The sequence below is a fragment of the Bombina bombina genome, chromosome 1 (genome assembly GCF_027579735.1).
Source record: "Bombina bombina isolate aBomBom1 chromosome 1, aBomBom1.pri, whole genome shotgun sequence".
NCBI classification, from domain to species: domain Eukaryota; kingdom Metazoa; phylum Chordata; class Amphibia; order Anura; family Bombinatoridae; genus Bombina; species Bombina bombina.
Window position 1 is genome coordinate 188,088,020 of NC_069499.1, and position 1,153,433 is coordinate 189,241,452.

Below are 1,153,433 nucleotides of genomic sequence, written 5' to 3' on the forward strand. Positions count from 1 at the left end.
TTAGAAAAAAGAGGTTTTCTCCTGGCAACCCTTCCATGCAAAACTAACATACTTGTTCAGTCTTTTTCTAATTGTACTGTTATAAACATTTAACTGAGGCCTGTAGAGTCTGAGATGTAACTCTTGTTTTTTTTCCAATTTCCATCACTGTAGAGTCTGAGATGTAACTTGGTTTGTTTTGCAATTTTGCTGAGCATTGTATGGTCTGGTGAATTTGCTGGGACGTCCACTCCTGGGAAGATTGGCAACTGCCTTGAATGTTTTCCACTTGTGAATAATCTTTCTCACTGTAGAATGATGGACTTTTAATTGTTTGGTAATGGCCATATAACCCTTACCAGATTGATGGGCACCAACAATTGCTTCTCTAAGATCATTGCTGATGTCTTTCCTCCTTGGCATTGTGTTAACACACATCTGAATGCTCCAGACCAGCAAACTGGTAAAACTTTGACTTTTATAGAGGTGGTCACATTTGCTTATGATCAATTAATCAAGGGCATTTTATTAGCAGCACCTGGCTGCTACTAAGCCTCTTAATTCCTATAGAAGCAATAAGGGTGAACTACAATTTTCACACATGGCTTCTCCATTTTGGTTTTATTTTTTTAAAATAAATCATGACACAGTGTAATATGTCATGTGTTGTTGTTCATCTGAGGTTGTATTTACCTAATTTTAAGACCTGCTAAGGACCAGATGTTTGTTATTATGTCCTGATACATTAAACCATAGAATTCAAAGACAGTGTACTTTCTTTTTCACATGACTATATAAAATGTTGTTAAATATTATTTACAAGTTTGTATCTTATTTTATGTGTTAATTCATCTTTGGCTAGATTACGAATTTTGCGGTATGGCTATACCATTGAAAAATTGGCCATTGCGCGTGGAATGGACAGTAACGCAACGTCCATTCCGCACTCAAAAAAATGACGTTTGAGTGCGGGATTTTCCATAGCGCCATATTACATGTTGTGCAGTCCGGCTAAAATGCTTGCGTTACAGCCTATACCGACACGATCCATTCCGCCATCTGAGAGCAATAGTTATGGATTTTGTGTAACAAAAATGTTTCACAAAACTCATAACTAAAATGTTACAAAGTACACTAACACCCATAAACTACCTATTAATCCCTAAACCGCCACCCTCCTGCTTCGCAAACACTATATTAAACTTATTAACCCCTTATATGCCGCCCACCCACATCACGACTATTAAATAAACAAAAAAAAAACTAATCCGCAGCCCCCCCAACATCACCAACACTAAATAAACCTATTAACCCCTAAACCGCCGGCCCCCCACATCGGCAACACTATAATAAAGTATTAACCCCTAAACCTCCAGCACCCCACATCGTAACTAATAAACTAAACCTATTAACCTCTAAACCGCCAACCCCTCACATCGTAACTACTAAACTAAACCTATTAACCCCTAAATCACTGGCCCCTACATCACAAAACATTAAATTAAACTATTAACCCGTAAATCTAACACCCTCCTAACTTTAAATTAAAATTACAATATAACTATCTTTAAATAAATAAAAACTTAGCTGTGAAATAAAAAAAACAAGATTAAACTATAAATTAACCTAACATAACTATTCTAACAAAATAAAATAAATTACCAATTAAAAAAACCTAAATTACAAATTGTAAAAAACTAATACTACGAAAAAATTAAAAAAATCTAAGATTACAAAAATAAAAAACACTAAAATTACGAAAAATAAAAAACTCTTACAAAAGATTACAAAAAATAATGAACGAAATTATCAAAAATAATAAATATTACACCTAATCTAATTGCCCTATAAAAATAAAAAAGCCCCCCAAAATAAAAACACTCCCTAACCTACAATAAACTACCAATAGCCCTTAAAAGGGCCTTTTGTAGAGCATTGCCCTAAGTTAAACAGCTCTTTTACCTAGAAAAAAATACAAAGTCCCCCCCAAGAGTAAAACCCACCACCCAACCAACCCCCAAAAATAAAAAACCTAAGTCTAAAGAAAACCTAAGCTACCCATTGCCCCTAAAGGGGCATTTGTATGGACATTGCCCTTAAAAGGGCATTCAGCTCTTTTACACTACCCAAAAGAACCCTAATCTAAAAAAAAAAAAAAACACCCCAAAAAATAAAAAATAAACCTAACATTAACCCCAGAAAATCTACTCACAGTTCCTTCAGTGTACGGCGGTGATCGTATGAAGAGGACGCTCCGCACAAGATATCAATGCTGTCCAGGATAGCTCCGCACCGCGCCACCGGGATGAAGATAGAAGACGTCCCCGAGATGGATGAAGGTGTCGCCGCCTGGATGAAGACTTCCTGGATGAAGACTTCTCGCCGCAATGTGTGATTAGGGGTGTTTAGACTTGCGGTTTATGTTAGGGTGTTAGGTTTAAACGTAACTATATTTTCCCCATAGACATCAATGGGGTTGCGTTACGGCGCTCTCCATTCCGCGATAGCAGGTGTTAGTTTTTTTTCTAACACTTTCTTTAGTTTTTTTCCTAACACTTTCTCCCCATTAATGTCTATGGGGGAAAGCGTGCACGAACATGTAAACTTTTGTGCGGTATGGAGCTTAACGCACCATACCGCACAGCACAAGGAGGCTTTTCAGTAACTCATAATGGGAGCGCTATGAAAAGTGCAATAGTGCAAATTTTTTGGCGTTATTTTCGCACCCTGTTTTTAGCGCAAAAACTTTATATATTCCCATAAATCAGACAGACCAGTCTGATAGAATGTTCTCTACAGATATAATTATGGGAGACAAATAAATGGGAATAAAAGTCATATCTTAAATGCACAACAGAAAACTGGAGTACCTGTTTGATCTTATAATGCTGCATTTTTATTTTACTTGCTTTAAAAAAATAAATAATTTGGCTTTAAAGGGCTAGATTATGAGTGGAGCGGTATTTTGTGCTCCTGCTCATGTACTGACTGGGCTAGAAGTAACCTTTTTGCGCGCATCGGGTATCTCATGAGTTCGCATTAACTTTCAACTTGTAATACGAGCGTTCCTTTCCGATGCGTAAACAACCGTGATAAACACGATATCGCTTGCGCAAAACAGTTAGAGAACCACTTGTAATCTAGCCCAAAATTAGCACAAAAGATCAGGGCATATTTGTTTGTATTCTCTTTGAGGATTCTTACTTGAGGTTCCTTCAAGCTCTAACTAAACTAATGGCTGCAGTGGTGTACTTAGGACAGATATTTGACTGTACTGGCAGAATTAATTCAAAAATAGGGCCTCCAGTAATCTGTGCTAACGTCATTTTTGGATATTCCCTGTCAGATTAGAAATAGAAACCTATGTTTCCACTTTGAGCAGTGGCTCATGTACTGGGTTGGGTGGGCCCATGCATCTCCATACAGAACATGGGTTGTTAGTACATGCCTGATGCACCCTATTGTTCCTAGTACCCAGAGTAGACCGCTCCCAAAGACCTGCCATTAGGATGCGACTGAGTGTATAAAACTCCTTAATACGTTGTCAATTACTTCAGAAAGACAAGACTTGAAGTGTTTTGTCTGTGCAGCAAAGAGTCTGTAAGTCCTAGATCCAGAACATATATTATCATATTTAGTTGAAATGATTTTTATTGTAAAATAAAATAAAATAAACAGAGAATATAAGATACATCACATATTGCATAATTTTTCCTATTTGCATTTCTCCATCTCTTCCCTCTATTTCTCTGGTGATAGTCCATTAGGTAAAGGTCCATAGTAAATGCCACAGATTGGCTTGCTGAACCAGAAAAACTGTGGAATGTCCAATCGCTTTTGTCTGAGCATGGAGAGATTTATCAAACAATGTGATTAATTATACAGTAGGTAAGAACTACAAAGACTAAAGGGTGAAGCACATCAGCAGTTTCTGTGGACATTGAAAATATACATGGCAACCCTTCAGTCTCCGTTCCATTCAATTGCATTCTTATATAACATTTCCCAATATCTATTACCCACTTATTATATAACAATAAACCATAAACTAACATCCCCCCCACTCGATAAAGTGTTAAACATCAACTTGCCTGCCTCAGCCTTGCTTCAGACGCCTATCCGGGAAGAGAGAGCCCCGTCTACAGTCAGCCTGCATAAATCCCCACCCTCCAGTATCATCTCTTGATTCTCTAAACGTATCCAGTCCTGTCTTGAACTCAAGGTTATGCCTCAGTCAAATTCCCTAGTTGTGTCTAGTCAGTACCCCCCCAATATCCAGTAATTCCACACTTTTAAGAATTGGTCATGATTAGCTTGTATCAGTGATGCTGATTCAGAGAGCGAATATGTTATCTTAATTTTCTCCAATACCTCCCCCCAGGGGGGCACCCCTACTTTCCAGTATCGGGCCACACAAATCCTAGTGGCTGTGCATAAAGTGTGTATGAATGTGTTTGTGGCTGAGTTAAAAGGTGTGATATGTTCATTCAGCAAAGCTTGAGTTATTGTTAGGGTGATGCTCTCAGAGAGCACCTCGCTCAGATATTATCATATTTAAAGGGACACTCAAGTCAAAATAAACTTTTATGATTCAGATACAGCATGCCATTTTTAAGACACTTTCCAATTTATGTCCATTATCAAATTTTGCACAGTCTTTTTATATACATTTCGGGACTGGACTGCACTGTTAAGTCAGGACTGATATACTATAGGAAAGTTCTTCTCTGAAAAAGGCACATGTTGAGCAAAAAGAGGCTGCTTCTTGAGTGGTAACTAGCCATAGATCAAGCTATTATGCTATTGTTTGTTCCCAGGTTGAGTGCTTCTCTGTTTTAATTTATGCAAATTATGACCCTGAGGGAAGTCTCCTTAAGGGTGATGAGGGATTGCCTGGTATTTCGGGACTGGACTGCACTGTTAAGTCAGGATCAGACTAATATACTACAGGAAAAGTCTTCTCTGTGAAAGGCACATGTTGAGCAAAAAGAGACTGCTTCTTGGGTGGTAACTAGCTATTGTTTGTTCCCAGGTTGAGCACTTTTCTGTTTTTTTTTTAAATGCAAATTATGACCCTGAGGGAAGTCGCCCTAAAGGTGATGCGGGAGGCAAGACTTGACTCGTTGCTCAGTGTACCTAGAGGGATATGGCTGCACCTCACTGACAAGCCCCACAATAGGCCGAAACTTACGTCTGGGGTTTTACCGTTTCTCTCGTTCAGAGAGGGATTGCCTGGTATTTAGGGACTGGACTGCACTGTTAAGTCAGGATCAGACTGATATACTACAAGAAAGTTCTTCTCTGTAAAAGGCACATGTTGAGCAAAAAGAGGCTGTTTCTTGGGTGGTAACTAGCCATAGAACAAGCTATTATACTATTGTTTGTCCCCAGGTTGAGCGCTTCTCTGTTTTTATTTATGCAAATTATAGCCCTGAGGGAAGTCTCTCTAAGGGTGATGCGAGAAGTCAGACGTGGATTCATTGCTCAGTGTGCCTAGAGGGATATGGCTGCGCCTCACTGACGAGGCCCATAGTAGGCCAAAACTTACGTCTGGGGTTTTGCCATTTCTCTCGGTCAGAGAGGGATTGCCTGGTATTTCGGGACTGGACTGCACTGTTAAGTCAGGATCAGACTGATATACTACAGGAAAGGTCTTCTCTGTGAAAGGCACATGTTGAGTAAAAAGAGGCTGCTTCTTGGGTGGTAATGAGCCATAGAACAAGCTATTATGCTATTGTTCATTCCCAGGTCTGTTTTTATTTATGCTTTTTATATACATACTTTTTGGAAACAAGATCCTACCGAGAATGTGCACAAACTCACAGGGTATATGAATATTAGTCTGTGATTGGCTGATGTCTGTCACATGATACAGGGGCAGGAAAATGGGAGAAAAAAATAAATGTGTCAGAAAAAATCTACTGCTTATTTGAAATTCAGAGTAAGTGCTATTGCATTGCATTTTTATTCTGTACTTGTTAATTATGTAATTTTACTGCGTTGAGTGGTCCTTTAAAATTAAATATTCTCAGCCACATAAAAAACTATTATTCCTTAGACAATATATTTCCACCATTCCCTATAATATTCAAAGATAAAACTAGACAAAGCAAAATAAATTGCTATTTTGCTTTAATTGGTTCCAACCAGGGATGGAAAAATATCACTATTGTTTACCAGTCAAGGGAATAAAGTTGCTACTCCACTCTCCACTCCACTATATTAAACATAGGAAAATCCAAATTCATAAAAAGGTACTTTATTAAGGCCTACAAAAATCTCTGTCAAGGTCCAGTGGTTAATCTTCAGCCAGGCAATCTTTGTTAACGTCCTAGAAAAAGAACATTGCCTATTAAAGCAATTATATACTGTATGAGGCTGCAAACAGCAAAGTTTATCAAATATACTGCAATGTAAACTGATACACCATTCTCTTTTTACTTCTATCTCATTCATAGATCAAGAGAAAATAATTTCTTTGACTTCCTTCACTAAAATAATTTCTTTTCTAGACCCCAAATTTTACTCACTTTGAGAAACATGGACAAGCATATCATATAATATTCATTACTTATAATCAGATTTATTTTATTGTATCTGTCATGAGGCACAGGTTTCAGTCATTGTCTATGTAACATATATATGTATAAAAAAAATTGTCCTTTGACATCAATTTCACAGCCCAAAAAGCACACCCTGTGTGTAGGACAATGTTTCCAACTAGAGAACCTGTCCACCCGTGATTGTAGCCCTGCCCACTGCTCTCATGCAAGCATATCACTTGACAGAGGGTCTGTCAATAACTCTGGTCAGAGGTGTCAGAGAAGTAAATGATTGGTAAGTGAGCCATGGAAGGGCACCAAAGCAGCCTCCAGTGTTTGATAAATATATACTTTCTACATAAACAACTTAATAATCTTGAAAATAAATGAATGCATGTTTTATAGATTGCCTGTCAGCTAGAGGAGGATGACTCCTGCATAGGCATATTTTTATAAGAGCACATATAATTTTAGGTCACTTCTAGACCTTAGGATAAATCTGTATGATGTTTTAACTAGTATATATCACTTTCTTTGAGTTATCTAGAGTTCCTGTAGGGGGACATAACCTTTCCCATGGCAATCCTCATCCCAGTATTCTGAGGGTCACCAGCTAGAAAAGAAGTAACCAATTTAGCTCATTCGATTCAGAAACTATTAGTATAAGAAAATCTGTGTTATTTGAAATTAGCTGGTGCCTTTGTTTAAGGATATGCAGTGGATCTATCAGCTTATGTTCTTAGCATCTAAGTAAGTCGGCCACATTGGCCACCTACCCCTGTGAGACCTTTTGAAATGATTAGGTGTAAAAAGTTTGTGAAAAGATTGACTATATCTGATAGGAAGATAGAATACGTATGAATCACAACTGCGACTACACCTACGTCAGCGCTAACCTACACTCCCCCTGCACCGCCCAGCTAACTCCCCCTGACTGCCTACACCTACGTCACACCTAATCTACACACACCTGATATGCCCAGCTAAATCTATAATACCGCCTACACTTATGCAATGTCTAACCTACACTCTCCTGGAACACCCCAGCTAACTCACCCATACTGGCCACCTACCCAAGTGAGAGCGTTTGAAATGATTAGGCCTTAATGTCAGCCTTCCATAAGACAGAGGCCCCGAGATTCAAAAAAAGAAAATGTTGAGATTTTTTTTTAAAAAGGGTTGTGGCCAATGTCTCCATACCATACCATACCATAGAACTAAACTGAATCCTGGCAAACTGTCTGCCAGTCCATAAGATGGGTGTGACTAGTGGGGGGAGCTGTTTGGGAGAGATCAGATAGGGATCAGGGGGTGGGAAGTATCAGGTGGAAGGGTAATACCTACACCAGAGCAAATATTAACCTTAAAAGCTACCTGATTAACCTCTTCATTGCCAGAATCTTCAGAATTGTAGTACACAGCTCCAATTAACTGCCTTCTAATTTCCAAAAAACTATGGAAAATCCATGCATGTCTGCTATTTCTGATAAAAGGGGATCCAAGAGAAGTCTTTATAACCATTTGTCTTATGATTGCAGTAGTTGTGTGTAAATAATTTCAGTGAGGAACCCAAAGTTTACAAAACGTTTATGATTTTTTTAATATGATCACATTTGGCAAAATAATGGCATCAGATATACCATAATGGGCCTAGGTCAATATCTTAGGTTGTCTATCTAAAAAAATTATATATATATATATATTTTTTTTTTATAGGTACATAAATAAATAATAGGTACATAAATAAATACTATCTGTTTAAATGGAGTAAAAGCAAAAATGCTAACAATTCCCGGTAGTGAATGGGTTAAATGCACAGTACCAGGAGTCAATGGGATACCTTAGTAGTGAGTAGGAAACTCACAGTCTACCTCTAAACTAACTGAGCCTGCATCTGTGCTACCTCTCCTGTTCCTCTGACCTGTACCTGTTTTTGCAGCCTCGCCAGCACCTGATGATCGTCTGTGTGGCTGGAGCTTAGCGGCTATTTTCAGCTCCTAACAAACCATGAATATTTAAATGTTTAATCAGGGCCGGCCCTAGCCATTGCGGGGCCCAAGGCAGGATGACAAAAGGGGGCCCCCTTTGTCTCCGCCTCCAATCTGCCAAGTCTCCGCCTCCAAACCAACCCCGCCTCCAATCCCGCCCAGTCACCGCCTCCAACCCCGCCCCCAGTTTTTAAAATTAATTTTTTTTTAAATGGGGGAAAAATAATTTAAAGGTAATGCACAACATTTTAAAAAAACAAAACAAATCCACTAATGTGGAGCACTATAGCATTGTATATACTGCAATAAACCATTTGTACTATTGGAACAACTGTTTATGTATATAATGAAGAATTATGCTGACAATTAGGGACAGTTGAGTTGAACTGGGCCTTATTTTGTGTTTTCTTATGATAACAGGAACATTACAAAGACGCCAGGGCCGGCCCGAGCAAGTGCAGGTCCATAGGCAGAATGACAACGCAGTGGCCTCTACCCAGAACAATAAATACTTAAAGAAATGGGGCAAACACACACAAACACACCAACCAACCACACACACATACAAACCACACACACACTAAATGGTAATAGAAATACTTGTAAACATTTTTTATTTTATTTTTTTTAAGATGTTAATGCTTTAGAATACCAAGGTATGGCAGCTACCTGTTGTAATAAGGTTTGATTCATAGCCCCAACCATTATAGAAAGCAGTTAGGTAGTGTACATTGTGCATTTTATGTGCAATTGAAAACAAATCTGGCATTACATTTAAACAAAAAGTACCTTAGTTACACCAAGTTACAATGAAAATAAAGTTTAACTTTGCAGTTACATTCTTTGATGTAGACATTAGACATTGATGTCCAATATCCACATAATCTTACAGATGTTAATACCATGAAAACCCAAAGCAAAAATGTATAGAAATGGGAAGCAACTGAAATGGTGTAAATTGCTTAAGCTTAGTTGCAGACAGGTACTTACTGTAACTAAGTCAAGCTGGTTAGCTGCAAATTACAGTTGTGTATTTACTTTATACAATTTTAAATCCATATATTGAGGTATCGTGACACATGATGGTATGCCAAGCTTTGTTATTGAGCTTTTATTAGTGACACCTCACGTAACATGCACCACACCAATAGGAATCAGCGGTCAAATCATAAAGGATATCCCAGCCCCACTGCAATAAAATGATGCCCCCAGCACCCCTGCAATAAAATGATGCTCCCAGCAATAAAATGATGCCCCCAGCACCCTGCAATAAAATGATGCTACCAGCAATAAAATGATGCCCCCAGCACCCTGCAATATAATGATGCTCCCAGCAATAAACTGATGCCCCCAACACACCTGCAATAAAATTATGCTCCCAGCCTCCCTCTGTAATAAATTATGCCCCAGCAATAAAATGATGCTCCCAGCCCCCCTGCATTAAAATGATGCCCCTAGTACCCTGCAATAAAATGATGCTCCCAGCAATAAAATGATGCCCCCCTCTGTAATAAATTATGCCCCAGCAATAAAATGATGCTCCCAGCCCCCCAGCAATAAAATTATGCTCCCAGCCCCCCAGCAATAAAATGATGCTCCAAGCAATAAACTGATGCCCCCAGCACCATGCAATAAAATGATGCTCCCAGCAATAAACTGATGCCCCCAGCACCCTGCAATATAATGATGCTCCCAGCAATAAACTGATGCCCCCAGCAATAAAATGATGCTCCCAGCAATAAAATTATGCTCCCAGCAATAAACTCATGTCCCCAGCACCCTGCAATAAAATGATGCCCCCAGCACCCTGCAATAAAATGATGCCCCAGCCCCACTGCAATAAAATGATGCGCCCTGCAATAAAATGATGCCCAGCCCCCCTGCAATAAATGATTACCCCAGCCCCACTGCAATGATGCCCCCAGCAATAAAATGATGCCCCATTCCCACTGCAATAAAATGATGCCCCCTTCAATAAAATGATGCCCCCAGCCCCCTGAAAAAAATGATGCCACAGCAATAAAATGATGCCCCAGCTCCCCTGCAATAAAAGGATGCTCCCAGCCCCTGCAATAAAATGATGCCCCAGCACCCCTGCAATAAATGGTGCGCCCATCAATAAAATGAAGCCCCCAGCCCCACTGCAATAAAATGATGCCCCAGCCCCACTGCAATAAAATGATGCCCCCAGCCCCACTGCAATAAAATTATGCCCCCAGCCCCACTGCAATAAAATGATGCAACCAGCCCTGCCCCCTGCAATAAAATTATGCCCCCAACAAAAATATGATGCCCCAGCACCCCTGCAATAAATGATGCACCCAGCAATAAAATTAAGCCCCCAGCAATAAAATAATGCCCCCAGCCCCCTGCAAAAAATGATGCCCCAGCAATAAAATAATGCCCCAGCTCCCCTGCAATAAAATGATGCCCACAGCCCCTGCAATAAAATGATGCCCCCAGCACCCAGCAATAAATGAAGTCCCCAGCCCCTCTGCAATAAATGATGCCCCAGCCCTCCTGCAATAAAATGATGCCCCAGCCCCACTGCAATAAAATGATGCCCCAACCCTGCCCCCTGCAATAAAATGATGCCCCCATCAAAAATAAGATGCCCCCAGCACCCTGCATTAAATGATGCACCCAGCAATAAAATTAAACCCCCAGCCCCCCTGCAATAAAATGATGCCCCCAGCCCCACTGCAATAAAATGAAGCCCACCTGCAATAAAAATATGCCCCCCAGGCCCCCCTGCAAAAAATGATGCCCCCAGCACATAAATGATGCCCCATCTCCCCTACAATAAAATTATGCCCCCAACAAAAATATGATGCCCCCATCAATAAAATGATTTCCCCAGCCCCTAACAATAAAATTAATCCCCCCTGCAATAAAATTATGCCCCAGCCCCCCTTCAATTGCCCCCAGCAATAAAATGAAGCCCAGTCCACCTGCAATAAAATTATACCCCAGCCCCATGCAATTTTATAAAATTATGCCCAGGGCACTTTCACTTCCAATGTTGCAGCAGCACCAAACTGTGTGTATAATAAAACCAACACTCAGAAACAAGCAACAGATGCAGTTTTCATTAAACACACAATTAAAACGAAGATTGCATTTAATAGAAGACTGCTGTCCTGGGTCTCTTCAAAAATGTTATGTAAACAGCTTCTGCGTGAACTACTTCAACTCTCAGCCACTGTTGACACACAGACACAGTGAGTGACTCACCACTCTCATGCACGTACACAGAACATATAATAGTATAGGTATACAGCACCTATACATGCATGTACTCAGGGTATATATTAGTATAAGCATACAGCACCTATACATGCATGTGCACATGGTGTATACTAGTATAGGTATACAGTACCTATACATGCATGTGCACATGGTATATACTAGTATAGGTATACAGCACCTATAGGCTATACATGTACATGCACAGAGCATAAACTAGTATAGGTATACAGCACCTATACATGCATGTACTCAGGGTATATATTAGTATAAGCATACAGCACCTATACATGCATGTGCACATGGTGTATACTAGTATAGGTATACAGCACCTATACATGCATGTGCACATGGTATGTACTAGTATAGGTATACAACACCTATAGGCTATACATGCATGTGCACAGAGCATATACTAGTATAGGTATACAGCACCTATACATGCATGTACTCAGGGTATATATATTAGTATAAGCATACAGCACCCATCGTATCTACATGATAATCAGAAACAGTTTATTGTAAGATTTGTGCTCACAACAATATCATACAATTGTAATACCAGGTTCAGATTCAGTATTTAATTGGTAAAATAATTGCATTTGCATCTTTGTGAATATTATTATATTGCTTGTATACTGCATGAAGGTTGGATGTGAAATATTCCATGAGATTTAGCATAAAACAGAATGTGTTTTTTTATAAACTTCTCATATCTAATACTAAAATCTCATACTAACATAGTGCTGCTGAATTAGTGATCTGCATACAGCGCTAACAATTCTTACTAACGCATCGTATCTGCATGGCCTACGCTATATCATTTGTTACCCAGGTTTATATTTGCTATCTTACTTATGGAACATTTCTCCCAACATTTACCACTTTGTACCCAGGACTGGGAGGTTAGGGTCTCCTTCTCTAAGTCAAAGTTTTTATTTTATTACATAATATTTTAATTTTCCTTTTTTCAAACTTTGACATAAAACAGTCTCAGGGCATGAATCTAGATAATGTTATGGACTGATCATACAAGTTTTTTATTTAATTTTTGTTACATGAAAATATAATATTATCCGTACGGAGACTATACATGCAGATGACATGAGTATACTGTATATAGGTGTACAAGTCACAGGTGTGTAGAGCACATAACAAGTATAGGTGCAGGCTATAGGAACACGTGTGCCCGGCATAGATGTGCAAGACTTGGCAACCAGTGTCACCCCTCTCCGTGCCCCCTACCTACCGGCACAGGACCAGGTTTTCTATATGTTGACAGGTCCCCAGTTAACCTAAAGATGTTCATGTTGGTGAATGAGTAAGCACGTCTTCACGGGCAACCGGCACTGACTCCTCCTCTCATCGTCGACTCCGTCCCTCTGCTGCTGGCTGCCTGTGACTGTCTGCTGCCCTTACCCGCACAGTCTGATCTCCGCCCCTCCTCCCCTCTACTGGGCTAAAATTTGCGCCGCCGCGGGGTGCACAAAATGTAAATAAAAATGGCGGCAAAAAAAAAAAATACATTTTAAAAAAAATGTCATAAAAAAAAAAATAATAAAACAAAAATATATATTTTTAAGCCAGTGCGGGGCCCCCCTGAGCGCGGAGACCGAGGCGGTCGCCTGTTCCTCCTTGCCCAAAGGCCGGCCCTGTGTTTGATGTATTTAATACAAGCCTATAGATGTGGCACCAGTTGCAGGATGCTTTTCTGGTATGCAACAATAAGTAACTCAAATTATGTATTGGGTCTAGACTGTCCCCTTTGTTCATTCTGCAAGGCAGATACTCATTTATATGTGTGATATTAACCTATTGTAATCTGAATCCATACTCAACAATAATTAACCATATGAATGCAATATGTATCTTGGTATCTTGGGAATACTTCAATAGTCATATCAGGACCCCATTATCTACAAATGACATGTTTTTAATTTTAATATTTGATCTAAAGCCACATTGGCACTGACACGTGTCAGTAACAGTACAGGCTTCTTCAAAATCGGTTATAAAAAAAGATTGCAACAAAATCTTAGTTGCAATTCCCACAGGAACCCCTATTGCAATTTGTTTTCACCAACACCATCTGAATGTATCTTTTATGTTGACATATGGTCACTTTTAAACTTTGACAAGTATTGTTTTTTACAATATTTATTTGTTAAAGCACTGTTTCTATTTTGGCATGTTCTTAAAACAAGATGGCGACTGCGGGTTTCTATTGAAAGGACTTATAATATCTTTGTATACTGGATTTGACATTACTGAAACTGTAAAGCGTGAACCATCTGCCTTATTATTATAATTACTATTATTCTTTATTTATAAAGCGCCAACAGCGCTGTCCATGGGTACAAAGATAAAAGTACAGTACAATGCAATAGAAAAGACACCAAAGTTTAACAAACAAACACAGGTGGAATTGAGGGCCCTGTTCCCGTGGGAACTTACAATCTAGATGGGTAGGAGGGTGAGAAACAGGAGGTGGGGACTGCAACGGTGAGAATGATGTTAGTGTGGAGTTAGATAAGTGCAGCTATTAGGCAAGTTTAATTTGTTTGTTACTGATTTGGAGATAGGCTTCCCTGAACAAAAAGGTCTTTAGGGAGCGTTTAAAGGAGGAAAGGTTAGGGGAAAGTCTGACAGCTCAAGGAAGTGCGTTCCAGATGATTGGTGCCACACGAGAGAAGTCCTGTAGTCTAGCATGTGAGGAGGTGATGGTAGAAGATGTAAGGAGCAGGTCATTGTTGGATCTTAAGGGGCAGGCTGGAGTATATTTGTTGATGAGTGAGGATAGGTAGGGGGGACTGCGTTGGTAAGGGCTTTGTAGGTCAGGGTGAGAAATTTAAATTTAATTCTGCTGTGAATGGGGAGCCAGTGAAGGGACTCGCAGAAAGGTGCAGCAGATACAGAGCGTTGGGAGAGGTGGATTAGCCTAGCAGAAGCATTTAGGATGGATTGAAGATGGGAGAGGCGGGAGAGAGGGAGGCCAGTTAGTATGTTATTACAGTAGTCAAGTCCAGAGATTACCGGGAAGTGGATTAGCTGTTTAGTAGTTTCAGCACTCAGAAATGGATACATTTTAGAGATATTGCGTAGGTGGTTGCATCAGGATGAAGAGAGCAATTGGATGTGGGGTATGAAGGACAGATTGGAGTCAAGTGTTACTCCTAGGCAGCGGACTTTGGGTGATGGGAAGATAGTGGTGTCACCAACAGTGATTGAAAAGTTAGAAACCGGTGTAGAATTAGATGGGGGGGGGGGTTAGAAGGAGCTCAGTCTTGGATATGTTGATTTGATTTTTAGGTGGTGGGAGGCCATCCAAGAAGAAATGCCACATAAGCAGACACCGATGCAAGCAAGGACAGAAGGAGAGAGTGCAGGGGTGGATAGGTAGACCTGAGTATTATCAGCATAGAGGTGATAGTTGAAGCCATAGCTACTGATAAGTTTACCCAGTGAGGAAGTATAAATAGAGAAGAGTAGAGGACCCAGAACAAAGCCTTGAGGTACTCCAACAGACAGAGGCAATGGAGAGGATTCGCCAGCAAATGAGACAGAAAAGGACCTATTAGAGAGATAAGAGTGGATCCAGGAGAGGGCAGTGTCAGAGAGCCCAATGGAGCTGAGAGTCCATAGGAGAAGGGGATGGTGAAAGGTATCAAAGGCAGCAGACAGGTAAAGTAATATAAGTATAGAGTAGTGGCTGTTGATTTTAGCAGAAAACATTGTATCTGTCTAAGAGACATCCAAACAAGATGACACCTGGATCTTAAAGTGGATGAGTCTCTAAGCACACAATCACAACAGTGTGCTTCAAAGACAATTTCTAAATCTTAAACAAAGGCAATGAAAAAAGAAAAGAAAAATCTTACACATATTTATTATTTAAAGAGTGAATAAAATAGGACTTTCATAGAGCTAATGTCTAATTATTTATCTAATGTATCCTGGAAAATATCCAGAAATGGTAGAATTATGACAGGAGATTCTCAGTGAGGACGTATAGGTTCACATGAGTATGAAGAGCCCATAATCTATAAAAGACCTTAGCCATCACATAGTTTTAATATTGTTTAGGGGATTTATAACAAGAAAACAAAAAAACAAAAACCTCTTTAATGGGACAGTAAACATAAAAAGAAAACTTTCATACACTAGGGTGGCAAGAGCTTGAAACGGCAAAGCAAGGGGGGGAGGCAGAGTTTTTGATTGCTAGGTTTAATATTTCATTACACATTAATAATGAAGCGTTTAAGTTCTTTAAAAAAAAATCTTTTTATATGTATGTTACATTTTAAAAAAACTTTAGATGACATCAAATAGGTTAAAGGTGGTTTGAACTTATTGGGCAGATCCTACTGCTCCCACCAAATGCTCACAAGTTGTGGAAACCAGAGGTAGCTGGAGGAAAGAGGCAAACAGTTCTGCTACAGTCCTTAACCCTTTGAGTGCTAATGACGGCTCTGAGCCGTCACAGAGTTTCCCACTCTGGTGCTAACGACGGCTCAGAGCCGTCTCTAGCACTCTCCCACCTTGAGGGAGATCTGGGTGCTCCCACCCGCTCCTACCCCGGCGATCATGCCTGTAGAGTGACAGGCATCGCCTGGGGTTCCCGTTTTGCGTGGTGACGTCACGTGCAATAACGTGATGACGTCACCGCTCAACTTTATTTATACTTAACAATGTTAAGTATAGGAGCAGGGGGCATGCTGCTTAGAAGCCTGTATCTCAGGCATCTAAGCAGCTACAGACCCCCAAGACCCACCATTGGAAAGGTAATCGCCAAACCTTTCCAACAGTGTAAGGGGGTATGAAAAAGAAGAAAAAAAGTTAAAACATTTTTGTTCAAAAAATAAAAAAATAAAAAACCTTTAAAAATCTTAGCACCAAGGTGGGAAAGTGCTTAGCACTGAAAGGGTTAAAAAAAATCGGCTAGATTATGAGTTTTGCGGTATGAGTGAAAAAGCAGCGTTATGGCTCTTTTTCACTACCGCTGCTATTACGAGTCTTGCAGGTTTAGCTGCACCGCACACTTTTTTGGCCGTAACGCAACGTAACTACCGTAGCTTTCCAAAAGTCCTTTTTCAATGGGACTTCCTTTGCGCCGGTATTACAAGTTTGCCTGGGAGGCCAAAAAGTGAGCGGTACAGCCCATACCGTCAAGATCCATACCGTAAACTGAAAGTCAGTAGTTATGGCTTTTATGTTACAAAGCCGTAACATAAAACTCATAACTAAAGTGCTAAAAAGTACACTAACACCCATAAACTACCTATTAACCCCTAAACCGAGGCCCTCCCACATCGCAAACACTAAAATAAATTTATTAACCCCTAATCTTCCGCTCTGGACATCGCTGCCACTATAATAAACATATTAACCCCTAAACCGCAGCACTCCCGCATCGTAAACACTAGTTAAATATTATTAACCCCTAATCTGCTGTCCCTAACATCGCCGCAACCTACATTGCTGTTGTTAACCCCTAATCTGCTGTCCCTAACATCGCCGCCACTATACTAAAGTTATTAACCCCTAAACCTAACCCTAAGTCTAACCCTAACACCCCTAACTTTAATATAATTAAAATAAATCTAAATAAAAATTACTATCATTAACTAACTAATTCCTATTTAAAACTAAATACTTACCTATAAAATAAACCCTAAGCTAGCTACAATATAACTAATAGTTACATTGTATCTATCTTAGGTTTTATTTTTATTTCACAGGTAAGTTTGTATTTATTTTAACTAGGTAGACTAGTTAGTAAATAGTTATTAACTATTTACTAGCTACCTAGCTAAATAAATACAAAAGTACCTGTAAAATAAAACCTAACCTGAGTTACACTAAGACCTAACCTTATACTGCAATTAAATAAATAAATAAATAAATAAATTAATTAATTAATTAAATAAATAAATAAATTAATTAATAAAACATTAATTTAATACAGTTAACTAAATGACAAAAAAATAAACACTAAATTACACAAAATAAAAAACATAATTTATGTAAGAACTTACCTGATAAATTCATTTCTTTCATATTGGCAAGAGTCCATGAGCTAGTGACATATGGGATATGCAATCCTACCAGGAGGGGCAAAGTTTCCCAAACCTCAAAATGCCTATAAATACACCCCTCACCACACCCACAATTCAGTTTAATGAATAGCCAAGCAGTGGGGTGATAAAAAAGGAGTAGAAAGCATCAACAAAGGAAATTTGGAAATAATTGTGCTTTATACAAAAAATCATAACCACCATAAAAAGGGTGGGCCTCATGGACACTTGCCAATATGAAAGAAATGAATTTATCAGGTAAGTTCTTACATAAATTATGTTTTCTTTCATGTAATTGGCAAGAGTCCATGAGCTAGTGACATATGGGATATCAATACCCAAGATGTGGAGTCTTCCACTCAAGAGTCACTAGAGAGGGAGGGAATAAAAATAAAAACAGCCATATTTCACTGAAAAAATTAATCCACAACCCAAAAAAAAAGTTTATTTTCATTTTTGAAAGAAAAAAACTTAAATAAAAAAGCAGAAGAATCAAACTGAAACAGCTGCCTGAAGAACTTTTCTACCAAAAACTGCTTCCGAAGAAGCAAATACATCAAAATGGTAGAATTTAGTAAATGTATGCAAAGAGGACCAAGTCGCCGCTTTGCAAATCTGATCAACTGAAGCTTCATTCTTAAAAGCCCACAAAGTGGAGACTGATCTAGTAGAATGAGCTGTAATTCTCTGAGGCAGGGCCTGACCCAACTCCAAATAAGCTTGATGAGGCAAAAGTTTCAACCAAGAAGCCTTCTGACCTTTCCTAGGACCAGAAAATAAAACAAATAGACTGGAAGTCTTCCTGAAATCTTTAGTAGCTTCCACATAATATTTCAAAGCTCTTACCACATCCAAAGAATGTAAGGATCTCTCCAAAGAATTCTTAGGATTAGGACACAAGGAAGGGACAACAATTTCTCTACTAATGTTGTTAGAATTCACAACCTTAGGTAAAAATTGAAAAGAAGTCCGCAAAACTGCCTTATCCTGATGAAAAATCAGAAAAGGAGACTCACAAGAAAGAGCAGATAGCTCAGAAACTCTTCTAGCAGAAGAGATAGCCAAAAGGAACAACACTTTCCAAGAAAGTAGTTTAATGTCCAAAGAATGCATAGGCTCAAATGGAGGAGCCTGTAAAGCCCTCAGAACCAAATTAAGACTCCAAGGAGGAGAAATTGATTTAATGACAGGCTTAATACGAACTAAAGCCTGTACAAAACAGTGAATATCAGGAAGTATAGCAATCTTTCTGTGAAATAAAACAGAAAGAGCGGAGATTTGTCCTTTCAAGGAACTTGCAGACAAACCCTTATCCAAACCATCCTGAAGAAACTGTAAAATTCTAGGAATTCTAAAAGAATGCCAGGAGAATTTATGAGAAGAACACCATGAAATGTAAGTCTTCCAAACTCTATAATAAATCTTCCTAGAGACAGATTTACGAGCTTGTAACATAGTATTAATCACTGAGTGTCAGGGTTGGGAGCTATACCTTTAACTTCAGGTTACTTAAGTCTGCTCCTCCCCCTTCCACCTGCCGATTAATGTTTAGTTATACTGAATTCTCGTCGAGAGAGGACACATATCTAAACGTCCTGGCTACTTTCTACTTCGATTATTTCCTAATCCTATTTGAATCTCTTAACAGTACTGCTGCAGCTGTCTAAAGACTAATTACAGATTCTACCGAAGCTTATATCTTCTAAGCCAAACTTGGCTGGCAGTCTAAGAACCTCCAGTGTTTAACCGGCATCTATTCCAACCTCTGCTTGTCATCCCAGCTGAACGGAAGCAGGACTTACCTTCCACTAAGTGGATTCACCCGGTTACCGCAGCCTCCGCGGGTAACCCCCGCTAATAGCAAACACAGCGACGGACTCCCGCAGTGTACTCGTCCTGCCTGTCAGCAAATCCGCCTCTGTGATTGGCGCAACCGCCCACACCCACTCAGTGTTCACACGGACACTGCAGCTGTAACATCTCTCCCCTCTCTGAGCTGTTACTATCCGCTCACAGGATTACAGTTTCTCTTGCTCTTACAAAAGGGGTTGTCCCAATCCCATAAAGAACTGCCACATAAAACTTTACTGTGCTACTACAAAGCTGGTTATTGCTGAATACATATATAACCATTAGCCACTATATGAACTGCTGCTCAAATCATTCATTCTAAACAGGCTCTCTTGCCTCCCTCCTGTAACAAGGAAAACAAGGGCACCTTACAGGATTGTTAAATTACCAGATAGTAGATAATTACCTTCAACTGCAGTTGTGATCCACCAAACATTATATAGGGGTTCCTGGTACACCCTGACACTGAGTCAGAGAAACCTCTATGACTTAGAACTAAGCGTTCAATTTCCATACCTTCAAATTTAATGATTTGAGATCCTGATGGAAAAACGGACCTTGAGTTAGTAGGTCCGGCCGTAACGGAAGTGGCCAAGGCGGGCAACTGGACATCCGAACCAGATTCGCATACCAAAACCTGTGTGGCCACCAGCAACACAAAAGACTGTTCCATGATGATTTTGAAGATCACTCTTGGAAGGAGAACTAGAGGCGGGAAGATGTAAGCAGGTTGATAACACCAAGGAAGTGTCAGCGCATCCACTGCTTCCGCCTGAACATCCCTGGACCTGGACAGGTATCTGGGAAGTTTCTTGTTTAGATGAGAGGCCATGAGATCTATCTCTGGAAGCCCCCACATCTGAACAATCTGAGAAAACACATCTGGATGGAGAGACCACTCCCCTGGATGTAAAGTCTGGCGGCTGAGATAATCCGCCTCCCAATTGTCTACGCCTGGGATATGCACTGCAGAGATTAGACAGGAGCTGGATTCCGCCCAGGCAAGTATCCGAGATACTTCTTTCATAGCTTGGGGACTGTGAGTCCCACCCTGATGATTGACATAAGCCACAGTTGTGATATTGTCTGTCTGAAAACAAATGAACTGTTCTCTCTTCAGCAGAGGCCAGAACTGAAGAGCCCTGAGAATTGCACGGAGTTCTAAAATATTTATTGGTAATCTCACCTCTTGAGATTTCCAAACCCCTTGTGCTGTCAGAGATCCCCAAACAGCTCCCCAACCTGAAAGACTTGCATCTGTTGTGATCACAGTCCAGGTTGGGCGAACAAAAGAAGCCCCTTGAACCAAATGATGGTGATCTATCCACCATGTCAGAGAGTGTCGTACATTGGGATTCAAGGATATTAATTGTGATATCTTTGTATAATCCATGCACCATTGATTCAGCATACAAAGCTGTAGAGGTCTCATGTGAAAACGAGCAAAGTGGATCACGTCCGATGCTGCAGTCATGAGACCTAAAACTTCCATGCACATAGCCACTGAAGGGAATGACTGAGACTGAAGGAGCTGGCATGCTGCAACCAATTTTAAACGTCTCTTGTCTGTTAGAGACAGAGTCATGGACACTGAATCTATCTGGAAGCCTAAAAAGGTGACCCTCGTCTGAGGAATCAAGAAACTTTTTGGTAAATTGATCCTCCAACCATGTTTCCGAAGAAACAACACTAGTTGATTTGTGTGAGATTCTGCAGTATGTAAAGACTGAGCTAGTACCAAGATATCGTCCAAATAAGGAAACACTGCAATACCCTGTTCTCTGATTACAGATAGTAGGGCACCCAGAACCTTTGAAAAGATTCTTGGAGCTGTTGCTAGGTCAAATGGAAGAGCAACAAATTGGTAATGCTTGTCTAGAAAAGAGGATCTCAGAAACTGAAAGTGTTCTGGATGAATCGGAATATGAAGGTATGCATCCTGCAAGTCTATTGTGGACATATAATGTCCTCTCTGAACAAAAGGCAGAATAGTCCTTATTGTCACCATCTTGAAAGTTGGAACTCTTACATAACGATTCAAAATTTTTAGATCCAGAACTGGTCTGAATACATTTTCTTTCTTTGGTACAATGAATAGGTTTGAATAAAACCCCAAACCTTGTTCCTGAGGAGGAACTGGCATGATTACCCCTGAAGACTCCAGGTCTGAAACACACTTCAGAAAAGCCTGAGCTTTTACTGGATTTACAGGGATGCGTGAGAGAAAAAATCTTCTCACAGGAGGTCTTACTTTGAATCCCATTCGATACCCTTGAGAGAAAATGCTCTGAATCCAATGATTTTGGACAGATTTTATCCAAAAATCCTTGAAAAACCTTAATCTGCCCCTACCAGCTGAGCTGGCATGAGGGCCGTACCTTCATGCGGATTTAGAGGCTGACTTTGGTTTCCTAAATGGCTTGGATTTATTCCAATTTGAGGAAGGCTTCCAATTGGAAGCAGATTCCTTGGTGGAGGATTGAGTTTTTGTTCTTTATTCTGACGAAAGGAACGAAAACGGTTAGAAGCCTTAGATTTACCCTTAGGTTTTTTATCCTGGGGCAAAAAACTCCTTTTCCCCCAGTGATAGTTGAAATAATAGAATCCAACTGAGAACCAAATAAATTATTACCTTGGAAAGAAAGAGATAGTAATCTAGATTTAGATGTCATATCAGCATTCCAAGATTTAAGCCACAAAGCTCTTCTAGCTAAAACAGCTAAAGACATGGATCTAACATCAATTTTGATAATATCAAAAATGGCATCACAAATAAAATGATTAGCATGTTGCAGTAAGCAAACAACGCTAGATATGTCAGAATCCAATTCGTGTTGCGCTAAATTTTCCAACCAGAAATTTGATGCAGCCGCAAAATCAGCCAAAGAGATAGCAGGTCTGAGAAGATGACCTGAATATAAATAGGCCTTCCTTAGATAAGATTCAAGCTTCCTATCTAAAGGATCCTTAAAGGAAGTGCTATCTTCCATAGGAATAGTGGTACGTTTAGCAAGAGTAGAAATAGCCCCATCAACTTTGGGGATTTTTTCCCAAAACTCTATAGATTTTGCTGGTAAAGGATACAATTTTTTAAACCTTGAAGAGGGAATAAAAGAAGTACCTGGCTTATTCCATTCCCTAGAAATCATATCAGAAATAGCATCAGGAATGGGAAAAACCGCCGGAGAAACCACAGGAGGTTTAAAAACAGCATTTAAACGTTTATTAGACTGAACGTCAATAGGACTGGTTACCTCAATATCCAATGTAATTAACACTTCTTTTAATAAAGAACGCATATACTCTATTTTAAGTAAATAAGTAGATTTGTCAGTGTCAATGTCTGAGGAAGGATCTTCTGTTTCAGATAGATCCTCATCAGAAGAGGATGAATTATTATGTTGTTGGTCATTTGAAATTTCATCAGCTAAATGAGAAGTTTTAAAAGACCTTTTACGTTTATTAGAAGGTGGAAATGCAGACAAAGCCTTCATAATAGAATCAGAAACAAATTCTTTAAAATTTACAGGTTTATCATGCACATTAGAAGTTGAAGGAACTGCAACTGGCAATGTACTATTACTGATGGAAACATTATCTGCATGTAAAAGTTTATCATGACAACTATTACAAATGACATTCGGTGGAATAATTTCGACAACTTTACAACAAATGCACTTAGCTTTGGTAGAACCGATGTCAGGCAGCAATGTTCCAGCAGAAACTTCTGAGGCAGGATCAGATTGCGACATCTTGCACAATGTAAGAGAAAAAACAACATATAAAGCAAAATTATCTATTTCCTTATATGACAGTTTCAGGAATGGGAAAAAATGCAATAGCATAGGCCTCTGAAAGCAAAAAGCAAGAGACAAACAAACAAGGGGTATTGAAATAATGAAAAAAATTTGGCGCCAAGTATGACGCACAACGTAACGTAGTCTATTTTGGCGCCAAAAAAGACCGGAAATGACACACTTGCGTCACTAATGACGCCGCCGTGAGAAAGGTCTCAGCGTCACGTATGACGCCGGAAATGACAAAGTTGCGTCATAAACGTATCTTTTGGCGCCAAAAAAAAAAATTTGCGCCAAGAATGACGCAATAAAGTATAGCATTTGACGCACCCGCGGGCCTAATACCCGCAATTACAAGAAGTAGTCAATTAAACAAAGACTAAACCCCAGGTAAGAAATACATTTCTTAAAAATGTTTATATTCCCAAATATGAAACTGACAGTCTGCAGAAGGAAATACATGAACCTGACTCATGGCAAATATAAGTACAATACATATATTTAGAACTTTATATAAATGTATAAAGTGCCAAACCATAGCTGAGAGTGTCTTAAGTAATGAAAACATACTTACCAAAAGACACCCATCCACATATAGCAGATAGCCAAACCAGTACTAAAACAGTTATTAGTAGAGGTAATGGTAAATTGACAGTATATCGTCGATCTGAAAAGGGAGGTAGGAGATTAATCTCTACGACCGATAACAGAGAACCCATGAAAAAGACCCCCGTTAGAGAAATCATCGTATTCAATAGGTGATACTCCCTTCACGTCCCTCTGACATTCGCTGTACTCTGAGAGGAATCGGGCTTCAACAATGCTGAGAAGCGCATATCAACGTAGAAATATTAGCACAAACTTACTTCACCACCTCCATAGGAGGCAAAGTTTGTAAAACTGAATTGTGGGTGTGGTGAGGGGTGTATTTATAGGCATTTTGAGGTTTGGGAAACTTTGCCCCTCCTGGTAGGATTGTATATCCCATATGTCACTAGCTCATGGACTCTTGCCAATTACATGAAAGAAAAGAAATGATCAAATGTTTAAACTAATTACACAGTCTAATAACCCTATCAAAATAAAAAAGCCCCCCCCCCCCCCAAATAAAAAACTCCTAGCCTACAATAAACTACCAATGGCCCTTAAAAGGGCCTTTTGCAGGGCATTGCCCCAAAGAAATCAGCACTTTTACCTGTAAAAAAATAATACAAACAACCCCCCAACAGTAAAACTCACCACCCACACAACCAAACCCTCCGAATAAAATCCTATAGTTACTGTGGCATGATGAGTCCTGACAAAAGAAACGTCTTTAGCAATCTCTAGCAGCCCTTAAAGGGACATAATACTCATATGCTAAATCACTTGAAACTGATGCAGTATAACTGTAAAGAGCTGACAGGAAAATATCACCTGATCATCTATATGTAAAAAAAGGATGATATATCACCTCACAACTTCTTCAGCTCAGCAGAGTAAGTTCTGTGTAAAAAGTTATACTCAGCTGCTGCCCAGCTGCAGGTAAAAAAAAATATATATATGAAGAAATGAACAGCAGCCAATCAGCATCAACGTGCTGAGGTCATGAACTCTTTTACTGTGATCTCATGAGATTTGACAACGCTCATGAGATGTCATAGTAAACTTCTTTAAACTGAATAGGGAAATAAGATGAAGGCAAGCTCGCTCCTTTGCCTGTCCTGGGACAGGCATACTGATTTGCTGCTTAGAAGTCCTTTACAATGGGATGTGGCTACTGAGGAACTTTTGAGGTAAAATATCTTTCTTTTTTACATAAAGATGTTCAGGTGATATTTTCTAGTCAGCTTTTTACAGCTATGCTGCATCACTTTCAAGTGTTTCAACATTTGGGTATCATGGACCTTTAAGTAGACAGGATCTGAAGAGCAGATTTGTGTGTCACAGCCTAAACAGTGTACAAGGAACATTCAGTGCAGATAGATAATGAACATAACTCTTTAAATCAGCCAAAACTTGTATCCTGAGGAAGTTTCAGAGACACGGCTGAGATTGTATCTATAGGAAGTGTGTTATGTTGATTGAACTGGAAGAATATGAAAAACACTCCATATTTTAAAACAATTAAGATAAAAACATCCCTTTCTTAACATCTAGCCCTGAGCCAATCAAAATAATTCTTCCTTGCTAATCAGATAAATGTTTAAATAGTGTTGTTAAGGGATATGATATGATGACAAAGTGTTTGACTGGGAAGGACTTAAAGTTGTAAATACATGTGTGTGCATGTTTGTATGTGTATTTGTACATATGTGTTTATGTGTATGTATGTATGTACATGTTCACATACATATGTACACATACATACACATATTTGCACATACAGTTCTATGCAAAAGATTAGGCACCCCTGAAAATTTCCATGATTTTCATTTATAAATAATTGGGTGTTTAGATCAGCAATTTCATTTTGATCTATCAAATAACTGAAGGACACAGTAATATTTCATTAGTGAAATGAGGTTTATTGGATTAACAAAATATGTGCAATATGCATCCAAATGAAATTAGACTGGTGCATAAATTTGGGCACCCTTGTCATTTTGTTGATTTCAATACCTGTAACTACCTAGCACTGATTAATTGGAACACAAAATTAGTTTGGTGAGCCCATTAAGCTTAGAACTTCATAGACAGGTGCATCCAATCATGAGAAAGGGAATTTAAAGTGGTCAATTGCAAGTTGTTGTTCTCGTTGACTCTTCTCTGAAGAGTGGCAACATGGGGGCCTCAAAACAACTCTCAAATGACCTGAAAACAAAGATTGTTCAATATTATGGTTTAGGGGAATGCTACAAAAAGCTATCGCAGAGATTTAAGCTGTCAGTGTCCACTGTGAGGAACATAGTGAGGAAATGGAAGACCACAGGCACAGTTCTTGTTTACGCCAGAAGTGGCAGGCCAATTAAAATATCGGAGAGGTAAAGGCAAAAGATGGTGAGAACGGTCAAAAACAGCCCACAGGCCACCTCCAAAGACCTATAACATCATCTTGCTGCAGATGGTGTCACTGTGCAACGTTCAACAATTCAGCGCACTTTGCACAAGGAGAAGCTGTATGGGAGAGTGATGTGGAAGAAGCCTTTTCTGCACACACGCCACAAACAGAGTCGCTTGAGGTATGCAAACGCACAGTTGGACAAGCCAGCTTCATTTTGGAAGAAGGTGCTGTGGACTGTTGAAACAAAGATTGAGTTATTTGGTCATAACAAGGGGCGTTATGCATGGTGGCAAAAGAACACAGCATTCCAAGACAAACACTTGTTACCCACAGTAAAATTTGGTGGATGTTCCATCATGCTGTGGGGCTGTGTGGCCAGTGCTGGTACTGGGAATCTTGTTAAAGTTAAGGGTTGCATGGATTCCACTTATTATAAGCAGATACTTAAGAATAATGTTGAGGAATCAGTCACAAAGTTGAAGTTATGCCGAGGCTGGATATTTCATTAAGACAATGACCCAAAACACTGCTCAAAATCTACTCTGGCATTTATGCAGAAGAACAAGTACAATGTTCTGGAATGGCCATCCCAGTCCCCAGACCTGAATATCATTGAAAATCTTTGGGGTGATTTGAAGCGGGCTGTCCATGTTCGGCAACCATCAAACCTAACTGAACTGGAGATGTTTTGCAAGGAGGAATGGTCCAAAATACATTCATCCAGAATCCAGACACTCATTACAGGCTATAGGAAGCTTCTACAGGCTGTTACTTTTGCTAAAGGAGGCTCTACTAAATATTGATGCAATATTTCTGTTGGGGTGCCCAAATTTATGCACCTGTCTAATTTCGTTTGGATGCATATTGCACATTTTCTGTTAATCCAATAAACCTCATTTCACTACTGAAATATTACTGAGTCAAAATGAAATTGCTGATCTAAACACCCAATTATTTATAAATGAAAATCATGGAAATTGTCAGGGGTGCCTAAACTTTTGCATACAACTGTATATACATATATACAGTGCATACACTTATTTTAAACATGTATTTAATAATACATGTATTGCAAACAAAACACTGTGCATATTTCAATAAACCCTACATCCCTACAGTGATGCTGTTCATTAGCGTGGCCCAAAAATCTTGCAAGAATCAAATAAAAAATTGATGGAGCAATATACTGGGCAATACTGCAGGGGTTCCTCTTTTGCTTAAATGCAGAAGCTTTTGATAGAAAGTTCACCTTTCAGTAGGACAATGATACCAAGCACAAGGCAAAATCAAGTTTGGATTGGCTCAAGAAAAAAAAAAGACTTGAAGTTCTGACCAAATTAGAAAATTGCAGTCCAACCAACCAACCTGAATCAACTGGAGAAAGTGTTGCACAAAGAATGGGCAAATATTACTCCTAGTCAGTAGTTGGTAGATACTTACCCCAAAATTCTTAAAGCTGACTCAATTAAATATTAATATGAAGAGATTGATTACTGGAAAATTGCCAATGTAGCGCCTCTTCATAAAAAGGGTAGTAGGCACGATTCTGCTAACTATCAGTTTGACCTCAATTGCAGGGAAATTAATGGAAACTCTTTTAAAGGAAAGACTTGTATTTTTCCTTCAGACAAACAACTTAGAAGACAAAGTACAGCATGGTTTCACTGCTGGAAGATCATGTCAGACTAATCTAATTGATTTATTTGACCATGTAACTAAAATAATAGTCCAGAGAGGAGCCGTAGATGTTGCATATCTAGACTTTAGCAAAGCATTTGACAACGTCCCACACAACAAACTTATTCACAAAATGTATTGCCTTGGAATAGATGCTAAGATTGTTAAGTGGGTAGAATGCTGGCTTAAAGATAGACAACAGAGGGTTTTAAATTAATGGAGTACATTCAAATGAGGCATCAGTTACTAGTGTTGTTCCCCAAGGGTCAGTTCTTGGGCCTGTTTTGTTTAGCATGTTCATAAGTGATATTGGAAGTGGGCTTAAGGGGAAGGTTTGCTTGTTTGCTGATGATACAAAAATTGTAACAGGGTAGATGTTCCAGGAGGGGTTGATCAAATGAACTGTGATATTAAAAAACTAGAGGACTGGTCAAATAAATGGGATCTGAAATGTAATAATACCAAGAGCAAATTATGCATATAGGATCCAAAGGACAATTATAGTCTCAATGGTACATTACTGACTGTAACTAAAGAAGAAAGGGACTTGGGAATTATTATTTCAGATGATTTAAAATTTGGTACGCAATGCAGCAGTGCAGCCAGTAAGGCCATTCAAATACTTGGTTGCATTGGAAGAGGTATTAGTAGCAGAAATAGCAAGGTTCTTATGCCACTTTACAGATCATTGTCAGGGTGCCAGGAATCAGACTGAGACGAGAAGTGCAAAAATAATCACACCTTTATTAATAGCAAAAAAAATAATAAAAAGTCCACAAGTCAAATAACAAGCCAGGAGTCAAAACCAGAGCTGGTAGTTAGACGAGCCAAGTCAGGAGCCAAAGCGAATAGTCAGATGAGCCGGAATCAGGAACAAGGAAAACAGCAGAGTCCGGAACAAGCCAGGGATCAGGAACCAGGAAGGACGTCAGGCAGCCAGGTAATACACAGGAACTCTCACAAACTGTTCTGAGACAACGCAAAGGCAAAGCATACTGAACAGATGCTCTTTAAATAAGAAATGATGGCATCACAATTCTGAGACTGCATCCTGTCTCACATGGATGATGCACACCAGTTTGGCCATAAAAGGAAGTGCAGGAATTGAGCAGAATCCCCCACAATGCACCATAGTCAGGAAGAGAGGTGAGTAAAATGGCTGCCAGCAGCACATGGCAAACACAACAGGGAAAAAACCCTGACACATTAGTTAGACCAAATCTGGAATACTGTGTACAGTTCTGTAGAACATATCTTCAGAAAGATATAAATAAACTAGAAGCTGTCTAAAGGAGGGCTACTAAAATGGTACATGGTCTAAAATATAAAACATACAAAGAAAGACTCTATGATCTAAATATTGTCAGTATATACCAGGGTTATAATACAATTTATTTGTTATAATTCTTTAAAACAACCTCCAATTAAAATGTATATACGAATTAATATTTATTACTAAATTCTTGAAATTAGTTAAATTTATAAACACATTGAAATATATTAAGTAGAGACTAGGAGGCTTATTTATCAAATGTCTGTTGGACCTGATCCAACAGTGCGGATCAGGTCTGACAGACATTGCTGAATGCGGAGAGCAATATGCTCTCCATATTCAGGATTGCACCAGCACGGGTTGATTGACACCCCCCTGCTGGCGGCCGATTGTGGCTATCTTGTGGCTATCTCTGTCCGCCTGCTCAGAGCAGGCGGACAGGGTTATGGAGCAGACTCGCCAGAGTCACGGGCCCTCAAGCTCCATTCGGAGCTTGATAAATGGGCCTCAATATGATGAATAAATTATGCATGCTTATTTTGTTACAATATTCTATACAACAGATCATGAACGATATACAGTACCTTTAAAATTAACTTTACTCACAATGAATCGCATTAAAATACGAATACCAGAATATGGACCGCTAACTTAACAGTGTTTAGTTAAACAATATAGGGGGGTGTCAATCAACCCGATCGTACTCGATCGGGTTGAATTGTGGCGATCTCTGTCCGCCTGCTCAGAGCAGGCGGACAGGGTTATGGAGCAGCGGTCTTTAGACCACTGCTTCATAACTGCTGTTTCTGGCTGAAGACTCGCCAGAAACACGGGCCCTCAAGCTCCATTATATATGATGAATCAATTATGCATGCTTATTTCGTTACAATATTCTATACAATAGATCATGAACGATATACAGTACCTTTAAAATTAACTTTACTCACAATGAATCGCATTACAATACGAATACCAGAATATGAACTGCTAAATTAACAGTGTTTAGTTAAACAATATAACAAGAATCTTCACACAAATCTTACTGGATCTCAATAGATTTAAGATAACTTAATAAGTATAATTAAGCTACTTAGGCCACAAATGGTTCTAGATAACTCCAATTAAAAACACCAGAAGTTGTATATATTATTAATGCAAACAGCCAATTTATATGCCAATATGCCTGACCTGGTATACCTCTTATTTAGCTACAATAAGGCAAGTTCTAAAATATATATATAGCAATAACTGTAATTGATTTATGATATTAAAATACAAAATTCTTCCTAAACATTAATATTTAATACCAGTATACTTATTACCCTTGGTCTAATTAATATTAAATATAAGAATAAATCCTCCTTTTAAATCACAACTACAATATAACTATAGTTATAAAATACCGTTGTTTAAAATATTAAATATACAATTGCTTATACATTACCAGATCATCAGTTTGAGAATTTGGTTAATATCCAAATGTGTCTATCGTCATATGTCTTAGGGGAATTATGCACATTTGTAAGAGAATTAAAGGGACAGACTACACCAGACTTTTTTGCTTAAAAAGATAGATAATCCCTTTATTACCCATTCCCTAGTTTTGCACAACCAGCACAGTTATATTAATATACTTTTTACCTTTGTGATTACCTTGTATCTAAGCCTCTTCAAACTGCCCCCGTATTTCAGTTCTTTTGACTGACATCCATTTTAGCCAATCAGAGATAACTCACTGGAACTCCACGTGCGTGAGCACAGTATTATCTATATGAAACACGTGAACTAACACCCTTTAGTGGTGAAAAACTGTCAAAATGCTCAGAGAAGAGGTGGCTTTCAAGGGCTTAGAAATTGACATATGAACCTCCTAGGTTTAGCATTCAACTAAGAATACCAAGAGAACAAAGCAAAATGGGTGGTAAAAGTAAACTGGAAAATTGTTTAAAATGATGCCCTATCTGAATCATGAAAGTTTATTTTGGACTACACTGTCCCTTTAATCTTGATAGTCTCTTATCCCAACGTATTTGTCTTACAGAAAACTATGTTCGCACACTGGTCTCTCTATAATAAAAATGGCAGCAAGCAGGATTGCAACAGTTCCCAAGGAAATTTTCAGCCAAGTTTTTTTTTCTCTGTGTGCAGGGAGTTTTTGTCTGAGACCAAACTCCTGCCCATTTCTTAATCATTCGATAGATTTGGATACGCCCTTTTCTCTGGTTACTGGGAAATGTAATTTTCAACAGCCAAATGTCTTTTGGCTGTAATACTGGATTTAAGCCATCGGGGGCAGCAGACAAAGACAAACAGTTTCATTTTTAACACCGCTAACAGTAAATATAGATTCTTATATATTTTTAATATGTATATTTAGTATATTCACTATTTCTTGATATTAATAAAGCTGTCTGGTCAATACATGTGTCCCATCTAATACAATTTAGCATGTATTTATAGAGACTAAACATGAGTATATTACGTATCATATTTTAGAAGATGCCTTTAAAGTTGCATTTTTATGAGGGACTAGTAGTATCAATCAATAAAATATATATGTCTATCTGACGAATTCTGTATATCAGCTCATTTGATATACTGGTACATATTTCATTTCCTAGTCACATCTTATATCATAGATATACATGAGTAATATAGTAATTTATTAATACATGTCTCAACAGTGCCCAAGACATGGGCTCAAAATCTATGATGCATCTATATGTCAACTCATAGCATCTTATTTAGAACCCTCATCTTCACATTAGTTCTTCCTTGTAATGTTTTTTTTTTTTTTTTTTTTTTTTCATTTTTATTGAGGGAAAGTTTTGGCATACAAGTAAGACAATGGAGCATTATACAATTACTTAAGAACAAGGAGCAATAACAAGGTATATCTATACAACAAAACCTGAGGTTGGTAATATCTATTATGCTATTAGAAAACACAGATTATAAATGCCTATAATAATTAGAGACCTCTTGTATCCAAAGAGGAGGCCACTCTTGGACCCCCAATACATAGGAAAATAATGATTTTTATAGAGGCCCATCTGAAATAGTAGAGACCACTCATGGATCCCATTGGTTTCACCTCATATTTTGCATTTTTATAACGCGATATGTGCTAATTATAAGACAGGCACAGCAATCAAGGCATAAACCTTTGACATATATATAGAAATAAAAAGAAAGGAAAGTGAAAGGAGTGCTGTTAAAGGTAAGAGAATGCTCACTGTAATCATAAAACTGAAGCATGGCTCTAAAGGTCCTTGTTAATGTGTGAGTAGGGGAGGGGGGAGTAACTTGGAAACTAACAGGCTGCAAGGATTATGTGCTATTTTAGGGTTTCTTACTAGTCAACTAGAAAACCCTGCTCCAGATCCATGCGTCTTTTCTTGTGCCATAAAGCTATTAAAACTGAATATCTAAGTAGCAGTGCCATAGGGATAAGCTATCTAACACTGCCTTCTTACCATATTATGCTGCACTAAGGCGCTGTGGGGACAATCATAATAAAAATAAAAATAAAAATAAAAATAAAAATGGTGCATATTCTCGTGAAACAGTTAAGCATATAGAAGATGGCGCAGATTATTGTAAAGCAATTGGCAAGTGATATTAACCTAGGTCTAGATATCAGATGATGCAACTACTAGTCTGAGGGATCCCCCAAATACATATATAAGAAAAGGGGCTATGTTGAAACTATAGAGATCAGTGTGACTGAGTGATATGCAACGGTGTTGAAATTATGCTGGGATTCTAAATGGAAATGCTGATACTAAAACATAAACAGTATAATATAGTACTCCCTCCTACGGGTATTCAACTTTCAAACCTGGCCAGGGTATTAAACGTGTGAACACCTATATGACTCAAAATAAAAGTAATTAGGGGATATATCTACAGGACCAGCCTGTATTGAAAGAATTCTGTTTTACATCGTAATATGAAGGGGGTTATAGCCTCAGAATAAGATTCGAAAACATGCACAATGCTTGAACCCAAAGAGTGTTATGCAACAATAGATTCATAAGTTATGTTCGTCTAGAGTCTGCACCAAAGTTTAGCACCAGTCTATGCTTAGTTGTATAAAAAGTAATATAATTACGAACAAACAATATAAGCAGTAACATTAACAGTAACATAACGTTCGTGTGAAACTGTCCAACAGCCGTCATGTGGGGAGCAAGGAGACAATGCATATGGTAGTAATGGGCTACAAAGTTATCTCGTTCCTGACCTCAAAATCAGAGCAGTACACCTTAATGTTCCCTTATCGGGTAACTGTCATGTCCATCGGCTCTCAAGTCCCCCCTCGAGCATGAAAGGGCAAGGTTCCTGGGTCCCAGACAACGTGGTAATGCATGTGTGGCCATATCCCGGTTAGCAAAATGTGATCTCCATTAAAAGGGAGCATATGCAGTTTTATCAAAGGGGGGCGCGCAGCCCGCAAGAGAGGAATCACATCGGAGCAGACTTGCTTTTGTGTTGTAGGCAGTCGCCTGTTGCTTTCTGAGTTTCTTTGCACCTGTAATCTTTTTATTTGTAATAAAACTTGAAGCTTGTTAGCAGGGTTTTGTAAAACGGCAGCTGTTGTTAGTCCCAGCTTTGAAGTGATCTGCGGTGCTGCTCTTGTAGATCCAGACTGTCCGCTCTCAGGTGGTATGTTAGGGGAAGAGGCTGAACGCCGGGGCCCCAAAGAGTCAGCCTCCCCCCTTTCTTTCTTGCAAGCTGCCGGTAAATTAGCACTGCCGGGACCCAGAGCCATAGCAAGCTCATTTTCTAGGGCGGCGTGATGATTTTGTAGCAAGCTGCGCAGCTCCACCAAGAAGCTAGAGGAGATCCACATTGCGGGTATTTAAGGGAATACAGTGAGCAAGGGTATAATAAGCAAAAGATTTCCTGTAAATATGTTGTGCCTTGTAGAAGGAAAAATTTGCAGTGTTTTGCGGAGTTCACTGCTTCTTAACGACGGAGACAAACTTATGTCCCGCCGGGGGGTTAATGAGATGGTAGGCCGCAATCCTTAAAACCTTCCGGTACGCTGGGTATTGTTTCTTCGCCAAAAATAATGATATGGTGTGAACAAACTCACATTCCTATATATCCTAAGTCCAAAGGATGCATGCAGAGGAGTAGTAAAAAAGGAATTTTACTCGTTTTTGTGCAGAGAGTTATAGGAGCTGATGAATTTGCAGCCTGTCATGGCCTCTACCCGGAAGTTCCCCCCTTCCTTGTAATGTTCATTAGAGTTCTGGAAAACAAAGAAAAATTTATTTATTTTGAAATAACTTAAACATTTATATATACCAATGCAGTTATTTATTTTTAAATTCATTGTATCCAACACAGTATGTAACATGTGATGTATATCTTAGATCATTATCTATATTATTCAGGCAGTCTGTAGTATACATTAATTTATCTAAGAACTATGTAGATAATTTGTTATCAAAAGTACATAGGTTAAGATATTTTAAAATCTTAATTCTTAGGCTTTCAACTTCCCATATGTTAGCTGTAACATGAGCCCAGACGCCTATGTGTATTCAGCTCAGTGTGGGACAATTTAACACTGAGATAATAGACGTTGGTCATCCTGGAAAGGTATCGCAAATTCACAGGGGTTCCTGTGATCTAAGTAATGAATTTCTTAGGCTAAATTAATTTAGAGATTTCAATCTGGGAAGGCTATACTACAATAATTCATTAGAAATTACCTCTCTTCTGAGACCGTGATCAAAGGCTCTTGAGATGTTACATTATCTCTTATAGTTTGGGACCAATGTTTGTTCTTTTAGAAGTCCTGTCTATTTCTTTTGTTCTAAAAGTCTGTATTTGAGAACAAAAGGGAGGGGTTGATATCACCCATTCCAAGTCTGTAGTTGAGAACAAAAGGGAGTGGTTGATATCACCCATTCCAGTGTTTGTTCACAATGCAGCTAAAATAAATTCATAGTAGATATTAGCTAAATGATATATTAAATTATGTGATATCCAATGCCACTCAGCCATACCCTGACAATATGTATAGTTTAGAGGATAGAAGGGAAAGAGGTTACATGATAGAAACCTTCAAATATATGATATAGAATCTGAAAGCAGTTTTCACAAAAAAATAAATGCCAAAACAAGGGGTCACAATCTAAAGTTAGAGGGTAGTAGATTCAGGAGAAATTTGAGGAAGCATTTTTTTACAGAAAGGGTTGTGGATTAATGGAATAAACTTCCATTTGAGGTGGTAAACACAAAGACTGTAAAGGAATGAAAAAATGCCTGGGACATGCATAAGGCTATCCTAAGGAAATAGTAACATGTAATATGGGTAGACTTGATGGGCCTTTTTGGCTCTTATCTACCGTCAAATTCTATGTTTCTATGTTACTTATTTTTTTCAATATTTGTTCAGAAATACTTAATTTTGGCCAATCTTTCCGAAAATCTTTTTTCTATGTAAAATGATCATTAGCTTACCAAATCCCATTATATTCAATCTCCATTCCCCACAACAGGACTGTTTATGACCATTTATGTTTGTTGATCACCGAATATTGAATTGATGCTTAAAAAAATACAACTACTCTGCAGACTGCCCAGCTGAACTGACGACGCCGCTCATCCTCATTCTGCTTGTCCAGCATTCTCTCCTCTTCCGACAGTCTCCTCTCTTCTTGTCGCAACTGTCAATATCATGTAGATAGATTTGGTATGGGCTTTCTATCTTATTTTTATCAGGTCCGGGCATGCACAGATCAGTGTCCTACATCATTATCATTTATGGAATGTGCTATCGGTCATGTAGAGGTGTTAAGCAAATATCAAGGGCATTTGTCTGTTGATGAATTTGATGTGCCAATATTCTTGTCAATATCCAGTCTTCCAACATCCAGTCTGATATTTTTCAATTATGGAAATGGTGTTATCTTTGCATTGTGACCATTCAAATGTAGAAAAAGGCATTTCAGGAGTTGAAAAAACAAAAAATACAAGCTACTAGATTAGAATCAACCCCTTTGTCTTTGAAAGGTACTCTTTAAGAGACATTAAACACTAAGGGCTAGATTACAAGTGGCATGGTAAAATGCGTTTTTGCAATCGCGAAAACTTCGCTAGAGTTAAGCTTTTCACGCTAGTTGGGTTGTGCTCGTATTACAAGTTTAAAAAAAAACAACGTATTTTACGCAAGCGGTAACACGACTAGCACAAAATCCTAACTGAGATTATCGCGTGTGCATGCATGTATTCCCACATGAAATCAGTGATTGTGAAATTGATTGCTTATTGGTTATGTAGTATGTTTGGAATGCCATTTTTCTGTTTTGGGATTTGTAGTACCATTATCTGTTAGTATGCCAGAGACTAATTCTAAATAATCATTTTCACCTATATCAAATTTTTGCAGTTTGCTATTTTACAAAGTATTCAGTGCATCCTTCAAATTCTCTTTACAATCTTGATTTTTCCCCCCATTGTTTTATTTATTTATTGACATTCAGAAACATAAAAGTTTCATGGAACATTCAGTACATTCATATTTTTCCAATTAAGACTGATCTAGTTCTTGCATCTTTATTTATCCACTTTTGTTATATATTTCGAAACATTTTCTTTTAATTTTCCAATACTACTCTCATTTGAACTCTACACCAAATGTTTTATATGCATCTCCATAAAAGGGTATAACATAAAAAAAACTATCGGCTAGATTATGAGTTTTGTCGGTAATGGTGTGCGGTGCTAACGAGCAGTTTATGCTCACCGCTCACTTACAGACAGCGCTGGTATTACGGGTTTTTACAAACCCGGCGTTAGCCGCAGAAAAGTGAGCAGAGAGCAAAATTTTGCTCCACATGTCACCTCAATACCAGCGCTGCTTACGTTAGCGGTGAGCTGGCTGAACATGCTCGTGCATGATTTCCCCATAGGAATCAATGGGGGAGAGCCGGCTGAAAAAAACCCCTAAAACCTGCAAAAAAGCAGCATTCAGCTCCTAACGCAGCCCCATTGATTCCTATGAGGAAATAACATTTATGTCTACACCTAACACCCTAACAAGAACCCTGAGTCTAAACACCCCTAATCTTACATTTATTAACCCCTAATCTGACGCCCCCGACATCGCCAACACCTACATTATATTATTAACCCCTAATCTGCTGCTCCGGACACCGCCGCCACCTACATTATACTTATGAACCCCTAATCTGCCGCCCCCAACATCGCCGACACCTACATTATATTTATTAACCACTAATCTGCCGTCCCTAACATCGCCGCAACCTACCAACATTAATTAACCCCTAATATGCTGCCCCCAACGTCGCCGCCACTATATTAAAGTTATTAACCCCTAAACCTAAGTCTAACCCTAACCCCCCTAACTTAAATATAATTTAAATAAATCTAAATAAAATTACTACAATTAACTAAATTATTCCTATTTAAAACTAAATACTTACCTATAAAATAAACCCTAAGCTAGCTACAATATAACTAATAGTTACATTGTAGCTATCTTAGGGTTTATTTTTATTTTACAGGCAACTTTGTATTTATTTTAACTAGGTACAATAGTTATTAAATAGTTATTAACTATTTAATAACTACCTAGCTAAAATAAATACAAAAGTACCTGTAAAATAAAACCTAACCTAAGTTACAATTAAACCTAACACTACACTATAATTAAATTAATTACCTAAATTAAATACAATTAAATACAATTATCTAAAGTACGAAAATACAACAACACTAAATTACAGAAAATAATAAAATAATTACAAGATTTTTAAACTAATTACACCTAATCTAATGCCCCATATAAAATAAAAAAGCCCCCCCAAATAATAAAAAGCCCTACCCTATACTAAATTACAAATAGCCCTTAAAAGGGCTTTTTGCGGGGCATTGCCCCAAAGTAATCAGCTCTTTTACCTGGAAAAAAAAGTACAATACCCCCCAACATTAAAACCCACCACCAACACACCCAACTCTACTCTAAAACCCACCCAATACCCCCTTAATAAAACCTAACACTAACCCCTTGAAGATCACCCTACCGTGAGACGTCCTCAGCGAAGCCGGGAGAAGTCTTCATCCAACCGGGCAGAAGTGGTCCTCCAAGTGGTCCTCCAGACGGGCAGAAGTCTTCATCCAGACGGCATCTTCTATCTTCATCCATCCGGCGCGGAGCGGAGCATCCTCTTCATCCGACGGCCGACAACTGAATGAATGTTCCTTTAAATGACGTCATCCAAGATGGCGTCCCTTCAATTCCGATTGGCTGATAGCATTCTATCAGCCAATCGGAATTAAGGTAGAAAAAATCCTATTGGCTGATGTAATCAGCCAATAGGATTGAATTTCAATCCTATTTGCTGATTGGAACAGCTAATAGGATTGAGCTCGCATTCTATTGGCTGTTCCAATCAGCCAATAGAATGCAAGCTCAATCCTATTGGCTGATTGCATCAGCCAATAGGATTTTTTCTACCTTAATTCCGATTGGCTGATAGAATTCTATCAGCCAATCGGAATTGAAGGGACACCATCTTGGATGACCTCATTTAAAGGAATCTTCATTCAGTCGTCGTTCGTCGGATGAAGAGGATGCTCTGCGTCGGATGTCTTGAAGATGGACCCGCTCCGCGCCAGACGGATGAAGATAGAAGATGCCGTCTGGATGAAGACTTCTGCCCATCTGGAGGACCACTTCTGCCCGGTTGGATGAAGACTTCTCCCGGCTTCATTGAGGACTTCGGCCCGGTTGGGTGAAGACATCTCACGGTAGGGTGATCTTCAAGGGGTTAGTGTTAGGTTTTATTAAGGGGGTATTGGGTGGGTTTTAGAGTAGGGTTGGGTGTGTGGGTGGTGGGTTTTAATGTTGGAGGGGTATTGTACTTTTTTTTCCAGGTAAAAGAGCTGATTACTTTGGGGCAATGCCCCGCAAAAAGCCCTTTTAAGGGCTATTTGTAATTTAGTATAGGGTAGGGCTTTTTATTATTTTGGGGGGCTTTTTTTATTTTGTTAGGGGGATTAGATTAGGTGTAATTAGTTTAAAAATCTTGTAATTATTTTATTATTTTCTGTAATTTAGTGTTTTTTTCATACTTTAGATAATTGTATTTAATTGTATTTAATTTAGGGAATTAATTTAATTATAGTGTAGTGTTAGGTGTAATTGTAACTTAGGTTAGGTTTTATTTTACAGGTACTTTTGTATTTATTTTAGCTAGGTAGTTATTAAATAGTTAATAACTATTTAATAACTATTGTACTTAGTTAAAATAAATACAAAGTTGCCTGTAAAATAAAAATAAACCCTAAGATAGATACAATGTAACTATTATTTATATTGTAGCTAGCTTAGGGTTTATTTTATAGGTAAGTATTTAGTTTTAAAAAGGAATTATTTAGTTAATGATAGTTATTTTATTTAGATTTATTTAAATTATATTTAAGTTAGGGGGTGTTAGGGTAAGGGTTAGACTTAGATTTAGGGGTTAATAACTTTAGTATAGTGGCAGCGACGTTGGGGGCGGAAGATTAGGGGTTAATAAATGTAGGTAGGTGTCGGCGATGTTAGGGACGGCAGATTAGGGGTTAATAAAATTTAACTAGTGTTTGTGATGCGGGATTGCGGCGGTTTAGGGGTTAATATATTTATTATAGTGGTGGCGATGTCCGGTTCAGCAGATTAGGGGTTAAAAAATTTATTTTAGTGTTTGTTTTGAGTGGGGCCTCGGTTTAGGGGTTAATAGGTAGTTTATGGGTGTTAGTGTACTTTTTAGCACTTTAGTTAAGAGTTTTATACTACGGCGTTGTAGTGTAAAACTCTTAACTAATTACTTTTAAATGCGGTAATCTCGTAATCTAGGCGCATGTTTTTGAATTAATGAAGTAACTATTTACATCTTATTAAACAATTTTATTAAAACTTCAGCACATCCATTTCTCTGCATGCGAGAAACAGATTTATCTCATGAACAATTTGTACTTGCTGGTTTGTATATCTTTAGACAGTTTATTTTGTACAACAATATTTCTCTTATTTAAAGTATACAAGCAAACCTTTCTTTCATTTGCCAACACCTGAAAACTGCATAGCAGGCTATTAGCATAAAACGATTTTTGCTTCTTTGAGAGTCAGGTAATTATTTACACCATAATTTTTTTCCCTTTTTTCAGATTTCCCCTGGCAAAGGTTTGAATAAATTGTCTGCATGTCTCTTCCTACACCCTTTCTTCTTGCTGACCTGGTAACTCAAGTCTACTATTGTCAATGCTATCTAATCCAAAACATTTTAAACCCAGTCCTCTAGTACCCTAACAGGCCAGATTTTCATGATATCTTAACTGGAGCATAGGTGAAATAATCATCTGATCACTAACCATGGTTACTAACCTGGTCTCACCTGATTATTTCCCCTGGGCTAAAGTTAAGATATCATGAAACGCTGGCCTGCTAGGGTACTTGAAGATTGAGGTTAAGAAACACTTTTTTAATCTATGGTTATACATGTAAAAGACCACTCTCCACTAAATTAATTGAAGGAATATTAAACATTTTTTGCTTTTGGGGAAAAAAAAGTGCTTTGTTGCAAGCTCCCCAGAGAAACCAGAAGGCAATATCTGTAATCTAGGATTTCAGAATGCTCCAATTTGCTTGAAACAAATATTTGACAGAATTTACAGGTTACATAAAAAAATCATTGTGTACAAAGATTTTCAGAATTTTTATGAGGTTTTAGTTTTTCACAAGTAGTTTGCACAATTTATTTTATTGTATAATGTATTTTTTTCAATCTGCCAATATCAATTCAATTAGAACCACATAGGCTTTTTCAAGGATATTAATTAACCTAATTTTTGTTATATCAATCATAATCCTTTAAGACAGAGCTTTCCAAACGTTTAATGTTGGCGACACATTTTTTAAACCTACATCATTTCACAACACAATAATTCAGTTGTACTAGCAACCAAGAGGTTAAACTAACTTGTTTTAAAAGATACAGACACATACCGGTACATGAATGATATAACGAAATGTATTTACAAGTAACAGTATGTAAGTATGTGCAAGAATTAAAAAAAAATAATAACACCAATAACTACTTACAATTTTAATGATATGTTTGAGGTTGATGGAATGAACACAGTTTCTGAATATTTTGTGGAATATTAGACAAAGACACTCACATTTCATCATCAAGCATTTTTAAGCTTCCACTTCCTATCCATATATCAAGAGCAGGAGCAGCAATGCATTACTGGGAGCTAGCTGCTGACTAGTAGCTGCACATGCATGCCTTTGTCATTGGCTCACCCAGTATGTTCAGCTAGTTCCCAGTAGTGCATTACTGCCTTCAACAAAGATACCAAAGAGATTGAAGCAAAATTAAAACCAGAAGTAAATTGGAAAGTTGCTTTAAAATTATATATTCTATCTGAATCATGAAAGAAAAATATTGGGGTTTATGTCACTTTAAAATAAACCATCATCTTCAAATAAGCTTGAACTGCCTTAAAGGGACAGTAAAGTCAAAACTAAACTTTTATCATAAAATTTGCTTTGTTCCCTTGGTGGTATTTTTGAAAAGCTAAACCTAGCTAGGCTCAAACTGATTTCTAAACAGTTGAAAACCGCCTCCTAGTTCAGAGCATTTTGAAAGTTTTTCACAGTTAGACTGTGCTAGTTCACATGTGTCATATAGATAACATTGTGCTCACTCCCGTGAAGTTATTTAGGAGTCTTCACTGATTGACTACACTGCATGTCTGTCAAAGGTACTTAGATAATGAGGCTGTCTGCAAAGGCTTAGATACAAGGTAATCACAGAGGTAAAAAGCATATTAATATAACTGTGTTGGTTATGCAAAAACGGGGAATGGGTAATAAAGGGATTATCTATCTTTTTAAATAAGAAAAATGTTGGTGTAGACTGTCCCTTTAAACTGTTAAATGTAGCATTCCCTGTTAGACCCAAGATATGTTTCCTGTATAACTATTGCTATTGACAGTGTATATGAAAGTTAAGTATTATGCCATCTTAGCAGCAGTTCTTGTGATTTATAGAGGTCAGTTTCTTACTTATGTCAGTTGTATGTGTTAAAGAAGAAGCAATGTCTCCTTCCACTCCAGTCAGTGCCAGATCAGGATAAATGCACCACATTATTCAAAGGGACAATGAAATCAATTTGTCTTATGTTCTGTCCTGAGGCTGCCCATATCTCCCTCTCCCCAAGGAGTGCAAGCAAACACATCTCCCAAAAACTCCAAAAGCCAGAAGAGCAATTGAATGAATCACTTCATTAGATTACAAATAATTTGTGATAGGAAGAATATTGAAGGGCGACAGTTACTTAAAAAAGTCAATGTGATTATCCAATAATACCATACCAATAGATTTAAACATTGTGTACTGTTCTCTAAAGTAAAGGATAATCATAAGACAAAGGAATGGAAATGGAATTGACAACAGAATTCTTTAAGATTGTTCCATCTGACTCTGAGAAGCTTCCTTAGCATTTTAAATTCAATTTCAAGCCTTTTTTAGGAATCAAACAGCTCCCAGTGCTCCCACATAATTATTCACATATGTTACAGACCCCATTCAGGAGGCCAGTAAGCAGATTAAATGTTACCTGTTAAAACAGGAAATAATAAGGAGAATGGGTGTGTACTTCACAGAATCCTCAATGGTTATGAGGTAAAACAGGAAAAGTCTCATTGCTCCACCCATGATCTCCCACAATCCTTCAGGATCATAAGTCCATGTCAAAATAAGAGTCTTATTGCTTTTCTGCATACCATTTCTTTTCCAAGTTGGCAGGTATTCAACAAAACTGTCACGCACATAATTTGAGTCAGTTATGATCACAAATTCATGAATACCATGTTCAATAGCCATTTCAATGGTTTTTAGAATAGCAGTGAGTTCTGCAACTTGTCTGGATCTTGGTCCAATGTTGAAACCTATAGATATATTTGGGAATCCATTTGCCCAAGTTATACCAATGCCAGCGACTAGTCTGCGCTCATTATCAATAGTGGCATGGTAAGAACAACCATAAACATATACCCAAGGTAATGTTTGACACTGGTCCTCATTGTATATTTTATATGGGGAAAGCAATTGTTCCTCCAGGAAATCATCTTCTGATAATTCTTCCCCAGGATCCTTAGCAGTACAGTCGTGGAGCTCAGCAAGCCCCTGTGCGGCTGGATTATTTTTATTCTGCTTGTAGCGGATTTTTAAAGGCCAGCCTTGTAAGGAGTGTCCACGCTGTTATGTGGCTATTTGACAAATTCCCATCTCTTATTCTCTCACTTTGCAAATATAGCAAAGGCTGGTGGGCCGTTTCTACAATAATTTTCTTTCCCTGTATATAGCTGCGGAAATTTTGTAGAGCCCATACAGTAGATAAGAGGGCTTTTTCGCAATCACTAAATTTGATTTCTACTGGGGATAGAGTTTTGCTCGCAAGAGCAATGGCTTTGCTTAAATTATCATGCTTTTGGTATAAAACAGCACTCATGCTTACATCCGTGTAACCTGTCTCTAAGAAGAAAGGTTTACCACCTTCAGGGTATGCTAAGCAAGGTGCTTGTGTGAGTTTTCTCTTCAGCTCTTTGATGGCTGTCTCTTGAGACTCACTCCAGTGCCATTTCACATCCTTCTTTAGAAGAAGTAGTAGTGGTTTAGTTAATTCTGCATAATTGTCAATGAATTTGCGAGAATAATTCGTCATACCCAGGAATGAACTCAATTCCTTTAAGTTAGTTGGGTTTTTGGAATTTACTATAGCTTCCACCTTTTTCTTCTGAGGATTTAGTCCTTCAGAAGTAACTTCATGTCCCAAGAAGTTTACATGAGTGTGGCACCATTGAGCTTTTTGTAGGAATAATTTGACACCTGCCCTTTTAAGTTGGCTGAGGACTTGTTTAAGCTCTGCAATGTGTTTTTCAAAGTCTGTGCTTTTGATCAAAACATCATCAACATAAGATAAGGTCCCCCTTTCCAGTGCATCAGGCATAGCCTTATGCATGAATACAGCAAATTCAGGTCCAGAATTTATGTATCCAAAAGGGAGTCTCTGAAATGCATATTGGACCTTTTGGAAAGAGAATGCCAGCTTATACTGGTCCTCCTCATGTGCCTTTATGGTCCAATATCCCTGCGCGCAATCAATGGCAGTGAATATTTTGGATCCATGCATCTGTGCTAGGCATTGGTCAATTTATGGTATAGGCCAGCCAGACATGTACACTCATTTGTTTAGCTGTCTTAAATCAGCACACAAACGCCATTGTCCATTGGGCTTGAGAACACCTAGAATAGGATTGTTGTAAGAACTGTGCACCTGTCTGATAATACCTCTTTCTTCCAAGTTCCTTATGATTTCTGCAAGAGAATCATATGAGGTTAAAGGAAGTCTGTATTGTTTAACAAATACAGGTGGTGCATTGGGATCTGTTTGGATTCTTGCAATGTGCAAGTCTGTAGTACCACAGTCATAAGAATCCCTAGCAAAAATATCCTTGTACTCCATCAGGAGTTCTCGTAGCTGTTGGCATTCATCATCGCAGGAACAACCAACCTAGAGGTGAGATCCCCTTGACTATAATTTACATTGCCTCCATGACTCTGGGTATTGGGGTAATCTTGCTGTTTGATCGGCTGATCAAATATTAGAGAGGCTTCTTCAATTTTACAGATGCCTTCCTCTGAGCTGAAGGGATAAATAGACTGAATTGGAAACAGACCCTCTGGCATGGATGCAAAGGATTGTTCTATTAATTGTTCTTCAGTTAAGTATCCTTCAGGTATTAGCCCAAATACATTATTCTGGAATCCAAAAGTGTAATAACTTGATTCCAGCGCGCATCCTATGGTAGTCCCCTTGGATAAGTTTATATCCTGTGGGGTCATGTTATGCACAATAACATGTATTGGAATAGTTCCAATATTTACCAAAGGAGTGTAGGTCATTGTGACACCCAGATTTTGCATTCTATGGGAGAGGCAAATTAGTGTTTCAGAAGTTTTTAATTTCTGACCTCTCTTTACCTGTAAGGGTAAAAGAAATGTATCAGCCCCAGCAGGAATTACAACATCGTTAGACACCTGCATATTTACAGCATATGGTAATTGCTGGTTTGATTTCAGGGCTGCACTTTCATCCTGAAATACTTCAGGGTCCCCCCTTAACCAGCTCCAGAGGCAAAAGTTAATCAAATTTATTTGTATGGCAAATCTATGTAAGATATCATTGCCAATGTATATTTGATTATGGGGAGTATTTAAAACTAAAAACAGGTGCTTCACTGATTTATTACCCATAGATACAGATAATAAGCATTTAGCTGTGATGTTATAGCTTTCAAACCTGTTATCCAGGTTGTGGACACAGTGGTCTTGGGGAGAAAGATATTTAATCACTTTAGGTTCCGCTATCTGCGCTAATAAGCCTTCGCTTATATAGCTAGCTTCCTGTTTTAAATTCAATTTGGCATATTTTGTTGTACCAAGGTCATGCACTTGTATAGGGATAAATAGATCCTCTTTAACTCTCTCAATCCCTGCGAGGTATTGAGCGTGCCCCCCACTTAGGGATTTTATGATCCCCCTTGTGGAGAGATATGGTTAATACATCGCCAGCTAAGGAAATATTCGCTATCTTTCCAGGCAAAATTTTAAAAGTATTACCATCAGAGCCACTTAAAGGAGTCTGATCATCTATTTGTAAAATAGTGATTTCAAGTACAGAGTTATTCCTGAAATGAATCTCCATAGCATTTGGTTTCTCTTCCACCACGTGACAGTTATGTCGGGGGCGAGATATACCAGATTTCTCATAATTGATAGGCCTTTTAACTTGTGACCAAATTACATTATTTATGCAATCAATTATGGTGCTTAATCGCTTCAGGAGATCACTACAAATAATTAAACGATCAGTTGGCAGATCCACTATAATGACAGGGTGTCTTATGACCCTGTTCCCCAATTTAAATTTTAACCAGGCAGTACCGTAAACTTTTAGGGAGTCACCCCCAACTCCTATTAGAGAACCATAAAATTATTTTATTTTAGGTTTGTGAGGTGTTAGCTCATTTAGCTGTGTGTAGTACCTGTGGGATAAAATAGTTGCCTGAGACCCAGTATCAATTAATCCCATGATAGGGTTGGAGACTGAATCTTGCAGCTCAGCTAATACATAATATCTCCCTGCAGTTTCTACCATTTCACACATACAATTTGCATTATCATACATCTGTGGGCATCGCCACGTGTTACCTGAATCCGCCATGTTTTCTGATGCAGAAGGAATTTCATACCTACCGGTCTCCTTTATGACAGGGTCGGCTGGATTCTTGTGTACTGTATCTGTGGAAATAAGGTTAAGAGAACACTGCAAAGGAAGAGATTTGTTAATTTTTCCCGGATGAGGTTGCTTGTCATCACAGCTAAATCGTCAGTTTCCGGTCTGTGGGGACAGAACCTGATTAGTATCATTGACATTTATCATTACATTTTGTATATCTCTCCCCTCCCTTTCAGGTGATACTGCAGTATTTATGACTGTGCCTGTGGTCCACTGTTGACCACTGGCTGTACCCCTAAAAAAGTATTGTTCGGTTGCTGAGCCGTAGAAGGTTGACTCATATTAGCGAATTGTTCGCTTAACCGATTTAACTGGGTAAAAAGCATATCTACCTACAAGTTACCTCTACCCCTGGGCCTATCTCTTGGTGCCCCATAATAATGATTCCTGGACTATTGGGTTCCCTCAGAATCAGGGCCGCTATTTCTATTCTGGCGTGGTTGCCCCTGGGGTTCAGCTTGTTCAGCATTAGTACTTTGGGGAGCATTATATACTTGGGGTGTCTGGTTACCCTGAGAATATCTTTGCCATCTATTGTATCTACCCTTGCGCGGATACCAATTATTTGGTGAGTATTCTCTTTGTGAGTAATTATTCACCTGATTATGTTCCCCGCTTTGGTTATAGTCTCTCTGCGCCTCAGCCCGTGTTGGGGAAGGGGTAGAGTTAAACCTCTGTGGAGATGGCCTGTTTTGACTGGCCACCTCTGCTTAGGTTTTCTTTTTATACTCCAAATTGAGGGGGCTAGGTGACACCCTAGTTTCTGCCACAATTTTGGGTTTTGATTCCTTTTTAACCCCCTGTTCACTGGACTGCTGAATAGAGTATAACTTTGTACTCTCTTTGATAAGCCATTCCAATGAGCAGTCCTCATCAAAATCTCTAGCTAAATTAATTTTGATGGGTGTAGGTAGTGCTTCAAAAAATAAATTTACAAATTCTGAGCATTCAAATATGGGATTATCTTCAGCCATACTGTACGCATTTTTCAATACGGAAAGGAACTCGATGGGACTTTGATTCACACTACATTTTAAACCATATACAGCTATTTTCGCGGCAGTTTTAGTGCGATGTTGCCCGAATTCTTTTCTGCATAGTCACTTTACTTCACTCCAGGAATGAATATTCATATCCTTTAGTGAAGTAAAGCATTTGTGATGTTTACCGTCAAATACCCAGGGCAGAAGTTTAATTTTTAATTTCTCACTAGTAACATTCATTATAGCTAATGCATTTTCAAAAGCCTCTAAGTGATCAATTATAGAGTTTGTTTCCTTGTTGGAGAATATAGGTACGGCACCCTTTAGGAAAGTAATTATTTTATGGGAGTTATACACCTTATTAGACGTGCTTTGGGACTCCTTATTAGGGTTTCCCTCACCCGCACCAGCTGAGTTACAGCAGTTCCCTGGATTTACATTGTAAGGTGATTGTCTATTTGGGAAATCTATTTCTGACCCAATAGGGGTCATTTGTCTACACTCTTCCATATATTTCTGCACTTCGTCCCTGACGTGTTCTCTAAGGTAGTTAGCATTATCTGCATTATTCTCACTGTTAATATAGGGGTTTTCATTATGGTGATACGACCTTTTTAAATCACTTAACTCTCTCTGGCTTTGTGCAAGCTGTTTATTTAACTCTTGTATCTGTGCTAGTAAGTCTATGTTATGCTTATCTAAGGTGGTTAGGTTTTGGGCAAATTCATCCATTTTATTTTTGGCTATTTTTAAATCCTCTTTGCATCTGCGTGGGGAACGAATACTACTTTCTAGCTCCTGTATTTGCAATTCTTTGTCTATGTCACAAAGCGACATTTTGTCAATAACGCATATCACAAGGGGCCAAGATTTTAGTATTAGTTCGTCTCGCTTTTTGAGAGCCTTGCATTTATTAATCATTAATAATTCTTGGAATAATTCATTGTTTTCATTCCACATATTATTATCAACGGTAATATTTTTAGCCCTAATTTCAAGCATATCCATAAAATCATTTAATTCACCCGCAATATTAAGCCTCTCTTTAATGTGGACTATAATGTCCTTCTTCAGGACCTGGCCTCGAGTAAGGGGTATTGTCAGGGGACCATTTTCAATGCTATGTACAGAATTAAATGATTCACTCCTGGCTACAGACATTATTATATTGGTTTAGTATTTAGTTAAATTAAAACGCTAATACAATTTTTACCAATAAAAAGAGAGAGAAAAAAAATAATATTTTCAAAAAAAAATTAATATTAATTTTGAAATATGAAAAATCTATATTTTTATGGATTTTGAAATATGAAAAAATAATATTTTTATGAATTTTGAAATATGGAAAATTAATATTTTTTATTAATTTTGAAATATGAAAAATCAATTTTTTTTAATTAATTTTTCAAAAATTAATCTTTAACAATATTTCAAAATATCAATCTCGAAATATGAACATCAATATTTCAATCTTCAAAAAACATTTATATTTTCAAAATATTAATTTCGAAATATGAAAAAAAATCTCTCTTTTATAATAATTTCTATTTACTACAAATATATTATATCAATATGATAAATATTAATAATATCTCATGCAAGTGCCTCCATATAATATGTCAGTATATTTATAAGAATCTCAGTAGTGCTCTCCAAATAATATGTCAGTCTATGGCAGGGTTATAATACAATATATTTAATAATTATCCTTTAAAAATAATCCCTCAATCAATATGCATCTACTAGAAACCACAAAATTAATATAAATACCTGAATTCTTTTTATTAGTTAATATCTATGAACACATTGGAATATATTTGTACGGATCAGAATGTGAGTCAATAATATACACGTTTAAAACTATTAAAATATGCTATGCAGAGTTCATACACGTTTACCTTTAGAACTGGCCTTATTTACAATAGCCTTTCATTCAGAGTTGCATTTAAAATATCACAGTGAGATTTAAGATTACAGCTACTAATCTTCAGCAATACAATTAACAGTGCTAATAAACAATAGGACAATATATATACTCAGCTATTTAGCTGCAATTGATTCTAATACAATTCTAATTAGGATACTAAAAGTACATATATTCTTACTGTAAACCGTTACTTTAAAATGTCTATTTATTTAAATTAGAACAAATTTTTAGTTACTTATAATTAAAATCAATTCTAAGATATATATATATATATATATATATATATAAATATATATATATATATTCTATATTTTGCACAGATGAATTATTTAGTATCAAGGATATATGTTTAACAATACACAGGCTATGAAATACTAGCTTGAAATACAAACTGCTCTCTTTAATCTACCAACAATCTTTTAATACTTTACCAAGATGAACACCAATCGATATCCAATATCTCTCAACAGGTTTAATCTCACCTCAGAATTCCAGTAAGTATATTTTTGCAATCAATGAGAAAAGGTAGACCAGCTTTGCTAGAGTAATGGTATTTCATGCCCAACAAACCAGTTACAAGTCAGCTCAGCAGCATCTGTCTTCTCCTATCTTGCATTAAGCTTATATGTGTTTCCATAATGGGTGAGAATATGGGAGGCCCTTTTCGAATATGGGAGGCCCTTTTCGGAAAACCTGCTTTGCTATTGGCCCTTACGGAGCTGATCATCCCATTGGTTACCTGGAAATTTCATTTTTAAACAGCCAAAAAGCCTTCTGGCTGTAATTCTCGCATCATAACACCGAGGGGTAGCGTGACAAACACAGCAATACATTTACTATCCAACATTTTTAACAATTAATTATTTCTATGAAATGGTTATTCATTAGACCATAACTTCCTGCAACAATCACTCACAATATTAATGATAGATGGGGCAGCATCATATCATCTCTCTGATTATTTCAATATGAAACATCATGTGTCCCCAACATCATACTATATTAAAGCAAATTAATACTGCTAATTATTCTGAAATTAATGGCATTTATACATCTGTTATATATGTATTCACACAAATACAGCATGTTCTACATCTCCAACAAATTCTGCATGCATTAATCTTGTCTATGGTCCATCTGAAATAAAAATAAGTGTTATTAATCATTTCTTTTTAGGTCCACAAATATTCTTAAAAAAATACAGATGCTAAGACATTTTATGCTTTAAAAAAAAAAATATATATATATATATATATATATATATATATATGTATACATTCATTTCTCTGCAGTATCTTGTATTTATCATCTTTTAGCTCCATCTGGAAAAACAGAAAAACATGTTATATACATATATATTTCAAACATGGGATTATTACAATTTTCATTCAATCTATTACAGATTTGAATTTATTTTTCATATATATATATATATATATATATATATATATATATATATATATATATATATATATTCAATACACCAATTACCCCTTTAATATTATATGTCCCGGCTCAATATATATATACATATATGGGTTATTTGAATTATTTCAAACACACACATGAAAAATTTGCATCATTCCTTTTTCAAGAATAATATATTTTTATTTATGCTATACAGGGATAGTAAATGTTAATTTGTCTGTTCCCTGCACATGGAGACTTCACAGGAGATAATTTACACATGGCTGTTAACAGTCATTTCTTCAACCAACATAAACACATTCCCCTGTCCTATTTACATATATATATATATATATATATATATATATATATATATATATATATATATATATATATATATATATATATGTCATTTACCTGTATCCTGACAGGGGGGCTTTTTTATTTTGAAAGGGCTATTAAATTAGGTGTAATTAGTGTAAATATTTAAGAATTTATTTTTTATTTTGTGTAACCTAGTGTTTTTTATTTTCTGTAACTTAGTGTTTTTTATTTTCTGTAAGTTATTTGTTTGTAATTTAGTAATTCTTTATAGTAGATTTAAATAGCTTAAGTAGGGTTAGGTTTTTAAATATGTAATATAGTTAATTTAATTGTTACTTTAATGTAATTTTAGTATAATAGTTAGGGTAGGTTAATTAGTAGTTTAATATAGTTTATTTTAATTCTAAAGGTAAGTTTAAATTTATTATAAGATAGGGATGAGTTAATATTTAATGTAAAGTTAGCGGGTTGTTAGGTTTAGGAGTTAATAGCTTAATTTAGTTTATGGCGATGTGAGGGGCTGGTGGTTTAGGGGTTAATAGGTTTAGTAAGTGGTAGTGATGTGGGAGGCCAGGGGATTGGGGATTAATACATTTATTTAGTTGCGGAGGGGTCCGGGAGCGGGGGGATACTGGTTAATAACTTTATTAGAGTTGCGGTGGGCTCCGGGAGTGGAGGGATAGGGGTTAATAACTTTATTAGAGTTGGGGAGGGGTCCGGGAGTGGGGGGATAGGGGTTAATAACTTTATTAGAGTTGAGGAGGGGTCCGGGAGCGGGAGGATGGTGGTTAATAACTTTATTTAGTTGCGGCGGGGTCTGGGAGCGGTGGGATAGGGGTTAAACATTTTAGTATAGTGGCGGTGTTTAGTGACAGGGTATAAATAAAGTTGGGAAAAAGCCGAATAGCAGCGAGATCGATGACTGCTAGTTAACAACAGTCTGCTGCTCATCGCCCCATACTTGGTGCACAGCTTTTTGACAGCTTTTTTAATAAATAAGGAGAGCGTATTCAGGTCCACGGCCACGATGTTAGGCGATGTTAGGCAAGCGTATTGGTGCCGTCAAATGCAGCATAGTTGACGGCTTGATAGATAGGTCTCTCAGTGTCTTCTGGTTGCTCTACCTCCAGTACTTTTTCAATTGGCTGAATATAACCAAGAATAGTATTACCAGACAATGTTACATCACATGTGGAGTTGCTTCAGATTGGGACAGAAACATAAGGGCTTTGCTGGTTCTGGACTTCTGGGAGCCCCTCCCCTATATCCAGCGTTTCCAAATATACATTGTTTTGTTTTGGTTCAAACAGTGCGACTGGGGCGGGTTGATCCATGGTGGGTGGTATTTTACACTTTACCCATGTTACTTGGCCTGTCGGAATTACAATGCCACTCTTTACTTTCAAACGTCCCCACTATTCGGGGGTTTGGACAAAGTTTACAAGCGTTCAGCTTTCTCATTTGACACAGAGATGGCTCCAGATAGCAAGGAGACTAGAGTCTGTACAAGGCACTCGGGTTGCCACTGAATTAATTCTTCTTGGCAGATGACTTACTAAGAAGGGAACATTCTTGAGAGATTAGGGTCATCGTTTCCTTGTAAATTAACAGTGATAACAGCCCATCCATCGAATGGAATGAGATCCCTATTTAAAGCATACACTTCCAACTTCTCTGTAGTTCCCATGAGTTCAGAAAGAGGTCTCATGTCCACAGCCGGTAAATATTTATCTTTCCAAGTACAATCAATGATACTGACTTGAGCGCCAGTATCAAGCAGAGCACTTACTGCAAGACCGTTGAGGTTACACTTAGTCAAAGCCTTCCTTCCTATTAGGTTGATAATAGCCTCATTCTTTGTCCTAGGGGCAGAGAGAATGGAAGTCTGATAATGTTTTTTCTTGTCATTGGAAGTTTTGAATGTTGTACAATGAAATGTTTTTCTGTTTTTGTTTTTCACAGGACCAGATTCAACCTCTGGACTGTCATCATTTGAACTTTGGGACAAGGAGGGCTTGGTCACTGGTCGTCCCATTGCAGTGACCGTTTACCTGCAGGTTGCGTTTCCGGAGGCATTCCCTAGCCAGGTGCCCCTCTTCACCACACTGAAAGCAGTGAGTACAGTTTTGCAGACCAGTTTCAACACACTTTAAGCAACCACAGGGTTTTGTTCCTTTCTGTAGAGGTGGACGGCTCACACCACGCTGACAGGTATGCTCAAGCTGTGCTTGTTGTGATGAATTTCTCATGAAATCTACCATACTGGTAAGTGCATCGATTCAAGCTGCTAGTTGTTTGATTCGATCATTCTTGTTTTCTTGCTCATGGGTTTCTTTGACATCTCCCACAAGTTCACTTTCAAGCTGGGTACCACATACAATATTTGGCTTAATACGAGTTACAGGACCCAGCCTTCGGACCCTCTAATTCTCATTGCTGGTGATTTTTGTTACATTTCTCAGTATTTACTCATCTGTGATGTTGTGGTTGGAGAGCAGGGGTTTTAACTCAATATGAGTGTCTTTATATTTGTGTCCTGGCCCCTGGTAAACAGTGTGAAGAAAAACATCCTGAATAGTTGCTGAGCTGTATCTTACTTCAGTGTCAGCCTGTTTTGCAGAAAAGATGATTTTCTGTTTGAGACCTATTACTCAATAAAGGAACTGCTGAGGCATTTCTGTCAGGGTTTTTTCCTGTTTTGTTTGCCATGTGCTACTGGCAGCCATTTTACTCACCTCTATTGCTGACTCTGGTGCATACTGTGTGATGCTGCTCAATTCCTGTGGTTCCTTTTATGGCCAGACTGGTGTACACCATCAGTGTGAGACAGGATGCAGTCTCAGAAATGTGATGTCATCACTTACTATTTAAAGGGCCTCTGTTCAGTATGCTTTGCCCTTGCATTGTCTCAGACCTGTTTGTGAGAGCTCCTGTGTATTTCCTGACTGTCTGACATTCCTCCTGGTTCCTGATCCTTGGCTTGTTCCTGACTCTGCTGTTCTCCTTGTTCCTGATTCTGTCTCATCTGACTACTCGCTTTGGCTCCTGACTCGGCTCGTCTGACTACCAGTTTTGATTCCTGGCTTGTTATTTGACTTGTGGACTTTTTATTATTTTTTGCTATTAATAAAGGTGTGATTATTTTTGCACTTCTCGTCTCAGTCTGATTCCTGGCACTCTGACAGTTTCATTCTCATTTTGTTTTGCACACATTAATTCCTGGAATAACTCTGTGCTATTTTTGTCTCTTAGATGTGACCTAAGAAACCCTTAAGGTTCCTGAATCATCATGTCTTCCTTATTCATCAACATGTCCTTGAAACTGCCTGTTTTTATTATCCGTAGAGTACCCCTGAAAAATTCAGTATCACTAAAATTTTCTTTGATTCCATCTTCAATTTGCCTGCATACACTAATGTATGTGATGTCAGATGTGTAGTCGCCAATTTGTCCTCCTTGTATTTTAAACTTGCAGCGCTGGAGATAGAAGAGGTCCCTTAGGAAGACTACCTTCTCTGACGGCCACTGCATGGACCATTCAGGGTTGGTTGTTATTATGGTTAGGCATTTGTTGTGATACTGTTGTCAAGGTTTGTGTCAATGTGGGGTTTTGTGAGGATGCTGCAAGATAATGATGGGTTACATTCTGGTTAGTATCTCGGTTTACATTTACTACACTAACCCCCTTGTCAGCTATAGCTGCAGATGATGTTGCATGAACAGTGTCTGTAGTAAAGATATGATCAGTAGTAATGGATGGATGTGCTGTGCTTGAAGTGTGTGCACTAACACCAACATTACTCTCATTACCATCATTCTGTTGATGAACAGGTGCAGCCATAGTACGAACATGTTCAACAGAGTCAACAATGTCTCCCAAATTCAACAGTTTAGCCAAACCTCTGTCCTCTGATTCTAATAAGTCTGTACTATACATGAAGGCATTAATGTATTCAAAACAGCCCTCTTTGTCTCCAACATCTAGTTCTAAATGTCCCTGTCTGGTACTGGACCTATGCTCTGGGTGATCTGAAACAGTTCATCAGCGGACAAGGCGAGAAGCTTTTTTCTGATGTCCCACACCAGACTCTTCCGTACTTTATCCGACATGATGACCCTTCTCACGATCCCTCACGTCACTGTCACCAGCCACTCCTTTCACAAATGATTTTTCTTGAATACAGCCACTACATTCATACTTTGTTGGTCCCGAAGATCATAATTTTGCAAACCGGCTTTCTGTAATCAAGCAAGCACCGATCCCAGATCGAGCCCCCAAGAATCTGTTACAGACCCCATTCAGAAGGCCAGTAAGCAGATTAAATGTTACCTGTTAAAACAGGAAATAATAAGGAGAATGGGTGTGTACTTCACAGAATCCTCAATGGTTATGAGGTAAAACAGGAAAAGTCTCATTGCTCCACCCATGATCTCCCACAATCCTTCAGGAACATAAGTCCATGCCAAAATAAGAGTCCCATGCTCTCACAACAGAGAGTTGCAGTTTCATAGTAAATTATTACACAATAAGAGTCCCATGCTCTCACAACAGAGAGTTGCATTTTCATGGAAAATTATTACACGCACCATATAAAACAAATACAATTAAACAAACATCTTTCAATGTCAATATGAAACATGAAAATTGCATAAAACATTATACAATTGTGCACATTCATTTTATGTGTCACACATACATAGAGTAAAAATGCCACTCACAATCTTTATATATATATATATATATATATATATATATATATATATATATATATATATATATATATATATATATATATACATATTCTTTTTATTAGAGAAAAAATGCAAACAAATACAAAACATTAAAGACATGGTACAAGCTTTAGGAATTTGTACATATATTGACATTGTGGGCAAGGTCTTTTCATATTTCCTGAGCAACCTTTAGCAGTAAATATCTTCACATCAGAGCTTTGTCCTTGGTATGTCCATGAGAATAAGTTGGACTGTATAAGTAGCTGAGGGACAATACCAACTTAGCTTGGAAGTGGCTTGCCAGAATGTAACATTTTTATGGGTCAATTACCCAAGTCATAAATACATTTTCTCGATGCTTGCTACCATTATTTATATGAAGCAATTTTAACATTAAATAACTGAAACATAAAACGTGGAAAGAAAGAAAAAGAAACAGAAAAACACCTTTATGAAATGCACTCTTCTATTAACTGATTTGTCAGTAATGTTGATAAATTTTTAAAGATATAAATACTTAGCAATATGTGTGTCTATATTATCTATATTTTTATGATTGAGTGTCACCATGTATAAAGGATTCCCAAAGAAATTGTATGTCATGGTAAAAGGACAATTAGCCTATTGTGAGGTAATAAAATCTTTCTAAGATTAGATTCTTATTAACTAGGTCTCTCCAATCGGATATGGAAGGGGCTTGCACTGATTTCCAAAATCTTGGAATTAGTTGGTTGGCAGCATTAAGCATAATTTGAAAAAGGTGTTTTCTAATTTTGCATGTAATATTAGGGGGATGGCTGAGCATTATCATTTCTGGATTAGGAGAGAGATGGGTATCCAAAGCTTTATTAATGCTATAAAATATGCTAGACCAGAATGCTTTTATGTGGTCACACTCCCACCAGATGTGTGAAATATGACCTTCTTGATGGCAGCCTCTCCAGCATAAGCCTGAAGATTGTTTGTAAATATATTTTATTTTGGCTGGTGTCAAGTACCACCTTTTTGTTTCTTTTGCTTTGGATGAATGCCATGGGTGTGATAAGTTTTTAAATCTAAGTGACCATATTTGGGTGGAAGTAGTGGTATGAAGTCCCCTGTCCCAACCTTCTGTTGGGACAGGGAAGATGTGGAAAATTATTTGATAAAATAAGTTTATATAGATTGGAGCTCACTTTGGTAATCTTTTCCTTAGTAATACACATGTGCTCGAAAATCGTAAGGGGTCTCGTAAGGTCTTTTTTAAACCTGTGAGTGAGTATGTAGTGTCTAAGCTGCTGGAGTCTAAACCAGGAGGATCAGAAAGGATGTTCTAAAGTGTCAAGCTATTGTTTGGGTTTAACATTACTGTCTTCTGTTAATAGATATATAGGAAGAGAATGCAAGAGCTCTGGTGAGGGTATGGTGTCAAAATTTAGGTCAGGTGTGATTTCTGGGTTAAATAAAATTGTGGTGAGAGGTATTTGGTAGTGATTTTATTAATTGAAATAATTTTTATTGGTTTTCATTATCAACATTTCAAATCATTAAAAGATATACAAAAAAGGCAAACATAAAAAAAAATTGGCAAGATGGAACCACAAAGTATATGAACATGTCGATGAGACAAATATTAATAAATCTCTGTATCTCTATCAACCATGTAACCTCTTTCTAAAATAGGCATATTAAATCGCCCACTTCCTGTTCACCTATAACATATCCAGGATGAGAATCTCCCTCCCTCGTTAATACTACAACTCAGGAGATTGAACTATGTTAAGTAGTAGAGATTGAAGTTTTCTCCATGACTCTCTTAACCTAGATACAGATTTCAGTTCCCTCCTTCATCTTATATATATAAACTATTGAACATCAGTAATTATGAACCATAACCCTCCCTCCCTCCTCCCCCACCAGGTGTTTCCATAAGTGTTATCTAACAACAGGTGTATTTAACGGCTTCTTATTCTGCAAGTTACTATTTAGGATATCTGTACCTAGGTTCATAAATATCGAGTGTTTAATGGACCCCGCCCCTCCTCCTCAGCTATCCTGTCTAAAACACCTACTCAACTTCCTCTCCAGCAAATCCTATTCATCTATCCTCTCTCAATATCCAGTGGAACCACACCTTTTGAAATTGCTCAGTAGATCCTTGTGACCATGCTGCTAGTTCTGACATTGTGTATGTATCTTTAATTTTGTCCATGACCTCGGTCCATGTAGGCACCCCCTCCTTCCAATGTCTGGCTATACATATTCTTAGGCATGTACAAAGGGTTTTAATAAATGTATGCACAGCAGAGCCAAAAGGTCTCACTCTATCATTCAATATTGCCTGGGAGATCGTCAAAGTGATGTGTTCATTTAGTGTGTTGCTAAGGAGCTCAGAGAGGGCTGTCCATAATGGTCTTACCTTTGGGCAATCCCACCACATATGTCTGTACGTCCCCCTCTCCTTACATCCCCTGTAACAGGTCCCCAGCATTTGTGAGGTGAAGTGAGCTGTCCTCTCAGGTGTAAGATACCACCGAAAAGAGACCTTAATGCAATTCTCCCTCATATCTGCACTTCGTATTCCTTTACTAGACTCTAAGATAAATTCTTCCCATTTCTTCTTCTCAAGTGTCTCCCCTATGTCTCTTTCCCATCTCTCCATCAGAGGAGATTTGGAAGTATATTTTGCTCCTTGGATAAATAAATATAGCTGAGAGATCACATGTTTCCCTCTAATTGGTGTCCTGCAGATCCTTTCTAGGTTAGTAAGAGGTTGTTCTGGCCTATTTGCTATGTATTTTGTGATTACTGACATTATTTGCAAATAAAGTAACCATTGTAGTTTATATGGCTGGATTTTGTCGTTTATCTTATTAAAGGTAAGTATTTTATTTTTGTCTAAGAAATCCGCTACTCTATATAATACTTTGTTCTCCCATTTTCCAACTGTCTGTCTAAGTTCTGGAGGTAGCAAGAATGTCAAAGGTGATAGTAAAGAGTGGGATGGGCATAACTTAATTTTCTGGGAAAACCTATGCCACATGTGAATTGTCTCCAACGTGACTGGAGATCTATATTTGAGTGGGTTTGTTTTCAGTGTGGGATCCCACAGAATATCTGTGGGGCTTTCACATCCCGCTATATCTGCTTCTATCCTAGTCCAAATGATCTCCTTTAAGTTCTTCCCCATAATAAGAGATTGTGCCAATCTAGAGGCTTGGTAGTGATTTTATTAAATGGTTTGCCGATCAATCTCCAGTCAGACCATGTTTAATTGGTTATGGAGGAGGAGATGGACAGGGTTCCAGCTTATTCTGCTTAGATTATAGGATGTTGACATGGCAGATTCAATTTGAATCCATCTCTTTGAGTTTAGTCCTTCATATTTGCACCATACCAATATTATTTGTAGGGAAATTTGCTAACTTATAAGAACACAGATGTGGTACTTCTAAACCTCCCTCTTTGGGAAGCCTGAAAAGTGTATGTTTATTAATCTGTGGGGGTCTATGTCACCATATGTAGTAATTTATGATTTTTTTGTAGTGTGTCTAGATCTTTTAAGATACCAGGGATTGGGACCGTCTGAAGAATATATAGGGCTTTAGGTAGTAGAATCATTTTTGCCGCATGTATCCTGCCTAACCAAGAAATATTTTTTTGGGAGCCAAGAGGAGGTTAGAGTCTGGAATTCTGAGATTAAGTTCCCATATTTATATTTGCGTAGATCTGATTTTTCTGGACTTATAAAGATACCAAGTTATTTTAGGTATTTCGTTTGTAGCTTGAAGGTACATTTCGATTTTATCTAGGGTTTGTGGTGATAGGTTAATAGGGAGATATTCTGATTTAGTCATGTTTACCGACAAGTTGGAAATACATCCAAAATGTAAAAATTCTGAGAGCGGATTGTAGGAATTCGCTAGGGTTAGTGAGCGTTAGGAGTAAGTCATCCGCAAAGATAGCGAGTTTGTGAATTTGATTGCCGATTTCAATCCCATGTATTTGTTTGTTTAGTCTAATTCTAGTGGCCAGGGGTTCAAGTGACAGTATAAAAAGGAGAGGGGAAAGAGGACATCCCTGTCTAGAGCCATTTCGAATTTCAAATCAATCCGAAAGAGTGCTATTAATTTTAATCTATGCAGTGGGATTAGTATAGAGAGCGAGAGTTTTTTGAATGAATGAGTTAGGGAAGTGGAAGCATTGCATAGTTGTATAAAGGTAAGTCCAGTCAAGTTGGTCAAAAGTCCTTTCGGCGTCAGTGGAGAGGAATATGGTCGGTGTCTTATTTGAGGTGATGTGTTCAAGGAGATTAAGGATTTTGACTGTCAGTTGTGGGACTGGAATATTATCTAGATACTTTTTGCAATTTTTTTTTGTTGAAATCTTTTTTATTCAATTTTTCAAAAACAATACAAATACATTTCATTTCAAATATTACAGTGTTACAATCTTCAATGACAAAGAGAAACTCGGTCTGTACAATCAGTATCCATTGCTAACTTTTCTATAATGCTTAAGCGAGTCAGATGAGCCCCCAACCCATCTAACCCATCCACGATTTATTTTAATTTGCATTGTAGTGACTATTTAATCTTTTAAACTCTTAACCCAATTCCCATCAGGGGCAAATTCCGTTGCTTCTGATTCCTATCTCTCTAGTCTACTTTTTCTATGTTCTGCCTCAAGAAACATAATATATGCCTCCCATTGTTCTAGGAATCGATCTTTATTGTTAAGAAGGGCCGCCGAGGCATTTGTCATATTACAGTGACATTCGATCTTCTGTTTAATATAACTGAATTTAGGGGGCTCTAGCTTCCAGTGTTGGGCTATACCCAATTGCGTTACCGAACAAATCATTGCTATTAGTTTAGAATACATTTTCGGTGTGCCCTCTACCGGAAAATGAAGTAATGCCTGTTCTGGGGTTAACACTATTTCTCTCTCGAATATCAGGTTTAGGAATTCTGAGGTTAGGTCCCATAGTCTCTTAACTTTCTCTCATAACCACCATGTACAGTATGTATATAGGAGACCACTTCTCCGCAACCCCTATAACAGAGCTGAGTATTCACCTCCTCTGGTTTAATAAATCTTGTCGGATACATATACCATTTATATATCACCTTTATGTAGTTCTCTTTCAATGTAGCATTAGGAGTGAAGGACAAACCCTTGTTAATATTTGCTATCCATGTTTCTGTTGGCCATGACTTGTCTAATTCTTTTTCCCACTTCAGCATCATGGGTATCTTTTTATCCTTGTCTACAACATTGAATAAGGAATACAGTATAGATGTTAGTCCTCTCCTATTATTTTTTTTTAAGGATTCAAATAAGGTATTATTATGAGCCCTATCCTGTCCTATTATTTCCTGTATTCTGGACTTCAGCTGCAGATAGTGAAACCATACATTATGGTCTGGGTTACCTAGTTCCGCATATTGTTTCTGTCAGGGTTTTGTTTCCTGTTGTGTTTGCCATGTGCTGCTGACAGCCATTTTACTCACCTCTCTTCCTGACTATAGTGCATTGTGGGGGATGCTGCTCATTTCCTGCACTTCCTTTTATGGCCAGACTGGTGTGCATCATCCATGTGAGACAGGATGCAGTCTCAGAATTGTGATGTCATCACTTATTATTTAAAGGGCCTCTGTTCAGTATGCTTTGCCTTTGCGTTTTCTCAGACCTGTTTGTGAGAGTTTCTGTGTATTACCTGGCTGCCTGACGTCCTTCCTGGTCCCTGATCCCTGGCTTGTTCCTGACTCTGCTGTTTTCCTTGTTCCTGATTCCGGCTCGTCTGACTATTCGCTTTGGCTCCTGACTCGCCTCGTCTAACTACCAGCTCTGGTTTTGACTCCTGGCTTGTTATTTGACTTGTGGACTTTTTTTTTTTCTTTCTATTAATAAAGGTGTGATTATTTTTGCACTTCTCGTCCCAGTCTGATTCCTGGCACCCTGACATTTTCATGGTGATAATTTTACCATTTACAAGCCCATCCGCAATTCTATATAGTCCCTTATTTTCCCATTTCTTTTGGATCTGTATATCTATGATAGATGTAATTGTTATCAGAGGTGTCAACTGTGATCTTTCACTAATTAAGGGGAATGTTCTGTTCAATTTATCCCATAGAAATGTGGTATGATTGATAGAGATGTATTGTTTTATTTGTGGTGGCCTATCTGATCTACTTGCCCACAATAATCTATCCAAACAACTCATCCTCATGATGTCCTTTTCTATTTGGACCCATTGTGCAATATTATTTGTTTTGTACCATTGTATCGTCTGGGCCATTCTAGCAGAATAGAAATATGAAAGTAGGGTTGGGAGCCCCATTCCTCCTCCACTCTTGTGTCTCATCATCAGATTTTTGTTAATTCTTGCTCTTTTACCTTTCCAGATAAAATATAGGATTTCCCTATGCATTTTATGTAAATCTGAGATCGGCACCGAAACTGGCAAGGACCTAAACAGGTAAAGAAGTTTAGGCAAAATCGAAATCTTCACTGTTATAAATCTTCCATATAGAGAGATATTATATTTGTTCCACTTTTATAGTAATTTCCTAATTTGGGCATACATAGGAATATAATTAGCTTTATATAGTGTATGAACGTCTACAGTAAGGTTTATCCCTAAATATTTAAGATATTTCTTTGTCCAGGAGAACTCGAAATTTAGCTCTAATTTTTTTGTGTGCTGAGGTAGTTTTAAACTTAGTGCTTCACATTTATCTTTGTTTATTTTGTATCCTGATAATTGTCCAAATTTGTCTATCAAGGAATATAATGGTGGGAGGGATAGTAGAGGTTTAGTCAGGGAGAGGATAATATCATCTGCGAATAGCGAGATTTTATATTCATTATCACCATGTAAAATTCCTGCTATATCTGGATCATCCCTGATTTTAACTGCTAGCGGTTCAATACAGATTGCGAATAAGAGAGGGGAAAGTGGGCATCCCTGTCTTGTTCCATTTCTAATTTCTATCTGTTTTGACTGGTATTCTGAGAGTCTAACAAAAGCTTCAGGTTTGGAGTACAACCCTGTCAGGGCATCATGAAATGGTCCTCTAATTCCCATCTTATTCAGCACTGCGTGCATATAATCCCAATTAATTCTGTCAAATGCCTTCTCTGCATCCAGCGTTAGGAGCAGAGAAGGCACTTCTTTAGTGTTTGCTGTATTTATTAAATTTGCCATCTTACGAATGTTGTCTGGAGCTTCTCTCTGTTTAATTAAGCCTACTTGATCTGTATCTATCAATTTCATAATTGCGATGGCTAGACGGGAGGCTACAATTTTAGTAAACAGCTTAAGATCTTGGTTTATCAGGGAAATTGGCCGATAGTTTTGACAAAATTGTCTGCTCTTACCTGGCTTCGGTACCACCGTTATTCGCGCTGTTAATAGGTCAGGGGGAATATCTGTTCCCTGTAGTATATAGTTATACATCGTCATCAGTTGCGGTGCTAGGGATAATTGCAAATCTTTATAAAATGAGCCCGGGAATCCATCTGGTCCTGGGGCCTTGTTTCGTTTTAGTTCTTTAATTGCCAGAGAAACCTCTTGCAGTGTTATAGGAGCATTTAGTGCCTCAAACTCCTCTTTCGATATTGTCTTAATGAGGCAATCACCTAGGAACTCATCTAATTCCTCCGGTACTTGCCCTTCCTTTTTGGGGTATTTTAAGTTATATAGAGTATTATAGTAGTGTGCAAAACTATTGGCTATGTGTATGGGATCATTGGTAACAATCCCATTTGATTTCTGGATTTGCAGAACTGTGGTTGCCCTGGTTATATCCTTCAATTTATTTGCAAGCATTCTATCTGGCTTGTTTCCATAAACATAGTATTTTGTGTCTAATGCCTTTATTGCATATAAGGCCTCTTTATCTAATATCTGACTTAGTTCCTCATTTTTCCTTTTAAGTGTGTTTAGTAGTGTTTTTTGGCCATACTGTTTTACTTGTGTTCTTAGTGAATCTATTTATCTTCTAAGTTCTTTTATTTTAGCCCCTTGTGATTTCTTTAGTCTGCTTGACTCAGCTATTAACAGTCCTCTAAGTGACGCTTTTAGAGCTCCCCACTCATATAGCGGATTTGATGCCGTGCCTTTATTAGTTACTATGAACTCTGTCGCATGTTTCTGTATTTTCTGCTTTATAATCTCATCTTGCAATAGGCTCGGGTGCAAGGTCCATGATCTATTTCTGTTTGGATTTAATAGTCCCTCAAGCTCAAGTGTGATCCATGTACAGGGGAATAGAAAGTGTAATCTCATGTCCCTCTATTTAATGCTCTCCAGCAGTCAATCAGATTATAATCCAAAAGAAAGTATTTCAATATCTGTTTTGCGCTCGTGGGCCTTATTCTAGAGTTTGTACCAATGTGGGATCTATCTATAGTATCGTCTAGTGTCAGATTGAAATCTCCTCCAATGATAGTTTTGTGTTTCTTCCACTGGGAGAGCTGTTTGTTCAATTTTGTTAGGAATGGTGCTTGTTGATCATTTGGTGCATATACATTAATTAATAAAATGGGAACGTTATGTATGTACCCCCTTAGTATAAGGAATCCTCCCTCCTTATCTCTAATTACTTCCTCTTCTTTAAAATTTAATGTGATACTTTTTGCAATTTTGTAAGTGGGAGTGATAGTTCCTGCTTGGGAAAAATATTGTATAGTTTATGATAAAACTTTTTAAACTCCTCTGCTATAGCTTTGGTGTCTTCAATTTGATTACCATGGGGTGAGTTAATTGAATGAATATAGGGTTTCTGTTGTTGTTTTTTAAGGCTTTTGCCAGGAGTTTCACTGATTTATTTCCTTCTCCATAAAAGTTTTGTTGATAAAGTAATTGCTTCTGGGATCTAATTTGTAATAAAGTGTTCATCTTGTCCCTTTTTACTTTATGGTGCTCTAAAATTGTAGTGTCAGCAGGAGGAATCTTGTGGGCATAGTCTAATTCTGCAATTTCTTTGGTTATTAATTCTATATCTTCTCTATTTTTTTGTTTTTTTTATGCTTTTATGAATTCACCTCTTAAAGTGCTTTTATGTGCCTCCCAAAGGGTGGCTATGTCAACATCTGCAGTGTTGCTTATTGAGAAATACAATTTTATATGTTTAGTGAACAGTTTGATCTGTGTTTTATCAAGTAACAGAGATTTTTCCAGTCTCCATTGAAAGGTTTTAAAAGGGGCCGAAGGACGTATGCTTTATGTTTGATTGTTTAATATAAGATAGAACTAAGTGGTCTACCAAAATATAGTCTAGTCTAGAGTAATTTGTGATTGGGGTGTGCGAAGAATGTAAAATCTGATTGATGGGGGTTCAGATATCTCCAAACGTCATGTAACTCAAGAAGCTTGAGTTTCTGACAAATATTTTGGAGGTTTGGTGTTTTTGCTCTAGTATTAGGATTGGTGCAGTCAGTTAGTGGATTTAGTGGGATATTTAAATCTCCAGCCATTATCAAAGAGCCCTTGGCTGATAGTTAGATATCGATGTGACAAATTTATCCTGCTGTTTATTAGGAGCATATACGTTAACCAAGGTCACTGGTTTACCATAGAGGAGACCCCTAAACATAAGTATCTCCCCTCTTTATCTGTGTCAATATGAGTTTTGGTGAAGGGGATGGATTTGTAAATCAGGATACTGATTTTGTTGATTTTGTTTATGTGGGTTGATGCAATGAAAATGCTGGGGTTAATAAGGTGAAAAGTATTTGGGGACATTCTTTGATTTGAAATGGGTTTCTTGGAGCATTAATATATGGCCCCCTCTTTTTTGTAGATCTAATATGGCCATTATACATTTGTTGTGGCAATTCAATCTTTTGGTGTTTTGTGTAAGGTTAGTAATGTCTTGCGGCGAACGATTATACATTAAGTGATAATGAGGAGAGATGTACTGCTGACTGACAGTACTTAATATTTTCTAGGAATACGGTAAGAGTACACTTGACAAAAATTGAAAATAAAGAAAAAACTGAGAAAAGGAGGGAAAGAACAAATATGACATATCTTAAACAATATATATTGAACATATTGCCTACCTTACAGGAGGAAATCTCCCAACTGTGTGAGAACAAAAATTAACATATAACATTTGAGATCTCAAATAAGTGATTCTAACAATGTTGTGATCTATTGAAGAGATACGATCAGAAAAATAACCTGTTGAGGGAAAAAAGGTTAGTTAAGGGCCTAAATACAGTGTTAACAGTACACTGAACTATTCATTAAGGCATGATAATTCCATCATATGATGGCAAGTAGGTAACAAGAACATTTTTAGGAGTTGGGCAGCTTTCAACCCTTTTCTTCTAATAAGGAATGGAAAGTAGAGGATTGGCTTCACGTTTTCTTTTGGTGTACTTGCTTCCATTCCTTCCTCTGTGGTAGAGAAGCATGTCCTTCTGATCCACTGATTGTGTAAAGGACTCTTCCATAGGTGGTTGAGAAATGTCAAGCTCTTTGCAGATATTTTGGATATCTTTAGTTGAAGAGCAGATGATCCGTCTGCCTTTCCAAAGGATAATCAGATTAAAAGGAAATCCCCACCTGTAGGGAATATTCATTTTTCTTAGAAGCATTGTGAATAGTTTTAATTCTTTTTATTTTGAGAGTGTTCTTTGGGATAAATCAGCGAACATCTGGATATCTGAGTTTTCATATTTGATGGGCTGTTGCTCTCTTGCAAATTTCATCAGCTCTTCTTTCACCTGGAAATTAGTGATGCAGACTATAACGTCCCTAGGAGGTTGGCCATCTTGTGGTTTGGCACGTAAGGCCCTGTGCGCTCTATCTATCTATCTATCTATCAGTGCACTGAAGAATTCTTGTATATATTGTTCCAAGTCCAAAGATGGGATAGCTTCCAGGATTCCCCTGAGTCTAATATTGTGACGCCTGCTCCTGTTTTCAGCATCATCCACCTTGTCCTCTAATTCAGAAATTGTCGAATCTTGTTTTTGGATGAGACTGTGCAAATCAGATATTGCTGTCACATGCGTATCTTGGGTGTTTTCAAGACATTCAACTTTGTGACCTATTTCCGAGATATCTTTTTTGAGATCAGAAATGTCATCTCTTATGCACTATTTAACTTGAGATATTAATGAGGAAAAGTTCTTTTTAGAAGGAATTGAATCGATAGGAGCTGTAGGGATGGTGATGGTTCCAGAAGCTTGTGCATATTCAGAGTCTGATGAGCTTTGAAGAGTTGCAGTGTCTGGAAGTTCTGATTCTGCTGAGTTGGAGGTTTTAGACTAAGGTTTTGAAAAAGTTATTAACTGACTGAGTTGGAGTTTTCAGTTGTCTGGGGTTTCTAACGGTTTTATTGGCCCTTTTAGAAGACAATATGAGACTTGAGATATTATATCTATCCTCCTTTTAGCGTGGCAAGTTTTAGATAGGAGTATAAGATGCAGAGGAATGCAAAGTGTTTAGGGACACCTTAGTGTCATGATATTGTCCTTATACGTGAGGATTGTATCTATAAGGTGTTAGCCTATTCCTCAGAAATGCCCTTAGTAAAAGGGGGGAAGGCATGTATCCTGAATGCTTTTGCTGGTTTGCTGTGGAGGATATTAGTTGAGTTAATGTCTCCTTTTAAGTGGTATGTTATATATTTCCCATGTTAAGTAAGGCCCAATATTGATACGGTTGCCACGTGGGCAGTTGAAATTGTTATATTATGTATACAAGCCAGAATTGCATTATAGCTCTCACCTCCGACTTTGGTGGTTTTCAAGGGTCTATAATATTTTATATTACAGCTTACCAGCCTGTACGGCCTTTACTAGGCGAGGAGTCCTGCTGCGCTATGTCGGAAGTGTTGCGCAGTTATTTGATAAGAGAGGCTGCGGCCTACTCCGGGGCAGCAGTGTCGCACTCCTCTTGGAGCGGTCTGGTTAAAGATCCGTTAGGGCTCTTGGAGGAATTGCCTTTGCTTACCCGATCACTTTGTTGGAGCTATTGGGTGACACCCGTGCTTGGGATCTGGCTTCTTTGTGGTCTTGGGTGAGATCAGGCCAGAATGTCCGTAAGCTTGGTGCGTGCTGATAGTAAATGCACTAAAGAATATAAAACAAATATAAGATGGCAAAAAGAATATACACTAGTCACCTGTGACGTTAATTCATTATATACCAACATAAGACACAAATTAGGAATTGAGGCATCAGAATACTTTTTAAGTCAGGATTATGAAATGAAAACACCCCAAATCAAATTTATTACAGAATGCATACAATTTATTTTGGAGAATAATTATTTTAATTTTAACAATACATTTTATTTACAACTGCAAGGTACAGCTATGGGCACGAGGTTTGCACCCAGTTATGCCAACTTATTCATGGGGAGATTTGAGCAAGAAAACATTCTACACTCCCCATGGGGTGCAAACCTTGTGCTCTATAGGAGATTCATAGATGACATATTCCTAAATTGGAATGGAGACCAAGAACTTTTAGATTTATTTCTTGAGGATTTAAATTGTAATAATTGGGGTATCAACTTTACATATGAACACAGCAAAGAAAGCATACATTTTCTAGATGTTAAAATAAATATAATCGACAACCAGATCACCACTGAGACATATTTTAAACCTACAGACACGAACAACTACATACACCCAGACAGTTGCCATTTGGAACAATGGATTAACAACATACCCAAAGGTCAATTTTACAGAATTAGAAAAAACTGCTCAGAGGACATTTCATTCCATAGACAAGCAAATGAATTAGAAAAGAAGTTCCAAGAAAAAGGATATAAAGAAACAATAATAAAGGAAGCCAAAACTCAAGCAATAAAAAAGATAGGAAAGAATTACTTAAATACACTAAAAATAAAGACAAAACAACAGATTCATCAAAACAGGTTTCATTTATTACAGAATATAATGAAGACCATAAGACCATAACAAAAATCCTTTGTAAACACTGGCACATAATCAGGAAAGATCCATTACTAACAGACATAATAGAGGAACATCCAACAGTACTATTTAGAAAAACAAAAAAATTAAAAAGTATATTAGCACCAAGCCAGTTTAATAAAACCATTGAATTAAAGGAACAGGATTTACTAGGAAATAAATTACAAGGCTTTTATCCGTGTAACAGCTGTAAAGCCTGCAGATATGGGAAGAAAGATAAAGAAGTGAGATCTTCAAATAATAATTTCAGATACCCCATAAGGGAAATAATAAGATGTTCCGATATAAACATCATATACCTAATACAATGCCAATGTAATCTGCAGTATTTGGGCCAAACGAGTCGCCCACTACATGACCGAATTAGAGAACATCTCTCAAATATAAAAATAGGTAATTGCAAACACTTTCGAAACATTTTACAGAAGTACACCAGAAAAAACCAACAGGCTTCAGATATTGGGGTATAAAAAAAGTGTCAGACAAAAGAGGAGGAAATATAGAAAAACTTATGCTATTAAAAGAAGCAGAATTAATTTTCAAGTTTAATACACTAACCCCTAATGGCCTAAATGCTGAATTAGACCTCAACCCATTTATTTAAATGAGAATAACATGTACAGAAGTACAAATAGCAAACATTTAGTTATATAAACTTAAATCTAGATACATAAATCATTCTAGGATAAAATACATGAACACTTGAATGATTACACCCCATCTTTATGTATAATCAATCCATAAATATTCTAATCATGCAGCTACAGTTGCAGGAGTGTACACCTAAACCGTTCAACATATTATTTTTATAAAATAGAAGTATATTTACATTACATTCACAAAATACACCCGATTTTTATAATTTTAATTTTTTCTCCTAATTATATTTTCAGAATATAATCTTCTGTCAACATTCCAATTATTTCATTACACTTTCTCAATTTAAATTCTAATTTTAGATTATTTTGTAGAATATGAGACTATAAGACGTTTTACACAGAAGTGATAGAGATACACAATCACACATCAATAAGTGAAACAATCATAAATATTGATATAGCACGAAACCCATGTATCCATAAACACAGTATAACATTTGATCCTATTAACATTAGATAAATGTACCCTATATAAACAGACAACTGAGTAAAATTGAAATAGAAAATGTTTTTAAAAATGTTTTTATAAATGTTTTTATAATATGTTTAGAAATAACGGTAATTTTAGAATAACGAGAATTGCCAAAATACATCCTTTAACAAAAAGATTAAGCTCTGAACGAAATGGGAGGAGTTTTACTGCTGGACCGGAACCATAAATAGTGCCGAAATACACACTAACAACATAAGTCTTGATAAAGGCGCAAGAGAGCGCTGAAACGCGTAGACAGACAATCCTGTGTGGATTAAAAAGGCTCCAGTGAACTAAAGATACTGAAGAGGCACACTCCCCCCACGATCCGGTCACCCGATTGGCCTCACACCAGTCACGTGGAACGTACGACGTCAAACACAGGGATAGGAAGTAAGCCACCGGGAAATATCAAACGGAGAGACGCTGATCTGAAACAGATTCTCTCACAAAGGTAATAACAGTCACAAGCTGCATCCCAGGACCCCTGAACTACAACGAGGTAAGAACAATCGGAGGTCCGGTTAGGGGGAGTGCAACACTAATGTCATTCAATACTATCATCATCCAGGGATACCAAACTTTTGGGATAAATGAGTGAACTATAAATAACCCAAATCTACTCAAGAATTATAGTTCTGGCCACAACTTTGTAACAGATCAAGTGAACTTTATACATAACTTCAAAGGACTAAAAATATAAAAATATACTTCACAAAATATATAAACATATCTACATATGAGACAGTGTGTTCCGGAAAAATAGCAGTGTTCCGATACAATAATAAGATACATTGTTCAATACCTGAAGAAGTTCCCTACAGGAGGCAAATATTTACATAAGAACTTTTATATATGAAGTTTTATATATGAGATTATAAAAGATTGTATACATGCATATTTTTATACAAATGTTTTGAACTATAGGATACAAATGTTTTGAACTAGAAGATACAAATATTTTGAAATTGTAAGACACAGACCAAAACACAGGGTTCAATAGAACAACCCGTGTATTTAAAAAGGAATCTGTGCCTATTTCATTTATACTACAAACAATGTTTTATTTGTGTAAGATTTTTTCCATTTCATATATCTCATAGTAATATATGCAATCAACAGATTTTATCATTTTATTTTTGTCATCTCTGTTATATATATGTAAGTAAACTATTTTTGAATATATATATATATATATATATATATACATACGTCTAGCGTTATTTCTAACAGAAGCAGGGATAACATATCCCATTTTTAAATATAGAAGAGTATTAATTTATAAGAGTGTTAATTTATAGAAGAGAGTTAATTTTTGGATAAAAGAAAAATATATCTCAGATGTGTATACTTATACCATAAGCATCACGAGTGTTGATTGTAGACGTATAGAAGATTTCACAATCACAATTGTATATCAGTCACTAACATAAGCTTTAGTTATCACATCAAAATACTATCATCACTGAATAGATAATTCTATTGCATATACACTTGTACTGCACAGAAAGGTGTTAATTTATATATATTTTTGCATACACTATCACGAATGTACAGAAGGTTTTCAAAGCACATTTATTGAAAGGTTTCTTATTAGTTACCAAATACAAGTTCTTAGTTATCACATTTAAAACAAGACCATATACATAAAAAAGGATTAATAATTATTTTCAAATAGACACTAAAAAGAAGGATTTAAGTACAGAACGAATTTTAAACGCACAATATTGTGACACAAATAGATAGTACAATTAAGTATTATTAAATAAAAGTCCTACTCACAGCTATTTTTAGCGCTCCCCACCCCCACTTGGAATTCGAGTAAATGCACTAAATCCCTGCTCCGCTCACCCTTAGGGGCTTCTAGTTAGGATCAGCGATGATTACTATAGCATCCTATGTAGTTGAGGGTCTCAAAAAAAGATATCTCAGAAATAGGTCCTAGCCCCTTGAGACCCTCACGGATGATTAGTTTGCGCTCTATAAGTACCCAATAGATAGATAGATATGCTCGTCGGATACTGCCTATAACATTCTCAGACAGAAAGGGCTTTGGAGCTCGAATAGGAAGCAGCCATCTCCTTGGCTGGCTAGCTCCACCCCCCCACCACTCACAATCTTAGACCTGCTGTGCTTAAACCTTGGAAAGGTGGACTGCTGGGGAGTCTGCATAAAAAACCAACACTTTGACTTCTGACTTCAGCTCAGCATTTAAGCTGCCACCCTCAGACCTCTGCGAGTCCGACTGACTACTGCCCGCGCTGCAATCACACTGCTGTCCCACTCACTGACTACACGTGCAGTCACAAGTCGATTGAGGAGACTACACAAGCAGTCAGGAGCCAATGTGCCACCAGGGCCGGACTGGGAATGAAAAGCAGCCCTGGAAAATTTTTAGACCAGCCCTAAATTTTGCCGCGGCGCACCCATAGAATGCACATGTCCGATTTTTCACAGTGGGTAATTAAAAAAAAAAATCTTAAATCCCTTTCAGGATTATTAGTGTCCTCCAGTACTGTCCGGTGATCTCATGATCTGATCTGTCTGTATTGCATTGTTAGAAACACAAACCTCCTTACTTTATTAACTGTTTTTTGTTTGTTTTTCATTAGAAAAAAAACACACACACTTCAACTTCATGCAGAATTGCAGATATTCATTATGGTGGAGATATATTTATTCATAGTGGTTTTACAACTTTTACTTGGAGCATTTTTGCAAAATCAGGTGTCGGGCTTCTCTAGATAGATGCTATATAAAACAGTCTGTCATATTTTATTTTCTTTGCCATAGCAACTTCTCAGATTATGGCTGACTGACTGTATAAAGCTAGCTAGCAATTCTACACACCTCCACAGGACAGGAGAAATAGTGGATATATTTTTGATGATAATGCAACATGCAAGAGAAAATTAAAACAAATTTTGCTGTAATTTAGAACACATCCATATAGAAAAAAAACCCATTACTTTTTAATTCATTGAGTGACATGAAAAATTATCCTAATCTGTAAATATAAGGAATTAGTTTAGGAAACATGTTCTCATGTCTCATCAATGTAAATTGCAAAAGAAAGCAATTTTTTTAAACTGGAAGTAGCTAGGTCAATGTCAATTAGATGATAACATTACATTTACTGTTACAGATCTGAAAAGCCATGTTTTCTTTTAGTTTTTTTAATCAAAAATCAAAATCACACATGACTCAGCTCTGCCTCTGACTGACTGTGTCAGAAAAAAAACATAATAATATTAATTGTTTGAGGTTGACTCTGAGTGGCGACTTTGGCTGGTAGTAGGTGAGGTCACTCACGTCAGGTCAGCACACACTAGTTCAGTACAGTACTAGTAACTAAGTAAACTGGTCTGGACATGTTATTCATCATTTTCTGTTGTACTTGTTCACACAGACAGTCACAGACACTGTCACATCACACATCATCCATTCATTCAAATCACATAAATAAATAATTATTTAAACTGCTGATTGACTGTTCATAAAATATCATGATGTTCACAGCATATCATTCACTCCCTTTCACAATCACATTTAATTATTAAAAAAATATACTAGTAGTAGTACTACTAGTATACATACTGTTGAGGTTGATTCCAGACTCGAGACTCGTTGAACTGTCTGTGTCTGTCCAGTGTCCACTCAGAGTCAGACTAACTCTTACTAGACTCCACGCACTTTGTGTCTGGCACTGTCCCCGCCGTCAGACTCAGTCTAGTGAAGTCCCTGCTTCAGCACGTGACCCCACGTGGCCTGCTGCAACTGCAAGTAGTTTACTTACTCCTCATCAAGTCGGCTCGCTGTCGCTGACGCATGCACAGGCGCTCCTGGACCCGTGTATAGAGAAGTTAAACTGTAGACACCACACTCTACACAGTGACGTCACTCACGTAAGCCACAGCGCTAGCCTGCCCCACCTGACCTGACCCGGGCCGGCCGCCTCTGCCCTGCGCCGCCCGCACATCACAATTCACACATCATAACTAAGATGATCATCTGGACTGGATCCGATCCTGACTCAGACTCACAGACTGGAGACTGAGTGAGCCACTGACCTGCTGTCTGCTGACCTCCTTCCCTGGCCCAGCCGGCCCCCGCGGCCCGCCCGCCGCCTCATTGACAGTGAGAGATGAGAGTGACAGACATAGACAGACTGAGCCTGTGACTGTGAGTGACAATTTAACAGTTACAGACACACTCAGTCAGTCAGTCACTGTCATCAATAGAAATAGAATGTGGCCAATGCCCCCATGGCTACTTGCGGTAATTAGTGCCAGCGGTTGCGGTTGGGTTAATTTTATAATTTATTTAGTAAGTAACAGTGTAAGAATTCAGAAAAATAATTATGACATGTCAGACGAGACACTATTCTTATTACTGGCAACCATTCGCAACGCAATAGGCAAGCAAAATATAATCACAATGCAGATTAATATAGCAGCAGCCAGCAGCCAGCCTGAGCAGCCAAGCTGAGCTGCAGGCAGGCGGCCCACCGGGATTTTTCCCGGTATCCCGGCTGCCCAATCCGGCCCTGTGTGCCACCAAAGCCGCCAATGGGAATAGTTTCGTCTGAGCTGCACCAATAGGTTAAGATGATCTGTGACCCACTAGGTATCAATCACGTGTCAACCACTTGATATGCATAGCAGGCAGGCAGAAAGTCAGAAACCAAAATAAAATGTAAAAAAATAAAATAAAATTAAAAAAAGTTTGTGCTGAATCTGGAACACACCTACACACTGCCGCCGACACACTAATGTGTCATAGCACACAGTTTGGAAAGCATTGCTTTAAGATCTGTAAAGTTCTGTATACATTAGAGTTATGGATATTGGTGAGGTCAGCAACAGAGTGGAAAAATTGAGTGAGATTTTTTAAAGGGACACTGAACCCAAATTTTTTTCTTTCATGATTCAGATAGAGCATGACATTTTAAGCAAATTTATATTTTACTCCTATTATCAATTTTTCTTCGTCCTCCTGCTATATTTATTTATAAAGCAGGAATGTGATGCATAGCAGCCAGCCCATTTTAGTTTCAGCACCATGGATAGCGCTTGCTTATTGGAGGATTACATTTAGCCACCAATAAGCAAGCATAACCCAGCTTCTCAACCAAAAATGGGCCGGCTCCTATGCATCACATTCCTGCTTTTTAAATAAAGATAGCAAGAGAAAAAAGAAAAATTGATAATAAGAGTAAATTAGAAAGTTGTTTAAAATTGCATGCTCTATCTGAATCATGCAAGAAAATATTTGGGTTTAGTGTCCCTTTAAGTATGGGCAAGGTACTGTACTCAGATGCTGGAAAAGCTACAGTATTGCATGTATATTTTGGTATGCTGTAAATTTCTCCAATCACGATCGACTTTAAATAAGATTTCATACTCTTACATGCTGATTTGTGCATGTGCAATTTGAAATAACTAACTGAAAAATATGAAATGTGCATTGCTAAACTGTCATACCAGAAAACAGCTAACTGGACAAGAAGAAAGCTGTTGGTGGAACTTGGTGGCCATTTTCAGGCTGCTAACAATGATTATTTAAAAGTTTCATGTACTTCTTACAAGCTTATAGATGTGGAACTCGTTGCAAGATACGTGTCTAGTGTATAATAACTAGTAATAAAGAATAAGTATTGGGTCTACACTGTCCCTTTAAATAGACCTTTACTATAATTGTAAGAGGTGTGAATGGGCTATTTTATTAGTTAGTTTTAGGTGACTGGCCAATTTCCATTTTAAACTCACGTACTTAAAGGGATACTCAAGTCAAAATAAACTTTTTATGATTCAGAAACAGCATCCAGTTTTAAGACACTTTTGAATTTAGTTCCATTATCAAATTTTGAAGTCTTTTTATATCCACACTTTTTGGGGAACAAGATCCTACTGAGCATGTGCACAAGTTCACAGGGTATATATATATATATATACTAGTCTGTGATTGTCTGTTGTCTGTCACATGATAGAGGGGGTTGGAAAATGGGAGAGAAAATAAATTTGCCAGAAAAAAAAATCTACTGCTTATTTCAAATTCAGTGTAGGTGTTATTGCCTTGTCTTTTTATTATGCACTTGTTAATTATGCAATTCTACTGCATTAAGTGGTCCTTTAACACATGTAAAGGTCTTTTTGAGGCCTTTTCTGTTGAAAAGGCGTTCACAACTGCGGGCTTTTAACAAACATATTCATTTTGCATTGGGACCACCCAAGAAACTCAACAACCAATTCAGGTGGAAAGCCATTTTGAGATAGCGTGTGATCGACCAAATAGTTTAGTATCTAGAACCTACTAAGAGAATTAGGAAAACTGACTACCTTGGTCTACCATTCACCTATTGGGAAAGGCCAAAACACCTCAAAATCTCCCCATATCAACTGGAATTGATGGGATAGATGTATGGCTCAGGGGTTCAGGAATAAACCCTAACTTTCAAAGTTATTGTATTCTTTGTTGATGAGATACCTAGATAGATATCTGGAACACTACATGTCAGGAAATAGTGCTGTCATCTTGTGCTCTTGCAAATGGATAACATTCTTGCAAAAATGCTGCTATATAGTGCTCCAGACATCTGCATATTCACCCTGCTTTGTAAAAAAAAGATACATAGAGAATGAATAAGTTGTTTAAAATTGCTTAGAATGAAAGTTGTTTTAAATTGCATGATCTATCTGAATCATGAAAGAAAAAAAAATTGGGTTCCATGTTTCTTAGATAATATACAGTTGGACTTTATATTAATAATTTGATGACCTGGAAAGAAATTGGGACATAAAACTGCAAAAAAGAAAATACTCTAATATGTTAGAGCATCGTATTATTGCACTATTGCTTGGATTTAACTAAATGTTAAACCCCAGCAAATGGTTTAAACACATGGTTAAAGTTAGCTCCAGAGCATCATTGCACTACTGGGAGCTAGCTGAACACATCTGGTAAACCAATGAGAAGCGACAAATGTATGTAGCCACCAATCACCAGCTAGCTTGCTGAAGTGCATTGCAGATGCTGAGGATATGTAACTATGCTTTTCAAAAAAGGATACCAAGAGAACAAAGTAAATTTGATAATTAAAGTGAATTTAAAAGTATCTTAAATTTATATGTTCTATCTGAATCACAAAAGTTTAATTGTGTCTTACATGTCCCTATACACTGGAGTTTTCCTGGGTTTGGAACTAAGCACTAACGTATAATTTATATGCTGCTGGTTCAGCTGTAAAGAAATAGATTTAGCAAAAGTGTAAATCTTATTTTTCCCTTTTATTCATGCATGTTCAAATTTTTGCTCTTGGGATGACAGATTTGAAGACTTCCTATGAGCCATGATGTTTTCTTGCAAAGCCTCTCCCTTTTGTAACAGATTGTGTTTTTCTTTTGGGAGTTTTTTGGCATACAGTCCAAGTTGTTGATAATGACTCTAAGGGCTCGATTTATCAAGATAGGGCGGACAGGGGCGTACATGTGCGCCCCTGTCCACCCCAGGCGGGCAGCAATCCATTGCCGGAATTCAGCATTGCACAAGAGCGCTATTTTGCGCAACACTGCCCCCTGCCCATGCACAGTCAATCACGCGCGGGCAGGAGCTGTCATAAATTCTCTAGCTAAGAGGTGGAGAAGAGGTTAGGGAAGAAGTGGTCTGATGACCTCTACTTGATAAATACTGACTGCAGGTTTGAGAACTTTCGGTTGTAGCTGGGTGAATGGCTTCATAAATCGAGCCCTAAGCGTTAACAACTGCTGTTGTGCTGGGTACATGAGAAGGCTTACACACTGATAAAAAGGAATATAGATAAATATAACAGACTAAACAGAGGTTATACAGAAAGCAGAGCTTACAGTCTACAATAAAGTTTATTAGGAATGCACCGACCTGGCACATCTGGTCCTGCCCCTCCAGTCGTGGCTCTGACGACAAGACACTGGTGTCCTTTCTGGAGACACCACTGTTATTATTTTATAGTAGCTCCCATAGTTGGCAGCTGCCACAATGGTTATAGGGACACGTTTGCCACATGCTAAAATCAATTGAAAGTGACTCAGCTTATTTGTAAAAAGCTGAGGAGAAAATATTACATGAACATGAAAAATATATATAGATATTTTACCTCAAAATGTTCACAGTTGAGTTAAATCAGCACTGATTATGCTGATTGGCTGTTTATTTATTCTCCATGCAGATGACAGTAAAGTAAGTATCTGAATGATGACTGCTCACAGAACTGGTGAGCTGAAGAAATTTTAGTTAAAGTGAATGTAAACTTTCATGAATTAGTGCCATTTTTTAAAAATACTATTAAAAACAGGGGCACTTTCATTCATGAAAGTTTATATTGCAGCATATTTTTACAAAAACCTACCTTTCTCTTCAGCAAAGCCGGATCGGCGAACACCTGCCCGCAGCTCCTCTGTACTTTCGTCACCAATGACGAAACGGGCTTCCTCCAATCATGGCTTCTCCCCCAGAGTGTCCATCTTGTGAGGCCACGCCATGATTGGAGGAAGCCGGTTTCATCATTGCTGTGTAAGTACAGCATGAAAAGCGGGCGTGGGATCGCCGATCTGGCTCTGCTAAAAAGAACGGTAAGTATTTGTAAAAATACGCTGCAATGTCAACTTTCATGAATGAAAGTGCCCCTGTTTTTAATAGCATTTTTAAAAACTGGGCAGTAATTCATGAACATTCACTTTAAATATCTTCTTTTTTACATATATAAGTTAATGTGATATTCTCCAGTCAACTTTTAATAAATGTGCTGCATCTTTTTCAAGTGATTTAGTATATGGGTAACAACTCTCTTTAGCCTTTCAATTAGCTATAAATTACTACAATTGTGTCACTACCAATGTCAAGTTGTATGTAGTACCTACACTGTAGTATAATGCAGCAACAAAAGATATATGGACACTAGAGCATCTAACCCTCTAAGGGTTGGAGAATTTGATTTGGGTCACAGTGCAGATTTGTATACATAGACCTGTAACAATGTGTAGCAACTTGCAAGTGTAAAAAAAAGTAATTTCCATCTAGAAATGCTTTTGTTTTTACCTTTATAATAAACAAGTCCATATAATTTGCATTTAATAAAAAAGGAACATCATTTTAGACGAGAAAAACAAACATGGACTTTTCCAGTTTACATTCATTATTCATTTAAATAGCTGTGATTAAGTTTTGGTGCATATTTTAAAAGAAATTCACAAACCTCCACCCGGCATATTTCAATGACACACAATACGAGTCTAAGACTACATTGGAATGATGTTCTAAATGGTAACTTTTTTTCTCTAGTTGTTTGCTTTTTCTACTTTACTATTTGAGGGGGAAAAAGGTTTATATCAAATGAAATAGTTTTAAAGCAACTGGCCAATCAAGTTAGTGACCATTTTCACCTCTTTTAAAATTGTGCTGCTGTATATTTAGATCTAAAGTAAGATGTCCTCTCCCTCTGAAACAAATGCACAGACACTTCCTCATTCTCGTTATTTTCTACGTACAGTATTAGAAGCTGCCTCAAGCCTCATCTGTCTAGAGTTTCACTCTGATTTCTATTTAACCTCGGGCTACAATAAAACAGGCTAGTGGGCTCCACCCCCCCAAAAAAAAAGATCATATCGAACTGCGAAAAATGCAAAATTAAGAGAAGAAACACCTTTTTCTGTTAAGTGGAATTCACTGTCCAGCAGGTCCTGTCAGTACTTGCAGTTTTTTTTCTTCTTCTTCAAGTCTAATTTAGAATTGTCTGCTAAAGTGTGAGGAGAAACCTCTCAGATTGATCAAGTGGAATGTAAGCAAGTACTGCTTTCTATTTGTGTGATTTGGGATTTGAGTAAAACCGAGATTGGATAACCGTGATATAGGATCATCTCACTCTGCAGAAACAGCTGCACCACAGTACATATCCCTCTGGGCAGGCCTAAGGTAAGACGCTTAGATAGATACTCTAAACTAGAGGTGCCAACTGGTGTTGAGGAGCAGCCACGTATGTTTTGGGATTTTATAAAGAGAACTATTTGTTATATAGAAGTGCAAAGTAAGGATACACATTGCCCACTAAGTGCATTTTTTTTATTACTGCGTATTATTGTTTTAAAATAATCTGAGGCAATTACTACATTGTTTTATCGTGTAAACGATAAAAATCAGAATAGTTTTGCAGAATGCTTCTGGTAAACGACGAGGATGTATCGTAAAAATAGTTGAAATATAGGATATTTGGAAACATTTACTTTTATAAATGTATTTATTTATTTTTACACGGAGGATAATTGATCAATTTATACAAATAACTTTAAAATGTGCTGATGTTTTTTTGTATAATCAACAAGATTCAAAGAAACAATAGTTTCTTTCTATAGCTTTACCATTTGGCTTGCAGAAGCACCATTATGTGCATTACAATCAATGTGTATATTATATATGTAAATGTACTGGTCCACAATGACATCCACGATTTCCCCCTCAGATTTCCTGCCTTTTTATCTATCAGTGCAGGTTGGTCGAAACGGAAATTGCTAATATATAAAGATACATATTAAGATTAATCCCTCCCCCTGTCAGTTCCATACAGTAATAAAGTAATATTTGGAGAAGTGGAGACTTGGATAAAATACATGGTTGGCGATTGTTTGACAGGTAAATGGCGTCGGCAATTTGCTGGTTCTGTTGTTAGTGCCTAGAATATATCAATATCTGATCTGACTACTTAAAAACATGCATCAGATTAGTTGTAAAGACTCTATGCCAAATGCCAATTAGTTTTCCTCTTAAAAAAAAATAAAAAAAAATAACACAAACTATACATTTAGTGTTCTGAATGTTTGATCTAAAAGTACAAGTTAATACAAATGTCCCTAAAATTTAAATAAAGAAAATCAGTTTTGATAAAATCTAAAGAACAATATAATTCAAACTGCCTTACATATACAACCTCCCACCAGTATTTATGAATACAAAGCATCTGGAGCTTGCACATACCAGATTTTTATTCAACTGCAAAGATACCAGCATTGCATTGTACCACAACCACATCATATATGTCTTGCTTTTATTGTGGTTTGTTTCCTATGCCAAATAGACTACATCTTTGTTGGAATATTTAATGTGGAACATATCAAAATGAAGAAAACTGGGTGCCCTTTTTGTGTTTAGAAGTATATGTTTTGAGCAACAAAATTCCTATAGAAATTGTTCGCATCACCTGTTCTTTTTTTTCAGTTAGTTACAGAAAATGGGACTTAAAGGGATATGAAACCCACACTTTTCCTTTCATGATTTAGAAAGATTGTGCAATTTTAAACAACTTTCTAATTGACTTCCATTATCTAATTTGCTTTATTCTCTTGGTATCCTTTGCTGAAAAAAACATATCTAGATAGGCTTAAAGTGATGGTAAACTCTCCCCTTTTTAAAATCAGATCTGGAATGTAAGCGCTATTTTAGATGGGGTTTTATTCATCATGTGTAATGAAGATGCGCTATAACTTAGTTATTAATATAGATATGAAATTCAAATACCCCACGTTACACCACCCACTTCAAAAGTCACTTTTCCTGTCAGCTAAATGATTGAATTACTCTCCAATCAATGCTCTAGCTACAACAAAAGTGCCATATGGGGAGAGCGCTGATTGGACAACAATTCAATCTGTTAGCTCACAGAAAAGTTTTCTTTTGAAGTGGGCGGAGGAGCATGCAGTATTTGAATTTCATATCTATATTAATAACTAAGTTATACTGTATCTTCATTACAGCTAATGAATTAAACTTCATCTAAAATAGCGCTTACATTCCAGATCTGATTTTATAAAGGGGAGAGTTTACATCACTTTAATAGCTGCTGATTGGTGGCTGCACATAGATTCCTCGTGTGATTGGCTCACCCATGTGCATTGCTATTTTATTAACAACGGATATCTAAAGAATTAAGAAAATTAGATAATAGAAATAAATTGGAATGTTGTTTAAAATTGCATTCTCTATCTGAATTATAAAAGAAAAAAAAATAGGTTTAGTGTCCCTTTAACCTGTAGTAGAAACATGAACATGGAAGTGCTAGAAATATAAAGGGATGTGAAAGTCAAAATTAAATGTTTGCGGTTCAGGGAGAATATGGCATTTTAAGAGACTTTTCAATTTACTTTTATCAATTTTATTTTGTTTGCTTGGGATCCTTTGTTGAAAAGCATACTCAGAAGCAGTTTACTCCAAATAAAAAATGATTAATTATTGTGTATTACGTTTTCCCCACTGTGCAAAATTAAACTTTTAGGGCTATATTACAAGTGGAGCGGGTTGTTTTTTTCTCGCAATCGCAAAAACTCCGCTAGAGTTAAGCTTTTTGCGCTAGTCGAGTTGCTTTCGTATTACAAGTTAAAAAAAAAAAAGTATTTTGCACTAGCGTTAACCTGAATAGCGCCAAAAAAATAACAAGTTTTCGCATGTGCGTGCATGTATCCCCCCATAGAAATCAATGGAGAAAAAAAGTTGAAAAAAAACTAACACCTGAGATCGTGCATAGACCATCGCATGTTTGCATTCCCCATAGAAGTCAATGGAGAAAAAAAACAAAAAAACATTGTTCAAATAACATGGCATATACGCATTAGCAAATGTGAAATATTTACAGTAAATACATAGTTAAAATCTTTATTAAATGTGAATATTGCATATATATGTTTTATCACGTTTTTATCTACTTAATGGAAAAGGGCTTTAATGCACTTTTATATGTGTATATGTGTGTACATATATATATAATAATGTTTTTATATGTCTGTATGTGTGTACATATATAATGTTTTTATATGTCTATATGTGTGTACATATATATATAATAATGTTTTTATATGTCTATATGTGTGTACATATATATAATAATGTTTTTATATGTGTATATGTGTGTATATATATATAATAATGTTTTTATATGTCTATATGTGTGTACATATATATATAATAATGTTTTTATATGTCTATATGTGTGTACATATATATAATAATGTTTTTATATGTCTATATGTGTGTACATATATATAATAATGTTTTTATATGTGTATATGTGTGTATATATATATATAATAATGTTTTTATATGTCTATATGTGTGTACATATATATATAATAATGTTTTTATATGTCTATATGTGTGTACATATATATAATAATGTTTTTATATGTCTATATGTGTGTACATATATATATATAATAATGTTTTTATATGTCTATATGTGTGTACATATATATAATAATGTTTTTATATGTCTATATGTGTGTACATATATATAATAATGTTTTTATATGTCTATATGTGTGTACATATATATAATAATGTTTTTATATGTCTATATGTGTGTACATATATATAATAATGTTTTTATATGTCTATATGTGTGTACATATATATAATAATGTTTTTATATGTCTATATGTGTGTACATATATATAATAATGTTTTTATATGTCTATATGTGTGTACATATATATATAATAATGTTTTTATATGTCTATATGTGTGTACATATATATAATAATGTTTTTATATGTCTATATGTGTGTACATATATATATAATAATGTTTTTATATGTCTATATGTGTGTACATATATATAATAATGTTTTTATATGTCTATATGTGTGTACATATATATATAATAATGTTTTTATATGTGTATATGTGTGTACATATATATATAATAATGTTTTTATATGTCTGTATGTGTGTACATATATATAATAATGTTTTTATATGTCTATATGTGTGTACATATATATATAATAATGTTTTTATATGTGTATATGTGTGTACATATATATATAATAATGTTTTTATATGTCTGTATGTGTGTACATATATATATAAGAATGTTTTTATATGTCTGTATGTGTGTACATATTTATAATAATGTTTTTATATGTCTATATGTGTGTACATATATATATATAATAATGTTTTTATATGTCTATATGTGTGTACATATATATATAATAATGTTTTTATATGTCTATATGTGTGTACATATATAAAATAATGTTTTTATATGTCTATATGTGTGTACATATATATAATAATGTTTTTATATGTCTGTATGTGTGTACATATATATATAATAATGTTTTTATATGTCTGTATGTGTGTACATATATATATAATAATGTTTTTATATGTCTATATGTGTGTACATATATATAATAATGTTTTTATATGTCTATATGTGTGTACATATATATATAATAATGTTTTTATATGTCTGTATGTGTGTACATACATATATATAATAATGTTTTTATATGTCTATATGTGTGTACATATATATATAATAATGTTTTTATATGTCTATATGTGTGTACATATATATATATAATGTTTTTATATGTCTGTATGTGTGTACATATATATATAATAATGTTTTTATATGTCTGTATGTGTGTACATATATATAATAATGTTTTTATATGTGTATATGTGTGTACATATATATATAATAATGTTTTTATATGTCTATATGTGTGTACATACATATATATAATAATGTTTTTATATGTCTATATGTGTGTACATATATATATAATAATGTTTTTCTATGTCTATATGTGTGTACATATATATATAATAATGTTTTTATATGTCTGTATGTGTGTACATACATATATATAATAATGTTTTTATATGTCTATATGTGTGTACATATATATATAATAATGTTTTTATATGTGTATATATGACTGTATATACATTAATATATATGTACACATATATAGACATATACATATTTAGCAGTGTATATCTATGTGTCTCAATGTTAAAGCCATTTGCCTGCTTTTTTTTCTAACATATCTTTGAGCCGTTATAACTTTTTTGTGCAATATTTTTTTAAAATAATTTTTATTAGTGTTAATATGAGTGTTAACTGTACTTTGTAATGTACTTTTGAAGTGTTTTGTGCAACTTTTTGTTTCGGAAAACAGTTACCACAGCTCTGAGATTGCAGTAAGGATTGAAGCGTTAATGGCGATTGCGGTAGCGCAATCGTGATTTCACTCAACTTGTAATATCAGTGCGATGAAAACGGCTCACGAAAAAAGACGATATTGCTTGCGTAAAACCGTTTGCATCCCACTTGTAATCTAGCCCAAGTTGGGTAATATATTTTTGGGTTAAATGTACATTTAATTTCTAAGTGAATTTATACATTTTTTAACTAAATTATATATTTTTTTTAAAATAAATGAATAAATATGCAAAGTTCCTTGTGTTGTTGAATAGAAATGTTTGTAGACACGTACAAGTTTTTTTTATATGCATTGTTTCTCAATCTAAAGTTTTAAACAAATTATTAGTCATCTTCCTAATGCAAATTTATCACTGAGAAAGTAGTAACTGCAGTTTGTTTAAGCAGTATTGGTGACAATTTTGTTTCATATATTTCCAAAATGTTAAGTAATAAGAATTATTTGCAGATAGCAGAAATTAATGCTTAATTCATTTGGACTAAGAATGTAACCTCTTTGTACAGAGTACATCGGCCGTCCATAGTGCTTCCAAGGATGTAGGAGAGTGGATCTCGCCAATAATCTTGTCATTGTCAATGAGACCTTTGTTCCTACAGCCCTGGACACACTACGGAAGACTGTGTATAATGGCGTTTGCAAAAAGGTTATAAAGTACTCTGTAGTAGGAAACAGGAAGAATGTTGTCATGTTGTCTATAGTAGGAAAAAAAATCCCATGTTGTCATATAAAGTTGATTCAATTAAAAGGACAATGTACACTAAATTTATCTTTGCATAAATGGATCCACTTATATAGCCCATCTGGGTGTGTTTTTGTAAAAAATGTATAGTTTTGCTTATATTTAAATAACATTGTGCTGATTTTCAGACTCCTAACCAAGCCCCAAAGTTTTATATGTATACTTATGTATACATACTTCAGACTACTTCTGTTTGTATAATGGGTCTTTTCATATGCAGGAGGGGGGAGGGTCTGCTCTCAGCCCCTTTCAATGGGTGTTCTAGGCTAATCTCATCAACAGTGCTAAAATGGGAGCTTCTAAGTAAGTTTTTAAAATGTTTTATAGTGGATTTTTATATCAGTATCTGTGCATATTATGCTTTATAGTAGTGTCTATTACATGCAGTTAAATTAAAATTGGTGTATACTGCCCTTTAAAGGGACATTTGCAAAATTATTTCGTTATATTTCTTGTCTTGTTTTCCTTTATAACGCAATTCCACTAAGTTTCTATAAATTAATAGATGCTGCCATGTTGGATCCCAGGCAAAAAAAAGAGAGAACACAAACTAGGATGCGTGGAAACCCAGTTAAATAGTTACTTTAAAGGGACAGTAAACCTTAAAAATAATGTTATATAATTCTGCACATAGTGTCTTATGGCGCGGTCGGGCCGGGCTGTGACTATACAGCTGGCCCGATGCGCTGAGTAAATATAACAGACCCGCTCAGCAGAGTACAGAGAGCGGGTCTGTAAAACAGCGTTTTTTTAAAAAAATTAATAGGGGAAATTATGTTTTATAATGTTTGGCTAATATAATGTTATATAATTCTGCACTATGTGCAGAATTATATAACATTATTTTTAAAGTTTACTGACACTTTAACAATCCTTTATTCTACACACATACAAACCTGTTTTATATCTGCCTGCTAATTGTCCTCAGCAGAAGCTACAGAAAAGGGGATAACCTAGGTTTCAACATGGCAACTCTCATTATGTTACAGAAATTTTTATAGAAAAGGAATATAATGTAACATTTAAACAATTTAAAAAATACGTCTTCAGATTTTCAGACTAATCTTTGCTTTTAATACAACATTATTACTAGCATGTATTTACTGTTTAATATATCTTAAAGCATTGGCAGCCAATATTTTTGCTAATCGGCTTCAAAGGGTAAAAATGCAGTTTGAATTCTTACTGTGTTTAGGTCACTTTTTTTTTTTTTTTAACTGTTGGAGATATTCAAGTTTTTCAGGTCATGGTTCTTATGATTTCACATAAATTTAGAAACATTTTTTAAACTGTACTTGCACTTGGAAAATGTTTCTGCTGGAATGACACGCATGCAACAAACTACAGATACAGCCATAGGCTGAGTTTACACACATTTACCTAATACTCATGCTCCAGGTGTTTTGTGACACATTACTGGGAGTGCTCTTTTTCAACTGAGGGACTTTAAATTGTGTCAAACAATGGCATATTATGACTTTAGAGGACTGTTAATACCCCTATTATTTTGTAGGGTATTAACAGTAGACAGCGTATATGGAGATTGGTTTTGTAATCCTTCAGTCCCAATTTTTCCATTGTTGTCTTGTGCTTCTTTATTGTACCCCTGTATGTAGGTGGTGTCTTTCTTTAGCAAGGATCTTTCAATGTGGGAAAAGTGATGTGTTTGTAAACAGTGTAAAAGTAATTTCCTGCTTTTACTATTTCTGGCAAGTCCACCTAAGGGTTAAAATGTAGTCCATACTGGTGCCATAATATATTTACTAGTATTTTTTAAACTGGATGCTCTATCTGAATTACAAAAGAATATGTCCCTTTAAGCCACATGGTCTTTGAGAATAATAATTTCTTGCTGTGAAAATATATATCATTATAACCATCATCATTATAATCATCATCAATATCAATTTATGTCAGGTATAACCATTAGAATCATAAAATAGGACAAGGATAAAAATATGTTTACATTTTGTTCTTGCAAAATTCTGTAGAGGAAATGAGGCAACAATATATGTGGTTTAGGAGCTATTCTTATATGGAAGTACTATTGTTATTATTGTTTCATATTTGTAGGTTACATTTTTTCTTTTCTTTCTAAATTAATTGGTGTTTAACATTCTATTGTAAAGAACTATTAGATAATAATAAAGAAGATGAATATACAAAGTTCTATGATGTGTTGTTTTTTAAATTACGTTTTTCATAAAATATCTGACCTGGTTTTGATTATGCATTTGTTCTGAACGCACTTTTTTTTAAGCTTGTTGGCTGTAAATGTTTGTTAAATCTATTTCTGTCACTTTCCCAGGAATGATAAGTAGTGATATCCTGTTTCCTACAAGCCTGGGAAATGGAATCTTTAGTATTAAAACTAATAAAGGACAGCGTTTATCTTCCGAAGGATTATTATTTCAGCTGTTGCCCTCCTTAATAGATATTTACGGCCAAATTATGAGTGGAGCGCTAATTAACACTCCTGCTCGATCGTAAACTGCGCTAGAAGCTTTTTGCGCATCTGGTTGTGCTAGAATTAGAGTGAAAGTAAATTTTTAAGCTGTGCAACACATCTATTTAATCTTTATCACTAATATTTAAGGATCGCTATGTTTTTTTGTTTTTTTTCCTAAAATTTGACTTTATATTTTAAGACTTTATTTCCCTACCGTTATCATCGTTGCTCCGCCCACCCCCCTCTTCCTCTATTTCTTAGCCTTTACGTATAGAGTGGTCCCACCCGCTCTATATGTATTATAAATGCGTGTTCACGATAACTGAAACCATTGTGCATGCGCGAATCGCCGATCAGGACTACAATGTGATTTTATTCTCAACCAATCTTCAACGCGCATGCGTCAACCTATTTCGGAAACATAGTACTGAATGAATAGCAATAATGTATTCATTCAGTACTATGCGATTTGACAATACGAGGATCGCTACTTTTAGGCTGTTCAGTATTATGGCGATGCAGCAGTGTAAAAAGATGACTTTCTCTGTTGAAAAAGTGAAGAAGCTGTGAGCATGCGCTAATTGTGCACGTGCGTCAGAAATAACTGTGTAGAATAGATTTTGCGCATGCGCACTTGATCTCATGTTAGAATGACGTAGCTTCATGGCCGCCGATCGGCTAGAAAGTCAATTGGATGAACATAAAAATGTGACATGGAAGTGTAATATGTTTTTCGAAAAACTGGATGATTTGAAAATAGTGAAATTATTACTTTATTTGCAGTGAAAATGGTATTTATAAATTGATTTGAGAAAAACGATGAATGAAACTCATATTATTTTTATATTACCTATGTAAATGTGCATAGCTGACCACCGAACTTTACTTTTACTTTAAGTAAAAAGTTATCGCTCGCGTGCTTACCTGACAAATGGAAAAAGTTAAACTTAGAATATTGTGCGTGTGATAACCTATTCCCCCATAGAAGTCAATGATGCAACCCTCCCCCCGTGCAAACCTGATTGCATATTCTCAAGTGTGCTAACCCAGCATGAAAATGTAAATATTTTACAATCCAATGTTCTTCACATACCAGAATATGTTCTATTTATGCATAAATACATATTTTCTATATATGTCTATATAGATGATTATAAAAAGGTATAGATCTATATATATATATATATATATATATATATAAAGGAATATCTATTTCAAAATACTTAAAACATATTCTGCTATGTACAGAACATAGGAATTTGAAATATTTACAGTAATTAAACAGTACACTTTATTAAATATGAATATTGCATAAATATTACTTTACATGTTTTTATCTACTTGCCAGCAAAGGGATCCAATGCACTTCTATATGTCTATATATGTATACATATGTATTTATGTGTTTATGTGTGTATATATAAGTCTTTAAATACTTATGTACACACACACACATACATATTCTGGGGAGAACACAGGTTTTGGTAGGTAAATAAAAAAAACAAGGCTCTATTTTGGTTTAAATGGAGTGATATACAAAATGGTAAAAAGTCTCTGGTATTGTTGGCAAATTGTTCTCTAAAATTTCCGGTCCTGAAGGGGTAAACTATCTCTTTGTCAATTTTTTTTGATAATGCTCCAATTTCTGTCTGTTACCATTTAGGCTAAACTGGAGACAAACAACTTCATTTCAAATTTGATAAGAAGTTACAAAGCAATGGTAGAAATGGTTCTATATTCATTCATATAAAAACAAATTGTATCTCTAACCCAGATTGATATTGAGTTAAAGAGAAAGTCAAGTCAAAATTAAACTTTCATGATTCTGATAGGGCATGTCATTTTAAACAAATTTCCAATTTGCTTTTATCATCAAATTTGCTTTGTTCTCTTGGTATTCTTAGCTGAATAGGTAGACTCATATGCTAATGCCTAAGCCCTTGAAGACCGCCTCATATCTGAATGCATTTGATAATTTTTCACAGCTAGAGGGCGTAAGTTCATGTGTGCCATATAGATAAACAATGTGTGTGATCTCTGCAGGTTACGTTTCTGTGTTTTATCTCCTCTCCAAATGTTCTCAATAAACTCTCCCTTATAATGCTACCCGAGTCTGTAAATGTAATCAGTCTTGTGGTGACAGTTGTCATGATCAACTTCCTTGGGGAAGGGATATTATTTAATCAATTTGTAAAAATGCTCTCTTTTTTCCTGTAAGTTTATAAACCCCCTTTTGTTTTAACATCTGTATAAATAAATCAACTCACATAGCATCCTTCCTCAGATTTTATTTTCACTGACACAACACTCAGACACACATAATAAAAAGATAAATAGAATACATACTAACAAAAAGAAGTAGTATAGTTGAGCAAGAGGACCAATAAGAGAGCTGATCTTTCAAATACTCCACAAACTTTGGCATCTTGCTAATATTGATTTTCTTTGTACATTAGATATTTGTGCAATAACTTGCATCAATCCGTCCTCTTATGTGCGTAACCTAAGTTTGAAATCTCATATCTTATTTATTTTGTAGTTTAAGTTACAGCGCATCTTCATTTGAAGTGGTCAATAAAAACATTGTTTAGATTCCGGACCTGGTTTTAAAACATGTAAAGTTTGCCATCACTTTAAACTTGGGGTTGTGGAAGTTAAAGGGATATGAAACCGAAACATTTTCTTTTGTGATTCAGACAGAGCATACAATCTATGATCAAATTTGCTTAATTCCTGTGATATTCTTTGTTGAAGAGATACATAGGTAGGTGTCTGGAGCACTACCTGGAAATAGTGCTGGCATCTAGTGCTCTTACATATGGATAACATTTTTGCATAAGTTCTACCATATAGTGCTCCAGACTCGTGCACATTCTTGAGCTTTTTTCAAGAAAAGATAGCAAGAGAAGAAAGGAAATTTGACAATACAGGTACACATTCCCAAACTTATTCTGAAATCCAAACTTTGTATTGTAATATATATATTTTTAAAAAATAAAATTATTAAAAATTACTATTTTTCCCTGCCTTTTTTGTGTTCTAAAATGCAAATAATAGTCTATATTTATTTAAAAAAAAAAAAAATATTACCTTTCTGATTACAGTACTATATTATTTTACTGATTGTAATATGTATACAAAGGTATTAAAAATTATCTAATGCTACCTTTATGTGTATATATGTCTGTAAATACATAAATACACATATAATTACATAAATACTACACACATATATACATGAGCCGAAATTCCCTTTATGATCATCCAAAATTTAAAACTCACTGTAAATTCTGGAAGAGATATATTGACAATGTCTTCATGCTCTGGACAGGGGATTCTCAGTCAGAATTTCTTGTAGAATTAAATACATTTGATAAAAATATGGTGTTTAACACGGAACAAGATTTTCTCTCCCAGAATTTCTTAGATACTAAAGTTATGATTAGGGGTAACCGACTGACAAAAGATGTTTACAGAAAACCAACAGACAGAAACAATCTATTAGAATTTTCCAGTTTCCATCCCCCACAGACCCTTAGGAGCCTTCCCTTCAGTCAATTGTTAAGAGCAAAAAGAATGATCAATGAGGAGTCCCGGTTAAAAGAAAAATTAAATGATTTTTTTAATAGGTTTAAAAGGCCAGTCAACCTAAAAAATGTTCCTAAATATATGTAAAAGGTTATTGAAGCTAAATACATCAAACAGTATCCCAAAGTGGAAAGTTAAGAAATGTGTAAGTAAATCAACTATTTCATCCTCGGCCGTTTAGAGATTGCCGCCTGAGCCCTCCTACGTCATCCTGATGTATTCAGTTTCCTAAAGTTCAATCTAGTTGAATTTGCGCGGTCCCGCAATTTGCGCATATGCAGATTATGCTCTAGGGGGACTTTTTGTTGCAGGAACTACTAACAACCGTCTGGTATATTATTATTATTTTTATACTTTATTTATAAAGCGCCAACATATTCTGAAGCGCTGGCATTCCTGCTTTTTAAATAAAGATAGCAAGAGAACAAAGAAAATTTGATAATAGGAGTAAATTAGAAAGTTGCTTAAAATTGCATGCTCTATCTGAATTATGAAAGAAAAAAATTTGGGGTTAGCGTCCCTTTAAACTCTTAAATATTTTGAAAAAACACTAGTCAATACTGTCTGAATACTAACTGAAACATTCAAAGACTTCCCATTACTCTCATTTAAAATAAATTAAAACCTTAGAGACAAATTATTTTGGGCAGATATTGGTCCACAAAAAATATTAACTGTTGGCGATCATATGCAGTATGGAACTTTTCCATGCAATAATTGCGCACAATGCAATTTTATTCAATTCGTTAATACTGTGACTCACCCAAGGTCAGGTAAAAGATTACCAATAAGGGGGCACTATATTTGTGATTCTCAATTTGTAGTTTATGTGCTAAAATGCCCATGTGGTTTGGCATATGTAGGTGAAACAACCAAATGCATAAAGGATATGATTAAACAACACAAGACTGCAATAGGTAATTTAGATCCAAATGCAGGGGTAGCCCATCATTTCACCATGTGTGGACACAATAAAATCCAACTAAAATTTCAGGTGGTAGACAGTGTAGGACCACTCAGGAGGGGAGGTAACAGACAAAAGAGACTGTTTGAGAAAGAGGCCCAATGGATTTTAAAATTAGATACCATGATCCCACACGGTTTGAATAGGGAAATCACATGGGGTACCTTTCTTTAGAAATCTTTCAGTGGTATAGTCATTTACAAACATTACAGTGATAGGATTTTGTCAGTTAAAATCTGAGGTAGGATTGTATTAGGTAGGAGTCTATTAGGTACGGTTGTAATGTACATCCACATTGTTGGTATTACTTTGGGTACAAACATACAGTGCTCTATGTGAATCTCTAGAAGATAAAGACTTCTTGTAACAAAATGTTTTTTTCATAAGAAACTATATATTGTTTGTATAAATGTAATATTCTTTGTAAAATATTCTGTTGAGCCTATAGTTTATATATACGTTCCCTTATATGTATATCTCTTTAAATGTGTATGGCAATGCTCTATAAGATAACTGATAACATATGTTTGATGCGTTATAATTACACAAGTTAAATCAGTTACAATGAGTAGAATTGAAACACAAATATGCAGCTCCTCTGAAACTTATGTAAACATATGACCGTCTATAAGGACTGCCTATTGGACACTCCATTCATTTAGAGAAAGATTTCCCATTATGACCAATAGATGGCATTTATGAGTGATTGAAATCTGCTTAAATATCAGCCGGGTATTCTTAATGAATCAGGCAGAGTGGAAGGGCGGAGCCCGAAACACGCGTCGCATGTGTGTTGTCGGACACCAGACCTTGTGTGTGTATAGCATGGATGCGGATGCAACTCTCCTTTGAAAAGTTTTGTGACTGATTACCTTTTATCACAGCGAACTTTTACACCTTCATACTGGATGCCGATGCGGAACAAGGAAGATCCATTCCCTTGAAGTTTGAGGGAGACCACTCACTGAGCGGAGTTTCAGTGGAGATATACGGCTGTTGCTTATTTAACCGGCGGATTAAATCCTTGAGCGCCGGTGTCTAATTGCTTGTTTCCTTGCTTGGCTCAGGAGTATCTTAAAGCGGTGAAATCTGCTAGTCTCTTTGGCTATATTAACCTGCAAAGCTTTGTACTAATCCTGCATTAACCCTGCATTTGACACGCTATCTGCTGACACACACAGCTTAATTGCTGTCTCTTCAGTCTGCATTTGCCTTTTTTGGCTATACATTAAATTGTATGATATATACAAGCTGCTATGGTCATGAACTGACGTCTGTATTTTTAATTTTGACTGTGGACGCCCAGTCTGGACATTTTATTCCTAGCATCTATCTCTGATGTCTTAGGATGATTGTACATTTATTGTTGCATTATGATGTAACTTCAACTTTTTTCACTTTTGCACTTATATGCATGAGATATACATTATTTACTTATGTGATTGAGGGGACTTATATAAAAAATATATATATTTATGTTTCAGGGGTGCTAATATCTGGAGTGCACCCTAGTCCCGAGCACCATTGATACTTTTATCATATTTTAGATAATTAACAGAAGTGCTATCCTCCTAAATTGTTTGTGTATATACACACACATCTTTAGACATGTACAGTATATACAGTATATATGTATCTCTATGTTAAAGCCCTTTGCAGACCTTTTTTATCTAAATCCTGAGACCTCATATATTTGAGCCCTTTTAACTTTTTTATGCAATATTTTTTTATTAATTCTTTTATCATTATTATTATGATTGAACATTTTTAAATTTATTTTTGATGTGTTTTTTTTTCCACTTTATATTCGAGTATAAAAGTTAACCAGAGCTCTGAAGTCGCTCTAAACCGACGAGCTAAAATTGTGATTTTGCTCACACGTTAGCATTTATTTTCAACCCGTAATACACACGCTCCTTCCGATAAACCCGATATCGCTTGCGCACAATAGTTAGTGTGCCACTCATATCCTAGCCCTAGATGTGCTCAGCTAGCTAGCAGTAGTGAATTGCTGCACTGGAGATTACTTTAATTATGTGTGTATGCAAGCAATAGTGCTAAAATAAAAAAATTATAATATATGAGGATTTTTATTTTGTACTGTTGTTATATCCTGCAGGTTAAATCATCAAGCTCCTCATCCTCCTTTACTCTCAAGCACATTATTGGCATAGGAAGAATACCTTTACAGCAAGTACCAAAATAAGCAAGCAAGGGTTAAATTATCAACCATTTATAATATGTATAGCAGGACAACACAAAGCACCCTAGTTTATATAGATGTTACACAGCCAGAAATTAGACAGTGTTTTTACCTCAATGGCCTCGATTTATCAAGCCTTCTCCTGCTCTTTGACTGCAGGTAGAGAATTTCAATCTCCCCGGTCTTATCCGACCGGGGAGATTGACAGCTGCTGCCTGCGCGTGATTGGCTGTGCGTGGGCAGCGTTACACAAGAGTGCAAAATAGCACTCGTGGGCAATGCTGAATTCCGCCAACAGAATTCTGTCCGCCTGAGGCGAGCTTCGGAGGACAGCGGTGCATATGTACAGCCCTGTCCGCCGTAGCTTGATTAATCAAGCCCAATATGTTTAACCTGCTGACTACTGTGTTGGGGCTGCTGAAATGTATGTAATGTATGCAAATACAGTGAGGATTTTATTTTTATTTTTTTATGATAGTTTTTATTGAGGTTTAAATGTGTGTACAAAGCAAATAGAAGTAAAGTACTGTACATCCGGTATACAGTATTCACAGTACAGGTAAATCTAAACAATGCAAAAATTGTAAAAATAAAAAAGAATAAAATATGTCTGTATATATAAAAAATAAAACATTTCTCTGAGTCACAATACAAATTTTGCCAGCTATACATTGAAAATGGAACCTCTAATTTTTCTTTTATAAGATGTCAACTTCTCAAAAACATTCAAGGTCTGTATATATACAGTATATACTATGGTGATAGGTAAAGCGCCAGAACTGAGCACCAATAGCTTCAAACAAAGGTCGCCTAGCCGGCCGTAATAATGAAATTGAATAATGGAATGTAAGAAGCACCAAAGGCAGGTGCAGTGTGTTGAATAAACTCTAATTTATGTTCTTGTGTGGTTATCATGCATTCAAGTAGTTTATTAACAAAGATAAAAAGTAATATATATAATTAGTAATATATAATTTGGAAATAGGAATAAAAATAGGAGTAAAATTATACAATAAATGATCCGGTGGATCCACCTAGCTGACAATAAAACTAATAATAATAATAAAAAATCTGCCTCTATCAGTAAGAGCTAAAATCAAAGAACTGGTGATGTGCTCTGGCTGTATAGGCTAATATACCAAGGTATTGTGGTGTAGGGTATTAGCCTTGTTAGGAAGCTATGATACACGTATTACAGTGTGAGAAAAGAAAAATCCAATTGGAAAAAATATATGTGAAAAAATATGTAAAAAAATATACAAAAATAAGAAAAAATTGAATGAACTTAAAAAATTGAATGAACTTGAAAAAATTGAATGATCTTAAAAAATGGTCTTAAAAAATGAAGGTGAAATATGCAGTGAAGGTGAAGAATACAACAAGAGATGCAAAAAAATGCAACAAATGCAACAGAAAATATAAAAAGTGCAACAAAAATATACACAGTTCTAGTGTCCAGAGTGAGTGAGTGTCACAATCCAGTTAAATATAATCCAAAAAACAAAAGTCACAATGAAAAGTTAAACACAAACTTGTTTCCTAGTGGTGAGAAGTATCGAAGTGTAGTATATTTATTTCCTGGTGGTGAGAAGTGTTGTGGTGATCCTGGTGATGAGAATCCTGTGATGGTAATCCTATTGGTCCTAGTCCTCCATTACTGATACTGTCCTGTAAATGTAAAATAACATAAACAAATTGTCCAAACTAGTATTAGAGGATTGGAAAAAAAGCTTACCAGCTGCTTGTCAAGCTAGAGGTTGATATCTCAATACGCCCATTGTGGATCTCTATTTGCAGATCTAAAAAGTTGATCTTATTTCTGCTGAGTTCATGAGTGAAGATTAAGTTCATAGTGTTCAAGTTCATTACATTGATCGTATGAAGGAGATCATCATCGGTTCCTCTCCAAAAGATAAAAATGTCATCGATATATCTGACATATAGGACCAGGTCCGCGCCGGCTGGGCAAGAGTCCCAAAATATTTGTTCCCACTTGCCCATGTAGAGATTTGCATAGCTCGGCGCGAACCTGGTCCCCATGGCCGTACCACATAATTGTTTATAAAATTGACTTCCGTAATTAAAATAATTATGTAATAAAATATAACTTATACCATCAAGGATAAAAGTGCGTTTTGCTTCTATTAGGTTTATGTCTTTTCTGAGGAAAAAATCCATTGCCTCAATCCCTCCTTCATGGGGGATACTCGTATATAACGATGATACATCGCATGTCGCCATAATAAAATGGTCTTCCCACTGTATCTCATCCAGTTTGTTCAAGAGTTGGGTGGAGTCTCTTAGATACAATGGGAGGCTGGTGACATATTTCTGGAGGTTAATTTTTTGTCAACATTTAACTTGTCTTAACTGTTTATACAGCTGTATCAGAATCGATCATTTATTGTGACACCACATTATCTTGTTCTTAATCTATTCAGTTTTTAAACGTGTACTACTATGTTTATTGTTATGTTTAATGTATTCATGGATCCATGATATTTTGTATAAATAGACTTTGTATCAAATAAAAATATTTTTAGCAAAATATTTTTAGCTAAATACTATTTTTATAGATCATTTTTATAGATCATTTTATAAACTATTTTTATATACATTTTTATATACTTTTTTACATACATTTTTAGTGTTTAGATTTACCTCTGCCATTGGCGCTCACTCCATTACCCACACTGTGACACTACCCAAAGGTTGACTAGGCACCCTTTCTGGAGAGAGCTGTAGGTACATATACTAGCACCAGACCCACGCACTCCTTTTTTTCCTACTTTGTATACCCATAATGCCCCATCTCAAATGTATGAATAATTAATTTGCAAGTTTTGCTACTCTTTTGAAACTGAAAAGGCTAGCTTCACATATGTAAATTGCTATTGGCATTTCACACTGTACAACAGTATTGATGCAAACACCTCTATTGCAAGAGATAGACCTGCTGATTCTCCATTGTGTTAGTGATTTGCATTTGTATAACGTGAAACTGATAGGCTTCCACTCAAGCAAGAAAACTTTACTTTCAACTAAAGCAAACTCAGAGAATTTCACACAAAATACTGCTCCACTTGTAATCTAGGCCTTAATGGGGAATTTCAGTTTAATGTCTCTTAAAGTTGGGTTGTTTTTTTTTTACACTTTTGAAAGAGAGCTAAATCTCGGAAGGAATGTATATTTTTGCCTTTAGGCTACATGTGTTGTCAATGTATTAATAGATTTAAGAAATTTCAATATGAACTGTTATACTGGACAACTGCAAAAAAGAAAGCTAAATGTCATTTATACCTGGGGCATCACAGTAGGAGTCAGTTTTCTCTAAGTTATATTAAAGGAACATTCCAGCCAAAATTGAAACATACATCAATGCATTTTGCTTTTGCATATAAGCGTATTTGCACTATACTTGCATTAACAAAAATACTTCTAGTAAAAAAATTACTGTTTTAAGTGAGAGCTTTTACTGTGCATCTACGAATTAAGTGTATTTAAATATGCTTCATGCAACAGTCTTTTGAATAGTTTATCTGCTCAGAGGGCTATTCATGCCTTGGGGTCTATTTATGTAGGTGTGGACAGACACGATCCGCTATAGTGAATCATGTCCGCCACACATCGATAAATGCCGACAGCATACGCTGTCTGCATTTATCACTGCACTAGCAGTTCTGGTGAACTGCTGGTGCAATACCGCCCCCTGCAGATTCGCGGCCAATCGACCGCTAGCAGAAGGTGTCAATCAACCCGATCGTATTTGATCGGGCTGATTGCTGTCCGCCACCTCGTAGGTGGCGGATGAGTTAAAGAGCAGCGGTATTAGAACTGCTGCTTCTTAACTTCTGCTTCAGTTGGAACTGAAGCGGAGAAGGTCGGAAGCAGCATCCACTGCTTCATAAATAGACCCCCTTTTATTGTCTTGGTGATGACTCGATTCACATAATACAAGGCACCTCCATCTCTAAATGCAGGTAAATGAAGAATATTTAAATTTGTTTCACATGCACATGCATTGTTAAAATCTCACTCTAAAAGCTTTACCTAAAAGTATGTTTGCTAATGCAAGAAAATTTATTTATATTCAAAAGTGCAATGCATTGATGCACATTTCAGTTTTGGCTGGTATGTCCCTGTAATGCTTTGTATATTCTTTAGAAAATTTCCATATCTTTAAAATATCACATAAATAATTAACCATTCTTGTCCATACTAGACCCAGTTGCCATTTGTTTTTTATGCAGTTGATCTTCCCTATGTATTTGTTTGTACACAAAAAAACACCTTTAGCGCTTTTCTCTTCTAACATTATTATAATGTCTATAGACAGTATTTTATCATTAGAAATTTTTAGGTTTCAATGTATATGATATCCTAACTATGAATTGGTCAACAAATTTGTCAAGCCTTCTTGGTGTATTTGATAATAAATTGATTAATCATATCTTGTTGTTCACATTCAGTATACATCAATATGTCAAGGCAGTAAAACAATATATCAGTCTGACAGCACCTTGGGACTTCAGGATGGCTTACGTGTTTCCACCCTTCCCGTTGCTTCCTCGATTGATTGCCAGAATCAAACAAGAGAGAGCATCAGTGATTCTAATAGCACCTGCGTGGCCACGCAGGACTTGGTATGCAGACCTGGTGGACATGTCATCCTGTCCACCTTGGTCTCTACCTCTGAAACAGGACCTTCTGATACAGGGTCCCTTCAAACATCAAAATCTAACTTCTCTGAAGCTGACTGCTTGGAAATTGAACGCTTGATTTTATCAAGATGTGGGTTTTCTGAGTCAGTTATTAATACCTTAATACAGGCTAGGAAACCTGTTACCAGAAAGATTTACCATAAGATATGGCGTAAATACCTATATTGGTGTGAATCCAAAGGTTACTCTTGGAGTAAGGTTAGGATTCCTAGGATATTGTCTTTTCTACAAGAAGGTTTAGAAAAGGGTTTATCTGCTAGTTCATTAAAGGGACAGATCTCAGCTCTGTCCATTCTGTTACACAAACGTCTGTCAGAAGTTCCTGACGTCCAGGCTTTTTGTCAGGCTTTGGCCAGGATTAAGCCTGTGTTTAAAACTGTTGCTCCACCATGGAGTTTAAACCTTGTTCTTAATGTTTTACAGGGCGTTCCGTTTGAACCCCTTCATTCCATTGATATAAAGTTGTTATCTTGGAAAGTTCTATTTTTAATGGCTATTTCCTCGGCTCGAAGAGTCTCTGAATTATCAGCCTTACATTGTGATTCTCCTTATTTGATTTTTCATTCGGATAAGGTAGTCCTGCGTACTAAACCTGGGTTCTTACCTAAGGTAGTTACTAACAGGAATATCAATCAAGAGATTGTTGTTCCTTCTTTATGCCCAAATCCTTCTTCAAAGAAGGAACGTCTACTGCACAACCTGGATGTAGTCCGTGCTCTAAAATTTTACTTACAGGCAACTAAGGAATTTCGACAAACGTCTTCTCTGTTTGTCATTTACTCTGGGCAGAGGAGAGGTCAAAAAGCTTCCGCTACCTCTCTTTCTTTTTGGCTTCGTAGCATAATTCGTTTAGCTTATGAGACTGCTGGACAGCAGCCTCCTGAAAGAATTACAGCTCATTCTACTAGAGCTGTGGCTTCCACTTGGGCCTTCAAGAATGAGGCCTCTGTTGAACAGATTTGCAAGGCTGCAACTTGGTCTTCGCTTCATACTTTTTCCAAATTTTACAAATTTGACACTTTTGTTTCATCGGAGGCTATTTTTGGGAGAAAGGTTCTTCAGGCAGTGGTTCCTTCTGTATAAAGAGCCTGCCTATCCCTCCCGTCATCCGTGTACTTTTGCTTTGGTATTGGTATCCCAGAAGTAATGATGACCCGTGGACTGATCACACTTAACAGAAGAAAACATAATTTATGCTTACCTGATAAATTCCTTTCTTCTGTAGTGTGATCAGTCCACGGCCCGCCCTGTTTTTAAGGCAGGTAAATATTTTTTAATTTATACTCCAGTCACCACTTCACCCTTGGCTTTTCCTTTCTCGTTGGTCCTTGGTCGAATGACTGGGAGTGACGTAGAGGGGAGGAGCTATATGCAGCTCTGCTGGGTGAATCCTCTTGCACTTCCTGTTGGGGAGGAGTAATATCCCAGAAGTAATGATGACCCGTGGACTGATCACACTACAGAAGAAAGGAATTTATCAGGTAAGCATAAATTATGTTTTTTACCTCTAAGCCTTTTCTGACAGCCCCCTGATCACATATTTTTTTTATCCAATTGTATTGTATCCAATTAGTGCAGTGTCTGCCACAACTCATGGGCGTTAGCACAATGTTATCTATATGGCTCACATGAACTAGCACTACCCTGTTGTGAAAAGCTCATAAAAAAGCATGTTATAAGAGGCTGTCTTTAGTGGCTTAGAAACAGGCAGAAATTTAGAGATTTACATGTTATAAAGTATATTAATAGAATAATGTTGGTTGTGCAAAGCTGGGGAATGGGTAGTAAAGGCGTTATCTATCTTTTTAAACAATAACAATTTTGGTGTTGACTATCCCTTTAAGAGATGCCATTGGTGCTTGCATATACAGGATTACCCCTAAGTAGATGGACTGGCGTTGACTTTCTTTTGACTCGTGCATAAAAGAAGGAAAAATAAGGGGAGAAGAAGCTAACAACCTTTGGCTGGAAAGCTGAAAACATATACCCTTTCTAAGTTTCTGATATAGAGCCTGCCTAACAAAAGTTACATCTAGAGGGTATTTAATTGTTTTGTATGTACCCCCTAGTTGCTGAAATTTTCAAGATGATCTGGGACTATTGAGGCCACTGGGTCTTCCTTGTTAACATTTTATACTAAACAAAAAGTAGTTGTCTGGATCCAGAAGAACGACTTTTATCCTTCTGTTTCTAGCTCTACACAGGATATAATAAGCCTTACTTATTCTCAGTATAGAAAAATAAGTGGAATCCAGAAAACCGCCCCGGTGTGGGGAAATTGTTATTAGGCTATCTTCAGATTTACAGAGGGCACAGTGTGGTTACTGGACTGATCTTAACTGGAAGGAGGAAGTAGCATTTGATTTAAAATAAGTCCTTTGACTACAAGCCATTTAGCTAAAAATCAGTTATGGTCTAGTTGCATTTTCAAGTGATGCTTGTCCTATAATTGTTTTGGTAAATTTAAAGGTGAAAGTTACATTGTTACTAGTTAAAAAGGAAAAAAAAAACTGCTTTTATTTAGTGGAGCCTTTCTTTAAATTAGAATTCAAGTGTATGATTGTATGCTCTTTCTACATTTATGTCTCCTTTTCTTAGTTATATTAGGCTTTAATTAGGTAATATCTACACTACACCTTTAAGGGGAGCCATTTAACAGCAAAATATATCAAGCCCCATTGTGATTTAATAAGAAAGGAGTTATCTTGTTACACATTTAGAGAGATAACACAACTCTTTCCTGGCTAGTAGCCGGGCTTAATACTACACTTGACACTTCATTGTGTGTAAGAAATAGTCACTGTTTGTTAGGGCACAGGGAGAGAGCCGGGGGAACACTTAAAAAAAAAATAAAAAAATTCACACAATACTTTTTTGTATTTTAAAGACTTTTATCACAATATATTTGTATCACATTTAGATATAACATTTCTGTGTTTGGAAGAGTACACTGCACTTAATGAAAAAATACGTCACTAATACCAAAGCAAGATCCCCCGCTATGCCAGTTAAAAAACACAAGAAAACAAAAATGGGCCCGGAGACTAATATTGATGGCTCCTTGGATAAACAACCCACCACTCTGCATATTCCAGAGTCACAAGTGACATTTAACCAGAAAGCGGAGCTGATACTTCCACAGTTCGATTCAATAAAAAAAGAAATATTAAGTCTGACATCTGAGATACTTACAAGATATTCGACACTTGAGAAGTGTCACAAATGCCTCCTGGACTATATTGATTCATCCAGACAACTCTCCCCGATACACTTTATCCAAGAGGAATACGATATTCTGTATATCTTCGCCAAACCTCTCCTCAACCAAACCTGAGTTCGAAACAGGCAGTATGCTCACTTCGGTATCAGAGATCCCAAAACAATATGTAAAGAAGGGGTTTAATGTATAAAGCAGTCGTGATACAAAGTCAATTAAAATAATAAAGGACTTTATTTATGTACACAACGTTTCTCGGTCCAACATGACAGTTTCATCAGGTGTATAATCATACAATACATAAATCACGACTTATGTACCATAAAAATCCCTAAACAAGCCTAAAATGGCGTCCTCTAAATGCCCAAGCGCATGCACGAAGGTTTCATCACATTCTGTATGATGGTTACCCGCCACTGTAATCTTAGTTCTAATTGGTTCTTATACATCCAATCATAACGGTCGATTTCTGACCAACCTCTCATTCACTTGTTCACAGTCGAAGCAAGCCTATAAGAGTCTATAGAACAGAGGGGCGTGAATACAATGATGCTAATAACGTCATAAAAACAGCTGATTGTCAAACTTTAGCGACATAGATACACCTAATATTACATTAATGTGTGTCAAATAGAATAATTTATTAATTTGATTTTGTGTGTGAAATTAATAGATTATTCTATTTGACACATATTAATGTAATATTAGATGTATCTATGTCGCTAAAGTTTGACAATCAGCTGTTTTTATGACGTTATTAGCGTCATTGTATTCACCCTACTCTGTTCTATAGACTCTTATAGGCTTGCTTTGACTGTGAACATCACAAAACAAGTGAATGGGAGGTTGGTCAGAAATTGACCGTTATGATTGGATGTATAAGAACCAATTAGAACTAAGATTACAGTGGCGGGTAACCATCATACAGAATGCGATGAAACCTACGCGCATGCGCTTGGGCATTTAGAAGACGCCGTTTTAGGCTTGTTTAGGGATTTTTAGGGTATATAAGTCGTGATTTATGTATTGTATGATTATACACCTGATGAAACGGTCATGTTGGACTGAGAAACGTTGTGTACATAAATAAAGTCCTTTATTATTTTAATTGACTTTGTATCAGGACTGCTTTATACATTAAACCCCTTCTTTACATATTGTTTGGGAATCTCTGATACCGGAGTGAGCATACTTCCTGTTTCGAACTCAGGTTTGGTTTAGGAGAGGTTTGGCGAAGATATACAGAATATCGTATCCCTCTTGGATAAAGTGTATCGGGGAGAGTTGTCTGGACGACTCAATAAAGTCCAGGAGGCATTTGTGACACTTCTCAAGTGTTGAATATCTTGTAAGTACCGCAGTTACATTCGCCATTGGCGTGACAAGACCTATTGATAGGACACTATGGTGGCGCCTTCTTCTTTCTTCTTTTCATCACAATGTTAAATTAACTGGCTGAGTAAAGCAGAGTTAATAAGCGAAGTACAGGGTCGGTATTTGTAGGCTAAATCTGAATAGAAATGGTCAGTTACACAATGGTTTATGGATTTAAATTTATGGTTGTCAATAATATTTTGGTGATTTGTGTGTGTGTTATGTTTGCAGTGAAAGACAATATGATAAGAATTAAACTGAAGATTTTAACTCCTATTTTGGTTTTCTTTCTTTTTTTTGTGTGTGCTTTGTGCGCACATTCTCTCGCTCTCTCCCTTCTTAGGGTCGTAGCCTATTTTATTTTTGGGTGCTTTTAGTATTTTAAATTAGTGGTCCAATATAATGAAAACAGATTTAAATTTAACCTCCTGCAATGTAGGGGAAATAACTTCTCCGATTAAACGGAAAAACATTTTAAGATTATTAAAAGCTCAGGACCCAGATGTGATCTTTCTCCAGTAGTTACATCTGAAAGAATCTGAAATTCAGAAACTTAAAACCGGTTGGATTACTGAGGTAATTGCTACCGCCCGTAATAAACGTAAATGTGGAGTTGCAATGCTCTTTAACAACATTTCTCTTGTTAAGTGTAGTCAGTCCACGGGTCATCCATTACTTATTGAATATATCTCTTCCTAACAGGAAGCTGCAAGAGGATCACCCAGCAGAGCTGCTATATAGCTCCTCCCCTCACATGTCATATTCAGTCATTCTCTTGCAGCCTAACTAGATAGGTCGCTGTGAGAGGTCTGTGGTGTTTTTTAACTTAGTTTATTTCTACAATCAAAAGTTTGTTATTTTAAATGGCACCGGAGTGTGCTGTTTATTCTCAGGCAGCATTAGAAGAAGAATCTGCCTCCGTTTTCTATGATCTTAGCAGACGTAACTAAGATCCACTGGCTGTTCTCATCTGAGGAGTGAGGTAACTTCAGAGAAGGGGAATAGCATGCAGGGCCCCCCTGCAAATGAGGTATGTGCAGTAATTATTTTTCTGAGGAATGGAATTGACTGAGAAAATACTGCTGATACCAATGTAAAGTAAGTTCAGCCTTAAATGCAGTGATAGCGACTGGTATTAGGCTGATGAGTGTGTGTACACTGAATGTATTTTTCTAAGGAATGGAATTGACTCTGAAAATACTGTTAATACTGAAATAATGTATGAGCCTTAACTGCAGTAAAAGCGACTGGTAGCAGGCTTATTAATAACAATTCATAACTTTTCAAATGTATGTTTAAAACGTTTACTGGCATGTTAATCGTTTTTTGTGAGGTACTTGGTGATAAAACTTATTGGGGCATGATTTTTACCACATGGCCATCTTTGTTTTCTGCATAGAAACAGTTTTCTGAGCTTCCCCACTGTAGTAATATGAGTGGGAGGGGCCTATTTTAGCGCTTTTTTGCGCAGTAAAAATTCAGTCACAATCTGTCTACTTCATCCTCCATGATCCAGATCGTCTCTAGAGAGCTCAGGGGTCTTCAAAATTCATTTTGAGGGAGGTAATCAGTCACAGCAGACCTGTGACAGTGTGTTTTGACTGTGAGAAAAACGTTAATTATTAAATTGTTAATCCGTTTTTGGGTATTAAGGGGTTAATCATCCATTTGCTGGTGGGTGCAATCCTTTGCTAACTTAATACATTTACTGTGAAAAATTGGTTGCTATAACTATTTTGGTTCATTTTTATTTCAACTGTGACAGCTTTTTGTGCTTTTTAAAGGCACAGTAGCGTTTTTTATATTGCTTGTAAATTTATTTAGAAAAGTATTTCCAAGCTTGCTAGTCTCATTGCTAGTCTGTTTAAACATGTCTGACACAGATGAATCTCTTCACTATGTTTAAAGGCCAATGTGGAGCCCAATAGAAATTTATGTACTAATTGCATTGATGCTACTTTAAATAAAAGTCAATCTTTACATGTAAAGAAATTATCACCAGACAACGAGGGGGAAGTTATGCCGACTAACTCTCCTCACGTGTCAGTACCTTCGCCTCCCGCTCAGGAGGTGCGTGATTTTGTGGCGCCAAGTACATCAGGGAGGCCCTTACAAATCACTTTGCAAGACATGGCTACTGTTATGACAGAAGTATTATCTAAATTGCCAGAATTAAGAGGCAAGCGCGATAGCTCTGGGTTAAGGACAGAGCGCGCGGATGAGGTGAGAGCCATGTCAGATACTGCGTCACAGTTTGCAGAACGTGAAGACGGAGAGCTTCATTCTGTGGGTGACGGATCTGATCCAGGGAGACTGGAATCAGAGATTTCTAATTTTAAATTTAAGCTTGAGACCTCCGTATATTGCTAGGGGAGGTATTAGCGGCTCTGAATGATTGTAACACGGTTGCAATTCCAGAAAAATTATGTAGGTTGGATAGATACTATGCGGTACCGGTGTGTACTGATGTGTTTCCTATACCTAAAAGGCTTACAGAGATTATTAGCAAGGAGTGGGATAGACCTGGTGTGCCCTTTTCCCCTCCTCCCATATTTAGGAAAATGTTTCCTATAGACGCCACCACACGAGACTTATGGCAGACGGTCCCTAAGGTGGAGGGTGCAGTTTCTACTTTAGCTAAGCGTACCACTATCCCGGTGGAGGATAGTTGTGCCTTTTCAGATCCAATGGATAAGAAATTAGAGGGCTACCTTAAGAAAATGTTTGTTCAACAAGGTTTTATCTTACAGCCCCTTGCATGCATTGCGCCTGTCACTGCTGCGGCGGCATTCTGGTTTGAGTCTCTGGAAGAGGCCATTCGCACAGCTCCATTGGATGAAATTATGAACAAGCTTAAAGCACTTAAGCTAGCTAACGCATTTGTTTCTGATGCCGTCGTACATTTAACCAAACTTACGGCTAAGAACTCCGGATTCGCCATCCAAGCGCGCAGAGCGCTATGGCTTAAATCCTGGTCAGCTGACGTGACTTCTAAATCTAAATTGCTTAATATTCCTTTCAAAGGGCAGACCTTATTCGGGCCCGGCTTGAAAGAAATTATAGCTGACATTACTGGAGGTAAGGGCCATGCTCTACCTCAGGACAGGGCCAAATCAAAGGCCAAACAGTCTAATTTTTGTGCCTTTCGTAACTTCAAGGCTGGAGCAGCATCAACTTCCTCCGCTCCAAAACAGGAAGGAGCTGTTGCTCGTTACAGGCAGGGCTGGAAAGTTAACCAGTCCTGGAACAAGGGCAAGCAGGCCAAGAAACCTGCTGCTGCCCCCAAGACAGCATGAAGAGAGGGCCCCCTATCCGGAAACGGATCTAGTGGGGGGCAGACTTTCTCTCTTCGCCCAGGCTTGGGCAAGAGATGTCCAGGATCCTGGGCGTTGGAGATCATATCTCAGGGATATCTCCTGGACTTCAAAACTTCTCCTCCACGAGGGAGATTTCATCTTTCAAGGTTATCAGCAAACCAAATAAAGAAAGAGGCGTTTCTACGCTGTGTACAAGACCTTTTACTAATGGGGGTGATCCACCCAGTTCCGCGGACGGAACACGGGCAGGGATTCTATTCAAATCTATTTGTGGTTCCTAAGAAAGAGGGAACCTTCAGACAAATCTTGGTCTTAAAAATCCTAAACAAATTTCTAAGAGTTCCATCATTCAAAATGGAAACTATTCGAACCATCCTTCCCATGATCCAAGAGGTTCAGTACATGACCACAGTGGATTTAAAGGATGCCTACCTTCACATACCGATTCACAAGGATCATTATCGGTACCTAAGATTTGCTTTCCTAGACAGGCATTACCAGTTTGTAGCTCTTCCCTTCGGATTAGCTACGGCTCCAAGAATCTTTACAAAAGTTCTGGGCTCACTTCTGGCGGTACTAAGACCGCGAGGCATAGCGGTGACTCCGTACCTAGACGACATTCTGATACAAGCGTCAAGTTTTCAAACTGCCAAGTCTCATACAGAGATAGTTCTGGCATTTCTGAGGTCGCATGGGTGGAAGGTGAACGTGGAAAAGAGTTCTCTATTACCACTTACAAGAGTTCCCTTTCTAGGGACTCTTATAGATTCTGTAGAGATGAAAATTTACCTGACAGAGGCCAGGTTATCAAAACTTCTAAATGCTTGCCGTGTCCTTCATTCCATTCCACACCCGTCAGTAGCTCAGTGCATGGAAGTAATCGGCTTAATGGTAGCGGCAATGGACATAGTACCATTTGCGCGCCTGCATCTCAGACCGCTGCAATTGTGCATGCTAAGTCAGTGGAACGGGGATTACTCAGATTTGTCCCCCCTACTAAGTCTGGATCAAGAGACCAGAGATTCTCTTCTATGGTGGCTCTCTCGGCCACATCTGTCCAAGGGGATGACCTTTCGCAGGCCAGATTGGACGATTGTAACAACAGACGCCAGCCTTCTAGGCTGGGGCACAGTCTGGAACTCCCTGAAAGCTCAGGGATTATGGACTCAGGAGGAGAAACTCCTCCCAATAAATATTCTGGAATTAAGAGCAATATTCAATGCTCTCCTAGCTTGGCCTCAGTTAGCAACTCTGAGGTTCATCAGATTTCAGTCGGACAACATCAAGACTGTGGCTTACATCAACCATCAAGGGGGAACCAGAAGTTCCCTAGCGATGTTGGAAGTCTCAAAGATAATTCGCTGGGCAGAGTCTCACTCTTGCCACCTGTCAGCGATTTACATCCCAGGCGTAGAGAACTGGGAGGCGGATTTTCTAAGTCGCCAGACTTTTCATCCGGGGGAGTGGGAACTTCATCCGGAGGTCTTTGCTCAACTGATTCTTCGTTGGGGCAAACCAGATCTGGATCTCATGGCGTCTCGCCAGAACGCCAAGCTTCCTTGTTACGGATCCAGGTCCAGGGACCCGGGAGCGGTGCTGATAGATGCTCTGACAGCCCCTTGGGTATTCAACATGGCTTATGTGTTTCCACCATTCCCGATGCTTCCTCGTTTGATTGCCAAGATCAAACAGGAGAGAGCTTCAGTGATTCTGATAGCGCCTGCGTGGCCACGCAGGACCTGGTATGCAGACCTAGTGGACATGTCGTCCTGTCCACCGTGGTCTCTACCTCTGAGACAGGACCTTCTAATTCAGGGTCCTTTCAAACATCCAAATCTAATTTCTCTGAGGCTGACTGCATGGAGATTGAACGCTTGATTCTATCAAAGCGTGGCTTCTCGGAGTCGGTTATTGATACCTTAATACAGGCTAGGAAGCCTGTTACCAGAAAAATTTACCATAAGATATGGCGAAAATATTTATATTGGTGCGAATCCAAGAGTTACTCATGGAGTAAGGTTAGGATTCCTAGGATATTGTCCTTTCTACAAGAGGGTTTAGAAAAGGGCTTATCTGCTAGTTCGTTAAAGGGACAGATTTCTGCTCTGTCTATTCTTCTACACAAACGTCTGGCTGAAGTTCCAGACGTTCAGGCTTTTTGTCAGGCTTTAACTAGGATTAAGCCTGTGTTTAAGACTGTTGCTCCGCCGTGGAGCTTAAACTTAGTTCTTAATGTTCTTCAAGGCGTTCCATTTGAACCCCTTCATTCCATTGATATCAAGCTGTTATCCTGGAAGGTTTTGTTTTTGATGGCTATTTCCTCGGCTCGAAGAGTCTCTGAGTTATCTGCCTTACATTGTGATTCTCCTTATCTGATTTTTCATTCAGACAAGGTAGTTCTGCGTACTAAACCTGGGTTCTTACCTAAAGTAGTTACTAACAGGAATATCAATCAAGAGATTGTTGTTCCATCACTGTGTCCTAACCCTTCTTCAAAGAAGGAACGACTTTTGCATAATTTGGACGTAGTCCGTGCCCTGAAGTTCTATTTGCAGGCAACTAAAGATTTTCGTCAAACTTCTTCCCTGTTTGTCGTTTACTCTGGACAGAGAAGAGGTCAAAAGGCTTCGGCTACCTCTCTCTCTTTTTGGCTTCGTAGCATAATACGTTTAGCCTATGAGACTGCTGGACAGCAGCCTCCTGAAAGGATTACAGCTCATTCTACTAGAGCTGTGGCTTCCATCTGGGCCTTTAAAAATGAGGCCTCTGTTGAACAGATTTGCAAGGCTGCGACTTGGTCTTCGCTTCACACCTTTTCAAAATTTTACAAATTTGACACTTTTGCTTCTTCGGAGGCTATTTTTGGGAGAAAGGTACTTCAGGCAGTGGTTCCTTCTGTTTAATGTTCCTGCCTTGTCCCTCCCTTCATCCGTGTACTTTAGCTTTGGTATAGGTATTCCATAAGTAATGGATGACCCGTGGACTGACTACACTTAACAAGAGAAAACATAATTTATGCTTACCTGATAAATTTATTTCTCTTGTAGTGTAGTCAGTCCACGGCCCGCCCTGTCTTTAAGGCAGACCTAAATTTTAATTAAACTCCAGTCACCACTGCACCCTATGGTTTCTCCTTTCTCGTCTGCTTTGGTCGAATGACTGAATATGACATGTGAGGGGAGGAGCTATATAGCAGCTCTGCTGGGTGATCCTCTTGCAGCTTCCTGTTAGGAAGAGATATATTCAATAAGTAATGGATGACCCGTGGACTGACTACACTACAAGAGAAATAAATTTATCAGGTAAGCATAAATTATGTTATAACGTAAGAAAGCAGGAGTTAGACCCACTAAGTTGGTATATGATTGTACAAGTAGAGATAAATGGAAGGTTATGGTCTTTTTGTAATGTCTATGGGCCAAATAGCTTTGATGTGGCTTTCTGCAATAAACTAAAAAGAAAGTTAGCCCCTTATCTAGATCAAAATCTGATTGTGATTTGTGATTCATTACACCATGTATTACACCATGTATTAACCGGTTTAGACTAAAACGCACTTCTACATACTTCAGAGAAGCTACATTTTTTAGGGAATGGTGTAAAACCTTGAGGTTAAAAGACATCTGGCGTCTACATCACCCAGATCAGTGTAAATTTTCATGTGAATCTAAAACGCATAAAAACTTTTCTAGAATTAATTAATTCTTAATAGAAGACAAGCTCCTTGCTCTAGATTCGAATCAAATATTTTGGATTTTATATTGTCGGATCACGCTATAATAAATATGAAATTTAAATTTTTAATCTCAACAGCCAAGAACACAAACTCTTTTTATTTCACTAAATATATGGTAAACAAAACGCATTTTGCAAATTGGCTAACTACAAAATGGCATGAGTATTATAAGAATAATAATAGTTATGTGAATAAAATAGAAATATTCTGGGAAGCCGGGAAGGTTGTTCTCAGGGGCGAAATTAAGGCATATATGGTGAAAATTAAAATGAAATCTAGAACAAGGGAAATTCAGCTAACAAATCAAGTAAAAAATAAATACAGAACATACTTAAATAGCCCTAATTTCAGTAATTGGAATGAGTACTTTCAAGCTAAATTAGAAAGGGAAACCTTCATGAAAGAAAAGTGGTTTGTAGATGATTTGAAAACTAGAGCCTTTTTTCAGGGCTATCGGGGATAACGGCCAAACACTTAGCTAGACTTATCAAGATTAGAAAAGGAAATAATATAATAGCCACAATTAAAGATGACCATAAAAGACACACGTCATCTTCTGAGATCAGGAAAGCCTTTTTCAATTATTATAAAGAAATCTGCTCAGAACCGAGTATTAATAAAGGTGAAAGGGACAGAAAGTTAATCTTCCTAAAGTCTCTAGTGATGCTTTACAGCAAGTTAACTTTACAATTACTATAGAAGAGATAGAAGCAGTCATAAAAAGATTAAGCATAATAAAGCACCCAGCCCTGATGGGCTTCCAGCTGAGTTTTATAAAATCATGAAAAAAGAAGTCTCCGAAACATTGAACTATTCAACCATTACTTTTGCCAAAATAGTATGGAGTCTCATTTTTTTGCTGACTCAATAATAACACTCATTTATAAAAAAGAAAAGGATATAGAAGAGTTGCGGTCATATAGACCAATATCGCTCCTAAATTGTGATTATAAGATTTTGACATTTCTCGTAGCAGAAAGACTTAAAAAAGTGGTAGGCACGTTAGTACATGCAGATAAGGGCTGTGATCCGATATACGGCGCAGATTTCGGCGCAAGCATGGAAACCTGCGCCGCCCGTGGTTTCAGCTCGCAACTCGAGCTATCACATATACGGCGCCGTCAGATGCTAAAGTGCCGTAAGTCTGACAAACCAGCGATGTCCAGAAATCTGCGTAAGTACAAATTTCTGGAGTCGCCAGTGACTTACGGCACTTTAGAAACTGCTGCCGCATAAAAAAAATTGACTAAATTATTAAATCTCTCGTTACTGTCTAACACGCCTCCCAAATATAGCCCGACACTTATACCCCTCTATCCTCAATCCCCCCTCTGACTCCTAACAATAAATATATTAACCCCTAAAACGCCGCTCCCGGACCCCGCCGCCAGCTACATTATCTATATTACCCCCTAATCTGAGCCCCCTACCCCGCCGCCACCTACATTAACTATGTTACCCCCTAATATGATCCCCCTACCCCGCCGCCACCTACATTAACTATGTTACCCCCTAATATGATCCCCCTACCCCGCCGCCACCTACATTAACTATGTTACCCCCTAATATGATCCCCCTACACCGCCGCCACCTATTTAAACTATATTACCCCTAATATGATCCCCCTACACCGCCGCCACCTATTTAAACTATATTAACCCCTAATGTGAGCCCCCTACACCGCCGCCACCTATATTAAAATTATTAACCCCTAATCTAATCCCCCTATACCGCTGCCACCTATATTAAAATAATCCCTAAAATACTAAAATTTCCCTACCACTAAACCTAAGTCTAACCCTACAAATAGCCCTGAAAAGGGCTTTTTGCGTGGCATTGCCCCAAAGTAACCAGCTCTATTGCCAGCCCTTAAAAGGGCTTTTTGCGGGGCATTGCCCCAAAGTAACCAGCTCTTTTACCAGCCCTTAAAAGGGCTTTTTGCGGGGCATTGTCACAAAGTAATCAGCTCTTTTGCCTGTAATCTAAATCCCCCTACACTGCCGCCACCTATAATAAATGTATTACCCCCTAATCTAATCCCCCTACACCGCCGCCACCTATAATAAATATATTACCCCCTAATCTAATTCCCCTACACCGCCACAACCTATATTAAAATTATTAACCCCTAATCTAATCCCCCTATACCACCGCAACCTACATTAACTATGTTACCCCCTAATATGATCCCCCTACCCCGCCGCCACCTACATTAACTATGTTACCCTCTAATATGATCCCCCTACACCGCCGCCACCTATTTAAACTATATTACCCCTAATATGATCCCCCTACACCGCCGCCACCTATTTAAACTATATTAACCCCTAATGTGAGCCCCCTACACCGCCGCCACCTATATTAAAATTATTAACCCCTAATCTAATCCCCCTATACCGCTGCCACCTATATTAAAATAATTAACCCCTAAAATACTAAAATTTCCCTACCACTAAACCTAAGTCTAACCCTACAAATAGCCCTGAAAAGGGCTTTTTGCGTGGCATTGCCCCAAAGTAACCAGCTCTATTGCCAGCCCTTAAAAGGGCTTTTTGCGGGGCATTGCCCCAAAGTAACCAGCTCTTTTACCAGCCCTTAAAAGGGCTTTTTGCGGGGCATTGTCACAAAGTAATCAGCTCTTTTGCCTGTAATCTAAATCCCCCTACACTGCCGCCACCTATAATAAATGTATTACACCCTAATCTAATCCCCCTACACCGCCGCCACCTATAATAAATATATTACCCCCTAATCTAATTCCCCTACACCGCCGCAACCTATATTAAAATTATTAACCCCTAATCTAATCCCCCTATACCACCGCAACCTATATTAACTATATTAACCCTAATTATATTAGGGTTAATATAGTTAATATAGTTATTATATATATTAACTATATTAACCCTATCTAACTCTAACACCCCTAACTTAATTATTATTAAAATAAATCAAAATAATATTAATAATATTAACTAAATTACAGGTGGCCCTCGTTTTACAACGGTTCACTTTACACCGTTTCAGAATAACAACCTTTTTTCTCCAACATTGGTGTGTCCGGTCCACGGCTTCATCCTTACTTGTGGGATATTCTCTTCCCCTACAGGAAATGGCAAAGAGAGCACCCAGCAAGAGCTGTCCATATAGCTCCCCCTCTGGCTCCGCCCCCCAGTCATTCTCTTTGCCGCTCTGAACAAGTAGCATCTCCACGGGGATGGTAAAGAGTATGTGGTGTTAGTTGTAGTTTTTTATTCTTCTATCAAGAGTTTGTTATTTTAAAATAATGCCGGTTTGTACTATTTACTCTAAAACAGAAAAGGATGAAGAGTTCTGTTTAAAGAGGAGTATGATTTTAGCAGCAGTAACTAAAATCAATTGCTGTTCCCACGCAGGACTGTTGAGCCCAGAGAACTTCAGTTGGGGGGAACAGTTTGCAGACTTTTCTGCTCAAGGTATGATCAGTCATATTTCTAACAAGACATGCTAATGGTAGAAGACTGTCATTTTTCCCTTAAGGGGTAAGTAAGCCATTTTCTCAGACTCATAACAGATTAAGGCTTACAAATGGGCTATACACTGGTTGACACTTTTGTGGGCTAAATCGATTGTTTTATTTCATATTTTAATGGCATTTAGAGTGTTTTGTGCACTTAAAAGCACTTTGGGAACGTTTTTTATCGCCTGGCATTGAGTTAGACGGCTATTTCAGTCAGGAAGGCCCCTTCACTCTGGTATGCAGAGGAAGGAGGCCCCGTTTTCGCGCCTCAATTGCGCAGTTTACTTTCATGGCAGTGCATGCAGCTTCATGTGAGGGGTCCTGTGGCATCCTAAAACGGACTCTGGAAGGTTTATTTCATTGCTGAATAACTCTCAGGGAAGGTAAAAAGCCGCAGCAAGGCTGTGGCTGTGATTGTAGTGTACTAAAATTGTTTAATTGAACAAATAGCTCCGGTTTGCTCATTTTAAGGGTTAAAGTCTTGAAACTTGGTGTGCAATACTTTCAGGGCATTAGGACTCTGGGGTAAAAATTTTGAAAAATCGGACATTGCCTTCATTGTTTTTCAATATATCAGAAATAAAGTGTGCCTGTTTATTATTTAAAGGGACAGTAACGCTTTTCTTTAAAAACGCTTTTATTGCATTATTAGCCTGCCAAATTCTGTCTAACATGTCTATACCTTCAGATGAATGAGTTTCCGCAGACCAGAATGGGTCATTGTCACGACCGACGCCAGTCTCTTAGGCTGGGGTGCGGTCTGAGACTCTCTGAAAGGTCAAGGTCTATGGTCTCGAGAAGAGTCTCTTCTCCCGATAAACATTTTAGAACTGAGAGCGATATTCAATGCGCTCCTGGCGTGGCCTCACCTAGCAAAGGCCAAATTCATAAGGTTCCAGTCGGACAACATGACGACTGTAGCGTACATCAATCATCAGGGGGGAACAAAGAGTTCCTTAGCGATGAGAGAGGTATCCAAGATCATCAAATGGGCGGAGCATCACTCCTGCCACCTATCTGCAATTCACATCCCAGGAGTGGACAACTGGGAGGCGGATTATTTGAGTCGTCAGACTTTTCATCTGGGGGAGTGGGAACTCCACCCGGAGGTTTTTGCCCAGTTAACTCAACTATGGGGTATTCCAGATATGGATCTGATGGCGTCTCGCCAGAACGCAAAGGTTCTTCGATACGGGTCCAGATCCAGGGATCCCAAGGCGACACTGGTGGATGCATTAGTGGCGCCTTGGTCGTTCAACCTAGCTTATGTATTTCCACCATTTCCTCTTCTTCCCAGGCTTGAAGCCAGGATCAAACAGGAGCAGGCCTCGGTGATTCTAATAGCCCCTGCGTGGCCACGCAGGACTTGGTATGCAGACCTGGTGAATATGTCATCGGCTCCACCATGGAAGCTACCTTTGAGGCAGGATCTTCTAGTACAAGGTCCGTTCGAACATCCAAATCTAGTCTCTCTCCAACTGACTGCTTGGAAATTGAATGCTTGATTCTATCTAAGCGTGGGTTTTCAGATACAGTCATAGATACTCTGGTTCAAGCCAGAAAACAAGTAACTAGGAAGATTTACCATAAGATATGGCAAAAATATATCCGTTGGTGTGAATCCAAGGGATTCCCTTGGAGTAAAATTAAAATTCCTAGGATACTTTCCTTTCTCCAAGAAGGTCTGGATAATGGTTTGTCAGCTAGTTCCTTAAAAGGACAGATATCTGCTCTGTCTGTTTTGTTACACAAACGTCTGGCAGCAGTGCCAGATGTACAGGCGTTTGTACAGGCGTTAGTTAGAATCAAGCCTGTTTACAGACCCATGACTCCTCCTTGGAGTCTAAATTTAGTTCTTTCAGTTCTTCAGGGGGTTCCGTTTGAACCCATGCATTCCATAGATATTAAGTTACTATCTTGGAAAGTTCTGTTTTTGGTTGCTATTTCTTCTGCTAGAAGAGTTTCTGAATTATCTGCTTTGCAGTGTACTTCTCCCAATCTGGTATTCCATACAGATAAGGTAGTTTTACGTACCAAGCCTGGTTTTCTTCCAAAGGTCGTTTCCAACAGGAATATTAACCAGGAAATTGTTGTTCCTTCTCTGTGTTCGAATCCAGTTTCAAAGAAGGAACGCTTGTTACACAATCTAGATGTGGTCCGTGCTTTAAAGTTCTATTTAGAAGCAACAAAGGATTTCAGACAGACATCATCTTTGTTTGTTGTGTATTCTGGTAAGAGGAGAGGGCAGAAAGCTACTGCTACCTCTCTTTCTTTTTGGCTGAAAAGCACCGGACGGCAGCCTCCTGAACGAATTACAGCTCATTCTACTAGAGCTGTGGCTTCCACATGGGCTTTCAAGAACGAGGCTTCTGTTGATCAGATCTGTAAGGCAGCGACTTGGTCTTCTCTGCATACTTTTGCCAAATTTTACAAATTCGATACTTATGCTTCTTCGGAGGCTATTTTTGGGAGAAAGGTTTTGCAAGCCGTGGTGCCTTCCGTTTAGGTAACCTGGTTTGCTCCCTCCCTTCATCCGTGTCCTAAAGATTTGGTATTGGTTCCCACAAGTAAGGATGAAGCCGTGGACCGGACACACCAATGTTGGAGAAAACAGAATTTATGTTTACCTGATAAATTTCTTTCTCCAACGGTGTGTAGTTTTTAACCAGGTTTGAAAAATTTCTTTCTTTGTACACTACAGTCACCACGGCACCCTATAGTTTCTCCTTTTTCTCCTAACCGTCGGTCGAATGACTGGGGGGCGGAGCCAGAGGGGGAGCTATATGGACAGCTCTTGCTGGGTGCTCTCTTTGCCATTTCCTGTAGGGGAAGAGAATATCCTACAAGTAAGGATGAAGCCGTGGACCGGACACACCGTTGGAGAAAGAAATTTATCAGGTAAACATAAATTCTGTTTTTTCCAGTCATGTGACTGCTATTGAAAAGCATTGAGAAGCAGTGCATTTATTAAAATAGCCAGTAGGTGGAGCTGTCCGCTTGTGTTGCAGCAAAGCCAAGCAAGCTGAAATTAATCAGTTTAACCAGACCTGAGCTATCTAGCAGATTTCAAAGGAACAAGATCTTCCTGTCTATAAATCAGTCCAGATTGGAATGCATAGAAAGAACTGTTTGCAGAAAAATGCAAGTGAAGTCTGTGTTGTGTGATTATTTTATTAGGTTTATAATGCGGTTTAGCATTTAAAGTCTTCATTTCAAAGCTTTAAAAATAATGTATTAGGTGTTACTTATGACAATTTTGAGAGGGGTTTGGAACCTAACTCCCTCACTTCTCATTGACTTACATTATAAACTGGGTTTCAATTTACAACGGTTTCGATTTACAACCATTCCTTCTGGAACCTAACCCCGACGTAAACTGAGGGCTACCTGTATTCCTATTGAAAACTAAATACTTACCTATAAAATAAACCCTAAGATAGCTACAATATAATTAATGATTACATTGTAGCTATTTTAGGGTTTAAATTTATTTTACAGGTAACTTGGTATTTATTTTAACTAGGTACAATAGCTATTAAATAGTTAATAACTATTTAATAGCTACCTAGTTAAAATAATTACCAATTTACCTGTAAAATAAATCCTAACCTAAGTTACAAATACACCTACACTATCAATAAATTAATTAAATAAACTACAAATATCTAAACTAAAATACAATTAAATACACTAAACTAAATTACAAAAAAACCAAACACTAAATTACAAAAAATAAAAAAAGATTACAAGATTTTTAAGCTAATTACACCTATTCTAAGCCCCCTAATAAAATAACAAAGCCCCCAAAATAAAAAAAATTCCCTACCTTAATCTAAATTACAAAAGTAAACAGCTTTATTACCAGCCCTTAAAAGGGCCTTTTGTGGGGCATTTTTTTGGAACCCCTGGCAGTATGGCTGAGACAGGAAATAAGAGGAGTTAAAGAAGGGAAACAGCATCTACTCCTCTCTCTCTATATGCAGATGACCTTATTTTATTTTTAAGCAATACAAGTGCATCGATCCCTAAATCCCTTGGAATGATCGAATGTTATAATTAATTTTCGGGATATAAAATTAATGCTACAAAATATGAGATCTTGTGGATCCGTAAAACCTCAGATAGTTACACCCAACATAAGTTTAAGGAAGTTGATCAAATTAGATATCTGGGCATCAGTCGGAATCCTAACGACTGGTATGCTCTAAATTATATTTTTGAGTTTTTTCCAACAACCTGAATAACTTTACACTTCCTATCTCTCTCCGCCAAAATCATGCTATTGAAGACAATTCATTTTCCTCGGTTGTTTTTCTTGTTATAGAATCTTCCACTATTTATTCATCAGAGACATTAGTAATTTTTTTTTTTTTTATATCTTTTTTTATTGAGGTTCTGAATAAGGCATACATAAAGTATAGTAGTAAAACATCACAATGAAAAATAACAGATATATAATAAATATATAGGTTTGAACAAAAGCACAGTGCATACCTGAAAAGAAGATACAAAATGCTGTTATGGAAGTGCAATGCCTCACATTCTGTAAGCTCCCTAGATGTTAAAAGAGGTCACTCTCGGACCTCAGCTAATGATAAATATTCATAGTACGGGGGCTATTTCAAAGGTAAAAGACCACTTTTGGATCCTTAAATGAGAACCTCTCTTTTTTCCTTTTTTAAATTTTGGAGTTAAAGGTGTGAAACATGCTTAAGTAAGCTATGAAAACTTTAGCTAATAACTGTAGAACAAGCAAACACAGATGCAGACGCTTAGGATATATATATATATAAAAAAAAGGGTTATTTGATAAAGCTGTGTTTGTTCATGATGCAGAATGTATTCTCATTACTGGAGATCCCTACTGCTAAGTGGGCAGAGAGGGGAGGTTAAGACATAAATAGCAGATATACGCTCGGGCTTATGGGAGACTATGCTGTCTCAATAGGGAAAGGTCCCACAAAATGGGATCCTCTCTTTTGCAGGATGAAATGTGTGGGCAAGGCCGCCTAACACACGGGAGATATTGTTAAGCACAATCAGGATTCCGCTATATGTATACTTCAGGGAGGAGATTAACAGCTTTTACCTATATAGGATGAGGAGTGTTCTGACCACTAAGAGGGAAGAAAGGTATATTCGGCCTCTGGATGGGGTCCTTTAGGAGTAGCGATGCAGACTAATATCAATAAGATACACAGATATTACGGGTTAGAGCTAGATCGCTAATTGGGACAGATAAATACTAATGTGTGCCTTTATATATGGTTGTGACTAGATGTAGTTTCCAATCTTGGTAATTGTAAACCCTAGTACATAGTTTAAGTCTAACAAATATACACATTTAAATTGAAGGGAGATGTCCCGCCATCACGGCCGCTGACAGCAGGGCACCATCCCCAATTGGTAAGCAAAATTGCTAGGGAGATGAACAAAATGTATAACTCGATTGCTTCAAGGTATTTTGGGTTACATGACTACATCAGCCTATATGTAAATTAGATAAGTGCGTGGATAAAAGGCTGAAAAGGTAAACATTTTTGCTAAACATTAATGAGGTCCCATAAAACAAGAACACAAACTATGCATAATACAACAAATGGTGTGTCAACAAGAAATTAGCTCCCAATAAGTAGGTAAGTTCAAAGTCTTAAGGTGGTAATGCATGGAATGTTGTTGAATCGTTATCCTAATTTGGGGCAATAAGATAAATGCTTTAACCCTGAAGAGCATGGAACATCAAAAAGCAGGGGCATCTACCTCATGAGTTAGACTAAGTTAAAAAAAACATAACCCTCATTGTGACCAATTTTACACTGGCCGACGTGAGCAAAGAGAGTCTCCCTATGTTGTCACCTTCCTTAACAATGAACGGTGCAGTTAGTTTAGAAGGGACTGCTGATGATCAGTTTAATTCACGGTGAGCTGACAAGAACAAGTGGTGCCTGTGAGCAGTGAAGTCCGACCAGACCGTGAAGAGCAGTCCACAGCACGCCACCCGGGTCCCAGTTTAGGTAAGTTAGGGGTGAATGTGAGCAGCTTACCAGGGACAGAGGTTCCCGCAAGTGCCGTGCTGTCCGCGGTTGCGTGCGTCTGGTACTCCTAGTGTAGGCTTCAGTCAGGAACTCCTCTATGGCAAATCCCACAAGCAGCCGCTGTCGGGTTGAAATAGTTGTGGGTCCGCTAATGTCTGCATCTTTTTCTTCTTCTTCTGCTCCCAGACTTAGAGTGCGGCTCTCTGTGGTACACATAACTTGGTTGAGTCCGGTGCCCGGGACCACATGTTTAGCAGGAGCAGAGTGTGAATCCCTCTGGGGGCTGGCTTGCTGGTTAATGCTTAGGGGGTCAGCGGTCAGAGGGGCACAGGACTGGGATGTATATGCTGAATCATCGACAGCAGTCTCCGGTCTATTTTTCAGCAAAGTGCCCTGTCGCGCTGTCCTTACTTCACTCTGGTAGATAGTGATTGCTGCAGGCCCGTCAGAAGGAGGGCGAAGGCGCCGGGGCCCCAAGGCGCCGCCACCCCCGCAGCTAGGCGAGTCAATTTCAGGGCACACAGGTTGCGGGAATAGGCGAATGTCACCATTCTTAGATGAGTGATAGAGTTTGCTCTCTAAGGCGGCATGATGGCTCTCTAGTAGGCTGCGCAGTTCTGCAAAGAAGGTCGCGGGGATCTCCATATCAAAACACCTATGACCAAGCATTGGATACACAGGCAATAAGCAGTGTTCGTGGGATAGCTTGTAGTGTCTTATTGCATTGACACCTTGCAGGGTTTCATGGTATTTCCCTGCTTCTTAACGACAGAAGCAGATGTTCGCTCCGCCGGGGGGTTAAGTTAATAGGCCGCAGCCTTTGTGCCTTGCCGGGGTGATGCGAATAGCTTCAAATCACAAGGTAAAAGTCCAATACCCTGGGGATTGATCATCTGTGCGAGGTTGGCTCAAAATAATCCTTGTAATAGGGTAAATAAAAGAGTTTTAGGTGGATTTGTGCTAATGATGAGGAGAGCTGATGAATATGCGACCAGTCATGGCCGCCTCCCGGAAGTTCCCCCGACATTAGTAAATTTTATGCTGCATGTTTAATTTTTTTGTGGGGTAAAAAGAAGCCTCGTATTGCCATAGATAAATTAAAATTATTAAAAAAAACTTGGAGGCTTATCGTTGCCCAGCATTAAATATTGTAACTGGGTTTCCTTGATAAAATGCTGCATTGATTGGATTACAGAAGCAAACTATGTCACATATTTAGACCTAGAGTCAGAACTGGTGGCCCCATTTAATTTAAAAGCAATACTTCATATCCTGCCAGCCAGACTACCTAGTAAAATCAGCAATCTGCATACTTTCTTCAATATCATTTCTCTTGTTAAGTGTGTTCAGTCCACGGGTCATCCATTACTTATGGGATATATTCTCCTTCCCAACAGGAAGTTGCAAGAGGATCACCCAAGCAGAGCTGCTATATAGCTCCTCCCCTCACATTTCATATCCAGTCATTCTCTTGCAACCCTCAACAACGAAGGAGGTCGCGAGAGGAGCTGGAGTTTTTACTTAACTATTCTTCAATCAAAAGTTTGTTATTTTAAATGGCACCGGAGTGTGCTGTTTTTTTCTATCTCAGGCAGTATTTGGAAGAAGAAACTGCCTGCGTTTTTTTCTATGATCTTAGCAGGCGTAACTAAGATCCACTGGCTGTTCTCGACATTCTGAGGAGTGGGGTAACTTCAGAAACTGGGAATAGCATGCGGGGTCCTCCGCAAATGAGGTATGTGCAGTACATTATTTTCTGGGAATGGAAAATACTGCTGTTACCGTATGATGTAAGTACAGCCTTAAATGCAGTAGTGGCGACTGGTATCAGGCTGATATTGTATGCGCAGTCGAGTTATTTTCTAGGGACTAGAATTTGACTGAGAAAATACTGTTAAAACTGAAATAATACTTAAGCCTTATCTGCAGTGGTAGCGACTGGTAGCAGGCTTAGTGATAACTTTGCATGACATTAACATATGAGTAATTAAATGAATTGGAAAGTAATGGGTTAATTCCCAGGTTCTTTGGTTTTAACCAATAGGCAAAAGCCTACAGATTTAAAAAGAGCCGATAGAGGCTATACAGACCACACTACGATTACGGCCAGCGAGCCGAAACGCGTCAGTGGGTCACTGGGAACAACCCAAACTTTCCATCCTGAGCTGAACTTAAGAATTTGTTTTGCTGTTCAAGAAAATAAACTAAAGACTTTTTAACCGCATAACCGTGAAGGTGCCTTTTTTCTTGTTCTTTGAGAATTACCTGAGTAATCACTAAAGTGCACACACGGCAGCGATTTCCACCACGCCCCACTGCAGGTATTGTGACGGAAGCACGCCCAAGACGTCAACGAGCACACACACGAAGGGGTAACAGAGAAGCACAGAACGCCGAGTAAGGACGAGCCGGGCTACCGCGATAGTGGAGTCTCCTAAGCAGACCACAGGTGAACACCGGGTTTTGTGTAAAAGAGGGAGATGAGTTCCGGACAACGGGCGAATGTGAGTGTTTAACCCAGAAGTGAAGTTTGAAAAGTGTGTACTGAAATTCTGTGAAGGGTGCAAGTTATTAAGGTCACATAGCAGTGGGGTTAAAATTGGACTTGGCTACATAAGGATATATGACAGGTGCTAAGCCTTTGGTGTATATTTAGAGGAGCGGCGGATTGCCCGCAATATAGCTGGAGCACTGCTAATATCCATAAGAATGCTAACCCACTAGATTGGTGGACTCTTTGGGAAAATATATCCTTTGGTATTTGAATATACGGAACAGCATCTAAGTATGGAGCTAGAAGTTAACAGTGAAGGAACTTTGCAATACTATTCACTAAAACCTACTGTGGACAGAGTGAGTGATCGGAGCGATTTGGAATGTGTGTTTACTACGGACTGCTCTATGTTCTCATTAAGCAAGTTGTTTGAGACAATTGAAGATTTGATGATAAAAGAAACCAGGCTGAAATGGGATGTATGGACTCTAGAAAAATATTTAGATGCAGGATTAATACCTAGGGGCCTAAGAGTAAATAAATTCCCCACATTTACTGTGGATGATGCTGAATTTGTAAGAAATTGGAACGGTATTTTGTCAGAATGCTCTATAAGATTAATGAGAATGTTATTAGAGTTTAAACGTAAGGCTTTAAATGAAGTTTCCAATGAAATTGATGTTTTACAAATTGAATGCAACCGCAGACAAGGGGAATTACAATATTCCAAATTTGATAAAATATTACATGAGATCATAGCCGATACCAAACGTATGATTATGGAAATTAAACATGATAAATTTGTTAGAGTTTCTATTGATTTCGAAACAAATAAAGTATATATTTGGAATAAGAAACAAAGATTCAGTTATAGAAGGGAAAACGAATTTTTTACAAACAAAGGTAAAAAACAAGGAAAAGGAAGAAATAAAAGTAGGAAAAATAAAAGGGTCACCTTTACAGATAGCGAGGGGGACTCTCAGGAGGAGGGACATACTTCAGGGGAAGGGTCCAATTCAGGAGATGAGGATAGACAGAACCTAGTGAACACCGAAGATATGGGAGCTAGGTCTAAAACAGGCTCTATTCTAAAATGTAACTTAACACAAGAAGCCTCTAATTATCAGCAGGTAGGGCCCTCCACGTCAGGGACATCACTGACTGTATCTGAGAGAGATAAAGCACAAGAAGTAGCGCAGGTTTTTCAGGTAAAAACAAAAGAATCAGAAGGGGGGGGAAGAGATGGAAAAATAAGGGAGAACCAGCTCCCACCACGGAGAGGGAGGTCACAAACGAAATACAAGTGAACTCAGTAATCAACCTTTCCTCCTCTAAATTAAATGAAACTGAAATTAGAGTATTGAGTTTAGGTTTGAATTTTGTCCCGAGTGAGGATTTTAATCTCTTTCAGACTCTAATTGATACCAATAAGTTGATTAGAAATTTAACTTTAAAAAAACATTTTAAAAATGATGAGAGTGGAGAGATTTTTGGTCACCTACAGTCTGAAAGAGATAGATATCCTATGAGTAGAAACCTTAGCTATCAGGAAGAATGTGATCTGGCAACTTTGGAATCACTATATAATGAAAGTAATAGTGAATTTGAAAACAGGCAGATAGTAAAAGGACCATCTTTAAAACGAGTTTCCTCTTTTTATCCCATTCAATCAAGGGGAGAAATTTTGGAGAAATTCCAAAAACGAGTTGAAAGGGATTTAAATAAATTAGCCTATCGTGTAAATAGATATAAAAGGAAAAATTTGACCAAAGAGGAGTTTTTAGCGTTAAAGAAATTGGGAAATAGAATTGATTTAGTAATTAGGGCAGCGGACAAGGGGGGTTCGGTCGTGGTCATGGACCGAACCTTCTTTGTCAAAGAAGCCCTTAGACAGTTGAGTGATCCGCAACAATACACTAAGTTGACTTTTAACCCTACTTTAAGATTTCAAAAGGAACTTGGGCATTTAGTTGATGATGGAATTGAAGGTGGTTTTGTGGATGATAAAACTAAAGAATTTTTGTTGGTAGACCACCCTGTTATTCCGATCTTCAATTTCTTGCCCAAAGTCCACAAATCTTTAGTAAATGTAGTTGGAAGGCCTATAATAAGTGGCATTAATTCTATTTTTGAACATCTTTCAGAATGGTTGGACGAAATCCTCCAACCTTTGGTGAAACAGTTACCAAGTTTTTTAAGAGACACTAAACAGTTATTACTAGAAATAGAATCTATAGATTGGAAAGAAAACTACATCTGGTTGACTATAGATGTAGTCTCGCTATATTCCTCTATTAGACATGAGAAAGGTTTGGAGGCATTAAACTATTTTCTCCATAGAAATAAATCTTTTGATGAAGATTTAATAAAGTATATATTACGAGTAACAGAATTTTTACTGAGCCACAACTTCTTCGCCTTCGAGGGGGAATTTTACCTCCAGAGATGTGGGACGGCCATGGGAGCCAAATTTGCACCATCCTATGCGAATTTATTCATGGGATGGTGGGAGCTGTCCCACATCTTTGGGGGTGAAAACACTGATAGGGACCACATTGTTTATTACAAACGATATATAGATGATTTGATATTCGTATGGTGTGGTAGACCTGAGGAGGCGAAGAGGTTTGTGGAAAGACTGAACACAAATGATGTGGGGATTAAATTCACCTTTGAAGTAGATAAGAGCAGTATTAACTACTTAGATGTTACCCTTAAAGGAGAGAATCAAAGCAAAATTGAGGTGGAATTATATAGAAAGCCCATATCGGGCAATACTATATTGCATGCCCGCAGTAATCACCCTCAAAGGGTCTTTAAATCAGTTATAAGGGGTCAATATATACGGCTCAAGAGAAACTGTACAAATATGGACACGTACAATATACAAGCTGACGATCTTAGTAAAAGATTGAGAGAAAGAGGATATCAACAAAAAGATATTGACTCAGTAAGAAAAGATATTGATGGCCAAGATAGGTCAATTTACCTTAATTATAGGGAGTTGTCCAAAAAGCGTGACATTAAAGAGGAGAAAAGGGTGACTTTTGTCACCCAATATAGCAATCAGTATGAGGAAATTTGTCAAATCATCAGAAAAAATCTGTCTATGATAAAAGCTGATGATGGACTGGAGGAGATAAGTCCAAGAATGTGCAGGTTTGCATTCAGGAAAGGACTGTCTATTGGAAATAGAATTGCTCCTACACAGTTGAAATCGGAGCTTCCAAGAAGAAGCTCATGGTTAGAACATAGAGGGGTATTTAGATGCGGCAATTTACATTGTAAAGCCTGCGAGAAGTTAGACCCTAGACAAGAATTTAAAAGCAGTGTAACAGGAGAGGTTTTTGAATTTAAAGGATGTTCAAATTGTAGAGCCACTTATTCCATTTATCTGCTTACCTGTATAGAATGCGAAGTTCAGTACACTGGGCTCACTACTAGAGAAGTAAGGTACAGAATTAGGGAGCACCTGTCAAACATAAAACTAGGCAAACTAACTACACCTCTTGTGCTTCATTTCAAAAATTGTCATAATAAAAGTAGCAATACACTTAGATGGACAATAATAGATGATGCAAAAATGGGCTCCAGAGGAGGCGATAGGGAGTCGGTTTTGGCTAAAAAAGAAATATTCTGGATACACAGACTAAAAACGAGGTTACCACAAGGATTAAATTCAGAGTATGATCTGATCAACTTCTGGAAATAGTCTGTGTGTCCAGAAATAAGGATTTATTACCTCTGACTGTTTAAGAGATTATGCTAATCGATCCCAGAATATAAATACAAAAATTGGTAGCTAAGTTATGGAAAGGAGAAAACTCATACCAGAGAATGAATTTACCCAAAACAAGGGGACATATAAATTGATATTTAAGTTTTAGACTGTCTGGAAAAGGTTGCATTATATTAAGAGGGTATCATTATAGTAAATAGTTAAAGAGGAGTTAACAACTCATTTAAAATTATTATTGATAGCCCTTTTTCTCCTTCTATAACGATGTTGATACAAAAGTATAAATTGAGATATGAATTTATTATTTTCAGAAATGTGCCAATGTAACTTTATGAAGTCATGTCATATATGAGGATGTTTATTATAATACATTAATTGATTGTCCTAAGAAAAGTTTTGCAATAGTATTAACATATGAGTAATTAAATGAATTGGAAAGTAATGGGTTAATTCCCAGGTTCTTTGGTTTTAACCAATAGGCAAAAGCCTACAGATTTAAAAAGAGCCGATAGAGGCTATACAGACCACACTACGATTACGGCCAGCGAGCCGAAACGCGTCAGTGGGTCACTGGGAACAACCCAAACTTTCCATCCTGAGCTGAACTTAAGAATTTGTTTTGCTGTTCAAGAAAATAAACTAAAGACTTTTTAACCGCATAACCGTGAAGGTGCCTTTTTTCTTGTTCTTTGAGAATTACCTGAGTAATCACTAAAGTGCACACACGGCAGCGATTTCCACCACGCCCCACTGCAGGTATTGTGACGGAAGCACGCCCAAGACGTCAACGAGCACACACACGAAGGGGTAACAGAGAAGCACAGAACGCCGAGTAAGGACGAGCCGGGCTACCGCGATAGTGGAGTCTCCTAAGCAGACCACAGGTGAACACCGGGTTTTGTGTAAAAGAGGGAGATGAGTTCCGGACAACGGGCGAATGTGAGTGTTTAACCCAGAAGTGAAGTTTGAAAAGTGTGTACTGAAATTCTGTGAAGGGTGCAAGTTATTAAGGTCACATAGCAGTGGGGTTAAAATTGGACTTGGCTACATAAGGATATATGACAGGTGCTAAGCCTTTGGTGTATATTTAGAGGAGCGGCGGATTGCCCGCAATATAGCTGGAGCACTGCTAATATCCATAAGAATGCTAACCCACTAGATTGGTGGACTCTTTGGGAAAATATATCCTTTGGTATTTGAATATACGGAACAGCATCTAAGTATGGAGCTAGAAGTTAACAGTGAAGGAACTTTGCAATACTATTCACTAAAACCTACTGTGGACAGAGTGAGTGATCGGAGCGATTTGGAATGTGTGTTTACTACGGACTGCTCTATGTTCTCATTAAGCAAGTTGTTTGAGACAATTGAAGATTTGATGATAAAAGAAACCAGGCTGAAATGGGATGTATGGACTCTAGAAAAATATTTAGATGCAGGATTAATACCTAGGGGCCTAAGAGTAAATAAATTCCCCACATTTACTGTGGATGATGCTGAATTTGTAAGAAATTGGAACGGTATTTTGTCAGAATGCTCTATAAGATTAATGAGAATGTTATTAGAGTTTAAACGTAAGGCTTTAAATGAAGTTTCCAATGAAATTGATGTTTTACAAATTGAATGCAACCGCAGACAAGGGGAATTACAATATTCCAAATTTGATAAAATATTACATGAGATCATAGCCGATACCAAACGTATGATTATGGAAATTAAACATGATAAATTTGTTAGAGATTCTATTGATTTCGAAACAAATAAAGTATATATTTGGAATAAGAAACAAAGATTCAGTTATAGAAGGGAAAACGAATTTTTTACAAACAAAGGTAAAAAACAAGGAAAAGGAAGAAATAAAAGTAGGAAAAATAAAAGGGTCACCTTTACAGATAGCGAGGGGGACTCTCAGGAGGAGGGACATACTTCAGGGGAAGGGTCCAATTCAGGAGATGAGGATAGACAGAACCTAGTGAACACCGAAGATATGGGAGCTAGGTCTAAAACAGGCTCTATTCTAAAATGTAACTTAACACAAGAAGCCTCTAATTATCAGCAGGTAGGGCCCTCCACGTCAGGGACATCACTGACTGTATCTGAGAGAGATAAAGCACAAGAAGTAGCGCAGGTTTTTCAGGTAAAAACAAAAGAATCAGAAGGGGGGGGAAGAGATGGAAAAATAAGGGAGAACCAGCTCCCACCACGGAGAGGGAGGTCACAAACGAAATACAAGTGAACTCAGTAATCAACCTTTCCTCCTCTAAATTAAATGAAACTGAAATTAGAGTATTGAGTTTAGGTTTGAATTTTGTCCCGAGTGAGGATTTTAATCTCTTTCAGACTCTAATTGATACCAATAAGTTGATTAGAAATTTAACTTTAAAAAAACATTTTAAAAATGATGAGAGTGGAGAGATTTTTGGTCACCTACAGTCTGAAAGAGATAGATATCCTATGAGTAGAAACCTTAGCTATCAGGAAGAATGTGATCTGGCAACTTTGGAATCACTATATAATGAAAGTAATAGTGAATTTGAAAACAGGCAGATAGTAAAAGGACCATCTTTAAAACGAGTTTCCTCTTTTTATCCCATTCAATCAAGGGGAGAAATTTTGGAGAAATTCCAAAAACGAGTTGAAAGGGATTTAAATAAATTAGCCTATCGTGTAAATAGATATAAAAGGAAAAATTTGACCAAAGAGGAGTTTTTAGCGTTAAAGAAATTGGGAAATAGAATTGATTTAGTAATTAGGGCAGCGGACAAGGGGGGTTCGGTCGTGGTCATGGACCGAACCTTCTTTGTCAAAGAAGCCCTTAGACAGTTGAGTGATCCGCAACAATACACTAAGTTGACTTTTAACCCTACTTTAAGATTTCAAAAGGAACTTGGGCATTTAGTTGATGATGGAATTGAAGGTGGTTTTGTGGATGATAAAACTAAAGAATTTTTGTTGGTAGACCACCCTGTTATTCCGATCTTCAATTTCTTGCCCAAAGTCCACAAATCTTTAGTAAATGTAGTTGGAAGGCCTATAATAAGTGGCATTAATTCTATTTTTGAACATCTTTCAGAATGGTTGGACGAAATCCTCCAACCTTTGGTGAAACAGTTACCAAGTTTTTTAAGAGACACTAAACAGTTATTACTAGAAATAGAATCTATAGATTGGAAAGAAAACTACATCTGGTTGACTATAGATGTAGTCTCGCTATATTCCTCTATTAGACATGAGAAAGGTTTGGAGGCATTAAACTATTTTCTCCATAGAAATAAATCTTTTGATGAAGATTTAATAAAGTATATATTACGAGTAACAGAATTTTTACTGAGCCACAACTTCTTCGCCTTCGAGGGGGAATTTTACCTCCAGAGATGTGGGACGGCCATGGGAGCCAAATTTGCACCATCCTATGCGAATTTATTCATGGGATGGTGGGAGCTGTCCCACATCTTTGGGGGTGAAAACACTGATAGGGACCACATTGTTTATTACAAACGATATATAGATGATTTGATATTCGTATGGTGTGGTAGACCTGAGGAGGCGAAGAGGTTTGTGGAAAGACTGAACACAAATGATGTGGGGATTAAATTCACCTTTGAAGTAGATAAGAGCAGTATTAACTACTTAGATGTTACCCTTAAAGGAGAGAATCAAAGCAAAATTGAGGTGGAATTATATAGAAAGCCCATATCGGGCAATACTATATTGCATGCCCGCAGTAATCACCCTCAAAGGGTCTTTAAATCAGTTATAAGGGGTCAATATATACGGCTCAAGAGAAACTGTACAAATATGGACACGTACAATATACAAGCTGACGATCTTAGTAAAAGATTGAGAGAAAGAGGATATCAACAAAAAGATATTGACTCAGTAAGAAAAGATATTGATGGCCAAGATAGGTCAATTTACCTTAATTATAGGGAGTTGTCCAAAAAGCGTGACATTAAAGAGGAGAAAAGGGTGACTTTTGTCACCCAATATAGCAATCAGTATGAGGAAATTTGTCAAATCATCAGAAAAAATCTGTCTATGATAAAAGCTGATGATGGACTGGAGGAGATAAGTCCAAGAATGTGCAGGTTTGCATTCAGGAAAGGACTGTCTATTGGAAATAGAATTGCTCCTACACAGTTGAAATCGGAGCTTCCAAGAAGAAGCTCATGGTTAGAACATAGAGGGGTATTTAGATGCGGCAATTTACATTGTAAAGCCTGCGAGAAGTTAGACCCTAGACAAGAATTTAAAAGCAGTGTAACAGGAGAGGTTTTTGAATTTAAAGGATGTTCAAATTGTAGAGCCACTTATTCCATTTATCTGCTTACCTGTATAGAATGCGAAGTTCAGTACACTGGGCTCACTACTAGAGAAGTAAGGTACAGAATTAGGGAGCACCTGTCAAACATAAAACTAGGCAAACTAACTACACCTCTTGTGCTTCATTTCAAAAATTGTCATAATAAAAGTAGCAATACACTTAGATGGACAATAATAGATGATGCAAAAATGGGCTCCAGAGGAGGCGATAGGGAGTCGGTTTTGGCTAAAAAAGAAATATTCTGGATACACAGACTAAAAACGAGGTTACCACAAGGATTAAATTCAGAGTATGATCTGATCAACTTCTGGAAATAGTCTGTGTGTCCAGAAATAAGGATTTATTACCTCTGACTGTTTAAGAGATTATGCTAATCGATCCCAGAATATAAATACAAAAATTGGTAGCTAAGTTATGGAAAGGAGAAAACTCATACCAGAGAATGAATTTACCCAAAACAAGGGGACATATAAATTGATATTTAAGTTTTAGACTGTCTGGAAAAGGTTGCATTATATTAAGAGGGTATCATTATAGTAAATAGTTAAAGAGGAGTTAACAACTCATTTAAAATTATTATTGATAGCCCTTTTTCTCCTTCTATAACGATGTTGATACAAAAGTATAAATTGAGATATGAATTTATTATTTTCAGAAATGTGCCAATGTAACTTTATGAAGTCATGTCATATATGAGGATGTTTATTATAATACATTAATTGATTGTCCTAAGAAAAGTTTTGCAATAGTATTAACATATGAGTAATTAAATGAATTGGAAAGTAATGGGTTAATTCCCAGGTTCTTTGGTTTTAACCAATAGGCAAAAGCCTACAGATTTAAAAAGAGCCGATAGAGGCTATACAGACCACACTACGATTACGGCCAGCGAGCCGAAACGCGTCAGTGGGTCACTGGGAACAACCCAAACTTTCCATCCTGAGCTGAACTTAAGAATTTGTTTTGCTGTTCAAGAAAATAAACTAAAGACTTTTTAACCGCATAACCGTGAAGGTGCCTTTTTTCTTGTTCTTTGAGAATTACCTGAGTAATCACTAAAGTGCACACACGGCAGCGATTTCCACCACGCCCCACTGCAGGTATTGTGACGGAAGCACGCCCAAGACGTCAACGAGCACACACACGAAGGGGTAACAGAGAAGCACAGAACGCCGAGTAAGGACGAGCCGGGCTACCGCGATAGTGGAGTCTCCTAAGCAGACCACAGGTGAACACCGGGTTTTGTGTAAAAGAGGGAGATGAGTTCCGGACAACGGGCGAATGTGAGTGTTTAACCCAGAAGTGAAGTTTGAAAAGTGTGTACTGAAATTCTGTGAAGGGTGCAAGTTATTAAGGTCACATAGCAGTGGGGTTAAAATTGGACTTGGCTACATAAGGATATATGACAGGTGCTAAGCCTTTGGTGTATATTGGAAAATGTTGTTTTTTAATAAAACATTTACTGGCATGTTATTCGTTTTTGTGAGGTACTTTGGTGATAAATCTCTTTGGGCATGATTTTTTCCACATGGCTAACATATATTTTCTGCATGGAAACCGTTACATCAGGGCTCCCACTGTTTTAATAGGAGTGGGAGGGACCTTGTTTAAGCGCCTTGTTGCGCAGTTAAAATTCTAGCACAGTCTTCCTGCTTCTTCCTCCTTGATCCAGGACGTCTCTAGAGAGCTCAGGGGTCTGCAAAATTCATTTTTGAGGGAGGTAATCAGTCACAGCGTTAAATCTTAATTGATATCCGTTTTATCCGTTTTGGGTATTGAGGGGTTAATCATCCTTTTGCTAATGGGTGCAATCCTCTGCTAATAATACACTTCTTGTTAAGAATTGTTTTAATTATATTGCTTGTAAACTTATTGAAAGTGATTTCCAAGCTTGCTAGTTTCATTGCTAAATCTGTTTAAACATGTCTGATTCAGAGGAAACTGTTTGTTCATCATGTTCAAAAGCCAATGTGGAGCCCAATAGAACAATGTGTACCAATTGTATTGATATTGCTTTGAATAAAAGTCAATCTGTACCGATGGAGAAACTATCACCAGACAACAAGGGGGAAGTTATGCCGCCTAACTCTCCTCACGTGTCAGTACCTGCGTCTCCCGCTCGGGAGATGCGTAAGATTGAGGCGCCAAGTACATCAAGGCCCTTACAAATCACTTTACATGATATGGCTAATGTTATGAAAGAAGTATTATACAATATGCCCGAATTAAGAGGCAAGCGCGATAGCTCTGGGTTAAGGACAGAGCGCGCTGATGACACGAGAGCCATGTCTGATACTGCGTCACAATTTGCAGAACATGAGGACGGTGAGCTTCATTCTGTCGGTGACGGTTCTGATCTGGGGAGACCGGATTCAGAAATTTCTAATTTTAAATTTAAGCTTGAGAACCTCCGCGTGTTACTAGGGGAGGTGTTAGCGGCTCTGAATGATTGCGACACGGTGGCAATCCCAGAGAAATTATGTAGGTTGGATAGATACTATGCGGTACCGGTGTGTACTGACGTTTTTCCTATACCAAAAAGGCTTACAGAAATTATTAGTAAGGAGTGGGATAGACCCGGTGTGCCTTTTTCCCCTCCTCCGATATTTAGAAAAATGTTCCCTATAGACGCCACCACACGAGACTTATGGCAGACGGTCCCTAAGGTGGAGGGAGCAGTTTCTACTTTAGCCAAGCGTACCACTATCCCGGTGGAGGATAGCTGTGCTTTCTCAGATCCAATGGATAAAAAATTAGAGAGTTACCTTAAGAAAATGTTTGTTCAACAAGGTTTTATATTACAGCCTCTTGCATGCATTGCGCCTGTCACGGCTGCAGCGGCATTCTGGTTTGAGTCTCTGGAAGAGGCGATTCGCTCAGAGCCATTGGATGAGGCTTTGAGAAAAGTTAGAACCCTTAAGCAAGCTAATGCGTTTGTTTCAGATGCCGTAGTACATTTAACCAAACTTACGGCTAAAAATTCCGGATTCGCCATACAGGCGCGCAGAGCGCTCTGGCTTAAATCCTGGTCAGCGGATGTAACTTCCAAATCTAAGCTACTTAACATTCCTTTCAAAGGGCAGACCTTATTCGGGCCCGGCTTGAAGGAAATTATTGCTGACATTACGGGAGGTAAGGGCCACGCCCTTCCTCAGGACAGGGCCAAACCAAAGGCCAAACAGTCTAATTTTCGTGCCTTTCGTAACTTCAAGGCAGGAGCAGCATCAACTTCCTCCGCTCCAAAACAGGAAGGAACTACTGCTCGTTACAGACAGGGTTGGAAAAGCAACCAGTCATGGAACAAGGGCAAGCAGGCCAGAAAGCCTAGTCCCGCCCCTAAGACAGCATGAAGACAGGGCCCCCTATCCGGAGATGGATTTAGTGGGGGGCAGACTTTCTCTCTTCGCCCAGGCTTGGGCAAGAGATGTGCAGGATCCCTGGACGTTGAAGATTATATCTCAGGGATACCTTCTGGATTTCAAAACCTCTCCTCCACAAGGGAGGTTCCATCTGTCGAGGTTATCAACAAACCTAGTAAAGAGAGAGGCATTTCTACAATGTGTACAAGACCTCTTAATTATGGGAGTGATCCACTCAGTTCCGCGATCGGAACAGGGACAAGGATTTTACTAAAATCTATTTGTGGTTCCCAAAAAAGAGGGAACTTTCAGACCAATCTTGGACTTAAAGATCTTAAACAAATTCCTAAGGGTACCATCGTTCAAGATGGAAACCATTCGAACCATCCTACCCATGATCCAAGAGGGTCAATATATGACCACAGTGGGCTTAAAGGATGCTTACCTTCACATACCGATTCACAAAGATCATTATTGGTACCTAAGATTTGCCTTTCTAGACAGACATTACCAGTTTGTAGCTCTTCCCTTTGGGTTAGCCACGGCCCCGAGAATTTTTACGAAGGTTCTGGGCTCACTTCTGGCGGTACTAAGACCACGAGGCATAGCAGTGGCTCCGTACCTAGACGACATTCTGATACAAGCGTCAAGTTTTCAGAATGCAAAGTCTCATACAGAGATAGTTCTAGCATTTCTGAGGTCGCATGGGTGGAAAGTGAACGTGGAAAAGAGTTCTCTGTTACCACTCACAAGGGTTCCTTTTCTAGGGACTCTTATAGATTCTGTAGAGATGAAGATTTACCTGACGGAATCCAGGTTATCAAAGATTCTCAATGCTTGCCGTGTCCTTCATTCCATTCCAAGCCCATCAGTAGCTCAGTGCATGGAGGTAATCGGCTTAATGGTCGCGGCAATGGACATAGTGCCATTTGCGCGCCTGCATCTCAGACCGCTGCAACTATGCATGCTCAGTCAATGGAACGGGGATTACTCAGATCTGTCCCCTTTGCTAAATCTGGACCAGGAGACCAGAGATTCTCTTCTCTGGTGGTTGTCACCGGTTCATCTGTCCAAAGGAATGACCTTTCGCAGACCAGATTGGACGATTGTAACAACGGATGCCAGCCTTCTAGGCTGGGGAGCAGTCTGGAATTCCCTGAAGGCTCAGGGATCGTGGACTCAGGAGGAGAAACTCCTTCCAATAAACATTCTAGAATTAAGAGCAATATTCAATGCTCTTCTAGCTTGGCCTCAGTTAGGAAAACTGAGGTTCATCAGATTTCAGTCGAACAATATCACGACTGTGGCTTACATCAATCATCAAGGGGGAACCAGGAGTTCCCTAGCGATGTTGGAGGTCTCGAAGATAATTCGCTGGGCAGAGTCTCACTCTTGTCACCTGTCAGCGATTTACATCCCAGGCGTGGAGAACTGGGAGGCGGATTTCCTAAGTCGCCAGACTTTTCATCCGGGAGAGTGGGAACTTCACCCGGAGATATTTGCTCAACTGATTCGTTACAGACAGGATCTGGATCTCATGGCATCTCGCCAGAACGCGAAGCTTCCTTGTTACAGATCCAGGTCCAGGGACCCGGGAGCGGTGCTGGTAGATGCATTAGCAGCCCCTTGGGTTTTCAACATAGCTTATGTGTTTCCACCATTTCCGTTGCTACCTCGACTGATTGCCAGGATCAAACAGGAGAGGGCATCGGTAATTCTGATAGCGCCTGCGTGGCCACGCAGGACCTGGTATGCAGACCTAGTGGACATGTCGTCCTGCCCACCATGGTCTCTACCTCTGAGGCAGGACCTTGTAATTCAGGGTCCTTTCAACCATCCAAACCTAATTTCTCTGAGGCTGACTGCCTGGAAATTGAATGCTTGATTCTATCAAAGCGTGGGTTTTCGGATTCGGTTATTGATACATTAATACAGGCTAGGAAACCTGTGACCAGAAAAATTTACCATAAGATATTGCGTAAATATTTATATTGGTGCGAATCCAAGAGTTACTCATGGAGTAAGGTTAGGATTCCTAGGATATTGGCTTTTCTACAAGAGGGTTTAGAAAAGGGTTTATCCGCTAGTTCGCTAAAGGGACAGATTTCCGTTCTGTCTATTCTTTTACACAAACGTCTGGCAGAGAATCCAGACGTCCAGGCTTTTTGTCAGGCTTTGGCTAGAATTAAGCCTGTGTTTAAAGCTGTTGCTCCTCCGTGGAGCTTAAACTTGGTTCTTAAAGTTCTTCAGGGTGTTCCGTTTGAACCCCTTCATTCCATTGATATTAAGCTTTTATCTTGGAAAGTTTTGTTTTTGATGGCTATTTCCTCGGCTCGAAGAGTCTCTGAGTTATCTGCCTTACATTGTGATTCTCCTTATCTGATCTTTCATTCAGACAAGGTAGTACTGCGTACTAAACCTGGGTTTTTACCTAAGGTTGTTTCTAACAGGAATATCAATCAAGTGATTGTTGTTCCATCATTATGTCCTAATCCTTCTTCAAAGAAGGAACGTCTTTTGCATAATCTAGACGTGGTCCGTGCTCTGAAGTTCTACTTACAGGCAACTAAAGATTTTAGACAAACTTCTTCTCTGTTTGTCGTTTACTCTGGACAGAGGAGAGGTCAAAAGGCTTCGGCTACCTCTCTCTCTTTTTGGCTTCGTAGCATAATACGTTTAGCCTATGAGACTGCTGGACAGCAGCCTCCTGAAAGAATTACAGCTCATTCCACTAGAGCTGTGGCTTCCACCTGGACCTTTAAGAATGAGGCCTCTGTTGAACAGATTTGCAAGGCTGCAACTTGGTCTTCACTTCATACTTTTTCCAAATTTTACAAATTTGACACTTTCGCTTCTTCGGAGGCTGGTTTTGGGAGAAAGGTTCTACAGGCAGTGGTTCCTTCTGTTTAATGTTCCTGCCTTGTCCCTCCCATCATCCGTTTACTTAGCTTTGGTATTGGTATCCCATAAGTAATGGATGACCCGTGGACTGGACACACTTAACAAGAGAAAACATAATTTATGCTTACCTGATAAATTTGTTTCTCTTGTAGTGTGTTCAGTCCACGGCCCGCCCTGTCTTTTTAAGGAAGGTTCTAAATTTTAAAATTATAACTCCAGTCACCACTGCACCCTATAGTTTCTCCTTTCTCGTCTTGTTTCGGTCGAATGACTGGATATGACATGTGAGGGGAGGAGCTATATAGCAGCTCTGCTTGGGTGATCCTCTTGCAACTTCCTGTTGGGAAGGAGAATATATCCCATAAGTAATGGATGACCCGTGGACTGAACACACTACAAGAGAAACAAATTTATCAGGTAAGCATAAATTATGTTTTTAGCATGGCAGAAGTTTTGTTCTATAATGGGGCACAATTATAGGGCATCACAATTACTACCGATCTTAGGAAATAAAGATTTTACACCAGTCCTCTACAATGCTGTATTTCAAGAATGGCGTTCAAAGGGAATTTTATATATTGCCTAACTTAAACAAGAAAACAGTGCAACAATTCAATCTTATGAAATGTTGTCAGTGCAGTATGCACTCCCTGCAAGGAATTTTTTTGCATGCCTTCAGGTGAGGAATTATTTCACACAGATATAGCTGGACCCGGATCAGCCCCTCCTGGCTTTGTGTTTCTTTCCATGTTTATTGAGCCACCTACGATTGGAATATTGAGGGTGTTATCATTGGAGAGCGTTTGGAGGTGTTTGGAAGTTTCAAAATTAATAGACAGCAATACCTGAAGATTGTGTGTAATACACAAATTACTGGATCCATACTCTGGGAGGCGATCGATTTTACACCATCTACTTACCTCATATGGATTGAGGTCCTTGGAAGTAAGTGCACATCTGATTGGGTGCAGGAAGACCATTTACTGGAAGTTTTTTTTATCATTGGGACTTAGAACTCTTTTAAGAAGGGTCCAAAAAGAACTTTTTTATATTATATTATATTTTATTATATTTTTAATTTGCATATAATAATTGCAATATACATACATATATACGTTTTATATGCTCTTTAATCTTGTTATTGTTTGTACCTATACTGTATGGTTGTGTTTATATGTTTTATACAAAATAGCATATATGTATTATATGTGTCCATTCTGACATAGCACATTATATACGCTGTTGATTCCTTGCTAGCGATAAGTAGCTCTTATAAGGACATCATAAGACTTATATTTTCCTAAACCTTTTTAATTATTTACAGCTCATGGATATGAGCTGTTTATAGTGCCATCTTATATCTTTTGCACTACAGATATCACAGTTGTATAGCTTTTAGTGGGGAGCTCAAGAAATTGCCAATTGTATTAAATTGTACAGTGTTGGGGCTAGATCAATTTCTTTCTTGTATAAATCCCTTCTTACAAGACTTGGACAAATATTAAAATGATGGAAAGCACTGGCAGCCCCTAGCATCCCTGAAGTAATTAACAAAATATATCTGCAAATGACAATAGAGATGCACGACATACAAAAACCTTCTTCCATAAATGTAAGAAGATTATGTAAGCCTGGCCAGTATCAGTTCAGTTACAATTCCTGGAACCAATTATAAATGCAGAAAAATTTCAATTGTTAGTCATGGAAGGCACTCTTCCCTGGTACTGGCTGGATATGAGAAGGTCTGCTCCACTACCACCATAAAAATTGAGTGGATTTTTGACGATCGGTGTGAGAGTGAGAGCGTGTGATCCAAATTTTACACATACATTTTTTTTTTGTATCTGGGACAGTTATGAAAAAAGTATGGAGTTAAATACTGGATCCCTTAAGGGGTCTTATTAAAGATAGAGAAGCTCAATACACTAACGAACTGGTAGTTCGTAAAATCGATAAGAGTGTATTAATTCACCACCACTTTATGTGGAGCTTCTTTTTTATGTTGTATATACTTCTGGACGTATAATTATCGTATGATCTATTTTCTGTATTCTCATTTTTTGTTATATTTGAGTTTTTCTTTAATACAATATATATATATATATATATATATATATATATATATATATATATATATATACAGGGAGTGCAGAATTATTAGGCAAGTTGTATTTTTGAGGATTAATTTTATTATTGAACAACAACCATGTTCTCAATGAACCCAAAAAACTCATTAATATTAAAGCTGAATAGTTTTGGAAGTAGTTTTTAGTTTGTTTTTAGTTATGGCTATTTTAGGGGGATATCTGTGTGTGCAGGTGACTATTACTGTGCATAATTATTAGGCAACTTAACAAAAAACAAATATATACCCATTTCAATTATTTATTTTTACCAGTGAAACCAATATAACATCTCAACATTCACAAATATACATTTATGACATTCAAAAACAAAACAAAAACAAATCAGTGACCAATATAGCCACCTTTGTTTGCAAGGACACTCAAAAGCCTGCCATCCATGGATTCTGTCAGTGTTTTGATCTGTTCACCATCAACATTGCGTGCAGCAGCAACCACAGCCTCCCAGACACTGTTCAGAGAGGTGTACTGTTTTCCCTCCTTGTAAATCTCACATTTGATGATGGACCACAGGTTCTCAATGGGGTTCAGATCAGGTGAACAAGGAGGCCATGTCATTAGATTTTCTTCTTTTATACCCTTTCTTGCCAGCCACGCTGTGGAGTACTTGGACGCGTGTGATGGAGCATTGTTCTGCATGAAAATCATGTTTTTCTTGAAGGATGCAGACTTCTTCCTGTACCACTGCTTGAAGAAGGTGTCTTCCAGAAACTGGCAATAGGACTGGGAGTTGAGCTTGACTCCATCCTCAACCCGAAAAGGCCCCACAAGCTCATCTTTGATTATACCAGCCCAAACCAGTACTCCACCTCCACCTTGCTGGCGTCTGAGTCGGACTGGAGCTCTCTGCCCTTTACCAATCCAGCCACGGGCCCATCCATCTGGCCCATCAAGACTCACTCTCATTTCATCAGTCCATAAAACCTTAGAAAAATCAGTCTTGAGATATTTCTTGGCCCAGTCTTGACGTTTCAGCTTGTGTGTCTTGTTCAGTGGTGGTCGTCTTTCAGCCTTTCTTACCTTGGCCATGTCTCTGAGTATTGCACACCTTGTGCTTTTGGGCACTCCAGTGATGTTGCAGCTCTGAAATATGGCCAAACTGGTGGCAAGTGGCATCTTGGCAGCTGCACGCTTGACTTTTCTCAGTTCATGGGCAGTTATTTTGCGCCTTGGTTTTTCCACACGCTTCTTGCGACCCTGTTGACTATTTTGAATGAAACGCTTGATTGTTCGATGATCACGCTTCAGAAGCTTTGCAATTTTAAGAGTGCTGCATCCCTCTGCAAGATATCTCACTATTTTTTACTTTTCTGAGCCTGTCAAGTCCTTCTTTTGACCCATTTTGCCAAAGAAAAGGAAGTTGCCTAATAATTATGCACACCTGATATAGGGTGTTGATGTCATTAGACCACACCCCTTCTCATTACAGAGATGCACACCACCTAATATGCTTAATTGGTAGTAGGCTTTTGAGCCTATACAGCTTGGAGTAAGACAACATGCATAAAGAGGATGATGTGGTCAAAATACTCATTTGCCTAATAATTCTGCACTCCCTGTATATATATAAAACTAACCAACATGAATGTACATTATGGCTGGAGTTGCAACTCCTCAACATTGTAAAATATTTGTCATTTGGTTTTATTTAAACTATGTATTAACAAAGTTGGTGCAAATAAAAAGAGGAAAAATAAAATAAAAAATGCTACATTGTGTAGTGATGATAATTATGTATACACTAATAAAAAGAACACACTGCCCTCCACAATGATGATTAGTTTGTATACACTTACGATGAGCTACATAATGATGCTTGATATCCATAAACTAATAATGAGCAAAACTACAATGCATAATTAATAATAATGAAAATCTGTAAACTAATAGCAGACGTGGTAATGGGGTACTGTATAATTATAAGTATATAACACAAACACAGACTTTATTTTATTACCTTGGCTGGGGTTAAACAATAGATGGATCTGGAGGGGAATGTAGGGTTCGACCTATGGAGCTAATTCACCATCTGTACAAAATACAAATCTTGTAAACTTCTTAATGTCCACAGGTTCAAATCACACCCAAGCCAGTAAATATTTTTTTTTACTTCACACATGGGATTACACTCCAGTCCACTAGGAAGAGGCTAAAACACCTAAATATTGGAGCTTTTAACCCTCCCACTCTTTCATAATGCCACAGTCAAATTTTTGCCTTCAAGATTGAGCGAGGATTCTGAAGTGCTGATCGGCACGTTGTCAGGGTTGCCACCCAAGCAGTATTTTATCGTTATGGCCAATATTTTTAAGGGTCAGGTCAAAGATGAAAATAAAGATTTAATATATAAAAATATTCTATCATGGTCAAACTTCTTTTAAATTTATTGTTATGTAATTATAAACAAATGATCTGTTATGGTGTATAATTGTTAATACAAATTTATGCTTATAAGCATGGTCTGTATTTCTTTCCAACGTCGTTAATAGGATTTCTCTAAACTATCTGAGACATTTTTGCTCTTCAAAGAGCCTAGGAAGGACAGAGGGCAAGACAGTAGTTTCAACCAGGCCGTGAAAATCTTTTTTCACTCTGGAAATGTCACAGGCCTCCCAGGTGAGGTGCAGATATATCTGGCAATTCCCTGAATTGTAGATGCTGTTTCTTGTGAGATACTTGGCACCATGGAGGGGGGAGACACTCAAACTTATCAGAACTTATTAAAATCTATATTTTAACCCTTAACTAGTTGTGGTTAATTAATTTTATGTAAAAGAAACAGTTTTATTGAGCTTAATGTGACACATTTTTTGTAACCCTTATTGGGATTTTTATTTTTTATTTTAAATAATCTTTTATTGAGGTTTTAAGGAAATAGTTATACAGTATATACCATGACACAATAAAACCAGTCAGAGAAATATTTTAATGCAAAAAAATTTAAAACATTAACACTGAATAGCTGATTAATCAACAAAAGGTTAGACGTATATAGTAGAAACCTCAATTTTATATAAAAGGTCCTCATACTGAAAATAAAGGGCCACACTTGGACCCTGCTTTGCTTGTCTAGTCCATATAAGGGAGTCTAGCAAATCTGAAAGACCTCTTTTGGGTCCTATTACAATACATCATAAAAACTATATGATTAGATATCAATTATTGTTATGGACCAGAAATTAGATTATAAATTAACTGAGTATTTGTCTATAAATATAGGCATGTATAATATGAGGAGCACTGCCAAAGAACTTGGGGAATTAAATGCAGTTTGAAAAAAGTAGGCAACAAAACACCAGAATGCTGCAGAGACAATTTAAGATAAAAACATACACTATTAGCTGATTATAGTTGCCAATAATCGTTCAAGATTCTTAAAGTGATGGTAACTTCTAGCTTTTAAAAAGCACTGACCTTTGGTTAATTGTGCTTAGCGCAAAGTGAAACCGCAAGCTCGTATGCAATTATCCAGTTATGCTTAAAAATCATAGCAATATGTGTTTGTTTTTTAAATTATTTTTCCTTTTATTGAGGTAAATTGAACTGAGTACAGGCATATCAAACATTATGTCTCTTTTGAGTCACAGCACTACTCAGATACATTATAATACATGAAAGGTATCATCTATACAAAAGAAGACTATAACAAGCTGGTTGTAACAACAATAAAGTAAACTACTAACTACTATCTTGTCCCTTTCCGGTACACACCTCAATAAAATTTTACGTATTTCTAGGGTCATTTAACTTGACTTGTCTACAGACTCCAGCTCCAGTGGAGTCTCAATGGAACTATATCAGGAGTTACTAAGTTGAACTTGTCTTCTCCACAGCTCCCTCTATTCCATCCAAGTCACGTTTTCTACCTTGGGGATCATATCTGTCTTATTATAGGGTAAACTCGGGATGTGGGGTTTAGGGTATTGACTACAGTATTCTCCAAATAAATATTAACTGAGTTGTGTTATATATTAATGAGAGGGACCAGGTTTTATTGAGGAAAAAAGGACTTTGGCATAGTTTACTGTACCTCTCTCTACCGATATTTTCACACTTAGACCAGGCAGGTGGAGCAGAGGGTGAGGGGGGAGGGGGAAGGAGAGGTCAGGAGGGGGAGAGCAGGATATAGGAGAAAAGGAGGAAGAAGATACAAGAGAACTCCTCACGTGGGAGTACTCACCGCTATACACTTATGAACTAGGTGGACCTACATGTTCAGAAGACATTTTATTGGTTACCTGTTAGATCTTGTCTATGGGCCCAAAGGTCCCAAATTTTCCAGTATGACTCAATTTTGTTAAGGTGAAGATAGAATCCCTTTCCCATCGAAGCATAGGTTTCTATGGTCTGCTTAACTCCCGACAGGAGAGGTGGGCTTGCCTGTTTCCAAATCCTGGCAATCGAAATTTTGGTGGCAGGAAATATAAAGATTGCCAGTTGTTTCTGTATTTTGGGTATTTTTGGTGGAAAAATATTCAGAAGGGCCACTTTAGGGACTTTCGGGATAGATATCCCGGTTGATTTGCATACCTGAAAAACTCCTCTCCAAAGCTGTTTCAAAACTGGGCACGACCACCAAATATGGAGATCCGAGCCTACCTGACCACAACCTCTCCAACACAGGGGCGAATGGGATGGGGCCATCTGAGCCAATCTCTGCGGGGTATAATGCTATCAAAGGCAGACTTTAATATATAGCTCCAATGAGTTAGCACAATGCAGTGTCTTTTTAGTAAGTAAAATCGCATGTGTCCAAATCCCTTCGGAGGGTTGAATTCTCAGCTCTCGTTCCCATGCCTTTAATTGCCACACGTCCCCTGCGCATACATCTTTCAATATAAGCGAGTAATGAATGGATAGGGGCCTCATCAGGGATTGCCCAGACTTGAATTTCTGTTCCCATAATGTTAAATCTCTCAGGCCTGATGACGGAAATCCCCAACTTGATAGAAATTTGTGTAATCGGAATCTTTCAAATTGGAACCATGGTGGGATAGAAATGTCATCTCCATGGCTCTTCGGTTCAGCTGGTTGTAGGATATTTTGATGATATAGATCAGTAACTCTCACTGCCTCCACTGGGAACCATGGGAATCTGAAAGGCCTCTTAGCAGACCAGGAATCAAATGAATTGGGGAAGGGTGTGGAGCTATATCTGTATAGTGTCTGATAGTTTTCCAACAGTCAAGAGCTTGTTTAACTATTGGATTCAGTATAACAGAACTATCAGTTTTATAGTCTGGGATCCAGGGTAGATCACTGAGAGTAATGCCTGATGGAAGGGAAAACTGTTCAACCCTCTTCCAGCCTTGTGTCATGTCATTCGTCTCCCAGTAAGAAATGTGAGTCAGTCTAGTTGCCTCATAATAAATAGTGATATTGGGGAGAGAGACTCCTCCCATGTGGTAAGGCCTCTGCAGCGTCTTTCTAGCAATTCTTGGCTTTTTCCCCTGCCAGATATATCTGGCCATCAAAGCATTGAACTTTTCTAGAAGTGAACGTGGGAGGTTAAGTGGAAGACAACGGAAATAATACAGTATCTTGGGTAGTATGGTCATTTTGACTGAGGCCATACGTCCCATACAAGAAATTTCTCGGAAGGACCATGAGTTGAGGAGTTCTCTAATTTCTGAGAGAAGCTTATCGTAGTTTTTTTGTCCTGACCAGCTCAATGTTTGGGCCTAATTGGACTCCTAAATGAGTGATCGTGTCTGATGCCCACTGGAATTGGTAGGAATCCCGAAGGATTTCTTGTTCAAATTGTGGGATATGGATCGCAAGGGCCTCAGTTTTGACCAGATTAAGTTTATAAAAACTTAGGGAACTGAAATGGGAGAGAGTCTCAAAAAGTGCCGAGATCCCAAGGGGTTGGTCAAGAATAGGGTAACGTCGTCCGCAAACAACGCTATCTCCCCCCCCCCACCTGTCTCCTCAACTTGATGACTTAAGGGAACCCCTCTAATCAAAGGCGAGTTCCTAATAGCCTGGGCCAGTGGTTCAATCGCCAGAGCAAACACAATGGGCGAGAGATGACAGCCCTGCCTCGTTCCGTTGGTTATGGGAAAACTCGATGAACAAAAGCCCAAACCCCTAACTTTGGCACTCGGTGAGCTATATAGCCTGAATTGCCAATACTATGTCTTTGGGGAACCCAAAGCTAGAGAGAACCTCCCACAGGTACTCCCATCTAACCCTGTCAAATGCCTTTTCAGCATCAAGCGACAGGGCCAGCATGGGGACCCTCAGTCTGTGTGCCTCTGAAAAAATATTTAGAACGCGACTGGTGTTATCGGGTCCCTCTCTACCCAATGTGAACCCCACCTAGTCCGGATGTAGGAGGTTGGGAGTGACAAGGCGTAGTCTGTTTGCCCACAGCTTAGAATACAGCATTACGTCTATATTAATGAGGGAGATAGCACGGTAGCTTCCCCACTGGAAAGGGTCTTTGGTTTCAGAACAGTAAGAACCGTTGCTTCTAATAATTCACTTCTGAAAGAGCCTTTCTCCCTAGCCTCCCCAAAGATTTTGAGTAGCAGGGATGAGAGCTCCAGGCAGAAGGTCTTGTAAAACATAGCCGGGAAGCCATCAGGGCCTGGGTCTTTTCTATTTTGAAGTTGAGTAATCGCTACTTTCAGTTCAGTGTTTGAGAAGGGAGCTTGCACATAGCGGGCAGATTCAGATTCTTTAGAAAGGCTCTAATTTGGTCTCGAGAAGGGGTATCAGCCCCTTCCGTTTGATGTAGGTTGTATAGATTGGAATAGAACGTCGCAAAGGCCTCTCCAATGTCTCTGGGGGAAGTCACTTGAGTGTTATCTTTGTTTATGGACAAAATGCGGGACGTGGCCACTCTACCTCTCAATTTATTTGCTAGAATAGTAGAGGCTTTATTACCTTGATAATATAAAAGAGTTTTAAATCTGCCTGCTGCCTCCTTGACTCTGTTCAACTCCAACTCTTTGAGTTGGTTACAGAGGGCGTCTATTTCTGCCGTCAACTCAGGGGAGGGATTAATTTTATTAAGGCTTTCTTTGGTCAGAAGTTTGGCTACTACAAGGCCGAAAGGCACTCCTTGGAGTCTTCTAATAGAGGCTTGTTTGTGTATACAGACTCCTCTAATATAAGCTTTGAGAGCTGCCCATAGTGTTTGGTAGGAGGGAACAGAATTTGTGTTGTGGCTCAAATATTCCTGTATGGAATTACGAATCAGGGGTTGAAACTCGGGTACCGACCACAGCGAATCAGGGAGTTTCCAACTCGGGCCGGGAGAGAGCCCCAAGCCCGAGTCCAGTGACACCAGAAGGGCATCATGGTCTGACCAGGCGCAAGGCTTGATCCTAGAGTCCGTAATGACATTAAGCGTCCACGAATCGGTGAAAAAGTAGTCAAGCATTGAATATGAGTGATGAGGCCTTGAAAAAAACGTAAAATCTTTGGAGGTTGGATGGCAAGATCTCCAAACATCGAATAGATTGTATTGAGAAATTAGGTCTCTGAATTTTTTTATCTGTGGAGAGTGAATATGAGTCTACAGCTTTGCCCAGACTAACCTTTTTATCTAGGGAGGGATCCCAAATCATGTTAAAATCGCCTCCCAGCAAGAGCCTCCCCGTCTTTATTTTACAAATATTTTGTAATATAATCTTGAGAAACTTAGGTTGACTCTGATTAGGAGCATAGATGTTGACCAGCGTATAGATTTGGCCGTCAAGTTTACAGATTAGGATAAGGTATCTGCCTTCAGGATCTGTTTCAAGAAAACTAAGTAGGCGATGGATAAGGATTGCTACTCCCCTAGTCTTGTCAGAATGGGAGGCCACCTCATAATTGGTGAAATGTTGAAATTTAAATTTGGATGATGGGTTATTTACCCAGTGAGTCTCCTGCATAAATTTCCTTCTTTGCTCTATTTAATGCCATGTAGTTGCCCAGGAGGCTACATTTGGTAGGGGAATTTGGTCCCTTACAATTGAGGGATGCGAAAGTTAGATTGGCCGGAGCACTCCTCATCTTGAGGGGAGAGGAGGAGAGGGGTGTAACAAAGCAAGGTAAGAGGGGTAGACAAGAGAGGAAGACAAGAAGGAGAAAGAGGGTATGTTCTACTCCACCTACCTGTACTGTGGATCTTAAGCTTGGTGGTTGAAAAGTGTGAAATTTCATGCCGTATCTTCTACTTGTTGTGGAGTGAGCTGTAGGATAAGGAATGATTTAACAACCTGAGGAATAATGTCAGACAGGAAATGATCAATTAGACTATCACTTGTTCCAGGAAAAATAGATTATAAATGTTAGAGGGATATAAAGTGGTCCCGACAATACGGACCAGTAAGCTAGTTTAAAATCGTAAGCTAGTTTAAAATCTAGGTATAAGAAGTATTAAGGGAAATTGGCGTCACTATTCACCGCCTAACAAGGAAAATATCAATAAACCCAATGGGTATGTTAATTCCTTGATCTCATCAAAATGAGCAGTTACTGTGTGGGGAGGAAAAGAGGATCTGATCTATATTTTACGTCCAAATAACAGATTCTCTACTGCCTGGAGGAATAGGGGGGGCTGCGGGGGGTGTTTGGTGAGAATAACTATAGAGTCAAAAGACTCTTTACTAGAAAGCTAATACAAGTATATTCCCTTCACTCTTTAAGACATTAATTATATAAACTTACCACATCTGCTAGTGAAGAGAGGTACTAACTAGGAATTGGCTAATGATTAAGATACATATTAGTAAGACTAGGACAAAAGAAAAACAATGTACATATTAACACATTAGCATTTCGACTAAAAGTGAACATTTATGTTAACATAGAGGGAGAATCACCTTAATCTTGCTCTTTCCTATAAGGCAGACTAATCTGAGTTATAAGTATTGTAGAGGTATCAGGGGCTTAGATAGGTTTTTCTAATGCTTGATGGGATTGGGTATAGCTTATCTTGGGCAAGATCTAGTTCACATATACTTTACCTGCTGTTGGCGGAAGGACTATGGGCCAGTATCTGAGGAATGTGAAGGCTCCTAATTAAAGTAGTGAGATGGGTTAAGGCCTAATGTAGAGCTAAGTCCAGTACACCCATCGCTGTATAAAGTGTGAATTATTATAATATACTTGAGAAGGCACTTACTCTATAACTCTGTTGATTACCCTACCTACAATAAGATAGATGAAGACTGTATTGGGATCAGTGGGATACCTCTACATAGAATAAGAAAAAAGAAAGCAATCTTACCAATTGAACATATTCTTAGGCAAAATCAACTGAGCCGGTAGCCTGGAGGGACAGACCAGAACAGTTAAACCGCCCAAGGTATAAGATACACAAAGAGAAGAAAAACAAATACATAACAGTTATCAAATCTCTCATCTCGGGTCAAGAACCCGATATGATAACTCCTCATTAACACCCTCTCTCATTGTTGATGTGATGACTATTTAGTCCGGTCTGAGCCCATGGAAATTCTAATCAGGTAGTTTAATCTAATGTACAGTCCCGAGGTGAGATTAAAGTATCCCCAGAGTTTTTCCTCAAAGGGGGCCTCTGAGGTAGAGGCGCCCATTCTTGCGCTGTGGCTTGGAGTGATGATGGTGGTGGGTGTGACTCTTTAGGCTTAGAAGACAGTCTCTATAGGTCCCACTGTATGAGGAGATCCATCCCCTCATTAACAGTAGAGACCGTGTGGAGAGCACCGTTTCTGTTGACAATCAGCTTGGTTGGGTAGCCCCACCTATACTTGACATTGTGTTGTCTTAGAACTTGTGTGAAAGGAGAAAATGATCTATGTCTCTGAAGTGTGAATTCTGAGAAAACCTGGATGGATTGAAACTTTTCCGGAAAAATGGATTCTGGCTATCACATCTCTAGGTTTGTCCACCGAGATGTTGCAGGGTCTTGGGGTGCGATGGACCCTATCTATGTGGAAGCTTGGGGTATCTAGATCAGCTAGAAATAAGACACAAAATTCTTTAATGAAGGTTTCCAGATCATTAGTTAGGATATCTTCTGGTACACCTCTGAACCTCAGATTATTTCTTCTGGATCTATCCTCTAAATCTGAGAGTTGGAGCTCCAGGTCAAAAATTTGAATGGCAAGATTCTGAGAGTATGACATTAGGTTTTCATGATTGACAGCTAAGTCCTCATGTTTTCGTTCTAAGGCGTCCGTCCTTTCTCCTATCACCGCCATGTCCCTACGCAATTCCGCCGCAGACCCCTTAATGGCCTTAGTGAGGGTATCTTGTAGAGTGTTCATATGTTTTGAGAGAGTGTCCACTATAGTGGTCGCCATACTATCCAGGGGTGGGGTCTGGGTTAGATGCGTTTTAGGCATGGTTTCAGTGTCCATATCTTCGAATGAGTGGGTATCTTCAGGAGGAGAGCTCCTTTCTTCTCTAGAGGTAGTTTTAAAGTGGTCAACAACGGTTCTTCTTGGCTGATTTACCTGCTTAGGTTTTTTCTTATGAGATTGTGACATAGTGGGGACAGCACTGTACTATTTTAGGATGTCCTAAATTCTTAGCTCTTTGCATGCAGAGTAACAATGTAGATATGTATCTTTTAGATTCTCACCTCCCACTGGCCCCCTTCCTTATCTCTAGGCCATTGTGTAGCACTTCATACTCAACAAGGAAACATCTGGCAACTTTTGCTGGAGGCCTCTCTCCCAGGGGAGCTTGTCATCTAATGACGATGTGGGGACGGAAAGAGAGGATATGACCCTCTGGGATTGCTGCTGTACCCAGACTTTGCTTTCTGTTAACCCCTGTGGCTGTGAGTGGTGAGGGCCCAGGGCACTCCTGTGAGTTTATAGAGAGTTCTGGAGATAACAGCTCAATTTATATGCCCTGTGGGCAATTATCCAGAAATGGGCTCCTCCACAGATGTACAGGCTATGAAGCGGATCCTACGTTGTTGCTATCTGGGGCTAATCAGTGGGCACAGGCCTTCTATAGGTGAAGCCCCAGGGCAACGTACTCCAGGTACTAAGGAGTAGATAGTTAAGGTGGCCGTGTGTCAGCTGTACTTCCCCTGGTAGTTCAGTTAATAACGCTTGCCTATATAGTGGTACAACTGTCCTTATATAGTATCAGGGTCAGTATTAGAATTAATATTATCGGTTCTCTGGGCCCCTCAGGAGTGGAGATGTTATTGCTATGACGCAGTAAACTACACGTGGGGGGCAGCCCTGATGTAGATGCCTGTAGCGTTGGGGTATAGGTCTCACAGGGATCCAAAGTGCCAAAAAAGGTAAGGCTAGAGATTGGAACGGTCTTACCGGCCTCTCGTAGTCCCCTGCCGTGTAGCACAAAGGCGGCTCTCTGATCCATAATGTCCGATTTTCCCAGCCACAGGTGCAGGCCCAAGACAAGATGGCGGCCGTTAATGCCACTAAGCTACTGCAAAGTTCAGGACCTGGGCTCCACTAGAAAGGGTGCAGGAATATGTGAGGTGCTGCAGTCGCCATCCAAGGCGGCCTCTGTTAATCAGGTTGAGCTGGGGTGGTGAGTGGTGGGTGGAATGTCGCTGTCAGTAGAAAACTTGGCGCCACTATCAAGGAGCGGTCCCCCGTTGTCCTGATTTAAGTGATGCGAAGGGCTACTCACCTCGAGTCCTGGGTCCCGAGCTCCGGAGCGGATCCCAGACCCTCCGGAGCTCAGCTGATTCAGCGATGTGCCCTAAACCAGATGTTTACAGGTTGTTGGCTTGTATAATACTGGCTGCGGCTCTCTGTACAGCCCAAAGTTGTCCGATGGGTTTAAGAACCCTATATAAGGAGTGTTCTCTTCTTGGCAGCTACAACTTAGCTAGTAAGGGTCAAAATGAACCTTTTAATTTGAAAAAATTAAATTTAATTCCCTTCGTAGCAGAGAGCTAGAGTCTGACACGTCTGCTCCGTTAGGCAGTTAGCCCCGCCCCCCAGCAATATGTGTTTTGTTTCTTTAAGTAATTTGAACAGTGTTATTATCATTATATTCGGTATGTATGTTTGTTAGTTTATTAATTTTGCTAATTTTTTTTATTATATTAAGTGATTATTAAATACTTTTAAACTTTAATTTATTAAGCTGGAAGCATTTGTATTTGTTTGGTGACATTGCTTCCTATAGCAATCCGATATGTCAGTATGTTTTACGCATGTACAAAACCAACGTTCCATTCTCAATCTTTTTGTCGTACTTGTTAAAAATTTGAATGGTTGTTCTGGGTTTGTTAAAGCTTTCTAGCTTTGGAATTTGTTAAGTGAATATTAGCCCTGTATATGTGTTGTTAATTTAAAAAAAAAAAAAATTGTTATTAGCCAGACAAGACTGGCCCATGTTAAGCTTAGGGCCATTTTTCACTAAACTGATAATGCAAAAAATGGTTCCAGTGTTCTCCTAAGGGCATTTTTATTGGGTGAACCACTCGGCTAAAATTTAAAGGGACAGTTAAGTCAAAATTAAACTTTCAAGATTCAGATAGGGGATTTAATTTTACAACTTTTCAATTTACTTTTATCTTCAAATTTGCTTTGCTCTCTTGGTATTCTTTGTTGAAGGCTAAACCTAGGTAAGCTGATCTCTAAGCCCTTAAAGGCCGCCTATTATCTCTGCATTTTATTAGCTTTTCACAGCTAGACAGTGCTAGTTCATCATGTGCTTACTTGCATGGAGTTATGCATCAGTCAGCACTTATTGGCTAAAATACAAGCTTGTAAAAAAACACTGAGATATGAGGCAATCTGCAAAGGCTTAGATACAAGGTAATTACAGAGGTAAAAAGTATATTAATATAAGTGTTGTTTATGCAAAACTGGGGAATTAGTAATAAAGGGATTATCTATCTTTTTAAACAATAGAAAAATCAAGTAGACTGTCCCTTTAAGCCAATATTAAGTTAAGATTAGTTAATTTAATCAATTTGTTAAATTATTCAATTAATTTGTGCATTGGATAGTTTAGGTAACATTTATAAATGACAGAAAATGTTATATTATGTATTACACTGACTCCACAATTTATAATGCCACCCGACTGGCAAAATTTTCTGTGAAGAACACTGGGTTACAATAAACAATGACATGGCTTATTGTAATTGTGTCTACATTGGAAAGCTCTCATGGCGATGGTTATCAAATAATAGATTGTGATCAACCCCTGTATCAGTCACAGTAGTGTGTTTTAAGATTTTAAGACTCTGGTCTTCTAGTAGTTCCCACTTGCTTTTTCCTCTCTTTGATCCATAAAAGCATTCTTTAGTCATTGATAACTTGTCTTTTGGTTGGAAGTGGGTTTGTGGTTTCCCCTTGAATGTTTTTGGGCCAGATTATGAGTGTAGCGCTATTGTTTGCACAAGAGAGAAATCAGATTTTCATGTTAAATTGTGCGCAAGTTAAATTGAGCTCCAATTACAAGTTGAAAATAAATGTGAATGCGTGAGCGCAATCGCAATTTACGCTGATGATTGCAACCTCTGAAACAATAAAGTGCCAGAAAGCAACATATAAATACATTTGTAAATATATATAAGTGCATTGGAGCCCTTTCTTGTCAAGTAAATTAAAACATGTAAAAACATTTATTTATTTATTTAATCATTTTTTATTTAGGTTGTTGGAAGTTGTAACAGTAAGCAGTTTACATGAGTTTTAATAGGACATCATCTGTTATTATAATATGACAATAACGTGTTTGAATATGACATTTCTACTCAAGACAAAGGGGTAGATTAAACAAGGGCCGTATGGCCCTTTTTTCCCTTGTTTCCGCGTGAGCCTTCAGGCTCACAGGGAACAGCAGTTATGAAGCAGCGGTTTAAAGACCGCTGCTCCATAACTTGTCCACTGCCCCTGAGGCCTGCTAGCAGCTGATTAAATTGCTAGTGTGAATTATCTCGTTGTGGCCGTTTCTCCCACTCGGTTGAGAGAGTGCTATGTGCATGGAAGACTCCTTCCTCTTCTGCTGTAGGTTCTTAGCAAGTTTCCTCAATATACGGAGCTCTCAGCGCCATTAGATGGCTGCTATATCTATTGAGCATTTTCTTCTCAAGCTCATCGAGCAATACTCGCAACTGTAGATGAGATTCTTCCATATTTTGTAAGAATGATAGAGAACTATATATGAAGATAGATGAATAGAGCAGTATAATTAGGTCTGCTTTACCCGGTAAGCAGGGGGGGTGATGGAGAGTAGGCCGCCACTTAGACTTCCGTCTGTCCGATTTAGGGCTCCAGTGTAAGCATTTTTATTACATAAGCATTGCCATCTAGTTAGATGCAGTCTGCAAAACGTTCCATAGAGTTTATTTTAATTATTAGTCTTGAGCCAGAAGCTTCTAATATGTGCGACCTGCAATGGCTGCTGCTTGGACATGCCCTCATCGTAAAAATATTTATGCAGTATTCATATTTAATAAAGTGTTATACTGTGTATTTACTGTAAATATTTGACATTCCAATGTTCTGCACAAAGCAGAATGTGTTCTAGCTATATAGTATATATAGTTTGTAACACGTCCGTCGCCGTCAGCAGATTCGATTCCGAAAATGGCAGGGTGGTGAAAGAAAAGAAAATAACTGGCGCAATAAATATTAAAAAAAAAAAAAGTATTAAAAAACAAAAAACGAACCGTCCGCAATAAGTAATAATAAAAAAAATATAACCGCCCGCACGAAGTATTAAGAAAAAAAATAAAAATAATTATTAACCCCTAAATTTGCCAACCACAACATCGCAAACTACCTAATACATCTATTAACCCCTATTCCGCCAACCCCCCACAACGCATTAAACCTAATTTACCTATTAACTCCTAAACGGCCAACCCCCACAACGCAAAAAACTAATTTAATGATTAAGCCCCCTAACCTAACACCCCCTAAATTAACCCCTTAATAACATACCAAAAATACTACATTACAATTAAAATAAAAAAATGACATTAATCTAACATTACAGAAAATAAAAAAGGCTAACATTACAAAAAATAATAAACAACACTATCCAAAATAAAAAAAATAAACCTAATCCCTATAAAAGTAAAAAAAGCCCCCCCAAAATAAAAACACCCCATAATCTAAGAATAAACTACCAATAGCCCTTAAAAGGGCTTTTTGTAGAGCATTGCCCTAAATAAATCAACTTTTTTACATTACAAATAAACAAAGTCCCCCCTAACAGTAAAACCTAAAAACCCACCCACCAAACCCCCCCCCCCAAAAAAACGAACACTAGAAAACATAAACTACCCATTGCCCCGAAAGGGGCATTTGTATGGACATTGCCCCTCTATGGTCATTCAGCTCTTTTGCAAATTGCCCAATAAACCCTAATCTAAAAAAACAAACCCCCCCAAAAAAACAACTAACTAACACTAAAGCCCCAAATAGGTACCCACGGTTTCAGAAGTCCAGCAGAGAAGGTCTTCTTCCTGGCGGATCCATCATCCTCATCAACAGCGAAGGCGGCGGAGCGGAGGTCCGGAGTGGTTTTCCCAGATGTGGCAATCCTCGGTGGCCGTCCTCGGCAAAGGCAGGGAGGCTCCTCTTCATGCGATCGTCCGCCGCACACTGAAGATTGAATTCAAGGTATCTTATATTTATTGGGGTACCTTGCATTCCTGTTGGCTAAAATTTTAAAAAATCAGCCAATAGGATGAGAGCTACTGAAATCTTATTGGCAGATTTGAACAGCCGATAGGATTTCAGTAGCTCTAATCCTATTGACTATTTTGAAAAATTCAGCCAATAGGAATGCAAGGTACCCCAAATTGATTGCGGTACCTTACATTCAGTATACGACGGACATCAGATGAAGAGGAGCCTCCATGCCGCTGAGGTAATTTATTTATTATTATTATTATTATTTAAAATAACCTCCAATTAAATTGTATATACAAAACAATTGATATTAATATTTATTCCTAAATTCTTGAGATTAGTTAAACTTATAAACACATTGAAATATATTAAGTAGAGACTAGCTTATGAATCAATTATGCACGTTATAATATTCTATACCACAGATTATAAAAATATATTTCTAAAATGAACCTTACTTACAATAAACCCCACGCATGAGAATCCCAGCACAGCCTATAATTATCCAGCTTAGTTCACCCCAAATATCAGAATATGGACTATTAGTTTAAAGGGACAGTCAAGTCCAAAACAAACTTTCATGATTTAAATAGGGCATGCAATTTTAAACAACTCCCCAATTTACTTTTATCACCATTTTTGCTTTGTTCTCTTGGTATTCTTAGTTGAAAGCTAAACCTTGGAGGTTCATATGCTAATTTCTTAGACCTTGAAGAAGGCCTCTAATCTGAATGCATTTTGACCACTAGAGGGCATTAGTTCATGTATTTCATATAGATAACATTGAGCTCATGCACGTGAAGTGACCTAGGAGTGAGCACTGATTGGCTAAAATGCAAGTCTGTCAAAAGAACTGAAATAAGGGGGCAGTCAGCAGAAGCTTAGATACAAGGTAATTACAGAGGTAAAACGTGTATTATTATAACTGTGTTGGTGATGCAAAACTGGGGAATGGGTAATAAAGGGATTATCTTTCTTTTTAAACAACAAAAATTCTGGTGTTGACTGTCCCTTTAACAATGCTTAGTTAAACAATATAACAAAATACTTTAACAGCCAATTGATATGCCAATTTATCTGAGCTGAAATAACCTCTTATTTAGCCACTATAAAACAAGTTTTAAAATATATCACAATAGCTACAAATAACTTAATACACCAGAGAAATTTAACTACAATAACCAGTTATATGAGATTTCACAATAGTAAGCCTGACTTAGAGATATGAAATACAAAAGACCTTTATCTAGCAAGTAAAATTATTTAGCATTAATATGACTAGTTAAAACTACAGAGGACTATGGATATAAATTTAAAATACCAATTATGCTTTTTAAATTACCAGCTGCAATCTAACTGTAGCAACAAAATACCTTTGATTTAAATATAAAAGTATGAAACAACCTTTTATACGTTACAAGATATCAAATTGAAGTTTCAGCTTTTTCATATAAGTCCAGTTCACCTCATAAATTAAGAGGGGTATTTTGCAATATGGATAAGAAAAGTAGGCCAATTTTGCTTATAATGACTGTGTCCCAAAAAGGCAGCAAGGTTATCTGTCAAAATTTTAGCAAGCAAAGACCACTTCTATCCCCTTGCATGCGGTTATATCACCCCTTTTTATTCAAATCATTAGTGAACCTTTTTGGATACGCTCCACGGTGCTGTCTTTTAAAAGGCCCTTAACGAAACTTGTCTGTGATAGGCTCTTCGAGCTGAACGTTTGATTGGCTTACTGAGAACATATGGTTATTTGATACTATAATTCCCTTTGGTTGTAATGCAGTCTCACCATCAATACTGCTACAGTTTAATATCTAAAAGAAAATGTTTATCAAATACACTATACAATTTCCAGCATTAACAAATCACATAATCAATACACATGGGACTATATAGTGTCACTTTGTCTGACCATCTCAATACCAAACATGATATATTTCTCATAATATTTTAGAAGATGCCTCTAAAGTTACATTTTTATAAGGGATTAGTAGTATCGATCAATAAAATATATATGTCTATCTGACTTATTCTGTATATCAGTCCATTTGGTATACTGGTACATATTTAATTTCCTAGTCACATCTTATATCATAGATATACATGAGCATTATAGTTATTTATTAATACATTTCTCAATAGTGCCCAAGACATGGGCTCAAAATCTATGATGCGTTTATATATTAACTTATAGTATCTCATTTGGAAACCTCATCTTAACACTAGGTTCTTCCCTGGTTCTTCCCTGTGAGGCTCATTCGATTTTTTGGAAAGCAAAGAAAAATGTATTTATTTTGAAATAATTTGGTTAGATATTTTTAATTTACTATACAGCTACTTTTTCAATACAGCAAATACTTATCTAATATGCTACTGTTAGGCATTTCTTCTTAGATCCACAAATACACATTTATACAATATACTTGGACAGTCTGAGTATCAAGGAAACATTTGAAAATTACACAATTAATTTTATATGAAGCTCTATTTTCCCCTTTTAAAATCAAGATTTGCATTCTTATATGTTTTCTGCACTCACGGGGTTAAAAATGTTTTAAAAGACTTTCTTCACTATTTCATGGTGACGTTACATCTGGAATTCGTGGATTCAACTCAGCAGGGGTACTTAACACTTAGATGATAAGGGCTATCTCCTCTGAGTATGTTTGTATATTCCATTATCAGTTCAGACTGAGTGACTGTTCCTTACAGGGGGCCTGTAAGTTTATTACCCATCTTGGGCAGGAAACACATATATGGGCATACACATCTGAGGGATCGATAATGCTAATATTTACTTTGAAGTGGCCCATCGGTCTTATCTATACAAAGGTCTAAATCCTTTGTTCTCTCCTGTGTAACCAAGAAGAAGGGGGGGGGGGGGGGGTTGGTCTGTTGTGGCTACAGCCCACACAACTCATGTCAAGGGAGACATTAGCTGACCTGAAATATTAAAATTGATTTGATACATATGTAGTTTATTTAATGCTATTCACAAGCACCCTGACATGGTGTGTGACACCCCTCAAGTGTTCCAGGTACCTTCCTTGGTGGCGGACATTATAACCAAGAAGTGGGTAAAACCTGGTGTCCCATTTTCTCCTCTAAATTTTAAGAGAATGTTTCTAATTCCTTCATTTGTGACGCCATTATTCAAATCATTAGTCTCAGTGTCAAGAACTCTGGCTTCACAGTTCTAGCTAAATGGGCTCTCTGGCTAAAGTCTTAGTCAGCGGACATGGTCTCTAAGTCTAGGTTATTATCTTTGGCCTTTAAGAGAATATCCTTATTCGGCCCTGTCTGGATTGCCTCATTTCCATGGTCACTGGTGATAAGGGTGCTTTTCTACTCCATGATAAGAAATCTAGAACCAAGGGACATCCTATGGGATGTTTTCATTCCTTTCGCCCAAACAAGATGCAAAAGAGTGCTTCAACAGCCAAGTCTAAAGTGCCCAGGAGTACCTGGAAGACAAATCCGGTGTGGAACAAGAACAAACAGTCCAAGAAATCAACCCCAGATACCAGCAAGTCAGCAACGAGGGTCAGCCCTCGACCTGGGCTCAGGTCAATTAAGGGGCAGGTTGGTTCTATTTCCGGAGGTTTGGTCTCTGTCCATTCAGAACCCTTGGGTTCTGGACATCATGTCTCAGTGATACAAAATAGGATTACAATCTAGTGCCCCAAGGGGCAGGTTCCTTCTATCAGGGATTTCGGAGAAGCCAGAAAAAAGAACAGGCTTCCTATACTGTGTAGACGATCTGGTATCTATGGGTGTTCTTGTTCCCTTGCCGCAGACAGAGAGGGGAAAATTGTTTTATTCAAGCCTTTTCATTGTTACTGAAAAGAAGGGAACCTTTTGCCCCATCTAAGACCTGAAGTGTCTCAAGAAATGTGTACGGGTTCCTTCTTTTAAAATTTAAACTATCAGGTCCATTCTTCATCTTGTGCAGGAAGGTCAGTTCATGACTTCCATAGATCTGAAGGATGTATACCATGATATTCTAATTCACTGAGATCATTACCAGTATCATTTTGCTTTCCTGGAAAAGCATTACTAATTTATAGCTCTTCCATTTGGCCTAGCTATAGCTCCCAGAATTTTACAAAGGTATTGGGGTCCTTCTTGCTGTAGTCAGGTTACAGGGCATTTTGGTAGCACCATACTTGGACGACATCTTGGTTCAGGCACCATATTTACATTTAGCTACATCTCGCACAGAGAAGTTACTTTGGTATCTTTGGACGCATGGCTGGATATTAAATCTTGAAGATAGTTCTCTCAGTCCCAACACAAGAGGGAACTTCAGCATGCATATTTATCTTGCAGATCAACATAGGTAGAAGCTTCAGGCTGCCTGCCGTCTACTTCAGTCCACTCTTTGCCCTTCAGTGGCTCAATGCATGGAGGTGGTAGGTCTTATGATTGTGGCTTCAGATGCTTTTCCTTTTGCTCACTTTCATCTGAGACCTCTACAGTTATGTATGCTCAAACAATTAAATGGGAATCACTTAGACCTGTCTCAGGTAATATCTCTGGATCCAGATACAAGAAATTCTCTCTCCTGGTGGCTGTCTTAGGAACCCATTCTCTAGGGCATGTGCTTCCTGCACCCATTCTGGGTAATAATAACTACATATGCGAGCCTGACAGGATGGGGCGCTGTAAGGGGCTCCCTGGGAGCTCAGGGAAATTGGCAACCGGAGGAAGCGATTCTTCAGATCAACGTCCTAGAGCTGAGGGCCATCTTTAATGCCCTAATGTCATGGCCCAATTGTGTTCCATCTGTTATATTCAGTTTGAAACGGACAACCTCACTACCGTGGCCTAGGTCAATCACCAGGGTGGAACTCGCAGCTCTCTGGCAATGCTGGAGGTGTCAAATATAAGCCATTCACATTCTAGGTGTGGAAAACTGGGAGACGGATTTTCAGAGCAGACAGCCTCTTCACTCTGGGGAATGGTCTCTAAACCAGAAGGTTTTTCGTGAGATCTCACACAGGTGGGGGTGCCCAGAGATAGATCTAATAGCTTCCTGTCTCAATGCTAAACTATCAAGATACAGGTCAAGATTGAGAGATCCTCCGGGGGAGCTGGTGGATGCCTTAGCAGCTCCTTGGCATTACAATGTAGTGTATCTTTTTCCTCCAATTGTTCTGCTCCCTCAAGTAATAGCTTGAATCAAACAGGAGTAAATTTTAGCAATCCTGTGAGCTCCTGCATTGTCGCACAGGACTTGGTATGCAGAACCTGTCAGTTACATTTATTAATATATATTATTTTGTAAATCTATTACATTTGCTTTTGGCAGAAGACACTGTCAAATATGTATATTGCTTCTACATTTTGGCAGTTGCATTATATAGTATAGGTGCTGTCTCTTAGTGTCACCATGACATTTGCTACGTGCATAATAACTCTGCCTGTAGCAACATTTTACCAAATCATTGCTTTTTATGTTTTAGAAAAAAATAAGAATCTTGTGACGCATTATGGGCTCGGAAATGAATTTAGTATATTGTTTTGCATATTTGTGAGGTCAGTAGAAGTCAGAAAGCATGAACACTATGATGCAATACAAATGGATTTATTCTGTATTTTCAATAGGAAGCAAACAAATGTTCTGAGCTACACTGCTTTTATGCCTATATCGTTTCACCTTATGGCTAAATGGTATTGAAGCATATTTTTAATGCTGTGTCTTCCTCAGCATTCTAACGGCGAGATTACGAGTTTTGCGTTAGAGGCTATGCATCAGCCAATAGGATTTTTTCTACCTTAATTCCGATTGGCTGATAGAATTCTATCAGCCAATCGAATTCTAAGGGACGCCATCTTGGATGACGTCACTTAAAGGAACCGTCACTCAGTAAAAAGACTCCTTTTAAGGGCTATTGGTAGTTTAGTTTAGTCTAGGGTTTTTTTTTTATTTGGGGGGGGGGGGGTATTTTGATAGGGCTATTAGATTAGGTGTAATTAGTTTAAATATCTTGTAATTTGTTTATTATTTTCTGTAATTTAGTGTTTTTTTTTTGTACTTTAGCTAATTGTATTTAATTTATTTAATTGTTTTTAATTTAGTTAATTTATTTAATTGTAGTGTAGTGTTAGGTGTTAGTGTAACTTAGGTTAGGTTTTATTTTACAGGTCGATTTGTATTTATTTTAGAAAGGTAGTTATTAATTAGTTAATAACTATTTAATATCTATTCTACCTAGTTAAAATAAATACAAACTTGCCTGTAAAATAAAAATAAACCCTAAGATAGCTACAATGTAATTATTAGTTATATTGTAGCTATCTTCGGGTTTATTTTATAGGTAAATATTTAGTTTTAAATAGGAATAATGTAGTTAATGATAGTAATTTGTATTTAGATTTATTTAAATTATATTTCTCTTGTAAGGTGTATCCAGTCCACGGATCATCCATTACTTGTGGGATATTCTCCTTCCCAACAGGGAGCTGCAAGAGGATCACCCACAGCAGAGCTGTCTATATAGCTCCTCCTCTAACTGCCACTCCCAGTCATTCTCTTGCAACTCTTCAAAAGTTTGTTATTTTCAAATGGTACCGGAGTTGTACTTTCTCTTGTAAATTGTATCCAGTCCACGGATCATCCATTACTTGTGGGATATTCTCATTTCCAACAGGAAGTTGCAAGAGGATCACCCACAGCAGAGCTGTTATATAGCTCCACCCCTAACTGCCATATCCAGTCATTCTCTTGCAACTCTCAACAAGCATGGAGGTAGTAAGAGAGAAGTGATGAAATATAGTTAGTTTTTTCTTCAATCAAAAGTTTGTTATTTTTAAATGGTACCGGAGTTGTACTATTTTATCCCAGGCAGTAAATAGAAGAAGAATCTGCCTGCGTTTTCTATGATCTTAGCAGGTTGTAACTAAGATCCATTGCTGTTCTCACATATGACTGAGGAGTGAAGTAACTTCAGCGGGAGAATGGCATGCAGGTTATCCTGCTATGAGGTATGTGCAGTTAAAAATTTTTTCTAGAGATGTAAATGCTAGAAAATGCTGCTGATACCGGATTTATGTAAGGTAAGCCTGGATACAGTGATTTAATAGCGACTGGTATCATGCTTACTTTCAGAGGTAATACTCTTATAAATTTACAATATAAAACGTTTGCTGGTATGTTTAAGCGTTTTTATATATGTTTTGGTGATAAAACTTTATTGGGGCCTAGTTTTTTCCACATGGCTGTCTTAAATTTGCCTAGAAACTTTCCACTGTTGTAGCATGAGTGGGAGGGGCCTAATATAGCGCTTTTTTGCGCAGTTAAAATTACAGACTGAGACATCCAGCTTCCTCCAGGAGTCCCCTGAATTCTATAGGACATCTCTAAAGGGCTCAGAGGCTTTCCAAAGTCGTTTATTTGGGAAGGTAGGGCCACAGCAGAGCTGTGGCAGTTTGTTGTGACTGTTAAAAAACGTTTTTTGATCCGTTTTTTTAATTAAGGGGTTAATCATCTATTTGCAAGTGGGTGCAATGCTCTGCTAGCTTATTATACACACTGTAAAAATTTCGTTTGATTTACTGCCTTTTTTCACTGTTTTTCAAATGCTGACAAAATTTGTTTCTCTTAAATGTTTATTCAACAAAGTTTTATCCTACAGCCCCTTGCATGCATTGCTCCTGTCACTGCTGCTGCGGCGTTCTGGTTTGAGTCTCTGGAAGAGGCTTTACAGGTAGCGACTCCATTGGATGATATACTTGACAAGCTTAGAGCACTTAAGCTAGCCAATTCTTTTGTTTCTGATGCAATTGTTCATTTGACTAAACTAACGGCTAAGAATTCTGGTTTTGCTATTCAGGCGCGCAGAGCGCTATGGCTTAAATCATGGTCAGCTGACGTTACTTCAAAGTCTAAGCTGCTTAACATTCCCTTCAAGGGGCAGACCCTATTCGTGCCTGGTTTGAAGGAGATTTTTGCTGATATCACTGGAGGATAGGTCCAAATCAAGGGCCAAACAGTCTAATTTTCGTGCCTTTCGAAACTTCAAGGCAAATGCGGCATCAACTTCTTCTAATGCAAAACAAGAGGGAACTTATGCTCAGTCCAAGATGGTCTGGAGACCTAACTAGACCTTGAACAAAGGTAAGCAGGCCAAAAAGCCTGCTGCTGCCTCTAAGACAGCATGAAGGAACGGCCCCCTATCCGGTAACGGATCTAGTAGGGGGCAGACTTTTGCTCTTCGCCCAGGCGTGGGCAAGAGATGTCCAGGATCCCTGGGTGTTGGAAATTATATCCCAGGGATATCTTCTGGACTTCAAAGCTTCCCCCCCAAAAGGAAGATTTCACCTTTCACAATTATCTGCAAACCAGATAAAGAGAGAGGCATTCTTACACTGCGTACAAGACCTCCTAGTTATGAGAGTGATCCATCCAGTTCCAAAGGAGGAACAGGGACAGGGATTTTACTCAAATCTGTTTGTGGTTCCCAAAAAAGAGGGAACCTTCAGACCAATTTTGGATCTAAAGATCTTAAACAAATTCCTCAGAGTTCCATCATTCAAGATGGAGACTATTCGTACCATCCTACCTATGATCCAGGAGGGTCAATACATGACTACAGTGGATTTAAAGGATGCTTATCTTCACATTCCGATACACAAAGATCATCATCGGTTTCTAACGTTTGCCTTCCTAGACAGGCATTACCAGTTTGTAGCTCTTCCCTTTGGGTTAGCTACAGCCCCAAGAATTTTTACGAAGGTTCTGGGGTCGCTTCTGGCGGTCCTAAGGCCGCGGGGCATAGCAGTGGCCCCTTATGTAGACGACATCCTGATTCAGGCGTCAAACTTCCAAATTGCCAAGTCTCATACGGACATAGTGTTGGCATTTCTGAGGTCGCATGGGTGGAAGGTGAACGAGGAAAAGAGTTCTCTATCCCTCCTCACAAGAGTTTCCTTCCTAGGGACTCTGATAGATTCTGTCAAAATGAAAATTTACCTGACGGAGTCCAGGTTATCAAAACTTCTAAATTCCTGCCGTGTTCTTTATTCCAATGGACATAGTGCCGTTTGCACGCCTATATCTCAGACCGCTGCAACTCTGCATGCTCAGTCAGTGGAATGGGGATTACACAGATTTGTCCCCTCTACTAAATCTGGATCAAGAGACCAGGGATTCTCTTCTCTGGTGGCTATCTCGGGTCCATCTGTCCAAAGGTATGACCTTTTGCAGGCCAGATTGGACAATTGTAACAACAGATGCCAGCCTTCTAGGTTGGGGTGCAGTCTGGAACTCCCTGAAGGCTCAGGGATCGTGGACTCAGGAGGAGACACTCCTTCCAATAAATATTCTGGAACTGAGAGCGATATTCAATGCTCTTCAGGCTTGGCCTCAGTTAGCAACTCTGAGGTACATCAGATTTCAGTCGGACAACATCACGACTGTGGCTTACATCAACCATCAAGGGGGAACAAGGAGTTCCCTAGCGATGTTAGAAGTCTCAAAGATAATTCGCTGGGCAGAGATTCACTCTTGCCACCTATCAGCTATCCATATCCCAGGTGTAGAGAACTGGGAGGCGGATTTTCTAAGTTGTCAGACTTTTCATCCGGGGAAGTGGGAACTCCATCCGGAGGTGTTTGCACAATTGATTCATCGTTGGGGCAAACCAGAACTGGATCTCATGGCATCTCGTCAGAACGCCAAGCTTCCTTGTTACGGATCCAGGTCCAGGGATCTCAAGGCGACGCTGATAGATGCCCTAGCAGCGCCCTGGTCTTTCAACCTGGCTTATGTGTTTCCACCGTTTCCTCTGCTCCCTCGTCTGATTGCCAAGATCAAGCAGGAGAGAGCATCAGTGATCTTGATAGCGCCTGCGTGGCCACGCAGGACCTGGTATGCAGATCTAGTGGACATGTCATCCTTTCCACCTTGGACTCTGCCGTTAAGACAAGACCTTCTACTACAAGGTCCTTTCAATCATCCAAATCTAATTTCTCTGAGACTGACTGCCTGGAGATTGAACGCTTGATTTTATCAAAGCGCGGCTTCTCCGAGTCAGTCATTGATACCTTAATACAGGCACGAAAGCCTGTCACCAGGAAAATTTACCATAAGATATGGCGTAGATATCTTTATTGGTGTGAATCCAAGGGTTACTCATGGAGTAAGGTCAGGATTCCTAGGATATTATCTTTTCTCCAAGATGGATTGGAGAAGGGTTTGCCAGCGAGTTCCTTAAAGGGACAGATTTCTGCTCTGTCTATTCTTTTGCACAAACGTCTGGCTGAGGTTCCAGATGTGCAGGCGTTTTGTCAGGCTTTAGTCAGAATCAAGCCTGTGTTTAAACCTGTTGCTCCGCCTTGGAGTTTAAATTTATTTCTTAAGGTTCTTCAAGGGGTTCCGTTTGAACCTTTGCATTCCATAGATATTAAGCTCTTATCTTGGAAAGTTTTGTTTTTAGTAGCTATCTCCTCAGCTCGAAGAGTTTCGGAGTTATCTGCTTTACAATGTGATTCCCCTTATCTAATTTTTCATTCAGATAAGGTAGTGTTGCGTACCAAACCTGGTTTTTACCTAAGGTAGTATCTAATAAAAATATCAATCAGGAGATTGTTGTACCGTCACTGTGTCCTAATCCTTCTTCAAAGAAGGAACGTCTTTTACACAATCTTGACGTGGTTCGTGCTTTAAAGTTTTATTTACAAGCTACTAAAGATTTTCGTCAAACATCTGCATTGTTTGTTGTATACTCTGGACAGAGGAGAGGCCAAAAGGCTTCGGCAACTTCTCTTTCTTTTTGGCTAAGGAGTATAATACGCTTAGCTTATGAGACTGCTGGCCAGCAGCCTCCTGAAAGGATTACAGCTCATTCTACTAGAGCGGTAGCTTCCACATGGGCTTTTAAAAATGAGGCATCTGTTGAACAGATTTGTAAGGCGGCGACTTGGTCTTCGCTTCATACTTTTTCAAAAGTCTATAAATTTGATACTTTTGCTTCTTCGGAGGCTATTTTTGGGAGAAAGGTCTTGCAGGCAGTGGAGCCTTCCGTTTAAGCACCTGCCTTGTCCCTCCCTTCATCCGTGTCCTATAGCTTTGGTATTGGTATCCCACAAGTAATGGATGATCCATGGACTGGATACACCTTACAAGAGAAAACAAAATTTATGCTTACCTGATAAATTTATTTCCCTTGTGGTGTATCCAGTCCACGGCCCGCCCGTCATTTTAAGGCAGGTGTGTTTTATTTTTAAACTACAGTCACCACTGCACCCTATGGTTTCTCCTTTCTCTTGCTTGTCTTCGGTCGAATGACTGGGAGTGGCAGTTAGAGGAAGAGCTATATAGACAGCTCTGCTGTGGGTGATCCTCTTGCAGCTTCCTGTTGGGAAGGAGAATATCCCACAAGTAATGGATGATCCGTGGACTGGATATACCACAAGAGAAATACATTTATCAGGTAAGCATAAATTTTGTTTTAAGTTAGGGGGTGTTAGGGTTAGACTTAGGTTTAGGGGTTAATTAATTTAATATAGTGGCGGCGACGTTGGGGGCGGCAGATTGGGTTAATAAGTGTAGGTAGGTTGCGGCGACATTGGGGGCGGCAGATTAGGGGTTAATAAAAATAATCTAGGTGTCTGCGATGTTGGGGGCATCAGATTAGGGGTTAATAAGTATAATGTAGGTGGCGGCGATGTCCGGAGTGGCAGATTAGGTGTTAATAAATGTAGGTAGGTGGCGTCGATGTTGGGGGTGGCAGATTAGGGGTTAATAATATTTAACTAGTGTTTGCGAGGCGGGAGGGTGGCAGTTTAGGGGTTAATATGTTTATTCTAGTGGCGACAATGTCCGGAGCAGCAGATTAATGGTTAAAATTTTTATTTTAGTGTTTGCGATGCGGGTGGGGCCGGGTTTAGGGGTTAATGAGTAGTTTATGGGTGTTAGTGTACTTTTTAGCACTTTAGTTATGAGTTTTATGCTACAGTGTTGTACCATAAAACTCTTAACTACGGACTTTTAAATACGTTAGTTATTGTTCCTAAAATACGGCAAGTTTAAACATTTGACATGTACTTTGTTTCTTAGCCCTTATGACGTAATTTTTCCAAATGCTTTATTGAAAATTATATAATCAATACAAACATGAAAAGGTATAAAATAGTTACATGTGTATTAACTCTTTGTTATCGTATGAACACAAAAGAAAAAAGAAAAACAGTTTTCTTCAAAAATGAGTTACACGTTGCAGGTCATCAACAAGATATATGGTTATAGGTTAAATGAGCAGGTATTAGCATAAGTTTAGACTGTGTAAGGTATAATCAGGTTAAATGGTTCCTTCAGGGAAAACTCCCCCACTTATTTTTTATTTGTTAGGCCATGAAAATGAATAGTTGACTGTCTAGGGACAAGGAAGTCTTTTATCAATTCACATGATGAAATATAGTGGATATCTTTAAATTTGTACTGATGGGCACTTCATGTCGTGCGTGGGGAAGGTTTCTGGTTAATATATTCTTCCCAAAGGAAGCAGATTGAATGGTAGTCGTCTGTTTGTTTATTGTGGGTGTAGTGGTATTTTTCTAGTTTAAGAGACTGGGAGGTCATTTCTTTCCAAACAGGAATAGAGGGAAGATTATGACTTTTCCAGTGTTTTGATATCGGCCTTTTTGCTGAATTTGTCATGATAGTTAATAGTGCTAGTCGTAATTTACATTTAACTTTAATGAACTTGTTAAAAAGGAAAAACCAGATGTTTAGTTCGAGAGTTATGGATAAAAAAAATTCAAATTCAGTTTTGATTGCCTCCCAGTATGTCTGAGCAATGGGGCATATCTACCATATGTGCATGGGGGTGCCTATTGCGTTACTGCCTCTACAGCAATCTGGAGAGGAGGATGGCATGCAGTCGGTATGGGGTATAATACCATCTATGCAAGAGTTTGACATTCATTTCAATTACATAAATGGAGGATGAGGATTTTGTCATGTAGGAAAATACTTTTTAGCCATTCCTTGTGGGTTTGTGTGGAGCCAATTTCTCTTTCCCATTTATGCATGTAGGAAGGGAGGAACGTATAATTTGTTTGCATGAGTAATTGGTGTGTGAAAGAAAGGAAGCCTTTATTTAGGGTATCGTAAATGCAGCTGCTTTCAAAGCTGGTTAGGGTGAGTGAGAGTTGAACCCTTTGGGGATGTTTTGTAAGGAAACCCGAGAGTTGTTGGTAGCGAAACCAATTTACATGTGTGGTCTCTGGGATGAGTGCTATTTCAGGTAAAGGTTTGGGTGAGTATTCTGAGGCAGGGAGAAGATCTAGATATATGGGGAGTTTGAGTTGCTTGCGTGAGTAATTTGAAGGCGAAGTCAGGGTTATCGCAAAGGGGGGTTAACTGAGAGGGAATTGTAGAGACGTGGCTATAATGTTTAATATGTGTGTCCCATAGCTTGAAAGTTTCTTTGGTTATAGTTGGGAGATGTGTCAGTAGGTTACTCTTGTTAGGTGGTAGCCAGCATTTGCTGCCGAGATGGTTAGTGTGGGATAATGATTGTTCTAGGAGACCCATTCCTTGTGGGTCGATCCCGAGTCCACCCAACTCCTTAGGACAGTAATGTGTGGCGGTAGCTATCCAGGGTCTCTTGTGTTGCCGTATGAAATGATGGACTTTTGGAAATTGTGAATTAGTGATTGTGGTATAGGGACTGGTAAGGTTTGGAAGAGGTATAGTAGCTTAGGGAGGAGGATCATTTTAACCAAATTAATCCTACCCAACCACGAGATTGGCTTACTGCTCCAGGATCTCAGAAGGGTGCATGTCATGTCGGAAATGGTTTTGAAATTTGAATAAAGTGTTACCTGAGCGTGTGGGGATATGTGAACTCCTAGATATTTTATGGAGTGGCGTTGGAGACGGAAGTGGGCTAATGATTGTATTAAATCTAGGTCATCCATGTGTAGCCCGACTGGCAGCAGTTCTGATTTGGTGATGTTGATCTGAAAGTTAGAGAAGGAGCCGTAGGTATGGAGTGTTTGTATTAGGGAGGAGATTGATGATTGAGGCTGTGTGATTTTAAGGAAAAGGTCGTTGGCATATAGGGTAGCTTTATATTCTTGATGAGCAATTCTGAATCCATGAATGGCCGAGTTGTGTCTGATGTGAGAGGCTAAAACTTCCATGGCGAGGACAAATAGTATAGGGGAGGGGGCAATCCCTGCCGTGTTCCATTTGTGATATCAAATAGGTGAGAAAGAATTTAATTTAATTTAATGTTTGCTTGGGGATTGTATTATTATTATTATTGTAAAGGGAGAACATTTTCCCTATAAAAGGCAGGTCAAAGCCGAATTGTTTTAGTGTCATCTGTAAAAATTGCCAGTCTAGCCTGTGAAAAGGCTTTCTCCGCATCCATTGAAATGAATGCAGAGGGTATATTATTGGTGGCAGCGTGTTCCATTGTCTTTGGTTTCTCTAAAGGGGGTAAACCCAGCTTGGTTGATGTGTACGATTGATGGTAGAATGGTGTTGATACGGGTGGCTAATATTTTGGCATATAGTTTGATGTCTGTATTTAGGAGGGATATTGGGCGAAAATTTTGCGGGTGTAGTGGGAGGTTTGCCTGGTTTTGGGATTACTACTACTTGCGCTTCTAGCATTGATTGAGGGAAAGGATTATTATCTGTTACTTCATTAAAGAGTTGGGTAAGATGGGGTAAGAGTAGGGGGGAGAAAGTGTGTTAGTATTTTCCAGTAAAACTGTCCGGGCCTGCACTTTTCCTGTTGTCAAGTGATTTAATTGCCGCAAGCAGTTCAGGTTGGAAAATAGGGTTATTAAGGTATTGAAGTTGCTCAGGTGTTATCTTAGGCAGCTGTGCTTGTGCTGCGTGCAATATAAGAAACTAGGTTCAGGAGAGATCTGCACATTGTGGAATAATTTTTAATGTTGTAAAGTGTTGAGTAATAGTCATGAAAGGATTGTAAAATGTCTGTTGTGGTGCTGAGGGTGGTAGGCGGGTTATGTTGTTTAATTTCATTTATGTAGGATTTTAGTCTCTTTTTTTTCAGGGCTCTGGCTAGGAGTTTGCCTGACCTATTGCTCTCATAGAAGAACATGCTTGTCTAGCGTCTTGTAGGTTAGTTGCTATTAAGGGGTCCTTTGGGGACCGTTTATGGGCTAAATCAAGGCGGGCAAATGTGTCTGAAAGATCTTTGTACCCTTATGACGTAATTTTATTGCTGTATATCTGAGTGGATATACTTGAGACAGGTATGTGCTTTAGAATAAGGTTTGAATTTATATATTTAAGTTTGTAAATGTCATTTGCAAAGCACAATCTGAATCAAATGTTTATAATGTCTTATTTTTGTACATGAAAGTTAATATCTTTTAGATGAATACATACCTTTGGAAATTGATTGAAGTAACTCATAGAACTTTGTGAATGTTATGTGTTGAGGTAAAATTACTTAAACCATGATTATGTTTTTATTTGTTGTTATGAGTCTACTCGTAAAGATCCCTCATTTAGGGAATTTCACCTTGTAACTTTGTCTCTTGCATGAGACCTTGTTTTTTTTTCCCAAGTCTTCTTATTTTTTTCTATTTTCTGTCAAAGTGTATTCTATCTTATTATTCTCCAATAAAAAAAAAAAAAAAAGAAGTAGATTGCAATAATCAATGCATGACAAAATGAGGGAATCAATTAGTAAGGAAGGGACGAATTCTGAAAATGTTGTGTAATTGTGCATGACAGGATTTGGTAAGCGTTTGTATATGTGGGATGAATATGAGTTCTGAGTCAAGTGTGACCCACAGACAGCAGACCTGGGGTGAGGTGTTGAGAATAGAGTCTGCGATTTCCAGAGAAATGTCCGGTGTCGGATGTCTCAAAGAGGGGGGGAATAAGAAGCAGCTCAGCTTTGGACAGATTGAGATGGAGGTAGTATGAGGACATCCAAGAGGAAATTGCAGAGACAGTTGGTAATCTGGTTGAGTAAAGAGGGAGAGATAATAGCAGAGGAAAAATAGATTTGGGTATCATCAGCATAAAATTGGTACTAGAACCCAAAAGGAGGATATAAGTGTTCCAAGAAAGGATGTATAGAGAGAGAAAAGCAAGGGACCCAAGACCGAGCCTTGTGATACTTCAACTGAGAGAGGCAAAGGATCAGAAGATATGCTGTTAAAGGAAATTCCAAAATGAGTGGTTTAAAAAGTATGACGCAAACCAGGAGAGGGCTGTGTGTCGGATGCCAAATGAATGTATGATTTTTAGGAGGAGAGGATGGTCAACTGTGTCAAAAGCATCAGGTAGGTCAAGAAGACTTAATAAGGATATATATATATATATATATATATATATATTCAAAAGAAAACTCAGTGTTCCATAAATTGCTTGAAATATATCATTGTATTTATATACCATACATAGGCCTAGATTTGGAGTTTGGCGGTAGATGGGCTGTTAACGCTCCGCGGGCTTTTTTCTGGCCGCACCATAAAATTAACTCTGGTATCGAGAGTTCAAAAAAAGGCTGCGTTAGGCTCCAAAAAAGGAGCGTAGAGCATTTTTACCGCAAATGCAACTCTCGATACCAGAGTTGCTTACGGACGCGGCCAGCCTCAAAAACGTGCTCGTGCACGATTCTCCCATAGGAAACAATGGGGCTGTTTGAGCTGAAAAAAAACCTAACACCTGCAAAAAAGCAGCGTTCAGCTCCTAACGCAGCCCCATTGTTTCCTACGGGGAAACACTTCCTACGTCTGCACCTAACACTCTAACATGTACCCCGAGTCTAAACACCCCTAACCTTACACTTATTAACCCCTAATCTGCCGCCCCCGCTATCGCTGACCCCTGCATTATATTATTAACCCCTAATCTTCCGCTCCGTAAACCGCCGCTACCTACGTTATCCCTATGTACCCCTAATCTGCTGCCCTAACATCGCCGACCCCTATATTATATTTATTAACCCCTAACCTGCCCCCCACAACGTCGCCGCCAGCTACCTACAATAATTAACCCCTAATCTTCCAACCGCAAAGCGCCGCCACCTACGTTATCCTTATGTACCCCTAATCTGCTGCCCCTAACACCGCCGACCCCTATATTATATTTATTAACCCCTAACCTGCCCCCCACAACGTCGCCGACACCTGCCTACACTTATTAACCCCTAATCTGCCGAGCGGACCTGAGCGCTACTATAATAAAGTTATTAACCCCTAATCCGCCTCACTAACCCTATCATAAATAGTATTAACCCCAAATCTGCCCTCCCTAACATCGCCGACACCTTAACTTCAATTATTAACCCCTAATCTGACGACCGGAGCTCACCGCTATTCTAATAAATGTATTAACCCCTAAAGCTAAGTCTAACCCTAACACTAACACCCCCCTAAGTTAAATATAATTTTAATCTAACGAAATTAATTAACTCTTATTAAATAACTTATTCCTATTTAAAGCTAAATACTTACCTGTTAAAAGTTAAGAACTATTTAATAGTTACCTAGTTAAAATAATAACAAAATTACCTGTAAAATAAGTCCTAACCTAAGTTATAATTAAACCTAACACTACCCTATCAATAAATTAATTAAATAAACTACCTACAATTACCTACAATTAACCTAACACTACACTATCAATAAATAAATTAAATACAAATGCTACAAATAACTACAATTACATAAACTAACTAAAGTACAAAAAATAAAAAAGAACTAAGTTACAAAAAATAAAAAAATATTTACAAACATAAGAAAAATATTACAACAATTTTAAACTAATTACACCTACTCTAAGCCCCCTAATAAAATAACAAAGACCCCCAAAATAAAAAAATGCCCTACCCTATTCTAAATTAATACATTTAAAAGCTCTTTTACCTTACCAGCCCTGAACAGGGCCCTTTGCGGGGCATGCCCCAAGAAAATCAGCTCTTTTGCCTGTAAAAAAAAACATACAATAACCCCCCCCAACATTACAACCCTCCACCCACATACCCCTAATCTAACCCAAATCCCCCTTAAATAAACCTAACACTAAGCCCCTGAAGATCTTCCTACCTTGTCTTCACCATCCAGGTATCACCGATCCGTCCTGGCATCCGGTGCTGAAGAGGTCCAGAAGAGGCTCCAAAGTCTTCCTCCTATCCGGCAAGAAGAGGACATCCGGACCAGCAAACATCTTCTCCAAGCGGCATCTTCGATCTTCTTCCATCCGGTGCGGAGCGGGTCCATCTTGAAGCAGCCGACGCGTATCCATCCTCTTCTTCCGGCGTCTCCCGACGAATGACGGTTCCTTTAAGGGACGTCATCCAAGATGGCGTCCCTCGAATTCCGATTGGCTGATAGGATTCTATCAGCCAATCGGAATTAAGGTAGGAATATTCTGATTGGCTGATGGAATCAGCCAATCAGAATCAAGTTCAATCCGATTGGCTGATCCAATCAGCCATTCAGATTGAGCTTGCATTCTATTGGCTGATCGGAACAGCCAATAGAATGCGAGCTCAATCTGATTGGCTGATTGGATCAGCCAATAGGATTGAACTTGATTCTGATTGGCTGATTCCATCAGCCAATCAGAATATTCCTACCTTAATTCCGATTGGCTGATAGAATCCTATCAGCCAATCGGAATTCGAGGGACGCCATCTTGGATGACGTCCCTTAAAGGAACCGTCATTCGTCGGGAGACGCCGGAAGAAGAGGATGGATCCGCGTCGGCTGCTTCAAGATGGACCCGCTCCGCACCGGATGGAAGAAGATCGAAGATGCCGCTTGGAGAAGATGTTTGCCGGTCCGGATGTCCTCTTCTTGCCGGATAGGAGGAAGACTTTGGAGCCTCTTCTGGACCTCTTCAGCACCGGATGCCAGGACGGATCGGTGATACCTGGATGGTGAAGACAAGGTAGGAAGATCTTCAGGGGCTTAGTGTTAGGTTTATTTAAGGGGGGTTTGGGTTAGATTAGGGGTATGTGGGTGGTGGGTTGTAATGTTGGGGGTGGGTATTGTATGTTTTTTTTTACAGGCAAAAGAGCTGATTTTCTTGGGGCATGCCCCGCAAAGGGCCCTGTTCAGGGCTGGTAAGGTAAAAGAGCTTTTAAATGTATTAATTTAGAATAGGGTAGGGCATTTTTTTATTTTGGGGGTCTTTGTTATTTTATTAGGGGGCTTAGAGTAGGTGTAATTAGTTTAAAATTGTTGTAATATTTTTCTTATGTTTGTAAATATTTTTTTATTTTTTGTAACTTAGTTCTTTTTTATTTTTTGTACTTTAGTTAGTTTATGTAATTGTAGTTATTTGTAGCATTTGTATTTAATTTATTTATTGATAGTGTAGTGTTAGGTTAATTGTAGGTAATTGTAGGTAGTTTATTTAATTAATTTATTGATAGGGTAGTGTTAGGTTTAATTATAACTTAAGTTAATTATAACTTATCAGATATAGTCTCTCTATGAATAAAGGGTATTGAGGAGTGTATAAGGATAGAGACCCCTCTCTTTTTGGAATCTAAAGCAGAGTGGTACTGCTTTGAGTAGTCTCTTGCCCAGTACTTGGGGATAGTATCTTTCAGAAAATGAGTCTCCTGAAGAAAAATGACATTAGCTTTAAGTCGTCTATAATGTGACATGGCCGTCCTCCTTTTAACATCAGTGTTTAGTCCTCTCGCATTATGCGAGATCAAAACTATCTTAGGAATAAGCATCACAATTTGTGCACCCACATTTCCTCTCAATCCCTCCCTTGGTATCAGGGACCCCAGACAGCAGATCTCCCTCCGAGCTCCGGTATCTAAATTTGTAGCCTGAAAATAGAAGCTTGTTAATTTCTCTCTTCCTACTCTGTCTTTCTAATTGTCTCTTCCTTTTCCTATAACCTTGTAGAGCATTTCCGTAAGATGAGCTTAGTAAAGTTATACAACATGGTATGCATTGAGATATTAATAGTATAAACAAACAAATATAATAACACAACATTAAAAAAAATTAAACAATTGAATGGAAATATATCGAAACCAGCACATAGAACCTGTACTGTGCAAGTCCGACATGGAATTTCAACTTTGCATCACCTGCACCCGATGAAGAGTCCCAGACCCATCTTGTGAGTCTGAGTTGTAGTCGGCCACTCGGCCGTTTTCTGCAACCCCTTAGTCTGAGGGGAGGCCCCAGAATGCAAGAAAAAAAAGAATACACATTCTCGTCTCTGGCACTCACGTATTGCTTGGACGTCTCATGTTTTGGGTTTCTTTTTGTTAGTCATCTTTTTCCATTTTGGTCTTTGGGGTTTCGCCTTTAGTGACAATACAGCAGAAGAGGTAGATGTCGAATCCTCCCCCAAAATGGCCGGTGGTTCCAAGTCCAGGGACTTGCAGATTTCTGGGATCTCCTCAGTGGCTTTAATAGTAAGCATTTTGCCATTTCGCATCACTTGCAACGCAAAGGGGAAGCCCCATCTGTAGGGGATATTATTTTTCCTCAGGAGAAGAGTGAGAGGTTTCAGTGCATATCTTTTCTGTAGTGTTTTAATGCAAAGGTCCTGGAAAAACTGGATAATGTTGCCCTGGAACTTGAATGTGGGGTTGTTTCTGGAAGCCAGTAGAATCTTTTCTCTATCAGGGAACCGTAAGAGCTTAACAATAACGTCTCTTGGTGGTTGCTCTGGTTTGGGCTTTGCTTTAAGGGCTCTGTGTGCTCTTTCTATTGGGCACTCAGAATCCGTCGGCCCTCCCAGTATAGCATGGAATAATTGCTGGAGATAGCTGTGTAGATCTTCTGCTCCGATTGACTCAGGGATACCTTTGAGCCTGATGTTGGAGCGTCTGCTCCGGTTTTCCAGATCTTCAATTTTTTCTTCTAGATCTTGTATGTGTTGGCTGTGTGAGTCAAGAGTTTGGGAGATTGTTGTAATTTCCTCCCCCATTTACTCTGTAGCTGTTTCTAAGGAGTCTACTCGGGTGCCCAGCTCTAGTATCTCTGTTTTAATGTCCGTAAGACTGTTAGTGACTGTAGTTTGGAAGCTATCCATCTTCTCCCACAGTTTCTCAAAATTAGAAGCTATATCCTGTTTGGATACCAGGCCCTGCAAGTCTGCTTTAGTTGCGGGGGTTAGATCTGCAATTTCCTCTTCAGTTTCTGAATCCGTGTCTTCCCCGATTTCCGCCTGGGCAGGTTCTTGAGTCTTGGAGATTTTAGAGGCTTTGAAAAAGGTGTCTACTGATAAGGATTTTAGACTTTTGTCTCCTTTGGTTCCTTTTCTTGTAGCCATAATGTGAGCATTGATAGATCAGCTATTCTTTGCTGCTTTTGATTTTGTGGCTGTTAAGTACCCAGCAGGTGTTGCTAAATGAGATTTCAATTCACCTAGACCTCCGCTGGGTATTATGGTATGCTTTATCACTGCTGCACCCTCTCTATTGCTCTTCATTCCCTGCAGATATGGTTAGTAGGTTATGGACGCCTCGCCTTTCATGGCTTGTGTGAGCATTTCTGCAAACTTATTTTCTTTTTAGTAGAAATGGGTGAAAGGCGATGACATCACAAGTGATGCAATAATTGGTATAGGGTTAGTTGTAGTCATCCATGTCAGACTGTCCCAGCACATTGTATCTCAGGCAGTTACATCCTCTTTATTACCTATTTCTGGGTTTTTGCCAAGCACTCAGGGGGAAGCTAAGATGGTTGCTATACGTTCTCTCTACCCCAGGGAAAGTGTCCTCACTGGACGGAGCCGGGAAAGGGAGTTGGGATATGGCCTGCTGATATCTCAGTCAGCAGGAAATGGAGGGGAGAGAGAACTGTCCAGTTGCCCAAACATACAGAAGATATATAAGAGAGAGAACAGAGAGGGACACGCTGCAGGGGCCTTCTTTCCTTGTTATTGCTTCCTCTCTCTTTCACTCACCTCAGGAGTTTGTTACGGCAAGCTATATATGATTAACATGGGTGATGTGTTGCCTTTCAGATTGCAGTTTATGTGCCAAGTATCAAACAAAAAAAACTTTCTTTTGGTGTACTGTGTTAGCGAGTTCTGAACCAGCTGTATTCTGCAAAGTTTATGTCTGCTGGGGATCGTTAAGAGCTTTATGCCCTAGGGTTGTTTCAAACAGAGTCAGTGTAGAGCAAACCTGTAATTGCTCACTCTAAAAAGTTTTCTTTCTAACTAGGAGCGGGAGCTAATCTACAAAAGGCCAGTGGATATCAACAGTTAGAGCTAGTCACTTTTGAAAAAAAAGTATTGCAGAACGGAGCTTTAGCTTTGTGTAATTGCTCCCAAAATAGCGTCTTTTCGCGCCACTGACCTTTACCTTAGGCGGCTTGGCTTACAGCGTGGGTCTCCGGTTCTAGCGGCTCTAATTTGGTAAGCGGGGGGGGGGGGTAACAGTGGGAGAAGATCTGCCCAGAGTAGACTCCGGTATATGCTTACCCCTCCGGAGTAGTTGATGTGGAGATTCGCCCCAAGCCAGATGAGCTGGCTGCCGTCTGTGTCCTCCAAGATGCCTTATGTTGCTCAGTCGGCTCCGTAACGGGGCTCCGGTCCTCCGGAATCCCGGTCCGACTGTTGTGTCTAGGTTGCGGTCTCTCCCTTTGCTCCACAGTCCCAGAACAGGCGCACAACAAAGCGGGCAACCGCCAGGGGTATTCCCCTCCTAGTCAACCGCACTGAATCCTGTTACTTCGCAAAGTGCAGGTATCAATCTCCAATCTGCGTGCTGAATTGTGTCACAGCAGTGCCCCGCTGTATATAGTAGTCTTTTAGGGCAGATTTGCTAGATAAAATAGTCTCTTTTCATAAATTATCTGAGGAGCCTCTGCATGTTGCATCCACTGTGAATTCAATATTTAAAGGGACAGTATACACCAATTTTCATATAACTGCATGTAATGGATACTACTATAAAAAAGAGTATGCACAGATACTGATCTAAAAATCCAGTATAAAAACCCTTTAAAAACTTACTTAGAAGCTCCAAGTTTAGCACTGTTGATTAGGTTATCAGGAACACCCAGGGAATAGGTTTGATAGGAGACACTCTCCCCTCCCCTGCATATCTATCTATCTACCTATTGGGTACTTATAGAGCGCAAACTAATCACCCGTGAGGGTCTCAAGGCGCTAATATGAAAAGACAGGTTATACAAACAGAAGCCAGCAGTAGAGTGGAAAAGCGCGTCTACGTCTGACACTGAGGGGCTTGGTTGTGAGTCTTAAAATCTACACAATGTCTTTAAAAAATAAGCAAAACTAAACATTGTTACAAAAACACTGCCAGATAGGCTATATAAATGGATTATCTACAAAACATTTATGCAAAGAAAAATGGGGTATATATTGGCCCTTTAAATATCCTTCTGATTACAAACAGCTGTTAACCCTGATACATCACTGCACTGATCTCTAGCAAGTAAATTACACCACTGACGCCTACTGGTCATCTTCATTAATACATAATTTGCTTTACTAATAGGTTACGTTGCTATTAACCTACACTTAGAAAGACGATGTTACAAATTACAAAAACAAAATTCAAAATAATAATCTGTTACCCACACATCTCAAAAATTTAACTGAATATGATAACATTAATATCTTATATGTCATATTATAGAAAACGTATGAATGAAAGATAGGTATTTATCCCCTTAGGGTATTGTGTATCCAATTCCACCATCCAAAATGTTTCTTTCTGCAAGAGCAACTTTTTGAGATCACCACCTCATTTTAAAGGGGGAATGTGATCTATTGGGCCGCATCTTAATGTAGATAATGGGTGTTTAAATTGTAAAAAATGTAGGGCTACTGGTTGATCTGATTTGCTTGAATCTATGGCTTGTCTGATTAATGACCTATGAATATCCACCCTTTCCTTAAAGTGACAGTTAACTAAACATTTTTTTATTGTTTAAAAAGATAGATAATCCTTTTATTACCTATCTCCCAATTTGTCACAGAAAACATGGGTATATAAATATACTTTTTATCTCTGTCATAACCTTGCATCTAATCCTCTTCTGACAGCCCCCTGATCACGTGACTTTTTTTCCCCTCCAAATCAAGGATTTTTATTGAGGTTTATATAAAACAATGTAACATAATAGGCAATTATATATGTCTCTTTTACATCAACAACACTCATATCAAATCAGCTATAATGCATATTTACGATGGTACACAAAATGATTGTCTACCATTAAAAAAAAAATAAAAAAAAATACTGTAAGATATCCTCATAAACAAGAGATAAGCAGACATAATAATCAATCAGATCACATATATAAAAAATAAAACCTAATTTTATAGTTTTTTTAAACCTCCTGAATTAGCAATAGGCCGCTCTTGGACCTATACGTAATGTTTATTGCACTGGAGGTAAACTAGAGTGATAGAAAGCCACCCTTGGGCATGACACATTAGCATAACAAATTAAATTAACCTGTGAATATAAACATAATGATAACTTATAAGAAATGAAATTCGTTGTAGACTTGAAATTATAGACTTGCGATATATTAAGAAGAGTGTATCAGCAGATTGACACCACTTATAATATAATTTAGGGGAACATAGCGATATGGAGTATAAATTACAAGTCTGCATATATAATTTTAGATGTTGCTTAGTCTTGTGCTCATAGTAAGTGGGAGGAGGATCCACAGTGAAATATGAGTGGCATAGAGAGCGCCCCTTTTGGATTTTGCTATAATAGTGGAGCAATTATTAGGTGAGTTTAAAAGAAGTGACCAAGGTACACTATGTATCAGCAACTAGAAAGAGATAGCTACCAATGAGAACGGAATGCAAATAGTGAAAGTATCAGTAGTAGCTATTTAAAAACCTGTATATATTATCTTAATTCTAAGGGAGGATACACCATGACATGTAGGTGAAGTGTAATAGGAATTTGCCAGGAGCCGTTAAAAATAGTGAACTATTTGTGAGGTGTGGCAGTATGGGAGGATCTGTTATTTTTATAACATAACTCTAATCAGCTTTCTGATGGGTTAATTAGTGTCCTCTGACAACTTAGTAAAAAAGAAAAGGAAGAACTTGGGGATATATGGCCTCTAGATAGTATTGTAATACAGGTTATTATGGGGTGTTTAAAAATTGCACCGCTGAGATGGGATGGTAATATATGGAGATATTCAATGCAATCTAAAGTTAAAATGAATAAAACCTCTAGCTGTTTCATCAATGACCCACAACTGTTTCTGAGATCAGCAAACTTACAATCCATCTGTTGCCCAAGGGCTTCTAGGGCTCTTAGTATAGCGTGGGATTCCTCCATAATGATGTCTTTATACCAGATTATTGTTTATGCAGTACAGGAGAGGCTCCTCTACCCAGCTTACTGGGGGGTGTCAGGATCTTGTGGTTAGGCCGCCGCCAGAAATATTAACGATCCGGATTAAAGTTCTCAATTCACTTATATACCAATCTTAGTATCTTTGGGCTCTCTAGGCTATATTATGTATGTATATCTCATTTAACATACAGAGCTCCTAACATTGCGGCCATGTTGGTTTGCTGCTCAGACACGCCCCCCACATGACTTTCTATCATGTATTGACTTGCATTTAAGCCAATTGGTGCTGTGTTGTGCACAACCCACCGGCGTGAGCACAATGTTATCTCTATAGCTCACATGAACTAGCACTCCCCTGTTGTGAAAACCTAACATAAAATCATGTGATAAGAGACTGTCTTTAGTGGCTTAGAAACAGACAGACCTTTAGAGGTGTAAAAGTTATAAAGTATATTAATATAATAATGTTGGTTGTGCAAAGCTGGGGAATGGGTAGTAAAGGCATTATCTATCTTTTTAAACAATAGCAATTTTTGTGTTGACTGCCCCTTTAAAAACACATTCCGTCTTGCCAACATAGGACCACCCACAAGGGCATTTAATCAAATAAACCACATACTATGTTTCACAATTAAGGGCATGTTTGATTTATATTTTTTACCACTACCACTATGGGTGATTGTGTCCCCCCAAATTAGACTATTGCAGGTGACACACCCATGATATTTGTAAACCCCTGGTTTCTAAGTCAAATCCTCATATCCTTTTATTTATCATATGGGTCTGCCTGTACTAAATAATCTTTTAGACTCCTCCCTTTTCTATAAGAAAAATGGAGGGTTCTCAGTTGAAAGACTGTAACCTTTCTTCTACCTATAGTACTTTCCAATTATCTAGGATTGCCTTCCTCAACTTCCATGTATCTGTGGTGTAAATCTGTAATGAAAAAAATCCTATTATTCCCAATTGTTAAGGTTCTAGTTTGCAATTCTTGTATTTCTTTCTGTCCTTTGTTTAAGACACTTTTAGGATAAACCCTTTTTTTAAATCTGAGTCCCATTTCTCTTACTGCCCTTTTTCCGTTGTCAACGAAGCTAATCTTTGTGCTCTTAACATTTGTGTTTTTGGCATTTAATTTAGTTTTGGGTGGAAATGTTCATACTGCACTAAAGTATTTCTATCTATAGGCTTTCAATATAACCTGGATTCTACCCATCCACTACTTTTATAGAGTTCCACATCTAGGAATTATATTTCTTTTTTACTCCATTTAGCCACTAATTCTATTGGTCCCTGTAAATTGTTTGAATCCCTCACTCCCTGTCCATAGAAAAAACATATAGTCAATGAAGCGTCAATGAAAATTGATATACAATTTGAAGAGGGGATGTGACTGAACATAGGTTTGACTTTGTTCATATTCATGCATATATGCATTGACATAGCTAGGGGCCACATTTGACCCTATAGCTGTGCCAAGGAGTTGCAAAAAATCTTCTTTTCAAATTTAAAGAAATTATTGTGGCGTACAAAATGCAGCAATAGTATTACATATTGTATTAGTGGTCCTACATATACTTTATCACTCACCAACAGGTTCGTAACCACATTCAGACCCACTTCATGAGGAATGCAAGTGAACAAATTTGAAGCATCACTGGTAAAAAAAAAAGTGTTTTCATCTCAATTTCCTACTTCTTGTAATTGTCTAACAAATTCAAATGAATCTTTAATACAGGGGTCAACAAATCTGTAAGCCAGTAAGAATATTTAAGAGACAGGTTTACTTTTAGGGGCTAGACAGTCATATTTCTATATAGCTATATGGAGAATAACCCAAAAAGTTAGGAGCCAGGGGTAAAATTCTAGGAGCTAGTGGCTTCCTTGCTCCTGGGTTTGTCAAGACCTGCTTTAATAAACAATGGTATCTTCTGAACACTACTCTGAATTAAAGGGACACTCAGGTTAAATTACATTTTCATGATTCAGATACAGCATGTAATTTTAAACAACTTTCCAATTTACTTCCATTAAAAAAAATGTGCACAGTCTTTTATATTTACAAATTTTGAGTCACCAGATCCTACTGAGCATGTGCAAGAATTCACAGGCTATACTTATATGCATTTGTGATTTGCTGATTGCTATCACATGGTACAAGGGGAGTGGAAATATACATAACTTTGAAATTTGTTATAAAAAAATCTACTACTCATTTGAAGTTCAGACTAAGTGCTATTGCATTGTCTTGTTATCTTGCATTTGTTGATTATGCAAATCTAATGTGTTGACTGGTCCTTTAAGCTATCTATATATCTAGCCACTGGTTGGTTTATCGACTCCATTGATGAAATAATAGGAGGGGGAGGTGACTTATGCACTCTAGGTAAGATATAGAAAACTGGGGTAGATTGTAGTAGATTGTATCTGATAAATTGTCTTTCAACCTCCTTTGTATATTGCTTGTACCCCATAAAAACAATACTACCACCCTTGTCAGCAGATCTAAGGATAATGTCCTTATTAGTGAGTCCTTTAAGTGCTTGCCATTCTGAAGGATTAAAGTTCATAATTTCTTTTTTGGGAAATTTAAAAACAATGTTCGCAAGTCCCTTTCCACTTACTTCAGAAAGGTATTAATGCCTGTACTCCTTGCTAGAGGGTCAAATTTACTTTTGTCTTTAAGGCCTAATTTCTCCACTTTTCCGTTTTTTCCCCCCAAAATAATCTTTTGACCTTAGATTTCTCCCAACTTTTACAAATCAATTTTCATGTGAAACATATTCCCTCTAATTCTAGGGACAAAGTTCAGTTCTTTCCTCAAAATCAGCTTCTCCTCCCTTGTCAATGTATGTGCAGACAGATTAAATATTACCTGTTGGCCTGTGTCTTCTGACGACCCGTTTTGTTGCTGCGGGTGATAACCCACCTTGTACCTGCGTCACCTTTGATCTTTGATCCACCTGGTCTTTCTCTAAAGTAGCGGCTCCGGTCGTGCCTTCTGTGTTGCTCCCGGATGATCCAGAATCTAGTGTAACCCCTTCTGGTTATGATGTCCTCTAACGATCTCTGTGTCTGCTCCTCCAAAAAGGTTGTATGCCATATTCCCATTAGTAAAGGTAAGGATGCATTAATGAAGATGGCCAGTAAATGGCAGTGGTGTAATATACGGTACTTGCTAGGGATTAGAGCAGTGATGTATCAGGGTTAACAGCTGTTTGTAATCAGGAGGATATTTAAAGTGCCATAAAACATGTTGAGATCTGTACATATCCTAAAAGGGCTATTTAAGTAAAAAAAATACGGCTAGATTACCAGTTGTGCGTTAGAGTAAAAAAACAGCGTTAAGAGGTCCTAATGCTGCTTTCTCTTGTAAAGGTGTATCCAGTCCACGGGTTCATCCATTACTTGTGGGATATTCTCCTTCCCAACAGGAAGTTGCAAGAGGACACCCACAGCAGAGCTGTCTATATAGCTCCTCCCCTAACTGCCACCCCCAGTCATTCTCTTGCAACTCTCAACAAGAAAGGAAGTATCAAGAGATATGTGGTGACTTAGTGTAGTTTTTACCTTCAATCAAGAATTTGTTATTTTTAAACGGTACCGGCGTTGTACTGTTTTACTCTCAGGCAGAAATTGGAAGAAGAATCTGCCTGGAGGTTGATAATCTTAGCGGTTTGTAACTAAGGTCCATTGCTGTTCTCACACATAACTGAAGAGTATGGAAAGAAAACTTCAGTTGGGGGGACGGTTTGCAGATCACCTGCTTTGAGGTATATTCAGTATATTTTTTTCTAGAGAGATGATAAGGTCTAGAAAATGCTGACAGTGCCTGGTATATTTGAGGTAAGCCTGATACAGTGATTTAACAACAACTGGGATCATGCTTACAAGATAAGGGTAATATTCATGTTAATTCTCATATTACTTAGTGTAAAAACGTTTGCATAACTTACAGAAAAAACGTTTTTTCTCTGAGGGTGATAAATCTTTATTTGGGGCTTAGTTTTCCACATGGCTTGTTAGATTACTCCTAGGAGTACTTTTTTAAGGCCCTCTGACATTGAGTGCATGGTGGGAGGGGCCTATTTGCGCGCACTTTATGCGCAGTTGATATTCAGACTGAGACATCCAGCTTCCCTAAAGGAGTCCTCTGGCATCCAGGACCACTATAGATGGTTTTTTCCTGCAAAAATCGTGTTTAAGGGCAGGTAGGAGCCGTGACAGTGTGTTTGACTGTTTTTTAAAGGGACAGTATACTGTAAAATAGGTTTTCCCTTAATGTGTTTACAATTGCTTTTTTTACCAACTGCAGAGTAAAAAATGTATGAAAATTAGCTTTTAAGGCTTATTTGTGTATATTAAAGCTCTGATTTTGTGTTTTGAAGCCACAACCTAATAAAATGGGTTGAGCTTGTAGGTATAATGAGATCTCATTACTGTATCACATTGTGCACATATACCTGCTTCTTTATCTTATATCTGCCCATAAAACAATCACCAGTACTTTGAGAGAGCAATGGAAAATCAACATTTTATTACCTTATCTCTGCTATATCCCACTGGAAGTGTAATTTCTTCTGCTGGCTGTGTTTACAAAGCTTATCTATAGCTGGTACGCGCGGCCACAAACTTTCAGAATAGGTGGGGATACCACATGCTAAATCAACAATTTCAAATGCCAATAGAAGGGTAAAGGAGCTACTTGTAAACAATTTAATACACTCCAGCAGGTAAAGTGGATAATTGGGAACAAATTAAAGGGGAGTACATTTTTGAGTAAACTGTCCCTTTAACGGTTTTACCGTTTTTCTAATCCGGTTTGGGGCCTAAGGGGCTAATCATCCATTTGCAAGTGAGTGCAATGCTGCTTTAGTCTCTTATACACACTGTAAAAATTTCGTAGAGTTTACTACTTTTTAACACTGTTTTGCAGTTTATGTGGTAGTTTTTTTCTCTTAAAGGCACAGTACCATTTTTGTTTAATTGCTTTTTCACATTTATTAAAGTACAAACACCCAAATTACTCAACAAGAGTAATAAAGTACTTAAAATCGAGTCAGTAATATCCTCCACAACCAGGTAGCAAGAATATTGGATCCTGAATGTTCCGCAGCTCCTCTTAGAAAGATATTTCCACAAATCTCAAATGCACATAGTCTAAAAAGGGAGAGGAGGAGAGAAGCGCAGGACACGATTCAAGTGTAGATATAACTTTAATAACACAAAGCACACACAGTATTGTACTCACCAGAGTTCAAGCAATAAAAAGCACGTCTGTTGTATAGCAGTCCCACCCTGCAGCTTGGATGGTATTTGCGTAGGACTCCACACTATTAGTGCTTGGATCTTAGGATATCCCCACACTACTCGTTATATCCAAGAAGGTAACGATTGCTGCGCGTGTGTACCGGTCTCAATAGCCGCCTCAATGTGAAACAGCTACGTCAGGGACACACCTGCACACACCCTCTGCTCTGTACCAATAGGATTACCCCTAGTGCTGAGCTCACTGCACACGAGGACCTACGGTGGCTTCACTGGGTGAAAAATAAGAGCTACTAGAGCTGTGTTCTACGCGTTTCGTCCCGGACGTCGGGACTTTCTCAAGAACTATAGACATAGACAGAGTCAGGACCTATTTATACCCAGGACAACCGGAAATCCTCCCATTGTTAATAGGAGCACTGGGCGAGTAGAAAAATAAATTAAAGTGGCTTAAATTAACATCGGTCCTGGCTCTAAATCTGTCCATACTATCTAATGCATACAAATAACATAGTTATTGATACAGAGAGGTACACTGATAAATATACATACAATAAACAATAAGCACATGTATTGAAAATGAATGTTATAAAAAACGCAACAAATTCTGATATTAAAATTAATAAAATAGATTATAAAAATAATAAATAAGAGAATATCTAAAAATCTATATTCAGGTTACCACCCATAAAGCATAGTAGTAAATATATAACTATGCATTAAATACACCACAAATATAATGTTTCATCAATTAATTAAAAATAGACCCATAGAGATAAAATCCAATTCATATTTTGAGTAAACAAATCTAAAACGAATCTAAAAACATTTTATGATACAAACAGATGTACGATGGATCAAGCCCTATGTATAAATATATATTTAGAAATCAACTTTTGACCCCTCGTATGCGAACTTGTATGTATCCCATTTTGAAAACAATTTGATATGGAAGAACAATCCTTATGAAAATATAGACGATATAATACTTATATGGAAAGGCCCGGTGGAGACTATAACAGAATTCATGACTCATATAAATAATAATACGTATAATTTGTCATTTACATATGAACAATCAGTTACATAAATAGCTTTTCTTGATCTGACCCACTTTTATGATGACACCACCAAGTTAGTGGCAGTTAAGAATTATCACAAACCTACTGACAGAAATGGCCTATTAAATGCCAATAGTGGTCATCTCAAACAGTGGAAAAGTAATATTCCACTGGGCCAATATCAACGGATTAAACGTAATTGTACATATAGTGATGACTACCATAGAGAGGCAGGTGTTTTAACTAAGAAATTTTTAGAAAAGGGATATAATCCTGTCCTTTTAAATAAAACTAAAAATAAAGTGGATAATATGAATAGATCAGATCTAGTCAAAACCAAACATAAGCCGCTATCTAAAATTAATGATCCAATTGGAAAACCACCTAAATTCGTAACTAAATACAATAACCAGCATTACAAAATTAAAAACATATTAACTAAACACTGGAAGGTCTTAAAATTGGATCCTATCCTGGGTAACATTTTAGGGTCCAAACCCGATGTAATTTATAGGAAAAACAGGGATATCAAAAATTATATTGCTCCTACCAAACTACGCCAACCAACCAGTTGTGGCCAATTAACTAGCTGGTGTGGAGGGTCTGTGGGTCTTTACCCTTGTAAACAAAAAGATTGTATCATGTGTCCTAGGGTTGCAGATAATAATGCTGCCTTTGTTAATTACAATGGTAGTAGAACGTATAATTGTAAGCACAGATACACTTGTCACACCACATTTGTAGTATATCAATTATCTTGCAAATGTGGGAAAATTTACATAGGGCGTACTAAACGCAAAATAAAATATAGGCTCAGGCTTTGAAAATCACAGGGTGTCCTATCACTTTAAATATCATCACAATCAGAATCCTGAAGATCTTTCAGTTAATATAGTCGAATGGGTGGCCATTAATAAATGGGACACCAACCGCCTTTTAAGATTGAGACAGAGGGAAACCTTTTGGATCAAGACCCTTGATTGTCTTGATCCAAAGGGTTTGAATATTAAATTAGATATTGCTGCTTTCTTATGAAGGGGCAAAGACTACCTCTGATCTCTGGTTAGGTATAATAGATGTAGGGAACTTAGGTGTATATTTCTTCACTATATTAATACATATCATCTGATTTCTAAATATTTATACATAGGGCTTGATCCATCGTACATCTGTTCGTATCATAAAATATTTTTAGATTCGTTTTAGATTTGTTTATTCAAAATATGAATTGGATTTTATCTCTATGGGTCTATTTTTAATTAATTGATGAAACATTATATTTGTGGTATATTTAATGCATAGTTATATATTTACTACTATGCTTTATGGGTGGTAACCTGAATATAGATTTTTAGATATTCTCTTATTTATTATTTTTATAATCTATTTTATTAATTTTAATATCAGAATTTGTTGCGTTTTTTATAACATTCATTTTCAATACATGTGCTTATTGTTTATTGTATGTATATTTATCAGTGTACCTCTCTGTATCAATAACTATGCTATTTGTATGCATTAGATAGTATGGACAGATTTAGAGCCAGGACCGATGTTAATTTAAGCCACTTTAATTTATTTTTCTACTCTCCCAGTGCTCCTATTAACAATGGGAGGATTTCCGGTTGTCCTGGGTATAAATAGGTCCTGACTCTGTCTATGTCTATAGTTCTTGAGAAAGTCCCGACGTCCGGGACGAAACGCGTAGAACACAGCTCTAGTAGCTCTTATTTTTCACCCAGTGAAGCCACCGTAGGTCCTCGTGTGCAGTGAGCTCAGCACTAGGGGTAATCCTATTGGTACAGAGCAGAGGGTGTGTGCAGGTGTGTCCCTGACGTACCTGTTTCACATTGAGGCGGCTATTGAGACCGGTACACCCGTGGCAATCGTTACCTTCTTGGATATAACGAGCAGTGTGGGGATATCCTAAGATCCAAGCACTAATAGTGTGGAGTCCTACGCAAATACCATCCAAGCTGCAGGGTTACGAGGGACTGCTATACAACAGACGTGCTTTTTATTGCTTGAACTCTTGTGAGTACAATACTGTGTGTGCTTTGTGTTATTAAAGTTATATCTACACTTGAATCGTGTCCTGCGCTTCTCTCCTCCTCTCCCTTTTTAGACATTTATTAAAGTGTTTTCCAAGCTTGCTGGTCTCATTACTAGTCTGTTAAACATGTCTGACATAGAGGAAACTCCTTGTTCATTATGTTTAGAAGCCATTGTGGAACCCCCTCTTAGAATGTGTACCAAATGTACTGACCTTTCTATAAGTTATAAAGACCATATTATGGCTTTTAAAGATTTATCACCAGAGGTTTCTCAGACTGACAAAGGGGAGGTTAAACCACCTAGCTCTCCCAATGTGTCAGAACCTATATCTCCCGCGCAAGTGATGCCAAGTACATCTGGCACGTCCAATGCGTTTACCTTACAAGACATGGCGGCAGTTATGAATCATACCTTCACAGAGGTATTGTCCAAACTGCCAGGGTTACAAGGAAAGTGAGACAGCTCTGGGGCTAGAACAAATACAGAGCTTTCTGACGCTTTAGTAGCTATGTCTGATATACCCTCACAATGTACAGAAGCCGAAGCAGGAGAGCTTCTATCTGTGGGTGACATTTCTGATTCAGGGAAGGCGTTACTTCAGTCTGACTCTGAAATGACAGCATTTAAATTTAAACTTGAACACCTCCGCTTGTTGCTCAGGGAGGTTTTAGCGACTCTGGATAACTGTGACACCATTGTAGTGCCAGAGAAATTGTGTAAAATGGACAAATACTTTGCAGTGCCTGTTTACACTGATGTTTTTCCAATCCCTAAGAGGTTTTCAGAAATTATTACGAAGGAATGGGATAGACCAGGTGTACCGTTCTCTCCCCCTCCTGCTTTTAAAAAGATGTTTCCCATAGATGCCGTTACACGGGACTCGTGGCAGACAGTCCCTAAGGTGGAGAGAGCAGTCTCTACCCTAGCTAAGCTTACAACTATCCCCGTCGAGGACAGTTGTGCTTTCCTAGATCCAATGGATAAAAAATTAGAAGGTTTCATTAAGAAAATCTTTATACAACAAGGTTTTATTCTCCAGCCTCTTGCATGCATTGCCCCAGTCACTGCTGCAGCGGCTTTCTGGTTCGAGTCTCTTGAGGAGGCTCTACAGGTGGAGACCCCGTTGGATGATATCCTAGACAGGCTTAAAGCTCTTAAGTTAGCCAATTCATTTATTTCGGATGCCGTTTTTCATTTAACAAAGCTAACGGCTAAGAATTCAGGTTTTGCCATTCAGGCGCGTAGAGCGCTATGGCTTAAATCCTGGTCAGCTGACGTTACTTCAAAGTCTAAGCTTCTCAACATCCCCTTCAAACGGCAGACTCTATTTGGGCCTGGACTGAAGGAGATCATTTCTGATATTACTGGAGGAAAAGGCCACGCCCTTCCCCAGGATAGGTCCAACAAATTAAGGACCAAACAGACTAATTTTCGTTCCTTTTGAAACTTCAAGAGTGGCGCAGCTTCAACTTCCTCTACTGCAAAACAAGAAGGAAATTCTGCCCAGTCCAAGCCAGTCTGGAGACCTAACCAGGCTTGGAACAAGGGAAAGCAGGCCAAAAAACCTGCTGCTGCCTCTAAGACAGCATGAAGGAGTAGCCCCCGATCCGGGACCGGGTCTAGTTGGGGGCAGACTTTCTCTCTTCGCCCAGGTTTGGGCAAGAGACGTCGAGGATCCCTGGGCTCTGGAGATTGTTTCTCAGGGATATCTTCTGGATTTCAAAGCCTCATCTCCAAAGGGGAGATTTCATCTCTCACAATTATCTGCAAACCAGATAAAGAGAGAGGCATTCTTACGTTGCATTCAAGACCTTCTGGTTATGGGAGTGATCCACCCAGTTCCAAGGGAGGAACAGGGGCAGGGATTCTATTCAAATCTGTTTAAAGTTCCCAAAAAAGAGCGAACTTTCAGACCAATCTTGGATCTCAAGATCTAAACAAATTTCTCAGGGTCCCATCTTTCAAGATGGAGACTATTCAAACCATCCTACCTATGATCCAGGAGGGTGAATATATGACTACCGTGGACTTTAAGGATGCTTATCTCCACATTCCGATACACAGAGATCATCATCAGTTTCTCGGGTTTGCCTTCCTAGACAGGCATTACCAGTTTGTGGCTCTTCCCTTCGGGTTAGCCACGGCACCAATAATCTTTACGAAGGTTCTAGGGTCCCTACTGGCGGTTCTAAGGCCACGGGGCATAGCGGTGGCTCCTTACCTAGACAACATTCTGATACAGGCGTCGACTTTTCAAATCGCCAAGTCCCATACGGACATTGTTCTGGCATTCCTGAGGTCTCACGGGTGGAAGGTGAACGAAGAAAAGAGTTCTCTCTCCCCTCTCACAAGAGTTTCCTTCATAGGAACTCTGATAGATTCAGTAGAAATTAAGATTTTTCTGACAGAGGTCAGGTTGTCAAAACTTCTAACTTACTGTCGTGCTCTTTATTCCACTTCTCAGCCGTCAGTGGCTCAGTGTATGGAAGTAATCGGCTTAATGGTAGCCGCAATGGACATAGTTCCGTTTGCCCGCCTACATCTCAGACCACTGCAACTTTGCATGCTCAATCAGTGGAATAGGGATTACACAGATTTGTCCCCTCTGCTAAATCTGGATCAAGAGACTAGGGATTCTCTTCTCTGGTGGCTATCTCGGGTCCATCTGTCCAGGGGAATGAGTTTCTGTATGCCAGAATGGACTATAGTGACGACAGATGACAGCCTTCTGGGCTGGGGCGCAGTCTGGAACTCCCTGAAGGCTCAGGGTTCGTGGACTCAGGAGAAAGCCCTCAATGCTCTTCAGGCTTGGCCTCAGCTAGCTGCGGTCAGGATCATCAGATTTCAGTCGGACAACATCACGACTGTAGCCTATATCAACCATCAGGGGGGAACAAGGAGCCCCTTGGCAATGTTGGAGGTTTCAAAGATAATTCTATGGGCAGAGGTTCACTCTTGCCATCTTTCAGCTATCCATATCCCAGGAGTAGAGAACTGGGAGGCGGATTTCCTAAGTCGGCAGACTTTTCATCCGGGGGAGTGGGAGCTCCATCCGGAGGAATTTGCCCAGTTGATTCAACTATGGGGCAAACCAGAACTGGATCTCATGGCGTCTCGTCAGAACGCCAAGCTTCCTCGTTACGGGTCCAGGTCCAGGGATCCCAAGGCAGCGCTGATAGATGCTCTAGCAGTGCCCTGGTCCTTCAGCCTGGCTTATGTGTTTCCACCGTTTCCTCTGCTCCCTCGTCTGATTGCCAAGATCAAGCAGGAGAGAGCTTCAGTGATTTTGATAGCTCCTGCGTGGCCACGCAGGACTTGGTATGCAGATCTGGTGGACATGTCTTCCTTTCCACCATGGACTCTGCCGCTAAGGCAGGACCTTCTACTTCAAGGTCCTTTCAAACATCCAAATCTAATTTCTCTGTGTCTGACTGCTTGGAGATTGAACGCTTCTTCTATCTATCGAAGCTTGGTTTTTCCGAGTCGGTCATTGATACCTTAATTCAGGCTCGAAAGCCTGTCACCAGGAAAATCTATCATAAGATATGGTGTAAATATCTTCATTGGTGTGAATCCAAGGGTTACTCATGGAGTAAAGTCAGGATTCCTAGAATCTTATCCTTTCTCCAAGAAGGATTGGAGAAGGGATTGTCAGCTAGTTCCTTAAAGGGACAGATTTCTGCTCTGTCTATTCTTTTGCACAAACGTCTGGCTGAGGTTCCAGACGTTCAGGCGTTTTGTCAGGCTTTAGTTAGAATCAAGCCTGTGTTTAAACCTGTTGCTCCGCCATGGAGTTTAAATTTAGTTCTTAAAGTTCTTCAAGGGGTTCCGTTTGAACCTTTGCATTCCATAGATATTAAACTTTTATCTTGGAAAGTTCTGTTTTTAGTAGCTATCTCCTCGGCTCGAAGAGTTTCGGAGTTATCTGCTTTACAGTGTGATTCCCCTTATCTGATTTTCCATGCAGATAAGGTAGTTTTGCGTACCAAACCTGGGTTTCTTCCTAAGGTAGTATCTAATAAGAATATCAATCAGGAGATTGTTGTTCCTTCATTATGTCCTAATCCTTCCTCAAAGAAGGAACGTCTTTTACACAATCTTGATGTGGTTCGTGCTTTAAAGTTTTATTTACAAGCTACGAAGGATTTTCGTCAAACATCTGCTTTGTTTGTTGTCTACTCTGGACAGAGGAGAGGCCAAAAGGCTTCGGCAACTTCTCTTTCTTTTTGGCTGAGAAGCATAATCCGCTTAGCTTTTGAGACTGCTGGCCAGCAGCCTCCTGAAAGAATTACAGCTCATTCCACTAGAGCGGTGGCTTCCACATGGGCTTTTAAAAATGAGGACTCTGTTGAACAGATTTGTAAGGCGGCGACTTGGTCTTCGCTTCATACTTTTTCTAAATTCTACAAATTCGATACTTTTGCTTCTTTGGAGGCTATTTTTGTTAGAAAAGTATTACAGGCAGTGGTGCCTTCCGTTTAAGTTCCTGCCTTGTCCCTTCCTTCATCCGTGTCCTAAAGCTTTGGTATTGGTATCCCACAAGTAATGGATGAGCCCGTGGACTGGATACACCTTTACAAGAGAAAACAAAATTTATGCTTACCTGATAAATTTATTTCTCTTGTGGTGTATCCAGTCCACGGCCCACCCTGTCATTTTAAGGCAGGTATTTTTTATTTTTAAACTAGTCACCACTGCACCCTATAGTTTCTCCTTTTTTCTTGCTTGTCTTCGGTCGAATGACTGGGGGTGGCAGTTAGGGGAGGAGCTATATAGACAGTTGTCCTGGGTATAAATAGGTCCTGACTCTGTCTATGTCTATAGTTCTTGAGAAAGTCCCGACGTCCGGGACGAAACACGTAGAACACAGCTCTAGTAGCTCTTATTTTTCACCCAGTGAAGCCACCGTAGGTCCTCGTGTGCAGTGAAATCAGCACTAGGGGTAATCCTATTGGTACAGAGCAGAGGGTGTGTGCAGCTGTGTCCCTGACATAGCTGTTTCACATTGAGGCGGCTATTGAGACCGGTACACCCGTGGCAATCGTTACCTTCTTGGATATAACGAGCAGTGTGGGGATATCCTAAGATCCAAGCACTAATAGTGTGGAGTCCTACGCAAATACCATCCAAGCTGCAGGGTTACGAGGGACTGCTATACAACAGACGTGCTTTTTATTGCTTGAACTCTTGTGAGTACAATACTGTGTGTGCTTTGTGTTATTAAAGTTATATCTACACTTGAATCGTGTCCTGCGCTTCTCTCCTCCTCTCCCTTTTTAGACATTTATTAAAGTGTTTTCCAAGCTTGCTGGTCTCATTACTAGTCTGTTAAACATGTCTGACATAGAGGAAACTCCTTGTTCATTATGTTTAGAAGCCATTGTGGAACCCCCTCTTAGAATGTGTACCAAATGTACTGACCTTTCTATAAGTTATAAAGACCATATTATGGCTTTTAAAGATTTATCACCAGAGGTTTCTCAGACTGACAAAGGGGAGGTTAAACCACCTAGCTCTCCCAATGTGTCAGAACCTATATCTCCCGCGCAAGTGATGCCAAGTACATCTGGCACGTCCAATGCGTTTACCTTACAAGACATGGCGGCAGTTATGAATCATACCTTCACAGAGGTATTGTCCAAACTGCCAGGGTTAAAAGGAAAGCGAGACAGCTCTGGGGCTAGAACAAATACAGAGCTTTCTGACGCTTTAGTAGCTATGTCTGATATACCCTCACAATGTACAGAAGCCGAAGCAGGAGAGCTTCTATCTGTGGGTGACATTTCTGATTCAGGGAAGGCGTTACTTCAGTCTGACTCTGAAATGACAGCATTTAAATTTAAACTTGAACACCTCCGCTTGTTGCTCAGGGAGGTTTTAGCGACTCTGGATAACTGTGACACCATTGTAGTGCCAGAGAAATTGTGTAAAATGGACAAATACTTTGCAGTGCCTGTTTACACTGATGTTTTTCCAATCCCTAAGAGGTTTTCAGAAATTATTACGAAGGAATGGGATAGACCAGGTGTACCGTTCTCTCCCCCTCCTGCTTTTAAAAAGATGTTTCCCATAGATGCCGTTACACGGGACTCGTGGCAGACGGTCCCTAAGGTGGAGAGAGCAGTCTCTACCCTAGCTAAGCTTACAACTATCCCCGTCGAGGACAGTTGTGCTTTCCTAGATCCAATGGATAAAAAATTAGAAGGTTTCATTAAGAAAATCTTTATACAACAAGGTTTTATTCTCCAGCCTCTTGCATGCATTGCCCCAGTCACTGCTGCAGCGGCTTTCTGGTTCGAGCCTCTTGAGGAGGCTCTACAGGTGGAGACCCCGTTGGATGATATCCTAGACAGGCTTAAAGCTCTTAAGTTAGCCAATTCATTTATTTCGGATGCCGTTTTTCATTTAACAAAGCTAACGGCTAAGAATTCAGGTTTTGCCATTCAGGCGCGTAGAGCGCTATGGCTTAAATCCTGGTCAGCTGACGTTACTTCAAAGTCTAAGCTTCTCAACATCCCCTTCAAAGGGCAGACCCTATTTGGGCCTGGACTGAAGGAGATCATTTCTGATATTACTGGAGGAAAAGGCCACGCCCTTCCCCAGGATAGGTCCAACAAATTAAGGACCAAACAGACTAATTTTCGTTCCTTTTGAAACTTCAAGAGTGGCGCAGCTTCAACTTCCTCTACTGCAAAACAAGAAGGAAATTCTGCCCAGTCCAAGCCAGTCTGGAGACCTAACCAGGCTTGGAACAAGGGAAAGCAGGCCAAAAAACCTGCTGCTGCCTCTAAGACAGCATGAAGGAGTAGCCCCCGATCCGGGACCGGATCTAGTTGGGGGCAGACTTTCTCTCTTCGCCCAGGTTTGGGCAAGAGACGTCGAGGATCCCTGGGCTCTGGAGATTGTTTCTCAGGGATATCTTCTGGATTTCAAAGCCTCATCTCCAAAGGGGAAATTTCATCTCTCACAATTATCTGCAAACCAGATAAAGAGAGAGGCATTCTTTTGTTGCATTCAAGACCTTCTGGTTATGGGAGTGATCCACCCAGTTCCAAGGGAGGAACAGGGGCAGGGATTCTATTCAAATCTGTTTAAAGTTCCCAAAAAAGAGGGAACTTTCAGACCAATCTTGGATCTCAAGATCTAAACAAATTTCTCAGGGTCCCATCTTTCAAGATGGAGACTATTCAAACCATCCTACCTATGATCCAGGAGGGTGAATATATGACTACCGTGGACTTTAAGGATGCTTATCTCCACATTCCGATACACAGAGATCATCATCAGTTTCTCAGGTTTGCCTTCCTAGAGGCATTACCAGTTTGTTGCTCTTCCCTTCGGGTTAGCCACGGCACCAATAATCTTTACGAAGGTTCTAGGGTCCCTACTGGCGGTTCTAAGGCCACGGGGCATAGCGGTGGCTCCTTACCTAGACGACATTCTGATACAGACGTCGACTTTTCAAATCGCCAAGTCCCATACGGACATTGTTCTGGCATTCCTGAAGTCTCACGGGTGGAAGGTGAACGAAGAAAAGAGTTCTCTCTCCCCTCTCACAAGAGTTTCCTTCATTTTTCTGACAGAGGTCAGGTTGTCAAAACTTCTAACTTACTGTCGTGCTCTTTATTCCACTTCTCAGCCGTCAGTGGCTCAGTGTATGGAAGTAATCGTCTTAATGGTAGCGGCAATGGACATAGTTCCGTTTGCCCGCCTACATCTCAGACCACTGCAACTTTGCATGCTCAATCAGTGGAATGGGGATTACACAGATTTGTCCCCTCTGCTAAATCTGGATCAAGAGACTAGGGATTCTCTTCTCTGGTGGCTATCTCGGGTCCATCTGTCCAGGGGAATGAGTTTCCGCAGGCCAGAATGGACTATAGTGACGACAGATGACAGCCTTCTGGGCTGGGGCGCAGTCTGGAACTCCCTGAAGGCTCAGGGTTCGTGGACTCAGGAGAAAGCCCTGCTTCCGGTAAACATTCTGGAACTAAGAGCGATATTCAATGCTCTTCAGGCTTGGCCTCAGCTAGCTGCGGTCAGGATCATCAGATTTCAGTCTGACAACATCACGACTGTAGCCTATATCAACCATCAGGGGGGAACAAGGAGCCCCTTGGCAATGTTGGAGGTTTCAAAGATAATTCTATGGGCAGAGGTTCACTCTTGCCATCTTTCAGCTATCCATATCCCAGGAGTAGAGAACTGGGGTTCCGTTTGAACCTTTGCATTCCATAGATATTAAACTTTTATCTTGGAAAGTTCTGTTTTTAGTAGCTATCTCCTCGGCTCGAAGAGTTTCAGAGTTATCTGCTTTACAGTGTGATTCCCCTTATCTGATTTTCCATGCAGATAAGGTAGTTTTGCGTACCAAACCTGGGTTTCTTCCTAAGGTAGTATCTAATAAGAATATCAATCAGGAGATTGTTGTTCCTTCATTATGTCCTAATCCTTCCTCAAAGAAGGAACGTCTTTTACACAATCTTGATGTGGTTCGTGCTTTAAAGTTTTATTTACAAGCTACGAAGGATTTTCGTCAAACATCTGCTTTGTTTGTTGTCTACTCTGGACAGAGGAGAGGCCAAAAGGCTTCGGCAACTTCTCTTTCTTTTTGGCTGAGAAGCATAATCCGCTTAGCTTTTGAGACTGCTGGCCAGCAGCCTCCTGAAAGAATTACAGCTCATTCCACTAGAGCGGTGGCTTCCACATGGGCTTTTAAAAATGAGGCCTCTGTTGAACAGATTTGTAAGGCGGCGACTTGGTCTTCGCTTCATACTTTTTCTAAATTCTACAAATTCGATACTTTTGCTTCTTTGGAGGCTATTTTTGTTAGAAAAGTATTACAGGCAGTGGTGCCTTCCGTTTAAGTTCCTGCCTTGTCCCTTCCTTCATCCGTGTCCTAAAGCTTTGGTATTGGTATCCCACAAGTAATGGATGAGCCCGTGGACTGGATACACCTTTACAAGAGAAAACAAAATTTATGCTTACCTGATAAATTTATTTCTCTTGTGGTGTATCCAGTCCACGGCCCACCCTGTCATTTTAAGGCAGGTATTTTTTATTTTTAAACTAGTCACCACTGCACCCTATAGTTTCTCCTTTTTTCTTGCTTGTCTTCGGTCGAATGACTGGGGGTGGCAGTTAGGGGAGGAGCTATATAGACAGTTGTCCTGGGTATAAATAGGTCCTGACTCTGTCTATGTCTATAGTTCTTGAGAAAGTCCCGACGTCCGGGACGAAACACGTAGAACACAGCTCTAGTAGCTCTTATTTTTCACCCAGTGAAGCCACCGTAGGTCCTCGTGTGCAGTGAAATCAGCACTAGGGGTAATCCTATTGGTACAGAGCAGAGGGTGTGTGCAGCTGTGTCCCTGACATAGCTGTTTCACATTGAGGCGGCTATTGAGACCGGTACACCCGTGGCAATCGTTACCTTCTTGGATATAACGAGCAGTGTGGGGATATCCTAAGATCCAAGCACTAATAGTGTGGAGTCCTACGCAAATACCATCCAAGCTGCAGGGTTACGAGGGACTGCTATACAACAGACGTGCTTTTTATTGCTTGAACTCTTGTGAGTACAATACTGTGTGTGCTTTGTGTTATTAAAGTTATATCTACACTTGAATCGTGTCCTGCGCTTCTCTCCTCCTCTCCCTTTTTAGACATTTATTAAAGTGTTTTCCAAGCTTGCTGGTCTCATTACTAGTCTGTTAAACATGTCTGACATAGAGGAAACTCCTTGTTCATTATGTTTAGAAGCCATTGTGGAACCCCCTCTTAGAATGTGTACCAAATGTACTGACCTTTCTATAAGTTATAAAGACCATATTATGGCTTTTAAAGATTTATCACCAGAGGTTTCTCAGACTGACAAAGGGGAGGTTAAACCACCTAGCTCTCCCAATGTGTCAGAACCTATATCTCCCGCGCAAGTGATGCCAAGTACATCTGGCACGTCCAATGCGTTTACCTTACAAGACATGGCGGCAGTTATGAATCATACCTTCACAGAGGTATTGTCCAAACTGCCAGGGTTAAAAGGAAAGCGAGACAGCTCTGGGGCTAGAACAAATACAGAGCTTTCTGACGCTTTAGTAGCTATGTCTGATATACCCTCACAATGTACAGAAGCCGAAGCAGGAGAGCTTCTATCTGTGGGTGACATTTCTGATTCAGGGAAGGCGTTACTTCAGTCTGACTCTGAAATGACAGCATTTAAATTTAAACTTGAACACCTCCGCTTGTTGCTCAGGGAGGTTTTAGCGACTCTGGATAACTGTGACACCATTGTAGTGCCAGAGAAATTGTGTAAAATGGACAAATACTTTGCAGTGCCTGTTTACACTGATGTTTTTCCAATCCCTAAGAGGTTTTCAGAAATTATTACGAAGGAATGGGATAGACCAGGTGTACCGTTCTCTCCCCCTCCTGCTTTTAAAAAGATGTTTCCCATAGATGCCGTTACACGGGACTCGTGGCAGACGGTCCCTAACGTGGAGAGAGCAGTCTCTACCCTAGCTAAGCTTACAACTATCCCCGTCGAGGACAGTTGTGCTTTCCTAGATCCAATGGATAAAAAATTAGAAGGTTTCATTAAGAAAATCTTTATACAACAAGGTTTTATTCTCCAGCCTCTTGCATGCATTGCCCCAGTCACTGCTGCAGCGGCTTTCTGGTTCGAGTCTCTTGAGGAGGCTCTACAGGTGGAGACCCCGTTGGATGATATCCTAGACAGGCTTAAAGCTCTTAAGTTAGCCAATTCATTTATTTCGGATGCCGTTTTTCATTTAACAAAGCTAACGGCTAAGAATTCAGGTTTTGCCATTCAGGCGCGTAGAGCGCTATGGCTTAAATCCTGGTCAGCTGACGTTACTTCAAAGTCTAAGCTTCTCAACATCCCCTTCAAAGGGCAGACCCTATTTGGGCCTGGACTGAAGGAGATCATTTCTGATATTACTGGAGGAAAAGGCCACGCCCTTCCCCAGGATAGGTCCAACAAATGAAGGACCAAACAGACTAATTTTCGTTCCTTTTGAAACTTCAAGAGTGGCGCAGCTTCAACTTCCTCTACTGCAAAACAAGAAGGAAATTCTGCCCAGTCCAAGCCAGTCTGGAGACCTAACCAGGCTTGGAACAAGGGAAAGCAGGCCAAAAAACCTGCTGCTGCCTCTAAGACAGCATGAAGGAGTAGCCCCCGATCCGGGACCGGATCTAGTTGGGGGCAGACTTTCTCTCTTCGCCCAGGTTTGGGCAAGAGACGTCGAGGATCCCTGGGCTCTGGAGATTGTTTCTCAGGGATATCTTCTGGATTTCAAAGCCTCATCTCCAAAGGGGAAATTTCATCTCTCACAATTATCTGCAAACCAGATAAAGAGAGAGGCATTCTTTCGTTGCATTCAAGACCTTCTGGTTATGGGAGTGATCCACCCAGTTCCAAGGGAGGAACAGGGGCAGGGATTCTATTCAAATCTGTTTAAAGTTCCCAAAAAAGAGGGAACTTTCAGACCAATCTTGGATCTCAAGATCTAAACAAATTTCTCAGGGTCCCATCTTTCAAGATGGAGACTATTCAAACCATCCTACCTATGATCCAGGAGGGTGAATATATGACTACCGTGGACTTTAAGGATGCTTATCTCCACATTCCGATACACAGAGATCATCATCAGTTTCTCAGGTTTGCCTTCCTAGAGGCATTACCAGTTTGTTGCTCTTCCCTTCGGGTTAGCCACGGCACCAATAATCTTTACGAAGGTTCTAGGGTCCCTACTGGCGGTTCTAAGGCCACGGGGCATAGCGGTGGCTCCTTACCTAGACGACATTCTGATACAGACGTCGACTTTTCAAATCGCCAAGTCCCATACGGACATTGTTCTGGCATTCCTGAGGTCTCACGGGTGGAAGGTGAACGAAGAAAAGAGTTCTCTCTCCCCTCTCACAAGAGTTTCCTTCATTTTTCTGACAGAGGTCAGGTTGTCAAAACTTCTAACTTACTGTCGTGCTCTTTATTCCACTTCTCAGCCGTCAGTGGCTCAGTGTATGGAAGTAATCGTCTTAATGGTAGCGGCAATGGACATAGTTCCGTTTGCCCGCCTACATCTCAGACCACTGCAACTTTGCATGCTCAATCAGTGGAATGGGGATTACACAGATTTGTCCCCTCTGCTAAATCTGGATCAAGAGACTAGGGATTCTCTTCTCTGGTGGCTATCTCGGGTCCATCTGTCCAGGGGAATGAGTTTCCGCAGGCCAGAATGGACTATAGTGACGACAGATGACAGCCTTCTGGGCTGGGGCGCAGTCTGGAACTCCCTGAAGGCTCAGGGTTCGTGGACTCAGGAGAAAGCCCTGCTTCCGGTAAACATTCTGGAACTAAGAGCGATATTCAATGCTCTTCAGGCTTGGCCTCAGCTAGCTGCGGTCAGGATCATCAGATTTCAGTCTGACAACATCACGACTGTAGCCTATATCAACCATCAGGGGGGAACAAGGAGCCCCCTGGCAATGTTGGAGGTTTCAAAGATAATTCTATGGGCAGAGGTTCACTCTTGCCATCTTTCAGCTATCCATATCCCAGGAGTAGAGAACTGGGAGGCGGATTTCCTAAGTCGGCAGACTTTTCATCCGGGGGAGTGGGAGCTCCATCCGGAGGAATTTGCCCAGTTGATTCAACTATGGGGCAAACCAGAACTGGATCTCATGGCGTCTCGTCAGAACGCCAAGCTTCCTCGTTACGGGTCCAGGTCCAGGGATCCCAAGGCAGCGCTGATAGATGCTCTAGCAGTGCCCTGGTCCTTCAGCCTGGCTTATGTGTTTCCAACGTTTCCTCTGCTCCCTCGTCTGATTGCCAAGATCAAGCAGGAGAGAGCTTCAGTGATTTTGATAGCTCCTGTGTGGCCACGCAGGACTTGGTATGCAGATCTGGTGGACATGTCTTCCTTTCCACCATGGACTCTGCCGCTAAGGCAGGACCTTCTACTTCAAGGTCCTTTCAAACATCCAAATCTAATTTCTCTGTGTCTGACTGCTTGGAGATTGAACGCTTGATTCTATCAAAGCTTGGTTTTTCCGAGTCGGTCATTGATACCTTAATTCAGGCTCGAAAGCCTGTCACCAGGAAAATCTATCATAAGATATGGTGTAAATATCTTCATTGGTGTGAATCCAAGGGTTACTCATGGAGTAAAGTCAGGATTCCTAGAATCTTATCCTTTCTCCAAGAAGGATTGGAGAAGGGATTGTCAGCTAGTTCCTTAAAGGGACAGATTTCTGCTCTGTCTATTCTTTTGCACAAACGTCTGGCTGAGGTTCCAGACGTTCAGGCGTTTTGTCAGGCTTTAGTTAGAATCAAGTAAAAGAAGGCAGTCTCCAGCAGTGAGCAAAGTGACTTTTATTTTTAAACACAGGTCAAATACAGCAACGTTTCGGGCTAACAATAAGCCCTTTCTCAAGCCTGACATAAGTTAAACAAAACACCATTTAAATAGCCATATTGGCGCCAAACAATTGTGAAAAAAATTGCACATATGTCGCCCTCTAGTGGTGGACTTGAATATGGCATGTCAAAATACATTTTCTTGCAATTACAAAGATACAAATGTGTTACAAAATATTTTACATTGTATATATTGCACAAATTCAATAACCAACTTCATAAGTAAAGTGCCAAGTGGTCCTATAAAAATGAAAAAAAAAAATTAAAAAATTAGAATAATAAAAATAATATTTGTGACAACTAAATTCAATGTGAATTTGTTAGTGAAAATAAATATATTAAATATTCGAATTTATTAGAATTTAAAGTTTAAAATTAATCACAATACTCATATCAAAATTCCTTAATTACCATATATATATATATAGGAACACAATCAATTGAATGGACTATATATAGATTAAAAAATTGATATATATGGGAATCCTTCAACAAAGGATACCCATATTACAATAAGTCAGAAATTTAAAAACTAATGGGTACTCAGTGAATATATAGGTAATGCCAAATGTCTATATCCAATAATGTTACACAAATGACCTTTTTTGACTTACTAGTTAAGGCATAATCCAATATAGTGCTAAATTTAAATATATAGCAAAAGTAAATGCAAACCCCTACGCTTACTAAAGGAAGTAACCTATTTATCTTACTCAATATTGAATTACAATTTTTAGATTTTAAATGTTGTCCAGTTACACTCCCTATTGAGGCCTTTAGGCCATAAGGTGTTGAGCTCATTGATCCAAAAGGCTTCCCTTTTATTCAATAAGGCCTCTCTATCACCACATCTCCTAGGCATGTGTATATGTTCCAAAATTTGGAAGCGTAATTGGCTGATACTATGTCCTGCTTGTAGCCTCTCTTGTCGATTGTCCAATGTATACCAATGAACATGGACACTTAATGGCATATATGATAAACTCTGTTCTACAAGTCAGATATTCTTTAAGGCAGCTGACAAGGGTGGTGCCCTTGTAGTGATGAACCAGGTGGCATATATATCTGAAATTGAGCAACAACTTAGTGATACCACTGTATACGCCAGGGTTGGTTATGACCCCACGCATAAGATTCAGAAAGAGATGGATTGATCTCTAAAGATTTGTATGATTTCTTACATGTTAAACATCCAGTGAGACCTGTCATCTATTGTCTGCCAAAGATCCATAAGAATGAGTTAGAACCACCTGGCAGACCAATAGTGGCAGGATCTGGATCTATTTTCACTAATATTTCTATCTTCTTGGATAAGATTTTACAACCATATGTGGTCAAATCTACATCTTATATCCAAGATACATATGATTTTTTTTAAAAAATTGAACAACTAGATTTGGAAAATACTAAGGTAATTCTGTTTACACTTGACGTGTCCAGCTTATACACATCAATTAAACATACAAGTGGGATAGAATCAGTTGCCAAGGTTTTGAAAACTGACAATAGATTCAGTTTATCTCAGATACAATTCTTTTTAGAATTATTAGAGGTTATCCTCTATATGAATTATTTTCTTTTTAAGGATGAATTTTTCTTTCAAAAGAAGGGTACTGCTATGGGATCCAATGTCACCCCAACATATGCCAATATTTTTATGAATAATTTTGAAGAGATTTTTGTCTATGAACATACATTATTTAAGAAATTTGGTGCCACATGGTGGAGGTTCATTGACGATGTGTTTGGCATATGGTATGGCGACATTGGATCCCTACTCCTATTTATTGATGATCTCAATAAGTCTGTTAATGGCATTAAATTTTGTTTGACATGGAATGAGCAGTCTATTCAATTCTTAGACACATGCATTTACAAAGTGGAACATGGATTGAGAGCGGATATTTACTCAAAGCCCACAGACAAAAACAACACTTTGCTGTATGGCAGCTTTCATCCACCTTCCACCTTTAAAGCAATACCAAAAAGTCAATTATTAAGAGTGGATCGTATTGTGTCTGATACTGAATTAAAAACGAAAAGACTGGAACAGATGTCAAACAAATTTTTACAAAGAGGTTACCCGTTTGAACTTGTGAATAAAGAAAAGCAAAATATCATTTCAAAAATTGGAAAGTCTGAACCCATTGGAAACAAGAGGAATAGGAATAAAGATAAGATCAACAGGCTATTGTTTGTCACATAATATAGCACTAGGAGTAGTCAGGTGAACAAAATTATACGAAAGTATTGGCACATTCTACATAAATGCCATCCTGACATTAATGCATTCCATGAACCACCAATGCCGGCTTACAAAAGGAGTCCAAATATTAAAGATCAACTAGTTAGAGCAGATGTTGGTAGTCATAAATATCAACAGAAAACTATTACTGGTAAGCGGCGCACAGGTTGCTATCCTTGCCTCTCTTGCATAAATTGTAATTCTAGGGAGGAGAATTTTTTCATCCCTATACAGGTAGAAAATCCCGAATTAAAGAATATTTGACTTGTAGAACAGAGTTTATCATATATGCCATTAAGTGTCCATGTTCATTGGTATACATTGGACAATCGACAAGAGAGGCACGTGAGAGGATATCTGAGCACAAGTCAAATATCAGATGTGGCAAGGATGCTCCAGTGTCTGCGCATTTTCTACAAGCAGGACATAGTATCAGCCAATTACGCTTCCAAATTTTGGAACATATACACATGCCTAGGAGAGGTGGTGATAGATAGGCCTTATTGAATAAAAGGGAAGCCTTTTGGATCAATGAGCTCAACACCTTATGGCCTAAAGGCCTCAATAGGGAGTGTAACTGGACAACATTTAAAATCTAAAAATTGTAATTCAATATTGAGTAAGATAAATAGGTTACTTCCTTTAGTAAGCGTAGGGGTTTGCATTTACTTTTGCTATATATTTAAATTTAGCACTATATTGGATTATGCCTTAACTAGTAAGTCAAAAAAGGTCATTTGTGTGACATTATTGGATATAGACATTTGGCATTACCTATATATTCACTGAGTACCCATTAGTTTTTAAATTTCTGACTTATTGTAATATGGGTATCCTTTGTTGAAGGATTCCCATATATATCAATTTTTTAATCTATATATAGTCCATTCAATTGATTGTGTTAAGGTAGTTTTGCGTACCAAACCTGGGTTTCTTCCTAAGGTAGTATCTAATAAGAATATCAATCAGGAGATTGTTGTTCCTTCATTATGTCCTAATCCTTCCTCAAAGAAGGAACGTCTTTTACACAATCTTGATGTGGTTCGTGCTTTAAAGTTTTATTTACAAGCTACGAAGGATTTTCGTCAAACATCTGCTTTGTTTGTTGTCTACTCTGGACAGAGGAGAAGCCAAAAGGCTTCAGCAACTTCTCTTTCTTTTTGGCTGAGAAGCATAATCCGCTTAGCTTATGAGACTGCTGGCCAGCAGTCTCCTGAAAGAATTACAGCTCATTCCACTAGAGCGGTGGCTTCCACATGGGCTTTTAAAAATGAGGCCTCTGTTGAACAGATTTGTAAGGCGGCGACTTGGTCTTCGCTTCATACTTTTTCTAAATTCTACAAATTCGATACTTTTGCTTCTTCGGAGGCTATTTTTGTTAGAAAAGTCTTACAGGCAGTGGTGCCTTCCGTTTAAGTTCCTGCCTTGTCCCTCCCTTCATCCGTGTCCTAAAGCTTTGGTATTGGTATCCCACAAGTAATGGATGAGCCCGTGGACTGGATACACCTTTACAAGAGAAAACAAAATTTATGCTTACCTGATAAATTTATTTCTCTTGTGGTGTATCCAGTCCACGGCCCGCTCTGTCATTTTAAGGCAGGTATTTTTTATTTTTAAACTAGTCACCACTGCACCCTATAGTTTCTCCTTTTTTCTTGCTTGTCTTCGGTCGAATGACTGGGGGTGGCAGTTAGGGGAGGAGCTATATAGACAGCTCTGCTGTGGGTGTCCTCTTGCAACTTCCTGTTGGGAAGGAGAATATCCCACAAGTAATGGATGAACCCGTGCATTGGATACACCACAAGAGAAATAAATTTATCAGGTAAGCATAAATTTTGTTTTTTTACGCCCGCTGGTATTACGAGTCTTGCAGGTTTAGGGGCACCACACACTTATTTGGCCTTACCGCAAAACGACTTACGTAAACTTTGTAAAGTCTTTTTTCTATGGGACTTCCATAGCGCCGGTATTACGAGCCTGTCCTGGGAGGCCAAAAAGTGAGCGGTACACCCTACCTTGTCAAGATCCCTAACGTATTTAAAAGTCAGTAGTTATGAGTTTTATGGTACAACGCCGTAACATAAAACTCATAACTTAAGTGCTAAAAAGTACACTAACACCCATAAACTACCTATTAACCCCTAAACTGAGGCCCTCCCGCATCGCAAACACTATAATAACAATTTTAACCCCTAATCTTCCGCTCCGGACACCGCCGCCACCTACATTATATTTATGAACCCCTAATCTGCTGCCCCCAACATCGCCGACACCTACATTATATTTATTAACCCCTAATCTGCTGCAACCTACCTATACTTTTTAACCCCTATTCTGCCGCCCCCATCTTCGCCGCCACTATAATAAACAAATTAAACCCTAAACCGCTGCACTCCCGCCTCGCATATAATTAGTTAAATATTATTAACCCCTAATCTGCCGGCCCTAAGATCGCCGCCACCTACCTACATTTATTAACCCCTAATCTGCCACCCCAAACATCGCCGCCACTATATTAAAGTTATTAACCCCTAAACCTAAGTCTAACCCTAAACCTAACACCCACTAACTTAAATATAATTTAAATAAATCTAAATAAAAATTCCTATTATTAACTGAATTATTCCTATTTAAAACTAAATACTTACCTATAAAATAAACCCTAAACTAGCTACAATATAACTAATAGTTACATTGTAGCTAGCTTGGGGTTTATTTTTATTTTACAGGCAAGTTTGTATTTATTTTAACTAGGTAGAATAGTTATTAAATTGTTATTAACTATTTAATAACTACCTAGTTAAAATAAAGACAAATTTACCTGTAAAATAAAACCTAACCTAAGTTACACTAACACCTAACACTACAAAATAATTAAATAAATTAACTAAATTAAATACAATTACCTAAATTAAATTAAATTAGCTAAAGTACAAAAAACAAACAAACAAACACTAAATTACAGAAAATAATAAACAAATTACAGATATTTAAACTAATTACACCCAATCTAATAGCCCTATTAAAATAAAAAAGCCCCCCAAATAAAAAAAAACCCTAGCCTAAACTAAACTACCAATAGCCCTTAAAAGGGCCTTTTGCGGGGCATTGCCCCAAAGTAATCAGCTCTTTTACCTGTAAAAAAAAATACAAACAACCCCCCCAACAGTATAACCCACCACCCACACAACCAACCCCCCAAATAAAATACTATCTAAAAAAACCTAAGCTCCCAATTGCCCTGAAAAGGGCATTTGGATGGGCATTGCCCTTAAAAGGGCAGTTGGCTCTTTTGCCGCCCAAACCCTAACCTAAAAATAAAACCCACCTAATACACCCTTAAAAAAACCTAACACTAACCCCCTGAAGATCGACTTACCGGGAGAAGTCTTCATCCAAGCCGGGCGAAGTGGTCCTCCAGATGGGCAGAAGTCTTCATCCATACGTCATCTTCTATCTTCATCCATCCGGCGCGGAGCGGGTCCATCTTCAAGACATCCGACGTGGAGCATCCTCTTCATCCGGAGTCTTCTTCCTGAATGACGGTTCCTTTAAGTGACGTCATTCAAGATGGCGTCCGTTAGATTCCGATTGGCTGATAGAATTCTATCAGCCAATCGGAATTAAGGTAGAAAAAATCCTATTGGCTGATGCAAGCAGCCAATAGGATTGAAGTTCAATCCTATTGGCTGATTCAATCAGCCAATAGGATTGAGCTCGCATTCTATTGGATGTTCCAATCAGCCAATAGAATGCCAGCTCAATCCTTTTGGCTGATTGGATCAGCTAATAGGATTGAACTTCAATCCTATTGGCTGATTACATCAGCCAATATGATTTTTTCTACCTTAATTCCGATCGGCTGATAGAATTCTATCAGCCAATCGGAATCTAAGGGACGCCATCTTGGATGACGTCACTTAAAGGTACAGGCATTCAGTAAGAAGACTCCGGATGAAGAGGATGCTCCGCATCGGATGTCTTGAAGATGGACCCGCTTCGTGCCGGATGGATTAAGATAGAAGATGCCGTCTGGATGAAGACTTCTGCCCGTCTGGAGGACCACTTCACCCAGCTTGGATGAAGACGTCTCCCGGTAAGTCAATCTTCAGGGGGTTAGTGTTAGGTTTTTTTTAAGGGTGTATTGGGTGTATTTTTTAAGGGTGTATTGGTTTATTTTTAGGTTAGGGTTTGGGCGGCAAAAGAGCCAACTGCCCTTTTAAGGGCAATGCCCATCCAAATGCCCTTTTCAGGTTTTTTAAGATAGTATTTTATTTGGGGATTTGGTTGTGTGGGTGATGGGTTTTACTGTTGGGGGGGTTGTTTGTATTTTTTTGACAGGTAAAAGAGCTGGGGGCAATTTGGGGGCAATGCCCCGCAAAAGGCCCTTTTAAGGGCTATTGGTAGTTTAGGCTAGGGTTTTTTTTATTTTGGGGGGGCTTTTTTATTTTAATAGGGCTAATTAGTTTAAATATCTGTAATTTGTTAATTATTTTCTGTAATTTAGTGTTTTGTTTTTTTAGCTAATTTAATTTAATTTAGGTAATTGTATTTAATTTAGTTAATTTATTTAATTATATTGTAGTGTTAGTTGTTAGTGTAACTTAGGTTAGGTTTTATTTCTTCTACTAGATACGACGAGTCCACGGATTCATGCTTACTTGTGGGATATTATCCTCCTGCTAACAGGAATTGGCAAAGAGCACCACAGCAGAGCTGTCTATATAGCTCCTCCCTTGACTCCACCCCCCAGTTATTCTCTTTGCCTATACTAAGTAATAGGAAGAGGTAAAGTGAAAGAGGTGATAAAATGATAGTTTTTATTTTCTTCAAGCAAGACTTTTTTATTTTAAATGGTACCGGTGAGTGCTATTTTTTCCCAGGCAGCAGATGGATGAAGATTTCGGCCTGGAGACTGAAGATCTTAGCAGTTGTCACTAAGATCCAGAGTAGTTCCCACAGAATGGCTGAGGAGTACTTAAGAAACTTCAGTGTGAGGAATGTTTTTCATGCTACAAGCACTGAGGTATGTTCAGTCATTTTTTTCTGGAGAGACTGTGTTATTTCAGAACTGGCTGACAGTATTCCCATAAGGGAAGGGGTAAGCAGTAATCCTACATGTGAATAGAAGGGTATTACTGGGACCTGTATGTTATGGGCTGAAAAAAATGGTTAACACTGATAACATAATGTTTGTTGGGAACATAACGTTTTTTTGTGTAAAGCAAACGTTTTTTAGTTTTGATGGCACTGTTTCAACATGTCTGACATTGAGGAACATCAATGTTCTATATGTTTAGAAGCCATTGTGGAACCCCCACTTAAAATGTGTCCCTCATGTAGTGAAAGGGCCTTACATTGCAAAGAACATGTTTTAGGTGATAAAAGTATGTCTCAGGATGATTCTCAGTCAGAAGAGAATCAGGTTATGCCATCTAATTCTCCCCAAGTGTCACAACCTTTAACGCCCGCTCAAACGACGCCTAGTACTTCTAGCGCGTCTAATTCTTTCACCCTGCAAGATATTGCTGCAGTTATGTCTACTACCCTTACAGAGGTATTATCTAAACTGCTGGGTTTACAGGGTAAGCGCAGCAGGTCAGGTATTAGAGTAAATGCTGAGCCCTCTGATGCTTTATTGACCATCTCCGATGTACCCTCACAGTGTTCTGATTTGGGGGTGGAAGAATTGCTGTCTGAGGGAGAGCTTTCAGATTCAGGAAAGATGTTCCCTCAAACAGACTCAGATGTGATGGCCTTTAAGTTTAAGCTTGAACACCTCCGCTTGTTACTCAGGGAGGTTTTAGCGACTCTGGATGATTGTGACCCTATTGTCATCCCACCAGAGAAATTGTGTAAAATGGATAAATATCTAGAGGTCCCTACTTACACTAATGTTTTTCCAGTCCCTAGAAGAATTTCGGACATCGTTACTAAGGATTGGGATAGACCAGGCATTCCGTTCTCTCCCCCTCCTACTTTTAAGAAAATGTTTCCCATATCTGACACCATTCGGGATTCGTGGCAGACAGTCCCTAAGGTGGAGGGAGCTATTTCTACCCTGGCTAAGCGTACAACTATACCTATTGAGGACAGTTGTGCTTTCAAAGATCCTATGGATAAAAAATTAGAGGGTCTTCTAAAGAAATTGTTTATTCATCAGGGTTTTCTTCTACAACCTATAGCGTGCATTGTTCCAGTAACTACTGCAGCAGCTTTTTGGTTTGAGGCTCTAGAGGAGTCTCTTAAGGTTGAGACCCCATTAGATGATATTTTGGATAGAATTTAGGCTCTCAAGCTAGCTAATTCTTTTATTACAGATGCCGCTTTCCAAATGGCTAAATTAGCGGCAAAGAATGCAGGCTTTGCCATTTTAGCGTGTAGAGCATTATGGCTTAAGTCTTGGTCTGCTGATGTGTCATCAAAATCCAAGCTTTTAGCTATTCCTTTTAAGGGTAAGACCCTATTCGGGCCTGAACTAAAGGAGATCATTTCCGACATTACTGGAGGTAAAAGTCATGCCCTTCCTCAGGACAAGACAGTTAAAATGAGGGCCAAAATGAATAATTTTCGTTCCTTTCGAAACTTTAAAAGTGGATCCTCTACTTCCTCCTCCACCACTAAGCAGGAGGGGAATTTTGCACAATCCAAGTCAGTCTGGAGACCTAACCAGACTTGGAATAAAGGTAAACAGGCCATGAAGCCCACTGCTGCTACCAAGACAGCATGAAGGGGCAGCCCCCGATCCGGGACCGGATCTAGTAGGGGGCAGACTTTCTCTCTTCACTCAGGCTTGGGCAAGGGACGTTCAGGATCCCTGGGCATTAGAAATCGTGACCCAGGGGTATCGACTAGAATTCAAGGATTTTCTCCCAAGAAGGAAATTTCATATTTCACGTTTGTCTGTAGACCAGACAAAAAGAGAGGCGTTCTTATGCTGTGTAGAAGACCTATATATCATGGGTGTAATCTGCCCAGTTCCAAAACTAGAACAGGGGCAGGGGTTTTACTCAAATCTGTTCGTGGTTCCCTAAAAAGAGGGAACCTTCAGACCGATTTTAGATCTCAAAAGTCTAAACAAATTTCTCAGAGTCCCATCGTTCAAGATGGAGACCATACGAACAATTTTACCAATGATCCAGGAGGGTCAATATATGACCACCGTGGATTTGAAGGATGCGTATCTTCACATTCCTATCCACAAAGATCATCACTAGTTCCTCAGGTTTGCCTTTCTTGACAAACATTACCAGTTTGTGGCCCTCCCTTTCGGGTTGGCCACAGCTCCCAGAATCTTCACAAAGGTGCTAGGGTCCCTTCTGGCGGTTCTAAGGCCGCAGGGCATAGCAGTGGCGCCCTATCTGGACGATATTTTGATTCAGACATCAACTTACCATCTAGCCAAATCTCACACGGACATCGTGTTGGCTTTTCTAAGAACTCACGGGTGGAAGGTGAACATACAAAAGAGTTCACTAGCTCCACTGACAAGAGTTCCATTCCTAGGAACTCTGATAGACTCGGTAGACATGAAAAATGTTCTGACGGTTGTCAGAAAGTCAAAGATCCTAACTACTTGCCGAGCACTTCATTCCATTCCTTGGCCATCAGTGGCGCAGTGTATGGAGGTCATTGGGTTAATGGTATCGGCAATGGACATAGTTCCGTTTGCTCGCTTGCATCTCAGACCACTGCAGCTGTGGAATGGGGATTATGTGGATTATCTCCTCGGATAAATCTGGATCTAGAGACCAGAGACTCTCTTCTTTGGTGGTTGTCACAGGATCATCTGTCCCAGGGAATGTGCTTCCGCAGGCCAGCATGGGTCATAGTGACGACGGATGCCAGCCTCTTGGGCTGGGGTGCAGTCTGGAATTCCCTGAAGGCTCAGGGTGTTTGTACTCAGGAGGAGTCCCTACTACCAATAAATATTCTGGAACTGAGAGCAATATTCAACGCGCTTCAAGCGTGGCCTCAGCTGGCCTCGGCCAAATTCATAAGATTCCAGTCGGACAATATCACGACTGTAGCATATATCAATCATCAAGGGGGAACAAAGAGTTCTCTAGCGATGATAGAGGTTTCCAAGATAATTCGATGGGCAGAGACTCACTCTTGCCATCTATCAGCAATCTATATCCCAGGAGTGGGGAACTGGGAAGCGGATTTTCTAAGTCGTCAGACTTTTCATCTGGGGGAGTGGGAGCTCCATCCGGAGGTGTTTGCGGCATTGATTCATCAATGGGGCACACCGGAATTGGATCTGATGGCATCTCGTCAGAATGCCAAACTTCCTTGTTACGGGTCCAGATCAAGGGATCCTCAAGCAGTACTGATAGATGCTCTAGCAGTACCTTGGTCGTTCAACGTGGCTTATGTGTTTCCTCCTTTTCCTCTCCTACCTCGTCTGATTGCGAGAATCAAACAGGAGAGGGCTTCGGTAATCTTGATAGCATCTGCGTGGCCATGCAGGACTTGGTATGCAGATCTGGTGGAAATGTCATCTCTGCCACCGTGGAAACTGCCACTGAGACAGGACCTTCTCATTCAAGGTCCGTTCCAACATCCAAATCTAATTTCTCTACAACTGACTACCTGGAGATTGAACGCTTGATTTTATCTAAGCGGGGATTCTCTGAGTCGGTCATTGATACCTTGATTCAGGCTCGAAAGCCTGTCACTAGGAAAATTTACCATAAGATATGGCGTAAATATCTTTATTGGTGCGAATCCAAGGGCTACTCATGGAGTAAGATCAGGATTCCTAGGATTTTGTCATTTCTCCAAGAAGGATTGGAGAAAGGATTATCAGCTAGTTCCTTAAAGGGACAGATTTCTGCTTTGTCAATCTTACTACACAAGCGTCTGGCAAATGTCCCAGACATTCAGTCGTTTTGTCAGGCTTTAGTTAGAATCAAGCCTGTGTTTAAACCTATTGCTCCGCCATGGAGTTTGAATTTAGTTCTAAATGTTCTTCAAGGGGTTCCGTTTAAACCTATGCATTCCATAGATATTAAGCTTCTATCTTGGAAAGTTCTGTTTTTAGTTGCTATCTCTTCTGCTCGAAGAGTTTCTGAGCTTTCTGCGTTACAATGGGACTCGCCTTATCTTATATTCCATTCTGATAAGGTGGTTTTGCGCACTAAACCTGGATTCATTCCTAAGGTTGTTTCAAATAAGAATATTAATTAGGAAATTGTTGTTCCTTCTCTATGTCCTAATCCTTCTTCTAAGAAGGAGCGTCTGTTACATAACTTGGACGTGGTTCGTGCCTTGAAGTTTTACTTACAAGCAACTAAGGATTTCCGTAAAACATCTTCTTTATTTCTTGTATATTCTGGAAAGCATAGGTGTCAAAAAGCTACGCACAAAAAGAAAAAATAGGCAGGCACTACTCCAAACCGGTTTGTATTAAAAACAAATACAATGCTTTATTAACGTACCATTAAAAAAGAGTACATGCAGACAGAATGGCTGGATTCCATTTTACAACCAATTGCAATGTCACAGTTGAGCTACCTGTAGGACACCTCGCACCTTTTTTAACATTGGAGGACATACAATGGCATTCAAATTTTTCATGGGGAGTTATCGATATAGCTTCAATTTACACCTCCATTCCTCAGAGTCAGGGCATCAGGGCTGTAAAGTATTTTATGCAGAGAGATTCACTCTATACTCCTGCAGAGATAGATTACATTTGTGAGGTGCTAAAATTTCTATTATCACACAATTATTTTTTGTTTAATAATGAATATTTTATTCAGACTTGTGGCACGGCGATGGGGGCAAAATTTGCCCCCTCGTTTGCCAACATCTACGTAGCGTGGTGGGAACAACTATATCTTTACTCACCAAACAATGTTTGGAGTGATAAAATAGCACTTTATGTACGCTACATAGATGATTTGCTTTTCATATTTAATATTCCTTTTAATGATAACATCTTTAGTGAATTCCTATCTTATTGTGATAATAATGAAATGAACCTGAAATTCACAGGGGAATATAGTTTGAAACAAGTTAACTATTTAGATTTGACACTTCTAACAAGCAATAACACTATCATTACCAGAACATACAGAAAGCCAACTGCAGGCAACACCATCCTGCACGCAAAGTCACAACATCCACAACACTTAATTGACTCAATCCCTAAATCCCAATTTTTAAGGATTAGACGAAATACACGGTCTGATGATGTTTATGAGGAACAATCTATTGAATTAAGGAATAGGCTGGTTAAAAGGGGTTATCAACCTAAAAAACTGGAGGATGTGAGAAACACAGTTAAGCATCTAGATACAAATATAAAAATTAAAAAACAAGATTCAGATATCAACTTTGATGATGCTATAGTGTTTTCCCCACCCTTCAGTCAACAATACAATCAAATAGTTAAAATAATAAAAAAGCATCTTAACTTATTAAAATCAGATGAAACATTGCAGCCATATATTAAAAATAGCAAATTTGTGCCAAAAAAATCCAAAACCTGTAGTGTCAGATTTTACCAAGTTTGGTAAAATCTGACACTACACATAAATAAACTACATGGATAAATAAAAAAGGTAGTTTCAAATGTGGAACAAGAAGCTGTCTAGCATGTCCCAATATCCTCCAGGAGGATCATTTTTTGTGTTACGTAAATAAGAAGATTTACCCCATTGATTTCTATGCCAACTGCGGCGCTAAATTTGTCATTTATTTACTTACTTGTAACCTTTGTTTTTTACAGTATGTAGGTAAAACTACCCGCACTGTAAGGACACGTTACAATGAACATGTTAGAGATGTAAAAAATTACAGTAAAGATTCTACAGTGGCAGACCATTTTAATAACATACATATAACAAATAAAGCAAGTCTTTCATTACAAATTATAGACATTGCCAAAGTACCACCTAGGGGTGGAAATAGGGATAAAATCTTGGAGAAAAAAGAACTCTTGGATTTTGAAATTGTGCAAATGCCTACCATATGGAATGAACCGAGAATGTGACATAATTTATTTTATAGATACTTAGTATATATCACTGTCATATTTCAGTAACTATTGTAACAGATATTACATATATTCTAATGTATCAAATATTACTTGAAGTAATCACACTATTCAGTCTTAGTCTCCTCATGTTATAGAAAATGTATTTATTTGGTGGCTTTCTGAAATTATTTTGAAATGTTGTCATGTTGCCAATATAATAATGTCCAGTCTCTTCTCACATAACTGAGAGTATATATTACATTTGTTTTTGAGGTAAGAGAGTAAGTTGTAATGTTATGTATTATATTTTTTGTACTAATTGATTACCTACATTCTTATTCTTATATCATGACTCATTCAAATCTCTTACGGCTAGATTTAGAGTTTTGTCGGTAACGACCCGCGTAGCTAACGCTGGCTTTTTTCTGGCCGCACCTTTTAAATAACTCTGGTATTGAGAGTCCACAGAATGGCTGCGTTAGGCTCCAAAAAAGGAGCCTAGAGCATATTTAACGCAACTTCAACTCTCGATACCAGAGTTGCTTACGGACGCGGCCAGCCTCAAAAACGTGCTCGTGCACGATTCCCCCATAGAAAACAATGGGGCTGTTTGAGCTGAAAAAAAACCTAACACCTGCAAAAAAGCCGCGTTCAGCTCCTAACGCAGCCCCATTGTTTGCTATGGGGAAACACTTCCTACGTCTGCACCTAACACTCTAACATGTACCCCGAGTCTAAACACCCCTAACCTTACACTTATTAACCCCTATTCTGCCGCCCCCGCTATCGCTGACCCCTGCATATTATTATTAACCCCTAATCTGCCGCTCCGTAAACCCCCGCTACTTACATTATCCCTATGTACCCCTAATCTGCTGTCCCTAACACCGCCGACCCCTATATTATATTTATTAACCCCTAATCTGCCGCCCACAACGTCGCCTCCACCTGCCTACACTTATTAACCCCTAATCTGCCGACCGGACCGCACCGCTATTATAATAAAGTTATTAACCCCTAATCCGCCTCACTAACCCTATAATAAATAGTATTAACCCCTAATCTGCCCTCCCTAACATCGCCGACACCTAACTTCAAACATTAACCCCTAATCTGCCGACTGGAGCTCACCGCTATTCTAATAAATGTATTAACCCCTAAAGCTAAGTCTAACCCTAACACTAACACCCCCCTAACTTAAATATAATTTAAATCTAACGAAATTAATTAACTCTTATTAAATAAATTTTCTCCAACATTGGTGTGTCCGGTCCACGGCGTCATCCTTACTTGTGGGATATCTCTTCCCCAACAGGAAATGGCAAAGAGTCCCAGCAAAGCTGGCCATATAGTCCCTCCTAGGCTCCGCCCACCCCAGTCATTCTATTTGCCGTTGCGCAGGCAACATCTCCACGGAGATGGTTAAGAGTTTTTTGGTGTTTAAATGTAGTTTTTATTCTTCTATCAAGTGTTTGTTATTTTAAAATAGTGCTGGTATGTACTATTTACTCTGAAACAGAAAAGGATGAAGATTTCTGTTTGTGAGAGGAAGATGATTTTAGCAGACAGTAACTAAAATCGATTGCTGTTTCCACATAGGACTGTTGAGATGAAGTAACTTCAGTTGGGGGAAACAGTTAGCAGACTTTTCTGCTTAAGGTATGACTAGCCATATTTCTAACAAGACCATGTAATGCTGGAAGGCTGTCATTTTCCCTCATGGGGACCGGTAAGCCATTTTCTTAGTCAAACAAACAGAATAAAGGGCTTAATATGGGCTAAAAAACTGGTAGACATTTTTATGGGCTAAATCGATTGCTTTATTTGGGCATTTTATTCATATTTAGGCTGACAATTCGCATTTATAAACTTGGGGAACGTTTATTCAACGGCAGGCACTATGTTAGACACCTTTTCCAGTCAGGGGGCCTTCCTAGTTGTAGACTGAGCCTCATTTTCGCGCCATTACTGCGCAGTTGTTTTTTGAGAGCAGGGCATGCAGATGCATGTGTGAGGATCTGAAATTTGCTGGAAAAGCTTCTAGAAGGCGTCAATTGGTATCGTATTCCCCTCTGGGCTTGGTTGGGTCTCAGCAAAGGCTATAGCTGGGACTGTATAGGGGTTAAATTTGTAAACGGCTCCGGTTCCGTTATTTTAAGGGTTAAAGCTCTGAAATTTGGTGTGCAATACTCTTAATGCTTTAAGACACTGTGGTGAAATTTTGAACAATTCCTTCATACTTTTTCACATATTCAGTAATAAAGTGTTTTCTGTTTAAAATTTAAAGAGACAGTAACGGTTTTGTTTTAAAACGATTTTTGTGCTTTGTTGACAAGTTTAAGCCTGTTTAACATGTCTGTGCCTTCGGATAAGCTATGTTCTATATGTATGAAAGCCAATGTGTCTCCCCATTTAAATTTATGTGATAATTGTGCCATAGCGTCCAAACAAAGTAAGGACAGTACTGCCACAGATAATGAAATTGCCCAAGATGATTCCTCAGATGAGGGGAGTAAACATGATACTACATCATCTCCTACTGTGTCTACACCAGTTTTGCCCACACAGGAGGCCCCTAGTACATCTAGTGCGCCAATGCTTATTACCATGCAACAATTAACGGCTGTAATGGATAACTCCATAGCAAATATTTTATCCAAAATGCCTACTTATCAGAGATAGCGCAATTGCTCTGTTTTAAACACTGAAGAGCAGGAGGGCGCTGATGATAATTGTTCTGTCATACCCTCACACCAATCTGAAGGGGCCATGAGGGAGGTTTTGTCAGATGGAGAAATTTCAGATTCAGGAAAAATTTCTCAACAAGCTGAACCTGATGTTGTGACATTTAAATTTAAATTAGAACATCTCCGCGCACTGCTTAAGGAGGTGTTATCTACTCTGGATGATTGTGACAACTTGGTCATTCCAGAGAAATTATGCAAGATGGACAAGTTCCTAGAGGTTCCGGTGCACCCCGACGCTTTTCCTATACCCAAGCGGGTGGCGGACATAGTAAATAAGGAGTGGGAAAAGCCCGGCATACCTTTTGTTCCCCCCCCTATATTTAAAAAATTATTTCCTATGGTCGACCCCAGAAAGGACTTATGGCAGACAGTCCCTAAGGTCGAGGGGGCAGTTTCTACTCTAAACAAACGCACTACTATTCCTATCAAAGATAGTTGTGCTTTCAAAGATCCTATGGATAAAAAATTGGAGGGTTTGCTTAAAAAGATTTTTGTACAGCAAGGTTACCTTCTACAACCCATTTCATGCATTGTTCCTGTCACTACAGCAGCGTGGTTCTGGTTCGAGGAACTAGAAAACTCGCTTAGTAGAGCTCAGGCTTGGGCAAGAGATGTTCAGGATCCCTGGGCGCTAGAAATAGTTTCTCAGGGTTATCTCCTGGAATTCAGGGAACTACCCCCAAGGGGAAGGTTCCACATGTCTCACTTATCCTCAAACCAAATAAAGAGACAGGCGTTCTTACATTGTGTAGAAGACCTGTTAAAGATGGGAGTGATACACCCAGTTCCAATAAAGGAACAAGGAATGGGATTTTATTCCAATCTGTTCGTAGTTCCCAAAAAAGAGGGAACTTTCAGACCAATTTTGGATTTGAAGATCCTAAACAAATTTCTCAGGGTACCATCGTTCAAGATGGAAACCATTCGAACGATTCTACCCACTATCCAGGAAAGTCAATTTATGACTACCGTGGATTTAAAGGATGCGTACCTACATATTCCTATCCACAAAGAACATCATCAGTTCCTAAGGTTCGCTTTTCTGGACAAGCATTACCAGTTTGTGGCCCTCCCATTCGGGTTAGCCACTGCTCCAAGGATTTTCACAAAGGTACTAGGGTCCCTTCTAGCGGTTCTAAGACCGAGGGGCATTGCAGTAGTACCTTACTTGGACGACATTCTAATACAAGCGTCGTCCCTGTCAAAAGCAAAGGCTCATACAAACATCGTTCTGGCCTTTCTCAGATCACACCGATGGAAGGTGAACATGGAAAAAAGTTCTCTGTCTCCGTCGACAAGAGTTCCCTTCTTGGGAACAATAATAGATTCCTAAGAAATGAGGATTTTTCTGACAGAGGTCAGAAAGTCAAAACTTCTAAGCTCTTGTCAAGTTCTTCATTCTGTTCCTCGTCCTTCCATAGCGCAGTGCATGGAAGTAGTAGGGTTGATGGTTGCAGCAATGGACATAGTTCCTTTTGCACGAATTCATCTAAGACCATTACAACTGTGCATGCTCAAACAGTGGAATGGGGACTATACAGACTTGTCTCCAATGATTCAAGTAGATCAGAAGACCAGAGATTCACTCCGTTGGTGGCTGACCCTGGACCATCTGTCCCAGGGAATGAGCTTCCGCAGACCAGAGTGGGTCATTGTCACGACCGACGCCAGTCTAGTGGGCTGGGGCGCGGTCTGGGAATCCCTGAAAGCTCAGGGTCTATGGTCTCGGGAAGAGTCTCTTCTCCCGATAAACATTCTGGAACTGAGAGCGATATTCAATGCTCTCAGGGCTTGGCCTCAACTAGCAAAGGCCAGATTCATAAGGTTCCAATCAGACAACATGACGACCGTTGCGTATATCAATCATCGGGGGGAACAAGGAGTTCCCTGGCAATGAAAGAAGTGACCAAAATAATTCAATGGGCGGAGGATCACTCCTGCCACCTGTCTGCGATCCACATCCCAGGTGTGGAAAACTGGGAGGCGGATTTTCTGAGTCGTCAGACATTCCATCCGGGGGAGTGGGAACTCCATCCGGAGATCTTTGCCCAAATAACTCAACTATGGGGCATTCCAGACATGGATCTGATGGCGTCTCGTCAGAACTTCAAGGTTCCTTGCTACGGGTCCAGATCCAGGGATCCCAAGGCGACTCTAGTAGATGCACTAGTAGCACCTTGGACCTTCAACCTAGCTTATGTATTTCCACCGTTTCCTCTCATTCCCAGGCTGGTAGCCAGGATCAATCAGGAGAGGGCCTCGGTGATCTTGATAGCTCCTGCGTGGCCACGCAGGACTTGGTATGCAGACCTGGTGAATATGTCATCGGTTCCACCATGGAAGCTACCTTTGAGACAGGACCTTCTTGTTCAGGGTCCATTCGAACATCCAAATCTGGTCTCCATCCAGCTGACGGCTTGGAGATTGAACGCTTGATTCTATCGAAGCGTGGGTTTTCAGATTCTGTGATAGATACTCTGGTTCAGGCCAGAAAACCGGTAACTAGAAAGATTTACCATAAAATATGGAAAAGATATATCTGTTGGTGTGAATCCAAAGGATTCCCATGGAATAAGATAAAAATTCCTAAGATTCTCTCCTTTCTACAAGAAGGTTTGGAGAAAGGATTATCTGCAAGTTCTCTAAAGGGACAGATCTCTGCTTTATCTGTCTTACTACACAAAAGACTGGCAGCTGTGCCAGATGTTCAAGCATTTGTTCAGGCTCTGGTTAGGATCAAGCCTGTTTACAGACCTTTGACTCCTCCCTGGAGTCTAAATCTAGTTCTTTCAGTTCTTCAAGGGGTTCCGTTTGAACCTTTACATTCCATAGATATTAAGTTACTATCTTGGAAAGTTTTGTTTTTGGTTGCTATTTCTTCTGCTAGAAGAGTTTCAGAGTTATCTGCTCTGCAGTGTTCTCCGCCCTATCTGGTGTTCCATGCAGATAAGGTGGTTTTGCTTACTAAGCCTGGTTTTCTTCCAAAGGTTGTTTCTAACAAAAATATTAACCAGGAGATAGTTGTACCTTCTTTATGTCCGAATCCAGTTTCAAAGAAGGAACGTTTGTTACACAATTTGGACGTAGTCCGTGCTCTAAAATTCTATTTAGAGGCTACAAAAGATTTCAGACAAACATCTTCTTTGTTTGTTGTATATTCTGGTAAAAGGAGAGGTCAAAAAGCGACTTCTACCTCTCTTTCCTTTTGGCTTAAAAGCATCATCCGATTGGCTTATGAGACTGCTGGACGGCAGCCTCCTGAAAGAATCACAGCTCACTCCACTAGGGCTGTGGCTTCCACATGGGCCTTCAAGAACGAGGCTTATGTTGACCAGATATGTAAGGCAGCGACTTGGTCTTCACTGCACACTTTTGCCAAATTTTACAAATTTGATACTTTTGCTTCTTCGGAGGCTATTTTTGGGAGAAAGGTTTTGCAAGCTGTGGTGCCTTCCGTTTAGGTAACCTGATTTGCTCCCTCCCTTCATCTGTGTCCTAAAGCTTTGGTATTGGTTCCCACAAGTAAGGATGACGCCGTGGACCGGACACACCAATGTTGGAGAAAACTTTTATGCTTACCTGATAAATTACTTTCTCCAACGGTGTGTCCGGTCCACGGCCCGCCCTGGTTTTTTAATCAGGTCTGATGAATTATTTTCTCTAACTACAGTCACCACGGTAGCATATGGTTTCTCCTATATATATTTCCTCTTGTCCGTCGGTCGAATGACTGGGGTGGGCGGAGCCTAGGAGGGACTATATGGCCTGCTTTGCTGGGACTCTTTGCCATTTCCTGTTGGGGAAGAGATATCCCACAAGTAAGGATGACGCCGTGGACCGGACACACCGTTGGAGAAAGTAATTTATCAGGTAAGCATAAATTCTGTTATTCCTATTTAAAGCTAAATACTTACCTGTAAAATAAATCCTAATATAGCTACAATATAAATTATAATTATATTATAGCTATTTTAGGATTAATATTTATTTTACAGGTAACTTTGTATTTATTTTAACCAGGTACAATAGCTATTAAATAGTTAAGAACTATTTAATAGCTAAAATAGTTAAAATAATTACAAAATTACCTGTAAAATAAATCCTAACCTAAGTTACAATTAAACCTAACACTACACTATCAATAAATTAATTAAATACAATAACTACAATTACCTACAATTAAACCTAACACTACACTATCAATAAATTAATTAAATACAATACCTACAAATAACTACAATGAAATAAACTAACTAAAGTACAAAAAATAAAAAAGAACTAAGTTATAAAAAATAAAAAATACTTACAAACATAATAAAAATATTACAACAATTTTAAACTAATTACACCTACTCTAAGCCCCCTAATAAAATAACAAAGACCCCCAAAATAAAAAATGCCCTATTCTAAATTACAAAAGTTCAAAGCTCTTTTACCTTACCAGCCCTGAACAGGGCCCTTTGCGGGGCATGCCCCAAGAAATTCAGCTCTTTTTCCTGTAAAAAAACACATACAATACCCCCCCCAACATTGCAACCCACCACCCACATACCCCTAATCTAACCCAAACCCCCCTTAAATAAACCTAACACTAAGCCCCTGAAGATCTTCCTACCTTGTCTTCACCTCACCGGGTATCACACCGATCCGTCCTGGCTCCGATATCTTCATCTAAGCCCAAGCGGGGGCTAGACATCCATCATCCGACGGCTGAAGAAGTCCAGAAGAGGCTCCAAAGTCTTCATCCTATCCTGGGAAGAAGAGTAGATCCGGACCGGCAACCATCTTCTTCCAAGCGGCATCTTCTATCTTCATCCGATGAGGACCTGCTCCATCTTGAAGACCTGCACCGCGGACCCATCTTCTTCCGACGACGACTTCCCGACGAATGACTGTTCCTTTAAGGGACGTCATCCAAGATGGCGTCCCTCGAATTCCGATTGGCTGATAGGATTCTATCAGCCAATCGGAATTAAGGTAGGAAAATTCTGATTGGCTGATGGAATCAGCCAATCAGAATCAAGTTCAATCCGATTGGCTGATTCAATCAGCCAATCAGATTGAGCTCGCATTCTATTGGCTGTTCCGATCAGCCAATAGAATGCGAGCTCAATCTGATTGGCTGATCGGATCAGCCAATCGGATTGAACTTGATTCTGATTGGCTGATTCCATCAGCCAATCAGAATTTTCCTACCTTAATTCCGATTGGCTGATAGAATCCTATCAGCCAATCGGAATTCGAGGGACGCCATCTTGGATGACGTCCCTTAAAGGAACCGTCATTCGTCGGGAAGTCTTCGTCGGAAGAAGATGGGTCCGCGGTGGAGGTCTTCAAGATGGAGCCGGTCCTCATCGGATGAAGATAGAAGATGCCGCTTGGAAGAAGATGGTTGCCGGTCCGGATCTACTCTTCTTCCCGGATAGGATGAAGACTTTGGAGCCTCTTCTGGACTTCTTCAGCCGTCGGATGATGGATGTCTAGCCCCCGCTTGGGCTTAGATGAAGATTTCGGAGCCTGGAACGATTGGTCATACCTGGCATGGTGAAGACAAGGTAGGAAGATCTTCAGGGGCTTAGTGTTAGGTTTATTTAAGGGGGGTTTGGGTTAGATTAGGGGTATGTGGGTGGTGGGTTGTAATGTTGGGGGGGGTATTGTATGTTTTTTTTTACAGGCAAAAGAGCTGAATTCTTTGGGCATACCCCGCAAAGGGCCCTGTTCAGGGCTGGTAAGGTAAAAGAGCTTTGAACTTTAGTAATTTAGAATAGGGTAGGGCATTTTGTTTATTTTGGGGGTCTTTGTTATTTTATTAGGGGGCTTAGAGTAGGTGTAATTAGTTTAAAATTGTTGTAATATTTTTCTGATGTTTGTAAATATTTTTTTATTTTTTGTAACTTAGTTCTTTTTTATTTTTTGTACTTTAGTTAGTTTATTTCATTGTATTTATTTGTAGATATTGTATTTAATTAATTTATTGATAGTGTAGTGTTAGGTTTAATTGTAGGTAATTGTAGGTATTTTATTTAATTAATTTATTGATAGTGTAGTGTTAGGTTTAATTGTAACTTAGGTTAGGATTTATTTTACAGGTAATTTTGTAATTATTTTAACTATTTTAGCTATTAAATAGATTTTAACTATTTAATAGCTATTGTACCTGGTTAAAATAATTACAAAGTTACCTGTAAAATAAATATTAATCCTAAAATAGCTATAATATAATTATAATTTATATTGTAGCTATATTAGGATTTATTTTACAGGTAAGTATTTAGCTTTAAATAGGAATAATTTATTTAATAAGAGTTAATTAATTTCGTTAGATTTAAATTATATTTAACTAAGGGGGGTGTTAGTGTTAGGGTTAGACTTAGCTTTAGGGGTTAATCCATTTATTAGAATAGCGGCGAGATTCGGTCGGCAGATTAGGGGTTAATAATTGAAGTTAGGTGTCGGCGATGTTAGGGAGGGCAGATTAGGGGTTAATACTATTTATTATAGGGTTATTGAGGCGGGAGTGAGGCGGATTAGGGGTTAATAACTTTATTATAGTAGCGGTGAGATCCGCTCGGCAGATTAGGGGTTAATAAGAGTAGGCAGGTGGAGGCGACGTTGAGGGGGGCAGGTTAGGGGTTAATAAATATAATATAGGGGTCGGCGGTGTTAGGGGCAGCAGATTAGGGGTACATAGCTATAATGTAGCTGGCGGCGGCGTGCGGACGGCAGATTAGGGGTTAATAAGTGTAGGTAGCTTGCGGCGACGTTGAGGGGGGCAGGTTAGGGGTTAATAAATATAATATAGGGGTCGGCGGTGTTAGGGGCAGCAGATTAGGGGTACATAAGGATAATGTAGGTGGCGGTCGGCAGATTAGGGGTTAAAAAAAATGTAATCGAGTGGCGGCGATGTGGGGGGACCTCGGTTTAGGGGTACATAGGTAGTTTATGGGTGTTAGTGTACTTTAGAGCACAGTAGTTAAGAGCTTTATGAACCGGCGTTAGCCCAGAAAGCTCTTAACTACTGACTTTTTTCTGCGGCTGGAGTTTTGTCGTTAGATTTCTAACGCTCACTTCAGACACGACTCTAAATACAGGAGTTAGGAAGATCCCATTGAAAAGATAGGATACGCAATTGACGTAAGGGGATCTATGGTATGGAAAAGTCGCGGCTGAAAAGTGAGCGTTAGACCCTTTCCTGACTGACTCCAAATACCGGCGGTAGCCTAAAACCAGCGTTAGGAGCCTCTAACGCTGGTTTTCACGGCTACCGCCAAACTCCAAATCTAGGCCTTAGTTTTATTTCACTGTTTTGCTTGTATATATATATACGTAATATTTTTCTCATTAGGAAGTCAATGTCTATGTGTATACTTAAACTTATCTAAATTAATAGCAATGATTATTCAGTGTCACACTAGGAAATTGTTTTTACTCTTTTTTTACCCTGTTTAGACATGAAAGGGTTAATCTTAATTACCTTTCTGGTCTATAAAGGGTTAGAGTATAGACATAGACGTCAGTTTATGAGTAAGCGCACCTGGAGGTGCGAAACATGTTAGACTTTTAGTCTCCTACACTGACTGTCTGCATGTGCTGTTTTTTAATGGTACGTTAATAAAGCATTGTATTTGTTTTTTTTTTTTTTTTTTTTTTTTCTTTTTCAAAAGAGCTTTATTGAAATATAATCGGGTAGATTACAACATAGCATGACATACAATGAATATCAATGTTGAACAATGACAGTTATAAAATCTACTATGTCCATGAACGTAGTCCATTTCTTAAATCATCGTAAGCGCTCTTGTCGGTTTTTTCTTTTTTTAAATCAACAATATTATCTAAAACACTGGTAAGATAAGTGTTTAAGAGTGATCTAAACAGTAATAATAAACAAATAACATTTAACAATTAACTCAGTGGGTGTCGTCTTTGGGTATATCCCACAAGAAAAAGAAAAATCACACACCTACACCACTCGATAATATGCGGACGGGGGAAGGGAGGAAAAAAAAAAAAAAAAAAAAAAAAAAAAAGCATTGTATTTGTTTTTAATACAAACCGGTTTGGAGTAGTGCATGCCTATTTTTTCTTTTTGTGCATACATTTGCGGTCTGATCCGCTGCTCCAGGCTACGGCACTCCGGGAGGTCAGGTGAACTAGCCCATTCTTGGGCTTCCGGTTCAAGTTCAGCTTGTCATGGTTGCGGCTCCTTTCACACTGTCAAAAAACTACGGCTACCTCTCTTTCTTTTTGGCTGAAAAGCATCATCGGTTTGGCTTACGAGACTGCTGGACAGCAGCCTCCTGAAAAAATTACAGCTCATTCTACTAGAGCGGTGGCTTCCACATGGGCTTTTAAAAATGATGCTTCTGTTGAACAGATTTGTAAGGCTGCGACTTGGTCCTCCCTTCATACTTTTTCAAAATTTTACAAAGTTGATACTTTTGCTTCTTCTGAGGCTATTTTTGGGAGAAAAGTTCTTAAAGCAGTGGTGCCTTCTGTTTAGGTATCTGTCTTGTCCCTCCCGTTCATCCGTGTCCTGTAGCTTTGGTATTGTATCCCACAAGTAAGGATGACTCGTCGTATCTAGTAGAAGAAAAGGAAATTTATGTTTACCTGATAAATTGATTTCTTCTACGATACGACAAGTCCACAGCCCTCCCTGTCAATTTAAGACAGATTATATTTTTGTGTTCAAAACTTCAGTCACCTCTGCACCTTTTTTAGTTTCTCCTTTTTCTTCCTGTACCTTCGAATGACTGGGGGGTGGAGTCAAGGGAGGAGCTATATAGACAGCTCTGCTGTGGTGCTCTTTGCCACTTCCTGTTAGCAGCAGGATAATATCCCACAAGTAAGGATGAATCCGTGAACCCGTCGTATCGTAGAAGAAATCAATTTATCAGGTAAGCATAAATTTCCTTTTTACAGGAAAATTTGTCTTTATTTTAACTAGTTAGTTATTAAATATAACTATTTAATAACTATTTTGCCTTGTTAAAATAAATACAAACTTGCCTGTAAAATAAAAATAAACCCTAAACTAGCTGCAATGTAACTATTAGTTATATTGTAGCTAGCTTAGGGTTTATTTTATAGGTAAGTATTTAGTTTTAAATAGGAATAATTTAGTTAATGATAGGAATATTTATTTAGATTTATTTAAATTATATTTAAGTTAGTGGGTGTTAGGTTTAGGGTTAGACTTAGATTTAGGGGTTAATAAGTTTAACATAGTGGCGGCAACATTGGGGGCGTTAATAAACATTGGGGGGGTTAATAAATATAGGTTGGTGGCGGCGATGTTAGGGCCGGCAGATTAGGGGTTAATAATATTTAACTAATGTTTGTGAGGTGGAAGTGCAGCGGTTTAGGGGTTAATATGTTTATTATGGTGGCGGCGACGTTGTGGGCGGCAGATTAGGGGTTAAAAAGTGTAGGTAGGTTGCGGCGACATTGGGGGCAGCAGATTAGGGCTTAATAAATACAATGTAGGTGTCGGCGATTTTGGGGGCTGCAGATTAGGGGTTCATAACTATAATGTAGGTGTCGGCGATGTTGGGGGCGGCAGATTAGGGGTTAATAAGTGTAAGATTAGGGGTGTTTAGACTCGGGGTTCATGTTAGGGTGTTAGGTGTAGACATAACTTTTATTTCCCCATAGGAATCAATGGGGCTGCGTTTACTGAGTTTTACGCTGCTTTTTTGCAGGTGTTAGACTTTTTTTCAGCTGGCTCTCCCCGTTGATTCCTATGGTGCAAAATTTTGCTCAACGCTCGTATTGCTCGTAATACCAGCGCTGCATGTAAGTGAGCGGTAAGGGAAAACTGCTCGTTAGCACCGCATAGCCTCTAACGCAAAACTCGTAATCTAGGTGATAGTTTGGAAAAAAAATTGTTTAAAAATTTTAAATTTTGAAATAATTTTCAAAAATAAGCAACATTAATTACATAGCTATGCTGTCTGGAGTCTCTGATCCACCCCCCCCCCTATCAGTGTTTAGCACCAGAAAAACAGGCATTTTATTTCACAGCAGCTTATTTGCTTCTAGGCATGCTCCAGCAGAAAATCACTGTGTACTTCTGCATTCTACCAAAGCAATGGTAGATAAAGATACAGGGGCCTAGTTATCAAGCCGTCAACCTCAAATACGCTGGAATTCCGCAGCGTATTTGTGGCGAGGCTGATTCGCCTTAGTTATCAAAGGCTAGAGACCGTCAAAAGTAGAATTTTGTGACGTAAGCTTCGATCCGCCGGACTCAGCCCGACACAGATCGATTCTTACGTCACCCCAGATGTTCCGCACACAAGTGCGGCACAATCTGACTACTTTTGCTAGTTATCAAAAAACTAGCAGGTACACTCAGCACTTTTACGGCCCAGCGTACCTGGTTTTCAATCCGCCGCCCTGGAGGCGGCGGATCCCATAGGAATCAATGGGAGTCTGACCATAGCGAAAGTACAAGTTCGCTGCTGACAGACATCCCATTGATTCCTATGGGAGATGTCTACACCTAACACCCTAACATGTACCCCGAGTCTAAACACCCCTAATCTGCCCCCCCTACACTGCCACAACTAAATAAAGTTATTACCCCCTAAAACCGCCGCTCCCGGAGCCCACCGCAAGCTACTCTATAGTACATATTAACCCCTAAACTGCCGCTCCCGGAGCCCACCGCAAGCTACTCTATACATATTAACCCCTAAACCGCCGCTCCCTGACCCCGCCGCAACTATAATAAATGTATTAACCCCTAAACCGCCGCTCCCGGACCCTGCTGCAACCTATATTAAATTTATTAACCCCTAATCTGCCCCCCCTACACCGTCGCCACCTATAATACATTTATTAACCCCTATCCTGCCCCCACTACACCGCCGCCACTGTAATTAAAATTATTAACCCCTAAACCTAAGTCTAACACTAACCCTAACACCCCCCTAACTTATATATTAATTAAATAAATCTAAATAATATTTCTATTATGAACTAAATTAATCCTATTTAAAACTAAATACTTACCTTTAAAATAAACCCTAATATAGCTACAATATAAATAATAATTATATTGTAGCTATGTTAGGATTTATTTTTATTTTACAGGAAAGTTTCAATTTATTTTAACTAGGTACAATAGCTATTAAATAGTTATTAACTATTTAATAGCTTACCTAGCTAAAATAAAGAGAAATTAACCTGTAAAATAAAAACTAACCTAAGTTACAATTACACCTAACACTACACTATACTTTAATAAATTATTCCTATTTAAAACTAAATACTTGCCTATAAAATAAACCCTAATATAGCTACAATATAAATAATAATTATATTGTAGCTATGTTAGGATTTATTTTTATTTTACAGGCAAATTTCCATTTATTTTAACTAGGTACAATAGCTATTAAATAGTTATTAACTATTTAATAGCTTACCTAGCTAAAATAAAGAGAAATTTACCTGTAAAATAAATCCTAACCTAAGTTACAATTACACCTAACACTACACTATACTTTAATAAATTATTCCTATTTAAAACTAAATACTTATCTGTAAATAAACCCTAAGATAGCTACAATATAAATAATAATTACATTGTAGCTATCTTAGGATTTATATTTATTTTACAGGCAACTTTGTATTTATTTTAGCTAGTTAGAATAGTTATTAAATAGTTATTAACTATTTAATAACTACCTAGCTAAAAGAAATACAAAATTACCTGTAAAATAAATCCTAACCTAAGTTACAATTAAACCTAACACTACACTATCATTACATTAATTAAATAAATTAAATACAAATAACTACAATTAAATACAATTACATAAACTAACTAAAGTACAAAAAATAATAAAAGCTAAGTTACAAAAAATAAAAAAATAGGTTACAAACATTTAAAAAATATTACAACAATTTTAAGCTAATTACACCTAATCTAAGCCCCCTAATAAAATAATAAAGCCCCCCAAAATAAAAAAATTCCCTACCCTATTCTAAATTAAAAAAAGTTCAAAGCTCTTTTACCTTACCAGCCCTTAAAAGGGCCTTTTGTGGGGCATGCCCCAAAGAATTCAGCTCTTTTGCCTGTAAATGAAAAATACAACCCCCCCAACATTAAAACCCACCACCCACATACCCCTAATCTAACCCAACCCCCCTTAAAATAACCTAACACTAATCCCCTGAAGATCATCCTACCTTTAGTCGTCTTCACTCAGCCGAGCCACCGATGGAACTGAAGAGGAGATCCGGAGCGGCAGAAGTGATCCTCCAAGGGGCGCTGAAGAAATCTTCCATCCGATGAAGTCATCATCCAGTCGGCGCTGAAGAAATCTTCCATCCGATGAAGTGATCCTCCAGGCGGCGCTGAAGAAGTCTTCTATCCGGGCGATGTCATCTTCCAAGCGGGGTCTTCAATCTTCAATCTTCATCCCGCTGACGCGGAATACCCTTCTTTCCCAACGGACTACCGACGAATGAAGGCTCCTTTAAGGGACGTCATCCAAGATGGCATCCCTTCAATTCTGATTGGCTGATAGGATTCTATCAGCCAATCGGAATTAAGGTAGGAAAAATCTGATTGGCTGATTGAATCAGCCAATCAGATTGAGCTCGCATTCTATTGGCTGATCGGATCAGCCAATAGAATGCAAGCTCAATCTGATTGGCTGATTGGATCAGCCAATCGGATTGAACTTCAATCTGATTGGCTGATACAATCAGCCAATCAGATTTTTCCTACCTTAATTCTGATTGATTGATAGAATCCTATCAGCCAATCGGAATTGAAGGGACGCCATCTTGGATGACGTCCCTTAAAGGAGCCTTCATTCGTCGGTAGTCCATCGGGAAAGGATGTTCCGCGTTGGCGGGATGAAGATTGAAGATTGAAGACCCCGCTTGGAAGATGACATCGCCCGGATAGAAGACTTCTTCAGCGCCGCCTGGAGGATCACTTCATCGGATGGAAGATTTCTTCAGCGCCCCTTGGAGGATCACTTCTGCCGCTCTGGATCTCCTCATCAGTTCCATCGGTGGCTTGGCTGAGTGAAGACGACTAAAGGTAGGATGATCTTCAGGGGATTAGTGTTAGGTTATTTTAAGGGGGGTTTGGGTTAGATTAGGGGTATGTGGGTGGTGGGTTTTAATGTTGGGGGGGGTTGTATTTTTCTTTTACAGGCAAAAGAGCTGAATTCTTTGGGCCATGCCCCACAAAAGGCCCTTTTAAGGGCTGGTAAGGTAAAAGAGCTTTAAACTTTTATTTTAGAATAGGGTAGGGAATTTTTTTATTTTGGGGGGCTTTGTTATTTTATTAGGGGGCTTAGATTAGGTGTAATTATCTTAAAATTGTTGTAATATTTTTTAAATGTTTGTAACGTATTTTTTTATTTTTTGTAACTTAGCATTTTTTATTTTTTGTACTTTAGTTATTTTTTTTAATTGTATTTAATTGTAGTTATTTGTAGTTAATTTATTTAATTAATGTAATGATAGTGTAGTGTTAGGTTTAATTGTAACTTAGGTTAGGATTTATTTTACAGGTAATTTTGTATTTCTTTTAGCTAGGTAGTTATTAAATAGTTAATAACTATTTAATAACTAGTCTAACTAGCTAAAATAAATACAAAGTTGCCTGTAAAATAAGTATAAATCCTAAGATAGCTACAATGTAATTATTAATTATATTGTAGCTATCTTAGGGTTTATTTTACAGGTAAGTATTTAGTTTTAAATAGGAATAATTTATTTAATGGCTATATTAGGGTTTATTTTATAGGTAAGTATTTAGTTTTAAATAGGATTAATTTAGTTCATAATAGAAATATTATTTAGATTTATTTAATTAATATTTAGGTTAGGGGGGTGTTAGGGTTAGTGTTAGACTTAGGTTTAGGGGTTAATAATTTTATTACAGTGGCGGCGGTGTAGTGGGGGGCAGGATAGGGGTTAATAAATGTATTATAGGTGGCGACGGTGTAGGGGGGCAGGATAGGGGTTAATACATTTAATATAGGTTGTGGCAGGGTCCGGGAGCGGCGGTTTAGGGGTTAATACATATATTATACTTGCGGCGGGGTCAGGGAGCGGCGGTTTAGGGGTTAAACTATTTATTTAGTTGTGGCGCTTTGCGGGATCAGCAGGGTAGGGGTTAATAACTTTATTATAGAGGGCGGCGGTATAGGGGGACAGGATAGGGGTTACTAGGTATAATGTAGGTGGCGGTGGGCTCCGGGAGCGGCGGTTTAGGGGTTAATACATTTATAAGAGTTGCGGTGGGGTCTAGAAGCGTCGATTTAGGGGCTAGTAACTTTATTGAGTTGCGGGGGGCTCCGGGGGCGCCGGTATAGAGGGTAGAACAGTGTAGCTTAGTGTGGGTGCTTAGTGACAGGCTAGCAAGAAAGCTGTAAAAAAGCCGAAGAGCAGCGAGATCGGATGAGTGATAACTCTGACAGTCCACTGCTCATCGCCCCGTACTTGGTGCGTGGCTTGTTGACAGCTTTTTTGATAACTTAGGCGAATTTTTGCAGGTCCGCGGCGGCGATGTGAGGCGAGCTTAGGCGGGCGTATTGGGCCGGCGAAGACAGGTAAAATAGACACGTTGATAACTACCCCCCACAGTCATAGAAGGAAACGTGTGGGGGGATTTAGAGCTGTACAACCTAAAAGAAAGGGTTAATGGCGAGGCACTGGTGTATAAATTTGCAGGTAAAGTAATTAAAGTACATATTATTATATTTAGTCTCAATCTCAACTTATTTTATGTCCCTTTAAATGCTGAATTCACATACTTGTATCACCTTTTCAAAGGCCCCTGTGAGTGCCGAAACTTTGGATTATACTATGTATGGTATATAAATACAATGATATATTACAAGCAATTTATGGAACAATAAGTTTTCTTTTGAATATTATTATTATTACCTAACTTGGTGTTATATAATTTGAAGAGTGCACTCAAGATTTTTGAAAATAATAATAATTATATATATATATATATATATATATATATATATATATATATGTATATATACATACATACCTGGTCAAGTAATACACAGTTCTCAGGGAACTGAGATGGCAAAATACTGTAATAAGGGCTGAAAGATATTTGCTGAAAGACTTCAGTATCAAAGGGTGCAAAAAGTAGTTTAATAAGTACACAATGTGCAAATCTCATAGAAAAGGAGGCATTAATAGGTGGTGAACACAGCAACAATATGAGGATAATAATGACGGTGATTGTAGAGAAACCACCAATATCACAAATAACACAGTATGGAAGTAAAGAGTACATAACAGTCCAGGTCAAACCAGAAGAGACAATACAGTATAAATTGAATAGCAGATATGTAATAACAAATAAGCCAGTGTCAAACTGTATAAGCAGATTCTTTAAAATGTTGGAACAGCAATTACACACAAACAAGCCAAGGTCAGTAACACAAGTCAGGGGTATAACATAAATCAAAGCCTTGGAAGCAATGGTCAATACCGGGAGTCATATAGCAATCTAAAATTCCAGATGTTTTGGTAAACTTAAAGCTGGCACTTTTCCTTGCCTTAGATGTGCACACTGTCATAGTGTGATCAAAGGTGGGTAAATTAACCACCCTTATACAGAGAAAAAGTTTAAAATTAAGGGGTTCTTAATTTTTAACTCCACATATGTGGAGTATGCGTTATAGTGCCCATGTGGGTTACTCTATATTGTAGAGGCAACCCAAAAAGTAAAGGATCAGATAAGTCAACATAAATCTAACACCAAGAATCTGGAATATAATATAAACATATGTTTCCCTCAAAGGCCAGTTTTGTGAGGAGCTCAGCATTGAAACAGTTAATAAGGGAACCATACCTTGCAGTATTAACCCCATTCCGCCAATAGCCCACCACAAATAAACTTCCTAACCTGTTAACCCCTATAGTGCCAATAGCCCAAAGCAAACACCCCCTAGACTACTTAACCCTATACTGCCAATACCCCCTAACCCATTAAACCCTTTACCGCAACAACACACCAATGCAAACTACCCCTACACTACTTAACTACCTAACCTCTCCACCTCTAGCTAAAAAACCCTAAGTTACAAAAAATAACAAAAACTAAATTTACAGAAAATAAAAAAGCTATCATTGCAGAAAATAAAAAACAACACTAAACATGCACAGTTATGCCTATTCTTAAAGTAGTGGAGAAAGACCTAAAGTAAGTCTCAGGAGAAACCTTTCTTGTTAACACAGCTGGTAATAAATTAAGTTGGCAAAAAACACAGGAGCAGAAACTACGATTAGCAAAGACAGGTGTAGCTGGAATTGGCAAGAACTCCAGGAACTGGTACAGACAGATTCAACTGTAACTGGTACTAGTGGATACTGCGGACCTAGTTGCAGACAGGTATGGCCAGAACGGATGCAGACAGTTTATACTGGAGCTGGTACTGGCAGTTTCTGTTAGAGCTGCAGAGAAGTATAGCCGGAGCTATTGCAGACAGGTATGGTTGGAGCTGTTGCAGACAGGTACTGCTCTGACTTAAGCAGTTCAAACAGGCCAGGGCCAAATATCATCAGAGAAAGCTGGGACAAAATTGGCATTAACAAAAGCATGGTCAGGGACAGGAAAAAGTCATAAACATCTGAGCAGCAGAGGTTCAAACTGTAATCCAAGAGACTTAGTCCAAAAATAAATCAGAACCTCGCAAAAACAAGGAAGCAAGCAGGCAGGCAGGTTCTGGAAACAAGATCTGTAGCAAGGTCAGCTAAATTACAGTTCCAGAGCACTAAGCCAGGGACGAGGTAGACTTTTAAAGGAGAATGATTGCTAAAGGACACACACCTGTTGGAACAGGTGTGCACAGGACAGCAGTCAGGTGCGGCCAGAGCTGGTGCAGGCAGGTACTGCTCTGAAAGGCAACAGCCTTAAAGGGACATTCCAGCCAAAATTGGAATCCACATGGATGCATTTCAGTTTTGAATGGAAGCATTTTTGTAATATACATGTATTAGCAAAAAATGCTTCTAATAAAAGCTGTAGCTGTTTCAAAAATGTATTTAAGTATGCACAGTGTACCAGAATGTTAAACAGAGCAATTGCTCGCAGAACCCAAGGTGCCTAAGATCCTTGTACCATCTGGTAATGACTCAATTTGTTTATTGCTGACATGATACAAGCCTCATGGGTGCTCTGATCAGCTACAGTATTTAAAATGCAGGTGCTTCACATGCACGTGCAGAGAAAAATGTTGTAGTAAAAGTTATCACTGTTTTAGTGTTAAGTACATTTTGTGCATTGCAAATATGTTACATACATAGTAACATAGTAGATGAGGTTGACAATAGAAGTCCATCGATCAAATCTTAATATACTTACAATAAAAGCTCCAGTTGAGCTTAAATTAATCACATTATAAAAGGCGACCCATTTAACACAAGCAATCATATCCCTGAATTCTGTTTCTAGCCAGAAATGTACCTAAACCATTTTTAAATGTATCTAAGGTATTGGCATTTACTACCTCCATAGGTAATGAGTTCAAAATTTCTCTTACAGTGAAAAAACGTTTACGTTGCTGGAGATTAAATTTCCTTTCCTACAGCCTTATACTGTGACCTCTTGTCACAAACCAATTTCTTGGAATAAATAGATCTTACGCCATCTCTGTATATGGGCCTTGAATATATTGATATAAAGTAATCATGTCACTTCTCAAGCAACTTTTTTCTAGAGAAAACAGACCCAGTTTGTTCCCCAGAATTACACTCCATACTCAAGGTGAAGTCTTACCCCTTACCCAGGATTTATAGTGACTGAATTATGCTTTCTTTCCTAAGATATGGTGAGTCCACAATGTCATCATTTGCTAGTGGGAATATCACTCCTGGCCATCAGGAGGAGGCAAAGAGCACCACAGCAAAGCTGTTAAGTACCACTCCCCTTCCCATAAACCCCAGTAATTCTCTTTGCCTTTGTCAATGGAGGAGGTGAAGTTTTGGTGTCTGAAGAAAATTGGATTTCTTTCTCTACAACAAGATTTTTGGGTCTAGCCGTACTCCACGTTATTCTCTTCAGTAGAGTAGTGGTGGCTTTAAAGCAGTTAGGAACTTGTGAGGTGGGCCTCGCTGCATTTTCCTATTATGTTGCTGCCCTAGTATAGAAAGCCAGAGTTGGTTTACTCTGTTCTTTCTTTTTTTCCACATGTCTCTGTAAGGAGTGGCATCCTTTCACACCGTGGGAGCTGTCCTCCTGCCGGACAGCTAGATGTGCAGGTAAGTGCCTTTTGTCTTCTGGGACTAGGAGGCTGGCATTGAAGGGGTTAAGGACTCTCTGCACTTAATGTGGGACAAAAAATCCTTAATGGAGGATGTTTACTGGCAGTGGGCGGACACTAAATTTGTATGTGGCTATTGAGACTTAGGGTTTAACCTCCTTCACGGCAAGGAAGGAGTTAATCCTCTATTGGGGACTCGGATTTCATTTTTGTTTGAGCCTCACGTCTATAAGGACAATTTTAGACAAGCTAATTTGTCTATGCAATCTGTGCTGCAAGTTTAGCCAAAGCTATTAAATGTGCAGATAGGTTGTTGCTCTCTGAGCCTCATGACTTTCAGAATGATGCTGTTCAGGCAATGCCACAGCTTTCTCCTTAAATGTCCCAAGCCTCTATGGCATCACATACATTGCCCTGCAGTTCCTCTCAGTCTCCTGGAGGAGTTTATTTGCCAGCAGAAATTGCTACTCATGTATCCTCTGCATTATCTACGGCATTATCTGCTTTTCCTATATTAACGGGAATACGCAAGAGGAATATAAGTGATTCAGATAGTAAAGTTTCTGTTCTACCTATTGCTACACAGGTTGCCCTTCCTCATAAGTCTGATGAGGAGGATACGTTGGTAGCCTCTGAGGGTAAAATCTCAGATTCAGACAGTATAATTCCTTTATCTGATGCTGAAGTAGTATCCTTCAGATTTAAGCTTGAAGACCTTTGTGTATTGATAGGAGGTTTTGACTACTTTGGACAACTCCGACATGCCTGTCGTTGTCAACCCTAAGAAATCTATTAATCTGAATAATTACTACGATATTCCTTCCTTGGTGGAAGTGTTTTCTGTTCCTGTCTGTGCAGTGGAGATTATTGCACAGGAATGGGAGACCCAGGGATACCTTTTACCCCGTCTCCTATCTTTAAAAAAGATGTATCCTGTTGCTGACTCCATTAATGATTCACCATATCCGTAAATAAATAAATTTATCATGTAAGCATACATTTTTTTCCCCTTTGCATCAGTGCCTCTTTTAATAAATGCTAGTATCTTATTAGCCTTAGAAGCCGCTGCCCTGCATTGTGCACCCATCTTTAGCTTGTTATCTATAAGTAATCCCAAATCCCTTTCCTCCTCTGTTTTGCCAAGTCTGGTCCCATTTAAATAATAGGTTGGGGAAGAGAGATAGGGGGAACCAGACTATGTTTAATAGAGCAAATATAGCAGTAGGTAAGATACCTTTAGATAATGTACTGATATCTCCTAGGAATTGTCTCAATCTCAAATAGTATATAACACAATGAGTGAATATGTGTCACAATTTTATAGATAATAACCTATAGTAGTGTGTCATCAGAGGACTATTAATCACAGATGAATGGGTGACATATAGACCAATGCTACAGTAGTGTGAATAATATCCTATAATAATGTATCAGTGGAGATATTAATCACATTTAAATAGGTGATATATAAACCAGTTTAATACAATGGTTCTAATAGAAGTTAACAGAAAACAGATTATAATCAATATACAAACAGAAAATTGCTAAATATTTGCAATAAATGTTTACAATATACTGTATGTGGTGATAATATATTGATTAGGTAAAAATTATAAATAAATAGTAAAAAAGTACAAAAAAATGATATCACAGATGTAATAGATAATTCGGGTCAAGGCAGCTGTCTGTGTGAGGATCAAGGCCCAGATCCTGAATCAAATATCTGTAGACAACACAAAAGAACCAATATTGTTTGACAAATGAAAACAAGTATCAGTGTAATGACACACTCACGTTTGGTGAGCCACCCACCCACTAGGGGTGGCTCATAAAATGTGAGTGTGTCATTACACTGATACTTGTTTTCATTTGTCAAACAATATTGGGCCATGTGGCGCTTTAGTTCTTTTGTGTTATCTATAAATAATAGGTTGCCTGCTTATTTTTACTTCCAAAATGTAGAACCGTGTATTTTCCAGTATTAAATCTCATTTTTTTCCAATGGCATGGAGAGTCCACAACTCCATTCCAATAACTAGAGGGAATTCAACTTCTGGCCACCAGGAGGAGGCAAAGAACACCCCAGCAGAGCTGTTAAGCATCACTCCTACTTCCCCAGTATTTGTTTGCCTTGTACATCGGGAGGATGAGCGAAGATGGTGTCTGAAGATATTTAATCCTTTAATGGGTACTTTTCCCTGCAAGCAAGGATTGGGGTCAAGCTGTGTCCATGTAATCCTCTTTAGTAAGAGTAATGGTGGCTTTTAGCAGTTAGAAGACGGCGAGGTAGTCCTTCCTTACCTTCTAATATTTATGCTACCCCTTGATAGAAAACCAGGGTTGGTTACTCTGTTTTTCTTTTTCTACAGGTCCCTGTCAGAGGTTGGCTGAATCTGTCATACCTGAGGAGCTGTTCCTACCCTGCAGCTGGATCCACAAGTAAGTGCTCTTGCCTTCTAGGTTTGAAGGACAGCACTTTAGGGGTTAATTCCTCAGTGGACTTGAATTTGGGACATAATTATCCCTTTATGTAGAGATTTAATTTAAGGGCCACACTGCAGGCACTATAACTGTGTTGGAGCATAAGGGGTTAATGGTTTTCCCCCTTAGGTTAAGGCTGGTTAATGAGAGTAAGAATGTATATATAGTGAGTGTCAGTCACATAAATTTTAATATTCCCTGAACAACAAGAGCCAAACAGAGACCCTCCAGATAGGGGGTGCTAGATGCAAGTAGTTACAATAATATACAAAAAGAGAGAGAACGTAGCATCCCTTAAAAAGAAGAATAAACTAATATGTCCAAAAAGGAGGACACTCAGAAAATAGGGGGGTATCAATCCTCAAAAGAGATCCTATGAGGAATAATGAACAGAATGAAAAATAAAACAACTTTAAATATATCAATTAAATGAAAAGTGAGAATTAAAAATCATTAAAATCATAAAAAAAAAAAAGAATCAAAATACAGGGGCATGCAAGGTCCAGGACCTAATCATGCCACAAAATGCCTGACACACGTTTCGCTCCTGCATTATCAAAAGGCCTTTGATAAAGCAGGAGCGAAACGTGCGTCAGGCGTTTTGTGGCATGATTAGGTCCTTGCTAGGGGCCTTTGGTATTGTATCACACTTTTATATAGAATGTTCTTTGTAAACTGTTGATTATTAGATGCTTTTGAAGTACCTGACTAGTACGGGAACACCCAGTTTTCTTAAATAATTGTATAGGAGCCACACGTGAGAATAGCAAATCGCCAATCCTTTCTGTGGTACTCCTTGGGGAGACCTAATAGTCACTGGTAGACTTTATTCTAGGGTTCTTTTTGTTTTCGTGTTGCACTATACATATGAGATAGTTACCTACTTTGTGCTTTTCTGATACTAGGTCCTATATTTGATTTTGAATTTATAGACGTCCGTTGTGAATATACAATCACTATTGATTAGTGGACCTTGCATGCCCCTATTTCCTTTCAGTGGGGACATTTAACTGTACTTAAGATTAGATACATATAATATTTTTAACAGGGATAGGGTTCAAGTCCTTTTGAAGTACCTGACTAGTACGGGAACACCCAGTTTTCTTAAATAATTGTATAGGAGCCACACGTGAGAATAGCAAATCGCCAATCCTTTCTGTGGTACTCCTTGGGGAGACCTAATAGTCACTGGTAGACTTTATTCTAGGGTTCTTTTTGTTTTCGTGTTGCACTATACATATGAGATAGTTACCTACTTTGTGCTTTTCTGATACTAGGTCCTATATTTGATTTTGAATTTATAGACGTCCGTTGTGAATATACAATCACTATTGATTAGTGGACCTTGCATGCCCCTATTTCCTTTCAGTGGGGACATTTAACTGTACTTAAGATTAGATACATATAATATTTTTAACAGGGATAGGGTTCAAGTCCTGTCCCCCCTGGGAAAGATTTATCCTATCAAAGTTATCTGCAAACCCGGTGAAGAGAGATGCTTTCTTAAACTGCGTAAAGGACCTATCTTCTCTGGGAGTGATTGTCCCAGTCCCTTGAACAAGTTCAAGGATTCTATTCAAAACTTTTTTGTGGTTCCCAAAAGGAGGGAACTTTCCGACCCATATTGGACCTCAAGTGTCTCAACAAATTTCTCAAGGTTCCATCATTCAAAATGGAGACTATACGCTCCATTCTTCCATTGATTCAGGAGGGTCAATTTATGTCTACCAAAGACCTGAAGGACGCGTACTTTCATGTCCCTATTCACAGGGAACATCACCAATTCTTACGGTTTGCCTTTTTAGACAAACACTTCCAATTTGTTGCTCTTCCCTTCGGCCTTGCCATGGCTCCTCTGATCTTTACAAAGGTTCTAGGGACCCTTTTGCCGTTGGTCAGATCTCAGGGGATAGTGGTGGCACCATACCTGGAAAATATCTTGGTTCATGCACCATCTTTTCATTTAGCAAAATCTCATACAGACACTCTGTTGTCTGTTCTTCGTCCCCACGGATGGAAAGACACCAGGGTATGCTTTTTGGGAACGATCATAGACTCTCTGTCCATAAAGATTTTTCCAATGTCAAAAAATCCAAAATTCTTGCTTCTTGTTGTTCACTTCAGTCCTCTATCTGTCCATCAGTGGCACAGTGTATGGAGGTAATTGGTCTCTAATGGTTGCTTCCATGGACATTATTCCTTTTGCTCGTTTCCATCTGAGACCTCTACAGTTATGCATGCTCAGACAATGGAATGGAGGCTACTTGGATCTCTCGCAGAGGATAGTTCTAGATCCCCTAACAAGAGACTCTCTATCTTGGTGGATTTCGCAGGACCATCTGTCTCAGGGTACATGCTTCCTGAGACCAGCCTGGGTGATTGTGACCACAGATGCCAGCCAGTCGGGCTGGGGAGCAGTTTGGGGTTCTTTAAAGGCTCAGGGTCTTTGGACTCAAGAGGAGCCTTCTCTCCCCGTAAACATTCTAGAGTTGAGAGCAATGCTAAGTTTGGTCCGGTTTATCAGATTTCAATCGGACAACATCACCTCGGTGGCATACATCAACCACCAGGGAGGAACTCTGAGTTCCTTGGCTATGAAGGAGGTGACTCGCATTCTCCAGTGTGCGGACTCTCATGATAGACAACTGGGAAGCAGATTTTCTGAGCAGGCAGACCTTTCATCCCGGGAAGTGGGCTCTCCATCCGGAAGTTTGCACAATGATAACCCTCAGGTGGGGGGGTCGAAGTTGGATCTGATGGTATCTCATCTAAATGCCAAGCTTCCAAGGTATGGGTCAATATCAAGAGATCCACAAGCAGCTCTGATTGATGCTCTGGCAGTTCCTTTAACCTTCGGTCTTGCGTACTGTTCCCTCCAATTGCTCTTCTTCCTCGAGTCATTGCTTGTATCAAGCAGGATAGGGCTTCTGTGATTCTAATAGCTCCTGCCTGGCCTTGCAGGATCTGGTTAGAAGATCTGGTAAAGATATCATCTCTTTCCCCTTGGAGGTTGCCTTTGAGGAAGGACCTTCTACTTCAGGGTCCCTTTCTCTACCCAAATCTATATTCTCTGAAGCTGACTGCTTAGAGATTGAATCCCTAGTCTTGGCTAGGCGTGGTTTTTCTGAGAAGGTCATTGATACCATGCTTCAGGCTCGTAAACCTATTACTCACAAGATTTACCATAAGGTATGGCGTAAATCCCTTTATTGGTGCGAATTGAAGGGTTTCTCTTGGAGTCGGGTGAGGGTTCCTCGCATTCTGTCTTTTCTTCAGGATGGCCTGGATAAAGGTTTGTCAGTCAGTACTCTGAAGGGTCAGATTTCTGCACTGTATATTGTTTTACACAAATGTCTGGCAGATCTGCCAGATGTTCAATCTTTTGTTCAGGCCTTGGTCAGAATCAGGCCTGTGTTTAAACCTGTTGCTCCTCCATGGAGTCTTAACCTTGTTCCTAGAGTTTTGCAGCAGGCTCAGTTTGAGCCTATGCATTTGATTGATATTAAGTTGTTATCTTAGAAAGTTTTATTTCTCCTCACTATTTCTTCTGCTCGCAGAGTTTCAGAGCTTTCGGCTCTGCAGTGTGATTCCCCTTACCTTATTTTTCATTCGGATAAGGTGGTCCTTCGTACTAAGTTGGGATTTCCTCCTAAGGTAGTGTCAGATCGCAACATCAATAATGAAATTGTTGTTCCTTCTTTTTATCCTAATCCTTCTTCTCAAAAGGAACACCTGGTGCATAACCTGGATGTTGTGCCTGCTCTAAAATTTTATCTACAAGCACCTAAAGATTTTCGGCAATCTACTGCCCTGTTCATGTTTTCTCTGGTAAGCGTAAGGGTCAGAAGGCCACTTCTACTCTTTCTCTCTGGAATTACGGCTCATTCCACTAGGCCTGTCTCTTCTTCCTGGGCCTTCAAAAACTAAGCTTCTGTGGAACAAATCTGCAAGGCGGCCACTTGGTCCTCATTGCATACCTTTTCCAAATTCTATAAATTTGATACTTTTGCCTCGGCTGAGGCTTCTTTTGGGAGAAAAGTTCTTCAAGCGGCTGTGCCTTCTGTTTAGGTCTGCCTGTCTTGTTCTCCCTCCCTTCCATTCTGTGTCCTCTAGCTTGGGTATTGGTTTCCACTAGTAATTGGGATGGATTTGTGGACTCTCCATGGAATTGGAAAGAAAACAAAATGTATGCTTACCTGATAAATGTATTGGGGATAAATGTATCAAGGTTGAGGGATCCCCAAGCGGATCTAATAGATGCACTAGCAGTGCCCTAGAGGTTTAAACTCATATCTTTTTCCTCCATTACCCCTTCTTCCTCCAGTGGTGGCCAGCATCAAGCGGGAGCGGGTATCAGTAATCCTGATTGCTCCATCGTGGCCGTGAAAGACATGGTTAGTGGATCTAGTGGGGATGTCCTCATCTCCTCCGTGGAAGTTACCTTGTCGCAGAGACCTGCTTATACAAGGTCCATTTGTTCATCAAAATCTAGATTCTCTGAGGCTGACTGCGTGGAGATTGAATGCTTAGTCTTAGCCAAGAGAGGTTTCTCTGAGAGTGTCATTGATACTCTTATTCAAGCTCATAAACCAGTTACTCGGCGTAGCTAACACAAGGTGTGGAGGACCTACTAATTCTGGTGTGAAGAGTGTGATTTTTCCTGGCACAAAGTTAAGGTTGCCAGGATCTTATCTTTTCTCCAGGATGGGCTAGAGAAGGGCCTTTCTGCTAGTTCCCTGAGGGGACAGATTTTGGCCTTATTGGTTTTATTGCACAAGAGACTGGCTGAGCTTCCAGACGTGCAGTCCTTTGTTAAGGCTCTGATTAGGATCTGGGGCTCCTCCTTGGAGCCTAAATCTTGTTCTTCGGCATTCCGTTGACATTAAATTGTTATCTTGGAAGGTTCTCTTTTTATTGGCTATTGCCTCAGTTTCTGAGATCTCTGCTTTGCAATATGAGCCCCTTTATCTGATTTTTCATGCAGATAAGGCAGTTTTACATACTAAATTAGGTTTTCTTCCTAAGGTTGTGTCAGATCGCAACATCAATTAGGAGATTGTGGTTCATTCCTTGTGTGCTAATCCTTCTTCAACGGAAGGAAAGCTTACTTCACAATTTGGATGTGGTTCGCACGTTGAAGTTCTATCTTCAGGCTACTAAGGAGTTTAGACAATCTTCCTCTTTGTTTGTTGTTTATTCAGGGAAGCGTAAGGGGCAGAAGGCTACTTCGACTTTCCTATCTTTTTGGTTAAGGAATGTCATCCGCTTAGCTTATGAGACAGTGGGACATCATCCTCCTGAGAGGATAACAGCTCATTCCACTGGAGCAGTGGCTTCCTCTTGGGCCTTTAAGAACAAGGCCTCTATGGATCAGATTTGTAAGGCGGCTACCTGGTCCTCCTTAGATACTTTTTCAAAATTTTACAAGTTTGTTGTTTTTGCTTCGGCTGAAGCAGCTTCCGGGAGAAAAGTTTTGCAGGCTGTGGTGCCCTCAGAATAGGGTCCGCCTCTTCCTTTTTGTTTCCTCCCGTTATTAATTCAGTGTCCTCTGGAGTTTGGGTATAGTTTCCCCAACAGTAAGGAATGAAGCTGTGGACTCTCCCTATCTTAGGAAGGAAAACTTGATTTATGCTTACCAGATAAATTCCTTTTCTTCCGGATAGAGAGAGTCCACGGCAACTGCTCTTTTTTCTTGTCTATGGGCAGTCCCCTATTATTTATTTTATTCTTCTGGCACCGTTTATACCCTAATGTTTCTCCTACTTTTCCTTGTTCCCTCGGCAGGATGACTGGGGTAATGAGGAAGTGGGAGGGATATTTAAGCCTTTGGCTGGGGTGTCTTTGCCTCCTCTTGGTGGCCAGGTGTTGTATTTCCCAACAGTAAGGAATGAAGCCGTGGACTCTCCCTATTCAGAAGGAAAGGAATTTATCTGGTAAGCATAAATTATGTTTTTAAGGAAATTTTTAGAGTATTTTTTTTCTAAAGTTTTTTTTTTTCAAGTTAGAAGTTTGTATTGTTTTCTTTTCACAAAAAGAGCTAAGAAACTTTAGGGCAATACCCTACGAAAGGGTACTTTTAAGGGCTATATTTGTAGTTTAGTGTTTAAAATTTTAAAAATATATATATATTTTTTATTTTGGGATGTTTTTTTAGTGGGGTTTTAGAATAGGCATAACTCTTTTTTTGTTTTAATCATTTTTTTGTAATGTTATTTTGTTTAATTTTTTTGTAATGTTAGTTTTTTTGTAATATTAGTTTGTTTTTTTTAAAGTAATGGTAGGTTGTTTTTTTTTGTTTGTTTTTTTAAAAGTAATGGTATTTTTTTTTAAAGTTGTTATGGTAAGGCTATTTTATTATTATTTTATTCAGGTAAGTTTTTATTTTTTTAAAGGTAATTAGTTTTTTGTATAGTTAAGGTTTATCTGTTTTTGGGTATCTTAGGGGGTGTTAGGTTAGGAAGTTTAGATGTTAGTGGGGTACTTTGCGGTTGGTTGTGTGGTGGTTTAGTGGTTAAAATTGTAGTTTACTCCGGATAAACTCTTTATGCGACCTTTCAGGTTGTTTATAAAGTTTGAGCTGTAAATGTGATTGGGTTTGAACAATTACTATATTTACTATGAGTAAACATGAGCACACATTTCTGCTCAATGCTACCCATAGAAAATATGTGGAGTGTAAATTACTGCGAGTTTGCGCAAATGAATTTGTGGTAATTTTAATATATGTGATATACACTCACCGGCCACTTTATTAGGTACACCTGTTCAATTGCTTGATAACACAAATTGCTAATCAGCCAATTACATGGCCGCAACTTAATGCATTTAGGTTAGGGATGGGTGAATGTTTCTAAAAATTTGAAATTTAAAAATAATTTTGATACATTCGTCTGTTCGAATCAAATTTCGAATGTTTATATAACATTCTAACATTCTATTTTTTTATTTTTGTTTTCGAATTTTTCAATAAAATTCGAAAATATTTGTTTGAATAATAGAATGTTTAGCTATGTATTCATTCAATTTCGAAATGTAATATTCAAATTTTGAATGTCACATTCGAATTCGAATGTAACATTCAAATTCGAAATAGTATTTCTAGTCTACAACTGTGTTTAATAAATGTTATATTCGAATTCGAATACTATATTCAAATTTGAATGTCACATTCAAATTCGAAATAGTATTTCTAGTCTAATACTGTGTTTTTTAAATGTAATATTCAAATTTGAATGCTACATTCAAATTTGAATGCTACATTCAAATTCGAATGTCACATTCAAATTCAAAATAGTATTTCTAGTCTACAACTGTGTTTAATAAATGTAATATTCTAATTTGAATGCTACATTTGAATTCAAATGTAACATTCAAATTCTAAATAGTATTTCTAGTCTACAACTGTGTTTAATAAATGTAATATTCGAATTTGAATGCTACATTTGAATTCAAATGTAACATTCGAATTCTAAATAGTATTTCTAGTCTAATGCAGTACGGTGTTTTTTAAATGTAATATTCTAATTTGAATGTGACATTCGAATTCAAATGTAACATTCAAATTCAAAATAGTATTTCTAGTCTACAACTGTGTTTAATAAATGTAATATTCAAATTTGAATGCTACATTCAAATTCAAAATAGTATTTCTAGTCTACAACTGTGTTTATAGAGTATGGTCCAAAAAATAAAAAATATCCAGTGAGCGGCAGTTGTGTGGACAGTTGTGTGGACGAAAATGCCTTGTTAATGTCAGTGGTCAGATGAGAATGGGCAGACTGGTTCGAGATGATAGAAAGGCAAAAGTGACTCAAATAACCACTTGTTACAACCAAGGTATGCAGAATACCATCTCTGAACGCACAACACGTCGTACCTTAAAGCAGATGGGCTACAGCAGCAGAAGACCACATCGAGTTCTACCCCTGTCAGCTAAGAACAGGAAACTGAGGCTACAATTCGCACAGGCTCACCAAAATTGGACAATAGAAGATTGGAAACATGTTGCCTGGTCTGATGAGTCTCAATTTCTGCTGAAACATTCAGATGGTAGGGTCAGCATTTGGCGTAAACAACATGAAAGCATGGATACATCCTGTCTTGTATCAACGGTTCTTGTGGTGGTGGTGTAATGGTGTGGGGGATACTTTCTTGGCACACTTTGGGCCCTTAGTACCAATTAAGCATCGTTTAAATGCCACGGCCTACCTGAGTATTGTTGCTGACCATGTCTATCCCTTTATGACTACAGTGTACCCATCTTTTGATGGCTACTTCAGCAGGATAATGCACCATATCACAAAGCTCAAATAATCTCAAACTGGTTTCTTGAACATGACAATGAGTTCACTGTTCTCCAATGCCTCCACAGTCATCAGATCTCAATCCAATAGAGAACCTTTGGGATATGGTGGAACGGGAGATTTGCATAGACAAATCTGCAGCCACTGCGTAATGCTATCATGTCAATATGGACCAAAATGTCTGAGGAATGTTGTTGTATCTATGCCACAAAGAATTAAGACAGTTCTAAAGGCAAAAGGGGGTCCAACCCGGTCCCAGTAAGGTATACTTAATAAAGTGGCCGGTGAGTTTATATAATATGCAATATGGATTTAAGAGTAAAAATCACAGCAATCTAGCAATCACATTTACAACAGAATAGAATTAAAAACTCCTTTATACTAAAATACCAGCACACATCAAACACGAATTGCACTCTGGAAGCAATTCATAGGGGGACACAAATATAATACAAAAAAGATGCGGCGCTAGAAAGCTAGGTATTTAAATAAATCACACAATGTTAGGATATATATCTTAAAAGCACTGCAATAAAAGTCATAAAGTACAAATAAAATTAATATATACACTAATATTTAATGAGACACAGTTATAATATATATATATAAAACATACAATAAATAACACTTACTATACTAAACAATAAATAACAATTTATATACCACCGGTGGTTTGTATAATCACACTAAAAGTACTTAATTAATATGCCCTAATAAAATTGATCTAATGAAATAGATAAGATGCTAGTATACTGTGAATACAGTTCAGTCCAAAAATCAATCGTTATTTAACGATACTTTGGAAATAAGCGATCAATGAGTGGTTAAGGCAGTCTGAAGTTCAGCACTTTGTATGGTTACAGGCAGCCAGTTCAAAGATGGTAATTTCCACTGAAGCAAAAGCGTTCCAAAATGCAGTTATAAATACCTTTTGCTACTGGACTGTGTATCCAGGGCAGACTCTCTTAGGTTCAGAGTCTCGATAGGAGTATAGAGATCACCTTAATTCTTGGGTGTCCACGACCTCCTCGTAGCTAGGAATTTCCTCCGTCGGGAACTCTTGGCGTGTGACGTAGTAGCACTTGTCACATGGGGTAATCCTCCAATCACTGAGGGAGTTTCTCCGCTTCCAAATCCAAATGCGGGAAGTTTGAAATCAGTTCACACAGAGCGCTCTGTAATGGTGATAGTTCTCCCCAAGTCTTACGAATCGAGATCAGTGTTGCATCTACGCGTTTCAGCCGTATGAAGGCCATTTACGTTCCTTGCGGTAACGATAGCGCTCCACTCATAATCTAGCACTAAATGTTTACTTACAGCTGTGTTTGCCCATAAGTAAAAGTGCTAAATAGTGCAACACTTGTAATCTAACCCTTTAGGTTTAGCGCAGTTGATGTCGGGAAGAAAAAGTTAGTGCGGTCGGGGTATCCATAGTTTTGAAGTTTGTGCACGAGTGAAAGACAGGTGTGCAAATTTTTCCTTTCAATTTTCTAAACCAGCCACAATAATATTTATATATATAGGCAAATTGGAATAAAACATATGGTGATACTGCCCTCAGTTTTCTTCTTTGTAGACACCTTGAAAAACGTAAAACAGGCCACTCTTGGACCTTAATGGGACAGTATACACCAATTTTCAAATAACTACATGTTATAGACACTACTATAAAGAAGAAGAATATGGACAGATACTGATCTAAAAATCCAGTATAACATGTTTTTAAAACTTACTTAGAAGCTCCCAGTTTAGCACTGTTGATGAGGATAGGCTAGGACACCCAGTGAAACAAGAACAGCAGACTCGATTACACAAACACAATTGCATATTTTCATTTGCGGTAACTCAACATGAAAATATGAATATTTCACATTCTAATGTTCTGCACATAGCAGAATATGTTCAATTTATTCATAAATAAATAAAATAAATATATAAATACATATAAGAATATATATAGGAATATCTATACATTAATACATAGAATATATTCTGCTATGTGCTGAACATTGGAATGTGAAATATTTACAGTAATTACATAGGAGCCGATTTATTATAGTGCGAGCGGACATGATCCACTGTAGCGGATCATGTCCACCGCACATCCATAAATGCCGACAGCATACGCTGTCTGCATTTATCATTGCACAAGCACTTTACTAGAAATGCTTGTGCAATGCCTCCCCTGCAAATTCGCAGCCAATCGGCCACTAGCAGGGGGTCAAGTTAAGGAGCAGCAGTCTTAAGACTGCTGCTTCTTATCTCCTGTTTCCTGCGAGCATAAATATGCTTTTACATGTTTTCATCTACTTAATGGCAGTGTATAATAAAAATGGTGAAGGCTATAGTGAGTGAGCTATGTGCCATTAGATCACAAAATGGCAAATATAGTGGATAAAATGGCCATAGTGCGTCAGCCAAGCTATACTGTGAATAATGAAAACACTTTATAACCTGTATTATTCTAGTAAATCTTATATTCACTGTAATTAAGCTTTGTTATTGAAGTAATTAGTGAGGTTTTAGACGCAACATTACAATATTGAGACTGCGCTAACTTGCGTGCGTAATACAAGTTCAAAGTAGATTTGTACAGCCGAGTGCTTGTCAGGTTAGCGCGACTGAAAACCTTTATATAAAGGGTTGGGGATAAAATAAAAGTTGCACTATACACAACATAAATACATTTAAATAAAGTCTTACACTTATATATACACTAATAAAAATGATACATATAAATACTAATTAAAATATTTCCTAAGGGTTAAAAGGTACACTATATGGTATATCACAAGGTGTTTGATTGGAAAAACCTATCGGCTAGATTACGAGTTGTGCGTTAAGCTAAAAAAGCAGCGTTAACAGGTCCTAACGCTGCTTTTTTACGCCCGCTGGTATTACAAGTCTTGCAGGTTTAGGGGCACTGCACACTTTTTTGGCCTTACCGCAAACCGACTTACATAAACTTCCTAAAGTCTTTTTTCTATGGGACTTCCATAGCGTCGGTATTACGAGTCTGTCCTGGGAGGCCAAACAGTGAGCGGTACACCCTACCCCGTCAAGATTCCTAACGCATTTAAAAGTCAGTAGTTATGAGTTTTATGGTACAACGCTGTAGCATAAAACTCATAACTAAAGTGCTAAAAAGTACACTAACATCCATAAACTACCTATTAACCCCTAAACTGAGGCCCTCCCGCATCGCAAACACTATAATAAAAATTTTAACCCATAATCTGCCGCTCCGGACATCGCCGCCACTATAATAAACATATTAACCCCTAAATTGCCGCACTCCCGCCTCGCAAACATTAGTTAATTATTAACCCCTAATCTGCCGTCCCTAACATCCCCACCACCTACTTACATTTATTAACCCCTAATATGCCGCCCCCAACATCGCCGCCACTATATTAAATGTATTAACCCCTAAACCTAACCCTAACCCTAACACCCCCTAACTTAAATATAATTACAATAAATCTAAATAAAAATTAATATTATTACCTAAATAATTCCTATTTAAAACGAAATACTTACCTATAAAATAAACCCTAAGCTAGCTACAATATAACTAATAGTTACATTGTAGCTAGCTTAGGGTTTATTTTTATTTTACAGACAAGTTTGTATTTATTTTAACTAGGTAGAATAGTTACTAAATAGTTATTAACTATTTAATAACTACCTAGCTAAAATAAATACAAATTGACCTGTAAAATAAAACCTAACCTAAGTTACACTAATACCTAACACTACACTACAATTAAATAAATTGCCTAAATTAAATACAATTAAATAAATGAAATACAATTAGCTAAAGTACAAAAACCCCCCCACTAAATTACAGAAAATAATAAACAAATTACAAGATATTTAAACTGATTACTAATTACTAATAGTCCTATCAAAATAAAACAGCCCCCGAAAAAAAACAAAAAAACCCTAGCCTAAACTAAACTACCAATAGCCCTTAAAAGGGCCTTTTGCAGGGCATTGCCCCAAAGAAATCGGCTCTTTTACCTGTCAAAAAAAATACAACCAATCCTCCCAACAGTAAAACCCACCACCCACACCACCAACCCCCCAAATAAAAGCCTAACTAAAAAAAAACTAAGCTCCCCATTGCCCTGAAAAGGGCATTTGGATGGGCATTGCCCTTAAAAGGGCAGTTAACTCTTTTGCGGCCCAAAGCCCTAACCTTAAAATAAAACCCACCCAATACACCCTTAAAAAAACCTAACACTATCCCCCTGAAGATCGACTTACTGTTCTGAAGACGGGACATCCATCCTCAAGGAAGCGGTAGAAGTCTTCATCCAACCGGGCCGAAGTCCTCAACAAAGCCAGGAGAAGTCTTCATCCAAGCCGGGCGAAGTGGTCCTCAAGACGGGCAGAAGTCTTCATCCAGACGGCATCTTTTATCTTCATCCATCCGACGCGGAGCGGCTCCATCTTCAAGACATCTTCCAGGCGGTGACATCTTTTTCCAGCGTGGGACCTCTTCTATCTTCATCCAGGACCAAGGCGATGAGGAACGGAGTTGACCGCTGAACAGGACCGGCGACCGTGGAGCCGTCCAGCATGGAGGATCCTATTCGTACTATCACTGCCGCACAATGAAGATTGAATGCAAGGTACTCGTTTTATATTTGGGGTACCTTGCATTCCTATTGGCTGACATTTTTAAATCAGCCAATAGGATGTGAGCTACTGAAACCCTATTGGCTGTTCAAATCAGCCAATAGGATTTCATTATTTTGGGGGTTTTTTTACTGTTAGGGAGGACTTAGTATTTTTTTTAATATAAAAGAGCTGTTTAACTTAGAGCAATGCCCTACAAAATGCCCTTTTAAGGGCTATTGGTAGTTTAGTTTAGGGGGTGTTTTTATTTTTTATTTTCATAGGGGTATTAGATTAAGTTTAATTTTTTTATTTTTGATCATTTGGTTTATTTTTTTCTGTAATTTTAGACTTTTGTAATTTTAGATTTATTTAATTTAATCTTAGGTTGTTTTTTTAAAGTAATGTTAGTGTTTTAATTTTAATTGTAACTTAGTATTTTTTTTATTTTATGTCATTGGGGTTAATTTAAGGGATGTTAGGTTAGGGAGCTCAGTAATTAAATTAGTTATTTGCGTTGTAGCGGGTTGGCAGTTAAGGAGTTTATAGGTTAATTAGGTTTAATGCGATGTCAGGGGTTGGCGGTTTAATAGTTAATAGGTTAATTAGGTTTATTGCGTTGTGGGGGGTTTACGGTTTAGGGGTTAATAGTGTAATTATGTTTATTGTGATGTGGGTGGTTGGCGGTTTAGGGGTTAATAAGTTAATTAGGTACACTAAGTAAATGCAAGACACTAAATCTTGCTACTAAAAAGCGTCACTTACAGGAAATAATATATATATGAAAAAAACTAAATCAAACAAAAAAAAAATGTGTATGCAAAGGACAGGAATTCAAGATGTATACTCTCTCTATATAATCCACAGATAGAGCACAGTAAATTGTTATAGTACAATCAGTTAATAAACAGCTCTAGCTATTGATAAACTTGTCTAGATATATAACAGGAAAATGTGTACAGTACTTTTACATCAGTATGAACAAAACAGTATATAATACTACATAAAAAGATATGTTAACATATGGCTTACAGATTCCCAGAGTGTCCAGTCCACACTGCTGCTTCTTCATACTCACCAGTATGGAAAGGTGGTACTAAGAAACAAATACAAAACAGAGAAAAGAGACACCGGAGCGCAAGAGACTGATCTAAGAGTATTATATTAAAACACCTTTTAATGGCACACTATAGAAAATCACTCACACTCTGTAAGCTCAAACCTATGAAGTATGTAACAGCACATCAAAGGGTGGACAACACGGTCTGGTTTCACTTTGTTGTCCACCCTTTGATGACTGATGTGCTGTTACATACCTTATACGTTTGAGGTTACAGAGTGTGAGTGATTTTCTATTGTGTGACATTAAAAGGTGTTTTTATATACTACTCTTAGATCAGTCTCTTGCGCTTATTATTGTAACCAGGAAGCTGTCACGGTCTTTAGAACAGTTCATTTTAAGCTTGATTGATACATGAAATAAATTACATTATTTATGAAAATGTTCTAGGTTTTTTTCTCCTTTTGTCCATATAATGAAAATATCATCTATGTAGCCAAAGTATTTGAAGGGTTTGTGAGGGTGAGTGGCTAGGAATCTCTGTTCTATGTAAGCCATGAAGAGGTTTGCGTACTGTGGTGCCATTTTGGTGCCCATGGCAGGGTTTATAGATAGATGGAGTTAATGAAGATGAAATAATTGTGGGTGAGAATGAATTCTGTAAGTTTACTGTCTGTAGAAGCACTATATGTCTGGCTAGGGTTGTTAGAGGAAAGAAAGCTTAAGCAGGCATCAATGCCATCTTTATGTGGAATATTGCTGTACAGGGATTCCACATCCATTGTCACAAGTATAATATCCTCTGGCAATTCTGTTATCTGACTGATTTTGTTAAGACAATCAGTGGTATCTTTTATAAAGCTAGTGGTGTTAAAGGAACATGCAACCTACATAGAAACATAGAAACATAGATATTGACGGCAGATAAGAGCCATAGGCCCAGCAAGTCTGCCCGACCTTACCTAACAGTATAAACTTATCTAGTTCGTAGGATAGCCCTATGCTTGTCCCATGCATTTTTAAAGTCCCCCACAGTGTTTGTTGCTACTACCTCTTGAGGAAGTTTATTCCATAAATCAATCACTCTTTCTGTAAAGAAATGCTTCCTCAAATTACTCCTGAATCTACTACCCTTTAGCTTGAGCTCATGACCCCTTGTTCTTGAATTTTCCATTTTATGTAAAATACCCACAGCCTCAGTTTTACTAAACCCTTTAATGTACTTGAAAGTTGCTATCATATCACCTCTTTCCCTTCTCTCCTCTAAGCTATACATATTTAGGTCATTGAGCCTATCCTGGTACAATTTTTACTTTCATTATTTAGATAAAGAATACAATTTAAAAAAAGTTCCCAATGTACTTCTATTATCAAACTATCGGCTAGATTACGAGTTTTGCATTATGGTGAAAAAGCAACGTTATCAGGTTATAACGCTGCTTTTTCACTACCTCTGCTATTACGAGTCTTGCAAGTTTAGGGGCACCACACACTTTTTTGGCCAAATCAACTTACGCAAATTGTATAAAGTCTTTTTTCAATGGGATTTTCATAGCGCCGATATTACACGCTTTTCCTGGGAGGCCAAAAAGTGAGCGGTACACCCTATATGATCAAGATTCGTAACGCAATCTAAAGTCAGTAGTTATGAGTTTTACGCTACAAAGCTGTAACATAAAACTCATAACTAAAGTACTAAAAAGTACACTAACACCCATAAACTACCTATTAACCCCTAAACCGAGGCCCTCCCGCATCGCAAACACTATAATAAAATTATTAACCTCTAATCTGCCGCTCTGGACATCGCTGCCACTATAATAAACATGTTAACCCCTAAACCGCCGTATTCCCGCATTGCAAACACTAGTTAAAATATTATTAACCCCTAATCTGCCTTCCCTAACATCGCCGCCACCTACCTACATTTATTAATCCCTAATCTGCCGCTCCCATCGTCGCCGCTACTATACTAAAGTTATTAACCCCTAAGCCTAACACCCCTAACTTAAATATAATTAAAATAAATCTAAAGAAACCCTACTATTAATAACTAAATAATTCCTATTTAAAACTAAATACTAAAAACTATAAGATATTTAAACTAATTACACCTAATCTAATAGCCCTATCAAAATACAAAAGCCCCCCCAAAATAAAAAAAACCCTAGCTCTTTTACCTGTAAAAAAAATACAAACAACCCCCCAACAGTAGAACCCACCACCCACACAACCAACCCCCCAAATAAAACCCTAACTAAAAAAGCCTAAGCTCCCCATTGCCCTGAAAAGGGCATTTGGATGGGCATTGCCCTTATAAGGGCATTTAGCTCTATTGCTGCCCAAACCCTAATCTAAATCTAAAACCCACCTAATAAACCCTTAAAAAAAACCTAACACTAACCCCTGAAGATCCACTTACAGTTTTGAAGACCGGACATCCATCGTCAACGAAGCCAGGAGAAGTCCTCAACGAAGCGGCAAGACGTCCTCAACGAAGCCGGGAGAAGTCTTCATCCAAGCCGGGAGAAGTGGTCCTCCAGACGAGGAGAAGTCTTCATCCAGACAGGTAAAAGAGCTGATTTCTTTGGGGCAATGCCCCGCAAAATGCCCTTTTTAAGGGCTATTGGTAGTTTAGCTTAGGCTAGGGTTTTTTATTTTTATTTTGGGGGGGCTTTTTTATTTCGATAGGTCTATTAGATTAGGTGTAATTAGTTTAAATATCTTGTAATTTATTTTTTATTTTGTGTAATTTAGTGTTTGTTTTTTTTGTAATTTAGGTATTTGTATTTAATTTAGTTAATTGTATTTCATTTAGGTAATTTATTTAATTGTAGTGTAAGGTTAGGTGTTAGTGTAAGACAGGTTAGGGTTTATTTTACAGGTAAATTTGTATTTATTTTAGCTAGGTAGTTAGTAAATAGTTAATAACTATTTAGTAACTATTCTACCTAGTTAAAATAAATACAAACTTGCCTGTAAAATAAAAATTAACCCTAAGCTAGATACAATGTAACTATCAGGTATATTGTAGCTAGCTTAGGGTTTATTTTACAGGTAAGTATTTAGTTTTAAATAGGAATTATTTAGTTATTAATAGTAGGTTTTTTTAGATTTATTTTAATTATATTTAAGTTAGTGGGTGTTAGGGTTAATAACTTTAGTATAGTCGCAGCGATGTTGGGGCGGCAGATTAGGGGTTAATAAATGTAGGTAGGTGGCGGCGATGTTAGGGGTGGCAAATTAGGGGTTAATATTTAGCTAATGTTTGTGATGCGGGAGAGCGGTGGTTTAGGGGTTAATATGTTTATTATAGTGGCGGCAATGTCCAGAGGGGCAGATTAGGGGTTAATAAGTATAATGTAGGTGTCGGCGATGTTGTGGGCGGCAGAATAGGGCTTAATAAGTGTAAGCTTAGGGGTGTTTAGACTCGGGATTCATGTTAGGGTGTTAGGTGTAAACATAAATTTAGTTTCCCTATAGGAATCAATGGGGCTGCGTTACGGAGCTTTATGCTGCTTTATTGCAGGTGTTAGGCTTTTTTTCAGCCGGCTCTCCCCATTGATGTCTATGGGGAAATCGTGCACGAGCACGTACAACCAGCTCACCGCTGACTTAAGCAGCGCTGGTATTGGAGTGCGGTATGGAGCACAAGTTTGCTCTACGCTCACTTCTTGTCTTTTAACACCGGGTTTATAAAAACCTGTAATACCAGCGCTGTAGGTAAGTGAACGGTGACAATAACGTGCAAGTTAGCAATGCACCCCTCAAAATGCAAAACTCGTAATCTAGCTGTTTGTTCTCTCATGTTATTCTTTGTTAAAAAGACACCTGGATAGGTAACGTGCACATTTCTGGAGCTCTACATGACAGGAAATACTGCTGCCCTTTAGTGCTTTTACTAATGTTTAACAATGTTGCAAGACTGCTGCCATATAGTGCTGAAGACACGTGCATCCTCCTGAATTTACGTTCCTGCTTTTCAACAAAGGGTAACAACAAAACAAAGAAAATTTGATAATAGAAAAAAATTGGAAAGTTGTTTGAAATTATATGCTCTACCTGAATCATAAAAGATTATTTTTGGATACTAAGTCCCTTTGAAAACTGAGGGCTTAAGCATATTCTCCACTAGGCCCGATATTTGCCCCATCAGGGTGCCCATGTCTGTTATTATTGGAGTCCCTGTGATCCCAAGTTTGTGGATTTTTGGGAGCATGTAAAATGTGCTAGGGTTAGAAGGCACAAGTTTTTCCAGTTTGTGTTGTGTGTGTTTAGGGAATGTTTTTATTAGTTTTCTAAGTTGCAAAGTGTAATCCCGGGTGGGGTCCTTTTCCATTTTTTTTGTAATAAGTTTGATCTGATAATTGTCTATTTTCCTCTGTGATGTAGTCCTGTGTATTTATGATCACCCTTGTCTGCAGGCTTAATGGTAATATTTTCATTATTTCTTAAATTTTTTAGGCTTTTTTTTTTTTTTAAATGTGAGAGGTTATACATTATTTTTTTCTGCTGTGTGCTAAACAGAGATGCAGTTCTCAACCGGGAGCTTTCAATATGTCTATCCAATTTTTTGTTGCATCCTGGTGCAGGTGTAAAGTTTCTGTTCTTTTTGCTTCTATTGTAGTTCTCCATAGTGCTGGTATTTTCTTTGTTATAGAAAAATGAATTTTACCCCAATATCCTGAAGAATTCTTCTATGTGTGAGTCCCAAGGCAGAACACTGTGCGATCTGCGTTCTTATCGCAGAAACTGAAGGGTCTCTGTAGAAAGAACGACAGTGGCAGTTAAAATGTATTTTTTTGCCTGCACTTTTAATTTCCACCTGCGGGTGTCATTGTTCTGTTCTATCTCAATGTAAATATTTGCTATGTTCCTCTCTTTTGAATTTTCTTCCACTTCCTGAACTTTACTGTGGTACAGGGTAACAGCACATAGCAGAAAAGGTAAGTCAGGGCTTATCAAATGTATTCTAGGAAGTTAGGAGCCAACTAAAATACTTAGCAGACAGATTTCTTTTTTGTTCTTTAATAAATGTGTGTATATGTTGTGTGTGTGTGTATATGGTGTGTGTATTGTGTGTGTGTGTGTATATGTTGTATGTGTGTGTATATATGTTGTGTGTTTGTATATGTTGTGTGTGTGTATATATGTTGTGTGTATATTTGTTGTGTGTGTGTATGGTGATATGGTGTGTGTGTGTATAAGGTGTGTGTGTATATATATATATATATATATATATATGTTGTGTTTGTGTGTGTGTGTATATATGTTGTGTGTGTTTGTGTATATGTTGTGTGTGTGTGTATATGTGTATATATATATATATATATATGGTGTGTGTGTGTGTATATGCTGCGTGTGTGTATATATGTTGTGTGTGTGTGTGTTTATATATATATATATATATATATAAAAATATAAAATACTTAAATAGTGACCGCACCACCTACAATAGTATATTGTGTTCCGGCACGGGATGGAGTCTGGCCCTAGACTCAATACAAATATAATCACAATAATCCCAGCCAAGGAGTCTTAGAATGATAAGCAAAACATTTTTAATCAATGAATATCTTATATATATTACAAGACAAAAAAGGAAAGACAAATGAGATGAGAGCTTACTCACATCCACACCTACCCCATCCACCAAACATATCCGTACCCCAAACTAAACCTCCTAAATGAAATAGATATTATATATTCTCTAGAAACACAAGAATAAATTCTAACAATCCTGGAAAGAAAAAGGTTATAAATCTAAACAGGAGGACACACCCCCGGCCCCCGGGCGTCCCCAGGGAGTGAAGACACACTCCACCTGTCACTTCAACGTAGATGATTAGGCACAAAACTTCATGATCTTACAATGTCCTAATATGACATCAATTATAACCAGAAAATCAAAATCCATATTGTATTGTTTGTATCCAGAATGAAGAGAGTAAAAGCAAATTTCTTATGCAAAGTTCAAAGGATAATGAAATACAAATGAGATGTCCTTAATTGTATCCAGCTTCAAAAGAGAAATAAAGTTCTTTATGCAATGTTTGAAGTATTGCGGGATACAAAAGTAATTGTATGTGCTGGTCCTATTATCCCAGATCCTATGGGTATAAACATTTTGGGCTGAACAAGTAAAACTGATGCATATAAAAAAAGTGTCCTTTTAAATGTCGTGAAGTGAGCACTCTTGCAGAGTAACAGTCATACCCATATAGAATACGGCTTCAAAACGAGGGACCAATTTTGTGGTGGTCGGTATCCCTCTATATGTGCTGTCAAAAGTGTAGCCACAAATTTGAAAGGATTCCAGGAGATTTCCCGGTGGGCTGCAGCAGCTAGGGCTGGAAAGCTACAATTTAAAGGGGTGATTAATGGTTGCAATTGGGTTGTAGCTTTGCTATATAACATCAATCTGACATTTTTATTTAATACAAAGTAATATAATTTAATTCTGAAAAAATATTGGGGAAGGAGTGTCCCAGTAATCCCCTTTGAGAAAAATGGGGCATATGCATTCTACGGACTCAACGGAATATAGGGCTGGTCTTCATATTTTTACAGGGCTGTTTTTTATTCCCAGTCCGGCACTGTCTAGGTTGCCGTGCTATAGCGAGGTACACTTCTACAGTGAATCCAACCTCACACCCTTTAATTAGTGTTCACTCACGGTATGGTTATAATGTAGCATATAAGGCCTGAATGTTCCCAGACTGTATCAAGACAAACAGTAGGTTAAAGCACCAGCGTCTTTGTGCAGGTAACAATTATTTCAGTACAGCTGCAAAGTGAATCGTATCACATGATATTACCTATGTCGTCTGAGTATTGCCAGATGTACCAATACCGTGAGACTTTTTCCCCGGCGTAATCTTCAGTGTGGAAATGGACTTACTGATATGTTGATCCCATCTCGCTTCTTAACACAGGTCAACCGTTAGCAGAAATTAACGTGCAATGTGGCTGCCGCATTCAAGGTAAGTTCGGGTGGTAGTGTCTCTGCTAGTTCCGACGCACGTTTCGGGGACTCCTCCCCTTTGTCAAGGAATATCCAGCCACAGTCGGAAGGTGATATTTGAACCCATTATAAAATCACCTATTGGTTGTTAGCTATACACACCTCCAAGGCATAAGAATTAGGTAAATATTTAAGATGGCATACGGATATGTTTAACCCTCACCAATATACCACACATGCACACATTATTCGACCCAGGCATACTAGAAAAAAGAAAAAAAGAGAAAAAGTAACATAAAGTAATACAATTCCTAGTACGCACCAAGAATAAACTGAGACTTATACGCTAAAGCTGCTTAAAAATAAAGACATGGAAAATGAGAGAATATATTCAAATTCTCAAAAAGTATAAATACTATCCGTTACATAATAGAATAATAAAACGAAACACAATGATTATTTCTGATCAGTATACAATATAGTATATACTAGACTCAAGACCTAGAATCTAACTCAAACGATGGCTAGTATAATCTAAATTACCAGGGAATATATATGCTAGTCCATAATGTATTGTAATCTGACATTACCATTAATATAATGGGGCATATTATCCCAATGGGCAGCTCAACGGAGTGCATACTAAGGTACCGTCAAAAACTAAAATGCTCTGTATAAGAATAATTTAATATTAAATCCAAACAATATGAAATATATTATGTATGCTGGTCATAGCTTAAAACTCAATAATGAATTGTCCTAAGGGTCTATCCTCAGTGTCGAATTATGTTATCTCACAACCTGACCACCACAAAATTGGTCCCTCGTTTTGATGCTTTTTTTCTATATGGATATGACTGTTACTCTGCAAGAGTGCTCACTTCACGACATTTAAAAGGACACTTTTTTATATGCATCAGTTTTACTTGTTCAGCCCAAAACGTTTATACCCATAGGATCTGGGATAATAGGGCCAGCACATACAATTACTTTTGTATCCCGCAATACTTCAAACATTGCATAAAGAACTTTATTTCTCTTTTGAAGCTGGATACAATTAAGGACATCTCATTTGTATTTCATTATCCTTTGAACTTTGCATTAGAAATTTGCTTTTACTCTCTTCATTCTGGATACAAACAATACAATATTTTGATTTTCTGGTTATAATTGATGTCATATTAGGACATTGTAAGATCATGAAGTTTTGTGCCTAATCATCTTTGGCTACATTTAAAGCTATACTAATATCTACTTTGAAGTGACAGGTGGAGTGTGTCTTCACTCACTGGGGACGCCCGGGGGGTGTGTCCTCCTGTTTAGATTTATAACCTTTTTCTTTCCAGGATTGTTAGAATTTATTCTTGTGTTTCTAGAGAATATATAATATCTATTTCATTTAGGAGGTTTAGTTTGGGGTACGGATATGTTTGGTGGATGGGGTAGGTGTGGATGTGAGTAAGCTCTCATCTCATTTGTCTTTCCTTTTTTTGTCTTGTAATATATATAAGATATTCATTGATTAAAAACTATTTGCTTATCATTCTAAGATTCATTGATTAAAATATATGGTGTGTTTGTATATGGTGTGTGTGTATATGTTGTGTGTGTGTGTATATATGGTGTGTGTGTATATATATGTTGTGTGTGTATTTATATGTTGTGTGTGTATATATATGGTGTGTGTGTATATGCTGTGTGTGTATATATATATATATATATATATATGTTGTGTGTGTGTATATATGTATGGTGTGTGTGTGTGTGTAGTGTATGTGTATGGTGTGTGTGTGTGTGTATATGTTGTGTGTTGAATGTATGTATTAACTTGAATGTATGGATATATATATATATATATATATTAGGGCTGCACGATTAACCACACATGCGGTTTTAAATCGCGATTAATCGCCGCGGTTTAAAAACCGCGAGAGTATGCAATTTTCTTGAAAAAAACTAAATTCTTTAATCTTCATGAAAACGGAGGCGGAGAGGGAGGATGAGAGGCAGACCAGGGTGCGGCCGTGGGCGGACCTGAGAATGCCCGCGAAACAGTCATTTTTGCAGAGAATTATGAGTGTGTGGCAGCAACTGGCTTTCATCCTGACCTGCAGTAATCATGCAGATGGAGCTGGATAGTCCTCAGTCAGCACTTTTCAGGTTTCTTTCTACATGCTGCACACACTGCTTCATATGTTACTCTTACCACAGGTAGACTGACTGCCCAAGAAAACATGGGCAATGTGGTAAGAACTGGCCGGCTAATTTCATTTGAATTAGCTTTGTTTGTATGTTTTGAGTTAACTTGTTATGTACTACTACCTCCTGTATATAACTGTGTTGATGTGTTCTACTTCTTAGTGGTCTTTTATATAAATCTACTACTACAGAATAGCTGTGACTAGTGCGTGATTGTATATGACAGGCTGCAGGATGTCAGGATTGACCTTGTCAATGCAATATCCCTCATGTTTCCCTGGACAATAACTCCTAAAATGAATAACACATGCAGCAGTGTGTGCATTCATTGTACTTAATTTACTGCTAGCTGCACTTATATTTATTTATATATACAGAACTTTATAAGCCATACTGCTGTAAAGAGCAATTTTCAGGTTTCTCCATGCTTACACTGCTTCATATGTTAATCATACCACTGTGTCCACACTGTTAGAATGACTGTCCAATAAAACATGAATGTTGTGTGAACTTGTGTGTCATAAGACCTAATAACTGGCTAGTGGCTACTATTTTATCAGATTCTGTAGTGTTAAATAAATTGTTTAATGCTAAATGAAGGTGTAATAGTCATTTTTAATAAAATCGCGATTAAATCGCAATCGTGGTTTTTTTTTTTGGTCATATCGCCCAGCCCTTTTTATATATATATATATGTGTGTGTGTGTGTGTGTGTGTAGAGATCACAGAAGCTGAAACTTTAGCAAATAAGTTAATTGAATATGCACAGTATTGGAAAAATGGGGTTGTGGACCCTTACCAAACCTTTTTCAGAATACTGTGAATATCCCTTTAACTCATTTGGGAAAAGCATCAGCCTTTGTGATGTATAACAGAATTAATTTTTAAATGGGTGTGTATTATATTTGTTCTTCCAGTTTTTGTTTTTGTTTTTTTAAGATCTCTTTACTGGAATCAACTCTGAGGTTGTAATAAATAAATAATATACCGTATGTGTGTGTATATATATATATATATATATATATATATATATATATATATGCACACACACTAATTTCTAAGTGCCATCCTTTAGGAATTATATATTATACATGAGCAGTATAAGCATGGAGCAGCAGCCCCTCTAAAATAAGCATATAGACCCCAGCAGTACAGTAGAGCAGGTTCCCAGGCAGACTGACACTGTGGGAACGTACAGCAGACATCAGCGAGGCTGTACATGAAGCTGTCCTCATGCACACCGAGTAAGGGCAACAAACACAGCAACACCAGCTCCTTAGAGACACTGCAGAAAAATTTTCACTAAAAAATTCTTGTTACAGAAATTTAAAAAAAGTTCTGCCTCTGGGTGTCTGAGTACAGTTGGATGTTGTCCAGATTTGTACTTGGACAGAATAATAGACAGTAATTAAATATATACATGTATATATATATACACACACACACAACCTGGGCGATATGGGCAAAAAAAAAATATCGCAATTTTTTTGGAAAAAAAAACTGCGAATCGCGATTTTCTTATAAATTATTATAACACCTTCATTTTGCATTCTAAAGTTTATTTAACTCTACAGAATCTTAATGTACATGTTTCTCAATGTCCAATATACTCTTGGAGCATAAAAATACAAACCACAAAATAGTTAAAATAAAATTTGCTGTGTGTGATGTGATTAAATAGTAGCCACTAGCCAATTATTAGGTCTTATGACACACAACATTGTCATGTTTTCTTGGACAGTCATTCTAACAGTGGACAGTGGTATGATTAACAAATGAAGCAGTATAAGCCACATACGCGCACACAATTTTTATATATACAGTATATATATATATATATATATATATATATATACACATACATACACACACACACATATATAATATACAATCACATACACAGTTGCACACAGATATAGATATATATATATATATATATATATATATATAAAACATTGTAGATGCAGTTAAGTTAACCCAGTAGCAGAGGGGACTGCAGTTTTAGCCTTTTTGGGAGCCGTGGGTTTAACTGCATCTGCTATGTATTTGAGCCGTTTCTCAGAGGAGCAGGAGATTATGCGAGAGTTTCCATAATGTTTACATACGCTAAGTTTCAGACTACAGACGTCCCTAGAGGGAAATATAAGTAAGTGGCTTTTTTTACATTCCAATGTTCCTCACACATGGGAAAACGTTCTTTGTATTTTTAAATAGATATTTCTATATATATATCTATATCTATATATATTCATATAGATATAGAGGTTTAGATATATATTTTACAAAAAAAAAAGATATATATATATATATATATATATATATATATATATATGTAGGTGTAGAGTCCTCCAGAGTCTTGCAACTGTGCATAAACCTTCCATTTGGCCACCACTAACCAATGCTCCCAAGCAGAAACGGCTGCATTGGGCAGAAAAATACATGAAGACTAATTTTCAAACAGTCCTGTTCACTGATGAGTGCCGTGCAACCCTGGATGGTCCAGATGGATGGAGTAGTAGATGGTTGGTGGACGGTCACCCTGTTCCAACAAGGCTGCGACGTCAGCAAGGCGTTGGTGGAGTCATGTTTTGGGCCGGAATCATGGGAAGAGAGCTGGTCGGCCCCTTTAGGGTCCCCAAAGGTGTAAAGATAACCTCTGCAAGTATGTGGAGTTCCTGACTGACCACTTCCCTCCCTGGTACAGAAGGAAGAACTATGCTTTCCGTAATAAAATCATCTGCTTTCCGTAATAAAATCATCTTCATGCATGACAATGCACCATCTCATGCTGCAAAAAATACCTCTGCATCAATGGCTGCTATGGGGATAAAAGGAGAGAAAGTCATGGTGTGGTCTCCATCCTCCCCTGACCTCAATCCTATTGAGAACCTTTGGAGCATCCTCAAGCAAAAGATCTATGAGGGTGGGAGACAGTTTACATCCAAACATCAGTTCTGGGAGGCTATTCTGACATCTTGCAAACAAATTCAAGAAGAAACTGTCCAAAAACTCACAAGTTCAATGGATGCAAGACTTGTGAAGCTGCTATCAAATAAGGGGTCCTATGTTAAAATGTTTAAAAAGTTAAAATGTTGTTCAAAGTTTGATTGAAATAGCTTTTGATTTCAGTAAATATGCTGCAAACACAACAAATGACAATTTTTAGTTCTTTACAACCTATAAAGTGTTTTAAAACTTACTGTGCGTAATAATTTGGAACAGTGCATTATAAGTTTTTATTTTGAAAAAAAATACTGTTATCATTAGGAGGTTTGTTCAATAAAATTTGAAATGTACTCTTAATAGTTGATAACATGAGAATTATGCTGACTGTTGTTTACATCAATTATTTTGGTAAATAAGAAAGATATCATTGGCATAATAATTTGGAACAGGGTGTATATATATTAAAAAGAAAATATTCTTCTATTTGAAGAACATTGAAATCTAAAATAACTCATGTCGTGTTGATCGCATTTGTTCAAATGCCATTTGGTTAGCGTGTAAGCGATAAGTGTCTCTTCTACAAGATATGACGAGTCCACGGATTTCATCCTTACATGTGGGATTTATCCTCCTGATAACAGGAAGTGGCAAAGAGCACCACAGCAGAGCTGTATATATAGCTCCTCCCTTCCCTCCACCCCCAGTCATTCTCATTGCCTGTATAGTAATAGGAAGAGGTAAAGTGAGGTGTTAGGTTAGAGTCTTCAATCAAGAAGCTTTTTTTATTTTAAAATGGTGCCAGTGAGTACTATTTTCCTCAGGGAGAAATCGTCAGTCTGGATTCCCAAGAGGAATGGAGACAATTTTTTCTGCCCTGATGTTGATGATCTTAGCAAACGTTATCTAAGATCCATTTTGGTTCCCACAGAGCTTCTGAAGGTAGTGTAAGAAAATCTTCAGTGTTGAGAACGGTGTCATACTACAAGCAGCATTGAGGTATGTTCAGTCCTTTACTTCTGGGGAGACTTGTTATATCAGAACAGGCTGCAATTATTCCCTGCCGGGGAAGGGGTAATCAGTAGGCACTATATGTTTTATGGTGGAACTGGAATTACCTTATTTTATATTGATACTATGATGCGGTTGTGAGACTATTATTTGTTTATTATTGGCCTAAGAAAGATGGCTGTTTATTGCATTCATTTTATTATACTCATGATTAGGGGACCACATGCGGTTGTTGGGACGGCTAGTGCAACGCCCATGGTGGGCGGGGCCTAATTCGCACGCTCAGACGCACAGTTTTTCTTCAGTATAAGGCAGCAAAGCCCTAGTTCCGGAGGGGCCCAGGTTTAATTTGCAATCAACAGATCGTAATTTTCACAGAATTGAGTACCCGGGGGGCAGGTAGGCGCCACAGCAGAGCTGTGGTGAGATGCAGGGCTGATATTGTTTAAAATCTTATTATAGACAATAAAGGTGCTATAAAGTGTTACTTGCATTTTCTAACAAATCGTGCAATAATATTTAGCTAATTTGAGCTTAATACGATATTTTTTATTGCTGCAAAAATCGTTTTTTGTGAGATCAGAAAAATTATTGCGCTTTTATTATTTAACCCTTTGAGTGCTAAGCTGAATTCTATATTTTGCTTTTTTTTTTACTATTTTAAAGGTTAGGCGATTACCTTTCCAATGGTAGGTCTTGGGGGTCTGTAGCCGGAGATACAGGTTTCTAAGCAGCATGCCCCCTTTCCCTATACTTTGTATGGACAATTTTAAATAAAGTTGTGCGGTGACGTCATCGCACGTAACGGGAAGCCCCGGGGATGCCTGTCACTATGCAGGCCCGATCGCCTATCGGGGTAGGAGCTGGTGGGGGCCCCCAGATTGGAAAAAAAGTAATTGAGTGCTAATGACGGCTCTGAGGAGTTAAAGGCGCAGTACACTTATTTTTAAAAATTGGGAGTTTGTTTTTTTTTACTTCAGAGGTCAACAAATAAGGTTAAGAATGACTATTGTTGCTATTGCTAGTCTGTTTAACATGTCTGATTCTGAGGAAACTCCTTGTTCTATGTGTTTAGATGCCATTGTTGAACCCCCTCTTACTTTGTGTCCCTCTTGTACTGAAAGGGCCTTACAATGTAAAAAGCATATTTTATGTAAAGAAAGTGTGCCTAAGGATGATTCTCAGTCTGAGGAGAATCAGGATATGCCGCCAAATTCTCCCCAAGTGTCATAACCTTTAACGCCCACCCAAGCGACGCCGGGTTCCTCAACCGTGTCTACTTCATTTACTCTGCAGGATATGGCTGCAGTTATGTCAACTACCTTTACAGAGGTATTATCTAAGTTGCCAGTGTTACAGGGCAAACACAGTAGGACAGGAACCAATGTAAATACTGAGTCCTCTGATGCTTTGTTGGCTATTTCCGATGTACCCTCACAGGGATCTGATTTGGGGGTCAGGGAACTTCTGTCTGAGGGAGAACTTTCCAAATCAGGAAGTGTGTTACCTCAGAGGGACTCGGAAGTCATGTCCTTTAGATTTAAGCTGGAACACCTCCGCCTGTTACTTTGTGAGGTTTTAGCGACTCTGGATGACTGTGATTCTATTGTGGTACCACCAGAGAAATTGTGTAAAATGGACAAATATTTAGAGGTACCTGCTTACACTGATGTTTTTCCGGTTCCTAAGAGAATTTCGGAGATTATCAAGAGAGAATGGGACAGACCGGGTATACCGTTCTCACCTTCTCCTAATTTTAAGAAAATGTATCCCATATCTGACACTGTTTGGGACTCTTGGCAGACAGTCCCTAAGGTGGAGGGAGCAATATCTACCCTGGCTAAGCGTACAACTATTCCTATTGAGGACAGCTGTGCTTTCAAAGACCCTATGGATAAGAAATTGGAGGGTCTTCTAAAAAAGTTATTTATTCATCAGGGTTTCATTTTACAACTGACAGCCTGCATTGTACGAGTTACCACTGTGGCGGCTTTCTGGTTTGATGCCTTAGATGAGTCTCTTAAGTCTGAGACTCCTTTAGAGGATATTTTAGATAGAATTAAGACTCTCAAGCTGGCTAATTCTTTTATCACAGATGCCGCCTTTCAAATTGCTAAGTTGGCGGCTAAGAATGCTGGATTTGCCATTTTAGCGCATAGAGCATTATGGTTAAAATCTTGGTCTGCTGATGTGTTATCTAAGTCAAAGCTTTTGGCTATTCCTTTCAAGGGTAAAACCCTATTCGGGCCTGACTTGAAGGAAATAATTTCTGACATTACTGGAGGTAAGGGTCATCTCCTACCTCAGGATAAGACTGTTAAATTGAGGGGTAAACAAAATAATTTTCGTTCCTTTCAGAACTTTAAAGGAGTCCCCTCTTCTTCCTCTTCTTCCGCGAAACAGGAAGGGAATTTTGCTCAGGCCAAGTCCGTCTGGAGACCCAACCAGACTTGGAACAAGGGTAAACAACCCAAGAAGCCTGCTGCTACTACCAAGTCAGCATGAAGGGGCGGCCCCCATATCCAGGACCGAATCTAGTAGGTGGCAGACTTTCTCTCTTTGCCCAGGCTTGGGTAAGAGATGTTCAGGACCCCTGGACACTGGAAATCGTGACCCACGGGTAGCAACTGGAATTCCAAAGTTTTCTCCCAAGGGGGAGATTTCTTCTTTCACGGTTGTCTGTAGACCAGATAAAAAGAGAGGCGTTCTTACGTTGTGTAAAAGACCTCTATACTATGGGAGTAATTCGTCCCGTGCGAAGACTGGAACAGGGGCAGGGGTTTTACTCAAATCTTTTCGTGGTTCCCAAAAAAGAGGAAACGTTCAGACCCATTTTAGATCTCAAGAGTCTAAACAAGTTTCTCAGAGTCCCATCTTTCAAGATGGAGACTAGTCGAACAATTTTACTAATGATCCAGGAGGGTCAATATATGACTACCGTGGACTTGAAGGATGCATACCTTCATATTCCTATCCACAAGGATCATCATCAGTACCTAAGGTTTGCCTTCCTGGACAAACATTTTCAGTTTGTGACTCTTCCCTTCGGGTTGGCCACAGCACCCAGGATCTTCACGAAGGTTCTAGGGTCCCTTCTGGCGGTTCTCAGGCCACGGGGCATTGCAGTAGTGCCTTATCTGGATGATATTCTGATCCAGGCATCGACTTATCTGTCAAAATCTCATACAGACACGGTGTTGTCCTTTCTGAGTACTCACGGATGGAAGGTGAATCTAGAAAAGAGTTCACTAATTCCACAGACAAAGGTTCCCTTCTTGGGAACTCTGATAGATTCTATCCATGAAGATTTTTCTGACGGAGGTCAGAAAGTCAAAGATTCTAAATACTTGCCGAGCCCTTCAGTCCAATCCTCGGCCATCAGTGGCTCAGTGCATGGAGGTAATTGGATTGATGGTGGCGGCAATGGACATCATTCCGTTTGCTCGATTTCATCTCAGACAATTGCAACTGTGCATGCTCGAACAGTGGAATGGGGATTATGCAAATTTATCTCCTCAGATAAATCTGGACCAGGAGACCAGAGACTCTCTTCTTTGGTGGTTGTCGCAGTATCATCTGTCCCAAGGGACGTGTTTCCGCAGACCCTCGTGGGTGATAGTGAGAACGGACGCCAGTCTACTAGGCTGGGGGTGCAGTCTGGAATTCCCTGAAGGCTCAGGGTGTGTGGACTCAGGTGGGGTTTCTGCTTCCAATCAATATTCTGGAATTGAGAGCAATATTCAATGCGCTTCAGGCGTGGCCTCAGTTGGCTTCGGCCAAATTCATCTGTTTTCAGTCGGACAACATCACGACTGTGGCTTACATCATTCATCAGGGAGGAACGAGGAGTTCCTTAGCGAAGTAGAAGTATCCAAGATAATTCGATGGGCAGAGGCTCACTCTTGTTATCTGTCAGCAATCTACATCCCAGGAGTGGACAACCTGGGAAGCAGACTTTTTAAGCCGACAGGCATTTCATCCGGGGGAGTGGGAACTCCATCCGGAGGTCTTTGCCTCCCTGATTCTCCGATGGGGCGGACCGGAATTGGATCTGATGGTGTCTCGGCCGAATGCCAAGCTTCCAAGATACGGATCCAGGTCGAGGGATCCTCAGGCTGAACTGATAGATGCCTTGGCAGTGCCTTGGTCGTTCAACCTAGCTTATGTGTTTCCACCGTTTCCTCTCCTTCCCCGGGTGATTGTTCAGATCAAACAGGAGAGAGCTTCAGTAATTCTAATCGCGCCTGCGTGGCCACGCAGGACTTGGTATGCTGATCTAGTGGACATGTCCTCTCTGCCGCCGTGGAAACTTCCATTGAGACAGGACCTTCTCATTCAAGGTCCTTTCCAACATCCAAATCTAATTTCTCTGCAGCTGACTGCTTGAAGATTGAATGCTTGATTTTATCTAAGCGGGGGTTCTCTGATTCGGTCATCGATACTCTGATTCAGGCACGAAAACCTGTTACTAGAAAGATTTACCATAAGATATGGCGTAAATATCTTTATTGGTGCGAATCCAAGAGCTACTCATGGAGTAGAGTTAGGATTCCCAGGATTCTGTCTTTCCTCCAAGAAGGATTGGAGAAAGGGTGGTCAGCAAGTTCCATAAAGGGACAAATCTCTGCTTTGTCGATTTTACTTCACAAACGTTTGGCAGATGTTCCAGATGTTCAGTCTTTTTGTCAGACTTTGACCAGGATCAAGCCTGTGTTTAGACCAATTGCTCCACCCTGGAGTTTGAATTTAGTTCTTAATGTTCTTCAAGGGGTTCTGTTTGAACCCATGCATTCCATAGATATTAAGTTATTATCTTGGAAAGTTTTGTTTTTGGTTGCTATTTCTTCTGCTCGTAGAGTGTCTGAGCTTTCAGCGTTACAATGTGATTCGCCTTATCTCATTTTCCATTCTGATAAGGTGGTTTTACGTACCAAACTTGGTTTCCTTCCTAAGGTTTTTCTAATAAGAATATTAATCAGGAAATTGTGGTTCCTTCATTATGTCCTAACCCTTCTTCTAAGAAGGAGCGTATGTTGCATAACTTGGACGTAGTCCGTGCCTTGAAGTTTTACTTGTTGGCAACTAAGGATTTTCGTCAATCATCTTCATTATTCATTGTGTTTTCTGGAAAGGGTAGGGGTCAGAAAGCTAAGACTACCTCTCTTTCTTTTTGGCTGAAGAGTATCATCCGTCTGGCGTATGAGACTGCTGGACAGCAGCCTCCTGAAAGAATTACGGCTCATTCTACTAGGGCTGTGACTTCCTCATGGGCATTTAAAAATGATGCTACTGTTGAACAGATTTGCAAGGCTGCAACTTGGTCGTCTCTTCACATTTTTTCCAAATTTGATACTTTTGCTTCTTCTGAGGCTGGTTTTGGAGAAAGGTTCTTCAAGCAGTGGTGCCTTCCGTTTAGGTTCCTGTCTTGTCCCTCCCTTTCATCCGTGTCCTGTAGCTTTGGTATTGTATCCCACAAGTAAGGATGAAATCCGTGGACTCGTCATATCTTGTAGAAGAAAAGGAAAGTTATGCTTACCTGATAAATTTATTTCTTCTACGATATGACGAGTCCACGGCCCACCCTGTCATTTCTAAAACAGGTATGTAAGGATTTTTATAAACTTCAGTCACCTCTGCACCTTTGGCTTTTCCTTTCTCTTCCTAACTTCGGTCGAATGACTAGGGGTGGAGGGAAGGGAGGAGCTATATATACAGCTCTGCTGTGATGCTCTTTGCCACTTCCTGTTAGCAGGAGGATAAATCCCACAAGTAAGGATGAAATCTGTGGACTCGTCATATCGTAGAAGAAATAAATTTATCAGGTAAGCATAAATTTCCTTTTTTCACCGCTCTCCATTAAAGTCTATAAAGAGAAGAAATTAACGTGGTCGCAGTATCCTAAGTCATGAAGTTAGTGCACACCGTGTTTTGCTTGCGCGTGTACCATTTACATTCAGCTTGTAATATGTGCGCGTAAATAGTTTACTTCTGGTGGTGTTTGTGTGCGAGGGAAAGCACAAAAAGCACGCCACTTGTAATCTTGCCCTTAGTGTTTTAACTGCAATATGAGGTGCGTTTAAAAACCTTCAGACAATGGCACCTGAACATCACCAGTATACTAATGCTCCTTTAAATTGATATTTCCCACCATTTCATTTCAGCTTCTAAAGGATTTACATTTTTAGGCCCTTGTGTTATTGTTATAGAGGTTGTAGAGGAACACAATAAACAAAATGTGGATAGCAGGAAGCTGTACACAATTTCACTGCATCATTATAAATGTACAGATTGTAAAAGTAATAAACTGAGTTTTTTGCCACAATGTTTAGAAAATTGTTTGTAGTTGTGGACCATGCATAAACCTAAAGGGACCGTCAAGTAAAAAAAAAAAAAACTTTAATGATTTAAACAGGGCATGTGATTTTAAACAACTTTCCAATTTACTTTAATTACCAATTTTGCTTTGTTCTCTTGGTATTCTTAGTTGAAAGCTAAACCTAGGAGGTTCATATGCTAATTTCTTAGACCTTGAAGGCCATCTCTAATCTGAAAGCATTTTGACAGTTTTTCACCACTAGAGGGCGTTAGTTCATGTGTTTCACATAGATAACATTGAGCTCAGGAACATGAAGCTCTTAGGAATCAGCACTGATTGGCTAAAAATGCAAGTGTCTCAAAAGAACTGAAATAAGGGGGCAGTTTGCAGAGGCATAGATACAAGGTAGTTACATAGGTCAAAAGTATATTATTATAACTGTGTTGGTTATGCAAAACTGGGGAATGGGTAATAAAAGGATTATCTACATTTTTAAAAAACAAAAATTCTGGTGTTTACTGTCCCTTTAAAAGGATATGAATTTTTAAAAGGACAGTAATGTCAAAAATAAGCCTGATTACCACCTTATTTTAGCCCAATCGTTCTTTTCACAGAAGAGAACTTTCCTGAAGTATATTAGTCTAATCTTACCTAACAAGACCAGTCCAGCCCCAAAATACCAGGCAATTCTCCACTAAACAAGGGAAATGGCAACCCCAGACGATTGTTTCTGCCTCCTTAGGGGCTGGATTGATCTTGTTAGGCCGAATCAGACTGAAATACTTCTGTAACGTTTTCCTCTATGAAAAGCACAATTGGGCTAAAAGAAGCTACTCCCAGGTGGTAACCAGGCCATAGAACAAGCCACTGGGCTATTGTTCATTCCTGGCAGCTTGCTTCTCTTTCTGTGTGTATTTGTATTATGACCCTGGGGAAAGTCTCTCTAAGGATGACGGGGGAAACCAGACGTGGACCCAATGTGCTTTGAGAGTTATACCTGCACCTCACCCACCAAAGAAGGCTGAATTGATCGTCTAGGGTTGCCATTTTCCTCGTTCATTAAAGAATTGCCTGTTATTTTGGGGCTGGACTAACCTTGTTAGGCAGGATCAGACAGATATACTTCAGAAAAGTTTTCCTCTGTGAAAAGCACAATTGCGCCAAAAGAAGCAACTCCCTTATGGTAACCGGGACATAGAACAAGCCAATGGGCTGTTGTTGATTCTTTGCAGCTTGCTTCTATTTTTGTATATATTTCCTTCAGTTGCATCAGGGATAAATGATAATTTATGTTAAATAACATGTCCCTTTAATCTTAATATATGTATAAAGTTAATAATATAAGCTATGTTAATGGTAAACATATACTTTGTTTATCTTTAATTATGCTTTTTCTTTTTTTTTTCCTTAGATTCAAGACTTCTGACTTAAACAAAGTCTTAGCCCTGGAGCATGTGCCAGTTGGGTGAAGCTCTTTATTTTGTATGAGGAATTAAAACTGAAGGTGTCCTAATGGTATTGTTTTTATGCTAACAGACCTTAAATCCAGGATCAGGGCAGAAAACTTGGCATGAAAGGGCTTGAAAGTCTGCATGTTGCCACACACTTGGAGACGAACGCAAGAGTTGCAGATGAGCTGAGGACTTGTACCTAAATGTAGGCTATCTGTTTTTTTGAAACAGTACTTCTTTTTGTTACATATTACATCATTTCTCCCCCCCCCCACACTATTTAGGAAGAGTTGAATATTTGTTCAGTTATTCAATACATTGAAAAATTGTATATATTAAAAGGGACACCACAATTAATATAGGCTATTACAATAAAGCGCTAATAAAAAGGTTCCAAAGTCCCCTAAATGTTAAAAACACTATTTTATTGGGGCCAATAGCCCATGGTAAAAGCGATACAGCACAAAAAAAAAGAACTGACGCATTTCAGAGTATACTCCCGTATTAATAGATCATAATGCCATAGATATGCGATGCAATATTTAAAAGGCCATCAAGGAGTTGGTTGGCTGTATAGTTAAAGGGATAGTAAACACCAAAAATGTTATTGTTTTGAAAACATACATAATCACTTTATTTACCATACCCACTTTTGCATAACCAACACTGTCATAGAAATATACTTTTTATCTCTGTAATTACCTTGTATCTAAGCTTTTGCTGACTGCCTCCTTATCTTAGATCTTTTGACAGACTTGTTTCATTTCAGGCAATTAGTGCTGAAAATAAATTCACATGCATAAGCACAATATTATCTATATGAAATACATGAACTAACGCCCTCTAGCTATGAAAAACTGTCAAATGTAGAGGGTGGCCTTCAAGGTCTTAGAAATTAGCATATGAGCCTACCTAGGTTTAGCTTTCAACTAACATTAACAAGAGAACAAAGCAAATTTGATGATAAAAGTAAATTAGAAAGTTGTTTAAAATCGCATGCCCTATCTGAATCAAGAAAGTTTAATTTGGACTTTACTATCCCATTAAAAACAAAATAACTGTTTGTTTACTAATCTAAGAAGTGTGGTACATAGATAAGGTAAAATATGAAGTGTCAATTAAAAAAAGATAATGCATAAATGTATTTGTGAGAGAAACATATAAGAGTTTAACATACTTTGGGATACTTTTCCAATGTATGCATCTCACTTCTACAAAGTGTTTACTGTAGGTGGTTAACGTACATCAATAGATCTATAGAAGATGTAATTACAATTTCTACTAAACTATATGCAATACTAGGACCCTACAAAAAACACCAACAGGGTATATTAACTGATATACAAATAAATCTGAAATGGAATAGAGTACAAGAATGTAAATAGATGTATCAAGATAGTATACATATGCTTAAAAGAGGCAAAATGTACACATTGCTACATTGGCAATTATAATTATGTATATATGAATGTATACTATAAAGGTGTAGCACAATAAAGTACAAGGTATATAATTAATCGTGTGTCTTCAAGCAAACAAATATGGACATACTATATATATATTTATATATACATACTTCTCAATATGATGAAGACAGGATACATATATTTACTTATGACCAATGATTAATAATGTCAAATTCAGAATTAAATAAAGCATTAAGTGTAGATAAAATGTGTAGATAAAATTTGCAATTGACATTCATTGCCTATTTTGCAGCTAAGACTCCTAAAAATCAGAAAAAATTTGCAGGGTGTTTCTCCTGTTAAGTGTAGTCAGTCCACGGGTCATCATTACTTCTGGGATATTAACTCCTCCCCAACAGGAAGTGCAAGAGGATCACCCAAGCAGAGCTGCTATATAGCTCCTCCCCTCTACGTCACACCCAGTCATTCTCTTGCACCCAACTAATAGATAGGATGTGTGAGAGGACTGTGGTGATTATACTTAGTTTTTATATCTTCAATCAAAAGTTTGTTATTTTAAAACAGCACCGGAGTGTGTTGTTGCTTCTCAGGTAGAATTTGAAGAAGAATCTACCTGAGTTTTTGGATGATTTTAGCCGGCGTAGCTAAGATTCATTTTGCTGTTCTCGGCCATTCTGAGGAGTGAGGTAAACTTCAGATCAGGGGACAGCGGGCAGGTTCACCTGCAAAGAGGTATGTTGCAGTATATTATTTTCTGAGGAATGGAATTGACTGAGAAAATACTGCCAATACCGATATAATGTAAGTTCAGTCTTAAATGCAGTAGTAGCAACTGGTATCAGGCTGTTATGTATATATGTTTACACTTCAGTATTCTGGGGAATGGCACTTCACTGGGATAATACTATATGCATATAACTTTTAGCCTAACTTGCAGTGGGAACGTCTAGCAGCAGGCTGTGTAATGACATTTCATATTATTTGATTTTAAACGTTTTGCTGGCATGTTAAATCGTTTAATTATCTGAGGTACTGGGTGAAAAATTGTTTTGGGCACTGTTTTTCCACTTGGCTGTCGTTTATTTTAATTTAAGACAGTTTACTGAACTTCCCTCACTGCTGTGTGTGAGGGGGAGGGGCCTATTTTGGCGCTTTTGCTACGCATCAGAAATTCAGTCACAAGTCTGTTTCTCTCCCTGCATGATCCGGATCGTCTCTACAGAGCTCAAGGGTCTTCAAAAATTATTTTGAGGGAGGTAATCACTCACAGCAGACCTGTGAGATTGTGCTTTGACTGTGATAAAAAACGTTTATATTTTGTACATTTTTTTCTGCTATTAAGGGTTAGTTATCCATTGCTAATGGGGGCAATCCTTTGCTAAATTTATGCCTTTACCGGGAAAAATTTGGTTTTTATAATTTCTCCGGTTCATTGTTATTCAACTGTCATAGTTTTTTTCTGTGCTTCTTAAAGGCACAGTGCGTTTTTCATATTACTTGTAAATTGAGTTGAAAAGTATTTCCAAGCTTGCTAGTTTAATTGCTAGTTTGTTAAACATGTCTGACTCAGAGGAATATCTCTGTGCTATATGTGCAAAAGCCAAGGTGGAGCCCAATAGAAATTTATGTACTAATTGCATTGATGCTACTTTAAACAAAAGTCAATCTGTACAAATTGAACATCATTCACCAAACAACGAGGGGGAAGTTATGCCGACTAACTTGCCTCACGTGTCAGTACCTGCATCTCCCGCTCGGGAGGTGTGTGATATTGTAACGCCGGGTACTTCAGGGCGGCCATTACAAATCACACTACAGGACATGGCTAATGTTATGACTGAAGTTTTGTCTAAATTACCAGAACTTAGAGGTAAGCGAGATCACTCTGGGGTGAGAACAGAGTGCGCTGATAATAATAGGGCCATGTCAGATACTGCGTCACAATTTGCAGAACATGAGGACGGAGAGCTTCAATCTGCAGGTGACGGATCTGATCCAAATAGAGTGGATTCAGACATTTCAAATTTTAAGTTTAAACTAGAAAACCTCTGTGTACTGCTAGGGGAGGTATTAGCGGCTCTGAATGATTGTAACACCGTTGCAATCCCAGAGAAATTATGTAGGCTGGATAGATACTATGCAGTACCAGCGAGTACTGACGTATTTCCTATACCTAAGAGGCTTACAGAGATAATTACTAAGGAGTGGGATAGGCCCGGTGTACCCTTTTCCCCCCCTCCTGTATTTAGAAAAATGTTTCCAATAGACGCCACCACACGGGACTTATGGCAGATGGTCCCTAAGGTGGAGGGAGCGGTTTCTACTATAGCTAAGCGTACCACTATCCCGGTGGAGGATAGCTGTGCCTTTTCAGATCCAATGGATAAAAAATTAGAGGGTTACCTTAAGAAAATGTTTGTTCAACAAGGTTTTATATTGCAACCCCTTGCATGTATTGCGTCTGTCACGGCTGCGGCCGCATTTTGGTCCGAGTCTCTGGAAGAGACTCTTGACTCAATAACTATAGATTAGATTTCAAATAAGCTTAAAACCCTTAAGCTAGCTAATTCATTTATTTCAGATGCCGTAGTACATTTAACTAAACTTACGGCTAAGAATTCCGGATTCGCCATTCAGGCACGTAGAGCACTGTGGCTAAAATCCTGGTCAGCCGATGTTACTTCTAAATCTAAATTACTTAACATACCTTTCAAAGGGCAGACCTTATTCGGGCCCGGTTTGAAAGAAATTATCGCTGACATTACAGGAGGTAAAGGCCATGCCCTGCCTCAAGACAGAGCCAAACCTAGGGCTAGACAGTCTAATTTTCGTGCCTTTCGTAACTTCAAGGCAGGAGCAGCATCAACTTCCTCTGCACCAAAACAGGAAGGAGCTGTTGCTCGCTACAGACAAGGCTGGAAACCTAACCAGTCCTGGAACAAGGGCAAGCAGGCCAGAAAACCTGCTGCTGCCCCTAAGACAGCATGAATTGAGGGCCCCCGATCCGGGAACGGATCTAGTGGGGGGCAGACTTTCTCTCTTCGCCCAGGCTTGGGCAAGAGATGTCCAGGATCCCTGGGCGTTAGAGATCATATCTCAGGGATATCTTCTGGACTTCAAAATCTCTCCCCCAAAAGGGAGATTTCATCTTTCAAAGTTGTCAACAAACCAAATAAAGAAAGAGGCGTTTCTACGCTGTGTACAAGATCTTTTGCTAATGGGAGTGATCCACCCGGTTCCGCGGTCGGAGCACGGACAGGGGTTTTACTCAAATCTGTTTGTGGTTCCCAAGAAAGAAGGAACCTTCAGACCAATCTTGGATTTAAAGATCTTAAACAAATTCCTAAGAGTTCCATCGTTCAAAATGGAAACTATTCGGACAATCTTACCCATGATCCAAAAGGGTCAGTACATGACCACAGTGGATTTAAAGGACGCTTACCTTCACATACCGATTCACAAATATCATTACCGGTATCTAAGGTTTGCCTTCCTAGACAGGCATTACCAGTTTGTAGCTCTTCCATTCGGATTGGCTACGGCTCCAAGAATCTTCACAAAGGTTCTGGGCGCTCTTCTGGCGGTACTAAGACCGCGAGGAATTTCGGTGGCTCCGTACCTAGACGACATTCTGATACAAGCGTCAAGCTTTCAAACTGCCAAGTCTCATACAGTGTTAGTACTGGCATTTCTAAGGTCGCATGGGTGGAAGGTGAACGAAGAGAAAAGTTCTCTCTTTCCACTCACAAGAGTTCCCTTCTTGGGGTCTCTTATAGATTCTGTAGAAATGAAGATCTACCTGACAGAAGACAGGTTAACAAAGCTTCAAAATGCTTGCCGTGTCCTTCATTCCATTCAACACCCGTCAGTGGCTCAATGCATGGAGGTAATCGGCTTAATGGTAGCGGCAATGGACATAGTACCCTTTGCACGCCTACATCTCAGACCGCTGCAATTGTGCATGCTAAGTCAGTGGAATGGGGATTACTCAGATTTGTCCCCTACTCTGAATCTGGATCAAGAGACCAGAAATTCTCTTCTATGGTGGCTTTCTCGGCCACATCTGTCCAGGGGGATGCCATTCAGCAGACCAGATTGGACAATTGTAACAACAGACGCCAGCCTACTAGGTTGGGGCGCTGTCTGGAATTCCCTGAAGGCTCAGGGATCATGGACTCAGGAGGAGAGTCTCCTTCCAATAAACATTCTGGAATTGAGAGCAGTTCTCAATGCCCTTCTGGCTTGGCCTCAGTTAACAACTCGGGGGTTCATCAGGTTTCAGTCGGACAACATCACGACTGTAGCTTACATCAACCATCAAGGAGGGACAAGAAGCTCCCTAGCGATGATGGAAATATCAAAGATAATTCGCTGGGCAGAGTCTCACTCTTGCCACCTGTCAGCGATCCACATTCCTGGAGTGGAGAACTGGGAGGCGGATTTCCTAAGTCGTCAGACTTTTCATCCGGGGGAGTGGGAACTTCATCCGGAGGTCTTTGCCCGGATACTTCAACTTTGGGGCAAACCAGAGATAGATCTCATGGCGTCTCGCTAGAACGCCAAGCTTCCTCGTTACGGGTCCAGGTCCAGGGACCCGGGAGCGGTCCTGGTAGATGCTTTGACAGCACCTTGGACCTTCGGGATGGCCTATGTGTTTCCACCCTTCCCAATGCTTCCTCGATTGATTGCCAGGATCAAACAGGAGAGAGCATCGGTGATTCTAATAGCGCCTGCGTGGCCACGCAGGACCTGGTATGCAGATCTAGTGGACATGTCATCCTGTCCACCTTGGTCTCTGCCTCTGAGACAGAACCTTCTACTTCAGGGTCCTTTCAAACATCAAAATCTAATTTCTCTGAAGCTGACTGCTTGGAAATTGAACGCTTGATTTTATCAAAGCGTGGATTTTCGGAGTCAGTAATTGATACCTTAATACAGGCTAGGAAACCTGTTACCAGAAAGATTTACCATAAAATATGGCGTAAATACTTACATTGGTGCGAATCCAAGAGTTACTCATGGAGTAAGGTTAGGATTCCTAGGATATTGTCTTTTCTACAAGAGGGTTTAGAAAAGGGTTTATCTGCTAGTTCCTTAAAGGGACAGATCTCAGCTCTGTCCATTCTTTTACACAAACGTCTGTCAGAAGTTCCAGACGTTCAGGCTTTTTGCCAGGCTTTGGCCAGGATTAAGCCTGTGTTTAAAACTGTTGCTCCACCATGGAGCTTAAATTTAGTTCTTAACGTTTTACAGGGTGTTCCGTTTGAACCCCTTCATTCCATTGATATTAAATTGTTATCTTGGAAAGTTCTGTTTTTAATGGCTATTTCCTCGGCTTGAAGAGTCTCGGAGTTATCGGCCTTACATTGTGATTCTCCTTATCTGATTTTTCATTCAGACAAGGTAGTTCTGCGTACTAAACCTGGGTTCTTACCTAAGGTAGTCACTAATAGGAATATCAATCAGGAGATTGTTGTTCCGTCATTGTGTCCTAACCCTTCTTCAAAGAAGGAACGACTTCTACACAATCTGGATGTAGTTCGTGCCCTGAAATTTTATTTACAGGCAACTAAAGATTTTCGCCAAACTTCTTCCCTGTTTGTCGTTTATTCTGGACAGAGGAGAGGTCAAAAAGCTTCTGCTACCTCTCTCTCTTTTTGGCTTCGTAGTATAATACGTTTAGCCTATGAGTCTGCTGGACAGCAGCCTCCTGAAAGAATTACAGCTCATTCTACTAGAGCTGTGGCTTCCACTTGGGCCTTTAAGAATGAGGCATCTGTTGAACAGATTTGCAAGGCTGCAACTTGGTCTTCTCTTCATACTTTTTCCAAATTTTACAAATTTGACACTTTTGCTTCTTCGGAGGCTGTTTTTGGGAGAAAGGTTCTTCAGGCAGTGGTCCCTTCCGTATAAAGATCCTGCCTGTCCCTCCCGTCATCCGTGTACTTTAGCTTTGGTATTGGTATCCCAGAAGTAATGATGACCCGTGGACTGACTACACTTAACAGGAGAAAACATAATTTATGCTTACCTGATAAATTCCTTTCTCCTGTAGTGTAGTCAGTCCACGGCCCGCCCTGTTTTTTATGGCAGGTCTAAATTTTTAAATTATACTCCAGTCACCACTGCACCCTATAGTTTCTCCTTTCTCGTTTGGTTCTCGGTCGAATGACTGGGTGTGACGTAGAGGGGAGGAGCTATATAGCAGCTCTGCTTGGGTGATCCTCTTGCACTTCCTGTTGGGGAGGAGTTAATATCCCAGAAGTAATGATGACCCGTGGACTGACTACACTACAGGAGAAAGGAATTTATCAGGTAAGCATAAATTATGTTTTCATTGAATATGCATACTTACGTACTATACTCTAATCACTATTGTTTTCCCCTAACTCCCTAACTAACTGCCTACAGCCAGGGAGTCACTAGCCATGTAGTGCTCCAGATGCCTACCTAGGTATGTTTTCAACACAGAATATCATGGGAACAAAGCAAATTTGATAAAATAATTAAATTGGAAACTTTTTTTTTAAATGGTGCGCTCTGTCTGAATCACAATTTTTATTTGGTTTCATATCCCTTTAAATATAAAATATTCTAATATATTAATAATAATCATTCACAATTATAGATACTGTAATATATATATATATATATATATATATACATACACACACATACATATTCTATAAATTATTTAGAATTTTTAATCTTTAATCTTTTTTAAAAATTATTATTAATAGTTTTAATATTTGATATTTATTATTTTAATAATGCGCATTAAGAAAACTAATTCTTCATGTGCGCTAACCCGACATTGTGTTAGACCTAAAGCAGGCAACATTATGCTGTATGTGAAGAACATTGAAATGTGAAATATTAATAACTCCTGTCAAGTTAGCATGTTAATGATTGGCGTTTTTGTCTTCTTCTGCACTCTCCATTTAAGTCTTTGGGGAGAAAAAGTTAACGTAGTCACGATATCCAAAGTCCTTTAGTTAACATGCATCGAGTTTTTGCTTGTGCACAAAAGTTTTACTTTCAACTTGTAATATGCATGCTAACCATGCACAAAAAAGATTAATGAAGCAGGAGCACTAAATTGCGTGCCAATTGTAATCTAGCCCTAAGTGTTTGCTCTCTCTCTCAGCCAAGTGAGCGTGCTTAAAATTTTATTGATTGCTCTCCAACTGCAATTTAACCTATTACGTTTTCACATCTTAATATATTTAAAATTACAATACAGATTTCAAGTTTTCAGGTATATTTATGACTGGCTGTTACAGATAATTTGTTAAATGTATATTCTTTGCTTAAACATTTTTTCCACAGACATACTATTATTATTATTGTTTTTTTTAGAAAGTGCCAACATTTTACGTAGTGCTATACAAAATTCATCACCTGGCCACCAAGAGGTGGCAAAGACGCCCTAATGCAAAACTTTAAATATTCCTCCTACTTCCCTTACCCTCCCAGTATTTTCTTGGCCTAGTGAAGGAGAGAGACGAAGACAGAGGTGCTCTGTACTCTCAACTGGATTGTAACCCCAATTTTCCCATAATGGATAGTCCTGGAAGAGAGGGACATTGGAGAGTACTCAGATGTTGTGGTCACAAGCTGTCCACGGGTGTCACTGGGAAGTTCCTTTGGTTTCCTCTGTTTGGCTATGGAGATGTACTCACTCAGTATATCCTCTACTGTTAGTTACATAACAGGAGCGCTAAGGAGAGGCTGGGGTTTTCAGTCTTTGATGATGCAGTAGCGCATAGGTAAGGGGGTGAATGGCAGCAGTTTCAGTCTCTTCCCACTTCTCTGTTGTTTGCCTTGCTTTTTCGCGTCCTTTTCCTTCTATGGCCACAGTTACAGCGCACAGCAGAAATACTATTCAATATATCAGCTGTGGTCAAGTGGGAGTAAGAACTTATCCTGGGAGAGAAAGGGGGTAACTTTATTGTTTTATTGGGTATGGTAGTCAGACTGTCACTTTCTGGGAACGTCTGTTTCTTTCCTTCGTTCAATCTAGGGGAAAGTTTCCCAGGCATTGTACAGGAGATTTTATGCACTATCCTAGCCTGTTGCCCATGCAGTGTCTACTTAGAAGATCTAGGAGACAAATGGTTTGGGTTAGGGCCGGGACACAATCATTTTTTTTGTTCTGCAATTCTTGCAGTTTGGTACTAGCTGTGTTAAACAGAGCGCAGCTCACTCTTAGCAGGGTAATTAGTTGGTTTTTTTTGCTTGGGGTGGACTATATGTATGTTTGGTCAAATTATATTTTGCTTTCAATATAGGTTAATGCAATTACATAATCCTATGTCTAAATGTTACTGCAATGGTTATTACCATTTTTTTCTACTGTCTATGTTACTGCACTGCTCTCTTTTCTGTATATCAGTAACTGTTTCAAGGTTGTATAGAAGGTACAGTCATGTGAAATAGTACACCCTCTTTGAATCCTGTTGTTTTACGTATCAGGACATAATAAAAATCCTCTTGTCCTTAGCAGGTTTTAAAATTAGGTAAATACAACCTCAGATGAACAACAACACATAACATATTACACGTTGTCATAATTTATTTAAAAACAAATTAAGTCAAAATGGAGAAACCATGTGTGAAAAACTAAGTACACCCTTACTGCTTCCTTAGGAATTAAGAGGCTAAGTAGCAGCCAGGTGCTGATAATCAAAAAACACTTGATTAATTGATCGTCAGCAAGTATGACCACCTCTATAAAATCCAAAGTTTTAGCAGTTTGCTGGTTGGGAGCATTCAGCTGTATGGTAATGCAATGCGAAGGAGGAAAAACATCAGCAATAATCCTAGAGAAGCAATTGTTGCTGGCCATCAATCTGGGAAGGGTTATAAGGTAATTTCCAAACAATTTAAAGTCCATTATTCTACAGTGAGAAAGATTATTCACAAGTGGAATACATTCAAGACAGTTGCCAATCTTCCCAGGAGTGGACGTCTCAGAAAATTCACTCCAATCTCAGACTGCAATGCTCAGAGAAATTGCAAAAAAAAACCAAGTTTACATTACAGATGCTACAGGCCTTAGTTAGTATGTTAAATGTTAAAGTCCATGACAGTACTATTAGAAAAAGACTGAACAAGTATGGTTTGATGGAAGGGTTGCCAGGAGAAGGCCTCTTCTCTCTAAAAAGAACATGGCAACAGGGCTTAGGTTTGTAAAGTTGCATCTGAACAAACCACAAGACTTCTGGAACAATGTCCTTTGGACAGACAAGACCAAAATGGAGATGTTTGGCCATAATGCACAGCACTACAGTTGGCGAAAACCAAACACAGCATATCAGCACAAACACCTCATACTAATTGTCAAGCAGTGGTGAGGGGTGATGATTTGGGCTTGTTTTGTAGCCACAGGGCCTGTGCACCTTGCAGTCATTGAGTTGATCGTGAATTCCTCTGTATACCAAAGTATTCTATAGTCAATCCTGATATGTAAAACCACTGAATTCAAAGAGGGTTTACTTTCTTTATCACATGAATGTATACTTCTCCTCTTTAGTGGTTTTGGAGTATAAAGCGGTAACTGTTTACATTCTGTATGCAGTTTAAAGTATCTAATAGTAGCTGAATAATACCTGTATTGTAGTTCTGGTTTATACTACAGTAACTGTTTAAAACTTGTACTGCAGTTTTTAGTGTATATCACAGTAACTGTGTCATTCAGTTTTGCACTTTTTCTATTGTCTATCTTACTGTACTGCTCTCATTTTAGTATATCAGCAACTGTTTCAAGGATGTATAGAAGGTATACTACTCCTCTATTGCAGTGCTAGGATATACAACAGTAATTGTTTACATTGTGTATGCAGTTTACAGGTATCTGATAGTAGCTGGTACCTGTATTATGGTTCTGATTTATATCACAGTAACTGTTTAAAACATGTATTGCAATTTTAGTGTATATCACAGTAACTGTTTCATTCAGATAGGATTTTTAGTGTATGCTACTGTAACTGCTTAATTCCTGTATTTCAGTTCTAGCGTATATAACAGTAAATGTTTTAATTCCGTATTACAGTGTTCATGTATACCATAGCACCTGTTTTAGTCTTAGTTTTGTGTTGCAGTTATCAGGTATATCTCAGTAACTATTTAAAACCTGTGGCTCAGTTATAATGTATACCGCAATACCTATTTAAATCTTGTTTTGCCGTTTTCCCAGCTATGCCTTCGTAACTGTTCAAATCAGTTAAATTAAGACTTGCTGTTGGTATAGCTTGTGTAGCAGTTGCAGCATCTCTTTGGTGTGATTCATAATCTGACTTGGTTTCAGAAGAATCATCTTTAGAAGATATTGTGGAGCGTCTTTGCTATTTTTGGTTGGCTCACTTTTGTTTTTTATTTGTAATTAAATTTTTCACATCATCCGTATTAATATGGCCTTGATTTGAGGAATTGTTGAATTGAAGTTGCGGTACTACGACATGGACTCTAAGGCCCCTATTTATTAAAGGTCTTGCGGAACTGATCCGACAGTGCAGATCAGGTCCGCAAGACCTCGCTAAATGCGGAGAGCAATACGCTCTCTGCATTTAACATTGCACCAGCAGCTCACAAGAGCTGCTAGTGCAATGCTGCCCCCTGCTGAGTCACGGCCAATGGACCGCCAGCAGGGAGCTGTCAATCAACCCGATCGTACTCGATCGGGATGAATTGCGGCGATGTCTGGTCCGCCTGCTCAGAGCAGGCGGACAGGGTTATGGAGCAGCGTTCTTTAGACCGTTGCTTCATAACTGCTGTTTCTGGCGAGTCTGAAGACTCGCCAGAGACACAGGCCCTCAAGCTCCCTACGGAGCTTGATAAATGGGCCCCTAAGTCAGCACTTTTACAGTTAGTTTTCAAGGTAAATATTTTATTATCTTTTCGGTTTCTAGTTGTAATTCTCATGGGATATTCCACTATCAGACCAAACTTGGCCAGTAGTCTTCTTATCCTGGCGTCAAGTGGAATGATAGGAAATATACCAGAGCAGAGAGAGAGTTTGTAAAATGAGGTAAGCAGTACTCACAGCAGGCAGGGCAACAGGAAGGTAATCCAGCAGTATGGCAGTTCAGGGGTAAACCAATAGAAGGACTGGGAACAGGCAGGAGTCAGCAACAAAAGGATATCCAGCAGTGTAACAGTTAATTGGTAAACCAATATAATGGTCAGACAGGCAGAGTTCATCAACAGTTAAGCAATCCAGCAATGCAGAGGTTAAGGTAAGCAGAGTAGTCAAAGTAGGCAGAGTTAATCAACAGTAAAGCAGTCCAGCAATTTAGGGGTTAAGACAAGCAGAGTAGTCAAAACAGGCAGAGTTCATCAACGGTAAAGCAATCTTGCAATTCAGTGGTTAAGGCAAGCAGAGTAGTGAAACAGGCAGAGTTAATCAACTGTTAAGTAATCCAGCAATTCAGGGGTTAAGTCAAGCAGAGTAGTCAAAACAGGCAGAGTTCAGCAATAGTGAATCAATATAGCAATTCAGCATACAGATATACAGCACCCAGGAGCACAAGAAGTAACACCTGTACTTGGGCACAGGTGAGAGAGACTGAGGCCTTTACATAGGGAAGACAGGGTGGGCGGTGATGATGTCATCACCGTACTGCAGTTACACTGCAATATCCCTAGCAACAGGAGGAGTGCCTGTGTCCATGGCAATGGCCACAGCAGAGCAGAGGAGCAGCATGACACTAGTGGCTAGGGAGCATTTTTGCCACAGGGCATATCTAGAGCCAAGAGCTAATTTAACAATAGTTTTTGTCTTCTTTTACAGTTCCAGGAATCAGCATTCCTCAATCCACCTGGAAAGATAGTCCAGTCTGGAACGATTTTCAGCAGAACACTCCTAATTCAAGAGCTGCATGTACATTGGGCTCCAATTTAGCCCATCCAGAACCCCTGAGTTGTGGTAGTCATTAATAATGGATTGTTTTTAGGCAGTACTCATGCCTCAGAGAGCCAGAATAGTGTGTGGCATTCTTCAGGGTATATAGTATTGGAGGACATGGGAGTAAACATTTCCCTGTTCCTGCTTCAGATCGATAGAGAGGATTCAATTCCAATCTATACATTGTTCCTAAGAAGGAAGATGCATCCTGATTATTGTAGTCTGAAGACCTTACTCAGGTTTCTAAGGGTTCTACTTTCAAACTGGAGACTATCAGTACTATTCTCACTTTAGAGCTCCAGGGTAAGTGAGTGGCCATTGTAGATTTAAAGGATGTCTGTTTACACATTCCTCTTCTCAAGGATCACTATTGTTTTTGTTGTGCCTTTCTAAACAGGCATTATTAGCTTGCAGTTTTTCCTTTGACCTAACTACAGCTCCCAGGATCTTTATGAAGGTTGTATGCACTTTGGTTTAGTCTTCTCTGCGCAGGGAATAGCGGTGGCGCCATACTAGAAGGGTCCTTTGGTCCAAGTTCCATCTTTAGCTTTGGCCTATTGTGGTCTCAGAGACTACTTGGTTGTTTGCTGTCTTGGATGGAAGGCAAGGGTGGTCAAGAGTTCCTTAACCACTAATACAAGAGTTTCTTTTGGGGAGGTACTCTTAGATTCAGTCTCTTCAGAGACTGTGTTTTGTCAATCCAGGCAAGTTCAGGCTACAATCCGGCCTGTCAGAACTTTGGATCCTATCTTGTGTTTCTTTAGCCCAGTGTATGGTGTTCATGGATCAGATAGTGTCTACTTTAGATGCCTTTTTTCCCATTTTACACTAGTCTTCCTTTCAACAGTAGCTTAGTTCAATCATCAGGGTGATTCCCAGAACTCTCTAGGCGGAAGAGTTTTCACATTTTCTGATTTGGGCAGAAACTAATCATTTCGCATCCCTGGGATTTCCAACTGGGAAGCAGATTATCTGAGTCGCCAGACGTTACACTTAGGGGAATGGTTCCTTTCTTAGTAGATTTGTGACCAGTTGGTACTTCTCTGGGATCTTACAAGGATAGACCTCCTGGTGTCTCAAATGAAACACGTTCTCCCCAGATTTGGGTTGAGTTTGAGAGATCTTTGGACAAAATTAATATACGTTTAGTTTTTACTAGGACTTATCAATTAGTGTATCTTATTATTTCATTTGTAAGTCTGCCAGGGGTGATAGCGGGATTCCCGCGGGTATGAGGTTTTTCAATATTTATAGCTCATGCTTGGCCTCGCAGAAAGTGGTATTCTGATCTATTTCAGATATCTAGGATTCCTTCTTGGCATCTTCCTCGTCTGCCAAATTTCCTTTCTCAGGGGTTTTCAGACTCAGTATAAGAGTCCTTGATTAAGGTTAGTTAGCCTGTCCTTTACTAGAATTTCCATAGGATATGGATCTATCTTGTTGTTTGAATCGTGGACATGCATGACATGCCGTGGAAGTTACTTAAATTTTACTTTTTCTTCAAGTTGCCGTTGACAGGCCTGGATTTAATTTAGGTCTGTTTTCAGGCTTATCGCTTCTCCATGGAGTCCGATTTGTGTTTTCACAGCTATACTATGTCCGTCCTATGCATAATCTATGCAATCACTGGATATTCAGTGGTTATTATGGAATATTTTGTTAGCTATTTTTCAGATAGGAGGATGTCTGATTTGTCAGCTTCTTTTGTGTTCCACCAAATATACTCTTCCTTCAGGACAGGGTTTTCCATGGACAGGGTTGTTCAGTATTAATTTGGAATTTGTGGTGCCTTCTTCATGTTCCACTCCAAAATTATGTAAGTAGAGATTACTTCATACTCTAGATGTGGTTAGGATGTTGATATCTATTTGTAGACTTCTACGGATTCAGTCTGTCCTACATTTGTTTTGTTTCTGTTTTCAGGTAGCCATACGAGTCAGAAGGCTGCTTCAGTCTTTCAAGCTGGAGGCATTCTGGGTTTCTCAGAGATTGCAAGAAGTTTGGTATCACCTTGATGCATGGTTACCAATCAACATTCTGGAACTTTGAGCGGCTTGCAGGACATAGTTCTAATGGCATCTCTTAATTTTCACACTTTCAAGCTATTGTGCAAGATCACAAGATACTATGTTCACATATTAGTCACCTTGGTAAGTCTATGGGACTTTCATCCAGCCTACCTGTTTCTTTCTTTTTTGTTTTTATTCCAAGAGTCTTTCTTAGATCAATCAGGAGTCAACTTTAGTAATATTAGTTTCTCCAGCTTGGCCCTGCAGGACTTGGTATGTGGACCTAGTGCTTATGTCCTTTTGCTTTTCATAGCTCTTTTCCTCTGAGACAGACTCTGTTGTCTCAAGGTTCTCTGTTCTTTCAAGATCTCAAATCTCTAATTTAATGGCGTGGAGTTTGAACGCCTAGTTTTGGAACATAAAACTGTTTTATTTGGAATTTGTTGTGCCTTCTTCATGTTCCACTGTAAAATTATGTACGTAGAGATTACTTCATACTCTAGATATGGTTAGGATGTTGAAATTCTATTTGTAGACTAATACAGATTCAGTCTGTCCTACATTTGTTTGTTTCTGTTTGTCAGGTAGCTGTACGAGTCAGAGTGTTGCTTTGGTCTCTTTAGATTCGAGATTTGAGAGTTTAATTTCGGTGCTCTCTTGGAAGCGGGTCAATCGCTGTCTTGATGAAATGCAGCCCTTTAAACTCGCTCTTTTTCTACATCTTGGTCATCTTTGCGTACCAAATTTTTTAATTTTGGTGGGCAGCTTTTGGAAGGAAAGTCCTTTGGGCTGTGGTGCTGGTAAATAGGTGACTTTCTTTCTTTATTTCTCCACAGCTTGGGTATTGGTTCTCACCAATTTAGAAAGATAAATTCCTTTCTGTCATGTTGGTGAGAGTCCACGAACCCACCCGTTTTTGCTTTGTGGTGGCAGTTTTAGTTTGCACCTCTTTACCCTGTTGTCTCTCTTGCTTCTTCACCCTATTCTTGGCTATACAAAATACTGGGACTGTAAGGGAAGTAGGAGGGATATTTAAAGCTCTGCTTTAGGGTGTCTTTGCCTCCTCCTGGTGGCCAGGTGATGAATTCCCAACAGTAAGTAATCGTGGATTCTAACCATCAAGAAAGAAAGGAATTTATCAGGTAAGAATAAATTATATATTTGTGCTGTATATGCCAGCTTGACTGTTTGTAAAAAACATAAAACTGCAGATAAATAAATTGGAAATTTGTTTTAATTATAGCTTATCTGACTTATAATTTAATTTTGTCTTCAATGCCCCTTTAAAACACACAATTTCTTTCATTAGGTGGTGAGAGTCCACAAGCCTTAACGTGTGGGATTGAATTCCTGCCAGTATGAGGAGGCAAAAAAACCCAAACTACATAACTTTTTAAAACCCTTTCACCTCCCTGTACCACTCAGTTTTCTCTTGTAAGGTGTATCCAGTCCACGGGTTCATCCATTACTTGTGGGATATTCTCCTTCCCAACAGGAAGTTGCAAGAGGACACCCACAGCAGAGCTGTCTATATAGCTCCTCCCCTAACTCCCACCCCCAGTCATTCTCTTGCAACTCTCGACAAGGGAAGTATCAAAAGATATGTGGTGACTTAGTGTAGTTTTATCTTCAATCAAGAGTTTGTTATTTTTAAACGGTACTGGCGTTGTTCTGTTTTACTCTCAGGCAGAAATTAGAAGAAGAATTCTGCCTGGAGGTTGATGATCTTAGCGGTTTGTAACTAAGGTCCATTGCTGTTCTCACACATAACTGAAGAGTATGGGAAAACTTCAGTTGGGGGAACGGTCTGCAGATTACCTGCTTTGAGGTATGTTCAGTATTTTTATTTCTAGAGAGATGAATAAGTTCTAGAAAATGCTGACAGAGCCTTGTGTATTTGAGGTAAGCTTGATGCAGTGATTTAACAGCGACTGGGATCATGCTTACAAAACAGGGTAATACTCATGTTAATATTATTTAGTGTCAAAACGTTTACATGTTTTCATAAATAGAACGTTTTTTCTATGAGGGAGATAAATCTTTATTTGGGGCCTAGTTTCTCAACATGGCTAGTCAGATACTCCTAGGAGTATTTTCTTAAGGCCCCTCTGACATCCAGTACATGATAGGAGGGGCCTATTTTAGCGCTTTAGCTGCACAGTTTTAATTCAGACTGAGACATCCAGCTTCCCTAGAGGAGTCCTTTGGCAATCTGAGGACCATTTTAAAGGGTTTATTCCTTCACCAAATCGTATTTGAGGGCAGGTAGGAGCCTCAGCAGAGCTGTGGCAAGGTGCTCAACCGTTTTTTAATGGTGGTTGACGTTTTTAAATCCGGTAATGGGGGCTAAGGGGTTAACCATCCATTTGCAAGTGGGTGCAATGTTGCTTTAGTCCCTTACACACACTGTAAAAATTTCGAAGACTTTACTATATTTTTACACTGTTTTGCAGTTTAAGTGCTAGTTTTTTTCTCTTAAAGGCACAGTAACGTTTTTGTTTAATTGCTGTTTCTCCTTTATTAAAGTGTTTTCCAAGCTTGCTTGTCTCATACTAGTCTGTTAAACATGTCTGACATAGAGGAAACTCCTTGTTCAATATGTTTGGAAGCCATTGTGGAATCCCCTCTTAGATTGTTTACCAAATGTACCGAAATTTCTATAAATTATAAAGACCATATTATGGCGCTTAAAGATTTATCTCCAGAGGATTCTCTGACTGAAAAAAGGGAGATTATGCCATCTAGCTCTCCCCATGTGTCAGAACCTATAACTCCCGCTCAAGTGACGCCAAGTACATCTAGCGCGTCTAATTCTTTTACCTTACAGGACATGGCAGCATTATGATGCTACCCCTCTCAGAGGTATTGTCCAAACTGCCAGGGTTACAAGGAAAGCGAGACAACTCTGGGGCCAGAATTAATACAGAGCTTTCTGACGCTTTAATACCTGTGTCCGATATATACCCTCACAATGCTCAGAAGCTGAGGCAGGAGAGCTTCTATCTGTGGGTGACATTTCAGATTCAGGGAAGGCGTTGCTTCAGTCTGATTCTGAAATGACAGTGTTTAAATTTAAGCTTGAACACCTCCGCTTAATGCTTAGGGAGGTTTTAGCGACTCTGGATGACTGTGAACCCGTTGTAGTTCCAGAGAAATTGTGTAAGATGGACAAATACTTTGCAGTGCCTGTTTACACTGATGTTTTTCCAGTCCCTAAGAGGTTTTCGGAAATTATTACTAAGGAATGGGATAGACCAGGTGTGCCGTTCTCTCCCCCTAGTTCCTTAAAAGGAAAGATTTCTGCTTTGTCTATTCTTTTGCACAAGCGCCTGGCTGATGTTCCAGACGTTCAGGCGTTTTGTCAGGCTTTGGTTAGAATCAGGCCTGTGTTTAAACCTGTTGCTCCGCCATGGAGTTTAAATTTAGTTCTTAAAGTTCTTCAAGGGGTTCCGTTTGAACCCTTGCATTCCATAGATATCAAGCTTTTATCTTGGAAAGTTCTGTTTTTAGTAGTTATCTCTTCGGCTCGAAGAGTTTCAGAGTTATCTGCCTTGCAGTGTGATTCCCCTTATCTGATCTTCCATGCAGATAAGGTAGTTTTGCGTACCAAACCTGGGTTTCTTCCTAAGGTAGTATCTAATAGGAATATCAATCAGGAAATTGTTGTTCCGTCACTGTGTCCTAATCCTTCTTCAAAGAAGGAACGTCTGTTACACAATCTTGACGTGGTTCGTGCTTTAAAGTTGTATTTGCAAGCTACTAAGGATTTTCGTCAAACATCTGCATTGTTTGTTGTCTACTCTGGAAAGAGGAGAGGCCAAAAGGCTTCGGCAACTTCTCTTTCTTTTTGGCTAAGAAGCATAATCCGTTTAGTTTATGAGACTGCTGGCCAGCAGCCTCCTGAAAGAATTACAGCTCATTCTACTAGAGCGGTAGCTTCCACATGGGCTTTTAAAAATGAGGCCTCTGTTGAACAGATTTGTAAGGCGGCGACTTGGTCTTCACTTCATACTTTTTCCAAATTTTCCAAATTTGATACTTTTGCTTCTTCTGAGGCTATTTTTGGGAGAAAGGTCTTACAGGCAGTGGTGCCTTCCGTTTAAGTACCTGCCTTGTCCCTCCCTTCATCCGTGTCCTAAAGCTTTGGTATTGGTATCCCACAAGTAATGGATGAACCCGTGGACTGGATACACCTTACAAGAGAAAACAAAATGTATGCTTACCTGATAAATTTCTTTCTCTTGTGGTGTATCCAGTCCACGGCCCGCCCTGTCACTTTAAGGCAGGTGTTTTTATTTCTAAAACTACAGTCACCACTGCACCCTATAGTTTTTCCTTTTTCTTACTTGTCTTCGGTCGAATGACTGGAGGTGGGGGTTAGGGGAGGAGCTATATAGTCAGCTCTGCTGTGGGTGTCCTCTTGCAACTTCCTGTTGGGAAGGAGAATATCCCACAAGTAATGGATGAACCCGTGGACTGGATACACCACAAGAGAAAGAAATTTATCAGGTAAGCATACATTTTGTTTTTTTTTGTTGCCTTGCAAGGAATAGGTAAAGATTTGAGGTGTTTCCAGTTTTTATTGTTGAAGGGGGTTCTCCCGTTACCCTTCTGGCTTACTGATCTTTGGATTAAGGGGGTATAGAGTACTGGGTGGTGACACAGTATTTTCTTATGGGATTTCAGTCATACCCCTCAACAGGTGTTGCGAGGGACCTGTCCTTAGCCTTTTACTGCTGATCGTCGTAGTACGCCTCTCTTATATCCTCTGCTGTTACCTTCATAGCACTGGAAGGGCTCTCTACTGGATACATCTCATTTCATTGTGCTGGAAAGCTCAGTGGAGTGGGTGCTTCCATCAGGTTAGAGCACTGCACTCACATAGCCCTCAGGCTATTTTTTAGATACACCTTCATGTATAGCATAGCCAGGGAACTAATGGTAACTCACACAGACATTTCAGTACTAATAGTGTTAATTTAACATTATGCTTTATGCTGCACACAGTTGTGAGGTTGTGGACTCTCAGCTATGCCTTGTAATACCTCAAGTGCCCTTAAAAAAAAATTGTTAGAGAGGACACGGTCACTTTAATACAGGTTGGGTCACACACAGTAGCGCTATATTGCAGATGTGCTCTTGGACAGTAATTTATTACTGGGAGAGCTTTTAAATTTTTTCACATTTCTGCAACGGTTTTGTTAATGCGCATCAGCACTACTGGGGAGCTCACTGTTTAACTAGTTATAAGCGATGGGAGCATGCTGCTGCAGTTAGAGTTAATTTATTCCCGCCATGGTTTTCACGTGCTTCTCTCCTGCCTGACGCCATTGCAACAGTCCAAAGTGTGTGCTCTCCCGTTTTTAGTCCTACAACCGATTACGGAGAGCGTGAGTGCCCTAACTGGCAAGAGCTTCTAAAGGGTTAATTTCTCAGGGGTATATAGGTAAAAGCTGAGAGGATATAACCTCTAGCTATTATTTTATTGTTATTTTCATAACTGTTTTCAATACTGTGTCTGCCTTTCTAGATTTCTCAGCGTTTCTGTGTAATTTTCATTTGTACTGTTACTACTCAATATCAAGGGGTCTGCTATGAAGTCTAATAGACCTTTCCCCACAGTATCCCTGTCAAATCCCCTAGGAGGGGAGGACCACTGACCATAGCTTTTCTCAAATTGTGTGTATAGCTTGCAAAACTGTCCCATTTTGCCCTCCACCACAATTATGCAATGTATGCATGTTACATTTCATGCATTTTGGTCAGCCTACTACCATTTTTACTGCAAGGAATGTTTGTCCTGCTCTTGTATATATTTCACATGAAGGTTCTCTGGAGTTTTCACATAATTTTAAGAATATCTGCATTTTACTGTAATTGAAGTCTTGGTGACTATTCCTCTATCAAGTAAGCACAAATGCAAATCCTGTGTTGTTATGCGATCAGATGATGTTACAATTTCTCAAGTGTCTAAACAACACAAAGTGGTTCCTCACATTCTGCAGGACTCTACGTCTGACAATTATGATTGTGTCTCAGATTGCGAGATATTGTCAGATGACCAGGGGTCTACACCTGATTTCAGATAACTCCTTTATGTTCAAGGTTGAGCATTTGCTTTTCTTACTTCATGAGGTCCTTAAAACCTTGGGCCTTATGGATAAGAAACCTGCTGAGGAAAATCCAATTAAATCGACTGGATTTAATTTTTAACCCTCTCTGGAATTCTTTATGTTCCTGAGTTAGTCACGGAAATAATTTCTAGGGATAGGAAAAAAAAATGGTATTCCATTTGCTCCGTTCTCTTATCCTTTGTATCCTTTGCCAAAAATGAATTTGGAACTTTGGGAGTCTATTTCAATTGTTGATGGAGCAATAGCTACACTCGCTAAGCTCACTAAAATTCCTTTAGAGGACAGTACTTCTTACAGGTATACTATGGATCGCAAAAAAGAGTCCTTTATCAGGATAATTTTTTTCCTAACAGGTTACCTTTTTAAGACAGTGGTCGGCATAGCGTGTGTAGCAGGTGCTGTGACCTTGTGGTGTGATTGTTTATCTGATCTTATTACTGCACAAACCCGTGCGGAAGATCTTCAGGGCCATATTAAATTGCTGCGCACAGCTAACTCCTTTACCTGTGATGCAGTTTTGGACACTGCTAATTTTAATGTGAAAAACATGTACTTTTCCGTCCTAGCAAGAAGAACCTTATGGTTTAAATCTTGATAGGCAGACATGGTTTCTAAAAACATGTTGTTTCCTTTCAAGGGAAGATAGTTTTTGGTTCTGATTTGGATTCAATCATCTCCACTGTTAATGGTAGTAAAGGTGCCTTCCTCTCTCAGGATAGGAAATCAAAGGGAAAAAACAGCTGGCAATCTTTTTTGTTCCTTTTGCTCTTCCAAGGATCATAAGTCCTCGTCTTCTCAGAAGTCGGGTTCTATTAAGTCATCTTAAAAACCAGGTCCCTCCTGGTCCAAATCCAAGCAAAGCAAAAAGTCCCCTCCCTTCCTACTCAAAATATGCATAAATGTGTGGCCCCAGAACCAGATTCAGTTCTGGTAGGGGGCAGATTGAATTTGTTTCAGGAAGCCTGGTTTTGATCAGTTTGAGATCTCTGCGTTTTGAACATCATATCCCAGGGCTACAGGATAGGTGTTCTATCCAGACCTCCTCAAGGACAGTTCCTACTGTCTAATGCCCCCACAAATCCTTCGAAGGCAGCAGCTTTTTTCCATGTGTTCAGGATCAATAACTAATGGGGGTGTTATTAATCCTGTCCCTGTCCCCGTCTCACAAAAGGTTTAGGGGTTTTATTCCAACATCTTTATTGTTCCAAAGAAGGAGGGAACTTTCAGATCCATATTGGATTTAAAGACCTTGAACAATTTTTTGAGAGCTCCAAACTGCAAATTACGTCACAAGGAGAGGCAGACTTTAAGAACATTATACATAGACTTCCAACACAATTACCTTTAGCAAACGAACGCCAAGTAGGGAGCTACAGTGCTAATTAGCAATTAAGAGTGTTACAAAGTTCTCTGTTTCTTGTATAATCCTGAACCTCTAATGATTGTTTTTAATGTATCAAATGTTTTAATAAAGTGGAACCCCCTGCAATCTTTAGGTCTATCTGTTCCAGTGCATATCATAGAGCTATTTGTAGCTTCACTGAGTGTGAGTACAATTTGCTTGGATCCCTGCAATAATTGTGTTGTACTTACAATATTACGCTTTGGATTGTCAACCTGAGAAGACCATTCTTTGTTAAATTTAGACCAATATTTCTCAATTTTCTAAGAGACTAAGGCCTAGATTTAGAGTTTGGCGGTAGCCGTCAAACCAGCGTTAGAGGGCTCCTAACGCTGGTTTTTACCGCCCGCTGGTATTTGGAGTCAGTCAGGAAAGGGTCTAACGCTCACTTTGCAGCCGCGACTTTTCCATACCGCAGATCCCCCTACGCCATTTGCGTATCCTATCTTTTCAATGGGATCTTTCTAATGCTCGCATTTAGAGTCTTGGCTGAAGTGAGCGTTAGAAATCTAACGACATAACTCCAGCCGCAGAAAAAAGTCAGTAGTTAAGAGCTTTATGGGCTAACGCCGGTTTATAAAGCTCTTACCTACTGTGCTCTAAAGTACACTAACACCCACTAAACTACCTATGTACCCCTAAACCGAGGCCCCCCACATTGCCACCACTCTATTAAAAATTTTTAACCCCTAATCTGCCGCTCCGTACACTGCCGCCACCTACGTTATCCCTATGTACCCCTAATCTGCTGCCCCTAATCCCGCCGACACCTACATAATATTTATTAACCCCTAATCTGCCGCCCCCAATGTCGCCGCCACCTACCTACACTTATTAACCCCTAATCTGCCGACCGGACCGCACCGCTACTATAATAAATGTATTAACCCCTAATCCGCCTCACTCCCGCCTCAATAACCCTATAATAAATAGTATTAACCCCTAATCTGCCCTCCCTAACATCGCCGACACCTAACTTCAAGCATTAACCCCTAATCTGCCGACCGGAGCTCACCGCTACTCTAATAAATTTTTTAACCCCTAAAGCTAATTCTAACCCTAACCCTAACACCCCCCTAAGTTAAATATAATTTTTATCTAACGAAATAAATTAACTCTTATTAAATAAATTATTCCTATTTAAAGCTAAATACTTACCTGTAAAATAAACCCTAATATAGCTACAATATAAATAATAATTATATTGTAGCTATTTTAGGATTAATATTTATTTTACAGGCAACTTTGTATTTATTTTAACCAGGTACAATAGCTATTAAATAGTTAATAACTATTTAATAGCTACCTAGTTAAAATAATTACAAAATTACCTGTAAATCCTAACCTAAGTTACAATTAAACCTAACACTACAACTATCAATAAATTAATTAAATACAATACCTACAAATAAATACAATGAAATAAACTAACTAAAGTACAAAAAATAAAAAAGAACTAAGTTACAAAAAATAAAAAAATATTTACAAACATTAGAAAAATATTACAACAATTTTAAACTAATTACACCTACTCTAAGCCCCCTAATAAAATAACAAAGACCCCCAAAAATAAAAAAATGTCCTACCCTATTCTAAAATTAAAATAGAAAAGCTCTTTTACCTTACCAGCCCTTAAAAGGGCCCTTTGCGGGGCATGCCCCAAAGAATTCAGCTCTAAAAACATACAATACCCCCCCCCCCAACATTACAACCCACCACCCACATACCCCTAATCTAACCCAAAACCCCCCTTAAATAAACCTAACACTAAGCCCCTGAAGATCTCCTTGTCTTCCACCACGCCGGGTTAACCGATCCGTCCACCGAAGTCTTGATCCAAGCCTCCGAAGTCTTGATCCAAGCCCAAGTGGGGGCTGAAGAGTGAACGTCCATCCCTCCGGCTGAAGTCTTGATCCAAGCGGGCAGAAGAGGACATCCGGACCGGCAAACATCTTCATCCAAGCCGCATCTTCTATGTTCTTCAATCCGATGACGACCGGCTGATCTTCAAGACCTCCAGCGCGGATCCATCTATCTTCACCGACGACTTCCCGACGAATGACGGTTCCTTTAAGGGACGTCATCCAAGATGGCGTCCCTCGAATTCCGATTGGCTGATATGATTCTATCAGCCAATCGGAATTATGGTAGGAAAAATTCTGATTGGGCTGATGGAATCAGCCAATCAGATTCAAGTTCAGTCCGATTGGCTGATCCAATCAGCCAATCAGATTGAGATCGCATTCTATTGGCTGTTCCGATCAGCCAATAGAATGCGAGCTTAATCTGATTGGCTGATCAGATCAGCCAATTGGATTGAACTTGAATCTGATTGGCTGATTCAATTACCCCGTTTTGTCTTTACTACCAAACACATTGTCTTCTTACCCCGTTTTGTCTTTACTACCAAACACATTGAGATGGTGATATAAAATGATAAACTGTATATATAAAAACAACTCTACAATATACTTTCATTATTTATTTTGTCCCCTTTTCCTGTAATTCCAAATTGTGAGCTTTTCAGTTCGTGTTTGAAATGGAAGTACGGAACACTTATATTACACACAGTCATTGGCTGTACACTCTAGTAACCTATTTATAACTATCCTCCCTAATTATAACAGAGACTGTAACCTAAGTTACAACATGGCAGCTTCCATTGTTTTATAGACACTAAAACTTTGGATTTTATTTTGTTAATATTTAAATAGCTAACAAAACTTTAAAATATGCATCTTCATGTTATTCTCAGACTTATCACTTATTTGAATGCACCGTTCTATCTAGCATTTATTTAGTGTTTAATGTCCCTTTAAAGGGTCAAATATCATCTGTTTTATTTCACAAGAATCTAGCCAAGTTGCCCAATGTTCAGACGGTTAGTCAGGATTTGATCTGTTATAAAGCCCATTTTGTCATTTTTTCAAGCACCTCCTCTTCAGCCTATGAACAGCATTGACATTAAGCTTTTTGGAGAAGAGAGGGTAATTTGTTTTAAATACTATTTTCAAGTAATATGGATTTCAGGACAATGTCCAAGTTTGTTTATCTATGTTCTGTTCTTTCTAGGGACATACAGCTAGGGCTGTAACGTATTCTTCCTAATTTAATCAGTTGATTAATTTTTTTTTCGGTGGAAGGGGGATACCCTAAGCATGTTACAGCCCTTTTCACCAGATCAGTATTTACTTCTTGGGCCTTTGCAAAAGGAGATTACCTTTGATCAAATTTGGAAACATGCAACTTGGTCCTTTTTTTACATGCTTTCACTAATTTTATGATTTGTTGTTTTTATTTCCCTCTTTGGAAGAAGCGTTTGACAGCAAAGTCCTTCAGGCTGCAGTGCAAGACAAATAGGAGCTATTTCGTTTGTCCCTCACAATTTCTCGTAGACTTCACAGCTTGGGTATTAGATCCCACATGTCAAGGCTCGTGGACTCTCACTACTGTATGAAAGAAAACATAAATTTATGTTTCTCCAACATAGGTGTGTCCGGTCCACGGCGTTATCCTTACTTGTGGGATATTCTCTTCCCAACAGGAAATGGCAAAGAGCCCAGCAAAGCTGGTCACATGATCCCTCCTAGGCTCCGCCTTCCCCAGTCATTCTCTTTGCCGTTGTACAGGCAACATCTCCACGGAGATGGCTTAGAGTTTTTTGGTGTTTAACTGTAGTTTTTATTATTCAATCAAGAGTTTGTTATTTTAAAATAGTTGCTGGTATGTACTATTTACTCTGAAACAGAAAGGTGATGAAGATTTCTGTTTGTAAGAGGAAAATGATTTTAGCAACCGTTACTAAAATCGATGGCTGTTTCCACACAGGACTGTTGAGAGGAATTAACTTCAGTTGGGGGAAACAGTGAGCAGACTTTTTGCTGCTTGAGGTATGACACATTTCTAACAAGACGATGTAATGCTGGAAGCTGTCATTTTCCCTATGGGATCCGGTAAGCCATTTTTATTACATAAGAAAAAAAGGGCTTCACAAGGGCTTTTAAGACTGTAGACATTTTCTGGGCTAAAACGATTGATATATAAACATATTTTAATACTTCATAGCTTTGAGGAATTATTTTATTCTTGGGAATTATGTAAAATAACCGGCAGGCACTGTATTGGACACCTTATCCTCTAGGGGCTTTCCCTAATCATAGGCAGAGCCTCATTTTCGCGCCTCTATTGCGCACTTGTTTTTGGGAAGCATGACATGCAGATGCATGTTGTGAGGAGCTCTGATACACAGAAAAGACTTTTGAAGGCGTCATTTGGTATCGTATTCCCCTTTGGCTTGGTTGGGTCTCAGCAAAGCAGATACCAGGGACTGTAAAGGGGTTAAATATAAAAACGGCTCCAAATTTGGTGTGCAATACTTTTAAGGCTTTAAGACACTGTGGTGAAATTTTGGTGAATTTTGAACAATCCTTCATACTTTTTCACATTTGCAGTAATAAAGTGTGTTCAGTTTAAAATTTAAAGTGACAGTAACGGTTTTTATTTTAAAACGTTTTTTGTACTTTGTTATCAAGTTTATGCCTGTTTAACATGTCTGAACTACCAGATAGACTGTGTTTCTGTATGTGGGGAAGCCAAGGTTCCTTCTCATTTAAATAGATGTGATTTATGAGACACAAAATTTAGAGAAAATGATGCCCCAAGATGATTCCTCAAGTGAGGGAGATAAGCATGGTACTGCATCCATCCCCTCCTTCGTCTACACCAGTCTTGCCCACACAGGAGGCCCCTAGTACATCTAGTGCGCCAATACTCCTTACTATGCAACAATTAACGGCTGTAATGGATAATTCTATCAAAAACATTTAGCCAAAATGCCCACTTAATCAGCGAAAGCGCGACTGCTCTGTTTTAGAAAATACTGTAGAGCATGAGGACGCTGATGATATTGGTTCTGAAGTGCCCCTACACCAGTCTGAGGGGGCCAGGGAGGTTTTGTCTGAGGGAGAAATTTCAGATTCGGGGAAAATTTCTCAACAAGCTGAACCTGATGTGATTACATTTAAATTTAAATTGGAACATCTCCGCGCCCTGCTTAAGGAGGTGTTACTACTCTGGGATGATTGTGAAATTTGGTCATTCCAGAGAAATTATGTAAAATGGACAAGTTCCTAGAGGTCCCGGGGGCCCCCCGAAGCTTTTCCTATACCCAAGCGGTTGGCGGACATTGTAAATAAAGAATGGGAAAGGCCCGGCATACCTTTCGTCCCTCCCCCTATATTTAAGAAATTGTTTCCTAATGGTCGACCCCAGAAAGGACTTATGGCAGACAGTCCCCAAGGTCGAGGGGGCGGTTTTCTACTCTAAACAAAACCACCCTATACCCATAGAAGATAGTTGTGCTTTCAAAGATCCTATGGATAAAAAATTAGAGGGTTTGCTTAAAAAGATGTTTGTTCAGCAAGGTTACCTTCTACAACCAATTTCATGCATTGTTCCTGTCACTACAGCAGCGTGTTTCTGGTTTCGATGAACTAGAAAAGGCGCTCAATAAAGATTCTTCTTATGAGGAGATTTTGGACAGAATTCATGCTCTCAATTGGCTAACTCTTTTCACCCTAGACGCCACTTTGCAATTGGCTAGATTAGCGGCAAAAAATTCTGGGTTTGCTATTGTGGCGCGCAGAGCGCTTTGGGCTAAATCTTGGTCAGCGGATGCGTCTTCCAAGAACAAATTGCTTAACATTCCTTTCAAGTGGAAAACGCTGTTTGGCCCTGACTTGAAAGAGATTATTTCTGATATCACTGGGGGCAAGGGCCACGCCCTTCCTCAGGATAGGTCTTTCAAGGCCAAAAATAAACCTAATTTTCGTCCCTTTCGCAGAAACGGACCAGCCCCAAGTGCTACGTCCTCTAAGCAAGAGGGTAATAACTTCTCAAGCCAAGCCAGCCTGGAGGCCCAATGCAAGGCTGGAACAAAGGAAAGCAGGCCAAGAAACCTGCCACTGCTACCAAGACAGCATGAGATGTTGGCCCCCGATCCGGGACCACGGATCTGGTGGGGGGCAGACTCTCTCTCTTCGCTCAGGCTTGGGCAAGAGATGTTCTGGATCCTTGGGGCGCTAGAAATAGTCCTCCCAAGGTTATCTTCTGGAATTCAAGGGGCTTCCCCCAAGGGGGAGGTTCCACAGTCTCAATTGTCTTCAGACCACATAAAAAAACAGGCATTCTTACATTGTGTAGAAGACCTGTTAAAAATGGGAGTGATTCATCCTGTTCCATAGGGAGAACAAGGATGGGGTTCTACTCCAATCTGTTCGTAGTTCCCAAAAAAGAGGGAACATTCAGACCAATCTTAGATCTCAAGATCCTAAACAAGTTTCTCAAGGTTCCAATCGTTCAAAATGGAAACCATTCGAACAATTCTTCCTTCCATCCAGGAAGGTCAATTCATGACCACGGTGGATTTAAAGGATGCGTATCTACATATTCCTATCCACAAGGAACATCATCGGTTTCCTAAGGTTCGCATTTATGGACAAGCATTACCAGTTTGTGGCACTTATCCGTTCGGATTAGCCACTGCTCCAAGAATTTTCACAAAGGTACTAGGGTCCCTTCTAGCGGTGCTAAGACCAAGGGGCATTGCAGTAGTACCTTACTTGGACGACATTCTGATTCAAGCGTCGTCCCTTCCACAAGCAAAGGCTCACACGGACATTTGTCCTGGCCTTTCTCAGATCTCACGGGTGGGAAAGTGAACGTAGAAAAAAGTTCTCTATCTCCGTCAACCAAGGGTTCCCCTTCTTGGGAACAATAATAGACTCCTTAGAAATGAGGATTTTTCTGACAGAGGCCAGAAAATCAAAACTTCTAAACTCTTGTCAAGTACTTCATTCTGTTCCTCTTCCTTCCATAGCGCAGTGCATGGAATAATAGGTTTGATGGTAGCGGCAATGGACATAGTTCCTTTTTGCGCGAATTCATCTAAGACCATTACAACTGTGCATGCTCAGTCAGTGGAATGGGGATTATTACAGACTTGTCTCCGACGATACAAGTAGATCAGAGGACCAGAGATTCACTCCGTTGGTGGCTGTCCCTGGACAACCTGTCCACAGGGGATGAGCTTCCGCAGACCAGAGTGGGTCATTGTCACGACCGACGCCAGTCTGGTGGCTGGGGTGCGGTCTGGGGACCCCTGAAAGCTCAGGGTCTTTGGTCTCGGGAAGAATCTCTTCTCCCGATAAATATTCTGGAACTGAGAGCGATATTCAATGCTCTCAAAGGCTTGGCCTCAGCTAGCAAAGGCCAAATTCATACGGTTTCAATCAGACAACATGACGACTGTTGCGTACATCAACCATCAGGGGGGAACAAGGAGTTTCCCTGGCGATGAAGAAGGTGACCAAAAATCTTTCAATTGGCGGAGACTCACTCCTGCCACTTGCCCGCAATCCACATCCCAGGAGTGTAAAATTGGGAAGCGGATTTTCTGAGTCGTCAGACATTTCATCCGGGGGGAGTGGGAACTCCATCCGGAAATCTTTGCCCAAATTACTCAGTTAGTTGGGGGCATTCCAGACATTGATCTGATGCCTCTCGTCAGAACTTCAAGGTTCCTTGCTACGGGTCCCAGATCCAGGGATTCCAAGGCGACTCTAGTAGATGCACTAGTAGCACCTTGGACTTTCAAACTAGCTTATGTATTCCCCGCCGATTCCTCTCATCCCCAGGCTGGTAGCCAGGATCAATCAGGAGAGGGCATCGGTGATCTTGATAGCTCCTGCGGTGGCCACGCAGGACTTGGTATGCGAGACCTGGTGAATATGTCATCGGCTCACCATGGAAGCTACCTTTGAGACGGGACCTTCTTGTTTCAAGGTCCGTTCGAACATCCGAATCTGTCTCACTCCAAACTGACTGCCTGGAGATTGAACGCTGATCTTATCAAAGCGAGGGGTTCTCAGATTCTGTCATTGATACTCTTGTTCAGGCCAGAAAGCCTGTAACTAGAAAAATCTAACCACAAAATATGGAAAAACTATATCTGTTGGTGTGAATCTAAAGGATTCCTTGGGGACAAGATAAAAATTCCTAAGATTCTATCCTTCTTCAAGAAGGTTTGGAGAAAGATTATCTGCAAGTTCTTTGAAGGGACAGATTTCTGTTTTTATCTGTGTTACTTCACAAAAAGCTGGCAGCTGTGCCAGATGTTCAAGCCTTTGTTCAGGCTCTGGTTAGAATGAAGCCTGTTTACAAACCTTTGACTCCTCCTTGGAGTCTCTATTTAGTTCTTTCAGTTCTTCAGGGTTTCCGTTTGAACCCTTACATTCCGTTGATATTAAGTTATTATCTTGGAAAGTTTTGTTTTTGGTTTCAAAATTCTTCTGCTAGAAGAGTTTTCAGAATTATCTGCTCTGCAGTGTTCTCCTCCTTATCTGGTGTTCCTTGCAGATAATGGTGGTTTTTGCGTACTAAACCTGGTTTTCTTCCGAAAGTTATTTCTAACAAAAACATTAACCATGAGATAGTCCGTGCCTTCTTTGTGTCCGAATCCAGTTTCAAAGAAGGAACGTTTGTTGCACAATTGGATGTAGTTCGTGCTTTAAAATTCTATTTATATGCTACAAAGGATTTTAGACAAACATCTTCCTTGTTTGTTGTTTATTCTGGTAAAAGGAGGAGGTCCAAAAAGGCAACTTCTACCTCTCTCTCCTTTTGGCTTAAAAGCATCATCAGATTGGCTTACGAGACTGCCCGGACGGCAGCCCTCCTGAAAGAATCACAGCTCATTCCACTAGGGCTGTGGCTTCCACATGGGCCTTCAAGAACGAGGCTTCTGTTGATCAGATATGTAAGGCCAGCGACTTGGTCTTCACTGGCACACTTTTACTAAATTTTACAAATTTGATACTTTTGCTTCTTCTGAGGCTATTTTTGGGAGAAAGGTTTTGCAAGCCGTGGTGCCTTCCATCTAGGCGACCTGATTTGCTCCCTCCCTTCATCCGTGTCCTAAAGCTTTGGTATTGGTTCCCACAAGTAAGGATGACGCCGTGGACCGGGACACACCTATGTTGGAGAAAACAGAATGTATGTTACCTGATAAATTACTTTCGTCCAACGGTGTGTCCGGTCACGGGCCCGCCCTGGTTTTTTAATCAGGTCTGATAATTTATTTTTCGTTAACTACAGTCACCACGGTATCATATGATTTCTCCTATGCAAATATTCCTCCTTTACGTCGGTCGAATGACTGGGGAAGGCGGAGCCTAGGAGGGATCATGTGACCAGCTTTGCTGGGCTCTTTGCCATTTCCTGTTGGGGAAGAGAATATCCCACAAGTAAGGATGGAGCGCCGTGGAGCCGACACACCGTTGGAGAAAGTAATTTATCAGGTAAACATAAATTCTGTTTTACCTTGAAAAGTCCTTTCTTCGCAGGGGTGAGCGTCCACGAAGCCCACCCAGTTTAATTTTTTCATGGCAGTATTTATGTTGCATCTCTTCTTACCCCGTTTTGTCTTTACTACCTTTCTGTTCTCCTTTTTACTTGGCTCAGCTATATGATACACTGAGCTATACATGTAGATGGGAGGGTTTAAAAGCTTGTGTGGTTTGGGTTTCTTTGTCTCCTCCTAGTGACTGGAATTCAATCCCACACGTCAAGACTCGGTGGACTCTCACCACCACAAAAGAAAGGAATTTGTCAGGTAAGCATAAATTATGGTGTTTTTTTTTTATGGAAGCAAGGAAAATATGTTGATTCATTAGAACATTTGTACTACACATGGAGACACCAAAAAAATAATTTATGTTTACAAATAGTGGATTGCCTTGAAAAATATAATCATCTGCTTCTAAAAAAGGTTTTTTTTTTGGAACAAAATATGGATGAACTTGCTCTGACATAAAGCTTTAGCCTGAGTAAAGCTTCTATTGCATGCTAGATTTCATTACAATCCTGTCATCAGTTTAGCTAAGAAGAGATTGATGAAAGCAGTTGAAAAGGAGATAATAATAGAGATAAAAAAGATAGTCCTCTAATATAAATGGAGCAAAAGAGGACTTACAAGACAATTATCTATTCTTTCTAAGCATGGTTTATTCTTAATTAGTGATGTCCCCAAATATATATCTATGCATGCCAATTTCTAATTTTATATGTTAGAATTTTAAAGCAATAGGAATTAATTATCGTGATTGGGAGGATTTATAAATTATGTTAGGCCTTTTGGGATAAGATGTACAGAAAAAAATGTTCTATAGGCTTGTATATATGTTCTGTGTAATTTAAATCTGTGTTGTAAAAATTAAAGTTGCTTTCAACCAGTGCAACTTACTAAGTGTGTCTTTCCATAGGCAAAATGAAAATTAATATTGCTGCTTTTTACTGTTACTTTGATGCTGAAATCCACATATACGAGTAAATACAAGCTGTATCTTATTAGATTATTTAAAGCATACTAAAATAAGAACCCCATCTTTGTGACAATCTTTTCTTTTATTTTACAAATTGTGTGTTTTTCTCTGCATGGCAAAATTTATTTGTTACAAACCCAGAATGTAAAGTATTAAATAAAAAAAAAGTAAAGGAAACAATTGCTGAGTCAATCATTACATTAAAGTCATAACAGTTAAGTTAAAATAGAATTAATGTCTGCAACATTATTTGATAAGTGTAAATGTTTTATATACAGGGAGTGCAGAATTATTAGGCAAATGAGTATTTTGACCACATCATGTTGTCTTACTCCAAGCTGTATAGGCTCGAAAGCCTACTACCAATTAAGCATATTAGGTGATGTGCATCTCTGTAATGAGAAGGGGTGGGTGTGGTCTAATGACATCAACACCCTATATCAGGTGTGCATAATTATTAGGCAACTTCCTTTCCTTTGGCAAAATAGGTCAAAAGAAGGACTTGACAGGCTCAGAAAAGTAAAAAATAGTGAGATATCTTGCAGAGGGATGCAGCACTCTTAAAATTGCAAAGCTTCTGAAGCGTGATCATCGAACAGTCAAGCGTTTCATTCAAAATATTCAACAGGGTCGCAAAAAGCGTGTGGAAAAACCAAGGCGCAAAATAACTGCCCATGAACTGAGAAAAGTCAAGCGTGCAGCTGCCAAGATGCCACTTGCCACCAGTTTGGCCATATTTCAGAGCTGCAACATCACTGGAGTGCCCAAAAGCACAAGGTGTGCAATACTAAGAGACATGGCCAAGGTAAGAAAGGCTGAAAGACGACCACCACTGAACAAGACACACAAGCTGAAACGTCAAGACTGGGCCAAGAAATATCTCAAGACTGATTTTTCTAAGGTTTTATGGACTGATGAAATGAGAGTGAGTCTTGATGGGCCAGATGGATGGGCCCGTGGCTGGATTGGTAAAGGGCAGAGAGCTCCAGTCCGACTCAGACGCCAGCAAGGTGGAGGTGGAGTACTGGTTTGGGCTGGTATCATCAAAGATGAGCTTGTGGGGCCTTTTCGGGTTGAGGATGGAGTCAAGCTCCACTCCCAGTCCTACTGCCAGTTTCTGGAAGACACCTTCTTCAAGCAGTGGTACAGGAAGAAGTCTGCATCCTTCAAGAAAAACATGATTTTCATGCAGGACAATGCTCCATCACACGCGTCCAAGTACTCCACAGCGTGGCTGGCAAGAAAGGGTATAAAAGAAGAAAATCTAATGACATGGCCTCCTTGTTCACCTGATCTGAACCCCATTGAGAACCTGTGGTCCATCATCAAATGTGAGATTTACAAGAAGGGAAAACAGTACACCTCTCTGAACAGTGTCTGGGAGGTTGTGGTTGCTGCTGCACGCAATGTTGATGGTGAACAGATCAAAACACTGACAGAATCCATGGATGGCAGGCTTTTGAGTGTCCTTGCAAAGAAAGGTGGCTATATTGGTCACTGATTTGTTTTTGTTTTGTTTTTGAATGTCAGAAATGTATATTTGTGAATGTTGAGATGTTATATTGGTTTCACTGGTAAAAATAAATAATTGAAATGGGTATATATTTGTTTTTTGTTAAGTTGCCTAATAATTGTGCACAGTAATAGTCACCTGCACACACAAATATCCCCCTAAAATAGTTTTAACTAAAAACAAACTAAAAACTACTTCCAAAACTATTCAGCTTTGATATTAATGAGTTTTTTGGGTTCATTGAGAACATGGTTGTTGTTCAATAATAAAATGAATCCTCAAAAATACAACTTGCCTAATAATTCTGCACTCCCTGTATAATTTGTTGTAACCCATGCACATGTGCTTCCTTTTAATTGTCTTGAAAGACATAAACCATCTTCATAAACTATTTGGGTCAACTGACAGAAGGAAATAGAAAGATTATTTGTTATATGGAGCTGGTAAAAATTTGCACAAAGGTTTTAGCTGAATTCCTTAAAATATCCTCCTAACATTACTTAACCATGTTCTGTTCTCTGTTATTTGAATCTGATTTCTTTCATAAGGTGGTACGATTCCACAAGCAATTACTCCTAGGATTTAACTCTTTGCAACTAGGAGGAAGCAAAGATTCCAAAAGATCTAAGAACCGTTAATCCCTCCCACTTCTCTGATAATCTAGTCTTTTCTTTGCCTCCACAGGTGGAAGGTGATTCTTTGTCGCAAGGGTCCTCAGACCGTTAGAGGTTCATTTTCCCCAGAGATCTGGTGTCTGGTAATTAGTTGACTGCCTTAATACATTTTTGTCCTGACAAATTACTTGTGGACTTCACATCTTGAGTATTAGTTTCCAGTAGTAATGGCTTGTGACTTCTCACCACCTTATGAAAAAAAAGAAAATGTCTGCTTACCTGACAAATACAGTTCTTTCATGGTGGTGAGAGTCCAAGAGACCCGCCCATTTAAATTTTTTACTTAATAATTTTTTCTGGCAGCAGTTATAGTTTGCACCTCATTTTCCCTACTTTTACTTCTTTCTTGGCTATACGTCAGACTAGATTACCAGAGAGGTGGGAGGGATTAAGTGCTCTGAGAGCTTTGTGAATCTCCCTCCTCCTAGTGGCCAGGAGTTGAATTCCATGAGTAATGGCTCATGGACACTCATCACAATGAAATAAATGAATTTATCAGGTAAGCATACATTTCCTGGCATACTGATAGATAGGAAATTGATGCAGTTATTCATAAATGCCGGTAACATGCTGTTATTTGTAAATAATCTCCATAAATATTTACTCCATATAATGGAGATGACATTAAACTTCAATTTAAAGGGACATGAAACACAAATATTTTCTGTCATGATTTAGAAAATTTAAACAATTTTCGAAATTATTTATTATATCTAATTTGTTTCGTCTCTTGGTATCCTTTGTTAAAAAAGCATACCTAGGAAGGTTCAGCAGCTGCTTTATTCTGGCTTCTGATTAATGCCTCATCTTTTTGGCTCACCGATGTGCATTGGTGTTTCTTCAACAAAGGATACCAAGAGAATAAAGCAATTTATATAATATAAGTAAATTGAAAAATTGTTTAAAATTGTATTCTCCATCTGAATCTTGAAAGAAAATGTTTAATTTTTATGTCACTTTAAAGGGACACTAAATTAAAAATTAAACTTTTATGATTCGTATAGAGCATGCAATTTTAAATAACTTTCCAATTTACTTCTGTTATTAAATTTGCTTTGTTCTCTTGGTATGACTATGTTTTATTAAAGAGTAAAACTAGATAGGCTCATAATAGCTCAGGAGTGTGCATGTGTCGTTAGTAGTCTATGGCAGCAGTGTCTTGCAACATTATTTGTAGCTTTGTTATACAATGCTGCAAAAAACTGCTGCCATAGAGTACTAGAGACATGTGCACACTCCTGAGCTCTCATGAGCTCATATGAGCCTTCCTAATTTTACTCTTTAATAAAAGAACCAAAAATGGGCTGGCTTCTAAGCTTACATTTCTGCTTTTCAAATAAAGATACCAAGAGAACGAAGAAAATTTGATAACATAAATTATGCTTACCTGATAATTTTATTTCTATCGTGGGGAGGAGAGTCCACGGCTTCAATCATTACTTGTGGGAAATAAGAACCTGGCCACCAGGAGGAGGCAAAGACACCCCAGCCAAAGGCTTAAATACCTCTCCCACTTCCCTCATCCCCCAGTCATTCTGCCGAGGGAACAAGGAACAGTAGAAGAAATATCAGGGTATAAATGGTGCCAGAAGAAAAAAAAACTAAATTTAGGTCCGCCCACCAGAGCCACGGGCGGGAGCCGTGGACTCTCCTCCCCACGATGGAAATAAAATTATCAGGTAAACATAATTTATGTTTTCCATCTAAAGGGGAGGAGAGTCCACGGCTTAATTTATTACTTGTGGAAACAAATACCCAAGCTCTAGAGGACACTGAATGAAAAATGGGAGGGCAAAAAGAAGATGGACCCTAATCTGAGGGCACCACAGCCTGTAAAACCTTTCTCCCAAAAACTGCTTCCGCCGAAGCAAAAACGTCAAATTTGTAAAATTTTGTAAAAGGTATGTAAGGAGGACCAGGTAGCCGCCTTACAAATCTGCTCCATAGAGGCCTCATTCTTGAAGACCCAAGATGAAGCCACAGCTCTAGTCGAATAAGCTGTGATCCTCTGAGGAGGCTTATGTCCCGCTGTCTCATAAGCTAAGTGAATCATGCTCCTCAACCAAAAGGACAAAGAAATTGAAGAGGCTTTCTGCCCCTTGCGCTTCCCTGCGTACACCACAAAAAGAGATGTAGATTGTCTGAAATCCTTTGTAGTCTGAAGATAAAACTTCAAGGCTCGAACCACGTCCAAATTATGAAGTAACCTCTCCTTAGGAGAAGAGGGGTTAGGACACAAAGAAGGAACTACTATTTCCTGATTGATGTTATGGTTAGACACAACTTTGGGAAGAAATCCCAAACCAGTGCGAAGAACAGCCTTATCAGTGTGAAAGACCAAATAAGGAGGCTTACATTGCGAGGCTGCCAGCTCAGAGACTCTGCGAGCCGTTGCAATAGCCAACAGAAAGAGAACTTTCCAGGAAAGAATCTTAATCTCAATAGAGTGCATAGGTTCAAAAGGAACCCTCTGCAACACCCTCAGAACCAAGTTCAAGCTCCAAGGAGGAGCGGACTGTCTAAAAACAGGCCTGATTCTAGACAGGGCCTGAACAAAAGACTGAATATCCGGAAGCTCAGCAAGCCTCTTGTGCAACAAAATGAAATCTGTCCCTTCAAGGAACTGGCGGCAAGCCCCTTCTCCAGTCCACCCTGGAGAAAGGACAGAATCCTGGATACCTTAACCTTGTGCCAAGGATATCCATGCTTCTCACACCAGGACATGTAAGTCCTCCACACCTTATGATAGATGCGACAAGTGACCTGCTTCCTGGCCTGAACAAGTGTATCAATCACTCTCCCAGAAAACACTCTCCTGGCCAAGACTAAGTGTTCAATCTCCACTCAGTCAGTCTCAGAGAATCTAGATTTTGATGGTAAAAGGGACCCTGTATCAACAGATCCCTGCGACAGGGTAACCTCCATGGAAGAGAAGATGACATACCCACCAGATCCCCAAACCATGTCCTCCACGGCCACGACGGAGCAATCAGAATAGCCGAAGCTGGCTCCTGCTTGATGCGGGCCACTACACAAGGTAGAAGTGGAAAAATGTAAACTAGGTTGAACCCCCAAGGCACCGCTAAGGCATCTATCAGCTCTGCCTGGGGATCCCTGGACTGCGACTCGTATCTGGGTAGGTTGTAATTGAGTCTGGACCCCATGAGATCCATCTCCGGCGTCCCCCATCTGTGACAAATCTCTGCAAACACCTCGGGATGGAGAGACCATTCCCCCGGATGGAAGGATTTCCTGCTGAGAAAATCCGCTTCCCAGTTGTCCACACCCGGAATGTGGATTGCTAAGAGCTGTGGGACTCTGCCCATTCCAATATCTGAGAAACCTCCCTCATTGCTAGGGAGCTTCTCGCCCCCCCCCTGATGCTTGATGTAAGCCACCGAGGTAATGTCTGTCTGGAACCTGATGAAGCTGAACTACCCCAGAGAAGGCCACGCCTTCAGAGCATTGTAGATTGCTCAAAGTTCCAGAATATTGATTGGGAGGAGAGACTTCTCTCGAGACCACTTTCCCTGAGTCATCCTGGCACCCCAAACAGCTCCCCTTCCTCCTAGGAAGGTCTCAGGAAGGATGTCCCTTGGGACAGTTGTTCCAGACGGATCCACCAAGAGAGGGAGTCCCTCGTCCGATTGTCCAGAGAAATCTGTTGGGATAGGTCTGTATGATCGCCATTCCACTGTCTCAGCATCCACAACTGAAGAGGTCTGAGATGGAACCTGGCAAATGAAATGACATCGATGCTGGACACCAGGAGCCCAATCACCTCCATACTCTGAGCCACAGAGGGACTGGAGGAGGACTGAAGGGCAGGACAGGTGGACACAATCTTCCTGTGTCGCTGATCTGTGAGAAATATCCTCCTGGATATAGAATCTATTATCGTTCCCAGGAACTCCACCCTGTTGCTGGGAATCAGGGAGCTCTTTCCTGAGTTTATCTTCCAACCGTGAGATTGGAGCAAAAGAACGGCCCTCGAGTGCTCCTCTGCGAGACTGAACGACGGCGCCTGGACTAGGATGTCGTCCAGATAGGGCACCACAGCACTGCTTCTGGATCTGGCTACTGCAAGTTGCGCCCACAGTACCTTTGTGAAGACTCTCTGGGCCATCGCCAGACCAAAAGGAAGGTCCACAAACTGGAAATGTTGGTCCAGAAACGCAAATCTCAGGAACCTGAAATGATCCCTGTGGATTGGCACATGGTAATCATTCTTCAAGTCTATTGTCATCATAAACTGCCCCTCTTGCAATAGGTGCAGAATAATTCTGATTGTTTCCATTTTGAATGATGGAACAGCTAGAAACTTGTTTAAACATTTTAGGTCTAGAATCGGGCGGAACATGCCCTCCTTCTTTGGGACCACAAATAGGTTTGAATAGTACCCTAAACCCCTTTATGCTGGGGGTACTGGTAAAATAACTCAGAGAGAAGAGAGATCCTTATCACATTATAGAAAGGCATCTCTCTTTTCTGGTCTTGAAGACAGGAGGAATCTGCCCATGGGGGTATGAGATCTGAACCCTATCCTGTATCCCTGGGCGATAACCTCCAGAACCCAAGGGCCCTGAACATCCTGCAACCAGACCTCTGAGAAAAGAGATAATCTGCCCCCTTCTTGGTCCGGTGACCGGTTCGGGGGTCGCCCCTTCATGCCGAATTTGTGTCGGCGGGCTTCTTGTACTGCTTGGACTTATTCCAAAACTGAGCTGGTTTCCAAGTGCCCTTGGACTGATACGCTTTTGCGGCGGGCTGCTGGTGTTGGGCCTTGTCCGCACGAAAGGGACAAAGAGTAGATCCCTTAGCCTTAACCTTCTAATCCTGCGGTAGGAAAGCGCCCTTGCCTCCCATAACCGTGGATATGATCGAGTCCAATCCCGGACCGAACAGGATCTTTCCATGAAAGGGAAGGGATAGCAGTCTAGACTTAGAGGTCATGTCCGCAGACCACAACTTTAGCCACAGAGCCCTGTGAGCTAGTACGGAAAAACCTGATACCTTAGCATTCAGGCGAATGATCTGCATATTGGCATCACAAATAAAAGAATTAGCGATCCTCAACGCCTTAATTCTATCCTGTATCTCGCCGAGGGGAGTCTCCCTCTCGACTATGCCCGACAGACATTTGCCCCAATATGTTGCAACTCCGGCTACCGCAGCAGCCGCCGCTGCCGGCTGAAAAACAAACCCCGTGTGTTGAAACATTTTTCTTAACATGTTTTCTAACTTTTTATCCATGGGCTCTTTAAGCAACGAACTATCCTGAAGAGGAATCGTCGTCCGCTTCGCAAGCATAGAGATAGCACCATCCATCTTAGGGACAGTCCCCCATAGCTCGAGCTGAGAGTCCGGGATGGGGGACATCTTCCTAAAGGAAGAAGGGGAAAAGGAAGAACCTAATCTCTCCCATTCATTCTTAATAATGTTAGCCATCTTAACAGGAACCGGGAAGGTCTGAGGTACTGCCGTGTCCTCATATACTTTATCAAGCTTAGGAATTGAAGGTTCCTCTGGTAGTTTCGGTTCCGGAACCTCGAGAGTAGCAAGCACTTGCTTCAGCAGAAAGCACAAATTTTCCACCCTAAACCTAGTCAGGCTCCTCCGCAGTCAGAGCTTTAGATGACATAGACTCAGAAGGAACGTCCTCCGAAGAGTCGGAGTCATCCTTGTCAGCGGCTAATCTTTCCGAAATATCCATTGGAGTATATGACCCTTGGGTCGGATTGCCATATTTTACTTTACGCTTGCATTTAGCAGATGGTGGTAAGGCACTCCCTTACGGATTCTCCCGTAGGAGAAATGGTCATGCCCTGGGGCGCTGCATGTGTAATCGGAGATGAATGTAGGGAACGCACCTCACGGGACGGGGAACCCTCAGAGGTGGACGGCTCAGTAGTACTAGACATCCTATTCTTTCTAGATGTCGTAACTTTATCAAGGCATGTGGAACATAGTTGAGCAGGCGGATCTACCAGAACCTCCTCGCAATAAACACAGGTATTAGACTTTGTTAAAGAGGGAGTATCCTCCAACGCGTCAGAGTCCTCCATAGCTTGCGCCTTTATTACGGACTAGATATATTATATATGAAAAAAGGCACCTTTATAACCTCCAATGGCTGGGGCACTCATCACCTCCTATAACCTGGACCAGAGAAACCATTTTGTCTCCTGCAACCGCCGGTCAAGCAGAGGAAGTCGAATTGGCCACACCCGGTCAGAAGGAATGCCTCGTAGGACCGCCCCTGCATTAGGGAGAAAAACGTGCCAAATTGGCTGTGCAAATACTCCCGGAAATTAAACTAAAAGTCCACCCGTTGCCAGAGCCTCATCTCACACATATCGCAGCAATGACACAATAAACAATATTATGTGCAGACCCCCCCCTGTTCAATAATCCCCCTACCAGGGATATTAACCCTTGATTCTACACTGTGACCCTGTCTTCTGCGTTATCATTATGTGTATAAAAAATTAAACAATCTTACCAGAATCTATGGCTTCGCAGAAAGACTCTTCCTGCATCTCCGGACTCTAACATTCACCCATGCCCTCACTGAGAGGCTGACAGGACTACTTAAAACTCCAGTCCCACTCCGAAGAGTACTACCCTCCATAAGAGACTACTCCTAATCTTCTGACACTTCTCTGCCAACCTTCTGTGACGAAAGGCAAAAAATGACTGGGGGATGAGGGAAGTGGGGGAGGTATTTAAGCCTTTGGCTGGGGTGTCTTTGCCTCCTCCTGGTGGCCAGGTTCTAAATTTCCACAAGTAATGAATGAAGCCGTGGACTCTCCTCCCCTTTAGATGGAAAATAGGAGTAAATTAGAACGTTGTTTAAAATGGCATGCTCTATCTGAAAGAAAATTGTCGGTTTCATAGCCCTTTAAAAACTGTTACATTTTCATTGTGAAAAAGTGATGTCTTTGTCCCTCCTGCTGTATCAATTTATATTGTCATATCTAATATGTTGACTGTAACAATATAAATACGTGTAATGCATTGTATACTTAATTGATCATATAGCTAACACTACTGAACAAATAATTCTGATAATAATAATAATAATAATAATAATAATAATAAAGACTTTTTATTTCTCCTCTTTAATATTGCTAACTGTGGCATAAAAAAACATTCTGCAACTGTATAATTTCTCGGTTCTTTCCTAAAATAAGCTAAATCCATGGCATCATCAATTACTGTTGGGAATATTACTCGTGGCCAGCAGGAGGAGGCAAAGAGCACCACAGCAAAGCTGTTAAGTATCACTTCCCTTCCCACAAACCCCTGTCATTCTCTTTGCCTTCGGTGCAAGGAGGAGGTGAAGTTTTGGTGTCTGAAGAAAATGAATTTATTTCACTTCAATCAAGATTTTATTATTTTGAAAGCCAGAGTAGGTTTGCTCTGACCTTTCCTCTAAAGATTGGGTATAGCCGTACCCCACATAGTCTCTTCAGTAGGGCAGTGGTGGCTTTTAAGCAGTTAGGAACTTGTGCAGTGGGCTTCGCTGCGTTTTCCTAACATGTTGCTGCCCTGTTATAGAAAGCCAGAGTAGGCTTACTCTGTTATTTCTTTTTTCACAGGTCTCTGTAGGGAGTTGCATCCCTCCATACCATGTGAGCTGTCTTCCTGACGGACAGCTAGATGTGCTGATAAGTGCCTTTTGTCTTCTGGGGCTAGGAGGCTGGCACTGAAGGGGTTAAGAAAAATATACAATCTGCATTTATTATGGGTTTATTTGAATGTTACTCATAAGGCTTCACAACGCGGATGGTTGATATATGACTTGCAAAGGATTACCCTCCCTCGTAGGTCTAACAGAATTCATTTTAAGAGCACCCTTTTACTTCTGGCGCCATTTCTTTGGGGCGCCTATGTGTGTTGTTTGCTTCCCTGAAATTGAGCAATACCGTTATTTGGTCCCAATGTTATTATGACTTCTTGTTATCGGCAGGATGAAGTGCGATAAATAGCGCGCTTCATCCTCATGCCGATTTTATGGCTTGCCTCCTTTCTTCATCACATGAGCGGAGTGTCGCCATTTTTGAGGGCAGGGCTTAGATCAGTCTGACGTTAGTACGCTTCGCTCTCAGTGTGACCACAGACGTTGTTATGCCTGTCTCTGAGACATGGCTTGAAAGTGACAGGATTCATTTTAAGTGGACAGCATTAATGGCCAAAGTTGCTAAGTCAGCAAGGGTCAGTCAATGTTACTGAGACTATATGTTTATTTTTACAAATAAAGAGCTCATATTTTTACATCCTCAAGTTGAGGGTTTATATATGCAGGTTTATTTCACTGTAGTTCAGTGGTAAGCTAATCCAGTTAAATTGATTAGTGGCTCTGGAGGACTAATTGGGGTTTTTTTTTCAAACTTTTTTGTCTCTTATTTTTAAGATACATCTTTTATTAATAAGATTTTATCATATTTCATCCGCATGATTCATGTTTCTCAGGGGAAATGCCTCATTGCTGCTTAAATAGCAAGGTTGCTAAGTCAGCCGTTTAGTACCTGAGAGTTCCAGTTATGGTTTCCTTTACCGGTAGGGCAAAGGTATAGAATCTATTGAATAGGTTGTTGCCCTGTGAGCCTCATGTCTCCCAGGATGAAGCTGTTCAGGCAAAGCCAGCTTTCTCCTTAAACGTTCCAAGCCTCTATGATGTCACATTCAGTGCCCTGCGGTTCATTTTAATCTCTCCTCTGGGAGTTATTTGGCAGAATTTGTTGCCCAGGTATTTTCTGCGATATCTGTGACATTAATCTGCTTTTCCTATCCTAAAGGGAAATCGCAAGAGGAAAATTAGAGATTCAGATAGTAAGGTTTCTGTTCCGTCTGCTGCTGATGAGGAACAGACGTTTTGAGGGCAAAATCTTAGATTTGGACAGTAATTTTTTCATTGGATGCTGAAGTGATATCCTTCGCTGTCAACCCTAAGATATCTAGTAAATTTAATATTTACTAGGATTCCACTGTTGTCCTGTTCCAGACAGTGCAAGGGAATCTTTCCTGAAAATGCAAGAGGAGAAGCTCCAGATAGTAAGGTTGCTGCTCTTTATTTTTCTACACAGGTTGCTCTCCCTCCTAAGTCTGGTGAGGAGAATTTGCCCAGTAGCTTCTGGGGGTAAATTCTCAGAACTGACAGTATAAATTCCTTCATCTGATGCTGAAGTGGTCATCTTCAGATGTATGCTTGCACACCTCGTGTACTGTTAAAGGAGGTTTTTGGTTAATGGGGCGACATCAATACCCCTGTCGTTGTCAACCTTTGAAAGTTTTGTGAACTTTTACCTTTTCTATGATGTTCCTTCCTCTGATGAAGTGTTTCTAACGTGCCTTGGATATTTTCACAGGAATAGGAGAAGCTAAGGATACTATTCTCCTTGTTTCCCGTTGCTGACTCCACTAAATTGCACGGTGCCCTAAGTAGAAGGGAGTGTTTTCCACTATGGCTCTGAGAACTTCGATCCTTATGGACGGTGGCTGCTCCTTTACGGATCCATAGATAAGAAACTGGAGGTTTAAGTGTTCATTTAGAGCAATGCCTTTGCTCTTTTAGTCTTGCTGTACTAGCCGCTTTGCATTGTGGCAGAAGTCTTGGTCAGCTGAGAAGCCTACCTGTGACTTTGTGGTACAGTCTAGACTTTAGAGTGCTGCTGTTGCGGGTTCAATATTTTAAGTTTCCTCCAAATCCATGCTTCTGGCATCTCCTTTTAAGGATTAGACCTTTCTGACTTTCGGGTAAAAAAGAAAAAGTTTTTTTCTACCACTCGTCAAGAGAGTAGGACTTAAGGAAAACTTTATTTTTCCTCTTTCTGCAGGTTCAGTCATGCCTTTTTGAGTCCAATCTAAGATTTACTCAAGGGTGATTTACTTGGGTCTACCGGCACAATATCCTGATTGCTCCTGATTCTGTCTGATCTTGGAAGTTAAGTATGGTTAGGCATGGTCAGTACCTGGATGGAAAACAGGCCAATGTAGCCTGGTGGTTATCTCTGTGGCTTTGCTCAGAGGGTTGATGGTTCGAATCCAGCTAGGCGCTGGATGTCCATTTAAACATCGACTGGAATTCCCAGGTGCGGTAAGCTTGGACCTTAATAGATTCTCTATCTAGGAGAAGATGTTTAACAGAGGTCAGATAATAAAGGATTTATTTATTTTCCTCTTTCGGCAGTCTTCTGTCTGGCCAACAGCAAGCTATAGTGGCCCAGTAAATAACTTAGCTATCTTGCAACCAGGAGGTTGGGAGTTTGGAACTAGCTACATTTGATTTTACCGTCACTATTCAGTGATTCAATGTATGGAGGGAATTGGTCTGATGGCTTCCATGGACATCTTTCCCCTTACTATTTTCCATAATATGGAAAACTTCGGATCTGTCTCAAGGATAGATCTAGATCAGTCAATAGAGACTCTCTCTCGTAGTGGCTCTTTCAGGGGCCAGGCACGTGTTTCAGGGGCCAGGCACGTGCTTCTGGAGACATTCCTGGGTGATGTGACCATGGTCGCCTACCTGCTGGGCTGGGAAGCAGTCTGGGTCTGGTTTAAGGCGCAGGGTCTATGGACGCTGAAGTGTCTGCTCTCCTCTTTAACATCTTGGAGTTGAGAGCGATTTATAATCCTCTGATGGCTTGGTATCAGTCGTCCTTAGCTTCAGTCTTGTATACCTGTTTTCCTCTGTTTGCTCTCCTTCCACGAGTCATTGCTCGTCTCAAACAGGAGAGAACGTCAGTGATTGTATTTGCAGGTTCTGGTATGCAAACCTAGTTGAGATGTCGTCTCTCCCACCTTGGAGGCTGCCTATGAGGGAGGACCTTCTGATTCAGGGTCTCTTCCTTCATCCAAGTCTCGTTTTCTCTGAAGCTGACTGCTTGGAGATTGTACGCTTAGTTCTCTCTGAGCTGTGTTTTTCTGTGTCGGTCTTTGAGACCATGATTCAGGCTCACAAGTCTGTTACTAGAAATTTTTACCACGAGATATGGCGTAAATATCTTTATTGGTGTGAATCCAAGGGCTACTCTTGCAGTAGGGTCAGAATTCCTAGGATTTTGTCCTCTTTCCAGGAAGGTCTGGAGAAGGGCTTGTCAGTCAGTACCCTGAAGGGTAAGATTTCTTCATTATATTCTTTGCTGCATAAGCTTCTGGCATTGGTCAGAATCAGGGCTGTGTTTCAGACTGTTGCTAGCCTAAACCTTGTTCTTAAGGTTTTTGAAGCAGGCTCGTTTGAGCTGATGCATTCCATAGATATTGAGTTTGTTATCTTGGAAGGTTTTGTTCTTTTTGCTAAAGATCTCTTCTGCTTGGAGAGTCTCGAAACTCTCAGCCTTGGAGTGTGATTCGCCTTATCTTATCTTTTATGCCGATAGGGCTGTTCTTCGTACTAAGTTTGGTTTCCTTCCTAAAGTGGTTTTGAATAGAAATTCAGGAATTTGTTGTTCCTTCACTATGTCCTAATCCTTCTTTTCACGAGGAACGTTTGGTACACAACTTGGATGTTGTGCGTGCTCTTAAATTCTATTTGCAGGTGACTAAGGATTTTCGCCAGTCTTCTTCCCTGTTTGTTTGTTTGTTTCTCTGGGAAACGTAAAGGTCAGAAAGTTTCTGCTACTTCTTTTTCTCTCTGGTTGAGAAGTATAATTTGTTTGACTTATGAGACTGCTTGACAAGCAGCCTCCTGAGAGAATTACAGCTCATTCCACGAGGGCTGTCTCCTTTCCTTGGGTTTTCAAAATTGAATTTTCTGTGGAACAGGTTTGTAAGGCTACAACTTGGTCTTCCTTTCTTCCTTTTCCAAATTTTATAAATGTAATACTTTTGAGGCTTCTTTTGGGAGAAAAGGTTTTTCAAGTGGTGATGCCTTCTGTTTAGGTTACCTGTCTTGCCCCTCCCTAATCATCTGTGTCATCTAGCTTGGGTATTGATTCCCAACAGTAATTTATGGTGCTGTGGACTCACCATATCTTAGGAAAGAAAACAAAATTTATGCTTACCTGATAAATTTCTTTCTTTCCGGATATGATGAGTCCACGGCCGCGCCCTTTATCTTAAGACAGTTATTTTTTACTAAGACCTCAGGCACCTCTACACTTTGTGTTACTCCTTTTTCTCCATTTACCTTCGGTCGAATGACTGGGGTTTGTGGGAAGGGAAGTGATACTTAACAGCTTTGCTGTGGTGCTCTTTGCCTCCTCCTGCTGGCCAGGAGTGATATTCCCAACAGTAATTGATAATACAGTGGACTCACCATATCCGGAAAGAAATTTATCAGGTAAGCATACATTTTGGTTTTTATATAGTTAAAGGGACAGTAAAATGTGTTTATAACTGCAGATCATTTAAAGACTAGTGCCTCATTCATATATGCTATGCATGCACTGAAATTATACACTGTATTATTATTTTTTAAATGTGCAGGGTTTTGCAACAAACAGAACAATTTAGGCATATACCCCAATTTGATTGTTGAGCTCATCTTCTTTGCTGATTAATTAAATGTTCTATAAGGAATGTAGTGTTGAGTTTAATGCTGCTTTGAATTTGTTTGTTGTGCATGTAACCACATATTGTTAAATAAAATAAGAATAATGAAGATGTTGTTCTTAACAGGCTCGAAAGTCTAAAAGACAAAGTGATTTTTGGGATAATTGGGGAGAATGGGGGGAGTGCAGCCGCTCTTGTGGAGGTGGAGTGAGTGTCAGAGAGAGACAGTGCTACTCTCGTAGGTAAGTGGCAGTTAAATTCTTCCTTTTCTTTTGTACAGACAGAGTAACAATTTAATAGAATGGCAGTTTTTAATATATGTTTGTCAGTGTATATTTGTCCATATATGAAGAATATGTTCCATTTGAATTGTTTTTTCTTTTTTATAAGCTTTTTCAATTAAAATCTATGAGGAAACTATGTGGATAGATACTGTCAAGCATTTACCTAGAATATAACCTACCGCATAAACTTCAGAAGTAGAATATTATCCACATAAGGCTATAGAAAAAAAAATACATGTAGTATTTGCTATTTTTTTTCCTTTTTCTAAAATTGAATAGTACATTCAGAATAAAACATACATTCATTGAAAATATTTGTTCTAACAAAGTCCAATATTTTATTCAGTATCTACTGTATGTATGGAAAAATACAAATTGTTCTTTACTTTAGGCATTGTTCTTCAAATTTTGAAGGGGCAGTATTATTCTTTGCAATATTATAACATTTTCAATTATTCAAAAATGCTATTTAAGCTACCCAAAGCGTGCACATGCCTGAAGCACTACATGAAATCTAATGCTCTTGCTAGTGAATAACATTGTTGCAAAACTGCTGCCATATAGTGCTGCAGACTCCTGCCTTAACATCCCTGTTTTCCAACAAAGGATAACAAGAAAACAAAGAAAATTTGATAATAGAAGTGCATTTGGAAAGTTGTTTAAAACTGTATGCTCTATCTGATTCATGAAAAAAAAAATTGGGGGATTTATGTCCCTTTGAATAATATCTTCTTGGTGATTAAGCAAGCATTTCATGCAATATACTTACTTGGTTATATATCTAAATAAAGCACACTCATTTTTCCATATTAAAAAAACTTCTCTTGGATTGCCTTTAAGGAAAATTATTTATATAATATTTATTGAAATCATATGCTTAACTGTAATTATAATACTCGAGGATTTGCAAACATTAATTTGGAGAAATTGTTTTCTTTTTTATAACATTTATTTTTAAGTCTACAATGGATTTAATTAAAGACTTTTTTATAAAGAATAGAAGTCAAAACTTTCCATAACATTAACTTTATGTGTTTGGAAATATTGTGCATCACCCTGTGCATATAATCACTTCAAGTTCTAGTAGCTAAGCAAAAATGTATTTTATAAAACAAATGTAAATGAATAAGTGCAATTTACTGATTATTTTAACAAAATATTTATTTATTTTCTAAGATATGGAGAGTCCACAACGTCATCAATTACTAGTGGGAATATCACTTCTGGCCAGCAGGGGAGGCAAAGAGCACCACAGGAAAGCTGTTAAGTGTCACTTTCCTAACCATAATCACCAGTCATTCTCTTTGTCTCTGTCAATGGAGGAGGTGAAGTTTGGTGTCTGAAGAAAATTTGATTTCCTTTCGCTTCAAGCAAGATTTTTGGGTAGAGCTGTAGTCCACGCCAATCTCTGCAGTAGAGTAGTGGTGGCTTTAAAGCAGTTAGGAACTAGTGAGGTGGTCCTTGCTCTGTATCCTAACATATTGCTGCCCTAGTATAGAAAGCCAGAGTATGTTTACTCTGTTCTTTATTTCCATCTAAAGGGGAGGAGAGTCCACGGCTTCATTCATTACTTTTGGAAAATAAGAACCTGGCCACCAGGAGGAGGCAAAGACACCCCAGCCAAAAGGCTTAAATACCTCCCCCGCTCCACTCATCCCCCAGTCATTCTTTGCCTTTCGTCACAGGACGATGGCAGAGAAGTGTCGAAGATTCGGAGTAGTCTCTTATGGAGGGTAGTACTCTTCGGAATGGGACTGAAGTTTTAAGTAGTCCTGTCAGCCTCTCACTGAGAGCCTGGATGAAAGTTAGAGTCCGGAGATGCAGGGAGAGTCTTTCTGTGAAACCATCCCGACTCATATTAACAGCTCCACAAGCAATCAGCATTGACGAGTTTTGCTGCCTGCTTTCTGCACTCAAGTCCATGTCAGGAGCGATGCTTCTTCCTGTCACACTTGAAGGGCCGTGTTCCTGTTCCACGGCATTGATTCTGGAAAGATTGTTTCATTTTTTATACATAATGATAAGACAGGGTCACAGTGTGGCGTCTTTTATCTTATGGAATCAAGGGTTAATATTCCTAGTGAGGGGATTATTGAACACGGGGTTTTTTATATATATAATACTGTTTATTGTGTTATTGCTGCGTTATGTGCGAGATGTGGCTGTGGCAATGGTGGAACGTCAGGTTGACTTCCGTGAGTATTTGCTAGGCCAATTTTGGCGTGTTTTCTCCTTAGTGCAGGAAAACTTACATCTGGTCATCCCAGGTGACTGGGTGTGAGTTTTCACTTCCTCTGTTGATCAGCAGCATAGGAGACTAAGCGGTTTCTGTAGACCAAGTCATAGGAGGTGGTGAGTGCCCCGGCCATTGGAGGTATAAAGGTGCCTGTTTTTTTAAGCTAGTCTAGTCCATAATAAAAGCGCAAGCTATGGAGGACTCTTACGCGTTAGAGGGTACTCCCTCTTTAACAAAGTCTCATTCCTGTGTTTATTGTGAGGAGGTTCTTGTAGATTAGCCTGCTCAACTATGTTCCACATGCCTTGATAAAGTTGTGACATCTTAAACTAAAGGGATGTCTAGTACTACTGAGCCGACCACCTCTGAGGGCTCCCCGTCCCTTGAGGTGCGTTCCCTGCTTTCATCTCCGAGTGCACATGCAGCGCCCCAGGGTCCAACCATTACTCCTATTAGAGAGATTCGTTAGCCATCAGATTTTGCGGATCAACTGCAAACGGCGGTATCGAAAGTGAACCATGCCGTACCAAGTTCTGCTAAGTGCAAGCGTAGGGCATACCATGGCGGCCTGGCCCAGGGGTTGTCTACGCCTATGGAAATATTAGAGGCGTTATACAATGACGAGGCCCACTCCGACTCTTCAGAGGAGGCTCCTTCTGGATCATAATCCGTGTTATCTCATCCTCCGGCAGCAGAGGAGCCTGACTTTAGGTTTAGGATGGAGAATTTGCGCTTTTTGCTGACGCAAGTGCTTGCTACTCTGGAGGTCCCAGAACTGAAGCTTCCGGAGCAACCTTCGATTCCTAAGATTGATAAGGTATATGAGGACATTGTGGTGCCTCAGACCTTCCGGTTCCTAAGATGCCTAATATTATTAAGAATGAGTGGGAGCGATTAGGTTCTTCCTTTTCCCTTTCCTCTTCCTTTAACAAACTGTTCCCCGTTCTGAACTCTCAGCTCGAGCTGTGGGGGACTGTCCCTAAGGTGGATGGTGCCATCTCTACGCTCGCGATAAAAAATTGGAAAACATGTTAAGGAAAATGTTTCAACACACGGGTTTGTTTTTCAACTGGTAGCGGCTGTAGCTGCGGTTGCCAGAGCTGCGACATATGAATATGTGAATCCCTGTGTGATATGGTCGAGAGGGAAACTTCCATCGTTGAGATACAGGGCTCTATTTAACAAGCTCCGTATGGAGTTTGATGGCCCCTGTTTCTGGCGAGTCTTCAGACTCGCCAGAAACAGCAGTTATGAAGCAGCAGTCACAAAGACTGCTGCTCCATAACCTGTCCACCTGCAATGCTGAATACGGCGAGCGTATTGCTCGCCGTTTTCAGCGAGGTCTGGCGGACCTGATCCACAGTGTCGGATCAGGTCCGCCAGCCCTTGATAACTATGCCCCACAGAATAAGATTAAGGCATTGAAGGTCATCAATTCTTTCATTTGTGACGCCAATATGCAAATTATTCACCTGAATGCAAAGGTTTCTGGATTCTCCATTTTAGCTCGCAGGGCTGTGTGTCTTGGTCTGCAGACATGACCTCTAAGTCGTGGCTGTTGTCCCTGCCTTTTCAAGGAAAGAATCTGTTCAGTCCAAGATTGAATTCGATCATATTCATGGTTACGGGAGGCAAGGGAGCTTTCCTACCGCAGGATAAGAAGGCGAAGCCTAAAGGATCTACTTTTCATCCCTTTCGTGCGGGCAAGGCCCAGCGCCAGCAGCCCGCCATGAAAGCAGATTAGTCCAACGGAACTTGGAAGTCTGCTCAGTCTTGGAGCAAGTCCAAGCAGAAGAAGAAGCCCGCCGAGACAAAATCTGCATGAAGGGCGGCCCCTCGGCGGCCCCTCGGACCAAGTAGGGAGCAGATTGTCTCTCTTCTCCGAAACCTGGTTGCAGGACGTTCTGGAACCTTGGGTTTTGGAGGTTGTCACCCAGGGTTACAGGATAGGATTCAGGTCCCATCTGCCCAGGGGCAGATTCCTCCTGTCAAACCTTTCCTTCAAGACCGGAAAAGAGAGCGGCCTTTCTAGAATGTGTGAGCGATCTATCCTCTCATGGTGTTATCGTACCAGTACCCCAAGCAGAAAGGGGTCTAGGGTAGTATTCAAATCTTTTTGTGGTTCCAAATAAGGAGGGCACGTTCCGCCCGATTCTGGACCTAAATTGTTTAAACAAGTTTCTGGCTGTTCCATTGTTCAAAATTGAAATGATCAGATCTATTCTGCCCCTAGTTCAAGAGGGTCAGTTCATAACGACTACAGACTTGAAGGATGCTTACCTTCATGTTCCAATTCACAGGGACCACTTCAAGTTCCTAAGATTTGCCTTTCTGGACTAACACTTCCAGTTTGTGGCCCTTCCCTTTGGCCTGTCGACAGCCCTGAGAGTCTTCACGAAGGTTCTGGGGGCACTTCTTGCAGTGGTCAAATCCAGGGGCATTGCTGTGGTGCCCTATATGGACAACATCCTAGTCCAGGCGCCGTCGTTCAGCCTCGCAGAGGATCATTTGAGGGCTCTTCTTTTATTTCTCCAATCTCACGGTTGGAAGATCAACTCAAGAAAGAGTTCCCTGGTTCCCAGCAACAGGGTGGAGTTCCTGGGCACGATAATAGACTCTATGTCCATGAAAATATTTCTCACAGATCAATGACGCAGGGAGATTGCATCCACCTGTCTTGCCCTTCAGTCTTACTCAAGCCCTTCGGTGGCTCAGTGTATGGAGATGATCGGGCTCATGGTTTCCAGCATAGACGTCATTCCGTTTGCCAGGTTCCATCTCAGACCTCTTCAATTGTGCATGTTGAGACAATGGAACGACGATCATTCAGATCTATCACAGCGGATATCCATGGATGTTCGGACCAGGGACTCCCTATCTTGGTGGATACGTCCGGAGCATCTGTCCCTGGGGACATCCTTCCTGAGACCGTCCTGGGAGATTGTGACCAGGGACATGAGTCTGGCAGGATGGGGAGCTGTTTGGGGTGCCAGATTGGCACAAGGAAAATGGACCCGGAAGGAGTCTCTCCTTCTGATAAATATTCTGGAACTTTGAGCAATCTACAATGCTCTGAGGGCGTGGCCTCCTCTTTATCAGATTCCAGACTGACAACATTATCTCAGTGGCTTACATCAACCACCAGGGGGGAATGAGGAGCTCCCTAGCAATGAGGGAGGTGTCTTGGATTTTGGAGTGCGCGGAGTCCCACAGCTGCTCGCTCTCAGCGATCCACATTCCAGGTGTGGACAACTGGGAAGGGGACTCTCTCAGCAGGCAATCCTTCCATCCGGGGGAATCGTCTCTTCACCCCGAAGTGTTTGCGGACATTTGTCTCAGATGGGGAACGCCGGTGATAGATCTCATGGCGTCCAGACTCAATTGCAAGCTAACCCGATATGGGTCGAGGTTGATAGAACCCCAGGCAGAGCTAATAGATGCCTTTAGTGGTGCCTTGGGGATTCGACCTAGCTTACATTTTCCCACCGTTACCACTTCTACCTCGTGTAGTTGCACGCATCAAGCAGGAGCGAGCTTCGGCCATCCCGATTGCTTCTTCGTGGCTGCGGAGGACGTGGTTTGCGAATCAGGTGGTTATGTCATCCTCTCCGACCTGGGGGTTACCCTGTCACAGGGATCTGCTGGAATAGGGTCCCTTTCAACATCAAAATCTCGCTCCTCTGAGGCTGACTGCGTGGAGATTGAACTCTTAGCCAAGAGAGGTTTTTCTGAAAGTGGGATTGACACTCTAGTTCAGGCAAGAAAAACAGTCACTCGTTGCCTCTACCATAAGGTGTGGAGGACTTACTTGTCCTGGTGTGAGAAACATGGATATCCTTGGCACAAGGTGAAAGTATCCAGGATTCTGTCTTTTCTCCAAGAAGGTTTGGAGAAAGGTTTTGCCACCAGTTTCTTAAAGGGACAGTTTTCGGCTTTATCAGTCTTGTTGCACAGGAGACTCGCTGAGCTTCCTGACATTCAATCTTTTGTTCAGGGTCTGTCTAGAATCAGACCTGTCTTTAGGCAGTCTGCTCCCCCATGGAGCTTAAACTTGGTCCTTAAGGTATTGCAGAGGGTTCTGGTTGAGCCTATGCATTCTATTGACATTAAGATTCTGTCCTGGAAGGTTCTCTTTTTATTGGCCATTGCATCGGCACGCAGAGTATCTGAGCTGGCTGCCTTGCAATTCGAGCCTCCTTATTTCGTCTTTCATGCGGATAAGGCTGCTCTTCGCACCGGTTTGGTGTTTCTTCCCAAGGTGGTGTCTAACCGTAACATAAATCAGGAAATAATTGTTCCTTCTTTGTGTTCTAACCCTTCTTCTTCTAAGGAGAGGTTACTTCATAATCTGGATGTGGTTTGGGCCTTAAAGTTCTATCTACAGGCTACGAAGGACAGTTTACATCTCTTTTTGTGGTATATTCTGGGAAGCGCAAGGGGCAGAGGGCCTACTTCTTTGTCCTTTTAGTTGAGGTGCTTGATTTGCTTGGCCTATGAGACAGCGGGACATAAGCCTCTTCAGAGGATCACGACTCATTGAACTAGAGCTGTGGCTTCATCTTGAACCTTCAAGAATGAGGCATCTATGGAGCAGATTTGTAAGGCGGCTACCTGGTCCTCCTTACACACTTTTACAAATTTAAAGTTTTTGCTTCTGCTGAAGCTGTTTTTGGGAGAAAGGTTTTACAGGCTGTGGTGCCCTCAGATTAGGGTCTGCCTTTTTACCCTCCCGGTTTCATTCAGTGTCCTCTAAAGCTTGGATATATGTTTCCCAAAAGTAATGAATGAAGCCGTGGAATCTCCTCCCCTTTAGATGGAAAACATAAATTATGCTTACCTGATAATTTTATTTCCATCGTGGGGAGGAGAGTCCACGGCTCCTGCCCGTAACTCCGGTGGGCGGACCTAAATTTAATTTATCTTCTGGCACCATTTATACCCTGATATTTCTCCTACTGTTCCTTGTTCCCTCGTCAGAATGACTGGGGGATGAGGGGAGTGGGGGAGGTATTTAAGCCTTTGCCTGGGGTGTCTTTGCCTCCTCCTGGTGGCCAGGTTCTTATTTACCAAAAGTAATGAATGAAGCCATGGACTCTCCTCCCCACGATGGAAATAAAATTATCAGGTAAGCATAATTTATGGGTTTTTTCTACAAGCCTCTGTAAGGAGTAGGTGTCCTTTCACGCCTCGTGAGCTGTCTAACTGCCGGACAGCTGGAATTGCAGGTAAGTGCTTTGTCTTCTAGGTTTGGGAGACTGGTACTGAAGGAGTTAATAAAGATAGCCCTCTGCAGTATATCTTGGGGACTTGATCCTTAGTAGAGAATTGCTTTAAGGCAGGGTGAAGGCACTCTTATGTATGTGAATCCAGAGACTCAGGGGTTAATCACTTTTATGGTATGAAGGGGTTAACCTGTGATTGGTAGCTCAAGTATTTTTTGTCAGTAACTCATTTTTATTTGCATAATATGAGTTTGAACGTTGTGGTTTACAGAACTTTTAGTGCTACATGTCGTTTTGCTTTTTACTCTACTGCGATTGAAAGAGGGAGATCGGCTCCCTTACTCTGAGTTTGTCATTTTCATTTGGCGGTCAGCTTGAGCACGCTGTTTACTTGTGGTGCAGTTTGGCTCAACCGGTCATGTGACCGCCCCTTCCACTTCCACTTCACAGTTAAACAGCTGAGGTGTAGAGCTGCTCATAATTTTCTGTTAAAGTCGTTTCTGTATGGATTACGTTACTCAAGCAGATTTAAGGATTTAAAGTTATAGTTCAGGGCAGTCAATTTAAACAATTAGTTTTATTTTTCTCTTATTGTTGATAAATAATTCTGGATCATGGAACAGGAGGTTGATCCTTTGGACAAATGTCTGCTCTGTCTGGAGAACCAAATTGTGGTGCCTATGCAAGTCTGTACCTCATGTCTAAATAAAACTTTGCAATGTACAGATTTTTTTTTTTTATTTCAAATGAGCCTTAGGTCTCTCAGGATGATGCTTTTCAGGCAATGCCACAGCTTTCTCCTCAAACGTCCCAAGCCCTTATGGCGTCACATACAGTGCTCTGCAGTTCCTCTCAACCTCCTGGAGGAGTTCATTTGCCTGCAGATATTGCTGCTCACGTATCCTCTGCTGTATCTGCGGCATTATCTGCTTTTCCTATGCTAAAGGGAAAAACGCAGGAGGAAAATTAGAGATTCAGATAATAAGGTTTCTGTTCTAACATCTGCTACTCAGGTTGCCCTCCCTCATAAGTCTGATGAGGAGGATACATCGGTAGCCTCTGAGGGTGAAATCTCAGATTCGGACACTATAATTCCTTCATCTGATGCTGAAGTAATAACCTTCAGATTTAAGCTTGAACACCTTTGTGTATTGTTAAAGGAAGTTTTGGCTACTTTGGACGACTCCGTTACTCCTGTCTAGTAAACGTAATAAATACTACAATGTTCCTTCTTCTGTGGAAGTGTTTCCTGTTCCAGACCGTGCATCGGAGATTATTGCACAGGAATGGGAGAAGCCAGGGATACCTTTTCCCCCGTCTCCTGTCTTTAAAAATATGTTTCCGGTTGCTGACTCCATTAAAGATTCATCGCGCACGGTTCCTAAAGTAGAAGGGGCCATTTCTACTCCGGCTAAGAGAACTACTATTCCTATAGAGGATAGCTGCTCTTTTAAGGATCCATAGGGAAAAAAAGTTGGAGGCTTATTTGAAGAAGATGTATGTTCATCAGGGTCTTCAATGGCAACCTGCAGTTTGTATTGCCACTGTGTCAAGTGTGGCATGTTTTTGGTACGACGCCTTGTCTGATTCTCTTCAGACAAGAGACTCCTTTGGAGGAGATCCAAGACAGGATTAAGGCTCTCAAGCTAGCCAATTCCTTTATTTCTGATGCTACCATGCAAGTTATTAAACTGGGAGCCAATATATCTGGCTTTGCTGTGCTAGCCTGCAGGGCGTTGTGGCTAAAATCTTTGTCAGCTGTTGTTACTTCAAAGTCCAAGCTTCTAGTGCTTCCTTACAAGGGTAAAACCTTGTTTGGACCTGGTCTGGCAGAAATCATTTCTGATATTACTGATGGAAAAGGGTCTTTTCTACCACAAGACAAGAAGAATAGACATAAAGGATGTCAAAGTAATTTTCGTTCCTTTCGAAACTTCAAAGGAAAGTCTTCCTCTCCCTCTTCCAAGCAGGGACAGTCCAAGTCTTCTTGGAAACCCAATCAGTGTTGGAACAAGGGGAAGCAATCTAAGAAACCCGCAGCTGAGTCTAAATCAGCATGAAGGGTTTGCCCCGATCCGGGATCGGACCAAGTGGGGGCAGACTTTCTCTGTTTTATCAAGCATGGATACAAGATGCCCCAGATCCCTGGGCTGTGGACATCGTATCTCAGGGTTACAAAATAGAATTCAAAACTTTTCCTCCCAGGGACAGATCTAGATCAGTCGACAAGATACTCTCTTCCATGGTGGCTTTCTCAGGAGCATCTTGGAGTTGAGAGTGATTTACAATGCTCTGATGGCTTGGCCTCAGTTGTCCTTAGCCTGGTTTATCAGGTTCCAGTCGGACAATATTTCCTCAGTGGCTTACATCAACCACCAGGGAGGAACTCAGAGTTCCTTAGCCATGAAGGAGGTGGCTCGGATTGTTCAGGGGGCGGAAGCTCACAATTGCTGTCTTTCTGCCATCCACATTCCAGGTGTGGACAACTGGGAAGCGGACATTTTATCCCAGGGAGTGGGCACTTCATCCGGAGGTGTTCTCCAGGTTAAAGGGACACTGAACCCAATTTTTTTCTTTCGTGATTCAGATAGAGCATGCAATTTTAAGCAACTTTCTAATTTACTCCTATTATCAAATGTTCTTCATTCTCTTGGTATCTTTATTTGAAATGCAAGAATTAAGTTTAGATGCCGGCCCATTTTTGGTAAACAACCTGGGTTGTTCTTGCTGATTGGTGGATAAATTCACTCACCAATAAACAAGTGCTGTCCAGTGGCTGAACCAAAAAAATAGCTTAGATGCCTTCTTTTTCAAATAAAGATAGCAAGAGAACAAAGAAAAATTGATAATAAGAGTAAATTAGAAAGTTGCTTAAAATCGCATGCTTTATCTGAATCACAAAATAAAACATTTGGGTTCAGTGTCCCTTTAACCCTGAAATGTGGGTTGCCAGAGTTGGATCTGATGGCGTTGCGGCAGAACGCCAAGCTTCCAAAGTACGGTTCAAGGTCGAGAGATCCACAGGCTGCCCTGATAGATGCTATGGCGGTTCCTTGAAGTTTTAGTCTGGCATTTCTGTTTCCTCCATTTACTATCCTTCCACGAGTTATTGCTCGTATCAAACAGGAGAGAGCGTCGGTCATTCTAATAGCTCCTGCGTGGCCTCGCAGGATCTGGTGCAGACCTAGTGAAGATGTCACCTTGTCCACCTTAGAGGCTGCCTCTGTGGAAGGACCTTCTAACTCAGGATCCATTCCTTCATCCAAATCTCGTTTCTCTGAAGCTGAGTGCTTGGAGATTGAACGCTTAGTTCTGTCTAAGTGTGTTTTTTCTGAGTTGGTCATTGCAACCATGATTCAGGCTCGCAAGCCTGTTACTAGAAAGATTTACCATTAGGTATGGCAGAAATACCTTTTTTGGTGTGAATCCAAGGGCTACTCTTGGAGTAGGGTTAGGATTCCTAGGATTTTGACTTTTCTCCAGGAAGGTCTGGAGAAGGGATTGTCAGTCAGTTCTCTAAAGGGTCAGATTTCTGCATTATCTATTTTGTTACAAAAGCGTCTGAGGGATGTGCCAGATGTTCAATCTTTTTGTCAGACCCTGGTCAGAATCAGGCCTGTATTTAAGTCAAAAAGGTGTCAAAAAGAAGATGGCGCCACAATAGTGCACAATCAATAAGATAGGTAACGCACACACGCAGATACCATAATATGTACAGAGTATCAAGCACTTGTGAAGTGCTACAACAGCCTCCTGGAGCCTTAAAGGGACAGTCAACACCCGAAACAACTTTATCCCATACCTTTGATCCGCCAAAGACGATGCGCCTTCACCGCATCCCATTTTCAACACCTCTAGCGTTATACGAGTAATCGTCCAAAGCACATGCATTTTTCTAATAGAGATATGGCAGCCAAACTCCCCCCACTGTGACGTAGTAGGTTTCAGTTTAATTGAATTAGCCAATCAGAATCGAATCCTCGGCTGGATTCTTAACACGCGTTCACGCTTGCACTTGACATGTGTCAACGGTTCATACATGAACAAGCATGGCACTTAGTAAAGAAGGGGACGAAGGAGGAGGGGGAGGAGCTTGGCTGCCATATCTGTATTAGAAAAACGCATATGATTCGGACGATTACTAGTATAACGTTAGAGGTGTTGAAATGGGATGCGGTGCAGACGCATTGTCTTTGCCGGATCGAAGGTATGGGATAAAGTTATTTCGAGTGTTGACTGCCCCTTTAAGGAGTTGTCCAGAAAACTCTCACTCCAGCAATGAACTTGTCCACTCCCTGGAACTGCAGGTCTCTGCTTCCTAATTAACAGGCTCTAAGGACGATGTGGGATGTAGGCAATTGGCAAGCGCAGCTCAAATCAAAAGAGCCTAAGAACCATTGAAAATCCATCCTGTAGAAACGGTCATTGACGACCGAGAAACGCGTTGTGTGTTTTAAATAAAGTCTGTTTTAATTTTATCAATAGACTTTTATCCACAACTTTTTTATTCCATAATATTTGTGGATTTTCAACGGTTCTTAGGCTCTTTCGAGTTGAGCCGCTTGACTCTAGGGAGTCAATGTACATAGGGAGTCAATGTACAGAGGGCTCTACAGTCAATGTTTTTCCTCAGGGGAACCTTTATTAAGGCGCCATCTTGTCTTTATCTTATGTGCCTGGAGAGAGTGTGGCTGCTATAGTTGTGGAGTCTCCGCCGACTGTTATTCAGATATTGGCAGCTTCAGCATTGTGTTAGTTTATGTTTGCTGACATTTATTCCGGAATGTTTCTCCAGTAAGGGGAAGTATTCATTTTACTTGGGGCTTATTTGTGAAGGAGCGTCTATGGTAGCTCCTCTTATGCAAGTATGTTTATGCACTGCAGCTGTTCCGGCGTCTCTAGCTGAGAGGTGGCTACCGCAAACTTGGTCTCTACTGAGCATTTGTTTTGGGAGTTTTGAAATACGGCGATCACATTGCGCTTTCATTGCGTTCTACATAATAGCCACGGCAGTGTTTTTGACGCATTTTTCTAGCACTACCCCATGAAATACATTCCCTTTACTGTGTAAAGAGATTTTACCACTTCCCATATAGTGGTGTTTTACTGTAGGTTTTAAAGCCATTATTACAGTACAGGCTCAAAATTAGATTTTTAAACAGAATATTTCTGTTTCTTACAGGGTTGCACTGGTCTTTACTGCCATCTTGTGGCAACTGAGCGTAATTTTCCCTCTTTCTAATGAGTTGTAGAGGGACCTGTTTTAATCTTTGTATCTCTTCATCATGGTTTAGGATAAGAGATTTGATCCTGTGAGGTGTAATATATATATATATATATATATATATATATATATATATATATATATATATATATATATATATATATATATATATATATATACACACACTTTTCATATATACCTTAAGTATTGGAGTGCACTTTTACAATCTATGCATTCTTAAATGCACTTTTAAGATCTTCTGTTTTCAGAATTTATTTTTTTCCAGGATTCATTGGTATTTGTAGCCACTTGGTGGCTCCTTATTATTACTTCTATTTAAGTTTTCATTTTTGTTTAAGGATTTTTTAATATGACTTTGTTCTTTTTATTGCATATTCTCTGAGAATAGTTTGCTCAGGCATATCAGGTTAACATTTATGTCCTTTCTTGTTGAGGAGGCTATTTCTCTCCTTGTTTAATTTAATTATCCCTCACAGAGACAATTTGCTCGAAGGTCTATAACTTCATGCATTGTCCTATGTAACAGTATCACATATATATTATCGTGTATGGATTCTATACCTTAAATCCCCTCATATTGAGGTGGTTCTTGCAAGGGTTTGTGTCATATGTTAACTTGTATAAGGTTTCCCTATTTAGGTAGGACACAATATTTTCATCTCCCTCACGTTGAGGCGATTTCTGCTATGTCTGTGACATTTTGTATTCTTTTTTTATTAGTGATCTTAGGACATTATTATGTTACATATGTTAGGTATATGATCTCAAAATGTGATTTCTCTCAGGTTGAGATGATTCCAACTGAGTAGCATTCTCTTTTCTTAGAGGTCTATGGACTCTAAGATGATTCAGGTTAGATGTGGCCTAGTTCCACTGCTCCTGAAACAGTAGGTTGTGGATGTTAACCCAGATTAAGCTCCTGCTTCCTCATTTGGCAAGTATTTTCAGGCTGGAGTTTATAAGAAGATAGTTTTTTTTTCTACTAATACTGGGTAGACCCTCTCCTGCCTGACTCGTAATACCAGCGGGCGTTAAAAAGCAGCGTTAGGACCCCTCAGCGCTGCTTTTTAAGGCTAACGCAAGACTTGTAATCTAGGTGTATGTTTCTTAATTTTCAAGATAGGATAAAAATTCTACAAGCATACAGAGCACAAAGAGAGGTCACATATGAGGGGGGAAAGTTATCAATTTTCCAAGATTTATCGACTGACATTGCCAACAAAAGACGGGGGTGTGCACCCTTTTGTTCCCATTTGATTCAGGAAGGCAGAAGTGTAACAATATTATACCCAGCTAAAATTAGTTTAAAAAACCAAAAAAGGCTTTAAAATTATTTGAAAATATTCAAGAGACAGAGAAATTTTTGAAGGAAGATAAGGTCTTAGATGTCAGGACATAGCTAAACGAATTGACCAAAGTCATGTACAGTTAAAATAAGGGTAATAAAGGAAGCTATCTTGGGGTAGAGGTATTTTTCTTGTATATTACATGGGTGGGCTTTTTTTTTTCTGACTGGACTCTAACTGGTTATGAGATATGATTTGTAAATGTGGCTGTAGGAATGGGGGTGGGTTAGATGTTCAGCTGAGAGAGAATAACTACTACAGTTTTAATTTCTCCTTCCCTTCCTATTTGTATAGTAATGTTAAATTTAGTAAATATTTGAAAGCTAAATGTGGATGAATGGGAAAAAATATGGGAAGCTTATAAAGCAGTGAGTAGAGGGGAAATTCTGGTTTATAATATAAAAGAGAATAAAAAATATAATGTGTAATATTCAGCTCCCAGATCAATTAACCAATAAATATAAATGTTATATTCAAAATCCAACGCCCACTAAATGGAAAGAATATTTATCTGCTAAAACTCAGAGATACATATTTCCTTCAGAAAGAGAGTAAAGGTGAAATTAGAAGACATATAAATATGTGCATTATGGGAATAAAACTGGAAAATTTCTTGCTAAATTAGTGAATGTACCTAAACATAGGAAACATGTCATAGAACTAAAAAATCAAAATAGTAATATAGTTAGTACTGAAGAGATTGTAGAGGAATTCTTTCAATATTATCAAAAGTTATACTCTCCCATACAGGTTGAAAGGTGAGTTAAAGAGAGGTTTTGGCAGGGAATAGAAGTACCTCAAATAACTCTAGAACAAGAGATTATTATTAATAGTCCGATTCAGTTAGAGGAAATTAGATCCGCAATTAAGAGACTTGCTTTGGGCAAGGTTCCAGGTCCTGATGGGATGCCCTCTGAACTCTATAAAATTTTACAAATCGAATAAATTAGTCCAATATTATTGAAAGTATATAATAGATATTTTGTGAAAGGGAAGAATCCATCCGTTTATTTTAAAGCATCCAGAACAATACTGATTAATAAACAAGGCTAAAATCATGAAGAGGTAGAGGCTTACTGCCCTATCTCATTATTAAACATAGATTATAAAATATTGACACAAATACTAGCAACTTGACTTCAACAAGTTATTTCCCCCCTTATTCATTCGGACCAACCAGGTTTTATGAAAGATAGAACTATGGTTTCTAACAGTAGGTAACTTGAGCTAGCCATCGACTATTTCTTCTCACAGAGGAAAAGGGGAGAATTATTCAATGAAGATGTGGCAATAATATTGCTGGATACCCACAAAGCATTTGAAACACTGTCTTGGGACCACCTATTTACGGCCCTTTCTAAGTATGAATTTAAAGGAAATTTTTTGAATTGTATACAAAGACTATACAATTCACTGACATCCATAGTTTGTGTTAATGGCCTACAATCTCCCCGTTTTCAGTTAGGCAGGGGTACACGGCAGGGCTGTCCAATCTCCCTGTTGTTGTTTAATCTGGTTTTGGAGCATTTGGGTATATATTTTAGAGAAAACATTACTGGTATTAAGTGGGGAAACTCTTTCCTGAAACTTGCAATTTACACATATGATTTATTAATCTTCTCAGTAGATCTCTCTTTAAATTTACCAATTATTTTAAGGACTCTGGAGGATTTAGATTTTTTTTCAGGTTTCTCTGTAAATAAGACTAAAACAGAAATACTGTGGCTAGTAAGGATTCCCTGGGGACACCCTTTAAAGAAGTCCATGAGGCCCTGGGCTATTTAAGTTTAAGGTTCTCTCCTTATTCTCAGAAATGGTTCAGCCTAAATATTTCCCCTTTAATTCGTTCATTACAGTAGTACCTGGCAAATTGGATGTACTTTCCCGTATCCTTGATGAGGAGAATTAACCTATTTAAAATTATATGCTTCCCCCAAATTCCTTTATGTATTTCAAGCCTTGCCTTTATTATTATTACTATAACTCAGATTAATTCTTATTTATCCTGATTTATATGGCATAAACATAGAGCAAGAATTGAAATTAATAGATTTACTGCTAATAAAGGCTATTTTGGAATATAACCTGGCAGCGGTAGCTAAATTCACATTCAATTGGTTTTTGGATATTGGTAATTTCTTAGTACTTGAGCTCGAAAAAGAGCTGGCATACCCATATTCATTGAAAGCACTGCCACATATTACTATTAGAAGCCTTCCAAAATAAATTTTAAAAAATCTGGTTTTTAGGGACTCAAAGCTTGGCACAAATTCTCCATAGCATAGCATAGTAGTTTTAGGTCATCACCATATCTAACTATGAAAGGAAACCCCGAATTTATAGAAGGTTATGACTCTAAAAGGTTTGATAAATGGGAACAATCTGCAGTTTATTGCCCAGATTATAGATATGGAGACAAAAAGGGTTAAATCATTTGTGACTTGCAAGGATGAATTTGGGATACCTAATAAACTAATGTTTTCATATTTTCAACTTAAGCATTACACTAATAATTTACTTAAAGAAGAGAATATTGACTGGATGGGTAGTACTTTTGAAAGGATAGTGACGGCATTTAAAGCAAGTACATGTTCAATTTCCAGTATTTATCAGGTATTACTTGGTTCTCAAGATGATAGTAATTTGAAGTATGTTTTATGTATATGGAAGAGGGTTAGACATATTGACATATCAGAAAATCACATATTGGAGTCAATTAAAAAAACTATAAAGCATCTAATGTGGAAAATTACAGGGAGCAACATTTGAAAATATTGTATCAAAGTTATATTACTCCATTATACATATCACATTTTTGCTCAGACAGGGATAAAAGCTGCTGTGTAAAATGCAAGTTTAAACTTGCCAACAGCTTACATTACTTTTGTGGCTGTCCGGTGATTTAAAGATTTTGGGGTAAAATTAGCTTTTAGGCGTCCAAAAAAAAGAAAAGCCAGGTTAAATTCACCTGCCTCCATGTGTTTTTTCTTACTAAATATAATGATTTTGATACAGATTCTAGTTTATTTAATACAAGTATATTTCTTGCTAGGAAGATGGTGTTAAAACACTGGATCTCTCCTAAAGAACCTAGATTTTCAGAGTTTAAAAATTCTGTATGGCATCAGCTCTTAGTTGAACAGGGAATGGTGCAAACACAAATTAATTCAGAGATTAGAGCTTTTTTTGGAACTGGGATACATTTATAAAATCATTGGATGATGATGTCCAAAAGGAAATAATTTTTCCATTCAGATCTTCCAGCTTTATCCTAGAGGCTAACCTAAGGAGAGAATGGATATATGAGGGGTCTGGTCGGGGGAATTAGATTATGATACATTACTTAGGGATTTTTGATACATTACTTAGGGATTTTTTTTTCTTTATTTAGGGGAGTTATAGAAATTGGCAATGAGGAAAGACGCAATGGCTGACCAATTCTGCAAAGTAGCAACTTGGTCTCCTTTTTTTTTGTTATTTTGAAGTGATAGCAAAAATACTAAAAATTATCTTAGTCTTAAATTTCCGATACTTAAGGGACATGAAATCCAAAATATTTCTTTCATCATTCATTCAAGGGGGCCGATTTATCACAGCCAGAATGGGGCTTTGAGGCTCACCGGAAACAGGAGTTCAGAAGCAGCGGTCTTAGACCGCTGCTCCTTAACTCGTCCGCCTAATCTGAGGCAGCAGACAGCAATCTGCCAGATCACATACAATCAGGTTGATTGACAACCCCCTGCTAGCGGCCGATTGGCCGTGAATGTGCAAGGGGCGGCTGTGCACAAGCATTTCTAGTGTAATGCTTGTGCAATGATAAATTCCGACAGCACATGCTGAAAAGCATAGCTAGACTTGATTATTTACCTTGGGACATTAACAGTGAATAAAAAAGTGCTATATTAGGGGGACGGGAGCGCGCTCTATCATCACTTTCTATGGGAAGGAGGGAGAAAAAGGAGTTATTAGTGTGTGAAAGGGATCTGGGAAGGTGAGGGGGGTAGGATATTGAGGGGGGGCAGCTACACTACATAAAATGGGGTCTTTGTATTTTTTTTTATTTTTTTAAATAAAGCAAATTTCTAGCAAACTGGGTACTGGCAGTACCCAAGATTGCAGCAAATAGGTAGAGGGGGGAGGGTTTGAGAGCTGTTTGGGGGGGGGATCAGGAAGGTTGTGGGGCTAAGGCAGGATCCAACACTGCAGAATAAATATAAAAAAAAAAAGTGTTTTATTTTAGTACTGGCAGACTTTCAGCCAGTACTTAAGATGGCGGTGACAATTGTGAGGTGGGGGAGGGAAGAGAGCTGTTTGAGGGGGTCATGGAGGGATCAGGGGGTGGGATGTGTCAGGTGGGAGGCTGATCTCTACACTAAAGCTAAAATTAACCCCTTTACTGCTGAGCATAATACAAGTGTGGTTCGCAGCGGCATTTAGGCAATGCCAAAGCCATATATGTCTGCTATTTCTGAACAAAGGGGATCTGAGAGAAGCATTTACAACCATTTGTGCCATAATTGCACAAGCTGTTTGTAAATAATTTCAGTGAGAAACCTAAAGTTTGTGAAAAAGTTGTTTTTTTTTTTATTTGATCGCATTTAGCGAAGAAATGGTGGCATGAAATATACCAAAATGGGCCTAGATCTATACTTTGGGTTGTCTACTAAAAAATATATATACATGTAAAGGGTTATTCATGGATATCAGTGTTACAATGTAACTATTGCTAATTTTGAAAATAAATGGAATAGCAAAGTGTTACTTGTACTTTTTTGCCCTATAACTTGCAAAAAAAAGCAAAGAACATGTAAACATTGGGTATTTCTAAACTCAGGACAAAATTTAGAAACTATTTAGCGTGGTTGTAGATGTGTAACAGATTTTGGGGGTCAAAGTTAGAAAAAGTGTATTTTTTATGATGAAAATAATTATATCTTTTGAAAGTCCATTTAATGGTGAGAAAAACGGTATATAATATGTGTGGGTACATTAAATGAGTAAGAGGAAAATTACAGCTAAACACAAACACAGCAGAAATGTAAAAATAGCCCTGGTCCTTCATGGTAAGAAAATTAGAAAGACTGGTCCGGTCACTAAGGGGTTAAAAAGATAGATAATGTCTTTACTACCCATTCCCCAGCTTTGCACAACCAACATTGATATATTAATATACTTTATAACATTTAAACCTCTAAATGTCTGCCTGTTTCTAAGCCACTATAGGCAGCCTCTTAATCACATACTTTTGTCTTTGCTTTTCACAACAGGAGACTGCTAGTTCATGTGGGCCATATAGATAACATTGTGTTAACGCACAAGAAGTTATTTAAGATTTAGCACAACACAGTACTAAATGCAAGTCAATAGATAATAAATAAAAAGTCATGTGATCAGGGGACTGACAGAAGATGCTTAGATACACTTACTGTAAATATTTCACATTCCAATGTTCTGCACATAGCAGAATATGTCCTATGTATTTCTAAATAGAGATATTCCTAGATATATCTGTATAAATCTATACTTATATATAATCATCTATAAATATATAGGTATACATATTTTACCAAAATACCATCAAATATATGTAGAAAATGTGTATTTATGAATAAATAGAAAATTTTCTGCTATGTGAAGAATATATAATCATGTTTGTGCGCAAGTAGGGTGTCAGGGTTTTCCCACTGTTTTTGCCCCATTGACTTCTATAGGGGAATAGGTAATCACGCGCAATATTCTAAGTTTGGCGTTTTGCTTGCGTTGGGTTATGCGCAAGAGCGATAACTTTTTACTTTCAACTCATAATATGACCGCAACCCGACATGCACAGAAAGTTTACTTCTAGCGCAATAAGTGCTCTAGCGAAAGCACTAAATAGCGCTCCATTCGTAATCTTGCCCTTTATATTTTTGCAAACACTGCTGCCATTTTGCTCAAAATATGTGCATGCTTCCAAACCTAGCTAGGTATGCTTTTTTAATAATGGGTTCCAAGAGAATGAGGTAAATATAATGTAAATACATCAAGATTTCTTTTAATTGTATGCTCTATTCTATGTGAATACAAGTTTCATTATGATTTCCTTCTTAATATGGGAAGAGTCCACAGCTGCATTCCGTACTTGTGGGAAATACTGAACCTGGCCACCAGAAGGAGGCAAAGACACCCCAGCCAAAGGCTTAAATACCTCCCCCACTTCTTTAAAACCCCAGTCATTCTTTGCCTTTCGTCACAGGAGGTTGGCAGAGAAGTGTCAGAAGATTTCGGAGTAGTCTCTTATGGAGAGTAGAATTCTTTGAGATGGGACTGGAGTTTTAAGTAGTCCTGTCAGCCTCTCAGCATGGATGAAAGTTAGAGTTCGGAGATGCAGGGAGAGTCTTTCTGCAAAACCATCTTGACTCATATTAACAGCTCCATAAGCAATCAGCGTTGACGAGTTTCGCTGTCTGCTTTCTTGTCTCAAGTCCATGTCAGAAGTGACGCTACTATCTGTCACACTTGAAGGGCCGTGTTACTGTTCCACGGCATAGATTCCGGTAAGATCGTTTCATTTTTTATACATGTATGATAACACAAGAAGACAGGGTCACAGTGTAACTCCTTTTATTTGTATAGAATCAAGGGTTAATATCTCCTGAGGGGGATTATTGAACAGTGGGGAATAATCTTATATGTTTATTTGATTTTATGCTGATTTTTATGTGTGAGATGTTATGGGCTCATAGGCTATTATGGAATATACAGGTTTCACTTTCACTTTGAGAGCTGTGCAGCTCACAAGTTTGGCGCTTTTTCTCATAGCAGAGAGGTCTTGCATTGCGCAGTTTTCATTCCCTCTTTCCTGACCGAGTGTTTATCAGAGAGGAGTCATAAATCTCTGTACTGTCTGAGTCATAGGAGGTGGGGAATGCCCCAGCCTATGGGGTATAAGGGTTCTCCACTTATTGCACTAGCGACAGAGGATTTTGTTAATTTAGAGGGTACTCCCTCTATTCCTAAAGAGTAATTCCTGTTTTTATTGTGAGGAGGCCTTAGATCCGCCTTCATAATGATGTTGTTTATGCCTTGATAATGTGATAATATCAAACATGTTTGATACCACTGAGCCGTCCACCTCTGAGGAGTTGTCTTCCAGTGAGGTGTGTACCCTACATTCTTCTCTCTCTGCATATGCAGTTTCCTGTAGCATTGCTGATCCTCCATCTGGAGGGGGCATTTTTTTTACCAGACGTTACTGCGCAATTCCTCGCCCTGCCAAGCACAAGCGAAAGGTTACATATTGCACTCCTTCCCAGAGTACATCAGATAATTTATTGATTTTAACTGATACGGTTATCCGAAGATGAAGTTCTTTCTAAAACTTCAGAGTGTGAACATTCTGGGTCAGAGTCTGCTGCCTCTAAACCTCCGGCTGCGGAGGAACCAGACTTTAGTTTTAGGAATTTGCGCTTTCTTCTAAAGGAAATGTTTTAGCAAATTCAGAGGTTCCAGAGGCCAAATTGCCTGATGAACCTTTGATTCCTAAATTGGATAGAGTACAGAGTGGTACCTTATCCTTCCCTGCTGCTGTTAGATGGCGAACATTATTAAGAATGAATGGGACAGGATTGTATTCCTTTTTCCCATCTTCTCCCTTTAACAAATTTTTCCCGGTCCTGGACTCTCTATGGAGTTGTGAGGTTCCGTCCCTAGAAGGGGTGGCGCTATCTTCGCCCTTGCTGAACGTACTACTATCCCACTTGAGGATAGCTCTTCGTTTTATGAGCCCATGGATAAAAGATGGAAACTCTGTTAAGCAAGATGTTTCAACATACGGGATATTTGTTTTTCAACCGGTGGCGGCTGTTTCCGCGGTTGCTGGAGCAGTTACCTATTGGTGCGACTCCTTACGGGATTTAATCGAGGGGGAGGGTCCTCTCAGCGTTCTTCTGGAAAGAATTAAGGCCTTGATGTTGCTAATTCTTTTATCTGTGATGCTAATATGCAGATTATTTGTCTGAATGCTACGGCTTCAGCTTTTTCTGTTCAGGCCCATCGGTCTCTGGCTGAAGTCATGGTCTGCGGATACGACTTCTAAGTCTAGACTTCTTTTCCCTCTCTTTTCAGGGAATGGTTTTGTTTGGTCCAGGCCTGGTCTCAATTATCTCCACGGTTACAGGGGGCAAGGGTGTCCTCCTACTGCAAGAGAATATGAACTAGTCTAAGGGACAATTTTCGTTCTGATAAAGCCCATGTCAGCAGTCCTCTGCTAGGCCAGAGCAAAACAAGAGCTCTTGAGCGCCGGCTCAGTCCTGGAATAAATCCAAGCAGAGCAAGAAGCCTGCCGAGTCTAAGTCGGCATAAATTGGCGGTCCCCGGTCCTCTTCTGAATCGTGTGAGGGCAGTCTGTCACTCTTTTTAGTTGCTTGGTTCAGAGATGTGCAGGATTCCATGGGTCTTGGAGGTCATAGCTCAGGGTTACAAGATAGGTTTCAAGTCTCAGACATCCAAGGGCAGACTCCTCCTCTCTCTCCTGTCTTCCTGACCAGAATAGAATAGAAAGTGTCCCCTCGTTTAAGATGGAGACAATAGGTCCATTCTTCCCCTCGTTCAAGAAGGGCAGTTCATGACCACGATAGATCTGAAGGATGCTCCCTTCACGTACCAATCCTCAAGGACCACTTCCAGTTCCTAAGGTTTGCATTCCTGGACCAGCACCAGTTTATTGCACTTCCGTTTGGTCTAGCCACGGCTCCAAGATATTTTTCAAAGAGTGGACCATTCGGAATCTCTCCTCTGTCTTCTTCGATCCCATTTATGGAAGATAATTAGAGAGAGTTCTCTTGTATCAAGTACCAGGATAGAATTCATGGGTACTATATTAGATGGCCTTAAGGCCATCTGTGGCTCGGTGTATGGAGGTGATTGGTCTCATGGTGTCCAGCATGGACATCATTCTTTTGCCAGGTTTCACCTCATACTGTTGCAACTGTACATGCTGAAGCAGTGGAACGGCGATCTTCGGTTCTGTCTCAACAGATTTCTCTGGACATCCGATCGAGAGAACCGCTCTCTTGGTGTTTTTGTCCGGATCACTTGTCCTGAGGGCCGTCCGTCTTAAGACCATCCTGGGTGATTGTGACTACATTTCCTAGTCTTTAAGGATGGGGAGCTGTGTGGGGTGCCAGGGAGGCACATGGCCTTTGGACCTAGGAGGAAAGCTCCCTCCTGATCTCTTTTTAGATCTTCAGGCAATATACCATGCTCTGAAGGCTTGGCCTCTGCTGGGTTTGTCCCAGTTTATCAGATTCCAATCAGACAATATAACCTCGGTGGCTTTCATCTACCATCAGGGGGGAATGAGAAGCTCACTAGCTATGAGGGAAGTATCTTGGATTCTGGAGTGGGCTGAGACCCGCGTTTGTTCGCTGTCAGCGATCCACATTTCGGGTGTGGACAACTGGGAAGCATTTTTTTTAAGTCTCAATACCAAGCTACCCAGATATAGGTCGAGGTACAGGGATCCTCAGGCAGAGCTAACAGATGCATTAGCGGTGCCTTGGAGGTATACTCTACTTTATCTTGCCGGCCGCTACCACTACTTCCTAGTGTAGTGGCTCGAATCAAGCAGGCGTCAGTTATTCTGATTGCTCCATCTTGGCCGCGAAGGATATGGTTCGCGGATCTAGTGGGGATGTCATCATCTCCTCCGTGGAAGTTACCTTAGATTCTCTGAGGCTGACTGCGGGGAGATTGACCACTTAGTCCTAGCCAAGAGAGGGTTTTCTGAGAGAGTTATTTTCACTCTCATTCGAGCTCGTAAGCTGTTTGCTCGTCACATCTATCATAAGTTGTGGAGGACCGACTTATTCTGCTCTCCAGGATGAACTGGAGAAGGGCTTGTCTGCAAGTCCCCTGAGGGGACAGTTTTCGGTCCTGTCTGTGTTACTGCACAAGAGGTTCGCTGAGCCTCCAGATGTGCAGTTTTTTTGTTAAGGCTCTGCTAGGATCAGACCTGTGTTTAGATCTAATGCTCCACTTTGGAGTTTAAATCCTGTTCTTAAAGTTTTGCAACGGGCTCCGTTGGAGCCTATCCATGAAGTAGACAAATTGTTATCTTGGAAGGTTCCTTTTCTACTGGCTATTGCTTCTGCACACAGAGTAGCTGTGATTGCTGCCTTGCAATGCACCCCTCCTTATCTGGCTTTCCATGCTGATAAGGCTGTTCTACGAAACCAAGTAAGGTTTTCTTCCTAAGGTTGTGTCATTTCACAACATCAATCAGGAGATTGTGGTTCCTTTTTATGTCCTAATACTTCTTCGTCGAAGGAATGTTTATAACGTAATTCTGGATGTGGTTTGTGCCTTGAAGTTCTATCTTCAGGCCACGTTGGAATTTAGACGAACTTCTTTCTCTGTTTGTTCTCCTTTCCAGGAAGAGTAGGGGTCAGAGGGCCTCTTCGACTTCCTTATCTTTTTGGCTGAGGAGTGTCATCCGTTTAGCATAGAGTCAGCGGGACATAAGCCTTCTCTGAGGATTACGGCTCATTCTACTAGAGCAATGGTTTCCTCTTGGACCTTCAAAATGAGGCCTATATGGATCAGAATTGTTAAGGGGCTACCTCGTCCTCCTTACATACTTGTTCCAAATTTTACAAGTATGATGTTTTTGGCTTCTGCTGAAGCAGCCTCCGGAAGAAAGGTTTTGCACGCTGCGGTGCCCTCAGATTAGGGCCCGCCTCTCTTTTTCCCCTCACGTTACCATTCCGTGTAATCTAGAGCTTGTTTATATGTTTCCCACAAGTAAGGAATGCAGCTGTGGTCTCTTCCCATGTTAAGAAGGGAAAAATAAATTATGACTTACCAGATAATTTCCTTTCCTTCTGTATGAGAAGAGTCCACAGCTCCCGCCCATGTTCTCTGATGGACGGCCCTAAATTTAAAGTTATTGTTCTAGCACCTTTTTCACCCTGATGCTTTCTCCTACTGTTCCTTGTTCCCTCGGCAGAATGACTGGGGTTATGAGGAAGTGGGGGAGGTATTTAAGCCTATGGCTGGGGTGTCTTTGCCTCCTCCTGGTGGCCAGGTTCAGTATTTCCCACAAGTAAGGAATTCAGCTGTGGACTCTTCCCATACAGAAGGAAAGGAATTATCTGGTAAGTCATAATTTATGTTTTTTATGTCCCTTTTATCAATAATTAATGTGATGTAAAAAAGTGCTCTAAATATACCATAAAAAGGATAAGCTAATGTTATGCTTTTATTATATGAACAAAAAAAAACTTCTTTAAATGATTACAGTTTAGTGTACTTAGTAACAAACTATCGGCAAGATTAAAAGTTATGCACTAAACCGGGTGCGTAAATAACGCAAAAAAATGAGCGGTATCGCACTCTCCATAACGTTGCCATTACAAGTTACTGAAAAACCTTCTTTTGTTGTGCGGTTTGGTGCGTTAAGCTATCTTAAAATAAATAAAAACTTACCTGTGAAATAAAAAACTAAGATTAAACTATAAATAAACCTAACATAACTATTTTAATAAAATAAACGAAAAATAAAAAAACCTGAATTACAAGATTAAAAAAACCTAACACTGTGAAAAAATAAAAAAAAATCTAAGATTACAAAAATAAACGAAATGATCCAAAATAATAAAATTAAACCTAATCTAATAGCCCTATAAAAACAAAAAAGCCATCCCAAAATAAAAACACCCCCTAACCTTATCAAACTACCAATAGCCCTTAAGAGGGCCTTTTGTAGGACATTGCCCTAAGTTAAACAGCTCTTTTACCTAAAATAATAAGTCCCCCCTAAAAGTAAAACCCCCACCCAACCAACCCCCCTAAAATAAAAAACCTAATTCTAAAAATAACCTAAGTTACCATTGCCCCTAAAGGGGCATTTGTATGGGCATTGCCTTTAAAAGGGCATTCAACTCTTTTTTGCCCATAAAAATAAAAAAGCCCTAATCTTAAAAAAAAAAAAAAAAGCACCCCAAAAAACAAAAACAAAAAACCTATCAACCCAAATAGGTACTCACCGTTCCTGAAGTCCGGCGGAGAAGGTCTTCTTCCAGGCGGGGAAGGTCTTCTTCTAGATGGCGACATCTTTATCCAGCGCGGGGACCTCTTCTATCTTCATCCAGGACGAAGGCGGCGCGGAGCAGAGGTGACCATGGAGCCATCCAGCGTCAGTCAGTCATTGATACCATGCTTCAGGCTTACAAGCCTATTACTGGTAAAGTTTACCATAAGGTATGGCGTAAATACCTTTATTGGTGTGAACAGAAGGGCTACTCTTGGAGTAGGGTCAGGATTAGTGATGTCGCGAACCTAAAATTTTCGGAACCGCCATTGAATTCAATAGGCAGGCGAACTTTAAAACCTACAAGGACTCTTTCTGGCCACAATAGTGATGGAAAAGTTGTTTCAAGGGTACTAACACCTGGACTGTCGCATGCTGGAGGGGGATCCCTGGCAAAACTCCCATGGAAAATTACATAGTTTATGCAGAGTCTGCTTTTAAGCCATAATGGGCCTAAATCAACTAACATTCCCAAAGTGGCTGTCTCAAAACATCCCGGACAGAAGATAGATTGATAGATAGGATAGATATACATAGATTGATAGTTACATAGAATCGATAGAAGAGAAATAGATAGATTTGTTAGATATATAATTACCCTAATAAAGTCTAATAATTAAACATGCGTTCTTGGACCCAACTAGCTTGTGTTAATTAGTACTTTTCTTAGCACTTTAATCCCTGTCCCCCCCCCCCCTATCGGGGGTGTTCTATATGGCCTGCCTGATTACCCTGAAAAAATATAATAATAAGACATGCGGTCTGGTACCTATTTTAACTAGGTTGTGTTTTAAGTACTACCATTCTTAGCACTTTAATCTCTGTAACTCCTCCTATTTGGTGAGGTATATACGGCCTGGATGATTACCCATACAAAATATAATAATAAGACATCTGCTCTTGGTCTGCGACCCATGGTAATTATGTTGTGTTAATTAGTAATGTTCTTTGCATTTTAATAGCTGTTACTCATACTCACCCTATCGGTGGAGGTCTATATGGCCTGCATGATTACCCTTACAAAATATAATAACCAAACATATGCTCTTGGACCCATGGTAAGTAGGTTGTGTTAAGTAGTACTGTTCTTTGCAGTTTAATACCTGTTACAACACCAAATGGTGGCAGGTCTATCTGGCCTTCATGATTAGCTGCACCCAAACCCAAAAAAAAGCAGAGTGGTCTTAGACTAACACCCATGGCTAACTCGGTTGTTTCAATTTGTACTATTCTTAGCACTTTCATCCCTGTTACGGGTGGTCTACATGGCCATCATGATTAGCCGAACAAAATACTACAATCCAACCTTTTCTCAGTCTTCATAGGCCCTTCATTGGCTGTATTTTGATAGTACAGTTCTTATTATTTTTATAGCTGATACAACACCGAATGGTGGCAGCTCTATATGACCTGCAAGATTAGCCGCACCCAATACAAAAATAAATCCAAGCGGTCTTGGATTAACACCCATGGCTAACTCTGTTGTTTCAAGTAGTACTATTCTTAGCACTTTCATCTCATCATCCCTGTTACTTCCAGGACTCTCGGTGGTGGTCTACATGGCCATCATGATTAGCCATCATGATTAAAATATTTTAAAATTTTAGATTTTAATATTAAAATTATGTTAAGAAGTGCAATGCACATATGACTCTATGAGTGGTCGCACTGGCTGGCTGCTACGTAGGGCAGCAATTAACAACAGTATGCTGTGTAAGTCAGATAGACAGTTAGACACAGGCCTGATAGAAAATACAATTAGATTACACTAGCATAATGATTTAAAGACTTTTTTTTGGAAATTTAAAGAAAAAGGTTAAGCACATACATATGAGTCGTGGCTGATAGCCTTGGAAGGGCAGCTATTAAAAACAGTAGGCTCTGTAAGTCGGATACACACACGCCTGATAGAAAATACTATTAGATTACACTAGAAAAATGATTGAAATTATTTTTTTTTGGGGGGAAATTAAAAAAAGGTTAAACACATATGAGTCGTGGCTCATAGACTAGGGAGGGCAGCAAGTAAACACAGTAGGCTCTGTATGTCAGCAAAACACACAGGCCGGATAGAAAATTATATTAGATTACACTAGCAAACAAATTTAAACTTTTTTTTTAATATATTAAAATGAAGGTGAAGAAGAATAGATATGAGTGCTGGGTGGCTGCCTGGCACAGACCAATTAACCAAAAGACTGAAAAAAAATGAGGTATATTAATGCTGAGTGAGCCTGACAGACACAGGCCTGATAGTAAATGTAATTAGATTACACTAGCAAAATATTTTTTTTATTTTTTTTTTTAAATTTAAAATAATGTTATAAACGGATATTAACACTGGTGGCTGCTGGCTGGCACAGAGCAATGAACCAGAGTATATGCTGTGTGACACTGGCCTGATAGAAAATGAAAAAAATTACACTAGAAAAATAATTAAATGTTTTGGTTAGTTAAATTTAAACTTATGTTGTTAGGGAGATATCAGTGGTGGCAGTAGTCACAGCATATGCTGTGAGCCTTAAACACACAGCTGAAAGCCAGGCAAATGCTAATAAAAAAAAAACGAAAAAAAAAAAAAAAAAAAAACGGCAGGAAATATAGCCCTAAAAAGGGCTTTTTGGGGTGCTGTGCTTGCAGCAGAGATGAGTGGAGTCCTTCTGGACTGTAAATACACTAGCCTAGCTATGTTTTTCCTATTAATGTCAGGAGCAAAAACACAACACGTCCTCTCATTAAGAAAGCAAGGTCGTTATGAGTCTAAAATGGCGGATTCCGAGTAGCTGGGAGGGTCTGTGAGGGAGTGTCTGATGTTGATTGGCTCTAATGTGTCAGGCGGCTGTGACATAAAGGGTCAAAGTTTCCACAATGATGACACATAGGGGCGGATCGAACATCGCCATGTGTTCGCCCACAAACGCGATCAAGCTATGTTCGCTGTGAACCGTTCGCGGGCGAACAGTTCGGGACATCACTAGTCAGGATTCCTAGAATTTTGTCTTTTTTCTAGGATGGTCTGGAGAAAGGATTGTCAGTCAGTTCTCTGAAAGGTCAGATTTCTGCATTATCTATTCTTTTACATAAGCGTCTGGCGGATGTGCCAGATGTTCAATCTTTTTGTCAGGCCCTGGTCAGAATCAGGCCTGTGTTTAAACATGTTGCTTCTCCTTGGAGCCTTAACCTAGTTCTTAGAGTTTTGCAGCAGGCTCCGTTTGAGCCAATGCATTCCATACATATTAAGCTGTTATTTTGGAAGGTTTTGTTTCTTATTGCAATTTCTTCTCCTTGGAGAGTTTCCGAACTCTCGGCTTTGCAGTGCGATTTGCCTTACCTTATTTTTCATGTGGATAAGGCGGTCCTTCGTACTAAATTGGGTCTCCCTAAGGTAGTTTCGGATAGAAATATTAATCAGGAAATTGTTGTTCCTTCTCTCTGTCCTAATCCTTCTTCTCATAAGGAACGTCTGTTGCATAACTTGGATGTTGTGCGCACTCTCAAATTTTACCTACAGGCAACTAAGGATTTTCACAAGTCTTCTGCCCTGTTTGTTTGTTTCTCTGGAAAGCGTAAGGGTCAGAAGGCCACTTCTACTTCTTTTTCCCTCTGGTTGAGAAGTATGATTCATTTTGCTTATGAGACTGCTGGATAGCAGCCTCCTGAGAGAATTACGGCTCATTCCACTAGGGCTGTCTCCTCTTCTTGAGTTTTCAAAACTGAAGCTTCTGTGGAACAGATTTGCAAGGTGGCAAAATGGTCCTATCTGCATACTTTTTCAAAATGTTACAAATTTGATACTTTTGCCTCGGCTGAGGCCAGTTTTGGGAAAAAGGTTCTTCAAGTGGTGGTGCCTTCTGTTTAGGTCTACCTGTCTTATTCTACCTTCCTGTTCATTCTGTTTGCTCTAGCTTGGGTATTGGTTCCCACTAGTAATTGGAATGACATATTAAACTCTCCATGTCTTAGGAAAGAAAAGAAAATTTATGCTTACCTGATAAATTTCTTTCTTTCCGGACATGGAGAGTCCACGACCCCACCCTTAAGATTAGACAGTGATTTTTTACTAAACCTCAGGCACCTCTACACCTTTGTGTTATCTTTTTCCATTTCCCTTCAACTGAATGACTGGGGGTTATGGGTAAGGGAAGTGACACTTAACAGCTTTGCTGGGGTACTCTAAGCCTCCTCCTGCTGGCCAGGAGTAAATATCCCACTAGTAATTGGAATGACATTGTGGACTCTCCATGTCCGGAAATAAATAAATTGATCAGGTAAGCATACATTTTATTTTTTATACTAGTAGACTGTCTGCCAGTACCTAAGATGGGGGTGATCAGTGGGGGTTGTGGGAGGGACGAAAGCTGTTTGGACGGGATCAGGTAGGGATCAGGGTTTGGAAAGTGTCAGGTGGGAGGGTAATCTCTACACTAAAGCTAAAATTAAGCTTTTAAGATACTCAATTAATCCCTTCACTGCCTGGAATAATAGAAGTGTGGTGCGCATCTGCAATTAGCGGACTTCTAATTACCAGAAAGCAATGGCAAAGCCATATATTTCTGCTATTTCTGAACAAAGGGGATCCCAGAGAAACTTTTACAACCATTTGTGCCATGATTGCACAAGCAGTATGTTAACATTTTAGTCAGAAACCCAAAGTTTGTGAAAAAATTTTTTTATTTTTTTTATTTGATTGCATTTGGCGGTGAAATGGTGACATAAAATTTACTAAAATAGACCTAGATCAATATCTTGAGTTGTCTACTTAAAAAAATATATATAGTTTTGACAGGTAAATAAAAAAACAAGTCTTTATTTCTGTTTAAATGGAGTTTATCAGCCGTAAGGAATCAGTCCAGGATTTAACCCAACTGCTAAAGTGATAAGATAAAAACACGCTAGCACACTGAGAGGTACCCAGGACGTGACCCACTCAGGAAAGATTAAAAGGAAATAATTGTACTCACAGGTTTTGCTGGGTCACGTTGCAGTCTCTGCTGAGATGAGGGTAGTACAAGGTAAAGAGACTTATGCAGATTGAGGGTATACCGTAAGAGTGATCAGACAATGCAGAGGTCAGTAACAATGTTGAACAGGCAGAGGATGATCCGTTTGAGTGGTCAGGCAAAGCAATGGTCAATGTCCCTTTAAGCAAGTTTGAGGATAAGGCAGCAGAGTAGTCAGCCAAAGCAATGGTCAATGTCCCTTTAAGCAGGTTTAAGGATAAGGCAGCAGAGTGGTCAAGCAAAGCAATGGTCAATGTCCCTTTAAGCAGGTTTAAGGATAAGGCAGCAGAGTGGTCAGGCAAAGCAATGGTCAATGTCCCTTTAAGCAGGTTTGAGGATAAGGCAGCAGAGTGGTCAGGAAAAGCAATGGTCAATGTCCCGTTAAGCAGGTTTGAGGATAAGGCAGCAGAGTGGTCAGGCAAAGCAATGGTCGATATCCTGCAGACATTTTTTTTTAAATAAGTAGAGAGTAGAAACTCACAGAGCCACAAACAGGAAAAACTTCTGACAAACAGGCCCCGAAGAAAACTCCTGCGGGCATTTTAAAGCTAGTGACGAGAGGAGGCTGTGACGTAAGGGGGCGTGTCCCAGGAAGGCCGCATCACGTTACTAGGCAACGTGACGTGGTAAGCACACAGAGGAGATCCGGGAGCCGCAGTGACACGGCGATGAACGGATCGTGACAGTATTATTTCTATTAACTGCTTGGTAGTGCAATAACCGATCATGGAGGCACCTTTCCCAGTAACTAAAGTATTTAATTACACATACTATGTTTCACTATTCATACTAGAGCTTTGCTAAGGTTGTTTCAGTCGAAACAAATTTATAAACGTAAATCTGAATCATAACCACCAACCAATTTCTACACTATTAATTTAAAAATAAAAATAGAAATGTATAAATTCTAAGGTTATAGACTTCTTGGAACACAAACAGCTTCAAACTACAAGAAAAGAAAAAAAAGTAATTCACTTATAAATGCTATGGGTCAGATGATCTAAAACTCTAGCTAGATTATCTAAGAAGTCTTGTCAGTAATGAGAGGTCCCTTAAAGAATTTCAGAAAGGCAAATATTTTAGCTTGAGAAGGGTTGTGGATGGGAAGGAGAAATTTTTGAGTTTTAGATCATAAGACCCTATAACTAGGGCATGCAGTAATTATCATAATATTGCATTTTATCGTATTCTCTATTATCAGTTTATTATCTGAGCATTGTTGCATTATTTAAAATATGTCTTGTTAAAAGGCCATAATACCCAAATGTTTAAACACTTGAAAGTGATGCAGTATATCTGTAAAAAGCTGACTAGAAAATATCTCCTGAACATCTCTATGTAAAAAAGAAAGATATTTTACCTCAAAAGTTTCTCAGTAGCCTCCTCCCATTGTAAAGGATTTCTAAGCAGCATATTAGTATGTCTGTCCTGGGACAGCTTAGGGGATGAGCCTTGTGCACTCTCATATTATTTCCCTATTCAGCTTACTATGAAATCTCATGAGAGTTAAGTCAAATCTCATGAGATCACAGTAAAAGAGTTCATGACTTCAGCACTGCTGACGCTGATTGGCTGCTGTTCATTTCTTCATTTTTTGTTGTTGTTTTACCTGCAGCTGGGAGCAGCTGAGTATAACTTTTTACACAGAACTTACTCTGCTGAGCTGAGGAGATTGTGAGGTAAAATATCTTCCTTTTTTACATAGAGATTCTCAGGTGATATTTTCCTGTCAGCTTTTTACAGTTATACTGCATCAGTTTCAAGTGATTTAGCATATGAGTCTTATGCCCCTTTAAGTGTTATAGTAACATACATTCAAAATCATTGTTTTGAAAGTTAATTTCTAACTACATAATGTTTATACTACCTAGGCCAGATGGAGGATTCAATTGTATTGGACCAACCAAAAACTATCGTTCCTGCAATGTGCAGGTGAGAATAATACATTAAAGGAAACAAGTTACAAGATATTGGTACAAACAATTAACTCAGTGCCTACAGTTACATACTGTACTATACTACAATCTTAATTGCATGATGATTTAAAAAGTAGTAATTTAATTCACCTTTTAAGGTAATTTTTAGGGTGGTTTTAACATTTTATCTCTTTACTGTAGGATTGTCCTGATGGTGCTAGAGACTACCGTGCAGAGCAGTGTTCAGAATATGATGGAATGGAATTTCAAGGGAAGAGATACAAATGGATGCCTTATTATGGAGGTGAAGAAGTGGGCTTTTGTAGTTCAATGTTAACCTTTCTTTATCAAATCTGAAGTTATTTCTGTGAAAATTGTGTTATTTTATCTCATATCTGTTTTACTTCAAAGGCCAAATAAAACTTCACCCTCTCTCTGTCAAGACATATGTTTAGCTATAAAACATTTGACAATTTACACAAAACTAAATTTCGTTAATTTGATTGACATACTGGCCCCCATTTAACAAGCCATCTACTTGTTATTTGTGCGCCATCTGGCATCAAAATCTATGCGCAAGTTCTAATTCAGAGTTAACATGCAGTGACTGCTGCAGCCTAATTTGCAATAAATGAGCCCTCATGCATCATTCAACATGTTATTTTTTCAAAGTTATAATTAACAATACTTCTGATCCAAGATTTACATTTGACAGCTTTTAGGTGGCGGCCACAACATAAGTGAACAGAGCATCCAGGCATCTTGAATATTAAAGGAAAGATTGCCCCAGCGCTTTATAAAGAGCCAGCATAACAGTTTCCTGATACTACTTTGTTGATTGTGATGACCATGAAGTAGTCAAGATTTAAAAATAACGCTTTCATTAGAATTTGGTTCATTAATTAATTTGCTGCACTTCATGTAGGATTTGACTCAAAGTACAGCAGGATAAATGTACATCGTGGTCTGCAGATTTAGAATTACTAACAAGTCAATGCTTATTGACTGTCTCAAATTGAAAGTGTGTTTTGTATTTGGCATAAACACAGATAAAAAAGACCAGATTACAAAAAGCAAACAAACATGTAGATCATAATACTCAGGGCACCCTTGCTCTATTGTAAAACATAGTTCAGTGTGAAGACGATAAAGACTGATGATTAAAGATGCTTGTTGAGGCCTAAATTGAAATTAGCCACAGCTTTTTATATTTCAACCTTTTTTTACATTATCATGAACTGATTGCAGCATAAACAACTGGGTCCTGCTGAGTTCTAAACTATCAGGGATTTACGTTAAAGGGATAGTGTACTGTAAAATTGGTTTCCCCTTATTGTTTACCAAATTACTTGTTATACTAGCTGTAGAGTATAAAATGTATGAGCAATTTATTTTTGTAAATCAAATAGCTGGATTTGCTCTTTGAAACACAACCTATCAAAATAGGCTAAGCTTGCAGAAAGATCAGACATCCTTGTCTTATCACTCAAATGCTTCCCTTTTTTATGTCTGTCTCTATACAATACTTAGAAAAAACAATTGAAAATGAACATTATAGAATTTTATCTCCCATTCCTTACTGGGTGTAATTTCTTCTGCTGGCTGTGTTAACATATCTTGTCAATAGCCTATACTTAAGTATAGAAACTTTCAGTATAGGTAGGGATACCACAGGCAAAATGAGCTATTTCAATTGCAGATATAAAGGCAAATGAGCTATTTGTAAAAATGTAATACACCCCAGCAGGTAAAATGGATAAATGGGAACAAATTAATGAGGAAAACCTTTTGGGTTAACTATTCTTTTAAATGAAAAGTTTTATGAGTTTTAATTTTGCTTCTATGTCTTCGCATGAATATAGACTGTGAGGAAGACCTCAGTATATATAAAATTGCAAACATTAGAAATAAAATTTACAAGAAATAAGCACTTCAATGAAGACCAAATCTGAGATATTGAAGGCATGTATTAATGAAAAATATTTTATAAATTGTTAAGATTAAACCATATTTAAAATATTTTATTTTTAGCATCCAATAAGTGTGAACTGAATTGTATTCCCAAGGGAGAGAATTTCTATTATAGACATAATATGGCTGTGTTGGATGGAACACCCTGTGAACCAGGGAGGAGAGACATATGTGTGGATGGTGTTTGCAAGGTAGGTCACTGCATATTATAAATGTGTGTATATATATATATATATATATATATATATATATATATATAATTAGTAAAAAGTATAGTATGATGCATATAAGTAAATGTGACATTGAGACACATTATGACATAACATATTTAAATTATACTGAAGCATGTTTATACATAGGACCACAAGGTTCTGATCTCAGTACAGTACCTTTTGAATGCGTTCCAGAATTTCAACAAGAAGTTCTAGTTCTTCATACATTACAGCAGGGTTCTTCAAACTTTTTTCCCAAGACCCAGTGCCATGATACCACATACCTTCACAATCCTATTTTTATGCTTGGTCTGAACATAATATACAACAAAATAGCTGCAATTTTTGGCAAAGTAAAATTTGTGCGTATTCCTGATTGTAATCAAACTTGAAAGTGTTTTAAAAGGTAATAGCACACAAACACCACATTCTCATACAACACACTCTCATACAACGCACACACATCCACACCAAACACTCATATAACACACACACACACACACATTCTCATACAATACACACTCCCATACAACACCCCCCCACACATTCTTATAAAACACACACATCACACACACTGTCATACAACACTCACACCACACACACTATCATACAACACACACTCTCTTTTACAATACCAACACTACCCACTCTCATACAGCACACACACACCCTCTCCTACAACACATACTCAAGTCAACACATAGTAAACATGGTGTTGCGACCCGGTAATGGGTCCCGATCTGTGGTTTAAAGATCCCTGCATTAAAGTGTTTTCTGTTAACTGTATCAGACTCCAGTCTCCTGGTAAATACAAAACAACAATGGCGCTTACCAGCAAAATGGGTCTTCCAAGGCTAGCGTCACTTCAGCAGGGGCACAGTAGTAATACAGTACTGCCTATAATACCCAGCTGTAGGGTGCCAAGCAAACATCAACTTCATCCCCGATGCTAATCATATAGTCAAACACTAACAGTTCACGGCATCATCTGACCTGGAAACAAACTTGCAAATAAAAAGTATCTTTATTCCAAGTGTGCTGCTAAAATCAAATCACATATAGCCCATATTTAAATGAATAGGGAAGCAAATAGCAGACATGTTTTGTGCTGGTCTACCACACTTGTTCACTGCTCAACAAACTAATTCCTGTCTCCTGGTGATTGCCTTTGGTTGTAATTGCAGTAAGTGAAAAATAAGGGAAGCTAAATATTTTTTAAAAAGGCAGCACAACAGAATGAACCAAGGGTAGAATAAAACATAAATAGAAGTTTGGAGGCACATTTTACAGATATTTGTAGAACCTTGCATCCTATTCATATGTTTTCTTTTTTTCTTTTCATTCCATGTTCATAAAAAATTGAATCTATGTTTTAGTCCGTTGGCTGTGACAATGTTATGGATTCTTCCAAAAAAGAGGACAAATGTTTGGTTTGTGGAGGAGATGGCAGATCCTGTTATGAAGTTAAAGGATCTTATGATTCAGCTGTGTTGTCTAAAGGTATTTGTTTTTTTTGAGCTAACAGAATTATTTTAATTTATCTCCATTCAGGGGTTAATCACATGTCATTAAAGGGTTGCTAGTCTTAAAATGACATGCTCTAACAAACTAGAGCATGTAATTATGTGACTATAATGGCCTCTTAATTGTGTTAAGCATATTATGAAAACCATTTATTTTTTATTTAGTTTAAATCGGTGGCGGCGGTGTAGGGGGATCATATTAGGGGGTAACATAGTTAATGTAGGTGGTGGCGGGGTAGGGGGCTCACATTAGGGTAGCTAGCGGCGGTGTAGGGGGCTCAGATTAGGGGGTAATATAGATAATGTAGCTGGCGGCGGGGTCCGGGAGCGGCGGTTTAGGGGTTAATATATTTATTGTTAGGAGTGAGAGGGGGGATTGCGGATAGAGGGGTATAGTATACGTGTCGGGCTATGTTTGCGAGGCGTGTTAGACAGTACGGGAGATTTAATAACTTAGTCAGGTTTTTTATGCGGTGGCAGTTTCTAAAGTTCAGTAAGTCACTGGCGAATTCAGAAATTTGTACTTACGCAGATTTCTGGACATCGCTGGTTTGTCAGACTTACGGCACTTTAGCATCTGACGGCGCCGTATATGTGATAGCTCGAGTTGCGAGCTGAAACTACGGGCGGCGCAGGTTTCCACGCTGCGCCCTATAGTTCTGTTAAGTGCCCAATACATGAAAGTTACCCTGTTGAAAGTTACATGAAAAGTGCAAGGTCTACATTTAATAAAAACCACATGTAATTTTCTATTTAACTGTAATGGAGTGATCTAATCCAGAATGATTAAGCACCCCTTAATGAGCTACACAGATTGCATTAGGATTATTAATTTTGTAGATAATCCACAAGAGTCTTTGCAGAATCAGAGGATCTCACATTGACAATTTAAGTTACTCTATACTATAGGTTAGGTCTGGTTTGATGTGCTACTTGTGAAATTTGTAATTACACTGTTCTGTTCATATTATATAATTTAGTATATTTTCATCCATATTTCAGGTTACAGCCAACTTTTTACAATCCCATCTGGAGCAACCAGCATTCATATTAGAGAAATTGTTCCAACAAGGAATTTTTTAGGTAAATGTTATGACACTTTTTTTCTTCCCCTCTCTCAACAAATTTAACATTTCTTTGCTATTTTATGTATGGAGATGTCATAGTTATACTTTTTTTTAATTAAAATTGAAACACAAGGTTATTTGTCAATTATCTTTTCTTTCCTATGACATGGAGAGTCTACGACTTCATTCCAATTACTAGTGGGTTATTCAACTCCTGGCTAGTAGGAGGAGGCAAAGAGCACCCCAGCAGAGCTGTTAAGTGTCACTTCCCTTACCCATAATCCCCAGTCATTTTTTTTATATATTTATTAATTTGAGAATTAGCTCTGTTATTATGGACTCAAACCAAAATACATCTTTTTCCTTTGACAAATGTTTGCTTTGTCTGGAGGCTCAGGTTGTACCCCCTGTGCAATTCTGCTCCACTTGCTTATCTATGACCTTAAAATTTAAAGACAAATTACTCCCTTCTGAACCATATGTCTCTCAGGACAATGCTGTTCAGGATATGCCTTAGCTTTCTCCTCAGACGTCCCAAGCTATGGTTGTTTCCCATGCAGTGCCCTGTGGTTCCTCTCAACCTCCTGGGGGTGTTTATTTGCCAGGAGATTTTGCTGCACAGGTAACTTCTGCGTTGTCTGCAGCTTTATCTGCTTTCCCTACTTCGGGTAAGCGTAAGAGGAAATCTTAACATATTTCTGCTACTAAGGTTTCTGACCCCTCTAAATATGCTGTGGTCAACCTTTCCCATAAGCTCTAACATCTCCGGTTGCTTCTGAAGGAGTTTCTAGCTACTTTGGACGACTCTGAACCTTCGGTTGCTGTCAACCCTAAAAAGTCTTATAAACTTAATAGAGTTTATGATTCTCTCAACTGTGGAGGTTTTTCCTGTTCCAGACAAGAAATTAAAGGTCACAATGGGATAAGCCAGGGGTTCCTTTTTCCCCTTCCCCTGTTTTTACAAAGATGTTTCCTGTTGCTCACTCCATTCCTGAATCATGGCGCACTGTGCCTATAGTAGAAGGAGCTATCTCTACTCTAGCTAAAAGAACTACTATTCCTATAGAGGATAGTTGTTCCTTTAAGGATCCCATGTAGAAGAAGCTAGAGGCTTACTTAAAAAAGATCTACATCCATCAAGGATTACAGTGGCAACCTGCGGCAAGGGTATTGCTACGGTTGCGGGAGCAGCATCTTATTGGTGCGATGCCTTGTCTGATCTGATATCAGAAAATACTATAATAGAGGAGATCCAAGATAGGATCAAGGCTCTCAAGCTGGCCAATGCCTTTATCTGCGATACTAGCGTGCAGGTAATTAGACTGGGAGCTAAGATGTCTAGCTTCACGATTCTAGCTCGCAGAGCTCTGTGGTTAAAATCTTGGTCGGCAGATGTAACTTCAAAGGCCAAGCTTTGGTCTTTACCTTATAAAGGTAAAACTTTATTTGTTCCTGGTTTGGCGGAAATCATTTCCAAAATTACGGGTGAAAAGGGATCTTTCCTACCTCAGGACAAGAAGAATAGACCTAAGGGTCACCAGAATTCCAATTTTCGCTCCTTTCGTAACTTTAAAGGACAGAAATCCCTCCTCTTCTTCCAAACCAGAGCAATCCAAGACCTCTTGGAGGTCCAACCAGCCTTGGAACAAGGGGAAGCAAAAAAGAAGCCTTTCACTGATTCTAAGTCAGCATGAAGGGTCTGCCCCGATCCAATTTTATATCAGGTAGGGGGCAGGCTTTCTCTTTTTTGAGTATGCTTGCATACGTGATGCCCCAGATTCGTGGGCTGTGGACATAGTATCCCAGGGTTACCGAATAGGATTTAAGTCTTGCCCTCCAAGGGGCATATTTCTCCAGTCAAGACTATCCTCAAACCAAGTAAAGAGGGAGGCCTTCTTAAACTGCGTAGAGGACCTATCCTCCCTGGGAGTAATTGTTTCAGTTCCTGTAGAGGAACAGGGACAAGGATTCTATTCAAATTTCTTTGTGGTTCCCATAAAGGAGGGAACTTTCCATCCCATCCTAGACTTAAAGTGCCTCAACAAATTCCTCAGGGTTCCGTCCTTCAAGATGGAATGGAAACTATTCGTTCCATTCTACCATTGGTTCAGGAAGGTCAGTTCATGACAACCATAGACCTGAAGGACACGCATCTACATGTTCCCATTCACAGGGATCATCACCAGTTTGCCTTTCTGGACAAGCATTTCCAGTTTCTTTCTGTTTGGTCTTGCCACGGCTCCCAGAAGTGGTGCCTTATCTAGACGACATCTTGGTTCAAGTGTCATCTTTTCAACTAGCAAAATCTCATACAGAGATGTTGTCATCATTTCTACGATCTCACGGATGTAAAGTGAATCTGGAAAAGAGTTCCCTTGTTACAGCTACAAGGTTGTGTTTCTTAGGGACTATCATAGATTCCCTGTCCATGAAGATTTTCCTGACAGATGTCAGAAAATCCAAACTTCTTGCTTTGTGCCTTTCTCTCCAGTCTGCTATTCGTCCATCAGTGGCTCAATGCATGGAGGTGACTGGTCTGATGGTTGCTTCCATGGACATCATTCCTTTTGCTTGGTTCCATCTGAGACCTCTGCAACTATGCATGCTCAATGGAACGGAGACCATTCAGATTTATTGTAGAGGATAGATCTGGATCTCCTAACAAGATATTCTCTCTCGTGGTGGTGGATTTCACAGGAACATCTGTCTCGGGGCACTTGCTTCCTGAGACCGTCCTGGGTGATTGTGACTATGGACGCAAGTCTGTTAGGCTGGGGAGTAGTTTGGGGTTCTCTAAAAGCTCAGGGCCTGTGGACTCAGGAGGAGCCTTCTCTTCCCATAAACATCTTAGAGTTGAGAGCAATCTTCAATGCCTTGACAGCTTGGCCTCAACTATCTTTAGTCCGCTTAGTCGGAAAACATCACCTCAGTGGCTTACATCAACCACCAGGGAGGAACTCAGAGTTCCTTGACTATAAAGGAGGTGAAGCATCAGAAAAAATGTATAACAGGAGCACCAAGTATATGGATTATAAAGGAGGTTGCTCGCATTCTGCAGTGGGCTCTCCTATCACCTATCCACATTCCAGGGGTGGACAACTGGGAAGCGGATTTTCTGAGCAGACAGATTTTTCATTCCGAAAGTGTTCTCAAAGATAATCCTCAGATAGGGTTCCGGAGTTGGATCTGATGGTGTCTCGTCAAAACGCAAAGCTTCCAAAGTACGGTTCAAGGTTAAGAGATCCTCAGGCCTCTCTGATAGATGCTCTAGCGGTTCCTTGGATCTTCTCTCTGGCATACCTGTTTTCTCCGTTTGCACTCCTTCCACGAGTCATTGCTCGTATCAAACAGGAGCGAGCATCTGTAATTCTAATAGCTCCGGCATGGCCTTGCAGGATCTGGTGAAGATGTCCTTTCTTCCACCTTGGAGGTTACCTCTGAGGAAGGACCTTCTACTTCAGGGTCCATTCCTCCATCCAAATCTAGATTCTCTAAAGCTGACTGCTTGGAGATTGAATGCCTAGTTTTGACTAGACGTGGTTTTTCTGAGGTGGTCATTGATACCATACTTCAGGTTCGTAAACCTGTTACTCGCAAGATTTACCATAAGCTTTGGCATAAATACCTTTATTGGTGCAAATCTAAGGGTTTTTCAAGGACCCGGGTGAGGATTCCCCGCATTTTATCTTTTCTTCAGGATGGCCTGGAGAAAGGTTTGTCAGTCAGTACTCTGAAAGGTCAGATTTCTGCACCATCTATTCTTTTGCACAAACATCTGGCAGATTTGCCAGATGTTCAAGCTTTTGTTCAGGCCTTAGTCAGAATCAGGCCTGTGTTTAAACCCGTTGCTCCTCCTTGGAGCCTTAACCTGGTTCTTAGAGTTTTGCAACAGGCTCCATTTGAGCTGATGCATTCTGTTGATAATAAATTGTTATCTAGAAAGGTTTTGTTTCTTCTTGCTATTTCTTCCGCTTGTAGAGTTTCTGAGCTTTCGGCACTGCAGTGTGATTCCCCTTACCTTATTTTTCATGTGGATAAGGCGGTCCTTCATACTAAGTTGTGGTTTCTCCCTAAGGTTGTGTCGGATCGAAATATCAATCAGAAAATTATTGTTCCTTCTTTTTGTCCCAATCCTTCTTCCCATAAGGAACGTCTTTTGCATAACTTGGATGTAGTGCATGCGCTAAAATTTTACCTTCAAGCCACTAAAGATTTTAGGCAATCTTCTGCCCTTTTTGTTGTTTTCTCTGGCAAGCATAAAGGTAAGAAGGCCACTTCTGCTACTCTGTCTCTCTGGTTGAGAAGTGTTATTCGTTTAACTTATGAGACAGCTGGACAGCACCCTCCTGAGAGAATTACGGCTCATTCCACCAGGGATGTTTCTTCTTCCTGGGCTTTCAAAAATGAAGCTTCTGTAGAGCAAATTTGCAAGGTGGCAACATGGTCCTCTATGCATACTTTTTCTAAATTCTACAAATTTGATACTTTTGCCTTGGCTGAGGCTTCTTTTGGGAGAAAGGTTCTTCAAGTGGTGGTGCCTTCTGTTTAGGTCCGCCTGCGTTTTTCTCCCTCCCTTTCATTCTGTATTCTCTAGCTTGGGTATTGGTTCCCACTAGTAATTGGAATGAAGTTGTGGACTCTCCATGCCATAGGAAAGAAAACAAAGTGTATGCTTACCTGATACATTTCTTTCTTTCTGGGCATGGAGAGTCCACGACCCCGCCCTTTATTAAGTTTTAATTCGGCAGTTTCTTTGAGTAAAGCTCAGGCACCTCTATACCCTTGTGTTTCTTCCTTTTCCATTTTCCTTCGGCTGAAAGACTGGGGATTATGGGTAAGGGAAGTGACACTTAACAGCTCTGCTGGGTTGCTCTTTGCCTTCTCTTGATGGCCAGGAGTTGAATATCCCACTAGTAATTGGAATGAATTTGTGGACTCTCCATGCCCGGAAAGAAAGAAATTTATCAGTTAAGCATACATTTAGTTTTTCATATTCCTTTTATCATTATTATTTAAAAATGTTTTGGTGATTTAATTTAAATGAACTTATTCTTAAACTAAATTCCACAAATCTGTTGGTTTTCAGAATATGTATAATCTTGATTCACCCTAGTAGCACTCACCGTCTTTTAAGGGGTAAACAGAAACCTTAAGCCTAGAACCCTACCTATTTACTTTACCGATACAGATACAGTTATCTATTGCCTTCCAGGCTCTATGATCTGATTTCTCCCCCCCACCTCCCTAACTTTGTCTGTCAGGTAAGCATTTTATATTTTACACTTCTGAGAAAGCATGCATATTTTGTTAATGCTATGAATCAGGTTGTGCATTTCTTTTTCTTTTTTGTGTGATCACTATGGTTATAATGGGTCTACATTTATGCCTCCATTTTCCTGCTATATTTTTTTCTAGCCTTTTCGGCTAGTTTTTTCCTCAAATGTTGCTGTTCCATTTATTGTTTGGTACATACAGTTTTAAAGTGGGTTTTTTTTGTGCACAGCAAATTGTCAGTGTAGTGATTTTAAGCTGATTTCCTCAGTACTTTAATATTTTATTATGGCCTAAAAAAACTGCAGGAAGAATTTTGGGGTTGGTGTTTCATTACATAGTAAAGTATATCACTTTGGCACAATTTTGGGGTGATTCCCATCTTTTGTATTTTCAGAATACAGATCAAGTGGTCCGGGTATGTCTGTTAAAATCCTGGTAGATTATATTGATAGAAATCCGTTTCTAGCATTAGTTATTGTGCAGTCTGTTTTTGAGGTCTGCACTGTTATTATTTTAGAAGAAATTTCTCATGATGAGCTGTGACAATCTCCTTTTGTCCTAAGATTTGTCGCTTGTTTAGGTCTCAGGTGGCAGAGGACTACTGCCCCTGTGTATATTAATCCTCTGCCAGGGCAAAATATTGTACAGCTAGATTAAGTTTTATATAAGTATATGTACTAGCATTCTGGATTATGCTTTGTTGTGGCTCATAAGAAGCACAAATACAGATCTTCCTATAATTCAGGCTTCCTATATGGGGTATTCTCCCTTTAGGCTTAGGATGTAGTAGAGCATGTATTTTTTTGTCTTTTCCTAGGTATATGAGAAAGAAGAGAGATGTATTTTTTCTATTAAACAATGAAAGTGCTTCAAGGAGCTTATATACAAACAAAAAATGATAATATACAACACTGTGCACTAAATGTATAAGCTATACATAAGCCTGGTGCAATCTGTCCCTCCCAGTAGAAGGTTGAGGATAGAGGGGTTTCAGCTACATGCTTATGGATTAATGTGTGGGAGCTCAGATCAATGTGAGACCCTTTATTCCTGGGCGTATCATTTACAAAGAAGACAGAAGGAGTTTCCAGCAAGCTGAATGATACAGGGATACCCTGTTATGTGTGCAGTATCTCCCTAGGGATTTCAGCCATAACTACCCTCAGATGTCCCTTAGCCTCCCCCTGTGGGATAGTGGTATTTACTCAGAATTCCTCTGCTGTACTTGTACAAGCACTGGGTGGCTCTCTACTGGATACTGCTGCAGTTTGCTGACTGGTAAGCTGGTGGTGGGGTGCTCCTTCAGGTACATCACTTACTAGAGCACACACACAGCCCAGAGGATATTAGAAGGTACTCTGACAAAGGCACAACATAGCCAAGGGACTTAGCCTGTCCTCCCACTGACACACTTTTTAGCACACATCAGGTCCTTATTTGCCCTACATCACTTAAGAGGGCACTCTAAGACTGCTGACACCCCTTTTTGACACTGCCCTGGGACCCCTTTTTCAGCAACTTTAGAGAAAGTGTGTATGGCCCTTTAAGAAAACTGCTGATTGCTCTGTGCAGTCAGCGGTTCTCTTAGAGACAGTTAGTTCTGCTGTAGCCTGTCCCCTCCTCTTAGAGGTGTTTACCTCATCTGGAGCTGCAGTTGGGGAGGAAAAGGCCTTGGGAGCATCATTTCAGTCTTTATACTCCAGAATCCTGATGATAACTGCATCCTTTGTCTGGAGTTGGTGAGTACCCACACAGGGAGTCACTTTCTTAGGAAAGTTATCTTAGGGCTTAGGAATTAGCTTACCCTATTAGTGCTTCGCAGGTGTCGGGGTGTTAAACTGGCTAGTGCAGAGGGCTCTCTACCTTTTCTTCTACCTTTTTATCACTCTATGCCTGTTAATTTCATACTCGGCCATAGTTTGAGTTTTGCACAATTAGGAACCCATTGAATCTGTCTCAAATGAATCAATGTCTAGCACTATGGAAGTGGCTCCTACAGATGCCTCTCCCTCTACATATTTTGCAAATCTGTTCCAGTGTACCAGGTTAATCAACTTTGTAATAGTTGTGTACCTCAATGTATGCATGCAAGTCATACCTGTTCTTCCTCTAAGGAATTATGTCTTGTTTATATTACTTAGGGAGCTTCTATTGACTTTACTACTGAGTTTAAAGGTAATTTACACAGACCTATGGCAGAATATCTTAGCAACTATCCACAAGCCAAGTAAGCGTAAACGCAAATCTGTGGATTTACCTCATTCTTTTAATGTAAACTCCTTCCCCTCGACCTCAAATTCCCATCCTGCTTCAGAGCACTGACTCTGAGGACTCAAAATCATCCAGTTCAGATGGGGAAGTATCTTCGGGTGAACCTGACCCTGGATAACAGTGCTTACAGATTTAAGATGGAACATATTCACACCTTATTGCTCGAAGTACTGAGAAGTCTGGGTATTTCTGAAGAAAAACCTGCTGAAAACAAGCATGTAAATCAGTTAAATGTTGTTTTCAAAGCTCCTTTCTAAAGTTCCAGAGGTATTTCAGATTTCAGATTTGATTTCTGATTAAATAGCCAAAGAATGGAAAAAAAACTGGTATTCCTTTAGCTGCTTTTTTTAGATGTAAGATAATATACCTGGTTCCCAAGAAGAACGTGGAATTATGGGAAACCATACCTAAGGTTGATGGAACTATTTCCAGTCTTGCCAAATGCAGTGCCATCCCCATTAGAGGATAGCACCTCTTTCAGGGATCCAATAGACCGCAAAATGGAGTCTTCTGCTTAAACCAGCAATGCCTATCACCGGTGTGGCCGCAGCAGGGGCCCTCTTGTGTAATTCACTATCCAAAATGGTCTCTGACAAATCCTCTACTGATGTCTGATGATCTCAAAAATTGCATTAAAGCCCTTAAAATTGCTAACGTCTTTATATGTGACACAGTAATGGGCATCATCAAGACTGATGTCAAGAATACTTTATATCTATGGCAGTTAATGCAAGAAGGTTAAAAATCATGGTCAGCACTGATATCTCTCCTTTCAAGGGAAGATTCTATTTGGTTCTGAATTAGACTGAATTATTAAGACTGTTACTGATGGAAAATGAGCTTTTCTTCTTTCGCACAAGAAATCCAAGGAAAAGAACAGACCAGGTAATCGGTTTAGTTCCTTTTGTCCTTTATCTTCATGGGCAAAGAACAATCAGTCTAAGAAGTCCAACACTAATTCAAAATCTGCATAAAGGTGTTTCCCCAGACCAGAATCTCTTCTGGTAGGGGGTAGACTGGGTCTTTTTCAGAAGGCCTGCCCAGTCAGTCCAGGACCTCTGGGTTCAAAACATCATATCCCAGGGTTAAAAGGTAGGCTTTTGCTCCAGGCCTCTTCAAGGATGATTTCATTTGTCTTATGTCCCCAAAACACATGGAAATGTGACTGCTTTTCTGCAATGTGTTCAGGATTTAGAGGATATGGGAGTAATCATCCCAGTACCTGTGTCTCAACTGGGTCAAGGGTTTTACTCCAATCTGTTCATTGTCCCAAAGGAAAAAGGGACTTTCAGACCCATTTTAGATTTAAAAACTTTCAACAAGTTTGTCAGAGTTCCCACTTTCAAGATGGAAACCATTTGAACAATTTTACCCTTAATCCACAGGATCAGTTCATGTCTACTATAGACCTAAAGGATGCCTAACTGCACAACCCTATCCACAGGGAACACCATCCATTCCTAAATTATGGAAATTAAATCATAATTACCATAATTTTCATATTTTGGAAAAGAAGGGGCGTTATAAATAATCAGTTGGTAAGCTTGGGTTTTAAGTTGTGTTTTTTGTCTATAACCCTTAAACAACTATTTGGCCAAATGTCCATTGGTGGTGTTACTTTTTTTTAATAAAAATAACACTATCCAACAGTTTAAAAGCTGTTGGATTTTAATTTTGCTTTGCCAAATTCTGGCAGAGGAAGGCTACATATGACAAACTTCCTTTGAGCTTGTCACACACAGCAGTTTATTACTATAATTTTTGAAAGGTGTAAAAATACCCTTTGTGACTATTATTTCAAAATGTGAAATATAAAGCATGAAAAACATACACATATTAAAACAATTATAGGAAATTCTCATAAATATGTACATTTAATATTTTAAATACTGAAATATTATTTATGTATATTTATGTGTGTGTGTATATATATATATATATATAAAATATAATATAATATAATAATTCATAATTATATGCATGTATTGTTTAAAACAATGAAGAAAATTAACTAAACAAACTTGTCTGGCAAACTTGTCTGGCATAGGTGTAGATTAAGGGCCAGATTATAAGTGATGCACTAATGATAGAACGAGATGCAGTAAGCTATATCAATAGACTGTGCTAACATTGATCTAACTCAACCTTTACATTCAACGGAGATTACAACCGCACTAAATAGCACTCATATTACAAGTTAAAAGTTATAAGTTGTGCTCAAGTACAAGCCGAAACCGTGCTATAATATTTAGGGCGACTTCAGACTTAAGGGACGATTTATTATATGGGGGGCAGACATGATTCGCTGTAGCAAATCATGTCCGCCCGACATCGATAAATGCCGACAGCATACGTTGTCGGCATTTATCATTGCACAAGCATTTCTTGCAAAATGCTTGTGCAATGCCGCCCCCTGCACATTTGTGGCCAATCAGTTGCTAGCAGGGGGTGTCAATCATCCCGATTGGCGGACGGGATAAGGACAGCTGCTTCTAAACTCCTGATCCAGAATGAGCAGCATATGCTGCTTAGTAAATCAGCCCCCTAAAGTAAGGGTTAAAAAACAAAAATTCACAAAACGCATCAAAAACATATTAAGATAAAGTATAGCACTCATGTACTCACTATTTAATAAAGAATATAATTGTATTATTGTTAATAAGGTTTTAAAAGGATTATAAAGGGATATGGTATATGAGAAAAATTTTGACTGGAAAGGACTGTGTTTATGTGTATATATATTTACTGTATATATATATATATATATATATATATATATATATATATATATATACTGTATATACAGTATATCCACAGAAAGGCACTCTCATTTTCAATTTTAAATACCAAGGTGCCAGCAAAAATATCCACAGTAAAAAGTCCAGGCAGGCACTTTTAATATAATCGCACCTTTATCGTGACGTTTCAGAATTAAACACCCCTTCCGTCACAATAAAGGTGTGATTATATTGAAATCCAGAGAGTGTCTGCCTGGAATTTGTTTATATATATATATATATATATATATATATATATACAGTATATATATATATATATATAATTATATATAATTATATATATATATATATATATATACATACATACATATACATATATATGCATACACATATATACACTTTTAAGCCCTTCCCAGACAAATACATTTGAAAAAATGTTAATATGTTTCAGTGTGTTTTTAATAAAAATACTTTAAATTAATATGTTCTTCATTTAGAAAAAAGGTTATTTGTATTTTTAAATATATATTTCTTTATAAATATATATATATATATTTATATAGATATATAGGTGTAGATATATAATTTACAAAAAATATTTGGCTATATATGTAGACATTTATATTTAAAAAAATAAAAATATTTTTTTTTTTCTAGAGAAGAATATAGGAATATAAAGTATTCCTAACATACCTTCGGCTTTAGCGCAGTTGATCAATTGCAGTTTCAGCTTAGCAAGCGAGCGATAAATAAAATTAGCGTACTAATCCAGCTGCGCTATTTTTTACTTTGGCGGTTAGCACTGAAGCAAAAAAAATAAATATAGCGTGCCACTTGTCTGGCCCTAAGTTAGGCAAACCATCTTATTATAGTTATTAATCTGCACACTCTAAGGAGCTAATTATCTTTTATGTATTACCATGTTTTTGGATGTTGAAGGAAAATGGAGGAAGGGTTATGCCTTACAAAATTTTCATTGTAAAACCGACTGTTTTATAAACCTTGTATAAGACAGGATAACTTTTAACTTTACACTAGCCATATAGTTTAATGCTTTGCATATTAAAGTTAATATTTTATTATTAATTTTTTAAATTTATTTAAAATATTTTTCTCATTTGTAGCCATTAAGAATGTTCGAGGAGAATATTATTTAAATGGTTATTGGACCATTGAGCACACACAGGCTCTGCACATTGCCAGCACTGTTGTACATTATTTTCGAGGTGCGGAGGGAGATCTAGCACCTGAGGCTTTGACAGCAAGAGGACCCACAACCGAACCTCTTGTTATTGAGGTTTGTAAATTCTTCTAATTATATACTGGAACTTATTTACTACATTGTGGTTAAATGTACATTATAGAAGGTTTTAAAGTCTGCTTATACACTACAATCATAATATTTTTTGTTCAATGAAATAAACATTCAGTTAAAGTATGTGTGACAAGAGATCTAATGGGATGTTAATTGAGATCTATAGTGCTTCAATTTTCAGGTCATGTGAGATCATTACATTTGTGACATAACATTCCCCTGTCTTCACTTAACGAGTTTACAGTTTCAAAAATATTGCATTCACTGGTGGCTAGGATTTGTTTTTTTTCTATATGTCACCTATGCAAAAATAATCAATTCCATAAGGTATCTATCTATCTGTATATCTGCCTGTCTATCTAGTATCTATCTAATAAATCAGTGATATGAGGTGATGTATTAATTGCCTTAGAAACCTTAGTCTGCATATTGTTTATTTCTTTCATAAGGTGGTGAGAGTCCATGAGTAGGAATGGCGAATGTTTTGCAACATTCAAAAAATGAAACTAATTTTATCACCTGCTACAGGTGTCGCAGGGAACGTTCCCTTAACCTCTTCCTATTAGGTCGTCAATATACATACGTACACAGCACTGAATGGGCTCTCTGCTTGAAGCAGTCTATTTCTGCAGCTCTTAACCGTGGTAGAGTCGATGCATTTTATGTACTTCATAGGCAGGGCACCCAATGAGACTCTAGACTTTATTCATACACTCTAGCAGTTTATGGGAGACATTTTATTTGGGCTTTAAAATCCTCCCATTGAAATGTTTTTTATTTAATAAGAAAAAGAAAAACTTTGTATTTATAATATCTGCATATTTGTGCTGATATCCTTGTGATTTCTCCAACATAGGTGTGTCCGGTCCACGGCGTCATCCTTACTTGTGGGATATTCTCTTCCCCAACAGGAAATGGCAAAGAGCCCAGCAAAGCTGGTCACATGATCCCTCCTAGGCTCCGCCTACCCCAGTCATTCTCTTTGCCGTTGTACAGGCAACATCTCCACGGAGATGGCTTAGAGTTTTTTAGTGTTTAACTGTAGTTTTTCATTATTCAATCAAGAGTTTGTTATTTTCAAATAGTGCTGGTACGTACTATTTACTCAGAAACAGAAAAGAGATGAAGAATTCTGTTTGTATGAGGAAAATGATTTTAGCAACCGTAACTAAAATCCATGGCTGTTCCACACAGGACTGTTGAGAGCAATTAACTTCAGTTGGGGGAACAGTTTGCAGTCTCTTGCTGCTTGAGGTATGACACATTCTAACAAGACGATGTAATGCTGGAAGCTGTCATTTTCCCTATGGGATCCGGTAAGCCATGTTTATTACGATTGTAAATAAGGGCTTCACAAGGGCTTATTTAAACTGTAGACTTTTTCTGGGCTAAATCGATTGATTATTAACACATATTTAGCCTTGAGGAATCATTTTATCTGGGTATTTTGATATAATAATATCGGCAGGCACTGTTTTAGACACCTTATTCTTTAGGGGCTTTCCCCAAGCATAGGCAGAGTCTCATTTTCGCGCCGGTGTTGCGCACTTGTTTTTGAGAGGCATGGCATGCAGTCGCATGTGAGAGGAGCTCTGATACTTAGAAAAGACTTCTGAAGGCGTCATTTGGTATCGTATTCCCCTTTGGGTTTGGTTGGGTCTCAGCAAAGCAGATACCAGGGACTGTAAAGGGGTTTAAAGCTTAAAACGGCTCCGGTTCCGTTATTTTAAGGGTTAAAGCTTCCAAAATTGGTGTGCAATATCTTCAAGGCTTTAAGACGCTGTGGTGAAAATTTGGTGAATTTTGAACAATTCCTTCATGTTTTTTCGCAATTGCAGTAATAAAGTGTGTTCAGTTTAAAATTTAAAGTGACAGTAACGGTTTTATTTTAAAACGTTTTTTGTACTTTCTGATCAAGTTTATGCCTGTTTAACATGTCTGAACTACCAGATAGACTGTGTTCTGAATGTGGGGAAGCCAGAATTCCTATTCATTTAAATAAATGTGATTTATGTGATAATGACAATGATGCCCAAGATGATTCCTCAAGTGAGGGGAGTAAGCATGGTACTGCATCATTCCCTCCTTCGTCTACACGAGTCTTGCCCACTCAGGAGGCCCCTAGTACATCTAGCGCGCCAATACTCCTTACTATGCAACAATTAACGGCTGTAATGGATAATTCTGTCAAAAACATTTTAGCCAAAATGAACCCTTGTCAGCGTAAGCGTGGCTGCTCTGTTTTAGTTACTGAAGAGCATGACGACGCTGATATTAATATCTCTGAAGGGCCCCTAACCCAATCTGAGGGGGCCAGGGAGGTTTTGTCTGAGGGAGAAATTACTGATTTAGGGAACATTTCTCAGCAGGCTGAATCTGATGTGATTACATTTAAATTTAAATTGGAACATCTCCGCATTTTGCTTAAGGAGGTATTATCCACTCTGGATGATTGTGAAAATTTAGTCATCCCAGAGAAACTATGTAAAATGGACAAGTTCCTAGAGGTGCCGGGGCTCCCAGAAGCTTTTCCTATACCCAAGCGGGTGGCGGACATTGTTAATAAAGAATGGGAAAGGCCCGGTATTCCTTTCGTCCCTCCCCCCATATTTAAAAAATTGTTTCCTATGGTCGACCCCAGAAAGGACTTATGGCAGTCAGTCCCCAAGGTCGAGGGAGCGGTTTCTACTTTAAACAAACGCACCACTATTCCAATAGAGGATAGTTGTGCTTTCAAAGATCCTATGGATAAAAAATTAGAAGGTTTACTTAAAAAGATGTTTGTTCAGCAGGGTTACCTTCTACAACCCATTTCTTGCATTGTCCCTGTCACTACTGCCGCATATTTCTGGTTTGATGAACTGCTTAAGGTGCTCGATAGTGACTCTCCTCCTTATGAGGAGATTATGGACAGAATCAATGCTCTCAAATTGGCTAATTCTTTCACTCTAGACGCCTCTTTGCAATTGGCTAAGTTAGCGGCTAAGAACTCTGGGTTTGCTATTGTGGCGCGCAGAGCGCTTTGGTTGAAATCTTGGTCGGCTGATGCGTCTTCCAAGAACAAGCTACTAAACATTCCTTTCAAGGGGAAAACGTTGTTTGGTCCTGACTTGAAAGAGATTATCTCTGATATCACTGGGGGTAAGGGCCACGCCCTTCCTCAGGATCGGCCTTTCAAGGCAAAAAATAGACCTAATTTTCGTCCCTTTCGTAAAAACGGACCAGCCCAAGGTGCTACGTCCTCTAAGCAAGAGGGTAATACTTCTCAGGCCAAGCCAGCTTGGAGACCAATGCAAGGCTGGAACAAGGGAAAGCAGGCCAAGAAACCTGCCACTGCTACCAAGACAGCATGAAATATTGGCCCCCGATCCGGGACCGGATCTGGTGGGGGGCAGACTCTCTCTCTTCGCTCAGGCTTGGGCAAGAGATGTTCTGGATCCTTGGGCGCTAGAAATAGTCTCCCAGGGTTATCTTCTGGAATTCAAGGGACTTCCCCCAAGGGGGAGGTTCCACAGGTCGCAGTTGTCTTCAGACCACATAAAAAGACAGGCGTTCTTACATTGTGTAGAAGACCTGTTAAAAATGGGAGTGATTCATCCTGTTCCATTAAGAGAACAAGGGATGGGGTTCTACTCCAATCTGTTCATAGTTCCCAAAAAAGAGGGAACGTTCAGACCAATCCTAGATCTCAAGATCTTAAACAAATTTCTCAAGGTCCCATCGTTCAAGATGGAAACCATTCGAACTATCCTTCCTTCCATCCAGGAAGGTCAATTCATGACCACGGTGGATTTAAAGGATGCGTATCTACATATTCCTATCCACAAGGAACATCATCGGTTCCTAAGGTTTGCATTCCTGGACAAACATTACCAGTTCATGGCGCTTCCTTTCGGATTAGCCACTGCTCCAAGGATTTTCACAAAGGTACTAGGGTCCCTTCTAGCGGTGCTAAGACCAAGGGGCATTGCAGTAGTACCTTACCTGGACGACATTCTGATTCAAGCGTCGTCCCTTCCTCAAGCAAAGGCTCACACGGACATTGTCCTGGCCTTTCTCAGATCTCACGGCTGGAAAGTGAACGTGGAAAAGAGTTCTCTATCCCCGTCAACAAGGGTTCCCTTCTTGGGAACAATTATAGACTCCTTAGAAATGAGGATCTTTCTAACAGAGGCCAGAAAAACAAAGCTTCTGGACTCTTGTCGGATACTTCATTCCGTTCCTCTTCCTTCCATAGCTCAGTGCATGGAAGTGATCGGTTTGATGGTGGCGGCGATGGACATAGTTCCTTTTGCGCGCATTCATCTAAGACCATTACAACTGTGCATGCTCAGTCAGTGGAATGGGGACTATACAGACTTGTCTCCGAAGATACAAGTAAATCAGAGGACCAGAGACTCACTCCGTTGGTGGCTGTCCCTGGACAATCTGTCTCAAGGGATGATGTTCCACAGACCAGAGTGGGTCATTGTCACGACCGACGCCAGTCTGATAGGCTGGGGCGCGGTCTGGGGATCCCTGAAAGCTCAGGGTCTTTGGTCTCGGGAAGAATCTCTTCTACCGATAAATATTCTGGAACTGAGAGCGATATTCAATGCTCTCCAGGCCTGGCCCCAGCTTGCGAGGACCAGGTTCATACGGTTTCAATCAGACAACATGACGACTGTTGCGTACATCAACCATCAGGGGGGAACAAGAAGTTCCCTAGCGATGGAAGAAGTAACCAAAATTATTCTTTGGGCGGAGTCTCACTCCTGCCACCTGTCTGCTATCCACATCCCAGGAGTGGAAAATTGGGAAGCGGATTTTCTGAGTCGGCAGACATTGCATCCGGGGGAGTGGGAACTCCATCCGGAAATCTTTGCCCAAGTCACTCACCTGTGGGGCATTCCAGACATGGATCTGATGGCCTCTCGTCAGAACTTCAAAGTTCCTTGCTACGGGGCCAGATCCAGGGATCCCAAGGCGGCTCTAGTGGATGCACTAGTAGCACCTTGGACCTTCAAACTAGCTTATGTGTTCCCGCCATTTCCTCTCATCCCCAGGCTGATAGCCAGGATCAAGCAGGAGAGGGCGTCGGTGATCTTGATAGCTCCTGCGTGGCCACGCAGGACTTGGTATGCAGATCTGGTGAATATGTCATCGGCTCCACCTTGGAAGCTACCTTTGAGACGAGACCTTCTGGTTCAGGGTCCGTTCGAACATCCGAATCTGGTTTCACTCCAGCTGACTGCTTGGAGATTGAACGCTTGATTTTATCGAAGCGAGGATTCTCAGATTCTGTTATCGATACTCTTGTTCAGGCCAGAAAGCCTGTGACTAGAAAGATTTACCACAAAATTTGGAAAAAATATATCTGTTGGTGTGAATCTAAAGGATTCCCTTGGGACAAGGTTAAGATTCCTAGGATTCTATCCTTCCTTCAAGAAGGATTGGACAAAGGATTATCTGCTAGTTCCCTGAAGGGACAGATTTCTGCCTTGTCGGTATTACTTCACAAAAAGCTGGCAGCTGTGCCAGATGTTCAAGCCTTTGTTCAGGCTCTGGTTAGAATCAAGCCTGTTTACAAACCTTTGACTCCTCCTTGGAGTCTCAATTTAGTTCTTTCAGTTCTTCAGGGGGTTCCGTTTGAACCCTTACATTCCGTTGATATTAAGTTATTATCTTGGAAAGTTTTGTTTTTAGTTGCGATTTCTTCTGCTAGAAGAGTCTCAGAATTATCTGCTCTGCAGTGTTCTCCTCCTTATCTGGTGTTCCATGCAGATAAGGTGGTTTTACGTACTAAACCTGGTTTTCTTCCAAAAGTTGTTTCTAACAAAAACATTAACCAGGAGATTATCGTACCTTCTCTGTGTCCAAAGCCAGTTTCAAAGAAGGAACGTTTGTTGCACAATTTGGATGTTGTTCGCGCTCTAAAATTCTATTTAGATGCTACAAAGGATTTTAGACAAACATCTTCCTTGTTTGTTGTTTATTCAGGTAAAAGGAGAGGTCAAAAAGCAACTTCTACCTCTCTCTCTTTTTGGATTAAAAGCATCATCAGATTGGCTTACGAGACTGCCGGACGGCAGCCTCCCGAAAGAATCACAGCTCATTCCACTAGGGCTGTGGCTTCCACATGGGCCTTCAAGAACGAGGCTTCTGTTGATCAGATATGTAGGGCAGCGACTTGGTCTTCACTGCACACTTTTACCAAATTTTACAAGTTTGATACTTTTGCTTCTTCTGAGGCTATTTTTGGGAGAAAGGTTTTGCAAGCCGTGGTGCCTTCCATTTAGGTGACCTGATTTGCTCCCTCCCTTCATCCGTGTCCTAAAGCTTTGGTATTGGTTCCCACAAGTAAGGATGACGCCGTGGACCGGACACACCTATGTTGGAGAAAACAGAATTTATGTTTACCTGATAAATTTCTTTCTCCAACGGTGTGTCCGGTCCACGGCCCGCCCTGGTTTTTTTAATCAGGTCTGATATTTTATTTTCTTTAACTACAGTCACCACGGTACCATATGGTTTCTCCTATGCAAATATTCCTCCTTAACGTCGGTCGAATGACTGGGGTAGGCGGAGCCTAGGAGGGATCATGTGACCAGCTTTGCTGGGCTCTTTGCCATTTCCTGTTGGGGAAGAGAATATCCCACAAGTAAGGATGACGCCGTGGACCGGACACACCGTTGGAGAAAGAAATTTATCAGGTAAACATAAATTCTGTTTTTTCTATACATAGAAAGGCTTCTTTATACTTTGGCACGTTTTATTATCAAAAATGTATTTCTGCTCAGAGCTCATCTGTCCTCTTGCTTCATTTCTTCTGTTAAGTGTGATCAGTCCACGGGTCATCATTACTTCTGGGATATTAACTCCTCCCCAACAGGAAGTGCAAGAGGATTCACCCAGCAGAGCTGCATATAGCTCCTCCCCTCTACGTCACTCCCAGTCATTCTCTTGCACCCAACGACTAGATAGGAGGTGTGAGAGGGCTATGGTGATTATACTTAGTTTTATATCTTCAATCAAAAGTTTGTTATTTTAAAATAGCACCGGAGTGTGTTATTACCTCTCTGGCAGAGTTTGAAGAAGAATCTACCAGAGTTTTTGCTATGATTTTAGCCGGAGTAGTTAAGATCATATTGCTGTTTCTCGGCCATCTGAGGAGAGGTAAACTTCAGATCAGGGGACAGCGGGCAGATGAATCTGCATAGAGGTATGTAGCAGCTTTTATTTTCTGACAATGGAATTGATGAGAAAATCCTGCCATACCGATATAATGTCATGTATGTATACTTTACACTTCAGTATTCTGGGGAATGGTACTTCACTAGAATTACACTGTAAGAAGTACATTAAGCTGTTTAATAACTAGAAATTATGTTTAACGTTTTTGCTGGAATGTAAAATCGTTTTCATTTGCTGAGGTACTGAGTGAATAAATGTTTGGGCACCATTTTTCCACTTGGCAGTTGCTTAATCTTTTTCTGACAGTTTCTGTTCTCTCTCACTGCTGTGTGTGAGGGGGAAGGGCCGTTTTTTTGGCGCCTTTTCTATGCATCAGTTATTTCAGTCAGCAGCTCATTGTATTTCCTGCATGATCCAGTTCATCTCTACAGAGCTCAGGGGTCTTCAAACTTATTTTGAGGGAGGTAATTTCTCTCAGCAGAGCTGTGAGAATTATAGTTGACTGTGATAAAAAACGTTTATTCTGTAATTGTTTCCTGCTTTCAGAATTTGTTATCTTTGCTATTGGGATTAAACCTTTGCTAAAGTTGTGTTGTTTACAAGGATTGAGGCTATAACTGTTTCAATTTATTAATTTTCAACTGTCATAGATTTTCTGTGCTTCTTAAAGGCACAGTACGTTTTTAATATTATTCTAATTGAATTGTATTCTAAGTTGCAAGTTTATTTGCTAGTGTGTTAAACATGTCTGATTCAGAGGAAGATACCTGTGTCATTTGTTGCAATGCCAAAGTGGAGCCCAATAGAAATTTATGTACTAACTGTATTGATGCTACTTTAAATAAAAGTCAATCTGTACAAATTGAACAAATTTCACCAAACAACGAGGGGAGAGTTATGCCGACTAACTCGCCTCACGTGCCAGTACCTGCATCTCCCGCTCGGGAGGTGCGTGATATTGTAGCGCCGAGTACATCTGGCCGGCCATTACAAATCACATTACAGGATATGGCTTCTGTTATGACTGAAGTTTTGGCTAAATTACCAGAACTAAGAGGTAAGCGTGATCACTCTGGGGTGAGAACAGAGTGCGCTGATAATATTAGGGCCATGTCAGATACTGCGTCACAGGTTGCAGAACATGAGGACGGAGAACTTCATTCTGTGGGTGACGGTTCTGATCCAAACAGACTGGATTCAGATATTTCAAATTTTAAATTTAAACTGGAAAACCTCCGTGTATTACTAGGGGAGGTGTTAGCGGCTCTGAATGATTGTAACACAGTTGCAATACCAGAGAAAATGTGTAGGTTGGATAAATATTTTGCGGTACCGACGAGTACTGAGGTTTTTCCTATACCTAAGAGAATTACTGAAATTGTTTCTAAGGAGTGGGATAGACCCGGTGTGCCGTTCTCACCCCCTCCGATATTTAGAAAAATGTTTCCAATAGACGCCACCACACGGGACTTATGGCAAGCGGTCCCTAAGGTAGAGGGAGCAGTTTCTACTTTAGCTAAGCGTACCACTATCCCGGTGGAGGATAGCTGTGCTTTTTCAGATCCAATGGATAAAAAATTAGAGGGTTACCTTAAGAAAATGTTTGTTCAACAAGGTTTTATATTGCAACCCCTTGCATGCATTGCGCCGATCACGGCTGCAGCGGCGTTCTGGATTGAGTCTCTGGAAGAGAACATTAGTTCAGCTACTCTAGACGACATTACGGACAGGCTTAGAGTCCTTAAACTAGCTAATTCATTCATTTCGGAGGCCGTAGTACATCTAACTAAACTTACGGCGAAGAATTCAGGATTCGCCATTCAGGCACGCAGGGCGCTGTGGCTAAAATCCTGGTCAGCTGATGTTACTTCTAAGTCTAAATTGCTTAATATACCTTTCAAAGGGCAGACCTTATTCGGGCCCGGGTTGAAAGAGATTATCGCTGACATTACAGGAGGTAAAGGCCATGCCCTGCCTCAGGACAAAGCCGAAACTAAGACTAGACAGTCTAATTTTCGTTCCTTTCGTAATTTCAAAGCAGGAGCAGCATCAACTTCCTCTGCACCAAAACAGGAAGGAGCTGTTGCTCGCTACAGACAAGGCTGGAAACCTAACCAGTCCTGGAACAAGGGCAAGCAGACCAGGAAACCTACTGCTGCCCCTAAAACGGCATGAATTGAGGGCCCCCGATCCGGGATCGGATCTAGTGGGGGGCAGGCTTTCTCTCTTCGCCCAGGCTTGGGCAAGAGATGTCCAGGATCCCTGGGCGCTAGAAATAATATCTCAGGGATACCTTCTGGACTTCAAATACTCTCCTCCAAGAGAGAGATTTCATCTGTCAAGGTTGTCAACAATCCAGACAAAGAAAGAGGCGTTTCTACGCTGCGTACAAGAGGTCTTGTTAATGGGAGTAATCCACCCAGTTCCACGATCGGAACAGGGACAGGGGTTTTACTCAAATCTGTTTGTGGTTCCCGAAAAAGAGGGAACTTTCAGACCAATCCTGGACTTAAAGATCCTAAACAAGTTCCTAAGAGTTCCATCGTTCAAGATGGAGACTATTCGGACAATTTTACCTATGATCCAAGAGGGTCAGTACATGACCACTGTAGATTTAAAAGATGCTTACCTTCACATACCGATTCACAAAGATCATTACCGGTACCTAAGGTTTGCCTTCCTAGACAGGCATTACCAGTTTGTAGCTCTTCCATTCGGATTGGCTACAGCTCCAAGAATCTTCACAAAGGTTCTGGGTGCTCTTCTGGCGGTACTAAGACCGCGGGGAATCTCGGTAGCTCCATACCTAGACGACATTCTGATTCAAGCTTCAAGCTTTCAAACTGCCAAGTCTCATACAGAGTTAGTACTGGCATTTCTAAGGTCACATGGATGGAAGGTGAACGAAAAGAAAAGTTCACTCGTTCCACTCACAAGAGTTCCCTTCCTGGGGACTCTTATAGATTCTGTAAAAATGAAGATTTACCTGACAGAGGACAGGTTAACAAGACTTCAAAGTGCTTGCCGCACCCTTTATTCCATTCAACACCCGTCAGTGGCTCAATGCATGGAGGTAATCGGCTTAATGGTAGCGGCAATGGACATAGTAGAGTCTCCTGCCAATAAACATTCCTTCTCTGAATCTGGATCAAGAGACCAGAAATTCTCTTCTTTGGTGGCTTTCTCGGCCACATCTGTCCAGGGGGATGCCATTCAGCAGACCAGACTGGACATTTGTAACAACAGACGCCAGCCTTCTAGGTTGGGGTGCCGTCTGGAATTCTCTGAAGGCTCAGGGACAATGGAGTCAGGAGGAGAGTCTCCTGCCAATAAACATTCTGGAATTGAGAGCAGTTCTCAATGCCCTCCTGGCTTGGCCCCAGTTGACAACGCGGAGTTTCATCAGGTTTCAGTCGGACAACATCACGACTGTAGCTTACATCAACCATCAGGGAGGGACACGAAGCTCCCTAGCTATGATGGAAGTATCAAAGATAATTCGCTGGGCAGAGTCTCACTCTTGCCACCTGTCAGCAATCCACATCCCGGGAGTGGAGAACTGGGAGGCGGATTTCTTAAGTCGTCAGACTTTTCATCCGGGGGAGTGGGAACTTCATCCGGAGGTCTTTGCCCAAATACTTCGACGTTGGGGCAAACCAGAGATAGATCTCATGGCGTCTCGACAGAACGCCAAGCTTCCTCGTTATGGGTCCAGATCCAGGGATCCAGAAGCAGTCCTGATAGATGCCCTGACAGCACCTTGGGACTTCAGGATGGCTTACGTGTTTCCACCCTTCCCGATGCTTCCTCGATTGATTGCCAGAATCAAACAAGAGAGAGCATCAGTGATTCTAATAGCACCTGCGTGGCCACGCAGGACTTGGTATGCAGATCTGGTGGACATGTCATCCTGTCCACCTTGGTCTCTACCTCTGAAACAGGACCTTCTGATACAGGGTCCCTTCAAACATCAAAGTCTAACTTCTCTGAAGCTGACTGCTTGGAAATTGAACGCTTGATTTTATCAAGACGTGGGTTTTCTGAGTCAGTTATTGATACCTTAATACAGGCTAGGAAACCTGTTACCAGAAAGATTTACCATAAGATATGGCGTAAATACCTATATTGGTGTGAATCCAAAGGTTACTCTTGGAGTAAGGTTAGGATTCCTAGGATATTGTCTTTTCTACAAGAAGGTTTAGAAAAGGGTTTATCCGCTAGTTCATTAAAGGGACAGATCTCAGCTCTGTCCATTCTGTTACACAAACGTCTGTCAGAAGTTCCTGACGTCCAGGCTTTTTGTCAGGCTTTGGCCAGGATTAAGCCTGTGTTTAAAACGGTTGCTCCACCATGGAGTTTAAACCTTGTTCTTAATGTTTTACAGGGCGTTCCGTTTGAACCCCTTCATTCCATTGATATAAAGTTGTTATCTTGGAAAGTTCTATTTTTAATGGCTATTTCCTCGGCTCGAAGAGTCTCTGAGTTATCAGCCTTACATTGTGATTCTCCTTATTTGATTTTTCATTCGGATAAGGTAGTTCTGCGTACTAAACCTGGGTTCTTACCTAAGGTAGTTACTAACAGGAATATCAATCAAGAGATTGTTGTTCCTTCTTTATGCCCAAATCCTTCTTCGAAGAAGGAACGTCTACTGCACAACCTGGATGTAGTCCGTGCTCTAAAATTTTACTTACAGGCAACTAAGGAATTTCGACAAACGTCTTCTCTGTTTGTCGTTTACTCTGGGCAGAGGAGAGGTCAAAAAGCTTCTGCTACCTCTCTTTCTTTTTGGCTTCGTAGCATAATTCGTTTAGCTTATGAGACTGCTGGACAGCAGCCTCCTGAAAGGGTTACAGCTCATTCCACTAGAGCTGTGGCTTCTACTTGGGCCTTTAAGAATGAGGCCTCTGTTGAACAGATTTGCAAGGCTGCAACTTGGTCTTCGCTTCATACTTTTTCCAAATTTTACAAATTTGACACTTTTGCTTCACCGGAGGCTATTTTTGGGAGAAAGGTTCTTCAGGCAGTGGTTCCTTCTGTATAAAGAGCCTGCCTATCCCTCCCGTCATCCGTGTACTTTTGCTTTGGTATTGGTATCCCAGAAGTAATGATGACCCGTGGACTGATCACACTTAACAGAAGAAAACATAATTTATGCTTACCTGATAAATTCCTTTCTTCTGTAGTGTGATCAGTCCACGGCCCGCCCTGTTTTAAGGCAGGTAAATATTTTTTAATTTATACTCCAGTCACCACTTCACCCTTGGCTTTTCCTTTCTCGTTGGTCCTTGGTCGAATGACTGGGAGTGACGTAGAGGGGAGGAGCTATATGCAGCTCTGCTGGGTGAATCCTCTTGCACTTCCTGTTGGGGAGGAGTTAATATCCCAGAAGTAATGATGACCCGTGGACTGATCATACTACAGAAGAAAGGAATTTATCAGGTAAGCATAAATTATGTTTTTTACTGGCCCCTCAGCGCTATTGAGTCGTGCACACGACTCTACTTGGTGAGCTCAATCTATCCTCCATTTGTTTTCTCAATACAAGGAGTGTTCCAGACTTTGCTCCAGAATTTAAAGTTTTGTGCACAACCCTACCCCACCAAAAAAATACACTAACGCTAAACCCCAAAGTTTCTACTCACCAACTTGAAACCGGCTCCTTAGTGGGGAAACTGTGAGCCCAAGGTGTCACTCCTCTAGGGCTGTCGTCTTCTTCCATCCGATTTGTCTTCTTCCATCTTTAAAGGGACAGTACACTGTAAAATTGTGTTTATATTAATGTATTTTCAATGACTTGTTATACCAGCTGCAGAGTATAAAATGTATGATAAATTGCATTTCTCCAACATTGGTGTGTCCGGTCCACGGCGTCATCCATAACTTGTGGGAATATCTCTTCCCCAACAGGAAATGGCAAAGAGTACAGCAAAAGCTGTCCATATAGTCCCTCCTAGGCTCTGCCCACCCCAGTCATTCTCTTTGCCGTTGCACAGGCAACATCTCCACGGAGATGGTCAAGAGTATGTGGTGTTTAGTTGTAGTTTTTTATTCTACTATCAAGAGTTTGTTATTTTAAAATAGTGCTGGTATGTACTATTTACTCTGAAACAGAAAAAGATGAAGAGTTCTGTTTGTGAGAGGAATATGATTTTAGCAGCAGTAACTACAATCGTTTGCTGTTTCCACATAGGACTGTTGAGATGAAATAACTTCAGTTGGGGGAAACAGTTAGCAGACTTTTCTGCTTAAGGTATGACTAGCCATATTTCTAACAAGACTGTGTAATGCTGGAAGGCTGTCATTTCCCCTCATGGGGACCGGTAAGCCATTTTCTTAGTCTCAAACAGAATAAAGGGCTTAATATGGGCTATAAAACTGGTAGACACTTTTATGGGCAAGATCGATTGCTTTATTTGGGCATTTTATACAGATTGAGTTTGAATTTCACACTTATAAACTTTGGGGAACGTTTTTTAACGTCAGGCACTGGTTTAGACACCTTTTCAGTCAGGAAGGGCCTTCACTGTAGTAGGCTGAGCCTCATTTTCGCGCCATTACTGCGCAGTTACTTTTGAGAGCAGGACATGCAGCTGCATGTGTGTGGATCTGAAAGTAGTGGAAAAGGTTCCTAGAAGGCTTCATTTGGTATCGTATTCCCCCCTGGGTTTGGTAAAGTCGCAGTAAAGGCTGTAGCTGGGACTGTAGAGGGGTTAAAACTGTAACCGGCTCCGGTTTCTTCATTTTAAGGGTTAAAGATCTGATATTTGGGGTGCAATGCTTTGAATGCTTTAAGACACTTTGGTAAAATTTGAACAATTCCTTCATTGTTTTTCACATATTCAGTAATAAAGTGTGCCCTGTTTAAAATTTAAAGAGACAGTAACGGTTTTGATTTAAAACGGTTTTTGTACTTTATTGACAAGTTTAAGCCTGTTTAACATGTCTGTACCTTCAGATAAGCTATGTTCTGTATGTATGGAAGCCAATGTGTCTCCCCCTTAAAAATTGTGTGATAATTGTGCCATAGCATCCAAACAAAGTAAGGACAGTACTGCCACAGATAGTAAAGTTGCCCAAGATGATTCATCAGATGAAGGGAGTAGACATAGTTCTACTTCATCTCACTCTGTGTCTACACCAGTTTTGCCACGCAGGAGACTCCTAGTACTTCTGGCGCACCAATGCTTGTTACTATGCAACAATTGGCGACTGTAATGGATAACTCAATAGCTAATTTTTTATCCAAAATGCCTGCATTTCAGAGAAAGTGCGATTGCTCTGTTTTAAACACTGTAGAGCAGGAGGGCGCTGATGATAATTGCTCTGTCATACCCTCACACCAATCTGAAGGGGCCATGAGGGAGGTTTTGTCAGATGGGGAGATTTCAGATTCAGGTAGAATTTCTCAACAGGCAGAACCTGATGTTGTGACATTTAAATTTAAGTTAGAGCATCTCCGCGCACTGCTTAAGGAGGTGTTATCTACTCTGGATGATTGTGACAACCTGGTCATTCCAGAAAAATTGTGTAAGATGGACAAGTTCCTAGAGGTTCCGGTGCACCCCGACGCTATTCCTATACCCAAGCGGGTGGCGGACATAGTGAACAAGGAGTGGGAGAAGCCCGGCATACCTTTTGTTCCCCCTCCTATATTTAAGAAATTGTTTCCTATGGTCGACCCCAGAAAGGACTTATGGCAGACAGTCCCTAAGGTCGAGGGGGCAGTTTCTACACTAAACAAGCGCACTACTATTCCTATCGAGGATAATTGTGCTTTCAAAGATCCTATGGATAAAAAATTGGAGGGTTTGCTTAAAAAGATTTTTGTTCAGCAAGGTTACCTCCTTCAGCCTATTTCGTGCATTGTTCCTGTCACTACAGCAGCGTGGTTCTGGTTCGAGGAACTAGAAAAGTCGCTCAATAGAGAGACTCCGTATGAGGAGGTTATGGACAGAATACAAGCACTTAAGTTAGTTAATTCCTTTATTTTAGATGCCGCTTTGCAGTTAGCTAGATTAGCGGCGAAAAATTCAGGGTTTGCAATTGTGGCGCGCAGAGCGCTCTGGCTAAAGTCTTGGTCAGCGGATGTTTCTTCCAAGACAAAATTGCTTAATATCCCTTTCAAGGGTAAAACCCTTTTTGGGCCAGAATTGAAAGAGATTATCTCAGACATCACTGGGGGTAAGGGCCACGCCCTCCCACAAGATAGGCCTTTCAAGGCCAAGAATAAGTCTAATTTTCGTTCCTTTTGCAATTTCAGGAACGGACCGGCCTCCAACTCTGCAACCTCTAGACAAGAGGGTAATGCTTCGCAGACCAAACCAGCTTGGAAACCGATGCAAGGCTGGAACAAGGGTAAACAGGCCAAGAAGCCTGCTGCTGCTACCAAAACAGCATGAAGGAGCAGCCCCCGATCCGGGACCGGATCTAGTAGGGGGCAGACTCTCTCTCTTCGCTCAGGCTTGGGCAAGAGATGTTCAGGATCCCTGGGCACTAGAAATAGTTTCTCAGGGTTATCTTTTGGAATTCAAGGAACTACCCCCAAGGGGAAGGTTCCACATGTCTCACTTATCTTCAAACCAAATAAAGAGACAGGCATTCTTACATTGTGTAGAAGACCTGTTAAAAATGGGAGTGATACACCCAGTTCCAACTGTGGATCAAGGACTGGGTTTTTACTCAAATCTGTTTGTAGTTCCCAAAAAAGAGGGAACCTTCAGACCAATTCTGGATTTAAAGATTCTCAACAAATTTCTCAAAGTACCATCGTTCAAAATGGAAACTATCCGAACAATTTTACCTACAATCCAGGAGGGTCAATTTATGACTACCGTGGATCTAAAGGATGCGTATCTACATATTCCTATCCACAAAGATCATCATCAGTTCCTAAGGTTCGCCTTTCTGGACAAACATTACCAGTTTGTGGCTCTCCCATTCAGGCTAGCCACTGCTCCAAGGATTTTCACAAAGGTATTCGGGGCCCTTCTAGCGGTTCTAAGACCAAGGGGCATTGCAGTGGCACCTTACTTGGACGACATTCTGATACAAGCGTCGTCTCTTTCAAAAGCAAAGGCTCACACAGACATCGTTCTGGCCTTTCTCAGATCTCACGGCTGGAAGGTGAACATAGAAAAAAGTTCCCTGTCTCCGTCGACAAGAGTCCCTTTCTTGGGCACAATAATAGATTCGTTAGAAATGAAGATTTTCCTGACAGATGTCAGAAAGTCAAAACTTCTAAACGCTAGACCAGAGATTCACTCCGTTGGTGGCTAACCCAGGATCACCTGTCCCAGGGAATGAGCTTCCGCAGACCAGAGTGGGTCATCGTCACGACCGACGCCAGTCTAGTGGGCTGGGGCGCGGTCTGGGACTCCCTGAAAGCTCAGGGTCTATGGTCTCGGGAAGAGTCTCTTCTCCCATTAAACATTCTGACCTCAACTAGCAAAGGCCGGATTCATAAGATTCCAATCAGACAACATGACGACTGTTGCTTACATCAACCATCAGGGGGGAACAAGGAGTTCCCTGGCGATGAGAGAAGTGACCAAGATCATAAAATGGGCGGAGGATCACTCCTGCCACCTATCTGCGATCCACATCCCAGGAGTGGAAAACTGGGAGGCGGATTATCTGAGTCGTCAGACATTCCATCCGGGGGAGTGGGAGCTTCACCAAGAGATATTTGCCCAGTTGACGCAATTATGGGGCATTCCAGACATGGATCTGATGGCGTCTCGTCAGAACTTCAAAGTTCCTTGCTACGGGTCCAGATCCAGGGATCCCAGGGCGACTCTAGTGGATGCATTAGTAGCGCCTTGGACCTTCAACCTAGCTTATGTGTTTCCACCGTTTCCTCTCATTCCCAGGCTGGTAGCCAGGATCAAACAGGAGAGGGCCTCAGTGATTTTGGTAGCTCCTGCGTGGCCACGCAGGACTTGGTATGCAGACCTGGTGAATATGTCATCGGCTCCACCATGGAAGCTACCTTTGAGACAGGATCTTCTAGTACAGGGTCCATTCGAACATCCAAATCTAGTCTCTCTCCAGCTGACGGCTTGGAAATTGAACGCTTGATTTTATCTAAGCATGGGTTTTCGGATTCTGTGATAGATACTCTGGTACAAGCCAGAAAACCTGTAACTAGAAAGATTTACCACAAAATATGGAAAAGATATATCTGTTGGTGTGAATCCAAGGGATTCTCATGGAGTAAGATCAAAATTCCTAGGATCCTTTCCTTCCTACAGGAGGGTTTGGATAAGGGATTATCAGCGAGTTCTCTAAAGGGACAGATTTCTGCTTTATCTGTCTTGTTACACAAACGACTGGCAGCTGTGCCAGATGTTCAAGCTTTTGTTCAGGCTTTGGTCAGGATCAAGCCTGTTTACAGACCTTTGACTCCTCCCTGGAGTCTAAATTTAGTTCTTTCAGTTCTCCAAGGGGTTCCGTTTGAACCTTTACATTCCATAGATATTAAGTTGTTATCTTGGAAAGTTTTGTTTTTAGTTGCTATTTCTTCTGCTAGAAGAGTTTCTGAGTTATCTGCTCTGCAGTGTACTCCGCCCTATCTGGTGTTCCATTCAGATAAGGTTGTTTTGCGTACTAAACCTGCTTTTCTTCCAAAGGTTGTTTCCAACAAGAATATTAACCAGGAAATAGTTGTGCCTTCTTTGTGTCCAAATCCAGTTTCAAAGAAGGAACGTTTGTTACACAATTTAGATGTAGTCCGTGCTTTAAAGTTTTATCTAGAAGCAACAAAGGATTTCAGAAAAACATCTTCTCTGTTTGTCGTCTATTCTGGTAAAAGGAGAGGTCAAAAAGCTACTGCTACCTCTTCTTTTGGCTGAAAAGCATCATCCGATTGGCTTATTAGACTGCCGGACGGCAGCCTCCTGAAAGAATCACAGCTCACTCTACTAGGGCTGTGGCTTCCACATGGGCCTTCAAGAACGAGGCTTCTGTTGATCAGATATGTAAGGCAGCGACTTGGTCTTCCCTGCACACTTTTGCCAAATTCTACAAATTTGATACTTTTGCTTCTTCGGAGGCTATCTTTGGGAGAAAGGTTTTGCAAGCCGTGGTGCCTTCCGTTTAGGTAACCTGATTTGCTCCCTCCCTTCATCCGTGTCCTAAAGCTTTAGTATTGGTTCCCACAAGTTATGGATGACGCCGTGGACCGGACACACCAATGTTGGAGAAAACAGAATTTATGCTTACCTGATAAATTACTTTCTCCAACGGTGTGTCCGGTCCACGGCCCGCCCTGGTTTTTTAATCAGGTTTGATGAATTTCTTTCTTTAACTACAGTCACCACAGCACCCTATAGTTTCTCCTGTTTTTCTCCTGTCCGTCGGTCGAATGACTGGGGTGGGCGGAGCCTAGGAGGGACTATATGGACAGCTTTTGCTGTACTCTTTGCCATTTCCTGTTGGGGAAGAGATATTCCCACAAGTTATGGATGACGCCGTGGACCGGACACACCGTTGGAGAAAGTAATTTATCAGGTAAGCATAAATTCTGTTTTTCAGGTTTATTTGTGTGTATGAAGCTGGTTTTGTGCTTTTAAAAAACAGCCTATTACAATGGGTTGAAGCTTCGGGTAATATGCTATCTCATTATGTTATCACTTTGAGGCCTATTTATCAAGCCGTCAACCGCAAATACACTGGAATTCCGCAGCGTAATTGTGGCGAGCCTGATTCGCCCTATTTATCAAAGCCTACAGACCAGCTAAAGTTGAAATTTGTGATGTAACATATGATCCGCCGGTCTCAATCCGACACAGATCGATGCTTACGTCATTACAGATGTTCCGAATACAAATTCGGCACTATCTGACTACTTTTGCAAGTTATTAAACTTTTAACCGATACGCTCGCCACTATTCCGGCCCAGCGTATCTGGTTTTCAATCCGCCACCCTGGAGGCCGCGGATACCATAGGAATCAATGGGAGTCTGAAAGCAGCGAAAGTTTAAGTTCGATGCTGCCAGATATCCCATTGATTTCTATGGTAAAAAACAAATTACGTTTACACCTATCACCCTAACATAAGCCCCTAATCTGCCACCCTGACATCGCCGCCACCTACATAATGTTATTAACCCCTATCCTGCCGCTCCCGGAGCCCACCACCACTAAATAAAGTTATTAACCCCTATTCCGGTGCTCCCAGACCCCACCACAACTAAATAAATATATTAACCCCTATACCGCCGCTCCCAGACCCCTCCGCAACTAAATTATTATTATCGGTTATTTGTAGAGTGCCAACAGATTCTGCAGCGCTAACAACTAACAACAAGTTATTAACCCCTATTCCGCCGCTCCTGGACCCCACCGCAACTAAATAAATATATTAACCCCTATACCGCCTCTCCCAGGCTCCTCCGCAACTAAATAAATGTATTAACCCCATAACCCCTGGCCTCCCACATCACTACCACTTACTAAACCTATTAACCCCTAAACCGCCAGTCCCCCACATCGCCATAAACTAAATTAAGCTATTAACCCCTAAACCTAACAACCCGCTAACTTTACATTATAATTACCTCATCCCTATCTTATAATAAATTTAAACTTACCTGTAGAATTAAATTAAACTATATTAAACTACTAATTAACCTACCATAACTATTATACTAAAATAACATTAAACTACAAATTAAATTAACTATATTACATTTCTAAAAACCTAACCCTACTCAAATTATTTAAATCTACAATAAAAAATTACTAAGTTACAAAAAAAACACTGTTACAAAAAAAACACTAAGTTACACAAAATAAAAAATAAATTATCAAATATTTAAACTAATTACACCTAATCTAATAGCCCTATCAAAATACATAAGCCCCCCAAAAAATAAAAAAAAATAGCCTACAATAAACTACCAATGGCCCTTAAAAGGGCCTTTTGCGGGGCATTGCCCCAAAGAAATCAGCTCTTTTACCTGTAAATAAAAATACAAATACCCCCCCAACATTAAAACCCACACAACCAACCCCCCAAATAAAACCCTATCTAAAAAACCTAAGCTCCCCATTGCCCTGAAAAGGGCATTTGTAATGGCATTGCCTTTAAAATGACATTTAGCTCTTTTTCAGCCCAAACCCCTAATCTAAAATTAAAACCCACCCAATAAACCCTTAAAAAACCTAACACTAACCCCTGAAGATCCACTTACAGTTTTTGAAGACCCAACATCCATCCTCAGCGAAGCCATCAGAAGCCTTCATCCAAGCGGGCCAAAGTCTTCATCCATCCGGGCAGAAGTCTTCATCCAGACGGCATCTTCTATCTTCATCCATCTGGCGCGGAGCGGCTCCATCTTCAAGACATCCGGCGCGGAGCATCCTCTTCTGACGACGTCTTCTGAACAATGAAGTTTCCCTTTGAATGACTTCATCCAAGATGGCGTCCCTTACATTCCGATTGGCTGATAGAATTCTATCAGCCAATAGGAATCAAGGTTGAAAAAATCCTATTGTCTGTTGCAATCAGCCAATAGGATTGAGCTTTCATCCTATTGGCTGATCCAATCAGCCAATAGGATTGAGCTTGCATTCTATTGGCTATTCCAATCAGCCAATAGAATGCGAGCTTAATCGTATTGGAAGAGGATGCTCCGCGCCGGATGTCTGGAAGATGGAGCCGCTCTGAGCCGGATGGATGAAGATAGAAGATGCCGTCTGGATGAAGACTTCTGCCCAGTTGGATGAAGACTTCAGCCCACTTGGATGAAGACTTCTGCCGGTTTCGCTGAGGACTTCTGCCGCTTCGTTGAGAATGGATGTTGTATCTTCAAAAACTGTAAGTGGATCTTCGGGGGTTAGTGTTTTTTGGGTTTATTGGGTGGGTTTTCATTTTAGATTAGGGGTTTGGGCTGATAAAGAGCTAAATGCCCTTTTAAGGGCATTGTCCATACAAATGCCTTTTTCAGGGCAATGGGGAGCTTAGGTTTTTTAGATTTTGGAAGGGGGGTTGGTTGTGTGGGTGGTGGGTTTTACTGTTGGGGGGTATTTGTATTTTTATTTACAGGTAAAAGAGCTGATTTCTTTGGGGCAATACCCAGCAAAATGCCCTTTTAAGGGCCATTGGTAGTTTATTGTAGGCTAGGGTTTTTTTTATTTTGCGAGGGCTTTTTTATTAGATTAGGTGTAATTAGTTTAAATATTTGAACATTTATTTTTTATTTTGTGTAACTTAGTTGTTATTTTTTTTGTAACTTAGTAATTTTTTATTGTAGATTTTAATAAATTGAGTAGGGTTAGGTTTTTAGAATTATGTAATATAGTTAATTTAATTTGTAGTTTAATGTAATTTTAGGATAATAGTAAGGGTAGGTTAATTAATAGTTTAATATAGTTTAATGTAATTTTAGTATAATAGTTAGGGTAGGTTAATTAGTAGTTTAATATAGTTTAATTTAATTCTAAATGTAAGTTTAAATTTATTATATAAGGATGAGTTAATATTTAATGTAAAGTTAGTGGGTTGTTAGGTTTAGGGGTTAATAGCTTAATTTAGTTTATGGCGATGTAGGGGGCTGGTGGTTTAGGGGTTAATAGGTTTAGTAAGTGGTAGTGATGTGGGAGGCCAGGGATTTAGGGGTTAATACATTTATTTAGTTGCGGAGGGCTCCGGGAACGGCGGTTTAGGGGTTAATACATTTATTTAGTTGCAGTGGGCTCCAGGAGCGGCGGGATAGGGGTTAATAACTTTATTAGAGTTGTGGTGGGCTCCGGGAGTGGCGGGATAGGGGTTAATAACTTTATTTAGTTGCGGTGGGGTCCGGGAGTGGCGGGATAGGGTTAAACACTTTAGGATAGTGGCGGCGTTTAGTGACAGGGTATAAATAAAGTTGGGAAAAAGCCGAATAGCAGCAAGATCGATGACTGTTAGTACTTGGTGTGCGGCTTTTTGACAACTTTTTTGATAAATAAGGAGAGCGTATTCAGGTCCGCGGCCACGATGTTAGGCGAGCGTATTGGTGCCGGCGAATGCAACATAGTTGACGACTTGATAAGTAGGCCTCTTTGTGTACACACTCTTGCTTCCTTATCTTATATTTGTCTGGAAAACTAAAGCTCAATACATAGAGAAAACAATGGAAAATTATAATTTTATTACTAAAAGTGAAGGTAAACTTTGATGAATGAAAGCCTGTTTTTTAAAAAATACTATTAAAAACAGGGGAACTTTCATTCATCAAAGTTTACAAAGCAGCCGTTTTGATTAAAAACTTAACTTTTTTTCTTTTCACAGCCAGAGCAGCTTCCCCCTCCTGGAAATCCTCTCTTCACACGTCAGCAATGACTAATCCGGCTTCCTCCAATCACAGCATGGCCTCAGGTAATGACTACCCTGGGGGGAAAGCCGTAATTGGAGGAAGCCGGATTAGTCATTGCTGACGTGTGAAGAGAGGATTTCCAGGAGGGGAAGCTGCTCTGGCTGTGAAAAGAAAAAAAAGTTAAGTTTTTAATCAAAATGGCTGATTTGTAAACTTTGATAAATGAAAGTGCCCCTGTTTTTAATAGTATTTTTAAAAAACTGGCTTTCATTCACCAAAGTTTACCTTCACTTTAACTATCCTGCACCCCACTGTGAGTTTAATTTCTTCTACTGGCTGTGTTTACTTAGGCTATTCAATAGCTGAGACTCCAGTATCAAAACTTTCAGTATAGGTTGGGAAACCACAAGCTAAATTTCAAAGTTCAAAATAGGGGTAAAGGAGTTACTTGTTAACAATTTAATACAATCCATTATATGGATCATTGGGAACAATTAAAATTGGAGAACATTTCTCCTGTTAAGTGTAGTCAGTCCACGGGTCATCCATTACTTATGGGATTATATCTCCTCTCTAACAGGAAGTGCAAGAGGATCACCCAAGCAGAGCTGCTATATAGCTCCTCCCCTCTACGTCATACCCAGTCATTCTCTTGCACCTAACTAATAGATAGGACGTGTGAGAGGACTGTGGTGTCTTAAACTTAGTTTTTATTTCTTCAATCAAAAGTTTGTTATTTTAAACGGCACCGGAGTGTGTTGTTTTTTCTCAGGCAGCATTAGAAGAAGAATCTACCTGAGTTTGTCTATGATCTTAGCGGTCGTAACTAAGATCCACTTGCTGTTCTCGGCCATTCTGAGGAGTGAGGTAACTTCAGAACAGGGGATAGCAGGCAGGGCCCACCTGCAAGGAGGTATGTGCAGTAAATTATTTTCTAAGAGAAAATACTGCTAATACCGATGTAATGTAAGTGCAGCCTTAAATGCAGTAGTAGCGACTGGTATCAGGCTGATATGTATGTATGTATACTCTGAGGTATTTCTGGGGAATGGAATTTCACTAAGAAAATACTGTCTATATTAAAGTAATATTTGAGCCTGCACTGCAGTGAAAGCGACTAGCAGCAGGCTTATTAATAACACTTCATAATTTTCATTTTTAAAACGTTTACTGGCATGTTAATCGTTTTTTCTGAGGTACTTGGTGATAAAACTTTATGGGCATGATTTTTACCACATGGCTGTCGTTTGTTTCTGAATAAAAACAGTTTACTGAGCTTCCCCACTGTTGTAATATGAGTGGGAGGGGCCTATTTTAGCGCTTTATTGCGCAGTAAAAATTTAGTCACAGTCTTCCTATTTCTTCCTCCATGATCCAGGACGTCTCTACAGAGCCCAGGGGTCTCCAAAACTAGTTTTGAGGGAGGTAATCACTCACAGCAGACCTGTGACAGTGTGTTTTGACTGTGATAAAAACGTTAATTATTAATTTGTTATCCGTTTTTGGGTATTAAGGGGTTAATCATCCATTTGCTGGTGGGTGCAATCCTTTGCTAACTTAATACATTTACTGTGAAAGATTGGTTGCTATAACTATTTTGGTTCATTGTTATTTCAACTGTGACAGCTTTTTGTGCTTCTTAAAGGCACAGTAGCGTTTTTTATATTGCTTGTAAATTTATTTAGAAAAGTATTTCTAAGCTTGCTAGTCTCATTGCTAGTCTGTTTAAACATGTCTGACACAGATGAATCTCTTTGTTCACTATGTTTAAAGGCCAATGTGGAGCCCAATAGAAATTTGTGTACTAATTGCATTGATGTTACTTTAAATAAAAGTCAATCTTTACATGTAAAGAAATTATCACCAGACAACGAGGGGGAAGTTATGCCGACTAACTCTCCTCACGTGTCAGTACCTTCGCCTCCCGCTCAGGAGGTGCGTGATATTGTGGCGCCAAGTACATCAGGGCGGCCCATACAAATCACTTTGCAAGACATGGCTAATGTTATGACTGAAGTACTGTCTAAATTGCCAGAATTTAGGGGTAAACGCGATCACTCTGGGGTAAGAACAGAGTGTGCTGATAATAATAGAGCCATGTCTGATACTGCGTCACAATTTGCAGAACATGAGGACGGAGAGCTTCATTCTGTGGGTGACGGATCTGATCCAAGTAAACTGGACTCAGACATTTCAAATTTTAAATTTAAGCTTGAGAACCTCCGTGTATTACTAGGGGAGGTATTAGCGGCTCTGAATGATTGTAACACGGTTGCAATTCCAGAGAAAGTATGTAGGCTGGATAAATATTTTGCGGTACCGGCGTGTACTGACGTTTTTCCTATACCTAAAAGGCTTACAGAAATTGTTAACAAGGAGTGGGATAGACCCGGTGTGCCTTTTTCACCCCCTCCTATATTTAGAAAAATGTTTCCAATAGACGCCACCACACGGGACTTATGGCAGACGGTCCCTAAGGTGGAGGGAGCAGTTTCTACTCTGGCTAAGCGCACCACTATCCCGGTGGAGGATAGCTGTGCTTTTTCAGATCCAATGGATAAAAAGTTAGAGGGTTACCTTAAGAAAATGTTTGTTCAGCAAGGTTATATATTACAACCCCTTGCATGCATTGCGCCTGTCACGGCTGCGGCGGCATTCTGGTTTGAGTCTCTGGAAGAGACCCTTAGCACAGCTCCATTGGATGAGATTATAAACAAGCTTAAAGTCCTTAAGCTAGCTAATTCATTTATTTCTGATGCCGTAGTACACTTAACCAAACTTACGGCTAAGAACTCCGGATTCGCCATTCAAGCGTGTAGAGCGCTGTGGCTTAAATCCTGGTCAGCTGATGTGACTTCTAAATCTAAATTGCTCAATATTCCTTTCAAAGGGCAGACATTATTCGGGGCCAGTTTGAAAGAAATTATCGCTGACATTACTGGAGGTAAGGGCCATGCCCTGCCTCAAGACAGGGCCAAACCAAGGGCTAAACAGTCTAATTTTCGTGCCTTTCGTAACTTCAAGGCAGGAGCAGCATCAACTTCCTCCGCTCCAAGACAGGAAGGAACTGTTGCTCGCTACAGACAGGGCTGGAAACCTAACCAGTCCTGGAACAAGGGCAAGCAGGCCAGAAAACCTGCTGCTGCCCCTAAGACAGCATGAAGTGAGGGCCCCCGATCCGGAAACGGATCTAGTGGGGGGCAGACTTTCTCTCTTCGCCCAGGCTTGGGCAAGAGATGTCCAGGATCCCTGGGCGTTGGAGATCATATCTCAGGGATATCTTCTGGACTTCAAAGCTTCTCCTCCACAAGGGAGATTTCATCTTTCAAGGTTATCAGCAAACCAGATAAAGAAAGAGGCGTTTCTACGCTGTGTACAAGACCTCTTACTAATGGGAGTGATCCATCCAGTTCCGCGGTCGGAACACGGACAAGGGTTTTATTCAAATCTGTTTGTGGTTCCCAAAAAAGAGGGAACCTTCAGACCAATCTTGGACTTAAAGATCCTAAACAAATTCCTAAGAGTTCCATCGTTCAAAATGGAAACTATTCGAACTATCCTACCCATGATCCAAGAGGGTCAGTACATGACCACAGTGGATTTAAAGGATGCCTACCTTCACATACCGATTCACAAGGATCATTACCGGTATCTAAGGTTTGCCTTCCTAAACAGGCATTACCAGTTTGTAGCTCTTCCCTTCGGGTTAGCTACGGCTCCAAGAATCTTTACAAAGGTTCTGGGCTCTCTTCTGACGGTACTAAGACCGCGAGGCATAGCGGTAGCTCCGTACCTAGACGACATTCTGATACAAGCGTCAAGTTTCCAAACTGCCAAGTCTCATACAGAGTTAGTTCTGGCATTTCTAAGGTCGCATGGGTGGAAGGTGAACGTAGAAAAGAGCTCTCTATTGCCACTCACAAGAGTTCCCTTCTTAGGGACTCTTATAGATTCTGTAGAAATGAAAATTTACCTGACGGAGGACAGGTTATCAAAACTTCTAAATGCTTGCCGTGTCCTTCATTCCATTCAACACCCGTCAGTGGCTCAGTGCATGGAGGTAATCGGCTTAATGGTAGCGGCAATGGACATAGTACCTTTTGCGCGCCTGCATCTCAGACCGCTGCAATTGTGCATGCTAAGTCAGTGGAATGGGGATTACTCAGATTTGTCCCCTCTGCTAAATCTGGATCAAGAGAGATTCTCTTCTAGGGTGGCTTTCTCGGCCACATCTGTCCGCAGGCCAGATTGGACGATTGTAACAACAGACGCCAGCCTTCTAGGTTGGGGCGCAGTCTGGAATTCCCTGAAGGCTCAGGGATCATGGACTCAGGAGGAGAGACTCCTTCCAATAAACATTCTGGAATTAAGAGCAGTTCTCAATGCTCTTCTGGCTTGGCCTCAGATAGCAACTCTGAGGTTCATCAGGTTTCAGTCGGACAACATCACGACTGTGGTTTACATCAACCATCAAGGAGGAACAAGGAGTTCCCTAGCGATGATGGAAGTCTCAAAGATAATTCGCTGGGCAGAGTCTCACTCTTGCCACCTGTCAGCGATCCACATCCCAGGCGTGGAGAACTGGGAGGCGGATTTTCTAAGTCGCCAGACTTTTCATCCGGGGGAGTGGGAACTTCATCCGGAGGTGTTTGCCCAACTGCTTCATCATTGGGGCAAACCAGATCTGGATCTCATGGCGTCTCGCCAGAACGCCAAGCTTCCTTGTTACGGATCCAGGTCGAGGGACCCGGGAGCGGTACTGATAGATGCTCTGACAGCACCTTGGGTCTTCAACATGGCTTATGTGTTTCCACCCTTCCCGATGCTTCCTCGATTGATTGCCAGGATCAAACAGGAAAGAGCATCGATGATTCTAATAGCGCCTGCGTGGCCACGCAGGACCTGGTATGCAGATCTAGTGGACATGTCGTCCTGTCCACCATGGTCTCTGCCTCTGAGACAGGACCTTCTGATTCAGGGTCCTTTCAAACATCCAAATCTAATTTCTCTGAGGCTGACTGCATGGAGATTGAACGCTTGATTCTATCAAAGCGTGGATTTTCGGAGTCAGTGATTGATACCTTAATACAGGCTAGGAAACCTGTTACCAGGAAAATTTACCATAAAATATGGCGTAAATACTTATATTGGTGCGAATCCAAGAGTTACTCATGGAGTAAGGTTAGGATTCCTAGGATATTGTCTTTTCTACAAGAAGGTTTAGAAAAGGGTTTATCTGCTAGTTCGTTAAAGGGACAGATCTCAGCTCTGTCTATCCTTTTACACAAACGTCTGGCAGACGTTCCAGGCGTTCAGGCTTTTTGTCAGGCTTTGGCTAGGATTAAGCCTGTGTTTAAGACTGTTGCTCCGCCATGGAGCTTAAACTTAGTTCTTAACGTTCTGCAAGGTATTCCGTTTGAACCCCTTCATTCCATTGATATCAAGCTGTTATCTTGGAAAGTTCTGTTTTTAATGGCTATTTCCTCGGCTCGAAGAGTCTCTGAGTTATCGGCCTTACATTGTGATTCTCCTTATCTGATTTTTCATTCAGATAAGGTAGTTCTGCGTACTAAACCTGGGTTCTTACCTAAGGTAGTCACTAACAAGAATATCAATCAAGAGATTGTTGTTCCATCATTGTGCCCTAACCCTTCTTCAAAGAAGGAACGACTTCTGCACAATCTGGACGTCGTCCGTGCCCTGAAATTTTATTTGCAGGCAACTAATGATTTTCGTCAAACTTCTTCCCTGTTTGTCGTTTATTCTGGACAGAGGAGAGGTCAAAAAGCTTCGGCTAACTCTCTCTCTTTTTGGCTTCGTAGCATAATACGTTTAGCCTATGAGACTGCTGGACAGCAGCCTCCTGAAAGGATTACGGCTCATTCTACTAGAGCTGTGGCTTCCACTTGGGCCTTTAAGAATGAGGCCTCTGTTGAACAGATTTACAAGGCTGCAACTTGGTCTTCACTTCACACTTTTTCAAAATTTTACAAATTTGACACTTTTGCTTCTTCGGAGGCTGTTTTTGGGAGAAAGGTTCTACAGGCAGTGGTTCCTTCCGTGTAAAGATCCTGCCTGTCCCTCCCGTCATCCGTGTACTTTTAGCTTTGGTATTGGTATCCCATAAGTAATGGATGACCCGTGGACTGACTACACTTAACAGGAGAAAATATAATTTATGCTTACCTGATAAATTCATTTCTCCTGTAGTGTAGTCAGTCCACGGCCCGCCCTGTTTTTTAAGGCAGGTCTAAATTTTAAATTAAACTCCAGTCACCACTGCACCCTATAGTTTTCTCCTTTCTCGTTTGGTTTCGGTCGAATGACTGGGTATGACGTAGAGGGGAGGAGCTATATAGCAGCTCTGCTTGGGTGATCCTCTTGCACTTCCTATTGGGGAGGAGATATAATCCCATAAGTAATGGATGACCCGTGGACTGACTACACTACAGGAGAAATGAATTTATCAGGTAAGCATAAGTTATATTTTTTTGGTGAACTGTCCCTTTAATCTTCCATCCAATGTCTGCCATCTTCATTCCGATGTCTTCTTCATGCTGTCACCGCAGCACACTAAAGCTTGGATGTTTGTTTAAATCATGAAAAGACTTTAATAACATATTAGGGATGTGCATTAGGCAGTTTCGTTAGCTGCTGAAAGCGGAAAACAACAGCACCTTGTAGCATTCAACTTTTTTCGGAAACAGATTTCTTCTTGTGAAACTGCAACACAATAAAATTTGTGCAAATTCAGATCTTGGTGTGTTGCACTATCACAAGAAGAAATCCTGTTCCAAAAAGAGCTAAATTCCACAAGCTGCCAACTTCTTCTGCATTTGGCAGCTAACAAAATTGTTGAATCCACATCCCTACATATTACGGTATAAAACAGTATAACACATATACATAACACAGTGCATACACATGTACAATATACCAACAATCCCCCAGCTCCTTATCGTTCATGTCCTATTTTTCACTGCTTTTTAAAAGGACGTTGAATTTCGGTTGACAACTGTAAATTGTATTGCAATTTAATATTGTGTAAATGTATAATTTACATTACATCTTCAATGCAAATGGAGATGCTGCTTTTAAAATTCCACCAGTGTCAAAGAAGCATTGCATCCTACAGAAAAGAATAGTAAAATGCCTCTTGGCGAGACTGCCCTCAACATTTCACAGCCAATCTCTATTGGAAGATGGTTCCCTTTTCCGTTTCATATAGTAGAATTGCTTAGCCAACGAATGCATAATAAAAAGACAATGTAATAGCATTTTTGTGTGTGACAAATTTCAAAATTTACTTCAGTTTACCTACCCCCTGTATCAAGTGACAGCCATCAGCCAATCATAGACTTGTATATGTATACACTGTGCAAATTCTCAATAGGAGCTGGTGAAGGTGTGCATATAAAAAGATTGCACAATTTAATCATGGAGGTAAATTGGAGTCTCTAAAAACTGCATGCTCTATCTGTCCCTTTAATATTGACTGGTCAACATCTGCGAAGGTGTTTCATCTGAATTGTGAGAGACATTTACTTGTTCCTGATAAAAAAAACTCCTGTTCCACTGTGACTGAATATGGGGTTCCTTCTTCAAAAATGATTGCTAATATTTAATGGTTCACATAGAGCATAAAATTTTGAACAACTTTACAATTGTACTTCTATTATCACATTTCCATAGTTTTCTTGTTATCCTTTGTTGAAAAGCAGGGATGTAAGCTCGGAGGTGTTTACATATCCGTAGAACTATATGGCAGCAGTCTTGCAACAATGATATACATAACAAGAGCACTAGATGGCAGCACTATTTTCTGTGATATAGTATTCAGTCTTTCTACCTACCTAGGTATCTCTTCATCAAAGAATAACATAAAAACAAAGCAAATATGATAAAAGATGTAAATTGGAAAATAAATAAATAATTGTATTCCCTATCTGAATAATGAAATAAATTGTTTGGGGTTTCATGTCCCTTTAATTAATTAATCATTAACGTCTAGATTTAGAGTTCTGCATTAGCCGTCAAATCCAGCGATAAGGGCTCCTAACGCTGGTTTTGGCCGCCCGCTGGTATTTAGAGTCAGTCAGGAAAGGGTCTAACGCTCACTTTCCAGCCGCGACTTTTCCATACTTCAGATCCCCTTACGCCAATTGCGTATCCTATATTTTCAATGGGATCTTCCTAACGCCAGTATTTAGAGTCTTGGCTGAAGTGAGCATTAGAACTCTAATGACAAAACTCTAGCCGCAGAAAAAAGTCAGGAGTTAAGAGCTTTCTGGGCTAACGCCGGTTCATAAAGCTCTTAACTACTGTGCTCTAAAGTACACTAACACCCATAAACTACCTATGTACCCCTAAACCGAGGTCCCCCCACATCGCCGCCACTCTAATAAATTTTTTTAACCCCTAATCTGCCGACCGCACACGGCCGCCACCTACATTATTCCTATATACCCCTATTCTGCTGCCCCTAATATCGCCGACACCTACATAATATTTATTAACCCCTAATCTGCCCCTCCCAACGTCGCCGCTACCTACCTACACTTATTAACCCCTAATCTGCCGACCGGACCTCGCCGCCACTATAATAAATGTATTAACCTCTATATCGCCTCACTCCCACCTAAAAAACCCTATAATAAATAGTATTAACCCCTAATCTGCCCTCCCTAACATCTTTGACACCTAACTTCAAGTATTAACCCCTAATCTGCTTACCGGACCTCACCGCTACTCTAATAAATGTATTAACCCCTAAAGCTAAGTCTAACCCTAACACTAACACCCCCCTAAGTTAAATATCATTTTTATCTAACGAAATAAATGAACTCTTATTAAATAAATTATTCCTATTTAAAGCTAAATACTTACCTGTAAAATAAACCCTAATATAGCTACAATATAACGAATAATTATATTGTAGCTATTTTAGGATTTATATTTATTTTACAGGCAACTTTGTATTTATTTTAACTAGGTACAATAGCTATTAAATAGTTAATAACTATTTAATAGCTACCTAGTTAAAATAATTACAAAATTACCTGTAAAATAAATCCTAACCTAAGTTACAATTAAACCTAACACTACACTATCAATAAATAAATTAACTAAACTACCTACAATTACCTACAATTAAATCAACTAAACTAAATTACAAAAGAAAACAAACACTAAATTTCAAAAAATAAAAAAATATTACAAGAATTTTAAACTAATTACACCTACTCTAAGCCCCCTAAAAAAATAACAAAGCCCCCCAAAATAAAAAAATGCCCTACCCTATTCTAAAATAAAAATTTAACAGCTCTATTACCTTACCAGCCCTTAAAAGGGCCTTTTGCGGGGCATGCCCCAAAGAAAACAGCTCTTTTGCCTGTAAAAAAAACATACAATACCCCCCAACATTACAACCCACCACCCAGATACCCCTAATCTAACCCACCCAAACCCCCCTTAAAAAACCTAACACTAAGCCCCTGAAGATCTTCCTACCTTATCTTCACCCAGCCGGGTATCACCGATCCGTCCAGAAGAGGGTCCGAAGTCTTCATCCTATCCGGGCAGAAGAGCTCCTCCAGAGGGTCCGAAGTCTTCATCCTATCCGGGCAGAAGAGGACATCCGGACCGGCAGACATCTTCATCTATGCGGTATCTTCTATCTTCTTCCATCCGGCGCGGAGTGGGACCATCTTGAAGCAGCTGACACGGAGCCATCCTTCTTCACCGACGGACTAACGACGAATGAAGGTTCCTTTAAATGATGTCATCCAAGATGGCGTTCCTCGAATTCCGATTGGCTAATAGGATTCTATCAGCCAATCGGAATTAAGGTAGGAAAAATCTGATTGGCTGATTGAATCAGCCAATCAGATTCAAGTTCAATCCGATTGGCTGATCCAATCAACCAATCAGATTGAGCTTGCATTCTATTGGCTGATCGGAGCAGCCAATAGAATGCGAGCTCAATCTGATTGGCTGATTCAATCAGCCAATCAGATTTTTCCTACCTTAATTCGAGGGAATTCGAGGGACGCCATCTTAGATGACGTCATTTAAAGAAACCTTCATTAGTCCGTCGGTGAAGAAGGATGGCTCCGCGTCGGCTGCTTCAAGATGGTCCCGCTCCGCGCCCGATGGAAGAAGATAGAAGATGCCGCATGGATGAAGATGTCTGCCGGTCCGGATGTCCTCTTCTGCTCTGATAGGATGAAGACTTCGGACCCTCTGGAGGAGCTCTTCTGCCCGGATAGGATGAAGACTTCGGACCCTCTTCTGGACGGATCGGTGATACCCGGCTGGGTGAAGATAAGGTAGGAAGATCTTCAGGGGCTTAGTGTTAGTGTTTTTAAGGGGGGTTTGGGTGGGTTAGATTAGGGGTATGTGGGTGGTGGGTTGTAATGTTGGGGGGGTATTGTATGTATTTTTTACAGGCAAAAGAGCTGTTTTCTTTGGGGCATGCCCCGCAAAAGGCCCTTTTAAGGGCTGGTAAGGTAATAGAGCTGTTAAATTTTCTCCAACATTGGTGTGTCCGGTCCACGGCGTCATCCATAACTTGTGGGAATATTCTCTTCCCCAACAGGAAATGGCAAAGAGCACAGCAAAAGCTGTCCATATAGTCCCTCCTAGGCTCCGCCCACCCCAGTCATTCTCTTTGCCGCTGAACAAGCAGCATCTCCACGGAGATGGTGAAGAGTATGTGAAGAGACTCACTCCGTTGGTGGCTAACCCAGGATCACCTGTCCCAGGGAATGAGCTTCCGCAGACCAGAGTGGGTCATCGTCACGACCGACGCCAGTCTAGTGGGCTGGGGCGCGGTCTGGGACTCCCTGAAAGCTCAGGGTCTATGGTCTCGGGAAGAGTCTCTTCTCCCGATACACATTCTGGAACTGAGAGCGATATTCAATACTCTCAGGGCTTGGCCTCAACTTGCAAAGGCCAGATTCATTAGATTCCAATCAGACAACATGACGACTGTTGCTACATCAACCATCAGGGGGGAACAAGGAGTTCCCTGGCGATGAGAGAAGTGACCAAAATCATAAAATGGGCGGAGGATCACTCCTGCCCCCTATCTGCGATCCACATCCCAGGAGTGGAAAACTGGGAGCCGGATTATCTGAGTCGTCAGACATTCCATCCGGGGGAGTGGGAACTCCACCCGGAGATATTTGCCCAGTGACTCAATTATGGGGCATTCCAGACATGATCTGATGGCGTCTCGTCAGAACTTCAAGGTTCCTTACTACGGGGTCCAGATCCAGGCGATCCCAAGGCGACTCTAGTGGATGATTAGTAGCGCCTTGGACCTTCAACCTAGCTTATGTGTTTCCCACGTTTCCTCTCATTCCCCAGGCTGGTACCAGGATCAAACAGGAGCGGGGCCTCGGTGATTTTGATAGCTCCTGCGTTGGCCACGCAGGACTTGTATGCAGACCTGGTGAATATGTCATCGGCTCCACCATGGAAGCTACCTTTGAGAAGGATCTTCTAGTACAGGGTCCATTCGAACATCCAAATCTAGGTTTCTCTCCAGCTGACGGCTTGGAAATCGAACGCTTGATTTTATCTAAGCGTGGGTTTTCGGATTCTGTGATAGATACTCTGGTACAAGCCAGAAAACCTGTAACTAGAAAAATTTACCATAAAATATGGAAAGATATATCTGATGGTGTGAATCCAAGGGATTCTCATTGAGTCAGGATCAAATATTTCTAGGATCTTTCCTTTCTCCAAGAAGGTTGGATAAAGGGATTAATCAGCGAGTTCTCTAAAGGGACAGATTTCTGCTTTATCTGTCTTGTTACACAAACGACTGGCAGCTGTGCCAGATGTTCAAACTTTTGTTCAGGCCTTTGGTCAGGATCAAGCCTGTTTACAGACCTTTGACTCTCCCTGGAGTCTGAATTTAGTTCTTTCAGTTCTTCAAAGGGGTTCTGTTCTACCTCTACATTCCATAGATATCAAGATGTTATCTTGGAAAGTTCTGTTTTTGGTTGCTATTTCTTCTGCTAGAAGAGTTTCTGAGTTATCTGCTCTGCAGTGTAATCCGCCCTATCTGGTGTTCCATTCAGATAGGGTTGTTTTGCGTACTAAGCCTGGTTTCCTTCCTAAGGTTGTTTCCAACAAGAATATTAACCAGGAAAATAGTTGTGCCTTCTTTGTGTCCGAATCCAGTTTCAAAGAAGGAACGTTTGTTACACAATTTAGATGTAGTTCGTGCTTTTAAAGTTCTATTAGAAGCAACAAAGGATTTCAGACAAACGTCTTCTCTGTTTGTCGTTTATTCTGCAAGAGGAGAGGTCAAAAAGCTACTGCTACCCTCTCTTTCCTTTTGGCTGAAAAGCATCATCCGACTGGGCTTACGAGACTGCTGGACGGCAGGCCTCCCTGAACGCATCACAGCTCACTCTACCTAGGGCTGTGGCTTCCACATGGGCCTTCAAGAACGAGGCTTCTGTTGATCAGATATGTAAGGCAGCGCTTGGTCTTCCCTGCACACTTTTGCCAAAATTCTACAAATTTGATACTTTTGCTTCTTCGGAGGCTATTTTTGGAGAGAAAGGTTTTGCAAGCCGTGGTGCCTTCTGTTTAGGTAACCTGATTGGCTCCCTCACCTTCATCCAGTGTCTAAAGCTTTGGTATTGGTTCCCACAAGTTATGGATGACGCCGTGGACCCGGACACACCAATGTTGGAGAAAACAGAATTTATGCTTACCTGATAAATTACTTTCTCCAACGGTGTGTCCGGTCCCACGGCCCCACCCTGGTTTTTTAATCAGGTTTGATGAAATTTCTTTCTTTAACTACAGTCACCACGGCACCCTATGGTTTCTCCTGTTTTTTCTCCTGTCCGTCGGGTTCGAATGACTGGGGTGGGCGGAGCCTAGGAGGGACTATATGGACAGCTTTTTGCTGTGCTCTTTGCCATTTCCTGTTGGGGAAGAGAATATTCCCACAAGTTATGGATGACCGCCGTGGACCGGACACACCGTGTTGGAGAAAGTAATTTATCAGGTAAGCATAAATTCTGTTTTTTTTTTAGAATAGGGTAGGGCATTTTTTTTATTTTGGGGGGCTTTTTTTTATTTTTTTTAGGGGGCCTTAGAGTAGGTGTACCATTAGTTTTAAAATTCTTGTAATATTTTTTTATTTTTTTGAAATTTGAGTGTTTGTTTTTTTTGTAATTTAGTTGATTTAATTGTAGGTAATTGTAGGTAGTTTTAGTTAATCTTATTTATTGATAGTGTAGTGATAGGTTTAATTGTAACTTAGGTTAGGATTTATTTTACAGGTAATTTTGTAATTATTTTAACTAGGTAGCTATTAAAATAGTTATTAACTATTTAATAGCTATTGTACCTAGTTAAATTAAATACAAAGTGCCTGTAAAATAAATATAAATCCTAAAATTGCTACAATATAATTATTCGTTATATTCGTAGCTATATTAGGGTTTATTTTACATTTAAGTATTTAGCTTTAAATAGGAATAATTTATTTAATAAGAGTTCATTTATTTCGGTAGATAAAAATTATATTTAAATTTAGGGGGGTGTTAGTGTTAGGGTTAGACTTAGCTTTAGGGGTTAATACATTTATTAGAGTAGCGGCGAGGTTCCGGCTCAGGCAGATTAGGGGTTTTAATACTTGAAGTTAGGTGTCAAAGATGTTAGGAGGGGCAGATTAGGGGTAAATACATTTATTCTAGGGTTTTGCGAGGCGGGAGTGCGGCGGTTTAGGGGTTAATACATTTATTATAGTGGCGGCGAGGTCCGGTCGGCAGATTAGGGGTTAATAAGTGTAGGTAAGGTAGCGCGAAGTTGGGGGGTGCAGATTAGGGGTTAATAATTATAATGTAGGTGTCGGCGACGTTGGGGCAGCAGATTAGGGGTTCATAGGGATAACGTAGGATGCTGGCGGTGTCCGGAGCGGCAGATTAGGGGTTAATATAATATGCAGGGGGTTAGCGATAGTGGGGGCGGCAGATTAGGGGTTATAAGTGTAAGGTTAGGGGTGTCTAGACTCGGGGTACATGTTAGGGTGTTAGGTGCAGACCTTAGGAAGTGTTTCCCCATAGGAAACAATGGGGCTGACGTTAGGAGCTGAACACTGCTTTTTTTGCAGGTGTTAGGTTTTTTTCAGCTCAACCTGTCCCCATTGTTTCCTATGGGGAAATCGTGCACGAGCACGTTTTTGAAGCTGGCCGCGTCTGTAAGCAACGCTGGTATTTAGAGTTGAAGTGGCGGTAAATTATGCTCTATTCTCCCTTTTTGGAGCTTAACGCAGCCGGTTCAGAGAACTCTAAATACCAGTGTTATTTAAAAGGTGCGGGGGAAAAAAACACGCGTAGCTAACCGCACCCCTTTGGCCGCAAAACTCTAAATCTAGCCGTAATTTAATTATATTAATTACCCATACTGGTTCTGTATTTTATTTTTAAATCTTCAGTCAGCTCTCATGAGTCATACAGTCACAGGACTTGCTGGATGCATCTACTTATTTTCCACTTGTCTGTTCTTTCTTAGCTGCAGCTAATGCAAACTAAGTGAAGCTTAATTAGCAATGAGATTGTGCCCTGTACCAAAGTAACCATTAGGGGCCTAACTGTTGTCTCTATGAAAGATACTTACAGCCTCCACTACTAAGCCCCTTAATATAACTGAAAGTTACTATCATATCACCTCTTTTCCTTCTCTCCTCTAAGCTATACATATTTAAGTCATTGAGCTTTCTGTTAAGCTTTATTTTTTGGACCCTTTACATTTTAGTAGATCTCTTTTTGAACAGCTTCCAGTTCTTAATGTCCTTCTGGAGATATGGCGTCCTGTACACAATACTCAAGATGAAGCCTAACCAGTGATCTAGTCTTGGGTATATTAAGAAAAGGTGATCTTATAGATGTCTAAAATGCGTTAGCCAAAAAAACTTTTTAATATTGCCATTTTCAATATACCTAGTGCAATGAATGATGTGTTCCATTTTCTCCTACATTGGTGTATCCGGTCCACAGCTTATCCTTACTTGTGGGATATTCTCAATTCCTACAGGAAGTGGCAAAGAGAGCACACAGCACAGCTGTCCATATAGCTCCCCTCAGGCTCCGCCCCCCCCCCAGTCATTCTCTTTGCCGCTCTAACTAGTAGCATCTCCCCGGGGGTGGTAAAGAGTATGTGGTGTTAATTGTAGTTTTTTATTTCTTCTATCAAGAGTTTGTTATTTTAAAATAGTGCCCCGGCTTGTACTATTTACTCTGCAGCAGAAAGTGAAGAAGATTTCTGCTAAGAGGACTATGATTTTAGCACCTTTAACTAAAATCCATTGCTGTTCCCACGCAGGACTGTTGAAACCAGATAACATCAGTTGGGGGGGAACAGTTTGCAGGCTTAACTGCTTCAGGTATTGATCAGTCATTTTTCAGTCATCAGTCATTTTTCTAACAAGACCCCAGTAATGCTAGAAGACTGTCAGAAATTCCCTCTGGGATAGGTAAGCCATTGTTATTAGATTCAGCAATAAAAGGATCGGCTTATTTTAAGGGCTTATGCTGGTTGACACTATTGTGGGGCTAATCGATTGCTTTTTAGCAAGTTTTCAACTTAAATAGGTTGTTTTTTTATCAACTTAAAACACTTTTTGGGATTAATTTGCGCCTGGCACTTAGTTGGACACCTAATCTAGTCAGAAAGGCCCCTCCACTCTGGTATGCAGAGGAAGGAAGCCTCATTTTCGCGCCTCAATTGTGCACTTGTTTTGACTAGCCAGTTCATGCAGCCTTCACGTGGGGAGTCCGGAGGCATCAGAAAGGGGTCCAGGGAGGCTTATATTCTTACCAAAATAAACCCTAAGGAAGGTAAAAGCCACAGGGCAGAGTACCTGTAGTGTGGTAACCGGTTAACTGCTGTTATTAGCTCCGGTTGGGCATTAAGGGGTTAATTGGTCTGAAAATTTGTTGTGGCAACCTTTTCAAAGCATTCATTGACACTAGTGGTGAAAAATTTCATAAAAATCGGATGTGTTTTTGATGGTTTTTTGATGTTTCAGTAATAAAGTGTGCACTTTTATTAATTTAAAGAGACAGTAACGTTTTTTGTCAAAAATAAATTTTATTGCATTGAAGTTACTTTTAAGTATGTTAAACATGTCTGAACCTTCAGATAGCCTATGTTCTCTATGTTCAAAGGCCAAGGTGGTTCCCCCATTAAATTTATGTGTGAAATGTGCTTATAGCGTCCACAACAGCTTAAGGACCGTACAATTACACTTAAAGATATAGCCCAAGATCATTCTTTAGCTGATGGGTGTGAAGATAGCTCGCTATCCTCCCCTTCTGTGGTCAACACCCAGCCTATGCCCGCGCAAGTGATGCCCAGTACATCTAACGCACCAATTGCGATTACTATGCAACAGTTAGCGGCAGTAATGGATAATTCTCTCTCAGCATTTTTATCCAAACTGCCAGCTTTTCCTAGGAAGCCGTGATTGCTCAGTTTTAAAACACAGAAAATGAGCAAGCTGACGCAGAGGATAATTTATCTGTAGTGCCCTCCACAACAATCTGACTTGGCGGTGAGGGAGGGCCTGTCTGAGGGAGAAATTTCTGACACACAGGGAAAGTTTCTCAGCAGGCAGAGCCTGATGCCCATAGCATTTAAATTTAAGCTAGAACACCTCAGCGCCCCTACTTAAGGAGGTCCTAGCTACACTTGATGATTGTGATCCTTTGGTGATCCCTGAAAAATTGTGGTAAAATGGACAAATTCTTAGAGGTCCCCAGTACACACTGATGCATTTCCGATACCTAAGAGGGGTGGCGGATATCGTGACTAACGGAGTGGGAGAAGCCAGGTGTACCCTTCTGTCGCCTCCTATATTTAAGAAATGTTCCCAATTGTTGACCCTAGAAGGGGACGCATGGCAGACGGTCCCTAGGTAGAGGGGGCAGTTTCAACGCTAGCTAAGCGCCGACGACTATACCAATAGAAGACAGTTGCTCTTTCAAAGATCCTATGGATAAAAAAATTAGAAGGTTTACTTAAGAAAATCTTGTTCAACAGGGTTTTCTTCTTCAACCAATTTCTTGCATTATTCCTGTAACCACTGCAGCCGGCTTTTTGGTTTGAGGAACTAGGAAACTCGCTCCAAAAGGAGACTTCTTATGATGAAGTCATGGACAGGAATTCACGCCCTGAAGTTGGCTAATTCTTTCATTACTAGACGCCCGCTTTACAGTTAGCTAAATTAGCGGCGAAAAATTCTGGTTTTGCAATTGTGGCACGCAGAGCGCTTTGGTTAAAGTCTTGGTCGGCGGATGTGTCGTCCAAACACATTACTTAATATTCCTTTCATGGTAAGACCCCTATTTGGGCAGAGTTGAAGGAAATTATTTCAGATATCACTGGGGGAAAGGGCCATGCCCTTCCACAGGAAGACCTTTCAAGGCTAAAAATAAGTCTAATTTTCGTTCCTTTCGCAATTTCAGGAACGGACCGACTTCCACCTCCTACAGGCACTAGGCCAAGAGGGTAACGCATCCCAGCCCAAACCAGCATGGAAGCCATTGCAAGGCTGGAACAAGGGCAAACAGGCCAAGAGCCTGCTGCCTGCTACCCAAGACAGCATGAAGGGGTTAGCCCCCGATCCGGGACCGGATCTAGTAGGGCAGACTTCTCTCTTTGCTCAAGGCCTTGGGCAAGAGATGTTCCGGACCCCCTGGGCACTAGAAATTGTTTCTCAGGGGTATCTTCTACAGTTCAAGGACCTTCCTCCAAGGGGAAGGTTCCACATGTCTCGCTTATCTTTAGACCAGATAAAGAGACAGACATTCTTACGTTGCGTAGAACACCCAGTTCCAACAGCGGAACAAGGACTGGGTTTTAACCTGTTTGTAGTTCCCAAAAAAGAAGGAACTTTCAGGCCAATTCTGGACTTAAAAATTCTAAACAAATTCCTCAGAGTTCCATCATTTAAAATGGAAACCATTCGGACAATTTTACCAACGATCCAGGAGGGTCAATACATGACTACCGTGGACTTAAAGGATGCGTACCTGCATATTCCTATCCACAAAGATCACCATCAGTTCCTGAGGTTCGCCTTTCTGGACAAACATTACCAGTTTGTGGCTCTTCCGTTCGGTTTTAGCCACTGCTCCCAGAATTTTCACAAAGGTGCTAGGGTCCCTTCTAGCGGTGCTAAGGGCCGAGGGCATTGCAGTAGCACCTTACCTAGACGACATTCTAATACATGCGTCGTCCCTTCCCAAAGCAAGGGCTCATACAGACATTGTTTTAGCCTTTCTCAGATCTCACGGGTGGAAGGTGAACATAGAAAAAAGTTCCCTGTCTCTGTCCACAAGGGTTCCCTTCTGGGAACAATTAATAGACTCAGTAGAAATGAAGATTTTTCTGATAGAGGTCAGGAAGTTAAAGCTTCTGAACGCTTGTCGAGTTCTTCAATCCTTTCCTCAGCCCTTCCATAGCTCAGCTGCATGGAGGTAATAGGACTAATGGTTGCGGCAATGGACGTGGTTCCTTTTGCTCGAATTCATTTAAGACCATTGCAACTGTGCATGCTCAAAACAGTGGAATGGGGAGTATGCAGACTTGTCTCCCCAGATTCAAATGGATCAGAAAACCAGAGACTCACTCCTCTGGTGGCTGTCTCTAGATCACCTGTCTCAGGGAATGAGTTTCCGCAGACCAGAGTGGATCAATCGTCACGACCGACACCAGAGTTTTTTGGGCTGGGCGGCGGTCTGGGGAGTCCCTGAAGGCTCAGGGTCTATGGTCTCGGGAAGAATCTCTTCTCCCGATAAACATATTGGAATTGTAGAGCGATATTCAATTCGCTCCAGCATGGCCTCAACTAGCGGAGGCCAGATTAATCAGATTTCAGTCGGACACATGACGACTGTAGCGTACATCAATCATCAGGGGGGAACGAAGAGTTCCCTGGCGATGAGAGAGGTATCCAAGATCATCAAATGGGCAGAGGATCGCTCCTGCCATCTATCAGCAATGCACATCCCAGGAGTGGACAACTGGGAAGCGGATTATCGGAAGGCGTCAGACTTTCCATCCGGGGGAGTGGGGAACTTTCACCCGGAGGTTTTTGCCCAGTTAACTCAACTATGGGGCATTCCGGATCTGGATCTGATGGCGTCACGTCAGAACTCAAAAGTTCCAATGTTACGGATCCAGGTCCAGGGATCCCAAGGCGACCACTGGTAGATGCCTTAGCAGCGCCTTGGTCGTTCAATCTAGCTTATGTCTTTCCCACCGTTTTCTCTTCTCCACGGCTAGTAGCCAGGATCTAACAGGAGAAGGCTTTGGTAATTCTGATAGCTCCTGCGTGGCCACGCAGTACCTGTATTGCAGAACCTGGTGAATATGTCATCAGTTCCACCATGGAAGCTACCTTTGAGGCAGGACCTTCTAATTCAAGGTCCATTCGTACATCCAAACCTAGTCTCTCTGCAACCTGACTGCTTGGAGATTGAACGCTTGATTCTAGCTAAGCGTGGGTTTTCGGATTCAGTTATAGATACCCTGATTCAGGCTAGAAAGCCTGTCACTAGGAAAATTTACCATAAGATATGGCGGAAATATCTTTGTTGGTGCGAATCCAAGGGTTAATCATGGAGTAAGATTAGGATCTCAAGGATTTTAGCTTTTCTCAAGAAGGATTGGAGAAAGGTTTGTCAGCTAGTTCTTCAAAGGACAGATATCACCTCTGTCTGTTTTGTTACACAAACGTCTGGCAGCAATGTCAGATGTTCAGGAGTTTGTGCAGGCGTTAGTCAGAATCAAGCCTGTCTACAGACCTGTGGCCTCCTCCATGGAGTCTTAATCTAGTTCTTTCAGTTCTTCAGGGGGTTCCGTATTGAACCTCTACATTCCATAGATATTACGTTTACTATCTTGGAAAGTTTTGTTTTTGGTTGCTATCTCTTCCGTTAGAAGAGTTTCTGAATTGTCTGCTTTGCAGTGTAATTCACCCTATCTGGTTGTTTCATACAGATAAGGTCGTTTTAACGTACCAAACCTGGTTTTCTTCCAAAAGTGGTTTCCAATAAGAATATTAACCAGGAAATAGTTGTTCTTCTCTGTGTCCTATCCCCAGCTTCTAACAAGGAACCGTCTGTTACACAATCTCGATGTGGTTTCGTGCTTTGAAGTTTTACCTAAAAGCAACTAAAGATTTCAGACAAACTTCGTCCTTGTTTGTCGTCTATTCTGGTAAGAGGAGAGGTCAAAAGGCGGACTGCGACCTCTCTGTCTTTCTGGCTGAAAAGCATCATCGGTTGGCTTATGAGACTGCTGGAAGGCAGCCTCCTGAACGAATTACAGCTCACTCTACTAGAGCTGTGGCTTCCACTTGGGCTTTCAAGAATGAGGCTTCTATTGAACAGATCTGTAAGGCAGCGACTTGGTCTTCACTGCATACATTTGCCAAATTTTACAAATTCGATACTTTTGCTTCTTCGGAAGGCTATTTTTGGGAGGAAAGGTTTTGCAAGCAGTGATGCTTCCGTTTAGGTTACCTGACTTGTTCCCTCCCTTCATCCGTGTCCCTAAAGCTTTGGTATTGGTTCCACAAGTAAGGGATGAAGCCGTGGACCGGATACACCAATGTAGGAGAAAACAGAATTTATGTTTACCTGATAAATTTCTTTCTCCTACGGTGTAACCGGTCCACGGCCCACCCTGGCATTTAGTCAGGTTTAAATTTATTTTATAAACTACAGTCACCACTGCACCCTATGGTTCTCCTTTTTCCCCTAACCGTCGGTCGAATGACTGGGGGGGGCGGAGCCTGAGGGGGAGCTATATGGACAGCTTTGCTGTGTGCTCTCTTTGCTACTTCCTGTAGGGATTGAGAATATCCCACAAGTAAGGATGAAGCCCGTGGACCGGATACACCGTAGGAGAAAGATAATTTATCAGGTAAACATAACTTCTGTTTTTGTCTCTGCATCACAAGCTCTGTATATGGTTCTGCTTCAGGAATGGAAAATTGATCCCTATATTTGCTCTGTTCTGTGTCCCTTAAAAGTAGTTTTCTTAGTAGTAGTATATTAGTTGTTTGGGCAGTGACTAAGCAAGTGAATATAAAAAGTTTAAAAATAGAATCTCTCTGAAGCTGATGAAGCAGTGTTATCCTCCTCAAGCATTTCTGGTAGTCATCTATGATTCATAATGTGTAAATTCCAAATACTTTTGCATATAACCATTTAGATTCTGCATTGAAAGTGATTTTGTTTGCTTGCCCTATTGGCTTTGCACAGTGCCAAGAACATTTACAGATTTTGCAATGAAAATAAAAAATAAATACTTGCAATATTTGCCTTTCAGTTATTTTTTTCTGTTGAATAAATAAAATATTTTTAATTACTTTGACATGATTTAACTCCTTAAATTGATTCATTCTCTGCATTACCTGGCCCAGTCATTGTGTAGTATGCCTATAGAATACAGGCATCTCTCTTATGCATACTCATTATCAGTATTGAACTCTGGAGCATGAAGGGATCCTGATGATGCACTGTGGTTATGAAAATGTTCAAGCTCAGTTTATATTTTACACTGCTAGTGGCATCCTTGAAGTTATGAGAAAGGTATAAAATAGAGGTGTTCCAAATGAGTAAGGCAATTTTTTTGGTCAAAAGATTATATTTCGTTCACAAATACTGCAAGTATTTTTATAAAACAAGCATCTATTGCCTTGCTTCATCCTGTGGCAAACAATGTTATGATTTTAGAAAGAAATTAATCTATGGATGTCCAGTGTGCGTACACGTGCACAAAACAATGGGGATTCATTTTCCCTTTTCCTAAAGTGTTTTTTTATTCAGCTTATAGGACAAGAGGCCAACAAAGGTATACATTATGGAATATTATCTTTCACAATCAACTAAATGCAGAAGATTATCAGTGGAATTATGGATCTTGGAGTGAATGCAGTGCACAATGTGGAGGAGGTAAGAGGTTTAAAAAGAAAGTGCCTATTTAAAAGTTAAATTTCTGTTTATAAGTTAATCTAACATCTGAAATCATTATTTTCTTGTGAATTTCCAATATTACAGGCTACCAGTCACGCTTGGTGTTCTGCACAATAGATAATGAGGCCTATCCAGAACAATATGTGTAGAGGGAAACCAGCTCCACCTAACCAACAGGACCTGCAGCATGCAGCCATGTCCACAACCCAAAGCGGTGGGAGCATAAATTCCCTTCACGTTAATACAACTCCCTTAAAGAGTAGTGGTCTATTTACATGCATTACAGCTCTTTTTTTTTTAGATATTTACACCCAACATTTTTGCAATGATGTTGTCCACAGTGTCTTTAATGTATGCGTTTTTTTAATTGAGAAAGCATATTTACAATCAGTGCTGGGAGCTATAAATAAGCTGACCTCCTAAAATAATAAATTTGAGTTTTAACAACCATCTTATGTTTAGAGTTTTACAGAGATCCTTTAACTGCTTTACAACACCCCTACTGGTGAGAGAATATTTTTAGGCTCTTTTATTATGGATTTATGATATCATTTCAGTTTTGTGCTTTATATAGTGCATTTTACATGTTACCATACAGGGAATTCAAGGTAGAATCTTGGTGGCCATGGTGTGAGTGGACTGGTGTAGAGTTTGGATTGCATTTCTTAATGGGGTTGAGGGTGTTACTTAGAAGCGTTTCTGATATCTCTTGATAATCCATTACTTAGAAGGGTTTCTGATATAATCATGTTTCTGAACAAGACCTGTTGATAATAGGAGAGGACAGTGACACAGATTTTCTAATTTTGGACAACCCTACTAATTGTTCATTGTAATTGAGGTTTATAAGTTGCAATTTTAGGGTTTGTCAAAGATAAGGCTTAAGAGCCACAATTTAGCCCTGTTACTTTTATCTGACCCCCTCACACCCAAAATTGTGCAGTGTTTCTTCCTGTATCATAATGGAATTCTGAACACTTTCTTAGACTGAATGCCCAAGTATTAATTACACCAGATGCCGATAAGAGATATAGAACTAATAAAAAATTATGACCACAACCTACAATGCAACAGAATAAGTCATTGGAAAAAGGGATATGCACAAACTAATATACATTATTGTCCACTAGTGCTTAGTCTAACAAAGAACCAGCCAGACAAGGGTGTACATTTGTTTTAAGTACTAGATTCTGTGTGCGACTGCTTTGACTGGAGCCACACAAAAGGTAATTAGCTCAAGCAATGTTGCAGTGGTGGGGCAAATAATAATCAGGCCATGTAAATGACCAGAGGATCAGTAAAAATGTTTGAACACTATACTAGTGCTGTAGATAAATCCTTGGACTTGGCCCATGCACCCAAGCCAGAGAGTTGAACACAACTAGATGAGCTAAAATAAAATTTTGAAGCTGGAGAGTAGTGAGGATTAAGTATGGAAGTCGGACATTGTGGAAAATGTCATGTTAAACATGACATGAAGTAGTGTACATTGCACCCATAACAGTGCAAACAGAGTGTCTGGTAAAAAAGGGGTGAAATCGTAGAAAGGAATGTAAGACATTTTCCATCCTTATAGATTAAGTCAAACTTAGATGTAGTGTTGAATGAATAAATATTTGTGAATATTTAAAAAGAAAGAGAATGTATATTTTCTAAGTTACTCATCTTTGTTCTGTGCAAAAGGATTTCTTATATATATGAGCCAACACTATGGACTCGAACACCGAGCACAAAAATGATCAGGTAACAAATTCATTTTCTGGAGGAATGGTGCATTGGCTAAAAGAACAGAATTTTCTATTGCAAATGAAATTTAAGCAATTTGGTGCTTGGTGGGTGATGTTTGGAAACTTAAATTATGCTTTATTGGTGCTCTTTTAATCAAGCATTGGGAGTTGATCACAATCTATTGTTTGTTAATTATCAGCATGTTAATGGCTGCAGATGAGCCCTTTTCAATGTTGATTTGATCACAATCAGCCATATTCATGGTCATTAACATGTGCCAGTCCTGTTTGGCTGATCAAAATCTAAATTCTTGATAATTTAGAACACATTTACAAGACCATTTTTACTTATCTAATTCCACAACTAAAAGGACTTAATAAAATCCAGACAAAACTTTTCTATTACTAAGTACTCACAACATTTTTTAAAATCTTGGTTTTGTGCATAGGCAACATAGGATGATATAGGAAGTAAAAGTGGTTTTGTGCATAGGCAACATAAGATGACAATAGGGAGCAACATCATCAAACAGATATAAAAGCTGCCTGCTCAATTAACGTTAAAAATTCAAAATAATGTACTTTCACAGTAATAAAATTATGCCAAATCAATAACCCAACAAACGCACATGCCCACTAAAACACACACACACACCTCAATGGTTTTAGAGCACAACAAGTTAATTGTACTCATGTCACCTATTAGCAATACAACACATTATTAAAAGGGATCAGCCAAGATACAGGCTATTTGATCTGTGATGTAATTGCTAAACCCCTAAAATTGTCATTTTGTTTGTCTTTTATCCTGTGCATCTGGTTTGTGGATTGCAAAATTAGGAGATTAATGAGGAAGATAACAATTTTGTGTTGTTTTCCAGGAAGGGGTAAACATTTTGTGCTTGAGGGTTAACTACAGAAGCATGTAAGGATTGTGATTACTGGGGGAAAAAAATAATTACAAGCACATGATTGTGATCAATTCCATTATTTCAAAAACATACATGCCAATGTCTCAGGTTAACATCTTTTTTTCATAGAAACAAAATATTTTAGATAATTCCTACATTTTGTTTCTTTCTTTAAAAAAATTAAAAATAAAATGTGGTATTTATGCAATTCAGCTATATTAATATTGTTTCATTTAAAGGCACACTAAACCCTCTGCTTATTTTATAACTGCCTTCAATTGATCTTTACAGTGTAGAACATATAAGAAAAGGCTTTTTTTTTTTTTTTAAATCGAGGTTAATTTAGTTACAAAATGACAGCACTCATTTCTGAAATGCAAATATATTTTACATATATGTCTTAAATATGTCTACAACTAATATAATTAAAAAAAAGATGTACAGTAGATTAATCCCGGGCTTATATTTGCTTTGAATACATAATTATGCCTAGCATGTTTATGATTTAATTTCCCTTTAAGCATAGATTCACTCAGTTGATATTCTGTTGGAACAATAAACACTAGATACATTTTATAAGAATAGTATTGAGGTTAATCCCTGTCCCCTTCAAGTCATGGGTGCTGCCATGTTGAAATCTAACTTTCACTGCATTCTAGTGTGGATGTTTTTGCACACACTCACCTTCAGATATCTGCAGTGAAACCTAGGTTCCAAAATGGCAGCAACGTCAGGTTTTTTGCTCATATCTCAAGTTGAAACGCGATCACTGGTTAACTGTTTCGCAAAACACATAAAAAAAACATTACAAAGTACAGTTACGCCCATAGCAACACATCTAAAAAATTATTTTAAAAATATTTCACAAAAAAGTTATAAGGGCTCAAAGATATGAGATTTCTTGTGTTTGGGAAAAAAAGCAGGCAAAGGGCTTTAACACTGAGATACATACATATACATCTCTAAAGATATACATATATTTCACATTCCAATGTTCTGCACATCTGGGAATATTCTAAGTATATATATATATATAACATAGAACATATTCTACTTTGTGAAGAACATTGGAATGGGAAATATTCATATTTTCATGTCGGCTTAGTGCACTTGAGAATATGTGACTGTATTTGCATGCGAGTATGTTTTTTCCCCCGCACTTTTTTTGATCCATTGACTTTTAGCGTGTGTCGGGTTAAAGCGATAGGGAGAACAGTTTACTTTTAACTTGTAACAACATGAGCACAACCCGATGCATGCAAAAAGCTGGAGCATTAAATGATGCTCCACTTGTAACCTGGCCCAAAAGAGGTGCATGAAATGTACTTAGGGCTAGATTAAAAGTGGAGCGCTAAATTATCATGCGCCCGCAAACGGGCAAATTTGCCCCTTTAGGGCACGTAATAATTAACCAGCTATTACAAGTGGCTGGTTATTGCTACCCGCAAGTTTGCGGTAGCACTTAGCGCTTAGAAAATGAACCAGAGATCCAATCTTTGGTTTAATTTTCTAATTGTGCCCCAAATGCCCTCAAAATAGAGGGCATTATAGTTTTTTTTATTTAATTTTTTATTTAGCATTTTAAAAAAAAATAAAAAAAACAACTGCACTAGGCAGTTTTTTGGGGTCTAAAGTTGGTGGGAGTGGGCACTGAAAAGTGCCTTTACATTGCGGTCTATGGGAACTGTGTGTTCCCAGTAAATATGTGACTATACATATATATTTACAAATGCTGCAATCGTTACACTACTTAACCCCTTTGCTGCACTTAGGTTCTGATGATGTCAGAATGAGGCTCCCATTGAAGCCTATGGAAGCGCACACTCATGAGCGCAATGCTTCCCAGCAATGTGAACTCAAGCTTGCATTCACATTGCTATTAACTTGTAATACCAGTGCACATTTGCGTGGGCTGGTATTACACAGTAGAGCACTAATATTGCTTTCTTGTAATATTTCCCTTTACATGAAAATAATCAGAGCTATACAAGTGAAACCTAAAATTGTAAAACAGTTTTTGTTTATGCAGAAATCGCAGTTTCCATTGGCATGTATGTATTATTGTCTGTTCTTTCTAAGGCTCCATGCAAATTTAATAGCCTATATGTTATGCACTTTTATATAATTCTTCATGCAGATAAATGAACATTTGAAAGGTAAACCATGTCAGATTTACATGTTTCAAGTTTAAAATTAAGTGTTATGTTAGATATTTACAATGCCAAGAACATAATAATTGTTTTGATAGATTAAATGCAGAATGTTTTTTATAATTCAGCTGTGGCAAATGACAATTAAAGGGATATAAAACCCCCAAAAAAACATTTTGTGATTAGGACAGAGCATACAATTTAAAAAAGTTCCAATTTAATTAATTATCAAATTTGCTTCGTTCCCATGGTTTTCTTGTTGAAGAGATAGATAAGTAAGTGCCTGAAGCACTACGTGGCAGGAAATAGTGCAGCCATCTAGTGCTCTTGCAAATTGATAACATTTTTGTAAAACTGCAGCCATATAGTGCTCTTGACATGGGCAGGCTCCTGATCTTACATCCCTGCTTTTTAACTAAAGATACCAAGATAACGAAGAAAAATTGATAATAGAAGTAAATTAGAAAGTTATTTAAAATCTAATACTCTATCTGTCACACAAAAAATAATTTTGAGTTTCGTATTCTTTTAAAACATAAACAAATAAAGTGTGATTAATAAAATATGCCATATATTTTACTCCATTGAATCATATGTATTTCACCCTGGAAAAATTGAAAGGGGCCTGCAGTTTAGTCTGGTGTTTCAGGCTCATCTTCTCAACTTTTTTTGCATGTCTGGGTCTGCCACCTCTTTGACAAGTGAGGCAATCTTGTCTCTATAAATCTGTGTGTCCCAACTCCAGTCCTTAACAGGCCACATATTTATTATATCTTAACTAGAGCACAGGTGAATTAAGCTAGTGGGTGAACTGATTATTTTACCTGTGCTCTAGTTACGATATAATGAATATGCAGTCCGTTAAGGGTCCAGAAGACTGGAGTTGGGAAACACTGCTATAATTGATCCATTGGAAACATTTGGGAATGTACTGCAACAATGGAAAATGCAGGTGTTTCTGAAGATAATATGGTAATGGAGCTACTGTGGAGCACAGTTTGAAGTTACAACATAACATTTATATACAGTAGCTATTTTCCCCAAGAGGGTTCAAAAAGCTAAGTGCACAGGGCACATATTTGAAAAGGGAAATGGCAGCCAAAAACAATTACTTTTCTTATCAAACATAATAGTTCTCAAATTATCAACCTCAGAATGGATGAAAGAGTTAATTGAATGTACCATATTTTGGACCCAGAAGTGCTGTATTTCACCTATTGATTATCTTAGTAATAACTCCGACCTCTATATTTCTTTTTATTTTCTTAAAATTAATCTTACTATCAATGGTGAAGTCAGCTTTAAAATACTATATTTCCATAAATGAATATATAGACTGATTTACTGATTTGGTGCAGATCTGTTTTACCAATTTACATCAGATATCATTCTAAAGTTGCATTGATCCAGGAAGAGCTGAATTAACAGAATACAATTATATATTGCCAGTAGTTCTTCAGAAATTAATTTTTAAAGCAGAGAATAATGTTTAAAAAAGATAAAAGCTATAGAAGGTTTTCTAAATCACACTTTTGAATGTTTTTTTTGTGCATCTGCCATTGCTATATGTCAAAGTGTAAGCCAATGTAATTTAATGTGCTGGGTATTACTTAAGCTTAATACAGAGCTGCTGTGGTTCCTGCTTAGTGCTGGGGGAGTGGTGCTTGTAATGCTAATGTTCTTACCGCTCTTATATATATATATAGTGATGTTCTGAATAAAGGGAAAGTATTTGTGCTGCATAATATGATGGTAATACAGTTTATTTTTTGAATGCAGACTTTGCTGCAGTGACAGACTGGTTCAGGCAATACCAATTAATATGGCTAACAATGTGGGGAAACTAGTTGCTGTGATTAATTAGCCTGCTTTATTATGCCTGATTAAAAAACAAAATCTTGAAATTAAATTTGCAAACAATCTATATTTTTTCTTCTATGTTGGTGTATGTGAACATAGAGGATTCAATAGAACAACCATCATCATCTCACATATTATATGTAGAAAAATGTAAATCAACGTAAATTCCACTCTATTCCGATAACGTTAGCAAATGATCAATTATTTGTAATAACCCCATTGTATTCTGCAGCACTATACATGAAGTGTGGGTATAATAAAGACAAACATTTTTCTCTCTATGTCATTCTCTCTTTATATTTATATAGTTTTATCATTATTTCTATGATTGCAGAAAGATAGATTAATATCTTCTTTGTTCCTCATTTAATAGAGGGCAAACTAGCTAAAGAGAAAACAGACATGCATTTTACTATTTAGCATCAATATATTCTGCTACTAATGATGTCATATTTGATATGGCTTTTATTTGCACTATACCAACACTGTGAATTACAGCTGGAAAGTTAGTGAGTGGCTACCATGTTCAACTACATGTGGTGGAGGAGTGCAAACTCGCTCTGTCTTCTGCGTCTCATATGAAGGAAGAGCGTCCCAGCAGGTGGCACAAGATTCAGAATGTGCTGCTGTAACAGAAAAGCCAGCAACACAACAGGTGTGCAATCTCCGGGCATGTGCAAGATGGAGTGCTGGTCCTTGGAATGAGGTGAGTGTAAATACCGGTTTCAATGACACATTTTGCTAGTTATGTTCACTTTCACTATTCAATTTAGATGCATTTTAATTCGTAAAGTTTATGAATATTGTATGCTGTGGTAATTTTTTAAGTAGCTATCATATTGATAGAATATTAGTACAATGTAGTTTTGAAGCTTTGGATAGTAAATAATTGCACCTTTAGCATTAAAGGGACAGTATACACCAATTCTCATATAACTGCATGTAATAGACAGTACTATAAAGAATAATATGCACAGATACTGATATAAAAATCCAGTATAAAACCGTTTAAAAACTTACTTAGAAGCTCACAGTTTAGCTCTGTTTAAAAGGTTACTGGAACACCCCCTGCAAGTGGGAAAAGGCAGACATCCCCTTCCTCTGCATTTGAAAAGACCCTTTACACAAACAGGAGCAAGCTGGAGTAGGTATACGTCAGTATTCTCCTAACACTTTGGGGCTTGGTTAGGAGTCTGAAAATCAGAGCAATGTTATTTAAAAATAAGCAAAACTATCATTAAAAAAACCAAAAAAAAAAACCCCCAAAAAAAACCTGTATAGGCTATATAAATGGATCATCTACAAAACATTTATGCAAAGAAAAATCTTGTGTATAATGTCCCTTTAATTAGAATCCTTATGATGAATTTTGTAGCCAAACCCACTTATTTGCATTTCCTAAGAAATTATTATTTTCTCTGGGACATGACATTTCTTTCGTAAGATGAGGAGAGTCAATAGATGTCTAACCTGTGGGATATATTTTCCACCACTAGGAGGAGGTCAGGAATGCTCACAAGAGCATTAATCTCTCCCTCCTTCTCTCCCCACTCAATTAGTTCTTGGCCTCTAAAGAAAGACGTTGAGTGACATGCTCTGCAAGCAAGATTTTGTTTTCTTTCTAATCAGATATTGGGAGCTCAAACTTGACTTGAGACCATGTACCCCTCTTCCATCTTCATTCAGGGAAGACTTCAAGATAATTCTCTAAGGTTCTGAATGAAACAAGGATACAGGAATACCTCAGTTATGGCATGTCAGTACCGTTAAGGGAAAATCTCTCAACCATAACTGCCCTCAGGGGTCACGGGGAACCCGTTTCTCAGCCTCCACCTGACGGGTTGCTGGTATATCCAACAGTATCCTCTACAGTATATATACTTGCACTGAATGGGCTCTCTACTGGATAAGCATTCTATGAAGGAGAAAGGCCCCAGCAAGCTGGTAAGATACAGTGGAGGGGTGCTGCAGTCCAGAGAAGTGACTCAGACACTAACACAGCCCAGGAACTATCCCTAGTACTCTCCTTGTATAGGTACTTCATAGTTGTGGGTTTTCAGACTTTACACATAGCTCTTTACCTATGTGTTTAATACCAAAAATTATGGAATTCAGAGTTAAAATCTCTCTTTTAGTAATGCCCTATTACCCCTTAGCAGCTCTCAGTATGTTTCCTCACAGAACAAAAAAGCAACACTGTCTCTTTAAGAAAACCACTAATTGCCTTATGCAGTTAGCGGCTCAGCTCATGATGGATGTGGTTAGGGTTGGGGACACAAGGGGGATCAAAGAAGGAAGTTATTCAATAAAATATGTTTATGGTATGTTTTAGTGTTTTCTCTCTCTCTCATCTGATCTCCAAGCGGCTGAAATGTTTCTCTCCAGACCTTACAAGCTATCTGGGTCCAGTTTTAACCCTTTTATATACCTAGGAGTTGAGTGAGTTATCACATAGGAGCTGCTGAGTGAGAGGGTGGGTAATAAAACATTAGGGATATTCTTTTCCTTTTTTCTCTGTCTTCTGGTGTGCTGAGGTGTTTATTATAGGCTGTTTGTTATATTTTGGAATATATATTTATTTCCAATTACCTGCAGTTTTGCTTATTATTTTGCAGTCATGTCTGTACCCCCACTTGATTTGACTTACCCATTAGAAGGGACCCCTAGGAAACATACTGTAGCCCAATAACTTTCTGCAGTCCATTATCCCTGTTCAAAACAGTGCAAAACTGTTCCAGTGGACCAAATTAAAAATTTATGTACTAATTGTGTCCCACATCTACAATTCGCAAGACATAATCCTGTCAGTATGACACCTGGCAGATAATTAGTGCCCTTCTCTGTTTTTGTGGCCCAGAGGGATTCCACTGACTTTTCTTTAGATTTTAAATCCAGTCTTAAAAAGACTATGACAGAGATTTTAGCGGCTTTTCCCAAACCAAGTAAGCGTAAGTGAAAATGATGAGATTTAACTCACCTTTAATACGCAGGGTCCTATTCTTGTAGGGGCAAATTGATTCAGTTTCAGAAAGCCTGGTCTCGCTCAGTTCAGGATCACTGGGTTTTCAATATCATATCCCAGGGTTATTGCATAGGCTTTCACACCAGACCTCCCTGGGAATGGTTTCATCTGTCTCACATTCCAAAGGTTTGTTCAATGTGTTCAAGACTTAGAGGATATAGGGGCCATCCAACCTGTTCCAATCTCTCAACAGGGTTTGGGTTTCTACTCTAACCTCCTCATTATCCCAAAGAAGTAAGGCACTTATCGTCCATTCCTGGACTTAAAAACAAATTTCTTCGGGTACCCTCTTTCAAAATTGAAACAATCCATACCATTTTTACTCTAATTCAGGAGGGTCAATTTATGACAACTATAGATTTAAAGGATGCATATCTGCATTTTCTAATTCATACGGATCATTTCCAGTTTCTATGGTTTGCCTTTCTCAACGAGCATTACCAATTTCTGGCCCTCCGTTTCAGTCTGGCCACTGGCCCTCTCGTCTTTAGTAAGGTATAAGGGGCACTCTTAGCAGTGATCAGAGCTTAGAGAATCTCTGTTGCTCCTTATTTGGACGATATCTTGGTCCAAGCTCCATCTATTTCTCTGGCTACTGCTCATACCCCAAATTGGTATCTTTCCTGCAGGAACATGGATAGAAAATAAACGTCCCCAAAAGTTCGCTATCACCAGCCACAAGGGTGGTTTTTCTCTGTGTGATAATAGATTCGGTTCAAATGTGCTTATGTATCATGGAAATTTGCAGAACCAAAATTCAGTCTGCCTGTCTTTCCCCACAGATCGCTCATTCTCCATCAGTAGCACATTGTATTGAAGTAGTAGGTCTCATAGAAGCAGTATCAGATGCAGTACCTTTTGCTCGTTTTGATCTTTGTCCTCTTCAGTTATCCGTGCTTCAACAGTGGTTAAAGGATTGTTTCCATCTGGAACAGCAAATACAGCTCAGTTCTTTGGTCAAACATTCTCTCTTATGGTGGAGGGAAAGTCGCTATTTGACCCTTGGTGCTTCGTTTCTTCAGCCTGTCTGGATCATAGTCACTACGGATACAAGTCTTATGGGTTGGGGCGCAGTTTGAAGATCTCAAAGAGCATAGGGAGTTAAGTCCCCTCTAGAGGCGAGGTTACCTATCAACATTATAGAACTTTGTGCGATTCTTCGGCCCTTCAGGCTTGGCCACTTCTCAAACAGGACAAATTTATTTGGTTCCAGTCAGACAACGTCACTGCCATCTCGTACTTTAATCATCAAGGAGGGAACAAAAGTCCCTTAGCTATGCAAGAGGAAAACCACTGCACCTTATCGGCCATTCACATTCCAGGAGTCAATAATTGGGAAGCAGATCAGTCCATCCATTCATCCATCCAGGGAAATGGTCTCTTCATCAGGACTTGTTTGATCAATTAGTCCTGAGGTGGGGTTTTCCCAGACATGTATGTACTGGTACTTGTAAAGCGCGGCTAATCACCAGTAAGGGTCTCAAGGCACTGCTCATTTTATCGACCTCGGAAGGATGAAAGGCTGAGTGGACCTCGCTGGGGATCGAACCTGCAACCCTTGGGATGCTACAGTGCTCATCCACAGTGCCTTAGCATGCTGAGCTATCTGTACAAACATAGATCTCAAAATAGAAATAGAGTCCAAATTGAACCGAAAACTTCCGGTTTATTGCACTAGTCAAGAGATCTTTTAAACTCACATGATAGATGCTCTAGTCTTCCCTTGGAACTTTTGTCTAGCATTTCAATTTTCAATCAAACAGTATTCGGCTTCTGTAATTCTCATAGCTATGGTGTGGCCCTGCAGAACTTGGTATGCCATTGGCTAGAGGAAATTTAATGGTGGCGAGTGAAAGTTAGTTAGTGAATGTTGAGTCTGAAGTCTGGTAGCATGTTATAAGTAGCAAAGTTAGCACATTGTATTTGCAGAATATACATTCATGTTGCAGCACTGAAGAAAAAAAAGTGTGCTATGTGGTAGAACTATTATCTAAAGGGATATTATATATCCATGAAAGTGCAAGGAAATACTATTCCTCTAGGGCTGTAGGGACACCATTAGTGCTTAGACTGTTACTGCTGAGAGGGTAAATGGGACAGAGTCTTTGTCTGAGTGTTCTGGGGGTGAAGTCTCAGCCTGAGGTTGATTCCATGTTTAGATTTAAAGTGGACCATAATTGCCTCCTATTTCAGGAAGTTTTGAATACCTTGGAGCTATCAGAACTGAATCCAGAGGATTTCAAACTTATAAATAAGTTGCATCAAGTTTTTAAAGCTGCCCCTAAAGTGCCTAAGGCTTTTGAAGCACCATACTTGGTTACAGACTATATAGCCAAAGAATCGAAGAAACAAGATATTCCTTTTGCACCTTCAAACAGGTCCAAAAGAATGTATCCACTTTCAGAGAAGAATTTATTAGCCTGGAAAGTATTTCCACCTTTTTTCTGGACGCACTACTATTCCTATGGAGGATAGTTCTTAATTTACAGATCCAATGGATCACAAGTCTTGTCCTTGCTTATGAAATTATTATCCCAATCGGCTCTTCAGCTTAGAACTGCAGTAGCAATCACCAGCATGGCTGCTGCAGCGTCCTTCTGGTGTGATTCTCTTTCTCAGATGGTTTCTGAGAAATCTTCTGAGGATATTGCCAACTGAATTAAAGTCCTTAAAATGGCTCATAATTTAATTTGTTATGCATTTTTTGACATCATCAAAATTGATATAAAAAAATATGTCAATTGCTGTTTTATTAAGGAGAGCTTTATGGCTTAAATCTTGGTCAGCTGACTAGGGGTAGATATATTAAATGCCGGGCGGACATGATGTCATCATTAAACATTGCACAATAATTTCTTGTGAAATGCTTGTGTGATGCCGCCCCCTGCACATTTGCGGCCAATCGGCCTCTAGCAGGGGGTGTCAATTATCCCGATCGGATCCTAAGACCGCTGCTTCTTAACTTCAGTTTCCGGCAAGCTGGAAACTTCAGGCGGAGACAGCATTATCCGCTACTATCTAGCCCATGGTCTCTAAGAATAGGCTATTGTCAATCCCTGTTGAAGGAAATATGCTTTTTAGATCAGAATTGGATTCTATTATCAAAACTGTCACTGGGGTAAAAGGGGCTTTTCTACCTCAGGACAAAAAATCTAAGGATAAGTACAAATTGTTTTCGTTCCCTTCACTCCCCTAGAGCTCAAAAGTCCCCTTCCAACCAGAAGTCTGAATCCTCCAAACCTTCCTTTAAGCCAGGAACTTCTTGGTCTAAAAACAAACAGACCAAAAAGCCCAATTTTAATCAGAAATCTGCATGAAGGGATGACAACCTGTCCAGAAGATCTTCTTGTAGGGGGCAGATTGATTCAGTTTCAGAAAGCCTGGTCTCGCTCAGTTCAGGATCACTGGGTTTTCAATATCATATCCCAGGGTTATTGCATAGGCTTTCACACCAGACCTCCCTGGGAATGGTTTCATCTGTCTAACATTCCAAAGGATCCTGCCTTTGTTTAATGTGTTCAAGACTTAGGGGATATAGGGGCCATCCTACCTGTTCCAATCTCTCAACAGGGTTTGGGTTTCTACTCTAACCTCCTCATTGTCCCAAAGAAGGAAGGCACTTATCGTCCATTCCTGGACTTAAAAACAAATTTCTTTGGGTACCCTCTTTCAAAATGGAAACAATCCATACCATTTTGACTCTAATTCAGGAGGGTCAATTTAGGACAACTATAGATTTAAAGGATGCATATCTGCATATTCTAATATATAAGGATCATTTCCAGTTTCTATGGTTTGCCTTTTCTCAATGAGCATTACCAATTTCTGGCCCTCCGTTCCGGTCTGGCCACCGGCCCTCGCGTCTTTAGGAAGGTATAAGGGGCACTCTTGGAGAATCTCTGTTGCTCCTTATTTGGACAATATCTTGGTCCAAGCTCCATCTATTTCTCTGGCTACTGCTCATACCCCAAATTGGTATCTTTCCTTCAGGAACATGGATAGGAAATCAACGTCCCCAAAAGTTCGCTATCACCAGCCACAAGGGTGTTTTTTCTCTGTGTGATAAGATTCGGTTCAAATGTGCTTATGTATCATGGAAATTTGCAGAACCAAAATTCAGTCTGCCTGTCTTTCCCTACAGATCGCTCATTTTCCATTTGTAGCACATTGTATTGAAGTAGTAGGTCTCATAGAAGAAGTATCAGAGGCAGTACCTTTTGCTCGTTTTGATCTTTGTCCTCTTCAGTTATCCATGCTTCAACAGTGGTCAAAGGATTGTTTCCATCTGGAACAGCAAATACAGCTCAGTTCTTTGGTCAAATATTCTCTCTTATGGTGGAGGGAAAGTCGCTATTTGACCCTTGGTGCTTTGTTTCTTCAGCCTGTCTGGATCATAGTCACTACGGATGCAAGTCTGATGGGTTGGGGCGCAGTTTGGAGATCTCAAAGAGCATAGGGAGTTAAGTCCCCTCTAGAGGCGAGGTTACCTATCAACATTCTAGAACTTTGTGCGATTCTTTGGCCCTTCAGGCTTGGCCACTTCTCAAACAGGACACATTTATTTGGTTCCAGTCAGACAACGTCACTGCCATCTCGTACTTTAATCATCAAGGAGGGAAAAAAATTCCCTTAGCTATGCATGAGCCATCTCACATTCTCTCTTGGGCAGAGGAAAACCACTGCACCTTATTGGCCATTCACATTCCAGGAGTGAATAATTGGGAAGCAGATCAGTCCGTCCATCCATCCATCCATCCATTCAGGGAAATGGTCTCTTCATCAGGACTTGTTTGATCAATTAGTCCTGAGGTGGGGTTTTCCCATACATAGATCTCAAAATAGAAATAGAGTCCAAATTGAACCGAAAACTTCTGGTTTATTGCACTAGGTCAAGAGATCCTAAAACTCACATGATAGGTGCTCTAGTCTTCCCTTGGAACTTTTGTCTAGCATATCAATTTTCAATCAAACAGTAATCGGCTTCTGTAATTCTCATAGCTCCGGCGTGGCCCTGCAGAACTTGGTATGCCATTGGCTAGTGGAAATTTAATGGTGGCTAGTGGAAATGTAATGGTGGCGAGTGAAAGTTAGTTAGTGAATGTTGAGTCTGAAGTCTGGTAGCATGTTGTAAGTAGCAAAGTTAGCACACTGTATTTGCAGAATGTACATTCATGTTGCAGCACTGAAGAAAAAAAAAGTGTGCTATGTGGTAGAACTATTATCTAAAGGGATATTATATATAGATATAGAAACATAGAAACATAGATATTGACGGCAGATAAGAGCCATAGGCCCAGCAAGTCTGCCCGACCTTACCTAACAGTATAAACTTATCTAGTTCGTAGGATAGCCCTATGCTTGTCCCATGCATTTTTAAAGTCCCCCACAGTGTTTGTTGCTACTACCTCTTGAGGAAGTTTATTCCATAAATCAATCACTCTTTCTGTAAAGAAGTGCTTCCTCAAATTACTTCTGAATCTACTACCCTTTAGCTTGAGCTCATGACCCCTTGTTCTTGAATTTTCCATTTTATGTAAAATACCCACAGCCTCAGTTTTACTAAACCCTTTAATGTACTTGAAAGTTGCTATCATATCACCTCTTTCCCTTCTCTCCTCTAAGCTATACATAAGTTAGGGGTTAAATATTTTATTAGGGATTGTGGCGGGGGATCGCGGTTGACAGGTAGACATTGCGCATGCGTTAGGTGTTAGGTTTTATTTAGCAGATCGCGGTTGACAGGTAGATAGACATTGCGCATGCGTTAGGTGTTAGGTTTTATTTAGCAGATCGCGGTTGACAGGTAGATAGACATTGCGCATGCGTTAGGTGTTAGGTTTTATTTAGCAGATCGCGGTTGACAGGTAGATAGACATTGCGCATGCGTTAGGTGTTAGGTTTTATTTAGCAGATCGCGGTTGACAGGTAGATAGACATTGCGCATGCGTTAGGTGTTAAGTTTATTTAGCAGCTAGTTTAGAGAGTTACGGGGCTCCAATAGTCAGCGTAAGGCTTCTTACGGCTGCTTTTTGTGGCGAGGTGAAAATGGAGTAAGATTTCTCCATTTTCGCCACGTAAGTCCTTACGCTGTATATTGGATACCAAACTGCGCGGGTTTGGTATACCTGCCTATGGCCCAAAAAACTACGGGCGACGGCAGAAATATGCGCGCGTAACTTCTAGGTTACGCCGTATATAGGATACCAAACCCGCGCAAATATTGGCGTGCCAGCTTTTGCAGGCGATGATTTTTATCGGATCGACCCCTCTATGTTCAACAACTTCCTATTTCTATCCAGCTGTTGTCTTTCCTAGAACCTCTTGTTGATGTTTCTAACTGCTATTGATTTATTTTTGTTAAAGTGATGGTAAATCCTAGTGTTTGTGAAACGCTGAGATTTAGCATTGGAACAAATAAAGGGTACTTTCAGTCACTGAGCTGCCAAGGCAGCTTACAGCAGAACACCATTTGGCTGAAAGTCCCCTTTATTTGTTTCAATTGTAAATCCTAGTGTTTCACAAACGATAGGATTTACCATCACTTTAATTTATTACTGTATGTAGCATTATTTAATTTGTTATGGTATAAAATAAAAACAATATTACAAAATGTTTCACAATGGGATTAGAAGTAGCAAGTAACATTTTGTCCTGCCTAGTAGCTTAGGACTTGACATTTTTAGCTATATATATATATATGTGTGTGTGTGTGTGTGTGTGTTGGAGCCATAATGCACCTGAAAAAGCATACTGCAGACTTAGCAAAGCTTACCCTGCCACATATATTTCCATAATTGGTTTTAACAGATAAACAATTAACTTTACACTAGCAAATTGTGTACATTCTTTTTATATACACACTTTCTGAGGCATCAGCTGCTTCTGAGCATGTGCACAAGTTTACAGTATATATACTATATATATATATATATATATATATATATATATATATACACACATATACATATATATTGTGTATGTATATATATACAGTATATATATATACACTAGTCTGTGATTGGCTTAATGGCTGTCACATGATACAGGGGGCCAGCTTGTTTTTGCCACTTCGGCCATGTTTTCCTGGACACTTGTGAGTTACACATGTTGCAGGGTGTGCAGAGGGAAACATGAATAGTGTTGTCCTGGGTCACTATTTGTGTGCTGTCCAGGTGTGCAGTGCATGTTACCCTCAGCACACCCTGCAGCATATTTAACTCATAAGTGTCCAGGAAAACAGCGCCCGAGGTGGCAACCCTAGGGCCAGCACATGGGGAGAAAACAAATTTATCAGAAAAGTAAGTGTTATTGCATTGTGTTTTTATTATACACTTGTTAATTATGCAATTCTACAGTATTTAATGGTCCTTTAAGTCCAGATTGGCTCCTCCAAATGAGGCAAGTAGAAAGTGAAGTTTGGCTATAAAAAAACATTGCAGCAAACAAAAGGTTATTTTGATTGACATCTGCAGGAAGTTTTCTATGGTGGGGGTAAAAAAATAAATATATATCAAACATAATAATATTGTGTAGTGCCAGCTCATAAAATTGTTCTGAATTTTTTTTTATGGAAAAATTTAAATTCATATTGCAATAACTATTAAACGTGCTACGTGGATAGTAGAAATTGTACTAAAACTATACTGCACATTCACTAAACACTGCAAAATCGGTATTTGTATGCAAAATTCAAACTGTTTTCCTTTTTGTAAAATACGTTTCCCACTAAACATGGGTGTTTCGTAAGCATAGCTAAAATTTCTCGGTGAGGTCTTGTTTATTCTGTAAATGTTTCCCCCCTGCAGAACTCACAGTTTTATCTTGCAAACTATGGGTTAGATTACAAGTGGAACTGCAAACGGGCCAGTGTTTATTGCTCAGAAAATTTACCAGAAATTAGTGGCCCGATCCGATATGCAGCGTCGCCCGCAAAAGCCGGCAACGCCAAATTTTACGCTGGTTTGGTATCACATATACGGCGTAACATAGAAGTTACGCTCGTATATTTCTGCCTTCGGCCGTAGTTTTTTGGCCCATAGACAGGTATACCAAACCTGCGCAGTTTGGTATCCAATATACAGCGTAAGGATTTACGTGGCGAAAATGGAGAAATCTTACTCCATTTTCACCTCGCCACAAAATGCAGGCGTAGTAAGCCTTATGCTGAGTATTGGAGCCCCGTAGCTCCCTAAACTGGCTGCAAAATAAAACCTAACACCTTACGCATGCGCAATGTCTATCTACCTGTCAACCGCAATCCCCCGCCACAATCCCTAATAAAGTGTTTAACCCCTAAACTGCCGCTCCCGGACCCCGCCGCCACCTACATTAAATGTCTAACCCCCTAATTGGATCCCCCTACAACGCCGCCACCTACATGAAAATTATTAACCCCTAATGTGAGCCCCCTACCCCGCCGCCACCTATTTTAACTATATTACCCCCTAATGTGAGCCCCCTACACCGCCGCCACCTATTTTAACTATATTACCCCCTAATCTAATCCCCCTACACCGCCGCCACCTATTTTAACTATATTACCCCCTAATCTAATCCCCCTACACCGCCACCACCTATTTTAACTATATTACCCCCTAATGTGAGCCCCCTACACCGCCGCCACCTATTTTAACTACATTACCCCCTAATCTAATCCCCCTACCCCGCTGCCACCTATTTTAAAATGATTAACCCCTAATCTAATCCCCCTACCCCGCCGCCACTATTTTAAAATGATTAACCCCTAATCTAATCCCCCTACACCGCCGCCACCTATAATAAATGTATTACCCCCTAAAATACTAAAATGTCCCTACCCTAAACTAAATTACAAATAGCCCTGAAAAGGGCCTTTTGCGGGGCATTGCCCCAAAGTAACTAGCTCTATTACCAGCCCTTAAAAGGGCCTTTTGCGGGGCATTGCCCCAAAGTAACCAGCTCTATTACCAGCCCTTAAAAGGGCCTTTTGCGGGGCATTGTCCCAAAGTAATCAGCTCTTTTACCTGTAATCTAATCCCCCTACACCGCCGCCACCTATATTAAATATATTAACCCCTAATCTGACCCCCCCTACACTGCCGCCACCTATATTAACTATATTAACCCTAATTATATTAGGGTTAATATAGTTATTATATTATATATATTAACTATATTAACCCTATCTAACCCTAACACCCCTAACTTAATTATTATTGCAATAAATCTAAATAATATTAATCTTATTAACTTAAATATTCCTTTTTAAAACTAAATATTTACCTATAAAATAAACCTTAAGATAGCTACAATATAATTAATAATTACATTGTAGCTATTTTAGGGTTTATATTTATTTTACAGGTAACTTGGTATTTATTTTAACTAGGTACAATAGCTAATAACTAATAGTTAATAACTATTTAATAGCTACCTAGTTAAAATAATTACCAATTTACCTGTAAAATAAATCCTAACCTAAGTTACAAATACACCTACACTATCAATAAATTAATTAAATAAACTACAATTATCTAAACTAAAATATAATTAAATACACTAAACTAAATTACAAAAAACGAACAAACACTAAATTACAAAAAAATAAAAAAAGATTATAAGAATTTTAAGCTAATTACACCTAATCTAAGCCCCCTAATAAAATAACAAAGCCCCCCAAAATAAAAAAAATTTCCCTACCCTAGACTAAATTACAAAAAGTAATCAGCTCTATTACCAGCCCTTAAAAGCGCCTTTTGTGGGGCATTGCCCCAAAGTAATCAGCTCTTTTACCTGTGAAAAAAAGACCCCCCCCCCATTACAACCCACCACCCACACACCCCTAGTCTAAAACCCACCCTATCCCCCCTTAAAAAACTAAATTAGAATAGCCAATAGAATTACAGTAGCTCTTATTCTATTGGCTAATCAAATCAGCCAATAGAATTAAAGTAGCTCTCATCAGATTGGCTGATTTGAATTCGAAGGCTCAAATCAGCCAATAGGAATTCAAGGGACGCCATTTTTAATCGCGTACCTTGAATTCTGATTCAGTGTACAGCGGCGATCGTATGAAGAGGATCCTCCACGCTTCATGGCTCCGGTCTTCAGTTCCAGGGTCGCCGATCTTCAGTTCCTGCATCGCCGGTCTTCAGTTCCAGAGAGGGCGGTCTTCAGCTCCGCGGTCATCGGTCTTCAACTCCTCCGCTCCGCGCCGGCTGGTTCCTGGAAGAAGAAGAGGTCGCCGCCTGGAAGAAGACTTCTCCGCCTGGAACAGGACCTTCTCCGCCGGTCTTCAGGACAGGTAAGGAGCACTTTGGGGTTAGACTTAGGTTTTTTTAAGAGGGGATAGGGTGGGTTTTAGAGTAGGGGTGTGTGGGTGGTGGGTTGTAATGGGGGGGGGGTTCTTTTTTTCACAATAGAGCTGATTACTTTTTGTAATTTAGTTTAGGGTAGGGACATTTTTTTAATATGGGGGGCTTTGTTATTTTATTAGGGGGCTTAGATTAGGTGTAATTAGCTTAAAATTCTTGTCATCTTATTTTATTTTTTGTAATTTAGTGTTTGTTTGTTTTTTTGTAATTTAGTTTAGTGTATTTAATTATATTTTAGTTTAGATAATTGTAGTTTATTTAATTAATTTATTGATAGTGTAGGTGTATTTTTAACTTAGGTTAGGATTTATTTTACAGATAAATTGGTAATTATTTTAATTAGGTAACTATTAAATAGTTATTAACTATTTAATAGCTATTGTACCTAGTTAAAATAAATACCAAGTTACCTGTAAAATAAATATAAACCCTAAAATAGCTACAATGTAATTATTAATTATATCGTAGCTATCTTAAGGTTTATTTTATAGGTAAGTATTTAGTTTTAAATTGGAATATTTTAGTTAATAAGATTAATATTATTTAGATTTATTGCAATAATAATTAAGTTAGGGGTGTTAGGGTTAGATAGGGTTAATATAGTTAATATATATAATATAATAACTATATTAACCCTAATATAATTAGGGTTAATATAGGTGGCGGCGGTGTAGGGGGGTCAGATTAGGGGTTAATATATTTAATATAGGTGGCAGCGGTGTAGGGGGATTAGATTAGGGGGTAATATATTTAATATAGGTGGCGGCGGTGTAGGGGGATTAGATTACAGGTAAAAGAGCTGATTAATTTGGGACAATGCCCCGCAAAAGGCCCTTTTAAAGACTGGTAATAGAGCTGGTTACTTTGGGGCAATGCCCCGCAAAAGGCCCTTTTAAGGGCTGGTAATAGAGCTGGTTACTTTGGGGCAATGTCCCGCAAAAGGCCCTTTTCAGGGCTATTTGTAATTTAGTTTAGGGTAGGGACATTTTAGTATTTTAGGGGGTAATACATTTATTATAGGTGGCGGCGGTGTAGGGGGATTAGATTAGGGGGTAATGTAGTTAAAATAGGTGGCGGCGGGGTAGGGGGCTCACATTAGGGATTAATAATTTTAATATAGGTGGCGGAGGTGTAGGGGGATTAGATTAGGGGTTAATAATTTTAATGTAGGTGGCGGCGGTGTAGGGGGATCACATTAGGGGGTTAGACATTTAATATAGGTGGCGGCGGTGTAGGGGGATTTGATTAGGGGTTAATAATTTTAATATAGGTGGCGGTGGTGTAAGGGGGTCAGATTAGGGGGTAGTACATATAATGTAGGTGGCGGCGGGGTAGGGGGCTCACATTATCGGGTAATATAGTTAAAATAGGTGGCGGCGGTGTAGGGGGATCATATTAGGGGTAATATAGTTAATGTAGCTGGCGGCGGGGTCCGGGAGCGGCGGTTTAGGGGTTAATATATTTATTGTTAGGAGTGAGAGGGGGGATTGCGGATAGAGGGGTATACGTGTCGGGCTATGTTTGGGAGGCGTGTTAGACAGTTACGGGTGATTTTATAATTTAGTCAGTTTTTGTAGGCGGCAGTTTCTAAAGTGCCGTAAGTCACTGGCGACTCGCTAGTTTGTCAGACTTACGGCACTTTAGCATCTGACGGCGCCGTATATGTGATAGCTCGAGTTGCGAGCTGAAACTACGGGTGGCGCAGGTTTCCACGCTTGCGCCGAAAGCTGCGCCGTATATCGGATCGCGCCCCTGATCTCTGGAAAATTTTCTAAAAGTGCCCCAAATGCATTTAAAATAGAGGGCATTGTAGTTTTTAATAATAAAAAAGTGTCATTTTTTATAAATTCAAAACAACTGCTCTAAGAAGTTTTTAGGGTCTAAAGTTTGTGGGGTTGGGTTGTTAGAAAAAAATAAACGGCACTGGAAAGTGCCTTTACATTTCAGTTTATGGGAACTGTGTGTTCCCATAGACCGCTATGTAAATATATATATATATATATATATATATATATATATATATATATAGTTCCAAGAAGAAACGGCACACACTTTATCCATACAATCACCTGGTGCTCTGCAACATACAGATACAGCAAAAGGAGTGATGAGTCACACGAACGGTCTCCGTGTTCACAAAGGACTCGACACACAGCAGGCACTGCAGGTTTTGTAATAATCCGTTTTAATGTTGGTAAAAGAGGAAACCAGACGCTTCGGCTCTCGCAGGAGCCTTTTTCAATGGTAGCCAAACCGGTTTGGCTACCATTGAAAAAGGCTCCTGCGAGAGCCGAAACCGTTCGTGTGACTCATCACTCCTTTTGCTATATATATATATATATATATATATATATACATATATATATATATATAAATATATATATATATATATATATGATTATACATATTACTGCGCTACTTATCCCCCCTCTCTGCGCAATGTTCTGATGCCATCTTTGAGGTGGAGGTGGCAAGATTTTGGCAAAATATGCAAAACAGTTATTACTCTTAAAAGAAAACCACATGTATACAAAAATAGAGTGGATTTTAACATACTATATGCTTTAAATAGAGTAATCTCATTTCTATTGGCTACAGGATTTATTTTCTTAAGTGTGCCCCTTGCTCCCTACTAACCTTGCTCACCCCAGTGAAGTTTCCCTTTCTAGCAAGCTCTATTACTTTCTATGGGAGACAGCTGGCAGGGACAGACCCTTTTTTAAAGATAACAACCAGCGAATGTTAGATAATCTAGCTCCCAGATAAATCTACATATAAGGGCACCAGGACCCTGTCTGTAATAACAGCAGAACCTACTTTCTCTCCATGGAACCGGGTCACTTTTCTCGTGGGTTTAACTTGGCGCCTGCCTGCTACAGAACTGACTGCCATCTTATTCGTGTGCCTCGCTGATCACAGCTGATCAGATCAAACAAGAGCAACAGTTTGAATCTTCTGCCCCTTCTGTGAGCGGATCTTAATAGCCCAAAGCATTCCCTCCACTGTACTGGAGATTCTCAGTTTTATTTCCAGTTTGTCTAATCAGGGATGTAAGTGTAATAGGTTTACAGTGTTTTTGACACACAGATTTGAAGACATAAGATTCAGCCCCCCCTTAAATCAACTTTAACGGCAAATCCTGGGGCGGCATGGTTATTTTGGATTAAAAATGTTTAAACTTGGCTCATGTTATTCTTTTACATGTGTTTTGTTGAGTTATATATTGTGCAGTTAAATGATAAGGCAATTTAGCTGATAATGATACAATCTTTTTGTATAAGTATTTTCCTATAACATTTGGTAGTGTTGAATGGGTTAGGTTAGAGGCTAGTGGTTTATGTATTTAATACCTTTTATATACTTACATTCGCCTAGATTTAGAGTTTGGCGGTAGCCATCAAAACCAGCGTTAGAGGCTCCTAACGCTGGTTTTTACCGCCCGCTGGTATTTGGAGTCAGTCATTAAAGGGTCTAACGCTCACTTTCCAGCCGCGACTTTTCCATACCGCAGATCCCCCTACGCCATTTGCGTATCCTATCTTTTCGATGGGATCTTTCTAACGCCGGTATTTAGAGTCTTGGCTGAAGTAAGCGTTAGAAATCTAACGACAAAACTCCAGCCGCAGAAACAAAACAGGAGTTAAGAGCTTTTTGGGCTAACGCCGGTTCATAAAGCTCTTAACTACTGTGCTCTAAAGTACACTAACACCCATAAACTACCTATGTACCCCTAAACCGAGGCCCCCCCACATCGCCGCCACTCGATTAAATTTTTTTAACCCCTAATCTGCTGACCACACACCGCCGCCAGCTACGTTATACTTATGTACCCCTAATCTGCTGCCCCTAACACCGCCAACCCCTATATTATATTTATTAACCCTTAATCTGCCCCCCTCAACGTCGCCGACACCTACCTACACTTATTAACCCCTAATCTGCCGACCGGACCTCGCCGCTACTATAATAAAGTTATTAACCCCTAATCCGCCTCACTCCCGCCTCAATGACCCTATAATAAATAGTATTAACCCCTAATCTGCCCTCCCTAACCTCACTGACACCTAACTTCAAGTATTAACCCCTAATCTGCCGACCGGACCTCACCGCTACTATAATAAATGTATTAACCCCTAAAACTAAGTCTAACCCTAACACCCCCCTAAATTAAATATAATTTAAATCTAACGAAATAAATTAACTCTTATTAAATAAATTATTCCTATTTAAAGCTAAATACTTACCTGTAAAATAAACCCTAATATAGCTACAATATAAATTATAATTATATTGTAGCTATTTTAGGATGAATATTTATTTTACAGGCAACTTTGTAATTATTTTAACCAGGTACAATAGCTATTAAATAGTTATTTACTATTTAATAGCTACCTAGTTAAAATAATTACAAAATTACCTGTAAAATAAATTCTAACCTAAGTTACAATTAAACCTAACACTACACTATCAATAAATTAATTAAATAAAATACCTACAAACAAATACAATTAAATAAACTAACTAAAGTACAAAAAATAAAAAAAGAACTAAGTTACAAAAAATAAAAAAATATTTACAAACATTAGAAAAATATTACAACAATTTTAAACTAATTACACCTACTCTAAGCCCCCTAATAAAATAACAAAGCCCCCCAAAATAAAAAAATGCCCTACCCTATTCTAAAATTAAAATAGAAAAGCTCTTTTACCTAACCAGCCCTTAAAAGGGCCCTTTGCGGGGCATGCCCCAAAGAATTCAGCTCTTTTGCCTGTAAAAAAAAAACAATACCCTCCCCCCCAACATTACAACCCACCACCCACATACCCCTAATCTAACCCAAACCCCCCTTAAATAAACCTAACACTAAGCCCCTGAAGATCTCCCTACCTTGTCTTCACCATGCCAGGTATCACCGATCCGTCCACCGAAGTCTTGATCCAAGCCTCCGAAATCTTCATCCAAGCCCAAGCGGGGGCTGAAGAGTGACGTCCATCCTCCGGCTGAAGTCTGGATCCAAGCGGCGGCTAAAGAATTCCATCTTCGGGCAGAAGTCTTCATCCTATCCGGGCAGAAGAGTCGATCCGGACCGGCAAACATCTTCATCCAAGCCGCATCTTCTATGTTCTTCCATCCGATGACGACCGGCTCCATCTTGAAGACCTCCAGCGCGGATCCATCCTCTTCTTCCGACGACTAGACGATGAATGAAGGTTCCTTTAAGGGACGTCATCCAAGATGGCGTCCCTCGAATTCCGATTGGCTGATAGGATTCTATCAGCCAATCGGAATTAAGGTAGGAAAATTCTGATTGGCTGATGGAATCAGCCAATCAGAATCAAGTTCAATCCGATTGGCTGATCCGATCAGCCAATCAGATTGAGCTCGCATTCTATTGGCTGATCGGAACAGCCAATAGAATGCGAGCTCAATCTGATTGGCTAATTGGATCAGCCAATCGGATCGAACTTGAATCTGATTGGCTGATTCCATCAGCCAATCAGAATTTTCCTACCTTAATTCCGATTGGCTGATAGAATCCTATCAGCCAATCGGAATTCGAGGGACGCCATCTTGGATGACGTCCCTTAAAGGAACCGTCATTCGTCGGGAAGTCGTCGGTGAAGATGGATGTTCCGTGTCGGCGGGATGAACATGGATCCGGAAGAAAGAAGATAGAAGACTTCAGTCGGATCATGGACCTCTTCAGCTCCCGCTTGGATGAAGACTTCAGCCGGATCATGGACATCTTCAGCCCCCCGCTTGGGCTTGGATCAAGACATCGGAGGCTCTTCTGGACCGATCGGGACCCGGTGTGGTGAAGACAAGGTAGGGAGATCTTCATGGGCTTAGTGTTAGGTTTATTTAAGGGGGGTTTGGGTTAGATTAGGGGTATGTGGGTGGTGGGTTGTAATGTTGGGGGGGGGTATTGTATGTTTTTTTTTACAGGCAAAAGAGCTGAATTCTTTGGGGCATGCCCCGCAAAGGGCCCTTTTCAGGGCTGGTAAGGTAAAAGAGCTTTTCTATTTTAATTTTAGAATAGGGTAGGGCATTTTTTTATTTTGGGGGGCTTTGTTATTTTATTAGGGGGCTTAGAGTAGGTGTAATTAGTTTGTAGGTATTGTATTTAATTAATTTATTGATAGTGTAGTGTTAGGTTTAATTGTTGATAATTGTAGGTATTTTATTTAATTTATTTATTGATAGTGTAGTGTTAGGTTTAATTGTAACTTAGGTTAGGATTTATTTTACTGGTAATTTTGTAATTATTTTAACTAGGTAACTATTAAATAGTTATTAACTATTTAATAGCTATTGTACCTGGTTAAAATAAATACAAAGTTACCTGTAAAATAAATATTAATCCTAAAATAGCTACAATATAATTATAATTTATATTGTAGCTATATTAGGGTTTATTTTACAGGTAAGTATTTAGCTTTAAATAGGAATAATTTATTTAATAAGAGTTAATTTATTTCGTTAGATTTAAATTATATTTAACTTAGGGGGGTGTTAGGGTTCGGGTTAGAGTTAGCTTTAGGGGTTAATACATTTATTATAGTAGCGGTGAGGTCCGGTCGGCAGATTAGGGGTTAATTATTGTAGGTAGGTGGAGGCGACGTTGGGGGCGGCATATTAGGGGTTAAAAATATAATATAGGGGTCGGCGGTGTTAGGGGCAGCAGATTAGGGGTACATAGGGATAATGTAGGTTGCGTCGGTGTACGGAGCGGCAGATTAGGGGTTAAAAAAAATATGCAGGTGTCAGCGATAGCGGGGGCGGCAGATTAGGGGTTAATAAGTGTAAGGCTAGGGGTGTTTAGACTCGGGGTACATGTTAGGGTGTTAGGTGCAGACTTAGGAAGTGTTTCCCCATAGGAAACAATGGGGCTGCGTTAGGAGCTTAACGCTGCTTTTTTGCAGGTGTTAGGTTTTTTTTCAGCTCAAAATGCCCCGTTGTTTCCTATGGGGGAATCGTGCACGAGCACGTTTTTGAAGCTGGCCGCGTCCGTAAGCACCGCTGGTATTGAGAGTTGCAGTGGCGGTAAATTATGCTCTACGCTCCCTTTTTGGAGCCTAACGCACTGAAAACGCAGCCCTTCTGTGAACTCTAAATACCAGCAATATTTAAAAGGTGCGGGGGAAAAAAAGCATGCGTTAGCTACGCGGGTCGTTGACGACAAAACTCTAAATCTAGCCGATTGATTTGTATATTTGATGTCTGATTAAGAGAGCATGTAGAACCCAAAATATTCTTTTTATAGTGGTATGTCAAAAATATTCTGCAATAAAATACATTTGAAATACAGACTGGTTTAATTTCATACAGTTTGCCTTATGTTTTAGTGTTCAGCTGAATGTGGAGAAGGCATCCAAAAACGGACAGTAACTTGCATTACAGATACTGGATCCACTGTTCAAGACATATCCTGCATGCATCAAGCCAAACCAACAGATACACAGTTATGTTATGGTGATAACTGCATTCAGGAAATTGGCTGGCACGTTGGAGAGTGGGGACTGGTAAGCAAGTAAATATAAAACATCTGTATAGTTTTGTGTATTATATGCATTGGATGGTAAATCAGAACATAATTCCCTGAACACAATATAATATTTACTGTGTTGCTAAGGGGTGTTACAAAGGATTCTTGTTTTTAGATTTCTAGTGACATTGTAGTAAACAGTATTGTGGCATTTGTTGAAAATATTTATAAACTTATCAAATTATGCTAGACAACAATTTTCATTTGAGTCAATACTATTGATGCTTGATTGCTGTGTGATTGACGACAAATATTGTACTTATGTTTTTAAAAATGTGCAAAGTTTATTAAAACAAACTACAAAGTTAACTGCATTTTAGTGAATAAAGAGGCATGTGACTGCAGTTTAGACTGTGATTTGTGTTTTGTAACACTTATATTTGTATTTTTATCACTAATCCCTTGTTTACTATACATTTTCATGAGCATAAATGGTTTGGACCAGGATTAGATTCCATTATTTCCACTGTTCCACAAGATAAGAAAGCTAAGCCTACTGGTAAATCTAATAATAGCTTTTGTTCCTTTTGTCAGTCTCAAAACCAGAGATTGTCTTCTTCTCAGAAATCAGATGTCTTGAAGTCATCCTGGAAGCCTGCAACAATTCTAAACAAAACAGGAAATCTATTTCCAATTCTAAATCAGCACGATGGTATAGCCCCCGACCCAGACTTGTTGCTGGTAGAGGGGGCAGGTTGACCCTTCTTTCAGAAGGCATGCTCACAGTCCTTGTGGGAGGTTCATTTTGTCATATGTCCCAAAGATTTCTGAAAAGAAACATGCCCTTTTCTTTTATTTTGAAATTTTCTTTATTTTGTTTATCATATATATGTTGACATACAAAACATAAAAAAAGAAATAGGTAAGCGTACATTTACTGTATCAAACAGAATGAAAATAAAACAACTATATTATCTCCATACCCTTCTAGGTACCAACATACATTTAAAGTTGTATCCAATACATTAGTATGCAGATCAACAACATGCTATTTTTCACATCCTGTCCATTGATCTGGGATATGTCGGGAAGGAGATGGAGAGGGGGGAAAAAAAACAACCAAAAAACCCCTAAAGCCAGTAAATCACCAGGTGCAGTTATATTGCTTAGAACTGCCCTCCCATTCCACTCTTAAGAGTAATTCCTTATTCCAAGTCCTCAACTACCCGATCCCCCTATTCCTCTTACCCTCTGTTTCTCCTCCCATAATATCCAATTTTCCCATATTGCTATAGTCTCATCTAAATTATCCAAAAATACTACTGCTGTCTCTGACATTTTCCTGTAGTATCTGATCTTGTTTAAGATTATGTCGAGATAAGCAGTGGATTTATTCCAAAATTTGGCAATACTGACACGAGTAGCCGTGCAAATAATAGCAATTAATTTGTTAGAGTATTAAGAACATTATTTAGTCGGACTGTGTAATAGTGCTTGTTGTGGGGTTAGAACTACCTTTATATCCATAACCTCACTAATGAGGTTCGATATTTTGTTCCATAGTTGTATTACTTCTGGACAGGACCACCACATATGGAAGTATGTCCCAAACCCACCACATTTTCTGAAGCATGTTTGTGGTATGTCATGGTTCATATGATGAAGTCTGGTAGGGCTTAGATACCACCAAAAATCAACTTTTAAATAATTTTCTTTGAGGTTAGCACTGTATGTAAAAGAACCTCCTGATTTAATTTGGGAACTCCACTTTGATCTAGACAATGTGCCTTGTATTTCCCCTTCCCATTTTTGCATATAAGTTAATTTTTGTGAGTCTTGGACAAAGTTAACTAATGGATAAATTCCTGAGATGGAGCCTCTTAGTCTAGATTTGGTCAGACAAAGAGATTAAAAAAAATTGGTGAGGTTTTCTGATTCTGTTTTGAGTATGTTTCTAAGCCTAGAGGCTAATTGGAGGTAGTGAAACCACAAATTAGGAGCAGAAGAGGATAGCTCAGAGTAATTTTCATATGAGAGTATATTCTAGCCTGATATCGCGTCTGCAATCCTATAGAGCCCTTTATTAGCCCAAATGCTAAGCAGACATCTATCAGGGTATGGAACCAAACAGGCCAAAGGAGTTGATCTAGAGTTTTTTTTATTAGAGAGAATTTTTTTGGTAGTAAAACCCAAATATTAATATTATGGGAGATTGAAAGATACAGTTTCCAATTGGATGGTCTCCCTGTCCCAAACACAGAAGCTGAGAAATGGGGTGCATTTCGACCATATCGCCCTCCAGCCCGACCCACGAAATATCATCCTGAGAGTTACGCCATAATGAGATCTGAGCCAGTCTAGCTGAGTAGTAATAGGATCTGAGATCTGGGACTCCTAAACCCCCTCCCACTCTATGAGAAAGCATTGTTTTTTTTATTAATTCTCTGACTTTCCTTTCCCCAAATTAAAGTTAAAATATCAGTTTGCATTTTATGAAGATCTCTCATGGGTATGTCGATTGGTAATGATCTATACAAATAAAAAAGTCTGGGTAAAATTTTTCATTTTACTAACTGTAATTCTGCCATACAAAGAAATTCTATATTTACTCCATTTGTACATTTCTGCTCTTAATTTTGAGAAAAGAGGAAGATAGTTAGATTGGTAAAGATTTTCAATTTTATCTGTGATTGCTATATCCAAATAGGTAAGTGCTTTGGGGACCCATTTGAATTCAAAATTGATTTCTATAAGCTTTTTCGTATGATCAGGTAACCTAACTCCCAATGCCTCACACTTATTGTTATTTATTTTATATCCCAACAGTTTTCTCAAAACTTCGATTATCTGGTAGATGATTAGGAGGGATAAAAGGGGTTTGGTAAGGGTGAGGATGATATCATCGGCAAACAATGCCAATTTATATTCTTTATTGCCTATCTCAATTCCTGCAACATCTTTATTTAGTCTAATTCTTGCTGCTAGGGGTTTCGATGCATAAAGCAAATATGAGTGGGAAGAGGGGACATCCCTGCCTTGTACCATTAAAAATGTTAATGGTCGTGGATTGATAGCCAGTTAATCTAATGTGAGCTGAGGGATTAGAGTAAATTGAGGACAAAGCTTTTGAAAGGCTCCCTTGATATCAAACTCATTCAATACTTGAAACATATAGGGCCAGGAGATCCTATTGAATGCCTTCTCTGCATCCAATGAAACAAACAGAGAAGGCACTCCCTAATCATTGGCATAATCTATCGGATCTATAATTTTGCGGATATAATCCGGGGCTTCCCTATGCATAATAAATCCAACCTGGTCCGGGGAAACCAAAGTGGGTAAAATAGGATTTTGTCTATTTGCCAGAATTTTGGTAAACAGCTTAAAATCCTGGTTATTAAGGGAAATAGGCCTGTAATTCTGGCAATGTAATTTATCTTTACCAGGTTTAGGTATAACAGTAATTCTTGCAGAAAGCATATCTGTCGGAATTTGATGAACCTGCATGATATTGTTAAAAAAAACTACTAATTTTGGGGCTCGTTCTCCCACTAGAGTTTTATAGAAAAAAAACAGGAAACCCGTCTGGTCCTGGGGCTTTTGAGGGTTTTAATTGCTTAATTGCTCTATATTTTCCTTATCCAAGGATGGCAAACTACATTCAGCTAAAAACTCCTGTATGGATTTTTCAAGCCATTCGTTTTGCTGATCAAAACTCAAATGATATAGTTTTTGATAATACTCTGCCTGCAAAAGAATCTGCTATCTCTTTGGGATTATTGGTGGGCTTCCCACTCTGTGTCTGTATTTGGGGGATAGATGTTGATCTTGTGAAACATCCGGTCTGGTTTGTCTGCAAAAAATGAAATAGGAAGCATCTATCATTTTTAAAGTGTGAATAGCTTCTTTATGGAGAAGATCATCCAATTTACTCTTCTTAACCCTGAGATCATTAAGTCGAGCCTGCGAATGGCCAGAGTACACCCCTCTTTATGCAATGTCAATATCTTTCCTTAGTTGTTTTATTAAATTATTTCTGGTTTTAATGTTTTGGGCATTTTCCTTAATCAGTAAACCTCTAATAAAGGCTTTAAAAGCTCCCCATACTGATAGAGGGTTTGTAGTTCAGTCTATGTTAGTGGACATGAAGAATTTAATATTTTCCTTGATTCTTGTTAGAACTAAGGGATCTTTAAATATCGTAGTATTAAGAGACCACAATCTATCTCTAGTAGGATCAAAAACTCTCTTCAGTGTTAGCTCCACCATAGAATGGTCTGACCAAGTGCTTGGTATTATGTCGGAGGACTGCACCAACGGAAGCAAAACCTGGCTTATTAGTATATAGTAAATTCTGGTAGGAGACTTATGTATCGGGGAGTAAAATATATAGTCTCTCACCCCTCTATGTATAACCCTCCACCCATCTATCAAGTTATGAACAAGAGTAAAGTCACTTAATATCTTAATATCTTCCAATGTGTTCTACCTTTGTTTGACTGGGAAACACTTGATCTATCGTTGTCTGGATCCAATATTAAATTAAAGTCTCTTGCTAGTATAAGTTTATATTTTTTCCAATAAATAAGAAGTTTGCTAATTTTAGACTAGAAGGGTGCTTGATTTTCATTGGGAGCATAAATGTTTTCCAATAAAACTGGGCAACCATGTATAAGGCCTCTTAAAATAAGAAACCTCCCTTCCTTATCAATGATAACTTTTTGTTCCTGAAAATTTAAGGAGGAATGCAACAGTATAGAAACACCACATTTCTTAGTCTTACCTATTGCATGATATTGACATGTGAACGCTGATTCCCAATATTTTGGGGTTTGGGCCTTGGTGAAATGGGTTTCTTGTAACATAAGGCTATGAGCCTTACGAGATTTATAATCAATAATAGCCTTTTTTTTCACATTAGAGTGCAGCCCTCTGACATTATGTGTAATTATTTTAATAGACATCTATGTAATAATTTGTCTGTAAAAGCCAAGGAAAACCTACCGTAAGCTAGTAGGTTATTCATGATAATCATACCTTCCATATTTTAAATTTGTGAAGGGCGGGCCTTCGGAATACAGCACCTGATGAAGAGGAAAGAAAAAAAAAGGGGGGGGGGAAGGAGATACAAATAAAACACATAAAGAAGTGAATGCCCGATCAACATATTCCAAATATATTTTTAACTAATATCAGTTGTACTTTAAACTATTGTTTTAAGTATTTAACTTTTAACTAGATAACATTAAAAACTTCTTTCTTTCTCATTTTCTCCGTATCCTCTATACTTGTCGTATCCCATGTTCTAAAGGTCTTGGTTATTATATAATATTCTAAATTAGATGGGTCCTGAATAAACAATAAAACATTGGAGGGGACTCTTTCCTTAGTTTTGTTTTCTAAGAACAACAAATATTCTATACATCTCATTCATCTTCTTTTTTACAGTTTCCGTATCCAAACCTATTATCTTTTGAGATTGCATTAAATTGGACATATGGGGGTCGATCCGATATAAATCGTCGCCCGCAAAAGCCGGCGACGCCAATATTTGCGCGGATTTGGTATCCTATATACGGCGTAACCTAGAAGTTACGCGCGTATATTTCTGCCGTCGCCCGCAGTTTTTTGGGCCATAGGCAGGTATACCAAACCCGCGCAGTTTGGTATCCAATATGCAGCGTAAGGACTTACGTGGCGAAAATGGAGAAAACTTACTCCATTTTCACCTCGCCACAAAAAGCAGCCGTAAGAAGCCTTACGCTGACTATTGGAGCCCCGTAACTCCCTAAACTAACTAGAAAATAAACCTAACACCTAACGCATGCGCAATGTCTATCTCCCTGTCAACCGCGATCTGCTAAAATAAACCTAACACCTAACGCATGCGCAATGTCTATCTCCCTGTCAACCGCGATCTGCTAAAATAAACCTAACACCTAACGCATGCGCAATGTCTATCTCCCTGTCAACCGCGATCCCCCCCCCCCCCCCGAAATCCCTAATAAAGTTATTACCCCCTAAACCGCCGCTCCCGGACCCCGCCGCCATCTACATAAACTAACCCCCTACTGTGAGCCTCTAAAACCGCCGCCATCTACCTTATCTATCCCCTAATCTGACCCCTTACACCGCCGCCACCTATATAAAAATTATTAACCCCTAATGTAAGCCCCTTACACCGCCGCCATCTCTATTAAAATGATTAACCCCTAATTTAATCTACCTACCCCGCCGCCAGCTATGTTATCTATATTAACCCTAAGTATATTATAGTTAATATAGGTATTACATTATATATATTAACTATATTAACCCTAATTATATTAGGGTTAATATAGTTAATATAGTTACTATAGTATTTATATTAACTATATTAACTCTATCTAACCCTAACTAAATTTATATTAAATTAATCTAATTCATTTATAAACTAAAATATTCCTATTTAAATCTAAATACTTACCTATAAAATAAACCCTAAGGCCTAGATTTAGAGTTCGGCGGTAGCCGTCAAAACCAGCGTTAGAGGCTCCTAACGCTGGTTTTGGGCGCCCGCTGGTATTTGGAGTCAGTCAGGAAAGGGTCTAACGCTCACTTTTCAGCCGCGACTTTTCCATACCGCAGATCCCCCTACGCCATTTGCGTAGCCTATCTTTTCAATGGGATCTTTCTAACGCTGGTATTTAGAGTCGTTTCTGCAGTGAGCGTTAGAGCTCTAACGACAAGATTCCAGCCGCCTGAAAATAGCAGGAGTTAAGAGCTTTCTGGCTAACGCCGGTTTATAAAGCTCTTAACTACTGTACCCTAAAGTACACTAACACCCATAAACTACCTATGTACCCCTAAACCGAGGTCCCCCCACATCGCCGCCACTCGATTAAAATTTTTAACCCCTAATCTGCCGACCGCCACCTACGTTATACTTATGTACCCCTAATCTGCTGCCCCTAACACCGCCGACCCCTGTATTATATCTATTAACCCCTAACTTGCCCCCCACAACGTCGCCGCAAGCTACTTAAAATAATTAACCCCTAATCTTCCGACCGCAAATCGCCGCCACCTACGTTATCCCTATGTACCCCTAATCTGCTACCCCTAACATCGCCGACCCCTATGTTATATTTATTAACCCCTAATCTGCCCCCCACAACGTCGCCGACACCTACCTACACTTATTAACCCCTAATCTGCCGAGCGGACCTGAGCGCTACTATAATAAAGTTATTAACCCCTAATCCGCCTCACTAACCCTATCATAAATAGTATTAACCCCTAATCTGCCCTCCCTAACATCGCCGACACCTACCTTCAATTATTAACCCCTAATCTGCCGACCGGAGCTCACCGCTATTCTAATAAATGTATTAACCCCTAAAGCTAAGTCTAACCCTAACACTAACACCCCCCTAAGTTAAATATAATTTTTATCTAACGAAATAAATTAACTCTTATTAAATAAATAATTCCTATTTAAAGCTAAATACTTACCTGTAAAATACATCCTAATATAGCTACAATATAAATTATAATTATATTATAGCTATTTTAGGATTAATATTTATTTTACAGGCAACTTTGTAATTATTTTAACCAGGTACAATAGCTATTAAATAGTTAAGAACTATTTAATAGTTACCTAGTTAAAATAATTACAAATTTACCTGTAAAATAAATCCTAACCTAAGATATAATTAAACCTAACACTACCCTATCAATAAAATAATTAAATAAACTACCTACAATTACCTACAATTAACCTAACACTACACTATCAATAAATTAATTAAACACAATTGCTACAAATAAATAAAATTAAATAAACTATCTAAAGTACAAAAAATAAAAAAGAACTAAGTTACAGAAAATAATAAAATATTTACAAACATAAGAAAAATATTACAACAATTTTAAACTAATTACACCTACTCTAAGCCCCCTAATAAAATAACAAAGCCCCCCAAAATAAAAAATTCCCTACCCTATTCTAAAATACAAATATTACAAGCTCTTTTACCTTACCAGCCCTGAACAGGGCCCTTTGCGGGGCATGCCCCAAGAATTTCAGCTCTTTTGCCTGTAAAAAAAAACATACAATACCCCCCCCCCAACATTACAACCCACCACCCACATACCCCTAATCTAACCCAAACCCCCCTTAAATAAACCTAACACTACCCCCCTGATGATCTTCCTACCTTGTCTTCACCATGCCAGGTTCACCGATCCGTCCTGGCTCCAAGATCTTCATCCACCCCAAGCGGGGGCTAGACATCCACTGAAGAAGTCCAGAAGAGGGTCCAAAGTCTTCCTCCTATCCGGCAAGAAGAGGACATCCGGACCGGCAAACATCTTCTCCAAGCGGCATCTTCTATCTTCTTCCATCCGATGACGACCGGCTCCATCTTGAAGACCTCCAGCGCGGATCCATCCTCTTCTTCCGACGACTAGACGACGAATGACGGTTCCTTTAAGGGACGTCATCCAAGATGGCGTCCCTCGAATTCCGATTGGCTGATAGGATTCTATCAGCCAATCGGAATTAAGGTAGGAATTTTCTGATTGGCTGATGGAATCAGCCAATCAGAATATAGTTCAATCCGATTGGCTGATCCAATCAGCCAATCAGATTGAGCTCGCATTCTATTGGCTGATCGGAACAGCCAATAGAATGCGAGCTCAATCTGATTGGCTGATTGGATCAGCCAATCGGATTGAACTTGATTCTGATTGGCTGATTCCATCAGCCAATCAGAAAATTCCTACCTTAATTCCGATTGGCTGATAGAATCCTATCAGCCAATCGGAATTCGAGGGACGCCATCTTGGATGACGTCCCTTAAAGGAACCGTCATTCGTCGTCTAGTCGTCGGAAGAAGAGGATGGATCCGCGCTGGAGGTCTTCAAGATGGAGCCGGTCGTCATCGGATGGAAGAAGATAGAAGATGCCGCTTGGAGAAGATGTTTGCCGGTCCGGATGTCCTCTTCTTGCCGGATAGGAGGAAGACTTTGGACCCTCTTCTGGACTTCTTCAGTGGATGTCTAGCCCCCGCTTGGGGTGGATGAAGATCTTGGAGCCAGGACGGATCGGTGAACCTGGCATGGTGAAGACAAGGTAGGAAGATCATCAGGGGGGTAGTGTTAGGTTTATTTAAGGGGGGTTTGGGTTAGATTAGGGGTATGTGGGTGGTGGGTTGTAATGTTGGGGGGGGGGTATTGTATGTTTTTTTTTACAGGCAAAAGAGCTGAAATTCTTGGGGCATGCCCCGCAAAGGGCCCTGTTCAGGGCTGGTAAGGTAAAAGAGCTTGTAATATTTGTATTTTAGAATAGGGTAGGGAATTTTTTATTTTGGGGGGCTTTGTTATTTTATTAGGGGGCTTAGAGTAGGTGTAATTAGTTTAAAATTGTTGTAATATTTTTCTTATGTTTGTAAATATTTTATTATTTTCTGTAACTTAGTTCTTTTTTATTTTTTGTACTTTAGATAGTTTATTTAATTTTATTTATTTGTAGCAATTGTGTTTAATTAATTTATTGATAGTGTAGTGTTAGGTTAATTGTAGGTAATTGTAGGTAGTTTATTTAATTATTTTATTGATAGGGTAGTGTTAGGTTTAATTATATCTTAGGTTAGGATTTATTTTACAGGTAAATTTGTAATTATTTTAACTAGGTAACTATTAAATAGTTCTTAACTATTTAATAGCTATTGTACCTGGTTAAAATAATTACAAAGTTGCCTGTAAAATAAATATTAATCCTAAAATAGCTATAATATAATTATAATTTATATTGTAGCTATATTAGGATGTATTTTACAGGTAAGTATTTAGCTTTAAATAGGAATTATTTATTTAATAAGAGTTAATTTATTTCGTTAGATAAAAATTATATTTAACTTAGGGGGGTGTTAGTGTTAGGGTTAGACTGAGCTTTAGGGGTTAATACATTTATTAGAATAGCGGTGAGCTCCGGTCGGCAGATTAGGGGTTAATAATTGAAGGTAGGTGTCGGCGATGTTAGGGAGGGCAGATTAGGGGTTAATACTATTTATGATAGGGTTAGTGAGGCGGATTAGGGGTTAATAACTTTATTATAGTAGCGCTCAGGTCCGCTCGGCAGATTAGGGGTTAATAAGTGTAGGTAGGTGTCGGCGACGTTGTGGGGGGCAGATTAGGGGTTAATAAATATAACATAGGGGTCGGCGATGTTAGGGCAGCAGATTAGGGGTACATAGGGATAACGTAGGTGGCGGCGGTTTACGGAGCGGCAGATTAGGGGTTAAAAGTGTAATGCAGGGGTCAGCGATAGCGGGGGCGGCAGATTAGGGGTTAATAAGTGTAAGGTTAGGGGTGTTTAGACTCGGGGTACATGTTAGGGTGTTAGGTGCAGACGTAGGAAGTGTTTCCCCATAGGAAACAATGGGGCTGCGTTAGGAGCTGAACGCTGCTTTTTTGCAGGTGTTAGGTTTTTTTTCAGCTCAAACAGCCCCATTGTTTCCTATGGGAGAATCGTGCACGAGCACGTTTTTGATGCCGGCCGCGTCCGTAAGCAACTCTGGTATCGAGAGTTGCATTTGCGGTAAAAATGCTCTACGCTCCTTTTTTGGAGCCTAACGCAGCATTTGTTTGAACTCTCGATACCAGAGTTAAATTTATGGTGCGGCCAGAAAAAAACCCGCGGAGCGTTAACAGCCCTTTTACCGCCGAACTCTAAATCTAGGCCTAAGATAGCTACAATATAATTAATAATTACATTGTAGCTATGTTAGGGTTAATATTTATTTTACAGGTAAATTGTTAATTATTTTAACTAGGTATAATAGATATTAAATAGTTATTAACTATTTAATATCTACCTAGTTAAAATAATTACCCAATTACCTGTAAAATAAATCCTAACCTAAGTTACAAATACACCTACACTATCAATAAATTTAATAAACTACAAACATCTATCTAAAAATACAATTAAATTAACTAAACTAAATTACAAAAAAAAACAAACACTAAATTACAAAAAATAAAAAAAAGATTACAAGATATTTAAGCTAATTACACCTATTCTAAGCCCCCTAATAAAATAATAAACCCCCAAAATAAAAAAAATTCCCTGCCCTATTCTAAATTTAACAAATTTCAAAGCTCTTTACCTTACCAGCCCTTAAAAGGGCCTTTTGTGGGGCATGCCCCAAAGAATTCAGCTCTTTTGCATACAACAAATACAATACCCCCCCCCCCATTACAACCCACCACCCACATACCCCTATTCTAAACCCACCCAAACCCCCCTTAAAAAAGCCTAACACTACCCCCCTGAAGATCTCCCTACCTTGTCTTCACTACACCGGGCCGAACTCCTGATCCGATCCGGGCGATGTCTTCCTCCAAGCGGCAAAGAAGAATTCTTCCTCCGGCGACGTCTTCCTCCAAGCGGCAGCAAAGTCTTCATTCTTCCGGCGGCATCTTCAATCTTCTTTCTTCGCTCCGCCGCCGCGGAGCATCCATCCCGGCCGACTGCTGAACTTGGAATGAGGTACCTTTAAATGACGTCATCCAAGATGGCGTCCGCCGAATTCCGATTGGCTGATAGGATTCTATCAGCCAATCGGAATTAAGTTAAAAAAATCTGATTGGCTGATTGAATCAGCCAATCAGATTCAAGTTCAATCCGATTGGCTGATCCAATCAGCCAATCAGATTGAGCTTGCATTCTATTGGCTGTTCCGATCAGCCAATAGAATGCGAGCTCAATCTGATTGGCTGATTGGATCAGCCAATCGGATTGAACTTGAATCTGATTGGCTGATTCAATCAGCCAATCAGATTTTTTTAACTTAATTCCGATTGGCTGATAGAATCCTATCAGCCAATCGGAATTCGGCGGACGCCATCTTGGATGACGTCATTTAAAGGTACCTCATTCCAAGTTCAGCAGTCGGCCGGGATGGATGCTCCGCGGCGGCGGAACGAAGAAAGAAGATTGAAGATGCCGCCGGAAGAATGAAGACTTTGCTGCCGCTTGGAGGAAGACGTCGCCGGAGGAAGAATTCTTCTTTGCCGCTTGGAGGAAGACATCGCCCGGATCGGATGAGGAGTTCGGCCCGGTGTGGTGAAGACAAGGTAGGGAGATCTTCAGGGGGGTAGTGTTAGGCTTTTTTAAGGGGGGTTTGGGTGGGTTTAGAATAGGGGTATGTGGGTGGTGGGTTGTAATGGGGGGGGGGGTATTGTATTTGTTGTATGCAAAAGAGCTGAATTGTTTGGGGCATGCCCCACAAAAGGCCCTTTTAAGGGCTGGTAAGGTAAAGAGCTTTGAAATTTGTTAAATTTAGAATAGGGCAGGGAATTTTTTTTATTTTGGGGGTTTATTATTTTATTAGGGGGCTTAGAATAGGTGTAATTAGCTTAAATATCTTGTAATTTTTTTTTATTTTTTGTAATTTAGTGTTTGTTTTTTTTTGTAATTTAGTTTAGTTAATTTAATTGTATTTTTAGATAGATGTTTGTAGTTTATTAAATTTATTGATAGTGTAGGTGTATTTGTAACTTAGGTTAGGATTTATTTTACAGGTAATTGGGTAATTATTTTAACTAGGTAGATATTAAATAGTTAATAACTATTTAATATCTATTATACCTAGTTAAAATAATTAACAATTTACCTGTAAAATAAATATTAACCCTAACATAGCTACAATGTAATTATTAATTATATTGTATCTATCTTAGGGTTTATTTTATAGGTAAGTATTTAGATTTAAATAGTAATATTTTAGTTTATAAATGAATTAGATTAATTTAATATAAATTTAGTTAGGGGTGTTAGGGTTAGATAGAGTTAATATAGTTAATATAAATACTATAGTAACTATATTAACCCTAATATAATTAGGGTTAATATAGTTAATATATATAATGTAATACCTATATTAACTATAATATACTTAGGGTTAATATAGATAATATAGCTGGCGGCGGGTAGGTAGATTAAATTAGGGGTTAATCATTTTAATAGAGATGGCGGCGGTGTAAGGGGCTTACATTAGGGGTTAATAATTTTAATATAGATGGCGGCGGTGTTAGGGGCTCACTTTAGGGGGTTATAGATATAATATAGCTGGCGGCGGGGTACGGGAGCGGCGGTTTAGGGGTTAATAGCTTTTTTATTGTTAGACTAGTGAGGGGGGATAGCGGATAGAGGGTTAGACAGTGCGGGCTATGTTAGGGAGGCGTGTTAGACAGTGCGGGCTATGTTAGGGAGGCGTGTTAGACAGTGCGGGCTATGTTAGGGAGGCGTGTTAGACAGTGCGGGCTATGTTAGGGAGGCGTGTTAGACAGTGCGGGCTATGTTAGGGAGGCGTGTTAGACAGTGCGGGTGTTTTAAACTTTAGTCAGGTTTTATAGGCGCCGGCAGTTTCTAACGTGGCGCAAGTCACTGGCGACGCCAGAAATTTGTACTTACGCAGATTTCTGGACATCGCTGGTTTGTGAGACTTACGACACGTTAGCATCTGACGGCGACCTATATGGGATGGCTCGAGTTGCGAGCTGAAACTGCGGGCGACGCCGGTTCCCTCGCTTGCGCCGCAAACTGCGATCGATATCGGATCGCGCCCCTGGTCTGAATATATATTATACTCTAGCAATAACTATTAGGGATAGAACATTGACACTAATATATGACTCTTAATCCCATTAGAACATATAAACTAGTTCTGAACATTTCAACTTAAAGTGAAGGTAAAGTTACCTACATCTCGATATATTATATTATTCATTTTTCAAAATAAATATGACTTTCATTCATGAATTTTTATCAATTTGCTTGTATGCGCATGCGGTATTATTTTTTTGGGAAGCTAGGATTCCACGCTCGCTCCAGTTTTGCGCATGCGTGTTGGTATTGTTTAGGAATTCCAATACATCATCGGCATAATACTGAAGGCTCTGATTCAGACAAGCCCATCACTTGAGTTCCTAAAATTGTTCACTAGAAGTACCGCTGTCCTTCAAAATATTTATTTAAAAATTTTTTGTATTTTCATTCTAATAATTTAATAACATAATTTTTAACATTTCGATCATCGTATAATGATGTTATTACTGTTCAAAAGTGAATGCTTATTAATAAGGAACATTTTATTCTACCAACAAAACAATATTCAGATTATTGGGATGAGAAGTCGTTTTTATGTATAATATATATATTATGCTTTTCTATTAAATCAAATTCTATTAATTTGATGAAGAATATAATATAAATTTATGTCATATATATATATATATATATATATATATATATATATATAGTATAATTTCCATAATAGATCACCGATTAGTGCATGCTCAGTTAATCTTAGCATCATGAACGTGCTTTTCAGAGACAAAGAGAGTATGTGCGACTGCTCTATACGTCAGATGGCAGAAAACCAGGAAATAGAGGTTGGGAGGAGTCAAGATCGGAATGGTAGGGATTTTTATATATATATATCTTCCGAAAAATTCAAAAGTAATATATGAAATAAGTTAGCAATTAGCTTCTGGTCATTTTAGCAAATGCATTGATGTGTTCAAAGTGGAAAAACTTTACCTTCACTTTAAGTCACATAACATAATTCTTACTATTCCAACAAAATAGTGGAATTCGCATGAATCTTCAGATTTCCAACTATGTCTATGTCACAACAGCTTTCTATCTTTTCAATTTGGGTCCCAGTTATTTCTTTAAACATGCAAGCAAACTTTATGACTTTGCATCTACGGCTTTTGTCTTTCTTCATATGAACATTAAGATATTGGGATCTCAGAGATTGTGCCGAACAGTTACCATTTTAACAGAAGGTGTCGAACCTCACAAAAAGTCAGGATTAGACCTAATCTTTTCAAATCAAGTAGAGTCATCAACTTTATCAATCTCTTGAGCTTGTTCAGTAGATTTGTTTCTACGTCTTTTATTTTTCCCCACCTGTGTCCAGGATCACTTAAATGACCTTCTAGGAGATTGTTGAGGTAGAGGTATCTCAGAGTCTACCTCTAGCAATTGCAGCTTTTGTAGAAGATCTCGTCCCTCTGACAGTGTAGAGCAGGAGTAGGGCACCTTGTTGTAAACAAAGGAAATTTTAAATGGAAAATTACATCTATATTTCACCTGGTGTTCGGCCAAGACAGCCACAATCGGTTTGAAATCTCTCCTCTTCTTGAGTGTAATTGGAGATAAATCTGTGAATAATTGTATTTTGTGACCTTCAAATTCTACATTAGCAGATTGTCTTGCCGCTTGGAGAAGTTTTTCTTTTGTGGTGTAATAATGAAATGTCACTATTATGTCTCTTGGGATGTTAGCCATCGGAGGTTTGTAGAGTGCACTATGTGCTCTGTCCATTAATAGTAAAGTATTATCCACATCTGGTATAAGAAGTCTCCAAATTGAAGGTAGAACTTTGTCTAGATCTGTGTATGATTCTGGTTGGTTTCAGAGTCTAATGTTAGATCTCCTGGATCTGTTTTCTAGATCCTCTAAATGAGCTTTCAGTTGTTGGATCTTTTTTGTTGATCATTGATGGTTTTATGTATCTCTGGGATCTCTTCTGAGATATCATCCACCCTTTCTTCTAATTCAGAGGTACGACCTCCGATTTCCAAGATATCCTGTTTAAGTTCCTGAAGGGCAGACTTCAGCTCTTCATGAAAATGCACTTTGATTTGTTTCAGTAAGTGTTCTTGAGAAGAACATGAGATTTGGTCATTTAAAGTTGTAGTGTTATCTTCACATTCAGATTGGTCTTGCAAAGAAGTTTGGTCTAGGGCTTGAAGCTTTTTCTTAGCTTGAGATTTTGAGATGCATTATTTAACTGATTGTGTTCTGTTTCTTGGGGCAGCCATTATTTTCAAAAGGAGAGTTTCTCTTGACACTGTAAAGAAAGGTCAGAGAACACCATGAAGATGGTATCTTGTTCAAATTTCACTGTAACAGGTGAGGCAATAAGAGATGCTTTATATTAGATGAACTTCATATAAAGACATAGGAAACATGCCAATGGAGGACTATCCCACTCCCAAACCGGCATAAACTGATGCATAGTTTTAAATCAAGTTTAATCCATGTCACCGAGATCAATTATCCATGAAGCATTACAGATAAGCATCTTTCAGTGAACAAAGCGGTTCTTGGTCTGTCTTTTTCCTTTTTAGTGTTTGTTTTTGTGTGTTATTTCCCTCTAAGCTGATCTTACTCTTTAAGCTTTGTCCTTTCTTCTCACTTATTTTCCCTTTCTCTTTTCTTTCGCCTTCCTTATATCTGCTGTAATAGTATACCGCATTTCCTGTGGTTCCCTCTAAGCACAATTCATATAGAACTGACGCAAAGACAGGAAAACTTTCTCTCCCCTTTTCTATCTTTTTCTCTCCTCTCCTTTAGTTGTGGCTACTATTTTTGTTTCTTACTATAAGCACTTTACCTGAATTCATCCGCCTTTACAAATTTTCTGCTTGTATGTGGGTGTGAGACAAGACTGGTGTTAAAGTTGGTGTGAATTGGTCAATGTACAAATTCTCTGTGTAAAAGTTGTTTCCCAGATTTTTGTTAACCTTTTCGGAATACTGTACTATGGGCTATGTATAAAGACTTTAGCTAAGAACTAGTATGGAGCCTTTTAAACTTAGCTTTTCCTCTTCAAATCAGTTATATTATGTACACCATAGGGGAATGGTGGTTGATAGGCCCAAAGTGCGCAGCAGTTCAACTTGTCGTTATAGTATGTGCCTAGCTGCTTTTACTTGTTACCTCTCCCGGCATTTGCAGAAATTCCAATCTGCAGCACGTCCTTCTCTCGATTTAGATGGTCCGCAGGAGATAGTGACGACACTCGGTATCGCGGCTCTATTCAGCCGAGCAAGTCGCCACCTGGAAGATACCAGATCTGTATCGTAACTTGCCACCAGCTTCAGTCGGTCAATCGCCCACAATGATCCACCTATATTTGACCACTTCTACTCGTAACTGAGCGATGGTGAACTGTTAAAACCTTATTTTATTGAGCTAAATTGCAGGAGCTCTCTCTACACACACCGCTCACATCCAGAGCTAGCTCCGCCCCATGCCCTTTTCTTTTATAAAGTGGTGAGAGTCCTCCAATCTTGACTTTTGAGATTTAATTCCTGCCACTAAGAGGAGGCAAAGGACCCCAAACAATAAGAGCAGTTTTGTTATTTGCCTCCCAGAAGTAGGTGACGATTTGCGGTGCTCAAGTTTTCTATGTTGACAGGGGTACTCAGACCTATGTGAGACTTGATATCCCTCTAGCTTGCTGATTCCAGGATTCTGGGGTATAGGAGTACTTTGTTACTGTTGCAGTATTTATTTTATAGGATTTCAGTTATAACCCCCCTCAGGTGTTGTGGGGACCTGTCCCTTAGCCTCTTCCTGTGAAATTCTGGTGACTATTCCACAATCAAGTAAGCGTAAATATTAAGCGTAACTAATACTCAGGTTACTAATACTCAGGTATCTAACCAACATGCAGATATTCCTGACGTTTTGCAGGATTCCATGTCTGATCATTTTCATGGTTCCTAAGATGGCGAGATATTTTCAAATGATCAGGGTTCTATTCCTGATTTAGATTCGGAAAGTTCCTTTATGTTCAAAGTTGAACATTTAGGTTTCTTCATGTGGTCCTGAATACTTTGGGCCTTACAGAAAAGAATCCGTCTTAGGAAAAAACAGCTAATCTATTAGAGTTTATTTTTAAACCTTCTCCAAAGTCTCCTGAAGTTTTTCATGTTCCTGAGTTAGTCTCAGAGATTATTTCTAAGGAACAGAAGAAACCAGGCATTCCTTTCGCCCCTTCCTCTAAGTTTAAGAGAATGTATCCTTTGTCTGAAAATAATTTAGAACTTTGTGAGTCTATTCCTATGGTTGCTGGAGCAATAGCTACGATAGCAAAGTGTACTACTATTCCATTAGAAGACAGCACTTCCTTCAGAGATTCTATGGATCGCAAATTAGAATCTTTCCTCAGGAAAATGTTCCTTCAAACAGGTTATCTGTTTAAGCCAGCTATTGGCATTGTGTGCGCAGCAGGTACTGTAACCTTGTGGTGTGTTTTATTGTTTGTTCTTAGTTCTGAACAGTCCTCTTTAGAGGATTTTCAGAGCTGTATTATTTGTAGTTATTGAAATTAAATAATGGTTTGCTTATAGGGTTTCAAAGAACAGACTATTGACTCTTTCCTTTCAAGAAAAAGTACTTTTTGGATCAATTCTGGACTTCATCATCTCCACTGTTACTGGTGGTAAAGGAGCTTTCCTTCCTCAGGACAGGAAATCAAAATGAAAGAATAGAGCTTAAAATCATTTTCATTCCATTCTAAAAACATTTGAGAGTTCCAACTTTCAAATTGGAGACCATCTTTACTATTCTTAGTACAACAGGGTCAGTTTATGTATACCATAGATCTGAAGGATGCATACCTTCATATTCACATTAACAAGGAGCATTATTAGTTCCTCAGTTTTGCATTTCAGGATAAACATTTTTAGTTTGTTGCCCTTCCATTTGTGTTGGCCACTGCCCCTCGAGTATTCACGATGGAACTTGATACTCTCTTGGCTGTCATCAGAACTCTGTAGCTTCCTACCTGGATGATATTCCCGTTCAGGCTCCATCTCTTCCCCTCCATCTCTCATACTCAGAGACTTTTGCCTTTCCTACTCAGACATCGAGGGAAAATACATGTCTTGAAGAGCTCTCTGTTCCCCAGTGCCAATGTTGTTTTTCTAGGGGTATCCATAGATTTTGTCTTTATACGCCTTTCTCTAACAGAATCACACATAATGGAACTTCAAAGGGCATGTGCCAATTTTCAGCACAGTAGCTCAGTGTATGAAGGTAATCAGTCTGATGGTAACGACATCAAACACAGATCTTTTTGCTCATTTTCACTTACATCCTTTTAATCTTTCTATGCTAAAGCAGTGGATGAAGATTTGCTATCAATTAGATTAGAAGAAAGCTCTAGATTTCTCACTAAATCCTGGTGGATAGACAGTTAGGCTTTGGCCCTTGGGACCTAATTTCTTCAACAATCTTTGATAATAGTAACAACAGACACTAGTCTCTCAGGCCAAGAGATTGGGCTCCTCAGGAGGAGAGTTTGCCTACAAACATCTTGGAAGCTCCAGGTGATTCTTTGGGCTCTCCAGTTTTGGCCTCTCCTGAAACAAGAAAAATATATTCAATTCAATTCAAACAATGTCACAGCTGTGTCATGCATCAATCATCAGGGAGGGACTTGAAGTCATTTAGCAATGAAGGAAGTTTATCAGAACAGAATCATTGTACTCTATCAGTGATCCATATCCCTGGGGTAAAGAATTGATGGCATGTAGGTTGACCGCTTAATTTTAGAACACAGTGGTTTCTTGGGTGCAGTAGTAGACACTTTTCTGCAGGCCACAAAACCGGTGACTAGGAAAATTTATCATAAAATCTGAAAAGTATATTTTTCCTGGTGTGAGTCTTGCGGATTCAGTTGGCATTCCTTTAGAAGATAGTTTAGATAAGGGTTTATCTCCTCCTTAAAGGGTCAAATATTGGCTCTATTTGTTTTGTTTCGCGAAAAGATAGCCAAGTTGCCAGATATTTAGACCTTTGTGCAGGCCTTGGTTAGGAATCGACCAGTTATAAAACCCATTTCTCTTGTAAGATGTATCAAGTCCACGGATTCATCCATACTTGTGGGATATTCTCCTTCCCTACAGGAAGTGGCATAGAAAGCACCCACAGCAGAGCTGTCTATATAGCTCCTCCCTTAGCTCCACCCCCAGTCATTCTCTCTGCTTGCTTAACTGCTAGGAAGGGCAAAGTGAGTGTGGTGACAAAAATGTTAGTTTTTATTTTCTCAAGCAAAAGTTTGTTATTTTAAATGGTACCGGTGTGTACTATTTACTCTCTGGCAGAAAAGGGATGAAGATTTCTGCAAGGAGGATGCTGATCTTAGCATTTTGTAACTAAGATCCACTGCTGTTCTCAAAAGGGCTGAAGAGTACAGGAAAACTTCAGTTGGGGGAACAGTTTGCAGGCTAAACTGCATTGAGGTATGTTCAGTCTATTTTTTTCTAGACAGACTGTGTTATTTCTAGAAAAGGCTGGTAATATCCCCATGAGGGAAAGGTAAGCTGTATTCAGTAAAAGAGGAATCCAAGCTTGCATAAAGGGCTCATAGTTACTGGTGACACTAATAGGAAAAAATTTTTGGTTTAGTTACAAATAAAACGTTTTTTGAGGGACTTTAAGGGGTCTTTGTGGCTTGTTTAAGGGTTATTAACCCACATGGCTAGTTTAAGAAACACTCTGTGGTGTTTTTTAGGCCCCATAACTTCGAGTGAGGTGGGAGGGGCCTATTTTCAGTTGCACAGTTTATTTACCTCAGAAGCATCCAGCTATTTCTCCAGAGATTCCTGCTGTATTTGAGGGCTGTAAAGAGGTTTTTTTCCCCACAAATCGTTCCTAAAGGGCAGGTAGGCGCCACAGCAGAGCTGTGGCAAGGTGCTGAAAGTTATTTTACCAGTTTTGAAGTTTTTTCAATCCGGTTTTTACATTAAGGGGTTAATTGTTTATTTGCATAGTTGTGCAAAGTTACTAAGGCTTTATGAAGCTACTGTAAAAATTTCCGTGTTTACTGCTTTTTTTACACTGTTTTGCAGAGTTTGTGCAGCTTTTTTTCTCTTAAAGGCACAGTACCGTTTTTGTTTAAAGTGTTATTTACTTTGATTAAAGTGTTTTCCAAGCTTGCTTGTTACATTACTAGCCTGTTTAACATGTCTGACACCAAGGAGAATCATTGTTCTATGTGTTTAGAAGCCATTGTGGAACCCCCTCTTAGAATGTGTCCCACTTGCACTGATATGTCTATAAATTATAAAGAGCATATTTTAGCATTTAAAAATATTGCAATAGATGATTCTAAGTTAGAAGGAAATGAGGATTTAGCATCTAGCTCTCCCCAAGTGTCACAACCAGTAACGCCCGCACAAGTGACGCCAAGTACCTCTAGTGCGTCTAATTCATTTACTTTACAAGACATGGCCACAGTTATGAATAAAACCCTCACAGAGGTTTTCTCTAAACTGCCTGGTTTACAAGGAAAGCGTGTCAGCTCTGGGTTAAGAACAAATGCTGAGCCGTCTGACGCTTTAGTAGCCGTATCCGATATACCCTCACAATGTTCTGAAGTAGGGGTAAGGGATATGTTATCTGAGGGAGAGATTTCTGATTCAGGAAAGACGCTCCCTCAGACAGATTCTGATATGACAGCCTTTAAATTTAAGCTTGAACACCTCCCCTTATTGCTCAAGGAGGTATTAGCTACTCTAGACGATTTTGACCCTATAGTGGTCCCAGAGAAATTGTGTAAAATGGACAGATACTTAGAGGTTCCTGTTTACACTGATGTTTTTCCAGTCCCTAAGAGGATTGTGACTATTGTTACTAAGGAGTGCGATAGACCAGGTATTCCGTTCGCTCCCCCTCCGGTTTTTAAGAAAATGTTTCCCATATCTGACACCATGCGGGACTCGTGGCAGACAGTTCCTAAGGTGGAGGGAGCTATTTCTACTATTGCTAAGCGTACAACTATACCTATCGAAGACAGTTGTGCTTTCAAAGATCCTATGGATAAAAAATTAGAGGGTCTCCTAAAGAAAATTTTTGTTCATCAAGGTTTTCTTCTCCAACCTATTGCATGCATTGTTCCTGTAACTACTGCAGCTGCTTTCTGGTTTGAGGCTGTAGAAGAGGCTCTCCAGGTGGAGACTCCATTAGAGGATATTATGGATAGAATTAAGGCCCTTAAGTTGGCTAATTCTTTCATTACAGATGCCGCTTTCCAAATGGCTAAATTAGCGGCAAAGAATTCAGGTTTTGCCATTTTAGCACACAGGGTGTTATGGCTTAAGTCCTGGTCTGCTGATGTGTCATCAAAATCTAAATTGTTGAACATCCCTTTCAAAGGAAAGACCCTATTCGGGCCTGCACTGAAAGAAATTATTTCAGACATCACTGGAGGGAAAGGCCATGCCCTCCCTCAGGATAAAACAAATAAGATGAGGACCAAACAAAATAATTTTCATTCCTTTCGGAACTTCAAGGATGGTCCCGCTTCAGCTTCCCCTGCAGCAAAGCAAGAGGGAAATTCTGTCCAATCCAAGTCAGTCTGGAGACCTAACCAGGCTTGGAACAAAGGTAAACAGGCCAAGAAGCCTGCTGCTGCATCTAAAACAGCATGAAGGGGTAGCCCCCAATCCGGGACCGGATCTAGTAGGGGGCAGACTCTCTCTCTTTGCTCAGGCTTGGGCAAGAGATGTTCACGTTTCCTGGGCTTTAGAAATTGTGTCCCAAGGATATCTTCTGGACTTCAAAGACTCCCCCCCAAGGGGGAGATTTCACATTTCTCAATTGTCTGCAACCCAGACAAAGAGAGAGGCGTTCTTACGCTGTGTAGAAGACCTACATACCATGGGAGTGATTCGCCCAGTTCCAAGAGCGGAACAAGGGCTAGGTTTTTACTCCAACCTGTTTGTGGTTCCCAAAAAAGAGGGAACTTTCAGACCAATCTTGGATCTCAAAATTCTAAACAAATTCCTCACAGTACCATCTTTCAAGATGGAGACTATTCGGACTATTCTTCCTCTGATCCAGGAGGGTCAATATATGACTATTGTGGACTTAAAGGATGCGTATCTACGCATCCCTATTCACAGAGATCATTATCAATTCCTCAGATTTGCCTTTCTGGACAGGCATTACCAGTTTGTGGCCCTTCCCTTCGGGTTGGCCACGGCTCCCAGAATTTTCACAAAGGTGCTATGGTCCCTTTTGGCGGTTCTAAGACCGCGGGGTATAGCAGTGGTGCCTTATCTAGACGACATCTTAATTCAGGCGTCGACTTTCCAGCTAGCCAAGTCTCACACAGACATCGTGTTGGCTTTTCTGAGATCTCACGGGTGGAAGGTGAGCATAAAAAAGAGTTCTCTCGTCCCTCTCACAAGAGTTTCCTTCCTAGGGACTTTGATAGACTCCGTAGAAATGAAAATATTTCTGACGGAGGTCAGAAAATCAAAACTTTTAACCACTTGCCGAGCTCTTCATTCCATTCCTCTGCCATCAGTGGCTCAGTGTATGGAGGTAATCGGACTTATGGTAGCGGCAATGGACATAGTTCCTTATGCCCGCCTACACCTCAGACCACGGCAACTATGCAAGCTCAAACAGTGGAATGGGGATTATACAGATTTATCTCCTCAACTGCATCTGGACCAAGGGACCAGAGATTCTCTTCTCTGGTGGTTGTCTCAGGACCACCTGTCTCAGGGAATATGTTTCCGCAGGCCAGAGTGGCTCATAGTAACGACAGATGCCAGCCTGCTAGGCTGGGGTGCAGTCTGGAAATCCCTGAAAGCACAGGGCTTATGGTCTCGGGAGGAATCTCTCCTCCCGATAAACATTCTAGTACTGAGAGCGATATTCAGTGCGCTTCAGGCGTGGCCTCAGCTAGCTGCGGCCAAATTCATCAGATTTCAGTCGGACAACATCACGACTGTAGCCTATATCAATCATCAAGGAGGAACACAGAGTTCTCTAGCGATGATGGAGGTAACCAAAATTATCCGATGGGCGGAGAATCACTCTTGCCATCTCTCAGGAATCCATATCCCAGGGGTAGAGAACTGGGAGGCGGATTTCCTAAGTCGTCAGACTTTTCATCCGGAGGTATTTGCCCAGCTGACTCAGCTATGGGGCACACCAGAATTGGAACTGATGGCGTCCTGACAGAACGCCAAACTTCCGCGTTACGGATCCAGGTCCCGGGATCCCCAGGCGGTACTGATAGATGCTCTAGCAGTGCCCTGGTCCTTCAATCTGGCTTATGTATTTCCACCGTTTCCTCTCCTCCCACGTCTGGTTGCCAGAATCAAGCAGGAGAGAGCTTCGGTGATTCTGATAGCGCCTACGTGGCGACGCAGGACTTGGTATGCAGACCTGGTGGACATGTCATCTGTTCCACCGTGGACTCTGCCAATGAGGCAGGACCTTCTAATCCAAGGTCCGTTCAAGCATCCAAATCTAATTTCTCTGCGTCTGACTGCTTGGAGATTGAACGCCTGATTCTATCAAAGCGTGGTTTCTCTGAGTCGGTCATTTATACCCTGATTCAGGCTAGAAAGCCTGTCACCAGGAAAATCTATCATAGGATTTGGCGCAAATATCTTTGTTGGTGTGAATCCAAGGGTTACTCATGGAGTAAGATTAGGATTCCTAGAATTTTGTCTTTTCTCCAAGAAGGATTGGAGAAGGGATTATCAGCTAGTTCCTTAAAGGGACAAATATCTGCTTTGTCTATTCTTTTACACAAACGTCTGGCAGATGTCCCAGACGTTCAAGCATTTAGTCAGGCCTTGGTCAGGATCAGGCCTGTATTTAAACCTGTTGCTCCGCCATGGAGCCTAAACTTGGTTCTTAAAGTTCTTCAAGGGGTTCCGTTTGAACCTATGCATTCCATAGATATTAAGCTTCTATCTTGGAAAGTTTTGTTTTTAGTAGCTATCTCTTCGGCTCGAAGAGTTTCTGAGTTATCTGCTTTACAGTGTGACTCACCTTATCTTATTTTCCATGCAGATAAGGTGGTTTTGCGTACCAAACCTGGATTCCTTCCTAAGGTTGTTTCTAATAGGAATATCAATCAGGAAATTGTTGTTCCTTCGCTGTGTCCTAATCCTTCTTCAAAGAAGGAACGTCTGTTGCACAATCTTGATGTGGTTCGTGCTTTAAAGTTCTACTTACAAGCAACCAAAGATTTCCGTCAAACATCTTCATTGTTTGTTGTCTATTCTGGTAAACGGAGAGGCCAAAAGGCTATGGCTACCTCTCTTTCTTTTTGGCTGCAAAGCATCATCCGTATGGCTTATGAGACTGCTCACCACCTTATGAAAAAAAACATAATTTATGCTTAACTGATAATTTCTTTTTTTTTCATGGCGGTGAGAGTCCATGGGAGCCTCCCAATTTAATTTCTCTTTTGGCAGCAGTTTTACTTGCACCTCTTCATACCCTTATTTGCCTTTCCTACCTTTCTGTTCACCTTTCCTCTACTTGGCTATACGTTAAACTGAGTAGTACATGGAGGTGGGAGGGTTTAAAAGCTCTTGTTCTTTGGGGTTCTTTGCCTCCTCCTAGTGGCAGGAATTCAATCCCACACGCCAAGACTTGTTGACTCTCACCACCATAAAAGAATTTATCAGGTAGGCATAAATTATGTTTAGCAGTGTGTTCAGGAACTAGAGATCATGGGGGTGATTGTTCCAGTTCCGCCTTTGGAACAACGTCAGGGTTTCTATTCCAATCTTTTCATCATTCCAAAGATGGAGTGAAAGTTCAGATCCATTTTGGATGTGAAAACCTTGAACAAGTTCTTAAAATTTGCTTAATTTAAGATGGATACCATATGAACCATCCTCCCTTTAGTTCAACAAGGTCAGTTCATGACCACTATAGACTTAAAGTGATGGTAAACTTTCCCCTTTTTAGATCTGGAATGTTAGCAATATTTTAGATGGAGTTTAATTCATCAGTTGTAATGAAGATGCGCTTTAACTTACTTTTTAATGTAGCTCTGAAATTCAAATACCCGAGCTACGGCCGCCCACTTCAGAAGTAATTTATTTGGTGAGCTAATTGTTTGCACTGTTCTCCAATCAGTACTCTAGCCATATGACAATCACACAATTTTTTTATTATTTTTTTTTGTAGCTAAAGTGCCGATTGGACAATAGTTTAGACTATTAGCTCACTAAAAAAATTACTTTTGAAGTGGTCAGCCGGATCGTGGGGTATTTGAATTTCAGCGCTACATTAACAAGTAAGTTAAAGATTATCTTCATTACAACTGATGAGTTACACTCCATCTAAAATATTGCTAAAATGTCAGATCTGTTTATAAAAAGGGGAAAGTTTACCATCACTTTAAATGATGCTTACCCTAAAAAAAAATTATTCGCAGGGATGACCAATAGTTTCTTCGGTTTGCTTTTCTGGACAAAACTACCAATTTGTAGCTCTTCCTTTTGGATTAGCCACAGCACCCAGGATTTTTAACAAGGTCCTGGAGGTCCTTTTGTCAGTCATCATAGCTAAGTCTACTGTTGTCTCTTTGCAGTCATGGTTGGAAGACAAATGTTTAAAATATTCCACAGACAAGAATCTCATTTGTAGAGATAATTATAGACTGTCTTGCCATGTGTCTGTATTTGACAGACCCATGCAAGCTCAAACTTTAATTCACTTGACAAAAGCTCCAGTCTTCGACTCATCCTTCAGTGGTCCAAAAACCAAAAACAATGGAGACCCAAGTCCAAGCTTAAAAAACAACTTTTTTCAATTGTGATTAAAACATTGTAATTGAACATGTAAACATATCAATTGTGAGGAAAGGCTGATGCTTTTCTGCTGGTGGTGGTGATCCTTCTCATTTTGTGCATTATGATCCCTATTGTTCTCAAGGAGTGACAAATTATATTATGTTATATCAGAACTACTATTACAACAGCAGGAATTATTACAAGCTGTTGTTCAAGAAGACATAATAGATATAAAATACCTTTTCTTTCCTAAGACATGGAGAGTCCAAGTCATTCCACTTACTAGTGCGATATTCACTCCTGGCCAGCAGGAGGAGGCAATGAGCACCCCAGCAGAGCTGTTAAGTGTCACTTACCCATAACCCCCAGTCATTCTCTTTGCCTATGTCAATGGAGGACGTGAAGTTGGTGTCTGAAGAATTGTATTCCTTTTATGGGTACTTTTTCCTGCAAGCAAGGATTGGGGCTTAGCTCTGTCCATGTCAATCTCTTGAGTAAGAGTAGTGGTGGCTTTTTAGCAGTTAGAAAGTGGTGAGGTGGTCCTTGCTTTGTTTTCTAACATAATTGCTACCCTAGTTATAGAAAGCCAGAGTTGGTTACTCTGTTCTTTCTTTTTCTACAGGTCTCTGTAAGGAGTATGTGTCCTTTCATGCCTTGTAAGCTGTCTTACTGTCGGACAGCTGGATTTGCAGGTAAGTTCTTTTGCCTAATAGGTACTGGGGTCTTGCACTATATATCTCTGCATTGGATTTCTGGGACATATATAAATTCTTTATGGAGGGTTTGTTCTGGGCAGTGTGCAGGCACGTTTATGTATGTGGAGACTAAGGGGTTAATTCTTCCCTTGCTGTTTATGGGATGATTACTCTGGGGCTCAAGTGGTTTTTTATTTTCTGAGGACGATGGCATAATAAAAGCTCAATTTTCACTGTACTGTGTGAGTTTACTCCGGGAGATGAGCAGTTTAAAATGATTGCGCAGTTCCTTATGAGCCGGTCATGTGACTTTCGGCTTTTCCGCTGGAGACTCCGCTGAGCAGAGCAGCGTGGCGCAGTGCCGATGCGAGTGTTTTCCCTGTGAGGTGAAGAAGTGACTTGTTTGCCGATTTTTGCAAGTTGTTGAGAAATCTGAAGGTTCAGGTAGGGCACCTCGGACTGTCTGAGGTATAGAAGCGCAATATTTGTAATTTTTCATTAGCGTTTTTGGCGCACTAAAGCCTGTTTTTCTTAAAGTGACGGTTGTCATTTTCTGACTAATTATTTGGCTATGGACACTGAACAGGAGTCTGTTCCTTTTGACAAATGTTTATTATGCTTAGACACCCAAATTGTTTTGCCTATGCAATTTTGCTCCTCATGTTTAGATAAAACTTTAAAGTTTAAAGATAAATTAATTACCTTTTGAGCCTACTGTCTCTCAGGATAATGCTGTTCAGGATATGCCACAACTTTCTCCTCAAGCGTCCCAAGCCCCAGTGGCATCACATACAGTGCTTTGCGGTTCCTTTCAGCCTCATGGAGGCGTGTATTTGCCTGTAGATTTTGCTGCACAGATATCTTTTGCGGTGTCCCATCTGCTGCTGCAAATGTTGACCTCCCTCATAAGTCTGATGAGGAGGATACCTCAGTAGCTTCTGAGGGATAAATCTCAGATTCTGACAGTATAAATCCTTTGACTGATTCTGAAGAGGTAAACTTCAGATTTAAGCTTGAACACCTTTGTTTACTTCTAAAGGAGGTATTGGCTACTTTGGACGGCTCTGATTGTTCTGTCGCTGTCAACCCTAAACAATCTAGTAAGCTTAACAAATACTATGATGTTTCTTCCTCTGTGGAAGTGTTTCCTGTTCCAGACCGTGTGTCGGAGATCATTGAACAGGAATGGGATAAGCTAGGGATTCCTTTTTTTCCCCGCCTCCTGTCTTTAAAAAGATGTTTCCTGTTGCTGACTTCATTCGGGACTCATGGCGCACTGTGCCTAAGGTAGAAGGGGCTATTTCTACTCTGGCCAACAGAACCACGATTCCTATAGAGGATAGCTGTTCTTTTAAGAATCCTATAGAAAAAAAGCTGGAGGCTTATTTAAAGAAAATCTATGTTTATCAGGGTCTACAATGGCAACCTACAGTTTGTATTGTCACGGTAAGAAGTGAAGCATCTTATTGGTGTGATGCTTTGTCCAAATTGATTTTAGAGGATACTCCGTTAGAGCAGATCCAAGATAGAATTAATCAATTCCTTTATATCAGATGCTAACATGCAAGTTATTAGACTGGGAGCCAAGATGTCTGGCTTCACTGTCCTAGCCCGCAGGACTCTGTGGCTAAAATCTTAGTCAGCTGATGTTACCTCCAAGTTAAAGTTCCTGTCGCTACCTTATAAGGGTAAGACCCTGTTTGGTCCTGGTCTGGCAGAGATACTTTCTGAAATTACGGGTGGAAAGGGGTCCTTTCTACCACAAGACAAGAAGAATAGACCTAAGGGACATCAAAATTCTAATTTTCGCTCCTTTCATAACTTCAAAGGTCAGAAGTCTTCCTCTCCCTCCTCAAAGCCGGAGCAGTCCAAGTCCTCTTGGAGATCCAATCAGACTTGAAATAAGGGGAAGCAATCAAAGAAGCCTTTATCTGAGTCAGTATGAAGGGTCTGCCCCCGGTCCGGGATTGGATCAAGTGGGGGGCAGACTATACTTGTTTCGACAAGCTTGTATACGCAATGTCTCAGACCCTTGGGCTGTGGACATAGTATCTCAGGGTTACAAAATAGAGTTCAAGATTTATCCTCCCAGGGGCAGATTCCTCCTCTCAAGATTACCTGCGGATCAGGTAATAAGAGAGGCATTCTTGAGCTGCGTTTAGGACCTTTCCTCCCTGGGAGTGATTGTTCCAGTCCCAGTAAGGGAACAGGGTCTAGGATTTTATTAAAATCTGTTTGTGGTTCCCAAAAAAGAGGGAACTTTTCGACCCATTTTCGACCTAAAGTGTCTCAACAAATTTCTCAGGGTACCATCCTTCAAAATGGAAACCATTCGTTCCATTCTTCCTTTGGTCCAAGAGGGTCAGTTCATGACGACCATAGACCTGAAGGATGCGTATCTTCATGTTCCCATCCACATGGATCATCATCAGTTCCTGAGATTCGCTTTTCTAGACAAACACTTTCAATTTGTTGCTCTTCCGTTTCGCCTTGCCACAGCTCCCAGAATTTTCACAAAGGTTCTGGGGGCTCCCTTGGCAGTTGTCAGGTCTCAAGGAATTGCAGTGGCGCCTTACCTGGACGACATATTGGTTGAGGCGTCACATTTTCAACAAGCAAACTCTCATACAGAGATCTTGTTGTCTTTTCTACGTTCCCACCAATGGACACTGAATCTGGAGAAGAGTTCCCTTGTTCCTACAAGGGTGTGTTTCTTAAGGACCATCATAGATTCCCTATCTATGAAGATTTTTCTGACGGAGGTCAGAAAATCCAAGCTTCTCTCCTCTTGCCTCCCTCTCCAGTCTACTGTTCGGCCTTCTGTGGCTCAATGCATGGATGTAATTGGTCTGATGGTCGCTTCCATGGACATCATTCCCTTTGCTCAACTCTATTTGAGAGCTCTACAGTTATGCATGCTCAGACAATGGAACGGAGATCATTCGGATCTGTCTCAGAGGATAGATCTGGACCAGTTGACAAGAGACTCTCTCGTGGTGGATTTTTCCAGGATCATCTGTCTCAGGGCACATGCTTCAGGAGACCTTCCTGGGTGATTTTTGACTACGGACGCCAGCCTACTAGGCTGGGGAGCAGTCTGGGACTCGTTAAAGGCTCAGGGCCTATGGACTCGGGAGGAGTCTTCTCTCCCAATAAACATCTTGGAGTTGAGAGCGATCTTCAATGCCCTGATGGCTTGGCCTCAGTTGTCTGTACTCCGATTTATCAGATTCCAGTCAGACAACATCACCTCAGTGTCTAACATCAACCACCAGGAAGGAATTTAGAGTTCCTTGGCCATGAAGGAAGTGACTCGCATCATTCAGTGGGCGGAAGCTCAGGATTGTCTATTTGCCATTCACATTCCAGGAGTGGACAACTGGGAGGCAGATTTTCTGAGCAGACAGACCTTTCATCCCGGGGAGTGGCGTTTCCATTCGGAGGTGTTCTCCAGGTTAACCGTCAAGTGGGGGTGCCGGAGTTGGATCTGATGGCATCTCGTCAGAATGCCAAGCTTCCAAGGTACTATTCAAAGTCAAGATATCCTCAGGCCGCCCTGATAGATGCTCTGGCAGTTCCTTTGGATTTCAGTCTAGCTTACCTGTTTCCTCCATTTGCTCTCCTTCCACGAGTCATTGCTCAAACAAGAGAGAGCATTTGTAATTCTGATAGCTCCTGCATGGCCTCGCTGGATCTGGTTTGCAGACCTGGTGAGGATGACTTCTCTTCCACCCTGGAGGCTTCCTCTGAGGAAGACCTTCTAATTTAGGGTCCTTTCCTCCATCCAAATCTAGTTTCTCTGAAGCTGACTGCTTGGAGATTGAACATTTAGTTTTGGCTATGCGTGGATTTTCTGGGTTAGTTATTGATACCATGCTTCAAGCTTGCAAGCCAGTTACTAGCAAAATTTATCATAAGGTATAGCGCAAATACCTTTACTGGTGTGAATCGAAGGGCTTCTCTTGCAGCAGGGTCAGGATTCCTAGAATTTTGTCATTTCTGGAGAAGGGTTTGTCAGTCAGTTCTCTGAAGGGTCAAATTTCTGCACTGTCTATTCTTTTACACAAACGTCTGGCGGATGTACCAGATGTTCAAATCTTTTTGTCAGGCCTTGGTCAGAATCAGGCCTGTGTTTAAACCTGTTGCTCCTCCTTGGAGCCTTAACCTAGTTCTTAGAGTTTTGCAGCAGGCTCCGTTTGAGCCAATGCATTCGGTAGATATTAAGTAATTATCTTGGAAAGTTTTGTTTCTTATTGCTATTTCATCTGCTCGCAGAGTTTCTGAACTCTCGACTCTGCAGTGCGATTCACCTTACCTTATTTTTCAAGCCGATAAGGCGGTCCTTCGTACTAAATTGGGGTTTCTCCCTAAGGTGGTTTTGGATCAAAACATTAATCAGGAAATTGTTGTTCGTTTCTTTTGTCCTAATCCTTCTTCTCATAAGGAACGCCTTTTGCATAACGTGGATGTTGTGCATGCTCTAAAATTTTACCTACAGGCTACTAAAGATTTTCGTCAGTCTTCTGCCCTGTTTATTTCTCAGGAAAGTCTAAGGGTCAGAAGGCTACTTCTACGTTTTTTTCCCTCTGGTTGTATTATTCGTTTTCCTTATGAGACTGCTGGACAGCAGCCTCCTGAGAGAATTTCGGCTCATTCCACTAGGGCTGTCTCCTCTTCTTGGGCCTTCAAAAATTAAGCTTCTGTGGAACAGATTTGCAAGGTGGCAACATGTTGTCCTATACATACTTTTTCAAAATTTAAAAAATTTGATACTTTTGCCTCGGCTGAGGCCTCTTTTGGGAGAAAGGTTCATCAAGTGGTGGTGCCTTCTGTTTAGGTCTGCCTGTCTTGCTCTCCCTCCCTCTTTATTCCGTGTCCTCTAGCTTGGGTATTGGTTCCCACTAGTAATTGGAATGAAGTTGTGGACTCTCCATGTGTTAGGAAAGAAAACAAAATGTATGCTTACCTGATAAATGTCTTTCCGGACATGGAGAGTCCACGACCCCACCCTTAATTAAGACAGTATTTTTTTGTTAAACCTCAGGCACCTCTACACATTTGTGTTACCTTCTTTTTCCATTTCCCTTCGGCTGAATGACTGGGGGTTATGGGTAAGGGAAGTGACACTTAAAGGGACAGTATACACTCATTTTCATATAACTGCATGTAATATACACTACTATAAAGAATAAGATGCACAGATACTGATATAAAAATCCAGTATAAAACTGTTTAAAAACTAACTTAGAAGCTCTCAGTTTAGCTCAGTTGAAAAGGTAGCTGGAAAGCCCACTGCAAGTGAGAAATAAGACACTCCCCCCTCCCCCTTCTTTTGCATATGAAAAGACCATTTACACAAGCAGGAGCAAGCTAGAGAAGGTAGCTGACAGTATTCACATAAAACTTTGGGGCTTGGTTAGGAGTCTGAAAATCAGAGCAATGTTATTACAAAATAAGCAAAACTATACATTTTTAAAGAAAAAAAAACTTTATGGGCTATATAAATAGATCATCTACAAAACATTTATGCAAAGAAAAAAATGAGTGTATAATGTCCCTTTAACAGCTCTGCTGGGTGCTCTTTGCCTCCTCCTGCTGGCCAGGAGTGAATATCCCACTAGTAATTGGAATGAAGTTGTGGACTCTCCATGTCCGGAAATAAATAAAGCTCTGCATGTTGAGTCAATGTAATTGGAAACGCACCCATCTCTCACAGGTGATTTGGTTGGATCCTTCAGTAAAGCATTTCCTATCTTGGTGGACGTCTCACCAGACTGCCTAGCAGGGAATATAATTTATTGGTCCCTTGTGGGACATAATTACCACAGGCACGAGTCTCTCGGGTTGCGGCACAGTTTGGGGATCTCTGAGGGAGAGGGAGTTTGGGCTCCTCAGGAGGCAAGGTTACCAATCAATGTTTTCGAATTTTGTACAATTTTTCCGGGTTCTTCAGGCTTGACCTTCTCTCAGAGCAGTACCTTACATTAATTTTCAAACGGACAACATAACTGTGATAGCCTACATAAGTCACCAAGGAGGTACTTGCAGTGCTCTGGCAATGGATAAAGTATTTCACATTTTGTCATGGGCAGAGTTCCATTAGTGTACAATTTTAGCAATCCACATTCTAGTGGTCAATCATTTGGTTCAACATCGGCACCTGCTGGAAACTTAATGGTTTCTCACCTGAATCCCAAGCTTCCCAGATATTGGGCACAGTCCTGCGATTCCAAAGCAAGATCCTTGTGAGAGTAATTGCTCATCTCAAGCAAGAACACACATCAGCCATTTTGGCCCTGCAGAACTTAGAACTTATGTGGATCTGTTTCAAATGTCCACTGTTCCATCATGGCGTCTTCCTCGTCACCCAGATCTGTTATCCCAAGGACCATTCTTTCATCAAAATCTTCAATCTCTTGATTTGACTGCTTGGAGATTGAACGGTTGATTTTTCAGATTCAGTGGTTTATCTTTCTTGGTGTGTTGAAAGAGATTTTAGTTGGTATTCGTTTAGAAAGCTAGGATTCTACAATTTCTTCAGGATGGTCTAAATAAGGGCTTGCCTGCTAGTACTCTGATACTAAGATTGGCAAGCATCCAGATATTCAAGCTTTATACAGAATCAGACTGGTTAAAAGATTTTTTATCCTTCCATGGAATCTCAACTTGGTTTTGAGAGCTTTACAAGCTCATCCGATTGAACCTGTGCATGAGTTGGACATTCAGTTATGGTCCTGGAAGGTATTATGTTTTTGTTTTTGTTTTTGGCTATTTCTTCTGCCAGAAGAGTATCTGAATTATGCCATTTCTGTTTTTTCATTGGGATAAGGCATTATTACTTACCCACTAAAGTTTTTTTGCCGAAACGTTGTTGCAAATTGTGGAACTCATTGCGGAATCAAAATATGGAACTAGTAAATGCCAATACCTTAGATTAATTTAAAAATGTATTAGATTAAAAAAATGGTTTAGATACATATCTGGCTAGAAACAGAATTCAGGGGTATGATTGCTTGCTTTAAATGGGTCACCTTTTTAATAGAATTAATTTAAAGGGACACTGAACCCAAATTTTTTTGTGTGTGATTCAGATAGAGCATGCAATTTTAAGCAACTTTCTAATTCACTCCTATTTTCTTCGTTCTCTTGCTATCTTTATTTGAAAACAAAAGTACAGACCTTGGACAGAACTTGTTTATTGGTGGATGAATTTATCCACCAATCAGCAAGAACAACCCAGGTTGTTCACCAAAATGGGCCGGCATTTAAACTTACATTCTTGCTTTTCAAATAAAGATACCAAGAGAATGAAGAACCATTGCTAATAGGAGTAAATTAGGAAGTTGCTTAAAATTGCATGCTCTATATGAATCACAAAAAAATTGGGTTCAGTGTCCCTTTAAGCTCAATTGGAGCTTTATTTATATTAAGATTGGTATAGGTTGAACTCTATGTACTTCTGTTTTTTTTCCCCCAACCTCATCTACTATGTTACTATGTGGCATATTCAGAGAATAGTAACCAGGAGATTGTACATCCTTTGTTATGCCAAATCCAAAGAATTCAAAGGAACGGTTATTGCATGATTTAGATGTGGTTAGAGCTTTGAAGTATTATCTGAAAGCTACTAGTCAGTTTAAGGTAATCTTCCAGTTTTTTTGTTAATTTCTCTGGAAAATGTAAGGGTCAGAAAACTACAGCTACTTCCCCCTTTATGTATCACAGCTTATTCTTTTTGATCATTTCTACTTCCTGGGCATTCAGTAATGAGAATGCAGTGGATCAGATTTGCCAGGCAGCAACTTGGTCATCCTTACACAATTTTACAAAATGTTAACTTCTGATGTATTTTCCTCTACTGAGGCTGCTTTTGGCAGGAAGGTTCTACAGGCGATAGTGTCTGTAAAATTGGTGCCTGCCTTTTCTTTTTGTCCCACTCATTTATTCATGAACTCTAGTTATTAGTTCCAAAATGTAAGGACTTGTGGACTCTCACCACCTTAAGAAAGAACACATAATTTATGCTTACCTGATAAAGTAATTTCTTTCTTGGTGGTGAGAGTCCATGAGATCTGCCCAAGTTTGTTTGTCTCTTTCCAGTTGGCAGCAGTTCTTGTTTGCACCTCAGTTGCCCCACTCTGTCTTTCCTATTTTCTGTTTCTCTTTCTACTTGGTTGTACGATGTACTGGGAGGTACAGGAAAGTAGGAGGGATTTAAAGCTCTGGTTTAGGGTGTATTTGCCTCCTCCTGGGGCCAGGTTCTGAATTCCCAAAAGAAAGGACTTATGAATTTCACCACCAAGAAAGAAATTAATTTATCAGTTGTTCATAAATTATGTTTTTTGCCACTTAATTTGCACGTTTTTTTTTTGTAAAAGATGTACACTTGTGATTTGCACGTGTAGTTATTGTGTGTGTAATCACCATGTTTAACATTATTTGAACTAGATTTTTTGACTCTTTAAAGAAGCCACCATTTGCAGATTTAAAGGGACAGTCTATATATGATTCATATAGGGCATGCAATTTTAAACAACTTTCCAATTCACTTTTATCATTAAATTTGCTTTGTTCTCTTTGTTGAAAGCTAGACCTAGGTAGGCTTATATGCTAATTTCTAAGCCCCTGAAGGCCACCCCTTATTTCAATGCATATAGCAGTTTTCTTCTTAAAATGGGGAGAGTCCACAGCTGCATTCATTACTTTTGGGAAATACAGAACCTGGCCACCAGGAGGAGGCAAAGACACCCCAGCCAAAGGCTTAAATACCTCCCCCACTTCCCTCATCCCCCAGTCATTCTTTGCCTTTCGCCACAGGAGGGTCTGGAGAAGGGCCTTTCTGCCAGTTCCCTGAGGAGACAGATTTCGGCCCTTTCTGTTTTGCTGCACAAGAGGCTTGCAGATCTCCCTGACTTCCAATCTTTTGTTAAGGCTCTGATTAGGATCAGACCTGTGTTTAGATCTAACGCTCCACCTCTGTGTGAGCCTATGCATTCGGTTGACATTACATTTTTGTCCTGGAAGGTTCTTTTTCTATTGGCTATTGCGTCGGCACACAGAGTTTCTGAAATAGCTACCTTGCAATGTGAGCCTCCTTATCTGGTGTTCCACACTGATAAGGCTGTCCTACGTACCCACTTGGGTTTTCTACCTAAGGTGGTGTCTGATCGTAACATCAATCTGGAGATTGTGGTTCCTCCCTTATGTCCTAATCCTTCTTCTTCGAAAGAATGTTTACTTCATAATCTGAATGTGGTTCGAGCTTTGAAGTTTTATCTTTAAGCTACTAAGGATTTTAGACAAACTTCTTTCTTGTTTGTTATCTACTCTGAGAAGCGTAAGGGTCTGAAGGCTTCTTTGACTTCCTTATCTTTTTGGTTGAGGAGTGTTATACGCTTAGCTTACGAGTCAGCGGGATTTAGACCTTCTCAGAGAATTACGGCTCATTCCACTAGAGCGGTGGCTTCCTTTTGGGCCTTTAAGAACGAGGCCTCTATGGATCTGATTTGTCAGGCGGCTACCTGGTCCTCTTTACATACTTTTTCAAAATTCTACAAGTTTAACATTTTTACTTCGGCCGAAGCAGCTTTTGTGAAAAGGTTTTACAGGCTGTGGTGCCCTCAAATTAGGGTCCGCCTCTCTTTTACCCCTCCCATTATCATTCATTGTCCTCTAGAGCTTGGGTATAGTAAGGAATGATGCCGTGGACTCTCCTCATATTAAGAAGAAAAACATGAATGCTTACCTGATAATTTCATTTCCTTATGAGGAAAGTCCACGGCCCCTGCCCGTATGCTCCGATGGGCGGACCAAAATTTGTTTTTCTATTCCGGCACCATTTATACCCTGATATTTCTCCTACTGTTCCTTATTCCCTTGGCAAAATGACTGGGATATGAGGGAAGTAGGGGGAGTATTTAAGCCTTTGGCTTGGGTGTCTTTGCCTCCTCCTGGTGGCCAACTTCAGTATTTCCCAACAGTAAGGAATGATGCCATGGACTCTCCTCATACAGAAGGAAATGAAATTATCAGGTAAGCATAATTTATGTTTTTTATTGCTCATCTCTGAAAATTGTGCTTGTTCCACTCCTCTCAGTAAGGCTGGAATGCATGATGTGTATTTTAGTATTCTGTAGTTTGCTTGATCCAGCTACATAATTAGCAGGAGATTATTTAGATAAGTTCTCTATTTTCTAATTAATATGACTGTTTCAAACCTTTATGTTTCACAGTGTTCAAAAAGCTGCAACAGTGGTATAAGGAAGCGTCAGGTAGTATGCGCAGACAATGATCGCAACATCTATGATCCCGAGACTTGTGAGGCTCAGGAGCCAGAGAAACCGACTTTAATAGAAAGCTGTAACATGCAGCCCTGTCACCTGCCACAACGTGAGTTTTAATAAAACTGTCTTTCTTTCTTCAGTTGTTTCTCTCCTATATAATATAGGAAATGTTAGTTCTGTTTAATAGAATATTGTTTGGAGGGCTGAGAAAATACTCAAGGCAGGACAGCCTTTGGCACTAAATTGTTTTCAAGGAATAAGTATATGTTTAAGCTTAAAAGTTATGCTTTTTTAAATATATAACTTATATAGGGGCTTTTATGTTGAAATTGGTAATAGTCACTTGGAAAAGTATTAATAACCTTTGTTTTGTGTTTCCAGAGGTCCCTAGCATGCAAGATACATGGGGTTACGATAATGCACGACAATTTGACATTACCAGATATAATCCAAGTGGTAAGTCATTTCTTTTTTATATTCATACTTGAATAAAAAAGGGACATTGTAATTTCACCCATTTAGAGCCAGATTACAAGTGGAGCGCTAAATATCGCTTTTGTGAAAGCGAAAATTTGTGCTCCACTGAGTAATACCAGCGCACGAGAGCACCCTTCCATAGGCTCCAATAGGAGCCTCGTTCTTATACCCTCTGAGGGCTAGTTTCCATTAAAGCCTTAATTCGGTTTGGCTGCGCTCGCAAACCGATAAATATGCTGTCAGAAGCAATATTGTTTATCGACTTCTTCCAATGGTATGTTATATGTCAAAACTTTGCGTCCCATAGAAAGTAATAGAGGCCGTTAATCGATAAATTATACCAGGTTTCCAATGAAAGCCCTAACCGTTAATACACTGTCGGAGGCTGTCAATACATTGAGAAATATTACACCCAGCTCAAATATGTGTAAAGGAGGAAAAAGGAGCTTTTTGAGGCCTGTTTCTCATTGAAATTGCAAATCCTAAAAACATTTATGAGTGTTGCAATGTAGAAATAACATTATATATGCTATATTTATTGGTCTTATGTATAGGAATATTTGCACCTATGTTTTCATTGAAATATCAATATGTATGTATATAGAAAAATAGGTGCAAGCATATATCACCTATTCCAAATGTAACCTTTGCCCAGGGATGCTATATATATTCTCAAAACATATATAAATATAATTATATCTAATAATAATCTTCACCTACATGTATATATGTATGATAATAGTATATACATCTTTGACCTATATAAACCATATCATTATATTAGATTTGTTTTTAAATATATATGTTCTAGCAAAATCATGGAATCAAATATTTGTGTTATGTCACTTTAAATTAAAGGGATAGTATATTTCTCCAACATTGGTGTGTCCGGTCCACGGCGTCATCCTTACTTGTGGGATATTCTCTTCCCCAACAGGAAATGGCAAAGAGTCCCAGCAAAGCTGGCCATATAGTCCCTCCTAGGCTCCGCCCACCCCAGTCATTCTCTTTGCCGATGCACAGGCAACATCTCCACGGAGATGGTTAAGAGTTTTTTGGTGTTTAAATGTAGTTTTTATTCTTCTATCAAGTGTTTGTTATTTTAAAATAGTGCTGGTATGTACTATTTACTCTGAAACAGAAAAGGATGAAGATTTCTGTTTGTGAGAGGAAGATGATTTTAGCAGACAGTAACTAAAATCGATTGCTGTTTCCACATAGGACTGTTGAGATGAAGTAACTTCAGTTGGGGGAAACAGTTAGCAGACTTTTCTGCTTAAGGTATGACTAGCCATATTTCTAACAAGACCATGTAATGCTGGAAGGCTGTCATTCCCCCTCATGGGGACCGGTAAGCCATTTTCTTAGTCAAACAAACAGAATAAAGGGCTTATTATGGGCTAAAAAACTGGTAGACATTTTTATGGGCTAAATCGATTGCTTTATTTGGGCATTTTATTCATATTTAGGCTGACAATTTGCATTTATAAACTTGGGGAACGTTTATTAAACGGCAGGCACTGTGTTAGACACCTTTTCCAGTCAGGGGGCCTTCCTAGTTATAGACTGAGTCTCATTTTCGCGCCATTACTGCGCAGTTGTTTTTTGAGAGCAGGGCATGCAGATGCATGTGTGAGGATCTAAAAATTGCTGGAAAAGCTTCTAGAAGGCGTCAATTGGTATCGTATTCCCCTCTGGGCTTGGTTGGGTCTCAGCAAAGACTATAGCTGGGACTGTATAGGGGTTAAATTTATAAACGGCTCCGGTTCCGTTATTTTAAGGGTTAAAGCTCTGAAATTTGGTGTGCAATACTATTAATGCTTTAAGACACTGTGGTGAAATTTTGGTAATTTTTGAACAATTCCTTCATACTTTTTCACATATTCAGTAATAAAGTGTTTTCTGTTTAAAATTTAAAGAGACAGTAACGGTTTTGTTTTAAAACGTTTTTTGTGCTTTGTTGACAAGTTTAAGCCTGTTTAAAAGTCTTTACCTTCAGATAAGCTATGTTCTATATGTATGAAAGCCAATGTGTCTCCCCATTTAAATTTATGTGATAATTGTGCCATAGCGTCCAAACAAAGTAAGGACAGTACTGCCACAGATAATGAAATTGCCCAAGATGATTCCTCAGATGAGGGGAGTAAACATGATACTGCATCATCTCCTACAGTGTCTACACCAGTTTTGCCCACGCAGGAGGCCCCTAGTACATCTAGTGCGCCAATGCTTATTACCATGCAACAATTAACGGCTGTAATGGATAACTCCATAGCAAATATTTTATCCAAAATGCCTACTTATCTGTTTTAAACACTGAAGAGCAGGTGGGCGCTGATGATAATTGTTCTGTCATACCCTCACACCAATCTGAAGGGGCCATGAGGGAGGTTTTGTCAGATGGAGAAATCTCAGATTCAGGAAAAATTTCTCATCAAGCTGAACCTGATGTTGTGACATTTAAATTTAAATTAGAACATCTCCGCGCACTGCTTAAGGAGGTGTTATCTACTCTGGATGATTGTGACAACTTGGTCATTCCAGAGAAATTATGCAAGATGGACAAGTTCCTAGAGGTTCCGGTGCACCCCGACGCTTTTCCTATACCCAAGCGGGTGGCGGACATAGTAAATAAGGAGTGGGAAAAGCCCGGCATACCTTTTGTTCCCCCCCCTATATTTAAGAAATTATTTCCTATGGTCGACCCCAGAAAGGACTTATGGCAGACAGTCCCTAAGGTCGAGGGGGCAGTTTCTACTCTAAACAAACGCACTACTATTCCTATCGAAGATAGTTGTGCTTTCAAAGATCCTATGAATAAAAAATTGGAAGGTTTGCTTAAAAAGATTTTTGTACAGCAAGGTTACCTTCTACAACCAATTTCGTGCATTGTTCCTGTCACTACAGCAGCGTGGTTCTGGTTCGAGGAACTAGAAAAGTCGCTCAGTAGAGAGACTCCATATGAGGAGGTTATGGACAGAGTTCACGCACTTAAATTGGCTAACTCTTTTATTTTAGATGCCGCTTTGCAATTAGCTAGATTAGCGGCGAAAAATTCAGGGTTTGCTATCGTGGCGCGCAGAGCGCTTTGGCTAAAGTCTTGGTCAGCGGATGTGTCATCCAAGACAAAATTGCTTAACATCCCTTTCAAAGGTAAAACTCTATTTGGACCAGAATTGAAAGGGATTATTTCAGACATCACTGGGGGAAAGGGCCACGCCCTTCCACAAGATAGGTCTTTTAAGGCTAAAAATAAGTCTAATTTTCGTCCCTTTCGCAATTTCAGGAACGGACCGGCCTCTAATTCTGCATCCTCTAAGCAAGAGGGTAATGCCTCACAACCCAAACCAGCCTGGAAACCGATGCAAGGCTGGAACAAGGGTAAGCAGGCCAAGAAGCCTGCCGCTGCTAACAAAACAGCATGAAGGAGTAGCCCCCGATCCGGGACCGGATCTAGTGGGGGGCAGACTCTCTCTCTCTTTGCTCAGGCTTGGGCAAGAGATGTTCAGGATCCCTGGGCACTAGAAATAGTTTCTCAAGGTTATCTCCTGGAATTCAAGGAACTACCCCCAAGGGGAAGGTTCCACATGTCTCACTTATCCTCAAACCAAATAAAGAGACAGGCATTCTTACATTGTGTAGAAGACCTGTTAAAGATGGGAGTGATACACCCAGTTCCAATAAAGGAACAAGGAATGGGATTTTATTCCAATCTGTTCGTAGTTCCCAAAAAAGAGGGAACTTTCAGACCAATTTTGGATTTGAAGATCCTAAACAAATTTCTCAGGGTACCATCGTTCAAAATGGAAACCATTCGAACGATTCTACCCACTATCCAGGAAAGTCAATTTATGACTACCGTGGATCTAAAGGATGCGTACCTACATATTCCTATCCACAAAGAACATCATCAGTTCCTAAGGTTCGCTTTTCTGGACAAGCATTACCAGTTTGTGGCCCTCCCATTCGGGTTAGCCACTGCTCCAAGGATTTTCACAAAGGTGCTAGGGTCCCTTCTAGCGGTTCTAAGACCGAGGGGCATTGCAGTAGTACCTTACTTGGACGACATTCTAATACAAGCGTCGTCCCTGTCAAAAGCAAAGGCTCATACAGACATCGTTCTAGCCTTTCTCAGATCACACGGATGGAAGGTGAACATAGAAAAAAGTTCTCTGTCTCCGTCGACAAGAGTTCCCTTCTTGGGAACAATAATAGATTCCTTAGAAATTAGGATTTTTCTGATAGAGGTCAGAAAATCAAAACTTCTAAGCTCTTGTCAAGTGCTTCATTCTGTTCCTCATCCTTCCATAGCGCAGTGCATGGAAGTAGTAGGGTTGATGGTTGCAACAATGGACATAGTTCCTTTTGCACGAATTCATCTAAGACCATTACAACTGTGCATGCTCAAACAGTGGAATGGGGATTATACAAACTTGTCTCCAATGATTCAAGTAGATCAAAAGACCAGAGATTCACTCCGTTGGTGGCTGACCCTGGACCATCTGTCCCAGGGAATGAGCTTCCGCAGACCAGAGTGGGTCATTGTCACGACCGACGCCAGTCTAGTGGGCTGGGGCGCGGTCTGGGAATCCCTAAAAGCTCAGGGTCTTTGGTCTCGGGAAGAGTCTCTTCTCCCGATAAACATTCTGGAACTGAGAGCGATATTCAATGCTCTCAGAGCTTGGCCTCAGCTAGCAAAGGCCAGATTCATAAGGTTCCAATCAGACAACATGACGACCGTTGCGTATATCAATCATCAGGGGGGAACAAGGAGTTCCCTGGCGATGAAAGAAGTGACCAAAATAATTCAATGGGCGGAGGATCACTCCTGCCACCTGTCTGCGATCCACATCCCAGGTGTGGAAAACTGGGAGGCGGATTTTCTGAGTCGTCAGACATTCCATCCGGGGGAGTGGGAACTCCATCCGGAGATCTTTGCCCAAATAACTCAATTATGGGGCAGACATGGATCTGATGGCGTCTCGTCAGAACTTCAAGGTTCCTTGCTACGGGTCCAGATCCAGGGATCCCAAGGCGACTCTAGTAGATGCACTAGTAGCACCTTGGACCTTCAACCTAGCTTATGTATTTCCACCGTTTCCTCTCATTCCCAGGCTGGTAGCCAGGATCAATCAGGAGAGGGCCTCGGTGATCTTGATAGCTCCTGCGTGGCCACGCAGGACTTGGTATGCAGACCTGGTGAATATGTCATCGGCTCCACCATGGAAGCTACCTTTGAGACAGGACCTTCTTGTTCAGGGTCCATTCGAACATCCAAATCTGGTCTCCCTCCAGCTGACGGCTTGGAGATTGAACGCTTGATTCTATCGAAGCGTGTGTTTTCAGATTCTGTGATAGATACTCTGGTTCAGGCCAGAAAACCGGTAACTAGAAATATTTACCATAAAATATGGAAAAAATATATCTGTTGGTGTGAATCCAAAGGATTCCCATGGAATAAGATAAAAATTCCTAAGATTCTCTCCTTTCTACAAGAAGGTTTGGAGAAAGGATTATCTGCAAGTTCTCTAAAGGGACAGATCTCTGCTTTATCTGTCTTACTACACAAAAGACTGGCAGCTGTGCCAGATGTTCAAGCATTTGTTCAGGCTCTGGTTAGGATCAAGCCTGTTTACAGACCTTTGACTCCTCCCTGGAGTCTAAATCTAGTTCTTTCAGTTCTTCAAGGGGTTCCGTTTGAACCTTTACATTCCATAGATATTAAGTTACTATCTTGGAAAGTTTTGTTTTTGGTTGCAATTTCTTCTGCTAGAAGAGTTTCAGAGTTATCTGCTCTGCAGTGTTCTCCGCCCTATCTGGTGTTCCATGCAGATAAGGTGGTTTTGCGTACTAAGCCTGGTTTTCTTCCTAAGGTTGTTTCTAACAAAAATATTAACCAGGAGATAGTTGTACCTTCTTTGTGTCCGAATCCAGTTTCAAAGAAGGAACGTTTGTTACACAATTTGGACGTAGTCCGTGCTCTAAAATTCTATTTAGAGGCTACAAAAGATTTCAGACAAACATCTTCCTTGTTTGTTGTTTATTCTGGTAAAAGGAGAGGTCAAAAAGCGACTTCTACCTCTCTTTCCTTTTGGCTTAAAAGCATCATCCGATTGGCTTATGAGACTGCCGGAAGGCAGTCTCCTGAAAGAATCACAGCTCACTCCACTAGGGCTGTGGCTTCCACATGGGCCTTCAAGAACGAGGCTTCTGTTGACCAGATATGTAAGGCAGCGACTTGGTCTTCACTGCACACTTTTGCCAAATTTTACAAATTTGATACTTTTGCTTCTTCGGAGGCTATTTTTGGGAGAAAGGTTTTGCAAGCTGTGGTGCCTTCCGTTTAGGTAACCTGATTTGCTCCCTCCCTTCATCCGTGTCCTAAAGCTTTGGTATTGGTTCCCACAAGTAAGGATGACGCCATGGACCGGACACACCAATGTTGGAGAAAACAGAATTTATGCTTACCTGATAAATTACTTTCTCCAACGGTGTGTCCGGTCCACGGCCCGCCCTGGTTTTTTAATCAGGTCTGATGAATTATTTTCTCTAACTACAGTCACCACGGTACCATATGGTTTCTCCTATATATATTTCCTCCTGTCCGTCGGTCGAATGACTGGGGTGGGCGGAGCCTAGGAGGGACTATATGGCCAGCTTTGCTGGGACTCTTTGCCATTTCCTGTTGGGGAAGAGAATATCCCACAAGTAAGGATGACGCCGTGGACCGGACACACCGTTGGAGAAAGTAATTTATCAGGTAAGCATAAATTCTGTTTTACAATTAAACATTCAGGAATCAGATAAAGCATTGAATTCCAATCAACTTACATATGTACTCATAGTCAATTTAATTTTGTTATCTGTCCCATTTTATCTATGTATTTAAGTTTAGGAGGCATTCCATTTAATGTTCAGCACCTGTGTTGCACTTGCTGATTGTTGGCTACATTTAGACAACAATCATCAAGCGCTCCCTATGTGCAGAATCAAAATGGGAAGATTCCTAAGCTTACAATCCTGCTTTACAAAATTACAGATGATAATTAAGTTAAATAGATAACAGGAGTACATATTTAAGTATATTAATACTGCATGCTCTGATTCATGAATATAATTTTGAATAGACTATCCCTTTAAGAAATATGTCAAATCCTCATTTTAAAGATTATCAATACATACAATCCCCTGAGATTGCACACTTGAATGGCATGGTTACTTAATACCAATATAAAAAATAAGTCAAATGAATACATTTGAAATATTTAGCCTATTAACCAAAATACATAAGTGCTAAATATTACATACTTCAAGAGATTTGAAGTATTGTCTTTAACATGGAGTTATTGAAACAATTTAAAAGTGCATTGTGCATTGGTCCCAGGGAGAGTCTGTGTCTGTTCATATGATGTCAATTAAAATGTATTAATCACCTCTATTTCATGGCAATCACATATACATACCCCCCAACTGTCCCAGTTTTCGCGGGACAGTCCCGATTTTAGGGGTTTGTCCCCCTGTCCCGGGTTGCTAGCCATCTGTACCGATTTGCCCCATGCATTAAAAAAAATTTAAAAAATTAATTCTATTGGGCCTATACTCAGAAGCAGCTGGCTTTGCTCTCACAGGGTTAGATACCTGTTAGATTCCCTGTGGAAAAGGAATGGTGTGTGAGTTAAGCAGGAGTAAGAAGGCTGTATACACTCTGACCACGGGTAATGGTGACCTCTCTACCTACCTCTGGTAGTGATGATGTCTAACCCCTGATGATAATACTAGCATGCTTTCAGTTTTATACAATGAGCAGTGCTAATACCAGGGTAACGAACAGTGGCAGCCGCAGACTGCCAGCTAATGTGCTTGCCAACCCCAGGACCCCATACAATGAATTACAGATACCCATATATGATGTAGTGTGTGTGTCTATCTGTATCCATAACTGTGTGTGTGTGTATCTGTATGTATAAGTTTATGCTATGTAGTGTGTGTGTGTGTGTGTGTGTGTGTGCATGTATAAATGTAAGCTATGTAGTGTGTGTATGTGTATCTGCATGTATAAGTGTGTATCTGCATGTATAAGTGTATGCTATGTAGTGTGTGTGTCTGCATGTATAAGTGTATACTATGTAGTGTCTGTGTATCTGCATGTATAATGTGTATGCTGCATGTATAAGTGTATGCTATGTAATGTGTGTGTTTATTTGCATGTATAAGTGTATACTATGTAGTGTCTGTGTATCTGCCTGTATAAGTGTATGCTATGTAGTGTGTGTGTGTATCTGCATGTATAAGTGTATGCTATGTAGTGTGTGTGTATCTGCATGTATAAGTGTATGCTATGTAGTGTGTGTATCTGCATGTATAAGTGTATGCTATGTAGTGTGTGTGTATCTGCTTGTATAAGTGTATGCTATGTAGTGTGTGTGTATCTGCATGTGTAAGTGTATGCTATGTAGTGTGCTACTGTGCATTTTTGCTGACTTTAAAGGCCAGAATCTAGAATATTAATGGGGAATGCAGAGAGCAGTTTTAAAGAATTTATTATTAAATGTCAAATTAAGATAAAAATATTTAGCAATGTCTCTGCAAAGGTTAATTAAATACATAGCTCACATAGCCACACCAGTGGTTTGAGCTTGTGTTTGATTTGCTGCCTAAGTGTATTAAAATATATGACTTTATTTAGAATTTTATTTAAATTACTTTGGTCTTATGATTTTTTAAGCCCCGCCCACCATCAGTGCTTAAATATCATGAAGATGCATTTCTCTAATTAGTCTAAATATTTAATAATATTCTTGACAAAAAGGAGTGCATTAGTCATGATAGGTATAGGTTTCAGATATTACATTCCACACATGACTATAAGCATGAATGCAAGGTATTTGGCCATATCAACAGTAAGGAGTATTTACATTTTAACTCTTCTACAACTGGATAACCCTTAATAGCTTCATCTGAAGGAGAAAACAACATATGCTCATGGAATATTAATCATAACATTTAGACATGCCCACGTTGACTGATGTTAGATATACTGTATTGATTTCAGACACGTATCCTCAAGTATTCTTAAATGGCATAATATTCTTCATAGAAGTACACAAACATTTATTAACAATATACACCTGCATATTAATTGACATCATGTGAAATAAAAATTAATAAAGCTGTTATTTTTTTAGCAAATAAACAGCTATTAGAATAATATTTAAATATATTTTCAAATTTGAATAAGTAAAATATATGCATATTTATGAGATGGAAATCGCACTTAAAAAAAGTGCTTTAGTGCAAAAATTAGATATGATATATCTTGGGGGAAAAAATAATAAATAATATTACTTAATTCTTGCGGCGGGATTTAGCCTTTGGAGGAGAGGTACTTGGGGGGAAGTGTAGCATCTTGTGCGATGGCCACCAGCTGAATTTGAGGCTAATAGAAGGGATTCAGGGTCCTGTAGGGAGATGTCAGAGGATGCAAGGATGCAAGCGAGGATGGAGTTTGTGGCACTTGTTTATTGGTTGTTGAATTTATCCACCAATTAGCAAGAACAATCCAGGTTGTTCACCAAAAATGGGCTGGCATCTAAACTTACATTTTTGCTTTTCAAATAAAGATACCAAGAGAATAAAGAAAATGTGATAATAGGAGTAAATTGGAAAGTTGCTTAAAATTGCATGCTCTATCTGAATCACGAAAGAAAAATTTGGGTTCAGTGTCCCTTTAATGACAGATTTCTATGAAATGTTTGATATTATTGGATATATTATCAATATCCTTGCTTGTCGGAGCAGATATACTATACAGAGTGCTTGCTGAACATATTAAATACAGCTATGTAAATTGACATTTGTAGCTAAAAGCAGATATTTATGATCTAAAAAATATATACATCATATATTTGGTTATATTTAATATAGAATATTCATCTTCATACACCTCTTCATGTGGCACAGAGGTGTCCATTGTCCCCTTACATCCTAGGACAACTTCACCCGAGATGACGTTAGACAGCATCTCCTCCCATGACTTCAGGTGATTCACTTACCACCACCTGTCCCACGTGCATATTTAACCTGCTGTGCCATCTTCGCCTTGGTTTCCCTCCTGCAGTCATGATATCAATGTTTTATGCTGTCAGTAGAATGATTGCATCCTAAGCAGCTGACTGACACTCGTATCTCCTCCCACAACTTATTTCTGACACTCAGGTTAGGGTTCTCCAGCTGAGGTGCCCTCTCTAAGTAGGCCTCAACCAGAGCCTCCTACTCCTCCTCAGATTACCTCTCCTCTCTTAGCCTGCATTTCACACCTGAAGGTCCAGCGGACACAGACTCTCCCTCCTGTGACTGGGGCAGTGATTTGCAGTCATAGGAGCTGTCCTATGTGTGTAACTACACTTTTTAAATAATTTTACTAAAAATAAAAATAAAGTTTTTAAATGTAATATATTTTTTTGTAATCCCAAGGGATCCCCCCACCCCCGTCACCACCACCATGCAATTAATTAAAACTTAACACTAGCACGGATTCCATCCATCCATATTGAGCAAGGAAGGAGAGGCTGTGAGCCGTTCAGCTCCCCTCCCTTTGCGCAATATGGATGTATTAGAGCCAACGAGCCGCTAGAGACTGCCACACAGTGGTGCTTAACGGTAAGTCTCTAGCTCGTGGCCCATACCGCTCCCAATAGAGACTGCTCTCTAAGCAGCCTCGGGAGCCCGCCAATCAGCGCTCTCTGGTCGGTGACATCATCAAGTAAGTCTGGGCGTCAGGCGGGCCGTGGTAAGAGACGCGCAGAGTGAGAGCATGCAGTCACGTGGGGGTCATGAGTCGGTGAGGAGGTCAAGGACACAATCACTCAGTTTAATCCTACTGGCAACTATAGATCCCTCCTTGAAGACATTCTTATTCTAGGACAACACAAGGGTGATATCTCGATCTGTAATGGATACTCTTTTGCCAAAGTCCCCTACTACACAAATGTTTTACGTTTTGCCTAAGCTGCATAAAGATGTACATACCCCTCCTGGCCGGCCCATTATTTCTGGTGTGGGTTCACTATTAGAACATCTTTCTGAGTTGGTGGACTCTTTTCTCCAACCTTTGGTTGGTGAACTTATGAGTTATATCAGGGACTCTACCCAAGTGCTTAGAATTGTACAGAACATTGAATGGGAACCCACATACAGATTTGTCACAATATATGTGACTTCCTTTTATACATCCATCCCACACCGGCAGGGATTAGATTATATCATATTTTCTTTGGATAACTTTTCTACTTATTCAGAGGATATAAATAGTTTTCTTGTCATGGCCATAGAGTTCTTATTGACTCATAATTTTTTTCTGTTTGAGGATGGTTGTTACCTCCAGAGATGTGGGATAGCTATGGGGGAAAAATTTGCCCCCTCCTATGCCAATCTCTATATGGGATGGTGGGAGCTGCTCCACGTCTATGGAGGTGACAACCCCTTCAAGAAAAATATCATCTATTTTGGCCACTATATAGATGATCTCCTGCTAGTGTGGAATAGAGATGAGGAACGTGTTTTGGCATTTGTGGAACATATCAATGTCAATGAAATTAATCTAAAGTTCACGTCTGAACAGGATCCTTGTAAAATCAAATTTTTGGACATTGAATTGAATGTCCAAATGCCAACTCAATCCATTGAAACCTGTCTGTACAGAAAGCCCACAGGAGGGAATACAATTCTAAATTATAGATCATGCCATCCACTTCATGTTCTTAGAGCGATACCAAAGGGCCAATATATAAGAAGTAAAAGAGTATGTTCCAACCCTATGAGTTATAAAGAACAATGTGATATTTTGGATAGTAGATTAAAGGAACAAGGTTACCCGAGCAAACTCCTACAACTAACAAGGGAAGAGGTAGCACTTATCCCACGTGACTCTTTACTGGAATACAGCCAACAAAGAGAGGCTAATTTTAGAACCCAAACAGTTAATGGGGAAAAATTGGTTTTCAGCACTCCCTATAGCCTTGAATATAATAAGATCTGTAAAATCATTAAAGAATGTTTACTGATTTTAATGACAGAGCCCGTGTTGGAAAACGTAGCCCTGAATGGCTGCAAATTTGTGCCCCAAAAAACTAAAACCTTAGGGAATATGCTTGCCCCTTCCTATCTTCAAGAAATTAAAAAGGGTACTTGGCTCCCCCAACAAACAGGTATTTATAGATGTAGATCACGTATTTGTAAAACCTGTAACTATGTGACTAAAGGGGAATATTTCACCTTTACAGTCACGAATAGGATCAGGCATAATTTAAATTGTAGTTCGAAGTATGTAATATACTTATTGACCTGTAGGGGGGTGCCAAATACAGTACGTTGGCAAAACGACACGTTCCCTCAAAGATAGAGCTCTTGATATCGATAATCCAGATATCTTCACCCCAGTTGCAAAACATTTAAAAAACATACATGTGGGTGACTCCTCCCTTGTTTCTTTCCAAGCAATTGACTATTGGCCCGCCCTGGTTTTTTAATCAGGTTTGAAAAATTTCTTTCTCTATACACTACAGTCACCACGGCACCCTATAGTTTCTCCTTTTTTTCTCCTAACCGTCGGTCGAATGACTGGGGGGCGGAGCCTGGGAGGGACTATATGGACAGCTCTTGCTGTGTGCTCTCCTTGCCATTCCCTGTAGGGGAGGAGAATATCCCACAAGTAATGGATGACGCCGTGGATCGGACACACCGTTGGAGAAAGCAATTTATCAGGTAAGCATAAATTCTGTTTTTTTTATCCGTTTTTTGAACTAAGGGGTTAATCATCCATTTGCAAGTGGGTGCAGTGCTCTGTTAGCTTATTATACACACTGTAAAAATTTCGTTTGATTTACTGCTTTTTTTCACTGTTTTTCAAATTCGGACAAAATTTGTTTCTCTTAAAGGCACAGTACCGTTTTTATTTTTTGCTTGTTAACTTGATTTAAAGTGTTTTCCAAGCTTGCTGGTCTCATTGCTAGTCTGCTTAAACATGTCTGACATAGAGGAAACTCCTTGTTCATTATGTTTAGAAGCCATGGTGGAACCCCCTCTTAGAATGTGTACCAAATGTACTGATTTCACTTTAAGTAATAAAGATCATATTCTGTCTTTAAAAAAATTATCACCAGAGGAATCTGACGAGGGGGAAGTTATGTCGACTAACTCGCCCCACGTGTCAGACCCTTTGACTCCCGCTCAAGGGACTCACGCTCTAATGGCGCCAAGTACATCTAGCGCGCCCATGGCATTTACTTTACAGGACATGGCTGCAGTCATGGATAATACACTGTCAGCGGTATTATCCAGACTACCTGGGTTTAGAGGAAAGCGAGATAGCTCTGGAGTTAGAAGAAATACAGAGCATACTGACGCTTTAAGAGCTATGTCTGATACTCCCTCACAATATGCAGAAGCTGAGGAAGGAGAACTTCTTTCTGTGGGTGATGTTTCTGACTCAGGGATGAGGATTCAACCTGATTCTGATATGTCTACATTTAAATTTAAGCTTGAACACCTCCGCATATTGCTCAGGGAGGTTTTAGCTGCTCTGAATGACTGTGATACAATTGCAGTGCCAGAGAAATTGTGTAGATTGGATAAATACTATGCAGTGCCGGTGTGCACTGATGTTTTTCCAATACCTTAAAGGTTTACAGAAATTATTACTAAGGAATGGGATAGACCAGGTGGGCCGTTCTCTCCCGCTCCTATTTTTAAGAAAATGTTTCCAATAGATGCCACCACACGGGACTTATGGCAGACAGTCCCTAAGGTGGAGGGAGCAGTTTCTACCCTAGCTAAGCTTACTACTATCCCTTTCGAGGACAGTTGTGCTTTCTCAGATCCAATGGATAAAAAGTTAGAGGGTTACCTTAAGAAAATGTTTATTCAACAAGGTTTTATTCTACAGCCCCTTGCATGCATTGCCCCAGTCACTGCTGCTGCGGCTTTCTGGTTTGAGTCTCTGGAAGAGGCTTTACAGGTAGAGACCCCATTGGATGACATACTTGACAAGCTTAGAGCACTTAAGCTAGCCAATTCTTTTGTTTCTGATGCCATTGTTCATTTGACTAAACTAACGGCTAAGAATTCTGGTTTTGCTATTCAGGCGCGCAAGGCGCTATGGCTTAAATCATGGTCAGCTGACGTTACTTCAAAGTCTAAGCTGCTTAACATTCCCTTCAAGGGGCAAACCCTATTCGGGCCTGGTTTGAAGGATATCATTTCTGATATCACTGGAGGAAAAGGTCATGCCCTTCCTCAGGATAGGTCCAAATCAAGGGCCAAACAGACTAATTTTCGTGCCTTTCGAAACTTCAAGGCGAGTGCAGCATCAACTTCCTCTAATGCAAAACAAGAGGGAACTTTTGCTCAGTCCAAGTCGGTCTGGAAACCTAACCAGACCTGGAACAAAGGCACGCAGGCCAAAAAGCCTGCTGCTGCCTCTAAGACAGCATGAAGGTTCGGCCCCCTATCCGGTAACGGATCTAGTAGGGGCAGACTTTCACTCTTCGCCCAGGCTTGGGCAAGAGATGTCCAGGATCCCTGGGTCTTGGAAATTATATCCCAGGGATATCTTCTGGACTTCAAAGCTTCCCCTCCAAAAGGGAGATTTCACCTTTCACAATTATCTGCAAACCAGATAAAGAGAGAGGCATTCTTACACTGTGTTCAAGACCTCCTAGTTATGGGAGTGATCCATCCAGTTCCAAAGGAGGAACAGGGACAGGGATTTTACTCAAATCTGTTTGTGGTTCCCAAAAAAGAGGGAACCTTCAGACCAATTTTGGATCTCAAGATCTTAAACAAATTCCTCAGGGTTCCATCATTCAAGATGGAGACTATTCGTACCATCCTACCTATGATCCAGGAGGGTCAATATATGACTAAAGTGGATTTAAAGGATGCTTATCTTCACATTCCGATACACAAAGATCATCATCGGTTTCTCAGGTTTGCCTTCCTAGATAGGCATTACCAATTTGTAGCTCTTCCCTTTGGATTAGCTACAGCCCCAAGAATCTTTACGAAGGTTATGGGGTCACTTCTGGCGATTCTAAGACCGCGGGGCATAGCAGTGGCCCCTTATTTAGACGACATCCTGATACAGGCGTCAAATTTCCAAATTGCCAAGTCTCATACGGACATAGTTCTGGCATTTCTGAGGTCGCATGGGTGGAAAGTGAACGAAGAAAAGAGTTCTCTATCCCCTCTCACAAGAGTCTCCTTTCTGGGAACTCTAATAGATTCTGTAGAAATGAGGATTTACCTGACAGAGTTCAGGTTATCAAAACTTCTAAATTCCTGCTGTGTTCTTTATTCCACTTCTCGCCCTTCGGTGGCTCAGTGTTTGGAAGTAATCGGCTTAATGGTAGCGGCTATGGACATAGTGCCGTTTGCACGCCTACATCTCAGACCGCTGCAACTCTGCATGCTCAGTCAGTGGAATGGGGATTACACAGATTTGTGCCCTCTACTAAATCTGGATCAAGAGACCAGGGATTCTCTTCTCTGGTGGCTATCTCGGGTCCATCTGTCCAAAGGTATGACCTTTCGCAGGCCAGATTGGACAATTGTAACGACAGATGCCAGCCTTCTAGGCTGGGGGGCAGTCTGGAACTCCCTGAAGGCTGAGGGATCGTGGAATCAGGAGGAGACACTCCTTCTAATAAACATTCTGGAACTGAGAGCGATATTCAATGCTCTTCAGGCTTGGCCTCAGCTAGCGACAATGAGGTTCATCAGTTTTCAGTCGGACAACATCACGACTGTGGCTTACATCAACCATCAAGGGGGAACAAGGAGTTCCCTAGCGATGTTAGAAGTCTCAAAGATAATTCGCTGGGCAGAGATTCACTCTTGCCACCTATCAGCTATCCATATCCCAGGTGTAGAGAACTGGGAGGCGGATTTTCTAAGTCGTCAGACTTTTCATCCGGGGGAGTGGGAACTCCATCCGGAGGTGTTTGCACAATTGATTCATCATTGGGGCAAACCAGAACTGGATCTCATGGCGTCTCGCCAGAACGACAAACTTCCTTGTTACGGATCCAGGTCCAGGGATCCCAAGGCGAAGCTGATAGATGCTCTAGCAGCACCTTGGTCTTTCAACCTGGCTTATGTGTTTCCACCGTTTCCTCTGCTCCCTCGTCTGATTGCCAAAATCAAGCAGGAGAGAGCATCAGTGATCTTGATAGCGCCTGCGTGGCCACGCAGGACTTGGTATGCAGATCTAGTGGACATGTCATCCTTGCCACCATGGACTCTGCCGCTGAGACAGGACCTTCTACTTCAAGGTCCTTTCAACCATCCAAATCTAATTTCTCTGAGACTGACTGCCTGGAGATTGAACGCTTGATTTTATCAAAGCGTGGCTTCTCCGAGTCAGTCATTGATACCTTAATTCAGGCACGAAAGCCTGTCACCAGGAAAATCTATCATAAGATATGGCGTAAATATCTTTATTGGTGTGAATCCAAGGGTTACTCATGGAGTAAGGTCAGGATTCCCAAGATATTATCTTTTCTCCAAGAAGGATTGGAAAAAGGATTGTCAGCTAGTTCCTTAAAGGGACAGATTTCTGCTCTGTCTATTCTTTTGCACAAGTGTCTGGCGGATGTTCCAGACGTTCAGGCATTTTGCCAGGCTTTAGTTAGAATCAAGCCTGTGTTTAAACCTGTTCCTCCGCCATGGAGCTTAAATTTGGTTCTTAAAGTTCTTCAAGGGGTTCCGTTTGAACCTCTTCATTCCATAGATATCAAACTTTTATCTTGGAAAGTTCTTTTTTTGGTAGCTATTTCCTCGGCTCATAGAGTTTCCGAGTTATCTGCCTTACAATGTGATTCTCCTTATCTGATCTTCCATGCAGATAAGGTAGTTCTGCGTACCAAACCTGAGTTTTTACCTAAGGTGGTATCTAATAAGAATATCAATCAGGAGATTGTTGTTCCATCATTGTGTCCTAATCCTTCTTCAAGGAAGGAACGTCTATTACACAATCTTGACGTGGTTCGTGCTTTAAAGTATTATTTACAAGCTACTAAAGATTTTCGTCAAACATCTGCTTTGTTTGTTGTCTACTCTGGACAGAGGAGAGGCCAAAAGGCTTCGGCAACCTCTCTTTCGTTTTGGCTAAGAAGCATAATCCGCTTAGCTTATGAGACTGCTGGCCAGCAGCCTCCTGAAAGGATTACAACTCATTCTACTAGAGCTGTGGCTTCCACATGGGCCTTTAAAAATGAGGCTTCTGTTGAACAGATTTGCAAGGCGGCGACTTGGTCTTCGCTTCATACCTTTTCAAAATTCTATAAATTTGATACTTTTGCTTCTTCGGAGGCTATTTTTGGGAGAAAGGTTTTACAGGCAGTGGTACCTTCCATTTAAGTACCTGCCTTGTCCCTCCCTTCATCCGTGTACTTTAGCTTTGGTATTGGTATCCCACAAGTAATGGATGATCCGTGGACTGGATACACCTTACAAGAGAAAACATAATTTATGCTTACCTGATAAATTTATTTCTCTTGTGGTGTATCCAGTCCACGGCCCGCCCTGTCATTTTAAGGTAGGTATTTTTTAACTTTAAACTACAGTCACCACTGCACCCTATGGTTTCTCCTTTCTCTGCTTGTCTTCGGTCGAATGACTGGATATGGCAGTTAGGGGAGGAGCTATATAGCAGCTCTGCTGTGGGTGATCCTCTTGCAACTTCCTGTTGGGAAGGAGAATATCCCACAAGTAATGGATGATCCGTGGACTGGATACACCACAAGAGAAATAAATTTATCAGGTAAGCATAAATTATGTTTTTAAAGAGGTTTTTGGTGTGTTCCAGTAAATGTTTATTATATGTGCATGCTTAGTAAGTGTACCAAACTAAACCTGCACGTACTTTTTTTTTATATTATTCAAAATATATTTCAACTATATTTTGCCATATGCGTTTTACTGTAAATATAATTTAATTAGGTTTTGTATTGATATAACAGAATTTTGATGCAATTTTCTAATGTCTATTGTGGTATACAATGTTTATTCAATGGTTTGCACATTTTTATTCTTAAAGGGATAGTAAAGTCTAAACTTGCATGATTCACATAGAGCATGCCATTTTAAGACACTTTTATATTCACTTTTATTTTCAAATGTGCTATGTTCTCTTGGTATCCCTTGTTCCAAAAGAATAAGTAGATATCCTACACTAGTGGACTGGAAGCTAGTTGGTCATTGGTGCCTGTGTGCACACATTTGTCTCTTGTGGTTGGCAAAATACAGTATATGTTTTCACTGTTCAGCTAGCTTCAACTAAGTATAACAAGGGAATCAAATGATAATAGTAGTAAATTTGAAAGTTGAAAATCAAAGTGAAAATCAGGAGATGTACCTCACACTACCAGTAATACGCAGGGTCCTATCCCCTAGGCTCAGTTACCACCAACCTTACAAAACTGTGACTTGGCTGAGTCTCTGTCTTAGGGCGAAGTCTCCTCTGAGGACCTTTGTCCTATGCCTGAGCCTGAGGCTTATTCCACGTTCGCTTTAAAATGGACTATATCTGCTTTCTACTTCAGGAATTTTTGAATTATTAGAACCCAATCCAGAGGATTTCAAACCTGTGAATGAGTTGAATCAAAATTTTATAGCTCCACCTGAAGGCTAAGCCTAAAGGATCTACTTTTCGTCCTTTTCGTGCAGACAAGGCCCAGCGCCAGCAGCCCACCGCGAAAGCGGACCAGTCCAAGGGAACTTGGAAACCAGCTTATTCTTGGAACATGTCTAAGCAGAGCAAGAAGCCCACCGAGACAAAATCGGCATGAAGGGGTGGCCCGACCGGTCTCCGGGCCAAGTAGGGGGCAGATTATCTCTCTTCTTAGAAGCCTGGTTGCAGGACATTCAGGATCCTTGGGTTCTGGACATTGTCGCCCAGGGTTACAAGATAGGGTTCAGATCTCATCCGCCCAGGGGCAGATTCCTCCTGTCAAACCTGTCTTCAAGACCGGAAAAGAGAGAAGCCTTTCTAGAATGTGTGAGAGATCTCTCCTCTCTAGGTGTTATCGTACCAGTACCCCAAGCAGAGAAGGGTCTAGGGTACTATTCAAATCTTTTTGTGGTTCCAAAGAAGGAGGGCACGTTCCACCCGATTCTGGATCTAAAGTGCTTAAACAAGTTTCTGAGTGTTCCATCGTTCAAAATGGAAACAATCAGATCTATTCTGCCCCTAGTTCAAGAGGGACAGTTCATGACAACTATAGACTTGAAGGACGCTTACCTTCATGTGACAGGGACCACTTCCAGTTTCTAACCTTTGCGTTTCTGGACCAACACTTCCAGTTTGTGGCCATTCCCTTTGGTCTAGCGACGGCCCGAAAGTCTTCACGAAGGTTCTGGTGGTGCTTCTGGCGGTGGCCAGATACAGAGGCATTGCTGTGGCGCCCTATCTGGACGACATCCTAGTCCAGGCGCCGTCCCTCAGTCTCGCAGAGGATCATTCGAGGGCGCTTCTTCTTTTGCTCCAATCTCACGGTTGGAAGATCAACTCAGGAAAGAGTTCCCTGTTTCCCAGCAACAGGGTGGAGTTCCTGGGCACAATAATAGACTCTATGTCCATGAAGATATTTCTTACAGACCATCAACGCCGGAAGATTGCGTCATCTTGTCTTGCCCTTCAGTCCTCCTCAAGCCCCTCGGTGGCTCAGTGTATGGAGGTGATCGAACTCTTGTTTTCCAGCATAGACATCATTCCATTTGCCAGGTTCCATCTCAGACCTCTTCAAATGTGCATGTTGAGACAGTGGAACGGCGATCATTCAGATCTGTCACAGCAGATATCTATGGATGCTCGGACTCGGAATTCCCTCTCTTGGTGGATCTGTCCAGAGCAGCTGTCCATGGGGACATCTTTCTTGAGACTCTCCTGGGAGATTGTGACCACGGACGCGAGTTTGGCAGGATGGGGAGCTGTTTGGGGTGCCAGGATGGCACAAGAAAAATGGTCCCGGGAGGATTCTCTCCTCCCGATAAATATTCTGGAACTCCGAGCAATCTACAATGCTCTGAAGGCATGGCCTCTTCTGGGGTGTTCAGCTTCATCAGATTCCAGACCAACAACATAACCTCGGTGGCTTACATCAACCATCAGGGGGGGTACGGGGAGCTCCCTAGCCATGAGGGTGGTGTCTCGGATCTTGGAGTGGGCGGAGTCCCACAGCTGCTCGCTTTCAGCGATTCACATCCCAGGTGTGGACAACTGGGAAGTGGACTTTCTCTGCAGGCAATCCTTCCATCCGGGGGAAAGGTCTCTTCACCCCGAATGTGTGCGAAGATTTGTCTCAGATGGGGGACGCCGGAGATAGATCTCAAGGCATCCAGGCTCAATTGCAAGCTACCCCGTTATGGGTCGAGGTCCAGGGATCCTCTGGCAGAGCTGATAGATGCCTTGGTGATGCCTTGGGGATTCAGCCTAGTTTACATTTTTTCCCCCATTACCACTTCTACCTTGTGTAGTGACACGCATCAAACAGGAGCGAGCTTCGGCCATTCTGATTGCTTTATCGTGGCCGCTGAGGACATGGTTTGCGGATCTGGTGGGGATGTCATCCTCTCCGCCGTGGAGGTTACCCTGTCACAGGGATCTGCTGGAACAAGGCCCTTTTCAACATGAAAATCTAGATTCTCTGAGTCTGACTGCGTGGAGATTGAACGCCTAGTCTTGGCTAAGAGAGGCTTTTCTGTAAGTGTGATCGACACTCTAGTTCAGGCAAGGAAACCAGTCTCTCGTCGCATCTATTATAAGGTGTGGAGGACTCATTTGTCCTGATGTGAGAAGCATGGATATCCTTGGCAAAAGGTGAAGGTAACCAGGATTCTGTCCTTTCTCCAAGACGGTTTGGAGAAGGGTCTTGCTGCCAGTTCCTTAAAGGGAAAGATTTCGGCATTATCAGTCTTGTTGCATAGGAGACTCGCTGAGCTCCCTGACATCCAATCTTTTGTTCAGGCTCTGTCTAAAATCAGGCCTGTCTTTAGACAGTCTGCTCCCCCATGGAGCTTAAACTTGGTCCTTAAGGTATTGCAGAGGGTTCCGTTTGAGCTTATGCATTCCATTGACATTAACCCCTTAATGACCACAATGTACCCTGTATGTCACTGGTCGTTAAGGGTTTTTTCAGGACATAATAGCACAAGTCTAGCAAGAACACGCTATTAATTTACTCCCTCCAGCAGGCTTTGTGTAATAGAGCAGTCTCAACGCTGGTGGCAAGACCGCTCTAAAAAGCAATCAAGTCCCAAAAAAAAGGCCAGTGACATACAGGGTACGTCGCTGGTCCTTAAGGGGTTAAGATTCTGTCTTGGAAGGTTCTCTTCCTGTTGGCCATTGCATTGGCATGCAGAGTATCTGAACTGGCTGCCTTGCAATGTGAGCCTCTTTATCTGGTTTTTCATGCGGATAAGGCGGTACTGCGCACTGGTTTGGGGTTTCTTCCCAAGGTGGTGTCTAAACGTAACATCAATCAGGAAATAGTGGTTCCTTCTTTGTGCCCTAACCCTTCTTCTTCCAAAGAGAGGTTACTTCATAATCTTGATGTGGTTTGTGCCCTGAGGTTCTATCTTCAGGCTACAAAGGATTTCAGACAATCTACATCTCTTTTTGTGGTGTATTCAGGGAAGAGCAAGGGGCAGAAAGCCTCTTCTGCTTCTTTATCTTTTTGGTTGAGGAGCTTGATTCGCTTGCCCTATGAGACAATGGGACATAAGCCTCCTCAGAGGATCACGGCTCATTCCACTAGAGCGGTGGCTTCATCTTGGGCCTTCAAGAATGAGGCCTCTATGGAGCAGATTTGTAAGGCGGCTACCTGGTCCTCCTTACACACTTTTACAAAGTTTTACAAATTTGACGTTTTTGCTTCTGCGGAAGCTGGTTTTGGGAGAAAGGTTTTGCAGGCTGTGGTGCCCTCTAGAGCTTAGGTCTATGTTCCCAACAGTAATAAATGAAGCCATGGACTCTCCTCCCCTTTAGATGGAAAACATAAATTATGCTTACCTGATAATTGAATTTCCATCGTGGGGAGGAGAGTCCACGGCTCCCGCCCAAATCTCCAGTGGGCGGACCTAAATTTAATCATCTTCTGGCACCATTTATACCCTGATGTTTCTCCTACTGTTCCTTGTTCCCTCGGCAGAATGCCTGGGGGATGAGGGTAGTGGGAGAGATATTTAAGCCTTTGGCTGGGGTGTCTTTGCCTCCTCCTGGTGGCCAGGTTCTTAATTCTTAATAGTAATGAATGAAGCCATGGACTCTCCTCCCCACGATGGAAATGAAATTATCAGGTAAGCATAATTTATGTTATTTCATGTCGGGTTATCGCACTTGATTAAACGCGATCGTCTTTGCACGTGAGTATGGGTGTTTACTGTTATCTCAAAATCTGAGCACAACCTGACGCACGCAAAAAGTCTCTGTCTAGTGAATTTAATGCTGGAGCTCTAAGTTGCACTCCTATCGTAATCTAGCCCAAATATCAGCTACCAGGGTGTCAAGATGTCATTGTAGATAGTGTAGCAAAAGATACGCACTCACTGGTTTTTTTTGTGGTGAATTCCCCTCCCTGAGACCAACTAGACAGTAATATACTGTGAACAAATAAACCCTAAGCCCCTCCTCAAACACAAGGAAAACTGCCACTGGTCACCACAGTAAGAAACCAAGAAATTTGTATGGTGTATAAATACAAGTGCTACACACTTGAGTGATCACAGGATAGAAACTGTAACCAAACGGGAGCATACAAATGTGTATATCATGACAGTACATAATAAAATACCATATCAGGAACTCTGACTCACACTGCTAGTATATACACAAGCCCTCCAGTCAGAGTAGTTCGCCCTGGTGTGGGGTTATGAAACGTATATCTTTTATGTGCCCCATAGAAGCATAGGAGGAAAGGTAGTTAGCGTGGCTGCGCTATCCAACTTCCAAGATGATTGTATGCCTGATGCTTTCAATCTCAAACTTTTTACTTTGATTTGTAATATGAGCTCAAGAATAGGAGCGCATATGTCTTTTATCCTTTTACTGCACCAGGTTAACTGGAATCATTTAGAATGTATTTTATTTTCTAGTGTATGAAGGTAGTTAACTTTAATTATCTAGAACTTATTTTGTTTTCTAGTGTGTGTAGATAGTTATTTTAATTGACTACTTTTATGTTTATTTCAGGGGGGGTTGTTCTACTCACTTTTACTATATCTTTCACTCTTTTTTTCCTTTAGATAAATGCAAGAAAAGTATTTATGGCTGCTGTCCTGATGGAGTTACTTTAGCTTCTGGTCCTAATGGAAAAGGTTGTCCATGTCAGCAGGCCAGGTAGGAGAAATTAATACTAGACAGATAATGGTATTAAATGAAAATGTATTATTATTTTTATTATTTTTATATTTGTACTAAGTGGCTATTTCTAAGAAATTGCAGAAAATAAAGCTAAACAAGCTATTCAGTTTATTATTTGATTAAAGATCTGATTTGCACATGTATTATACAAAGCACTGTACATTGTGCTTACCACATACTCTAAAGACATTTGTTATATATATATATATATATATATATATACATATATATATATATAAAATAAATAGTATACATTCCCTATGTACAAGGGTAAAATAAATAAACAATGCAAATTAAAAGTCCCAATAATGAAAAACAAAATGTAAACATCCACAAATCAATAAATCCCAAGCCCTTCCAGGGGCAGCCCTTCTTCTTCATTAACCTACATCCTTCTCAATATCACTATAAAAGATCAAAGTAAAGAAGGTGCCATATGGTATAATTCACAGAATAGCGTGAAACAATGTGTGGGATGACAAATATAAACTCACAAAGGTTGCCGAGGTCCTAGAACCATTTTCATCAGGCAAAATGACATTGAGTCTTTTAAAACTGTATTAAGTCAATCACATCCACCTCTCCAATCTCAACAAACGATTACATCATTGATCATACTAGAGTGTTGCATGTATATCTCTGAAGAGTAAACAATACTTTATATATATATATATATATATATATATATATATATTTATATATATATATATATATATATATATACAGTATCTCACAAAAGTGAGTACACCCCTCACATTTTTGTAAATATTTTATTATATCTTTTTATGTGACAACACTGAAGAAATGACACTTTGCTACAATGTAAAGTAGTGAGTGTACAGCCTGTATAACAGTATAAATTTGCTGTCCCCTCAAAATAACTCAACCCACAGCCATTAATGTCTAAACCGTTGGCAACAAAAGTGAGTACACCCCTAAGTGGAAATTTAAAAAATTGGGCCCAATTAGCCATTTTCCCTCCCCGGTGTCATGTGACTCGTTAGTGTTACAAGGTCTCAGGTGTGAATGGGGAGCAGGTGTGTTAAATTTGGTGTTATCGCTCTCACACTCTCTCATACTGGTCACTGGAAGTTCAACATGGCACCTCATGATAGAGAACTCTCTTAGGATCTGAAAAAAAAATTGTTGCTCTACATAAAGATGGCCTAGGCTATAAGAAGATTTCTTAGACCCTGAAACTGAGCTGCAGCACAGTGGGCAAGACCATACAGCGGTTTCACAGGACAGGTTACACTCAGAACAGGCCTCGCCATGATCGACCAAAGAAGTTGAGTACACGTGCTCAGCGTCATATCCAGGGGTTGTCTTTGGGAAATAGACGTATGAGTGCTGCCAGCATTGCTGCAGGGGTTGAAGGGGTGGGGGTCAGCCTGTCAGTGCTCAGACCATACGCCACACACTGCATCAAATTGGTCTGCATGGCTGTCGTTTCAGAAGGAAGCCTCTTCTAAAGATGATGCAAAAGAAAGCCCGCAAACAGTTTGCTGAAGACAAGCAGACTAAGGAAATTGATTACTGGAACCATGCCCTGTGGTCCGATGAGACCAAGATAAACTTATTTGGTTCAGATGGTGTCAAACTTGTGTGGCAGCATCCAGGTAAGGAGTACAAAGACAAGTGTGTCTTGCCTACAGTCAAGCATGGTGGTGGGAGTGTCATGGTCTGGGCCTGCATGAGTGCTGCCGGCACTGGGGAGCTACAGTTCATTGAGGGAACCATGAATGCCAAAATGTACTGTGACATACTGAAGCAGAGCATGATCCCCTCCCTTTGGAGATTTGGCCGTATGGCAGTATTCCAACATGATAACGAACCCAAACACACCTCCAAGACGACCACTGCTTTGCTAAAGAAGCTGAGGGTAAAGGTGATGGACTGGCCAAGCATGTCTAAAGATCTAAACCCTATTGAGCATCTATGGGGCATCCTCAAATGGAAGGTAAGGGAGCAGGCCTGGCGCTTGCATATAGGCACTAGGCAACCGCCTTAGGGCGCACCAGCAGTGGGGCGCAAAATTGGAGCTCAGTCAGAGTATTTTTTTTGGACATATCAGTGGCGGAAGATCCACCACTTAGGACTCCCAGCAGGCAGCAGCAGCCAGCACAGTTTCCGGCCTCTTAGGTGCCACAGTAGTCCTCCTCCATCCGGTCCCTAAAGCGCGGGCCTCTGCCAACTATTTTGAACTAGTTTGTCTATCACCCACCACTTATCCCTTTTGGGTAGCGTGCTGTCACCGTGTGTGTCACCCCGCTCTGGCGTGCTCCTCAACCGCTCGCAGCTCTCCTCTGTGACCACTGACTGTGAGTACCGGGTTGGCAGCCTAGCTGACTCTTTTAGGCGTACACCTTTGTTTGAAGGGGAGCAACGCTATACACATTGAAAGGGTTTTCCTTTTTGTTTTACCTGTGAGGTTTTATCGAGTCATTACCTTGTCACATTATCACATACGTGCAGAGCTGTCATTAAAAGAGTGGCGCCTATACTGGGTCTGTACAAACACCACAGAGGGCCCTTTAAATTCTCTGATCTGAAAAACCTGTAGGGGAAAAAGTGGGTTGTCCATATTTGAGGTATATATAAAAAATTAGTGATATTATGTGTTGTGAATGAGGTTCTTATAACATGGTAATGTGGCTGTAAATATCACAGAGGCTTCAGACAAAACAGGGAGATCCAGCTTTAGATCATCAGTTGTGTGATTGCATGCAAGTACAGAAGAATTTGTATTGTTCCTTTGTAACCTGTAACACTTGGCAGACTCTCTCTCTGCCTGACTAGTGCTACACATATACAGTATGTGATAGTTATCAGTATACAGATATACTTATATGAGTGCTTGGTGAGATAAAAAGGGATATATAATACACAGTGCACAACATAATGGTCCAGACTGGAACACAACCAAGGCAGGGTATCAGGAGGAAATAAAAGGTTACAACACACACACATACATACATACATACATACATACAGTACATACATACATACACATACATACACACACACACATACATACAGACACGCACATATACACGCATACACACACACGCACATATACACACACACATATACACATATACACACACACATATACACACACACATATACATACACACACACATATACACACACACATATCAGTCTGATCCTGCCAAGTGTGAATACCGGGTTGGCGGCCTTAGCAGAGTTTTTTTTTTTTTTGTCAATAGTTTAGCAGTGAAGAAGTCATATTGCAGCCACAATGACTAACCCTGATGCTAATCCTAACCCTTACACTATGCTTTAATACTAAGCCTTACCCTAGCTTTAAATATCAAAACCAGCATGATATAGTATATATATATATATATATATATATATATATATATATATATATATAGTGTGTGTGTATGTATATATATATATATATATATATAATTTTATGGGGTAATGGGAAATTATATTTTCTTTTTTTAAATACTTCTTTGTAACATTTTGTAAAAAACAGCAATGGTATGTAATTGGTGGGGGCAAATATCCTTGCCTGTGTGGCCAAAAAATCCTAGCACCGGCCCTGTAAGGGAGCACAAGGTTTGTCATCATGGAGGAGTGGAAGAGGACTCCAGTGGCAACCTGTGAAGCTCTGGTGAACTCCATGCCCAAGAGGGTTAAGGCAGTACTGGAAAATAATGGTGGCCACACAAAATATTGACACTTTGGGCCCAAATTGGACATTTCCTCTTAGGGGTGTACTCACTTTTGTTGCCAATGGTTTAGACATTAATTTATCTGTGTTAAGTTATTTTGAGGGGACAGCAAATCTACACTGTTATACAGGCTGTACACTTACTTCTTTACATTGTCGCAAAGTGTTATTTCTTCAGTGTTGTCACATGAAAAGATATAATAAAATATTTACAAAAATGTGAGGGGTGTACTCACTTTTGTGAGATACTGTGTGTATATATATATATATATATATATATATGGCTTTGGGACGGATTCGTTTATTGTTACATTAAAGGCGTTTTGAAAGTTGATTGCCTGTGTCTGCCTGCTTTTGTATCAGTATGGGAGCTGCCGAACCCGGATACATTCTGAGTTGTATATATATATATATATATATATATATATATACACAAACAGTATATTTCTATGTATAAAAGTCGAAAAGACTTACTTAGTCTTCTAAATCTATGAAATAGGAAGGCTAAAAAATGAAAATAAAAATAATAATTTTGTTGCTATCATGCACCCAACACAGGACAATATATCAGAAGCATTCAATCAAATAAAAAATATATACTACACCTCCCTCAGGGTAGGAATAAATATACACACCTATGTTACCTATCTAGTAACTTCATTGGTGAGTAACACTATTGGGCCGATTTATCATTGCGTCAATCTCAACGCATTCGCATCGCCTTATTTATCGCCTTATTTATTAAAAAGTCTGTCAAAAACAACGTCAAGAACGGCGCAATGAGCATCAGATAGATCTGTTGATAAATAAGAGTCTTCGATGTTGCGGATATTACTTTTAACCAGAGCTCTGAAGTTGCGGTAATCATTGTAGCGTACATCGCAATTGCGCTCAAGCGATTGTGTTTACTTTCAGCTCGTAATACCAGTGGTAAGCCAGAGGAGTGCAAACACCTGCGATAAACACCTGATCGCTCACGCAAAAACGTTTGCACTCCACTCGTAATCTGGCCCCATATGTCCTATGCTTTTTGTGTACACAATTCTATAGTATATGCCCCTCTAGGTACCTTTCATGCATTGTACTCTGCATGTTTAATTCCAAATGCAGTCGTGCAGGATTAATCTGTATTTTAGTAAAACAGTGGAGATACTTTAGATATAAAAATCTATTGGTATCTCTTTTATACCTATCTATGCACAAGGGTTCTATGATGCAGATATTAAACATTGATCATGAATATTTTCACTATCAGTAGAGATCCTTTAGAGATAAGATCTATTGATATCTCTTTTATACCATTGTCTGAGTGATTTATATGTTTGCACATACGTTTATCATGCAGAGACTGAGCATTAATCATGAATATTTTCATTAACAATGTACATTGTGTATTTACTCTCAGTTAAATTACGAGTTATGCGCGTTAGAAAGTTTTTTTAACGAACACAGCAAAAGTTGCGTTATTTCACCCTCCATAGCGCTGCCATTACAAGTTTTGAAACAACCGGCTTGTGCATGCGATATGGTTGCGTTGAGCTCCATACCGCACAAAATACAAGCGCTGTTTTGACGTGCTCATGCACGCTTTCTCCATAGACATCAATAGGGAGAGCGGGTTAGAAAAAAACCTAACACCTGTGATTGCGGAATGAAATGCTCCGTAACGCAGCCCCATTGATATCTATGGAGAAAAAAGTAACATTTAAACCTAACACCCTAACATAAACCCCACGTCTAAACACGCCTAATCTGCTGCCCCCGATATCGCCGGCGCCTACATAATGTTATTAACCCCTAATCTGCCGCTCCCGATATCGTGCCACCTAAATAAATCTATTAACCCCTAATCTTTCGCTCCTGATATCTCCACCATTATACTAAAGTTATTAACCCCTATTCTCCTGCACGCTCACACTATAATAAATCTATTAACCCCTATTCTGCCGCTCCCAGACATCGCCACCACTAAAAAAAGCTATTAACCCCTAAACCTCTGGCCTCTCACATCACTACCACTAAATAAACCTATTGACCCCTAAATTGCGAGCCCCCCACATTGCAACAACCTAAATTAAACTATTAACCCCTAAACCTAACCGTAACCCTAATACTAACACCCCCTAACTTTAACATAATTAAAATAGAGCTAAATTAAAGTTACAATTATTAACTAAATAATACCTATTTAATACTAAATACATACTTACCTGTGAAATAAATCCTAAGATAGCTACAATATAACTAATAGTTATATTGTAGCTAGCTTAGGTTTTATTTTTGATTCATAGGTAAGTTTGTATGTATTTTAACTAGGTAGACTAGTTAGTAAATAGTTATTAACTATTTACTAGCTAGTTTAAATAAATACAAACTTACCTGTGAAATAAAACCTAAGCTGCCTTAGACTAAAACCTAACATTACAAAAAAAAATACCATTACAAAAAATAAAAAACACTAAAATTACAAAAAATTAAAAAAAAATACCATTACAAAAAAATAACAAACGAAATTATCCAAAACAATAAAAATTATTCCTATTCTAATACCCTGTTTAAAAAAACAAACAAAAAAAACACCCCAAAATAAAAAAGCCTAATCTATAATAAACTACCAAGGGCCCTTAAAATGGCCTAAAGAAATCAGCTCTTTTCTCTACAAAAGAAAAACAAACCCCCCCTAACAGTATACAAACCCCTATTCCCAAACCCACACAATAAAAATAAAGTAAAACTTAATCTACCCATTGCCCTGAAAAGGGCATTTGTATGGGTATTGCCCTTAAAAGGGCATTCAGCTCTTTTGCTGCCCATGAAAAATAAAAAAATGGCTATTCTAAAAAGAAAAACCCACCCGAAAACGAAAAAAAAAAACATTACACAAAATAACAAACAAATTATCCAAAATAATAACAATTATTCCTCATCTAATACCCATTTAAAAAAAAAACACCCCAAAATAAAAGAAACCTAATCTAGAATAAACTACCAATAGCCCTTAAAGGGCCTTTTGTAGGGCATTGCTCTAAAGATATCAGCTCTTTTTCTAAAAGACCCACTAAAATTACAAACCCTCACCCACCCACCCAAACCCTCAAAATAAAAAAAAAACTATCTAAAAAAACCTAATCTGCCCATTGCCCTGAAAAGGGCGTTTGTATAAAACCCACGCCATAAAACCTTAAAAAAGCTAAACCCTCTTTAGGTACTCACAGTTTTTGAAGTCCCGCTTGCATGATCTTCATACCGGTGGCTCCATCTTCAACCATCAAGGGACCGGCATCTTCTTCATCCGTGCGGAGGTGAAGCGGTCGATGCGCTGAGGCGGAGGTCCTCTTCATGCGATCACCCACTGTAAACTGAGGATTGAAATGCAAGGTACCCCTTTTATACTGGGGGTACGATTGCATTCCTATTGGCTGAAATATTTGAATCAGCCAATAGGAATTAGGGCTGCTAAAATCCTATTGGCTGTTCAAATCAGCCAATAGGATTTAAGCAGCTCTCATACTATTGGCTGATTCGAATTAGCCCATAGAATGAGAGCTGCTTAAATCCTATTGGACCGCCTTAGACCTTCCCCTGGACCTCCGCCTCCGCGCATTGACCGTTCCGCCTCCGCAGGAATGATGAAGATGGAGCCGTCTGGATGAAGACCTCTCACCGCCTGGATGTCCGGACTTCAAGAACGGTAAGTGGATCTTCGGGGGTTAGTGTTAGGATTTTTTAAACTTTTTTGGGTGTTTTTTTTTTTAGTTTAAGGTTTGGGCTCTTCTTAAAGGAGCTAAAAGCCCTTTTCAGGGCAGTGCAAAAGAGCTAAATGCCCTTTTAAGGCCAATGCCCATACAAATGCCATTTTCAGGGCAATGGGTAGCTTAGGTTTTTGTTAGAGTTAGTTTTTATTTTTTATTTTGGGGGTTTGGTTGGGTGGTGGGTTTTATTTTGGGGGGGTCTTTGTATTTTTTTTTACAGGTAAAAGAGCTGTTTAACTTAGGGCAATGCCCTACAAATGGACCTTTTAAGGGCTATTGGTAGTTTATTGTAGGCTAGAGGGTTTTTTTGGGGGTGTTTTTTATTTTTATAGGGCTTTTAGATTAGGTGTAATACTTTTTTACTTTTGATAATTTCGTTTTTGTAATTAGATACTTTGTAATTTTTATAGTAGTGTTATGATTTTTTTAATGTGTATTTTAGTTTTCTTTAATTGGTAGTTAGTTTAATTTTAGTTTAATAGTTATATTAGTTTAATTGTTAGTTTAAACTAAGTTTTTTTAATTTGACAGGTAAGTTTTAATTTAATTTAAGATAGGGACATTTTAATTTTAATATAAAGTTAGGGGGGCGTTGGGTTTAGGGTTTACTAGTTCAAATTAGTTTATTGCAATGTGGGGGGCTTTCGGTTTAGGGGTTAATAGTTTAATTTAGTATATTTCGTTGTGGGGAGCTTGCGGTTTAGGGGTTACTAGGTTTATTATAGTGGCGGCGGTGTTGGGGTGCGGTGGAATAGGGGTTAATAACTTTAGTATAGTGGGGACGATGTGGGAGGACGGCAGATTAGGGGTTTTGTAACGTAAAACTCATAGCTACTGCTCTCAGATGGCAGTACGGATCTTGTCGTTATAGGGTGTAACGCAAGCTTTTTAGCCTCACCGCAAAACTCGTAATGGCTACGCTATGGAAGTCCCATGAAAAAACATAATTTTTACGAGTGCGGGAGTGATGTTGCGTTACAGGCTTAAAGGCTTGCGGTACAGCTATTACGACAAGACTTGTAATGGCTGCATTGCTGTTTTAACGCTGAAATTACCATTTTTTCAGTGTTAAAACACGAATGCACAACTCATAATCTACCTGTCTGTAATTATATGCAGCCTCTGCTTATTCTGGACATGGATTTCCAAGTATCTACTCTGTACCTGTTAGTTTATATCTGCTGCTTCTTTAGTCCGTATGGCAGTATGACTAAATATGTGTATATGCTTAAGTATGTTCATGTATATACTACATCTGATGTTTATGTCATGTATAGATTTAATATACTTTGTTTAAACTGTTACTTAGGTATAAGTTTATACATTTTAGAATAAAACAGGAAAAATAGTTTGGATATCTGGACTGATGCTTCTTGTCCTTTAAGAGATCAAGATTTTTGTTTTGTTTGAAGCAGAGTCCTCCTTATTGACCAGAGGTCTTATCTCATGTTGCCAAAGATCCTTCAGAGGCAGCAACCTTTATAAAAGGATTTGGAGGATAGGGGAATAATTAATCCCAGTACCTGTGTAACCTCAGGATCAATAGTTTTTACCCCAATCTGTTTATTGTCCAAAGAGATTTACAGTCTTGTTCTAACATCCCTATATATTATAAATATATATATATTATAAATATATTGGCCAGGGTTCCCACTTGTATAACGGGAACATTTTTCACTGTTTTACAGTCAGTTTATTGCTATTATAGACCTCAGGAATTCACATCTTTACATCCCTATACACAGTGATTACTTTCAGTCCCTGAGGTTTGTATATCTGCAAAAAAATGCCAGTTTGACACTTTGCGATTGGATACAATTTTGCCGTTGATCAGAATTCAGGACATTTTCAGTTGCTCTATATCTGGATGACATACAAGTTTAAGCTTATTTCCTATCACTAACTATTGCTCATACTCACAAGCTTCTGCCTTCTTTCAAGACTGTGAGGATTGAGCTTACATTCTATTGGCTGATTGGAATATCCAATAGAATGCAAGCTCAATCCTATTGGCTGATTGGATCAGCCAATAGGATGAAAGCTCAATCCTATTGGCTGATTGCAACAGCCAATAGGATTTTTTCAACCTTAATTCCGATTGGCTGATAGAATTCTATCAGCCAATCGGAATCTAACGGACGCCATCCTGGATGACGTCATTTAAAGGGAAACCTCACTGTAAAGAAGACGTCGATAGAAGAGGATGCTCTGCGCCGGATGTCTTGAAGAGGGAGCCGCTCCTCGCCCGATGGATGAAGATAGAAGATGCCGTCTGGATGAAGACTTCTGCCCGGTTGGATGAAGTCTTCGGCCTGCTTGGATGAAGACTTCTGCCGGCTTCGCTGAGGACTTCTGCCGCTTCATTGAGGATGGATGTCGGGTCTTCAGAAACTGTAAGTGGATCTTCAGGGGTTAGTGTTAGTTTTATGGTTAAGGGTTTATTGGGTGGGTTTTTATATTAGGGGTTAGGGCAAGGAAAAAGAGCTAAATGCCCTTTAAGGGCAATGCCCATCCAAATGCCCTTTTCAGGGCAATGGGGAGATTAGGTTTTTTAGATTGGGTTTTTATTTGGGGGGTTTGGTTGTGTGGGTGGTGGGTTTTACTGTTGAGGGGGTATTTGTATTTTTATTTACAGGTAAAAGAGCTGATTTCTTTGGGGCAATGCCCTGCAAAAGGCCCTTTTAAAGGCCATTGGTAGTTTATTGTAGGCTAGGGTTTTTTTTATTTTGGGGGGGCTTTTTTATTTTCATAGGGCTCTTAGATTAGGTGTAATTAGTTTAAATATTTGATAATTTATTTTTTATTTTAACTTAGTTGTTAGTTATTTGTAACTTTGTAATTTTTAATAGTAGATTTAAATTATTTGAGTAGGGTTAGGTTTTTAACTATATAATATAGTTAATTTAATTTGCAGTTTAATGTAATTTTAGTATAACAGTTAGGGTAGATTAATTAATATTTTAATATAGTTTAATGTAATTTTAGTATAATAGGGTAGATTAATTAATAGTTTAATATAGTTTAATGTAATTTTAGTATAATAGTTAGGGTAGATTAATTAATAGTTTAATATAGTTTAATTTAAAGGAAACCATAACACCTGCTTTGAAATGTTTTAAACAAACTTTCTATGAATATGCAAAATAAACTTACTACAATTCTGTGTAAGGTCATCATCTTACTGCATTCTGTTGCAGAAAACAGCTTTATAATTTGAACGTTAATCTTCAGACTACAATCTGCTATGTATGCTGCCATATTGGGAATTACTTTCCACTACAGTAGGTCATGTGACAAAAACGGCACCTTCTTCTGTTATTAACGCTGAGAAAGCAGACTGATCACGTTCAGTGTCTGAGAAGGACGGCATCAGGCACTTCTATAATTATAAATACCAAGAGCAGGGAAGGAAGTGGGAGGGGGAGAGGAATGCACAGGGGGAAGAAAAGCTCCTAAGACAGAAAGTAAACTTTTGCTGCAGATATAAATGCAAAAATAAACATCTGCATTCATTTAAGTTACTCACAGTCTCAGGAGTCTTGAGTCTCCCTCCTCCTCCTCCTCCCCCTTCCTTCCCTGCTCCTGGTATTTATAATCATAGCAGTGCCTGAAGCCGTTCGTTTTAGACACTGCAGTGCTCTGCTTCCTCAGCATTAGAAATAGAAGGTGCCGTGTGAGTCACGTGACCTACAGTACTGATGTAGAACGTGCGTTACAACATGGTAGTTTGCAAGTGTTAGGCTGCAGATTAATCTGTTTAAATTATGAAGCTGGTTTTCTACAACAAAATAAAAAGATGAAAACGGCATACATAATTGTTAGTTAGTTTATTTTGCACTATTAGAACAAGTTAGTTTAGAATATTTGAAACAGGTGTTGTGTTTTCCTTTAAATCTACAGTTAAGTTTAAATTTATTATAAGATAGGGATGATGTAATTTTAATGTACAGTTAGCGGGTTGTTTAGGTTTAGGGGTTAATAGGTTCATTTAGTTTATGGCGATGTGGGGGTCTGGCATTTTAGGGGTTAATATGTTTAGTAAGTGGTAGTGATGTGGGAGGCCAGGGGTTTAGGGGTTAATACATTTATTTAGTTGCAGTGGGCTCCAGGAGTGGAGGCATAGGGGTTATTACATTTAGTTAGTTGCGGTGGTGTCAGGGAGTGGCGGAATAGGGGTTAATAAGTTTATTAGAGTTGCGGTGAGCTCCGGGAGCAGCGGGAAAGGGGTCAATAACTTTATTTAGTTGCGGCGGGGTCCGGGAGCAGCGGGATAGGGGTTAAACAGTTTAGTATAGTGGCGGTGTTTAGTGACAGTATATAAATAAAGCTGGGGAAAAGCCGAATAGCAGATCGATGACTGTTAGTTAACAACAGTCCGCTGCTCATCGCCCCGTACTTGGTGCGCTGCTTTTTGACAGCTTTTTATATAAATATGGAGAGCGTATTCAGGTCCGCAGCCGCGATGTTAGCCGATATCAGGCGAGCGTATTGGTGCGGTTGAATGCAAGAAAGTTGACGGCTTTATAAGTAGGCCTCCATGGCTGGAGTATAAGTGTATCTAAAAGCTCCTGATATCCTCTTATAAGGGTAGCATTTATAGGAGTCATAATAGACTCAATCAATCTTTATGAATCTAGTTCTTGATGGAACTTTGCAATATAAAGATTGAGGACGTGTCACTCACTACATAGAGCTACATTCCATTGGTACCTCAGTGCATGGAGGCAGTGGGTCTTACAGTAACTGCTTCAGACGCAGTTCCTTCTGCCCCTCTTCACTTTAGACCCCTTTAATTGGCTATGCTATCTCAGTGGTCAAAACATTATCTACATTTGGATCAACAGATTGCTTGAATTTCTCTGTCATAAAATATTTTTCTTTAGGACACAAAGTCTGTCTTTGACCCTTGGGACATCCTTTTTTGTCAGTCTTGGTGTATTGTGCTGATGTACACCAGTCTCTCAGGCTGGGGGGCAGTCTCGGTTTCCTGAAGAGTGCAAGGAGTTTGGTATCCTCTAGAGGCAAGGATACCAATTAACATTCTGGAACTTCAAGCAATCTTCAGGCTTTTCAACCCTGCCCCCTATTGAAGGAGGAAAAGTATATTTATTTCCAGTCTAACAACATCTCGGCAGTGGCTTAAATAAAATATACAGGGAGGGTAACTGCTGTCCACTGGCCATGCAGGAAATGTCTAAAACTGTAATACACCTTTAAGAATGTTCCAATTATCCTCCATCTACTTTCCCCTGCTATAAATCATCAGGGCAGGGTTTCCCTAGCTCATTGCCTGGATATTGAAGTAATTTCCTGTCTTCAAGTTATACTACGCTGTGGAAGGATAGCTGTTTTATTTTCAGGTCCTTAACTTTTACTACTTTAATCTCAGAGGTCTTATTTTTGCATGTGTATTTTGTTGCCTCAAGATTCTGTAACCCACTACCTGCAAGTTCCGGTTTTGTTACGAATCTCCTCTAGCTACTTACTTCCAGTTAATCATTGTAGCTGTTTCCTGCTTCACTGCTGATCTCCACTATCAGTGTCTCAATCTGCTAATAATCTGCAGTTTGCCTACACACAAGGGATTTAGTTTGAGCTTTTTTCATTTTGTCAAGTTAAAAGGTCAGATCCACACCTGCAATCATCAGAGCGCAAGTATCTCTTTTTCTCACTTACCTGATATATAGTAGCAAAATCATCATCTTTGCAAACGCTGTCTGTGGGATACTTTTACTTGCACTTAATAACTTTACAGCTGTCTTGATTTGTACATCCAGGAAGATTAACTCTATACATTCATAATTGTAGGCTCATCAAAAGCTGTTACATATACTACTTACTAAGCTTTAAGTATATTTCTAGCTCAATCTTGAAGCTTTTCCATTTTTTCTCTAATTAATCTTGCTCTGTTCTTTAACCCATTCATACCATTATTTATTTCTGGGTTAAGTTTCATCAGAGCTACAAAACTGGTATTGCATATTAGTTTTTTAAAACAGTTAGATTAGAGATATATCTTACATAATATTCAGGCCATCTTGCCATTTTTTTGGGTAAGATGGACCCAAATGAAATAAATAACGAATTTGCAAATCTCAACCAAAAGATTGATTACCTTGCAAGACGTTTAACAGAGGTGCAAACCGGAAATTCTGTTCTGAAATCTTTGTTAAAGGATAGCATGGCTTCTAAACAAACTGACATACCTGAACCACATATCAATTTACCAATGCCGTTTTCTGGCAAACGTCATGAGTTCAGAGACTTTTGAAATGCCTGCAATCTACTGTTTACCATGAGACCACGTACCTACCACACCTACCATTTCTTTTCTCTCAGGCGAACCTAGAACTTGGGCAAACCGCTATTTTGAAAACAATGACCCCATTTTGGATTCACTTAATGATTTCTTTTTGGCTATGGCCAGCTTGTATGAAGAAACAAATACTCAAATCAAAGCTGAAACTAAATTACGCACTCTGAAACAAGGAAAAAGAACTGTTGAAGAATATATTACAGATTTCCAGATGTGGGCCTTAGATTCACTCTGGAATCAAATAAGTCTAAAAAACCAATTCTGCTTAGGACTTTCTGAGTCTCTAAAGGACGAGCTCTCTCGCTTAGACATGCCAGACACTTACAGGCTTGATTAAACTAAGCACCACACTTGATAGAAGACTCAGAGAGAGAAAAACAGAAAGACAAGCATATGACCCCATGTTTAAACGTACTCACTCATTCTCACTCAGTCAGGATGAATCATCTGGTTATCCAACACAGATGGAGATTGGGACTATAAAAGGACCTCTGTCTCAAGAAGAGAAGGCTAGACTTAGGTTGGAAAACCTCTGCCTATATTGTGGAAACAGAGATCATACCGTGTCCAATTGTCCAGCATTGGCTAAACAAAAGAAGGGTAAGGAAATAGGTGTATATAGTTTTACCTCTACCAGACCTCCTACCCAACTCACTGTATTTTTCTCATTACAGTGGGATCAACATCATATCCAGACTGAGGCATTAATAGACTCAGGCGCGTGTGGAAATTTTGTAGATGCTGATTTTGTTAAGCTCAATAACATACCTACTGTGTGTAAGCATACACCTATTTTTGTCAAATTAATTGATGGATCTTTCATTCAGAAAAGACCAATTACCCAACATACTATTTCTTTACTTCTAACTACTGACAAAGGTCACACTGAATACATCTCTTTTGACGTTATTCCCACTGTCTTAAAACTTGTTTTCCACATACTGTTATATCTAAACTTTGATTCATTTTCATTCTTGCATTTCAAACAAACATACCAAGAAAATGAAGAAGGAGTCAATTAGAAAGTTGCTTAAAATTTCATGCTCTATCTGAATCACAAAAGAAAACATTTGAGTTCAGTGTCCCTTTAACAGATGTTTTTGATATGAAAGAGGCAGAGTGTTTGCCACCTCACAGACTTTTTAACTGCACTATTGATATCATTCCTGGGTCACAAATACCTTATGGAAAGATTTATCCTCTGTCACAACAGGAACTTGTCTATCTACGTGAGTATTTAGATGAAAACCTTAAAAAAGGTTTCATAACTCACTCCACCTCTCCTGCAGCTGCAGGTATTTTCTTTGTAAAAAACAAAGACAAAACTTTGCGCCCTATAATCGATTACAGAGCTCTGAATGCAGTTACAGTTAAAAACCGGTATCCCTTACCACTTATCCCAGAATTACTTGAACGACTCACTTACGCAACCATTTATACGAAACTAGATTTGAAATGCGCTTACAACCTCATACGAATTAACGGGTGACGAGTGGAAGACCGCTTTTAGAACCAGATACGGTCTGTTTCAGTATAACGTTATGCCTTTTGGGCTTTGTAATGCCCCCGCCACTTTTCAGCATTTTATTAATTACATTTTCAGAGACCTAACTAACATGTGCGTGATTATATATTTAGATGACATACTCATTTATTTAAAAAATATACATGAGCATCAAAAAACATGTCATATGGGTACTCACCCATTTACGTGAACATAAATTATTCGTGAAATTAGAAAAATTTATTTTTCATGTGACCAAAATAAAATTCCTTGGGTATATCATATCTCCAAATAACATCCAGATGGATCCTGATAAAGTCACAGCAACCTCTACTTGCCCTAAACCTACTTCAACAAAATCTCTTCAGAGATTTCTTGGTTTCTCAAACTTTGACAGAAAATTTATTCGTAACTTCTCTTCTAAAGTAAGACCTTTGACCCAACTTACCAAGAAAAATCAAAGATTCTCATGGACCACTGAAGCCCAAGATGTGTTTGTTCGTCTCAAACAAGACTTTACTACAGCTCCTATATTAACCGTACCAGACCATAAGCTTCAATTTGTTCTCAAAGTAGATGCTTCGAATTCAGGAATAGAAGCTGTTCTGTCTCAGCGTATCCAGTCTACTTCTAGGCTTCATCCAATAGCCTTTATTCCAGGACATTACTCACCGCCGAATGTAATTATAGTATTGGGGACAAAGAACTACTCACCATAAAAAGTTCTCTAGAAAATTGGAGACATTTACTAGAGGGAACAAAAGTTCAGTTTTTAATATACACTGATCACAAAAATCTGGAGTACTTAAAAAAGAACAAAACTTAGTCTTCTAGACAAGTTAGATGGGCCCTTTTCATGGACAGATTTGATTTTCGGATCACCTACCGACCAGGTTCTCGCAACACCAAGGCCGATGCCCTGTCCAGAATACATGACCATGTCCCTGAGAATGACTCCTTAAGAACATTAATACCACCTGAGAAATTTCTGGGATCTTTAACTGGCTTTGAAAAAGACATATTGGTTTCTATATCTACTGAAGAAAATCCACCTAAGGAGTGTGTAAAACACCCAACTTCTGGGTTATTCTTTCATGAAAACAAATGATATGTTCCTAAAAACCTCAGAGAACAAGTATTACGTCATTATCACAATAACGTCTTATCAGGCCATTTAGGTGTACAAAAAACCAATGAACTCATCGGAAGATATTTTTGGTGGCCTCAAATAAAACAATACATACACAGTTATGTGACATCTTGTGATATATGTGCAAGAAATAAACTTGACCATAAAAAACATATTGGTTGCTTAATGCCTATCCCTATTCCTGATGTACCTTGGTCTACAATCTCTATGGACTTTATTGTCGACCTTCCTACCTCTCAACATTACAACACCATCCTGGTAGTCATTGACCATTTAACAAAATTAGCACATTTTATTACTCTCAAACAGTTACCGACGGCTAAGACAGCAGCTACTGTTTTTCTTGACTCTATATTAGGACTGCACGGACTTCCTAAGACCATAATCACAGATCAAGGAACACAGTTCACATCTGCTTTCTGGAGATCACTCTGTAAAATCTTAAATATAGATACTAGATACTCCACCTCCTACCATCCCCAGACTAATGGTTTAACAGAAAGATTAAATCAAACTCTGGAGCAATATTTAAGATGTTACGTCTCACATTTACAAGATGATTGGGCTTCATATCTGCCGATGGCAGAATTCTCATATAACAACTCCATGTCTTCATCTTCAAAGATATCTCTTTTTTATGCTACCTACGGGTATCATCCTTCTACATTCCTCATTTCCAAGAGTGCAGTACACTCTCCAAGTGCCACTGTATATTCTGTTCTTCTAGAAGACAGATTAAAGATTCTTCAGACACATTTAGAGGAGGCAAAATCACACCAAAAACATTAAGACGACTGACGACTTAGACCAAGCCCTAACTAGAGTATAGGAGACCAAGTTTTATTATCTACAAAACATTTCAAACTCCAACTACCTAGTAAAAAATTGGCCAATCAATTTATCGGCCCATTTTCTATCAAAAAGATAATTAATGCTAACGCGGTCGTTCTAGATCTACCTACTTCATACAAAATCCATCCTGCATTCCATGTCTCTTTGCTGAAACCTCATATTCCCAATTCACATTCTCCTCATCAGTCACCACCTCCTGTTGTTATCGACGGTCAAGATGAATTTGAAGTTGAGAGGATTCTCGACTCCCGTATCAGAAATCGTCGACTAGAATACTTTATAAAATGGAAGGGGTATCAACCTGAGGATAATTCATGGCATCCTCACTCAGATGTTCATGCACCTTCTCTCATAACTGCCTTTCATCGCAGATACCCGACTAAACCTCGACTGCAATCCCCAGAGGTGATTCCTTGGGGAGGGGGATATGTAATACACCTTTAAGAACTTTCCAATTATCCTCCACCTACTTTTCCCTGCTATAAATCATCCAGGGTTTCCCTAGATCATTGCCTGAATATTGAAGTAATTTCCTGTCTTCAAGTTATACTACACTGTGGAAGGATAGCTGTTTTATTTTCAGGTCCTTAAATTTTTGCATGTGTATTTTGTTGCCTCAAGTTCCTGTAACCCACTACCTGCATGTTCCGGTTTTGTTACGGATCACCTCTAGCTACTTACTTACAGTTAATCATTGTAGCTGTTTCCTGCTTCACTGCTGATCTCCACTATCAGTGTCTCAATCTGCCAAGAAGCTGCAGTTTGCTTACGCACAAGGGATTTCGTTTGAGCTTGTTTCATTTTGTCAAGTTAAAGGTCAGACCTACACCTGCAATCATCAGAGGCTGAGCGCAAGTATCTCTTTTTCTCACCTGATATATAGTAGCAAAATCATCATCTTTGCAAACGCTGTCTGTGGGATACTTTTACTTGCACTTAATAACTTTACAGCTGTCTTGATTTGTACATCCAGAAAGATTAACTCTATACATACCTAATTGTAGGCTCATCTAAAGCTGTTACATATGCTACTTACTGAGCTTTAAGTATATTTCTAGCTCAATCTTGAAGTTGTTCAATTTTTTCTATTATTAATCTCGCTCTGTTCTTTAACCCATTCATACCATTATTTATTTCTGGGTTAAGTTTCATCAGAGCTACAAAACTGGTATTGCATATTTTAGTTTTTTAAAACAGATACATTAGAGATATATCTTACAAAAACAGTGAACATCTCAGCAGTTAATCGGTCCATCCAAGAGAGTGGTATCTCCATTAGGACATTTTTGATTGCTTAGTGATTAAATTGGCCTTACAGGACATAGATCTGATGGCATCTCACTTAAATCACATGCTTCCAAACTATTGTGCTAGATCAAAAGATTTAAAGGCTCACATAATAGACGCCTTAATATGTCCGTCCATCAGAGTTTTGTCTAGCATACCTGTTTCCAATAGTCATAACTCGGATCAAACAGGAGTCAGCATATTACAGCTGTTTCTACAAGAGCAGTTTCAACATTGTTGTGTAACGCAAGCTTTTTAGCCTCACCGCAAAACTCGTAATGGCTGCGCTATGGAAGTCTCATTTTACGAGTGCGGGACTGACGTTGTGTTACAGGCTTAAAGGCTTGCGGTACAACTATACCGACAAGACTTGTAATGGCTGCGTTGCTGTTTTAACGCTGAAATTACCATTTTTTCAGCGTTAAAACACGAACGCACAACTCATAATCTACCTGTCTGTAATTATATGCAGACTCTGCTTATTCTGGACATGGATTTACAAATATCTACTGTGTACCTGTTAGTTTATATCTGCTGCTTCTTTAATCCGTATGGCCGTATGACTAAATATGTGTATATGCTTATGTACATGTATATACTACATCTGATGTTTATGTCATGTATAGATTTAATATACTTTATTTAGACTGTTACCTATGTATAAGTTTATACATTTTAGAATAAAACAGGAAAAATAGTTTGGATATCTGGACTGATGCTTCTTGTCCTTTAAGAGATCAAGAGTTTTGTTCTGTGTGAAACAGAGTCCTCCTTATTGACCAGAGGTCTTATCTCATGTTGCCAAAGATCCTTCAGAGGCAGCAACCTTTATAAAAGGATTTGGAGGATAGGGGAATAATTAATTCCAGTACCTGTGTAAATTTGGGATCAATAGTTTTTACCCCAATCTGTTCCTTGTCCAAAGAGATTCACAGTCTTGTCTTAACATCCCTAAATATATTGGTCAGGGTTTCCACTTGTATAACAGGAACAGTCCTCACTGTTTTACAGTCAGTTTATTGCTATTATAGACCTCAGGAATTCATATCTTTACATCCCTATACACAGGGATCACTTTCAGTCCCTGAGGTTTGTATATCTGCAAAAAAATGCCAGTTTGACACTTTGCGATTGGATACAATCTTGCCGGTGATCAGAATTCAGGACATTTTCTGTTGCTCCATATCTGGATGACATACGAGTGCAAGCTTATTTCCTATCACTAACTATTGCTCATACTCACAAGCTTCTGCCTTCTTTCAAGACCATGGTTGGAGATTCAGTGTACTTAAAAGCTCCTGATATCCTCTTATAAGGGTAGCATTTATAGGAGTCATAATAGACTCAATCAATCTTCATGAATCTAGTTCCTGATGGAATTTTGCAACATAAAGATTGAGGATTTGTCGCTCACTACATAGAGCTACATTCCATTGGTACCTCAGTGCATGGAGGCAGTGGGTCTTACAGTAACTGCTTCAGACGCAGTTCCTTCTGCCCCTCTTCACTTGAGACCCCTTTAATTGGCTATGCTATCTCAGTGGTCAAATCATTATCTACATTTGGATCAACAGATTGCTTGAATTTCTCTGTCATACAATCTTTTTCTTGAGGACACAAAGTCTGTCTTTGACCCTTGGGTCATCCTTTCTTAATCAGTCTTAGTGTATTGTGCTGATGTACACCAGTCTCTCAGGCTAAGGGGCAGTCTGGGTTTCCTGAAGAGTGCAAGGAGTTTGGTATCCTCTAGAGGCAAGGTTACCAATCAACATTCTGGAACTTCGAGCGATCTTCAGTGATTTTCAACCCTGCCCTCTATTGAAGGAGGAAAAGTGTATTTATTGGCCTAAATAAATTATCCAGGAGGGGTAACTGCTGTCCACTGACCATGCAGGAAGTGTCTAAAACACTGTATTTGGCAGAGAATAATCATTGCTCCTTATTGGCAATTCACATACCGGATGTGAACAACTGGGATGTGGATCATCTCAATCGGTCCATCCGAGAGAGTGGTATCTCCATTAGGACATTTTTGATTGCTTAGTGATTAAATTGGCCTTACAGGATATAGATCTGATGACATCTCATTTAAATCACATGCTTCCAAACTATTGTGCTAGATCAAAAGATTTAAAGGCTCACATAATAGATGCCTTAGTATGTCCATCAGAGTTTTGTCTAGCATACCTGCTTCCAATAGTCATAACTCTGATCAAACAGGAGTCAGCGTATTACAGCTCTTTCTACAAGAGCATTTTTAACATCATAGGTTTTTTAAAAATTAAGCATCTTTGAAACAGATTTGCAAAACTGCAACATGGTCGTCTCTGCATACTTTTTTCAGATTTTATCGCTTTGATGTTTTGCTTTTTTCGCAAACAGTGTTTGGCAGGAATAACCTTCAGGCCGCAGTGTCGGATAAATAGTAACTGAATTGCCAGAAAAATGTCCCACTCTTTCCGTAACATAGACCATCTGCTTGGGTATTAATCCCATATGTTATGGAGGACTGTGGACCATCATCATTTTACAAAAGAAAACAAAATTTATGCTTACCTGATAATTTTTTTTCTTTCGGAATTTTGGGAGACTAATGTAACTATTAGTTATATTGTAGCTATCTTAGGGTTTATTTATCAGGTAAGTATTTAGTTTTAAATAGGAATAATTTAATTAATTGCAGTAATTTTATTTAGATTTATTTAAATTATATTTAAGTTAGGGGGGTGTTAGGGTTAGACTTAGGTTTAGGGGTTAATACATTTAATATAGTAGCGGCGACGTTGTGGGCGGCAGATTAGGGGTTAATAAATGTAGGTAGGTGTCGGTGATGTTAGAGACGGCAGATTATGGGTTAATAAAATTTAACTAGTGTTTGCGAGGCGGGAGTGCGGCGGTTTAGGGGTTAATACATTTATTACAGTAGCAGCGATGTCCGGTCGGCAGATTAGGGGTTAAAAAATTTATTATAGTGTTTGCGATGGGGGGGGGGGCGCGGTTTATGGGTTAATAGGTAGTTTATGGGTGTTAGTGTACTTTTTAGCACTTTAGTTAAGAGTTTTATGTTATGGCGTTAGCCCATAAAACTCTTAACTACTGACTTTTAAATGGTAGGAGTCTTGACAGGAGAGGGTGTACCGCTCACTTTTTCCAAGACTCGTAATACCGGCGTTAGGAAAATCCCATTGAAAAGATAGGATACACAATTGACGTAAGTGGATTTGCGGTATGCTCGAGTCGTGGAAAAAAAGTGAGCGGTACACCTGTACCTGCCAGACTCGTAATACCAGTGGGCGTTAAAAAGCAGCGTTGGGACCTCTCAACGCTGCTTTTTAAGGCTAACGCAAGACTCGTAATCTAGGCGATTGATATTTGAATATAAAATAATTAGTTATGTAAAGTAAAACAAATTTGCAATATACTTTTTTTTATTATTTGTTTGCCAATTATCAGAGCTGGAAATGTCCACTGCATACTTCTCAAGACTAATACTTTTTTCTAACGGACTTTAACAGACTGCAAAACAATGCATTTTATACTAGCATAATGACCCTGCTTAGTCTTGTCAGATGCATGGGCTCCTCAAAATGGGGTGACGTAGTGGGTGGAGTTTGGTTATTAAAAATAATTGCAGCAAACAAGATGTAAATGTTGTTAAATAAAATGTTTAGACTTGACTGATATGTTTTTATATAGCAAGACAACAGAAATATCTTTATTAACAGCAGAAGCATTTTAGGATTGTGATCACTGGAAACACGTGCTGACAATAACAGCCAAGGTTCAGAAATCGCTATCTGCCGAAAAACAAAGTGCAAGATTGTGATCAAACCCAGTGTTTAATACAGGAGATAACTATATTTATTTCTCCATTTTAGATATGGCTGTTGCCAAGATGATGTAACAGTTGCCAATGGACCAGATTATGAAGGATGCCCACAGTATTATAGTGATGGAAATGCTGGCAGGAACCAGAGAGCTGACCCTGGGGTATATATCTAAGCCTTCATTTATTATTTTGGTTTATTTTCTTTTTGCCTGCTATTTGTACAATTTTTGATACTTTTGATATTTAGGAAATGCTTTGTTCCTCTCTTTTATTTCTGTCCTCCCTCTCAAGAACCAATCTTAATATTACCATTCCAACGTAAACATGGCGACTTTATTCTTCAGCACATTAAATTCAAAATTGTAAACAAATCCTCAAGCGAGGACGCTACTATGTATGGTTACTTGGTCTCATAGCACCATTATTAAAGTGAATGTAAACTTTGAGGAATGTGTGCCTGGTTTTTAATAATCCTATTAAAAACAGGGGCACTTTCATTCATCAAAGTTTACATTTTAGCCGTTTTGTTAAAATACTTACCTTTTCTTCTTGCAAAGCCGGAGCAGCGCTTCCCCCGCCCGTTGCTCGTCTCTTCATAGGTCAGAAATGAATACTCTGGCTGCCTCCAATCACGGCATGGCCTCAGGCAATGTTTACTCTGGGGGGAAAGCCCTGATTGAAGGAAGTTGGATTTGTCATTGCTGACGTAAGGAGCGACGGGCGGGGGAAGTGCTGCTCCAGCTTTGCAAGAAGAAAAGGTAAGTATTTTAACAAAACGGCTAAAATGTAAACTTTGATGAATGAAAGTGCCCCTGTTTTTAATAGGATTATTAAAAACCGGGCACACATTCCTCAAAGTTGACATTCACTTTAAATATATCTCTTAAATTAATAGTAAATCTTTCAGGATCTAATACCAGGGCTGATTTTACACCTATAAAAAATAAGTGATTGAGCTCCACTGTTGGTAAGCTACACCTTTGAATCTGACTTTGCCTGCTATGGTCTATATATTACGAGTGGTGCGCTAACTGAAGTGCGCAAGTGATATGGGCTATTTTGTTGCTCTTTGCGTCTGACAGAAACAGTGAACGTATGATGATCTGAAAGTACGTCTGGTTAACATGACTCCAGAGCTCTTATTCACTGTTACACTAGACAAAAAAGTTGTACAAAAAAACATAAAAAATACATTTAACAGTACAGTTACACTCATATTAACACTGTCTGCTAAAAAAAATATAATAAAATAGTTATAAGGGCTCAAAGATTTGAGGTATGCATTTACAGACATATATATATATACACACAAACACATAAATACATATATATATATATATATTTATATATATATATATATATATATATATATATATATATATATATATATATATATATATAAAAACATATAGACATATATATGAGTGCACTGGAGCCCTTTGCAGTCAAGTAGCTAAAAACATGAAAAATATTATTTTCACAGAGGTAAAAAGTATATTAATAAAACAGTGTTGGTTATGCAAAACTGGGTAATATAGAGGGATTATCTATCTTTTTAAACAACATTTTTTGGGGTAGACTGTCCATTTAAGATAAATATTTAATAATGGTGCTATGCACCTGAGTAACAAGATATAATGAATCAATTTTTCTCATTTTTAGTCAATTGGAATCTACACGTATGTAAATAAAATACATGTATTGCAAGAGTGCAGCCTGTGGTTCTTCTTTTGTGTGCTGAAGATAAAAACATACTATTACATATTAACCCCTTCGAAGTGCATGACGAGGCTCTCGTCATGTAGAGGGATTGCCGATCAAATGCCGTTTTTGTCTATCACCCTCACTACAGGCTTGTTGGTGGCCAAGTGGGCGGTAGTCCCATACTTCATGGGTACGTGTTGACATCATAAAAGGCCTAAGGCAGGATTCATCGGTAGCTGCTAGGGAGCTGGATGGGGGGGGAGATTTTTCTAACCCGTCAATGGCATCTCCTATATCAGCTACAAAGCTCCAATATTGCTCATTTGAAAGAGAAAAGCATGCTCTTTCAAATGGTGGTGATCTTCAAGTAAGCAGCATGAAAAAAAGTTCATGTCTACAAACAACAATATTATAAAAGCATAAAAGAGGAGGAATGCTCTTGACTGCTAATAGATAGAGGGTGAGCCTATTAACTGACAATGCATTGTCTCAAAATTTCTTTATAAATACCGGGTGTATGTGGGGTCAAATGTGTATAATTATACCCAATCAGGAACACTCCATTACAGAAAAAATTACTGCTGTACATCGGCATAGACATTCATACTGGCAAATAGGGCTGTACTCACATGTGATTTCTGCCTGCCCTGCCAGTGTCTTCGTCTTGTTCCCAGCCACAAGCAGCATTAACCACTACTGCAAACCGTGTCTCCAGTCAACGGGGGTCGTTCCTGTGGTGTGTGGCCTTCAGCGGTCCGTGACGTCACACACCCGGTAAAAATGAAAATGCTGGCTCCAATACAAATGTTAAACAGCTCAACAGGAACCCAAAAAATTTAATTAAATTGAGAAAAGTCCTGAAGGGATCCCCATCGCTATATTAGCCACAAATTACAAGAAAATGACTTCTTAAAAACTTCCATCTTTATTAATAACAAAATAGAAAATTCCAAACAGCAGAGTAGTTTGTAAAAACACCTAATGAGACCTGCAGGCAGGCAGTCTTATGTTTTAAAATAAACAGGTCTCATTAGATGTGTTACTGCCTACTTTGCTGTTTGGAATTTGCTATTTTGGTATAAATAAAGATGTAGTTTTTATGTAGTCATTTTCTTGGAATTTATGTCTACAGACCTTTTCTTTCTAATGACACAGTGAGTCTACAGATCATCTAATTACTATTGGGAATATCACTCCTGCCCAGCAGGAGGCGGCAAAGAGCCCTCCAACCCCAGTCATTCTCTTTGCCTACGTTAGAGTAAGGAAGTGGTAAAGTTAGGTGTCTGGAAAGATTCTTCAATCAAGATTTTATTATTTTATTTGCAGTACTAGTATGTGCTGTTTTTTCCTCCAGTGTGTAGCTGTAGTCCATTTCAGTCTCTTCAGTAGAGCATTGGTGGCTTTTAAAGGGACAGTCTAGGCCAAAATAAACTTTCATGATTCAGATAGAGCATGTAATTTTAAACAATTTTCCAATTTACTTTTATCACCAATTTTGCTTTGTTCTCTTGGTATTCTTAGTTAAAATCTTAACCTAGGAGGTTCATATGCTAATTTCTTAGACCTTGAAGCCCACCTCTTTCAGATTGCATTTTAACAGTTTATCACTACTAGAGGGTGTTAGTTCACGTATTTCATATAGATAACACTGTGCTCGTGCACGAGAAGTTATCTGGGAGAAGGCACTGATTGGCTAGACTGCCAGTCTGTCAAAAGAGCTGAAAAAGGGTCAGTTTGCAGAGGCTTAGGTACAAGATAATCACAGAGGTTAAAAGTATATTAATATAACTGTGTTGGTTATGCAAAACTGGGAAATGGGTACTAAAGGGATTATCTATCTTTTAAAACAATAAAAATTCTGGTGTAGACTGTCCCTTTAAGCAAAGGGAACTTGTGGGACATAATTCTCACTGCGCCTCCCTCATATTTAAATAAAAGTTGCTGCCCTTATTATTATTTTCCACAGGTCCATGTGAGGGAAAGGACCCCTCAAACCTAGTGAGCTGCCTTGCTGCCAGGCAGATTTTATTGAGGTAAGTGCTAACTTTATTTTCTTAAACAGCTTTAAGGAAAAAACATGGCACTTTACTATTTCCCTGACAGGTATACTTAATACATTACTCCTAGTGTTTTAAGGGGATTATGATGGCAGTTTTGCAGCACTGGGGACTTGAGGAAATTTGGCTTAGTTTTGGTGGTTTTATTAACGTTTTTTTATTAAAATGTCGACTGAGACGTTATATTTGACACGCCCATGATGGGTGGGGCTTGTGTGGCGGTAAAAACTATCTGTTGCGCACTTCTTATTCTCTTACTTCCTGTATTTGGAGGAGAGATATCTGCATCTTGCCGTTTTTTTAGTTAAAACTGATATTTGTTAGCCTGACATTATTGAAGTAGCTTTAATATGGATTATGTTTTTTCTTTCACATATACTACGTTATCCTGGAAGGTAGGCACCTCAGCAAAACTGCAGCTGAGGTGTAGAGGTTGTTTGAGGCGTTATTTAGGTCTTTTATATTTCATATGTATATCTTTGGAAAAAAAAGCAGTAACGTTTTTTGCATTTAATCAAAAAATATAACGGTTTCGTTTTTTGCATTGCATTAAAAAGAAAGCAGTTTCGTTTTAAAATTTAAAGAAAGAGTAACGTTTTTTTTCTTTATTAATTTTGTTTATAATTAAATTATTTAATTATTTAATTTATTCTGTTAAGATGGACATAGATTACAGATGTCCTTTATGTTTGAATGTTAATATTGAACCACCAATCCCTTTTTGTTCCTCATGTGTTGAGAGAACATTCATTTTTAAGGATAGACTTTTTGAGCCTATATTGTCTGGGACAGATGCTGTCCAGGACTTCTGACAATGTTTCTCCTCAGGTGTCCCAAATTTTAGTACCCATTAATACAGTGCACTGCGCTTCCTCTCAAGCTCCGTCTGGGGTCTCTTTGCAAGATATTGCTTCCCTCATGTCTTCTGCAGTTTTTGATGCCTTGTCTGTCTTTCCCATGCTACAGGGAAAGCTCAAGAGGAAGTCTAAAGAATCAGTGAGTAAGGTGACTCATTTGTGGCTATTCCGAATATTCCCTCTCATAGATCTGATGAGGAGGATAGATCTGAGGTTGAGATCTCAGATTCTGACAGTGTAATCCCTTCTTCTGATGCTGAAGTTGTATCCTTCAGGTTTTAGCTAGAGCACCTCTGTTTACTACTCAAGGAGATTTTGGCTACTCTGGACGACTCTGACACTACTGTTGTTGTCAACCCTAAAAAGTCTATACCAGTCATACCAGATTGGGCTACAGGAATTATTGTTAAGGAATGGGAGAAGCCGGGTATTCCTTTTTCTTCTCCTATTTTTAAGAAGATGTTTCCCATTGATGACTCTATTAAGGAGTCTTGTCAAACGGTCCCCAAGGTGGAAGGGGCAATTTCCACTTTAGCTAAGAGAACTACAATTCCCATAGAGGATATCTGTTCTTTTAAGGATCCTATGGATAAGAAACTGGATTGCCATTCTGGCTCGCAGAGCCTTATAGTTGAAATCTTGGTCTGCAGATGTGTCGTCTAAGTCTAAGCTTTTGGCTATTCCTTACAAGGGTAAGACCTTGTTTGGCGCAGCTTTGGCTGAGATTATTTCTGATACTACAGGAGGAAAAGGACATTTCCTCCCTCAGGATATGAGAAATAAGCAGAAGAGACGTCAGAGTAATTTTCGTTCTTTTAGAAACTTCAAGGGTAAACCATCCAAGCCTTCCTGGAGACCCATCCAATCTTGGAATAAGGGAAAGCAATCCAAGAAGCCAGCTAATGATCAAAAGTCAGCATGAAGGGTCTGCACCCAATCCGGGACCGGATCTTATGGGGGGGCAGACTTTCCTTTTTTTGCTCAGGCTTGGGTTTGAGATGTTCAGGATCCTTGGGCGATTGACATTGTGTCCCAGGGATACAAACTAGAATTCAATAACTTTCCACTAAGGGGCAGATTTCTTCTCTCAAGATTATCTGTCGACCAGATAAAAAGAGAGGCGTTCTTAGGTTGTTGTCAGGATCTATCCAAAATGGGGGTGATAGTTTCTGTTCCAGTTCAGAAGCTGGGTCTGGGATTTTACTCCAATCTGTTGGTGGTTCCCAAGAAAGAGGGAACCTTCAGACTAATCTTGGATCTCAAGAGTCCAAACAAATTTCTCAGAGTACCGTCCTTCAAAATGGAAACTATTTGTTCCATTCTTCCTTTAGTTCAAGAGGGTCAATTTATGACAACAGTAGATTTAAAGGATGCGTACCTTCATGTTCCCATCCACAGGGATCATCACAAGATTCTGAGATTTGCTTTTCTCCACAAACACTTCCAATTTGTGGCTCTTCCTTTTGGTCTTGCTACAGTTCCCAGAATTTTTCAAAGGTTCTGGGATCTCTGTTGGCAGTGCTCCGGTTACAGGGTATTGCAGTGACGCCTTATCTGGACGACATTCTGGTTCAGGCCCAGTCTTTTCATCTAGCAAACTCCCACACGGAGATGCTCTTATCCTTCCCTGTTCTCTCATGATTGGAAGGTGAGTCTGGAAAAGAGTTCCTTAATTGCATCTACAGGGTAGTCTTATTGGGAACCATAATAGATTTCATTTAGATGAAGATATTTCTGACAGAGGTCAGAAAATTTAAAACTTTCAATGCTTGTCTGGCACCTCAATCTTCTCCTCAGCCATCAGTGGCTCAATGTATGGAGGTAATCGGTCTGATGGTAGCCGCTATGGACATCATCCCGTGTGCTTGTTTCCACCTCAGGCCTCTGCAGTTATGCATGCTCAGGCAGTGGAACCGGGATTATTCGGATCTATTTCCGCAAATTCATCTGGGTCAGATGACAAGAGATTCTCTTCCTTGGTGGTTGTCTCAGGATCATCTCTCCCAGGGTACCTGTTTTTGCAGACCCTCCTGGGTGATTGTGACAACGGATGCTAGCCTACTCGATTGGGGAGCAGTCTGGGGCCTTTTAAGGGCTCAGGGGAGAGGATTCTGTTCTTCCCATAAACATTCTAGAGCTGAGAGCAATCTTCAATGCTCTTCTGGCCTGGCCTTAGTTAGCTTCAGCCCGGTTTATCAGATTTCAATCAATCAACATATCTTCAGTGGCTTACATCAATCATCAGGGAGAACTCGGAGCTCCTTGGCCATGTCAGAGGTGTCCAAGATTATTCAGTGGGCGGAAACCCACAACTGCTGTCTATCTCCGATCCACATTCCAGAAGTGGACAATAAGGAAGCGGATTTTCTGAGCAGACAGACCTTCACCCGGGGGAATGGGAACTTCATCCGGCAGTGTTTTCCAACTTGATTCTCAAATGGGGACAGCCAGATCTAGCTCTTATGGCATCTTGTCAGAATGCCAAGCTCCCGAGGTACAGGTTAAGGTCCAGGGACCCTCAGGCGGTACTGATAGATGCTCTGGTGGTTCATTGGAATTTCAGTCTAGCATACTTATTTCCTCCGTTCGCTCTCTTTCCTCGGGTCATTGCTCGAATCAAACAAGAGAGGACGTCGTTGATTCACATTGCTCCGGTGTGGTCTTGCAGGATTTGGTATGCAGACCTGGTGGAGATGTCATCTTGTCCACCTTGGAGACCTTCTACTTCAGGGGCCCTTCCTTCATCCAAATCTAGTTTCTCTGAAGCTGACTGCTTGGAGATTGAATGCTTCATTTTATCTAAGCGTAGATTTTCAGAGTCAGTCATTGGGACCATGATTCAGGCTCGTAAGCCTGTGACTAGAAAGATTTACCATAAGATATGGCGTAAATATCTGCATTGGTGTGAATCCAGAAGCTACTCTTGGAGTAGAGTTTGGATTCCTAGATTCCAAGATGGCTTGGAGAAGGGTATATCGGCAAGCTCCTTAAAGGGTCAAATATCTGCCCTTTCTATTTTGTTACATAAACGTCTGGCGGATGTACCAGACGTGCAATCGTTCTGTCAGTCCTTGGTCAGAATCAGGCCTGTGTTTTATCCGGTTACTCCTCCCTGGAGTCTTAATCTAGTTCTTAAAGTTCTTCAACAGGTTCCGTTTGAGCCTATGCATTCCTTAGATAATAAATTATTATCTTGGAATGTTTTGTTTCTGGTTGCTATTTCATCTGCTTGTAGAGTTTCAGAGCTCTTGGCATTACAGTATGAGTCTCCTTACCTTTTTTTTTATTCGTTTAAGATAGTTTTGCGTACTAAGTTAGGGGTTCTCCCTAAAGTGGTTTCAGATCGGAACATTAATCAGGAGATTGTTGTTGCTTCCTTGTGTCCTAACCCTTCTTTTCAGAAGGAACGTCTGCTGCACAATCTGGACGTGGTGCGTGCATTGAAATTCTATTTACAGGTGACTAAGGATTTTTGTCAGTCTTCTGCTCTGTTTGTGGTTTTCTCTGGAAAACGTAAGGGGCAGAAAGCTACGGCTACTTCTTTTTCTTTGTGGCGGAAGAGTATCATTCGCTTGGCCTATGAAACTGTTGGACAGCAGCCTCCTGAGAGAGTTACGGCTCTTTCTACGAAGGCTGTTTCCTCTTCCTGGGCATTAAAAAATGAAGCTTCTGTGGAACAGATTTGCAAGGCTGCAACTTGGTCCTCTCTTCACACTTTTTCTAAGTTCTTTAAATTTGATACTTTTGCCTCAGCTGGGGCTTCTTTTGGGAGAAAGGTTCTTCAAGCAGTGGTGCCTTCCGTTTAGGCTCCCTGTCTTGTCCCTCCCTTATCATCTGTGTCCTCTACCTTGGGTATTGATTCCCAATAGTAATTAGATAATCCTTGGACTCACTGTGTCATTAGAAAGAAAACAAAATGTATGCTTACCTGATCAATTTATTTCTTTTCTGTAATTTAGTGTTTTGTTTTTTTTGTACTTTAGTTTATTTTATTTTATTGTATTTAATTGTATTTAGTTTAGGGATTAAATTTAATTGTAGTGTAGTGTTAGGTGTAATTGTAACTTAGGTTAGGTTTTATTTTACAGGTAAATTTGTCTTTATTTTAACTAGGTAGTTATTCAATAGTTAATAACTATTTAATAACTATTGTACCTAGTTAAAATAAATACAAACTTGCCTGTAAATAAAAATAAACCCTAAGGGAAGATACTGTCAGAATGCAAACCAGAAGATCCTTAGACATCAGAATCAATTAAGAAACCAGGTTCTCTAGACAGACTACCCCGCAGGTGCTCAAACTCTTCTTATTCCTTTCTCTCCCTCTCCTCTTCTCCTCTTCTCCAGAGGTTCTCTTTTCACTACGTTTCCTCTTATCTATATTATAAATGCAATTGATCGTTAAGGAAGTCTTTTCATGTTCAACATAAGAAGCCAGAGGGCCAATATGTATTATCCCTAAGTACCAACATTGTATGCAGTACCACCGTCTCATATCTGTTATGTGGTGATCGCTTAATATGTATTGTTCAGTTATGTGATGTATTCTAACTATATTCTGCAAATGTTCTGTTTGGCAAATGTTGAGACTTCTTTGACAATAAAAATATTTACAATTAAAAAATAAACCCTAAGCTAGCTACAATGTAACTATTAGTTATATTGTAGCTAGTTTAGGGTTTACTTTATAGGTATTTAGTTTTAAATAGGATTAATTTATTTAATTGTAGTAATTTTATTTAGATTATTTTAAATTATATTTAAATTAGGGGGGTGTTAGGGTTAGACTTCGGTTTAGGGGTTAATAACTTTATTATAGTGGCGGCGACGTTGGGGACGGCAGATTAGGGTTAAATAAATAAAATGTAGGGTTCGTCGATGTTGGGGGCAGCAGATTAGGGGTTAATAAGTATAATGTAGGTGGCAGCGGTGTCCGGATCGGCAGATTAGGGGTTAATAATATAATGCAGGTGTCGGGGGCGGCAGATTAGGGGTTAATAAGTGTAAGATTAGGGGTATTTAGACTCGGGGTTCATATTAGGGTGTTAGGTGTAGACATACATTTACTTTCCCCATAGGAATCAATGGGGCTGCGTTAGGAGCTGAACGCTGCTTTTTTGCAGGTGTTAGGTTTTTTTTCAGCCGGCTCAGCCCCATTGTTTCCTATGGGGAAATCGTGCACGAGCATGTTTAGCCAGCTCACCGCTACCATAAGCAGCGCTGGTATTGAGGTGAGATGTGGAGCTAAATTTTGCTCAACACTCACTTTTCTGCAGCTAACGCCGGCTTTCAGAAAACTCGTAATACCAGCGTTGTCTTAAGTGAGCGGTGAGAAAAAAAGGCTTGTTAGCACCGCACACCATTACTGACAAAAACTCGTAATCTAGCCAAAAGTTTGTTCTACTCTTTGAATCGAACTGAACAGGGCACACATCATATATTTATTGTTTTTGAATTTTTTTGTATTTCCTTAAAATAACCACCACCAGATCTTTTAAGAAATCATTTGTATTATATATAAATAGATAGAGAACATTTGTACAGATTATTCTACAATTAAGGTTTTTTTTTTTCATTTTGTATTTAATCTACTTATTTGTTTAGATGCCTTCTGATGAATGTAGAACTTCCCAGTATGGATGCTGCTTTGACAATGCCAACAAAGCGTCTGGCCCTAATGGAGAAGGATGCAGGAGCAAACCTAGTCAATGTGAGTACTATACTTTCGATCATGCTTTTGTGATATTTTATTTTTAGAAAACATATGACTAAAAAATCACTAATACCTAGATTACGAGTTTTTTCGCTAAACAGGGTGTGAAACTAACACCAAAAAAGTTGTGTAATTTCACTTTGCCAGTTACTGAAAAGCCTCCTTGTGCGTGTGATATGGTGGCGTTAAGTTCCATACCGCACAAAATCCAAGGGCTGCTTTGACGCTTTCCCCATAGACATCAATGGGGAGAGAGTGTTAGAAAAAAAACTAACACTGGAAGTGCGGAATAAAAAATCTCTGTAACGCAACCCCATTGATCAAAAACATGTAGTGGTGACCCAATTACACAAAGTGTATACTAGATAGCATTCCTCACCATTATAATCACTCAGAGTGTAGTATTTATTAATAGTTGAAAATGTATTCTTGGGTAGCACTTATGAATATACATGAAATTCCCAAAAAATGGGAAGATAAGAAAGGACAGTTAAAACATGAGCTTTATTAGTTATTTATTAAAAATGGGGAAAGACACACATTAAAAGACAACAGTAATAACACAGCAATAATGCACCAAAAAAGTTCTGTTGTGGTAGCTGAAAGAAAATGATCAGGTTATGCTGGCTCAATGTATGGATGATAGGTGATTATATATATAATCAATATTGTGAAAAAACACTGGAATATTTTCCTTTCAGACCCCGACCTTCAAAAAGTGTTGGGAGAAACAGTAACAGTTGGGTACAGAAGACCTAATAATTAAAAAAATGCACTTATGAGTAGTCACTACACCACAGTATTTAATCATGGCTCATATCCATGTGGAACTTGTTCTACCTGTTCATACATGAAAAAAATCGAAAAACATACACGATAGATTTGGGCAATGGCGCAAAATTCAAAAATATATCAGCTGTTCCACAGAGGGTATAATTTATTTACTCATTTGCGATTGTAATACATTTTATGTTGGAATGACGAGTATAAAGCTCAGAATAAGATTACAAGAGCATTTTAGGAATATTAAAAACTCCATCAAAGATAAAGAGGATGGTAAGGCCCTAACATCAATGGCGACACATTTTGTAAACCATCACCAATCCAGTGCAAAAAATCTCAAATGCATAGGACAAAAGAAAGTTTCCCTAGGAATTAGAGGTGGTAACTTGGAACAAGCATTATTAAGAAAAGAATGCAGATGGATTTACCTCCTCAATAGTGTACACCCCAAAGGGATGAATGAGCAAAACAACTTTTATTGTTTTCTAGGTTGATCAAATAAATTACCATATTGCTATATGTGTTAAAAACATATTTACTCTTCTCAACCTCTAAATGATAATATTTTTTTTATCTATAACAAAACTTTTATGTTACATTGAATAACAAAACTTCATATACATAAATACAGGATATTTCCCAATATCATATGTTAAATTATAAAACTCTGTTACCTCCAAACACTCACATAAGCTCATTAACGATATGAACACACACCATTTTTATACACAAAACTGTAAGCAACTTAAATTGCTGTAACAAAGATTACAAACTCATGTAGTCATGTACATTAATCTTATGCACAACATTATCCTTGTAACAATAATATCACTTATAGTATATAGACTTCAATGGGGAGAGCCGGCAAAAAAAAAGCCTAACACCTGCAATAACGGAGCGTAAAGCTCCCTAACGCAGCCCCATTAAAGTCTAGGGGGATTTTTTTTTTACGTTTACACCTATCACCCTAACATAAACCCTGAATCTGAACACCCCTAATCTGCTGCCCCTAACATCGCCGCCACCTACATTACAGTTATTAACCCCTAATCTGCCGCCCCTAACATCGCAGCCACCTACATTACAGTTATTAACCCCTAATCTGCCGCCCCCAATGTCGCAGCCACCCACCTACACTTATTAACCCCTAATCTGCTGCCCCCAATGTCACCGCCACCTACCTACACTTATTAACCCCCTAATCTGCCGCCCACAACGTCGCCGCTGCCAGTATACTAAAGTTATTAACCCCTAAACCTCTGGCCTCCCACATCACTAACACTAAATAAATATATTAACCCCTAAACCTAAGTCTAACCCTAACTGTAATATAATTAAAATAAATCTAAATAAAAAATTACAATTAATACCTAAATAATTCCTATTTAAAACTAAATACCTATAAAATAAACCCTAAGCTATCTACAATATAACTAATAGTTACATTGTATCTATCTTAGGTTTTATTTTTATTTCACAGGTAAGTCTGTATTTATTTTAACTAGGTAGACTAGTTAGTAAGTAGTTATTAACTATTTACTAACTACCTAGCTAAAATAAATACAAATTTACCTGTAAAATAAAACCTAACCTGTCTTACACTAACACCTAACCTTACACTACAATTAAATCAATTACATTAATTAAATATAATTAACTAAATAAAACATTTTTAAAAATCACTAAATTACACAAAATAAAAAAGAAATGATCAAATATTTAAACTAATTACACCTAATCCAATAGCCCTATCAAAATAAAAAAGCCCCTCCAAAATAAAAAAAACCCCTAGCCTAAACTAAACTGCCTATGGCCCTTAAAAGGGCCTTTTGCAGGGCATTGCCCTAAATAAATCAGCTCTTTTACCTGTAAAAAAAAATACAAACAACCCCCCAACAGTAAAACCCACCACCCACACAACCAAACCCCCCAAATAAAATCCTATCTAAAAAAACCTAAGCTCCCCATTGCCCTCAAAAAGGGCATTTGGATGGGCATTGCCATGAAAAGGGCATTTGGCTCTTTTTCAGCCCAAACCCTAAGCTAAAAATAAAACCCACTCAATAAACCCTTAAAAAAACCTAACACTAACCCCTGAAGATCCCCTTACAGTTTTTGAGGACATCCATCCTCAACAAAGCCGGGAGAAGTCTTTTTCTCCTACATTGGTGTATCCGGTCCACGGCTTCATCCTTACTTGTGGGATATTCTCTTCCCCTACAGGAAGTGGCAAAGAGAGCACACAGCAGAGCTGTCCATATAGCTCCCCTCAGGTTCCGCCCCCCCAGTCATTCTCTTTGCCGCTCTGAACAAGTAGCATCCCACGGGGGTGGTAAAGATTATGTGGTGTTAGTTGTAGTTTTTTATTTCTTCTATCAAGAGTTTGTTATTTTAAAATAGTGCCGGTTTGTACTATTTACTCTACAGCAGAAAGTGATGAAGATTTCTGTTGAGAGGAGTATGATTTTAGCACCAGTAACTAAAATCCTTTGCTGTTCCCACGCAGGACTGTTGAACCAGAGAACATCAGTTGGGGGGAACAGTTTGCAGGCTTAACTGCTTCAGGTATGATCAGTCATTTTTCTAACAAGACCATGTAATGCTAGAAGACTGTCAGAAATTCCCTCTGGGGATTGGTAAGCCATTTTTTTCTAATAGACTCTGTATAAAATGATGGCTTATATTTAGGGCTCTATGCTGGTTGACACTATTGTGGGCTTTAAAATCGATTGCTTTTTAGCATGTTTTTCACTATAAATAAGGTGTTTTTTCAGACTTTAAAACACTTTTGGGGTTTAATTTCGGCCTGGCACTTATTTGGACACCTAAATCTAGTCAGAAAGGCCCCTCCACTCTAGAATGAAGAGGGAGGAGGCCTAATTTTTAGGCCTAAATTGTGCAGTTGTTTTTGCCTAGGCAATCCATGCAGCTTCATGTGGGGAGTCAAGAGGCATCATAAAAGACTCCAGGGAGGCTTATTTCCTGCTAAAATAATCCCTAATGAAGGTAAAAGGCTACAGTGAAAGCTGTGGCTAGTACTGTAGTGTGTTAACTGGTTAATAACTGTTATTAGCTCCGGTTTGGGCATTAAGGGGTTAATTGATCTGAAAATTTGTGTGCAATCTTTTCAAAGCATTAAGACTCTGTGGTGAAAATTTCATTAAAATCGGATGTTTATTTCATGGTTTTTTTGATATTTCAGTAAAAAAGTGTGCTTTTTTATTATTTAAAGAGACAGTAACGTTTTTGTCAAAAATAATTTTTATTGCATTATAGTTCTGTTTAAGTCTGTTAAACATGTCTGAGTCTTCAGATAGCCTATGTTCTGTATGTCCAAAGGCCAAGGTGGTTCCCCCATTAAATTTATGTGTGAAGTGTGCCATAGCGTCCAAACAGCTTAAGGACAGTACAATCACACTTAAAAATATAGCCCAAGATGATTCTTTAGCTGAAGGTAGTGAAAATAGCTTGCTTTCCTCTCCTTCTGTGTCAACACCAGCTATGCCCGCGCAGGCGATGCCCAGTACATCTAGCGCACCAATTGCGATTACTATGCAACAGTTAGCAGCAGTAATGGATAATTCTATCGCAGCATTTTTATCCAAACTGCCAGCTTTCCTAGGAAGCGTGATTGCTCAGTTTTAAATACAGAAAATGAGCAAGTAGACGCAGAGGATAATTTATCTGTAGTTCCCTCACATCAATCTGACTTGGCGGTGAGGGAGGGCCTGTCTGAGGGAGAAATTTCTGACACAGGAAAAGTTTCTCAACAGGCAGAGCCTGATACCATAGCATTTAAATTTAAGCTAGAACACCTCCGCGCTCTACTTAAGGAGGTCCTGGCTACTCTTGATGATTGTGACCCTTTGGTGGTCCCAGAAAAATGGTGTAAAATGGATAAATTCTTAGAGGTCCCAGTACACACTGATGCGTTTCCGATACCTAAGAGGGTGGCGGATATAGTGAATAAGGAGTGGGAGAAACCAGGTGTACCTTTTGTTCCCCCTCCTATATTTAAGAATATGTTCCCCATTGTTGACCCCAGAAGGGATGCGTGGCAGACGGTCCCTAAGGTAGAGGGGACAGTTTCAAAGCTAGCTAAGCGCACAACTATACCAATAGAAGACAGTGGCGCTTTCAAAGATCCTATGGATAAAAAATTAGGTTTATTTAAGAAAATTTTTGTTCAACAAGGTTTTCTTCTTCAACCAATTTCTTGCATTATTCCTGTAACCACTGCAGCTGCTTTTTGGTTTGAGGAATTAGAAAACTCGCTCCAGAAGGAGACTTCTTAGGATGAAGTCATGGATAGAATTCACGCCCTGAAGTTGGCTAATTCTTTCATTACAGATGCCGCTTTTCAGTTAGCTAAATTAGCGTCGAAAAATTCTGGTTTCGCAATAGTGGCGCGTAGAGCGCTTTGACTAAAATCGTGGTCAGCGGATGTGTCGTCCAAAACAAAATTGTTTAATATTCCTTTCAAGGTAAGACCCTATTCGGGCCAGAGTTGAAAGAAATTATTTCAGATATCACTGGGGGAAAAGGCCATGCCCTTCCACAGGATAGACCTTTCAAAGTTAAAAATAAGTCTAATTTTCGTTCCTTTCGCAATTTCAGGAACGGACCGGCTTCTACCTCTACAGCCACTAGGCAAGAGGGTAACGCACCCCAGCCCAAACCAGCATGGAAACCATTGCAAGGCTGGAACAAGGGTAAACAGGCCAAAAAAAAAAACCTGCTGCTGCTACCAAGACAGCATGAAGGGGTAGCCCCCGATCCGGGACCGGATCTAGTAGGGGGCAGATTTTCTCTCTTTGCTCAGGCCTGGGCAAGAGATGTTCCGGACCCCTGGGCACTAGAAATTGTCTCTCAGGGGTATCTTCTAGAATTCAAGGACCTTCCTCCAAGGGGAAGGTTCCACTTGTCTCGCTTATCTTTAGACCAGATAGAGAGACAGGCATTCTTACATTGAGTAGAGTACCTTTTAAAAATGGGAGTGATAAACCCAGTTCCAACAGCAGAACAAGGACTGTGATTTTACTCAAACCTGTTTGTAGTTCCCAAAAAGGAAGGAACTTTCAGGCCAATTCTGGATTTAAAGATCCTAGACCAATTACTCAGAGTTCCATCATTCCAAATGGAAACCATTCGGATTACCAGTTCGTGGCTCTTCCCTTCGGATTGGCCTCTGCTCCGAGAATTTTCACAAAGGTGCTAGGGTCCCTTCTAGCGGTGCTAAGGCCAAGGGGCATTGCAGTAGCACCTTAACTAGACGACATTTAATACAGGCGTCATCTTTTCACAAAGCAAGGGCTCATACGGACATTGTTCTAGCCGTTCTAAGGTCTCACGGGTGGAAGGTGAACATAGAAAAAAGTTCTCTGTCCCCGTTCACAAGGGTTCCCTTCCTGGGAACAATAATAGACTCGGTAGAAATGAAAATCTTTCTGACAGAGGTCAGGAAACTAAAACTTTTGAACACTTGTCGAGTTCTTCAATCCATTCCTCAACCCTCCATAGCTCAGTGCATGGAGGTAACAGGACTAATGGTTGCGGCAATGGACGTGGTTCCTTTTGCTCTAATTCATTTTAGACCATTGCAACTGTGCATGCTCAAACAATGAAATGGGGATTATGCAGATTTTTCTCCCCAGATTCAGATGAACCAGCAAACCAGAGACTCACTCCTCTGGTGGTTGTCTCAGGATCACCTGTCTCAGGGAATGAGTTTCCGAAGACCGGAGTGGATCATTGTTACGACCGACGCCAGCCTCTTAGGCTGGGGCGCGGTCTGGAAGTCCCTGAAGGTTCAGGGTCTATGGTCTCGGGAAGAATTTCTTCTCCCGATAAACATTTTGGAATTGAGAGCGATATTCAATGCGCTCCAGGCATGGCCTCAACTAGCGGAGGCCAAATTCATCAGTTTTCAGTCGGACAACTTGACGACTGTTGCGTACATCAATCATCAGGGGGGAACAAAGAGTTCCCTGGCGATGAGGGAGGTATCCAAGATCATCAAATGGGCAGAGGATCACTCCTGCCATCTATCAGCAATTCACATCCCAGGAGTGGACAACTGGGAAGCGGATTATCTGAGTCTTCAGACTTTCCATCCGGGGGAGTGGGAACTCCACCCAGAGGTTTTTTGCTCAGCTGACCCAGCTATGGGGCATTACAGATCTGGATCTGATGGCGTCACGTCAGAACTTCAAAGTTACACGTTACGGGTCCAGGTCCAGGGATCCCAAGGCGACATTGGTAGATACCTTAGTAGCGCCTTGGTCGTTCAATCTAGCTTATGTCTTTCCACCGTTTCCCCTTCTCCCCCGGCTAGTAGCCAGTATCAAGCAGGAGAAGGCTTCAGTAATTCTAATAGCTCCTGCGTGACCACGCAGGACTTGGTATGCAGACCTGGTGAATATGTCATCGGTTCCACCATGGAAGCTGCCTTTGAGGCAGGACCTTCTAATTCAAGGTCTATTCGAACATCCAAACCTAGTTTCTCTGCAACTGACTGCTTGGAGATTGAATGTTTGATTCTAGCTAAACGTGGGGTTTCGGAATCAGTTATAGATACTCTGATCCAGGCTAGAAAGCCTGTCACCAGGAAAATTTACCATAAGATATGGCGGAAATATCTTGCTGGTGCGAATCCAAGGGTTACTCATGGAGTAAGATTAGGATTCCAAGGATACTATCTTTTCTCCAAGAAGGATTGGAGAAAGGTCTGTCAGCTAGTTCTTTTAAGGGACAGATATCTGCTCTGTCTGTTTGGTTACACAAGCGTCTGGCAGCCATGCCAGATATTCAGGGTTTGTACAGGCTTAAGCCAGAATCAAGCCTGTCTACAGACCTGTGGCTCCTCCATGGAGTCTAAATTTAGTTCTTTCAGTTCTTCAAGGGGTTCCGTTTGAACCTCTGCATTCCATAGATATTAAGTTACTATCTTGGAAAGTTTTGTTTTTTTGTAGCTATTTCTTCTGCTAGAAGAGTTTCTGAATTGTCTGCTTTGCAGTGTAATTCACCCTATCTGGTGTTTCATACAGATAAGGTCGTTTTACGTACCAAACCTGGTTTTCTTCCAAAAGTGGTTTCCAATAAGAATATCAACCAGGAAATAGTTGTTCCTTCTCTGTGTCCTAATCCAGTTTCTAACAAGGAACGTCTGTTACACCATCTTGATGGGGTTCGTGCTTTAAAGTTTTATCTAAAAGCAACTAAAGGCTTCAGACAAACATCGTCCTTGTTTGTCGTCTATTCTGGCAAGAGGAGAAGTCAAAAGGCGACTGCGACCTCTCTGTCTTTCTGGCTGAAAAGCATCATCCGGTTGGCTTATGAGACTACTGGAAGGCAGCCTCCTGAACGAATTACAGCTCACTCTACTAGAGCTGTGGCTTCCACATGGGCGTCCAAGAATGAGGCTTATGTTGAACAGATTTGTAAGGCAGCGACTTGGTCTTCACTGCATGCGTTTGCCAAATTTTACAAATTCATTACTTTTGCTTCTTCGGAGGCTATTTTTGGGAGAAAGGTTTTGCAAGCAGTGGTGCCTTCCGTTTAGGTTACCTGACTTGTTCCCTCCCTTCATCCATGTCCTAAAGCTTTGGTATTGGTTCCCACAAGTAAGGATGAAGCCGTGGACCGGATACACCAATGTAGGAGAAAACAGAATTTATGTTTACCTGATAAATTTCTTTCTCCTACGGTGTATCCGGTCCACGGCCCGCCCTGGCATTTTGGTCAGGTTTAAGTTTATTTTTTGTAAACTACAGTCACCACTGCGCCTTATGGTTCTCCTTTTTCTCCTAACCGTCGGTCGAATGACTGGGGGGGGCGGAGCCTGAGGGGCGCTATATGGACAGCTCTGCTGTGTGCTCTCTTTGCCACTTCCTGTAGGGGAAGAGAATATCCCACAAGTAAGGATGAAGCCGTGGACCGGATACACCGTAGGAGAAAGAAATTTATCAGGTAAACATAAATTCTGTTATCCAAGGGGCAAGAAGTCCTCAACGAAGCCGGGAGAAGTCTTCATCCATGCAGCAAGAAGTGGTCCTCCAGACGGGCAGAAGTCTTCATCCAGTCGGCATCTTCTATCTTCATCCTTCCGACGCAGAGCGGCTCCATCTTCAAGACATGCGGCGTGGAGCATCCTCTTCTGACGACGGCTCTTCAAGAATTAAGGTTCCTTTAAGGGACGTCATCTAAGATGGTGTCCCTTGAATTCCGATTGGCTGATAGAATCAATTCCAATCAACCAATAGAATGCGAGCTCAATCCTATTGGCTGATTGGATGAGCCAATAAGATTGAAGCTCAATCCTATTGGCTGATTGCATCAGCCAATAGGATTTTTTTACCTTTAATTCCGATTGGCTGATTCTTGGATGACGTCCCTTAAAGGAACCTTCATTCTTGAAGAGCCGTCAACAGAAGAGGATGCTCCGCGCCGGATGTCTTGAAGATGGAGCCGCTCCGCGTCAGAAGGATGAAGATAGAAGATGCCGTCTGGATGAAGACTTCTGCCCGTCTGAAGGACCACTTCTTGCCGCTTGGATGAAGACTTCTCCCGGGTTCGTTGAGGACTTCTTGCCGCTTGGATGAAGACTTCTCCAGGCTTCGTTGAGGATGGATGTCCGGTCTTCAAAAACTGTAAGTGGATCTTCGGGGGTTAGTGTTAGGTTTTTTAAAGGGTTTATTTGGTGGGTTTTATTTTTAGCTTAGGGTTTGGGTTGAAAAAGAGCTAAATGCCCTTTTAAGGGCAATGCCCATCCAAATGCCCATTTCAGGGCAATGGGGAGCTTAGATTTTTTAGATAGGATTTTATTTGGGAGGTTTGGTTGTGTGGGTGGTGGGTTTTACTGTTGGGGGATTGTTTGTATTTTTTTTACAGGTAAAAGAGCTGATTTCTTTGGGGCAATGCCCCGCAAAAGGCCCTTTTAAGGGCCATTGGCAGTTTAGTTTAGGCTAGGTTTTTTTATATTTTGGGGAGCTTTTTATTTTGATAGGGCTATTAGATTAGGTGTAATTAGTTTAAATATTTGATAATTTCTTTTTTATTTTGTGTAATTTAGTGGGGGGGGGCTTTGTAATTTAGTTAGTTGTATTTAATTAATGTAATTGATTTAATTGTAGTGTAAGGTTAGGTGTTAGTGTAAGACAGGTTAGGTTTTATTTTACAGGTAAATTTGTATTTATTTTAGCTAGGTTCTAATCAGCCAATAGAATTACAGTAGCTCTTATTCTATTGGCTATTCAAATCAGCCAATAGAATTAAAGTAGCTCTCATCCGATTAGCTGATTTGAATTTGAAGGCTCAAATCAGCCAATAGGAATTCAATGGACGCCATTTTTAATTGCGTACTTTGAATTCCTATTCAGTGTACGGCGGAGATCGTATGAAGAGGATCCTCCACGCTCCATGGCTCCGGGCCTTCAGTTCCAGCGTCGCCGATCTTCTGTTCCAGCATCGCCGGTCTTCAGTTCCAGAGTGGACGGTCTTCAGCTCCGCGGTCATCGGTCTTCAACTCCTCCGCTCCGCGCCGGCTGGTTCCTGGAAGAAGAAGAGGTCGCCGCCTGGAAGAAGACTTCTCCGCTGGTCTTCAGGACAGGTAAGGAGCACTTGGGGGTTAGACTTAGGTTTCTTTAAGGGGGGGATCGGGTGGGTTTTAGAGTAGGTGTGTGTGTGTGGTGGGTTGTAATGGGGGGTTGTTCTTTTTTATACAGGTAAAAGAGCTGATTACTTTGGGGCAATGCCCCACAAAAGGCCCTTTTAAGGGCTGGTAATAGAGCTGATTACTTTTTTAATTTAGTTTAGGGTAGGGAAATTTTATTATTTTGGGGGGCTTTTTTATTTTATTAGGGGGCTTAGATTAGGTGTAATTAGCTTAAAATTCTAGTAATCGGGGGCGGAGCTTCGCCATGCAGGGTGATGGCTGCCTAAAAATTTAGCTCTGAAGCCTCACACCTGGTTAATGATTAAAAAGAAGGATCTCCATCCCATAATTACCCCTGAAGACATGTGAGTCATTGTAAGAAAGCGACCTGTATCTTTTGGGGACAATAAAAAGTTCCAGTGTGGTGCTGAGACGTGCAACTTGGTCTCACTAACTGGGGCCTGACTCGCAATAATTACTTGCTGCGCCATCAGCGGCACGGACAGCCTTTGGAGCAACTTACTCCCTCACCATCAGGGCACCGGATTCTCATCGCTGCGGCTACCACAATCCCTCCGATAGTGTTTGAGAGGGTCAAGCAGCCTACACAGATCCCGGACCTCAACATACTACCGCTGCTGGCGGCGTCAGCAAATTCAGACCGGGAGGTCGGGTGGAGGAAAACCTGACACAGTGAAGAGAGCTCTGTGAGGGCAGGCCGCGGCTTATATAAGCGATCACAGCACTTGGTAAGGAATTATTCCGGACATATGTAAATGACACCTGCAGCATAAATACACGCCACAGGGCGCTCAAAATAGCGATTGTCTCCATTCTGTGACCGCAACTAGGTACTTTTCTCACACTAGCAAGACGGCCTGCAGAACTGTACACTACGACTGGTACCTTATCAGGCCTACGGCCCTCACTTGAACCGGCCTCTACCATATTATATAATAGTGGGATAACACTTGCTTGGCCTTCAAACACATTTTTACCGACATCTACTGCTTAATACTATACCCCCTCTGCTGAATAAAAACACAACTGGTGTAGGAGACTTTATAAAGGGGAGAAAAGTTACAAAAGATTAGGTCCCACTACCCCAATTGATTCTTGCTCTTATTATTTGCCAAAACCACAATGTCCAACAGGAAAAACAGCAAGCTTGAGAAAGGGCCTAAATCCACAAGCCGTACTAATTACCTCAGGGCTACCTATTCTAACACTGAAACATCAGACTCCAGGCCTCCCTCTCCTACCCATGAGGATGCTGATTTGTCCTCAGCTGATGCCTTGCCACAACAGGAATATCTAACGAGACATGACCTTAATACCATCTCCTCTAAAGAGGATATCAACAAAGTTCTTTCTGAAATGAGAGCTTTGTTTGGAGATATAAAAAAGACATTACTCAGGTCACACAACAAGTGCATATACTAGAAACTAAACACGATGCCCTCCAATCTACTGTTTCAACTAACTCACAGCAAATTCAAGATCATGAAGAACACATTCAGTTTTTGCTTTCTAAAATGGAGGACTTGGATAATAGGGGGCGCCGAAACAACATCAGAATAAGGGGGGTCCCTGAGTCCGTCTCCTCCGTAGCATTAGATGGGTACCTGCAAGACCTATTTCGCACGCTGAAAGGAACACCAGAATCCACGAACATACCCATAGAGAGAGCCCATAGGGCCCCTCAGACCCAGGCCTTCACCTAAAGCTCTGCCGAGAGACATTATTGTTAAATTTCTTAGCTATAAAGATAAGGAGCTAATTACATCAAAAGCAAGAAAACTCAAGAACGTCACCCATGCAGGGATCCCTTTACAGATCTTCTCAGACCTTAGTCTGATCACACTTCAGAAGAGAAGGGACCTCAAGTTCATAACTTCAGAACTCCAAGCACATGGAATACAATATAAATGGGGTTTCCCAGTATGTTTACTGGCTTCCAGAAATGGAGTTCAAGCAATATACAGATCGCCATCTGATCTCCCAGAGTTTTGCAGGATGCTGGAAATAGACATCCAACAACCGGACCGACCTGAGACAACCCATCAGGACTCTACTTCTCAAGGAGTTGTGGGCTCCGCAAGGGTAATGGACACTTAACGGGAGACTGACCTAACTAATCAAGATCTGGCGTCCCGCCAAGGAGGACTTGATAAGTATCTCTATTTCTACACTGAAATGCTTGTTTTTATGTTTACATAACACTGAGTTAGTATGTATTTAAATGTTGACCGTTTATAATTCTACCTGGTTAGGTTGTATAGTCACCTGTTTATGCCTATTCAACACTGTGATGTATTATACTTGGGATATATTGTTCATTGCCCTAACAAGTCAGACTAGCCCACATTTATGTTCTGTTGGCTATAAGACCATATTAGTTATATGTATATCTTTATTTGCATGCTCTCCCTTATAGAAGATAAACTCCTCACTTAACTATTGGCCATACGGAACACAAACCATTAGAGGTGATTTATAATCCCCTATCATGATTCTGACACTCCAGATAATTAGATCTCACAGTTATTTGGTTATAATTGTATAGGCACTTTGACACCATGTGCCTATCATTGACCACTTCTCACCCAGGTTAACTGGACTGTTTAGTTATTTATTGCTGATGTTGTAGAGAGCTTAGTAATGGGGTGTCACCACTTAAAAACCTTTCCACCCCACAAATTAGACCTGACATTGAGAAGGGGCTTTTACCCTGCCCTAAGGATGGCTCCCGAGAGGGAGTTTCTTTATCTACTTGTTTCTGAACTGTGCCCAGGACTTGATATCCCATATGACGACCCCTTTTGTTTGCTCCTTGATATGAATAGCAGATGTTTTTGTTCCCATTTTTATAAATGTTTCTCATACACCCTAGTTTGATCCAATATTTTGAGATTTTATCATCCACTAACCGGGTGTGGGGATACTGACCCCACGCTTACTTTACTTTTCTCTCCCGTCTTTTCTTACTGTAGACGGGTAGAACTGTATAAGTGTTTTACTTTTCTTTTCTACTTATTTCTCACAACTAACTCTTCTCTTCTCTACATAACTTAATCTTTTTTTCTGATTTCAGTCTTGCTCTCTCCCACCCCCTTTACTTCCCCTCTCTCTTCTTAACCCCCCTTTTTTTTTCTCCCTCTCCCTTCCCCTATCTCCCATCACCCCCCACCTCATACTTTAACCCTATCTCCTACCACACACTCATCGGACGTAATGGCGCCCCAGACCTCCCATAACCTGACTATCATGACACTAAACGTTAAAGGTATCAACATCCCTGAAAAGAGATCCCAACTACTGCGGGATGCAACAAGATTGCAGTGCAATATCATATACCTACAAGAGACTCACTTTAAGAGGGGACGAGAGCTGCGGTGGCTTAATTCCAAGTTCCCACAGACATTTTTCGCATCCGGCCCCACAAAAAAAAACGGGGTCGGAATCCTTATTAGGCACTCGGCATCCTTTATTTCACAACAGGAGGAAAAAGACCCAGAGGGCCGCTGTTTAATTGTGTTAGGCACACTACATAACCGTCCTGTTACGCTGGTCAATGTCTACTTCCCGAACCTACACCAACACAAATTTATGACAAAACTCACAAACAAAATATTGGAATTACAGAAAGGAGCTTTGTTCCTAGCAGGAGATTTTAACTTACCTTTAGACCCACAACTTGATACCTCTAGAGGCTTATCCTCTGTTCCAAAAAAAATCATCAAGCAGTGTGGTTCTAGATTGGAGAAGTTGGCAGTACACGATACATGGAGAATCCAATACCCTTCAAGACGGGACTACACCTTTTTCTCTCACCCTCACGACCTATATACAAGACTCGACTACATATTCACTGACCAATCAACACTGACATCAGTAGTAAGCACACAAATCCTCCCTATGACTTGGTCAGACCACGCCCCAGTCCTTTGCAAATTAAATTGGCCTAAAATCCCGGACCGCCCCTTCATTTGGAAATTTGACGACTTCATGCTCAACAACTGCCTAATCAGAGGGAAGATAGAAAACACGCTCACTGACTACTTTTCATTAAATGACACGCCGGGAATCCCTAAACACACCATATGGGAAGCGCACAAGTGCGTCTTGCGAGGCGAGCTCATCAAACAAAAAGCCATTCTGGCAAAACAGACTAGAACCAAATATTCCTCTCTCCTAGCTAGCGCACGCGAATTGGAAGCTAAACACAAAAAGACTCCGACAGACGCCTCCACACTCACAGAACTCACTCAGGTTAGAAAAGAAATCCAAAACATACACACAAATGAATATCAGAAGATGGCTTTACAGAATCAACAAAAGTACTATGAATTCAGTGATAAACCTGGGAAGCTATTAGCAAGGGCCCTCAAAAGAAAACACCTAAAAACACATATCCACTCTCTAGAGGACAAACACAATTTCGCACACACCAATAGCCCGGACATAGCAGAGACTCTAAGAGCATACTACCACAAACTATACAATATACAGAACCCCTCCCACCCTCTGCCAGAAGGAGAGGAGAGCTCGACTTCTTTAGCTATGAACCAATATTTGGACTCAATCACATTACCCTCGCTCTCACAGACAGAGACGGACGCTCTAGACACCCCTTTCACTTCTGAAGAAGTCTCACATACTATTGACGACCTGCCGACAGGCAAAAGCCCGGGCCCAGATGGCTTTAGCTCTAAATACTACAAACTTTACAAATCTATTCTGTCTCCTCATCTGGCCTGCTTATTTAATTCCATAGACACCTCCCAGGGTTTCCCTCCTTCCATGCTCTTAGCCCACATCACAACCATCTCCAAGCCAGGTAAACCCACTAACAAACCAGAAAACTTTAGACCAATATCACTTCTCAATGTTGATATCAAGATTTTTGCAAAAATCCTCTCTAATAGATTAAACAAATTTTTACCAAACTTAATCTCACCTGACCAGGTTGGCTTTGTACCCGGCCGTGAGGCCAGGGATAATACTATAAAGGCCACCCTGCTTGGAAACTATGCACAAATAAACAAGATCCCGTCGATCCTGGTGTCTACTGACGCCGAAAAGGCCTTCGACAGGATTAGCTGGAAGTTTTTGAAGGCGGTCCTGTCGATGATGGGGTTTGGTCAAGTCTACATGCATAGAATCTTTTCCCTCTACACAGCCCACTCTGCTCAAGTCAGGGTCAATAACATCCTCTCCAATCCATTCAACATAACGAACGGCACCAGGCAGGGTTGCCCCCTGTCGCCACTATTATTTGCCCTGGTTATGGAGGCTCTGGCCCAGAGAATTAGAGTTAACAAGAAAATTAAGGGTATCCGGATTGAGGACCAGGAACACAAGTTGTCCATGTACTCAGACGATGTCCTGCTCTCCCTGACAGACCCCATTACATCACTCCCTGAGGCTTTGAAAGAATTCGAGATATACAGTAAATTCTCAAACTTTCACCTAAATAAAACTAAATCCGAAATATTAAATATTAATCTTCCACAACGAGAACTCAGCCAACTGTCTTCCATGTGCCCTCTACGTAACCAAACTCGCACCCTTAAATACCTAGGGATTTATCTCACCCCCTCTATGGAAGCTCTCTACGAGGCTAACTACACAAACTTACTCACCATGATCACTGGGGATCTCTCCTCTTGGAGAAATAAACCGGTCTCCTGGCTGGGTAGAATTGGCATTGTAAAAATGAATACACTACCTAGAGTTCTGTACTATCTCCAAACACTCCCGATTCCTCTACCCACACACTACCTGACAGAAATTACAGGGCGTGTTGGAGGAGTTTATCTGGAAAGGTGTTAGGCCGCGAATTGCGCGAAAAACCCTCTACTTAGCAAAAGACAAAGGAGGTCTGTGGGTACCTAGCCTAGTTACATATAAAAAAGCCATTAACATTCAGCACCAAGTAGAATGGAGTCACAATTCTCAAGATAAAACTTGGGTTCAAATTTGTAGGACAATCTTGGGAGTGCAGAATATGGGAACCCCTGGATGGACCTCCGCTAAATCCCGACCAGAACTAATAAATAGTTATCCTATCCTTAGAGAATTTTTCAAATGTTGGGACCAGACATACCCTTCACACGTGCACAAGTACCCAGATTGACAAAACCCAGATCTCACAGACGTCCTTCCACCGACCTCTCGTGGAACAGAAGCTTAGAGACAGGGCTGATCTAGGGAGGTCAGGACTCAAACTCAAACTCTCCTGGTATTTTCACACACAACTTCAACACTTTTTGAAGACACATAAAAGACCAAGCAATATAACCAGACACCTAACCATCTTAGAGTCCCTGTGCCTCCTGCAGCATACGCCTAAACACCTGATCTCCATAGCTTATCGCCTACTCCTCTCACATAGAGAAACCCCACTGCCTAGTTATGTAAAACAATGGAATAGAGAAATTACTCCCCCACCAAGCGACAAGGATTGGGGAAAAAATTTTAAGACACACTCAAAGGCATCTGTCTCAGCGAGAGTGTTAGAGTCTAACTACAAATACCTGTCTGAGTGGTATCTTACGCCTGACAGGTTGCAGAAGATATATAAACAGACAGATGGGAGGTGTGGGCAGGGTTGTGGGGAGACTGGCACTCTTCTACATATTTGGTGGGGGTGTGGGAACATCGGGCCATATTGGCACTCGGTGTTGGACATAATGGAAACAGTGATTGGGGCATCCCTGACCAGGTCACCTGGTCTTCGCTGTTTCATGGCCTCCCTAAATTTAAAGATAAGCCTACAAAACAGCTTTTTTTATTATGCTTAATAGCGCCAAGTCCCTTATCCCTAGGACGTGGAAGAGCACAGATGTGCCGCTGGTGAAAGATTGGACTGCCCAAGTAGACAGATACCTTCAGTTGGAAAGGTACAGATTTCTGAGAGATGACAGGATAGAAATACACGAATATATGATGGAACTCTGGAAACCGGTGATAACCGGCCAGGGGCCTGGTGTCTAAAGACTTGTTTGGCCGGGGCGATGATGCGATCTCAGCAGATGTGTCATGACTCGGTTAGGAATCCTCACTTTCCCTGGGGAGGTCCGGCTGTCTCCCTTTCCCTAGCCCCCTCCACACACTGATTTACCCTCCCTCCATCCCCCTCCCCCTTTTCCTTTTTTTTTTCTTTCTTCCCCTCCTTCTCCCTCCCTCTTGTTTCTCTTCCTTTCTCTTCCTCTGCTCACATTCATTTCTGACGTGAGTATGTGAGCTAGCCCACGTCCAAACTATATGTTATTTACCTCAATTATACATTGTAAACCTGTTATGATAATTTGTTGTACAGCAAAGAAGGCATATATAGGACAGTGGAGTCACCCTTGAACTTTTGCCACGCTGGCCCCATTTGTGGGCAATCAGGACCTTTGACCCATACTTGTCCCCACTGGGAACATTGTACCTAAACCCAATGTATCTTAAGACATTTGCTGTATATATTGTTTTCTTTTTCATTTATTCTTGAATAAAGCTTTGAAAACCAAAAAAAAAAATAATCTTGTAATCTTTTTTTCTTTTATGTAATTTAGTGTTTGTTTGTTTTTTTGTAATATAGTTTAGTGTATTTAATTGAATTTTAGTTTAGATATTTGTAGTTTATTTAATTTTTCGATTGGGTAGTGTTCGGTGTAATGGTAACTTAGGTTATGATTTATTTTACAGGTAATTTGGTAATTATTTTAACTAGGTAGCTATTAAATAGTTATTAACTATTTAATAGCTATTGTACCTAGTTAAAATAAATACAAAGTTACCTGTAAAATAAATATAAACCCTAAAATAGCTACAATGTAATTATTAATTATATTGTAGCTATCTTAGGGTTTATTTTATAGGTATGTATTTAGTTTTAAATAGGAATAATTTAGTTAATAATATTAATATTATTTAGATTTATTTAATTAATAATTAAAGGGCCATGATACCCACATTTTTTTCTTTCATGATTTAGAAAGATAATGCATTTTTAAACATCTTTCTAATTTACTTCTATTATCTAATTTGTTTTATTCTCTTGATATTCTTTGCTGAAAAGCATATCTAGATATGCTCAGTAGCTGCTGATTGGTTGCTGCACATAGAAGCCTCATGTGATTGGCTCACCCATGTGCATTGCTTTTTCTTCAAATAAGGATATCTAAAAAATGAAGCAAAATAAATAATAGAAGTAAATTGTAATGTTGTTTAAATTTGTATGTTCTATCTGAATCATGAAAGAAAGATTTTGGGTTTAGTGGCCCTTTAAGTTAGGGGGTGTTAAAGTTAGACTTAGGTTTAGTGGTTAATATAATTAATATAGGTGGCGGCGGTGTAGGGGGATTAGATTAGGGGGTAATATAATAAAATAGGTGGTGGCGGGGTAGGGGGATCAGATTAGGGGGTAATACATTTAATGTAGGTGGTGGCGGGGTCCGGGAGCGGCAGTTTAGGGGTTAATATATTTATTATTAGGAGTGAGAGGGGGGATTGCGGATAGAGGTATACGAGTCGGGATGATGTTTGGGAGGCGTGTTAGACAGTAACGGGAGATTTTATACTTTAGTCAGTTTTTTTATGCGGCGGCAGTTTCTAAAGTGCCGTAAGTCACTGGCGACTCCAGAAATTTGTACTTACGCTGATTTCTGGACATCGCTAGTTTGTCCGACTTACGGCACTTTAGCAACTGCCGGCGCCGTATACGTGATAGGTCGCTGTGCGAGGTGAAACTACGGGCGGCGCAGGTTTCCACGCTTGCGCCAAAACCTGCACCGTATATCGGATCGCGCCCCTGGTGTTTCATGCTGACAAGGCGGTCTTACGTACCAAGTTAGGGTTCCTTCCTAAGTTTGTGTCAGATCGCAACATTATTCCTTACCTTTGTCCAAATCCTTCCTCTTCAAAGTAATGGTTACTCCACAATCTGGATGTGGTTCGTGCCTTGAAATTCTACCTTCAGCCTATTAAAGAGTTCAGACAATCTTCGTCCTTATTTGTTCTTTATGCGGGTAAGCGCAATGGCCAGAAGGCCACTGCGACTTCCTTATCCATGTGGTTGAGGAGTGTCATCCGATTAACTTATGAGTTAGCGGGACAACAACCTCCTGATAGGATCACGGCACATTCCACTAGAGCAGTTGCTTCCTCCTGGGCTTTTAAGAACGAAGCCTCTATGGATCAGATTTGTAAGGCGGCTGGTAATCCTTAGATATTTTTTCAAAATTTTACAAATTTTATGTTTTTGCTTCAGCTGAAGCGGCCTTTGGGAGAAAGGTATTACAGGCTGTGATGCCCTCAGTTTAGGTTCAGCCTTTATTTCTCTTACATGGTGTATCCAGTCCACGGATTCATCCTTACTTGTGGGATATTCTCAATCCCTACAGGAAGTGGCAAAGAGAGCACACAGCAGAGCTGTCCATATAGCTCCCCTAAGGCTCCGCCCCCCCAGTCATTCTCTTTGCCGCTCTAACAAGTAGCATCTCCATGGGAGGGTAAAGTGAATGTGGTGTTAGATTTGTAGTTTTTATTTCTTCAATCAAGAGTTTGTTATTTTAAAATAGTGCCGGTTTGTACTATTTACTCTGAGGCAGAAAGTGATGAAGATTTCTGCTGAGAGGAAAAAGATTTTAGCATGTTGTAACTAAAATCCATTGCTGTTCCCACACAGGACTGTTGAGTACCGGAGAACTTCAGTTGGGGGGATCAGTTTGCAGGCTTAACTGCTTAAGGTATGCTCAGTCACTTTTTTTCTAACAAGACTTGGTAATGCTAGAAGACTGACAGAAATCCCCATGTGGGAAGGTAAGCCATATTCTGAGACTCAGTATAGAAGGATGGCTTAGTTAAAGGGCTTAAATCACTGGTGGACACTGTTATGGGAAAATCGATTATTTTATTACTATAATCTGATATTTGCACAAGTGTTTATTATGTTTGGAACACTTTTTTGGGGTTTTATACGCCTGGCATATTTTTAGACACCTAATTTTGCTTAGGAAGGCCCCACAACTCCGGAGTGAAGAGGGAGGGGGCCTAATTTTCGCGCCTCAGTTGCGCAGTTCTTTTGCAAGACAGCTTCATGCAGCTTCACATGTAGAGTCCAGAGATTGCAGGAGGACTACAGGGAGGCTTATTTTCGTTCCAAAACTAATCCCCAAGGAAGGTAGGGCCACAGCAGAGACTGTGGCATAGTGCTGTAGTGTGTTAAACCGGTGGCCTGCTTCAATTTGCTCCGGTTTGGGCAATAAGGGGTTAATTGTCTTGAAACTTGGTGTGCAATCATTTCAAAGCATTAGGATCATATGGTGAAAATTTCATAAAGAAGGAAAATTTACCATAAGATATGGCGGAAATATCTTTGTTGGTGTGAATCCAAGGGTTACTTGTGGAGTAAGGTTAGGATTCCAAGGATATTGTCTTTTCTCCAAGAAGGATTGGAGAAAGGTTTGTCAGCTAGTTCCTTAAAGGGACAGATATCCTGTTACACAAGCGTCTGGCAGCCGTACCAGTCGTTCAGGCGTTTGCACAGCCCCAAGTTAGAATCAAGCCTGTCTACAAACCTGTGGCTCCTCCATGGAGTCTAAATTTAGTTCTTTCAGTTCTTCAAGGGGTTCCGTTTGAACCTCTGCATTCCATAGATATTAAGTTATTATCTTGGAAAGTTTTGTTTTTGGTAGCTATTTCTTCTGCTCAAAGAGTTTCTGAATTGTCTGCTTTGCAGTGTAATTCACCCTATCTGGTGTTCCATGCAGATAAGGTTGTTTTGCGTACCAAACCTGGTTTCCTTCCAAAAGTGGTTTCTAGTAAGAATATTAACCAGGAAATCATTGTTCCTTCTCTGTGCCCTAATCCAGTTTCTAAGAAGGAACGACTGTTACACAATCTTGATGTGGTTCGTGCTTTAAAATTCTATTTAAATGCAACTAAAGATTTCAGACAAACATCATCCTTGTTTGTTGTGTATTCTGGTAAGAGGAGAGGTCAGAAAGCGACTGCTACCTCTCTTTCCTTCTGGCTGAAAAGCATCATCCGATTGGCTTATGAGACTGCTGGACAGCAGCCTCCTGAAGGAATTACAGCTCATTCCACTAGAGCTGTGGCTTCCACATGGGCTTTCAAGAATGAGGCTTCTGTTGAACAGATTTGTAAGGCAGCGACTTGGTCTTCACTGCATACATTTGCCAAATTTTACAAATTCGATACTTTTGCTTCTTCGGAGGCTATTTTTGGGAGAAAGGTTTTGCAAGCAGTGGTGTCTTCCGTTTAGGTTACCTGACTTATTCCCTCCCTTCATCCGTGTCCTAAAGCTTTGGTATTGGTATCCCACAAGTAAGGATGAATCCGTGGACTGGATACACCATGTAAGAGAAAACAGAATTTATGCTTACCTGATAAATTACTTTCTCTTACGGTGTAGCCAGTCCACGGCCCGCCCTGGCAATTAAGTCAGGTTCAAATTTATTTTTTGTAAAACTACAGTCACCACTGCACCCTATGGTTTCTCCTTTTTCTCCTAACCTTCGGTTGAATGACTGGGGGTGCGGAGCCTGAGTGGAGCTATATGGACAGCTCTGCTGTGTGCTCTCTTTGCCACTTCCTGTAGGGATTGAGAATATCCCACAAGTAAGGATGAATCCGTGGACTGGATACACCGTAAGAGAAAGTAATTTATCAGGTAAGCATAAATTCTGTTTTTCTTTTTGTTTTTCCCTCCCGATTTTCATTCAGTGTCCTCTGGAGCTTGGGTATTGGTTCCCAACAGTAAGGAATGAAGTTGTGGACTCTCCCTGCCTTTGGAAAGAAAACACAATTTATGCTTACCAGATAAATTCCCTTCGTTCCTGGCAGGGAGAGTCCACGACCCCGCCTGTTCGTTTAAAAAAATAATAATTCTGGCACCTCTATACCCTAATGTTTCTCCTGCTTTTCCTTGTTACCTCGGCCAAATGACTGGGGGGATAGGCGAAGTATGAGGGATAAGTATAGCCTTTGGCTGGGATGTCTTAGCCTCCTCCTGGTGGCCAGGTGCTGATATTCCAAACAGTAAGGAATGAAGTTGTGGACTCTCCCTGCCAGGAAAGAAAGGAATTTATCTGGTAAGCATAAATTTTGTTTTTGCCTTCCTGGACAATCAATATAAGTTCATAGCTCTTCCGTTTGGTTTAGCTACTGCTCCAAGGATTTTTACAAAGGTTCCAGGAGCGCTTCTGGCTGTGGTCAGACAGGGGATTACTGTGGCGCCTTACTGGGACCATATCTTGGTTCAAGCGCCATCTTCTTATTTAGCAAAATCTTATACAGAAAGACTGCTCTGGTATCTTCGATCTCATGGTTGGAAAGGGAATCTGGAAAAAGAGTTCTCTCATTCTCAGCATAAGGGTGTGTTTCCTAAGAATCACAATAGACTCTGTTCATATGAGCTTTTTCCTCTCGGATCAGCGACAAAAAAAGCTGCAGACGGCTTGTGGTCTATTGCAATCTTCCCTTCGGTGGCACAATGCATGGAAGGGGTAAGTCTCATAGTAGTGGCTTTGGATACTATTCCATTTGCTCACTTTCATCTGAGACCTCTACAGTTATGTATGCTTAGTCAATGGAATGCAGATCACTCAGACCTATCTCAAGTAATCTGTCTAGACCTTCTGACGAGGGAGTCTCTTTCCTGGTGGCTATCTCAGGAACATGTTTTCCATGGCAGATGTTTCCTGCATCCTTCTTGGGAGATTATAACTACGGACGCAAGTTTGGCAGGCTGGGGTGCTGTCTGGTGTCCTCTGAGGGCTCAGGGAATCTGGTGTTCAGAGGAAGTATGGAAAATATAAACAAACGCAGAACAACTTGATTCAAGTGAAAAATGTAATAATATGAAATAGCGCAAAATAAAATAGACTTACAAGCAAGTCTAGCAGTAAAAACGTCTGAGTCATCCCCCAAGTGGAAGCTGGTCCATGCACAGAATTATGGTTATGCTTGCGAGTAGAAACTGTAGTTCTTCTGACCCCTCTCTAGCGTTTCTCATTCACTTGACACAGACAGCTCCTTCCAAGCAACAAACTTCCTATTTCCCTTAACACGTTTCTTTTGCCGCTGGGCAGACTTCGTCAGAAGGTGTAGGAGGCATGTGTAAATATTTATGACATTGCCTCTATTTATATGCGCTTCTAGCGTGAAACAACTGGGACATTTACTATTTTAAAAAAATTAAATAAAAAGTGTATATAAAAAGTAAATATAAAAAGCCTTTATATATTATATGTAATACACTGATTGATGCCAATTTTTTTTTATAATACATAATACTTTTTTGACACATAGTTATTAAATGTAAATTCTTTAGAGCTTCTATCCTAACAACATACGATATGAAAATCAGAACTGAACACATTATCACTCCAACATGAAACAATCTACAGTCAAATCAATTTTTAAAGTTTAAAACCATGCCATTAATTTTAAGGGGCATGCATTGGTGTATACTGTATTATTTGCAAGCCAAATTCTCCCAATCTATACCCAAGATTTAAATTCTTTTTTAAAATATTTAAAAAAAAAATTTTTTAAAGATTCTAAAAAGAACTAAAAATGGAAAAATATTCATTTCCAAGGTATATAAGCAATACATTGTATCAACAAAACCAATCTAATGGTGTGCATACTCAAATATGTCCATTTCAAATTACAATATCCATATACTAAAAATATTGGGAAAATGAGACTTACAGGCCCATTTATCAAGCTCCGTATGGAGCTTGAAGGGCCGTGTTTCTGGCGAGTCTTCAGACTCGCCAGAAACACAACTTATGAAGCAGCGGTCTAAAGACCGCTGCTCCATAACCCTGTCCGCCTGCTCTGAACAGGCGGACAGGAATCGCCAGACATCAACCCGATCGAATACGATCGGGTTGATTGACAGCTCCCTGCTGGCGGCCGATTGGCCGCGAGTCAGCAGGGGGCTGCGTTGCACCAGCAGCTCTTGTGAGCTGCTGGTGCAATGTTAAATGCGGAGAGCGTATTGCTCTCCGCATTTAGCGAGGTCTTGCGGACCTGATCCGCAGTGTCGGATCAGGTCCGCAAGGCCTTTGATAAATGGGCCTGTATGTGAGCATATTTATCTGTAAACATATACAGTATTCCTATCTTTCAGCATTATCTATGTTGCTCTCTCTTCGGCTGGGTACAGTAAAGTCAAGTAAATTTTTAGCGACTAGTGATATATTGTTTACTGATGGCAATCATGCCTTTTTGATATATCTTGTCAACCCCTTTGGTTGTAGGGACTCCAACTGCTTGTATCCAATCTATCGGCTAGATTACGAGTTTTTATCGGTAAGGCTTGCGGGGCTAACGCTCCATTTTTTCCCACCGCTCCCTTAAGCCAACGCTGGTATTACAGGGTTTTTTAAACCTGGCGTTAGCCGAAAAAAGGTGAGTGTAGAGCAAAATTTAGCTCCACATCTCACCTCAATACCAGCGTTGCTTATGGTAGCTGTAAGCTGGCAAAAAGTGCTCGTGCACGATTTCCCCATAGGAAACAATGGGGCTGAGCTGGGTGAAAAAAAACCTAACACCTGCAAAAAAGCAGCGTTCAGCTCCTAACGCAGCCCCATAGTTTCCTATGGGAAAATAAAAAATATGTCTACACCCTAACATGAACCCCGAGTCTAAACACCCCTAATCTTACACTTATTAACCCCTAATCTGCCGCCCCCGACATCGTCGCCACCTGCATTATACTATTAACCCCTATCTGCCGCTCCGGACACTGCTCCAACATCGCCGACACCTACATTATAGTTATTAACCCCTAATCGCCCCCCCCCCAACGTCACTGCAACTATATTAAATTAATTAACCCCTAATATGCCGCCGCCAACGTCGCCGCCACTATAATAAAGTTATTAACCCCTAAACCTAAGTCTAACCCTAACCCGTTTAACATCCCCCTAATTTAAATATAATTTAAATAAATCTAAATAAAATAACTACAATTAAATAACTTATTCCTATTTAAAACTAAATACTTACCTATAAAATAAACCATAAGATAGCTACAATATAACAAATAGTTACATTGTAGCTAGCTTATGATTTATTTTTATTTTACAGGCAACTTTGTATTTATTTTAACTAGGTACAATAGTTATTAAATAGTTATTAACTATTTAATAACTACCTAGCAAAAATAAGTACAAAATTACCTGTAAAATAAACCTAAGTTACAATTACACCTAACACTACACTATAATTAAACTAATTACCTAAACTACCTTCAATTAATTACAATTAAATAAAATAAAATAAATTACGGAAAAACCCCCCCACTAAATTACAGAAAATAAAAAAAGAATTACAAGAATTTTAAACTAATTACACCTAATCTAAACCCCTTAATAAAATAAAAAAGCCCCCCAAAATAATAAAAACCCCTACCCTATACTAAATTACAAATAGCCCTTAAAAGGGCCTTTTGCGGGGCATTGCCCCAAAGTAATCAGCTCTTCTACCTGTAAAAAAAAAATACAATACCCCCCCCAACATTACAACCCACCACCCACACACCCCTACTCTAAAACCCACCCAATCCCCCCCTTAAAAAAACCTAACACTAACCCCCTGAAGATCACCCTACCTTGAGCCGTCTTCACCCAGCCGGGCACAAGTGGTCCTCCATACGGCAGAAGTCTTCATCCGATCGGGGCAGAAAAGGTCCTCCAGACGCAGAAGGCTTCATCCAGGCGGCATCTTCTATCTTCATCCTTCCGGAGCGGAGTGGGTCCATCTTCAATCCAGCCGACGCTGAGCATCCTCTTTAAACGAAGTTCTAACGAAGAATGATGGTTCCTTTAAATGACGTCATCCAAGATGGCGTCCCTTGAATTCCGATTGGCTGATAGAATCCTATCAATCAATCGGAATGAAGGTAGGAAAAATCCTATTGGCTGATGTAATCAGCCAATCGGATTGAAGTGCAATGCGATTGGCTGATCCAATCAGCCAATAGGATTGACCTTGCATTTTATTGGCTGTTCCAATCAGCCAATAGAATGCAAGGTCAATCCTATTGGCTGATAGCATCAGCCAATAGGATTTTTCCCACCTTAATTCCGATTGGCTGATTTTTTAGTAATTTAGTTTATTTAATTTAATTGTAATTAATTGTAGGTAGTTTAGGTAATTAGTTTAATGATAGTGTAGTGTTAGGTGTAATTGTAACTTAGGTTAGGATTTATTTTACAGGTAATTTTGTACTTATTTCAGCTAGGTAGTTATTAAATAGTTAATAACTATTTACTAACTATTCTACCTAGTTAAAATAAATACAAACTTACCTGTAAAATAAATATAAACCCTAAGATAGCTACAATGTAACTATTAGTTATATTGTAGCTAGCTTAGGGTTTATTTTATAGGTAAGTATTTAGTTTTAAATAGGATTAATTTATTTAATTATGTTAAATTAATTTCGTTTAATTTAAATTATATTTAAGTTGGGGGGGGTTAGGATTAGACTTAGGTTTAGGGGTTAATAAATTAATTATAGTAGCGGCGACGTTGAGGTCGGAAGATTAGGGGTTAATAAATGTAGGTAGGTTTCAGTGACGTTGGGGGGGCAGATTAGGGGTTAATAAAATTTAACTAGTGGTTGCGATGTCTGGTCGGCAGATTAGGGGTTAATAATTGTAGGTAGGTGGCGGCGACGTTGGGGACGGCAGATTAGGGGTTAATAAATATAATGTTGGGGGCGGCGATGTTAGGCCAAGCAGATTAGGGGTTCATAGGTATAATGTAGGTGGCGGCGATGTCCGGTCAGCAGATTAGGGGTTAAAAAAATGTTATTTTAGTGTTTGCAATGTGGGGGGGGGGCTCGGTTTAGGGGTTACTAGGTAGTTTATGGGTGTTAGTGTACTTTGTAGCACTTTAGTTAAGAGTTTTATGTTCCAGCGTTAGCCCATAAAACTCTTAACTACTGACTTTTAAATGCTGTAGGAGTCTGGACAGGAGAGGGTCTACCGCTCACTTCTTCCAAGACTCGTAATACCGGCGTTGGGCAAGTCCCATTAAAAAGATAGGATACGCAATTGACGTAAGGGGATTTGCGGTAGACTCGAGTCGTGGAAGAAAAGTGAGTGGTACACCTGTATCTGTCAGACTCGTAATACCAGCGGGCGTTAAAAGCAGCGTTGGGACCTCTCAACGCTGCTTTTTAAGGCTAACGCCAAACTCGTAATCTAGGCGTATGATTTTAACTCTGGTAGGGCATTATTTGTAATATTGTAATGTTCAGATACACTATGGGCTAGATTACAAGTGAGGAGCAAACGGTTTTCTCGATACATTTTCATTTCGCTGATATTACAAGTTTAGCGAAATTGCGATTGCTAGCGCAATCGCCTTTTACACTTCAATCCTTTTTGCATTCTAAAAGTTGCGGTTAACTGGTTTCCGAAACTAAAATGTTGCACAAAACACTTCAAAAATACATTACAAATTACACTTACACTCATAAATAAACTATTAACCCTTAAACCGCCATCCCCCCACATCGCAAAGGATCTAAAAAAAATAATAACCCCTAAACCACCATCCCACCCACATTGCAAAGTACCTAAATAAACTATTAACCCCTAAACAGCCATTCCCCACAACGCAAATTTATAAACTATAATCTAAACCCCCTAACCTAACACCCCCTAACTTAACCCAAATTAAAACACCCCTAAATTTACTAAAACAATCCTTTAAAAACAAAACAAAAAACTTACCTGTAAAATTAATGAAAAACCTAATCTAAGTTTTAAAAATAAAAAAATAACATTACTAAAAAAGAAACTAACATTACACAAATTAAAAAAAAATAACATTACAACAAAAAATGTAATCCTATTCTAATACCGCCCCCCCCCCCCAAAAAAAAATCCCAAAATAAAAATTAAAACTATTTTAAAACTAAACTGCCAATAGCCCTAAAAAAGGCCTTTTGTAGGGCTATGCCCTAAAGCGATGTTAGTTTATAACTTTGAGGGGGGATAGCGATTTAGGGGTTATTAGTTCTATTTAGTTATTGCGATGTGGGAGATGGCAGTTTAGGGGTTAATAGTTTATTTAGGTTCTTTGCAGTGTGGGGGGATGGTGGTTTAGGGGTTAGTAATTTATTTAGCTACTTTGCGATGTGGGGGATGGCAGTTTAGGGGTTATTAGGTTGGGGCTTATGGTAGGGTGTTAGTTTTTTTTTTCTTCATTGATTTCTATCACATGCACACGCACGTGAAAACTAAAGTTAGGATTTTTGTGCTTTTTGGGTTACCGCTAGCGCAAAATACGTTTTTTGGCAACTTGTAATACCAGTGCAACCCCTAAAAGCTCAAAAAGCTTAACGCTTGCGCAAAAAAAACCCAAATACAGCGCCACTTGTAATCTAGCCCTATATGTTTCAACTTTATTTTAAATATTGTAGATATGTTCACTAAATCTAGTTCACATATGCCTTTTTGTTCTACCAATGTAGATCATGCATTTGCATGTTAACATGTATACTACATGCGTTGTATGACATGAAACGCTATGTTTTATATTGTAATGTTGGGTACCAGCAAAATTTGTGAATGTGTCTGGAATTAGTGCACATTCCACCCGTGCAGTGTCCTCTTCCTGGGCCTTCAAAAATAAGGCGTTAGTTGAACAGATTTGTAAGGCTGCTACTTGGTCCTCATTGCATACTTCACAAAATGTTACAAATTTGATGTTTTTGCCTTAGCAGAGGCGTCATTCGGGAGAAAGATTCTTGAAGCGGTGGTGCCTAGTTCTTAGGACTGCCTTCTCTACCTTTCGCTCCCTATTCATGTATTCCGTGTCCTCTACAGCTTGGGTATTAGTTTCTTAATAGGTAATGAATGAATTCAGGGACTCATACTGCCATTAGAAAGAAAACATAAGTTATGCTTACCTGATAAATTATTTTCTTTCTTGGCAGTGAGTCTACGAACTTGCCCTGAATTAATGTAGCGGCGGCAGTCTTTGCCACCTCAATACCCCTTGTATCTCTAGTTTTTCTTTTCCTCGGCTTGAACTACTGAGAGAGTAGGTGAAGTAGAAGGGATATGTAAAGCCTTGTTGGTAGTGTCTTTGCCTCCTCCTGGTGGCCTGTTAAAGTATTTCCCAATAGGTAATTAATTAATTTGTGGACTCTCACTGCCAAGATAGAAAATAATTTATCAGGTAAGCATAAATTGTGTTATCGCAAGAGCGATATTTGCGCTCCACTTAGTAACACAAGTTAGCCTCATTCTCAGGCTATGAGACATGGCAGAGAACCTAGTGTAGCGAAGGGGGTAAGTCGTGCAGTAATGGGCAGCAAATGTTATATGACACATACATATATATGTATACAAGCATATACATAGATATTTACAGGGAACACACAGTGCCCCACAACCGCACACATTTTTTTTAATAATGAATAACATATACTTTATTTTGCGGCACTTTTGGAAAATTAACCAGAGATCTGGTCTCTGGTTAATTTTCGAAATGCTAATTGCTACTGTAGTAGTGGCTGGTTATTTATTGAGCGCCTGTAAATGGGAGAATTTGTCTGTTTTACGGGCACGCAATTAATTAGCACTCCACTTGTAATCTAGCCCATAATCATTAAAAACTTTGACCTTTACTTTTTCAAGTGTAGGTTCATGTTAATTTTTCATTTATGCTTTTTATTTTCTCTTAGCTTACCCTGTTAAGTGTATGCTCCCAAGTGCTCTTGGACCATGCACTGAATGGACAACTCGCTGGTACTTTGTTTATGATGTTGGACAGTGCAATCGTTTTTGGTATGGTGGCTGCAAAGGAAATAGCAACAACTTTGTTACAGAGGAGGAATGCATGAGTTCATGTCCACAAACCCCAAGAAGGGTTGCTGGAAAAACAGAGTATAGGTACCGCCACAGGGTAATGAAATGGGATCGTATGACACACCTGCAACCTGGTGTTCATGATGAGGACCAACAAGGTAAAGATCAAAATGAACATCATCGTGCAGGGATGGTCAAAACACTTGATCAAGATCACGAAGGCCGCATTGTAGCTGGACAAGGATGGGAAGATAGTAGTACTGGTCAAAGAGGATTTGGTGATTTGAATGGACAATCAAGGACTGAATTTAGACAAAAAGAGACACCATCCCACCACTCCTCAATTTACAGGTACCCAGGGTCTAATTTAATGGGAAATTAAACCCAAATGCAATTTTAAGCAACTTTCTAGTTTACTCCTATTATCAATTTTTCTTCCTTCTCTACGTATCTTTATTTGAAAAAGGACTGTATGCTAAGGAGCTGGCCCATTTTTGGTTCAGCACCCTGGCTTGCTGATAGGTGGCTACATTTAGCCACGAATAAGCAAGTGCAATGCAGGTTCTGAACCAAAGATGGGCCGGCTCCTTAGCTTCTTTTTTTTTTTTTTTTTTCAAATAAAGATAGCAAGAGAACGAAGAAAATTTGATAATAGGAGTAAATTAGAAAGTTGCTTAAAATTGCATGCTCTATCTGAATCATGAAAGTTTAATTTTGACTTTAGTGTCCCTTTAAGGAGAAAATATAACTGCATGTTAAATAGGATAGATTACGTGTGGTGCATTAGTGCATGAATAATATCGGGTTGTCGTTGCCGTTTACGCACAAGTTAAATTCCGCTCGTATTACAAGTTTAAAGTAAATGTGAAAGCATGAGCGTAATCACGATTTACCCTAGAATGATTACCGAGACTCAGAGCTCTGGCTAACTGCTTGAATAAAAAGTAGCACAAAGCACATAAAAAAATACATTGCAAAGTACAGTTACAATCATAATAGCACTGCCTGATAAAAATTATTTAAAAATAAAATTTCAATAAAAAGTTATGAGGTCTAAGGTGTTAGAAAAAACATAGAGATACATACATATACATGTCTATGTATGTTTATATGTGTGTATAGATGTATTTATATGTGTATATATGTATTTACAGACATAAATACGCATATTATAAACACATATATATGTCTATATTTGTATACATATGCATTAACCCATTAGTGACCAGACCATTTTTAAATTTTCCTACCGTTAAGGACCAGGGCTATTTTTACATTTCTGTGGTGTTTGTGTTTAGCTGTAATTTTCCTCTTACTCATTTACTGTACCCACACATATTATATATCATTTCTTCTGTTATGTGTGATCAGTCCACGGGTCATCATTACTTCTGGGATATAACTCCTCCCCAACAGGAAATGCAAGAGGATTCACCCAGCAGAGCTGCATATAGCTCCTCCCCTCTACGTCAGTCCCAGTCATTCTCTTGCACCCAACGACTAGATAGGATGTGTGAGAGGACTATGGTGATTATACTTAGTTTTTATGACTTCAATCAAAAGTTTGTTATTTTAAAATAGCACCGGAGCGTGTTATTACTTCTCTGGCAGAGTTTGAGGAAGAATCTGACAGAGATTTTTTACTATGATTTTAACCGGAGTCGTTAAGATCATATTGCTGTTCTCGACCATCTGAGGGAGGTAAAGGCTTCAGATCAGGGGACAGCGGGCAGATGAATCTGCATTGAGGTATGTGGCAGTTTTTATTTTCTGAATGGAATTGATGAGAAAAGCCTGCCATACCGTTAAAATGACATGTATGTATACACTTCAGTATTCTGGGGATGGTATTTCACCGGAACTACTGTGTTAAAGGTCACTAATCCTTTTAATAACTATTCTCATGTTAAACGTTTTTGCTGGAATGTAGAATCGTTTACATTGCTGAGGTACTGTGTGAATAAATATTTGGGCATTATTTTCCACTTGGCAGTTTTTTTGCTTTAATTGTGACAGTTTCGTTTCTCTTCACTGCTGTGTGGGAGAGGGAGGGGCCGTTTTTGGCGCTCTTTGCTACGCATCAAAAAATTCCAGTCAGCTACTTTTATATTTCCTGCATGATCCGGTTCATCTCTGACAGATCTCAGGGGTCTTCAAACTTCTTTGAAGGGAGGTAAATTCTCTCAGCAGAGCTGTGAGAATTCTTATAGTGACTGTGTATAAAAAACGTTGTTTTGTTTTCTTATGTACAAATTTAATTAGTGTTGTTTTTTACTAATGGGAACAAACCTTTGCTAAAAGTTGTGTTGTTTTAAAGTTTGATGCAATAACTGTTTTTCAGTTCATTATTTCAACTGTCATTTAATCGTTAGTACCTCTTTGAGGCACGGTGCGTTTTTTTGCTAAAAAAGTTTATAACCAAGTTGTAAGTTTTTTTTTTGCTAGTGTGTTAAACATGTCTGACTCAGAGGAAGATATCTGTGTCATTTGTTCCAATGCCAAGGTGGAGCCCAATAGAAATTTATGTACTAACTGTATTGATGCTACTTTAAATAAAAGTCAATCTGTACAATGCGAACAAATTTCACCAAACAGCGAGGGGAGAGTTATGCCGACTAACTCGCCTCACGCGACAGTACCTGCATCTCCCGCCCGGGAGGTGCGTGATATTTTGGCGCCTAGTACATCTGGGCGGCCATTACAGATAACATTACAAGATATGGCTACTGTTATGACTGAAGTTTTGTCTAAATTACCTGAACTAAGAGGCAAGCGTGATCACTCTGGGGTGAGAACAGAGTGCGCTGACAATGCTAGGGCCATGTCTGATACTGCGTCACAGCTCGCAGAGCATGAGGACGGAGAGCTTCATTCTGTGGGTGACGGTTCTGATCCAAACAGATTGGACTCAGATATTTCAAATTTTAAATTTAAATTGGAGAACCTCCGTGTACTACTAGGGGAGGTCTTAGCAGCTCTCAACGATTGTAACACTGTTGCAATACCAGAGAAACTGTGTAGGTTGGATAAATACTTTGCGGTACCGGCGAGTACTGACGTTTTTCCTATACCTAAGAGACTAACTGAAATTGTTACTAAGGAGTGGGATAGACCCGGTGTGCCGTTCTCACCCCCTCCAATATTTAGAAAGATGTTTCCAATAGACGCCACCACTCGGGACTTATGGCAAACGGTCCCCAAGGTGGAGGGAGCAGTTTCTACTTTAGCTAAGCGTACCACTATCCCGGTGGAGGATAGCTGTGCTTTCTCAGATCCAATGGATAAAAAATTAGAGGGTTACCTTAAGAAAATGTTTGTTCAACAAGGTTTTATATTACAACCCCTTGCATGTATCGCGCCGATTACGGCTGCGGCAGCATTTTGGATTGAGTCGCTTGAAGAGAACCTTAGTTCCTCTACGCTAGACGACATTACGGACAGGCTTAGAGTCCTTAAACTAGCTAATTCTTTCATTTCGGAGGCCGTAGTACATTTAACCAAACTTACGGCTAAGAACTCAGGATTCGCCATACAGGCACGCAGGGCACTGTGGCTAAAATCCTGGTCAGCTGATGTTACTTCTAAGTCCAAATTACTTAATATACCTTTCAAGGGGCAGTCCTTATTCGGGCCCGGTTTGAAAGAAATTATCGCTGACATTACGGGAGGTAAGGGCCACGCCCTACCTCAAGACAAGGCCAAAGCTAAGGCTAGACAGTCTAATTTTCGTCCCTTTCGGAATTTCAAAACAGGAGCAGCATCAACCTCCACTGCACCAAAACAGGAAGGAGCTGTTGCTCGTTACAGGCAAGGCTGGAAGCCTAACCAGTCCTGGAACAAAAGCAAGCAGGCCAGGAAACCTGCTGCTGCCCCAAAGACAGCATGAACCGAGAGCCCCCGATCCGGGACCGGATCTAGTAGGGGGCAGACTCTCCCTCTTCGCCCAGGCCTGGGCAAGAGATGTTCAGGATCCCTGGGCACTAGAGATCATATCTCAGGGATACCTTCTAGACTTCAAATTATCTCCCCCAAGAGGGAGATTTCATCTGTCAAGGTTGTCAACAAACCAGATAAAGAAAGAAGCGTTTCTACGCTGCGTACAAGATCTGTTAACAATGGGAGTGATCCATCCGGTTCCGTGGTCGGAACAAGGACAAGGGTTCTACTCAAACCTGTTTGTGGTTCCCAAAAAAGAGGGAACTTTCAGGCCAATCTTAGATTTAAAGACTCTAAACAAATTCCTAAGAGTTCCATCGTTCAAAATGGAAACTATTCGGACAATCTTACCCATGATCCAAGAGGGTCAGTACATGACCACAGTGGATTTAAAGGATGCTTACCTTCACATACCGATCCACAAAGATCATCACCGGTATCTAAGGTTTGCCTTCTTAGACAGGCACTACCAGTTTGTAGCTCTTCCATTCGGATTGGCTACGGCTCCAAGAATCTTCACAAAGGTTCTGGGTGCCCTTCTAGCGGTACTAAGACCGCGAGGGATTTCGGTAGCTCCGTACCTAGACGACATTCTAATACAAGCTTCAAGCTTTCAAACTGCCAAGTCTCATACAGAGTTAGTTCTGGCATTTCTAAGGTCGCATGGATGGAAAGTGAACGAAAAGAAGAGTTCTCTCTTTCCTCTCACAAGAGTTCCATTCTTGGGGACTCTTATAGATTCTGTAGAAATGAAGATTTACCTGACAGAAGACAGGTTAACAAAACTTCAAAATGCATGCCGCGTCCTTCATTCCATTCAACACCCGTCAGTAGCTCAATGCATGGAGGTGATCGGCTTAATGGTAGCGGCAATGGACATAGTACCTTTTGCACGCCTACACCTCAGACCGCTGCAATTATGCATGCTAAGTCAGTGGAATGGGGATTACTCAGATTTGTCCCCTGCTCTGAATCTGAATCAAGAGACCAGAAATTCTCTTCTATGGTGGCTTCATCGGCCACACCTGTCCAGGGGGATGCCATTCAGCAGGCCAGACTGGACAATTGTAACAACAGACGCCAGCCTACTAGGTTGGGGCGCTGTCTGGAATTCTCTGAAGGCTCAGGGACTATGGAATCAGGAGGAGAGTCTCCTCCAATAAACATTCTGGAATTGAGAGCAGTTCTCAATGCCCTTCTGGCTTGGCCCCAGTTAATAACTCGGGGGTTCATCAGGTTTCAGTCGGACAACATCACGACTGTAGCTTACATCAACCATCAGGGAGGGACAAGAAGCTCCCTAGCAATGATGGAAGTATCAAAGATAATTCGCTGGGCAGAGTCTCACTCTTGCCACCTGTCAGCAATCCACATCCCGGGAGTGGAGAACTGGGAGGCGGATTTCTTGAGTCGCCAGACTCTTCATCCGGGGGAGTGGGAACTTCATCCGGAGGTCTTTGCCCAAATACTTCGACGTTGGGGCAAACCAGAGATAGATCTCATGGCGTCTCGCCAGAACGCCAAACTTCCTCGCTACGGGTCCAGATCCAGGGATCCGGGAGCAGTTCTGATAGATGCTTTGACAGCACCTTGGAACTTCAGGATGGCTTATGTGTTTCCACCCTTCCCGCTGCTTCCTCGATTGATTGCCAAAATCAAACAGGAGAGAGCATCAGTAATTCTAATAGCACCTGCTTGGCCACGCAGGACTTGGTATGCAGATCTAGTGGACATGTCATCCTGTCCGCCTTGGTCTCTACCTCTAAGACAGGACCTTCTGATACAGGGTCCATTCAAACATCAAAATCTAACTTCTCTGAAGCTGACTGCTTGGAAATTGAACGCTTGATTTTATCAAAACGTGGTTTTTCTGAGTCGGTTATTGATACCCTGATTCAGGCTAGGAAGCCTGTTACCAGAAGGATTTACCATAAAATATGGCGGAAATACCTATACTGGTGCGAATCCAAAGGTTACTCCTGGAGTAAGGTTAGGATCGCTAGGATATTGTCTTTTCTACAAGAAGGTTTAGAAAAGGGTTTATCAGCTAGTTCATTAAAGGGACAGATTTCAGCTCTGTCCATCTTGTTACACAGACGTCTGTCAGAAAATCCAGACGTCCAGTCCTTTTGTCAGGCTTTAGCTAGGATCAAGCCTGTGTTTAAAGCTGTTGCTCCACCATGGAGTTTAAACTTAGTTCTTAACGTCTTACAGGGTGTTCCGTTTGAACCCCTTCATTCCATTGATATAAAAATGTTATCTTGGAAAGTTCTGTTTTTGATGGCTATTTCCTCGGCTCGAAGAGTCTCTGAGTTATCAGCCTTACATTGTGATTCCCCTTATCTGATTTTTCACTCAGACAAGGTAGTTCTGCGTACTAAACCTGGGTTCTTACCTAAGGTAGTCACTAACAGGAACATCAATCAAGAGATTGTTGTCCCATCCTTGTGTCCAAATCCTTCTTCAAAGAAGGAACGTCTTTTACACAATCTGGATGTAGTTCGTGCCCTCAAGTTCTACTTGCAGGCAACTAAAGATTTTCGCCAAACTTCTTCCTTGTTTGTCGTTTACTCTGGACAGAGGAGAGGTCAAAAAGCTTCTGCTACCTCTCTCTCTTTTTGGCTTCGTAGCATAATACGTTTAGCCTATGAGACTGCTGGACAGCAGCCTCCTGAAAGAATTACAGCTCACTCCACTAGAGCTGTGGCTTCCACTTGGGCCTTTAAGAATGAGGCCTCTGTTGAACAGATTTGCAAGGCTGCAACTTGGTCTTCGCTTCATACTTTTTCCAAATTTTACAAATTTGACACTTTTGCTTCTTCGGAGGCTATTTTTGGGAGAAAGGTTCTTCAGGCAGTGGTTCCTTCTGTATAATGAGCCTGCCTATCCCTCCCGTCATCCGTGTACTTTTGCTTTGGTATTGGTATCCCAGAAGTAATGATGACCCGTGGACTGATCACACATAACAGAAGAAAACATAATTTATGCTTACCTGATAAATTCCTTTCTTCTGTTGTGTGATCAGTCCACGGCCCGCCCTGTTTTAAGGCAGGTAAATATCTTTTAAATTATACTCCAGTCACCACTTCACCCTTGGTTACTCCTTTCTCGTTGATTCTTGGTCGAATGACTGGGACTGACGTAGAGGGGAGGAGCTATATGCAGCTCTGCTGGGTGAATCCTCTTGCATTTCCTGTTGGGGAGGAGTTATATCCCAGAAGTAATGATGACCCGTGGACTGATCACACAACAGAAGAAAGGAATTTATCAGGTAAGCATAAATTATGTTTTTTCTCGCCATTAAATGGACTTTATAAAGATACCATTATTTTCATCATATCATATAATTTACTATAAAAAAATTATATGAAAAAATGGAAAAAAACACACTTTTTCTAACATTAAACCCCCAAAATCTGTTACACATCTACAACCACCAAAAAACACCCATGCTAAATTTCTAAATTTTGTCCTGAGTTTAGAAACACCCAATGTTTACATGGTCTTTGCTTTTTTTTGCAAGTTATAGGGTGATAAGTACAAGTAGCACTTTGCTATTTCCAAACCATTTTCCATCTAAAGGGGAGGAGAGTCCACTGCTTCATTCATTACTTGTGGGAAATAAGAACCTGGCCACCAGGAGGAGGCAAAGACACCCCAGCCAAAGGCTTAAATACCTCCCCCACTTTCCTCATCCCCCAGTCATTCTTTGCCTTTTGTCACAGGAGGTTGGCAGAGAAGTGTCGGAAGATTCGGAGTAGTCTCTTATGGAGGGTAGTACTCTTCGAAATGGGACTGGAGTTTTAAGTAGTCCTGTCAGCCTCTCAGTGAGAACTTGGGTGAAAGTTAGAGTCCGGAGATGCTGGGAGAGTCTTTCTGCGAAACCATCCCGACTCATATGAACAGCTCCACAAGCAATCAGCATTGACGAGTTTCGCTGCCTGCTTCCTACATTCAAGTCCATGTCAGGAGCGATGCTACTACACTGTCACACTTGAGAGGCCGTGTTCCTGTTCCACAGCATAGATTCTGGTAAGATTGTTTCATTTTTATACACATAATGACAACGCAGAAGACAGGGTCACAGTGTGATGCCTTTTATCTTTATAGAATCAAGGGTTAATATCCCTAGTGAGGGCATTATTAAACAGGGGGGGTTTATACATAATATTGTTTATTGTGTCATTGCTGTGATATGTGTAAGATGAGGCTCTGGCAATGGGTGAACTTTAGTTTCCTTCCGGGAGTATTGCGCGGCTGTTTTTTTGGCGCATTTTCTCCCTAGTGCAGGGGCGGTCCTGCAAGACATTCCTGCTGTCCGACGTGTGGCCTAATTTACTTCCTTGCTAGACTGTCGGTGCAGGAGATGTAACGGTCTCTGTGGTCCGGGTCCTAGGAGGTGGTAAGTGCCCCGGCCATTGGAGGTTCTAAAGGTGCCATTGTTTATATTTTATATTAGTCCGTAACAAAGCCGCAAGCTATGGAGGACTCTGACGCGTTAGAGGGTACTCCCTCTTTAACTAAGTCTAGTACCTGTGTTTGTGAGGAGGTTCTGGTAGATCCGCCTGCTCAACTATGTTCCCCTTGCCTTGATAAGGTCTCAGCTTCTCGAAAGAAGAGAATGTCTAGTACTACTGAGCCGTCCACCTCTGAGGGCTCCCCGTCCCTTGAGGTGCATCCCCTACATTCATCTCCGAGTAAACATGCAGCGCCCCAAGGCATGCCTTTCTCTCCTTTGGGGGAAATCCGTTGGCCATCAGTCTTTGCGGATCAACTGCAAACGGTGGTCTCAAAGGTAATTAGTGCCTTACCACGTTCTGCTAAGCTCAAGCGTAGGGTAAAATATGGCGATCCGGCCCAGGAGTCATACTCTTATGAATGTCTCGGAAAGGTTATCCGCTGACGAGGACGACTCAGACTCTTCGGAGGATGTTCCTTCTGGGTCGAAATCCGTGTCATCTAAAACTCCGTCTGCAGAGGATCCTGGCTTTAGGTTTAGGATGGAAAATTTTCGCTTTTTGCTGAAGCAGGTGTTTGCTACTCTCGAGGTTTCCGGAACCGAAACTACCGGAGGAACCTTCGATTTCTAAACTTGATAAAGTGTATGAGGACAGGGTGGTACCTCAGACCTTCCCGGTTCCTGTTAAGATGGCTAATATTATTAAGAATGAATGGGAGAGATTAGGTCCTTCTTTTTCCCCTTCTTTTTCCTTTAAGAAACTGTTCCCCATCCCGGACTCTCAGCTAGAGCTGTGGGGGACCGTCCCTAAGGTGGATGATGCTATCTCTACGCTCGCCAAGCGAACGGTTCCTCTTGAGGATAGTTCGTCGTTGAAGGAGCCTATGGATAAAAAGTAAAAAAACATGTTGAGGAAGATGTTTCAACACACGGGGGGGGGGTTTCAGCCGGTAGCGGCGGTTGCCATAGCTGCGACATATTGGTGCGAAACTCTGTCTGATATGGTGGAGAGGGAAACTCCCCTCGATGAAATACAGGAGAGAATTAAGGCCTTGAGGGTAACTAATTATTTTATTTGTGATGCCAATATGCAAATTATTCGCCTGCATGCTAAGGTTTCAGGATTTTCTGTACTAGCCCGCAGGGCTCTGTGGCTAAAGTCGTGGTCTGCAGACATGACCTCTAAGTCAAGACTGTTATCCCTTCCCTTTGAGGGAAAGATCCTGTTCAGTCCAGGATTGGATTCGATCATATCCATGGTGACGGGAGGCAAGGGTGCTTTCCTACCGTAGGATAAGAAGGTTAAACCTAAGGGATCTACTTTTCGTCCCTTTCGGGCGGATAAGGCCCAACGCCTGCAGCCCGCCACGAAAGTGGATCAGTCCAAGGGTGCTTGGAAGCCAGCTCAGTCTTGGAACAAGTCCAAACAGAACAAGAAGCCCGCCGAGACAAAGTCGGCATGAAGGGGCGGCCCCCGACCAGTCTTCTTTTTTCAGAGGCCTGGTTGCAGGACGTTCAGGACCCTTGGTTTCTGGAGGTTGTGGATAGGGTTCAGAACTCATCTGCCCAGGGGCAGATTCCTCCTGTCAAATCTGTCTTCCAGACCAGACCAGAAAGGAGAGAAGCCTTTCTAGACTGTGCTCTTCTCTCGGAGCTATTGTACCAGTACCCCCAGCAGAAAGGGGTCTAGAGTACTATTTAAACCTTTTTGTGGTCCCAAAGAAGGAGGGCACGTTCCGCCCGATTCTAGACCTAAAATGCTTAAACCAGTTTCTGGCCGCTCCATCGTTCAAAATGGAAACAATCAGATCTATTCTGCCCCGTAGTTCAAGAGGGTCAGTTCATGATGACAATAGACTTGAAGGATGGACTACCTTCATGTGCCGATCCACAGGGATCACTTCAGGTTCCTGAGATTTGCGTTTCTGGACTAACATTTCCAATTTGTGGTCCTTTCCCTTTGGTCTGGTGACGGCCCGAGAGTTTTCACGAAGGTTCTGGGGGCACTGCTTGCATTGCTGTGGCGCCCTATCTGGACAATATCCTAGTCCAGGCGCCGTCGTTCAGCCTCGCAGAGGACCACTTGAGGGCCCTTCTGCTTTTGCTCCAATCTGATGGTTGAAAGATAAACTCAGGAAAGAGCTCCCTGATTATCAGAAACAGGGTGGAGTTCCTAGGACCGATAATAGATTCTATATCCATGAGAATATTTCTCACAGATCAGCAACGCAGGAAGATTGTGTCTGCCTGTCTTGCCCTTCAGTCCTACTCCAGTCCCTCTGTGGCTCAGAGTATGGAGGTGATCTCGCTCATGGTATCCAGCATCAATGTCATTCCATTCCCCAGGTTCCATCTCAGACCTCTTCAGTTGTGCATGTTGCGTCAGTGGAACGACAATCATACAGATCTATGTCAACAGATTTCTCTGGACGATCGGACGAAGGTCTCCCTCTCTTAGTGGATCCGTCTGGAACAACTGTCCAAAGGGACATCCTTCCTGAGACCGTCCTGGGAGATTGTGACCATGGACGCGAGTCTGGCAGGATGGGGAGCTGTTTGGGGTGCCAGGATGGCAGAGGGAAGATGGTCTTGAGAAGAGTCTTTCCTCCCAATCAATATTCTGGAACTTCGAGCGATCTACAATTCTCTGAAGGCGTGGCCTCTTCTGGGGTCGTTCAGTTTCATCAGATTCCAGACAGACAACATTACCTCATGACTTACATCAACCATCGGGGGGAACGGGGGACGAGAAGCTCCCTAGCAATGAGGGAGGTTTCTCGGATATTGGAATGGGCAGAGTCCCACAACTGCTCACTCTCAGCAATCCACATTCCGGGTGTGGACAACTGGGAAGCAGATTTTCTCAGCAGGCAATCCTTCCATCCAGGGGAATGGTCTCTCCACCCCGAGGTGTTTTCAGAGATTTGTCATGAATGGGGACTCCGGAGATAGATCTCATGGCATCCAGACTCAATTGCAAGCTACCCAGATAAGGGTCGTGATCCAGGGATCCCCAGGCAGAGCTGATAGATGCATTGGCGGTACTTTGGGGGTTCAACCTAGTTTAGATTTTTCCACCGTTGCCACTTCTACCTCATGTAGTTGCCCACATCAGACAGGAGCAAGCTTCGGATATTCTGATTGCTCTGTCGTGGCCGCGGAGGACGTGGTTTGCAGATCTGGTGGGGATGTCATTGTCTCCTCCATGTAGGTTACCCTGTCGCAGGGATCTACTGGTACAGGGTCCTTTTCATTATAAAAATCTAGATTCTCTGAGGCTGACTGCGGGGAGATTGAACGCTTAGTCTTGGCCAAGAGAGGGTTCTCTGAGAGAGTGATTGATACTCTCGTTCAGGCCAGGAAGCCGGTCACTCGTCGAATCTATCATAAGGTGTGGAGGACTTACTTGTCCTGGTGTGAGAAGCATGGATATCCTTGGCACAGGATTAAGGTATCCAGGATTTTGTCCTTTCTCCAGGATGGACTGGAGAAGGGGCTTGCCGCCAGTTCCTTAAAGGGACAGATTTCGGCATTGGCTGTTCTGTTACACAAGAGGCTCGCTGAGCTTCCTAATATACAGTCCTTTGTTCAGGCTTTGTCTAGAATCAGGCCTGTTTTTAGACAATCCCCTCCGCCTAGGAGCTTGAACTTGGTTCTGAAGGTGTTGCAGAGGGTTCCATTTGAACCTATGCACTCTGTTGACATTAAGATTCTTTCTTGGAAAGTTCTATTTCTGTTAGCTATTGCATCTGCACGCAGAGTATCTGAATTGGCGGCCTTGCATTGTGAGCCTCCTTATCTGGTGTTTCACGCTGATAAGGCTGTTCTTCATACTGGTTTGGGACTCGTTCCCAAGGTTGTGCCTAACCGTAACATAAATCAGAAAAATGTTGTTCGATGTAGTTTGATGTTTTTGCTTCGGCGGAAGCAGTTTTTGGGAGAAAGGTTTTACAGGCTGTGGTGCCCTCAGATTAGGGTCCGCCTCTTGCCCTCCCATTTTCATTCAGTGTCCTCTAGAGCTTGGGTATTTGTTCCCACATGTAATTAATTAAGTATTTTACTCTTCTTCCCTTAGATGGAAAATATAAATTATGCTTACCTGATCATTTAATTTCCATCCCCATGATGGGGAGGAGAGTCAACGGCTCCCACACATTGCTCCGGTGGGCGGACCTAAATTTAGTTTTTTGTTCTTCTGGCACCATTTATACCCTGATGTTTCTCCTACTGTTCCTTGTTCCCTCTGCAGAATGACTGGAGGATGAGGGAAGTGGGGGAGGTATTTAAGCCTTTGGCTGGGGTATCTTTGCCTCCTCCTGGTGGCCAGGTTCTTATTTTCCACAAGTAATGAATGAAGCCGTGGACTCTCCTCCCCATGATAGAAATGAAATTATCAGGTAAGCATAATTTATATATATATTTTTTCAAAATTAGCAATAGTTACATTGGAACACTGATATCTGTCAGGAATCCCTGAATAACCCTTCACATTTATATATTTTTTTTTTGTAGACAACCTAAAGTATTGATCTATGTCCATTTTGGTATATTTCATGCCACCATTTCACCACCAAATGCGATCAAATAAAAATAATTGTTCACTTTTTCACAAACCTTAGGTTTCTCACTGAAATTATTTACAAACAGCTTGTGCAATTATGGCACACATGGTTGTAAATGCTTCTCTGGGATCCCCTTTGTTCAGAAATAGCAGACATTTATAGCTTTGGCATTACTTTTTGGTAATTTGAAACGCAGCTAAATGCCACTGCACTCTACACTTGTATTATGCCCAGCAGTGAAGGGGTTAATTAGCTTGTAGGGATAATTTTAGCTTTAGTGTAGTGTAGTAGACAACCCAAATTATTGATCTAGGCCCATTTTGGAATATTCGTTAACTTTTTCACAAACTTTAGGTTTCTCCCTGAAATGATTTACAATTATGCCCAGCAGTGAAGGGGGTAATTAGGATAGCTTGTAGGGTTTTAATTTTAGCTTTAGTGTAGAGATTAGCCTCCCACCTGACACATCCCACCCCCAGACCCCCCTCAAACAGGTCTCTTCCCGCCCCCACCTCACAATTGTCACCGCCATCTTAAGTACTGGCAGAAAGTCTGTCAGTACTAAAAAGGCTTTTTTTATATATATAATTTTTTTTTTATTTTAAAATGTATTCTGATCCCCCCCCAAACAGCTCTCTAACCCTCCCTCCTCTACCTATTTGCCGCCATCTTGGGTACTGCCAGAGCTTTTAAAGAAGAACATTTGTTCAAATGCCTTTTGTTGTAATGTCAAATTGCTTAAAAAATTAAATAGAAAATCCAGCATCCATTTCCACCTAAGCAGTATATTTCTAAGGGGGCAGTACAATGCACACTGAAAAGATGTTCTAAATCAAATCTTTTTCAATTAAGGTCAAACCAGGTAGACCTAAAGTACCTTCACCATTGAAAAACCAGTATATCAAATTAATATTATGACAACATAGAAAAGTTTCAGCAACAACATTTAAATTTCTGCTGAACCAGAAACATTGTAGCCAAGAAAGCAAAAGATCAATAAAACGATAACCGGCAAAGTGCATTCTTCGTGGGAGAGTAGGAGTCTCTGAACCACGTATTTGTTGAAATACAAGGATAAATGTTTAGCATTGGCCAAACAATACAAACATTTCCCAGTTGAAGACAGGAAAGGCACCCTGTTTACTTTACTTATTAATCAAAATGTAAAACCTACATTTAAACATTTTGCAGGAATTTTGGGAATGCTTTGCCTACTATGGAATTGGTGACTTTCAAAAAATAAAGTACACTGACCAAAGAGAAGGGAAAAGGCGGAACACGCTATGACATCTGTAGACACTCTTGGAATCTCCAAAGAAGTGCTTTAATAATGTAGATTGTAAATGTCTCCACAAACTGTTAAACTCAATGCCAGAAAAAGTTGAAGCAGCCACAAAGGCAAATGGCACACATACCAAATATTAATTTATTTATTTTTTCAGTATTTACTTATATATGCTTTTCCTTCTATTAGTGGAAATTATGCTTTTTTGTTTGTAAAATACAGTATATTTAGTCAAACAAATAAGTTTTTCTTAAATGTTTAAACCAAAGCAGTATTTTATAGTGAATTTAGACTTTTGAACTCTACTGTTAACCATTTATTTTTTTATTTTGGGGATTCTATTCAGAATAGTTTGTGGTTTACAAATAAGTTATGATAATGGTTTCAATGTCCTGTTTGTACTTATGTTATCACAAACATTTCTTTCTAGAATTATTTTGGACCAAGTTGAATTCTCATCCATGGATACATCTGTAGGTCAGACTGTCCACCTGCTTTGCAAAGTGAGTGATTATCCATTTCCCAATATTGAATGGCAGAAGGATGGAAGACCTGTGTCTTATAGGTATGGTAAAATGTATGTAAAAAGAGCATCAAAATATTTTTTTAACTGTCAATAACAGCTTACACAACAGGGCAATGGAAACGTAAGAAATTAATTTTTAATATTTTTATAGTACATAATATTCACTACTGATACCAGTAGTCTACATAAACGTTGTAGTGTATATAATGTTTGCACCTTTCACAGTCAGATAGACACGGATGGGTATAGCGCTAGACCAAACACCTACTAAGCCTCACTAAAATTATTATTGCCTCCTCCCTAGACAATATCGAAATTAAAAATGAAAATACAAAGGATATAGGAGGCGCTATAGAGCCGTATATCTCCAGTCTCTCTTAATTCAAAACTTGGCCCCCGATGGTTTAAAAGTTCATTCCTTACTGTCCTCTTAAACACAGACAGTCAAATATATAAACAAAGCCGGGAGGCTTTCCTACCTCCTTTCAAATGTCCGCCCAAACGTGTCTGCCAACGGTCTCCTTACCTGGCCCGACACTCCGGCTGCTCCTTCAGATGTAAAACAGCGATGATCCCGTGAATTACGTCACCCGGTGTCCGGATCCTGGGTGACCACTTGCGCAAGTGTTAGTTACCACGGTTATTTCACAGGATGCCCTCTGCACTTCTGTACGCCAGGGTACACAGAGTTCTGTCCAGCTCCAATTCTTCAGACATTCACAAACAGTAGCAGGTAAGTCCTCTACGCGTTTCAACCCCTTTCCTGGGTCTTTTTTTTTTTTTTAAACCATCGGGGGCCAAGTTTTGAATTAAGAGAGACTGGAGATATAACGGTCCTATTTGAGGGCGCTGACTCGAATATCACATAGTTGGAAAAGTAACATAAACCCACATTGTCATTCTGGACATTAATTTCCGGGGATCCCCATGGGACAATAACATTAGGATTTGAACACAAGCGTCTTTAGGTGTTCTCCACTAGCTATCATTTGTATCCTCATTAACGAGTATCTGAGAGGTTTGAAATAGTTTGAATGGCTTAACCGGTTCTGATTTTTGTATGTGTGAATGGTATTGGATTTTACATTTATTTTAGCTGTGTATTTTAGCTGTGAATTTATTGAACAAAACAGGTTGTGTTTCACTGAATATTGCAAATGTTTTAACTAAATATGTTTTAACTGAATATTGCATTTGATTATTAAGTTTTATTCTGACAATAAATTGTATTCTATATGCAGTAAGGACTCCTGGTTCTCTGCCCTTCTGTTTTATTTTACACCCATCAAGTCTATGCTGTAAGGATTTATTGCCACTCGATTAAATTACACTTTTATTGATTACTAAATATATGAAGGGATTTGGTACGTGAATTTTAGATTTCCTAAGGCTGGTTTAATACAGCCAATTTTATATCCATATATCTTTCTATATATCCTACGGCTCTATAGCGCCTCCTATATCCTTTGTATTTTCACCTTTCACAGTCACTTGTACTTCAATATCATATTAATTGTCTAGTGTTGCTTTAAAGGGACAGTCTAGTCCATAATAAACTTTCATGATTCATATAAGGCATGCAATTTTTTTTTATTTATTTTTTTTAAATTTCATTTTTATTATATTTCAACATGTTTATACATTTTTAAGCAGTTTTCAGGAAACAGAGGTTACATAAACAATGAAAAAAAAACAACCAAACAACCGTGAGGATTCAATAATTCTAACAATCATTCATCTCTAGAGTTTCCTATTGAATTATATTATTTCTATAATTCCTTAAACAAAAAACAATAACAAAGGAGAGGGGAAGGGGAAAAAAGAAAAAAAATATATATATATTTTAACAGGGAAAAACAGCACTATTTACCTTATATACTTTATGCGTACAGTCAACAAATCAAACCAATCTATTATTTATGCTTTTTATAACCAATAATACTCCTAAATTACCTTCAAGTTAATTAAGAATTAGTATGCTCAAGATAATTTTTCTTAGTTGATCAACCTCAGTTCAATTTTATATTATTATTATTGCAGTCCAGACTCATATCTGTTACTTCTCAATACTTCCACCAAGAGAGAGAGAGAGAGGGAGAAGAAAAAAAAAAAAGAAAAAAAAAAAGGGGGGAGAAAAAAAAAAGAGGGGGAGAGGGGGGAAAGGGAATTTCCACATTCGTCCCCCCCCCCCCAAAACCTTTGATTCCTATCCATTTACCATAACCCCAGTTGTACTAGCTCTGTGTTTTGGAAGGGAAATACAATATAGTCTATCTCTGTGGCCGGGAGGGATTTAATAAATGGTGCCCATTTACTAAAAAAATTTCTGATGTCAGAATCATTATTAATATCCGTGTCACGTTGTTCTAATATGCATTGTTTTTGAGGAAATTTTTTATTTCCACCACACTAGGGATTTCTCTCGTCTTCCATTTTTTAAATATTAAGTACCTAGCTGACATTATAGAGACACTTATTATTTTTTCATTTGATTGTTGTTCTATCTGATTATCACAGCAAAATATAATTAAGCTTGCCGATCTCTCCAGAGGGGAGATCCTGAGAGTATTATTGATCCAGAATTCTAGTTTTTCGCCAAAATTGCCTAATCAGGGGACAGTTAACTATCATATGTAAGAGATCTGCCGCAATTAAGGAGCACTTAGGGACATTTAAAAAAATTCATGTTCTGGAGCTTATAGCCTTTTTCCGGAGTATAGTGAAATTTATGTAATAACTTAAGATGAGCCTCTCTCCATGTTGCTGAAAGAGTAGCCATTGCCACTTTATGAATAGATTTTTGTATAAATTTATGGTCAATATAATCCTGGGCCAAAATTAGTCTCCAATCTTGAGCAATTTTCTCTAAAGTATGACTTGCTCTGTTTGCTCCTAAGAGGTAGTAGCAATAAGAGATGGACATACGTCCCTTCTTAACTAATGTGAGCCAATCCTCTAGATCTCCCAAATCCCATTGCCACTCTCCCTCCCTCGTTAGTGCCTTACTTGCAAAAATGCAAAGAACTCCTTATTAGAGAGGTTGAAGCGATTTTTAATTTCTTCAAAAGTTCTAACACATTTTTTTTCCTTATCAATGAATTGGATCATTGTGTTCAGTCCCACCATTTGCCATTTCTTAAAAATTGCAGAATCCAGTCCTGCTTAATGGGTTACCCAGAAAAGGGAGATATTTTGAAACCTTGCAGTTGATAGAAAGAAGCTTCCCTATCTTCCACCAGGCCTTTAGAGGATTAAAAATCATTTTGTTCTCCTTAATTTTAGATGGCAAACCTTTTAAGTCACAATGCAGCAGTGCACATGGAAGGTATGGGTCACAAACACTATCCTCCAATGCATTGTTTAAAACGTAGTTATTACAGAAGATCCAATCTGCTGCAATTCGTGCTAAGAAAGCAAAATTGTAAAGCCGTATATCAGGTAATACAAAACCAGCAAATATTTTAGCATGTGTTAGTTTGCTCAGGGCTATCCTGGGTTTTCTCTTTTGCCAGATGAAGCTTCTGAGCCAGCTGTTTAGCCCTCGAATATCCCTATCATAAAGTATTAATGCTGTGTTCTGTAATACATATAATAGTTTGGGGAGAAGAACCATTTTAAACAAGGCTATCCGTCCTGAAATAGAAAGAGGTAGATTTTCCCAGAGTCTAAGTTTATTTTTAATTGTGGTCATAATTGGAGAAATATTAAAATTATATAGATCCCGTGGATTAGTAGGTATTACTATGCCTAAATACTTAAATGACTCATTAACTATTCTAAAAGGACTATTCACCAAGGAGTCTTTATTTTTTCTAAGCCAGTACAGCTCTGATTTCATCACGTTTATTTTATAACCAGAGAATAGTCCAAATTGGTTAGTGATTCCCAGCAGCTTAGGTATATTAACCCTAGTGTTTGACAGATAGACAAGGATGTCATCTGTGTATAGGGCTAGTTTCATCTCCTGTCTACCTATCGCCACTCCTTCCAGCTGTGACCTAATCCTGATGGCTAATGGTTCAATACATAGGTTAAAAAGGAGAGGAGAGAGGGGGCAACCCTGCCTAGTTCCTCTGTTAAGCACAATTTGTGAAGAGACAGTGTTATTCACAATTAAGCTTGTTAAAGGAGAGTTATACAGATTCATAACGAATTTGAGGAAGTTTCCTCCAAACCCAAACCGTCCCAATGAAGTAAAAAGATGGTCATGTTGTATCGAATCGAATTCCTTCTCAGCATCGATTGACACAATGGCCAGGTCAGGAGTTTGTTCCCCCTCTCCCCTCTCTTTCCTCCCCATGTTATAAAAATATTCTGTTACCACTAAAACCTCTCTGATTTTTGCTGAAGAATTCCATGAATTTAGAAAACCTGCTTGGTCTTTATTTATAATATTCCACTTTTAGGAATAAGTGTTGTGAAGGAGGCAGAAAAAGCTTTCGGCACCAATTCTCCTTTAATATACATAGCATTATATACATTACTAAGATGAGGTGCGATTTCTGAGGAAAGGATCTTATAGAATTCGCTTGGTAACCCATCCGGGCCTGCAGCTTTATTGATAGCGGATTCAGAGATCACCTTCTCTATTTCTTCTACTCTTATCGGGGCATTAAGAGTCTCTATTAATTCTACAGATATCTTGGGACAACTAATTTTACTCCAGAACTCCTCTGCCTGTGTTAAATCATATATTTTAGAGGCATATATATCTTGATAATATTTAACCAGTTCCTTATGTATCTCTGTGTTCTCCGTAAGGAGCTTCCCATCTACAAGAAGTTTTTCAATAAGTGATGGCTTTTTCTCGTTTTTGACCAAATTAGCAAGTAATTTACCAGATTTGTTTCCATATCTGTATAGTTTAGATTGTAATTTTAACTCTGACTGAGTTTCTCTATAGATAGAAAAAGTGTCTTTATCGTTTTTCGCCCGAAGATAACTTGCCCAGTTAACCGAATTTCTTGTCAAGAGGAGACGATTATATGAGTTAATTACTGCATTATTTAGCTCTCTTTCTCTTTATCTTAATTTTTTATTTATCATTGCATTATAGGCAATGATTTCACCCCTCATAACTGCTTTGGCTGCCTCCCAAAAATTCAGGGGGCAGTCCCAATATTCTCTGTTGCACTGAATATAATCTTCAAATTTAATCTTCAGCTGAACTTTGAATTTTGTATCTGATGCTAGGAAGGAGGGAAAGTGGAAACGCGAAGAGCCTGTTCTAGGGCCTGTCAGTTGGAAATTCAGGGAGATTGGTCCATGATCAGAGAGAAAGATAGGTAATATCTTTGCTCTTATTTTGGCTGTGCACAGCCTTTCGTCAATAAGAAAAAGATCTATTCTTGACATAGTCTTATGTGCTTTGGAAAGGCACGTGAATTCCCTAACGTCAGGATTCTGAATCCTCCATATGTCTCTAATGTTCAAGTTTTGCCTGATTTTAGTCAGCAGTTTAGATTCTAGATTATCTTTCTTATTCTTTTTAAATTTCTCTTTCTCCCGTAACCTGTCCAAAGGACAATGGGGGGCCATGTTAAAGTCCCCTCCGAGAATTAAATATCCTTCCCTGAAAGAGAGAATCTTGGCTTGTAGTTGATTCCAGAATTCTGAATCAATAGTATTAGGTGCATAAATATTACAGAGTGAAAAAATTGTCTTGTCAATTTTAATCTTTAAAAAGATATATCTCCCCTCTGGATCAGGTAAAATCTGGAGAGTGTCTGCTTTAAGCCTTTTCCCCATCAATATGGCCACCCCCCTTCTCCGACCTGTGCCTGATGAGGCATAGATTTCTTTTACCCATCCTTGTTTAAGTTTCAGAGTTTCCTCCAGGGTTAGATGTGTTTCCTGTAAGAAAAGTATGTCAGACTCGAGCCGTCTTACATGGGTTAAAATCGTTTTCCTTTTAATGGGTGTTGATATCCCCCCCACATTCCAGGAAACTACCTTAAAGTTAGCCACTTGGTTAGTCATTCACCTGAGGAGGGGGGGGGGGAGAGCGAAAAAGGAGGGGAAAAAGGGGCACAGAAGGTAAAAAATAAAATATCAAAAGGGGAGAAGACAGAGGGAGAGAAAGAAAAAAAAAAAAAAAAAGTTGGAGGGAGAAGGGGAGAGAACAGACAAAAAGAAAATCTATCCATTCTAGCCACATTTTTTGTCTATATTTGCTACCTTATCCATGGTAACTTTTACTACTCCTGATTATTCAGTTGCTGCAACAGTTTTTCTGCCTCGTGTGAATGATCAAATAAATAAGTTTTACCTTTTGCATAAATTTTTAGTTTGGAAGGATATATAATTAAGGCCTGATAGCCTTGATGGATAAATTTTGTACAAATTGGAGCCAAATTCCTTCTCTTAGTGGCCGTTTCAACTGAATAATCCTGGAATAGAAGAATTCTATTTTCCTTATAGGTTATGGGCTGTTTTTTCCGAAAATACTGAAGTATTGTGACCTTATCTTGAAAGTTAAGTAACTTCGCTATAATAGGTCTGGGCCTGCTATCTTCCTGCCTGTCCATTATTCGTCTCCCTATTCTATGTATCCTCTCAACTACTATTTGAGGATTATTGGGAGAAATTTTGAGTAGCTGAGCTAACACCTCAGGAATAAATTTACTTAAATCTTCCGTTTGGCCCCCTTCAGGTACCCCAATGATACAAATATTATTTCGCCTAGAGTGATTTTCCAGGTCTTCAATTTTGTTCTGCATTTTAGCAATGATTATGTTGTTAGATTCAAGATTAGACCCTTGAACTGAAACAAGATCCTCCAGGTCAGATACTCTCTGTTCGACTTCGTCTAATCTATTTGAAAATAATTTTATCTCCTGTCTAAGTAAATTTAAATCCTGTTTAATCTCAGACCTTAAAGCATCAAATTTAGGGGTAAGTGCCTCAGAGATACTAGCTACTAAAGCCTGTATATTAGTCAATTCATTTATAGGCAGGGTAGAAGCTGCAGAGATAGGTAATTCAGAGGATACTTCAGCAGTGACCTTTGTCCTCCTGTCTCTCTGCTTGGTTGCCATGACTGGTGAAGGAGTCCGGGAGTGTGAGTGAAGGAATTTATCCATGTGCCGTAGAATCTTGCGATTAAATCAATAGGCCTTGTTAGGGAGAGTTCTCCAAGTGCATCAATAGGGGGAAGGGAAGTGAGGGCAAGGGGTGAGGGGACAATGTGCAAGGGTGTGAAGGGGAGGGTTGCATATCTCTCTTTTTTTTTTTTTTTTTTTCCGAAAACCAAATAGTGGATTAGACTTGTTCACCAAATCATGTATAAAGATAGCACTAAGTGAATAACGGTAGGAGGGAGAGCCACTAAGTAAAGACAGTTGATTACTCTATAGTGTTGCCTGATAGCGTTAATTCTATTGGTTATAACAGTAACCTCAGGCCTAAATATCCTTAATATAAGGTGGCAACGTCAAAAACTCACAACTTCTACCTCTATATTCAGTGAAGCTTATTAACTTATAGATAAATATATAGTATTTCTAGATGCTAGAGCAATAAGTGATTAGGATTATCACAAGGTCACTTCTGCAGGGGTTAATGTCACTCTCAAACTTGATAAGTCTTTTTATGTTTTTCAGTAAAATACAATGCTTAAAACAACATGGTAATATGTTAATGCCAGTTATTACTTTCTGCTGGTGTTACCTTCTTAGCTCAATACCTTAGTAATAGTTAACAAGCACAAAAAGCTAAGGCCCATAGAACAGAGGAAGTAGATAATCAGACAGAACTTAATGTTTCCTTTTCCTTAGAAAGTTTAAAGTGGCTTGATTTATCAATTATGGGAACACCAGCACACCAAGCCAAATACAGAGCTTCTTTTACCTTTTCCCTCTCTTATTATTCTGTCCTCTATAAACGTATGTAGAAAATTTAATATTAAACTTCACAATTTGATAATCCCTCTTCTCTGTTTACCACCCTATTTCTCCAACATTGGTGTGTCCGGTCCACGGCGTCATCCTTACTTGTGGGAATATCTCTTCCCCAACAGGAAATGGCAAAGAGTCCTAGCAAAGCTGGCCATATAGCGCTTCCTAGGCTCCGCCCACCCCAGTCATTCTCTTTGCTGTTGCACAGGCAACATCTCCACAGAGATGGTTAAGAGTATGTGGTGTTTAGTTGTAGTTTTTTTTTTTATTCTACTATCAAGAGTTTGTTATTTTAAAATAGTGCTGGTATGTACTATTTACTCTGAAACAGAAAAAGATGAAGATTTCTGTTTGTGAGAGGAAGATGATTTTAGCAGACAGTAACTAAAATCGATTGCTGTTTCCACATAGGACTGTTGAGATGAAGTAACTTCAGTTGGGGGAAACAGTTAGCAGACATTTCTGCTTAAGGTATGACTAGCCATATTTCTAACAAGACTGTGTAATGCTGGAAGGCTGTCATTTCCCCTCATGGGGACCGGTAAGCCATTTTCTTAGTCTCAAACAGAATAAAGAGCTTAATATGGGCTATAAAACTGGTAGACACTTTTATGTGCTAAATCGATTGCTTTATTTGGACATTTTATACATGTTTATGCTGATAATTCACACTTATAAACTTGGGGAACGTTTTTTAACGTCAGGCACTATGTTAGACACCTTTTCCAGTCAGGAAGGCCTTCCCAGTTGTAGGCTGAGCCTCATTTTCGCGCCATTACTGCGCAGTTGTTTTTGAGAGCAAAACATGCAGATGCATGTCTGAGGACCTGAAAGTAGTTGGAAAAGTTCCTAGAAGGCGTCATTTGGTATCGTATTCCCCTCTGGGCTTGGTAAAGTCACAGCAAAGGCTGTAGCTGGGACTGTATAGGGGTTAAATCTGTAACCGGCTCCGGTTTTGTTATTTTAAGGGTTAAAGCTCTGAAAATTGGTGTGCAATACTTTTAATCCTTTAAGACACTGTGGTGAAATTTTGGTAAATTTTGAACAATTCCTTCATATTTTTTCACATATTCAGTAATAAAGTGTGCTCTGTTTAAAATTTAAAGAGACAGTAACGGTTTTGTTTTAAAATGGTTTTTGTGCTTTATTGACAAGTTTAAGCCTGTTTAACATGTCTGTGCCTTCAGATAAGCTATGTTCTATATGTATGAAAGCCAATGTGTCTCCCCCTTCAAAATTGTGTGATAATTGTGCCATAGCGTCCAAACAAAGTAAGGACAGTACTGCCACAGATAATGAAATTGCCCAAGATGATTCCTCAGATGAAGGGAGTAGACATGGTTCTACATCATCTCCTTCTGTGTCTACGCCAGTTTTGCCCACGCAGGAGGCCCCTAGTACTTCTAGCGCGCCAATGCTTATTACCATGCAACAATTGACGGCTGTAATGGATAACTCCATAGCAAATATTTTATCCAAAATGCCTGCATAACAGAGAAAGCGCGATTGCTCTGTTTTAAACACTGAAGAGCAGGAGGGCGCTGATGATAATTGTTCTGTCATACCCTCACACCAATCTGAAGGGGCCATGAGGGAGGTTTTGTCAGATGGGGAAATTTCAGATTCAGGAAAAATTTCTCAACAGGCTGAACCTGATGTTGTGACATTTAAATTTAAATTAGAACATCTCCGCTCACTGCTTAAGGAGGTGTTATCTACTCTGGATGATTGTGACAACTTGGTCATTCCAGAAAAATTATGCAAGATGGACAAGTTCCTAGAGGTTCCGGTGCACCCCGACGCTTTTCCTATACCCAAGCGGGTGGCGGACATAGTGAATAAGGAGTGGGAGAAGCCCGACATACCTTTTGTTCCCCCTCCTATATTTAAGAAATTATTTCCTATGGTCGACCCCAGAAAGGACTTATGGCAGACAGTCCCTAAGGTCGAGGGGGCAGTTTCTACTCTAAACAAGCGCACTACTATTCCTATCAAGGATAGTTGTGCTTTCAAAGATCCTATGGATAAAAAATTGGAAGGTTTGCTTAAAAAGATTTTTGTACAGCAAGGTTACCTTCTACAACCCATTTTGTGCATTGTTCCTGTCACTACAGCAGCGTGGTTCTGGTTCGAGGAACTAGAAAAGTCGCTCAGTAGAGAGACTCCATATGAGGAGGTTATGGACAGAGTTCACGCACTTAAGTTGGCTAACTCTTTTATTTTAGATGCCGCTTTGCAATTAGCTAGATTAGCAGCGAAAAATTCAGGGTTTGCAATTGTGGCGCGCAGAGCGCTTTGGCTAAAGTCTTGGTCAGCGGATGTATCATCCAAGACAAAATTGCTTAACATCCCCTTCAAGGGTAAAACTCTCTTTGGACCAGAATTGAAAGAGATTATCTCAGACATCACTGGGGGAAAGGGTCATGCCCTCCCACAAGATAGGCCTTTCAAGGCCAAGAATAAGTCTAATTTTCGTTCCTTTCGTAATTTCAGGAATGGACCGGCCTCTAATTCTGCATCCTCTAAGCAAGAGGGTAATGCCTCACAGTCCAAACCAGCCTGGAAACCGATGCAAGGCTGGAACAAGGGTAAGCAGACCAAGAAGCCTGCTACCGCTAACAAAACAGCATGAAGGAGTAGCCCCCGATCCGGGACCGGATCTAGTGGGGGGCAGACTCTCTCTCTTTGCTCAGGCTTGGGCAAGAGATGTTCAGGATCCCTGGACGCTAGAAATAGTTTCTCAGGGTTATCTTCTGGAATTCAAGGAACTACCCCCAAGGGGAAGGTTCCACATGTCTCACTTATCCTCAAACCAAATAAAGAGACAGGCGTTCTTACATTGTGTAGAAGACCTGTTAAAGATGGGAGTGATACACCCAGTTCCAATGACGGAACAAGGAATGGGATTTTACTCAAATCTGTTCGTAGTTCCCAAAAAAGAGGGAACCTTCAGACCAATTCTGGATTTAAAGATCCTAAACAAATTTCTCAGGGTACCATCGTTCAAAATGGAAACCATTCGAACGATTCTACCCACTATCCAGGAAGGTCAATTTATGACTACCGTGGATCTAAAGGATGCATACCTACATATTCCTATCCACAAAGAACATCATCAGTTCCTAAGGTTCGCCTTTCTGGACAAACATTACCAGTTTGTGGCCCTCCCATTCGGATTAGCCACTGCTCCAAGGATTTTCACAAAGGTACTCGGGTCCCTTCTAGCGGTTCTAAGACCGAGGGGCATTGCAGTAGTACCATACTTGGACGACATTCTAATACAAGCGTCGTCCCTTTCAAAAGCAAAGGCTCATACAGACATCGTTCTGGCCTTTCTCAGATCTCACGGATGGAAGGTGAACATAGAAAAAAGTTCTCTGTCTCCGTCAACAAGAGTTCCCTTCTTGGGAACAATAATAGATTCCTTAGAAATGAGGATCTTTCTGACAGATGTCAGAAAGTCAAAACTTCTAAGTGCTTGTCAAGTTCTTCATTCTGTTCCACGTCCTTCCATAGCTCAGTGCATGGAAGTAGTAGGGTTGATGGTTGCAGCAATGGACATAGTTCCTTTTGCGCGAATTCATCTAAGACCATTACAACTGTGCATGCTGAAACAGTGGAATGGGGACTATACAGACTTGTCTCCAGTGATTCAAGTAGATCAGAAGACCAGAGATTCACTCCGTTGGTGGATATCCCTGGACCACCTATCCCAGGGAATGAGCTTCCGCAGACCAGAGTGGGTCATTGTCACGACCGACGCCAGTCTAGTGGGCTGGGGTGCGGTCTGGGAATCCCTGAAAGCTCAGGGACTATGGTCTCGGGAAGAGTCTCTTCTCCCGATAAACATTCTGGAACTAAGAGCGATATTCAATGCTCTCAGGGCTTGGCCTCAGCTTGCAAAGGCCAGATTCATAAGATTCCAATCAGACAACATGACGAATGTTGCGTATATAAATCATCAGGGGGGAACAAGGAGTTCCCTGGCGATGAAAGAAGTAACCAAAATAATACAATGGGCGGAGAATCACTCCTGCCATCTATCTGCGATCCACATCCCAGGTGTGGAAAACTGGGAAGCGGATTATCTGAGTCGTCAGACATTCCATACGGGGGAGTGGGAACTCCACCCGGAGATTTTTGCCCAGTTGACTCAATTATGGGGCATTCCAGACATGGATCTGATGGCGTCTCGTCAGAACTTCAAGGTTCCTTGCTACGGGTCCAGATCCAGGGATCCCAAGGCGACTCTAGTGGATGCACTAGTAGCGCCTTGGACCTTCAACCTAGCTTATGTGTTTCCACCATTTCCTCTCATTCCCAGGCTGGTAGCCAGGATCAAACAGGAGAGGGCCTCGGTGATCTTGATAGCTCCTGTGTGGCCACGCAGGACTTGGTATGCAGACCTGGTGAATATGTCATCGGTTCCACCATGGAAGCTACCTTTGAGACAGGACCTTCTTGTTCAGGGTCCATTCGAACATCCAAATCTGGTCTCCCTCCAGCTGACGGCTTGGAGATTGAACGCTTGATTTTATCAAAGCGTGGGTTTTCAGATTCTGTGATTGATACTCTGGTTCAGGCCAGAAAACCGGTAACTAGAAAGATTTACCATAAAATATGGAAAAGATATATCTGCTGGTGTGAATCCAAGGGATTCCCTTGGAATAAGATAAAAATTCCTAAGATTCTTTCCTTTCTGCAAGAAGGTTTGGATAAAGGATTATCTGCGAGTTCTCTAAAGGGACAGATTTCTGCTTTATCTGTCTTACTACACAAACGACTGGCAGCTATGCCAGATGTTCAAGCATTTGTTCAGGCTCTGGTTAGGATCAAGCCTGTTTACAGACCTTTGACTCCTCCCTGGAGTTTAAATCTAGTTCTTTCAGTTCTTCAAGGGGTTCCGTTTGAACCTCTACATTCCATAGATATTAAGTTGTTATCTTGGAAAGTTTTGTTTTTGGTTGCTATTTCTTCTGCTAGAAGAGTTTCAGAGTTATCTGCTCTGCAGTGTTCTCCGCCCTATCTGGTGTTCCATGCAGATAAGGTGGTTTTGAGTACTAAGCCTGGTTTTCTTCCAAAGGTTGTTTCTAACAAAAATATTAACCAGGAGATAGTTGTACCTTCTTTGTGTCCGAATCCAGTTTCAAAGAAGGAACGTTTGTTACACAATTTGGACGTAGTCCGTGCTCTAAAATTCTATTTAGAAGCTACAAAAGATTTCAGACAAACATCTTCTCTGTTTGTCGTCTATTCTGGTAAAAGGAGAGGTCAAAGGGCGACTTCTACCTCTCTTTCCTTTTGGCTTAAAAGCATCATCCGATTGGCTTACGAGACTGCCGGACGGCAGCCTCCTGAAAGAATCACAGCTCACTCCACTAGGGCTGTGGCTTCCACATGGGCCTTCAAGAACGAGGCTTCTGTTGATCAGATATGTAAGGCAGCGACTTGGTCTTCACTGCACACTTTTGCCAAATTTTACAAATTTGATACTTTTGCTTCTTCGGAGGCTATTTTTGGGAGAAAGGTTTTGCAAGCCGTGGTGCCTTCCGTTTAGGTAACCTGATTTGCTCCCTCCCTTCATCCGTGTCCTAAAGCTTTGGTATTGGTTCCCACAAGTAAGGATGACGCCGTGGACCGGACACACCAATGTTGGAGAAAACAGAATTTATGCTTACCTGATAAATTACTTTCTCCAACGGTGTGTCCGGTCCACGGCCCGCCCTGGTTTTTTAATCAGGTTTGATGAATTATTTTCTCTAACTACAGTCACCACAGTACCATATGGTTTCTCCTATATTTTTCCTCCTGTCCGACGGTCGAATGACTGGGGTGGGCAGAGCCCCTAGGAGGGACTATATGGCCAGCTTTGCTGGGACTCTTTGCCATTTCCTGTTGGGGAAGAGATATTCCCACAAGTAAGGATGACGCCGTGGACAGGACACACCGTTGGAGAAAGTAATTTATCAGGTAAGCATAAATTCTGTTTTTGTCCAGGCTTAAGAAACAACAACACAGAAACAAAACAGCCCTAAAAAACTATATAGAAAAAATCATAACAGATAATAATTACTGAAAATAATATCTCTATTAGTTTAGATACTGTGGGGAAGGCAGTTATTTTTCAGTAACTTTTTCAGTGACTTGAAAAAGATTTTTCTTTTTCTTCACCTTCCCCTATGCTAGGAAAGGGAAAAGGATCAGACCAATAATCATTACTAAGTCAATCACAAAGCAATTAAAAAAAAAATAATTAGATCCAGTAGTTTTGTCCTTCTCAGGATGTAAGGGGGGATTTTAATATGCAGGTCCCTTCCAGTAGAGAAAAAACATTTATTCACAGCATGGTGCCCAGGACCAATTTTTCTCTTTATCCTTGTTTCCCTTTCTTTCCACACAAAGTTTCAGTTTAATCAGCAGCATGTACAGCTTAACTTCTTTATTTGCAGTCCAAACTTTTAATCTCCTCTCCTCCCCCACTCCCCTCACCAGGCAGCTGTTCAGACTTGAGTTTGTGACTCTGCTTTAGTGCTAAAGTGCCTATTTCAAGCCGCTCAGTCAAATTTACCAACCAAAAAAAAAGATTTTTATTTTTTCTTCTTTCTCCAATACTTATGTCCCTTTTTAAAGCTGTTTACATGCAGGCATTTTTTTAAAAAAAAACAAACAGTCAGAGGTGCTCCTCTGTGTCACTCACCCTCCTATAGCACGGCGTTATCCCAGCACTTCAGGAGCCCAACAACAGAAATCCTCAGTGAGTCTCCCTCCTTCCTCGCAGCACCGGTGGGGAAGGAGAACCCGGCTGTTGGCTACTCGCCAAGAACTCTCCTGGAGGTACGTCAGGGCTCGTTCGTCCGCACAGCAGGACCGGCCTCCCGCCACGCTCGCCTCCTCCCACGCAGCAACGGTGGGGGGGGAGGGATCCAGCCGCTCGGGCCCGCTCAAGACCTTCAGAGAGCAAATGAAACAAGGGAACAGGTAATTCTTCCAGGTGCGCCGAGTAGCGCAGCTCCTTACACCGCCAGAGTGTCTTCAGTTAAAGGGTGAGTGAAATACTTGCCAAAATCCAGGACATAGTTGCAAGAGACAGGCTTGCTCAGCTTAATGCAGCAAATTTTTGCATCCTCCTGTTTTTGATTTCTTTTCGTTTTTGGTCACAGGTAGGGGAGAGGGAGAGTTAAAAGTCCTGTACCTATCTTAGATTAGATACCTGCTTATGGATAAGGTAGGATTCTTTAATCAAAGGGGATCTCAATACAGTGGGATGGAGTTCCACTGTTTTATGTTCCGTTAGCGTTGAATCTTGCTAACCAGGCAGCAAGCCCAAATTTCTCAGGGCTGGTGCATATTTTCACCACCAGCAGCTTGTGGGACTGGAGCACAGCACTCAGCCACCTGTGCTAAGCTCCTCCTCCGGAACAGGTCAGGACCTAAGGCATGCAATTTTAAACAACTTTCCAATTTACTTTTATCACCAATTTTGCTTTGTTCTCTTGATATTCTTAGTTGAAAGCTAAACCTATGAGGTTTATATTCTTATTTCTTAGAACTTGATTGCACCAAACAAAACATAAATACATTCAAATAAACAGTTACACTCAAATAAACACCATAAGGCCCATTTATCAAGCTCCGTATGGAGCTTGAAGGGCCGTGTTTCTGGCGAGTCTTCAGACTCGCCAGAAACACCAGTTTTGAAGCAGCGGTCTAAAGACCACTGCTCCAAAACCCTGTCTGCCTGCTCTGATGAGGCGGACAGGAATCGCCACAAATTAACCCGATGAGTACGATCATGATTGACATCCCCCTGCTGGCGGCCGATTGGCTGCGTGTCTGCAGGGGGCGGCGTTGCACCAGCAGCTCTTGTGAGCTGCTGGTGAAATGCTGAATACGGAGAGCGTATTGCTCTCCACATTCAGCGAGGTCTTGCGGACCTGATCCGCACTTTCTTTAATAAATTGGCCTCTTTCTGATGAATAAGTGCCCGGTAACTATAAATAATCTTAAAAACAGGGGCACTTTCATTCATTAAACTTTACAATGGAGCTTAGATTTTAAAATACTTAGCTTTACGTTATGGAAATCCTGTTTACTCCAATCGTTGCATGCCTCACGAGCTGGACGCCAAAGGGGGCACACAACGATTGGAGGAAGCCAGATTTATCATTGATCTGCTAAAGAAATAGGAGCTGCAGGTGGAGGATCAGAATTATGTTTACCATAATGCAAAGGTAAGTATTTTAAAAAATAAGCTTTGTTGTAAAGTTTAATGAATGAAAGTGCCCCTGTTAAGATTATTTTTAGTTACCGGGCACTTATTCATTCAACTTTTTTATTTCTTTTTTATTAACATACAAAAGAAAAACACAGACAACAAACAAACCAAATAGTATCATCAATACATAAAGACAACATGTCTCCAAAAAAGGAGACTCCCTTCTCATATCCTTTGTCCCCTGCTTCCCCTGTCCCTCCTTTGTTAAAAAAAAAAAGGGGGAGGGGGACTCTCTCCCTCTCCTCCTCCACTCCCCTCCAAATAAATATATCTAATTTGATCTACCCATTTATCTCTACTCAGTCACCCTCCTATCCTCTCCCCTCAAGTCAATTTTAAATTAATAATCCTCCTTTTGACAACAAACAAAGTCCCTCCAAGTCTTAAGAAAACCACTTCCTCTTGCCCCATTTAACTTAGACTCAAAAGCTGCCTTAATTGCTGAGTCCAGCAAGAGTTTTTTAACTTCCGTAATAGACGGTATTCTTGAGGTAAACCAATTTTTAAAAATAAGCGTCCTAACAATTACTATTACTGTAAGTATAAAATTTGTTTGTTTTTTCCAAGAATTGTGAGTTCCCAAAAAGAGAATAGAGGCCCCTTCCAGTTGTATCTTCCCTTTAATTATCACAGAGAGGTAGTATTCTATTTTTGCCCAAAATTGTTTGAGCTTGGGACATTCCCACAACAGATGGTCCAGATTAGGATCTCGAGAAGAACATTTAGGGCAAACATTAGTTACTTTTCTATTCCATTTGGCTACTCTACGAGGAGTTAAATAATCCCTCTGTACTATCCTAAATTGTGTTTCTCTATAATACGAGGCTGTGAAGAGTCTTTGAGTTGTTTTAAGACTATTCATTAATACTTTATCTAAATCCTCTAGACCTATTATTTTTGCCCAGTGTCTAGTCAGCTCCTGTATTGACTCCTTTTCTTCTATGGACAGAAGGAATCTATAAATAACCGCCAATAACCTTTTTCCAGGTAATTTAGCATCAATAAAGGGGTGATCAACCCATAATTGAGGGAAAATCTTAGTTAAACTAAGAATATAGCTTTTTGCTTGTAAGAAATAGAAAGTATGTTTTCTTTGTATTGCTGGGATTTTTTTCTGAAAATTATCAAATGAGTGTAGTTTATCTCGTTTGTAATCATAAAAATCCTTCACAATCAAAGATTTAGATGGTGACCATGTCTCATAAATACCAGACATATTACCCAATGGAAAATTCCCATTTCCCTTTAACGGTAACCATTTCGAGATTCTTTGTGAAAGTCCCAAACCTTTAGATAAATTTCTCCAGGTCCGTAATATATCTCTATATAAAGGATGTTCTGAGATGGTCCCACCTAACTCTCTATTAGAAGCAAATAAAACAAAATTCAGAGAAAATGGGGAGCAGACCTGATTTTCTAGGAGCTCATCTGAATATATAAAAGACCGATTTAGCCAATCCACCGGGAAGCGTATTATAGAAGCACGATTATACCATTCTAAATTCGATAGAGCTAACCCTCCTTTACAATATGGTTGGTACAACTTAGAAAGCTTGATTCTTGCTTTCCTGCCACTCCAAAGATAATACCTCAATGCTTGGTTGAAACGCCAAAGATCGATCTTATTAATCAAGAAAGGGAACATCCTCAACGTATAGAGGATTTTTGGAACAATAAACATTTTAAACAGAGCCACTTTACCCGTTAAAGAAACTGAAAGTGATGCCCATGTTTTCATCTTGTCTCCAGTATCTCTTAGGACTGTTTGAATATTATCTCTGTACCAATTCACCGTGTTGGCAGAGATTTCCAACCCCAAATAAGTCAAAGTTTTAGTTTCTATAAATTGATATGGCTGATGCTCCTCTGGGTTATGTTTTAAATATTCATTCAACTTTACCATCACTTTAATAATGTTTTTTACTGTGTATTTCATATGATGGTGAGAGTCCACATGCCTTGACATGTGGGATTAAATTTCTGACACTAAGAGGAGGCAAAGAACCCCAAACAACCAGATCTTTTAATCCCTCCCACATCCCTGTACTACAATACAAAAGTTTCCACAGCACCAAATGTCTTCATAAATGTCTTTTGTTGACCCATAACAACAGCAACGGTATGCAACGTTTCGGGATCACAGTCCCTTAATCATGCATACAGAGCTATACACCTGTGTCTTATTTAAAGGTATGACCAGCCAATCATTTATGAAGACATTTGGTGCTGTGGAAACTTTTGTATTGCTGAATGAGTGAGCTGGAGGTCGCCAGCTTATCCACGGTGCACCATTACCACAGAGGTTATTGCCCTGTTGCCGGTCTAACATTGGAATTTTTTGATCTATACTTGCGACCATAGACAAGCAGCAACAAGGGAAAAAGTAAAGTAGATTGATATGGAGAAGCAAAAGAAATTGTGTTTATGTACACACAAATGGAAACTGATCCAGGGACTTCCTTAAAACAATGCCAGTACATGATTATGCGAAGCAATATGAAAATTTGAAAAGTAAAAATACTGCATGGGACTTACATATAACAACCCTGTCAGAATACCATCAGGTTAAAAGAATCCCAAGACGGTTAAGGATGAGTACCCGCCCTACACTATTACGTGAAAATGAGGAATACTGTTGGACATTTAAGGCAATTTTGAACAAATGCTCATATGATCTAATTTTACTCACAGTAGAATACCTGTTAAAAGATGTTGAACAGCAGGAGAAGGATATGGAGTCCTGCAAGGATGAACTGGCAAAGTCATTAACAACCGAAGCGCTGGATGAGTTCATTAAAAAAATGGACGATAAGATTGCAGATCTTAGGAAAGAAATCCAGGAACGCAAAAGGTTAAAATTCATCTGGGAAGAGGATGAATGCATTAAAGGCAGAGTGTATAAGTGGAGATCTGGATACTATGGCACACAGAGGGGATTCCCCCCGCATCACAAAGGCGTCAGGAGCTACATCGGTTTTCCTTTCGTCTGTAGTGGTGTTTCCATGTGTTATAGTTCTTGTGTTGCAACTATTACGTTTTCCTTCTTGGGTTCTCCCTTCTAATAGAGCTCCCCGAGTTTGTTTCTCCCTGGATGGTCATCTATCCGTTGTACAAATGGGATGAGGTTCTCCTCTTTTTGGGGAATCTTACCTTGAGAATCTGTCAGACTTTATCAGAATTTTCATTTTTTTTCCTTTAGGTCTGGGGAGTGCAAGGTTTGGAAGCTGATTAACTTCCTCCTTGTTGGTGGAAATGTGTGTTTAGCTGGCTTTAGGAGACAGTGGGACATGAGCCTCCTCAGAGGTCTATGACTCAGTTTGAGTGTGGTGACATCTTTGGGAGTCTCTGACATGAGTTCCTATGGTTCTGATTGAACAGCTACTTGGTCCTCCTTACATCCTACATTCTTTTTCTTAAGTTTTGCTTCTATGGAAGCCTTCGGGAGTTGTTTTTTTACAGACTGTGGTGCCCTCAGATTGGGCCGCCTCTTATTTGTCCCTCCTGTTAGCATTTAGTCTCCTCTGTAGCTTGGGTATTATGTTCCCACAAATAATGAATGCAGCTATGGACTCTCCCTGTATTTTGAAGGAAAACATAAATTATGACTTACCAGATAATTTTCTTTCCTTTGATACAGGGGGAGTCCACAGCTCCCGCCCGTGATCTCCAGTGGGCGGCCCTAAATTTAAATTATTTTTCTTCTGGCACCTTTTAACCCTGATATTTCTCCTACTGTTCCTTGTTCCCTCTGCAGAATGACTGGGGGATGGAGGAAGTGGGGGAGGTATTTAAGGCCTATGAACTTTGTTGCTATATTTGCAGTTTGAACTGAAATTCTGCTTAAGAATCCTTTTTATTTCGTCAAAATTGCCTGGGCTAATAACTGGTTAATATAATCTGTGGAACAGCACTAGCACTTTCCATACAGGCACCAGCACTTTCGAAATAGAAGATTCCACATCTCCTGCACATTTGGATGATTATGTGCATTAGACCGGCTCTATTTTAAAGTAAGGTGAGACTGTAGTTCCTATACACCGCTTGGACTATTTGTCCCCTTACAACGGATGGTTTAACCAGTATCCTGCGTGCTCGTTGGCACTTAAGAGCGGATACTTCATTCAAAAGATGACGGCAGTGAGAAATCCGAAACTGCCCACCTAAGGACCAATCAGCTTGCGCTTTGTGGACAGCGCCTACAAAAAGTAACGTCACTCCGCTACGGCGGTAATTTTCTTTCTACGGGACTGACCGCTGAACTGTTTGGGGGCAAGTTAGGAAATTCCCCCTCCAACTGAATTTGTGAACTGGTTACGGGTAAGATAAGATTTCCCGCTTACAATAAGAACTGTTCATTTGATTATCCGGAATTCTCTATTTGTAAAGCCAATTTTATTGATATGTGGTGGCAACCTTATTTTTAATGTTATACAGAGACGTCCGTTTTTATAAATATTCAGATTTGTTTGCACTTGTTTACAATTGATTAAATTTTAGGCAGAGCCTTATTTTTTACTTTTTGTGCATTATTACCATCACTACTACACCTAATCCTAATGTTTTGATACATTCATTGACTTTAGATAATCTGTGTTCTTAACCCCCATTTGCATTATTTAGCACTCGTGATTGTATTTATAGATTTATAATTTAGAATTTGTTGAAGACACGGTTTTCCTCCACCTGATTTTAGTTATAGCACACTTGTTACACTACACACATATTTGTAATCAACAGCTTTGTGAATTACAGCTTTGGTTTTTATAAACATTTGGTCAGAGGACCATTTTTTCACTCTATATTTTTAGATACATAGTGTCTATATAGGCATATGTTAATATAGACGTATACCTGTCTGGATCTATTTCCACACTTGTGCACTTTATAATAAATTTTAGATAAATTATTATTAAGTCAGATACACCCATTTTGAGAACATTTCTTCTTTTTTACGAATTTCTGCACTTTATTAGTATTTTCTGCAATTAATTTTTTGCACATACACTTGGCACTTTAATAATATTATTAGGCAATCGCTTTTAGCTTTTTAGCGCTCCTGATTAATTTAACTATTTATGTTGAGGTATTTAAGCCTTTGGCTTGGGTGTCTTTGCCTCCTCCTGGTGGCCAGGTTCTGTATTCCCACAAGTAATGAATGCAGCTGTGGACTCTCTCTGTATCGAAGGAAAGAAAATTATCTGGTAAGTCATAATTTATGTTATCATTAAGAGAGCAGTTAAGGGGAGAGCTACAGTTGTCGGGAGTATTATATACAAGAGATATACACACAATTAAGTGATACAAACACATATTAGAAATTCAAAAAGAGATCAAAAGAGTAATTAACAAAAAGCCATGTCGTCAGGGGTTATAGATAAAAAAGAGTGAGTACCTTTATAAGGAATATCCAAGAACGCCCATATTTTACACTGTACCTAAGGTGCATAAAAACCTACCAGGGCACCCTATTGTGTCTAATGTAGAATCAGCATTTACCAACATAGCAATATTTTTGGATAGGGTATTCCAACCTTATGTAGAAAGAATGAACTGATTCATTAAAGACACATGATTTTATTGAAAAACTTTCATCATTAACATTAGACAGAGATAAATATATATTGTATACCCTTGACGTAAAGAGTCTCTATACTTCTATCAAACACGAAACTGGCATAGGAATAATTTGACAACAGTTAGCCACATCAGACCAATGTAATATACAGCAGGTTGATTTTTTTAACAATTATTGAGAATTGTTTTATACTATAATTTTTTTCTCTTTATAGACTCCTGGTACATACAAAGAAAGGGCATGGCCATGGGGTCTAATGTTGCCCCATCGTATGCCAACCTTTACATGAATCATTTTGAAGAAAAATTTGTTTACAGCAATCATCTATTTTTAAAATATACCTGGTGGCGATTTATTGATGATGTGTTTGGCATATAGTGGGGCAACGAAGACTCCCTCTTCGAATTCGTAGAGGAAACTAATCATGAGGTTAATGGCCTTGAGTTCATGTTGGCCTCTAGTGAGGAAAACATTTTATTTTTGGATACTGTAGTATATAAGAAAGGGTCAAATTTGAAAATTGATATACACCGGAAGGAAACGGATCGCAATACCCTTCTTAGATACGACAGTTTTCATAACAAAAGATGGAAGGACTCCCTTCCAAGGAGCCAATTAATCAGGGTTGATTGAATAGTCAATGAGGAAGATATGAAAGAAAAAAGATTAACAGAAATGGGGGAGAAGTTCCTGGAAAGAGGATACCCTAAGGGGTTAATCGATAAGGAAAGACACAAAATATGTCATAAAAGGGATAGTAAAAATATGGCCAAACAGGCAAATAATGAAAAATTACTATTTGTATCCCAATATAATGACCATAGCGTTGAAAATAGATTGCATCATCAGGAATCATTGGCATATAATTCAGTATTGTAATAAAGAGATACAAATTCTACCAAGTAAACCTATCATGGCACACAGGAGAGTAAAAAATCTCAATGATATTTTGGTATAGTCAGACTTAGGACCCAAATGTGGTAAGAGTGAGAGATTCATCACTGAGAAAAATATTTGTTCACCCTAGGAGTGGCCATAAATTTAAATTAAAATCATACTTCACTTGTGAATCCACATTTGTGGTTTATATAATAAAATGCCCATGTTCTCAAATCTATATTGGGGAAACTACACAAAAGATGAGAAATTAAATCAACACAAATCCAATATTAGAAAGAAGGATGAAAAAGCTCCTGTAGCCTCTCATTTTGTAGAGTGAGGTCATCAAGTTAATCAGCTTAGATGGCAAATTATAGATCAGATTGATATACCTAGAGGAGGAGGAAGTAGAGAACGTCTTCAAAAACAGAGAGAGGCGTTTTGGTTCCATAAATTGTATACCATGTACCCCAAAGGATTAAATAGGGAACTGGATTTTTCAGTCTTCTTCTAGGTATATTGATTCTATCCTTTAATATGTAAGTTTCCTTGTTGTTGCAATGACCTCTCACAAGATTGTGTAATAAGTACAATACCCCCTCAGAGGTTCTGTTTTTTTAATGTGTATATTTGTAGCTGAGAATATAAACAGCTATATAAGGTTTTAATATAGTTGTAATAATAATCACCAGCAGGTATTTTAGCTTTTTGGTTATCAAAGGATCTTGCAACCATAAAGCATGAAAATAAATAAGGGAGCAGCAGTGAAATGTTTAAATATGCTGATAGTTGAATAACTTATAAACACATAGGTGAATTATTGTGAGCAATTAGGAAGTCAATCACAGTACAAAATATAAGTTGGTGATGCACTAACAATATGAAATGCCACAAAGCTATGTGAATAGACCTGGATTCTATGGTTAAGATTCCCACAGGTTAAGTTGTTACACAGAGTTGGATTTGTGGCTCAATAAAACAAAACAAGCTAGCTCAGTCATTAATGAAAACAGCAGAGATAAGCTTAAAAATGGAAAAGTCTTACCCCTATGTAATCACAGTATCTTGCTGCGCAGCGTGTGTACTGTTCTCCAGTGTCTTACTGAAAGTTGCTTGAGCTGAGATGCTGCTAAGTAAGCAGTAGTAGAGGTGACAGGCTTGAGATGAATTGCAGCTTGACTGACATAGTGTGTCAGAGGTGAATGAGGTTGTTAGACACAGGGAGCTGGGATACTTCCTAGAAGCAGGTGGGAGGAGGAAAACTCACAGCTGATGATCCTGAGCTCTGTGGCAGCTGTGAAGCTGAGCTAAGTTTCAAGAGAGTGATTGCTGGTAATGTTATACTCCTGCAAAGCAGTAAAGGCTGATTAAGATGCAGTCCCTCTGGAACAGGAAATGTGCAACATTAATCAAGCAAGGATGTGAGGTAGGAGGGAGTTTATATAGGGTAGAAGTGCTTGTCTCCTCTTAAAGAGACAGTGCTCATAACAGTTGTTAATATATGAATAAAATATGGATAATTTTTTAAAAAGTATGAAAACTTTAAGAGAAATGCATTCTGAAATATGTACATATGCACTTAGCACTTTTAGTGTCTTTTTAAATATGTGTAATGTTTTTTCTGAACAATAGATGGCAGTATATTGAATGTTAGCTAGCATCGATACATGAAAGTGTTACAGATCCTAAAGGTGTTTGATTGGCTGGTCATACCTTTAAATAAGACACAGGTGTATAGCTCTGTATGCATGATTAAGGGACTGTGATCCCGGAAACGTTGCATATCGTTGCTGTTGTTATGCTTCAAAAAATTACATATATGAAAACATTTGGTGCTGTAAAAACTTTTGTATTTCTGTATGAGTGAGCTGGAGGTCGCCAGGTTATCCACGGTGCACCATTACCACGGAGGTTATTGCCCTGTTGCCAGTCTAACATTGGACTTTTTGACATCCCAGTTTAGTTTTTTGCCTCCCTGGAGTAAAGGTGAAGATCAGAGAGGGTTCCACTTTCTTTCTAATGGTAGTGTGAGTCCACGATCATTACTTTTGGGAATTATATTACCTGGCCACCAGAAGGAGGCAAAGACAACCTACCAGAACTTTATATATATTCCTCCTACTTCCCTTCCTCTCCCAGTAGTTCTTTGCCTTGTCAAGGAAGGGGAAGGAGAGAGAGGTGTTACAAAGAATTTCTCATATACCCTCAGTGGATACTTCCCAGAAGTGAGGGTTTTCTACTTTAATTCTGGGCGGGATATTTCTACTGAGGGGACAGGAGGGCTCTGTAGGGAACACAAGGACACGGCGCATTTTTTGTGCTACACTTTAGAGTGACTTTTCCCAAACACTGATGCTTGGCATCACATGATACGGGACCAGTGCACCAAGTAGTGGCAGATGGCGGTCTAATTACTCTCTCCTTATGGTGGGGAAGGTCCCGTCTCTTTCCCTTATATAGCAGGGAAGTGCACAGCAAGCGAAGGAGCTAATTCAGAGGCACTGCTTGAGACACACTGATTGTTGGTTTCAGAAGTGAGTGAGACACTCTGCCGAAGCTTCAGAGCTTAGCTTTTTCTCTTGTTAAGTGTATCCAGTCCACGGATCATCCATTACTTATTGGATATTCTCCTTCCCAAGAGGAAGTTGCAAGAGGATCACCCAAGCAGAGCTGCTATATAGCTCCTCCCCTCACATGTCATATCCAGTCATTCTCTTGCAACTCTCAACAAAGATGGACGTAGTAAGAGGAGAGTGGTGTATTATAGTTAGTTTTTTAACTTCAATCAAAAGTTTGTTATTTTTAAATGGTACCGGAGTGTACTGTTTATCTCAGGCAGTATTTGGAAGAAGAATCTGCCTGCGTTTTTCTATGATCTTAGCAGAAGTAACTAAGATCCATTTGCTGTTCTCACACATTCTGAGGAGTGAGGTACTTCAGAGGGGGAATGGCGTGCAGTTTTTGCTTGCAAATAAGGTATGTGCAGTAAAATATTTTTCTAAGGAATGGAATTGACTAAGAAAATACTGCTGATACCGAAGTAATGTAAGTAAAGCCTTGAATGCAGTGATAGCGACTGGTATAAGGCTTATTAATAGAGATACATACTCTCATAAAAATGTGTTTTAAAACGTTCACTGACATGTTTAATCGTTTTTTAACGTACATTGGTGATAAAACCGTAATGTTAGTATAGCCTTAAATGCAGTGAAAGCGACTGGTATCAGGCTGATTAATAGAGATACTTACTCTTAAAAAAATGTGTTTTAAAACGTTTGCTGGCATGTTTAATCGTTTTTTGACATATGTTTGGTGATAAAACTTATTGGGGCCTAATTTTTCCACATGGCTGGCTTAAATTCTGCATAGAAACAGTTAACTGAGGCTTCCCACTGTTGTAATATGAGTGGGAGGGACCTAATTTAGCGCTTTTTTGCGCAGTTAAAATTACAAAATGAATCATCCAGATTCCCTCAGCAGTCCCATGATTACTACAGGACATCTCTAAAGGGCTAAAAAGACTTCCAAAATCGTTTATAGGGAAGGTAATCCACAGCTCAGCTGTGGCAGTTTTGTTGTGTCTGTTTAAAAACATCTGTCGTTTTTTTTATCTGTTTTTTGCATTAAGGGGTTAATCATCCATTTGCAAGTGGGTGCAATGCTCTGTTACCTTATTACATATACTGTAAAAATTTCGTTTGATTTACTGCCTTTTTTCACTGTTTTTCAAATTTTGACAAAATTTGTTTCTCTTAAAGGCACAGTAACGTTTTTTATATTTGCTTGTTAACCTGATTTAAAGTGTTTTCCAAGCTTACTAGCCTCATTATTAGTCTGTTCTAACATGTCTGACATAGAGGAAGCTCTGTGTTCATTATGTTTAAAGCTATGGTGGAACCCCATCTTAGAATGTGTACCAGATGTACTGATTTCATGTTAAACAATAAAGATAATTTTTTTGTCTTTAAAAACATTATCACCAGAGGATTATGTCGAGGGGGAAGTTATGCCGACTAACTCTCCCCACGTGTCAGACCCTTTGACTCCAGCTTTAGGGACTCACGCTCAAATGGCGCCAAGTACATCAAGGGCGCCCATAGCGTTTATTTACCAGAGGATTCTGTCGAGGGGGAAGATATGCCGACTAACTCTCCCCACGTGTCAGATCCTTCGACTCCCGCTTCAGGGACTCACGCTCAAATGGCGCCAAGTACATAAAGGGCGCCCATAGCGTTTATTTTACAAGACATGGCAAAGGTTGTGAATAATACACTGGCAGCGGTATTAGTCAGACTACCTGAAATTAAAGGAAAGCAAGATAGCTCTGGGGATAGTTACAGAGCATACAGATGCTTTAAGAACCATGTCTGATACTGCCTCATAATATGCAGAAGCTGGGGAGCTTCGGTCTGTGGGTGATATTTTTGACTCAGGGAAGATGATTTAACCTGATTCTGATATTTCTACATTTAAATTTTATGCTTGAGAACCTCCACTTGTTGCTCAGGGAGGTTTTAGCTGCTCTGATTGACTGTGTACAATCGCAGTGCCAGAGAAATTGTGTAGACTGGATAAATACTATGCAGTGACGGTGTGTACTGATGTTTTTCCAATACCTAAAGAGGTTTACTAAAATTATTAATTAGGAATGGGATAGACCAGGTGTGCCGTTCTCTTCCCCTCCTATTTTTAGAAAAATGTTTCTAATAGTTGCTACCACACGGGACTTATGGCAGACAGTTCCTAAGGTGGAGAGTTTCTACTCTAGCTAGCGTACCACTTACCCTGTCGAGGACAGTTGTGCTTTTTTAGATCCAATGGATAAAAAAATTAGAGGGTTACCTTAGGAAAATGTTTATTCAACAAGGTTTTATCCTGCAGCCCCTTGCATGCATTGCTTTTGTCACTGCTGCTGCGGCGTTCTGGTTTGAGTCTCTGGATGAGGCTTTACAGGTAGCGACTCCATTGGATGAATACTTGACAAGCTTAGAGCTCTTAAGCTAGCCAATTTCTTTGTTTTCTGATGCCTTGTTTTTTTTTTGTCTAAACTAACGGCTAAGAATTCTGTTTTTTACTATGCTGGCGCGCACAGCGCTATGGCTTATATTATGGTCAGCTGTCGTGACTTTACTAAATAAGCTACTTAACTTCCCTTCTAGGGGCAGACCCTATTGGGCCCTGGTTTGAAGGAGATTATTGCTAATATCACTGGAGGAAAAGGTAATGCCCTTCCTCAGGACAGGTCCAAATCAAGGGCCAAAAAGTCTAATTTTCGTGCCTTTCGAAACTTCAAGGCAGGCGCGGCATCAATTTCCTCTAAGGCAAATCAAGAGGGAACTTTTGCTTAGTCCAAGACGGTCTGGTGACAACCGGGCCTGGAATAAAGATAAGCAGGCCAAGGGGCCTGCTGCTGCCTCTAAGACAGCATGTAGAACGGCTCCCTATCCGATAACGGATCCTTTAGGGGGCAGACTTTCATTTTTCGCCCAGGCGTGGGCGAGAGAGAGAAAGGCCCAGGATCCCTGGGCATTGGAAATTATATCCCAGAGATATCTTCTGGATTTCAAAGCTTTTCCCCCCAAAAAAAAGGGGAGATTTCCCCTTTCACAATTATCTGCAAACCGGATAAAGAAAGAGGCATTCTTACTCTGTGTACGAGACCTATCCAGTTCCAGGGGAGGAACAGGGATAGAATTTTTACTCAAATCTGTTTGTGGTTCCCAAGGAGAGGGAACCTTCAGATCTATTTTGGATCTAAAGATCTTAAACCAATTCCTTAGATTCCATCATTTAAGTTGGAAACTATTCGTACCATTTTAACTATGATCCAGGAGAGTCTATAGAGGACTACAATGGATTTGAAGGATGCTTATCCTCACATTACAATGCATAAAGATCACCATCGTTTTTCATGTTTGCTTTTCTAGACAGGCATTACCAGTTTGTAGCTCTTTCCTTTGGGTTAACTACAGCCCTAAGAATCTTTATGGAGGTTCTGGGGTCGCTTTGGCGGTCCTTAGACCGCGGGGCATAAAAATGGCCCCTTATTTAGACGCGATACAGGCGTCAAACATACAAGTTGCCAAGTTTCATACGGACGTAGTAATGGCATTTCTGAGATCGTATGGGTGGAAAGTGAACTAGGAAAGAGTTCTCTATCCCCAATCTCAAGGGTTTCCCTCCTAGGGATTCTGATAGAAAATTTACCTGACGGAGTCAAGGTTGTCAAAGTTTCTAATTTTCTGCCGTGTTCTTCATTCCATCCGCGCCCTTTGGTGGCTCAGTACATGAATGTAATCGGTTTAATGGTAGCGGCAAGGGACATAGTATCGTTTGCACGCCTACTTTTCTGATCGCTACAACTATGCATGCTCAGTCAGAGGAACGGGGATTACACAGATTTGTTCTCCTGTTAAATCTGGACCAAGAGATCAGAGATTCTCTTCTCTGGTGACTATCTCAGGTCCATCTGTCCAAGGGTATGACCTTCCGCAGGTCAGATGGGACAATTGTTACACAGATGCCAGCCTTTTAGGTTGGGATACAGTCTGGAACTCCCTGAAGGCTCAGGGATAGTGGACTCAGGAGGAGACCCTCCTAATGAATATTCTGGAACTGGGAGCGATATTCCATACTCTTCTGACTTGGCCTCAGTTAGCAACTCTGTGGTACATCATATTTCAGTCGGACAATATCACGACTGTGGCTTACATCAACCATCAAGGGGGAACAGAAGTTCCCTAGCGATGTTAGAAGTCTTAAAATAATTCTCTGGACAGAGACTCACTCTTGTCTATCAGCTATACATATCCCAGGTGTTGAGAACTGGGAGACGGATTTTCTAAGTCGTCAGACTTTTCATCCGGGGGAGTGGGAAATCCCTCCGGAGGTGTTTGCACAAAATCAAGCATGAGAGTGCTTTGGCGTTTTTTGACAGCGCCTGCGTGGCCACGCAGGACCTGGTATGCAGATCTGGTGGACATGTCATCCTTTCCACCACGGTCTCTGCTTCTGAGACAGGACCCTCTACCTCAGGGTCCTTTCAACCATCTAAATATAACTAATCTGAGTTGGACTGCTTGGAGACTGAACTTTGATGTTATCAAAGCATGGCTTCTCTGAGTCAGTCATTAATACCTTAATACAGGCATGAAAGCCTGTCTCTAGGAAAATTTAACATAGATATGGTGTAAATATCTTATTGTTATGAATCCAAGGGTTACTCATGGAGTAAAGTCTGGATTCCCAAGATATTATCTTTTCTCCAAGATGATTTTGAGAAAGGATTGTCAGCTAGTTCCTTAAATGGACAGATTTCTACTGTCTATTCTTTTGCACAAGCGTCTGGCAGGTATTCTAGACGTTCAGGCTTTTGGTCAGGCTTTGGTTAGAACCAAGCCTGTGTTTAAATCTGTTGCTTCGCCATGGAGCTTAAACCTGGTTCTTAAGGTTCTTCTAGGAGTTCCGTTTGAACTTTTTCATTCCATAGATATCAAACTTTTCTCTTAGAAAGTTCTTTCTTGGTAGATATTTCCTCGGCTCGTAGAGTCTCCGAGTTATCTGCGTTACAATGTGATTCTCCTTATCTGGTCCTCCGTACGGATAAGGTAGTCCTACGTACCAACCTGGGTTTTTACCTAAGGTGGTATCTAACAAGAATATCACTCAAGAGATTGTTGTTCCGTTCTTGTATCCTAATCCTTCTTCAACGAAGGAACGTCTATTACACAATTTGGACGTGGCTCGTGCTTTAAAGTTTTTCTTACAAGCTACTACAGATTTTCATCAAACAGGCACCTTGTTTGGTGTCTATTCTGGACAGAGGAGAGGTCAAAAGACTTCAGCAACCTCTCTGTCTTTTTGGTTAAAAAGCATAATTCATTTAGCTTATGAGACTGCTAGACAGCAGCCTTCTGAAGGGATTACAGCTCATTCTACTAGAGCTGTGGTTTTCACTTGGGCCTTTTTAGAAGGAGGCTTCTGTTGAACAGATTTACGAGACGGAGTCTTGGTCTGCGCTTCATACTTTTTCAAATTTAACAAATTTGATACTTTGCTTCTTCGGAGGCTATTTTTGGGAGAAAGGGTTTTTTACAGGCAGTGGTCACTTCCGTTTAAGTACCTGCCTTGTCCCTCCCATCATCCGTGTACTTTAGCTTTGGTATTGGTATCCCATAAGTAATGGATGATCCGTGGACTGGATACACTTAACAAGAGAAAACATAATTTATGCTTACCTGATAAATTTATTTCTCTTGTAGTGTATCCAGTCCACGGCCCGCCCTGTCCTTTTAAGGCAGGTTTAAATTTTAATTAATCTACAGTCACCACTGCACCCTATGGTTTCTCCTTTTTTGTCTTGTTTCGGTCGAATGACTGGATATGACATGTGAGCGGAGGAGCTATATAGCAGCTCTGCTTGGGTGATCCTCTTGCAACTTCCTGTTGGGAAGGAGAATATCCCATAAGTAATGGATGATCCGTGGACTGGATACACTACAAGAGAAATAAATTTATCAGGTAAGCATAAATTATGTTTTTCATACTGGCATGGCCGGATTGATAGTAATACTTTTTGGTAAAATTTGTGTCACAATACAAGATAGTATTGATAATAATAATACAGATACAGATAAACTTAGACTCGCAGCAAGTTCTTTAAAAGGTCAAATGTTGGCTCTATCTGCCCTGTAACATGGAAAGTTGGCTTGGTTACTTGACATACAGGCCCCAAGTTATCAAGGTCTGGCGGACCTGATCCAACAGTGCGGATCAGGTCCGCCAGACCTCGCTGAATACGGCAAGCAATACGCTCGCCGTATTCAGCATTGCAGGGGGGTGTCAATCAACTTGATTGTACTCGATCGGGTTGATTTCCGGCGATGTCTGTCCGCCTGCTCAGAGCAGGCGGACAGGTTATGGAGCAGCGGTCTTTGTGACCTTTGCTTCATAACTGGTGTTTCTGGTGAGTCTGATGACTCACCAGAAACACGGGGCATCAAGCTCCATTCGGAGCTTGATACATCTGCCCTATTGTCTTTTATTCAGGCTTTGAGCAGAATCAGACCAGTAATTAAGTCTTCTACTCCTCAGTGGAGTTTGAATTTGGTTGTGAAGGTTTTGTAACATAATCCTTTTAACCGTATGCACAATTTGGATATAAAGTTACTTTCTTGGAAGGTACCTTTCTTGTTGGCTATTTCATTCAGCACGCAGAGTGTCTTCTCTTTCTTGGGAGGTTCCTTATTTAGTGTTTCATCAAGATAAAGTTTTTTTTTAAGGACGAAATACGGTTTTCTTCCTGAAGAAAAGTCAGTGGAGAATAATTATTAGGAGATAGTTGTTTATTCTTTGTGTCCTAAGCCTAAATCTCCAAAGGAGAGATTACTACAAAACTTGGGTGTAGTTAGGGCGTTAAAGTTTTATCTGCAAGCAACAAAGGATTTTCGTCAGTCTTCCAGTTTGTTTGTATTATTCTCCTGTAAACGTAAGGGCCAAAAGGCAATGACAGTATCTTTGTCCTTTTGGTTGAGGAGTATAATTTGCAGAGCTTACATGGAAGCTGGCAAAGACCCACCTGTTAGAATTACTGCTTATTCTAGCCGTTCGGTGTCTACTTCCTGGGCCTTTAAAAACGAGACCTCTGAAGAACAAATTTGAAAGGCTGTAACTTGGTCTTATCTTCACACTGTTACAAAGTTTTATAATTTTATTATTTTATTTCATTTTTATTGAAGTTTTAGCATAAGACAGAAATAAACATACACTTGTCACATATTAAATACATAAGCATCATCCAATAACATGCAACCATAATTATAATCAGTGTTATAGATTATCTATTTATTAAAGTAGTCCGTAAATCCAACTAGAACCTCTTGCAAAAAAAAAGTCAGTTTGACATATTTGAATGTTGTCAATAAAAGAGGAGAGCATGCTAGCTAACATACAAAAAAGACATATATTTCGGAGTATTTTAACATAAACCAGAAATGTTTGAATTATACCCTTAGAAAATTATAAGTTATGTCTACTATATATCAAACAATTTCACACAATATAGCTAAATATACAACAATCTTTATAAAGTATATCAAAATATAAAGGGTGGGGGGCGTGTCCAAGCAACGGCTCTAACCGGCCGCACTTCTCTTGTGCTCCAGGTGACAAAGTGATAAACCGCTGATTATCATTATTATTCCACAGCACACAGAACAAACTGCAACTGGGTTTGTAGTTATTAATATAAGCAACTTCTACTCAGCTATTATTTGGCTGTATTTATGAACCAGGAGCCAGATTTGGACGATTGAGGCCTGTTGCGGCGGCATTCTACCAGGCAGCGCTTCCCCCCTGGGAAACTGGGGTTACCTGACCGGAGCTGGGCACAGTTAAAAGACTTACCAACTACTCAACTTTGTGTGGACATCGGACACAGAAATATCTCACAACATACCCCATCGCCCATAAGCGACATTATAACAGCTATTAACAGCCACGTGGTGCGACAACATATTTGAAAAGATGGATCATTCTTTTAAAAAGCTAGAGGATATGTTTCAGGCCTTGATTGACAGAGCACCCACAGAAAAAGACCTACAATCTCTAGCAGAAAAATTTGAGCTGATGAGAAACAATGATATACCAATGCTACATCAGCCAACAGGCAAGCCAGATGCGCAATTACAATCGGAGGAGCGCACACAACAACACACATCAGGAGCAGTGCCAGCGCAAGCACACAAGCTTAGCATCAGAGAAGAGTTTGACCGGCATTTGAATCAAGATTCACACCTTTTATATAATCTACCAAAAACAAAGGGGAAAAGCAACGTAAAATATCTTAAAATGGCGTCCACAGCCAAATTAAATAATTGCTTGTCTATGATTCCCTCAGACGCCATGACAACTGCTAAAGCGAGGAAGAGAACTGTACATCTATGCACACCACCGGCATCAAAGATCATCAGCCGATCGCAATGGTCACTGAGATTGGATTACCATACTGAACCAACGCAACGGCTCTGGGACCTTGAGGGGGACTTCCGGAGGGTAAGGAGAGTGTGTATGGATTTTTATACAGATAGCTTGACATCGGCTAACAGTTTAGATTTCAATCAGCAAGCTAGCCCATCTAATACATTGCCGTACCAAAAATTAAGCGATAGCTCACTAAAAACTCAGACAACCTACACTATAGAGAATCAAAGAGGTCTACAGAACAGTCTCTCCCGCCATCCCGAGAGGCCTCTTCAACATGTGGACTCTGGTTCGCTAATCCAGGAAGATACAATGGAGAACTTTCCAGGGAGGAGGCTAATTAAGCTGATATCTTTCTCGGGTGGATAGAGTGCAAGTAATACACCTTACATATTATGAAGCTAGACATTATAAAGGACTTACTGCTGATATTGTTTTTGTGTTTTCTATGGTGTTTGGGTATTAACAGGAAATTAAGATTGGTTCTGCTGTTGTTGTTTTTTATTATTTTCTCAATTGGTCTATTGTTTGTTGGGTTTGATTTTGTAATCCTTTTCAAAATAAGCTCTGTAGCAATGATGCCCACATCATTAGAACACAAGATAGCTTTAGAGTGCTTTGAATATGTGAACTACTCCTTCCTCCATGAATGGAATGTAAGCATTTACTATACCTGGCTTCGCTTAGTTGGATACATCCCAATAATAGTCTCTTTTCATGGGGTGTAGCTGGGCTGAAAGGCTCTATGACACAAAGGTGGAAAATTTTACTTAAAGTGATTTATCTAATAGTATGTTGTGTCTAGGAATGAATTGATAAATCTACAACCTGGCTGATGGAGACTTCAAATCTTAAAGCTGTCTCCAATATTTATGAGGTTAATAAATACAGGCAAATAGACTCATTCACATTATAAATGCCTATTATTGCTTTACTACTATAATATTGCCTAAACCTTGCATTGTCATGTTATATATTTGTTAAGGGAATATCTTTACACACTTATTTTAAGCCCTCCTCATATATTTCATACATAACAGATAGGATCCACAAATTTTTCCATAAAATTGGAACTCGCCCTGCGGCTTGCGGCCGGAGTTGCAGGTGAGATTTGTGTTTAGTTAACAGTCACAGATCCTTTATCATAAATGCTAATATCTGAGGACTTATAATTTTATTGATATTGAACTTGAGGAAGTTTAATTGACACACACATATACCCTAAGTATTATAAAATTGCACAATGCTACAGTACTAATCTTTAGTTAAAACAACATATTAGTTGTTTATCAGCCTCACGTGCATGCTACCAGGCTCAATCATTATAACTTCAGGAGATATATGAAACTTACTCTAATAATTACTAACAAAATACTTTGAGTTAGTACCTATATATATTAGAATCTATTAATTCATATAAATTATGCCTACTCATATTTCCACCTGTACTAAAAGTTGTCTGTACAGCTGGTCTGTTGTCAACGCATTGTAGTGATGTATTTGCTGTGTTCAGTTTCGGTCTTCGCTCCCTAACCATTAGGGAGCAAATTTTGTTTTGCATTTTTTTTTTGTTTTTCTTGTTATGTTTATTTTTCTATAACACCCCAGGCATGTACACTGAGTTTATACATCTGGTCCAAGAGTGACCAATTCTGTTATTAGTTGGGGGAAAAAAAAGGAGAACTTTAATATTTTTGAGGGTATGTAACAGAGTTAATATACCGCTGTAATATGTCACAGATACCCGTAATGTTTATTTGTATGTATTTCTTTATGTTCTCAATAAAAATTAAAAATTTAAAAAAAAAATAAAAAAAATATAAAGGGTGAAATTCCCTACACCTGAGTATAAAAGAAAGGAGTAAAGAAGAAGAAAAAGAGAAAGATAGGAAAAAAGAGGGGAATATATATATATATATATATATATATATATATACACATACTTACATATAAGTATATATATATATATATATATATATATATATATAATCCCACAGCTGGGGATAAGCTTTCTATCTGGTGGAATGGTTGCTAAACCAGGAAGTTTTCAACATGCTGATTGATCTCTGGGGTCGGCTGGAGATAGATCTGATGGCATCCCATCCCAAACTTCCTCGGTACAACTCGAGGTCGAGTCTAGTGGATGCGTTGACAGCTCTGTGGAATTACCATCTAATGTATATCTTTCCTCCAGTTGTTCTTCTACTATAGGTAGTAGCTTCCTGTCACAGGAAACAATTTTGGCCATTCTCATAGCTCCTGTGTGACCACGCAAGACTTGGTACGTGGATCTGATTTGGATGTCCAGTGCCACTCCATAGCATCTTCGACCAGATCTGCTGGTACAAGGTCTGTTCTTTAATCAAAATCTTTAGTCCCTCAGTCTAACTACTGTTCGTTGTTGTGGAAATCACCTTATTTGGTTTTTCACCAGGATAAGGCAGTGTTACACGAACTTTGTATTGATGGATTTCTCAGCTTGTGTATAGGTTCCCAAGAGTAAGATTGTGGACTTTCACAACCATTATGAAGAAAACATAATTTATACTTACCTGATTTATTTATTTTTTGGTTGTGAGAGTCTAGGAACCTGCCCATGTTTTTTTCAGTGGCAGCAGTTTTGACTTTACCCCAGTTCTCTCCATTCTTTCTTATCTGGGCTATACATACTACTGGGAGAGAGAGGGAAGTGGGAGGGATATTTAAATCTCTGGTTGGGGGTGTCTTTGCCTCCTTCTAGTGGCCAGGTGAAGTATTTACCAAGAGTAAGCTCACAACCAAGAAAGAAAGAAATGTATCAGGGGAAAACAAATTTGTTTTTCACTGTCAGGAAGTCAGTAACTTAAGGCTTTACCTAAGTATATGGAGAGTATACTTTGGTTAGTGTGCTGGCAGAGTTTTCTATTGGCATTCCTTCCGGATTCCTAGAATCCTTTATCTCTTTCCGGATGGATGAGATAAGGGTCTATCTGCTTGTTCTTGGTAGGGTAAATTTAGTCTCTGTCTGTCCTTTTTCACAAAAGAATATCCAAACTTCCTCAAGTTCAAACTTTTGTCCATGCCTTACTGAGAATTATGCAGGATCCCCCTTTTGAACCCTTACATAGTATAGATATTAAATTCCTGTCCTGGAAATGTTTTTCTTCTTCTAGCAATATCTTTTGTTTCTGAGCTATTATCCTTATCTTGTGATCCCCTTTTCTCATTTTTCACAAGGACAAAACTATGCTTTGTACCAAATATGATTTCTTACCTAAGGTTTTTTCTTCTGATAAAATATAAATAAAACAAAAGATTTCTATTCCTTCTTTGTGGCCTGATTCTTAAAATTCTAAGGAGATGCCCCTCCATAACATATATGTAGTAAAGTTTTATCTTTAGGCTGCTAAGGATTTCAGATAGAGCATTCTTTGTAAGGTCAAAAGGCTACTTCAGTGACTTTGGCTTTTTAACTTAAACAGATTAATCACAAGGCTTACTTGGTCGCCCCCTTAACATATCACAGATTATTCCTCTAGATCAGTTGCTACTTCTTGGGCTTTCAAAAATGAAGCATCTATGGATCAGATTTGCTAAGCTGCAATATATTCTTCCTTATGTTATTTTGCCAAATTTTATTGTTTTGATGTTTTTACTTCTTTGGAAGAAGTTTTTTATTTGTATCCTATATCCCCTGCTTTTTCTTTCCTACCTATCTGTCTCCCTTTCCCTACTCAGCTATACATTAAATTGAGTAGTACAGGGAGGTGGAAGGGATTAAAACTCTGGTTGTTTGGGGTTGTTTGGCTCCTAGTGGCGTGAATTCAGTCTTATACCTCAAGGCTTGTGGACTCTCACAATCCTGAAAGAAAACAATTTATCAGATAAGCATACATTTTGTTTTTATTCTAAATATAAATATATATAGATAAGTATATATACACCTCTACCTATATATAATTTCCTATATATCTATTTCTATAGATATATATTTTACATTAACATTATCAGATATATTTAGAAATATATATCTAACAATAAAAATTAAAAAAGTCCTATGTGAAGAACATTAGAATGTGAAATTTGCATAACGTGCTTTGGGGTTTTGCACTTTTGGCCTAATGTGATGTCGGGTTAGCACACATGAAGAATTAGTTATCTTAAAGGAATAGGCAAGTCAAAATTAAAGGGACAGTTTACAAAAAAAAATTCTCCCCTTTAATTTGTTCCCAATGATCCACTTTGCCTGCTGGGGTGTATTAAATTGTTTACAAGTATTTCCATTACCCTTATTTTGGCATTTAAAATAGTTAATTTAGCCTGTGGTATCTCCACCCAACCTGAAAGTTTTTGGCCTCGAGGCCAAGCTGTGTAAACACAGCCAGTAGAAGAAATTACACTGCCAGTGTGGTATAGAAGAGATAAGGTAATACAATGTTAATTTTACATTGTTCTCTCCAAGTACTGGTGATTGGTTTATGGACTGATATAGATAAACACACAGGTATATTTACCCAATGTGATAAAGTAATGAGATCTGATTATACCTACAAGCTCAACCTATTTTATTAGGTTGTGGCTTCAAAACACAAAATCAGCTAACTTATATACACAAATCAGCCTTGCAAATCTCATGCATTTTATACTCTGCATCTGATTAAAAAAGTTATTGGAAACACATTAAGGGGAAAACAATTTTATAGTATACCGTCCCTTTAAGCTTGCATGATTTTTTAATTTCACTTCTATTTTCAAATGTACTTTGTTCTCTTGGTATCCATTGTTAAAAAAGAATATGTGCATATCCTACACTAGTGGGAGCTAGCTGGTGATAGTTGCCTACGCACATTTGTCTCTTGTGTTTAGCTGACTATCGCCTAGATTTAGAGTTTGGCGTTAGCCGTCAAAACCAGCGTTAGAGGCTCCTAACGCTGGTTTTGGGCTACCACTGGTATTTAGAGTCAGTCAGGAAAGGGTCTAACGCTCACTTTGCAGCCGCGACTTTTCCATACCGCAGATTCCTCTACGCCATTTGCGTATCCTATCTTTTCAATGGGATCTTTCTAATGCCGGTATTTAGAGTCGTGGCTGAAGTGAGCGTTAGAAATCTAACGACAAAACTCCAGCCGCAGAGAAAAAACAGGAGTTAAGAGCTTTCTGGGCTAACGCCGGTTCATAAAGCTCTTAACTACTGTGCTCTAAAGTACTCTAACACCCATAAACTACCTATGTACCCCTAAACCGAGGTCCCCCCACATCGCCGCCACTCTATTAAATTATATTGTAGCTATTTTAGGATTAATATTTATTTTACAGGCAACTTTGTATTTATTTTAACCAGGTACAATAGCTATTAAATAGTTAATAACTATTTAATAGTTACCTAGTTAAAATAATTACAAAATTACCTGTAAAATAAATCCTAACCTAAGTTACAATTAAACCTAACACTACACTATCAATAAATTAATTAAATAAAATACCTACAATTATCTACAATTAAACCTAACACTACACTATCAATAAATTAATTACATACAAATACCTACAAATAAATACAATTAAATAAACTAACTAAAGTACAAAAAATAAAAAAAGAACTAAGTTACAAAAAATAAAAAAATATTTACAAACATTAGAAAAAGATTACAACAATTTTAAGCTAATTACACCTACTCTAAGCCCCCTAATAAAATAACAAAGCCCCCCAAAATAAAAAAATGCCCTACCCTATTCTAAAATTAAAATAGAAAAGCTCTTTTACCTTACCAGCCCTTAAAAGGGCCTTTTGCGGGGCATGCCCCAAAGAATTCAGCTCTTTTGTCTGGAAAAAAAACATACAATACCCCCCCCCCAACATTACAACCCACCACCCACATACCCCTAATCTAACCCAAACCCCCCTTAAATAAACCTAACACTAAGCCCCTGAAGATCTTCCTACCTTATCTTCACCACGCCGGGTATCACCGATCGGTCCAGGCTCCGATGTCTTGATCCAAGCCCAAGCCGGGGCTGAAGTCGTCCATCCTCCGGCTGAAGTCTTGATCCAATCGGCGGCTGAAGAAGTCCATCATCGGGCAGAAGTCTTCATCCTATCCGGGCAGAAGAGGAGATCCGGACCGGTAGACATCGTCATCCAAGCGGCATCTTCTATCTTCTTCCATCCAATGACGAGCGGCTCCATCTTCAAGACCTCCGGCGCGGATCCATCCTCTTCTTCCGACGTCCTAAAACAGAATGAAGGTTCCTTTAAGGGACGTCATCCAAGATGGCGTCCCTCGAATTCCGATTGGCTGATAGGATTCTATCAGCCAATCGGAATTAAGGTAGGAAAATTCTGATTGGCTGATGGAATCAGCCAATCTGATTCAAGTTCAATCCGATTGGCTGATCCAATCAGCCAATCAGATTGAGCTCGCATTCTATTGGCTGATTATATAATTATAATTTATATTGTAGCTATATTAGGATTTATTTTACAGGTAAGTATTTAGCTTTAAATAGGAATAATTTATTTAATAAGAGTTAATTTATTTCGTTAGATTTAAATTATATTTAACTTAGGGGGGTGTTAGGGTTAGGGTTAGACTTAGCTTTAGGGGTTAATACATTTATTAGAGTAGCGGCGAGGTCCGGTCGGCAGATTAGGGGTTAATAATTGTAGGTAGGTGGAGGCGATGTTGGGGGCGGCAGATTAGGGGTTAATAAATATAATATAGGGGTCGGCGGTGTTAGGGGCAGCAGATTAGGGGTACATAGGGATAATGTAGGTTGCGGCGGTGTACGGAGCGGCAGATTAGGGGTTAAAAAAATATGCAGGGGTCAGCGATAGCGGGGATGGCAGATTAGGGGTTAATACGTGTAAGGTTAGGGGTGTTTAGACTCGGGGTACATGTTAGGGTGTTAGGTGCAGGAAGTGTTTTCCCATAGGAAACAATGGGGCTGCGTTAGGAGCTGAACGCTGCTTTTTTGCAGGTGTTAGTTTTTTTTTCAGCTCAAACTGCCCCATTGTTTCCTATGGGGGAATCGTGCACGAGCACGTTTTTGAAGCTGGCCGCGTCCGTAAGCACCGCTGGTATTGAGAGTTGCAGTGGCGGTAAATTATGCTCTATGCTCCTTTTTTGGAGCCTAACGCAGCCATTCTGTGAACTCTAAATACCAGCGGTATTAGCTACGCGTGTCGTTACCGACAAAACTCTAAATCTAGCTGCATATGTGTTCAGCTAGCTCTCGGTAGTGCACTGCTCCTTCAGCGAAGGATATCAAGGGAATGAAACACATTTAATAATACAAGTAAATTGGAAAGCTTAAAGGGACATTAAACCTACATTTTTTGTTTCTTGATTCAGATAGAGTATACAATTTTAAACAACTTTCTAATTCACTTCTATTATCTAATTTGTTTCATTCTCTTGATATTCTTTCCTGAAAAGCATATCTAGATAGGCTCAGTAGCTTCTGATTGGTGGCTGCACATAGATGCCTCATGTGATTGGCTCACCAATGTGCATTGCTATTTTTTAACAAAGGATATCTAAAGATTGCAGCAAATTAGATAATAGAAGTAAATTGGAATGTTGTTTAAAATTGTATTCACTATCTGAATCATTAAAGAGAAAATTTGGGTTTAATTGCCCTTTAAAATTGTATGTTCTATCTGAATCCTGAAAGAAAAAATAAATTGGGTTTTAAGTCCCTTTAAGGTGCATTATGTTAATATTAAATATAAAATACTGAAAAAAATTATTAATTATTATTTGTACTGTAAAATATTTTTATACATATATATTCTATGGATTTTTAAAAAATATTTTAGTACATCTGTAATAATCATTTATTTTAATTATCATATATTATTAAAGGGACATTAAGCATTAAATAAATGGTAGATAGAATGATGCAGTCAAAGAAAAGATTAGTCTGAGAATAACATGTAGAGGTATTTTTTAAAGTTTCATTAGTTGTTTAAATATTGACAAAATAAGTGTAAATTGTTAGGGCTAGATTACGAGTCGAGCGATACCAGCGCACGCAATTATATTGCATGGAAGCGTTGTGCTCAATGGGAGCCTTGTTCTCATAGCATGAGAACCAAGTGCAGCAAAGGGGGTAAGTCGGGCAGAAGATTTAAATAAATATGTACATGAATATATACATATATATTTATGTGTTTATATGTGTATATACACATATTAACACCTAAATATACAGTATATATATATATATGATCATATACATATATATTTACTGGCAACACACAGTCCCCATAGACCGCAATGTAAAGGCACTTTTCAACCGCTCACTTTAACCGCTAAAAACTGCTTTGTGCAGGTGTTTTTTATTTTAAAAAAAATGCTACTTTTTAAATAAAAAAACTACACTACATTAAAATTAGACATGTGCATGGCGAAAAAATTCGGTTCGGTTCGGATCGATTCGGAATTTTTCGCAGTTCAGTTTGGATCGATTCGAATTCGGATAATTATGAATCGATTCGTTTCGGATTCGTTTCGGATTCATTCGGATTCGAAGAAATTCGTCTGGATTTGGTTCAATTCGGTTCGTAAATTCGGCATTTCGGTAAGTGTTAGGTGGGATTAGACTAGTATTATACTGTATATTAGGTGTTAACCTAACATACTGTACAATACTAGTGTAATCCCAATGGCCATCCGAATTTACGAATCGATTCGGTTAGATTCGGAAAATTCAGCAGAATTTTAATTCGGAAATTCGGTTCGATCCGAATCGCAGAATTTGCTGATTTTCCGAATTTCCGAATCGAACTGAAACGAATCGCACATGTCTAATTAAAATGTGTGGTTAATTTTCAGATTGCACACTTGTAATTGCTGGTTATTAATTGCGCACCTGTAAACGGGCAAATTTGTTTGTTTATGGGTGCGCAATTGATTAGTTCTCCACTTGTAATCTATCCATAGTGTCTATTAAACAATGGGAACTGCTATGCTGTGACTTAGGATACCTTCTCTGCTGTGGCCAGCCAATTATGGACAGTTATAAATAGGTCACTGGAGTTCTGCACTTCAATTTCTAACAGAAACTGAAAAGCTCACAATTTCAGAATGTAATTGCAGGGAAAAAAGACAAAATAAATAATGAAAATAAATAATGGAAGTATATTGTAGAGTTTTTTTTATATATATGATTTATTTTACCATCTCAAAGTGTTTAATTTCCCTTTTATAACATACCTTAATATGACTCTTGTTGGGTTAGCGCACATCGAGAATTAGTGTACTCCTATCGGATTTATGGAATGTTAAATATGAATAACTCCTTTTCGAGTTAGTGCTCATCATGATATCTGAAGTCCTTTAGTAAGTGCGCTTCGGGTTTCGTTCACAAGCAAAAGTTTTACTTTTAACTTGTAATATGCACAATAAATTGCATGCACAAAAATATTACTTCTGGCGGTGTTAATGCCCAAGCAAAAGCATTAAATAGCAATTTACTTGTAATCTGGCTATAAGTGTTTCACCACTATGAAGGAGTAAATGAAATACATAGGTAAGGTGCACTAAATAGTAAAAAAAATTATATTTTTAATCTGCTAGTTATATTAGCTAACCTGTGTTTGGAACACGATTCCATTTAAAATATGGTTATAGGTTTTTTAATGCTGCAAGTTAATAAGAATGTGAAATCTTAGTGACATGGCTGTTTTTATTTCATCTTACAGACACATATACCAATCAGACCGTTCTCTAGTTATTAATCAAGTCAGGACTGAAGATGAAGGGATTTACACATGTATTGCTTCAAATGGTAATAGAAGAGAGACCCATCGTGTACAGCTTCATGTACATGGTATGTATATATATTTAAACTCCTGGAAAAACTAGTTTTTGACCCCCTAACCCACTTCTTATCCTCCAACTCCTTTCTTGACCAACTTCAATCTGGCTTCCATCCACAACACTCAACTGAGATTGCCCTCACCAAGTTAAGTAACTATCTTAGTCACTGCCCTATCTTGGATCCATGTAAACAGGTTACACAGTTCCAGCGTAGTCAAGATAGAGTAAGAGATAAGTAAGGTAAGTTAAAATATCACTTTATTTGGTACTTGCATTATAACATAACCGGCACAGCACACAGAGAGACTCCACCGCTTGCTGTGCCGGTTATGTTTTATTGCAAGTACCAAATAAAGAGATATTTTATTAACTTACCTTACTTATCTCTCTCTCTATCTTGACTACGCTGGAACTGTGTAACCTGTCTACATTTTTGCCTTATCGTGATTAAGGGTTGAGGAGAGCCCTAACAGTCCTAGTGTCGAGACAGCCCCTAACAGTGTAATTTACCTGTTGTGTATACGGAGGGCTGAACGCCGCAAGTGCACTGAGGTGTGTATATGCTGATGCAACAAGGTGTGCTATTACTGCAAAAACAACGGGAGAAGTAATTCTCAGGACAGATCTTCACAGTTATAGATCGTCATTCAAGCGGTAAGCCTTCTGTTTTCTTTATGTATAAGTCTTAGATCGTAATGATGGTAATACTATATCATACTCTGTGATATCCGCATTTAGTGGGACCCTTGTTAAGGGTAGTTTTTCTCAAGAGACGTTCATAAAATATATTTACACTGTCAAAGTCTAAGAAAGTTTTTGGATACAACTCTCTTGGATCCACTCTTATCTCTCTAACAGGTCATTTTCTGTCTCGTTTGCTGGCAATTCCTCCTCTTCATTGCCTCTGTCTGTTGGAGTACCTCAAGGCTCTGTCCTGGGTCCTCTATTCTTCTCTATTTATATCTATTTATGTATACTTCACTAGGTAAACTTATCAACAGCTATGGCTTCAAATATCACCTCTATGCTGATGATACTCAAATCTACCTCCTCACACCTTCTCTCTTTGCTTCTGTCCTTTCTCACGTTAGTGACTGCTTATCTGGCATTTCTTCCTGGACGGCCTCTCACCACCTAAAAATGAACATGTCCAAGACTAATCTCCTCTAATCCCCCCTCTTATTCTACTCCGGTTTCTAATTTTTCTATCACTGTTAGCGGCACCACTATCTCTCCGCTGCCTAGGAGTTACACTTATATCCAATTGCTCTCTTCATCCTGTTGAAACCAGCTACGCAATATCTCCAAAATTCATCAGTTTCTGAGTGCTGACACTACTAAGCAGCTAATGCATGCACTGGTAATTTCCCGACTTGACTACTGCAATAACCTTCTTACTGGTGTTCCTCTCTCCCGCCTCTCCCCCCCTTCAATCCATCCTAAATGCCTCTGCCTGGCTAATCCACTGCTCCTGATGTTCTGTATCTGCTGCACCACTCTGTGAGTCCCTTCACTAGCTCCCCAGTCACAGCAGAATTAAATTTAAAATTCTCACCCTGACCTACAAAGCCCTTACCAATAAAGCCCCCCTACCTATCCTCACTAATCAACAAATATACTTCAGCCCACCCCCTAAGATCCAACAATGACCTGCTCCTTGCATCTTCTATTATCAACACCTCCCATGCTAGACTGCAGGACTTCTCTTGTTTGGCACCAACCCTCTGGAATGCACTTCCTCTTGCTGTCCGACTTCCCCTAAGCCTGTCCTTTAAACGCCTCCTAAAGACCTTTCTGTTCAGGGAAGCCTATCACCCAACTCAGTAGCAAACTAATTCCACTTGCCTAATAGTTGCTTCTTATCTGGTAGCTTATGGCATTTTCAAATGTTTTCATAAGAGTTTCAGTGAAGCTTCCCATGCCTGGAAAAGTAGTGAGGACACCACCAGAAAGTGTATACACTTGATAGTACACTATATGCAGGTACATATAGGGAAAACGTATTAAATAAAGGAATACTTCAATTATTGATCCATTACACAAGAAAAGTAAAATATAGCACGACCAGATCTGCCTATATAAGGTTAAATGTACAATTATATATAGTATAAGAAATACCAACATATAACAGGATCAATTAAATCTTAAAGTTGAAATATAGCCTGCATAACAAGTCTACAAGTTGTCTATTCTGTACCTGAGCTGCAAAAATAAAAACGGTAAACAGCTCTCAGTTTTTCATTTCTTATTGATCTCCATACCATATACCATATAAAGGCCACTCTTGGACCTTAAATATTAGTGACATAAGAACATTGGAGGTTAATATAATAAGGGCCTCTCATGGACCCTGATAAAGAAGTCACAAATTCAGTCAACTAAGCAAATGGCAGATAAACAGTAATAAATATGCATATATTATATATATAATCTAGTTTCAGACTAACATAAGGGATAATAACTCTATTTGTAGTAAAAATCAGAGGGCTATCTTCCTTGAGGGAATCTATTGACTATCACACAAGTAGAAACATAAATAGGACTATCAGCCCCTATAACACAGCCCTAATAGGTGATCCAGTAACCATCTCCTTTGGCAAAATAGTTAAGTATATATATATATATATATATATATATATATATATATACACACTATATATCTATATACTAGTCGTACAGCCCATGTACACGGGCCATTTTTTGCAGTACAGTGGTTCCACCCCTTGCTCTCTCTCTACCCCCCTCTCTTTTGCTCTCTCTGCCCCCTCTCTTTTGCTCTCTCTTTCCCCCCTCTCTTCTGCTCTCTCTCTCCCCCCTCGCTCTATTTGGCTCTCTGTCTCCCCCCTCTCTTTTGCTCTCTCCCCCCTCTCTTTTGCTCTCTCCCTCTCTTTTGCTCTCTCTCCCCCCTCTCTCTATTTTGCTTTCTCTCTCCCCCTCTCTTTTCATCCCTCTCTTTTGCGCTCTCCTCCCTCTCTTTTGCTCTCTCTTTCTCTCCCTTTTTCTTTTTGCTGTCTCTCTCCCTCCCCCTCTCTTTTGCTCTCTCCCCCTCTCTTTTGCTCTCTCTCCCTCCCTTTTGCTCTCTCTCTCCCCCTCTCTATTTTGCTCTCTCTCTCCCCCTCTCTTTTCCTCCCTCTCTTTTGCGCTTTCCCCCTCTCTTTTGCTCTCTATCCCCCCTCTTTTGCTCTCTCTCCCCCCCTCTTTTTTGCTCTCTCTCTCCCCCTCTCTTTTGCTCTCTCTTCCCCCTCTCTTTTGCTCTCTCTTCCCCCCTCTTTTGCTCTTGCTCTCCCCTCTCTTTTGCTCTCTTTCTCTCCCCCCTCTCTTATGCTCTCTCTCCTCCTCTCTTTTGCTCTCTCTATCCCCCCTCTTTTGCTCTCTCTATCCCCCCTCTTTTGCTCTCTCTCTATCCCCCTCTCTCTCCCCTCTTTTGTGCTCTCCCCCCTCTCTTTTGCTCTCTCTCCCCTCTCTTTTGCTCTCTCTCCCCTTTCTACCCCCTCTATTTTGCTGTCTCTCTCCCTCTCTTTTGCTCTCTCTCCCTCTCTTTTGCTCTCTCTATCTCCCCTATTTTGCTCTCTCTATCTCCTCTATTTTGCTCTCTCTCCCCTTTATTTTGCTCTCCCTCTCCACCTCTTTTGCTTTCTCTCTCCCTCTCTTTTGCTCTCTCTACCCCCATCTTTTGCTCTCTCTACCCCCCTCTTTTGCTCTCTCTCTATTCCCCCCCCCTTTTGCTCTCTCTCTCTATCCCCGCTCTTTTGAGCTCTCTCTCCCATCCACATGGTCCCGCCCGGCCCCACCCATGTCACACCCGGCCCGTCCAAGTCACATCCGGCCCTGCCTCGCCCGCGTCAGGCCCGGCCCTGCCTCCGTGACACACATGGTCGGCCCCAGAGATGCCAGGTCAGTGTGTTGAAAGCCAGTTGTGTTTGTCCTTGCGCTGTCTCTACAGTGCATGACAGCTTCGGACAAACACACTTGGCCTTTTATATTATAGGATATATATATACACCAGTAATGTGCGGTGACTTCAGAGGCTGGTGAGGCAGTGGCTAGGAATCGGATACGCCTTCATTCTTTAGATATCCTTTGTTGAAGAAATAGCAATGTACATGGGCAAGCCAATCGCATGAGGTATCTATATGCAGCCACCAATCGGTATCTACTGAGCATATTTAGATATGCTTTTCAACAAAGGATATCTGATTTTCTTCATTCTTTTGATATCCTTTGTTGAAAATCATATCTAAATATGCTCATTAGCTACTGAGCATATTTAGATATGATTTTCAACAAAGGATATCAAAAGAATGAAGAAAATCAGATATCCTTTTGTTGAAAAGCATATCTAAATATGTTCATTTGCTACTGAGCATATTTAGATATGATTTTCAACAAAGGATACCAAAAGAATTAAGAAAATCAGATATCCTTTGTTGAAAAGCATATCTAAATATGCTCAGTAGCTACTGAGCGTATTTAGATATGATTTTCAACAAAGGATATCAGAAGAATGAAGAAAACCAGATATTAGATGTAATTTGGAAAGTTATTTAAAATTGCATGCGCTTTCTAAATGCATATAACGGTTTAAATTGTATAAATATCACCTAGCAATATAAACTAAAGAAGGAAACATAATATAACTTCCCTATAACATATATAGTATGATCTACAGCATATCCATCCATGATACCACAGAACCACCCTGCCAGAATGCCACAGATCCATTAAGCACTGTCACACCATCATACTGTAAAACATAAAACTAACATAACACGGTACTCTTTGACCACAGCAATTATATACCCATACAGTGTCACGCGACAAGGCCACCATTTCATCATACAACAATACTGTCACCAACAGCCTCAATGTCACAAAATTAGCATATCAAACATTCATTAAAATCATGATACCACACTACAGTCACAATATATAATATCACACAACCTTATTATAATGTTGTCACAGCAAGACACTTACAGTGCCCCCAGGTCAATAAACACTATTAATATCCCACTAACATTTTACAATTTCATTATAATAATATACCACAATAATATGATCACCATACTCTGTGTCTGTGTCAACACGCAGACATACTAGTACTATTGTAAGACACTCTATATCATCATATCGTAAGCCTCCCTGGCCTGGAGCCATAAAGCCACCCGGTCCCACCCCACGTGGGTGATTGAACGTCTTACTCAGTCCCTCTTAGTAATTTAACTGTTTTGACTCCGTCCTGAGTCCACACTTTCCCTGAGGCCACTCAAAAAAATCAACCAAGTGAAGGTGACAGTCCAGTCATGACAGTCCATAAAGCAAGCAAGCCTTAGCCACCCGGTTCCACGTTCAGATTCAGAACGTTTTACTATTACTATTTTTTTAGTAACTGTTTTTGTCAGTGCTATTAATTGGTGTGAAAAACACACAGTATAGCACTGACAAAAACAGTTACTAAAAAAATAGTAAGAGTAAAAGGTTTTGAATCTGAATCCGAGAATTATATCAAATTCAATACTTCAAACTAGGGGGGCTGAGTCAGTGATAAATATATTATTTATTATCCGCCACCTACCTAAATAAGATGCTCAAATGTAGTGCACTGCCGTCGTCGTCTAAGTAGTAGACTTAGTAGTAGTAATAGAATACTGCTTCTCTCTAATGCTCTTGATGTCCGACTCTGACTCCGTCTCTGAGGATCTGAGTTGACTGATCAGATGACGCCGGGCACGTGACAGACGCTGACGCGCGCCTCAATTCCTTTCCGTCCGGCACTCAGCCCGCCCAGAGACTCAGACTTGCTCAGGTCTGATTGGCTGAGAGGCGGCCAACTTGCTCCAGAGGCTTTCAGAGTCAAGCCTCCGGTGTGGGAGCATGGGCCGCATTGAGAGCACTGCATTAGCACTTATTCTCCTCTTGATGGCAGTCTCTCAGCGGCCCATACATTCCCAGTCAATAGTACATTTCATATTGCGCAATATAAGGATAGCTAGCCTCCAGTTTATTGCGCAATATGAATGTATTGTATTACTATAACGTTTTGGTTTTTTTAGCACAAGTCATAAAACAAATTAAATAATAAAGTACTGAAATTGGTGGAGGGGTGGGGGGTAGGGGGGGTCACCTGTTTAGTAAAAAAAAAATATTGAAAAAAAAATAAAATATTTTTTTATTTTTTACAAAAAGGCTGTAATACATAGATTGGCCAGGGGAGGCACTGCCTCACCTGCCTCTTATGAGTGCACGTCACTGATATACACATACAGGTACATACATATATGTATACATATACACATCTGATGATAGGGCATAATAAAATAGATTACTGTGAGACTGAGCCTGAGGCAGCAGCCAAGGAAGTCTCTTTATGTATAGAAATTATTTACAAATTAGAAAAAATGAAAAAAAGCTATCGCTTAGTGATGTGAGAGGGATAATTCCAACCCAAAACCAAAAAGGCATTTATGATCCCTTTTTGTTCCTCATGTATTGAGAGAACATTGCATTACAGGGATAGACTTTTTGAAGCTTTCTTCTCAAGCGTCCCAAACCTTATTGTCTTCACATGCAGTGCCCTGCATTTCCTCTCATACTCCGGTTGGAGTTACATTGCAAGGCATGGCTACCCACATATCCTCAGCGGTCTCTGATGCTCTGTCTCTTGGCTCAAGGGGAACAAATCTAAGAAGCCTGTTACTGACTCAAAGTCAGCATGAAGGGTCTGCCCCCAATCCAGGAATGGATCTTGGGGGGGGCAGACTTTGTTTTTTTGCTCAGGCTTGGGTTCGGGATGTCCCGGATCCTTGGGAGGTGGATATCGTGTCCCTGGGAGGCCTTTCCTCCCAGGGGCAGGTTCCTTCTCTCCAGGTTATCTGGAGAAGAGAGAGGCGTTCTTACGTGGTGTTCAGGATCTTTCCGACATGGGAGTGATAGTTCCTGTTCCAGTACTGGAGCAGGGTCTGGGATTCTATTCCTATCTGTCCGTGGTTCCCAAAAATGAGGGAACCTTCAAACTAATTTTAGATCTCAAGAGCATAAACAAGTTCCTCAGAGTTCCGTCTTTCAAGATGGACATTATTCATTCCATTCTTCCTTTGGTTCAAGAGGGCCAATTTATAACAACGGTAGATCTGAAGGATGGGAATCTGCATATTCCCATCCACAGGGACCATCACAAGTTTTTGAGATTCGCTTTTCTAGACAAGCACTTTCAATTTGTGACTCTTCCGTTCGGTCTGGCAACAGCGCCCAGGATTTTCTCAAAGGTCCTGGGAGCATTGCTGGCAGTGCTCCGATTGAGGGGTGTTGCTGTGGTGATGTATCTGGACGACATTCTAGTTCAGGCGCCATCTTTTCAACAAGCAAGCTCCCACACGGTGATGTTGTTGTCTTTTCTGTGTTCTCACGATGGAAGGTGAATTTGGGAAAAAGTTCCTTGATTCCAGCTACAAGGGTGGTGTTCTTGGGAACAATCATAGACTCTATATATGAAGATTTTTCTGACAGAATCCAGAAAAACAAAGATCTTCAATTCTTGTCTTGCCCTTCAGTCCTCTCTTCGGCTGTTAGTGGCTCAGTGTATGGTGGTCATTGGTCTGATGGTGTCCGCTATGGACATCATACCGTTTGCTTGGTTCCATCTCAGGCCTCTGCAGTTATGCATGCTCAGTCAATGGAACGGGGATTATGTGGATCTGTCTCCATGAATAGATCTGGATCAAGCTTCAAGGGACTCTCTTCTTTGGTGGTTGTCTCAAGATCATCTCTCTCAGGGAACTTGTTTTCACAGACCTTCCTAGGTGATCGTGACCTTGGATACCAGTCTGCTGCGATGGGAAGCTGTCTGGGGCTTGTTAAAGGCTCAGGGTCTATGGACTCGAGAGGAGTTGGTTCTTCCCATAAATATCCTAGAACTGAGGGCAATCTTCAATGCTCACATGGCCTCAGTTAGCTTCAGCCCAGTTTATAATGTTCCAGTCGGACAACATAACCTCAGTCGCTTACATCAATCATCAGGGAGGAACTCAGAGTTCCTTGGCCATGACAGAAGTAGCCAAGATTATTCAGTGGACAGAGGCTTACAACTGCTGTCTGTCTGCGATCCATATTCCAGGGCTGGACAATTGGGAAGCGTTTTTTCTGAGCAGACAGACCTTTCATCCGGGGAAGTGGGGACGCCATCCGGAGGTGTTTTCCAGCTTGATCCTAAAGTGGGGACAGCCGGAGCTGGATCTCATGGCATTTCATCAGAATGCCAAGCTTCCAAGGTACGGGTCAAGGTCAAGGGACCCTCAGGCTGTACTGATAGATGCTCTGGCAGTTCCTTGGAATTTCAGTCTAGCGTATGTTTTTCCACCGTTTGCTTTCCTTCCAAGGGTCATTGCTCGAATCAGGCAGAAGAGGGCGTCGGGGATTCTCATTGCTCTGGCATGACCTTGCAGAATCTGGTATGCGGATCTGGTGGAGATGTCATGTCTTCCACCTTGGAGACTTCCGTTAAGGAAGGACCTTCTACTTCAGGGTCCCTTCCTTCATCCAAATCTCGTTTCTCTGAAGCTGACTGCTTGGAGATTGAACGCTTGATATTATCTAAGTGTGGGTTTTCGTTCGGTTATTGAAACGGATTCAGGCTCGTAAGTCTGTGAGTAGAAAAATGTATTATAAGATATGGCGTAGATATCTGTATTGGTTTGAATCCAGAGGGTTCTCCTGGAGTAGCGTTAGGATTCCTAGGATTTTGTCTTTTCTTCAGGAGGGTCTGGAGAAGGGTTTATCTGCAAGTACCTTGAAGGGTCAAATTTCTGCTTTATCTATTTTGTTACACAAGCGCATCTGGCGGATGTGCCAGATGTTCAAGCTTTTTGTCAGGCCCTGGTTAGAATTCAGCCTTTGTTTAATTTTGTTACTCCTCCTTGGATTAATTTGGTTCTTAGAGTTCTTCAACAGACTCCGTTTGAGCCTATGCCTTCTTTGGATATTAAGATGTTATCCTGGAAGGTTTTATTTTTGGTTGCCTTTTCTTCGGCTCAAAGAGTTTCGGAACTTTCAGCATTGCAGTGTGAAGCTCCTTACCTTATTTTTCATTCTGATAAGGTGGTCCTGCGTACTGCCTTAGGTTTCCTTCCCAAAGTGGTTTTGGATAGGAATATTAATAGAGAAATCGTTGTTCCTTCTTTGTGTCCTAATCCTTCTTCTCATAAGGAGCGTTTGTTGCACAACCTGGATATGGTTCTTGTGTTGAAGTATTATTTGCAGGCGACTAAGGATTTTTGCCAGTGTTCTTCTTTGTTTGTTGCTTTTTCTGGGAAGCGCAAGGGTCAGAAAGCTACGGCTACTTCTCTTTCTTTTTGGCTGAGGAGTGTTATTTGCTTGGCATATGAGACTGCTGGACAGCAGCCTCCTGAGAAAGTCACGGCTCATTCCAGGAGGGCTGTTTCTTCTTCTTGGGCTTTCAAAAATGGAGCTTCTGTGGAACAGATTTGCAAGGCTGCCACTTGGTCATCTTTACACACTTTTTTCTAAATTTTACAAATTTGATACTTTTGCTTCAGCTGAGACTTCTTTTGGGAGAAAGGTTCTTCAAGCAGTGATCCTTCTGTTTAGGTTTACTGTCTTGTCCCTCCCTTATCATCCATGTACTCTGGCTTGGGTATTTGTTCCCAACAATAATTATGATGATCCGTGGACTCACGGTGTCTTTAGAATGAAAAGAAAATGTATGCTTACCTGATAAATTTATTTATTTCTTGACACAGTAAGTCCACGGCCTGCCCTGCATTTTTCAGACAGTTTATTTTTCTATAAACCTCAGGCACCTCTGCACTTTATATTACTTCCTTTCTCCTTTCCCTTTGGTCGAATGACTGGGGATTGTGGGTAGGGGATTGGTATTTAACAGCTTTGCTGTGGTGCTCTTTGCCTCCTCCTGCTGGTCAGGAGTGATATTTCCAACAGTAATTATGATGATCCGTGGACTCACCGTGTCAAGAAATAAATACATTTATCAGGTAAGCATAAATTTTCTTTTTTATATCTGTACACTTGTTAATTTTGCTTAATAAAGCTTTTTTAATAATAATAAAAAAAAACTTTTTTTTTTAAGGCAGCCTCTTCACAAGTTAGAGAATACACTTAAGCGACCCTATAGCCCATATCCTCTTAACTGCCATATGCAGTATGTAGCTACCCTCCACCTTGTCTCTGCCTCAAACTCCCAACAATCTCTTCCATCAGAGTGCTGGACAAACATTCGGCTAGATTACGAGTTTTTGTCGGTAAGACTTGCGGGGCTAGCAAGCCTTTTTTTCCCACTGCTCCCTTAAGACAACGCTGGTATTACAGGGTTTTTTTAAACCTGGCGTTCGCCGCAAAAAGGTGAGCGTAGAGCAGAATTTAGCTCCACATCTCACCTCAATACCAGTGTTGCTTACGGTAGCGGTAAGCTGGTTAAACGTGCTCGTGCACGATTTGCCCATAGGAAACAATGGGCTGAGCTGACTGAAAATAAACCTTACACCTGCAAAAAAGCAGCGTTCAGCTCCTAACGCAGCCCCATTGTTTCCTATGGGGAAATTAATTTTTTGTCTGCACCTAACACCCTAACATAAACCCTGAGTCTAAACACCCCTAATATTACACTTATTAACCCCTAATCTGCCATCCCCGCTATCGCTGATACCTACATTATATTATTAACCCCTAATCTGCCGCTCCGGACACCGCCGCCACCTACATTATACTTATTAACCCCTAATCTACTGCCCTTAACATTGCCGCCACCTACATTATAGTTATTAACCCCTAATCTGCCCCCCCAATGTCGCCGCAACTATATTAAATTTATTAACCCTTAATCTTCCAACGTCGCCGCTACTATATTAAATTTATTAACCCCTAAACCTAAGTCTAACCCTAAGTCTAACCCCCCTAACTTAAATATAATTTAAATTAAACTAAATAAATTTAACACAATTAAATAAATTATTCCTATTTAAAACTAAATACTTACCTATAAAATAAACCCTAAGCTAGCTACAATATAACTAATAGTTACATTGTAGCCAACTTAGGATTTATATTAATTTTACAGGCAACTTTGTATTTATTTTAACTAGGTACAATAGTTATTAAATAGTTATTAACTATTTAATAACTACCTAGCTAAAATAAAATTACCTGTAAAATAAACCCTAACCTAAGTTACAATTACACCTAACACTACACTATCATTAAATAAATTACCTAAACTACCTACAATTAATTACAATTAAATTAAATAAACTAAATTACAAGAGAAAAAAAACACTAAATTACAGGGGGAAAAAAGAATTACAAGGATTTTAAACTAATTACACCTAATCTAATCCCACTTATAAAATAAAAAATCCCTCCAAAATAATAAAATTCCCTACCCTATACTAAATTACAAATAGCCCTTAAAAGGGCCTTTTGTGGGGCATTGCCCCAAAGTAATCAGCTCTTTCATTTGTAAAAAAAAATACAATACCCCCCAACATTAAAACCCACCACCCACACACCCAACCCTACTCACCCAACCCTAAAACCCACACAATCCCCCCTTAAAAAACCTAACACTACCCCCCTGAAGATCTCCCAACCTTGAGCCGTCTTCACCCAGCCGGGCACAAGTGGACCTCCAGAGGGGCAGAAGTCTTCATCCAATCCGGGCAGAAGAGGTCCTCCAAGCGGCAGAAGTCTTCATCCAAGCGGCATCTTCTCTCTTCATTCATCCGGTGCGGAGTGGGTCCATCTTCAATCCAGCCGACGCGGAACCATCCTCTTCAAACGACGCCCTAACACGGAATGAAGGTTCCTTTAAATGACGTCATCCAAGATGGCGTCCCTTGTATTCCGATTGGATTCTATCAGCCAATCGGAATTAAGGTAGGAAAAATCCTATTGGCTGATCCTATCAGCCAATAGGATTTAGCTCGCATTCTATTGCCTGATTGGAACAGCCAATAGAATGCAAGCTCAATCCTATTGGCTGATCCAATCAGCCAATAGGATTGAACTTCAATCCTATTGGCTGATTGGATCAGCCAATAGGATTTTTCCTACCTTATTTCCGATTGGCTGATAGAATCCTATCAGCCAATCGGAATTCAAGGGACGCCATCTTGGATGACGTCATTTAAAGGAACCTTCATTCAGTGTTAGAACGTCGTTTGAAGAGGATGGCTCTGCGTCGGCTGGATTGAAGATGGACCCGATCCGCTCCGGATGGATGAAGAGAGAAGATGCCGCTTGGATGAAGACTTCTGCCGCTTGGAGGACCTCTTCTGCCCGGATCGGATGAAGACTTCTTCCCCTCTGGAGGTCCACTTGTGCCCGGCTGGGTGAAGATGGCTCAAGGTAGGGAGATCTTCAGGGGGGTAGTGTTAGGTTTTTTTAAGGGGGGATTGGGTGGGTTTTAGAGTAGGGTTGGGTGTGTGGGTGGTGGGTTTTAATGTTGGGGGGGTATTGTATTTTTTTTACAGGTGAAAGAACTGATTACTTTGGGACAATGCCCTGCAAAAGGCCCTTTTAAGGGCTATTTGTAATTTAGTATAGGGTAGGGAATTTTATTATTTTGGGGGGGGATTTTTTATTTTATTAGGGGGATTAGATTAGGTGTAATTAGTTTAAAATTCTTGTAATTCTTTTTTTCCCCTGTAATTTAGTGGGGGGTTTTTTTTCATAATTTAGTTGATTTAATTAAATTGTAGTTAATTGTAGGTAGTTAAGGTAATTTAATTAATGATAGTGTAGTGTTAGGTGTAATTGTAACTTAGGTTAGGATGATTTATTTTACAGGTAATTTTGTACTTATTTTAGCTAGGTAGTTATTAAATAGTTAATAACTATTTAATAACTATTGTACCTAGTTAATATAAATACAAAGTTGCCTGTAAAATAAATATAAATCCTAAGCTAGCTACAATGTAACTATTAGTTATATTGTAGCTAGCTTAGGGTTTATATTATAGGTAAGTATTTAGTTTTAAATAGGATTAATTAACGGCTAGATTTAGAGTTCTGCGGCCAAAGGGGTGCGTTAGCTACGCATGCTTTTTTTCCCCCGCACCTTTTAAATACCGCTTGTATTTAGAGTTCACAGAAGGGCTGCGTTAGGCTCCAAAAAGGGAGCCTAGAGCATAATTTACCGCCACTGCAACTCTCAATACCAGCCGTGCTTACGGACGCGGCCAGCTTCAAAAACGTGCTCGTGCACGATTCCCCCATAGGAAACAATGGGGCCGTTTGAGCTGAAAAAAAACCTAACACTTGCAAAAAAGCAGCGTTCAGCTCCTAACGCAGCCCCATTGTTTCCTATGGGGAAACACTTCCTAAGTCTGCACCTAACACCCTAACATGTACCCCGAGTCTAAACACCCCTAACCTTACACTTATTAACCCCTAATCTGCCGCCCCGCTATCGCTGACCCCTGCATTTTATTATTAACCCCTAATCTGCCGCTCTGTACACTGCCGCAACCTACATTATCCCTATGTACCCCTAATCTGCTGCCCCTAACACCGCCGACCCCTATATTATATTTATTAACCCCTAATGTGCCCCCCCCCATGTCGCCACCACCTGCCTACAATTATTAACCCCTAATCTGCCGACCGGACCTCACCGCTACTATAATAAATGTATTAACCCCTAAAGCTAAGTCTAACCCTAACACTAACACCCCCCTAAGTTAAATATAATTTTTTTAATTTAACGAAATAAAATAAATCTTATTAAATAAATTAATCCTATTTAAAGCTAAATACTTACCTGTAAAATAAACCCTAATATAGCTACAATATAAATTATAATTATATTGTAGCTATTTTAGGATTAATATTTATGTATTTATTTTAACTAGGTACAATAGCTATTAAATAGTTAATAACTATTTAATAGCTACCTAGTTAAAATAATTACAAAATTACCTGTAAAATAAATCCTAACCTAAGTTACAAATACACCTAACACTACACTATCAATAAATTAATTAAATAAAATACCTACAATTATCTACAATTAAACCTAACACTACACTATCAATAAATTAATTACAAACAAATACCTACAAATAAATACAATTAAATAAACTAACTAAAGTACAAAAAATAAAAAAAGAACTAAGTTACAAAAAATAAAAAAATAATTTACAAACATTTTAAAAATATTACAACAATTTTAAGCTAATTACACCTACTCTAAGCCCCCTAATAAAATAACAAAGCCCCCCAAAATAAAAAAATGCCCTACCCTATTCTAAAATAAAAATTGAAAAGCTCTTTTACCTTACCAGCCCTTAAAAGGGCCTTTTGCGGGCCATGCCCCAAAGAATTCTGCTCTTTTGCCTGTAAAAAAAACCATACAATACCCCCCCCCCAACATTAAAACCCACCACCCACATACCCCTAATCTAACCCAAATCCCCCTTAAATAAACCTAACTTAGTGTTAGGTTTATTTAAGGGGGATTTGGGTTAGATTAGGGGTATGTGGGTGGTGGGTTTTAATATTTAGCTTTAAATAGGAATAATTTATTTAATAAGAAATAATTTATTTCGTTAGATAAAAATTATATTTAACTTAGGGGGGTGTTAGTGTTAGGGTTAGACTTAGCTTTAGGGTTTAATAAATTTATTAGAGTAGCTGTGAGGTCCGGTTGGCAGATTAGGGGTTAATACTTGAAGTTAGGTGTCGGTGATTTTAGGGAGGGCAGATTAGGGGTTAATACTATTTATTATAGGGTTATTGAGGTGGGAGTGAGGCGGATTAGGGGTTAATAACATTATTATAGTAGCGGTGAGGTCCGGTCGGCAGATTAGGGGTTAATAATTGTAGTTAGGTGGCGGCGACGTTGGGGGCGGCAGATTAGGGGTTAATAAATATAATATAGGGGTCGTGGTGTTAGGGGCAGCAGATTAGGGGTACATAGGGATAATGTAGGTTGCGGCGGTGTGCGGTCGGCAGATTAGGGGTTAAAAATTTTTATTAGAGTGGCGGCGATGTGGGGGGCCTCGGTTTAGGGGTACATAGGTAGTTTATGGGTGTTAGTGTACTTTAGAGCACAGTAGTTAAGAGCTTTATGAACCGGCGTTAGCCCAGAAAGCTCTTAACCCCTGGCTTTTTGCTGTGGCTGGAGTCTTGACGTTAGATTGCTAACGCTCACTTCAGCCAAGACTCTAAATACCGGCGTTAGAAAGATCCCATTGAAAAGATAAGATACCTAAATGGCGTAGGGGGATCTGCGGTATGGAAAAGTCGTGGCTGCAAAGTGAGCGTTAGACCCTTTCCTGACTGACTCTAAATACCAGCGGACGGCCAAAACCAGCGTTAGGAGCCCCTAATGCTGGTTTTGACGGCTAATGCAGAATCTAGGCGTTATTTAATTATGTTAAATTTATTTAGTTTAATTTAAATTATATTTAAGTTAGGGGGGTGTTAGGGTTAGGGTTAGACTTAGGTTTAGGGGTTAATACCTTTAATATTGGGGATGGCAGATTAGGGGTTAATAAATGTAAGTAGGTGTCGGCGATGTTAGGGATGGCAGATTAGGGGTTAATAAAATTTCTCTTGTGTGAGGCGGGAGTGCGGCGGTTTAGGGGTTAATATATTTATTAAAGTGGCGGCGATGTCCAATCGGCAGATTAGGGGTTAATATATTTATTTAAGTGTTTCCGATGTGGGGGGGGGCTCGGTTTAGGGGTTAATAGGTCGTTTATGGGTGTTAGTGTACTTTGTAGCAATTTAGTTAAGAGTTTTATGTTCCGGCGTTAGCCCATAAAACTCTTAACTACTGACTTTTAAATGCGGTAGGAGTCTTGACAGGAGAGGGTCTACCACTCATTTCTTCCAAGACTCGTAATACCGGCGTTAGGCAAATCCCATTAAAAAGATAGGATACGCAATTGACATAAGGGGATTTGCGGTAGCCTCGAGTCGCGGAAGAAAAGTGAGCGGTACACCTGTACCTGTCAGACTCGTAATACCAGCGGGCGTTAAAAAGCAGCGTTGGGACCTCTCAATTCTGCTTTTTAAGGCTAACGCCAAAATCTAGGCGATTGATAGGCTCCATGAAATGCAATTCTGATCTCCGAGCAGAGGCTGCGAGGGGGAAAATGATCATAATCCAGTCCCCATGTGTATAGTAAAGACTGTAGAGATGCCAAACCTTCTGCAGCAACTTCCCTGACACTTTATTCCTCTGTTTTAAACTTCAGCAGAGTATTATGTGACTGGCGACACAGGGGCAGTCAGTGTGATGTTCCTGCAAGAGGAAGATGCCAGGTCGGCCTTATTCTCCTGCGTAGGGGCTGGCTGGTAAAGTGGAGTAGACTGGGCTTCTGCTAAAAGTTCAAAAAGCCCCTCACCTTTCATGACTGCTGGGCAGTCCGAACCGATCCCATTTGGTCTATCGCTTGCCTGTTCTATAATGTACATTGACTGGTCCTAGCTATACACGGATACCGGAGAAGTGGGACTATGGATCTTAATTTGATTTGAGTATCAGGGGTCTCCATAGTTTTGGGGTGATACTGTTATCCATTGCTCATATCAGTTCCTCTAATTGTTGTATCCTCTAGCATTTCATACATGTTGGGGCATTACTCTCACTGAGGAATTACACACCTTTTATATATATATATATATATATATATATATATATAGTTGAGTTTCAGAGTTCAGCGCACATAGAATGGAGAAAAGCAAAAACAAAACCAAATTATGGTGCAGTATGTCAGTACTAGGCAATCAAAAACTAAATGTGAGATTTAAATGTGCTCACCTTGTTTAACCTCAAACATGTGAGGTATGTTGGAAGCATGGAGGGGATGTAATCCTGATCTGCTGGATTTCTTTCCTTGTTGCTGTTTATTTCTTTTTCCTTTCTTTATACTTGAGAAGCCTTTCAAGTATAAAGAAAGGGAAAAGAAATAAACAGCAACAAGGAAAGAAATCCAGCAAAAAGAATTAAAGTGTCTCTACCTAACTCCAGAGAGGAGAAGTTTGTCTGAAATACCAACATATTTCTACTCCAGGGATATCAAGATTTCCACCTGCTAAAAGTTTCTGCATACCAGCTGGAAAAATCTTTACCACAGATTGTGATTACATCTCCTCCATGCTTCCAACATACCTCACATGTTTGAGGTTAAACAAAGTGAGCACATTTAAATCTCACGTTTAGTTTTTGATTGCCTAGTACTGACATACTGCACCATAATTTGGTTTTGTTTTTGTTTTTCTCCATTCTATGTGCGCTGAACTCTGAAACTCAACTCCATACCTTTTTCCTTCACATTCCATTTGATGATAGTGGAATATTCAGAAACTAGCTGCCATTGAAATATATCATGAGGAACTAATTAGAGCAAAATAACCATTTGCAACATACACAGCGCAGATCAAGAAACACCCAAGCAACAATATACTGTATATATATATATATATATATATATATATATATATATATACAGTATATAAATCCTGAGTATATGAGTGCCTTTCACCCGATATGTATACACTTTTAGTCTTGAGCTGAGCAGACTTCTATTGACACAATAGTTTGACACATCTTTATGTTTTCCTTGTGTCTTTAAGGTGTACCTAGAGTGTGAACACATTTCTGGAATGCTACTGTGTTCAGTCTGTTTCCATCCTCTTATATTTATTTGCTAAGAGAGTATACTGGATGTTCTAAAAAATTTTCCCTATGAGATAACAAAGTACATTTACATATCCCCTGTTGTGTTTATTTATTGCTGTGACAGAGACAATTTAGAGTGAGTGCACCTGAAAGTGATGGTAGTATGTGATGCTCTGACCCTAGAAATACAGTTGTTCCTTCAAATGACTGTCTATATGATATGGGAAAGTACAGGTAAGGGGAGCTAGGATGGATTTTCTGAGTTTTATTAACTGAGTAGAAATATGACTGGTGGAAATTTTAAGTGGATGCGATGTGCAATGATAGAGTGAAAAAGACTCAGTTATATTTATGTGAAGAAATATCGTGTTAGATAAAATAATAAGTAAAAAAAAAAAAGCTGAAAATATAATATAAACAGTGATATCAATTTTTGTTAGTAAAGTGAACTGTTGTTTGTGGACATAAAATAATAATTGTGACTAAATGTGCTATTTTCCGATATAGCAATGTGCTAATTTTTCTTTATAGAGATGAAAAAATTAAAATATAGTGTATATTTAGGTAAAAATATAATACATTTATTGCTAATGAGAACAGGGTAATACAAACAAGGAAATTAAAAATTGAAATTAAAATTGGTATAGAGCTCTTATACCATATAATAACAGGATAAAGGGCTTTTCTAAAAATTGGTTTCTCGCAGTAAAAAAGTTATGCAAAGTTTGTCTAAAAGATGTACAGAGTCAGACTATGTCTAGAAGAGTCTCGTAAAACACTTTTGAACCAAATAAACTTGTATTGTTTCAGAAGGTATAGATGAATCAGGTAGTTAGTTGCCGTTGTTTATTCAGATCTGAATGCTATTCCGTAAGTGTGGGGGATACCTTTTATGTGATAATGTTCTCACTTACAGTCACACTTTGTATAGTGTATTTAAATTACTACTTCCTTGTTTGTATTACCCTGCTCTCATTAGCAATAAATGTATTATATTTTTACATAAATATACACTATATTTTAATTTTTTCATCTCTATAAAGTAAAATTAGCACATTGCTATATCGGAAAATAGCACATTTAGTCACAATTCTTATTTTATGTCCACAAACAACAGTTCACTTTACTAACAAAAATTGGTATCGTTGTTTATATTATATTTTCAAAAAAAAATTTTGACTTATTTTATCTAACACGATATTTCTTCACATAAATATAATTTCTCTTGTTAGGTGTATCCAGTCCACGGATCATCCATTACTTGTGGGATATTCTCCTTCCCAACAGGAAGTTGCAAGAGGATCACCCACAGCAGAGCTGCTATATAGCTCCTCCCCTAACTGCCATATCCAGTCATTCTCTTGCAAGCTCTCAACATAGCTGGAGGTAGTAAGTGTAAAGTGGTGAAATATAGTTAGTTTTTTCTTCAATCAAAAGTTTATTGTTTTTAAATGGTATCGGAGTTATACTATTTTATCTCAGGCAGCATTTAGAAGAAGAATCTGCCTGCGTTTTTCTATGATCTTAGCAGAAGAATCTGCCTGCGTTTTTCTATGATCTTAGCAGAAGTAACTAAGATCCACTGCTATTCTCACATATGTCTGAGGAGTGAGGTAACTTCAGAGGGAGAATGGCGTGCAGGGTATCCTGCAATAAGGTATGTGCAGTTAAGTTTTTCTAGGGATGGAATTTGCTAGAAAATGCTGCTGATACCAGATTAATGTAAGTTAAAGCCTAAATACAGTGATTTAATAGCGACTAGTATCAGGCTTGCTATCAGAGGTATATACTCTGATTAATGTGCAATATAAAACCTTTGCTGGCATGTTCAATCGTTTTTATATATGCTTTGGTGATAAAACTTATTGGGGCCTAGTTTTTTCCAAATGGCTGGCTTTATTTTTGCCTAGAAACAGTTTCCTGAGGCTTTCCACTGTTATAGTATAAAAGTTACAGTTGGTGCAGTTAAAATTACAAACTGTGACATTCAGCTTCCTTCAGCAGTCCCCTGCATGCTATAGGACATCTCTGAAGGGCTCAAAAGGCTTCAAAAGTAGGAGCTGTGACAGTTGTTATGACTGTTTAAAAAACATATTTTTCGTTTTGTTAATCTGTTTTTTGTATTAAGGGGTTAATCATCCATTTGCAAGTGGGTGCAATGCTCTGCTAACTTGTTACATACACTGTAAACATTTTGTTAATTTAACTGCCTTTTTTCACTGTTATTTCAAATTTTGGCAAAATTTGTTTCTCTTAAAGGCACAGTAACGTTTTTTTATATTGCTTGTTAACTTGATTTAAAGTGTTTTCCAAGCTTGCTAGTCTCATTGCTAGTCTGTATAAACATGTCTGACATAGAGGAAACTCCTTGTTCATTATGTTTAAAAGCCATGGTGGAACCCCATAGGAGAATGTGTACTACATGTATTGAGTTCACTTTAAACAATAAAGATCAGCTGTTATCTTTAAAAGAATTATCAGCAGAGGATTCTGACGAGGGGGAAGTTATGCCGACTAACTCTCCCCACGTGTCGGACCCTTTGATTCCCGCTCAAGGGACTCACGCTAAAATGGCGCCAAGTACATCAAAGACGCCCATAGCGATTACTTTGCAGGACATGGCGGCAATCATGGATAATACCCTGTCAGTGGTATTAGCCAGACTGCCTGAATTCAGAGGAAAGCGCGATAGCTCTGGGGTTAGACGTAATACAGAGCGCGCAGATGTTTTAAGGCCCATGTCTGATACTGCGTCACAATATGCAGAAGCTGAGGAAGAGCTTCAGTCTGTGGGTGACGTCTCTGACTCGGGGAAACCTGATTCAGATATGTCTACTTTTAAATTTAAGCTTGAGAACCTCCGGGTGTTGCTTGGAGAGGTTTTAGCTGCTCTGAATGACTGTGACACAATTGTAGTGCCCGAGAAATTGTGTAGACTGGATAAATACTACGCGGTGCCGGTGTGTACTGACGTTTTTCCAATACCTAAAAGGTTTACAGAAATTATTACTAAGGAGTGGGACAGACCCGGTGTGCCGTTTTCCCCCCCTCCTATTTTTAGAAAAATGTTTCCAATAGACGCCACCACACGGGACTTATGGCAGACGGTCCCTAAGGTGGAGGGAGCAGTTTCTACTTTAGCAAAGCGTACCACTATCCCTGTCGAGGACAGTTGTGCTTTTTCAGATCCAATGGATAAAAAATTAGAAGGTTACCTTAAAGGGACTTTAAACACTTGTCATTAGTGTTTTGTTTGTTTTTTATTCATAATGTTTCTTTATTTTTTTTAAATGCAAATTGCTATTTCTTTTTATTATAGGTTTATTTATTTTTTTATTTTGTTAAATTTACTTCACTTTCTGACTGCTCCGTGCCGACATGGCTGAAGGTTATGTTGAGAAACCCGGAAGTCTCTGCTTATTGCTGTGAGCGCGCACAGCACAGCATAACTAAAACTATTGCTGCTATAAAGTTTGCAGCGATTATCTTAGTTTTGTCCCTAAATAATATCCTTTGAACTGGCCTCTATTGCTAACACCCTTGAAAGCTAATAATTAATTATAATTTAAAAAAAAAAAAATAATTAACTCCTATTTTGCAATAATCCTTGTACTACGAGTGAAAGAGGGATCGCACAACACACTGCTCAGGGAGACAGCTGCTGTCTCATAAATATACTCTGTTTTCTTTTACCCCTCTGTTATCTCTACAAGCTCCCGGAGTCCCGCTCAAGCTAGCTATACCTTTTCTGAGTTTATTGCAAATCTTATGCAGCTGACGCTCTGTGATGTGACAGCATCAGTGGTTTGTTTATTTACCAGGCATTCTGAAGATCCTAAAAGATAGCGTAGTGAATGCTTTATTTGTTTTGTTTTTTACGAGTATGGAGCGGTCAGCCATAGTGTTCTGTTTTATGCACATCAATTTCTAATGACGATCAGGCAGCCAAGCTTCAAATCACCCTTCTGTTTCTTCTTTGAGGTTTGAAAGTTACTTATTTTCTGGGATCGATCCTACCTTTATCTGTTAGCATTATGTTTTCATTCTGCTTTTACCAATCACATCATCTAAGTCAATATTGTTTGTCTAATTTGGGTTGCTTTTATTTGTTATATATGTATATATATACATATATATATATATATATATATATATATATATATATATATATATATATACATATATATATATATATATATATATATATATATATATATATATATATATACATAACAAATAAAAGCAACCCAATTTAGACAAACAATATTGACTTAGATTATGTGATTGGTAAAAGCAGAATGAAAACATAATGCTAACAGATAAAGGTAGGATCGATCCCAGAACAAAAGAAAATAAGTAACTTTCAAACCTCAAAGAAGAAACAGAAGGGTGATTTGAAGCTTGGCTGCCTGATCGTCATTAGAAATTGATGTGCATAAAACAGAACACTATGGCTGACCGCTCCATACTCGTAAAAAACAAAACAAATAAAGCATTCACTACGCTATCTTTTAGGATCTTCAGAATGCCTGGTAAATAAACAAACCACTGATGCTGTCACATCACAGAGCGTCAGCTGCATAAGATTTGCAATAAACTCAGAAAAGGTATAGCTAGCTTGAGCGGGACTCCGGGAGCTTGTAGAGATAACAGAGGGGTAAAAGAAAACAGAGTATATTTATGAGACAGCAGCTGTCTCCCTGAGCAGTGTGTTGTGCGATCCCTCTTTCACTCGTAGTATAAGGATTATTGCAAAATAGAGTAACACAGCTGTTCATTCACTGAAAACGTCTGCCTTTGACAACTAAATCTATGAAGCTCGTTCACAAAGTTAATGAAAACGAGCTTCATAGAAGCGGCTAAGACGTTGCTTTATTTGTATGTGCATGAGCGGAAGTAAAGAAGGGAGTGCACAGCGAGTCTGCATACTATCCCATACAACGCGCGTTACAATATGGCGGCTACCACCGCATTCAGTAGGCGGTGGTTTAGTGGTAAAATTGAAAATAAAAGATAATTAAGCAGAAGCAAGATACAAATATGGAGAAACAAATAATGTTTAAAACTAAAACAAAATGATTAAAAAATAATAATAATTAAATGAAAACAGAAGGTGTTTAGGGTCCCTTTAAGAAAATGTTTATTCAACAAGGTTTTATCCTGCAGCCCCTTGCATGCATTGCTCCTGTCACTGCTGCTGCGGCGTTCTGGTTTGAGTCTCTGGAAGAGGCCTTTCAGACAGCTACTCCATTGACTGAAATACTTGACAAGCTTAGAACACTTAAGCTAGCTAATTCTTTTGTTTCTGATGCCATTGTTCATTTGACTAAACTAACGGCTAAGAATTCTGGATTCGCCATCCAGGCGCGTAGGGCGCTATGGCTTAAATCTTGGTCAGCTGACGTGACTTCAAAGTCTAAATTACTTAACATTCCCTTCAAGGGGCAGACCCTATTCGGGTCTGGTTTGAAGGAAATTATTGCTGACATTACTGGAGGTAAGGGTCATACCCTTCCTCAGAACAGGGCCAAATCAAGGGCCAAACAGTCTAATTTTCGTGAAACTTCAAGGCAGGTGCAGCATCAACTTCCTCTGCTACAAAACAAGAGGGAACTTTTGCGCAATCCAAGCCGGCCTGGAAATCTAACCAGGCCTGGAGCAAAGGCAAGCAGGCCAGAAAGCCTGCTGCTGCCTCTAAGACAGCATGAAGGAACGGCCCCCTATCCGGCAACGGATCTAGTAGGGGGCAGACTTTCTCTCTTCGCCCAGGCGTGGGCAAGAGATGTTCAGGATCCCTGGGCGTTGGAGATCATATCTCAGGGATATCTTCTGGACTTCAAAGCTTCCCCCCCACAAGGGAGATTTCACCTTTCGAGATTATCTGTAAACCAGATAAAGAAAGAGGCATTCTTACGCTGTGTGCAAGACCTCCTAATAATGGGAGTGATCCATCCAGTTCCACAGATGGAACAAGGACAGGGATTTTATTCAAATCTGTTTGTGGTTCCCAAAAAAGAGGGAACCTTCAGACCAATTTTGGATCTAAAGATCTTAAACAAATTCCTCAGAGTTCCATCGTTCAAAATGGAAACTATTCGGACAATCCTACCTATGATCCAGGAGGGTCAGTACATGACCACAGTGGATTTGAAGGATGCTTACCTTCACATACTGATTCACAAAGATCATCATCGGTTCCTAAGGTTTGCCTTTCTAGACAGGCATTACCAGTTTGTGGCTCTTCCCTTCGGGTTAGCTGCAGCCCCAAGAATTTTTACAAAGGTTCTGGGGTCTCTTCTGGCGGTCCTAAGACCACGGGGCATAGCAGTGGCCCCTTATCTAGACGACATCCTGATACAGACGTCAAACTTCCAAATTGCCAAATCTCATACGGACATAGTGTTGGCATTTCTGAGGTCGCATGGGTGGAAAGTGAACGAGGGAAAGAGTTCTCTATCACCCCTCACAAGGGTTTCCTTCCTAGGAACTCTGATAGATTCTGTAGAAATGAAAATTTACCTGAGTCCAGGTTATCAAAGCTTCTAAATTCCTGCTGTGTTCTTCACTACATTCCGCGCCCTTCGGTGGCTCAGTGCATGGAAGTGATCGGCTTAATGGTAGCTGGCGATGGACATAGTGCCATTTGCGCGCCTACATCTCAGACCGCTGCAATTATGCATGCTCAGTCAGTGGAATGGGGATTACACAGATTTGTCCCCTCTGCTAAATCTGGATCAAGAGACCAGAGATTCTCTTCTCTGGTGGCTATCTCGGGTCCATCTGTCCAAAGGTATGACCTTTCGCAGGCCAGATTGGACAATTGTAACAACAGATGCCAGCCTTCTAGGTTGGGGTGCAGTCTGGAATTCCCTGAAGGCTCAGGGATCGTGGACTCAGGAGGAGAAACTCCTCCCAATAAATTTTCTGGAGTTAAGAGCAATATTCAATGCTCTTCTAGCTTGGCCTCAGTTAGCAACCCTGAGGTTCATCAGATTTCATTCGGACAACATCACGACTGTGGCTTACATCAACCATCAAGGGGGGACCAGGAGCTCCCTAGCGATGTTAGAAGTCTCCAAGATAATTCGCTGGGCAGAGACTCACTCTTGCCATCTATCAGCGATCCATATCCCAGGTGTAGAGAACTGGGAGGCAGATTTTCTAAGTCGTCAGACTTTTCATCCGGGGGAGTGGGAACTCCATCCGGAGGTGTTTGCTCAATTGGTTCATCGTTGGGGCACACCAGAATTGGATCTCATGGCATCTCACCAGAACGCCAAGCTTCCTTGTTACGGATCCAGGTCCAGGGACCCAGAAGCGACGCTGATAGATCCTCTAGCAGCACCGTGGTTCTTCAACCTGGCTTATGTGTTTCCACCGTTTCCTCTGCTCCCTCGACTGATTGCCAAAATCAAACAGGAGAGACCATCGGTGATCTTGATCGCGCCTGCGTGGCCACGCAGGACCTGGTATGCAGACCTGGTGGACATGTCATCCTTTCCACCTTGGCCTCTGCCTCTGAGACAAGACCTTCTACTACAAGGTCCTTTCAATCATCCAAATCTAATTTCTCTGAGACTGACTGCCTGGAGGTTGAACGCTTGATTTTATCAAGGCATGGCTTCTCCGAGTCAGTCATTGATACCTTAATACAGGCACGAAAGCCTGTAACCAGGAAAATCTACCATAAGATATGGCGCAAATATCTTCATTGGTGTGAATCCAAGAATTACTCATGGAGTAAGGTTAGGATTCCTAGGATATTGTCCTTTCTCCAAGAGGGTTTGGATAAAGGATTATCAGCTAGTTCTTTAAAGGGACAGATTTCTGCTCTGTCTATCCTTTTGCACAAGCGTCTGGCAGAGGTTCCAGACGTCCAGGCATTTTGTCAGGCTTTGGTTAGAATTAAGCCTGTGTTTAAACCTGTTGCTCCTCCATGGAGCTTAAACTTGGTTCTTAAGGTTCTTCAAGGAGTTCCGTTTGAACCCCTTCATTCCATTGATATCAAACTTTTATCTTGGAAAGTTCTGTTTTTGATGGCTATTTCCTCGGCTCGTAGAGTCTCTGAGTTATCAGCTTTACAATGTGATTCTCCTTGTCTGATTTTCCATACAGATAAAGTAGTTCTGCGTACAAAACCTGGGTTTTTACCTAAGGTAGTTTCCAACAAGAATATCAATCAAGAGATTGTTGTTCCATCATTGTGTCCTAATCCTTCTTCAAAGAAGGAACGTCTTTTACATCATTTGTATGTAGTCCGTGCTTTAAAGTTTTACTTACAAGCGACTAAAGATTTTCGTCAAACATCTTCCCTGTTTGTTGTTTACTCTGGACAGAGGAGAGGTCAAAAGGCTTCCGCAACCTCTCTTTCTTTTTGGCTTCGGAGCGTAATACGCTTAGCCTATGAGACTGCTGGACAGCAGCCCCCTGAAAGGATTACAGCTCATTCTACTAGAGCTGTGGCTTCCACCTGGGCCTTTAAAAATGAGGCTTCTGTTGAACAGATTTGCAAAGCGGCGACTTGGTCTTCGCTTCATACCTTTTCAAAATTTTACAAATTTGATACTTTTGCTTCTTCGGAGGCTATTTTTGGGAGAAAGGTTCTACAGGCAGTGGTCCTTTCCATTTAAGTACCTGCCTTGTCCCTCCCTTCATCCGTGTACTTTAGCTTTGGTATTGGTATCCCAAAAGTAATGGATGATCCGTGGACTGGATACACCTAACAAGAGAAAACATAATTTATGCTTACCTGATAAATTTATTTCTCTTGTGGTGTATCCAGTCCACGGCCCGCCCTGTCCTTTTAAGGCAGGTCTAAATTTTAAACTACAGTCACCACTGCACCCTATGGTTTCTCCTTTCTCGGCTAGTTTCGGTCGAATGACTGGATATGGCAGTTAGGGGAGGAGCTATATAGCTGCTCTGCTGTGGGTGATCCTCTTGCAACTTCCTGTTGGGAAGGAGAATATCCCATAAGTAATGGATGATCCGTGGACTGGATACACCACAAGAGAAATAAATTTATCAGGTAAGCATAAATTATGTTTCCTCCAACTTAAGACTGAGTCTTTTTCACTCTATCATTGCACATCGCATCCACTTAAAATTTCCACCAGTTCTACTCAGTTAATAAAACTCAGAAAATCCATCCTAGCTCCCCTTACCTGTACTTTCCCATTTATTTATTGCTGTGCAATAACATACTGTATATTTAAAGGGATATTCCAGTTGAGTATTTCACATCTCCTTTTGCTGGGCAAAAACATTTTAGTTTCTTTGAAGATACCTTACGGTGTTGCATCCTGTAGTGCTCACTTGTGTGATATAGCATTAGATGTACAGTTTTCAGTAGATGTCATTATTATTTGGAAATTATAATATTTGAAAGACTTTGCTTATTTTTATATCAGCAACATTATTATATGTTGGTTTATCAGCGTTTTCCAGTGCTCAATCACACTTTTGTCTTCTATGAGAAATTATCGTCTCTGATGATTAGTAGCGTGGTGGTTAACCATATGGATTAATTGTTTATGGTGTGGATCATAAACATTCCCGGTAATCTATCATTATCTATGCTTATCCCACATTATTTTTTATATAGAAATAGACTTTTCTCTTCCAGTTGTTTTGTATCATTAATAATGCTTATCCATACTTATCTCCTATGAACAATTCTAAATGCTTTTTCATATGAATTCTTAAATATGAAACCTAAATATGTAGAACTTATAAGCAGTACCATTGCTTAGCCATACATATTTTTAATTTGGGGAATGAACATATCTGGTGAAATATCAGTATTTCCAATGTTTTACCCATACTTACGCCTAGATTTAGAGTCCTGCGTTAGGGTTAAAAATCAGCATTAAGGGGTCCTAACGCTGCTTTTTAACGCCCGCTGGTATTTAGAGTCAGGCAGCAAAGGGTCTACTGCTCACTTTCTTTCCGCGATTCTAGGCTACCACAGATCCCCTTACGTCAATTGCGTATCCTATCTTTTCTATGGGATTTGCCAAACGCTGGTATTACGAGTCTTGGAAGAAGTGAGCGGTAGAGCCTCTACCGACAAGACTCCAACCAAAAGTCAGTAGTTAAGAGTTTTATGGGCTAACGCGGGAACATAAAGCTCTTAACTACTGTGCTATAAAGTACACTAACACCCATAAACTACCTATGAGCCCCTAAACCGAGGCCCCCCCACATCGCAAATACTATAATACATTTTTTTAACCCCTAATCTGCCGCTCCGGACACCGCCGCCACCTACATTATAGCTATGAACCCCTAATCTGCTGTCCCTAACATCGCCGACACCTACATTATATTTATTACCCCCTAATCTGCCCCCCAACGTTGCCGCCACCTACCTACACTTATTAACCCCTAATCTGCCGACTGGACATCGCCGCCACTGTAATAAATGTATTAACCCCTAAACCGCCGCACTCCCGCCTTGCAAACACTATAATAAATTTTATTAACCCCTAATCTGCCCTCCCTAATTTCGCCGCCACCTACCTACAATTATTAACCCCTAATCTGCCGCCCCCAACGTCGTCGCTACTATAATAAAGTTATTAACCCCTAAACCTAAGTCTAACCCTAAGCCTAACACCCCCTAACTTAGATATAATTTAAATTAAACAAACTAAATTTACTATAATTAAATAAATGAATCCTATTTAAAACTAAATACTTACCTATAAAATAAACCCTAATATAGCTACAATATAACTAATAGTTACATTTTGGTTTAGACACCATCTTTTTCTCATTATTTTTCATTCTGTCTACATACTTCTCTGCCTTCTGTGGTTCATTCTGTAGGTTATAGGTCTTAAAGTTGCAGTTTTGCTATTCCTTTTTTTCTCACTTTCATCTGTGACCTCTTTAGTGCTGTATGCTTGGACAGGGAATGAGAATTCCAATATGTTTTAGGTTATATTTCTGATTCCACAGGCGTGAGAGTCACTTGTATAAGCAATAGCGAAAATGGCAAGCACTGCACCAGACCCAGTAAAGTAAAATCCAAGAATAATTTTATTAGAACATTGTTAAAACAGGTAGACAGACATGGCAGGTATGGTGGGCAGACAGTCTGGCGCGTTTCGCACCCTTTAGTGGCGCTTACTCATAGACTACAGTCTATGTTTAAAACTGGTCTTTTTATAGGCAGTGAACAGCAACATATTAACTATTTCACTGCCCAAAGACACCAAAAGACGGTTAAAAACATTAATCACCAATATAGATACAGAGTAACAACTCTGAGAAATGAGACATGATATGAAAGGTAGACAGAGGTAATGGATGAATGTTAGATGAGAAATTTCCACTTTATTATCTACTATGTTGCTAAATTGTAGCCAATCTGTTAATTGTTGGATTAAGTGGTATATTTCTCATTTAGCATTCATCCATTACATTTGTCTACCTTTCATATCATGTTCCATTTTTTAGAGTTGTCTTTGATCTGTCTTTGAGCATACACAGTATCTTTTCTCTTAAGTCACTGGGTCAAGACTTCCGGTAGGTGGGCCAGTGGTACAGTCGCATAGAGTGAGAGCTCCGTAAGACTGATTCAGCTAACGCTGTCTTTAAAGCTGCCTAACCCCGCACAGCAGACTTGCCGGGTAACGGACACGCACTGGCTTTCTACTTCAGTGTGCAGGACAACTTACATCGATCCTGGCCACCGGAACCTCTAGTTTGAAAAAAGCTCCAGGCGCAACGGCGCCATCTTGGTTTCCACCCGGCAGAGGTTTACACAGCAGAAACGGCAGGTTGGATCAGCAGAGAGCAGCTTGCTCAAAGTCAGGGTCAAACCCAAGCGCATATAAAAGAGGCACCGCAACAAGCCATACCAGGTCAGCACACATAACACCACTCCCACCCGTAGCTACTGAGGAACAGGGTCTGCATTCATCAGACTGCATAAAACCATATACACACCACCCCACGTGGCCTAAGCACCATCCCTGGAAAAAAAAAAAAAAAAATTTAATGTAAAGCACAGCTACCTGGCAACAACACAATTAGTGGCTATAGTTCACCAGCCACCTGAGTCTACATAGAAATTCCAGCACAAAAGAGAGGTGATTGTTACTATTCCACTCCATAGTCAGAACTTTTGCCACAAGTCCTCACACTGCAGAGACTCCATCTTGCTAAAAGTTACAAGCGGGAGAGAGTGAGGGAGTGCTTCACCTTTATACATTACTACAGGACTGCAGAGTAGTTGCTTAACCTTAGTCTGCACCGCAGTGGTGGTAGTTTCAGCTGCTCATACCTCTCCTGAGCGCCTGCAACAGACACAAACAGAGAAGAAACAACCAATTGCACTCCCCATGAAAGTCGACAAATACTTTAAGGTTTCAGCGTCACAGGCTATACCCATTATGGCCGGCAAACAAAAAGCTTCTGACAAGAATAAGAAACACGCTGCAGAAATACACACAGCATCTGCCTCCCCCACCCAGAGAGACACCAGCTCTGAACCGCCACCTGACTTGCTCCAAGATCTAAAGGCCTTCTTCCTTCCCAAAATGGATACACTTCAGGCGGGAATGGACACTCTCACTACCGAGATTCGCCAATACTCCACCAGGCTGCAACATGCAGAACAAAGGATATCTGACGTGGAAGATTCCCAACACACGTCTACTGTAGCGATGCAACGCCTAGAACGCCACAACTTACTCCTGCAGGAAAAACTAGACGACTTGGAGAATCGATCCCGCTGCAACAATTTGAGGGTTGTGGGGGTCCCAGAGTCGGTCAAAAATAAAGACCTCATGGAATTCACAGCCTACACCCTGCCTAAACTGCTGAAGATGGATCAAGAAACAATGCCATTAGATATTGAGAGGGCGCACAGAATAGGTCCAGACCCACTGCCAACCAAACCTAACCAAAGACCAAGGCAAGTCATCTTCAAACTACTCAGATATCAGGAGAAGTTGGCAGTCTTAAAGGCATACAGATCCCAACCTGATCTATCATATGAAGGACATAGGCTTCTTATTTTTCAGGACTTTTCGGCAGAAGTGGCTAGAAAACGGAAAGTCACTGGGTCGATGTTTATATGCCTGTTATAATATTATGCAATGCTAACTCTGTATCTATATTGGTGATTAATGTTTTGAACCGTTTTTTTGGTCTCATTGGGCAGTGAAATAGTTAATATGTTGCTGTTCACTGCCTATAAAAAGACCAGGTTTAGACATAGGGGCCTATCTATCAAGCTCCGGATAGAGCTTGAGGCTCTGTGTTTCTGGCGAGCCTGCAGGCTCGCCAGAAACACTAGTTATGAAGCAGCGGTCTAAAGACCGCTGCTTCATAACCTGTCCGCCTGCTCTGAGCAGGCGGACAGACATCGCCCAAAATCAACCTGATCGAGTACGATCGGGTTGATTTACACCCCCCTGCTGGCGGCCAATCTGCAGGGGGCGGCGTTGCACCAGCAGCTCTTGTGAGCTGCTGGTGCAATGCTGAATACGGAGAGCATATTGCTCTCCATATTCAGCAAGGTCTGGCGGACCTGATCCGCACTGTCGGATCAGGTCCGCCAGACTTTGATAAATAGAGGCCATAGACTGTAGTCTATGAGTAAGCGCCACTAGATGGCGTGAAACACGTCACACTTTCTGTCCACCATACCTGCCATGTCTGTCTGCCAAATTTAACGATGTTCTAATAAAATTATTGTTGGATTTTACCTTACTGGGTCTGGTGCAGTGCCTGCTGACTTCTCTATTGCTTATACTTCTTGCGGATTAATCCACCGCTTGGCTACGGCACTCCGGGGATCGAAGGAAACTGTTACTCCTGCTGGGATCTATTTCCAGTTAGTCAAGCTACACGCCAAGAGCTGCGGTTGTTTTTTTGTTTTTTTTAAATATATTTTTTTTATTGAGGAAATTAGATACATGAACAGTTAAATAAACAAAACACAGTCACCGGACTTAAATAGCTGGTTTACAAATCACTGGTGTCAACAGTGATGCTGAAATAATCAACTGCATATTAACTTTCCTAGAATATATAGACAAATATTGGGAAATTAATACTCTCCTCAAGCAATGTTCCCGGAGAAGAGGAATGGTTCCAGAGACTGAAGTGTTGAACCTCATTTTCTGAGTGGGATTTGTGTTTCTTATAGGTACTAGTGAAGGAGCAAGTGCACATAGTATAATACAATAAAGGGATAGGGAGGTTATGGACTTGCAACCTGCAGGATGAATAGAGTTAGAATATAAAAATGGGTGGGGATTCCCTACGAGCTGTGAGCCATATAGAGTGAGAAGTAGCATAATAATCAGTGTACCCATGGGAACGTATGAACAAGAGTTAAGTTTTCTAGCAAGGGGGATCAGCGGACAGAAGCCGCTTTAAATGGGGTGGGAAAAAGGGGCGTGGCCTTCTAGGTCCAGTATAAATATCCTCTTAACAGTACAAGGATCATTGTTGGACCTAAATATATAAACATCTTAGGTAATAGTATAGTTAGTGATGATATATCTACGTGTGTTTACGGCAGTATTTATGGCGCAATATCTGGGACCTTAGGACAATGCCCATACTATGATGTAAGGGATAGGGAGACTAGTTTATGGAGATGTATATGCTGAGGAGAAGTACACTGGGGAGGCTTAAAGCAAAGAATATATTGGATCATGCCTATAAGGATATGAGCGTGCATAGGTAAATGTGTCGTAGATCTATGATATGTATTAAACCCATACTGGGAGTGTGTAAAAAAGTTAAAACTGAGAATATGTAGTGACAGTGTAACAAATTGCTCTTGACACTGAATAGTAGTTGGTGCCCTCTGAGATGAATAACTGCTGGGCTGTCAGCAACTACTAATCACAGATCACAGATAATATTCTTATTTAATGTAGTCAATTCCCTGGTCAGCTGTTACTCAGTGAGTGGTGGTACTCTATTGTTTCAGTAGTAAACAGCTAATGTGCAATTATATCTAGAGTGTGATGGCTTACTGACCTCTATAGTAAAAGGTCTATCCATTTCCCATACTATAATAGTGGATATAGGGTACCCTAAGAGATAAGGGTGGTGATGCAAGCTTCATAAGGAGTCCTTAAACATACTTGGCAGCTGCATTATTGAAGATGACTGGGAATGCAGCAAATGGTGTTCCCATAGACCTAGAAGCTGTTACATATGGGGGTATTGGATAAACTCACTCCGGGAGGTAGACCTGGACAAGGGAATACTTTTATCAGGCAGGGACGGGTAGATAGGGGGTTAGGAATCAGGGGTCCTATGTAGTTGTATGTGTTGTATATTGTGGAATGGCTCCTTAGCTGAAATAATATGGTGGTAACTGTTAGTGAAAATACTGGGGCGTTCAAACCAGCAATGTAATAATATGAGCTATTATAGGATTTTTCGACTGCTATATGGCCTTCTTTTATAGTTTCTTGTTTCTTTGCCTCAGCAGAGGCTACTTTTGGGAAAAGACTTCTACGAGTGGTGGTGCCTAGTATTTAGGACGGCCTTCTCTTCTTTCCCTCCCTAACATTTGTGTACTCCTCAGCTTGGGTATTGATTTCCCATAGGTTATAAATGTTTTCTTGGACCCTCACTGCCATTAGAAGGAAAATAAAATGTATGCTTACCTGATAAATGGCAGTGAGGGTCCACAAACCTGCCTTGATTTTGTGTAGTGGCGGCAGTCTTGTCAGCTCTATTCCCTTCTTATCTCTCTACTTTTCCTTATCCTCGACTTGAACTACTGGGAGGGTAGGGGAAGTGGGAGGGATATTTCAATGTTCTGTCGGAGGTGTCTTTGCCTCCCCCTGGAGGCCAGTTGAAGTATTTTCTATAGGTTATAAATGTTTCTGTGGTCCCTCACTACCAAGAAGGAAAGTAATTTATCAGGTCCCCACCTCCTGTTTCTCACCCTCCTACCCTTCTAGATTGTGAGTTACCACAGGAGTAGGGCCCTCATTTTCCTCTTGTATTTGTTCAATTTTGTCCTGTCGCTTAAAAATGTTGTATCATAGTACTTTTATCTTTTACTGGACAGTGCTGCGGAATTTGTTGGCGCTTTATAAACAAAGAATAATAATATATACACAAACACACGCACACACATACATACATACATACATACAGGTGAAAAACCCTTTATCCAAACTGCTTGGGACTGAAAAAGGTTTGGATTTTGGAATAGTTTGGATTTTATAATATTTTCATCTTTAAAATGGGACAGTTTAGAGAGGTAACCAAGTGTAAATAGCATCTAATGTAATTTAGGCAATACATGTCATAAAACAGGTTATACATGTAACCTAAAGAACGTTTTAAATAATTTTTAGTACTTTTGTATTCATAATACCCTCAGAAAGATAGTACATTACTGTAATTAGTAATATTTTAAATAAATATATACCATTGTTTGCATTTTAGAACACTAAACCAACGACACAGGCAGAGAAGATTGTAACTCACTGATGGGAAACATTAGTAATGTCAATTTTGGATTTCAGAATATGTTTGTATATTGGAATTCCAGATTTGGGGATTTGTACCACTGTGTATATATATATATATATATATATATAGGTATATATATATATATATACAGCAACATTTTAAATTAGGGGGAGATAAAAGGCGAGTTTAAAATCCTCCACTACGCACAAAATATAGAAAAAATAACTCATTGTGTAGTTCATTAACAAATCTAGACAGGCCCAGAGGCTTGTTTTCCCACAGAAAACCTCTGAATTACATTGTTTCCAATGCAGCAAAGGATTCTGGGTAAGATATGCAAATTAAGTACACAATGACACGCCTTTTTACTTCAGTCTGCTTTTCAGCAGGTTCCCTTTATGCCAAAGTATCGCTGTTCACACAGCTTATAAACTTAGCTAGGGTTAGTGCAGTGATTCATAACCATCCGAGGACAGACTGTTTCGTGGTTTTTGCCACTCATCAGCTGGGAGAAAGTTAGAATCACTGCTGGGTGAAGTTGATTCCAGGCAGAATACAACAACATTTTAAATTAGGGGGAGATAAAAGGCGAGTTTAAAATCCTCCACTACGCACAAAATATAGAAAAAATAACTTATTGTGTAGTTCATTAACAAATCTAGACAGGCCCAGAGGCTTGTTTTCCCACAGAAAACCTCTGAATTACATTGTTTCCAATGCAGCAAAGGATTCTGGGTAAGATATGCAAATTAAGTAGACAATGACACACAATTAGTTATTTTTTCTATATTTTGTGCGGAGTGGAGGATTTTAAACTCGCCTTTTATCTCCCCCTAATTTAAAATGTTGTTGTATTCTGCCTGGAATCAACTTCACCCAGCAGTGATTCTAACCTTCTCCCAGCTGATGAGTGGGAAAAACCACGAAACAGTCTGTCCTGGGATGGTTATGAATCACTTCACTAACCCTAGCTAAGTTTATAAGCTGTGTGAACAGCGATACTTTGGCGTAAAGGGAACCTGCTGAAAAGTAGACTGAAGTAAAAAGGTGTGTTGTGTACTTAATTTGCATATCTTACCCAGAATCCTTTGCTGCATTGGAAACAATGTAATTCAGAGGTTTTCTGTGGGAAAACAAGCCTCTGGGCCTGTCTAGATTTGTTAATGAACTACACAATGAGTTATTTTTTCTATATTTTGTGCGTAGTGGAGGATTTTAAACTCGCCTTTTATCTCCCCCTAATTTAAAATGTTGTTGTATTCTGCCTGGAATCAACTTCACCCAGCAGTGATTCTAACCTTCTCTCAGCTGATGAGTGGCAAAAACCACGAAACAGTCTGTCCTGGGATGGTTATGAATCACTGCACTAACCCTAGCTAAGTTTATAAGCTGTGTGAACAGCGATACTTTGGCGTAAAGGGAACCTGCTGAAAAGCAGACTGAAGTAAAAAGGTGTGTCATTGTGTACTTAATTTGCATATCTCACCCAGAATCCTTTGCTGCATTGGAAACAATGTAATTCAGAGGTTTTCTGTGGGAAAACAAGCCTCTGGGCCTGTCTAGATTTGTTAATGAACTACACAATGAGTTATTTTTTTCTATATATATATATATATATATATATATATATATACACTTTATATTGCAGGTCATTTCTGTTTCAGAGGCTGGACCTTTGTAAGCACTATATTTCCTGCTAGTGATGTCTGGCATATGTATTTTCTAGTTATGTCTGTACCCTCCTCTGCAACAGAAAAGAGGTGTTGTATGATGGGAACATGTTTAACCTCTTTGAAGAAGTTAAACACTTGAGTAAAAGATGGAAGTTGATATATATATTTTTTATTATTAGAATATCCCTATTATTATAATATAACTTTAATATTAACATTACTATTACATATTAATGTGATATTTTTTTAGATGAAGCATACAAAATAATACTGTAGTAAACACATTTTCCTTCTAAATACAGGGAGAGTCTACAGCTGCATTCATTACTTTTGGGAATACAGAACCTGGCCACCAGGAGGAGGCAAAGACACTCCAGCCAAAGGCTTAAATACCTTCCCCACTTCCCTCATCCCCCAGTCATTCTTTGCCTTTCTTCACAGGAGGTTGGCAGAGAAGTGTCAGAAGAATTACGGAGTAGTTACTTATGGAGGGTAGTACTCTTCAAGATGGGACTGAAGTTTTTAGTAGTCTTTAGTCTTGTCAGCCTCTCAGTGAGAGCATTGATGAACGTTAGAGTCCGGAGATGCAGGGAGAGTCTTTCTGCGAAACCATACCGACTCATATTAACAGTTCCATAATAATGACGAATTTCGCTGCCTGCTTTTCTGTACTCAAGTCCATGTCAGAAGCGCTGCTACAATCTGTCAAATTTGAAGGACCGTGTTGCTGTTTCACGGCATAGATTCCGGTAAAATCGTTTACATTTTTACTTGCATGTTAACGTAAAATAAGAAGTCAGGGTCTTAGTGGGACTCCTTTATCTTAATGGAATCAAGGGTTAATATCTCCTGAGGGGGATTATTGAACATTGGGGACTTTATTCATGTTTGTTATGTGTTTTGACTGCTTAGGTGTAAGATGTTTGTACGTTTTTGGGGCTCATAGTCTATTACGGAACGTACAGGTTAATTTTCCTGCTGCACAGTTTTATTACACTGGTGCGCTTTTCCTTAGCGGGAGTGATCTTGACCGGGTGCGGTCACATTTTTTTGTTTTTTTCCATTTCTGTATTCCTGACCGAGCATCTGCGGAGAGGATCTGTTTCTCTACCTGTCTGGGTCATAGGAGGTGGTGAGAGCCCCAGCCATTAGGGGTGTTTGGTGCCAGTTGTTTTTTGTCTATAAGCTGCTTAGTCAAATTATGGAGGATTCTAATATGTTAGAGGGGGGGTCCCTCTGATTCAGATTTTGATACCTTTGTATATTGTGAGGAGGCCCGGGTAACCCAGCCCTCTCAATTATGTTCCGTATGCCGCCATAGGGTGTTCTCCTCTTCCAATGTTGAGAGGTTAGGGAACACTGAGCCATCCGCCTCTGAGGATTCTGCATCCCGTGAGGTTTTTTTCCCTAGAATCTTCTGTTCCTACACCGGCAGTTGTCCCAAATACCGTTACCTCTTCTCGTGAAGGAGGTTTCTTTGCACCAGAGGTTACTACGCGGTTTTGCATGGCCATATCTCTGGCTTTAGCATTACATCTTCCTGCCTTGTGCAAGAGAAGACTTAATCCGTGTGCTCCTACCCAAGGTCCGGCAATGGTATCTGATCAGTCTTCTGGGGAAGCGGTGGCCTCTGAGGCTTCAGAGGTGCTACCTCCAGAGTCAGAGCCCACAGATACTCCGATGGAGGTGAATTTTGCTTTTAGATTTAGAATGGCTCGTCTGCGTGTACTTCTGAGAGAGGTTTTGGCGACGTTGGAGATTCCCAGTTCTGATCCGTCAGCTGAATCACATTCTTCTCAATCAGATAGCGAGTTTTTTTTAGATGACTGGAGGGATGGTGATCCTATCCTTATCACCTCAATGTGTTCTTTTTTTGTTTATTTGTATCAGATTCCCAGTTTAGAGCTCTTGAGGAATGGTGTCGCATGACGGGCTGGACCCGTCGGTTTCACTTTTAATTTGGCTATCACTTGTGTTGCCTAATTTCTTTTTTAATCTTGTGAATATAAGTTTTTATTTTCTCTTGTAAGGTTTATCCAGTCCACGGATTCATCCTTTACTTGTGGGATATTCTCCTTCCTAACAGGAAGTGGCAAAGAGAGCACACAGCAGAGCTGTCCATAAAGCTCCCCCTCTAGCTCCACCCCCCAGTCATTCTCTTTGCCGGCTCTAAGCAATAGGGTCCCTCTCAGAAGGGTAAAGTGAATGTGGTGTTAGATTTGTAGTTTTTTGTTCTACAAGCAAAAGTTTGTTATTTTAAATGGTACCGGTGTGTACTGTTTACTCTCCAGCAGAAAAGAGATGAAGATTTCTGCAGAGAGGAAGATGATTTTAGCATGTTGTAACTAAAATCCACTGCTGTTCCCACACAGGACTGAGGAGTACAAGAAAACTTCAGTTGGGGGGAACGGTTTGCAGGTTAGGCTGCAATAAGGTATGTTCAGTCATTTATTTCTAGACAAGACTGTGATAATGCTAGAAAAGGATTGATAAGATCCCCATGAGGGAAGGGTAAGCTTTATTCAGAGACTAAGTATGGAATTACAAACTTACATAACAGGGCTAATTTATGCTGGTTGACACTTTTTTATGGCAAACGGGTTTTACTAAGAAATATCATTTTTTGAGACACTTTGAAGGTCCCTTTGGGTTTCTTACAGGGGTTGTTACCCACATGGCTAATATTATAACTCTTAGGAGTGTTTTCTTAGGCCTCACAGCACCGGAGTAAGGTGGGAGGGGCCTAATTTTGCGCCTCAGATGCGCAGTTAGTTTGACTAGATCTTCAGGCTGTGTCACATGGAGGCTCCTGCTCCTACAGTTTGAGGACCCATAAGAAGCTTTTTCCCCATAAATCTGACTCCTAAGGGAAGGTAGGGCCACAGCAGAGCTGTTGCAAGGTGCTAAAGTTGTTTTAACCGGTCTGTTAGCTTACTATTGATCCGGTTTGGGCATTAAGGGGTTAATCGTTTTTCTTGCTAGTTGTGCAATCTTACCAATGCTTTAGGTACATACTGTGAAAATTTCAAAATGTTTGGTGCATTTTTCACTGTTTTGGAAAATTGTGTGACTTTTTTATCTCTTAAAGGCACATTAACGTTTTTTTGCAAAGTGTGTTTTTGCTTGATTAAAGTGATTTCTAAGCCTGTTTGTCTTACTACTAGTCTGTTAAACATGTCTGATACCAAGGAAAATCCTTGTTCAATGTGTTTAGAAGCCATGGTGGAACCCCCTCTCAAAATGTGTCCCACTTGTATTGATATGTCTATACACTTTAAAGACCATATTGTTGCACTTAAAAAAGGGGCCCAAGATGATTCTCAGACAGAAGGTAATTAGGTTAGCACGTTGACCTCTCCCCAAGTGTCACAACCAGTTACGCCCGCTCAAGCGACGCCTAGCACCTCTAGCGCGTCTAACTCTTTTACCTTACAAGACTTGGCGGCAGTTATGGATAAAATACCCTCTCAGTATTTTTATCTAAGCTGCCCGTGTTACCTGCAAAGCGAGATAGCTCTGTTTTAAGAACAGATTATTAGCATTCTGACGCTTTAGTAGCCGTATCCGATATACACTCACAACGCTCTGAAATGGGGGCGAGGGATGTGCTGTCTGAGGGAGAAATTTCCGATTCGGGAAAGGTTGCTCCTCAGACAGACTGTGATACGTTGGCTTTTAAATTTAAACTAGAACACCTCCGCTTATTGCTCAGGGAGGTATTAGTTACTCTGGATGACTGTGACCCTTTGGTGGTTCCAGAGAAATTGTGTAAAATGGACAAGTACCTAGAAGTTCCTGTTTACACTGATGTGTTCCCGGTCCCTAAGAGGATCGCGGATATAGTAACTAGGGAGTGGGATAGACCAGGTATTCCGTTTGTCCCCCCTCCTGTTTTTAAGAAAATGTTCCCCATATCTGACACCACGCGGGACTCGTGGCAGACGGTCCCTAAGGTGGAGGGGGCTGTTTCTTCACTTGCTAAACGCACAACCATACCAATTGAGGACAGTTGTGCTTTTAAAGACCCTATGGATAAAAAATTAGAGGGTTTACTTAAGAAAATCTTTGTTCATCAAGGTTTTCTTCTCCAACCTATAGCGTGCATTGTTCCTGTAACTACTGCAGCTGCTTTCTGGTTCGAGGCGCTGGAAGATGCGCTCCAGACGGAGACCTCATATGAGGACATTATGGACAGAATTAAGGCTCTTAAGCTGGCTAATTCTTTTATCACAGATGCCGCTTTCCAACTAGCTAAGTTAGCGGCAAAGAATTCAGGTTTCGCCATTCTGGCGCGCAGGGCGCTATGGCTAAAGTCCTGGTCGGCCGATGTGTCGTCAAAATTCAAACTACTGAACATCCCTTTCAAAGGAAAGGCCCTTTTCGGGCCTGAATTGAAAGAGATTATCTCAGAAATCACTGGGGGAAAAGGCCATGCTCTCTCTCAGGACAAGACCTTTAAGACTAAGAACAAACAAAATAATTTTCGTTCCTTTCGAAATTTCAGGAGCGGTCTCGTTTCATCCTCCCCTGCTGCAAAGCAAGAGGGTAACACTTCACAACCCAGGGCAGCCTGGAAACCTTACCAGGGCTGGAACAAGGGTAAACAGGCCAAGAAGCCTGCAGCTGCCTCCAAGACATCATGAAGGGGTAGCCCCCGATCCGGGACCGGATCTAGTGGGGGGCAGACTCTCTCTCTTCGCTCAGGCCTGGGCAAGAGACGTACACGATCCTTGGGCCTTAGAGATTGTATCCCAGGGATATCTTCTAGAATTCAAGGACTCCCCTCCAAGGGGAAGGTTCCACATTTCTCGTCTGTCTACAGACCAGACAAAGAAAGAGGCGTTCTTACACTGCGTAGAAGACCTACATACAATGGGAGTGATCCACCCAGTTCCAATTGTGGAACAAGGGCTGGGTTTTTACTCAAACCTGTTTGTGGTTCCCAAAAAAGAATGAACTTTCAGACCAATCCTGGATCTCAAAATTCTAAACAAATTCCTCAGAGTCCCATCATTCAAGATGGAGACCATTCGGACAATATTACGAATGATCCAGGAGGGTCAATTTATGACTACCGTGGATCTAAAGGATGCGTATCTACATATTCCTATCCACAAAGATCATCACCAGTTCCTCAGGTTCGCCTTTCTGGACAAGCATTATCAGTTTGTGGCTCTTCCTTTCGGGTTGGCCACTGCTCCCAGAATTTTCACAAAGGTGCTAGGGTCCCTTCTGGCGGTTCTAAGACCGCGGGGCATAGCAGTGGCGCCTTACCTAGACGACATCTTAATTCAGGCGTCGACTTTCCAAAGAGCCAAGTCTCACACGGAAATTGTATTGGCCTTTCTGAGGTCTCACGGGTGGAAGGTGAACATCAAAAAGAGTTCTCTCTCCCCCCTCACAAGAGTTCCATTCCTAGGAACCCTAATAGACTCAGTAGAAATTAAAATATTTCTGACGGAGGTCAGACAGTTAAAACTCTTAACTACTTGCCGAGCTCTTCATTCCATTCCTCGGCCATCTGTAGCTCAGTGCATGGAGACAATCGGACTAATGGTAGCGGCAATGGACATAGTCCCTTTTGCACGGATACACCTCAGACCACTGCAACTATGCATGCTCAAACAGTGGAATGGGGATTATGCAGATTTGTCTCCTCAAATACATTTGGACCAGGGGACCAGAGATTCTCTTCTCTGGTGGTTGTCTCAGGATCACCTGTCTCAGGGAATGTGTTTCCGCAGACTAGAGTGGATCATTGTAACGGCCGACGCCAGTCTGTTGGGCTGGGGTACTGTCTGGGACTCCCTGAAAGCTCAGGGCTTATGGTCTCGGGAAGAAGCTCTTCTCCCGATTAACATTCTGGAACTGAGGGCGATATTCAACGCTCTTCAGGCATGGCCTCAGCTAGCTGCGGCCAAATTCATCAGATTTCAGTCGGACAACATCACGACTGTAGCTTACATCAACCATCACGGGGGAATAAGGAGTCCCCTAGCAATGATGGAAGTAACCAAAATAATGAGGGGGGCGGAGGTTCACTCTTGCCACCTCTCAGCAATTCACATCCCAGGAGTAGACAACTGGGAAGCGAATTTTCTAAGTCGTCAGACTTTTCAGCCGGGGGAGTGGGAACTCCACCCGGAGGTATTTGCCCAGCTGACTCAGCTATGGGGCACTCCAGAATTGGATCTGATGGCGTCCCGTCAGAATGCCAAACTTCCTCTTTATGGGTCCAGGTCCCGGGATCCCCAGGCGGTGTTGATAGATGCTCTAGCAGCGCCTTGGTCCTTCAATCTGGCCTATGTGTTTCCACCGTTTCCTCTCCTTCCTCGTCTGGTTGCCAGAATCAAGCAGGAGAGGGCGTTGGTGATTCTAATAGCACCTGCGTGGCCACGCAGGACTTGGTATGCAGACCTAGTGGACATGTCATCCGGTCCACCATGGACTCTGCCAATGAGGCAGGACCTTCTACTTCAAGGTCCTTTCAAACATCCAAATCTAATTTCTCTGCGTCTGACTGCTTGGAGATTGAACGCCTAATTCTATCTAAGCGTGGTTTCTCTGAGTCGGTTATCGATACCCTGATTCAGGCTAGAAAGCCTGTCACCAGGAAAATCTACCATAAGATTTGGCGAAAATATCTTTGTTGGTGCGAATCCAAGGGTTACTCATGGAGTAAGATTAGGATTCCCAGGATATTGTCTTTTCTCCAAGAAGGATTGGAGAAAGGATTATCAGCTAGTTCCTTAAAAGGACAGATATCTGCTTTGTCTATTCTTTTACACAAACGTCTGGCAGAGGTACCAGACGTTCAAGCGTTTATTCAGGCTTTAGTCAGAATCAAGCCTGTTTATAGACCTGTGGCTCCGCCATGGAGTCTGAATTTAGTTCTTTCAGTTCTGCAAGGGGTTCCGTTTGAACCTTTACATTCCATAGATATTAAACTTTTATCTTGGAAAGTTTTGTTTTTGGTAGCTATCTCTTCTGCTCGAAGATTTTCAGAGTTATCTGCTTTACAGTGTGACTCACCTTACTTGGTGTTCCACGCAGATAAGGTAGTTTTGCGTACCAAACCCGGTTTTCTTCCTAAGGTTGTGTCTAATAAGAATATTAATCAGGAAATTGTTGTTCCTTCTCTGTGTCCTAATCCTTCGAAGAAGAAGGAACGTCTGTTACACAATCTTGATGTGGTTCGTGCTTTAAAGTTCTATTTACAAACAACTAAGGATTTCAGACAAACAACTTCATTGTTTGTCATCTATTCTGGTAAGAGGAGCGGTCAGAAGGCGACTGCTACCTCTCTTTCCTTTTGGCTGAAAAGCATCATCCGTCTGGCCTATGAGACTGCTGGCCAGCAGCCTCCTGAAACAATTACTGCTCATTCTACCAGAGCAGTGGCTTCCACATGGGCTTTTAAAAATGAGGCTTCTGTTGAACAGATTTGTAAGGCAGCGACTTGGTCTTCGCTGCATACTTTTCCCAAATTTTACAAATTCGATACTTTTGCTTCTTCGGAGGCTATTTTTGGGAGAAAGGTTTTACAAGCAGTGGTGCCTTCCGTTTAAGGTACCTGTCTTGTTCCCTCCCTTCATCCGTGTCCTAAAGCTTTGGTATTGGTATCCCACAAGTAAAGGATGAATCCGTGGACTGGATACACCTTACAAGAGAAAACAGAATTTATGCTTACCTGATAAATTACTTTCTCTTGTGGTGTATCCAGTCCACGGCCCGCCCTGGCTCTTAGGTAGATTTTTAGTCTAAACTACAGTCACCACTGCACCCTATGGTTTCTCCTTTTTCTTCCTAACCTCCGGTCGAATGACTGGGGGGTGGAGCTAGAGGGGGAGCTATATGGACAGCTCTGCTGTGTGCTCTCTTTGCCACTTCCTGTTAGGAAGGAGAATATCCCACAAGTAAAGGATGAATCCGTGGACTGGATACACCACAAGAGAAAGAAATTTATCAGGTAAGCATAAATTCTGTTTTTTCTTCTATTTTTTAGAGCTTGTGGTTGTTACTTTTAGGTTTTCTGGTACTAGCGATCTTCATGGTTGCGATTGATGTATCTTCCAGTGGAAAATATATATATAAAAAAAAAACAGAAAACAGAACAAAGAAAAATAAAAAGATGATGTCTCTGGTCGGGGTGATGTTCCCCCGATATGTCCGAGACTATGTTTAAGCATTGGAGCTCATATGTTTTTCTCTCGTTTCTGGTCCTGCCAGAACTTTAGAATTTTTGACCCTTGAACAGATATGTTGTATCCTACATATCGGGCTGGTCCTGGTTGGGTATTAGTTATCTCTGTTCTTTTTGAGGTCTATATCAGGATATGTTGTTTCCTATATAACAAGCTGGACCTGTTTGAGTACTAGTTACCTGTCTTCTTTCTTCTTTTCAAGAGGTTGTTTCCTTGTTCCTTTGGTCGAGAGGATGCCCTTCAATCCTTTTTTTTAGTTGGTCCTAGTTTGAATCATCTTGGTTCGGCGTCCAATGTTGGAGAAGGGCCTACGAGTTAATACCCTGCTTAGCAAACCTGTGTTTTGACATTTAAATTCTGCTGTGACAGTTTTCTTCAGGAGCTAAGTTTTATCCTTTCCTGACCATGGGGGTTCTCTTGTTCCTTTTTTTACTCTCTACGTAGAGTTTATTTCTTCTCCCCCTTGAGGGTTGCTGTAATGTCTCTCTCTTTCTTTATCAGGGAGATGGATACTCCCTGTCATCATGTGAAGATATCCGGATCTTCAGGGACGTATCATTTCAGTAACCCCTTTCTGATCCTAGTTTCTTGGGATCTAGGGGGCTCTTTATACAGTTCCTATCTCCTGGGTTTTGGTTGCTCCTACATTTTGGCGGTTCTGGTTTTCTCCATTGCCACCTAGGAGTTTTAAGGAATCTCTATTATCCCTTTCTTCCTTGACGTTGGAAGGAAGGGACAATAATTCTGGATCGTCTGCTTTGGTCTCCAGTATGCAGTAGATCGTTCCCTGTTCTGGGATAATTACTTTGATCTACTGGGGCATTTTTTATTTATCTCTACCATGGAGGGGGAGAGTGTATATTTGGGATTCCATCTATTTTTCTCAAGGGAATCTTCATTTTGTGGGTTTGAACCTAGGCAAAAACTCCGGCTTTCTGATCTGGTGTGGCCTTCTGGTGTCAGCTAGCCTTCCAATGCAGAAGTTAATACTCTGGGGACTTGGGTTCTGTGGTTATCCAGTTGGGTTCTTTCTGAAACAGATCCTTTTTCTGACTCTGAGAGTTTGGCAGGAGGTCGAGGGTCTCTCCTTCTGTGTGTACTTTTGTTCTGGATTCCCGAAGAGGTTTTTCGGAGCTGTACCTTTGGGGAATCCGGTCTAGGCATTTTGGGCGTCCGTGATTGTCCTAGCCTTTTTTTTTCCTTAGTGGATTCTTAGGTTGATCTCTGTTTCTTTTAGGGCTTGGGAGGTTTATCTTTATTGCCCTCTTTGACTATGTCACTCCTTCTGGGTTGACTCAGTCTGTCAGGAGCAGGCGTCAGGGTATCTGATTGCTCCTTTTGTGCTGCAACTTCATTTCGTAGTTTGGTCTTCTTCATTATGGGTGCTCCCTTTATGGAGCTTGACTGGATCTTCACCTTTGGATCCGTGAGAGGGTTATTTCTTACAGGTGTCATTTTTTCCTCAGCTTGTAGCTGTTCCCTTGTTATATTTTGGTTTGTGACCTTCACCCCCCCTGTTTCTTGGTGGGGTGGTGTTGATTACGCCTGTTTTTATAGCTTTTCTTGAGGTGTTCCTTTGTCCCTTTTCAGGGTGTCCCGGAGAAAGGGTTTATTAGCCGGTTCTGGATGGGACGGGCTAGTTCTTATAGCCTGGGGGTTAGCCTGGCTTCTAACCATTGGGGGGTTACAGTTTGTGTCAGCTGTCGCCTTCTGCCCTTGTTTGTGGGCTCCTAAACAGATTCTAGATATCGTTTTCTGGTTTGTTCCCTGGGTTAATGAACTCTTGCTGTTCATTTCTTTTCGCTAGGACGCGGGCTGCAGTCTGGCCGTTCCGTTCTAGTCTTTTTGCCTTTTCAGGACCTTGGACTTTCCTGTTAGGGTTTTTGTTTGCATTGGTTCTTGGTATCAATGCAGGGGATGGTCCTGAATTTTTTGTTCTTTGAGCTGTTCCGATTAGGAGTATTTTATTACATGTCCTAGTCTCTCTTGCAGTCTGGTACTTCGCTCTCCTTGGGGGTGTTCGCTCTAAAGAAACTTTTTATTCAGGTACTGCAAGGAGCTTCTTCCTCTTTTTTTTTCTGGGATCGTGCCTCGAGGTCCTTTCTGACTTTCTGAGCGTACTCAGCTTTCTTCTATGTATCTTCCTATTCAGAAGTGTAGGTGTTGGGAGTCTTGGTGGTCTCGCAGACAGCGGATCTCTAGTCTCCTCAGAGGTTTTCTTTTTTTAGCTCCTTTTGTAACCAGTGATTTTCTGTGGTTTCTGGCCTGGGCTCTTATGGTCCTAATTGTTAGACGGTTACTTGGGCCTCCTAACATTTTTTTGCTTCTTTTGCGTCTATTGAAGCAGTTTTCTGGAGCTTGTTTTTTTTTTCAGGCTGTGGTGCCCTCAGATTGGGTCCGCCTCTCTTGTTACCACCCCGTTGGCATTCAGTGTCCTCTATAGCTTGAGTATTGTTTTCCCAAAAGTAATGAAAGCAGCTGTGGACTCTCCCTGTATTTAGAAGGAAAACATAAATTATGACTTACCAGATAATTTCCTTTCCTTCGATACAGGGAGAGTCCACAGCTCCCGTCCGTGCTCTCCGGTGAGCAGCCTATATTTAAGTTGTTTTCTTCTGGCACCTTTTTCACCCTGATATTTCTCCTACTGTTCCTTGTTCCCTCGGCAGAATGACTGGAGGATGAGGGAAGTAGGGGAGGTTTTTAAGCCTTTGGCTGGGGTGTCTTTGACTCCTCCTGGTGGCCATGTTCTGTATTCCCAAAAGTAATGAATGCAGCTGTGGACTCTCCCTGTATTTAGAAGGAAAACATAAATTATGACTTACCAGATAATTTACTTTCCTTCAATACAGGGAGAGTCCACAGCTCCCGTCCATGCTCTCCGGTGCGCGGCCTATATTTAAGTTGTTTTCTTCTGGCACCTTTTTCACCCTGATATTTCTCCTACTGTTCCTTGTTCCCTCAGCAGAATGACTGGGGGATGAGGGAAGTGGGGGAGGTATTTAAGCCTTTGGCTGGGGTGTCTTTGACTCCTCCTGGTGGCCAGGTTCTGTATTCCCAAAAGTAATGAATGCAGCTGTGGACTCTCCCTTTATCGAAGGAAAGGAAATTATCTGTTAAGTCATAATTTATGTTTTTGCCTTGTAGTGATTGTCCTTTACTAATGGTTCTTATCCTTTTGATGATAGATCGAGGCACTTATGAAGGGCAGAAGACACATTCTGCTGATAACAGGGGAAGTGCCTTAAACAGAGACGATAAAAGCTCAGAACCTTCTGCAACACCGGTGTCAAGAGTTCATTCACATTCCAAACACCACCAGCACTCAGAGAGGAGGTAATTTAGTTTAGCTTGCAGTAGAAATGTATTGGAATTTTATCAATTTATATTGTACAATGATGATGTTCCACAGTCCTTTATAACATATGGGATATACAAGAGCTTAAAATCCTTCCCATCTCTATTCATTTTTGTTCTTGGCCTCACAGGAGATGGTTGAGAATAGAGGTGTTCCAGCTACTATCATATTCTTTCAAATTTGGGAGCTCAGACCAATGTGAAACCCATAAAGGGCTACTAAACCCATTTTTTTTCTTTCATTATTCAGATAGAGCATGCCATTTCTTTCATGTAATTGGCAGGAGTCCATGAGCTAGCGACATATGGGATATACAATCCTACCAGGAGGGGTCAAAGTTTCCCAAACCTCAAAATGCCTATAAATACACCCCTCACCACACCCACAATTCAGTTTTTACAAACTTTGCCTCCTATGGAGGTGATGAAGTAAGTTTGTGCTAAGATTTCTATGTTGATATGCGCTTCTCAGCATTGTTGAAGCCCGATTCCTCTCAGAGTACAGCGAATGTCAGAGGGACGTGAAGGGAGTATCACTTATTGAATATGATGATTTCCCTAACGGGGGTCTATTTCATAGGTTCTCTGTTATCGGTTGTAGAGATTCATCTCCTATCTCCCTTTTCAGATCGACGATATACTCTCAATTTACCATTACCTCTACTGATAACTGTTTTAGTACTAGTTTGGCTATCTGCTATATGTGGATGGGTGTCTTTTGGTAAGTATGTTTTTTATTACTTAAGACACCTCAGCTATGGTTTGGCACTTTATGCATTTATATAAAGTTCTAAATATATGTATTGTACTTATATTTGCCATGAGTCAGGTTCATGAATTTCCTTCTGCAGACTGTCAGTTTCATATTTGGGAAATATAAACATTTTTTTTAAAGAAATGTATTTCTTACCTGGGGTTTAGTCTTTTTTTCAATTGACTACTTCTTGAAAATTGCGGGCGGTATTATGCCCGCGGGTGCGTCAAATGCTAAACTTTATTGCGTCATTCTTGGTGCGAAAATATTTTTGGAGTAAAAAATACGTCTATGACGCAACTTCGTCATTTCCCGGCGTCATACTTAATACCGAGACCTTTCACACGGTTGCGTCATTAGTGACGCGAGTGTGTCATTTCCGGTTATTTTTGGCACCAAAAAAGTTTAAGTTACGTTGTGCGTCATACTTGGCGCCAAACTTTTTCATTATTTCAATACCCCATTGATGTTTGCCTCTTGCCTTTTTCTCTATCAGAGGGCTATGCTATTTGCATTTTTTCCCATTCCTGAAACTGTCATATAAGGTAATAGATAATTTTGCTTTATATGTTGTTTTTTCTCTTACATTGTGCAAGATGTCTCAATCTGATCCTGCCTCAGAAGCTTCTGCTGGAACATTGCTGCCTGACATCGGTTCTACCAAAGCTAAGTGCATTTGTTGTAAAATTGTAGAAATTATTTTGGCGAATGTCATTTGTAATAGTTGTCATGATAAACTTTTACATGCAGATAGTGTATCCATCAGTAATAGTACATTGCCAGTTGCAGTTCCTTCAACTTCTAATGTGCATGATATACCTGTAAATTTTAAAGAATTTGTTTCTGATTCTATTCTGAAGGCTTTGTCTGCATTTCCACCTTCTAATAAACGTAAAAGGTCTTTTAAAACTTCTCATTTAGTTGATGAAATTTCAAATGACCAACAACATAATAATTTATCCTCTTCTGATGAGGATCTATCTGATACAGAAGATCCTTCCTCAGACATTGACACTGAAAAATCTAATTATTTATTTAAAATAGAGTATATGCGTTCTTTATTAAAAGAAGTGTTAATTGCTTTGGATATTGAGGTAACCAGTCCTATTGACGTTCAGTCTAATAAACATTTAAATGCTGTTTTTAAACCTCCTGTGGTTTCTCCAGGGGTTTTTCCTATTCCTGAGGCTATTTCTGATATGATTTCTAACGAATGGAATAAGCCAGGTACTTCTTTTATTCCTTCTTCAAAGTTTAAAAAAATTGTATCCTTTACCAGCAAAATCCATAGAGTTTTGGTAAAAAATCCCCAAAGTTGATGGGGCTATTTCTACTCTTGCTAAACGTACCATTATTCCTATGGAAGATAGTACTTTTTTTAAGGATCCTTTAGATAGGAAGCTTGAATCTTATCTAAGGAAGGCCTATTTATATTCAGGTCATCTTCTCAGACCTGCAATTTCTTTGGCTGATGTTGCGGCTGCATCAACTTTCTGGTTGGAGAATTTAGCGCAACAGGAATTGGATTCTGACTTATCTAGCATTATTCGCTTTCTGCAATATGCTAATCATTTTATTTGTGATGCCATTTTTGATATTATCAAAATTGATGTTAGATCCATGTCTTTAGCTATATTAGCAAGAAGAGCTTTGTAGCTTAAATCTTGGAATGCTGATATGACATCTAAATCTAGATTACTATCTCTTTCTTTTCAAGGTAATAATTTATTTGGTTCTCAGTTGGATTCTATTATTTCAACTGTCACTTGGGGAAAGGGAGTTTTTCTGCCTCAGGATAAAAAACCTAAGGGTAAATCTAATGCTTCTAACCGTTTTCGTTCCTTTCGTCAGAATAAGGAACAAAAACTCAATCTTCCCCCCAAAGAAATCTGCTTCCAATTGGAAGCCTTCCTCAAATTGGAATAAATCCAAGCCATTTAGAAAACCAAAGTCAGCCCCTAAGTCCGCATGAAGGTGCGGCCCTCATTCCAGCTCAGCTGGTAGGGGGCAGATTAAGGTTTTTCAAGGATATTTGGATAAAATCTGTCCAAAATCAATGGATTCAGAGCATTGTCTCTCAAGGGTATCGAATAGGATTCAGAGTAAGACCTCCTGTGAGAAGATTTTTTCTCTCACATATCCCAGCAAATCCAGTAGAAGCTCAGGCTTTCGTGAAGTGTGTTTCAGACCTGGAGTCTTCAGGGGTAATCATGCCAGTTCCTCTTCATGAACAAAGTTTGGGGTTTTATTCAAATCTATTCATTGTCCCAAAGAAGGAAAATGTATTCAGACCAGTTCTGGATCTGAAAATTTTGAATCGCTATGTAAGAGTACCAACTTTCAAGATGGTGACTATAAGGACTATTCTGCCTTTTGTTCAGCAAGGACATTATATGTCCACAATAGACTTGCAGGATGCATACCTTCATATTCCGATTCATTCAGAACATTATCAGTTTCTGAGATTCTCTTTTCTAAACAAGCATTACCAATTTGTTGCTCTTCCATTGCCTAGCGACAGCTCCAAGAATCTTTTCAAAGGTTCTGGGTGCCCTACTCTCTGTAATCAGAGAACATGGTATTGCGGTGTTTCTTTATTTGGATGATATCTTGGTACTAGCTCAGTCTTTACGTACTGCAGAATCTCACACAAATCAACTAGTGTTGTTTCTTCAGAAACATGGTTGGAGGATCAATTTACCAAAAAGTTTCTTGACTCCTCAGACAAGGGTCACCTTTTTAGGCTTCTAGATAGATTCAGTGTCCATGACTCTGGCCTAGATTTAGAGTTCGGCGGTAGCCGTCAAAACCAGCGTTAGAGGCTCCTAACGCTGGTTTTGGCCGCCCGCTGGTATTTGGAGTCAGTGATTAAAGGGTCTAACGCTCACTTTGCAGCCGCGACTTTTCCATACCGCAGATCCCCCTACGCCATTTGCGTAGCCTATCTTTTCAATGGGATCTTTCTAACGCTGGTATTTAGAGTCGTTTCTGCAGTGAGCGTTAGAGCTCTAACGACAAGATTCCAGCCGCCTGAAAATAGCAGGAGTTAAGAGCTTTCTGGCTAACGCCGGTTTATAAAGCTCTTAACTACTGTACCCTAAAGTACACTAACACCCATAAACTACCTATGTACCCCTAAACCGAGCTCCCCCCACATCGCCGCCACTCGATTAAAAATTTTAACCCCTAATCTGCCCCCCTCAACGTCGCCGACACCTACCTACACTTATTAACTCCTAATCTGCCGAGCGGACCTGAGCGCTACTATAATAAAGTTATTAGCCCCTAATCCGCCTCACTAACCCTATCATAAATAGTATTAACCCCTAATCTGCCCTCCCTAACATCGCCGACACCTAACTTCAATTATTAACCCCTAATCTTCCGATCGGAGCTCACCGCTATTCTAATAAATGTATTAACCCCTAAAGCTAAGTCTAACCCTAACACTAACACCCCCCTAACTTAAATATAATTTACATCTAACGAAATAAATTAACTCTTATTAAATAAATTAATCCTATTTAAAGCTAAATACTTACCTGTAAAATAAACCCTAATATAGCTACAATATAAATTATAATTATATTATAGCTATTTTAGGATTAATATTTATTTTACAGGCAACTTGGTATTTATTTTAACTAAGTACAATAGCTATTAAATAGTTAAGAACTATTTAATAGTTACCTAGTTAAAATAATTACAAATTTACCTGTAAAATAAATCCTAACCTAAGATATAATTAAACCTAACACTACCCTATCAATAAAATAATTAAATAAACTACCTACAATTACCTACAATTAACCTAACACTACACTATCAATAAATTAATTAAACACAATTGCTACAAATAAATACAATTAAATAAACTAGCTAAAGTACAAAAAATAAAAAAGAACTAAGTTACAGAAAATAAAAAAATATTTACAAACATAAGAAAAATATTACAACAATTTTAAACTAATTACACCTACTCTAAGCCCCCTAATAAAATAACAAAGCCCCCCAAAATAAAAAATTCCCTACCCTATTCTAAATTAAAAAAGTTACAAGCTCTTTTACCTTACCAGCCCTGAACAGGGCCCTTTGCGGGGCATGCCCCAAGAAGTTCAGCTCTTTTGCCTTTTAAAAAAAACATACAATACCCCCCCCAACATTACAACCCACCACCCACATACCCCTAATCTAACCCAAACCCCCCTTAAATAAACCTAACACTAATCCCCTGAAGATCTTCCTACCTTGTCTTCACCATCCAGGTATCACCGATCGGTCCTGGCTCCGATATCTTCATCCAACCCAAGCGGGGGCTAGACATCCACTGAAGAAGTCCAGAAGAGGGTCCAAAGTCTTCCTCCTATCCGGCAAGAAGAGGACATCCGGACCGGCAAACATCTTCTCCAAGCGGCATCTTCGATCTTCTTCCATCCGGTGCGGAGCGGGTCCATCTTGAAGCAGGCGACGCGGATCCATCCTCTTCTTCCGATGTCTCCCGACTAATGACGGTTCCTTTAAGGGACGTCATCCAAGATGGCGTCCCTCGAATTCCGATTGGCTGATAGGATTCTATCAGCCAATCGGAATTAAGGTAGGAATTTTCTGATTGGCTGATGGAATCAGCCAATCAGAATCAAGTTCAATCCGATTGGCTGATCCAATCAGCCAATCAGATTGAGCTCGCATTCTATTGGCTGTTCCGATCAGCCAATAGAATGCGATCTCAATCTGATTGGCTGATTGGATCAGCCAATCGGATTGAACTAGATTCTGATTGGCTGATTCCATCAGCCAATCAGAAAATTCCTACCTTAATTCCGATTGGCTGATAGAATCCTATCAGCCAACCGGAATTCGAGGGACGCCATCTTGGATGACGTCCCTTAAAGGAACCGTCATTAGTCGGGAGACATCGGAAGAAGAGGATGGATCCGCGTCGCCTGCTTCAAGATGGACCCGCTCCGCACCGGATGGAAGAAGATCGAAGATGCCGCTTGGAGAAGATGTTTGCCGGTCCGGATGTCCTCTTCTTGCCGGATAGGAGGAAGACTTTGGACCCTCTTCTGGACTTCTTCAGTGGATGTCTAGCCCCCGCTTGGGTTGGATGAAGATATCGGAGCCAGGACCGATCGGTGATACCTGGATGGTGAAGACAAGGTAGGAAGATCTTCAGGGGATTAGTGTTAGGTTTATTTAAGGGGGGTTTGGGTTAGATTAGGGGTATGTGGGTGGTGGGTTGTAATGTTGGGGGGGGGGTATTGTATGTTTTTTTTAAAAGGCAAAAGAGCTGAACTTCTTGGGGCATGCCCCGCAAAGGGCCCTGTTCAGGGCTGGTAAGGTAAAAGAGCTTGTAACTTTTTTAATTTAGAATAGGGTAGGGAATTTTTTATTTTGGGGGGCTTTGTTATTTTATTAGGGGGCTTAGAGTAGGTGTAATTAGTTTAAAATTGTTGTAATATTTTTCTTATGTTTGTAAATATTTTTTTATTTTCTGTAACTTAGTTCTTTTTTATTTTTTGTACTTTAGCTAGTTTATTTAATTGTATTTATTTGTAGCAATTGTGTTTAATTAATTTATTGATAGTGTAGTGTTAGGTTAATTGTAGGTAATTGTAGGTAGTTTATTTAATTATTTTATTGATAGGGTAGTGTTAGGTTTAATTATATCTTAGGTTAGGATTTATTTTACAGGTAAATTTGTAATTATTTTAACTAGGTAACTATTAAATAGTTCTTAACTATTTAATAGCTATTGTACCTAGTTAAAATAAATACCAAGTTGCCTGTAAAATAAATATTAATCCTAAAATAGCTATAATATAATTATAATTTATATTGTAGCTATATTAGGGTTTATTTTACAGGTAAGTATTTAGCTTTATATAGGATTAATTTATTTAATAAGAGTTAATTTATTTCGTTAGATGTAAATTATATTTAAGTTAGGGGGGTGTTAGTGTTAGGGTTAGACTTAGCTTTAGGGGTTAATCCATTTATTAGAATAGCGGTGAGCTCCGATCGGAAGATTAGGGGTTAATAATTGAAGGTAGGTGTCGGCGATGTTAGGGAGGGCAGATTAGGGGTTAATACTATTTATGATAGGGTTAGTGAGGCGGATTAGGGGTTAATAACTTTATTATAGTAGCGCTCAGGTCCGCTCGGCAGATTAGGGGTTAATAAGTGTAGGTAGGTGTCGGCGACGTTGTGGGGGGCAGATTAGGGGTTAATAAATATAACATAGGGGTCGGCGATGTTAGGGCAGCAGATTAGGGGTACATAGGGATAACGTAGGTTGCGGCGGTTTACGGAGCGGAAGATTAGGGGTTAAAAGTGTAATGCAGGGGTCAGCGATAGCGGGAGTGGCAGATTAGGGGTTAATAAGTGTAAGGTTAGGGGTGTTTAGACTCGGGGTACATGTTAGAGTGTTAGGTGCAGACGTAGGAAGTGTTTTCCCATAGGAAACAATGGGGCTGCGTTAGGAGCTGAACGCTGCTTTTTTGCAGGTGTTAGGTTTTTTTTCAGCTCAAACAGCCCCATTGTTTCCTATGGGAGAATCGTGCACGAGCACGTTTTTGATGCCGGCCGCGTCCGTAAGCAACTCTGGTATCGAGAGTTGCATTTGCGGTAAAAATGCTCTACGCTCCTTTTTTGGAGCCTAACGCAGCATTTGTTTTAACTCTCGATACCAGAGTTAATTTTATGGTGCGGCCAGAAAAAAGCCCGCGGAGCGTTAACAGCCCTTTTACCGCCGAACTCTAAATCTAGGCCTCTGTCTCTAACAGACAAGAGACGTTTAAAATTGGTTGCAGCCTGCCGTCACCTTCAGTCTCAGTCATTCCCTTCAGTGGCTATGTGCATGGAAGTTTTAGGTCTCATGACTGCAGCATTGGACGCGATCCCCTTTGCTTGTTTTCACATGAGACCTCTACAGCTTTGTATGCTGAATCAATGGTGCAGGGATTATACAAATATATCACAATTAATATCCTTAAATCCCAATGTACGACACTCTCTGACATGGTGGATAGATCACCATCGTTTAGTTCAAGGGGCTTCTTTTGTTAGGCCAACCTGGACTGTGATCACAACAGATGCAAGTCTTCAGGTTGGGGAGCTGTTTGGGGATCTCTGACAGCACAAGGGGTTTGGAAATCTCAAGAGGCGAGATTACCAATAAATATTTTAGAACTCCGTGCAATTCTCAGAACTCTTCAGTTTTGGCCTCTGTTAAAGAGAGAACCGTTCATTTGTTTTCAGGCAGACAATATCACAACAGTGGCATATGTCAATCATCAGGGTGGGACTGCTTGGCTATTCATTAAACTGAATTGTGGGTGTGGTGAAGGGTGTATTTATAGGCATTTTGAGGTTTAGGAAACTTTGCCCCTCCTGGTAGGATTGTGTCACTAGCTCATGGACTCTTGCCAATATGAAAGAAATGAATTTATCAGGTATTTCTTACATAAATTATGTTTTTAAGCAACTTTCTAATTTACTCAAGAATTTAAGCTTAGGAGCCGGCCCATTTTTGGTTCAGAACCTGTCTAACTCTTGCTAATTGGTGGCTAAATGTAGCCACCAATCAGCAAAGGCTAACCAGGGTTCTGAACTAAAAATGGGCTGACTCCTTAGCTTAGATTCCTACTTTTTCAAATAAAGATAGCAAGAGAACAAAGAACATTTGATAATAGGAGTAAACTAGAAAGTGGCGTAAAATTGAATGCATTATCTGAATAATCTAAGAAAAAATTTGGATTAAGTATCCCTTTAATCCCTGGGGCTTATCATTCATAAAGAAGACAGAAAAGAGACTTCAAAGCAGCTGAATGATACAGGGACATAGGAATACCATGCTATGTGTGCAGTATTTCCCTATGGGATTTCAGCCATAACTACCCTCAGGCGTCGTGGGGACTTGTCTTTAGCCTTCCCCTGTAGGATACAGGTATTTTCTTTAACTATACTCTGTGGTACCCATACCTGCACCCATACCTCCAGGGCAGATAGCAAAGGTTTATGATCGGTATAACAAGCAAGAGGTCAGGAAGCAATAGTTTATAGATGGTTTAACAAGCAAGAGTTCAGAAAAGGCATCAAAAGTTCATAAACGGGAAACCAGGCAGAAAGTTCACAGCACTTAAGTCAAGGATAGTTCTTTAATAACTGAGCACTGAGCTCACCGTTCTGCAGTGCTTTATAGAGTTGCTAAATGAGTGGAGGGCTTGTGCAACCTCTGCAGGAGTCTAGGTACACTTCACTGCTGCTGCAGTATTAGGGAAGATAAGTAATGTTGCACCATTATGGAGGATTCCAAAAGCAGTACATGGAGGTACAGCTGTCTGTGCACTGCTGCTTAGTCCGGACACCAATGAAGGACCAGAAGGAGCACCCTATGCAGCATTAGGTACAGGTAAGTACATTACATCTTCTCAAAAGCCTGAGCCCTGCCTGGAAACCTGGTTCTTCATGGGCAAAGAACAATAAGTCCAACACCAATACCAAATCTGCATGAAGGTGCGGCCCCTCCACACCAGAATCTGTTCTGGTTGGGGGCAGACTGAGTCTTTTTCAAAAGGCCTGGTTCAGGTCAGTCCAGGACCCCTGGGTTCAAAACATAATTTCCCAGGACTACAGGATAGGCTTTCGGTCCAGGTCTTCTGAAGGACAATTCCTTCTGTCTCATGCCCCCAAAAATCCTTCAAAGGTATCTGTCTTTATGCAATGTGTTATAAATTTAGAGGATATGAGAGGAATTATCCAAGTACCGGTGTCTCGGGTCAGAGATTTAACTCCACTCTGTTTATTGTCCCAAAGAAGGAAGGCCTAGACTTGAAAGCCCTAAACATGTTTGTCAGGGTTCCCGCTTTCAAAATGGAAACTATCCGCACAGTTTTACATCTAATTTAACAGGGTCAGTTTATGGCTACTATAGACAAGGATGCACATATGCTCATACCTATCCACAAGGATCACTATTAGTTCCTGAGGTTTGCATACCTAGGCAAACTACCAGTTTGTCGCTTGTCCGCTTGGTATCGCTACAGCTCCACGCATCTTCACAAAGGTGTTGGGTGCATTGTTGGCAGTGATCAGAGCTCAGGTAATTTCAATTGCACTGTATCTGGCTGGACGATAGCCTAGTGCAAGTCCCTTGCCTGGCTCTAACTATTACTCTTACTCACAAGCTTTTGTCTTTTCTCCAAGACCATGGTTGGAGAATGAATGTTTCTAAAAGCTCATTATATCCTGCTACAAGGTTTGCATTTCTAAAAGTCATAATAGATTCAGTCCTTATGCGTCTGTTTCTGACGGAACCTCGCAAAATAAACCTTCAGAGGGTGTATCTCTCCCTGCAAAGTGCTTCCTTTCCATCAGCAGCTCAGTGCATGGAGGTTGTGGGTCTTATGGTAGCTGCTTCAGATGCAGTTCCTTTTGCCGTTTCCACTTGTGACCTCTTCAATTATTTTTGCTAAATCTGTTGTCAAAGAATTATCTATGCTTGGAGCAACTGATTGCTCTGGATTTAGCCGTTAGACAATCTCTCGGTGGACCCAAAGTCCTTCTTTAATCCTTGGGGCATTCTTCCTTTGTCCGTCATGTGCTATTGTGATGACGGATACCAGTCTTTTAGGCTGGGGGGGACTGTCTGGGATTCTCGAAGAGCACAAGGAGTTTGGTCTCCTCTACAGGCGAGGTTACCAATCAACATTCTGGAGCTTCAAGCGATTCTGAGGGCTTTTTAGTCCTGGCCCCTATTAAAGGAGGAAAAGTATTTCCATTTCAGGTCAGACAGTATAACGGTGGTGACCTAGATAAATCATCAAGGGGTACCCGCAGTCCACTAGCCATGCAGGAAGTGTCTCAGATTCTGTCTTGGACAGAGAGGAAACATTGCTCCCTATCAGCAATTCACATACAAAGTGTGAACATCTGGGAAGCGGATTACCTCAGCAGTCGGTCCATCCAGGAGAGTGGTCTCTCCATAAGGACATTTTCGATTGTTTAGTGATAAGATGGGGTTAAACAGACATAGATCTGATGGCCTCTCACTTAAATCACAAGCTTCCAAGGTATTGTGCAAGATCAAGAGAGCCAAAGGCTCACATGATAGATGCCATGGTATGTCCATGGGAATTTCATCTAACATACCTGTTTCCTCAGTTTTTTCTTCCAAGAGTCATTGCTCGGATCAAACAGGAGTCAGCTTCAGTAATATTGATTGCTCTAGCCTTGCCCCGCAGAACATGGTATGTAAACCTAGTGCAGATTTCCTCATCTCCTCCATGGCTTCTTCATCTGAGACAAGACCTGTTGTCTCAAGGGCATCTTTTCCATTATATGTTTAAGTTTAACGGTGTGGAGGTTGAAGCTCCATATACAAAGCAGCGGAAGCTGCTCTGGAGCCCTTGTGGGGCAGGTTCGCACATGCAAGCCTGCTTTCCACAATAACGCAACAGCAATTTTGCAATCCATTTTTCTTCCACTGATATTACAAGTCGGGAGAAATGGGCATTGCGCTAGCGCAGTAGTCTTTTCTGCTTCAATCCATACTGTGAACTAAGAGCTCTGGTAAAGTGTGCTCCATAAAAAAAAAAAGTGCACAAAACACAACAAAAATACATTACAAAGTACACTTACACCCATAAACTACACTATTAACCCCTAAACCGCCATCCCCCACATTGCAAATCCTAAATAAACGTAATAACTCCTAAACTGCTATTCCCCCACATCGCAAACACTAAATAAAATATTAACAACTAAACCTCCTTTCCATCACAATGCAAACTATCTTAATAAGCTGTTAACCCCTAGGGGGGCGTGGCTAGGAGGCGGCCATGATAAGTCGCACTATCTGAAGCTCCAGGAGAAATCCCATTAATCATCTTAATTTCTATGAAACTGTGCAGAATTACTCATTTTCGAGACTGTCCTTAGCTCTATAGAACGCAGCTGTTTGCTTATATATAGATATTAACGCCCTTGGGACATCCTAAACCGGAGTTATGCTGCAGAGAAAATAGGCCTAGGCCTTCTACAAATTTTATCACCCCCCCCCCCCCATGAGCATTGGGGATAACAGGCTCATTATGACCACTCTCAAGGGGGAGATATTTCAACAGGAACTATGCACCCTAATCGAGCAACAAATGCATTGTAGCTTTGAAGACCTGATCTCACTTGTACAGCAAGGAGTCTCAGAGAAACTCTCACAAAATACTGCGAGACCTGATCTAACCACATCAACCTGTGCTCAATTAAGCGAGGTTAGAGCGCTGCAGTTCACCCAGCGAGCAGAATGTCCACATTCAGGAGAAGTGTATTTAACGTAGGGGAAAGAAAATAAGTAGATCCCCATTAAGGCGTTTAACCTATCTATATCTGCTCACTACCAGGAAATGATGTCTGCTGACACTATGCTTCAAGATGACTGCAGAGAGCTGACAACATCTAAATCGGTGGCTAACATAAAGTTGATAGACACTACATCCAATCATCACAATGTAGTGGATAGGAGGGGCTCGTCTTTGGTGGTTCTTTGGAGGGATGCAGCCAACCCACTAGAGTGTCACCCATGTACCCCCCACCACAGCGCTCCTGAGGCACCCCTGGTGAAATATGCCTTGAAGAAGGTACGAAACAGTCCGGTACAGATATCACTGTTGCCTCTATGTGCAGTCATGGGACCGAGACGCTATTACTGGGGGCAGTATGCTTGGATGATTTCCCACCTGTAACAGTGGAGATCACCCCACATATAAGGCACTGCTAGCTATGACCGGGACAGATACCCTGATGGAACAATTTAACTTTATAAACTTCTTCTGCCAAAAAAGAGTAGGATGAAGCTTGCATTACCAAAAGTCAGACAAGTAGTGGATTGCATGTTATAAAAACAGTACAATAATCACTTGGTGAATAAATATGTGATAATAAAAAGTGATAAACTAAATTATACACAAATATAAAAGTAACAATAATATATAGTGTATAAGGTGGTCTGTGGGAGTCCTCTTCAATTCCAGTAATTGAGGTGATTCAAGTGGTTTCTTGCCTCAAAAACACAATAAGAATAATATAGTGCAATACAATTTGGTAAAAAAGAAATATTATCTTCACATTCTTAGTCCCACCAAGCGGTTACTCACACTTTGCTGAGCCTACCAGGCTCTAGGTACAGGCGCACACCTGGTTTTATACTGCCAGGTAACCAGTATATACCAACTGCAAACTGCTTCTTCAGGTAAAAAAGTTATTTATTTAAAATACATAAAATAATTAAAAGCCACAAATATATACGTCAATGTATACAGTCACTCGGGTATCGAACCACTAGCAGAGCTTTAAGTGGGAGAGATAATTTATCCTTTGGTAAGTTGGAGAGAAATAGCGTGCCACAATGGCTTAGCTAGTTCCCCCTGGTAACTAGTAATCTCTCAATACCTGTCCTGGCGACCTTACTTGTAAACAGCGTATAGTGGCGTTCAATTAATGTTCCTGACGTACGTTTCACCGTAAGCGTGCAGCTTTTTCAAAGGAAAGTTGGTGAAATGTACGTCAGGAACATTAAGTGAACGCCACTATATGCTGTTTACAAATAAGGTCACCAGAACAGGTATTGAGAGATGACGTCATCCAAGATGGCGTCCCTTGAATTCCGATTGGCTGATAGAATTCTATCAGCCAATCGGAATTAAAGGTGAAAAAATCCTATTGGCTGATGCAATCAGCCAATAGGATTGAGCTTGCATTCGATTGGCTGTTCCAATCAGCCAATAGAATGCGAGTTCAATCCTATTGGCTGATTGCATCAGAATTCTATCAGCCAATCGGAATTCAAGGGACGCCATCTTGGATGACCTCATTTAAAGGAACCTTCATTCTTCGTTAGCCGTCGGAAGAAGAGGATGCTCCGCCCCGCATGTCTTGAAGATGGAGCCGCTCCGCGCCGGATGGATGAAGATAGAAGATGCCGTCTGGATGAAGACTTCTGCCCACTTGGATGAAGACTTCTGCCGGCTTCGCTGAGCACTTCTGCCGCTTCGTTGAGGATGGATGTCAGGTCTTCAAAAACTTAAGGGTTTATTGGGTGGGTTTTATTTTTAGCTTAGAGACTTTGGGCGGAAAAAGAGCTAAATGCCCTTTTAAGGGCAATGCCCATCCAAATGCCCTTTTCAGGGCAATGGGGAGCTTAGGTTTTTTAGATAGGTTTATATTTGGGGGGTTTGGTTATGTGGGTGGTGGGTTTTACTGTGTAAGACAGGTTAGGTTTTATTTTACAGGTAAATTTGTATTTATCTTAGCTAGGTACTTAGTAAATAGTTAATAACTATTTACTAACTATTCTAGCTAGTTAAAATAAATACAAACTTGCCTGTAAAATAAAAATAAAACCTAACATAGCTACAATGTAACTATTTGTTATATTGTAGCTAGCTTAGGCTTTAGTTTACAGGTAAGTATTTAGTTTTAAATATGAATTATTTATTTAATGATAGTAATTTTTATTTAGATTTATTTTAATCATATTAAAGTTAGTTGGTGTTAGGGTTAGGGTTAGACTTAGGGTTAGGTTTAGGGGTTAATAAATTTAGTATAGTGGCGGCGATTTTGGGGGCAGCAGATTAGGGGTTAATAATATTTAACTAGTGTTTACGATGCGGGAGTGCCGCGGTTTAGGGGTTAATATGTTTATTATAGTGGTGGCAATGCGGGAGGGCCTCGGTTTAGGGGTTAATAGGTAGTTTATGGGTGTTAGTTTACTTTTTAGCACTTATGTTATAGTTATGAGTTTTATGTTACGGCGTTGTAACATAAAACCCATAACTACTGAGTTTAGATGGCGGTACGAATCTTGACGGTATAGGCTGTACCGCTCACTTTTTGACCTCCCAGACACACTCTTAATACCGGCGCAAAGGAAGTCCCATTGAAAAAGGACTTTTTGAAAGCTGCGGTAGTTACGTTGCGTTACGGCCAAAAAAGTGTGCGGTGCAGCTAAACCTGCAAGACTCGTAATACCAGCTGTAGTGAAAAAGAGCCATAACGCTGCTTTTTCACTCATAACGCACAACTCGTAATCTAGCCGAATATAAGTTATTGTAATAGTAAAAAAGAGATTTGAAAAGCCTATAATATGTCTTTCGGGGTTTACCTTGTTTTTTTTTTTCTGTTGTCTTTTATTCTCTTGATTGCGCTCAAGAGTTTTTTTAATGATATTGATTTGCTGCCATTCCAACTGCATGGCTATCATTGTATGTTATATTTTACGCAAAATCTCAATAAAAAAACTATAAAAAGGGTGGCGTGTCCGATCTGCGTACCTGACAGGACGCATCTACTGCAGGCTCTAATTGAAATCTCTTTAATCCTCCGGTTTTAGAGCCGATAACAGCTATATTACACACATAACCGAATGGTTAGCAGCTACCAAGTAAGAGGCGGCTACATTACAATCCTGGACAGCTGTTCGTATGATAATAGAGCCACAGTTCGGAAGTTTAAGACCTAGGGCGGAGGACTACACATAGGTAGCGAACCCCCCCCCCGGAATCACCGGGTCACCAGTGCTGGCAACAGGCTGTTGCCTTACTGACCTTTTCAGCAACGTTGGACAATACAAGCAACTCACAACTAATAGCGGCACAGACCACTATCACCAAATCGCAGCACATCAGATCACCCCAAAATGGCGACTGCATGGGAGACTAGATTAGAGCAGGAGTTGGATCAGCATTTTGCTAGATTAGATAACCTTCTCCTCAGACTATACCAGCGATCTTCCCCACTAGACTGCATGGAACGCAAAGTGCCGTTGAGGGAACAAGTTGCTGCAGGAGATTTAACACAGACCTCTGCGATATCTCTAACCAAAGATGGCGACCGAAAAAGAACAATAATGGAGGAGAAAACCTCACCTGCAAAAGATCTGTTAATGCATTCGAGGGTGCGGGACCTGCACCAAGCTACACAGGACAGCAAATGCAGCACACACAGCAAGGAAACTAACCGGACTGACCACAGCTTGCCGGTAGTGCTAGAGGGAATGGACGTGACTACAGGGGCAACATATATTCCTAGGCTTCTGGCCAAAATTGCTTCTGTCCCTCCCTGTGCCGGTAAGCTGGCCATGACTAACCCTGAAGGGGATAACAGTTCTCATGCTGACACTAGCATCGCAGCACAGACATTCTGCACAGCCTACTCTCCGGTGGTACAGGGCAACATTGGGACTCCCTGGTATACACAAATAAAACTCAGCCAGACACACCGTTCACTTACACCCCAACTCATCACTTACGGGTTAATCCCCCTGGGATCAGCCGCGGGACAGGTTGCACTAGAGTACCCAACTCTCATATGGAAAATACAGCGATCCCTCTTAAAATCATTTGATAGAAGCTGCCTCTGCAGCCAAAGAGGAAGCCATATACCTAAGACCGGAGAGGGCTAGACAGGAGAAGACATATCAGGCATGTAGTATTCTATTATGGAGCTCCGTTTTTACTACCCCTTGTTTGGCTCAAATATTATAACTTTCTTTACGGACCGCTCAGTAGAGGACTATTTAATACTGGAGTTTTGCCAATGATTAATGCTACTTTGAAGTTAATTGTTTAGCCCTTAGCATTAATATTCTATAGGTCCTTGTAATACTGTGTAAATTTAGATCCTCCCGTAGCCCACTAATCTCACAGAGCATGATGGCTTTGCATAACATTGCTAACTATCCCTCAATTTGTTATTATTGCTTGATACGGTATATCATTGTCATGTGTTTCTTCCTGCCTTGCGTCTGGCAGCTGAGGTTGCAGATGGGGCAGCATATTTGATCATCATGCATATGGTAATGTTTATGGTTTTATTTTATATTGGACGTTCTTCATAAAATGCTGACAGTATAACATCTCCTGGGAAAACGCTTCCAATGGCATCCCTCACTCCCTAGCATCCCCCTTACCCACATCCTTCACTGGGACACCTCCCATTCAGACCTCTGTCTTAACGCAATGATCGCCTGACCTTCCTTAATAAATTTAAAGCAGACCTTTCCTCACCGCTAGAGAAACTGCTACCCTTTCAATAATACCCACACATAGTACTATGTACCCCCTTTCCCACATTGGCAAAATTATATGTATTCTGATCACCCCCTCACACAATCCTTTAGCAATGCCGTTTTTGAATTTGGGGACACACAAATTAGCATACAGTCGTAATAATCTATTCACTTATGGTCCAGTTGGCACTTATAATGCTTGTTTATCCTTTATATAGTTTAATAGATGTTTTGTTCGTTCTTAATTATCCCTACATGTTTTCTATATATTGAATGTACGGATCAAAGAGTGGTCCATACTACCCATAAATGGGACTAAAAAGAGGAGAATCAGCCAAGAACCACCAAAATGTTTTCCATAATCTTTGTTGTTATCTACTTATTCTCTTATATATGTATTCTCTTCATAATGTGGCGCCTTAAAGCACTGTAATGTACAACTCCTCAATAAAAATGTTTTTTTTAAAAAAAAAAACTACAATTTTAACAATTAAAAAAAAAAAAAAACTATAAAAAAAACACACACAAAAAATCCTACCATTACAAAAAATAACAAACAAAATTACCAAAAATAAAAAAACATTCCTATTCTAATACTCCCCCAAAAAAACACCTCAAAATAACCCCCCATTCTACAAATAAGCTACCAATAGCCCTTAAAAGGGCATTTTGTAGGGCATTGTCCTAAAGTTAATAGCTCTTTGCATAAAACATTTAGCCCCTAACATTTACAACCCCTCACCCCCCCAAAATAAAATAAATAAAAATAATAAAAAAATAAACTTCTCATTGCCCCAAAAAGGGCATTTAGATGGGCATTGCCCATTAAAATGGCATTCAGCTCCTTATCTGCCCATAAAAAAATTGGGAAAAAAACTAAAAAAAAAAAAAAAAACACCCCCAAAAAAATGTCTAACCCTAAAATTGGTACTTACCATTCATGAAAGGGCGCGCGCTCCATCTTCATCCCGGCGGTGCTCCATCTTTATCTATCGAAGGTCCATCTTCCTCCCGGCCGCGTTCCATCTTCTATCTTTATCCTGGTAGTCGGCGGCGACGTCAGTGGTTCTCTTTAAACGATCAACACGTAGTTCCCTTTTCATGTGGTCTCCAGCCCTGCACTGAAGATTTGTCCTTTCATCCTATTGGCTGATTTGAATTTGAAGAATCAAATCAACCATTAGGAATGCAAGGGTACCCCTATATAAAACCTTGCATATATTCTTCAGTGTGTGTGACCCCATGAAGAGGGAGCTCTGTGTCGATCGTCTGAAAAGGATTACTGACGTCGCCACTGACCTTGCCACCACCACAGGAATGAGAATAGAAGACTGATCCGCGCTGGATGAAGATGGTGCACTGCCTATCATCATTGTTGAGTACCAATTTTGGGGCTAGACTTTTTTTATTTTTTGGAGTGTTTTTTTATTTTTTAAGATTAGTTTGTTTTTGTTGTTTTTTATGGGCAGAAAAAGAGCTGAATCCCCTTTTAAGGTGCTATGGGTAGCTTACTTTTATTTAGTTATTTCCATCTTAATGGGAGGAGAGTCCACTGCTTCATGTATTACTTGTGGGAATTAAGAACCCAGCCAAAGGCTTAAATACCTCCCCCACTCCCCTTATCCCCCAGTCATTCTTTGCCTTTCATCACAGGAGGTTGGCAGAGAAGTGTCGGAAGATTCAAAGAAGTCTCTTATGGAGGGTAGTACTCTTTGAAATGGTACTGGAGTTTTAAGTAGTCCTGTCAGCCTCTCAGTGAGAGCATGGTTGAATGTTAGAGTCCGGATATGCAGTGAGAGTCTTTCTGCGAACCCATCCTGACTCAGTTTAACAGCTCCATTAGCAATCAGCGTTGACGAGTTTCGCTGCCTGCCTATCTTCTCTCAAGTCCATGTCAGGAGCGATGCTACTACCCTGTCACACTTGAAGGCCTGTGTTCCTGTTTCACAGCATTGATTCTGATAAGATTGTTTCATTTATATATATTTGATAACGCAAGAAGACAGGGTCACAGTGTGGCTCCTTTATCTTTATAGAATCTAGGGTAATACCCTCGGAAGGAGGTTATTCAACAGGGGGGATTTTATTATGCATAATATTGTTTATTGTGTTTTTGCTGCATTTGTGTGAGATGAGGCTCTGTCAGTGTGAAACAGTCAGTTCATTAGCAAGAGATTGAGGCAGGCTTTTTTGACGCGTCTCTCTCTCGGTGCATGGCACTCCATGTGACCGGGTGTGGCCTCTGTAACTTCCTCTTTCTCGACCTGTGTTCGGAGGAGACGAAAGCTGTTTCTTGTAGTCCGGGTCATAGGAGGTGGTGAGTGCCCCGGCCATTGGGATATAAAGGTGCCATTTATTTTTTAGATCAAGTCCGTAATAAAGGCGCAAGCTATGGAGGACTCTGAAATGTTAGAGGATACTCCCTCTTTATCTAAACCTATTAACTATTATATTGTGAGGAGGTTTCAGTCGAGCTGCCTACGCAACTCTGTTCCACATGCTTTGACAATATTGCTATATCCAAAAATAATAAAGTATTTAGTACGACTGAGCTGTCCACTTCTGGGGGTTCTCCGCCCTGCGAGGTGCGTTCCCTACAATTATCTCCGTTTACACAAGCAGTTCCCCAGGGCACTACTAATCCTCCTGCGGGAGGGGCCCTTTGGCCTCCAGACTTTGCCGATCAGTTACAGATGGCGGTTTCTGCAGCCATTAATGCGATACCTCGCCCTACTAAGCGCAAGCGGAAGGTACGGCACTGCTATCCGGAGGATGTCACTTCTGGGTCGGAATCGGCTACTTCTAGGCCTCCGTCCACGGAGGAACCAGATTTTAAATTTAAGATGGAGCATTTACGCTTTCTGCTGAAAGAGGTGCTTGCTACGTTGGAGGTTCCGGAACCAAAGCTACCGGAGGAACCTTCTATCCCTAAACTGGATAGGGTTTACGAGGACAGGGTAGTGCCCCCAGGCCTTCCCAGTTCCAGTCAAGATGGCTAACATTATTAAGAATGAATGGGAGAAACTTGGTTTGTCCTTTTCCCCCTCTTCTTCTTTTAAAAAGCTTTTCCCAGTGCCAGACGCGTAGCTTGAACTGTGGGGAACCGCTAATAGAATGACTATTCCGCTAGAGGATAGCTCCTCCTTCAAGGAACCCATAAATAAAAATATGGAGTCCATGTTGCGGAAGATGTTCCAACTCACGGGGTTCGTTTTTCAACCGGCGGTCACTGCGGTGGCTGGTGCGGCTACCTACTGGTGTGACGCTCTATCAGCAATGGTCGAGATGGAGACTCCCATCGATGAGATTCTAGAACGAATCAAGGCCTTAAGGGTAGCGCATTTGTTCATTTGTGACGCTAACATGCAGTTTGTTCGTCTGAATGCTAAGACATCAGGGTTTTCGGTTTTAGCCCGCAGGGTTCTGTGGCTAAAGTCGTGGTCTGCTGACATGACTTCCAAGTCTTGCTTGCTTTCCCTCCCATTCAAAGGGGAAGTTTTGTTTGGCCCGGGCCTGGATTCTATTATATTTACGGTCACGGGTGGCAGGGGTGCCTTTTTACCTCAGGATAAGAAGGCTAAACCTAAGGGGTCTACTTTTCGGCCCTTTCGTGCGGACAAGTCTCAGCGCCAGCAGCGTGCCGCAAGTCCAAGCAGAGCAAGAAGCCCGCCAAGTCAAAGTCGGCATAAAGGGGTGTCCCCCGATCCGTCCTCGGATCAGTGAGGGGCAGACTATCTCTTTTTGCGGAGGCCTGGAGAAGAGACGTTATAGACCCTTAGGTTCTGGAGGTCGTGTCCGAGGTTTATAGGATAGGTTTCAAGTCCTATCCGCCCAGAGGCAGATTCCTTCTGTCAAACATATCTTCAAGACCAGAAAAGAGAGACACCTTCCTGGGGTGTGTGAGGGATCTCTCATCTCTCGGGGTAATCATCCCAGTCCCTCCGGAAGAAAGAGGTCTGGGGTATTATTCAAACCTTTTTGTGGTCCCAAAGGAGGGGGGCATGTTTCATCCAATTCTGGACTTAAAGGCCCTTAACAAGTTTTTGTGAGTTCCATCGTTCAAGATGGAGACGATCAGGATGCTTACCTTCACGTTCAAATCCTCAAGGATCACTTCAGGTTTCTAAGATTCGCTTTCTTAGACCAGCACTTTCAGTTTGTGGCCCTTCCGTTTGGTCTGGTGACTTCCCCAAGAGTCTTTACAAAGTTTCTGGGAGCTCTTCTCACAGTAGCGAGAGCCAAAGGGAAGGCAGTGGCACCTTATCTGGATGATATACTGGTCCAGGCTCCATCCTACAGTCTTGCAGAGGATCACTCGAGAGCTCTTCTCCTTCGGTCCCATGGGTGGAAGATAAATGAAGGAAAGAGTTTGTTGTTCCTGGGTACAATAATAGATTCTTCAGTCATGAAGATAGTCTTGACAGATCAGAGACGTTGCAAGCTTGCGTCCAACTATCTAGCTCTTCAGACATGTGGCCAGGTGTATGGAGGTGATTGGGCTCATGGTATCCAGCATAGATGTCATTTCATTTGCCAGGTTCCATCTTAGACCTCTTCAGCTGTGCATGTTGAGACAATGGAACGGCGATCATTCAGATCTGTCCCAAAAGATATCTCTGGACGGACCGGTAAGGGAGTCCCTATCTTGGTGGACCAGACCGGGGCAGTTGTCACAGGGGACATCCTTTTTGAGACCTTCCTGGGAGATTGTGACCACGGATGCAAGTTTATCAGGATGGGGAGATGTTTAGAGTGCCAGAAGGGCACAGGACAGGTGGACTCACAGGGGAATGGTCTCTCCATCCTGAGATGTTCACGGAGATCTGCAGCAGATGGGGGACGCCGGAGATAAACCTCATGGCGGTCCAGACTTAGTTGCAAGTTCTTGGGCCTTTAAGAATGAGGCTTCTATGGAGCAGATTTGTAAGGCGGCCACTTGGTCTTCCTTTTTTTTTTTTTTTTTTTTACAGATAATAAGGGCCTTGTTTATTAACAAAAACAGTCAATTACATGTAGTAAAACAAAGTCATAATATACTAATTCTGTCCAGTATAATAAAGTCAATGTGTTACATATATGGGTTATAAACCTAACTTGAAAACAAAATATAAAAATGTCCAGCTATTTCACACACGCAAATACATATTCATCACATGACAATGGTATATACGTATATCAATGAGGAAGTATAAAAACATGTGGAAAATACACGTTTGCTTTGGTATATCCTGTAACTGTGACAGTACGTAAAGTGCAATGACACCTAGATGTACACAGAGTTGCACCCACCCTCCTGTCTGTGCCTACCGGTGTACATAGCTCTCCTCCTCCCTCGGATGACAGTGCAATCCCTCCTCCCGGGCCTCTCCCTCCTGCCCGGCTCCTCTTCCACTCCAAGTTGGGCAAACATATACACGTATGTCCGTATTACCAGTGCCTACACAGGGCGCCCCACACGTGCGGGAATAGAGGGGATCAGGGGCGGCCTCTGCTTGTCTGGGCCCTGAAGCCTCGGCCTAGCCTAAGCAGAATGTACCCGGGCAGCAACTGGGAAGTCGGGGTACGCTTATTTGAAGGGAAGAAGGAAGTGACAACGCGACATATCACGACAACATATAACTAGCCGGCAGCCTTATGAAGAGGCCTTGGCCATAGCTTGCGTTATATACACAGCGTATATCAAGGGTATGTGGGCACCTATCACTATGTGGTGGAAGATCTGAAGCCCAAGCCCCCGGGGTGTCGCATGGTGTCCTACCCACCGCTCTCACCTTCATGTCGGGACATCCTATCGCTCAGGCCGCCACCGGTGCAGCTGCTACTCCGGCTCCTCCTCCTAGTGAGAGAACAGTGTGTGTGTGCGCTTCCTCTGCACCCTCCTCCTCTTCCTCCTCCTTACACACTAACTCACTCGGCTGGGGCTGACACATTCAAGCCTGGGTCAGCGGGCCGACACAGCTCACACCTGCCAGGTAACAACACACGAACATGCTCACTGTCATGGACAGCACTGCTGCTGACGCACACACACTTGCGTAGCCCACACAGAAACACACATCTCCTTGCAGATGTCCCTGTTTGGAGGCGTATGGATTATTCGCCTATGAATTGACCGACGTAAAAAGAAATAGACTTTTTTTCTACTAAATTTCACCCCATAGGAAGACAAAATAGGTTATTTTGTAATAATAAAATGAATCCCTGTGTTGGAAGAACAACGTCTCAGCTTTACAAACGTTTCCGTTTTAGAGTAGAAGTCACACATTATAAGATGCTGTTAGTTCGTTTTCTAAAATCCCCTCATTGAAATCGTTTAACATTCACAAAAATAAACATAGCCTCGAAAATGCCCCTGCTTTGGAATTTTAGTCACAGAGCATTTTAGATGCTCTATATTATGAGGTACAGTTTCTTAGTGACCTAAATGTCTCATTTTTTGTTAAAGGACATTTTTTTAATTGAATTAATCTCTTTGTCACAACCTCTCTTTGTCACAACCTTCCAATTCAGTTTGGAAGAGCAGTAACCAAAAGGGACAGTTCTTGTCCTTCCTAGAACTGCCACTTTTGATGGGATACACTTTTTGTAGTTCCCCAATCCCTTTCTCAGTTGGAAGGGCATTATCTTTTATTTTATTTATTTTTTATTTTTTTAAATTTTATTTTGATAATGAAAACAAGTCAACAATACATACGCTTCAAAAAAGGATACCCACATGTATCCAGATAAATATGTCAATGTTTTACATATACAATATATGCCACAGAGGCAAAGGGGGGGGGGGGTCAGTTATACCCATCAGGGAGACATAGCTACCCACTATCTTTCATAATAGTGGACATGAATATTTTCGTACATCAAGAGAGTCCATCTAGCAAGAAAACAACAAAAAAAAAAAAAAAGAAGAGAAAAAAGCACACTAATAATCACCTCCTCCCCCCCACCCCCCTATCCACACCCGAGCCGAGCGGGCCTCCCGCTCGGAGCATTTTCGTTATAGTTGTATATTAATAATTCGTTCTATGTTACCAGTGAAATCTTTACCTTGGCTTAAAACAAAATCTTTCCAGGTCTTTAAATATGAATTGTCTTTTTTCCTTTCTAGCCTATAATCCTGGGCTGCCACTATTGCAGTGTCAGAGAGAACCTTTTTTGCTTCCTTAACCGAGGGGACTCGTGATTTAGACCAATTATCAAAAAGAAGTTTTCTAAGATTAATTATCGCAGTTAAGATACATCTCTTTTTATTCCCCCATGAGGGACAGGGGGTCAATAAAATTATAGAGTTTATTGAGAAAGTTACTTTAACCCCTGTCGTTTGTGAGAGTAAGTATGCTACCTTATGCCAAAATTGGTTCACCTTCGGGCACTAACATAGGAGGTGTCCCAAGTCTGGATCACTTAAATGACACTTAATACACAAATTCTTGACCTTGCTGTTCCACTTGGCTACCCGCCGCGGGGTAAGATAATCTCTGTTGAAAATCCTAAACTGAGTTTCTCTTAAATAAGTTGAATGTGAAATAGAAAGCGTTGTTCTTAGACTATTAACTAATTGATCTGTAAGATCCGTCAAGTTTAGTACTTTTTCCCCAGTGTAACCTTGCTCGTGCTATGTATTTTTCTGTCTCCACAGACCTTAAGATTTTATATATAAAGGACAGAGAGCACTTTTCCCGTTTAAGGTGATCCATTAATGGATGTTCTTGGAAAATCTGGGGAAATAAATAAAATAATTTACGTATATAGTCTTTAACTTGCAAAAAGTAAAACATTTGTTTCTTCTTTACTGTAGGAAAAATATTTTGAAATTCTGAAAAATTGTAGAGTTTTCTAGTCTTAAAGTCATAGAACTCTGAAACCGAGAGAGCTTTAAAAGGTGACCATAGACTAAAAATGTTAACTGAATTACCTAATGGAAAATAACAATTGCCTTGAATAGGTAACCATTTAGATACCGCAATAGAATGACCAAATAGCTTCATAGTTTTTCTCCATGCACCTAAGATATCTTTAAGTAAGGGATGATTAGCAATTGTCTTACCCAAAATCTTATTTGATGCATGTAATATAAAGCCCGTAGAGTGGGGAAAGCAAATCTGTTCTTCTAGATATCTATCAGATAGTTTAAATGACTGAAAAAGCCAGTCTATTGGAAGACTTAATACAGTTGCTAAATTGTACCATTCCAAATTAGGTAGTGATAACCCACCTCTCAAATATGGTTGGTACAGTACTTCTAGTTTTATTCTAGGTTTTCTCCCACTCCACAGGAAGTATCTTAACGCATGGTTGAAACGCCATAGATCCATTTTTTTTATAAGGAGAGGAAGCATTCTACATGGATACAAAATTTTAGGGACTATGAACATTTTGTAAAGGTTAACTTTACCCGAAATTGAGACCGGCAATGCTGCCCAACTTCTCAATTTTATCATAGTATCTTGAAGGACTGTAAGAATATTGTCCCGGTACCAGTCACCAGGGTTGACAGAAAGTTTCAAACCTAGGTATTCCAAAGCATTAGATTCAATAAATTCATAAGTCTGATTATTATGCCTTCTATTCAACCAGATTACCTTTGATTTTGCCAAATTAGTTTTATAGCCAGATACATTCCCATAATCACTCAAAAGATTTAACACTGGATTGATAGTGTCTTTCGGGTTGTTGACATACAGAAGTAAGTCATCGGCAAATAAAGATACCTTTAACACTTCTTTACCTATATTAATTCCTATAAGAAGCTCTCTCAACTTAATTGCCAATGGCTCCAAAACTAAATCAAAAAGTAGGGGGGAGAGGGGGCACCCCTGGCGTTTGCCTCTTGAGAGTGTGAAAGGTTGGGTTAAATCGTTGTTAATCATAATAGCTGCCTTTGCATCCGAATAAACATTACTAATAAAGGTACGGAACCTTTCCCCAAATCCGTATCTATCCATAACTTTAAACATAAATGGCCACTCCACTCTGTCGAAGGCCTTCTCTGCATCCAAAGATAGCAGGAAGGCCTCCGACAGAGCAGAGCCGCCACTACTGTACTGAGAAATAACATGCAATATTTTTCTCACATTTTTCTCAGATGATCTTCCGCTCACAAATCCTACCTGGTCTTCATGTATGATTTTAGGTGCGATTGACTTCAATCTTTCTGCCAAGGTCTTCATCATAATCTTGTAATCAAGATTAAGCAGGGAGATCGGTCTATAAGCTGTAAAATCTAAAGGGTCTTTATTAGGTTTAGGGATTAATACAATGTTCGCCCTTTTGAAATCTTCCGAAACCTTAATATTATCTTCAAAATAACCTTTATATAGGTCTCTTAAAACTGGTGTAATTTTTTCTAACAATATTAGATAAAACTCCAGGGGCAGATTGTCTGGGCCTGGTGACTTTCCTTTAGCTAGTGATTTAATAACCCTTACTATCTCATGATCAAGTATAGGCTTGTCCAAGGCTTCCAAATCCGGGCCTGATACCAATGGCACCTCTAAAGAGTCTAAAAATCGATCAATCTCCTCTACTTGAGATTACTGTGATGCATAAAGGTCTGTAAAAAAATTATGAAATAGCAAAGCCATTTGCTCCTGATCAGAGGTGATACAATTGTCCTTTTTAATAGCTACAATAGGTTTTCTTTGAGTTTGTGTTCTAACAATAGAAGCTAAAAACTTACCTGCTTTGTTACCATATCTTTTAAATTTAGCCGCTTTGATTTGTATTGCTTCCTGATCTTGTTCTAATAAAAAATAATCCCTTTCCTTTTTATTAGAGAGATAATTTTCTCTATTTACTGTAGTTGGATTATGTATATAAATAGCATAGGCCTCTTTAAGTTTATTTGATAGATCCTGATGTTTAGAGGTTTGCTTCTTTTTTAATCTAGCCATATAAGATATTATCTCTGCCTTTAAATATACTTTAGCTGTTTCCCAGAAAATAGGAGTATTGCCTCTACAGTGGCTATTGAAAGAGCAGTAATCTTCCCAAGCGCTAACCAAAAAGGACTTGAAATTATCTGAGTTGGCTAAATAAACTGGAAAGAAAAAAGAATTAAATATATGTGGTTTCTTAATTTGAATTTGTAATACTACAGGAGCATGGTCAGAAAGAGTAATTTCCAGAATTTCACATTTAGAGATTTTAGGAACCAAGGCCTCTGATACTAAGTATAGATCCAATCTAGACATGGTACTATGGGACTTGGAGTGACATGTAAACTCCCAGAGTTGGGATTCACATTCCTCCAGATGTCTATAAGATTGAGTGCTTGAAAAAATAAGCTAAAGATTTTTTTTTCATACTTAAGATGAGACTTTGTATAATTCAATTTTTTCTTACTTAGGCCCAATCTGATTCTATCAACATTCGAGTTTGGGGTGATGTTAAAATCACCTGTTATAATTATCTTATCTTTTGCAAATTTCTAAATATTCTTAAGTAACCGGGTCCAGAATACTGCATCTGTATTATTGGGACCATACAGGTTAACTATTAAAAAGATCTGCTTTTGAATCTTCATTCTAACCAATATATATCTGGCCTCTCTATCTTTCACTACCTTAATAATTTCATGTCCGAGGTTCTTATGAATCAGGATCATGACCCCTCTGGCTGCTTTCCTATATGAAGCAAAAAAGGATTGTGAGAAACCACGTACCTTAAGTTTATTATGTTCAACATCGGAAAGATGAGTCTCCTGCAGACAAATTATGTCAAGGGCCTTTTTACTTAAAAAGTTTTCCACCACCTTCCTTTTAATGAGGGAATGGATTCTTGGTCTTCCTTACATACTTTTGCAAAATTTTATAAATGTTATGTTTTTGCTTCGGCCGAAGCGGCTTTTTGGAGAAAGGTTCTGCAGGCTTTGGTGCCCTCAGTTTAGGGTCCGCCTCCTTTTGCCCTCTTGTTTTTTTCATTCAGTGTCCTCTAGAGCTTGGGTATTTGTTCCCACAAGTAATGAATGAAGCAGTAGACTCTCCTCCCATTAAGATGGAAAACATAAATTATGCTTACCTGATAATTTAATTTCCATCTGTGGGAGGAGAGTCCACTGCCCCCGCCCGATTCTCCGGTGTGCGGACCTAAATTTAATTTTATTCTTCTGGCACCAATTATAGCCTGATATTTCTCCTATTGTTCCTTGTTCCCTTAGCAGAATGACTGGGGGATGAGGGGAGTGGGGGAGGTTTTTAAGCCTTTGGCTGGGGTGTCTTTGCCTCCTCTTGGTGGCCAGGTTCTTAATTCCCACAAGTAATGAATGAAGCAGTGGACTCTCCTCCCACAGATGGAAATGAAATTATCAGGTAAGCATAATTTATGGGGGGGGTTTATTTTTTGGGGGGGCTTATGTTAGGGGGTAATTGATTTATTTCCTTCTTAATACAGGGAGAGTCCACAGCTGCATTCAGTACTTATGGGAAATACAGAACCTGGCCACCAGGAGGAGGCAAAGACACCCCAGCCAAAGGCTTAAATACCTCCCCCACTTCCCTTATCCCCCAGTCATTCTTTGCCTTTCGTCACAGGAGGTTGGCAGAGAAGTGTCAGAAGATTTCGGAGTAGTTCCTTACCTACCTGAAAGTTAGAGTCTGGAGATACAGGGAGAGTCTTTCTGCAAAACCACCCAGACTCATATTAACAGCTTCTTAAGCAATCAGCGTTGACGAGTTTCACTGCCTACTATCTTCACTCAAGTCCATGTCAGAATCGCTGCTACCATCTGTCAAACATGAAGGACCATGTTACTGTTCCACAGCATAGATTCCGGTAAGATTGTTTCATTCTTTTACACACATGTTAACGATAGAAGACAGGGTCACAGTGGGGCTCCTTTATCTTTATGAAATCAAGGGTTAATATCTCCTGAGGGGGATTATTGAACAGGGTTTTTTTTTAATCATATATGTTATGTGATTTCGACTGCTTATGTGTAAGAGACGTTTGGGCTCATAGGCTGTTACGGAACGTACAGGTTGTTTTTCATTTTGAGAGCTGCGCAGTTTTATTAAGCTAGCGTGCTTTCTCCTTAGCAGGGGCAGTCCTGCATGATGCACCATGTGACCAGGTGTGGTCACGTTTTTTTCCCATTTTCGATTCCTGACCGAGTTTCTGCAGAGAAGAGCAACTTCTCTACTTGTCTGGGTCATAGGAGATGGTGAGTGCCCCAGCCATTGGGGTAGAAGGTGTCAGTGTTCTTTCTATATTTTAAACGAGACAAATTATGGAGGATTCTGATATTTTAGAGGGGGATCTCTCTGATACAGAATTTGATACCTGCGTATAGTCTTAGGAGGCCCGGGTAGCCCAGCCCTCTCAATTATGTTCTGTATGCCGTATCAGGGTGTTCTCATAAACCAATGTTGAGATGTTAGAGACCACTGAGCCGTCTGCCTCTTAGGATTCCTTGTCCCGTGAGGTGTGTTCCCTAGAATCTTCTGTTCTTACATATGCAGTTTCCCCGAATACCGCTGCTCCTTCAGCTGAAGGAGGCTTTTTTCCACTAGAGGTTCCTGCGCAGTTCCGCATGGCCATTTCTACGGCCTTAGCGATTTTACCTCTCCCTGCTATGTTCCATCAAAGAGTTAATCCATGCACTCCTGCTCAGGGACCGGCGTATAAAATGACGATTGTATCTGAGCAGTCATCTGGGGATGTGGTTCCTTCTGAGGCTTCAGAGTTAGGACCTCCAGGGTCGGAGTTTGCTAAGTTGATTACTCCCACTAAAGTGGTTTTAGCATTAATATTTAGAATGGCACGCCTGCGGTTACTTCTGAGAGAGGTTTTGGCAGTACTGATCCGTCAGTTGATTCTCAGTCCTCTAAATCAGATAGCGATCTTGACTAGACGAGTGGAGAGGGATGGAGATCCTATTCCTTATCATCCAGATATAATTTTAATTTTATATTGTTATTTGGAATCCCAGTTCCGAGCTCTACGGGGGGTTTGTGTCGTATGACAGGCTGGACCTGATTTTGTTTACATACTCCTTTGGCTATCACTTTTGTGCGCTTGCCGATTTTCTTTTGCTATTCCGTTTTGGATAGTTTTTTGTTTTTAGACCTCTGGGTTGTAGAACGTCTTTTTTAGGAAGACATTTCGTCAATGATTTTTTTTGTACTAACGACTTTGATGGTCGCGATAGTTGGAGACTTCCGGTGAAAGCTTCTAGATTTCTGTTCAGGGTGATGTTTCCCTTGATAATTTTGAGACAACATTTAAGCCTCCGAGCTTTTTTTTTTTTTTTTTAAGAATTTAAGATTTTTCTGTTTAGCCCTTGGGTGTTCTGGCAGATATGTTGTATGCTAATTGACAGGCAGGACCTGTTTTGGGTACTAGTTAAAGGGACACTGAATCCAATTTTTTTTTTCATGATTCAGATAGAGCATGCAATTTTAAGCAACTTTCTAATTTACTCCTATTATCAATTTTTCTTGCTATCTTTATTTGGAAAATAAGGCTTTTTGGTTCAGTACTCTGAACAGCACTTTTTTTTATTGGTGGATGAATGTATCCACCAATCAGCAAGAACAACCCAAGTTGTTCACCAAAAATAGGCCGGCATCTAAACTTACATTCTTGCATTTCAAATAAAGATACCAAGAGAATGACTAATTAATAGGAGTAAATTAGAAAAATGCTTAAAATTTCATAATCTGAATTACGAAAGAAAAAAATGTTGGTTCAGTCTCCCTTTAAGTCTGCTCTTTCTTTCTACAAGAGAAGGAGTTTTTTCTAGCTGTTTCAGTTAAGGCAGCACAGGTCCATCTATCCTAGATGACAGGCAGGACCTCTTTTATCTTGGATGGGCGCTTGATGCTGGATCATATTGAAACAAGGGGTCCCAGAGACCAGAGCTAGGCTTCACATTCTGTTCTGGGCATGTTGTTTTTCTCTCTTGAGTTTGCCTTTCGGCAGAGAGAGAGAAGCTGCAGGTGACTTTTGGAGTCAGTGTCCTGGTACCCATCGCACAGTGAGATCACTTGCATTCCACAATGGGTGCATGGACCTTAAAGGGGAGGGACCTCCCGTCCTATTTGGATTTTATGATCTTAAGCAGAGCTTATTAGATCTCCCTCTTGAAGGAGTATATAACGTTCTCTCTACCTTTGTTCAGGAAGAAGATATCTTTCCTATTTTCATCCTTTTGAACAGATTCGGTTGTTAGGGACTGTATCTTCCAGTAAACCCCGTTTTGATCCTAGGTTTTTTTTCTGGGATTGGGGGTTTGATGTGGCAGTATCCTGCTTCCAGTTTTTTATAGTAGCTCCTGGGTCTTGACTGTTCTGGTTTTTCTTACCATCGTCTGCTAGTAGACTTTTGGGGTATTTTCTCTTGTCTTTTTGATCCTCAGAGATGGATCTAGACCTCACTTTCTGGTGTAGGCACCAGGGTGGACCATTGGATGCTGCTTTGGTCTTATAGACAGGAAGATTCGTCTTCAGATCTGTGAAGTTAGAGTTTTCCACATTGGGTTATGCCCTCCAGTCCCCCTTCTGGCCTTCATTGGCACTGTGGTGTGGTATTCAGCCGAGGCCAACACTTGTCATTGGTAAATCCGTCTTAGTTGATTTACATGGAATACCGGTTGGGGACCTTGATCTCCAGGGTCTGTCCAGTTCTCGCTGTTCTGTGGGATTTTTCTTTTCACTCTCCCGTGCGGTTTTTTTACTTCCCTGTCAGTGGGGAGAGAGTGTCCTATGGGGGTCCGTGGATCAGGAGTTTCCTTCCGGTTATTCCTAGGGTTCCTGAGTTGAGCATTCTGCTCTGAGGATTCAGTCTTTTGGGTTTGTACCATTTGGGACCTCTCAGTGGGTAGATCCTTTTCTGTGATAGAGAGTTCCTCCTACGTAGACAGAAGGGTCTCGAGTTTTGTGGTGGGCAGAGGCCCACTACGGATCATTGTCGGTCATCCACTCTATGGAGGCTCTTCTGGAACGGATGCTCACTACAATTATTCCTTTCATCTGACTATCCGAAGAGTTTCGAATGTTTGTATCTGAATGGGGAGTCCAATCGAGATTCTCAGGGAATCCGTACCTATCCCAGGTTTTCCTTAGTGGGTCATGGTCGGTGATCTTCAGTCAGAGCTAATGGATCCTTGACTGGGCTTGAAAGGTCTATTTTAACCTTCTCTTTTCGGCCACGTCTCTCTTTGTCGAGAATGGCCCAATCCTAGCAGGAGCAGGTCAGTGTGACTGATTGCTCCATTGATGCCCGCAAGTCTGTATCATGGTTTAGGGGCTTCATCGCCATGGGAGGTACCTTGTTGCAGGGTTCTGCTGGGTCAAGGTGCCTTGTGTCTTGAGATCTTATTCTCTGAGGCGGATTGTGAGAAGTCGCGTGGTCTTAGCTGAGAGATAATTTTTTTCTGAAAGGTTACGGTCAGCTCGTAGCTGGTCCCTAGTCACCCATCATAGGTATGGAGGTCCACCCTTTGTCGGGTGGAGGTAGATCGTCCTGGCTCTCTACTGAGTTCCAGTTTTTTTCCCCCCTTATTTTCATTCAGGATGTGGAGAAGGGACTGCCTAGGTAGTTTTTCTTGTTAGAGCAATCTTGTTTGGGACAGCTAGCTGTACTAGCCTGAGGGTTAGTTTAGCTGCCTAGCTAGCGGAAGGTTGCTGATTAAATCCGGCTGCAGTTCCTTGCCCCTGGATTGGGGGATCGTTTTTTAAGATACCCTGTTTGTCCTGCTGTTCCATAGGTTCATTAAACTTCCTGGAGTTAATTTCCTTTTGCTAGGGCACTGACTGCGGTCAGGCCGGGGAGTTCTTTCTACTGCTCCTTCTTGGAGTTTATACTTTATTTTAGGGAGTTGCATCAGGTTACTTTTGTACCTGTGCAGGTGGTGGTTCTTGCATTTTTTCTTCAATGATCCCTTCCGCCTGTAGATTGGTTTCTACATACTATAATCTCGACGTTACACTCTTGCAATACTTTATAATAAGGCTGTGTTACGAGATTTGTTAGGTTTTTTCCCCCCTAAGATTGTTGTTTTTCCATGTCATTTTCCTTCTCTATATGGGAAGTTTTTTTTTCCCCTTTTGGGGAATCATACCTTAAAGTTTCCTTGCAGTCTACTTTAGCATAGACAGTTTGTTTCTGTGGTATATTCTTATCTGGGAAGTGCAAGGGTTTGGAGTCTTAGTCAACGTCCTTATTGTTAGTGGAGGAGTGTTTTTTCACTTGCTTAGGAGACAGCGGGACACTAGCCTCCTCAGGGGTTTATGGCTCAGTTTGAGAGCAGTGACTTCCTCTTGGGTCTCTAGCATGAGATATCTATGGTTCTGATTGTTGGGCGGCTGCTTGGTCCTCTCAGCATTCTTTTTTCCTTTTTGCTTCTGTTGAAGCATCCTTCGGGAGTTTGGGTTGTTGCAGGCTGTGATGCCCTCATTTGGGCCGCCTTTTCTGTTTACCCTCCCGTTAGCATTCAGTGTCCTCTGTAGCTTGGGTATTATTTCCCATAAGTAATTAATGCAGCTGTGGACTCTCCCTGTATTAAGAAGGAAAATATAAATTATGCTTACCAGGTAATTTCCTTTCCTTTTGTACAGGGAGAGTTCACAGCTCCCGCCCGTGTTCTCTGATGGGCGGCCCTAAATTTCATTTGTTTCTTCTGGCACCTTTTTCACCCTAATATTTCTCCTACTGTTCCTTCTTCCCTCGACAGAATGACTGGGGGATGAGGGAAGTGGGGGAGGTATTTAAGCCTTTGGCTGGGGTGTGTTTGCCTCCTCCTGGTTGCCAGGTTCTGTATTTTCCATAAGTAATGAATGCAGCTGTGGACTCTCCCTGTACAGAAGGAAAATAAATTATCTGGTAAGCATAATTTATGTTTTTATGCAAAAGAGCAATTAGCTTTAGAACACTGCTCTACAAAAGATTGGGGTGAGGGGTTTGGGGGTATAAGAATAGGAATATTTTTTGGTAATTTCATTTGTTATTGTTTGTAATGGTAGCTTTTTGTTTAGGGGTTAATAGTTTATTTATGTACTTTGCAATGTGGGGGGATAACGGTTTAGGGGCTATTAGACTAGGGGCTTATGGTAGGCTGTTAGTATTTATTTATTTTTTCACTTTTTTTGCCATTTTCGTGAGTAGGGTATTTTTTCCCCCAGTTTTTTCTCCATTGATTCTTATGGGAGAACACATGCACGCACACGCCAAAACTCTGCTAGCGATGTTTCTGTTTCTCGGGCTACTGCTAGCAAAAAAACATATTTTTCAACTTGTAATATGAGCGGATTCCAAGAATCACAAAAAGCATATCGCTAACTGTATTTTCGCTAATGGAAAATTTCATTTTGCCTGAGCGACTTGTAATCTCGCCCAATGTAAGAAGCAGCGTTCATTAGATTTCTGCTTCTTACACTCTTCACCACCTTTAAGGTGGCGAAGAGAAATCACAGAGAGCATGCTCGCTCTCGGTGATTGACAGCGGAATGTGTAATGCATACGAACAGATTCGCTGCCCATATGCGTTGAAGGCGTGCGGATAGCTTCTCTAGTTTAGAAGCTGTCTACATGCCTTTTTGATACATGGGGCCATAGAGGTTTCTCAGATTTGATTATTTAAACTTTGATTCAAGGCAGAAAGCCTGTACAAAAGATTTATCACAAAGTTTGGAAGGCATATTTTGAGTGGTGCTCTTCCAGAGGGTTTTCTTGGTATTCCTTTAGGATTCCTAGAATTCTTCAATTTTTATAGGATGGTCTTGACAAGGGTTTGTCGCTTAGCTCCCTAAAATGTCAAATTTATGCGTTATCTGTCCTTTTTCATAGGATGTAAGCTAAACTTTCTAATGTTCAGACTTTTTTCCAGGCATTAGTTAGAATTAGGATAGTTGTGAGTCCTGTTTCTCCAGCCTTGGTATTTGAATCTAGTTCTTTCTTTATTACAAGGTTCTCCTTTTGAACCAATGCATTCCATTGGTATTAAACGTTTATCTTGCAAAGTGCTTTTCTCAGCAAGGAGAGTTTGCAGCCTTGTCCTGTGATTATACATTTTTAATGATTCACAAGGATAAAGCTGTACTTCATAGTTAAGGTAGTTTCTTCAGAAAATATCAATCAGGAGATTGTTGTTCATTCTTTGTGTCTAGATCCTACCAACTCTATGGAGCGACTTGTATATTCTTGATATAGTCAGAGCTTTGAAGTTCTATCTTCAATCTACTAAATAATTCAATCTTCTAGTTTGATTTTTCACTACTCTGGGACTCGTAAGGGGCAGCAGGCTACTAAGTGATTCACAAGGCTTACTTGGTTTCTTGAAAGTCGCCCCCTAAGCATATCACAGCTCATTCTACAAGAGCATTTACAACTTTGTGGATTTTGATGCATCTTTGGAGCAAATTTGCAAAGCTGCAACATGGTCTTCTCTGCATACTTTTTCCAAATTTTATTGTTTTTTTCTTCTTTGCAAGCAGCTTTTGGCAAGAAAAGTCCTTCAGGCCGCAGTGTCAACTAAATAGTAGCTTCCAGAAAAATTTGTCCCACACTTTTTTGTTACATAGACCATCTGCTTGGGTATTATTCACATATGTTATGGAGGTCTATGAACCATCATCATTTTACAAAAGAAAACAAAATTTATGCTTACCTGATAAATTATTTTCTTTCGGAAAGATGATGGTCCACAGGACCTGCCTGTTTAAATTTTAGTTGAAATAATCTTTATTGTCAGAAAGGAAGACAAGAGACATATCTAATACATCATGCCCCTAGTTCAGATAAACATATTTATATTCATTGTTACAGTCTCAGGACCTCTTATCATGTTCGATAAAGTTTTATAATTCCATATATCTGTCTCAAACAACATGAAAAAGAGGATGAAACAACTTCTCTCAGCAATTAGTATATCCATCCGGCTTTCCCAGTGTACCTCCATCATTACTGAAATCTCTGAAAGTCCATAGAGTCCTAGGAAAAGCTCCCACCTACTGAAGTTGCCTTCAGGCGTAGGAAATATATGAGGTCCTGTTTATTTTCCTGAAGTAGGAACGAAATTATCTATAGTCTTCCTTCCCCTCCCTTTTCTAATGTGTTTTCCTTTTATTTTAATAATTATAAACATTAAACATAAACTTTTGAAACTGTAAAACAATAAACTCATAACTGTATAACCTTTCCCGTCGAGCAGAGAGAGAACCATCAAATTGTATCTAAGCTGTATATAAGTTCCCCATAAAATACTTAGTGGCAATAAGTTTAGGAGAGATCCCCTATCGTGTTATAACTCTTGAAAGACATAAATTTCCCTTATCTCACTTCTATCTCTGTTCATGATCCAGTGGACCCAAATCTTTTGTAAATGTGTTGTTGTATCCTGCAACCAAGAGGCAGATTCTGACATAGCATATATATTATCTAATCACTTCTGACCACGTTGGTGAACCTGTTCTCCAGTGTTTGGCTATACATATCCTTGTGGTTGTACAAAGTATATTTATGAATATATTGGTAGCTAAGTTTAAGGATTCATCTGAAACATGCAAGAGGGCCTGCGCCGCCGTTAGCGTCATAGATTTATCTAATAGGATACTTATCAATTTAGAAAGTTTGTTCCAAATTTGTTTAATCTCTCCACATTCCCACCACATATGCATATAATTTGCAATTTCTGCACAGCCTCTGTAACAGAGTCTACTTTTCTGCATTGTATAATGTGCAGTTCTTATGAGTGTAAGATACCACCTGTAGGATGTTTTAATAGAATTTTCGATAAGGTCTGCGCATATCAGCCCCTTGCTAATCCTAGAAAGTATTTGTGTCCATCTGTTATCATCATATGTTTCACCTAAGTCTCTTTCCCAATTCTCATGAAGCTGCAATTTGGAACCTTTTTTTACATCTTGTATTGCCAAGTACAGTTGTGATATTAGTTTTTTATTTCTACCTGGGGTTGCAATAATGCGTTCTGTTGTAGTGTATGGGTTTAATGGTTTGTTTTGTCTGTATTTGTATATTGTGGTGGATATCTGAAGATATAGGAACCAATGTAAGGTGTCCGGCTGAAGTTTATCTTTCAGTTGGGTGTATGTGAGCATTTTACCTTTATCTAAAAAGTCTGCAACTCTGTAGAGGCCCTTATTTTCCCACTTACATATTAATGTTTGAAATTCTGCAGGAAGTATAGCACCCAGTGGTATTATCTTAGTACCCTTGGGTATGAGGCCTAGAGAAGATGTGAGGTATTTCCACATATGTTTGGACTCCTCTGTCACCTTGAGTTTGTATAGTGTTTTGTTTGTAGTGTTTGAGGTGTTCCAAACAATCGTGGCTGGATCATTCACTCCAGCTAAGTCTGCCTCTAGTCTAGTCCAAGTTATTTCTCGACAGTTTTTGCTTATCAGCGTAATTTGTGACAACCTAGCTGCCTGATAGTAGTCTAACAAATTGGGCACCCCCACTCCCCCTAGCTGCTTGTGTTGTTTTAATAATTTGGAGGCTATTCTAGCTGTTTTGGGTCCTCGTAGGAACCTAATTAGGTCCATCTGGAGATCTGCTAGCTCTCTTTGCGGTACTTTGATTGGTAATGCTCTGAAGAGATATAATATTCTCGGTAGAATATTCATCTTTATAATCGATAATCTGCCATACCAGGAGAAACACCCCCTCCTCCATCTACCCAAATCCCTTCTTACGGTCTTAAAGATCTCAGTATAGTTTGCCTTATAGAGTCCCTCTAGTGTGTTTGTTATGTTAACTCCCAAGTATTTGATATATTTTTTAGCCCACTTAAAGTCAAAATTCGCTTCTATCAACTTACGAGTATGTAGTGGTAGTGTCAGTGGTATAGCCTCACACTTATCTGAATTTATTTTGAAGCCTGAGATTTTTGAAAATTCATCAATGACTTGATATAGATGAGGGAGTGATCTTAAAGGTTTCGTCAATGTAAGCAAAATGTCATCCACAAATAAGGTGAGTTTATATTCTTCTTTGTTAATTTTTACTCCGGTAATGTCTTTTGCTCCCCTGATGTAGGCCGCTAAAGGTTCTATGCTTAGTGCAAATAATAGAGGAGATAGCGGGCAGCCCTGACGTGTCCCATTTAATATTTTAATTGGCCTAGACTGATGGCCCATTGCTCTGATAGTTGCTGTTGGGTCTGAATACAGGTTTTTAATAGCCGTCATGAATTGTCCTTTGAAACCGATGAATGTTAGTGTCTCAAACATATATTCCCAGTCGTCCCTATCAAACGCCTTCTCTGCGTCCAGAGATAGGAGCAGAGAAGGCGTTTTTGTCCCTACTCCACCAGAGACACCGTTCGTCTCACATTATCTGGGGCTTCCCTTTCTTTTATGAATCCTACCTGGTCGGGATGTATCAATGAGGGTAGATATAATTTGAGTCTATTTGCTAAAATGTTTGTAAAAATTTTTAAATCTTGGTTAATCAATGAGATCGGCCTATAGTTTTGGTATTTTTTGGGATTCCTTCCTGGTTTGGGTATAACCACTATTTTGGCCTGCAATATGTCCTGTGGGATACGGGTACCCTGCATGATGTCATTGCAGAATTTGTGCAAGTGGGGGACCAGACATTTTTTAAATACTTTATAATATTCACCTGAGAACCCGTCAGGACCCGCCGCCTTGCCTATTTTAAGATCTTTTATTGCTAGGGCGATTTCGTTTATTGTTATTTCTGTGTTTAAGGCTTCCATGTCTGTAGCATTAAGTTTCGGGAGTTTAGCCTTTTGCAGAAAATGGTGTCTAAGTGTTTTCGTCAGAGTAGTATGTTGAACTTTTTTCGTCCTTTCCCTTAGTTTGTGAGCTAGAAATCTATCTGGCTTAATAGCATATATAAAGTAATGTGCCTTCAACTTATGCATAGCTCTGAGGGAGTTCTCATTTAAAATCTTAGCTAGTGTTTGTCGCTTATGTGTTAGTTTATTGAAAATATCTGAGGTTAGTGTGCTTCTATGTTGGATTTCAAGCGTTTCTATTTCCTGTTGAAGTATCTCTATGTGAGCCTTAACTTTTTTTTGTGTATAGAGCTTTTTCCTTTATCAATAAACCTCTTATGAATGGTTTGTGAGCAGCCCACGTGATCGTTGGGGTGGTTTCTGGGGTTGTGTTTATCTTCCAGTATTCTGTCAAGTTATGCATAATTTTGTCATATAATTCAGGTTTTTTCAATAAATTTGGATTATAAGTCCATGACCTTTGTCTGTCCACATTGACCAGTCCCTCTAATTGTATCTGGATAATAGAATGGTCCGACCAGACACATGCATGAATTGTGGAGCTGTGTAAACTGGGGAGTAGAATCTGACTAATAAATATATAATCTAATTTGGTATAAATTTTGTGTGCTGGGGAGTAGTAAGTATGGTCATTCGTCTGCACATATAACGTTACCCAGGTATCTATCACATTATGACATTCTAAGATATTCTTAATATTTTTAGAGATGGAATTATGTCTGGTTTGTTTATTAGTGAGTTTTTGGGGCGTATCTACTTTGTGTGTTTTCAGATTAATATTAAAGTCTCCGGCTAATATGATTTTTGATTGTGACCATTGTGTCAGTAGGTGTGACAAGTGGTGAAAAAAGTTGTGCTGTTGTTCATTGGGTGCGTATATATTGCAAAGTGTAAACGAGGTGTCTAGCATACGTCCTCTCACTATAAGATACCTGCCCTCTTTATCTGTCAGCACTTCTTCTTTGATAAAGTTAAGTGCATCATGTATAAGTATTGACACTCCTCTCTTTTTTTTGTCAGTCGTGGAGTTGTATTGTTGCGTGAAATATCTACTCCAATATTTGGGTATTTGATTATTTGTAAAATGGGTTTCTTGCAAGAATATAATATTAGCATTTAGGTTGTGATACTGTGTAATTGCTGTTTTTCTTTTATTATCCGTATTTAACCCCCTTACATTATGTGAGATTATTCTTATCTTGGGAGTCATGAGTCAGTTCCCCTCCCCTTCTCTACCTGTAGCTGACCAATATCTCCACTTGCAATGTTATGAAATCCTCTGCTCTCCTGTATAACTTTTCCTGATGGAGAAACTTTCGTCTCACCTGCTCGACGGTACATAAAATAAATTGAAATAAACAAAAAACAAACAACAATAAACATTTGAATCTTATAACATTGTTTTTCCCTGTAGCATATTTGCATAGTTCTAACCATAATGTCGGGATAATAGTTTCTTAATATATAGAGTTACTAACAACTTAAATTTATTGAAAGTGGGAATTATATATATGATCTAAGGAGCGGGTTGTAGTGGCATACGGCAAAGATATTGCCCAGATCTTATGTGAATGTTGGACTTAATCTGCTTATCCTCCATCACAAGTAACCAATGACTATATATAACATAAATTTTACATTTTTATGTCCATCAATATATCCCAAGCAAAGTTAGTTTTGTAGATTGACATTTATATACTCATCTGTATCCAGTATCCTCTGCCAATATTATGAGGGACACATGTAGGGTATAGTCCAAGAGATCAGGGAGTAGCGCTCTTCTAAGGATGCACCAAAAGAAGGCAAAGAAAAAAAAATCCCAGCCTCGGTCACTGTCTACTCCATGATTCAGGGTCTTTGTTTCTTCTTTGGAACTTTAGACCACTTCTCTGTTTGAGAGATGCTTTGTTGTTGTTCGCGTGGTCTTCTTCTGGTGTCTGGCTGACTTTCCCGCATTTCTGGACATTCTAATTTGAGAAGTTGGCAGGCCTCTGAGATATCCTCTTTGACTTTCACTGTGGTTGTTTTACCATCCTGGAATATATGAAGCGTGAAGGGGAATCCCCATCGATACGCTATTTGATTCTTCCGTAGCAATTGTGTTAGGGGACGTAGTGCTGAGCATTTCTGTAAGGTTCTGAGACATAAGTCTTGGTAGAATTGTATTACAGATCTTTTGAATTTAAAAGTCGGATTCTTCCTAGCTGCCGCCATTATCTCCTCCTTTTCTTGAAAGCGGGATAATTTAGATATTATATCTCTTGGAGGTTCCCCTTCCTTTGGTTTTGCTCTAAGAGCTCTATGAGCTCTTTCCATTTGAAATTTTCCGTCTTCAGATGTCCCTGTGATGGCTTGAAATAGATGTTTTAAATACTCATTTAGTTCTGTTGCAGTTATTGATTCTGGAACACCCTTTAGGCGTATGTTGCACCTCCTGCTTCTATTTTCTAAGTCTTCCATCTTTTCAAGAATATCTTCTATATCCTGTTGTTGATCTGTCAGTTGATGTGTAATGTTAGTGATATCTTCTTCTATGGATTCATCCCTTTCTTCTAGTGTTTCCACTCTTGTTCCAAGCTCCAATATATCTTGTTTAATTTCTGCAAGACTGCTTATTATTGTATTTTGAAATGAATCCATTTTTTCACACATCTTATTAAAGTTTGCATTGATATCTTTTTTGGAGACTAGGTGCCTTAAGTCCCCTTTAGTAGCAGGAATGTCACCATCATGTTGCTGAGGTTCCAATTCATGTTCTAACTCCTCATCTTGTGTGTTAGGTTCCATTTCCTTTATTTTATCACTTTTAGATGATTTGAAGAAAAGATTTGCTGCAGCAGATTTACCTGGTGTAGTTAATTTATTTTGTCTTTTAGTTGCCATGTTGCAATGAATATTGCTAGTGCTAGAGTAACTGTGCTGCCTTTGCTTTTGTATGTTAATGCAGAGTCATCAGAGTTCAAACATTGCAGAAAGCAGCCTTTAAAGTCTTTAGTTAATGAGAGCAAATGCAGCTGTTATCTCAAACTGTATCTTCATTAAAATTTAAATGCTGCAGCTTTTTTTTTTCCTCCTTTTTTTAAAAAAGTTTATACATAGACCTGTTGTAATCTCTGTTGCCTTTAGCTGATATTGTATCTTGGGAAAAGTTATGAGGGAGAAGTGCAAACTGTGACTGTTTCATTTCTCTGCTGTGTTAAGATTATGAACTGACTTCTCCACACTTGCTTTATCTTAATATTTATTTCCCTCAGTCTTAAGTATCACTATATGTAGTGCTAAAACCTCCCTGGTTTATTTGTGTATCGATTTCCCTTTGCACTGTTTAAAATAGATTGTTAGGCGTTGTATTATATTCAGCAGCTAGCTAGGAGTCCTGTCTGGTGGCCATCTTTGTTTATTCCCACATGGCTATATAAAGTTTTATAACTCTTATATTCTTATCATCCTTAAGCATGTATATTGTTTATAGGCTTACCAGACTTCTAGTGGAGATGTATCAGGTTATTGTTGATGCTGAGATGATTTTTCTGTCTCGATTTCTGAGTAGCTCCTTTTTCTTGTTTCCCTGCAGCTTGTAAAATCTTTTTCCAGCTTGAATTCCTTTATCTGCAGTTTTTTATCACATTTTTGGTTGCTGTCTGCTATTGTAAAGTGCATTTAATGTCCTATAACAGACCTGCAAGCTTTTGAGAATTATAATCCCACTTTCTCTTGAAACTACAGCAGGAGCTCACACTTTACATGTCTGCCACCATGCTCATCCAGGCCCTGTTTAAATTTTAAGGTGACAGTGCTACAGACCCTGCTTTGTCTTTCCTACCTATAGGTTTCCTATTCTCTACTCAGCTATACGTTAAACTAATAGAGAGAAGAGATGTGGGAGGAATTTTAAGCTCTGATATGGGTTCTTTGACATCCTCCTAGTGGCGGGAAATATATCCCATATGTTATGTAGGACTGTGAAATATCATTATTCCGCAAGAAAATAATTCATCGGGTAAGCATAACTTGAAAACATTGTTACCATAGAATGCTTAAAACATGTGCATGCTCCTATCAGCCTATCTAGATTACTCTTCAACATAAGATACCAAGTGAACAATGCAAATTTGGTAATATACGTAAATTGGAAATTGTTTAATATTGGATTTTCTGTCTGAATCATGAATGTTTCAATTTAACTTTACCGTAGCTTTACTGTGGTTTACACTGTTTTGCTTGGTATCGCTCCTCTCCTATAAAAGGTTTCTGTAGCACTTCCCCCTCATGGTTTATACTGTTGGTGGACAAGCAGTTACCCAAAGGCTGCATTCTTTTCCCACTTACCCTTGGCCAGAACACTGTTCTAGTGTGTGTAAGAATATTTTTTTGTGTGTATCAGAGTTTGATGCTGTCTAATAGAGATCCTGCGTGAGGGCACTTAAAGGGACATGAAACCCAAATTTTTTCTTTCATGATTCACATAGAGCATACAATTCTAAACAACTTTCCAATTTACTTCTATTAATAATTTTGCTTAATTCTCGTGGAATCCTTTATTGAAGGAGCAGCAATGTACTACTGGAAGTTTGCTGAGCACATTGGTAAGCCAATATCAAGAGGTATATATGTGCAGCCACCAATCAGCAGCAAGATCCCACCTCCTGAGTCTATCTAGATATGCCACAAAGTATAGCAAGAAAACATACGGCGAGATTACGAGTTTGGCGTTAACAGGAGTGCTGGCTAACAAGGCTTTTTTTTCTAACGCTACCTTAAGCCAACACTGGTATTACAGGGTTTTTTTAAACCTGGCGTTAGAGGTGAGAGTAGAGCAGAATTTAGCTCCACATCTCACCTCAATACCAGTGTTGCTTACGGTAGCGGTAAGCTGGCTAAACGTGCTCATTCACGATTTCCCCATAGGAAACAATGTGGTTGAGCTCGCTGGAAAAAAACCTAATACCAATGGGGTTGAGCTGGCTGGAAAAAAACCTAACACCTGCAAAAAAGCAGCATCCATCTTCTAACGCAGCCCCATTGTTTCCTATGGGAAAATAAAAAATATGTCTGCACCTAACACCCTAACATGAACCCTGAGTCTAAACACCCCTAATCTTACACTTATTAACCCCTAATCTGCCGCCCCCGCTATCGCTGACACCTACATTATATTATTAACCCCTAATCTGCCGCTCCGGACACTGCCGCCACCTACATTATCCCTATGAACCCCTAATATACTGCCCCCAACATCGCCGCCACCTATATTATAGTTATAAACCCCTAATCTGCTGCCCCCAACGTCGCCGCCACCTACCTACAATTATTAACCCCTAATCTTCCGACCCCAACGTCGCCGCTACTATAATAAATATATTAACTTCTAAACCTAAGTCTAACCCCCCCTAACTAAAATATAATTTAAATTAAACAAAATTAATTTAACATAATTAAATAAATTAATTCTATTTAAAACTAAATACTTACCGATAAAATAAACCCTAAGCTAGCTACAATATAACTAATAGTTACATTATAGCTAGCTTAGGATTTATATTTATTTTACAGGCAACTTTGTATTTATTTTAACTAGGTACAATAGTTATTAAATAGTTATTAACTATTTAATAACTACCTAGCTAAAATAAGTACAAAATTACCTGTAAAATAAATCCTAACCTAACCCTAAAAAAATAAAAAAGCCCCCAAAATAATAAAATTTCCCTACCCTATACTAAATTACAAATAGCCCTTAAAAGGGCCTTTTGCAGGGCATTGCCCCAAAGTAATCAGCTCTTTTACCTGAAAAAGAAAAATACAATACCCCCCAACATTAAAACGCACCACCCACACACCCCTACTCTAAAACCCACCCATTCCCCCCTTAAAAAAACCTAACTCTAACCCCCTGAAGATCTCCCTACCTTGAGCCGTCTTCACCCAGCCGGGCACAAGTGGTCCTCCATACGGCAGAAGTCTTCATCCGATCGGGGCAGAAGAGGTCCTCCAGACGGCAGAAGGCTTCATCCAGGCTGCATCTTCTATCTTCATCCTTCCGGAGCGGAGCCATCTTCTATCCAGCCGACGCGGAGCCATCCTCTTCAAACGACATCCTAACGAAGAATGAAGGTTCCTTTAAATAACGTCATCCAAAATGGCTTCCCTTGAATTCCAATTGGCTGATAGGATTCTATCAGCCAATCGGAATTAAGGTAGGAAAAATCCTATTGGCTGATTGGATCAGCCAATAGGATTGAGCTCGCATTCTATTGGCTGTTCCAATCAGCCAATAGAATGTAACCTCAATCCTATTGGCTGATTGCATAAGCCAATAGGATTTTTCCTACCTTAATTCCGATTGGCTGATAGAATCCTATCAGCCAATCGGAATTCAAGGGAAGCCATCTTGGATGACGTCATTTAAAGGAACCTTCATTCTTCGTTAGGAACTCGTTTGAAGAGGATGGCTCCACGTCGGTTGAATAGAAGATGGCTCCGCTCCGGCAGGATGAAGATAGAAGATACCGCTTGGATGAAGATTTCTACCGTCTGGAGGACCTCTTCTGCCCCGATCAGATGAAGACTTCGGACCCTCTGTAGGACCACTTCTGCCCGGTAGGGAGATCTTCAGGGGGTTAGAGTTAGGTTTTTTTTAAGGGGGAATTGGGTGGGTTTAAGAGTAGGGGTGTGTGGGTGGTGGGTTTTAATGTTTTGGGGGATATTGTATTTTTCTTTTACAGGTAAAAGAGCTGATTACTTTGGGGCAATGCCCCACAAAAGGCCCTTTTAAGGGCTATTTGTAATTTAGCATAGGGTAGGGAAATTTTTATTATTTTGGGGGGCTTTTTTATTTTATTAGGGGGATTAGATTAGGTGTAATTAGTTTAGAATTCTTGTAATTCTTTTTTTATTTTCTGTAATTTAGTGTTTTTTTTTCGTAATTTAGTTTATTAAATTTAATTTTAATTAATTGTAGGTAGTTTAGGTAATTTATTTAATGATAGTGTAGTGTTAGGTGTAATTGTAACTTAGGTTAGGATTTATTTTACAGGTAATTTTGTACTTATTTTAGCTAGGTAGTTATTAAATAGTTAATAACTATTTAATAACTATTGTACCTAGTTAAAATAAATACAAAGTTGCCTGTAAAATAAATATAAATCCTAAGCTAGCTACAATGTAATTATTAGTTATATTGTAGCTAGCTTAGGGTTTATTTTATCGGTAAGTATTTAGTTTTAAATAGGATTAATTTATTTAATTATGTTACATTAATTTTGTTTAATTTAAATTATAATTAAGTTAGGGGGGGTTAGACTTAGGGTTACATTTATTATAGTAGCGGCGACGTTGGGGTCGGAAGATTAGTGGTTGATAATTGTAGGTAGGTGGCGGCGACGTTGGGGGCGGCAGATTAGGGGTTAATAAATATAATGTAGGTGTTGGCTATGTTAGGGGCAGCAGATTAGAGGTTCATAGGTATAATGTAGGTGGCAGCGATGTCCGGTCGGCAGATTAGGGGTTAAAAATGTTTATTATAGTGTTTGCAATGTGGGGGGGCCTCGGTTTAGGGGTTAATAGGTAGTTTATGGGTATTAGTGTACTTTTTAGCACTTTAGTTAAGAGTTTTATGTTTCATAAAACTCTTAACTACTGACTTTTAAATGTGGTAGAAGTCTTGACAGGAGAGGGTCTACCGCTCACTTCTTCCAAGACTCGTAATACCAGCGTTAGGCAAATCCCATTAAAAAGATAGGATACACAATTGACGTAAGGGGATTTGCAGTAGCCTCGAGTCGCTGAAGAAAAGTGAGAGGTGAGCCTCTACCTGTCAGACTCATAATACCAGCGTTAGGTAAAAAGCAGCGTTGGGACCTCTCAACGCTGCTTTTTAAGGCTAACGCCAAACTCGTAATCTCAGTGAAAGCAAATTAAAAAGTAGAAATAAATTGAAAAGTTGTTTAACATTCTATGCTCTATTTACATCATGAAAGAAAAAAATTGGGTTTCATGTCCCTTTAACAGAAAAGTAGCACCTCTCAAACAGTCCTAACCATTTGAAATAAGTAAAATTTTAAGAAAACTTCTTGTGAATATTAATTCTGTATTATCAACCCTCCTATATTATGGTAAAGTAGGGTTTGTATCCAAAAGTTAAGCTTGAAGCAACACCATATGTTGCATTCTGCTAATGGATAATATCAAAAAGACAACACACATGCAGTTTAGATCTCCACAAATGCGTATTAGACAGACTGAGATGGAACTGTGAATAAAATACCACATTAAACACTCCAAGGATATCAAAATGTAAAAGTTATAATGATCTTTTTCTGAGATTTCTAGCTTTCAATTGCACAGCCCACATAACTACTTTACAGTCTGCTCCACGGAATTATACTTCCCATTGGTCTCATGAACCGATCAAAAGTTTATAAATTGTGTATAGCAATTGAAACTGTTTAACAATGAATGTACCATTATGTATTAATGATGTAACATTTCCACTTTTATATTTGCTTAGGGCATCTGTTCAGAACCAAGCAGTAATGGAAGCAAACCTTGGACAGAGGACAAGACTTTCATGTCTTCTGGAAATCCCTCCTGGCACTAATGTGGAATGGCAGAAAGATGGGAAGGCACTGTCTTCTCCAAGGTACAAAGAAATGGTGGAAAAAATAAAGGAAATATGACATTAAGCTAAATATTTATGAATTGTAAGACAAAGAACCAAAAACTACAAGAGCTTTAAAGCCCTACCACCTCCCTCTACTACTCAGATTTGTTCTTTGCCTCCCAGGAGTGTAGGTAAAGATTAGAGGTGTTCCAGTTTTAATTTGATAGGGGTTATCATACCTGTGAGACTCATTCCACCTTTGGATTACTACCTATCAATGCTGGCGTATTGGAGTACTCTGGTATTGGCACAGTATTTCCTTATGGGATTTTAGCCATGACCCCTTCAGGTGTCTCGGGGACATGTCCCTTAGCTTCATCCTGTGGGATCATTGTGCACTACTCTCGTATATCCTCTGCTGTAAACTTCAAAGCGCTGGATGGACTCTCTACAGGATGTGGCTGGTAAGATCAGTGGAGTGGTTGCTTATACAGGTAAGTGCACTGCACTCACATAGCCTGCAGGCTATTTGTAGATACACATTAATGTATAGTATAGCGAGGGAATTCACAGTCATAAAGTCTTTGTGAGGTTCTGTGACATTTTGCTTGATACTGTACTTTGCGTTTTTACCTCAGATATTCTTATTTTACACTGAAAGAGAGATGTTTTCTTGTAACTTTTTTCTAAAATATGCTCATATTTCCTTGCAAGGATTTTACAGGGGACACGGTAACTTTAAATTTTCTTTTTAGTGACAATAGTTTTGGAATCATTGTGTTCTCCTGCAGGGAACTCTTATTATGATAATCTCAGTTTTCCTCAAATGTGTTTATTGTTCGAGGTTCTTTATCAATTTTTTTGTGCATTTAATACCAGCACTTTACTTAAACGGAATGTTTCCAGGAGTACTATAGCTATGAGTGCACATACTGAGCTCTTCTGTTAGCTATTGCCGGTTTCACTGCGCTGTTTCAAGATGGTGCGCAGCTGGAAAACCCATCTCATCTTAGGGGTTTATTTTCCCATTCTATTTTTTGGCGCACTTGTCTTTGGCTTCTATTAGGCAGCCAGCACAGTCCCAAAGTGCCGCCGGTGCTACAATGGTTCATTTGGAGGGAGTACTCCTATTCAGCAAAAGTCTGATAATGGTTTGTCTGAGGTGTTAAGACGTTAGATGGGGGTCTAGATATGCTGGGCAATATTTTTTTAATGTCTTCTCACTACTTTAGCACTACTGTATGTACATCTGTTTTATTGTTCAACATGTGTATGTTGCCACTTACAATGTTTCTGTTCCTATTCTCTCCGTATTCTGCTTCTCTTTTTTTATATTACTATGGAGCCTTGTAGACCTGTCCCTTCAGTTTGATTAGCTGATCCCTTAGTGGGTAGATCCACAGACCATACATTTACATTACCTTTATGTTTAACTTGCACATACAAACGCTTTACTCAGTTTCTAAATATGCATAAGTGTATGTACAGTATATGTAGATATTGAATAGAGAGATCATGTCTAATTACTTGAGCAGCACTATACAGCATATAAATATAAGCAAAAGTCTATGCACATGCAGACACTGGTTAGTCATCACAGGGGCGTATTATGGCCTAGGCCAACAAGGCCGGTGCCTAGTACAGCAGATTTGGGAGGGGCAGCACATCTGCCCTATCCTCTCTCTCTAAAAGCCAGCACAAAGTACAGTGAGCAATAAAGTGCAGGCTTTTACAGAGAAGACAAGGCACATGCGCTGATTATGGTCAGTCTTCAAAGGCAGTGCTCCTTTAAGCCGTTGCGTTATATAGAGCATCCAACATTTTTGCAGTGGAAGCGTTCTTGGTGAGAAACTTGACCGGGGATATGCTTACAATGTGCGGCTGGAGGAGAAGACCTTGTGCCAATATGCTGCCTCCGGTTGTCAGCTGTGGTGGGTCTGCGAGCACAGTGCTTATTGCAGGTCTTAGTAACACTCTATTTATTACCTAAAATCCACAAAAATCAAAAATGCCCACCAGGAAGACCGATTGTCTCTGGCATTGGGTCTTTGACGGAAAAGGCCAGTAGATATGTGGATGCTAGACTCAGGTACATTGTAGATTCACTACACTCACATACTAAAGACACGATGCACATACTGAATAAAATCAACACACTAACTGTAACCCCACAGTCAACTCTTGTCACGTGTGACGCGGAGTCACTATATACGAGCATAAAGAAACACTGGGGGTGCACAGCCGTTTCCCATTTCTTAACAAAAGACAAAATTTTATCCAACGAATCCAAACAGTTCATCATAAATCTGTTGGAGTTCGTTTTGGATCATAAGTATTTTGTTTTTGATGGGAAGTTTTATTTGCAGTTATGCGGAACAGCGATGGGGACACCTTGTGCCCCCACGTATGCAAATATATACCTGGGCTGGTGGGAGGAAACTGTGGTATTTCACAACAATCTTCTACAGTATACCCAATACATTACCCACTGGTCCAGGTATATAGACAACATCTTTTTTGTATGGGAGGGATCTATAGAATTACTCAATGAGTTCATTTCATTACTTAATAATAATCCCTTTGGACTTTTTCTAACTATGACATATGATGACCATAAGGTGGAGTTTCTTGATTTAACCATCAAGAAAGTAAATGATCATCTAGAGACTGACACCTTCAGGAAACCGACAGCAACAAATAACATTTTAAATGCGAATAGCTTTCATCACCTCAATACAATAAAAAGTCTACCAATAGGGGAATATCTAAGAATCCGCAGAAACAGCTCATCATTAGAATCTTTCCAAAGGGCAGCAAATTAACTAAGAGACAGGTTGCTATTACGAGGGTATTCAAGAAAATCTCTAAAGAGAGCCTATCAGAGAGCTTTACACAAGAATAGACAGGAACTTTTGAGACCCAAAAAAACAGATGAAAATTCCAACCCTTTAAGATTTATCTCAACATACTGTAGCCAAAGCCAGCAAGTATCCAATGTGTCGGATAAACAACTAAAGTCCATAATCCCCATGAAACCACTGTTTACCTACAGACGTGCTGGTAATCTGAGTGACCAACTAACAGTCAGTCATTTTGACAGAAATGCCAAAAAGCCTCCACTATACAAAGGCTCAATAGCCTGTGGAAATTGCAAAGTTTGTACACATATGGTTAAAAAGAAAATAATAGTGGATAGATTCCACAGGAAATGGACCATTCAAAACCATATTTCTTGCAAAACCCCTAATGTAATATACTGCTTGACTTGCAGATGCAATTTATTATATGTAGGTATGACCACCAGATTAATGGGCAAAAGAATGACTGAACACCTTAGCAACATCAGAAACGCTGCAAAAGATGTTGAGAATGGTAAACAAATCACGTGTTGCTAGGCATTTTTTGCACCACCACAATGGGAAAACTAGGTGCTGGGGATTAGAAACAGTACGACCAGGTATTCGTGGTGGGGATATGGGACAAGTCTTGTTAAAGAAGGAAGCAAAATGGATATTTAATCTGAATTCTGTAATGCCAAATGGCATGAATGAGAACAACAACTTTTGGGTGTTCTTGTGAAGAATTTTTTAACTTAATATCAGAAATATAGGGTTATATTCCCTTAATAGTTTAACTATCCCCATTTTTTAACGTGCACCCAGAAGCCTGTTTAGATGTATCTACCACTTTAATAATACATGATTAACTATACTAATTGTGGGTATTACTAATAGACTCATTATATCAAAATCTATATGTTATATGAGTCCCTTTATAGAACATCCCTTTATCTACAATGATTGCCCTGATGTTTATTAAATTCATGGAATACTTAATATTGAACATGATAGTTAAACTACAATATGCCTATCATCATCTTGGGGGGCGCTTGTATTTTTATAAATGTCTTCCCTTATATGAACTAGCAAGATAAGCAATAGACACAAGTTGTTTCTTTCATTGTGACAACCATAAGGAATGTATTCCACTTACACCCACATCTTAGGTTTTTCTGTACCTCTAGTGAATAATAATGTATGTAGTTATCCACAGTCTGTCTTCACGATATAACTTACCATTGCGTGAAAGAAAGAATGTCTCTGTGGATGTATATAACATACACTTATTCACTTTCAACATGAATAATCATGATTATTGTTATTTGGATCGCATCTAATATTAATATACTTAAGCAATAATTTACAAGTAGAATGATGGAGATTATTGTGAGAATAGGTATTTTATTCCACCCCTCACTTCAATCAGCCTTACTTGTTTCACATCTAATGCTGTTTATAAGTATAATTTAGCTTTGTGGTGCACGTAGAATTTGGATCACATTCTGAGCTAATACTTATAATACTTATAATACCAATGAGAATATACTGATCACGCATTGTAGTTGCACGGAGAGAAACACATGCAAATTGTCAAGTGCTGATTGGGTAATAACGGCTTGCCTTTAGCCAATTAACAATCCGCTCCCATCACAAACCTTCGCCACATAGTATCGAATGTGATTCGCCCAAGGATGGGCGTGAACGTAATGCGCAATACGATTGGCTATTCATTACACACATAGGGGCCTAGTTATCAAGCCGTCAACCTCAAATACGCTGGAATTCCGCAGCGTATTTGTGGCGAGGCTGATACGCCTTAGTTATCAAAGGCTCGAGACCGGCAAAAGTAGAATTTTGTGACGTAAGCATCGATCCGCCGGACTCCGTCCGACACAGATCGATTCTTACGTCACTCCAGATGTTCCGCACACAAGTGCGGCACATTCTCACTACTTTTGCTAGTTATCAAAAAACTAGCAGGTACGCTCGGCACTTTTACGGCCCAGCGTACCTGGTTTTCAATCCGCCACCCCTGGAGGCGGCGGATCCCATAGGAATCAATGGGAGTCTGACCATAGCGAAAGTACAAGTTCGCTGCTGACAGACATCCCATTGATTCCTATGGGAGCTGTCTACACCTAACACCCTAACATGTACCCCGAGTCTAAACACCGCTAATCTGACCCCCCCTACACCGCCGCAACTAAATAAAGTTATTACCCCCTAAACCGCCGCTCCCAGAGCCCACCGCAAGCTACTCTATACATATTAACCCCTAAACCGCCGCTCCCGGAGCCCACCGCAAGCTACTCTATACATATTAACCCCTAAACCGCCGCTCCCGGAGCCCACCGCAACTATAATAAATGTATTAACCCCTAAACCGCCGCTCCCTGAACCCGCCGCAACCTATATTAAATGTATTAACCCCTATCCTGCCCCCCCTACACCGTCGCCACCTATAATAAATTTATTAACCCCTAATCTGCCCCCCCTACACCGTCGCCACCTATAATAAATTTATTAACCCCTATCCTGCCCCCCACTACGCCGCCGCCACTATAATAAAATTATTAACCCCTAAACCTAAGTCTAACCCTAACCCTAACGCCCCCCTAACTTAAATATTAATTAAATAAATCTAAATAAATTAACTCTTATTAAGTAAATGAATCCTATTTAAAACTAAATACTTACCTTTAAAATAAACCCTAATATAGCTACAATATAAATAATAATTATATTCTAGCTATCTTAGGATTTATATTTATTTTACAGGTAACTTTCAATTTATTTTAACCATGTACAATAACTATTAAATAGTTATTAACTATTTAATAGCTTACCTAGCTAAAATAAAGAGAAATGTACCTGTGAAATAAATCCTAACCTAAGTTATAATTACACCTAACACTACACTATACTTTAATAAATTATTCCTATTTAAAAATAAATACTTACCTTTAAAATAAACCCTAAGATAGCTACAATATAATTAATAATTATATTATAGCTATCTTAGGATTTATATTTATTTTACAGGTAACTTTGTATTTATTTTAGCTAGTTAGAATAGTTATTAAATAGTTATTAACTATTTAATAACTACCTAGCTAAAAGAAATACAAAATTACCTGTAAAATAAATCCTAACTTAAGTTACAATTAAACCTAATACTACACTATCATTAAATTAACTAAATAAACTACCTACAAATAACTACAATTAAATAAAATTACATAAACTAACTAAAGTACAAAAAATAAAAAAAGCTAAGTTACAAAAAATAAAAAAATAAGTTACAAACATGTTAAAAATATTACAACAATTTTAAGCTACTTACACCTAATCTAAGCCCCCTAATAAAATAACAAACCCCCCCAAAATAAAAAAAATCCCTACCCTATTCTAAAATAAATAAATTTCAAAGCTCTTTTACCTTACCAGCCCTTAAAAGGGCCATTTGTGGGGGCATGCCCCAAAAAGTTCAGCTCTTTTGCCTGTAAAAGAAAAATACAACCCCCCCCAACATTAAAACCCACCACCCACATACCCCTAATCTAACCCAAACCCCCCTTACAAAAACCTAACACTAATCCCCTGAAGATCATCCTACCTTGAGTCGTCTTCACTCAGCCGAGCCACCGATGGAACTGAAGAGGACATCCGGAGCGGAAGAAGTTAATCCTCCAAGCGGCGCTGAAGAAATCTTCCATCCGATGAAGTCATCATCCAGGCGGCGCTGAAGAAGTCTTCGATCCGGCCGATGTCATCTTCAAAGAGGCGCTGAAGAGGTCTTCTATCCGGGCGAAGTCATCTTCCAAGCCGGGTCTTGAATCTTCCTTCCGCCGACGCGGAACCACCTTCTTCACCGACGGACTACGACGAATGACGGCTCCTTTAAGGGACGTCATCCAAGATGGCATCCCCTCAATTCCGATTGGCTGATAGGATTCTATCAGCCAATCGGAATTAAGGTAGGAAAAATCTGATTGGCTGATGGAATCAGCCAATCAGATTGAGCTCGCATTCTATTGGCTGTTCCGATCAGCCAATAGAATGCGAGCTCAATCTGATTGGCTGATTGGATCAGCCAATCGGATTGAACTTGAATCTGATTGGCTGATTCCATCAGCCAATCAGATTTTCCTACCTTAATTCCGATTGGCTGATAGAATCCTATCAGCCAATCGGAATTGAGGGGACGCCATCTTGGATGACGTCCCTTAAAGGAGCCGTCATTCGTCGTAGTCCGTCGGTGAAGAAGGTGGTTCCGCGTCGGCGGAAGGAAGATTCAAGACCCGGCTTGGAAGATGACTTCGCCCGGATAGAAGACCTCTTCAGCGCCTCTTTGAAGATGACATCGGCCGGATCGAAGACTTCTTCAGCGCCGCCTGGATGATGACTTCATCGGATGGAAGATTTCTTCAGCGCCGCTTGGAGGATTAACTTCTTCCGCTCCGGATGTCCTCTTCAGTTCCATCGGTGGCTCGGCTGAGTGAAGACGACTCAAGGTAGGATGATCTTCAGGGGATTAGTGTTAGGTTTTTGTAAGGGGGGTTTGGGTTAGATTAGGGGTATGTGGGTGGTGGGTTTTAATGTTGGGGGGGTTGTATTTTTCTTTTACAGGCAAAAGAGCTGAACTTTTTGGGGCATGCCCCCACAAATGGCCCTTTTAAGAGCTGGTAAGGTAAAAGAGCTTTGAAATTTATTTAATTTAGAATAGGGTAGGGATTTTTTTTATTTTGGGGGGGTTTGTTACTTTATTAGGGGGCTTAGATTAGGTGTAAGTAGCTTAAAATTGTTGTAATATTTTTAACATGTTTGTAACTTATTTTTTTATTTTTTGTAACTTAGCTTTTTTTATTTTTTGTACTTTAGTTAGTTTATGTAATTTTATTTAATTGTAGTTATTTGTAGGTAGTTTATTTAGTTAATTTAATGATAGTGTAGTATTAGGTTTAATTGTAACTTAAGTTAGGATTTATTTTACAGGTAATTTTGTATTTCTTTTAGCTAGGTAGTTATTAAATAGTTAATAACTATTTAATAACTATTCTAACTAGCTAAAATAAATACAAAGTTACCTGTAAAATAAATATAAATCCTAAGATAGCTATAATATAATTATTAATTACATTGTAGCTATCTTAGGGTTTATTTTACAGGTAAGTATTTATTTTTAAATAGGAATAATTTATTAAAGTATAGTGTAGTGTTAGGTGTAATTGTAACTTAGGTTAGGATTTATTTTACAGGTAAATTTCAGTTTATTTTAGCTAGGTAAGCTATTAAATAGTTAATAACTATTTAATAGCTATTGTACCTAGTTAAAATAAATTGAAAGGTACCTGTAAAATAAAAATAAATCCTAAGATAGCTAGAATATAATTATTATTTATATTGTAGCTATATTAGGGTTTATTTTATAGGTAAGTATTTAGTTTTAAATAGGATTCATTTAGTTAATAAGAGTTAATTTATTTAGATTTATTTAATTAATATTTAAGTTAGGGGGGCGTTAGGGTTAGACTTAGGTTTAGGGGTTAATAATTTTATTACAGTGGCGGCGGCGTAGTGGGGGGCAGGATAGGGGTTAATAAATTTATTATAGGTGGCGACGGTGTAGGGGGGGCAGGATAGGGGTTAATAGGTTTAATATAGGTTGCGGCGGGTTCATGGAGCGGCGGTTTAGGGGTTAAACTATTTATTTAGTTGCGGAGAGGTGCGGGATCAGCAGGATAGGGGTTAATAATTTTATTACAGTGGCGGCGGCGTAGTGGGGGGCAGGATAGGGGTTAATAAATTTATTATAGGTGGCGACGGTGTAGGGGGGGCAGGATAGGGGTTAATAGGTTTAATATAGGTTGCGGCGGGTTCATGGAGTGGCGGTTTAGGGGTTAAACTATTTATTTAGTTGCGGAGAGGTGCGGGATCAGCAGGATAGGGGTTAATAATTTTATAATAGAGGGCGACGGTGTAGGGGGGGCAGGATAGGGGTTACTAGGTATACTGTAGGTGGCAGCGGTGTCCGGGAGCGGCGGTTTAGGGGTTAATACATTTATAAGAGTTGCGGCGGGGTCTAGGAGCGGCGGTTTAGGGGTTAGTAACTTTATTTAGTTGCGGGGGGCTCCGGGGGCGCCGGTATAGGGGGTAGAACAGTGCAGTTTAGTGTGAGTGCTTAGTGACAGGCTAGCAATAAAGCTGGGAAAAAGCCGAAGGGCAGCGAGATCGGATGAGTGATAACTGTCACAGTCCGCTGCTCATCGCCCCGCGGCTTTTTGACAGCTTTATTTGATAACTTAGGCGTATTTTTTCAGGTCCGCGGCAGCGAAGGTAGGCGAGCTTAGGCGGGCGTATTGGGCCGGCGAAGGCAGGAAAGTAGACGGCTTGATAACTACCCCCCAGAGTATTTAAGGAGTCTACAGTATGACACTTGTCTTGTCAGTTGTAAATACACATTGAGAAAGGCCGCTACTCGGCCGAAACGCATTTGTGTGTAGTGTGCTAGTGTGAATGTTTTTGATTTTAATTATTATATTGTTACTCCACTTTAGTAATTAGACTGCAAGAGATTCAAACATAGTTTTTTGACCATCCCAGTTACCTGAAGCCGGAGTATCCTGTTACCGGCCAGGAATACAGGGGGGTGGTTGGAGCTGTGTTCACTTTCTCAGCATACTTCAGTTTGCTTTTTGTTTTTGTGGAGTGTACTAGAGATATATTGGATTTTTTTCCAGCTGTAATATCGATTACATTTTAATAGTGGTTAATAAATTAATATTTTTAAGTAAATTACTTTATCCAAATAGTTGAATACTTTTCAACAATATCACAGTATCCAATGGAATAAGTGCTATTTAACCCCTTCTTGTCCCACTTCCCCTTTTCCTCTGGTTACTATTAGATTATCAAGGGCTAGCACCAGGGATTATTATATCCCTTATTCCTATCAATTATATTCACAGTGCCAATATTTTTGTTCTTTCGCATAGGTCTTAGTAACTAACAGACTGGATGCGTCTGTGTACTGCTTAGATTAGCTTGTGATGTCTAATCATAAACTCTAATAGCTAGCTTTCTCTGCTTTCTCTGCATTCATGAACCCACAGAGTAAATAGTAAACGAACTCTTAAAAAGTTTCATTACTTGAATGATGGTAATTACTGTATGTTGTTGCATGTGAAGGGCAGTGATTCTTTCAAAGTGTATTCTTCTTTCCCTCCCTTCCTCTTCTCTCTCTTCTTTCCCTTTCTCCCTCCATTTCTCCCTCAACTCCCTTCTACCCTCAACTCCCTTCTACCCTCAACTGCCTTCCTCCCTCAACTCCCTTCCTCCCTCAACTCCCTCCCTTATTTCTTTCCCGCTGTCCCTCCCTTCTTTCTCTCAACTCCCTTCCTTCTTTCTCTCCATTCTTTCCCTCCCTTTTCTACCCTCTCTTTCTTTTCTCTCCCTTCTCTCAGGGAGAAAATGGTATGAGATGCATGCAATTCAACCCACCCTTATGCAAGTGTTTTTCTAGCCCATTTTCTTTTGAATTGTTATGAAAAAAACAAACAAAAACATTTTACACACTGACCCAAAAAAATATTAAGGAGGAAAAAGGCCTTAGACCTGGGGGGGGGGGGGGGTTTGGGGGCAGCAGCAAAATTTTGAGTACCTAGGGCAGAAAAAAAACTAAATATGCCAGCACATGGCTAATTACATGTACAACAGTGTACACTGTTTATCAATATGCATATGTATATACACTTGCTGTCTAGACAGTTCATGACTAATTACGTGTAAAACATGTATGCAGTATTTTAATATATGCATGTGTATAGATATATGTAGATACTGTAAAGATAAGACATGGCTAATTTCATGTACAGCATTGTACACAGTGTATTAATTTATGTATAAGTCTATGTATATGCAGATTCTGTATAATCAGATCTTAGTTAATGACGTGCGCAATACACACAGATCTATTCTCTATGTACAAGTATACGCTTATAAGTGCATATCTATGCAGATACTGTATAGACAAATGTTTGCAAATTTCATGTCAGCAGTGCAAACAGTCACCGAGATTACGAGTTTTGCGGTAACAGGGGTGCGTTGCTAACAAGCATTTTTTTTTCAATGCTCCCTTAAGACAACGCTGGTATTACGGGATTTTTTAAACCCGGCGTTAGCCGCAAAAAGGTGAGCGAACAGCAAAATTTAGCTCCACATCTCACCTCAATACCAGCATTGCTTACGGTAGTGGTGAGCTGGCAAAACGTGCTTGTGCACCATTTCCCCATAGGAAATAATGGGGCAGATTCAGCTGGAAAAAAACCTGCAAAAAAGCAGCGTTCAGCTCCTAACGCAGCCCCATTGATTCCTATGGGGAAATAAAATTTATGTCTACACCTAACACCCTAACATGAACCCTGAGTCTAAACACCCCTAATCTTACACTTATTAACCCCTAATCTGCCGTCCCGACATCGCCGACACCTGCATTATATTTTTAACCCCTAATCTGCCGCTCCAGACACCGCCGCCACCTACATTATCCCTATGAACCCCTAATCTGCTGCCCCTAACATCGCCGACACCTACATTATATTTATTAACCCCTAATCTGCCCCCCCAACGTCGATACTACTATATTACATTTATTAACCCCTAAACCTAAGTCTAAACCTAAATCTAACACCCCCCTAACTTAAATATAATTTAAATACAACAAAATTAAATTTACTACAATTAAATAAATTAATCCTATTTAAAACTAAATACTTACCTATAAAATAAACCATAAAATAGCTACAATATAACTAATAGTTACATTGTAGCTAGCTTAGGGTTTATATTTATTTTACATGCAACTGATTGGATCAGCCAATGAGATCACATTCTATTGGCTGATTGGAACAGCCAATAGTATTGCACTTCAATCCTATTGGCTGATCCAATCAGCCAATAGGATTTTTCCTACCTTAATTCCGATTGGCTGATAGAATTACATCATTTAAAGGAACCTTCATTCGTCGGGAGTCGTCGGAAGAAGAGGGTGATCCGCGTCGGCTGGCTTCAAGATGGACCCGCTCCGCTCTGGATGGATGAAGATAGAAGATGCCGCCTGGATGAAGACTTCTGCCCGTCTGGAGGACCTCTTCTGCCCGGATCGGATAAAGACTTCTGCCCCTCTGGAGGACCACTTGTGCCCGGCTGGGTGAAGACGACTCAAGGTAGGGTGATCTTCAAGGGGGTAGTGTTAGGTTTTATTAAGGGGGGATTGGGTGGGTTTTAGAGTAGGGTTGGGAGTTTGGGTGGTGGGTTTTAATGTGGGGGGGTATTGTATTTTTTTACAGGTAAAAGAGCTGATTACTTTGGGGCAATGCCCCGCAAAAAGCCATTTTAAGGGCTATTTGTAATTTAGTATAGGGTAGGTAATTTTATTATTTTGGGGGGCTTTTTTATTTTGTTAGGGGGATTAGAGTAGGTGTAATTAGTTTAAAATTCTTGTAAATTTTTTTTATTTTCTGTAATTTAGTGTTTGTTTGTTTTTGTACTTTAGTTTATTTAATTTAATTGTATTTAATTGTAGGTAATTTAGTAAATTAATTTAATGATAGTGTAGTGTTAGGTGTAATTGTAACTTAGGTTAGGATTTATTTTACAGGTAAATTTGTACTTATTTTAACTAGGTAGTTATTAAATAGTTAATAACTATTTAATAACTATTCTACCTAGTTAAAATAAATACAAAGTTGCCTGTAAAATAAATATAAACCCTAAGCTAGCTACAATGTAACTATTAGTTATATTGTAGCTAGCTTAGGGTTTATTTTATAGGTAAGTATTTAGTTTTAAATAGGAATAATTTATTTAATTGTAGTAATTTTATTTCATTTTATTTAAATTATATTTAAGTTAGGGGGGTGTTAGGGTTAGACTTAGGTTTAGTGGTTAATAAATTTAATATAGTAGCGGCGACATTGGGGGCGGCAGATTAGGGGTTAATAAATGTAGATAGGTGTCGGCGATGTTAGGGACGGCAGATTAGGGGTTAATAAAATTTAACTAGTGTTTGCGAGGCGGGAGTGCGGCGGTTTAGGGGTTAATATATTTATTACAGTGTCGGCGATGTCCGGTCAGCAGATTAGGGGTTAAAAACGTTATTAAAGTGTTTCCGATGTGGGGGGGGGCTCGGTTTAGGGGTTAATAGGTAGTTTATGGGTGTTAGTGTACTTTGTAGCACTTTAGTTAAGAGTTTTATGTTACGGCGTTAGCCCATAAAACTCTTAACTACTGACTTTTAAATGCGGTAGGAGTCTTGACAGGAGAGGGTGTTCCGCTCACTTCTTCTAAGACTCGTAATACCGGCGTTAGGCAAGTCCCATTAAAAAGATAGGATACGCAATTTATGTAAGCGGATTTGCGGTAAGCTCGAGTCGCGGAAGAAAAGTGAGCGGTACACCCTCTCCTGCCAGACTCGTAATACCAGCGGGCATTAAAAGCAGCGTTGGGATCTCTCAACGCTGCTTTTTAAGGCTAAAGCAAGACTCGTAATTTAGCCAATAGTATTTATATAGGCATAAGTGTATGTATTTGCAGATTCTGCATAATCAGAACATAGCTATTACTTGTGCTACAGTGCACGCATTCTTTTTTTCTATATACACAAATATATTTAGATATTCTAATGTCAAAATACCACTATTTACATTTGTATCACTGCACCATTTGTATCAATATTTGTACAGATGTATGTGTATGCACATAGGGCTAGATTACAAGTGGAGCCCATTTGCGGACGCGCAATAATTAACAAGCTCACGGTAGCAATTATCATTCAGAAAATTAACCAGAGATCAGATCTCTGGTTAATTTTTTAAAAGTACCCCAAATGCCTTCAAAATAAAGGGCATTTTAGTTTTTTATTAATTATTATTTTGGGGTCTAATGTTGTAAAGGCACTTTCCATTATTATTTTTTTTCTATGGGAACTGTGTGTTACACATATTAACACATAAATATATATGTATAATAGTTTAATAGTAGTGCTAAGCATATACATATCTATTTATAGTAACTGGCATCGCTGTGCGACTTACCCCCTTTGCTGCGCTTTAGTTCTGATACCATCTCTAATGTCAGGAAAATGAGGCTCCCAGTTGTTAACTTGTAATACCAGCACAAATTAGCATGCGCTGATATTACAGAGTGGAGCGCATATTTAGCGCTCCACTTGTAATGTGGCCGATAGTGTTTTATACACAACATGACCAATTAGTTGTGCAACAGGTAAATTGGATATCTTATACGCTATTGTGTTTCTATATGTATAAAATATGCAATTAGACGAAGTCACTCACTTGTGCAACACTGTGCACAGTGATAATGCATAGGTGTATCTAGATGCTTATAGTCCATGTATATAACATGTCTATTTTCCTGTGGAGCTATCTGAGTTGATATTTCATTCGGCATTAACCATTATCCGGTTTTATTATTATTATCAGTTATTTGTAGAGCGCCAACAGGTTCCACAGCGCTAATTATCCGGCTTTGCTTTATTGGAACCTATGCGACATACGGTTAAGGTAAGCTCTACAGCACAGGCAATTCCTTGAGGATTTCTGGTTTTCCTTGGGGTTTCTTTTCTAAGGATTTAACATTTTCCTTTCTGCCATGTCTGCATTGTTATATCAATATGATAAATATAATAATATGTCAGTATATACCAGGGTTATAATACAATTTATTTGCTATTATTCTTTAATACAACCTCCAATTAAAATGTATATACGAAACAATTGAAATTAATATTTATTCCTAAATTCTTGAGATTAGTTAAATTTATAAACACATTGAAATATATTTATATGAAGTAGAGACTAGGCCCGCGATCCGATATACGGCGCAGGTTTCGGCGCAAGTGTGGAAACCTGCGCCGCCCATAGTTTCAGCTCGCAACTCGAGCTATCCCATATATGGCGCCGTCAGATGCTAAAGTGACGTAAGTCTGACAAACCAGCGATGTCCAGAAATCTGCGTAAGTACAAATTTCTGGAGTCGCCAGTGACTTACGGCACTTTAGAAACTGCCGCCGCATAAAAAACCTGACTAAGTTATTAAATCATCCGTTACTGTCTAACACGCCTCCTAAACATAGCCCGACACGTATACCCCTCTATCTGCAATCCCCCCTCTCACTATTAAATAATAAATATATTAACACCTAAACCGCCGCTCCCGGACCCCGCTGCCAGCTACATTATCTATATTACCCCCTAATCTGACCCCCCTACACCGCCGCTAGCTATATTAAATGTTTTACCCCCTAATGTGAGCCCCCTACCCCGCCGCCACCTATTTAAACTATTTTACCCCCTAATGTGAGCCCCCTACACCGCCGCTAGCTATATTAAATGTTTTACCCCCTAATGTGAGCCCCCTACCCCGCCGCCACCTATTTAAACTATATTACCCCCTAATCTAATCCCCCTACACCGCCGCCACCTATATTAAATTAATTAACCCCTAAAATACTAAAATTTCCCTACCACTAAACCTAAGTCTAACCCTACAAATAGCCCTGAAAAGGGCTTTTTGCGTGGCATTGCCCCAAAGTAAACAGCTCTATTGCCAGCCCTTAAAAGGTCTTTTTGCGGGGCTTTGCCCCAAAGTAATCAGCTCTTTCACCAGCCCTTAAAAGGGCCTTTTGCGGGATATTGTCACAAAGTAATCAGCTCTTTTGCCTGTAATCTAAATACCCCTACACCACCGCCACCTATAATAAATGTATTAACCCCTAATCTAATCCCCCTACACCGCCGCCACCTATATTAAATTAATTAACCCCTAATCTAATCCCCCTACACCGCCGCCACCTATATTAAATTTATTAACCCCTAATCTAATCCCGCTATACCGCCGCCACCTATATTAAGGGCTAGATTTATTATAGCTGAGGCGTACAGGGGCGCGTATACGCGCCCCTGTATGCCTCAACTCGCCTGTGGCGGGGCGAAATTACCCGCAGGTATTTGGCATTACACACGAGCACAATTTTGCACTCGCGTGCAATCCCGCCCCCTGCCCACGCACAGCCAATCACGCGCGGGCAGGAGCTGTCAATCTCCTCGGTCGGACTCGACCGAGGAGATTGAATTTTGCCAGTTTAGAGGTGGCGAAAAGCGTAGGGAAGCAGCGGTCTCTTGACCGCTGCTTGATAAATCACGGCGAGCAAGTTCTTATGAGAACTTGCTGCCGTAGGGGGCTTCATAAATCTAGCCCTAACTGTATTAACCCTAATTATATTAGGGTTAATATAGTTAATATAGTTATATTATATATATTAACTATCGGCTAGATTTAGAGTTTGGCGTTAGCCGTCAAAACCAGCGTTAGAGGCTCCTAACGCTGGTTTTGGGCTACCGCTGGTATTTAGAGTCAGTCATTAAACGGTCTAACGCTCACTTTGCAGCCGCGACTTTTCTATACCGCAGATCCCCCTACGTAATTTGCGTATCCTATCTTTTCAATGGGATCTTTCTAAAGCCGGTATTTAGAGTCGTGGCTGAAGTGAGCGTTAGAAATCTAACGACAAAACTCCAGCCGCAGAAAAAAAACAGGAGTTAAGAGCTTTTTGGGCTAACGCCGGTTCATAAAGCTCTTAACTACTGTGCTCTAAAGTACACTAACACCCATAAACTACCTATGTACCCCTAAACCGAGGTCCCCCCACATCGCCCCCACTATAATAAATTTTTGTAACCCCTAATCTGCCGACCGCACACCGCCGCCACCTACGTTATACTTATGTACCCCTAATCTGCTGCCCCTAACACCGCCGACCCCTATATTATATTTATTAACCCCTAATCTGCCCCCCTCAACGTCGCCGACACCTACCTACACTTATTAACCCCTAATCTGCCGACCGGACCACACCGCTACTCTAATAAATGTATTAACCCCTAAAGCTAAGTCTAACCCTAACACTAAAACCCCCCTAAGTTAAATATAATTTAAATCTAACTAAATAAATTAACTCTTATTAAATAAATTATTCCTATTTAAAGCTAAATACTTACCTGTAAAATAAACCCTAATATATCTACAATATAAATTATAATTATATTGTAGCTATTTTAGGATTAATATTAATTTTACTGGCAACTTTGTATTTATTTTAACCAGGTACAATAGCTATTAAATAGTTAATAACTATTTAATAGCTACCTAGTTAAAATAATTACAAAATTACCTGGAAAATAAATCCTAACCTAAGTTACAATTAAACCTAACACTACACTATCAATAAATTAATTAAATAAAATACCTACAATTATCTACAATTAAACCTAACACTACACTGTCAATAAATAAATTAAATAAAATGCCTACAAATAAATACAATTAAATAAACTAACTAAAATACAAAAAATAAAAAAGAACTAAGTTACAAAAAATAAAAAAATATTTACAAACATTAGAAAAATATTACAACAATTTTAAACTAATTACATCTACTCTAAGCCCCCTAATAAAATAACAAAGCCCCCCAAAATAAAAAAAATGCCCTACCCTATTCTAAAATTAAAATAGAAAAGCTCTTTTATCTTACCAGCCCTTAAAAGGGCCATTTGCGGGGCATGCCCCAAAGAATTCATCTCTTTTGCCTGGAGAAAAAAAACATACAATACCCCCCCCCAACATTACAACCCACCACCCACATACCCCTAATCTAACCCAAACCCCCCTTAAATAAACCTAACACTAAGCCCCTGAAGATTTTCCTACCTTATCTTCACCACACCGGGTATCACACTGATCCGTCCTGGCTCCGATGTCTTGATCCAAGCCCAAGCGGGGGGCTGAAGACATCCATCCTCCGGCTGAAGTCTTGATCCAAGCGGGCAGAAGAGGACATCCGGACCGGCAAACATCTTCATCCAAGCCGCATCTTCTATGTTCTTCCATCCGATGACGACCGGCTCCATCTTGAAGACCTCCAGCACGGATCCATCCTTTTCTTCCGACGACTAGACGACAAATGAAGGTTCCTTTAAGGGACGTCATCCAAGATGGCGTCCCTCGAATTGCAATTGGCTGATGGAATTCCAATCAGATTGAGCTCGCATTCTATTGGCTGATCGGAACAGCCAATAGAATGCAAGCTCAATCTGATTGGCTGATCGGATCAGCCAATCGGATTGAACTTGAATCTGATTGGCTGATTCCATCAGCCAATCAGAATTTTCCTACCTTAATTCCGATTGGCTGATAGAATCCTATCAGCCAATCAGAATTCGAGGGACGCCATCTTGGATGACGTCCCTTAAAGGAACCGTCATTCGTCGTCTAGTCGTCGGAAGAAGAGGATGGATCCGCGCTGGAGGTCTTCAAGATGGAGCCGGTCGTCATCGGATGGAAGAACATAGAAGATGCGGCTTGGATGAAGATGTTTGCCGGTCCGGATGTCCTCTTCTGCCCGCTTGGATCAAGACTTCAGCCGGAGGATGGATGTCTTCAGCCCCCCGCTTGGGCTTGGATCAAGACATCGGAGCCAGGACGGATCGGTGTGATACCCGGTGTGGTGAAGATAAGGTAGGAAGATCTTCAGGGGCTTAGTGTTAGGTTTATTTAAGGGGGGTTTGGGTTAGATTAGGGGTATGTGGGTGGTGGGTTGTAATGTTGGGGGGGTATTGTATGTTTTTTTTCTCCAGGCAAAAGAGCTGAATTCTTTGGGGCATGCCCCGCAAATGGCCCTTTCTCTTGTTAAGTGTATCCAGTCCACGGATCATCCATTACTTATGGGATATTAACTCCTCCCCAACAGGAAGTGCAAGAGGATTCACCCAGCAGAGCTGCTATATAGCTCCTCCCCTAACTGCCATTACCAGTCATTCTCTTGCACCCAACGAATAGATAGGATGTGTGAGAGGACTGTGGTGATTATACTTAGTTTCATACCTTCAATCAAAAGTTTGTTATTTTATAATAGCACCGGAGTGTGTTATTCCTTCTCTGGTAGAATTTGAAGAAGAATCTACCTGAGTTTTTCTATGATTTTAGCCGGAGTAGTTAAGATCATATTGCTGTTTCTCGGCCATCTGAGGAGAGGTAAACTTCAGATCAGGGGACAGCGGGCAGATTAATCTGCAAAGAGGTATGTAGCAGCTTATTATTTTCTGACAATGGAATTGATGAGAAAATTCTGCCATACCGATATAATGTAAACTCAGCCTTAAATGCAGTAGCAGCAACTGGTATCAGGCTGTCATGTATGTATATTTTACACTTCAGTATTCTGGGGAATGGCACTTCACTGGAATTATACTGTATGCATAAAACTTTAGCCTAATTTGCAGGGACTAGCAACAGGCTTTTTAATAACACTCAATTTATTAATGTTAAACGTTTTTTGCTGGCATGTAAAATCGTTTAATTTTCTGAGGTACTGGGTGAAAAAATGTTTTGGGCACTATTTTTTTCCACTTGGCAGTCGTTTTATTTAATTTATGACAGTTTACTGATCTCTCTCACTGTTATGTGTGAGGGGGAGGCTATCAGGGTTAGTTATCCTTTGCTAATGGGAGCAATCCTTTGCTAAAATTGTGTTTTTTTACAAAGATTTGATGCTATAACTTTTCAGTTTATTAATTTTCAACTGTCATAACTTTTTCTGTGCTTCTTATAGGCACAGTACGTTTTCATATTATAGTAAATTACTTGAAAAGTATTTCCAAGTTGCTAGTTTATTTGCTAGTGTGTTAAACATGTCTGATTCAGAGGAAGATATCTGTGCTATATGTGTTAAAGCCAAAGTGGAGCCCAATAGAAATTTATGTACTAACTGTATTGATGCTACTTTAAATAAAAGTGCACCAAAACAGGAAGGAGCTGTTGCTCGCTACAGACAAGGCTGGAGACCTAACCAGTCCTGGAACAAGGGCAAGCAGGCCAGGAAACCTGCTGCTGCCCCTAAGACAGCATGAATCGAGGGCCCCCGATCCGGGAACGGATCTAGTTGGGGGCAGACTTTCTCTCTTCGCCCAGGCTTGGGCAAGAGATGTCCAGGATCCCTGGGCGTTAGAGATCATATCTCAGGGATACCTTCTAGACTTCAAATTCTCTCCCCCAAGAGGGAGATTTCATCTGTCAAGGTTGTCAACAAACCAAATAAAGAAAGAGGCGTTTCTACGCTGCGTACAAGATCTTTTATTAATGGGAGTGATCCATCCGGTTCCGCGGTCGGAACAAGGACAAGGGTTTTACTCAAATCTGTTTGTGGTTCCCAAAAAAGAGGGAACTTTCAGGCCAATCTTGGATTTAAAGATCCTAAACAAATTCCTAAGAGTTCCATCGTTCAAAATGGAAACTATTCGGACAATTTTACCCATGATCCAAAAGGGTCAGTACATGACCACAGTGGATTTAAAGGATGCTTACCTTCACATACCGATTCACAAAGATCATTACCGGTATCTAAGGTTTGCCTTTCTAGACAGGCATTACCAGTTTGTAGCTCTTCCATTCGGATTGGCTACGGCTCCGAGAATCTTCACAAAGGTTCTGGGTGCTCTTCTGGCGGTACTAAGACCGCGAGGAATTGCGGTAGCTCCGTACCTAGACGACATTCTGATACAAGCTTCAAGCTTTCAAACTGCCAAGTCTCATACAGAGTTAGTACTGGCATTTCTAAGGTCGCATGGATGGAAGGTGAACGAAAAGAAGAGTTCTCTCTTTCCACTCACAAGAGTTCCCTTCTTGGGGACTCTTATAGATTCTGTAGAAATGAAGATTTACCTGACAGAAGACAGGTTAACAAATCTTCAAAATGCATGCCGTGTCCTTCATTCCATTCAACACCCGTCAGTAGCTCAATGCATGGAGGTAATCGGCTTAATGGTAGCAGCAATGGACATAGTACCCTTTGCACGCCTACATCTCAGACCGCTGCAATTGTGCATGCTAAGTCAGTGGAATGGGGATTACTCAGACTTGTCCCCTACTCTGAATCTGGATCAAGAGACCAGAAATTCTCTTCTATGGTGGCTTTCTCGGCCACATCTGTCCAGGGTGATGCCATTCAGCAGGCCGGACTGGACAATTGTAACAACAGACGCCAGCCTACTAGGTTGGGGCGCTGTCTGGAATTCTCTGAAGGCTCAGGGACAATGGAATCAGGAGGAGAGTCTCCTACCAATAAACATTCTGGAATTGAGAGCAGTTCTCAATGCCCTTCTGGCTTGGCCCCAGTTAACAACTCGGGGGTTCATCAGGTTTCAGTCGGACAACATCACGACTGTAGCTTCCATCAACCATCAGGGAGGGACAAGAAGCTCCCTAGCAATGATGGAAGTATCAAAGATAATTCGCTGGGCAGAGTCTCACTCTTGCCACCTGTCAGCAATCCACATCCCGGGAGTGGAGAACTGGCAGGCGGATTTCTTAAGTCGTCAGACTTTTCATTCGGGGGAGTGGGAACTTCATCCGGAGGTCTTTGCCCAAATACTTCGACGTTGGGGCAAACCAGAGATAGATCTCATGGCGTCTCGACAGAACGCCAAGCTTCCTCGTTACGGGTCCAGATCCAGGGATCCGGGAGCGGTTCTGATAGATGCTTTGACAGCACCTTGGACCTTCGGGATGGCTTATGTGTTTCCACCCTTCCCGATGCTTCCTCGATTGATTGCCAGAATCAAACAGGAGAGAGCATCAGTGATTCTAATAGCGCCTGCATGGCCACGCAGGACTTGGTATGCAGATCTAGTGGACATGTCATCCTGTCCACCTTGGTCGCTACCTCTGAAACAGGAACTTCTGATCCAGGGTCCCTTCAAACATCAAAATCTAATTTCTCTGAAGCTGACTGCTTGGAAATTGAACGCTTGATTTTATCAAAACGTGGTTTTTCTGAGTCAGTTATTGATACCTTAATACAGGCTAGGAAGCCTGTTACCAGAAAGATTTACCATAAGATATGGCGCAAATACTTATATTGGTGCGAATCCAAGAGTTACTCATGGAGTAAGGTTAGGATTCCGAGGATATTGTCTTTTCTACAAGAAGGTTTAGAAAAGGGTTTATCCGCTAGTTCCTTAAAGGGACAGATTTCAGCTCTGTCCATTCTTTTACACAAACGTCTGTCAGAAGTTCCGGACGTTCAAGCTTTTTGTCAGGCTTTAGCTAGGATCAAGCCTGTGTTTAAAACTGTTGCTCCACCATGGAGTTTGAACTTAGTTCTTAATGTTTTACAGGGGGTTCCGTTTGAACCCCTTCATTCCATTGATATCAAGTTGTTATTTTGGAAAGTTCTGTTTTTAATGGCGATTTCCTCGGCTCGAAGAGTCTCTGAGTTATCTGCCTTACAATGTGATTCTCCTTATCTGATTTTTCATTCAGACAAGGTAGTTCTGCGTACTAAACCTGGGTTCCTACCTAAGGTGGTCACTAACAGGAATATCAATCAAGAGATTGTGGTTCCATCTTTGTGTCCTAATCCTTCTTCGAAAAAGGAACGTCTGCTACACAATCTAGATGTAGTCCGTGCCCTGAAATTTTATCTACAGGCAACTAAGGATTTTCGACAAACGTCTTCCCTGTTTGTCGTTTATTCTGGTCAGAGGAGAGGTCAAAAAGCTTCGGCTACCTCTCTCTCCTTTTGGCTTCGTAGCATAATACGGTTAGCCTATGAGACTGCTGGACAGCAGCCTCCTGAAAGAATTACAGCACATTCTACTAGAGCTGTGGCTTCCACTTGGGCCTTTAAGAATGAGGCTTCTGTTGAACAGATTTGCAAGGCTGCAACTTGGTCTTCTCTTCATACTTTTTCCAAATTTTACAAATTTGACACTTTTGCTTCTTCGGAGGCTGTTTTTGGGAGAAAGGTTCTTCAGGCAGTGGTTCCTTCCGTATAAAGAGCCTGCCTGTCCCTCCCGTCATCCGTGTACTTTAGCTTTGGTATTGGTATCCCATAAGTAATGGATGATCCGTGGACTGGATACACTTAACAAGAGAAAACATAATTTATGCTTACCTGATAAATTTATTTCTCTTGTAGTGTATCCAGTCCACGGCCCGCCCTGTCACTTTAAGGCAGGTAATTTTTCCATTAAACTACAGTCACCACTGCACCCTATGGTTTTCCTTTCTCTGCATGTTTTCGGTCGAATGACTGGTAATGGCAGTTAGGGGAGGAGCTATATAGCAGCTCTGCTGGGTGAATCCTCTTGCACTTCCTGTTGGGGAGGAGTTAATATCCCATAAGTAATGGATGATCCGTGGACTGGATACACTACAAGAGAAATAAATTTATCAGGTAAGCATAAATTATGTTTTTAAGGGCTGGTAAGGTAAAAGAGCTTTTCTATTTTAATTTTAGAATAGGGTAGGGCATTTTTTTATTTTGGGGGCTTTGTTATTTTATTAGGGGGCTTAGAGTAGGTGTAATTAGTTTAAAATTGTTGTAATATTTTTCTAATGTTTGTAAATATTTTTTTTATTTTTTGTAACTTAGTTCTTTTTTATTTTTTGTACTTTAGTTAGTTTATTTAATTGTATTTATTTGTAGGTATTTTATTTAATTTATTTATTGATAGTGTAGTGTTAGGTTTAATTGTAGATAATTGTGGGTATTTTATTTAATTAATTTATTGCTAGTGTAGTGTTAGGTTTAATTGTAACTTAGGTTAGGATTTATTTTACAGGTAAAAAATAATTTTAACTAGGTAGCTATTAAATAGTTATTAACTATTTAATAGCTATTGTACCTGGTTAAAATAATTACAAAGTTGCCTGTAAAATAAATATTAATCCTAAAATAGCTACAATATAATTATAATTTATATTGTAGCTATATTAGGGTTTATTTTACAGGTAAGTATTTAGCTTTAAATAGGAATAATTTATTTAATAAGAGTTAATTTATTTCGTTAGAATAAAATTATATTATTTAGGGGGGTGTTAGGGTTATGGTTAGACTTAGCTTTAGGGGTTAATACATTTATTATAGTAGCGGTGAGGTCCGATCGGCAGATTAGGGGTTAATAAATATAATATAGGGGTCGGCGATGTTAGGGGCAGCAGATTAGGGGTACATAGGGATAATGTAGGTTGCGGCGGTGTACGGAGCGGCAGATTAGGGGTTAATAATAATATGCAGGGGTCAACGATAGTGGGGGCGGCAGATTAGGGGTTAATAAGTGGAATGCTAGGGGTGTTTAGACTCGGGGTACATGTTAGAGTGTTAGGTGCAGACTTAGGAAGTGTTTCCCCATAGGAAACAATGGGGCTGCGTTAGGAGCTGAACGCTGCTTTTTTGCAGGTGTTAGGTTTTTTTTCTGCTCAAACTGCCCCATTGTTTCCTATGGGGGAATCGTGCACGAGCACGTTTTTGAAGCTGGCCGCGTCCGTAAGCACCGCTGGTATCGAGAGTTGCAGTGGCGGTAAATTATGCTCTATGCTCCCTTTTTGGAGCCTAACGCACTGAAAACGCAGCCATTCTGTGAACTCTAAATACCAGCGGTATTTAAAAGGTGCGGGGGGAAAAAAGCATGCGTTAGCTACGCGGGTCGTTACCGACAAAACTCTAAATCTAGCCGTATATTAACCCTATCTACACCCCTAACTTAATTATTATTAAAATAAATCTAAATAATATTAATAATATTAACTAAATTATTCCTATTTAAAACTAAATACTTACCTATAAAATAAACCCTAAGATAGCTACAATATAATTAATAATTACATAGTAGCTATTTTAGGGTTTATATTTATTTTACAGGTAATGTGGTATTTATTTTAACTAGGTACAATAGCTATTAAATAGTTAATAACTATTTAATAGCTACCTAGTTAAAATAATTACCAATTTAGCTGTAAAATAAATCCTAACCTAAGTTACAAATACACCTACACTATCAATAAATTAAATAAACTACACATATCTAAACTAAAATACAATTAAATAAACTAAACTAAATTGCAAAAAAACCAAACACTAAATTACAAAAAATAAAAAATGATTACAAGAATGTTAAGCTAATTACACCTATTCTAAGCCCCCTAATAAAATAACAAAGCCCCCCAAAATAAAAAAAATTCCCTACCCTACCCTAAATTACAAAAGTAAACAGCTCTATTACAGCCCTTAAAAGGGTCTTTTGTGGGGCATTTCCCCAAAGTAATCAGCTCTTTTGCCTGTAAAAAAAACAACAACCCCCCCCCATTATAACCCACCACCCACATACCCCTATTTTAACCCACCCAATCCCCCCTTAAAAAAACCTAAGTCTAACCCCCAAGTGCTCCTTACCTGTCCTGAAGACCGGCGGAGAAGTTCCTGTTCCAGGCGGAGAAGTCTTCTTCCAGGCGGCGACCTCTTCTTCTTCCAGGATCCAGCCGGCACGGAGCGGAGGAGTTGAAGACCGATGACCGCGGAGCTGAAGACCGTCCATCTGGAACTGAAAACCGGCGATGCTGGAACTGAAGATCGGCGACACTGGAACTGAAGACCGCTGGAACTGAAGACCGGAGCCGGAGCATGGAGGATCCTCTTCATACGATCGCCGCCGTACACTGAATAGGAATTCAAGGTACGCAATAAAAGATGGCGTCCCTTGAATTCCTATTGGCTGATTTGAGCCTTCAAATTCAAATCAGCCAATCGGATGCGAGCTACTTTAATTCTATTGGCTGATTTGAATAGCCAATAGAATAAGAGCTACTGTAATTCTATTGGCTGATTAGAATAGCTCCGCGGTCATCGGTCTTTAACTCCTCCGCGCCGGCTGGATCCTGGAAGAAGAAGAGGTCGCCGCCTGGAAGAAGACTTCTCCGCCTGGAACAGGACCTTCTCCGCCGGTCTTCAGGACAGGTAAGGAGCACTTGGGGGTTAGACTTAGGTTTTTTAAGGGGGGATTGGGTGGGTTAGAATAGGGGTATGTGGGTGGTGGATTGTAATGGGGGAGGTTGTTGTTTTTCTTACAGGCAAAAGAGCTGATTACTTTGGGGAAATGCCCCACAAAAGGCCCTTTTAAGGGCTGGTAATAGAGCTGTTTACTTTTGTAATTTAGATTAGGGTGGGGAATTTTTTTTTATTTTGGGGGGCTTTGTTATTTTATTAGGGGGCTTAGAATAGGTGTAATTAGCTTAAAATTCTTGTAATCTTTTTTTATTTTTTGTAATTTAGTGTTTGTTTGTTTTTGTAATTTAGTTTAGTTTATTTTTTTTAAAAATTCTGTTTTTATTGAGGACATGAAAACAGTATACAAGTACATTTTCTCAGTACATTAGAAGAGACATGGTTAAACAACATTATCGCATGTACATACAAAGAATACAATCATAATATTGACAAGGTTCAAGTTCTCGGTCCTCTTTTTTTTCCCAACTTGTTCCCCTTTTTGTGGGATACCTAAATATATTAACAAATTAACCTAGATATAATGAAACCAACAGAATCGGCCTTTGTGGCAGCATAGAAGTTAGTTCACCAATCATTTTTGTGGTGTGAGAGCACAAAAAAAAAAAAAAAAAAAGAAAAAAAAAAAAAGCTGAAATAGTTCGGTAGGTTTACTTTTCTATATAGTAATTGTCTCTCTCTCTCCCTCCACGCCGCCCCGTATACGATACAAAAACCCCCATTCTCCCCGCAAAGAGGCGGTGAGCATGTATTCAGTGTGTGCAAAGGGTGCTAAAACTTGGCTTTGTAAGTCAATGCTTAATGTCATAATGTAATCCCGCCATTTATTTATGAAGTGTTTTAGTCTTCTATTGGTGTCCATCCTAGTATCTTACTGTTCTATGAGTAGTTGTTTATGCAAGCTGTGTTTAAAAGCATTGAATGTCGGAGCCGTACTCTCCGTCCAGACTCTCAGAATGACCTTCCTAGCCACTAAGACAATAGTGGTGAGCAGAGGGATGTGTCTTGGGCTCTGCTCCCTCCACTCCAAAAAGCAGATTTGCTCGATTTCAATTTGGACCCTGAGCTTGAGGACATTAGTGATCCAAAAGGCAATTTTGCCCCAAAACTGTCTAACCCAGGGGCAAGCAAGGAAGTAGTGTAGGAAATCTGGGTTGGAAAGTCTGCACTTGCTACACTCATTCACCACTCTGGGGTTCCATTTAGATAGCCTACGTGGGATAATGTAATCCTTGTGTAACATTCTAGTCTGGGATTCCCTAAGGGTCATAGACAGAGTAGCTCTTTTGGTAGTTTCTACACTATGTTGGATCATCTCTGTTAAGTCTTCCCTTTCCAGGCTTGTGTTCCATTTGTTCTCTAGCAGGAGTAAGTTTTTAGATTCAATCTGGCTCAACAGGGTTTTATAGATCCCTGAAATTGAAAAACAGCCTGTTTTAAAGGAGGCCACCGGCACAGCAAGTGCATGTGGTTCCCAGAAGTGTGGGTCGTCTCTGATCAGCTTATCAATATAATGCCTCATCTGAAGGAAAGCGAAAAAGTGGACCCTCGGAATCCCGAATTGAACTTGTAGTTCGGTAAATGACTTTATGCACCTTCTAGAGAGATCCAGAGCATCCCCCACTGAGCATAGTCCCCTGCCCTCCCAATTAACAAACGGAGAGGTGTCGATCCCTGGGGGAAATTCAATATTATTCCGTAGTGGGATCATTCTCGAAGCCACGTGACAGCGGCCAATGTGACCAAGAGTCAACCACCAAGCTCTCAAAACATCCTTGTATAACAAGCTGTCTTTGACTTTGGTTGGAATGTCATTGATTGAGGCATAGGGTAAGAAAGAGAGGTCGAAGCCCCCCAGGGCATGGCTCTCCAGTGCTGGTGAGTAGAAGTGCCCTGTTTGTAGTTGCCAGCCGAACATGAGGCGGTCAAGTGTCGCCCAGTTATACAGTTTTAGATTGGGTAGCCCCAAACCGCCGAAAGAGGGATGCGCGCACAGCTTCGCGAGCGCTATCCTAGGTTTACCTCCCCTCCATAGGAATTTTAAGAGGGCCTGGGTATATAGTGCCAGATCCTTTTTAGTAATCAGAAGTGGCAGCATTAAAAGAGGGTACAAAATCCGTGGCAGGATCACCATTTTTATCAGGTTAACGTGTCCTGTAAGAGAGACCGGCAAGTTTCTCCAGCCCTCTAGAGTCTGTTCAATATCACGACAAACCTGGGTAACGTTGGCACGGTAAAGGGTATGGTTGTCAGTGGACAGCTGGATGCCCAAGTAGGTCATAGTGGACTTGGCCTCCTGAAAAGGGTAGGAGATGTTCTGAACCCTGTGTCTTCGGAGCCACAGAATCTCCGACTTGGTGTTATTCACCCTGTATCCCGAGAAGGATCCAAACGCCTCGATTGTTGCTAAGATTTTTGGTATATGTTTCGCTGGGTGCTCTACAAATAAGAGCATGTCGTCTGCATAGAGTGCGAGATGCAGCCTTTCATCACCCAGTAAGATACCTGGGTACACCGCATGTAGTTTGGTAGCCAGGGGCTCTAGGGCTAAATTGAAGAGAAGGGGGGATAGGGGGCACCCCTGTCGAGTGCCCCTCTGTAAAGTAATACGAGGCGAGAATAGGCCGTTGGCCATGATGTGGATCCATGGAGCTGCATAGATGTTACCTATGTATTGCAGGAACGATCCCGAGAAGCCAAAGCGTTGTAGCGTGTCCAGCAGATGGCTCCATTCCACTCTATCGAAGGCCTTCTCTGCGTCCAAGGACAGCAGGAAGGCCTCCGACTCGCTCCGTACTCCCGGACCTCCCGAATCGGTCGCAAAATGCGCCATGGCGTGAAGTATCCTCCGTACATTAGTCACTGAGGTTCTGCGGCACATGAAGCCGGTCTGATCCGGATGAATGATATCTGTCAGTATCACTTTCAGCCTATCGGTCAAGATTTTCATGAGTATCTTGTAATCCGAATTGAGAAGGGAAATGGGGCGATAAGATTCAGGCAAGCCAGGGTCCTTCCCAGGCTTCGGAATTAGGGACACGTGCGCCATCGTGAACGTTTTTGGAGGGGAGACCGAGTCTTTATAGTACAAGTTAAACAAGTGAGTTAAGGTAGGTGCAATCTGGGATTTCAATAGTTTAAAGAATTCAATTGGAAGGCCATCTGGGCCTGCCGCCTTACCATTGGACATAGAAGAGATTGTTTTTGTGATCTCCTCTAAGGAGATAGGAGAATTGAGGGCTTCCAGCTGTTCCGCTGTGATTTGGGGTAGATTTAGACCCTTCCAGAAGGACTCAATTGCCCCCTGAGGCGGCATCTTTTGACTTGCATATAAAGAGGAGTAATAGCTCGCCAGAGCTTCCACAATGGATTCTGGAGTCCTATGTGTTTGCTTGCGATATGTAATGGCTGCAATGGGTTTACGAGCCGTTTTCCTGTTGATCAGCGAGGCCAGCAATCTGCCAGATCTATCACCCTCTCTATAGTATTTAGCGCTAGACCTCAGGAGTTGAGAAACCGCTTGGTGCCCCAGATATACATCCAGCGCATTTTTATGGGTGAGGTACTCATCCTTTGAGGATTGGCAGGGATTACCGCAATATGTTAGATAAGACTCTGCCAAAGCCTCTTGCAGCGTTTGCAGCTTGGCTTGTGCTTTCCTCCTCAATGTTGTAACATAGGAGATAATATCACCCGTCAAGACTGCTTTGGCAGTATTCCAGAACAGTTCTGGGTTATCTTGATGGGCCAGATTATCAGTATAGTAATCGTTCCATGCATGCGCCAGGTGTTTTAAAAAGGCGTCCGAGGTATATAGATATCCCGGAAATCTCAGCGTTTGCTTGTTAGCAATCCGTGCGCCAGACAAAAGTGCCAGTTCAACCGGCGCGTGGTCAGAGACCACTACATTATGGATCTTGGTGCTGGTGACTTTTGGGATTACAGTAGAAGATACCGTAAAGAGATCGATTCGCGACACCGTAGGCGCAGACCTCGAAATACAAGTGAAGTCCCTGCCTTCCGCATTCCGCAGTCTCCAAATATCCACAAGTTGCAGTGAGTTCGTGAGCCTGGAGAATATCTTCCGTTCAAAAGTGCCTTTACCACTCGGCCTACACCTCTCCGCCAAGCGCTCTGGATCCCTCAATCTATCACAAATGGGGTTTGGTGCTAGGTTAAAATCCCCCCCCCAGTATGATATCCAAGCCTAAGTACGGGGTAAGTGTTTGGGTTAGTCTAGTCCAGAAAGCTGTGGATTTACAGTTTGGGGCATAGATGTTACATATAACCAAAACTTTCTGGTTTATTCTGATTTTAACTATTAAAAATACTCTACCGAGCCCACCCAGTCTCTTTTCAGTTTTTCGTGTTCCACCTCAGAGAGGTGGGTCTCCTGTAGTAGTGCAATGTTTGTCCCTAGGCGTCTTAAGTGTGTAAGTATAGTTTTTCTCTTAGTGGGGGAGTTAATCCCTCCCATGTTCCATGTCATAAGTCTTACCGTCATTTAAATGGCCATGCGCGGTTCCGAACCAGACCAGACATCTGCAAGCAAGAAGGAGAAGGGGAGAGAGAGGAGAAGAGGGAGAGAGGAAGAGAAGGAAAAAAAAAGAATTATGCTCATATCCCCCTCTTCACAGGGGAGAGGGGGAACACAAGGACTCCCACAACCACAAAGCAGTGTTAGGCGTACAAAAAGATTAAATCTATGCAACCTTAGGGGTAAATGGAGTGAGCTGTGAGACATTTCAGAATGGGGTTTGTTGTTACACTCATTTGGATTGTCCAGGTTATTTAAACTAATGAACTCCGGGTTCGCCACACCCGGGCACGGATACAATGTCCCATTCTTACAATAAATTAAGGCATGTGCGGCTGTAACGTGTAGAGTGACTAGTATTGCCCCACATAGTTTGGCTGCATATTGAAACAGGATTGGTACTAAGTCATGCAAAGCATCGCGCTTCCAAAAAACATGGTTTATGGTAAATAAACTTACTGTTCTATATAGTAGCAACATTACAAGTAAACAGAATAGCTGGTACTCTCTAGGATGGGGAATTTCTTCTGCATCAGTACTGTCAGGAACATTTAAACTAAGGGGCTGAATCTGCTCTGACTCGGGGGCCCGAGCAATCGTCCCATATCCTCGAGAGGTACATTGTCTGAAATTAAGTACAATTTGAACATAGAACAAAACTATAACAAACATAACAATAACTCTATAATCATACATATTTAACAACCCCATCATAACATATTCTAGGGGTTTATTAGTGGTCGCCCTAGATAAAAATGTGTAAAACTACACCTGATAGTGCAGATAATACTCTTCAGCCCGGGTCTGAGTGGGACACTCTAGGTGAGCCAGCCGCCATTTCATTTTGCTCCCTGTTTAGATACTCATTGACCTCCCGTGGGGTGTCAAAGAATTTGGGGCCTGAGGAAGTTAGCATTTTTAGTTTAGCAGGATATAAGAGATATACCTTCCTACCCTCCCCATTTAACCGTGAATAAAGTGGGGAGAATTCTTTGCGCCTTCTCATGAGCTCGGCAGAGTAATCTTGAAAAATTAGTACTTTGGAACCCTCATACATTATTGGGGCAACCTTTCTGTAAGCCCTTAGCATTTCCACTTTTAATTGAAAGTGTAGTAGCTTAATCATCACTTGTCTAGGCTGTGTGTTTTCCCTTTCATGTTGCCTATCGGGGCCCATCCTGTGTGCTCTCTCAACACTGCCTTTAAATATGGCAGGGATTAGTTTAAGTAAAAGTGGTAAAGTGTTTTCTATGAAATGAATAAGGTCTTTAGGTTTGACATTTTCAGGGATCCCTAAGATACGCAGGTTATTGCGGCGGGATCTATTTTCTAGATCCTCCAACCTTTGGTGCAAAATCACATTTTCCTTTACCAATACATCAATTTGGGTACCATGGGTGACAGCCGTATCTTCCAGCCCTGACACCCTATTCTCTATCTTAGTGAAGCGGACCGAGAACTGTTTCATCTCGCCCGCCAGATGGTCTAGGCCCCTCTGCAAGCTCTCCATTTTGGGGAGAAAGATGGAGGAGAGCTGCTGCACCACCACATGTGTTTCAAAAGGTAGCGTGTTTGTATCCTGCACATTAGAGGATGTATCATGCGGGTGGTCAGCAGCCCCCCTAGTCTTTCCTGAGCTTTTATTTTTCCCCGACATTTTGCCTCCAGCTAGGAATTTATCCATATATATATTATCTCCCACTGATTCAAGGTGGGTTTATCTATCCCCCACAGCAGTTCAGTGACAATACAGGACAGATATATATAGGTATGAGAAACAGTACATCAGCAATATACAAAGCAGAAATAAACTATGCAGGAGCAAAGCAAGGCTGTGATCAGAAATGCAGAACCCCCCTCAGCATGGCATATCTGTAACATGTAAAAGACGTCTGCAGGGAGAGAGGGGTGACCTGTGTTCTGTAGCAGTTTGCAGCAGGGATTAGTCTCTGCAATATAGTGTAGTAAGGCCTGCCTTGTAATCCTCCACTGACAAGTCCCGTTCTCTCAGCAGCACAGCACTAACCACTTGCGGTATATAATGCAAAATAAGCTGTGCAGAAAGAAAGCAGGGCTGTGGTCAGAGCGGTACAACCCCACTCAGTAGTTCAGATCTGTGACATGCCGGAGACATCTATATGGAGAGAAGGGCGACCTGTATTCCAGAGCCGGCAATACCAGGGAATAGTCTCTATAGTATAGTGTGGCAAGGCCTGTCCGGCAAGCCTCCGCCACCAAGTTCCGATGCCTCAGACCCCCTGCAGAGTCCCACAGGCCAGGCCCGGGTGCAGAAAATAAGCCTATCCGGAGTAGGTCTGAGGTGGTGAGTGTCCTTATCCCTTTTTAACAAATATAGGCCCTGTGTACTTGTGTGGGGGGATCAGCAGAGTTACCTTATCAGTCGGCTGTAGGCAGGCTGCAATGGGGGTCTGTATGCTGGTTTGAAGCGACTTCCGCCGGGTCCGCAGTGAGTCACAGGGTCTTGCAAGTAATCTAGGCCGACGTTAGCTGCGTTGAGTGCCTTCTCTGTGCAGCAGTGGGGCCTTAGCTTGAGTCCTTCTTCATAGCCTGAGGCGGGCAATATGGCGTCTTTTCGCGCCCTTTCTCAATGGGCTGCTTTATCAGCCAACAGGCAGGGGTAGCGAGTCTCATGCGGCCGTAGATGATCCGGCTCTCCCGCCCGCAGTTTTCTCAGGTGGGCTCACTCCACAAGTAGTTCAGTCTGCTCACCTCCGCCGGCCCAGCTCCGGTTCACTCCGGTGCCAAGGAGCGGTAAGTCGGCGCTTTGGTATGGCGGTCAGGTGTTTGCAAGTTGGTCGCCTCGGTCTTTAGCCTCACCTAGTCTTCACCAAGCTGTGTCTTAGTAGCGTGGCTTGGATAACCAGGCCGGTAATTTCTGTTAGGGTATGAGCGCACGTAGATGTGCTAGTCTGCTTGCGGTGGGGGCGAGGTGTTTGTCGCCCGTGCTGTAGAATTGCCGAACACCTTCTGTGTTAAGGCTGAGGTGCACTAGGGTTTTGCAAGGGTCAATGTTGGGCAGTTGAGGCCAAAAAGTAAGAAAAGTGCAGGTAAAAGCCCATTAGTTTTGCAGATTCACCGGAGCTCTTCAGTGCAGCTGCTTGCTCCTTGACCCGCCCACCGGAAGTCCCTAGTTTAGTTTATTTAATTGTATTTTAGTTTAGATATTTGTAGTTTATTTAATTTATTGATAGTGTAGGTGTATTTGTAACTTAGGTTAGGATTTATTTTACAGCTAAATTGGTAATTATTTTAACTAGGTAGCTATTAAATAGTTATTAACTATTTAATAGCTATTGTACCTAGTTAAAATAAATACCAAGTTACCTGTAAAATAAATATAAACCCTAAAATAGCTACAATGTAATTATTAATTATATTGTAGCTATCTTAGGGTTTATTTTATAGGTAAGTATTTTGTTTTAAATAGGAATAATTTAGTTAATATTATTAATATTATTTAGATTTATTTTAATAATAATTAAGTTAGGGGTGTTAGAGTTAAATAGGGTTAATATAGTTAATATATATAATATAACTATATTAACTATATTAACCCTAAAATAATTAGGGTTAATATAGTTAATATAGGTGGCGGTGGTATAGGGGGATTAGATTAGGGGTTAATAAATGTAATATAGGTGGCGGCGGTGTAGGGGGATTAGATTAGGGGTTAATACATTTATTATAGGTGGCGGCAGTGTAGGGGGCTCACATTAGGGGTTAATATAGTTTAAATAGGTGGCGGCGGTGTAGGGGGATCATATTAGGGGGTAACATAGTTAATGTATGTGGCGGCGGGGTAGGGGCTCACATTAGGGGGTAAAACATTTCATGTAGCTAGCGGCAGTGTAGGGGGCTCAGATTAGGGGGTGATATAGATAATGTAGCTGGCGGCGGGGTCCAGGGGCGGCGGTTTAGGGGTTAAACACTTTATTAGGGATTGCGGCGTGGGATCGCTGTTGACAGGTAGATAGACATTGCGCATGCATTAGGTGTTAGGTTTTATTTAGCAGTTCGCGGTTGACAGGTAGATAGACATTGCGCATGCGTTAGGTGTTCGGTTTTGTTTTGCAGCTAGTTTAGGGAGTTACGGGGCTCCAATACACAGCGTAAGGCTTACTACGCCTGCAATTTGTGGCGAGGTGAAAATGGAGTAAGATTTCTCCATTTTCGCCACGTAAGTCCTTACGCTGTATATTGGATACCAAACTGCGCAGGTTTGGTACACCTGTCTATGGTCCAAAAAACTATGGCCGAAGGCAGAAATATACGAGTGTAACTTCTATGTTACGCCGTATATGTGATACCAAACCAGCGCAAAATTTGGCGTCGCCGGCTTTTGCAGGCGACACTGCATATTGGATCGGGGCCTAGATGATGAATCAAATATATATGCTTATTTCGTTACAATATTCTATACAACAGAGTAAATCAAAAATATATCTCTAAAATGGACCTTACTTACAATAAACACCATGCATGAGAATTCCAGCACAGTCTATGATTATCCAGCTTAGTTTACTCCAAATATCAGAATATGGACTATTAGCTTAACAGTATTTAGTTAAACAGTATAACAAGATACTTCACACAAATCTTATTGGATCTCAGTAGATTTAAGATAACTTTCAGACAAGTATAATTAAGCAACTTAGCCCACAAATGATTCTATATAACTTCAATTAAAAACACCCTAAATTATATATATGTATATTATTAATGCAAATAGCCAATTTATATGCCAATATGTCTGACTTAAAATAGCCTCTTATTTAGCTACAATAAGGCAAATTCTAAAATATATATATATATCAATAACTGTAATTAATTTATGATATTAAAATACAAATTCTTTCTAAGCATTAATATTTGATACCAGTATACTTACTACCCTTGGTCTAATTAATATTAAATATAAAAATAAATTATCCTTTTAAATCACAACTACGATATAACTATAATTTTAGAATACCTTTGATTTAAATATTATATATATATATTTAGCTTATACTTTACAAAATAACCAAATGACTGTTCAGTTTCTTCTTGTGGGTCATCTAAGAAGGATTTATCCACTATGCGCAAAGGTACAGGCCTCAAAATTGTTATTTTCATTTATTCAAGAAAGTGTCCCAAAATGGCAGAGAATATACTTGGCACAAAGCCTGTGTATTTTCCTCTCCAAAAACTTATGCTTCTTTGAGTCTGTGTCTCCTTTGTCTACTGTATGTGGGCATTTATTAAAGATATAACCTCTCCTTCTTTTCTTTAATCATTCCCACAAGATTTTGATAGGCCCTTATCGGTGCTTGTCCCTGATTTGCCCTTAACAGAGCTGAGCATTGATTGGTTATTTGGGAGACACCTCCCTGATTGGCTTATTTGGATTTGCATATGTTCTAATAGTCAATTTGTTTGGCTGTCATACCATTTCTGAACTATTGGTGGCAGAAGATAACCAGAAATGCAGTCTCACCATCAATTATTGCTGCAGTTTAAATATCTCACCTTAAAATGTTTATTTAATATACTATAATTTCTTGTATTAATAAACTTATCTGGTCAACATATATATCCCATTTAATATAATTGAAAATGTACAATTTGAGATCAAACACGAGTATTTTATCAATTCTATGTTAAAATATGCTTATTGGAGTCTCATTCATTTCAATATAAATATATCCCACATATTTGTACATCTCTTGATAGTGTTATTTTGAGTGCATGAAAAGCACAATTTATATATACAGGGAGTGCAGAATTATTAGGCAAATGAGTATTTTGACCACATCATCCTCTTTATGCATGTTGTCTTACTCCAAGCTGTATAGGCTCGAAAGCCTACTACCAATTAAGCATATTAGGTGATGTGCATCTCTGTAATGAGAAGGGGTGTGGTCTAATGACATCAACACCCTATATCAGGTGTGCATAATTATTAGGCAACTTCCTTTCCTTTGGCAAAATGGGTCAAAAGAAGGACTTGACAGGCTCAGAAAAGTCAAAAATAGTGAGATATCTTGCAGAGGGATGCAGCACTCTTAAAATTGCAAAGCTTCTGAAGCGTGATCATCGAACAATCAAGCGTTTCAATCAAAATAGTCAACAGGGTCGCAAGAAGCGTGTGGAAAAACCAAGGTGCAAAATAACTGCCCATGAACTGAGAAAAGTCAAGCGTGCAGCTGCCAAGATGCCACTTGCCACCAGTTTGGCCATATTTCAGAGCTGCAACATCACTGGAGTGCCCAAAAGCACAAGGTGTGCAATACTCAGAGACATGGCCAAGGTAAGAAAGGCTGAAAGACGACCACCACTGAACAAGACACACAAGCTGAAACGTCAAGACTGGGCCAAGAAATATCTCAAGACTGATTTTTCTAAGGTTTTATGGACTGATGAAATGAGAGTGAGTCTTGATGGGCCAGATGGATGGGCCCGTGGCTGGATTGGTAAAGGGCAGAGAGCTCCAGTCCGACTCAGACGCCAGCAAGGTGGAGGTGGAGTACTGGTTTGGGCTGGTATCATCAAAGATGAGCTTGTGGGGCCTTTTCGGGTTGAGGATGGAGTCAAGTTCAACTCCCAGTCCTACTGCCAGTTTCTGGAAGACACCTTCTTCAAGCAGTGGTACAGGAAGAAGTCTGCATCCTTCAAGAAAAACATGATTTTCATGCAGGACAATGCTCCATCACACGCGTCCAAGTACTCCACAGCGTGGCTGGCAAGAAAGGGTATAAAAGAAGAAAATCTAATGACATGGCCTCCTTGTTCACCTGATCTGAACCCCATTGAGAACCTGTGGTCCATCATCAAATGTGAGATTTACAAGGAGGGAAAACAGTACACCTCTCTGAACAGTGTCTGGGAGGCTGTGGTTGCTGCTGCACGCAATGTTGATGGTGAACAAATCAAAACACTGACAGAATCCATGGATGGCAGGCTTTTGAGTGTCCTTGCAAAGAAAGGTGGCTATATTGGTCACTGATTTGTTTTTGTTTTGTTTTTGAATGTCAGAAATGTATATTTGTGAATGTTGAGATGTTATATTGGTTTCACTGGTAAAAATAAATAATTGAAATGGGTATATATTTGTTTTTTGTTAAGTTGCCTAATAATTATGCACAGTAATAGTCACCTGCACACACAGATATCCCCCTAAAATAGCTATAACTAAAAACAAACTAAAAACTACTTCCAAAACTATTCAGCTTTGATATTAATGAGTTTTTTGGGTTCATTGAAAACATGGTTGTTGTTCAATAATAAAATTAATCCTTAAAAATACAACTTGCCTAATAATTCTGCACTCCCTGTAATTTATGGGACAATTTACTGTTTTCTCCTCGGTCTGAAATGAAAGATACAATGTTGTTATTCTGAAGTAGGTTGGTTAAACACTTAAAATATACAGTTGCATATTCACTTTAGATTTAAAGGTATCTTATGCGTTAGACACATCTCCCAGGTTCATATATATATGTTATTTGAGTATTTTAAATAGATTTGAAAATTATAGACAAATCATTTATATGACTTTCTAGGTATACATTAATTTATCTAAGAACTATGTAGATAATTTATCAAAAGTACATAGGTTAAGATATTTTGAAATCTTGATTCTTAGGCTTTCAACTTCCCATATGTCTGTAGGTAACTTGAGTTCTGATTCTTTGTGTATCTAAAACTCAGCATGGAACAATTTAACACTTAGACGATAAGTGCTATCTCCTCTGAGTATGTTTGTATATTCCATTATCAGTTCAGACTAAGCGACTGCTTCTTCAGATAGGGAAAAAACTGTATACAGGCTTCCTTTGAAATGGATAATTTGAGATATCCTGGCCTGTAATGTGTACTTAGTCACAGCAAAGGGGGGATCTGTGTCATCCTGAGCAGGGCCGGACTGGGAAACCAGACCAACCCTGGAAATTTGTGTAGACCGGCCCAGCCCGCCCCCTCCTGCCCAGCTCCGCCCCCTCCTGTCCAGTCAACTACGCCCCCTGGTTTTATCCAAGACAGCAAAGCATCGGCAGTAGTACAGCAGCACAATGTGAAGCCACTAGCTGCAACTCTGATATGGGCTTTGCTGTAATAGAAACTGGATGGCTAGGCTACTTTACAGTCACAGTGCATAATCATGATCTGCAATACATATAAGGACACCAATACCTTTCAGAATTGTAAGCAAGTATACACGTGCCCATATACCCACACTTGAACAACATCACCCAGCACAGGTTGGTACCTGCGTGGCTAATGAAGACTGATCCTTAGAAACTATTAGAATAGATCCCCTCTCTGTCACATTGAACCAGCTGCCAGTAAGTTTACTGCTTGATGTCTGGCAATTAGGGCATGTAATTATAACATCAGAATGTCTCTTTAAGGGATTGGACTGTAACTAAAGCTCATATTACATTTTTACCCTAAATGCCTTGACAAACTGATTACTGGTGGCATGGATTTAATTAAAAAAAATGTGAGCTTCTTCATACATTAAAATATGCAATAACAAGTTTCATAGATGTTTATTTAAAAAAAAAAAAACATTTTTATGTATATTATATATTCTTGCCTCTCTAGCAGGTTTTAACTTTAGTGTCCTTGTAAAGATCAAATTTGAGGATTAGCATGAGTAAAGGAATGTGGGATTTAATTTAAGAAAACATAGATGCAAGTACAGCCAAATTAAGCAGCATGTTGTGCAGAAAATAAACTCACTGCTTTGCTGCTTCCCTTGTGTCCGTGCAGCTCCGGAGCCTCAGCATTGAAAGTGAGCAGAGTGACTTGTATGATTTATTCACATAGCACATTCCTATCCCCAGCAGCATAGCCGACCTGAATTTCCCTCTCATGAACACGGAAGTGGAACCAGTATGTGCTTTAAACCCCTCTCTTCCCCTGTCACTGCCTCCTGCTTTCTCTTAAGGTGGACTCCGTGGATCACCGCACATATAAAACTTCTGCTGCATAAATCAAATACAGGCAACACAGCAGCCGATCTCCACTCCCCACCAATCAGTAACACTGCTGCTACTAACCTACTTGAGCTCTGCAGGCCGGTTCCCTCCTGACTATGGCGCGCTCCCTCACAAGTTAATCGCAACTTTGCTACAGTGCTGCCTGCTCTCCACACAAACTTCTGCAGCTACACCAGCCCAGCCTGTGCCGGCCCACCGGGATTTTTCCCGGGAATCCCGGCGGCCCAATCCGGCCCTGATCCTGAGATTTTACAGATGTGAGTTTCTTTGTTCTCTGATGTTCTGTAATCAGGAAAAAGGAGGCGTTGGTCTATTTTGGTTATAGCCCACACAACTCATGTCAAGGGAGATCTTAGCTGACATCAAATATCAAAATTTATTTAATACATATGTAGTTTATTTAATGCTATTCACAGGTACCCTGACAGCATAAATGCATTTTTGGCAAATTTCTCATCCTTATTTTGCCATACTTTCTCTACTGAGATTTTACAGTACTTATGGCTGTCAGCTGGATTTGTCTACAGATGGCGTTTTTTTATGATGATCAGTAGCCAATCTATGTGGACAAATATTTATCTCCTACCAGTTAACATATTTAGTTTATGAGATTATATTTTCTCCTTTTTGTACTTACTAAGGCCTAGATTTAGAGTTTGGCGTTAGCCGTGAAAACCAGCGTTAGAGGCTCCTAACGCTGGTTTTAGGCTACCGCCGGTATTTGGAGTCACTCAAAATAGGGTCTAACGCTCACTTTTCAGCCGCGACTTTTCCATACCGCAGATCCCCTTACGTAAATTGCGTATCCTATCTTTTCAATGGGATCTTTCTAACTCCGGTATTTAGAGTCGTGTCTGAAGTGAGCGTTAGACATCTAACGACAAAACTCCAGCCGCAGGAAAAAAGTCAGTAGTTAAGAGCTTTCTGGGCTAGCGCCGGTTTATAAAGCTCTTAACTACTGTACTCTAAAGTACACTAACACCCATAAACTACCTATGTACCCCTAAACCGAGGTCCCCCCACATCGCCGACACTCGAATAAATTTTTTTAACCCCTTATCTGCCGACCGCCACCTACGTTATCCTTATGTACCCCTAATCTGCTGCCCCTAACACCGCCGACCCCTATATTATATTTATTAACCCCTAATCTGCCCCCCACAACGTCGCCTCCACCTGCCTACACTTATTAACCCCTAATCTGCCGACCGCAAAGCGCTGCCACCTACGTTATCCTTATGTACCCCTAATCTGCTGCCCCTAACACCGCCGACCCCTATATTATATTTATTAACCCCTAATCTGCCCCCCACAACGTCGCCTCCACCTGCCTACACTTATTAACCCCTAATCTGCCGAGCGGACCTGAGCGCTACTATAATAAAGTTATTAACCCCTAATCCGCCTCACTAACCCTATAATAAATAGTATTAACCCCTAATCTGCCCTCCCTAACATCGCCGACACCTAACTTCAATTATTAACCCCTAATCTGCCGACCGGAGCTCACCGCTATTCTAATAAACGAAATTAATTAACTCTTATTAAATAAATTATTCCTATTTAAAGCTAAATACTTACCTGTAAAACAAATCCTAATATAGCTACAATATAAATTATAATTATATTGTAGCTATTTTAGGATTAATATTTATTTTACAGGTAACTTTGTATTTATTTTAACCAGGTACAATAGCTATTAAATAGTTAAGAACTATTTAATAGCTAAAATAGTTAAAATAATTACAAATTTACCTGTAAAATAAATCCTAACCTAAGTTACAATTAAACCTAACACTACACTATCAATAAATTAATTAAATAAAATACCTACAATTACCTACAATTAACCTAACACTACAGTATCAATAAATTAATTAAATAAACTACCTACAATTAACCTAACACTACACTATCAATAAATTAAATAAATACAATTCCTACAAATAAATACAAATAAATAAACTTGGTAAAGTACAAAAAATAAAAAAGAACTAAGTTACAAAAAATAAAAAAATATCTACAAACATAAGAAAAATATTACAACAATTTTAAACTAATTACACCTACTCTAAGCCCCCTAATAAAACAACAAAGCCCCCCAAAATAAAAAATGCCCTACCCTATTCTAAATTACTAAAGTTCAAAGCTCTTTTACCTTACCAGCCCTGAACAGGGCCCTTTGCGGGGCATGCCCCAAGAAGTTCAGCTCTTTTGCCTGTAAAAAAAAAACATACAATACCCCCCCCCCAACATTACAACCCACCACCCACATACCCCTAATCTAACCCAAACCCCCCTTAAATAAACCTAACACTAAGCCCCTGAAGATCATCCTACCTTGTCTTCACCTCACCAGGTATCACCGATCCGTCCTGGCTCCAAAATCTTCATCCAACCCAAGCGGGGGTTGGTGATCCATCATCCGGTGCCTGAAGAGATCCAGAAGAGGCTCCAAAGTCTTCATCCTATCCGGGAAGAAGAGGCGATCCGGACCGGCAACCATCTTGATCCAAGCGGCATCTTCTATCTTCATCCGATGACGACCGGCTCCATCCTGAAGACCTCCACCGCGGACCCATCTTCTTCCGGCGACGTCCAACTGCAGAATGACGGTTCCTTTAAGGGACGTCATCCAAGATGGCGTCCCTCGACTTCCGATTGGCTGATAGGTCATCATCGGATGAAGATAGAAGATGCCGCTTGGATCAAGATGGTTGCCGGTCCGGATCGCCTCTTCTTCCCGGATAGGATGAAGACTTTGGAGCCTCTTCTGGACCTCTTCAGGCACCGGATGATGGATCGCCAACCCCCGCTTGGGTTGGATGAAGATTTTGGAGCCAGGACGGATCGGTGATACCTGGTGAGGTGAAGACAAGGTAGGATGATCTTCAGGGGCTTAGTGTTAGGTTTATTTAAGGGGGGTTTGGGTTAGATTAGGGGTATGTAGGTGGTGGGTTGTAATGTTGGGGGGGGGGTATTGTATGGTTTTTTTTTTACAGGCAAAAGAGCTGAACTTCTTGGGACATGCCCCGCAAAGGGCCCTGTTCAGGGCTGGTAAGGTAAAAGAGCTTTTAACTTTAGTAATTTAGAATAGGGTAGGGCATTTTTTATTTTGGGGGGCTTTGTTGTTTTATTAGGGGGCTTAGAGTAGGTGTAATTAGTTTAAAATTGTTGTAATATTTTTCTTATGTTTGTAGATATTTTTTTATTTTTTGTAACTTAGTTCTTTTTTATTTTTTGTACTTGTATTTAATTTAATTAATTTATTGATAGTGTAGTGTTAGGTTAATTGTAGGTAGTTTATTTAATTAATTTATTGATAGTGTAGTGTTAGGTTAATTGTAGGTAATTGTAGGTATTTTATTTAATTAATTTATTGATAGTATAGTGTTAGTTTTAATTGTAACTTGGGTTAGGATTTATTTTACAGGTAAATTTGTAATTATTTTAACTATTTTAGCTATTAAATAGTTCTTAACTATTTAATAGCTATTGTACCTGGTTAAAATAAATACAAAGTTACCTGTAAAATAAATATTAATCCTAAAATAGCTACAATATAATTATAATTTATATTGTAGCTATATTAGGATTTATTTTACAGGTAAGTATTTACCTTTAAATAGGAATAATTTATTTAATAAGAGTTAATTTATTTTGTTAGATTTAAATTATATTTAATTTAGGGGGGTGTTAGGGTTAGATTTAGCTTTAGGGGTTAATCCATTTATTAGAATAGCGGTGAGCTCCGGTCGGCAGATTAGGGGTTAATAATTGAAGTTCGGTGTCGGCGATGTTAGGGAGGGCAGATTAGGGGTTAATACTATTTAATATAGGGTTAGTGAGGCGGATTAGGGGTTAATAACTTTATTATAGTAGCGCTCAGGTCCGGTCGGCAGATTAGGGGTTAATTATTGTAGGTAGGTGGAGGCGACGTTGTGGGGGGCAGATTAGGGGTTAATAAATATAATATAGGGGTCGGCGATGTTAGGGAGCCAGATTAGGGGTACATAGGGATAATGTAAGTAGCGGCGGTTTACGGAGCGGCAGATTAGGGGTTAATAATAATATGCAGGGGTCAGCGATAGCGGGGGCGGCAGAATAGGGGTTAATAAGTGTAAGGTTAGGGGTGTTTAGACTCGGGGTACATGTTAGAGTGTTAAGTGCAGACGTAGGAAGGGTTACCGCATAGCAAACAATGGGGCTGCGTTAGGAGCTGAACGCGGCTTTTTTGCAGGTGTTAGGTTTTTTTTCAGCTCAAACAGCCCCATTGTTTCCTTTGGGAGAATCGTGCACAAGCACGTTTTTGAGGCTGGCCGCGTCCGTAAGCAACTCTGGTATCGAGAGTTGAAGCTGCGTTAAAAATGCTCTACGCTCCTTTTTTGGAGCCTAACGCAGCCTTTATGTGGACTCTCGATACCAGAGTTATTTTTATGGTGCGGCCAGAAAAAAGCCGGCGTTAGTTTTTCGGGTCGTTACCGACAAAACTCCAAATCTAGGCCTAAGTGTTATACTACTCCTTTTTAGGATAGATCTTCATTTAGAAAGATCTAAAGGAGCCTAACGCAGCCTTTATGTGGACTCTCGATACCAGAGTTATTTTTATGGTGCGGCCAGAAAAAAGCCGGCGTTAGTTTTTCGGGTCGTTACCGACAAAACTCCAAATCTAGGCCTAAGTGTTATACTACTCCTTTTTAGGATAGATCTTCATTTAGAAATCTCATGATCTCAATTTAGATTTTCTCGTAAATGTTTTTATTCAGATTGGTTATTTTTATAATCCAACTGTTAGAGTAGCAAGCATAGGAGCAGCTATGGCCCACGGCTGTTACTGTCTTTCTTATCTTGTAGATCATTCTAATCTACAATAGCATTGAAAGATGCCTATCTTCATATAATTTTCTCTAGGAACGTTTTTAGTTCCGCTGTTTTCAGGGCCATATTTTCCTTTTTTTTCCCCTTTCTTTTGAGTTGACATCTGTCTCCGTCATTGATCATTGGGCCTGGGCTCTTTGTTATCTATAATAGGAAATTCAGCATCCCCGTATCTGCACGATATACCTTTTCAGGCACCATCTGGCGATTTCTCTTTTCAGTTATATCCTTCCCATAAGAACATGACTGTAAGATATATGTATCAAAGAGTTCCTTGCCCTCAAGCACCACAGTTAGTTTTCTGTGAGTTTTTCAATAGACTCTGTTTTTATTAGTCTGTCGTATCAGCTTTGCGCAGTTTGATGCCTCAGTAGCCTTCCTATGGTTAAATAGTAAAGCTTCAGCACCAGCAACTAGAAGACCCAGGTTCAATGCCAACACAGTCTCTCTCACCAACACAGGTGTGAAAATGTCTTCCGGGTTTTTCTTTTGATGGTAGTGGCTTTTTAAAATGTCTGTCTTCGCTTTTTTTCTACTTGTGTCCTCTTCAGCTATCTATACTAGAGCAAAGGTGTATTCCTTTTCTAAGATACACTAGAGCAGAAGTTTATTCCTTTCCTAAGATATGGTGAGTCCACGACATCATCAATTACTGTTGGGAATATCACTCCTGGCCAGCAGGAGGAGGCAAAGAGCACCACAGCAAAGCTTTTAAGTATCACTTCTCTTCCCATAAACCTCAGTCATTCTCTTTGCCTGGGTGCATGGAGGAGGTGAAGTTTTGGTGTCTGAAGAAAATTGAATTTTCTTTGCTTCAAGCAAGATTTTTGGGTCTAGCCGTACTCCATGTTCATCTCTTCAGTAGGATAGTGGTGGCTTTAAAGCAGTTAGGAACTTGTAAGGTGGGCCTTGCTGCATTTTCCTAACATTTTGCTGCCCATGGTATAGAAAGTCATAGTAGGTTTACTCTATTCTTTCTCTTTCTACAGGTCTCTGTGAGGAGCATGTGTCCTCTCATACCGTGTAAGCTGTCCTCCTGCCGGACGGCCAGACTGCAGGTAAGTGCCTTTTGTCTTCTGGGTATGGGAGACTGTGCACTTAATAAGCTGCTATTTTATCTGGGATATATATATATATCCTGGGTAAGGATATTTTCAAGCAGAGATCAGGCACTGCTTTTTCTTCTTAAACGTGAAGAGTTCATAGCTGCATTCATTACTTTCGGGAATTCAGAACCTGGCCACCAGGAGGAGGCAAAGCCAAAGGCTTTAAATACCTCCCCCACTTCCTGGGCGTTGTGACTATATTCTTGGTCAGTGGATTTTTCCAACCTTCTGGCGATTACTTACAACGGTAATACCTTGTTTGGTCCTGATCTGACAGGAATATTTCTAATATTACGTGTGGAAAAGGGTCTTTTCTACCACAAAGCAAGAAGAATAGACCTAAAGGAATGGTTTTCCTCTGATCTGGAATTGGACCAAGTGGGGGGGGCTGAATCTCTCTGTTTGTTCCTCAAACATGGATACGAGATGCCCCAGATATACTGTTGACATAGTATTTCAGGGTTACTAAATAGAATTCAAGATGATCATAGACCTGGGGGACGCGTATCTTCAAGTTCCTGAGATTTGCCTTTCTGTTAATCTTTTTCAGTTTGTGGCTTTTCCCTTTCCCCTTACCACGGCTCCCTGTGGGGGCTATCTTGGTAGTGTTCAGGTTTCGGCGCACTTCCTGGACAACCTAACGGTTCAGGCGCCATCTTTTCAACAAGCAAACTCTCATACAGAGATCTTGTTGTCTTTTCTTTGTGCCCACGGATGGGAAGTGAATCTGAAAATGAGCTCCCTTGTTCCAGTTACAGGTGTAGTTTTCTTAGGGACCATAATAGTTTCCCTATTTCTGAAAATATTCTGTCTATGGTCAGAAAATCAAAGATTCTTTGCTCTTGCCTTTCTCTGCAGTCTACTGTTCGGGCTTCAGTGGCTTAATGTATGGAGATAATTGGTCTGATTGTCGCTTCATTGAACTTCATTCCCTTTGCTAGATTCTATCTGAGAATTTTGCTGTTTTGCATGCTCAGATAGTGGAACGGGGATCATGTGGATCTGTCTCAGAGGATAGATCTAGTTCTGTTTACATGGGATTTTCTTCCGTAGTGGTTTTCTCAGGAGCTTCTGTCTCAGGGCACATGCTTCCGGAGACCTTCCTGGCTAATAGTGACCACGGGCGCCAGCCTGTTGGGCTGGGGACTATGGATTTGGGAGGAGTCTGCTCTCCCCATAACCATCTTGGAGTTGAGAGCAATCTTCAATGCTCTGATGGTTTGGCCTCAGTTGTCTTTTTCCAAGTTTTTTAGGTTCTAGTTCATCAACCACCTGGGAGGAAACTGGAGTTCCTTAGCTATGATAGAGATGGCGTGGATTGTTCAGTGAGTGGACGCTCGCAATTGCTCTCTATCTATTATCCACATTCCAGGAGTGGATACTGGGAGTGGACTTCTTGAGCAGTCAGACATTTCATTCCTGGCAGTGGGCGCTCCTCCCGGAGGTGTTCTCCTGGTTAACCCTCAAATGGTGGGTTCTGTAGTTTGATCAGATGGCATTATGCCAAGCTTACTAGGTACGTTTTAAGGTCAAGAGATCAGCAGGTTGCCCTGACAGATACTCTGGCCGTTCCTTGGGATTTCAGTCTGACATACCTGTTTCCTCAGTTTGCTATCCTTCCACAAGTCATTGCTCATATCAAATGAGAGAGAGCATCAGTAATTTTAATAGTTCCTGCATGTTATCGCAGGATCTGGTATGCAGACCTTCTGAAGATGTCATATCTTCCACCTTGGAGGTTTACCCTGAGGAAGGACCGTCTAATTCAGGGTCCATTCTTTCATCCATTTTCGTTTCTCTGAAGCTCTCTGCTTGGAGATTGAATGCTTAGTTCTGTATAAGCGTGGTTTTTCTGACTCGGTCATTGAGACCATGCTTCAGGATTGCAAGCCTGTTACTGGCGTAAATTCCTTTATTGGTGTTAATCCAAGGGCTACTCTTGGAAGTAGGGTCAGGATTCCTAGGATTTTGTCCTTTATCCAGGTAGGTCTGGAGAAGGGTTTGTGAGTCGGTTCTCTGAAGGGACAGATTTCTGCATTATCCTTTTTTATTACACAAGTGTCTGGCGGGTGTACCAGATGTGTAATCTTTTTGTCAGGCCCTGGTTAGTATCAGGCCTGTGTTTAAGTCTGTTGCTCCTCTTTTGAGCCTTAACCTTGTTCTTAAGGTTTTGCAACAGACTCCGTTTGAGCCTTTGCCTTCCATAGATATTAAGTTGTTATCTTGGAAGGTTTTCTTTCTTTTTGCTATCTCTTCTGCTCGGAGAGTTTTGAAACTCTAGACTTTGCAGTTTGATTTGTCTTATCCTATTTTTAAATAAGGTGGTTCTTCGCCCTAAGTGGTTTCGAATAGAAATATTAATCGGGAACTTGTTGTTCCTTTTTTATGTCCTAATCCTTATTCTCTTAAGGAACGTTGTTGCACATCTTGGTTGTTGTGTGGGCTTTTAAAGCTTTTTTCTTCTGGCGACTAAGGTTTTTCACTAGTCTTCTGCTCTGTTTGTTTATTTCTCTGGAAAGCATAAAGATCAGAAAGCGACTGCTACTTCTCTTCTCTCTGGTTGAGAAGTTTAATTCGGTTTGCTTATGAGACTGCTGGTCAGCAGCCTCCTGAGAGATTTACAGCTCATTCCACTAGGGCTGTTTCCTCTTTTTGGGCCTTCAATAATGAAGTTTATGTGGAACAGATTTGCAAGGCTGCAACTTGGTCCTCTCTGCATACTTTTTCCAAGTTTTTCAAATTTGATTATTCTGCCTCGGCTGAAGCTTCTTTTGGTAGAAAGGTTCTTCAAGCTGTGGTGCCTTCTGTTTAGGTCTGCCTGTCTTGTTCTCCCTCCCTAGTCATCTGTGTCCTTTAGCTTGGGTATTGGTTCCCAACAGTAATTGATGATATTGTGGACTACTCAAATCTTAGGAAAGAAAATAAAATTTATACTTACCTGATAAATGTATTTATTTCCGGATATGGTGAGTCCACGACCCCACCCTTTATTTAAGACAGTTATTTTTTACTAAACCTCAAGCACCTCTACACCTTTGTATTACTCTTTTTTTCCATTTGCTTTCGGTCGAATGACTGGGGTTTGTAGGAAAGGAAGTGATACTTATCAGCTTTGCTGTGGTGCTCTTTGCCTCCTCCTGCTGGCCAGGAGTGATATTCCCAACAGTAATTGATGACGTCGTGGACTTACCATATCCGTAAATAAATTTATCAGGTAAGCATAAATTTTGTTTTTCTGTTTGCTTAACGGATTGGTCTAGATACCTTTGTATATCAATCTCTATCCTTGTTGATAGACAATTGGTCCTTAGTATTAGATTTTTGTTTTTGGAGCTCAGGATTTGAGATTATCTATTCATATCTTACATCTCTGGGTGTTTCTTTGGGCTCTTCAGTCGTGGGTTCTCCTGAGACATGTGAGGTACATTAGTTTTTGTCTCTCTCACAGCAGTGACATTCATCAACTTTCTAACATGATTTAGAAGTCGCTTACTCGGAATGAAGTGTCTCCTATTCTAATCTGTGCAGAGCAAAATCTGTGTATCTTATAAACTATTCATTTCAGGGTAATGCCTTAGAAAGTGGGTTATCTCAAATGTCAATCCCTATTCCCTTGGGATTGTGTTTATCTTATCTAAGGGAATCAATCTGCTTTTATCTAGGTGGGGTCTTCCTCAAAAAGGATTTGATGGCTTCTTGCACCAATTTCAGACTTCTCTTATTCTGGGCAAGATCCAGAGTCCTGAAGGGTCATTACATAGAGGCCTTAGTGAGTTTAGGATTTTTTTCTCTATTTGTTCTACTGACAACAATTGCAGCTTGAGTCATCTTGGGGAATGCTTCAGTCTATCTGATTTCCTCAGAAATCTGGTATACAAACCTCTCTCTTATGTTAAGCTCTCTTTTGTGGCTCCTGCAACATCGCCACTATTTAAGGTCCACTATTTTAAGATCTGTCTCAAATTTTGGCGGTGTGGAATTTGCTCACTTATTTCTATGTTCAGACTTTTCTCTAATGCTGTGTTTCTCTTTCTATGCTGGCTAGACTGCTGGAAACTAGGACAATGTATTTCATATAGAAGATATATTTTTTATTTCTGGTATAAATTCTGCACATTCAGTTAGCAATTTTTAAAATTCCTAGAATCCTTCTATTCCTTCAGGACAGATTCAGTTTTTTTTTTAGCTAGTACTATCTCAGGGTCATATATTGAATCCTTTGGGTTTGTTCTAAAAAAATACTCAAGATTCAAGATGTACAGCCCTTTGGCAGGCCTTGGGGGCATAAGATTGATGATAAAACTTTTTTCCTTCTATGGAACCTACATTTAATTATTTCAGTCCAACAGGATTCCTTCTTTGAACATATACTTATCATAGCTGTTACTTTTTTTTTTATCTTGAAGAGTTTTTTTTAGTTTCCAATTGCTTCCGCTAGAGGATTTTCTGAACTATCAGCTATCTCTTGGAATCTCTGTTCTCTTACTTATCTAGGACAAAGCTGTTCCAAGTACGAAATAGGTGTTTTTTTTATTTAACAACAGTTGTTTCTTCCAATAACATATTCACAGAAATTTCTTTATAACCTATCTAAGTTTAGAGCCTTACTGCTTTATCGTAGGCTGCTATGAATTTCAGACAGAATTCCAATTTATTAATTCACTATTCTATCCTAGAACAGGACAATAAACTATATGCAGTTGCTCTGGCTTCTTGATTAATCAGGTTATTTACGATGTGTTTTTTGGAGGCAGAAATGCTGCTCCTAAATGTATCATAGTTTTTCCAATAGATCAGTTGGGCCTTCAGAAATCTTGGAATAGTTTGCATAGCTGAAAACTGTTTTTTTTTATTTTGATGTTTATGCTTCCTCTGAATGTTTTTTTTTTCGGCAGGAAGATTCTTCAAGTCGCAGTGTCTGGCAAATAAGAACTGCTTTTTCACAGCTTGGGTATTAAATCCCACACGTAAAATATTATGATTACCTGATAAATTGTTTTCTTTCAGGATGATGAGAGTCCACAAGATTCCATCCAATTTTATTTTATTTCTTGCTGCAGTTTTTATTTGCACCTCTTTATGCGTCGCCTTGTCTTTCCTACCTATCTGTTACTTTCTTCTGCTCAGCTATACGTTAAACTGAGCGTACCATCTTGAAACAGCGCAGTAAAACCGGCAATAGCTAATAGAAGAGACCAGAATGTGCACTCATAGCTATAGCGCTCCCGGAAACGTCTTCAGTAAAGTGCCAGTATCAATATATCAGTAAATACATTTGAGGGAAACTGACATCATAATAGACTAAGGGTTCCCTGCAGGAGAATAAGATTCCAAAAGTATCGTCACTAAAAATAAAATTTAAAGTAACCGTGCCTCCTGTAAAATCCTTGCAGAGAAATATAATGTATATTTAAAAAAATAAAACATGTCCCTTTCAGTATAAAATAAGAATCTCTGAGGTAAAACCTCTGCTGAGGGTCCACAACGGAAAGTAGCAAAGTACAACACCAAGCATACGGCTAGATTTAGAGTTGGGCGGTAGCCGTGAAAACCAGCGTTAGAGGCTCCTAACGCTGGTTTTAGCCTACCTCCGGTATTTGGAGTCACTCAAAAAAGGGTCTAACGCTCACTTTTCAGCCGCGACTTTTCCATACCGCAGATCCCCTTACGTAAATTGCGTATCCTATCTTTTCAATGGGATTTTTCTAACTCCGGTATTTAGAGTCGTGTCTGAAGTGAGCGTTAGAATTCTAACGACAAAACTCCAGCCGCAGAAAAAAGTCAGTAGTTAAGAGCTTTCTGGGCTAACGCCGGTTCATAAAGCTCTTAACTACTGTACTCTAAAGTAAACTAACACCCATAAACTACCTATGTACCCCTAAACCGAGGTCCCCCCACATCACCGCCACTCGATTAATTTTTTTAACCCCTAATCTGCCGACCGCCACCTACGTTATACTTATGTACCCCTAATCTGCTGCCCCTAACACCGCCGACCCCTGTATTATATTTATTAACTCCTAATCTGCCCCCCACAACGTCGCCGCCAGCTACCTACCATAATTAACCCCTAATCTGCCGACCGCAAAGCGCTGCCACCTACATTATAGCTATGTTCCCCTAATCTGCTGCCCCTAACACCGCCGACCCCTATATTATATTTATTAACCCCTAATCTGCCCCCCTCAATGTCGCCTCCACCTGCCTACACTTATTAACCCCTAATCTGCCGAGCGGACCGCACCGCTACTATAATAAAGTTATTAACCCCTAATCCGCCTCACTAACCCTATAATAAATAGTATTAACCCCTAATCTGCCCTCCCTAACATCGCCGACACCTAACTTCAATTATTAACCCCTAATCTGCCGACCACAGCTCACCGCTATTCTAATAAATGTATTAACCCCTAAAGCTAAGTCTAACCCTAACACTAACACCCCCCTAAATTAAATATAATTTTAATCTAACGAAATTAATTAACTCTTATTAAATAAATTATTCCTATTTAAAGCTAAATACTTACCTGTAAAATAAATCCTAATATAGCTACAATATAAATTATAATTACATTGTAGCTATTTTAGGATTAATATTTATTTTACAGGCAACTTTGTAATTATTTTAACCAGGTACAATAGCTATTAAATAGTTAAGAACTATTTAATAGTTACCTAGTTAAAATAATTACAAAATTACCTGTAAAATAAATCCTAACCTAAGTTACAATTAAACCTAACACTATACTATCATTAAATTAATTAAATAAAATACCTACAATTACCTGCAATTAACCCCTTAATGACCGAGGACGTGCAGGGTACGTCCTCAAAAAAAAGGCAGTTAACGCCTGAGGACGTACCCTGCACGTCCTCGGTGTGGAAAGCAGCTGGAAGCGATCCTGCTCGCTTCCAGCTGCTTTCCGGTTATTGCAGTGATGCCTCGATATGGAGGCATCCTGCAATAACCATGTATGGCCATCCGATGCAGAGAGAGCCACTCTGTGGCCCTCTCTGCACCGGACATCGATGGCCGGTATCGTTGGTGGGTGGGAGCCGACGTGGGAGGCGGGTGGCGGCCATCGATGGGCCCAGTGATGTGGAGGGGGGCGGGATCGTGGGCGGGGATGACCGGGGGCGCGCACGGGCGCGCGCGCGTGCACGATAGGGAGGGGGCGGGCGCGTGCACGGGAGGGAGCGGGTGGGAACCGCTACACTACAGAAAAAGGATTTGCTCATCAGGGTTCTAAAACGTAAAATTAATAAAAATAAAAAGCGAAATCAGGGGGTGTTGGGTTAGTATGTGGGAGGGAAGCTACACTACAGGGGGATCCTAAACAGCAGCATATGTAAATATGCTATACAATTTTTTTAAAAAAAAACAAAGATTCCCTTTATTTTTGTACTGGCAGACATTCTGCCAGTACTTAAGATGGCGGGGAAAATTGTGGGGTGGGGGAGGGAAGGGAGCTGTTTGGGAGGGATCAGGGGGCGTGATGTGTCAGGTGGGAGGCTGATCTCTACACTAAAGCTAAAATTAACCCTGCAAGCTCCCTACAAGCTACCTAATTAACCCCTTCACTGCTAGACATAATACACGTGTGATGTGCAGCGGCATTTAGCGGCCTTCTAATTACCAAAAAGCAACGCCAAAGTCATATATGTCTGCTATTTCTGAACAAAGGGGATCCCAGAGAAGCATTGACAACCATTTGTGACATAATTGCTCAAGCTGCTTGTAAATGATTTCAGTGAGAAACCTAAAATTGTGAAAAATTTAACGTTTTTTTTAATTTGATTGCATCTGGCGGTGAAATGGTGGCATGAAATATACCAAAATGGGCCTAGATCAATACTTTGGGTTGTCTACTACACTACACTAAAGCTAAAATTAACCCTAGAAGCTCCCTACATGCTCCCTAATTAACCCCTTCACTGCTGGGCATAATTCACTTGTGGTGCGCAGTGGCATTTAGCGTCCTTCTAATTACCAAAAAGCAACAACAAAAGCCATACATGTCTGCTATTTCTGAAAAAAGGGGATCTCAGAGAATAATTTACAACCATTTATGCCATAATTGCACAAGTTGTTTGTAAATAATTTCAGTGAGAAACCTAAAGTTTGTCAAATAAATTGTGAGAAAGTGAACGATTTTCTTTATTTGATTGCATTTGGCGGTGAAATGGTGGCATGAAATATACCAAAATGGGCCTAGATCAATACTTTGGGGTGTCTTCTAAAAAAAAATATATACATGTTAAGGGATTTTCAGGGATTCCTGAAAGATATCAGTGTCCCAATGTAACTAGCGCTAATTTTGAAAAAAAGGGGTTTGGAAATAGCAAAGTGCTGCTTGTATTTATTGCCTTATAACTTACAAAAAAAGCGAAGAACATGTAAACATTGGGTATTTCTAAACTCAGGACAAAATTTAGAAACTATTTAGCATGGGTGTTTTTTGGTGGTTGTAGATGTGTAACAGATTTTGGGGGTCAAAGTTAGAAAAAGTGTGTTTTTTTCCATTTTTTCCTCATATTATATAATTTTTTTTATAGTAAATTATAAGATATGATGAAAATAATGGTATCTTTAAAAAGTCCACTTAATGGCGAGAAAAACGGTATATAATATGTGTGGGTACAGTAAATGAGTAAGAGGAAAATTACAGCTATACACAAACGCTGCAGAAATGTAAAAATAGCCTTGGTCCCAAACGGACAGAAAATGGAAAAGTGCTGCGGTCATTAAGGGGTTAAACCTAACACTACACTATCAATACATTAATTAAATACAATATCTACAAATAACTACAATGAAATAAACTAACTAAAGTACAAAAAATAAAAAAGAACTAAGTTACAAAAAATAAAAAAATATTTACAAACATAAGAAAAATATTACAACAATTTTAAACTAATTACACCTACTCTAAGCCCCCTAATAAAATAACAAAGCCCCCCAAAATAAAAAATGCCCTACCCTATTCTAAATTAAGAAAGTTCAAAGCTCTTTTACCTTACCAGCCCTGAACAGGGCCCTTTGCGGGGCATGCCCCAAGAAGTTCAGCTCTTTTGCCTGTAAAAGAAAACATACAATACCCCCCCAACATTACAACCCACCACCCACATTCCCCTAATCTAACCCAAACCCCCCTTAAATAAACCTAACACTAAGCCCCTGAAGATCATCCTACCTTGTCTTCACCTCACCAGGTATCACCGATCCGTCCTGGCTCCAAAATCTTCATCCAACCCAAGCGGGGGCTGGCGATCCATCATCCGGTGGCTGAAGAGGTCCAGAAGAGGCTCCAAAGTCTTCATCCTATCCGGGAAGAAGAGGCGATCCGGACCGGCAACCATCTTGATCCAAGCGGCATCTTCTATCTTCATCCAATGACGACCGGCTCCATCCTGAAGACCTCCACCGCGGACCCATCTTCTTCTGGCAACGTCCAACTGAAGAATGACAGTTCCTTTAAGGGACGTCATCCAAGATGGCGTCCCTCGAATTCTGATTGGCTGATAGGATTCTATCAGCCAATCGGAATTAAGGTAGGAATATTCTGATTGGCTGATGGAATCAGCCAATCAGAATCAAGTTCAATCCGATTGGCTGATCCAATAAGCCAATCAGATTGAGCTTGCATTCTATTGGCTGTTCCGATCAGGGGCTTAGTATTAGGTTTATTTAAGGGGGATTTGGGTTAGATTAGGGGTATGTGGGTGGTGGGTTGTAATGTTGGGGGGGGGTATTGTATGTTTTCTTTTACAGGCAAAAGAGCTGAACTTCTTGGGGCATGCCCCGCAAAGGGCCCTGTTCTGGGCTGGTAAGGTAAAAGAGCTTTGAACTTTCTTAATTTAGAATAGGGTAGGGCATTTTTTATTTTGGGGGGCTTTGTTATTTTATTAGGGGGCTTAGAGTAGGTGTAATTAGTTTAAAATTGTTGTAATATTTTTCTTATGTTTGTAAATATTTTTTTTTTGTAACTTAGTTCTTTTTTATTTTTTGTACTTTAGTTAGTTTAATTGTAAGTAATTTGTAGGTATTTTATTTAATTAATTTAATGATAGTATAGTGTTAGGTTTAATTGTAACTTAGGTTAGGATTTATTTTCCAGGTAATTTTGTAATTATTTTAACTATTTTAGCTATTAAATAGTTCTTAACTATTTAATAGCTATTGTACCTGGTTAAAATAAATACAAAGTTGCCTGTAAAATAAATATTAATCCTAAAATAGCTATAATATCATTATAATTTATATTGTAGCTATATTAGGATTTATTTTACAGGTAAGTATTTAGCTTTAAATAGGAATAATTTATTTAATAAGAGTTAATTAATTTCGTTAGATTAAAATTATATTTAATTTAGGGGGGGGTGTTAGTGTTAGGGTTAGACTTAGCTTTAGGGATTAATACATTTATTAGAATAGCGGTGAGCTCCGGTCGGCAGATTAGGGGTTAATAATTGAAGTTAGGTGTCGGCGATGTTAGGGAGGGCAGATTAGGGGTTAATACTATTTATTATAGGGTTAGTGAGGCGGATTAGGGGTTAATAACTTTATTATAGTAGCGGTGCGGTCCGCTCGGCAGATTAGGGGTTAATAAGTGTAGGCAGGTGGAGGCAACGTTGTGGGGGGCAGATTAGGGGTTAATAAATATAATATAGGGGTCGGCGGTGTTAGGGGCAGCAGATTAGGGGTACATAGGGATAATGTAAGTAGCTGCGGTTTACGGAGCGGCAGATTAGGGGTTAATAATAATATGCAGGGGTCAGCGATAGCGGGGGCGGCAGATTAGGGGTTAATAAGTGTAAGGTTAGGGGTGTTTAGACTCGGGGTACATGTTAGAGTGTTAGGTGCAAACGTAGGAAGTGTTTCCGCATAGCAAACAATGGGGCTGCGTTAGGAGCTGAACACGGCTTTTTTGCAGGTGTTAGGTTTTTTTTCAGATCAAACAGCCCCATTGTTTCCTATGGGGGAATCGTGCACGAGCACGTTTTTGAGGCTGGCCGCTTGCGTAAGCAACTCTGGTATCGAGAGTTGAAGCTGCATTAAATATGCTCTACGCTCCTTTTTTGGAGCCTAACGCAGCCTTTATGTGGACTCTCAATACCAGAGTTATTTTTATGGTGCGGCCAGAAAAAAGCCAGCGTTAGCTTTTCGGGTCGTTACCGACAAAACTCCAAATCTAGCCGATAATGTCACATAACCTAACAAACACTATATGACTGTATGTATTACCTGTAGTCCCCCGACTATACTATTCATGAATGTGTATCTACAAATAGCCTGCAGGCTATGTGAGTGCAGTGCGCTTACCTGTATAAGCACCCACTCCACTGATCTTACCAGCCACATAGAAAAGCTACATCCAATAGAGAGCCCGTCCAGTGCTGTGAAGGTGACAGCCGAGGATATTTCTGAAATCCCATAAGGAAATACTGTGCCAATACTAGAGTACTCCAATATTCCATGATATATGTGTGAGTAAGTATAGCGCTGGAAATGAAGGATTCCAAACACCTCACCTGGGGAAAAGATCCTTCTATCTTTTCAAATATTATAATGGATTATGTAAGGGGAGTGAGGGCGCTAAAAAAAGCTGAAGGAATCTTAAACTAGATATAATCAATGAATAATTGTCTATAAACTATATTTAGACACGGAATTCCGATTATCACTTGTTACATGTTAGCACTTTGCACTTTTTCAGAACCTTTTGAGACAATTAATCAACACTTCTTGGGTCAAAATATTTCTTTGAGATATAACATTGGTTGAATATTCAGCAGTACCTGTATTTAACAACAATTTCTAGCTGTTAGACAATTATTCATTGATTATACCTAGTTTAAGATTCCTTCAGCTTTTTTTAGAGCCCTCACTCCCCTTACATAATCCATTACTCCAATATTCCAGCATTCATAGGCATTATTCCAAAAGGGGTAATGGGACATACGTCTGAGAACCCCTGTCAAATTAACACTGGAACACCTCTAATCTTTACCTACATTCCTGGGAGGAAGAACAAAACTGAGTAGTACAGGGAGTTGAGAGGACTTAAAAGCTCTTGTGGTTTGGGGTTCTTTGCCTCCTCAATCCCATTTGTTAAGGCTTGTGGACTCTTACCATCCTGAAAGATAATAATTTATCAGGTAAGCATAAATGTTGTTTTTATCTGTTCCCAGACATAGAAGACTATCAGATGGCTCACTTGTCATAAGTCGGACTAGCTCTGAGGATGCTGGGCTCTACACTTGTACTGCTGGCAGGGAATTCAAGGAAATCCAACTGAAGATTAGAGGTCAGTAACTAATATCAATAGACCATTTAGGGGAAAGTGGAAGAACTTCCAGTCATGTTGCCTTTCATTTCTAATTAAGCTTTTTAACTATTTTGTAGATCTATTTCAGTGTAAAACAGGGTGTCCTCACTAACAAATTCTGGAGAATATACAAAAAAAAAAATTGTGCGGGTAATAAGTACACAGTTTACATAAGTAATTGTTGACAAATGAGACTACAGAGGGCTAGATTACAAGTGGCGCACTAACGTTAGCATGCTAGCGATATTGAAATATTGTGCCCGTGCAAGCATATTACAAGTGAGTGCAAACTATATTCACACTCGTCATGTTAGCACAACGGAAGTCTTCACGTAAAGGGTTAGGGCTTAATAAAAAGTTGCACCAAACACAACATAAATACATTAAAATAAAGTGTTATACTCTTGTACATTATCTAATAAAAATGATTCACATAAATATTAAAAATAAAAAGTTATAAGTTATGGTATATGACAAGGTATTTGAATCGAAGGGGCTACAATGTGTAAAAACATACTGTATATGCATGTCTAAATATGCAATTACAAAATAACTGAATGCGCCTCCTGGTGCAAAAAATCAGTGATAATACTATGTTGGAAAAAGAGTAATAAATATCACTGTGAAAACATACAAAAATATATGTATATAAATCGTGTTATTTTGAATGTCACCGGTATTCCAATTGGCAGACGGCAAAGAACCGGGACCATGAAGGGTAGAGATGAAAAACATAGTCCCCAAGTAATCGGACTGATGGACAATGTCTTTAGGTGGCTGCTCACTTCACAGGAGCCAAAAAGACTGTAGTAGCAAAGAAGAACAAGTGGTGCCTTCTCTTCTTGTTCTTCTTTGCTACTACATGCCTAAATATGCGTATGTTTATATATATATATATATATATATATATATATATGTATGTGTATACATGTGTATTTATGTATTTATATGTGTATATATGTATAAACATACGTATATACACATATATACATACAGTATCTCACAAAAGTGAGTACACCCCTCACATTTTTGGAAATATTTTATTATATATTTTCATGTGACAACACTGAAGAAATTACAGTTTGCTACAATATAAAGTAGTGAGTATACAGCCTGTATAACAGTGTAAATTTGCTATCCCCTCAAAATTTCTCAACACACAGCCATTAATGTCTAAACCGTTGGCAACAAAAGTGAGTACACCCCTAAGTGGAAATGTCCAAATTGGGCCCAAAGTGTCAATATTTTGTGTGGCAACCATTATTTTCCAGCACTGCCTTAACCCTCTTGGGCATGGAGTTCACCAGAGGTTCACAGGTTGCCACTGGAGTCCTTTTCCACTCCTCCATGATGACATCATGGAGCTGGTGGATGTTAGAGACCTTGCGCTCTCCCACCTTGCGTTTGAGGATGCCCCACAGATGCTCAATAGGGTTTAGGTCTGGAGACATGCTTGACCAGTCCATCACCTTTACCCTCAGCTTCTTTAGCAAGGCAGTGGTCATCTTGGAGGTGTGTTTGGGGTCGTTATCATATTGGAATACTGCCATGTGGCCCAGTCTCCAAAGGGAGGGGATCATGCTCTGCTTCAGTATGTTACTACAAAGGGTGGAGGCGGCGCCAAAGGCTATCTGGCAAATGAAATATTAGGTTTAGATATATAACTTCAACAAGAATTATTAACTTTAATTTATAGTAGTAAAAACGTTTAAACTGATTTCTAGTGATACAATTGCACACGTTGTGAGAAGTGCAGTTAGGTGGTTGGCAATTCTGGTTTAGCTTACCCTCAGTCCACACTGACCCTGTATCTAGTTCTGCTTCAGTATGTCACAGTACATGTTGGCATTCATGGTTCCCTCAATGAACAGTAACTCCCCAGAGCCGGCAGCACTCATGCAGGCCCAGACCAAGACACTACCACCAAAAAGCTTGACTGTAGTCAAGACAGACTTGTCTTTGTACTCCTCACCTGGTTGCCGCCACACACGCTTGACACCATCTGAACCAAATAACTTTGGCCTAGATTTAGAGTTGGGCGGTAGCCGTCAAAACCAGCGTTAGAGGCTCCTAACGCTGGTTTTTACCGCCCTCTGGTATTTGGAGTCAGTCATTAAAGGGTCTAACGCTCACTTTTCAGCCGCAACTTTTCCATACCGCAGATCCCCTTACGTCAATTGCGTATCCTATCTTTTCAATGGGATCTTTCTAACGCCGGTATTTAGAGTCTTGGCTGAAGTGAGCGTTAGAAATCTAACGACAAAACTCCAGCCGCAGAAAAAAGTCAGTAGTTAAGAGCTTTCTGGGCTAACGCCGGTTTATAAAGCTCTTAACTATTGTGCTCTAAAGTACACTAACACCCATAAACTACCTATGTACCCCTAAACCGAGGTCCCCCCACATCGCCGCCACTCGATAAAAAATTTTTAACCCCTAATCTGCCGACCGCCACCTACATTATACTTATGTACCCCTAATCTGCTGCCCCTAACACCGCCGACCCCTATATTCTATTTATTAACCCCTAACCTGCCCCCCACAACGTCGCTGCCAGCTACCTACAATAATTAACCCCTAATCTGCCGACCGCAAAGCGCCGCTACCTACGTTATCCTTATGTACCCCTAATCTGCTGCCCCTAACACCGCCAACCCCTATATTATATTTATTAACCCCTAATCTGCCCCCCTCAACGTCGCCTCCACCTGCCTACACTTATTAACCCCTAATCTGCAGAGCGGACCGCACCACTACTATAATAAAGTTATTAACCCCTAATCCACCTCACTCCCGCCTCAATAACCCTATAATAAATAGTATTAACCCCTAATCTGCCCTCCCTAACATCGCCGACACCTAACTTCAATTATTAACCCCTAATCTGCCGACCGAATCTCGCCGCTACTGTAATAAATGGATTAACCCCTAAAGCTAAGTCTAACCCTAACCCTAACACCCCCCTAAGTTAAATATAATTTAAATCTAACGAAATAAATTAACTCTTATTAAATAAATTATTCCTATTTAAAGCTAAATACTTACCTGTAAAATAAACCCTAATATAGCTACAATATAAATTATAATTATATTATAGCTATTTTAGGATTTATATTTATTTTACAGGTAACTTTGTATTTATTTTAACCAGGTACAATAGCTATTAAATAGTTAAGAACTATTTAATAGCTAAAATAGTTAAAATAATTACAAAATTACCTGTAAAATAAATCCTAACCTAAGTTACAATTAAACCTAACACTACACTATCAATAAATAAATTAAATAAAATACCTACAATTACCTACAATTAAACCTAACACTACACTATCAATACATTAATTAAATACAATACCTACAAATAACTACAATTAAATAAACTAAAGTACAAAAAATAAAAAAGAACTAAGTTACAAAAAATATTTACAAACATTAGAAAAATATTACAACAATTTTAAACTAATTACACCTACTCTAAGCCCCCTAATAAAATAACAAAGCCCCCCAAAATAAAAAAAAATGCCCTACCCTATTCTAAATTAAAAAAGTTCAAAGCTCTTTTACCTTACCAGCCCTGAACAGGGCCCTTTGCGGGGCATGCCCCAAATAATTCAGCTCTTTTGTCTGTAAAAAAAACACATACAATACCCCCCCCCAACATTACAACCCACCACCCACATACCCCTAATCTAACCCAAACCCCCCTTAAATAAACCTAACACTAAGCCCCTGAAGATCTTCCTACCTTATTGGTCCTGGCTCCAAAATCTTCATCCAACCCAAGCGGGGGCTGGCGATCCATAATCCTGCGGCTGAAGAGGTCCAGAAGAGGCTCCAAAGTCTTCATCCTATCCGGGAAGAAGAGGCGATCCAGACCGGCAACCATCTTGATCCAAGCGGCATCTTCTATCTTCATCCAATGACGACCGGCTCCATCGTGAAGACCTCCAGCGCGGATCAATCTTCTTCCAACGACGTCCAACTGAAGAATGACGGTTCCTTTAAGGGACGTCATCCAAGATGGCGTCCCTCGAATTCCGATTGGCTGATAGGATTCTATCAGCCAATCGGAATTAAGGTAGGAAAATTCTGATTGGCTGATGGAATCAGCCAATCAGAATCAAGTTCAATCCGATTGGCTGATCCGATTAGCCAATCAGATTGAGCTTGCATTCTATTGGCTGTTCCGATCAGCCAATAGAATGCGAGCTCAATCTGATTGGCTGATCGGATCAGCCAATCGGATTGAACTTGATTCTGATTGGCTGATTCCATCAGCCAATCAGAATTTTCCTACCTTAATTCCGATTGGCTGATAGAATCTTATCAGCCAATCGGAATTCGAGGGACGCCATCTTGGATGACGTCCCTTAAAGGAACCGTCATTCTTCAGTTGGACGTCGTTGGAAGAAGATTGATCCGTGCTGGAGGTCTTCACAATGGAGCCGTTCCTCATCGGATGAAGATAGAAGATGCCGCTTGGATCAAGATGGTTGCCGGTCTGGATCGCCTCTTCTTCCCGGATAGGATGAAGACTTTGGAGCCTCTTCTGGACCTCTTCAGCCGCAGGATTATGGTTCGCCAGCCCCCGCTTGGGTTGGATGAAGATTTTGGAGCCAGGACCGATCGGTGATACCCGGTGAGGTGAAGATAAGGTAGGAAGATCTTCAGGGGCCTAGTGTTAGGTTTATTTAAGGGCTGGTAAGGTAAAAGAGCTTTGAACTTTTTTAATTTAGAATAGAGTAGGGCATTTTTTTATTTTGGGGGGCTTTGTTATTTTATTAGGGGGCTTAGAGTAGGTGTAATTAGTTTAAAATTGTTGTAATATTTTTCTAATGTTTGTAAATATTTTTTTATTTTTTGTACTTTAGTTAGTTTATTTAATTGTAGTTATTTGTAGGTATTGTATTTAATTAATGTATTGATAGTGTAGTGTTAGGTTTAATTGTAGGTAATTGTAGGTATTTTATTTAATTTATTTATTGATAGTGTAGTGTTAGGTTTAATTGTAACTTAGGTTAGGATTTATTTTACAGGTAATTTTGTAATTATTTTAACTATTTTAGCTATTAAATAGTTCTTAACTATTTAATAGCTATTGTACCTGGTTAAAATAAATACAAAGTTACCTGTAAAATAAATATAAATCCTAAAATAGCTATAATATAATTATAATTTATATTGTAACTATATTAGGGTTTATTTTACAGGTAAGTATTTAGCTTTAAATAGGAATAATTTATTTAATAAGAGTTAATTTATTTCGTTAGATTTAAATTATATTTAATTTAGGGGGGTGTTAGCACGCGTAGCTAACGCACCCCTTTGGCCGCAGAACTCTAAATCTAGGCGTTTATCTTGGTCTCATCGGACCACAGGACATGGTTTTAGTAATCCATGTGCTTAGTCTGATTGTCTTCAGCAAACTGTTTGCAGGCTTTCTTGTGCATCATAATTAGAAGAGGCTTCCTTCTGGGACGATAGCCATGCAGACCAATTTGATGCAGTGTGCAGCGTATGGTCTGAGCACTGACAGGCTGACCCCGCACCCCTTCAACCTCTGCAGCAAGGCTGGCAGCACTCATACGTCTATTTCCCAAAGACAGCCTCTGGATATGATGCTGAGCATGTGCACGCAACTTCTTTGGTCGACCAATGTGAAGCCTGTTCTTAGTAGATAACATAAAATGTTAAAGAGAAAAGTTGTCTCTTTTTCTCCCATCTGACCCGTACTTGTAAGATCTCTTTGTAAGAGCCTCTATTTAGGATCTATGCCCTGTATTGCCCTATATTAGGGTAGAGTAGCCACTTCAATATACTTGATATATTATGGTTCCCTTCCCCATCCTTACCCCCATATATTATGCAACAAATATTAGAGCAAGAAATTGTAAGATGGTCATAAATCAACAGAGTGCTAATTAAAAACTTGAATAGGATGCCCCTGACGCAGTCACGTTTCACTTATATGCTTCCTCAGAGGGGACTGAGTGGAACCTGTCCTGTGAAACCGCTGTATGGTCTTGCCCACTGTGCTGCAGCTCAGTTTCAGGGTCTTGGCAATCTTCTTATAGCCTAGGACATCTTTATGTAGAGCAACAATTCTTTTTTTTCAGATCCTCAGAGAGTTCTTTGCCATGAGGTGCCATGTTGAACTTCCAGTGACCAGTATGAGAGAGTGTGAGAGCGATAACACCAAATTTAACACACCTGCTCCCCATTCACACCTGAGACCTTGTAACACTACTGAATTGAACGGAAAATTGCTAATTGGGACATTTCCACTTAGGGGTGTACTCACTTTTGTTGCCAACGGTTTGGACATTAATGGCTGTGTGTTGAGTTATTTTGAGGGGACAGCAAAGGCAAATTTATACTGTTTTACAGGCTGTACACTCACTACTTTACTTTGTAGCAAAGTGTAATTTCTTCAGTGTTGTTACATGAAAAGATACAGGGAGTGCAGGATTATTAGGCAAGTTGTATTTTTGAGGATTAATTTTATTATTGAACAACAACCATGTTCTCAATGAACCCAAAAAACTAATTAATATCAAAGCTGAATAGTTTTGGAAGTAGTTTTTAGTTTGTTTTTAGTTATAGCTATTTTAGGGGGATATCTGTGTGTGCAGGTGACTATTACTGTGCATAATTATTAGGCAACTTAACAAAAAACAAATATATACCCATTTCAATTATTTATTTTTACCAGTGAAACCAATATAACATCTCAACATTCACAAATATACATTTCTGACATTCAAAAACAAAACAAAAACAAATCAGTGACCAATATAGCCACCTTTCTTTGCAAGGACACTCAAAAGCCTGCCATCCATGGATTCTGTCAGTGTTTTGATCTGTTCACCATCAACATTGCATGCAGCAGCAACCACAGCCTCCCAGACACTGTTCAGAGAGGTGTACTGTTTTCCCTCCTTGTAAATCTCACATTTGATGATGGACCACAGGTTCTCAATGGGGTTCAGATCAGGTGAACAAGGAGGACATGTCATTAGATTTTCTTCTTTTATACCCTTTCTTGCCAGCCACGCTGTGGAGTACTTGGACGCGTGTGATGGAGCATTGTCCTGCATGAAAATCATGTTTTTCTTGAAGGATGCAGACTTCTTCCTGTACCACTGCTTGAAGAAGGTGTCTTCCAGAAACTGGCAGTAGGACTGGGAGTTGAGCTTGACTCCATCCTCAACCCGAAAAGGCCCCACAAGCTCATCTTTGATGATACCAGCCCAAACCAGTACTCCACCTCCACCTTGCTGGCGTCTGAGTCGGACTGGAGCTCTCTGCCCTTTACCAATCCAGCCACGGGCCCATCCATCTGGCCCATCAAGACTCACTCTCATTTCATCAGTCCATAAAACCTTAGAAAAATCAGTCTTGAGATATTTCTTGGCCCAGTCTTGATGTTTCAGCTTGTGTGTCTTGTTCAGTGGTGGTCGTCTTTCAGCCTTTCTTACCTTGGCCATGTCTCTGAGTATTGCACACCTTGTGCTTTTGGGCACTCCAGTGATGTTGCAGCTCTGAAATATGGCCAAACTGGTGGCAAGTGGCATCTTGGCAGCTGCACGCTTGACTTTTCTCAGTTCATGGGCAGTTATTTTGCACCTTGGTTTTTCCACACGCTTCTTGCGACCCTGTTGACTATTTTGAATGAAACGCTTGATTGTTCGATGATCACGCTTCAGAAGCCTTGCAATTTTAAGAGTGCTGCATCCCTCTGCAAGATATCTCACTATTTTTGACTTTTCTGAGCCTGTCAAGTCCTTCTTTTGACCCATTTTGCCAAAGGAAAGGAAGTTGCCTAATAATTATGCACACCTGATATAGGGTGTTGATGTCATTAGACCACACCCCTTCTCATTACAGAGATGCACATCACCTAATATGCTTAATTGGTAGTAGGCTTTCGAACCTATACAGCTTGGAGTAAGACAACATGCATAAAGAGGATGATGTGGTCAAAATACTCATTTGCCTAATAATTCTGCACACAGTGTATAATAAAATATTTACAAAAATGTGAGGGGTGTACTCACTTTTGTGAGATACTGTATGTATATACACTTTGGAGCCCTTTCCTCTCAAATACCTGAAAACAAGAAAAAACATTTTTATTCATGTTAAAATTTTATAATGTTTTTTTACTATGTATTTACTGTAAATATTTAGCATTCCAATGTTCTTCACATAGGGGAAAATGTTCCATTAATTTATAAATAGATATTCCCAATTATATCTGTATAGACTGATACCTATATATATATATATATATATATATATAGATATATACAATATATACAAAAATTCATCATATATATATAGAAATATCTATTTAAAAATAAATAGAACACAAAATAGATTCATGACTACTGTAGAAAATAAAATCCTAGAACTTCAAAAAGGGGCACTGCTTTTTGGTAGGGACTTCAATTTCCCACTAAATCCCAAATACATACATCTAAAGGCTTTACCTCCATTTCCAAGAAAGTCATTAAGCAATCCAATAATAAACTGGAAGAGCTAACTCTTCATGACATGTGGCGTATCTTCCACCCCACACAATAGGACTACAACTTTTTTTTTCACCCTCATGAATCATATACCGGGATAGATTACATCTTTTCCAATCAATCCACTCTAAGCCTTCATCAATTATATTAAAATTCTGCCAATGTCATGGTCTGATCATGCCCCGGAATTATGTAAACTTAAGTGGCCATCTACACCAGATCATCCATTCCTTTGGAAGCTAGATGACCCATACTCAATAATTTACTAATTAGGATAGAAATTGAAAAAAACACTACTTGACTACTTTACCCACAACTCTAATGATGAGATAGAACACAGTTATGGCCTTCCCTGGTATTTGCTTTTCTGAGAGGGGGATTTATTAAGCAGAAAGCAAAACTAGCTAAATAAACTAGATCTAAATATACTTCCCTTTAAAATAAAGTACAAGTTCTTGAACAACAACACAGAAAGACACCTTTGGATTTAACCATTTTAACAAACTAGACTAAATATCAAATACTTACTTTATATAGAACATAAAAAACAGCACTTAAACTGCTGCAAAAATTATATGAATATGCTGACAAACCAGGCAGATTGTTGGCAAGAGCACTAAAAAAGAAAACAGTTAAAAACTCAAATTCACACTATCAAAGATAGGTAAGGAAAGTAAGATACACGCTGATAGTCCTGCTATTGCTGGGTTTTTCAAGACTACTACCATAATCTATATAACTTAAAAGACTCCATAGACATGCCTTCTGATGACAGTAACCGAAACCTAACAGACTCAGATATAGCCAACTACTTAGGTAAAGTCTCCCTACCATTATTTAAACAAGAGGCATATGACTTAGATGCTCCTATTTCTACTGAAGAAGTTTTACACACGATTAACAATTTGCCAGCAGGTAAAAGCCCAGGTTCAGATGGACTAAGCTCCAAATATTATAAAACATTTAAAAATATTGTGGCCCCATATCTGTCTACTTTATTTAAATCACTAGAAAGACCAGGCAGATTTGCCTACTCTATGTTAACTGCCACATTGTTATTATCCCAAAACCAGGTAAACTTGCAGACCAACCCAGAAAACTTTAGACCAATTTCACTCCTTAAAGGGACAGTCTAGTCAAAATAAACTTTAATGATTCAGATAGGGCATGTAATTATGAACAACTTTCCGATTTACTTTTATCATTAACATCATGAAATGTTTCACAACTAGAGGGTGTTAGTTCATGTGTGCCATCTAGATAACATTGTGCTCAGGCACGTGGAGTTACCTAGGAGTCAGCACTGATTGGCTAAAATGGAAGGCTTAGATACAAGGTAATCACAGAGGTAAAAAGTGTATTAATATAACTGTGTTGGATATGCAAAACTGGGGAATGGATAATAAAGAGATTATCTATTTTTTTAAACAATAAAAATTCTGGTGTAAACTGTCCCTTTAATAATGATATAACATTTTTTTTTCAAAAATCCTTCCTAATAGGTTGAATAAATATCTACCAAATCTAGTCTCCTCCGACCAAGTAGGATTGGTACCTGGCCACGTGGCCAGAGACAATAGCATCAAAGCAGCTCTTCCCATAAACTATGCCCAACAATGCAACATACCGATATACAGAGAAGGCCTTTGACAGGGATAGCTGGAGTTTTTTTAAAGGCTACCATGTTGAAGATGGATTTTGGTCAGCGTTTCATAAATAACGTATTTTCTCTCTATACAGAGTCCTCTGCACAGATTAAATTAAACAATACACTATCCAATCCTTCTAAAGGAACTAATGGCACATGCCAGGGCTGCCCAATCTCACCACTATTATTTGCGCTTAAATTTGAAGTATTAGCCCAAAATATTAGGGAAAACATTTCGATCACCGGAATCCAAATTGGACAACAGGAACACAAATTGTCGATGTACGTGGATGATGTCCGTCTGAAGCTAACCCGTCAACTGATATCTTTACCGATGGTTCTCCAGGAATTTGATAGTTATTTAAAGGTATCAAACTTTATATAGGTATCTAAACCAAACTAAATCTGAACTATTAAATATAAATTTCCCTCAAACAGATCTTTGTGAACTATCACAAATTTTTCCCTTAAAAATCAAAATGTAAATACATAGGTATCCACTTAACACCATCACCAGACTCCCTTTTCTAAACAAATTATGTTGAGTTGTTCTATCTTCCTGGCATAATAAATCGATCTCCTGGCTAGGCCAAATTGGGTTAATCAAAATGAATGTTATTTACTGCGGTTCCAAGGACTTTTATAAAAATTTATATGGATGGACACTAGGCCAAGTATTGCTAGATGGATTTTGTACCTATCAAAAGAACACGGGGGTTGGGAATCCCAAACATCTCTTTGTATCGAAAAGCTATTTTTCTTTCTAAGATATGGTGAGTCCACGGCGTCCTCAATTACTGTTGGGAATATCACTCAAGGCCAGCAGGAGGAGGCAAAGAGCACCACAGCCAAGCTCTTAAGTATCACTCCCCTTCCCACAAACCCCAGTCATTCTCTTTGCCTTTGATGCAAGGAGGAGGTGAAGTTTTGGTGTCTGAAGAAGATTGGATTTTTTCACTTCAATCAAGATTTTATTATTTTGAAAGCCAGAGTAGGTTTACTCTGATCTTTACTCTCAAGATTGGGTATGGCCGTACTCCACGTTAGTCTTTTCAGTAGGGCAGTAGTGACTTTCAAGCAGTTAGGAACTTGTGGGGTGGGCCTCACTGCGTTTTCCTAACAAGTTGCTGCTCCTGTATAGAAAGCCAGGGTTTACTCTGTCCTTTCTTTTACTCTACAGGTCTCAGTGAGGAGTGGCTTCCTTTCATGCTGGGTGGGCTGTCCTCCTGCCGGACAGCTAGAGGTGCAGGTAAGTGCCATCTTTTATCTTCTGGGAAAAGTCGCTGGCACTGTAGTAACTGTTTAAACTGCACATATATGGGGAGGAGAATCCTGAGTTCAGGAGTTATTAGGCAGTGTGCAGACACTTGGACTGTGACAAGAGACTGGAAATTAAAGTGTGTTTATTTCCATTTGGTGGCTCAGGGGTTAATTATTCTTATAATAGCCTAATGATTCCTATGTTAGCTAATGTTATGTTATTCCAACTATATGGGCAGTTGTGAGGGTCAGACCGTGCTGACAGGTAGTTTCTGCGCTTGTGGCCGCTTTGTCCCGCTCCAGTCACTAAGAAGGAAAGCATTCTTGGCACTGGGAGGTGGATCTTCTGAAAGGCGGTCTTTTAGCGTGTGATAGCGCGCTTTCTAAGATAGTGGCGCATTTTCTGATTCTGATCATGTCATGTAATTTCCTGTCACAGGAGACCGGAGCGGGTGCATTTCAGCTGTGTCTCTATTGCTGCATCGCATTTGCGACTCCGCTGGTCAAGAGGGGGCAGGTAGGCACCTCAGCTATACACTGAGGTGTAGAGGTCTTGAATTCTGTCTAATTACTCTCCCTATTGTTTTCCTATTTTTAACAGCTAAATTAGAATTTTAGTTGCAGCTTCCTTATTGAACCCTTTATGTGGACACAGATTGTCCATGGACAGCAATACTTCATAAAGGGACAGTGCAGGATTAAATCCTTTGTGACATTAAAGTATTTTTATTTCAATATGGACCAGGAAATTACTACTATAGATCAATGCAAGCTTTGCTTTGATAACCAAGTTAAACCTCCTCTGCTTTTCTGTTCCTCATGCATAGAGAGGACTCTGTTACATAAATATAGACTTTTTTGTTCATGAGCCACCATTCTCTCAGGGTGATGCTGTTCAGGCAATGCCACAGCTTTCTCCTCCATCGTCCCAAGCCTTAATGGCGTCACATGCAGTGCCCTGTGGTTCCTCTCAATCTCCTGGAGGAGTCTATTTGCAAGCAGAAATTACTGCCCAGGTATCTTCTGCAGTATCTGCGGCATTAGCGGCTATTCCAATGCTACTGGGAAAATGCAAAAGGAAATTTAGAGATTCAGATAGAAAGGTGTCTGATCCAGTTTCAGCTACCCAAGTTACTCTTTCTCATAAGTCTGATGAGGAAGATACGTTGGTAGCCTCTAAAGAATGAAATCTCAGGTTCAGACAGTGTAATTCCTTCATCTGACGCTGAAGTTGTATCCTTCAGATTTAAGCTTGAACACCTCCGTGTCTTGTTAAAGGAGGTTTTGGCTACCTTAGACGACTCCGATACCTCTGTCGTTGTCAACCATAGGAAGTCTAGTAAACTTAATAAGTACTTCCTCTGTGGAGGTGTTTCCTGTGTCATACTGTGCTATGGAAATTATTGCACAGGAATAGGAGAGACCTGGGATTCCTTTTTCCCTGTCTCCTGTCTTTAAAAAGTTGTTTCCTGTGGCAGACTCCATTAAGGAGTAGTTGCAAACGGTGCTCAAAGAGAACTACTATTCCTATTGAGGATAGTTGCTCCTTTAAAGATCCAATAGACAAAAAGCCAGATGCTTATTAGAAAAGGGTGTATGTTCATCAAGGTTTCCAGTGCCAACATGCGGTGTGTATTGCTACTGTGACAAGTGTGGCAGCCTATTGGTTCAATGCATTGTCTGAATCTCTTCAGGTAGAGACTCCCTTGGAGGAGCTCCAAGACAGGGTTAAGGCTCTTAAGTTAGCCAATTCCTTTATTACTGACGCTTCGTTGCAAGTTATTAAGTTGGGAGCCAAAATATCTGGTTTCGCTGTATTAGCGCGCAGAGCCTTGTGGCTGAAATCTTGGTCAGCGGATGTTTCATCTAAGTCCAAGCTTTTGGCGATTCTTTACAAGGGGAAGACCTTGTTTGGACCTGATCTGGCAGAAATTATTACCAATATCACGGGTGTTAAAGGGTCTTTTCTTCCACAAGATAAGAATAATAGGCCGAAAGGATGTCAGAGTAATTTTCCTTCCTTTCGTAACTTCAGAGGTAAGTCTTCCCCTTCCTCTTCCAAGCAGGAAGACAAGGGTAAGCAAGAAGGACAATGGTAAGCAATCAAAGAAACCTGCAGCTGACTCTAAATCAGCATAAAGGGTTTGCCCCCTATCCAGGAGTGGATCAAGTGGGGGACTGACTTTCACAATTTTCTTAGGCATGGGTACGGGATGCCCCAGATCCCTGGGCCATGGGCATAGCTAGTATCTCAGGGTTAGAAGTTGGAATTCAAGACTTTTCCTCCCAGGGGCAGGTTCCACCTTTCAAGGTTATCTGCAGACCAGATAAAAAGAGAGGCAGTATTGAAATGTGTACTGGATTTCTTCTCCCTGGGAGTGACAGTTCCGGTTCCAGTCCAAGAACAGGGTCTAGGTTTCTATTCCAATCCGTGGTTCCCAAAAAAGAGGGAACTTTCCAACCTATTCTAGACCTGAAGTGTCTAAACAAATTTCTCAGAGTACCATCCTTCAGGATGGAGACGATCCATTCCATTCTTCCTTTAGTGCAAGAGGGTCAGTTCATGACGACCATAGGCCTGAAGGATGCGTACCTTCATGTTCCCATTCACAGGGATCATCACAAGTTCCTGAGATTCGCCTTTCTAGACAAACATTTCCAGTTTGTGTCTCTTCCGTTTGGCCTTGCCACAGTTCCTAGAATTTTCTCAAAGGTCTTGGGGGCTCTCTTGGCAGTGATCAGGTCTCAGGGAATTGCAGTGGCGCCCTACCTGGACGACATATTGGTTCAGGTGCCGTCTTTTCAACAAGAAAACTCTCATACAGAGAACTTGTCTTTTCTACGTTCCCACGGATGGAAAGTGAATCTAGCCCGGTTTATCAGGTTCCAGTTGGACAACATAACCTCAGTGGCTTACATCAACCACCAGGTAGGAACTCAAAGTTCCTTACCCATGAAAGAGGTGGCTCGAATTATTCAGTGGGCGGAAGCTCACAATTGCTATCTGCCATCCACATTCCAGGATTGGACAACTGGGAAGCGGATTTTCTGAGCAGACAGACTTTTCATCCCGGGGAGTGGGAGCTTCATCTGGAGGTGTTCTCCAGCTTAACCCTCAGATGGGGGGTCCCGGAGCTGGATCTGATGGCGTCTCGGCAGAATGCCAAACTTCCAAGGTACGGTTCAAGGTCGAGGGACCCACAGGCCGCTCTGATAGATGCTCTGGCGGTCCCTTGGGATTTCAGGCTGGCATACCTGTTTCCTTCGTTCACTCTCCTTCCACGAGTCATTGCTCGTATCAAACAAGAGAAAACGTTGGTGATTCTAATAGCCCCTGCGTGGCCTTGCAGGACCTGGTATGCAGATCTAGTGGAAATGTCGTCTCTCCCACCTTAGCGACTGCCTCTGAGGGAGGACCTTCTACTTCAGGGTCCCTTCCTTCATCTAAATCTCATTTCTCTGAAGCTGACTGCTTGGAAATTGAACACTTAGTTCTGTCTAAGCGGGCTTTTTCTGAGTCAGTCATTGAGGACATGATTCAGGCTCGCAAGCCTGTTGCTAGGAAGATTTACCATAAGATATGGGTAAATATCTTTATTGGTGTGAATCCAAGGGTTACTCTTGGAGTAGGGTCAGGATTCCTAGGATTTAGTATTTTCTCCAGGAAGGTCTGGAGAAGGGTTTGACGGTCAGTACCCTGAAGGGTCAGATTTCTGCTTTATCTATTTTGTTACATAAGCGTCTGGCAGATGTGCCAGATGTACAATCTTTTTGTCAGGCCTTGGTCAGAATCAGGCCTGTGTTTAAGTCCGTTGCTCCTCCTTGGAGCCTTAACCTTGTTCTTAGAGTTTTGCAGCAGGCTTGGTTTAAGCCTATGCATTCCATAGATATTACGTTGTTATCTTGGAAGGTTTTGTTTCTTATTGCTATCTCTTCTGCTCGCAGAGTCTCTGAACTCTCTGATTTGCAGTGTGATTCGCCTTACCTTATCTTTCATACCGATAATGCGGTTCTACGTACTATGTTGGGTTTTCTTCCTAAAGTTGTTTCTGATAGAAATATTAATCAGGAAATTGCTGTTCCTTCTCTATGTCCTAATCCTTCTTTGCATAAGGAACGTTTGTTGCACAACCTGGATGCTCTAAAATTCAACTTACAGACGACTAAGGACTTTCGCCAGTCTTCTGCCCTGTTTGTTTTTGTGGGAAACGTAAGGGTCAGAAAGCTACTACTACTTCTCTTTCTCTCTGGTTGAGAAGTATAATTAATTTGGCTTATAAAGACTGCTGGACTGCAGCCTCCTGAGAAAATTACAGCTCATTTTTGGGCTTTCAAATATGAAGCTTTTGTGGAACAGATTTGCAAGGCGGCAACTTGGTCTTCTCTGCATACTTTTTCCAAATTTTATACTTTTGCCTCGGCTGAGGCTTCTTTTGGGAGAAAGGTTCTGTCTTGTCCTTCCCTAGTCCTCTGTGTACTCTAGCTTGGGTATTGGTTCCCAACAGTAATTGAGGACACCATGGACTCACCATATCTTAGGAAAGAAAACAAAATGTATGCTTACCTGATAAATTTATTTATTTCCGGATATGGTGAGCCCACTGCCCCGCCCTTTTATTTTAAGACCGTTTTTTTACTAAACCTCAGGCAGCTTTACACCTTGTGTTACTCCTTTTTTTCTCCATTTACCTTCGGTTGAATGATTGGGATTTGTGGGAAGGGGAGTGATACTTAACAGCTTGGATGTGGTGCTCTTTACCTCCTCCTGCTGGCCATATAACAGTAATTGAGGACGTCGTGGACTCACCATATCCGGAAAGAAAGAAATTTTTCAAGGAAGCATACATTTTGTTATCTCCAGCAACAGGTTGAGTGGAGTATAAATTCCCAAGACAAATAGTGGGTTCAAGTGGGCAAAACAATCCTGCGGAAACTGAACCTCGGCTCCCTTAGCTGGCTAAAAGTTTACTTCTGGCAGTGTTTGCACGTGTGCGAACGCACTAAATATCGCACCACTTCAAATCTGGCCCAGAATGGGAATTTTTCCCATTATATTTAACTCCTGGTGTTTACGCCTAGGGCAAAAACTGTAAGGTGTAACAAGTGCTGAGGTAGGTGTTCAAAAACACCATATTCAAAGCTAACTGTAACTATACATAAATCATGCATTTTTTAGTAATATATAGTTATACATTAATAAAATAATAATAAAAATATGTAGAAAATTATGCATTAACATTTACTATATTTTAACCATCTTTGAAAACAACTAATATGTTTAATAAAAGAACAATGTAACAAATGCACACTTGAAATCACACTTTGCCGCTGATATGTGCTCTGACTACACACTACTTTTAAAGGAATAATCTAGTCAAAATTAAACTTCCATGATTCAGATAGAGCATGCAATTTTAAGCAACTTTCTAATTTACTCCTATTATACATTTTTCTTTGTTCTCATGCTATCTTTATTTGAATGTAAGCTTAGGAGCCGGCCAATTTTTGTTTGAGCACCTGGGTAGCGCTTGCTGATTGGTGGCTACATTTAGACACCAATCAGAAAGCGCTACCCAGTTTTAAAGTTCTATATTCAGGCTACTAAAAACTTTAGACAAACTTCAAGTTTATTTGTCCACTACTCTGGTCCTTAGAAGGGTCAAAAAGCTATGCTGGTGGCAGTGGCTTCCTGGCTCAAGCAGATTTTCTTTCCATAAGGCAGGGGGAATCCGCAACTTCACTCCTTACTGTTGGGAAATACAACACCTGGCCACCAGGAGGAGGCAAAGACACCCCAGCCAAAGGCTTAAATATGGGCATGCTCCCTTTTTGTTTTTCTTCTGGCACCTTTATACCCTGATGTTTTTCCTACTTTTCCTCGTTCCCTCGGCCGAATGATGGGAGGGATAGAGGAAGTGGAAGGGATATTTAAGCCTTTGGGGTGTCCTGCAAATAGAAACTGCCTACTTTTTTTCCCACCCATCCTTAACATGGACTCTCAGCTTGGGTATCCCACATATTATGAAGCTATGGACTCTCATCAGCTAGCAAGGAAAACAGAATTTATACTTACCATTACATGTATTTCCTTCTGGCTGATGAGAGTCCATAGCCCCCACCCTATTTTTGTATATGGGTGACAATTCTTATTTGCACCTTGTAACCCTGCTTTCTGTCTTTCCTACCTTCTTTTATGTCTCTCTCCTCTGCTCGGCATCCTTTGTTAGAGAGTAAACCTACAGCGTTTGCAATATTGTATAATACAAGTGGGGAAAACTGCAACACCGTATAATACATTGGGCAAGATTACAAGTCGTGCGGCAAATCAGTTGCGAAAACAACGAGCACATTATGGCTTTTTCACATTTGGGTTTGCACAGCTATTACAATTTGCAAAATAACTTATAAGACCCTAATCCGCGTAATGCAAACAGACAAAAGTGTGTGCACATTCACGTATTCCACCATAGAATCAATGGAGAAGACAAATAAAAATAAAAAAACACACAAAAACCCTAATATAATGTGCAAAGCCCATGATGTTTCTACTTGAAAAGTGTACATGAAAATATTTTAGTAATGGAATATGTTCTATTTATTTCTTAATAAATATTTCTCTATATATGTGATCATTTTTGGACTGATATATCTATTTATAGCGAGGTATATATATGATTTTATGTATATATATATGTCGATCTATATGCGAATATCGCTTTGAAAATCCCTCTGAAATATTGTTTAATGTGCATACGATTGTAATGTAAAATACAGGTGGCCCTCGTTTTACAACGGTTCAATTTACACCGTTTCAGAATAACAACCTTTTTTTCCAGTCATGTGACTGCTATTGAAAAGCATTGAGAAGTAGTGCATTTATTAAAATAGCCAGTAGGTGGAGCTGTCCGCTTGTGGTGCAGCAAAGCCAAGCAAGCTGAAATTAATCAGTTTAACCAGACCTGAGCTATCGAGCAGATTTCAAAGGAACAAGTTCTTACTGTCTATAAATCAGTCCAGATTGTAATGCATAGAAAGAACTGTTTGCAGAAAAATGCAAGTGAAGTCTGTGTTGTGTGATTATTTTATTAGGTTTATAATGCTGTTTAGCAAATGTTTTTGTTCATTTAACTTAGTTTAATTATATATTCTGTGTTGTGTGATTATTTTATTAGGTTTATAATGCTGTTTATTAAGTGTTACTTATGACAATTTTGAGAGGGGCCTGGAACCTATCTCCCTCACTTCCCATTGACTTACATTATAAACTGGGTTTCAATTTACAACGGTTTCGATTTACAACCATTCCTTCTGGAACCTAACCCCGGCGTAAACTGAGGGCTACCTGTATTTTCATTATCTCCATTGTTAAACATATCTCTATACATATAAATCAATGTTTCTCTATGTATGTGTATGTATGTCAATGTAAAATCCCTTTGTCTGCATTTTTTTTCTAACACCCGAGATCTCGTATCTTTGAGCCCTTATAACTTTTGCGTGCAATATTTTTTTAAAATAATTTTTATTAGTCATTGTTAATATGAGTGTTACTGTACTTTGTTATTTATTTTTTAAGTGTTTTGTGGAACTTTAATGTTGCGCAAAACTGTTAACTACAGCTCTTCGAGCATGGAAAGGATTGTTGTGTAAAAGGCGAATATGCAATGGAAATTGATTGCGAAAAGACCACATCTTGTGCGGGAAACTTATAGTGCGCTACTTGCAGAGGTGGAACTGTGACCGGGCCCCTGAGGATGGGGGCCCAGCTTATAAAAACCCCCCAGAATTAATGTATTTATTTTTCAATAAAAAAAGTTTACCTGCCCATGCCTGCACTGATATCATGTGAGTGTGACGTGATGCTTCACTAGTGTCTCTGTCTTACTACAGGGGTTAGTGTTTCTGTTTTACCCATTAGTGTTTATGTGTGTGTGTGTGTGTATATATGTATGTATGTGACTGTGGGTGTATTTATGCATGTATGTGTGTGTGTATGTTTGTAGAACCAGCAAATTACAGACCTTGTTACTACAGCATGGGGGGGGGCGGCGGGTAAACAGTGTCACTATACAGTACCACTATATACAGTATGGGGGGGTTGGACCATGTCATTTTATAAAGTACTGGGATGTGTAGAGTCATTACAGATTAGTAGAGTCAATAACTCACTATATACAATACTCGTGGGTTAAACAGTGTCACTGTATACAGTAATAGGGGGTCAGACCAATTTAAGAAAAATCATCTAACATCACCTGTCAGCTTGGTATTAGGTGTACAAATGTTATCACTATGTTGTCCATTTAAAAAGAAAAGTGTATTATTTTAAAGTTATGATTTTTTAGAGCTACAAAATAATTGTAATATGCATATTTCCTAACATTATTTCAAGTAAATTTTGGATTAAATATTTTGTCTTTCTGTTCAGGAGAGCTCAGAATCACTGGCCCACCTGACAGCATTACAGTGTCTGAGGGAGAAAATGCTGAGTTAAAATGCATTGTAAAAGGGGACAACGTGAATGTGCAGTGGTCAAGGTAAAATAAATTCATACCCATAATAAATGTAACATAAATCAGATTGACACAGCAGCTCTAAACAACAGAAAGTTATGTGTGACCCAAGCTTACTACTGGTGCAAAATAAGGAGGATATTAATATAGATTATATATATTACTCGTAAGAAAAGAAAAACGTTTTACCTGGCACTTTCTAAACAATTATTTAAGGTGTAAATCTAGTTCTCTGAAAATTATACAATGTTCATAAACACAGAAAAAGAATAATCTGCTATTTCTTTCATGTAATTGGCAAGAGTCCATGAGCTAGTGACGTATGGGATATACATTCCTACCAGGAGGGGCAAAGTTTCCCAAACCTCAAAATGCCTATAAATACACCCCTCACCACACCCACAATTAAGTTTTACCAACTTTGCCTCCTATGGAGATGGGCGATTCCCTTTGCTCGTTTTCACATGAGACATCCCCAGCTTTGTATACTGAATCAATGGTGCAGGGATTATACAAAGATATCACAATTAATATCCTTAAATCCCAATGTTCGATACTCTCTGACTTGGTGGTTAAATCACCAGCGTTTAGTTCAAGGGGCTTCTTTTGTTCGTCCAACCTGGACTGTGATCACAACAGATGCAAGTCTTCAGGTTGGGGAGCTGTTTGGGGATCTCTGAAAGCACAAGGGGTTTGGAAATCTCAAGAGGTGAGATTACCAATCAATATTTTAGAACTCCATGCAGTTTTCAGAGTTCTTCAGTTCTGGCCTCTGTTGAAGAGAGAACCGTTCATTTGTTTTCAGACAGACAATATCACAACTGTGGCTTATGTCAATCATCAGGGTGGGACTCTCAGTCCCCAAGCTATGAAAGAAGTATCTTGAATACTTGCTTGGACGGAATCCAGCTCCTGTCTAATTTCTGCGGTTCATATCCCAGGTGTAGACCATTGGGAGGCGGATTATCTCAGCCGTCAGACTTTACATCCGGGGGAGTGGTCTCTCCATCCAGATGTGTTTTTTCAGCTTGTTCAGATGTGGGGTCTTCCAGAGATAGATCTGATGGCCTCTCTCTAAACAAGAGACTTCCCAGATACCTGTCCAGGTCCAGGGATATTCAGGCGGAAAAATAATAAGAGATTGTGATTATCTATCCAGTTGGGCAGTACTATGCTCACCTTTAAAAAACTTATCCCAACGGTTTTGAGTGCAATTAGATCCAAAATAAGGTGGCGCAAATTAATGCAGTTCTGTCTTTAGTGGTGTGAATGTAAATGTTGTCCCACTGTGGGTCCAATATATTCTCTCTATACGAGTGTACAAAAGTGTGTGAAAAAGTGTGTAAAAAAGAGATATTCTCCCTATATGAAGATGAAAATAAAAATCTCTAAACTAGAGTTCCACAATTCAACAAGATGTTTATTTAATAAAAGTACTTTAAAATATGTATATATCAATCAAGCAGTCTACTCACATATTAACATTCTGTATAATATACAATCCTAAAACACCGGTGTTGTTTCATATACTAAAAGCAGTAAAAAACGCAAAATTTAAATTGCGCAAACATGCAGGTATATACGCAAAAATATAAACTGTATACCTATTGATAAAAAGGTTACTTTTTTACCTCTAAACAAAGGACTGGCAATTAAAAAACATATATGAATACATGTAGCTAATGTCCGTTATTACAGCAAAGGAACTGCACAGATATTGAAGGGTTTCGTAGAGAAAGTGAGGAGTGAGCCAAACAACTTAGCTCTAGAGGAGGACTTTGTCGGCTGTGATAGCAGTGAGGAGACCGGTGAAAGCAATACCGAGTCTGGGTTAAACAACTCACAAAGACAGAAGCAAGCTGTGGATCTGAGCTCACGGAATCACCATCAAGGTCCGCCACTGGGGAAGCGGCAATCTAAGGAGACAAAATCACCAATACCGCTGGTAAACGGAGGCTAAGAGATATAGCACTCCACCGGCTTTCCTGTACCACAGAAGGAAGACGTCAACAGTGCACTGTTCGAAAGAAGGAATCCCTACATCCAGCGTTAAACCGTATGTAACTTACCTCCTGGTACAATAATAGAGACGCTGAAACTTAAGAACTAACATTACAGTAAAGTGTAAGCAACAAAGTAAAGAGCTGCGAGTTAAAGTACCGCACTAGGAAATATCTGTCATATATGTTTCCTCATAGATCTAAATGATGGAAGAATAGTAACCCCTGTTTGCCATAATATGAGCCCATAAGGAACTGATATATACCTACGAAACCCTTCAATATCTGTGCAGTTCCTTTGCTGTAATAACGGACATTTGCTACATGTATTCATATATGTTTTTTAATTGCCAGTCCTTTGTTTAGAGGTAAAAAAAGTAACCTTTTTATCAATAGGTATACAGTTTATATTTTTGCGTATATACCTGCATGTTTGCGCAATTTAAATTTTGCGTTTTTTACTGCTTTTAGTATATGAAACAATACCGGTGTTTTAGGATTGTATATTATACAGAATGTTAATATGTGAGTAGACTGATTGATTGATATATACATATTTTAAAGTACTTTTATTAAATAAATATCTTGTTGAATTGTGGAACTCTAGTTTAGAGATTTTTATTTTCATCTTCCTATAGGGAGAATATCTCTTTTTTACACACTTTTTCACACACTTTTGTACACTCGTATAGAGAGAATATATTGTACCCACAGTGGGACAACATTTACATTCACACCACTAAAGACAGAACTGCATTAATTTGCGCCACCTTATTTTGGATCTAATTATATTCAGGCGGAAGCAGTGGATGCATTGACACTTCCTTGGTGTTATCAACCTGCTTATATTTTCCCGCCTCTAGTTCTCCTTCCAAGAGTGTTCTCCAAAATCATCATGGAACAATCGTTTGTGTTGCTGGTGGCTCCAGCATGGCCTCACAGGTTTTGGTATGCGGATCTTGTTCGGATGTCCTGTTGCCAACCTTGGCAACTTCCATTAAGGCCGGACTTACTGTCTCAAGGTTTGTTTTTCCATCAAGATCTCAAATCATTAAATTTGAAGGTGTGGAAATTGAATGCCTAGTGCTAAGTCATAGAGGTTTCTCTGACTCAGTAATTATTACTATGTTACAAGCTTGTAAATCTGTCTCTAGAAAGATTTATTATCAAGTTTGGAAGACTTACATTTCATGGTGCTCTTCTCATAAATTTTCTTGGCATTCTTTTAGAATTCCTAGAATTTTACAGTTTCTTCAGGATGGATTGGATAAGATTTTGTCTGCAAGTTCCTTGAAGGGACAAATCTCTAGCAATCTTTCTGTGAAATAAAACAGAAAGAGCAAACTTCCTGATATTAATTGTTTTGTACAGGCTTTGGTTCATATCAAGCCTGTCATTAAATCAATCTCTCCTCCTTGGAGTTTTAATTTGGTTTTGAAGGCTTTTCAGGCTCTTCCATTTGAGCCTATGCAGGACATTAAACTACTTTCTTGGAAAGTGTTGTTCCTTTTGGCCATCTCTTCTACTAGAAATGTTTCTGAGTTATCTGCTCTTTCTTATGAATCTCCTTTTCTGATATTTCATCAGGATAATACGGTTTTTTGGACTTCTTTTAAATATTTTCCTAAGGTTGTGAATTCTAACAACATTAGTAGAGAAATTGTTGTCCCTTCTTTGTGTCCTAATCCTAAGAATTCTTTGGAAAGATCCTTACAGTCTTTGGATGTGATGAGAGCTTTGAAATATTATATTGAAACTACTAAGATTTCAGGAAGACTTCTAGTCTGTTATATTTTCTGGTTCTAGGAAAGGTCAGAAGGCTTCTGCCATTTCCTTGGCTTTTTGGTTAAGCTTTTGATTCACCAAGCTTATTTGGAGTCGGGTCAAGCCCCGCCTCAAAGAATTGTCGCTCATTCTACTAGATCAGTCTCCACTTCGTGGGCTTCTAAGAATGAAGCTTCAGTTGATCAGATTTGCAAAGCGGCAACTTGGTTCTCTTTGCATACATTTACTAAATTCTACCGTTTTTATGTATTTGCTTCTTCAGAGGCAGTTTTTGGTAGAAAAATTCTTCAGGCAGCTGTTTCAGTTTGATTCTTCTGCTGATGTTTTTAAGTTTTTCTTTTCATTATAAGAATAAACTTTTATTTTGGGTTGCGGATTATTTTTTTCAGCGGAAAATGGCTGTTTTTATTTTAATCCCTCCCTCTCTAGTGACTCTTGCGTGGAGTTCCACATCTTGGGTATTGATATCCCATACGTCACTAGCTCATGGACTCTTGCCAATTACATGAAAGAAAACATAATTTATGTAAGAATTTGCAAGATAAATTCATTTGTTTCATATTGGCAATAGTCCATGAGGCCCACCCTTTTTATGGTGGTTATGATTTTTTTGTGTAAAACACAATTATTTCCAAATTCCAAGTTGATGCTTTTTACTCCTTTCTTTATCACCCCACTACTTGGCTATTCATTAAACTGAATTGTGGGTGTGGTGAGGGGTGTATTTATAGGCATTTTGAGGTTTGGGAAACTTTGCCCCTCCTGGTAGGAATGTATATCCCATACGTCACTAGCTCATGGACTCTTGCCAATATGAAAGAAATTAATTTGTCTTGTAAATTCTTTCATAAATTATGTTTTTTTAAAAAAGCTCTTGAATGATAAAATTATAAATAACTGATGATTTTCTTTTTTACAGAAATGGTGTCCCTGTGAGATCAGATGGTCGTCATATCCATGTATCTCATGATGGCAGTCTAATCATTAGGAACACAAAATTTTCAGATGAGGGATCTTACACCTGCAATGCATACAGCGGTACACACTCTGTTAGCGCCAGTGCAGACATCAAAGTTAACAAGAACAGACCAGCAGGTGAGTTATTATTAGTTATTTGAAGAGCGCCAACAGATTCTGCAGCACTGAATCTGAGAACTGAATTACTTTAGTGTTTTAGCAAAAAAGACAAACATTTAAAGATCTGAATATAGAAGCTAGTTATAGAAGCCAGTGGATATTAATATAAATTGTATAAACAAAACAAAAATATCTTCAGAATTCCCACATAAATGTAAGAAAAAATACTCTTTAAGATATAGTATAGTCAAAATTAAACTTTTATGATTCAGATAGAGGATGTAATTTTAAGCAATTTTCTAATTTCCTCCTATTATCAATTTTTCTTCGTTCTCTTGATATCTTTATTTTAATAAGCTGGAATATAAGCTTAGAAGCCAGCCCATTTTTGGTTCAGCATCTGGATAGCGCTTGCTGATTAGTGTCTAAATGTAGCCATCCAATCAGCAAGCGCAATCCAGGCAGGTGCTGAACCAAAAATGCGCTGGCTCATAGACTTACTTTCCAGCTTTTTTAAATAACGATACCAAGAGAACAAAGAAAAATTGATAATAGGAGTAAATTAGAAAGTTGCTTAAAATTGCATGCTCTGTCTGAATCATGGACGTTTATTTTTGACTAGACTATCCCTTTAAAATTCAATAAAGTCCCCAATAGTGTACATATTTGTCACGCATACCTCAGGATTTAGCTGAGAAAGGGTTAATTTGGTTCAGTTTGTGAGCTAAAAACAGTTATCTGCTTTTCAAGAAGAATTGTGTCCTGGGTTTGTGTTTCTTTGAATTGCCAGGAGCATCATAAATGCTTGGCAGTGTAAACAGGATAGAGTTTTATGGCTTAGACTGTCAGTAGAATACATGATGCAAAACAGGGCCTCAGTCACAGAAACTGATAAGGTATAATATATAAATGTGCTTTAAACTGTTAAATGAAGATAAATATGACAACCTATGTCATATCTGATATCAAACCGATTCTCCCAATGAAACTGAGAGGTTCCCGAGATATATATATATATATATATATATATATATATATATATATATATATATATATATATATATATATATATATATATATATATATATATATGGAAATAGAGTTACCTAGCAGAAATTATAATGGGTTCTATAATTTCAGGCAAAAAAACTAGTTTATTGAAGGTCATAAAGGACAGGGGTGTTCCTTAGCCTGCCCAGGAGCGTGTGGTCAGGCAACTTGATCTCTGGAAATTATGTATAAAGTTTGATCTTTCAACATGTAAAAGGGTCTTTCTTACAAGGGGAGCTGCTCTACAGGGTAAGGACCATTGCTTTCATGCCAGCCCCTGGCACAGATCTTGGAACTAGAAAAGTATTCAGTCTGTTTTTCTCCCTTTTTATTTTAAACCTGTTTGCTAGTGTGTAATTTTATTTGTAACAACTTTTTATTAATAATGCATTGTGCATAATAATTTTGGCATAATAAATAATCCTTTTATTAAGTTTGGCCTTTGTCTAATAATTGAACCACGTTACTGAAACAGACTGGAATATTAGAACTGTATAATTTAGGTTATTTTTCTGCTAAATTGTACTCAGAGAGTTAATGTGTAAATCTGGGTTTTTCCTTAGGATTTTCCCTTTAATACATTTTAAGTGGTTGCAGCTGAGATATTGTAGTTAGTTTAGTGTGGGTGGCATTAAAGGGGAGTTTTGGGCATTTCTTTTACGTCTAGTACAGACTGGAGAGTGTTGTTAACCCTTGCGCCCACTGAACTAAATCACAAGCTGGCCTGGTGTGGCTAGATTGTGACCTATTAGTGAGATTAGAAGGGGTCTGATAACCCTTTCTGTGCCAAATAAGTAACTGGCGCAGGGTTGGATAACCTTGGTTTGTCACAAATTGGTGGGCAGCGGTGTAGATCATTTTTTTTATTAGATTTTAGTGGTGTGGATTTGCTAGTGTGAAAATCCCGGTACTAAAAGAAATTGTTTCTTACAATTTCCAAAGGCTAAAACTCAGTGCATTATATAGTCACACATTGCAAACAGTCCCCTTCCCTATTCTCTGTTTTTCTTTTCTATTTTATTTTTGTTATGGAGTCATACGAGCAGCAAACTAAAGAGACACTGGCACTCTTATGCCAGGAGCGTGATATTCCAACACGTGGAAAGAACAAAGATGGACTAATACAAGCTCTTGTTGAATATGATAACAGTCAAATCACACCAGTTGAGGTCTCAGGCGAGATGTCTGCAGCTGGGGGCATCGATTCATCATGGGGATCCATTGGACTGTTATTTGCAAACCGTTATGAAACATATGGGCTCAGTGGATGCAAATGTGCGCATGGAACTGATTACAAAATTTTATGAGAGACAGGCTGCTGTGGAAGCAGCTGTGAGACAGGCTACTATGGAAGAGGCTGAGAGACAGGCGGCTAGGGAAGCTGAGAGAGAGTCTCTAGCAGCTGAGAGACAGGCTGCTGAACGACAGGCTGAGAGAGAGTATCAGCTACAGCTTACACGGTTGGAGAGAGGGATGGTCTCACCTGTTGTGAGTGAACCTAGAGACCCACTTGTTCCCAGAGTGCGTGCAGATAATTTTCCCACTCTGGAGAAAGATGGCGATGTGGATGTATTATTGCGTAGCTTTGAGAACGTTTGCAGACAGTTCCAGCTGCCAAGGGAGCAGTGGGCCAAGTACCTTACCCCTGGTCTGAAAGTTCCTGCACTTTGCTGAACTACCTCCAGAGTTTGATCAGGACTATGATTCCATTAAAGCTGCACTGCAGAGGAGGTATAATCTTACTCCTGAGGTGTACAGGAAGAAAATCCGTTCTCTGCAGAAAGATTTGTCAGAGAGCTATACTGCAACTGTTCGAAACCTGATGACAGCCTTTAAACAGTGGATCAGAGGGCTGGAGGTGACCACTATAGGAGAGCTGGAAGATCTGATAGTGAAGGAGCAATTTATGATTCTGTGCCCAGCAGAAGTTCAAGCATGGGTTTTGGATCGGAAGCCCATAACAGCATTGGAAGCTGGTGAGCTGGCTTATTTTTCGAACAGCCAACAGGTCCCCAGAGAATGGGAGAAAATCCTTTGCTAAGGGTGGATCCACCTGGAAAGGAGCTGCTGCACGACCCCCCTTCACAAAACCTGCTGTGCCTTTGTTTCATGTGTCTGTTCCCTCTGGGAAAGGTGGGCCGAGTGCTGCATCTGGGCAGGGGGATACCCGCAGATGTTTTGCTTGCCACAAAGTGGGCCACATCAGCTCCACTTGCCCAGAGAGGATTAACTTGGAGCAATCAGCTGGAGGGGGTAATCCCTCAGAAGTACCGGCATCAGTTTTATTTGTTACCCATCCAGAGGAAAACAGCCATGATAACTTGCAACCTGTGACTATTGGAGATAAGGTAACATTGGGGCTTCGGGACACGGGTGCAGAAGTGACTATTGTGCATCCAAAGCTAGTGAACTCTGAGAACATTATCCCTGGAAAGACTCTAGCAGTTAAAGGGATTGGGGAAATGAAACTTGCAGTGCCTATGGCACGTGTATATCTTGATTGGGGAGCGGGGAGAGTTTTAAGAAATGTGGGGGTATCTGAAAATATTCATAATGATGTTTTACTGGGTACTGATTTGGGTAGATTGTTATCTCTTTATGTGCCTGACAATGCTAAATGTGGCCTAGGGACATTAGTTGTAGACCCTTATGTGAAAAGGGCTGTGTGTGACAATGCTCAGAGACATTATGACCAGGAGAGAGGACAGAGTGCATGTGTGCAAAGTGCTGTGCCTGAACTGGGGGTGTCTGTGCTGAGATGTGAAACTGTACAAGAAGAGACTGATGGGGGAGAAAGGCAGATAGACTGGGTGGGTCTGTCTGTGCCTGAACCGAGTTTAACTGTACAGGGAGAAACTGTTTGTGAAAGGAGGCAGATGAGTGGTGAGTGTCTGTCTGTGATTGAATCGGTGGATTCTATAGAAGGAAGTGAGACTGATTGTGAGAGAGACCAGGGGGAGAATGTAGCCCCCTCTATAACAGAAGCAGTAGAGCCACAGAATCCAGAGTGTATGGGGGAGGAGGGTACAGGATACTCTTTGAGCGACCCCCAGAGTGAGTGTGAGAGATTGTGGGTGACAGAGACCCCAGTAACCTCAGCTGTGACCTATAAACAGACTGCACAGACTAGGGGACAGAGACTGACACAGACTGCAGACACAGGGGGGGAGTACAAAGAAGTGTATTTACACAGCCCCACAGTGCCATTCAGCAAATACACTGAGAGGTGAGCAGCATCAGAGCACCCAGCAGGCTCAGCAGCTAGGACCCACAGTGGAGAAGAGGGGGGCAGTTAGTCAACACCCTACCAAACATAACAGAGTGCAGGAGTACAGGAATTCTACTCCAGTGGGAGGGCAAGAGCCTGTGGTAGTTAAGCAGCAACTGACAGCACACAGTTGGGGGTAGTTATCAAGCCGTCTACTTTTCTGGCTTCGCCGGCCCAATACGCCCGCCTAAGCTCGCCTACCTTCGCCGCCGCGGACCTGAAAAAATACGCCTAAGTTATCAAATAAAGCTGTCAAAAAGCCGCGGGGCGATGAGCAGCGGACTGTGATAGTTATCACTCATCCGATCTCGCTGCTCTTCGGCTTTTTCCCAGCTTTATTGCTAGCCTATCACTAAGCACCCACACTAAACTACACTGTTCTATCCCTATACCGGCACCCCCGGAGCCTCCCACAACTAAATAAAGTTACTAACCCCTAAACCGCCGCTCCTAGACCCTGCCGCAACTCTTATAAATGTATTAACCCCTAAACCGCCGCTCCTAGACCCTGCCGCAACTCTTATAAATGTATTAACCCCTAAACCGCCGCTCCCTGAACCCGCCGCAACCTATATTAAATGTATTAACCCCTATCCTGCCTCCCCTACACCGTCGCTCCCTATAATAAATTTATTAACCCCTATCCTGCCCCCCACTACGCCGCCGCCACTGTAATAAAATGATTAACCCCTAAACCTAAGTCTAACCCTAACCCTAACGCCCCCCTAACTTAAATATTACTTAAATAAATCTAAATAATATTTATCTTATTAACTAAGTTAATCCTATTTAAAAATAAATACTTACCTATAAAATAAACCCTAATATAGCTACAATATAAATAATAATTATATTCTAGCTATCTTAGGATTTATTTTTATTTTACAGGTACCTTTCAATTTATTTTAACTAGGTACAATAGCTATTAAATAGTTATTAACTATTTAATAGCTTACCTAGCTAAAATAAACTGTAATTTACCTGTAAAATAAATCCTAACCTAAGTTACAATTACACCTAACACTACACTATACTTTAATAAATTATTCCTATTTAAAAATAAATACTTGCCTGTAAAATAAACACTAAGATAGCTACAATATAATTAATAATTATATTGTAGCTATCTTAGGATTTATATTTATTTTACAGGTAACTTTGTATTTATTTTAGCTAGTTAGAATAGTTATTAAATAGTTATTAACTATTTAATAACTACCTAGCTAAAAGAAATACAAAATTACCTGTAAAATAAATCCTAACCTAAGTTACAATTAAACCTAACACTACACTATCATTAAATTAATTAAATAAACTACCTACAAATAACTACAATTAAAACAATTACATAAACTAACTAAAGTACAAAAAATAAAAAAGCTAAGTTACAAAAAATAAAAAAATAAGTTACAAACATGTTAAAAATATTACAACAATTTTAAGCTACTTACACCTACTCTAAGCCCCCTAATAAAATAACAAACCCCCCGAAAATAAAAAAATGCCCTACCCTATTCTAAATTAAATAAAGTTCATAGCTCTTTTACCTTACCAGCCCTTAAAAGGGCCATTTGTGGGGGCATGCCCCAAAGAAAACAGCTCTTTTGCCTGTAAAAGAAAAGTACAACCCCCCCCAACATTAAAACCCACCACCCACATACCCCTAATCTAACCCAAACCCCCCTTACAAAAACCTAACACTAATCCCCTGAAGATCATCCTACCTTTAGTCGTCTTCACTCAGCCGAGCCACCGATGGAACCGAAGTGGACATCCTGAGCGGAAGAAGTTAATCCTCCAAGCGGCGCTGAAGAAATCTTCCATCCGATGAAGTCATCATCCAGGCGGCGCTGAAGAAAAGTCTTCTATCCGGGCGAAGTCATCTTCCAAGCCGGGTCTTGAATCTTCCTTCCGCCGACGCGGAACCTCCTTCTTCACCGACGGACTACGACGAATGAAGGCTCCTTTAAGGGACGTCATCCAAGATGGCGTCCCCTCAATTCCGATTGGCTGATAGGATTCTATCAGCCAATCGGAATTAAGGTAGGAAAAATCTGATTGGCTGATGGAATCAGCCAATCAAATTGAGCTCGCATTCTATTGGCTGTTCCGATCAGCCAATAGAATGCAAGCTCAATCTGATTGGCTGATTGGATCAGCCAATCGGATTGAACTTGAATCTGATTGGCTGATTCCATCAGCCAATCAGAATTTTCCTACCTTAATTCCGATTGGCTAATAGAATCCTATCAGCCAATCGGAATTGAGGGGACGCCATCTTGGATGACGTCCCTTAAAGGAGCCTTCATTCGTCGTAGTCCGTCGGTGAAGAAGGAGGTTCCGCGTCGGCGGAAGGAAGATTCAAGACCCGGCTTGGAAGATGACTTCGCCCGGATAGAAGACTTTTCTTCAGCGCCGCCTGGATGATGACTTCATCGGATGGAAGATTTCTTCAGCGCCGCTTGGAGGATTAACTTCTTCCGCTCCGGATGTCCACTTCGGTTCCATCGGTGGCTCGGCTGAGTGAAGACGACTAAAGGTAGGATGATCTTCAGGGGATTAGTGTTAGGTTTTTGTAAGGGGGGTTTGGGTTAGATTAGGGGTATGTGGGTGGTGGGTTTTAATGTTGGGGGGGGGTTGTATTTCTTCTGTTATGTGTGATCAGTCCACGGGTCATCATTACTTCTGGGATATAACTCCTCCCCAACAGGAAATGCAAGAGGATTCACCCAGCAGAGCTGCATATAGCTCCTCCCCTCTACGTCAGTCCCAGTCATTCTCTTGCACCCAACGACTAGATAGGATGTGTGAGAGGACTATGGTGATTATACTTAGTTTTTATGACTTCAATCAAAAGTTTGTTATTTTAAAATAGCACCGGAGCGTGTTATTACTTCTCTGGCAGAGTTTGAGGAAGAATCTGACAGAGATTTTTTACTATGATTTTAACCGGAGTCGTTAAGATCATATTGCTGTTCTCGACCATCTGAGGGAGGTAAAGGCTTCAGATCAGGGGACAGCGGGCAGATGAATCTGCATTGAGGTATGTGGCAGTTTTTATTTTCTGAATGGAATTGATGAGAAAAGCCTGCCATACCGTTAAAATGACATGTATGTATACACTTCAGTATTCTGGGGATGGTATTTCACCGGAACTACTGTGTTAAGGTCACTAATCCTTTTAATAACTATTCTCATGTTAAACGTTTTTGCTGGAATGTAGAATCGTTTACATTGCTGAGGTACTGTGTGAATAAATGTTTGGGCATTATTTTCCACTTGGCAGTTTTTTGCTTTAATTGTGACAGTTTCGTTTCTCTTCACTGCTGTGTGGGAGAGGGAGGGGCCGTTTTTGGCGCTCTTTGCTACGCATCAAAAAATTCCAGTCAGCTACTTTTATATGTCCTGCATGATCCGGTTCATTTCTGACAGATCTCAGGGGTCTTCAAACTTCTTTGAAGGGAGGTAAATTCTCTCAGCAGAGCTGTGAGAATTCTTATAGTGACTGTGTATAAAAAACGTTGTTTTGTTTTCTTATGTACAAATTTAATTAGTGTTGTTTTTTACTAATGGGAACAAACCTTTGCTAAAAGTTGTGTTGTTTTAAAATTTGATGCAATAACTGTTTTTCAGTTCATTATTTCAACTGTCATTTAATCGTTAGTACCTCTTTGAGGCACAGTACGTTTTTTGCTAAAAAAGATTATAACCAAGTTGTAAGTTTTTTGCTAGTGTGTTAAACATGTCTGACTCAGAGGAAGATATCTGTGTCATTTGTTCCAATGCCAAGGTGGAGCCCAATAGAAATTTATGTACTAACTGTATTGATGCTACTTTAAATAAAAGTCAATCTGTACAATGTGAACAAATTTCACCAAACAGCGAGGGGAGAGTTATGCCGACTAACTCGCCTCACGCGACAGTACCTGCATCTCCCGCCCGGGAGGTGCGTGATATTTTGGCGCCTAGTACATCTGGGCGGCCATTACAGATAACATTACAAGATATGGCTACTGTTATGACTGAAGTTTTGTCTAAATTACCTGAACTAAGAGGCAAGCGTGATCACTCTGGGGTGAGAACAGAGTGCGCTGACAATGCTAGGGCCATGTCTGATACTGCGTCACAGCTCGCAGAGCATGAGGACGGAGAGCTTCATTCTGTGGGTGACGGTTCTGATCCAAACAGATTGGACTCAGATATTTCAAATTTTAAATTTAAATTGGAGAACCTCCGTGTACTACTAGGGGAGGTCTTAGCAGCTCTCAACGATTGTAACACTGTTGCAATACCAGAGAAACTGTGTAGGTTGGATAAATACTTTGCGGGTACCGGCGAGTACTGACGTTTTTCCTATACCTAAGAGACTAACTGAAATTGTTACTAAGGAGTGGGATAGACCCGGTGTGCCGTTCTCACCCCCTCCAATATTTAGAAAGATGTTTCCAATAGACGCCACCACTCGGGACTTATGGCAAACGGTCCCCAAGGTGGAGGGAGCAGTTTCTACTTTAGCTAAGCGTACCACTATCCCGGTGGAGGATAGCTGTGCTTTCTCAGATCCAATGGATAAAAAATTAGAGGGTTACCTTAAGAAAATGTTTGTTCAACAAGGTTTTATATTACAACCCCTTGCATGTATCGCGCCGATTACGGCTGCGGCAGCATTTTGGATTGAGTCGCTTGAAGAGAACCTTAGTTCCTCTACGCTAGACGACATTACGGACAGGCTTAGAGTCCTTAAACTAGCTAATTCTTTCATTTCGGAGGCCGTAGTACATTTAACCAAACTTACGGCTAAGAACTCAGGATTCGCCATACAGGCACGCAGGGCACTGTGGCTAAAATCCTGGTCAGCTGATGTTACTTCTAAGTCCAAATTACTTAATATACCTTTCAAGGGGCAGTCCTTATTCGGGCCCGGTTTGAAAGAAATTATCGCTGACATTACGGGAGGTAAGGGCCACGCCCTACCTCAAGACAAGGCCAAAGCTAAGGCTAGACAGTCTAATTTTCGTCCCTTTCGGAATTTCAAAACAGGAGCAGCATCAACCTCCACTGCACCAAAACAGGAAGGAGCTGTTGCTCGTTACAGGCAAGGCTGGAAGCCTAACCAGTCCTGGAACAAAAGCAAGCAGGCCAGGAAACCTGCTGCTGCCCCAAAGACAGCATGAACCGAGAGCCCCCGATCCGGGACCGGATCTAGTAGGGGGCAGACTCTCTCTCTTCGCCCAGGCCTGGGCAAGAGATGTTCAGGATCCCTGGGCACTAGAGATCATATCTCAGGGATACCTTCTAGACTTCAAATTATCTCCCCCAAGAGGGAGATTTCATCTGTCAAGGTTGTCAACAAACCAGATAAAGAAAGAAGCGTTTCTACGCTGCGTACAAGATCTGTTAACAATGGGAGTGATCCATCCGGTTCCGTGGTCGGAACAAGGACAAGGGTTCTACTCAAACCTGTTTGTGGTTCCCAAAAAAGAGGGAACTTTCAGGCCAATCTTAGATTTAAAGACTCTAAACAAATTCCTAAGAGTTCCATCGTTCAAAATGGAAACTATTCGGACTATTTTACCCATGATCCAAGAGGGTCAGTACATGACCACAGTGGATTTAAAGGATGCTTACCTTCACATACCGATCCACAAAGATCATCACCGGTATCTAAGGTTTGCCTTCTTAGACAGGCACTACCAGTTTGTAGCTCTTCCATTCGGATTGGCTACGGCTCCAAGAATCTTCACAAAGGTTCTGGGTGCCCTTCTAGCGGTACTAAGACCGCGAGGGATTTCGGTAGCTCCGTACCTAGACGACATTCTAATACAAGCTTCAAGCTTTCAAACTGCCAAGTCTCATACAGAGTTAGTTCTGGCATTTCTAAGGTCGCATGGATGGAAAGTGAACGAAAAGAAGAGTTCTCTCTTTCCTCTCACAAGAGTTCCATTCTTGGGGACTCTTATAGATTCTGTAGAAATGAAGATTTACCTGACAGAAGACAGGTTAACAAAACTTCAAAATGCATGCCGCGTCCTTCATTCCATTCAACACCCGTCAGTAGCTCAATGCATGGAGGTGATCGGCTTAATGGTAGCGGCAATGGACATAGTACCTTTTGCACGCCTACACCTCAGACCGCTGCAACTATGCATGCTAAGTCAGTGGAATGGGGATTACTCAGATTTGTCCCCTACTCTGAATCTGAATCAAGAGACCAGAAATTCTCTTCTATGGTGGCTTCATCGGCCACACCTGTCCAGGGGAATGCCATTCAGCAGGCCAGACTGGACAATTGTAACAACAGACGCCAGCCTACTAGGTTGGGGCGCTGTCTGGAATTCTCTGAAGGCTCAGGGACTATGGAATCAGGAGGAGAGTCTCCTTCCAATAAACATTCTGGAATTGAGAGCAGTTCTCAATGCCCTTCTGGCTTGGCCCCAGTTAATAACTCGGGGGTTCATCAGGTTTCAGTCGGACAACATCACGACTGTAGCTTACATCAACCATCAGGGAGGGACAAGAAGCTCCCTAGCAATGATGGAAGTATCAAAGATAATTCGCTGGGCAGAGTCTCACTCTTGCCACCTGTCAGCAATCCACATCCCGGGAGTGGAGAACTGGGAGGCGGATTTCTTGAGTCGCCAGACTCTTCATCCGGGGGAGTGGGAACTTCATCCGGAGGTCTTTGCCCAAATACTTCGACGTTGGGGCAAACCAGAGATAGATCTCATGGCGTCTCGCCAGAACGCCAAACTTCCTCGCTACGGGTCCAGATCCAGGGATCCGGGAGCAGTTCTGATAGATGCTTTGACAGCACCTTGGAACTTCAGGATGGCTTATGTGTTTCCACCCTTCCCGCTGCTTCCTCGATTGATTGCCAAAATCAAACAGGAGAGAGCATCAGTAATTCTAATAGCACCTGCTTGGCCACGCAGGACTTGGTATGCAGATCTAGTGGACATGTCATCCTGTCCGCCTTGGTCTCTACCTCTGAGACAGGACCTTCTGATACAGGGTCCATTCAAACATCAAAATCTAACTTCTCTGAAGCTGACTGCTTGGAAATTGAACGCTTGATTTTATCAAAACGTGGTTTTTCTGAGTCGGTTATTGATACCCTGATTCAGGCTAGGAAGCCTGTTACCAGAAGGATTTACCATAAAATATGGCGGAAATACCTATACTGGTGCGAATCCAAAGGTTACTCCTGGAGTAAGGTTAGGATCGCTAGGATATTGTCTTTTCTACAAGAAGGTTTAGAAAAGGGTTTATCAGCTAGTTCATTAAAGGGACAGATTTCAGCTCTGTCCATCTTGTTACACAGACGTCTGTCAGAAAATCCAGACGTCCAGTCCTTTTGTCAGGCTTTAGCTAGGATCAAGCCTGTGTTTAAAGCTGTTGCTCCACCATGGAGTTTAAACTTAGTTCTTAACGTTTTACAGGGTGTTCCGTTTGAACCCCTTCATTCCATTGATATAAAAATGTTATCTTGGAAAGTTCTGTTTTTAATGGCTATTTCCTCGGCTCGAAGAGTCTCTGAGTTATCAGCCTTACATTGTGATTCCCCTTATCTGATTTTTCACTCAGACAAGGTAGTTCTGCGTACTAAACCTGGGTTCTTACCTAAGGTAGTCACTAACAGGAACATCAATCAAGAGATTGTTGTCCCATCCTTGTGTCCAAATCCTTCTTCAAAGAAGGAACGTCTTTTACACAATCTGGATGTAGTTCGTGCCCTCAAGTTCTACTTGCAGGCAACTAAAGATTTTCGCCAAACTTCTTCCTTGTTTGTCGTTTACTCTGGACAGAGGAGAGGTCAAAAAGCTTCTGCTACCTCTCTCTCTTTTTGGCTTCGTAGCATAATACGTTTAGCCTATGAGACTGCTGGACAGCAGCCTCCTGAAAGAATTACAGCTCACTCCACTAGAGCTGTGGCTTCCACTTGGGCCTTTAAGAATGAGGCCTCTGTTGAACAGATTTGCAAGGCTGCAACTTGGTCTTCGCTTCATACTTTTTCCAAATTTTACAAATTTGACACTTTTGCTTCTTCGGAGGCTATTTTTGGGAGAAAGGTTCTTCAGGCAGTGGTTCCTTCTGTATAATGAGCCTGCCTATCCCTCCCGTCATCCGTGTACTTTTGCTTTGGTATTGGTATCCCAGAAGTAATGATGACCCGTGGACTGATCACACATAACAGAAGAAAACATAATTTATGCTTACCTGATAAATTCCTTTCTTCTGTTGTGTGATCAGTCCACGGCCCGCCCTGTTTTAAGGCAGGTAAATATCTTTTAAATTATACTCCAGTCACCACTTCACCCTTGGTTACTCCTTTCTCGTTGTTTCTTGGTCGAATGACTGGGACTGACGTAGAGGGGAGGAGCTATATGCAGCTCTGCTGGGTGAATCCTCTTGCATTTCCTGTTGGGGAGGAGTTATATCCCAGAAGTAATGATGACCCGTGGACTGATCACACAACAGAAGAAAGGAATTTATCAGGTAAGCATAAATTATGTTTTTTCTTTAACAGGCAAAAGAGCTGTTTTCTTTGGGGCATGCCCCCACAAATGGCCCTTTTAAGGGCTGGTAAGGTAAAAGAGCTTTGATCTTTATTTAATTTAGAATAGGGTAGGGCATTTTTTTATTTTGGGGGGGTTTGTTATTTTATTAGGGGGCTTAGATTAGGTGTAAGTAGCTTAAAATTGTTGTAATATTTTTAACATGTTTGTAACTTATTTTTTGAAACTTAGCTTTTTTTATTTTTTGTACTTTAGTTAGTTTATGTAATTGTATTTAATTGTAGTTATTTGTAGGTATTTTATTTAATTAATTTAATGATAGTATAGTGTTAGGTTTAATTGTAACTTAGGTTAGGATTTATTTTACAGGTAATTTTGTATTTCTTTTAGCTAGGTAGTTATTAAATAGTTCATAACTATTTAATAACTATTCTAACTAGCTAAAATAAATACAAAGTTACCTGTAAAATAAATATAAATCCTAAGATAGCTACAATATAATTATTAATTATATTGTAGCTATCTTAGTGTTTATTTTACAGGTATTTATTTTTAAATAGGAATAATTTATTAAAGTATAGTGTAGTGTTAGCTGAAATTTACCTGTAAAATAAATCCTAACCTAATTGTAACTTAGGTTAGGATTTATTTTACAGGTAAATTTCAGTTTATTTTAGCAAGGTAAGCTATTAAATAGTTAATAACTATTTAATAGCTATTGTACCTAGTTAAAATAAATTGAAAGGTACCTGTCAAATAAAAATAAATCCTAAGATAGCTACAATATAATTATTATTTATATTGTAGCTATATTAGGGTTTATTTTATAGGTAAGTATTTAGTTTTAAATAGGATTAATTTAGTTAATAAGAGTTAATTTATTTAGATGTATTTAATTAATATTTAAGTTAGGGGGGCGTAAGGGTTAGGGTTAGGGTTAGACTTAGGTTTAGGGGTTAATAATTTTATTACAGTGGCGGCGGCGTAGTGGGGTGCAGGATAGGGGTTAATAAATTTATTATAGGTGGCGACGGTGTAGGGGGGGCAGGATAGGGGTTAATACATTTAATATAGGTTGCGGCGGGTTCAGGGAGCGGCGGTTTAGGGGTTAATACATTTATTATAGTTGCGGTGGGCTCCGGGAGCGGCGGTTTAGGGGTTAATATGTATAGAGTAGCTTGCGGTGGGCTCCGGGAGCGGCGGTTTAGGGGGTAATAACTTTATTTAGTTGCGGCGTTGTAGGGGGGCAGATTAGTGGTGTTTAGACTCGGGGTACGTGTTAGGGTGTTAGGTGTAGACAGCTCCCATAGAAATCAATGGGATGTCTGTCAGCAGCGAACTTGTACTTTCGCTATGGTCAGACTCCCATTGATTCCTATGGGATCCGCCGCCTCCAGGGGTGGCGGTTTGAAAACCAGGTACGCTGGGCCGTAAAAGTGCCGAGCGTACCTGCTAGTTTTTTGATAACTATCAAAAGTAGTGAGAATGTGCCGCACTTGTGTGCGGAACATCTGGAGTGACGTAAGAATCGATCTGTGTCGGACTGAGTCCGGCGGATCGAAGCTTACGTCACAAAATTCTACTTTTGCCGGTCTCGAGCCTTTGATAACTAAGGCGTATCAGCCTCGCCACAAATACGCTGCGGAATTCCAGCGTATTTGAGGTTGACGGCTTGATAACTAGGCCCCAGTATGTTCAGAGCGCACACCATAGGTAGCAAGACCCTAGGTTTCACAAGCACCTCTGTAACAAGGGATGATGTGTTATTCAGGGATAAGATGCAAGCGTTATTGGGGAAGGTACCTGCAAAACCCAGAGATGCCATATTCCCACAAAAATAGTTGCAGGATTTTACTGCCAGAGAGGGAGTATATGAGATGGGGCAAAATGTTCTGGTACTAACACCCATGAGGCAGAACCAGCTACAGGCTGCATGGGAGGGCCCCTGTAATATATTAAATCAGTTGGGTAGAGAAACTAGTGTGTCAATTTTTAAAGGAGGGCATCCTGCTGGCAAAACTGCTATGTGCAATTTGTCTGGCAATGGCGTTATCACCACAAGGGGAAGCTTCCTTTGATACGCATCGGGAGTGGCTCGTAGCCACCCCCTTTTGCGTCTCTTATTGGGGGAGATGTCACGAATACCTCAGGATTTAGCTGAGAAATGGTTAATTCGGTTCAGTTTGTGAGCTAAAAACAGTTATCTGCTTTTCAAGAAGAATTGTGTCCTGGGTTTGTGTTTCTTTGAATTGCCAGGAGCATCATACATGCTTGGCAGTGTAAACAGGATAGAATTTTATGGCTTAGGTTGTCAGTAGAATACATGATGCAAAACAGGGCCTCAGTCACAGAAACTGATAAGGTCACTAAAAGGACATTCGTATAATATATAAATGTGCTTTTAACTGTTATGACATGAAATGAAGGTAAATATGACAACCTATGTCATATATGATATCAAACCTATTCTCCCAATGAAACTAAGAGGTTCCCGATATATATATATATATATATATATATATATATATATATATATATATATATATATATATATATATATATATATATGGAAATAGAGTTACCAAGCAGAAATTATAATGGGTTCTATAATTTCAGGCAAAAAACCTAGTTTATTGAAGGTCATAAAGGACAGGGGGGTTCCTTAGCCTTCCCAGGAGGGTGTGGTCATGCAACTTGATCTCTGGAAAATATGTATAAAGTTTGATCTTTCAACATGCTCTACAGGTTAAGGACCATTGCTTTCATGCCAGCCCCTGGCACAGATCTTGGAACTAGAAAAGTATTCAGTCTGTTTTTCTCCCTTTTTATTTTAAACCTGTTTGCTAGTGTGTAATTTTATTTGTAACAACTTTTTATTAATAATGCATTGTGCATAATAATTTTGGCATAATAAATAATCCTTTTATTAAGTTTGGCCTTTGTCTAATAATTGAACCACGTTACTGAAACAGACTGGAATATTAGAACTGTATAATTTAGGTTATTTTTCTGCTAAATTGTACTCAGAGAGTTAATGTGTAAGTCTGGGTTTTTCCTTAGGATTTTCCCTTTAATACATTTTAAGTGGTGTACATTTTAATACATTTTAAGATATTGTAGTTAGTTTAGTGTGGGTGGCATTAAAGGGGAGTTTTGGGCATTTCTTTTACGTCTAGTACAGACTGGAGATTGTTGTTAACCCTTTCACCCACTGAACTAAATCACAATCTGGCCTGGTGTGGCTAGATTGTGACCTATTAGTGAGATTAGAAGGGGTCTGATAACCCTTTCTGTGCCAAATAAGTGACTGGCGCAGGGTTGGATAACCTTGGTTCGTCACAATATTATCTTTAAAAAAACACATCATTTATGCTTACCTGATAAATTAATTTATTTCCATTACTCCTGGGAATTACTCTTCCCTACCACTAGGAGAAGGCACAGTTCAAAGATCCAGCACTTCAATCCTTGATAGGGTGCATACTGCAATAGGATTACTGCAAAAGTCCTCAAAGTAAAATAGAACAGAAGTAGCAGACGCACCACAAGATCCTTATTCAGAGGTTATCTTTATTGCCACATACTGGGAGCCCAATATGTGGCAATAAAGATAACCTCTGAATAAGGATCTTGTGGTGCGTCTGCTACTTCTGTTCTATTTTACTAGGAGAAGGCAAAGATCCCCAAACCCCAATAACTCTATAAAACCCCTCCCACCTCACCAGTACCTGTCTAACGTATAGCCGAGCACAAAGAGGAAGGAAAAGTAATAAGAGCCAACAAAATAGGAGCAGGAAAAAATATAACAAACACTAAAAAACAGGATGGGGTCTCATGGATTCTCACCGCCTTGAAAGAAATTAATTTATCAGATAAGCATAAATTATCATTTCTTTCATACAGGTGGTGAGAGTCCACAATCCATTACTCCAGGTAACAAATATCCAAGCTGTGGGGTCCACATGTAGTACCATAAAGGTGTGGAATCTAGAAACATCTTTTTTCACTTAGAAACAAAATCCAAAACCCTAATAGAACCTAAAGAAAAGGCAATAAAAAATAACTAACAACCTGAGACAACTGACTGAATGACACGCTACCAAAGGCTGCCTCAGAAGAAGCAAGAACAATAAAATGGTAGAAAAAAATATGCAGAGGACAAAATAGCTGACTAGCAAAAAGTGGCAATTGGTCTGAAAAAATTAGCAGAAAGCCATCTAGGTGGAGGCTTACCTGCCTGCAAGAAAACTATATGAATTAAAAGTTTTAACCAAGAAACAGCAGAAATTCTCTGAACTTCCTAGAACCAGCAAAAAGGAACAAACAAAAAATTTGCCTGAAAACCTAAGTAGTGTCAGCATAACACTATGGAGCTCTAACAAAATCCAAAACATGAAAAAAAAACACTTACTAATAAAGAAGGAAGAACAATGTCCACAAGACCAAATAAAGGTTCCAAGGAGGAAAAAAATGAATAATAATTGGCTTAATTCTAGGCCAGGCTAGGACTAAACCATGAATGCCAGAAAGATAATCTTTTTACGGAACATAACTAAAAAGGACAGAAAAAGATCCTATCTACCTGAGCCTGTAGAGTTCCTAGGAACATAGAACAGAAAAAAACAAGCTTCCTTAAAAAGGGCCTTTCCCCTACCAAAGCCTCTCGATCGAGAGCTGCGCCTACATGCAAACTTGGATGGAGGATAGACTCTTAAACTGTTTAGGCCTGTTCCAATTCAACTAATGGGCACTGGCACTGTCAGCAATCCCCAGAGCAAATAAATTGGTCTGGTATCTAGCTTTGCAGCCTTGCAAGCAGACTTTATATTGCGCAAATCCAGTAAAAAGCAATGAAACATTTAGCAAATACCATTCTATTATTTCCAGACAGAACCAAAAGAATTCTGATACTAGGCAGGAAAAAGATTTCTGAGCCCTGTTCTGATGAATGGGACAAAACACAAATGTGAGCTTTAAATATAACCTTGGACTACTAGTCCTGAGAAAGAAAATCTCCTTAACTCCTTGACACACTAGAAATAATGGAAATCCAAACCAGAGCCAAATAAACTCACTCTCTATAAAGAAAGTCTGGAATTAGAAATCATGTCTGAATCATACATAAACTGATTCCAGCCTTCAAAATGTAAAAAAAAAACCTTTATTTTCTTATTTCAGGGTCCATAAGAAATAGTTACAAGAAAATAAAAGTCTTTTTAAATTTTGGAGGCTAGAATCAGTTCATGTTTGATTCATTGGTAAAGACTGGGCAGTCTTACCCCTTTTGAAAAAAAACTCTTAGAAACGTACAATTTAAAAAATTACTGATAAAAGAGGAGTACATCTTGCATCTATACAGCACACTTGTAAAGGGCACCAAAAATATTCACTCTATCACGCCAATCCCTGCAGACCTGAAGGCCAAGATGCTTAAAAAAATGTAGCGTCACAAAATGGATGCAAATAAAAATAAACATATTAACACTTTAAAAGGAGAAATATCAAATAACAATATATATATATATATATATATATATATATATATATATATATATAACTGTCCCAAGGCTATGTACATATATAACAATATATAATGATAACCAGGGCTTATTGAGTGCCAAGCAAATAAAAATATATTGTTCACCTAAAGGTAAGAGCAACATTAACTGAAACCTTTTTCCCTGCATTACACCCTAGAGACATAAATGCATTTTTCTTTTTTTTGCATCTTCAATATTTTATTTTTATTTGAATTGTATTTCAGGATTTGCAACTTCACATAAATTCTCATAAGTCTTTAATAAAAGTTTTCGTCTTATATAGTTTTTAGAAATAATATTGGAGGTTTAAATATATGAACACCATATCATAAACATATTATTTATGATTGTAAAAGAACAAATTACATACTTAAAAAAATATGCATTACAACATAAAATATTCTTATACGGTTAGTCTCCCTGTTTGCATGAATTCATATGCTAGTTCTAAGTAAACATTTGGTTAAGTATTTTATTTGCATTATTAAATTACATTTTTATTTACGGTTTACTATATTTTCTTCTGTTCTGTCTTTCAGTTTCTGCTGTGCAAATTATGGATCCTAACAGTGATTGTGTTGACCACCCTGAGCTAGCCAACTGTGATCTCATCATCTATGCCCAGCTCTGCTCCAACGAGTATTACAGCAGCTTCTGTTGTGCCAGCTGCTCTAGAAACAAATCTCAACAGAGTGATGTCCGGCACCAGGGCTGATAGACTTTTCCTGTTACCCTCCAAGATAATATAATACAAACCCAACTTCAGAGATCCCTATGGCCAAGATGCCTATTTACTTTTGACTGTTCAAGGGTTGAGCAAAGACCCATTTACAAAAGCGGGCTTTGAGGTTTACGGATTCTGTGGCTATAATAATTGCAGATATATTTTTAAATTAGAAGCAGCTTTTAAAAGCACACTCTACAAGCATATAGCAATAAATGTCATTTTACAAAATAAGTAATATCTAAATTAATATGTTGAAAGTGATCATTGTTTAATTTTAGTTCTGAAATCACACATTTTTTAGCTAGGTGGCTGTGGAAGTTTCAGCAGGGAACAACTTAAGTAGTAAACAGTTAAAAACATTATTTAGATAAGGACAGGGATTAAACATGCTTAGCATATTCTAATAGTAATGATATACCCAAACACTTTATGTCCAAAGAGAAAGTATGTATTTTGTTACAGTGACATGATACCTAATTTATTAGGCTTAGCACCTCCTTTTTTTCTACTGCACATATATTTTTTTCATTGCAATCTAATGTTTACTGTTTTTTCTCACAGCCCTAGTCTTAGTGCATGTGAATCAATCCATTGGCTCACTGTCTTATTGTATGCCACCCCCACAGTACCCTGAACCAATCAAGGAGGCCAGAACATAAAACAGCATTTCAGAAGCTAAACTAAAACTTTATTCTTTGACATGCAGACTAACCTGTTCCTTAAAGGAAAAAAACATAAAAAATGATAGCTGTTGGAAATCATACAATTTCTCATATATAATTACATTCTGTTGTTTCAAATTATGGGTTCTGCAGCCTAAAATTATAAATGTAAAGGATTACCATCTCCACAATGGACTTCATTTTATAACAGTATAGAGTGAGTGTGCAGCCTGTGGCCTGCAGCACCTGAAATACCCATTTAGTGCCAGATTATGAGTGGATTGCTAACGATTGTGCAAAAGCAATTAGAGGTTTATCACGGGTGTTTGCTCTTGTCGGGATTTACCCGCTGGTATTACGAGTTAAAAGTAAACACGATCGATTGAGCGCAATCGCAATTTACACTAGAATTATTACATTACATGGTACATTTACAATCATAACACCAATGAATAAAATTTATTTTAAAAAAATATATTGCTTATAAAGGCTTAAAGATATAAAGGCTTAAAGATATGAGATTTCATGTGTTAGGGGAAAAATGCAGCCAAAGGGCTTTAATATAGACATACATACATACATATACATCTCTAAAAATATATATATATATGTGTGTGTGTGTGCATATGTATTTATAAGTGTATATATGTATTTACAGACATGTATACACATATAAATACATTTGTAAGTATATATATATATATATATATATATGCATTGGAGCACTTTGCAGTTAAATAGATGTAAAAGCATATTTATGCAATATTCATATTTAATAACGTTTTAAACTTTGTATTTACTGTAAATATTTCACATTCCAATGTTCTGCACATATCAGAATATGTTCTAAGTATTTTTAAATCAATATTCTTATATATCTGTATATATCTATACCTATATATATATTCATGTATACATATAGGCATAAATATATATTGAATCAAAATACCACTATATATATGTGTGTATTTATGAATAAATAGAACGTATTCTGCTATGAGAAGAACATTGGAGTGTGAAATATTAATAATTTCATGTCTGGTTAGCGCACATGAGAATATGCGATCTGATTTGCACACAAGTTGGGTGTTTTTTTCCCATTCTTTTTTTCTTCATTGACGTTTATGGGGGAATATGTGAACGTGCATGCTATAGTCTAAGTTCAGCTTTTTGCGCTTGTTGGGTTAGTGCACAAGCGAAAACAGTTTACTTTCAACTCATAATACGAGTGCAAAAAGCCGAACTTCTAGCGCAGTTAACATTCAAGCAGAGGCATTAATTAGCACTCCACTTGTAAGCTGGCCCTCAGAATTTTCTAAGGTTGTCTGTGCCCAGGAGTTCAGAGTTACTTTTCTTACCTCTAGGGTCTATTTTTTTTCTCCCTTGTGTAATGTTAAAATTGTTTGAATTGTAATTATATGATTGAAAATGTGTGAATTCCATATGCTGATCTGACACTTGTAGCAAATAAATATTTTAATTCCATAATCTACTGAGAAGAGAGGGCTTTCTGTTATATGGTATAAACTTGTTCCTAGATTTACTTTCATTTTTGCATTGTATGTCTATAAGTCTTTTTTTGCTTACAATCTGAATTGCTTAAGAACATTTGGATTAAAATTTTAAATACAACCATTAGCGTCAACTCTATATTTAGCCGTATAGAACACTAATTTTGTTAAAATATTTGTTCTGGGATAGATACAATTTAAAAGAAAACTTTAACCAACAGGTGTGAGTATTATGTTTTTTGCATTGCTCTGCTTTTATTTATAGCTATAAATTATTAATCTGTGGCCACTAATATAGATACCCCCACTACTTTGAATATTTTCTACTCCAGTCTTTTATATATAATATAATAATCAAACAGCGGTATACTATTTATAATTAAATTAATTTGTACAGCGCCAACATTACACGATACAAGCTCCCAAAATGATATCCCTAAAAACTCAAAGATAATAGATATGAATGGAAGGAGGGAGCGCCTAAAAAAGGCTAAAGTATCTACATATGCTAAAATATCAAAGTTAAAAATTAATTTATTATAAACTTAACATACCCTATACACAATTCAGAATGACAGATAAAAACTATTAAAACCAATTATGATCAATTGATTAGGGGTAGGTCAATTCCTCAAGACAAGTTTCATCAAATTTGTGAGGAAATAATATAGCCGTGTATAAAAATAAGTATATATATAGCTGTGTATAAATAAATATATATATATATATATATATATATATATATATATATATATATAAAGTGTCCAAAGTGGATATAAGTGTCCTTGATGAGTGTCCTCTGTGAATATCCAATGTGTCCAAATGGAGACTCCTAGTGTGGTGAATCCTAATTTGGTTGTATCCAGTGTTCCCAAAAAATTTATAAAAATAAAAGTGAAAAATAGACTTTTTCCCGCCTCGAAAATGCCCTTGTGTACACTGTGTGCAGAATTATTAGGCAAATGAGTATTTTGACCACATCATCCTCTTTATGCATGTTACAATAAATATACCGAATATGCATGTTGTCTTACTCCAAGCTGTATAGGCTCGAAAGCCTACTACCAATTAAGCATATTAGGTGATGTGCATCTCTGTAATGAGAAGGGGTGTGGTCTAATGACATCAACACCCTATATCAGGTGTGCATAATTATTAGGCAACTTCCTTTCCTTTGGCAAAATGGGTCAAAAGAAGGACTTGACAGGCTCAGAAAAGTCAAAAATAGTGAGATATCTTGCAGAGGGATGCAGCACTCTTAAAATTGCAAAGCTTCTGAAGCGTGATCATTGAACAATCAAGCGTTTCATTCAAAATAGTCAACAGGGTCGCAAGAAGCGTGTGGAAAAACCAAGGCGCAAAATAACTGCCCATGAACTGAGAAAAGTAAAGCGTGCAGCTGCCAAGATGCCACTTGCCACCAGTTTGGCCATATTGCAGAGCAACATCACTGGAGTGCCCAGAAGCACAAAGTGTGCAATACTCAGAGACATGGCCAAGGTAAGAAAGGCTGAAAGACGACCACCACTGAACAAGACACACAAGCTGAAACGTCAAGACTGGGCCAAGAAATATCTCAAGACTGATTTTTCTAAGGTTTTATGGACTGATGAAATGAGAGTGAGTCTTGATGGGCCAGATGGATGGGCCCGTGGCTGGATTGGTAAAGGGCAGAGAGCTCCAGTCCGACTCAGACGCCAGCAAGGTGGAGGTGGAGTACTGGTTTGAGCTGGTATCATCAAAGAGGAGCTTGTGGGGCCTTTCCGGGTTGAGGATGGAGTCAAGCTCAACTCCCAGTCCTACTGCCAGTTTCTGGAAGACACCTTCTTCAAGCAGTGGTACAGGAAGAAGTCTGCATCCTTCAAGAAAAACATGATTTTCATGCAGGACAATGCTCCATCACACGCGTCCAAGTACTCCACAGCGTGGCTGGCAAGAAAGGGTATAAAAGAAGAAAATCTAATGACATGGCCTCCTTGTTCACCTGATCTGAACCCCATTGAGAACCTGTGGTCCATCATCAAATGTGAGATTTACAAGGAGGGAAAACAGTACACCTCTCTGAACAGTGTCTGGGAGGCTGTGGTTGCTGCTGCACGCAATGTTGATGGTGAAAAGATCAAAACACTGAAAGAATCCATGGATGGCAGGCTTTTGAGTGTCCTTGCAAAGAAAGGTGGCTATATTGGTCACTGATTTGTTTTTGTTTTGTTTTTGAATGTCAGAAATGTATATTTGTGAATGTTGAGATGTTATATTGGTTTCACTGGTAAAAATAAATAATTGAAATGGGTATATATTTGTTTTTTGTTAAGTTGCCTAATAATTATGCACAGTAATAGTCACCTGCACACACAGATATCCCCCTAAAATAGCTATAACTAAAAACAAACTAAAAACTACTTCCAAAAATATTCAGCTTTGATATTAATGAGTTTTTTGGGTTCATTGAGAACATGGTTGTTGTTCAATAATAAAATTAATCCTCAAAAATACAACTTGCCTAATAATTCTGCACTCCCTGTATATCATTGATTTCGATCATTGATTTGGGTCATTGCCCGTAATCAAAATGGTGACTCTTATTGCCATTATTAGGTCACTTCCGGTCTTGAAAATGCCCTTATATATATCATTGATTTTGATCATTGCCTTAGTCAAAATGGTGACTATTAGTATCATTTATTAAGTCACTTCTGGTCTTAGTGATATTCAAAGAAGCCATTTCACTAACTTTTATTGTATATTAACCTGAAACGGAATACCCTTAGGTGTATCATTGGATCCGGATTGTTAATTTGTAATTGTTCACGCACCTTAGTAAACTACCGGTAGTGAGAATACGTCACTTTCGGATGATGCTTCACTTCTGGTTTTTCGGATTCTGCGTCACTTCCAGTAAAAATATGCCATTGTAGCCGGTTTGCAATATAGAATTCTGGGAAATGTAGTTTATGGCTCTATGGACCTGAAAAGATATAATTTTGTGCTCTCTAATATAAAAACCAATGTGGTAGTTTGTGTAAAAGTTAATAGTCTGCTCGAGTCTTAAGGTCCAAATCTCCAATAACGTATAAAAATATATAAAATGCCTAAAGTTACAATCATACATATACCATCAAAAAGATCACTAATTTATACTTAAGATCTTCTATAATCAACATCAAATGTAGAAGTTATAAAATTATTAGTATTAAGTGTTAACAGCCCTCACATACAAAATCTCTACAAACAAATTGTATAAAAATATTATGTAATAGCATAGTCTGTATAACAGCAATGGGTTATATACAAAGATAGCATTTCATAAAAGATAACGGCATTTGATAACAACAATTATAAAAAAATATTTTAAACCAATAAAATGTATATTAAGAACAATAGAATATTAAAAGGGGTTTATAAGAGAATGTGTATTAAAAATATATTTATAATTATATTTATAATTATAAAACAGGAGGGGGGATTTTCAATACATAGAGGCTGATTAGTTAAAAACATAGGCTTAATTGAAAAGATGAAAAACTTCAATATCAGCATTGAGACCCTGTGGATATATACAATCTATATAAAATATCCATTTAGCCTCAGCTTGTAGCAATCTTTTGCCATAGTCCCCCCCCCCCTTCATTGTTTTGCTACTTTACAAATAGTCATATATTTGAGACTTGTGTTTTTGCCTCCATGTTTATCTTGAAAATGTTTATATACTGGGACATTGTCTCTATTGTGTTTAATGGCTAATAGGTGCTCTCTGATTCTGTCTTTGACACTACGTGTGGTCTGTCCAACGTATTGGAGACCACAACCACACTCAATCAGATAAATCACCCCTTTATCTTGGCAATGGATAACATCATTTATCTTAAAAAATCTCTTTACTATTATTAGATCTGAATGTATCACTTTTAACCCCATGTTGGCACGCCTTACACCATCCACAGGGGAAGAAGCCTATTAGTCTCTCCCCCTTGATGTTAGTCTCTAACAATTTCTTTCCTGTTTTTAGTAAGCTTGGTGCTAGCATTGTTTTAAGGTTTTCAGATTTTCCATAAATAAATCTAGGTGCATTACTCAATTTCTCACCTAGGACATTGTCTTGTTTCATTAGATACCAATTATTTTTAACTATGCGTTCAATTAAAATGCGGTTTTCACTGTATTTTGTGATCAGTGGAACAACAATCTCTTTTTTACTATCATTTTGTTTATTTTCATTTTTATTTTTGTAAACCAAAAGAGATTCTCTGTCTATCTTATTGACAGCTTCAATAGTATTCTCCAATATATCCTCTGAATAACCTCTTTCCAGAAACCTATCTCTCAAAATACCTGACTGTTCCATCCACTTATCTGCCTTAGAGCAGTTTTTCTTCACCCTTAATAGTTGCCCTTTTGGTATGTTGGTTTTACAGTCGACTTTTTTGAAAAAGGTAGAGGTCTCGATTTTACCGTTTTATATCTATATTTCGAGATCTAAAAACGTTATATGGGTATGGCTAAATTCATAGCTAAACTTAAGGTTGTGTTCATTTTTATTCATAACCTCAATCGTAAATTTGAGACCTTCCTCAGTGCCTTGCCATATCATAAAAATATCATAAAATATATTTTTCATCCCAAGTTATTCAATTTAGTATGTTTAGTAACTGTTTAGAGTCCTTAAGGTATGAGGGTAAAGTGCTAATGTATCTCTGTAAATTCTTATCAATATATTGTGATAAGTTACTTGTGATAGATCCAATACCCAAGATAATGGGTCTCCCTGGGGGGGTTGATAAGTATTTTTTGTATCTTCGGCAGATAATAAAAGATAGGGATTTTGGGGTATTCAATTGTTATAAATCTATATTCTTTGTCTTTTAAAACCCCTTTCTGTTTTGTCCCTTCTAATAATCTGTCTAATTCTATCTTGAATCTGGCTGTTGGGTCCCCTCTCTGGATCTCATAGGTATTAGAGTTCCCAATATTCTCTTGGATTCTATCATATATGCTTCCTTATCCAGTAGCACAATTTATCAGCCGGTTTATTATTATTATTATTATTATTACATTTTTATTATTTTCTAAACCTTTAAGGACATTTAACTGTACCTTTGAGAGATTATGTCTATATTTATTGATTTTCTGGGGTTTTAGCTTTTTAATTTCGTCACATACCACTCTTTCAAATGCTTCAATAGCCCCACCCTTATATGAATTAGGATATAAGGTCAATTTGGGCTTAATCTGTATACTATTTATAGTAAGTAGTAATTTGTTATGTATATTCATATAACATTTGCAAATTTGTGTAGCAAAACAGAAATCAGATAACCTGCTGATAAAACACATAGCTGAGAAAGATTACTTTATTGATGTTGCTGTGCATGTGACATTTTACTTTTTTCATTGGTATTAAAGACTTACCCATATTTTATCAACAGAATAATTTAAGTGTGATAACCACCTTGTAACTACAAGAGTTTCTGCAGTTGTGCAGCAAATTAACATATTCTGTGAGTATGAACAATTTGCAAATGCCTCCACCCACAGATTATTTGGAGGTGCCTACTTGTTGTTGCTTGGGCATTCATTATGTTATAATCTCTGCCAAAGCCAATTAGAGACAGATATGCAGATATATCAGAGTTATGGCTGTGAAGTGTTCAGACTTGAATTACAAGAAAATAGTGCAAGATAAATAATGAAAATATACACTGTTGTTTTACTATACATAATTAAAAATTTTATATTACAATCTCAAGGTGTTTACTTTAAATACAGAATGTCAGGTACCTCAATGCTAGTTAAGCCCCACAATTTACCCAAATCAATTATAAACTCAAAAACATTTTTAGCAACAGCTCTTTTTAGTGCTCAAGTGGTTAATTTTACAATATATTTTTATTATTATACAAGACATATAAAACTTTTAAGAGACAAGACAAAATTTTACACAAACAGGAGGAATAAAGGGCCCTATTCCTGTGGGAACTTACAATTTAAGTATTATGTACTTTTTGTTGCAGAGGCTCCTAACGCTGGTTTTAGGCTACCTCCGGTATTTGGAGTCACTCAAAAAAGGGTCTAAAGCTCACTTTTCAGCCGCGACTTTTCCATACCGCAGATCCCCTTACGTAAATTGCGTATCCTATCTTTTCAATGGGATTTTTCTAACTCCGGTATTTAGAGTCGTGTCTGAAGTGAGCGTTAGAAATCTCCAGCCGCAGAAAAAAGTCAGTAGTTAAGAGCTTTCTGGGCTAACGCCGGTTCATAAAGCTCTTAACTACTGTACTCTAAAGTACACTAACAACCATAAACTACCTATGTACCCCTAAATCGAGGTCCCCCCACATCGCCGCAACTCGATTAATTTTTTTTAACCCCTAATCTGCCGACCGCCACCTACGTTATCCTTATGTACCCCTAATCTGCTGCCCCTAACACCGCCGACCCCTATATTATATTTATTAACCCCTAATCTGCCCCCCACAACGTCGCCGCCAGCTACCTACACTTATTAACCCCTAATCTGCCGTCCGCACGCCGCCGCCAGCTACATTATCCCTATGTACCCCTAATCTGCTGCCCTAACATCGCCGACCCCTATATTATATTTATTAACCCCTAACCTGCCCTCCACAACGTCGCCGCAACCTACCTACAATAATTAACCCCTAATCTGCCGGCCGCAAAGAGCCGCCAGCTACATTATAGCTATGTACCCCTAATCTGCTGCCCCTAACACCGCCGACCCCTATATTATATTTATTAACCCCTAACCTGCCCTCCCTAACATCGCCGACACCTAACTTCAATTATTAACCCCTAATCTGCCGACCGAATCTCGCCGCTATTCTAATAAATGTATTAACCCCTAAAGCTAAGTCTAACCCTAACACTAACACCCCCCTAAGTTAAATATAATTTTAATCTAACGAAATTAATTAACTCTTATTAAATAAATTATTCCTATTTAAAGCTAAATACTTACCTGTAAAATAAATCCTAATATAGCTACAACATAAATTATAATTATATTATAGTTATTTTAGGAATAATATTTATTTTACAGGTAACTTTGTATTTATTTTAACCAGGTACAATAGCTATTAAATAGTTAAGAACTATTTAATAGCTAAAATAGTTAAAATAATTACAAATTTACCTGTAAAATAAATCCTAACCTAAGTTACAATTAAACCTAACACTACACTATCAATAAATTAATTAAATAAAATACCTACAATTACCTACAATTAAACCTAACACTACACTATCAATACATTAATTAAATACAATACCTACAAATAACTATAATGAAATAAACTAACTAAAGTACAAAAAATAAAAAAGAACTAAGTTACAAAAAATAAAAAAATATTTACAAACATAAGAAAAATATTACAACAATTTTAAACTAATTACACCTACTCTAAGCCCCCTAATAAAATAACAAAGACCCCCAAAATAAAAAATGCCCTACCCTATTCTAAATTACTAACGTTCAAAGCTCTTTTACCTTACCAGCCCTGAACAGGGCCCTTTGCGGGGCATGCCCCAAGAAGTTCAGCTCTTTTGCCTGAAAAAAAAACACATACAATACCCCCCCCCCAACATTACAACCCAAGCGGGGGCTGGCGATCCATCTTCCGGCGGCTGAAGAGGTCCAGAAGAGGTTGCATTCTATTGGCTGATCGGAACAGCCAATAGAATGCGAGCTCAATCTGATTGGCTGATTGGATCAGCCAATCGGATTGAACTTGATTCTGATTGGCTGATTCCATCAGCCAATCAGAATATTCCTACCTTAATTCCGATTGGCTGATAGAATCCTATCAGCCAATCGGAATTCGAGGGACGCCATCTTGGATGACGTCCCTTAAAGGAACCGTCATTCTTCAGTTGGACGTCGCCGGATGAAGATGGGTCCGCGGTGGAGGTCTTCAGGATGGAACCGGTCCTCATCGGATGAAGATAGAAGATGCCGCTTGGAAGAAGATGGTTGCCGGTCCGGATCTACTCTTCTTCCCGGATAGGATGAAGACTTTCGACCCTCTTCTGGACTTCTTCAGTGGATGTCTAGCCCCCGCTTGGGTTGGATGAAGATATCGGAGCCAGGACGGATCGGTGTGATACCCGGTGAGGTGAAGACAAGGTAGGATGATCTTCAGGGGCTTAGTGTTAGGTTTATTTAAGGGGGGTTTGGGTTAGATTAGGGGTATGTGGGTGGTGGGTTGTAATGTTGGGGGGGGTATTGTATGTTTTTTTTTACAGGCAAAAGAGCTGAACTTCTTGGGGCATGCCCCGCAAAGGGCCCTGTTCAGGGCTGGTAAGGTAAAAGAGCTTTGAACTTTAGTAATTTAGAATAGGGTAGGGCATTTTTTATTTTGGGGGGCTTTGTTATTTTATTAGGGGGCTTAGAGTAGGTGTAATTAGTTTAAAATTGTTGTAAGATTTTCCTTATGTTTGTAAATATTTTTTTATTTTTTGTAACTTAGTTCTTTTTTATTTTTTGTACTTTAGTTAGTTTATTTCATTGTAGTTATTTGTAGATATTGTATTTAATTAATGTATTGATAGTGTAGTGTTAGGTTTAATTGTAGGTAATTGTAGATATTTTATTTAATTAATTTAATGATAGTGTAGTGTTAGGTTTAATTGTAACTTAGGTTAGGATTTATTTTGCAGGTAATTTTGTTATTATTTTAACTAGGTAACTATTAAATAGTTCTTAACTATTTAATAGCTATTGTACCTGGTTAAAATAATTACAAAGTTACCTGTAAAATAAATATTAATCCTAAAATAGCTATAATATAATTATAATTTATAGTGTAGCTATATTAGGATTTATTTTACAGGTAAGTATTTAGCTTTAAATAGGAATAATTTATTTAATAAGAGATAATTAATTTTGTTAGATGTAAATTATATTTAACTTAGGGGGGTGTTAGTGTTAGGGTTAGACTTAGCTTTAGGGGTTAATACATTTATTAGAATAGCGGTGAGCTCCAGTCGGCAGATTAGGGGTTAATAATTGAAGTTAGGTGTCGGCGATGTTAGGGAGGGCAGATTAGGGGTTAATACTATTTATTATAGGGTTAGTGAGGCGGATTAGGGGTTAATAACTTTATTATAGTAGCGCTCAGGTCCGCTCGGCAGATTAGGGGTTAATAAGTGTAGGCAGGTGGAGGCGACGTTGTGGGGGGCAGATTAGGGGTTAATAAATATAATATAGGGGTCGGCGATGTTAGGGCAGCAGATTAGGGGTACATATGGATAATGTAAGTAGCGGCGGTTTACGGAGCGGCAGATTAGGGGTTAATAATAATATGCAGGGGTCAGCGATAGCGGGGGCGGCAGATTAGGGGTTAATAAGTGTAAGGTTAGGGGTGTTTAGACTCGGGGTACATGTTAGAGTGTTAGGTGCAGACGTAGGAAGTGTTTCCGCATAGTAAACGATGGGGCTGCGTTAGGAGCTGAACGCGGCTTTTTTGCAGATGTTAGGTTTTTTTTCAGCTCAAACAGCCCCATTGTTTCCTATGGGGGAATCGTGCACGAGCACGTTTTTTAGGCTGGCCGCGTCCGTAAGCAACTCTGGTATCGAGAGTTGAAGCTGCGTTAAATATGCTCTACGCTCCTTTTTTGGAGCCTAACGCAGCCTTTATGTGGACTCTCAATACCAGAGTTATTTTTATGGTGCGGCCAGAAAAAAGCCGGCGTTAGCTACGCGGGTCCTTACCGACAAAACTCTAAATCTAGCCGAATGTATTTGTTATGTTTGTATATACTGTATGTATTGGTTGCTTATTTTAATGTGCTTTTATAGAAGTATAAAACACTATTGTTTTAATTAACCAAATTTCTAAAATGTGTTAATCAGCCATGAAAATTGGGAAATAAATGAATCCCCTTTTTTTTTTTTTTTTTTTTTTTAAAGTAAAAATGGACATACTTTGTTGCTCTTGTAGGAGCTCAGGAGCATGCACATATTTTTAGCACTATAGCAAGTGTTTGAAAAAAATGTTGAGGCAATATTATACTGCTGACGTACACGCTCTTAAGCTTACCTAGGTTTTCTCTTTAATAAAGGAAACAAAGAGAATGAAGAAAGTTTAATAGTAGAACTGAATTAGAATTTTTTGGGGTTTTTTTGCACACTCTGTCTGAAACATGAAAGTTTCATTTTTATTTTGCTGTCCCTTTATGTTATTAGCATGGAATAATGCTTTGTACTTTCTTGGAGTAGCTAGAAATGCTTCTAGAAGTCTCAAAGGTCCATCTCCTTCCTTTACATATAAAGAGACATTTATCACCGGAAAACCAAATGACTATCAAAAACCCGATGTCACAAAACAAAAGTGTCACAAAGTTAAGGAACTGATTTACTAGTAAATGTAAATCTTCTTGTCCCTCAAATCTGTGGAGAACATAGATGCTCAGTACCTAGTGGGGTCACTACCAATAGCTACCAAGGAATAGCGTATGGCTAAAACTCTAAGACCATGGAGACTCTTCTTCCTTTTTCCTAAAAGCAGATTGCAAAGATGAAAACACACTGCCAAAATTTAGAGACAGTGGGCTTGATGATCTAAACCTCACCAGATCAGACATGGGTTTTCTCGCCAACCCTCAGGGCTGGTGGAATGTTCATAAAAAAGGGGCAGTCCCTGCAAGATGGCTCCTATCAAAAGTAATAAAACTTGATGGATATGGACACTTTGCACCGTGGAGCGAAGTTAGCAGTAAGGAGGGGGTGCACTTTCAAAATTAAATACTGCAGCCAATATAAATCACATTATGCTGCTTTCTCTGTATAGCATCTTACAATCGCCTATATTTTCATATGCATGTTTTTGTCTATTAGGCTTGTAAGTGTTTTGATGAAAGGTTCGCCACCTTCTAACTGGCAATTGGTAGTGCAATAATCTTTGCACAATTACGCTGGGATTAGAGAGACAATTTCATATATGCCCATGGAACATCCATGTTCAGTCCATTTTACAAAGAAAAACATAATTTATGCTTACCTGATAAATGTATTTCTCTTGTGGTGTATCCAGTCCACGGATCATCCATTACTTGTTGGATATTCTCATTCCCAACAGGAAGTTGCAAGAGGACGCCCACAGCAGAGCTGTCTATATAGCTCCTCCCCTAACTGCCATATCCAGTCATTCGACCGAAAACAAACAGAGAAAGGAGAAACCACAGGGTGCAGTGGTGACTGTAGTTTAAAATTAAAAAATACCTGCCTTAAAATGACAGGGCGGGCCGTGGACTGGATACACCACAAGACAAATAAATTTATCAGGTAAGCATAAATTATGTTTTCTCTTGTAAGGTGTATCCAGTCCACGGACCATCCATTACTTGTGGGATACCAATACCAAAGCTAAAGTAGACGGATGAAGGGAGGGACAAGGCAGGTACTTAAACGGAAAGTACCACTGCATGTAAAACCTTTCTCCCAAAAATAGCCTCCGAAGAAGCAAAAGTATCAAATTTGTAGAATTTTGAAAAAGTATGAAGCGAAGACCAAGTCGCCGCCTTGCAAATCTGTTCAACAGAAGCCTCATTTTTAAAGGCCCATGTGGAAGCCACAGCTCTAGCAGAATGAGCTGTAATCCTTTCTGGAGGCTGCTGGCCAGCAGTCTCATAGGCTAAGCGGATTATGCTTCTTAGCCAAAAAGAAAGAGAGGTTGCCGAAGCCTTTTGACCTCTCCTCTGTCCAGAGTAGACAACAAACAAAGCAGATGTTTGATGAAAATCTTTAGTAGCTTGTAAGTAAAACTTTAAAGCACGAACCATGTCCAGATTGTGTAATAGACGTTCCTTCTTTGAAGAAGGATTAGGACACAAAGACGGAACAACAATCTCTTGATTGATATTCTTATTAGATACCACCTTAGGTAAAAACCCAGGTTTGGTACGCAGAACTACCTTATCTGCATGGAAGATCAGATAAGGAGAATCACATTGTAAGGCAGATAACTCGGAAACTCTACGAGCTGAGGAAATAGCTACCAAAAAAAGAACTTTCCAAGATAATCTATGGAATGAAGAGGTTCAAACGGAACCCCCTGAAGAACTTTAAGAACCAAATTTAAGCTCCAAGGTGGAGCAACAGGTTTAAACACAGGCTTGATTCTAACTAAAGCCTGACAAAATGCCTGAACGTCTGGCACATCCGCCAGACGCTTGTGCAAAAGAATAGATAGCGCAGAAATCTGTCCCTTTAAGGAACTAGCTGACAATCCTTTCTCCAATCCTTCTTGGAGAAAAGATAATATCCTGGGAATCCTGACCTTACTCCATGAGTAGCCCTTGGATTCACACCAATAAAGATATTTACGCCATATCTTATGATAGATTTTCCTGGTGACAGGCTTTCGTGCCTGAATTAAGGTATCAATGACTGACTTGGAGAAACCACGCTTTGATAAAATCAAGCGTTCAATCTCCAGGCAGTCAGCCTCAGAGAAATTAGATTTGGATGGTTGAAAGGACCTTGAAGTAGAAGGTCCTGTCTCAGCGGCAGAGTCCATGGTGGAAAAGATGACATGTCCACCAGATCTGCATACCAAGTCCTGCGTGGCCATGCAGGCTCTATCAAGATCACCGATGCTCTCTCCTGCTTGATTTTGGCAAGCAGACAAGGGAGCAGAGGAAACGGTGGAAACACATAAGCCAGGTTGAAGGACCAAGGCGCTGCTAGAGCATCTATCAGCGTTGCCTTGGGTCCCTGGACATGGATCCATAACAAGGAAGCTTGGCGTTCTGGCGAGACGCCATGAGATCCAGTTCTGGTTTGCCCCAACGATGAACCAATTGTGCAAACACCTCCGGATGGAGTTCCCACTCCCCCGGATGTAAAGTCTGTCGACTTAGAAAATCCGCCTCCCAGTTCTCTACACCTGGGATATGGATAGCTGATAGTTGGCAAGAGTGAATCTCTGCCCAGCGAATTATCTTTGAGACTTCTAACATCGCTAGGGAACTCCTTGTTCCCCCTTGATGGTTGATGTAAGCCACAGTCGTGATGTTGTCCGACTGAAATCTGATGAACCTCATTGTTGCTAGCTGAGGCCAAGCCTGAAGAGCATTGAATATCGCTCTTAGTTCCAGAATGTTTATTGGAAGGAGTGACTCCTCCTGAGTCCACGATCCCTGAGCCTTCAGGGAATTCCAGACTGCACCCCAACCTAGAAGGCTGGCATCTGTCGTTACAATTGTCCAATCTGGCCTGCGAAAGGTCATACCTTTGGACAGATGGACCCGAGATAGCCACCAGAGAAGAGAATCCCTGGTCTCTTGATCCAGATTTAGTAGAGGGGACAAATCTGTGTAATCCCCATTCCACTGACTGAGCATGCAGAGTTGCAGCGGTCTGAGATGTAGGCGTGCAAACGGCACTATGTCCATTGCCGCTACCATTAAGCTGATTACTTCCATGCACTGAGCCACCAAAGGGCGAGGAATGGAATAAAGAACACGGCAGGAATTTAGAAGTTTTGATAACCTGGACTCCGTCAGGTAAATTTTCATTTCTACAGAATCTATCAAAGTCCCTAGGAAGGAAACTATTGTGAGGGGGGATAGAGAACTCTTTTCCTCGTTCACCTTCCACCCATGCGACCTCAGAAATACCAACACTATGTCTGTATGAGACTTGGCAATTTGGAAGTTTGATGCCTGAATCAGGATGTCGTCTAAATAAGGGGCCACTGCTATGCCCCGCGGCCTTAGAACCGCCAGAAGCAACCCCAGAACCTTCGTAAAAATTCTTGGGGCTGTAGCTAACCCAAAGGGAAGAGCTACAAACTGGTAATGCCTGTCTAGGAAGGCAAACCTGAGAAACCGATGATTATCTTTGTGTATCGGAATGTGAAGATAAGCATCCTTTAAATCCATTGTAGTCATGTATTGACCCTCCTGGATCATAGGTAGGATGGTACGAATAGTCTCCATCTTGAATGATGGAACTCTGAGGAATTTGTTTAAGATCTTTAGATCCAAAATTGGTCTGAAGGTTCCCTCTTTTTTGGGAACCACAAACAGATTTGAGTAAAATCCCTGTCCCTGTTCCTCCTTTGGAACTGGATGGATCACTCCCATAACTAGGAGGTCTTGTACACAGTGTAAGAATGCCTCTCTCTTTATCTGGTTTGCAGATAATTGTGAAAGGTGAAATCTCCCTTTTGGGGGGGAAGCCTTGAAGTCCAGAAGATAACCTTGGGATATAATTTCCAACGCCCAGGGATCCTGGACATCTCTTGCCCACGCCTGGGCGAAGAGCGAAAGTCTGCCCCCTATTAGATCTGTTACCGGATAGGGGGCCGTTCCTTCATGCTGTCTTAGAGGCAGCAGCAGGCTTTTTGGCCTGCTTACCCTTGTTCCAGGTCTGGTTAGGTCTCCAGACCGTCTTGGACTGAGCAAAAGTTCCCTCTTGTTTTGCATTAGAGGAAGTTGATGCAGCACTTGCCTTGAAGTTTCGAAAGGCACCAAAATTAGACTGTTTGGCCCTTGATTTGGACCTATCCTGAGGAAGGGCATGACCTTTTCCTCCAGTGATATCAGCAATAATCTCCTTCAAACCAGGCCTGAGTAGGGTCTGCCCCTTGAAGGGAATGTTAAGCAGCTTAGACTTTGAAGTAACGTCAGCTGACCATGATTTAAGCCATAGCGCTCTGCGCGCCTGGATAGCAAAACCAGAATTCTTAGCCGTTAGTTTAGTCAAATGAACAATGGCATCAGAAACAAAAGAATTGGCTAGCTTAAGTGCTCTAAGCTTGTCAAGTATGTCATCCAATGGAGTCGCTACCTGTAAAGCCTCTTCCAGAGACTCAAACCAGAACGCTGCAGCAGCAGTGACAGGAGCAATGCATGCAAGGGGCTGTAGGATAAAACCTTGTTGAATAAACATTTTCTTAAGGTAACCCTCTAACTTTTTATCCATTGGATCTAAGAAAGCACAACTGTCCTCGACAGGGATAGTAGTACGCTTTGCTAGAGTAGAAACTGCTCCCTCCACCTTAGGAACTGTCTGCCATAAGTCCCTTGTGGTGGCGTCTATTGGAAACATTTTTCTAAAAATAGGAGGGGGAGAGAACGGCACACCTGGTCTATCCCATTCCTTAGTAATAATTTCTGTAAACCTTTTAGGTATTGGAAAAACATCAGTGCACACCGGCACTGCATAGTATTTATCCAGTCTACACAATTTCTCTGGCACTGCAATTGTATCAGTCATTCAGAGCAGTTAAAACCTCCCTGAGTAACACGCGGAGGTGTTCAAGCTTAAATTTAAATGTAGAGATATCAGAATCAGGTTGCATCATCTTCCCTGAGTCAGAAACATCACCCACAGAAAGAAGCTCTCCTTCAGCTTCTGCATATTGTGAGGCAGTATCAGACATAGCTCTTAAAGCGTCAGTATGCTCTGTATTTCGTCTAACTCCAGAGCTATCTCGCTTTCCTCTAAATTCAGGTAGTCTGGCTAATACCGCTGACAGTGTATTATCCATGACTGCCGCCATGTCTTGTAAAGTAAACGCTATGGGCGCTCTAGATGTACTTGGCGCCATATGAGCGTGAGTCCCTTGAGCGGGAGTCAAAGGATCTGACACGTTGGGAGAGTTAGTCGGCATAACTTCCCCATCGTCAGATTCCTCTGGTGATAAATTTTTTAAAGACAGAATATGATCTTTATTGCTTTAAGTGAAATTAGTACATTTGGTACACATTCTAAGAGGGGGTTCCACAATGGCTTTTAAACATAATGAACAAGGAGTTTCCTCTATGTCAGACATGTTTGTACAGACTAGCAATGAGACTAGCAAGCTTGGAAAACACTTTAAATCAAGTTAACAAGCAAATATAAGAAATGGTACTGTGCCTTTAAGTGAAACAAATTTTGTCAGAATTTGAAAAACAGTGAAAAAAGGCAGTAAATCAAACGAAATTTTTACAGTGTGTATAATAAGCTAACAGAGCATTGCACCCACTTGCAAATGGATGATTAACCCCTTAGTTCAAAAAACGGATCAAAAAAACGATATAGACGTTTTTTTTAACAGTCACACCAAACTGCCACAGCATTGCTGTGGGCCTACCTTCCCCAACAAACGATTTTGGAAAGCCTAAGAGCCCTTTAGAGATGTCATATAGCATTCAGGGGACTCCTGGAGGAAGCTGGATGTCTCAGTCTGTAAAAGTTACTGCGCAAAACAGCGCTAAATTAGGCCCCTCCCACTCATAGTAACACAGTGGAAAGCCTCAGGAAACTGTTTCTAGGCAAATTTAAGCCAGCCATGTGGAAAAAACTAGGCCCCAATAAAGTTTTATCACCAAAGTATATATAAAAACGTTTAAACATGCCAGCAAACGTTTTATATTGTAAATATAAAAGAGTATTACCTCAGAAAGTAAGCATGATACCAGTCGCTATTAAATCACTGTATTCAGGCTTACCTTACATAAATTTGGCATCAGCAGCATTTTCTAGCATTCACATCTTCTAGAAAAATCTTAACTGCACATACCTCATAGCAGGATAACTTGCACGCCATTCCCCCGCTGAAGTTATCTCTCTCTTCAGTCATGTGTGAGAACAGCAATGGATCTTAGTTACAACCTGCTAAGATCATAGAAATCACAGGCAGATTCTTCTATTTTTCTGCCTGGAACAAAATAGTACAACTCCGGTACCATTTAAAAATAATAAACTTTTGATTGAAGCAAAATAACAGCTACATTTCACCACTTCTCTCTTACTACCTCCATGTTTGTTGAGAGTTGCAAGAGAATGACTGGATATGGCAGTTAGGGGAGGAGCTATATAGACAGCTCTGCTGTGGGTGTCCTCTTGCAACTTCCTGTTGGGAATGAGAATATCCCACAAGTAATGGATGATCCGTGGACTGGATTCACCTTACAAGAGAAATAACAATTACCATTTGTATTATATGTACAAATGTTTGTGTTTTTTGCACGCCCAGTGTACTAAAATTACGATTTACGCTGTGCATATTTAATACAATTTTTTCCTGTGTAATTTAAATACACATTTTAAGTTTTTGGTAAAATATGATTTTTGGCAAAGAATTTCGTTATGATTTTTGATGCACCTTAACAATACAATTTTTACTGCTTATTTTTGTGTGAATAGTTAAATTATTCGTTTTGTACGATGTTTAAAATACAAATTTTATTGTTCATTTTTCAAATGAAAATGCAGCATACGCCCCTTAACGAGACATCCTGTTTTCAGGGTAAAAAGATCATTTAGATCATTCCACTGGGAAAAAAAAGACTCATGAGAATTCTTTAATAATTTCGCCAGCCCAGAGAACTTTAGATTATTGGGCCCAGTGTGTAGGTAGGATTATGTGGTTCCTTTGCCAATCTGCTTAATTGAGGTATTGTGGAACTGTGCCCAGGAAGGAACCTTAGCTATGGTAGATTGCACTTAAACCTTGAATGCAAGATAATTTGTCCACCATTCTTAAGACAATATACAAAGCTTTCTGGTGTATTTTGGGAACAAATAATTAAAAAGCTAAAATCCTAATGTCATCAGTTGAGCTCTAACCAGCTAAAGTCTGTAAGATAGCTTCCCTATCATTCTTTTACAATTAATGTTTTGTGAATTAGCCACCTCAAGAAAAAAGGGGACGGTTTTGAAAACAACCATGCCCTGATTTAAAAAAAAATAAAAAAAAATATACCAAAATGTATTAACTGTCTAATCTGGATGATAAATGTATGTGTTTTTGCTCTGTGTTTAAACTCATTTATCAACAGTTAAAAACTTCAGCAGCTAACAATGTTGTTATTTTGCTTCTGTAATCCGAGCAGTCATTTGTATGAATACACTCATTTTTGCAAGGTCACTTAGGAAGTAAGTGAAAAAACATAGCTAATTTCTTTCATGGTGGCAAAAGTCCATGAGCTGGTGACGTATGGGATATACATTTCTACCAGGAGGGGGCAAAATTTCCAAAACCTCAAATGCCTATAAATACACCTCCCACCTCTGTCATACCCCAGTTTAATGTATAGCCAAGTTAGTGAGGTGTATAAGCATAAAAAAGAGGAACAGGATAAAAAAATCGTAACCCCCAAAAATGGGTGGGTCTCATAGACTCTCACCACCATGAAAGAAATGAATTTATCCGGTAAGTTCTTACATAAATTATGTTTTCTTTCTTATAGGTGGCGAGAGTTCCTGAGCTAGTGACGTATGGGATATAATACCCATGATGTGGAAGTCCACGAGTCACTAGAAAGGGAGGGATAAAATAAAAACAGCTATTTCTGCTAAGAAATTAAATCCAAAAAGATAATTAAGTTTTCTTAAAAATTCTAAAAACTTAAGTCAAACTGAGACAGCTGCCTGAAGAACCTTTCTACCAAAAGCTGCTTCCGAAGAAGCAAAAACATCAAAATGGAAATATTTAGTAAAGGTATGCAAAGAAGACCAAGTGGCTGCTTTGCAGATTTGATCAACTGAAACTTCATTCTTGAAAACCCAATATGTGGCAACTGATCTTGTAGAATGAGCTGTTATTCTCTGAGGCGGAGACTGCCCCGCCTCTAAATAAGCTTTGTGAATCAAACGTTTCAACCAAGATACCAAAGAAATGGCAGAGGCTTTCTGACCTTTTCTGGAACCAGAAAAAATAACAAATAGACTAGAAGTCTTTCTGAAATCTTAAGTAGCCTCAATATAATATTTCAAAGCTCTTACTGCATCCAAAGAATGTAAAGACCTTTCAAGAGTATTCTTAGGATTAGGACACAAGGAAGTCCGCAAAACAGCTTCTCTTGATGGAAAATCAGATAAGGAGACTCTCAAGAGAATCAGACAATTCAGAAACTCTTCTAGCAGAAGAGATAGCCAAGAGAAATAGCACTTTCCAAAAAAGTAGTTAAATTTCCAAAAAAGTCAAAGCCTTAATGAAACAGTGAACATCAGGAAGATTAGCAATCTTTCGCTGAAATAAAACAGAAAAAGCAGAGAGTTGTCCTTGCAAAGCATTGGCAGACAAACCTTTATCCAAACCATCCTGAAGAAACTGTACAATCCTAGGAATTCTAAAAGAATGCCAAGAATAATCATGAGTCAGAGAAATCTCTATTACTAAAACTATGGAACTGCTAGAGCATCCATAATTTCCGCCTGAGGATCCCTGGATCTAGAGAGGTATCTTGGAAGTTTCTTGTTTAGATAAGAGGCCATCAGATCTATGTCTGGAAGACCCCACATTTGCACAATCTTATAGAACACATCTGGATGGAGAGACCACTCCCCCGGATGTAAAGTCTGACGGGTGAGATAATCCGCTTCCCAATTGTCTATACCTGGTATATGAATCGCAGTGATTAGACAAGAGTTGGATTCCGCCCAAGAAAGTATTAGAGATACTTATTTCATTGCTAGGGGACTGCAAGTCCCCCTTGATGATTGACATATGCCACTGTTGTGACATTGTCTGTTTGAAACCGAATATATGATTCTCTCTTTAATAGAGGCCAAGCCTGAAGAGCTCTAAAAATAGCACAAAGTTCTAAGATATAGATTGGTAACCTCACTTCTCGAGGATTCCAAACTACTTGTGCTGTCAGAGACCCACAAACAGCTCCCTAACCTGTGAGAAGTGCATCTGTTATGATCACAGTCCAGGTAGGACGAACAAAGGAGGCCCTTTGAACAGTAAGGTGATGGTTTAACCACCAAGTCAAAGAGAGTTAAGTTTTGGGATTTAAGTATATCAGTTGTGATATCTGAGTATAATTCCTGCACTATTGGTGCCACATGCAAAGCTGTAGAGGTCTCGTATGAAAACAAGCAAAAAGGATTGCGTCCAATGCTGCAATCATGAGACCTAAAACTTCCATGCACATAGCCACTGAAGGAAATAAGAGACTGAAGGTATAGACAAGCTGAAACCAATCTCAAATGTTTCTTTCCTGTTATGGATAGTCATGAACACTGAATCTATCTGGAAATCTATTCAGCTAGTACCAATATATCGTCCAAATACGGAAACACTGCAATACCCTGCTCTCTGATTACAGATAGAAGGGCACCTAAAACTATTAAGACTATTCTTGGTGCTGTTGCAAGGCCAAACAGAATAGCGACAAATTGGTAATGCTTGTTTAGAAAAGAGAATCTCAGAAAGCGATAGTGATCTAGATGAATCAGATTGTGAAGGTAAGCGTCCTGTAAGTCTATTGAGGACATGAAGTGACCTTGCTGAACAAAAGGCAGAATAGTCCTTATAATCACTATCTTGAAAGTTGGGACTCTTACAAAACAATTTAAAGTTTTCAGATCCAAAATTGGTCTGAAAGAATTTTCCATAAAAACCCTGATCTTTGTTTCTGCTGTAGACCGGGATAATTACCCCTGAAAGTTCTAGATCTGAAACACATTTCAGAAAAGGCTTGAGGTTTTACTGGGTTTTTTGGTACATGAGTAAGAAATAATCTTCCCAAAGGAGGTCTTATTCTGAATCCTATTCAATACCCCTGAGAAACAGTGGAGATAATAATCTAGATGCCATGTCAGCATTCCAAGATTAAGCCATAAAGATCTTCTAGTTAGAATGGCTAAATATATGGATTTGACATTGATCTTCATAACATCAAATATAGCATCTTAAATAAAATGATTTGTATGTTGAAGTAAAACAATAATGTTAGATAATTCAGCATCTGAAGTCAACTGCTGTGCTAAACTGTCCAACAAAAAAGTAGAAGCAGCAGCAACATCAGCCCTAGATATAACAGGTCTGAGAAAATAGCCAGTATGATAATATGCCCTTCTTAGATAAGTGTTAGGTCTCAGATCGCTTCATAATCTTGATAATAATAATCAGTATGTTACACTTATCACTGGAATTGAGTATTTCACATTCAAGACCTTGGAGAGCAAGAATCAGACATGCACACACGATGGAATCTAAGGCTGCTCTAATTTATTCTTAGCAGGGCTGGGTAATATATTACATTAGATACATGTAACGACACAGAAAATCTTTTGTATAAGACTGGAGACATTCATCCTTGAACAACAAGATAACATAGGAATGTAAAAATGCTCTTAGCTGCATGGTTACGTTAGTAACAAGATAAGGATGTTACTCCCCGAAGAACAAATGTCATATAACAAAATTCAGAAAAAAACACCAGTTCAATATCAGTACAACAGTTCATAATTAGTTCATCATGACTTCTTAGATACAAAATGGCAGCACTATGGTTATATATTCTAACATTACACCATTTTATTCTAACAGAATAACATACCATAAAAATGATATAATATTTAAAACAGATAACAGCTATATAAAAGGCACAGAAAATTAGTAAATCTCTTAATACCAATGTAAGCCTAATACTACGGTATAACATGAATCTGTGTGAGAATACTATATAGAAATCCATACACTTATTGCTATAATAGCCAATAGGGCACAATTTGTCACTGCATAATAGTACGGTCTCTCCAATACTCTCCATCTACCTCACAGAATCCCCAAACTACTAATCTATCTGCTCCAAGACCCATCTAAACCCCCATCTACCCCCAAACAACACTGCATCTTTATTTCAAATGAAGTCCGCAAAACCGCCTTATCCTGATGAAAAGTCAGAAAAGGAGATTCACAAGAAAGAGCAGATAGCTCAGAAACTCTTCTAGCAGAAGAGATGGCCAAAAGGAACAACACATTCCAAGAAAGTAGTTTAATGTCCAAAGAATGCATAGGCTCAAATGGAGGAGCATGTAAAGCCTTCAGAACCAAATTAAGACTCCAAGGAGGAAAAATTGGTTTAATGACAGGCTTAATACGAACTAAAGCCTGTACAAAACAGTGTATATCAGGAAGTATAGCAATCTTTTTGTGAAATAAAACAAAAAGAGTGGAGATTTGTCCTTTCAAGGAACTTGCAGACATACCCTTATCCAAACCTTCCTGAAAAAACTGTAAAAATTCTAGAAATTATAAAAGAATGCCAGGAGAATTCATGAGAAGAACACCATGAAATGTAAGTCTTTCAAACTCTATAATAAATCTTCCTAGAGACTGATTTGCGAGCTTGTAACATAGTATCAATCACTGAGTCAGAGAAACCTCTATGACTTAGTACTAAGCATTCAATTTCCATACCTTCAAATGTATTGATTTGAGATCCTGATGGAAAAATGGACCTTGAGATAGTAGGTCTGGCCGTAACGGAAGTGGCCAAGGCGGGCAACTGGACATCCGAACCAGATCCGCATACCAAACCCTGTGTGGCCATGCTGGCACTACCAGCAACACAAATGATTGTTCCATGATAATTTTGGAAAACAGTCATGGAAGGAGAACTAAAGGCGGGAAGATATAAGCAGGATGATAACACCAAGGAAGTGTCAGCGCATCCACTGCTTCCGCCTGAACATCCCTGGACCTGGACAGGTATCTGGGAAGTTTCTTGTTTAGATGAGAGGCCATGAGATCTACCTCTGGAGGACCCCACATCTGAACAATCTGAGAAAAAAACATCTGGATGGAGAAACCACTCCCCTGGATGTAAAGTCTAGCGGTTGAGATAATCCGCTTCCCAATTGTCTACACCTGGGATATGCACCGCAGAGATTAGACAGGAGCTGGATTCCGCCCAAACAAGTATTCAAGATACTTCTTTTATAGCTTGGGGACTGTGAGTCCCACCCTGATGATTGACATATGCCACTGTTGTGATAATGTCTGTCTGAAAACAAATGAACGGTTCTCTCTTTAACAGAGGCCAAAACTGAAGAGCTCTGAGAATTGCACGGAGTTCTAAAATGTGTATTGGAAATCTCGCCTCTTGAGATTTCCAAACCCCTTGTGCTGTCAGAGATCCTCAAACAGCTCCCCAACCTGAAAAACTTGCATCTGTTGTGATCACAGTCCAGGTTGGCCAAACAAAAGAAGCCCCTTGAACTAAATGATGGTGATCTATCCACCTTGTCAGAGAGTGTCATACATTGGGATTTAAGGATATTAATTTGAGATATCTTTGTATAATCCCTGCACCATTGATTCAGCATACAAAGCTGAAGAGGTCTCATGTGAAAATGAGCAAAGGGGATCGCGTCCGATGCTGCAGCCATGAGACCTAAAACTTCCATGCACATAGCCACTGAAGGAAATGACTGAGACTGAAGGTGCCGGCAGGCTGCAACCAATTTTAAACGTCTCTTGTCTGTTAGAGACAGAGTCATGGACACTGAATCTATCTGGAAGCCTAAAAAGGTGACCTTTGTCTGAGGAATCAAGAAACTTTTGGTAAATTGATCCTCCAACCATGTTTCCGAAGAAACAATTCTAGTTGATTTGTGTGAGATTCTGCAGTACGTAAAGATTGAGCTAGTACCAAGATATCGTCCAAATAAGGAAACACCGCAATACCCTGTTCTCTGATTACAGAGAGTAGGACACCCAGAACCTTTGAAAAGATTCTTGGAGCGGTCTAGGCCAAATGGCAGAGCAACAAATTGGTAATGCTTGTCTAGAAAAGAGAATCTCAAAAACTGAAAATGTTCTGAATGAATCGGAATATGAAGGTATGCATCCTGCAAGTCTATTGTAGACATATAATGTCCTCACTGAACAAAAGGCAGAATAGTCCTTATAGTCACCATCTTGAAAATTGGTACTCTAACATAACGATTCAAAATTTTCAGATCCAGAACTGGTCTGAATAAATTTTCCTTCTTTGGGACAATGAATAGATTTGAATAAAACCCCAAACCTTGTTCCAGAATAGGAACTGGCATGATTACCCCTGAAGACTCCAGGTCTGAAACACACTTCAGGAAAGCCTGAGCTTTTACTGGATTTTACTGGGATACGTGAGAGAAAAAATCTTCTCACAGGAGGTCTTACTCTGAATCCTATTCGATACCCTTGAGAGACAATGCTCTGAATCCATTGATTTTGAACAGATTTTATCCAAATATCCTTGAAAAAACTTAATCTGCCCCCTACCAGCTGAGCTGGATTGAGGGCCGCACCTTAATGCGGACTTAGGGGCTGACTTTGGTTTCCTAAAAGGCTTGGATTTATTCCAATTTGAGGAAGGTTTCCAATTGGAGGCAGATTCCTTGGGGGGAGGATAGAGTTTTCATTCCCTATTCTGACAAAAGGAACAAAAACAGTTAGAAGCCTTAGATTTACCCTTAGGTTTTTTATCCTGAGGCAGAAAAACTCCTTTTTCCCCAGTAACAGTTGAAATAATAGAATCCAACTGAGAACGAAATAAATTATTACCTTGGAAAGAAAGAGATAGTAATCTAGATTTAGATGTCATATCAGCATTCCAAGATTTAAGCCACAAAGCTCTTCTAGCTAATATAGCTAAAGACATGGATCTAACATCACAAATAAAATGATTAGCATGTTGCAGTAAGCAAATAATGCTAGATACGTCAGAATCCAATTCTTGTTGCACTAAATTCTCCAACCAGAAAGTTGATGCAGCCACAACATCAGCCAAAGAAATTGCAGGTCTGAGAAGATGACCTGAATATAAATAGGCCTTCCTTAGATAAGATTCAAGCTTCCTATATAAAGGATCCTTAAAGGAAGTACTATCTACCATAGGAATAGTAGTACGTTTAGCAAGAGTAGAAATAGCCCCATCAATTTTGGGGATCTTTTCCCAAAACTCTATAAATTTTGCTGGCAAAGGATACAATATTTTAAACCTTAAAAAAAGGAATAAAAGAAGTACCTTGCTTATTCCATTCCTTAGAATCATATCAGAAATAGGAAAAAACTCCTGGAGAAACCACAGGAGGTTTAAAAACAGCATTTAAACGTTTATTAGACTGAATCTATCTGGAAGCCTAAAAAGGACACTGAATCTATCTGGAAGCCTAAAAAGGTGACCTTTGTCTGAGGAATCAAGAAACTTTTGGTAAATTGATCCTCCAACCATGTTTCCGAAGAAACAATTCTAGTTGATTCGTGTGAGATTCTGCAGTACGTAAAGATTGAGCTAGTACCAAGATATCGTCCAAATAAGGAAACACCGCAATACCCTGTTCTCTGATTACAGAGAGTAGGACACCCAGAACCTTTGAAAAGATTCTTGGAGCGGTCTAGGCCAAATGGCAGAGCAACAAATTGGTAATGCTTGTCTAGAAAAGAGAATCTCAAAAACTGAAAATGTTCTGAATGAATCGGAATATGAAGGTATGCATCCTGCAAGTCTATTGTAGACATATAATGTCCTCACTGAACAAAAGGCAGAATAGTCCTTATAGTCACCATCTTTAAAATTGGTACTCTAACATAACGATTCAAAATTTTCAGATCCAGAACTGGTCTGAATAAATTTTCCTTCTTTGGGACAATGAATAGATTTGAATAAAACCCCAAACCTTGTTCCAGAATAGGAACTGGCATGATTACCCCTGAAGACTCCAGGTCTGAAACACACTTCAGGAAAGCCTGAGCTTTTACTGGATTTTACTGGGATACGTGAGAGAAAAAATCTTCTCACAGGAGGTCTTACTCTGAATCCTATTCAATACCCTTGAGAGACAATGCTCTGAATCCATTGATTTTGAACAGATTTTATCCAAATATCCTTGAAAAAACTTAATCTGCCCCCTACCAGCTGAGCTGGAATGAGGGCCGCACCTTAATGCGGACTTAGGGGCTGACTTTGGTTTCCTAAAAGGCTTGGATTTATTCCAATTTGAGGAAGGTTTCCAATTGGAGGCAGATTCCTTGGGGGGAGGATAGAGTTTTCATTCCCTATTCTGACAAAAGGAATGAAAACAGTTAGAAGCCTTAGATTTACCCTTAGGTTTTTTATCCTGAGGCAGAAAAACTCCTTTTTCCCCAGTAACAGTTGAAATAATAGAATCCAACTGAGAACGAAATAAATTATTACCTTGGAAAGAAAGAGATAGTAATCTAGATTTAGATGTCATATCAGCATTCCAAGATTTAAGCCACAAAGCTCTTCTAGCTAATATAGCTAAAGACATGGATCTAACATCACAAATAAAATGATTAGCATGTTGCAGTAAGCAAATAATGCTAGATACGTCAGAATCCAATTCTTGTTGCACTAAATTCTCCAACCAGAAAGTTGATGCAGCCACAACATCAGCCAAAGAAATTGCAGGTCTGAGAAGATGACCTGAATATAAATAGGCCTTCCTTAGATAAGATTCAAGCTTCCTATATAAAGGATCCTTAAAGGAAGTACTATCTACCATAGGAATAGTAGTACGTTTAGCAAGAGTAGAAATAGCCCCATCAATTTTGGGGATCTTTTCCCAAAACTCTATAAATTTTGCTGGCAAAGGATACAATATTTTAAACCTTAAAAAAAGGAATAAAAGAAGTACCTGGCTTATTCCATTCCTTAGAATCATATCAGAAATAGGAAAAAACTCCTGGAGAAACCACAGGAGGTTTAAAAACAGCATTTAAACGTTTATTAGACTGAACGTCAAGAGGACTGGTTACCTCAATATCCAAAGTAATTAACACTTCTTAATAAAGAACGCATATACTCAATTTTAACCCCTTAATGACCACAGCACTTTTCCATTTTCTGTCCATTTGGGACCAAGGCTATTTTTACATTTTTGCGGTGTTTGTGTTTAGCTGTAATTTTCCTCTTACTCATTTACTGTACCCACATATATTATATACCGTTTTTCTCGCCATTAAATGGACTTTCCAAAGATACCATTATTTTCATCATATCTTATAATTTACTTTAAAAAAAATTATAAAATATGAGAAAAAAATGGAAAAAAACACACTTTTTCTAACTTTGACCCCCAAAATCTGTTATACATCTGCAACCACCAAAAAACACCCATGCTAAATAGTTTCTAAATTTTGTCCTGAGTTTAGAAATACCCAATGTTTACATGTTCTTTGCTTTTTTTGTAAGTTATAGGGCCATAAATACAAGTAGCACTTTGCTATTTCCAAACCATTTTTTTTTCAAGATTAGCGCTAGTTACATTAGAACACTAATATCTTTCAGGAATCCCTGAATATCTATTGACATGTATATATTTTTTTTTAGTAAACATCCCAAAGTATTGATCTAGGCCCATTTTGGTATATTTCATGCCACCATTTCACCGCCAAATGCGATCAAATACAAAAAATCGTTCACTTTTTCACAAAGTTTTTCACAAACTTTTGGTTTCTCACTGAAATTATTTACAAACAGCTTGTGCAATTATGGCATAAATGATTGTAAATTTTTCTTTGGGATCCCCTTTGTTCAGAAATAGCAGACATATATGGCTTTGGTGTTGCTTTTTGGTAATTAGAAGGATGCTAAATGCCACTGTGCACCACACGTGTATTATGCCCAGCAGTAAAGGGGTTAATTAGGGAGCATGTAGGGAGCTTTTGGGGGTACTTTTAGCTTTAGTGTAGTGTAGTAGACAACCCCAAGTAATGATCTAGGCCCATTTTGGTATATTTCATGCCACCATTTCACCGCCAATTGCGATCAAATTAAAAAAAAAGTTAAATTTTTCACAATTTTAGGTTTCTCACTGAAATCATTTACAAACAGCTTGTGCAATTATGGCACAAATTGTTCTAAATGCTTCTCTGGGATCCCCTTTGTTCAGAAATAGCAGACATATATGGCTTTGGCGTTGCTTTTTGGTACTTAGAAGGCCGCTAAATGCCGCTGCGCATCACACGTGTATTATAGCTAGCAGTGAAGGGGTTAATTAGGAAGTTTGTAGGGAGCTTGCAGGGTTAATTTTAGCTTTAGAGTAGAGATCAGCCTCCCACCTGACACATCAGACCCCCTGATCCCTCCCAAACAGCTCCCTTCCCTCCCCCACCCCACAATTGTCCCCGCCATCTTAAGTACTGGCAGCAACTCTGCCAGTACTAAAATAAAATATATATTTAGGCTTTTTGGTTTGTTTTTTTAAAGCATATTTACATATGCTGCTGTGTAGGAGCCCCCCTTAGCCCCCAACCTGGCTGATCCCCCACCAAACAGCTGTCTAACCCTCCCCCTCTGCCTTAATGGCCGCCATCTTGGGTACTGGCAGCTGTCTGCCAGTACCCAGTTTATAAAAAAAACAGTTGCTTTTTTATTTTTTCCCCATTTTCTCTAGTGTAGCTCCCCTACCCACCAAAGAACAAACCCCCACCCCCTCCTAGATACCTTTGACTGTTTGTTTTTTTTTAAATAAAAAGCTTTACACTGATTAAAGCACAGTCTTTTCTGTAGTGTAGCGGTTCCCACCCGCTCCCGCCCCGTGCACGCGCCCGCCCGCCGCCCGGCGTGCACGCGCGCGCGCCTGTGCGCGCCCCCATCGCCCCCGATCCCGCCCCCCTCTACATTACCCGGCCCATCGATGGCCGCCCACCCGCCTCCCAAGTCAGCTCCCACCCACCAACGTTACCGGCCACCGATGTCCGGTGCAGAGAAGGCCACAGAGTGGCTCTCTCTGCACCGGATGGCCATTTAAGGTTATTGCAGGATGCCTCCATATCGAGGCATCACTGCAATAACCGGAAAGCAGCTGGAAGCGAGCAGGATCGCTTCCAGCTGCTTTCCACACCGAGGACGTGCAGGGTACGTTCTCAGGCATTAACTGCCTTTTTTCTGAGGACGTACCCTGCACGTCCTCGGTCGTTAAGGGGTTAAATAAATAAATAGATTTGTCAGTGTCAATGTCTGAGGAGGATCTTCTGAATCAGATAGATCCTCATCAGAAGAGGATAAATTATCATATTGTTGGTCATTTGAAATTTCATCAGCTAAATGAGAAGTTTTAAAAGACCTATTACATTTATTTGAAGGTGGAAATGCAGACAAAGCCTTCAGAATAAAATAAGAAACAAATTCTTTAAAAATTTACAGGTATATTATGCACATTAGAAGTTGAAGAAACTGCAACTGGCAATGTACTATTACTGATGGACACATTATCTGCATGTAAAAGTTTATCAAAACAACTATTACAAATGACATTCGGCGACATAATTTCTACAATTTTATAACTAATGCACTTAGCTTTCTTCTGTTAAGTGTGATCAGTCCACGGGTCATCATTACTTGTGGGATATTAACTGCTCCCCTACAGGAAGTGCAAGAGGATTCACCCAGCAGAGTTGCTATATAGCTCCTCCCCTCTACGTCACCTCCAGTCATTCTCTTGCACCCAACGACTAGATAGGATGTGTGAGAGGACTATGGTGATATATTTAGTTTTTATATCTTCAATCAAAAGTTTGTTATTTTATAATAGCACCGGAGTGTGTTATTCCTTCTCTGGTAGAATTTGAAGAAGAATCTACCTGAGTTTTTCTATGATTTTAGCCGGAGTAGTTAAGATCATATTGCTGTTTCTCGGCCATCTGAGGAGAGGTAAACTTCAGATCAGGGGACAGCAGGCAGATTAATCTGCAAAGAGGTATGTAGCAGTTTATTATTTTCTGACATGGAATTGATGAGAAAATCCTGCCATACCGTTATAATGTAAACTCAGCCTTGAATGCAGTAGATGTAGCTGATATCAGGCTGTCATGTATGTATATTTTACACTTCAGTTTTCTGGGAAATGGTACTTCTCTGGCTTTTAAACTGTATACATAGACTTAACCTATTTTGCAGGGACTTGCAATAGGTTTTAAATGACAATTAATTATTGAGGTAAAACGTTTTTTTGCTGGCATGTAAAAACGTTTTTTTCTCTGAGGTACTGGGTGAAAAAATGTTTTGGGCACTTTTTTTCCACTTGGCAATAGTTTTGATTTAAATTAGAGCAGTTCACTGATCCCTCTCACTGTTATGTGTGTGGGGGAGGGGCCATTTTGGTGCTTTCACTATGCATCAGAAAAACTCAGTCAGAGGTTCATTTTCTTCCTGCATGATCCGGTTCATCTCTACAGAGTTCAGGGATCTCAAGAGTCTTTTTTGAGGGAAGTAATCATTCACAGCAGAGCTGTGCTGATTGTATTGACTGTGATATAAAAAACGTTTATTTGTGTATTTTTTTCTGCTGCCTTAGTTATCATTTGCTGAGGGGAACAATCCTTTGCTAAAACTGTATATTCTGACAAAGATTGATGCTATAACTTAATTATTTTATCTGTTATAATATTTTCTGTGCTTCTTAAAGGCACAGTTCGTTTTCATATTATTTGTAAATTACTTTGAAAAGTATTTCCAAGTTGCTGTTTATTTGCTAGTGTGTTAAACATGTCTGATTCAGAGGAATATCTCTGTGCTATATGTGTTAATGCCAAAGTGGAGCCCAATAGAAATTTATGTACTAAATGTATTGATGCTACTTTAAAAAAATAGTCAATCTGTACAAATTGAACATATTTCACCAAACAACGAGGGGAGAGTTATGCCGACTAACTCGCCTCACGTGTCAGTACCTGCATCTCCCGCTCAGGAGGTGCGTGATATTGTAGCGCTGAGTGCATCTGGGCGGCCATTACAAATCACATTACAAGATATGGCTACTGTTATGACTGAAGTTTTGGCTAAACTACCAGAACTAAGAGGTAAACGTGATCACTCTGGGATGAGAACAGAGTGCGCTGATAATGCAAGGGCCATGTCTGATACTGCGTCACAGTTTGCAGAACGTGAAGACGGAGAGCTTCATTCTGTGGGTGACGGTTCTGATCCAAATAAACTGGACTCAGACATTTCAAATTTTAAATTTAAGCTTGAGAACCTCCGTGTGTTACTAGGGGAGGTATTAGCGGCTCTGAATGATTGTAACACAGTTGCAATCCCAGAAAAAATGTGTAGGTTGGATAAATATTTTGCGGTACCGACGAGTACTGACGTTTTTCCTATACCTAAGAGACTTACTGACATTGTTACTAAGGAGTGGGATAGACCCGGTGTGCCTTTCTCACCCCCTCCTATATTCAGAAAAATGTTTCCAATAGACGCCGCCACACGGGACTTATGGCAAATGGTCCCTAAGGTGGAGGGAGCAGTTTCTACTTTAGCTAAGCGTACCACTATCCCAGTGGAGGATAGCTGTGCTTTTTCAGATCCAATGGATAAAAAATTAGAGGGTTACCTTAAGAAAATGTTTGTTCAACAAGGGTTTATATTGCAACCTCTTGCATGTATTGCGCCTGTCACGGCTGCAGCAGCATTTTGGTTTGAGTCTCTGGAAGAGACACTTCAATCATCCACACTAGATGACATCACACACAAACTTAAATTCCTTAAGTTAGCTAATTCATTTATTTCAGATGCCGTAGTACATTTAACTAAACTTGCGGCTAAAAATTCAGGATTCGCCATTCAGGCACGCAGAGCTCTGTGGCTAAAATCCTGGTCAGCTGATGTTACGTCTAAATCTAAATTGCTTAATATTCCTTTCAAAGGGCAGACCTTATTCGGGCCCGGCTTGAAAGAGATTATTGATGACATTACAGGAGGTAAAGGTCATGCCCTGCCTCAGGACAAGGCCAAAGCCAAGGCTAGACAGTCCAATTTTCGTTCCTTTCGTAATTTCAAAGCAGGAGCAGCATCAACTTCCTCTGCACCAAAACAGGAAGGAGCTGTTGCTCGCTACAGACAAGGCTGGAAACCTAACCAGTCCTGGAACAGGGGCAAACAGGCCAGAAAACCTGCTGCTGCCCCTAAGACAGCATGAATTGAGGGCCCCCGATCCGGGACCGGATCTAGTGGGGGGCAGACTTTCCCTCTTCGCCCAGGCTTGGGCAAGAGATGTTCAGGATCCCTGGGCGTTAGAGATCATATCTCAGGGATACCTTCTGGACTTCAAATCCTCTCCCCCAAGAGGGAGATTTCATCTGTCAAGGTTGTCAACAAACCTAACAAAGAAGGAAGCGTTTCTACGCTGCGTACAAGATCTTTTATTAATGGGAGTGATCCATCCAGTTCCGCGGTTGGAACAAGGACAAGGGTTTTACTCAAATCTGTTTGTAGTTCCCAAAAAGAGGGAACCTTCAGGCCAATCTTGGATTTAAAGATCCTAAACAAATTCCTAAGAGTTCCATCGTTCAAGATGGAAACTATTCGAACAATTTTGCCCATGATCCAAGAGGGTCAGTACTTGACCACAGTGGATTTAAAGGATGCTTACCTTCACATACCGATTCACAGAAGTCATTACCGGTATCTAAGGTTTGCCTTTTTAGACAGGCATTACCAGTTTGTAGCTCTTCCATTCGGACTGGCTACGGCTCCAAGAATCTTCACAAAGGTTCTGGGCACTCTTCTGGCGGTACTAAGACCGCGAGGAATTTCAGTAGCTCCGTACTTAGACGACATACTGATACAAGCTTCAAGCTTTCAAACTGCCAAATCTCATACAGAGATAGTACTGGCATTTCTAAGGTCGCATGGATGGAAAGTGAACGAAGAGAAAAGTTCTCTCTTTCCACTCAGAAGAGTTCCCTTGCCGTGTCCTTCATTCCATTCAAGAGACCAGAAATTCTCTTCTATGGTGGCTTTATCGGCCACATCTGTCCAGGGGAATGCCATTCAGCAGGCCAGACTGGTCAATTGTAACAACAGACGCCAGCCTACTAGGTTGGGGCGCTGTCTGGAATTCTCTGAAGGCTCAGGGACTATGGAATCAGGAGGAGAGTCTTCTTCCAATAAACATTCTGGAATTGAGAGCAGTCCTCAATGCTCTTCTGGCTTGGCCCCAGTTAGCAACTCGGGGGTTCATCAGGTTCCAGTCGGACAACATCACGACTGTAGCTTATATCAACCATCAGGGAGGGACAAGAAGCTCCCTAGCAATGATGGAAGTATCGAAGATAATTCGCTGGGCAGAGTCTCACTCTTGCCACCTGTCTGCAATCCACATCCCGGGAGTGGAGAACTGGGAGGCGGATTTCTTAAGTCGTCAGACTTTTCATCCGGGGGAGTGGGAACTTCATCCAGAGGTCTTTGCCCAAATACTTCCACGTTGGGGCAAACCAGAGATAGATCTCATGGCGTCTCGACAGAACGCCAAGCTTCCACGCTACGGGTCCAGATCCAGGGATCCGGGAGCGGTCCTGATAGATGCCTTGACAGCACCATGGACCTTCAGGATGGCTTATGTGTTTCCACCTTTCCCGATGCTTCCTCGATTGATTGCCAGAATCAAACAGGAGAAAGCATCAGTGATTCTAATAGCGCCTGCATGGCCACGCAGGACTTGGTATACAGATCTGGTGGACATGTCATTCTGTCCACCTTGGTCGTTACCTCTGAAACAGGACCTTCTGATTCAGGGTCCTTTCAAACATCAAAATCTAACTTCTCTGAAGCTGACTGCTTGGAAATTGAACGCTTGATCTTATCAAAGCGTGGTTTTTCTGAGTCAGTTATTGATACCTTAATACAGGCTAGGAAGCCTGTCACCAGAAAGATTTACCATAAAATATGGCGTAAATACCTATATTGGTGCGAATCCAAAGGTTACTCTTGGAGTAAGGTTAGGATTCCTAGGATATTGTCTTTTCTACAAGAAGGTTTAGAAAAGGGGTTATCCGCTAGTTCCTTAAAGGGACAGATCTCAGCTCTGTCCATTCTGTTACACAAGCGTCTGTCAGAAGTTCCAGACGTTCAGGCTTTTTGTCAGGCTTTGGCCAGGATTAAACCTGTGTTTAAAGCTGTGGCTCCACCATGGAGTTTAAACCTTGTTCTTAACGTTTTACAGGGTGTTCCGTTTGAACCCCTTCATTCCATTGATATAAAGTTGTTATCTTGGAAAGTTCTATTTTTAATGGCTATTTCCTCGGCTCGAAGAGTCTCTGAGTTATCAGCCTTACATTGTGATTCTCCTTATTTGATTTTTCACTCGGATAAGGTAGTTCTGCGTACTAAGCCTGGGTTCTTACCTAAGGTAGTCACTAACAGGAATATCAATCAGGAGATTGTTGTTCCATCCTTGTGCCCAAATCCTTCTTCGAGGAAGGAACGTCTTTTGCACAATCTGGATGTAGTTCGTGCCCTTAAATTTTATTTACAGGCAACTAAAGATTTTCGACAAACGTCTTCCCTGTTTGTCGTTTACTCTGGTCAGAGGAGAGGTCAAAAAGCTTCTGCTACCTCTCTCTCTTTTTGGCTTCGTAGCATAATTCGTTTAGCTTATGAGACTGCTGGACAGCAGCCTCCTGAAAGAATTACAGCTCATTCCACTAGAGCTGTGGCTTCCACTTGGGCCTTTAAGAATGAGGCCTCTGTTGAACAGATTTGCAAGGCTGCAACTTGGTCTTCGCTTCATACTTTTTCCAAATTTTACAAATTTGACACTTTTGCTTCCTCGGAGGCTATTTTTGGGAGAAAGGTTCTTCAGGCAGTGGTTCCTTCTGTATAAAGAGCCTGCCTATCCCTACCGTCATCCGTGTACTTTTGCTTTGGTATTGGTATCCCACAAGTAATGATGACCCGTGGACTGATCACACTTAACAGAAGAAAACATAATTTATGCTTACCTGATAAATTCCTTTCTTCTGTAGTGTGATCAGTCCACGGCCCGCCCTGTTTTTTAAGGCAGGTAAATATTTTTTAAATTATACTCCAGTCACCACTACACCCTTGGCTTCTCCTTTCTCGTTGGTCCTTGGTCGAATGACTGGAGGTGACGTAGAGGGGAGGAGCTATATAGCAACTCTGCTGGGTGAATCCTCTTGCACTTCCTGTAGGGGAGCAGTTAATATCCCACAAGTAATGATGACCCGTGGACTGATCACACTACAGAAGAAAGGAATTTATCAGGTAAGCATAAATTATGTTTTTGTAGAACCGATGTCAAGCAGCAATGTTCCAGCAGAAGCTTCTGAGGCAGGGTCAAAGTGAGACATCTTGCAAAATGTAAGAGAAAAAACAACATATAAAGCAAAATTATCTATTTCCTTATATGACAGTTTCAGGAATGAGAAAAAATGCAAATAGCATAGCCCTCTGATAGGGTATTGAAATAATGAAAAAGTTTGGCGCCAAAAAATGACGCACAACGTAACTAAACTTTTTTGCCGCCCAAAAATAACCGGAAATGACACACTTGCGTCACTAATGACGCAACCGTGTGAAAGGTCTCGGTGTCAAGTATGACGCTGGAAATGATGAACTTGTGTCATAGACGTACCTTTTCGCGCCAAAAAAAAATTTGCGCCAAAAAATGACGCAATAAAGTTTAGCATTTGTCGCACCCGCGGGCCTAATACCACCCGCAATTTATAAGAAGTAGTCAATTGAAAAAAAGACTAAACCCCAGGTAAGAAATAAATTTCATTTTTAAAAGATGTTTATATTCCCCAAATATGAAACTGACAGTCTGCAGAAGGAAATACATGAACCTGACTCATGGCAAATATAAGTACAATACATATATTTAGAACTTTATATAAATGCATAAAGTGCCAAACCATAGCTGGGGTGCCTTAAGTAATAAAAAACATACTTACCAAAAGACACCCATCCACATATAGCAGATAGCCAAACCAGTACAGAAACAGTTATCAGTAGAGGTAATGGTAATTTGAGAGTATATCGTCGATCTGAAAAGGGAGGTAGGAGATGAATCTCTACGACCGATAACAGAGAACCCATGAAATAGACCCCGTTAGGGAAATCATCGTATTCAATAAGGGATACTCCCTTCACGTCCCTCTGACATTCGCTGTACTATGAGAGGAATTGGGCTTCAACATATTGAGAAGCGCATATCAACGTAGAAATCTTAGCACAAACTTACTTCACCACCTGGATAGGAGGCAAAGTTTGTAAAACTGAATTGTGGGTGTGGTGAGGGGTGTATTTATAGGCATTTTGAGGTTTGGGAAACTTTGCCCCTCCTGGTAGGATTGTATATCCCATATGTCACTAGCTCATGGACTCTTGCCAATTGCATGAAAGAAAATGTTATTTTGTTGAGGATAAAAAATCTTTCTAGTGTTCATTTGAATTTTATTAAGAGAATTAAAATTATTAACATAATGACCCAGTTCTTTCAGTCCAGCTTCACCAAAGAGTAACCCATTAGCTTTAGGGCCCATTTCAGTTAAGGCGAAGTTAGAAATTTTAGGATCAATACGTCTTAAAACAATACGTCTACGTTGAGAGGCTAAAGACATGTTGGCGTCACCTAATAAATAAACAACTCTCTGAATCCATTCTCTTAGAATGTATGGATCTACCTGTGAGTCTAGGGAAATAGCCTCTTCAGAAATTTCAAACAGTTTAGTTACAGGTCCTAGAACATCAAGCAACTTATCTTGACATGCTTTTAAGTATCGGTCAGGACCTTTTCTTAAATTAAAATCTTTTGAACCAATAAATTTTAATAAATTCACATCAATTTCCGGTGTTAAATGAGTATTATGAGGAAGGTCAGGCGTGGAACATTCCGCCTTCAAAGTAGATTTTGTTTTCTTAGATAATGGTTTCCTGATATAATAATCTAGGAACTTCGCAACCCGTTTAGATGGTCTCCATTGGGAGGATCTAGGGTGTTGGAGTTCATCAGGATCAGTAAATAAATCTCCTTTATTATCAAAAAGTTTAGTTTTAGGAGAATTAGAAATATTCCTCTTTTTCTTTTTAGAATCTTCTTCAGAAGAAGAATCAATAATATCTGAAAAATTATTATCATCATTATCATTTTTAAGTTCTTCATCAGAGAAATCATAGGAGTCATTCGACTCAGTTGTAGAAACTAAGTCTACATGTTTTCTGCAATCAACAATTTTTTGAAATTGAAAAGTAGATTCAGAATCAGAGTCTGAGTTAGAAATATCATGTTTTTGTAATGCAGAATCTCTATTGTCTGAACAAGGCAGACGTACAACAGACTTTAATTGTCTTTTAGATTTTTTAGGTAAAGGTTTAGTTAAATGCTTTGTTTTCTTAGATGCCTTTTTATGAACAGCAAGCTGAGAACTGTTAACTTAAGCAATAACACTTTGCATCTGTTCAGACATTTGCTGTTTGAATATCTCCATAGATTGAATAATATTACTTAAATGTGTTTCATTTATAGATGTAGAAGTATCTTGAGACATGTTTAATTAAATAATAGAATCAATAATTGTAAAATAATTTTCAAAAGATATTTTAAAATATATAATATATAATATATAAACAAAGCTAAAAACTTAAACTAAATAAACTAGGCAGAATGAACCTTTAAAATCGCTAAACGATTGAGTAATTTATAAACAGTCAAAAGAACAAATACTGAAACAATTGTTGCTAATCTTATATATCGTATTAAACAGGCAAAAACTGTCAAAGTCCTGTCAGGGCGGAACTGAGTGAGGTAAGGAAGGAGGCGGGAGATTGTTTGTGAGAGAAACATAGAAAAGAGGCGGGAAAATGAGTCCCGTGACGTAGGAAGGAAGAAAGCAAAAGAAAATGGCGGCCGGAGCCAGAGAACAGACAGAGGGGAAAGCGATATGAAGTAAGAGCAGGGAAACAACTATAGTAAGAAAATGTAATAACGGACTAGAGTAAAACGAAAATAATGCTATGCTATACAAAAACAAAATGTAATAACGGGTTTAAAACGAAAGTAATGATAACGAATCAATTGGAAAAATAAATGTTATTCTGAATGTAAAAATGGCAGTAAAATATAAAGGCAATATCATGAAAATACACACATTGTAAAAGAAAAGAAAGGGACAAAGTTTTTAATAACAATAAATGAGAGCAATAATAATAATACTTATCTTGCTGAGCAGCAAAAGAAAAGAGGATGTTTAACTGCCTACTTGGACTATTTATACCTATTAACCGTCTTACTGGACATTCAAATACTGACCTATGTTATCCTAATCTCATTGGATGTTATATTTATGTTTTTTCTTTTAATTTATGGCAGTTATATGTTATACTTTAAAAAAGCTGTTGAGCAGTAAAGAAAAGTTACAAGCAAAATATGAAGTCTCTGTCCTTGTAATAAAATACAAATTAAATACATTTATTGCATTTCTACAGAGAATAACTCACAGCTACTCTATATAATTTAAATGATACCTTAAACATGAACACTAAGCAAGTAAAAACTACTAGACTTCAACATGAAGCTATATAACTATGCTAGTTAACTTGTGCTAAGGCTTGCAAAAACAATGAAAAATAAAACTTTTTCTTTAAAATGTATTTCTTCACACTTTCTCTTTGAACTACTAAAAATAACATAGTGTTACTTTATTCTGTAATGTTCATAATTCTCCAACTATGATCTTAATAGAATCAGCTATCTCCTCTGATATAGACACTATTATTATTATTCTTTATTTATAAAGTGCCAACAGATTCCGCAGCGCTGCACATGGGTACAAGGGTAACAGTACAATGGAGAAACAATACGATAAAAGACAAAATTTTACAGACAAAATACAGGGGGGAATTGAGGGCCCTATTCCCATGGGAACTTACAATCTAGATGATTAGGAGGATGGGAAACAGGAGGTGGGGACTGCAAAGGTGAGAATGATATTAGTGAGGAGATAGAAGGCAACTGTTTGTTAAGTGAAGTTAGCTTGTTAATAAGTCGGGTGATAAGCTTCCCTGAACAGAAAGGCCTTTAGGGAACGTTTAAAGGAGTAGAGGTTAGGGGCAAGTCTGACAGCACGAGGAAGTGCATTCCAGAGGGTTGGTGCCGCACGAGAGAAGTCCTGTAGTCTAGCATGAGTGGAGGTGATGGTAGAGGACGCAAGAAGCAGGTCATTGTTGGATCTTAGGGGGCGGGCAGGAGTATATTTGTTAATAAGTGAGGACGGGTAGGGTGGGGCAGCATTGGTGAGGGCTTTGTAGGTCAGGGTGAGAATTTTGAATTTAACTCTGTTGTGAATGGGGAGCCAGTGAAGAGACTCACAGAGAGGTGCAGCAGAAACAGAGCGTCGAGAGAGTTGAATTAGCCTGGCAGATGCATTTAGGATGGATTGGAGGGGAGAGAGATGGGAGAGAGGGAGGCCAGTTAGTAAGTTGTTACAGTAGTCAAGTCGGGAAATTACCAGGGAGTGGATTAGCTGTTTAGTAGTTTCAGCACTTAGAAATGGACAAATTTTGGTGATATTGCGTAGGTGGTTGCGGCAGGATGAAAAGAGCAATTGGATGTTGGGAATGAAGGACAGATTTGAGTCAAGCGTGACTCCGAGGCAGCGGACTTGGGGTGAAGGGGAGATAGTGGTGCCGCCAACAGTGATAGAAAAATTGGAAACTGGAGTAGAGTTAGAGGGGGGAATTAGAAGTAGTTCAGTCTTGGACATGTTTATTCTTAGGTGGTGAGAGGCCATCCAGGAGGAAATGCCAGATAAGCAGTCGCTGATGTGAGAATTGACAGAAGGAGAGAGTGCAGGGGTGGAAAGGTAGATCTGGGTATCATCAGCATAGAGATGATAGCTGAAGCCATAGCTGTTGATACATTTACCCAGTGAAAAAGTGTAAATAGAGAAGAGTAGAGGACCCAGGACAGAGCCTTGAGGTACTCCAACAGACAGAGGCAAAAGAGAGCAGGAGTCACTAGCAAAAGAGACAGAGAAGGATCTGTTAGAGAGATAGGAGTGGATCCAGGAGAGGGCAGTGTCACTGACCCCAAGAGAGCTGAGAGTCCGTAGGAGAAGGGGATGGTCAACAGTGCCAAAGGCAGCAGAGAGGTCAAATAAGATGAGTATAGAGTAGTAGCCTTTGTTTTTAGCAGAAAGGCGATCATTAGTAGCCTTGGTGAGGGCAGTCTCAGTTGAGTGTTGGGGATGAAAGCCAGATTGCAGGGGGTCGAGCAATGAGTTGGAGGAACTAGTTTTTCAATGAATTTTGAAGCTAGCGGGAGCAGTGATATGGGGCAGTAGTTTGCATGGGAGTTAGGGTCAAGGGAGGGTTTTTTGAGGATGGGGGTGACCTTTGCATGTTTGAAGGAGGCAGGGAATGAGCCGGGAGAAAGGGATAGGTTGAATATGTGAGTAAGAGCCGGAGTCAGGGTGGGAGACAGAGGGGGAATTAGATGTGAAGGAATAGGGTCAAGTGGGCAGGTAGTGAGGTGTGAGGAAGACAAAAGGGAAGCCACTTCACTATCCGTGGTTGGGAGGAGGGTGCAGAGAATGGCAGAGGGGGTGACTGGGAGCGAAGTTGGGAGATTGCAGGTTTGTGTTGGGATGTTTCTTCGGATGGCAAGTGTTTTATTGAAAAAATAGTCAGCAAGGTCTTGAGCACTGAAAGCAGATGATGGGGGTGGTGCAGGTGGGTATAGGAGAGAGTTGAAAATGGAGAAGAGTCTTTTAGGGTTTAAAAAGTGAGTGGATATTAGAGAAGAGAAGTATGTTTGCTTAGCTAAGCGAAGGGCAGAGGTGTAAGAGTAAAGAATGAACTTAGTGCAGGAAATCAGGTTCAGAGCGGGATTTCCTCCAGGCATGTTCAGCAGTGCGTGAGCATTTTTGTAGGTGGCGTGTTTGTTGGGAGTGCCAGGGCTGGAGCTGACGACGAGGGGCTTTGCAAAGTTGGGGCGGAGCGAGAGTGTCAAGTGCAGCGGAGAGAGTATTGTTATAGTGGGTTATAGCAAGGTCAAGGCAGGATATCGTGGAAGTGTGGGAGAGGCGTATATGAATAAGATTGGAGAATTGGGGAGGGTCCACAGTGTGCAGATTTCTACTGGTGCGGGGGCGAGAGGGGGAAGTAGGTTTAGCATCTATATGGGGATTAAAGGTGAGCAGATGGTGGTCTGAGATGGGAAATGGTCGACAGGCAACATCAGAGAGAGAGCAGAGATAGGAGCAGATCAATCAAGTGTCCGTCACGGTGGGTAGGAAATAGGGTGGATTGTAATTGTGACCGAAGGAGTTAGTGAGTGAGAGAAGTTTAGAGGCAGCAGGGGCAGATGGGTTGTCAATAGGGATGTTGAAGTCCCCCAGAATTAGGGCAGGTGTATTTGTAAAGAGAAAGTGAGGAAGCCGGGCAGCAAAGTTGCCAAGGAATTGGGAGGTTGGTCCAGGGGAGAGATAGATAACTGCCACTCTGAGAGAGAAGGGGGAGAACAGGCGGATGCTAATTATTTTGTGCAACCTAAATTTCCATGAACTCCTGTATGAGGAAAGAATACAACCATAACATTGTTAAAACTACAAAATCTCTTTAAAGGTAAACACATCTTTATGGTAAGTTAATTCCCATCACTGTCAAACACCTGGAATTACAAATTCAAATAGCAAATATCATACCCGTTAAATAAGAGAAAATACATATGCTTTATAAAATATATACGGCTAGATTACGAGTTTTGCGTTAGAGGCTGTGCGGTGCTAGCGAGCAGTTTATGCTCACCGCTCACTTACAGACATCGCTGGTATTACGGGTTTTTACAAATCCGGCATTAACCGCAAAAAAGTGATCGCAGAGCAAAATTTTGCTCCACATCTCACCTCAATACCAGCGCTGCTTACGTTAGCGGTGAGCTGGCTGAACGTGCTCGTGCACGATTTCCCCATAGGAATCAACGGGGATAGCCAGCTGGAAAAAAACCTAACACCTGCAAAAAAGCAGCGTAAAACTCCTAAAGCAGCCCCATTGATTCCTATGGGGAAACAAAAGTTATGTCTACACCTAACACCCTAACATGAACCCCGAGTCTAAACACCCCTAATGTTACTGTTTAACCCCTAAGCTGCCGCCCCCGACATCCCCGACACCTACATTATATTATTAACCCCTAATCTGCCACTCTGGACACCGCCGCCACCTACATTATACTTATGAACCCCTAATCTGCTGCCCCCAACATCGCAGACACCTACATTATATTTAATAACCCCTAATCTTCCGCCCCCAATGTCGCCGCAACCTTCCTACACTTATTAACCCCTAATCTGCCGCCCCCAACGTCGCCGCCACTATATTAAAGTTATTAACCCCTAAACCTAAGTCTAACCCTAACCCCCCAACTTAAATATAATTTAAATAAATATAAATAAAATTTCTATCATTAAATAAATTACTCCTATTTAAAACTAAATACGTACCTGTAAAATAAACCCTAAGATAGCTACAATATAACTAATAGTTACATTGTAGCTAGCTTAGGGTTTATTTTTATTTTACAGGCAAGTTTGTATTTATTTTAAGTAGGTAGAATAGTTACTAAATAGTTATTAACTATTTAATAACTACCTATATAAAATAAAGACAAAAGTACCTGTAAAATAAAACCTAACCTAAGTTACAATTACACCTAACACTATCACTATAATTAAATTAATTCCCTAAATTAAATAAAATTATCTAAAGTACACAAAAAAAAACACCAAATTACAGAAAATAATAAACAAATTACAATATTTTAAAACTAATTACACCTAATCTAATCCCCCTAACAAAATAAAAAAGCCCCCCCAAAATAAAAAAGCCCTACCCTACACTAAATTACAAATAGCCCTTATAAGGGCCTTTTGCTGGGCCACTTGGAGGACCACTTCTGCCCGGTTGGATGAAGACATCTCCCAGTAAGGTGATCTTCAGGGGGTTAGTGTTTTTTTTTTAAGGTGGGATTGGGTGGGTTTCAGAGTTGGGTTGGTTGTGTGGGTGGTGGGTTTTAATTTTGGGGGGGATTTGTAATTTTTTTTACAGGTAAAATAGCTGATTACTTTGGGGCCTTTTAAGGGCTATTTGTAATTTAGTGTAGGGTAGGGCTTTTTTTTTTATTTTGCGGGGGCTTTTTTATTTTGTTAGGGGGATTAGATTAGGTGTAATTAGTTTAAAAATCTTGTAATTTGTTTTTTATTTTCTGTAATTTAGTGTTTGTTTTTTTGTACTTTAGATAATTTTATTTAATTTAGGGAATTAATTTAATTATAGTGTAGTGTTAGGTGTAATTGTAACTTAGGTTAGGTTTTATTTTACAGGTAACTTTGTCTTTATTTTAGCTAGGTAGTTATTAAATAGTTAATAACTATTTAATAACTATTCTACCTAGTTAAAATAAATACAAACTTGCCTGTAAAATAAAAATAAAACCTAAGATACCTACAATGTAACTATTAGTTATATTGTAGCTAGCTTAGGGTTTATTTTATAGGTAATAATTTTAAATTAGTTTTAAAGGGACAGTCAAGTGCAAAAAAAACTTTCCTTTTTTAAATAGGGCATGTAATTTTAAACAACTTTCCAATTTACTTTTATCAACAATTTTGCTTTGTTCTCTTGGTATTCTAGTTAAAAGTAAACCTACGAAGGCACATATGATAATTTCTAAGCCCTTGAAGGCCGCCTCTATTTTATTTACTTTTCACAGCAGGGGAGAGCAAGCTCATGTAGGCCATATAGATAGCATTGTGATCACGCCCGTGGCTAGTGGCAGACACTGCACTAATTGGCTAAAATTCAAATCAATAGATAATAACTAAAAGTCATGTGATTAGGGGCGGTCAGAAGATGCTTAGATACAAGTTAGTCACAGAAGTAAAAAGTGTATTAATATAACAGTGTTGGTTTTGCAAAACTGGGGAATGGGTAATAAAGGGATTATCTATCTTTTTAAACAACACAAATTCTGGTGTTGACTGTCCCTTTAAATAGGAATAATTTAGTTAAAGGACCAGTCAACACAGTAGATTTGCATAATCAACAAATGCAAGATAACAAGACAATGCAATAGCACTTAGTCTGAACTTCATATGAGTAGTAGATTTTTTTCTGACAATTTTAAAAGTTGTCTTTTTCCACTCCCCCTGTACCATGTGACAGCCATCAGCCAATCACAAATGATTACACGTACCATGTGACAGCCATCAGCCAATCACAAATGCATACACACTTATTCTTGCACATGCTCAGTAGGAGCTTGTGACTCAAAAAGTTTAAATATAACAAGGCTGTGCACATTTAGTTAATGGAAGTAAATTGGAAAGTTGTTTAAAATGGCATGCTCTATCTGAATAATGAAAGTTTAATTTTGATTGAGGGCCCCTTTAATGATAGGAATTTTATTTATATTTATTTAAATTATATTTAAGTTAGGGGGGGTTAGGGTTAAACTTAGAATTAGGGGTTAATAACTTTAATATAGTGGCGGTGACATTGGGGGCGGCAGATTAGGGGTTAATAAATGTAGGTAGGTGTTGGCGATGTTAGGGACGGCAGATTAGAAGTGAATAAAATTTAACTAGTGTTTGATAGGCGGGAGTGCGGCGGTTTAGGGGTTAATATATTTATTATAGTGGCGTCGATGTCCGGTTCGGCAGATTAGGGGTTAATTTTTTTTAAAAAGTGTTTGCAATGTGGTGGGGGGGGGGGGGCTCGGTTTAGGGGTTAATAGATAGTTTATGGGTGTTAGTGTACTTTTTAGTACTTTAGTTAAGAGTTTTATGCTACGGCGTTGTAGTGTAAAACTCTTAACTACTGACTTTTAAATGCGGTACCAGGCTTGACTGGAGAGGGTCTACCGCTCACTTTTTGGCAGACTCGTTATACCGTCGCTATGCAAGTCCCATTGAAAAAAGAGGATACGCAATTGACGTAAATGGATTTGCGGTATTTCCGAGTCTGGCCCAAAAAGTGAGCGGTACACCTGTACCTTCAAGACTCGTAATACCAGCGGGCACTAAAAAGCAGCGTTGGGACCGGCCAACGCTGATTTTTAAGCCTAACGCAAGACTCGTAATCTAGCCGATAGTAAGTAGAAAATATACCATCAGTATCAGTATAACTATACCACTCCCAAAACTAATTTTTCTCTTTATAACTGTTACAAATATCTAGCTGAGGCATGTCCTTAATCTTATGTTTTAAGTAGTTTGATGTATACACTAAGGAATGATTACAATGGGCAATTCCTACAAAAAACTTATTGTCATATTTTTCTTCATTGTAAGACACATCAGGGTTTAAAGTAACACCCATATCTGGAAGGTTACTTTGTTTATGTACATAAACTACAGTGTGTACTAATACAAATAAAGCATACTTTTCAGCAGACAAAGAAATATGACTTCTTATAACCCATATGATTCATAAAAAAATACCACAATTACAAGAGAATACAAAACAAGCAATATAAGTAAATAAGTTAAAACAATACTCTCCTAATTTGCTGGGGATGCTCTGTAGTACTATAACAGGTACATAGCTCCAACAATCAAGGCCCAGTCAAGAGAAGGATAGTCTTTATGTTCTAAAGACGCACATCATAGGAAACAGTTATAAGTTGCCCAGAGTCCAGTTCTGGGGTTTGGTACCAGCTTACAATGAAAAGAATGGATCCAAAAATATTGTTTAGCAACTTTACTGCAGTATGGTGGTTTAACAAACTTGACAAAGTCTTTGTTTGTTTCTTCTTTTTTTCTTCACCTATGCACCAGGCATTTCTTTATTTAAAAGTTTTACTTGCATTCAATCTTTTGGAAAGTGCACTATGGAAATTTATCTGTACAGCTTAACCTAAGTATAGAAATTTAAAAAAAAAAATCATTTAGTTTTTTTTTTCCTGGATACAGCTCAATGATCTCATCCTGCAAATATAAATATTGTGTTAATAACTCGTCTGATCATTTTAAAGTACATATTCTTACTTAAAAAACACTTACCTAAATCCCATAAATAAAGATACTCATCAAATACTCCCCCCTAAGTTCTTACATAAATTATGTTTTCTTTCATGTAATTAGCAAGAGTCCATGAGCTAGTGATGTATGGGATAGCAGATACCCAAGATGTGGAACTTCCACGCAAGTCACTAGAGAGGGAGGGATAAAATAAAGACAGCCAATTCCGCTAAAAAAATAATCCACAACCCAAATCAAAAAGTTTTAATCTTATAATGAAAAAAACTGAAATTATAAGCAGAAGAATCAAACTGAAACAGCTGCCTGAAGTACTTTTCTACCAAAAACTGCTTCAGAGGAAGAGAAAACATCAAAATGGTAGAATTTAGTAAAAGTATGCAAAGAAGACCAAGTTGCTGCTTTGCAAATCTGATCAACAGAAGCTTCATTCCTAAAAGCCCAGGAAGTAGAAACTGACCTAGTAGAATGAGCCATAATCCTTTGAGACGGGGATTTACCCGACTCTATATAAGCATGATGAATCAAAGACTTTAACCAAGATGCCAAAGAAATGGCAGAAGCCTTCTGACCTTTCCTAGAACCAGAAAAGATAACAAATAGACTAGAAGTCTTTCTGAAATCTTTAGTAGTTTCAACATAATATTTCAATGCTCTTACTACATCCAAAGAATGTAAAGATCTCTCTAGAGAATTCTTAGGATTAGGACACAATGAAGGGACAACAATTTCTCTACTAATGTTGTTAGAATTCACAACTTTAGGTAAAAAATTAAATGAAGTCTGCAACACCGCCTTATCCTGATGAAAAATCAGAAAAGGAGATTCACAAGAAAGAGCAGATAACTCAGAAACTCTTCTAGCAGAAGAGATGGCCAAAAGGAACAAAACTTTCCAGGAAAGTCATTTAATATCCAGAGAATGCACAGGTTCAAACGGAGGAGCCTGTAAAGCCCTCAGAACCAAATTAAGACTCCAAAGAGGAGAGATTGACTTAATGACAGACTTGATACGAACCAAAGCCTGTAGAAAACAATGAATATCAGAATGATTAGCAATCTTTCTGTGAAAAAGAACAGAAAGAGCAGAGATTTGTCCCTTCAAGGAACTTGCAGACAAACCTTTTTCCAAACCATCCTGAAGAAACTGTAAAATTCTAGGAATTCTAAAAGAATGCCAAGAGAATTTATGTGAGGAACACCAAGAAATGTAAGTCTTCCAGACTCGGTAATAGATCTTTCTAGACACAGATTTACGAGCCTGTAACATAGTATTAATCACTGAGTCAGAGAAACCTCTATGACTAAGTATTAAGCGTTCAATCTCCATACCTTCAAATTTAATGATTTGAGATCCTGATGGAAAAATGGGCCTTGAGATAAAAGGTCTGGTCTTAACGGAAGTGTCCAAGGTTGGCAACTGGCCATCCAAATGAGATCCGCATACCAAAACCTGTGCGGCCATGCTGGAGCCACCAGCAGTACAAACGAATGCTCCATTAGGATTTTGGAAATCACTTTTGGAAGAAGAACTAGAGGCGGAAAGATATAAGCAGGTTGATAATTCCAAGGAAGTGACAACGCGTCCACCGCTTCCGCCTGAGGATCCCTGGATCTGGACAAATACCTGGGAAGTTTCTTGTTTAGATGAGAGGCCATCAGATCTATTTCTGGAAGTCCCCAGATTTTAACAATCTGAAGAAATACCTCTGGGTGAAGAGACCATTCGCCCGGATGTAACGTCTGGCGACTGAGATAATCCGCTTCCCAATTGTCTATACCTGGGATGTGAGCCGCAGAAATTAGACAGGAGCTGGATTCCGCCCAAACAAGTATCCGAGATATTTCTTTCATAGCCTGAGGACTGTGAGTCCCCCCTTGATGATTGACATATGCCACGGTTGTGACATTGTCTGTCTGAAAACAAATAAACGATTCTCTCTTCAGAAGAGGCCAGAACTGAAGAGCTCTGAAAATCGCACGGAGTTCCAAAATGTTGATTGGTAATCTTGCCTCCTGAGATTCCCAAACCCCCTGCGCTGTCAGAGATCCCCATACAGCTCCCCAACCTGAAAGACTCGCATCTGTTGAGATCACAGTCCAGGTTGGACAAACAAAAGAGGCCCCTTGAACTAAACGATGATGATCCAACCACCAAGTCAGAGAAGATCGAACATTGGGATTTAAGGATATTAATTGTGATATCTTTGTATAATCCCTGCACCATTGATTCAGCATACAAAGCTGGAGAGGTTTCATGTGAAAACGAGCAAACGGAATCGCGTCCAATGCAGCAGTCATGAGACATAAAATTTCCATGCACAAAGCTACCGAAGGGAAAGATTGAGACTGAAGGTTTCGACAAGCTGAAACCAATTTCAGACGTCTTTTCTCTGTCAGAGACAAGTCATGGACACTGAATCTATTTGGAAACCCAAAAAGGTTACCCTTGTCTGAGGAATCAGGGAACTCTTTGATAAATTGATCCTCCAACCATGTTTTTGAAGAAACAACACAAGTTGATTCGTGTGAGATTCTGCAGAATGTAAAGACTGAGCAAGTACCAAGATATCGTCCAAATAAGGACATACCGCAATACCCTGCTCCCTGATTACAGAGAGAAGGGCACCGAGAACCTTTGAAAAGATCCTTGGAGCTGTTGCTAGGCCAAAAGGAAGAGCAACAAACTGGTAATGCTTGTCTAGAAAAGAGAATCTCAGGAACTGATAGTGGTCCGGATGAATTGGAATATGAAGATATGCATCCTGTAAGTCTATTATGGACATATAAATATAAACAAAAGGCAGAATAGTCCTTATAGTTACCATTTTGAATGTTGGTATCCTTACATAACGATTCAATATTTTTAGATCCAGAACTGGTCTGAAAGAATTCTCTTTCTTTGGAACAATGAACAGATTTGAATAAAACCCCAGGCCCAGTTCCAGAACTGGAACTGGCACAATTACCCCAGCTGACTCGAGGTCTGAAACACATTTCAGAAACGCTTGAGCCTTTACTGGGTTTACTGGAATGCGTAAGAGAAAGAATCTTCTCACAGGCGGTCTTACCTTGAAACCTATTCTGTACCCTTCTGAAACAATGTTCTGAATCCAAAGACTTTGAATCGAATTGATCCAGAAATCTTTGAAAAATCGTAACCTGCCCCCTACCAGCTGTGCTGGAATGAGGGCCGCACCTTCATGCGGATTTGGGAGCTGGTTTTGACTTTCTAAAAGGCTTGGATTTATTCCAGACTGGAGAAGGTTTCCAAACGGAAACTGTTCCTTTAGGGGAAAGGTCAGGATTTTGTTCCTTATTCTGACGAAAGGAACGAAAACGATTAGTAGCCCTATATTTACCCTTAGATTTTTTATCCTGAGGCAAAAAGGCTCCCTTCCCCCCAGTAACAGTTGAAATTATTGAGTCTAACTGAGAACCAAATAATTTATTACCTTGGAAAGAAAGAGAAAGCAAAGTTGACTTAGAAGTCATATCTGCATTCCAAGACTTAAGCCATAAAGCTCTTCTGGCTAAAATAGCTAAAGACATATACCTGACATCAATTCTAATGATATCAAAAAGGGCATCACAAACAAAGTTATTAGCATGTTGAAGAAGTTTAACAATGCTATAAGCATTATGATCTGACACTTGTTGCGCTAAAGCCTCCAACCAGAAAGTTGAAGCTGCAGCAACATCAGCCAAAGAAATAGCAGGTCTAAGAAGATTACCTGAACATAAATAAACCTTCCTTAGAAAGGATTCAAGCTTCCTATCTAAAGGATCTTTAAACGAAGTACTATCTGCCGTAGGAATAGTAGTACGTTTATCAAGAGTAGAGATAGCCCCATCAACTTTGGGGATTTTCTCCCAAAACTCTAATCTATCAGATGGCAAAGGGTACAATTTCTTAAACCTTGGAGAAGGAGTAAATGAAGTACCCAGACTATTCCATTCCCTAGAAATTACTTCTGAAATAGCACCAGGAACTGGAAAAACTTCTGGAATAACTACATGAGGTTTAAGAACTGGATTTAAACGCTTATTAGTTTTAATATCAAGAGGACTAGACTCCTCCATATCTAATGCAATCAACACTTTTTTAAGTAAAGAACGAATAAACTCCATCTTAAACAAATATGAAGATTTATCAGTGTCAATATCTGAGGTAGAATCTTCTGAACCAGATAGATCCTCATCAGAAATAGATAAGTCAGAATGATGGCGGTCATTTAAAAATGTATCTGAAATATGAGAAGTTTTAAAAGACCTCTTACGTTTACTAGAAGGAGGAATAACAGACAGAGCCTTCCGAATAGAATTAGAAACAAATTCTTTAACATTAACAGGAGCATCCTGAACATTAGATGTTGAAGGAACAACAACAGGTAATGGATTATTACTAATGGAAATGCTATCTGCGTTTGATAGCTTATCATGACAACTAACACAAACTACAGCCGGAGGAACAGTTACCAAAAGTTTACAACAAATGCACTTAGCTTTGGTAGAACCGATATCAGGCAGCGCTTTTCCAGAAGTAGATTCTGATCCAGGGTCAGGTAGTGACATCTTGCAATATGTAAAAGAAAAAACAACATATAAAGCAAAATTATCAAATTCCTTAAATGGCAGTTTCAGGAATGGGAAAAAAATGCAAAATGAAACAAGCCTCTAGAAAACCAGAAGCAACTAAAAAGTGAGACTGAAATAATGTGAAAAAAACTGGCGCCAATTATGACGCCCACATTTTTGGCGCCAAGTATAACGCCCACATATTTTGGCGCCAAGAATGACGCCCATATTTTTTGGCGCCAAAAAATCGTCCACAATACACATACGTCAAAAAATGACGTGAAAAACTTCTGGCGTAAACTATGACGCCGGAAATGACGAAATTTTTGCGCCAAAAAGTCTCGCGCAAAAAATGACGCGATAAATAGAAGCATTTTCTGCACCCGCGACCCTAACAGCCTGCAATTTTTGAAAAAAAGTCAATTGAAAATTTTGAGGTAAGAAAAATAAAATTTATATGCATTTTCCCAAAAAAATGAAACTGACAGTCTGAATGAAGGAACACTGATTATCCTGAATCATGGCAAATATAAGTTTAAACACATATATTTAGAACTTTACATATAAAGTGCCCAACCATAGCTTTGAGTGTCATAAAATAGAAATAAGACTTACTTACCCTAAGACACTGTTATGGCTCTTAATGTTAAACAGACCAGGTTAAGTTGAAGATGGTTCTCAACTGGTGATTTGCACTACAAATAGTTTGTATGTTACACAACCTCACTATCAAGTACTATGATGAAGTATTTGATTACTGGAGGTTCTGTCTAATTGATTTAGTTTAAATTTTAACTCCCCAGAATAATAGGGTAAGAGGAAGTTTGTTCAAGGAAAACAAATGAGAAAAGTTATTTAGAGGACAGTTGAGGTACTGCAGTTAAATACGGCTTCTGTTCTTAAACTTTCAATGCAAGATTGTATCACAAAATGTCCCAAGCATTTGGTAATGAATATAAACACAATCCCTTTGAAATATGCTTTCAGAAACAAAGTTATCCAGAAACAGAAGTTAATCTTATCCCTCTCAGTTACAAGGAAGTTGTTATATAACCCTTGAATGTACCTTAGTAAGGTCTTAGCCTCTGGGAGCGTGACACAGAGAAGCTGGTCCTGTTCGGCAATTCAGAGGAGTTGTGTGAGTCACAGAAGGAGGTGATGTACCTTAGTAAGGTCTTAGCTTCTGGAAGCGTGATACAGAGCAGCCGGTCCTAATCGGCAATTCAGAGGAGTTGCGTAAGTCACGGAAGGAGGTGATTCCGTTGAGACGTAGGGTGAGTGACAGGTGGAACAGCGTGACGTCACGGATCTCTGTACTCTTCGGGAAATTAACCGCTATGGAAAACAGTAAGTTTACTTTAAAGTCCCAAAGAGAAACAATGTTTCCAAAATGTACCTTACTCGTGGCCACAGCAGTTAGTCAGATTGTAGTTAACAGATGACAGCCGAAAAGGTAGAAGTTGTAATCCTTTTCCTTGCAGCGGTATTAAAGCAGGAACAGAATCTGAGGGATAAGAGCTGAGAGTTTGATTAGTTATTTAGCAATCCTCATAGGAGATACAAAGTTCTTTTGCAAAACAGGAAATCCTCTTAGGTAAAGGAAATATTGTTAGAAGGCTTAATAGCTTAGGGAGATAGCTTGCTGCTTGATTGCAGAAAACAAAATACTAAGCACTGAGCTTAGCAGGCGGGAAGTATTTAAAGGGAAAGTTAGTAAGTGATTGGTTATCTACTTAAAGCTACAGACATCAATGAGGTAAGATCCTGACAGACACTCATCTACATATAGTAGATAGCCAAACCAGTACTGAAACGAGAATAAGAGGTAATGGTATATAAGAGTATATCGTTGATCTGAAAAGGGAGGTAGGAGAAGAAATCTTTACGACCGATAACAGAGAACCTATGAAATAGATCCCCTAGCTGAAGACCATGGTATTCAAATAGGCAATACTCTCTTCACATCCCTCTGACATTCACTGTACTCTGAGAGGAAAACCGGGCTTCAGCCTGCTGCGAAGCGCATATCAACGTAGAAATCTAGCACAAACTTACTTCACAACCTCCATGGGAGGCAAAGTTTGTAAAACTGAATTGTGGGTGTGGTGAGGGGTGTATTTATAGGCATTTTAAGGTTTGGGAAACTTTGCCCCTCCTGGTAGGAATGTATATCCCATACGTCACTAGCTCATGGACTCTTGCTAATTACATGAAAGAAATATACCATCAGTATCAGTATAACTATACCCCTCCCAAAACAAATTTTTCTCTTTATAACTGTTACAAATATCTAGCTGAGGCATGTCCTTAATCTTATGTTTTAAGTTGTTTGATGTATACACTAAGGAATGATTACAATGGGCAATTCATACAAAAACTTATTCTCATATTTTTCTTCATTGAAAGGCACATCACGGTTTAAAGTTACACCCATATCTGGAAGATTACTTTGTTTATGTACATAAACTACAGTGTGTACTAATACAAATAAACCATACTTTTCAGCAGACAAAGAAATATGACTTCTTATAACCAATATGATTCATACAAAATCCCACAATTACAAGAGAATACAAAACAAGCAATATAAGTAAATAAGTTAAAACAATACTCTCCTAATTTGCTGGGGATGCTCTGTAGTGCCATAACAGGTACATAACTCCATTAATCAAGGCCCAGTCAAGGGAAGGATAGTCTTTATTTTCTGAAGACACACATCATAGGAAACAGTTATAAGTTAACCAGAGTCCAGTTCTGAGGCATGGTATCAGCTTACAATGAAAAGAATAAATCCAAAAAACATTATTTATGTAAGAACTTACCTGATAAATTCATTTCTTTCATATTGGCAAGAGTCCATGAGCTAGTGACGTATGGGATATACATTCCTACCAGGAGGGGCAAAGTTTCCCAAACCTCAAAATGCCTATAAATACACCCCTCACCACACCCACAATTCAGTTTAACGAATAGCCAAGAAGTGGGGTGATAAGAAAGGAGCGAAAGCATCAAACAAGGAATTGGAATACAGTAATTGTGCTTTATACAAAAAATCATAACCACCACAAAAAGGGTGGGCCTCATGGACTCTTGCCAATATGAAAGAAATGAATTTATCAGGTAGGTTCTTACATAAATTATGTTTTCTTTCATGTAATTGGCAAGAGTCCATGAGCTAGTGACGTATGGGATAGCAGATACCCAAGATGTGGAACTTCCACGCAAGAGTCACTAGAGAGGGAGGGATAAAATAAAGACAGCCAATTCCGCTGAAAAAATAATCCACAACCCAAATCAAAAAGTTTTAATTTTATAATGAAAAAAACTGAAATTATAAGCTGAAGAATCAAACTGAAATAGCTGCCTGAAGTACTTTTCTACCAAAAACTGCTTCAGAAGAAGAAAAAACATCAAAGCGGTACACCTGAACCTTGAAGACTCTTAATACCAGCGGGCGTTAAAAAGCAGCGTTGGGACCGGCCAACACTGCTTTTTAAGCCTAACGCAAGACTCGTAATCTAGCCGATAGTAAGTAGAAAAACATAATTTATGTAAGAACTTACCTGATAAATTCATTTCTTTCATATTAGCAAGAGTCCATGAGCTAGTGACGTATGGGATATACATTCCTACCAGGAGGGGCAAAGTTTCCCAAACCTTAAAATGCCTATAAATACACCCCTCACCACACCCACAATTCAGTTTAACGAATAGCCAAGAAGTGGGGTGATAAGAAAGGAGCGAAAGCATCAAAAATATGGAATTGGAATAATTGTGCTTTATACAAAAAAATCATAACCACCACAAAAAGGGTGGGCCTCATGAACTCTTGCTAATATGAAAGAAATGAATTTATCAGGTAAGTTCTTACATAAATTATGTTTTCTTTCATGTAATTAGCAAGAGTCTTACATAAATTATGTTTTCTTTCATGTAATTAGCAAGAGTCCATGACCTAGTGATGTATGGGATAGCAGATACCCAAGATGTGGAACTTCCACGCAAGTCACTAGAGAGGGAGGGATAAAATAAAGACAGCCAATTCCGCTGAAAAAATAATCCACAACCCAAATCAAAAAGTTTTAATCTTATAATGAAAAAAACTGAAATTATAAGCAGAAGAATCAAACTGAAACAGCTGAATCGAAGTACTTTTCTACTAAAAACTGCTTCAGAAGAAGAAAAAACATCAAAATGGTAGAATTTAGTAAAAGTATGCAAAGAAGACCAAGTTGCCGCTTTGCAAATCTGATCAACAGAAGCTTCATTCCTAACAGCCCAGGAAGTAGAAACTGACCTAGTAGAATGAGCCGTAATCCTTTGAGGCAGGGATTTACCAGACTCCACATAAGCATGATGAATCAAAGACTTTAACCAAGACGCCAAGAAATGGCAGAAGCCTTCTGACCTTTCCTGGAACCAGAAAAGATAACAAATAGACTAGAAGTCTTTCTGAAATCTTTAGTAGCTTCAACATAATATTTCAAAGCTCTTACTACATCCAAAGAATGTAAAGATCTCTCCAGAGAATTCTTAGGATTAGGACACAATGAAGGGACAACAATTTCTCTACTAATGTTGTTAGAATTCACAACTTTAGGTAAAAAATTAAATGAAGTCTGCAACACCGCCTTATCCTGATGAAAAATCAGAAAAGGAGATTCACAAGAAAGAGCAGATAACTCAGAAACTCTTCTAGCAGAAGAGATGGCCAAAAGGAACAAAACTTTCCAAGAAAGTAATTTAATATCCAGAGAATGCATAAGTTCAAACGGAGGAGCCTGTAAAGCCCTCAGAACCAAATTAAGACTCCAAGGAGGAGAGATTGACTTAATGACAGGCTTAATACGAACCAAAGCCTGTACAAAACAATGAATATCAGGATAATTAGCAATCTTTCTGTGAAAAAGAACAGAAAGAGCAGAGATTTGTCGTTTCAAGTAACTTGCAGACAAACCTTTTTCCAAACCATCCTGAAGAAACTGTAAAATTCTAGGAATTCTAAAAGAATGCCAAGAGAATTTATGAGAAGAACACCAAGAAATGTAAGACTTCCAAACTTGGTAATAAATCTTTCGAGACACAGATTTACGAGCCTGTAACATAGTATTAATCACTGAATCAGAGAAACCTCTATGACTAAGTATTAAGCGTTCAATCTCCATACCTTCAAATTTAATGATTTGAGATCCTGATGGAAAAATGGGCTTTGAGATAGAAGGTCTGGCCTTAACGGAAGTGTCCAAGGTTGGCAACTGGCCACTTGAATGAGATCCGCATACCAAAACTTGTGTGGCCATGCTGGAGCCACCAGCAGTACAAACGAACGCTCCATTAGGATTTTGGAAATCACTTTTGGAAGAAGAACTAGAGGCGGAAAGATATAAGCAGGTTGATAATTCCAAGGAAGTGACAACGCGTCCACCGCTTCCGCCTGAGGATCCCTGGATCTGGACAGATACCTGGGAAGTTTCTTGTTTAGATGAGAAGCCATCACATCTATTTCTGGAAGTCCCCAGATTTGAACAATCTGAAGAAATACCTCTGGGTGAAGAGACCATTCGCCCAGGTTGTAACATCTGGGATAATCCACTTCCCAATTGTCTATACCTGGGATGTGAACCGCAGAAATTAGACAGGAGCTGGATTCCGCCCATACAAGTATCCGAGATACTTCTTTCATAGCCTGAGGACTGTGAGTCCCACCTTGATGATTAACATACGCCATTGTCTGTCTGAAAACATATAAACAATTCTCTCTTTAGAAGAGGCCAGAACTGAAGAGCTCTGAAAATCACACGGAGTTCCAAAATGTTGATTGGTAATCTCTCCTCCTGAGATTCCCAAACCCCCTGCGCTGTCAAAGATCCCCATACAGCTCCCCAACCTGAAAGACTCGCATCTGTTGAGATCACAGTCCAGGTTGGACAAACAAAAGAGGCCCCTTGAATTAAACGATGGTGATCCAACCACCAAGTCAGAGAAGAACGAACATTGGGATTTAAGGATATTAATTGTGATATCTTTGTATAATCCCTGCACCATTGGTTCAGCATACAAAGCTGGAGAGGTCTCATGTGAAAACGAGCAAAAGGGATCGCGTCCGATGCAGCAGTCATGAGACCTAGAATTTCCATGCACAAAGCTACCGAAGGGAATGATTGAGACTGAAGGTTTCGATAAGCTAAAACCAATTTCAGACGTCTCTTTTCTGTTAGAGACAAAGTCATGGACACTGAATCTATTTGGAAACCCAAAAAGGTTACCCTTGTCTGAGGAATCAAGGAACTCTTTGGTAAATTGATCCTCCAACCATGTTTTTGAAGAAACAACACAAGTTGATTCGTATGAGATTCTGCCGAATGTAAAGACTGAGCAAGTACCAAGATATCATCCAAATAAGGAAATACAGCAATACCCTGTTCTCTGATTACAGAGAGAAGGGCACCGAGAACCTTTGAAAAGATCCTTGGAGCTGTTGCTAGGCCAAAAGGAAGAGCAACAAACTGGTAATGCTTGTCTAGAAAAGAGAATCTCAGGAACTGATAGTGGTCTGGATGAATTGGAATATGAAGATATGCATCCTGTAAGTCTATTGTAGACATATAATGCCCTTGCAGAACAAAAGGCAGAATAGTCCTTATAGTCACCATTTTGAATGTTGGTATTCTTACATAAAAATTCAATATTTTTAGATCCAGAACTGGTCTGAAAGAATTCTCCTTCTTTGGTACAATGAACAGATTTGAGTAAAACCCCAGACCCCGTTCCAGATCTGTAACTGGCACAATTACCCCAGCCGACTCCAGGTCTGAAACACATTTCAGAAACGCCTGAGCCTTTACTGGGTTTACTGGAATGCGTGAGAGGAAAAATCTTCTCACAGGCGGTCTTACCTTGAAACCTATTCTGCACCCTTTAGAAACAATGTTCTGAATCCAAAGACTTTGAATCGAATTGGTCCAAACATCTTTGAAAAATCGTAACCTGCCCCCTACCAGCTGTACTGGAATGAGGGCCGCACCTTCATGCGGATTTGGGAGCTGGCTCCCTTCCCCCCAGTATCAGTTGAAATTATTGAATCCAACTGAGAACCAAATAAGTTATTACCTTGGAAAGAAAGAGAAAGCAACGTTGACTTAGAAGTCATATCTGCATTCCAAGACTAAAATAGATAAAGACATATACCTGACATCAATCCTAATGATATTAAAAATGGCATCACAAACAAAGTTATTAGCATGTTGAAGAAGTTTAACAATGCTATAAGCATTATGGTCTGACACTTGTTGCGCTAAAGCCTCCAACCAGAAGGTGGAAGCTGCAGCAACATCAGCCAAAGAAATAGCAGGTCTAAGAAGATTACCTGAACATAAATAAGCCTTCCTTAGAAAGGCTTCAAGCTTCCTATCTAAAGGATCCTTAAAAGAAGTACTATCTGCCGTAGGAATAGTAGTACGTTTAGCAAGAGTAGAGATAGTGTCAGGTACCTGTCAGCATGCATGTACCTTTAAGCAAACCTTACATAAAGCTACTCCTCCCCCTTCCACCTGCCAATTAATCAGTTTGAGTTACTGACCAAGTTAGCATGACACAGATACTCTTTCTCCTGGCTAAAGCTAAAAATTACTTCTTCTGGATTATCCTATCTGCACTACGTGTTGTGCCTGACATACAATACCATCTATCTTAAGGATACACCACAAGATTCTAACCATTCTTGCTAACAACCATGCAAGCACCTTACAATCCACGCTATCTGCAGCTACTACCTCTGTAACCGTGACAGCCGTAACTTCCACTGTAGCCGCTGGTTTAAAGCTGTGTATCCACTGAACTGAACTTTTACTTACGGCTTGTCTGCTTCCAGCCCGTTACAAACTTTACCGCTCCTGTTTGTTTGTCTCCTGTGTACGCTCAGCGTCCTCTCTGCCTGTCAGCCGTTCCAGCGTCCTGATTGGTCAGTTAGCGCACACCCTTACAGCCGCTGCTGCTGCAGCTACGAAGCACTTCTCCCTCCTGAGTTAAACCGCTCTGATTTGCTACACCTCTGAAGTTAATGCCTTACAGCTTGTGATAACCTAAGCACATACTAAGAGCAATTACTAAATACTAAAGGAACTTTGTTAAACTACTCTATTGCAGAACCGCACCTTCCTTGCTTATTACAGATTATATGGACTTCCATTACCTACTCCTGTAACAAGTTAACAGGGGTCTATTTATAAGCAACCTTGCACTTCCACCTAATACAGGGATTGCAGTTGTGATCCACTATATAAGGAACAATTACTCCTCAGTACCTGACAGATAGCCCCATCAACTTTGGGTATTTTTTCCCAAATCTCTAATCTATCAGAAGGCAAAGGGTACAATTTCTTAAACCTTGGAGAAGGAGTAAATGAAGTACCCAGACTATTCCATTCCCTAGAAATTACTTCTGAAATAGCATCAGGAACTGGAAAAACTTCTGGAATAACTACATGAGGTTAAAGAACTAGATTTAAACGCTTATTAGTTTTAATATCAAGAGGAATAGACTCCTCCATATCTAATGCAATCAACACTTCTTTAAGTAAAGAACGAATAAACTCCATCTTAAACAAATATGAAGATTTATCAGTGTCAATATCTGAGGTAGAATCTTCTGAACCAGATAGATCCTCATCAGAGATAGATAAGTCAGAATGATGGCGGTCATTTAAAAATTCATCTGAAATATGAGAAGTTTTAAAAGACCTTTTACGTTTACTAGAAGGAGGAATAGCAGACAGAGCCTTCCGAATAGAATTAGAAACAAATTCTCTTACATTAACAGGAACATCCTGAACATTAGATGTTGAAGGAACAACAACAGGTAATGGATTATTACTAATGGAAATATTATCCGCGTTAGATAGTTTATCATGACAACTAACACAAACTACAGCCTTAGGAACAGTTACCAAAAGTTTACAACAAATGCACTTAGCTTTGGTAGAACCAACATCAGGCAGCGTCTTTCCAGAAGTAGATTCTGATCCAGGGTCAGGTAGTGACATCTTGCAATATGTAATAGAAAAAAACAACATATAAAGCAAAATTATCAAGTTCCTTAAATGACAGTTTCAGGAATGGTAAAAAATGCAAAACAAAACAAGCCTCTAGCAACCAGAAGCAACTAAAAAGTGAGACTGAAATAATGTGAAAAAAACTGACGCCAAGTATGACGCCCAAATTTTTTGGCGCCAAAAAACGTCTGCAACAAACATGCGTCAAAAATGACGCAACCACATGAAAACTTCCGGCATCAACTATGACGCCGCAAATGACGATATTCTCGCACCAAAAAAGTCTTGCGCCAAAAATGACGCAATAAATTGTAGCATTTTCTGCACCCGCGAGCCTAACAGCCCGCAATTTAGAAGAAAAAAGTCAATTGAAAATTTTAAGGTAAGAAAAATATTTTATTCATATGCATTTTCCCAAAAAATGAAACTGACAGTCTGAAAGAAGGAATACTGATTATCCTGAATCATGGCAAATATAAGTTTAAAACATATATTTAGGGGGGCGTGTCCGAACTGCGACTACACACAGTCGCACTTTCCCTGAGCTCTCACGGAAAATTTGATACCCGCCGGTAGAAAAGACTTTTTTGCGGCAAGATTACAACCATACAAGTATTTGATCAAATCTGCATGCCAGCAATCGAATTTTGGTGGAATTTGTGCAGCAACTTATGAAGTTTGAGCCCGGTATCGGACGTAAGAGGCCTAGAGCGGCGGCTCATATATAGGCAACGCCACCCCCCTCGAAGTACTGAGGGTTTCCACCTGGATTGGGACTCCATAAATCTAGTTTGCCTTACACAACCTTCTGAAGCGCTATACCAGCAAAAGAGCGCTGGCCGAAAAATAACTTTGCTTCTCTAAAATCCTTACAGGGTAAAATGGCCGCCATCCATGAAACTGACCTGCAAACACGCTTTGACCAGAGAATGGAGAGATTGGAACGCTGCTTCCAGACCTTGCTTACTGGGGCCCCTTGGGACTTTTTAATGCAGGCTTTCCATACGCAGCACCAGCTAAACCAACTCACTACCTCCACCAATTTAAATCCTACCCAGGAGGTATATAATTCTGACGGGCCTTTACCTCCACCTATACGCACACAGCAGCCTACGCTCATCTCATCACAATCGACATGCCGCAAGTTGGGAGTCTATCAGGAGGATAGCTCGGGGTGTGTCGGAGATGCTGAAAACTCATCTAAAAAGTTAACTGCAAATGCACTAATTAACAGCGTACCTGCAGTAGATCAAAGAGCAGGCGCTCTAGCCCTAAAACATCTGGCGATGAAGGGGATCCCGACAAAGGCTGCGCTGTTACAAGGGCCCGGGGCAAACTCCCGGGTAGCTGCATATTACAAGAAGATCTCTACTCCGGTGTACCCCTTTAGATTTAAGACTTCAGGGCTCCAGTCTAATCAGAGGGGCGCCGCTGAAATGCACCGACTCGGCAAATCGAAAGCAGGCGTTAACCCTAAAATACCCTACTTTGACAGCCACTATGTTTATGGCTTGGGCACTCAAGATTGGGAGGATGAGATGACCTTTTCTCCTGGGAACTGTGTAATGGAACTTAGATCTGGTACTTAATCTTCCATAAGGCGCTCACAGTACATTGTGAGCTGTGAGAGAGATCCAATTGTTCCTGATTTGATCAAATGTTATGTTTTTGGTTATAAGTTTTATTCTGTATCGGCATGGTTTTGAGATTGGAACGTCATACAACTTAATTACATGTACTGTTAAGCTAGAGTGACACCGCTGCGGCATGGTCTCATTGCCTGCCTGACCTGCTCCCTGCGGCTTACGGCCAGAGCCGGGGGAGGGGTTTAGAGCGGACCACAAAAGATTATGTCTAAGAAAGTTCCGATCTCGATGTTTTGCCTAATAGGTGTGTTTGGAGCTGAGTTAAGAGCTTTATGATCACTATGTTTATAATGGGAACAGTGGGCTGTGTATATGTGTGTTTCCAATATCGCTGTTTCTATAATGTTTTTTTTTATTTTTTTTTATTTTAAATCTTTTATTGAGGGTAGAAAACAAACACAATACATATGTAAGTAAAATGTCAGATATACACATCGTGTTAGAGATACATAGCACTTAAATGGTCATTCTTGGACCTAATAGGCTATTCTTATGTACATCCGGGGGTTAAGATAACAAAGAAAATAAACATATAAAAGAAAAACAGCATCTATGAAAAGTTATTTTCCCATTGACAGCTATACAGATCACTCTTGGATCCTATTAATAAGGCTAGTAAAAGTGATAATGGGAGCTTCTGAAAAATAATAAAATAACGGGATCTGGGGGGAAAGGAGTCAATAAGCTGCATTTGGATCAATAGGGGGATCAGAGGGAAAGATAAGCAGGGGGTCTTTCATGTCTAGGGCAGTTCACTATCGAGCTCAGTCGATACTAATCTTACACAATCTATAAGTGACTGTGTGACTAGGTGGCTGATAGATAACTTTAAGTTCTTCATGCAGGCCAGCTGTGGGGTATTCTCCAGGGGCGCCCGTCTACAAACCAGGTATGCTTAAGGGTATATTGTTCCATTTTGGGATAGTTAGACCAGAGTAAAGATAGGCATCTACAGAGTGTTTACTCAGGCCAGTCTTCTATGTCATTTATCTATCTATGCGCCACTAACATTATCCAGCTGTTAAGGAAGAGTTTACATATAGTCTTGATATAGGGGGCTTTAGTTATCTCTATATAGTGGCGAAGAGGCATTTATAGATAGATTCATTTTATTTTTATTAGTGTCCTTATGCTCTTCAATGACCCAAATTAGGTGAGAGGTTCTATTCTCTAATATAGGGCGCTTTAATGTTTTGGGCATATGGACCCCGTGCTTAGTTTATTCCGTCCACCATGGGCCTTGGCCGTAGGCCACAAGGAGGGAGGGTATATTCACCTGCAACTCCACTAATTCATTGGTTATAGCACAAATTCAACAGCATTTTAGTACCCTGATGCAGCATTGTAGTTTGAGTTTGTGAGGCCCCTATCTACCCTATCCCATTTTAACAAGTAAGTATACTACGTTGGTCAGGTTCTCAACTAATATTGCTGCACATCTTAAACTGCTTACAAACTCGGTGGTTATAGCACAATAGATAAGCAAACAAGTCTAAACTAAGAACAATACAGAACTAATTAAACATCTCATAATTAACATGTATCTCCCAAACTTAACGACATATTTTGAACATTTTGTCACTGATTTAAGGCTGTGTGTCGCATATGGCTCGCATACACCTTGTTCATAACAGTACCGACCAGTTAACAAGGTTAAGCCAAAAACAGTGTGAATCATCTCTAAAATTATAAGCATAAATCCTGAACCTAACAACGTAATTATGAACACTTTATCATAAAATTGTTTTGCCTGACAATTGCCATGAACAGTAACTGTGCTGGATAATAGGATCATCGTTATATACTATTAACCCCCTGAGTCCAGCTGGCCATAATAGGCGATAGTAGTGTGAGTGTTCATGCGGCAACTTCCTAGCCAGTTCATATGGGTCAGCGGGACTAAAAGCCCAATAATGTTTCGTGTGGCTAAGAGAGCAGGTACCTCATTCGTGATGTCGAGTGTCCCAGAGGAAAGAGCTGGCTTATAGCCGCGAGCTGTCAAGCGCGGCGGTGTGTCTCCTGCAATGTGATGGGTTTCACGCAGTAATCCCGACCTGTGTGGTCTCAGTGGAATCTCCACCTTGGTACGATCATGCCCAGTATCCTTATGCTGAAGTCGCCACTTTGTACCCTCCGCTACTATTTTTTGTGATGCAGCACTGATGGGTAGGTTCAGATCTTTCAAGGGATCCGCAGACACCGGAATTGGTTCCATAGCTATGTCCGCTTGGTGATGGTCCTCATTCAGCTGCGTTTTAGTATTCTGGCTTGGAGTAGAGGTTGGCCATATTATGGGCTGCGTGGTAACCCTGCAAGCTCCAGAAAATAGATCTGTTTCTGATGCGTTCGCCATGCCTGGCGGCTTCTGTGTAACTGGAAGCAGGTCAGTAGTGGTAGAGCCTGTCTGGACATTTTCCTGTGAGGGATCCTTAGTATATTTTATGCTCTCCTGTTCCGCCTCCAGTCGCTGCAACAGAAATTCAAATGGGGCTCTCTCTATCAGTTGTAGCATACGCTCAGTAAATCTTGCCATGAGAGCTTCGTGGCGTGGCTGGCTGTACTCATCCGCCATATTGGATATTCTTTGCTTGCTGTACTTAGTCTTTAAGCAAGTTTATACTTTAGTTAGTGGGACAAAGCTTCAGCCCTCTGATCCTTTAGGGCTGTGTGAGGGTGAAGAATTGGTAAGTCGGGATGTTCCGGCAGCACCAATAACCCGTTTCTTCCCGGGGGGGGGGGGGGTGGATACCTATCAGTGGGCCGCTGCCCTAGGCCATATAGTTCCGAGCTGAGTCTCCAAAGTCATGTAAACGGCAAGAAGGATAATGATGAGACCACAACTACCAGAGTCGTAGTGTCTGTATGATATTTGGTCAATTTCTTGCCGTTTAGACACAGTAATCAGCGGATTAGTGTCAATTCTGCTGGAGCCTTCAGAAGTTGCGTCTTATCCAAGACACTGCACGGACACGCCCCGTTTCTATAATGTTTTTAACCATCATTGTATGTTTTCTGGGGGTTGGGGGGGCCTCCGGGGAGACATCCTACTATACATGGTGACAGGGTTGTTTGGATTTAGCATGTCGCACTGCCCACACATAATAGAATATTTAATCTTCACTTTACCTCATATAACTTACAAAATCTACTGAAACATAATATATAGAGAATGCCATCTAACACACAGTCCTAGGGAGCACTGAGATAGTGATGCATTGCAATGTAAAGAGCTGCTTTAGAACTATGCTGATACAAACCACCATTACAGAGATAATTTAGTTCCCAACTTAGGGTTATACAACTTTCGTTGAGCTCTGTGTCTTGTACTCACTACGCTTATAAGGGGAATTGTGTACAGTGCATATGTTCGCTTCCAATATTGCTGTTTTTGTAATGTCCTCAATCACATTTGAATGTTTTCTGGGGGTTTAGGGGGGCCCCGGGGAGACATCCTACTATATATATTTTATGCAGGGGCGCTTGGGTTTGGCATGTAGTGATGTACACAGGTAATAGAATATTTTCCTACCTCTCTACCCCATATACCTAATAAAATCTACTGTTATATAGCATATAGAGACTATCACCTAACACACAGTCCTATGGAGTACTTTGGCAGAGGAGTTATGCAATGTAATGTAATGCCTTAGAGTTCCACTGATATAAATTACTATTATAAAGACAACAGAGGTATATATGGCTATTTCCTTCTCTTGATATCTAATACTCAGATCATGATCTTAATATCAGTTGTGTTTATGTTTTCTGTTCCTCAGGAGTTCCCAATTTAGGGTCAATGCATCTTTCATTTTATTAATTAGAGACAAGAATGTCTTTATAGCAGTATACTCTTAGCGATGCATTTTCTTTTATTGTTTTGTTTTTTTATTTTTAAACCCCCTACAAAGCAATGCTGACACACCCAAGATCCAAGAGTGATCTAATAAGTTAAGATAAGGGGAGAAAATGAGGAGAAAAGTTGATCTAACGCAGGTGCATCTTATTTTCTTAAAATGCAATGTATGTATACTTTGTTGACTGTAATGTGCAACCTATGATTGTCAAATATTTATTACTTATCCTCAATAAAAATATTTAAAACATATATTTAGAACTTTACATATAAAGTGCCCAACCATAGCTTAGAGTGTCATGTATAAAATAAGACTTACTTACCCTAAGACACTCATCTACATATAGTAGATAGCCAAACCAGTACTGAAAGGAGAATCAGTAGAGGTAATGGTATATAAGAGTATATCGTCGATCTGAAAAGGGAGGTAGGAGAAGAAATCTATACGATCGATAACAGAGAACCTATGAAATAGATCCCCTAGAGGAAGACCATGGTATTCAAATAGGCAATACTCTCTTCACATCCCTCTGACATTCACTGCACTCTGAGAGGAAAACCGGGCTTCAGCCTGCTGCGAAGCGCATATCAACGTAGAAATCTAGCACAAACTTACTTCACCACCTCCATGGGAGACAAAGTTTGTAAAACTGAATTGTGGGTGTGGTGAGGGGTGTATTTATAGGCATTTTGAGGTTTGGGAAACTTTGCCCCTCCTGGTAGGAATGTATATCCCATACGTCACTAGCTCATGGACTCTTGCCAATTACATGAAAGAAATATTGTTTAGCAACTTTACTGCAGTATGGTGGTTTAACAAACTTGACAAAGTCTTTTTTGTTTCTTCTTTTTTTCTTCACCTAGGCACCAGACATTTCTTTATTTAAAAGTTTTACTTGCATTCAATCTTTTGGAAAGTGCACTATGGAAATTTATCTGTACAGCTTAACCTATGTATAGAAAATTAAAAAAAAAAAAAAAATTAGTTTTTTTTCCTGGATACAGCTCCATGATCTCATCCTGCAAATATAAATATTGTGTTAATAACTAGTCTGATCATTTTAAAGTACATATTCTTACTTAAAAAACACTTAATTAAATCCCATAAATAAAGATACTCATCAAATACTCCCCCCTTTGTTCACATGAAACACCCTATGTGTCACGCAAACACAATATGACAGCAAGCTAAAAGACACTCAAGCAAAATCATATATACCTCAATATCTATTTCATTCACACAGTACCCCTTCCACATATATTACTTAAAAAATTAAAACATGCTCATAGAAAACACTTAAAATCAACTGCCCACTACACAAAATATCAACAGCCGAATTAAAGTGCTCAGGCGAGGGCTACGGAGACCAGCCCATACTTTTTAAGCAAGGATCATGGCAGTGTCGTAAGACATAGGAGCTTCAGGGACACGCTACTCCCCAGTGAAGGGGATATTGACTATGCCTCACTGTCACAATGGGCAGCGGGAAAAGGAAGGGAAGAGCGTGTCTAATGTTGGAGGAAAATGGTAGACTTGAGGTTGGATATATACGCTGAGGTTGAGATGATCTGCAGTAAGGGTGGAGGTAGGTGATCTGCAGGCTGCAAATGGTGGTGCTAGGCCATGTAGTGTACCGTAACTGACAGAGGTGTCTCTGTAGGTGTGGTATAGTTGGGTAATGTCCAGATCTGGCTTTAAGCCCCGTCGGCCTTCCTGTTTAGTAAAAGCCCAAGATCAGATGATGAGGGAGCCAAAATATGTCAGGAAGCTGCCTTTCTGTGATGCAGAGTTTATATGTATATAACGCTATGGCCACTTGATGTATGGGCTTAGGGAGTATCCCTGCCGTTCAGGGCTTGAGTTTTATCTATAGAACTGTCCATTGTGGCAGAACTGCTGAGAGAGGATCTGCCTTTTTATGTAAAGCATGTAGAGAAACACTGTCCCAGCATGGGCTGAGGGGACACTTAAGCAACTCAATCTGAGAATGTCCATGTAGACAAAACAGGTCTTGTCAGGGCCTTAGTGTAATATTGAGGTGAATATTTAATGCTCTGGGTGAGGAGCTCCTAAATCCCTCCTGCTTCCACAAGTACCTGTGTGAAACCGGGTTTATTTTTTATAATGTGTCTGAGAGGAGCGAGCAATCTGGTGTTAAAGGGACACTGAACTCAATTTTTTTCTTTTGTGATTCAGATAGAGCATGACATTTTAAGCAACTTTCTAATTTACTCCTATTATCAAATTTTCTTCATGGTATCTTTATTTGAAATGCAAGAATGTAAGTTTAGATGCCGGCCCATTTTTGGTGAACAACCTGGGTTGTTCTTGCTGATTGTTGGATAAATTCATCCACCAATAAAAAAGTGCTGTCCAGAGTCTGAAACAAAAAAAAAAGCTTAGATACCCTTTTCAAATAAAGATTGCAAGAGAACGAAGAAAAATTGATAATAGGAGTAAATCAGAAAGTTGCTTAAAATTGCATGCTCTATCTGAATCACAAAAGAAAAAATTTGGGTTCAGTGTCCCTTTAAAGTTTGATGTGCGGCACAATCTACAAACACTTTTAAACAGCTTCAGGATAAACGCACAACACTAGCTAACATCCTCAACGATCAAGCAGTGAAGGCGGCATTCCGGCTCAAAGCTAACTACTATATTTACTCCAATAAGCCAGATAGATACATGGCGAACAAAATCCGCGACAAACTTAGACTAGCGGCTATACCCCATATCCAAAAACAAGATGGGTCCACTACCACACACCCACAAGAGATAGTTGACTGCTTTGCAGAGTACTATGGCGATCTATACGATGGGAATAATGCGACCTGGACTATGCAAACTGCAACATTACTGACCCAATTTCTAGACAGAGCTCATTTGCCTTCTTCGACAGAGACAGACAGGGACACCATGAACAAAGCAATAACGACAGCTGAGGTTTTAAGAGCCATTAAGGACCTTAAACCAGGTAAAGCCCCGGGTCCGGATGGTCTACCGGGAGAGTACTATAAATTGTTCAGGTCCTCTCTGCTCCCCCATCTAGTCAAACTTTCAAATCATATTATGCAAGGTTTTGAGTTACCCTCAGATCTTCTCAGAGCAAGGATAGTTGTGATACCTAAGCCAGGAAAGAACCCCAAGAAATGTACAAGTTACAGACCCATATCCCTAATAAACCAGGATCTAAAGATCTTCACCAAAATATTAGCGAATAGACTTACACCTATACTACCAAACCTGATTCACCCAGATCAGGTTGGATTTGTAGCGGGCAGAGAGGCACCTGACAATATTAGACGCATAATCACGACGATAGCCCACTTGACAATGACGAAAACGCCTTCTCTGGTCCTGTCACTGGACGCAGAGAAGGCGTTTGACAGAATCGACTGGACATATATGTTTGCGGTATTAGATAGAATAGGATTCAAGGGTTCCTTTATAACTGCCTTGCAGGGTATATACTCAAACCCCACAGCGACGGTCAGGGCTATTGGACATCATTCCAAACTTATAGATATTAAAAATGGCACGAGACAGGGATGCCCACTCTCGCCATTGCTGTTCGCGCTTTGTATGGAACCCCTAGCTGCGTGTATAAGACAGAACCCTGACATAACTGGTTTTCAGATTAAAAAGAAGGATTACAAGATCACCCTTTTCGCGGATGATGTCCTGCTGACATTGACTAAGCCCTTGACCTCCCTCACTAACCTCTATGACACTCAACCAATTTTCTGCCATATCAGGATATAAAATAAATATGGATAAGAGCGAAGCTATGGCAATAGCTCTACCAGCTCAGACAAAAAAATTGATTAAAATTAATTTCACATTTTCCTGGGTTAAATCGCATATTAAATACCTGGGGGTTAATTTACCCTCTCAATACACAGAATTATACAAAGCAAACTATTTACCTCTGTATAAAGAGATTCATAAAGATCTTACTAAATGGAAACTTTTAAACTTCTCTTGGTATGGCAGAATCTCTGCAATAAAAATGAGTATTCTACCGAAGGTGTTATACTTGTTCAGGACTTTACCTATCCCAGTACCTAAAAATGACTTGAAAACATTGCAGTCTGAGATCATCCACTTTATCAATAGCAAGAAATACACAAGAATTTCTCTCCAGATACTGAAAAAACACAGACAGCTAGGCGGTATTGGAGTACCTAACTTGATAAATTGCTATGACGCTGCAAGACTGGCCCAAACTGCATTGATGGGGTCTAATAGGACTGATATAATATGGACCACTATGGAATCGGAGATAGGAAACTTTACTTCCCCAGAGGACATAGTTTGGGATACATCCTCTCCACAAAACTCAAACACTAACCCTTCCCCAATCACTACCTATTCGGTGAGCCACTGGAAAACTATACTGAAAAAGTCAAATCTGATCCCAGATATCTCACTCAAGATGCCACTCAAATATCTTATCCCAACTGAATATAGGAAATTAGTAGACAAATGGGAGAACAAAGGACTTTATCGGGTGGGTGACTTGATAACACATAACAGACCTTTAACTTTCACACAATTGCAAGACCAATTGGCTCCTGAACCCCTACGTTGGTACTTATACTTACAAATCATCTCTGCCTTAAGCAAAATATTGCCCAAGATAAAAAACCACATTAGCACCCCCCTAGAGAGAATCTCTAGTACCAACACTAGGCTGAAACATACTATTTCACAACTATACATAGCTCTACAATCCTCGACAAGTGTAGAAAAATCGTCAATTATGCTTAAATGGGAGGATGATTTAGGGATGGTTTTGGAACTACAGGAGTGGCATGACATATTTTATTCCTCCTCCAGAGGATTACTCAACGCAAATTTAAGGGAAAATAGCTTTAAAACTATATTTAGGTGGTATCTCACCCCAACAAAAACGTCCCACTTTACAGTTGCAAAAAACAGAAACTGCTACAGAGGATGTAATACATTAGGAACTTACGCACACATGTGGTGGGAGTGCCCGAGGTGGCTCGGATCTGGTCGACCTTATCTAACTACTTTAGTACATTATTAAATGAGCAAATCACACTTACTATGTCCCATGGACTTTTAAATACACCAGTCTCAAACTTCCATAACCACATCAATACTTTTATTAGAATACTCTGCACAGACACAAGAATTTGCATTGCCAGACACTGGAAGGAAGGGACACCATCATGGCAAGAGATATTAGATAGGTTCAAATTAACTCATAAACTCCATGAAACAGCAGCATTAATCCTAGGGACAAGAGAGATATACCAAAAGATCTGGTTTTACTGGATAATGCGAAGTGATCAATAATTACTATCACGTTCTGACATAGAAAGTTTCAGAGTCAAATTTCCCACCCAGAAAGAAGCTCACCATAAATAAACATAAAGATACCTGTGGAAATGCCAACTATACCTCTCCTACTTAACGATATTTTCAATATAAGCTACACCCATTAACAATGACACGCATATTTAGATTTCAAAGTGACCAATGATTGTTCTCTTTTTTTTTTTTTTTTTTTTTTTAAATTGTTACCTGTTTAGATAGTAATATAAAAGACATCTCTGTTAACTGGTGACCTTTTTGGTGCGTCGAACTAAAGGACTTGTTATGATATTTGAGACAAGACCATACTACAAGACATGATGTATAAGTGTTTGGACATTTTGATCTTGTATCTCAATTCAGAAGATACATATACGGCTAAGCATGGTCGATGGACGACTTGATGTTGATAAAAGTAGTTAACTAGCTGTATTAGTTGATGGTCCACCGATGTATCGAAAAGTATATGTTCATTATTATACTATGTGATGTTATGTTAATAAAATTATTTTAACATAAAGTTTGATGTGCGGGAGGCTGCCACTCAGTAAGAGCGCCACAGGAAAATGGCAGTTTTTTCGTGCTCCTGGCACTGTTGGATGCGTGGTAATGTCCCTTTCTCACCTGTCAATCCCAGCCAGATGGGTTGGTCTCTCTCAATCTACACCACTGGAGGTCGATGCGTGCTCCCGTATTCACCTTCAGAGGCCAGACCTGTCAGGTATGATTGCTGCAGCAGTGGTGGGACCACAGTCCCGCTGTCCGAGCCCCACAAGTGTACCTAGTTGATCAGAGGGGTACTTAAGGCACTTGCTGTACTATTTTCCTTCTTTTCTAGGCAAAATATCACAAATAAGGTTAGAATAAAAGGTTTCCTGCAACAGAGCTAAAAAAAGTTGCATCCGTCTGCCACCTCTCATATAAGTTTTGAGGGCCGCCCATACGTTCAGCTCAGATGTTTCTTTAGCATCGTTAACCCGTAAGAAGTCTACTATCTCCTGAGTCCAAGTAGGCACATGTGTGTCACTGAGTGGTCGCCAACCACCCCCTTCCTCCGTGCCATATCCCAAAAGAGACACATCTATGATGACTATGTCGTGGTCTGACTACATGCATGGCATAATTCTCGCACTTTGTACACCCCCCTTCCAAAGTCCAAAAATTACAAAAGAAAAAAGTAGTTCTGCCGTGAGAAGGACTGGTAAGAAGTTAAAAAGAATGTGTGTTCTGTGTCATTGGGATGTAATGCTCTCCATATATCATAGTATCTATATTGAGACATCAGATTTCTAACAATTTGGGAGGAGCCATCTCTACTTTTCTGATTTATGCTCTTACTTCTAAATGTCCTATTCCTACAAGGCTCCCAAACTAAGTTACAACCTCCCTAGAAAGATATGGCCTAGTTTAAGTTTGTCTAACCTTCCCAATTATCTCCAAAGGAAACTAGTTTGATTAACATTAGGGGAGTATGTGGCCACTAGGGTACACAGAACATTAGTTAAACGACATACATTAATGAGATAGCACCCAGAAGAATCTATTTCCTCATGAATAGAGTCATATGAGGTTTGTCTGCCCACCAATATAGTGACTCCTCTAGCTTTTTTTGTGAAAAGAGAACGAGATGCATGTGGGATATTCAAATGTCAGCGTGTAATTGCAGCTCCTGTCTGTCTCACTAGGGAAAAGTGTATGGCCGTAAAACAATGTCCATAAATAGTCTCGTCAAAATGCCTGTCACAATTAACTGGTAAGTACAAATACTGAAGCCCACAAATGGCCTAATAGTACAGAGTGTCTCTCTCTCTCTATATATATATATATATATATATTGAGTTTCAAAATTAGGAATATTAATACTTTAGGGGTGGCAAACTTATCAATAAACTTGAACAAGGATAAATTCAGATATTTGGGTTAAAATTTTCCAGATGACAGTTTAAAGCCCCCTTTCAAAATAGGCGTGTTTTCAACACTTAATTGAAGGTGTGTTTGTATGGTCACGTGTATTGTTTTTACCTATGAGCAAATATGTGTTTTAGTATTTAAAGGGTGTAGATACAGGTTTTGCTTTTTTGTATTTGATTCCATTGGATATCTTTGAGAGCACGGATTGGCCAGGCAGCACCGCAGTCCCGTTTCCTTGGATCACAGTTTAGCCCTACAGAGGATGGCCTAAGGATACCGAGCAAGCCCCTCCCTCCCCTACGCTTCACACGCTCCTACGCTACCTGTGGGTTGGCAGCTGAACGGATCACAAACAGACCACACACGCAGATGGGATAATCAGACGGTGTGCTGAAAGAGGGGACATTGATTCACCGACAGTGGCGTCACTAGGCTTGGTGTCACCCGGTGCGGAAACTCATGGTGTCACCCCCCTCCCATGGTAATTTAAAAAAAAATAAAAAAAATTATATATATATATATATATATATATATATATATATAGATATATATTTACATACACACACACATACATATATTTTCACTCACACAAACATGTAAATATGCACATACTCACACAGACACACATATACACACATATACATATGCACATACTCACGCAAACATGTACATATGCACATACTCACACAGACACACATATACACATGCACATACTCCCACAGTGACAGACACACATATAAATATGCATGCTCACACACACATACATATGTACATACTCACAAACACATACGCACACAAACACATACATATGCACACACTCGCACACACTCACACAAACACATATGCACACACAAGCACATAGTTTTAAGGGCAGAAGTAGTTTGCTCCGTTGATGCTCTTAGGTTAGAGTGTTAACGTATAGGATTAATGAGTGAACCTTTTTAAATTAATTTAATTAATATCAACTTCTCTATAAACATGTTATTACCGATGCACCACTCAAAAAAAATACCAAGCTGACAAGGAGATACATGTTTAATACTGACCATTGCTATATAATTATTTACAATCTGTTGGAAAAAACACCATCTTTCTTTTTATTTTGCCCTAAATAAATTATTTAAGTGGAAGTTTTAAAAAAAAAAATTACTATTTAAGACCCATTTTTCTCTCAGCTTTTATTTTTAATTATTGATAACAAAGTTGACTATTTTAACAAGTGTGCAATTATATAGTTACCCTTACTCTTGTTATTGCTTCATTTTACTCAAAAGGCCAATGCTTAAATGCTTGAAATTAATCTGTGAAATTGATTCTATGTAGAAATGTCTTTTTACGCCACCAAAAGTTTTACTTATATTTTTTTTAATGCACCTCTAGCAAGTAGCTTTCAAAAGAACATTGATGAAAATTAGAGATGAAAAATGATGAATCTTAATAACAAATAATTGTTTTAAAGGCACACATAGTTTATATTGTGGTATTTATTTTTCATTAAAAGGTAAAACTAATCAATTGTGCTGAATCCTGTCAGAGGGAATCTTAAATAACCCTATTTGATAGGAGGCAATAATGTCTGGTTTTAATAGCCCATACTATGTCAAGGACAGTACCCCTTAGCAAAGAAAATGGCAGTCTTTCATTATTTTAAGAAATTAAGGTCACTGGTCAATAAATAAAGAAAAAATCAAGAACTTTGAAACACTCATTCAATTGCAGTGGCAAATACTAAAAGTATATCTTCTATTATATCCATAATCCATACAGTATGTAAGTATCATAGTTTCAGTGACAGACTCAGAGAATCAGAGTCAGACAGTGTGATGCTGCAGTCACAGACAGAGTGAAAAGTGACTCTCTAGTCTGACTCTGAGTGGCAGTGCATTGTAGTTTACTTTAAGTACTTACAAGTAAGGTAACAGATCCGGATTCCTGTCCCCAGTCCACTGTCCAGATGATCAGAAAACTTCACACAGAGTCACACGCTTATTGCTGCAACTCTGTTGTCCCGCTCTCTCTCGCTCTTCCTCCTCACTTGCGCGCGCAGTCAGTGTTGCTGTCTTGCTCCTCCCCCCTTAGCTAGCCTGTTCGACCGGTCTAAAGGGGAGGGTAACTGAGGTGATGGCTGCTGCTCTGACTCTGAGATCATCATGGTGGGTTCACGGTGGGGCCATGCCATGATGAGATGAGACCCGAGAGTGATTGATCCAGCTTATCGCGCACATGCATGGTGCACTCTGACTACTCCTGTGGCTTCCCCAGACGGAGGCCATCACTGACTGTCAGTCATGTGTACTGTGTGTCAGACTGTTGTATTTGGGGCCATGCCACTTGCCTTGCCGGCGGTGCTGCACTGCGCAAACACTAGTACCGTCTACTAAATAAATTACCTAACAGCTTAGCCTGCGCACAGTGCAGTGCACGCGTCGACACTGACTGCCTCACTATAATAAATAATAAAAAACGTATTACACACAATTACAGCTGCCTGATGGTGTGGTGTCACCCCCCCTTAGGGTGTCACCCGGGTGCGGTCCGCCCCCCCCCGCCCCCCCCCTAGTGACGCCACTGTTCACCGATTTGCAGTTTGCAGCAACAGGCGATTGAACCTGGAGGACGCTGAAGTACACTACCTTCTTCCCCAAGGACCGGCACAGACTCGTCTCCCACTGCATGTGAGTGTACAAGCTATAGTATACATGTATATCTGTTATTCAGTTAACATTGGATAATAGGCCTAGGGGGAGAGGTAACTCTGGATTTCCTTCTCACAGGGGAGTTTTAAGGGACACTCTATACTATTAGGCCATTTGTGGGCTTCAGTATTTGGACTTACCAGTCATTTGTGACAGGCATTTTGACGGGACTATTTATGGACATAGTTTTACAGCCATACACTTTTCCCTAGTGAGACAGACAGGTGCTGCAATTACATGCTGACATTTGCTTATCTTTCACTGTTCATCCTAGTGATTTATTGCGAGCACTGTTTTACAACTCACATTAGGTTCTTTTTTTGTAAGCTGCATATACATCGAAACAAATCACAGTATGGAGGGGACTTTAAACTACTATTCTCTCTCTAGTCTGGAAGATAGACGTAAAGATGAAATGGAAATTGAAAATTTGTTTATCACAGACTGTTCTAAGTTTACCCTGAGCAAACCTTTTTGAGGAAACAGAATTTCTCATGGTTAAGGAATGTCATTTAAAATGGGATATTTGGACAATGCAGAAATACCTGAAACTGGGGTTAATACCCCGGGGTTTACGGATCAACAAATTCTCCACATTCCCAGTAGAGGATCCAGACTTTATTAATGCATGGAACTCAATACTTACGGACTGTTCTAGTCGTTTGATTACCATGTTGATAGAATTTAAGAAAAGCAACTGCTAAATGTGGCTTTAGAAATTGAATTGTTACAAACGGAACTTAGTATACGCAGTTTAGATTTGAAGTATGCTCAATATTATAATGTGTTACAAATCAGTTTGGCAGAAGCAAAATATACTATAATGGTAATGAAACATGAGAAATACCTTAGGGACCAGAGTGACTACAACAATAATAAGGTGTATATATGGAATAGGAAATTAAGGTCACAATCCTATAAATTTAAGAAACAGCACAAAGGGAAAGACCACAAAGGTGATCACAAAAAGAACAAACAATCACACAAAAAAGTCACATTTTCAGACAGTGAAGTGGAATCACAGGATGAGACACAGTACACAGGCTCGTCCTCAGGGGAAGAGAATATGCAGTCCCTTACGACAGTAGCAAAATCTAGTACACCCATACTCAAGTCAAACACTAGGGGCAGAGGTAGAGGCAGATGGTCAAAATACCAAGAGGTGGAGGCTAGGTAAATCATGGAGTCCAATGCCTCCGCATCCCTAGTGGAAGCAGAAAGGGTAGACCTTGAACAGGTTTTTTCCAGGGCCCCTGTAGGACCAGAAGTGGGGAGAGATGGAGAGCATTCAAGAGGAAGGTATCCAGTCCGGAGAGGCCGGCAACAGACAAAGTACAATTGACACCCATTATTAATCTATCAGACTATAGCCTTAATACAATTGAAGAAAGGGTTCTTAGTCTAGGATTGAGTTTTGTACCTACAGAAGATTTTAATTTGTTTCAAACACTTATAGACGTAAACAAAATTATTAGAACATTCACGCTTAAGAAACACTTTAAGTCCAATTCCTTAAACACAAACTCAGCATGTGGTTCATCAGGAGGTGGGAATTTGTAGTTAACATACAGTGAATGCTGTGATGTGGTAAGTCTTGAGGCTCTGCAAGCACAGGGACTTATTGAGGATGATGTTTTGATGGATTCAAACATCACATATCCCACGCTTAAAAGAGTCTCAACATTTTACCCCATACAATCCAGAGGACAACTTCTGGAAAAATTCCAGAAGAGGGTCGAAAATGACCTCACAAATTTAGCTTATACCACAATGATGGGCTCCAAAGGCAATTTGACAACTAAAGAAAAACTAGCTTTCAAAAATTTGGAAAATAATCGTGTTTTGGTCATTAGGGCAGCTGATAAGGGGGGTTCAATAGTAGTCATGAATAGAGAATATTTCATTAATGAAGCCCATAGACAAATAGAAAACCCCCTTCAATGCACCAAATTGGATATTGACCCCACAAAAAGGTTTCAGAGAGAACTTACACAACTTATTGATGATGGTAGGGAACTGGGTTTTTTTGATCAGGAGACCTGTAACTTTTTATACCTACCATACCCTAGGATATCGATTGTTAACCATCTTCCAAAGGTCCATAAGACCTTGGAGAATGTGGAGGGTAGATCAATCATCAGTGGGATTGGTTCCCTGTTGGAACCACTTTCAGAATGGTTGGATACCCTCCTTCAGCCTTTGGTGGGAGATTTGATTAGCTTTTTGCGAGATACAAAACATCTCCTGAATGAGATTGAGGAAGTCACTTGGGAGGAAGGCAACAGCTGACTTACAATTGATGTTAAGGCACTATATTTGTCGATCCCACATGATTAGGTAATTGAAGCAGTTGCCTTCTTCCTAAGGAGAGCAACTAATTATGATAGAGACTATGTACAATTAGTACTTAGGGTGACCAAATATTTGCTCACTCATAATTATTTTATGTTTGAGCAAACTTTCTATCTCCAGAGATGTGGCACAGCTATGGGGGCTAAATTTGCCCGATCATACGCCAACCTGTATATGGGTTGGTGGGAGCTGTGCCACATATTTGGAGAAATACTTTTCAGTCAAATATAGCATACTATCGATGCTATATTGATGATCTGCTTGTGATATGGAAGGGGGGTAAGGATAGAGCAGTTGATTTTGTCCAGTACTTAGACACCAATGATGCTAGCCTTAAGTTTACGTTTGAATTTGTGGAATCAAGTATCAACTATTTAGATGTAATTTTGAAGGGAGTCAAGGAACAGAAAGTAATGGTTGAACTGTATAGGAAACCTATAACAGGAAATACCCTACTACATGCCCAAAGTAGTTATCCCAAGCAGGTCTTTAGGTCTGTGCTGAAAGGCCAGTACATCAGGGTAAAGCGTAATTGTACCAAAGATGAGGATTATTCTAGACATGCTAAAGATCTGACTGATATATTTCTTGAAAGGGGTTAGCCTAAAGAAGCCATAGGCTATACACGTAAAGTGGTAGAAAAATTGGATAGATCCAGCCTTTTGAAGGATAAAAATAAACCAGTAGAAGAAGGAAAAGGAATTGGAAGGTTGACATTTGTCACACAATATAGCAGGCAGTATCATCAAGTATGCAATATCGTGCGCAAACATCTAAAAATGCTTAAAGCAGATGATGATTTGACAGAGGTTGTCTCTAAAGGCTGTCGATTTGCGTACAAAAGAGGCAAAACTTTAGGGAACTAACTAGCTCCCACACAACTGAAAGACTATGATAAGAGGGAATCTTCCTGGCTTAGGTTCAAAGGGGTTTATAAATGTAAAAACAAAAAAGCAAAAGTTTATAAATGTAGTTAAACAAATTGCACAGCGTGCGAATATGTTAAGGCAGGAAATGGTTTCAAAAGTGTTTATACAGGAGAGACCTTTGAACATAAAGCCTGTTTCAATTGCAGGTCCACTTATGCAATATATCTTTTGAATTGCAAATTATGTGAAATCCAATATGTAGGTTTAACCACACGTGAGGTTAGATCCAGGATTCGGGAGCATGTAAATAACATTAAACAGGGAGAGTTCACTACACCCTTGGTACAACATTTTAGGATGCAACATGAAAAGAACCCAAAATCATTAGTTTGGACCATCATTGAAGTAGCTAGAAGAGATGTTAGAGGAGGAGATTGAGAGGTCATGCTTTCCAAAAGAGAAGTCTTTTGGATACATAGACTCAATACTAGGATCCCTAACGGATTAAATTCGGAATTCGACCTCATTAATCATTAGCACTAGTCCATGTATATAAAATTAAACATCAGCAATAATTTCATGTTTACATCTATGAACTATGAATTATAACAGATGAGACAGTAAGCCCTGACACTGTACAAATGCAGTGATTCATTCCCCTGAGCTATATAGGGGTTAATAAGGACACATAGGTTAATAAGGATAGTTGGAAAACATTGTAGGACAATTAAATATGAGTCAATATAAAAAATTTCCACTAAAGCTTTATCGACCAAACAATTCCTATAGTCGTTTCCTTTAGACACTTAAGTATATGCATAGGTTTAGTAATTATATCATACAAGTAAGGCCTTAGCTTAGTCCTCGCCCTTTTGGTCTAGCTATAAGTCCCTTAAACATGTATGTATGAACATTTCTATAATGCCATACCATTAGAAATATTAATTCTTTATGGGTGGTAAGCATAGGTTTGTTAATATTATATAAGTAAAGTTATAGTTGTGTCCTTGTCCCCTTTGTTCAAGTTATAAGTCCCCCCACTAAAATTAGCATGTACTGAATTTTCTCTCTATATATTGAGTTTCAACATTAGGAATATTAATACTTTAGGGGTGGTAAACTTATCAATAAACTTGAACAAGCACATATTCAGATATTTGGGTTAAAATTTCCCAGATTACAGTTTAAAGCCCCCTTTCAAAATAGGTGTGTTTTCAACACTTAATTGTAGGTGTGTTTGTATGGTCACGTGTATTGTTTTTACCTATGAGCAAATATGTGTCTTAGTATTTAAAGGGTGTAGATACAGGTACCCATTAGCTACGAATATGGCAAAAGCCGAAATGCGTCAGCCAGAGGGTATGTGGATACCCACACCTACAATATCGCCAGTAGGTGCTCTCTGTTTTGCTTTTTTGCATGTGGGATATTCTCTGGATTTAAAAAGGGACGACCAACTCTCTACTCTATGAGTGGCAAAGTACCTTAAAAGCAGACTCCTCTTAGATTAACATTCCAATTCTCATGCTGAAGGAGCAGAATAACTGTGTAAAAGGAGAAGAAGAGGGAAATAAATAAAAATAAATCAAAGGCACTTTGGGCTAGGCAGACTGCTTAACTCTGCCAAATAAAGCAGAGGATATATTTATTATCTCTTACAGCACAGAAAGAAGTGGGGGAAGGAGGAAACTGGAACAATAATGCACCCCCCCCCCCCACTGCCAGTGTACTTAATAAACACAATCAATAGTTTCAACGTTAACCAACAAATATATTGTTAATAATAAAAGCATAGGCTGCTACAGTTCACTCTACACTCTAAAGTGTTGAGGGGGAAAGAGGGGAGAGAGGGAAAAAAACCTGGAACTGTACAGGAAAGGTTGGGAGATACTGGTCTCGGGTATTGCCAATCATCGGGTGGAACAAAAACCCCTCATATGTGGGTACACATATACAAATAGTATAATATACACTACCATCTATTACAGAACTTAACCTTAAACTGAGACAACACAGAAAAAGTAAGGGAAACAATGTTCTTGTCCAAATCATGTTCAAATATATATTACCCTTCATTAAGTGGAAAGAAAAAGAAAAAAATAGACAACAAAAAAAGAAAGAACTATGCATATGGGAACATATATTTAAATAGAACATTATTGAATGTACTTTAATCTATTATAAACAAGAATTTTTAACTATTCAGGTAGAGTAGAAGGCACATTATTTATTGCCTAACAACTCACATATATTACCCATCATTGAAGAGAAAAATACAAAAAGAGGCCTCCATTACATATGCAGCGTTGCCCGCAAAATCCTACGCCGCCAGATTTTACGCGATTTTGGTATTACATATACGGCGTAGCATACAAGTTACGCGCGTATATTTCACCTGTCGCTCGCAATTATTACTCCCATAGGCTAACATAGAACCGCGTCGCAAATCGGTATCCAATATGCAGCGCAAGGACTTACGTGGCGAAAATGGAGAAATCTTACTCCATTTTTACCTCGCCATAAAAGGCAGCTGCAGCAAGCCTTGAGCTGAGTATGGGAGCACCGTAACTCCCGAAAATGCCTGCAAAAATAAACTAGCACCTAACGCATGCGCAATGTCTATCTACCTGTCAACCGCAATCCCCCACCGCAATAACTAATAAAGTCTATTAACCCCTAAACCGCCATAGCCCACAACGCAATAAACCTAATCAAGTATTAACCCCTAAACCGCCATAGCCCACAACGCAATAAACCTAACCCCTAACCTACCCCCCCTAACCTAACCCCCCCAAATAAACTAAAATTACCTAATTTACAAAATACTAAAGTTACTATTAAATATAAAAAAATTTACACTACTTTTAAAATACAAATAAACTAAGTATAAATTAAAGGGGCAGTCTAATCAAAATTCAGGAGTAGACTGTCCCTTTAAGCAAGAATTACAGAAAATAAAAAAAATCTAAGATTACAGAAAATAATAAATAAATAAAATTACAAAATTTTAAATAAATTACACCTAATTCCTATGAAAATAAAAAAGCCCCCCAAAATAAAAACACCCCCTAATCTAATAAACTACCAGTAACCCTTAAAAGGACTTTTTTCAGGGCATTGCCCCAAGATAATCAGCTCTTTTGCCAAAAAAATACACACAGCCCCCCTACCAGTAACCCCCCCACTCACCAAACCCCCCCCAAAAAAAATACTAACACTAAAAACGCTAAACTACCCATTGCCCTGAAAAGGGCATTTGTTGGGCATTGCCCTTAAAAGGGCATTCAGCTCTTTTGCTGCCCACCCTATCTAAATAAAATAAATCCCCCCAAAAAAACTTAAAAAACCCTAAGTCTAACCCCCAAGTGGTCCTCATCTGTCCTGAAGTTCAGCAGAGAAGGTCCTGTTCCAGGCGGTGAAGTCTTCTTCCAAGCGGCGACCTCTTCTTTCTTCTTCCAGGAACCAGCCAGCGCGGAGCGGAGGGCGGAGTTAAAGACCGGCGACTCTGGAATTGAAGACCGGCGACCGCGGAGCCATGGAGCATGGAGGATCCTCTTCATACGATCTCTGCCGTACACTGAATAGGAATTCAAGGTACACGATTAAAAATGGCGTCCCTTGAATTCCTATTGGCTGATTTGAGCCTTCAAATTCAAATCAGCCAATCGGATGAGAGCTACTGAAATCCTATTGGCTGTTCAAATCAGCCAATAGGATATCAGTACGGCTGGTTCCTGGAAGAAGAAGAAAGAAGAGGTCGCCACTTGGAAGAAGACTTCACCGCCTGGAACAGGACCTTCTCCGTTGAACTTCAGGACAGGTGAGGACCACTTGGGGGTTAGACTTCTGGTTTTTTAAGGGTTTTTTGGGGGGATTTATTTTATTTAGATAGGGTGGACAGCAAAAAAGCTGAATGCCCTTTTAAGGGCAATGCCCAACAAATGCCCTTTTCAGGGTGGGGGGGGGGTTTACTGGTAGGGGGGGCTGTGTGTATTTTTTTGGCAGAAGAGCTGATTATCTTGGGGCAATGCCCTGCAAAAAGTCCTTTTAAGGGCTACTGGTAGTTTATTAGATTCGGGGGTGTTTTTATTTTGGGGGCTTTTTTATTTTCATAGGGATTAGGTGTAATTTATTTAAAATTTTGTAATTTTATTTATTATTTTCTGTAATCTTAGATTTTTTTTATTTTCTGTAATTCTTGCTTAAAGGGACAGTCTACTCCTGAATTTTGATTAGACTGCCCCTTTAATTTAGACTTAGTTTATTTGTATTTTAAAAGTAGTGTAAATGTTTTTATATTTAATAGTAACTTTAGTATTTTGTAAATTAGGTAATTTTAGTTTATTTAGGGGGGGTTAGGTTAGGGGGGTTAAGGGTTAGATTTATTGTGTTGTGGGCTATGGCGGTTTAGGGGCTAATACTTGATTAGGTTTATTGCGTTGTGGGATAATGGCGGATTAGGGGTTAATAGTTTTAATAGGTAGTTTGCGATGTTGGGGTTGGCGGATTTAGGGGTTAATAATTTAGTTATTACTTGCGGTGTGGGTTTGATGGCAGATATAGGGGTTAATAGTTTAAATAGGCATATTGCGTTGTGGGGGGTTGTCGGTCTAGGGGTTAATACATTTAATATTAGTAATGAGAGGGGGTGATTGCGGATATAGGAGTTTTACGTGTCGGGCTTATTTTTGGGAGGCGTGTTAGACTTTTATGGGAGATTTGTTATTTTCTTTACTTTTCTTAGGCGCCGGCAGTTTCTAAAGTGCCGTAAGTCACTGGCGACTCCAGAAATTTGTATTTATGCTCATTTCTGGACATCGCTAGTTTATCAGACTTACGACACTTTATGAACTGCCGGCAGGGTTTATGTAATACCCCGATGTGTGAGGTGAAATTACAGACGGCGCAGGTTCCCACGCTTGCGCCAAAACCTGCGCCATATATTTGATTGCGCCCAGAATATGCCTATGGGAACATATTTTTAAAGAGGACCTTATTGCATGTAGTATCTTCAATAATAAACAAGAACCTTGAACTATACAGGAGGAATAGAAGGCAAATTGTTTCTTGTACAACAACTCTGTCACATGTGTATTACCCATCATTGAGAGAGAGAGAGAGAGAGAGAGAGAGAGAGAGCGAGAGAGCGAGAGATAGAAACCCTGCCTACAAATTTTGTAAAAAAAAAAATATATTAAAAAAAAATAAAAAAAAAGAAGTAAAAGCGTATCCCTGTTCAGGAAGATGCGGGTCGTGGCAACTCAAGTCCCTCTGGAAACAGTCATTACTCCACATGTGCATGGTCTTGCCTCGTCAGCTCCAAATAGGAACACCAGCTCTCAATCCATTTTTGTGACAAACTTAGATTCTCAGCATCTCAATTTCCATTTCTTCATGAGACCCTGAGCCTGTATGTGAGTGATAACAACATGTTGAGTCCCATCTTTGGTGATAATGAGCCTCGTGGGACAATCCCACCGATATCTGATCTGATGGAGTCGCAAAGTGCTAGTGATATCTGGAAAGGATCTCCTCTGGAGTAATGTGTGCGAGGACAAATCAGGGAACAACAAAACATCCTTATATTGACCAGTAAGGACAGGTTGACACAAAAGTGTCCTCATCAACTTTTCTTTGTAGGAAAAAAAATGTGTCTCTGGGTTTATCAGGAGGAAGATTTTTGTGTCTGGCTGCTCTGTGAATATAGTAAATTATACTGTCCTCCCCTCCAAAAGACCCTAAAAGACAAAGCCTGAAATAAAGATTGTGCAAACTTCTCCAGTTCTTGTGGGGTAACTGATTCAGGGATACCCATGATCCTCACATTATTCTGCCATGAGTGGTCCTTTAGATCTGCTAGTTTGGCTTCTGGTAGACTTGATCCGCTAGGTTCTGGGTATGTCACCCAATTTGTATGATCAACTAGTACGTCTGGTTGCTTTCTCTCTGTGATATCTGAATGCTCATTGATAGAGATGTCCTTTTGCAAGTCATCAAAGGATGTCCTTTTGCAAGTCATATACAAACAACTGTTTCATAGTCTACAATAGTGGGATCTCCCTGAAGCCTCAAAGGTGGGTAATCTCTAGTGCCAGATCTCTCTTCTGGGGGTTCATGGGAGAGAGACCTGGGTTCATCAGATAGACCAGGATTGTGATCATGAAGATATTGGAGGTGATCCATAACAGTTTTCTAAAGGGAATCAATCTTCATGTGCAACACTGCTTCTCAGCAAGGCGCACTAGCCCCAAGATGGTGACCCGGCCTCTGGTTGAATAAAGTGAGTGCTCCAGCCCTGCAATCTGTTGCTCGCCACAGAGATTAAAAGCACTCTAGGAAAATCCTTGTGTCGCTAATCTGGGATTCTGTAGTTCTTAAACCTACAGGCCTTCGCAGAGCTCACTTGCAACACATCTGCTTCATTCGGCAGTCAGCTCTGCCCCAATTACATTTTAATTCCTAAGTATGTTCTGTAATTTTTTATTTCAATTTTTTTTAACTAAAGAATTTCTGACTTGGTCTCATTGATTTTATACTCTGAAAACTTGCCAAAACAATTAAAGTGAAAGTAAACCCTAGCATTGTACAAACGCAAGGATTTACTATTGAAACAAATAAAGGGCACTTTCATTCATGAAGTATAAGATACTTCATGTAGAAAGCTCCTTTATTTGATTCAATCGATCACCATTTTTAGCTGCTACAGCAGCCCACGGCTAAAAAATTTTTTGGCTAAGAGGTGACGTTTTCACCTCTTAGCCAATAGCAGTGCTGTAAATCCGGCTTGGCGCCCATGGGAGCCGCATTTACCGCACTGCTATTGGCTAAGAGGTGAAAACGTCAATTTTTTTTTAGCCGTGCTCTCTACATGAAGTATTATACTTCATGAATGAAAGTGCCCTTTATTTGTTTCAATAGTAAATCCTAGCGGTTGTGCAGCGCTAGGGTTTACTTTCACTTTAATTGTATTCAATATAATGGGTAAACGCTTATATGGTTGTTGGACGAATAGCATCATATAATTAGTGTATACAGATAAATGCTGACAAGAGGCACCAATCAACAAACCTGAAAATATGTCTCGGAGTCTAATAGCCAGTGGTTCTATATGTATGGTCGAATAATAACTGTGATAACGGGCACCCCTGATGAGTGCCTCTTGACAGAGTTATATTTGATGAAACAGTGCTGTTCATAAAAAGATGGGCTATGGGAGCTGAACATATGTTTTGTATAACCCCCCCCCCAAAAAAAAACCTGGATATTAATCCCTGATAACGTCTTAAGTGTTGCCACTAAATCCTATTGAATACTTTTTCTTCATTGACTGCCAAGACAAGTATCTGAAGAATTGCTCTTCAACTTCCAGTAATAATTTACTCTTTGTAGTACCCTTCTCATATTCTTAATAGTGGATTGTTTATGTACAAAACTGACCTGATCTTTGTGTATTAAATGGGGTAGCAAAATCTTTAAACAGTTTGCATAATTTTTTGCTAAATATTTATAGCCCTCATTTAATGAGATAGGTCGTAAGATGAGATTAAAAGAGGGTCTTTTCCTTGTTTGGGAATAAATATAATACGTGCTTCACTATATAAATTTGAGTAGTTTTTCCCCAATTAGATATTAATTGTATGATTGATTTAATATCAGAGTTATAGAAATACTTAACAATTTATGCCATTCTCCTGGTCACCCATCTGGACACACAGCTTTCTCACTGGCTAAAGATTAAATAGTATTCCTAACTTCTAATTCAGATATAGGCATCTTTAAACTATCTAACTTTCCTGATTTAAAGGGATATGAAACCCACATTTTTTCTTTCATGATTCATATAGAGCATGTATTTTTTTTTTATATAATTTTTATTTGAGGTTCATTTAAAGGCATACAACATAAATAAATTCTTATGTCACATGAGATAAGATATCCGTTTTACAAGGAGTATCGAAAATGAAAATTGGAGTATAAAAAACACATAGCTAATAATATATGTACCATGTGAACATTATATATTAATGGAGTGTCTGTCACCCAGGGACCTTCTAAATGATACAGTAGGTCTTTCTTGGACCCTTTAACATAAACAAAAATATTTGAGTGGAAGAAGGTGATTTCAAACCTAGGAGACCACTTATGGATCTCAAATGATAAACCTCATTTTTATAAAGCTTTATGTCATGCATAACAAATAAACTTAAAACATTTTTCTTGCAACTCAATAGGCCACTATTGGACCTAACTGAAATATTAACTCAAGGTGGGAGAGAAAAATTATTTAGCATGTTCAATTTGCAAGTAATGTTGAGAGTTATGATAAGAGTTGCGGCATAGGCAAGAAAAGCCGCGTATTTAGTTCTCCTTAACAAGGGGACACGTTATAGATTGGGGGGGGGGGGTGTGAGTATATATATGTAGTAGGTTATATGGATTAAATAAGCAGGCTATAGCTATACGGAGCAATATTACTTTATATAGCAATACATGGGCATATGAGACCCTAAGGGAATGTTAGAAGGGAGTGGGTTACACATGAGTAAACCCTCTCAAAACTCTTAGTAAGATAAATAGGGTAGATTATTAGTACCCATAGCAACTGACCTAATGGAGCAGATCTGTAATATATAGTTATAAGCAACAACCTGTTAAGAAATCGTATGCAGGGAGACCATAAGTGGGAGTAAAGAATGGGACCAGCCCAGGTTAGCTACATAACAAATCTCCTACAGCAACGCTGTACATCAACTTTTGTGCCTCTGAATCCTTTTATACGCTGGAAGATGGAAACAGCTAGGACCTAGAGGCCACTTTTGGACCTGGATGTTCAATACATTTAGAGCATGTGAATGATGTGTGTGTGGCATCACTGTTGACCTTTACTAAGATCTATACCTCAGCATATGTAAATTGGCAGATAAACTTAAACTATTGGACAGCTTACACATCTAAAAAGGGATATAACCTATACATCCTTTCCTAGTTCATTGGTGCTATCTACTTGACCCTAATATGGGAGGGTGAATTTAGGTAAGCGGTAGAGCCAACAAAAATTTTCCTGGAGAGCATTAGAAAATCTGTGCTTTTACGCCCAAGTAAACTAACATATAAACATGTGTGTGGAATATTTATAGAGGCATATTCTAAGAATTATAGGGGTCTAATATAGGTGTTTCCTCCCCGGGAGTCGAAGATCATACAATAAGCTTATCACCACTCAGATATGTGCATATATTAGATCTAGAAGGCTAGGACTGCCACACCGCACTATCTCGGCCGCAAACAGCGCAGCGAGGCCTAGGGGTTATAGAATAGTACACGCACTTAATTAAGGGAGTAGCACCCTCAATTACTCTTAATACCTTCCAGTAACAGGGTAACACCTTACATAAAGAACGGTTCGCTAATAAAAACAAAAGAGTTTCTTAAATGTGTGCAAGTAGACAGTGTAGTAGGTATAGGGTTATTGCAACAAAGGTTGAGTTAAGTACTGTTAATATTAGCAAGGCATCCATCCTAGCTCCATTCCTCAGAGCTTCACTTGAAAAATAGAATATTTATAACCAAAGAGTGTCCCAGTTTATATCGTTGCTCGATGCTGAAAGAGCACAGTAATAATAGGCCTCCTTAATGTGCCTATGTAACCTTTTAACTACTAAAACAACTTATACAATCTAATGATCTAGTGCTAACCTCTAACTCTTAAGTTCAAAGTCTGTGGGACTGTATGTGTGCCGTTTGATAGGAAGCCTTAGGACACCCACCACGCACCATCTTAGGTGTACTTGAAAGTTAACAGTCACCCTACACCGGTTTTCAACAAGTATTATTATTATTTTATTATTATTATACTTTATTTATTAAGCGCCAACATATTCCGCAGTGCTGTCCATGGATACAATTCATTTAGATAAAACAATACAAGACTTGTAAGATACAGGACAAAATTTTCAAACACATACAGGAGGGATTGAGGGCCCTATTCCCGTGGGAACTTACAATCTAGAAGGGTAGGAGGTTGAGAAACAGGAGGTGAGGACTGCAAGATTGAGAAGGATACAGAGTTAGATGAGGGAAATGATGAGGGAAACAAGTAAATAATATTTTTCACTGTACAGGTAACCGCAACGGCTCCATTATTGTTGTGCAGTGTGGGACAGTGTAGCGGCCCCACCGGCTCTTGGACGGGTTTGCTGATGAGGAGCACGGCATCGTCAGACATAGACTGTCCAATCTTTGTAAGTTTGCTAGAGCTAGAGCTAAGCGACAGCGCACCACAAGCGGGGAAGGTCAGAGGCAGATTAGGTAAAGAAATGTCCATCTTATCTAAATCTGACCACTGTGGTTTCCGTGGGAGCTCAGACGTATGGTCCTCCAATCTGATGTCTAGGCATTGCGGTGAGGTTGAGAAAGATGTGCGTACTCGTCGAGTTGAGGAACTAGCTATCGTTATCGGCTCGGATACACAGTGATAATTAGGGTTCAGCATAGTGGGCTGTTCTGTGTTCCGCTTATGTGCAGTTGTAGAAGGCACCGGGAGTAAGTGCAGCACAGACCTGAGGTCGCTTTCAAACAGGAGGAACTGCTGCATAGTTAGCTTTAGAATAGCTGATTCCCAGGTTGCGGCCGCTGCCATGCTGTGTGATTATATAGGCCCGTTTTTCAAAATGAGTAGGATCCGTTTATCCAAAGTGTACTCTGCTCCCCTGCTTCAAAAAAACGTGGTCTCCAGAGTCTCTAGGCCATCTATATAATTAAAGTTTAGGAATCTGAACGGTCAAAGAAATTATTTTCCAGAAGATATAGCCGGAGCTAGCATGATATGCAACCGTTCATGTCCAGAGTTGGCTCCGCCCCGTAGAGCATGTATTTTTAAGCAAGTTTTTAACTTACTCCCATCAATTTCTCTTTCTTCCCTTGGTATTTTAATTTGAAAAGCAGGAATGTAAGCTTAGGAGTCTGCCCATTTTTGGTTCAGCACCTTGATAGTGCTTGCTGATTTGTGGCTAAATGTAGCACCAATCAGCAAGTGCTACCCAGGTGCTGAACCAAATAGACAATGGGTGAGGTGATTTTGGTGGAGGAGTCAAGTATTTAGCGGCATGGCATAAACTTCATCCTAATCCAGACCGCCAGGCTAAATGGTTTCTTTTAGCTTGAATCAAAATTTCAGTCCCCAAGCTCTCAAGCCTCAGGGGCCATCCAAAGACATTGCACTGCGCAAAGTGCATCCGCAAAGTCACAAAAAAATCTGATCTTATTCTCTGGACATCACACAAGGGACATACAATATAGAAAGGGCTACAGAGCTGCATTTGCATTACAATGGCTTCCAGATTCTTGAGTCTATCCGCTGGGCCACATATCCCATTTGTAATCTTTATATTCGGACAGTTTACAGCCGTCTTTTAAAAGGGTATAATCAGCGCCATCTCCCTTATCACCACTTACAGCCATATCCTTACATATGTGGCGTACCACTATGCAACAATCCTCTACAACGGATGTCAGTCCACAGTGTCTTTAACTCGCATGCTGGTTGAGAAGGCAGCTAGCTGCCGCTGAGGCCCCAAAGCACCGCAACCCTTCTCAGACACAGGAGTAGGGACTATTTGTAGATTTTCAGCAACGATGTCAGCTGCAGGTGAGGTAAATGCAGACTGCAATGTTTCTATGAAGGCGGCTTGATATACAGCTCAGCCACGATAAAAACAGCTGGCTGCATATTTGTCATAGGTAATCTCTAGTATGTGCCTTGAAATAGTATGACCAGCATTGGAATATCTGGTTTACGCTGGAGCTAGTGTGTCTCTCTTTGATATAGCTGCTACCTTCGTTGTTCTGTACAGTTTAGCTGTATCTTAGATTTTTAGTTCAGCTTATACAGCTGATAAACCTGACTCAGAAGTATTAAGTGCTTAATGTCCATTTGAATGAAATAGTTGGCCGATATCAATGTTGCTAGTTAATTAATTTTATTAGTCTCAAAGATTGCTCCATTTATGTGTTCACTGTCTCTATATATAATTAGTGATATTTACTTTTTAAATGCCAGATACTACTAGAATTCATTCTATGTAACTTGAAAACTATGTTTGAGAAATGCTATTTTTTGGCTCTGGAGAGGTCTTCATAAGTATTATGTTTGTTTTGTCTCATACCATTTTCACTCACATATGGTGTGAGATCCCTGAGTGGCCTCATGTTGTTCATTTAAGGAAACTATATCATGGGAGGATTTTATGCTATAAGTAACAATGTTATTTTGTACTTCCTATGAATTTAAAAATGGATAACTGAACTATATATGAACATAAAGTTTCACTGGGCTAATAGGCCATAGAGAGAAGCAGTGTTCCCAACCCAAAATCTAGTGGTAATTATATAACATGTATATTACCACAGTTTTTAACTTGTGTTTAGTGTTGTGGAATTAGTGACTCTTGGTGGGTATAGCCAATAACATGGACCACACTAGGGGTTAGCATTGTTTATAGACAGGGGTGAAAAAATATTATTACAGTTTACTAGTCCGGGGAGAAAATGTACTAGTCCAAGCAATCTTAAAGGTAGGGGGGAAAGCCACATTTTTTTACTTGTCCACTGAAACTTCTTAGTAGTCCAGGACAAGTCAAAATGTCCAGCCCTGTGTTAGTATGTACCATACTTGTATCTATAGCGTTGATATATTGAACATAATAGAGCCATCTCAGCCATCTGAATGATAAAGTGTTAATTCAAGTTTGTGTCCGGTTATACAAGCCAGTCAATACTGTGAAATATTAATTTAAGTCTGTGGACTCTGCTACCTGTGATATTAACAAATACTGCCAAGTAACTGAGTATCCTGTTACATTGCTATTGCAAGTACCTGAGTTTCCTGTTACATTGCTATTCCAAAGACCTGTGTATCCTGCCTGTGTATCCTGTTATATTGCTATAACCTAGTTCCTGAGTATTTTGTTACATTGCTATAACCAAGTACCTGAAGTATCTTGTTTCATTGAACTTTACATTTGCTTCATATCAGTCTGTTCTTACTTTGTTTAACTGCATTAAAGAATCTTTGTTCTTCTGTATAAATATGCCTTGGCAAAATTCTTCTAAGATGAAAGAGGCTGTCATGCTTTCGGAACCTAAAAGCACCACACCTAAGCTCCAACCAGAACACCCCCCAAACATGACAATTGGAATCTTATATACCAGGCAGAACAGAGCTGGGGCCATGCCCCTAGAGCATTGTGAATTGCCCGAAGCTCTAAGATATTGATTGGAAGAGAAGATTCTTCTTGGGACCACATCAACTGAGTCCTCTTGGGGCTCCAGACTGCACCCCAGCTTGAGAGGCTGGTATCCATAGTCACAATCTTCCAGGATGGTCTCAAGAAGCACATACCTAGGGCCAGGTGATCTTGATAGAGCCACCAAGAGAGAGACACTCTCGTCAGATTGTCCAGAACAATTTGTTGAGACAGGTTTATGTGATCTCCATTCCACTGCCTTAGCATGCATATTTGTAGAGGTCTGAGATGGATTCGAGCAAAAGGAATAATGCCCATGGAGGACACCATGAGACCAATTACCTCCATGCACTGAGCCACCAAAGCATTTAAGGTGGCCTGAAGGGATAGACATGCTGCAACCATCTTGGAACGTCTCTGATCTATTAGAAACATCTTCATGGATATTGAGTCGATGATAGTTCAGAGAAAAACAACCCTGGTACTGGGAAACAGGGAACTCTTCTAGATTTAGCTTCCATCCGTGAGTTCGGAGAAGACACTCCGGCTGATATCTTGCCAAAGGAAAAGATGGAGCTTGAACCAAGATATCATCCAGGTACGGGGCTACAGCAATACCCTGAGACCTGGTCACTGCTAGGAGAGCTCCCAAAAGCTTTGTGAAGATTCTGGGAGCAGTAGCTAAGCCAAATGGCAAGGTTATGAACTGGAAATGTATTCCAGGAATGGAAACATCAGAAACTGAAAATGATCCTTGTGGATCGGGACATGAAGGTATGCATCCTTTAAGTCGATTGTGGTCATGAACTGTCCCTCCTGGATCAAGGGAAGGATGGACCTGATAGTCTCCATTTTGAAGGAGGGGACCCTGAGAAACCCGAGACATTTTAAGTCTAGAATTGGGCAATACGTTCCCTCCTTTTTGGGAACTACAAAGAGGTTTGAACAAAACCCCTAACGCCTGTCTGATGAGGGCACCTGGACGATTTCGGGAGAGATCCCGAACGCAGTATAAAAAGGCTGCTCTTTTTTCTGGTCTTGTAGTGTCCCGAACGCAGTATAAAAAGGCTGCTCTTTTTTCTAGTCTTGTAGTTAATCATCTTTTTTTTTATTATCATATTCCAAATGTATATACAGAAAAGCAAGCAACAAATCAAAATGAAATATGTTGTTTGGACATGAAACTGTATTAATTGGCTCTAACTTTTCTTTTTATTTGTTATATGTTCTATTGTCACAATCTTTTAACTATGCAACTATTAGCAACATAGGCAGGATAGATTTAATTCAGGTCTCAGCTAATATTAGTACCTATACCACCCAACAGAGGGTAAATCACTTGTTTTTTAATTGGAATGTCTAACGTTTTAATAAAAATGCCCAATTTTTAAAATAAATTTCTCTATTTTTAAGCTAACTTAATTTCTCTTATATTTGGTACTCTAGGGGAAAGCCAAGCCTTCAAAAACATAATTTATGTAAGAACTTACCTGATAAATTCATTTCTTTCATATTAGCAAGAGTCCATGAGCTAGTGACGTATGGGATATACATTCCTACCAGGAGGGGCAAAGTTTCCCAAACCTCAAAATGCCTATAAATACACCCCTCACCACACCCACAATTCAGTTTAACGAATAGCCAAGAAGTGGGGTGATAAGAAAAAAGTGCGAAAGCATATAAAATAAGGAATTGGAATAATTGTGCTTTATACAAAAAAATCATAACCACCACAAAAAAGGGCGGGCCTCATGGACTCTTGCTAATATGAAAGAAATGAATTTATCATGTAAGTTCTTACATAAATTATGTTTTCTTTCATGTAATTAGCAAGAGTCCATGAGCTAGTGACGTATGGGATAATGATTACCCAAGATGTGGATCTTTCCACGCAAGAGTCACTAGAGAGGGAGGGATAAAATAAAGACAGCCAATTCCTGCTGAAAATAATCCACACCCAAAATAAAGTTTACTGAAAAACACAAACAGAAGATTCAAACTGAAACCGCTGCCTGAAGTACTTTTCTACCAAAAACTGCTTCAGAAGAAGAAAATACATTAAAATGGTAGAATTTAGTAAAAGTATGCAAAGAGGACCAAGTTGCTGCTTTGCAAATCTGATCAATCGAAGCTTCATTCCTAAACGCCCAGGAAGTAGAAACTGACCTAGTAGAATGAGCTGTAATCCTTTGAGGCGGAGTTTTACCCGACTCAACATAGGCATGATGAATTAAAGATTTCAACCAAGATGCCAAAGAAATGGCAGAAGCTTTCTGGCCTTTTCTAGATCCGGAAAAGATAACAAATAGACTAGAAGTCTTTCGGAAAGACTTAGTAGCTTCAACATAATATTTCAAAGCTCTAACAACATTCAAAGAATGCAACGATTTCTCCTTAGAATTCTGAGGATTAGGACATAATGAAGGAACCACAATTTCTCTACTAATGTTGTTGGAATTCACAACTTTAGGTAAAAATTCAAAAGAAGTTCGCAACACCGCCTTATCCTGATGAAAAATCAGAAAAGGAGACTCACAAGAAAGAGCAGATAATTCAGAGACTCTTCTGGCAGAAGAGATCGCCAATAGGAACAAAACTTTCCAAGAAAGTAATTTAATGTCCAATGAATGCATAGGTTCAAACGGAGGAGCTTGAAGAGCCCCCAGAACCAAATTCAAACTCCAAGGAGGAGAAATTGACTTAATGACAGGTTTTATACGAACCAAAGCTTGTACAAAACAATGAATATCAGGAAGATTAGCAATCTTTCTGTGAAAAAGAACAGAAAGAGCAGAGATTTGTCCTTTCAAAGAACTTGCGGATAAACCTTTATCTAAACCATCCTGAAGAAACTGTAAAATTCTCGGAATTCTAAAAGAATGCCAAGAAAAATGATGAGAAAGACACCAAGAAATATAAGTCTTCCAGACTCTATAATATATCTCTCTGGATACAGATTTACGAGCCTGTAACATAGTATTAATCACAGAGTCAGAGAAACCTCTTTGACCAAGAATCAAGCGTTCAATCTCCATACCTTTAAATTTAAGGATTTGAGATCCTGATGGAAAAAAGGACCTTGCGACAGAAGGTCTGGTCTTAGCGGAAGAGTCCACGGATGGCAAGAGGCCATCCGGACAAGATCCGCATACCAAAACCTGTGAGGCCATGCCGGAGCTACCAGCAGAACAAACGAGCATTCCTTCAGAATCTTGGAGATTACTCTTGGAAGAAGAACTAGAGGCGGAAAGATATAGGCAGGATGATACTTCCAAGGAAGTGATAATGCATCCACTGCTTCCGCCTGAGGATCCCGGGATCTGGACAGATACCTGGGAAGTTTCTTGTTTAGATGAGACGCCATCAGATCTATTTCTGGAAGCTCCCACATTTGAACAATCTGAAGAAATACCTCTGGGTGAAGAGACCATTCGCCTGGATGCAACGTTTGGCGACTGAGATAATCCGCTTCCCAATTGTCTATACCTGGGATATGAACCGCAGAAATTAGACAGGAGCTGGATTCCGCCCAAACCAAAATTCGAGATACTTCTTTCATAGCCAGAGGACTGTGAGTCCCTCCTTGATGATTGATGTATGCCACAGTTGTGACATTGTCTGTCTGAAAACAAATGAACGATTCTCTCTTCAGAAGAGGCCAAGACTGAAGAGCTCTGAAAATTGCACGGAGTTCCAAAATATTGATCGGTAATCTCACCTCCTGAGATTCCCAAACTCCTTGTGCCGTCAGAGATCCCCACACAGCTCCCCAACCTGTGAGACTTGCATCTGTTGAAATTACAGTCCAGGTCGGAAGCACAAAAGAAGCCCCCTGAATTAAACGATGGTGATCTGTCCACCACGTTAGAGAGTGTCGTACAATCGGTTTTAAAGATATTAATTGAGATATCTTTGTGTAATCCTTGCACCATTGATTCAGCATACAGAGCTGAAGAGGTCGCATGTGAAAACGAGCAAAGGGGATCGCGTCCGATGCAGCAGTCATAAGACCTAGAATTTCCATGCATAAGGCTACCGAAGGGAATGATTGTGACTGAAGGTTTCGACAAGCTGAAATCAATTTTAGACGTCTCTTGTCTGTTAAAGACAGAGTCATGGACACTGAATCTATCTAGAAACCCAGAAAGGTTACCCTTGTCTGAGGAATCAATGAACTTTTTGGTGAATTGATCCTCCAACCATGATCTTGAAGAAACAACACAAGTCGATTCGTATGAGATTCTGCTAAATGTAAAGACTGAGCAAGTACCAAGATATCGTCCAAATAAGGAAATACCACAATACCCTGTTCTCTGATTACAGACAGAAGGGCACCGAGAACCTTTGTAAAAATTCTTGGAGCTGTAGCTAGGCCAAACGGCAGAGCCACAAACTGGTAATGCTTGTCCAGAAAAGAGAATCTCAGGAACTGATAATGATCTGGATGAATCGGAATATGCAGATATGCATCCTGTAAATCTATTGTGGACATATAATGCCCTTGCTGAACAAAAGGCAAGATAGTCCTTACAGTTACCATTTTGAACGTTGGTATCCTTACATAACGATTCAATATTTTTAGATCCAGAACTGGTCTGAAGGAATTCTCCTTCTTTGGTACAATGAAGAGATTTGAATAAAACCCCATCCCCTGTTCCAGAACTGGAACTGGCATAATTACTCCAGCCAACTCTAGATCTGAAACACAATTCAGAAATGCTTGAGCTTTCACTGGATTTACTGGGACACGGGAAAGAAAAAATCTCTTTGCAGGAGGTCTCATCTTGAAACCAATTATGTACCCTTCTGAAACAATGTTCTGAATCCAAAGATTGTGAACAGAATTGATCCAAATTTCTTTGAAAAAATGTAACCTGCCCCCTACCAGCTGAGCTGGAATGAGGGCCGCACCTTCATGTGGACTTAGAAGCTGGCTTTGCCTTTCTAGATTTATTCCAGACTGGAGATGGTTTCCAAACTGAAACTGCTCCTGAGGATGAAGGATCAGGCTTTTGTTCTTTGTTGAAACGAAAGGAACGAAAACGATTATTAGCCCTGTTTTTACCCTTAGATTTTTTATCCTGTGGTAAAAAAGTTCCTTTCCCACCAGTAACAGTTGAGATAATAGAATCCAACTGAGAACCAAATAATTTGTTACCCTGGAAAGAAATGGAAAGTAGAGTTGATTTAGAAGCCATATCAGCATTCCAAGTTTTAAGCCATAAAGCTCTTCTGGCTAAAATAGCTAGAGACATAAACCTGACATCAACTCTGATAATATCAAAAATGGCATCACAGATAAAATTATTAGCATGTTGAAGAAGAATAATAATATTATGAGAATCATGATCTGTTACTTGTTGCGCTAAAGTTTCCAACCAAAAAGTTGAAGCTGCAGCAACATCAGCCAATGATATAGCAGGTCTAAGAAGATTACCTGAACACAGATAAGCATTTCTTAGAAAGGATTCAATTTTCCTATCTAAAGGATCCTTAAACGAAGTACCATCTGACGTAGGAATAGTAGTACGTTTAGCAAGGGTAGAAATAGCCCCATCAACTCTAGGGATTTTGTCCCAAAATTCTAATCTGTCAGACGGCACAGGATATAATTGCTTAAAACGTTTAGGAGTAGTAAATGAATTACCCAATTTATCCCATTCTCTGGAAATTACTTCAGAAATAGCATTAGGAACAGGAAAAACGTCTGGAATAACCACAGGAGATTTAAAGACCTTATCTAAACGTTTAGAATTAGTATCAAGAGGACCAGAATCCTCAATTTCTAAAGCAATTAGTACTTCTTTAAGTAAAGAACGAATAAATTCCATTTTAAATAAATATGAAGATTTATCAGCATCAATCTCTGAGACAGAATCCTCTGAACCAGAGGAGTCATCAGAATCAGAATGATGTTCATTTAAAAATTCATCTGTAGAAAGAGAAGTTTTAAAAGATTTTTTATGTTTACTAGAAGGAGGAATAACAGACATAGCCTTCTTGATGGATTCAGAAACAAAATCTCTTATGTTATCAGGAACATTCTGAACCTTGGATGTTGAAGGAACTGCAACAGGCAATGGTACATTACTAAAGGAAATATTATCTGCATTAACAAGTTTGTCATGACAATTAATACAAACAACAGCTGGAGGAATAGCTACCAAAAGTTTACAGCAGATACACTTAGCTTTGGTAGTTCCAGCACTAGACAGCGATTTTCCTGAAGTATCTTCTGACTCAGATGCAACGTGAGACATCTTGCAATATGTAAGAGAAAAAACAACATATAAAGCAAAATTGATCAAATTCCTTAAATGACAGTTTCAGGAATGGGAAAAAATGGCAATAAACAAGCTTCTAGCAACCAGAAGCAAAGAAAAAATGAGACTGAAATAATGTGGAGACAAAAGCGACGCCCATATTTTTTAGCGCCAAATAAGACGCCCACATTATTTGGCGCCTAAATGCTTTTTGGCGCCAAAAATGACGCCACATCCGGAACGCCGACATCTTTGGCGCAAAAGGACGTCAAAAATGACGCAACTTCCGGCGACACGTATGACGCCGGAAACAGAAAAGATTTTTTGCGCCAAAAAAGTCTGCGCCAAGAATGACGCAATAAAATGAAGCATTTTCAGCCCCCGCGAGCCTAACAGCCCACAGGGAAAAAAAGTCAAATTTTTAAGGTAAGAAAAAATGATTGATTCAAATGCATTATCCCAAATATGAAACTGACTGTCTGAAAATAAGGAATGTTGAACATCCTGAGTCAAGGCAAATAAATGTTTGAATACATATATTTAGAACTTTATAAACAAAGTGCCCAACCATAGCTTAGAGTGTCACAGAAAATAAGACTTACTTACCCCAGGACACTCATCTACATGTTTGTAGAAAGCCAAACCAGTACTGAAACGAAAATCAGCAGAGGTAATGGTATATAAATAAGAGTATATCGTCGATCTGAAAAGGGAGGTAAGAGATGAATCTCTACGACCGATAACAGAGAACCTATGAAATAGACCCCGTAGAAGGAGATCACTGCATTCAAAATAGGCAATACTCTCCTCACATCCCTCTGACATTCACTGCACGCTGAGAGGAAAACCGGGCTCCAACCTGCTGCGGAGCGCATATCAACGTAGAATCTAGCACAAACTTACTTCACCACCTCCATAGGAGGCAAAGTTTGTAAAAACTGAATTGTGGGTGTGGTGAGGGGTGTATTTATAGGCATTTTGAGGTTTGGGAAACTTTGCCCCTCCTGGTAGGAATGTATATCCCATACGTCACTAGCTCATGGACTCTTGCTAATTACATGAAAGAAATATATTTTTTGTCATTAGTAACACCATTATAAAAATAAGATTTTTTTTTCTTTCCCTACTTGATTTTCAAATAGCTAAATTATATGTCCAAACTCAATTCGGAAATTTATTTTCAGCAGCTTTGTTAGCCATTTACATGCCAGTCTAGGGGTAACAAAATCTATGAAGGAGGTTCATTTGGGATTCTCTAAAATATGCATAACAGGGGGTTGGCGAACAATAGTAAGACTTCTGTTCACTTCCTCTGTTGTTAATATACTGTATATCCTGCTTCTTTCTTCCAACACTCAATAATGGATAACATTTGCTTATCCCTATTTAAGTCCATCAGAGCTTTATAGGTCGCTGAGTATGAAAATGTTCCTTTTTTAAAGAGCCTGATAGTTTTGTTTAATCAGTGTGGATTGTTTAAATTAGAGGCTTTCTTTAATATTTCTTTAATGTGATGCACACGTTGAATATAGGCGTAATACTGAGAATCTGCAAAATTATATTTTAGTTGTAATTCTGTAAAGGAGACTACTTTTCTTTTCACGGGATCAATAAGATCACTTATTGTCTTTATTTTAACCATTTCCCATGCCTGTAAATTACTTTTATTCATGCCTGGCAGAAAATCCGGGTTTTCACTAATAGGTTGATAAATTAAACATATGTGTAAACCCCATTATTTTATGTATCTTAATCCACACTCTAAGTATGTCTTCAAACAAAATATTGTTCTTAACTATCTGGGGAATGTCCTTCCAAACTTGATGAAGTAACCATGCTTTAGAAATGCTACCCAACTGTTGATCATCTACTGGATTCTCATAAAAACTTAAATTATGCTTACCTGATAATTTTCTTTTCTTCAGATGGATAGCTGCATGCATTACTTTTGGGAATTCAGAACCTGGCCACCAGGGGGAGGCAAAGATACCATAGCCAAAGGCTTAAATACTCCTCCCACTTCCCTCACCCCCCAGTCATTCGAAAGAAGGACAAGGAACAATAGAAGAAACATCAGGGTGAAAAGGTGCCAGAAGAATAAAATAAAGACACCCCAGATGAAAAATATGACTGGGGAGCTGTGGACTCTCTCCATTTATGAAGAAAAACTTAAATTATGCTTCTTCAGATGGAAAGAGTCCACAGCTGCATTCATTAGTTTTGGGAAAACAATACCCAAGCTATAGAGGACACTGAATGCTAAAACGGGAGGGTACAATAGGCGGCCCATTCTGAAGGCACCAAGTCTGAACCATAACCCAACAAACCCTTGCTTCGTCCGAAGCCGAGAAAACATATAAAAGAAAAAGCCCCCAAGGACACTGGTCCGCAGATAGTCCACAAACCTAGCTAGATACCGCAAATCAAACTCAACTGAGCCAACAAGCCTCCAGGAGACACCAATGCCCAGCAGTCGGTCCCCGACCACACATCCCCTACTAAAGAAGGAAACACCAGCCGACACTCCCAACAGGGATAGGGCAAGAAGAACCAAAGGAAACCGAAAGGTTACCAAAATTCCATAAAGGAATAATCCCCGAGAACGAACCCGGCTCTCAAAAATCCAAATGGGTCCTAGGTTCCAACAAACCAGGGGCAACACCCAGTCTAAACAGAAACCACAAGGTTTAGGACCAGTCCTCGGAAGAGAACAATATTTTTGTCACATCGTGCAAATGCACCCAGAAAACAACTGAAGACCAAGTCCTCAAATTGACAGAACTCTGAAGACAGAAGTATTCAGAGACAAAAACGGGTAGCAGACCCACTCGCAGCAACCCTGGGTCAAAACCCCCCAGCCATCCTTAGGATGACACAGAAAAAATATTTGCTGGGAAGTAAAAAGCGGGCCAAACAAGGTAACAGATTGTAAAATCTCCCAGACAAAGGGTCCACTCTAGTCAACCCAGCCACCAGATCTGCACATAGGTCTCAAAAAAAAGGGAGAAGCACAGAACCTCGAGGCCCGATGCACCCCCAACCCAAAGATGACCAACAGGTCCCAGCTGGGCCAGCCCAAGTGTCGGCAGGTCTGAAAACAGGGGAACATCAAAACCCCAACACCAGCTCAAACTGGCAGAAGAATGGCCTCGGCCATCCCAACAGAGTTCAGGTGCCAACCCCAAAACTCCTCCCTGAAGACAGTCAATAAGGCCATAGACCCAGAGAAATCCAGCAACAGGCACAACACAGGCTTGAGGCAGAGTCAGAAATCTCCAGGTGGAATAGAACAACCCAGAGAGCATATTTCTCTCCGAAACAGTCTAAACCTCTGTTTCAACCTCCTGAACCCAGGAGGAGTCCCCAGACAGGGACCAGCCCCCGAAAAGGAGGAGATAAATCCCCCCCAAGAAAGGGGGCAGATGTAAAGCAAGGCACAAAGCCATGGGCCAAACCCAGAGATCACATCTCCAATGAAGATGAGCTTCATGGGTCCTTTGGGAAAAATAGCCTACCATGCTAAAGCGGATACCCCGCAACCCCTCGCTTGAAAACAAGCTGATCAAGGAAACCCATACCTTAGAACGTAAGGCAAGCCTTAGCGTTCAGAAAACCTGGCCAATTGACCAGATCAACTAGCCAAACCATTGGTCATAGTCCAGTTTCCCTGGAACTAGAGGACCCGGTCAGACCTAGGTCCTAACCGACAGGCGACGATCCGCAAAATGGTCCACAAGGACATAGCTGAAGCCTCCGCAACCGGAAGCAACCAGGGCGATAATAGAGCCAAGCCCCCAATTTGTTTAAAACAAACAAAATCCCGGAAACTCAACACTCCGTCTGATATAAAAAACAGACCCACCGGGGAATAATACTCAAAAACTAGATGCCTGAGTAAGGAGCAACCCGCCCATCCCCGAAAACGGGAAGAAGACTCACTCATAATCTCAACCAAAGGGAAGAGAAGAGTCCTTGCAAGAGTCCCACACTCCCAGATCTAAAGTACGACAGAGTCGCACAAGACCCCCAGAGCCCCAAAAGGCATACCAAACATCGAGTACAAAGCCCCGAAGAGAGAGCAAGGCTAGTCTCTATAATCTCCTCTGGAACCCTGAGAGAGCACATCCAAGGAACATGGGCATCCCTTTGTAGAAAACCCCTAAGCAAAGCTTGGAAAAGGAGACAACGCAGCCCATCATCCCAGGAATGGAACGACTAACTCCCTCAGGACAATCCGCAAGAAAAATGGACAAAGTCCTAAAGACTCAACTCAAAGAAAGAGATCAACAGGAACAGTCCAAGAAAGGACACCCATTAACCCCAAGGACAAACCGCGCGGAAACAGGCGGCAAAAGGAACCAAGTCCTACATCCTCTAACCCACACGGGAGTGAAACACTCCAGTCCCGACAGGATGTCGTCTACAACCGAGAAAGTCGCAGCGGAACCTTAAACTATGAGTGTACCAGTAAAGCATTGCAAAGACCCTTTAAAGGACTCAAGGTGCTACTCATTTTATCAACCTTGAAAGGGGGAAATGCCGAGTAGACCTTGCTGGGGATCGAAATTGTGACCCTCAGTTTGCTACAGTATAGAGTCGCCACAGAGCATTAGAACGCTGAGCTATCTGTCCCGCTAGCCCCAGACACTGAAATCTGTAAGAATAACAAGTGGACCATACAGAGCACTTTGCGCCAAAACCGGACCAACCCAGCCTAACAGACGCCCCGTGACTGAACTAGGCCTCACGACATAAGTTAAAAGTACCCAATCAGGACCAGCCTGAAACCAGGGCCATCACTGCCAAGGCCGCATATAAATCTCCCTGAACGGGGGAGAGCAACAGTCAACATATGACTAAACACGTCTTAGACCAACTTCCTCAGAAGTAACATAGCGATCAAAATATCGTTAGTATCGATTCCAGAATTTTTTTCCAAGGAGAATATAACTAACATGAGCTTTAACAAAATAAAATATCATCCTAACCGGATAAAATAAAAGAAGGCACCACTTAGGGTATCGCCTAAGAAAAAACAGCCAGCCCAACAGAGACTCTGTTCTTCTAAGCTCAAAAACTGGACGATACACAACCAACAAGACTATAAGAAGATAACGATATCCCCTTATATCTAATGCTGAAGGCTATTTAGAAGAAGACTGAGGATTCTCTGACCCATCCATGACAGGCTCTGCTACTGACGCCAAAGCGTGCCTCAATAAGACACAAAGGCTCCCCAGTATATATCCAAAAGCACAGCATACCCCCGCGGTAGCAAAAGACGCCTCCGGCCCGAAGGTTGACTCCCTGTAGACTCAGGGAAAGTTGTTCCCCCAGAGAGCTGAACAGGCCCCATGCCTGAAGAGCCCCGGAAACCGGAACACGAACAATATCTTAAGCTACCTTCTGGAAGTAGATTTGCAAGAGCCACCTTCCGAAGAAGGATAAGCAAAGTCTGGGTCACCTGCATGCGTAGTAAGAGAATGTTTAAGGGAACTCGCCACTCAGGGGACAGAACCCCCAGAGGCAGATGGCTTAGCAGCCCCTTGATTATCCGATCCAGAGGAATTGAGCACTCTAATACGGCATTAAGAACATAACTGGTAGGCTAGTATCATCCGGGCAAAATGCATTCTGCACAAGGAGTAGAAAATAAAACAGAGACGTCCGTCTCTGCAATATCAGATTCCTCCATAACTAGGATATTGATACAAGAATGGATCAGATAAAAAATCTAAACAGCACCTGACACCCCCTGTGGCTGGGGCACTCACCGTCTCCTATGTACCAGACCCCAGTGGACCAGAATTTCTCTGTTGCCACACAGTCAGGAACACGGAAATGAAAGCAAAACATGTGACCACGCCCAGTCACAAGGTGAACCGTATAGTCCAAAAAGCGTGCCCAACAAAAAGGCTGCGTCGCTTGAAAAAAACACGTTATGTTCCACAAGCCATGATCCTAAAAACACTACACATAAGCAGGTTGAATCACATAACAAACATGATTAAAGAAAACCCTGTTCAATAACCCCCCTCAGGAGATATTAACCCTTGATTCCAAGATACTAAAGGAGTCTTACTGAGACCCTGAAACATAATTGAGACCCGCAAGGTTGTAGCCCCTCAGGAAACATACAGTACAATACTGAAGAAAGTAAAATGAAACAATCTTATCGGAATCTAAGCCGTGGCACAGAAACACAGCCCTTCAAGTGTGACGCATGGACTTGAGAGAAGAAAGCAGGCAGCAAAACTCGTCAACACCGATTGCTTGTGGAGCGGTTAATATGAGTCAGGATGGCTTTGCAGGAAGACTCTCCCTGCATATCCATGCCCTCACTGAGGGGCTGATAGGATTACTTAAAACTCCCGTCCCATGTCGAAGAGTACTACCCTCCATAATAGACGATTGAAAATCTGACACTTCTCTGCCAACCTCCTGGGACGAAAGGCAAAGCATGACTGGGGGATGAGGGAAGTGGGAGAAGTATTTAAGCCTTTGGTTGGGGTGTCTTTGCCTCCTCCTGGTGGCCAGGTTATGAATTCCCAAAAGTAATGAATGCAGCTGTGGACTCTTTCCATTTATGAAGAAAAGTTTTCCTTGTCTAATAACCAATCAATAGCCACCTTTGAGAGTGCTGCTAGATTATAGTAATGAATATCTGGAATTCAAAACCCTCCGAATTCTGTGGCCATCTGTAGTTTAAGTCTGATATGGATCTTTCTCCCTCCCCATAAAAAGGCATTAAATGATTTGTAGAATCTAACAATATCTTTTTTTAGGGATCAGGAGGGGAAGCATGTTCATGGGATAAAGAAGTTTAGGGAAAAACATAATTTATGGTTACCAGATAAATTCCTTTCCTTCCGGATAGGGAGAGTCCATGGCTTCATTCCTTACTGTTGGAAAATACAACACCTGGCCACCAGGAGGAGGCAAAGACACCCCAGCCAAAAGCTTAAATATCCCTCCCACTTCCTCATTACCCCAGTCATTCTGCCAAGGGAACAAGGAAAAGTAGGAGAAACATTAGGGTATAAATGGTGCCAGAAGAATAAAATAAATAATAGGGGACCGCTCATAGACAAGAAAAAAACGTGCGGGGGCCATGGACTCTCCGGAAGGAAAGGAATTTATCTGGTAAGCATTAATTATGTTATCCTTCCTAAGATAGGGAGAGCCCACGGCTTCTTTCCTTACTTTTGGGAAAACTATCCCGAAGCTCCAGAGGACACAGAATGATTAATGGGTGGGAACAAAAAGGAAGAGGCGGACGCTATTCTGAGGGCACCACAGTCTGCAAAACTTTTCTCCCGAAAGCAGCTTCAGCCGAAACTATAAAATTTGTAAAATTTTGAAAAAGTATGTAAGGATGACCAGGAAGCCACCTTACAAATCTGATCCATAGAGGCCTCATTCCTAAAGGCCCAAGAGGAAGCCACTGCTCTAGAGGAATGAGCCATTATCCTCTCAGGACGACGATGTCTCGCTGTCTCGTAAGTGGATGACACTCCTTAACCAAAAAGATAGGGAAATCAAAGTAGCCTTCTGCCCCTTACGCTTCCCCGAATAGACAACAAACAAAGAGGAAGATTGTCTAAACTCCTTAGTAGCCTGAAGATAGAACTTCAAGGCACGAACCACATCCAAATTGTGAAGTAAGCATTCCTTCAATGAAGGAGGATTAGGACACAAGGAAGGAACCACAATCTCCTGATTGATTTTGCGATCTGACACAACCTTAGGAAGAAAACCTAATTTAGTACGTAAAGATCTCAGAAACTCTGTGCGCAGAGGCAATAGCCAATAAAAAGAGAACCTTCCAAGACAACAATTTAATGTCAACGGAATGCAGAGGCTCAAACGGAACCTGTTGCAAATCCTGAAGAACACAATTTAGGCTTCAAGGAGGAGCCCCAGATCTAAGCACAGGTCTGATCCTAATCAGAGCCTTAACGAAGGACTGCATGTCTGGAAGCTCAGCCAGTCTCTTGTGCAATAAAACCATCAGGGCTGAAATCTGTACCCTCAGGGAACTAGCAGAAAGGCCCTTCTCCAGCCCATCCTGGAGAAAAACATAATTTATGTAAGAACTTACCTGATAAATTAATTTCTTTCATATTGGCAAGAGTCCATGAGGTAGTGACATATGGGACATACAATCCTACCAGGAGGGGCAAAGTTTCCCAAACCTCAAAATGCCTATAAATACACCCCTCACCACACCCATAATTAAGTTTAATGAATAGCCAAGCAGTGGGGTGATAAAGAAAGGAGTAGAAAGTATCAACAAAGGAAATTTGGAAATAATTGTGCTTTATACAAAAAATCATAAACACCATAAAAAGGGTGGGCCTCATGGACTCTTGCCAATATGAAAGAAATTAATTTATCAGGTAAGTTCTTACATAAATTATGTTTTCTTTTATGTAATTGGCAAGAGTCCATGAGCTAGTGACATATGGGATATCAATACCCAAGATGTGGAGTCTTCTACTCAAGAGTCACTAGAGAGGGAGGGAATTAAAATAAAAACAGCCATATTCCGCTGAAAAAATTAATCCACAACCCAAAACAAAAATAAGTTTATTTCATCTTTGAAAGAAAAAACTTAAATCAAAAGCAGAAGAATCAAACTGAAACAGCTGCCTGAAGAACTTTTCTACCAAAAACTGCTTCCGAAGAAGCAAATACATCAAAACGGTAGAATTTAGTAAATGTATGCAAAGAGGACCAAGTCGCCGCTTTGCAAATCTGATCAACTGAAGCTTCATTCTTAAAAGCCCACGAAGTGGAAACTGATCTAGTAGAATGAGCTGTAATTCTCTGAGGGGGTCCTGACCCGACTCAAAATAAGCTTGATGAATCAAAAGTTTCAACCAAGAAGCCAAGGAACTAGCAGAAGCCTTCTGACCTTTCCTAGGTCCAGAAAATAAAACAAATAGACTAGAAGTCTTCCTGAAATCTTTAGTAGCTTCCACATAATATTTCAAAGCTCTTGCCACATCCAAAGAATGTAAGGATCTCTCCAAAGAATTCTTAGGATTAGGACATAAGGAAGGGACAACAATTTCTCTACTAATGTTGTTAGAATTCACAACCTTAGGCAAAACTGCCTTATCCTGATGAAAAATCAGAAAAGGAGACTCACAAGAAAGCGTAGATAGCTCAGAAACTCTTCTAGCAGAAGAGATAGCCAAAAGGAACAACACTTTCCAAGAAAGTAGTTTAATATCCAAAGAATGCATAGGCTCAAATGGAGGAGCCTGTAACGCCTTAAGAACCAAATTAAGACTCCAAGGAGGAGAAATTGATTTAATGACAGGCTTAATATGAACTAAAGCCTGTACAAAACAGTGAATATCAGGAAGAATAGAAATATTTCTGTGAAATAAAACAGAAAGAGCGGAGATTTGTCCTTTCAAGGAACTTGCAGACAAACCCTTATCCAAACCATCCTGAAGGAACTGTAAAATTCTAGGAATGCTAAAAGAATACCAGGAGAATTTATGAGAAGAACACCATGAAATGTAAGTCTTCCAAACTCTATAATAAATCTTTCTAGAGACAGATTTACGAGCTTGTAACATAGTATTAATCACTGAGTCAGAGAAACCTCTATGACTTAGAACTAAGAGTTCAATTTCCACACCTTCAAATTTAATGATTTGAGATCCTGATGGAAAAACGGACCTTGAGATAGTAGGTCCGGCCGTAACGGAAGTGGCCAAGGGGGGCAACTGGACATCCGCACCAGATCCGCATACCAAAACCTGTGTGGCCATGCTGGAGCCACCAGCAACACAAAAGACTGTTCCATGATGATTTTGGAGATCACTCTTGGAAGGAGAACTAGAGGCGGGAAGATGTAAGCAGGATGATAACACCAAGGAAGTGTCAGTGCATCCACTGCTTCCGCCTGAACATCCCTGGACCTGGACAGGTATCTGGGAAGTTTCTTGTTTAGATGAGAGGCCATGAGATCTATCTCTGGAAGACCCCACATCTGAACAACCTGAGAAAACACATCCGGATGGAGAGACCACTCTGGATGCAAAGTTTGGCGGCTGAGATAATCCGCCTCCCAATTGTCTACACCTGGGATATGCACCGCAGAGATTAGACAGGAGCTGGATTCCGCCCAAGCAAGTATCCAAGATACTTCTTTCATAGCTTGGGGACTGTGAGTCTCACCCTGATGATTGACATAAGCTACAGTTGTGATATTGTCTGTCTGAAAACAAATGAACGGTTCTCTCTTTAGCAGAGGCCAAAACTGAAGAGCTCTAAAATATTTATTGGTAATCTCGCCTCTTGAGATTTCCAAACCCCTTATGCTGTCAGAGATCCCCAAACAGCTCCCCAACCTGAAAGACTCGCATCTGTTGTGATCACAGTCCAGGTTGGCTGAACAAAAGAGGCCCCTTGAACCAAACAATGGTGATCTATCCACCATGTCAGAGAGTATCGTACATTGGGATTCAAGGATATTAATTGTGATATCTTTGTATAATCCCTGCACCATTGATTCAGCATGCAAAGCTGTAGAGGTCTCATGTGAAAACGAGCAAAGGGGATCGTGTCCGATGCTGCAATCATGAGACATAAAACTTCCATGCACATAGCCACTGAAGGGAATGACAGACTGAAGGTGCCGGCATGCTGCGACCAATTTTAAACGTCTCTTGTCTGTTAGAGAGTCATGGACACTGAATCTATCTGGAAATCTAAAAAGGTGACCCTTGTCTGAGGAATCAAGAAACTTTTTGGTAAATTGATCCTCCAACCATGTTTCCGAAGAAACAACACTAGTTGATTCGTGTGAGATTCTGCAGTATGTAAAGACTGACCTAGTACCAAGATATCATCCAAATAAGGAAACACTGCAATACCCTGTTCTCTGATTACAGATAGTAGGGCACCCAGAACCTTTGAAAAGATTTTTGGAGCTGTTGCTAGGCCAAATGGAAGAGCAACAAATTTGTAATGCTTGTCTAGAAAAGAGAATCTCAGAAACTGATAGTGTTCTGGATGAATCGGAATATGAAGGTATGCATCCCGCAAGTCTATTGTGGACATATAATGTCCTTGCTGAACAAAAGGCAGAATAGTCCTTATAGTCACCATCTGAGGAGGAACTGGCATGATTACCCCTGAAGACTCCAGGTCTGAAACACACTTCAGAAAAGCCTGAGCTTCTACTGGATTTACAGGGATGCGTGAGAGAAAAAATCTTCTCACAGGAGGTCTTACTCTGAATCCTATTCGATACCCTTGAGAGACAATGCTCTGAATCCAATGATTTTGGACAGATTTTATCCAAAAATCCTTGAAAAACTTTTATCTACTCCCTACCAGATGAGCTGGAATGAGGGCCGCACCTTCATGCGGACTTAGGGGCAGACTTTGGTTTCCTAAATGGCTTGGATTTATTCCAATTTGAGGAAGGCTTCCAACTGGAAGCAGATTCCTTGGGAGGAAGATTGAGTTTTTGTTCCTTATTCTGACGAAAGGAACGAAAACGGTTAGAAGCCTTAGATTTGCCCTTAGGTTTTTTATCCTGAGGCAAAAAAACTCCTTTTCCTCCAGTGATAGTTGAAATAATAGAATCCAACTGAGAACCAAATAAATTATTACCTTGGAAAGAAAGAGATAGTAATCTAGATTTAGATGTCATATCAGCATTCCAAGATTTAAGCCACAAAGCTCTTCTAGCTAATACAGCTAAAGACATGGATCTAACATCAATTTTGATAATATCAAAAATGGCATCACAAATAAAATTATTAGCATGTTGCAGTAAGCGAGTAATGCTAGATATGTCAGGATCCAATTCTCGTTGCTCTAAAATTCTCCAACCAAAAAGTTGAGGCAGCCGCAACATCAGCCAAAGAAATAGCAGGTCTGAGAAGATGACCTGAATATAAACAGGCCTTCCTTAGATAGGATTCAAGCTTCCTATCTAAAGGATCCTTAAAGGAAGTACTATCTTCCATAGGAATAGTGGTACGTTTAGCAAGAGTAGAAATAGCCCCATCAACTTTGGGGATTTTTCCCCAAAACTCTATAGATTTAGCTGGTAAAGGATACAATTTTTTAAACCTTGAAGAAGGAATAAAAGAAGTACCTGGCTTATTCCATTCCCTAGAAATCATATCAGAAATAGCCTCAGAAATAGGAAAAACCCCAGGGGAAACCACAGGAGGTTTAAAAACAGCATTTAAATGTTTATTAGACTGAACGTCAATAGGACTGGTTACCTCAATATCCAAAGTAATTAACACTTCTTTTAATAAAGAACGCATATACTCTATTATAAATAAATAAGTAGATTTGTCAGTGTCAATTTCTGAGGAAGGATCTTCTGAATCAGATAGATCCTCATCAGAAGAGGATAAATTATTATGTTGCTGGTCATTTGAAATTTCATCAGCTAAATGAGAAGTTTTAATAGACCTTTTACGTTTATTAGAAGGTGGAAATGCAGACAAAGCCTTCAAAATAGAATCAGAAACAAATTCTTTAAAATTTACAGGTATATCATGTACATGAGAAGTTGAAGGAACTGCAACTGGCAATGTACTATTACTGATGGAAACACTATCTGCATGTAAAAGTTTATCATGACAACTATTACAAATGACATTTGGTGGAATAATTTCTACACTTTTACAACAAATGCACTTAGCTTTGGTAGAACCGATGTCAGGCAGCAATGTTCCAGCAGAAACGTCTGAGGCAGGATCAGATTGGGACATCTTGCTCAATGTAAGATATAAAGCAAAATTATCTATTTCCTTATATGACAGTTTCAGGAATGGGAAAAAATGCAAAAGCATAGGCCTCTGATAGAGAAAAAAGTAAGAGGCAAACATCAATGGGGTATTGAAATAATGAAAAAAATTTGGCGCCAAGTATGACGCACAACGTAACGTAAACCTTTTTGGCGCCAAAAATAACCGGAAATGACACACTCGCGTCACTAATGACATCGCCGTGTGAAAGGTCTCGGCGTCACGTATGACGCCGGAAATGACGAAGTTGCGTCATAAACGTCTTTTTCCACGCCAAAAATTTTTTCCCGCCAAGAATGACGAAATAAAGTTTAGCATTTTTCGCACCCACGGTCCTAATACCCGCAATAGCAAGAAGTAGTCAATTGAAAAAAAGACTAAAACCCCAGGTAAGAAATAAATTTATTAAAATGTTTAAATTCCACAAATATGAAACTGACAGTCTGCTGAAGGAAATACATGAACCTGACTCATGGCAAATATAAGTACAATACATATATTTAGAACTTTATATAAATGCATAAAGTGCCAAACCATAGCTGAGGTGTCTTAAGTAATAAAAAAACATACTTACCAAAAGACACCCATCCACATATAGCAGATAGCCAAACCAGTACTAAAACAGTTATTAGTAGAGGTAATGGTAAATTGAGAGTATATAGTCGATCTGAAAAGGGAGGTAGGAGATGAATCTCTACGACCGATAACAGAGAACCTATGAAATAGACCCCCGTTAGGGAAATCATCTTTTTCAAAAAAGTGATACTCCCTTCAAGTCCCTCTGACATTCGCTGTACTCTGAGAGGAATCGGGCTTCAACAATGCTGAGAAGCGCATATCAACGTAGAAATCTTAGCACAAACTTACTGCACCACCTCCATAGGAGGCAAAGTTTGTAAAACTGAATTATGGGTGTGGTAAGGGGTGTATTTATAGGCATTTTGAGGTTTGGGAAACTTTGCCCCTCCTGGTAGGATTGTATATCCCATATGTCACTAGCTCATGGACTCTTGCCAATTACATGAAAGAAAGATAAGATCCTGGCAACCTTAACTCTGTTCCAGGAAAAACCATGCTCTTCACACCAGAATAAGTAGGTCCTCCACACCTTGTGGTTGATACGCCGAGTAACTGGTTTATGAGCTTGAATAAGAGTATCAATGACACTCTCAGAGAAACCTCTCTTGGCTAAGACTAAGTGTTCAATCTCCACCCATTTAGCCTCAGAGAATATAGATTTTGATTAACAAATGGACCTTGTATCAGCAGGTCTCTGTGACAAGGTAACTTCCATGGAGGAGATGAGGACATACCCACTAGATCAACAAGAGAGAAATTCTCTCGACCGGCTGTCTAATACTATCTGTTGAAACAGATCTGAATGATCGCCGTTCCACTGCCTCAGCATGCACAGTTGTAAAAGGTCTGAGACGGAACCTGGCAAAAGGAATGATGCCCATGCAGGACACCATGAGACTAATCACCTCCATACACTGAGCCACAGAGGGACTCAAGGAGGTCCAGAGGGCAAGACATGCCAAAGTTAGCTTGCAATGTCCCTGGTCTGTTAGAAATATCCTTATGGATATGGAGTCTATTATAGTACCCAGGAATTTCACCCTGGTACTTGGGATAAGAGAACTCTGTTCCAAGTTTATCTTCCATCCATGTGATCGAAGAAGACGGAGAAGGGACTCCGAGAATTCTTCCACAAGACGAAAGGATGGTGCTTGCACCAGAATATCGTCCAAGTATGGGGCTACTGCAATACCTTGATTTCTGGCAACGGCTAGAAGAGCCTCCAGAAACTTCGTAAAGATTCTTGGAGCAGTATCTAGGCCAAACGGAAGGGAAATGAACTGGAAGTGCTGGTCCAGTAATGCAATCCTCAGGAGCTGAAAGTGTTCCCTGTGGATTGGAACATGAAGGTAAGCGTCAGTCAGATCTATAGTGGTCATAAACTGGCCTACCTGAATTAAAGGAAGCATGGACCTTATTGTCTCCATCTTGAAGGAAGGGACACTGAGAAATTTGTTAAAGCACTTTAGGTCCAGAATTGGGCGGAAAGTTAGCTCCTTCTTTGGCACCACGAAAAGGATTGAATAAAACCCCTAACCTCTTTCTTCGATAGACACCGGGACAACAACTCCTAAAGAAGATAGATCCCAAATGCACCCTAGAAAGGCATCCCTCTTTTCTGGTCTAGTAGACAGATTCGAGAGAAGGAATCTGACCCTTGGCGGATGAGATTTGAAGCCTTTCTTGTATCCCCTGAGATCCCATGGATCCTGTACATCCTTGAACCAGGCGTCTGAAAAAAGACAGTCTGCCCCCTACACAATCAGATCCCAGATCGGGGGCCGCCCCTTCATGCTGATTCATTTTTTGGCGGGCTTCTTATTCTGCTTGGATTTATTTCAGGACTGAGCCGGCTTCCAAGTACTCTTGGGTTGCTCGGGCTTGGAGGAGGATTGTTGTAATTGTTTTTTTTCAGAATGAAAATTAGAAGATTGTTGTCCCTTAAACTTGTTCTCGTTATCTTGCGGTAGGAAGGCACCCTTGCCTCTGGTAACTGTAGAAATAATGGAGTCCAGGCCTGGACCAAATAAAATCTTTCTCTTGAAGGGAAGAGAAAGGAGTCTGGACTTAGAAGTCATATCCGCAGACCAAGACTTCAACCAGAGCGCCCAGCGGGCTAGGACCGCATAGCCAGAGTCCTTTGCATTTAGGCGAATAATTTGCATGTTTGCATCACAGATAAAAGAATTAGCAATTCTCAGAGCTTTAATTCTGTCTTAAATATCCTCGAGGGGAGACTCCACCTCAATGAGTTCTGACAAAGTCACACCAGTAGGTAGCCGCTCTGGCAGCCGCAGCCGCCGGTTGAAACAAAAATTCCGTATGTTGAAACATCTTTCTCAGAAAGGTTTCCATTTTCTTATCCATCAGCTCTCTGAACGAATAACTATCCTCAAGAGGTATAATAGTACATTTAGCAAGCGTAGAGATAGCACCATCCACCTTATGAATGGAGCCCCACAAATTCAGTTAAGAGTCCGGGACCGGGACCAGCTTTTTTAAAAGTAGACGAGGGGGAAAAGGAAGAACCAATTCTTTCCAATTCGTTCTTAATAATGTTCACCATCTTAACCGGCATAGGAAAAGTCAAATGAACTTTCCTGTCTTCGTAAACTTTGTCTAATTTAGGTATCATAGGTTCTTCAAGCAGCGCGGCCTCTGGAACCTCTAAGGTAGACAGAACCTTCTTTAATAAAAAACAAAAGTGCTCAATTTTAAATCTAAAGGACAGTTCCTTTGCAGCAAGAGGCTTAGACACGAAGGACTTCGACCCAGAAAGTTCACCCTCTAAAGCTACAGAGGTTAACTCATCGGATAACTGGGACATAATCGCTAAATCCGATCAATATTTAGATGACTCCGGGTCAGGAGAGCTATGTTTAACCTTTCTCTTGCTTTTGTTAGAGCGAGGTAATGCACTGAGGGATGCAGACACCACCGTTTGTAAGTGCGCTGCAAAGTCCGCAGGAAGAAGGCCCCCTCTGGATGGAGGATTAGATGTGCTATGGGAAAATACATATGGAGTGGATAATGTAGCTAGGGTAGTAATCTCACGGGATGCCGAGTACTGAGAGGTAGACAGCTCAGAAGACTAAGAGCCTTAGCAGGCTTGTCTCCCTTCTTAGACTTTATAACAGTGTTAAGGCATGGGGAACATAATTGAGTGGGCGGGAAAACCACAGCCTCCTCACTATATAAACAGGTATGATTTAGTGCAGGAGTACCTTCCAGGGGTCAAGTCAAGCAGGAACGCATGGGAACAGAGTTCCTGCACTATTTTTGCAGGAGGAACTAAGTTACCTCTGGACAGAGAACAGAAACACCTCAGTAAACACTGCTGCTGGTGGAGGAGCTGGAGCACAGTCTGGTTAGAGACATAGTGAGATCATCTAGTAATGGGCAGTAACACTTCTTACAATACACTGTGTGATCACCACGCAATGTAACACGTTGCTTACATTTATGTGTGGCTTGCTTTGGGGTTATTTAGCTCCCATCAGCAGAAATAGGACTATTGCAACTTAAGTGGGTGAGCCTCTGTGACAGAGGAGAATTCTCAGGCCCAAAGAAAACCATTCAACCCTTAACTGGATTTAATTTGCTTTCATTAACCAAAGTGTATAGATTATTTACATATAAAACAGAATTTATGCTTACCTGATAAATTACTCATTCCCTACAGGAAGTGGCAAAGAGAGCACACAGCAGAGCTGTCCATATAGCTCCCCCTCTAGCTCCACCCCCAGTCATTCGACCAAAGGTTAGGAAGAAAAAGGAGAAACCACAGGGTGCAGTGGTGACTGTAGTTTAAACAAAAAATTTTTACCTGACTTAATTGCCAGGGCGGGCCGTGGACTGGATACACCGCAAGAGAAAGTAATTTATCAGGTAAGCATAAATTCTGTTTTCTCTTGCAAGGTGTATCCAGTCCACGGATTCATCCTTTACTTGTGGGATACCAATACCAAAGCTTTAGGACACGGATGAAGGGAGGGAACAAGACAGGTACGTTAAACGGAAGGAACCACTGCTGGCAAAACCTTTCTCCCAAAAATAGCCTCCGAAGAAGCAAAAGTATCGAATTTGTAAAATTTGGCAAAAGTATGCAGTGAAGACCAAGTCGCTGCCTTACAAATCTGCTCAACAGAAGCCCCATTCTTGAAAGCCCATGTGGAAGCCACTGCTCTGGTAGAATGAGCAGTAATTCTTTCAGGAGGCTGCTGGCCAGCAGTCTCATAGGCCAAACGGATGATGCTTTTCAGCCAAAAGGAAAGAGAGGTAGCAGTCGCTTCCTGACCTCTCCTCTTACCAGAATAGATAACAAACAAGGAAGATGTTTGTCTGAAATCCTTAGTTGCTTGCAAATAGAACTTTAGAGCACAAACTACATCAAGATTGTGCAACAGACGTTCCTTCTTCGAAGAAGGATTGGGACACAGAGAAGGAACAACAATTTCCTGGTTAATATTCTTGTTAGAAACCACTTTAGGAAGAAAACCAGGTTAAGTACGCAAAACTACCTTATCTGCATGGAACACCAGGTAAGGTGAATCACACTGTAAGGCAGATAATTCTGAAACTCTTTGAGCAGAAGAGATAGCTACCAAAAACAAAACTTTCCAAGATAACAACTTAATATCTATGGAATGTAAAGGTCAAACGGAACCCCTTGAAGAACTGAAAGAACTAGATTTAGACTCCATGGCAGAGCCACAGGTTTATAGACAGGCTTGATTCTGACTAAAGCCTGTGCAAACGCTTGAACGTCTGGTACCACTGCCAGACGCTTGTGTAAAAGGATAGACAGAGCAGATATCTGTCCCTTTAAAGAACTAGCCGACAATCCTTTCTCCAATCCGTCTTGGAGAAAAGACAATATCCTGGGAATCCTAATCTTACTCCATGAGTAACCCTTGGATTCACACCAACAAAGATATTTCCGCCATATCTTATGGTAGATTTTCCTGGTGACAGGCTTTCCAGCCTGAATCAGAGTATCTATAACTGACTCAGAGAAACCACGTTTTGATAGAATTAAGCGTTCAATCTCCAAGCAGTCAGACGTAGAGAAACTAGATTTGGATGCTTGAACGGACCCTGTATTAGAAGGTCCTGCCCCATTGGCAGTGTCCATGGTGGGGCAGATGACATGCCCACTAGGTCTGCATACCAAGTCCTGCGTGGCCACGCAGGCGCTATCAAAATCACAGACGCCTTCTCCTGCTTGATTCTGGCAATCAGACGAGGGAGAAGAGGAAACGGTGGGAAAATATAAGCCAGATTGAAGGACCAAGGCGCTGCTAGAGCATCTATCAATGCCGCCTTGGGGTCCCGGGACCTGGATCCGTAGAGAGGAAGCTTGTTGTTCTGACGGGACGCCATCAGATCCAACTCTGCAATGCCCCATAGCTGAGTCAGCTGGGCAAATACCTCCGGGTGGAGTTCCCACTCCCCCGGGTGAAAAGTCTGACGACTCAGAAAATCTGCCTCCCAGTTGTCTACTCCTGGGATGTGAATTGCTGAGAGATGGCAGGAGTGGTCCTCCACCCATCTGATTATTTTGGTTACTTCCTTCATCGCTAGGGAACTCTTTGTTCCCCCCTGATGATTGAAGTAAGCTACAGTCGTGATGTTGTCCGACTGAAATCTGATGAATTTGGCCGCAGCTAGTTGAGGCCATGCCTGAAGCGCGTTGAATATCGCCCTCAGTTCCAGAATGTTTATCGGGAGAAGAGATTCTTCCCGAGACCATAAGCCTTGAGCTTTCAGGGTGTCCCAGACTGCACCCCAGGCTAACAGACTGGCGTCGGTCGTTACAATGATCCACTCTGGTCTGCGGAAACATATTCCCTGAGACAGGTGACCCTGAGACAACCACCAGAGAAGAGAAACTCTGGTTTCCTGGTCCAACTGTATTTGAGGAGACAAATCTGCATAATCCCCATTCCACTGATTGAGCATGCATAGTTGCAGTGGTCTGAGATGTATCCGAACGAGAGGGACTATGTCCATTGCCGCTACCATTAACCCGATTGCCTCCATGCACTGAGCTACAGATGGCCGAGGAATGGAATGAAGAACTCGGCAAGTAGTTAAAAGTTTAAACTTTCTGACCTCCGTCAGAAATATTTTCATTTCTACCGAATCCAATAGTGTTCCTAGGAAGGGAACCCTTGTGAGTGGGGACAGAAAACTCTTTTTGATGTTCACCTTCCACCCGTGAGACCTTAGAAAGGCCAATACAATCTCCATGTGAGCCTTGGCTCTGTGAAAAGACGGTGCCTGAATTAAAATGTCGTCCAAATAAGGCGCCACTGCTATGCCCCGAGGTCTTAGAACCGCCAGAAGGGACCCTAGCACCTTTGTGAAAATTCTGGGAGCAGTGGCTAAACCAAATGGAAGAGCCACGAACTGGTAATGCTTGTCTAGAAAAGCGAACTTGAGGAACTGATGATGATCTTTGTGGATAGGAATATGCAGGTACGCATCCTTTAGATCCACGGTAGTCATATATTGACCTTCCTGGATCATAGGTAAGATTGTCCGAATGGTCTCCATCTTGAATGATGGGACTCTGAGGAATTTGTTTAGAATTTTTAGATCCAGGATTGGTCTGAAAGTTCCTTCTTTTTTGGGAACCACAAACAGGTTTGAGTAAAAACCCAGTCCTTATTCTGCAATTGGAACTGGGTATATCACCTCCATCGTATGTAGATCTTCTACACAGCGTAAGAATGCCTCTTTCTTTATCAGGTCTGTAGACAGACGAGAAATGTGGAACCTTCCCCTTGGAGGGGAATCCTTGAATTCTAGAAGATATCCCTGGGTAACAATTTCTAATGCCCAGGGATCGTGAACATCTCTTGCCCAGGCCTGAGCAAAGAGAGAGAGTATGCCCCCTACTAGATCCAGTCCCGGATCGGGGGCTACCCCTTCATGCTGTCTTGGTAGCAGCTGCAGGCTTTTTGGCCTGTTTACCCTTGTTCCAGCCCTGGTAAGGCTTCCAGGTTGCCTTGGGCTGTGAAGCGTTACCCTCTTGCTTTGCAGCTGTAGAGGCTGAAGCGGGACCGCTCCTGAAGTTACGAAAGGAACGAAAATTAGCTTTGTTTTTAGCCTTAAAGGGCTTGTCCTGAGGGAGAGCATGGCCCTTTCCCCCGGTGATTTCTGAAATAATCTCTTTCAATTCTGGCCCGAAAAGGGTCTTTCCTTTGAAAGGGATATTTAATAATTTGGATTTTGACGACACATCAGCCGAGAATGACTTGAGCCAAAGCGCTCTGCGTGCCATAATGTCGAAACCTGAATTTTTTGCCGCTAACTTAGCTAATTGCAAAGCGGCATCTGTGATAAAAGAATTAGCCAGCTTTAGAGCCTTAATTCTATCCATAATTTCATCATATGAGGTCTCCGTCTGGAGCGACTCCTCCAGTGCCTCAAACCAGAAAGCCGCTGCAGTAGTTACAGGAATAATGCAGGCAATAGGTTGGAGAAGGAAACCTTGTTGAACAAAAATTTTCTTAAGTAAACCTTCTAACTTTTTATCCATAGGATCTTTAAAAGCACAACTGTCTTCAATTGGTATGGTTGTGCACTTAGCAAGGGAAGAAACAGTCCCCTCTACCTTAGGGACCGTCTGCCACGAGTCCCGCCTGGGGTCAGTTATGGGGAACATTTTCTTAAAAATAGGGGGGGAACAAAAGGGACACCTGGTCTATCCCACTCCCTAGTAACAATATCCACAACCCTCTTAGGGATCGGAAACGCATCAGTGTATACAGGGACCTCTAGGTACTTGTCCATTTTACACAACTTCTCTGGGACCACCATAGGGTCACAATCATCCAGAGTAGCTAATACCACCCTGAGCAACACGCGGAGGTGTTCCAATTTAAACGCTAATGAATCTGACTCTGCCTGATGAGAAACCTTTCCTGAATCTGAAATTTCTGCCTCAGACATCAAATCCCTCACCCCCACTTCAGAGTGTTGTGAGGGCACATCAGATAAGGCTACCAAAGCTTCAGACTGCTCATAATCTGTTCTTAAAACAGAGCTATCGCGTTTTGCAGGGAAAACTTGCAGTTTGGATAGAAAGGCCGCAAGGGAATTATCCATGACTGTCGCTAGTTGTTGCAATGTAATAGGGGCAGACGCACTAGATGTACTAGGCATCGCTTGAGCGGGCATAACTGGTTGTGACACATGGGGAGAGGTAGACGGACTATTCTCATTACCTTCAGTCTGAGAATCATCTAGGGCCACACTTTTAAGTGCAACAATATGATCTTTAAAGTGTATAGACATATTAGTGCAATTGGGACACATTCTGAGAGGGGGTTCCACCATGGCTTCTAAACACATTGAACAAGGATTTTCCTTAGTGTCAGACATGTTTAACAGACTAGTAGCATACACAAGCAGGCTTGGAAAACACTTTAATCAAATAAAAAACACAATTTGAAAAAACATTACTGTGCCTTTAAGAAATAAAAAGAGCACACAATTTTACAAAACAGTGAAAAATGCACCAATCCTTTTGAAAATTTCACAGTATGTACCTAAGGCTTTAATATGATTGCACCACAAGTTTCAGAACGATTAACCCCTTAATGCCCAAACCGGAGCAGCCTAAAGCAAACAACCGGTTAATTAACTACAGTGCCTTGCCACAGCTTACTGCTGTGGCCCTACCTGCCCTTAGGGATCAGATTTGGGGGAATAAAGCTTCTTTTAGGTCCTCAATCAGCAGCTGGACCCTCCATGTGAAGCAGCATGAACTGTCTTTCAATTCTAAGTGCGCATCTGAGGCGCGAAATTAGGCCCCTCCCACTCCACTCCGGAGTTGAGAGGCCTACAAAAATCACTTCTAAGTGACTAAATTTTTGCCATGTGGATAATAACCCCAGAAAACACTCCAAAGTGCTTAAAAAAGTGTCTCCAACGAGTATTTCTTAAAATAAATAATCGATTGCCCTGCATTAGTGTCAACCAGCCTATTTAGCCCTGTTATCTAAGCCTTCAATTCTATACTAAGTCTCAGAACATAGCTTACCCTCCCCACATGTCAGTCAGTCTTCTAGCATTATCTCAGTCTTGTCTAGAAATAAATGACTGAACATACCTCATTGCAGTCAAGCCTGCAAACTGTTCCCCCCAACTGAAGTTTTCTGGTACTCCTCAGTCCTGTGTGGGAACAGCAGTGGATTTTAATTACAACATGCTAAAATCATTTTCCTCTCAGCAGAATTCTTCATCACTTTTCTGCTAGAGAGTAAATAGTACAAACCGGTACCATTTAAAAATAACAAACTCTTGATTGAAGATATAAAACTACAATTCTAACATTTTTATTATAGAAAACCGCACCTTTATACTCCCATTGTCTGGGGCACTCATCACCTCCTAGACCCAGGCAGTTAACAGAGGAAACGCTCTCCTCAGGTTCAATTCTCAGCCGGAGTGGAGGAAATAAACATAGTCCACACCCGGTCACATGGAGTGCAAGACAGTGCTTCCCCTGTTATTACAATTACAGCAAGTAATAGAAGTTGTGCAACTTTCAAAAACGAAAGTGAAACTTAAAAGTGAAACCGGTTTGTTCCAGCCAAAAACACACAGTCTATCAGCCCAGGAAAAAAATCCAACAAAGTAGCATGTAAATTATTAATTCACTGATTAATTAACCCCAACTGTTCTATAAACCCCCTTCAGAGGATATTAACCCTGGATCCTATCAAGGTATAAAGGATCCACACTGTGACCCTGTTACAGCGTTTAATGTGTAAAAATTAAATCAATCTTACTTCCAGGATCCATGCATGGAACAGAACACAGCCTGCCTCTCAAGTGTGACAGTCTTATAGCAGCGCTCCTGACATGGACTTGAGTGAGAGAAAGCAGGCAGTGAAACATGTCAACACTGATTGCTTAGGAGCTGTTAGCAGTAGTCTGGATGGTTTCACAGAAAAACTTTACCTGCATATCCAGACTCCATTTCTCAGACTTTCATCAATACTCTCACTGAGAGGTTGACATGACTACTTAAAACTCCAGTCCTATCTCTCCGAATCTTCTGACACTTCTCTGCCACCTCCTAATGTGATGAAAGGCAAAGAATGACTGGGCTAATAAGGAAGTGGGAGGGATATTTAAGCCTTTGGCTGGGGTTCTTTGCCTCCTCCTGGTGGCCAGGTGATGTATTTCCCAACAGTAAGGAATGAAGCTTGGACTCTCCCTATCTTAGGAAGGAAATCCTTTTAATCACATGGGCTTTTCCCATTAATGAAATGGGTAAGGACTTCCAACGTTTAAGGTTTTTGTAAATAGAATAAAAAATCTGTGAAAAATGTATTCTTTACCAGTTGTTTGGGTTATTTGATATTTTAATTCATAAGCAATTTAAGTAATTTTTTACTTTAATAAATGGTAAGTCTATTAGAACATTTTCTTTATTTTTATTAAGCCACAATATCTCTGACTACTTATTATTGACTTTATATCCTGCTAATTTACCAATTGATTAATAGTTTTGATAATAGAATCCATATATACCTCTGGTTTACAAATAAAAAGCAGCATATCTCCAGCGTAAAGTGCCAAATTCTGTCATTGTATTTATGTAACCCAAATGGGATCTCTCTTAATTTAGAGGCTAGGGGTTCTAGTGTTAAATTGAACAGTAATGGTGACGGTGGGAACCCTTGTCTCGTACCTCTCTTCAGATTAAACCACATCGACGTATCACCATTTATTGTTAAGTAGGCATTAGGACTTCTATATAGATTCTTTATTAAAGAGTAAAAAGAGCCTTTAATATTATAATTTTTTAGACAAGTAAATAGGAAAGACCGTTCGACCCTATCAAAGGCCTTCTCGGTGTCCAATGCCAAAAGTGCCACATTCTCTCTTGATTCTTCTTAACTGGATTTATTTTTCAGATACCAATAGTGATTAACTATGTGTAAAATTTTCCTCATGTTTTTAGCTGGCGATCTTGCCTGGATAAATCCGGCTTTATGAATTAAATTTGGAAGATATTCCTTTAGTCTGTTAGTGAATATGTTTGTTAAAATCTTGTAATCTTGGTTAAGAAGTGAAATGGACCTATATGATGCTATCTTTAGTGGGTCTTTGCCCGGTTTGGGTAGTACTAGAATATTAGCAGCCGAAAATGTTTGAGGGTCGAATATCTCCAGATAGATATGCATTGAAAAGTTCTGTCAAAATTTCTGCCAATTGATCTTCCAGTATTTGGTACCATTCAATTAGAAGACCATCTGGCCCTGATGCCTTACCTATCACTAAATCAGATATTTGTTTCACTTCTTCTAATGAAATTGCCCTATTTAACCGTTCTTGTTGTAAATTTGAGATTTTAGTCGGGTTCAATGATTTAAAATATTTAACGTCCTCACGATTCCCAGTATATATTTTTTTCCTGATGTGTACAGCTTCATATAAAAAAAAAATAATTCTTCTAAAATATCTATTTTTTTATTTTAACCCATTGTCTGAGTCTATAGTTAAGATATGATTTGCCGATTTCTGAAATTTAACCATGTTAGTCAAGTATCTACCAGCCCGATTACCAAATCTATATAGTTTGCCTTGCATTTTTCTTCTATATCTTGTGGCTTGTTTGTGTAAGATAAATGTTCATCTCTTTTTTATCTGCTAAATATTCTCTCAAATTAACCGAAGAGTGATTCCCCAGATAGTTAGCATATGACTTCTCTAATTTAACACTAAGCTGTTTGAACTGTTTTTGTAAAGCTTTATTATAATCAGAAACAAATGCGATGTCTCCACTTATAACTGCTTTACCTGCTTCCCAAATTGTTTGCGTATTACAGTTTCCCTTATTGTTATCTTGTAAATATAGGTCCTATCTTTCTTTCAGAAATTAATTTTTTTTGGATCCATATCAAAATTTGGGGAATTTAAAACTGGGGCAATTTTTTGCTTTATTAGATAGAGACAATGTTATTTGGATTTTCGCTTCTACTATTTGTAGATAATCTTGAGATTAGAAACCTGCCCCTTGGGGGACGAGATTTGAACCCTATCTTGTAAACCTGGGAAACAACGTCTAACACCCAGGGATCCTGAATGTCTTTCTAGGAAGAAAAATAGTCTGCCCCTACTCAATCTGGTTCCGGATCGGGGGCCAGCCCTTTATGCAGATTTGTTATCTGTAGTCTTCTTGGCCTTGTTCCAGGACTGGTTGGGCTTCCAAGTACTCAAACTGCTCAGGTTTGGAGGAGGACTGAGTCCGCTCAGTTTTGTCTGAACGAAAATTAGAGGATTGGCAACCCTTAGTTCTCGCCTTCTCATCCTGGGGAAGTAAAGCACCCTTCCCTTCTGTTTCTGTGGAGATGGAGTCCAGGCCCAAACAAAATCTTCCCCTTGAATGGTAAGGAAGTCTGGTGTTAGAAACCATATCTGCGGACCAAGACTTTAACCAAAGAGCTCTACGCAACAAAACTGCAAAACCTGAAGCCTTTGCATTCAGATGAACCATTTGCATATTAGCATCACAAATAAAAGAGTTGGCTATCTTGAGAGCCTTAATCCTGTCCGGTAAATCCTCCATGGGGGATTCAACTTCAATTAGTTCTGACAACGAATCACACAAGTAGGTAGCAGCACTTGCGACTGCTGCCACAGCAGCCGCCGACTTAAATAGAAGGCCCATATGTTGAAACATCTTTCTTAGATAGCCTTCCAGCTTCCTGTCCATGGGATCTCTAAAAGAGGAGCTATCCTCTAGAGGGATAGTGGTACGCTTGGCGAGAGTAGAAATGGCCCTGTCTACCTTAGGGATAGAGTTCCATAACTCTAAATGTGATTCAGGGACCGTAAACATCTTCTTAAAGGTTGAAGAAAGGGAGAAAATTAGTTCTAATCTTTTCCCACTCTCTTGAAATAATTTTTGCCATTCGTACAGGTACCAGGAAGGTTTCAGGAAACTTCTTCTCCTCATAGACCCTATCTAATGTAGGGATAATGGGTTCTTCAGGAAGCTTAGCATCTGGATCCTCTAGGGTAGACAATACTTCCTTCAAAAGAAAGCGAAGGTGCTCAACTTAAATTTCAGTTCCTGAGGAGTAGGAGATTTAATTTTAAATACCTCTGACTCCGAAAGCTCACCCTCAGATGCAACCGAGGTAAGATCATCCTCAGAAAGGTGAGACAAGCTAGCCAACTCAGACTGAATAGAGGTGTTAACCCCCAAGTCAGTGGAACTATGCTTAACCTTTCTCTTACGTTTTCCAGAGATAGGTAAAGTGTTTAATGCAGCTGATACTGCAAAGTGAAGCTGTGAAGTAAAATCTGCTGGCAAAAAATTACCTCCAACCGGAGATAAAGTGTGCCGCGGGGCACTGCCTGTGTCATAAGGTTAAAAGGGGACAGGGTGGATGCAGAATAGGCATCTCATGGACAACGGAGTCCTATGAGGTAGAAGGGAATAAACCAGATTTAGAGCCTGTCTTATTCTTTAACACAGAACATAAGAAGATAACAGAATTGTGCAGGTGGGCAAACATGCATTCGTTACAGTGATCGCTGAAACAGAACCCTCTGAGGGGTTAATATCAGAATCCTCCATAGCGGGTATAAGGTCTCAATATAGTTAGTGAAAAAATAAACTTTTTAACGTGTCACCTCTACCGTCAGCTGAGGTATTCATCCCCTCCTAGCTAGACAAGCTTGACCAGAATGAAGTCGGATGTCTCCCAATGCCTGCAGTGACCTCCGTATGCTGATCGCTACGCAAGAGCAAACTTCCGACCAGCCTCAGCGAAAAACTGCGCCGTTGTCACATGGTGCGCATCTAGAGACCGCCCCCATCTAGTAGTAATACTCTGAGGAGGCTTATGTCCGGCTGTTTCATATGCTAAGTGAGTAGTGCTCCTCAACCAAAAGGATAGGGAAGTGGAAGAAGCCTTCTGCCGTCTGCTCTTCCCAGAATAGACAACAAACAATGCTGAAGTCTGTCTAAAATCCTTTGTGGCCTGAAGATAGAATTTCAAAGCCCGAACCACATCCAGATTATAAAGTAATCGTTCCTTCGAAAAAGAAGGATTAGGACACAAGGAAGGAACCACAATCTCCTGATTGATGTTGCGATCAGACACAACCTTAGGGAGAAACCCCAACCCAGTGTGAAGAACAGCCTTATCAGCAGGAAAAACTAGGTAAGGAGGCTCACATTGCAAGGCCGCCAGCTCAGAGACTCTGCGTGCCGAAGCAATAGCCAGTAGAAAAAGAACCTTCCAAGACAGTAATTTAATGTCAACTGAATGCATGGGCTCTAACGGAGCCCTCTACGAAACCTTAAGAACCAGATTTAAACTCCAAGGAGGAGTGGAATGTCTAAACACAGGCCTGATTCAAGACAGAGCCTGAACAAGAGACTGTATATCAGGAAGCTCAGCGAGCCTCTTGTGTAGCAACACAGAGACGAAATCTGTCCCCTTAAGGAACTAGCGGCAAGTCCCTTCTCCAAATCATCTTGGAGAAAGGAGAGAATCCTGGACACCCTGACCTTATGCCAGGGGAATCCACGCTTTTCACAGCACAATAAGTAGGTCCTCTACACCTTATGATAGATGCAACGAGTGACCGGCTTTCTAGCTTGAATGAGAGTATCAATCACTCTCTCAGAAAAACCTCTCTTGGCTAGGACTAAGCGTTCAATCCCCACGCAGTCAGTGACCCTGTTCCAGCAGATTTCTGAAACAAGGTAACCTCCATGGAGGAGATGAGGACATCCCCACCAGGACCGCAAACCCCATCCTTCGATGCCACGATGGAGCAATTAGAATCGCCGAAGCTTGCTCCTGCTTGATGCGGGCCACTACAAAAGGTAGAAGTGGTAACGGTGGAAAAATGTAAACTAGTCTGAACCTCCAAGGCACTGCTAATGCAACCATCAGCTCTACCCGTATCTGGGTAGCTTGGAATTGAGTAGGGACGCCATGAGATCTCCAGCGTCCCCCATCTGTTGCAAATCTCTGCAAACACCTCAGGATGGAGGAACCATTCCCCTGGATGAAAGGATTGTCTGCTGAGGAAATCTGCTTCCCAGTTGTCCAAACCCGGAATGTGGATCACTGACAGCGAGCAGTTGTGGGCCTCCACCCATTCCAGAATCCGAGATACTTCCCTTATTGCTAGGGAGCACCTCGTTCCCCCTGATGGTTGATTTAAGCCACCAAGGTAATGTTGTCCGATTGGAATCTGATAAACTGGGACGAACCCAGAAGAGGCAAAGCCTTCAGAGCGTTGAAGATCTCTCAAAGTTCCAAAATGTTGATCAGGAGAAGAGATTACTCTCGAGTCCACCGGCGCTGTGCCTTCCTAGCACCACAAACGGCTCCCAATCCTGAGAGACTTGCGTCCGTAGTCACAATCTCAGAGGATGGTCTCAAGAAGGATGTCCCTTGGGACAGGTGATCTGGACAGATTCACCAGGAGAGAGATTCTCTCAACCGGTGGTCCAGAGAAATCTGTTGAGACCAGATGGAATCTGGTGAATGGGATGATATCTATGCTGGACACCATGAGCCCAATTACCTCCATACACCGGGCCACAGATGGCCTTAAGGAGGTCTGGAGGGCAAGACAATTGGAAGTAATTTTGCAATGTCTCTGGTCTGTAAGGAATATTCTCATGGATATGGAATCTATTATCGTGCCCAGGAAAACCACCCTGGTACTGGGAACCAGAGAACTCTTTCCTAAGTTTATCTTCCATCCATGAGATTGAAGAAGAGCTCTTGAATTGTCTTCTGCTAGCCGGCAGGACGGAGCCTGGACCAGGATGTCGTCCAAGTATGGTGCTAGTGCAAAAGCTCTGGACCTCGCCACCGTGAGCAGAGCCTCCAGAACCTTCATAAAGACTCTTGGAGCAGAAGCCAGACCAAATGGAATAGCCACAAACTGGAAGTGCTGGGCCAGAAAGGCGAATCTTAAGAACTTGAAGTGATCCTTGTGTATTGGCACATGAAGGTAAGCATCCTTCAAGTCTATCGTAGTCATGAACTGTCCCTCTTGAACTAAGGGCAGAATAGACCTTATCGTCTCCATCTTGAACATTGGGACCGACAAACTTGTTTAAGCACTTTAGGTCTAGAATCGGGCGAAACATACCCTCCTTCTTTGGGACCACAAAAAGGTTTGAGTAGTACCCAAGACCTCTCTCTGATAGAGGTACTGGCACAATTACTCCCAGGGAGGAGATATCCCTCACGCACCCTAGAAAAGCTTCTCGTTTCTCTGGTCTTGAAGACAGGTTTGATAAGAGGAATCTGCCCCTGGGTGGATGAGATTTGAAACCTATCCTGTAACCCTGAGTGACCACCTCTAGAACCCAAGGGTCTTGCACGTCCCCCAACCAAGCCTCCGCAAAGAGAGATAGTCTGCCCCCAATACGATCCAACGCCGGATCAGGGGCTGCCCCTTCATGCCAATTTTGTTTCGGTGGGCTTCTTTTGTTCTGTTTGGATTTATTCCAAGATTGAGATGGTTTCCAAAATCCCTTGGACTGATCAGGCTTCAGGCGCTGGCGTTGGGATTTATCCAAACAAAAGGGACGAAAATTAGGACCCTGTCCTTTAGGTTTATTCTTCTTATCCTGCGGTAGAAAGGCACCCTTGCCCCCAGTGACCGTGGATATGAGTCCAGGCCTGGACCGAAAAGAATCTTCCCCTTAAATGGAAGGGAAAGCAATCTAGATTTCGAAGTCATGTCAGCAGACCAAGACTTCAGCCAGAGAGCCCTACGGGCTTCCACAGAAAAACCTGATGCCTTGGCATTCAGGCGAATAATCTGCATGTTTGCATCACAGATAAAAGAATTAGCTACCCTCAAGGCCTTAATTATTTCCTTGATCTCGTTGAGGGAAGTTTCCACCTCGATCATCTCCGATAGAGTCGCACCAATAGGTAGCGGCTCCAGCTACCGCAGCAACCGCCGTTGCAGGCTGAAAAGAGTACCCTGTGTTCTGAAACATCTTTCTTAATAAATTTCTAGCGTCTTATCCATGGGCTCCTTAAACAACAAACTATCCTCAAGCGGGATAGTGGTGTGCTTAACAAGCGTGGAGATAGCTCTATCAACATTAGGGACAGACCCCCACAACTCTAATTAAGAGTCTGGAAAGAGGAACAATTTCTTAATGTTAGAAGGGGAAAAAGAAGATCTAAGTCTCTTCCAATCATTCTTATTAATATTTGCCATCTTTACGGGAACCGGGAAAGTCTGTGGCACCACCCTGTCCTCAAACTTTATCAAGCTTAGGAATAGAAGGTTTCTCTGGTAATGTAGGTTCCGGAACCTCTAACGTAGCCAACACTTCCTTTAACAGAAAGCATAAGTGCTTGATCGTAAATCTAAAGTCTGATTCCTCCACAGCCGGAGGTTTAGAGGCAGCGAATTCTGACCCAGAAAGAGCCTCCTCTGAAGTATCAAAGGCCTCTTCATCAGTGGATAATCTAGTATCTGATAAATCCAAAAAGTTGGTAGATGACCAGTGGGAAGTGTAGCAATATTTGACCTTTCGCTTGTGCTTAGCAGGGAGAGGTAAAGCACTGAAGGCAGCAGACACTATCGTTTGTAACTGTTCAGAAAAGTCTGGCGGTAAGAGGGCCCCTCCCGAAGGAAGATTAGCAGAGCAATGGGAAGCTGCATGTGTAGTAGGAGATGATTGTAGGGAACGCACCTCACGGGACGGAGACCCCTCAGAGGTGGACGACTCAGTGGTACTAAACATCTTGGACTTTTTAGATATAAGTACCTTATCGAGGCATGTGGAACATAATTGAGCAGGTAGGTATACCTTAGCCTCCTCACAATAAAAACAGGTATTAGATTTAGGTAAAGAGGGTGTACCCTCTACCGCATCAGAGTCCTACATAGCTTGTGCTTTTAAGATTGACAATAGAAAAAGATAAATGGCACCTTTATACCCCCAATGGCCGGGGCACTCACCACCTCCTATGACCTAGGCCCCAAAGAGAAACCGTTTCTTCTCCTGTGAAATGCACGGTCAGGAAAGAGGAAGTCAATGAGACCACACCCGGTCACATGGTGTGCCATGCAGGACCGCCCCTGCTCCAGGAAAAAAACGTGCCAAAACAGGCCGCGCAGTTATCCAAAAACTAAAGTAAAACCTAAATATCACATCTGCCTGAGCCGCATCTCACAAGTTGCAGCATAAAACATAATAAAACAAGTTATGCATAAATCCCTCCTGTTCAATAATCTCCTTATGGAGATATTAACCCTTGATTCCATACAGATAAAGGAGTCACACTGTGACCCAGTTATCATATGAGATAAAATGAAACAATCTTACCGGAATCACCACCGTGGAACAGACACACAGCCTCTCAAGTTTGACAGTCTTGTAGCATCGCACCTGACATGGACTTGAGTGATAGAAGCAGGCAGTGAAACTCGTCAACACTGATTGCTTATGAGCTGTTTCTGCTAAACTATCCAGACTCGTATTAAGACTCTACCTGCATCTCCAGACCCTAACAGTCGTCAATGCTCTCACTGAGAGGCTGACAAGACTACTTAAAACTCCAGTCCCATACCAAAGAGTACTACCCTCCATAAGAGACTACTCTGAATCTTCCGACACTTCTCTGCCATCCTCCTGTGACGAAAGGCAAAGAATGACTGGGGGATGATGGAAGTGGGGGAGGTATTTAAGCCTTTGGCTGGGGAGTCTTTGCCTCCTCCTGTTGGCCAGGTTCTGTATTCCCACAAGTAAGGAATGAAGCCGTAGACTCTCCTCATATTAAGAAGGAAAATTGGGTTTCATATCCCTTTAATGTAATAATTTGTGGAACAAACACTGAAAAAATGCAATGGCAAATTTCAGCATAATATTGGCTTACAATATTCCACAAGTAAGGAATGAAGCCGTGGACTCTCCTCATATTAAGATGGAAAAAAACTTTTTATATAAAAGGTATTAAATGTCCCCATAACCTCAGAGAATTTGCAGCCCTACCAGGCATAATCCCTCAAAGTAAAATAAAGGACTTACCCACCCGAATCAAAGCTGTGGAGCAGGCACAGTGTCTCAAGGTCTGACAGTCTCACTAAACACATCTGACAGGAACCTGAAGAGAAGGGGAAAATAGTGTAAAGCATTAACACTGATTGCCCAGGAGGTGATTGCTTTAATGCTCGATAGTGTTCAGAGAACTTTCCCTGCGTCATCTACAGCTAACTCACCACAACTCTCATTGAGAGGATTACATGGTTACTCACACACCTCAGTCCACACTTGAAGGGAAAACACCTATTAATGGACTAAAACTTTTTCTAACACTTCTCTGCCACCCTCCTATAGTGACAAAAGGCAAAGAATGACTGGGGGATAGGGGAAGTGGTAGGGATATTTATTAGTCTTTGGTTGGGGTGTCTTTGCCTCCTCCTGGTGGCCAGGTGTTGATATTCCCAACCATAATAAATTAAGTTGTGGACTCTCCCTGCCTTTAAAAAGAAATTGATAATAGGAGCAAATTAGAAAGTTGATTAAAATTGCATGATCTATCTGAATCATGAAAGAAAAAAACTAATTATGCTAACCAGATAATTTCCTTTCCTTCTGTATGAGGAGAGTCCACTGCTTCATTCATTACTTGTAGGAATGCAGAACCTGGCCACCAGGAGGAGGCAAAGCCACCCCAGCCAAAGGCTTAAATACCTCCCCCACTCCCCCAGTCATTCTACCGAGGGAACAAGGAACAGTAGGAGCAATATCAGGGTATAAAAGGTGCCAGAAGAATAACAAAAATTTAGGTCCGCCCAACGGAGAAAACCTGCGGGGGCCGTGGACTCTCCTCATACAGAAGGAACGGAAATAATCTGGTATGCATAATTTATGTTTTCCTTCTGAATGAGGAGAGTCCACGGCCTCATTCATTACATGTGGGAAACATTTAACCAAGCTGTAGAGGACTCTGAATGAAAAACGGGAGGGTAAAATAGAGGCGGACCCTATTCTGAGGGCACCACAGCCTGCAAAACCTCCCAAAAGCTGCTTCAGCCGAAGCAAAAACATCAAATTTGTAAAACTTTGAAAAGGTATGTAAGGAGGACAAGGTAGCCGCCCTACAAATCTGCCCCATAGAGGCCTCATTTTTGAAGGCCCAAGATGAAGCCACAGCTCTAGTTGAATGAGCAGTAATCCTCTGAGGAAGCTTATGTCCCACTGTTTCATATGCTAAGCGAATAATTCTCCTGAACAAAAAAGATAAGGAAGTGGAAGAGGACTTCTGCCCTCTACGCTTCCCAGAATAGACAACAAGGACGAAGTCTGTCTAAAATCATTTGTAGCTTGAAGATAGAATTACAAAGCCCGAACCACATCCAAATTATGAAGTTACTGTTCCTTCAAAGGAGGAGGATAAGGACACAAGGAAGGAACCACAATCTCCTGATTGATGTTGCGATCAGACACAACCTTATGGAGAAATCCCAACCCAGTACGAAGAACAGCCTTATCAGCATGAAAAACTAGATAAGGAGGCTCACATTTCAAGGCCGCCATCTCAGAGACTCTGCGTGCCGAAGCAATAGCCAGTAGAAAAAGAACCTTCCAAGACCGTAATTTAATGTCAACCGAATGCATGGGCTCAAACGGAGCCCTCTGCAAAACATTAAGAACTAGATTTAAGCTCCAAGGAGGAACAGAAAGTCTAAACACAGGCCTGATTCTAGACAGAGCCTGAACAAAAGACTGTACATCAGGAAGCTCAGCGAGCCTCTTGTGCAATAACACAGATAAAGCTGAAATCTGTCCCTTTAAGGATCTAGTGGCAAGGCCCTTCTCCAAACCATCCTGGAGAAAGGAAAGAATCCTGGACACCTTGACCTTATGCCTGGGGAATCCACGCTCTTCACACCAGAATAAGTAGGTCCTCCACACCTTATGATAGATGCGACGGGTGATCGGCTTTCTAGCTTGAATGAGAATATCAATCACTCTCTCAGAAAAACCTCTCTTGGCTAGGACTAAGCGCTCAATCTCCACGCAGTCAGCTTCTGCTGAGAAAATCCGCTTCCCAGTTGTCCACACCCAGAATGTGTATCACTGAGCAGTTGGGGAACTCCGCCTATTCCAGAATCTGAGATACTTCCCTCATTGCTAGGGAGCTCCTAGTACCCGCCTGATGGTTGATGTAAGCCACCAAGGTTATGTTGTCTGATTGGAATCTGATAAACTGGGACGAACCCAGAAGAGGCCAAGTCTTCAGAGCATTGAAGATTGCTCGAAGTCCCAAAATGTTGATCGGTAGGAGAGATACCTCTCGAGTCCATAGGCCCTGTGCCTTCCTGGCACTCCAAACAGCTCCCCATCCTGATAGACTTACGTTCGTAGTCACAATCTCCCAGAATGGTCTCAAAATGGATGTCCCTTGGGAAAGTCTGGAGAGAGCAACCAAGAGAACGATTTTCTCAAGCGGCTGTCCAGAGAAATCTGTTGAGACAGATCCGAGTGGTCGCCATTCCACTGACTCAGCATGCATAGCTGAAGAAGTCTGAGATGGAATCTGGTGAATGGGATGTCTATGCTGTACACCATTAGCCCAATTACCTCCATACACCGGGCCACAGATGGCCTTAAGGATGTCTGTAGGGCAAGACAATTGGAAGTAATCTTGCAATATCTCTGGTCTGTAAGAAATATCCTCATGGATATGGAATCTATTATCGTACCAAGGAATTCCCCCCTGGTACTGGGAAGCAGAGAACTCTTTTCTAAGTTTATCTTCCATCCATGAGATCAAAGAAGAAAAGCTCTTGAATGGTCCTCTGCCAGCCGACAGGATGGAGCTTGAACCAGGATGTCGTCCAAGTATAGCTACTGCTTTACCTCTGGTTCTCGCCAACGTGAGCAGAGCCCCCAGAACCTTCGTAAAGACTCTTCGAGCAGTAGATAGAACAAATGGAAGTGCAATAAACTGGAAGTGTTGGTCCAGAGAGGCGAATCTTAAGAACTTGAAGTGATCCTTGTGTATTTGCACATGAAGGTAAGCATCCTTCAAGTCTATCATAGTCATGAACTGTCCCTCTTGAACTAAGAGCAGAATGGACCTTATCTTCATCTTGAACGATGGGACCGACAGGAATTTGTTTAAGCACTTTAGGTCTAGAATCGGGCGAAATGTACCCTCCTCCTTTGGGACCATGAAAAGGTTTGAGCAGTACCCTAGACCTCTCTCAGCTAGAGGTACCGGCACAATTACTCCCAGGGAGGAGAGATCCCTCAAGCCCTAGAAAAGCTACTTGTTTTTCTGGTCTTGAAGACAGGTTTGATAAGAGGAATCTTCCCTGGGTGGATGAGATTTAAAACCTATCCTGTAACCATGAGCAATGACCTCCAGATCCCAAAGGTCTTGCACGTCCCCAAGCCAAGCCTCCACAAAGAGATAGTCTGCCCCGAACACGATCCAGCGATGGATCGGGGGCCGCCCCAACATGCCGATTTTGTTTCAGCGGGCTTCTTGTTCTGCTTGGATTTATTCCAAGTTAACTTGGACTGTTCAGGCTTTGCGGAGGAATGCTGGCATTGGGATTTATCCAAACACAAGGGACGAAAATTAGGACCCTGTCCTTTAGGTTTATTCTTATTATCCTGCAGTAGAAAGGCACCTTTGTCCCCAGTGACCGTGGATATGATTGAGTCCAGGCCTGGATCGAAAAGAATCTTTCGCTTAAATGGAAGGGAAAGTAATCTAGATTTTAAAGTCATGTCCGCAGACCAAGACTTCAGCCAGAGTGCCCTACGGGCTAGAACTGAAAAAACTGATATCTTGGCATTCAGGTGAATGATCTGCATATTTGCATCACAGATAAAAGTATTAGCTACCCTCAAGGCCTTAATTCTTTCCTCGATCTCGTCAAGGGGACCTGCCACCTCGATCATCTCCTCCAATAGGTAGCGGATCCAGCCACCGCAGCAACCGCCGCTGCTGGTTGAAACAAATACCCTGTGTGCTGAAACATCTTTCTTAACAGAGTTTCTAGCTTCTTATCCATGGGCTCCTTAAATGACTAACCATCCTCAAGCGGGATAGTAGTGCGCTTAGCAAATGTGGAGATAGCGCCATCCAACTTAGGGACGGAACCCCACAACTCTAATTGAGAGTCCGGAACCGGGAAAAAATTCTTAAAGAAAGAAGGGGAAAAAGAAGATCCAAGTCTCTCCCATTCATTCTTAAAGGACCAGTCAACACATTAGATTTATAAAATCAACACATGCAAGATAACAAGACAATGCAATATCACTTAGTCTGAACCTCATATGAGTAGTAGATATTTTTATAACAAATTTCAAAGTTATGTATATATCCACTCCCCTTGTACCATGTGATAGCAATCAGCCAATCAAAAATGCATATACGTATAGTCTGAATTCTTGCACATGCTCAGTAGGATCTGGTGACTCAAAAATTGGAAATATAAAAGACTGTGCACATTTTTTTTAATGGAAGTAAAGTGGAAAGTTGTTTAAAATGACATGCTGTATCTGAATCATGAAAATTTAATTTAACCTGAGTATCCCTTTAATATTTGCCATCTTTACGAGAAACGGGAAAGTCTGTGGCACCACCCTGTCCTCATAAACCTTATTAAGTTTAGGAATAGAAGGTTCCTCAGGCAACTTAGGTTCTGGAACCTCTAAAGTAGCCAACACTTCCTTTAACAGAAAGCGTAAGTGCTCAATCCTAAATCTTAAATCTGGTTCCTCCGCAGCTGGAGGTTTAGAGGCAGCAGATTCCGACCCAGAAAGAGCATCGTCTGAAGTATCAGAGGCGTCCTCAGCAGCAGATAATCTAGTATCTGATAAATCCAACAAGTTGGTAGATGACCCCTGGGAAGGATAGCAATATTTGACCTTTCGATTGCGGTTACCAGGGCGAGGTAAAGCATTGAAGAAGATCCAAGTCTCTCCCATTCATTCTTAAAGAACCAGTCAACACATTAGATTTATATAATCAACACATGCAAGATAACAAGACAATGCAATATCACTTAGTCTGAACCTCATATGAGTAGTAGATATTTTTATAACAAATTTCAAAGTTATGTATATTTCCACTCCCCTTGTACCATGTGATAGCAATCAGCCAATCAAAAATGCATATATGTATAGTCTGAATTCTTGCACATGCTCAGTGGGATCTGGTGACTCAAAAATTGGAAATATAAAAGACTGTGCACATTTTTTTTAATGGAAGTAAAGTGGAAAGTTGTTTAAAATTACATGCTGTATCTGAATCATGAAAATTTAATTTAACCTGTGTATCCCTTTAATATTTGCCATCTTTACGAGAACCGGGAAAGTCTGTGGCACCACCCTGTCCTCATAAACCTTATTAAGTTTAGGAATAGAAGGTTCCTCAGGCAACTTAGGTTCTGGAACCTCTAAAGTAGCCAACACTTCCTTTAACAGAAAGCGTAAGTGCTCAATCCTAAATCTTAAGTCTGGTTCCTCCGCAGCCGGAGGTTTAGAGGCAGCAGATTCCGACCCAGAAAGAGCATCGTCTGAAGTATCAGAGGCGTCCTCAGCAGCGGATAATCTAGTATCTGATAAATCCAACAAGTTGGTAGATGACCCCTGGGAAGGATAGCAATATTTGACCTTTCGATTGCGGTTACCAGAGCGAGGTAAAGCATTGAGGGCTGCAGACACTGCCGTTCAGTAAAGTCTGGCGGTAAGAGGGCCCCTCTCGAAGGAGGATTAGCAGTGCAATGGGAAGCTGCATGTGTAATAGGAGATGAATGCAGGGAACGCACCTCATGGGACGGAGACCCCTCAGAGGTGGACGGCTCAGTGGTACTAAACATCTTGGGTTTCTTAGATATAAGTACTTTATCAAGGCATGTGGAACATAATTGAGCAGGCGGGAATACCGTAGCCTCCTCACAATAAAAACATAATTTATGCTTACCTGATAAATTCCTTTCTCCTGTAGTGTGGTCAGTCCACGGGTCATCATTACTTCTGGGATATTAACTCCTCCCCAACAGGAAGTGCAAGAGGATCACCCAAGCAGAGCTGCTATATAGCTCCTCCCCTCTACGTCACACCCAGTCATTCGACCAAGAACCAAACGAGAAAGGAGAAACTATAGGGTGCAGTGGTGACTGGAGTATAATTTAAAAATTTAGACCTGCCATAAAAAACAGGGCGGGCCGTGGACAGACCACACTACAGGAGAAAGGAATTTATCAGGTAAGCATAAATTATGTTTTCTCCTGTTAAGTGTGGTCAGTCCACGGGTCATCATTACTTCTGGGATACCAATACCAAAGCTAAAGTACACGGATGACGGGAGGGACAGGCAGGATCTTTATACGGAAGGAACCACTGCCTGAAGTACCTCTCTCCCAAAAACAGCCTCCGAAGAAGCGAAAGTGTCAAATTTGTAAAATTTGTAAAAAGTATGAAGAGAAGACCAAGTTGCAGCCTTGCAAATCTGTTCAACAGAGGCCTCATTCTTAAAGGCCCAAGTGGAAGCCACAGCTCTAGTGGAATGAGCTGTAATTCTTTCAGGAGGCTGCTGTCCAGCAGTCTCATAGGCTAAACGTATTATGCTACGAAGCCAAAAAGAGAGAGAGGTAGCAGAAGCTTTTTGACCTCTCCTCTGTCCAGAATAAACGACAAACAGGGAAGAAGTTTGTCGAAAATCTTTAGTTGCCTGTAAATAAAATTTCAGGGCACGGACTACATCTAGATTGTGCAGAAGTCGTTCCTTCTTTGAAGAAGGATTCGGACACAATGATGGCACAACAATCTCTTGATTGATATTCTTGTTAGTGACAACCTTAGGTAAGAACCCAGGTTTAGTACGCAGAACAACCTTATCTGAATGAAAAATCAGATACGGAGAATCACAGTGTAAGGCTGATAACTCAGAGACTCTACGAGCCGAGGAGATAGCCATTAAAAACAGAACTTTCCAAGATAACAGCTTGATATCAATGGAATGAAGGGGTTCAAACGGAACACCCTGTAAAACGTTAAGAACTAAATTTAAGCTCCATGGTGGAGCAACAGTTTTAAACACAGGCTTAATCCTGGCCAAAGCCTGGCAAAAAGCCTGAACGTCTGGAACTTCTGACAGACGCTTGTGTAAAAGAATGGACAGAGCTGAGATCTGTCCCTTTAAGGAACTAGCAGATAAACCCTTTTCTAAACCTTCTTGTAGAAAACAGAATTTATGTTTACCTGATAAATTACTTTCTCCAACGGTGTGTCCGGTCCACGGCGTCATCCTTACTTGTGGGATATTCTCTTCCCCAACAGGAAATGGCAAAGAGCCCAGCAAAGCTGGTCACATGATCCCTCCTAGGCTCCGCCTACCCCAGTCATTCGACCGACGTTAAGGAGGAATATTTGCATAGGAGAAACCATATGATACCGTGGTGACTGTAGTTAAAGAAAATAAATTATCAGACCTGATTAAAAAACCAGGGCGGGCCGTGGACCGGACACACCGTTGGAGAAAGTAATTTATCAGGTAAACATAAATTCTGTTTTCTCCAACATAGGTGTGTCCGGTCCACGGCGTCATCCTTACTTGTGGGAACCAATACCAAAGCTTTAGGACACGGATGATGGGAGGGAGCAAATCAGGTCACCTAGATGGAAGGCACCACGGCTTGCAAAACCTTTCTCCCAAAAATAGCCTCAGAAGAAGCAAAAGTATCAAACTTGTAAAATTTGGTAAAAGTGTGCAGTGAAGACCAAGTCGCTGCCCTACATATCTGATCAACAGAAGCCTCGTTCTTGAAGGCCCATGTGGAAGCCACAGCCCTAGTGGAATGAGCTGTGATTCTTTCGGGAGGCTGCCGTCCGGCAGTCTCGTAAGCCAATCTGATGATGCTTTTAATCCAAAAAGAGAGAGAGGTAGAAGTTGCTTTTTGACCTCTCCTTTTACCGGAATAAACAACAAACAAGGAAGATGTTTGTCTATAATCCTTTGTAGCATCTAAATAGAATTTTAGAGCAAGAAACAACATCCAAATTGTGCAACAAACGTTCCTTCTTCGAAACTGGTTTCGGACACAGAGAAGGTACGATAATCTCCTGGTTAATGTTTTTGTTAGAAACAACTTTTGGAAGAAAACCAGGTTTAGTACGTAAAACCACCTTATCTGCATGGAACACCAGATAAGGAGGAGAACACTGCAGAGCAGATAATTCTGAAACTCTTCTAGCAGAAGAAATTGCAACCAAAAACAAAACTTTCCAAGATAATAACTTAATATCAACGGAATGTAAGGGTTCAAACGGAACCCCCTGAAGAACTGAAAGAACTAAGTTGAGACTCCAAGGAGGAGTCAAAGGTTTGTAAACAGGCTTGATTCTAACCAGAGCCTGAACAAAGGCTTGAACATCTGGCACAGCTGCCAGCTTTTTGTGAAGTAACACAGACAAGGCAGAAATCTGTCCCTTCAGGGAACTTGCAGATAATCCTTTTTCCAATCCTTCTTGAAGGAAGGATAGAATCTTAGGAATCTTAACCTTGTCCCAAGGGAATCCTTTAGATTCACACCAACAGATATATTTTTTCCAAATTTTGTGGTAAATCTTTCTAGTTACAGGCTTTCTGGCCTGAACAAGAGTATCGATAACAGAATCTGAGAACCCTCGCTTCGATAAGATCAAGCGTTCAATCTCCAGGCAGTCAGCTGGAGTGAGACCAGATTCGGATGTTCGAACGGACCTTGAACAAGAAGGTCTCGTCTCAAAGGTAGCTTCCATGGTGGAGCCGATGACATATTCACCAGATCTGCATACCAAGTCCTGCGTGGCCACGCAGGAGCTATCAAGATCACCGACGCCCTTTCCTGATTGATCCTGGCTACCAGCCTGGGGATGAGAGGAAACGGCGGGAATACATAAGCTAGTTTGAAGGTCCAAGGTGCTACTAGTGCATCCACTAGAGCCGCCTTGGGATCCCTGGATCTGGACCCGTAGCAAGGAACTTTGAAGTTCTGACGAGAGGCCATCAGATCCATGTCTGGAATGCCCCACAGTTGAGTGACTTGGGCAAAGATTTCCGGATGGAGTTCCCACTCCCCCGGATGCAATGTCTGACGACTCAGAAAATCCGCTTCCCAATTTTCCACTCCTGGGATGTGGATAGCAGACAGGTGGCAGGAGTGAGACTCCGCCCATAGAATGATTTTGGTCACTTCTTCCATCGCCAGGGAACTCCTTGTTCCCCCCTGATGGTTGATGTACGCAACAGTTGTCATGTTGTCTGATTGAAACCGTATGAACTTGGCCCTCGCTAGCTGAGGCCAAGCCTTGAGAGCATTGAATATCGCTCTCAGTTCCAGAATATTTATCGGTAGAAGAGATTCTTCCCGAGACCAAAGACCCTGAGCTTTCAGGGATCCCCAGACCGCGCCCCAGCCCATCAGACTGGCGTCGGTCGTGACAATGACCCACTCTGGTCTGCGGAAGGTCATCCCTTGTGACAGGTTGTCCAGGGACAGCCACCAACGGAGTGAGTCTCTGGTCCTCTGATTTACTTGTATCCTCGGAGACAAGTTTGTATAGTCCCCATTCCACTGACTGAGCATGCACAGTTGTAATGGTCTTAGATGAATGCGCGCAAAAGGAACTATGTCCATTGCCGCTACCATCAAACCTATCACTTCCATGCACTGCGCTATGGAAGGAAGAGGAACGGAATGAAGTATCCGACAAGAGTCTAGAAGTTTTGTTTTTCTGGCCTCTGTCAGAAAAATCCTCATTTCTAAAGAGTCTATTATTGTTCCCAAGAAGGGAACCCTTGTTGACGGAGATAGAGAACTCTTTTCCACGTTCACTTTCCATCCGTGAGATCTGAGAAAGGCCAGGACGATGTCCGTGTGAGCCTTTGCTTGAGGAAGGGACGACGCTTGAATCAGAATGTCGTCCAAGTAAGGTACTACAGCAATGCCCCTTGGTCTTAGCACAGCTAGAAGGGACCCTAGTACCTTTGTGAAAATCCTTGGAGCAGTGGCTAATCCGAAAGGAAGCGCCACGAACTGGTAATGCTTGTCCAGGAATGCGAACCTTAGGAACCGATGATGTTCCTTGTGGATAGGAATATGTAGATACGCATCCTTTAAATCCACCGTGGTCATGAATTGACCTTCCTGGATGGAAGGAAGAATTGTTCGAATGGTTTCCATTTTGAACGATGGAACCTTGAGAAACTTGTTTAAGATCTTGAGATCTAAGATTGGTCTGAACGTTCCCTCTTTTTTGGGAACTATGAACAGATTGGAGTAGAACCCCATCCCTTGTTCTCCTAATGGAACAGGATGAATCACTCCCATTTTTAACAGGTCTTCTACACAACGTAAGAATGCCTGTCTTTTTATGTGGTCTGAAGACAACTGAGACCTGTGGAACCTCCCCCTTGGGGGAAGCCCCTTGAATTCCAGAAGATAACCTTGGGAGACTATTTCTAGCGCCCAAGGATCCAGAACATCTCTTGCCCAAGCCTGAGCGAAGAGAGAGAGTCTGCCCCCCACCAGATCCGGTCCCGGATCGGGGGCCAACATTTCATGCTGTCTTGGTAGCAGTGGCAGGTTTTTTGGCCTGCTTTCCCTTGTTCCAGCCTTGCATTGGTCTCCAAGCTGGCTTGGCTTGAGAAGTATTACCCTCTTGCTTAGAGGACGTAGCACTTTGGGCTGGTCCGTTTCTACGAAAGGGACGAAAATTAGGTTTATTTTTGGCCTTGAAAGGCCGATCCTGAGGAAGGGCGTGGCCCTTACCCCCAGTGATATCAGAGATAATCTCTTTCAAGTCAGGGCCAAACAGCGTTTTCCCCTTGAAAGGAATGTTAAGTAGCTTGTTCTTGGAAGACGCATCAGCTGACCAAGATTTCAACCAAAGCGCTCTGCGCGCCACAATAGCAAACCCAGAATTCTTAGCCGCTAACCTAGCCAATTGCAAAGTGGCGTCTAGGGTGAAAGAATTAGCCAATTTGAGAGCATTGATTCTGTCCATAATCTCCTCATAAGGAGGAGAATCACTATCGACCGCCTTTACCAGCTCATCGAACCAGAAACACGCGGCTGTAGCGACAGGGACAATGCATGAAATTGGTTGTAGAAGGTAACCCTGCTGAACAAACATCTTTTTAAGTAAACCTTCTAATTTTTTATCCATAGGATCTTTGAAAGCACAACTATCTTCTATGGGTATAGTGGTGCGTTTGTTTAAAGTGGAAACCGCTCCCTCGACCTTGGGGACTGTCTGCCATAAGTCCTTTCTGGGGTCGACCATAGGAAACAATTTTTTAAATATGGGGGGAGGGACGAAAGGAATACCGGGCCTTTCCCATTCTTTATTTACAATGTCCGCCACCCGCTTGGGTATAGGAAAAGCTTCTGGGAGCCCCGGGACCTCTAGGAACTTGTCCATTTTACATAGTTTCTCTGGGATGACCAACTTGTCACAATCATCCAGAGTGGATAATACCTCCTTAAGCAGAATGCGGAGATGTTCCAACTTAAATTTAAACGTAATCACATCAGGTTCAGCTTGTTGAGAAATGTTCCCTGAATCAGTAATTTCTCCCTCAGACAAAACCTCCCTGGCCCCATCAGACTGGTTTAGGGGCCCTTCAGAACCATTATTATCAGCGTCGTCATGCTCTTCAGTATCTAAAACAGAGCAGTCGCGCTTACGCTGATAAGTGTGCATTTTGGCTAAAATGTTTTTGACAGAATTATCCATTACAGCCGTTAATTGTTGCATAGTAAGGAGTATTGGCGCGCTAGATGTACTAGGGGCCTCCTGAGTGGGCAAGACTCGTGTAGACGAAGGAGGGAATGATGCAGTACCATGCTTACTCCCCTCACTTGAGGAATCATCTTGGGCATCATTGTCATTGTCACATAAATCACATTTAATTAAATGAGAAGGAACTCTGGCTTCCCCACATTCAGAACACAGTCTATCTGGTAGTTCAGACATGTTAAACAGGCATAAACTTGATAACAAAGTACAAAAAACGTTTTAAAATAAAACCGTTACTGTCACTTTAAATTTTAAACTGAACACACTTTAATACTGCAATTGCGAAAAAATATGAAGGAATTGTTCAAAATTCACCAAAATTTCACCACAGTGTCTTAAAGCCTTAAAAGTATTGCACACCAAATTTGGAAGCTTTAACCCTTAAAATAACGGAACCGGAGCCGTTTTTAACTTTAACCCCTTTACAGTCCCTGGTATCTGCTTTGCTGAGACCCAACCAAGCCCAAAGGGGAATACGATACCAAATGACGCCTTCAGAAAGTCTTTTCTATGTACCAGAGCTCCTCACACATGCGACTGCATGTCATGCCTCTCAAAAACAAGTGCGCAACACCGGCGCGAAAATGAGGCTCTGCCTATGATTTGGGAAAGCCCCTAAAGAATAAGGTGTCTAAAACAGTGCCTGCCGATATAATCTTATCAAAATACCCAGATTAAATGATTCCTCAAGGCTAAATATGTGTTAATAATGAATCGATTTAGCCCAGAAAAAGTCTACAGTCTTAATAAGCCCTTGTGAAGCCCTTATTTACTATCTTAATAAACATGGCTTACCGGATCCCATAGGGAAAATGACAGCTTCCAGCATTACATCGTCTTGTTAGAATGTGTCATACCTCAAGCAGCAAGAGACTGCTCACTGTTCCCCCAACTGAAGTTAATTCCTCTCAACAGTCCTGTGTGGAACAGCCATGGATTTTAGTAACGGTTGCTAAAATCATTTTCCTCATACAAACAGAAATCTTCATCTCTTTTCTGTTTCTGAGTAAATAGTACATACCAGCACTATTTTAAAATAACAAACTCTTGATTGAATAATAAAAACTACAGTTAAACACTAAAAAACTCTAAGCCATCTCCGTGGAGATGTTGCCTGTACAACGGCAAAGAGAATGACTGGGGTAGGCGGAGCCTAGGAGGGATCATGTGACCAGCTTTGCTGGGCTCTTTGCCATTTCCTGTTGGGGAAGAGAATATCCCACAAGTAAGGATGACGCCGTGGACCGGACACACCTATGTTGGAGAAAAGACAATATCCTAGGAATCCTAACTTTACTCCATGAGTAACTCTTGGATTCGCACCAATGTAAGTATTTACGCCATATTTTATGGTAAATCTTTCTGGTAACAGGCTTCCTAGCCTGTATTAAGGTATCAATAACTGACTCAGAAAAACCACGCTTTGATAAAATCAAGCGTTCAATTTCCAAGCAGTCAGCTTCAGAGAAACTAGATTTTGATGTTTGAAAGGACCCTGAATTAGAAGGTCCTGTCTCAGAGGCAGAGACCAAGGTGGACAGGATGACATGTCCACTAGATCTGCATACCAGGTCCTGCGTGGCCACGCAGGCGCTATTAGAATCACCGATGCTCTCTCCTGTTTGATCCTGGCAATCAATCGAGGAAGCATCGGGAAGGGTGGAAACACATAGGCCATCCTGAAGGTCCAAGGTGCTGTCAAAGCATCCACCAGGACCGCTCCCGGGTCCCTGGACCTGGACCCGTAACAAGGAAGCTTGGCGTTCTGGCGAGACGCCATGAGATCTATCTCTGGTTTGCCCCAAAGTCGAAGTATTTGGGCAAAGACCTCCGGATGAAGTTCCCACTCCCCCGGATGAAAAGTCTGACGACTTAGGAAATCCGCCTCCCAGTTCTCCACTCCAGGAATGTGGATCGCTGACAGGTGGCAAGAGTGAGACTCTGCCCAGCGAATTATCTTTGATACTTCCATCATCGCTAGGGAGCTTCTTGTCCCTCCTTGATGGTTGATGTAAGCTACAGTCGTGATGTTGTCCGACTGAAATCTGATGAACCCCCGAGTTGTTAACTGAGGCCAAGCCAGAAGGGCATTGAGAACTGCTCTCAATTCCAGAATGTTTATTGGAAGGAGACTCTCCTCCTGAGTCCATGATCCCTGAGCCTTCAGGGAATTCTAGACAGCGCCCCAACCTAGTAGGCTGGCGTCTGTTGTTACAATTGTCCAATCTGGTCTGCTGAATGGCATCCCCCTGGACAGATGTGGCCGAGAAAGCCACCATAGAAGAGAATTTCTGGTCTCTGGATCCAGATTCAGAGTAGGGGACAAATCTGAGTAATCCCCATTCCACTGACTTAGCATGCATAATTGCAGCGGTCTGAGATGTAGGCATGCAAAGGGTACTATGTCCATTGCCGCTACCATTAAGCCGATTACCTCCATGCATTGAGCCACTGACGGGTGTTGAATGGAATGAAGGACACGGCAAGCATTTTGAAGCTTTGTTAACCTGTCTTCTGTCAGGTAAATCTTCATTTCTACAGAGTCTATAAGAGTCCCTAAGAAGGGAACCCTTGTGAGTGGTAAGAGAGAACTCTTCTCTACATTCACCTTCCACCCATGCGACCTTAGAAATGCCAGTACTAACTCTGTATGAGACCTGGCAGTTTGAAAGCTTGACGCTTGTATCAGAATGTCGTTTAGGTACGGAGCCACCGAAATTCCTCGCAGCCTTAGCACCGCCAGAAGAGAGCCCAGAACCTTTGTGAAGATTCTTGGAGCCGTAGCCAACCCGAATGGAAGAGCTACAAACTGGTAATGCCTGTCTAGGAAGGCAAACCTTAGATACCGGTAATGATCTTTGTGAATCGGTATATGAAGGTAGGCATCCTTTAAATCCACTGTGGTCATGTACTGACCCTTTTGGATCATGGGTAAGATTGTCCGAATAGTTTCCATTTTGAACGATGGAACTCTTAGGAATTTGTTTAGGATCTTTAAATCCAAGATTGGTCTGAAGGTTCCTTCTTTCTTGGGAACCACAAACAGATTTGAGTAAAAACCCTTGTCCGTGTTCCGACCGCGGAACCGGATGGATCACTCCCATTAGTAAAAGATCTTGTACACAGCGTAGAAACGCCTCTTTCTTTATCTGGTTTGTTGACAACCTTGAAAGATGAAATCTCCCTTTTGGGGGAGAGGCTTTGAAGTCCAGAAGATATCCCTGAGATATGATCTCTAACGCCCAGGGATCCTGGACATCTCTTGCCCAAGCCTGGGCGAAGAGAGAGAGTCTGCCCCCCACTAGATCCGTTCCCGGATCGGGGGCCCTCACTTCATGCTGTCTTAGGGGCAGCAGCAGGTTTTCTGGCCTGCTTGCCCTTGTTCCAGGACTGGTTAGGTTTCCAGCCTTGTCTGTATCGAGCAACAGCTCCTTCCTGTTTTGGTGCAGAGGAAGTTGATGCTGTTCCTGCCTTGAAGTTACGAAAGGTACGAAAATTAGACTGTCTAGCCCTAGGTTTGGCTCTGTCTTGAGGCAGGGCATGGCCTTTACCTCCTGTAATGTCAGCGATAATTTCCTTCAAACCGGGCCCGAATAAGGTCTGCCCTTTGAAAGGTATGTTAAGTAATTTAGATTTAGAAGTAACATCAGCTGACCAGGATTTTAGCCACAGCGCTCTGCGTGCCTGAATGGCGAATCCGGAATTCTTAGCCGTAAGTTTAGTTAAGTGTACTACGGCATCAGAAATAAATGAATTAGCTAGCTTAAGGGTTTTAAGCCTGTGTGTAATCTCATCCAATGGAGCTGATTCAAGGGTCTCTTCCAGAGACTCAAACCAAAATGCTGCTGCAGCCGTGACAGGCGCAATGCATGCAAGGGGTTGCAATATAAAACCTTGTTGAACAAACATTTTCTTAAGGTAACCCTCTAATTTTTTATCCATTGGATCTGAAAAGGCGCAGCTATCCTCCACCGGGATAGTGGTACGCTTAGCTAAAGTAGAAACTGCTCCCTCCACCTTAGGGACCGTTTGCCATAAGTCCCGTGTGGTGGTGTCTATTGGAAACATCTTTCTGAATATAGGAGGGGGTGAGAAAAGCACACCGGGTCTATCCCATTCCTTAGTAACAATTTCAGTAAGTCTCTTAGGTATTGGAAAAACGTCAGTACTCGACGGTACCGCAAAATATTTATCCAACCTACACATTTTCTCTGGTATTGCAACTGTGTTACAATCATTCAGAGCCGCTAAAACCTCCCCTAGTAATACACGGAGGTTTTCCAGCTTAAACTTAAAATTTGAAATGTCTGAATCCAGTTTATTTGGATCAGATCCGTCACCTGCAGAATGAAGCTCAGTCCTCATGTTCTGCAAATTGTGACGCAGTATCTGACATGGCCCTAATATTGTCAGCGCACTCTGTTCTCACCCCAGAGTGATCTCGCTTACCTCTAAGTTCTGGTAATTTAGACAAAACTTCAGTCATAACATTAGCCATGTCCTGTAGTGTGATTTGTAATGGCCGCCCTGAAGTACTCGGCGTTACAATATCACGCACCTCCCGAGCGGGAGATGCAGGTACTGACACGTGAGGCAAGTTAGTCGGCATAACTTCCCCCTCGTTGTTTGGTGAATGATGTTCAATTTGTACAGAATGACTTTTATTCAAAGTAGCATCAATGCAATTAGTACATAAATTTCTATTGGGCTCCACCTTGGCTTTTGCACATATAGCACAGAGATATTGCTCTGAGTCAGACATGTTTAACAAACTAGCAATTAAACTAGCAAGCTTGGAAATACTTTTCACTCAAATTACAAGTAATATGAAAAACGCACTGTGCCTTTAAGAAGCACAGAAAAAAATTATGACAGTTTAATAATAAGAACCGGAAAAATTATAACAATCAGATTTTTCCCAGTAAAAGCATAAAATTAACAAAGGATTGACCCCATTAGCAATGGATAACTAACCCTTAATAGCAGAGAAACAAATGTACAAAATATAAACGTTTTTTATCACAGTCAAAGCACAATCTCACAGGTCTGCTGTGAGTGATTACCTCCCTCAAAATAATTTTTGAAGACCCTTGAGCTCTGTAGATCCGGATCATGCAGGAAGAGAAAAAGACTTTTGACTGAATTTCTGATGCGTAGCAAAAGCGCCAAAATAGGCCCCTCCCCCTCACCCACAGCAGTGAGGGAAGCTCAGTAAACTGTCTCAAATTAAAATAAACGACAGCCAAGTGGAAAAACAGTGCCCAAAAACAATTTTTCACCCAGTACCTCAGATATTTAAACAATTTAGCATGCCAGCAAAAACGTTTAAAATTAAATATCATGAAATGTCATTAAACAGCCTGTTGCTAGACGTTCCCACTGCAAGTAAGGCTAAAGATTATATGCATATAGTATTACCCAGAGAAGTGCCATTCCCCAGAATACTGAAATGTACACATATATACATAAACAGCCTGATACCAGTTGCTACTACTGCATTTAAGGCTGAACTTACATTATATTGGTATTGGCAGTATTTTCTTAGTCAATTCCATTCCTCAGAAAATAATATACTGCAACATACCTCTTTGCAGGTGAACCTGCTCCCTGTCCCCTGATCTGAAGTTTACCTCACTCCTCAGAATGGCCGAGAACAGCAAAATGAATTTTAGCTACGCCGGCTAAAATCATCCAAAAACTCAGGTAGATTCTTCTTCAAATTCTACCTGAGAAGGAACAACACACTCCGGTGCTGTTTTAAAATAACAAACTTTTGATTGAAGATATAAAAACTAAGTATAATCACCACAGTCCTCTCACACATCCTATCTATTAGTTGGGTGCAAGAGAATGACTGGGTGTGACGTAGAGGGGAGGAGCTATATAGCAGCTCTGCTTGGGTGATCCTCTTGCACTTCCTGTTGGGGAGGAGTTAATATCCCAGAAGTAATGATGACCCGTGGACTGACCACACTTAACAGGAGAAAACAGGTATAAGATTTAGGTAAAGAGGGAGTACCCTCTAATGTATCAGAGTCCTTCATAGCTTCCACCTTTAAGATGGACTATAGAAAAAAATAAATGGCACCTTTATACCCCCCAATAGCTGGGGCACTCACCACCTCCTATGACCCAAGTCCCACAGAGAAACCGCTTTGTCTCCTGTAAATCGCAGTCAGGAAAGAGGAAATCAATGAGACCACACCCGGTCACGTGTTGTGCCATGCAGGACCGCTCCTGCTCCTGGAAGAAGCACGCCAAACCTAACAGGCCGCGCGATTATCTAAAACTAAATTAAAACCTAAATGTTTCCAATCTGTTTGAGCCTCATCTCATACATGTCGCAGCATTAAACATAATAAAACTAATTATTCATAAATCCCCCGTTCAATAATCCCCTTCCGGAGATATTAACCTTTGATTCCATACAGATAAAATGAGTCACACTGTGACCCTGACTTCTTGCGTTATCATATGAGTATAAAATGAAACGATCTTGCCAGAATCACCGTTGTGGAACAGACACACAGCCTCTCAAGTTTGACAGTCTTGTAGCATCGCTCCTGATATGGACTTGAGTGATAGAAGCAGGCAGTGAAACTCGTCAACACTGATTGCTTAGGAGCTGTTAATACGAGTCTGGATGGTTTTGCAGAAAGACTCTCCCTGCATCTCCAGACCCTAACATTTGTCAATGCTCTCACTGAGAGGCTGACAAAACTACTTAAAACTCCAGTCCCATACCGAAGGGTACTACCCTCCATTAGAGACTACTCCAAATATTCTGACACTTCTCTGCCATCCTCCTGTGACGAAAGGCAAAGAATGACTGGGGGATAAGGGGAGAGGGGGAGGTATTTAAGCCTTTGGTTGGGGTGCCTTTGCCTCCTCCTGGTGGCCAGGTTCTGTATTCCACGAGTAATTAATGAAGCCGTAGACTCTCCTCATATTAAGAAGGAAAATTGGGTTTCATATCCCTTTAATGTAATAATTTGTGGAACAAACACTGAAAAAACAGAATTTATGTTTACCTGATAAATTACTTTCTCCAACGGTGTGTCCGGTCCACGGCGTCATCCTTACTTGTGGGATATTCTCTTCCCCAACAGGAAATGGCAAAGAGCCCAGCAAAGCTGGTCACATGATCCCTCCTAGGCTCCGCCTACCCCAGTCATTCGACCGACGTTAAGGAGGAATATTTGCATAGGAGAAACCATATGATACCGTGGTGACTGTAGTTAAAGAAAATAAATTATCAGACCTGATTAAAAAACCAGGGCGGGCCGTGGACCGGACACACCGTTGGAGAAAGTAATTTATCAGGTAAACATAAATTCTGTTTTCTCCAACATAGGTGTGTCCGGTCCACGGCGTCATCCTTACTTGTGGGAACCAATACCAAAGCTTTAGGACACGGATGAAGGGAGGGAGCAAATCAGGTCACCTAAATGGAAGGCACCACGGCTTGCAAAACCTTTCTCCCAAAAATAGCCTCAGAAGAAGCAAAAGTATCAAACTTGTAAAATTTGGTAAAAGTGTGCAGTGAAGACCAAGTCGCTGCCCTACATATCTGATCAACAGAAGCCTCGTTCTTGAAGGCCCATGTGGAAGCCACAGCCCTAGTGGAATGAGCTGTGATTCTTTCGGGAGGCTGCCGTCCGGCAGTCTCGTAAGCCAATCTGATGATGCTTTTAATCCAAAAAGAGAGAGAGGTAGAAGTTGCTTTTTGACCTCTCCTTTTACCGGAATAAACAACAAACAAGGAAGATGTTTGTCTAAAATCCTTTGTAGCATCTAAATAGAATTTTAGAGCGTGAACAACATCCAAATTGTGCAACAAACGTTCCTTCTTCGAAACTGGTTTCGGACACAGAGAAGGTACGATAATCTCCTGGTTAATGTTTTTGTTAGAAACAACTTTTGGAAGAAAACCAGGTTTAGTACGTAAAACCACCTTATCTGCATGGAACACCAGATAAGGAGGAGAACACTGCAGAGCAGATAATTCTGAAACTCTTCGAGCAGAAGAAATTGCAACCAAAAACAAAACTTTCCAAGATAATAACTTAATATCAACGGAATGTAAGGGTTCAAACGGAACCCCCTGAAGAACTGAAAGAACTAAGTTGAGACTCCAAGGAGGAGTCAAAGGTTTGTAAACAGGCTTGATTCTGACCAGAGCCTGAACAAAGGCTTGAACATCTGGCACAGCTGCCAGCTTTTTGTGAAGTAACACAGACAAGGCAGAAATCTGTCCCTTCAGGGAACTTGCAGATAATCCTTTTTCCAATCCTTCTTGAAGGAAGGATAGAATCTTAGGAATCTTAACCTTGTCCCAAGGGAATCCTTTAGATTCACACCAACAGATATATTACTGCAATTGCGAAAATTTCACCACAGTGTCTTAAAGCCTTAAAAGTATTGCACACCAAATTTGGAAGCTTTAACCCTTAAAATAACGGAACCGGAGCCGTTTTTAACTTTAATCCCTTTACAGTCCCTGGTATCTGCTTTGCTGAGACCCAACCAAGCCCAAAGGGGAATACGATACCAAATGACGCCTTCAGAAAGTCTTTTCTATGTATCAGAGCTCCTCACACATGCGACTGCATGTCATGCCTCTCAAAAACAAGTGCGCAACACCGGCGCGAAAATGAGGCTCTGCCTATGATTTGGGAAAGCCCCTAAAGAATATGGTGTCTAAAACAGTGCCTGCCGATATAATCTTATCAAAATACCCAGATTAAATGATTCCTCAAGGCTAAATATGTGTTAATAATGAATCGATTTAGCCCAGAAAAAGTCTACAGTCTTAATAAGCCCTTGTGAAGCCCTTATTTGCTATCTTAATAAACATGGCTTACCGGATCCCATAGGGAAAATGACAGCTTCCAGCATTACATTGTCTTGTTAGAATGTGTCATACCTCAAGCAGCAAGAGACTGCTCACTGTTCCCCCAACTGAAGTTAATTGCTCTCAACAGTCCTGTGTGGAACAGCCATGGATTTTAGTAATGGTTGCTAAAATCATTTTCCTCATACAAACAGAAATCTTCATCTCTTTTCTGTTTCTGAGTAAATAGTACATACCAGCACTATTTTAAAATAACAAACTCTTGATTGAATAATAAAAACTACGGTTAAACACTAAAAAACTCTAAGCCATCTCCGTGGAGATGTTGCCTGTACAACGGCAAAGAGAATGACTGGGGTAGGCGGAGCCTAGGAGGGATCATGTGACCAGCTTTGCTGGGCTCTTTGCCATTTCCTGTTGGGGAAGAGAATATCCCACAAGTAAGGATGACGCCGTGGACCGGACACACCTATGTTGGAGAAAATGCAATGGCAAATTTCAGCATAATATTGGCTTAATTTTAGCTGGTTGGTAGGTAAAATCAGCCAGGTGGTGTACCCAATAAATAGGTTCTGGGAAGAACACTGCTTTAAGAATTTGAATTCTGATGAGATAGCTTTTCATTCTAAATATATTGATAACTGGCATTTCTTGTGGAGACCACAACTAGTTAATTGGTGTGCTATGGTAGTACCCTGATGTGGTGTCATTTGCTGTAATGATTTGCCAGTGTAGTTCTACTAGGATACTTCTGTTTTGCTGATTTTGTAGACTACTATGTGAGGGACATGAAACTGATGACATTTTCATTCTGTGAGGACAAGCTTTGAGAAAATGAGTCTTGTTTACTTGACAAGAAGGCGAATGCACCTTATACAATGTATCTTTCCTAGATGTTGTACACAAGACTCTACTATACAGTTGTTTGGAAGGCTCAATGCTTTGATATTTTTAACAAAAGACCTAATCTGGTCTAGAGACAAAATATAATATGTACTTTCATTTCTTTACCTGCAAATTTATACTGCAGTGCCTCGCCATTAACCCCTTCTTTTAAGTTTCCTAATTGTAAAGCTCTAACTCCCCACACACATTACCTTTTATGGCTGTATCTAGGTTTATTGTTCCTTTGGTAGAATAGAAAATAGCACACGGGTCATCTGCTGGAGCATGCCTAGAAGCTGTGAACTCCGTTAAAAACAGAATTTATGTTTACCTGATAAATTACTTTCTCCAACGGTGTGTCCGGTCCACGGCGTCATCCTTACTTGTGGGATATTCTCTTCCCCAACAGGAAATGGCAAAGAGCCCAGCAAAGCTGGTCACATGATCCCTCCTAGGCTCCGCCTACCCCAGTCATTCGACCGACGTTAAGGAGGAATATTTGCATAGGAGAAACCATATGGTACCGTGGTGACTGTAGTTAAAGAAAATAAATTATCAGACCTGATTAAAAAAACCAGGGCGGGCCGTGGACCGGACACACCGTTGGAGAAAGTAATTTATCAGGTAAACATAAATTCTGTTTTCTCCAACATAGGTGTGTCCGGTCCACGGCGTCATCCTTACTTGTGGGAACCAATACCAAAGCTTTAGGACACGGATGAAGGGAGGGAGCAAATCAGGTCACCTAAATGGAAGGCACCACGGCTTGCAAAACCTTTCTCCCAAAAATAGCCTCAGAAGAAGCAAAAGTATCAAACTTGTAAAATTTGGTAAAAGTGTGCAGTGAAGACCAAGTCGCTGCCCTACATATCTGATCAACAGAAGCCTCGTTCTTGAAGGCCCATGTGGAAGCCACAGCCCTAGTGGAATGAGCTGTGATTCTTTCGGGAGGCTGCCGTCCGGCAGTCTCGTAAGCCAATCTGATGATGCTTTTAATCCAAAAAGAGAGAGAGGTAGAAGTTGCTTTTTGACCTCTCCTTTTACCGGAATAAACAACAAACAAGGAAGATGTTTGTCTAAAATCCTTTGTAGCATCTAAATAGAATTTTAGAGCGCGAACAACATCCAAATTGTGCAACAAACGTTCCTTCTTTGAAACTGGTTTCGGACACAGAGAAGGTACGATAATCTCCTGGTTAATGTTTTTGTTAGAAAAAACTTTTGGAAGAAAACCAGGTTTAGTACGTAAAACCACCTTATCTGCATGGAACACCAGATAAGGAGGAGAACACTGCAGAGCAGATAATTCTGAAACTCTTCTAGCAGAAGAAATTGCAACTAAAAACAAAACTTTCCAAGATAATAACTTAATATCAACGGAATGCAAGGGTTCAAACGGAACCCCCTGAAGAACTGAAAGAACTAAATTGAGACTCCAAGGAGGAGTCAAAGGTTTGTAAACAGGCTTAATTCTAACCAGAGCCTGAACAAAGGCTTGAACATCTGGCACAGCGGCCAGCTTTTTGTGAAGTAACACAGACAAGGCAGAAATCTGTCCCTTCAGGGAACTTGCAGATAATCCTTTTTCCAATCCTTCTTGAAGGAAGGATAGAATCCTAGGAATCTTAACCTTGTCCCAAGGGAATCCTATAGATTCACACCAACAGATATATTTTTTCCAAATTTTGTGGTAAATCTTTCTAGTTACAGGCTTTCTGGCCTGAACAAGAGTATCGATAACAGAATCTGAGAATCCTCGCTTCGATAAGATCAAGCGTTCAATCTCCAAGCAGTCAGCTGGAGTGAAACCAGATTCGGATGTTCGAACGGACCCTGAACGAGAAGGTCTCGTCTCAAAGGTAGCTTCCAAGGAGGAGCCGATGACATATTCACCAGATCTGCGTACCAAGTCCTGCGTGGCCACGCAGGAGCTATCAAGATCACCGACGCCCTCTCCTGATTGATCCTGGCTACCAGCCTGGGGATGAGAGGAAACGGCGGGAACACATAAGCTAGTTTGAAGGTCCAAGGTGCTACTAGTGCATCCACTAGAGCCGCCTTGGGATCCCTGGATCTGGACCCGTAGCAAGGAACTTTGAAGTTCTGACGAGAGGCCATCAGATCCATGTCTGGAATGCCCCACAGCTGAGTGACTTGGGCAAAGATTTCCGGATGGAGTTCCCACTCCCCCGGATGCAATGTCTGACGACTCAGAAAATCCGCTTCCCAATTTTCCACTCCTGGGATGTGGATAGCAGACAGGTGGCAGGAGTGAGACTCCGCCCATAGAATGATTTTGGTCACTTCTTCAGTCGCCAGGGAACTCCTTGTTCCCCCCTGATGGTTGATGTACGCAACAGTTGTCATGTTGTCTGATTGAAACCGTATGAACTTGGCCCTCGCTAGCTGAGGCCAAGCCTTGAGAGCATTGAATATCGCTCTCAGTTCCAGAATATTTATCGGTAGAAGAGATTCTTCCCGAGACCAAAGACCCTGAGCTTTCAGGGATCCCCAGACCGCGCCCCAGCCCATCAGACTGGCGTCGGTCGTGACAATGACCCACTCTGGTCTGCGGAATGTCATCCCTCGTGACAGGTTGTCCAGGGACAGCCACCAACGGAGTGAGTCTCTGGTCCTCTGATTTACTTGTATCTTCGGAGACAAGTCTGTATAGTCCCCATTCCACTGACTGAGCATGCACAGTTGTAATGGTCTTAGATGAATGCGTGCAAAAGGAACTATGTCCATTGCCGCTACCATCAACCCGATCACTTCCATGCACTGAGCTATGGAAGGAAGAGGAACGGAATGGAGTATCCGACAAGAGTCTAGAAGTTTTGTTTTTCTGGCCTCTGTCAGAAAAATCCTCATTTCTAAGGAGTCTATTATTGTTCCCAAGAAGGGAACCCTTGTTGACGGAGATAGAGAACTCTTTTCCACGTTCACTTTCCATCCGTGAGATCTGAGAAAGGCCAGGACAATGTCCGTGTGAGCCTTTGCTTGAGGAAGGGACGACGCTTGAATCAGAATGTCGTCCAAGTAAGGTACTACAGCAATGCCCCTTGGTCTTAGCACAGCTAGAAGGGACCCTAGTACCTTTGTGAAAATCCTTGGAGCAGTGGCTAATCCGAAAGGAAGCGCCACGAACTGGTAATGTTTGTCCAGGAATGCGAACCTCAGGAACCGATGATGTTCCTTGTGGATAGGAATATGTAGATACGCATCCTTTAAATCTACCGTGGTCATGAATTGACCTTCCTGGATGGAAGGAAGAATAGTTCGAATGGTTTCCATCTTGAACGATGGAACCTTGAGAAACTTGTTTAAGATCTTGAGATCTAAGATTGGTCTGAACGTTCCCTCTTTTTTGGGAACTATAAACAGATTGGAGTAGAACCCCATCCCTTGTTCTCTTAATGGAACGGGATGAATCACTCCCATTTTTAACAGGTCTTCTACACAATGTAAGAATGCCTGTCTTTTTATGTGGTCTGAAGACAACTGAGACCTGTGGAACCTCCCCCTTGGGGGAAGTCCCTTGAATTCCAGAAGATAACCTTGGGAGACTATTTCTAGCGCCCAAGGATCCAGAACATCTCTTGCCCAAGCCTGAGCGAAGAGAGAGAGTCTGCCCCCCACCAGATCCGGTCACGGATCGGGGGCCAACATTTCATGCTGTCTTGGTAGCAGTGGCAGGTTTCTTGGCCTGCTTTCCCTTGTTCCAGCCTTGCATTGGTCTCCAAGCTGGCTTGGCTTGAGAAGTATTACCCTCTTGCTTAGAGGACGTAGCACTTTGGGCTGGTCCATTTCTACGAAAGGGACGAAAATTAGGTTTATTTTTTGCCTTGAAAGGCCGATCCTGAGGAAGGGCGTGGCCCTTACCCCCAGTGATATCCGAGATAATCTCTTTCAAGTCAGGGCCAAACAGCGTTTTCCCCTTGAAAGGAATGTTAAGTAGCTTGTTCTTGGAAGACGCATCAGCCGACCAAGATTTCAACCAAAGCGCTCTGCGCGCCACAATAGCAAACCCAGAATTCTTAGCCGCTAACCTAGCCAATTGCAAAGTGGCGTCTAGGGTGAAAGAATTAGCCAATTTGAGAGCATTGATTCTGTCCATAATCTCCTCATAAGGAGGAGAATCACTGTCGACCGCCTTTATCAGCTCATCGAACCAGAAACATGCGGCTGTAGCGACAGGGACAATGCATGAAATTGGTTGTAGAAGGTAACCCTGCTGAACAAACATCTTTTTAAGCAAACCTTCAAACTTTTTATCCATAGGATCTTTGAAAGCACAACTATCCTCTATGGGTATAGTGGTGCGTTTGTTTAAAGTGGAAACCGCTCCCTCGACCTTGGGGACTGTCTGCCATAAGTCCTTTCTGGGGTCGACCATAGGAAACAATTTTTTAAATATGGGGGGAGGGACGAAAGGAATACCGGGCCTTTCCCATTCTTTATTAACAATGTCCGCCACCCGCTTGGGTATAGGAAAAGCTTCTGGGAGCCCCGGCACCTCTAGGAACTTGTCCATTTTACATAGTTTCTCTGGGATGACCAACTTGTCACAATCATCCAGAGTGGATAATACCTCCTTAAGCAGAATGCGGAGATGTTCCAACTTAAATTTAAAAGCAATCACATCAGGTTCAGCTTGTTGAGAAATGTTCCCTGAATCAGTAATTTCTCCCTCAGACAACACCTCCCTGGCCCCATCAGACTGAGTTAGGGGCCCTTCAGAAATATTAATATCAGCGTCGTCATGCTCTTCAGTATCTAAAACAGAGCAGTCGCGCTTACGCTGATAAGTGTTCATTTTGGCTAAAATGTTTTTGACAGAATTATCCATTACAGCCGTTAATTGTTGCATAGTAAGGAGTATTGGCGCGCTAGATGTACTAGGGGCCTCCTGAGTGGGCAAGACTCGTGTAGACGAAGGAGGGAATGATGCAGTACCATGCTTACTCCCCTCACTTGAGGAATCATCTTGGGCATCATTGTCATTGTCACATAAATCACATTTATTTAAATGAATAGGAATTCTGGCTTCCCCACATTCAGAACACAGTCTATCTGGTAGTTCAGACATGTTAAACAGGCATAAACTTGATAACAAGTACAAAAAACGTTTTAAAATAAAACCGTTACTGTCACTTTAAATTTTAAACTGAACACACTTTATTACTGCAAATGCGAAAAAAACATGAAGGAATTGTTCAAAATTTACCAAATTTTCACCACAGTGTCTTAAAGCCTTAAAAGTATTGCACACCAAATTTGGAAGCTTTAACCCTTAAAATAACGGAACCGGAGCCGTTTTGAACTTTAACCCCTTTACAGTCCCTGGTATCTGCTTTGCTGAGACCCAACCAAGCCCCAAGGGGAATACGATACCAAATGACGCCTTCAGAAAGTCTTTTCTAAGTATCAGAGCTCCTCTCACATGCGACTGCATGCCATGCCTCTCAAAAACAAGTGCGCAACACCGGCGCGAAAATGAGGCTCTGCCTATGCTTTGGGAAAGCCCCTAAAGAATAAGGTGTCTAAAACAGTGCCTGCCGATATTATTATATCAAAATACCCAGATAAAATGATTCCTCAAGGCTAAATATGTGTTAATAATCAATCGATTTAGCCCAAAAAAAGTCTACAGTCTTAATAAGCCCTTTTTGAAGCCCTTATTTACAATCGTAATAAACATGGCTTACCGGATCCCAGAGGGAAAATGACAGCTTCCAGCATTACATCGTCTTGTTAGAATGTGTCATACCTCAAGCAGCAAGAGACTGCTCACTGTTCCCCCAACTGAAGTTAATTGCTCTCAACAGTCCTGTGTGGAACAGCCATGGATTTTAGTGACGGTTGCTAAAATCATTTTCCTCATACAAACAGAAATCTTCATCTCTTTTCTGTTTCTGAGTAAATAGTACATACCAGCACTATTTCAAAATAACAAACTCTTGATTGAATAATAAAAACTACAGTTAAACACTAAAAAACTCTAAGCCATCTCCGTGGAGATGTTGCCTGTACAACGGCAAAGAGAATGACTGGGGTAGGCGGAGCCTAGGAGGGATCATGTGACCAGCTTTGCTGGGCTCTTTGCCATTTCCTGTTGGGGAAGAGAATATCCCACAAGTAAGGATGACGCCGTGGACCGGACACACCTATGTTGGAGAAATACAATGCCTGTGTCTAAACACTGATAAGGGGGGTGGAGTAGACTGATCTAGACAGCATGGCTATTTGCTTATTTTTTTATATCTTAAAATACTTGCTAGCAATTTTTTATGCAAACTATTTTAAATGAATTAGCCCTTTTAGGATATGCACAGATCTCAACCTGTTTTATGGTACTTTAATCTGTTGTTGTATATTTGAAACTCTGTATCCAGGAAAATGCATGTCTGACTGTGATTCAATTGGCTCATTCCATGACTTATCTTTATCTACTACCCATGATCTAAGAGAGGATAGTCCAAATCATTCAGCGTGTCTAGTAAAACCATCAGCCTCACTATAGAAACCAAAATATTTAAACCTAGAATAAATACCTTGAAATACATTGGAGGAAGAGAAGCAGAGCAGGAGTGATAGGGGGCGCTCCAGATCTACTGTGGCTGTTGCCTGGACACACTGAACTGAATGTGCATGTTACACCTTTTACATTTTCATGTTTATTATGTTTCTAAGGGGAAAAAAATCCTATCATATTGAACAGTTTCTTTTCCAACTGCCAAATGACTTTAAAGCTTCTAAAGAACAATTAAACTCAAAACATGGGCACAAAAAACAGTATAAAAAAAGATTTCACCACCAACATTTATTTGGTTTAAATAGGATTGTAAATCAGTACAAATATGCATGACTAAGGACCCACATTTACAAATAAATGAGATCTGTATTTTCTGGATTAAGGTACAAAGACAAATTGAGAAAAACAAAACATACAGATATAATGTAAAATTGAACAAACAGAAACATAGCAAAGAGTATATGAAAACTGTGCATTTAACTCTTAGTGGTGTATAGATTATGTGGGCATTTTTCCTCACATATACAGAAACAAAATCAGCAGCATGTAATATAAACTGTATTGAGACAGATAATATATATTATTTTTAGTAATCTGTTGGAATAAAGATAAGCTTTAGCTATGGCTTTTACACCATTTAAATGTTGTTCTTTAATTTGCTTTAAAAAATACAGAAATTCTTCCCTTGGTCAATGATTGTTTAAGCAATGTGCTACTTACAGGAAAGATGACATAAGAGATAAAAGATAAAACCACAGTTGATCCAGTTTTGTAAGAATTAGCAGCTAAAACAAATTGTATTTACAATTACTAACAACTGAACCATCTCGTTTTGTTTAAACCTTTGGCAAGATTACTTACAAACTTGTAGAACCTTTTATAACTCCCAAACTATTAAAAATATTCATAAAGCATAAAAATAAAGATTTTGGCTTTAATATACCCCCCCCCCCATTCTCAACAACCTTTATATATGTACACATACGTACTAATCTTTAAATGTGGAAGCTCAGGCACTAAAATACAGCATTGCAGAGAGTCATATCCGGTATGTGGCCAAAGCCTTACAAAAATCTACTATTTTCACTCCATGGCCAGTGTCCAGTTTCGTCTCCGATTCTCTTTGCCAGGAACGTAAGGGTAAGATGTGTAGGAACAAAAGATTTCTTGAATATTCCTACAGTTATTTTTCTTTCATTCAGTTTCCAATATAGCTCCCTAGAATTTTTTTTTTTTCATGCCCATTCTTGGTCCTTCTCAAACAATGCTAAAATAACTTTCATAAGAAAAATATAGGAATCCTTAGAATAAATTCTGAAAGACAATGACCATGCCCATTGTGGTTTAAAGTTCTATTTCAAATGTTTTTTGAAGATCATTAGAGAATGGGTTTGTTGGAGAAGGATTGGTGCGGGTTTTTGATTTTCCTTCTAATGCTGCCCACTGAGCTTCAAAGGGATCTGTAACAACAGCAGCTGAAGGCCCTTGCTGGTGCTTGATTTCCGCGTCCCAGCTACTACTTTCTACTCCATTGAAAGCAACAGAACCGTTCTGTTGTTGAGGCGGTGGTTTGAAGAAGGGACTGCTTGCTGTGCTAGATGTTTCATAGGCAGGCAATGTCTGCTGCCTGACAAGGCCAGGAGATGGCTTGTGCTGAAAAACTTGTGGGTGACCTGCAACTCCAAATACATTAGCTACCATCTGGGATGGTGTGATGCCAACAACGGGAACACTAGGAGGTGGGTAGCTCATACCATTTGCTAAAGGGTACGGCTGCTGTACTGGCATAAAAGGTGGCTGCAAATTAGGAACTACAGCAACTGGCACTGGTGCCTGAAGGGGCATGAAAGTTTTTGATGGATAAGGCTGTGCCGGTTGTGGTGCAGCAATGACAGGTTGTAGCAAAGGCTGTGGTTGTATTGCTGGTACAGGAGACCGTCTTTGTTGAACTTTGATTGTTTTAGACACCTCTTCCAGCCAGCGGTCAGCCTCTGAGGGAGTTCTCTTGTGGCTTGGCTGAATACTAGAGGTGGACACAAATTCAGGACCTGTTTAAGAGAAAAAAAAAAAAAAAAAGTCACATGCGTAAACAATTTTAACAGATTCTGTAGTGATAAACCAAGTTACTAGAAATAACTATTTACTAAGACCAGCTATAATAGACATTTCCAAAAATAAGATATGCAATAAAAAATGTATACTTGCATAATAATAAACTAAATTTCTTTCATGGTTGTGAGTCCATGATCCATTACTCTTACTGACCACTAGGAGGCAGCAAAGTTTTCCAAAACCCAAGAGCTCAATAAAACCCCCTCACACCTTACTAGAAACTAGTCTGACATATAGCCAAGCAAAGAAAAGGTAGAAAAAAGTAATTAGAGCAAAAAAAAAAAGAACCAGGAAAGAGGTGCAAAAAAAATTATAAATACAAAAAAAGAGAGCTACCACCAGAACGGGGTGGGGTCTTGTGGACTCACCACCATTAAAGAAATTAATTTATTGGGTAAGCCTAAATTATGTTTTCTTTCGGGATCAGTATAATATTTTATTTTTTTCCCAACTCTATTTCCACAATACTAGAGTTTTTTAAAAAAAAATGTAATGAGAAAAAAAATAAAAATAAGCCAAAAAAGAATCCAACATCAACCAGAAACAACAGCCTGAAGGACTTTGCTACCGAATGTTGCCTCAGAAGAAGCAAAAACATCAAAATGGTAGAATTTAGTAAAAGTATACAAAGATGACCAAGTAGCAATTTTCTAGCCATAGGATCTTATAAAAAAAAAAGAAAGAAAAAAAAAGAACAGTTTTCCAAAGGAAGGGTAGTATACCTAGCCAAATTAAAAAAAAACAAATTATGCTTACCTGATAATTTCCTTTTCTTCTGATGGAGAGAGTCCACAGCTGCATTCATTTACTTTTGGTAAATAAGAAACTGGCCACCAGGAGGCGGCAAAGACAACACAGCCAAAGGCTTAAGTACTCCTCCCACTCCCCTCATCCCCCAGTCAATCTGCCGAGGAACAAGGAACAGTAGAAGAAATATCAGGGTGAAAGGTGCCAGAAGAAAATAAGGACGCCCCACGTAAAATTACCATCAGAAGAAAGGAAATTATCAGGTAAGCATAATTTATGTTTGTTACGGTACCAACAGTGTACCAAGGGTTAATACCAGGGAACAACGTCCTGCATAGGGAATCAGCAATTCACAAACCAGCCAGTTTTCAGGTTTCAACAGAATATCTCCTTTATTTGAAGGCAGCACACAGATTTATACACCCTCGCTTCAGGTTACAAAGGGCATTGGTTTAACAGTAAAGCAGACATATGAACAATGCATCAAACCTCTAACAACTGTCTATTCACAGGTAAAACAGATTAACATATTAAGTTAATTAACTAGGGAAGAACGTTTACTCAGACAATCTGATGTTGGGCAGTCTAGTTAACATAATCACACAAGGACACAATCAGTTTACCCAGACAGACTCCTGAGACACAATCAGATCTTAAACATACATAGAATACATCTTATTACAGAATATAGGAACAGTTCTTATTAGCTATAAAGTCTTTTATGCCCACTTTGCTTATAGAGTCACAATTGCTCCCACAAGGGGCACTCACACCCTGTACCCATCCTGTATTTATGGATACAGGGTGACATAGACATAAGACAGAGGTATGAAAGTACATGGGGTGTCCAGCATATAAAATTCCATATTTCCATGCAGTCTCTGGGTATCCTTAAGCCCATGTACCTCCAGCCCAAAGAATGTTCCATAACAGGCCCTCCAATGTACAGTGGCAAGATTGGTTTTGTCACATCTCTCCCCTTTTCCAAACAGACTAACAGGGTATCTGACCTCCTGCCGGTCAGTGCCCTGGTTAGTCCAGCAACCCACCCATAAAACACAATTAGTAGTACAGCCCACCCACAATAAATGGTTACTACACCTGAGTACGGGGAAAACTTGTCCATGTCCAGGTGCCTCACCACAGCTGTGTGGGGGACTGGTACGCTGAATTGGTGGGTTGCGAGGTGGGCAGAGACCAGCTGTACTCTGCCCGGGTGCCAGCACTACCATGGAAGTAGCCTGGTGGGAGCCTGGTTGCTGGAGGGGAAGACCGACTGTCTCCCCTTCGGATACATAGCTGTGCTGCTGGAGGGGGAGACCAATCGTCTCCCCTTTGGCTAAACAGCCGTGTTGCTGGGGGACAGGACCATCAAACTCCTCTCCCTCTGGTTTGTCATGCTCGGCTGTCCAGGGTATATACTGTGGCATATACCACCAGAGCGCCTGGTAGGCATGTCAGTTTGCTGGGACAATCCATCTGTATTCCCGTTATGAGAGAGAATTCCTGTCCATACAAACAAGGGTTCAAATTCCTCAGTGCCCAGACCAGGGCCAAACAGTCCTTCAAAATCCCATCAGCTTCTTTACGAGTTTTCTGTACCTGCTCTTTATAGGTATCCACAATCCCTTCATACTGACATAGGGTGCCCTTGAGTTGCTGCACCTCACTATGAGCCAGCGTCAGCTTCTCCTCCAGTGTCACTAAGTTTGTCTTTAATGTTTCATGTTCCACTCTCAAGCTGGTGTTTTCTGCAGTCTGTCGGTGCAGCTTGTCTAGCAGAGATTCCTGTTCTAAACGTGCTTTTTCCTCTGCGCTCCTCTTCTCCTTCATCAGCGCATTGTAACGGGACCTCCACATATCAATAGCGGATAGAGATTTACTGAGCTCAGCGTCCTGGGGCTTAGCAGCAGGTGGGTCAGTCTCTGCTGCACGGATCTGGGCACGGGTAGTCACAGAGTTAACATCAGCGGGACCCATAGGAGCGTAGGCAGAAACAAGGGGGGCCAAGTCATTTCCAAGAAGAACATCAGCAGGTAAGTCCTTCTTGACCCCCACATTCACAGGTCTAGCGCCCACTCCCCAATCCAAATGTACCCTGGCAACAGGTAGGCTGAACACATCGCCCCCTGCTACCCTCACAGCCACAGTGTCTCCAGTGTACTGTTTCTCAGACACCAAGTTCTTTTGAAGCAAGGTCATGGTAGCACCAGTATCCCGTAGACCACTGACCTTCTTCCCATTCACTTTAACCAGTTGCCGGTTATTCCGGTGGGCAGCTTGCACAAGGTCTGTCTCATGTAGGATGCTCCAGCATTCTTGCGCCTCTACGTAGCGGGCCGCAGGCTGAGGATTACGTGGGATTCCGCCGGCGGGTCTTCTCCAGGACTGCGCTTGGTTCGCTGCGTTTAGGGGACACTCTGGTCTTTTGTGCCCTAGTTGCTTACATCTAAAGCACCGAATAGGTTGTGAGTAGCCCCGCGAATTGAACAGGGCTCTCTGAGGGTAGTTCGTGGCCGGAGGCCGTGTGGTATAGCGGTGCGCCGGGGTTTGGTAACTGGCAGCTGCTGGGGTGACTGGGGGTCTGTACTCCACTCTAGCAGGGGGCTTAGTGGTAGCAATGTCCAGTTTGCGGGCATCCGTATACTCATCTGCCAAGCGAGCCGCTTCCTGCAGGGTGGAGGGTTTACGGTCCCGAACCCACTCTCGAACTCCTGCGGGTAATTTGTCGAAGCAATGTTCCAACAGGAATAGCTGCAGCACCTCTTCCCCAGATATGGCTTGGCACCCCGCTATCCAGTGAGCTGCTGTGCGGTGCACCTTACATGCCCACTCAAGGTAGGAATCTCCAGCTAATTTAACAGTGTCTCTGAACCGTCTCCGGTATGCCTCCGGTGTAACCGCATACCTGGAGAGCAGAGCCTCTTTTACAGTATTATAATCCCTGACTTCCTCATCTGGAATGGCCCGAAAAGCCTCTCTGGCCCGGCCGGATAATTTTCCAGATAATATCGTGACCCAGTCCTCTGCGGGTACCTTGTGTAGTGCACATTGCCTCTCAAAATCCGCAAGGTACCCATCAATCTCTCCTTCTGTTTCCAGGAAGTTTTTAAAAGCTGCAAAATTTACTTTTCTCTTTTCCATCTTAGTCAGTATTGTAATAATCCCCCTCTTCCTGAGGTTACTGGCTTGTGTAGTTGCTCTTCTGGGCGATAAGGTTCATTCCGTCGCTGCCACCAATGTTACGGTACCAACAGTGTACCAAGGGTTAATACCAGGGAACAACGTCCTGCATAGGGAATCAGCAATTCACAAACCAGCCAGTTTTCAGGTTTCAACAGAATATCTCCTTTATTTGAAGGCAGCACACAGATTTATACACCCTCGCTTCAGGTTACAAAGGGCATTGGTTTAACAGTAAAGCAGACATATGAACAATGCATCAAACCTCTAACAACTGTCTATTCACAGGTAAAACAGATTAACATATTAAGTTAATTAACTAGGGAAGAACGTTTACTCAGACAATCTGATGTTGGGCAGTCTAGTTAACATAATCACACAAGGACACAATCAGTTTACCCAGACAGACTCCTGAGACACAATCAGATCTTAAACATACATAGAATACATCTTATTACAGAATATAGGAACAGTTCTTATTAGCTATAAAGTCTTTTATGCCCACTTTGCTTATAGAGTCACAATTGCTCCCACAAGGGGCACTCACACCCTGTACCCATCCTGTATTTATGGATACAGGGTGACATAGACATAAGACAGAGGTATGAAAGTACATGGGGTGTCCAGCATATAAAATTCCATATTTCCATGCAGTCTCTGGGTATCCTTAAGCCCATGTACCTCCAGCCCAAAGAATGTTCCATAACAGGCCCTCCAATGTACAGTGGCAAGATTGGTTTTGTCACAATGTTTTTCTTCTTAAATGGAAAGAGTCCACAGCTGCATTCATTACTTTTGGGAAAACAATACCCAAGCTATAGAGGACACTGAATGCCAAGACGGGAGGGTACATAAGCAGCCCATACTGAGGGCACCAAGCCTGAACCTCTACTGAAGAAAAAACACTGCTTCGTCCGAAGCTGAGAAAATTTGAAAAGCAAAAATCCCAAATGACTCGCATTTAGTACAGAAGACAAATTAGAGACTGCAAACGGACTCGACTGAGCCAACAGTCCTCCGGGAGACACCGTCGCCCAACAAACAGTCCTCCACCGCTCATCTCCACAAATGAAGGAGACACCAGCCGAAACCCCCAAGGGAACAAGGCAAGGGAGAACCAAGGAAACCGAAAGGTCACCTAATACAAAAAAAGAACACCTCCACAAGTGAGTTCAGCTCACAGAGGTCCAAAGGGGCCCAAAACAAGGAAAGGAGGCCACACCTATACCAAGTGAAACCCGGGATAAGACTGGGCACAGAGACAGAACAGACGTCTCATCAACATCCTGCAAGTACGGATTGCAACTGCAAAGGCAAAGTCCTCCCAGGGTCAAGAATAGCAAGGCATTCGACCATGAAAAAGTGTGTAATGCACCCAGGAGAGAACTCCAAGTTTGAAAACACAGAGTCCATAACAGGATGACACAAAGGATACTTGCGAGAAAGAAGAAGCAGTCAAGTAAGAAACAGACCGCAAAAGCAACCCCCAAGACAGAGGGCATGCTCCAGGCAACCTGTCTGCAGACCTGCACACAGGACCCTAAAAAGGGGAACACAAACCTCAATCGAGGCCCCCGAGAAGAAGAGTATACCCTCAGAACCCGAAGGAAGAGTAAACTCTTCTCAAATCAATGGTGCCAGTTGAAGGAAAATCTATACCCTAGCAGACTAAGCTAAAAGGATAGACTCAACAAAGCTCACACATCCAGAGGAGACTGTGACCGAACTCAGCTCCATAGACCGCTCGGCCATCCTGATCTGCAGACCCACAGCCAGCTGGACAAACCCAGCCTTAGGTATCCAAAACAAGGGAACAAAGAATCCCGAAACAGGTACAGGAACAAACATAAGGAATAGCACAGCCATCCCCACAGAGTACAACCTGACTCTGAAAACAGACAACAAGGCCATAGACCTAAAGATCTATCAAAATAAAGGCCCAACAAGCTTGCTTGGAGCCAACAAGACCCCTTGGGGAACCAATCCCACCTTTCTGCCTCCCATCCAGGAGAAGCCCCAAGCTAGGACTCTATATCCATACGGAGGAGAATATCCCCTAAAGAAAAGGGATGATGCCAGAAGAGCAACAACTGTTCTCAAGGCCCGAAGGCACCGGCTAATGGGAAGAGAAATTCCCAACACAGATGTCCTAGAAAAGGACCCCCCTACAAGTAAGTAGCTTGCCAAGTAGAGGCACAGCCAACCCATTCGCCTGCAGAGCAGAGAATCCACAGGAACATTGGCAAGCTAACCAGGGGAATGCAGCCCTAAGGCGCACCAGAAATTGGAAATCCAACGCCAGCAGCTGGGTATGAACCAACCACTCTTAAGGCTCAAGCCACAGGGCTAACCACCAGAGGACAAGGCTCACTCTGTGGCAAAGAGTAAAAAACACACCGAAATCCTGGCCAACCATGACCAGGTTAGGTAGATAGATCAAGGACATAGCCCCAGTTCCCACTACCGTGGAACCCCCGACCAGCCCTGAGATCCAAGATTCCAAAACCACCCAGACTGGGTCAGTAAAAAGGCCAAGCAAAGCTTCTGCAACCGGAAGTCTCAGGGAGAAAAACAGGTCCGGGTACCCAATAGTTCAGGCAAACCTTACCCTAGAACTAAACACCCCAACTGACCAAAAAAAAAAAGACACAAGGGTATGGATGCATATCCAGAAAATCCAGATAGTGTGAGAACTCGAAAACCCTGACCAAAGGAAGGGACCACCCCAAGCTAAAGTCCATCGCTCGAAGGAGCAAGGCTAGAAGTCATATGCAGATACTTCTCAGAGCCTCAGGACGACCAAGGGATACCTTGAGGTCAAAAAATCCTGCTAACAAGACTAGTCTCCCTAACACCTCTGCACAAGCAGAGGACACAAGGAAGAGAAGACACAAAGCCTACCCAGCTTCCGGAGAACCCCAAGCTACACAAAAATCCCCGTAGGGAACACCATCCCTCGGAAACACCGATCCCTAAAAGGAGATCCACTCACCCTGAGTCAATTGAAGAAGACCCAAAAGGTTTCTTATAACTCAGTCAAGAGTAAGAGCTACATCTAGATACACTAGAAACAGCTTACGCGTACACCTGCAAGGTGTCAAGAGCTGCAACAGGTTTCAAACTGCAAACCTTCTGCATGCAAGACAGCTATTCCATACAAGCTGTTGGATCAAGCCCAAAAGGACAAATCCAGAGGCCTAGAAATGAAGGCTAAACCACTCAATAGCGGTAAGGGGCATTAAGCCCTCCCATCCTCCACCGCATGGGGGAGGAAACGCTAAGTTCTGATGAAATCAGATGTCAGAGTGATGCAGCGGAAAAACTCCCCTGCCCGGTCACTTATGACTGAAGGCTATAAGGACTGAAACAATCCTTCCCACCTCAAGGACCCACAGGACCTCTTGAATGCTTAGCTTAACATGAAAACAAACAATGATAACTTGAGCACTCAGCGCTTCTACCGAACCAGCCGAGCAGAACAGCGCCACCTGTCTGAACAGCCGCAAGACCAAACAAACCGACAGGACCAGCCTACACCTAGGGTCCCAACTGGCAAGCTGCGTAAATTCTCCCTCATAGGGGAAAAAACAGAAAACAGACATCCCCAAGGCGGAAGGCCCGGGATAATAGGGCACGAGCACATTCTCAAATAAACGTCTAGACTCTGCAGAAGAACAATCGCCAACATTATGTGGAAGCGAAAACGTGCTGCAACCTCCGGGGGAAAACACGCCACCCCGCATGGAGGAACCATAAACTGGAGTACCCGCATGTGGTAGGGAAATCGCCTCTGAGGACAGGACCCTCAGAGGCAGATGGCTCAGCAGTCCTTTGATTCCCCAAGCCCGAGGAACCAGGCACTCTAAAATGGCATACGGAACAAAACTGGTTGACAGGCGTCAACAAGGCCACTCCGGATTCATCACTGGACACAAAATCTGAAATCAAAATAGTCTCAGTATCAGAATGCTCTGTAACTGAATCTGAAATTAACACAGTTTCAGCATCAGAATCCTCCACAACTGGATAGAGAATATTTAAATATGAAAGTAGTAAAAAATAATACGGCACCTGACACCTCCAATGGCTGAGGCACTAACCACCTCCTATGACCAGACCCCTGCGGAATAGAAATTTTTCCTTCGCCTGCGGAAATTGAAAAACTGAACGTAACGACCGAACAAAACCAGCGTGCCCAACCAAAAGGCTGCGTCACTTCCAAAAGGCCTTAAGTTCCAACCACAAGCCCAGTAAACGTCACACATAAGCAGGTTGAATCACATAAAAATGATTATAATCCTACCCCCTGTTCAAAAACCCCCCTCAGGAGATATTAACCCTCCATTCCAAGATACTAAAAGAGACTCACTAAGACCCTTATGTATAAGTTAGACCTGCAAGGTGGGCAGCCTCTCGGGAAACATTCCCATTACAATACATTGCAAATAAAGTAAAATGAAACTATCTTACCGGAATCAACGCCGTGGAACAGGAACACGGCCTTTCAAGTGCGACGGATAGTAGCATCTCCTCCGCCATGGACTTGAGAGAAGAAAGCAGGCAGTGGAGCGAAGTTCAACAAAGCCGATTGCTTGAGGAGCTGTTAATATGAATCGGGATGATTTCGCAGAAAAACTCCCTGCATCTCCGGACTCCAACTTTCATCCAAGCCCTCACTGAGAGACTGACAGGACTACTTAAAACTCCTGACCCATGCCGAAGAGTACTACCCTCCATAAGAGACAAAAACAAAATTTAAAAATTCTGACACTCCGCTGCCATCCTCCTGGGACGAAAGGCAAAGAATGACTGGGGGATGAGGGGAGTGGGAGGAATATTTAAGTCTTTGGCTGGGTTGTCTTTGCCTCCTCCTGTTGGCCAGGTTTTTATTTCCCAAAAGTAATGAATGCAGCTGTGGACTCTTTGCATTTAAGAAGAAAAGCCCCATCCCCCTTAGGAATAGTTTCCCAAACCTCAACATTAGATGCTGGCAAAGGATACATCTTCTTGAACCTAGTGGAGGGATTAAAAGAGCCGCCAAGCTTAGACCAATCCTTAGAAACAATCTGAGATTTAGCAGAAAGTTTTAAAATCAAATTCAAGCAATTAACAGACTTGTTCTCAGACACCTTAGGATCCTGGAAACAAAGATTTAAAAAAAAAAGAAAAAAAGGAAAATAAATCAGAATTGACCATGATCAGAAACCCCTGATAATCAGAAAATAACTCTCCCTTTGTGGATCATTCGGCTGAACCAGGATCCGGAAAATAATCTAATAAGGCTTAGAACTAGTAGAAAGTAAATCATGAATTGACCTTTTACGCTTACTTGAAGGGGGCATATACCCGCCAGCATTTCAGATACACTGGAGCATGCAAAATCCGTGAATTCTGGAGAAAAATCTGTAGAACTACCCTGTGTAGAACAAACAGTAGGAGTGCAGACACCTTTAGAAGCAAGAGCAAAAACATAATTTATGTAAGAATTTACCTGATAAATTAATTTCTTTCATATTGGCAAGAGTCCATGAGCTAGTGACGTATGGGATATACAATCCTACCCGGAGGGGCAAAGTTTCCTAAACCTCAAAATGCCTATAAATACACCCCTCACCACACCCACAATTCAGTTTAACGAATATCCAACTAGTGGGGTGATAAAGAAAGGAGTAAAAAGCATCAACAAAGGAATTTGGAAATAATTGTGCTTTATACAAAAAATCATAACCACCATAAAAAAGGGTGGGCCTCATGGACTCTTGCCAATATGAAAGAAATTAATTTATCAGGTAAATTCTTACATAAATTATGTTTTCTATCATGTAATTGGCAAGAGTCAATGAGCTAGTGACGTATGGGATATCAATACCCAAGATGTGGAACTCCACGCAAGAGTCACTAGAGAGGGAGGGATAAAAATAAAGAACAGCCATTTTCCGCTGAAAAAACAATCCACAACCCACATCATAAGTTTATTCTTTAATGACAAGAAAAACTTAAAACATCAGCAGTAGCAGAACTGAAACAGCTGCCTGAAGAACTTTTCTACCAAAAACTACTTCTCAAGAAGCAAATACACCAAAACGGTAGAATTTAGTAAATGTATGCAGAGGACCAAGTTGCCGCTTTGCAAATCTGATCAACTGAAGCTTCATTCTTAAAAGCCCACGAAGTGGAGACTGATCTAATAGAATGAGCTGTAATTCTCTGAGGCGGGGTCTGACCTGACTCCAAATAAGCTTGATGAATCAAAAGCTTTAACCAAGAAGCCAAGGAAATAGAAGAAGCCTTCTGACCTTTCCTAGGATCAGAAAATATAACAAATAGACTAGAAGTCTTCCTGAAATCTTTAGTAGCTTCAGCATAATATTTCAAAGCTCTCACCACATCCAAATAATGTAAGGATCTTTCCAAAGAATTCTTAGGATTAGGACACAAGGAAGGGACAACAATTTCTCTATTAATGTTAGAATTCACAACCTTAGGTAAAAATGTAAATGAAATCCGCAAAACCTCCTTATCCTGATGAAAAATCAGAAAAGGAGATTCACAAGAAAGAGCAGATAGCTCAAACTCTTCTAGCAGAAGAGATAGCCAAAAGGCACAACACTTTCCAAGAAAGAAGTTTAATGTCCAAAGAATGCATAGGCTCAAATGGAGGAGCCTGTAACGCCTTCAAAACCAAATTAAGACTCCAAGGAGGAGAAATTGATTTAATGACGGGCTTAATACGAACTAAAGCCTGTACAAAATAGTGAATATCAGGAAGTTTAGCAATCTTTCTGTGAAATAAAACAAAAAGAGCAGAGATTTGTCCCTTCAAGGAACTTGCACACAAACCCTTATCCAAACCATCCTGAAGAAACTGTAAAATTCTAGGGATTCTAAAAGAATGCCAAGAGAATTTATGAGAAGAACACCATGAAATGTAGGTCTTCCAAACTCGATAATAAATCTTTCTAGAGACAGGTTTACGAGCTTGTAACATAGTATTAATCACAGAGTCAGAGAAACCTCTATGACTTAGCACTAAGCGTTCAATTTCCATACCTTCAAATTTAATGATTTGAGATCCTGATGGAAAAACGGACGTGGAGACAGTAGGTTCGGCCTCAACGGAAGTGGCCAAGGTTGGCAACTGGACATCCAAACAAGATCTGCATACCAAAACCTGTGTGGCCATGCTGGAGCCTCCAGCAAAACAAACAATTGTTCCATGATGATTTTAGAGATCACTCTTGGAAGAAGAACTAGAGGCAGGAAAATGTAAGCAGCATGATAACACCAAGGAAGTGTCAGCGCATCCACTGCTTCCGCCTGAACATCCCTGGACCTGGACAGGTATCTGGGAAGTTTCTTGTTTAGATGAGAGTCCATCAGATCTATCTCTGGAAGACCCCACATCTGAACAATCTGAGAAAACACATCTGGATGGAGAGACCACTCCCCTGGATGTAAAGTCTGACGGCTGAGATAATCCACCTCCCAATTGTCTACACCTGGGATATGCACCGCAGAGATTAGACAGGAGCTGGATTCCGCCCAAGCAAGTATCCGAGATAATTCTTTCATAGCTTGGGGACTGTGAGTCCCACCCTGATGATTGACATATGCCACAGTTGTGATATTGTCTGTCTGAAAGCAAATGAACGGTTCTCTCTTCAACAGAGGCCAAAACTGAAGAGCTCTGAGAATTGCATGGAGTTCTAAAATATTGATTGGTAATCTTGCCTCTTGAGATTTCCAAACCCCTTGCGCTCTGTCAGAGATCCCCAAACAGCTCCCCAACCTGAAAGACTTGCATCTGTAGTGATCACAGTCCAGGTTGGTCGAACAAAAGAAGCCCCTTGAACTAAACGCTGATGATTTAACCACCACGTCAGAGAGTGTCGAACATTGGGATTTAAGAATATTAATTGTGATATCTTTGTATAATCCCTGCACCATTGATTCAGCATACAAAGCTGAAGAGGTCTCATGTGAAAACGAGCAAAAGGAATCGCGTCCGATGCTGCAGTCATGAGGCCTAAAACATACATGCACATAGCCACTGAAGGGAATGACAGACTGAAGGTGCCGACAGGCTGCAACCAATTTCAAACGTCTCTTGTCTGTTCGAGACAGAGTCATGGACACTGAATCTATCTGGAAGCCTAAAAAGGTGGCCCTTGTCTGAGGAATCAAGAAACTTTTTGGTAAATTGATCCTCCAGCCATGTCTTTGAAGAAACAACACTAGTTGATTTGTGTGAGATTCTGCAGAACATAAAGACTGAGCTAGTACCAAGATATCGTCTAAATAAGGAAACACCGCAATACCCTGCTCTCTGATTACAGAGAGTAGGGCACCTAGAACCTTTGAAAAGATTATTGGAGCTGTTGCTAGGCCAAATGGAAGAGCAACAAATTGGTAATGCTTGTCTAGAAAAGAGAATCTCAGGAACTGATAATGTTCTGGATGAATCGGAATATGAAGGTATGCATCCTGCAAGTCTATTGTAGACATATAATGTCCTTGCTGAACAAAAGGCAGAATAGAATCTTGAAAGTTGGTACTCTTACATAACGATTCAAAATTTTCAGATCCAGAACTGGTCTGAATGAATTTTCCTTCTTTGGGACAATGAATAGATTTGAATAGAACCCCAGACCTTCTTCCTGAAAAGGAACTGGCATGATTACCCCTTTAGACTCCAGGTCTGAAAAACGCTTCAGGAAAGCCTGATCTTTTACTGGATTTGCTGGGATACATGAGAGAAAACATCTTCTCACAGGAGGTCTTACTCTGAATCCTATTCGATACCCTTGAGAGACAATGCTCTGAATCCATTGATTTTGGACAGAATTTATCCAAATATCCTTGAAAAACCCTAATCTGCCCCCTACCAGCTGAGCTGGAATGAGGGCCGCACCTTCATGCGGACTTAGGGGCTGACTTTGGTTTTTTAAAAGGCTTGGATTTATTCCAATTTGAGGAAGGCTTCCAATTGGAAACGGATTCCTTGGGGGAAGGATTCGATTTTTGTTCCTTATTTTGATGAAAGGAACGAAAACAGAAGCCTTAGATTTACCCTTAGGTTTTTATCCTGAGGCAGAAAAACTCCCTTTCCCCCAGTAACAGTTGAAATAATAGAATCCAACTGAGAACCAAATAAATTATTACCTTGGAAAGAAAGAGATAATAATATAGACTTAGATGTCATATCAGCATTCCAAGCTCTTCTAGCTAAAATAGCTAAAGACATGGATCTAACATCAATTTTGATATAAAAAATTGCATCAAAAATAAAATGGTTAGCATGTTGCAGTAAGCGAATAATGCTAGATATGTCAGAATACAATTCTTGTTGCGCTAAATTCTCCAACCAAAAAGTTGATGCAGCCGCAACATCAGCCAAAGAAATTGCAGGCCTAAGAAGATGACCTGAATATAAATATGCTTTCCTTAGATAAGATTCAAGTTTCCTATCTAAAGGGTCTTTAAAAGTACTATCTTCCATAGGAATAGTGGTACATTTAACAAGAGTAGAAATAGCCCCATCAACTTTGGGGATCTTTTCGCAAACTCTATAGAAATTGCTGGTAAAGGATACAATTTTTGAAACCTTGAAGAAGGAATAAAAGGAGTACCTGGCTTATTCCATTCCTTTGAAATCATATCAGAAATAGCATCAGGAATAGGAATCTGGAGTAACCTGGAGGTTTAAAAACAGCATTTAAACGTTTACTAAACAACGTGAAGAGGACTGGCTTCCTCAATATCCAAAGTAATTAACACTTCTTTTAACAAAGAATGAATACACTCTATTTTAAATAAATAAGTAGATTTGTCAGTGTCAATATTTGAGGAAGGATCTTCTGAATAAGATAGATCCTCATCAGAGGAGGATAAATCATTATGTTGTCGGTCATTTGAAATTTCATCAACTTTATGAGAAGTTTTAAAAGACCTTTTACGTTTATTAGAAGGCGGAAATGCAGACAAAGCCTTCTGAATAGAATCTGTAACAAATTCTTTAAAATTCATAGGTATATCATGTACATTAGAAGTTGAAGGAACTTCAACTGGAAATGTACTATTACTGATGGACACATTATCTGCATGTAAAAGTTTATCATGACAACTATTACAAATGACATTCGGAGATATAATTTCCACAATCTTACAACAAATGCACTTAGTTTTGGTAGAACCGAAGTCAGGCAGAAAAGTTCCAACAGATACTTCTGAGGCAGGATCAGATTGAGACATCTTGCAAAATGTAAAAGAAAAAACAACATATAAAGCAAAATGATCAATTTCCTTATATGACAGTTTCAGGAATGGGAAAAAAAACATAATTTATGTAAGAACTTACCTGATAAATTCATTTCTTTCATATTAGCAAGAGTCCATGAGCTAGTGACGTATGGTATATACATTCCTACCAGGAGGGGCAAAGTTTCCCAAACCTCAAAATGCCTATAAATACACCCCTCACCACACCCACAAATCAGTTTAACGAATAGCCAAGAAGTGGGGTGATAAGAAAAAAGTGCGAAAGCATAAAAAATAATTGGAATAATTGTGCTTTATACAAAAAAAATCATAACCACCACAAAAAAGGGTGGGCCTCATGGACTCTTGCTAATATGAAAGAAATGAATTTATCAGGTAAGTTCTTACATAAATTATGTTTTCTTTCATGTAATTAGCAAGAGTCCATGAGCTAGTGACGTATGGGATAATGACTACCCAAGATGTGGATCTTTCCACGCAAGAGTCACTAGAGAGGGAGGGATAAAATAAAGACAGCCAATTCCGCTGAAAAATAATCCACACCCAAAATAAAGTTTAAATTATAAGCAGATGATGCAAACTGAAACAGCTGCCTGAAGTACTTTTCTACCAAAAACTGCTTCAGAAGAAGAGAAAACATCAAAATGGTAGAATTTAGTAAAAGTATGCAAAGAAGACCAAGTTGCTACTTTGCAAATCTGATCAACCGAAGCTTCATTCCTAAACGCCCAGGAAGTAGAAACTGACCTAGTAGAATGAGCTGTAATCCTTTGAGGCGGAGTTTTACCCGACTCGACATAAGCATGATGAATTAAAGATTTCAACCAAAGAAATGGCAGAGGCCTTCTGACCTTTCCTAGAACCGGAAAAGATAACAAATAGACTAGAAGTCTTTCGGAAATTCTTAGTAGCTACAACATAATATTTCAAAGCTCTAACAACATCCAAAGAATGCAATGATCTCTCCTTAGAATTCTTAGGATTAGGACACAATGAAGGAACCACAATTTCTCTACTAATGTTGTTAGAATTCACAACCTTAAGTAAAAATTTAAAAGAAGTTCGCAACACCGCCTTATCCTGATGAAAAATCAGAAAAGGAGACTCACAAGAAAGAGCAGATAATTCAGAAACTCGTCTGGCAGAAGAGATAGCCAAAAGGAACAAAACTTTCCAAGAAAGTAATTGATGTCCAACGAATGCATAGGTTCAAACGGAGGAGCTTGAAGAGCCCCCAGAACCAAATTCAAACTCCAAGGAGGAGAAATTTACTTAATGACAGGTTTTATACGAACCAAAGCTTGTACAAAACAATGAATATCAGGAAGATTAGCAATCTTTCTGTGAAAAAGAACAGAAAGAGCAGAGATTTGTCCTTTCAAGGAACTTGCAGACAAACCTTTATCTAAACCATCCTGAAGAAATTGTAAAATTCTCGGAATTCTAAAAGAATGCCAGGAAAAATGATGAGAAAGACACCAAGAAATGTAAGTCTTCCAGACTCTATAATATATCTCCCTATATACAGATTTACGAGCCTGTAACATAGTATTAATCACAGAGTCAGAGAAACCTTTGACTAAGAATCAAGCGTTCAATCTCCATACCTTTAAATTTAAGGATTTGAGATCCTGATGGAAAAAAGGACCTTGCGACAAAAGGTCTGGTCTTAACGGAAGAGTCCACGGTTGGCAAGAGGCCATCCGGACAAGATCCGCACACCAAAACCTGTGAGGCCATGCTGGAGCTACCAGCAGAACAAACGAGCATTCCTTCAGAATCTTGGAGATTACTCTTGGAAGAAGAACTAGAGGCGGAAAGATATAGGCAGGATGATACTTCCAAGGAAGTGACAATGCATCCACTGCATCCGCTTGAGGATCCCTGGATCTGGACAGATACCTGGGAAGTTTCTTGTTTAGATGAGAGGCCATCAGATCTATTTCTGGAAGTCCCCACATTTGAACAATCTGAAGAAATACCTCTGGGTGAAGAGACCATTCGCCCGGATGTAACGTTTGGCGGCTGAGATAATCCGCTTCCCAATTGTCTATACCTGGGATATGAACCGCAGAAACTAGACAGGAGCTGGATTCCGCCCATACCAGAATTCGAGATACTTCCTTCATAGCCAGAGGACTGTGAGTCCCTCCTTGATGATTGATGTATGCCACAGTTGTGACATTGTCTGTCTGAAAATAAATTAACGATTCTCTCTTTAGAAGAGGCCATGACTGAAGAGCTCTGAAAATTGCACGGAGTTTCAAAATATTGATCGGTAATCTCACCTCCTGAGATTCCCAAACCCCTTGTGCTGTCAGAGACCCCCAAACAGCTCCCCAACCTGTCAGAGTTACATCTGTTGAAATTACAGTCCAGGTCGGAAGAACAAAAGAAGCCCCCTGAACTAAACGATGGTGATCTGTCCACCACATCAGAGAGTGTCGTACAATCGGTGTTAAAGATATTAATTGAGATATCTTTGTGTAATCCCTGCACCACTGGTTCAGCATACAGAGCTGAAGAGGTCGCATGTGAAAACGAGCAAAGGGGATCGCGTCCGATGCTGCAGTCATAAGACCTAGAATTTCCATGCATAAAGCTACCGAAGGGAATGATTGTGACTGAAGGTTTCGACACGCTGATATCAACTTTAGACGTCTCTTGTCTGTCAAAGACAGAGTCATGGACACTGAATCTATCTGAAAACCTAAAAAGGTTACCCTTGTCTGAGGAATCAATGAACTTTTTGGTAAATTGATCCTCCAACCATGATCTTTAAGAAACAACACAAGTCGATTCGTATGAGATTCTGCTAAATGTGAAGACTGAGCAAGTACCAAGATATCGTCCAAATAAGGAAATACCACAATACCCTGTTCTCTGATTACAGACAGAAGGGCACCAAGAACCTTTGTAAAAATTCTTGGAGCTGTAGCTAGGCCAAACGGTAGAGCCACAAACTGGTAATGCTTGTCTAGGAAAGAGAATCTCAGAAACTGATAGTGATCTGGATGAATCGGAATATGCAGATATGCATCCTGTAAATCTATTGTGGACATATAATGCTCTTGCTGAACAAAAGGCAGGATAGTCCTTACAGTTACCATTTTGAATATTGGTATCCTTACATAACGATTCAATATTTTTAGATCCAGAACTGGTCTGAAGGAATTCTCCTTCTTTGGTACAATGAAGAGATTTGAATAAAACCCCAGCCCCTGTTCCAGAACCGGAACTGGTATAATTACTCCAGCCAACTCTAGATCTGAAACACATTTCAGAAATGCTTGAGCCTTCGCTAGGTTTACTGGGACACGGGAAAGAAAAAATCTCTTTGCAGGAGGCCTTATCTTGAAGCCAATTCTGTACCCATTTGAAACAATGTTCTGAATCCAGAGATTGTGAACGGAATTGAACCAAATTTCTTTGAAAAAATGTAATCTGCCCCCTACCAGCTGAGCTGGAATGAGGGCCGCACCTTCATGTGGACTTGGGAGCTGGCTTTGGTTTTCTAAAAGGCTTGGATTTATTCCAGACTGGAGATGGTTTCCAAACTGATACCGCTCCTGAGGATGAAGGATCAGGCTTTTGTTCCTTGTTGTGACGAAATGAACGAAAACGATTATTAGACCTAAATTTACCTTTAGATTTTTTATCCTGTGGTAAAAAAGTTCCTTTCCCTCCAGTAACAGTTGAGATAATAGAATCCAACTGAGAACCAAATAATTTATTACCCTGGAAAGAAAGGGAAAGCAGAGTAGACTTAGAAGACATATCAGCATTCCAAGTTTTAAGCCATAAAGCTCTTCTAGCTAAAATAGCTAGAGACATATACCTGACATCAACTCTAATGATATCAAAGATGGCATCACAAATACAATTATTAGCATGATGTAGAAGAATAATAATGCTATGAGAATTATGATTGTTACTTGTTGCGCTAAAGCTTCTAACCAAAAAGTTGAAGCTGCAGCAACATCCGCTAAAGATATAGCAGGTCTAAGAAGATTACCTGAACACAAGTAAGCTTTTCTTAGAAAGGATTCAATTTTCCTATCTAAAGGATCCTTAAAGGAAGTACCATCTGCCGTAGGAATAGTAGTACGCTTAGCAAGAGTAGAGACAGCCCCATCAACCTTAGGGATCTTGTCCCAAAATTCTAATCTGTCAGATGGCACAGGATATAATTGCTTAAAACGTTTAGAAGGAGTAAAAGAATTACCCAAATTATTCCATTCCCTGGAAATTACTTCAGAAATAGCACCAGGGACAGGAAAAACTTCTGGAATAACTACAGGAGATTTAAAAACCTTATCTAAACGTTTAGATTTAGTATCAAGAGGACTAGAATCCTCAATTTCTAATGCAATTAGGACTTCTTTAAGTAAAGAACGAATAAATTCCATTTTAAATAAATATGAAGATTTATCAGCCCAATATCAGTATCAGAATGATGATGTTCATTTAAAAATTCATCTGAAAAATGAGAAGTTTTAAAAGACTTTTTACGTTTACTAGAAGGAGGAATAACAGACATAGCCTTCTTAATGGATTTAGAAACAAAATCTCTTATGTTATCAGGAACACTCTGAGTATTAGATGTTGACGGAACAGCAACAGGTAATGTAACAGTACTAAAGGAAATATTATCTGCATTAGCAAGTTTGTCATGACAAACAGTACAAACAACAGCTGGAGGAACAGATACCAAAAGTTTACAGCAGATACACTTAGCTTTGGTAGCTCCAGCACCAGGCAGGCATTTTCCAGAAGTATCTTCTGACTCAGCTTCAACGTGGGACATCTTGCAATATGTAATAGAAAAAACAACATATAAAGCAAAATTGATCAAATTCCTTAAATGACAGTTTCAGGAATGGGAAAAAAATGCCAGTGAACAAGCTTCTAGCAACCAGAAGCACAAAATAATGAGACTTAAATAATGTGGAGACAATAGTGACGCCCATATTTTTTTAGCGCCAAAAAAGACGCCCACATTATTTGGCGCCTAAATGCTTTTGGCGCCAAAATGACGCCACATCCGGAACGCCGACAACTTTGGCGCAAAAAAACGTCAAAAATGACGCAACTTCCGGCGACACGTATGACGCCGGAAACAGAAAAAAACTTTTTTGCGCCAAAAAAGTCCGCGCCAAAAATGACGCAATAAAATGAAGCATTTTCAGCCTCCGCGAGCCTAACAGCCCACAGGGAAAAGTCAAATTTTTAAGGTAAGAAAAAATGATTTATTCATATGCATTATCCCAAATATGAAACTGACTGTCTGAAATAAGGAACGTTGAACATCCTGAGTCAAGGCAAATAAATGTTTGAATACATATATTTAGAACTTTATATAAAAGTGCCCAACCATAGCTTAGAGTGTCACAGAAAATAAGACTTACTTACCCCAGGACACTCATCTACAAGTAGTAGAAAGCCAAACCAGTACTGAAACGAGAATCAGTAGAGGTAATGGTATATATAAGAGTATATCGTCGATCTGAAAAGGGAGGTAAGAGATGAATCTCTACGACCGATAACAGAGAACCTATGAAATAGACCCCGTAGAAGGAGATCACTGCATTCAAATAGGCAATACTCTCCTCACATCCCTCTGACATTCACTGCACGCTGAGAGGAAAACCGGGCTCCAACCTGCTGCGGAGCGCATATCAACGTAGAATCTAGCACAAACTTACTTCACCACCTCCATAGGAGGCAAAGTTTGTAAAACTGATTTGTGGGTGTGGTGAGGGGTGTATTTATAGGCATTTTGAGGTTTGGGAAACTTTGCCCCTCCTGGTAGGAATGTATATCCCATACGTCACTAGCTCATGGACTCTTGCTAATTACATGAAAGAAAATGCAAATAGCATAGCCCTCTGACATAGAAAAAGGCAAGAGGCAAATAGCAATGGGGTAATAAATTAATGAAAAATTTGTCGCCAAGTATGACACACAACGTAATTTTTTTTGTGCCAACAACATCTGGAAATGACACACTTGCGTCACTAATGACGCAACCCTGTGTAAGGACTCTGCGTCAACTATGAGGCCGGAAATGACGAACTTGCGTCAACTGACGTACTTTCGCACCAAAAAATTTTCGCGCCAAGAATGACGCAATAAAGTCTAGCATTTGGCGCACCCGCGGGCCTAGTACTGTCCGCAATTTGCAAGAAAAATGTAGTCAATCTGAAAAAAAAAGACTAAACCCCAGGTAAGAAAAAATATTTCTTAATATGTTTATTTTCCCCAAATATGAAACTGACAGTCTGCACAAGGAAATACATGAACCTGACTCATGGCAAATAAGTACAATACATAGATTTATAACTTTATATAAATACATAAAGTGCCAAACCATAGCTGGGCTGTCTTAAGTAATAAAAAACATACTTACCGAAAGACACCCATCCACATATAGCAGATAGCCAAACCAGTACTGAAACAGTTATCAGTAGAGGTAATGGTATATGAGAGTATATCGTCGATCTGAAAAGGGAGGTAGGAGATGAATCTCTATGACCGATAACAGAGAACCGTGAGGAAAACCATTGCATTCAATAGGTGATACTCCCTTCACATCACTCTGACATTCGCTGTACTCAGAGGAATCGGGCTTGAAAATGCTGAGAAGCGCATGTCAACGTAGAAATCTTAGCACAAACTTACTTCATCACCTCCATAGGAGGCAAAGTTTGTAAAACTGAATTGTGGGTGTGGTGAGGGGTGTATTTATAGGCATTTTGAGGTTTGGGAAACTTTGCCCCTCATGGTAGGATTGTATATCCCATACGTCACTAGCTCATGGACTCTTGCCAATTACATGAAAGAAATTTGTTTGTATCCCAAATAGCCATTGCGTGCCAAAACAAATGGTGCACATTTTTTTTTTAAAAGGGAATGAAGCCTTATAATTAAAAGGAGCCAAAAATATATAAATAGTATTGACCCTAGTCTGCAGAGTACAATAATATACAGACTAAATAGCGCAATAAGCTATTATGAGTGCCAGAATAATAAAAAAATAAAAAGCACGGGGGAGGCGGAGCGAACGGCCGACCAAGATGGCCGCAACCTAATAAAGCTCTTGAAGCAAGCCGGGTGCAAAGAGCAATAATCATATCCTGACTAAATCGCCAAGAACTATTGTACACATGAATGTGCTCATGAATATCTACGGAGCACGAATATACCCTTCTTTGTGTCTGGCAACCTTCCCACTGCCCGAACGACGAGCAAACAACTAACGGTGTGCCGGGCCTACTGAGAAGCATCGCAGCACCTAAACTAACAGCGCTGCCTAAGCTACGCAGAGGACTTTGTCTGCCGCAGTGAGAACTGACCCCGCAAAAAAACTCATTCCGCCAGTGTGCAGGCTAACCCCGCATACCCGGACATCTACTGATTTACACAACGGAGCCCCGCATCGGTGAGTGTGACCCCTCCTATACACACTATAGACAGCCACGTGGGCGATAAAAAACCCCATTAAACATGAGGGAATCCAGATTTTTAGCGAAAACAGCGCTGTTTGGGAAAAGATAAAAACCCAACTACCTCATCACTTACACACCGGAGAGCCGGGGCTCCGCTCCGATGCGCTTCAGACTCAGACCGTTGGTCATATATTGCGAACATAAGGATAACTAAATTTCATCTAAAGCGCAACAAACCACTACAACAATATCTGACACACTGCTTCAGACATACGAACATAAGCACTGGGAGCCCACTGTGCATAATATTAACAAAAGGAAAAAAACGAGCATGTGGTGTATCTGTTTATTCACATCAGAAGTTCTAATTATGTGACTGTAATTCTACACACCTCATTAAAAGGCCTCACTTCTAAACGGAAGGGACATATAACTCCCATTTGGTATCTGCCTCCTGAGGAGACACATTACTACTTCACTCTCTACCCATTTCCCGCTGCTTGTAATAACAGCGGGTCATATCCTCTTCCCCTTTTCCGACATCGCTCAGTGTGAGCAACTTCCCTGGAGAGTGGGGTACTTTAGAGCAAACCAAGTTCACCCAAGGATCCAACCAAAATGTCACAAAGAAAAGGGCCCAAACATGATAAACACCAAAAAACGTCTCAAAAACCTCAGGATGGGGTGAATGATTTTTTCAGACAAGCGGGAAAACTTAAACATAAAGAAGATCCCCCCCCCCTGTATTGCTGCATAACGTAGAAGACTTGGAAGAGGACTCAGATGCATCCAGCAGTCACTCTTCTGCAATCCCTGCTGCCAGAAAAGACTCTCCCATCACTTTTAAAGCTATGGAAGACCTGATTGACCAAGTCAAATCATGTATAAAATCTGAATGCGCAGACCTCAAGAAAGAAATATGTGACCTGAGCCGCAGAGTAGACTCTCTAGAGGAGCATGAGTACGTTCTATCTCAGTAAATGGCAGACCTATCTTCCAAAGTTAAAAAACAACAGCAACATTCGATAGATCTGGAAGATAAAATAGATGACCTCGAAAACCGCACCAGACGTAACAATTTGCGGTTTAGGGGCATCCCAGAATCCGTACAATCTAACGAAATTTCAGCTTTTCTACAAGGTCTTTTTGCCCAGATGGCAAACTCCTCTGAAGGAGACCAACCAAACTTCATTCTAGACAGAGCGCATAGGGCGCTCCGACCAAAACCGGCGGCTGATGCCCCGCCTAGAGACATTATTGTCCGTTTTCAACAATATCAACAACGAGAGGAGATTTATAAATTGGCTCGAAACCAACAAGCCGTGATCTTTCAAAATATTCGCATACAGATATTCCAAGACCTATCAGTAAGGACCCTACAACAAAGAAGAGACTTTTCGAATCTGACCTCCCATTTGAGGCAACTCCAAATTCCCTATAGATGGGGATTCCCTACCTCAATAATAGCCACAAAGAGTGGGAATAGATATGACTGTAAATCAACGGCTGACATAGAAAGGTTTTGCTCAGCAATGGGCATCTCATCCCCACCTACAGGAAACGAACAACATACAAAGAAGCCCCCTCCAGAGCAACTAACACCAAAGTCCCAGAGACGACCACTACCAGACACCCAAACTAGTCAACCCAAAAGGAGACAGATAATCCCAGCAGAAGAGGACTTACAACAACCTGGGTGAATTCTGCTCACCTCTTTAGCTGTATACTTACCAATGCCCATTGATTGGTAAAACTCACTTGAAAGGGAGGTTTTGCTCCATGCTGGAAACCCCCTACTTAACTGTGAGACATTTCTGAAGACTCAGGACGTAGCGGCAAGTTATTGTTTATTGTACTAGACTAGTATACTGATTGCTGCAATGATTACTGCCAATGTTGTAACCCCTTTTTTTGGTTAGCCTAGCTTAGAATCAGTTTAAACACCCCCATGGGATGCAAGGTTCCGCTTAACTTTATTATTAAGCTAGAATTTGAATTGTATAATTATATCTACTGGTTACCAAGTTCAATTTTTGTTCTGAGACAAGAGAGACCTTAATCTTCATGCATGCATTAGTCACAGGGAATTGAGATAATAGGCCTCCAAACACAAGGTCCTAACACCTCCAGTTAGACTCAGTATTAGATATAATGTAATGCCATGTTCATAGTTTCCGTTATGTTACCATCTCTTTTTTTTAGTTCATAACTAAAGATGAAAAATGTTCATTCAACTATTTATTGTTATATTAACCTACCTAACATGTTCTTTACTACATTAAGGTTTTAGCTGTTAGATCCACATTCGATAAGGTATGTTACTTCTTGCAATGTATGTTTCATTGTTCTTGCAACCAAAGCTGTAAAACAAAACACATTCCTTGACAAGCACCCGGCTTGTTACAATGCCCCAACTGTACCTATCCCTGCTAATTACTAATTATATCCATTATAATCTGTTTTTCTTTGCAAACGTTCTTTAATCCTTGAACGTTCCTTCCTAAGTGTCTGCCGGCACCAGTGTAATTTGGCCCGTCAGACACTTTCCACTTTCTACTTCTTTCTCCTTAATCCTTCTATCCTTACCCCTCTTGCCTCACCTAATCCCTCTATCCACGCCTCCCACTCCCCCCAAGAACGCTGTATTAAATAGCATTGCCCGAACATCTCTGACACAAAAACTATAACTCTGCAGAGCCCCCTATCCAGACGTTAACTTTAATCATGAACACACTGACTATTGCTAGCCAAAATGTGAAAGGGTTCCTATCTGCAGAAAAAAGATCTATAGCATTCTATGACTTCCATAAGAAGAATATAGACATTATTATGACTCAAGAAACCCACTTTAAAAAACGTAATGAACCTAGACTTGCTACACGATACTACGACAGACATTTCCTCAGCTCAGGCCCTAGCAGGAAAAATGGGGTCGGCATCTCTATCAGGAAAGGGGTTCCATTTGAACTCTTACAGAAATACTCGGATTCAGATGGCAGACTATTGATCCTGATCGGCCTTTGCTACGGCCGACCCATGACAGTGGCCAACATATACGCTCCAAATAGACCCACACCTTCCTTTTTCAGATTTGTCATCAATAAAATTCTCGACGTTTCCAAGGGCCCAGTTTTACTAGGTGGTGACTTCAATTTTACAATGACACCAACTCTAGATAACTCACAAGGTACCTCATATTTCAGCAATAAAATGAGGAAAACAATCTGCACCACACTACACTCTATTTCACTTTTTGACACATGGAGGATAGTCCACCCCACACAAAGGGACTTCACGTTTTTTTCACATCCTAAACACACGTATTCACGCCTAGACTATTTAATGTGTGACCAGTCACTCCTTACAGACCTGACACACTCCAACATCTTACATACGCCCTGGTCAGACCATAGTATGGTTTTATCTACATTTAGGTGGCCCTCCAAACCCGCAAAATCTTTTCACTGGAGACTTCATGACTCTGTTCTGGCGAACCCAGAAACAATAGAGGACTTAACTAGGGCGACTAAAGAATACTTTCAGATAAATAAACCAGAGGACACATCCACTGTCAATAACTGGGAAGCATATAAATGCTACATTAGAGGATACACACCGCCAACATGCGGAAATTAAACTCCGCCCAATTCACTCTCCTGACAGAAAACCTAACCAAAGCAGATGCTGCCCATAAGGCTGATCCCTCCTCCGTTCACAAACTCTCAGATCTATCCTCGGCAAGGGAAGACCTTAACAAATACCTGACTGCAAAAGCACACTTTCGGGCACTCACCTCTAAAGCCAAGTTCTATTCTGAAAATAACAAAGCAGGTCGTCTTTTAGCAAGGTCACTCAAAAAACAGAGGGCCCATGCTTTTATTAGATCTATCAAACACACATCAGGAATTTCAGTAAGCAAAAACGAGGAGATAGCCAATGCCTTTGTCTCCTATTACTCCAAACTATACAACCTTGACCCCCACATTTCTCAAAAAAGACTAGACGACATAGAAACATATCTTAACACCCTAGAAACCCCAAAACTCTCAGAAACAGAAATACGAATCCTCGACTCCCCTATAACACCCCAAGAAGTCAGCCTCACTATTAAAGCCCTCCCAGCCGGTAAGTCCCCTGGCCTAGATGGCCTAACTGCTAAATTTTTTCAATTGCTCCAAAGTCAACTTAGCCTACCATTGCATACCCTTTATACGTCCATAGACAAAGGCGAAACCTTTTCCCAATCCCTCCTTGAAGCTCTTATAACAGTTATGCCGAAACCCGACAAACCACCTGACCAGCCAAATAGCTATCGCCCCATATCTCTCTTAAATATCGACATGAAGATTTATGCGAAAATTCTTGCCAATCGCATGAATGATATCTTACCGAACATAATACACCCGGACCAGGTTGGGTTTGTCAGGGGGAGGGAAGCTAAAGATAATACGATTAGAGTTCTGCACACTTTACAATCCTCATATGAGGATAAGACGCCCCTTATTCTCCTGTCAACAGATGCGGAGAAGGCCTTTGACAGGGTCAACTGGCACTTTATGTGGGAGACCCTGTCGAGGTTTGGCTTCTCTTCGATCTTTAAAACTCAGATACAGGCCTTATACTCCAATCCCCAAGCAAGGGTGCGGATCAATGGCACCACTTCACAAACCTTCCCCATAACAAATGGAACACGACAGGGCTGCCCGATATCCCCATTACTGTTCGCCATTGTGATGGAAATATTGGCTATTAAAATTAGAGACAATCCTGAAATTAATGGAATACAATACTCGCATATTAACCAAAAATGCTTGTTATTTGCGGATGACGTGATCTTTACACTCCAATCCCCAACTATATCACTCCCTGCCTTGGTTCGTACCCTTAAAACATATGGTCAAGTATCTGATTTTTCCATTAATATGGAGAAGTCGGGCATACTGGCGCTGAACGCAAACCCCCGAGACCTAGACTTCATAAAAAAATCAGACTAAATTTATCCTAAAAGACAAACTTAAATACTTAGGTATTATTCTTCCTAGCACTCAACAAGAGCTATTTCAGTGTAATTATCTTAGTCTCCAACACACAATACAAACTCTCCTCGAAAGTTGGCATAGACAGGGTCACCTATCCTGGTTGGGGAGGGTTAATACTATCAAGATGATGATCATTCCAAAATATCTCTATCTCTTCCAGACACTCACACTAGCTCTCCCTACCTCATACCTCCAGACACAACAGAGAATGCTTTCCTCCTTCATATGGTCCTACAAAAAATCTAGAGTCCCACAAAACACTTTGCACCTAACTAAAGAAGATGGTGGACTCAACATCCCGAGTCTTCCGAACTACTATAAAGCTGCCCACCTGGCTAGGGTACTCTCCTGGTCCAGACCTGACAACCTATCTGTATGGAAACAAGTTGAATGCTCCCTACTGAAAATCACATCTATGAGAGACATTGCATGGCTCCCTAAAATCCACAGGCCTCCACTAACGCAAAAAATTTACTATATTAAGTCTACTCTTGATATATGGGACAACATACTCAAACACCATAAAGACATTTCCACCTCTGTCTCTCCTCTATCCCCTTTACTAGGCAACCAGCTGTTCTTTCAACAACCTCCTTTTACTCACACAAATGCCTTACCACACTTGCAGAACCTGCCCATTCACCTCCTGCTGAGCTCAGGAAAACTGAAGGACAGAGCGGAAATAATTACTGAATTAGGCCAACCCTTCCACCTCTGGTATGTTTACTTCCAGACCCGACATGCACTTTATAACAGCGAACATAAGTCAAATATTCTTAGACCAATGACAATATTCGAGCGGCTTTGTACAAGTCCTGACATCCAGAAAAGATTCCTTTCCATATCTTACAAATTGCTTAGAGGGTCCTTTCCTACCCAAAAACCGTCATACATCCAGAGATGGAACACTGAAATCCCAGGGGTTGTTCTAGACGAGGAGTGGAGGGCTGGTTTTAAAGCCACCCACTCGTCTTCTACCTCCTTACTTATAGCAGAAACGAACTACAAAATAATGTCCCGCTGGTACTTGACACCACAGAGACTCCGGAAAATATTTCCAACAGCCTCTGCTGCGTGCTGGAGACGGTGTGGAGACATGGGTACCATGATCCATATCTGGTGGGACTGCCCGCTCCTATCCGAATTCTGGAAAAACCTGGAAAATAGTATCAACGTAATTTTAAGCTCAGATCTTTCTCTTAGTCCGAAAATTGTCCTTCTCAATATCCTCCCACAACTCCACTGTCGGTATCGCATAAAACTACTTCAGATAATGCTATCAAGTGCCAAAAGATTGATACCTAGACTATGGAAATCTCAAACAACACCTACACACACGATGTGGCTAACTGAAATGAACCACGTCCTAACGTTAGAAAAGCAATGTTATTGCCTATCAGGTAAACAAGATTTCTACTTAGATATGTACTTTATCTGGGAACAGGGAATTTCTAATTTAGCAAAATCTTCCGTAGGGATATAATTACCTTAACCCCTATCCCTGGTTAAACAGATATAAGTGGAAGGTGCCATACCACACACTCCATAGCATGAAGATAATAACCTCAAAACTCCCCCACCATCCCTTTACCCCTCCCCCTCTCTCCCTTCTTTCTCTGTTCCTATCTCTCTTTCTTATGCTCTAGCTATGAAATACTCATAGCACTTCCTCAATTCTCTTAATGGGTACTTTCGATAAAACATAAAACTCCTTGGGTAGAATGATACCTTTCATAATGTAAAAAATCCGTCTGTCAGATATTCACCAATTGTTTAATCATATGTTACTGTATGGATGTCATTATATGAAAATATGTATACCCAATAAAAATCTTTTGAACATTAAAAAAATAAAAAAGCACTTACCCATAGGCACCCAACTACTGGAAAATAAAATGTAATCCAGTAGAAAACCAAACCAGCAGAAGATATGGAATAGGGAGTATACTGACATCCCAACAGGAGGCAGCAAAGGACAGATTCCTGCAACACCTGTGGCAACCTTGTGACTAACTCCTATAAGGTGTAATTATGCCACTAATCAATACATCCCTTCTTCAATCAGCAGCACTTTGAGGGAAAAACAGGCCCCAACTCAATCTGAGAACCCCTCTCATAGCAAAATGTCTGGAGCGCCTTCATTCTTCACCTACCTCCAAACGGAGGCAAAGACAATACTAGTTTGTAGTAAGGTTGGAGGGGCTTTATTGAGCCCTTGGGGTTTGGAAATCTTTTTTTATTTTATCTTATCTCAATAATTTGCCACATTTTAGGCACAATTTATTTGAAAAGCAAGCACATTCTATTTACTAATCACATTAGAAATGATGAAATTATTGATATAAAATGAATACAATATAGTACAATCATACCTACTAATGATATTAGCTATTAGTATCAGAACTTCTTATGTGTAAATGTCAAACCAACATATGACCAATTTTAAGACATATTCAGTATCTATTACTAATTTTACCAAATTCACAATTTCATTCTTTAGGTCATAAGAAGTCAAAACCCAGTTGAACAATATAAATTTAAAAAGGTTACAAAGATTATGGAGATATCATTGTATCCAAGTTAATTATGTTGACATATAAAATGTTAATGTGGAAGGTTAACCATAAATCAACTACTCGCATATTATTGAAGGTACTATATACTATGATGAATTAAGAACTTTATAATAGTTGCCCCACATGAATTTTGTGGTGGATATGAATTAATTTATCTTCCAAAGTAAAATATAATTAAACATATAGCACCGCAATCCAACTATAGATAATACATAGTTTTTAAGTATGGCGATGTGATAGATTCTCACTATAGTGTAACAAGTAAGCTCTAAAAGATACATCAAGACTAATTTGTCTCTCTATATATAGTAATATTTAGTATCATAATCATACCATACATCAATCTCCAGCTATACCTTAGAATTAGTTAAATTTCTCGGGTATATCCAAATACGTTAATTTCCATACATACAATAGGAAATATGTTGTTCCGTAGTATCACTACATTATGCACAAGATTCAAGATCTGATTCGCCATTACGTCAAAGAGGCGTGGTTACAGAGTATAAAAAGCCGCCGAATCCGCGGTGCCCCGGTGTGTCCGGCGAAACAGGTCAGGAGTAGGGGAAGTTGGGACCCCTTAATTTTTAAGATCTAGTTGAACTTAAAGGTTGTTAATATGATATCTGAGCTGACAATGAACGTATACTCAGATTAGTCAGATTTTAAATTTGGGAGCGTGACTCTTGTAGTAACAGACTTAGACCAAAGGTCTTGTATGGTCTGGCTTCCTATTCTTAATCACAATTCTAACTCCGGAGCTATCTATATAATTAATCCGAATTTACAATATTATTTAATTTAGATTATTCTTTCTAAATAAGAGAAAGAGGACTATATGTAGTATCTACTGTTATTTAATACCAAGTGACATTACCAGGTACCTAATATTCACATACAGTTGATAAATTGCAGCAGATCAAAGACCGCTTTTCATTTGAATATTTATGCTATGCAAGACTCGCTTGCATATTAGTGCAGGCAGCCATCAAACACTAATCTATGCTGTAATCTTTCTGTATAAACAAATTCAAATGAGATTGCTGGGTACCTAATATTTATACACACAGCCAATAATTACCAGTAAAATAAAGTAAGCGACTATTTGAATACTCATGCTGTGGCAAGATTTGTTTAGAAACTAATGCAGGTAGCTACTTAATAGTAGCGTATGCTGTAATTCATCCGTATAAAAGGTTATTTTATGATCGATAACGCTGAAATACGAATACAAATTTACATGACTTTACACTGCTATGTCATTATAGAAAAAATTCTAGGTAAATCACTACAAAAACAATGCCAGGTGAGACATAATGATCTCATTAATAGAATTACAGCGCACAATCTAACAATATAGCAACTACCACAATCTAACAATATAGCAACTACCTAAATACAGCAACTGCTGCAACATATGTAATTTTTTATAACCACACTTTTACTGAAAAATTACATGGCTCAATATGAGACGGTATTCAACTTAGTAACGCAGTAACAATATAATAACCAAGTCAAAATACAAGCTGCATTTGCAGCTGTTACACTTAAGATAGTAGTTCTTGGGTCATACAGTTACTAGGTATATTATTGCTATATGCAGTGATACTACCATTTTTGCAATACTTTTCTCATTTGCTGTAATAGATGCAGTGACTGTTATAGATATCAACGATAATTGTTGTTAGATAACATGTAATATAAATGGTACCCTTAAACATCTACTTAGTATCAAGAAACCAATACTTGGCTTTATTGTTTGCACCAAACACTATTATGTCTGACTAAATAGTCCCACATACTTTCGGGTTATTAACCAAAAGGAACCATATTACACATCAACGACCTTGGTGTATCCCAAAGTACAACTGACTAGTTTATACTACAATTTATCCTGGTTTCAAATAATTCCAGGCTAGTTAACACTCAACAACCATCAAGTTCTCTAGCTGTTTTTAAAATGTGCCCATTTTTAATTATATCTATTAAAGTTTGATGTTTTAATAATTTGTATTTTTTCACACACATACCACGCTATACTTACAAAAATTACCATGGGATTTGAGTGCTGTAAGTGTACACTTTTTTTTGCAACCGCCTTTGGTTGTATATGTAAAAACAAGGTTATATGTACACAGCACCTACGGGCTATAACTATTGTTAATAAAGCCAGCTTTATATTATTATTAGCCCATCCCAGTATATCAATAGTAGTGCCATCACCTTCTTTCCTTGAGTTTGGAAATCTTTGCCATCTCTTAGTGGTCAGGAAGAGTAATTCCCAGGAGTAATGGATTGTGGACTCTAATCAACTGTATGAAAGAAAAAACTGAACATATCCAAAATTAAGCACTCCGCAGTTATACAAGGTATTAGTACATAGTGATATTTTTTTTCACCAGCTATTGCATGGAGGGAATTATGGGAATTAATTTAATTTATTACATGTAAATGAAAAGCCAAATTTCCCTGAAAACGTAAAAAATGGACATCAGCAAATAGCAAAGTTAGAATCTATATTTACTACAAAAAGATCACCCAACACACCAGGTTATAGCCTTCAAACATACTTCTACCAGTGTTGCAAATTCAACTACAGGTATCAAGATAAATTGCTCTGCAATTAATAAAATGGGGAAATCTATAGATTTAATAAAGCATTATTCCCTATTTTCCAAGCTATTCAATGTTTCTACTAACTCTAACCCCTGTAACTGCCCCCCTCCCCTCAGTTTTTTCTCTAACTAAAGCACTTCCTTGATTCCTATGTGCCCTCATGCAAAACTTATATCTTCTGCTGGCACAATTAGACATGTGCATTTGGACCCTTCGTTAGTATTCGAATCCAAATACAGAATGCGGCCATTCAGATCTTAACGAAGGATCCGAATATTCATGTCTACTCACAATCTAACCCACCCAGCACTTCAGACTACAGACTGCAAACAAACTTCAGAATCACACATGCAGATCCAACTACTAGAAAGGATACTCTATTATACAGCCACTCCTTTTAAAGGGACAATGTGAAATGTTCCCCTCCCCCATCTTTAATGTGTTCCCAATGATCCATTTTACCTGCACAACTTGTTTTTAACAGTTTAAAAACAGCTCATTTGCCTTTATTTGGATTTCAATACATAAGTACTGGTTAACAAAAAGTTGGTGGTGGGACAGAGATAATAAAATGTTCATTTTCCATTGTTTTATCTGCGTATTGGTCTGCTTGTGAGAGATATGCTTATGAGGTATGAGTGCCTTCTAAGCTCAGTTCATTTGATTAGGATGTGGTTTCATTAAGCAGAGACAGCAGTTTCATATACAAAAATATACATAAGTGAGAAATTTTCCACACTTTTTAAATTCTGCAGGGGTTTAACAAGTCACTGTAAGCACATTAATAGGAATCCAATTTTACAGTACACTGTTCCTTTTATTGCTATCTGGTAAAATTTTCATATCTGATTTGATTGCAAGAAAAGATGTATAGTCAGACAATCTATTTCCTTACTGCCTCTGTATGCCAATCCCTACATACTCAACTGCACTTCTCTCTTCTCTATACTTTGACTTGTTAATATCATTTGCTCTATCTTCCTCATTCTTATTCAGCATCCAGTCTTCAAATGTAATCTACTAAATTAAATCCCTCACTAATCTGTTTATGTTCTCGCTCACCTTCTGTGTTACTCCTCTTTTACAGAGTATCTCTACCTGTAGACCAACTTGTATAAAAGTGCATCTGCTATTGATTGTGCTCAAGGGCAGAGCATTCCTTTTGTTTAAGCCTGCTAGTTTGAGTACTGTAGAGATAATAATGTACCCTCACCAATGTGACCTTCCCTTATTTTTCTACGTTACTGTATGAATTTAATGAATGTAATTAAAAGGTGTCTAGGAGGGTCTTTATGAGATATCCCTTTAACAAATGTCATGTAAACATATATAAAGGAGTTTTTAATTATTATATTAATGTCTATATACTGAAAAACGCACATAAAAAAGCCAAGCTAATGAGAATCACTAAATGTTTCTATATAAAACTTTTATGCAAGGAAGCCTACAATGTCCATAATGTTGTAAGTAGTATAATAAGTTATATATAAGCTGCTATCTTTTAATGGGGAATTGCTATTGGACTATAAATAGACAGTGCCAAACATATAAATGTCACAATCTATACTAATCGTGTTTGTAATGCCTCCGTCGCCAGTTGCGCACGCATCCTCAAAGGAATGTTGGCAGCACAGGGCAGTCAAAAGAATGTTGGCTGCGCGCGCAGCCAAAAGAATTCACCTGGATGCAGCAAAGCTGCATCCAGGTGGATTCTGAAAATGGCAGGGTGGTGAAAGAATCTGTTTTACCACCCTGCCATTTTCGGAATCCACCAGGATGCAGAGAAGGCAAACTGAGTAAAACAAAAAAACAAAAAACCTAATGCCCGCAATAAGTATTAAAATAAATAAATAACCGCACTCAATAAGCATTAAGAAAACCACCACCAACTACCTAGTAAAATTATTAACCCCTAAATCCGCCAACCTCAACATTGTAAACTACCTAATACATCTATTAGCCCTTAAACCGCCATTAACCCACATCGCTAATTAACCTGATAAATCTATTAAACCCTAAACCACAACCCCGCAATGCAAATAACTAATCACTAAACCCCCTAACCTAACACCCCCTAAATTAACCCCATTACATAAATTAAAATCTTAAATTAACACTAAATTAACACTAAAAAAAAACTAAACTACCCATTGCCCCTAAAGGGGCATTTGTATGGGCATTACCCTTAAAAGGGCATTCAGCTCTTTTACAGCTCTTAAAAGGGCATTCAGCTCTTTTTTAATTGCCCAAATCCCTAATCTTAAAAATAACCCCCCCCCAAAAAAAAAACCCTAACACTAAGCCCCAAATAGGTACTCACGGTTTCTGAAATCCGGCGGAGAAGGTCTTCTTCACTCTTCATCCACAGTGAAGGCAGTGCAGAGCGGAGGTGTGGAGTGGTCTTCCCAGATGTGGTGATCCTCAGCAGAGGCACTCCTCAGCGGCGTAGAGGCTCCTCTTCATGTGATTGTCCGCCACACAATGAAGATTGAATGCAAGGTACCCCATATTTATTAGGGTCTTACATTCCTATTGGCTGATATTTTAAAATCAGCCAATAGGATGTGAGCTAATGAAATCTTATTGGCTGATTTGAACAACCAATAGGATTTCAGTAGCTCTAATCCTATTGGCAGTTTTCAAATTTCAGCCAATAGGAATGCAAGGTACTCCAAATTGATTGCGGTACCTTGCATTCAATCTTTAGTCTACGACAGACATCGGATAAAGTGAAGCCTCCATGCCGCAGAGGAACACCTCCGCCGATGACCGCCGCTGAGGATCCAGGCATCTGGAACAAGCTCCGCACCATCTTCAATTCGGATGAAGATAGAATATGATGTATCCGTCTGGAAGAAGACCTTTCCGCCGGACTTCAGTTACAGTGAATACATATTTGGGGCTTAAGTTTTTTTTATTTTAATTAGGGTGTTTTTTTTTTTAGATTAGGGTTTTTTGGGCTTGAAAGAGAGCAGATTGCCCTTTAGGGGCAAAGTGTTAGTTTAACTTAGGGCAATGCCCTATAAAAGGCCATTCATTTTAAGGGCTATTGGTAGTTTAGTATTAGATTAGGGGGTGTTTTTATTTTATTGGGGTATTTTTTTTATTTTATTGGGGTATTAGTTTAGATTTAAATTTTTTATTTTGGATACCTTTGTTTATTTTTTTCTGTAAATTTAGTTTTTTTTGTAACTTTAGCTTGGGGGGGTTGTGGTTTTTAAACATAGACTGCCCTCTGGGCAGGCTTATCGCCTAGTTTATTATAAAACAAAACAAAAAGTCACACACTGTTAACATACATATCGAGTACAATATAAAAGCAATATGTCAAAACACTCAGCCTAAATAAAACATATCAATAATGTCAGGGTACCTGTGAATAGCATTAAATAAACTACATATGTATCAAATAAATTTTGATATTTCAGGTCAGCTAATGTCTCCCTTGACATGAGTTGTGTGGGCTGTAGCCACAACAGACCAAACCCCCTTCTCCTTGGTTAGACAGGAGAGAACAAAGGATTTAGACCTTTGTATAGATAAGACTGATGGGCCACTTCAAAGTAAATATTAGAATTATGGAGCCCTCAGATGTGTATTCCCATATATGGGTTTCCTTCCCAAGATGGGTAATAAACTTACAGGCCCCCTGTGAGGAATAGTCGCTCAGTTTGAACTGATAATGGAATATACAAACATACTCAGAGGAGATAGCCCTTATCTAAGTGTTAAGTACCCCATACTGAGTTCAAACCCCTGGATTTCAAATGGTACGTCACAGTGAAATAGTGAAGAAAGTCTTTTAAAACATTTTTAACCCTGTGAGTGCAGAAAACATATAATGCAAATCTTGATTTTAAAAGGAGAAAATAGAGCTTCATATTAAATGAATTGTGTAATTTTCAAATGTTTCCTTGATAATCAGACCGTCCAAATAAATTGTATAAATGTGTATTTGTGGATCTAAGAAGAAATGCCTAACAGTAGCATATTAGATAAGTATTTGCTGAATTTAATAAGTAACATATGGTCAATTTAAAATTTCCAATTTATTTCAAAATTAATAACTTTTTTTATTTTTCAGGCATCTGACAAGTGCATATGTAATTGGTGCTGTAAATTATACCATTAGTTTTTATACACTCAGCAAGAGATGTACTGAATGTGAAATGTGCTGTATTTGTATTAATATGGGAAAATAATCAAATGCAACTTTAAAGGCATCTTCTTAAATATAAGAAATACTCCTATTTAGTCTTGAAATACTCAGGGTAAATAGCATGACATAATCCAATACACATGGAATGTGGTTTGTTGATACAGGAAATTAAAGGATATTTAATAAACATTTTAAGGTGGGATATTTAAACTGCAGTAGTATTGATGATGAGACTGCATTTCTGGTTGTCTGCTGCCATCTAGTGGTTTATGCAAGAATTACAACCAAAGGAAATTGTAGTATCAGATAACCATGTCTCAAGGGTCAATGATATGTTCAGATCCGAGGGCGAATCAGAAGACAAGCATCGGTAAGGGCCTATCAAAATCTTGTAGGAATGATTAAAGAAAAGAAGAAGGGGTTATATCTTTGATAACAATAATGCACACTAGACAAAGGAGAGACTCAAAGAAGCATAACTTTTGGAGAGAAAAATACACAGGTTTTGTGCCAAGTATATTCTCTGCCATTTTGGGACACTTTCTTGGACAAAGGAAGATAACAATTTTGAGGCCTGTATCCTGGCAATAGAGGACTAAATTCTTCTTAGATGACCCACAAGAAATTCTGAAAAAGCTGAAACATTCATTTGGTTATTTTTGTAAAGTATGCGCAATTGTTATATTTACACACACTATTAAAATCCAAGGTATTCTATAGCTATAGTTAGATTGCAGCTGGTAATTTTAAGGGCATATTTGGTGTTTTAAGTTATATCCATAGTCCTGTGTAAATTAGAATCAGTCATATTCAATGCTAGATAATCTTGTTTGCTAGATAAAGGTCTTTTGTATTTCATATCTCTAAGTCAGGTTTATTATTGTGGAATCTCATAACTGGTTATTGTAGTTAAATTTCTCTGGTGTATTAAGTTATTTGCAGCTATTGTGATATATTTTAAAACTTGTTTTACGGTGGTGAAATAAGAGGTTATTTCAGCTCAGATAAATTGGCATATCAATTGGCTGTTAAAGTATTTTATTATATTGTTTAACTAAGCATTGTTAAGCTAATAGTTAATATTCTGGTATTTGGAGTGAACTAAGCTGGATAATTATAGACTGTGCTGGGATTCTCATGCGTGGTGTTTATTGTAAGTAAGGTTCATTTTAGAGATATTTAATGATCTGTGGTATAGAATATTATAACAGAATAAATGTGTATAATTGATTCATAAGCTAGTCTCTTACTCACTTAATATATTTCAATGTGTTTATAAATTTAACTAATCTCAAGAATTTAGGAATAAATATTAATTTCAATTGTTTCATATATATACACATTTTAATTAGAGGTTATTTTAAAGAATAATAATAAATAAATTATATTTATAACCTGGTATATACTGACAATAACGATAAAAAAGCCTGTAAGTGGAGAGACAAAAACTGCTAATCCACACTATGCATTTCAGGGTTCTTCCCCTTCCTCAGGAATAACTGGACTGCAATCCAGATACACCTGAGGAAGTGGAGGAACCCTGAAATGCATAGTGTGGATTACTGACCTGGCCAGGCAAGCAGTTTGTTTCTCCAGTGCTTCTTGTCTATGCCAGTCAATACCCTAGCTGTCACTATCCTTGAACAAATTCAGAACTCTAACCTAGAAAACCCTCTACAACCAAACAGCGCATATCTCATATATCCCTATATTCTCTCCTAGCTGCCTCCTTCACTTTGCTTCTGACCTACACCTTTCAGTTCTTCTCATCAGCATCTATCTCATTTCAGGACTTCTATCTAGGATTACCTGTTCTATGGAATTCTGTTCCATACTTTGTCAGATACTACCCCCCAATTCAAAGTTTAAATCCTCCCTCAAAACCAACCTCTTCAGTGAAGTCTACCACCTAACTTCATAGGTTTATCAGTCAATTTCTGTATTGATTATTCACTAATGATTTATGTCATAAATTAAGCATAATTATGCAATTTGCTAGAGGGTCGACTGGGGGCAGTGTGTAGAATTCATTTCCAGGCAGTGACATCATAGACCAGCCTACCTCATATATAGTACCTCTCATGTTTAGAGTAAATTGGGGAATTTTGAAAAGGCTCGTCTCTTTCCACCAGGAGCCAGCAAGGGTGAAGGACTGGAGTTTTATGCTGGGCCCAGCTGGAGTATTGTTTCTGTCTTTTGTACTAGTATTGTCTTATTGTATTAACTTTTAATATGGATTGCCAAGTAAATTGTCAATTGATATTATACGGTTTCGTGTGTTTTTTCTTCCACATATTCGACCATAATACCAAGAAATAAAAAATATTAATGTTGTAATTCGGTTGCATATTAATTTATTTATTGATATTCATAAATTATTGATGCCTAACATCACATTTGGCGACGGAGGATGGGATTATGCTTGAATATTGGAGAAAATACAAATGTTTGGCCTTAAAAGTTACAGTAACTTGTGTGTCTTTGTAGATGAATGAAAGAAAGAATATATGATGCATTGTTATTTTGTTATTTAAATCGTTGATGTTTTTTAAAAGCCTTTTATTTTGTGCCACTGACTGACCATTTGGTAGCCACATGGTGTGTGTTGAGGCCTAGTGTAATTTACATATGAAAAGAACTTTAACAGTTCACTTTAAAACTGGTTAAACTAGTTTTTGTTTTTTGCCTGCCTCCATAATAAAAAAAACACAGATTTGGTTTAAATCTGTGTTATTTAGCTAGAATCACCATTTTTTTTATTTTTGGTTTGTGTTTTTATTAATTCTTTTCTCTCTTTTTTACAGGAAGAAAAAAGGAAAGTTTAGTAAAGTAAACATTTAACAATATGCAGTTTAGTATGTTTATATAATATATATAATGATGAGATAAAGACCACCCTTTTAACAGGGCAAAGCCATTGTGTTAAGATATAGTGTACACATTGGCTAGCAGCTGCAGCCAGGGGGAGGAGCTTTTCTTTTGTTACATTGTGTGAGTGGTCTTATCTGTATATGCCTAAGGTAACTATTGTATGGAGTATGTCTTTCAGTTTTAACATCCAGGACCAAGGAGTTACAGTGGAAATGGTAACATAAGTTAAAGGGACAGTCTACACCAGAATTGTTATTGTTTAAAAAGTTAGATAATCCCTTTATTACCCATTCCTCTGTTTTGTATAACCAACACAGTTATATAAATATATGTTTTACCTCTGTGATTACTTTGTATCTAAGTCTCTGCAATACTGCCCCCTTATCTCAGTGCTTTGGACAGACATTCAGTTTAGCCAATCAGTGCAGACTCCTAAATAACTCCACGGGAGCAATCACAATGTTCCAACTGTGAAAAACTTTCAAAATGCTCTGAGCTAAGAGGCGGTTTTCAACAGTTTAGAAACCAGTTTGAGCCTACCTAGGTTTAGCTTTTGAAAAATACCACCAAGAGAAAAAAGCAAATATAATGATAAAAGTCAGTTGGAAAGTTGTTTAAAATTGCATGCCCTATTGAAATCATGAAAGTTAATTTTGACTAGACTGTCCATTTTAAGTAGCAGAATGCCACTGTCACTATGTGCAGCTGTGCAGGCCCTTTGCCGTGAGGTTTAATATGAAGCGCTCTAAGAGTTGCGGATACATGTCCAGGAGAAAGTCTGAAAGATGAGGAACTTAACCAATGGTTGTGGTGGGGTTGTTTGAATTGCAGGCATAATGGCCTATAACCTTTAACAGAGTTGGAAGAGGATTTGTAGTTCACTTCACTAACTTTATATGTCCGGTAGAATTAAAAGATGGGAAGCATACCCATAGCTGTCATTGAGACATATTGGCCCATAATCCTTTACTGATCCGGAAAGAAATGCTGTATGTTCTGCATTTCTAAATTTGACGTGTCCAGGTAAGGGTGGAGATGGAAAGCATGCCCATAACTGTTATGTGATTTCTTTTTGGAATTGAAGACATATTGGTCCATAGCCCTTAAACGAGCTGGAAGAGGTAAGCTGCATGTTTGCTCCTCTATAAAAATTTGACGTGTCCAGGTAAGGGTGGAGATGGAAAGCATGCCCATAGCTGTTATGTGATTTCTTTTTGGAATTGAAGACATATTGGTCCATAGCCCTTACACGAGCTGGAAGAGGTAAGCTGCATGTTTGCTCCTCTATAAAAATTAATGTGGGGAAGGCAAAAGGTAGGAAATGACCCCATTAGTCCCTGAATAAGGGTAGTGGCTACAGCCTTCAACCCGATGATGTAGGAACATTTGTGGTTTAGTTTATGCGGCGGTCACCTCAGGATAAACACATTTGTGGCCTAGCTGGAGGGCAGAAGTAGAGGAAACCATAAATCCCTGTGAAGAATATTGGATAATGCCCAAATCCTGAGGGGTGGAGAGATATTTCTAACTCTGTATGTAGATAGCGAGAAGGAAGTAGCTACAAGCTGGTAGTTTAAGTTGCCAGAATATATATAATTATATATACATACTTGCTAGTGTTGGGTCTTATATGCTATAAATGACCGGGAAGGTAATTATGACCTTGTTCTTTCCTTTTAGATATAACAGAGATGAAAACGGGAACACGGTTATGATCCAAGAAGACGACTATTGTTTAAATTCTGATCTAATGTGTTTTATATTATTGCATCTATTTAACATGTGTATACTATGATCTCATGCATACCTCTTATAAGTTAATGACAGTTGCACAATGCTTTTTTAATTAAGGTGACTTATACAAAGTTATTTAGTAGGTGAATGGGTGAGGGTTTTTTACCTTTTTATTCTGGTTGGGCTATTAATTGGTTGCATTTATCCCTTTTGGGTTTGCATTTAGAACTAAGTAGGAAGGATTGCAATGCATACCACTATCATTGCAAGGTATTAGAATGTCAGCATGGAGACAGCAACTTGGAGTTAAGAGGAATAAGAGAGAGTAGGCATTTTGGTTAAATAACATATGTGTTAATAGTAAGGGTGATTATTTTTTTTTGTTTTATTTGGGGTTTAGTTAACAGTCCAAACAAGATAAGTTTGATTTCCAGTTTAATCTGTGACGACTCTGCTGATATTGTGTTTATCAGTGAATTAGGAGTGGCGTGGATGTATAGAGACAATTCTCAGGAGATATGTGTAGGTATTTTATCTATCTCCATAGGGTAAAATATACTTAATACACCACAACCAAATAGTAACTTGTGATAATTGGCACAAAGTGATCAGTCGACCATCATTGCCTGTGTTCAAGAACTTTCCAGCAAGAGAATTTTATCTGCTGTTTCTGTCTGTGCACGTCAATGTCTGTGTTATTTCATTTAAGAACTTTTCAGCAATAGGAATTTTATTGCCACTCAGGAGCCATAAGAAGAGGCCACACCTTTGGACACCAAGCTCATCTTTTATTGTGAGAAGAAGAACTGCAGCTGAGAGTAATGGGAGTAGGTAACAAAAAAAGGAGCAGGAGCCTGTGTTGCGTGAAGGTGGTAAAGGAAATAAAGAAAAATCTATGACCACAAAACACAATAGTCCCTGCACACACAAACTGTTATCCAACATCCTTCTTTGTTTGCGCAAATTATTTCTCTCATCTGTCTCCGTTTGTCAAGTTCTTTGAGACTTTAAAAACTGTTCCAGATCCAGTTTCCCGGGATTAAAGTTTAGGAAATATCAGGCACACAGACCAACCATAGGCTACAGGAGTCCAGTTCCAGTGATTGTCCAACAATGTCATGATTTAGAGGTGATATTGGGTTATTGTGTCTATTATATTAAGCTCTACCTCACATCCTCACATGAATACAATATCATAATTATGCAATTTGCTAGAGGGTCCACTGGGGACAGTGTGTAGAATTAATTTCCAGGCAGTGACATCATAGACCAGCCTACCTGATATAGTACCTCCCATGTTTAGAGTAAATTGGGGAATTTTGAAAAGGCTTGTCTCTTTCCACCAGGAGCCAGCAAGGATGAAGGACTGGAGTTTTATGCTGGGCCCAGCTTTTGTGAGTATTGTTTTGATTCATGGTTGTGTTTATTGTATTGTAATGTGTTATCACTGTGTCAAGTATTGTTTCTGTCTTTTGTACTAGTATTGTTTTATTGTATTAACTTTTAATATGGATTGCCAAGTAAATTGTCAATTGATATTATACTGTTTCGTGTGTTTTTTCTTCCACATATTCGACCATAATACCAAGAACTAAAAAATAACAGAATTTATGTTTACCTGATAAATTTCTTTCTCCAACGGTGTGTCCGGTCCACGGCGTCATCCTTACTTGTGGGATATTCTCTTCCCCAACAGGAAATGGCAAAGAGCCCAGCAAAGCTGGTCACATGATCCCTCCTAGGCTCCGCCTACCCCAGTCATTCGACCGACGTTAAGGAGGAATATTTGCATAGGAGAAACCATATGGTACCGTGGTGACTGTAGTTAAAGAAAATAAAATATCAGACCTGATTAAAAAAACCAGGGCGGGCCGTGGACCGGACACACCGTTGGAGAAAGAAATTTATCAGGTAAACATAAATTCTGTTTTCTCCAACATAGGTGTGTCCGGTCCACGGCGTCATCCTTACTTGTGGGAACCAATACCAAAGCTTTAGGACACGGATGAAGGGAGGGAGCAAATCAGGTCACCTAAATGGAAGGCACCACGGCTTGCAAAACCTTTCTCCCAAAAATAGCCTCAGAAGAAGCAAAAGTATCAAACTTGTAAAATTTGGTAAAAGTGTGCAGTGAAGACCAAGTCGCTGCCCTACATATCTGATCAACAGAAGCCTCGTTCTTGAAGGCCCATGTGGAAGCCACAGCCCTAGTGGAATGAGCTGTGATTCTTTCGGGAGGCTGCCGTCCGGCAGTCTCGTAAGCCAATCTGATGATGCTTTTAATCCAAAAAGAGAGAGAGGTAGAAGTTGCTTTTTGACCTCTCCTTTTACCTGAATAAACAACAAACAAGGAAGATGTTTGTCTAAAATCCTTTGTAGCATCTAAATAGAATTTTAGAGCGCGAACAACATCCAAATTGTGCAACAAACGTTCCTTCTTTGAAACTGGCTTTGGACACAGAGAAGGTACGATAATCTCCTGGTTAATGTTTTTGTTAGAAACAACTTTTGGAAGAAAACCAGGTTTAGTACGTAAAACCACCTTATCTGCATGGAACACCAGATAAGGAGGAGAACACTGCAGAGCAGATAATTCTGAGACTCTTCTAGCAGAAGAAATCGCAACTAAAAACAAAACTTTCCAAGATAATAACTTAATATCAACGGAATGTAAGGGTTCAAACGGAACCCCCTGAAGAACTGAAAGAACTAAATTGAGACTCCAAGGAGGAGTCAAAGGTTTGTAAACAGGCTTGATTCTAACCAGAGCCTGAACAAAGGCTTGAACATCTGGCACAGCTGCCAGCTTTTTGTGAAGTAATACCGACAAGGCAGAAATCTGTCCCTTCAGGGAACTAGCAGATAATCCTTTGTCCAATCCTTCTTGAAGGAAGGATAGAATCCTAGGAATCTTAACCTTGTCCCAAGGGAATCCTTTAGATTCACACCAACAGATATATTTTTTCCAAATTTTGTGGTAAATCTTTCTAGTCACAGGCTTTCTGGCCTGAACAAGAGTATCGATAACAGAATCTGAGAATCCTCGCTTCGATAAAATCAAGCGTTCAATCTCCAAGCAGTCAGCTGGAGTGAAACCAGATTCGGATGTTCGAACGGACCCTGAACCAGAAGGTCTCGTCTCAAAGGTAGCTTCCAAGGTGGAGCCGATGACATATTCACCAGATCTGCATACCAAGTCCTGCGTGGCCACGCAGGAGCTATCAAGATCACCGACGCCCTCTCCTGCTTGATCCTGGCTATCAGCCTGGGGATGAGAGGAAATGGCGGGAACACATAAGCTAGTTTGAAGGTCCAAGGTGCTACTAGTGCATCCACTAGAGCCGCCTTGGGATCCCTGGATCTGGCCCCGTAGCAAGGAACTTTGAAGTTCTGACGAGAGGCCATCAGATCCATGTCTGGAATGCCCCACAGGTGAGTGACTTGGGCAAAGATTTCCGGATGGAGTTCCCACTCCCCCGGATGCAATGTCTGCCGACTCAGAAAATCCGCTTCCCAATTTTCCACTCCTGGGATGTGGATAGCAGACAGGTGGCAGGAGTGAGACTCCGCCCAAAGAATAATTTTGGTTACTTCTTCCATCGCTAGGGAACTTCTTGTTCCCCCCTGATGGTTGATGTACGCAACAGTCGTCATGTTGTCTGATTGAAACCGTATGAACCTGGTCCTCGCAAGCTGGGGCCAGGCCTGGAGAGCATTGAATATCGCTCTCAGTTCCAGAATATTTATCGGTAGAAGAGATTCTTCCCGAGACCAAAGACCCTGAGCTTTCAGGGATCCCCAGACCGCGCCCCAGCCTATCAGACTGGCGTCGGTCGTGACAATGACCCACTCTGGTCTGTGGAACATCATCCCTTGAGACAGATTGTCCAGGGACAGCCACCAACGGAGTGAGTCTCTGGTCCTCTGATTTACTTGTATCTTCGGAGACAAGTCTGTATAGTCCCCATTCCACTGACTGAGCATGCACAGTTGTAATGGTCTTAGATGAATGCGCGCAAAAGGAACTATGTCCATCGCCGCCACCATCAAACCGATCACTTCCATGCACTGAGCTATGGAAGGAAGAGGAACGGAATGAAGTATCCGACAAGAGTCCAGAAGCTTTGTTTTTCTGGCCTCTGTTAGAAAGATCCTCATTTCTAAGGAGTCTATAATTGTTCCCAAGAAGGGAACCCTTGTTGACGGGGATAGAGAACTCTTTTCCACGTTCACTTTCCAGCCGTGAGATCTGAGAAAGGCCAGGACAATGTCCGTGTGAGCCTTTGCTTGAGGAAGGGACGACGCTTGAATCAGAATGTCGTCCAGGTAAGGTACTACTGCAATGCCCCTTGGTCTTAGCACCGCTAGAAGGGACCCTAGTACCTTTGTGAAAATCCTTGGAGCAGTGGCTAATCCGAAAGGAAGCGCCACGAACTGGTAATGTTTGTCCAGGAATGCAAACCTTAGGAACCGATGATGTTCCTTGTGGATAGGAATATGTAGATACGCATCCTTTAAATCCACCGTGGTCATGAATTGACCTTCCTGGATGGAAGGAAGGATAGTTCGAATGGTTTCCATCTTGAACGATGGGACCTTGAGAAATTTGTTTAAGATCTTGAGATCTAGGATTGGTCTGAACGTTCCCTCTTTTTTGGGAACTATGAACAGATTGGAGTAGAACCCCATCCCTTGTTCTCTTAATGGAACAGGATGAATCACTCCCATTTTTAACAGGTCTTCTACACAATGTAAGAACGCCTGTCTTTTTATGTGGTCTGAAGACAACTGCGACCTGTGGAACCTCCCCCTTGGGGGAAGTCCCTTGAATTCCAGAAGATAACCCTGGGAGACTATTTCTAGCGCCCAAGGATCCAGAACATCTCTTGCCCAAGCCTGAGCGAAGAGAGAGAGTCTGCCCCCCACCAGATCCGGTCCCGGATCGGGGGCCAATATTTCATGCTGTCTTGGTAGCAGTGGCAGGTTTCTTGGCCTGCTTTCCCTTGTTCCAGCCTTGCATTGGTCTCCAAGCTGGCTTGGCCTGAGAAGTATTACCCTCTTGCTTAGAGGACGTAGCACCTTGGGCTGGTCCGTTTTTACGAAAGGGACGAAAATTAGGTCTATTTTTTGCCTTGAAAGGCCGATCCTGAGGAAGGGCGTGGCCCTTACCCCCAGTGATATCAGAGATAATCTCTTTCAAGTCAGGACCAAACAACGTTTTCCCCTTGAAAGGAATGTTTAGTAGCTTGTTCTTGGAAGACGCATCAGCCGACCAAGATTTCAACCAAAGCGCTCTGCGCGCCACAATAGCAAACCCAGAGTTCTTAGCCGCTAACTTAGCCAATTGCAAAGAGGCGTCTAGAGTGAAAGAATTAGCCAATTTGAGAGCATTGATTCTGTCCATAATCTCCTCATAAGGAGGAGAGTCACTATCGAGCACCTTAAGCAGTTCATCAAACCAGAGATATGCGGCAGTAGTGACAGGGACAATGCAAGAAATGGGTTGTAGAAGGTAACCCTGCTGAACAAACATCTTTTTAAGCAAACCTTCTAATTTTTTATCCATAGGATCTTTGAAAGCACAACTATCCTCTATTGGAATAGTGGTGCGTTTGTTTAAAGTAGAAACCGCTCCCTCGACCTTGGGGACTGACTGCCATAAGTCCTTTCTGGGGTCGACCATAGGAAACAATTTTTTAAATATGGGGGGAGGGACGAAAGGAATACCGGGCCTTTCCCATTCTTTATTAACAATGTCCGCCACCCGCTTGGGTATAGGAAAAGCTTCTGGGAGCCCCGGCACCTCTAGGAACTTGTCCATTTTACATAGTTTCTCTGGGATGACTAAATTTTCACAATCATCCAGAGTGGATAATACCTCCTTAAGCAAAATGCGGAGATGTTCCAATTTAAATTTAAATGTAATCACATCAGATTCAGCCTGCTGAGAAATGTTCCCTAAATCAGTAATTTCTCCCTCAGACAAAACCTCCCTGGCCCCCTCAGATTGGGTTAGGGGCCCTTCAGAGATATTAATATCAGCGTCGTCATGCTCTTCAGTAACTAAAACAGAGCAGCCACGCTTACGCTGACAAGGGTTCATTTTGGCTAAAATGTTTTTGACAGAATTATCCATTACAGCCGTTAATTGTTGCATAGTAAGGAGTATTGGCGCGCTAGATGTACTAGGGGCCTCCTGAGTGGGCAAGACTCGTGTAGACGAAGGAGGGAATGATGCAGTACCATGCTTACTCCCCTCACTTGAGGAATCATCTTGGGCATCATTGTCATTATCACATAAATCACATTTATTTAAATGAATAGGAATTCTGGCTTCCCCACATTCAGAACACAGTCTATCTGGTGGTTCAGACATGTTAAACAGGCATAAACTTGATCAGAAAGTACAAAAAACGTTTTAAAATAAAACCGTTACTGTCACTTTAAATTTTAAACTGAACACACTTTATTACTGCAATTGCGAAAAAACATGAAGGAATTGTTCAAAATTCACCAAATTTTCACCACAGCGTCTTAAAGCCTTGAAAATATTGCACACCAATTTTGGAAGCTTTAACCCTTAAAATAACGGAACCGGAGCCGTTTTAAGCTTTAAACCCCTTTACAGTCCCTGGTATCTGCTTTGCTGAGACCCAACCAAACCCAAAGGGGAATACGATACCAAATGACGCCTTCAGAAGTCTTTTCTAAGTATCAGAGCTCCTCTCACATGCGACTGCATGCCATGCCTCTCAAAAACAAGTGCGCAACACCGGCGCGAAAATGAGACTCTGCCTATGCTTGGGGAAAGCCCCTAAAGAATAAGGTGTCTAAAACAGTGCCTGCCGATATTATTATATCAAAATACCCAGATAAAATGATTCCTCAAGGCTAAATATGTGTTAATAATCAATCGATTTAGCCCAGAAAAAGTCTACAGTTTAAATAAGCCCTTGTGAAGCCCTTATTTACAATCGTAATAAACATGGCTTACCGGATCCCATAGGGAAAATGACAGCTTCCAGCATTACATCGTCTTGTTAGAATGTGTCATACCTCAAGCAGCAAGAGACTGCAAACTGTTCCCCCAACTGAAGTTAATTGCTCTCAACAGTCCTGTGTGGAACAGCCATGGATTTTAGTTACGGTTGCTAAAATCATTTTCCTCATACAAACAGAATTCTTCATCTCTTTTCTGTTTCTGAGTAAATAGTACGTACCAGCACTATTTGAAAATAACAAACTCTTGATTGAATAATGAAAAACTACAGTTAAACACTAAAAAACTCTAAGCCATCTCCGTGGAGATGTTGCCTGTACAACGGCAAAGAGAATGACTGGGGTAGGCGGAGCCTAGGAGGGATCATGTGACCAGCTTTGCTGGGCTCTTTGCCATTTCCTGTTGGGGAAGAGAATATCCCACAAGTAAGGATGACGCCGTGGACCGGACACACCTATGTTGGAGAAATTAATGTTGTAATTTGGTTGCATATTAATTTATTTATTGATATTCATAAATTATTGATGCCTAACATCACAATTTCCAAATGAGAAACTCATCTCCAATAAACCATGGCCTACATTCGGCATTCATCACACAATCTTTTTGTCTTTCTATACCACTTAAATTGGAAGCTCGCTAAGGAACAGGGGCCTTTGTTTTCTTGTCATTCTTATAATTTAGACAAAATGATAACTTGGCAATTAAACACATTAAGAAAAGAAATTGTGAAAAATGCCTCATTCTGATGAGAAATTCCAGCTCTGAAACTTGCCTGGCTGTGGGGCACTGCCACCAGTAAAACAGCTCTAAAGTCAATTGACACAATGATGTTGCAAAAGCTTAAGACCCCTATATTGGTGACATAGAAAAACAGCATCCTGAAAATATTGTTTTAAAGGCATAGAAAAGTCGAAAGAGCAATATTCGAATAATAGAAAAAACAAGCAAGAAAAACAATTTATGTAAGAACTTACCTGATAAATTCATTTCTTTCATATTGGCAAGAGTCCATGAGCTAGTGACATATGGGATATACAATCCTACCAGGAGGGACAAAGTTTCCCAAAACTCAAAATGCCTATAAATACACCCCTCACCAGACTCACAATTCAGTTTAAAGAATAGCCAAGTAGTAGGGTGATAAAATAAGGAGTAAAAAAAGCATACAAAAAGAGGAACTGGAAATAAAATTGTGCTTTTATACAAAATCATAACCACCAAAAAAAAGGTGGGCCTCATGGACTTGTCAATATGAAAGATGAATTTATCAGGTAAATTCTTACATAAATTATGTTTTCTTTCATGTAATTGGCAAGAGTCCATGAGCTAGTGATGTATGGGATAGAAATACCCAAGATGTGGAAGACCACAGAAGAGTCACTAGAAAGGGAGGGACAAAATAAAAACAGCCATTTCCGCTGAAAAAATTAAAACCACAAAAAATAAGTCTGTCATAAATTTCACATAAATTTCAAGAAAAAAACAACTTAAATCATAAGCAGAAGAAGCAAACCGAAACAGCTGCCTGAAGAACTTTTCTACCAAAGACTGCTTCAGAAGAAGCAAATAAATCAAAATGGTAACATTTAGTAAATGTATGCAAAGATCACCAAGTTGCTGCTTTGCAAATCTGATCAACCGAAGCTTCATTCTTAAAAGCCCAAGAAGTGGCGACTGATCTAGTAGAATGAGCTGTAATTCTCTGAGGCGGAGACTGTCCCGCCTCCAAATAAGCTTTGCAAATCAAAAGCTTTAACCAAGATGCCAAAGAAAAGGCAGAGGCTTTCTGACCTTTCCTAGGACCAGAAAAAACAACAAATAGACTAGAAGTCTTTCTGAAATCTTTAGTAGCTTCAACATAATATTTCAAAGCTCTTGCAACATCCAAAGAATGTAAAGATCTTTCAAGCGTATTCTTAGGATTAGGACACAAGGAAGGAACAACAATTTCCCTACTGTTATTAGAATTCACAACCTTAGGAAGAAATTTAAACGAGGTCCGCAAAACAGCCTTATCCTGATGGAAAATCAGAAAAGGAGACTCACAAGAGAGAGCAGACAATTCAGAAACTCTTCTAGCTGAAGAGATAGCCAAAAGAAACAACACTTTCCAAGAAAGTAGTTTAATATCCAAAGAATGCATAGGCTCAAAAGGAGCAGCCTGCAAAGCCTTTTAAAACCAAATTAAGACTCCAAGGGAGGAGAGATTGATTTAACAACAGGCTTGACACGAACCAAAGCCTGAACAAAACAGTGAATATCAGGAAGTTTAGCAATTTTTCTATGAAATAAAACAGAAAGAGCAGAGATTTGTCCCTTCAAAGTACTTGCATGCAAACCTTTATCCAAACCATCCTGAAGAAACTGTAAAATTCTAGGAATTCTAAAAGAATGCCAGGAGAATTTATGAGAAAAACACCATGAAATATAGGTTTTCCAAACCCGATAATAAATCTTCCTTGAAACAGACTTACGAGCCTGTAGCATAGTATTATTTACGGAGTCAGAGAAACCTCTATGACTAAGCACTAAGCGTTCAATTTCCATACCTTCAAATTTAGTGATTTGAGATCACCATGAAATATAGGTTTTTCCAAACCCGATAATAAATCTTCCTTGAAACAGACTTACGAGCCTGTAGCATAGTATTATTTACGGAGTCAGAGAAACCTCTATGACTAAGCACTAAGCGTTCAATTTCCATACCTTCAAATTTAGTGATGAGATCCTGATGGAAAAACAACCCTTGAGATAGAAGGTCTGGCATTAAAGGAAGTGGCCAAGGTTAGCAACTGGACATCCGGACAAGATCCGCATACCAAAACCTGTGAGGCCATGCTGGTGCTATCAGAAACACATTCGATTGTTCCATTATGATCTTGGAGATCACCCTTGGAAGAAGAACTAGAGGCGGAAAAATGTAAGCAGGTTGGTAAAACCAAGGAACTGCTAACGCATCCACCATCTCCAAATGAGGATCCCTGGACCAGGAAAGGTACCTGGGAAGCTTCTTGTTTAGATGGGAAGCCATCAGATCTATTTCGGGAAGATCACACATCTGTACAATCTGACAAAATGCATCTGGATGGAGAGACCACTGCCCTGGATGTAAAGACTGACGACTGAGATAATCTGCTTCACAATTGTCTACACCTGGGATATGTTTCGCAGAAATTAGACAGGCGTTGGTTTCCACCCAAGAAAGTATCCTAGATACTTCTGTCATCGCTAAAGGACTGCGAGTCCCACCCTGATGATTGACATATGCCACAGTTGTGATATTGTCTGTCTAAAACGAATGAATAATTCTCTCTTTAATAGAGGTCAAGTCTGAAGAGCCCTGAAAATAGCACAGAGTTCTAAAATATTGATAGGTAACCTCGCCTCTTGAGGATTCCAAACTCCTTGTGCTGTCAGAGACCCCCAGACAGCTCCCCAACATGTGAGACTTGCATCTGTTGAAATCACAGTCCAGGAAGGACGAACAAGAGAGGCCCCTTGAATAATCTGATGATGGTCCAACCACCAGGACAGAGAGAGCTGAATGTTGGGATTTAAGTATATCAATTGTGATAGCCGAGTATAATCCCTGCACCATTGATTCAGCATGCAAAGCTGCAGAGGTCTCATATGAAAATGAGCAAAGGGGATTGCGTCCGATGCTGCAGTCATGAGACTTAAAACTTCCATGCACATAGCCACTGAAGGAAAGGATTGAGACTGAAGGTTTTGACAGGCAGAAACCAATTTCATTAGTCCATTGTCTGTTAAAGACAGAGACATGGACACTGAATCTATCTGGAAACCTAAAAAGGTGACCCTTGTCTGAGGAAACAAACTCTGGTAAATTGATCCTCCAACCATGTTTTTGAAGAAACAATACAAGTTGATTCGTGTGAGATTCTGCTAAATGAAAAGATTGAGCAAATACCAAGATATCGTCCAAATAAGGAACCACCACAATACCCTGCTCTCTGATTACAGATAGAAGGGCACCGAGAACATCCGAAAAGATTCTTGGAGCTGTTGCTAGGCCAAATGGAAGAGCAACAAATTGGTAATGCTTGTCTAGAAAAGAGAATCTTAGAAACCGATAGTGGTCTGGATGAATCGGAATGTGAACATACGCATGGTAAGTCTATTGAGGACATTTAATGCCCTTGGTGAAGAAAAGGCAGAATAGTCCTTATAGTTACCATCTTGAAAGTTGGGACCCTTACAAATTGATTCAAAAACTTCAGATCCAGAACTGGTCTGAAAGAATTTTCCTTCTTCAATGAATAGATTTGAATAAAAACCCAGATCCTGTTCCAGAAGTGGAACTAGTACAATTACCCCTGAAAGCTGTAGATCTGAAACACTTCAGAAAGGCCAGGGATTTCACAGGATTTGTTGGAACGTGAGAGAAAAAAATCTCACAGGAGGTCTTAATCTGAAACCTATTCGACACCCCTGAGAGACAATATTCTGAATCCAATGATTCCGAACGGAACCTGCCCAAACGTCTTGAAATAATTTCAATCTGCCCCCCACCAGCAGAACTGGATTGAGGGCCGCACCTTCATTCAATCTTTGTGACTGGCTTTGGTTTCTTATAAGGCTTGGATTTATTCCAACTCAAAGATGGCTTCCAATTGGAGCCAGAGTCCTTAGGGAAAGGAGTGGTTTTCTGTTCTAATCTGTTTCGTTCCTTTCGTCAGAATAGAGAAGCTTTATATTTACCCTTAGACTTTTTATCTTGGGGCAAAAAACTCCCTTTCTCCCAGTAATAGTGGAAATAATAGAATCCAACTGGGAACTAAACAAATTATTACCCTGGAATGATAGAGATAGTAACCTAGATTTAGATACCGTGTCAGCATTCCATGATTTGAGCCATAAAGCTCTTCTAGCTAAAAAAGCCAAAGACATTTAACATCAGAGATTTAACATCAATGTTGATGATATCAAAAATAGCATCACAGATAAAATGATTAGCATGTTGAAGCAAACGAACAATGCTATGCAAATCAGAATCTTTTTCCTGTTGTGCTAAGCTATCCAACAAAGAGTTGATGCAGCCGCAACATCAGCCATAGAAATGGCAGGTCTGAGAATATAGCCAGAATGTAAATAAGCTTTTCCTTAGATAAGATTCAATTTTCCTATCTAAAGGATCCTTAAAAGAGGTACAATCTTCCATAGGAATAGTAGTATTCTTAGCAAGAGTAGAAATAGCCCCATCAACCTTAGGGACTTTTCCCCAAAACTCTAACTTAGCTACTAGCAAAGGATACAACTTTTTAAACCTTGAAGAAGGAACAAACGTACCAGGCTTAGACCATTCCTTAGCAATCACATCAGAAATAGCATCAGGAACAGGAAAAACCTCAGGAGTAATCACAGGAGGTTTATAGACAGAATTTAAACGTTTACTGGATTTATTATCAAGAGGTTCAGACTGTAGGTAACTATTTTTCCTCCGGCCAGAGTAACTCCTCAATACCCAAAGTTATCAACAAAGAACGAATTATACTCAATCTTAAAAAGATAAGTTGATTTATCAGTGTCAATGTCTGAAGTAGGATCTTCCGAATCAGAGAGATCCTCATCAGAGGTGGATATATCAGTATGTTATCGGTTATTACAAATTTCATCAGTATTATGAGAAGTTTTAAAAGACCTTTTACGTTTATTTGAAGGCGGTATAGCAACCATAGCCTTCTGTATCGCATCAGCAATATAAATTTTTCATATCAACAGGGATATCATGTACATTAGATGTTGAAGGAACAACAGATACTGTACTAGCACTAATAGAAACTTTTTCTGCATGCAAAAGCTTATCATGACAACTGTTACATAATACAACTGGAAATATCTGAACTAGCGTTCAACAGATACACTTAGCTTTGCTAGAACTGTGTTCAGGCAGCATAGTTCTTACAGCAGCTTCTGAGACAGGATCAGATTGAGACATCTTGTAAAATGTAAAAGAAAAAACTAAATTTAAACAGAAATATCTTATTTCAATAGAAATAGGAAAAAATGCAAATGCTAAAATTGACAAAAAATTAAATAGCATAGCCCTCTGAGCATAAACACAATTTTCACGCCAAACAACCTTGTGTCAACTAAGACGCAGGAAATTACGAACTTGCGTCATTACAGACGCACATTCACGCCAAAAAATTCTTGCGCCAAGAATGACGCAATAAATAACAGCATTTTGAGCCCTTGCGAGCCTAATTTGCCCGCAAGTTTTCAAAAGAAAAAACAAGTCAAATTGGAAAAAAGACTATACCCCAGGTAAGACAAACTTCCTAAAACATGACTCCCATAACGAAACTGATAGACTGCAAAGGGAAATATATATAGACCTGACTCATGGCAAAAATAAGTAAAATACATATATTTAAAACTTTACATTAATACTTAAAGCGCCAAACCATAGCTGAGAGTGTCTTAAATAATGATACATACTTACCGAAAGACACCCATCCACATATAGCAAAACCAGTACTGAAAACTATCAGCAGAGGTAATGGTATATAAGATTATATAGTCGATCTGAAAAGGGAGGTAGGAGATGAATCCCTACGACCGATAACAGAGAACCCTTGAAAAGATTCCCCGCGAGAGAAACCATAAAATCAAAAGGCGATACTCTCTTCACATCCCTCTGACAAACACTGTACTCTGAAAGGAATTGGGCTTCAGAATGCTTAGAAGCGCTTATCATAGAAGAAATCATAAAAATCAAGCACAAACTTACTTCACCCCTCCATAGGAGGCAAAGATTGTAAAACTGAATTGTGGGTGTGGTGAGGGGTGTATTTATAGGCATTTTGAGGTTTGGGAAACTTTGCCCCTCCTGGTAGGATTGTATATCCCATAAGTCACTAGCTCATGGACTCTTGCCAATCACATGAAAGAAATATATATAAAATATGCTTACCTGATAAACTATCTATCATGCAGTGATGGTCCATAATTCATTACTCCTAAGAATTATACTCCTAGCCACTAGGAGGAGGCAAAGACCTCCAAACTCCAAGAGCCCTTAAAACCCCTCCCACCTCAATGGAAACTAGCCTGACGTAGAGCCAAGCCTGAAAAGAAGGTAGGAAAATAAAATAAAAGCAATAAAAAAAGGAGCAGGAAAAAAAAGGAGATGCATACTTAAACTGATACCCCCCAAAAAAAATTATAATAAAAATAATAATAATAATAATATCAATGATAGAAAATAATGGGTGGGGGCTTGTGGACTCAACATGAAAGAAATTACTTTATCAGGTGAACAAACTATATTTTCTTTTATTAAGGTCCACGATCCATTTCTCCTGGAGCGGGACCAGACATACTATTTTAATTAGATTGGATAATTAGGGATTTTTATGCAGAAAAATGTATACAAAAATATTTAATGCCATAAACAGCTGCCTGAAGGACTTTCCTACCAAAACCTGTTTCAGAAGAAGCAAAAACATCAAAATCGTAGAATAATAATAATAAAAAAAAAGTATGTAAGGAAGACCAAGTACCTGCCTTGCAAATTTGATCAACAGGGAGTCATTCTTAAAAGGCCCAAGAAGAAGCAAATGATCTGGTAGAATGGGCAGTAATCAGTTTAGGAGTAGACTGACTCCGCCTCTAAGTAAGCTTTAAGAATCAAAAGCTTCAACCTAGAGACTAATGAAATGTCAGTAGCCATCTGGCCCTTTCTGGAACTAGAAAAATGAACAAACAGGCTAGAAGTAGCCTGTAAATAGAACTTCAAAGCTCTGACCACATCAAAATTATTGAGAAGCCTTTCCATAGAATTCTTTGGATTAGGACAAAAAGGAATAACAATCTCCCGATTTAAGTTACCAGAAGAAATCACTTTAGGTAAAAAGTCAAAATTAGTTCTAAAACCTGCATTATGAAAAGCAAGGAAAAGAAGCTCACAACAAAGAGCAGACAATTCAGAAACTATTCTAGCTGAAGAAATAGTCAAAAGAAACAAGACCATCCAGGACAAAAGCTGAATATCCACATTTCTGCATAGGTTCACAAAGGAGGAACATGCAAAACTCTTAAAACCAAATTAAGACTCCAAGGAGGAGAAATTGGTTTAATTACAGTCTTAAAGGGACAGTTTACATTCATAATAAATTTATACAAGAAATGTCTCCAATTGGTGAATGCACATTAAACCATTACATCCCATATATCAACATGTGATAATTGTATAATGCTTAACTAACTGTAACTTGAGAATCTAGTTTTAAAGTTTTCAGGATAGCAACAAACAGTGGTCAGCTCGATGGTTACTCATGAACCAATTGATCTAGGAAACAATATCATTCTTAAAATTATAACCACATAAATTATACAGTATCAGAACATAACAGCGGGTAAACACCCCTTTAAAGTAGATAGACAACAGTACCCCTAACATTTAAAATCTAATATGGGTGAAGCCCAGCAAGGGCACACGTTAGTATATAGGGGGGTACTGTATGTATCATGAAATAGAGGTCAACAGCTAAACACCGTATGAATAGTATGAAATGAACAGAGGCAAGACAATATAGTAGCTTAGGCTAATCATGAAGAGAAAAATATCTGAACATGGGGCTAGTGTGTTATATTTGAATCCATATTTATCATCTACAGAGGATTATCTAGAGGGGAGCACAATTTGCAGAAGTACGTTGGAGTTAGAGTAAACTGCTTAAGTAGGAGACTTCTATATTTTAAGGTACGCTTACAGGGGCCTTAAGGGATGTACTAAAGTACTTGCCAGCATGTCGCAAGTGGTCAATGAGTAATTCTAAGCCAGGTAAATGCATATGATTGCAAATAGAATAAATAAGGGCTAAATTTCTCACTGCGAAAAGCCGCACATTTAGGGTATTTGGTATAATTCAATTACTCTATATATAGGCGGTGATAGCTAAAGGTTGTTTTCTGCTAGATTCTATAAATCCCCATTCCCTCCCGACGGCTGGGGAAGAAAGAGGAAACGCCGTCATACGCAGAAAGGAAGGACACAGTAGGGTGTAAAGATATCATGATACATTAAAAGTCTCCCCCTAACTGCATGAGACGATATGTACATTAGTTAAACAAGTTTATGGTGCTGCCCATGATATAAGAGACCCTTTTAGACCAAAGCATAAAATAAAAAATAATAAAAATGGTATACAATGGTACAACATATATTGTGAGTATGGGAAAAACTTTCCTACACCGGGCTAAGCTTATCTCAGGTCCCCTTACAATAATAGGATCTTGTATAGAGCATATGGAATCTTGTGTAACATGTATCATAGTTTCACTAAGGTTAGTTGCTACACTTGTTTCTGTGGACAATTTCAATACCTACATACTCCTATGACATAGAGCTATAGGCTAAGTGCCTTAACATGAAGAACACAAACATAATTTATAGTAAGACAAGTCTTCATTTCCAGGGTATCAACCGGTTTGATATGCTCTACATTAAATGGAAACAATGCAGTCTGTCAGATATTCCTACCTTCTGTTTGTTGGCACTCCACATTTGGAGTAGAAAGCAGAACCTCTAGCAAGTATCCTAATCATAAGTATTCTTATGTGTCTATGCTGCCATTTAGTGGGCCAGGGAGGATATGATCAGAATGTGAAAAACAGGGAAAATTCTATTGCATTCGTGCCGAGCAAAGGCAGTCGAAAGGTATATTGGGACTGCTTATATATATATATATATATATATATATATATATATATATATATATATATATATATATATATATATATATATATATATATATATATATATATAGTTTACTAGCTAACATATAAGGAACTATGGCTAAGCTTAAACATTAACATAAAATTCTAAGACCTGATGGAAAAGCAGTGCTACATATATTTGAAGCTTGGAGTACTGCATGATATAGAGGTAGCTAGAATACACAGTAAGAATGTTTATAGAAACAAGTTTCCCAACCATCATGTAGTGGAGTCTTGAAAAAGCAAGTGCAAAAAAAATTATTAATGTTCAACTGTAAGAGGGTACAGCGCTCTCACTAGCTATTGAACAGACATAAGGGTTGGTAGTAGGTAGACATATAAATTGTGTCCTCCTGGGTCCCATATTGGGTTGTAGTCCCTTTGCAGGATAAAGTGGCAATACCCCTGAAGGCAGACATATGTAACGTGTCCTCCCGGGTCCCATATTGTGTTGCAGTCACTTTGCAGAATCATGTGGCAAAAACCCTGTGTGGGCAGTATCGAGTGGTGTTTGTCAGAATGCCCACTGTGGTGCAAAGTAGTAGCAGCGATCTTCCCTCTGAAAAAACATAATTTATGCTTACCTGATAAATTTATTTCTCTTGTAGTGTGTTCAGTCCACGGGTCATACATTACTTATGGGATATATTCTCCTTCCCAACAGGAAGTTGCAAGAGGATCACCCAAGCAGATCTGCTATATAGCTCCTCCCCTCACATGTCATATCCAGTCATTCGACCGAAACAAGACGAGAAAGGAGAAACTATAAGGTGCAGTGGTGACTGGAGTTATAATTTTAAAATTTAGAACCTGCCTGAAAAAGACAGGGCGGGCCGTGGACTGAACACACTACAAGAGAAATAAATTTATCAGGTAAGCATAAATTATGTTTTCTCTTGTTAAGTGTGTTCAGTCCACGGGTCATCCATTACTTATGGGATACCAATACCAAAGCTAAGTACACGGATGATGGGAGGGACAAGGCAGGAACATTAAACAGAAGGAACCACTGCCTGTAGAACCTTTCTCCCAAAACCAGCCTCCGAAGAAGCGAAAGTGTCAAATTTGTAAAATTTGTAAAAAGTATGAAGTAAAGACCAAGTTGCAGCCTTGCAAATCTGTTCAACAGAGGCCTCATTCTTAAAGGCCCAGGTGGAAGCCACAGCTCTAGTGGAATGAGCTGTAATTCTTTCAGGAGGCTGCTGTCCAGCAGTCTCATAGGCTAAACGTATTATGCTACGAAGCCAAAAAGAGAGAGAGGTAGACGAAGCCTTTTGACCTCTCCTCTGTCCAGAGTAAACGACAAACAGAGAAGAAGTTTGTCTAAAATTTTTAGTTGCCTGTAAGTAGAACTTCAGAGCACGGACCACGTCTAGATTATGCAAAAGACGTTCCTTCTTTGAAGAAGGATTAGGACATAATGATGGAACAACAATCTCTTGATTGATATTCCTGTTAGAAACAACCTTAGGTAAAAACCCAGGTTTAGTACACAGAACTACCTTATCTGAATGAAAGATCAGATAAGGAGAATCACAATGTAAGGCAGATAACTCAGAGACTCTTCGAGCCGAGGAAATAGCCATCAAAAACAAAACTTTCCAAGATAAAAGCTTAATATCAATGGAATGAAGGGGTTCAAACTGAACACCCTGAAGAACTTTAAGAACCAAGTTTAAGCTCCACGGAGGAGCAACAGCTTTAAACACAGGCTTAATTCTAGCCAAAGCCTGACAAAAGGCCTGGACGTCTGGATGCTCTGCCAGACGTTTGTGTAAAAGAATAGACAGAGCTGAAATCTGTCCCTTTAGCGAACTAGCGGATAAACCCTTTTCTAAACCCTCTTGTATAAAAGCTAATATCCTAGGAATCCTAACCTTACTCCATGAGTAACTCTTGGATTCGCACCAATATAAATATTTACGTCATATCTTATGGTAAATTTTTCTTGTCACAGGTTTCCGAGCCTGTATTAATGTATCAATAACCGAATCCGAAAACCCACGCTTTGATAGAATCAAGCGTTCAATTTCCAGGCAGTCAGCCTCAGAGAAATTAGGTTTGGATGGTTGAAAGGACCCTGAATTAAAAGGTCCTGCCTCAGAGGGAGAGACCATGGTGGACAGGAAGACATGTCCACTAGGTCTGCATACCAGGTCCTGCGTGGCCACGCAGGCGCTATCAGAATTACCGATGCCCTCTCCTGTTTGATCCTGGCAATCAGCCGAGGTAGCAACGGAAATGGTGGAAACACATAAGCTATGTTGAAAACCCAAGGGGCTGCTAATGCATCTACCAGCACCGCTCCCGGGTCCCTGGACATGGATCCGTAACAAGGAAGCTTCGCGTTCTGGCGAGATGCCATGAGATCCAGATCCGGTTTGCCCCAACGACGAATCAGTTGAGCAAATACCTCCGGGTGAAGTTCCCACTCTCCCGGATGAAAAGTCTGGCGACTTAGGAAATCCGCCTCCCAGTTCTCTACGCCTGGGATGTGAATCGCTGACAGGTGGCAAGAGTGAGACTCTGCCCAGCGAATTATCTTCGAGACTTCCAACATCGCTAAGGAACTCCTGGTTCCCCCTTGATGATTGATGTAAGCCACAGTCGTGATATTGTCCGACTGAAATCTGATGAACCTCAGCTTTGCTAACTGAGGCCAAGCTAGAAGAGCATTGAATATTGCTCTTAATTCTAGAATGTTTATTGGGAGGAGTTTCTCCTCCCGAGTCCACGATCCCTGAGCCTTCAGGGAATTCCAGACTGCTCCCCAGCCTAGAAGGCTGGCATCCGTTGTTACAATCGTCCAATCTGGCCTGCGAAAGGTCATTCCTTTGGACAGATGAACCGGTGACAACCACCAGAGAAGCGAATCTCTGGTCTCCTGGTCCAGATTTAGCAAAGGGGACAGATCTGAGTAATCCCCGTTCCATTGACTGAGCATGCATAGTTGCAGCGGTCTGAGATGCAGGCGCGCAAATGGTACTATGTCCATTGCCGCGACCATTAAGCCGATTACCTCCATGCACTGAGCTACTGATGGGCTTGGAATGGAATGAAGGACACGGCAAGCATTGAGAATCTTTGATAACCTGGACTCCGTCAGGTAAATGTTCATCTCTACAGAATCTATATGAGTCCCTAGAAAAGGAACCCGTGTGAGTGGTAACAGAGAACTCTTTTCCACGTTCACTTTCCACCCATGCGACCTCAGAAATGCTAGAACTATCTCTGTATGAGACTTTGCATTCTGAAAACTTGACGCTTGTATCAGAATGTCGTGTAGGTACGGAGCCACCGCTATGCCTCGTGGTCTTAGTACCGCCAGAAGTGAGCCCAGAACCTTCGTAAAAAGTCTCGGGGCCGTGGCTAACCCGAAGGGAAGAGCCACAAACTGGTAATGCCTGTCTAGAAAGGCAAACCTCAGGTACCGATAATGATCTTTGTGAATCGGTATATGAAGGTAAGCATCCTTTAAGTCCACCGTGGTCATATATTGACCCTCTTGGATCATGGGTAGGATGGTTCGAATGGTTTCCATCTTGAACGATGGTACCCTTAGGAATTTGTTTAAGATCTTTAAGTCCAAGATTGGTCTGAAGGTTCCCTCTTTTTTGGGAACCACAAATAGATTTGAGTAAAATCCTTGTCCCTGTTCCGATCGCGGAACTGAGTGGATCACCCCCATGATTAAGAGGTCTTGTACACATTGTAGAAATGCCTCTCTCTTTACTAGGTTTGTCGATAACCTCGAAAGATGGAACCTCCCTTGTGGAGGAGAGGATTTGAAATCCAGAAGGTATCCCTGAGATATAATCTTTAACGTCCAGGGATCCTGCACATCTCTTGCCCAAGCCTGGGCAAAGAGAGAAAGTCTGCCCCCCACTAAATCCGTCTCTGGATAGGGGGCCCTGACTTCATGCTGTCTTAGGGGCGGGAGTAGGCTTTCTGGCCTGCTTGCCCTTGTTCCATGACTGGTTGCCTTTCCAACCTTGTCTGTAACGAGCAGCAGTTCCTTCCTGTTTTGGAGCGGAGGAAGTCGATGCTGCTCCTGCCTTGAAGTTACGAAAGGCACGGAAATTAGACTGGCCTTAGGTTTGGCCCTGTCCTGAGGAAGGGCGTGGCCCTTACCTCCCGTAATGTCAGCAATAATTTCCTTCAAGCCGGGCCCGAATAAGGTCTGCCCTTTGAAAGGAATGTTAAGTAGCTTAGACTTGGAAGTTACATCCGCTGACCAGGATTTAAGCCAGAGCGCTCTGCGCGCCTGTATGGCGAATCCGGAATTTTTAGCCGTAAGTTTGGTTAGATGTACTACGGCATCTGAAACAAACGCATTAGCTTGCTTAAGGGTTCTAACTTTGCTCAAGGCCTCATCCAACGGCTCTGTGCGAATCGCCTCTTCCAGAGACTCAAACCAGAATGCCGCTGCAGCCGTGACAGGCGCAATGCATGCAAGAGGCTGCAATATAAAACCCTGTTGAACAAACATTTTCTTAAGATAACCCTCTAATTTTTTATCCATTGGATCTGAGAAAGCACAGCTATCCTCCACCGGGATAGTGGTACGCTTGGCTAACGTAGAAACTGCTCCCTCCACCTTAGGGACCGTCTGCCATAAGTCTCGTGTGGTGGCGTCTATAGGGAACATTTTTCTAAATATTGGGGGAGGGGAAAAAGGCACACCGGGTCTATCCCACTCCTTACTTATAATTTCTGTAAGTCTTTTTGGTATAGGAAAAACGTCAGTACACACCGGTACCGCATAGTATCTATCCAACCTACACAATTTCTCTGGAATTGCCACCGTGTCGCAATCATTCAGAGCCGCTAATACCTCCCCTAGTAACACACGGAGGTTCTCAAGCTTAAATTTAAAATTTGAAATTTCTGAATCCGGTCTCCCCGGATCAGAACCGTCACCGACAGAATGAAGCTCACCGTCCTCATGTTCTGCAAATTGTGACGCAGTATCAGACATGGCTCTCGTGTCATCAGCGCGCTCTGTCCTTAACCCAGAGCTATCGCGTTTGCCCCTTAATTCGGGCATATTATATAATACTTCTTTCATAACATTAGCCATATCATGTAAAGTGATTTGTAAGGGCCTAGATGTACTAGGTGTCTCAATCCTACGCATCTCCAGAGCGGGAGACGCAGGTACTGACACGTGAGGAGAGTTAGGCGGCACAACTTCCCCCTCGTTGTCTGGTGATAGCTTCTTTATCGGTACAGATTGACTTTTATTCAAAGCAATATCAATACAATTGGTACACATCGTTCTATTGGGCTCCACATTGGCTTTTGAACATGATGAACAAACAGTTTCCTCTGAATCAGACATGTTTAAACAGACTTAGCAATGAAACTAACAAGCTTGGAAATCACTTTCAATAAGTTTTACAAGCAATATAAAAAACGCTGCAGCGCTTCAAAAATACAGATATATAATTAAACAATTCTTAACAAGAAGTGTATTATTTGCAGAGGATTGCACCCATTAGCAAAAGGATGATTAACCCCTCGATACCCAAAACGGATAAAAACAGATATCAATTAAGATTTAACGCTTTTAATCACAGTCAGCACACTGTCACAGATCTGCTGTGACTGATTACCTCCCTCACAAATGAAATTTGCAGACCCCTGAGCTCTCTAGAGACGTCCTGGATCAAGAAGGAAGAAGCAGAAAGACTGTGCAATAATTTTAACTGCGCAACAAGGCGCTAAAACAAGGGCCCTCCCACTCCAATCACAACAGTGGGAGACCTGATATAACGGTTTCCATGCAGAAAAAGATGTTAGCCATGTGGAAAAAATAATGCCCAAAGCGATTTATCACCAAAGTACCTCATAAAAAACGAATAACATGCCAGTAAACGTTTTATTAAAAAAACAACATTTTTCAATGTCATGCAAAGCTATCACTAAGCCTGCTACCAGTCGCTACCACTGCAGAGAAGGCTTAAGTATTATTTCAGTGTTAACAGTATTTTCTCAGTCAAATTCTAGTCCCTAGAATATAACTCGACTGCGCATACATTTATCAGCCTGATACCAGTTGCTACTACTGTATTTAAGGCTGTACTTACATCATACGGTAACAGCAGTATTTTCTTAGTCAATTCCATTCCCAGAAAATAAAGTACTGCACATACCTCATTTGCGGAGGACCCCGCATGCTATTCCCAGTTTCTGAAGTTACCCCACTCCTCAGAATGTCGAGAACAGCCAGTGGATCTTAGTTACGCCTGCTAAGATCATAGATAAAAAACGCAGGCAGTTTCTTCTTCCAAATACTGCCTGAGATAGAAAAACAGCACACTCCGGTGCCATTTAAAATAACAAACTTTTGATTGAAGAATAGTTAAGTAAAAACTCCAGCTCCTCTCGCGACCTCCTTCTTTGTTGAGGGTTGCAAGAGAATGACTGGATCTGACATGTGAGGGGAGGAGCTATATAGCAGATCTGCTTGGGTGATCCTCTTGCAACTTCCTGTTGGGAAGGAGAATATATCCCATAAGTAATGGATGACCCGTGGACTGAACACACTTAACAAGAGAAAGTGGGAATCCTCTACCAGGGTGTTGCACTCTTCAGGGACTGTGTAGGCATCCAGTTCATCAGAGCATGAGATTGTATTTCCTTGTAATGCGACAGCTTTCAAGCTAGGGTTATGGCTCTCCAATGAGACCTCGAGGACCCGGTCTGGGTGCGGCCTCATAACACGCTTCGCTGAGACATCTAAGCAGGTACCTGCCTCATCCACAGGATCCGTGAGGGAGGAAGAAAATGCCAGTCGGATCTCCACAGTGAGCGTAGTGGTATAATAATCTAACCGGACCATTAGCCTAACAAGTATATCTCTGATGCGAGTCTACATAGTAAAGCATCTATTTTGCAGTTACCTAGTTTAGAACAGCAATCACTCAGGGCTTACGGATCACTTTCTTTATCACTGTCTCTTACACCTAGGGTGTCGACTTTCCTCTATGGTTCTTGTGAGGTGAGGTATTCTCGCCAGAGATTTGCCTCAAGCGTCCATCTTAAGAGGATCTGTAGAGTAGTTTGGGTTATTGGTGTGTCGGCATCATAATTATGAAGGCCTCATAGTTAATGTTTAGTTCTTGCCTCTAAATTGCGTCGGAGCTTCTTGAGACTTCGCATAAATAAGTCTCATTGTTATCCCCTTTGAGTCCAGTCGTCAGTGAAGTTATTTTCATAGCTTTATTTGTGCCGATAGTTACGGTTTAGAAATTATGTTCACAGAGCTCTCACAAAAAGCAGCCATCATGATCATTGGCTAGCTCCGCCCCCGTAATTTTTTTTTAAATGTAGTGCCTGTGAAATATGTGTGATGTCACCGCGTTGTGCCTCCACCTACTGTGCATGAGCAATGAATGTTGAAGACTACCAGAAGAGCTGGGGATTGCTTTTAGTATTCCACTATTTCACCCATACTAGTGTTCAGTATTAATGTTCCGGATTGCTCTATGCGATGACGTGACGATCGTCAGAATGCCTATGTGCTAAATGACGGAAACGCTGGATCTGGTTTATTTGCGATTTCATGGAACAGTCAGGGAAGTGGCTTGAAGTGAGGTATGGTTGATGTCATTGATAGGCGGAGTTTAGGGGCCATTTTAATTGAATAAACAGCGTGATTCTCTTAAAAACATTGATTAAACCGTTGTGTGCAGTATGCTTACATACAGGTAAAATAAGTTTATATATGGTAAAGATTCTAAATATATAAATTTATTATGAATGTAGACTGTCCATTTAATACTGACTAAGGCCTAAACAAAATTCTGATTATTAGGACATTTCACAATCTTCATGTGAAACAAGACCGTAAGAACAGAGATCTGATCCTTTAAAGAACTAGCGGATAAACCTATACCCAATCCATCCTGTAGAAAGAAAGAAGAGAGTGTCAGCTGAACTCATGGTTCCACGCAACAGGAAGTAAAAGCCTTCCAAACCTTGTGATAATTTTTCTTCATCACAGGTTTATGGGCTTGAACCAAAGTTTCAATGACAGAATTGGAAAAACCTCTCTGCCTAATAACTATGTGTTCAATATCCAAGCCATCAAGTTTAGAGAATTTAGATCCGGGTGAAGAAATGGACATTGAGACAGAAGTGTGTGATGCAGAGGAAGAGGCCACAGAGGACAACTGGATACCTGCACCAGATCTGCAAAACAAGGACTGCAAGGCCAAGCTGGAGGAATCAGGATTATTTAAAGTACTTGTAAAACGTTAGGATTTACTTTCACTTTAAATAATAAAAGCACTTAGGCAGCATTTTTCAAGTGTGTTTGAGCTAGCCAAAATTTACTGCACAACCGGAACTGATATAAAGGAGACAAGACAACTAAGATTTTAATCCCCTCTCTCATCCTTTCCCGTTGACTACTGCAACTCCGTCCTCTCTTGTCTACCTAGCTCCTTTACAATCCATAATGAATGCCTTTGCCAGACTCATCTTCCTTACACATCGCTCTTCATCTGCTGCACCTCTCTGCCAATCCCTTCACTGGCGTCCTCTTGCCTCCAGGATTAAACACAAAATCCTCACGCTGACATATAAAGCTCTCAACTGCACTCTTCCCCCCTACAATTTAGACCTTGTCTCCAGATATTCTACCTCCCGTCCTCTTCGCTCTGCTAACAATCTCCTGCTCTCCTCCTCACTTGTTACTTCCTTACATTCCCGTTTACAGGACTACTCCAGACTGGCCCCTCGCTCTACAAGACTCTCCCCTAGTTTTAACAGATTCAAGCGGTCCCTAAAGACTTTCCCAACTCCATTGCTTTCCCCTTGAACCCCTTAGAAAGTAAGCCTATGAGCCCAGCTGTTTGTAGATTGCCTTAATAAGAGCCAACTACAACAGTGCAACTCTCAGCAGGGCCCTCTACCCATTTGATCCCTATAAATGTATACAAAACTATGTTTATAGCGCTGCGGAATCTGTTGGCGCTCTAAAAATACCTGTTAATAATAATAAAATAAAAAGGAGGAATGTGTTACTGATGAGACAACCTGTTTGATTCCTGCTATTTCCCTTGGTAACAGAACAAGAGAAGGAAAAATGTAGACTAGATGAAACAAAGGAGCTACTAGAGCATCCAAAAACTCCGCCTGAGGATTTCTGAACCTCGCAAAGTATCTGGAGAGCTTGTTCAAACGAGAAGCCATTACATCTACTTCTGGAAGGCTCCACAGGTCTACAATCTGATTGAAGATCTACAGATGAAGAGACCATTCCCCTGTCTAAAGGGATTGACGACTGAGAAAGTCTGCTTCCTAATTGCTCACCGCTGGAATATGAACTACAGAAATTATACAGAAATTGCTCTCTACCAAAATCAGAATTTGGGAAACTAACCTTATCGCCAGGGAACTGCGGGTACCGTCTTGATGATAAATGTAAGCCACTGCTGTTACATTGTCTGTCTAGAAAACACAGAAAACAGAATTTATGCTTACCTGATAAATTACTTTCTCCAACGGTGTGTCCGGTCCACGGTGTCATCCATTACTTGTGGGATATTCTCCTCCCCCACAGGGAAAGGCAAGGAGAGCACACAGCAAGAGCTGTCCATATAGTCCCTCCCAGGCTCCGCCCCCCCCAGTCATTCGACCGACGGTTAGGAGAAAAAAAGGAGAAACTATAGTGTGCCGTGGTGACTGTAGTGTATAGAGAAAGAAATTCTTCAAACCTGATTAAAAAACCAGGGCGGGCCGTGGACCGGACACACCGTTGGAGAAAGTAATTTATCAGGTAAGCATAAATTCTGTTTTCTCCAACATTGGTGTGTCCGGTCCACGGTGTCATCCATTACTTGTGGGAACCAATACCAAAGCTTTAGGACACGGATGAAGGGAGGGAGCAAATCAGGTTACCTAAACAGAAGGCACCACGGCTTGCAAAACCTTTCTCCCAAAAATAGCCTCCGAAGAAGCAAAAGTATCAAATTTGTAGAATTTGGACAAAGTGTGCAGAGAAGACCAGGTCGCTGCCTTACATATCTGATCAACAGAAGCCTCGTTCTTGAAGGCCCATGTGGAAGCCACAGCCCTAGTAGAGTGAGCTGTGATTCGTTCAGGAGGCTGCCGTCCGGCAGTCTCGTAAGCCAATCGTATGATGCTTTTCAGCCAAAAGGAAAGAGAGGTAGCAGTAGCTTTTTTGACCTCTCCTCTTGCCAGAATAAACTACAAACAGAGAAGACGTTTGTCTGAAATCCTTTGTTGCTTCTAAATAGAACTTTAAAGCACGGACTACATCTAAATTGTGTAACAAGCGTTCCTTCTTTGAAACTGGATTCGGACACAAAGAAGGCACAACTATTTCCTGGTTAATATTCTTGTTGGAACAACCTTTGGAAGGAAACCAGGTTTAGTACGCAAAACAACCATATCTGAATGGAACACCAGATAGGGCGGATTACACTGCAGAGCAGATAATTCAGAAACTCTTCTAGCAGAAGAATAGCAACCAAAAACAGAACTTTCCAAGATAACAACTTGATATCTATGGAATGTAAGGGTTCAAACGGAACCCCTTGAAGAACTGAAAGAACCAAATTTAGACTCCAGGGAGGAGTCAAGGGTCTGTAAACAGGCTTGATCCTGACCAAAGCCTGAACAAAAGCTTGAACATCTGGCACAGCTGCCAGTCGTTTGTGTAACAAGACAGATAAAGCAGAAATCTGTCCTTTTAGAGAACTCGCTGATAATCCCTTATCCAAACCTTCTTGGAGAAAGGAAAGGATCCTAGGGATTTTAATCTTACTCCATGAGAATCCCTTGGATTCACACCAACAGATATATCTTTTCCATATTTTATGGTAATCTTTCTAGTCACAGGTTTTCTGGCTTGTACCAGAGTATCTATCACAGAATCTGAAAACCCACGCTTAGACAAAATCAAGCGTTCAATTTCCAAGCAGTCAGCTGGAGAGAAACTAGATTTGGATGTTCGAATCCTGTCTCAAAGGTAGCTTCCATGGTGGAGCCGATGACATATTCACCAAGTCTGCATACCAAGTCCTGCGTGGCCACGCAGGAGCTATGAAAATCACTGAGGCCTTCTCCTGTTTGATCCTGGCTACCAGCCTGGGAATGAGAAGGAACGGTGGAAACGCATAAGCTAGGTTGAAAGTCCAAGGTGCCACTAATGCATCCACTAGAGTCGCCTTGGGATCCCTGGATCTGGACCCGTAGCAAGAAACCTTGAAGTTCTGATGAGACGCCATCAGATCCATGTCTGGAATGCCCCATAATTGGGTCAACTGGGCAAACACCTCCGGGTGGAGTTCCCACTCCCCCGGATGAAAGGTCTGACGACTCAGATAATCCGCCTCCCAGTTTTACACTCCAGGGATGTGGATCGCAGACAGGTGGTAGGAGTGATCCTCCGCCCATTTGATGATCTTGGTCACCTCTCTCATCGCCAGGGAACTCCTTGTTCCCCCCTGATGGTTGAAGTAAGCAACAGTCGTCATGTTGTCTGATTGGAATCTTATGAATCTGGCCTTTGCTAGTTGAGGCCAAGCCCGGAGAGCATTGAATATCGCTCTCAGTTCCAGGATGTTTATCGGGAGAAGAGACTCTTCCCGAGACCATAGACCCTGAGCTTTCAGGGAATCCCAGACCGCGCCCCAGCCTAATAGACTGGCGTCGGTCGTGACAATGACCCACTCTGGTCTGCGGAAGCTCATTCACTGGGACAGGTGATCCTGAGTCAGCCACCAACGGAGTGAGTCTCTGGTCTTCTGATCTACTTGAATCACTGGAGACAAGTCTGTATAGTCCCCATTCCACTGTTTGAGTTGTAATGGTCTTAGATGAATTCGCGCAAAAGGAACTATGTCCATTGCTGCAACCATCAACCCTACTACTTCCATGCACTGAGCTATGGAAGGCCGTAGAACAGAGTGAAGAACTTGACAAGCGTTTAGAAGCTTTGACTCTCTGACATCTGTCAGGAAAATCTTCATTTCTAAAGAATCTATTATTGTTCCCAAGAAAGGGACTCTTGTTGACGGAGACGGGGAACTTTTTTCTATGTTCACCTACCACCCGTGAGATCTGAGAAAGGCTAGAACAATGTCTGTGTGAGCCTTTGTCTTTGAAAGAGACGCTTGAATTAGGATGTCGTCCAAGTAAGGTGCCACTGCAATGCCCCTGGGTCTTAGAACCGCTAGAAGGGACCCGAGCACCTTTGTGAAAATCCTTGGAGCAGTGGCTAGTCCGAATGGGAGAGCCACAATAGGTAATGTTTGTCCAGAAAGGCGAACCTTAGGAACTGATGATGATCTTTGTGGATAGGAATATGCAGATACGCATCCTTTAGATCCACGGTAGTCATAAATTGACCCTCCTGGATTGTAGGTAAAATCGTTCGAATAGTTTCCATTTTGAACGATGGCACTCTGAGAAATTTGTTTAGAATTTTTAAATCCAGAATTGGTCGGAAAGTTCCCTCTTTTTTTTTTTTTGGGAACTACAAACAGATTTGAGTAAAACCCCTGACCTTGTTCCACAGTTGGAACTGGGAGTATCACTCCCATCTTTAACAGGTCTTCTACACAATGTAAGAATGCCTGTCTCTTTACTTGGTTTGAAGATAAGTGAGACATGTGGAACCTTCCCCTTGGGGGTAGTTCCTTGAATTCTAGAAGATAACCCTGAGAGACTATTTCTAGTGCCCAGGGATCCTGAACATCTCTTGCCCAAGCCTGAGCAAAGAGAGAGAGTCTGCCCCCTACTAGATCCGGTTCTGGATCGGGGGCTACCTCTTCATGCTGTCTTGGTAGCAGCAGCAGGTTTCTTGGCCTGTTTACCCTTGTTCCAGCCTTGCATTGATTTCCAAGCTGGTTTAGTCTGGGAAGCGTTACCCTCTTGTCTAGAGGCTGCCGAGTTGGAAGCCGGTCCGTTCCTGAAATTGCGAAAGGAACGAAAATTGGACTTATTCTTAGCCTTGAAAGGTTTATCTTGTGGGAGGGCATGGCCCTTTCCCCCAGTGATGACTGAAATAATCTCTTTCAATTCTGGCCCAAAAGGGGTCTTACCTTTGAAAGGGGTATTAAGCAATTTTGTCTTGGAAGATACATCTGCCGACCAAGACTTTAGCCAGAGCGCTCTGCGCGCCACAATTGTAAACCCTGAATTTTTTGCCGCTAACCTCGCTAACTGCAAAGCGGCGTCTAAAATAAAGGAATTAGCTAACTTAAGTGCGTAAATTCTGTCCATGACTTCCTCATACGGAGTCTCCCTACTGAGCGACTTTTCCAGTTCCTCGAACCAGAACCACGCCTCTGTAGTGACAGGAATAATGCACGAAATAGGTTGAAGGAGGTAACCTTGCTGTACAAAAATCTTTTTAAGCAAACCCTCCAATTTTTTATCCATAGGATCTTTGAAAGCACAATTGTCCTCAATAGGAATGGTCGTGCGCTTGGCTAGAGTAGAAAACTCCCCCTCGACCTTAGGGACTGTTTGCCATGTGTCCTTCCTGGGGTTGACCATAGGGAACAATTTCTTAAATATAGGAGGAGGGACAAAAAGGTATGCCTGGCTTCTCCCACTCCTTATTCACCATGTCCGCCACCCGTTTAGGTATCGGAAAAGCATCAGGGTGCACCGGGACCTCAAGGAACTGTCCATCTTGCACAATTTTTCTGGGTTGACCAGATTGTCACAATCATCCAGAGTAGATAGCACCTCCTTAAGTAATGCGCGGAGATGCTCTAATTTAAATGTCACAACATCAGGTTCTGCCTGCTGAGAAATTCTTCCTGTATCAGAAATTTCCCCATCTGACAAACCCTCCCTCACTGCCACTTCAGATTGGTGTGAGGGTATGACAGAAAAATTATCATCAGCGCCCTCCTGCTCTACAGTGTTTAAAACAGAGCAATCGCGCTTTCTCTGAAATGCTGGCATTTTGGATAAAATATTAGCTATGGAGTTATCCATTACTGCCGTCAATTACTGCATAGTAACAAGCATTGGCGCGCTAGAAGTACTAGGGGTCGCCTGCGCGGGCATAACTGGTATAGACACAGGAGGAGATGATGTAGAACTATGTCTACTTCCTTCATCTGAGGAATCATCCTGGGCAACTTTACAATTTGTGACAGTTCTGTCCTTACTTTTTTTGGACGCAATGGCACAATTATCACACTATATTTGAAGGGGGAACCACATTGGCTACCATACATACAGAACATGATCTATCTGAAGGTACAGACATGTTAAACAGGCTTAAACTGGTTAATAAAGCACAAAAACCGTTTTAAAACAAAACCGTTACTGTCTCTTTAAATGTTAAACAGGGCACACTTTATTACTGAATATGTGAAAAACTATGAAGGAATTATCCAATCTTTACCAAATTTTCACCACAGTGTCTTAATACATTCAAAGTATTGCACCCCAATTTTCAAGCTGTTAACCCTTAAAATGTGGAAACCGGAGCCGTTTTTAATTTTAACCCCCTTACAGTCCCAGCCACAGCCTTTGCTGCAACTTCACCAATCCCAGGGGGGTATATGATACCAAATGAAGCCTTCTAGGAACGTTTTTAGTGGATTCCAGACCCACACACATGCAGCTGCATGTACTGAACTCAAAATTAACTGCACAGTAATGGCGCGAAAATGAGGCTCTGCCTACTACAGAGAAAGGCCCTTCCTGACTGGGAAGGTGTCTTAACAAGTGCCTGGTGCTAAAAACGTTCCCCAATGTTATAAAAGTGTGGAATACAACTTCAAACTGCATATAATACTTAAATAAAGCAATCGATTTAGCCCCTAAAAGTGTCTACCAGTTTATAGCCCATAATAAGCCCTTTATTCTGTTTGAGACTAAGAAAATGGCTTACCGATCCCCATGAGGGGAAAATGACAGCCTTCCAGCATTACACAGTCTTGTTAGAAATATGGATAGTCATACCTTGAGCAGAAAAGTCTGCAAACTGTTCCCCCCAACTGAAGTTATCTCATCTCAACAGTCCTATGTGGAAACAGCAAACGATTTTAGTAACTGCTGCTAAAATCATAATCCTCTCACAAACAGAAATCTTCATCTCTTTCTGTTTCAGAGTAAATAGTACATACCAGCACTATTTTAAAATAACAAACTCTTGATAGAAGAATAAAAAACTACAACTAAACACCACAAACTCCTCACCATCCCCGAGGAGATGCTACTTGTTCAGAGCGGCAAGGAGAATGACTGGGGGGGCGGAGCCTTGGAGGGACTATATGGACAGCTCTTGCTGTGTGCTCTCCTTGCCTTTCCCTGTGGGGGAGGAGAATATCCCACAAGTAATGGATGACACCGTGGACCGGACACACCAATGTTGGAGAAAAGTCTCTCTACTCAAGAGAGGCCAAAACTGAAGGGCCCAAAACATGTATGGGCAACTTCACCGCCAGAAGTAACCAAACTCCCTGTCCTCTCTCGGACCCACAGGCTGCATCTCAAGCTGAAAGACTTGCATCTGTCGAGATCACTGTCTAATTTGGGCGGACAAAGGATGCCCAAAACAATGAACCAATGAATGATCCACCAGGAAATGGATTGTCTTGTATAGGCATCCAAAATAATATTTTGAGCAGAGTGTAAGCACTGCACAATATACAAAAATATAGTGCTAAAAGCCTAAAGGATTTATCCAAGCCAATCCCACAGCCACTTTCCCTTAGTGGAAGCAAATACATAAAAGAAATTAAAAAAGGGTCGGGATGGCGCTAAAAAAGCTGGATAAAACACCACACCTATTTTTTAGGTATATAACGTATATAAAATTATCTTAAATATAAACAAATATTGGAAGCACTGGGTTAATATTATAAAATTATTTATTGTCTAACATAAAATCAATAGAATTATGTGATGTACAAATAAAATCATGAAAATACACTTAAATGCAGTATAGGGACGTCTCCCCAATTGTACCAAATTGCCACCTTAATGTCCGTATGGAAATCAGTTTCAAGTGTGCGTTGGATTATTCCAGAAAAAAACAATGTCTCAATTTATATCAGTATTGATAATTGAAAAGGCATAGATAAAACTTCAAATACCTTACTAATAGACATATGTAGTATTGAAAACAATCCCAGGATAATAGAGGATATCCTTGTTTTAAAAAACAGCCAGATGACCAAGTTCACAAAGTCACAATAATAGGGCACTTTCCCCGCTCTCTATTTTGTAACTTAGTCGGTCTGTTTCAAAAGTCAGGGGCTGATCTTATCTGCATCCAGCAAGTCCGTTCTTATGACACAATTTTCGCTCCGCTGACTGCTCAAAAAACAAATTGTTACCTTTAGTGTCTTGTCGTGTGTCCGTGACTACCGTAATCCAATCTGTGTCTGGTATTACCTGCGTCTGTTGCAGGTCTGTCCTTCCAGCATGGTTGGGGTCTTGTGAGAGGCTCAGAAGCCCGATAATCTGTGTCTGGTATTTACCTGCGTCTGTAGCAGGTCTGTCCTCCCAGCACGGCTGTAGTCTTGTAAAAGGCTCAGAAGCCCGATAATCTCTTGTGAGAGGCTCAGAAGCCCGATAATCTGTGTCTGGTATATATTATTTGGAAAACATTGTGATATATTCATTGTAACTACAATAACCATTTGCCACCTTTTAACATCAAACTATATACCACCATATAGTGAAAATTACCTGGGAACTATTTCTTTTATATACAGAGGCATAGACAATAATGGTATTCCACCTTAAAAGAAAATCCACCTTAAGGAGAAGACAATTAAACATTCAGCCAATTAAAGCAAAGGAACAGATTTTTAAACTGGAGTTCAAGGATCAGCTGTTTATCTTGAAAAAGCCCAGAGGAACGGGTGAAACGCGTAGAAATAACAGCTGATTATCCTGTCAAAAGAACGAACCTTCTCTGCTTAATTTCTAAACTAGGTACCTAGCTGAACCGCGCGTGACACACGCTAAGTGCGGGAATTTTCTTTTGTGGAACAAAGCGGATACACATAAGCAAACAACAACGGTGATTATCGGGCTTCTGAGCCTTTTACAAGACTACAGCCGTGCTGGGAAGACAGACCTGCTACAGACGCAGGTAAATACCAGACACAGATTATCAGGCTTCTGAGCCTCTCACAAGACCCCAACCGTGCTGGAAGGACAGACCTGCAACAGACGCAGGTAATACCAGACACAGATTGGATTACGGTAGTCACAGACACACGACAAGACATTAAAGGTAACAATTTGTTTTTTGAGCAGTCAGCGGAGCTAAAATTGTGTCATAAGAACGGACCTGCTGGATGCAGGTAAGATCAGCCCCTAACTTTTGAAACAGACCGACTAAGATACAAAATAGAGAGCGGGGAAAGTGCCCTATTATTGTGACTTTGTGAACTTGGTCATCTTTGGCTGTTTTTTAAAACAAGGATATCCTCTATTATCCTGGGATTGTTTTCAATACTACATATGTCTATTAGTAAAGTATTTGAAGTTTTATCTATGCCTTTTTAATTATCAATACTGATATAAATTGAGACATCATTTTTTTCTGGAATAACCCAACTTACACTTGAAACGGATTTCCATACGGACATTAAGGTGGCAATTTGGTACAATTGGGGAGACATCCCTATACTGCATTTAAGTGTATTTTCATGATTTTATTTGTACATCACATAATTCTATTGATTTTATGTTAGACAATAAATAATTTTATAATATTAACCCAGTGCTTCCAATATTTGTTTATATTTAAGATAATGTTATTTACATTATACACCTAAAAAATAGGTGTGGTGTTTTATCCAGCTTTTTTAGCGCCATCCCGACCCTTTTTTAATTTCTTTTATGTAAGCACTGCACCACTGATGAAACATATAAAGTTGAAGAGGCCTCATGTGAAACCGAGCAAATGGAATAGCATCTGAGGCTGCTACCATCAGATGTAAGACTTCTATATAAAGAGCTAGAGAAGGAACTGACTGTAAATGTACACAAGCTAAGAGTAACTTCTGTCGATTATTACACCCATAAAAGCAATCCTGGACTGAGGAGACAGAACTTTTTGGAAAATTTTACTTTCAAATCATACTCTTGAAGAAAACCAATGTTTGTTAGTATGAGATATTGTTAAATGAAAAGATGGAGCCTGTACCAAGATGACATCCAGGTAAGGAATAACCAACACACCTTGAGGTCCTATCACCAATAAGAGCGAGTGACCAGAACCTTTGTAAAGATTCTGGGAGCGGTAGCCAGACAAAACGGAAGAGCAACAAACTGAAAATACCTGTCCAGGAATGCAAACCTTAGAAATTGATAATGATGGATGTGAATAGGGATATGAAGACAAGCATCCTTCAGATCTATAGAGGACATGAATTGTCCCTGTTGAACAAGAGGAAGAATAGTCCTTATAGTTTCCATCTTGAAAGAAGGAACCCTGAGAAACTTGTTTAAAGTTTTTAAATCCAGAACAGGTCTGTAAGGTTCCTTTTTTGGGAAAAAAAAAAAAAAAAAAAAAAAAGATGTTTAACCCAGACCCTGTTCCAATCCCATATGCCCATAGACTCCATATTTGAAATCGATTGAAAAAAAGAAAAAACCTATACTGTCCTTAGCAAATAATGTTCAGAACCCAAAATATCTTGAAAAAAATGAAACCAAGCTCCCTGTAAAAGGCATAATCTGCCCCCCTACCAGAAGATCTTGATCGGGGGCCGCACTTTCATGCAGACTTGGCTATCCATGAGGTCTCTAAGAGGTGTTATACTCCAGTGGAATAGTAGTAGCCCCATCTGCTTTTCATAAAGCACTAAAATTAGAAGCAGGTAAAGGAAACATCCTTTTAAACCTTTGAGCAGGATTAAAAGGGATAACAGACCAAGACCACTCTTTAGAACTGATCTCAGAGATAGCATTCGCAAATTAAAATAATTCAGGTTACTTAACAGAGGGTTTAAAATTTAAATTCAGCTGTTTTAAAGAATTATCCTCAGGAACCTTAGAATCCTGTACATAAAACTTCTCTTAAAATAGAACAAAGATGATCAATTTTAAACCATAAAAAGAGGAAGATTTAAGATCAGACTAACTCTTGACCATCTGAAAACACTTCACCCTCAGAGGATAAATCAGAAGCACCAGGGCCTGGAGCATTCAGCTTAAGAGACATTGACTTACTCAACTCAGATAAGCTAATAAAATTTATGCTTACCTGATAAATTATTTTCTTTCCTGGCATGAAGAGTCCATGAATCCATTCAATTACTAGTGGGAATTCAACTCCTGTCCACAAGGAGTAGGCAAAGAACACCCCAGCAAAGTTGTTAAGTATCACTCCCCCTTCCCATAAACCCCCAGTCATTCAGGAATATGGCAAGAAAAAAGGACACAAGGGTAGAGAGGTGCCTGAGGTTTAAAATTGACAAAAGCTGCCTTAAAATTAAATTAAGGGTGGGTCTTGGACTCTCCATGCCAGGAAAGAAAATAATTTATCATCAGGTAAGCATACATTTTGATTTCTTTCCAATGGCATGGAGAGTCCACAAATCCATTAAATTACTAGTGGGAACCAATACCCAAGCTAGAGTACACAGAATAGAAGGGAGGGAGAAACAAGACGGGTGGACCTAAACAGAAGGCACCACCCTCTTGAAGATATTTCCTCCCAAAAGAAGCCTCAGCTGAGGCAAAAACATCAAATTTGTAGAATTTGTAAAAAGTGTGCAACGAGGACCAAGTGGCCGCCTTGAAGATCTGCTCCACAGAAGCCTCATTTTTAAAGGCCCAAGAAGAAGAGACAGCCGTAGTGGAATGAGTCATAATTCTCACAGGAGGCTGTTGTCCAGCTGTCTCGTAAGCCAACTGAATAACACTTCTCAACCAAAAAGAAAGAGTAGAAGAAGTGGCTTTCTGGCCCTTACATTTACCAGATAACACAACAAAAGGGCAGTAGATTGACGAACGTCTCTACAGTAGTTGCCTGCAGATAGAATTTCAGAGCATGCACAACATTCAGGTTATGCAACAGACGTTCCTTCTGAGGAGGAGGATAAGGACAAAAAGAAGGAACGACAATATCCTGATTGATATTGCAGTCCGACAACACCTTAGGAAGAAATCCAAACTTAGTACCAAGGACCGCCTTATCCGCATGAAAAATAAGGTAAGGGGGATCACACTGCAGAGCCGAAAGCTCTGAGACTCTATGAGGAGAAGAAATAGTGAGAAGAAACAAAACATTCCAAGATAACACTTTAATATCAATAGCGTGCATAGGCACAAACTGAGCCTGCTGCAGAATCCTAAGAGCAACATTAAGACTCTATGGAGAAGCAACTGGTTTAAACACAGGCCTGATTCTGACCAAGGCCTGAACAAAGGATTGATCATCTGGCATGTCTGCCAGACGTTTATGCAAAATAATTGAGACGGCAGAAATCGGACCCTTCAGAGTACTGACTGACAAGCCTTTTTCCAGGCCCTGCTGAAGAAAGGACAGGATGCTGGGAACACTCACCTGACTCCAAGAGAAACCCCTAGATTTGCACCAAAAAAGGTATTTATGCAACACCTTATGGCAAATCCTGTGAGTTACCGGCTTACGATCCTGAAGCATGGTATCAATAACCTTTTCTGAGAAACCTCGTCTAGACAAGACTAGGAGTTCAATCTCCAAGCAGTCAGCATTAGAGAATCTATATTTGGATGTAGAAAAGGACCCTGAAGTAGAAGGTCCTTCCTTAGAGGCAATTTTCACGGGGGAAAGGATGACATCACCAGGTCCGCAAACCAAATTCTGCGAGACCAAGCTGGAGCGATCAGAATTACAGAAGCTTGCACCTGTATCATCCAAGGAGGGCAAATGGAGGAAACAGGTAAATTAGGAGGAGGTCCCATGGAACCGCCAGAGCGTCGACAAGAGCTGCCTGCGGATCCCTTGATCTTGATCCATATTTTGGAAGCTTGGCGTTTAGATGAGACGCCATCAGATCCAACTCCGGAACTCTCCACTTGAGAGTGATCATTGAGAATACATCCAGATGGAGGGCCCACTCCCCTGGATGAAAAGTCTGCCTGCTCAGATAATCCGCTTCCCAGTTGTCCACCCCTGGGATGTGGATGGCAGAAAGGTGAAAATTGTGAGACTCTGCTCACTGAAGTATGCAAGTCATCTCCTTCATAGCTAATGAACTCTGAGTTTCTTCCTGGTGGTTGATATATACCACCAAAGTGATGTTGTCCGATTGGAATCTGATAAACTGGACCAAACTCAGTTGAGGACAAGCTGTCAGAGCATTGAAGATTGCTCTCAATTCTAGGATATTTATAGGGAGGGAAGACTCCTCCTGATTCCAAAGTCCCTGAGCTCTTAAGGAACCCCAGACTGCTCTCCTGCCCGACAGGCTGGCATACGTGGTCACAATCTGCCAAAATGGTCTCAGGAAGCATGTGCCCTGGGACAGATGGTCCTGGGAGATCCACCAGGACAGAGGGTCCTGGTTGTCCAGCACTATCCTCAGAGAGACCTGAGTGGTCTCCGTTTCATTGTCTGAGCATGCATAACTGTAGAGGTCTCGGATGGAAACGAACAAAATGAGTAATGTCTATGGAAGCCACCATTAGACCAATTACTTCTATACACAGAGTCACTGACGGACGTACAGAGGACTGAAGAGAAAGACGAGCAGCAAGAAGCATTGATTTTCTGACCTCTGTCAAGAAAATCTTCATGGAGAGTCTATGATCGTCCCTAAAAAACAAAACCATTGTATTTGGCACCAAGGAACTCTTTTCCAGATTCACCTTCCACCAGTGGGATCGGAGAATCAACAACAGAATCCGTATGAGATTTTGCTAAATGAAAAGATGGCGCATGAACCAAGGTATTGTCCAGGTACAGAGCCACCACGATTCCCTGAGATCTGCCCACTACCAGAAGAGCCTCTAGAACCTTTATAAAGATTTGAGGGACAGTGGCAAAGCTGAAAGGAAGTTCTACAAATTGGAAGCACTTGTCCAAAAAGGCAAACCGAAGGTATTGGAAATGTTCCTTGTGAATAGGGACATGAAGATATGTGTCCTTCAGATCGATGGTAGTCAAACTGACCCCCCCTGAACTAAAGGGAAGAAAGAACTAATAGTCTCCATTTTGAAGGATGAAACCTTGAGAAATTTAAGAGAGACTTGAGGTCCCCTTTCTTGTGAACCACAAATAGGTTGGAATAGAATCCTTGTCCCTGTTCCGCCAGAGGAACTGGTACAATCACTCCCAGAGAAGCAAGATCCTTTACACAGTTTAAGAAGGCCTCTCTCTTTACCTGGTTTAAGATAATCTTGACAGGAGAAATCTGCCCCTGGGAGGACAAGATTTGAATCCTATCCTGTAACCCAGGGAGACAACCTCCACTGCCCAAGGATCCATCGCAAATCTAAGCCTGCTCCCCACTTGATCCAGGACTGGATCGGGGGCAGCCCCTTCATGCTGACTTAGACACAGAGGAAGGCTTCTTGGATTGTTTACCCTTATTCAGAGGCTGGTTAGATCTCCAAGAGGTCTTGGTTTGCTCAGGCTTGGAAGAAGAGGATTTTTGTCCCTTGAAATTCCGAAAATTAGAATTCTGGTGACCCTTGGGTCGTCCCTTTTTGTCCTGTGGCAGAAAAGCCCCCTTTCCACTAGTAACCGCGGAAATGATTTTAGCCAGGCCCAGACCAAATAAAGTCATGCCCTTAAAGGGCAGAGACAGAAGCTTAGACTTAGATGTCACATCAGCAGACCAAGATTTTAGCTACAGGTCTCTGTGAGATAGAACGGCAAATCTAGAAATCTTTGCTCCCAAATGAACTACTTGTATGCGGCATCACAGATATCCTGGATCTCCTCTGGTCTCCGAAATCAGATCAGACAAGGAGTCGCACCAATAAGAGACCACACCAGCAACTGTAGCAATACTAGCAACCATTTGCCATTGTAAACCCTGGTGTAGGAACATCTTTCTAAAGTAACCTTCCAGTTTCCTATCCATAGGGTCCTTAAAGGCGGAACTATCCTCTAAAGGCAAAGTGGTTCTCTTGGCTAAGGTGGATATAGCGCACTCCACTTTAGGAAGAGTGTGCCAAAGATCCCGCACAGAGTCAGCAACAGGAAACTTCTTTTTAAAAACAGGAGACGGTGAAAAAGGAACAACCGGCTTCTCCCATTCCTGAGATATATTGTCAGACATGCAATCTGGAACAGGAAAAACTTAGAGATTTTGGTTTGACATCAAAAACCCTGTTAAAGGGACACTGTACCCAAAAATTTTCTTTCGTGATTCAGATTGAGCATGAAATTTTAAGCAACTTTCTAATTTACTCCTATTATTAAATTTTCTTCATTCTCTTGGTATCTTTATTTGAAATGCAAGAATGTAAGTTTAGATGCCGGCCCATTTTTGGTGAACAACCTGGGTTGTCCTTGATGATTGGTGGATAAATGACTCCACCAATAAAAAAGTGCTGTCCAGAGTACTGAAACAAAAAAAAAAAAAAAAGCTTAGATGCGTTCTTTTTCAAATAATGATAGCAAGAGAACGAAGAAAAATTGATAATAGGAGTAAATTAGAAAGTTGCTTAAAATGGCATGCTCTTTCTGAATTACAAAAGAAAAAATTTGGGTTCAGTGTCCCTTTAAGCTTATTAGCCTTTTTAGGAGTCTCTGCAACTGTTTCAGAGTCATCCAAAGTAGATAAAACCTCTTTCAAAAGTAAAGGTGATCAAGCTTAAAACTAAAATTAACCTCCTGTGAGTCCGCTGTACTAGCAACAGCAGATTTAGAATCTGAGATCTCACTCTCAGAAGCTACGGGGGAAAGATCCTCCTCAGATAACTGAGCTAGACTGACTAAAGTAGCCTTGGCGGAATCAGAACTCTTAGAAATGTTTTCAGATTTTCTTTTTCTTTTACCAGCAGTAGGTAAGGCACTCAGAGCCGCAGAAACTGCAAAAGTTAGTTGTGCAGCAAAATCCCCTGGTAAACATACACACCAGGGGTTGACAGAGGAACCGCAGGGCACTGCATGTGAAACTGTCAAAGACTGGGACGTTTGAGGAGAAAGCTGAAGCATAACCTGAACAGTATTATCCTGAAAGAAAGATGGCTCAGATAGGGTATCTTTATTTTTAGAAAGTAACATTTTATTTAGGCATGAGGAGCAAAATTGCACAGTAGGTATAACCTGAGCATCTACACAATAAAGACATTTGTCAAAGGACAGGGATAGATTTTTTTATCAGCATCCATGTCCAACATAGTAAAGGGGCTTTTAATAAAATAACCAAATATATGAAAAGGTCTATGACTAAATAAAATGATGAAAGAAAATTATTTTAGATAATAAAAGAACAGGCACTGTTATGCCCCAGCACTGCTGGGGAGACTCACCCCACCGGCTACCAGGGATCAATTCCACACTAGAAAAGACGATCTTGCTCTTTAAATCTGCAGCTCTTATTAGTCTCTTTATGATGCTGCAAAAACCGCTCAGAAAACAGATAAGAAATGGACTCTCCAGAGGCCGATACACTGCCTTGTCCTACTTGCTCTCACACAATTACGGGCTATGAAAGGAAGCTGAGCGGTCACATGATCGCAACTTTATTTTTAAAGTGAGACACCGGAGCGGAACAAGCGCAAAAACCTAAAGGGAACCGTTGTATTAGCAATCCCTTAAAAAGTACCCGATTCAACTAAGGGGAATATTAACAAACCCATTGTGCACATGCCAAATAAAAATATAAAACAGCCCAATCTCAGAGGATTAGCCAGAATAAGGGCAAAATCCATGCCTAAAATAAAGAGTTCCTCTTTCTCTCTCCTATGACAGAGCAGTGTCCTGTCTCTGCTGCCCATAATAAAATCCCCCAATTAAAAGGAAATCCAGTCCCATTAGGATCCACATTTTTGAAGGGTTAATTACTTAAGTGCTGCATCCTTTACCTTGAAGGCAAAAGCACTTACCTGTGGATTTGCTGCAGGGCAGGTACAGCAACAGGTATGACAGACTCAGCCGAACTCTGACAGGGACCTGTAGAAAAAGAAAAGCAGAGTAGGGGTAGCATAAATGTTGGAAGGTAAGCAAGGACTACCTCGCCGTCTTTCAACTGCTAAAAGCCACCATTACTCTTACTAAAGAGGATTACATGGACACAGCATAGCCCCAATCCTTGCTTGCAGGGGAAAGTACCCATTAAAGGATTAATGTCTTCAGACAAAAAAAGTGAGTACCTACTAATAGCCTACAGTCTAAACAAGTGCCAGCAAAACAACCCCCACACTTACCTGAAAGGCACCTATACTAGTGGACTTACCATAAGCAGCAGAACCTCCTACCAGTAGCTAGCCAATCAGCAAGACAGCAGAAGATCTAAATCTAGAGTATAACATTGAACTAACAGAAGGTGGTTAGGGACCAGTCCCTGCAACACCTGTGGCAGGCCTGTGACTAACTCTTATAGGGTGTTCTTGTGTTACAACCCATACTCCAAAGACATCCCTCTGTCCAAACAGAAGCTGTGGGTAATGAAACAGACCCTAGAGCAAAAGTGAACTGGAGGGGAAAAAAAAAGTGACCCCACTCATTCCATAGAATCAGATACACCAATCTGAAACTCCAAATGATCACCATTACTATACAAAACATTTAAAGTACTCCCCTGGATTAAAGTTGTAATTAAAGTTTCCTTCTGGTTCTGTTGGCCAGGAATGTGGCTACCTTTAATAACCTTGAGGTCTTTCTCTGCCTACCTAAAGATATTAGGAGGTCTCTGACATATCCAAAAGAAATGTGCAATTCAATTTACTTATTTTGTATTTTGCTTTACAATGAGTTTATTATGTAGGTCTTCTTACCAACTAGGGTGGCTACAGAGGATGCTCCAGTGCTAGCTAGCGGAAGAGCAGAAGCTGTGGGAACATTTGCCCAGGGATTGGTCTCACGGACAGGTGCGGCTGCAGATGTCACAGAAACTTGTGCTGGCTTAGCGGCAGGTAAACTGAATGCAGGATTAATGCCATTTACTAAAATAGGAACATAGAATATTGAAGCAGACAGTTAATGTTAGGTTATACTTAAATTACAGGTTAAAAGTAGACACCTTGAGATTAAATATAAAATGTTTAATATTGTGCATAATAAAATAACTTATTAAGTGTGCCCCATTTACATGTAGTTTCAGTGAGTTTTCTTACTGCAGACTTCTCAAAAGACTAGCCCAGCTAATATATGTGCCTAATTGGCATCAGCTGACAATGTCGTTTTTGCCATTATAATGATCTTGGCTAGCCGTCAACAGGATCAAAAATAAAAGGAAAAATGTATTCAGCACAATAATATTTAGTTTCTTAAAACTTCATGTCACGGATATCAGGCTAAACCGCTCCAGCAGCCCTTCACCTCAGAGCTCCGCTCTTTTGGGGATTGGTACCCCCTAGAGAGGGCAAGAGGTGGGGTGATTGCCGGAGGGGAGCTCCTTTGGGAACTGGGGTCTCCGGACCCGCCCTACAACTCCTACTTCCCCTTGGCCTTCCCGGTGTACGTTTGATCACCCGTAGGTCCGGCCCCCAGCCAAGGATCACGTCGCTTTTTGGAATGTAGCATCTGGGGACCGAGGGCTTTACGGGTTCAAGGTCATGACGTTTGGGATGAAGAATGCTCCGGCGACCTTCCAGAGGATGGTAGATCATTTAGGTATGCACTATGCCTGTGCATACCTAAATGATATTGCGATCTACAGCGACACCTGGGAGGACTATTTGGCCCATCTAGGCATCGTTCCAGACCGCATCAGGGCCGCCAGTATGACCCTGAAGCCCGACAAATGTACGATAGGGCTCTCGGAGGTCCAGTACTTTGGACACCGAGTAGGCTGCGGGAAGCAGTGGCCGGAGCCGCCCAAGATTGAGGCAGTCGCGAACTGGCCAATCCCCAAGACTAAGACCCAGGTCTTAGCTTTCCTAGGGACCGCAGGGTACTACCGCAAGTTTGTCCCCAACTACAGTGCCCTGGCCAAACCCCTGACCGACCTAAACCAAAAACAGTTGCCCCGACACGTCCTGGGGTCCCTCAAGTGTGAAGCCGCCTTCCAAAGCCTTAAGACAGCTTTGATTACTACCTCTATCCTGGCTGCTCCTAACCCAACCAAACATTTTTGTGTTCATAAAGATGCCTCCATGTTTGGGTTTGGAGCAGTGCTGAGAGATAGGTGGACCACCCCGTAGCCTACATCAGTAGGAAGCTGTTACCCAGAGAGGTAGGCTACGCGTCAGTGGAGAAAATGCCTGGCCCTGGTGTGGGCCCTGACGAAACAACAACCCTACCTGTACGGACGGGCCTTCACAGTTCTCACGGACCCCAACCCACTAGTTTGGCTCAACAGAGTTGCAGGGGACAATGGACGCCTGTTGCGGTGGAGTTTAGCCTTGCAGCCCTTTAACTTCATATGAGCCTGGGAAAAAGCAATGGGAATGCTGACTAATTTTCCCGGAAAACTGAATTGGGATAGCTCCCCGGACAGCTCTAGGCCGACCCGTGTGTGTATCAAGCCGGGTCTGCCGGACTTTTTTTTTTTGGGGGGGGGGGGGGGGGGAGCACTGTCACGGATACCAGGCTGCCAAGGCTAAACCCCCACCCCCTACTACTTAGCCCCCTCCAATTTCTCACCAGATTTGGACTTTTGAGAGCATCTCACAGATTTGGTTTTCTTCCTCATGGAAGAGCTCATCTCTGACCTCCCAGCCCCTCTTCAGCCGGCCAGGCTCCTGGATCTACTGGCCGACTGAGGCCCCACGAAAAACCGCTAACATTCGCACCAGGTCGCTCCAGCGGCCCTTCACCCCAGAGCTCTGCTCTTTTGGCGATTGGTACACCTAGGGAAGGCAAGAGGTGGGGCGATTGCCGGAAGGGAGCTCGCTTGGGAACTGGGGGTTCTGGACCCCCCTAAACTCCTATTTCCCCTTGGTCTTCCCGGTGTACATTTGATCACCCGTAGCTCCGGCCCCCAGCCATGGATCACGTCGCATTTTGAACTGTAGCATCTGGGGACTGAGGGCTTTCCAACGACACTCTGGAAGTGCCGCCACTCCCCCAGGATCACCCCGGAATAGCCACCTCTGTACCACTATATGGGACTCTATAAGACAATATAGACACTATGGGAAGCGCCAGCCTGTCCGGAGGGGCGGGAAATCTGAGGGACTTATAAGACCCCTTAGTAAGATGAGTGGTGTATAAAAGAAGTGTGTTTCCACAATAAAGTTATTCTTTGTTTCACCCGAATACTTGTTCTGTCTGGTTATTTGGGTGGGCTCTGCTATAATCACTTTGCTCCGCTATATAGCGGCATGTTCCAGGTACAGGATGGACCCTTCTGGCGGAGCAACCCAGTCGGGTAGCCGGTGTCCGCCACACTTCACTTTTAATACATACATATTAAATGAAAAACAATGTGATATAAAGGCAGCTAATTCTATAAGTTTCCTAGCAAACATACTAAACACACTATACGATGCTATGAGCTATGCATATTAATAGAAGTATCATCACTATTCCATTAAACTGAAGGTAAAGTTTTTTTCATTTTGAAGACATCAATGCAGTCTTTATTATTAACATAAGCTAATCGCTAACTTTTTTTCTCTATTTCTTTTATATTTTGAAAATCATATATATTTATAAATCCCTACCGTTACAATGGTGACTCCTCCCTCTCTCTATTTCCTGCTTTTCTGGTCTGTGACTTATAGGAGCGGTCCCACCCGCTCTATACGTCTCTCAAAAGTGCGTTCACGATGCTCCTTTGAACTGCGCATGCGCAAATAGCCGATTTAGATAACAATAAATATATAGTTGATATGATAATAAACATCCACCTTTGGCAAGTAATATAATCATTAGCTGTTAATTGTATTTTAAAAAACTGTGTAAATAAGCTATTACGTTTAAACTTTAAAATATTAAAAATCCGATTTTGAAGGACAGCAGTACTTCTACTGAATAGTTTCTGAAGTAAAGTGATGTGCTTGTCCTTATCAGAGCCGTCCGCAAGAAGACGATGACGTATTATGGTAATTCCAACTGCATACAATTACGCATGCGTGAAACAGGAGCACGCGTGTATTCCGAGCTGAAGAAAAAAAAAAGGATAGTGTATGCGCATATCATCAAGGAGGCGGATGACGTGGAGTGACGGCCGCCTAATGACCAGATTTTCAATTGGACAATGTAAAAACGTGATTAAGACTTAAACGGGTTGAATTTGTAGACCATCAGAAATAGATTTATAAAGCCGAAAAATTTGTTTACAATAAGATTTATAAAAATTGATGAATGAAACGCATATTGATTTGTAACAAAGAATTAAATACTAGATCGACATGAAGGTTGAGAAGATACAGGGTTACATAAATGTTCAACATATACCATGTGTATCAATGTACCACAATACATCAATATATAAAATGGTATCCGCTTTTAGCAAAGAACCATAGTAAATTTTGTTAGCTTGTTGCTTACTCAAAAAAAACAAACTTACAACCCACCTAGGCACTTGGGAAACACATCAGTACCTAGAAACACTCAAGTTAATTAGGCTAGTAATAATTCTCTGTGTAGGATGTTGTGTTTAGGGGTTGGCAAGTTGCAGTTTAAAAAGAAAGTGTAGAATAGCACAATTAAAATCCTATATATAGCATAGGTTTCAAATGTGATGGTACTTTCTGACATAGTAAGAATTCTTATTAAGCTATAGAAGTTTATATTAGATCATAATGGTTGAGTGAATGCAATACCAGAGAAAGAACCAGCAAACTGAGTGTTTCAGTTCTTCAAGGCTGTCAAATTCTAAATGAAGATATTAAGAAGGCAATTACATAAGCAACTTTCCTGTTAGAAAATTAATGATTACTGAGTTGACATCAGAGCTACAGAAGTTAGCAGTGCCACACAAATAAACAACAACAATTACGTATAGAGTTGTACTAAATCCACTAAAGAAAAGACCCTTGTAATAAGAAACATAGATGTTGACGGCAGATAAGCGCCATAGGCCCAGCAAGCCTACCCAATATTTCCTAAAAACTTATCTAGTTCGTAGGATATACTTTTCCCAGTCATTCTTTAAGTCCCCCACAGTATTTATGTTTTTCATGATTTGGATTGAACATTCAATTTTAATTGATTATCAAATTTGCTTCATTATATTTGTATCTTTTGCTGAATAAACAGAATTTTACTACTGGCAGCTGGCTGAACACATCTAGTAAGCCAATCACAAGAGACAAATGTGTGCAGGCACCAATCAGCAGCTAGCTCCCACTAGTGTAGCATATGTGTGTATTTGTTTTCAACAAGGGATACCAAGAGAGTGAAGCATATTTGAAAGTAGAAGTGAATTTAGAAGTGTCTTAAAATAACATGCTCTATCTGAATCATGCAAGTTTAATTTAGACTTTCCTATCCCTTTAAGCAAAACACATATTAGTCTGAACCTCCAAATGAACACCATTACTATAAACAGTAATATAAAGCTAAAAAATAAATAAATCAGCAAACATAACATCTAAGCCTGCGATGATTACCGCATAGGAAAATTGTCAAAATCACCTTTTCAAACAAGACAACTATTATGCATCTCCTACCCTAGCAGGATTTTTTTTTTAAAAAAAAGAAAAGGGTAAACGACCTACAAGGATACTATAATAAGAGAACTATGTTCATTGAAGTGAACATTAGTGCTTCTATTAATAGCGAGTACAGTATTCCTTTGGTCATATAATAAAAGAACAATCAAACCAAACTACTGGTCATAGCAGGTATGACATTCAGACCAGATAAAAATAACTAAACCATGTTTAAATCTTAAGTCAGAAAACGTTACAGTCTGAGTTCACTATACTTCAAACATAAGGATATTTCGACACAGGACAGAAATCCCTTAAATATGATGCAATATACGTAAAGTCCTGGTTTATCCAATTCATACACGGAGTGAGTACCTCATCATTACAGCACCAACCTCCTCTTTTAAGACCTGTAAAGTAAAAAACTTGGAAATTTAGAGCTTGTGAATACAAGCAGAAGTTATGACTTGAACAACCAATCAATTGTCTCCTTGGTTAACTTGAAACGGAGCTCTGTAGAACAGCTTGCAGAGCCAAATCTTGCACTGATTAACCTCACCTGTGTGTATGTAGAGTTAAGCACCAAATCCAGCAAGTAAAGGTTACAGTTCTTACGCTGAAGATAAATGCAATAGTTTCTTGAGAGAGTAATATTAGCTGTGCATGGCACTTTGGTCCTCACTAATAGCCTAGATCTCAGGCTCTGATTCTAAGGCCAGTACAGAGGGCTCCTATGATCTCTTGGGGTTTGAGAGCTCGGTATTCAGATCACAACTACCAGGTGGTACAACTGCTATGACTGCTTAAAGTAAAGGTCCATTTTGATGAATTAGTGCTCGTTTTTAATAAACCTATTAAAAACAAGGGCACTTCAATTCATCAAAATTGAAATTTCAGTGTTTTCTTCAAAAACTTACCTTTTAATACTGACAGCCGCTCCAGCACTTCCTCCGCCCGTCGCAAGCCGTCTTCGCGGGTCCAAAATGACGAATCCGGCTTCCTCCAATCCCAGCGTTGCATCAGGCCAAGATTCCCCTGGGGGGTGGGGGGGTGGGGCTGTGATTGGAGGAAGCCCGATTTGTCATTTCTGACGTCTGAAGAGGCTTCCGACGGCCAGGGGAATCACTGGAGCGGCATTCAGCATTAAAAGGTAGGTTTTTGAAGAAAACAGTGAAATGTCAATTTTGATGAATTAAAAACTGGGCACTAATTCATCAAAATGGACCTTCACTTTAAACAACCATAACCATATCTTGCATACTCACAAAACGGGGCTCGCATCTGCTCCATCAAAAGCTGTGTAGATTTTTCCAGCTTCTGGAAAGCTGGCAGCAGCATAGTCTGCAGAGCAGAAACTAAATGTTCAACGATGTACTGAGCGTATCCAATTTGTCAGGCTCCTCTATGAGATACCTAACAAACTATATACTTTGTGGCGGGAATAGTCCGATTTTTATTTTTGGCAGCACTGGTAAAAAGAAAAAAGTGATAACTCGAGTATAACTATGTACAGTGTAGGAGCCGATAGCTCGCCACTATGCCAAATGGCTTCAGTAAGTTTAAGATGCTTCTTGGCAGCCAAGGGATTGCCTTTATCCAGGGGAATTCCTGAGCACCTATATTGCCAAGGGATAAAAAAACAGATGGCGCGGGCTAAAGCCACTATCCACCTTGATGATTAATAAATTAGAAGGCAGTGGTCATCTTAGAGCTCAGCCCACCGGAAGTCCATCAAAATATTTTTAATGTAATATGTTCTTATTAAAAGAATAAGTAACTAAACAGTAATGTACTGAATACATTCTTTTTTCCCTTCTCTTGATTCAGTTATTAGGAGACAGCACTATTCAGACATATGCCCAAATGATAATCTTATACAGGGCTTCCTCTGAAGTTTTCAACAATAAAATTACATAGCGAATAACATGGTATTTTTATTCTTTACTCCAGTATCAAGTGTGGATTGGCTGCTTCACATAAAGCAGGATTGGCTGCTTCACATAAAGCAGGATTGGCTGCTTCACATAAAGCAGGATTGGCTGCTCCACATAAAGCAGGATTGGCTGCTCCACATAAAGCAGGATTGGCTGCTCCACATAAAGCAGCTGTTGGGTAAAGTTTGGCTATTGAAAAACATTTGCAGTCAACAATGTGTTAATTTGTTTTTAAAATGTTTACACTTTGCTAATGAGCTATTTTATAGCAAGAGAACATAACTGTCTTGTAATTACAACATGTTTAGTGCCTTCTCCAGAGTAATGAGACTATAAAACATAAGACCACATCTGTCCCAAGAAAGTACTTGTAAAAAGATTTAGGATATGTGAGCGTGTCTAACCTGGGTACTTGGCTTGCATCACTGATGGTTAAAGGGACAGTCTAGTCAAAATTAAAACTCTCATGATTCAGATAGGGCATGCAATTTTAAACAGCTTTTCAATTTATTTTTATCATTACATTTGCTTTGTTCTCTTAGTACAAACCTAGGTAGGCTCATATGCTAATTTCTAAGCCCTTGAATGCTGCCTCTTATCTCAGTGCCCTTTGACAGTTTTTACAGCTAGACAGTGCTAGTTCATGTGTGCCATATAGATAACATTGTGCTCCCTCCTTTGAAGTTAATTATGAGCCAGCACTAATTAGCTAAAATGCAAGTCTATCAAAGGAACTGAAATAAGGAGTCAGTCTGCAGAGGCTTAGATACAAGGTAATCACAGAGGTAAAAAGTGTATTAATGTAACTGTTGGTTATGCAAAACTGGGGAATGGGTAATAAAGGGATTATCTATCTTTTAAACAGTAACAATTCTGGTAGATTGTCCTTTTAAGTTACACAGCCTTAAAAGAACAGTAAACATCTTGGAATTACAAGAAATTTCTGTTGTGTTTGCTATTGAATAACATATCTTAATGTTTTTAAAACAAATTAAAGGAACAGGAAACTCCAAAATTATCTTTTCATGATTTGGATAGAATATACAATTTTAAACAACTTTCCAATTTACTTCTATTGTCAAATTTGCTTAATTCTCTTGTTATCTTTTGCTGAAGGAACAGCATTGCACTACTGGCAGCTAGCTGAACACATCTAGTTAAATGGGTGCAGGCACCAATCAGCAGCTATCTCCCACTAGTATAGGATATGCATAACTAAACATTTTATATAAAAATCTCAAGGTGTTGCTGTCCCTTTAATAACCAGCAACTTTTCACTAAGCTTTGTAAGGACATGATTGAAAGGAAACCCACCAATATATATTAATACAGTATATACATACACAAAATATTATTTGTTCTCTCTAGGATACATCAGTAAATACACCTATGATCTTAAATCTGTCCTCTCATTTACCACTTAATCTATCCCAGTGTCTCCAGATCCTAAAGGGAACCATAAGTACCCTACATTAAATATTACTTGGTGCTGCACAGTTTAACCCACCTATCAACATTAGATTTGTCTTTGTAAACAGCATATGCACTAAATCTAATGGAAACCATAAACCTAACCAAATGGCCAGCAAGTATTCTGGCATCTCTAGTTTTCTAAGAGACACAGCTACAGCTAAACACTTTGTGCTTAGGAGAAGAGTCCTGAAGAAGGAAAGAGGTACCCAAAGTTATTCCAAACCATTCTGCTTCTAGTAACGCAAACTGGAATGCTCAGAAGAATGAGCACCAAGTATGGTGTAACAACTCTTGCGTTAACCAAGTGCCAACCTAATTACCACTTAATACCCTCTTCCTTTATAACAATAAACATAATATTTTAAAGGGAAAGCTATTTTATTTTTTTATGTCCAATTTATTTCATTTATCATACTGTGCGCAGAATTTGTATATGCACAGTTTGAGGCACCAGTTCCTACTGAGCAGTGTATAAATGAGTGTCTATGATTCGCTGATGGCTATCACATGATACGGGGCAGGGAAAACCATTGAAATTTTAAAATTTGCCAGAAAAATATCTACTGCTAATTTGTCTTTTTATTATGCATATTGGTTTATGGTAAAATGTTTGTTAATGTCATATAAATGTAATGAGTGCTAGCGTACAGGGTTACAAACCTTCAAATGGAGGGGACTGTGGAGTAGTTGGTTTGGTCATAGGTGCAGAGGTAAAGGGGTCCTCTGGTGGCATGCTGAACGTGCTGGTGATCTGTGAGCACAAGGCGCTAATACTGTCCGTCTCCCCTTCTGTTTCTGGCACTAAAAAAATAAGTATAAGAAACAATGGATAACTTGTGCAAAAAGGAATGTTACCAAAACTATGAGAAAAACAAAGCAAAACAAACAAAGTCTCATATAGAAGCCATATAACTGTAGCTGTATAAACAACACAAACAGCTACAGAAAAATGTTGAACATTATAAAAGACAAAACATTAAAAAGAAAGTTAAATGTATGTCAGTTAATGTTAGTGTGCACCAGGCAGCAAGTATTAAACTACTAAATTAATATACAAAAACAGAATTTATGTTTACCTGATAAATTTCTTTCTCCAACGGTGTGTCCGGTCCACGGCGTCATCCTTACTTGTGGGATATTCTCTTCCCCAACAGGAAATGGCAAAGAGCCCAGCAAAGCTGGTCACATGATCCCTCCTAGGCTCCGCCTACCCCAGTCATTCGACCGACGTTAAGGAGGAATATTTGCATAGGAGAAACCATATGGTACCGTGGTGACTGTAGTTAAAGAAAATAAATATCAGACCTGATTAAAAAACCAGGGCGGGCCGTGGACCGGACACACCGTTGGAGAAAGAAATTTATCAGGTAAACATAAATTCTGTTTTCTCCAACATAGGTGTGTCCGGTCCACGGCGTCATCCTTACTTGTGGGAACCAATACCAAAGCTTTAGGACACGGATGAAGGGAGGGAGCAAATCAGGTCACCTAAATGGAAGGCACCACGGCTTGCAAAACCTTTCTCCCAAAAATAGCCTCAGAAGAAGCAAAAGTATCAAACTTGTAAAATTTGGTAAAAGTGTGCAGTGAAGACCAAGTCGCTGCCCTACATATCTGATCAACAGAAGCCTCGTTCTTGAAGGCCCATGTGGAAGCCACAGCCCTAGTGGAATGAGCTGTGATTCTTTCGGGAGGCTGCCGTCCGGCAGTCTCGTAAGCCAATCTGATGATGCTTTTAATCCAAAAAGAGAGAGAGGTAGAAGTTGCTTTTTGACCTCTCCTTTTACCTGAATAAACAACAAACAAGGAAGATGTTTGTCTAAAATCCTTAGTAGCATCTAAATAGAATTTTAGAGCGCGAACAACATCCAAATTGTGCAACAAACGTTCCTTCTTTGAAACTGGTTTTGGACACAGAGAAGGTACGATAATCTCCTGGTTAATGTTTTTGTTAGAAACAACTTTTGGAAGAAAACCAGGTTTAGTACGTAAAACCACCTTATCTGCATGGAACACCAGATAAGGAGGAGAACACTGCAGAGCAGATAATTCTGAGACTCTTCTAGCAGAAGAAATCGCAACTAAAAACAAAACTTTCCAAGATAATAACTTAATATCAACGGAATGTAAGGGTTCAAACGGAACCCCCTGAAGAACTGAAAGAACTAAATTGAGACTCCAAGGAGGAGTCAAAGGTTTGTAAACAGGCTTGATTCTAACCAGAGCCTGAACAAAGGCTTGAACATCTGGCACAGCTGCCAGCTTTTTGTGAAGTAAAACCGACAAGACAGAAATCTGTCCCTTCAGGGAACTTGCAGATAATCCTTTTTCCAATCCTTCTTGAAGGAAGGATAGAATCCTAGGAATCTTAACCTTGTCCCAAGGGAATCCTTTAGATTCACACCAACAGATATATTTTTTCCAAATTTTGTGGTAAATCTTTCTAGTTACAGGCTTTCTGGCCTGAACAAGAGTATCGATAACAGAATCTGAGAATCCTCGCTTCGATAAAATCAAGCGTTCAATCTCCAAGCAGTCAGCTGGAGTGAAACCAGATTCGGATGTTCGAACGGACCCTGAACAAGAAGGTCTCGTCTCAAAGGTAGCTTCCAAGGTGGAGCCGATGACATATTCACCAGATCTGCATACCAAGTCCTGCGTGGCCACGCAGGAGCTATCAAGATCACCGACGCCCTCTCCTGATTGATCCTGGCTACCAGCCTGGGGATGAGAGGAAATGGCGGGAACACATAAGCTAGTTTGAAGGTCCAAGGTGCTACTAGTGCATCCACTAGAGCCGCCTTGGGATCCCTGGATCTGGCCCCGTAGCAAGGAACTTTGAAGTTCTGACGAGAGGCCATCAGATCCATGTCTGGAATGCCCCACAGGTGAGTGACTTGGGCAAAGATTTCCGGATGGAGTTCCCACTCCCCCGGATGCAATGTCTGACGACTCAGAAAATCCGCTTCCCAATTTTCCACTCCTGGGATGTGGATAGCAGACAGGTGGCAGGAGTGAGACTCCGCCCATAGAATGATTTTGGTCACTTCTTCCATCGCTAGGGAACTCCTTGTTCCCCCCTGATGGTTGATGTACGCAACAGTTGTCATGTTGTCTGATTGAAACCGTATGAACTTGGCCCTCGCTAGCTGAGGCCAAGCCTTGAGAGCATTGAATATCGCTCTCAGTTCCAGAATATTTATCGGTAGAAGAGATTCTTCCCGAGACCAAAGACCCTGAGCTTTCAGGGATCCCCAGACCGCACCCCAGCCCATCAGACTGGCGTCGGTCGTGACAATGACCCACTCTGGTCTGCGGAACGTCATCCCTTGAGACAGATTGTCCAGGGACAGCCACCAACGGAGTGAGTCTCTGGTCCTCTGATTTACTTGTATCTTCGGAGACAAGTCTGTATAGTCCCCATTCCACTGACTGAGCATGCACAGTTGTAATGGTCTTAGATGAATGCGCGCAAAAGGAACTATGTCCATTGCCGCCACCACCAACCCGATCACTTCCATGCACTGAGCTATGGAAGGAAGAGGAACAGAATGAAGTATCCGACAAGAGTCTAGAAGTTTTGTTTTTCTTGCCTCTGTTAGAAAGATCCTCATTTCTAAGGAGTCTATAATTGTTCCCAAGAAGGGAACCCTTGTTGACGGGGATAGAGAACTCTTTTCCACGTTCACTTTCCAGCCGTGAGATCTGAGAAAGGCCAGGACAATGTCCGTGTGAGCCTTTGCTTGAGGAAGGGACGACGCTTGAATCAGAATGTCGTCCAGGTAAGGTACTACTGCAATGCCCCTTGGTCTTAGCACCGCTAGAAGGGATCCTAGTACCTTTGTGAAAATCCTTGGAGCAGTGGCTAATCCGAAAGGAAGCGCCACGAACTGGTAATGTTTGTCCAGGAATGCGAACCTTAGGAACCGATGATGTTCCTTGTGGATAGGAATATGTAGATACGCATCCTTTAAATCCACCGTGGTCATGAATTGACCCTCCTGGATGGAAGGAAGAATAGTTCGAATGGTTTCCATCTTGAAAGATGGAACCTTGAGAAACTTGTTTAAGATCTTGAGATCTAAGATTGGTCTGAACGTTCCCTCTTTTTTGGGAACTATGAACAGATTGGAGTAGAACCCCATCCCTTGTTCTCTTAGTGGAACAGGATGAATCACTCCCATTTTTAACAGGTCTTCTACACAATGTAAGAACGCCTGTCTTTTTATGTGGTCTGAAGACAACTGAGACCTGTGGAACCTCCCCCTTGGGGGAAGTCCCTTGAATTCCAGAAGATAACCCTGGGAGACTATTTCTAGCGCCCAAGGATCCAGAACATCTCTTGCCCAAGCCTGAGCGAAGAGAGAGAGTCTGCCCCCCACCAGATCCGGTCCCGGATCGGGGGCCAATATTTCATGCTGTCTTGGTAGCAGTGGCAGGTTTCTTGGCCTGCTTTCCCTTGTTCCAGCCTTGCATTGGTCTCCAAGCTGGCTTGGCTTGAGAAGTATTACCCTCTTGCTTAGAGGACGTAGCACTTTGGGCTGGTCCGTTTTTACGAAAGGGACGAAAATTAGGTCTATTTTTCGCCTTGAAAGGCCGATCCTGAGGAAGGGCGTGGCCCTTACCCCCAGTGATATCCGAGATAATCTCTTTCAAGTCAGGGCCAAACAGCGTTTTCCCCTTGAAAGGAATGTTTAGTAGCTTGTTCTTGGAAGACGCATCAGCCGACCAAGATTTCAACCAAAGCGCTCTGCGCGCCACAATAGCAAACCCAGAATTCTTAGCCGCTAACCTAGCCAATTGCAAAGTGGCATCTAGGGTGAAAGAATTAGCCAATTTGAGAGCATTGATTCTGTCCATAATCTCCTCATAAGGAGGAGAATCACTATCGAGCGCCTTTATCAGCTCATCAAACCAGAAGCATGCGGCTGTAGTGACAGGGACAATGCATGAAATTGGTTGTAGAAGGTAACCCTGCTGAACAAACATCTTTTTAAGCAAACCTTCTAATTTTTTATCCATAGGATCTTTGAAAGCGCAACTATCCTCTATGGGTATAGTGGTGCGTTTGTTTAAAGTAGAAACCGCTCCCTCGACCTTGGGGACTGTCTGCCATAAGTCCTTTCTGGGGTCGACCATAGGAAACAATTTTTTAAATATGGGGGGAGGGACGAAAGGAATACCGGGCCTTTCCCATTCTTTATTAACAAAGTCCGCCACCCGCTTGGGTATAGGAAAAGCTTCTGGGAGCTCCGGCACCTCTAGGAACTTGTCCATTTTACATAGTTTCTCTGGGATGACCAACTTTTCACAATCATCCAGAGTGGATAATACCTCCTTAAGCAGAATGCGGAGATGTTCCAACTTAAATTTAAATGCAATTACATCAGGTTCAGCCTGTTGAGAAATGTTCCCTGAATCAGTAATTTCTCCCTCAGACAAAACCTCCCTGGCCCCCTCAGATTGAGTTAGGGGTCCTTCAGAGATATTAATATCAGCGTCGTCATGCTCTTCAGTAACTAAAACAGAGCAGCCACGCTTACGCTGACAAGGGTTCATTTTGGCTAAAATGTTTTTGACAGAATTATCCATTACAGCCGTTAATTGTTGCATAGTAAGGAGTATTGGCGCGCTAGATGTACTAGGGGCCTCCTGAGTGGGCAAGACTCGTGTAGACGAAGGAGGGAATGATGCAGTACCATGCTTACTCCCCTCACTTGAGGAATCATCTTGGGCATCATTGTCATTATCACATAAATCACATTTATTTAAATGAACAGGAATTCTGTCTTCCCCACATTCAGAACACAGTCTATCTGGTAGTTCAGACATGTTAAACAGGCATAAACTTGATAATAAAGTACAAAAAACGTTTTAAGATAAAACCGTTACTGTCACTTTAAATTTTAAACTGAACACACTTTATTACTGCAATTGCGAAAAAACATGAAGGAATTGTACAAAATTCACCAAATTTTCACCACAGTGTCTTAAAGCCTTAAAAGTATTGCACACCAAATTTGGAAGCTTTAACCCTTAAAATAACGGAACCGGAGCCGTTTTAACACTTTAACCCCTTTACAGTCCCTGGTATCTGCTTTGCTGAGACCCAACCAAACCCAAAGGGGAATACGATACCAAATGACGCCTTCAGAAAGTCTTTTCTAAGTATCAGAGCTCCTCTCACATGCGACTGCATGCCATGCCTCTCAAAAACAAGTGCGCCACACCGGCGCGAAAATGAGGCTCTGCTTATGCTATGGGAAAGCCCCAGAGAAATAAGGTGTCAAATACAGTGCCTGCCGATATTTATAATATCAATATACCCAGATAAAATGATTCCTCAAAGCTAAATATGTTTTAAAACTGAATCGATTTAGCCCAGAAAAGTCTACAATCTTAATAAGCCCTTGTGAAGCCCTTATTTACCATCGTAATAAACATGGCTTACCGGATCCCATAGGGAAAAATGACAGCTTCCAGCATTACATCGTCTTGTTAGAATGTGTCATACCTCAAGCAGCAAGAGACTGCACACTGTTCCCCCAACTGAAGTTAATTGCTCTCAACAGTCCTGTGTGGAACAGCCATGGATTTTAGTTACGGTGCTAAAATCATTTTCCTCATACAAACAGAAATCTTCATCTCTTTTCTGTTTCTGAGTAAATAGTACATACCAGCACTATTTTAAAATAACAAACTCTTGATTGAATAATAAAAACTACAGTTAAACACTAAAAAACTCTAAGCCATCTCCGTGGAGATGTTGCCTGTACAACGGCAAAGAGAATGACTGGGGTAGGCGGAGCCTAGGAGGGATCATGTGACCAGCTTTGCTGGGCTCTTTGCCATTTCCTGTTGGGGAAGAGAATATCCCACAAGTAAGGATGACGCCGTGGACCGGACACACCTATGTTGGAGAAATAGAGGTTTTTGGTTTGGGTATGAATGCTAGTTCCATCTGCTTTGAAACATTGTTTGTGCTTTCAATTCAGTCCTGACTGCAAGAAGTAACACAAATACACATTAACGATATATACTCAACCTGCACTGACTGTTTACAAATAACTTTACCTATATTTTGTCCTTTGAAATAGCTGCTTTTCCTGTTGAAACCTTCATATATACTACATTTAAATACCACAGTAATGGATACAGAAAATCGATGTAAACAAAATGCATCAGAAGACAATCAAGCCCAGCTCTTTTTAAAAGGTGTTTCTGATTCAGCTTTACATACCAATAAGGAAAGTAAAAGGATAAAGAAGAACTCTGATCACTAGGCAGATCTCTGGGAGATCACAAACAAACCATAACGACAAAAAGTCTCAAGGCAAAACCAATTCTTGGTAAGTGTAAACTGTTCTTTCACAGCAAGAGCTCTGAACAACTGAGAATACAAACTGCTCTGCCACTATGGACCTGACGGCTGATGCAGTCACATTGTCTGATTGAAACGAACAAACATTCTACTTAATACAGCAAGAAATGTTGTGCTTTACTCCACAATATTGATGGGAAAATTGAGAAAAACTATTATGGTCCAAAACAACACACCAGCCGAGGCTAGAACCCTATGCAACTGCAGACCAAGAGGGATGTAGGAAACTAGATTTCTAGGAGAACCTTTTTTTTTTTTTATTCAGCCACCAGAAAAAAAAAGAAAAGAAAAAAAAAAGCCTGAAAACAAATAATTTTGTTGTAAAAATAACAAAAAAGACAATAATGGCTATCCAATATGAAAAAAGTAAACTACAGAATAACCTAGAACTTACATACCTGAGTTTGTGATTTGGAAATCAGATTTGCGCTGCACCGTTGACGGCAGTTCATTTATTCGCAAGGAGTGCTGCCGCTTGAAGGGGGACATTTTATTGCTGAGAGCAGGAAAGCCACGGAACGAGCCCTGTCTGGCGAGTTGCTCCACTGGAGCGTGCCTACGTGGGATCATATGAGGGTTGTTCAAATCCTTATTCTCCTGGATCACAGGAGCCACAGTAGGGGGGGATGACTGCACGGCAGCAGCTGGAGAAAATGTCACCGCTATAGGTGGTACAGACTCTGTTATCACTTCAGACTCCGCAACTAGATTAAAATATAAAAATACTGGATAAAAACAACTGTTTAGTGCAACAATTTTATCATATAAGCATTATGATAATATATAAATATATATATATATGTAATTAGCAAATCTGTGCTACAAAAGAATAGAGCTAAAATGAAAGGATACAAGATATCAAGGACTAAGTCTATATTAATACAAAAATTAATACAAATAACTAATCAGAATTTGTTCTGGTTTAGCGTTCTTTTATATGTAATACTATTCTTTTATTTGGTTGTAAAACTAATAAAGATGGAAAAAACAAAACAAAAAACATCAGTACAAAAAACAAAATCACATCAGTACAGAGGCGTAACCACAGGGCCCAGGTGCAAGAATCTAAGAAGCCCCCCCCCCCAAAAGGTGAATTTGATACTTTTTTTTTTTACATCTAACAGAAAAAAAGGTGAATCAGATTATATGTCTGCAAAAGGAGGTACCCTGTGCCGACAGTCTGTGAGATGGCATGACCCCCTATTACTGTATATAGTGACACTGTTTAACCCACTACTGTATAAAGTGAGTTAGTGACACAGTCTATAATCTACCAGTGAGATGGCTGGCCTGACCCTACCCGCCCCAGTACTTTATAAAGTGACCACAGTAGTCAGTGACATGTCCCCCCCCGTACTGTATATAGTGGTACTGTATAGTGACACTGTTTACCCCCTGCCCCCCATGCTGTAGTAACAAGGTCTGTAATTTGCTGGTTCCACAAACATACACACATGCATGCATAAATAAATACACACACAGTCACACATACAGACATACACACACACAAACACCAATGGGTAAAACAGAAACACTAACCCCTGTAGTTAGAGGCACTAGTGAAGTATCATGTCACACTCACATGATATCAGTGCAGGCAGTGGCAGGTCAACGTTTTTTATTTATTTATTTTTGAAGCTGGGTTTCACACTCAGGGGCCCAGTGGCAGTTGCGGCCTCTGCACCCCCTGTAGTTTCGCCCATGCATCAGTACTTTTTATGTTCCTTTGAAACACAGGAGAATTAACAGATGCACAGAGACCGCAAATATCAGGAATATTCTAGCAATTAACCATGTAGCTTAGATTTTTTTTCTCAAAAGAACATGTTTTTTAGGTTCTCTCTTTTCACTGACTTCTGTGCCGCAGAACAAAAGTATTGTTGCAAAGGAGTCACAACCCTGCACATATGTTCTCTCTCCATAAAGGGACATGAAACCAAAAATTTTGTGATTCAGTGTACAATTAAAAAAAAAAAATGATGCCTACCTGATAAAATATTTATTTCATGGTTTCTCTACAACTAGGAGGGGACAAAGACTCTCAAACCCCAAGAGCCCTATAAAACCCCTCCCACATCACACATACCTCAGTCTGACATATAGCCAAGCAAAGTGATGTAATGAAAAGAAATAAGGGCCATAAAAGGTGTTGAGAAAAAAAAAAAGATGTGCTGCAGAAAAAAAACTAACCCCAAAAAAACATAGGGGAGGAGTCTCGTGGACCTTTACCACCATGAAAGAAATTCATCAGGTAAGCATAAATTGTTTTCTTTCATACAGGTGGTGAGAGTCCACAATCTATTACTTTTGGGAGGGATTTAAAAACATTTTTTTTTTATCACAGAGAAAATAAATCCACAACCCAAATAAACGTTGCAGTTTTTTTAATGCACTTAAAATAATTCAAAAAGACAAAAATTTTGTACAAGTATGCATAGACCACCAAGAAGCTACAATGCAAATTTGATCAACTGAAGTCTCATTCTTGAAAAACCAAGAAGTGACAACTGACCTAGTAGAATGAGCAGTAATCCGCTGTGGTGGAGGCTGACCCGACCCTTGTGAAAAACAAATGAGCAAACTAGAAGTGTGTCTGTAATCCTTAGTAGCATTGATGTAATATTTCAATGTCTCAACAACATCCAAAGAATGCTAAGATTTCTCTAAAGCATTCTTAGGAATAGGACACAAAAAAGGAACAACAATCTCTCTACTAATGTTGCTAGAAGAACCTTAGGCAAAAATGTTTAATAAGTCTGTAAAACTGCCTTATCCTGAAGAAAAATCAGATGAGGATCACAAGAAAGTGCAGATAACTCAAACTCTTCTAGCAGAAGAGATAGCCAAAAGAAATAACACTTTCCAAGAAAGTAGTTAAATATCCGCCTTAAAGGGACAGTCAAGTCCAAAAAAAACTTTCATGTTTCAAATAGGGCATGTAATTTTAAACAACTTTCCAATTTACTTTTATCACCAATTTTGCTCTGTTCTTTTGGTATTCTTAGTTGAAAGCTAGACCTAGGAAGGCTCATATGATAATTTCTAAGCCCTTGAAGGCCGCCTCTAATCACATGTTTTTGTATTTGCTTTTCACAGCAGGGGAGAGCTAGTTCAGGTAAACCCTATAGATAACATTGTGAGCACGCCCGTGGATTGTGGCAGACACTGCACTAATTGGCTAAAATGAAAGTCAATAGATAATAAATAAAATGTCATGTGATCAGGGGGCTGTCAGAAGATGCTTGGATACAAGTTAATCACAGAGGTAAAAAGTGTATTATTATAACTGTGTTGGTTATGCAAAACTGGGGAATGGGTAATAAAGGGATTATCCATCTTTTAAAACAACAAAAATTCTGGTGTTGACTGTCCCTTTAAGCATAGGTTCAAAAGGAGGAGCCTGCAAAACCCTTAAACGGACAGTCTACACCAGAATTTTTATTGTTTTAAAAGATAATCCCTTTATTACCCATTTCCCAGTTTTGCATAACCAACATAGTTATATTAATACACTTTTTACCTCTGTGATTATCATGTATCTAAGCCTCTGAAAACTGCCCCTTATTTCAGTTCTTTTGACAGACTTGCATTTTAGCCAATCAGTGCAGGCTCCTAGGAACTCCACGTGCGTGAGCACAGTGTTATCTATATGAAACACATGAACTAACACCCTCTAGTGGTGAAAAACTGTCAAAATGCCCTGAGCCAAGAGGAGCCTAAAAATTAGCATATGAACCTCCTAGATTTAGCTTTCAACTAAGAATTCAAAGAGAACAAAGCAAAATTGGTGATAGAAGTAAATTGGAAAATCGTTTAAAATGGCATATCCTATCTGAATAATGAAAGTTTGTTTTGGACTAGACTGTTCCTTTAACACCAGGTTAAGATTCCAAGGAGAAATTGGCTTTATCACAAGTTTAATAAGGACCAGAGCCTGAACAAAAAACAATTTATGTAAGAATTTACCAGCTAAATTAATTTCTTTCATATTGGCAAGAGTCCATGAGCTAGTGACGTATGGGATATACAATCCTACCAGGAGGGGCAAAGTTTCCCAAACCTCAAAATGCCTATAAATACACCCCTCACCACACCCACAATTCAGTTTAACGAATAGCCAAGTAGTGGGGTGATAAAGAAAGGAGTAAAAAGCAAAGGAATTTGGAAATAATTGTGCTTTATACAAAAAAAAAAATCATAACCACCATAAAAAGGGTGGGCCTCATGGACTCTTGCCAATATGAAAGAAATTAATTTATCAGTTAAATTCTTAAATAAATTATGTTTTCTTTCATGTAATTGGCAAGAGTCCATGAGCTAGTGACGTATGGGATAACAATACCCAAACTGTGGAACTCCACTCAAGAGTCACTAGAGAGGGAGGGATAAAAATAAATAACAGCCATTTTCCGCTGAAAAAATAATCCACAACCCAAAATAAAAGTTATTCTCATAATGAAAAGAAAAACATGAGCAGAAGAATCAAACTGAAACAGCTGCCTGAAGAACTTTTCTACCAAAAACTGCTTCTGAAGAAGCAAATACATCAAAATGGTAGAAATTAGTAAAATGTATGCAAAGAGGACCAAGTTGCTGCTTTGCAAATCTGATCAACTGAAGCTTCATTCTTAAAAGCCCATGAAGTGGAGACTGATCTAGTAGAATGAGCTATAATTCTCTGAGGCGGGGCCTGACCCGACTCCAAATAAGCTTGATGAATCAAAAGCTTTAACCAAGAAGCCAAGGAAATAGAGGCCTTCTGACCTTTCCTAGGACCAGAAAATATAACAAATAGACTAGAAGTCTTCCTGAAATCTTTAGTAGCTTCAACATAATATTTCAAAGCTCTCACCACATCCAAAGAATGTAAGGATCTTTCCAAAGAATTCTTAGGATTAGGACACAAGGAAGGGACAACAATTTCTCTACTAATGTTGTTAGAATTCACAACTTTAGGTAAAAATTTAAATGAAGTCCGCAAAACCGCCTTATCCTGAAGAAAAATCAGAAAAGGAGATTCACAAGAAAGAGCAGATAGCTCAGAGAAGTGTCAGCGCATCCACTGCTTCCGCCTGAACATCCCTGGACCTGGACAGGTATCTGGGAAGTTTCTCGTTTAGATGAGAGGCCATGAGATCTATCTCTGGAAGACCCCACATCTAAATCTGATAAAACACATCTGGATGGAGAGACCACTCCCCTGGATTTAAAGTCTGACGGCTGAGATAATCCGCCTCCCAATTGTCTACACCTGGGATATGCACCGCAGAGATTAGACAGGGGCTGGATTCCGCCCAAGCAAGTATCTGAGATACTTCTATCATAGCTTGGGGACTGAGTCCCACCCTGATGATTGACATATGCCACCGTTGTGATATTGTCTGTCTGAAAGCAAATGAACGGTTCTTTCTTCAACAGAGGCCAAAACTGAAGAGCTCTGAGAATTGCACGGAGTTCTAAAATATTGATTGGTAATCTCGCCTCTTGAGATTTCCAAACCCCTTGTGCTGTCAGAGATCCCCAAACAGCTCCCCAACCTGAAAGACTCGCATCTGTTGAGATCACAGTCCAGGTTGGCTTAACTAAACGCTGGTGATTTAACCACAACGTCAGAGAGTGTCGAACATTGGGATTTAAGTATATTAACTGTGATATCTTTGTATAATCCCTGCACCATTGATTCAGCATACAAAGTTGGAGAGGTCTCATGTGAAAACGATGAAAAGGAATCGCGTCCGATGCTGCAGTCATGAGGGCTAAAACTTCCATGCACATAGCCACTGAAGGGAATGACTGAGACTGAAGGTGCCGACAGGCTGCAACCAATTTCAAACGTCTCTTGTCTGTTCAAGACAGAGTCATGGACACAATCTATCCGGAAACCTAAAAAGGTGACCCTTGTCTGAGGAATCAAGAAACTTTTTGGTAAATTGATCCTCCAACAATGTTTTTGGAGAAACAACACTAGTTGATTCGTGTGAGATTCTGCAGAACGTTAAGACTGAGCTAGTACCAAGATATCTTCCAAATAAGGAAACACCGCTTTACAGAGAGTAGGGCACCTAGAACCTTTGAAAAGATTATTGGAGCTGTTGCTAGGCCAAATGGAAGAGCAACAAATTGGAAATGCTTGTTTAGAAAAGAGAATCTCAGGAACTGATTATGTTTTGGATGAATCTGAATATGAAGGTATGCATCCTGCAAGTCAATTGTAGACATATAATGTCCTTGCTGAACAAAAGGCAGAATAGTCCTTATAGTCACCATCTTGAAAGTTGGTACTCTTACATAACGATTCAAAATTTTCAGATCCAGAACTGGTCTGAATAAATTTTCCTTCTTTGGGACAATGAATAGATTTGAATAAAACCCCAGACCTTGTTCCAGAAAAGGAACCGGCATGATTACCCCTGAAGACTCCAGGTCTGAAACACACTTCAGGAAAGCCTGAGCTTTTACTTGATTTGCTGGGATACGTGAGAGACAAAATCTTCTCACAGGAGGTCTTACTCTGAATCCTATTCGATACCCTTGAGAGACAATGCTCTGAATCCATTGATTTTAGACAGAATTTATCCAAAAATCCTTGAAAAACCTTAATCTGCCCCTACCAGCTGAGCTGGAATGAGGGCCGCACCTTCATGCGGACTTTGGTTTTTTAAAAGGCTTGGATTTATTCCAATTTGAGGAAGGCTTCCAATTGGAAACAGATTCCTTGGGGGAAGGATTAGATTTTTGTTCCTTATTTTGACGAAAGGAACGAAAACGGTTAGAAGCCTTAGATTTACCTTTAGGTTTTTTATCCTGAGGCAGAAAAACCCCCTTTCTTTCAGTAACAGTTGAAATAATAGAATCCAACTGAGAACCAAATAAATTATTACCTTGGAAAGAAAGAGCTAATAAACTAGACTTAGATGTCATATCAGCATTCCAAGATTTAAGCCATAAAGCTCTACTAGCTAAAATAGACATGGATCAATTTTGATAATATAAAAAATGGCATCACAAATAAAATGATTAGCATGTTGCAGTAAGCGAACAATGCTAGATATGTCAGAATCCAATTCTTGCTGCGCTAAATTCTCCAACCAAAAAGTTGATTGCAGGCCTGAGAAGATGACCTGAATATAAATAGGCTTTCCTTAGATAGGATTCAAGTTTCCTATCTAAAGGATCTTTAAAAGAAGTACTATCTTCCATAGGAATAGTGGTACGTTTAGCAAGAGTAGAAAACATAATTTATGCTTACCTGATAAATGTATTTCTCTTGTAGTGTATCCAGTCCACGGATCATCCATTACTTGTGGGATATTCTCCTTCCCAACAGGAAGTTTCAAGAGGATCACCCACAGCAGAGCTGCTATATAGCTCCTCCCCTCACTGCCATATCCAGTCACTAGACCGAAACAAGACGAGAAAGGAGAAACCATAGGGTGCAGTGGTGACTGTAGTTTAATTAAAATTTAGACCTGCCTTAAAAGGACAGGGCAGGCCGTGGACTGGATACACTACAAGAGAAATAAATTTATCAGGTAAGCATAAAATTATGTTTTCTCTTGTTAAGTGTATCCAGTCCACGGATCATCCATTACTTGTGGGATACCAATACCAAAGCTAAAGTACACGGATGATGGGAGGGACAAGGCAGGAACTTAAACGGAAGGAACCACTGCCTGTAGAACCTTTCTCCCAAAAACAGCCTCCGAAGAAGCAAAAGTGTCAAATTTGTAAAATTTTGAAAAGGTGTGAAGCGAAGACCAAGTCGCAGCCTTGCAAATCTGTTCAACAGAGGCCTCATTTTTAAAGGCCCAGGTGGAAGCCACAGCTCTAGTAGAATGAGCTGTAATCCTTTCAGGGGGCTGCTGTCCAGCAGTCTCATAGGCTAAGCGTATTATGCTCCGAAGCCAAAAGGAGAGAGAGGTTGCCGAAGCTTTTTGACCTCTCCTCTGTCCAGAGTAAACGACAAACAGGGCAGATGTTTGACGAAAATCTTTAGTAGCCTGTAAGTAAAACTTCAAGGCACGGACTACGTCCAGATTATGCAAAAGACGTTCCTTCTTTGAAGAAGGATTAGGACACAATGATGGTACAACAATCTCTTGATTGATATTCCTGCTAGAAACCACCTTAGGTAAAAACCCAGGTTTGGTACGCAGAACTACCTTGTCTGAATGAAAAATCAGATAAGGAGAATCACAATGTAAGGCAGATAACTCAGAGACTCTTCGAGCCGAGGAAATAGCCATCAAAAACAGAACTTTCCAAGATAAAAGTTTAATATCAATGGAATGAAGGGGTTCAAACGGAACTCCCTGAAGAACTTTAATAACCAAGTTTAAGCTCCACGGGGGAGTAACAGTTTTAAACACAGGCTTAATCCTAACCAAAGCCTGACAAAATGCCTGGACGTCTGGAACTTCTGCCAGACGCTTGTGCAAAAGAATAGACAGAGCAGAGATCTGTCCTTTTAAAGAACTAGCTGATAAGCCTTTGTCCAAACCCTCTTGGAGAAAGGACAATATCCTAGGAATCCTAACCTTACTCCATGAGTAACTCTTGGATTCACACCAATAAAGATATTTACGCCATATCTTATGGTAGATTTTCCTGGTGACAGGCTTCCGAGCCTGTATTAAGGTATCAATGACTGACTCTGAGAAGCCACGCCTTGATAGAATCAAGCGTTCAATCTCCATGCAGTCAGTCTCAGAGAAAGTAGATTTGGATGATTGAAAGGACCTTGTATTAGAAGGTCCTGCCTCAGAGGCAGGGTCCATGGTGGAAGAGTTGACATGTCTACTAGGTCTGCATACCAGGTCCTGCATGGCCACGCAGGCGCTATCAGAATCACAGATGCTCTCTCCTGTTTGATCTTGGCAATCAGTCGAGGGAGCAGAGGAAACGCTGGAAACACATAGGCCAGGTTGAAGAACCAAGGAGCTGCTAGAGCATCTATCAGCGTTGCTCCCGGGTCCCTGGACCTGGATCCGTAACAAGGAAGCTTGGCGTTCTGGCGAGACGCCATGAGATCCAGTTCTGGTTTGCCCCAACGATGGACCAGTTGAGCAAACACCTCCGGATGGAGTTCCCACTCCCCCGGATGAAAAGTCTGACGACTTAGAAAATCCGCCTCCCAGTTCTCTACGCCTGGGATGTGGATCGCTGACAGGTGGCAAGAGTGAGACTCTGCCCAGCGAATTATCTTTGAGACTTCTAACATCGCTAGGGAACTCCTGGTTCCCCCTTGATGGTTGATTTAAGCCACAGTCGTGATGTTGTCCGACTGAAATCTGATGAACCTCAGTGTTGCTAACTGAGGCCAAGCTAGAAGAGCATTGAATATTGCTCTTAACTCCAGAATATTTATTGGGAGGAGTTTCTCCTCCTGAGTCCACGATCCCTGAGCCTTCAGGGAGTTCCAGACTGCGCCCCAACCTAGAAGGCTGGCATCTGTTGTTACAATCGTCCAATCTGGCCTGCGAAAGGTCATACCCTTGGACAGATGGACCCGAGAAAGCCACCATAGAAGAGGTCTCTTGATCCAGATTTAGTAGAGGGGACAAATCTAAGTAATCCCCATTCCACTGACTTAGCATGCATAATTGCAGTGGTCTGAGATGCAGGCGTGCAAATGGCACTATGTCCATTGCCGCTACCATTAAGCCGATTATTTCCATGCACTGAGCCACTGAGGGGCGTGGAATGGAATGAAGGACACGGCAAGCATTTAGAAGTTTTGATAACCTGGACTCCGCCAGGTAAATTTTCATCTCTACAGAATCTATAAGAGTCCCTAGGAAGGAGACTCTTGTGAGTGGGGATTGAGAACTCTTTTCCACGTTCACTTTCCACCCATGCGACCTCAGAAATGCCAGAACTATCTCTGTATGAGACTTGGCAATTTGAAAGCTTGACGCCTGTATCAGGATGTCGTCTAGATACGGAGCCACCGCTATGCCTTGCGGTCTTAGAACCGCCAGAAGTGAGCCCAGAACCTTTGTAAAAATTCTCGGGGCAGTGGCCAACCCGAAGGGAAGAGCTACAAATTGGTAATGCCTGTCTAGAAAGGCAAACCTTAGGAACCGATGATGATCTTTGTGAATCGGAATGTGAAGGTAGGCATCCTTTAAGTCCACTGTGGTCATGTACTGACCCTCTTGGATCATGGGTAGGATGGTCCGAATAGTTTCCATTTTGAATGATGGAACTCTGAGGAATTTGTTTAAGATCTTTAGATCCAAGATTGGTCTGAAGGTTCCCTCTTTCTTGGGAACCACAAACAGATTTGAATAAAATCCCTGTCCTTGTTCCGTCCGCGGAACTGGATGGATCACTCCCATTACTAGGAGGTCTTGCACACAGCTTAGGAATGCCTCTTTCTTTATCTGGTTTGATGATAACCTTGAAAGATGAAATCTCCCTTGTGGAGGAGAAGCTTTGAAGTCCAGAAGATATCCCTGAGATATGATCTCCAACGCCCAGGGATCCTGAACATCTCTTGCCCACGCCTGGGCGAAGAGAGAAAGTCTGCCCCCCACTAGATCCGTTTCCGTATAGGGGGCCGTTCCTTCATGCTGTCTTGAGGGCAGCAGCAGGCGTCCTGGCCTGCTTGCCCTTGTTCCAGGACTGGTTAGGTTTCCAGGCCTGTCTGGAATGAGCAACAGTTCCCTCTTGTTTTGAAGCGGAGGAAGTTAATGCTGCTCCTGCCTTGAAATTTCGAAAGGCACGAAAATTAGACTGTTTGGCCTTTGATTTGGCCCTGTCCTGAGGAAGGGTATGACCCTTACCTCCAGTAATGTCAGCAATAATTTCTTTCAAACCAGGCCCGAATAAGGTCTGCCTCTTGAAAGGAATGTTGAGTAATTTAGACTATGAAGTCACGTCAGCTGACCAGGATTTAAGCCATAGCGCCCTACGCGCCTGGATGGCGAATCCGGAATTCTTAGCCGTTAGTTTAGTCAAATGAACAATGGCATCAGAAACAAATGAGTTAGCTAGCTTAAGCGTTCTAAGCTTGTCAATAATTTCATTCAATGGAGCTGTCTGGATGGCCTATTCCAGTGCCTCAAACCAGAATGCCGCCGCAGCAGTGACAGGCGCAATGCATGCAAGGGGCTGTAAAATAAAACCTTGTTGAATAAACATTTTCTTAAGGTAACCCTCCAATTTTTTATCCATTGGATCTGAAAAAGCACAACTGTCCTCAACCGGGATAGTGGTACGCTTTGCTAAAGTAGAAACTGCTCCCTCCACCTTAGGGACCGTCTGCCATAAGTCCCGTGTAGTGGCGTCTATTGGAAACATTTTTCTAAATATAGGAGGTGGGGAAAAGGGCACACCGGGTCTATCCCACTCCTTGCTAATAATTTCTGTAAGCCTTTTAGGTATAGGAAAAACGTCAGTAAACACCGGCACCGCATAGTATCTATCCAGCCTACACAATTTCTCTGGAATTGCAACTGTGTTACAGTCATTCAGAGCAGCTAATACCTCCCCAAGCAATACACGGAGGTTCTCAAGCTTAAATTTATAATTAGAAATCTCTGAATCAGGTTTCCCCGAGTCAGAGATGTCACCCACAGACTGAAGCTCTCCGTCCTCATGTTCTGCATACTGTGACGCAGTATCAGACATGGCTCTAACAGCATTTGCGCGCTCTGTATCTCTCCTAACCCCAGAGCTATCGCGCTTGCCTCTTAATTCAGGCAATCTAGATAATACTTCTGACAGGGTATTATTCATGATTGCAGCCATGTCCTGCAAGGTAATAGATATGGGCGTCCCTGATTTAATTGGTGCCATATTAGCGTGCGTCCCCTGAGCGGGAGGCGAAGGGTCTGACACGTGGGGAGAGTTAGTCGGCATAACTTCCCCCTCGACAGAACCCTCTGGTGATAATTATTTTATAGATAAAGACTGATCTTTACTGTTTAAGGTGAAATCAATACATTTAGTACACATTCTCCTATGGGGCTCCACCATGGCTTTCAAACATAATGAACAAGTAGGTTCCTCTGTGTCAGACATGTTTAAACAGACTAGCAATGAGACTAGCAAGCTTGGAAAACACTTTAAAACAAGTTTACAAGCAATATAAAAATTTTTACTGCGCCTTTAAGAAATCCAAATTTTCCCAAATTTTGAAATAACAGTGAAAAAATGCAGTTACACTAACGAAATTTTTACAGTGTATGTAATAAGTTAGCAGAGCATTGCACCCACTTGCAAATGGATGATTAACCCCTTAATACCAAAAACGGAATAACAAATGACAAAAACGTTTTTTAAACAGTCACAACAACTGCCACAGCTCTACTGTGGCTTTTTACCTCCCTCAATACGACTTTTGAAGCCTTTTGAGCCCTTCAGAGAAGTCCTGGATCATGCAGGAAGAAGCTGGATGTCTGTGTCTGTAATTTTTGCTGTGCAAAAAAAACGCCAAAATAGGCCCCTCCCACTCATATTACAACAATGGGGAGCCTCAGGGAACTGTTTCTAGGCAAAATTCAAGCCAGCCATGTGGAAAAAACTAGGCCCCAATAAGTTTTATCACCAAACATATGTAAAAAAATGATTAAACATGCCAGCAAACGTTTTAAAATACACTTTTATAAGAGTATGTATCTCTATTAATAAGCCTGATACCAGTCGCTATCACTGCATTTAAGGCTTTACTTACAGTACTTCGGTATCAGCAGCATTTTCTAGAAAATACCATCCCTAGAAAAAATATAATTTATGCTTACCTGATAAATTCATTTCTCCTGTAGTGTAGTCAGTCCACGGGTCATCCATTACTTATGGGATTATATCTCCTCCCTAACAGGAAGTGCAAGAGGATCACCCAAGCAGAGCTGCTATATAGCTCCTCCCCTCTACGTCATTCCCAGTCATTCGACCGAAACCAAACGAGAAAGGAGAAAACTATAGGGTGCAGTGGTGACTGGAGTTTAATTTAAAATTTAGACCTGCCGTAAAAACAGGGCGGGCCGTGGACTGACTACACTACAGGAGAAATGAATTTATCAGGTAAGCATAAATTATATTTTCTCCTGTTAAGTGTAGTCAGTCCACGGGTCATCCATTACTTATGGGATACCAATACCAAAGCTAAAAGTACACGGATGACGGGAGGGACAGGCAGGATCTTTACACGGAAGGAACCACTGCCTGTAGAACCTTTCTCCCAAAAACAGCCTCCGAAGAAGCAAAAGTGTCAAATTTGTAAAATTTTGAAAAAGTGTGAAGTGAAGACCAAGTTGCAGCCTTGCAAATCTGTTCAACAGAAGCCTCATTCTTAAAGGCCCAAGTGGAAGCCACAGCTCTAGTAGAATGAGCCGTAATCCTTTCAGGAGGCTGCTGTCCAGCAGTCTCATAGGCTAAACGTATTATGCTACGAAGCCAAAAAGAGAGAGAGGTAGCCGAAGCTTTTTGACCTCTCCTCTGTCCAGAATAAACGACAAACAGGGAAGAAGTTTGACGAAAATCTTTAGTTGCCTGCAAATAAAATTTCAGGGCACGGACGACGTCCAGATTGTGCAGAAGTCGTTCCTTCTTTGAAGAAGGGTTAGGGCACAATGATGGAACAACAATCTCTTGATTGATATTCTTGTTAGTGACTACCTTAGGTAAGAACCCAGGTTTAGTACGCAGAACTATCTTATCTGAATGAAAAATCAGATAAGGAGAATCACAATGTAAGGCCGATAACTCAGAGACTCTTCAAGCCGAGGAAATAGCCATTAAAAACAGAACTTTCCAAGATAACAACTTGATATCAATGGAATGAAGGGGTTCAAACGGAACACCTTGCAGAACGTTAAGAACTAAGTTTAAGCTCCACGGCGGAGCAACAGTCTTAAACACAGGCTTAATCCTAGCCAAAGCCTGACAAAAAGCCTGAACGTCTGGGACGTCTGCCAGACGTTTGTGTAAAAGGATAGACAGAGCTGAGATCTGTCCCTTTAACGAACTAGCAGATAAACCCTTTTCTAAACCTTCTTGTAGAAAAGACAATATCCTAGGAATCCTAACCTTACTCCATGAGTAACTCTTGGATTCGCACCAATATAAGTATTTACGCCATATTTTATGGTAAATTTTCCTGGTAACAGGTTTCCTAGCCTGTATTAAGGTATCAATCACTGACTCCGAGAATCCCCGCTTTGATAGAATCAAGCGTTCAATCTCCATGCAGTCAGCCTCAGAGAAATTAGATTTGGATGTTTGAAAGGACCCTGAATCAGAAGGTCCTGTCTCAGAGGCAGAGACCATGGTGGACAGGATGACATGTCCACTAGATCTGCATACCAGGTCCTGCGTGGCCACGCAGGCGCTATTAGAATCATCAATGCTCTCTCCTGTTTGATCCTGGCAATCAATCGAGGAAGCATCGGGAAGGGTGGGAACACATAAGCCATGTTGAAGATCCAAGGAGCTGTCAGAGCATCTATCAGTACCGCTCCCGGGTCCCTGGACCTGGATCCGTAACAAGGAAGCTTGGCGTTCTGGCGAGACGCCATGAGATCCAGATATGGTTTGCCCCAATGATGAAGCAGTTGGGCAAACACCTCCGGATGAAGTTCCCACTCCCCCGGATGAAAAGTCTGTCGACTTAGAAAATCCGCCTCCCAGTTCTCCACGCCTGGGATGTGGATCGCTGACAAGTGGCAAGAGTGAGACTCTGCCCAGCGAATTATCTTTGAGACTTCCATCATCGCTAGGGAACTCCTTGTTCCTCCCTGATGGTTGATGTAAGCCACAGTCGTGATGTTGTCCGACTGAAACCTGATGAACCTCAGAGTTGCTATCTGAGGCCAAGCCAGAAGAGCATTGAGAACTGCTCTTAATTCCAGAATGTTTATTGGAAGGAGTCTCTCCTCCTGAGTCCATGATCCCTGAGCCTTCAGGGAATTCCAGACTGCGCCCCAACCTAGAAGGCTGGCGTCTGTTGTTACAATCGTCCAATCTGGCCTGCGGAAGGGCATCCCCTTGGACAGATGTGGCCGAGAAAGCCACCATAGAAGAGAATCTCTGGTCTCTTGATCCAGATTTAGCAGAGGGGACAAATCTGAGTAATCCCCATTCCACTGACTTAGCATGCACAATTGCAGCGGTCTGAGATGCAGGCGCGCAAAAGGTACTATGTCCATTGCCGCTACCATTAAGCCGATTACCTCCATGCACTGAGCCACTGACGGGTGTTGAATGGAATGAAGGACACGGCAAGCATTTAGAAGTTTTGATAACCTGTCCTCCGTCAGGTAAATTTTCATTTCTACAGAATCTATAAGAGTCCCTAAGAAGGGAACTCTTGTGAGTGGCAATAGAGAACTCTTTTATTTAAAGTAACATCAATGCAATTAGTACACAAATTTCTATTGGGCTCCACATTGGCCTTTAAACATAGTGAACAAAGAGATTCATCTGTGTCAGACATGTTTAAACAGACTAGCAATGAGACTAGCAAGCTTGGAAATACTTTTCTAAATAAATTTACAAGCAATATAAAAAACGCTACTGTGCCTTTAAGAAGCACAAAAAACTGTCACAGTTGAAATAACAATGAACCAAAACAGTTATAGCAACCAATTTTTTACAGTAAATGTATTGTTAGCAAAGGATTGCACCCCCCAGCAAATGGATGATTAACCCCTTAATCCCAAAAACGGATAACAATTTAATAATTAACGGTTTTATCACAGTCAAAACACACTGTCACAGGTCTGCTGTGAGTGATTACCTCCCACAAAACTAGTTTTGGAGACCCCTGGGCTCTGTAGAGACGTCCTGGATCATGGAGGAAGAAATAGGAAGACTGTGACTAAATTTTTACTGCGCAATAAAGCGCTAAAATAGGCCCCTCCCACTCATATTACAACAGTGGGGAAGCTCAATAAACTGTTTTTATTCAGAAACAAACGACAGCCATGTGGAAAAAATCATGCCCATAAAGTTTAATCACCAAGTACCTCAGAAAAAACGATTAACATGCCAGTAAACGTTTTTAAAAAAGAAAGTTATGAAGTGTTATTAATAAGCCTGCTGCTAGTCGCTTTCACTGCAGTGCAGGCTCAAATATTACTTTAATATAGACAGTATTTTCTTAGTGAAATTCCATTCCCCAGAAATACCTCAGAGTATACATACATACATATCAGCCTGATACCAGTCACTACTACTGCATTTAAGGCTGCACTTACATTACATCGGTATTAGCAGTATTTTCTCAGTCAATTCCATTCCTCAGAAAATAATTTACAGCACATACCTCCTTGCAGGTGGGCCCTGCCTGCTATCCCCTGTTCTGAAGTTACCTCACTCCTCAGAATGGCCGAGAACAGCAAGTGGATCTTAGTTACGACCGCTAAGATCATAGACAAACTCAGGTAGATTCTTCTTCTAATGCTGCCTGAGAAAAAACAACACACTCCGGTGCCGTTTAAAATAACAAACTTTTGATTGAAGAAATAAAAACTAAGTTTAACACACCACAGTCCTCTCACACGTCCTATCTATTAGTTAGGTGCAAGAGAATGACTGGGAATGACGTAGAGGGGAGGAGCTATATAGCAGCTCTGCTTGGGTGATCCTCTTGCACTTCCTGTTAGGGAGGAGATATAATCCCATAAGTAATGGATGACCCGTGGACTGACTACACTTAACAGGAGAAATAATTTAACTGCACATACCTTATTGCAGGAGAACCTGCACGCTATTCCCCCTCTGAAGTTACCTCACTCCTCAGAATATGTGAGAACAGCAAAGGATCTTAGTTACTTCTGCTAAGATCATAGAAAACGCAGACAGATTCTTCTTCTAAATACTGCCTGAGATAAACAGTACACTCCGGTACCATTTAAAAATAACAAACTTTTGATTGAAGAAATAAACTAAGTATAAAACACCACAGTCCTCTTACGACCTCCATCTTAGTTGAGAGTTGCAAGAGAATGACTGGATATGGCAGTGAGGGGAGGAGCTATATAGCAGCTCTGCTGTGGGTGATCCTCTTGCAACTTCCTGTTGGTAAGGAGAATATCCCACAAGTAATGGATGATCCGTGGACTGGATACACTTAAGAGAAATAGCCCCATCAACTTTGGGGATCTTTTCCCCAAACTCTATAGAAATTGCTGGTAACGGATAACATTTTTTAAACCTTGAAGAAGGAATAAAAGGAGTACCTGGCTTATTCCATTCCTTAGAAATCATATCAGAAATAGCATCAGGAATAGGAAAAACCTCTGGAGTAACCACAGGAGGTTTAAAAACAGCATTTAAACGTTTACTAGTCTTAATGTCAAGAGGACTAGTTTCCTCAATATCTGAAGTAATTAACACTTCTTTTAACAAAGAACGAATATACTCTATTTTAAACAAATAAGTAGATTTGTCAGTGTCAATATCTGAGGAGGGATCTTCTGAATCAGATAGATCCTCATCAGAGGAGGATAAATCATTATGTTGTCGGTCATTTGAAATTTCATGAACTTTATGAGAAGTTTTAAAAGACCTTTTACGTTTATTAGAAGGCGGAAATGCAGACAAAGCCTTCTGAATAGAATCAGTAACAAATTCTTTAAAATTCATAGGTATATCATGTACATTAGAAGTTGAAGTAACTGCAACTGGCAATGTACTATTACTGATGGATACATTCTCTGCATGTAGAAGTTTATCATGACAACTATTACAAATGACATTTGGAGATATAATTTCCACAATCTTACAACAAATGCACTTAGTTTTGGTAGTCAGGCAGCAAAGTTCTAACAGATACTTCTGAGGCAGGATCAGATTGAGACATCTTGCAATATGTTAAAGAAAAAACAACACATAAAGCAAAATTATCAATTTCATATATGACAGTTTCAGGAATGGGAAAAAATGCAAACAGCATAGCCCTCTGACATAGAAAAAGGCAAGAGGCAAACAGCAATGGGGTATAAAACTAATGAAAATTTTGGCGCCAAGTATGACGCACAATGTAAGTGAAAAACAGAGAACCTATGAAATAGACCCCTGTTAGGAAAATCATTGCATTCAATAGGTGATACTCTCTTCACGTCCCTCTGACATTCGCTGCACTCTGAGAGGAATCGGGCTTCAAAAAAGCTGAGAAGCGCATGTCAACGTAGAAATCTTAGCACAAACTTACTTCCTTCACCACCATAGGAGGCAAAGTTTGTAAAACTGAATTGTGGGTGTGGTGAGGGGTGTATTTATAGGCATTTTGAGGTTTGGGAAACTTTGCCCCTCCTGGTAGGATTGTATATCCCATAGCTCATGGACTCTTACATGAAAGAAACATGAATTATAAGGAAGATTAGCAATCTTCCTGTAGAACAAAACTGAAAGAGCAGAAATCCGCCCCTTCATAGAACTGGCAGATAGGCCCTTATCCAGACCATCCTGTAAGAACTGGAAAAATCCTAGGAATTCTAAAACAACACCAGGAACAACCATGATCTATACACCAAGAAATAAAGGCCTTCCAGACATTATGATAAATCTTCCTAGTTACAGGATTACGAGCCTGAATTAAGGTTTCATTCACCGAATCAGAGAAACCTCTATGACTAACCGTTTAATTTCCATGCAATCAAGTTTAGAGACTTGATATCTAGATGGAGAAACGGACCTTGAGCAAGAAGGTCTGACCACATTGGAAGAAGCCAAGGAAGGCAGTTGAACATCTGAACTAGATCAGCATACCAAATCCTGCAAGGCCAAGCTAGGGCAATCAGGATTACTGAAGATTTCTCTAGGCTTATCTTGGAGATCACTCTTGAAAGTATCACCAGAGGAGGAAACAGATGCTCAAATGACCAAGGAGATACTAGAGCAGCCACAAAAACTGCTCGAGGGTCCCTGGACCGCGCAGAGTACCTGGGTAGTTTGTTGTTGAATCAAGAAGCCATCAGATCTATCTCTGGGAGGCCCACAATCTGATTGAACACATCCTGGTGAAGAGACCATTCCCCTGGATGTAGAGACTGACGACTGAAAGTCTTTCCACTTTTTCACTCATGGAATATGAATCACAGAAACTAGACAGGAATTTATTTCTGCCCGTGAGCAAATTCAAGACACATCCCTCATGGCTAGGGAACTGTGAGTTCCCTCCTTGATGGTTGACATAAGCCACTGCTGTGACATTGTCTGTTTGGAAACAGAGATAAGACACCCTTTTCAACGCCAAGTTCTAAAATATTTATGGCCAACCTTGCCTCTGGAGGATCCCCCAAACTCTCTGTGCTCTCAGAGACCTCCAAAAGCTTCCCAACCTGAAATACTTACATCTGTAATGATCACAGTCCAGGTAGGATGAACAAAAGAACCACCCTGAAGAATGAACTGATGATCCAGCCACCAAGTTAAGAGACCGACATGTACTGGGATCCAGAAAAACCTTTGAGATAGCCGAGTATGATCCCTGCACCACTAAGTATACAAAGCTGAAGAGGCCTCATGTGAAAATGAGCAAATGGAATTGCATCTGAAGCTGCAATGATAAGACCCAGAACTTCCATAAATGAGCAACCGAGGGAAAAGAAAGAGACTGAAGGTTCAGACAAGCGGACACCAATTTTAGAGAAAGACTCATGGAGACAGAATCTATTTGAAATCCCCCCAAAAATGCACCTTTGTTTGAGGAACCAAACACCACTTTGGAAAATTGATCCTCCAACCATGTCTTTGAAGAAACAACAACAACAGTCAGTTGGTATGAGATTCTGCTAAAGGTAAAGATGGAGCTTGACCCTAGAGATAGTTCAGGTAGGGAAACACTGCAATACCCTAAGATCTGATCACAGACAATAGGGCATCCAGAAATGTTGTGAATATTCTTGGAACTGTAGCCAGACCAAATGGTGGAGCAATAAAATGAAAATGTTTGTCAAGAAAGGCAAACCTCAGAAACTGGAAATGCTCTCTGTGTAGTGGAACATGAAGATACGCCTCCTTTAAATCTATTGTTGACAAACTGACATTGCTGAACAAAAGGCAAAATAGTCTGAAAATTTTCCATTTTCAAAGGAGAAGTTCTTACAAACTTGTTCAGAGCTTTCAGACTCAGGACTAGTCTGAAAGTACTTTATTTTTTTGGAAAATTAAGAGATTTCAATAAAATCCCATCTCCTGTTCCTGCAAAAAAACTGGTACAATCATTCCCATAATTTATAGATCTGAACATGACTGGAAAAAGCTTGAGCCTTTAAGGGATTACTTGGAACATTGAACAGAAAAAAACCCTCCTTTGGAAGGCCTTGTTCTGAAACCTATCCAATAACCCTGGGAAACTATATTCAGAACCCAGGGGTCTGGGACAGACTGAAACCAAGCCTTTTGAAAAAGGCTTCCCCTACCAGAACCTCAGGATTGGGGGCTGCACCTTCATTCAGATTTGGTAGTAGGGATAGATTTCTTAGCCTGCTTTGACTTGTTCTAGTTAGCACTATGCCTTCTGACTGGGCCAGAGGTGCCTTGCTTCTGTGCAGAGGCAGCAACCTTTTGTTTCTTATTCTGACGAAAGGAATGAAAACGATTAGAAACTTTAGATTTCCCTTTAGGCTTCTTGTCTTGAAGAAAATCCCTTTTACCTCCAGAAACAGTAGATATTATAGAATCTAAATTGAAACCGAACCATAACTTCCCTGAAAAGACAGACAATAGTCTGGATTTTGACACTATGTCGTCAGACCAGCACTTAAAGGGACAGTAAACGTACAGAATGTTATTTAATTCTGCACGTAGTGCAGAATTATAAAACATTATTTTAGCGGTAACTTCATAATTTACAAGTATTGTCAGTTTTTTTTAAGTTTAATGTTAGACTCCGCTCCAGGATCTACTGAGCGGGTCTTGGATTTTCAAATCGCTATTTGTGGGCGTGCTGGCTAGTCACAGCATGCCTGATCGCTCCTTTGGATTGAATGTAGCTCGCTCCTGCTACCAGAGGAAACTTGGCTTTTAAGGTAGATTTCGGTACAAAATCAGAAAGCTCCATTATAGCATTGACAAAAAAAGCAATACACTATAACGCGATAAAAAGCTCTTGAGGAATGGAAATCACTTACCCCCTCCTAAAGTTAAAAACTTACAGGTACATTGTGCACTAAGCCAAACTGCAAAATAAAGCAGGAGACATATAAAAACTCCACATCTGCAGCCTAGATAATGCCCAGCAGTATAAAATACTGTGTGAAAAAAACTGAGTTATAAGGGAAATTAGTACGCCAAAAACCTGACCCACACAAGACCAAGGACATACGTGCGCTAACCTGACATAATCCAACCAAATTGCCAAAAAGTGGAGCAAATCTAAATAGTCGTTAAACCAACATGCGCTATCCTGACACGTGAAAACTTGAAGGCTGTAGATCAAAATTGAAACTAAGCACGCAAAAATCTGAGAAGTGCAAAACAGCATTGGAATAAACGTATAGAATATGTCCCAGGGCCATAAATATTACTAAATATATATGAATAAACAATAGATGCCCATAACAAGGCTATAGTGTCTAAATGTAAAAAAAAAATAAAAAATGATACTTACCATAATTGCTCGTCCACCAGCAAACAACCAGAAGACAGCAAAACCAGTACTGAAACATATCAGCAGAGGTTAAGGAATAAAAGTATATATAGATTCATAGAGGGGGCAAAAGACAAGTTCCTGCAACAAATTATGGAGGGTCTGTGACAGATTTCCCATGAGGCGAAAAAGGGGCAACAAACCATACAGCATAAACATCCCTCTGACAAGCACTGTACTCTGAGGGGAAACCGGGCCTTAATATAGACTGAAAAAAACTCTCTGTAGAATCAAAAGCACATCTTTCTTTGACCACCCCCACCGGTGGCAAAGTAAAGACTGAGGTATATATGAGGTGGTAGGGGTTTTATAGAGCTCTTGGGTTTTGGGAATCTTTGCCTCCTCCTAGTGGTAAGGAAGAGTAATGGAGTTATGGACTCTCACAACTAGTATGAAAGTATCTCTCTCTCTATATACAGTATATAGTATGTAAAGAGAGAACACCAGCGCTAAAACCTAAGTGGTGTATTTAGTGTACCACTCTTAGTTCAGGTATGTGATGTATATATATATATATATATATATATATATAAGTCCCAAGTGGATCCCACACTCACTACTTTGTCACAGCTTCCGGGGTGCACTTAAAACTGTAGTGTACCAGGTTAAATAAGAAAGGCACTCTCCGTATTAAGGTCTGAGGATGGGGGCAACCCCGAAAACGTTCACCTAAGTAAAATTGGATTTAATTAATACGGAGAGTGCCTTTCTTATTTAACCTGGTATATATATATATATATATATATATATATATATATATATATATATATATATATATATATATATATATATATATATATATATATATATATATATATATACACACACACACACACACACATACATACAGTGGGGCAAGAAAGTATTTAGTCAGCCACCAATTGTGCAATGAGAGGCCTGTAATTTTCATCATAGGTATACCTCAACTATGAGAGACAAAATGTGGAAACAAATCCAGACAATCACATTGTCTGATTTGGAAAGAATTTATTTGCATATTATGGTGGGAAATACATATTTGGTCACCTACAAACAAGCAAGATTTCTGGCTCTCAAAGACCTGTATCATCTTCTTTAAGAGGCTCCTCTGTCCTCCACTCATTACCTGTATTAATGGCACCTATTAGAACTTGTTATCAGTATAAAAGACACCTGTCCACAACCTCAAACAGTCCCACTCCAAACTCCACTATGGTGAAGACCAAAGAGCTGTCGAAGGACACCAGAAACAAAATTGTAGACCTGCACCAGGCTGGGAAGACTGAATCTGCAATATGCAAGCAGCTTGGTGTGAAGAAATCAACTGTGGGAGCAATAATTAGAAAATGGAAGACATACAAGACCACTGATAATCTCCCTTGATCTGGGGCCCCACGCAAGATCTCACCCCGTGGGGTCAAAATGATCACAAGAACGGTGAGCAAACATCCCAGAACCACACGGGGGGACCTAGTGAATGACCTGCAGAGAGCTGGGACCAACATAACAAAGGCTACCATCAGTAACAAACTACGCCGCCAGGGACTCAGATCCTGCAGTGCCAGACGTGTTCCCCTGCTTAAGCCAGTACATGTCCGGGCCCATCTGAAGTATGCTAGAGAGCATTTGGATGATCCAGAAGCAGATTGGGAGAATGTCATATGATCAGATGAAACCAAAGTAGAACTGTTTGGTAGAAACACAACTCGTCGTGTTTGGAGGAGAGAGAATGCCGAGTTGCAACCAAAGAACACCATACTTACTGTGAAGCATGGGGGTGGCAACATCATGCTCTGGGGCTGTTTCTCTGCAAAGGGAACAGGACGACTGATCCGTGTACATGAAAGAATGAATGGGGCCATGTATCGTGAGATTTTGAGTGCAAGCCTCCTTCCATCAGTAAGGGCATTGAAGATAAAACGTGGCTGGGTCTTTCAGCATGACAATGATCTCAAACACACCGCCCGGGTAACGAAGGAGTGGCTTCGTAAGAAGCATTTCAAGGTCCTGGAGTGGCCTAGCCAGTCTCCAGATCTCAACCCCATAGAAAACCTTTGAAGGGAGTTGAAAGTCTGTTGCCCAGCGACAGCCCCAAAACATCACTGCTCTAGAGGAGATCTGCATGCAGGAATGGGCCAACATACCAGCAACAGTGTGTGACAACCTTGTGAAGACTTACAGAAAACCTTTTACCTCTGTCATTGCCAACAAAGGATATATAACAAAGTATTGAGATCAACTTTTCATATTGACCAAATACTTATTTTCCACCATAATTTGCAAATAAATTCTTTCCAAATCAGACAATGTGATTGTCTGGATTTGTTTCCACATTTTGTCTCTCATAGTTGAGGTATACCTATGATGAAAATTACAAGCCTCTCTCATCTTCGTAAGTGGGAGAACTTGCACAATTGGTGGCTGACTAAATACTTTTTTGCCCCACTGTATATATATAAAAATAATCCCCAATGAAGGATAAGCACAGACTTACGGTCACAGCTGCCAGGGTGCACTTTATACACACATAGGCTCCCTTCATAGAAAAGGCACTCGCTGATCTTTATAAAAAATGTAGTAATTTATTTTCATAACCTTAGTGGAAAGGCATAACGTTTCGGTGTGTCCTCACACCTTTGTCAAATGTCACAACAAAATCAGGAAAAAACGTGCCCCCAAAGAAACGCCTAACACAAGTTATCAATACCCACCTTATATACACATAAAAAAACAATTCCATTGCACCGGCTCATAGTGACGTCATCACGCCACAGCGCGAGTATGATACGTCACAGCCAATCAATCGGCCCTATGTTACCATAGTAACCTGTACACCAAGGCGTAATCAAGTGTCAAACTACACGGGACATTGCTATAATATTAGCAACCAAAGATGCCATTATTTCATCTGGTGACGAAAAGCACAGAACAGTGCTTATCTCTACATGTAATTTTTAACCAAATTCGATGCCCAGTATGGCAGTATTAGCATCCAGTCCCATGCCCAGAAGGACACTTGTCCCAAATGTAAAAAAATACATAGCAGAAAATTATTTAAAAAAACTAAACAATTATATACATCTTATTGCAGTATTATAGACGCACAGTATTTTAATCCCATCCCTCAAAATAACTCAACACACAGCCATTAATGTCTAAACCGTTGGCAACAAAAGTGAGTACACCCCTAAGTGGAAATGTCCAAATTGGGCCCAATAAGCCATTTTCCCTCCCAGGTGTCATGTGACTCGTTAGTGTTACAAGGTCCCAGGTGTGAATGGGGAGCAGGTGTGTTAAATTTGGTGTTATCGTTCTCACACACTCATATACTGGTCACTGGAAGTTCAACATCCTCTCTGAGGATCTGAAAAAAAGAATTGTTACTCTATATAAAGAGCACAAAAACAGGTAGCAGGCACTAACGTACAGACCCACAAAGAAAAAGTAAAAAAATGAAAAAAAAAAAACATGATTAAAAAAGGCAGACTGACAGGACAATCTGTCTTACGCGTTTCGCGCCCCCTGGTGGCGCTTACTCATAGACTGCTGTCTATGTTACAACCTAATCTAATTATAGGCAGAGAATCAAAGATTAACCTCCTCACTGCCTTACAATATAAACATAAAAAAGGTTAAAAACATAGCAAGTCCTATATGGACACAGAATTGTTTTAAATTAAATTAAATATATAGGATGTATTCACTGGTGACAAGAATAAAAAACATATACAATATGTATATTTATATTAAAGTTTTAGAACCTCATCATAAGTTTTTTAACAAAGGATAATAAAAAATAATGTATGCTGAATGCTACCATTTAAAAAAAATATAATAATAATATATATTCAGAAAGACTGTCGTTATATTATTACAAACTTAAAAATGGAATTATGGAATCAGAAAACTAAATCAATCATCTATGAAATAGCTGACATCACACTCTCTATTCATGCCTGATGAATAACATGTTTTGAGTTTCAAAATCCAATATAGTTCTTTCTTTTCTAAAATCTTAGACTTGTTGCCAACTCCAAGGGGAACTGTAGCAACATCAATTATTTGTAATGATAGATTAGCTACATTGGAAAAATGAAAATTTTTAAAATGATTAGCAACTGCAGAGTCTACATCATAATCCTTGACGTCCCTGACATGTTCATTGAATCTGGTTCTGACATGGCGGGTAGTCATGCCAACGTACTGGCAGAAACAAAGTTTACAAGTGAGAAGATATATTGCATATTGGGTGGCGCAATTTGCATAAAAATCAATGTTATATATGCTTTTATCGGCAGTACAACAAAATGTATTGCCTTGGAGTACTTTAAGGAACAAGACATGAATATTCTGATCCCTGATAATCCAATATGTCCTGTGTTCCATCATATACCAAAAATACACAAGAGTGTGGACTGTCCCCCGGGTAGACCCATAGTGGCTGGTATCGGCTCTATTTTTGAGCCTCTAGGGCAGGGGTCAGCAACCTTCGGCTCCCAGATGTTTTGTAACTACATTTCCCATGATGCTCAGATAGCCTAAAGAGTGTCTCAGCATCGTGGGAAATGTAGTTCCAAAACATCTGGGAGCCGAAGGTTGCTGACCCCTGCTCTAGGGGAATGGCTGGACTCTGTTCTCCAGCCTGTTGCCAAATCTCAGCTTAGCTACCTCAGGGACAGTTCACACCTACTGAATACATTGGATAAAATTAACTGGCAATCTAGTTATACATGGCTTGTTACCGACATTACATCTCTATATACTTCAATCCCTCAGGTCTTAGGCATTAAGGTCGTTGAATTCTTTTTGCAAAGGGACTCAGATTTAGATCCCCCTAGGATTGAATATATTTGTGAAGTACTTAGGTTCCTTTTGTCTCATAATTATTTTTTTATTTGACATTCAATATTATTTGCAAACCTGTGGCACAGCTATGGGGGTTAAATATGCGCCCTCTTTTGCAAATATTTTTGTGGCATGGTGGGAGCTGCTCTATGTCTACACGCCAGCTAATCCATGGTGTGAGGACATAGAGCTGTTTGTACGTTATATAGATGACCTTCTCCTCATTGTTAAGAAACCGCTCAATGATGCCATTTTTCTGAGTTTATGGAATTTTGTAACAACAATGAAATGGGCTTAAGATTCACCGGTGAATACAGTGTAGAGTGTGTCAACTATTTGGATCTTACTTTGCAGGCCATTGATAATATAATTGTCACCAAAACATTTAGAAAACAGATGGCAGGAAATACTATACTCCATGCAACCTCACAACATCTACGACATCTAATAGAATCAATACCTAAAAATCCCAGTTCATAAGACTAAGACGAAACACCAAGTCCAATAGTATTTATGAACAACAATCTATTGAATTTAGGAATAGATTAATTAAAAGAGGTTACAATTTTCAAAAATTAGAAAGATGTAGAAATATGGTTAGCACCTATGGCCAACATAGCCACTATACAAAGCCCAGGGAAGATAGCTTTGAAGACGCTATAGTCTTCATCACAGAGTTTAGTCAACAGTATCAGGAGATTGTCAATATTCTAAAAAAACATTTACCAATTTTAGCCACAGATGATGTTTTATGTGACTATATCCATAAATGCAAATTTGTTCCTAAAAAATCTAGAACTTTGGGACAAATATTGTCACCAAGTTTGGTAAAAAATAAACCCCATAGTACGGTTGGGAATTGGCTGTCTAAAAAAGGCACCTACAGATGTGGGGCTAGAACATGTTATGCTTGTCCTAATGTACTCCAAGGCAATACATTTTGTTGTACTGCCGATAAAAGCATATATAACATTGATTTTTATGCAAATTGCGCCACCCAATATGCAAAATATCTTCTTACTTGTAAACTTTGTTTCTGCCAGTACGTTGGCATGACTACCTGCCATGTCAGAACCAGATTCAATGAACATGTCAGGGACGTCAAGGATTATGATGTAGAGGTGGCAACAAGTTTAAGATTTTAGAAAAGAAAGAACTATATTGGATTTTGAAACTCAAAACATGTTATCCATCAGGCATGTGATGTCAGCTATTTCATGGATGATTGATTTAGTATTCTAATTCCATAATTCCATTTATAAGTTTGTTATAATATAACAAAAGTCTTTCTGAATATATATTATTATTATATTTTTTTTAAATGGTAGTATTCAGCATACATTCTTTATTATCCTTTGTTAAAAAACTTATGAGGTTCTAAAACTTTAATATATTTAATATACATAATGTATATGTTTTTTATTCTTGTCACCAGTGAAAACATCCTATATATTTAATTAATTTAAAACAACTCTGTGTCCATATAGGATTTGCTATGTTTTTAACCTTTTTTTATGTTTATATTGTAAGGCAGTGAGGAGGTTAATCTTTGATTCTCTGCCTATAAATAGACTAGGTTGTAACATAGACAGCAGTCTATGAGTAAGCGCCACCAGGGGGCGCGAAACGCATAAGAACGATTGTCCTGCCTGTCTGTTAGTCTGCCTTTTTTAATCATGTTTAAATAAAGGATTTTTTTTCATTTTTTAACTTTTTCTTTGTGGGTCTGTACGGTAGTGCCTGCTACCTGTTTTTGTGCACTAGTCTCTTGCGGCTTCATCCTCCGCTCTTTTGCTACGACACGCCGTGAGTATACAGGGGTCCTTCACTGTGCCCTCTCTCTGGGGAGTTCACTTCCGGATCACGCTGATGGACGTTCAAGCTGCGGTTACACTTCTCTATATATAAAGATGGCCTAGGCTATAAGAAGTTTGCCAAGACACTGAAACTAAGCTGCAGCACGGTGGGCAAGAACATACAGCGGTTGCACAGGACAGTTTCCACTCAGAACAGGCCTCCCCATGGTCGACCAAATAAGTTGAGTGCACATGCTCAGCGTCATATCCAGAGGTTGTGTTTGAGAAATAGACATATGAGTGCTGCCAGCATTGCTGCAGAGGTTGAAGGGGTGGGGGGTCAGCCTGTCAGTGATCAGACCATAAGCCGCACATTGCATCAAATTGCCCAGCATGGCTGTCGTCCCAGAAGGAAGCCTTTTCTAAAGATGATGCACAAGAAAGCCTGCAAACAGTTTGCTGAAGACAAGCAGACTAAGGACATGGATTACTGGAACCATGTCCTGTGGTCTGATGAGACCAAGATAAACTTATTTGGTTCAGATGGTGTCAAGCGTGTGTGGCGGCAACCAGGTGGATAGCCCCCTTGAGACCCTCACAGGTTATTAGTTTGTGCTTTATAAGTACCCAATAGATAGATAGGGAGTACAAAGACAAGTGTGTCTTGCCTACAGTTAAGCATGGAAGTGGGAGTGTCATGGTCTGGGCCTGCGTGAGTGCTGCCGGAACTGGGAAGATACAGTTCATTGAGGGAACCATGAATGCCAACATGTACTGTGACATACTGAAGCAGAGCATGATCTCCTCCCTTCAGAGACTGGCTCGCAGGGCAGTATTCCAACATGATAACGAACCTAAACACACCTCCAAGACGACCACTGCCTTGCTAACGAAGCTAAGGGTAAAGGTGATGGACTGGCCAAGCATGTCTCCAGACCTAAACCCTATTGAGCATCTGTGGGGCATCCTCAAACGGAAGGTGGGGGAGCGCATGGTCTCTAACATCCACCAGCTCCGTGATGTCATCATGGAGGAGTGGAAGAGGACTCCAGTGGCAACCTGTGAAGCTCTGGTGAACTCCATGCCCAAGAGGGTTAAGGCAGTGCTGGAAAATAATGGTGGCCACACAAAATATTGACACTTTGGGCCCAATTTGGACATTTCCACTTAGGGTTGTACTCACTTTTGTTGCCAGTGGTTTAGATATTAATGGCTGTGTGAAGTTAATTTGAGGGGACAACAAATTTACACTGTTATACAGGCTGTACACTCACTACTTTACATTGTAGCAAAGTGTAATTTCTTCAGTGTTGTCACATAAAAAGAAATAAAATATTTACAAAAATGTGAGGGGTGTACTCACTTTTGTGAGATAATGTATGAATGTATGTATGTATGTATGTATGTATGTATGTATGTATGTATGAATGTATATATATATATATATATATATATATATATATATATATATATATATATATATATATTTATGTTTACCTGATAAATTTCTTTCTCCTACGGTGTATCCGGTCCATGGCTTCATCCTTACTTGTGGGATATTCTCTTCCCCTACAGGAAGTGGCAAAGAGAGCACACAGCAGAGCTGTCCATATAGCTCCCCTCAGGCTCCGCCCCCCCAGTCATTCGACCGACGGTTAGGAGAAAAAGGAGAACCATAAGGTGCAGTGGTGACAAAAAATAAATTTAAACCTGACCAAGGACGATGTTTGTCTGAAGTCTTTAGTTGCTTTTAGATAAAACTTTAAAGCACGAACCCCATCAAGATGGTGTAACAGACGTTCCTTGTTAGAAACTGGATTAGGACACAGAGAAGGAACAACTATTTCCTGGTTGATATTCTTATTGGAAACCACTTTTGGAAGAAAACCAGGTTTGGTACGTAAAACGACCTTATCTGTATGAAAAACCAGATAGGGTGAATTACACTGCAAAGCAGACAATTCAGAAACTCTTCTCGCAGAAGAAATAGCTACAAAAAAACAAAACTTTCCAAGATAGTAACTTAATATCTATGGAATGTAGAGGTTCAAACGGAACCCCTTGAAGAACTGAAAGAACTAAATTTAGACTCCATGGAGGAGCCACAGGTCTGTAGACAGGCTTGATTCTGACTAAAGCCTGTACAAACCCTGAATATCTGACATGGCTGCCAGACGCTTGTGTAACCAAACAGACAGAGCAGATATCTGTCCCTTAAAAGAACTAGCTGACAGACCTTTCTCCAATCCTTCTTGGAGAAAAGATAGTATCCTTGGAATCCTAATCTTACTCCATGAGTAACCCTTGGATTCCCACCAGCAAAGATATTTCCGCCATATCTTATGGTAAATTTTCCTGGTGACATATTCACCAGGTCTGCATACCAAGTCCTGCGTGGCCACGCAGGAGCTATTAGAATTACCAAAGCCTTCTCCTGCTTGATCCTGGCTACTAGCCGGGGGAGAAGGGGAAACGGTGGAAAGACATAAGCTAGATTGAACGACCAAGGCGCTACTAAGGTATCTACCAATGTCGCCTTGGGATCCCTGGACCTGGACCCGTAACGTGTAGCTTTGAAGTTCTGACGTGACGCCATCAGATCCAGATCTGTAATGCCCCATAGCTAGGTCAGCTGAGCAAAAAACCTCTGGGTGGAGTTCCCACTCCCCCGGATGGAAAGTCTGAAGACTCCGATAATCCGCTTCCCAGTTGTCCACTCCTGGGATGTGAATTGCTGATAGATGGCAGGAGTGATCCTCTGCCCATTTGATGATCTTGGATACCTCCCTCATCGCCAGGGAACTCCTTGTTCCCCCCTGATGATTGATGTACGCAACAGTCGTCAAGTTGTCCGACTGAAAACTGATGAATTTGGCCTCCGCTAGTTGAGGCCATGCCTGGAGCGCATTGAATATCGCTCTCAATTCTAAAATGTTTATCGGGAGAAGAAATTCTTCCCGAGACCATAGACCCTGAACCTTCAGGGACTTCCAGACCGCGCCCCAGCCTAAGAGGCTGGCGTCGGTCGTGACAATGTTCCACTTCGGTCTTCGGAAACTCATTCCCTGAGACAGGTGATCCTGAGACAACCACCAGAGGAGTGAGTCTCTGGTTTGCTGGTCCATCTGAATCTGGGGAGAGAAATCTGCATAATCCCCATTTCATTGTTTGAGCATGCACAGTTGCAATGGTCTTAAATGAATTCGAGCAAAAGGAACCACGTCCATTGCCGCAACCATTAGTCCTGTTACCTCCATGCACTGAGCTATGGAGGGTTGAGGAATGGATTGAAGAACTCGACAAGTGTTCAAAAGTTTTAGTTTCCTGACCTCTGTCAGAAAGATTTTCATTTCTACCGAGTCTATTGTTCCCAGGAAGGGAACCCTTGTGAACAGGGACAGAGAACTTTTTTCTATGTTCACCTTCCACCCGTGAGACCTTAGAAAGGCTAGAACAATGTCCGTATGAGCCCTTGCTTTGTGAAAAGACGACACCTGTATTAAATGTTGTCTAATTAAGGTGCTACTGCAATGCCCCTTGGCCTTAGCACCGCTAGAAGGGACCCTAGCACCTTTGTGAAAATTCTCGGAGCAGTGGCCAATCCGAAGGGAAGAGCCACGAACTGGTAATCCGAATGGTTTCCATTTGGAATGATGGAACTCTGAGTAATTGGTCTAGGATCTTTAAATCCAGAATTGGCCTGAAAGTTCCTTCCTTTTTGGGAACTTCAAACAGGTTTGAGTAAAATCCCAGTCCTTGTTCTGCTGTTGGAACTGGGTTTATCACTCCCATTTTTAAAAGGTACTCTACGCAATGTAAGAATGCCTGTCTCTCTATCTGGTCTAAAGATAAGCGAGACAAGTGGAACCTTCCCCTTGGAGGAAGGTCCTTGAATTGTAGAAGATACCCCTGAGAGACAATTTCTAGTGCCCAGGGGTCCGGAACATCTCTTGCCCAGGCCTGAGCAAAGAGAGAAAATCTGTCCCCTACTAGATCCGGTCCCGGATCGGGGGCTACCCCTTCATGCTGTCTTGGTAGCAGCAGCAGGTTTTTTGGCCTGTTTACCCTTGTTCCAGCCTTGCAATTGTTTCCATGCTGGTTTGGGCTGGGGTGCGTTACCCTCTTGCCTAGTGGCTGTAGAGGTAGAAGCCGGTTCGTTCCTGAAATTGCGAAAGGAACGAAAATTAGACTTATTTTTAACTTTGAAAGGTCTATCCTGTGGAAGGGCATGGCCCTTTCCCCCAGTGATATCTGAAATAATTTCTTTCAACTCTGGCCCGAATAGGGTCTTACCTTGAAAGGAATATTAAAAATTTTAGTTTTGGACGACACATCCGCCGACCACGATTTTAGTCAAAGCGCTCTACGCGCCACTATGGCGAAACCAGAATTTTTCGCCGTTAATTTAGCTAACTGAAAAGCGGCATCTGTAATGAAAGAATTAGCCAACTTCAGGGCGTGAATTCTATCCATGACTTCATCCTAAGAAGTCTCCTTCTGGAGCGAGTTTTCTAATTCCTCAAACCAAAAAGCAGCTGCAGTGGTTACAGGAATAATGCAAGAAATTGGTTGAAGAAGAAAACCTTGTTGAACAAAAATTTTCTTAAATAAACCTTCTAATTTTTTATCCATAGGATTTAGGTGTCCAAATAAGTGCCAGGCCGAAATTAAACCCCAAAAGTGTTTTAAAGTCTGAAAAAACACCTTATTTATAGTGAAAAACATGCTAAAAAGCAATCGATTTTAAAGCCCACAATAGTGTCAACCAGCATAGAGCCCTAAATATAAGACATAATTTTATACAGAGTCTATTAGAAAAAAAAAAATGGCTTAGCAATCCCAGAGGGAATTTTTGACAGTCTTCTAGCATTACATGGTCTTGTTAGAAAAATGACTGATCATACCTGAAGCAGTTAAGCCTGCAAACTGTTCCCCCCAACTGATGTTCTCTGGTTAACAGTCCTGCGTGGGAACAGCATTGGATTTTAGTTACTGGTGCTAAAATCATACTCCTCTCAACAGAAATCATCACTTTCTGCTGTAGAGTAAATAGTACAAACCAGCACTATTTTAAAATAACAAACTCTTGATAGAAGAAATAAAAAACATAATTTATGTAAGAACTTACCTGATAAATTCATTTCTTTCATATTAGCAAGAGTCCATGAGCTAGTGACGTATGGGATATACATTCCTACCAGGAGGGGCAAAGTTTCCCAAACCTCAAAATGCCTATAAATACACCCCTCACCACACCCACAATTCAGTTTAACGAATAGCCAAGAAGTGGGGTGATAAAAAAGTGCATATAAAATAAGGAATTGGAATAATTGTGCTTTATACAAAATCATAACCACCACAAAAAAAGGGCGGGCCTCATGGACTCTTGCTAATATGAAAGAAATGAATTTATCAGGTAAGTTCTTACATAAATTATGTTTTCTTTCATGTAATTAGCAAGAGTCCATGAGCTAGTGACGTATGGGATAATGATTACCCAAGATGTGGATCTTTCCACACAAGAGTCACTAGAGAGGGAGGGATAAAATAAAGACAGCCAATTCCTGCTGAAAATAATCCACACCCAAAATAAAGTTTAATGAAAAACATAAGCAGAAGATTCAAACTGAAACCGCTGCCTGAAGTACTTTTCTACCAAAAACTGCTTCAGAAGAAGAAAATACATCAAAATGGTAGAATTTAGTAAAAGTATGCAAAGAGGACCAAGTTGCTGCTTTGCAAATCTGATCAACCGAAGCTTCATTCCTAAACGCCCAGGAAGTAGAAACTGACCTAGTAGAATGAGCTGTAATCCTCTGAGGCGGAGTTTTACCCGACTCAACATAGGCAAGATGAATTAAAGATTTCAACCAAGATGCCAAAGAAAAGGCAGAAGCTTTCTGGCCTTTTCTAGCACCGGAAAAAATAACAAATAGACTAGAAGTCTTTCGGAAAGACTTAGTAGCTTCAACATAATATTTCAAAGCTCTAACAACATCCAAAGAATGCAACGATTTCTCCTTAGAATTCTTAGGATTAGGACATAATGAAGGAACCACAATTTCTCTACTAATGTTGTTGGAATTCACAACTTTAGGTAAAAATTCAAAAGAATTTCGCAACACCGCCTTATCCTGATGAAAAATCAGAAAAGGAGACTCACAAGAAAGAGCAGATCATTCAGAAACTCTTCTGGCAGAAGAGATGGCCAAAAGGAACAAAACTTTCCAAGAAAGTAATTTAATGTCCAATGAATGCATAGGTTCAAACGGAGGAGCTTGAAGAGCTCCCAGAACCAAATTCAAACTCCAAGGAGGAGAAATTGACTTAATGACAGGTTTTATACGAACCAAAGCTTGTACAAAACAATGAATATCAGGAAGAATAGCAATCTTTCTGTGAAAAAGAACAGAAAGAGCAGAGATTTGAACTTTCAAGGAACTTGCGGACAAACCCTTATCTAAACCATCCTGAAGAAACTGTAAAATTCTCGGTATTCTAAAAGAATGCCAAGAAAAATGATGAGAAAGACACCAAGAAATATAAGTCTTCCAGACTCTATAATATATCTCTCTAGATACAGATTTATGAGCCTGTAACATAGTATTAATCACAGAGTCAGAGAAACCTCTTTGACCAAGAATCAAGCGTTCAATCTCCATACCTTTAAATTTAAGGATTTCAGATCCCGATGGAAAAAAGGACCTTGTGACAGAAGGTCTGGTCTTAACGGAAGAGTCCACGGTTGGCAAGAGGCCATCCGGACAAGATCCGCATACCAAAACCTGTGAGGCCATGCAGGAGCTACCAGCAGAACAAATGAGCATTCCTTCAGAATCTTGGAGATTACTCTTGGAAGAAGAACTAGAGGCGGAAAGATATAAGCAGGATGATACTTCCAAGGAAGTGATAATGCATCCACTGCCTCCGCCTGAGGATCCCGGGATCTGGACAGATACCTGGGAAGTTTCTTGTTTAGATGAGACGCCATCAGATCTATTTCTGGAAGTTCCAACATTTGAACAATCTGAAGAAATACCTCTGGGTGAAGAGACCATTCGCCCGGATGCAACGTTTGGCGACTGAGATAATCCGCTTCCCAATTGTCTATACCTGGGATATGAACCGCAGAGATTAGACAGGAGCTGGATTCCGCCCAAACCAAAATTCGAGATACTTCTTTCATAGCCAGAGGACTGTGAGTCCCTCCTTGATGATTGATGTATGCCACAGTTGTGACATTGTCTGTCTGAAAACAAATTAACGATTCTCTCTTCAGAAGAGGCCAAAACTGAAGAGCTCTGAAAATTGCACGGAGTTCCAAAATATTGATCGGTAATCTCACCTCCTGAGATTCCCAAACTCCTTGTGCCGTCAGAGATCCCCACACAGCTCCCCAACCTGTGAGACTTGCATCTGTTGAAATTACAGTCCAGGTCGGAAGCACAAAAGAAGCCCCCTGAATTAAACGATGGTGATCTGTCCACCACGTTAGAGAGTGTCGAACAATCGGTTTTAAAGATATTAATTGAGATATCTTTGTGTAATCCTTGCACCATTGATTCAGCATACAGAGCTGAAGAGGTCGTATGTGAAAACGAGCAAAGGGGATCGCATCCGATGCAGCAGTCATAAGACCTAGCATTTCCATGCATAAGGCTACCGAAGGGAATGATTGTGACTGAAGGTTTCGACAAGCTGAAATCAATTTTAGACGTCTCTTGTCTGTTAAAGACAGAGTCATGGATACTGAATCTATCTGGAAACCCAGAAAAGTTACCCTTGTCTGAGGAATCAATGAACTTTTTGGTAAATTGATCCTCCAACCATGATCTTGAAGAAACAACACAAGTCGATTCGTATGAGATTCTGCTAAATGTAAAGACTGAGCAAGTACCAAGATATCGTCCAAATAAGGAAATACCACAATACCCTGTTCTCTGATTACAGACAGAAGGGCACCGAGAACCTTTGTAAAAATTCTTGGAGCTGTAGCTAGGCCAAACGGCAGAGCCACAAACTGGTAATGCTTGTCCAGAAAAGAGAATCTCAGGAACTGATAATGATCTGGATGAATCGGAATATGCAGATATGCATCCTGTAAATCTATTGTGGACATATATTGCCCTTGCTGAACAAAAGGCAAGATAGTCCTTACAGTTACCATCTTGAACGCTGGTATCCTTACATAACGATTCAATATTTTTAGATCCAGAACTGGTCTGAAGGAATTCTCCTTCTTTGGTACAATGAAGAGATTTGAATAAAACCCCATCCCCTGTTCCGGAACTGGAACTGGCATAATTACTCCAGCCAACTCTAGATCTGAAACACAATTCAGAAATGCTTGAGCTTTCACTGGATTTACTGGGACACGGGAAAGAAAAAATCTCTTTGCAGGAGGTCTCATCTTGAAACCAATTCTGTACCCTTCTGAAACAATGTTCTGAATCCAAAGATTGTGAACAGAATTGATCTAAATTTCTTTGAAAAAACGTAACCTGCCCCCTACCAGCTGAGCTGGAATGAGGGCCGCACCTTCATGTGGACTTAGAAGCAGGCTTTGCCTTTCTAGCAGGCTTGGATTTATTCCAGACCGGAGATGGTTTCCAAACTGAAACTGCTCCTGAGGATGAAGAATTAGGCTTTTGTTCTTTGTTGAAACGAAAGGAACGAAAACGATTATTAGCCCTGTTTTTACCTTTAGATTTTTTATCCTGTGGTAAAAAAGTTCCTTTCCCACCAGTAACAGTTGAGATAATAGAATCCAACTGAGAACCAAATAATTTGTTACCCTGGAATGAAATGGAAAGTAGAGTTGATTTAGAAGCCATATCAGCATTCCAAGTCTTAAGCCATAAAGCTCTTCTAGCTAAAATAGCTAGAGACATAAACCTGACAACTCTGATAATATCAAAAATGGCATCACAGATAAAATTATTAGCATGCTGAAGAAGAATAATAATATCATGAGAATCATGATCTGTTACTTGTTGCGCTAAAGTTTCCAACCAAAAAGTTGAAGCTGCAGCAACATCAGCCAATGATATAGCAGGTCTAAGAAGATTACCTGAACACAGATAAGCTTTTCTTAGAAAGGATTCAATTTTCCTATCTAAAGGATCCTTAAACGAAGTACCATCTGACGTAGGAATAGTAGTACGTTTAGCAAGGGTAGAAATAGCCCCATCAAATTTAGGGATTTTGTCCCAAAATTCTAATCTGTCAGACGGCACAGGATATAATTGCTTAAAACGTTTAGAAGGAGTAAATGAATTACCCAATTTATCCCATTCTTTGGAAATTACTGCAGAAATAGCATTAGGAACAGGAAAAACTTCTGGAATAACCACAGGAGATTTAAATACCTTATCTAAACGTTTAGAATTAGTATCAAGAGGACCAGAATCCTCTATTTCTAAAGCAATTAGTACTTCTTTAAGTAAAGAACGAATAAATTCCATTTTAAATAAATATGAAGATTTATCAGCATCAATCTCTGAGACAGAATCCTCTGAACCAGAAGAGTCATCAGAATCAGAATGATGATGTTCATTTAAAAATTCATCTGTAGGGAGAGAAGTTTTAAAAGATTTTTTACGTTTACTAGAAGGAGAAATAACAGACATAGCCTTCTTTATGGATTCAGAAACAAAATCTCTTATGTTATCAGGAACATTCTGCACCTTAGATGTTGAAGGAACTGCAACAGGCAATGGTACTTTACTAAAGGAAATATTATCTGCATTAACAAGTTTGTCATGACAATTAATACAAACAACAGCCGGAGGAATAGCTACCAAAAGTTTACAGCAGATACACTTAGCTTTGGTAGATCCAGCACTAGACAGCGATTTTCCTGTAGTATCTTCTGACTCAGATGCAACGTGAGACATCTTGCAATATGTAAGAGAAAAAACAACATATAAAGCAAAATTGATCAAATTCCTTAAATGACAGTTTCAGGAATGGGAAAAAATGCCAAAGAACAAGCTTCTAGCAACCAGAAGCAATGAAAAAAAGAGACTGAAATAATGTGGAGACAAAAGCGACGCCCATATTTTTTAGCGCCAAATCAGACGCCCACATTATTTGGCGCCTAAATGCTTTTGGCGCCAAAAATGACGCCACATCTGGAACGCCGACATTTTTTGCGCAAAATAACGTTAAAAAATGACGCAACTTCCGGCGACACGTATGACGCCGGAAACGGAAAAGAATTTTTTGCGCCAAAAAAGTCAGCGCCAAGAATGACGCAATAAAATGAAGCATTTTCAGCCCCCGCGAGCTTAACAGCCCACAGGGAAAAAAAGAGTCAAATTTTTGAAGGTAAGAAAAAAATGATTAATTCAAGTGCATTATCCCAAATATGAAACTGACTGTCTGAAAAATAAGGAAAGTTGAACATTCTGAGTCAAGGCAAATAAATGTTTGAATACATATATTTAGAACTTTATAAACAAAGTGCCCAACCATAGCTTAGAGTGTCACAGAAAATAAGATTTACTTACCCCAGGACACTCATCTACATGTTTGTAGAAAGCCAAACCAGTACTGAAACGAGAATCAGCAGAGGTAATGGTATATATAAGAGTATATCGTCGATCTGAAAAGGAAGGTAAGAGATGAATCTCTACGACCGATAACAGAGAACCTATGAAATAGACCCCGTAGAAGGAGATCACTGCATTCAAATAGGCAATACTCTCCTCACATCCCTCTGACATTCACTGCACGCTGAGAGGAAAACCGGGCTCCAACTTGCTGCGGAGCGCATATCAACGTAGAATCTAGCACAAACTTACTTCACCACCTCCATCGGAGGCAAAGTTTGTAAAAACTGAATTGTGGGTGTGGTGAGGGGTGTATTTATAGGCATTTTGAGGTTTGGGAAACTTTGCCCCTTCTGGTAGGAATGTATATCCCATACGTCACTAGCTCATGGACTCTTGCTAATTACATGAAAGAAAACTACAACTAACACCACATACTCTTTACCACCCCCATGGAGATGCTACTTGTTCAGAGCGGCAAAGAGAATGACTGGGGGGGGGGGCGAGCCTGAGGGGAGCTATATGGACAGCTCTGCTGTGTGCTCTCTTTGCCACTTCCTGTAGGGGAAGAGAATATCCCACAAGTAAGGATGAAGCCGTGGACCGGATACACCAATGTAGGAGAAATATATATATATCTGTATGAATATAAAGTTGTATGCAAAAGTTTAGGCACCACTGACAATTTCCATGATTTTCATTTATAAATAATTGGGTGTTTGGATCAGCAATTTCATCCATCAAATAACTGAAGGACACAGTAATATTTCAGTAGGCAAAACAAAATTTATGCTTACCTGATAAATGTATTTCTCTTGTGGTGTATCCAGTCCATGGGTTCATCCATTACTTGTGGGATATTCTCCTTCCTAACAGGAAGTTGCAAGAGGACACCCACAGCAGAGCTGTCTATATAGCTCCTCCCCTAACTGCCACCCCCAGTCATTCGACCGAAGACAAGCAAGAAAAAAGGAGAAACTATAGGGTGCAGTGGTGACTGTAGTTTAAAAATAAAAAACACCTGCCTTAAAATGACAGGGCAGGCCGTGGACTGGATACACCACCAGAGAAATAAATTTATCAGGTAAACATAAATTTTGTTTTCTCTTGTAAAGGTGTATCCAGTCCACGGGTTCATCCATTACTTGTGGGATACCAATACCAAAGCTTTAGGACACGGATGAAGGGAGGGACAAGGCAGGCACTTAAACGGAAGGCACCACTGCCTGTAAGCACTTTCTCCCAAAAATAGCCTCCGAAGAAGCAAAAGTATCGAATTTGTAGAATTTAGAAAAAGTGTTAAGCGAAGACCAAGTCGCCGCCTTACAAATCTGTTCAACAGAGGCCTCATTTTTAAAAGCCCGTGTGGAAGCCACCGCTCTAGTGGAATGAGCTGTAATTCTTTCAGGAGGCTGCTGGCCAGCAGTCTCATAAGCTAAGCGGATTATGCTTCTCAGCCAAAAAGAAAGAGAAGTTGCCGAAGCCTTTTGGCCTCTCCTCTGTCTAGAGTAGACAACAAACAAAGCAGATGTTTGACGAAAATCCTTCGTAGCTTGTAAATAACACTTTAAAGCACGAACCACATCAAGATTGTGTAAAAGACTTTCCTTCTTTGAGGAAGGATTAGGACATAATGAAGGAACAACAATCTCCTGATTGATGTTCTTATTAGATACTACCTTAGGAAGAAACCCAGGTTTGGTATGCAAAACTACCTTATCTGCAAGGAAAATCAGATAAGGGGAATCACACTGTAAAGCAGATAACTCCGAAACTCTTCGAGCCGAGGAGATAGCTACTAGAAACAGAACTTTCCAAGATAAAAGTTTAATATCTACGGAATGCAAAGGTTCAAACGGAACCCTTGAAGAACATTAAGAACTAAATTTAAACTCAATGGCGGAGCAACAGGTTTAAACACAGGCTTAATTTTAACTAAAACCTGACAAAACGCCTGAACATCTGGAACCTCAGCCAGACGTTTGCTAGTTCCTTAAAGGGACAGATTTCTGCTCTGTCTATTCTTTTGCACAGACAATCCTTTCTCCAATTCCTCTTGGAGAAAGGATAAGATTCTAGGAATCCTGACTTTACTCCATGAGTAACCCTTGGATTCACACCAATGAAGATATTTACACCATATCTTATGATAGATTTTCCTGGTGACAGGCTTTCGAGCCTGAATTAAGGTATCAATGACCGACTCGGAAAAACCACGCTTTGATAGAATCAAGCGTTCAATCTCCAAGCAGTCAGACGCAGAGAAATTAGATTTGGATGTTTGAAAGGACCTTGAAGTAGAAGGTCCTGCCTCAGTGGCAGAGTCCATGGTGGAAAGGATGACATGTCCACCAGATCTGCATACCAAGTCCTGCGTGGCAACGCAGGAGCTATCAAAATCACTGAAGCTCTCTCCTGCTTGATCTTGGCAATCAGACGAGGGAGCAGAGGAAACGGTGGAAACACATAAGCCAGACTGAAGGACCAGGGCGCTGCTAGAGCATCTATCAGCGCTGCCTTGGGATCCCTGGACCTGGACCCGTAACGAGGAAGCTTGGTGTTCTAACGAGACGCCATGAGATCCAGTTCTGGTTTGCCCCATAGTTGAATCAACTGGGCAAATACCTCCGGATGGAGCTCCCACTCCCCCGGATGAAAAGTCTGCGGACTTAAGAAATCCGCCTCCCAGTTCTCTACTCCTGGGATATGGATAGCTGAGAGATGGCAAGAGTGAACCTCTGCCCATAGAATTATCTTTGAAACCTCCAACATCGCCAGGGGGCTCCTTGTACCCCCCTGATGGTTGATATAGACTACAGTCGTGATGTTGTCCGACTGAAATCTGATGAACCTGACCACAGCTAGCTGAGGACAAGCCTGAAGAGCATTGAATATCGCTCTTCGTTCCAGAATGTTTATCGGAAGGAGGGCTTCCTCCTGAGTCCACGAACCCTGAGCCTTCAGGGAGTTCCAGACCGCCCCAGCCCAGAAGGCTGTCATCTGTCGTCACTATAGTCCATTCTGGCCTGCGGAAGCTCATTCCCCTGGACAGATGGACCAGTGATAGCCACCAGAGAAGAGAATCCCTGGTCTCTTGATCCAGATTTAGCAGAGGGGACAAATCTGTGTAATCCCCATTCCACTGATTCAGCATGCAAAGTTGCAGTGGTCTGAGATGTAGGCGGGCAAACGGAACTATGTCCATTGCCGCTACCATTAAGCCGATTACTTCCATACACTGACTGCTGAGAAGTGGAATAAAGAGCACGGCAGGAAGTTAGAAGCTATGACAACCTGACCTCTGTCAGAAAAATCTTAATTTTATACTGAATCTATCAGAGTTCCTAGGAAGGAAACTCTTGTGAGAGGGGAGAGAGAACTCTTTTCTTCGTTCACCTTCCACCCATGAGACCTCAGGAATGCCAGAACAATGTCCGTATGGGACTTGGCAATTTGAAAATTTGATGCATGTATCAGAATGTCTACGTAAGGAGCCACCGCTATGCCTCATGGCCTTAGAACCGCCAGTAGGGACCCTAGAACCTTCGTAAAGATTCTTGGTGCCGTGGCTAACCCGAAGGGAAGAGCCACAAACTGGTAATGCCTGTCTAGGAAGGCAAACCTGAGAAACCGATTATGATCTCTGTGTATCGGAATGTGGAGATAAGCATCCTTTAAGTCCACGGTAGTCATATATTGACCCTCCTGGATCATAGGTAGGATGGTTCGAATAGTCTCCATCTTGAAGGATGGGACCCTGAGAAATTTGTTTAGGATCTTGAGATCCAAGATTGGTCTGAAAGTTCCCTCTTTTTTGGGAACTATAAACAGATTTGAATAGAATCCTTGCCCCTGTTCCTCCCTTGGAACTGGGTGGATCACTCCCATAATCAGAAGGTCTTGAACGCAACGTAAGAATGCCTCTCTCTTTATCTGGTTTGCAGATAATTGTGAGAGATGAAATCTCCCCTTTGGAGATGAGGCTTTGAAATCCAGAAGATATCCCTGGGAAACAATCTCCAGAGCCCAGGGATCCTGTACGTCTCTTGCCCAAGCCTGGGCGAAGAGAGAAAGTCTGCCCCCAACTAGATCCGGTCCCGGAACGGAGGCTACTCCTTCATGCTGTCTTAGAGGCAGCAGCAGGTTTTTTTGGCCTGCTTTCCCTTGTTCCAAGCCTGGTTAGGTCTCCAGACTGGATTAGACTGGGCAAAATTTCCTTCTTGTTTTGCAGTAGAGGAAGTTGAAGCTGCGCCACTCTTGAAGTTTCGAAAGGAACGAAAATTAGTCTGTTTGGTCCTTAATTTGTTGGACCTATCCTGGGGAAGGACGTGGCCTTTTCCTCCAGTAATATCAGAAATGATCTCCTTCAGTCCAGGCCCGAATAGGGTCTGCCCTTTGAAGGGGATGTTGAGAAGCTTAGACTTTGAAGTAACGTCAGCTGACCAGGATTTAAGTCATAGCGCCCTACGCGCCTGAATGGCAAAACCTGAATTCTTAGCCGTTAGCTTTGTTAAATGAAAAACGGCATCAGAAATAAATGAATTGGCTAACTTAAGAGCTTTAAGCCTGTCTAGGATATCATCCAACGGGGTCTCCACCTGTAGAGCCTCTTCAAGAGACTCGAACCAGAAAGCCGCTGCAGCAGTGACTGGGGCAATGCATGCAAGAGGCTGGAGAATAAAACCTTGTTGTATAAAGATTTTCTTAAGGAAACCCTCTAATTTTTTATCCATTGGATCTAGGAAAGCACAACTGTCCTCGACGGGGATAGTTGTACGCTTAGCTAGGGTAGAGACTGCTCCCTCCACCTTAGGGACCGTCTGCCACGAGTCCCGTGTAGCGGCATCTATGGGAAACATCTTTTAAAAGCAGGAGGGGGAGAGAACGGTACACCTGGTCTATCCCATTCCTTCGTAATAATTTCTGAAAACCTCTTAGGGATTGGAAAAACATCAGTGTAAACAGACACTGCAAAGTATTTGTCCATTTTACACAATTTCTCTGGGACTACAATGGTGTCACAGTCATCCAGAGTTGCTAAAACCTCCCTGAGCAACAAGCTATGGTGTTCAAGCTTAAATTTAAATGCTGTCATTTCAGAGTCAGACTGAAGTAACGCCTTCCCTGAATCAGAAATGTCCCCCACAGATAGAAGCTCTCCTGCTTCGGCTTCTGTACATTGTGAGGGTATATCAGACATAGCTACTAAAGCGTCAGAAAGCTCTGTATTTGTTCTAGCCCCAGAGCTGTCTCGCTTTCCTTGTAACCCTGGCAGTTTGGACAATACCTCTGCGAGGGTGTGATTCATAACTGCCGCCATGTCTTGTAAGGTAAACGCATTGGACGCGCCAGATGTACTTGGCGTCACTTGCGCGGGAGATATAGGTTCTGACACATTGGGAGAGCTAGGTGGTTTAACCTCCCTTTTGTCAGTCTGAGAAACCTCTGGTGATAAATCTTTAAAACCCATAATATGGTCTTTATAACTTATAGAAAGGTCAGAGCATTTGGTACACATTCTAAGAGGGGGTTCCACAATGGCTTCTAAGCATAATGAACAAGGAGTTTCCTCTATGTCAGACATGTTTAACAGACTAGTAATGAGACCAGCAAGCTTGGAAAACACTTAAATAAATGTGAAAAAGCAATTAAACAAAAACGATACTGTGCCTTTAAGAGAAAAAAACTACCACATAAACTGCAAAACAGTGTAAAAAAGTAGTAAACTCTACGAAATTTTTACAGTGTGTATAAGAGACTAAAGCAGCATTGCACCCACTTGCAAATGGATGATTAACCCCTTAGGCCCCAAACCGGATTAGAAAAACGGTAAAACCGTTAAAAAACAGTCAAACACACTGCCACAGCTCTGCTGTGGCTCCTACCTGCCCTTAAACACGATTTTTGCAGGAAAAAACCCCTCTATAATGGTCCTAGATGCCAGAGGACCCCTTTAGGGAAGCTGGATGTCTCAGTTTGAATATCAACTGCGCACAAAGTGCGCAAAAAACATAATTTATGCTTACCTGATAAATTTATTTCTCTTGTAGTGTGTTCAGTCCACGGGTCATCCATTACTTATGGGATATATTCTCCTTCCCAACAGGAAGTTGCAAGAGGATCACCCAAGCAGAGCTGCTATATAGCTCCTCCCCTCACATGTCATATCCAGTCATTCGACCGAAACAAGACGAGAAAGGAGAAACTATAGGGTGCAGTGGTGACTGGAGTTATAATTTAAAATTTAGAACCTGCCTCAAAAAGACAGGGCGGGCCGTGGACTGAACACACTACAAGAGAAATAAATTTATCAGGTAAGCATAAATTATGTTTTCTCTTGTTAAGTGTGTTCAGTCCACGGGTCATCCATTACTTATGGGATACCAATACCAAAGCTAAAGTACACAGATGATGGGAGGGACAAGGCAGGAACATTAAACAGAAGGAACCACTGCCTGTAGAACCTTTCTCCCAAAAACAGCCTCCGAAGAAGCAAAAGTGTCAAATTTGTAAAATTTGGAAAAAGAATGAAGTGAAGACCAAGTTGCAGCCTTGCAAATCTGTTCAACAGAGGCCTCATTCTTAAAGGCCCAGGTGGAAGCCACAGCTCTAGTGGAATGAGCTGAAATTCTTTCAGGAGGCTGCTGTCCAGCAGTCTCATAGGCTAAGCGTATTATGCTACGAAGCCAAAAAGAGAGAGAGGTAGCCGAAGCCTTTTGACCTCTCCTCTGTCCAGAGTAAACGACAAACAGAGAAGAAGTTTGTCGATAATCTTTAGTTGCCTGTAAGTAGAACTTCAGGGCACGGACCACGTCTAGATTATGCAAAAGACGTTCCTTCTTTGAAGAAGGATTAGGACATAATGATGGAACAACAATCTCTTGATTGATATTCCTGTTAGAAACAACCTTAGGTAAAAACCCAGGTTTAGTACGAAGAACTACCTTGTCTGAATGAAAGATCAGATAAGGAGAATCACAATGTAAGGCAGATAACTCAGAGACTCTTCGAGCCGAGGAAATAGCCATCAAAAACAGAACTTTCCAAGATAAAAGCTTAATATCAATGGAATGAAGGGGTTCAAACGGAACACCCTGAAGAACTTTAAGAACCAAGTTTAAGCTCCACGGAGGAGCAACAGTTATAAACACAGGCATAATCCTAGCCAAAGCCTGACAAAAAGCCTGGACGTCTGGATTCTCTGCCAGACGCTTGTGTAAAAGAATAGACAGAGCAGAAATCTGTCCCTTTAGCGAACTAGCGGATAAGCCCTTTTCTAAACCCTCTTGTAGAAAAGACAATATCCTAGGAATCCTAACCTTACTCCATGAGTAACTCTTGGATTCACACCAATATAAATATTTACGCCATATCTTGTGGTAAATTTTTCTGGTAACAGGTTTCCGAGCCTGTATTAATGTATCAATAACCGAATCCGAAAACCCACGCTTTGATAGAATCAAGCATTCAATTTCCAAGCAGTCAGCCTCAGAGAAATTAGGTTTGGATGGTTGAAAGGACCCTGGATTAGAAGGTCCTGCCTCAGGGGTAGAGACCATGGTGGACAGGACGACATGTCCACTAGGTCTGCATACCAGGTCCTGCGTGGCCATGCAGGCGCTATCAGAATCACTGATGCTCTCTCCTGTTTGATCCTGGCAATCATTCGAGGTAGCAACGGAAAAGGTGGAAACACATAAGCTATGTTGAAAACCCAAGGGGCTGCTAGTGCATCTACCAGCACCGCACCCGGGTCCCTGGACCTGGATCCGTAACAAGGAAGCTTGGCGTTCTGGCGAGATGCCATGAGATCCAGATCCGGTTTGCCCCAACGACGAATCAGTTGAGCAAATACCTCCGGGTGAAGTTCCCACTCCCCCGGATGAAAGGTCTGTCGACTTAGAAAATCCGCCTCCCAGTTCTCCACGCCTGGGATGTAGATCGCTGACAGGTGGCAAGAGTGAGACTCTGCCCAGCGAATTATCTTTGAGACTTCCAACATCGCTAGGGAACTCCTGGTTCCCCCTTGATGATTGATGTAAGCCACAGTCGTGATGTTGTCCGACTGAAATCTGATGAACCTCAGTGTTGCTAACTGAGGCCAAGCTAGAAGAGCATTGAATATTGCTCTTAATTCTAGAATGTTTATCGGGAGGAGTCTCTCCTCCTGAGTCCACGATCCCTGAGCCTTCAGGGAGTTCCAGACTGCTCCCCAGCCTAGTAGGCTGGCATCTGTTGTTACAATCGTCCAATCTGGTCTGCGAAAAGTCATTCCTTTGGACAGATGAACCCGTGACAACCACCAGAGAAGAGAATCTCTGGTCTCCTGGTCCAGATTTAGCAAAGGGGACAGATCTGAGTAATCCCCGTTCCATTGACTTAGCATGCATAGTTGCAGCGGTCTGAGATGTAGGCGCGAAAATGGCACTATGTCCATTGCCGCGACCATTAAGCCGATTACCTCCATGCACTGAGCTACTGATGGGCTTGGAATGGAGTGAAGGACACGGCAAGCATTGAGAATCTTTGATAACCTGGACTCCGACAGGTAAATCTTCATCTCTACAGAATCTATAAGAGTCCCTAGAAAAGGGACCCTTGTGAGTGGTAACAGAGAACACTTTTCCACGTTCACTTTCCACCCATGCGACCTCAGAAATGCTAGAACTATCTCTGTATGAGACTTTGCATTTTGAAAACTTGACGCTTGTATCAGAATGTCGTCTAGGTACGGAGCCACCGCTATGCCTCGTGGTCTTAGTACCGCCAGAAGTGAGCCCAGAACCTTTGTAAAAATTCTCGGGGCCGTAGCTAACCCGAAGGGAAGAGCTACAAACTGGTAATGCCTGTCTAGAAAGGCAAACCTTAGGTACCGATAATGATCTTTGTGAATCGGTATGTGAAGGTAGGCATCCTTTAAGTCCACTGTGGTCATATATTGACCCTCTTGGATCATGGGTAGGATGGTCCGAATGGTTTCCATCTTGAACGGCGGAACCCTTAGGAATTTGTTTAAGGTCTTTAAGTCTAAGATTGGTCTGAAAGTTCCCTCTTTCTTGGGAACCACAAACAGATTTGAATAAAACCCTTGCCCCTGTTCCGTTCGCGGAACTGGGTGGATTACTCCCATCACTAAGAGGTCTTGTACACATTGTAGAAATGCCTCTTTCTTTACTAGGTTTGTTGATAACCTTGACAGATGAAACCTCCCTTGTGGAGGAGAAGTTTTGAAATCCAGAAGGTATCCCTGAGATATAATCTCCAACGTCCAGGGATCCTGTACATCTCTTGCCCAAGCCTGGGCGAAGAGAGAAAGTCTGCCCCCCACTAGATCCGTCTCCGGAAAGGGGGCCCTGTCTTCATGCTGTCTTAGGGGCGGAAGTAGGCTTTCTGGCCTGCTTGCCCTTGTTCCATGACTGGTTGCCTTTCCAACCCTGTCTGTAACGAGCAGTAGTTCCTTCCTGTTTTGGAGCGGAGGAAGTTGATGCTGCTCCTGCCTTGAAATTACGAAAGGCACGAAAATTAGACTGTTTGGCCTTTGATTTGGCCCTGTCCTGAGGAAGGGTGTGGCCCTTACCTCCAGTAATGTCAGCAATAATTTCCGTCAAGCCGGGCCCGAATAAGGTCTGCCCTTTGAAAGGAATGTTTAGTAGTTTAGACTTAGAAGTTACATCTGCTGACCAGGATTTAAGCCATAGCGCTCTGCGCGCCTGTATGGCGAATCCGGAATTCTTAGCCGTAAGTTTGGTTAAATGCACTACGGCATCCGAAACAAACGCATTAGCCAGCTTAAGGGTTCTAATCTTGCTCAAAGATTCATCCAATGGTGCTGTGCGAATCGCCTCTTCCAGAGACTCAAACCAGAATGCTGCTGCAGCAGTGACAGGCGCAATGCATGCAAGAGGCTGTAATATAAAACCTTGTTGAACAAACATTTTCTTAAGGTAACCCTCTAATTTTTTATCCATTGGATCTGAGAAAGCACAGCTATCCTCCACCGGGATAGTGGTACGCTTGGCTAAAGTAGAAACTGCTCCCTCCACCTTAGGGACCGTCTGCCATAAGTCTCGTGTGGTGGCGTCTATAGGGAACATTTTTCTAAATATTGGAGGAGGGGAAAAAGGCACACCGGGTCTATCCCACTCCTTGCTAATAATCTCTGTAAGCCTCTTTGGTATAGGAAAAACGTCAGTACACACCGGTACCGCATAGTATTTATCCAGCCTACATAATTTCTCTGGGATTGCCACCGTGTCACAATCATTCAGAGCCGCTAACACCTCCCCTAGCAACACGCGGAGGTTCTCAAGCTTAAATTTAAAATTTTAAATTTCTGAATCCGGTCTCCCCGAATCAGAACCGTCACCCACAGAATGAAGCTCTCCGTCCTCATGTTCTGCAAATTGTGACGCAGTATCAGACATGGCTCTCGTGTCATCGGCGCGCTCTGTCCTTAACCCAGAGCTGTCGCGCTTGCCTCTTAACTCGGGCATATTGTATAATACTTCTTTCATAACATTAGCCATATCATGTAAAGTGATTTGTAAGGGCCTTGATGTACTTGGCGCCTCAATCTTACGCACCTCCCGAGCAGGAGACGAAGGTACGGACTCGTTGTCTGGTGATTATTTCTTTATCGGTACAGATTGACTTTTATTCAAAGTAATATCAATACAATTGGTACACATATTTCTATTGGGCTCCACATCGGCTTTTAAACAAAATGAACAAGCAGATTCCTCTGTATCAGACATGTTTAAACAGACTAGCAATGAAGCTAGCAAGCTTGGAAATTACTTCAATAAGTTTACAAGCAATATAAAAAACGCTGCAGCGCTTTTTTTTTTTAAAAAACACACAATTGAATAACAAAGAACTAGTTCAGTTATAGTCAACAATTCTTTAAATGTATTAATTAGCAGAGGATTGCACCCATTAGCAAAAGGATGATTAACCCCTCAGTACCCAAAGCGGATATCAAATTAAGATTTAACGCTTTTATCACAGTCAAACACACTGTCACAGGTCTGCTGTGACTGATTACCTCCCTCAAAAACGAATTTTGAAGATCCCTGAGCTCTCTGGAGACGTCCTGGATCAAAGAGGAAGAAGCAGGAAGACTGTGCTAGAATTTTAACTGCGCAACAAGGCGCTAAAAAAGGTCCCTCCCACTCCTATTACAACAGTGGGAGACCTGATATAACGGTTTCTATGCAGAAATATACGTTAGCCGTGTGGAAAAAAATCATGCCCAAAAAGATTTATCACCAAAGTACCTCACAAAACGATTAACATGCCAGTAAACGTTTTAAAAAACAACATTTCAGATGCTGTGTAAAGTTATTACTAAGCCTGCTACCAGTCGCTTCTACTGCAGTTAAGGCTCACACATTATATCAGTATTACCAGTATTTTTTCAGTCAAATTCTAGTCCCTAGAAAATAACTCTACTGTGCATACATTTATCAGCCTGATACCAGTCACTACTACTGCATTTAAGGCTGTACTTACATCATACGGGTAACAGCAGTGTTTTCTTAGTCAATTCCATTCCCAGAAAATATTGTACTGCACATACCTCATTTGCGGGAGACCCCGCATGCTATTCCCATTTTCTGAAGTTACCCGACTCCTCAGAATGTCGAGAACAGCCAGTGGATCTTAGTTACGCCTGCTAAGATCATAGAAAACGCAGGCAGTTTCTTCTTCCAAATACTGCCTGAGATAGAAAAACAGCACACTCCGGTGCCATTTAAAATAACAAACTTTTGATTGAAGAATAATTAAGTAAAAACTCCAGCTCCTCTCGCGACCTCCTTCTTTGTTGAGGGTTGCAAGAGAATGACTGGATATGACATGTGAGGGGAGGAGCTATATAGCAGCTCTGCTTGGGTGATCCTCTTGCAACTTCCTGTTGGGAAGGAGAATATATCCCATAAGTAATGGATGACCCGTGGACTGAACACACTTAACAAGAGAAATAGGCCTCTCCCACCATGCACTCAATGTCAGAGGGCCTTAAAAAAGTACTCCTAGGAGTAATTTAACAAGCCATGTGGAAAACTAGGCCCCAAATAAAGATTTATCACCCTCAGAGAAAAAAACGTTTTTTTCTGTAAGTTATGCAAACGTTTTTACACTAAGTAATATGAGAGTTAACATGAACATTACCCTTATCTTGTAAGCATGATCCCAGTCGTTGTTAAATCACTGTATCAGGCTTACCTCAAATATACCAGGCATTGTCAGCATTTTCTAGACCTTATCTCTCTAGAAAAAAATATACTGAACATACCTCAAAGCAGGTGATCTGCAAACCGTCCCCCCAACTGAAGTTCTCCCATACTCTTCAGTTATGTGTGAGAACAGCAATGGACCTTAGTTACAAACCACTAAGATCATCAACCTCCAGGCAGATTCTTCTTCCAATTTCTGCCTGAGAGTAAAACAGTACAAAGCCGGTACCGTTTAAAAATAACAAACTCTTGATTGAAGGTAAAAACTACACTAAGTCACCACATATCTCTTGATACTTCCTTTCTTGTCGAGAGTTGCAAGAGAATGACTGGGGGTGGCAGTTAGGGGAGGAGCTATATAGACAGCTCTGCTGTGGGTGTCCTCTTGCAACTTCCTGTTGGGAAGGAGAATATCCCACAAGTAATGGATGAACCCGTGGACTGGCTACACCTTAACAAGAGAAATAAGGTTTATTGGATTAACAGAAAATGTGCAACATGCATCAAAACGAAATTAGACAGGTGCATAAATTTGGGCACCCCAAGAGAAATATTGCATCAATATTTAGTAGAGCCTCCTTTAGCAGTAATAACAGTCTCTAGACGCTTCCTATAGCCTGTAATGAGTGTCTGGATTCTGGATGAAGGTATTTTGGACCATTCCTCCTTGCAAAACATCTCCAGTTCAGTTACGTTTGATGGTTGCCGAGCATGGACAGCCCGCTTCAAATCACCCCACAGATTTTCAAGTCTGGGGACTGGGATGGCCATTCCAGAACATTGTACTTGCTCCTCTGCATAAATGCCAGAGTAGATTTTGAGCAGTGTTTTGGGTTGTTGTCTTGTTGAAATATCCTGCCCCGATGCAACTTTAACTTTTTGACTGATTCCTCAACATTATTCTCAAGTATCTGTTATTGAGTGGAATACATGCGACCCTCAACTTTAACAAGATTCCCAGTACCGACACTGGCCTAACAGCCCCACAGCATCCACTAAATTTTACTGTGGGTAGCAAGTGTTTGTCTTGAAACACTGTGTTCTTTTGCTGCCATGCATAACGCCCCTTGATATGACCCAATATCTCAATCTTTGTTTCATCAGTTCACAGCACCTTCTTCCAAAATGAAGCTGGCTTGTCCAAATGTGCGTTTGCATACCTCAAATGACTATGTTTGTGGCGTGTGTGCAGAAAAGGCTTCTTCCGCATCACTCTCCCATACAGCTTCTGAATTGTTGAACGATGCACAGTGACACCATCTGCAGCAGGATGATGTTGTAGGTTTTTGAAGGTGGTCTGTGGGCTGTTTTTGACCGTTCTCGCCATCCTTTGCTTTTGCCTCTCCAATATTTTACTTTGCCTGCCACTTCTGGCCTTAACAAGAACTGTGCCTGTGGTCTTTCATTTCCTCACTATGTTCCTCACAGTGGACACTGACAGCTTAAATGTCTGCGATAGCTTTTTGTAGCCTTCCTCTAAACCATAATGTTGAACAATCTTTGCTTTCAGGTCATTTGAGAGTTGTTTTGAGGCCCCCATGTTGCCACTCTTCAGAGGAGAGTCAAAGAGAACAACAACTTGCAACTGGCCACCTTAAATACCTTTTCTCAAGATTGGATGCACCTGTCTATGAAGTTCAAGGCTTAATGGGCTCACCAAACCAATTGAGTGTTCCAATTAATCAGTTCTAGGTAGTTAAAGGGAATTCAAATCAACAAAATGACAAGGGTGCCCAAATTTATGCACCTGTCTAATTTCGTTTTGATATATTGCACATTTTCCAATAAACCTCATTTCCCTACTGAAATATTACTGTGTCCTTCAGTTATTTGATAGATCAAAAAGAAATTGCTGATCCAAACACCCAATAATTTATAAATGAAAATCATGGAAATTGTCAGGGGTGCCTAAACTTTTGCATACGTGTGTATATATATATATATATATATATATATATATATACACATATATATACACATACACACACACACTGATATATCTATCTCTACATAAATACACACACACACACACTACATATACACACACACACACGTTATATATATATATATATATACACATATATACACACACACACACACAATATCTATACATACAAATATCCTGTTTAACCACTTATAAAACATTTTTTATTAATAGCTATATGGGTTTTTCTATTCAGAGAGAGTTTAATAGATTATTTTAATATGTTATTGTGGTGTTTGGCAAAAAAAATTACTTCCTAACCCCTTACACAAGGTTGTCAGTCAGGCTAATACTTTGAGCACAATTTCTTTTTGTGCTCAAACACAACCTTTTTACTTTTAACTTGTAATATGCGTGCTAAGTAGCGCAGTCTCAATACTGCTTATCACGTCTGAAACAAAATAGTAAGTAGAAACAGAATTGAAGCCAGCAGAGTAGGGAGCTATATACTCATACAATATAATAAGGCACTTCAATTTAAGGATTATTGTACTGCACAATATTTCCTTTTTAGGAGTTTTCTCACAATGCCTACTGAACAAGCAAAAAGCAAGCTATTAAATATGAATATTGCTCCTGACATTAGGGTCAAATTTGCATTGCCTGTTTTGCTAGAAAGAAATTACCTTTCTTGGAATCCTGTAACTGCTTCATGACTTCTTCTCTCTCTGCTTGCTCAGTAGCTGTGGTCACCCTGAAAGAGCCTTCTCGAGTGAAAGTTGTTCTGCTGGCATCAAACGTGGCAGTTACACCACATTCTTTTTCCCGCTTTTGTTTCCTCTCAAGACAGGCTGCAAATGCACAACCGACAGCATGACTGAGCCTCTCACCCTGCAAAGATTGCACATAAATCTCGTCAGGCTTATGACAATGTTAGGATTACAAAGCAAAACTTCAGTAAGTTTAGACTACATTTACAAAACAGGCTGCAGCATTATATTTTCTGTACATACAGAACATGAAAATTACATTTATAGTTACAATAACAAAAAGTATGCTTACCTGATAAATTCATTTCATGATGGTGAGAGTCCACGAGTCATCACATTGGAGTCCCCTCCTGACCACTAGGAAGAGTCAAAAGACACCCCAACACACCAGAGCTTAAAATTCTTCCCACTTCACATGATCCTCAGTCATACATATAGCCAAGTAGATGAGGAAACGAAAAACACAGGAAAGATAAAGCGGGGAAAAAAGTGAAAAAACAAATACTGTCGACACATGAACAAAAATAAAGGGTGGGGCTTGTGTAACCCTCACCATCATGAAAGAAGTGAATTTATCAGGTAAGCATAAAATGTTTTTTTCATCAGATAGTGAGAGTCCATGAGTCATCACGTGTGGGAATCGATACGAAGACCACCAATAAACAGTGAAGGCAAGATGTTACTGATTAGGCACTAGGACCCTCAAAAAACGTCTGCCAAAAGCAGCCTTGGAAGAAGCATACACATCAAAACATCAAAGTGATAAAACTACAAAAAAGTGTGCAAAGACCACCAAGTATCTGCCTTGACAATTTGATCAATAGAAGCCTCATTAAGAAAGGCCCAAGAAGTGTGGAATGATCTAGTAGAATGAGAAGTAATGTGCTCAGGGAGAGTTTTCACTGTAAACAAATAAGCCTTGGGAATTAAGGCTTTAAACTAAGCTGCTAAAGTCAAAGCCGTAGCTTTCTGACCTTTGCAAGACCAAGAAATAAACAAAAAGAAAAGTCTGAAATCTAATGTAGCTTCCTCATATCCGACAGCTCTCACAACATCGAAATTGCAAAGAAAACTCATCTTAGAGTTATTAGGAGCTGGACAAGAAGGAACCATAATTTCTTGATTAACAGTATCTGTAGATACTACGTTAGGAAGAAAGGAATAGCTAGCGTGAAGAAAAACCTAATCCCGATTAAAAAAAAAAAAAAAAAAAAAAAAAAAAAATCAGAAGAGGATTTTGCATGACAAAGCTGAAAAACTCAGAAACCCTTCTAGTTGAAAAAATAGCTAGAAGAAAAAAAAAACCATTTCAGGATAAAAATCTAAAGATCCAAATTATTCATCGGCTCAGGAGAAGAATAAAGAACCCTCAAAGCCAGATTAAGATTCCAAGTGGGAGAAAATGGACAAATAACTGGTCTATTTCTGATCAGAGCCTGAACAAAGTCTTGAAAATATGGAATTTTAGCAAATTTTGTTATGAAACAATGCAGAGAGAGAGACAAAATCTAACCTTTAAAAGAGCCGGCTGACAACCCCATATCCAGACCATCCTGCATGAACTCAAGAACTCTAGGAATTTGAAAAAAATTCCAATAATAACCTTTGCAAGAACAGCAAGCAAAAAAGGTTTTCCAGACCTTGTGGTAAATATGTCTGGTAACAGGTTTCCTAGCCTGAACCAAAGTGTCAATAACCTGGTCAGAAAAAGCTCTCAGACGGAATTAATCTTTGAAACATCATGCTTTAAAATTCAGAGTTTTGAGGTCTTGATAAAAGCAAGGACCTTGAAAAGAAAATCCCTTCTAAGAGGAAGCATCCAAGGTTGGCACGTAGATATATGAACCAGATCTGCAAACCAAATCCTGCAACGCCACGCCGGAGTAATCAGATTTGCTGAGGCCTGTTCCTGCTTGATTCTTGCTGTCATTCTGGATAGCAACACAAAGAGGAAAAATGTACATCAGGTTGAATAACCAAAGAACCACTATGGCATCTATCAGACTCACCCAAGGGTCCCAAGACCTGGCACAATACTGAGGTAGCTTGTAATTCAAGTAAGAGTCCATGAGATCTCTCTGTGGCAAACCACAGCATCTCGCAATTTGGTCAGAAATTTCCTGATTCAGACACAATTCCCATGGTTAAAACATTGGATGACTGAGAAAGTCTGCCTCCCAATTGTTCTGTCATGGGGATGGCAGAAATCATGCAATGATGGCGTTCTGTCCAGCTGATGATGTGGAAAACTTCCCTCATCAATAAGGAGCTATAAGTACCTCCCTGATGATTAACATAAGCCACTGCTGTGACACAGTCTGACTGGAATCTCAGAAAAGATTCAATGGAGTTCCAGAATATTTATTGGCAACCTCGCCTCCTGAGCAGACCAAACTCCTTGTGCCCTCTAAGACCCCCAGACTGCACTCCAAACTAACAGGCCAGCATCTTTGGAAATAACAACCCACAATGGCCAAAGAAAGAAGGAAGGCTCCCTGAACCAAGAAATGGTGAGTCGGTCACAAAGATAGGGACAGTGTCTTACTGTGATCCAACAGAATCCTCTGACACATCCTTATAGTCCCCATTTCATTGATTCATCATCTGCAAATGCGGGCCAAAAGATGAAATCTAGCAAATGGAACCACATCTGAGGCAGCTACCATGAGATTCAAAACTTCCATGTGTTGAGCAACAGAAGAGAATCAATTATGAACCCCAGAAAAGACACGAGTGTGAGGAGTTGGAGATTTTTGGACGATTTATTTAAACTCTGACGCAACTGAAGTACTGAGTGTGAGATACAACCAGATGAAAAGAGGGAGACTGAACCAGAATGTCATCCAAGTAAGAAACTACAGAAATTCCTTGAAATTTTTACTACAGAAATCAGAGCTCCCAGAACTTTTGTAAACACTCTGGGAGCTGTAGTCAGACTGAAAGGGAGGGCCACAAATGGATAATGCTTGTCTAGGAAAGCAAATCTAAAGAACTTGACATCATCCCTATGGAAAGAGATATGCAAATAAGCATCTTTTAAGTTTATAGTAGACTTAAACTGACCCTCCTTAACTAAAGTGTGAATGTTTCCATCTTGAAAGTAGGAACTTTCAGGAATTTGTTCAATATTTTTAATCCAAAAAAAGCAGAAAATGTACCCCGTTTTTCTTTGGTGTTATGAAGAGATCTCCTACACAAGCTAAAAAAGCTTGGGCTGTTAAATGATCTTCAGGCCTATCCTGAGGCGGACCTTAAATTATTTTTTTTCCCAATACTCCTAGAAATTGATTTGCAATACCCAAAGATCCTGAACAGATTGCCCCTAAGCATTCTGAGAGAGACTCAATCTGTCCCCCCACCAGAGACTAGGGCTTGGGTAAACTTCTTAGACTGTTTGTTTTTAGAACAAAGAAGGGTTGAACTAGCCAGAGGAGTTGTAGATTGCCCAAATAAACAATAAAAAAAATCCATGCAGATCTAAGTTTAACCTTAGAGTTCTTGATTTCTTATCCAAAGAATAAAAGCTCCCTTACCACCCCCACCCCCCCTCCGTGACTTGGCAATAATAGCTTTCAGTCCAGGCCTAAACTGAGATTTACCCTGGAAGGGGATAGAAAGAAATGTGTATTTAGATACTATTCTGGCAGACGGACTTAAGCTACAAAGCTTGACTACCTAAATCAGCAGGAATTTGATGTTCTCAGGAGCTTATTGCAATCTTGAATTTAATCCAAAGTGGTTTCCCTAGGAAACAAGCTCTGAAAGATTGTCACACCAAAACAGCAGTAGCAGTGGCTACACAGGCAAAACGGACTACAGATGTAAACATAAATCCTGTAAGCTGAAACAATTGCCTATGAAAACCTTCAAGTTTTTTTTTTATCTAAAGGTTCCTTAAAAGAGGAACTATCTGCCAAAGGAAGAGAGAATATGCTTGGCAAATGTGTAAATAGCTGCATCCAGCTTTTAATCTCTTTATTAACAGATGGGAGAGGAAACATAATTTATGCTTACCTAATAAATTCATTTATTTTATGGTAGTGAGAGTCCACCATCAATTACTCCTGGGAATTACTCTTCTCTGCCACTAGGAAGAGGCAAAGATTCCCATATCTCAAGAGCCATATTAAACCGCTCCCACATACCTCAGTGTAACATATAGCCAAGACAAGTTAGGTAAGAAAAAGGAATAAGAGAAGCAGGGGAAAAAAGATGTGCAAAATAAAAAAAAAAAAAAGAAGAAAAGATCCCTAGAAAACATAAGGTGGGGTCTCGTCGACTCTCACCACCATGAAAGAAATTAATTTATCAGATAAGCATAAATGTTTTCTATCATACAGGTGGTGAGAGTCCATGATCCATTATTTCTGGGAACTAATACCTAAGCTGTAGAGTCCACAAGTAATAATAAATTGAAGGATTTAAAAAAAAAATTTGCACTGAGAAATTAAATCCACAACCCCAATAAAATTTTTTTTTAATGCAAATAAAAAAAAATTCAAACAGGAAAAAAATAAAAAAAATAAACTGTCTGAAGAAACTTCGTACCAAAGGCTGCTTCAGAAGTATGCAAAGATTAAATAATCTGTCTTGCAGTATGTTGTTTGTACTTATGGATGTGATGCCTCAAAAATTATTTTAAAAAAAAGTATGCAAGGGGGGGGGGGGGAAGGGGTGTCCTAACAGCGTAGTGTAGTCGCACTTTTCATGAGCTCCGGGAGAGTGGCCTTTAATCCGCTGTATATCGGACCACAACCACAGCATCTAACAACTAACACAATAACATTTGTGTTCCTGAGTGACACACAATACAACTGGAACCATTTCTGCAGTATTTATGACCCCAGATCCGGACAATTGAGGCCTGTAGCAGTGGTGATCTCACAGGCAGCGCCTCCCCCACGGTCTATCAGGGTGTTTCACCAGGACTGATCGTATATTTAAGCCCTTCCTGACACCTTCAATTAGCTATAACATTTACCACGTTCACTACCCATAACTACCTACCAAGTGGGAAATCAGAGAATGGCGAGATGTCACTACCAGCTGACACAAGGGATAAAAGTTCCTTCATTAAGCTTGATTCCATGCTTCTTAGACTGGTGAGGGTCTTTCAGCCTTTAATAGAAAAGGCGCCTTCCGTACATGAGCTTCAACTTCTTATGAATAAGATACCACCAGCAACAACGGAGGCGCCGGCAACAAAACAATCAACGACATGGGGGGTTCGGCCTAATCCTAGGGCACGGGGAGGCCACACAGCCCGAGGTATCACTGGCTGGGGATCCACTTCAGTCACCCACCTACCAGCCGGCAACACAGAATGATAACAGATCAATACCGGAGAATGAAAGCAGGGAAAGCAGAGAGGTGGCATCCTTTTTACCACCAACAGCCAATATGGAGAAAAAGTATGCCGACTATCAACTCAAAATGGCGATCAACTTAAAACATAAATAGAAGCTAAAGGCCCTAGATACCAATACCCATAATGTTAAAAGTCATACAGGGAGCACCTCATAAACCATCTCAACCTGGGGATCTTCAGGGATTTACAAGAACAGATTCAAAGACCAAACAAGGACCAGACTCTGAGCGGCTGCCCTGGAATCAGTCTGAATAGTAACCCTGTCTTTTAAGTATCCACTAAATGGTGCTTTTTGGTTATTGAATATGCTAAATATACCCTACACCAAAACTACGCACCCATTGCTGATAATCCCTGAAGACTGACATCTTCCAGGCACTGTATACCTCCTAGACAGTCTTAAAAATGTTACTTAAAATGTTGAAAAGGTTTTTTTTTGTTCTGTTTTGCTTTGTGTTATGTATATACACTATAAGTTAGGAGAAAAGAGAATGCTTTAGACAAGTGCTGCGCTTGTTACTTGTGTTACCCCAAATTAAACCGTTTACATATATAATTCTAACAGAAATCTAAAATAGATAGTCACTATACCCAGAGAGTAGGAAATTTAAGCAACACCCAAAATAGCAGCATCTACTTATAAGCCCATGGACCCTCACAAAATAATATCTGTAATTTAAACAAGTAGCAAATGGATAATTCTCAAAACTCTTTCTTATGGTTAAAATAAGGTTGGTAAGCACTGTGTATGGCGTTGGTCTTCCGTTGCGCTGCCAGCAGCCGACGTGGCGTATAGGAGGTCTTATATATGTTAAACAAAGATTTTACCACTATTTTATTAAATGGATCTGCTACATATAATTTGTGAGGTATAGTATTGGATTTTTATTTATTTATTCTTTTTCTTGGAGGTATAAAATATTCATGTGCTAGAATTGTCAAAAGGTTTTAAGTGCATATGGTAGGGAAGGTGTGGTTATATTTTAAGCAAATTTTCTCAGTCCTGAAGGCCCAAGTAGCAACTGACCTAGTAGCATGAGCAGTAATCTGCTGCGGTGGAGGCTGACTAGACTCCAAATAAGCCTTTTAAATAAAAAGTTTCAATTAAGAGGCCAAAGAAAGCAGACATTTATTTCATGTAATTGGCAAGAGTCCATGAGCTAGTGACGTATGGGATATACAATCCTACCAGGAGGGGCAAAGTTCCCCAAACCTCAAAATGCCTATAAATACACCACTCACCACACTCACAATTCAGTTTTACAAACTTTGCCTTCTATGGAGGTGGTGAAGTAAGTTTGTGCTAAGATTTCTACGGTGATATGCGCTTCTCAGCTTTTTTGAAGCCCATTTCCTCTCAGAGTACAGTGAATGTCAGAGGGATGTGAAGGGAGTATCACCTATTGAATGCAATAGTTCTCCTCAAGGGGATCAATTTCATAGGTTCTCAGTTATCGGTCGTAGAGATTCATCTCCTACCTCCCTTTTCAGATCGACGATATACTCTCATATTCCATTACCTCTACTGATAACCGTTTCAGTACTGGTTAGCTATCTGCTATATGTGGATGGGTGTCTTTCGGTAAGTATGTTTCTATTACTTAAGACACTCTCAGCTATGGTTTGGCACTTTATGTATTTATATAAAGTTTTAAATATATGTATTGTACTTATATTTGCCATGATTCAGGTTTCAGTATATTATTTCCTTTTGCAGACTGTCAGTTTCATATCTGGGAAATGCATTTTTTATGAAAAATGTATTTCTTACCTGGGGTGTAGTCTTTTTTCAATTGACTGTCATTTGCAATTTCGTGGGCAGAATTAGGCTCACGAGGGCGCAAAATGCTAAAGTTTATTGCGTCATTCTTGGCGCGAGATTTTTTTGGCGCGAAGTTACGTTCGTTGACGCAAATTTGTAATTTCCGGCGTCTTAGTTGACGCCAGGTCCTTTCACAAGGTTGCATTCTTTTTTGCCTCCTGCCTTTTTCTATGTCAGAGGGCTAGGCTGTTTGCATTTTTTCCCCATTCCTGAAACTGCCATATAAGGAAATTGATAATTTTGCTTTATATGTTGTTTTTCTCTCTTACATTTGCAATATGTCTCAATCTGATCCTGTCTCAGAAATCACTGTTGGAACCCTGCGGCCTGATAACAGTTCTACCAAAGCTAAGTGCATTTGTTGTAAACTTGTGGAGGTTATACCTCCAGCTGTGGTTTGTAATAGTTGTCATGATAAACTTTTATATGCAGAGAATGCATCCATCAGTAGTAGTTCATTACCTGTTGCTGTTCCCTAAACATCTAATGCACAAGATTTACCTGTAAATTTAAAATAATTTATTTCTGATTCTATTTAGAAGGCTTTGTCTGCCATTCCGCCTTCTAATAAACGTAAAAGGTCTTTTAAAACTTCTCGTAAGGTTGATGAAATTTCAAATGACCGGCAACATACTGAATTATCCTTCTCTGATGAGGATCTATCTGATTCAGAAGATCCTGCCTCAGATATTGACACTGACAAATCCTCTTTATTTATTTAAATTGGAGTATATTCGTTCTTTGTTAAAAGAAGAGTTGATTACATTGGATATGGAGGAAACTAGTCCTCTTGATATTAAAACTAGTAAATGTTTAAATTCTGTTTATAAACCTCCTGTGTTTATTCAAGTTCCTGATGCTATTTCTGATATGATTTCTAAGGAATGGACTAAGCCTGGTACTACTTTTATTCCTTCTTCAAGGTTTAAAAAATTGTATCCTTTGCCAGAAGTTAGATTGGAGTTTTGGGAAAAGATCCCCAAGGTTAATGGGGCTCTCTCTACTCTTGCTAAACATACTACTATTCCTACAGAAGATAGTACTTCTTTTAAAGATCCTTTAGAGAGGAAACTTGAATCTTATCTAAGGAAAGCTTATTTATATTCAGGTCATCTTCTTAGGCCAGCAATTTCTTTGGCTGATGTTGCAGCTGCTTCAACTTTTTGGTTGGATACTTTAGTGCAACAAGTATCGGATCATGATTTGTCTAGCATTGTTAAGTTGATTCAACATGCTATTAATTTCATTTGTGATGCCATTTTTGATATTATCAAAATTGATGTTAAATCTATGTCTTTAGCTATTTTAGCTAGAAGAGCTTTGTGGCTCAAATCTTGGAATGATGATATGACTTCTAAGTCCAGATTGCTATCTCTTTCTTTCCAAGGTAATAAATTATTTGGCTCTCAGTTGGATTAAATAATTTCAACTGTTACTGCGGGGGAGTTTTTTTGCCTCAAGATAAAAAACCTAAGGGTAAATCTAAAGCTTCTAACCGTTTGTTCCTTTCGACAAAATAAGGAACAGAAACCTAATCCTTCCCCCCAAGGAATCTGCTTTCAATGGGAAGCCTTCTTCAAATTGGAATAAATCCAAGCCATTTAAGAGATCAAAACCAGCCCCCAAGTCCGCATGAAGGTGCGGCCCTCATTCCAGCTCAGCTGGTAGGGGGCAGATTAAAATTTTTCAAAGATGTTTGGATCAACTCGGTCCAAAATCATTGGATTCAGAGTATTGTCTCTCAGTGGTACAGAATAAGATTCAGAGTAAGACCGCCTGTGAGAAGATTTTTTCTCTCACGCATTCCGGTAAACCCAGTAAAGGCTCAGGCTTTCCTGAAGTGTGTTTCAGACCTGGAGTTATCAGGGGTAATCATGCCAGTTCCATTTCGGGAACAGGGTTTGGGGTTTTATTCAAATCTATTCATTGTCATAAAGAAAGAAAATTCATTCAGACCAGTTTTGGATCTAAAGATTTTGAATCAATATGTAAGAGTACCAACTTTCAAAATGGCGACTATAAGGACTATTCTGCCTTTTGTTCAGCAAGGGCATTATATGTCCACAATAGGCTTACAGGATGCATATCTTCATATTCCGATTCATTCAGATCACTATCAGTTCCTGAGATTCTCTTTTCTAGACCAGCATTACCAATTTGTTGCTCTTCCTTTTGGCCTAGCAACAGCTCCAAGAATCTTTTCAAAGGTTCTAGGTGCCCTACTCTCTGTAATAAGAGAGCGGGGTATTGCAGTATTTCCTTATTTGGACAATATCTTGGTACTCGCTCAGTCTTTACGTTCTGCAGAATCTCACACGAATCAACTAGCGTGGTTTCTTCAAAGACATGGTTGGAGGATCAATTTACCAAAAAGTTATTTGATTCCTCAGACAAGGGTAACCTTTTTAGGTTTCCAGATAGATTCAGTGTCCATGACTGTCTCTAACAGACAAGAGACGTTTGAAATTGGTTGCAGCCTGTCGGAACCTTCAGTCTCAATCATTCCCTTCAGTAGCTATGTGCATGGAAGTTTTAGGTCTCATGACTGCAGCATCTGACGCGATCCCCTTTGCTCGTTTTCATATGAGACCTCTCCAGCTTTGTATGCTGAACCAATGGTGCAGGGATTATACAAGGATATCACAATTAATATCCTTAAATCCCAATGTTCAACTTTCTCTGACTTGGTGGTTATATCACCATCGTATAATTTTAGGGGCCTCTTTCGTCCGTCCAACCTGGACTGTGATCACAACAGATGAGAGTCTCAGGTTGGGGAGCTGTTTGGGGATCTCGGACAGCACAAGGGGTTTGGAAATCTCAAGAGGCGAGAATGCCAATCAATATTTTGGATTCTCAGGGCTCTTCAGTTTTGGCCTCTGTTGAAGAGAGAACCGTTCATTTGTTTGTTTTCAGACAGACAATATCACAACTGTGGCATATGTCAATAATCAGGCTGGGACTCACAGTCCTCAAGCTATGAAAGAAGTATCTCGGATACTTGTTTGGGCGGAATCCATCTCCCGTCTAATTTCTGCGGTTCATATCCCAGGTATAGACAATTGGGAAGCGGATTACCTCAGTCGCCAGACTTTACATCCAAGAGAATGGTCTCTCCACCCAGATGTATTTTCTCAAATTGTTCAGATGTGACGGGCTTCCAGAAATAGATATGATGGCATCTCATCTAAACAAAAAACTTCCCAGGTATCTGTCCAGGTCCAGGGATCCTCAGGCGGAAGCAGTGGATGCATTGACACTTCCATGGTGTTATCAACCTGCTTCTATTTTCCTGCCTCTAGTTCTTCTTCCAAGAGTGATCTCCAAAATCATCATGGAGCAATAGTTTGTGCTGCTGGTAGCTTAGCATGGCCTCACAGGTTTTGGTATGCAGATCTTGTTCGGATGTCCAGTTGCCAACCTTGGCCACTTCCTCTAAGGCCAGACCTTCTATCTCAAGGTCCGTTTTTCCAACAGGATCTCAAATCATTAAATTTGAAGATATGGAAATTGAACGCTTAGTGCTTAGTCATAGAGTTTTCTCTGACTCAGTGATTAATACTATGTTGCAGGCTCGTAAATCTGTTTCTAGAAAGATTTATTATCGAGTTTGGAAGACTTACATTTCATGGTGTTCTTCTCATAAATTCTCTTGGCATTCTTTTAGAATTCCTAGAATTTTACAGTTTCTTCAGGATGGTTTGGATAAAGGTTTGTCCACAAGTTCATTGAAAGAACAAATCTCTGCTCTGTTTTATTTCACAGAAAGATTGCTAAACTTCCTGATATTAATTGTTTTGTGCAGGCTTTGGTTTGTATCAAGTCTGTCATTAGATCAATCTCTCCTCCTTGGAGACTTAATTTAGTTTTGAAGGCTTTACAGGTTCCTCCGTTTGAGCCTATGCATTCTTTGGACATTAAACTACTTTCTTGGAAAGTGTTGTTTCTTTTGGCCATCTCTTCTGCTAGAAGAGTTTCTGAATTATCTGCTCTTTCTTGTGAATCTCCTTTTCTGATTTTTCATCAGCATAAGGCGGATTTGAGGACTTCATTTAAATTCTTACCTAAGGTTGTGAATACTAACAACATTAATAGAGAAATTGTTGTCCCTTCCTTGTGTCCTAATTCTAAGAATTCTTTGGAGAGATCCTTACATTCTTTGGATGTGGTAAGAGCTTTGAAATATTATGTTGAAGCTACTAAAGATTTCAGGAAGACTTCTAGTCTATTTGTTATATTTTCTGGTTCTAGGAAAGGTCAGAAGGCTTCTGCTTTTTCCTTGGCTTCGTGGTTAAAGCTTTTGATTCATCAAGCTTATTTGGAGTCGGGTTAAGCCCCGCCTCAGAGAATTACAGCTCGTTCTACTAGATCAGTCTCCATTTTGTGGGCTTTTAAGAATGAAGCTTCAGTTGATCAGATTTGCAAAGCAGCAACTTGGTCTTCTTTGCATACATTTACTAAATTCTACCGTTTTGATGTATTTGCTTCTTCGGAAGCAGTTTTTGGTAGAAAACGTCTTCAGGCAGCTGTTTCAGTTTGATTCTTCTGCTTATATTTTAAGTTTTTCTTTTCATTTATGAGAATAAACTTATATTTTGGGTTGTGGATTAATTTTTTTTTTTTTAAAAATGGCCGTTTTTAATTTTATCCCTCCTTCTCTAGTGACTCTTGCGTGGAGTTCCACATCTTGGGTATTGCTATCCCATACGTCACTAGCTCATGGACTCTTGCCAATTACATGAAAGAAAACATTATCAGGTAAGTTCTTACATAAATTAATTCATTTCTTTCATATTGGCAAGAGTCCATGAGGTACACCCTTTTTATGGTGGTTATGATTTTTTGTATAAAAGCACAATTATTTCCAAATTCCTTTGTTGATGCTTTTTACTCTATCACCCCACTACTTGGCTATTCGTTAAACTGAATTGTGGGTGTGGTGAGGGGTGTATTTATATGCATTTTGAGGTTTGGGAAACTTTGCCCCTCCTGGTAGGATTGTATATCCCATACGTCACTAGCTCATGGACTCTTGCCAATATTTAAGAAATTAATTTATCAGGTAAGTTCTTACATAAATTATGTTTTTTTGACCGTTCCTAGTAGCGACAATGTAATATTTCAATGCCCTAACAATTTATGCATATCTCTCTGAAGCATTCTTGGGATTAGGACACAAAGAAGGAACAATCTCTCTGCTAAATTGTCTGAAGAAACAACCTTAGTCAAAAATTCAAAAGTAGTCCGAAAAACTGCCTTATCCTGATGAAAAAATCAGATAAGGTGGATCAGAAGAGCAGATAATTTAGAAACTCTTCTAGCAGAAGAGATAGCCCAAAGAAATAACATTTTCCGAGAAATCAGTTTAATATCCACCCTATGCATAAGTTCAAAAAGTGGAGCCTGCAAAACCCTTATCAATTTAAGGTTCCATTGAGAAGAAATTGGCTTGATTAATACGAACCAAAGTCTGAACAAAACCATGAATATCAGGAAGATTAGCAACATTCATATTGAACAAAACTGAAAGAGCAGAAATCTGCCCCTTCAGAGAACTGACAGATAGACCCTTATCTAGACCATCCTGTGAGAACTGCAAAATCCTAAGAATTCTAAAAGAATGCCAGGAAAAAAACATGGTCTATAGAACAAGAAATAAAGGCCTTGTGATAGATTCTCCTAGTTACAGGTCTACAAGCTTGAATTTAGGTTTCAATCACAGAATCAGAGAGACCTCTATGACTAAGGATTAACTGTTCAATTTCCATGCCATCAAGTTCAGAGACTTGAGACAGAAGGTCTGACCGCAGAGATCGAGGCCAAGGAGGACAGCTGGACATTTTAACTAGATCTGCATACAAAATCCTGTGAGGCCAAGCTGGGGCAATCAGGATTACTACAGATTTCTCTAGGCTTATTTTGGAAATCACTCTGGGTAGAAGTACCAGAAAAGGAAACTGAAATGACCAAGGAACTACTAGAGCATCCACTAACTCTGCTCGAGGATCCCTGGACCTCTCAAAGTACCTGGGAAGTTTGTTGTTCAAACAAGACGTCATCAGATTTATCTCTGGGGGACCCCAAAGACTCACAATCTGATTGAACACATCCTGGTGAAGAGACTACTCCCCTGAATGTAAAGATCGACAACTGAGGAGGTCTGCTTCCATGTTCACCCCTGGAATATGAATTGCAGAGACTAGATAGGAATTGATATCTGCCCATGAGAGAAATCAAGACACCTCCCTCATGGCTAGGGAAGTTGCGTTCCCCCCTGATGGTTGACATAAGCAACTGCTGTGACATTGTCTGTTGAAGAGAGTCTCATCTCTGTTCCCAGACAGAGGCCAAGTTTGAAGCACCCTGAAAATTACACACAGTTCTAAAAAATTTATATGTAAACCTCACCTCCTGAGGATCCCAAACTCCCTGTGCTCTCAAAGACCCAACCTGTGAGACTCGCATCTGTAGTGATCACAGTCCAGGTAGGATGAGAAAAAGAAGTCCCCTGAATAATAAACAAATGATCAAGTCAGAGACTGCCCTGTACTGGGGTCCAAAAATATCTTTTGAGACAGTTGAGTATAATCTCTGCACCATCGATGAAGCATACAAGCTTAAGAGATCTCGTGTGAAAACAAGCAAATGGAATTGCATCAGAAGCTTCAATTATAAGACCTAGAACTTCCATACAAAGAGCAACCGAGGGAAAAGAGACTGAAGGTTCAGACAGGCTGACACCAATCTTAACCTTCTCTGCTCTGTTAGAGAAAGACTCATGGAGACTGAATCTATTTGAAAATCCAAAATAGTTACTTTTGTTTGAGGAATCAAAGAATTTTTTTAAAATATTGAACCTCCAACCATGTTTTGAAGAAACAGTGTTGGTTGGTGTGAGATTCTGGTAAAGGTAAAAGATGGAGCTTGAACAAAGATGTCATCCAGGTATTAAAACACACATACCATAATTTCTGATTACAGACAAAAGGGCTCCCAGAACCTTTGTGAATATTCTTGGAACTGTAGCCAGACCAAATACCATCCTCTGTTCCTGCGAACAGGATCTGGAAAAAAAGCTTTAACTTTTAAAGGATTCCTTGGAACATTTCACAGAAAAAAAACAAAAATACTTCCTATGGGAGGCCTTGTCCTGAAACCTATTCGATATCCCTGAGAAACTATATTCCGAACCAGGGATCTGGAACCGACTGAAACCAAGTCCCCTAAAAGAGGCTTAACTTGCCCCCTACCCCTGGATCGGGGGCTGTAGCTTCATGAAGTTTTGGTAGTAAGTATAGATTTCTTACCCCGCTTTGACTTGTCCCAGTTAGTACTAGGGTCTCCAGACTGAGCCAGAGGTGCCATGCTTCTGAGCAGACAAGTCAAACTTTTGTTCCATGTTCTGACAAAAGGAAAGTCTAGACAACCAGTAAGTTGAAGCAGCAGTCACGTCAGCAATAGAAATAGCTGGCCTGAGCAAAAACCCTACTTGTAATAAGGCCCTTCTATGAAAATAGTCTAATTTTCTATTTAAAGGGTCATTAAAAACAGAATTTATGTTTACCTGATAAATTACTTTCTCCAACGGTGTGTCCGGTCCACGGCGTCATCCTTACTTGTGGGATATTCTCTTCCCCAACAGGAGCCCAGCAAAGCTGGTCACATGATCCCTCCTAGGCTCCGCCTACCCCAGTCATTCGACCGACGTTAAGGAGGAATATTTGCATAGGAGAAACCATATGGTACCGTGGTGACTGTAGTTAAAGAAAATAAATTATCAGACCTGATTAAAAAAACCAGGGCGGGCCGTGGACCGGACACACCGTTGGAGAATGTAATTTATCAGTTAAACATAAATTCTGTTTTCTCCAACATAGGTGTGTCCGGTCCACGGCGTCATCCTTACTTGTGGGAACCAATACCAAAGCTTTAGGACACGGATGAAGGGAGGGAGCAAATCAGGTCACCTAAATGGAAGGCACCACGGTTTGCAAAACCTTTCTCCCAAAAATAGCCTCAGAAGAAGCAAAAGTATCAAACTTGTAAAATTTGGTAAAAGTGTGCAGTGAAGACCAAGTCGCTGCCCTACATATCTGATCAACAGAAGCCTCGTTCTTGAAGGCCCATGTGGAAGCCACAGCCCTAGTGGAATGAGCTGTGATTCTTTCGGGAGGCTGCCGTCCGGCAGTCTCGTAAGCCAATCTGATGATGCTTTTAATCCAAAAAGAGAGAGAGGTAGAAGTTGCTTTTTGACCTCTCCTTTTACCGGAATAAACAACAAACAAGGAAGATGTTTGTCTAAAATCCTTTGTAGCATCTAAATAGAATTTTAGAGCGCGAACAACATCCAAATTGTGCAACAAACGTTCCTTCTTTGAAACTGGTTTCGGACACAGAGAAGGAACGATAATCTCCTGGTTAATGTTTTTGTTAGAAACAACTTTTGGAAGAAAACCAGGTTTAGTACGTAAAACCACCTTATCTGCATGGAACACCAGATAAGGAGGAGAACACTGCAGAGCAGATAATTCTGAAACTCTTCTAGCAGAAGAGATTGCAACTAAAAACAAAACTTTCCAAGATAATAACTTAATATCAACGGAATGTAAGGGTTCAAACGGAACCCCCTGAAGAACTGAAAGAACTAAATTGAGACTCCAAGGAGGAGTCAAAGGTTTGTAAACAGGCTTAATTCTAACCAGAGCCTGAACAAAAGCTTGAACATCTGGCGCAGCTGCCAGCTTTTTGTGAAGTAACACAGACAAGGCAGAAATCTGTCCCTTCAGGGAACTTGCAGATAATCCTTTTTCCAATCCTTCTTGAAGGAAGGATAGAATCTTAGGAATCTTAACCTTGTCCCAAGGGAATCCTTTAGATTCACACCAACAGATATATTTTTTCCAAATTTTGTGGTAAATCTTTCTAGTTACAGGCTTACTGGCCTGAACAAGAGTATCAATAACAGAATCTGAGAACCCTCGCTTCGATAAGATCAAGCGTTCAATCTCCAAGCAGTCAGCTGGAGTGAA

General features: G+C 40.2%; 2 protein-coding genes across 7 annotated transcripts in view; one reads left to right on the plus strand and one right to left on the minus strand.

Moving 5' to 3' along the window:
* The first annotated feature begins 307,588 nt into the window (after nucleotides 1-307,588).
* Nucleotides 307,589-824,826, plus strand: PAPLN (papilin, proteoglycan like sulfated glycoprotein). The gene is given in 30 exon segments (XM_053697785.1): nucleotides 307,589-307,650; nucleotides 322,459-322,575; nucleotides 355,608-355,668; nucleotides 355,854-355,956; nucleotides 357,684-357,814; nucleotides 359,212-359,335; nucleotides 360,361-360,441; nucleotides 371,833-372,005; nucleotides 416,371-416,406; nucleotides 416,409-416,496; nucleotides 416,602-416,657; nucleotides 416,659-416,688; nucleotides 416,690-416,731; nucleotides 418,175-418,260; nucleotides 423,664-423,871; nucleotides 443,889-444,065; nucleotides 481,374-481,530; nucleotides 481,806-481,880; nucleotides 505,200-505,293; nucleotides 527,763-527,874; nucleotides 537,936-538,041; nucleotides 568,215-568,689; nucleotides 583,011-583,157; nucleotides 626,396-626,523; nucleotides 673,705-673,852; nucleotides 720,918-721,049; nucleotides 778,484-778,599; nucleotides 798,485-798,593; nucleotides 803,274-803,449; nucleotides 822,345-824,826. Coding segments are annotated over 30 exon segments (3,684 nt in total). The 5' UTR covers nucleotides 307,589-307,630; the 3' UTR covers nucleotides 822,521-824,826.
* Nucleotides 824,827-982,809: 157,983 nt separating this feature from the next.
* The window catches only part of NUMB (NUMB endocytic adaptor protein), a 498,823-nt gene continuing 328,199 nt past the window's right edge, over nucleotides 982,810-1,153,433 (minus strand). For 5 of the 6 annotated variants that reach the window (XM_053697790.1, XM_053697786.1, XM_053697789.1 and 2 more), the window contains 5 exons: nucleotides 1,137,131-1,137,335; nucleotides 1,083,909-1,084,214; nucleotides 1,076,790-1,076,930; nucleotides 1,067,956-1,068,123; nucleotides 982,810-984,588 (listed from right to left, as the gene is read on the minus strand). In XM_053697790.1, the coding sequence (XP_053553765.1) occupies nucleotides 983,885-984,588; nucleotides 1,067,956-1,068,123; nucleotides 1,076,790-1,076,930; nucleotides 1,083,909-1,084,214; nucleotides 1,137,131-1,137,335 (1,524 nt within the window). In that variant the 3' untranslated portion in view covers nucleotides 982,810-983,884. The remainder of the gene's footprint in view (nucleotides 984,589-1,067,955; nucleotides 1,068,124-1,076,789; nucleotides 1,076,931-1,083,908; nucleotides 1,084,215-1,137,130; nucleotides 1,137,336-1,153,433) is intronic. The other variant, XM_053697791.1, reaches the window with a different exon arrangement.